We start from the raw sequence: 1030162 nt of genomic DNA, 5'->3' as shown, positions 1-1030162 counted from the left end.
TAAAAGTACTCCTGACAGGACAATAGTCAGAAGATGGTGCTATTATAACAGAACTTCTAAGACAGCTGGGGTTCTACATGAAACCAAAGATTGCAAGACAGGCTCAAGAGAAAAGAAGCCATAAGTGAAAAACAGCAACTTGATTTCAAAGCAAGTTGATGCTTAACATCTCTCTGAACACACTTTACAGGAAGGTACTCACTGAATTAGAGATCCTTTGATTTTTTGCCTTGGCTTGCTTACACTGTTCACACCAAAGAGGAAACACATACACATACCAAAGAGGAAAAACATACACATTAAATTGCCATTCACAAACTTTTGCAAAACTGAGAGCTGATCTTATCAGCTCTCTTCAGAGACCCACATATTATTAGGAACATTTTCATATATTTCTACACCATGTAGTGTACCTCCATGTCAAGATGTAGGTTCTGACTGACATGCTGCAAGTATTGCAAACAATCTGGAAATGTACAATAACACGACTGCATGGCTTCTGGAATAGGGTTAGCTCAAGTATCTGCATAAAACTGCTGGATTCTGTCACATAAAAATAGCCTTAGAAACACTTCCTTTTCTCTTTTTAAGGGAAAAAAATGGAAGTTACCCAAATTTTCATTGACAGAATACCAACTTTTCTGCAGTGTGAAAAAAATGAAGCATGACTGTGAAAGAGAAAAGGCTGATATTGGTGGGAAAATGAGCAAACAAGAATGTAATTACCAAAGCATCAGTTTGCTTGCAAATGAGTGTGGTAATTACACAGATAGAAAATGGATCTTTAGAAATGCATGAAATTAGAGTAGTCCACAGGAAGTTAGTTGCAGCAATTCATATGATGAGTGAGAGGGATTCTGCAGGCTTTGGGCAATCATGAAAACAAGATTATAGAGAAAAATATTGAACCATTAAGAAAAAAAAAAAAAAAAAAAAAAACACTCTATAAGTGTGATTTGCAATCTGATGAAGTTCTGATTCCTGGTAGAAAACTACTGTGTCATTTTTAATGTCTAGAATGCAAAGAACATAAGAACATATATTTATATCAAGAAAATCTACCTGGGCACAAGTGTCCTCATGACCCAGCTATGTCAATGGAAATATCATTCCTGGCTGCCCTTCTGGAGGTATTGGTATTAGTATATTTAGTAACCTTCTAGTGAAACAGTCTGTTCAACAACAACAACAACAAGGCAAAACAAACAAACAAACAAACAAAATCAGCAGAAGCAAAGATCCCATTTGTGATCTAAAATAGCATGACTAGCTTCACAGGATAGGGCAGAAGCCAGGGCAGAAGCCATCTGCACAGCCATTGTTGCACTCAGACAAGAATATTAGTGCTGATCTTAGTTATAGCCTCATTTTAGAAGACAGGTTTTCAGGGAACCTACACACCTGCAATCAGCTATGAACATATGCAGAACTGTTCCTCCTGCCTCGTAACCAATGATTTTAAGGAGAGGGATATCATAGCTGTGTATTATATTTAGTTACTTAACTAAAAAAAAAAAAAAAAGAAAAAAGAAAAAAAAAAAGTATATGCATGTAATCTGATTCTTTCCTTGACAGTTATTACTTGTCTTATTGGCTTATTTCTTATAGGTTTTTCAACAGCAGAGGTCAGTTTAGGGGAAAGATATAGAGGAGTGAAAGGAAAACATGGTAAGAAGCATTTGGCAATACTACTCAGTTATCCTACAGTAAATCCAGAGGAACACAATCTCTTCTACTGTAGTTTGTATTTACATCATGGGAAAAGCTAAGAGAATGGCAAAAGACTTAGAGACACTTGGTGGAAATGGGGTGTAACATGATGGAAGAGAGGGGTCAAATTCTTTCCTGCCAAAAATGAGCAAACCTCTGTGAAAATGTCAGTGAAGCTTCACTCAGTAACACTAGTAGAGCTTTTAGCCAGTATGGGAATTTTACAGTGAATATTTTTCTGTCGTTGAAATAGAGGCATATCTTTAAGCACTTTTCCAATAAAATGCCAACATTTTCAGTGTGCTCGACCATGCACGGTTCTGCCAGACACCTCTCCTGTTTGCCTGCAGTGGACACGAAGATGCAGATCTCCTGGATAGCCCCCACATCTGGACTGTGTCAGAGAAGGGAACCCTGCAGCTTCCAGGCTACTTTCCATGAACCTGAGAACCCGCAGTCCCCAGCAGTCCTGGCTCCTCATCAGGGTACATCGGCACCCCGCCACCCCAGCCCTTGCCAAGCTGTCAGGGCTTCTGCAAATGTGGACATAGCCCTGGGTCCCCTGCTCCCACCAACCTGGGTTTGGATGCTTTTGATCTTAAATGTTGTCATGACTTTTTTTTTTTTTAATCTTCTTTTTCTTTTTTTTATCTTCTAATGCAAGTTTAGGAATTTCAGTTAAATTCTGAAATTAGTGCTTCCTTCCCCCCCCCCCCCAGAATTGTATGTTATGACTTTCAGACAGTTTTTGTTGTGGATAAATGAAGGAGCAAAAGCATAGTGGCTTGGTTATAATGAGGAAAAAAAACCCTGAGAATTAAGCAGTTAAATTGTATTCTGGCACAAGTAAAGTTCTCATTATCTCACTGTCCAATACAGATAAACAGTAAAAATCAGAAATATGTTCATGAGGATTTCAAGGCCACTGCTAATTTTCATGGATTTACATCAGTGTATCTGAGAGTAACTATCTGGTCCTTGGATATATGACTGAGGTAAACAATGTAGATCCTGCTAATTAACTCTTTAATTTTGTCTGAATTAATAGATTTCAAAACATGAAATTTGACCAGGGTCAGTAGTTTGCTTCCTTAATTGAAGTTTTTTACTAGCTATATTAACATACTTAAATTTTCTTGCTAAATGCATAAACACTTTTCAAAGGAAGGTTTCGTGGAACTCTATGTACTTACCTACACATCTTTATCCACAAGAATTTATAACATTATATCAAATCAAGAAAATCCCAAATATGTATGAAAAGGGAAAAGAAAACTGAGCAAAAAGGTTTCTCAAAGTTTTACATCCCAATTAAACACGTAACTGGCTTGGCAGGTCTTGTCTTTGTTCCATCCCTGCAGTACAGTGTAGGAAAGAGCATTCCCTGTGGGAGTTGTTAGTCCTGAATAACAAAACAGATAACATGTGGAGAAGGCTGAAAAGAGCTGTTTCAGAGCTTAAGGAAGAAACACTCATTTTGAAAAGGAATCCCAGTGGTGGGTATACTATTGGCCCAAATAAAAGGGAACACACTTTCTTGTGGCAAGTAATTCAAGTAATTCAAGACAGCTCAGCAACCAAGAAAATAATCAGACATGAAAAGCATTGTTTTTCAATTAGATCAATTTAGGGAGTTTACATGTGCCATGTTTCTCCACCTTGTCTTGTCCAGCTTTTGGTCTCTGAGCAGTTGAGTAGTTCTAGGCTTGAGTTTAGATTTCTCCTTTGTGGAAGAACTTCTCGGGGGCAGAGAAAAAGCCCTCTCCAAGTTTTCTCCTTACAGCTTAGTTGAAGACCTTTCTCATTTTTACAAGTGTTTCTATTCACAAGTCAGTTGGAGACACAGAAGAGACCAGAACAAGTTAGACAGAGTTCCCACATTTCTGCTTCAATTCCACTCTCTCAGAGAACTGTTCCCTGGAAAAAATGTTGCTTTCCAGCCAACATCTGCCCTGAAATCCTCTAATACAGCGATTTTAACATAGTCTTAACTCATTGATGAACATCTCACTGAGCAGAAGAAGTGTGTAAGGAGGAAAAGAGAGGGAGGGAGGCATTACTGCCTTCAACTCTACTGGTACAGGTTTACAACTTTGTTGAAAAGGTGCTCCAAGATCTGATTCAAAGAGATCTTGGTTAATTCCATAGAAATAGCTTCAAAATATAACCACCCACACACAGGAAGGTAGAGTCTGTACCCCGCACATGCTCAGATTTTATCAGTTTGGATTTTCACCAAAAATAAATAAATAAATAATTATGAAACTATGAAACTGGAAAAGTACTTGGTAAATGCAATTATAGGTCCAGGTAAAGCCCTAAGATTGCCGATGATCAGTGAAAGATATGAGCTGCAGTGATGGGACTCTGAAGTGTATCTGTCACTCCACAAACAGTGTGGGATAAGTGTTAGAGCATCGGATGCTGTAGATCTCATCTCCCCTATACTGCTTCTCCTCTGCTCTTATCTTAGACAAATGTCTCCGCCTTTCTGTACCTGTAAGGTGGCAATAATAATAACATGTACTTCTTTTATAAAGCATTAACATCTGCTAAAGCAATGAAAGTATCTTCATTCCTATTAATAATAATAATTGATGGTGCCCATCTGGCAGCAAAAACATGCAGGAACAGAACACAAAGCATTCAGCTGGAAATGTAGCAGTCAGGAGAAATGGCTGTATCATGTGTTGTAAATATGGAAAACAGAATGCAAAAGGCCCATTTAATTCACATGAGATTCCTGATCCTTCATGTACCACGTTTGGTGATGATTTATTTGAATTAGGATGGCAAGAAAACCTCCTCTTGCTGGTTTTTGTTGGATTTTTAGTTTAGTTTTCTTTTGTTTTTAATCAAGCTCTTGCTCAAGCCATGTGAGTAAGTATCCAGTAACACATTGTAAATCACAGTTTGCAAGTTTTCTGACTGCAGATGAGATAGTAAAAGATAATGCTGTATAATTCACATGTGGCTTGTTCGTCATTCAAGCACCACATGTCAGATTCTCCCAATGCACAGCTGAATGTGCAAGCAGAAAAGTTGGTAGAGATTACAAAGAACATAATTTAAGTCTTGGTTATTAGAATCCTCTGCTCATTCCTGAAACAATTCAGAATCTTATGAGTACAGGCCTAATAGCTTTTTAAAACTACCTTAAGAGTCATATTTGAGTCAAAGACAATTTTCCATGCAGTTGTTTCAGAAGACAAGGCAGTAAATAAATAAATAAATAAATAAATAAATAAATGGAACAGAAAAAATATGCAGTCAGCAATTGAGACAACATTTTTCAGGTAAAATGGATGAGAAAAATTTGATTCCAAAATGGTAGTGTCTGACTTCCCAGCATGATAAAAAATAGGAATTTTAAAACAATATAATGATATTTGAAAAGTGTCATGGGTTGCCATTTCCTGCAGTTGCTCAGAAAAGGTCTATAGTGCAGCCACTGTTGTAAACCCAGTTTGTAGTCTTTGCTCAGAAATTTGTGAATTACAACCTAAAAGTGTAATTCCTCTATGTTGTCCCTAATGAAAGCCTCAGTTCCAGTGTCTACAGTATAGATGTAACAAGCAGCACTCAGGTATGCAGCATTTAATACAATGAGGTCCTGAATTGTCTAACATTTGGCTCCTATCATAATATAAATGCTAACTACTGTTTTACAGTCCTACAGGTACCAGCATGCAAAATAAACAGCTGTGCAGTCCTGTGCAGCTATGAAGGACTGGTTTCTTAGTCCTGAAGACAGCTGAAATTCTCAAAAGGCTCCTTTTATATGAACTACCCAGTCACTCAACACAACTGCAAATGTATCTAAAAACCTAAACAGGCCACTGCAGAAGGAAGAGTCACAGGGTTGGAAAGGACATGTCAGTCAGGATAAACTTTCAACAAGAACAATGAATGATCATCCTTTTTGCTTGAAGACATCCATGCCAACGTTTGTCTGAGAAACCTCTAGTTGTTTCATAGTGATTGGATGCACTGCTATATTGTCAGCTACCAGCCAGCTTTATATGAATTTATTTTTTGGCTAAAAAAAAAAAAAAAGGGGAGGAGGGGGGCAATGCAAACTGAAAGAAGCATGTTATTGACTATCAGTAAACCTCTCCCACCTGTTTCCTAATTAATGATTTAAGATTTAAACCTTTTGGCCAACATCAGGAAAAATTGACCCTATAAATACTTTGTGGAAATGGACTTCCAGAAAAAGGAGAGGTGCCCATCAAGTTCCAAACTAGAGAAAGCCTATTGATGTGGGTCCACAGCATAGCACATCAGAGAATTTGCAAATGCTCTACACTTCAGTCAGTCAGAGCTCACCTTGCCATCATTGCACTCACAGGACTTCATCAACATCACAATCACAGGACTATGTGCTTTTAAAGGAAGATTAAATAATTCTTGCTGGAATACTGCACGTTTCAGTGCTGACTACCACAGGGTGAATACTTCTAAGCCATAGAAATGGTCACTGGTAGCTTACTGCAAACATGATTTTGGCCAAGAATGTATAGTAATAATGTTAACATTATGAGTAAATTGAAGATTTAGAAGCTCTGACTCATAATGAAACAATAATTTTCAGAGTCATAGAATCATTTCGGTTGGAAAAGACCTCAAAGATCATCAAGTCCAACCATTAACCACGGACTGCCAAGTCTACCACTAAAACATGTCCCTAAGTACCACATCTACACATTTTTTAAATACCTCCAGGGATGGTGACTCAACCACTTCCCTAGGCAGACTGTTCAAATGCTTCACAACCCTTTCAGTGAACAATTTTTTCCTAACATCCAACATAAACCTCCCCTGATGCAACTTGAGGCCATTTCCTCTTGTCCATTTCCTTGTTCCTTGGGAGACCAACTCCCACCCCACTACAACCTCTTTTGAGGTAGATGTAAAGAGTGATAAAGCCTCCTTTTCTCCAAGCTTAACAACCCGAGTTCCTGCAGCCACTCCTCATAAGTCTTGTTCTCTAGACCATTCACCAGCTTCATTGGACTCCAGTACTTCGATGTCCTTCTTGTAGTGAGGGGCCCAAAACTGAACACGGTACTCGAGGTGCAGCCTCACCACAGCTGAGTACAGGGGGACAATCACTTCCCTAATCCTGCTGGCCACACTCTTTCTTATATGAGCCAGGATGCTGCTGGCCTTCTTGGCCACCTGTACACACTGCTGGCTTGTTTTCCTTTTTCTTATAAGAGACTAGATGAAGCTGGTGTAATTTTGTCATGTGTCAGAAGCAAAATCACAGTAGAACAAGATAGTGTTAGAGGTTTATTATGTCTCAAAATATAGAAATATATTCCAACAGCATATTTTAAAGAATAATATAACAATAATCTTCAGTTTCTTATTCTCAAAATGGTACACCATTATTTAAAAATATATTACTTAATGTACCCCAGACTTAGTTTCCATCAAATTCTATTTAGAATAAATCAAGTTCTAAAAAGCATATCCACCTACCCACTTTATACAGAAACAATTACATTTTTTGAAGATAACTGAGGAATTTAAATTGTTTTATTTAGCTGTTCCAAAATGGTAATTCAACTGGGGACATAGTATTTTGATATAAACCCTTGTGCATGAACTGCAACTAAACATAGATATGTAGGTAATGTAAGCATAAAATAGAAATTGAATTGTAAAATGGAACTGTTGTATCAAGGGGAAAGAGCTCCCAAGACTGAAATTAGAACTGTTAATTTTTTAGAAAAATGATTGTATGCATAAAAAGATGTATGTAATATTCCAATAGCAAGATAAATTAGTTTCTGCAAAAAAAAAGGCAGTTGCACATTTGCATGCATACACAGTCACACACACACTGATTTTATCAGTGTCATAATCTGAGTTTTCTGAAATATGTCTTAACCACTGAAGTCAGAGTTTACATGAATAGATTGTCTAAAGAGAAACTGAAATGTCCTATTCATTTTTTAACAACTCTCTGAGAACTGTTTAAATGAAGCATTTTTAATCAAGGTAATTCATGATAAAAGCATATGATACTTAGCCATTCAATAAAGAGAAAACAGAGTAACTATTTTCCCATTTTGATAACGTGAAAACAAAGGGATGTCCAAATATTTTAAATGTGGTAAATTCAAAATAAGCATATGGGTGGTAGTGATGGGAATGATGATCTTTAATAAATTGTTCAATTTATAACCTCAGGATTTTATTTGAGGCTGAAAATTTAGGGAGGTTAAAAATTATTTGTATGGATTTAAGAATTTTCAAAGTTGTAATAACTGATGTTAAAAGGAAAGATATCCCATCTTGCATCTTATTATTGAAACCAAACATGTTAGAAAGGAAGATGGGACCAAAAGTAGGCTGCAAATTACCCAGCAGCTCCTTATGAAAGGTGTTTTTCATCTTTCCTTGTGAACAATCACCATCAGGGTCAAGTATATAGTAACTTGTCTTTGTAATGGTAGCGCTTGTGTGGTTTTTGTTTGATTTGACCTTGTGTTATTATAAGAATATTTGCCATGGTAGTGTGATGTGATAGGTAATAGACTGATGTGATTTGAGGTAAGAATGTTGTAGTTCAATTTTTAGTGTTAACTTGGAAAGTCAGAGAGAGATGCTAGAGTCTGTCTCCACAGAATTCCTGAAGCTTTGGGCCTTTTGCAAGCCCTGTGACCCACAAGCCAAGAAGTAACACACTCATCTTGTTAAAGAAAATAGTTACAACAATTATGTGCAATCTCTTCACTTCTATTTTCTATCTACTATTTATTTACTTAAACACTGTTCAACATTTCACTTTTTCTAATGGAGCAGAACTTCTAAAAGAAAAAATACATTTAGCCAAGCAGTTTTGTTTATTTTTTTTTCTGTGCCTTTTTCTAAATAAATACCCCTCCACAGTTTTCATTGGCACAATATGACCAAACGTATTTTAGTTCCTTTAACAATATGAAGCAGTTACAGAAGTTCTGGAGTTTCTAACTTAAAAAAAATTAATACAAAGGTTTTGCTTTAAAGTATTGAAATGGAATGAAATACGTTCCAGTATGTTCAATTGAAAAAATTATTTTTTGAAGTTCTACTGCATAGTAAGGTGACCCATAATATAAATGGTTTTGAAATTTTGCTCATACAAAAGAAACTATATACTTTTAAATAAATAAAAGCTACTATATACATTATATTGTACATTTAAATGAGAGATGACATGAAATGGAATAAATTTAGGACTGCCTTTTCATCAGCAAGGCTCATATCTTGACTTTATTACAATACTGAATAAACCCCTCTGCTTTAGATTATTATTTTTTTCCTCCTAGTGGCAGCCACATGAACGCACCACCATATTCCTGTATTTTTTTAAAATAACATTGGAACTGTCATCAAAGTAGAGCACGGAGATTGCATTCAGTTTTGTTGGTGCACAGCATGGCTTTGGTACATGATCAGGGAACATCAAATGAACCTGAAAGACAGATAAATACATAGCTCATATATCAAACGGAGAGGTACAAGGACAACGTCAGTGCAAGATATGTCTTTGCAATTCAGAGAGTTCTGTGGTTGCAGATTTTCCTCGGTTAGCAACTTTAAAGCACAGCTTACCTCCAGAATGTTGCTCTGATTTCAATCGTGCAGACAGAGTTATACAATAACAGCAGATGGAGAGATAAATGAGGAGGAGCGGCCAAGATACAAAGTTGGTTTTCAGACGAAATTTAGAAAAGAGTTGAAGCTAGGCTGTAGTTCAGGAAAACACATATGTTAGTGCCATCTCTGCTGAGGATGATGCTTAACATGAAGCACATGCTCATGTCCTTGGTCTCGCTGAGACTCTAGCATATGCTAAAATGCTTTCTCTCAGAGTCTCAGCATGGAGGAAAGTTTGTTACAGGCAGCAAAGGCTATGCAGGCAAAGACTCACACTGAAACACTGTTTTCAGTCTACGAAAGAGTAAGATGTAGGTTTTCAGACAGCATGAGTGTATTTTAAGGTTTTATCTAGGTATTTGTGGATCCAATTCTACTTCCACTGAAGTCAAAATCAATTCATAATGTGTGTGCCAGCTGGATAGAAGGTATGGGGAAAGGACAGAGACAGAGAAGGCTTTCTGTACACTAGGCTGAAATATATCAATGAAAGGTTAAAGAGAAGGAAAACAGTTTTGAACAGCATCCCAGAATGAACAAGATCTAGTGGAAATATCTGAAAATGGGGGAAATACAAGTTCTTTGTACTTGAAAGAAGGTTGGATGTAATATTCTACACATGCTGAAGACTTGGAAACTGGGGAGGCCAGAAAAGAGGGAGTTGTAATAGAGAGGGCAAGAGATTATTAAGGCATGGATGAAGTCTTCAGCAGTAATAGGTTTCATTTGTATGTTAAATCTTTGTAAATCTGTTAGAGCCATCTGTCTTGCAGTGATATAAGCCCAGAGACTCTGCCAGACAACAGAGAACAGTCTATCAGGAAAAGATTTTTACATAACTGTTACCATGAGAAGGTCTTTTGAAATGAGCAATAATAAATCCTGAAGTAGCAATTTAGAAAGGGTTTAGACACACATTTAAAAACAGTTTAACAAATGAATAGCAAAGCACTGGAGAAAAGAATGATTGTGCCTTGTCTAAGCAGATGTTTACCCCACCATCAGTGCTGGTTCTGCCAGCCCCTGCTACCCCAGAAAGGAGCCCCTTGGCCCTGCTAGCCCTTCACGACAGTGATGCTCACAGCCTTTTAAAGAGCGAGCATCTTTATTAAGGCAATAATTCCAAAAGTCTAGAAATCAGTGGGTCTACCTGCTGACCCTCTGACTTGAGTGACCATGAGGTCGGTTCTATGCCAGCACCTTTTCAGTGGCTGATGGGAGGAGAAGAAAGCTAATGTAATTTATTAAGTGCAGTCTATCTTGTATTTATATGCATCTGCGTCTTCTGTCTGCCTTAGCTCAGCCTCAGAAAAAGAAGAGAGAGAGGTACTGGCCCAGCATTTCTCCTATGCTTGTTACAAAAGAAAAGAAAATAAAAATGAGTCAGTAATGTTTGGAGGGGTACCAAGGAACAATCACTCCCCAAACCAAAGAGTGGGCTTTTTTAGAATGGTGTAATCAGTATGGCTGGGAGATGATTACATTTGGATTAGGGTGGGGTGTATGAATAATTGTTTCCCAAGCCATCCCCATGTGCACACCTTGTGTAAATCTGAATTGTGCATAATTTAAACCAGAAAGCATACAACTACTGTTATCTCATCTAATTTATGTGCAGTTAAAATTTAATTAGCCTCATGATTTTTTGGCTGCACAACCGAATGCATATACAGTACATGCAGTGGGAGACACACAATTCCAAAAAGGCCATAAAAAGGAGGGAAAATCTAAGTATCCAATTTAAAAATAAAATAAAATAAAATAAAATAAAATAAAATAAAATAAAATAAAATAAAATAAAATAAAATAAAATAAAATAATAAAATAAAATAAAATAAAATAAAATAAAATAAAATAAAATAAAATAAAATAAAATAAAATAAAATAAAATAAAATAAAATAAAATAAAATAAATAAAAAGTTGAGAATCTACACAAATCTCTTAACCATAGTAAATTAAGCATTTTTGGAAAGATTAGACATACAAGAGAAAATAGCACTGGTCCACTTCTTATTTAAAAGCCCATAATTATAGAAGGGAACTCTAACCTGGGGATTGCACTGATACTGGCAAATTTTCTGGGCAATGTTTACATAACGCTAAACTTCTGCTTTGCTGACCTATTTCTTTGCAGTTTGGGACTGCATGTATTCTGTTCTTCATCATCTCCTAGGCACATTACTATATTCCTTGCCAAATAGCATTTGATGTTCCACTTCACCTGAAACTCTTACCACAATTCTTCTGTATATTTCCAGACTCTGACTTTTTCCCTTCCTTTTGTGAATCTTGCTGACTTTAGTTCTGGGATAAAGGAATAATGTTACACTGGTGGCTGGACTTGTAGAAGATGCATAAATGAGATGTTGAATGGAAAGGAAAAGGTCTCAGCACATGCTGAGTTTCTAAGAATGTCCATTTCACTTAAGATAGCAACATTCACAAGAAAAACAAAAAACTGTCAGAAACAAGCAGGGAAAACCAAACTTTCTTTGCTTGGGGGTTTTGTTTTGTTTTCTTGACTTTTGGTTTTGCTCAGGAGGGTAAAGCTGCATACTTTTCTGAAGAGGAAAAGGCTTTTGAAAAGCAAGTGGTTTTTTGTTGTTGTTGTTTGTTTGTTTTTCAAAATCAAAGATCACCAACAAGCAACACAGACTCACCAGGATAGTCAGGTGGTCAAGACACTTTTCTATCATCACTTTAAATCAGAGTGAAGCTTAAACCCATGTTTCTCTATTTGCAGTCAAGTGCAGTCAAGTGTCTTGATGTTTCCAGAAACTCATTAATGATGGCAATCTTCTCTCCTGATTTCATCCCCCCACTGCTTTCTTGTGTATCTCATTTCTCTGTTGCATAATCAGTCTGCTAATAGTGATGATGTTCAGTGACTGTTCTTCAGCTGGCACAGGTGAAAAATCATGACCAGACATCAGACCCATAGCATTGCATTCTAAAGGTCTTGATTTCTGGAGGTGCTGTGTTTTCGAAAACATAGCTGAACAATTCTGGGCTGGAAGAGGAATGGCCAGCTGCTCCAACTAAGATCATCCTTTTGGCTGCTCTGGCTGGTACACAGGACTAACTGGCAGAGGCAAAAGGCTGGCTGCAAATCTTTTACATGTACCAGGCAGAGCAACAAATCTAAACACACTTATAAATAAGTTGTATTTGTCAGCCAGGCATAACTGAAGACAATTTCTTACATGCAAATGCATCTGTTTGCAAAGAATCACATTAAATTACATTTTAAAGCTCTCTGCCAACAGTTGACAATAGAGGTCCACAGAGTGGCCAAATGTCAACAATTCTGGAAGGTATATTATGTAGATGTTAACATGGAGCTTCAATAAGCTACAAAAAACTCAGGGGGAGCAGGGGCCCCATTTGGTTCCTGTCTACACAATTCTCCAATAATAAGACACGGTCTTTTGATGTATTATTGCTTTTGAAATGCAATGGAAACCTATCGCAGAGACCATTCTGGACAGTTCATCTGCTCTCCACTGTAATTATAAAATCATGTCTTTGAAATGGGTAATTATTTATAGAAATAATCAAGGTTCAATAGCAGTAAGCAGAGGAAGAGACAGGCCCTGTCCCAAGACATGAGTGCAAAATAGACAAGTATAACATAGGCAGAGGCATACCAGTGTCTGAACGATGGCGTGGTTTGTTGCATTCATGTGGGCATTGAGGGGAAAGGAACACTCTCCATCGCAGTAAAATGCAGCATAGCCCTCTGGTGCAATAATCCAGTCCTAAAACAAGAACAAATAAACCCACTCCTTTTTTTTTGTTGTTGTTTTTTCCTCACTCAGAAAGTATAAAACTATATCAAGCTAACTAAGACTTGTCCAAGGACAAAATGAACTTCAGAATGTGGCATGTTAAAATATTTTTTTGCCAAAAAGGAGAAAAGAAAAAAAGAAAAGAAAAAAAGAAAAAAAGAAAAGCATTTGCTTTGTTCCTCCAAAACTCCAATGAAAATTAGATTAAACAGAAATCTGTGCTGAATACCAACTAGTGAGGCTGTAACAGGAATTAAAGGCCCAAACATGTTTGTTAAAATATTTTTCTTCCTAGAGTCAAAATCTTGGATGCTTTTTTGGGTAACAAAATTAATTAAAATCTATCCTCTTTCTTCATCATATTCAATACCATTAATAGTATAATTTAATGAGACTAATGGTTACTACAGATTACCCAGTCGAATGGCACTGAATCATGTATTTTGAGAATGTCTAGCAACACAAACAGCATAGGGAAAAGATGACATGAGGGAAAATATTTTAAAATGTTAATGAAATCTATAAATTTAATTTGCTGAATTCTTTTGTTAGGCAAAGATAATGGAGTTGCTGTGGGAAAAAGGGAGAGAAGCAAGTACCTATTTCATGGATGAGATTCCACCCTGAATCTCACAGATCTACTATTATACAGCGTAACTTTGGCTCTCCAACAGAAACTCTGAATTTTTAAAGTACTTTTTGTGGAAAAAAAAAAAAAAATTCTTTCTTGACTGACTGATTTAAGAGCCTTGTGCATTGGGGTGCATATCAGAATTTCACATTTCAAAAATGAAAGAACTTGTGATACCTGACAAAAATAGAGGGACAATGGCTCACTTGTTCAGTAGCCTGAGCCCAAGTCAATATGACAAAGCTGCTCTGTCACCATGGACAGGGTACTTATACTCTGCAAACCTGGGAAAAGACTATCTGCCTACTTCTTCAGGCTGCTGTGAGAATACTCATACAACAAAATTCAGACAGGGCCTTGAGAACATATGAGAATCTGAGCTAGATGTCTTAAGGATGAGCTTTAATTAAAAAGCACACTTTTTCTTCTCAAGACTATATAGTCTGTTTTGCTCATGGAGATGCCTTTTGAAATAATTCAGAGAAATGTGAAAGCAGACACCTCTGATTTCTTAGGAGCATATGCAACATTTCTAGGTTATAGGCTTCTGGTGCCCTTCTTGTTCTCTCTTTATAGACTGCTTATTACCTTAAAGAAAACAAACAAACAAACAAAAAACTAGACTGATCTCTATTTTCTTTTCCTCATCATGGCCTATCTCTGTCTTTGTGACATTTTACTACAAGTACCTTCTTTTTTTGTTACTATACCACAGGGAGAGTTTGTCCCAGGAATTACATCAATTTAGCATCAGTGTAAGGGCCATTGAGCAGTGATCCAAGCTCTCCTTGCCTATGAACCTCAAAGAAGTGAAATCTCTCTGAGTTGCAGTACACTAGAGAAAGGAGAATTTGGGTGCAAATTTCAGAAGTTTCTTTGCTTGCTGTTGGAATTTTGGTTTTATCTACTGCAGATCTACTCAGATCTTGAGTAATGCTCCAGATTTATCTTTTAGTGAATAAATCCAGATCGTAAAGTCAGTCATCTGCAAAATGTTTGAGAGAATAGCAGCCAAAAAAAAGTAAAGAGATAGTGATAGGGTTGTATTGCAGAATGCATTTAAAGAATTTGTCTCTCATCAGTGAAATACCAATTACCATGAGAAAAACAGACTGTAAATACTGGGAGACAGTAAAATAGATTGTGCCATTTAGTGCTAATAGGAAACAGAATTTATAACCATACCTGCCATCCCAAGTCTCGGAAACTCACATAAAGTTCATGTTTCTTACATGCTTGCTTTTGCTCACTTGTGTTATAATCTATAGGAAGAGAATAAAAATTAATAACTTAAAAAAAAAAGAAAAACAAAAAACAAAATACATTGCTAGAACTGACAAGATTTAGCTCCTGACCAAATTGTAAAAAGGTACAAGCATACTGTCATTTATCCTCCTAGAGTTGGTAATATTGTCGGTATAAACTAGGAAATTCAGAATCACCAGTATCAGCCTGATGCAATTGTTGTACACAGAAGAAATGACACACTCAGCATTAGGGAAAACAGGTTCACATGATCTGTTTGCTCTCTATCTATGTAACAAATCCTATAATATTCACACAGGTAATTAAAGGAGGACACTGACAGCCTGATCTAAGGTAAACTGAAGTCTTCTGCGTGTTGGCACAGGTTTAATCATCAGGTAAAGAAAGTATCCCAGTTCAAAAGATAAATTAACAAAGACAAAAATTGTCCTGAAACAACAAAACTTCCAAAATTCTATTATTAGCATGTTTTGCACTCATTTTTAAATCATATTTTCTGGAAACATTTACCAGTCAATGATCATTAGTTTTAAATCTACTAATACACACAAGTAGAATAGCAGCTGCTCTTTCAAGGTTTGAATGTTTCTGTAGTGTCAGAAATATGTCAGGATCAAAGGACATGCAGAACCTTCCATATGTGCTTCTCCAGAACAATCTTAAGCCTTGAGAAAATGTAGTATTTGTTCCCCACTGCCCCTGAGGAACAGGAAAAGAAGGAGGTGTAGACATGCCTTCACCCCATTAGCAGCCCAGAATTGGTTTAGAGAGCTATTTGAGTGATGCAATCAGTGAGGCATGTGATGGAGCAGGGTTCTGTACAGAGAATGCTTAAAGTGTAGGGTTTTTTGACCAAAATAACTATTCTGACAGAAAAAAAATAAAAAATAAAATAAAATAAAAAGAAAAACAAACAAAATCTTCATTTTCAGGAACAGATTTTTTTTTAAATAAAGTTTCTTAACACTAAAAAAAATCAAAGCTGAAATGGGATGGTCTCTGTTTAAAAGTTCCAGGAAAATTGAAAGAGTGTTCTTTTTCATTTAAAATGAAAAACACCACACAATTTTCATTGCACCCTGTTATAACATGGAAGAGCTTTCTGTTGACTGAACTTCATGACTTGCCATAGAAACTGTAGAGGAGAGCAGAAGGTTCTTCTAGAATTTGTACTTTGATCTTGCAAGGCTTCTTACAGCTTGATTGAATTAAAAGCTTGCATATATGTTTAGAAATATTAATAGTCTCATTAATTAAAGCTCACAATTAAGTACCGTGAAATCATAGAATTTGTAGGCTGTGAAAAGTCTCAGTGATGATTTCGTTCATCTTTCTGCTGTAACATGGAATTGTATATATAGAATATTGCTGACAATTGTTTGCCTAATGTATAGTCCAAAACTTCCAAGGCAGTGAAATATATAGCATCTGAGATAACCTGTTGCAGTGCTTCTCTATCTTTGTAGAAAACTCTTCCAAATAACTATCCTAAATGATCTTTTCTGTGAATTTACCAATGGCTTCTTGTCAACTGTACCACTGCTTCTCTGAATTCTTCTCACTTTCTCTGTGACTTTCTGAAGATGTGATAGCCAAAACTGAATACAGTGTGATGTAAAGTAAAACAATTATTTCCTATGACCTTTGGACCATTTTTTAGCTGTAGACCATTCCTTTAAATGGGAATTTTAAAGCAAAATCACACTGCTGAATGATCAACTTCAGATTCCCTTTGTGATGTAATGCTGCCTAGTCATTTTAGGATTGTTTTGTATTTATATAAATCACCAGTACCATTGCAGAGTCACTATCTGACATTTTGAGTGTTCTGGAGTAGTGACTGGAGAATATTTCTCATGATTCAGAAATGGGAAATGTCACACCCATCTTCAAGAAGGGCAATCAGCCTAACCTCAGTTTCTGGGAAGGCTGTGTATCAAACGCTCCTGGAAGTCACATCAAGGCATATGAAGAACAAGAAGGTGTTTGGGAACAGTCAGCTTGGATTTACAAAGGCCAAACTGTGCCTAAACAACCTGACAGTTTTCTGTGATGAGTTGGCTAACTTTGTGGGCTGGTCAGAACTGGGTGTTCACATTGCTTTTTGGAAGGTTTTTGATATGGTCTCCCATAGTTTTCTTATAGCCAAATCGATCAGATATGGTTTGAATAGGTAAAGAATAAAATGAGTGGAAACTTGGCTGGACTGCTGGGCTCAGAGGGTTGTGATCAGTGGTATGAAGTCCAGCTGGCAGCTGGCTGCTACGGATGTCCCTCAAGGACCAGTACTGGTGCCAGTACTGTTTAATGTCTTTGTTAGCAACCTGGACAATGGGACAGCGTGTGCTCTCAGCAAGTTCACAGAGGATACCAGACCTGGGGAGAGTCATCCATCATTCAAATTACCAATAAAATGTTGGACCAAATCAGATCCAGAAGGGACTCAATGAGATATCATTAAAAATACCCATCCAAATTTTACTTTTATTGGTAACATGCTATTTGAATATCATTTTCTTATCTTTTCTTTTTTTTTTTCTTTTCTTTTCCTTCCTTTTCTTTTCTTTTCTTTTTTTTCTTTTCTTTTCTTTTTTTTTCTTTTCTTTTCTTTTCCTTTCTTTTCCTTTCTTTTCTTTTCTTTTCTTTTCTTTTCTTTTCTTTTCTTTTCTTTTCTTTTCTTTTCTTTTCTTTTCTTTTCTTTTCTTTTCTTTTCTTTTCTTTTCTTTTCTTTTTTCTTTTCTTTTTTCTTTTCTTTTCTTTTCTTTTCTTTTCTTTTCTTTTCTTTTCTTTTCTTTTCTTTTCTTTTCTTTTCTTTTCTTTTCTTTTCTTTTCTTTTCTTTTCTTTTTTCTTTTCTTTTTTCTTTTCTTTTCTTTTCTTTTCTTTTCTTTTCTTTTCTTTTCTTTTCTTTTCTTTTCTTTTCTTTTCTTTTCTTTTCTTTTCTTTTCTTTTCTTTTCTTTTCTTTTCTTTTCTTTTCTTTTCTTTTCTTTTCTTTTCTTTTCTTTTCTTTTTTCTTTTCTTATCAAGCTATGTATATATCTTCTGTTGAAAACACCTGGGCCCCAAAATGTCTCCTGAGATGGTGTCAAAAACTGTGCACAGGTTGAGATATATCCATTTGCAGTTCTAAATAACTTGTAATATCGTCATGAGTGTTAAGTTAGGCTACCTTATACCTATAGTATCCCAAACCCCATTTCTTTTTAAAGATGAGTGCTACTTTTTTTCCTAGCCCTAGCATTTTCTTAGCATTCTCTTAGAATGAGCTATTTGTCAACGACAGTCATTAAAGATTCAGCTCAGTTCTCCACAGGTAACTAGTTACCTTCTGCTACGTCAGATACCCTCTGTTGCCCGGGGCAGGTAGGGCCAAAGTATATGCCCACATCCTATAGAACTCCTGTATCTTTCTGGAGCAGCCACTGAAAGCAAGGCAGGATACTCTAAGACATGATGAGTTTCTGAAAATCTATATGCTTTCAATAAAACCAAGACCCCTTACTCATCCCTTGTGCTGAATTGCCTGTGTCTGGTATGTTCTGCACTTACATTACAAGTAAGGGAAGTGCAAAGGAAATTTAAGTTCAAAAAAAATTGAACTGTCTCACTCTTTACAAAGATCTGTATACTGTTTTTCACTAATATCAGCATTTGTAGGAGGTAAATATTGAGCTTTTATGTTTCAGTCATTAATAAGAATTTTAAATTCAGTCAATGCAAGTCACATTGAAAAAAACAATCTATGACTGAAAAATGTGGGAAAGATATGCATATGAGACAGTTAGGGAAGTCAAAATCTGTTTTTAGATAGCACCCAAGCAGTCAAACTAATGTAAGCTGAAGGTTGTGCTTTTGTAAGTTCTCTCAGTCATGACATTTCCATATTTAAGAGTATGTACAGAAGTTTTTGTACCAGAATACAGCAGAAGTGTCTACAGTTAAAGGAGAAAGGCTGCATAATAAATATGTGCATCACTGCTGAGACATGTTGATTGTCTTGATATTCTGAATTACTTGAATATAGGTTAACCAGGGGTGGATGCACAGTCACACCACATTACCTGATATGGTGGTCTGCATTTTATATGAAGATGTGAATTGGTAAACCATCTAATCCACACACCTATGAAGAAAGCTAAACTCAGGCAAATGTGTATTCCTTCCTTGAATTCTATCTTTCATACAAGACAAACATTGTGTCTATTGTAACATTGCATGTAAGTATCAAATGTGACATTTATAACAAGATTTGGTGCCAAGCATCCAATTTCATATAATGCGGCTTCAAGGCCCATATGCTTATTCTGTCAAGAATCAAAACTATAGGCCATTATGGGTAAGTAAATGTTGTTCCCAACATTATCAGGGACAGCAGTTAGGGTCCGAACCCCTAGGTAGCAGAAGGAGTTGTGGAAGGAGGGCAAGAAAATGTAATATTTTTTAAAAAGGATTTTTATTATTATTTATTTATTCTGGCAGGGAAAATAAAGACATTGAGACATGACTATGTATACTATCACATGTTCTTCATTAATAAGTGTGACATCAACCGATGAAATACAGGAAACGCACAGTTAAGCACTGCTTTTTTTTAATCTCATTGCATTATGACCAAAATTTATGTAATTTACTGTAACAAGTATTCAGATGTGGTTATCCTCTAGTGCCTGATTATATATGTATCCATATACACTTTTTAGGAATGTTCAAAAAGAAAAAATAAAGTCAGACTTTGTTTCGAGGCAGAGTTATATGAGGTACTTTGGGAACAAATTGTCTTGTTTTGATTTTAGTTTTTTTCATTTTATCTTCAGTTTGACCGCAATAGAACTAGATAAGTAATAAACACTTCAATCCTCTGTGCAGGCAGGTGAGGTCTGAATGCTAATTTTCATTTCTGTGTCTTTGCACTACACTGAGGTCATGTTCTTTTGAAGATTTTAGGAACATAGGGATGCTGGCACCAAATCTGTTAACATTTACCCAGCTGGTATAATAATAACTGGTGCATATAGATTTTATTTTCTCTATTTTGTGTTTGTCTATGTCCTCATGAATAATTCAAAAATGTGTTATCCAGTGGAAGAACTGAGTTGCCCAGCAGGGTTGTCCTTTTTAATGTGCTGAGAATACAGTAAAGCTAATCAGCGGGGTCCAAAAACATAGAAAAGAAATTAGACAAAAAGCAAAAGACAGAAGGCAACAGGAAGGAAGAAGAAAAAGAAGAAAAAAAAATGTGAAAAAGAAACAGAAAAAGATTAAGAGGAAAAAAAAAAAAAGAGAGAGAGAGAGAAATTCAAAATAAAAGGAAGTAAGGACTGGAGTAAATTTGGGAAAAATATAACTGAACACTGTGACTTATAAGTGGCAACACACCTACCTGGCTCTGGCTACCTAGATGAGCATTTGTCACTGTCAAAGTCTGACTTGGATGCTGTAGAACAAGCTTAGAAACAAGCACTTACATCACACAATGACTTTTGCCCACCACTGTGTCGTTTACTTCCACAGGGCATTGCATCAGGGAGTAAATGATAATTGAATGTGGCATCACAGACCATTGTGAGGAGGAGGATGGGCAGTATTCTTTGGGATTTTCTTTGATGAAATATGAGGAGAAGGATTGGAAACCTCTGGAAGCTGTGCAAAACTATGAGACTCAGCCTCCTCCCAGAAGCCTGCTGCAATGCAATGCATGCAATGCACTTGTCCAGTTCCGGAAGTTGGTATATAGGAGAAAAAGGGCATAGCTTTTCCCTCATAGCAGGCTGTGCATGTTTGCTGTGAAGATGTGAAGATATGGGAAATAAGAATGTGTTCTCTCATTCACACCATTTTTTCACATTGCAACATCTGGATAGAATCTGCACATTACCTTTGCAGTCGTCAATGTCCTCATTCACAGATTTTAATTATTTTTTTTTCACTTACAGCATGAAAATTCCCATCACTGATCTTTAAGGGCCCACAAACAAATGGAGTTTGTATATGTGTGATATGGGGACTGCTGGTGCAAACTGCAAGGTAACAGCATGAAAGTCAGTTTGCTGTGGTGCAGGAGCTAGTCCTACAAGCAGTTTTGCTATGGAGGACATTGCTATGTGAGGCTGTGGTTACTCATCTACATGTAGCTTTGCCACCTATTCCAGCCTGTCCACGTCTTGCCACCCCCATCTCCAGTCACAGGTTGCTGCCTCTGCCTTGATGCAACTGCACATGCTTCTTAATCTAATTTTGTTCTAACACTAAGGTTTTCTGAAACTAACAAGCTTTTGGACAGAAATATGGCATGGATCAACATATACAGTGATGCATATCTATGGTTATGCAGGCTGGGGCCCTAAAGAGGTTAGGAGAAAATTTGTTTCATAATGCACATTTCACTAGAGATATTCTGATTTTTCTTGTTTTACAGCAGTTCTGGAGCAAGACTGGATGCATAAATGAGGCTGACCAGTGTTTTGAGACATACATACAACTCTTCATGAGGCAATTCTCATTCTGATGCAACTTGCTGGCATGTGTTAAGGCTGATTTTTTTTCCCAAGTTAAGCCAGCAGAGAGCTTGTGTTCATCTTCCCTGTTATAATCAAGCAGGCTTAACAAACCTGTTCAGTTTTCATTTCCTCATGGACTAGAAAGATGGGATTCAATTTGAAGTATGATACTTATATTAGGTATCTTAAAAGTACTATGCACTTAGATTACTTTTTCAATACATATATATCCATGTAATTCTCAAAATTAGTAGAAATATTTTCCAGAAAATATTAGAAGACTTTAACTTTTTTTTGCTGTTTTTTTTCAGGGAGAATATTATTTACTCTGGAGCTAACAGAGAGTATTTTAGATTTAATGCAATTACAAAGAGCATGTTTAACTGTATTTGAAGAAAACAAAACCAAAAACAACACAAGAAAACCTCATGTTGTACTATTCAGTCCAGAGCCCTTTTATGCAAATAGCAGAAGTGCATTGTATGGTAGCAGGAAAATAGAAGGAACAGTTTCTGCAGAACCAAAGCTGATCATAATAGAATCATCCAAAAGGCAAATTCATTTCTTTTTCTGAAGTGAATGGATCTAGAGCTAGCATAAGCTAGCAAATTTAACTGATGTGCATGCTTAAATCACGTCTGAGTTACAAGACTTCTGAAGAAGTTTAAATAGATAATAAGGAGAGAATGCTTAGTCAATATCACTTTATAAGTAATGGATAATAATACCTTTTTGATATAGGGCATGTTTTGTTTTGTTTTGTTTACTAACAAGAAGTTAAAATTGCCTAGTTGGTGACCTTTTTGTTATTTATTTCTAATTGCTCTCCTACAATATTGACTGATGGGATTTAGAAGTTAGTTGTGCAGATGTTATAGTTGTTTGTGTTATAGTTACACAGAATACCAGAAAACCTTTCAATATTCAAAAACAAACAAACAAAGCAGTTATAAACAGAGATCCATAGTGCCTTTATTAATGTTAGGAGCTTTACAAAACCTAGGATCTTCAGAAGGAACACGTGTATCCCTCTAAGTCACCTACCTCAGAAATAACTATGTTCCAGATCTGCAAATGAAACTAGAGAAACAGCGGTACCTTTTTTTCTACCTACACCTCAAATACAAATAAAATTGAGTCAGACATGTAAGTAAACCAACTCACAGAAGGTAGATCATGCTCAGAGCCAGCATAACAAAAGAGGTTTATGCAAAGCTATGGGGGCAGGCGGAAACAGGGCAGGAACACAGTTTCTGACAGCTCAGCCAATGAGCAATGTCTTAAGCTACTGAGACACCACTGCATTTGAGCAGGTGCCCATAACTCCTGTAAACATGGACTAGTAAATCATAGCTTCGTCTTACCCCCAACACTTGGCATCCTAGAAGAATCCTGATGACTACTAGATTTGTTGCGGTTCTGATTTTTCCTTTTATTGTTGGCTGCTCGGACAGAACGGAAAAGTACTTCGCTCGCCTTGAAGAATGCAACCATGAATGGCTGTTTTGACTGAGGCCCTTGTCTTCCAACCAGGCCAGCAGATTTAACATTGATACTTCGACCTATAAAGCAATGGAAACCACAAGTCATATACATTATGTGAAGTTCTGCCCCTCCTGAAGCCACACTGAGATTTCCACCAGTGGCTGAAGGAAGGCAAGGATTTTGCCTATAACCTTGAAGTTACATGAATAGAAATCCTAACCTTCTTTTGTTTAAGAGAACTTAAAGGACAAAAAATTCAACAGTTTACAAAAGTTTCAACAGCTTTACAGGTAGTTTGTCATTGCATGAAAGTACAGTCTCCATACACTGTATATATTATTCAATACATGGATATTTTAATTCAGTCTCACATATACAACTATAGAAGTGAAAAAATAAATGAGTCCCATTAAGGTCTATATGCTATCAAAAGGATAATGTAATGCAGTCATCTAGTTTTTGCATCGCTTGGGTGTCAGATGTGGAAACTTATATCCCCAAAGCAAATACATGGCAAAGAGAAGCGTGGATAATAAATATACCTCTGCTTTAAAAACAAATATTGTACAGTGTTACTCAAACTGATGTCCATTCACTAGTAAAAGTAGGAAGGTGTTCAGTCGCTCAAGAGAACAGGTTTTGAAATATGGACTTTATTGATTTTGGTTCTGTACCCAAGGGATGTGCATATTTCTCTAAAATATTTGTTCAGCCAGGACCATGTGGTAGCCTCACTATACTATAGGATCTAAACCTCAGTAAAATAAAAGAAAGCAAAACAAGTCACTGAAACTGCATCAGTGACATTTTAGCAAATAAACCCTTGCTCTTAACAGAATTTATTTTGGCAGCATAAACACTTTTGTGCATACGTGTATTATGCAGAGCCCTTCAACCGTCAGAAAACGAGACAGTGTCATGTGAAGCTGTGCAGCTGTGCTGGGTGGGGGACACAGAGGTCCTTTAAATGGGGAGGCGCGGGCACAAGCACTGCCTGCGCTGCGGCATCAGGGCACCGGAGGACTCCTCTAAACTGGCTGGAAGCGTTTGTTGCGTAGACAACAAAGGAGCATCTGCCTCGCTAACCTGCAATACCGTTAGCTTAATCACCCTGAAAGAGAACTTACAAATAAGCCTAGGAATCAACCTTATAGAAATAAGCATATAGGTTTCCTTTTCAAACACAAACGTACAGTGGCTGTACGCCAGAGTCTATATTTCTTAGAAAAACTCTATCACTGGCGTAAATGAAAGAGGCAGTTTGATTTGTGGTTAAAGTAGTTTCCATTCTACTTCCACTGTAACAAATGTATTAATTCAGCTCAGACTTCCTCCTTCTGGCAGCCCTTTTGCAGTAAAAAGAGAAATTAGAAGTTCCAGCCAAATACCATACCTTGAACTGACCCACTTCAATACATAAACACTTTTACAACATGTTTATTCAGGTGTAGCACTTTAAATTGGTTTAAGATGTTTCCAGTGACAGAGAGCCCAGCAAAGGCAGGAGAAGAACTGAGAAAGTTAGCAGTTATGGAGCAGAGTAATTGGCAACATATTCTGAACAATTTTGATAATTACTTTTTTGACTGCAAGGGAAAAATATATTTGTTGAAGCTTCTGATTTCATTTTAAATGACTTTTTAGTCTTGTGTTTCTTTAATTCTTCTTTTCATGTATTTATGTATGTAACTATTAAATAATTCAGTAACATTAATTTCTGTATGTTCAAATATTCTGTTGCAAGTCAGATATGAAAAACTGTACAGACTATTCTCTATTCATTGAACATGGACAAACCAACCTCTTACCACAAAGTTCCAAGTTTCCCCTCATTTCTAGAGGGAATATTTTTTATTATTTTTCTTTATTTTTTGTTCCAATGACTTTCAGAATTTTAATTTTATCTGTAAAAGATTAATACCTTACTGGTGGACATTTTAAGAATACTATTAGATTTATATACTGAGTGCTGTAAAGATGTGTGTTGTAGGTTTTCTGAATTTAAATCTAGGTTCTCTGAATTTACAATGGTGGATATTGTGTGCGAAGCAAAATATCCTTCAAACCAATGTGAACTCCCTTTAAAATAACTTTTAATATTATTAAGTTTCCTCTGGGTTTCCTTTAGACTTCAGCAATGAGATGACTATTAAGATTCCACAAGTTAGGGCTTACTTACTTATTCAGGGTATAGAGATATACCATAAAAATTAAGCCTGTAACCCACAGCCTTTTTACACACAGAAACAGTTTATGTGACTTTATTCCTTTATTTGTTTGATCTTTTAAGCAGCCAGCCTGAGTTTTTAGGACCCATTTTTTTCAGTTCATGAATAGTATATGCACTGAATCTGCGCCTAGTGAAGTCAAGACAAAAACGTTTATTGGCTTCAGCGGGTTCATCATTAAACTTTTCTCTCTTGGTTTATCATATACCTTAGCTTAACTCTAACCTTCAGAAGATGAAGCAATCAAAATATACACTGCCCTTGAGACACTAAATTTCTTCTGAGGAGGATCTCTGAACTGTTTCGTTTTGAAATTCAAACTACATATGTTGTCTCCATTTTAGGTTGCTTCTGTGCAAAATAAAGTTTGTATTTGAACTTCTATTGTCCTTTAGTGAAAACCACTGAAAAGCATCAAGTATTTTGCTATAGCAGGAGCTCAATCATAGCCTTGTCATAGTCTTGCAGACCACACCTTTTTCCATAGCATGGATTTCAGGACACAGTAAGAAAAATCTTACCCTAACCTGAACTGGTCTTTGTAGCAAGAAGCATCCATGGGCTTCACTTTTAGTAAGTGGTTGTAGTTTATCATTTATAGTAACCATTTATAAAACCTTTCTCTTGGCCTCAGTGGCAACTGGAAATTCAGGTCTCTCCAGCACAGTTGTTCCCTACTGTAGCATTTCCTAAAGTCACCTGAGTGGCTCAGGTTGACCCCATACCTTCCCTGTTGGCTTCACCCAACTGGAAAACCAAAAGAGCAAGGTGTATCTCTACCTCTCTTGAGAATGTCTGAAGAAGAATCAAATATGGTCAAGCATTCTGAAACCGGCTTTATTTTTGCTTCTATCATATCTTTAATCCTGAGGATTTCAAAGATTTTTTATTTTTTTTTCAGACTGTATAGACACACACAATGTAAGAAACCAGCAGTTGGTGATGCCGACTTCACTGAACCTAGCCACTGCATTTGAGATACACCTAGCAAAAATAAATAAGTGCAATAGATGGACTTTGTGCAGGGACAATCTAGAGCCATTGTATTCCTCTTATTCTGGCATGTGCTTTTCAATCCTGCTATGATAATTTATTGTCTCTCTTCCATATTGACAGGTATATTCAGGGACTTAAAACTTGTTTAAAGCATTATGTCCCAAATCTGCTCAACTCCTTACTTCTTATTCATATGATTCTGAGTCCTTGGCAAGATGTGTTTGTTTAACTTGGCATTTAAACTTATTTTTGGCTTTTCTTCTATTTGATAGTAAAGTGCCCTTAGCAGTTTGCATAAAAGGTTGTGTGGAAGTGCTGGTCTGAGTGACTGAACTGAATTAATATTATTTCCTTTTTAACATTCTGGCCTCTTATAATAAAGGAACATCTGTTTCAAAAATAGCTGTGACATTCAGCTTAAAAGGTACTACCTCAACAATGCTAATCATTTCTTTTTTTTTTCCTTTTTTTTTTTTTCCTTTTTTCTTTTTCTTTTTTAAACCTACAGAATAAGAACAGCACTCAGGATAAACACTCTGGAGCTATTTGTTGTAGCACTCCTTTGAATGGTTTTCTGCTGTCACACGCAGTAACAGCATACACCTCCTTTCATAAACTGATTGAGTCCCATCTTAAAAATTCATTTTCTTCCCCAGCTACTCCAAATGGAAATGCAAGAGCGTTTCAAGCTTTCAATAATAATCTGTCTCACAGTCCTGACCTGGAGAGATCACCTCATTTTTCATGGCATTCTGAATCCTGACTTTTTCTGAGATCGCCAGCATGGATGCCAGTGACAGTGGTAAGATTTGTGACCTGGCTCTCTCTCCTCATGCAGTATATATTTTATGTAAGGCATTGAGCAGACACTAATTTTGCAAGAGCTTTCAGCCATTATGTGTCTTGGCCAGATTTACACTGGCAACACAGGACAACGAGTGATTCCAAGATCCATTATTTTGTCCTGAGTCATCGAACTGCAGCAAACCACTCATTTTGTTATGAAAAACAAGCACTTATTTACTTTCAAAAGTGTTCAACAAGCCACAAAACACATTTTACAGATTAACCACTACTTCTAGGTCACAGTAGTTATTTTGGTAATAATTTTACATATTTGTAGATAGAATTATGAACTTCAGTGATGTTGGGAATTCATTTCTGGTCTGTTGAAAAAAATACCAAAACATTCCAATGACACATCTATGGTTTTCTTCTTGTGGGGAGTGATCCCCATGAAGACTGGGGAAGTCCTTTTGGAGACAGACCCTGAGTATACAAGGTCCAATAATGTCTAACTTGAGCAAACACACTTCTGAGGTTCTGAGTCTGAAAGCTCACTAGGTAGTTTCAAAATTAGATAGAAATTTGCTTGATTTCTCATGCTTGAACAGTGTTCTTGTGAGCAATGGGACTTCATGGAAACAAAAGAATTGAGGGAGAGCTTGGCTATCAAAGCTTAAATAAAGATTTATTTAAAAAATGAAAAGAGAAAAGCTAACAACACAAATATGATGGTCCATATATAAGGCATCCACAATCTTCCAACTCTGAAGTATTTTATACTCTCTCTACTGGATTACCTCCATAAACTGTTGCACAAACTTTTCCTTTGGTGGACACATTTATCTACATGGACATAAAATACAGCTTTTGAAACAAGCTTCATGTATTTTATTGACTTGTCTGCTCCCTGGAGGCTTTAAGGAATTCTGAAAAATGGGTGGTCTTGGATGGTCTGCTGTGCATTTCCGAGGCTTCACAGCTTTAGTCAAAACTGAAGTTCCAGCCTTTGTTATTAAAATCTTACATTCTGTTGTTTTTATTCTGTTCAGTTAAATGAATTTTGCATATCTTTTTTTGTGTGTTGATTTTGGTATTCATAAAGCTCTTGAAGAAATCACTTGGGATAATTTGTGAACACGTTAGGAACCGTGGCATGTTGTATAATGCAGCAGGACCATGTATGCTTACACAAAAAAATCAGACGTAATCATACACAAAAACTCTTAAGTGCTTGATTTATCCTTTGCATTTAATGTATTTAAACTGTGAATTGTCTGTGGGAGCCCTAAGGCTTTTCTGAACAGTTAAGAATTTGTTCAGGAAGACCATAAAACAAGGAAAGATTAGATTAATTGGTCATCCACCAAAGTATAAAATGGATAAAAGTACAAAATGGATAAAAAAGTTCTGAATGAAACTAAGCAAAAACTCTTATTATTATTATTCCTAAACTACTGGTTTAGAAACTACTGGTTTAGCTTAGATGCTGATGTATCCTTCATCTGCCTGGGAAGCAGGGCAGGGGGGGAGATGCACAGCCAAACAGCCAGGACCAGTATGCTCCAGTGTGCACTGGTGGCAGGGGCAGGAGCCTATCTCAAGTAAGTGTGCCCGTACTAACACAGAGTGTGTTCACGTTGCTGGCTACAAGCAGATGCATGAAAATGCTGGTGGTATTTCTGACCCAGCTGGAAACAGGTTACACCTATTTGCAAAAAGTAAGGGGTGCCCTGGAGTGCTCCCAGGTGCTGGAGCTGGACCATCCACACTTCTTGGGGCCACCCAAGGTGCTGTTACCATGCTCACGGCCAGTGCCAGCTGTCCCCAGGCTCTCCTGTGGCGGCTGCCATGTGGCCACCCTTTTTCTGGATGCTGAGAGAGTCGTCCCTCTGGCTTGTTTCACACCAGCAGAGCTCAGTGCCCCACAGTATTCCCGAGCATGTTTAATTTACTCATATAACTTTGGCCAAAGTCAGCTCTGAACCAGAACTCATGTAGCTGTACTTAGGCAGTGCTTGAGCCCAAGCTAATAAAACCTGCTGAGGGGCAGGATATATTAGCTTGGGTTCAGTGCTGTGCTAACATGGCTGTATGGCTTCCAGATGGCTCAGAATTTAGGCAGAGCTATTGCCTGCCAAAGTCCATATATATATCAATATATATATATATCCTAAATTCCCCCACTGAAAGGATGCTAATGAAGGTGAAATCACTCCTGATGATTTTGCCTTGTAAATACCAGCTCCACCAAAGAACTTAAATGTGACAACCCAGCATCATCCTCTGGTCTACCTGCCAGATACTGTGGTCACATAGGGTAGGTGCCAAGGTTGACTGGGGCAACCTCAGAATGAGATTAGTAACACTGAGTGTTGTAAAGGAGAGGTCAAGGCCAACGTGAAAGTGTGCAGCCAACTGTCTGTAAGAGCCATGGTGTTGCCACAGTTTGTTATGGGTTAAAGGCAACTTGGCCACCTCCTGCAGTGCATTCCCCAGAAGAGAAGGTGGACATGCTGCCTCTAAAAGCTTCATAGGAGAAAAGGAAAGGACCTTGAAAGTCCCAAGCTGAGATGAGGAGAAGGTAAAAAACAAACAAACAAACAAAAAAAACCCACACAGAGATACAGGGTCTCCTAGTGTCTCCCCCATGACACCGACGAAGCAGCTCCCCAGTCTTTCTTGCAGCATGCAGGAGTAGGAGCCAACATCCCCTTCCAGGGGACACATGTACCCAAGTACGTGCTGGAGAAAGACTTGGCCTTCCCCAGCCTTCACTTGGATCAGGGAACCTATTTTTGTTCAAGTTTCCCTTCGCTCTGAGGAAAAAAAAAATACCTGAAGTAAGAGTCAGTCAGGGAACTGAAGATTGTTGTTGTCTGCCTACCTCAAACAGCAAGAAAGTCTAAGAAAACCTGCCTTAGGACTACATGATGACAGAAATCACCTTAATCAGCTTGGGTTTTTCAAAGTACCAACTCTGTGATGCACAGGCTGATGGAAAATAAGCTGAGAGGCATGGCAGCAGTCCATGGCAGGAAAACACACAGAAGTACGGGCTACGGAGGCTACCCAGGATGTTATACTGAGGTGTGTATATTTGGGATCTGTTTCTTTTTTTTTTTTTTTTTTTCTTATGGATCAGCAGTAATCATAGTTACACGCTTTCTTGCTCTCCCGTTTTCTGTAGACAACATTAGATTCTCCTCAGCACTGACATAAACAGCAAAAGGAAGGCTCTTGCAGATTTGTACTTCTCCATTAGAAGTGATGTGCAAATTGTTGCTAACTTCTAATTATAAAAATGTTAAGTGTTAATACAAAGGTGCTGACTCACTGGAACATGTTTTAAGTCTTAGGACACATATGGTATATATACAGGAAAAGCATCACATGGAGCATTTCAAATCGTTTCTGCATCTGTATTGATTTTATGCTGCAATTCATCTAACACCCGCACTTCCATCAGTGTGAAAATGATCACCTCTCGTTTTAAACACCATGGAGAGTTTTGGTGTCAAAAGGAGGGAAATGGCCAAAAGGAGATGCTGCAGAATGCTGAGGAGACTTTAAAAAAGAGAATCAAAAAAAAAAAAAAAAAAAAAAAAGAACCTTAATTTACCACAGCCCCAGGGAAACAGTGCATTATATGTTGACAGCTTCCATATGTGTCATGCAAACCTTTATTCTTACTGTTCAAAATAAAATGTCCCATTAAGAGAAAAAGTCTACATTTCATGCTAAAATGATGCGTATGATACCAAATACTGTCTTAAAGAGAAAAGAAAACACATTCCAATGTCATGTGGCTTTTTGTACTTTTTCAGCATTTTCAAAGGGGGGAAAATATGAATTACAGTAACCAGACATTGTTCCAGAGTTGTTTTTATCACACTGTTATATTAAATAGCTACATTTTTTTTTATTCCTCACATAGACATTATTATTTTATATGTATCTTCTTCAGGGATCACTAGATCTCCACAAGTAATTGCTTAAAAAGTCACTGAAAGACAACCATAAGAAAGATTACTATTAATGATAATGGTAACAACACAGTAGCACCCTGAAGTCTCAGTAATTACCAGTGTCCCATTTTAAAGGTGCTATATGAATACATCTGAAAAAATTGAGTACATATTTACAGACTCTATTATCCAGGGCCCCAGTGCAGCATCTGTCTACCCCAAATATGAATCTTCTGACTTAATGGAATCAGATTTAGTTTAACAGACCATTGCAATAGAGAGGATAGGGTCTTATCACAAATATCTCTCCAGTTATGGGGGCAGACCTCCTATACTTCCCATAAACATAATGAGCAGCTGAAGGCATGTGGAAAGGTACTTCAGACCTGCATGGCCTGAAGTTTCCTTGAGCCAATGGCAGGTTTTTCTATAGCTTTGAATCAGTCCCTGGGTTTTGGTAGGGAAGTGATTGGAGGAAAGGTGGGTGGGGTTCTCTGGGTTGCAAACAGAGTCCACTACAAACTGAGTCATGTACAAAAATTCATGTTTCATCTGTACACAAACATGTCATTCGACTGCTGGTGTTTCTAATAGCTTCCAGAAGTAACAGCAACCCAATAAAAATAATCAAAGCCTTAAGAGCAAAATTGTAAGAGCATGAAAGGATGATTTTCCTTATGCTAAAATGAAGCGGTATAGCACAGGTCTTCCCAATAGTTTTGAGAATTCTAAATTTTGAGAATTCTCTGGGAGGGCACTCTTCTTGCATGAATAAACTGAAAAGGGAACAGAAAGTGAGGAAAGAGGGGAATTCCCTCCTTACTTGAGCAGCTGTGTTGAGAAATTCAAATAAGCGAGGTGCAGAGAGTAAAGCTGCCTGTGGCTTTCGAATTTAAAATAGAAAATTATCTACCACCTTTCTGATCTTGGGAGAAAGACAGAGGAAATACTTATATAAACTGTTCTTTTACAATTTCTTCAGTGTATTAATCTAAAGGTTTCCTTTTATCCATACAAACTTTCCTGCTGTTTTCTGCTGTTTACTGAATGAATATAAGGTTGAAGCTAGAACCAACAAATTGCTAGTTCCAGGATTTCTTAATGAGTGCCTTTCATGGGTATTTCATTTTCAAGAATTTCTTTTTTTGAATCTCTGGGGGGGGGGGGGGTGCGTGGAGGGGGGGGGGCTGTTAAGGATGGAGTTTATTCTGGAACAGCACAACTGGCTGGGAGCCAGTTCACCTCATTTGGATGACTGACGGAGGTGTCACCTCTCCAAAATGTTAAGGTCTTAAAACTGGCCTTAACAAAACCATGCCCATGCACAGCTCATGCTCAGGTGTGGGCCATTTGAAGAGTTGAATGCAGCAGCAATGTGGTCAACTTAGTATCCATGCCTTCTTTTTCTGCTGACTGTATCTGAACTTTGTGGGCAATGTTAGGTGAAATTGTGCACCCCAGTTCAAGGCTTTTCACAGCGCTGTGCCTAAAGGAGGACATCAGAGCCCATGGCAGCCTTTTCCATAACTCTCCAGCAGCCAGAGCACTTTCCAGAAAAGTATGAGGGGCTTTGTTCACAGCCCAGCTGAGCCTGAGGGAGAATGCAGATCAAAAACAATGAGAAAATATAGCCAGAACAAAGAAAGAAGAAAAAAAATATATATTAATCCTTACACCAGGGTTTCTTCTGCTACTCATTAACATTATGTCAGCTAAGGTTTAGATTAACTGGCATCATAGATCCCCTGACCTCTGACACAGAAAGCTTTTTGACAAGAAAAAGCTAAATCTGAAAGTTTGCTTGTAAAGTAATACAGATTAAGTGAACCATCACAGAAATAAGGTATATAATTCTCTTTTTATTAGTTTCTAAAGAAGTCTAAGAAAGAACACCTCTAAAAACTGTGTTTTGCACTGAGATGCATTTTCACTTAACTTAATAAACAGTATAACTGTGAATAATGTAGTAGTTGAGTAAATTTGACCTATAAAAAACCCACAATTAGTACTTCAGATTTGCTAGAATTCTTTCTAATATTCAGCTAATAAATTTTTTCAAGATTTCAAAGTTTTGACCCATTTCAAAGTAAAAAAGTTTTGAGGTTAACGTTTTTTTTGAAGGATAGTAAAACAATTTCCAAATTACCCTATTCTTAACCTTTCTACAGCATTAGTATCAGGGTCTAGGAGGTCATTTCTGAAATATTCAGAGGTTGTTTTATACCTTTCTCCATGCTTCAGCCCAGAAAGATATTTAGAAACTTTATAAACCAAAAATTCCAAAAATCTGCTAGAATTTCCTAACTGCATGTAGGTAATCATCAGTGGAAGAACATTAAAATGGAACTTGATTTTTCATGTAAGAACTTTTATCCCAAACTTCATTTAATTTAGCTTGATTCAGTTAGCCTTATAATTGTTATATTCTACAGAATTAAGAACAATAAACAGTTTCCAGACCATAGCTGCAGCAGGACAAGCCTATGTTCTTCATTTATAAACCCTCCATGGATTGCCACCCAGCAGAGTTAAAAAACACCCATCCAGAAAAAGTTCACAGCAACAGGATGACAAGAGCATATACGGAGTTATGATCTATAGTAACTCTCTTACCGTCCCCAGTTTCAGCGCAGAGCTGCAAGCCCAGATTGTTCTGTGGATTAATCACCCAGTGATTGCTGGTCACAGTAATGTCAAACACAAACCAGCCCACATCAGAAGCTTGAGCCTTTCTTGTGTCTAACAGGAACAAGTCTGCATCCCTAAGTTAAAGAAAATAGAAAGTTACGACATCCAAATATTATTATTTTTTGCCCTTAACTTCCTTGCTGACAATAACTTCCTCCAGCCCAAATGAATAATCCTTTGACACATCCTCATCGTAACGCAGCATAGCATGTGCTGTAGCCAGCATATAATTGTTAAGTATAATATAGGTATTTCCCCTTACAGGCCTATCTGAAATGACTCTCATCATATGAAAGCTGCAGTTCTGGAAAATCTGAAAAATCTAGCTTCCTGATATAAATACACAAAATATGTAATTGAGACTGTGTATAAAGGATTCATCTTTCAGCACCAGAATGTCTCAGGAATATTAACTTTTATAAACCGTCCAGTGCAAAAGACAAAAAATGTCAAAATCGCGTTCCAATTTCAACTAAATTCAAAGGAATAGCATTGCTAAAAAAGTCTGTTATTAATAACATATGACAGCAGTTATATCATATAACGAAACATGAATATATGACAGTTTCATATTAGTACAGATGTTTAGAAAATACGTCTATATATCAAAGTAGAAATTATATATCAATTCAATAACGTAATTATTACATTTTAACCCTCGATTCCCTGGTATATTCTCAGATTTGTTCCCATGAAATTTTCCAGTAATTCAGAAGGGCTGCTCAGGGGAGTTAGTATAATTGTGTTACTAAATGTTTAGCATGGGTCGTTTATTTGTTCTGTTTTCACATATCTCCTGACACAATTGGTTCCAGAACCACATCTGTATCACAAATAATTTACTGCAATGAACATACTAAAAACAAGATATTTAACTCTCATCAGTTTCATTTTACATGCTTCTACAAAGCAGCACGCATTATTAGAAACTGTTTTCACCATTTAGCCTTTTAAACTTAAATCTATTGTTAGACAAACCTATTCCTTTTCTGCTATAAATAGTAATCAAAACAACAATACCAAGAAAAAAGTGTTTTACTTTACATTTTGACTGTCCAAAACAACTAAAGACAGTCTTGGCTTGCACGGACCTTAGAGCTGAATTGTTACCTTACAGACAGCATGAATATATGCTTAAAGAGGTAGGAGAGATGGAAACAGTTTTTGTGTATAATAAGTAAATTTAAAATTATGACGTTCCTGTCACTGTATTCTTATGCTGCTTAATCACAATGACATGGTAGGAATTTGCTGTTTTATCTTGACTAACCACTTCACACGTACTACAAGCCTTTTACACTGAAAAAACATCTTGCTTAGCTCTTGAAACAGTGCTTGTTCAACGCTTAGAAAAATAAGACAAAATGCGCTCAGACAAGCATACAACATTTGCTTACATGTGAGAAATATCTACATAATCAGGTCAAAGAGCTCAGCAACAATGAAGGAATCTTTTTTTTTTTTTTTTTTTTAAAGTAAAGGAAATTGAAAGAGCTTTCTTTAAATTTGTCTTTTTGCCTTCCTTTAAGGGAAAATCTTTTGCTGGGCTCGTACCGTTTGTGTTCTAATAGAACACTGTGAATGACCACACAAGGAGAAAACACCTTCTCCCTCTGGAGCGAACATGAAAACAGTCTTACGATTTAAAAGAGCCTGACTCGCTACGCTAGCACTGAACAAATTAACAACGTACCACAAGCTCATAAATAGTACTCTCTGGAGTCTTAAATGCCCATTTTTTCTCTAATAAGCAGTTTTATCAGAACTTTAAAACTGAATGGCATAATTCTGAATGCGACAGGCTTTGACATGGTTATTTGTAAATATATTGTGTATCATTCAATAAATTTAATAGAAAACTGTAAAACTGTTTAGAATATAAAGTATTGCAATATTACAGTGCCATAATTTCACATTTGTATTGTCTCCTCCTGGAATACATAATCATTTTCCCATATAGACTCTGTCAGCTCCAAACTTTGTGTGAATAATATACAAAGTCCTCAAAAGTCAGTGTGTGCGATATCTAAGTGCCAACTCAGAATAGGGGACTACTAATGGTGCAGCCCAGAAATCTGTATAAAAGATAGATTTTCTCCTGCAGTGTGACTTTATTATTCTGTACAGCAGCAGAAATTCACACCACTTTGTCTTGGCATTGATATGTCAATCTTCTTGCCCACCTTCCTGCAAGCAGGATCTAGCTATGGTAATAGCCAGCAGACTGTTCTTACCCATTTACTCAGAAAACAAACTAAAAATAAGTTGTGAGCACCTAGAGAAAAATAGAACTGATTCATAAGAACAGATGGTGAAATAGAGAAAAAGCCTCCAGATCAGTGCAAATGATTTGGTCCACATAATAGTCATTTACTACAGAAATTCAAAATATTACTCAGGAAAATAAGTGGGTTTTTTGTTTGTTTGTTTGTTTGTTTTTTCCCAGAATTCGTATAATATCAGATGAAAACCAGACCCTTCAAAAGTCAGTAACAGCTCAGGGTTCAGTTTTCCACCATTATCTGAAATTTCTCATCACATTTTGTGACATTATTAATTTTAAAAGTCTCTTTTATTCTGTGAAGAGAAAAAAAGCAAACAAACAAACAAAAATCACACTTAAGATGAAAAACAGCTGCAAATTTTGGCTCTATTTTTTTTTTAAGCTATTTAAAATTACAACATATGATAAAAAAGTAAGGCATTATGTCGTAAATAGCCTGAAATGCAACAATGAACACATTCAGGCAGAATACAGCTGATTGTCTTTACCTTTATGGAGGCTGTTTAAGCTTAGTTGGACCCAAACGGCCCATTGTCTACAACAGAAATGCTACCATAGTCAAGAACCTCAGCAAAGAGGCTATGGTCAGAACATCTAAGTAGCTCCAGATCTCCTGGGTCATTTAAGCAAGGAAAGGTGGAATAAACCATCTATACGTTCCTTGAAAGCCAGCAAAGTTTTTGACTAGATCAAATTGTGACTACAATTACTATGTAATTGGCCATCCCCGTAACGCTGCTTCACCTCTCGCCTCATTCCAGAAAGCTGCTCTAGTATCTTAATGCCACTTGAGGATTCCCTAATGCAGGAAGAATCCTTTGGGTTTAGTTAAATTAGTGGCTAGCTGCCACCAGATCATGAACAAGGATTTGGCCTGTTGGAGCACATTACTTTCGTCATGAGAAAAGATCAGGGCAGGAGTACATTGGCAGGGCCAAGTAGGAAAGTTTGCCTTGCCATTGGCTGTGCTTTACACTTTTCCTTAGAACAAATAGAAAACTTCAATCTCAAAGACTGTCATTTCAGCAAACTCTGAGTGAATTCAATAAGTATGCTTCAGCAGCCATGCTGCCACAGAGACAGAAAAATGTCTGCAACTATAAAGTCAGCAACACAGAAGCAATAAACCATGACCACGTCTTGCCTAAAGGCATAGCAAAATCTGTAGCAGGTTGTAGGACTCCATCGGATACCCACATTTCCCATTCAGAGAAAAGAAAGGCGGATGGCCAGGGTCAAACTGAGCAGCTCTGCTGTGGTATGACACTAGCAGGGAGTGTGGAGCATGGCAGTTGCACAAAAATTTGCAGCTAAATCTGAAAATTTTGCACCTAAAATCTCATGTACACATGTAGGACAAACTCTTGAAGTCTGAGCCCCAAAGCAAAAACTGTAACTTTATTTCAGAAACCAATAATATAATATTTTTGGGAGCTCTTCTGTCTGGAGTTATAAAGAAGCAAGTAGGAAAAGTTCCTAATTTCTAATATAAGCACTAGAGAGGCTGTGATCTTCTCCTACCTCAACACATTTACCTCCATATACCTCCATATACTCCATGTATAAGTACAGACCAGCAAAATCAGCAATAGGAGGGAAGCACTTGACGATTAGACTAAGTCTGAAGTTTCCTTAGTTATAATAGTGAAAATTAAATAGGTGGTGTGGCAGGTCATTGCACATGCACCTTTCTGGCATCATGATTCCATCAGAAGACAAGGGGCTTTTATACTTATAAATGGAAATATATATGTTTATAAAATTATGTTTATAAATAGAAATGGTGCTTTTAGAAATGTGAAGAATTAGAAATGCTTAGAAATGTGAAGATGAGATATTGAAAGAAAGTGCTAGTATTCTCCAATGGTTTAATAGAGAAAATTGTCATTTTAACAAGCCAGATGTTATTTAAGTTTCATCTTGCTTCAAAGGATTAAGCTGTTTTCCCTTTTCTGAAATAGAACAGAAATCACTCACTGAGAAAACATAAAAACAAAAAAACAAAACCCATTAAAATGGATTAGAAAACCAACTTTTCCCATTAGTTCTTAAAAATAAAATTAATTCTGTTGAGCTTGAAGGTAAAGAGCTTTCATCACCCTAGCCTTGACCTATGCTCTTCAAATGGATATATTTTTTTCCCTTCCTGTTTCATTCCTTCCTCCAAGAAGCTTCTTTGGGGACCTATATCAACCGAAATTTTGCAAGCTGGACACAGAGGAAAAAAATCCTGCACTAATCTAGTAAGAAAGCAGAAGACACTCTGGAAGGATAAGTGCTTTCCCACCTGTTGGTTCTGCTCCATTGACATAAAATAACTCCCTGTTTATAACCATAACGATTTTATAACTTGGTGTTCAGAGATCTCACCTGGAAGGTACAAGCTCAATGTTCTACTTACAGGGTTCTTACTTAAACTACTAAGTAGTTTAGCTACTTTGCCTCAACAAATCTGGTAATTTACTCATTTTTGTAGGTTTTGCAGAGTCTTGGAAATATGTCACTCGCACTGTTCTACATACTCAGAATCAGAGATTTGCTCATGTGTGACATATTTGCTCTAATTTTAGTGTTATTGTAAGCACCATGTGTCATCTTAAAGACAGTGCATGACTCCATCTTTTAATCATGTTCTGCAGAACATTAAAAGACATACAAAAAAAGCCACACTCCTTCAAAAGTCAGCAAAGTTGAACACTCTGTCTTTAAGGAGCTAGCTGAGTCTTGGCTTATAGTATGTCAGTGTTGGCAAATGGTGTATTTCCCAAATCCAGACACTTCAACTGAGTTTACAAATCCACCATTTGCTCACCAAGAACATGAACCTTCACCTCTCCTGTCCATGGGCAGACTGTTTGGTGAGATTGGATATGCAACTTTCCATAAACCTGGAATAAATTACATTTAAGATAAGTTTTATTCTTGCTCGGTATTTGTTGTCGTTGCCTAGGACTTAATGCAACACAAGCCACAGCGATAGCAATAATGCCTTGCCAAGGGTACATTTATGGTCAGTTATCACCTCTCTAATTCAGATAGAAACCTGGGACATTGTTTCAGGCATAATACACTCATGCTGGCAAGGTACCTGTTGGGATACTCCTTGATGATCTGGTATATGCTAATCTGAATTGTTTCATTCTCAAAGCGGCTGCTGCTTCGATCTTTGTATATCCGGAATTCAGCTGCTGTCACTGCTTCTCCATGTGGTATTTGAGTAAGGTCAAACCGAAATTCCTTGTAGTGCCTTCGCTGGTGGGAGAAGTCCTTGTCTCTTTCAACTGTTAGAAAAAGAGTTGAAGGCAAATTAAAGAGACAAAGTGAGAGACAACACCCATTTCCCATGCTTAATAGAGTGTTCCCCATGCTTTGGAGTAAACAAACAGGACAATATAAAACTGTGCAAATAGTAAAACCACAAGCCCAGACATACTTCCAGTTAAAGGAAATTCCACAAGCTAAGTGTCTTCAGTTCAAAAGGAAAAACCCTCAGTGGCTTTTATAAAAATTCCAGAAGCCAGAGTGGAAAGAATATAAAAAAAAATAATAATAAAAAAAAAAAGAAAAAAAAAAAAGAAGGCATGTTGTAAAGTAACTAGAAATATGGACAAACTTAAAGCTGCAGAAGGATTTAGGACTTCAGTTTAGTTGTAAGCCCAGCAGCAGTAATGCCAGAGACGTAGGTGACTTTGGAAAACACTAATAGCCACTAATATCCAGGCAGCTGAGAGGAAAGTTGATCATTCCCTCTCAGTGTAATAAATCCTGAAGTAGTGCTAAAGTGCACTACAACCACTATATATTCAAGAAGTGGTCGCGTATAAATTAACACATGCTGTAGTCTAATGGCATCAGTGTCATCTTGCTAGTGGTCAGAAGGAGCCGTGAATCAGGGCTGAGAGGTTCTGGTACCCGGACAGCAAAGGCAGGGGCATTCCTGTCTTGAGGCGCCCCCTCAAACAGGAAGGGTGTGCAGGGCAGCTGCCAGAGTTTCTGACACCACAATTTAAAGAACAAAACAAAACAACTAATCTCATTACTGCTTAATTCAGGATCACACGGAATTTTAAAGTGTAGTGGACAAAGCATGTTAGCTGATTTCACTGTGCAACTGATTTTGGGCTAATTCAGATGTTTGCTGCGGTTCTGACCCTGAGCTGGGAGCCACTCCTGCAAAGAAATATCTGTTTTGATGTGGCAAGTGAACATACAGGCCATAGTACTGTCTGATGACCATTCTCCAGGACGAATAGTTTGATTTAAGAGATGTGGAAAGGAAAATGATCCATGGTGTAACATTGACCTGTGAAGAAGCTGTGCCCAGTGCCCTGTGGCAGTGGAAAAATTCTACCTTCCTCTTGAGGTGCATTGCCGGACTGATGGTGGACAAAGCCAAACACTCAGAGCTGGGATTCAATTCGGATAACCGGCTAAACAGATTTGTGACTGCACCCAGCTGCGCTAAACGCTCCATCCCACAACCCTTGCTCTCTTACTGAGTTTTGGCATTAACAGTCCTGAGATCTGAGAGAGGAACAACCTCAGTTCCGAAAATGTGTAGGTATAGATTACTTCATTACATGTATAAACAATAAAATGTATGTATTATTACAATAGATGTATATTTATACTTATATATTCATGTTTATGTGTACATCTGCATAAATTTACATACATACACAATGCATTTGTATACAATGTGTTTGTACATATATTTAAGTATTATGCATATTATAAAGCATATGTAGTCTTACAAAACAGAAATCTGCCAAAAGAAAAACCTGTTTTGGTGTTGCCATATAAAGTTATGGTTATGGACATATTAAAAGGAAAGCAACTGAAGCAAAAGTATTTACATTATTTTCAGAGCAGTAGTTAGCAGCTAAGTCACCTGTGGCCACAGAGCTATCCCTTACAGTACACTTCTCTTTCATCCCTGCAAAAATGTAAACTATTCTTGTTTTTATAAGCACAGTTTTTGAAAACATACAAAACTGTGTTGCCTTAAGAATCACCAAAAATAAAATATATAGGCTACAAGAACACTTTATCTTCAGTGAAAATAACTTTCTCTTGGCTGACAAAAGGAAAATTGTCTGCTAACTGCAAGGTTTACTTGGCTCAAGTGTGTATTTGGCTTACGTGGGTTTGCCATCTTACACTATGTAGAAAAAGTAAAGCAGAAAAGAGGCAGAAGCATGTAAACGGGCTGCTCTGTACCTGGAGATGAATGGGCTGCTACTGAAGAGAAACAGGATACGGTCTATTTAGCAGCTCCGCTGCTTGGCTCTAAGCTGTGAGATATATACAGAGATCTAACTTGAGGTTTGGGGTCTGTTTGCCTTTTTTTTTTTTTTTTAATGTACAGTTCTGAAAGGACTTGGCAGAGATTAGCATATGCAAATGCTCTGAATCAGGGAGGATTTTTCTAGTATGAAGAGTCTGCTGCAAGTTTCTAATGTTATAGCTGAGGATTGCTGGGCTAACGTGGAACAGATATGTCAATAATCTGCAAATGAAAGATATATTAAAGCCAGAATTAACGTAGCAGTAATATATTGGGTTTGTGTTTATTCAACAAGTATTTACCAGCATTCATGGGTAACTAAGCACAACTCACTGTGAGTAAGCACTGGAGAATTAGACGGAATAAAAGTATTAAATGCCAGTACTCCTGGCCTGAGCTGTTTTTATTTGGGTTTGAGGTTTCTTTTTGTCTAGTTTCTTACAAGTACATTCTAATTAATAACATTAGTTTGGAAACAGCAGTTGTCTCCATATACACTGCAGTTTGGACACAAACCTCTACAACACACTGCAATAACACTGATGGGATTCTCTCAGGATCACTCACAACTGCTGGAAGAATACTGATAGCCCTTGTCTGTAGAGCCCCAAATTAATTATTACAGCTAACACAGATATTACTTATCCACATATAACCCAGGAAGAGACAGCACTGCCATCTGAAAGGGACAGAATTTCAGATTTTCCTTAGGCCTAGATTTGCCAGGATAGAATTGGCAGGCAAGGCAAGACTTAGAAGTAGCAAGAGACTCCACAAATGAAGGGTTGTATAAAACAGGCACTAAAATTCATGAAAAACCCTGATTCCAGGGAAGTCCCACCCTCTGCATCGGAGCCAGATTCTCAACCCGTAAATTTCTGTAAGCCAAAGCACAAAACATAAAAACAATTTTTATGAATTTAGACAAGTCAAGATCTTGCATTATATAGCAGACTGGAAAAAAACAAAAAACCAAAACAAAACACAAACCAATGTTGTGGTATTGTCTAGTGACTTGAATTACAAAATATAAAAGATAAATGTTATTTAATGATACTGAGTATTTTAATACAGAAAATAATATACAAACCTAGATCTCTTCTACATCTAAAAAGTGCCTTGTTAGGAAAGACTTTGAATGCACAGTAAGGTGTCTTATCGGGTCCATTGCACTGCTGAAATGACATGGAGTGCAGAGGAGCACCATGTCTCAAGTATTTTTATTTCAGTGCATTAGCACTGGCAGCCCAAAAAATACAGGTTAAGATTTTTTAAAATATTCTGTTCTTTCAGATCATTCTCATGTCATTCCAGCTCTGCTCAGTTCATCTGCCAAAATGCTTCTCTGTGGGACAGATCACGGCATCTAAAAAATAGTTGACCAGAAAATCAGGAAGTCCTTTTTTAACCATCAGAGGCATATCATTTTTGTAATTAAAAAGAACTAGTATATCAGTGTCAGTTCTGATTACAACAAAACTCTTCATTTGCTGTCAAGATTCCTAGCACCAGGTTTTTGAACTGGTATTTTTACACCACCTGAAACTAATATATTCAGCACTATGGTTACATCAGACAAATCATAGCTCAGGGGAATATCACAAACACCTGTGTGTGTAAGATAGGAAAGAATGATATTTTCCACCCATGTGGCTCACTGATGAAATACTCACACTGTACTAACACTCAGCCCAATCACAAAAAGACTGAAGGCAAATCTACACCACAGAGATACTTTGGAAAAATGAGTCATCTTTAATATGAAGAGAAAATATTATTCACAAATTTTCATTAACACAAGTATAAATCACACAGATGGATGTGCAATAAGTAATCAGTATATTATCAATTCAGCTATAAATGTCTGACTGAGCTTAAAAAAATGTAAAAAGTGCTGGCAAGAAGTCTATGTCACAGTGTATGAGGGACTATTATACGTGTTCCTTCATTAGCAGTTAGCTCCCCACTGACATGTGTTTTGCTTTTCCTGAAGAGGCTGGTATGTGGTGACATGTATGGAAAGTGAAAGCTTCTTTAGCAAGTGGGGAGCAAACCAAAGCCAGGTTGAAACAGGCTGATTTTACAACATAAGGTTTTAGGATCCCAACTGCATTCACAAATAGTGAAGCTTCCCTAATCAACTTGTGTAACTGTTTAACTACTACTTATACATGCCAAAGCATGGTCTTACAGACCATGTAATTATAAGGGGCCATTTACACTAATCTCACTGAATTTCACTGTTTGACTCTGGATTCTTTGTATAAGCACTAAGTAAACCAGTCAGTTTTAATCACTTCAAGGTGATAAAGGTTACAGTAAGCCGATACACTACAAACGACACTCGTTTACATCTTGAATATAATGAAATGATAGTTTATCTACAGTGAACACTTGTGCTTATCTGACAGAAACAGGTCAAAGGTTCCAGGCATTTTCTCCTGAAATTACTCAGTGCTGCCTCTAATGACTGATAATTGAAAGCAGAGGCTGGAAATATCAAATGTGGTAGGTGACAGATAAGCAACAGATTAATGCAAGTACTCTGTTACAGGACACTAAAAGGTCAGAGGCCCTAGGAATTAGCTATTGTGCTACTGTGAAAAGACAGACATCAAATAGCTATCTACCTCATTCTTGCTCTGTTCTCCAGCATTCAAATCCTAGAAACCCATTCTCTCTTCTACAATTAGACTACGTGAAGTGACAACACCTTTTACAGAATATGGCAAAAAGGTTTTATAGGGTGTATTGACAAAAGAAAAGGTCCGATCCCAGAGCAGAATGAAAGATGCTTTGCTATTATAGATGTCAATATGTTAATGAAATGCATTACAGAGAATTTAAGAACATTCAGTAGAATGTGATTCTCAGTTGAGGAAGGCCAGACTTTTAAAAATATACATTTTAAAGCTTTGTAACTTTGTTTAGGCTTTCAGGCTGTAGAATACAAACATTAAGAAAGTTAAATTAAGCTTATCTCAGGAAGTATATCTTTCATCTTTTTATTCCTCAGAACACAAATTCTAATTCAAAGTTTGTTGAAGTAAATGGAAGTCTTTTCTTTCTGTCTGTTGGCTTTTGTATAAGAATTAGTCTTCTAAAAAAGTCTTCGATTGAGTGTACTGTTAAAGATCAAGTGCGATGAAAAATACTCTCCAAAAGTGATCATTTAAAAAAATGTGCAGACAAAGGAAATACTTGTCTAAGCAAAGCTACTTTAATTGTAAAAGGTTATAATGCTTTTATAAAATTAAAAGAATCCTGATCAAGACTCGGGAAATTTATTTTGAGTTAGATATCAAAATTCACAAAAATAGTCACCTGCACTCACAGGAATGTTTTGGACACCACAGCCTGACACAGTCACTGGAGAGACACTTCTGTTTGTTAAGGGTCAACTGCCTTGCATCAGTCCATAATAAGAACAGATGAGTTTATCTACCTTTCTCTTTCAGTCACCTGCAGCTGCAGTCCATAGGAGTAAGAAACAGTCCTTTCTCAACAAACACTTCAACCCATACCAGCTACTTTCAATGACTACATCTTAACTGCCAGGATATGGAGTAGCTCAGAGGTGGGACATCCTGGGCCACTGCACAAAAACAGGGTTGGTGGTCAAAATGAAAAAAAAATATATGTATATACATATATATCTCAAATTTTGTTCCTGCATTTGTTTTGCTTTTTTTCTTTTAATCCATTTATTGATATTAGGCATCTACTAGATAATCATTCATCTGAATTTTTTAAGTACAAAACTTTGCAGTCATATGACCACTTGCTTGTTCTTCTTTTAGTACCAAATCTACTGCATTTCTTTCCAAATTGAGATCCATTTTCATCAGCAGAGCAAGTAAGGGCTGGGACCCCCACTTCTATTCTGAAGCCTGTAGTAAGGGAAAGCGGGTGATTTAGACTTAATATGTCATTTCCCTTCCCATCTCCCTCTCCATGTTGAAGTGGGAACCAAGACCACATCCTCTGTTTCCTTGGTGAGTGGCCTATTAGGCAAATAAAAGGTGAATGAAGATGCAATCATTACCATCTGGTTTCTTTATGAAAACAGATTGCACAGAGTTCTTAAGTGTCTGTCCATATGCCTTAGCCATGTTCAGAATTTGTCTTTTGAACTGAAATCTTTAGAGAATTCTGGGCAAAATGGATCAGTGAATACTCAAAGCCCAAGACCAGTCTTATTGGGATACCTTATATCATAAATGTAGGTATTTGAAGATGGGTGTTCCCAAAATTACCTGTATTCTTGAGCTACATTCCACTCATATCCTATCCTAAGCATCAAACTCATCATCGGAGTCTTAGTTCAAATTCTGATTCTCATCCTCTTCCAAATGAAGCAAAATGATTTCTGCAATCAGTGAGAATTTTGTTTAATTAAGGAGGATAAGTCTTCAAATATCTTACATTTCTCATTGTAGCAGTTCATTTAAAAAAAAAAAAAACTGCTTCATTGCAGTGCTGTATATTTGACTTTCTCTGTATTTATTATTATTAGGCTGGTTGTATTTAAAGTAATTACAGATTTACAGATGTGGTTTTGAAAGAGTGATGTAAATTGGTTTTACAAAATATATACTTTCTTATTAAAACACAAAGGAGAAGGCTTGGTGGGTCATACTCTGAGGCAAGTTTCACTACTGTAAATTTAAAGTTATTTCACTAAAGTCTTTACTTTCAAGCAGTTACTGACATCAATGAGCAACATTTAGCTATTTTGGTTAACTAAATTAGGGATAGTTAGAAAATTATTTGATGAAATACTATGCAGTTAGTGGCAGTTTCAATAAATGAAAAATCATCTATTGTTTATTGAATCCAGACTTCTAATGGTAGAATATCCCTTCCATATTTGCACAGAACTACTGAAATGCATAAATTGCAAAGTAGTTCAAGGCAAGATAAGGTCAATGAGAAAACCTTCAGTGACTGCAGCTGAATCTAGAGCAAGAGTGAAAAGGAGAAAAAAAAAAAGTGCTTTAATATCCCATGCTAAAATAATAATAAAAAATATAAATAAATAAATAAATAAAATAAGTTAGGATACTCATGGATCTTAGCCAACTATTTAGTATTACATCTTTTGAGAATGACCAGTAAAGCACTCTTCTATTATTGAATTTTAAGTTCTTAATTTTTTGTTGTAGTTAATAAGATCTGATAGATTTTTACCAATAAACAACAACAGTAAAAAATTGAAAAAGTAAAAACAGGAAAATAGTTTGAAACCCTGAGTTCTTTCTAAGGTAGACTTTCAAATTATATGATTTTTACATTCTAGAGAGTGGTAGGCAGAGACTAGGCAAATAATGGAAAAATTTACAAAGGCATTGTAAAATATAGGAGAATATGTAAAAACGATAAAATTCTTTTTTATTTTTTCTGGAATTATTTTGAGAATTAGAACTCAGTAGCTAAATGCTTTCAGCATTTCCCGTGAGCAGGAAAAGATTTCCCAGGAACTATAGAGCAGTGCCTGCCAGCAGCTTTTATAAGCACAGACCTAAACAGACGCCTAGACCGAAGAGGCATAACTGAGCTGCTCTTTCTCAGGCACAATCTCCCAGATGTCCTATACACCATGAGATTACCTATGATGCCTTTCTGTTACTTCACACTATTCAAAATATGGGACAAAATATTTGTTTTAATGAAATTGCTGTTTTTCATTCAATAGCCGTTGTTCTGCTGAAAATTTCACTGGTAAACATGTGGTATTCATTCAATTTACTGTTTTCAGTGTCTTCCAAGTCAAATGCACTTGCTCAACAAGTCAAAACAAGTGCTACACTGCAGCTGCTCCAATGATAATTAAATGCTGGAAAGCTTGCAGTTGTTGATACAGAACAAGTGAAAAAGCAGCACCCTGCTTTTCTTATGCTGGCCTGATCCTGGCCAATGCAACAGTAGCAATAAATAACCTGAATAAGAGATTGGGTGATTCCTGCTGTAACACAGTTTGTGGAAGTGTACAGTACTGTGAGAGCCTTCATCTGCATATTACCACAGACCAAATTTAAAGGGTAGTTGATAAAGCCATTCTTCACAATCTATTTTTTTCTTAGTTGCTACAGTATAATGTGCTGTATCCCTTCAACCTCTGGAATGCAAAACTTTGACTTCAGACATTCAGATGCAGCACAAAGCACAACAAACGATACACTACATATCATTTTTAATTTTGCCTTTTTAATTTCAGCAATAGTGGTAGAATGTATCTCAGTTGAATCTTTCATAAATTTAGTGGCTGAAAGTCCAGATGAACACAGCTTCTAGGAATAACATAAGAGGTCTTACTGGGTCTAATTTTGGGCAGTCAACAGTGTGCCAAGAGAGGGAAACATCTCAACCAAATGTTTGGGGGAGGCGATGAAGAAAGGATCGTGTGCAGTTTGCTGTTTTGAATGGAACAAGTAGAAGCCTCTGGTTCATCATTGTTTTAAGTCACCCTGTATTGCAAAGACATTTTGATCATAAATGTTAAAAATGCATGTCCACTAGATTTTTGGTTGTGTTCAGTTTCATCAGGGAAAAACAGATTCTTACTTCCAAAAAATAAATAAATAATAGAACAGATAGAGAAAAGATCACTGCATTATGTAGTTCTGAGCTAATGCATAGATAAATTAACTAATCCTTACTCTACCATGACTGAGGTTGTTAATTACTTCTGTATTTTCAATGATGTCTATTTCTCATGGGCTTTAGCAAAACCAGTATATTTTGATACCTTCTGTCAATAGACTTCTACTTTATCTTGTATGTGATTTTGTTTTTCTCTAATCACAAATTGTTGCAAAGAAAACTAACAATTATTCCCAGGTTTCTGACTGTGTGAGAAAGTCAGGATGTCAGATCAACACAACCTCAAGGTTAACAAATGACATTAAAAAAAATCCCTCTTGGGTTCGGCTGCAACTGAATAGGAACAAAAGTTACACCTCTGGGATCCAATGGTCAGAAAATAGGTGTAAGTTATAACTGTTTTGACACTGTAAAAGTATACAGATGGAACATAACTTCTAAGAAGGGTGAAAGGGCATATATCATCATAGGGCAACTGGCAGGGGAGTAAAAGCTAAACACTAAAGCACATTCTATCTTCCCACATCTTCTTAGTTCCTGTTCATGTTAACCCTCTACTCACTTCCAACCCAACAGTTCCAAGCTACTCCACCATTTACCATTCAAACAGGTTGTCTAATAAGCAGTGGAATTTGTCATAAGAGCACCCATGTAAGTCATTTCTGTGTGTCAAACTGGGTATGACCGGACAGGCTCTGTTTTCTGCTTAGCCTGTACTCACATCTGAGTATTTTAATGCTACCCATTCCCATTCAATAAAAAAAAAATAAAATAAAATAAAAAAATCAATAAAAATAGGTCCAGCTGTAATAATGGCAAGGAAGAAAACACTCATGATCATCTCACTCAGAGTCAAGGAATGCCTATTACACATAATAATTTGAAATTTATTTTTATGTGCTGTATTTTATATAGAATACACACTTTTGCAAAAAAAAGAAAAAAAAAAGCTGATCTCAGGCCATGTTTCTTGCTAGTTTAGCTCTACTTAAATCAGATACTTCGTGCATATTGGGTTAATCACTGTATTGAATGAATCATCACGTTAAAAGTTAGAAATGTGAAGAGACTGGAATTTCATCTTATGTAAGTCATTAGCCTTGTTTTGGAGGTTTGCACTGTGCCTGCTTGCTCTTGGCTAACTGCATACCCTGCCTAGGAGACCCTAAGCTCTGGTAAACAGAACTACGGGACCAGAAGCACAGCATGGACAGTCCCCAGAAGGTGGGGAGGAAGGGGAAGGGGAAGGGGAAGGGGAAGGGGAAGGGGAAGGGGAAGGGGAAGGGGAAGGGGAAGGGGAAGGGGAAGGGGAAGGGGAAGGGGAAGGGGAAGGGGAAGGGGAAGGGGAAGGGGAAGGGGAAGGGGAAGAAGAGCCAGGAGAGTGGGCAGAGGTGGTGAGCTCTGGTAATTTCATAGGACAGGTTTTAACTGCCAATTTGGGAGCTAGCTGTGATTATAATAGCTCGTTACACTGATTCAGGCTGCACCCTCTCCTCTACAGTTCTGGTGGTCTAATCAGATTATGATTAATTCATCGCAAGGAGAGATCATTTCACCTACAAATAATTCCCCATAATGAATAAGTGCTGGGAAGGAAAAAGCACCTGTTTTTTTTTTGTTTTTTTTTTTTCCCCTGAAAGAAGCTTAAATTAAATCTTACCAAAGTTAATTATTATTTCAACCCTCTTTCAGCACAGAAACTCTCTGGCTGTTAGTGAACAACTAAAAGATCTCTGGGCTGGCCATCCAGCATTATACCTACACTGCCAGAGGAAAGGGAAAAAAAGCTCAGATTCGCTATAAGTAACATAAAAACACGTGGTGATCCCTCGCAGTAGGTTATTTTGGACAGATGCAGAAAGAAAGATACAGGAGTGTCAAAATTACTTAAAACCAACCAACCAACCAACTGCAAGACAATTTTCGAAGGAGAAAGAAATAGCACAAAACTTTGAACACGTAGAAGTGTTAATTCAGCAATTGTCCATGTAAGATTATAACCCCACTTCCAAAATTACAATAAAATAACAACAACAATAACAATAAAAACAATAAACCAATTAATAATAATAATAATAAAGCAGAAACAATTAGTGTCAATGTAGAAGACAAGACTAAGAACCTTTGTGATGACAGAAAACCAGAAAGGCTGAGGTTGGCAGGGACCTCTGGAGGTGACCTGGTCCACCTCTCTTTTCAAGCAGCAACACTCAGGGCAGGCTGCCCAGGCCCATGTCTAGATGGACATACTTGAATACTTCTTGTATTCTCACTGTTATTCCACCTGGGGCTGAATTTCTGATATACAGACATAATGTTTTATGGTATACCTACTCAGTTCCTGACAAACTACTTACAAAAGCAGTATCCTGGGTGATCGCAGAGTTCTAGGACTACTGCCCTAATCTTTGGTAATAGGCCTAGTTTTTTATAAAGTAATTCAGAACTGTCTGTTGCCTATATACAATACTGGAAGCGTTATGGCATCTTCTTTTCAGTTTTGTTTTGATGAGACAGCACTCCCTGTCTGAAGACAAGCTGAACGAGCAAATTTTAATGGAGCCCAGTAAATCTCACTGACCGAGGTGATATAACATTAATAAAAGAAGCTCCATTCCTGTATGGCAGCAAATGGTAATGCAAATGTGAGATGAGCAAGTCTGGATTTTTTCTCATAACTTATTCAGGAGCTGTCCCCATTGAGCCCAGCTTTCAGCTCACGTGTGTGCCTGTTTCACTCATTTGATGAACATCAGGTTTCTTCTGTACATACACACTTGCTAGTATTTTTGCCTTTCTAATGAATGTGTGTAAATATAGACCAAGTGGAACACAACAGCTGGGAAACCAAAATGGGGGGAAAATATTGTTAATCCTAATGGCATCAGTCCCTCCATTCTGACCCAGTGAATTGCGGCATGAACTTAAAATACTTGGTATTCACTCCTTAGCATAAGCTGTCTCTGGATATTCCATTGTTGGAATATATGGCAATATACATATGTATATATATATTATAAAATATTATTTAGACTGTACTTAATATATATATATAAATCTATCTCCTTGTAAAATGTGGTCTATATACAGCCTCACTAAACATGATTAATAATTTAATGTCTTAAGAAGTGATAAAAAGTACCACTTTTTGAAGAGTTACGTGGTTAAATTAGAAACTGATCTCAAAAACTATAAAATGACATTAATAAAGCAGCATGCCAAGGAATCAAAGAAATTTATTTGGAAAAAAATACATAATATTAAATTACTTTAATAAAGAATATTATATTGTGTTACAGCGCATGTACCTCCAAAAATTCTGAAAAAAATATATCAAGTATTCTTGAAATTCATCATATTTAATAGTATGATTTCAGTTATACCTACTACAGGATAACAGCAAAGAGAATTTAAACGTTATGATCTTTTGGTTGCCTTACTATGATATTCAGCAAAGTCAGTGTTTTCTTTTTAATCATATAAGCTTGTAATTTAAATCAACATATAAAAACATTAATCTGTGTAAATGCTACTGGGTATAGCTGAACTGCAGGTTTAGCCTTTGCCCCCCTGAAAGTCTTGGTACAGATTTTGAGCTTTCGCAATAATTCCGTTTACTTTGTGTTGTGAAAGTCATGGGCAGTACTGTATCAGCCTACAGCTTCTCAGCACAGCATCAAGTAGCTTGTTCTTTTTTTTTATCTAGAATGTGACACATGCTGCATGATAGACCTTTTACAATAAATCCATAATTACGTGTAGTTCACAGACAATTAATTCTTCATGACACTTCATTCTCCAGTAAGTCTAATTATCAGTGTTTTAATAAAATAAGAATGAAGGTACATTCCTTTGCCTTGTGTTTTTTAAAGTCTTGGGTCTAAACTTGTACTTGGTATTCATCAGCACTGTTCTACTGACATTAATAGAGTTAAAATATTAAATCAGCCAAGGATATGTATGTGTATGTATGCTTATATACATCATAGACACCACCTGTGTTTCTATTTTATAGCTTCCACTCTTTTTTGTCTTCATTCATTTTAGGAAATGAATTTAATACAATCTGTTTGTGAAAGGTGAGCTATGAAACAACAACAATAGAGAGAGCATTTTTATCTCATTTTTATATATCATTTTTACTGAGAAGACAAGCAATATGGTAAACCTCTAGTGTTTCAAAAGACATCAACTATAATGACAAGCCTTATAAAATATGAAGTGTTTGAAGATGCTTTCTGAGTCTTTAGAATACCTATTTTCTAGAACTGCATCTGTTTCTGGGTGTTGATTTGTTTTTATTTTTATTTTTCTGCAACAACAGGAGATAATTGCTGCTTTTTAATGAACCCTTAGACGTTCCCATAAATCATCAATTCACAGAAAATCTCATACCAAATATTACACAACTCTCAAGCTCATGGGAACTAGCAATTCTAGGGAAGCATAAGGAACTCTGTAGTTTTGGAAAACCACAGGGAGATTGCTTGTGGTGACAGAGGCTCATCTCTTTTATCTCATCATATGTGAACTTCAGCCCTTGCAGTGCTGTTGATAGGCTTCTCACTCCTTCCCTGATCTCTTTAGAAAAAGATCCAAGCTGAGATTCAGAGAGGAGAAGCCCTTCTCAGAATAATGAAAATTGAGGAACTTATTCTGAGAAGTACCAAGGATCAAAATGGGGCAGTTAATGATCAAATTTTGCAATCAACTGGACAAAGCACAGCACTTATTGACCTAACTAGGAGATTACTCAGCACCTCATACCACTGAATTCTTCTGCTGTTTTAGTCTTCAGCTCTTTGGAGCAGATCCATAAACTCTCCTCCTTATTTCAAAATGTTACGACAGGATGTAATTAAGTACAATTAACAAGGAGGTCAAACGGTCATCTGATAAACACTGGCCCAAACAGGCAGCTTGAAAGGTCAGGGCTGCTAAAACCACATAGTATTGATGGGAAAGAATATTATGATTCAAAGGGGAAAAAATCCCAGTGACTAAAACTGAAGAGATTTACATGCTTGCTATATTACATACACAAACTCATGCACACACACTGATATGCACACGTGCCTCGGAGAGGCACCAGCCTATGATATGGGAACAAGAGCAAAACTAATCACATGCTCGCTGTTCTTTACACCAGGTCTGAAAAGTCAGATTTGGTGCTTTATTTCTAGTATTTGTTTTTCTCTTTCATTATTTTGCAAAACCGTCTCTTTTAAGAACAGTAAAAAGTCTTCTTGTCCAGGGCTTATAGAAGCCCTAAGATCCTTACAGAAGGACCTTCCCAAAGCAATGTCCCTGCTGTCTCATCATAAATCACCACAAAGACTACAGCTGTCACGTTGTTGTATACTAGGCTTGCTCATGCTCCACAGTCTTTATTATCCACACTACCACTTACTCCTCTTTAAATCATATTCTTTCACATCAATACTGTATGTTTTTATCCACACCCATGCTTTCGATTTCTCTGCTAACTTTTTTTGCAAAGCATACCACTAGAATCCCGTGGCTCCAGACACCAGTGCCATCTGGTACCACCCACCTTCTGCTCCAAAATCAGACTCACAAAACATTTAGCAGCCCTGCTCTTTCATCTCCTGCAGACCAGGTTTGCCTGGACTGAACTTAAAATCTCTACCTCCAAAACTGATGCTATCCATATTGTAGAAGTCCAACACAACATTTTTGGGGAACTTATTTTGAGGTACCTTACAACGGAATATTCCATCTATACTTCCCTCTCCTTTTTTAAAACATGGGATATTTTAAATGGGTATACCTAGACAAATTATTATTAATTTATCACTGTACTGGATCATGGCTAGAGCTTTTCAAGAGAAAATGAATTAAGTTTAATACATTTAACTGTAGTCAAATTTATGAGAATTAGAACAACAATAATTTAATTCAATAGGTACAGACTACAAGAGGGAATTTACAAACCAGGTTCTCGTGGGGTCTGAATGGATAATATTGCTAAGCCAGTAGAAAACAAACCTAATAGAAATTTCAGCTGTTCGAGTTCCTGCCACCCCCTGATCCTTCTCCAAAAACAAATTTAGGTGAAATTTTGCTTCTGTAGAGCTACCAGTTGTCAGCTATGGGTATATATCATTCACCATCACTAGCTGTCTGGTTTAGCTTTCTAGGCTCTGACTCATTAACTGTTGTCTCAATTTGCCACGCATTACAATGGGAACAAAGAAAAGCTGTAGTCTGGCAAGGTACCACACATGTCATTGAATTATATAATTATATAATAGTGGCTGACCTCAATCTATTGCACTCGAGCAGTTGCTCAAAAAAGAGTTGGAAACTACAAGTTTAGATTCACCTTTTGGAGCATCTCTTATAATCACAGGAAGTTTCCGAGTGGGGAGACACACTGTAAAACCTCTCCTTTCTGGTTAGTTTACAGTCATTTTTTTATATTGAAACAAGTTCATAATCCAGTCCCAAACACAAAGCAGCTCCTGCAAGGTGTACCCCACCCACAAACTTAAATAATGTAGTTGTCAGGGTTGACAAGTTCTGCCTGCTGTAGCACTTCTGTGTTTTATAGGAAATTTTAACCAGGGGTGTTATTTTAAGAGATGAGCAAATGGGGAAACCCCATGGCCTAACCAATAAAATATGAACTTTAGGTGCAATGGAGCACTCATAAATATGACTCAGAACAAGGGGATTCATTGTTTCTCCCGACCCCTTTTAGCTGCTCCTCTGATCTCAACCTCTCTGTGTGCGTCATGGCAGCCCTCATCCTTTAACCTGCGGTTTTTAAAAGCTAGCTTCTACGTTATTTATGGCTGCCAACCTTAGTAGCCCGTCTGTGTACTCCCTGCACACAGGATGGAGGTGGGGAGGGCTGCGTTTTATTTTGCAGGAATGAAAAGTTTTGCCTGGGGAGGTTGAGGTAGTTGCTCTGCCACGAGGGATCATGAAGAAAAGTGTTCCCTTCACCTGCAAAGCTTGCTGGAAAAGGAGACCCAAACCCCAACCCATTTTCTCTTTGATTTACTCGTCATCCATATTTATCATGTTCTCTCTCATTTTCTCCGCTGTGTGTGTCTCGCTGTCTGTTTTCACCCTCTTCTCCCTACCATTAAACTCCCCTCTTCTGTTCCCCCAAATTCTCTAGCATTATTGGCCTGCGCAATGCCCTCAGTGCTGCAATACCGTGCCCCATGTGGGGCTCCCCAGTAACACCAGTGTCTCCCAGCCCATACCGTGTCTGTCCCAAAACTTTCCCAGGCCCACCGGCCGCTGCCTGCTGAGAAGAGGCCTCTACTCCCTCTGTGGCCTGTACTGTGCCCTGCCATTTTCTTCTCATTCCTCCATCTCCCGCGCCGTCGCCCGGTCTCACCACTTCTCTTCCTTTAATCCCTTCTCCAGCCGAACGCCACTGACATAAAATTAAAGTTCAGTGACCCTGCTCAGACGGAGGGGGCTAAAGACAAGGGAAAGGACAAGCAGGAGAGGATGGGGGAAAGTGTGGGAAATAATTATTAAGTCTGGTAGCAGCCAGAGCTCTCCTGAAGCCCTGGGGAGCCTTTCTTTAGCTGGAGGCTGCAATTGGCACTTCATAAACTGTTCATTCTCAGCTATGTGGAAACACCAGACGACACCTAGCATGATCAGACTATAATCAATCAATTTTCTGCAAAACTCTATTAGCCTGTGGGCCTGTGAAAGCAAGCTGAAAGGAACTGCCATGGCTAAAAAGAGAAGAGAAAGGAACTGCCCATCTCGTAATTACCCCCATAACTCAGGCAGTAAGCAGGCAGGTAGCCATGGCGAAATTCCTCGCATAATTTAACATCCAGAGAAAAAAATAACAGAAGCAGTAAGTGTTGGAGACCACATATGTGCCAAAGTTGTCCTGTTATCTAAGCATATAAACTGGGGTTTAGGAGGAGAACCAAGAAGATTTCCATCCAGTCCATGGCAGGCCAATTCCTCCCCTAACATCCTCCACACAGAGGCGTCTCTGCAAGCCGCCCTCCTTCTCTTTCATGGCTAGCCAGAGTCACTCCAAGATTGTGTTTTCCTGGGAAAATATGTACTGTACAATACATACAATCCCCACAACCCCACCCAAAGTCTGTGTTTAGTCTGGAAAGCAGTGCTTTCTAAAGAAGCAGCGGAACTGGGTCAGCCATTCTTCCCAATGGGAAAAATATTATTAACAATATATATTTATACATATGCATGCATATATATAGCTTTTCACCATGCACGTCTAACCATCTGCTAAATCAGTTTCTCTTCAGTTATCTGCAATTTCTTTCAAATCTGTCGGCAAGGAAAGTCAGACAGTTTTATGCCCCAGTTAATGGAGAGCATGACATTTTTTTGGCTGGGTAAATAGAATAATTTACTTGGATTTAAAGTGTTAACTTTGGCAAAAAAAAAAAAAATTAATTTACAGTTATAAAAACATTATTTGGTAGATGATATTCACGGATAGCACACAGATCTATTTTGAGGTAGAACTATATAGTTCATAAAGTTCATGTAACATGAGATATTTCAAAGGAAATATAAAATATTTCAATAGAAAACAACAAATGTAGTATAATTCCAAAAAGGAATATGGAGAAGAATATTTCTTGCTTGAAATAAAAAAAAAAAAAAATCCTAACTGTGTATCATTACACAAATATTGGTTAAATCTGCCTAATGAATTGTAAGAATTGGGTGAGGATTTTTAGGGAATAAAATTAGTAAAGTCTGTGAGTAAAGCCATTTTGTTCTATAAATAAATAAATAAAAACATGTTCTTTAAAAAGTTATCTTAATATTTAATTTCAGTCTAGAGAATGCTTCCATATTAAAAGTTATTTCTAATGACTGATTGGGTACCAATGTGACAACAAATTATTTCATCTCACTGATTGGGTGACTAGAATTTTATCAAGGGAGGGAAAAATAAGGATTTCAAGATACCAGTGAAGTTAAATCAGACCCACTGGATCTAATTTCCTTTAAATTTTAAATAAAAGAGTGAAAAATACTCTCTTACTGATTTGGGGTTGCCTTTAAATAGCTTCAAAAACACACTCTCATTTTTTCTTGGTATTAATCCAACTCCACAAATAAAGACATGGGGTCTACTTTTTATTTAACAAGTTTTATCTCTGTAATAGCATCCCTCTGTCCACAGCAAGATAATAGCACTATTTCTGTCATTTCACTTAAGGCTGTGTCAATATTTTCATTAGAAGTCTGCATTTTACAGACTAAAACTGTACCATAGCCAAGGAAATTCATGTAAGGTTAAAATTAAGACAGCAAGATATGAAATTGAGTGGAAAAGAAAAAGAAAAGAATAAGAAAGAAAGAAAGAAAGAAAGAAAGAAAGAAAGAAAGAAAGAAAGAAAGAAAGAAAGAAAGAAAGAAAGAAAGAAAGAAAGAAAGAAAGAAAGAAAGAAAGAAAGAAAGAAAGAAAGAAAGAAAGAAAGAAAGAAAAGAAAGAGAAAAGAAAAAAAGAAAGAAAGAGAAAGAACTCATGAGAGAACTCATTCTTAAGCTTTGAGGGGAGAAGTTAATGATCCTGTGGCCTTTTTGCAAGTATCCTTCAAACCCAACTCCCCTTCCACAATTCCTGACATTTTATGGCTTAGCACTCCATATCCCTCACTGGTGATATGTTAGCTGCGAGGGGAAGCTTGTAGAAACTGAATTAGTTTAATTTAGGAAACTAGCTACTATATACGCTCCAGATCTGATTGCAGTTAGCAATCCTTTCTTTCTCAGATGTAATGCAAATATGTTTGTACAGGTATTCAGTGTGGATTGATATACTGTAGGTTTCTTAAAGCACTTCTATAAAAGTTGTGCTCTACCATGTTAGCATTCTCAGCTGAACACAATGGGTTGTAAATCTTGTGAATTTATGTATTTGGTCAGTGTTTTAAAGAAGAACATAATCTTCAAGGCAGCGTATGACCTTGGGGTAGAGAAACTAAAGAAATATGAACAGCTTTCTGTGCCTTTAATAGGCAACATTCCCTTGGATTTCCCTGTCTGATTTAAGAACTGATCACAGCGGGTGCAATTTTAAATTATTAATTATTTTAATTAAGATTGCGGGATCACACTGAGTGTGAAGAAGATAAGGTGTCGTTTGATGGTGCATTAATTACTTTAAAAATCTCCATAATATTGGCATTGTTATCTAAATTAGCATGGGTAGGTCAAAGGCACACATTTTATAGTGATCTTCACATTTGAGTCTCTGGGATTAATTTTAGATGCTAAGAACAAAAAGCTTAACAGAAAAACACAAAACTTTTATATATTTATCCCCTATCATATAGAGTACAGATTAATTCACAGGAAAATATGCAGAAAGAAGTTGAGTTGCTTAGCAAATGCAATATGTTTTGAGAAAAATTTACAGATGTGTTGTAAACAAATGAAACTACAGAACATTTGAACTGAATGAGAAGGAACACTTAAGTCCAGTGGATTTAATGATCACTATGATGCTGATGGAAAATTCAGTCCTTGAAATGCTTGAACGTAGTTTTTTAAAAAGTGCTGCTGTTTCTCCAAGTCTCAGGCATATGTATGTTTTTCATACAATCCCTCTCTTTTGGTGAGAGGTGAGGAGTGGGAATGCTAACATTTATCTTAACAAAGTCCTTCCCCAACTAAATTTTGAGTGAGCAGAAAAGTGAGTAGAGCTACATGAGCATTATTTGTCTGTTCTCTGAGGAACAGGGTATCCTATATATGTCATTTTGGGAGATCAGCCAAAAAGAAGATGCCAGAACTCTAAACAGTCAGGGATTTGCAACAATATAATAAAATATAACAGGATAAAAAACACCCAGTGAGGAAAACAAAGTCCTGAACTTGTAGGTGATATAATCAGATCTTTGAAAACCCCAGTGTATTTAGTGGAGGATTTATTCTTTGACTGCTGGACCAACCCCAGTTAACTCTTCTGCTACAATCATCAATATTTATGGAGAGCTGCCAATACACACAGTCTTATACAAAATACAGGACAAGGCATAGTCTCTGTCTTGTCGTATCTTTCAAGAAAGAAAGAGATGGAAATTCTGCTATAAATTCCAGTATAAAGAGCAGGTGTTTACAATTTCAACTTCAGGAGAAGTAAATGCAGTCTTGTTTTTCTCCCTGGTTGCTTGACAGTCTTATAATTGCAGTTCCCTTGATGATTATTTTTTAAATTTGCTTTGGAAAGTGAGGTATTTGCAACTCTGACAGGTTGATTTTTATCAAAATTAGCATGTAAGTTCCTATTTTTAATCTTTAATATAAAAATATTTTTAAACTTCATTTTTAATCTTACTCAGTCTTTTCAATCTAATGCTTCATTATTCTTATCAAACATCTCAGCTACATATTTCTTGTTTAAATAGATTTGTCTTAAATTATTATAACTGACTGCAATTATATACAAAAGTTTCAATTAAAAATATCAAGAAGATTAATAAAGCTTTATAATTACACCTTATGTAATTAATGGTGTGCAAGTATGAACATGGTGAATACTATTTCCAGAGCAGATTAATTTGATGCAAGTTGACTGAGGCTTCTAATCTAAAACCAGTTGAGTTATTACTGCGCTACACCAGCATTTATTGATTTTAAGGTACAGTGTTAGTATTTGCTTATCACTGCATATTTTCCCCATTCTACATTAAAAGAGCATGCCCTCATCTGTCACAATCTTATATGGCATAAATCATATTAAATGGTTACCTGTTTCCATGATTTATTTTGTTATTATGTTAATTATACTGAAACATAGGATTGTTTAATAAAAATGTTGAAGCTAATCTATGTCAGTCATCAATATTTCTTATGCAAGCTACATGGTGGAATATGTGATAAACCACAATAACCAATATGTATGGAAGAGAATTTGTAGTGAATTAAAGTTTAGCCTCACTAAAAGCTGAGGTATATTTTAATTTTACAGAGGCCAAACAAAAATTGATATTTGCTTTTTTTTTTTTTTGTAAGTTAAATGAGTCTATTAATCACAACCACTTGAAAAAATCACACATCTCACCCCCAGTTTTCACAGCTTAGAAACATAAGATGAAAGATAGAGTTTAACTCCTCCAAATGACTTTCTCAAGGCAACACTGCCTTCCAAACCAATTGAGACAAAATATTAGAAACTTCCCAGTTAAAGTAAAGCAGTGGAAACTTGTAGTCCTACAGTGAGGAGTTTTATCTGGGAAAATTCAGCGGATTCAGGCCAGTAGATATCTGACACTGACCCTTCAGAGACTTATACTCATGCAGTGCAAGAAGTCCTCCTGCAATCAAAGATATTTCTTGAAATCAAAGGCTAGTTCCCATGTAAATAGCCATCAGTGCCATTGATGAAATGGTCTGAGACATATTTACAGAGGGTTTTTCTCAGGACACATGAGGAAAATTTTTACAGGATCAGGGCCTTGTCTAATGCTTAAGAGATCAGAGCATTTATCATTTTTCTTTACAACATTGCCAATTCAAATTCAATGGACTCCAGCTATTCTGAGTGAATCAAGTCGTGCAATGATAACTTAAAAGAAATATACAGATAAGAAGTAACTCTTTCTTAAGGATGAAGCACATATTTTCCAAAAACAGGAATTTCTTTTTCTTCTAGTCTTCTATTTCGGAGCAAGAGCAACAAGCAAATGAATTTAGAGTTTGGACAAATGTTACTCTTAAGGAAAAAAGATCTCAGAATTAAGCACCACCTAATCTGCCAAATAATTAATGAAAAGTAATTTTATTGTTATGCCAACTAACTCTAGGGTATCATTTTCCTAGAGTTTCGAGTTGTTGAGGAATTTAGTGTTTGGAAACATTTTTAATCCTTTTGCAGGGATTAAAGACCTGGTAGACATAAAAGATATAGAGTGTGTGTGATAATCTGAAGGTATTTCAGAACATGTGCCATTGTTTAAAAAGTTTCTACAGAATGTATTATCCTGGAAAGCAAGGTTTTATCAGATTTTGTACGAGCTTACTGAGTAACTTCAAGCTTTCAATTAAATCTCCTGCTATTCAGATCAAACAAGAGGTTTTTAGATAGCTTTATGAGTCCTGCAGCATTTAAAATACTTATAAAAATAGTAAATACATTTCATGAATTATTAGCAGCTTTCTTAATGAGATTTAAGTTGCCTTCTATTAAAGAAATCTGTAACTGCTTTTTTAACCACAACTTAACTGGTGAACATGTTTAGTATACTCAGAAGCCAATATAATTCAGTTTTATCAGGTTTTTTGTCTGATTTGAAATAATTTTCAAAAGCATTCCTTGCTTGCATGTTTCTGGTGTTTAATACTCTATTTGTTATTTAATTTATTAATGACAAAAAATGAGAACCATTGCAGACTCTGAGCACCATGGCAGTGTAATAAAACACAGTCTGTGGTTATTAAATAGAAATAACAAAGAAACAGCAACAGATTATTTAAAATCCAGCCATCCAACTGAAAAGATAATAAAAATATGACTCTTACAAACAGAAAAAAAAAGCCCTAAATAACCTAAGAAACTTTTTTTGTTTTTCTTTTTTATTTTTTTTTCCCTATAAATGGATTAACTTTTCCCTCTTCATAACATTCCGGGCTTTAAAATATTAACAACTGATGTTTGTTCATGTCTGAGCTTTAAACAAAACAGTGAGGGAAATAACCGAGCAATAGGCATAAGTGTTTGATTTTTTGAGATTTAAAAAAAAAAGGAGTTAGTTGGCCTAAGGCTAGAATTTTCATTACATCAATGAAAGAAAGAAAACAGAAGCCAGCAGAGGGGAGTTATAGAAACTGACTTTATATAAACAGTGAGAAAAATCTTTTTCCATGGCCACCTACAACGTAGCTACTTTACCATTAGTACAACTTTTCTTTTGCTAGTGGCGCAGCAGCCAGGGCCCAATCCTGCTCTTTTAGAACAGGTTATGCTCCGGCTGAGAGATTTGCCCCTCTGAGCCCTCCAAGATCAGGCTAACAGTTAGTCAAACAGAACAGAAACAACAAATAAAAAAATTCGACCTACCTAAATTGACAAAGCTCATGACCATGTCAGCATCATTCAGAAAGTTGGTGTCGTGCAGGCTGGCTAAGGGAGGATTCTGTGTGGTCAGGGGGGTCATGCGAGATAATTGTATTCTCCGCGAATATCCATTTGGAGAGGCAGGGTATCCTTTCCGTATCCCTCTGCTCTCCCCTGCCATGGATCCCTTTAGTGAATACTCCAGCTCCTCAGTATCCTCTTCATTTGTCATGGCATTATACAGGTCCAGCATGAAGAGGGGTGCAGATGAAGCCTGCTTTCCTGGTGAAAATGGTCTGGGTCTGTGAGGTAGACCCAGGATAGAGAGAATCTCTCTCTGAATCTCCCTTCTCTCATGGTTCCGCAGCCTCCTGTAAATAAAACTCGAATGGACATGATTGTCTCCTAAACCTCCCTGTGCGTGACCCACCAGAACCCAGCAATTCCAGAGCAAGCCCACGAAAGCTTTGAGCGCAGTTAGGTTCATCTTTGAAAAGAAAAAGAACAAGGAAAAAAAAAAATCTTTTCTCCTACTTGTTTTGAGTTCCTATGAGGTCTGCTTTCCCAGAGGCTGAAAAACAAAATTTACCTATTCTTCATGTCAATGTCATCTCTAAACGTAACATCTTTGGTGCTTTCTCTCCCCCCACCCTGTTTAAATATTATGGAATGTGTCAGGTTGCAGTTATTTCTAAGAAAGCTGAAATTCAGACTTCCAATTTTCCACTGTTGTTATCGTTTTTTCTGCATTTATGGAGCAGAAGACCAGTATTTTGTCAGCTGACCTAGGCATTCCTATATAAACCTTAGATAACCAGGTCTTGGGTGGGGAGCTGTATTAGCAAGAGCTGTTCTTCTGACACATTGTAGTTCCCAGAGTTATCTTCCCTTCTTATTCTGAGTTCTTCGTACACCTTGCGCTCTTCCCAAGATAAAATCCTGAGTCACAGATTTGTCTTGATCTGTACCTTGGTGGTGTAACACATATTTGTCCAGCAGCCTGGTGATAACTTTAACATCTTTTGAAGCGCTTGAGTGTTAAGTAATTCTAAAGCATGTACTAATCAAATTAATGTGGTGCCATGAATTTACTTGAAAAAAAAACCTTCTGTAAATCCATTCAACCCTTTTCAGCTTCTCAACTGTTATTTCCAACTCTAGCAGGCACAAATATAACAGCTCTCTTCAAGAGAGATCTAAAGACTAATGTAAGCACAACCCTGCTGGGAAAGAAGAGGCTTCTCATTGTAATTTGAAACGGGTATAGCAAAAAAGTCCTTAACCCTTCTGTTGCCAGACAAAGCTTTAACCCCCACCCCCTGTCCCCCCCCAGCTTACAGTAATATACCTAACTTGCCTATCGACTGTTTCTTTTCCTGCCAGCTTGCAGAATATCCCAACAAACAATTTTAATTTTAGCAATTTTAGGATATGTAGATAGCTGAAGGCATGGCGTAACGTGGAAGCTCCTGCGAGCCTACTTATGAGTATATAGTTTCGTAACCTTGAATATGAAACCCTTATAACAGACAAAAATAGCATCCTATTAATTCAAGAAATGTTTATATTTTAGGTAGGTTTAGCAAACGAAGGTGACCTTTTTAATAAACTCTGCAGGAAATTTTGTCGGTTAGGCTTGATTCACTCTTCTCTAAAAATGACGGGAATGCACTCCGAATGAAAACAAATTTATTCAGCAAGTGAGATTTCAAGTTGTGCATAGCCAACAGTGTAATTAAGGGTTATAGTCACAACTTTCATAAGCTGTAATTTGCAATGATAATTTATTCAAAGTAGATTTTGACTCATAAACTGTTATACTACATTTCCCAGTAAATATCAAAAGCTGAGATTTAATCCCACAACCTGTTATTAACTGGAGAAAGAAACAGCTTGACTGAAAGAAAAAAGAAATATTAAACAGATTTAAAAACTGCTACACATGCAGTTAAGATTTAGCTTAGGATTTTATGACAGCCAGCAACTTGTATTTTCCTCTCACTAAAACAAAATCACAGTGTTAAATTTCATACTGCTCAGATTGTTTGTGGTCACATTTTCTCACTCCTAAAATTGCCTCAAGTCTCGGGGAGATTTTCCTTTGAAGGGGGTGGGGGGTGGGAGGAGGACAAAAAAAAGTTAATAAAACACACGACGCTGAGGAAAAAAACAGGTATATAAAATGCATCCTGTCGGGTTTTCCCTTACATGACTCGCACCTACTCAGCAAATCACACAGTCCTTGAGTAAACTTGGGAGTGTGACAGCAAGTACAGTCACACCCTAAGAAGCCAGGAACAATTTATCTAGTATATTAAGTACAAATGAGCTTTTCTCATATATTGTGAGTCCTGGTCTACATTTGCAGTCCAGTGCAGCTATCGTTAACATATAGCTGATTCTCTCCCATAAATCAGCACACATAATAGACAATGCTTCCACCAAGGAAGGATTTATCTCATACTAGACCTGCTGAATTAACACTGAAATTAATTAAGCTATTTAGCAAAAGTCCTATTATACTTAGTAGAAAATCAAAATATGCTTTCTATCCTCCTCATTAAGGTTTTTCCTCAAAATCCATTTGTTACAAGAAAAATGTTATTTCAGGTTTTGTTTTGCTTTTACTTGTTCTGCACAGACAGTTGTAATGATACATGGGACTTTACCATACATGTCTTTTTTGAATCAGCCCATCATGTATTTTGCAACAAGGTTTATTTCTCTTTTCCAGCAATGTATTTCCTTTTTTTCCCTAAGCATTCATAAAAGCCAGTGGATTGATTGCTCAGAGGATTTAAGTCCTCAGCCCATCAGTACGTCCAGCAATAGAAACTTCCTATATTATCCCACTAGAGTGTCTGGCGTTCCACATTTAGTTAATCTTTTCGTATTTAAAAAGCCAAAAATGCCCTCAAGTTTGAGGATGCTTTTATGTTGTAAATGTATTTCTACACAGAAACTGAAGAGGAAAACATACAACCAAGTAATCATATGTTTGATGAAAACAGCTCCTGCTATTTTCAGACAGAGCCACAACCAAAGATGCAAACTAAATACAAAGGATTTATTTTACAGCAACCTCCCCTACACCAAACATCGTTGCCTAGAATGTAAAGATAAAAATATTTTTATTAGTATAAACACAATGTCCTTTTGTAATAAACCTGCGTTCCACAAACAATCATTGTTAACGTGGATATCTCATATATGGGAGATATAGCCAGGTCTAAAACTGCAAGCCTTTGCTAGAGAAATGAAAGGACTTTGTAATAGCTGATAGGTCCCATTTCATATTTCCAGTATGAATCAATTTACTTCTAAAGAAAAACACCACATACAATTACAGCATGTCAAGATACTTTATTTGATAATACATAAAAATAGATTGGCACAGATATCTGGATTCAGTTTAGGTTGGGGTTCAGTTTCAAAGTCACCTTAGATCTAGGTTTCAAGTTTTACAACAAAAAATTATTCGAAGTTGTTTGCATAATATTAAAACTTAAAAAAAAAAAATATCATGTTCATGCCATTTTCAGATGCACTCAAATCTAAATAATAGTTGAGGTCAGTATAAAGTATTGACCCAGAATCAAACCCATGGATTTGAGTAAGATGCCCCAGAGATTTCAGGGTCTAAAACTGAATTTCTGGAATACAAAACACACAAATGGATCAACTTCCTTTTTTTCCCCCAGATGCTCAACCTGGAAACATCATAAGAAATTAACTGACCAGTGCTCATCCAGTCCTTACAAAAGCAAGAAAATAAACAGGAAAAACAGGACGACTGCACAAGTGAGCTCACATGAGGGACAAACCCTTTTGGTAGAGGAGCATGCAACCTTCAGAGCACCTAGAGGCCAGGGGCTCGGAGTCAAGGAAGCAGCAGAGCACCATGTAGGCAATGCAGGCAGCATGAGGCCGAAAGCAATTGCACCAATTTCTTAAATAATTTAGCATATATGTACAGAATGAGTGAATTCAGAGCTTATAGCATCTGTACCAACCTAAACACTGTTAGAAAAAATATTATAATGAAAGTCGTGAAACCTGGGGTTACAGATCTCACCAGTCTTGGATTGCAATGGATCATAACACTGCAACAGTGAAAAAAAATAAAATAAAATTATCCAGCAGGCTACTGCAGTTGTTTGTATGGGCAGTGCCTACCACTCAAAAATAAAATCAGCAGACCAAAGGCGGCATCCCACTAGATTCTCACTGTCACATCAACCGTGAGTGATTCAACCCAACAGTGGGTCTCTGTAACTGCCTGCCACATGCAGAACAGAATAGAAGGCTGACCCTCTCAGAGAAATCTGCAGCCGGACTCTGAAGCCTACACATGCAAGTTGAGTGATTGCGCTGGCTCTTTCCCCCTTAAAGACCAGCTAAATTTGGCATTTGTACTGTGCATAAACAGATGACCCGGTGTTAAAAATGTGTAAATCTGTCATTGCTGTCTCTCTGGAAGGTTATTTCTGAAAAAGGTATACGGAGAAAGACGTTTATGAAAAAGTTTCATGAAAGCAGGAAAATTATCAGGAGTTCAAATTACAGATTCCCCAGCAAAAAAGCAAACAAGTCTTCTGTACTCTTCCAGGGACAGAAACATTACACAGACATCCTAGTCAGGCATACCTGTTATACTAGTTGCATCTAAACTGGATTTACAATATTATGGACTGCGTGAGCTATACCTGTGAGACTCTGAACATAAATATGCAGATGTTTGTGTGCTCTAAATGTCCAATCCACAAAACATATACGACATCTTCTACTTTTTCACGTTTAATTTATTGAGTAGAATGTTCCATGGATGCTGTATTCATACCCTGCAAGCATATCACAGAAAAACAAAGATATTTTTCTGTCAATGAAAGATATGTCTCCTAATGCAAAGGGAATTCCACTTATAATTGACAAAGTGTGAAAATTGGCAGAATTAGCTGCAGAAATTGGCAGTTGGAACATAAATTGATTACGATGCTTGTAAATGTAGTTTATCTATATAAAAGCCTTTTACTTGGGATGATCTTGCCTTGTTTGCTAATTGATAAACAGGAATAATTTCATGTGCAAAAATACTACTGCTTCTGGAACAGAATTTTTGTTCAATGTAATTACTTTATTAAACTTTGTATCGGGACAGAAAGATAGCTGTTCTGTGCTCTTCAACCACAGGGCAATTTCAGAGTAATCACTGGGGTTTTACCTGACATCTGAAATCTTTACATGTATTCCTGAGGACTGTTAAGCATTATATGAAGAGAGGGCTTCTATTTTATGCTGCAGGCAGAATGCATTGCAAAATAAAGCTTGCTACGTACAAGTGTTCAATACTCAGATTATAGAGCAATTTATCCAGTTACCAATCAGCTTCCTGTAGCAAAAGAGTTTTTCATTCAGGATTTCAAAAGCTCAGGCAAAATCACAAATCATCCCAAGAGGTAAGTCATCAAGCATTTTATAGATGGCATTTAATAGAACACTGTTTAAAGTTTACAGAAAGACCTCCAGCTTTAAAGTATAATCATCTGGGAAGTTTGTTCTATTCATAGTACACACACAATGTTGTAAAGCTATCCTCAAGAATAGTCTGTAGAGTTAACAATATACTCTTTAAGGTAAAAAAAAAAAAAAAAAAAGTAGAAAAATCATTTTGTAATCTGCTTGAAGACTTACTGTGTTCAAGGACTGGGAAAAAAAAAAAAAAAAAAAAGAACTTGTTTCACACATACTCTTTGGAATACATGAACCACAAAATATACAATTAATAATACGATCCAACATCAGAGTGCTGTCATTTGCATAATTTACAAACCCAAAGAGCTCCCAGAAATCCCCTCTGGTTTACAATAAGTCTCTAATTAGTTAAAGGGAAAAAAAAAAAAAAAGGGAAAAAAAAAGAAAAAAGGAACTGCACTGAGGCAAATACAAAACACTTGGACAAGAGCAACATTTATAAGTAGCAAAGCATAGCACTTTTAAAGTAGATTATTCTTGGCTCAGCTTGCAGACCGGTTTTATTGTGCCCCACCTGCACACTGGTACTTGCTAGTCTCATTGTTCTCTGGCTAAAGCATTTCCATTGGCATTTTTTGTTGTTCCCATGCTGTCCCCAGCACTTTTTCGGGGAACCTCTTCTGCCTCTTGCTGGCTGCCTTTTTGTTTTCAGCTACAAAGAAGTATAAAAATTCATTCCAAAACTGAGTTCCCTCAAGTAGCTGCAATGCACTATTGTTCATTTCTTGAAACACTTTACCTATCTAAATTTAGGATTTATTTCTTCCCTCGAGCATTTTGCCACTAAGCTCTATAGCTGTGGCTTTAGCACCTCTACTGGCAACTGTATGATGCAGCAGTCTCGCAATCTTTCTGTAACTGCAGTTTTGTTTTTATACCTTTTTTTCTGTGCCTTGTTTTACACATGCTACCTCTCTCTTTCCTGTATTTTCTCACGTTATGTCTCCTTACTTTTGGACGTGCTGCTTCTGATGCCACATGGCCTTTCTTTACAACTTTTAAACTGTAAACCTTTTTCATCTCCATTGCCTTACTCCTTCCCTTCTCTTTACATTTCTTCTCTCCCTCCCCACATATCTGTAGACAGATGTTATTTTCTTCTTTTAAAATGACTTCCTTTGTTTAGCAATATGCTTCCCCTTTTGTAAGAGATCATCTGGCCTCTCAGGCAGTACAAGAGGAGCTGCTGCTCCAGTACTTTCAATTATGTGAGCACTACCATGAATCATGCGGTCCTTGAGAAAGCAGTCCTCTCTTTCTGTTTGGAGAGGATTACGAAAGAAGAAGATATGCATGGGACCACTGCAAGACTACATGCACCCTAAAGTCTGCGGTGTATGCCTGCTGGTCTTTCTATGTGGACTTCTTCAGAAGTGGTGATGCATCAGGGAGATAGCCCAGACCCAGCTAAGAAATTGGCAACAGCCCAGCTACGAAATGTCTTCACACAAACTGTGTTTTCAGGAAAACTGACAATGTCAGAATTAACCAGGAATCAGCAATACAATACCTGAGATTTTGAGAACAGTCCAGTAACATTAGAAAACGAGTGTTCTGCTGGCAGTACTTTCATACCAGCTCAGTCAGAAAGGACATTATTTGTATCCTTTGTGTTTGTACTGAACCACAAGAACACGACACAAGTTAGTAACCAAGCTCAACTGTGACAGTCAAGCCTGTGAACACATCAGGGAAAAATTTGAACTCTCCAGGGTTGGGTCTATTCAAATAGACACCGTGCAGAAGCAGCGTGGTGGCAATGGCCATGACACAAGTTTTTAAAATAAAATATTGCCTTCCTGAATTTCTCTCATTAGACCATACTCCCTTCTAGCACATAATGCCTTTATCTTTCAAAATGATTACAATTTGCCACAGCTGATGCATTTTTTTAAACCCACAGTGGGTAATGGTTGCCAAAATTTACTACTATAAACAGCCTGTTCAAGCCAGCATGTGGTAAGCTGGCAAAGCAAAGGAATAAAGTGAAAAGATAGTCCCTGCTGCTGGCATAGAAAACTCACTTGTTTTCCTTAGTGATTTGTTACAGTGGTTGAGAAAAACTGAAATATTGGACAAAGTATTTACCTACCTTACACTAAAATCTGTATATTGGAGTTGAAAGATCTCTTTAGCTGCTAACCTTTCCTTCACGGACCTGGAGGTTTGAAAACAGGATTTGCATGATGTTAAATAGAATAATGCATGTATCTCACGAGACAGGGTTAGGCAAGAAAAGCATAATTTACATCACAACCTTTGCATCCAAAACTGCAAGATAATCTAAACAGGGAAGAGATATACAAGTGGTCCTTCATTTCTGCTTCCTTAGCTTTGCTACCTTCAGTGCCTCTTAGCATTCAGACCTTTAATTTGGAACAAATGGTATTTCCTGGAGGAATTCTAGTTAAGCCATGTAAATTATAAGACAGCTACAGATGCAGACTGGGACCGCAGAACAGTCTTTTCCTTTGGGGAATAGTTTCACAATGATATTTTCATGGTTTTTTACTATTTGTTGTTCAGTGCTACTCATCAAAAACGTATCTGCCTCTCTAGAAACTCAGCCCTGGATCATAAAAATAAACTGGTTTTTGTTTATTTATAGCTCAGATTAGGATGATAAACAGGGAACTTCTGCAGTTTACTCAGTTGTTATATTAATAATGCTCAACAGGTATAGCTTACTTCATCATAGCCCAAGTACACAGGTATACGATCTCATTGTCATTTTTCAGAGCAGATGTCCAATATACTGCCTGCTCATTTTTTTCATTTTTTCTTTCTTTTCTTTTTCTTTTTTTTTTTTTTTTTTTTAAATCTTTGGTGATAAAATGTGTACTGGGACAAGTTAATGAGAATTTTCTCTGACTTCCTGACAGCTATTTTCCTCATCATCCTGTGAGCACTTCTAGAAAAAGAATAGGCTGCTAAGAAAGCTTCAGCCTTGGTCTTGTCCACCCATGAGGGGCTGTTGCTTCTGGCTCCAACCATGTCTTCCTCTGGCATAAGAAGGTGCTTCAGGTCTCTGCTGGGAGCTGGAACGCTGAGGTCAGTCTCATGGCTGAAACATTGTCCAACGATTTCTTCTGAGGCCCACGGTTAGCTCATTTATGTTTGTTCTCATTTCTTCATTGTAATTCAATGTTAATCGGTTTTCACTATTTCTGTAAAGAATGCTGAAGTTTGTTTTCCTGTATTTATGGATCTTTGAAGAACTAAAATCCTCTGCTTCCAAGCAATGAAGGATACTCTTGATGCTGATGAAAAAAAAATAAAAAAATAATAAAAAAAATATGTTTATACTTCAGGATGGCCTGAAAGCTTCAAAACCGTAAAACTTCTGGCTCGTTTACTGCTCTCCTAAAAAAGCAAGAAGATGACCAAACAGATTATTTATATTAAATAAAAAATAAGTAAGTAAAAAACAAAAGCAAAACTTTTTGGTCTAAGAACTTCTTTGCCAAGTTTCAATCTAAAATTATTTTTATGGCTAAGTTATAAATTGCTTAAAAATGGGGTTTATAATGGAAATGGTGACAGACTTAACTATGGCGGCACTAGCAGGCGCCAGCATAATTACAGTCTTCTCAAGACATAACTTATTACAGGCTACGCAGCAGAGCCAGTATTTTGTATTTTAATTAAGAAACCTGGATTTTGTTTGTAGTAATTGACTGTTACGCCGCCCCTCTTGCCAGGACACCCTTGTAAAAGAGACTCTTGCCTGTAGTAGTCTTTCTTTGTTAAATATTTTAAATAAATTTTATACCGTTGACTAGAAGATCGCATGCATTTTATAGGTCATTACTAACTGTCTTTTGGTGACTTCAGATGCTCTGTATTTTTTAATGGAGACTTTTGTCCCTCTCATCTGTGACCAAGAAAGGTTTACAGGACCAGAAAACGTTTGCAGCTTAAGTCTCCGCCGGCCGCAGCGCTGCGGGACCCGCGCTGTGTGCCTCGACCTGCAGCGCTCGGGCTGCAGCTAAGATGGCGCCCACGCCGCCCTGCAGCCCCCGCAGCCTCGCAGCGCGGCGGGGCGCGGCATGGCGCCGCCTCAGGGGGCGACTTCCGGGGCCCCGCCGCTGCCTGTACTGCCTGTACTGCCTGTACTGCCTGTACTGCTTGCGCTGCTTGCGCTGCCTGCACTGCCCGCACCCGGCGACTTCCGGTTGGGATGGGGCGGGAGGCGGCCGCTCCCTGCTGCCACCTGCTGGGGGCACTGACACGAACACGGACACGGCCCTCGCTCCACGCCGCGGCTCCCTTCCCTTCCCCTACGGCCGGTGGCACGAACGGGCTCCTCCGTGTCTCACAGAGGGGCTTCGCGTTCGGTATAGGCTCGGCTGGAGCGGGTATCGATCGCTCCGTGGCAAACGGCAGCAGCTCTGTAGGTGCGCGCTGCCGAGTTGTGACAGGAAAACCGCGCTGGCAGTGAGATGCTCAGCGACCAAAATCAAGCAGGTCACACCACCACTTACGTCACTTAACCACTTGTGCGATTTAACGTCCTGCAGTATTAACGCCCCCTCCCTTCTCTCCCCCCACCCACCGGACACAAATGAGATAGATGGAAGCGTGTAACATTTTAACCTGAAAAACAACACACAAACTGAAGCAGTTCTAAATATATTTCTCAACACCTTTTTGCAATGCCTGAATTGCAGTAGGTACGGTGAAGGCTTGGCTAGAAGCACTGCTCATAGCTCCTTTATTTCTCTCCTTTTGGCCTCAGAACGAGACTATTCCAACAAATGCTATTCAGTCATTTTCCCCCAGGGTCCATCTACCAACTGGAGAGATTATCAAAGTTAATTATGTCACTTCCTTGCTTCTCTCCAACACACTCCCAGGCTAAGAAGAAGAGATAAAGGAGTTACCAGCAGATCTCTCCCTGCTTCCTCCTACAGGAGTTTTGCCTCCTGCCAAGAGGACCTTCCACGAGTCTTTGCTGCCTTTGTATCTTGCAAGTGGAGCATGGGGAGAAAAGCACAGGAGATAATCTACCAGTACAAGCTTTGGAAAAAAAAAATAAATAAATAAAATTAAAATTAACAAGCAAACAATTGCACTGTCTTGTGATTTTCTTTCAGGTCCTGATACAGCTATTGGTATTACATTACCAAAGAGCTGTAATTATGTCCAAACAGCTGAATGAAAATGGAAATACAGTGTTTGTTTTTATTTTGTGTCCTTGGAGAACAAATGCAAAGTGGAGAGAAATTTAAGGGAGAAAAACAGCAAGAAAGTCCATAGAAAATGCGCAGAAATTATACCATGGGCCTTCCTCCAATATCTATATTTGAGGTTTCAAATATCTCAAGTATCACTCTTCACTAGCTATTTATTAGGTGACATTGATTTCAACCGTGTGAGGAAAAAAGGCTGGAAAGTATGCTTCAGTGATAAAGCTCAGGCTGAAAAACTGGTGAACAAGCAATAATCTAAGGGATGACTGGAAAGATTGGAGGGTCTGAGCCTCGGATGCCTGCAACCAGCCAGGGTCCAGTGAGGTCCCAAAGAACAGAAAAATACAATTGATGCAGTGCTATCACTGTCTGGATGACAGTGATGGCTGACTCCCACTCTGCATTTAAACATGGGAAAGAGAGAGGAGCTTTTAAGGTGAGATTTCAAACATGGCAGTGAGTCACCTCGCAGACAGTTCCAGTCAGGGGTGTAGTGGGAGGGCAGTAACAGCCACAGCCAAGGTGTCCTGGGAGGATGCACCCAGTGCTGCCTGAGCAGGACTGGAGGTGAGACCAAGGAAGGAGGGTGGGGTACAAACATGGGGATTTGGAAAAGACAGTAGATTTGAGGACCGATGATGAAGAACGTCATGAACTTTAGGTTCAGTTTTATAATATTTTTTTTTTTTTCCCCTTGGATATATGGTAAAACACCTCTTGATCCTCGCGTATATTGCACCACGCACAAAATGAGAGGGGCGAACAGGCTGTGTGTGACAATGAGAAAGAAAGAAAACACCAGCCCCATCATCTGACTCCTTTATCCAAACTGACTAGACTGATTGCCTTGACATCATGTTTATCAGTTCCACATGTTTTTGGTTTGGGGGCCTTTTTTTAATTCCCAGCAAAGGATACCTACAAAGGTGAAAGCAGAAACCAGTAGAGTCCATCTCCTTGGAGGGTGTATTTGACCTCAGCAGCTTGTTATTTTCTGCTATAGAAGGGAAGTGAATAAGGCCTCTTTAAAACAGCAAAAAAAATGTGAAAAAGAAGATGCATTTCAGAAATAAAATTACAAAAGAAGGTGTAGCAGGAAAATCAAATTAAAAAGGATAATTCTGTCTTCTATGGTCAAGAGAAGGGCTGTATACACAGGAGTCCTTGAAAACCAAAAGCTTTTCTTCTTCAGGTGTCTTGTAATTTGAACTTGAGTTATTGTCAAGATTTAGTCTATTCAAGAACAGAAGAGAGATAATGAAAAATACCATGGGGAGTGTTTGGTAGAAACCAGAATTACATGTAGGTATCAGTCTCTCAAGAATGATATGCAAACAGGACACTAATGAAACTAAATCTTTGCCACCAGATATTAATAACAAATAACATATATCATATATATATATATATCAAGTAGAATAAAAGATTAAGGTTCCTATTGGAAATAAAAGACTATTTTTTTGGATTTGTTGCACAGAATTTTCTATACAACATATACAAGAGCTAAGAGCAAAAGCTTCACTTTGTTTGCCTAACAGGAAACCTTTTCTTTCTCATGTCATTGTGTAAATAAAAGGGTCATTAAATCTGAGGACTCCCCAGGAGCTGAGCAACAGGATTATGTAGTATCATTACCAATGTAAATCAGTGTGCAGGTTCTGCTGCAGCCCTCCATTTGTTCTCCAAACGAAATGTGGAGCATGATTACTCCTCAGCTGGAATTATTCTGGTGACTTCTGTCATAACAGTGGAATGATAGAAAACGTTGGCCAAATCATGCAGCCTGTAGTCAGGCAGTGCACCTAATTAAGTCAGTGGGAGATTTTTACTTCATGCTAACTGTGGAAATTGGCCTGGTTTCTTTATCCACTCACAGATCAGGATCCCTGTCTTTGTATGGCACTGGCAGATGGTTTGAACACTGTCCGGCTGTTGAATGTGATAATAGTCCAGTCGACAATGTACCAACTCTATCCTGCATAGGGATGGCTAGTCCCAACTAGGATTTAAAGGTGTGTATTACAGTGTGCAAGCAAACTCATTCTAGTGAGCAGTAAAATGTACTCTGGCAGAGTTCCAGCAGAGCACTTAATCATATGCTTATCAGTTAAAAGGATGACTCAAATACTTCAGATTATGACCATGCTTTTATGCCTTGTTGCATCACACCCAGAATGTCTGCACCATTAGCCTGTATTAATATTAACCAGAGACTAAAAAGAGATGAAATGGGAAAGTGGGGTTTATAGTGAACTGAAATTCCAAACACTATAGCACACAACTGTGATATTTTGATCCTACTAATATTTTTCAAACGGTTTGTACAACCACCTGTATAACAGATGAGATCTCTGATTAGAAACTGAAGTCTCTGGTCTTCAGAGGAGTATTAATATATATATGTACTTAACAACTTTGCTTTTAAGTCATCCTAAACCATCCCACTTATATTTAAATTGGTGTAATCAGCATTTCAGCTTCCCGAGATGGATAAGAAAATCCTAAGGTCTTTCCTTTTTCTGAAACTATTTCTTTTCCTTGCTATGGATGACAGAGTATTAAAAACAATCAGAAACCCTTGTAGTTGCATAACATATTCCCAGCTGTGAATGGGTGATGACCAAGTGAGGTTATCAACAGTGCTACTGAGCAGGCTTGAGTCTGGCACATTTTCTTTTTTTCCAACCACATGCACATTTTGCCTTCTGAACCACAGGCATGCCCTGCTTTTACATACTGACCTGCTTCTAATGAATTAACACAAAAGCCTGAGTTTATTTTACACAATGCAGTAATAAAGAATGAAATACTATAAATTATATAAAATAAATTGATTTTCACTTACTGTGTTATTTGATGAAAGGTAATAAAGGGAATGCATCAGTTCCAGATAACTTCAGGGATTAAGTCTTAAAAGACAATGATTGCACTCATTTCATTGTATATGCAGAAATGCATACACAAACTAGAAATAATGATAAATATTTGGAAAAATGCTTAAAATGAGAGAGAATCAGAAGTCTGGTAAAGCAGAAGCAAAAAAGGGAAGGACTTCAAGTACTCCTAAATGAGAAGATGATATTGCATAGAAAGTTTTTCATTGCAGCTCAAGAAAATGCAAGGGAAGTCTGGTCATCTAAAGAATTGCTCAGTGTAAGCTTCTCAAAAAAAAAAAAAAAAAAAAAAAAAAAAGTGTTATTTTGACCCAAATCTTTGCAGTTGCTATCACTCTGTTATTATATAATCTTTAGGTTAAAAGTGGATATTTTTTACATCCCTGAAAAAAAAGGAAAGTAAGCAATAACTTGTAAAAGCAAGTCCCCATCGTCATTCTTAATGGCAGTATGAGGCAGATACTAATGAGAGTGAGTTCACTCTCATGCCCAGCAGACTTATTTATCAAAAGAGCCGAGTAAAAGCAAAGACACCCCCACACAATCTTAATTAGCCCAATAAATGACAAGTGAAAAAATAGCAGTTGGTTTTCACATGACATTCATACTTCTGAGTAAAGTTTGCACATACACCATCATTTGCATTGCCTATTTTACCTCCCTTTTACAGCAATATAAAATACTTGCCATTTCATTTACATGATTACTAGCTAACTAGAACAGTTGACACACATTGCCCATTACTTACATCTCTTCTTATTTCACAGAGGTGACTTCAACTCGAAACTGATCTCTGTTTCCTCCTGACTTCACCATTACAATGTCAAATACAGTTTGACAGAAACAATCCAGTTCCCTGCTGGTGACTAAGGTGGAACTTCATATCATTCTGCCTAATGACAAGTTCTGCATGAGTCTCAAAACTACTAATCGTGTAAGCTTAAGATCTGTATAGTCAAAAGAGAGAAATGGGTATGGCCAACACACATTTCATGTCCTAGGCACCATCACCATTCTCAGGTAGGTACAAGGCACTAGCATTCAGTGACGTAGTACAATTCTACTAAAAGGACAGCAGTGCTCCCCAAATGCTCTTCACCTTTTCTGTTTAGCAGGAGGTAGGTGTGGGAATGACTATGTAAAAAGTTGTGGGTGGATTTGCAGTATGCGATTCTTCCTTAAGTATGGAGGAGAGGGAACAAATGAAATACACTGTGACAGCAATCTGCAGTAGCAGAAAGCATCCATCTGACTGAGTTTAACTGATACATCTAGAGGTTGTTTTCAACACAGGTGCAGCATTTATTGCTCACACTACAAATATCTGTGTGTACACAATGCATCACTTCTCATTAAAATAACTGTGGTACGGTTACAAACTGAATATATCTAGAAGACAGGATAATACTGAATATTATCAATCGCTCATAAAAGTCACTGACAGTTTGATTAAATTCATTGATCAAACTATTTACTAAATATCTCAGTAATAACACAAATAATAAACGAAATACACATTTCAAATATCTAATATCTATAAATAATGATTTTTAAATCTGTCAGAATGTGGGTTAAATATATTATATGATAAATTTTATTTAGCTCCATTAATAAATTTTCTTAAACAATCTTAATCCTACTTGATGGTCATGATAGAGTAATATATGGCAAGCAGTGGGGCTTCCCTTAGAGTTTGGTTTTGTATAATAACAGAATTCACCTTTGTGGAGACATACAGATTTACTATAAGGAGACAGCTATATGACAATCTTGATAGAAATGTTGGTCATACTGTGGGCAAATTTAATAAAGAAATAAATCAAATATTAAAATAATTCTCTGAGGAAACTTACTTCATTTGAGGGAAGAAATAAAGGTTCACCAGTAACCATAGTGAGCTCATATTATTGCCATTGTTTTTATAAGTTGTTGCCATGACTTTTTTGACTTTTGGGCTAGATTGGACTTAAAACACAACAGATGGCTACAATTATGTGTCTGTAACTTTTTTTTTTTTTTTTTAGAATAACTAAACAGAGCACAATAAAATAAACAGTGTTATATTCCAAAGTGACTCTCACAGTTTAAGACAACTATACACGGTTATTAAAAAATAAAATAAAAATAAAAATAAATTAAAAACAACAACAACAAACACTAACTCTCTAAACCCTAAACAATAGGAATAAAGCCTCAATGAAAAAACAGTTTCACAAATAACGCTGTATGTATTAAGGACATGATCATGCCTGTAATCTAATTTCTTCAATTAGCAATTTCAGGAGTACTAAAATGAAAGCACATTATAATTTTGTGAATATTTGGGCCAAGGGTGTATTCCTTTCAACAACAAAGCTTCCACTGATTTTTTCCTCAACCAGAAGCACTAGCTTGGGCTCTTAATAAGATATTTTTTAAATGAGTACAGTTTAATTGCAATATTTATTATCTAGAATTAATGCTAAAGAAGACTTTGACTCAAATGCTTTTTAGAAAAATAAATTTATTTAATTACCTCATGCTACTTCAATTTCTTTATCAGTGGACTTAGTAAATGAGAAAAAGAGTTTAACAAGCCAAAGGAAAAAGACTTGTGGAAAGGAAGAGTATACTGGCTAAACAACAGACCACTAAAACAGCAAAACAGTGCGATGTGAGCATCCGTACGTATTTAAGGTTTTGTTATGTAACATGGATTACTTTAACAAAAAGCACATTGAAAAGCATAAATGGTTTCTACTACTACAAAAAAAAAAAAAAAAAAAAAAAAAAAGTATATCTGGCATGGAAAGTCAGCTAAAACATTGAGCTTTCTAGCTATTTTTCCCCCTCTTTGTTAATTTTTACTTTTAAATGTGGCTGTTTATTTAATTCTTCTCTACAACTTTTCAAGCTAAGTCATTTATAATCACGTATTTTAGAGACATGGAAAATCTCCTTGAGACTTCAAGTCTTATTGACAATGCCTTGGTCACGCTCTGCCTGGGTAGGTCAGCAAGGAAACGTCAATGGCATGGGAATGAGCCTTTCAGCTTCTTTCACTGCTAAATTCAACCCATACAGCAGAATTCCACAGTTTAGCTGCCTATCTCTGACTAAAGCATAAACTGCTTTTTTCAGAATTCACTACCGTCCATTCAGTGACTACATGACTGTATCTGCAAGATTCATGTGTCAGGCTGAAGATGGGCAACCTAAAATTAATAGCGTTGCTCTCATTAGCAACATAGTCCAGCTAAACTTCACAGCCTGTGGAACCTGTGGACTCATGAAGAGTAGCAGCAACTTAAACCAGTCTGAAGTCCCCATTCTACGTGCATGTAGAATGAAAAGTAGGAGGGATAACTTGCCTAAGAATAGTCCTTTTGGAGATTGAAGACCTAATGGTCTGACTTTCTAAAAGTTAGAAATTATCTAAGATGTGAAAGCGAAGGTGGACAAGCATGAGAAACTTAGAAAGCATAATAAAAGCACAATAAATAATGCACAGGCAAGATGTCCAGTTCAGCAAAGCCTTCCAGCATACACTGCCCTTTAAACACATGCTGAAATTCACTGAGGCCTGTTCCTTTAAGTAATCTATTGAATCTAGTTGTAGAATAGAGTAAGTAGCAAAAAAAAGCCAACAGACGTCATATTTTTCAAGATTTATTTCCATGCATTTACCAAATCTCTGCATACCAAACGAGGTAAATTTGCCTTCATGGTGTCCACAACTTTCAAAGTATGATGATATCAAACTCAATTTGCTGTAGCACTCTAATTTTAGCTAGAGTAAAATCCTTAGTAAGTCTAAACATAGACAATTTATTCAGTCTGGCTATATATGTGTATTCAGAATGCCAGGGAAAATTGGAAAACACATTTTCTGTATCACTGAGAGTTGTTTCAGAAGTGTCATGGAAAACTACAAAGAGTGAAGGGAAACAGTGCTGTTTAATGCTGGCTAGACAAAGACTGGGATGGACACTGATTAAGTTTAATCACCAATAAAACCTGGAATTTCTAATTTGACTGACATGTTGTGAGCATTGTTTGCAGAAAAAGCTTTGCTGAAGGATTACACTGTACAAAGTAATTTTCTGTGTTCAGAATTACAAAGAAGTATAGCATTTGCTTAATTTGGTTTATTTTCAGTGCGGTACTGATTTGTAATGTATGGAATGTATGTTTTGTTCCCTACTTCAATAGTTCCTTTAAAGTCATCTCTTCGTTTTAACTCTGGCTAGTTAAATGTTTCCTAAGAATCTTTATAAGCAGTTGAGGACTACATGAAAAAACACAGAGGACGCCACATGAAAAGGAAAACTCTACTGCAGTTCCTTCAAACCAAATTCCGTCAGCTTCTGTTGAAATCATGAACTCACCACTTTCTTTACGAGAGTGAAGCTGACACTCTTGAACCCAAACACTCTCCAGAAGTTTGATTTAATAAGATCTGATGAAGGATGAAACAGTGAGGTCTTAGATTTAGCTAACAGGTGGAGAGATATGACCACACCAAAGTGTAAAAGGCAATTGCCAGGTTGGTGCAAAGAGTTTGAGTTCAGTCGTGCGGAGCTATTTATATGAGATTTCTCTCTCCTACAAGAATCCTGATGGGGGAGTTTTCTACAACTTGCTCAAACACTTCATGGAAAGGAGATTAGTTTGGCTTTAATTTAACCAACTAAATTGAGTGTTATTACTGGAAACAGCTCTAAGCTTTTCAATTCCCCTAATGAGGTCCAAACTTCTATGGATGCTATCACCTGAGACTACTGTAATATTTTATTTGGATTTAAATCTTTAACTTGGCAGCACTGCTGCGTCTCCGTGGACACCTCTCATTTTAGTTTTATATTCTCCCAGGTGGTTGATTACTTATCCCCGTAACAGGATTCCTTTTCATATCGAGGAAGCTCTGACCTCCATTCCAGTACCGTACTGAAATTTTAGCAGACATAGGGTGTTGTTTTTGTTTGTTTTGTTTTGCTATCAGGACCTAACAATCCATTATATTGGATTTATGTGACAGATTTTTCAAGGCACCTTAATTTGCTGAGCTTCTTTGATTCTTAATGTCATTTGGAACTAATCTCTTCTGCTAACATAAAAGCAAACTAAGAGCCAAGATTTTTATGGGAGACAGGAAACGTATATTTAAAGGAGTGTTGTGTTATCTTTTACAGCAACAACAAAGGGAATATAGACCCAAATTTACCCCCAAATGACATAGTTGATTTTTTAAACTGGTTTCAATTGTAAGTCTTCTTGGAATATTTATATGGTATCCATGAGAGCATTAAAACCTTAGAACTACAACCACAAAGCAGAATTACTGGCTACCTTTGCCTTCTGTCAGAGAAGACCTAACCTGCATTGCATGGAGCTCTAGCAGGTCTCAGATCAGTTGGAAATGGCATCAGGAGAAGCCAGCTCACAGAAGGAACTATTAACACTTCCTTTGTCTAACATTTTCCCTCTGTTTCTATTTAGCAATAGAAAAAAAAAAAAAAAAAAGAGAGAGAGAGAGAGAGAAATAATCTTGGCAGTAATTTCAACCAAATTGTTCTTTTTTATGTATAAATAAAATAAAATAATTAAAAAAAAAAAAAAGAACTTTTCATACCTAAGAAAGGATATTTTTAGGCTTTGATTAGACTACAATACCATTCTGTGTTACAAATACCTCTGGAAAAAGTTCCCTAAAGCAGTGTGGAGAGAAGAAGCATTATACGGTTCAGAGAACCTTCTTCCAGTTCTGGAATAAAATGTTTATTTAGCTTAATTGGTCTCTATTAACTGTTAAGGACAAGCTGATTTCTACAGTGCTCTTAAGATATTGATATAGTAATTGTTTCTTGAGATATACGATTTGTGAAAGAGTAGACCCGAAAATGCTAGCTGAGAAGACAAGGATGAGCTCATTTAAGAAATAGAGTTAACATAAAGCATTGCTTGTACAAAAGAGAAGAGACATCAGTTAAAATAAAGGAAACAAGTTTGACAATGTTTATATTTCCTGCTTAATAAAAGGATGAAGAAAGGAGTGCAAAGAAGCCAACATCCAAAATAAAGGGAGATCTCTAGTAAGTTAAAAAATAACTTGCTTATATCAGCACTCTTATCAGTAAAGTAATACAATGGCCTTCCTCAAACTACACTATAGACACAAAGGTATCCCTTGAAAAAACATTTGTGATCTGTTTGTGCTTATACAAGTTAATAACTTAGAATTTTGGGGATAGCATTAAAGTATTTTCACTCTGGGAACATTTTGTGATGCCAAAGTTGTGGAGGTGACTTCACGTACTGTTAGGAGGTCTCCTTTGTCAAGCAAGAAAGGGTATCTGAAATTAATTTATGCTAAGAATATTCACCCTGTTGACATCCAGCCAGCCCCGGTTGCCTTCTCCAGAACTGCATATCCTATTCTCTTACTTGAGTCAACAGATCAGATACATCTAGCTTAGAAATATATATGTATATCTGAGATAAGTTACCCCACTACACCCACTGGCAACAGCTCATTTTATCTTCAGGGTTTAAAATAGATTAATATGTATTGTGCCTAAGAAAGCTTATACTGGTAGCAGCACACAGCAGCTAAAATAGATGCAGACATCTGAAATAGAGAGTGATGAGTCCAGCCTGCTTCTCTCTGCCTCTGGCCATAGTCCCATACATGCCCTCTCTGGCCAGCAGAAGCAGTGCCTAACTAAGCTCTCTGGTCATGTTAGCTGCTAAAACCAAGTGAGGTTATGTTGCCTATGTGCAAGGAGTGATTTTGCAAAAGCCTGTAACAGATTTTCCCATGACTAGCAAAGGTCATACTCTGACTCTAAATTGCCTTTTCATACCCATTCCTAACAGCATAATTTCAAACCCTAACTTCAACGTATCAGACAGCAAGAGTCATTCACAGAAAAGATCCCAGATTTTTTTTTAAACATGGAATAACTAACTCATTTTCCCTAGGCTTTCTTGGAAGTGACTGAACCTTCTCAGCCAAAAATTTCCACAAAGTTCAGCCTGAGGCAGAGCCAGGATATAAAGCACTGCCCTGAAGAAGTGTTACAGTTCAGAAAATCATAAGGAGCTGGAAAATGGGGTTTAGGACTGGCAATATGAAAAGCACGGGTGATTCTATTAGTCTCTGTAATGCACGGTTTACATAACATCAAGAAAACATTTAAAGTCACCAGAACAAGTTCAGTGAGTATAAGCTAATTAAGGCAAACTAACTGAACTCCAAGTGTTTTGTTTGGAAACTTTCTACTGATGCTCAGTAGCTGTTCTGTAGATATAAAACAACAGGGTAAATTAAGGGAGTTAAAGTCTTTTGACACCTTTTTGCTATCCACTGAATACTTCAGAACGTATTATATCACCCTCCACCTGAGAGGTAGCTGTGTTTCTCCAATGTTTCCAGCCAGCAGATGTTATTGACGCCAAACTTGTATGGAAAACATCCACAGTAAACAATGGCATTAGCAACTGCAGTGTTTGTCTGACAGTCAGAGAAGCGCTTTGGGAAAAATAAATCAAAGCATAGATACATATTTACATACATGTGTGTACACTAGAGGGAGGGGGATTTCTATGTATATGTGCAGTGCATATTTGCTGCATTATTCAGTGAAGATTCCAGCTGCTGGAACTGCATATGCTCTAGGAAGAGCTGGCAAAACAAGAACTACTGCTCTGTCACGGTATTGTACTATAGCCACATTGAATTGAATGTCCATGAAGATGTTAGTGAAAACAATTATTGGGTAAAAAGTTTTCCATACAACAACTTAGTATGCTACTTAATATAAAGGATTTAAAATACATATAGTATACTATACTATATATACAGTATCAAAACAAGATACACTTTATAATGGAAACACTCTAGTGATAGTACTTGCTTTGAATTATTTGCACTTTTTCAACTTGTTTTGGTTCAGTCTTCTATGTATTTATTTCATATTGAAATTTCTATGACCCATGTGTGGTTTTGATGCCGCATCAAAGAGAATTTTGTAGTCAAACTTTTATGATTAAGTTTTAACATTTATTTGCAATAATTCAGAGAGAGTGGGCCTACATATTCAAAGGTACCTGGCTAGTATATGATTATGTATATTTGTAAAAAACTCTGCAATGTTTTAAATCCTCTTTAAAAAGAGGATTTAAATCCAATAATTTTTTTGAGTTACTGGATATTCTGGCCCAAAGTATCTTCTGCCATCTAGTGGGCAAAATGTCTCACAAACTTCTTCCACATAATGATGAGTGCGTTCAAATACCTGCTTGTAGATTATTACAATCAGAACACCCAATTTAAAATGCATTTACTCCAGTATATAATGCGGGGAATATCTTACAGTACTTAGTCCAAATAAAACCATAAGGCATCAAAGATCATTACTTTTCTTCTTGGGCTTCAAAGTAATTCAATACCTCACGTAAATACATTGGAATTGTCTGACCTAAGAAGCAATATATTAGTGTATTTACAGAAACAGTCACAATCCTGACCTTGAAGCATACCTCAAAAGCCTGAAAAGCTGTATTGAGTACTTTCATTGGAGGAAAGTGGCAGGACTACAGTGAGCTCCAGTAGTGTTTGTCCATGTTTCCACAGTCGCAGTAAATGAAATTACGTCCTAAATCCAAACAGACACAGCACAGAAGTGCCTGTGCCTTCTTTGAGGCAATGGGTGGTTGGTGGGTCAGGGTCAATGCACAGCAGTTTATCTCTGTGACTCCCTCCTTCTCTAATTTTTCCTCTTCTTCAGCAAGGGTCCTACAGTACCTCTGGGGATGTGCCTGGTCCACCATGGAGCGTGTCCTACTCTTCTGACCTTCCTGTTCCCTCTCGTTCCCACTCAGTTTTCTCATCCTCTCTCTCCCCTTGTGCCTCACTCTGTGTTTTTACCCTTCCTTAAATACATTCCCCCAAGGCACTGCTGTCTCAGCTGCTGGGCCTAGACATGCCCTGTGGTGAGGCCCTTGGAGCTGGCTGTGACTAGCACAGGGCAGTCCCAGCCTCACAGAGGCTGCCTCACAGTCCCCTGCTGACAAATTCTGGACACCCACATACAACACACCGTGGGGCACAGAGGAGTTGATTAAAATGCATCTGGGTTCTAATTAGTCATTACTTAATGTAAGGTTAACTATGAATTGTTATTTTGCTTTCCCTCCACTAGGATCCCTAGTAATTATAGGCATTGGGGGAAGATATATTGTTCCTATCTCAAGCCCACTGTTTTTCAAGGGCCATAACGGTCTAAGCATTTATACTAAATCTAGGCAAAGAAATGTAGAAAAAAAAAAAGTAAAAACAAAAAATAAGAAAAACAAATACTCTCATTGAACTCAGTTCTACTGGGTGATAAAATATTTCTGTCTTGGGTATGAAAGGAGTGATCCAACCCTCTCTTCTGACCATCTGGTGAACTCTCTAATCATGAAAGAGAAGGAAAACACCTGAAACTGTCCTTTCTGGTCTTTTGTCTTTACATCCCTATATGCACCACAGGTGATCCTTCCAGGAACAATCCTGTTTCAGGTAACCAGGTACAGCTGAGGGCAGGCAGATTCACTGGAAGCACACCAGAAGATGGCTTTGGTTGTCATCGAAAGCTAGCAGTTAGCATTCAGATGAGTATTATCTGCCCTGCATGTCAAATCTCCAAATGGAAAGAAGAGATGAAACAAACTGTTCTGTATTTACATCTGAACCTCACATTATGTAGTTCTCCTAACAGAAGATGAGGGGGAGAGGAAGGAAGGGATAGCCAAAGTTGCATTAGCTCTGGTCTCAAAGCTGCTGTCCTGCTGAGTCACCCAGGAAGGTACGCTTTCCACTAGGGAGCTTCTCAAGCAATTTACACTTACTGTCATTTACAGATGTAATGTTATAGAAAACACCTAATTTGTTAGTGAAGCTCAAACCTACAGGCTTGTTCAGAGCATACTTACAGCCAAAGGTCAGCACAGAAATATTTGGGAGATTCATCTGGCATGTGAATACCTGCTACAGCTGGTACAACTCATGCTTGATTTAGAGCAGAAACTGAACCACCGATCTTCGACATCCACAGTGAGTGTTTATTATTATTTGCTATTTTTCACTGGCTGAAAAAAAAAAAGCTAGACTTTAGCTACCTAAGCAGCTGGCCTGAATTAGGATTTTAACTCCAGAAAAAGAAATATAGATGAGGAGAGATCTAGATCTGGCACAAGCAAAGCAGATTGGGACCAGAGCTGCAATATTAAAGTTCTTAAAAATATAGACCAAGATGAATTTATAGCTAACTCTACTAGCAAAGCACAAAAGGGAATTAAAGTTTAGCACTAAGCCAACAGGAAAAAAATAATCAGTATTCTTTACTTTTTTTTATTATTATCATGAAGAATTTTATTTGCTTGAAAATCCAAACACAAATAAGCTGAACTACCTTGCCATTCAAAACTGATTACAAATCTTTGCCAGACAAGCAAATAGCCACTGCACACAGATAACATAATGAGGTGACTAGATAAGAAGCTTCTTTCCCCCTGAAAACTATGCAGGATAACATTACAGTACCTTTTTCTTTTATTTTTAAAGAATAAAACAATATATATTCAATGATCTTGAAGTTATTTCCATTTATGCAACAAGATGCTTTATGGACATGTCTTTTCAATTTTCTGTGCCTCCAAGATCATTGTAAAACGTAGGTGTTGAAACCACTTCTCATGCTGTGAAGCTTCATAATACTTTGAAAATGGATTATAATTGACCAACAAGAAAAGGGTGGCAACAGAAATCAAGACTTCATGACTTCCTGTCTTAGATTCTGTTCCAGATGAAAAAGCAGTTCAGTGAGAAAACAAAATGCATCAATTTATCCCTTGATTAGGTCACTGTGATTACACAGTTATGTTGGAAAACCACAGATTGCCATTTTATTTAAAAATTATAGTGTGAATCACAAAATTAGAGATAATGTTGCAAATCATCCTGATGAGGAAGCAGAAATAAAGTTCTGTACAAAATCATAAAATTGACATTGTTTCTTGATTCTCTTGACTAACCAGACAGTTTTAGTTTTTTGTTTGTTTGTTTTGTTTTGTTTTAACTTAAACTTATAATTAAACAACTCTAACTTATATCATGTTTTCTTTTTTGAGTTTTCCTGACTCACCACCAATAGGGTGCAAAATTTAGTTTAATAGAGAAAAGTTGTCTTGGAGAGATGGGGACCTAAGGAGTCTTCCCTCTTTCATTGCTTTCTTTCATTAGGAGGTGCAAACACTCACTGTCTTCCCACACTTGTGCAATTGTATCTTTATATCTTCGTACACAGCAGTGACAAGCTTCCCTTGAAACACTAATCATCTCCAAGCACAATTTAGAAAAATCAAAGCAGCTCTAGTTTTCTGAGATATGTGCTAAAATATTTCTTTTTGTTGAAAATTACTGGCTTCTTAGCGGTTACCTTTCTACTGCAAGTTTCAACCTGACTGCAGTGAGCAACTTCAGGATGAAAAATGGGAAGAGGCTTAAAATGCAATTCACTATAACTGTATTTGAGACAATAAATTTTTTGAAAGGGAAAGCAAGAGCCATTTTGTAGTTTTTTATTTGTGCAGTGCTTAGTCTAGCATACATGTAATAAATACTAATAACCACTATAAGCAATAGCATAGACTGACCTTTAAGTTCCACAGGAGTCATAGTGAACAAGAGCTAGGCATAACTGTATTTTTAATTACATTCTCTCTTTAATTGCCATTTAATCAAACAAATGTCTTTTATAATACAGCCCACATCCTCTTAAGCAATCAGTGATTTTTTTTTATATATAACCTTACCAAAAAGGTCACAACAAAAGTAAGCCATTAAGTTATCACAGATAAGCCTGGAAGTAATTATGTAAAGCCAAACAAATCCTGACAGATAAATTAAACAAATCAAAGTTCATTGTTAGAAGGACTAGAGCCTGACCCAGTAACCTCATGTGTTTGTTCCTCAGATTCCATGAGAAGAGAAAAGGAGGTCTTCAAAAAACTAAGATAAGATTAGTATTAAACATGTTTATTAGCATGGCAGTCTTTCACGACCAAAGATAGCTGAATCCCATTGTGCTAGACTCTGTAAAGGCACAGGGTAGCAAGTCTACTGTGATAATCAGAAAATCACTCTATCAATTTCTTTAAAATTTACTAAAAATATAATTAATTGGAAAAAAAAAAAAAAAAGAAAAAGAAAAAGAAACACAACTTTTTCAAACCTCTCTAGTTGTTGGGTTTTTTGTTTGTTTATTTGTTTTTTTACATAAAAGTTCCAAACTGATCCCACAATTAAATATGAAACAGGAACTGTTTCATCTCTCATCAGACTCAGTGTAATCATTTGGGGGTAGGTCATGGACTGGGCTTGAGGTTGTTGTTTCTCTTTATTTGTAAGGCACTCACAATTTATTTAATTATTTTTTTTTTTTGTACTTTACAGTAAAGAGAGACACCATGAAAAAAATATATATATATTGTTTTTCTGGTTGCCTGTATTTCTAGTAGAAAAATTGCTGTATGATGCCTACCTTGTCATAAATATAATATTTGAGGAGCCAGTTTTACCAGCTTTCATAATAAGATGGATTAACCTTGATCAACCTTTTATGTAACAGGCAAATATGTATTCTAAAGAGCTACCAAAGACTCAGAGATGATTTTGTGAGATATGAGACTAAATGAAACTACTCAAAGACTGCTGTTAACCACACCACTTTTGGACATGGATGCACCTTAATCAAACTATAAATTAAGAATCAAACCCTTAATCAGTGGAGAATCAATGAAAAATTATCTAAAATCTGTAAAACATGGGCTGAAGATCTGTCCCTCTGTTTTCAAACTTCCCTTTCCACAAGATACCACCAGTAACAACACTGCAACTCAGTGCAATGCATATCCTACTGATATGAGCACAGTTTATTTTTGTAGGATTATGATTACTTTCCTCTCTTAAATCCTAGGTAAAATAGGAGAGAAATTTAAGTCATATGGGAACTAATAGTCCCGACATATAACTAGTCTCTATAACAATTTAAATTTATTATTTCCACTGCATAAATTCACAAAGGTTCAGAAATCTTTTATGACACAGTTGTCATTGAAAGGTACAATAAGTTTTAATTCATTGAGATCAGTATGTTGATTCCAGGAAGTAAGTTTCAAATGATGGGAGATTTTTCTGCTTAAGGACATTATATTTCAAATAGTAAAGGCAAAGGAATTCAAAAATTTGTACACCAGATGGCAATGTATTCTTAAAAATGGCTGAGATAACTGTTTCATAGGGATTGTTAGATCACTGCTGCTTATGAGTAGTTTACCTGTAAGACTGTACTGATTAACCTATTACTGGAAATGAGACGAACCAGAAAATCCAATTGCTCCTGTGTGCAGGCCTGACCCTTCATCTGACATTCTCAGCAGAGACCTTCTTTTCAACAGGGTAGAATTTTAATTTCATCTTCGCTTTTTCAAGAGCAGTTTTCGGTAGTACTTAATCTACTCACTTAAGTTGAGATTTCAGATTTATATGAGCAATTGTCTTGTGGGCACTTCATATTAGAATTTCTAGAACAGTCAAATGGAAAAGGATTCTTAAAGCAAAGGCCTGTACTAAAAGAGCGCTAATGTTCAGCTGCAAGTCAGGAAGTCAATAGGGGTTCACCTGAATATATTCAATCTTTTACTAACCCTTGTCATCTCTAAAAACTGTCAAAGAAAGGTGTCTAGCAGTGTTCAACAGAAAACAAGGCATATGTGAAACCCTAACAATCTCCTTATATATATATACCTGAACACATTTCTTAGATTATACTCTAAGATATATAGATCTAATATAGCTAACTGCTACATAGGTCTCATACAGCTAACAGCTAAGCTACACTGACATAAGCTTTCCATGGTGGTAGTATGTTTCACAGTCCTAGAAACAGAGGTTTAAGCCTAAAAATCTTCTGAGTCTTTACCACACCTCCATAATATTTAAAACTATTTCTCATAGAAATTCCTTTCTTCATCTCTGTGCAGCGAACTGGTTTTAGCCTTGGTCTTTCAGTGTGAAAGAAAACTGAAATGAGTCTTTGGACTTAGGAATGAGAACGACAACCTTCCCCATGAAGAAAAATCCAAACAAATGCTTGTTCCAGGAACTGTAGTTTCATCATCATCAGACATAAACACCCTGTTATATATCCTGCGATCTTTATCTATAAGGAGCACGGACTTGTTTGTCATCAGATATTCAGTGTGGATCCAAAATCTCTTCCAGTTTGCTTTCTACAGTGATGGCTGGAAAACTTCCTGATTGTCTCATCCAATGGTCCCATCTTAGTCACCAGCTTGATCCTGCTTTAAATAAATTTTATTTAATCCAGAATTAATCCTCCTTATCACATCTCTGTTTTGGTGCAATTTCAGATTCATGTCTCTCACCAACTTTTGTCAGCTTCACTCACCTACACTACAGCTGTGCTTGGCACAAATTTTCACTTTGTCCTGTATCAGTGTCCTATTCAAGGTGAAAACAGAATTCTTGCTCTTTCTTTTGGGGATCACTGCTCAGTGTGACGGTATGTTATCCTGAGTTATAGCATATTCCACAAGCACAGGTTGTATTGATCTTTCTGAGATTGTGTTACTTTCTGGTTATTTCAGGTCCACCTAAAATATACCTTTTCTACCAAAAAAAAAAAAAAAAAAAAAGTCAAAAAACTCTTCATCCACTTGAGAAAGCAATGGAAAATTGTAGCCCACATTTATTGGTCTTAGCTTTTGAAACTAAAATCATGAATGTGTACTTAAATTTAGGAGTGTACATCACTCTAATTCTTATGGAACAAGATAGGCACAGCCATCTGAGAATCTATAAAGAAGTGAGACAAACCTCCTTCTGAAACTGCTTTTATGGTAAATGGTGGCCTTCTTATTTCGAAAGTGTATACATACCTGTTTTCCAAAATCTCTGAGAAATAGGTGTAACCTGAAAGTAGACGATCATGGCTATAGGAAGAAAAAAATATTTCAGGTACTTAAATCTACTTCAGCTGTGAAATGTTCTTGTGGTTGGAGGAGTGCACCCCAAAAAGTAAACAGTTCAGAAGATTAAAATCTCACCATCAGCTGAAGTGCTCAGCTACTAGCAGCAAGTTTGAAAATGTTTAAATACGTAAAAGAGAAGCTATATGAGTAATGGATGTTTTTGATACAGTGGCTGACCTCCTCCCCACAGCAGTACATACAGAGCTGTGTACACCATTTGTTTTGGGTCACTCACAGTTTTGTTGTGGATTTTTATTCTCCAGGTTACCCATGTGGTTTACAAACTGTCTTGCTCCTGACATGCCTTCAGTGCTGACCAAACAAGTGCCCTTGCTCCTTGGGAGTCATTTGACGGAGTACCAGTCAGTCTAGGGATGCTGCAACAGACCCCATGGATGAGGCCTCAGCAGAGACAGAAAGAATATCTCTGCTTAAAATAGTTCTAGGTCATGTGAAAAAACTCTTCCCTTCAGAGGTAGTCCATTCCAGCAGTAATATACCAAGAACCATTGTTAAGGTTGTGATGCAACCTAATGTTACAAAAAATTAACATATACTTTTAAAAAAAAATCTAAACAAGCTACACAAAAAGATCTCCACTATATAAAACTAATTAATAATAATAATGATAATAAAACTGGAATTTTCAAAACACATGTTCATTGTTGTTTTCATCAAATATTAATAAACTTTTTTTTTTTTTTTTTTTTTTTTTTTTTTTTTTTTTTTGCTTACTGTGTTTCTCCCTCACATCATTCAATTATTAAAAAACTGGGCTCAGAAAGTGAGTCATATGGGATACCATCTCAAGTTTTGCTACTGGAAGTGCTGATTTTACCTGCTTAGTTTAGTTAATAAATAAATGTGTTTCATCAACATGAGGAAATTTGTCATATAACTGTCAATATAAAATGCATTTAATGAGTACATTCTATGTGCCTGAACAGTGGAAAATACATCTTGTTTTCAGCTAGTGTATACATATGTTGCCCATATGGTTAGAAGTTTTAAGTCTGTCCTGAGCACTTACGAATATTTTCCAATAAATTCTGTTTTTCTCCTTCTTTACTTTCTAATGTAAGGTCTTCTTGATAATTAAAATAAACAAATAAATAAAAATAAATAAAAAAATATTTTTAAAGTTTCAGTTATACATGCCGTTCTTTCTATGCTACAATATTTTCAAGGGGTTTTGGATACATTTTCGCCTTCAGACATGCAATCAGAAATCTATCAAGCCTCCAGGGAAGCCTCGCTTCTGTTTTCATACAAGAAGGAGCTAACTTGTTCATAGATTTGGTTTTAAAGGGATAATGTGCATTGTAATATTTATTTTTCACCTAGGTTATTTTCCAAACAGGGAAATAAGCATCTGTTAACAGAGCTTGAAAAAGCAAGGTGCATGTAGCAAGCATTGTGTGGAAATTCAATGCAATTCCACTGATTGTGAAGAACATATGAGGAGCCCAGGTCAAAGAAACAAAAGCTGGGAATATTATTAACCCAGTCCTAAATCCAGTCCCAGCTCCCAAATGGAGATGCTGGAAAAGAGGTAGGTACCCTTGAGATTCTGCCTAAAGCTTCGTTTTATAGTAGACAGCTGCATTGTTAATTAGGGCTTATACCAAAGTAATTGCCGTCATCTTCCCTAGCATGCAGTGGTGGTTCTAGAGAACAATACTCAGCAATTTCCATTTAGATCAACCAATGTAACATTTCCAAACTAATGTAAAAAGTCTTTATTTAATACTTATTTCATAAATCAGATATTCAAGAGAGAAGACACAATATAACACTAAAAAAGACTGTTACTTTTCCATTAAATTTTAAACTATTTAAGGATTACAATGTGATGAGTTCTTGTTTATCTACCTGATACCTCTGACCAGTACAATTTAAAGGAAAAGATTTGTAAGCATGTTTCTAGGGCCCCTAATGCTTGTCACTTGTAAACAGATGACTTTATTGATGAATGCCTTCCAGCAATAAAACTACTATTCTCCTATGAAGCTGAAAAGGAGAACATTTCACTAGAAATGATTTTACATGTGAAATTTAAGTTAACTAGTATGGACTGAAACTCTTACGTTCTGACCTCCCAAGTTTGCATAAATCATGGCAGTTGGATTAAGTGCTTGAAAAACATCTAGAATGAAGTGAAATTCCTTGTTGACTGACTCCAACAGTCCACATGAATGCTGTAATTTCCCTTGTTTTCACTTCTACACTATTCTGAATTCCCTTACCACCTGCAAAAGAGTTCACAACACTTCCTTGAAGGGAGGCATGCAGGGAGGAAATTCACATCACCAAACTTCAAGCAAGTACCTTTGTCTTAACTAATATATGTACACAGCTAATAGAGAGACACAGGCACCTTCAAAGGGCAATTCTGAATTAGAGCCATGAATTCCCTATGTTGTGGTTTAACCCGGCTGGCAGCTAAACACCACGCAGCCGTTCGCTCACCCTCCCCCCTCCCTCTCTGGGATGGGGGAGAGAAATGGAAAGTGAAGCCCATGAGTTGAGATAAAGACAGTTTAATAAGACAGGAAAATAGTAATAACAATAATCATAATAACAATAATAATAATAGTACAATGATGATAATAGTACTACTACTAATAATGTGTACAAACAAGTGATGCACAATGCAATTGCTCACCACCCGCTGACCGATGCCCAGCCTAACCCCGAGCAGTCCAGCCCCCTCCCCCCGGCTAGCCACCCCTATATATTGTTTAGCATGATGTCAGATGGTATGGAATACCCCTTTGACTAGTTTGGGTCACCTGTCCCGGGTCTGTCCCCTCCCAGCTCTTACTGCACCCCCAGCCTGCCCGTTGGCAGGACAGAGCAAGAAGCTGAGATGTCCATGGCTTAGTATAAGCACTGCTCTGCAACAATTAAAACATCGGGGTGTTATCAGCACTCTTCTCATCCAAAGCCAAAACACAGCATTCTACCAGCTACTAGGAAGAAAATTAACTCTGTTCTAACTGAAACCAGGACACCCTCCTGTATCAGTGTCTTTATTTGATGAAAGAATCAAATTTAAGCTACTCTTTAAATACCCTTCTTTCTCTTTCTGTCTCACAGAGATTGCCGTTCAACTTAGGTACTTGAGTCAGGCATTTATAATTTGACAACACAGAAGGAGCCACAAGTCCACCCAATTAGATAATCTATTGATATAGACTACATATTGCCTTTTAATGGCTTTATTTCAATAAACTTTCATAGGTTAGTGACACCATCTTTGTCACCATCATGTAAAGCATAAGCTAGTTTTTCTTTTACAGGTAAGTAGGATGTTTCTGTTGTCACATTTTGCCTGTATTCATTGGTAAAATAAGTGTTCAATATAGTGAAAAATGAAAGAGGAGAGCACATCACACTGCAATCAGTTATGACCCTGTAACAATTTTGATTTGGTCTTCTAGTCAAAACCCAGGTGAAATGAATGACCTTCTTCTACTTCTGCAATGACAACAGTTCTTGAATAATTCTCTAAAAGATTCTAGGATTGCTCTGTAAATATAAGCCCAAAGAACAAACAACACAATGTAATTCAAAATTAACTCACTATGTTACAGGAAAAACAACAACAACATCAACAACAAACACAAAAGCCTTTATTTGTTCTAGTCTTCTTTTGGAATATTGCTGCAAGAACAAGAGGATCTAGCTGCTATTTTTTTTCCTACTCTTCAGGAACTAATTTCTTTATTATTCCCTATAACCTTATTTTGCTGAATAAGTAAAAAGCCTAAGTTTGAAGCAATCAAAATTCTAATTAAATTAGCATATCCTGGGGGGGGGGGGGGGGGGGGGACACAAGACTTTTTTTACTAATTGAAACCTTGTTAATAACAAAAGTATCGATCCTAGTGCTCAGGAACACAGCCTGATGCAGCTGCTAGTTCTGAGCTCTTCACTAGAAAAAAATGACCACCGAGTTTGTGACATGTGAAGTACTTTATGTGGGTTACACAGCATTACTGTGTTGCAAACACTAGTGTTTAGTGTACGATATATTAACTGTACATTGTTAAATACAGAGCAATGGAAACTTGCATTTAACCATGCATGGTAAATTTCAGTTTATATTTTAGTTCATTTGCAAAGTAAGGGAAGAGGAAGAGCCTACCATAAACACTTGTCCACTTTGTTAAACATCATCAATAAATGACCCAGCAGTGCAGTTCCTATTTAAGTGCATAATGTTCTTACATATAGACTCATGACAGAACAAAGTCAAATAAACTTGGGGCCACTGCACACTTCTCTTTCCTCCTGTCTCTCTTCTTACTTATGTCCACATATTACCACATTGGCCTACTGCTGGGAACACCTATTGTCCCGAGTGTGATTGCTTCCCAGAGCAGTAAAGAAATGTGTTATATCACTCAGTGGAGAACGCACTTTGCCCATAACAAGTATTTAAGAACCAACAAAAGGAAGTACTTTTTCACACAACACATAATTACATCTTGGAACTCATTGCCACAGGATGTTGCTAAGGCCAAGAGTGTAAATGGAGTTAAAAAAGAGACTAGACAAATTCATTGAGGAAGGGTCCACCAGTGGCTATTAAAATATGATGGTCCAGATGCTGCCTCTAGCTCAGGAAATCCCTAAGCCATTGATTGCCAAAAGCTGAGTAAAGAGGAAGGGACGTATAATTCAGAAGATAAGGTTCAGTATTGGTCTGTTATTCTTTGGCCTGGATACTTACAAAAAATTATCAGTATTGTATGACATAGTGACAGTCTTACCCACAAACTTTTGATCTCAAGTTAACCAAAAGATAAGCAGATTTGGCAAAGATCTCATGGAATTGGTATAGGCAGAGCAACAGATGACAGATTTTTTAAAGCCCCAAAGCTGTAGCATCAGCTCAGTTTTTCTTAAATATATACCCAAGACACAAATATGCAAGACATCCAACTGCATTGTAATAGCTACTTGCTATTATAATCTATAAATATTACATAACCTATGAAGAATACTTGCAACAGAATGAGTACTGTAGTGAAGCATATAATCAATGTAAAAGTCATCACAGATTTAAGGTCACATGAAAAACTAAATAATCCAAAGCCTAGAGTTAATCCAGCTGCTGAAATGCAGACAATATGTGCCATGAAATAAATCAAGGAGAAAAAACAAAAATCAAACAAACAAACAAACAAACAAACAAAAAACACACAAAAACCAAAACAAAACACCCTTAAAAACAGTAAGAAACAAAGCTGTTTACATTTGATAATCAAAATATACATTTTGCATTACCATTCATTTCCAGTCACATGTCATAAAGTCACATCTGCACCAAATGTTCTACTCCCTCTCTTTGAACTCCTTTGAAATGTTCCCTTGGTCTTTTTAAAGGGGTGTAAAAACGGACTCAGAAAACTAATTCAGGATCTGTTTTGTTTCTTGCCAAGATTTCCTTCCAGATTATTAAAAGGGCCTCAAAATTTAGCTAAACAAAATAATCGTGTTGGAAAAAAATAAAAATTAGTGATTCATTTGAAAAAAACCCGCTTCTTGGCAAAAAGGAAAGGGAACTAATAGGAGACAAAAGCAATAGCTAAAGCACTTCCTTATAGAAATAAGCATGCACAAATGTCAACACTGATTCCTTACAGTCAGCACATATGATATGATATTGTATTTACTCTGTGCTCTATACAATGTATTTATATATGGCAGACAACTATGGGCAAAACCATTTGAATAAGCCAATGCTGGTTCATGACTTAACCTTTTATCCAGTAAAGCATCTTCATAGCATTCCTCAGAGAGCTAGAGAGTCTATAAAAGATAGAAATAAAAATCTGTCTTGTTAGAAATTATTGTCCATTGGGGAAACTCTAAATGTGAACACAAAGCTTGCGTATAGAAAGACTACAATGCTTGGCCAGAAAACAAATGTTCCTACGGGATTACTTTTTGGATTGACTGTGACTTCAGTATATTTATTTCTGAATCTGAAAATTTCTAGCCACTAAGAGTCCAAAACCACAATTTCTTCTTTTAGTATTACATCAGAAGTGTTTTACATATTACCCAACTTACAGTACGTTATAAACGGAAATAAATCAATGAGAAAGCCCTGAAGGCCAAATTTATTACAAATGGCTCAATCCTAAAGCTTTTGCTTGTAGACTCACTGAGTTCAACAAGGCAGTTCATACATTTAAGTGCAAAGGCTCAGAACACCGCAGGGAAAATGAAGAGTGGATAATTGTTTCTAACATATAATTTACATGTTGTAAGCTATTCCCAACTGGCCATGGGGAAGTCTGCACTGATTCATGGCTTCAGACACAGAGAGGTGAGGAATCTGGATACTAACACAGCATTCATGGAGGAGAGAACACTGAGACTTGCTTTGGGATTGTAATTTTTTCATGTTTACAAAGTAATAGAAGTGACTGACATCTACATTTGTCTGTTATAAAATCAATTTGTCAATACAAAGAAAATTATGTTTGTGAAATGTAATACCAAGAAATGGTGATTTTAATTAAAATAATTATTCTAGTCCATTGAAGAGTCAATGAGTGTATCGCTGTGCACAGACAGCTGCATTCCTGTGCTCATACCTGCTCCCCAGCACCTCTGCACAGCAAAACTTCTAAGCCCACACAATTAGAATGAAATATTTAATTAAACTTTGAGTACATCACTCCTTAACATTCAGCAATGGTGGTACTTAGAGGAAACCACACATATGTCACTAAGATGAATATCTGCTAAGATTCCCCCGTATCATTTTACATTGATTTCAAAAGAACTTTTACTTAAGGCAAAAGCCCATCAATTTCCAGTCCTCTAGCAATCTTATAATTACCTAATGTAAGCCCATTGGAGTCTACTGGAGTCTATCCAACCCTTTTAATATGTCTGGGGATCAAATACATCAACTGAACTGACTAGGTAGTACTGCTAGGGCAGGTTTCCGAGGATTCCAGATGAGTTCCCATCAGTTTCCCACATATCTTCTCCCCAAGCAGTTCTCTGATTAGGGAATAGCAACAGCTATAAGTCTGCTTGCTGACTTTGGACAAGGCAATAAGGCTGTGACTACTGTGCATATAACATCTGAGTCTAAGGCTTCCTTTTGATGTATTTAAAGGGTAAGAGCTTAATTATTTTCCAGAGGCTTATGTTAAGAGTATAAATGAAGACTAAATATGAATAAGAAGAATAGAAAAAAAAAAAAAAAAAAACACACTATAGAGAATAAAAGAATAATAAGAATAAAATATCTGTTAGAAATTAACTATGTTTTACCTGATTTTGTTTCTCGTATATTTCTCTAAAAAAAAAGAAAGTGTCTTTATTTTTTTTCATTAATCCAAATGTTTCAATTCACCTGTCTTTACATAGGCAGCTAGTGCCATTTGGGAACTACAGAAATCTCAAGTTTAACAGTCTCAACTTGTGCCTGAGGAGGTTTAGGTTGGACATTTGGAAGAATTTCTTCATGGAGAGGATGGTCAAGCATTGGAATGGGCTGCCCAGGGCAGTGGTGAAGTCCCCAGTCCTGGAGTTATTTAAGAGACCTGCGGATGTGGCACTAAGGGACAGGGATTAGTGATGGGACTCAGTAGGTCAGATTAATGGTTGGATTTGGTGATCTTGAAGGTCCTCTCTAGCCTAGATGAAGCTATAAGTCATTGTGTAGTTTTGGAAGCAAAGGAGTATTCTTCATTTTGCAATAAATAATGCATTTCAGATAATCAAATTCTGAATTACAATAAAAATAATAATAATAAAATTTTATAGTAAAATTTAAGTAAAATTATCATAAATAGGCAAATCTCATCATATGTACCATTACTTTAAAGACTGACATTGCTGAGAAATATGCTGGGGAAAACCTGAAGTACAGGCCACTTGTACGTTCCAGCATATTAGTACTGAACCTGAAAGATAATGTCTGTTTCCCACAGCAGAGATGATTTTGGAAACTATTCCACCCTCAGGAAATCTTTCAGTTAATTACTCAGGCCCCAGTTGAGGTAAAGACTTGCAATGTATATAATGGGTGTGAACATGTGAATAGCAAGGTAAAGTCTTCACTACTAATGGGGAAAAAATATAAATTACACTTTTTTTTTTTTTTAGCCCGATGGGATTCCATACAAATATTCAAGTCTCTGTATATTTCTGTGTGCATCTATAAAACTCTCTCAAAATTTGGCCTAACGAGATTAAATGTCACTGAATTTTAGCCTCCTAAAATGTTATGTCCTTTTGAAAGGAAATGCCTACTTTATGATGACCATTCATTTCCACTATGTTTGCATTCATTTTCAGTTTGCATCCCAAAGAGCAACTCAAATAAACATTACAGAATATTGATTGAAAGCATATATGAATTACAATCCCAAATCCTTTAGATCTTTTTATATAAGATATTTTGAAAGAAACAGACTTGCCATTATCTCAGTTTAAACTGAAGAAACTGCTATTATCACATACTGTAATCATCTCTGCAAAAGCCAGTTATCAACATTAATTTTACAAAATTACTAAATAAATATTGCATATACATCTGAGAAAATAATATCTTGCAGGCAAATCACAAAGTAAACAAAGATAAAATTTGCATTAAATATATATATAGCGAGAGAGAGAGATCTGTTGTCTGTTTCTGAATTTAACTGTGCCAAGTCGAAGAGCCCTGATCTTGCAGGCTTGCTTGGCAGACAATAATTAAGTTATTATGTATGCATGTACTATCTTTATGATCTTTTATGCATTCTTTGGACCATTGGTGTCTTCCATCTGCACTAGTAGCACCCTCTGGAGTGTACTGGCCCCCGCTCTACAGGTCCTTGTGCCTGCTCATACCCAAGCCTGACTGTCTTACTTACATGAGGCACATCATAGACTTTTACACAAGCTACCTTTTAGACTTCTGGTGTTTGTTCTTTTATTTGAGGAACTCTTCACAGGCTCCGCTAAGAAGTCACCCAGTAAAGTACCCACAGGCAACAATATTGTGCAATTGCAAAGTCTCAAATTGTCCATCTCCTTTACTTGTCCATGAGAGCTCTCTCTGAGATGGAAACATTTTAACATACAAAAGGTAAACCATTCCAAATGCTGTGTGTGAGAAAACTACATGATTCTCTTCAAAATAGGTCTCAGACTAACCTGTGTTATGTTATTTCTGGATAATATAGGAGCATCATGAAGAGATTCACATTGACATAGTAGGTATACGGTATGTTTGCCCCTTCCTACAGGGGCAAACAGAGCAATTTAAGATCATAGTATGATCTTATTAGAACATCATCTTTGCCAGAAGACTGACTATTATATTTCAATGGATCACTGAACTTTGTTAATTTTTTAATGTAGAATGGAAGAAAATTATTCATCTCACTCCTTATTTCATGAAAACGGATAGTATTTTTGTTAAGATTTTTTCCTTTTTATTCCCCGTTAACTTATGTACTCAGATTCCAGTTATATAAAAACATAAATATATAAATATATACAAAATGAATACCTATCTATAAATATATATATGTAATTTTTCTTTATAAAACCAGAAATAAAACTCAGAAATAAATCCATTAAATTTTGGCTGAATCAAAGCAAGTTTTATATTAATATTGTCCTAAACTATAAATTACTCTAAGGTTTGAACAAAGTCCAGTTTCCAGAGTACTTAAAACTTGGCCCTAACTTGATGGAACATGACCAAGAATCACCAAAAGACTGACAAAACCTAGGGAACCTGGCCTGGGAATACAACAAAAGCAAAAGCCCGGAGAGGTTCACATTGACAAGCTGTCAGTTTATTTTAATGTCACTGAGACAGTGACTGCCCTGTCACACAGTCATTTTCTTTCACAGACTATAACTTGCGTACATGATAGAAACATAAATGGAAAAGGATCATTGAATGCTATCATAAAATAAAAAGTTTAATCAAAATAAGGTAAAAGCATTAATGTGATAAAAATAAGGTTTGTTGCATTTATGATTATTTTGATTAAGAATGAGACATCTTTGGAAATATAAGCAATCTCAGAACATCTGGAATCTGAATTACTTCTCCATGCACAGCACTTTTAATAGAAGTTCTGGTTCTGTCAGTTCCCAAAACTCTTTGTGCACATGCCTGCAACTGACACAGGCACTGATGGTGACACCCAAAGTAGCTGCCAGCTGCAAATCAGGCTACTTAGGCATCTTCATTGTGTGACACAAAGCAGCTGGACACAGAAGTCTTATTTTCTATGGACATGAGTTCTGTTAATTGGGTTCTTGTATTACTAACCTCTTAATAACTAAGCAGGTCATGAAGACACAATGTAGATTTGGTGACTGGGTCAGACTGTCAACACCTAGCAGTTAAATCACCCTTTGTAATTCTTAGATACAAACATAATCATAGACAAGTATATTGATATTAGACTGAGGCAAGGAAATTTTAGGTCATGGAGTAATTCCAGAATGGAAATTTAACCAGACTCTCTGAAGTTAAAGCCATGCACTTGACATAGAATTTCTTTAGGGATACCGAGAAAAGTATACATATAAGGAGTGACACATTTTAGGATAGTCCAGTAGTCAGAAGGACAGGAACGGTCAGAAGTCCCACTAGTTTGGAAAAGGAATGAAGTCATTTTATTATGAGTTATTATCACGAAGTGTATCATCACCTTCACCTTTTCATCATTATATCATATCTTTGAAACAAAGCAGAGCAAATATGTGAAATAATTTTTAATGCACAAAGAGATGACAGTGTCTCCTCAGTTTGGACAGAGATTAAAAAAAAAGGAGATATGATAGAGGTCTATAAAAATATGAAATATGTGGAGAAATTGAATAGAGAAGCACTATTTACTGTTTTTCTTAGTATGAGAATCAGGGAGTACCCAATTTATTCACCAGGCAGAAAGTTTAAAACAAACAAAGGAAGTCATTTTTCACACATAATTAAAACTCATGCAAAATTAAATTGTGGAATTCATTATCATAGGATGTTGTAGAGGTCAAAAGTCCAAAAGGTTTGAAAAGGCATAAAAGGGCATTCTCATGGAGAATAGATCTATCAGAGACTACTTAATGTAATATTCCAGATGAAGTGCAGTTTCATCTTTAGTTTCCTAAAATGCAGGAAAGCTTACAAGCTGTTATAAACTTATTCCAGGGAAATGAGCAGGTTAAGCATATTCTATTTCCATGGAATTTATAGTTAGTGTCAGCTACTGGTCGTTGCAAGGCACAAAATAAAAGGCATAATGGACAATTGCCCTTATTCAATGTGACCGTTCTTATGTTCTTTTTTTGCTAGGTATTTATACAAATGAAAAGTAAATACTGAGTGTTTGCCATTTTGACTTGGTAGAACCTTAAAAATAAATTGGATAAAAAGCAATACAGGGTGCACAGTTATAGTCATATTCTCCCTAGAGCACCACGACTAGAAGTCTGAAGAGTTCCAGTTCTTCTTTTGGTTAGACTTCCTTTTTGCTTAATAAATGAGGGGAAAACTATATTACTTTTGTATTTCTGAAAAGCAGTCTGCACAAGGCACACTTTTATTAACCTATTTTTCTGCCTAATTCCACATTATCAGCCTCTGAGCATTATGTATTTTGTAACCTAGTAGTATGATTTGACAAGTTATCTCTATCACTATGAATTGTATCATCCAAATAATTTTCTTGAAAATCAAGTTTTCCTCAAAGATCCTGATGACATTTATGAAATACTGAAGCATGTGGGAGAGAGCCAAAAAACTGAAGAGACAGCCACATATTGTTAATACTGAAGAGAATGTTTGCATATATTTATAATTACATGTTTAAGAAGGTATAAGTGAACTTAAAGCACATCATCTTAAAATATGGCTGGAGACTATAATAATGTGTCTTAGTAAGGAAGTTTCCAACTCTTACCATGTTTACAGAAAGAAGTGCCATGTTTTAACATTAGGCAGAAAAGTAAGTTTCCATAGGCAATGACCATAGCAACGAGTAACAAGATGCACTTTGGTAGCCAACACATGTGGTAGTTCTATTAGCTCAGTGTTTTCGAGTAAGAATCCCCAAAGATCAGCTGCACACAGGAGCTGCTTAATTTTGTGTCAGCTACATGTACTTTTTTCCAACTCAGCAAACTGTGCAAATAATTTGGCTAGATATTAGATGGTTCCTGGCAATTTAGAAAGCTTGGAAGAACATAAACTAAGTAGCTTTTTAGTCTGTTTTGCCATCAATGTATTTGAAAAATTAAAGAAAAAAAGTTAAGAGGAAAAGTAGCAAAGAATCAAATATATCAAAATAAAATCATCTTCAGTGTGGTAAGTAATAACCAATTATGATGAATAAGATTATTTCCAAGTTTAGAGGACTTGGATGACTATCAGTGTTCGGAGATCCCTTTTGATTCTAGCAGACTTAAGACATTCTGTCTTGATCTTTCATGATTAATTTGGAGTATTCTATTCCCAAACTACACTACTGTGTAAATTCTTGCAAACTTGGTAGAATTTGCTTTGGTTAATAATTAGAGATATCAAAAGAAAACCAAAGCTTTTTGCTGCCATGTCTCCAGCAGATAGTTTTCCTGGAAGCATACTAGGTATTTGTTTGGACCACCGTAGTTATTAGTTTCAGAAGTAGGTCTGAGTACCCACCATATTTTAATTTGATGCCATGATGTGATGACAGCACAGCTAAAGTAGATGGGAAATAGCTGTACAGAATTCAATGCAACACAAAGCACAACTAGTTCAACCAGCGTTAAACGTGGGCATGCCCCAGATTAGTTTGTACAAGCTTATAAAATACAGATGTTTGTAACAGATCACGTACCCCCAAGGCTGTTTTGATGCACATTTTGTACAGGAATGTGTGGAGTATATTGAACCCTTCTCATTTATTTATTACTTGCCCAAAGCTAGGCTCAGTCTAGCCCTTCTTATTTTCTTCTTCCTTTCCCCTCCCTCAAGAATACCACAACTAGAAAATCAGATTTGTGTGAAGGCGCTGTGCCCTCCAATAACTCAAAAGGTCCATAAAAAGAGGCTTTCCCAATCTGTCAGCTCCATTACTTCTTCCTCGATTGGTGCTCTTGATTGGTACCACTGATGAGTAATTTTTATAATAGTAACTCACCTTTTCTGTTCCTATGTTTTCCTGTTGCTCCTGGGTATCTTTCCTGCATTCATTTCTCTTCCCTTCTACATCATGCCTTTAACATATCCAGTACAGCAGCCTCTTCAGCAAACAAAAGGACTCTATAAAAAAATCTATTAAAATGTACTTTTTGGTTCCAGAAAATTAATAGAAAACAATAGTTTCTGTGATCACAGAAATAGGAAGCACTGTCAACAACAGGGCTTAATAAAAGTGCTGATCTTACAGATCAGTAACTTGATATAACTTCAAAGTTGGATAAAAGTTCTAAGTTGGCTCTGCTTTCAGCAAGGGGTTAGACCAGATGACTTCCAGAGGTCCCATCCAATCTAAGTTATTCTGTTTCTATGCCCTGCAAAGAGATTCTGGTTGCTAATATTTGTCAAAACTCCCAAACGAGAGACCCATTTATAATAACCTCTAATTTGTATGCATTTCCACAGTCATCATCTTGTAGGAACATACCCCAGGCTTCAATGAGCATTTCCCTTTCTGTAACCACCTAAATAAACACATGGAAAAGAGGAAAGCGAAGAGGGAACTGCAGAGGAAGTTCCTGTCAGAGATACAGAAAGGATAATGAAGATCACAAAAATATGCAAGGACAAAAATGATGCAGTCTTCATGTTTCATTGCAAGAATCTCCTTGGCAGATTTTCCACTTCTTCCATGAATGCTCTGTGCAAACAGGAATTCCAGTAAATATATAAATATATATATAGTAATATATATATAGTAATATATATTCCAGTAAATATATAAATATATATATACTGGTCAGGATTTTTTAAGGACTGCATCTTACATCCACTGAAAGTCAGGAGGGAAAAGAAAATAAAAAAAAAATACATTACAAAAGTTGCTATTAGTGGAACCTCTCAAGAACAGTAGAAAAGTTTGAGAAGGAAGTGGGCAGACTAAAACTTAAGGAATATACTTGTATGAAGCAAATTATAGACTGAAAAAGCATAATGCAGGTGTCTTTAGGCCATCTTAAGGAAGACAGAAACCTCCTATCAAGCAGAAGGGCAAAATCATGCTTGATCTTGATTTTCAATATGAATACAGACTCCGAAAGTGGGGCCTCACTATCCTTCTGACTTTTTCAATCTGGAAGTATGAAGGCTCTATGGCTTCTCAGGCAGCAAGGAATAAAGTGTGTTTTCGGAGATACCCAAAACAGTACGGGGTGGAAAAGCCTTTTTCTGGGCAACAAATGTAAAAATATTCAAAACATAAGAGCTGGTACTAATGTGAGTCCTAAAACAGAGGGGAGTATACTTCTATACTCCTGTGATTTAGTAACATTCCCAGACAACTGAATTAGTGACTTTCCCAGGTAACAAAGTCAATTGGTATGGAGTTGACTATGTCCAAGCTGTCTAAAACATGGTGTCTCCATGCAAATGCCTTGGAAGGAAAAGTCTCTGGAGTGTTTTCATTTCTGAACTGTACCTGGAAATTATTTGGAAGAACATCAATCATCAAGCCAAGGAGTCTTCCATCAGTTCACTAACACAGAAACATTCACTGGCAGTGCTTCACTTTCTAGTATAGATTCAGCCATATCTTGCCTATTTTTAATACACTTCTGATGTAGATGCTACTTCCAACATAATAATCTTTAGTATTCAGTAGATGGAAACAGGCATTTTTAGAAAGGATTAAATTTAACCTAATGTGTGCATTTAGTATAAGATGAGAAAAATCACAGTCTATTTTTGATTATGGGTTACAAGTTCAGATACAAAAGTCTGCAATGTTTTTGTCTATATAGGCACAGAAGAATTCCACACAAAGGAGAAACTATCAATGTGTAGTGAGAAATCCTTGGCTACAAAGGAGAATGACTGTTCTTTTATACTGGATTTTTAAAACAGGCAGAAATGAGTCAAGGATAAGAAGCTGGAAAGCAAATCTTGTTAGGGTGACCATTCACTGTATTGATTTCAGACTATTCCTGCAGTCTAAAAATATCATTTTGAATTGCACTCATGTTTTCCCTAACCTCTTCCAGTCAGCTGTCCTCTGCAAACATCCTATTGTTCTCCAAAGCTACATATGGGCCACACATGAAAATTTAGAATGGCAGTAGCCCCAGGGGAGACTGGCTTCACCTCACTGATGTCTCCTTGGGAGACAGCTACCAACAACATCTTTTTGACTACAGGTCTCCACACAATTTTATAGCCACCTCACAGTCCACCATACTTCCTAACTTGTTCATGACAGTTCCATGTGGGGCAGACCTAAAGGCTAAAAGTCAAGTTGTGTTAAAAACGATACTTCCCTTTGCACATTAGACTACTTGCTCTGTCAAAGAAGGATATTAAATTAGTTTGAGGAGACATTTTATTGACAGTAAAGTTCTGCATTTTTTTTTGTCTGTTCAGTTTTCTCAGTAAATGGGTCCCATTCAAAACTACTTTTTCTTCTATGTTTAATTTCTATATCTCTTGCCAGTTCTAAGGGATTCACTTACCATCTGCGAGTTCCCTGAGATCACTATGATTCAGAAACTTCTTCATCTAGTTTTCACCTTAAGTAAACTCTATAGTCTCATATCATGCTTTACTTATTTATCTAAGCATTCACTTACTGACCTTTCTTCTTTCATGTCTCGTATTCTTATTAACATTAATAAGAATTGTGATAAACCATTTAATTTTAGTCAAACATTATATCAATCTGAGTTTTCTTTTATTGTATTTGGAAAATTTTTTTGAAACTTCACCTTTATATTTTTACACCTGCACACTTATGCCTCATGCTTATGCCCCTTTTAGAGGACAGAGATATGCCTGTTCCTGCTTTCAGTGGTATTTCTTCAATTTTTCAGTCACTGAAAGTACTTTTTATTCCTTTTATCTTACTATGTTTCTACTTTTCCTCTGCATCAGAATAATGTTAAGAATATCTTCAAAGCACAGAAAAAACTTCTTATATTTAGAGTTAAATTTGACATCCCTTAAATATATCATTCAAAATATTTTAAGCTGCACATTGAAATTGAAAAGAAATATGAAGGTTTTATTGTTTAAAGATGTTCTCTGAGACACTCATAATACATTTCACTTGGATGATAACATTAATACTTTATGTGGACTGTGTAAACACAGAAGTCTTAAAGTACCCCATGAAGAAAATCTTGTTTACTATTTTAATGCTTTCAAAAAGTTTATATAACTTAAAGCAGGTTTCTGTGAAGAAATAGAGGGAAAAAAAAAAAAAAAAAAAAAAAAAAGGCAACATGAAATTTCAAACAAACAAACAAGCAAACACAAAACAAGATATGGTATGTGACCACCAAAGCCTAGGCAGAACATTTGCAGAAGGAAAAGTAACTATGGAATTTCCTGAGTAATTCATAGAACAAAAATGAAAACGCAGCTACAAGCACAGTGTATATATTCAGCATCCTTGTAGAATGGAAAAATACCTTTCCTCTTCCCCCAGATGTACTTTAACTTTAATTTTATTGAGGGAAATGATTAAACAGGAAGACTTCCTTAAATAAATAAATAAATAAATGTCTAAAAGAATTTGTAAGCATGACTTTAAACAGGAAGTTAGGATCCCAGAAAACGAGTGAAAAAATATGAGTGTAGATAAATAGCATAAAAGGGGAAAAAAATATTTGAAGTAAGAGAATACAGTTTTAATAATTAAATCAGCATCCTATTGGAGGGCGAATGTGTTAAAATTGTAAATTTAAAACCATAGCAAGACAACAAAAAATCATTAATAAGTATACAGATAAGCATGATCATTGGAATATAGAATGCCCAATTTTTCAAAGCTTTTCAAGCAAAACTACACTAAAGAAAAGAAGCCATCGTTCATTCAGAAACAAACAAACAAACAAACAAAAAAACACCTTCCAGGAGATTAATAACTGAGATTAAGAGACAGAAAGCTAGGCAGAAATAAATAAATATACTGAGATGAGATGGGAAGAACCTATTCTCAGGTCTTTTAGCTACTCCACATTTTCAGAAGTTTCAGAAGTTTTCAGCAAGTTCTCTGAGAAATGGACTAAATGATGAGTTCACAGATGCTGACATGTTCACAGATGACACATGATAATCAAATCTAAAAAATGACTGAAAAGAGCAATAAAATGTTATCATTAGAATGAGTTACCAGGCAATTAAATTGCCTAAAGATGAAAGCCATTATCCAGCAAATGAAAAGTAAGGGATGTATGGTTGGTATAATTCTTAAGCACATATATATGAATTTATCACTCCTCCAAGATCCCATAGTCACTTTGAATACAATTTTGAAAACATTAACTCAAAGCTCAGCTACAGCCAAAAAGTCAAATATGATTTGAAGTTATTAAAGTAGAAAAAAAAAAAATTGGAAAACATACTATGGAAAATTACTGTGTCATGCCAAGACATATCACAGAATCACTGAATGGATGAGATCAGAAGGGACCTCTGGAGCAGGCCACCTAAAGGGTGTTACCTAGGACCATGTCCAGACATCATGATTTTCAGGACATAACGCAACTAGGAAAAGCTCAGGAAAGGTAGGCAATGAGGATGATATGGAAAGGCTCCTGTATAAGGAACCATTAAGATGATCATGAGCTGAAAAAGATATTTCAGGAAGGATATGAGAGAAATCTACAAAATCATTAAGGGTATGGAAAAGTTGAGCAGTTTAACTTACAGATTTTAGAAAACGTAAGTTCCATGAGGAATCCACATCCACCTTGGAGAAAATTGGGAAGCTGGGCAAGGGAATGAAATAACTGGGTGAGAAATCAGACACAACTCTTTGCAGTTTCCATCAAAGAAATAATGCATTTTATATTCACACATTTCTCATTTTACCAGAGAGAGAGAATTAAAAAAAAAAAAAAAAAAAAAAAAAAAAAAAAAAAAAAAAGGAAAAGAATCTACCCAAACCAACTGTTTTTGATTCCACGTCTATTCTCTCTCTTAATTAAATTCTAACATATTTGTCTATATAACTTCTCAGCTAGTTTTTGAGATCCATTATTTAACAGAAGTTTTGGCTGAAGCAACAAATAAGGCTTTGGGCCTTCTGCCCGCCTTTTTAAATATGTCCCATTTGTATAAACATAAGCATTTTGTTTGATTGTAGTGGTTTTATCTGTCTTGCCTTTTTTTTCTCTTTACTTTTTTTTTTTTCTTTTCATTCGTATCTTTTTCTCCAAAAGCTTTGTTTGATTTGTCATGAATGAATAAACATACCAGGTTGTCAACCAAACTTAATAGTTCTTATGGATGGAATTGCAGACAAGAAGAATTTTATAGCAGGATAATTATAAACCTCGGAGTGGAGGGTTTTGTCTTTTATGTGTAGAGTAATTTAGCTCATTTGGGCCTGGGCCTGGGCCCAGGACTGGAACCAGCCAAACCCACAAAACAACTAATTGAATGTTTCAGTCAAATCCTGCTACCCCCAATCCCCCCATCCCCAGCCAGCCACTGCTGGATTCAAAAAGCAGCTCAGCCCCACCAGTGTCTCACTTTCTCCTTCAAAGTTAACCCAAACATTTATTGCACTGCTTCTTAAAAGCCAATATGAAGTTGATCTGGTGCCTGATTTCAGACCTGTCTTCACCATCCATGCATGAACATACCAAGAATAACTTTGGGTCACAAAACAGCCTCACTGGCAGCATGGTCAAGTATTGGCATCCTTGTGCCTGGCCCAGCCACCTCCAAACACCTCAGGTGTCTCTGGGGGCACACCAGCCTTTTAAGGTTCCCCACTCTGCCCCAGGAGAGAGGAAGAACATACACATACACCCCTTGACCACATGCACAGTCAGTATGAATTGTCCTGGACTAGGTTATCCGCTAAGTCCTGCTGGAGCCAGGCCTGCCCCTCACAAGCTCCTTCTGATAGCAGGGGCCCATCTGCAAGACCACCGCAGCATCATCTGTTGCAACCCAGCCACTAGGCTAAACAGCTAGGAATCAAGAAGGAGTTTCAACTCTTTCCTAGGATTGAAGACACCCAAATTCCCAGCCAAAACACTAAAACACAAGACTACCCTAGAGTGCTGCCACTCTTGTTTAACTGTGAAGTATGGGAGCACAACACCATGATTTAACTGCAAGTACTGCAGTCACCTCTTATTTCAAAGCCAGCTTCTGCAGACAACAAGCATTCAAACACCTGTAAGCTTCACTGGGAGAGGGGGTAGGATGCCTGTTTTCTAACTCTTCATTCTAGACTAGGAACCAAATGGTCTTATCAAAGTTTTGGATGAACAGTTTCACAAATAGCTTACTTTATAGGAGAAGGCAATTACTATGGTCTTGGTATATATTAAGAGAAAATATTCACCTGGCTAACTTCAGATATGGCACTCCCAAAAGCTATTTACTGGCTCAGAAAATCCAGGTACCTCACCCAGGGCTCTGAAGTCAGCTCTGGAGGCCAATGGTTATATGGAACCTGGCTTAATTCCCTTCCACCCAGTCTTCCAAAAAAACAACTCCTGGTTTCCTTTAGTTGTAGCATCTGATTCATTTAATTATGGACTGAGGTTTATACATGTGCTCAAAGGTTCATTCTTATTCCAAAGAATTAGGAAATATTTTGTAATAAATTTGCATCCTCCTCTATTATGAAGTAAAATCAGTTAGAAAAACAGCGTAACTGCTTCATTCAGAAAAGCAAGTATCTCTTCAGACCTGGAATTTACCTTTTTCTCATGGAACAGATACTTGCTGAACTGAGGAACCCAGAAACTACGCGTGCAATATTCCTTCAACTATAATTCAGGGAACACTGTCAGTTCTGTTCTTTCTGAATAGCTTTTAGAACATGCTTTTCCTCTCCAAATTCTGTGTTAATTTTTAGTATGGAAGACTATGCTCCATCATAAACATTGTATTGCTTCCCCCTAATTAGAATTACATTTAAAGGGCACAGAATATGATTAGCCCTTGGAATTGTAAAGTACCGTCTTTCAGCCAACAGGACTTCACACAACTCGACTCGAATGACCTCTTGTGTTGTTAGCTTTCAAATGAGAAAGATCACAAACCTGATCATGCATATTATCACTGAATATATCTTCTTTAGAACCAAATGACTATTTCCAAATTACTCAGAAATGTCTGCACTTTAATGAGGTGAACATGTTTTCTCTTATGAACAAAAAGAACACTTGGATGAAGCACAAACACAAGACACTGTCTTTGACTTCTGTGCATGACTGAACTTAAAACTTCTTAAAGAGCTTGAGGAATGAGTTTCATGACAGAATATATCATTCTGTATGAATATTCACAGAAAGGTGAACTTTTAGTAAAGTTGAAGCAGAGCTATTTATTCACTACCTGGAACACAGCATAGAGTAGACATAGAGATGATGTCCAGCTTTATAGATAAACATAGAATTTGTAGGCAACATGTACACGTACTCCTCATGGTACCAAAGTCTCTGGGATGAGACGTATATTTTCTCTGAGCATATTTCTATACAGAATATCATGTTTCGATCACGGAGGAATTTCTCCCACAACCAGATAGGTCGTGACCACTGCTGGAAGTACGAGAAAGAACTTGGTTTTCTCCCTATTGCATGGAAAATAGCTAGAAAGTTGTTCCTGGCTTTATCTAGGAATGTCATCAAACAAATTTGTGGCTTCTTCAGAGACGTAAATCACTGATGACATTTTTGTTTATCCATCCCATTTTTTTCACTGTGACTGTTGGCTTGTAACAGGAAGGCAGATAGAGACAGCCAAAAAGACAGCATTATAATATGGTACTAACAGCTGCCTTGGGATGTATCCCTTTGTCTTAGAAATGTTCCGTTAAAGAAAATTCACTCCTTTAGCTTTCAAGTGACTTGTTAAAGGATGATACCAGTAATTTATGGATAAATTTTACACTCTTACACACACACACGTGCACAAAGAATAAAAACCGGTGCTGCAAGGCAGCAGCCAATGCACTTCCAAACTGTTTCTTCTAACCTTTTTGATTCTTAGTTGTATCACACAGGCTGTTAGTTTTCTTTAAAAACTAGCGGGTCATATGGTAATAAGTAAAAGTTGGTTGAAGATGAATACATTCATAAAACTAATTGTTTTTTCTGTATTCTTCAGTTTCGACACTTGTTTCAGAAACCTTACCCAGAGCCCACTGAATTTCTTCCATCTGTCTGATGAAGATGTTTTCTTTACCAATGAGATCATGTTTCTCAGAACTAAATGATTTGGTTCACCAGGAATCATAGCGACTTCTCTTTCCTCATAAAAGTTTGATTAACTTTGTCTTAGTAGCAATTTCTAAACAAAATATGAATCAAACAGTAAATGTTTACATTAATGGTTAACATATGAGATCTGCACCTCACGTTCGAGGTCACAGTTATTATATCTGTAACAGCTTGAAGCATTTGGATATATTCCTTTCAGTTCCAGCATTATTATTATTATTATTATTATTATTATTATTAATTTCTCTTACTTCTCTGAGTAATCTCTATATTGCCTAGAAGTTCAGGGCTTGTGTTTGTTTGTTTGTTTTTCCTTTAGAAAAGGGTCTGGGACTTAGCTGCACTAGCTAAATTGATGTTTTCAAAGAAAAGTCTTTTTGTACAAAATATTATGTCCCAGCAGTACCTACAATTAAACATTTTCACATAAAGCAAGGCCTATCCTTGGGAAGAAAATAATTTGCTTGTGATGAGCCCATGATAATTTTGTCCCAGCACAGAAGTTTATAAGTTTGATAAAGTTGTTGTTAAACACTGCTTCCTGTGTACAGCTTTGGGCAATATTTATTCCATTATTTAGAAAGCCGCAAATGAGTAAAGCACTTATACATGACTAGTTTGAAGCCTGATTTAAAACACTTCAAGTTCTAACAGCCCTGAGGACTTTACTAATGTGCTTGCATGTACACGTGTGCTTCAAAAATTCAGTGATGCAATGGAAAAGCAATAAAGAAAACAAGAAAAGGAAGCAAATTCTGAGGGCTCACCTTTCTGATAGGTCAACTACTACACCCTACCTTTAATGCAACCTTTTCAGTTTTCCTCCATAATCATTGCACATGAAGTTTTTATCAATGGATAAATTATTTTAAATTTAAAGTTTTTCATTCATTTACCATTGTTAGTGCAAATTTCCCTTTTCTCTGCTTGTAAATCAGTAGCTACCAGGCTCCAGCAATTCAAATCCAGCTCTTTTCTGTGGTTTTCTTTTATTAATACACTTAAATATGCTGCAGAAATATTCAAGTCCTTAATTTTCTTTAAACAACAACAATAAAAACAAACCCACATAGTTATTTATGTCCTTTTATATTATTTGTCATTTGAACATGATTGTATGTCATTTAAAATCCCAACCTGGCTAGGACTCTTTTTACACATATATTTACATTTCTCGATTATGTTTATAGCAGACTTACATGTCGTGCTTATTTTCCATTTTAAAAAAGGAATTATAAAGAATATGTATACTCTGATGGACAAAATTTAACCTAGATACTTGAACATTTGATAAAAACAAAGCTTTTAAAAAATAAAAAATAAAGTGCTCCAGCATGGAAATATGGCCTACAACAGTTGAGAGAACAGAACAAACACACTGCCTCTTGCAAGTAATGTGGCACTAATTGGAAGAAACTTAATTACCTGAGCAAAATACAAAAATGCAGTCAGTTTTATAATGAAAAACAAGTTTTTGTTTTCTGTTTTTTAGTATGCTTTTGTTTTGTTCCAACAGTAACTTAAACAGCACAGAAGGCAATTTTGGAAATGATCTAGTATAATATAGTGTTTGGAAGTTTTTTTTAATGCCCAGATACAGCTTATTTCCATCTTCCTGGGGGCAAAAAATAAAAAATAAAAATAAATAAATAAATAAATAAATAAATAAATAAATTTACATTAAAATAACTCTATCTGTGCTCCTCTTGGTGAGATGTGCTTGATACCCAAACTTCTTAAATGTCTCAGATCAAATTCAGCAATGGTTTGAATCCATGCAAACTGCTCCCAAGCAGTTCCACTGCTACAAGAGACCTCATTCCAGCTCCTCAGACAGACTGCACACCAGATGAGGTTCAGGCACCCATCAACTAATCTTATACAATACACATAGACATTGTATGTGGGCAACCCTAGGTGGTCAAAGCCTGTATGGCTTTCTGAACCTGAACAGATGTGGAAGGCCTCCCAAAGGCCAGGCTGGGGCACTCTGCATGCAAGGTAAAGACTTACTGTGGAAGACTGGGAGGACACCTGACCCTGTTTGTAATGCGGATCTGAAAGCAGAGAAATCATTCACTGGACTTGGAATTTCTCCCTCAGTCCTAAGTGACTCTAGAAAGACCCTGAAGAACCTATGTGGAGGAGAAAAAATAAAATAAATAAAATTAAAATAAAATAATAAAATAAAATAAAATAAAATAAAATAAAATAAAATAAAATAAAATAAAATAAAATAAAATAAAATAAAATAAAATCTCCTTGCTTTTATATGTACAAGGAAAATAAGTAGATGAGCTTGTCTGAAACCAAAGCACACAAGCACACATCTTTCTTTTGATGATCCAGCATGGCAAATGAGCTTGCTAACTGTCAGGGGTATGCTGGAACACCTCCCATAACCATAAAAGAATTCCCATTAGTACACTCACTGTCAAAATGAATTTCCATTTGTCAACACCCAGTGCCCAGGGCTCTCGGGGCACTTTAACAGATGACAATTTGTTTAAACATTTGTTTAAAGCATTTAGGTGGAGGAACATTTTGTTATGTATGCATAAAGTTCTGCAGAATCCAAATATTTTTACTGGAAATTGAAATTTCACTTCTTCCAAGCACAGTATTTCTTTACTTGGCATATGGGCACAACAGATGGAGTAAGTATGACAAATTGCTATAATGCTGGGAAAAAGTTCCTCTCAATTTTGAAGAGTTTGGAACTGGTGTTAAGATTTTCCTGTTTGACCACCTTGGAATCAATGGTACTTTATACCATTAATGCATACATTGCATAAGCGTGCAAGGAATTAACATTCACAGCATATCGTTATTGAGGTATAACAGAGCACTCTTCAGCAGATAGTGAAAGTTTTCTCCTTTCCAGGCATTTTCGTATTAGAGTTATTTCTGAGCTTGCCCAACAGAGATCTCTAACCTGGAGTGTCCACCAAGGTTATCAATTGTTCCCAGAGTAATAACCTCTGGTTTTGAGGTTAAACTGACTGTTTATTCAGGAGGATAAGAAAATGAACACGTGTCTCAAATAATTTGTATTATATGAAAGGAACGTACATTACCAGAAATGAAAGCGTTTCAGGACTAGATTCCTAAAGATTAGCTTATAACCAGTAGAACTTAAAAACAGACTTGTGGAGGAAATGTTCTTAATTTCACAGAAATGTAATATTATAAGTTGATTTAAAAATTGAAAGCACCATCCTTTGCCTACCTCATCAGTACTTCAGGAACTGCAGGAACTGGCACAGAAAAGCAGGGAAGACCCTGCACTGGCTGATGTGATCAGTGACCCCAACAGCCCAGAGGAGAATTCAGTTCCCAGGTGGCCAAGAGTTCGTGCCTCTCTCTCACACACACATACAAACGTAGGAACAACACCATTCTTCATCCAGCTGGTGAATACCTTCCCACTCAGTTTCCATTTTGACAGGAGATCTTTTTTTGAACAAACAAACAAAAACCTTTCACTTGAGAATATTTGCACATCCCTGCTTAGGAGTTTACTTTGGCACAGCTCAGCTAACAAATATTAGTAGAAGGAATTCTACACATATAAAGTAAAACATCTGAGTACTGGAGACAACAGGTGGAAATATTGGTATACATAAGCATAAGATTTATTCAAAGAGGCACTGGGAATTGCTGGAAGCATGACATACAGTGCTGGGTTTGTTCCAGAACCTTGTGGATCTGTAGGCAGTGTTTATCACAAGAACAGCTATACACAAGGAGCTAACAACTACTAGAGGCTCTTCTCCCAAACAGAGGCAAAGCTTCTATAATTCTCCACCTGCTCTCCATTGCAGCTCACCTGTGGTTAGGTTACACCCATCTACATCTTATACCTAAAGAACAGTAATACTGTCCTTTGACGTAAGTAGCTCTTTTTCCTCCCTACCATTTACCCTGTTATATTTGTAGATTTGCACCATCTGTTTTGTTACACCAGGTAGGCAAGACAAAGTCTTTAGATTTGAAGGGTGAAAGAGACTGTCAGGTGTCATAAACTGCACCTAGCTATGTCCCCAGTCATCTTTAATTTCATTAGAAAGACAAACATCAAGGCTCAATCTTCAAGCAGTAGCAGGAGGGATACACAGCAAGCTTTTTTGAACCTCATATGTGCTGCATGCACAGTGTAGGAAGCTGAGTCCAAACAGGCAGGAAGTCTTTTACAGAGAGTAACTAAACTAGTTTTGCTTTGCTGCCAGGGTCTTCCAGCCCTGTTAACAGCTGCATAGTAAAAAAAAAAAAAAAAAAAAAAAAAAAAAAAAGCAAGCAAACAAATTCTTTATCAAGTTGCAAGTGAGTGCCAAAGCAGATAGGCCATGGGTATGAGTTACTGAGGGGAGAGAACGAAAGAGAGAAAAAGGCAATAAAATACATGAAACCTCCATAGACTGCACTTTGCAGGACTTCACCATACACATACCATATGGCCTTTAAATCTTACAAAGAAAAAAAAAAATCCCAACCCAAAATGTAAATAGTATCTCCATTTTCTTAGACTTCACACTGTAACAGTATTGACAGCATAACATTTTCAATTTTAAGTGCAATTTATCTCTCTGATTTTAACAGTATTACTGCCTTCTACTCTGCCTATAAGCTTAATCTCTGAAAGAGGTGGTCTAGGTAACCAAGTGGTCTTTTAGCATTTGCTTTTATTCTAACTATATTCCTATGCCACTGTACTACACAGGAACATGTGACGAGGAGATGAGAAGGCTTTGGTTATTCTTTCTTCATTTATCTCTGGTCAACAGGACATGCATTTCTATGCCAAGTACTCTGTTCCTGGACAGATGTCTGCACAGCATTCCCACAGATATAGAGTCTCTATCTATTCCAGATACCTATATATTTATAATAGTCATACAAAATCCACAGACAGTAAGATAGGCGCTAGTTACCTGTTAGCTATTTCTGTGATTGCTCTATATTCTCTAGAGTGCTCTATCAGGTCAACTAGTTTGCTAATAATCCAGAGTTAAAACTAGATGTTTCTCTCCCAGAGAGTATATTGTTGAAGGCAAACCTTCAACATAAATACAAAGGCAAGCCTCGTATAATATACATAAAATACACATAAAAATTCTCCAGGTGCGGGCATGTCACAAAGATACTTTTTGTTGTCAAAAACACTTTTAGTATCCCCAGATGCTTAGCTCTGACATTCATTATCTAGATTACTGCTTTCTGCTTTTTCCCATTCTAGCTCGGAACTGAGTTTGGCTGCAATTAGCAGCAACACTCAGCCTGCTAGGGATAGATCTCTCACAGGTCTAGTCATCTGCCGGCTGCTGGAGTCCATTCACAGGGTCTCTACAATACATTATTTCACTTCTTTCATTTGATAAATAATTTGTTTGCTCGCTTTTTTTTTTCTTTCTTTTTTTCTTTTTTTTTTTTTTTTCTCTACCCGCAAAGTGCTTTTTATAGTCTCACTTTTGTTTTCTTCTTAAAAATATTTTTGGATGTTCTTCCATCTTTGTTACACTCTACTGTCTGTGCGTCCATGTCTTGCTTCTACTTCAGTCTCTCCTCCAGTGCTCCTGTAAGCAGGAGGTGCAGAAGCCAGTCAGTGGCTCCTGGAGTCACCAGAATGTTCACAGCTCTACTACAAGCTCCCTCATCACATACAACTCCAAGTTAGTTCTTGTCAGTTTCTGATCATAAAATATACATTAAATTTGGGCTTTCTCACTCTGCCCGGTTTGTAAGAAAGTGATGTTATAGTGGTCAGGGCTAAGCTGTCAACTTCTCAACCAGTAAAACATATCATAATGATTCACTAGTGAGTTATTATCAGTGTATTATTTTAAGGTTTCTCAAGGTTCTGCCAGTGTACATAATGTGAAGGCATCCTCAAGGCAGTGATGTAATTGTGGGGAAATATGATTTAAAAAAAAAAAAAAAAAAGCTATACCAAACATTATAAAATCTACCTTCTTGTGGCAGACCCAGATATTTGTTTTATCCATCAAATAAGTTTTTTTTTTTTTTTTTTTTTTTTTCCTTATTATCTACTATGCCAAGCCACTAAAGGAGCATTTTAATAGCTGTTTACTTTTGCAGACAGGTACTTTGCAGATACCACCTGTGGCTGCCTTCCTAGCAGCTCACAGGCATACATGCTTGGTGGTATATGGCAGCTGTGCCCAGCAAAGAGCAGTGTGCAAAAAGGGATTATTTATTTGATTTATAATTTAGCAGTGATTTGCTCACAGTGCAGATTGTAAATGAATACTGAATTTTGTGTCTCTATAGCTTGGTTAAGAAGAACCTGCCCTTGAGAAAGCTGCCGCCTGCTGGGTGCCTGTGTGTGACAGAAGCTGTGGTACAGAGAGGAGGGAAAAGAAAAGATTTTCTGAAGTTCAGCCCCTTCCTCATGAAGGCGAACTAACCCAGTTCCCCTGTTCAGATGGCTTCGCGTATTCAGTACAAGACCTGTCATAACCCACAAAGCCAGGAGTCTTTCATCAGTTCTAGGCTTAGGATCTTTTTTCTAAGAAACATTATAAAAGGACTTATTGCGTAGATAAAAAATCTTTTTAAAATTTCATAACACAGACACTATTGAGTGCTAGTATTCGCTTGCCAATTTCCAGAGTAGAAGTTAGATAATATCAGGGTGGGACAAGTCTTACGATCTCTTGAAGTCTCATCCAGAACTTAGGTGCCGGCTGCCAGAGATTCCTGGTGCTCAGCATTGGCAGAGTCTTCTTGAGCTCTCACCTCTGGGAGGTCTGTCACTTCATATCCAGAGGTGTTATTTTCACAACATATTTCCTCTCTGTCTCTCTGTCTCTCTCTCTCTCTCTCTCTCTTTTTTTTTTTTTAAGGGGACAGGGAGAAGCACCATTCATTCAAAATATATTATGTCAGAACGGAGGAATAAAGTGAATAACCTTTTTCTTCTCCTTCATCTGATATCCAGGCTACTATACTGCTTATGCCACTATTTTTTCTTCAAGATCTTGTCCATATAAAAGGCAGCATTCACTTGCATATCAGTAAGAGCTTTGTACACCTCGAAGAATCATGAGCTAATTACAAGACAGCTTCTTTTTTATTTTCCTTCACCTCTCAGGTATTATTGTATTTTTCAGCACTTCAAGAAAGTTATTTCTTTGAAACAGTTTCTAAGCATTATATCCTTTTTTTTTTCCTTTTCATATTTAATAAGTGATTTCAATGTGTCACAGAGATACCATGAGTTTTTTTCATGCTTTACAAAAGGAAAAACCAAAAACAACAAATGGAACACACTCTGGAATTTACGAGGTTCCAGCACGAGAAAGATACTTTTTGCAGATGATATGGACATACGATGCCGTAACAGTCACACAGCTAAGTCTTCTGATGAATTCACACCTACCTCTTCTTTAAGTGGAAGAATGCTGTGTACTTTTATCAGCGGCAAGAGGAAACTGTCAAAAAGTGTCAGATGACCAACACGGAGCACTTACATAGTTCTAAAAGCCTATGGCAGACAACCAAGGAGCCTCCAACTTGCCAATATACCTTCTGGAGAGCTAGCCTCGTGGCCAGACACTGCTGGAAAAAAAGCTTCTAATGCTTCCATCTTTTGCCAAAAAAGGAAAGAATAACACAATACAATACACTGGGCCATCACCAGAATATTTCTTTGTTACCAAAAAGTACGTTATGCAAACACTGTGACTACTAGGAGAGGGAAAATGCTTATAAAGAAAATCTCATGAATCTCATAGTAATTATTTCCCCACTGTAAATTGGACTTAGATCCTCCAGGATACATAGACAACATCCTCTATGAGAAAATCTTGCCTATCAACAGCAAAAAATACCCCATAACTATTTTTTGTATCAATGCAAGTTTTAAACATTTCAAGAGCATCCCAAATAGCAGTTGTCTACAATGGCTTACAGTCACTACTGAATATGGATTCCTCAGATGTGCTTTATCATCTATGTTTTCTCTGCAAAGGAAAATATTACTCTCTTTCCACAAGGGTTTGATTCAATCTGTGTGAACTATAAAAGAGAGATCCGGATAGTGTTCATTGCCAGGCCAGTCAGATGCACTGATAGAAAATTTCATTTTATTGCAACTTGATTTTTCTGAGAAATGTGATTCTCTAGTTCTGAAAGATGCACATCTAACAATTTTCAGCTCCTCCTCTAAGAGACCAATCAACCTTGAAATATACAGCCTACAACTGAAGCTGACAATGACATCTTGGCTCTGAAGCAGCAGTTACTGTGAGAGTTCAGCTGTCACAGAAATTAGACTTTTTTTGTTGTTGTTGTTCCCTAATTGGAAGACTATAATACCTTTCAATTAAATGAGGAACTGAGAACCATACATACATACAAAATACACCATACAAAAACACATACACATATGCACTCACCAAATAAATATGCACATGGAAGCCATCTGTGACATCTGGTCTTTTACTAAATTATGTGTATGTATACAGGGACACGTCACTGCATATGTGCTTACTGCAGACTTCCCTAAGAAGTTTGTGATTCTCAGAGGTGCAAATTTTTGAGCTCCACACACCACTAGACTTTCATGAAGAAATCCAGATCCCACACTAATACTTTGCTATTCTGCATCTTTACATCCAGGGACATACCACAATATATAAGGGTTAATAGCAACTAATAACTGTAATAAAGTGGTAAATGTTAAATCCATTTTACACACACACAGATATGATGAGTTGAAGCCATACTCAAATTACTGTAGTGAATTGTAGTTAGGCATTAGACCAACAGGGAGTATATATTTTTAACTCCATATCACAGAGTAAGATGCTACAAAAAAAAAAAGTCCAAAAATTCTTCTTGCATCTTGCCTTCAGCTTAAAAACTAGCCCAAGCTTCAGTTTTAAAGACTATCATCAGGACAGTAAATGTCAGTTCTGAGTATTTCTCGTAACTGTTTCCAGATATCTGGTTGTTAGGTGGTGACATGTTTCACAGCAAATTTTTTATTCACAGCTTCTGGTTGCAGATCAACACCCTCATGAACCTCATACAGTTTGCATGAACAGTATTTAAGACTCTTCGGTGGATCACTAATCTGATACTACTCAAATTTATACCACTTGTTTAACCTCTTACTTCAGGATTAGTTGAAGACCTGTGAAAAATATTAATATTCTTAGATAAAGAAGATATTCAATCAAGATATGATCTTGAATACATCTACATTTTATTCTATAATCCCTGTACACCAAATGAAGTCAGAAAATTAAAGGATTGTGGATCGTCAAATTTTGTAAGAATTGTACGAGGCAATAGTCTAAATCACATGTTCCTAGGCTGTAATATATGCAGGATGCTCGGTAATAGTTTCTGGTTATTAGATTGTATTAGAATTAGAATTAGGTTTTCAAAGTGTTTGTCTTCATTTAAATAACCTACATTGTTACTGGCTTTGAAAAAGGCACCTGAACAGGTTAGATAGATAGCATTTCCTTTGGAAAATGAAAATTTGTCAAAGCCAAATCCTTTTTGAATATATTTAAGAGGTTCAGCAAACTCAAATTTAGAGATAAATACCAAAGACACAGCAATACTGAAGTTCAAAGCTAAACAGCTCAACAGGTAAAGCAATCAAATGGATTCAGTTTCAAATCTCCTTCTGCAGATCAAGGGATTTAAGCTGGCTTTTTTTTACATTCAGTGAAGCCTCTTAATTACTAAGTTTTGAAAGTCAGTCTTTCTTGTCAAGCGTCTTCTTATACAGAGTGAAATAGCTCCAAATGAGATTTTGCCTTGAAGATGTAACAAAGGCAAGAGATTGTACTCTTCATGCAGCAATGTATAGAAATACTCATGCTAGGTCAGAATGAGCTGTCTTAGATACCAGAAGGAGTAGAAAAATAGTAAATGTCATTCTTTTATTAGTATAGACACAAAGGTAAAATATACAGGCTTCCAATTAAAGAAGCAATGCAATGAACAAGGAGATAAAGTAAATGGGAGCTATTCACAGGGAAATACTGGGAAAGGTATATACTGGATTGCTTCAAGAATGTTGTTGTTGTTGTGATTTTTTTTTTTTTTGAACCGATGGTACTGTTTTCCTTATTGACCTTTACACGAGTAGAAGCATATTAATGAAGACCAGAACAAAAGAAAGGAGGATCAGAACGATGAGGGATTAGCTTGGAATTAAGACATTCATAAAGCTCTGAAATGCAGTGCTACACTGCATTTCATACACTGAAAAACTAATAAGTACAGCTACTCTAAGTTGAGGTCCCCTCCAATGAGAAATACCTTATCCCATATCCACTGGCTTTCTAAAAGATGCCAACAAAAAAAAGAAAAAGTTACTCCAGCCAAAGACAACACTAGCATAAGAATAAAGTTATATAAAATTGCTATTAATAGATGCAGCCTGGAAAGTACAAAAAGATCTTCAGTCAGAATAGTTTGGGAATGGCCTTCCAATAGAACTAATGGGGTGACAAAACCACCAGCTTTTGAAATCAGGTATGTATTTGATAAATGAAATCATAACCTAGATTACCAAAAAATCAGACTGGTTGAACAAATCAAGGCATTTTTACTGGTCAAATGCATTGTGTTAATTTTTTTCTTACACTTGATAAAACTGAAGTGCTGACATATAGAAGGAAATATTTTGTGTAGATGAATGGGAAAAAAAAAAAATTGAAATATTCCAAAAATTCATTTTTTTTTTTCATGATTTTTCTGAGGTAGAAGAACATATGGGTGGTGTCTTACATTATAATAGAAGCAAACACTAGGATTTCCTACAAGCAAGTAATTCTGTTTTTCTGCTTCACTGCAGTCAGAGGTCCTTTGGACTTGCTCTTTTGTTGTTTTTACTTCATCCCAGGACACCACCCAAAAGGCTCAGTAATCACAAAACCATACATCTTATTAGAAAAAGGTTTCTTAAACATAGACTTAAATTAACACACAGACTGGACAGCTCAGAAGGGTTCTAAAAAGCATGCTGTGGTCCTGATTCCTTCCTGACCTTGCAACAATGTGTTTTGCTTCCAGCTCTCAAAAAATAAAAAGCATAAGATTGAACACAACTGAAAAAGAGGTTTCTAGATTCTTTCTTCCACAAATTCAGTCAATGCTTGTTCACATGAGCAAAGCTCCACAGCGTGTGCCAAGGAACACTTGTTTGGGGAACAGATTTTATGCACTGCTTCATTTCTCAAGTTGGTATCTTTCAAGGATCATCTTAGAGGTTTTTAAACTATGTTTATGAGAGACTAATGCTTGGACTCCACTATGGCCAAGGCACCATGCAGCAAGACATTGGCAGAGAGGTTCTCCTCCTGGGGATGGTGTTTTATCCAGAGAAAATGGAAGGACACCAAACAAAACAGCATAGCTGTGTGGTGGAAATATCCCTACCTCTGTTGTAGGCATCACTCTTCTGTGACAGAGGACAAATCTTGCAATCGCTCACCAAACCACCACTAGTTCTATACAAAATTTTATTTGACCTTGAATTTCAAGCATATTACCAATCTGATAGTAGGACAACAGAAAAACAACACATTAGAAAAAGCCACTTATAAAGCATTGGATAAGCTCAGTACAACTTTGCCTTAATTTAAAAAAAGGATTTCAAATTCTCATGGAACTGTGCGTTTGCTGTTTATGTAAAAGCAAGCAATACACCTTATTAGCAAAGCATACAATGAAAGCTACACATAGCTTGCTTAAAATGAAAAAGAAAACAGCGTAGCAAACATTGCAGCTAGTTAGCCAGCAGTTAGACCATTCTCCTTGTAAACCTACTTCTTCAATTTGGCAGCTGCAGTTCTTGGGGAGAAACAACAAAGGGTACCTAACAACCCATAATTATGCAGAACTGTTACAATGGGGTTGTGCAAACTTTTTTATTAATTATTTTTTTCAAAATACAGCTATAAGCCAGCTATACCAATATTCCATTTGTTTTATTTTATTTTTAAATATTTTCATATAAACTGAATCACCCGCATGGGACATTTTTGACCTTCTGTAGTTGAAAGTACCATCTTCAGTAAGCCTTGGTCCTTCTTCAGTCAGTAGGAGTTCTACCCTTGCATTTCACCTTGGTTTTAGAAAGGGAGTTACACAGCAAAATACTACACTATTTCTATAACCAGTCCAGATATTTCTCTTAATTTATAAAAATCAAATACATGCTTTTGCTCACACAACACTTGGAGCTATGACAAATGAAAGGTACACAAGCCAATGAAATTCACACACACATGAAGTTAAAGCCAGCCACATTCTTTCAAAATCAAATACTGTATCTGTTGGCTGCATGTGAAAATTTTCACAGTAATTTACACCTCACCGATACCATTTAAGGCCTAATCCTGTTGCCAGTGGAGTCTGAAGCTGTTTTGCAAAGGACTTCAGTGGCAGCAGGACTATGGCAGGACACTTAAATACTAAATACCAAATATTATAGTTAATTTTATTCCTATTAAAACTGACGATCTCTTTAAAAACACTCGAGATTCAATTTATGCAAGTTATAAAAAAAATTATTGGAGTTCTTTTTGTAAAGGATTGCATAACCTTTGGGATCCTTATTTGTAATGTTTATAATGTCAGAGGTCCTTTTGTTCCTGGGATTATTGCTGGTCACCTTCCTGAGACTTGAAAGACCATTAAAGACAAGCACCATTCCTATTCCTCTAAATTATTATATCACAAATTAGTAGTTTGGTCCCTTTCTAAAGGGATCTCTCCCCACAATTACACTAAAACACAGTGATGGGTCACAAATTCCAGGGGGACCAACTGGTCCTGGCATTCCCGGTGTGCCACGGTCTCCATCTTTACCAGGCTGCCCACGCTCTCCAGGACGTCCTTCCTTACTCATACCCGGGGGACCTTCCGGACCTTAGTGACACACATGCAAAAAATAAATATATTACAGAGTATTTTCATTAAAATGGAAACTAGTATGGACACACAGAAGCCGTGCTCTTTGCTGAAGTACCAAGACAAAGAAAGTTTTATTTTCTGAAAAGGATACTTCTTGTCACAAACTACTTATATATATGTATAGCAAAACTGTTATCTTATTAAGATTTAAAATAAAAATATAAAAAAAGCATGGAGAGCACTAAGTAAAATAGCTCTTATAAGGAAATATAAAAATCTGCTTTGGTATGCTTATACTTTATGACATAATCTGGAATTACTGGGGCATGAATCAGAGTCCTCTGATTTTTATTTTTTTCCCTAGGTTAGGATCAGGCTCTAAACTCTCTTCCAAATACTCAACTTTGCATGTTGGAAGAATACTTTCCTTCTCTAAGCAATGGTTACAAGTCACATGATTATATAAGGGTTCAGTTTTCAGATAATGTCTGATTTCAAGAGCTGTTTGTTTAGAAAAGGGAATCTCAAGTACCAATTTCTACAAGACATGCCTTCTATTAAATAATGTGTTCTATGACAATTTAAAAGGCATGTATGAGATAGGCTCCAGCCATGGAAGATACATGATAATTAAGGTGTAGAAAAAATGTTCACATTTTCTTAACTATACTGATATTTGTATAAACTTTATTAAAAAAAAAAAAAAATAGCATGCACTGAATCTGCACAAATAAGCCAACTCTCACCTGGAGGTCCCGGGGGGCCTTGGATCCCAGGAACCCCAATTCCTTGATTGCCTTTTGCACCATTTTTCCCTGGCAGCCCTGTGGAGTAGCAAACTCATGTATATCTTTGCACACTAAGAATATTTTTATTAGAACAATCAGAAAGTCAACATTCGATAATATTTATTAAATAAATAAATAAATAAAGGACGTAAATATTCATTTCCTTGTAACTTGCATGGTGTACCTGAGTTCTTGATTATCCTTGCTTCCACTAAATTAAGAGCCAATTTAGCAACTAATAAGCAGGTGGCCACTGTGAATTGAGTGAATAGATGATGAGGATTTAAGAAATTTGTTAACTGTATTGCCTTTTCATTGGCAAAGCTTTTAAGAAGTTGCATGAAAACGTGTGAAGTATTCACCACAGTCTCTGTGGGATACACACTATATAGGCAATCTTCTGCAATGTAGCGCAGAATTAAATTTTTACCAAAGAAGAACTCTCTGAGAGGGGCAAAATGCTCTCTTATACCCCTGCAGCCCAATGAATTCAACTGCTTCATAAAAATAGATATCTATTTTTTCCCTTATTTAACTTTATATTTAACTTTAAGTCTGTAAATAAACCCACAGAAATCAGTTAGACTGCTTGTATGGCTGAGATACCTAAAAGTATAATCATTAGCTTCACTAATATTATTAAAAAGAAACACAAATTAAAAAAAAAAAAAAAGGAAGAAAGAAAGGAATAAATATCCTTATGAGATGAAAAGAAAAAAGAAGAAAAAAAAAAAAAACAGGAAGTAAGAGGGGTATAAAGGTGTCATATACCAAAAATCTGTCTACAGGTGGCAGACAGTAAATGATCAGCAAATAAACACAGATATTAAAATAGCTGAAATAAAGAAATTTGGAAGAAAACAAACTAGAAAGCATGGAAAATACACTGAAGTTCATATCTAAACATACCTGATTAAAAATATATATATATATAAATGCAGTTTAAAATATCTACAGGGGACTGCGAAGGAAACAAAGATCTTTGTAAAAAGATCAAAGGAAAGTATAGCAGAACTGATCACCAGTTATCTAGTTGTATTCTTGTGTTTTCTCTTCTGATATGCATACTTCAAAAGCAAAGAAACCTTTGAACCGCATCCTCAGTGTATCAGCTTTGTGATACAGACCCAGCTATTCCCTTACTGCACCGTTTTCTGCTTCCAGTTTTGAATGGGGCTGGTGCAGTCATAAAGGCCATTAGCATGGTGACATGTTGTTCTGGTTTCCGTTAGGATAGAGTTAATTTTCCTTCTAGTAGCTGGTATGGTGCTGTGCTTTGGATTTAGGCTGGGAATAATGTTGATAGCACACCGATGTTTTAGTCGTTGCAGAGCAGTGCTCAAACAGAGGACTTTCCAGCTCTTGGTGCTGCCCTGCCAGCGAGGAGGCTGGGGGTGCACAAGGAGCTGGGAGGAGACACATTCAGGACAGCTGTCCCAGGCTGACCAAAGGGATGTCCCACACCATGTGACATTATGCGGAACAATTAAAATGGGGTGGCTGGTGGGGGTTGGAGGAACTGCTGCTCAAGAATGGTTGGGCATTAGTCAGCAGGTGGTGAGCATTGTGCATCACTTGCTTTGTACATTCCATTATCATCATCACCATGATTATTATTTCTCTTCCTTTTCTGTCCTATTAAACTGTCTTTATCTCAAGCCACAAGCTTTTATATTTTTTTTTCCCCTCCCAATTATGTCTGCCATCCCACTGCAGGCGGGGGGAGAGCCAATGGCTGTATGAAACTACAACACATGCACACATTACCTCTTGTCCCACGAGCCCCAGGGCGACCCGGGACACCTGTCAGACCTGGAATACCATCATTTCCTGGCAAACCAGGAAATCCTCTTGGACCTTCAGGGCCTCTTGGACCTGGTGGCCCTGGAAGTCCCGGGGAAGCACTTTGGGACTGACAGTGGTTGCAGTTTTGTAGCCTTCCACTCTGAAGGATAGCAGGCAACTGGGCTAGGAGAATTCAAACAAAAAATTACTTAAAGTGTTGTAACAGTTAAATATAAAAATGTTTCCATACACCCACTACAACAAAACCAGTTTCCTTTCTTTAGGCAATATGGTACCTTTAGGAAACAGGATGCTAAAGTATGGAGTCTGTGGCATGGAAATGTGTTTCTACAGCAGTATGAAAACCAGTGATAAATCAGAACATACTGATCTTGCTTTCAATAAAGCATCTTTATAATTACAAGGAAACTTCTTCAGTACTTTAAACAAGGAAAGAGCAGTAAAGAGCCTTTCAAACTTACTTCTCAGTACATCTGAACACACCTGTCGAATAAATTCTTCTGAAAATTCTCGTGCCTAAATTGAACAGAGAAGAGTTATAAAAACGGAGAGCATGCATGTTTGGGGTTCTAAGGTACTCAAAATGACAAGTATGAGGTCCCATACATACAGGTTTTCCATCTGATCCAGGTGGTCCTGGGGGCCCTCTGTCTCCTGGCTGACCTCTGACACCAGGAGGTCCAACCAAACCCTGGATACCGGTTTCTCCCTTTTGTCCATTGATGCCTCGAATGCCTGGATCTCCTTTTTCACCTTTCTGGAATAAGAACCAATGAAAAGCCAATCATATCTTTACATGACATTTGGAAGCTTTGTAGCACCAAGCAAGCACATTCTGAAAAAAATCTTCACTGACAATCTTCATAAAATTAATATAATCAAGTTGTCATTGAAAATTAATTTGATACTGATTAGATCCATTTCACTAAAATGTATTTTTCACTAAAATGTATTAAGTTTTCAGATTCTTTAACATCTGTTTCAGATACAATAATTTACCAAGGACTTAAATTTCCATCTTAAAGAGACTGATTTGACTTACTAATTGATATAAACCAAAAATCTCTTCTTTATTAACATATAGAAGAAAATACTTAGTTAATTTCCCATGAAAAAGTGAGTAATTCATTACAATACATTAACATCCTTCTCAGAAGGCTGGAAAAATTACAAGTGAAATTTTGGCACCACTGAAGTTCTTGGCAAACCTCCCATGTACTGTAGCAATCAAGACTTTTACCCTACCTTAGTGTATAAGACAGAAGAAAAAATAGTTTGATTTCATTTAGGGTCTTTTGTTTTGTTGGTGGTGCTTTTTATTTTTTTAAACTTCACCTACTCTCTTTATGATTAATAGCTGCAGTCCATTTGCTTCACTGGGAAATGTTAAAATAATACTGTATATCTCTTTATCACAGCAATGGTTCTGTGTATGGGATTACCTACTGCAATAGCTCCTGTGGAGCTCCTTTCCTGTGCTGAAGCCAACAAACCTTCAGTAGAATGTAATTTGGTACATGCCCAAGATTAAAGTTAGTAAACTGTCTTTACTCCCTGATGAGTATTTTCCTTCAATTTTTTCACAGCTTCTGCATAGTGTTATCAGTAGCTTTAACATTTTCTTTCTCATTTTCCAACTGTTTTGATGGAATTATGGAAACAAGGCAACAGGATCACTATATCTGACAAACAAAACTTACTGGAGCAAACAATGGAAGTTTAAGAAGTACTTAGGCATATACATGTAATCTTCACAGACTTATGCTGATTTTTAAATTATGCTTTTAAATTACTTTATATCCTTCTGTACAGTTCTTATCAAAACATTTTACATCAGAAAAGTATATGGTTCACTCAAAGCTTTATGGATTGCTCTGAATTAGTAACAATGCCCAGAGTTCTCCAAATAAATTACTACAGGTAGCTCGATTCAGATTTGGTGTCTGCTTACTCATTTTTATGCAGGGAGCTAACAGACAGGAATTTCACCTTGCTATGTTTAGATGGTTTATATCTCAAAACCATGACATGGTTACTGATACCTAGCTGTGGAAAACAAATCAATGAAAAAGAAAGTACTCAGAACTGCATACCTGGCATCACAAAAGGACCACAGTCTGTTCAGGTTAACTAAGTTCTTCTACTGAACTCATTTAGCTTTGTTGTAAACAAAATTCAATGCCAGTGGGGCAGTGCAACCCTACTATGAAAAGCCATCACAGAAAAATATACTCAAGTGACTGGTTATCTGTGCATTTTAAGCATTCTTGTTTTTTTTTTTGTGTGTGTGGTTTTTTTGGTGTGTTTTCTTTTTGGGAGCGTGGATTTTTTTTTTGCTTCCACTATTTTTACAAGACCCACTCAAAAAATAAAAGGTGTTAAAAGAAAGGGGGCAGTTTTTCCTCATAACAACCAGACAAGTGAGAAAAAAACTTGACAGATGTCAATAAAATGCCTAAGAGACTGCTAGAAAGATGCTCCACCACTAAGGTACCAAGCATGAATTGAACAGCTGTCTATATCCTCCTCCCTTTATAGAAGTTATATGCTAATTCAGAACTGATTTGTTCCAGGGTAACTGTATTTTACTTTTTTGTTATTGTCAACTTGAATATTATAGTCACAGAGATTTGATATTCTAGTTACCACCAGATAGATTTGTACTTGTTCATTTCTATTACACGACTGCAAAGGTTTTTACACTTCACAGCTATTTTTAAAATACCCTCAAAGGGCCAGCAAGGCTCAGGGATAAACATACAGAGCATATGTAGCTAGCTGCCTGTGGCTATACCAGAAGCTGTACGTGTTGGGATCTGAAAATAATGTCGTTCATGTAGCCAGTTGTTTGTTTTAATTTCAATTACTTTTACAGCTATGGGTTATGTTTACACAGCAACATCTGACTTGCAAGTTGATTTATTTGGAATTAAATGTTAAAAGGGCTAGAAAGCATTAAGAACCAGTGAACTATTGTGAAAATTGCAACTATTGTAGAAAAAACATCACAGGAAAAAATGCTGCCAAAAAATCAAATGAAACTGCTGAGGGAACATTTTCTGCAGTGCATCACGGTTTTGTAATGTTCAGCCACATCTCATGTGTGGCCTTGTTTATCGACCCTTGCTATTGGCAAAGAAAATCAATAAAAAGGAAAAAAAAGCTCAGTAAATGCTGAGAATTACAGCCTGAAGAAACTTTTTATTAAATCAGGCTGTAACAAATGACAAAATATTTTATAAAAACAGAAGATAAACTAGTTTTATAGGTCTGATAAGTAAACACCATGACACCACTGTATCTTAATGTACAGTAAGAATATTATTGAAAGGATTTTTCAGAATTTTACCATGATTTAAAACATTTAAAGAGGCTACTGCCTCTTTAGGGTGTTACACAAGTAACACCTTAGCAATTTTGGCTACAATTCAGAAAGCACCTATAAGCAAAACTGCAATTTTAAGTATTTCATAGAACCACTGTAGCATATAGGACAATTTAAATATTTGATGGCACACGATCTTTGAGGAATATATACAATTATTGATATGCAACACTACTTTAATGAAAAAGGGTTGAACAAAGACAACTCTAGGTAAAGCTGGAGCAGGATGATATTAATGAGACAGCATGCACCCTGATTTCACTAAGTATGAATCAAAAATAACTAAAAAAATTAATCTTTTAAGTACCAACACTCAAAACAATGTGCAAAACAAAAACTGAAAGGTCTGACCATAAATATATCTACAGTAGTCAAAAAAAAATAAAAAAAAAGATAAGAAAAAGAGATGGGACTTCTAAAAATAACCCAGAGACCAAGAGATTTAGTTTCTGCCAGACAAGTTCAAGTGGGCTTCCATTTATGCCCCTCAAGTTTCAGGCTGAGTTGGAAATCATTCCTGTGTAAACGTGGTAGCAGAGAGAAAGAAGTCTGCCTTGCATTTTCTGAGTCAGTCTTAAAGACAGAATCCTCTAAAAAATAAAATCTTTTTATATGCTTCACCATTCCTTTTCATTACTTTTATTGAAATAAAGGCACACAAAGAAATCTCACTGGTCAAGTTCAAAATTACGATAAATAGTACAGATGTGGAAGCCCTTGTCACAGACTTTTAAGGAAGCTAAAAATACAGTCTGGGTATCACCACAGTTCAAAAGGTTTTAGACAGATTTCTGATTGACATTAAATGCAACATTTTGGATCTATAGCTTACATGCCCCTAATTTGTTGACTGCCAAAATCAGTGAAGGTACATAAGAAGGATCTTTGTTATGTATTGTGCTCCATATTTTTGCATTGGCTGCTGCTGAAGGTAAAATATTGAAAAAGAAAGATCATTCTGATGTATTTTGTAACTTCTGATTTTCCAAAAGTTAGATTTTTTTTCGTCCTACTGTTTGCCTTCTTCAGCCAGCTCCTTTTCTGACTTTTTTATTCTCTTAAATGTGTATTTGGCTTTACTTTTTTAAATTTTGCATTTCATGAAATACGCATTTTGCTGTCTGGTGTCTTTTAACTAATAGTTATTTCTGTTCTATTTTCTGATATTTTCAAATAATTTCTGTTGCTTATGTATGTGAGTATGGAAATAATACTTTAAACATATGTTTTACAGAACACAATTTGCAGAAACAAATATAATAATTTTATAATACTCTTTCATTACAAAATACATACCTCTCCTTGTTCTCCATTCAATCCTTCTATTCCCTTCAGGGATTAATTTAAAAAAAAAAAAAAAAAAAAAAAGGAAGAAGCAAGTTGAGCCAAGTTACTTGGAATAAAAAAAATATATTTTTTTCCCTTTGCTTTCAATAATTAATCACAAAAGTTAATTTTTAAAGATTCTGTGATTTCTATTTGTATAAAAAAACAAATTGTATATAAGAATTAAAAATGTATATCATGGTGAATCAACATTTTAGTAATACCCTTTTGGTATACGGTATTAAAGGAACTTGGAATTGTATCATACATATCATATACCATGTATTTTATTAGTGTAGAAGTAGCATATATAGACTAAATCTTACTTACTCTACAAAAGACAAAAGGAATAAAGTTTTTTGCGCTAGCAAAAGGAAACTTTGTTTTGTGCATGCTTAATACTGTCTTACAAGAGAGAAATCAAGCTCAGAGCCTTTGAATACCAACTGAGTTTAGAAGCCAGATTTTGCATGTTGGCATGTTTGCATGGTGCCTTTCCTGCCAAATGGTTCAATGGTGTTATTGATCATTAAATGCCATGCAAGCTGGCAGCTTAGCGCAGGTTTTTTCACTTTGCTGATGGACTCTTAGGGACAAGAGAATCTGTATTATATCTTGGAGGAGCCCTGAGGGCTTTAGAAACCTTGGAAGGACCTAGTACTGTCTAACAAAATATTTGAATGACTGATTTTTTGGTTGCTGGCCAAACTAGATAAGCGTGGGAAACAATTTTAGACTAGCCCTGTATTATTTTTTCAGTTTTCTCCACATAAAATAAAATAAAATAAAATGAAGCAAGCAACAGCTACTCAGCTGTATTGTTCTATCTGAAAAATAAGTGGTTTTTTTTGTTTGTTTGTTTTTGTTTGTTTTGCCTTATAATTAAAATAATACGTGACCCATGGAAATGGGTCTATTATTTGCAAAGGTATAGACCAGAAAGTTTAATTTGTAGAATGTCAGAATATGACATTGCTTTTTGTTAAAAAAAGACACTGGCCTTTTAGTTTAAACTATTTCATTTTAAAAATTTTTGCTCAGCTTTATTACCAGACTCCTGTCAAGCTACATACCCCTGAGAGTGATAAAACCAAGCTAACATACAATCTAGACCTCCTGCCCATGCTCCACTGGAATCAGCTCCTTCTGGCTAGACAGACAGCTGTATCAATGTCGTAATTCTGAAAAAACAGCTGTGACTTCCTTCCAAGTCTAGTTTTAGATACGTACCTCTGACAAATACTTTTCTGTTTAGACATGACATAGATTATGTAGTTAACAAGCATTTATAAATACTAACAGTTATTTTCTGTGGAATAACAAGATAGCCAACTATGACACAATCAGAATACATTGGCTCAGAATTGAAAGAAAAGAGAAATAACTGGGTCTCACTGATTTGCAGCTGAAACAGGAAACATCTGTAATTTATGTGCACAGAACATGTCAATAATGACTCTCATTATTGAGAGTCATTACTACTGGGGGTAATAAACTACGTGAAAGTGTAGCATGGTACACACAATCTTAACACCTCAAGCATCACTCTTACAACTTTTCACAAAGGCCACTTTGTGCTGTTATCTGTTTTATATTACTTGTAACTGTTTGATGAAAATTTTCCATAACGAACGCTTTCATAAAATAATACAGGAAAATGAACTTCCAGTCTGTTTTCCAAGATATAATATTCCTGAGCCACAGAAACATAGGCTCCAGGATTTCAACCTCCTTTTCAGAGTGGATCTAGCTAGAGCAGGCTGCCCAATGCTGTGTCCAGCCAGGTTCTGCCACAACCTCTGTAAGCAGCCTGTTCCAGTGTTTGACCCACCCTTGCAGCAAAATATTTTCCCATTGATCAAATTGGAATTTCCTGCACTGCAATTCAAGTCCATTTCCTCTTGTCCTTCCCTATGTGCATCTTCTCTACTTTTATTGTATCTGTTATATTTAAAATACTTAAGGTGGTTAAGAGGTAATTAACACAACTACATAATCATGTTCTACATAAATATATTTTACACAACAAAAAAATGAATACTTATGCTGATGAAAATAATCTTAAGAAACATACATGAATGATAGCTGTCATGAACTAGGATTATCATTTTGACAGTACCTGTAAGCCTGGATTTCCTTGTCTTCCTTTCTCTCCTTTTCGTCCCTTCAGAAAAGAAGAAGCATGTTTTCTTAAAATGTATATTTATTTGGGAGAAATAATTAAACTATCAAAAATATCACAAAGACAAAAGAACTGGGCCCAATCAATCTAAAATTTACTCTTCAAGAACTCAGAGCAGAACCAGTACAGATAGATAGACACAATATCTGTTCTGAAAACACACAAGTTAGGATATGAGTAGTGATAGTATCATCACCTTTTCTTGTAGATATTTCCATGACTTTTAGATAAGGAGGAGGAAAGTGACACCGCTTATAATAGTAGTATAATATTATTATAGTAGGCAGAGGCCAGGTGGCATTAGCGATTACAAGGATTTATGTGGTGCCGTGGTGACTGGAGCAGGCAGGGATAGAGCCTGTCCCAGGTTGGTGGGTCCTGTCCCTGTGCCCCAGATCAGCAATACAACCAATATGCCCAAGCCTGCGTCATCTCTGGAGCCACACAAGGTCTGCACCAAATGCCATCACAGCCTGCTCAGCCCAAAAAATGCAGCTGGAGATTCATACAGGGCATACCGGGTAGTTTTGTTTGAAGAAGATTTAGGGCTAAGTGCTTCTACTCTTCTTCAATCAAAATTCTTGTAGAGCTTAATTAAAAAAATAATCCTAATTAACTACTAGCACTTTTATTAAGTGTTATCAGATGATTTTGACTAGAAAAAAAGTTGATGTACCTGGATACCACTTTCACCCTGGCTTCCTTTGTCCCCCTGTAAAATATTAGAAGAAAAGTCTCCATTTAACATGATTCATCTCCAAGAACTGTTTTAATTTAATGCAGTAAATACAAGGGAAGCATCTAATAGCCTCTATTTGTATTGAATGAAAACAAATGTATCCCCATGTACACAAACACTGAAAAAAAATACAGAAAGTTATAATAAGAAGAGAATCTGCCATAGAAAGAGTTGTCACAAGGAAAATTAGATGCTCATATAACAAGTTAAATGGCAAACCCAGAAGGAGCTCATCTACTGAATGTATGGGAGGGGAAAGGACACAGAGGGGAAGGAAGGGCAGTACTTCCGAAGGGTTAAATTTCATTTGGATGCTAACCACTAAGTGTGCTTGCCTTTGCCCACAGAGAATAGAGTATAAATAATTTCTGTAATGTACTATAAACCCATTGATTGCAGAAGTTATATATGACAAGGCAAAAAAATTGTTTTTCTTTCTAATCAGAAAAAAAATATTATATTTGAATTTAACCAAAACTTTGTAGAGACTAAGTTCCACCCACTTCTTTTGTCTTTGATTGAAATGTTTATAGTAAGTTAACATTCATGTGGGTAACTGGTAACCAGATGGTGCAAATGACACTATAAAAGGCAGGTACCTAGGTTTATCAAGTTGTCTGACCACCATCTAATTGTCAATGGAGAGAATCAGTCTGCTCTTGAAAACTATGCCAATTAATGATAGAGGTATGTAATCCCAGAATGTGCCTCTCTCTCATCAATGACTGAAAAGAAAAAAGTTATGGGAGACCTCTTAAATTAGAGTGACTACTTAAATAGACACAAAATAAAATGGTGGGCTGAGAATGCAGCATCTCATAAAACAAAAGACAGATCAGGGGAGAGGGCAGGGAGGCAAAATTGCATTAAAAAAAAAAAAAAAAAAAAAAAAAAGAATGTTTAGTTAAATGTTAAACAGTAGCATAAAGGAGATTTTGGCCAGGGTAAATATTTTCCTAATTGAAAATCCCACAAGAATGTATTTATGCCAGTTGTTGTATTGTACTTGAATGTAAAATATTTGGTTTCGCTTCAAGTTTAAAATGAGCTATAGCTGAAGGGCTTCACTTTTATTGTTGAATGCCCAAACTGCACTGGATAATTCAAGACTGTCATACTTCCAACTTGTAACTCCAGTTAACAAGCAAAACATTTTTCTGACTTCCATCTTCATAAAAAAATGGGTAAGAATTACCCATTGCAAGAATTACCATCTTCACTCTAAAATTTAGAGACTTTCCATAAATTTTAACAAAATCTGCCTTCTTAAAATCAGTGTTAATGTCTTGATCCGTGACCCTGAGATACTGAAACCGAGCATATATTGATAATGAAACTCATTAAACTATTCTTATGACACTAGCTCGACACCAGTCACTCTTGGGCTTCAGTGCATTCTGAAAGACTGTATTAAGCCAGGAAATCTTTGCCCTTATGTGTTCTGGAAAATCATCCTTCAAAAGGGGCTCCTTGACATTGCTGGTACTGCTATACACATGTTATCATTTTTATTTTTGACTAACTGCTTACTTCTATCTGACACCCTACCTGAACTTCCTTTGACTTTAAAGGACCTCCTGTTTATTCTGAAATCTGTAATTCAGATATGTAATGGAGAAATCTTTAATCTTTAAGTTGAGTCTTCAGCATTTCCTGGGGAATAGTACTAGGCTTCCAAAATATGTGTCAGATACATCACTTAGATATACTCCATTTATTTTTATTTAAAAAAAACTTGATACATAAAAATGTAAAGCTATTGTTAAACCTGTTCAAATATAATTTTAAATTAATTTATTAATTTAAACTAATTCTAAAACTTTAAATTTGGACTGATAGCAAATATGGAAGCATTTTTAGCCTTGACAACTTGTTGCTTAAATAAATACCTAGTCTGAAAGGTTTCATGTAAAGCTTGTTAGTCATAATAAGCCATACCTTCAGGAAACAAGCCTGTTACATATCAGATAACTTACATTCCCCCCCCCAAAAAAAAAAAAAACAAAAACAAAAAACACAACAGCATAACATTAAAAGAAGCTTTATATTTGTATATGCCAAATAATAATTAAAAAAAATAATAAATCTTTAGCTGACCTGCCATGTTCTCCCTTAAAAATAGAACAAAATACTGAAAGCAATAGCAGTACTTACTATCTTGCAAAGCAATGAAACATTTATTTTTCAGGACACACATTGTTGCTTTTAAAGTGTCCAGAATAAAGAAATCCTAATCAAAATTTAACCTATAAATATAATGGATACAAATAAGAACTTCAGTTACAATTTGAATTAATTGATTTGCAGCAATAAAGTCAGTAATTTGACTTCAATCAATTTTAAACCACAAGAAAGCTCTTTAACCCTGAAATCTCCCAAAATCATGCTTTGAAGATCACAAGAACAGCTGTTCCCAGCTGTTTCAAATATACATCAAGTATTTCCTTCACATCTATTTGCTTAATAGCATATGTAAAGGGTAAATTCTTGGTATTTCTCTCCTTGGCTGAGTTACATAGAAGAAAGGTGCCATCCTGAAAAAAAGAACATCATTTAGAAAACACAACTTTAAGTTCTTTGTTATCCACAGGGCATGAAAACTGATTTTCAATTACTACTAATGTTCAGGTTCTTAAATCCAATTCCACAGACAATGCATAGCTGATTTTTCATCAAGAGATTCATTTCGCACTCCAGTACATTCTGAGAGTTACAACAAGAGATTCTACAGGTATTTTAAAACTGGAAATATTCTGTAGGCTTTCCAGCTTCCAGTCAAATAAAAAGTTTTGTGTTAATGGCTAAGATGAAACTGAGAAGTTTCAAAAACACATAAGATTTTTAGAATGACATCTTATAGAACAAAATCTCAAGGAAAGGACTTATTGTAATGTTAATTACAGGTTTTAACATGCAAAAAAATGTATACTTGAATTTCCAAATGTACCAAAGAACAACATTGCCTATAATCTTTTCAACTGGGGACCCCTTAAAGACTCCTTAATATGTTTGTCAGAAAATCCTATACAGCTACACTTTAAAAATAAAGGTTAATATTCAGAAATTCAAACATAAATAATAAAATTTTATGATGTGTTCACAAAGCAGTTCTTTAGCAATGAAGAATATCAGCAATAACCATGTCTATAACAGTGTTTGATTGATGGGAGGTTGCGCCAAGCAATGGTGAGATCCTGAAGGCATGATCTACCTGAGAACTCAGTATGCAAGAAGAAAAAATACAGATTCCTGCCTGAAAAGAAGAAATAATTTTCAGCCAGGACAGCAGAAGTAGGATTCACCTAACCTTTGCCATCAGAAATTTAGCTAAGCTAAAGCCTTATCCAGGCTTCAGATATAGTCAATGGTAATAGACAAGTACTTCCAGATTTACCCATTCCTAAGCAAAGATGTGAATGAATGACTCCCCAGGGAGTTTAGACTCTCTCAGTTAAACATGGAGAAAACCTGGACAAGTTGGCTAGATCAAATAGCTCTTAAGGGCTAAGTGTAATTGAGCTGAATCTGTCCCAGCTGCCTGGGACTAATTGCTCCAGTTCTTAGGAGAGATCCACAAAAGACTTTGCACAATAGAATTTGCAGATATAATGATGTAAGACAATATATTATGAAGTAAATATGGAATCACAGATCATACTATTATGTATTATAATTCATAATGAAAATTTCATTAATATACCTATATCACAGCACTTTATGTTAACAGTTTCTCCCTTTTGGTCATTTTCTCCTCCCTGAAAAATGCTGATGTTTTTTCTGGCAAATGGACCTTCCAATATATACTAAATAGTCTCTAATAATAATTACGTATTTAAAAAAAAAAAAAAAAGGAAAATCATTTTCTTTGATTATGACCACTTATAGAAGAAGCTCTTCCAATAGAAGATGGAAGCAATATAAAACCAGAAAAAAACTGCTTACCTTTATACCCTGGGTACCAGGAATGCCTGGGTAGCCTGGTTCACCTGGGGCACCAGGTCCTCCTAGATCTCCCTGAGTAACATAACAGCTCCATAAGTATCAGTGATATGCTGTGAGTAAAAACATACTGCATGTTTTTTCAAGGTCATGTGATATATTTTGGCTATGATATTTTGAAATTTTATAATTTAGGATGATTGAAATGTTTGGAGTTTTTGTAACGGGATGTTGAACACCCACAAGCCACAAAAGACACTCCTAGTTCTTAGTATTCCAGTACCTATCTTCTGTTGCTTTTTAATACATCTGATGTTGATTTTTCAAAGTTACACAAATAAAACTATCTGAAGTTTGCAATGTTTGCAGGTTTGAATTTCATTAAGAGGCTGGAAATTATATAACATTTCAGAACATATTGGTCTTATTTTCATCTCAGTGTAATTTAACCCAACTTTGTTGTCTCTTCAGCTTTAGAAGACTGTAATAGAAGCCTGTGTCATTGTGTACATATGAAGCCCAGAAACAGTAAAAGACTGAAGAAAAGATGAAAGGAAGAAAAAGAACCAATTCCTTTCTGCTCTTCCCCACAAAGCGTTCCCAGCACTATTTTTTTGACTAAAGACAGTTTCTCTTTTTTGATCACTGCCTTCTGTTTTGAATGGCTGCTCTTCTGGTGGGGGCTGAGCTGACCAGTTAGAGTCCATCCCAGTCCCATCCTGTTTGTGGATCACAGAGTCCTTTTTGGATTGAGAAGATAAACTCCTTGTAGTGCTGCTTCCCCATCCAAACACATTTTTAGAGCATCTCTCTGGCATCAAGGTTGCTGGTTCTCCTGAGTCCTGGCTCCAACACAGCACCATAAATTCTCTCATATATGACCCCTGGCCACAAAGCATAACCAGCACTACAGACAGCAAGCCAGAACTGATAGACCAGTCAAACAGCTGTACCTGCCACAGGGGTCAGCAGATGTGACACTGTAAGTGTTGGTTTAACCCCAAATGCATATGAATTTGAAGGAAACAACCACATGATCTAGCTCAACACAGAATACTGTAAAGCAGGTTTCAATAAGACTGCTGCCTTGTATCCCAGTCTAATACAAAGTCAGTAAGAATAACCTATCAAATGGATTCTGATGTGATTTTATGTTCACTGCTATTCTATTTTGAAACAAAACTGCCTTAATCTTAAGAATTTTATAATGGAAAAGTAAATTAATCTCTGCTTTAACTAAATACTTCCAGATTCATATTTACCTTGGCTCCTGGTGATCCTGGTTTCCCCTGTAGTCCAGGTTCACCTTTATCACCCTATAAAACAACACAGGAACATGACTGATACATCAATATTTTTTATCAAATATGGTATTACTAGCTAATATGAACAGACACTAATGGATAGCCAGCTTTTAAAAATAAGGTGTGTGATCAAAAGGCTACAGTACTGCTCCTTTACGGGAAACCGGCAGGTTCTCAGGAAGATGAAATACCCATGACAAAACAGGATCCACCTGCCTGTTCTCAACTGTTCCTTCCCCACCTCTCTCATTTTCCTTGCCTAGTTATACCAGGTTTGTGTATACTGACTTCACATTTCCACCATACTATTTAATAAAATTCTGAAACTCCTTGGACCTGTCTGAGCAAATATGTATACATACTGTAAGCAATAGAATTAGGCGTATATTCAGCATAAGGATTTTCATTTAAATCTAAGAACTACAGATTCCTTTATAATGCTTTTCTGTAAGCATGAAGTTTTCTTCTGGAAATGCAGCTTATATTCTGAATGAGAGATGAATAAAAAAATTAAAAAAAAAAAAAAAAAAAAAAAAACCACATTTTTCTCAAATGGAAATAAGACTTTTTTTTTTTTTTGATCAATCTTCTTGACCATGGCAAACATTAATGACTATAAAGAATGTTGCCTTCAGTACACAACTTTAAATAAATACATATGTAGTTTTAGATATAAATAATGTATGGGTGGAAGTGAACCTAAATGTAAATACAAAGTTCAGGAAATGGATTCTATATTAATACATTTTCTCTAGGATACACAATTCAATGCTTACCAGCCAAAACTCATTTTGGATTACACTAAAAGGATACACTAAAAGATCTAGATTTATAGTATCTATTTTGGTTTCTGAGAGCATGGGTCAAATTAATTCTTGCTGTAGCTGTAGTGCAATCAGTAAAGTTACATCTGAAATAAATTTGGCTCCTCGGGTGGAAAAAGCAGCACGTAACTTTATTTAACACAATTAAAATATAAATAAATGTAACATGGGCAGAGAGTTCTGATGTATACTGAGAATTATCTGGCTCCGAGCATTGCAGAACATTTTCCAGGACAGCAAAGCTGAAACAAAGTCTCATGACCATTTCTGCAGCAGTTCCAAACCTCATGGGATGACAGGCACCATTTACTAAACTATATTAAGCTCTCTTGAGACCGAACTATCATATAAGGTAATATATGGAAAACCATATAGGTATTCAGCAGTATTCATTATACCAGAAATTTAGCTGCAAAATCTGGGCTTTTTGATAAAGCAGCCATTTATCAAAGTCACAGGTAAATTAACACAAATGCTCACCTTAGGCCCAGGAGCTCCAGGTAGACCAAATGAGCCTTCCGGTCCCATCATGCCCTATTTATTTTTGAAAAAGGCAGAGACATTTCTATAGTAAGCTAGAGGAATAATGTCTTCAATGAAGTGTAAATTAGTATTACTATTATATTTCTACAGCAAAATAAACGGATAGGTGATATGATGTTTTTTATCATTATACTACACAGACTGTAGCTCTGGGTTATTTAGGCCTCTTACTGCCTAAGGAAGGGCCACTGTGCAATGGAAAAAACATTCAGGAAAAAAAAAGAACGGTGCTGTCATAAAATATTCCTGAGAGAAAAACTTCTGCAAATTAAAACTCCATCTGTATCATCTAATTTTTAACATAACTTTAAAATGTCCTTAGCTATAATTGAAAGTGACACAAGTTTTAGTTTCCACTTAGGGTTCCCAAAACTGAAGAAAGTATCTGTGGTATTTCAGAATTCTCTCTCTTCTTTCTGACTATGTAACCCTCCAAGGTTGCCATGCCTTGTCTCCTCTTCCAAGCCTTGAGGAGATTTATCTGGATCAGTTAACTTGGGGCCTAACCTTTGCTTTTTAACAGTCTTTGAGACTGAACCATTCATTCAAGACCCCAACAGTCCCTTAGACTCCTCAGGGAAATGTGTTGATGAAGCCATATTTAACTGTCTTTGTTCCACACATAAGCTAATAACAAAAGGGTATTAAACCATTAAATTTCTGCATTTCCCCCTTTCTCTTTAAAGCTACTCTCAAGTATAATTTAGAAAGGAAATCTTATTTTCAAATCATACTTTCCAAGAAGGAATTCCCATTTATAGTGTTTTCTAAATCTGGTGTCAATATATGTCTTTCTCACCACTTCATCTCACTTCTTTTTTACTCTAGAACCGTGTCAATAAAAAAAAACCAAACAATATATTATTATTGTTTTATTTAGACTTCCATATATTCTCTGAAATATGATCTGCTGTAAGAATGTACTTAACAAGACACAGCATAAAATACAAGAAATAACACAAAGTCAAACAATTAAATAAGGTCATGTAATCTAATTTACTAGTGATTAAATGTTATCAATTCTTCCAATTGTTATTATTTTCAAGAACTACTCTTATTATTGTTATTTAAATTAATCTTTGCTTTCACATTGCTTTGCAACCACTGTCCATTTAGTACTAAATGTTAGGAACAATTCAGTTCAGTGATAATATCCCAATCCTTCTTCAAAAGTTGCACATGATCAAAAATAAATGTGTCTACAGTAATTTGTTACACAGACAGTAATCCAGTTGTGACAAAAAAAAATAAATTTACTTCACTAAGACTAAAAGGATGGCTTTGTTTTTGAAAATACAAGAGAAATTTCAAAATATTTAGAATGAGAAGTAATTTTTATATGCAGGGTTTTCACCATTCCATCACTTTTCTGTTATTTTGCATGTGCTGCTAACTGAGGCAACGGAGGTTATCTCAGATTTCTATCATGCTGTGTTGTAATAAATTATCAGGCACCAAATTAATATATTAACATCAATAAGCACAACAACTTGCTTTTTGGGCCACAGATACAGGGCTGTGAATACAGAACACAAATGGTATCTATCGTGAGTAAAACTTGAGTAATTATATAATTATTGAGTAACTATTACGTTTCTATTTCTCTAATATAAATAATACTATATATAGTATAGTAATAATAACACTATATATATACACATCACATATATACTATAGACATCACATAATTTCCAACACTATCCTAACTTTGAAGATTCAATCTGCTTGTGCTTACTTAAAAATCAGAGATGATTCAGTTAATCTAGAATAAGCTACTTTTTTGGTGAATAAAGGTTTACTACAGCCTGTGCCTTTTCTTTCATAATTTTGGAATATAAATTACCATTTCCTCTTTATTTGGAGTGAAGCTTCCACAGTCTGCTTCCACTTACAGCCTGAGAGACAGTGTATTTCCATTAACCTTTTGCTTAGGGCATATGTTTAGAATCAGCTTTGTTATGGGACAGTGTAATAAAATATCCATTTCATTTTAGAACTGAACCTTGATTACACCAAGGCTGTCTTAATTTACTTGCACATCAGTCCTGCTTCTTCACATTTTCTCTATTTCCATTTATATAGCAAAATAAGCTTTTATACATTTTCATTTCACTGTAAGGCTGAATTCAGTTCAGCTTTTTTAAAACAAATTTAATATTATCTACTGACCTTCTGAAACAGAGCTATGTAATGTTTTTTTGCATTCCTTGATGGCCACTTTCCTTCTCTGAAAACCCTTGTGAAATTATTATTTTCTCCTCCTTGAATTCCTGTTCTGTGCTCATTTCTAGCACATTAATTAGTAGAGAAAAGGAAACACAAGTTGAGGAGCAATAGTGGGAAAGGATGAGAAACGGAACTTGGGGATTTCTGGTTCCTCTCACATTGCCAGCTCAGTATGGCCTTGTGATACAGTTCATGTAACATGCTGTTGAGAACCTACCCCCTGCAAACTCCACGCTAGATTTCTTCTAGTTTATGCCCACACTTGGATTAGTAGTAGTTAAATGTTCATCACAAATGTCTCACATTCATTTTATATTATAAGGGAAAAATAAAACCTAGTGCAAGACTTCCTTTCTTGCACTGCAACTAAAAAGCTACAGGAGGGTAACTACATGAAATCGGCACTCTGCAAGAAGAAAACTTTCTGATGCAATATAAGAAAGGCTTGAGAACATAATCTGAAAACTAGGGCATGTAAAATTACAAGAGAAAAATATGTCCTGAATAAACAATAATTCAATAACATAAAATGTAGTGTTACTTCCCCATTTTCCAGATCTGACACTATTTATGTGGCAGATAAATTAATAAATTACTGATGTTGGCAATGTAATAGGGATAGTTATTACTGAAGAAGAACTTGTTACTGAAGAATTTTCCCAAGGTATTAATAGCCCATCCAAAGCTTTCCATCTGTTTTTTTCTGGAACAAACATATTCAGTGTGAGTAATACAAGGAAAATCCCACTATCTTTTCTGGCTAGAATTCCCTAATGCCACATAACATATTCAAATATTCCATGCATCAATTTTCTACTTATTTTATCAGGTGACAAAAGATACATTAAATTGAGTTGTCAGGAAACATTAATATATTATTTTCAAGTCTATCACAGAACCAGATGTTATTTATGTAAAGACAATTTGAAGAAAAAAATAGTGAGTTACTTGAATAAATATGTACATTTTGGAATCACACATGGTTTTATTACAGCTGCTGATATAGCCTCCCCTCCAGCATTTTGTTCAGCTTCATTCAGAAAGAACTGGAGAAAAAATTTCCAGTGATAGCTAATAAAAATGATTAGAGGAACAGGTGAGACCAAATGAGCACGTATTAACTAGAAGTATTCGAACTTCCCAGTTCAATGCTTCTTCCAAATGTGATCCAAACAACTCCAACAACAGGTTCTTAAGGAAATTTATTCTTTCAAAGAATGTCTTCAGGGAGCTGAAAGAGTCTTTTAATTTCATAAAAAGAAAATTAACCAGTGTACTCATGTTATTCTAAGGGGCTTTTGACAGCTATGATGCAGTGGTCACACCTATGGTGGAATAGGGAAAAAATACTGCTGGCTGGATGCAGGGTAGCTGTACATTGCACAGGAAATTCTGAAGTTATTGGATGACAGAGTACTCCAGAATTTGTAAAACACAAAACTAGATTCAGTCTTCCTCTCCATCTTGGAGTGCATTGGTTTCAACTGATCCTATATTCTATTAAGGAACTTAATCATGACAGAAGAGGTGAGATCATCAATACATTTACAGACATCCATGTCTGTATATAATCTATGTAACATAAACTATAATCTATATTATCTGGAAACCAGAGTCAAGTTTTTCTTGAAAAATGTGAATAATGATTCCTGTTTTGGATGTGCTCTTGATCAACCCACCCAATTATAAATGAAGTTTAGCACATAATTCAAGTACAATTCAGATACAAGATAAAATATAAATTTTGGATGGATCTGAAAATATTTTTTCTCTGAAAAGTAAAGTTAGAATACTATTTAGGTTTATGCATCTGAAGTCCATCCACCTTCTGAGTGGACATACAGGCAAACTTTACAGAAAAATAAATAGAAAACAAATATCCAGTAAAAAGTAATTTTCCAACAATGGACATAACATTATTTTAAATCAAAGACCCTCTCACCAAATAATCATCTAAACAATTCTGTATAAAACAAGTACACCCTAAGAAATTTAGAGCAGAAAAAAAATATAGACTTGCTTTCAGGAAGAGAGCAGTGGGAATTACAGATACTGAAAGGACTAACTGATATACATAATCAAAAAGATTAAGATTAAAACACTAAGATATAATCAAAAATAGCAAGGATTGAAAGGAATTGGATTTAGATACACAAAGTACACACTTCATTTAGCCCAATAGGTATATACTGCTCAGCAATAATTGCAGAAGAACAGGATATTGTTAGAAACATCAATGATCTAGCGTTCACGCATGTTGTTGGAGTGTATGGTCTTACCTAAACCACAGCATGGAGAGCTTTTAGAGAGCCACAGTTTGATTTTGCAGACATAAGCAGGGTTTTCTTTAAGTTCAGAATGCGCCCTCTCCTTTCTTCTATTTTTTTTTAATGCTGCATAGTGGCCACTGAAACCCATTTCTCTTTGGGAATGGATAAAATCAAAACTGATAGCTCATGGGGTAAGAGCAAATTCATTACTGATGAAGCTTTTTCATAAGGAAAGATCTTGCAAAGAGATGTAATAGACAAATTAAGAGATAGAAAAATTATGAAACAGAATGACACAATCTGTTAATGATTGCCAAAATCCAAGAATCTATAGCAGTGTACTCACCTGTTGCTAAAATATCAAGAGGCAATGTGATGGCAAGGACAGCAGAGAGAACAGTTCACAGCTTTCACCCCCGGTTTCAAAACTTCATATATGCCACTGGACTAACAAATTTGCCATAACCTTGTCTTGTGACACTGATATTGTGACTTCTATGCATAGCTTCCCTATTTAGGGATAAAAAGATCTGTGCCATCTATACCTACAGACATCACTCAAAACTGCTCAGTCTCTTCTGTTTGCTAAATGTCATCCATTAATTCCAGTGATTTTTCTGAAGCTCTACCCATAGCATTTTCCTGTTGCTACTATTCAAATCCCTCAGCTTTGTCCAGTTAATTTTAATTTACTGCTTCCTTTTTCACTTCCATCTCAGATAGAATGAACAATCAAGAGAACTATTGTTCTGAAATTATTTTTTGTAAAAAGTGTTTACATGTTAGTCTCTTGTGTATTAAAGCAATGTTGTCGAGGTATTCATAAGAATCTGATGTTTCTTCTTGGTTCTGATATTGGAAACTTTCGCTGTTACCACAATGAAAATCACAGATTTGGACTCTGTGATGATTTATCTTCAAACATATTTTCTAAGCTAAGTTAAACTGTATCTTATTGTTTCCCATATAATCCTATTTATCTCACTAGTAGCGCTACAGAAATGCTGAAAATTCTTGATTAAATATTTTCACTGAAATGCTTTCTCGGCTTTCTAAGAAAGGGAGGCTGTGTATTCTATTTGGATTGAGTGTCAACAAGCTCATTACATGAGCTCTTCTTCCCATTGCTGACACATTAAATGACACATCAAACACACAAAATAGACCATGAACACATTAAAATAACTGCACATCTTTCAGGAAAGTCAGAAACATTTTAGTCAGCAAAGAGGATAAAATATATAAAGCACAAAACAAAAATATTGAGGTATATTAAGGATGATTAAAAATGGAACCACATAAACATTGTTGAACATTAGTGATGTGGTGATCAGGCTCTTCTCCCTAGCACCAAGTGATGAGTGGAAATGGCCTCAAGTTGTTCCAGGGGAGATATACATTGGATATTAGGCGAAATTTCTTTACTGAAAGGGTTGTGTGGCATTGGAATTGGCTGCCCAGGAAAGTGGTTGAGTTACCATCCCTGGAGGTCTTCAAGAAACATGTAGATGTAGAACTTAAAAGTATTGTTTAGTGGTGGACTTGTCAGTACTAAGTTAAACGTTGGACTAGATGAGGGGTCTTTTCGAACCTGAATGATTCTATGATTTCAATATAAAAAGATAATTATTTTTAAAGCAGCGTATGTTCAACTAACAAAGAAGATCCTATTAATTAATGAAAGAATTCTGTGATTTCTAAATGATTATAAAGAACACAGAAATCACTCTACTTAAGCAGTAACTAAGATGTGTTAAGCTGGACTGTCCAAAAAGACTAAATTATTTTCAATTTCCTACATTACAAAATAAAAAATCTTTTTAAGCATTTTGGGAATTTTGTGACCTCAGCTATTCTCACAGTTCTTGTTGAAAGTGAATATTATTAGAAAAGCATCCCAATATTCACATTCAAAAATCCATTGCACACTATGACAACATATAATCTAGTCTATAATTTCATAATAAATTGACTTGAGTACCTTCAGAGTTAAATCAAAGTTAAAGTAACTCAGAAAGCAAATTCACACTAATGATAATGTGTTTGCTGGATTTGTTTATCAAATGTGCAGTCTGGAAATTAACAATTTGAAAATAAAAGTGTGTGTATATTTTGGGGGATAATTTATAAATTAGATATGATCTGATCCTATTTGCAAATGTGAAAATGCCAGGTTGCTACTATATGTGCTTGTTGGCTCATCACAGGTAGCAAACAACAGTGTAAGAATTATTGGTACTTCCTATTCATAATAACATGATTCTGCAAACTCACAGTTTCCCCTGGTGACCCTTTTGCTCCTGGTTGACCCGGTGGTCCAATTTCACCCTATATTTTTTTGGATAAAGAGAATAGTTGTGTAATTAATATATGTACAATTAACAGTTGTGTTAAATTCCCTTTAATTATGCACATCGGTTTGAGTAGGATTCAAAATATTATGACATTAACTTTGTTACTTTTAAATTATGCATTCCTTCTGGAATAGTAGAAATAAGACCTAATAAGAGATGCCAAACATGCCCTAAGCATTTTGGAATATGTCTCCTTTCATTTGCAGCATGATTTGTTGTCCTAAATATCCCCTGTGAAAACCCTCCTCTCAGTACAGGTTGAACCTTTAGCACAGAAACAGTATATATATGCATAGTTTTTAACTGTGTTTTGATTTACTAACAATACCTTTTGTCCTTTTGCTCCTTGATTTCCAGGGATTCCAGGAATTCCCTGAGGGGAGAGGAGGGAAAGAAGGAGGAAAAAAAAAAGTTTTAAATATATGGAATATTTTATGAATATCTTACCCAAAAATACTATATAAAAAATAAAAAAATAATAAAAAAAAAAACATATCCTCATAAATTTAACATTTGTTATATAATTAGGGTTCCAAATATGGGCAGAAAATGGAAAATTAAAAAAAAAAATAATGGTATAAGAAAAGAGCTTCAGCTGGATACATGCAAACTATTTCATCTGGGGATACAGTGAAACAGCAAAGTTCAGCCCCTCCCTGGTGCTTTCTTGCCAGAACTCCACATCTGCCCTGGACAGGCTCATGTACTCCTGGTTGCCCACCAAAGGCTGTAATACTGTACTGAAAACCCTGACATGGGGAAAGAAACCACTACCCATTATTCATAAGATTCCCATATAAAATAGAGCATGCCTTCCTTCTTCCAGCAAAAGTCCTGGACAACAGGACATCAGGTTTGAGTACCACAAATCCTATTTTTCTATTTAAATTACACTGATTGTAATTTAACACAAGAGAGAGCTATTATCATATGTGATGTATGCTAGCTTCCACTTTCATAAATACTTGAAGATCTCTATCATTTCCTCACCATCATTGTTCATTTAACTCTACAGTATATCTCAAACTGGTTTCTTAAAGCAATAATTTATGTGAATATAGTTTAGCTTTAAAACAAAACTCAAGATATACTTAAAACTGTAATCTATATTCAGTTAATCTGTTTTTCCTCTTAGTTAAATCCTTTCAAGTTTTTTGTACAGATACTGTTCTTGTACCATTATCAACCTGCAGCAAGGATTTGGTATATAGACTTTGTGATTTAATCACGTTGAAATTAATATGCTATAGTGAAAACAAGTGGACTGGTCTAGACAACACCAAACAAACACATTCTATGGAAAAAAAAAAAATCAACATGAGTGTAACAGCCAGAATAACTTAATAGTTTCCATATGGACTACATTTGTACAATGCTGGCTTGGAAAAGATAGCTCCATTGCTTTGCAGATTATACCCAGCTTCTCGTTAATAATGAGCCCATCAAGCAGAAGCAGTTCATTAGTCTGTTTGCTTGAGTTAACTATGGTATCCTCAGCATCTTGTAAGTCACCTAAATTCCAATGTATGTATCATTAAAAGAAGAGATCAAATAATATAATACAAATAACTGGAAAACAAAGCCTCATTCTAAAAATTCTACTCACCTTGCATAATATAAGTCTTCTGGCTAAAATTTTGTCCAAAACCATCTTTTGCGCAAATAAACTGATAGGAAATGGAGTGCATTTATCACCATATTAAGAACTTCTAGACCTGTCTGTGACTTCTCAGTATATTTATTTAACAGTTTATTTCTGTAGCTGTAAAATGTAAAACTAAGCTATAAATATCCATACCAGAATTTCACACAATGATGAAAAAAAAATCTCCCAGTAGGCAGGAATCTTCTTTTACTGAAAGGATGCACCAAAGCTTTCCATGTTCACATTTCTCAGTTACGTGCAGGGCTGAGAGAAGACCATTCCACATACTTATCCAACACAGGGAATGATTTACCATTATATAAGCATGCTTAAGAGAAGAAACAGAATGTCCTGCTGAGCTCTGTTGCACTTTCAGGGCTAAAAGAAATCGCTGATACAAGACATTTAACTTTACCTTTATGTCAGTGGAAAAGAAGGACAAAACTCAAAGAACAACTGTAAAACTAAGTCACTGGGCCATTTTTTTATTTTCTGATTGATTTTGCACTACTGAAATGCAGGGAATTTAAGCTCTTATTTCAGTGGGAGACTATCCGGACTCTCAAAATTCTCTTATGGCTCATTGACATTCACTCAGCTAAGAATGAACCTATCACTTCTTTTAATCTGAGTGATTCCCAGATTACATGGGGTGGAGATTTTCACAGTTATTCACCACAAGTCAGTTGGCACAGGAGAAGGAGAATGAAGTGGCTAATTTGTCCTTAAAGAATGAGATTTTCCCATAAGGATTATTTTTCTCTATATCTACCATGGTTCAGCAACTGCAAGGACTAGTTTCTGTAGGTTCAGTTCCAGGATGCTTAAAACAGTAAATTTTGTTTCCTTCTCATTGTCTGCTCCAAATCTATTACCTCCTTTTACATGGATAATCCCTGGTCATGCCAACTAGCACTTTCCCAAAGGGCAAAGTTAAAAAGTAGCTTAGATATCTGGAGTTGCTTCTCTAACTTCTGTCAAAAGCCAAACCAAGTTTTGGAAATGTATTAGCATCCTTGTTCCTAAACAGAGATTTCATCCACAGTACAAATCCTCAAAATCTGAGCTTTCTTTTTCTTTCCATCCACCATAAGTAACAAGGCACTTTTAACAGGAAGTTATGCTTAATAGGGTGACATAACTATCAAAGAAACCTTACCGTAACTATCAAAAGATATTCTTCTGAGCATGAGGTGAAACAATAAGTATCACTCCATTTGTTAGATGAAAATGTAATTTTTGTGAAGTGCAGATTGTAACTAAAATTATCACAAATGCCTGTGTTTAATCAAAACTTAATATGAAACAGATTCATCATGCAATTTTTCTGCCATTAAGGGAAACACAATGTTTGGAACTACTACAAATGGGAAAATTGCCACCCACAGGGAGTAAGAGAATCAATGCTATGGAATAATTCATGATTCACTGAGCTAGGGAAAAAAATGCCTTCAGGGATTTTTTTTTTTTTTACAAAGCTTCTAAGCAACATTTTGAAATATGAAATACAGAAAAGGTTGTAATTCTAGATTTTCTTTTCTTCCTCTTTCCAGAAAACTTATTTTAAATGGTTTGTATTTATCATATATACAGTTACAATACCAATAAACATAGCATTACATTTCTAACCAGAATTAACTACAAATCAAAGCATCTACTGAGCTTTTATGCTTTCTATCCTTACACACATTGGACCATCTTACCCTTTAGAGGCAGTTCATTTCTTGATGTTCTTTTGCCTCAAATTTCATGTAAGGCTTAGTCAATTTGGTATTTAAAAAATAAGCTTATTGCAAGTCTTACCACTGCCTTAGTCAGCTCTTTCAGCATCAGCTGTCTGACTTTCTTAACTGTCTTAATTTCACAGAATCACAGAATCACAGAATTTCTAGGTTGGAAGAGACCTCAAGATCGAGTCCAACCTCTAACCTAACACTAACAGTCCCCACTAAACCCTAGCCCTAAGCTCTACATCTAAACGTCTTTTAAAGACTTCCAGGGATGGTGACTCCACCACTTCCCGGGGCAGCCTGTTCCAGTGTCTAACAACCCTTTCAGTAAAGAAGTTCTTCCTAACATCTAACCTAAAACTCCCCTGGCGCAACTTAAGCCCATTCCCCCTCGTCCTGTCACCAGGCATGTGGGAGAACAGGCCAACCCCCACCTCGCTACAGCCTCCTTTAAGGTATCTGTAGAGAGCAATAAGGTCGCCCCTGAGCCTCCTCTTCTCCAGGCTGAACAAGCCCAGCTCCCTCAGCCGCTCCTCGTAGGACTTGTTCTCCAGGCCCCTCACCAGCTTCGTCGCCCTTCTCTGGACCCGCTCAAGCACCTCGATGTCCTTCTTGTAGCGAGGGGCCCAAAACTGAACACAGTACTCGAGGTGTGGCCTCACCAGAGCCGAGTACAGGGGGACGATCACCTCCCTAGCCCTGCTGGTCACACTGTTTCTGATACAAGCCAGGATACCGTTGGCCTTCTTGGCCACCTGAGCACACTGCTGGCTCATATTCAGCCGACTGTCCACCATCACTCCCAGGTCCTTCTCTGCCTGGCAGCTCTCCAACCACTCATCTCCCAGCATTTCCTTCAAATGTCTTAATCTTTCCTCTAAATTTTTCCCTTAAATGGGAAGTGTTCCCTTACCCCTTTACAAGCCTATATAAATAATTTTAGCAAGTGCTATAGACACATGAAATTTAAAGGCAGCAAGATATCCTAGTAAGCCAAACTCTTAGGTTTAAAACTTTGGCTTCTCTACTGCAGCCTTATCATGCACTACTAAGTTTGTGCCTAAAAGCTAACACGATCAATCACATATCAGTCTGACTGCTAACTATTTTTTTTTTATTTTGAGATACATCTGTGTTCCCCTTTTATTCATCCTCCTTTGCCTGATAAGTTTCTACAGACACAGCTAGCAAAGCCTCCTGAAAGTCTTCACTAAGATTTTTGACTAAGAATCACAATAAAAGTAACTGTAAACTAGGATATCCAAGGGTAAAATGAGTTCTGGGTGTCCTTTCCATGTGGGAAATACCACTGCTTAGCCATTGGTCTCCCTGCTTCACCACAGAGTGAAGTTTGCCCAGACATGGAACTAAATCCCTTGATGCAGTCTTCCTCAGTAGCAGACTCCACAGCTGGGAATTCCGGATGCGTAAAAGCAAGAATTTGTTTCAATTATGATGATGAGCTTAAACAATTCTGTATAAATATTCTATGCTATCCCAGTTTTAGCAATTTAAATAAATCTTCCATTATTTGATAATATCTGGCAGATATAACGGATTTAACTGTAAAAGGAACATAGTTTCACAATCCCTGGAAAATCTGTCTTGCAGCTTTCCTTAATCATGAAGTGTCTATTTTTGTTTTTGGATGATATTAAACAGATGGATTTTTTTCCATGCAATCCAAGTAAAAATCCACTACGTTGGCCAAGGCTTTATATACAAATCAATTAGGTGTAAGCATTTTTACTTAAGGTACAAGCTACACTTCTCAAAATATTTCACCCCCTTTTACTAGTTAGCGTCATGGATTATTTATATCTCCCTCATGCTTATGAATAGCAGAAGAAACCACGCATAAAAGCTTTTGCAAGGAAAGCAAAAAATTATTTTACTCCTAAAATGAGCATTTATCACCTTATTCTATTATTTTCTGCTACTGTCTTTAATATTTCCTGTCTCTTCAGTGCCTGGTAGAACATCACCCTTTGGCACTGGTCAACAGCTTGTGTAAGGAAAATTTATAGACTTCAGAAAACATGCATTATCATAAAACATTCTGTCAAGAAAATACAAGATTCTAGAATATTTTCACATGATTCTCTGTTATGAGCAAACTGTTTTGCAGTCAATTCACCAAGAAGATAGAAAAAGCATTAGTGCAATCACCTTATTTTCTAAAGACAGGTATACAAAACCATAATATCTGAAGTAGTATCATTTTTCTATTAAAAATTATCATGATTGTAAAAGATGGGATTGAAAAAATCAGTTTAAACTGAGACCTTTTGAAAAACAATATATATATATATATATATATATATATATAAAGATGTTTAAGCATACAACTTTTATTTCTGAGGTCATTCTTTGGGAGAAGAAATCTCGGCTTCTTTAGTACTGTTGTTGAACATTATGGTTTATTTTATAACATAACATAGTATCTGCTTTAATTTCTTACTTTCATATAAGGATTGTCAGTGAGGTTATTTTGTCGTGACTCCACGTTGTTTAATTTATATTAATGTTCAAAAATAGATCCATGAATAACATTTAGAAACTTTTGTTAAAAGATGGTCACTTCTAGTCTGCTGCCCATTTACACCATGAAAATTCAAGCTGTATCCCTAATAATCATTCAATTCAGGTAGTGGCACAAGCCTCACAAAATACTCCCAGCAAGGCAGTAGGGTACTTTACTCAGAGTTTCAGTTGCACAAAATCCATTGTCTTTTTATGAAGGTTGCCAGATTGGTGCTAATTTTGACTGTGTTCTTTTTTCAACAGTGTAATTGTTAATGAAGGCCAGCTGAAGTATCATGTTTAAAAAAGATAAAAATCATAACTACTGATAAAAAGATGGGTGTTTTAGCATATTTGAGCTCTCTGAAGCATATTTCAATTAAAATATTCCTTCCATTCTGAAAAATCTATAATTGATTCTGGAAATGCATTAAAATACATTGCATAAATTATAGCAATGGCACAAGATTCACAAAAGATATCTATCTACACAGATATTCCCATGATCCCTCCTAGAACCTGAAGAATTCAACTGTTCATGTGTTACTGATCTTTACTTGAACAAGCATACTTCATGATACATGAGAGATTTAGTGGAGGTATGTAAAAAAAGTACAAGTCAAGACAAAATTTGAATAAAAGTACAGAAACAGTCCAGATACTTTTTAAAAGATTAGAGCAAATCCTTGATAATCCTAAAAGAATGAAATACACAAAACCAACTTGGATAATGGATAAAACTCTTCTGCTGTGGGAAGTAGCAAAATATGTGTAAAAGAAACTCAAAAGTCGCATGTTACTACTGACTACCTGGAACTGACAACAAATAAAAATGGGCTAAATACAAAGAAGGGTTCTCACACACATAATGAGTATTCACTAGACTAACATTGCAGCTTTAAACTAAATTCAGGAAAGGAGAAAGCATTACCAAGATCCTTAGAGTTATAAGACCAGAGTTTGCAAGCACTTTTTTTTTTTTTTTTTTTTGGCAAGTTGCTTATTAAAAATGAAACACACATATGTTACACGTGGAACATAGTGACCCCCTGTTGCAATGCCAATAACACAGAACTTGGAAAACTATAATTGGAAAGCTGGAAAATTTAATAAAATTAGAACTGTGCATATTCTCTCACAGGGTGAAACTGATGTTACTGTTTATTGCAAATACACTTCAAAATAATATGAATAACAGACTCATCAAATCTTTGTGGATCCAAAGCTAGCCAGACAAAATCCAAGTCCCCAGCCTCACAGGTGACACTGCAATGTCCTCCCTCTGCCACTCATGCCACGCATTATGGACTGAGCAATCCAAGCATGTCGACAGTGGCTAAAAAGCTCAGACTTCTAACAGGTGACAAACCAAGCCACGTTTCATACCTACATTCAAATACACTAATATTCAAGAAGTTACATGTCTTCAAAATGTTATAAAATTTCTCCACTACTTATAATTTATGCAGAAAAGCTTGTGATTGATCGTACAGTCTTGAGCACCTTGCACATCAGAGCATGAGGTCAGGCTGAGGGACACCAATTGTTGCTCTGCTCCTTGCACCCAACCCTCCTGGCTGGCTAACACTACAAGAATTGCAGTTCTGCTCACACAGATCACACTGGTGTAGAAGAATGTAGTTTTGGGCCATCTCCCTCTCCTGTAGTAAGGGGCCGCGTATTTAAATTAGTAAGGAGTAGGTTAAACAACAAATCACACTTTTTTCCATACGGTGCATACTGTGACACAGGATGTAGCAAAAGAAAACAATAAAACTGTGTTCCAAAAAGGACCATAAAATTACTAGAGAATTGGTCCATTGCTGGCTATTAAGTAGGGTGGGCCAGCATGCGCTCTTGGCTAAGGAAGTCCCTAAAGACAGTCAGAATCTGGCAGTAAATGACATGGGGGGGAATTCTACATACTCCTATTAGGTGTCAGAGAGAAAGTTCTGTGATAATTCTTTTGGTCTGTTTGGCAGTTCTTACCTGTGTTTAAGAAACAGCTAAACAAGATTTGGTGTGGAGAATGGGATGAAACCCTTCCAGTGCACAAAGTAGGAAAATCATAACCTGATTCAATTAGTAATTGCTAAGACTATATTTAATTACTAAAACTAAAGCACGATCAAACTTTTGCAATGTGAGTCAAAGATTCCTTCTTAAATGGTCTAATATTTCTGCAGCATATCACTTCATGCTTTGTCTTACTGGATCCAGAAGCCTTGTTTTTGCTGTTCCTGTAATAATTTATTCCACATTGGTCCAGTATGAGTAAAAGGTGTAAAAATCCTCAAGACAATTTGTTTTGTAGCTTGACTTAAGAACAGGATTACATAACACTGTTCCATGTGCTTTGTTAGCCCAGAGTACTACTTGATTCTGGTATGTCATCATTTTTACAGCAAAGGCTAAGAATGGCAGTATTTTTAAGTTATCTGTCTGAAAGGAAATAGTTACTGGCCATTACATACCTAAAAATGAAGCTTTCTGATACAACAAATGAAAAACGATGTATTTTTACTGTATGTTTTTCCAGTGTGGGAAGGACAGGCCTTATGCCATCACAATATTATAATCTTAGCAGAAGCATTAGTTAAAACCTACAAAAGGATTTAAATTCATTCTGATTAAAGATTGTTTAGGTTTTCATTTCACAGAATCACAAAATCTAGGTTGGAAGAGACCTTCAACATCACCTAGTCCAACCTCTGACCTAACACTAACCAGTCTTCCACTAAACCATATCACTAAGCACTACATCTAAATGTCTTTTAAAGACCTCCAGAGATGGTGACTCAACCACTTCCCTGGGCAGCCCATTCCAATGCTTAACAATTATGTATGGAAAGCCAGCCTATATTCAGACAAGGCTTTCCAGGGTTTCAATTCACTGTAATTTTAACACATATATCTGACATACAAGAAAACACAAATTGAAACACATTTCTCCAAATTTGCTAGCGCTGTATCTACTCAAGTTGAGACTTAAGTATCACCTTCTCAATTTCACAAATTCTCAAATTTCACAATTTCTCAAATTCTTCAATAGGGATGAACCAACTGGTCTCACAAAACAATGGTTAAATGGTTAAATCCTCTTTATATTGAGTAGAATAGTAACATCATTTCTCTGGTGAAAGGATTTTTTAGGTTCACAAATACTGCAGATCTGACTTATTTAACTTCCCAATATCTTTCATTATTCCTACATTACATAACATGTGATGATTTATCTTGAACAATTGGCAGGACTCCAACTAAATATATAGAGTAAGGCAATGCTGCTCATTCTGAATGGCACCTGGAAAAAGTATAAGAAACTACTTAACGTTAACATCCCAGCTAACACTTGAACACAGAATAAAACATAAAAATGTTTGTTTGCTCTTCTCTTCCACACTTTCTGGAAAGGTTCAGTTCAACAAACTTTAGCCAATCTAAAAACCATACTTTTATTCTAAGCCAATCTTCCAAACTTGGCTTCCTTTACGGTTAATTAAAAAAAATAGGCAACTTCAAAAGTGATGATCCCTGCTATCTGACAGCACTTTCATGATGGGATGAATAACCCTATATAGATAGAGAAGAGTACAGGGAACCAAAACACAGAGGTGGATTAAATTATGTCTACGTGACATAGGTGAAATGAAAGCTGAACATGGTAATTATCAGAGCACAGACTGTAGATTAGCTGCCCACATTTAGAACATCGAAGGAGTCATAGCTAGATTGCTTCATATTACCACCTTCTCAAGGAGGCTGTAACTCAGGTCTTCTCAGGACATATGCGCAAGAAATCTTTTCTCTGGCTTGTCCCATATCTTGAAGAAGACTCAGCACTAGGAAAAATGCTCGCTACCTTGTTACTACCCTGTTGCCTGCTGAAATTAAATCAGAAGAAGGAAGGTAAGGCATCCTTTGGATCCCCCTGTTTCTATTTGTGGTTAAGTAACTCACCATAACCATGCTGAGAAGTAGAGAATACAACAGCAATGAGAAAAGCAAATGAACTGAAATAATAAATATTTATGACTGCTACATACTATCTGAGTGTCTTCTTCATTCATTGCCTCCTGTACTTACTGCCTGTTTGGTTTCTATGTTTAGGAATCAACTGAGGAAAGACTCTGTTCAGTTAAATGTCTCCAGAGTCACTGGAAATGCCAACAGATACGTACCAAAATTATAAATCTAAATCCTGATTCCTAGTGTTCAAAATGTATTAAGAAAGGATTTAAGGAAATATTCTGGGGATGTGTTAAAGATTCAGGTCTCTCTTCCTTTGATTATTCTCTAGCACAAACATTAACAGAGACAAAATTCACACCGAGACAGAGCTTTCCCTAGAAACCTGAAACACCATGTCCCAGTGCTCTACAGAACATTTAAATACTGCTAGGAATTTGCTTATGAGCTACACTACTGAGATTCAAATCACACTATTACTGTTATGCCAAAATGCAATGATACAAACCACTGACAATGGATAATTGGTGTGCATAAAAATGAAATACTTAGAAATTGCACACACAAACAGAAATTGCATTATGAAGCATTAGTTCCTATAGCACTGTCTGTGACTAGGTGGAATTACCAACACACAGTTTAAAAAGCCTGGTCTGAATTTTTCAGTTACACACCATAAATGGTGAAAAAAAAAACAAAAACAAAAACAAAACATATACATTTTCCTTTTATTCACTATAAGTGATAATCTAAGTTTAAAAAGACTTTATTGTCTGACAAGTATTTAGAAATTTAAAACAGTTTTAACAATACATGTTAAAACAATGCCAAAAAAAAACAAATGCATCTCAATTTTCCACAGCTTGTTTCTGTGACCTGACATGATGAAAGACCACAGTAAGCACACTGTTTAGTGACTCACCACTTAGGGTAAGCACATTATTACTTACATATTCATGCAGCTCACAATCTAACATAGTCTAACAAATATTACCCTTTCTTTCTGTGTGATTGAACACAGCTGCTGAGCAATAGTCATGAACACAAGTGCTGTGTTTACAGATGAAAGCATTAAAAAAATGGCATTGTCATTAATTTAATTTATACGATTGCAAATATGTCCTATGTCTTGCATTTTTGCATAAAATGTACTAACTAAATGATTATTTATTGTTACTAAAAATATTTTTGATTCTATCAGCATAGATACTAAACACTGACATACTTTATATCTTAATTCTATAATATGTCTGAGAGTGGGAGCTTAGCATAGACAAAAACACAAATAACAAAGTTTTCATTGCTTCACAATATTTAAACACAAAGAGAAAAAAAAAATATCTGCCATTTTACTTACTTGCAACTTCTTAGCCACAATTCACAAATCGGATATTTGTTTCACTGGTTGACAAATATTTTCTTCTTTACAAAAGATTTTTTTTTCTTTTTTTGTTCTTTTCCTTCCCACTAAATGGCAAAAATGTTTCTTCAATGATTTCAAATACTTTATGATACCATATTTTGGCTAAGAGGTTGATGTGTATATGACTAAATAAGGCCAAAATCATGTGATGGCACTGCCACCAAGTAGGGACTGTTGGGTGGTTTGAGTTGTCATAAATTCATTAAGCATTCCTCTCTGCACATTCTTATTTTTATGATCCTAGGCATAATGTTTCGGTTGAGGAACATAGAAAATCCATTTTGATAATTATCGTTTCTAATGTGCTATCTAGATTACAGATTTTACAGGGTCTTGAAGTATTTCTTGAAACATGTGGGCGTTGAGAAAACTGTAAGGTGAGAATAATGGGGAGATGTTGCTGTTAGAAGATTAATCAGCAAGTATGAAATATTGTGCACTGGAAGCACAACTTTCCTGGCATTAAAATGGCAGATGTCAGCCCAACACACAACATGGCAAATACCAGTCCAAATATTCTCTGCATGCACCCTGTACTTCAGCAAAGCCTTTCATGGGATGAAACTACCACACAAGTTCAGGAATGTCATAAATATTATTACTGACATCAGCTGGACCAAAAAGAATACAAATTAGTCTTTTTTTAAATATCACATGTCAAAATAAGTGAATATTAATCACTTGAGGTATACCTATTTTGCACCAGTTATATGATATAACTTTCAAGGTCTGGAGTGGTTATTCTTTCCTTATTTGGGTAAATTAATGCATTTGCCTAGGATAGATCATTACTAGGATTGCCTAGTATTAGATCAGATCAAATCAAATTAAAGAAGTAAACAAGTTCATAATTTAGTAATCCTACGGAGAAAATAAAGAACATTTAAAGAACTTAGAATGCCTTTTTTATTTTTCAGTCCAAGCAGTTGTATGTTAGCTAATATATGTATCCATTCATCATTTGTTCAAAATAACATAAAACGTCAAAAATATTTTTTACTTATAATCAATTGCAGAAAACTGACTTTTTGCTCCCCCCCCAAAATCATTAAAAATCAAATTGTATAGCTATAATGTTTAAATACTGAAAAACTCTCTGCAGGAAGGTACATTGCAATACTAATACTAAGAAAATCTTGTTTCTGATACTTAGAAAAAAAGTAGTGACTGCAGTATATATATGCTTACAAACATCACTGTAACTAATATGAAAGACTCCTGTCTCCTAAAAGCACAAACATTTAAATGGGCAAACATTTATATGGATTTTTAAGTCGTATTACCACAAGAGAGGATATGCGATGTATACTGTATACATCCATACTGCCAAGCTGATTCACTTTTGTTTTCATACCGGATCTCTGCACTCCATCTCACACAAGCTGAGAACACAACAGCTGAAGCTGCAGTATGAGGTAAATATGAGCATTGCCTCAGTGGGAAAAGGCACATATGGAACAATGTGTATCACAGCTCTTACTCTGCAGACTTATGGTCTACACTATAAGCGTACGTCAGGCAAACACTTCATCTGAGAATTAAAGCTCAGTTTCTAGTATAGCTACTAAGTACAATTTCAAGTTTAAAGTCTCAACATGAAAATTTCCAATAAACACTCAAAATTACTTTAATAAGTAGAAGAGATTATGCTCTTCAGATCTATGGGTTTATGGTTTTGTGTATAAAAAGGACTAGTTCATTTGAATCATTGAATTCAAATAAATAAGCACTACCAATAATTCTGAAGATACTGAAATTTAAAAAAAAAAAAGTGTACTTAAACTGTTTGCTGGAGGACAATTCTTACAGAATCATGCTTTTTAAATAAATTTCTTAATTTATAAAAGATTAACAAGCTTTTAAGAGAGATTTTAACAAAAGAAAAATATCTATTTATTGTAATGCAGTTCAGCAAGTCAGTAGGGAGATTTTGAATGATACAATGTATTGGTCAGAGGTATTTCTACCAGTAGGCTTACAAAACAGCTGCAATGGACAGGGAATGCTTGCACGTAAATTTTATCAGCACATGAATTAATAAGAAAAATGCCAGCATAGCTATAAAAAGGTCACTGCATTATACGAGCATAAAACAGAATACTCCTGAGTACTGTTTATAATTATTTGTTTATAATTATTTATAGTACATGCCGTTCTTGTCCATAATAGGCATACAACTACAGCTCCTTTAGTACTCCCTTACATGTTTTAAGAAATTGCCTTTGTTAACATTGCATCTATAAAACAATTCTAAAGAAATGTCAGCCGGGTATGCCATCCCTTCTCTGTTTGATTTCCCAGAGTAAGTTATCTGATTTGAAATGTTGATAACTGAAAAATTCCAAAAACAATACTTTCCTTAGTCTTTGTAGACATAACAAAAATAAAAAGATACCACATAATTACAGAAAATGAATATAATTAATCTAATTGCTTGGTGTGCACAGCCAGAAATTTGAAAATTAGAAATCCCAAAGAACAGAAAGAAAGTGAGAATTAGATGGGAGAGAACTGTTATGTTTTACAACTTAGAAATGCAGGAATTATTTTCCAAGTTGCATTAGGTCAGTGGGTCCAAGTCTATTACAACATTTATTGTGGCTCTGGTCCAAACTGAATTCAATGAGAATCCTTCCATTGACTTCAATACGCTTCAGATCAGCAAATATGTTGTCATGTCTTACATCATTTTTGTCACCTGGGAATAATAGAGCCATTGAGACTAGTCTGCCTCGAGTTCCAGAAGTCTTTAATCGACTGTTTCTTTACAGCACCATTCTCACATTTATCTTCTTAATAGCAATTAGCTCTGCTGAAAATGCAGGATGGAATGTATGTAATTAACATAATTTTTCAAATTGAATGATGAAGATAAGCTATACCGCAAATAATGTCTGTTAAAAATATATACACCTTTTAAGTGGACTTAAAAGTTATAATTGACAGGAAAACCTCCATTCAGTCTAAAAAATGTGGTTGAGCTTACAGCAAGCACTGTATAATTAAAGCAAGATTATTGAAATTATTGTGTTGTCAAAGCTGTCATCTTTCCCTTCCTCATGTAGGAACAAGACTAACATCTGTTATAGTAGCTCCTGCAATCAGAAAGTCATCAGAAGACTCTGTCTGCCCTGACTACTCTCACAGTTCAGCAGAGCCTCTTGAGGAAAAATTAGTGCACTTATCTTTTACTTTTTTTTTTTGGCTGTGGGAAGAAGCAGGAAAGGATAATTTTTATGATTAGAAAAGCACTTCTGCTTCTAAAGACTTAACTTAGAGGAAGAAGAAATTAATAAACAATCATTACAAAATTAATCTGACTAGCTAAATCTGCTTGTAAAGAAATAATGATGTACGGCATAGAGCCTACCAAAGTCTTACTGCATCAGCTGTTTATGTCAAAAAAATTTATCCCACCTGAACAGCAATTTCACTTTATATGTAAAGGTCAAAGTCAATTTTTTCAAGAAAAAAAACAGGTATTCTTTTGAAACCCACAGGACAGGACATCATTTCCAGATAAAACATTGTCCTTACTTCCCTTATGATGATAATGCTGGAAAAGGAAGCCAACAGTGTTCAGCCACCACTACTGAGGTTTCTCAGGCTAGTGGAAAAGCACTGATGTTTGATTTGAAGATAAGAATTTTGATGGACTCACACCAACCAGACTGCTAAGTCTCCTGTGCATGCTAATTACTTTTTTCTTAATGACTGATTAAAGAATTATTTATTCTAAATACATCAATTTTATAGCAGTGCCTACTTCGAGGTAACATAGAACTTGAATAACCGTTTAGTACTCAATGAAGCATTGAGTACTAAATACTCTCCTCCATGGTGAGGTCAACTCTGCACACTGTGCTGCTCCTTCTGTTTCTGAAATACAATGATAGGAATGACAATGTACTCACACATGATGCTGCATCCTCAATTATGTTTGGTATCAAAAACATTTCTGTAAATAATATTGATAAAAATGACTACTAAAAGTATAAAATTTAAGCTATCTTATCAAAGGCAAAATGAATGGTATCTTTCTTCTAAAGAGACTTGCATAGTTCTTGCACTCATTTATCTACTGCAAAGGTTTTGATTGTGAATTTTAAGTTTTCTTTCACTAATAGTTTGAAGCAATTACCATTTTTTCCATCATTAACACTCCAACCCCATTACATGGGTAATTGCTTTTCCTCTCATATTGTCTACCTAATCAAGCCAAGTTAAATGAACAGAAATCACGTTCAAGTTATTTTCTGTTCTATCTTAGACATGAAGAAGGATTTGAACTCTTTAAAATGTGCACATTTCATCCAACTATATCAGTTAATCTCAAAAAGAAAATTCCACACTCCACTTATTTCAGATTTTTCATTCAAATGCCATGGTTGGGCTATTAATACTCCCTCCTCAATGATGCTCCCTCCTCAGAACATGCACAAGACTAGAAGCATAAAAGGGTGCAATTAAAGTGAAAGAAAATTTGCTGCAGCAGGTAAATATGTGATGAAATATAAATTTCCTCCATATTGAAAATATTTTCTCACTTATATATGTCAGTTTCTGAAATGACAGTGATGCAATAACTGTACAGCTGAACTAGAGAAGAATAAAGTTCAGTAGAATCCTAGATATTTACTTTTAATAAATAAATGTTATTTCCTGTTATGACTGTCAGCTGCCTGAAAAATGCGATCTGTAAGGAATACAATCAGCATACACTTAAAACAATTGGTACTATTTTTGTCTTTTTTTTTTTTTTTTTTTTTTTTTCTCTCCACAGTTTGAAAAGAAACTGCAAAGAAAGATGAGAGAGGCAATGCTGAACATAATAAAGACTTTTTAACAAGGCATCTTGCCTCAAGGAGGTGTTGCACTCTACGGGTTCCACCACAATTTATTGGTAGGGAGGAAATGTGGAAAACTGTATAGTAAGGGACTGCTAGTAGTACTACATGACACAGAAGAAAGAAGCAACAAAAATATATTTTGTCTTGCATACTACTATATCACTAAGTCAGGAATTTTCTCTCCTTGGACCCTGTTTATATAAATCTCACCATGGCTACAGATGCAGCAGAATTACACTAACCTTATGTCTGCTTTTGAGATAAACAGGCTACCTAGTTATACCATTTTCTGTGCCATATTTTAAAGATTCCTGCTTTAGGAAGGAAAATACAGTAAATTCTGTAGTCTGTAGATTTATCTTTAGTTTATCTTGAAAATAATTCTGCTACCATACTCCGGCATAAAACACAAATTTTGTGAATATTAGAGACCAAGTTTCAGAGAATCTCACTGATCTAGATCTGACATTCCTGGTGCAGTTATAGGAGAACAATAGACAAACTAGCAGTGTAGGTACAACAGTGGGAGTCAGGTCATAAACTGCCAGCCATGCTATACTTCTACCCCTGTCACAGACAAAAGACAACATGTTGATTTATTAGAAGAGGTCCAGAGGAGGGCGACAAAGATGATCAGAGGGCTGGAGCACCTCTTCTATGAAGACAGGCTGAGGGAGCTGGGGCTGTTCAGCCGACAGAAGAGAAGTCTTTGGGGTGACCTTATTGTAACTTTTCAGTACTTAAAGGAGGCTTACAAAAAAAGGAGAGCAACTCCAAGGGATGGTGGCATCCATGCCCACGGCAGGGGGGTTAGAACTAGGTGATCTTTTAGGTTCTTTCCAAACCAAGGCATGCTGTGATTGTATGACCACATCTGAGGTCTGATGATGTGGCCTAAATATTAAGGGCAAGCTCTATCCTTTTAAGTATTTGCAGATGTATTTCTGAAAAATATGATTTCTGGAGAATAAACATCAGCAGTTGCAATTGTTCAGACATATTACTTGTGGCAAGACAGCATATGCTAGGCATAGAAGAGTGCTATAAATGTCCTGCCAGCTTCACCCACAGACACTCACTTCAGAGTTCCCATCTGCAGAATTGTAAACACAAGTCTAACTTTGTTTTCTCTGAAACCGAACTCTGACAACACTACCTACATTAGAAAGGAGAACCGGGCTGAAATTAAGCTCAAATATGTATTGATTTATTCTACCCTCTAGACAGCTGGCCCCTCAAAAAACTGTATTTATCAAAACAGCCTGTCATCAGAAAGATGCATGACTAGCCATTAAAGTGTCACTCAAGTGACAGCATGACTGCACTTGGAGCATGGCCTATTTGTCATTAGTAAGCTGAGCTTGATTACTAGCTTTACTAAACGCTTTGTCAAGTATTCTGTCCATAATGTCAAATGTTTTCTTACACAGTGTAGGCAGGACAGGAGGGATGGCCTGGATAACTTCATTTCCATCTAGTACTGCTGAGGGAAAACAACCACATCACTTGGAATTAATTACTTTAACAACCTACTTTTTCCTGCTCATACATCTGCGGATTAATAAGAGCAATAATATACCAGAAAGAATGCTGTCCAGCAAATAATAATCTCTCTCAGATGCTGGAGGCAATGGGAGTTCAGTTCAGCTGTGCTCTCCATTCTAGACAGTTGCTTCCTAGATGTTGTCTAAAGATGCATTTGTTTTGCAACCATGTTCTTTTTATTTGCTAAAGCAAAAAGGGGTCATAAGATCGCTATTTTTAAATAGACCAATTTCACAAATTTGCCACTAATGTGGCTGAATGGAAGAAATAAAGATTGTTTGCATGTATGCTTGTGTGGGTGGGGTATCCATGCAACCTACTGAGCTGCTCCAGGGCCACAGCTGCAGCTGGCTGGTCAATACACACTCACACACTTTCAACAGTATCATCCATGGCCTGTCTTGAGCTTAGGCTGCCTGTTTCGCTATCTCACCACGTACACAGCAGAGTTTGGTGCCTCTCTCCTACATCAGTGCCCTTACTACTAGGGTACCTCACTACAGAAGACCACACATAATTGCACAGTGCGAAGTCATGGTGCCAGCAAAACAGCAGAAAGGAGGTACATTATACATCAAATAAATGCTGTAAGAACAACAGAAACAACAAAAGTAGTAGACTGCACAAGGCATCTACCACAAACCCTACGAACTGTCACTTTCCATGAGACAAAAGCCTACTGCATCCTACTTGAATGGGGGAGCCCACTTATGGCCGAGTGAGGACAGCTTTCCTTTCCCACAGCCCAAGCACACGTCTGCCTTGAAGTGGCTGCACAGAGATCTCCTTTGCTCCCCCTCCAGCATTTAAATAGACAGGGACACCACGTTTGCATATACACTCTGGTGCTACACTAGCAATAGAGACAGGCAATCAATGTATATAATACGACTAGGTGTCTTGGATTTCTTAATGGTTACCTTGAGGCAATTTCCTGATCAGCATGTAGACTTTCTGCTCTTCAGAACCTCCACTGCTTAAAATTGAAGCATATAGTACAATCTGGCTTGCCCTGTTAGGACTGTGTATATCTTTGGTAGTTGTTTATAATTAATTTTTAAAATTAACTAAAAAAATGACTATGACAAACTAATATAGTCTCTACAAATGAAAGAAGGCAAAACAAGGCTAGGAAAATAATGGAATTCTTGTTATTATCTTAACGATTTTTTTACAGTGTACTATAACAATATACTAAAAAACTTCACTTGGATTTTATGTTTCTTAATAAACATTCACTTTCAGTTTTTCTTACATTTAAAGATAGCATAGATTGTAAAAGATTAATACATCTCACAGTTACTTGGGGCAGAAAAAAAGTAAAAAATAAAGCCAGGGGAGGAATTGCATGTGTTCTTCACTTAAACCAGCAAAATGAAAGGAAGACTTTTTGGAACGATTGCCTTGTATGTTGCCATTTACTCTCAGTGTGTTTACGAGTTTTTGGTGAATATATAAAAAATCTACAGAAAAGAGCTTGACAATATTTCATCTGAGATCGTCACCTCTACCTTGTAGCTAGCAAATCTCTACTGGATTTCAGAATTATATAACACATTGCCTCTCATGGTGTTACATTCAGTAAAAGGTTTATGAACATAAATAACTGCATCTTCTTATCTTACAATTCAAAATGTAACACAAACTGTAACACATCTGAAAGGCAGTGGTTCAACAGCTGAGCACTATTTACTGCTCTTGGCCTACAGAATGATCACTGATCGTTTCCAAGCAGCTGGCTTACTCTCAGCACTGAAAACCTTCAGCTATTTCTTCAGATGTCATAGTTCCTCTGCTTCAAGCAAAGACCGGAGGCCTTAAAGAAACCAGGAGGACACAGACAACTTATCATGTAAAAATAGGAGGAACAAATGAGCTGCCCAAACACCAGCAGAGAGAAAAATGTCTTGGGAAACAAGCAAAACAAAAAAGCAGCAACATGCTCCTCAGGTAAGCCAGAAGACCTGAGATTTAGATAACATGGACAATATAATGAGATGCAAGAAAGTGATTGAACAAAGGAGAGGGGAGGTAGAAAAGGAAAAAATAAATGTAAGTACAATCAACTAATATAAAAGAACATATTCCATTTTGCAAAAGCAAGAGTTAAAGACACACAGTACTGGTGGAAAAACATCAGTAATGAGACTTTATATTATCTACAAATATTGATGTATAACAGTAGCATACTTAAAAATATTTTAACAAATCTTGCACTTCACAAGCTTGTTTATTTCTTTTACTAAGCCCAAATTTAAAGATAAACACCAGAAAATAAAGTCTTTTACAAAAAAATGATATAGTAACCAATTCAAATCAAAATGGGTGGAACATAAAGTGCAATTTCCACTAACTAAAAAATAAATGGAAAGAAAAGACTGTATGTAAAAATATGCCAGCAACTGAAACACTTACGGGCTCTCCACGATGTCCTTCTTGTCCAGGAGATCCAGGCTGTCCAACTTCCCCCTTTAAAATGAAAAAGATTGTTAAGTACCATATTCACAAGGGGCTTTCTTTTGCATAAAAAATAATGATTTTAAACAGTAAGTTATCAATTTTTTTTTATAAGTAAAATGTAAAGCAAGCTCAAAGCTTCAGCAAACAAATGTCTTAAAACAGTTTCAAACACACAAGACATCAATCCAGAATTCTCCCATGCTGTGTCCAACAGTTAAACAGTTTGCAAAAAGAGATGAGAGAGAGAGAACTGTCTTTTGAAATTTGAGAAGAGTTGAATCAGAACAGCAGTTACTCGTTCAAGGTCATTTAACAATAATAAATTATTCTTGCCTAATTGCAAATACAACTAATAGTCTGAAAACAATTTCAAAACACTTCAGAACTACAGTAGTACCAGATATGATCAAATCTTTATGTTCTTACTCAAAATATGTATGATCCCCCTAAATATTCTGAAAATTGAAAAAATAATTCCAAAAATAAAAGTATATAAAACAGATGCACAGATCAATTATATATATAAAAATAATCTAGTAATAATTGACATTGAATTACAAAGATATGGTCTTGAAGTCACAATGAGTAGCATCTGAGTTGTCAGCCATGCTTTTTTTCTAAATTCTTTTCCAGAATGAATATTGTAAAACAAAAAGAAAGCTCTAGCAGAAATTTCCTTCAAAGTCAGCCTGTTTGTTACTGCTCTGAGTTTGATTATGGACCCAGAATGAAGCAATGTTTTAAAGCAAGCAGATGTTGAATTCAAACTGACAAGATGTTTGAATGAAGAACATAACTTCTGTTAACTATTATATTCTAAAACAAAAACTAATGAGTTGTCATATTTTTGTACTACAGTAATTAGATCAAGAAAATAGTCAAGAAAATGTCTTTTAGTTTAAATGTACACAGGTTCATGTAAGTAATATACTGCATTATCTCTACATTGTTTAGAAGCATAAAAACATATCAATATACTCTCCAAATTCATGCTTTATCAACATAATACTCCACTCTAAAGGATGTTAAAGTGTGTGACAGTTAAAATTTTATGTTAAACAACCTTAAGTATTACCTTTCCATGTTATCAAAAACCAGAGAGGAAAACATCAAATTGTTTTTCTATTTCCTATAATAACAGACAAGGAATTTCTCCACCAGCTGAGCAGAGATATCTGCACATATATAGTGAAAATACGGAATAATTCATTTGAAATAAAGATGTGAATTGCTGTCACAACCAGCAGAAGTATAGTCAAGGCAATTGACAGCCTCGATTCAGCTGATCAGTCACCAAGAGATCAATTTCATTGCCCGCACATGGATATTTGGTCACATTTGAGATACTCAAGCTTGTCTTGTATAGACATCCTGGGCTTCTACTCCCACTCCAGAAAGGCATTGGCTTTCCATAGGATTTAAGTCATATTTGTCAGCTCCCTTATGATGCTTTGGACACTCTAATGCATCTCAAATAGCACTAGATGCTTTTATGTAGGCTACTAAGCTGGTCTTCCTTCTTTGAGCTGAAATGCTCACCAGACTCCACTGGCATAACTGATTAGGCCTCCAATGGCTTCAATGAAAACACAGTATGTCCATGGAGCCAAATTAGCGAAATGTTTTAAGAACATCTGTTAAATTGTCTTGGGATGACATATATGCCACTGTGAGAGTCATACTGTTGTAGATATACATTAATAATGACAATTTGTATGCAAGTATAAATGGGATTCAAAGACTAAAATTAAATCAATGCAGGAGTTTACCTACTGTAAAATTTAAATTTTATATGTACATATTAAAGGCTGTTATTTTAGATATGTTCTCCTAACAAATTTTTGAATTGCAGAATGCTTAATTGTACATTGAAGTTGGGCAACTTTTAGACTAACAGTGCTGTATTGTTGTATACAGGTGTTAATTTTAAACCAACTCTCCTCTTTAACTTCTAATTAAGACATATACATGCATTTTTCTACCAGAATATGTTAGGCACCTAAGATCTCATTACAGCCAAGAGGGGTTTGATACAGTTACCTTGTGCCATTTGAGGTGCTGTAAGGCAGCCAAGGCTTCCACCTTAGACCAGCAGCTACCACCTACAGAAGGCCTGCATCCTTCTGAAATGGCACTTACAGGTCTCCCGGGATATTCAAAAGCAGCAAAGAACACTGCAGACTTATGAGTGGTCTCAGCAGTTAAGAGTCAGTAGCTGAATCACTCTAAACAATCAATTAGAGCTTGATTCAGTTGTAACATATAGGCAATGTAGAGCCATTTCATGCTGCAAATAAGAGTGATATTTTTTTCACCATAAAGACAGTCCATGACAGAACAATCTGCTCAGGGTAGTTGTGTTGTTTCCATTCTTGGCTGAGGATGGAGATGCCCCAAGGATAAGCAAATCTCTGATTATCACTCTCAAAACTACTGTCCCGGTTCACAAGCCAACTGAAATCAATGAAGTCTGCCCGGTCACTACAGTAAACTTTAGCATTTCCAGCAACATGTATTGTTTCAATTCCCAGTTATTCTCCACTCAAGATACATATGAATATGTATTTGTATTTACCTTGAAACCAGGAATTCCTGGTAATCCATCTTTCCCACTTCTGCCAGGGTCTCCCTGTGGCAACAGTTAACAGTCATCAGTAAGTAAATTAACAAACAGAAGTTAAAGGTAAATTGTCGTGGCACAACTTACAGATCGCCCAGGCATTCCTGGAAACCCGGTATCACCTTTCTCTCCCTTGGAGCCCTGAGAAATGCAACAAGTGAGAATTAAGTAGTACTAAATGTCTGTGTTAAAAATTCAGCATATTTAATCAGCATATTCATATACATTATTTTTTATGTTGAAAAATTTTGGAAGATGTTTTTCTTCCTTAAAACAAACAGTAGTTGATTAATAATTATGACCCATCACACAAGTGCAAATATGCTGTAAAAAGCCTTTGCAATATTATTATTATTATATATCAACCATATTAAAGGCACGGGCATATTTGCAAAAATATTTATTTAAAGGTATTTGGTGTTATATTAAAATGTATTACATAAATACAGAAAGACAGAAGTATGAAAAGGGTTCTCATGATATCTAAATAAGCAGAATAGGAGTCTAATGTTACTAGACAAAAGTGTATCTTCAGTAGAAGGATTTCTGAATTAGTGAATTAACTCTGAATTTACAGAATTAAATTCTGTATTCTTATAAGACATAAATGATATTGTATTGGTGTCCAGGAGTTGGTAGCGGGGAGCTGCAGAGCAGCGTTTGTGAAGAGAAGCTGGGGCTGCCCCATGCAGGACACAGCTGATTCCAACAGCCCCACCACAGGGCCCAGCTGGGCCCAGCAGCCAAAGTGGTGGTGCCTCTTGGAAATGTATTTAAGAATGGGTAAAAATGCTGCGCAGAAGTGAGAAAAAAATGTGAGGAAAAAAACCTGTAGACATAAAGGTCAGTGAAGAGGAAGGGGAGGAAGTGCTCTAGGCACCAGAGCAGAGATTACGCTGCAGACCATGGAGAGAGCCAAGGTACAGCAGATATCTGCACTAAAGCCACAGAGCACCCCATCCAGAGAAGGTGGATATTTCCTGACATGAACAGCAGCCCATGGAGAACCCTCTTCCCATGGAGAACCCCTGGAGCAGGGGATAAGTCTGAGGAGGAAGGAGTGTGAAACAGAAACTGACCACAAGCCTTATTTCACCACCACCCTTGTGCTGCTCATGGAGGTGGGGAAGGAGGTTGAGGGATTGGCAATGAAGGAATGAAGTTGAACCTAGGAAAAAGGTTGATGAGGGAAAGGTGTTTTAATTTTTGTCTCTGTTTCTCACTATCCCAACCTATTTTAACTGGAAATAAATTAAATTAATTTTCCCCATGTTGAGTCTGTTTTGCCTGTGAAAGTAACTGCTAGGTGATCTCCCTGTTTTTATCTTGACCTAAAAGCCTTTTAATCTTATTTTCTTATCCAGTCTTGTTGAGGAAGAATAACAGAGCAGCTGAGGGGGTCCTCTAGCAGCCTGCCATGGTAACTCCACCACAAGTATCAACCATGTTGTTGTTTTAATTTATAATTTTACTTGCCTTTTTTCCATATATTCCTGGCACTCCTTGATCTCCTTTAGGACCCCTTTCTCCCTACACAAAATGAATGCGTATAAGTTAATTTTTTTAAATCAAAGTAGTTTCAAACAGATATATATACAAAGAAACATAGATAACAGACATAAAATGAAGGAGGCAAAGAGCTCCTTCTGATATAAAGAAAGAAAACTATCAAGACAGTGAATGCAAATTTTGAATTTTCCAAGCTTTCCTAGGAGCCCAGGCTATCCAACACCACTGATGAGACAATCCACAGATATCAGGCATAGTGCTTCTGCTTTCAATGGAAGCTGAGCAGAAGGCACTCTGTTTCCTGTCATTTTGTATAGGTAGGTACCTAAGAGAAAATCAGCTCTTTGAAAATTCCTGCACTTTTGTGGAGACCTTATCTGAAAAGTCTGAAACACAAATTTGGAAAAACTAAGAAGTAATTGAGCTGAATACTAACAAAGAAGAGCAAAAATATGTTTGATGATGTTGTGGGGAAGAAACATGAAAAAATAAGCTCTGGTCAGATTGGAACTACTCTTCAAAATACCACCCCTCAAATCGAAAAACTTCAAGAAAATTAAATAATTATTTTTAAGGTCCTGGTACACTACTTGTGATGTAGAAGAGTACTATTACAATCAAATTTTAAAGTAATTCACATAAAATCCAACAGAACAGAACAAAAATGAAAAAAGTCAGTTTCCATTGATTGATACATACTTAATCAATGCCTACAGCATGTTTCACCCTTCAATTTCAACATCTTATCTATTTATTTTATGTATTTCATTAAGTACATCAGTATTGTATATATAAACATTCATTTATTAAAAACTTTCATGTATTAAAACATTCATTTCATTTATTAAAACATTCATTTTTTAAAAACTAAACTACAGAATGAATGGAGATATATGAATATTGGAACAAGTATTTAATTTCAACCTTTGGTGCAGGCATGCCATGTAATCCAGGAAAACCAGGTAGTCCACGATCACCCTGAAAGAACAAACATATTTGAAATCATTATGTCGAAAATAATAGTAATATAGGCTACAACAGCACTCATAATCTAAACAATCAACAAATAGAGGAAAAATGTTACATATCATGATACCTACGACATAATATTGGTATGCTGACTGATTAGTTTGTTGATCTTTAGACAAGATTTAAGACAGAAAAGAAAAAAGTAACCAATCACTAAACTTTTTAAAATGGATTTTACTGTAATCTCTCAATAAAGGTTGCTGAGGTTCCAAAGCAGCAACTAAGCTCTTTGAGAAGTGGGAAGAAAAAAAAAAAAAAAGGCATGCAAAAAGAATGCACTTTGCTAGAAGCAGTTGCAAGTGAAAACACAAGCCAAAATAACAGTTTTATTTATTGTCCTCTGCTGTCAAATGTCAGGAGTTCCCAAATTTTTGGTATTGGTACTAAGGATATTTATCTGACAATTTATCTGCAAGTTCTCTTGAACTATTACAACAAAAGGCTTAATTCTAACTTGGCAGAACCTAACTTGAAACAATAAAAACAAAATAAGTTGCTTATTTTATATAAGTAGACCGGACCTAATTCTCTCAGGACAGAGCCAATCACCAAATTGTTTTTGAACAATAACAGTGTTATCTCTCTGTTAATATCGAACTTTAAATGGAGCAATATATTTCAATTTGTTTAACATACTTCAGTCACAAGAAAAGAATAGTAAATTATGCTCAGGAAGTTATTTTACATAATGTTTCAAGTTCCGAGCCAAAATACAAAAAATACAGTGGCATTTATCAAAACCATCCATGTCTACAGGGATTTGTAGAGGTCTATCACATTTACAGAAGACAGGGACATGACCACAGGAATGACAGAATGTGGGTTAAAGCAATCAAAGTATCTTTCAACAAGTAAGTATTGAAAGAAGGCAACAGAAATTGAATGCAGTTCAAAAAAAATCAGCAAAACTTATAAAATAAACCTTTCATGCATATATTGCTTCTTACTGAAAAAGAATGGAGCCCCAATTTCTGCTCAGAAGTGGTGATTCAATTATTAGATAAAATAACATATTTGGCAATGGATATAGTTTTCAATTAGTTGCTGTAGAAACCTCACAAGTAATGGGATGAAATTAAGAGATGAAAATTTGGGCTGAATCATCAGGAAAAAAAATCTAATGGCAAAACATACTTTATGGTGGAAGAAGTTTTCTAAAACATTGGTGGAAGCCCTATTTCTTGGCATATTTTAAACAGGGCTGGACTGAGCATTAGGAAATATTCTATCTGTCACAACTCTGCACTGCCAGGAGAATGTTGCTTTTTGTCAGCAGTACATTTCTTTCTGCATATGGCCCAATACTGACTTATCAATTAGATTAACATAAGATCCCTGAAGCAACAGAATACATAAGTACATTTTTCAGCTTTAATAATGCATTTGAGAATTCTGCTGAACAGTTGTGAATTCAAGGACTTCTAGGATGCTTTTAGGATTGGGAACACTAGAAGAAGGAAATTCTTCAGTAAAATCTGTTTGGAAAACAAGATTTCATTTAAAAAAAAAAAAAAGAGAGCTTGAAGTTTGAACAAACCAAAAAGAAAATAAGTTAAATAAGTTTGTATCACAATGGACTTTAAACTTTTCTAAACGTATTTCTCATAGGGCAAAAGTGTGACAGAAGGTTGGACACAAATACTCACATATCAAGAAGACTTGCCAATAGCCAGAGGTTGTGCATATGGGAGATCCAGATTCAAGTTTATCCTGATTACCAGAAGGGAGTTTATATATAAGCTTCCACATCTGTCTGCAGTTCCAAGCTACTGGCTACACCTCAGCTAGATTTTTTCCACAAAATGTTTTGGTTTCAATTAGTCAGTGTTTTCTGGTTAAAAAGTGTCACCCAAAAATTCTTATCTAGCTCATCTGGATGCTCACTCAAAGAGGGAAAGGGTGAAAAGAGACAAAAAGAAACCATTCTGACAGATGTCTGTATCATGCTTCCAGGTACACATATTTAGATGTTTTCTAAATATAAAATATTCAGTGCAATAAAGGTATTACTAGCAGTGCTAACAGCTATATAATTTTTATTAAATAAAGCAGACCAGATTCAAAATTGAGGTGACATTTTAAATTTTGGATTCTTATTACCTTAGCCCCATCTTTCCCTGGCTCTCCCTTGATACCTGGTAAGCCACGTGGTCCCTAAGAGAAGAAAATAAATGAAAAAACAGCTCAAATATTAACACACAGTCCTACAGAATGAGACTCAGAAATGTAATGCAATGTGACCCAGGGAACAATCCCTGAATTGGCTGATCACAGTATTTTGGTAACTGGATACCAAAGCAGAAACAACACAAAATGTATCCAGTGTGAGACTATGCCCCACTGTCATAACCCATGACTGGGGAATACCAAAACAATTCTTTGCTCTAACTGAGAAGTACGCCAGGCAGATACGATTGTCACACAGACTGTACCAATGTCCTCTTCCTTTCAAGTGTCCATCAGAAAGCCTTCACATATGCCATGATGCAGCCTGGCTCTTGGCCCTGGCATGCTTTCAGATGCTTAATTCAATAAATTAACATGTACTCAAGTATTCAGCCAGAACGTATTATGATACACATACATGTAAAATACAGCACTGGTTTACTGTAACTGTTCTAGTCAGTGCTCCTAAATTTCTACTCTGAAGAAGAAAAAGAAGTCTCTTCAGTCAGTCTTTGATGTGTTTGGATATGTGAATTGTGGGGAATCAGAGAATCACAGAATGGTTGAGGTTGGAAGGGACCTCTGGAGGCCATCTCGTCCAAACCCCCTGCTGAAGCAGAGACACCTAGAGCAAATCAATCCTCATGACATGGCTTAAGATGACTGTTACTGATCCAAAGAAAAATAGATAGAACCACTGTTTGGCTTCTAGATCAGGATGAAAATGTCCACACCCCAGCTCCTGCTGCTACAGACCTTGACAAGCAATGATTAGATTTGCAGTCTAACTGATAGCCTAACTACAAACCCCAAGGCCATGTGAGTATCAAAGCAATTCATCCAAAGATTGCCCCTGACTTCATGTAACCCCTTGAGCCTTATACTTCATACTGCAACTCTCATTGATAAATAATGAATACTGAGAGAGTTGGCAGCATTTGGAATCAAAGAACAGCTGCCAACCAGTGCCCCCAGGTCCTTGCCTGCTGGGCAGCTTTCCAGCCACTCTTCCCCAAGCCTGTAACGCTGCATGAGGTTGTTATGAACCAAGTGCAGGACTCGGCACTTAGCCTTGATGAATGTCCTGTGACTGGACATGGCCCATCGATCCAGCCTATCCACATTCCTCTGTAGAGACTTCTTATCCTCAAGAAGATAATTTATTTCAGATTTCCAAACTGCAGGAATGAAATAGGAACTTACTTGAACCCCTGGAGTTCCTGGGATACCTGGAGTTCCTGCTGATCCTTGATATCCCTAAGGAAAAGGAATCAAGACTTGTGACTTTTCAAAAGATATATTCACAAATTTTCAAACATTTACTTAAGGAAAACAAACAAACACCACACACACACACACACACAAAAAAAAAAAAAAAAAAGCAATCCTCCTAGTTACTGGACAACTGTAATCACAATTGTGGCATTTTAGATCACAAAAAAATCAGTAAGTGCTATCACAATCTTACTTTTGAGATTTAGATTTAAGAAGTTTTAATATCTGCACCTGAAATTTGCAGCCTCCAAACTTTATGCCAAGTGATTTTTTTCAGGCAAGAAGGAAAATCCATTATTTTAAAATTGTTACATGGGAATGTAACAAACATATTGTTTTATTCACCATTGTTCAAAAAAAAAAAAAAAAAAAAAAAAAAAGGAACAAATTAATGCACATATGCAGACACTTTTTTTCCTCTCTCTCTTCACAAAAGTAGGTGAAGAATGCCAAGACTCTTAAAGGCTTATTTCTAGTTACAGGAAAAAGCTTTAACAAATAAGGCATGTTCTAATACATTATGCAGCTAGTTTTATAATATCTCTAAATAATCATAGAATGGTTTGTGTTGGAAGGGAACTTTAAAGATCATCTAGTCCAACCTCCAAATAAAAATAAAAAATCCAGTAACAATAAAAATTCCATTCTCAATACTAAGCATTTAGCTATTAGCTTAAAGGTACATATCAATGTATACGAGTGAAAAAAAAGCAGTCTGAATGACTGGGACTAGGAAAAGAAATACTAAATAATTCATGAGTCAAAAGGAGAACTTCAGGAATGCTTTACTAGAAATCAGCATTTGCAGAACCTTGACAGAACCCCAAATATATGCCTGAGGTGTACTGGTAAATTGCAGTCAGTATGTACTGCAAGAATAGCCAGTTTTCTACGCAAAACTAACCAGTGCTTCAAAAGAATGCTTTAACAGAGGAAGTAAGTGAAGAATGGGGAATTCTAGCTAATTGCATTAAGAACATGTCATTCCAATAGACAAAATGATCTACAAGGAGAGGGTTTTTTTGTTTGTTTGTTTTTGTGCATATGCATGTGTTTTGAGAAAATATAGTAAATGAGAAGATAAATTGTCCTATAAAATTCTGAGGCTGAGACCTTTCAACAGACAGCCCAAACTAAATGGAAACATTATGGCGTTTGATAAATCCCAGAAAGCAGACTATCCAATTTCAGCTACCCAGAATTTGATCCTGGTTTGACCTGAAAGAACTAATAATCCCATTTCTAGTGAATGAGCTTCAGTTTTAAAAACCAAGGACAAAATGTAATGGCGGGATTCCCACACTGGTACAGAGGAGCTAATAGAATCTTTTCAATACAAGGAGGGCAACCTGTACGTCTGATTTCTTCTTTAAATCAGTTATAGCAGCCTGGAAATAATAATCAGAGCTAAAATTATTTCCTGGGTTAGATACAAGAGAGTACTTGCTGTGCCCTCTTCCCAAAAGATGTTTGAGCAGATGCCCAAAGAACCAGCTGGTAATGGTTAGTATAGAAGTAAACAGAATTCTAGGTCTCTGTCCTACATGGATTCTTTATCAAGCAATTCACTTTTACTGCTCAAGGCAGTTCTAGCAAAATCAGCTTTAACTGTAAATGGTGTAGCATTCCATGATTGCTTATAAGCCTCCTGGGTAGCTGAAACAATTCACCAAGCCAAAAATGCCTTTAAAAGTTCATCCTTTTATTTCTGCTCCAAAAAAAGCAAAAAGTTTGGATTTCTTCCTGTAGGATATAGTCCTATATAAATAAAACTTTATTTCACATTTTAGATCTCTGAAATGCAATTTCCCTTCCTTCTTCTAACTGAGTAGGAGAAGAAATAGAGGAGGATAATTTCCTGGCTGAACTAAATTTCAAGATTCGCAAGATGAATGGAGGATGGCAGAAGAGTTTTCAGCTTACAAAACCACATCTTTAGCTCAGAGCTAGATCTTGTAATGTGATCTCAGAGCAAATCAAGCATGTGTTCAGTGTGTTTGTTCAATGGAATCTGCAACAGAGAAGATTCGAAAGGAAATTCATAGAAAGATACAAAACTGAGAATCAATGTCTGATAAAAATAACCTAGCAATTGTTTGGACAAGTTAAAAACACCTTCTATAAATTATGGCAAACAATTTTCATAAAAACTGATTGTCCTTTTGCATTACCACTTCTTTTTCCAGTTATCAGAGAGAAGCAGTTCCTATATCACTGACAATTTGCATAGCCTCCTTTTGTTCCCTTTCATTAACCTAATTGCACACTTATTTGTCACTCACAAAACTCCGATTTAAAAACACATATTCTAAACGGCAAATGTAGTATGGGTCATCAAACTATATGCTAAGACCTACATTTTTCTGCTGTAAAGTCAGATTAAGCCTTCCTTCCTCACAAAGCTCTCAACAGAAGAATGTATACATATGTATGCTCCAAGACCAGCTGTGCCATAGCTGACATTTTGTTAGATGGTCAGAGGTGGAAGTTCACTTTTCATTTGACTGCAGAGATAGTTCAGAACTGCAGACTCACCTTCAGATAAGGTGAAAACACTACATTTGCCACTAAATAGAATTCTTTTAGTCTGGGCTTGGTTTTCTCCCATAACCTCCTCGGAAGTTCAAAAAAATGTTGTGGAAAGAAAGCTATTGTTGCTACCCCTGAACTTAATACTAAGTTCTGAATTCTGTGGCCTAAACATAGGCATCTCCTGCCTTTTGATATTCCCTAGACACCTACACAGTGCTAGAAGAAAGAGGCACAAAATACTTGGAAGGCATTCACTCTTTTGAAGTAGCAGCTGTAAGCAAGACAGCCCCATGGCACGAGAACCCCATACCTCTTAGTATAGTAGTTAAAAATCTGTCCATTAATAGGGGAATTTAGACGCCAAGTGTCCCTGCACACACGTAAACCCTATATGTAGGTGTGTTAAACTGAATTCCACCTGTAATGTTTCATCAATGCTGTGCAACAGCACTAATTCACAGCACTTTATGTTCTCATTATTTTTCACCAGTGCAACTGATCACATGAAATCTCCCTCTCAAGCTGTTGTGGACGGGAACAGAACTGATAAATTAAATGGGCCTGAAAACTTGTGAAGGCAAAATTGTAAACAGCAAGATACCAAGATCCTTAGGTACCAGATGGCTGGGTATTAAAAAAAAAAAAAAAAAACATAAATTCATTTTAGTACTTTAATAGCATGACAGCAATTTATAAATAATTCTAAGGGGAAAAGCTGAGCAGATTACTTAGGCCAAAGAACTTAATAAAGGACACAGACAAATTTGCAATACCAACACTGTCAGTGAATTAAGAATCTTGCTGGGAAAGGTGGCTTATTTGTAAGGGGAAAAAATGACCTAGAAGGGCATATGACAAAATTAGTCATTATTTCCAAAGATGTTTTAAATGCAATAGAAGAGTAAATGTCTGAAGTACATCTTCAATGCACTTGGCTGCCAAAGGACAGAAGTTTAGACAGTATGGGTATATCACATTTGAAAAATAAAATAAAATAAAATAAAATAAAATAAAATAAAATAAAATAAAATAAAATAAAATAAAATAAAATAAAATAAAATAAAATAAAATAAATAAAATAAAATAAAATAAATAAAATAACTGATAAGACAATGCAATTTGCACTGTGCACTTCCTTATTGAAAAGCTTTTGGAGTTATGGAACAACATAAATTATAATGGGATTACAACAGGACTACTTGGGAAAGACATGGAAGAAGTAAACAAGCTCCATTTGGCTAGGAAATAAGCAAGGATCAACCAAGGATCAAGTAATGGTCTAAAGATATTTAAGGACTGTAAACACTAAGTAAACAGAACTATTTAGGGTGATGTAACTAATCATAATGGAATTCATTTGTGAAAGAAAATTTTGACTTCATGTTCAGAAAACATCCCAGCAGAGAGGTCTGCAGACCCCTTGTGAAAGTCTCTTTGCAGAAAATCTTTACTACTTTTAAAACAGCTATCTAAAGTGTTACAAGAAAAGGTTTCAAACCTTATTAATTAAATAGATTACATGTTAAAGGAGAGAAAGTCCTACAGCTATTCAAACGCATCCACGCCTACACTCACTTAGCAGCCATGGTATGACCTTATTCCTCATTGGCAATATCTCTTCAGCAACTAAAATCCTGTGAGGTTACAGAAATGTTAGAAAGAACTTGATGTATTTGAATGAAATGTTTCATCCTTTCTCTGAGAAGTTGTCTATCATCTAAACCTTTTGCCTTAGGTCCTTCATCCTTCTTTTCTCAAGGAGCTTTTTTCCTTTCCTCCCCCCAAACAACCTACTCTAACACTCCTCTGCCTGTACTCATCTGCCTACTGCTGCTCTTTTCCTTCCCCTCTGGACATGTTGGATCATAAAGGTTGAAAAAGACCTCCAAGATCATCTGGTCCACCCATCCACCTACCACCAATGTCACCCATGGTCACCAACCATATCCCTAAGCACCACGTCCTACCTTTCCTTGAACACCCCCAGAGATGGTGACTCCACCATCTCCCTGGGCTACCTGTTCCTCTGAGGGACCCAAAACTGAACACAGTACTCAAGGTGTGGCCTCACCAGAGCAGAGTACAGCCAGACGATCACCTCCCTGGTCCTACTGGCTACACTATTCCTGATACAAGCCAGGATGCTGTTGGCCTTCTTGGCCACCTGGGCACACTGCCGGTTCATGTTCAGGTGAGCATCAATCAGCAGCTCCAGATCCTTTTCCTCTGCACAGCTTTTGAGCCACTCTCCCCCAAGCCTGTAGCATTGCATGGAGTTGTTGTGGCCAAAGTGCAGGACCCGGCACTTAGCCATGTTGAACCTCATCCCATTGGCCTCTGCCCATCTGTCCAGGTTCCCCTGCAGGGCCTTCCTACCCTCCGGCAGATTGACACTTCCCCCCAGCTTGGTGTCATCTGCAAACTTACTGAGGGCGCACTCAATTCCCTCATCCAAATCATCAGTAAAGATATTAAAGAGGATGGGCCCCAACACTGCCCCCTGGGGAACACCACTGGTGACCAGTCACCAGATGGATTTCACTCTGTTCACTACCACTCTGTGGGCTCAGCATCCAGCCAGTTTTTAACCCACCAAAGAGTGCACTTGTCCAAGCCATGAGCTGCCACCTTCTCCAGAATACTCTGGGAGACCATGTCAAAGACTTTTATGAAGTCTAGGTAGACTACATCAACAGCCTTTCCCTCATCCACCAGGCAGGTCACCCTGTCATAGAAGGAAATGAGGTTGGTCAGGCCATTCATGAACCCATGCTGGCTGCACCTGATCCCCAGGTTGTCCCACACACACCAGTTGGTCATCTCTAGCAGATCTGTTTGAATCAAAACAAGTGTCATCTTGTCTCTATCAAAGCATGAAAATGAAGGGCAGATCTAGCATTAGATCACAAAGGTAACTAAATGCTGCTTTTACTTTCCAACAAATTTTTTGGTGACTCCTGATCAAAGATCTGTCATCACATGAACATTATTATGGGAAAAGAGTTTTCATTGCCTCATTCATTGTCTTTTTCATTTTGCTTTGTTTTGTCCTGTTTAGTTCTTTCTCCACATTATTACAACTGGCTACTCTGCTATCTGCCACAGCTTTCATAACTCTGAGTCAGTAGCAATATATTTTAACTGAGCATGATGTTGTGCGATAAATATCTGTATGGGCTCAAACTCCATAGAGAAGAAAAATTTCATCAAGATTATTAGAAACAAGATCTTAAATTCTGACTTGGAAAGTTCCCAAGCTTTAGACTGCTGGAAAATGGGATGATGTACTAACTATAACTTCCTTCTTGCCACTTAGGTGTTTGTCCCCATCATCTGTGTTTGGCCACTGCTGAACATAGTCAGATCGACTTTTGTCTGTACAAATGCACAGAGCTGTTTGATTCATAGCTGTAACACAAGTCAGCAGCAGGCATCACTCTGATTTCAAAGTCGTAGATGTCCATAAAGCCATTACATGACTGTATTAGTCAGAATAGAGCAAACATATTTCCTCCAAGAGTAACAAGGTCACAGTATTACTAAGGAATATGTATTTCTCTGGAATTGAGAGCAGCATTTTACAGCAGACTTATCGACTATGTTTGGGAAAGTTTCCTGAGAAAAGTAGCTGTAGAATTTATATCAACTTAAATCTCAGACAAACCATCCAACAGCACAGGTAATCTTATGCATAGATGAAACTATTACCCACTTTTCTTCCAAGGGTTCTGTAGAAATAGATGGACGTTATACTAAATTCATTGTTAAAGATTCAGCCCTTAGTTGATCACCACATACTATTGAACTCTACACATTACAGCTGTAACAATCTTCTAGAGGTTTTTAAAAAGAAATATTGGAATGATCAGAAATTACTTATTATGTGACAATTTTGATACCGTATGAACACTGCATCTAGATAAATCAGTAAAGTCAGTCTCACCAGATTATTTTTGAACTGCTTCTTGCTTATGGACACTGTAATATGGATACATGGTAATGGATACATGGTAAACAATTCCAAACTTTCATGAATGAAACTAGATGGAATACTAGAAAATCATCCAGATTTGTCAGCCATGAGGTTCAAAGTTCAAAATTGACAGATAAGTGTATTTTCTCATTTCTTTCAGCAGGCTGATAACCTATCACCTCTATTAACCACAAGTGATTGCTGCATATACTCTGTTCATTTATTTTCCCTCTTAACTTGAGTTTTTCTCCAGGATGTATAACATACCCTTTGGAATAAAAAATGGCTTTGTGATTGCGGTCAGACTGCTGAGCATTTTCAGAGCCAGCAACTACTCCAGCTGCTTCTTTCTGACAAATAATGCTCATTAAAATGAGTTCCAATTGAGATTCAAATACTATTTTTACACTTATGCTTTTTTATGCAATTTCTCTTGTCGAGGCAATTTAATGATTTCAGGTTGTGAATAAAATTTTTAATTAAAATGTATTTTTATTACATATTAGGCTTCTCACTGCTATGCTTTTCTCCATTTACTTTGATCTGTTCTATATGTATCAGAGTATGGAAAATAAACCGAGGTGGTGATTAAAGAAAAAAAAACACCCTACACACAAAGAGCTTTTAGACAAAACTATTAAAAAAAAAAAAAAAAAAAAGAATGCTTGAAATTGAGTCATGTTTATGTTCACCTCCCCCAAATATTACAGCAAACAATTTCAAACAATTTTACTTGGTAATACCATGTGAACAATTATTTTCTGGTAATATTGCAGATTTTCATGGGAATTGTTCTGAATTTTTCCAGACTAAAAGTGTTACAACCATCTAGCCAGCCCACGAAAAATAAACTAAATTTTCTTTGATGTTTGGCTTTAAAAATCAGTTACATATAGTAATACAAATGCATGCCTAAAACCTTTCTCACAGGAAGAAACATTTTGTTGACCAGTTATACTGTTCCAAGAAAATGAATACCAGATAGGCAAACTGGAATAACTTTAGAGAAGAACATAAAAATGTGTTTTGGGAACAAAAAAGATTGACTTTCCAGGAAAAGCTTTTCATGCAAAAGCCATTTGATTAAACAACACTGACTATGCAACTACCTGTAAGCCTATTGTACTGTGTGCATTAAGAGCTCGCTTTTCAGTTCTCCAAGGAGGTTCACCAAAAAAAAAGATTGATGCAAGCAAAGTTATCTCAAATAAGGAAAATCTCTGACAGCACAAATAAACTATTAGTAGTATTAGCAACTAAAGCTAGCAGTATTAGCAAATAAATAAATAAAACAGAGAAAAAAAGACGGAGAGATCTGGTTTTCTACACAGTGTATCTAAAGGGTCTTCTTTCGTTCATAGCTAAAAGCTAGCCTGGAAAGCACTCAAGAATGTACTGTAAGGAACAATAATGTACTGGCCAGAGCTGCAGATGATCTAATAGGCTTGCAATTATGTCCTTACAAAGAACAAGTGCAAAAAGCTACAGCTGATTTTTCAAAAAAATTAGTAAATTAATAAAGCTATAGGATTTAACTATAAGCACTTCACATAACGTATGAACTTCAATGAAGCAAAATGGTAAAATTTCTCCCATTAACATAGCTTTTAGCTTTTGTCTGAGATACTTTTGTTAAACTTTTCTACGTTCAGAGAATGCCCATCTATGCATGTTATGACTCACTTGCAGGAAAAATTAAAAAAGAAAAAAAAGAACACATAACTGCCAGATTACAACGTTACAGAAAGACTACAGCATCAATTTATTTCTCCTTTGTGATTCACACAGTTACAAATTTTACTACTTATGGGAAGAAATATAGCACTGAATTGAAAACCGGTTAATAAAACTATGAAAAAGTCCTAGAATCTTGTTTCTAAAGCAATGCTGTTGGCATCTGACTGGATGCTTAAGAAATAAAATCAATCTATTTTTTAAAGGAGAGAATGGAAACTGACAGTTCCCTACCAATATCCAGTCCATTCTGGCTTCACTAACACTTACACAATATCATTTTATTTTTCAAAACATCAGAGTTAGTTGGATTAAAGACAGTTCTGCTATGCTTATCCATATTGCAACTCTACTTCTAGCAGTCACTGTGACACACGCTCTCTCTCCTCTGGGAGAGAGACTCTGGGCTGATGCAGTTTGTATACCTATCTTAGGAATAGGAATAGGAATAGGAATAGGAATAGGAATAGGAATAGGAATAGGAATAGGAATAGGAATAGGAATAGGAATAGGAATAGGAATAGGAATAGGAATAGGAATAGGAATAGGAATAGGAATAGGAATAGGAATAGGAATAGGAATAGGAATAGGAATGTTCTTCAGAAACTGAAGCACTGTCAATAATCAACTGAATAAAAAGGTTATTCTGATGAGATCATAACTACCCTGCTCAGTTTCCATCTGTTCCCATTTTAAAACCTGTATTTTCATGAATGTCTGAAAAAGTAGTATTTTATAGCACTAACAATTTCAATTCAGAATGTGCTCTGTATTTTTAGTTGAACTCTGAAGATGATAATTTAACGTTTTTAAGTTCTAGTTTAACTTTGAAGGTAATTGTTATCAAAATCTGTTTAAGACAAAAGCACAAGGAAAAATTTTGCAGCAGGAAAAATGAGGATCTTTATTCGTGGAACTATTGAAAAATTCATGTTCTCTCTGCTTTCCTAGACCATTAGGTCTACCATTCCCAGGTCTCAATCTGATACTTTAAAATAGAAAAACTTTCAATTTATAGAAGTAATTGCATCTTTTTGTTGTTGCTTTCACTGGCTATTTTTATCAAATTAACTGTTCTTCCAAAAGGAATCACCACCACTAAGTGAACCATCTGCTGTTCCTAAGAAAAGGCCAAGATGTAACTAAGCAACAAAATAGGAGAAATATGAACTTTTTATAACGTGTACCATGGAGCTTTCTCTTTGTAACTGGTAATATTCATTGCCCTTAAAACATACACACTTCCAAGTACCCATCTCACTGTTTCCACCTTTAGCTGACATAGAAATGAAATGCATGACAAGTACTAAAAATTAACAAAAATAGAACCTTAGGTGTTTTTATTAAGCCACTGAAGTTGGCAGGTAGTGCCTATTGAGACAAAACAGGTGCTGGAATTGAAAAGCAAGGCCGGATTTGGAAAGGACTTGGGTTTAGTTAAAATATCATAATCAATCTTTCCACAGGCCAGAACAATTACTAAAAAAGAGCTAAGTTTAAAGGTCCAATATTGCCATTTGTTGTTCTTCCCTGAAGTCTCTCTAGTTTGTCAAGCATGTACTAAAATGGCTCAGGATAATTTAACATCCCTTCTAAATCTCAACCAAAACCACAGACTATTAATCCAAGCCCATCCATAATGCAATGTTTCTTTCATAATGATTTTGTCTGCTTTTGTCTGTTCAACCATTTATATTTTTTAATTTTGGGGGGACATTTTTCTGTATTTTTTTCTTGATAGCAGTTGGGACCGCTCCATAATTGTGTTTTCTGATTTCAAGACATGATGCTTACCTTTTCTTCTGCTTCAACGGGGAGATTTCAAAATAACACTACAACCTAAAGACTCAACCATAAAATTTAGTCCTCACGATAAGAATGAAATGCTACAATTAATTAATAATCTCTAGTTATGGGCATGCACTTTTCTTTTCCTGCTTTTGGTACCCAAGTATCCAGCAGAGAAATTATCCTCTTTTTAGAAGTAAATTATTCATAATGTCTTTTATCTTTTTCTTGATTTTTTTTTTAATGACTACCTTCTAATTAATACTAATTAATATCAAAGGCCACATTCTGAGAAAAGAAACATGACTAGTTGAGTCTCCCAGCTTTTAGCCTGCCTTCTCTCAACACACCAGAGCACATACACACTACTGCTTTGTAGATGCAGAGACTGCCAGCTGTTACCAGAATCTTGCTCAACAGAGCAGCTCAGCTGTCACTATCTGAGAGGCTTCCAATTACATTCAAAGATCTAATATATTTTTTCATGAAACCTTAGAAAATCTTTATTTATTAATTTTTATATGATTTGACTGCAATAAGAATGCTAATCATGAAGACCAGACTAGCCACTGCAAAACCTGGCATTTTTGTTTTAACTACATGTGTTATTCATCTATTTTCTTCCATTCTTTACTATCCATACTAATGGAATGACAGCTTATAAAGTAAAAATAGGGCAAGAGAAAAATATCAATATTTTTTGTTAGGTGTGTTTTAACACATAATGTGTAGAACTGCAAAAGGTATTTTTACATTGTATGCATACATCTACATATTTTGATTACTTCTGTAGGAGGCACACTAAAAGAAATTAAATGAACAAACATTAAACACGAGAAGCAATCTCTAAAACAAAATCAACAGGATTTTAGCTGCCCTAAACTGCTTTCTCATGCAAAAAAGGTCAGAAGGTGTTAACTGTTGCAAACTGATACAAAGACCAACAGGAACTGACATCCTGTTCTCTGTTTTATAACAGTGCTTACCTCACACCATCATATTTATATTTTAGCTTGAAACAACAATACTGCAATTCATAGAATTGTAATCATAGATTTGTTACATTCAGAGTTTCATAGAATGGAGACAAAAGCATCTAAATTTCAGAATCTGGTATTAGTGGTACATGTATTTTCTCCTGCTAGTTTTGCATTTGCAATATATGACTAAGTTTTTAGTACTCACAGGCTTACCATCTGGACCAGGCTGACCAGGATAACCATGATTCCCAGGCTGCCCAGGATCACCCTACAGAGAAGTAGTATGTTGACACAAACAAGACGTGAAAAAACATTTTAAAATTGGCAGAGAGAAACTTTAACACTAACACATCCCATAAAACAGTGGCTGCAAGTCCAGATACCTGCTATTGAGGAGTAATTCCTACAGCAAAAAGGAACTGATCTTGTAAGCCCTCCCTGGGAAAATTCTTCCTAACTTCTGGTTCAGGACTTGGAGAAGAAAGCCCACACTCACTATTACAGCGCAGGCTTGACCCATAACCTCATATGCCTTCAAGCTTTTCAAAATTGCCAGCAACAGGCAAAGAAAAAAAAGAAAAAAGTTTTCATCTAATCTCTATTAAAACCTTGTTATTCCAGCATTTCTACTGGGAGGAAAACTCTCACCTGTACACCAAAGATCTGGCTGAGTCTAGTTCTTAAAGCAAAAGCATGGAAAGGCATGAGCCAAGATTAAAACCTGGTAAATAACAAACTCTTCTCCACACAATTACTGCTGTCTATACATATATATATATATATTTAGATTTCTTCTTATAAGGCCTTTGCAATTATTTTGATAACCTCTGCTATGACCATAGTAAGGGAAAAGAAGACAGTTTCTCAGGGACCAAGTTGACTGTAGAAGAGCAAAAGCATATCTCCCTACTCAGTATATCCTCTTAGTGTATTTCAGTTCTCTATTTATTTTACTAACAGACTTGATCTTGACTTAATTTGGACCCAGAAAAATATGTTAAGACTTCAGCCATAAAAATATTTTATTTCTGCAGAAGCTTTAAGCATGCACTTTAATCATTTCTTCAGTCTGATCCACCAACAGACCAGGTCAGCTACCACTGCAGAACTGTTATAAACAGGGAGGAAATAGGAAATTGGTTTTCAGTGTGATTGTGAAAAAACATCTTTTCACAAATAAACCACAGAAATGTAATGCTCAACTAAATGGGAAAGGACATAGAATAATGTCTCTTTAGAAGAACCACAAACAGTAACAGCTATCATTTTATAAATTAATAGTAGGTTCTTTGCAGTTATTATTGTCCAAATTAAAGAGTCCAGGTTTGAGATCTAAGAGAAAATAAATCGCTTTCAAATATACTTTCTAAACTATGCAATGTTATGCCCTTAGCTTAAAAAAATTAAAATGTTACTTGTATTTTATTTTTCTAATTAATTTTATTGTACTCCGTTAAAATCACAAACACATAAATTAAGTTTAAATTTATAAGATTTCAAAGTCCAGTATTCAAACATTGATATGTACTGTAACTGAGATATCCTATAGATTTTAAACTGGCTGTCTTTTCACTCTTTCTGCAGTCTTTTGGGTTAGGCACCATCATGTTAACTGTATTATTCCATTATCCTAAAACAAATATCATACTGCAATGCAATTGGAAGATTGCATGTCACCTTAGTTCTGACATATCATACTCTTTCATGCTTTACAGGATGTACAGGATGGTAAGTACTTCCTTCTATCTCTTTTTTCTTTAATATGCTAAAGAAGAAGGAAAGGGTAAAAAACGCAAAAAATCTATTACATTAAAAAATAATCATCTCCATCCAATTCCCTGATCAGAAACCTTTGTCATTATAGAAAAATGCCCTTTAACTGGAGGTAGCTGCAACAGAATGTTATCCCTTATGTGATGAAGTATTTTCTTTCAATCATTTGCTTAATGAAATATATGCATTTCAGGGACTTCTTGTCTAAACTTTAAGCAAAGCTAGGAACTGGGAACAGCACTATTTAGCACAGTAACTGGGGAAAGTACTACAGCAAAATACTAGTGATCTGAGTCTGACACATTAGGCATCTGAAACGCAAGTCTATTTTGCATTTTAATCCTTCACCAATACTGATGAGAGGTCATAAAAATCAGAACAACTAAGGTAGAACTCTCCTTACTCTCCCAGTAAGCATTTAGTCTATTCTTAAAGAAAGAAGAAAATTCTCCATTAAAGATTATTAGCAAACTATTAGCAAACTATTTCATTCTCAAACAACTGACAGTGCAAGATCATGTAAGTGATCAAATGCAAGATTTCTTGCCAATGCTGAATACTGGCAAGAAAACGCAACTTGCAAGCATTTTATTTGAAAGTAGAAGACATATTTGTGTGTACTGGGTCTGGCTGGAATGTTAACTTTCCCAGCAGCAGCCCATACAGTGCCGTACTCTGTACTTGTAGCTGGAACAGCAGTGTTGTGGGGTTTAGCTGCCCAGCACGGTAAAACCACCACATTGTGTTATCAGGAGCTAGGGCACCCAAACCTGGCCCTGCGGATCCTAATCATTATATTCATCCACTGGAAACCAGAAGTAGCAGAACTAGTCCCCTACTTTTTTAACCTGCTTGACCATGGATAGTCAACATAAAACGTCAAGAAATAAAATAAAGTAGGGTATACTCAAGAAGAAAGAATGGAAACTTACTTTGGGGCCTGGAGGTCCTTGTTTCCCTGGAGGGCATATGCAGGGGGCAGGCGTGGAGCCTACATCACTAGGGCCATTCATGCACTACCAAGAGTGAAACCAACCATCAAAACACATTCCATGAGCATTGAACAAACATATCATAACGTTATAGGAGGCTGGTTTTCCTTAGGTTGCATAGGTCCTAGCTTTCACTCCTTTGTTCACCTGGAACTTCTGCTCACCTGAACACTGCCTTACAACTACTTTGCATGCATGAATTCACCATTTAACAGAGAAGAAAAATAAATAAAAAAGTAAGTACTAATACTGAGTTGGTACCTGAAACTCTATTTGCTCCTCCACAAATCTTTTGTCAAATAGCTTGGTAATTTTCAATCTGGCAACATGCAAATCTGTTCTCCTCAACTAACCAATAACCATCCTTTGAACTGTGAAGAATTATTAAATGTAACTATTTAATAAAAGTTTTTTAAAATAATTAATAAATAATATGTAGAGCATAGTGACCACATCTTACTGCATGTTATCGTGTAACAAGCCTGAAAAGAGCATAAAGCCCATGTCTCCCACCTCGTGGGCATATGCCCCAGCCATTATGGTACTTGAGGAGAGGTGAGGTCTGTCTGCTGCCACTGATTCCAACCAGTAACCCCACAGGTATCTATCATCTAGTTGGGAGAGTTCAGTGAACTCCTTCAAACCACGCTCCCTATACAAACAGCAGTAAACACTAAACCTGGACAGATCATTTGAGGTATCTACTTCCCACCACTGAGTTCACATGAAACCCCAGTGTTTTACTAAGGTAGGCAAAGGGAGAGTTACTAGATCAAATTCATTTGACCAGGGCTAGGCACCCAAAATTTAGGTGCATCTGTACTCAATTTATAGATTAGACTCAGGTTAGATTCAGTGAATTCTCTTTGACCTAGTTCTTAGAAATGTGGAAAGGCATAAATATGGGAAACCAAGCTATGAAAGAACAGATTTTGTATTTATTATCTAACACACGTTCTAGAACATCTTTTTTCAGATTTTCTACAGTAATGCAGACTTTTTTAAATCGTCTCTGAATAGAATTCTCTCTTAGGGTCAAATAATTGTTTAAAATGCAAATTCACATTTCCTTCATAATGGTACCAAGCAGGAATGGTGTAACCAGGGTGGCTAGGGGACCTATCATACTAAGCCTTCAAACCAGCTCCCTTTCAGGGAGCTCCCATTTGCATCATCCAGGAACCTGACTGTTCACTTTGCAACGGCATCCAGCCCTGAAAATAAGAGCAATTCAATTGAACTGGGAAAAAAAAATCAGGCCATTTATTCTAATAAACGTGTGCTTCTACACAGAACTGATTTTGAATTTGCCATTGAGAGCTCAATTAATGGAAATCCAGCATTTTTAAGCTTAGCAAACCTCTGTCCATTTTTCAAAACAAACAGTATATTCCCTAGTATAGTAAGTTATATAAAGTCATATACTACCTTAAACTTAGTTTGAGCAGTTTAGGATTGAGCCTACCTCTCCATTCTGAAACAAGAAGAAACACAGTTTAAGAATAAAGCAATATTTGCAATAAACAAAATCAATTCGTCTGTAAACATTACCGAAAACAATCATAAATGTGAGGCTGTAAATACCAAGCAACTACAGTTCAAAATTTCAGACTTTCTCAGGTGTGTGTACAGCTGCTATCAACATATATGAATTTTAGTATCATTTATGGGTCTTTCAAAAGGAGCTGCCAGTAGCAGTTTTTCAAAGGCAATGACAAAGCTTTAAGTAAAACTGGACCATGTAAATATTTATACACTGAATGTTTAGATTTGGCTCAAAACAGGAGCAAATTCTTATTTAAAAAAAAATAAAAAAAAAAATCCTCTACTTATTCACTGATGTACAAGAATGTACCAAAACATTTCTAAAATCTCTGATTTCTGCCTGAATCCAGCATCTGGTAAAATATATAGCAGCACAGAGGCAAGGCTGGCTTTCTGTTACTTGCTTTCCTGTGTGACTGCATAGTATGTGCAGTATCATAGAACAAACCATCGCCAAATATTTCAGCACATCAAACATGTAATTGACTTACTAATTGAGTAGCCAGCATTACCTGCACTACATGCAGGAGTTTTATGATGCACACTGTCACCACAGACTTTACACACAATCAGTGGAGAGAGGTGGCTTCCTCTGTATTCAATTTTCATCTCAGGCAAAGTCTAGAGAAAGTTGTCTTTCCCCAGTGATCATAGTGGGAGCTTAAAATTACGATGCAGCCAGTCGTCTCAGGGAATTTAGGCTGTAATTAGTACATACAGCCCCTGCTTAGTTCAGGAGCTCTGACACAGCCACACTCTGATGGAGTACAACCACAAACCACATATGCCTCCAACTTTCATTACCTCCTTAGAGATCATCCAACATTTTTATTTCCTGAAGGAGTCCAGAATTTCATGAGTGAAGCCCAAATTTAATTTACAACAACAGTAAGTGAAACTAAACTGGCAAAATGTGATCTCTTTGCTCAGACTGCTTGCCGAGTTGTAGAGAATGCAAAATATGATAGAGTTTTTAGCGTTTGCTTTCTTTAGCCACTTTTTTTTTTTTCATTGATTCATTTTTCATATCCTACCTACTCATTGCAAAGAGCAAGAAGATATGTGTTACAGGTAAATAGCTAAATATCAAGTTTACATCAGATTTAAAGCTAACTTTACAATAGTGTTCCTGAACCCATTAGTCACCTACACATACAGTCAGATTTCAGAACAGCTAATAATCCAGACACCTACTTGTTGATTAAATTAAAGGTGTGAGTTTTAAATTAGACTCATATTGAGTGCTGATTATAATAGAAATACTGGCCCTAACTAAATAGCAGCCAAACAGACTAGCTGTAGGTCTATGCAAGTTTGGCAAAAAATGAAATATCTGGATGTTGAAGATTCATGGGCGCTGTTGTCAAATTGGCAAGATGGTCCTAAGTCCTAATATACCAAATCAAAACATGCCGAATATGTTTTTGCAGACTAACACACTGGTGTCTGATTATCTTAGACACCAAACAAAGGATGAAATTCTGAAGGAAACTGTAAATATAAACCTATCTCTTTTGAGATGTGAGTTGAATGCTTTTGAAAATCTAACCCCAACTGTGTATCATGAATGATTTCCAAGTTTGTTTTACATTTCATTGTATAATTAACTCTATGTAAGAGGGCTAAGAAAGGATCAAAGCCCCATAAGCTTTGTAATTGTGTACGAGAATCCTAAAACCCTGAACTGCATTTTATTTTCATCTTATCCATAACATACTTTGTAAAATCTTGACTTCGTTTTAGTCAATGGGATTTTTAAATCAGACTTCAGCATAGATATGAAAAGGTGATTTAAAAATATAGTTTTTTGGGGTAAATATAGAAATTTCAGATGTTAAATGACCTGGCAAGCATCAAGTATAGAAGTATAGCAGATAAGTTAAAAAATATATTTGAAGTATTTTTTGCACTGCTGTAACCTAGCTGTTTTATTTATTTATAATGTTTAAAATCTTTAATTTCTAACAGATGATTCTGAGATTCTTCTATACTGCTGTCAAATTTGCACCATCAAATATCTAAACTAAAAAAAAAAAAGCTTTTAAAATATGTTCATGCAAAACTAAGTTTGAAGGCAGACAATCTCTGGGTCACCTGATATTGCAAAAGCAACAAGCATTCATTTGCACCAGCTGAATCTATGTAATGTTATTCATTTTAGGAACTCACTATTAAGTCAGCAGTAAACAGTGATTTGTAAGAATGCCAAGTAGTCTGCAAAAGTTTATCTATCATACTCACAAATCCCGGGATCTCACAGACTGTTTCTCGATTATTTTGCTCTGGGTCACAATAGATTCGCAGCTTTTGTATATCAAACTATAATTCAAAACATAAAAGACTTTTTTAGAAAAAGTGTTAATAGTTTGACATTAGTTTAAACTAGACCCTTCTTAAATTATATCATCCACAGTTTTTAAAAAAGAACAAAATATTAAAAAGCAATAGAAACAGGGAAGTCTGTATGTCTACTATAGTTAAAAATCAATTAAAGCTGTAGAAACATCAGGCTTCTCACAATGATTCATACATGCAACCAATTCAAAATTCTGTCGCATAATTATTTAAAGAAAAATAATCAATCCAAGGTTTTGTTTTCTAAAGTAATAGAAATCACCACCCTTAATCCTTGGCAATAAATCCAAACATGCACAGCACGAATTACACCCGCTGCCAACACCATTTGGAAACAGTTACAACTGCATAAGCAAAGCGTACATTTTCCTTTTTACCTTAACAGTGCTGCTGGTTCGATCTTTCTACACTGTCTTGTCTCTACTAGATGTAAGATTACTAAAGTTTGGCAAGGCATCAGAAAGCATCCATGACACTTGAAATAATTTGTTTTAGTTTAGATTTGTAATGCAAAACTGTAAAAAGCAGCTGATAGAAACATTGGCACCAGAAAAGCAAAAGTTTGCGCCATTCTGCTCTGTTACTATACTACAGAAGAATGAAATTTCTGAAGTTAGTTTTTCTCTTGTGAACCTACCATGACCACAGAGAGAAAAATGCCCTGTTACACTTACAAGAAATCACAGACCATGAGTTTTACTAGCAGGGAGAACATGGCACAGAATATTGAATCTGGCATACATAGTAATATACATTTTCAAATTTAAAATGTCTTAGCTACAACTTTCAACACTTAAGTATGTACACAGGTTTATCATCACTGTACTGGAAACCACGTAAGCCACTAAGACCTTAATTAAATTGAGAAGCCTTGCAAAACATCACTAGAAAACTTCTGAATCAGAGAAAGAAAGAGAATGAAAATTCACCAAAGAACTTCTGAAGGATCTTCTATCATACTTTGTCTTTCAAAAACATTTCAAAGGATTCAAAGGAAAAAGGATTCAAAGGAAAAAATATTTCAAAATACATTTTCAGTGAAAGTTGGCACGCAGACTCATTAAAATGTTTATAATCATGGTTTAAATAGAAATATTCTGGCAAAGGTTGACTGCTAATGCTTTACAGAATGTGTTGCAGTCTGAGAAACCGGACAAACAGTAAATACCTTTTTTAGATTTTAGAAATCAGCTGGAAATGAGGAAGATTTTCCACTTTTCTTCTAGTCCACTGTCAGGAGAGGATCTTATATAGTTCTACTCTCCTAAAATGCTTTCATTTCTATTTTAGACAACATGTTTGGCTAATAACATTCTCTAATTGAGAAACTGTATTACTGGGAATCTATAGAAGTCCCATTTCTGCAGCAACTTAAGAAAAAAAAAAAAAAAAAGGCACTAAAATCCTAGAACACACAAAACTATGAAAACTGGATAATCCCTCGCTGAAAGGGAAAATGTATGAGATGATTGGTTACACTTCCAAAATCTCTTTCCTTGACATAAGTGCCTGAAGTCCTACCAGAAATCTGTGAGAAGCATTCATTTTTTTCACAAAGAAGTATTTTAGTATACAAATTACATTTCCACCAGAAATGCTGAGTCACACACACAGTATGTCACCCAAGTTTCTGTGTACATTTTTAGAATATGGTAATAATAGAAATGAAGCCTGGCTACAAATGCACACAATTGAGAGTAATGATTAACAACATCTGAAGAGAGTTAATGAAGATGATGCAAAACACATTAATATATTTTAATAGGAGTAGTAAGGATCATGAAATTAAACAGTAGAGTACAAAAAAGAACAGCTTTCAAAATGACTAAAAAAACCCACCTGCTCAGGATTTCTTAGTTCAGTATTTCTTAGTATTGCTTCTTTATTCTCAGTCTAATTTGTACTGCTATTACCACATTGTTATAAATATAAGGAAACAATCTATTTAGCAAACATTTGGAACACTGTCAATGTTGTAGTCCTCACCACTGCTCTATACATCCTTTACCTACAGAGCCTGATGCTGTTACCAGCTTTTTGGTGTCTCTGTACAGCTGTAGGCAAGAGTAGTACACCTTCCTCAGAACAAAGGAGTTTCAGGGCTTCTTTCCATCACAGCAAAATCAAACAGTGCTAGTTTGTGCACCAAATATCTGCAGTACAACATAGCTAGAGTTGACGTGCTTCATACTTTCTCCACAGCTAGCAATGAGAAGGAAATTTCCTCAAAATTGTGTTCTCTCTCTATTGTGCCAACAGAACCCATACACTGGAAATTACATGCAACTGTCAAGCACAGAGGATATTCCCTGCTCTGAGATGTTGTTCCCCAAATTTGAGCAACTGCACTGCAACAAATCAGTGCTTCGGCAAAAACAAACACCTGTTGAAGTCAGTGAGACCAAGTAAGTCCTCATCACACAGGATACACCAGTTGTGCTGGGTCCTTCTGACAGTTTATGTTCCCTCTTAACTGCTAAAATTTAATATATTACATTTTAACCTAGAGTATATTAGAAGAGTAGGTTCAGAAAAAGAGAAAGCACCAATGAAATGTTAACCTATAGCAGAACTTCTAAATTAGCCTGATATTTAAATTACTGTGTTTTTAACATAAGCATACCTGTACAGTTTCCTCCTTTCCAGAATACTTTCCTATTTGGGTTAGTCCACTGATGTAAATACCTAAAACAGGATGTAATGGCTTCGTTTCAATTTCTTGGTCATCTATATACAAAGTTACAAACTCTTCTGTTACTAAGAGACGAACTTGATGCCAGCCTTCATCAAACAATGTCTAAGAAAAGTGGAAAAAAAAAAAAAAAGGAAATGTTTGATGCCAGCCTTCATCAAACAATGTCTAAGAAAAGTGGAAAAAAAAAAAAAAAAGGAAATGTTTAAACCAAAATGTCTTTAATTTACATTACAGTAAAACTTCTTTTCAACACTGAAACAACCTGTCAATGGTTGAGATGATCAATGTTCCAGGTTTTGTCACAAACACAAAAATTATAACTGTACAGGCAAAATAATAGTAGTCAAGTAATAATATAATTGCAAAAATGGTATTTGCTAACGAGTAAGTCTATACTTCAGAATTATTTTTAACTCACATAGATTTTTTCAGTCTGCCCCTGAACATGCTGAAACATATTTCTTATAAATATGATATCAGAGACCTTTTTCAGCAGCATAACAAGCATCTCAAACACTTCAGATCTTAAATCACAGTAAAAACAAATTGGTACTTAAAAATATATACACACTTAAACAGTATCTCTGTTTCTGTTGTATTTTCATTTGTAGATTGGGATTTTACTTATAATGGCTCTCATTACAAACTAAAATAAACAACAAATCACAACATAAAACATTTCCATTTTCCAGGGTAATGTGATAAGCAATCATTTTAAAAAGGGTCGTTAATAATGCAGTGTATTTATAGTGTGTTTATAGATGTGCAGATCTAAAAAAACGTATAAAATTATTGTCCTCCATAATAGCAAATATAAGCATAGAGAAACACAGAAGAAATAAAAAAGTTGTCTTTGCGGTTCATGGATACCTGGGACTGCAGGAATAAAATTGATTTTTCATTGTAGATCCCCAAAACACTTAAAATATTTCAGATTGACTTAAAAATAAAATTTCCAGCAATTTCCAGTAAAACAAATTTAACACTTTGCTCCTTTAAAATGCATATATTTTACCTACAAGTAATTATAAAAAGGCAAGGGAAATTTAGAAAGAAAAAAGCTAAATTCTCCATTTAATAAAAGAATAAAATACTCCCCACCAATAAAAGCCTGGTAGTTAAGACCTTCTCTTGGAAAGTAGACCTTTCTTCTCCAAGTACTTATATATCAAATTCCTTTAGCCTCAGCCTCATTTGGAGGAAGGTTTCAAATTCAGGCCAACACTTCCCAGAAAATTAGAACCCCCTTGGCCACTAAGTGTTCCATCCTTTCCCATTTTTTTTTGCTTAAGTGTCACTATCTTTCAAATTAATAAACACTCCCTGAGACAGGTATGGGAATCTCCAGGCTGTGTATTCCAATACTGGTACAAACACACATACAGAGACATTCAATGTCTTTCACAGGAACTTAGATCATCTTTCTTACAGAGTTGAGTACTTCGCTGGAAATTGAAAAAGACTGAAAAGGCAATCTTCAGGTTACACTAGGAGACAGTTTACACAAAGAGAGGAATCCATTTAGTGAGAAAAATAAGCAGCTGAAAGGAATTTTTACTCTACAGAGAACTAGACAAATCTAGGCTGAACTTATTTCTTCTGGAAAAGAAAATAGCTACTTTCATTATGCATTTTCAAGGAAATTTAGATACTTAACAAAAACTCTCTCTAAAAACTGACTATTCTTGTTCCAATTTTCTAGCCTCTACATCAAACACAGAAAATACTTTTCAACGTATGTTAGGCAAAGTGCTGTGTGCAAAACTTTCTCTGTGATTTCCACAAGTACCTGCTGGAAACTGCTGAGTAGAAAGCACCTGTAAAGCATTTTCACTGATGACCACTGTGGACTCTCAGGAAACATGGATGAAGTACTCACCATCTATTTTTAAACATCTAAGCAGCCAAGAATAAGATCATGCATTGTTAAAAAACACAAAGGGCAAAGGAAAGATGTGTATTTAAATGAGTATTCCAACATGATGCCTACCTAATTCTTACCTTTACACGAGGTGCATCAAAAGTAATAACCTGTGTGCCATTTATTAAACTCGTTGTAGTGAATGATAATGTTTTCTCCTCTCCATTAATAGTGACTGCTATCTGTGGTCTCTTATCCAGGCTTAGAATTCTCCACAAATCCCATGTCTTTTTCACTTTAAATCTTTGAGTGGAAACAAACACATAGGATGGAGGCAGACCTTCTGGAAACACATTCCTAAATAAGGGGGAAGTGGGAAAAAAAAGGACAATACTTGAACATTTAATATAAATCTTAGAACAAGTCTCTCTCACTTTAAACAATCAATCAAACAAAATCTTTTTAACTTTAGACATATAAATGTATATACCTTGTCAATTCTGACAGGTCAACACGGGAGGTTACTTCATAAGCTTTGGCATTAGTAGTTGGTATTTGAATTCTCTTTTTAACCTTTTTCTTCACACCTAGTCCTAGAAGAATGTCAAATCCTTTTTCATCTCGAGCTGCCACTGGAATTCTTGTTGGACAAACAGATTCTGCAAAGTAATAAATGAACATATAGATAAAAATAGGATTTAAAAATTTCAAAAGGTACTCTCTCGCTTACCTAATGTTTTTTGTAGCTGCCTTTCAAGAAATAAAAAAGAATTGAGAACCGCTGGTTAAGTACAACAAGAGAGAAGTGATGTGCAGTATCCTCTGAGACATCAAGTGTGAATACTGAGATGCCATATTTTGCTGCAACTACATACTTCTATTTTGATTTGGGACTAATTGTAGTAAAAGGTATTACAATATTTGACTAAAAATAATACTAGATTTAATTTCTAAAAATACATGGTTTCAGGATGTTACAAAATTATAAATGTTAATTTCTATGGTACACTAACAGTTTAGATTAATTCAGTATCCCTCTTTATTAACAACTATTTTTTTCACTTTTCAATCAAAATTTCACCAATCTAATTTGTTACACTCAAATCTGCTTGAAGCTATTCTCACTAGAGAAACAAAATTCCGTGGAAACAAAAGTTGGCTGGATGTTATCTTTGTTTAATTCTTTTTACAAAAAAAATAATCTTAGGCAGTGGACTATAATGTTTTTAAAAAATGTGCAAGATAGCAAAGTGAAATGTAATGCTAAGGCCAATATTTTTACTAAACTAAATCAAATAAAAAAAAGCAAATGTTTCATTAAATTAAAATTATGCTAAATTATTTAAGTTTTCATCATTTTCCATTGTTTCTTCAGAAAAGCATCCATTCATAGAAAGAAAAGAACTTAGGAATGCATTCCAAAAAACGGGTGGAGAGTTCTCTCAGCTCCTTCTGGACCAGCCATGGGCTGAAAAAGTCATGTTTCAGTGCCAGGGAATTATCATTTCAAAGGTTCACTGGCTTCACTTTATAATATGAGCAACACTGCATGTCTTCTCTTTTTAGCAAGTTTAAGGGCAGTCAGAAGCTACCCTGTTCATGGGAAAGGACAATTCACATTAAGGGGAAATGGCACAAGTACTTGGGGCAGCAGCAAGAAGCTGCATACGTTTCCCTTGGTTTTCTTTTCCTCCTCAAAGCAAAATGTCACCTGACTCCCTAATTAAAAATATATTACAAGTTAATTGTTTGGTTCTACGAGAAGAATTGCAAGAACTCGCTTGCCTACATTAAGGAAACTAAAATGTCTACCTTCTGAATGCTACAAGGAAAAAATATACACAACTTTCTTTCTTACTCATCTCAAAACACAAGCCTCCTCTTCTCCAGGCTAAACAGACCCAACACCCTCCAACTTTCCTCATGTGAGACGTTCCACTCCCTTAATCATCTTAGTAGCACTTTGCTGGACTCACTCCAGGAGCTCCACATTTCTCTCGTACCAGGGAGCCCAGAACTGGACACAGTACTCCCAATGAAGCCTCACCTGAGTAGACAGGGAGGATCGCCTCCCTCAACCTGCTGGCAGTGCTCTTTCTAATGCAGCATAGGATACCATTGGCCTTCCTGGTTATAAGGGTACATTGCTGGCTCATGGTCAACTTGTTATCCACCCTGACTTCCAGGTCCTTCTCCACAGAGCTACTTTCCAGCAGGTCAGGCCCAGCCTTTAGTGATGTGTGGGGTTATTCCTCCCCATGTGCAGGTCCTGGCTCTTGCTTTTGTTGAATTTCAAGATGTTCCTCTTTGTCTATCTCTTCAGCCTATCGAGACCCTTATGAATGGCAGCAGAGCACTTTGGGGTGTCAGCCACTCCTTCCAGTTTTGTATCACCAGCAAACTTGGTGAGGAGGCACTCTATCCCTTCATCCAAGTCACTGATGAATTAGTTAAATAATACTGGACCTGCTGACCCACAGGGGACACCAATAGCTACAGATCTCCAACTAGACTCTGTGCCACTACACACCACCCTCTCAGTTCTGCCATTCATCCAGTTCTCAATCCACCTCACTTTCCACTCATCCAGCCCACACTTCCTGAGCTTGCCTGTGAGATCACAGGAAACATGATCATGGAAAGACAGGATCAAAAGCCTTGCTGAAGTCCAGGCAAACAACATCCCACTGCTTTCCCTTCATCTATCCAGTCAGTCATTCCACCATAGCAATCGGGTTGGTTAAGCATGACTTGCCTTTGGTGAATCTATGTTGACTACTCCTGATCACCTTCTTGTCTTCCACATGTTTAGAGATGGCCTCCAGGATGAGCTATTCTATCACGTCTCCAGGGACTGAGGTAAGACTGACTGGCATGTACTTCCCTGTGTCCTCCCTCTTGCCGTTTTTGAAGACTGTAGTTGCATTTGCTTTCTTCCAGCCCTCTGGTACCTCTCCTGATTAGCCATGACCTTTCAAAGATGATCAAGAGTGGCCTAGCAATGATACCACCAGCTCCCTCAGCACTCAAGGATGCATCCCATCAGGACCCCTGGATTTGTGAATGTCAAGTTTGCCTAAATGATCTCGAATCTGATTCTCCTCAACCAAGGGAAAGTCCTCCTCTGTCCAGACCTTCTCCCTGGTCTCCTGGGTTAGGTATTCTGGAGGGCTGGCCTCCACAGCAAAGACTGAAGTAAAGAAGGCATTCAGCACCTCTAACTTCTCTGCATCCTCTGTTGCCAGGGTCCCTTCTCTATTCAGTAGAGGGGCCACATTTTCCTGCTTTTGTTGTTGATGTATTTGAAGAAGTCCTTCTTGTTGTCCTTGACATCCCTAGCCAGATTTAATTCCAAATTGGCCTTGGCCTTCCTTGTTGCATTTCTGCACGTTCTGACAGACATTCCCATATTCATCCCAAGTGGCTTGCCCCTGCTTCCACCTCCTGTACACCTCCTGTTTATGTTTCCGTTTTGTCAGGAGTTCCTTGTTCATCTTTCTGGAAGACATATTCAGCAGCTGTTTTCACACTGCCTACTCTAAAACAAACACTGAAGTTACCAAAAGATGCACAACAGCCTTCCATCTGCAAGGCTTATATCAGCACTACTTGCTACGTAAGCCACAAAGCTTCATCCTTCTTTTTCCAAAAAGTAAACACTGCCCCTATGGTCTTATATCTACGTTCATTAAATAACAAACCTAAAAACTCCGAAGAGTAAAGGCTAGCATTTTTTTCAACATTACAACACAGATGATTAAGTCAGAATTTAACTTTGAGGAAGTTTCATGTGGTTGATCACAGTCAAATCATTGCTGCTTTACCCTTATGGAGTAAGGGGTAAACTTCCTCTCCCAGAATCAAAATGAATCTTAACAACATGAATAAAATAATCTACCACTCAGACATAAAATTTCCGGTTTGCTAGTCTTTGAGTTCACCTGTTAAAAATACTGCAGTTAGAAACAAAGCTGCCAGCTGGCACTGATCACTATTCTTATGAGGCATCTCTGAATGTGAGGGAAGAGTATGACGTAAGGGCATAGAAAGAAAGGGACACTCCAAATAAAACAGTAAAACACTTAAAACAAGTTAAAGTATTTTGCATGTAAGAGTTGAGTCAAATGTCTCGCTTGAATTTTAAAGGATACTAGTAAACATAAAATAATACAATTATTTAGGTTGGAAAAGATCATCAAGTCAAACCATCCACCTAACTTGCAAGTCCACCACTAAACCATGTCCCTAAACTTAGTTCTGAAAGCAGGAAATACATCTTGATAAAATGTCACTTTTTCTGAAGTCTATTAAAGGAAAATATTGTGTTTATTTTGGGAAATTTGTCCCTGTATGAAGTTTTATTAAAGAATTTAGCTGCACTTAGCTGATTAAACTTTTTGACAGACTTTACCTTACTTTACATCAGCCACATGGAATTATTATGATTTTCATAATGTTATCAAGAAATAAACACTATTAACCTCAACATAAATATTGCCATATTTTTTTCAGTGAAGTCAGTACTCAAAGAGAGAACAAATGAAAGCTATTTTTCACTTAATTAAGTACAGGAATATGGTACAACTGAAATACAACTTCCATCAATTATTAGTAATAAAACGTACAACACAGCATTGATGCATATTCGCTGTATAATACAGTCCTTCTGAATGATATAGTTTAGAAGACATTTGCAAGCTTTTTTTTTTTATTTATTCAGGAAAGCCATTGTTTTACAAAGTTATCAGAAAACTCAATGCAATAACACTGCTAGCATTCTAAAACTGAAAAGTTATTTTACAATGTTGGTCTTGGCTAATTCTTCTATAAAATCCTTTTTAAAAAGATCGTAACAGCTTGTTACAATTCCAAGCACTTTTGCCAAGTGTCTCTCTTCTGGGTTTTTCAACACATGCTAGAGGAAGAACTCCTGTTTGTAATAATAGGCTATCCTCTCAACTGTCAGGAAGAAATGCTGAATTGCAGATTAGTATCAGCTGAACCTAGGAAAAGGAATAAAGAAAGCCCTACGGTCCCAGCACTCTGAGAATTGCTCAACTATTTTAGGGTTTCCAAAGTCTATCAATGTGAAAATTTTGGTGCTTAGGGCAAAATCCCACATAGTAAAATTAAGCACACACTGGGCTAACATTCTGCATATTTCTGAAGTATATCTCTTTGTTTAATGCAGAAAATAACATTTTGGGAGGGATTTCAGCAAACAATATCAAAATAAAGGAGGATCATAGTATAGTTTATCAAGTGCCTTACACTACATTAATCATGAATTCTGCTTGTGAACTAAAGGAAGATGGGTACAGAAGTCCATTCTGCACACCTTCTAAAACATTTTATGATCACTCACCTTCACAGAGTTTCTGCTTTATAACTTCTTTAATTCTTGATATTGCAATATAATCTTCAACATAAAATACATAAGTTGATGAAGGCTTGTTAGCAATAGCTTTAAGTTCATCCTCCTCAATCTCTGAACCAACACCAATTGCAAACAGCGTGATTTTATTTTTCCTTGCTTCTGCTGCTATATCTTTGACTTCATCTTGGGACTTCCCATCAGTGAGAACAACGGCTATTTTTGTTAAAAATCTTGAAGATTTCGCAAAAAGATGGTCATAGGCAAACTGAATAGCTCTTCCTGTTCTTGTATTTCCTCCCAGGTAGTGTATGGATTCCATTTCCCTGATGAGGTTTTCAGTGGATTCATGTGTTCCTAGGGGGATTTCAAGTACAGGGTAATCACTGTACTGGACAACTCCAACTTGGATAAACTTTGGTCCAATGTCAAAATTTCTTGTAATATTGACAAGCCATCTTTTGATTATTTCAAAGTTTTCTGGGCCAACACTGTAAGAGCCATCTAAGATGAAGACTAAATCAGCCGGAGCAGTTCTGCAACCTAAAAAGAACACATATCAAACAAATATTTTAGTGAACGCATCCACTCTTCTCTTCCACAGGATTTTTTTTCATTTCAATAGTGTTTGTATTAGAATCTATATCAATAAATACATTCCATTAAAAATAAAATAAAAGAACACAAAACCAATCAGCTGACTTTGTTAGAGAAAACAAGATTGTTTCTGTAAATCACACAGATCCAACTTCATATCTGAAAACCATACCATTTTCTGTTTTTTACATTATCACCAGAAACGACTACGAAATATTCTGGAATTCAGTTCCTTAGCTGCCAATTGTATTTCATGCAATCAGCAGAGAGGAATACATTTTTTTTTATCCATATCTCTTTGTCTGCAGAGATTGGTCAACATAAGAACTCGTTTTTGTTAGCAAAATGTTATGGTTTTGGCTGGGATAAAGTTAATTTTCTTCATAGAAGCTCACACGGTGCTGTGTTTTGGATTTTTGATGAAAATAGTGGTGATAAAACACCAATGCTTTTAGTTGTTGCAGAGCAGTGCTTACACAGAGCCAAGGACTTTCCATCTCCTAGTGCTGCCCTGCCAGCAAGGAGGCTGGAGGTGCACCAGGAGCTGGGAGGGGACCAGGACAGCTGGCCCGGGCTGGCCAAAGGGACGTCCCACACCATGTGGTGTCATGCTCAGCAATAACAGCTGGGGGAAAGAAGGAGGGGTGGACGTTTGGAGTGATGATGTTTGTCTTCCCAAGGAACTATGACATGTGATAGACCCTGCTCTCCTGGAAGTGGCTCAACACCTGCATGCCGATGGAAGTAGCAAATGAATTCCTTGGTTTGCTTTGCTTAGGTGCACAGCTTTTGCTTTACCTACTGAACTCTCGTTGTCTCAACCCTTGAGTTCTCACACTTTTACTTTTCCAATTCTCTCCCCCATCCCACCTTGGGAGACTGAGCGAGCATCTGTATGGGGCTGAGCTGCCTGCTGGGGCTAAGCCACAACACCAGTCAAACACACTGAAGAGGAAGGCTATAGTCTGCATGCTGCAGAATTCAGTAGCAATATCCACTCCTTCTACAAATCTGTTCTAATGCACATCTGAAACTATTACTTGCTACTTACAAAACTAGTTATTATAAAGTCCCGAGTCTCAACTGAACATTGCTAATATCGTATTCTGATTTTATTAGAATAAAAATGATCAGTGAAGAAATCAAGCTCCAGAATACAAATCACCTATTAATTTAGCAAATACAATGCACTCTTCTTAGAAATGTCATCGTAACTGCATGATGATGTGGCATGGATTCAACACCTCTAGCTGTAGCCACTCATAAACAGAGCTTTTAGACCAAATTGCCAACTACAGGCCACAGACAAGTGTTTCTGTGTGTCAGTATTTTACATGCACATCCTCAGATGGAGGGAATAACTTTCTGGAGGGGAGAGCTACCTCCCATCCACTGTGAAAGGATCTGAGATAATGGATACACAAGGTGCCAAAGAGGTGGCCCAAAGCAGGAGAAATTAATCTGATCCCATGGTATGTGGAGTCATGGGAGTTGCTGTGTATAATTGTGCCTTCTGTTTCATGAAAGGCTGGAGCTCCACACTGTGAAGAAGAGTTTTGCCTTGTCCTGACTTATGTCTACAGAAACTTCTCGTCAAGTCAAGACTTCACCTTTCTTGAAAGCAAGTGGCCACAGCCAGATGCTTTTGCAGCATAGGTGATGGCAAAGAGAAAAGACACTGGGAAAAGGTTCAAGTGGTAAGCACAGCATCACTTTTCAGAGTACAAGAGAGAAGATAAATAGCCAGGTCCAGGGACATGAATCACCGTGTAGTTTAGGCTGGAAGGGACTTTGGATAGCACTGGACTCAGTGCTTTGCTGAAATCTCCACCATATATTATTTTGTATTTTGTGCATGTGGACCTGAACATGCATACTAGAAATATAAGGCATGCTTTGAAATTGCCTTTACCTGAAATACAAAAATTAAGACTTACTTGCTCTTGTTTCTCCATCTTCAGCTGAGATGTAATCATGAAGTATCAGAATTAGCAGTGTCTGAAAAAGTTTTATGATCTGTGCCATGTGTATTGTATTTTCAAAATCTTGAGATTAAACTGGAAAGGGAAGAAATAAAGAGAAATACAGTGCCATTATATTACAAACCTAAATAAATCCAAATTTATTTGTTTTAAAACCTGTGCATGAGGAACAGCTTGGAATCGAATCTGCAGACTCAGTCATGAAGCCAGCCTGCAATGGACCTCAGACCCAAAAACCATCAGGCACGCAAGCCCAAAATGGAGTTCTGTGGAAGCTCAGTTTTCACAGAAGGCAGATACATATATATATTGTATGTATATTCCTCCTTCAAGATACATACATGAGGAGGTTATGTTATCAATAACAGCTACACTTGCCCACCTGCTATCGCCCTCTGATGCCATTATCCATTATATCCCATAAACCCCAGGGTTATATAAATTATATACATCTTAAATTTTATATTGTTTTAATTCTGTTTATATCATCCCCTTTGGTATCATGGTCTGTGAACAACACCTCCAAAAGAACATAATTCAAAAAAGCAAACCTGCAATTTTAGTCTCATGTTGCTGTCATAAGTATTATTTAACATATTTACCTAATTTAAGTCACATTTTTAACTTATTATTTATTGTATAAAAAAATTATAATGGGAAAAGACATTTCTGGAGTACTGTGTTAGTGATATATTATCTCAGAGAAAGAAAAAAAAACAAAAAACTTTCATATCATCTCATCCTTCAGTGCAAAATGATTTTTTTCTAAATACATTCCCTTCCCTTTTCACATCTTTTTCTTCTAGTCATAAGCATTTACTTATGCCTACATCAAAACGACCTACACTTTCACCTAAGTAGTCAAATATATGTGAAAATATTTATTACATAACAAAATTAAACATCTTTATATTGGAGGGAGGATGAAAGTTGCTCGCATTTGCACTTTTTGTAGAGCCCATCTTTAATTTTGAACTCTTCAGGGTAGGCAAGGTGTGTTCTGAACCATCTGTATGCTGGAAAATACCGTTCTCTAAATATGCACCAAAACAAGATTCAGCATACCTAATGCAAGTGCCTCTTAGGAGAAGAAATAAGTAAATGGAAGTAAGTAATCATCTGGATTTTTGGTCAGCTTCTTTGCTTTTCCCACTGCTTATAAAGCATTCATTCCATTAAGATAAAAAAATATCCACAATCTCAGGGAATGTACAAAAATCGGTTTCCAGGAGATGCAACCAATACCTAGTATAACCCCCCCAAAAATAATAATGCAAAAAACATGATTATACTATTAAATATCACATTCAGATCATGGATAATTGCAATGTAACACCATACTTTGTTTTCCATATTACCTTACAATAGAACGAGTGAGAAACCAGATGTACTTTGGGATCTATGGGATAGGATATACGATGCGCTGTTCCAATGATGCTATACAAATACTGGGATGTCAACTTCATTTAAATAGATTAAGTAGCAAGTTCTTGTCCCAAATATTGGAAAAAGGATCTGTTTAAACTATGAATTGCATGTATAAATACTAAGATTTTCTCATGTATTACATGCCTCCTATAGTATAAGTGGACAATTTACATTTTTCAGACTTGATGATTCGTAAATTTCATAATTTTAAAATCACTTTCAGCCTTTTCAGCAGCACACATTTACCGAAGGGTAAAATGCACCAAACTGAGCAATACCAAAAAAGAACATATGAAATGAATGTGGGAATTTGACTAGCAGGTCACCAAGAAGCACAACTGCACTCTTTATCAGAAAAATATTAGCCTATAACTGAAATTTAAAAAAATCACCAAAAAACAGACTACTTTACTGTGCATTGATACATATCAAAACAACAGTGTTGGCCCCAAAGAACTACAGAATCCCACAAATTCCTCCCACTGATACCCCAACAGAAAAATGTCTAAAAAAATACTATGGAACAGCTATGAAAAAGGAGAATGAGTATAACAACAACAGTATGACAACAACACAATAACAAATCTCTGTTATTTATCATCTCTGTGGTTGTTTAAATGGTTACTGACATAAAATACATGCAAATAAAATAAATGCAAAATTTATGCAAAAGGAAGATGATACTACAGCAATAAAAAAGAAGGAACTTCAATGTATCAGTCTTGACCAAAAACAGTACAATGACTGCTAATATTTCACCTCTTTGAAAATAAAACAGCACACTCAATCTACAAAATGATTTTAACAAGACACTCCCCATAACACATGACTTGTATGCGCTCCCTGCCGCAAGTGAAGGCATTTCGGATCACATAGGAATACCAGGATGCTGCTTGCTTCCACAAACCCCTGAAGAAGCCATTAATGCCTTCCTTAAACTGAAACACCCTCTTTCATCTCTGCTCATCTCTCCCCAAACATTTACACACTGATCCCGATAAATGAAGAGCCCAGTTCAGCAGGAACAAGAGAAGCTACAGGAAAGAGGAAGATGCTCAGAGCCTTCAGCACGAGAAGAGTTGGCCTGGTGGGAGAGAAAAGAGCAGCTCTGAAACCCTGCTCACAGCTTCTGTGCCCCTGATGAAGGACCTTCTCTAGCATTTCACCACAGAAGAGGTATGTGTGAAAGCAGCAATTATTGGCTGTCCTAGTATACAGGGATGGTCAGGGAGTCTGGTTTAGGAGCAGAGGGAAAGCTTTTGTCAAAATCCCTGCAAATAGATGAGGGATGTTACGGGGGAACTAGACATAAGAAAAGGAAAATTATTGGAGATGTGCTGTGGTGTGTCCCAGTCACACACCAAATAGAAATATGTTGTCCCCTGATTTTTTTTCAGTTCTATGTTCTCCTTCTTGCTCCTTTCATTCATTTCATATATTTTAAACAACAGGCAGAAATTAACAGCACAGCCCTTGTACAATCCTGATGGTCAGCTCTCATCAAGTTATCCTAAAACTATGCAAAACAAAAGTCCCAGAAGAAAAAAAAAAAAAGTAGAACAAGAAAGCAAAAAACATTAATAAAGTCCTCCTGGCCTCAGCCCCACCTACACAAACAGCAAGAAGTTTTGTTCATCATATGTCCACAGCCTCTCAAAGTGGGGCATAATCAAACTCCTCACTCCACTGGTGAAAAAAACAATGCTGCAAATGCTTCATGAGCTATCAGGCATCAGTGTGGGAAGCATGGGAGAGAATTATACGGCATGCATAACATACATCTCAATTCTCACAGTGAATTTCCGTTCTTCACTACTGAATGCTACAGCAGCCTTCAGGTTAAGTCTTTAACCTTGAAAGACATTAAAGTAATTAAACTATTACATTAGAACAAGATTTCTCTTGGTGAAACCATGCTCCAACTCATGATATTTCTTAAAAAGAGTCATTAAAATACTTTGCAAAACAGGCTTATCTGATTTGCAGAATTAAATTGTATTCCCTTAGTGGATCAAATTTTCCATCTATTTGTGATAGTCCTTCTGTATTTCATTTACAACAAAACCCGAAAAATATGAGATACTGAACTTGAGAAGTTCATTGTAAGTACAAAGCCAAATAAGTACGTGGTAGTCCAAAAGAGACTTACTAATAGAAACCAAAATTAAAAGGATAATCCCAAGCCTTAAGCAACCACCCAATGAGGAATCCAGGAAGTATCCAGCATTCAGTTTGTTGAAAGAAAATAATAATATAGCACTGCACTTTTAATAGTCAAAAGAGATGCCAAACCAATAACTCTAGAGACCAAACTTCTGTGTCTTGTCAAAACAGTAATTATAACACAGGCAACAGAATTGTACTTGAAATCCCTTAAAGAAAATTCTTGCCAAAGTGCCTCACCACTACCATGGAGAGGCCACCATTAATATTAGCCTAGGATCTCTCCACTGACATTGCCAAAAGACAAAATTAATCCCTGCTGATCGTGTCCTTTCCATCTTTCTTCTTTGGAAGAGAAACAGCAAGTTGCCTTTCTGAAAGGTGGTCCATGGAAGTGCTCCCTGCTTTCTTCTCTGCCCCAAAAGAGCTGCTGGGAGAAGTCAGGGTCCTTGTGCCAACTTGCTGCTGCTGGAGCTTAGAAGCTGCCTCAAACTGTGTGGGAAAGCACTGAGGGGTGCTAAACATGCCCCAGCCCCGCACAGGCAGAGGGACAAGGGATTGATTCTCGTTTGCTCCTATCTTCTCTGCATCTGCATGGAGCCAAATAGTAGGCAGGCATAGCTCAGCGTATTACAGTAAGCTAAGTGAAAAATTAAGACAAAAAGCAAGTAAAAAAAACAACCAAACAAAAAAAAATAATATTTAAAATAAAACTTTTAGCCATTGTCTTTCTACAAATTATCTGTTCATGTGTAAATTTGTGGTTTTGCCAAAGGTAACCAGGAAAATATATTTATCAAGTTTTCTTCCTACCTCTTTATTATACCAAACCAGTTTTAGTATACAGGAGATCATAAAACAGAATTCTATACAGGGCTGCTAAATTAATACAAAGAAATTGCATCCAGCTGAGGTAAAGGTTTGGGTACTAGGAGAGTATTAGTAGAGCAGTATCGTATACGTTACCCTCCTTTCCAGAGCATCCCCCCATGTCTCTTTCATTTTCCCGCCATAAGAGGGACAGTGTACCACACCTAGAAGCTTTGCAATTCCGGCGATACACAAGCAAGCCCTTGGCTATCTCCTAGCCCCACAAACCTGTTCAATTTAAAGCCACGAGGGCCTATCAGCCATTAACTAAGAGACGATACCGGGCTGAGTGAACATTCAGTGTGACTCAGTACGACCATTCTGTTCTTCACTGTAAGCTTTTCATCTTGTGGTTTTGTTGTTGGTGGTTGTTCTTTTTTTGTTTGTTTGTTTGTTTTTTATGTTGTTTTCTCTTGCCTCTTTGATAGCAAAAGGATGTTTAGGGTGAGTGAAAACAAGTCCCCTGGAGTAAAATGGACTGTCTCACACAGAGCAATCCCAAACATCTCATATAAAGGCGTCTGCTCTGTGATAGAGATGGATAAAACCATGCAACTCTGAAAACACCTTTGCTACTGAAAAGTGCATAGAGAGTGGCTCAGACAACAGCATCGTCTATATGCATATACAGCAGAAGAATTTTGCATCCAAAACAAGTTTTCAGCAGGAAATTTAGGTGGCTAAGCAGGTTAGGCACGATTTCTATTCTGCATTTAAGATACCTAAAAGCAACACCTTCTGTGTCTTGAAAGGCAGCCTATGGATGCAGTCTTTCCACAGTAGCTTTCCAGCGCCCAGATAAGTATATCACTTTACTCTAGGAATACTTTCTGAAGAAACTTTCCATTTAGAGAAATTTGGAAGCTTCCAGAAACAAAAAATATTTGCTCTTCAGTGCAGCTCTGTCACTATTCAAACTGGGGAATGGATAGGGAGATTTCCTTTCTCTGAAACCCACACTTCCCTGCCACATAAAGATTTCTTGCTCGAGAACTGTTACAGAGGAGTAATTCCTTTCTTCACTTCTTCCCCTTGCTAGTCACTGCTTAAGAAAGAAGCCGTGAATGGTATGATTTTAACCTTTTCCAGCATTCCAGGAAAATAATCAGACTAAAGGTTATGTATATTATCTCATCTTCCAAGTATAAATTAACACTTCTTTCATATTACATCACTGCACAAACATCTCTTAATTCAACTAGGGATCGTTAGGTTTGGCCTACAAAGGTACAAAGATTAAAACATTACAATAACAATGATAAAAAGGACATACTGGAGATTTTTTGTACTTCCAAAACTTATGTAATACCATAGAAATTGTACAGCGAGAGAAAAGCCCTGAAAATCCTGATTTATACACATTAAATAACGTGGCAAAGTAATGCAGTATTGTATCACCTTCTTTTTCTACACAGTCTGTGTTTTCAAAATTCATGGGTCTTACAAATAAAATGTTGGGGCAATTTCTATTTAACTGTTTATTCTTATTCCTAGTATTACTAGCCCTAGGCATTCAAAAAGTTAATGAGGTTGTTCAAAGTCACTTGTTACTTTTTAACAAATAATACATCTGAATCTCTATGTATTTCCACTTGGATTTTTGTCCCACTCTGCATTTGAGTTTTCCACATTTTCCATATTGCTCCTCTTCATTTATTTTTCTTGCAGGGCACAACTGATGAGGTTATTATATTTACAATCATTTAAAAGAAAAACAGCATTGCCTGGGAAGGATGAGGCTGTGAACACAATTTAGGCTCAGTTTACACATAAACAGATGTACGTAAATGCAAGACTGTACATTAATAGATAAAATCTCCTACAGTAAAGAGTACTTTAGTACTCCCATACCATTTCTACTTCTATGTTGAAATGAACTGTTTTGGTACAATCACTGGTACAATTACATATGTACTAGGACTGTTCTACATCACTGAATACATGATTACAGATGAGTTTTTACTAAGAGGTGTCAAGAAAGAGTATTATGTGTGTAAGTTACATATACTGTGAGTTTTCTATATTGTTATTATAGTTAATTACAGTGCAACAAGAATGAAAAGTAGTTGTATAATGGCTTTTTTCTGGCTAAGCAGTATTTATACTTATTTATATTATGGCTGTTACACAGACACATGCAGTTATAGTACACAGAAACATTTTATTTCCTAATCCTGAAATCAAGCAGAAAGCATTGATGAACTCCCTCAAAACACACAGACAAATGGAAATTTTATTTGGACCCTTCCCCAAGTTCCTATCTCCTTTGCCTTCTTTTTACAACAGTGACAAGGTTAGGAGGTGACTACTTTGTTCCCCCTCTGTAGAAAAGCCTACCTGATAAATAAATTAAAGAACAGAGACAGAGCTGAAGAAACACATGAAAGAAGCAAGGAGTGATGCAGGCAAAAAAAAACTGTTGCAGCTGAGTACAGCAGGTCCACAGGTGAAACAGAAGAAGCTGTGCAGTGATGATGGCAAAGCGACCTGGTTAGCTGAAGGTGAATGTCCAAGCACCTGTGGAAAGTGAACAAATATTGGAGAGCTTGGATAAACTGCAGCAGACCATTCAGAAAGGTGAGTGAAGTGGGTGTGCACCCACATCAGCAAGCACTGCTGCAGGGCTTCTGCAAGCCTTAAGGTGACTGCTGAGGCTACAAAAGGCTCACAAACACACAAGCTCCACAGAGTAAAATTTATTCCATTTTTTTTTCGCCCAAATGGGATATCGCATGAAATACCAAATGTGCCATAGTAACATCACATCTCATCTGCATTCTCACACATCATATGCTTCTGTGGTCCCTCGAGCACATGCTAGCATGATCTATCTGTTCAACATTTGCTGCTGCTCAAATGTTATTTTGGATTTCTTGCCCATGGTTCAAAAAAGGCACTAACAACTACTTCACATTTATGTTTGATGTTTCATTCACCTATGCCAACTTAAATTTCTCATTAAGAGCATAACACAGACTACTGACAAAACAAACCTTTTAAGTCTTCAATCCAAAAGACATTGCAGGGATAGGTAAGAAAAGAAAACAAAAACAAATAAAATGATGAACCAGTGGTTTAAGGTAAAATATTCTGCAAGATAGTTACAATTTTCACTATTAGGAATATTGAACATACACAAAAGAAACTCATACAAGTTAACACTACATGGTAAGTTTATACTCCGTATTTATAGCTTTGATAATATAATGGTGCATAGAGTGTTATTAAGAGATAATTATGAAGAGCAGAGAGGATTAAAGAAATGATCATATTTGGGGGGGGCAGATTTTGGAAAGTATGCTTTATAACAACAGGCTCTTCAGGAACAAAAAAATTAATTCTCATTGAGTTGGGTTTTAGTACCACAGCTGTACACTACAAGGTAAGAGGTGATCCAACCAATTTCATTATAGACTAATGCTGTACATCAAAGACAAAGGTATGTTACTGATACATATTTTAATCCAAGCAAAAACAAATATTTCTGAAAGCTAAACAGTCCTCTTAAGTGGGATGGCCTGACTGTTCTTTTTCATGTGCTTCAGCAAAGCACAGCAATCACACAGTCTCCTCCAGTTTGTATTCATGTTCCAACATCAGAAATCACAGAAGGGTTTCATTTTTAAATCCTTTTTTTTTTTCTGGCATTTTGCACTTTGCTGGATTTGCTCCCACTCCAAGATGATGCTGTGCCATGTTACAGCAATTAGTTATTATGGGTTAAAGAAAAAAGAAGTTTCACCACAGCACTTGAGCTGCTGGATTGATACACAACTGATTGAAAACAATATAGGATGGGCAACTTATGTAAGCAACCACCACTGGCAGCTCAGCATCCTGGCTGCAACAAATGAATTTGAGGTCTCCCTGGAAATCATGATGTCATCCTGCCTGTGAAAGCCCGTGCTGTTTTCTCTCTCTTTATCAAGCAACTTGAGATTCCACAGAATTTTCCCTCCATGGACAGATCCAAAGGAAACAAAACAGCTAATCAATAGGATAAATTCTGACACTCAAACCGTACAGTTGAAACTAAAGTCAGATATGATAATAAGACTGTGTAAGAAATGGTTAAACTTACTCCTACTGGAAATCCAAAATTTCTGATTTTAAGTGTACATAAGTATGTGCATGTTTAAAAAAAAAAATAGAAAATTAATCCAAGTGACAATTTAATCCTGGAGCAATAGCCTGGGAGACAATTCTGTCTGCACTGAGGAATGCAGAACTTAATTGGGCCAACAACAAGTGTTGATAAAGGAAGGGAAATAGTCATTGGGACACACAGGGCAATAACTCAAAATTATAAATAGCTTGGTAATGAAACCACTACATAAATTGGCTCAAGTCTGACAGAAAGGTACAACAATCTCTAACAAACGTTGATAGAAAGAGGCATAATGGTAACATAAAAAACTGAACCAATACAAGTAAGAACTTCTAATGCAATTTAAAGACTAATTAGGATTATACCCAGTGGACTAGAGATACACAGAACTGTTCATCCACTACTGCCACGTTCTCAAAGTCTGCATAAAGCAAGCCAGCAAAGGATTCAGAAACATTGCCATTGCTGCCAAATTCAGGGTCCTGATATGTCAGAGAAACATTTCTGCCTCACTCCTTCCTTTTCCCCATACTTTTTTTTTTTTTCTCCATCTTTTTGTTTTTGTTCTCTACCTTCTATAAAGAGAGCTTAGGGTTGGCTTAGTTAAGACCCATTCTTTGCAATGTGATGACTGCAACATTTTCAGTGAAATCAAGAAAGCAGCAGTAGGAAATACACAACAGATGATTTAAAATAAGTCTGCTATGCAAGAAAAAGATTAAGTCTATGAACTCTCTCTGTCTCTTTCAAGTAAGAGCATCCAAGCAGGAGTTACATTTTCTGTCATCCCGTCTTTTCCTTGTCCTATTCATGTGTTTTGTTATTCCCTCAAGCAGGTTTGGATTCCAACGTCAAGCACAACAGATCCAACCCATTACAGTTATTTGTCATCTTCTAGTTAACACCGTTCTGTGTCATGTAAAGTACAGTCAAATGTTGGAGGGGTAAAAATGACAACACAGAACTCCACTTTAGCTGTAGGTTTCAAAACTTTATTTGAAATCTTAGCCCTTTCCGATTCTTTCACAGTCTTCCCTCTTTTCCCTCATTTCTGGCAGCATTCCATTAAAGGTAAAACAAATTGCTGTTTTGTTTTTTTTATTAGTAGCAGTCCATAGCCATGAGAAAAGCTGGCTAAAGTCTCAATCTTCAGAACCTGTTTTTTTTGTTTTATTAAGTGAAATCCCCCTTGTTAACATCTTTGTCTTTTTGGGACTTTTCATTCCACTGAACTTAGTACAACAGCCTTTAGACTACACAGAAAGGTATCATGAAGTAGATTAGCCTTTAAAACATTTTATTATATCTTAACATTTTGCCAATAATATGTAAACTCACAAACATCAAAGCAAGAAGAATCATATGAGCTAAACAGACAAAAAAGAATTCTAGCTTTTCTAGTTCTGGTTTTTAAACTACAGTAGGTTTTTGTTTATTTGTTTTAGCCTAGCCTTTTTCATACCAAAAATAATGACAAGTTATTCAAAGGAGGCTGTGATTGCTGAAGGAATGGAAATACTAGCAATTCTAGAACTAGCAAAAAAACTTGAAATAACTCCAGTTCTCTTCAGTGGAGCTAAGTCAGACCCTCTACATTTTAAACAGTTTTTTGAGGAAGAAAACAAATTTAGCACATTCATGCTCAAAGAGGAAAACATCTTTGTAACATAAATATTTATTCTTTCAAGTATATCCAAACTTTGGTGCTTTAATAAACTCTTGCAGGTCCAAATACACTATGACCCCAGGCAAATCTTAAAACACACAAGATTTTCATGCTTAGCTACCTTCCACCTGCAAAAAGACTAAAGATACTCCAAGAAATATTTAATCTCTCTTTCTTTAAAATGTGATGACTTTTACAGCTTGTTACGTGAATATAATACTTTGATTATCTTCATAGAAAGATATCTTCATATCTTTATATAAAGTTTAAGACTCCTTCCTGGTCCTTACCATACATCTTTCTTTCAGTCCACCAGACAACTGAGGACACAGAAGCTGCGGAGTTGGATAAATAATGAATGGAAAATGCAGACCAAGAAGGTTTTGAAAAGGTGCAGGGTAAGGGGAAGGAAGGCCAGTGCCATCCAGTCCTATATAAACAGTGACTCTGGGTAGCCCCTTCCCGGGAAATTCTTGTGTATCCCCCTCTGCTCTCAGCTTTGTTTCGTATAGGTAAATAGCATTATGAAAAAAAACATTCAGTACAAACCATACAAATCTCATCCTAGATGTCATAAATCACTTTGACAACACAAAAAAAACACACAGTCTTTCCCAATAGCCCGGATGGGTGCCTGAGCAAGAAGCTGTTTTAAGTTGCACAAAGCACACACATTTACTAGAGACATTCAGTTTTAACACTCATACAGTTAAATGAAAGTTCATCTTCTTTCTCAAAGTCGTTGTGTGATCTTGGGAATGGAAAGGATCATCCAGGATATTTTTGTCACCTTGTTTGACCCCTACATGCATAAAGCTGTAGAAACTTTACAATAAACTGGATTAAAATGCGCTTTTTAGAAAATATATATAATCTTTGTTTTAATGACTGAAGAGTGCGTCCCCCCTTTCCCCACTCCCCACTTTTTTGAGGGTTGAACTACCCTCAATTTTAAGGCATGGCACCACGTTTTGAACACTTCTAAGAAACTGCACCATATTTCAACACTGAATTTGTCTGAACCCCCATCTGCTAGTTCTGTTTGTGACTTTCTTAGCAAAACTAAAAGGTCCCCCTGCTTCTTTCTATCTACACGTATACACAATCCAAGCCACCACTCAGTCCTGTCCTTCATATACTTGACTCTCATAAGATTCATACTGCAATGCTTGTTTTCCAAATGGCTCCACCTTTCCATTATTTTCCTTTGAGCTCTGTTTTTGACATCATATTTTTGAGGTGTTGACATTGAACAGGGCACGGTATTCTAACATACTTGCTATGGTAAGATGCCGTAATTCCCTGTTTCCACTCAAGTCTTGTACTTCACACACTCAAACATACTGGTTTATTCTGCCCCAGCACTGTAGCAACAGCACACATTGAGGCAATTACCTACTGAAGAGTAACAAAAAAAAATAATCTCTGAAGTAACCTACAAAGAGTATACCTCTGACAAAGAATGATTATTAGGGATGATCTCAGAAGCGTTATGAGGTATACACTGCTCATGTGTATCCCTCACTGTCTGCTAATCAACCTGTTTCTAATTATTTAAAGGACCTTATTTAAATGTCCTTTGCTGAACAAATGTAGGCAGTGTAGATGCAGCAGGGGAGAATGCTGCATAGCCGCAAGTCTTTAGGAGTGAAATGATAGGAAAACAAGATCTCTGGGGGACTCCATTGGAGTCTTGGGGCATGGAAGCAGGGATGGGGAAGTTCTGTACAGTCCTGGTAAATACTGTTGTGGGGCTGTAAGGGTCTAAATGAGAGAGAGGAATAAAACTGGGGTATCTTTCTCTTTCTCCAGTCTGAAGACAGAGAATGAGAAGGGGAGATCGTCGTGCAGTCTGCAACTACCGAAAGGGAAGGCATGGTGGAAATGGAGAGAGGCTCTTCCCAGAGCCAAGCAGTGGAAACGGGCTCATGCTGGAACAAAAGAAATGCCAACTGGATGCAAGGGAACATTGGAAGAGGTGGCAAACTCTCCATGCTTGGGGTCATTCAAACCTGAACTGAATAAGGCCCAAATCAGCCTACACCAAGTCTGCTTTAAGCAGGGCTAGCAGGGCTAGGCTGGAATATCTCAGCAGGCTCAACCTCCATGTTCCTGTGTCTCTGCAATCTCTTTCCAAGGTCTCTCCTTTTCACTCTTGAGTACAACATTCAGGCACTTTCTCTTAAGCTGCATGACCCTCCATCCCTAAGGCACACTGCTCTTCAAGTCATTTGCTTCCCTGAGCTATTCAGTTTTAGGGCCTGTGAAGGTAAGAGAACAGTGAGATGAAGAGCAGACAGGAGGAAGAAATGAAACAGGGTAAGGAAAACAGGCCCAGACAGGTAAGGAAAACAGGCCCAGACAGCCCTGTTTCCCTGATGCCCCAGAGGACAGAATGGGGCTTTAAGAGCAGCCACTGCCACCCCTCATATCTAAGTGCTCAGTAACCAGAAGACAAAGTTTGGCTATTAACTGAACACCATGCCACAACACCTACACTGTACCTTCCCCACCACATGCACAGAACATGCAGCCGTAATCCTGAACATGAGGCATTTAAAAAAGGTCTTCCAGTTTCACATCAGAAATGTTAAAATAAACTTTTTAAAAACTATTATTATAATCACAGAATGGTTGAGGGTTGTGTTTCCAGTCCACAGCACCAGTCACAGCAACTCTCTAGCCTATACTTAGATCTTGTTCCCTTCTAATGGTTTCATGTAGACTTCTGACACTTTATTTTCCCTTCCTGAAACATGAAATATTTTTTTTTTATGTTAAATCCCATTATACATGCCCAGCTCCCTCAGCCTTTCCTCATGTAAGAGATGCTCCACTCCTTTAGTCATTTTAATTGCCCTTCACTGGACTCATTCCAGGAGCTCTACATTTCTCTTGTACAGGGGAGCCCAAAACTGGACACCAGTGAGGCCTCACCAGGGCTGAGTAGAGGGGGAGGATCACCTCCCTCCACCTGCTGGCAACGCTATTCCTAATGCAGCACAGGATGCCATTGGCTTTCTTGGCTACAAGGGCATATTGCTGGCTCATGAACCATTACAGTTTCTCAGAGATGCTCAAGAAGGAATTCATGTGCTCAAAGGCAAAATGGGCAGCAGTTGCCTTTTAGTTTTAGCAGACTTCCACCAGCTTTAAACTTTCAAAGTGGCTTTTCATTGCCTATGTTTTTTTAACAAGTAGTGGTGGCCTTCCTCCTTTCACTCATCTTTTGCTTTTGAAGGGTCAGTGTTTGTATTCATGTATGTTAAAGTCATTTCACAGAATAAGAGAATCACAGAAACTCAGAATCATCTAGGTTGGAAGAGACCTCCAAGATCACCAAGTCCAACCTCTGACCTAACACTAGCAAGTCCTCCACTAAACCATATCCCTAAGCTCTACATCTAAACGTCTTTTAAAGACCTCCAGGGATGGTGACTCCACCACTTCCCTGGGCAGCCTGTTCCAATGTCTAACAACCCTTTCGGTAAAGAAGTTCTTCCTAACATCCAACCTAAAACTCCCCTGGCACAACTTAAGCCCATTCCCCCTCATCCTGTTGCCAGGCACGTGGGAGAATAGACCAACCCCCACCTCACTACAGCCTCCTTTAAGGTACCTATAGAGTGCAATAAGGTCACCCCTGAGCCTGCTCTTCTCCAGGCTGAATGAACCCAGCTCCCTCAGACGCTCTTCGTAAGACGAAAACAAATGTCTTTGTGCAGGATTTTTCTCATGTGATACCTCCTAGTTGAATACATAGTTCCATACTCGTGTTGTAATGAGCTGTACCTTGGGGATACTGGGAAGTGATTGCCCACTTCCAATCTATGACAACCACAAATATCACCTCTCCCTGTGAAGAAGTTCCTGCACCCTGATATATCCATTTACCTCCACCAACTCTGCTTTCCCTTTTCTCTCACTCCAGACCATTCATGCTACTGGCCATCTGTTTAATCTTCAGACATTCACTAATGAGGATTTAATAGTACAATAGGAGCATATTTCCAAATCACCAGGATACTGAGAAGAGACCTACCCTCACGTCAGAGGTGTTTATCATTACAACAATGACAACAGTCAGGGCCACACAGGTTTGTTATGCACTTGGAAATTCTCAGAAATCTCAGTGTCCAAAACTCTGGAAAATTTTTCCTCGGCTGTTGTAGACAATTCCCCACAAGCTGGCACTGCAAGGATGGAGCGGGGGTGGAAGGCAGCATCCTGTTCCATCTTGCCAGGTTACAGCACATGGGAAGAAGGCAAATTCCTTCCTCCCACTCTTTGTCTATGAAGCAATCTTCAACATATGGGTCAGAGTCATCTAGGACCCGGAGATGATATTTCCTACCATAGTCAGCAGTGATCCCAAACAGTCAGGAGTGCTCATCATCTGCATAGGTATCAGCCAGGGACTTTTTTCTTTTTTTGAGCAATAATTGAACATGTTAAGCATCCTACATCAAGCTACTCTGAAAGATATTATCTAGTACAATATTATAGCCCATACAGTAACTAGCTGAAGAATTTCCTATTCTATCTCCTTCATACATTTCCACTTGCACCTTTTCTGTTCAAAAGATCAGCACAAACAATTCTACCCACTGTCTCCCTTTGGCATTATGCAGCTTAGAATTTTTTAATAATAAAGTTGTACTTCATACAGGAGCATCATATTTCTGAATCAGCCAACTTAATTTAAATTAGCAATTAGCTAGAGCAATGTAGACAACTTTTTATTTCAAAAGCATTCTCTAGAAATACTTTAGGAGTTCCTGTGCTTTTTTGAGAAGAGCTTGGTAAAATTATTAAAAGAAGGAGAATATAAAGAAACTAATGGCTTTCTCTGTCAGAACCATAGAAAGAAACTCTTTTATTTACCCCCAGAGCTCTCAACAGTACTTCTGAGCAACACTGAGAGGAACAGATTGTACCAAGGGACAAGGAATTTAACAAATTCTTTTAGGAAGATATCTCTTTGCTTTCCAGAATAATGTTCACCCCTCCACTTCATATCATATAGAATTAACCCATTTGTACTACCAAGATCCTTTCAACAACAAAATATAAGTACTCCCAGAAAAGTATAACACTCTGAGTTTCTGCCACACAGTCTCAGAAATGAGCACAACATCCATCTTCAAACAATTTTTTGTTCATACCATACAGCTAATCACACAATAAACCTGGCTAAATAAGATGACATTTCATAGTACCAATATAGAATCATAAAATGGTTTCTATTGGGAAGGACCTGAAAGATCATCTAGCTCCAATTCCCTGCCCTGACACCTCCCACTAGACGAGGTTGCTCAAAGCCTTGGCCTTAAAGCAGTTCCAGGGATGGGGGGGCATCCACAGCCTCTCTGGACAATTGGTTACAGTGCTTCACTACCCTCTGAATAAATAATTTCTTCTGTATAAATAATCTAAATCTTTCAGTTTAAAACTATTTCTCTTTGTCCTATCACTACACGCCCAGACAAAGAGTCTCTTCCCATCTTTCCTGTAGGCCCGCTTTAGGAAGACCACTCCTGCGGCTTCTAGTCTAGGCTTTTAGTAAGGTCACTCTTAAGCCTTCTCTTCTCCAGACTGAAACACCCCAACTCCCTCAGCCTGTCTTCATAGGAGAGGTGCTCCAGCCCTCTGGTTATCCTTGTGGACCTTTTCTGGATCCACTCTAACAAGTCCATGTCCTTCTTGTGCTGGGGGCCCCAGACTCCAGGTGGGGTCCCACAAGAGCACAGCAGAGGAGGACAATCACCTCCTTTGATCTGCTTCTTTTGATGATAAAATTTTATAGTTAACTGATTCACAAACTGATGTGATCGATCATTCAATTTTAACAATCTCATCTGAGAAGAAAAGAAAGGAGGAAAGAAAACAGTCTCTAGGCTATTTCTACAATATCTTGTATTGTGTTATACAATATCTACAATATTCTACAATAAATACCACATCCATATTTCCACTTACTTTAGCCAACTAGCTCTGATGATTTCATATACAAAGCAGTCCACAATAGAAGACATTAGAATACAGTTGCAAAGTCACTTAATTCTTTTAGAGTTTAAATAGTGACCTAAATCAAGCAGTTTGTGAGAGACTATATTAGATAAGAGTCTTACTATAGTGAATGAGTTAACTATATATCCTTCCCACAACACTGCATTTAGCAGTGCTAACAGCACACTCTTCATACTCCAGATTTAGACATTTTTCAAAACACTCTACTGCAGATTAATTTTCCCAAATCATTCACATACCTCAAATCATACAAAACACATGTAACATTTTCTGAAGAGTCCACATCACCAAAGAAGGTTCCAAAAAAAGGATAAAACAACGTAGCCCACTTGCTAGGACCTATGACAAGTTGGTTACATTGCACATTGATGACACTGAAGAGATTATGGATCATGCTTTCTTGTATAAGAAGTTATACAAGCAGGTATACAATACATTTCCCAGATTAAAAGAGCAGGCTTTGTATCTTCATAGATTCTAATATATGGTTTTCAAAAAAAAAAGTGAAAGGAATTAAACATGCTATTATGCATGCCAGAAATTTGACATTTCTAAATATGCCAGATGCATTTTCAGAGGTATTCCAGAGTTCATTCAAGTTCAGAAGGGCTTCCTTTTTTTTTTTTTTTTTTTTTTTTTATGTTATACTGGTGCTCTTAGAAAAAATGGTAAGGAAAAAACCAAAAACACACAAAATACTGAACACATATATAAGGGAGAATCCTAATATATTGTGTTCTCATTGCTGTCCAAGAACAGAAACTCCTGAGCATCACTTAGAGTGTTTCAGAGCAAAAAGTGTTTCCAAGGTTGATTCTGGCACTGGAAACTAAGGATTATACAGCTGGACAAAAACACTGAGCATGCAGTCTTAGTGACTTCATTTAAAGAAGACTTGTGGAGATAGTCATCTGTTAAATGTCAGTTCCAATTTTTATTTTTTACAGTAAATGGAAAATCATGGCTTAAATGCATTACTAGCACAGATTCTTCAGACCATGGTGTTCCGCAGTCTCCCTTTTGGGAGTGATCCATTTTAATTATATCCAATTCTTAGCCTCCTGCAAGCATTTCTAAACAGTTTGGCCATTTATCACCAGAACACTACAGATGGTGGAGGTAACAATAGCAGGATGGTTTTGTTTTTTGTTGTTATCTTGGTAGCTTTGTTTTTGGTTTTGTTTTGTTTTTACGGTTTTTTTGGCCCCAGTTAATATTTAAATACTTGGTATAAAGGAGTTAGTTACAAGAGGAAATGCTGCTTTTCACAGCAGAAAACAAAAGCCAGACTCAGAGTTCAGTGCCTACATTTATGTCCTGAAATATTAACACAAAATTATGTTTTTGATTTGCTCTCCATGCTGAACAAGATTTCTATTAATTTCTGTAGTATATTAGAATACATCTATTAGGATTTTAATTGCTGGATTAATAAACTGTCATAAGTATAGCAATCCAGCAGCATGAACACACAGTGTTAAACACACACAGAACATGATAAAGAAGCAAAGAAAGAATGTTCTATACCCAATTTATCCAACAGAAAACAATAAATAGTTTATTTTAGCCAACATACACAAATACAGATCAAAACAGATCCAGGTAAAGAATTTCAAAACATATTCCATGTTATATCAAGTTCCCCATCCATAACATTCACTTCATAGTGAAAGTTTTAGTAGGTTTAATTAATATGAATTAAAAAGACAGTTTAAAAATACATTAAAGCTTTGTTTCTACATTACAGTTCTCTAACACTGTCCTGGTAAGAATGGGATACTACTAACAGGTGTTGAAGCCTCTAACAGAAGGCAATCTTCTGATTGTGAAAGGCAGTGTGGAGTCAGGCACAGCCTTTGCTGGCTAAGTCTTGTCCAGCAGTGCAGCAGAGCATCACTGAGTATGTATCAGAGACATTTATGCAGTTCTGCTAGAGGTATCTTGAATAGGAAAATTCTAAAGAAGAAGCTACCAAGTGTGCTATTGTTTGTAGCAGTAGGAACAATGCATTCATGTGTTTTACTTTTGCAAGTTTGTTCCTAATACAGCCACCCCCGCCCCATGTCTGCCATTATCCTCAACAGAATCCTTAACTTTTCACATAGCTCTCATCTTTGCCTAGTAAGAAGCATAATCTCTACCACACATATATACACAGTCCATTTGTACCAGCGTAAACACAAATGCTTACTGAGTGATGTGGCCTGCTTTCAGAGGTCTAACACCTAAAATGAATTGAAGTTCTCTGGTGTTGGCACATATCTGTTATGCCACAAGAAACACTTTAGAAACTGAGAATGCTGACACTTGTATTTATGGCTCTCTGCAGTACTGGCAAAAAAAAAGGTCTTGAAACATGCAACACCACCCATAATTAAACCAGCCCTCACACCTCTCTTCTCCCATGCCACCTCTGACCAGAAGTTCGCCATTTAAACATTTACCATAAATGTTGAGGTAAATGGTTCAATCTGCTCCAGATTAAGGAAGAACTAAATACAGGTCTTCAGGTCTTCTTTATGCTCTAACTACACAGCATAAAGAATTAAAAAGAAAAAAAAAAAAAAAAAACAAAAAAAAAAAAAAAAAAAAAAAAAAAAAAACAAAACACCTTTCTATTCATGGAACTTGTTCCAAAAACAGGTTGTAAAAAATCCTGCTGGATCAGAATCCATAGGTGAGACAGGGAATTTCTGCCTTGTAAATCTTTCTAGGAACAGGCTTGTGTTACGTACCTACCCTGCTACATGGTCTGGGCATGCCTACCATCAGACGTGTAGGTGTGCAGGAATTTTTACTGACAGAAACTTACACATCATGACTTCGTTTACCTCTTGGGTTGAGTAGAAGCAAGAGTCTCTCTGTCATTTAAATGCTTGACCTAGGCACCTAAAGTCAAAGTTACACATCTAAGTCCTTAGGTCTTTGGGGAATGATATAATTTAGACTCATTTCTGTACCTGAGGGCAATCCACAGGTAAGCCAGAACATCCAAGTGATGCAAAATGCAGATGGTTTGCATTAGTTCTGTGCTTTGAAACAGAGAAGCAAAATATAACTCAAGTGCTGCTTGCTGAAGGTACATTCCCAGAAATACTCATTTCATGGAATATACCTCTTCAGGTTCATTCTTACAATTATTTCTAGGTTCTCACGTGTCCCACTGACACCTGAAAAATCAAGTTTTTAACACTGTGACTTGGCAAACATTCATTCAATTTCAAATCCACCACTATGGCTCTCACTGTCCACCCATCCTTAAGACTTGTTTTAAGAAGCTCAAGCTCATTCACTCAAAGCACATGACTTGTTTTAATTCTGCACAGATTTTGATGGTTCACTCATCAATGCTTCACTTATTACAAGAAGCTACTAGTAGTATTACCCCATCTGCATCAAAACTTATAGAAAGTTTTGTACAGAAATTAATACTAGGGGAAAGGTGGACAAACTCGTTTTCAGTAAAGTTCAATGCATTTTTATACAGTAAATTATGTTATAGTATAAATTCTATGTTTAAATATTTTAAAAATATAAAATAAGGCATTTACCCACAAGCTGCAAAACTAGCACCTACTGGTTTAGACCAATCCAGTCATTATACACAGACTGCTGTTCCCACTCAAAAAGAATCCAGAATAAATTAATGACGATCTCATAAAATCTGCACCCGAACTGTGATTTGTTGTATTCAGACATAAACTATTCCAATGGATTCAATGGGATTACCTACCTAAATAAACAGCACTGCCTGTACAACGGGACTTCTAAATGAAACAATTGATGAAGTCATCAAAATAAGTGCACAAATTCATCAGAGGTCAGTATTGGGACCAACCCTGCTTAACATTTTTGTCAGTAACATAGACAGTGAAATTGAGTGCACCCTCTGCAAGTTTGCCAATGACACCAAGCTGTGTGGTGCGTTCCACACACTGGAGGGAAGGGATGCCATCCAGAGGGACCTGGACAGGCTGGAGAGGTGGGCCTGTGCGAACCTCATGAGGTTCGACAAGGCCAAGTGCAAGGTCCTGCACTGGACCGGGGCAATCCCAAGCACAAACACAGGCTGGGGGGAGAATGGATTGAGAGCAGCCCTGAGGAGAAGGACCCAGGGGTTCTGGTTGATGAGAAACTCGACGTGAGTCAGCAATGTGTGCTTGCAGCCCAGGAAACCACCTCAGTCCTGGAGGGCATCAAAACAAGTGTGGCCAGCAGGGTGAGGGAGGTGATTCTTCCCCTCTACTCTGTTCTTGTGAGACCCCATTTGAAGTGCTGCATTCAACTTTGGGGCCCTCAGCACAAGAAGTACGTGGATGTATTGGAACAAGCCCAGAGGAGGAACATGAAGATAATCAAAGGGCTGGAGCACCTCTGCCATGAAGACAGGCTGAGAGCTGGGGTTGTTCACCCTGGAGAAGAGAAGGCTCCGGGGAGACCTCATTGCAGCCTTCCAGCACCTAAGGGGGGCCTACAAGGAAGCAGAAGATGGACTCTTTGTCAGGACAAAGAGAAATGGTTTTAAACTGAGAGTAGGTTTACATTAAGGAAGAAATCATTTATTCTGAGGGTGGTAAGGCACTGAAACAGGTTGTCCAGAGAAGCTGTGGATGCCCCATCCCTGGAAATGTTCAAGGCCAGGCTGGATGGGGCCCCGAGCAACCTGATTTAGTGGGAGGGGGAGGTTCTTTAAGATCCATTTCAACCTAAACCACTTCATGATTCTATGATTACATTCTATAAATTGAAATTTTAAATAATGGCTATTCTATTTCCAGTTACAGAATGATATGCCATGGCCTACCTTCCAGCTAATGCTCCTTTCCACAAAGGATGCAATCACAATTCAAGAGGTATTCTTTGATGTTCTATTCACCCCAGTTTTGCTGCTACATTTACAAAATACAAAACTACTGACACATTCAATACTATGAGAATACTGACTTAGTACGTCTAGGCATATTTTTAGAAGCTATATTTGCCAGTGCAAAAGGAATGGTATTTAGAGGTACACAAGACTTTAACAGTTACATAATTAGTTTGTGAATTCCAGATATTCTACACTATAAGCTAATTCATAAGTTTCTTCATCACTTCAGAATCACTTTGCACAAAAATGTCTTCTCCCTAAAAAGAATCAGATCTGAGGAATCTCTGATGAATAATATCAACATCCAAATAAGCATGTAGAGTATCATACACTGCTCACTTAATTAATAAATTGATCCACTGTTTGACTAAAATGTATTTTTCATCTGAACTTTATTTCAAGATGTGCAATTACATTCTCTGCACAGGCTGTGTAATGATTCACAATTACTTTACAAGTAACAGAGGTTAGCTATAATAACTATATTGTAATCCATAAGCCTTCAGCTTGATGTCAGCCGCAAACTTGTTGAGGGTGCACTCAGTTCCCCTGTCCATGTCACCAACAAAGATGGTATCATCCACATTTGAGTTCTGTTTTGTTGTTAGTGCAATGGAGTTTCCAGGGCGAAACCACCATGTAACAACATTTTCAAATCACTTTGAATTTTGAGCAAGATTTCATAGTATGCTTATGAGGGCAGCCCAGCTTTTCAAAGACACCCTGTAAATACAGGAAGCAAAAAAAGTGCATGTGGTCCACTCTTGAGGAGCAGAGAGAACCATGTCTCCTGCAAAGTACAGAGATGTTTGCAAGTGAAATGCTCGGGACTGGACAGCTCCCAGGACGGTTTTGTCAGATGTCTTTTTCTTGCTACTGCCAGGTAGCATAAAAGCACAAACTACTCAGTAACAGTAGTGATTACTTAGCATAAAGTACCTGTGCATTCACAAATTAAAGTTCTCCTTTGCTGGCAATACCTCCTTTGATAGTAAATGCTCTATTTAAACCCAGGTAAGAAAAGAGATAAATTGAATACCTTTACTCTTTAGGAACTCAAAATTAAGCTATTTTCTTCGTACTGTTTGATTTCCTCAAAGACAACTATGTGCTTCTGAAAAATTAGTTGCAGCTGTCCTCTCTTTTGAGATCCTAAATGAAATCCTCTGCCTCTTAGCTTCCCTCCCCTTTTTGGCAAAATTTGTCCATGTTCATTTCAGCTGAGTCATGAGCACACCACGGCCATGTGGGTCTCTTTGCACAGCAAATGGACTTAATCACAGGGGCATACAATTACATTCCTTCCTCCTCATTTCAAATTCATCGGGGAATAAGAAACATAAAACTCTATTGTCTAAGACCTTAAAAAAAATAAAAATCAATGCTATTCCTATTCATCAAGTCTTCCTCCCCTTCCCCACCCCTCATTCTTTTTCACAGTAGTAAAAAAGAAAAAAAAAAAAAACACAACAAAAAAAACCAACTCCTTTATTGCTTTATCTTCTATTGTATTTCAGTTTATTTTTCAGCTTAATAGATTGCCAGCATTTTGATATATTATATCAACAACGGTTTGTCATGATTTGTGTAAGTCTACATAGAATGTGGAGGATTCTCAATTTTACTTCTCAGGGATAGGAGGAATCTCCCCCAAGTCTCTTGTTGCCATTATTTCCCCATTGTTTTACTGTCAACTTCCAGCCAGAGCTATTTAAAATGTCATTTTATTTATTTGGCTGGTTTCCTTAGGGTTGCCATTCGATCCTCACTTTTCTCTGGATGTTCCTGAAGTACAAAAAGGACTCCAGTTCAGTAGGTGAAAGTTTTAGTTTCCTTTCAGTAAAGAAACATAATTCACTGCTATGTAACACCTTTTAATTCTCGTATTTCCACCTAGTGGTTCTTTTGTTTTCAATTGCTATAAAATAAGGAGGATCCACTCTTTACATAGCTCCATTTTCTTGGCTGCACTTTTCCACATTGTTTTGCTTCATGAGTTGACAGCTATGGTTTATCTCAAAACTCCTCTCACTTTTGCCTGCCTAGGTCTGCTCCCTCTGAATGGGAGGCCTTTTAAACAAAATGTGGAAACTCTGTAGAAACATTCTTCAGTAAGTAAGGAGCTTCTCCCAATATGCTGACACGCATTTCAACTTCAAGAGTGATCTGCTTTATCTTGCAATCACGTGCTATCAAGGCTAAGATTTTAAGAACTGGAGACTCCTGTGTCTGTCTCCCATAAGCAACCAATGCCTGGATTAAATGGAAGCGCAGTATTATATAACTTTCCCAAGGGTTTTTGCCTTGGACATAAATTCAAATCTCAGAGAGCCACTCCCCACAGAGTGCTTTTTTGTTTTGAAACACTTCCCACAGCTGAGAAAGGAATGAATCCATGACCCTAACAATCCAACAATGGTCCACACTCATTTCTTCCAACCAAGCCATGTTTTACAAAATTCACCCACCCTGTAAGTTATTGCACAGATGTGCGTTCCTCCTATTCTCCACATATTACACTGTAGCTACACTTACTATTTCCTCCTCTGCCTTTTTTTTTTTTTTAAACTGGCAATCTGATTCCATCTGCTTTACTTGCAACGCAGAGAGGGGAAACAGTAGAAAACCAGGGTCAGATTCCAAGTGCAAGAGGTAGGAACACGCTGAACTGGTCAAAGGGAGCCGCAACTAAAGGAAGAGATGTTCACTTTTGACAGCTGTGCTTAGATCACTGTTTAATGGAATCTATCTGGGCCAAAGCCACACAGGACATCCCAGGTGGTTAAAAGACTAAGAAAAAGAAATTATTACACTTGCAGACACTAAAGGCAGCAGGTTCTTTTCTAATTGCACCTATATTTGAACATTTTCAGTGTCTGATATCACAAAAGGAATAAAAGTACCACTTTGTACATCTGCCTTCAAATGTACTCTTTACACTGATGGTCTAGAAGGCTCACTGCAGGATCGTGTAGTCCCTTCCTGGCATTCTGCAAGTTTCACCAAAGTTCACACAATTTTGCACACCTGAGCAAAGCAAGGGTTATGCCACAACATTTTACACTGAAATAAATAATCTGGTATTTTAATAAATCATGTTTTTACAACTATGTAGTGTTATCTTGACCTCTCCAAAAAACATACCACGGGCTGTTGTGGAATTAGGGAAGCAATATTCAAAGGTGACGGGAACTGCAGCTACCTACTGAGATGAACAGAAGCACAAGGTATTCTTGATAATAGGCAGCTGGTGAGTCTTCGTGAAAGACTGAACCCATGGATAATTCATTATTGCAGCAACTACAGCACCCTTCTCTTACATGGTTTCAAATCACCTTAAGTGGGCTCAGCAAACACAAAATAAAAATGCTGCAACAGCTTTGACTAAAAATAAAACTTTTGGAAATCGTTAACTCTGCTTAATGAAGAAAGTACAGATTGTTATAAAATAATTTGGAAAATACAAGCTGGCATGCTTTAAAAAATGTTGGCTTACTCTCAATCTAGAGCTTGGGTTTTTTTTTCCAACTTTCTGTTGATGTAGGATATAAATCATTTCAGGCAAGTTAAAACATGTTTTATCATCAACATGGCTCTAAAGATTTACACAAAAGAAAGGGGAAAGTAATCAAGACATTGAATAATGCAACTCAATATTGTAAATTTGATAAATTGGAATAAACACAAAAAAAAAAAAAGACAGAGCTTTGGTTATTTTAAACGCTCTTTAAAATATACAAAAATGTTCTGAGCTAACCAAATATCAGTGTTAATGTATGCTTTAACCGCAGAAGTTGGAACACTCTTCATACCAGCAACTCAATTTCTCCCCTTCAAAGGCAGCTTGGGTACATACGCATTTCTAGCATGTTTCACAGATAAAATCTTTTAAAAAATCCCCCAAGTTCTGTCACACCAGCAGATGTGCAGCATTTTACAGCCATCATGTTCCATGTTCAGACAGACACATTCAGAGCTATCCTAGAAGATCTTAACTTTCAAATTAAAACATACAAAAACCCAACATTCACTTTTTTGTTCAGGGCATTCCGTACATAAACCTGCACATATATTAGCAACTAGAACAGTACAACTGGTAGAATTTACTTATACTGAAGAAGATGGGGATGGCAGAGATACATCCCATATCACTGACAAGTACCTCCTGGTCACACAGTCCCTAAGTACTTCTGCCACCACTGCTAAGGATGGTAACACATGAAGCATCAGCAGGAACTACCCTACACCTCTCCCTTATATCTCTCTCATGTTAAGCAGGATCACAAGAGAAGTAAGCCTTGCTCTTCAAAGTCACTGAAGTGCATCATCTCTGCACAGTCCCCATATCCTACCTCCTTTCGTTGCCATCCCAACAGGCAGAACAAGTGGTGGTAGGACCTTAAACATCTTCCCAAAGTCTGGGAGGGGGAAAAGAATTGCAGGGGCCAGAGAACAGAGAAAGGAAAACTTTTAGCTTCAGGAAGAAAAATGTATGGCTGCAAAGGCACTGAGAGGTACCCACACCATGGGACAGTGGAGAAGACTTGGCATTAAAAGACTTGACATTTAAAGCTTGACATGAGCCAGCAATGTGTGTCCAGAAGTTCAACTACATCCTGGGCTGCATCAAAAGAGGAGTGGCCAGCAGGTCAAGAGAGGTGATTGTCCCCCTCTGCTCTGCCCTTGTGAGGTCCCACCTGGAGTGCTGCATCCAGGTCTGGGGCTCCCAGCACAAGGATGTGGGGCTGTTGGAGCAGGTCAAGAGGAGGACCGCAAAGATGATCAGAGGGCTGGAGCACCTCTCCTGTGAAGAAAGGCTGAGAGAGCTGGGGCTGTTCAGCCTGAAGAGAAGGCTCCGGAGTGACCTTTCTGCAGCTTTCCAGTACTTAAAGGGGCTTATAAAAAAGATGGAGAGCAACTTTTTGCTCAATCTGACAATGACAGGGCAAAGGGAAATGGTTTTAAACAAAAAGAGGGGAGATTTAGGTTAGATATTAGAAGGAAATTCTTTACTCAGAGGGTGGTGAGGCACTGGCACAGGTTGCCCAGAGAAGCTGTGGATGCCCCATCCCTGGAGGTGTTCAAGACCAGGTTGGCCAAGGCCTTGACCAACCTGATCTAGTGGGTGGCATCCCTGCCTATGGCAGTGGGGTTGGAACTAGATGATCTTTAATTTTCCTTCCAACCTGAGCCATTCTATGATTCTATGAAGTCAATGAGGAAGGCTAGTCTGGATGAAAAGCATAAGGGAACAAGAGCTCCTGCTGTCACAGTGCTCCTACAAACCCTTCCTAAAAACATCCCAAACCCTTCTCAAGTCTCTGTCCCTTTGTCAGAACCCAGAACACTCCTGCTCCCCAGTCCCACACCCAATGCCATGTGGTCCTTCCAGCCTCTTCTCAACCCCTCCTGCCCCAAAGAGTGGCAATTCCTTCCAGCCCCTCCTTCTCTTCCCTCACAATCTCCAGAACCCACTCATTTTGCCACATCACTATTTATTTCTGTTTATATTGCTATGAAGCTTCCAGCTTCTCTTTGTTATTAGTGCAGTGTCTCATGCCTCTAACCAAAGCTTCAGACCAAGCTACTGGAACTAATCATGGGAGAGAGAAAAATCTTGGAATATAAAAGTCTGAATTATGAAGAGGCCTTAAAGTACTAACATACAAGGAGGAAATTTAGATTTCCTATGTGCTAATGCAGCACTCTTTAAAGGCTTACTTTGAACTGTCAGAGAATTCAAGGAAAAATGTAAATCTCTCGCTGGCATGAAAGGTAGTTTTATTCTTCACCACACCAAGTTCAAACAAACTTCCCTGCAATTTTTGCATGTTCTTTGTTAGAGAGAACGTACCTCATTCCAGTGCCTGTGTGTTTTACTTAGAGCAACTATTAACTTCTCACTATTTAAACCCTGTTTTATTACAGCGTAAAACACGCTGATAAAAAGATCAATTATTCAATCCAACTTTGAAACGAAATAAATCACACAAAATTCCAAAAGGTTGACATATATTTACTTTGTACTCCTATTTCCATTCATAATATTATTCAGTGTGATCAACACTGCTCATCTCCCTGGTTTCTATCTCCTGTTAATCACCACTAGCATGCCTGACATCTCCCCTGGAAAGCTAAATCAATCAGCACTGCTTTACAACAATGTCTGTGCAGATCAAGGGCAACTTAGAACTAAGTTGCTTTTATAAATCTCACAGTACCCTACTACCACAGAAACTAGAGAGAGGAAAAAAAGCCTCTCAAGTCATTTTGTGTGCCCATACCAGTTAAGTTTTCTCCTACCATATACCGCTTTTTTCCACAGTCCAGTTCTAAATGAAGCAACATGGAGCAAGGCTCACCCTATTTTCCCACGCATGGGCAGAGAAGAAACGCCAAGCCTTGATTATTTTTTATTTAACAAGGCAGTACACATGGTAACAATCCAATAATCTCCTCAATTTTCTGCTTGTCCCTAAATTGCACCAGTAGAGCTGGCCACTCACCAGCCACAAAGCATGGTCACCACTGATGCCTGAGGAGCTGCACTGGATCCTCTCTGGCAGGGGATGCACGGGGAGCATAACATCCCACACACTACAACATGAGCAAGCAAGGGACGTGCTTAACCCCAGGTCTAGACCATATGAAACACTTGTAGAGGGTTTGTGTAATGGGGGGAGATAAACTCTCTGGCATTCTCCTTGTTACTCTCACCCTGGGATGGATGGCAACATTGCCTTCCAGTCTCTGTAGGCTCCCTAAAGACTACAACTTCAGATAGTGTGCTAATGGGTAAATTTCATATGTTTCCAACACAAAACTTGGATCAGTGAAGCTTTGAAACACATCAGGGCCTTCACAGGACTTTACCGGCCCATTCCCATAGCCTAGGGCCCCATGTCTGGGGCTGTCAGCCTCTGCCTCAGCAAAGCTGGGCTCCAGCTCCCCACAGCCTGGCCCTGCCTGGCCACAGGCCCTGATGGTCCAGGCCCCCAAAAAGGCCCAAATACCTTGGGCTGTCCCCATCCCCAGCGAGGTGCCTGGGGCTTCCCAGATGCCCCCAGCTGCCCGGGATGGGGCTGGCCCTGCCACTGCCCTGATAGCCCCAGGGAGTCCCTGCTGCTCCCAGCCCTGACAAAAGGTGTGATTCAGAGAAACTCAGACAACACACACAATAGCAAACTGGAATTGGGAAAGCTAAAAGCAAGACAATGTATCTTATAAGCCATATTTTGATCTCTTCCAGCATTTTGAACTAATGCTACCCAGTGTCACTGGCTGCTCCCTCAGTGCGGATATGATGGAAAGCAAAGGGAGCAGCAAAACAGGAAACAGTAGAAAACCCTGCATAAATAGCGGCTCTTCTACGGGATTACCGGTTCAGCTCTGGTCATGCCAGCTCAAAGAAGATAAAACATACATCTTGAAAGTACAGATGACTAAGAGCATAAAAAGTCCTGTGTTATAAAGAGGCACTGGGCAGATTAGTTTTATTCAATGCTTCTCTAAAGCAGCAAGGGCAAAACACAGATGCATAAAGTAATGAATAGCCTAGAAAGACGGATTAGGCCTTGTCTGCTCTCATTCTCTTTCAAGAAAATAAAATGTTATCCTTTTTTTGGCCCGTGAAGCTAATTTCACAGGCCACCAGTAGAAGCAAAGAATGCAGCAGAATTTTAACCAAAACTAATATGTAAGCTGATAACAACAACACAGTAAAAAAAAAAAAAAAAAAACCTTGAGCAAAATAGCAGAAACCTCAAGGTAAAGGAGGTAAGGGAAGAAAAGCACAGAGAAATCCCTTTTCAGCTAGCTATTTCCATAATTAGTGGGACTAAATTAATTGGACTGGGCAAAAAATCTTGTTGGATTCAGCAGGACAAACTACACTTTTCAAGTATGTTTAAGAACTGAATTATAACGCAAGCAATTTCAGATTGAGATAAATTGAACCAAAGTACTTCAGTTTTGCCATGTAGACTTGCCAGAAACATGCTCGTGTTACCAAGGACCTGAAGGGAGCAATGCAATACAGTTTACAGAACTGTACTCTGGAACTGAGCTCAAATTTCCTAAACATTTACCAATAAGCCAATTTACTGGCTGATGGTGCCAAACCAAGATGTTCTTTAGCAGATCATTCACCACTGTTCTTAGACCTCAGCTGGAAATGCGGTTTGAGGTGAAGGAAAAAGGATCACAAAACCTAGTATAATAGTTAGGCATGTGGGTGAAATACAATAAGTGGATTACTGAGCAGTGTTTACCATATTAAGCTGCCTCTTAGAAATGCATGATTGTCACCAGAAGTGTGAGTTCATGGGCTGGCCTTCTAGTAGCCTCTGCCACCCCAGGAGCCCGTAAGGCTCCTGTAGAGGTCATGTGTGTCGCTCAACCTTTGCCATGGTCACCCTTGCATTCATCCTTTCTAGTAAATGTTTATTAGATCAGATCTTAAAAACCTCCAGTGACAAAGACTCCATACCCTACCAGGACAATCCAATGCTCAATCACCTGTGCAATTAGAGAGGACTTTCCCTGCCATTTACCTAATCTCTCTTGCTACCATTTAGCATGCTGGTTCTTGTCACAACTTCATTAGGTGTGAAGAGCAGTTTATTTCTCTCCACTCTGCAGTAACCAATTACACACCTGAAGATTGTTATCACATCTCTCATCAGTCTTTGAGAGAGTGACTATAAAAATCCAGTTCTTTTGCTATTTTCTCATAGGTTGTTTTCTAGATCTCCTGACTAAACTGCCTGCTGGAGCTGTGGTGTCCAAAATCACATACCGTGCAGACACCAGACACTGAAGCTGTAACTACTGTAAGATGACATCATATGTCTACAACACTCCAGTTAAGCATCCCAGAACGATGCTTGTCTTGATTTTTGTTTAAATATAAATGCCTATACAATTTGTAGGTTTCTTACTGACTGCTGTTCAGTTTCTGATCAGCAGCAACTCCTCAGTCCTTCTGCAGAAACTCCGCTTTGCCAGTCTCTGTCATCTCATGCTCAGACATCATGTTTTGCACGTATCTGTAATATACTGTATCCTATCAGTCTTCCTGGTTAAAAACTACATTTCTTAAAGAACATACTTAGCACAATTTTCACAATTCTTCAAATGCATACCTTGTTCCCATTCTTTAGATCAGTACTACCTATTTGCGAGACATAAAATAAGCATCCCCACAATCAGTAAGGTTTGGGGAAAACTTTTAGGTAAGTTTATTAAGCAAGTCTAATAAACCCACAATGTTTTCTCAGGCGTCTGGAAGTTGGAAGACTTTCAGCATCAACCAGTGACTGGTTTTCCAGCCTGTGACATCCTTGAATCAGAGACCAGATCCTTTCAGCACTGTAAGTACCATGTACATCTAAGCATTACACAACTGTACAGGAGTAATCGGAAGTGGCCCATGGAGCAGATTTCTCTTTCTAGGAAGAGAAGTGAATATAATTGCAGTTATTATGAACACCTCTACCCTCCTCATAATTGTAATGCCTGAACTCCCATGCCACAAACTATCAAAGGAGCTTAAGTACATATACATAAAGCCAGCGATCCATCTCACCCCTGTATCTGGATAAGGCAGATTTCTGTATGACACTGAACGATATAAGGTAACGTAAACCATTTCATCTCGTCCCAGCTAGATGAGCGTGGGTATCAAGCCAGCACAACCTGCCCACAAGCACTGAAATCACCCCGCGCGCCACAAACCCACAACCACCACACCAGCGACACATTCTGCTCGCAGCTCCCTGTCAAAAAGAAGGCACGACACTTCATTATCTCAGCCCCACGCCTCGGCTGCCTCCCACCAGCCCGCACTGCAGCTGCCCCGCATCCCATCCCATCCCATCCCATCCCATCCCATCCCATCCCATCCCATCCCCATCCCCATCCCCATCCCACCCTGTCTCCCCCCAACTCCACCGCGACCCCCGAGCCGAGGCAGCCCCTCGGGGGCTGCGGGCTCGCCCCTGCCTCCCAAAGGGGAGCCCCTCGGCTTCCCCCCGGCCCCAGCCGGCCGGTGCCGGCGGCGCTGCCCCACCTGCGGCGGGCTCGGCTCGCTGCGGCGCGGCTCTGCCCCACGCCAGCTCGGCGGCAGCCCCAGCCCCAGCCCCGCGCCGCTGCCGCAGCCGGCCCGGGCCGCCCCGCCCGCTGCACCGCCCCTGCCCGCCTCCTGCCCGCCCGCCCCGGGGGCTGCGGGGCCCGGCACGGCCCGGAGAGCAGCCCCGGAGCTGCTCCGTGCCACTGAGGCGCTCCGGTTGCTTGAGGCAGCCCGGTGATGGCGCACCTGCCGGGTCAGCAATTTGGGGGGTGGGCTGGGTGGCCAGGGGCACGCAGCGCTTCAGCTCTCCTGTGATCTTCAGATCGCCTGCGATCGCCACGCTGCCCTTTCCGCAGCCTGTGGTACCGCCAGAGCTCAGATGAGAAGCCTTTTTGCTGTTCATGCAAAACTATTGGTGTTTGTTACCCAAACGCCTCCTTCCCCCTTGGCCTCCTGCCCAACACACCGAACCGCAGAATGGCTGAGGTGGTTAGGGACTGCTGGAGCCCATCAGGTCCAACCCCTGCCCAAGCAGGGCCACCTGGGCAGGCTGCCAAAGACCATGTCCAGGAGGCTTTTGAAGAACTCCTCCAAGGAGGAGACTCCACAGCCCCTCTGGGCAGCCTGTGGCAGTGCTCAGTCACCTGCACAGTAAAGACGTGCTTCCTGATGTGCAGGTGGCACCTCCTGTGCCCCAATTTATGCTCTTCCCCCAGATCTTTCAGGCTTGCCTAAAACCCATGCCTGTGTACAAGTTTGTATTCGCACAGTTCAGCCAGGAGACAAATCTAGGTTCAAACGCAGCCTCAGGTGTGCTCTGAGATGTAGCCTGTTTTGAGGATCACTGAACAGCAGCATTTTTTTGTGGATGAACAAGGCATTAAGTGTCCATGTTATACACACTTATACACAGAGACACAGTCCACAAAAGCTGTGTATATCTCAATTTGTGATCATGCAGTTTGATTGCTGTCAATGAACTCATTCAGTTATGTGCATGTGTATATTTACATAAACACACACACGTCTTTTGTGTATATGTTTTTTTGTATTGAAAAGAAGAGCCCATAGAAGATAGATGTTGAAGGAATTCTGCATGTGAACTATCATAGAGTAGACAATACCTATTTTTGCTAAAAATATTAAAAAAAAAAAAAAAAGTAAATTTTAACTATACCACTGACAGCAGACATAACAGCAATTGCAATCTCTAAGAGGGCTTAAATCTAACCAAATAAATATTTTTCAATATGTTGCACCTCTGGGCTGTTGTTTGTAGTAAGAGAACATCTCTACTGATATCATTAACATTTTCCACCCTGCCGTCAAGACTAATATATTGTGAACCCTTAAATGTGAAACATTTGCAATTTTTTTGGTGTTCTGTTTAACAAATATGTTTCCTGGGAATTTATTTCGAAACATTATAGCACTACACGCATAAACATGGACTTTAAGAGAATCTACAATGAAGCCTGAAAAATTATAGCAGTGGTCCCAACTGCAATTAGCTACCATATGACTTAAATCCTGCAGTGATAACCCAGATTTCACTAACAATTTTGTTTTTAACTTAAAAACAGTGAGATACGAATGTAAGTTATGCACAAAAGTGGATGTGAACATAGACCCCAGTAGATCACTGTTGTGCCGTTACAATGTTTTTTTCACCCATTAAGACTCTCCTACTGTTAAATTATGAAAATGGTGAGTTTTGGCTGATTATTTGTCAATAATACTTGATATTTAAGAGGGAAAAGAGTAACATTGTCATGTGAAGCATAAAAAAGGTATGGTGCCCAATGGGATCATATGAAATAGAAATGAAATGAAAATCCAGTCTGAAATCTAAGCATGAACTATGCAGAAATTAGTCATTTTGAGGTCCCTGCTACATTTCCCATCTTGCTTCAGGCAATCAGAAATTGTGTCATCCTCCTCCCACACTGTGAAAGTTCTCCATGTCTTTCCTTGTGTCAGGATTCTGTGGTTTCAAATTAAGTTTCTGGTTATTCTACAAACAAGCTACAGTAGCCAAGTCTATGTCAACAGAAAACTTTCCTTGTGGAAATTCTCAAGAGTTGTACTAAACCCATAATACCTAAATATATTTAAGATTCAAGTTTTACTCACTGAAATTAAGACAACTACATTTAAAAACCTATTCTCACATGTCTGTGTATCTCCTCCTGAAAAACGAATCACATTCTGCTGCCCTTATTCTTCTTTGCTAAAGCAAAATTTTAATTTTGCTACGTGTAACAGAAACATAGTTTTGTGGTTTTAACTGAAATGCTTGGAAAAGATAAAATACACATTAATGTACAGTTCTTTCATAGGTCTGCTTCTGTAACAGCTTGTACAGGAGTATCTTTACTCAAAAGAATGGCACGGTGTATTGGTTTGCATATTAGTGTTTGCAGGGAATAGTCCTGAGGATGTGAGTAATGGGGGGTAAGCATGACTCATCCATGTAGAAATCTTATGAAGGTCAATTCTCCCAAGACCCATCTCACCAACCACAAGTTTTCCACCTCCTTTTCTCACAGCAGCAACACAGGGTCCACTCCCATGCCCTTTGGTTTGGGACAAACTGGTTGCATGACATGATGGGGCAGGAAAGACTGGTTCATGAAATAGCATCTTTTAAATTCATCAACTGTCCTGTTCAATAGTTTAAAAAATGTATCCATTTAGATTATTTCCAAAGTAATACAGCATTCAGGTAATTTGAGAGATTTACATAAACCTCTGCGTTTGTTACTTGTAAGTATGTGTAAAACAGTAACATTTCAGTGTATTACAGAATGGCTGGTATCAATTTTACATTCAAGCATAAGGATCTACTGGTTTCAAATGTAATTTCTAGTTTTCAGATTTAGCCAGCACAAACTTTCTGTGTCAATGATTTCTTTACTTTTGGCCAGACTTAAAACCAGCCAATAAATAGTAGGAAGCCAGCCAGGAACCAGTAGGCCCAGAGATAAGTGTTGATGCTGAACCAGCCAAATTTACAATTGCATATGATAATTTCCATGGGACCAATACTTCTGTTGACCTCAGCAGATACCTAATGAATAAAGAGCACTACACTCCTCATAAACATACACTTGCCTGTGAATGGCAATATTTAGTAAGAGTTTAGGCTGTACAGGATCACACCTTCCACCCAAAAGATGCATTTTAGACAGATGTAACTTTAAGCTGTATATGAAATCACAGTACATGTAAATTCACAAGTGTCAGTAATCACACTGCTTAGAATTTACACTACAGAAAACTAGCAATGCAAGACATCTACTTAACTCTGCTGTCAGCAACCACACCACATTCTTTAAATCATCTCTGCAAGATCAGATTATTTTTTAAGGGACAGAAGCTTGACAACTTGATTGCATACCAGTGGTTCTGTATTTTGCGTTACCTCTCCAATAAATATACTTTGGTTTACCATATAGGCACAGCCAAGACTCTGAAATGAGTTCTGCATTATCATGATGAGAGCAGGGGCTAGGGCTGGGAAAAGAAAAAATAGAGCTAATGCATGAGAAATAAACAACTGGAAAATAGTAGTTGGAGATGAGGATTTGCAAAACAGAAGTTTCCACAATCTCTGTCATTTAAGCCATTGCTTAAAAAAGCTTAATGTTTGGAAATTTGTTTTTCCATTTTTAAGGCGATAGCCCTTCACAGTTTAATGATGGTTTAATGATGGTAACGTAGGCAATATGGGCAATAGATACAAACACTTGAATTCGGTGCCTGCTTTAAGAGCCCTGGCTCTCTGCAAAAACACAGACTTCTGCAGTACATGACAAAGAACATTTGCATTAAGTGTTTATCCTTCATTAGCACTACAAATTTAAAATGAAATTACATAAGGTGAGTAACCCTCCTGGATTAAATAGGTCTTTCCAAAAAAAAAAAAACAAGAGGTAATACATTTGATTTTTAGTAACTGTAGTCATTAACACAGAAGAAGATGAGTATTTAAAATGCACAGAAACTTTAAGTTAGAAAAAAAAAAAAAAAATTAGTCTTTACCCTTAAGGCCTTGGCACATTACATTTTACAAAAATCTTAGAGATTTCCTTTCACAAAGGAAAAAGAAGGAAAAAAAAAAAAAAAAAAAAAAGAGCTAGGCTCCCTTCTCCTCACTGCATAATATTATATTAAATCAGTATCACCATGTAAATCTTTAAAGCTTTTCAGAGTACAACTCTCAGCATGATTTAGGATACAGACGCTGGTTCCATGCATATAATTTTTATATAGCTGTGATGTATAGAAAGTTTCCCCAGTTAAAATCACTCTAATTTTCAAAATAAATAAATAAATAAAATAAGATTTATCACAGATAGAAGGCGACACATAGTCCACTGTTCTACATAGAGTAGGGAACTTCCAGCTTCAAAATCTTCCTGTAACTTAGGCATCTTGTAAACCACACCATGAACTATTTTCTTGTCTTCTGAATTAATGTAATCCATATTGACCAGCTGAAGCTCAGGCCTGAATTTAGACCTGCCGTAGGCAAAGAGTCTTTCCGATATATTTGCACTGGCTAAAACACAAAATTTTGCCTGTGATGTGATCATTAACTTAGCAGCTCAATAGCATGCTGGCCCCAAATCTGATTTTGATGTAAGAAGAATCATTCTAGGAAGCAACTCCACAGGGAAGTGCTTTCTTTTAGCCGTGGATTTCTATGTTGATGCTTTGGATTTAAAGGGAAGAAAGCTCAGTCCTGCCTCAGAATGCTAAGCCTACCATTCACAGTAGTTCTGGCTGGTGACTTCTGCACAAAAAAAGCAATCACCAGCAAGTTAGACAAGCCCAGGATTTCAGACCTAGCATATTCCAGAACTGAAGAACAGGGTAAAATTTAGAAAGTACTGTATACAAAGAGTATGTTTAAAAATTGGTCCTTTTCATTGTTATTTCATAGATGGTTCTCAATATGAAAAGCCTGTACGTTTAAAAAATGGCCTGGCTTGCCGTTATTATTTTAAACGGAAGAAAGGATGAGCAATCCCTGTATCATTCTGCTCAAGAGATGACCTGAGTGTGGTTGAAACTGCTGCGTAGCCTGTGGCACCAGTAATTCAGAGGGCAACCTGTGCCCTGGGACTCCAAAGCCTGAATGAAAATTAACGTGGTAAATGGCTTGGCAGGAATTTTACGGTGAACAAAGAGAACGCGATGCATGTGATGATAGCTCCAAGAAACAAACAGAAACTTCACAGGTTTTTTGTTTGTTTCCTTAGGGATAAAACAAGAAAGACTGCTAATGAAATTGGAAAATACTGAAGGACTTCAAGGTGCACGGACTGGAAGAGTGAGAAAATTTGTTTTCTTAGCTGGCCCCAATCTACATGATGTTTACAGACAAAGTAGACTTCCAAGGCATTAAATGGAAGAACAGCCAATACTGAGGGGAGCCAGCTTACAGGAGAAGAAAATCTGGTGTTACTGTAAGACTGGTGACAGCTCCTTTCTGGGTTTCCTGTAGCACTGGAGACATCCATTATTGGGAAGTGGCAGAGATGTTGCACAGGTTGCTGACATGGTAGAAAGAAACAGCACGTAGGGGGTTGGGCTGAAGAAATTGTGCTTAATACTAACCCTCTGCCACAGCAGATGAGAAGAGAAATGCAGCTTGCTTTGCATGCTTCCTTTCACAACTGATTTGTGTGTGTGTGTTGTTACGGTACTAACATTTCTAATCAAGATGTTTGGGTAAGGGATATTGTCCAAGTCATAAGATTCCCCAGAGCACTAATGAAACGAGCTTGCTTCTGGATAACATTTGAGCGCTCAAAGTCAATAAAAAGAAGTGCGACCTCCTGAAGCAATGGTCTTGCCTGCAGGGTAAAGAGAAAGAAATTCGCCCATTACTCTCGTTCTGAGGAATGGGTCAGAATAGAATGTGAAAGACAATACCTCATCATGCAAATACGTCTGTAAGGTTAAGAACCGCTCTTTGAAATTGGGGCTGCTCTTTTTCAGAACTTTCATTCAAGCTAGATGAAGAATTTGAGACCTGAGAGAAAGGAATAACCAGGAGCTAAAGGAAGATCCAGCCACGGGGAGAGTACACAACAGAGGTGGTGGTTCAGAGCCACTTAGACTGAACTGAAAACTGGTGGGGAAACCCAGGAGTGAAAAAAGTCTGGGAACAGACCCAGCAGAAATGTCCATAGAAAGTAATGAAAGGAAGTGAACAGAGCAATTATTTTGTACTTTGTCTTCTCCAAGTGTAATGAAGAGCTGGACAGATATTACGAGAACAGCAGTGAAGCATAATTCACGTAATAGGACCCCGACCCTCATTGAATTTTCTCGCATATCACATAATGGTTAAAAGGAAAATAAATCTCATGCTAGAGGATAGCTAGAAGCAACAATCACCATGATCTTCCATGGTCACAATTGTATCAAACATCTGATACAGGCATGAAGGGACATAAAGATTTCTGTTTACAGAAGTCTTCATTCACAGAGACATAGAGATCACCCACTTTATTATACAAGACACACTTTGGATAAAAGATAAGGACCAAAATATAGTTTTCATTTACCCAATACATGAATATCCTTCAAAGAGGGGGGAGGAGAGGGGATAAAAACAGTTGATATAGATAACCTATGGATTGTTTCAGTGATGCAAACTGCCTTTTAGACTTTTGAAAGCACTAGGGATATTTCAGATGTTTGTAAAGAGTACAACTCAAGTCCTGAGGATCAAAAAACATCCTCACATCCTCAAATGACTTCATTTGTTCCCATAAAACATGGGTGGAACATCTGGTAGGAGTGGAAAGTACTCCACAACTTTTTAAAAGCCAGGGTTTAAATTTGTAAGAAATAATGCTCATTTACAAAAGATCTCTCAATTTTCCTCAGACAAAAATTCACCAATGGTGGGATGGAGCCTTGTGTCCGAAAATATGGAAGAGTAAAATAATGGAAAGTTCCTACAGATGTGAGGAGGGCGCAGAGACTTTTACAGGAGCTTCACATGAAATTTTTACAGAGCAGAAAATACAAGCTACTCTTTTGGACTGGAAAACAGTCAGAAGATTGAAGGATGAAGGGACTTCAGAAGTATGCTGTGCCAGAACCATTCTAACTACTTGACATAAACCTGTGATAATTGTGATAAGGTTTTTGTTATGTTTCTACTAAAAAAAAATAAAAATAAAAAAAATAAAAAAAAGTTCAACAGGCACAGAACAGAAACTGTGAAAGCCAAAAATTAGAAAGAGCCATGAAAGTTCATTTATTTAGTGACTATGGAGATCTCTCATTTTTGTTACGAACTTACTGGATACAGAGCTGACAGGTACATAGAGCTAGGATTCTTGCAGTGCCACTTAGGATGCCTGTGAATTCACAAGCTGTCTAAATATGCATTCAAATAATACCAGAATGCTAGAAAGTGAAAAGTAGTTATATATTCAGCTGCAAACCTAGTGAGAATAACTTCATCATGAACATGGGATGACTTCTAAGAATTTTGTGAAGTTACTTTGCAAAGTAGATTTTCAGTGACACCAGAGAAGGCTTTTAGCTCACCTAGACAGAGGTACTACCCGAGCAGTTGTACTCTGTCTCCTCTAAGGAAAAGTCCACAAAGTAGATGGAAACATTTAAAGAATTTCAAGCTAGATCACATCAGTCTCAGTCCCACTAAAGGCTAAACCTATAATCAAATAGTGAACCCAACTCAGCAGATGAATGTGGCTGCTTGTGCCAGATGGAAGACAGTAGATTACTAAGGGTTACAGAAAAGAAAAGGAAAAAAAAAGTCCGAAAAATAATTTTACATCATTTATTAAAATGGTTAGTGAAAGTCAATAGAAGTCATTCGTTACTATTAGTTCTTTAAAAATGGTAGGTTAAGGCAAGATGAGGACATGTAAATCAATGAATTATAAACAGGGGGAAAAAAAGAAAAAAATTTAAAAAAAAAAAGCTGTCAAGGAACCTCAGAAAATCATAGTTCAAGTCCTAAATAATTTCTACAAAGTGTTTGCTTAATTTATTCTTAAAGATGCCCAACAATGAAGAATTCCCACAGTGCCCAGGCAATCTCTTACCGGTTTTATATATCAGTTAATAGCTTTTCTTCTTATCTAGCATTATTTATTTATTTATTTATTATTGCATGTTATGCCCACAACTCTTATTTTATCCACTTTGGACTTGAAGAGCAAATCACCTTTTTTTTTTTTTTTTTTTAATTTCCCAATTTTAAGAGCAATAAAGTAGCCCCGTTTACTACATGCCTTCAGAAATACCAAGTCAAAAGTCCATTTAACTCTTTAAGAACAATATGTTTTTCATATTAATTATGAATTAATAATATTTAAGTTCTTATAACTTATGCACCACTGTCCTTAAAACCAAAAAAAAAAAAAAAAAGCCAGTGTGAGTAACAACAAAATCAGACATGAAAAACACAGCATCTGTGCTACAGAAAGAACTTGTAAGAGTGAGATCTGGTCCTGTTGAAAATCTGTGACAGAACTGCCATAGGTTTCCTTAGGGCTAGCGCTTGAGACTGAGATACATCTGTGTCAGTGACTTGATTTAAATATAGGGTCATATAGGTCCACTTTCTTTTCTACTTCCCTCTCTCTCTTTTTTGTTTGTTTGTTTTTTTTAAGATTCAGAATCATAAAATATCCCAAGTTGGAAAGGACCCATAAGAATCATCAAGTCCAACTCCTGACACCACACAGGTCTACCCAAAAGTTCAGACCATATGACTAAGAGCACAGGCCAAATGCTTCTTAAACTCTGACAGGCTCGTTGCCATAACTATGTCCCTGGGGAGCCTGTTCAAGTGCACAACCATCCTCTCAGGGAAGAGCTTCTTCCCAATGTTTAGCCTGAACATCCCCTGTCACAGCTTGACACCATTCCTGCAGGTCCTATTGCTGGTCACTAAAGAGAATAGATCGGTGCCTGCTCCTCCACTCCCCCTCGTGAGGAAGCTGTAGGCTGCAATAAGGTCTCCTCTCAGCCTCCTCTTCTCCAGGCTGAACAGGCCCAGTAACCTCAGCTGCTCCTCATACATCTTCCCCTCTAGGCCCTTCACCATCTTTGTAGCCCTTCTCTAGACACTCTCCAACAGTTTAATGTCCTTCTTGTACTGTGATGCCCAGAACTGCACACAGTACTCGAGGTGAGGCCACACCAGCGCAGATTAGAGCAGGATAATCACCTCCCTCGACCGACTAGCAATGCCGTGCTTGATGCACCCCAGGATACGGTTGGCCCTCCTGGCTGCCAGGGCACACTGCTGGCTCATATTCAACTTGCGATCGACCACAACCCCCAGATCCCTCTCTGCAGGGCTGCTCCTCAGCGTCTCATTGCCCAGTCTGTACATATAGCCAGGTGCAGGACCTGGCACTTGCTCATGTTGAACTTCATGCAATTGATGATTGGCCAGCTCTCCAATCCATTCAGGTCTTTATGCAAGGTCTTTCCACCCTCAACAAGAGTCAACAACTCCTCCAAGTTTAGCATCATCAACAAATTTGCTCAAAACACCTACATCCAAACAGTTTATGAAAACAGTGAAGAGAACTGGCCCTAAAATGGAGCCCTGGGGGACCCCACTAACGATCGGACACCAGCCTGATGCAGACCCATTTACCACAACCCTTTGAGCCCTACCCATTCACCCATCGTGTGATGTTTTTGTCTAGCTGTATGCTGGACATTTTGTCCAATAGGATCCTATGGGAATCAGTGTCAAAATCTTTGCTGAAGCCCAAAAGATTACATCAGCTGGTTTCCCTGGATCGACTAGATGGGTGATCTTATCATAAAAGGAAATCAAATTTGTTAAACAGTTAAGGCGTTAAACAGTTAACAGCTGTGAGTGTTAAGTGACACTGCTTACGCCACCATGGATGAACTACAGGATGTTCAGTTGACAGAGATCAAACCACTTCTGAATGTTGTTTTTTGTGAGTTGTAAGTGAATGGATATATAAAATTAAGGAGCACATTGCTAACTAAGTAAACTGCTTAATTCATGTTCTAGCCTCCCACATAGAAGTCCTGTGTTTACTAAAGTATAACAGAAGTTTGTGAGAAGTACTCCCATTGCATTGTACTTTCTGCCAGATTGTTCAAGATATTATATATTTACTGTCTAATGAAAATCCATTTATATCCATAAGTGTATATAAAATAAAAATCATGATTTCCAGTATTATAAATGACAGTGCTGGGAATTATTCAAGGTTTGCAATGTTTTTCCAGGAGCATATTTTACAACTAACACACACGCTTTTTATTTTTATTTCATTATTTTATAAGCACCCAGATTTTATTATGCTCTTCCTGACAGCTCCAAGAAGCAGCCACCATAAGTTAATTTTATACTGAATACTTCTAATCCTAACAATTTGTCAACCATTTACTTACTTAATTACCTGAGCATAAAGACAGCTGTCAAAGTGTGATAAACAAAAGAATAACTTTATTACAGAAATTAGATAACAGATTTTTTGTCAAAGGCTGTTAACATTTAAGTTAATCAGAAACACTCAAGAGGGGTCTAAGATTTAATGAGTGTTTTCAACACAGATACAATTCCATGGTAGCATACTTATGGAATCTCCAGAACTGTTAATTTTTCCCTCTTAGGCTGCCTAACACACACAAGTTCCCAGTAAGTAAATGGATTATTCCCCTACTTCTCTTTCAAAAGAGAAAATAACAACATAGAGCCAGGAAAACATGGAAAGCGTGGAAAAAGGTAGGGGGAAAAAATCAGGATAAAGTAAATAAAACTGAATTGCATTTGAGGAAATATACACTCCTGAAATGACACGCTGACTCAGTGCTGGAAGGCTTCTCTGGCTCCCTGGTGGCTTGCTGCGATGTCTCAATGATTTTCTGACTTCTTTTCAAGTCTTCTGGACCCTGGGTATTCCAGAGAACAGGCATGAATTTTCTTTCCAATTCTGTAATTTTAAGTGCTACTACTGCTCTAAGTATAATCGAGTCCATCCTGTTATTACTCAAGGTTAGGCAATAAACTGCTGCAATAAAATTGTGACTGTAGCATAAAAGCTGATCCCAGTGTCTTTAGGGACTTGATTTCTGGAAACTTAGCAAGTGAAAGGACAATTATATTTTCCTTAAAGATCAGCAGATATTAACATTCTTCTCATCATTGCTGGGTACTGCCCTTTGGCATACAGGAAAAAGATGACAGAGTATGTTTTGTGTGGCACTGAGCTGGTTTTGCCTGGTAGTTTTGGTTTTGTTTACAAGTATCATGGTAAACTGGAATCAAATGATTAAAAGGGTGACAGCTGAGAAATAAAAAGTCATTTAAAGAAACTTCAAAAAATATATATGTTAGAATGGACCTTAGAGAAGAAAAGAAATGATTGTGAGCTTCTTTTTATAAGGGTATAATTTTACATACAATGAATTATACAAATGAAAGAATAACAATGCATTCTAACAAGAGCCAAGAAAAGGGAAGGGATGGTTTTGCATATGAGCTAGGAAAGAAATAAAAGCAAAACAAAATAAATTAAGGAAAGAAATAAAACATAAAATGTTGTTATGAATAAGCCAAATGAAGACAACTGTCATTACAACCTCTCAGCAGCCCCAAAGGGAGGGAGGAAAGACAAGGTGGTGAGGTGGGACTGCAGAATGAGTCATTCCAGGGTTGGTTTCTGAAAGGTCAGTGGGGAATGGGACAGGGACCAACCAGCATTAGTCAATTGCTCTGTGAGTTAACATTTCCCCCACCCTGGCTTTTTTCTCAGATTCCAGCATGTCCTTCCACTCAACATTTTTTATTTGGAAAATTTGGACTATTTCATTGGAAAATGTATATGCTTAGATTGGATAGAAGCAGTTTTGTAAACCACTACACTTCCAAAGCCCATGTCAGCATCATGCAATGTCACTAAAGCCATAACTTCTCCTGGACTAACAGCATTAGCCTATGAGTATTCTCTCGATTTTTTGTATAAGTTAATGATGTTCCTGTTTAGTTATACTTTGTGTTAAGATATTGTTTATTTAAATAGACAAAGGAACAACAACAACAAGATAGCACAAGCAAAAGATAATAATTCTGTGTTTTCTCTAAATAAATAAAAAAAATTCCATCTCAATAGATGAGTGTAGTGTCTTAAATTCTGCTTTTCCTTAATAGAGAAAGCAAGGATGAAAAATAAACATACTTGACAATGTGACAGCATTTGAATATATTAGAGCACTCCAAGTGTCCCTGGCAATATGTTCAGAATTTAACCCCCACTAGGGTTTGAAACTTCTGACCAGCAGCCCTACAGAGCTCAATGGAATATGAAGATGTATTCCCTGATCAAATCCTGATTAAATCAAATATTTGATAAAATGAAACTAACATCAATCTATCTAACATGTCTATACTCCCCACTCCCCTGACTCCCCCCCCTTCAAAAAAAAAAAAAAAAAACTTGCTATTTTCTGGATCCTCTATCCTCTCTCAAAGTGAGGTCATGGCAAAATGGCAAGGCAAGGGGACACATCTGACAAATACATCCTATTCAGTATCTTTTCTTCAGAAGAGGAATCAAAAATCCGCGTGAACTCATATGGAGTTTTACATATCTTCATTTTTCTTCCTCGGCCTCAGTTTTGGAAATTTGTTTCTTTTCCTAAACATAATTATTTTTTTTTAGATATTATCATACACATGTTCAGCTTTTCCTTGCTAAAAATACAAATTGTGGATCCAGTAGAGATGCTGGCTTGGATGAAGGCTGACGTGAAAACACGCACTGGAAAACAGATTCGGTGGGACCCTGCTCTAACAGGGCTGAACACTGCTGTGGTCCTTCCATGCCACTACCCCCAGAACTGAGGCTGACTGGGAGAATTAAGTCTGTCCAGCACATTTGGACCAGATTAATGCACAAGCCTTCATTGAATGTGCCCAGAAAACTACCTTATTTTATATCTTGCATAAAAGTACATACGCAATTGGAAAATATCCTTTTCCAACCCCTACTCTTCTTATCTGTTAGTACTAGTTAGCACTAGTTAGCACATAGGGTTTATGATTACTGCTCATTTAAAAAAATAAATAAATAAAAAGCAACACTATTTGCAGCTATCACAGCTGTGTGCAGAGAGCTTATTTTATTTACCAACTTCTACATATCATCAAATATGGATAAATCAAGTTGAGCATAAAATTGTATATAGAATAAAAAATTATATGTATTCTTCCATGCAGGTTGAACAGTATCACACCTTCAGATTTTAACTTGAAGATTAGGTAAAATTTAGCTATAAGTTGTTTTGCCTAAAAGTATATGCTAATGTGGTATACAACTTAAGACAGTTAAAAAATAGTCACATTTTCATAATGTTGTGTATATTTAGCAGTGGTGTTCAAAGTGGAATGATACAGCTAGAAGAAATTAGTTTAAAAAAGGGAGTAGGCGTCATGCCAGTGCAAGATTCAACAGTTTGTTTCTTTTATCCAATTCTTTGCAGAGATTTCAGTGTGCTGCTGAATAGCTTGGGCCTGATATAGATGACCTCATTTTAGTTATTATGATTTGGCATTTGTTGTCCTCTAAAGAAAAAATTCTACAAATATGCTATTGGGAACTATCCTCACATTCTGAGGGGGTAAAATAAAGGCATTCCAGATCAGTCACCCCACGTACAGTTAAAGGCAATCCTTCAGATACTGAGTACGACTGACCCATTCCACCACATACTATGCTCACCTGCAAGGTGGTTTTTTCAAAGGGCCACAATCCTCACATCCTCAGAATAATAAAACACATAATAAAGAAGTTCTTGGACACTGATTTTAATAGGACAAAAACATTTGTGGGGACTAACCGTACTGGTTACTGCATCTTATGCTGGCCAGGCAGTGGAAGAAATCAGGAGTGCCAGAGAGAGTAGAGAAGGAACAGAGGGAGATTTGAAGCAGGGTTATTTGGACAGCAGATATAAAGGACAAATTTTGGCAACAAGGCTAAATCCACTATAAAAAAATAAAAGTGAAGTAGTGACAACAGTGGTTCTATTTCTTCCTTGCATATTTTATAGAGAAAGTATTTAAAAACAAAACAAATTAACAAGAACAAAAAATAAAATAAAAAAGAACACAGGAGGTAAACCAAAATATTATATTCTTTTAAACCCCCTGAATCTTTTGGGTGAGCCCTAAGCTTTCTGGGATTTACAGCAGATGGATTAGTTATTCCAAGTTATTTTCCAAAGAGGAATTATGTTCAGTTGCCATAACAGGAGGTGTACAGACATGAGAAGCATACTGGATCACAGTCTTATCTTAGGCTAGTCTGCTTCTGGCAGAATTACACATACGCAGGGAACCACATAGACTGAAACATATTCCTAGCAGAAAAAAAAAATAAAAATAAAGATGAAAACTTACCTCTTAGGTCTTGGTCACCTTCAAAGCCAACTAGTCCATACAAGTTTTCTCCCCTTTATCTCCATTTTCGCTATGCTCACCTAAAGTGCAATGAATACAGTTGTGGAGACTAACCATACCAGGTGGTCTTAATTACTATGAAAATCATCACCTGCCCTCTAAGTCTCTTAACTACTCACCCACTGTACTATCAGTGGTGTGACTCCTCCATTGAGGCATCAAACCTGCCCTGAATTACAAAGCCAGGCAAAACAAAGGGACAGCTTTGGCTGGTAAGAGCAACCAACCTAAAGACCTGGATTACCTGGGAACATGTACCTTGGAAAAGGATCTGCATATCCTCAATACTGACAGTCAAGTTTTTTTGTTTGTTTAACTATAGCAACACTGAGAAGATAGAAGACATATACATCCTCATCACATCTCTCCTGTGCAAAGGAGCAAGACAACAGCAGCTGAGGCAGTGAGCACAATGAAGTCCCCAGCTTCAGCACCAGTGCTCATCCTCCAAAAGGTGCAGGAAGAAATGCATGGGATGACAAGGCAGCCCAGGTCCTTTCCCCCTCTGAAAATCTCAGAGGGGGAGAATAAAAAGAAAAGGGACAAGAATATGAGCATGCAGAAGCTTACTTCTGCTTAAATACGGAAAGGAAAAAAAAATATATATTTTTTTATTATTTTATTATTATTATTAAAAAAAAAAAAGTCTTTCCTGTTTATTATCTCTTGAGATATGTTATTTTCAAATGCATTCAGCTCAGGTGGAAAATTCAGGTAGTGTTGCTACACAATAGTTTAAATGGTGGCTAAACTTATATGTCCATACGTTTCTATGCTAATTATGTTTAAGCAAGTTTTTTTCTGATGTACTTCTGCCACCCAGTGGATTACTCATATGAAAACTCCCATTAGGGTTTATTTCAAAAGATTTCCTAGAAAACCTATTTCTTTGTGTGCTTTTGAGCAGGTAGCTAACGTGAGGTCTTCAGTGAGCAGCCACTATGTGCAAGCTTCCTAGTGTGAGCAGCAGACTGAAGGGCTGATTGACAGAGCAGGGAAAACAGATTGTATTGTTAAGTACTCTCAACATAAATTTCAGAGTTTTGTTTCTTTTTTCTTTCTCCCCACCATAGTTCCCTTGTTCCTCAGCTTCACATCTAAGAAGGAGACATGCAAGTATTTCTTTGCTATGCAATGCACCATCAAAACAAACTGTCTCATCTTTGTGAAACATAAAAGCTACTCCAGCAACACCTGTCTGACAAAGGCCCTTCAGAAAGTAAATGTGTTTGTTGTTTATTTTTCTTCTAGTAGCAGATGAAATATCATGAATTAAGAAAACCTATACCCACCAACTAAAGTCAGCAGAAGATTGAAAAGGTGTTCCTAAGAGAGCATCATCTATTCTGTGCTCTGAGCAAGTAACTGAAGCAAAGCTGCGTTATAAGAAATGTAATCAGGCTTGAACTGGGCTTTTCCTAACATCGGAAAATTTAATATTCCAACACTGAAAATAAAGGAAATTTTGCTGTAAAATAGCAATTAAATTAATTTTCCACTAAAAGGTTTCCTAAAGCTTGTTAAAACTCATATAAATAAAAAGAATGGAAGAATCCTAGCCTTTGCTTTATCTTCAACAACAAATACCAGATGTAAAAAGGGAAAGGTTTACAGAAGACTCTGAACAAGGTCATGCTCTGAAATCATCACCTAACTCTGCAAAGCTTTACATATACATGTAACTAGCCATAACAGTTGTGCACACAACTTAGTGTTTACAGGAGTAGAACTCACAAGAGAGTCTGTTACAAGTCTCTCACATATTCACCCTTTACACAGGGATAGAGGCCAATCTGTGGGCTGAATCTTTCCTCACTGAAATAGAGAAACTGGAAATGTTAAACACTAATATTAAAGTATAAATACTTGTCCCTCTCACTCCAGTTCCCCTAAATGATTAATAGAGGACAGCACTTCTAGGAGAAATCATTGATAAACCTCATTGCGTATTGTCATTTTGTTTATGCACATACAGATTCCTACAAAAGCTGAACCACACACCACACAATCTCTGACAGATTTCAGCTCACATCTCCTAAGAAATCGTCCTGAAGAACCAGTTCAAAGTGAGGGGGCAAGGATAAATTTCACCCATGGAATGTGTTACATTGAATTTTCTGACAAGAATCTCAGTACCAAAACCACTACCAGCATTCACAGGCATACTTACTCTGAAAACAGATATTGAGCATTGCTTACCAACCCCTCATCTCTCAACCCACATCAAGACTTCCTCACCACAGAGAACCGGAACAGCTGGCAATGATGACTAAAGCATCTGCCACATTCCCAGCATGTTAAAAGTCAAATTAGTCTTGTTTATTGCACCAGTACCTAAATTAATGCAACTTCATTTTCACTGTGTGTTCATCATTGGTTAGTTGAACAGGTTGTGATACCTTTGCAGAAAACAATAGTTACGCTGCACACCTTAAAGTGTGTAATGCATCCATGTTGACAAGTAATTTTCTTCCGCCAACAATTACATCAGTCAGTTTAACTCATTTGTAACTTTTGCCTTCAAAGTGAAAGGAATTGTTTCTGCAGTATTGCTGAGGTGAGGTTAAAACCATGAAATACACTATTTCTGGGGTAATAATAATAACAATAATAATAATAAGTCTTAAGGAGTGGTAGCGCACACCGTGATTCAGATAAGCTTTTATTAGTTACTTCTCTGACTTCTGCTTGACCCAGAAATACATATATAATATACAATATATAAATATGTATCCTGACCTGCCTCATTAGAGCAGCTCACCACCAGCCTGTCCCCTCTGTACCTCCCTACCTCCCTGAACCAGCCCATTGCCCATTTGCTCCAGTCCTCATAACTCAGTCACACATCACATGCAGAAATGTGTCTCTGATTTGCCTTACAGACCTCAGGGGGAAGGTTGGGCATGGTTGTTATACTCAGCTTCCTCTCTCCCTTTTCTGTCTTTCTGAGAAGAGAGATGTTAATAAGACCAGAACAGAGGGTTGTCTGCTGGCAGCTAAAAGGGATTAAAGCCCCAATTTCCCGTCGTCCAGTAGCTTTAAGTTTATGGTTCATCCGGGAAAACCTTAACTCAAAGGGGGAGAGAGATGTAGAAAATGAAATATCTCAGCAATCATTTTCACAGTAACATGTCTAGCAGACAAAGTAGTGAATGGAGGCTGGAGATCAGCCCCTTGGAAAGGAATCTGGGGGTTCTGACTGACAGCAAGTTGAATGTGAGCCAGCAGTGTTCCTGGGCAGCCCAAAGGGCAGACATGTCCTGGGGTACATCATATTGTATTGTGTGCAGTTTGGGGCACTACAACATAAGGACATAAAACTATTAGAGAGTGTCCAAAGGAGGGCTACAAAAATGGTGAAGGGTTTAGATGACAAGATGTATGAGGAGCAGCTGAGGTCCCTTGGTTTGTTCAGCCCCAAGCAGAGCAGGCTGAGGGGAGGCCTCATGGCGGCCTGCAGCTCCCTCACGAGGAGAGCGAAGGGGCAGGCGCTGAGCTCTGCTCTCTGGGGACAGCAACAGGACCTGAGGGGACGGCATGGAGCTGGGACAGGGGAGGGTCAGGCAGGGGGTTAGGGAAAGGTTCTGCACCCAGAGGGTGGTATGGCACTGGAGCAGGCTCCCCAGGGCCTTCTGGAGCTCAAGAAGTGTTTGAACAACACTCAGACACACGGTCTGGTTTTTGGGTGGTCTCATGGAGTCAGGAGTTGGACTCAGTGATCCTTGTAGATCCCTTCCAACTAAGAATATTCTATGATTCTATTGATGAAGTAGCTTCAGCTATATGAACTTAACCTTTCCTGAGGCCTGTGAACCCAATGGCCCTGTTTCTTCAGATCAATTCATATTACATTAACAAGCAGAAAGTGTGTCTTGTTCTGCTTTTACCTAGCAGGAGATGTTGTGGAGAGAGGAGGAAATTTGTTGCACCTTGCAATGAAGCAATGACCTTTTCTTTTGCGTTTGCTTTCTTCGACACCAGGATCGTGGCATGTAGGCTGCTCATGTTTTCAAAGACCAATGGGAAGAGCAGCTTTGATATTTTAACAGTGGTAAAGGGTAAGAAAGGGAAAAAGAAAGGGAAAAAGGGAAAAAGAAAGAGAAAAAGAAAAGAAAGAAAAAGAAAGAGAGGAGGAGAAAGAGAGAGAGAGAAAGAAATAAAGAGAGAAAGAGGGAAAGAAAGAGAAAATTCCAATATGAAAGACCTCTAGCCAATGAATACAAAGTGGAGACAGGGATAGAGTGGTCTTTCTAGAGAAGCATGAACATTACAGTGAATATGTACATATACTCCTGAATATGTGTACTTTCCTCATAGCTGTAACTGAGAGAGAAAAGATTACAGAAGTGTTGAGGGAAAACAATTATTACACATTTTCATGTTCTTTTTCCTTTGAAGATTTGTAGAAATGTAGCTCATAAACTTCATCTTATAGATAAGAAAATGGAGACCAGGATCCGGTAACAGCTTGCCTAATGCTGTAATTTGCTGTATCATATCTGGTAAATTTTAACCAGGAATGTTAACAGATCTTCTGCATTCCAGTCCCACATTACGGTATAAAACTTCCCCACAATGCCTCCTTCCTGCTTCAATACATAGGTTGTTCCTCTCCGAGGTACACATCACCAGGAGGGACTTCTGGGGCCAGAGTCCTGTGAATAGCTTTGTGACCATGCCCAGGATTTGCAGGAGGAGCTAGGGGCTTGCAGCTGCTGTGGAGAACCAAAAACTGATTGGGGCTGAAAACAGTAAACCATTTTATTCAATGATGCAAGGGTACAAAAACTGCAATACATAAGCAGTGGAATTAACTGTTCATATATATATGTCCCATTACTCATCTAAATGCTCCAATCCAGTGTATAAGCTTTTTATTTTATTGTTACTGGAATTAATCAGAGATAAAATATATTCTTGTAGAAAATAAATGATCCAGCAAACAAATGCAAGTAGTCTTGTGAGATGAAATTGCTGTAAAAGTTAGAATAAGCCCGTTGCAGAGCAATCTCCTGGAGTTTCTCTGGGCCGTGTTTGCATGGAAAGCAGCACTTGGCTCTAGTTGCCCATATAGACCCATGAAAATTAGTATTACAAGCAAGCAAGAAAATCTCTGTCCTAGGATATCATGAAGTAAATAGTGTAAATGGTCACCTGAATGGTCAATATTGCTGTTGATTCCACCCCAGTATCCCAGGCAAAGCAATACTAAGGATCATCTGGGAAGCTAAGAACAAAGAATACCAGAAGTACATATACTTACCATGGTGTCTTCATATTTATACTTAATGGCAGTTCTGTGTTATGGTTTAACTGGGGAGGTGGGGGGGCGGGAGGGGGAATGAACCTGGCTTTGCTGGAAGAAAAAAGAGAAAAAGAAAAATCATTGTTTTTATGAACCCACTTGTTATTATTACCCTTAAATGTAAATGTCTTTTGTTCTTTGCATGTGCATGTATGTATTCTGATGTTATTTTCATGTCATCTTAGAAAATATTTTGCAAAGCAAAAAAAAAATTCTTGTTGTTAGCCACTTAATCATTGAATTTCAAGAACAAAACTCTTGGACCTTGCTTCTCTTCAAAACCAACTGGCCCAAAACCTCTGATGCCTTTATTTCAATTTTCACCGTGCTCATCTAAAAGTTAATGAGTAAAACAATTTACACTCAAGTGGAAAACAGTCCATTGCTCATAAACTTTGAACATTGAATTAATTGAGCAAAAGACAATGTTAAAAAAGCCTTTGAAAATATTCCACCCTTTAGTCCCTGTTTTCCAGGATCACCAAAACCAACATAAAATCCTTCTGGTCTACATTCCCCACCTCAGATACCTGTAAAACTTTATAAGGAAACTTTCTAGCATGGTTCAATATGTGCATTGAAGCCAGAGCACCAACAGATGCCTGCTTTACTAGGATCAGTGCTTAAACTGTAGCAGTTGAGAGTTGGCTGACCATGGTCTATTGTGTTGTGGATGAGGACAAGTCCCACAGGCAGCAATGGTCTGCATCCCCTCCAACAACTGTGTGTGAGCACATTATTTAACAGTTTTATTTCTGAACAGAGATGACGTGAAGCCAGTAGGGAAGCTGTTAAAGGATTCCCTGTTGTACTTGTAACTCAAAGTCAAAAAGGGAAGTTAGGAGGAGGCTGGAGATATAGGGAGAGACTTCTCCCTGCAGAGGAATGAAGCAGAAAATGCACAGCAGCAAAAGGTGGTGAGACAACACTAAAAACAGTTAAGGAGAAATGAAGGGATTAGGAAGACAAAGACTGTCTAGAGCAAGGAAATAACATAGAATAAAGCCATTCAACATTTGTTCACAAGGGCAAAGCCAGTACAACCGAATGAACAATGACAAAATCCCAGATGTTTAACTGTGTGGCAAGAAAACTGAGATAACATTGTTTGCTTTCAGTTTGGCATTGTGGTCTGCACGCACCAAAGTGTGTCAGTGGGAGTCACTGCCATGAGGGAAGAAGTGTTAAAGGTAGATGAACACTTCAAGCCTTAAAAAACTACTTTTTATACAGTTAGGTCATTAACACATTATGTCTCTATATGAGGTGGTGTATGTCTTTGAGGTGGTAACCCAAAATTTGCAAAGTGAAACAAGCTGATTTTTACCTATTTTCCAAATCTGCCATGCAATCCCTTACAATTTCATTCTTCTCTTAGAAGAGTATTTTGTTTATTCTTGAACAGCATCACTAAGAATACCTCATAGCAGCCATGGTATTTAACTTCTGATTCATAAAATAAATCTTTTTCATCTAAAGTTCATGGCACAGTAGGTAGTGGTCATCAGCAGAATAACAAAGATGTACAAAGAACTGTGAAAACAAGAAGAAATAGTCCAGACATTTTTGCTGCTGACTTTTTAAAATCTCCCTCTTCTTTTAGATAATGCAATAAGGTTTTTGGCAGCAGCACAGCAACAAACATAACTCCAGTAAAAGAATTGCTTTGGAACTTACTCTTCTCTGGTATTCTTTGCTGTAGGTACCAGAAAATACCAATCAACTATACCTAATGAAATTATGATCCCTCATAGGTCCCTCAAGTAAGGGAAAGGCAAATTGTGGTCCCTCAAGACCTTTTAGAGCAGTGGGAGATGAATGCTGTGGTTATGAGTCACAGTTTGCTTTCAGAGTTGTTGAAAATAATGATACAATTAAAGTTTTAAAACTGTTTCATATCATTTGGGGGTAGTTTTTTAGAAAAAATGTTTATTAAATTATTGCTCAGTTTGTAATAGCATTAAAAGGGATTTATCTAATCTTTTACCGTAACTTCATTGCATGTTTCTCTAAGCTAAAATTAACACAGTAAAAATCTCAAGGTCTTGGTTTGGGCATTTTATTTTGTTTTGCAGCCTTCTAATTTCTTCCATAGCTATTCTCTATTTGTTTTCCCTGCAGGAAAGCAAATTCCCCTGGTTCCTATTGAAGTCAGTGGAAAACTCACTTTGGCTTTGGTTCAGTGAGAACAAAATCAAGTATAATACTACATTAAAGAAAGTCTTTTCTGTTCCTTGTATTTCATGTTTCATGTCATTCAGTGCTCAGCTACACTTGGATTTGCAAAGTGGGCCTATATTTCTCTCCCACTACACTTACCTCTTGCCAAAGGTATCCAGGAATACCCTGATGTCCTGGAGAACCAGGGGATACGTTTCCACAGAGAGGATATGTGCTGGCACATTTCTTCCTCAGACTGTCTGCAAAAGGTAAGATTTGCTCTAAGAATATTCTTTTACATAGTCCTTTCACATGAGTTGCTGGAAAAGGTAGTCCCTGTAGTTTAAGAGCATTAGAAACATTAGGAAAATGAAGTAGAAGCAGTGGAAAGAACACTTCCATTAATAGCAAATCCCACCAAAACGCCTCCCAAATTTCCTGTGATTATCTGGTTAACAATGTTTGGCTGTACTGCCCTCTTCTAGCATCCAGCTAAGGCAAAAAATGGTATTTGTAGACCAAATATTCAAGCACAATTATTTTTAAACATGGCTCTTCCAAAAACAAGGAAAAAAATAGATGAAAATGTCTGCACTCTTATCAGTTTAGATTAATTTCCTTGTAAAGTTAAATTCAGATTCTGTGAGTCAGAAATCTTCCTTCATGCATTTTCACTGGCCTGAGGAATAACTATTTGTCTATTTTGTTCCCATTCTGATCCTTCTGTTGTGTTCATTACAATGATTTCCTTCTGTGTCAGATCAGTTCTGTGTATCTATTCCTTACCCTAAATATCTGGTGTCTTTGATGATATTTTATCTCCAAAAGAACAGTACATCTCACAGACTGCCAGCTCCAGCAGTGCCTTTCTCCCCCGTCTGGCCTTGGCATCCAGTCCTCCCTTTTCCGTTTCACCAATAGCATCTTCAAGCCCTTGCAGTCCTTTGCCTCCTTTCCTAAACAAATAGCTCACTTTTAGTAGCACTTTGTAAACTACGGCTTGCTGTAACACCACTGGAGCAGTTATTTCCTGGCTTTATTCAATTGTTTTTTGCAAGAAGTTCAGACAGAAGATGAGTGCAACAGAAGGAGGGAGAAAGGAACAAGTGAATCAAAAGTATTTCTTTATTTACAGTTCATTCCAGTCCTTTAACACCATTACATCCTTTTAAAGTAAAATATAAATGCTGATATTGCATCTAATTTCATGAACTAATTGCTCCCATTAGGTTTACATAGCAGCTTTCAGTATGCATAGTCAATATTTTACAGATTATTAGCATCTTTGTTCAGACCCAAGCAACCTAAAAATTATCCATCCTGATGATGAAGGTGGGGAGCTATGTTGGTTCCAGAATAATATAGGAAAATGATGAAAAATTAGTAAAAATCATGAACATGCAAAGAGTTGAACAATATTTTGTGAGTTGCATGTCTTTACAAACATGTAAAACTATCATTTCATCTCTTTTACCATGTATACCTGTAAGGCTAAATTCTCCCTTAAAGCAGGAAGAAAAATTCTTGCATATAAAACATTTAGAAATCTCCACAAATGCCCAATTATTTATTTCTGATATAAGTAAAATCTTAATTATTCCAGTCGTTTCCACTTCGAATTATAACATTTCTTCATCCTTTTTCTAATAACTATCCTGATGGCATTTATTCAGTAGGATTCTTGAAAACAATATTTTCTTAACAGTTTACAAACAAGAAATCTAGCTCTTAATGGACAACTTTAATTTGTTAAAACCATAACGCTTTAACCTGTGCTATATTTACATATTTATTTATATTATTCAATATATCCTGTTATATTTGATACCTTTATTCCTATTACATACCTGAGAATAACAGATCACAAAATGTTTTGTGTTTCAGATTTTTTCTTAATTAGTAGCTGTGTGCCAGAGATGCAGAATTCTTTAGATTTGGTCCACATTTCTTAGGCTACAGTTTTATTTCAATGGGTCGTTTTCAAAGGACAGGTGTTGAGAATGGGCGTTAGTGGACTACTAATAGATTTAAACAGGCTCTTAGGTATTCACAATTATATTACTCAAAACCAAGAGGTATCATTCAGACTCAGGCAGAAGATTCACACACTAAATGAAGGTGTTACAAGTGTGTCTCAGTCACCAATCCAATAATTATCTCTACAGTATTTTGACTTTTTTCAACTTATTCTCAAGTCTTGCCTTCATGCACTGACAAAAATACCAGAAGCTGGCTGTCTGCATGTGTGCATGCTAACAGCAAGGCACAGGTGTCTCTTGCTTGTTACTCATGCAATTAACAGATTTTCTGGAGAGAAAAAATAAAAAAAAATATTTAAAAAAATGGACATTGCAAATGCACAGAGAACTGGGCCTCTCTGAACTTCTGTTTCACTTCTTGGTAAATAATAAAGTTTTCCAATGATTTACAGCCAGTTTCTACATGATGCCCACACATCTCTGTCCAGCAATTGAAGTCAGGTTTCCTCTCAACTGGCCCACAGAAGAGCCAGGAAAACACAGCCTTGGTGTGCATGTACCCTTTCTGCTCCACAGAAGCACTTAACACCGTAAAGGCGGTGAAGTACCTCAGTAGGACCTCAGACCATCACCTCTGCTGACCTCTCATTGCCAGGCACCATCAGAAGACGTGGCAGTGAGCACACCCACCTTTTCTGCACGTCAGGGAGCACCGTGTTTGCAGAATATATGGCAGAGCACTTTGGTATGGCTTGCTCATAAGCAGTGCAAAATAATCACAGCAGCACTGAAAGATATTTTTTTTTCTCTAAAGGGGTGAAATAAAGAAAAATGTATTTGTTGCTATCTTGGGTATTTTATGATTGTTGGCTTTGTTTGTTTGTTTTTGCCACATTCACTTAGAATTTGTGAATTATTTACACTTAGAATTTGGACTGGTTTCCAGCTAGCTGCTGATATGTTTTCCATATCTGTTTACCTCTGAAATATATTTCCTCTCCGCTTTAACCCTAATTGCCCTGAGCTGACTAAGTGGTAATAAAAATAAAGAAATTACTAATCATCAATTTAAAGGAAAGCCTCATGACTAACTACATCCCTCAGTACCTTATTTTGGTGACTTCCCGGTAGCTCTGCATAACACTGTAGAAAGCAGGAAAAGAAAGTGATGATCATTATATTTCTCAGCTACTTGATGGCTATCCGTGTTAAGCTAAATCCCAGTGTTAAGCTAAATCCCAAATCACACATCATATTTGTGTTGATCACAAAACTGACTGACTTCTGTTGCAGTAATTAGTGACGATTCAAACTCCAGCAGCCCCAGGGAGACCAGCCAGGCCTGGGCTTCCAGGAATTGCTGCAGTTCCTTTAGGGCCGCTTGCTCCCTGTTCAGATTTCATATTTGTGAATCTCTCTCACTCCTGTGACCATCAGCTACCAAAGAAAGAAAACGGGGAGGTTTTGCTTAAGCAATGTTTCCTGTGACTTCCCCAGCGTATTTGTTTCATGTGGACTTTGTGGTACATCTCACAGTGCCAGCCAGTGTGCAAAGAAGAGGTAGCATCTGGTTTTCTCCACTCCTCTCCCTGTTTGTCATAGAGCACATTCAGCTCTATGAACTGCCCCAAGAGCTCTGTCTGAAGCCAGTGGCCATCTCCCCATCCAGAGAATGATTTTAGCCTGGTCTACAAAAATCCCAGCCAGACAGCTCATTACTCTGTATCTGTAAGTACATATATAAAAATTGCAACATTTGCAATCATATCATGCACATTTAATCCCTATTTCATGTGCTATATGTTACACAGCCTACCAGTTAGAATGATTTCAGGTCAAAAAAATTCAAGTAGTCTTGCATAGATTTTTGGATAAGGAAGTTAAGATTCACTGAAAAGTCAAATCTAGACTAAAAGCAAAAGCATACACCAATTCATGACTTCTGTGAAAATGAGATGGACTTCATTCCAGAAGAGACAATCCAGACCAGATCACAGAATAAAATGTCTCAAGAATCTTTTACTTCTGTCACATTTGAAAAACAAATATGTAAAAACTGTGACCATCTGCTCAAGAAAAATGAGCAATAAACAGATGGCAAGTGAAAATTACTTCTTCCTCAGCCCAAGGAGCTGATTCAGCCCAAGGAGCTGAATCTATCCAGAGTATTTGCAGACCTGCAGCCCTCTCCCGTGAGCAACAAGTAAGGGCCCTCCACTGCAATGCCCAGTGGGAATTTTCAGCTTGTCGGGTAAAAGTAACCAGGACTTGTTTACTAATGAGAAGGATGCATAGCTTTTTTATGACCCTGAAAAGCTGGGTGGAAGTAAAGATGCAGTTATGGCTGGATTTTCCATCCGTATGAATCAGAGCTCCGTAGGGCTGCTTTTCTTCTGCCATTGTGTTTGTAGACTCCAAACTGAAATGATAAACATGTTCTGAACTGCTTTCCAACATACATTAGTGATGGAGAATGCTTTGGCTCTTTCACAAGCTATCAGAATAAATTTTAAGAGAAGAATTTAACTCATAATCAAGTATGGAAAACTTGACTCAGAGAAAAACCCCTACAACTGGGTAATCTAGGCTTAGTCACTGAAAGCTGTTTCTGGGCTTCTTTAGCATTTGCACATCCTTAGCGTGGATGTGCACATCCATGGATGTGGAAATAGGTTTGCACATCCTAGAGAGCTACGCTCTTTCCTTGTCACTCAGAGCTCTGTGAGTCAGCACATACTGACCTCTATTTTGTGAGTAATTTTCAGCCATACTTGCGTATTTTCATCCTGACAGCAGGCTACTGAAGCCTTTCTCCTTTCTGCCTTTCTGCTTGTGGCATGCAAGCAACCTTCTTTCCAGTGGCACAGCTCTTTTCTCAGACACAGAAAACAATGAGCTGTGTTGCCCTCTAGAAAGGAGAAAGGGAGCAGCAATGCCCTTGTAGCAGTTTTTCTTCTTTGCAGGACCACAAGACTGTGAAATGAGCAAGTCCCAAATAATCCATAGGATGGTGTAACATCTGCAGCTGTGATAGCCAGATCTCTGATTTCAGATCCATCCCCTGCTTTGAGGTCTATAACAAGAATGGCTACTAAGGGAAAAACCAAGCCAGGAGGCATGCATCCATCTACATGGTTTTCTTCCCTCATGAATCAATGTCTTCCTCTCAGGACCTTCCAGCACAACCCTAAATCCATCACCTTTTGCCTCATTATCCCTCCCTCAGATCTAATCCTTGCTTACAAGCTGTAGTAACCCCTGACCTGCTGGACTCACCAGCCAGGTCAGCAGCAGCATTGGCTCCTGCCTTTGCTGTGCAGGACATTATCCCCTGGCACATCCCAAAGCATCCATCCAAAGGTGAGCACCCGCTCCTTGCCCTCCTCTCTGCCCTTCCCAGCCCCACTGCCTCCCAGAGAAGCCAACTTAGTGTCAGGCTTACACAAAGCATTAAAAAGGTGGATGCCCTACAGATATAAACAGAGTTAACTTCATCACACATCACACTTTTACCAACTACAGTAAATAAAATTGCAAGTAGATACAGAGCATGTCAGACCACAGCAGCAGCAGCAGTCATGTGCTGCATGTTGATACTGCCAGGAACAATGTCCTTTGGAGAAGACACAAGCTCAGGCTCTGGTCTTTAACTCCTACCCCACCAAGAGTATCATGGCCCACTGCAATGGAGAACATCACAATGTATTTTGAGCCACAAACTCTTGAACGAGGACATATCCAAGCTGGTAAATCCACCTGGCACAGTGTTGGCCTGTATAGATTTAACAACTCAGGCTCACAATCAGAAATCTGAGCCATACAGTGCTGCCTGCAACCCTACAGATGCTTTTGACTGCAAGCCCATCAATCACTTTGCATGCAGCCAGCTCACCTGTCACTTTTAATTCCAAAATGAACATGAATGAATGAACTTCAGATAGCTCTGTGCTGCTCCATAGCTACATCCACACTCTTCATTCCCTCAGTGCTGTAATTGTGAAAGTTTGCTTCCACTGTTAGACACAGGGGCCATATATTAGCAACTAGAATTGGATTAGCTGAGAGTATACTGTATTTTGAGCTGTCCTATTTATGTCTAGGATTTTCCTGATGGAAACACACTTGCATATGTATATATGTGATGTGCATATGTATATGTATGTGTGTGTGTGTGTATATACATCTGTACAAATAAGTGAGATACGCATGCGCACACATGTATGCTGTCTGCATGGGTAAACCCTGAATTTGTGGGCAGCATGAATGTAGTAGTACAGACAGACTCTGATCTGTGCCTTCTCTGCTCATGCAGCCCAGTTCTGATTCTTCTTACATGCACAGTGCAAAGTGACCTGGCCTCACAACAGAGGAGATGCAATGACTTTGCAGAAGGTTTGACTGAGCTTCAGGAATCAAAAAATCCCAGAAAAAATGTTTTTAAAAAAATAAATCTTAATTCTGGGTACACTGACAGTGGTGTTCAAAAAGGAAATTATGTCTGAATGAACCTGGATATTATTTGCTCTGCTTGAGAGTTGTTCTTTCTGTATGGATTTAATGATACCTATGATACATATTAAAATATTTATAGTACTGCTGGAAGGATGTCATCAACTTTTAGTATATCTTATTGCTTTGTAGTGAACATTGTACATTTTAGTATAAAGCTTTAGTACCTTTATAGCTTGGAATCCCCAAACTCCCATAAACCCAAATTCCCCTTGATCTCCCTTACAGATTGAATAACAACTATCAATATTAGACACAGATGTGTTAACCTTCCCTGGAAATCTACACCAGTAGTGTAGCACACTGCTCTAAAGACCTCAATGCAACTCACATGTCTTTACCTTCCTACACCACTTCCCATGTTACTTGTCTGGCATCTGCAGGTTCACATACATGCACAAAATGCAGCTGTGGTTGGAATGAACCAGCAATATGGCTTTGGGGAAGGAATGAAAAAATGCTTCTATATCTAAAGAAAGAGAAAATTTTCGTTAGAATAAGGTGATTCAAGCCTCAATTGAGACAGAAAAGCAGATAGTTAAAAACAATGACAACAAAGATGACTAAATTTCTATGACTAAAAATGCAAGTAACCACAGAGAGGTTTCTGAAATTCATCAGAAAAAGGGCAACACCAGTAAGATATCATTCTGTAAAATCCTGTAACACTAGTTCAGTATTAACTCAACAAGAAGAGAGCTGTCCTGATCCATTGGTATCACCACGTGCACACTGGGGCTTTTCCTACCACAGTATTGGAATGCTGAAATTCATTGCTCAGTTTTGAAATCACAACTAGCGCCCCTTGCATTAGCAGGGAGAGCTGCGTTTTACTTTCTAACAGTTCAATTACAACTGAGCTGCACAATTAAAGATTGTTCATTATGTTGTGACCTCTGATCATCACACATCCCCACTTTAAAGAACTATCTGGCCCTTATTTTCCTTCCATGTCTTCTACGAACATTTTCATGGTTTGGTGCACAGCAAAAAGCAGCACAAGCAGCTGGCCCAGACCCCTGAAGTGGTATATTGGGCATCTGCTGCCTGACCAGCAGAACAGAGGGTGAATTCTCCTCGTCTTTCCCAAAACATGGAGTGCAAACTACAGCCCTCTTCTGTATTTAGCCGTCACTTTTCAAAGAGCTTGTAAGAGCTTGTTAACTCTGAGATGTATAGCTCTTTTCATGTTTTGTTGGAACTGGCCAATGGGACATGGAAAGATGACAAGAGTGACACAAAAGCCTGATGTAGGAGACAAGTTGTACAATCAACCTTCTCTCCTTTCACTTCAGGTTGTCATTGTCCTCTGTTTCCAGGTACTCCAGATACTCCCTAAAGGGGAAGAAAGTCATTTATATTAACAGCTGCTTTCATTGATAACAACTTTATAGCTCCATTGTAACTGAAGACGATGACATTATGTTACATGCATTTCAACTCTGGACTCTAATAATACCCTTAAACTACAGGAGACACACAAAGGTATTGCTGGGAGAATTTACGACAGTCAAAGAGCTCAACCTCTTTGAAAGAGAAACGTATTCATAACACAGAAAATGCTGGAGCATTAATCAGCCTGTCAGCCAAATTGCCATTTTTTATTTTGCTGATTTTGTATCATATTTTCCATCCAATTACGTAACTTCAAGCCATAAGGAAATCACGCAGACTGAGTTCCTTATGCTAAAATGCATTTTAAAATGTGTATTTTAAAGAAGCTGGGCGAGGGAAGTGTCTAAGGATGTAGCTTTATATTATTGACTAAAGAATTTTATGCATCTCTCTCAAGCTTTCATATTTACCATTTACAGATAAAATATCCTCATAAAGGTTTAGGTGAAATAATGACCTAGCTCCTTCTCAAGGTACTCATTTTTTTCTCTGAAAGTTAACATAAAAATATACCAGATGAATATTTAGCATGCTTGTTTTTCCCACTTGTCAGGTCCTTAAAATATACAGAATAGAAAGCAAAAACTACTCCATCATGCAACCTTCTCAGACCTTTCTCACCTTCAACAACTGTTTTTCCCTAAGGAAAAAATGTTGGCCTCATTAAGGAAATCAAAACAAAACTTAGGCAGAGAGCACTTGAAAACAAAAATCTATTAAAATTGTACAATTGTGCCAGGCCTATGACATTTCCACAGCCTCCTGGGTCACCCAGAACTCTGCAAACAATTGTATTGTTTCACGCTAAGTGAATTTACTATTGCTGAATATTTTTCAGTGACTGCCCCTGAATGCAGCGTTTTCCATTCACCCTCTAGTTGCATCTAGAACATCTTCCTGGTCTACTCCTTTGCTCAAGGCAGTCCTGGAGGACATGGGGGCTGTGCAAACAGAAACCACAGCACTTGCTCCGTTATTAACCCCTGCAGTGGCTCCAGCAATAGCAAATATCCAAGCTAATAGTAAGTACTGAAGCTAGAGAATCTGGCAAGCATGACAGCAAAGCATGAGAAATCTCCACATCACACGTGTGCAAACTGTAACAGCACAGATAAGGTCACGTAATGAGGCAGAGCCTACCATGACAGCAATGATTAGAACCTCTCAGCTTCCTCCATGTGGATTTGGCTGCTAGGATGACAACTCACACATAGTGACACAAGGAAGATTCAGCTTGGGATTTTTATTATTTTTTTTTTCCCCTCAGAGAAACAAAGCATATATTTTTTTAATGAATGGTTAAAATCTCAGACCCCACAAGAGCAGTCCTCAACAGGCCATGGTGTTTGCTTCTTCCCCACCAAGAGGAGCCAAGCAAGGCCTAAACAGGGCCAAGTCTCTAGAGCCCTGGTGCTTTTCCACAGCCGGAGGGCAGAGGTGTGGGAAACTGTTTATAGTTTAATGTGGAACCACAGTGTGCAGGCAATCCAAAAATTGTGCTGACCGACAGATTTTTACTTTTAAAGGGAGCAGAAAACCTGCACTGAAGCCCAACACAGATGGACAGAGGAGTCTAAGCCCTGGTGTTACGGCTGTCTGCCCACCGTACTCACCTCAAACCTGGCTTGGTAGCAGAGAGCTGGTCACTCAGACCATGTGAATGCCAGTATCTTGTTTTAATATCAGAATCAAAGCATACAGCTATGGTATTTTTAATTCTGCCATACCTGTACTTTCTGCCCTTGGTAGTTGTATTAACAAGAAAAACAATTTGGAGGGGAATCAGCAGCACTTCCACACAGATATGAAAAGCTCCTCAAGGACAGCAAGTCGTGTTTGCCAGGCTACCTGGTAGCCTGGTGCTCCACATCCACCCAGTCTCCCACCAACACACTCACACGATGGGTTTCCAGCGACACCAAGCCCAGCACTTCCTTCAGGCTGGCCACAGACACATTATTTATTTTCTGAATCATAAAAGGGAAATCCAAAGTCAGAGCTTTGCTGGCAAACGAGTTTCTGCAACTCTGAAGGCAGGAAAAGGAGAAACAGAGAACTGGCAGGTCTTCACTCCTCGGCATCTGGGAAGAAGATTTCCAGGACAAAGGGTGGGCAGGCAGAGAGGAAGCAGTGGAAGAGAGAAGAGCAGCCCCCAGCTGTGCCAAGCACAGGCAGACAGATGGGGTTCAGCAGCCAGCTCTTGGGAACTGGGGCGTGTCCTGGTTTTGATTTGGATTTCTCTGTGCGAGGAATTGTGAAGCCTCTTTCTCCCAGAGGGTGTTAGAAAGGCTGGAAAGTCATACGGCAGAGCTGCCTCTTGGCAAACACAGGGAGTGCAATCACACAAATGTCTCAGGGCTCTGATAACTTCCACATCAATCAGGACCTCCTCCGTTACCACTGGCTGGGCACCCACACAGCCCTCGGGAGGTGACCTACATACCACCAGGATGGCCCACGGGCCCAGAAGTTCTGCTCCATTCCCTCCAGGCAATCCTCTTCTGAACCCTGCCCAAAGGCAGCATGCACTTTGAACATCAGCCTCCTCTCAAAACATTGAGAAAAAAAAAACATCTTAGTTTCCAAACGCCCTCACCTCAGATGCTGTGTGAGTGGAGCCTGGAGCTCGCTCTTTCTGTATGTAATCTCATTTCAGCTGTGCAGTCGATAAGGAAGCTGGATGTTCTCAGACAGTGCAGAAAATTGAGAGGACCTGGAAAGCTAATATTAAGTAATCAGTGAAAGCAGTCATAGTGCTGGGAAGAGAGCGCAGATGTGCTGTGTGGGGAAGCGCACAGCATCCTTCCAAGCAGGCTTTATCTGCATTACAGTGTATTTCAAGTTGCTTTAAGAGTATCTGGAGACACATAAAAGAATTCCTTTTACTAGGAACAGGATGGCACCAATTAATAAACAAATACAGGAATCAAGGACAAAACAGATTGCTAGCCCTGTTCTGATACTGTGCATGCAATTTTTCAGCTCCTGTGGAGACGTTGCAAAATCTTCTAATCAAATACTGAATATGAGGCAATTACATCTCCGCTAATCTAATTTTTTCAGCAATAAATAAAAATCTCAATTGTAAAAGGAAATTGCAGTCAAACACTCCCCGTCTGCTGCTTTGTCAGGAATGACACTGTTAAAAGTCCACCACCTAAGTTTCATCTAACTAGTTTCTCCCCCTCTTAATTTCTTACATTCTAGGAAGAAAAACATTAAAATTAGCACAGTAAAATAATTCAGAAGTGCTGGTTTTGGTTAGTAGCCACAGTATTGCATTTAGATACAGAAAGTCTGTCAGCGCTGCACAGAGCTCTGTGATCTGGTAGGGAAAAGCGCTCAAGCAGGAAATCCTCGGTCCTTTTTGAGCCCTGTAGTTACCACTAGAGGGAGATGTTGATTAAATAATACTAATTGTCCTTAGGAGGAAAAAAAAAAAAAACACGAGATATAATTACATAACAAGAAAGAGGAAAAACAAGTTTCCTACAATTAAAAAGCTCTATTATTCTGCCTCTAAAATAAAAACTTTTTTTTTCTTTTTATCTGATACCTGAAAGGTCAGTAAATAAGGAAAAAAAAATAATCACCTAGAGAGTAAAGGAGAAAAGCATAAAGTGTTTTTAACACACAAATGAAAAACAGAGCACTGAATGTAACAAAAAAGTGTGCATGCTTTAAGACATCACATGATAAACAGTTAACATCAGAGATGATGGGAATATCTACGTTTGTAAAAAAACTTACTTTAGTAAGTAGTCCACTTGTGAGTGTCACCAGTGAGGCTTGCTGGTCAAGCCAGTCAGCATCATCCAACATGGGACGTGGGGAGGAAGCCGCCTGGCTGAGCTGCTTGCCAAACCAGAAGACTCATCAACCAATGGTTTCAGTTGCAAAACATATTAATTTCTGTAAGCACTGATCGCCTTATGCACTGAGATAAAACTGACCTCCTGGCACGCAAGCAATAAGTTTGCATTAGTTTCTCTCACGCTCAGTGCTGTCTTGTGCCAAGTACCATCAAAAACTTTGTTCCCACTGATGATGGCCCTGAGCATGAGAGTTTTATCTGGAGTGGCATAGAAGAGACACAGAAATTGCCTGTCAGGACACAAATGATGGTGTGGTCTTTGCCATCAAGAATCACTAACCAGCCATAAATTTGTGGATGGCCATTCACAACCTCAAATGTTGCAACGATGGAGTACTCTGGTGGAAAGCCATTTGGGTGAGCCACACTGCACGAAAAATACGTGCAAGGCCTGTCAGAGCCTGCCTGCTGGCAAATACAGAAAGGATCCATTCTGTAAATCACATTTCTAATGATTTTCACATAGCTATTTTGATGGTACTGTAATGCTGCAGAGAGACCCACATCAAGAGATGCTGAGGAACAAATTTTAAGATCAGTATTTAAAGGATTTGGCTCCATGAAGCTTCCTGATTCTAATTAGCCGTGTGTCTGGGGACTTCAAAGAAGAAAAGGTCACTATCTGTGTTTTTATCTCAGGCAAACTTCTGCTGAAAACACCAGGGCAGCTCTTCCTGTGGGTCTGCGGAGCATTCAGCAGCGTTCTGCTAGCCACAAAGGTGACCAGGGTGAGGCCTCTAAGAGCAGGTTGTACATCTCCATGATCCTTTGAGGTGGGCTGCCTTCCAGCACAACCGGAGGAGTGATCCTGAGGTGCTTTTATGTGTATTGACTGCACATAACACCCTCCCACCCACCCAGAATGTAGGCAGTGGAAAGCACTTGGCACTATATCATTGTCTACCAAGACATTTTAATTAATACCAATACTGTTTAAACCTCACCTTCTCTTTTTAACAGTGATTTATTTATTTAGCATTATCTCAACTCTCAATAATAGTAATAAAAACAATGACAACAACAAAAAACACAGATCTTAATTTATAGCTTACCCAGAGCTTCTCCTACACTGCATGGTAGGATTTTGGGGATGGACTTATGTTCCTGAGTTTGATTCTTCGGCTATCTTATCTTATTTCCTTCAGACTATCTGAATTCCTGAAGAAGCTCAAACACTGCAATTCGGAAATACTTCTATTACTTTCATTTGTTTGATATGGGTCCACAAAAAATAGCACTCGGTAGAATTTTTGGCCCATCTTTTTGACCTCAGTGGCCGAGTTGCTCTCTGGAGGAAGTTGCTATCTAGAAATGCTGCCAACAGAAAATGTATTTGCTGTGGTTATTTCCAGGCCTGTATCTTAAAATTATCAGGTTTGGCAACTCAAAGGAGTGAAGATACTGCCCTTCTTTCAAAGGGGGCCTGGATGCCAAGGGCATGCAGAGCACTGGCAATGCCCACAGGGGTGTTAGCTGCCCCAGAGGAAGTCCAACAAAGACACTGTTATCGACCTATTTCCTGATCACCTACTAAATCTGGAAGTTTATGATGGTTTGGAATGGAGAAGGCAATCCCAGCTCCCCACAAGTTCTGAAGCTGCACCTAAATCATGTCTGATTTCTCCTTTGAGAAAGCTCAGTGAGATCTTTATAAATCCCCTTGTTTTGGCTACCTGATACACTCTGTAGTAAATGTGCTCTCAAAACGAAAGTCTAGTTGGAAGGTATGAGACATTTCCTTCCCCAGCTCTAACAATGACTTCTCGCCCTGGGAAAAAAATAATCTGCTCTTCACAATTGCTTATTTCATAGGTAATTAAAAGTAAAAAGGGAATGTTTTGTCAGGAAATGTGTTTCTTACCCAGCCATGTGAAATACAATTGCATCCACTTGGTTACTTTATAAGCAGGTTTAGTTTTGTAAGCTTGGCTGGAGTGCCTCACTGCTGTTAGCTTTCAGACTATGGGCTGTGACAGCACTGGATGTGCTGCAGACCCAGTCAAAGATGGACAAATGTATTTAGTGGGTTGCTTTATAAAATAGCATAATCATAATCTTTAGATGCAGAACTCATATTTTTTTCTGTTCATTTTCATCAGACAGAAAAGTAATTTAAGCTAAACTTATCCCAAATGAAGATGTTGTTCAGGTGTTCTTCCAATTCTGTATATGCACAAATGAAATAAATACACAGAATCACATTCGTAACTCAAAAAAAAAAAAAAAAAAAAAAAAAAAGATAAGAAAAAAAGACCTATTATAATAAAAGTTTCTGTCAAGAATAAAGGAAAAAAAAAAAAAAGAGAAAAAAAATGTCCTTTAGATCTATTTTAGGACATTAACAGCTTTAATGTTATTAATTCATTGCACTATTTCCATTTCAAAACATCACGTTTAAGTAATGAAGAAAAAGCATTGTTACTCCTCTTCATCCTTCATTGTAGCGTATCTATGTAACAAGTAAAAGTATTTGCAATCAACTCCAAATTAGAATTTATCAGCTATGAGGAGAAAAGGGTTCAGAGAGAACACAATTATACACACATATTGGCTAAATGCAGGCACAATGAAGTACTGAAGAGAATCACCAGGAGCACTGAAACAACCTGAAATTGCATTGTATGACCTTCAGTACATATATCTATGGAAGAAACCTTTAATATTGTAGTTAATTCTGATCACTCTTGATGATAGTCCACTGCTAACAATCTCTTAAGCATTAGAGATTGCAGTGATTTCTACACAAAACAGAATACATAAAAACAATAGCTGATATCTTTATAGGTGCTCTTATTTAATGTGCACTGAGTTTCGCTCTAAAGATGCTCTATTTCTACACTGAACAACAAATACATAAGTGCTAGAAATGTAAATAACCCTTTACTACATAAGTTCACAGTCTAGAAATACACTCAGCAATTATTTTGAAAATTGGATTGAAGAATCATCCACAGTAAGAAAGTAGTAAGTTGTGTCTTCCATAGCTAGATTTTTAATGTTGTTAAACTCCTTGTAATTGTAGGAGAAGCAACAGAATTTCAATTAACTTGTACTTAGAACATTCCAGACGTAGAACAGGAAATACCCTGTGCTATTTAACTTTATTTAAGTACAATTCAACCCTCCTTTGGTTGAAACAAAGTTAAATATTGAAGGTGCCACTTAGAGTTTCCTCTAAAAGTCTGTTTTAAGAATTTAGCTTTCCGCTTTTCTATAGACCCTTGCTGGATGATCAATGTTGCTATTTATTTATTTATTTCACATTGATGGTTTTCTCTTCCCCATATCCTGAATTTAATTACACAAATATTAATCATAATTTTACATGGAAAGGTATGGTATTAAACAGATTTGCTGTTTATCATTCTCACCATAAGATCCAGCCCTATAGCTACTGATGTCAGAGGAATTTTGTTCTTAACTTCATTTTAAAGATAAGCCTCAAAATTACTCACAGAAAAGCACATCTTGATTTATTACATCCGCCCACCCAGGCCTGATATTTGCTAAGCAAACGTTTGCTTCCTTTAGGACTGTAGGGAGGTAGGGATCAGACCCCTGGCAAGAACATACAAGGTTCAATGAGTAACCCAGACTCAGGCTCTCAAACTCAACATGTTTCCCTGAGCCCCCTGATCGATTACTTCTATTTCTGAGCTCTATTAATGGCAGTCTGCAACCATCCATTGACAGACTTGCAGTGTTTTTTTGTTTGTTTGTTTTTTATGATGATATCCCCACCACAAAAGACTACTGCTTCTATATATGTACATGAAGTTTGTATATGGACACAGCAGTTGAAGAGCAAAAGAAAGACTACTCAATGAGCTTTACAAACCCCCTCCAAAGCCTGTCAATAGAAACAGATCCTTCTTCTGATGCTGAGACGTGTTGGAGTGCTTCCAACTGGGTGATGCAAACTCTGCATCTGAGCCCAGCTGTAACCTGTTTAGCATCAAGCCTGCAATTGCTGGGTCTGGCAGCAGCCAACCTGCATTATCATCTTCCCCCATCAGCCCATCCCTGGCTGTGAACAGAAAAAGAAGGCAGAATAAGGGGATATGTGTGTACTGACATACACAAATACTTATCAAGGACAAGGACAGGAATATTAATATACTGGTAGGATGTTGCAACACTAATAACAATATCCACAGTACTTTAAATACTGACATTCAAATAAATAACACCACTGCAGCCATAAAAATCAGGATAAGGATCCTTAAATAGGGTTCAAAGGACTGTGTCTCAAATGCCATCTTTCAGAACCTTGCTGTAAATGTTCTATTAGTATATTCACTTACTTTTATGTATCTATATACTTACTACAGGGAGATGTTTATTGCATCACTTCATAGCTACTAAAAAAGTCACTGTTAAATTATATGTATATTTACATTAAAATAGAGCCCACTGCAGTACCTACAAACTCTGCTTTCTTGCAGGAACGTGGGACTCCTAGGTTTTTGCTTTTCTTTGGGAGGTTCTTCTCCAAATGGAGTTGCCTGGAAAGTTTTATCAAGGCTGAAGGATATTTCTGGATTGCCTTTCTCCCATCTGCCTGATAGCTTTCAGATGTACGAATCTCCCAGTTACACTGGGAGGGCAGTGTAACTTAGCTTTGGTTAGTTGGTAAAAACTGCTCAACCATCCTCAAGGCTCCAGATTTCACACTTACTGAGTCTTCCTTAGAAGATTTTAATCTCCTCATTTTACCTATATGTAGTTCTGTAATGTTTCAACAAGTCACTTATAGTCCAGTAGTAAAAAGTATCTGTTGAACTAAAATCAAACAAAATATTTCTAGCTGCTACTTATATCTACTATAGAATTTATGGCTGTCTATGTTTATTACTTAACACAAGAGTTAATAACAGTCTTAAATCATTATAGTAAAATAAATTGTTGCTGATGATTTTAAGGCATAAGTAAACACAATAACTATTTTCCATATTGGAGGCAATTCTGTTCACACATATAAGATTCTGCTGGACCCAGTGAGACATTTTATAGTAACAAAGATGCAATGTTTTAGAAGGACTTGGTAGACCTGAGACAAATATATCAGCTGCAGATAGAATGGATTTTTGAGGTGTTTTTTTTGTTTGTTTGTTTGTTTGTTTGTTTTTCCAGCTGGTTCTCTTTGACTTCTACAGATACCAAACAAAAAAAAAAAAAAAAAAAAAGAAACAATCAGTGTCATAGCTGAGTGACCCATCACCAACCATTTTTCTATTTCTCCCTCTTATCCCACCTTAAGGAGTCCCCATGGTGACGTTCATATTAGGCTATCCTGGGACATCAGGACAGAGGAATGGGAGACTATGTCTGACACCAGAAAGAACTCCAAAACAGGCTGTTTGTGTGCCTCTCGGTGCCCCAGAAACCCCAACAAATTATGTTTGGTATTTTATTTACATGAGAATATGAAAACTGAATAGTTTCCAGCAACCCAAAACATTTTTTGAGTGTTTCTTGGGTTATATTGTGTCTGCTTGGGTAACTAACTGCAGCACCAGGGGACCAGGTAACGCTCACCAGTACCTGGCTGTATCTCCTCACTCAACACTATAATAATTTTCAGGGAATACATGTGGTAGTAGTTACTGTCAGCTCCCATCAAGACCTAAAATGCTCAAAAATTCCTTTCTTCCTGGTAGACCAGATATTTTAGCATGTGATGTCCAAGCCTGTGCTTTCAGCTATGAGAGCTGCCCATCCCTCCCATAAGAAGCAACAGCTTTTGATCATGTGGTTCATCAGAAGCTCCCCATTCTCTCATCCAGAACAGAAATCTCCCTCTTACCTTAACCAAATTTAGTGGTAATTAACTTTTACTATATACAACCTACATCCAAACATAAAATCATGAGAGAAACCAGAGAATTATTATGTTTAAAAAAAAAAATAATACCACCCTTGATACTCCTGATTTACAGGCTTGAACTGAGTGTGCATGTTGCAGTAACTTCTTGACTTAAAACACTACAATTAGTGACCTTTTTTTTTTCATAGCATATTTGTCCATAGGTTTGAGGACTGTATTTTGTCTCCTGTACCTCTTTAATGAAGAGAGATAGATCTACATGTATTCCTCTTAAAATTACCAGTAAAGAGTACAACATATTTCCAACAGATTATTTGTTATCTCAGGGAGAACTTGCAAAAAAAAAAAAAAAAAAAAAAATAGCAAAAGATATCATTTGGAGAAGCAGTGAAGTAAAAAATGAATCAGACTATTGGCATGCCTTGGTCTAATTGTCAACTGAAATCAATCAAATCCAACACGGCAGCTATTAAGCAGCCTTAAAGCTAAAACTTCAGCTGAAACCTGTTCAGTAGTAACCCTTCCAGTTACAATACTGAGATAACAAATGCAAATCACATGAACATTTGAAAAAACCTTGGGACGTCCACACATGAATAACTACCACCGGGTTTCAGGCTCTTCAGGCTTTGATCGTCATGTGGTCAGTTTTTGTTGCCTGGTAAGAACCACACCTCGTTTCTTTGGCTTTAAACAAATAGATTAATGTTTCTCAGTCTTGCTTCCACATCCTCTGTTTCATACTGAAATGTCAGAATAAAATCAGCAGTGAAAATATTCACACATTCAACCTAACTTCTTCAGGTAAAACACAGTACCTCAAATGTGTCTGAAGCAAAAGGATCTCACTTCTTTGTGGCACATGTACTAGCAGGGGATTTTCTCTTAGTGGTCCAGTGGAGGGCAGCAAAATATTTACTAAAGAGATTCCTCATTTAATAGCTTCATCACTGAGTTGTCCCAACAAAAGCTTTCACGAAAACCTTGGAAAAGTTCGGTACTTCTTTGTTCGACTTATAATATATTGCATATTTGTTTATTTTAGTTGGAAGTTAAGTTTTTAGACTGTTTGAGACTATTTTTCACATCAGAGATCGTGCCTTAAAACAAACAATGCTTCCTGTATAAATAACTCTGTGGTGCTCCCATTCTTTCCAGAGCTAATGACATCCGCACTGGGAGGAGGAGGGTAGCAATGCTCTGCCTCACAGCCGGCTAGTCCGCTCTCCTCTGGAAAGCTTGCATAAATTTACCAGTGGTTTAAATCCAACTTCATATCTCCAGCACAGCAGTATTGGCACACTGATCATCTTGCATCATTCATTTGCTATGAGTGCACGTTATCTCAGCTCTTAGTTTAATATAAAGGGGAGTCAGCAGTACTAATGGAATAGCTTGGAGTCTGTGTCCTAAGCTGGAAGCCAGATTCAAAAAGGAAAATATTTTAATGTGCCTCTTAATGGACTTTATACAGTTCTCTTTAGTAAAATCTGAATATCAAATATATGAATTTTACAGTGATGTCTCATGAAAAGTTACTGATAATAGTCTTCCATGTAGGAACAGATTGACTGTGGAAAGATTGCTGATAAGAAAATACAGAATATCTAAAAGTCTTCAGTCTAAATCACAGGAGCTGTAAAAGATCTTTAACTAAAGAGTGTGCAAGTGTTTTATAGGCCATAAAATATTCACTCTCTTTACCAAATGTTTGGGGCATTCTCCTGGAAATGAGATTTCCTACTGACTTTTACAATGACAATAAGGCAGAAGGCAGAACAAAGAAGCACAACATACTGATATGGATCCAGGAAGGGAGCAAAGGAGGCTGTGTTACACCTCCAGCATCTGCTCAGTCCCTACATGGAGCTGGTGATACCTTTGCCACAGACCGTCTCTGGCTCTGGAGGTGACATTGGAGGAGCAGGGAGCAGATGCCGGTGTCCAAAGGGTGACAACTGTTGTGCTTCTGGTGCTGTGTGCTCAACAGTCAGCTCAAGAGCTCGTGCTGCAGCACTGAGGAGCACAAAGGAGCACACATTGGGAATGGTGCAATCATTATGGTGAGAAATTTGAATCCCACAGGTGATTTTTTCCTGGCAAAATCCAGTGTACAACTTTAAAAGTTATAACCAAAGGTAAGAGCTATCAGGTAGCTAGGTGCAGGTATGTATTAAATGCTTAGATAACAGCGTGAGTGCACTGGAGAATCCCAGAAAATGGGCTTTAGGGAAAACAAGATGAAATTATTTCCAGTTATACCACAGGAAACTCAGAACAGGGTAGCCTATGCAAATCTAGCAACTGTCAGAAACAGAAGGGGTTTTGCTGTGTTTCTCACAAAGGTATCATCAGCTCCTGGTAAAGGCAGACAGACACTTGACTGCAGCCAGTGAAAGCAAAGAAAATCATCACACAGCAGAAGCGCAGTTTGAATTGCAAGAGCAAGGACAGCAGCTGAGGGATGCAGCAAGCTAGCAAGGCTGTTCTGTAGGGTTATCATGCACTAAATTCCAGATTATTTGCAGCAGGTTCTTTGGGGCAGGTAAAATTCTTTATGGCTCAGGGAAAATAGAAATTAGACAGGAGATCTCTTACTGAGATGCAATTTCAAACAGGAAAAGGGAAAGCACTGATGGAGAGCAGAATTTTATGCAGCATTATTCCTAAATTAATAAACTTCTGAGGTAGGATATTTCAATATAAAGCCAATTTGCAACTTCCTCTTGGAGCTGGATGACCTAGCCGTAATAAATACTTATTGGATAGGATGTAACTGTATGTAGTAAATTATGACTAGTAACTATGCACAAAGTACCTGCATGTACATATAAATTCTACTTTATGCTCACACTCAGCTTGTTAAGCTATTTTCATTGATACATGCTGTAGCAGATGTAATTACAGAAAACACAGTGTTCATAAAGCAAACCTTGGCACCAGAATGGAAATCTTGCAAATACAACTGCTCTGCTTTACTGTATGCAAAGACTGACCGAATAACTGACAGAGGTCATGCCGCTTTCAGAAGACCGCAAAGGTCTGCTGAAGACCAAGAGTACAATCAGTGCAGGTTTCATCCAATGCAGTTGTTCTAAACTGGAAAACATTGATATTATTTCTAAAGCATATGGAGCTGTCTCAAGTGGTTGTTTACAGTAGTATTAATTGTTGTGGAGCCTGATCAGATGGAGATGTTGAAAGGAACAAAGCCGGAAAAGTGAAACAATAGCAAAGAGGAGGAGTGGTCCAGTGCACACAATAAGCAGGTTCACAGCTGCTAAAAAAGCCTCCCATGGAGCCTGCTCCCTGGGACTGAACTGTTTGGCCAAGGTTGTCCAAGAGACACCAATGCAAACACTTGAGATGGTCTTTCCTTTCCAGGTTTGTTGGCTTCCCATCAGGTCTGGAGGAAACGCCCTGTCCTCCTCACGGCATGCATGCTCACTCTGGCTTCTGTAGTGAGGTTCTTCCGAGCTTCCAGCGTTAGCTCCCAGGTGGCCCATCTCTGCTTGCTTACATCTAGTGCCTTTGTAGCACCACACTCCACTAAAGGGTCAGCAGCTCCTTCCCATCCCTGACAAAACACAAAACATTGGTACTGCAAGGATGACAGTCAGCACAAGGTTTCTTCACAGCTGGAAACCTGGCTGTTGTATATTGTGGTGTCTCTTGTGTTGGTTATTGCCTGGATTCCTGGATTGGTTCCCTAACATCTTCCCTGCCTTAAAAAACTTTACTTTTACTTCCCTGCTCCACCTCTGCAACTGACTGACACTCATTACTTTCTTCTTATATGTATCATTTTTTGTCCATTATTTTTTCCAGGGCACCATGTAGCACATTTAGAGCAATGGTTCTGTCCTGGGATATAGCAAACTGATTATGTATGTGCTTTAAAGCTCATCAGGGAGCACACAAGCAGGTCTGGCAGGCCCAACACATAAAGCAAATTCTAAAAGCATTAGCTGCTGTGTATGATCAACCTCACATCACAAACTCACCTGTATTTCTACCTGGGAATTTCAAAGCACAAACACAGAATATCTGCTAAGAGTCTCTCAGATGTAGTTATCCCTGTAACTGTGGTTGTAGACAACAGAACAAGAAATATTGTCAAAAGTAATGCAAAGGTGATTTATACTCTTTTCCTGCAATGAGAGATTAATACCACTGGGGAGAAAATACACCAGGTACTATTGTATTTTAATAAGCACCTCATGGAGAGCCCAGAGACAAGCAGTAAATAAGGGACAAATAAGATGCTTCTTGCAATTGTTGGATGCTTGGGCAACGTAACACAGTCCTTTTTAGAGAAATTGCTTGTATGGCAAGGGAGGGTCCAGCAGGGTCAAAACCAGCAAGGTCTCACCAGGAGGTGAGGGAGACAGAGCTACTGCCCTGGTGGAACAACACCTTCCTGTTATGGGCTCCATTTCCTGAATTATAAGCAGGAGTGGCAAAAGCTGCAGCTGGGGAAAAGAAAAGCAGCTTGCCAAGGAAGGGAGTGAATGATAGCAGGACAGGAGGCACCTTGCAGCTGGGACAAATAATGCGAGTATGTGCAGGAAAGCAAGAAGCCCCGCAGAATGGTGAGCAGAGAAGCAGCAGACAATGCCAGTTCCGCAGGGGGCACGCATGCTAAATTATTGCCCCAGCCTCAAGGAGGGAGGGAGATAGAGATGCCTATCTAACCGCTTTTGTATAGGCTTGCAATCCGAACTGCAGAATGGCTCCTTTGTCTAGCCCTCTGGCTGAGGCTAAAAGCCATGAGGCATGCAGCCAGATGGCCAGGGCGGACTCTCAGGAAAAGGAGGAAAGCTTCATTCCTTAAATTTGTACTGATCCCTGAGGCTTAGAGAACAAAACTCCATGGAGCACACAGCCTCAGGAGATGATTTACAGTCTGAGGTTCTCAGACAGCTAGAAGGTATTTGCAAGGAAGAAGCAGAGATGAGGATGTACCTACCTGATGTGACATACATAGTCTTAGCTGCTAAGATTTGTCTTATGAGATGTGCATGATTTCATAGTGCAGCTGGTGAATGGGATCTCCGCTCGCTTAACATGCCATGTGCATACCAGCAACAAATCTAGTTGTAAAGGAAAGTCCAATATCCTTACAGTCCCCAGAGAGCACTCACTCAGGGAAAATCCCCAAATAGAAACTAAATAGTGGGTGCCAGAGGCAGTGAGGCAGCGTAACCAAGAAAATGGATGAAAAACAAGTGCTGAGCAACAAAGAGGTATTTTTGTATTAACCCTGCCAAATGGATTATTTATACCCTAATCATCTGCTGTAGGTATGACTGAGCTTTTTAAGGAGAGCTGCAGCGAGCTTCTCTGGTTTATTCAATGAAGCAGATAAGCTCACACCTTCGAGCAGTTCTGCCAGCCTTTCACTGCCTTCCTGCATGTACGGATTTCAGGATAATTCTTAAGGAAAGCAGAAGGTGGCAGTTCACAAAGAGATATTCTGGGTATGACGGGACATGAAGAGTGTCTAGACTATAAAGAGATGTTACGTAGCAAAACTACATCAAGCACTGCAAGCATGCACCTTCAATAAAGATGTCCATGTTATGAAATGTTAATTAGAGGACCTGGGGCCTGAAAGCGGGTGGAGATTGCCCAAAAGATTGCCCCTGGCTGCCCAAGGGGTGTCCGTGAAAGCTGAAAGGTGGGCAAGGAAATACATGTAACCAGGAAAGGGCATTCCAAAAATAAGCAATAAGACCACTACTACAATGCTTCTTGTTACAGCCTTTTCCCAGTTGCTTTCATATCTTTGGAGAACAAAAGAAAAGAGAAAGAAGCTGGACTCAAGAAGTCACCTTGCTCGCGTCAAGGCAAGGTCTAACTTGAGCAGCAGCATCTGGCCTGCCGCACCCACAGAGCGGACACCTACCTGTGGCCCAAGGCCTGCTTCCTTTCACAAAGGCCTAGCAGCTTTCTTCTGCATTACCACAAGGCAGGTGTTGCTCCCCCAGTGACTGAGAAGCACCTGGCATGGGACAAGGCCCTGCTTTTCCCTTGTTAGCTCTGTTTGTGTCATGGTGGAAGGACAGTCGTCCTGGAGTGTCTCCTTAAGAGACTATGCAGCTCACCACAGACATTTATTTTACAGAATTCTAACGAGGGGATCCTACCACCTCCCAATACTCCTTACAAGAACCTCCAGTACTTTGCTATCCTTACCATTGGAACATTTTATTTTTCCCTGAAATTTAAGAGAAATCTCCCTTTCTGCTAGTTAAGACCATTGCTCTTCTTGTGCTTTCCCCAATGAAGAAAAGAATTTATTCCCTTCCTCCTTGAAGCATCTGTTAAAATATTTTAACAAAGACTGTTATCACACCTCTTCTTTTCTCTAGTCTAAACAGCCCTGGTGCCTCCAGCTCATAGGGCATGATTTTTCATACCCCTGTCAGTCATGTTTGCTTATGCACTCTGTCCAATTGGCCACATCCTTCTTGAAAGTGCAGTGTCTGCAAAACCACATCTGAAACTTCACCAGTATGTTAAATACCAAAGTAGTTACTCCCAAGATCTCATTATTCAGCACTCCTGACTTTGCATCTCATTGCTGAACCTATGCTTTTAAACTTTATTTTCAGGACTTCCCCAGGAAAAATATAACTGGGGATGCAACTGAGGTAGTTGGGGACTGTAGCACAGATACCCAAAGAAAAAAATCAGTGGTCCTGTGTAGGAAAACGGGATAGTCACCCACATAGACTTAGGAAAAGAGATGCTACCTCTTATTAGATGATACAGACTTGACAGCAAATTTAAGTTTTCTTAGAGTAATGTACATTGCTGTTCTGAAACTATTTCACTACATTACAAGTGACAAACTAGAGTATTTCTGTTACCATTACAAAGCTTTGAGGGTTGGGTTTTACTTCTTCCTATCTTGCCACTATACCATTTTCTGTTGTCTTGTTATAAATTACGCCAAGTGAAAATCTAAGGAAGAAGTACAAATAAAATTACTTAAACATATACAAGTGTATGCTGAAACAGATGCCTCACAGTTAGTTCAGGAGGAAAATCTCAAGACTATTAAAAAACTATCATCATAACTGTAACAGAGAATTAAATAATATAATAGATGGTTTAAGACTGAAGCTTTGTTATTCACTTTGACCAATTATCTAGCGAACTCTGGCAAAATCCACAGAGTCTTCACTGACTGACATTTCAGATACCTTTCTTTAGTACTGAGAACTGCCAAATTCCTTCACAGCTTGCAATTCTTCTATTTCTTCCAGTTTGTCATGAAATTTAGCATCCAATTGCACTTTTTAAGTTTGGCTTATGATTGCCTACAAAACCTTTTTTTTTTTTTCTTTTTTTTTTCCAGGGCAGTGTTTGATTCATACAACCTGGCGTAATAGTCCCTCCACAACTGCATGCTTGTCTCAACCAGCTCATCTCCATGATAAAAGCTTCTAAGCTTTCTCCCTTTCTTGGTTCCTCCCCTTTCTCTGACCCATCTCCAAAACTTCATTTTCTGGGGTGGCAAGAGTGTTCTGAATCTACGTAGTAACACCTAACAACCAACCTCACATTACATAGACTGTCAAAAATATCCTCTGCTACCAATTTGGCAACACTCAGAAAATTACCTATGTTTTGCTTCCTAAATTATCTTCATTTGCCCTTCTGAAAAGACAGATCTCCCACTTGAACTACTTCCACTTGTCAGTAAAATTTTTAGAGTATTTGCACCAGAACCGTAAGCTTCTATATTTTTTTTTCAATCACCATATGTCTCTTTCCATTTCACTTCCTTCAATGTCTACACTGCTTTCTTTCTGGTCTTGTTCACACTTATGCTGGTCTTGATCACATTTCTAAGTGGAGATTAATGAGGAGCCCAAGTCGGTGTTTACAATTAGCAAACAGGTGGGGTAACCACGGCTGAGGGAAGATCCTTGTGGGAGGGAGAGGTATGTACCTGTATTAGTCATGCCATTAACATCAACAATCTTTAACAACTAATTTGTACCAGACTACTCCAGGAGCGGGTTAGATTTCTGCTTTTAAATGATTGCATACCTTTGCCACTCCAGATTTAGATTCTGGCACAGTTACAAGCTTTACAATCTCTCTTTCTAATATTAGCTGTTTCTTCCACATTTTAGAGAAATATGTGAAGTTCACACAAAGCATACAAAGATCTTTCAAAATCAGAGCACACATTAGCCTGAAGGGAACACCGTAGTGGGAAAACCCACCTATGTCTTGACTTAATTCAGGAGACTTGCAATAATCCAGAAGTAGACACAAAGACTAGTGTTTTAAATTCTCAGACATAACCAATCCTACTAGATTCTAGCTAGTACCAAAATAAAAAGAAAATAAAACCAATTAAGCAAACAAAAAGCCCTCTTTTCCTCCAAATTTTAAATTGAATGTATACCACACAGAGAAATAAGCATCTATGTTGAACAGGCTGGAGATTAAACTTTCCATAGCCAGCACACAGTATCAAGTCTCCTCTGAGATTTTACATAATTAAAATAAACTTCACCTAAGGAAATGAGGGACTACTCAAAAGAATGAAAAACCTAAATAGTATACGTCTAGGTAGAAGGAAGAAGGAAAAGGAACGTGCTGCGCAGACACCAAAATGGCTTGTGGAGCTGGCTCCAGCACTGGCTGTGATGAGCCCTGCCAGCTCCTCCAGCAGCACACGTGTGTGTGGCCAGCTCAAGGCTGGCAGTGCACCAAGGCTAACACACCCAGAGTGCTAGAAGTGTGCTACCACAACACCTACCTGGCTCTGAGGGAAGCAGCTGAGGGATGGATGGAGTGATGAGTACTGCTTACGGAGGTGTGCACGTTTGGTGCAAGCCTCAGCAGCCTTTACACGTGTCCTGGTTTTGCTGGGATGGAGTTAATTTTCTTCATAGTAGCTTGTATGGTGCTATGTTTTGGATTTGTAATGAAAATAGTGCTGATATACCAGTGTTTTAGTTGTTGCTGAGCAGTGCTTACACAAAGTCAAGCTCTCTTTTGTTTCTCAAGCTGCCAGGGAGTGAGTGAATGGTTGTGTGGTGCGTACGTGCCAACTGGGTGAAACCACATCACACCATCCCATCCAAAGCAATGCCCAGGAAGCTCTGGCCTGCAGCCAGCATAGGGGTTGTTTTCTTGTGTGGGCACAACAGAGAGAACTGACCTGCTTCTGGGCCAACAGAGATCCTAAAAGAAGCTGTTCATGCCACTGCACCAGTACCAGTAAGCTTCTTCAAAGGTAGCAAGTGTATCGATAGCAAAAATTGAAACCCAGAACTGTGTGGACCACAGAGGGTGCCAACAGCACCGTAGGATGTACAGTCAGGTCATGCCCCAGCTTGTAATTTAACATTTCTACCCAACTTGTCGAGTGTAGGGCAGCCAGCGTAAGCACTGCTTCACAAGAATTTTCAGTGGTTTAACATAAAGCAGTATTGCACTCAATCCTGTGATCCAAATTCTTCGTTGTTCTTGGAAAACACAGCAGCATACCGTGGGAGCAGCTGTTCTAATTGCTTCCTTTTATTACCATCTATGGATTCTTCTGTCAAGCTAACCTCCTTTACTGACTGGGCTTCTTTAGAGCTCTTGACCTTCAGCTTTGTGAGAGAGTTTGAGACACCAGCTACATTGTCCACTTCTGCCACAGTCTATTTTTTTTATCCCTTTTCCAGAGCTCACCATGTCACACAGCCTAAACTGCCATTTTCCTGAAGAATGGTCCACACAGGGTACTTTTGGCTTCAAACAGGCTAGTAGCCATTATTTTTATTTGGCTTTCCATGGTTGTTTGTGGTTTTTGTTTGTTTGTTTGTTTTAATTTCTACAGGGAAGAACGCATCTTTGGTGTGGTAGATACGGCAGAGAAATCTCCAAGGTCGTAAGAGATTGCCACCTCCTCCCTCATTCCCAGTACTCCAACTTGGTTTTACCAGTAGCCTGTACCTAAATAATGTTTAGCAGCAGATCTGTAATACATGTGGTGGAAAATCACTCCTCATGAAACACCATTAGAAAAAGTAGCAGCATTAATGCAGAAGCAGTGCAGCATTACCTCATTTACAGAACTCAGAGCTGAGTTCAACAGGTACTGTTTTTCTAGACTTTGCAGGGGCCAATGGTTAATAATCAGCCATTGAAATTTGTGTAGTATAAATTTTCTTTCCCTTGAGCTCTATTTTAATTTTTTGACCCTAGAGAGGAGACTTGTTTCAGATCCTCAGTCCAACATCACGACCTGATTCCAGCAGAGAGGATACAGCAGTCCCATCAGAAGGGTGGTGATCCTTCAGCTTCACAGGACTGTTTTCTTGGTGCACCACCCCTCAGCTTCAGCAATTTTATCTTTGTCCTTTGGATGCCAAGAGAGAAGTGGCCAAACCTTTCAAAGAGGTAAATTTCTCAGGTTCATCTGCAAAGCCAGTGACTTTGGGCACCGAAGATGCTTCTGACAGAAAAGCTGTCCTCCAGCTGCAACATCCACACATACAAACCTGGCATGGGGACAGGGAACAAGAGGGACAGGGGCAGCCCACAAGGCCTACACAGGAGCACCATGGTCTCACACCACCCCAAACTCCACACACTGCTGTGTGGTCCCCTCCCCTCTGTGCCAGATGCCCCTGCCAGAGGCACAGGGGCCAAGCAGTGGGGATGGAGCAGGGTGGAGCCAGGTTTCTGTCATAACTGACAGGGTAAGTGGTGCCTGCAACATCGTATGGCTGCTGTGTGCCTCCAGCACTCTGGTTCCTTAGGAGTCCATGTGCCCATGGGCATAGTTTGTGTGCCAGGACTTTCCTGGAAGTGCCTTTGTTGTCTTCTTTGAGGTTTTGCAGAGATGATGGCAGGGAAAGTGCTTGCTTTTTTCACTTCAGAAATTGAAATAAGTCAGGACAGAGCACACCTGGGGCAGCACAGTGTTAGAGAGGCATCTGCAGTAAAGGTGTCTTAATGATAGCCAGGCTCCCTAAGGGAAGGAGACATGCATGATTCTTGAGGCTGTTGATACCAGCTGCATCTGGTGAAAGAGCTGGGGTCTCAAGGGCATGAAATTCCTGCAAGTTTTGTAGGAAAGATTGAGTGTAGTGGGAAATCAGTGGACAGATCTGGTCAGCAAGCTTGGCAGTGAACAAGGAGAGAACAGGCACTGCGGGTGACTGCTGCTCAGCAAGGACAGCTCCAGGTTGGTCTGAGGACAGCAGCTCTTCCCTTGTGCAGGCAGGCAGGTCCAGGCTGTCCAGCTGGCTCTCAATTAACACAGACTGACCATGTACACCACTGCTCACAAGCAGTTCTGGGACATGAAGCTATTGCCTTTGCTGTAATCCATCTGCTGTCTTTCAAGTCCACCAGAACATGCTGGACTTCTCCCAGCACGTCTCTTTGCAAACATCTGTGTGGTGAGCGCCACGGCTGACAAGAAGCTCTTGGTTGTTGATGTGGATATTAGCCTCCACAGGGACCCACCTGTGTTTGCCTGCTGGGATTTAATGAGCTTCTCCAGCAGGTCATCAGGGACCAAGTTTCCAGTTTTGCAGTGCCTGGACATGCACAGCAGTGGCTCCTTCCCCCACACCCAGCTCTCCAGCATCTTTGATGGTGCCTCAGCAAAGTCGTGCTCCACTTGTGTCCTGCTGAACTTGGCAAACTCTGCCTAGGAAAGATCCAGACCATCAACACAGCCATCTCAGAGCAAGGAATCATTTAACCCTACGTGGAGCACAGTAGATACATGACCCAGGCACATGGTAGGCTCTGATCCCACTGCCACAACCCTTCTCCTTCATTTTGGCTTGCTCAAGTCCTCACCACGGCTACAGGTCCAGGCATAACTTGCTGACGGTCCCCCCACAGGAGGTGTCCTTCACTGTGTAAAGCTGGACATCCTCATGCCAGACTTGAGCCTTCTCTTCCAGATAGGAGGTGAGCCCCAGCAGCTCATGGTAGATGGCCAGCAGGCCCATGGTGACCACCTGCATGGGAAGTACTCCTTCAGCAGATTGTTGTCCACACTGTACTTAATCTCCTCCACCTGATCCACGTGGTAGCACACATCCTAGGCATTGATCCAGTTGTTGAACTCCGGGCCTCTCTTCTCACACACTTTCTTTTTCAGGTCTAGGATCTTATCCTGTTCCTTCTCCCTGAGGGGTTTCAGCTTCTGAGCTAGCTCTCCCTGGAAAGCCATGGGAGGCAGGTTAGTGCCCAGGGGAGAGAGCAGCACACCCAGCCCGGCCCTTGTTCCAAGGACTTGCATTTTCACCTAGGACATGGAAGCAATAGCATTGCATTTTTGTAAGGCTGGAGCTTTTTCAGTTTAGATAGGAGACACATCAGAACAAAGCAAGAAGATACAGCAGAGAGAAGGCATGAATTTAAAAAATAGATGTAACAACAACAACAACAAAAAATCTATGTTTGTGAAGAAGTCCTGATCAGAAATAAAGTCTATTAGAAATCTCATAAAACTCTATTTTCACATTTTTCACATATTCAGCTAGACAGCAGGTTGCAAACAAACAGAGAATTCCTCTCATGAGGCAAACCAGAAAAATGAACTAAAAGGCAGAAGTTGAATTTGAATCATGAGCCAATAACCCCCAAAAGCAAAACCATAAGATTCCTACAGTCAAGTATTTCCATTGCTAAGCTTGTGGAAAACTGCTCTATAATTAGAAAAAAAAAGAGGCCTTTTTTTACTATTTATGTTGTAATACATCATTTTTCTGATAAGAGCATTGAAGAGACCTAAGCAGTTTTTGTTTTATTTATAGATTTGCATAGTAAAGTAGCCCAACCAACAAAAAAGTATTATAAAACCAGAATATTGTAAAACACAAAAAAAAAAAAAAAATATGCACAAAGCTGAAAAGCTGGTCTGCCTTGCAGGGTTTACACTCCAGCTGACAGCTTGAGGTGAGAAGTGACTGAGAAATCCATGAAAAGGACTCTGTGGGCACTACATTATTTTTTGGGGAAAAAAAAAATCATTTGCAATAAATAGTCTGGCAGGTTGAAATCATTTGTATTATAGTAGTACCCAGAGGGTCTCTTACACTATCTGATGTGTAATGTATTACATAGTGGGTTTTTTTCCATGGATCTTAAGTTATGTACTGAACAGTAAACTGTCATTTTAGCAACACCAACTAACTCAGCAAGATGGTCAGGATATAAACATCATTAGCCAAAGCATCTGCTGTTGGCCAGTGGCAGAGACAGGATATGAAAACAGACAAGTTTTGATTTTATATTGTAAGGCCAACGGCCTGCATAGAGATATTAGGTTGGGTCTCAGGGGTAGTTTAATGCTTCCAGATTGTCAATTAATCTTCCTTTTGGGCTGTACACACTGGCCAGGCACAGCCACACAGCTGCTCTTCTTCCCCTCTGGAGCCAGCACAAAACGTCCCTGCTCCTCTGGTGGGGGTCCGGCCCTTGGTGTGCTCCCACTGCAGCTATCCCTCATACTGCAGCATCAGCATGTGATAGAGGACAGTTCAGGTCTATTAGCTGCCCAAGAAGGAAAGAAAGGATGCTTTGGGATATCTCTCTGGAGTTTAAATCTTGTTAAATTTAGGCAAGTGGTCTGGGTAGGAAGGACCTGCCTGTGGGTGCCTACACAGGTAGCTGCTGCTTTCTGTTGTATGGAGGAGTTGTTGGAGGCCCCCTTGTCCTTTTAGGAAGACCAGATTTGGTAGATGAGCTTACTCACTGGGTGACTGGGCAAAGAGTGCTGCAGGGAAAAAGACATGGGGAAAGAGTGAGAGAAAGTATCAGCACAGCTCAAAGACTTTTGTCTATTTTAAACATGTGAAAATCAGATGAAACTAAGGAGTCTTCTGAAGAAAAAAAAAGGCTCTCTAAAACCATTAGAAATATAAATCAGTCAATGCACTGTATTGGATCTATAAAATATTATGAATGTGAGTAGCGTAGTCAGAAAAAATGAGATGAGCACAATAATGAACACAATCACTGTGTACGAGCACAGCGTGAGGATGGGAGTGTTTATCCCAGTGCATCAGGGCAGAACTAAGGACTCTGTAATCAGACTGAACAACAGGGAAAAATCAACTGAAGAGACCAAGTACCAAATCCAAAACACATGTGGCCCCCAGCTGAGAACCACACGCATGCAGCTGGCGCTGCCGGAGGAGAGCGAGGCACCTTACGTGGAGCAAGGAAACCGCGCCGATGAGCAAGGCGAGCAGCTACACGTGCAGACGAGCACTGCGCAGTGGCAGCTTTCAGGAGAAATCACCGTACAGAGATGGGGGAGAGCACAAGAGCCAAATGACCTCTTACTAAGACTGTGAAGTATAAATAAGACCGCAAATAAACTACAGTGCACTCGGCTGTTCGTGGGAGATGTGCTGGGATTTGCTGAGATGTTCTTTGGAAGAAAAATGAGCAACCCATCACCCATCAGCTGTTGTAGGCTGCTGCCTAGCAGAGTCCCCTGCATGACACGCTGAGCACTGGGCCTGTGGCTGTGTAGCGGCCACAACTGGGACTGTTCCCCACACAGCTGCCATGGAGCAGCTCCCAACCCTCCCACTAAAACAGCTCTCCAAAACAGCAGGCTGCATCCAAATCAGCTGTTAGCACAGGATGAAGACTGCCCCCAGCTCCCAATCTGTGACCAAGAATTGTTAACAAGGGTAAAAGTTATCTGAGGCCAAAACCACACCAGAGACCTTCCCAACAGCTTAACACTATGGATGTGACTGGATATTTGTTCTCAGGCACTGCATAACTCTGGTGTAAACACAGAGGGTGACTCTCAGCAGAAGTCTAATTCCTGTCGTACACTGTATATGCTATAGATCACTTATATACTAAGCTATATGCAAAGATCAAATAAATCTTTCTTGGGAACTGCTATATAGGGACTAAAACTCTTCGTTAGTGGTAACAACCAATTTCAGCTACTGTATGGAACAGTTACATTAGCAGAAAAATGTGAACTGGCAAATTCAGGGTTAATTTTTCAGAGGTCTGTGTGGCTTGAAGAATTTCTAACCAGTAAATTTGACCCCTGGATTTGAGAAATTGGTAGAAACTGCAGCAAGAAATAGAATCAGCGGACACACTGCCAAATACGATAGCCTGAGGAAGAGCGTTCCTAGGAAAAAGGGAAGTCATGCCTCAACAAACTCCTAGAGTTACTGCTGGAGCAAGGTACTTGAAGCAGTTCTCTTGGATTTCCAGGCTGCTTGTAACAAGGTCCTTCACAAAGAGTCCTAATAAACCCAGATTGGCATTAAGGAAGAATGGAGATCCTTTATGAATTATTAGTATTATTTTTAGGGGATGGAGGAGGAAAGGTAGAAATGAAAAAAAAGCTTTTGCGGTGGAGTTATTAACCTGTAGGGACATGTGCCTTTCAATGCACTTGTAAATGGTATAGGAAAAGAGGCAGCTGAGCACAAACAAAAGCAAAGAGTTGTGAGGATATCACATAACCCATTGATGAGGCAACACAAAAGCTGAGGTTCAACACTGAACAGCCAGAGGATGTCAGGGACAGTTTCCCATGCGGCTAAAAGCTTACAGTTAGCAAGTCATGTTAAGCAGCATTGTCAGGCTGGTAAATGACTACTGAAAACCTGGATAAATCTCGTTATTTCTGTCATTTCTGAGGGTACCATAGAAGAAGGTAACAGCACAAGGCAACAGAGCAGACGATCGCCATGCCCTCAAATCTGTGACTTTTCTGGGCAACTCTGTAAGGGTACAGCTGGAAAAAATAAAGCACTTATAAATCTGGCACCATAAATAATTCTATTTTTAGACTGTTGTCAAAATACAATGCTTAAAAACATTCGTAGTAATGGAAAGTTCTTTATGAAACCCACCTCTGCCCTTACTCATTAGCTATGTCATTGGCAGCAACACAATCATTTTTCATGGTTTTATTAGATTGAATTGATTTAGGATGGTAAGATTTTAATCCTCTTCTTCTCTACTCTTCTCTGGTAAGATCTATGACACATCACATGCTCTCATCTCCTTATCTCCCCTTACATTTCTGATCCTACTTTTCCAAACATCAGTTTTCTTTCCCCAGTCTCCGTGCCCTGCTAATGACCAGTGCTACTTTTCCTTCTGTTACATCTCTACAAGAAGGGATGGATTTCATATTCACAGGAAACATGACTTCCTAGTGGAAAATGTTTTTCCCAGTCACACTTAAGTAACAAAGGTACACCACCTAGTCAGGCAAATATGTTCTCTTGCATTTAAAATGTCTACCATATAACATTTTCAGGCTAAGTGGATTTTGCAGATACATGGAAATACTAAACATAGCATCCAAATGCAGAACAATTTCTGTAGCTGTTATTTCTGTACTTGGTGAAATGCAGAACTTCATTGCCAGAAATTACCGTTGCTCACATTGTAACTGTGGAATCAGAGCTGACCCAGTCTTGAATAATTTGCAGCGGGATCCCCTTGTTTTTACAAGGAGCTGAATCCTTGTACCCACTGAATTCTGCAGACTTAAACTACATCTAAGAAATGTGCATAACCTAAAGACAGCAGAAATGTAAAGTGTCACCTGTGGCATTTACCCAATTTATTTGCTTTTATCCCATATTACTCAGTGCAAGGAGAGATGCGCTAGTTATCCAAGATTCACTTTGGTATCAGAAAGCATAGGAGTGTACATAAGGCAAATCGGAGTGGAAAAAGAATATTTTCCATTAACAAATCTGAAAACAAGTGCATCTTTTGTTTTCTGTTGGAATAGGATCCAGATCAGGCTAGTTTATGTTACATTCCTGGAGGGAGCACGCTGTTGCAGCATGTCATATATCAGATCTAGGCATGAACCCATGAAAACTAACACTTGCCACAGGTGTTATAAATTCTGCATCTTCTGTGTTCCAAGGGATTCTTTTTCCAGCTTTTCTGGTAAATATTATCTGACAAAGCCTGAAATCTAAAATCCCTTGCTTGCAGAGGAATGACACCAAGGGTGGCTAAATAAGCACCAGCAGTGTGAAGCCCTCCTCACCTCCAGCACTGCGTGCCATACCCAGCTGGCTCCTGTCCTGGCAGCTGACCAGGCTGCCAAGCAGTGCTAATTGGCATTTTGGGTTTTGTCCTGCAGAACTCTGTAGCAAAACCATTTGGCACAGAAGCTCTGCCCAAGTAACCACCCTAACCAGTCTGTACTCACCCCTTTCCACCCAGGCTGAGGGGCACTTTAACCAGCACTCACTTCCTGAGCAATCCAGTTAGCTCAGGTAAGCCTTCAGCATCCCAGGAAGACAAAACAAAAGAAAACAAAGCAAAACAAACAAACCCCACCATATCAGAAGAAGAGCAACCTTGCATGCTGGAGAAAGTACCATCTTCCCCTACTCTGTGCCTCCAGAAGAACCAATCTAGGATTACAGAATGCCTCTGCATGTAGCAGCAAGACATGAGATGTGCGTCAAGCACATGAAAAATCATCACCAAAATTTGACATGACAGATAAACATAGGAGGCATTAACAATAGCCAGTTTTTTCATGGCCTGCTTAGATCCCTTGGATAAGAGCAGACACAAGATTAACCTAAAATTCTAGCCAATGGCTGATGTTATTTCAGCATTTTTCAAATGCTTCAACCAGAACCTTGTCAAAATAAATGGTGGATTTGTGCTCTATGTGCTTATATGGCAAGGTTGATCCACGCTGATACTATTACAGTGTTGTAAAGCATAAAATCTAGTTAATGGTTTCTGCCAAACCATGAATCAGTTACAAAATAATGACCTGAAGTATGTTCTTTTTTCCATTCTCTAATATTTCTTCACAGCACAACCCAAACAATTGCTCATAATTAAACTGATTGGAGGAGCAGACACTGGCAGGAAATACAGTGCTGGCAGTGGTCCGATAGCACTTCATTGTACTGAATTTAGAACAATTACATCAGTTCCTTTCATTTTGCAGAAAAAGAGGAGGGGGGCTGCTTTTTTATCTTCTACTCTTCACAAGCAAAATCAATGTTTATCAAATCTCCTGAAGCAGATTTGTACGTTTTTAATGAACAGCGGAAGTGCATCCTTTGGTACCCTGTTGCCTTTGACCATCCCATTTCATATTCTGTATGATTGCTTTGCATTATTAGTCATAATCCATCAGGGTGGGGATTTTGGTTTTGTTTTTGTTTTCTAGAAAAGCATGAGTAGATCAGCTTTTAAGAGTGGAAGAAGAGAAAATGAAAGATGTACAGTAAGCAAGCAAAAATATTGAGTGAAACCAAAGCTCATATTTAAAAATACATGGTGACTTGTGAATTCCTCTACATCTAAGGATCAAAAGTCACACATATGTATTATAAATTAGCATAATTTCCCACAGAAGTAAAGGGGAACTAAAGCCAAATTTTGTTCAAGTGGACATGTCAATTTCCAATGAAATTCAGAGACCAAAGAATACATTGTCAGTCTATGGCACTTCATCTCTGCCACTTTTTCATGGTCACTCTCTGCCCCTGCACCACGTGGGGTCCCTCCCACGGGATGCCATCCTTCCTGAACTGATCCTGCAGGGGCTGCCCACAGGCAGCAGCTCTTCAAGAACTGCTCCCACATGGCTCCGTCCCGCAGGGTCTATCCCCCAGGAGCAAACTGCTCCAGCACGGGTCCCCCAGAGGCAGCAGCTCCCCCCAGCCCCCCTGCTCCTGCGGGGGCTCCTCTCCACAGGCTGCAGCTCCAGCCCGGGGCCTGCTCCTGCGGGGGCTCTCCATGGGCTGCAGCCTCCTCCAGGCCACATCCACCTGCTCCACCAGGGGCTCCTCCACGGGCTGCAGCGTGGAGATCTGCTCCATGTGGGACCCATGGGCTGCAGGGGGACAGCCTGCTCCACCAGGGGCCTCTCCACAGGCCACAGGGGAACTGCTGCTGCCTGCCTGGAGCACCTCTCTCCTTCTGCACTGACCTTGGCATCTGTAGGGATGCTTCTCACTCCTTTCACTCTCTCCCAGCTGCTGTTCCCCAGCATTTTTTATTTATTTATTTTTTATTATTATTTTCCTTTCTTAAATATGCTCTCACAGATGTGCAAACAATATCACTTATTGGCCCAGCTCTGGCCAGCAGCAGGGCCCTTACCTAACACGGGGCAGCTTCTAGACTCTTCTCATAGAATCCACCCCTATGGCTTCCTGCTACCAAAACCTTGCCACATAAAACCACTACATACCTAGAGAGACAAATAGTCAAAAGAACTCAGTAAATGAATCTGACACTTGCCTTTCGCAGCAGTTTGGTGCCCCAGAGTAGCCTTAAACCCCAGTGCTTTAGAAACTTTTCTTTCTTAGACAAATGTTAAGATATTCAACTCTATTTGAGTACCTACAGCTCTGTATATACATAGAAACTGTATTTAGGAGGTGCTTTAGCAGAATAAATGCTCTCTATTACATGGAGTCCTGTTTTCAGTTCTCATGGCTACTTGCAGAGAGCAAGAGGACCAGATGGCCCAGCAATGTCTTCTTGCTCCCAGCAGAACATGTCCAACTTTGGGCTTGAACAAAGGTCGGCCACAATCCGGCAGTCAGTTAGTTACTCATGCATTCAATTAGAGTGATTTTCTCTCACACATTCTTGGAGATGTAGCACTTCCCATGAGTGGCTGTGAATAGATCTTTGAAGAGGTTCTTGCAGCATGAATGTACCTCTGTTTCTGCAAGCACTGAATAGAGGGCAAATTTGGTTCAGAAATATAATCTCTAATAGTATATTTATAACAAGTGAGATCTGTGCATTCATATCTCATTCGTTACCCATACAGACCTTGAAACAAAATCCAGAGCATACTTTGAGGGGAAAAAAATGTGTTGTGAATGGAGCACTGTGCAAGGAATAGGGAAGATAGGGCTTGCAGCTTACCTTCAGTAATTTTTTTATTATTATTATTATTATTTTTTATAGTCCTAAGCTATGTCTATCTGTATTGACAGCTCATTGGAATCCATAACTGTAGCTGGTGCTCCTAGCTTTGGTAGCATGATGAATATCAGATACTATTAAGAATATGATATTGTATGTTCTAAAGTTGATGGTAAAATTCACAGAACCTCTGAGGTTGGAAGAGATCTGTGAAGATCATCTGTCCCAACCATCCCTGCTCAGAGCATGGCCAGCTACAGCAGGTCACTCAGGACTATGTCCAGTCAGATTTTGAACAAGTCCAAGGATGGTGACTCCACAGCTCCTCTTGGCAACCTGCTCCTGTGTTCAGTCACCTCCACAGCAAAAAGTTTCCTCTAAGTATTCTCGTTTCAGATTCATGTTTCAGATTTTGCCCCTTGTCCTTTCCCAGGATACCACTAAGGCAAATCTGCCTCCATCTTCTTTATCCCCATCATCTCTCAATCAGGTATTTATACGCACTGACAAAATCCCTCACGAGCCTTCTCTTATCAAATCTAACAGCCCCTTCTCTCTCAGGCTTTCCATGTATGCTGCAGTCCCTACATAATTGCAGTTCTTGGCTGCATTGTTACATCCATGTCTTGTACTGGGGAACCAGGGCCTGGACACAGCACTCCAAGCGTGACCACACCAGAGCTGAGCAGAGCAGAAGGATTACCTCGTTGACCTGCTACAGTTCAGGAGGTTGTTGGCTTTCTTTTCCAGGAGGGCACATCACTGGCTTACAGTCAACCTGCTGTCCAGCAGGACACCCAGGTCTTTTTCTACAAACCTACTTCCCAACTGATCAGTACCCAGTCCATCCTAGTGCCTTGGGTTATTCCTCTGCAAGTGCAGGATTCTGCCCTTCCCTTTGTTAAAAGGATCCTATCAGCCCATTTCCCCAGCCTGTCAAGGTCCCTGTGAATGGCAGCACAGTCCTCTGATGCATTAGCTATTCCTTCCAGTTTTGTATCATGCGCAGAGCAAGTCCAGGAACCAGAGACATGATGTGGATTATAACACAGGAACAGAAGTACATTTTGACCTTACTAGTAGATTCTGCTTGTATGGTTTGCAGCCACAAAGCTGCTCAGGCCACCTAGACTTTAAGATGAACCCATTTCTGTGTGTTCACCATCAGCTCACCCATCAGAGGCACGATGGGGCCACTGCACAGAAAGGCCATTTGTCTTGTTCATGCTGCACCATGCTGTTCTCAGTCATGAAAATAAATCAATTACACGGGAAAACGAAGGAGAAACAACAGCTGGTTTTGAGCAGAAGTGTGGCAACTCTGAGATACAAGTAAATGTCAGCATTTTTAATTGGATTTTTTCCATTTTGTGAACAATCTCCTTTTGGAGTCTATCTTTCTGTATAACAAGGAGTGTGCCTACTTTCTATTTATAACTTTGCTGGGAAAGATTCAGTGTTTTGATTTTATTAGAACGCTATTAAAACAGAAACATTCCAGAGTCCCAAACTGAAAGATAAATTCATATTCATGTTTGTGTTCCCTTCTAGCCTGTGTTCCCTAGCAGAAACACTTGATGGGCACAGTGTAGTGTTACTGCTTGACTCGTCCACTTGTACCTAACATATCCAATGTCTTCTCTATCAACTAGTGGTAAGCAAACAGTGACACTTAACTGTTTTTTAAAATTAAGCATAATTTAGTTTTTAGGTAACTGAGGATGTGCTTCCAGACATGGAAGACATAACTTAGGTTTCTAAACAGACATATCAATTAACATTGTGTTGGAAAGAGAGGGATGTTCTTTACAGATTGAAGACTCAATGAGGATTAGTGTACTGAACCAGTTTCCTGATCTGCCAGCAAGTTTCCTGAATATTCCCAGGCAAATTGCTTAATCCGTTTCTCCATTTCCTATCCGCAAAACCAGCATATTCCTACTTCCCTTCTTTCTAGTCTTAAGCTATCTATCTTGGTTATAAAATGGTAAGAGCATACCAGTACTCTGCAGAGGTTAGAATTACCAAAATAAGAGACCAGCAGTGCCACAATGACACATATTTACAACACTTCTCATAAGGACTGAACACTTCTACCCTGTAGACAGTTTTGGTACATGCTAGCTTTTGCAAATGCTCAAAGATAATTTTGTTTCTCTTTGGGCCACATTTTTCAGATAGGTATTTTCCCCTTCTCATCTTCTTAATTTTAATTTTAAATATAACTTTGGAGCAAAACTTAGATAACATGATATCTCTAGCATAAAAGACAACTTGGAAATGCACTGAATATTTATCCCTTTCCAGATCAACCACCAATTGGTCTCACCAGACAAAAAATAAAAAGTGCTTCAGTACAATTTAAATTCCATTCTCAAGTTGAACTTTGCTTGTGATGTACTGGGAAGACATATAGATGAACATGAAAAAATAACCTGAGGCATACTACTGAAGATTAAAATTAGATCTCCATTTATCTGTTTTTTTTTGTTTGTTTTGTTTTGTTTTTTTTCAAAGCACTTACATATATTGACTCATATTCTTACACAGAATTTCATCTCTTGGTTTCACTCATTACAGGGAGCAGAAGTGCTAAATACTCACTACAATTTTTCCACCCAGAACCATGAAATCCAAGAACAAGAATAACAATAACAGTCCCCTATGAGCAAGAAATGTCCTTTCTATTCTTGCCAACTCTGCTAGTCACCACTGTAGATACAGTCTTCAGTTTAGAGAGAGAGAGGAACAGTGCTGGCAAAGTGCCGTAACCACTTCACCAGAGGAGACAACAAAGAGCTAGAGATTTGAGAGAACAGTCACCATCAGAAGCACTGCGCACAGAGTGTGTTTTATTATATTAATGTTTGTTGGAAGTATAGCATCACCAAAGCATTTTTGAGGCAAACCAGTACTAGCCAGGAAACTATCACATAACATATTTTTCAGATTTCCAGTAATTTGCCATTTATTTTACTACAGAATTATCACCAATATAAGTACTTTATATTAGTGCCTTGCTGCACATAAGAGCTGCATCAAGAAATACCAGCTCAAGAAATGTCCTGAGAACTTTCAGCCTGAAACATTAGCTTGTGTCTTTACACCATTCTGCAACATCACTGAGCAAACAATCTCCTGATGCTGTATCAGCCTGAAGAAATGCTGTTCATCTTCTTTACTGCCAGAATAGATCCCTGCCAAGTAAGAGCTATTGCAAGATATGACATTAAATCTGAGACTCCTTGTTTTCTTCTGGCCATTGTCTCCTCACAGTCAGAAAAAAGATCTTGACAGAAAACACAACTAAACACTGACTTAAAAAAAAATATAAATGAGACTTGATTTTTAGCCATCTTTCTCCAGGCCTGATGAAGTCAATCCCAAACTCACCCCCAACACACCCAAAACCTCAAAGTCAAGAAAAAAAGCTTTGTGCTACAGTACTAGCAGCTCATGCTTTGACAGGTTTCGTCAGCTATTTCTACCTGAATCGCACGCTTATTTCAGTTGTGAATTAGGATTTATGCTTTAATATACTTCTTCTTTATCATCCTTCACAAGAGCCTTTTCTCACTGTGATATAGCATCCTTGGACAGGATACAAACTAGGACAAAATCTTTTGTCTACAGGCACATGGATTACAGCTTTACTTCTGCTATTCTAAGAGGTATGAATAAATTATACTATAATTTTGTCCGACATGCATTGTTCACTAAATCTCTTCAGCGATAGACACAGCTGGTGTTTCAGTCTGGGACTACATATGTGAGTTTACACAGTATAATTTACAGCAAAAATATTTCCTTGCAAGTTAATATCACAACAAAACTGTGTTCTCCTCTTGGATTTTAATCCAACTGATTTTTATCTCTAACTCTACCTTCCAAACCATGTACACAGCCGGGTGCTGGACTGCAAATGACCTCACTCTGGTAATCATACACACATGCACTTAACCTGAAAAAACCAACAACCCCCAAAACAGAACTCGACAAATCAAGGCTGCATTAAGGCAGCTGCCTAAAATACTGCCCATTCAACAGGTGTTTCTAAATGTTTTCAGTACTTTAGCAATTGTGCCTATATAATTATTGCACAGTGATGTATTTTTTCAGAGTTTATTTATTTTTTAAAAAACAGTTGAATGACATCACTCTGCCTGGACTCAGACTCTCTGGAAAACATTTAATTACTCCACTCAGTTGAAAATGTTTGCCTTTATTTATGTAGATTTGGAGGCCACATCTAATACCCTAGAGTTTAATAACAGAACATAGCATTCAGGGCCAGAGGCTGACTACTAATATATAAAGACATAATATAAAAACACACTTTTATATAGAACAAGCCACGTATCTAGGACAAGGAAAAGATTCCCATCTCTGACATTTTGATAGCAAAAAACACAACTCTAGGCTGGTAATCCACCTTATTATTTTGCATTGCTATTTAGGAAATTCCTGGATAATATTATAGTACTACCAGTGTTTCACTAGACAAGCTTAAAATAAAACAGAGGAAAACTTAGGAAAACAAAAGCATAGGTCTGCACTATGTATGTGTCTTCTCTGCCGAAACTAGTTTAATTCAAATCATGGTTAATAAAATTACAGCAGACTGTTCTGCTCTTTTCCATACAATGGCATTTTCTGCAAAAAGGAAATTTTATCTTTTTCAAAGACAGCTTTTAGAGGAATTCCTTCTAAATTTGGGGCAGATACTAAGAAGAAAGGAAACGAATCAAAGAACATACTACCTTCCATTTGGAGAAAAAAAAAAAAAAAAAAAAAAAAAAAAAAAAAAAAAAGAATGCATCTTCAATAGTCCTTTCAATATAAAAATTAAGAAGCTTTGTTTATAAATAAACACTACTAAATCAGAAATCTTTACCACACATACAGTCTTGCCTTTGATGAAAGATTAAAAAAGAACAAGCCATATCCTACAGGGCTGAGTCCCATTACTCAGTCACTCCTACAAGGTAAGGTACACCTGGGTGCTTTGATTAACAGCAAGCTGAATCTGAGTTGGCAGCATGCCCTGCCAGCAAAAAGGTCCAACCGTGTCCTAGAGTGCTTTAGGCACAACACTGCTGGCTGGTTGAGGGAAGTGACTGTCCCACACTGCTCTGGGGTAGCTCCACATCCAGTACAGTATGCAGTTTGGGGCACCACAGTATAAAAAGGACATAAAACTATTAGAGAGTGTCCAAAGGAGGGCTACAAAAATGGTGTAGGGTCTAGAGGGCAAGATATATGAGGAGCAGCTGAGGTCCCTTGGTTTGCTCAGCCCCGAGCAGAGCAGGCTGAGGGGAGGCCTCATGGCGGCCTGCAGCTCCCTCACGAGGGGAGCGGAGGGGCAGGTGCTGAGCTCTGCTCTCTGGGGACAGCGACAGGACCCGGGGGGGACGGCATGGAGCTGGGACAGGGGAGGGTCAGGCTGGGGGTTAGGGAAAGGTTCTGCACCCAGAGGGTGGTCGGGTACTGGGACAGGCTCCCCAGGGCAGTGGTCACGGCACTGAGCCTGTCAGAGCTCAAGAAATGTTTGGACAATGCTCTCAGACACGTGGCTTGATTTCTGGGTGTTTCTGTGTGTGGAGCCAGGAGTTGGAGTCAGTGATCCTTGTTGGTCTCTTCCAACTCTGGATATTCTGTGATTCTACAAAGTAGTACAAACCCTACTTCCCTAAAACAGCAGGACACAAGAGGTGATCGGATGGTCCTACTTTCATCTCTTCCGAGAGTACCCAGGGCTAAGGACTCACTGCACAGTCATACATGTGCACCTTCAGGAGACAAATTCTCACCTACCATGCTCTTTCAGAAAGTCTCTGTGGAGGACACAAAGAGAAGACGCTCAGAGGAAGCAGAAGAGCAGCCAAGAGCCTATGTCATTACTGACATCTAATCCTAACTAATTAAATAGCTCATTATTTGCAGACTTTGGTAGTTACTTGCTCTAGAGATTGCGATCACTTAGTGATACTGCAACTGACTGAAGGAAGAAGCCAGTCCTGAGCCTGACAAATATGACTCAGGGCATTAAAAAAAAAGAGAGGATGCAAGGATCCAACATGTGCAGAAACTTCCCAAGGTCTGCCCAGGGGAAATAGGACCTGTTATTGCTGGGGGTGAGAATGCCTAAATATCTCAGAAGTCTTGCCCCCATGAAAGCTGCCTGGACTCACACCTCCCTGCAGAGCCACCAGGTCTACCCACACTACCATATTTCATCATCCTCTACCCCTGGGAGGACAGTTTCCACTTGGGCTGGCCTATAGGCATGGCTTCTGCTACAGAGAGCATGTTTGCTGGCCATAGCCTCCTGCCCCTGTAGCTGATACAGCCTGAGGATTTGGCCCAACACTGACCAGGGTTATTTTATGGGATGAGATCACAGCAATATTTTTGGAGAGTTATACGCACATCGCTGGAAACAGAGTGGAAACTCAGAGGTGAAGAGGAGCTCTCTTGTGTGGAAAGTTTTAAAGGTACCAAATACTAAGTGCTCATACGGGGCTGATTTTTTCACCAGTAATTAAGAGCTTTACCATTAACGAGAGCTGCATTAAAATTCTTTTGCATCATTAAGAACAGTCCCCTCCCCTAAAAACTGGAAAGATTTAATAAGGCCTCATAAGCCAGAAAAAAAAAAAATAGAAAAAGAGGGGAAAAAAAGAGGAGGAAAACAGAATAAAGATTATTTCTTCACAATTTCATCTCCCCAGCCCCCATAATTAAAGAGCAGGCAAATGCAGCATATAAGAGGTAAAAAATGCTGGAGAAAAAAAAAAAAAAAAAAAAAAAAAAGAAAAGAAAAAAAAATCACACAGAAAAGCCTGTGCTGGTTAAGTGACCACATCAGCCGACTTTTCAGACTGAGAAGTGCTGTGGTCAAGCTAATGATCTTCCCCAGTATCAGCAGAAATAATGAGCAATCTCCTCCCGACCGGCCGCTGCTTTCCACGCGCCCGGGCCTCCCGGGCTAGGAGGCAGCTGTGCCGGCAGCCTACGCAGGGACTATAATAGCATCATTCTGCGCCGCGAGGTTCAGCCCGAGTTCAGGAGCCGCAGCTCACACACCCTCGTTGCCATCTGGCTGGGGAAAGCATCACTTAGGCTTTTGTTGCAGAGCGACGCACACGGGCTGGAAAATTCAGTTTGCTCATTTTAATAGGAAATGCTACAGGGTTGCCGTACGGTTCAAAACAACTCGAGCAAGTATTTGCAAATATACTCTGTGAGGAAAAAACACTAACACAATGAGTGGAAACAGAACTCACTGCTAGCATTTTGCCTTCCTTTTGAAAAATAAAGGCACTGGATGACTAATTTATTTGTGGTTTGTTTACTGCATCTCATTGTATTTTTACAGAACAAATTAAATCTGCTTTAAAATGAATGCCTATGCTATGCCCCTAAGTTCAAACATACTAAACTGCACCCTGAATTCATTTCTAACTGAATGGAAAGCTATTCAAATAGTTTTAAGTAAATATTCATTACACCCAGAACTTAACGATTATTTTTATTTTTTCTTCCTTCCAGAGAGAGAGAAATTTATGAATGGCCACATTCAGTTGTGCTTATTCAAGATGCAAATAAAGAAAACAAAACACACCAGAGTAATGAATAGCTCATGGCTTTTTTTGGAAAATCCCATTCTGTTATCTTCCTCCAATGCATAGGACACTTACAAGGAAGAGAAACACGCCACTGTGGTATTCTCATCAATGACAAATTTTTAAGTGGCTTGGATCTTAAGGACATGTGTGGCCTGCCAGAATGCCTTGAATGATGTGTTTGTTTACTGTGATGCGCATGGATCTAAGAGCTCCTGGTGTGGTGGTTTATCAGGGAACCCAAAGGGAATAGGATTTGCCTGTGCCTTGCAGAGGATGTGTGACTTGCAGCAATGCAGTGGGGAGTATAATTGCTTATATGTGAGTTTGCTGCTGAAGGACCAAAAGAATGCTCCAGTGTACCTAACATACTTCAGAGTAATAACATGAGTGGATTCTCTGCCCCTCTTACACGTTTACATTTCCTAAACGTGACTAGAAATAGTGCTAAATTTTGGGATGCTTCATGATTTGCATATCCCTAGAACACACGTAGTCCACCCAAAGGGTGTGTAAGCGATAAAAGCCAACAGCAGACCTTCCAAACCACTTGTGAAAATCCCATCCCCTGTTACTCTTGGCTAGAAATAAACTCATTAATTTGGGGTGGGATTTGTTCTACCAAAAGTTAGTTGGCGAGGGCTGAGCTAGTCACTGTGGGACCCTGGTAGTCAGTGGAAAGCAATGCGCGCCTCCTGGGAGGCGAGATGAATCACAGAAAGGCAGCGATGCTTTTTTCCAGAGCACCCTTCCAACAATGTGTGCTTCGGGAACTTCTGAGCCAGCGCCTGTAGCTGTGTGTTAAAACCTGTCAAGGGCTCCACAGCAGGCCTCTTTTTTATATGTATTTTTTTCCTGTTAGAACTATTAAAATCACTGTCTCCTCCATGGTCTTTCCTAGCTTTTAGCATGCTATTTACCCTCATTAAGACCTTTCTTCTGATCCCATAAGTGCTTGCTTCAAGAACTCGTGGTGAACAACCTTGCTGAATTTTTCGGGAAGCCATGTGGTCTATCTCAACCTTTGTCCACACTAACCGAGCCTTTCAAAGGCTTCCCAGGCAGTTTGTAAGGCGTGACTTCTCTCTAGAAGTTGAACCAATTCTTCCACAGCATATTTATTCGAGTTTCCACCAATACATCATTTATTATTGCTTCTATGATTTTTTTCAAGCCCAGACTGATCAGCAGGTCCCCAGCAGTACCTTTTAAGAAGAGAGCTGGTACTGCATGCGAGACACTTTCTAACCCTCTCCTACCAAGTCTGTGCAAAATGAGGACTCCAGACAGTAGCTCACTACTTCACCTTTCAGTTCCTTGTAGCAGCCTTTGGTGACTACTATCTACCCCCGATTACCTTGTTTCACTGTTCTATGCTATTACACTTCTACCAACCCAGGTCTGAAACTCTTCTGATCAGCAAATATGGAGTTCCTTACAATAAGTACAAGCCTATTTTTTTTCCTCCTCATTTTGAACTCACTTGTTTCCTGTCTCATCCTTGGATCATCGGCTTTTAAATGTAAGGTTATTACTTTATCCTATAAACTCATTGCCTTTAAAAACAGCCCAGACAATGCAAGCTCTTCCATGGGTCCCTAGATAACCATCATTCTGCCAATAAAAGAAGGATTTGGAAGTGCCATGATCAAGCCCCAGAAAGAGAGGGGAAAAAAAGAAAAAGTGTCGGAGTTTTTTCTAACCATTGGAAAGTTTGTAATGACCCCCACAAAAAGCTTCAAGTCAGCTTTTCCTGCCAGGACAGAGCTATCACCACTCGGGTTGCCTCTTCCCAGAGGAACAAAAGCACCGTGGATGTTGACAGGGCCTGATTTATGGTTTGGGGTTCTTACTCATATTCGATCATCCAAGTGTTAAGAACACATCTATTAACTTGCTCGTACTTACTCATCCAGGATGCCAGCTGAGTTACACAATTCACCTTCATCACTCTTTCCTTAAACCTTCAAATACAAAAATGCAGATTTAGCACCACAAGCTGCAATTCAGACTATTTAAACTATCTCACTTCAGAAGAAACACTTAATTACAAAACTACATCCCCCAAGACTCTTTTAGCTTCAGGTCAGATACTGCTTCATCTGCAGCAGCCAAACTCTGAACAAGTCTTAACAGAAGGCTTTACATCTGCATAAAAAAATACCTCAACAGTATCAGCTACCAAGCATTTCTGTACAAGTTACGTGTCGCTTAAGCTGCTGCCTCATCCATTATTTCTGAAGAGCTCCTTTTTCCTCTGCAATATTCCCCTTCTTAAAAAATATGACTTCCTTCTTTTTCTACGGAGATGACTAACCCATGGACACTTAACCTCCTAACACTATTGTCTTCCAGGAACACTACTACAAGAAAAAAAAAAAAAAAAAAAAAAGGCAAGCAAACAACCTAACCATCCCTCCCACCTCTGTGCCTGCAAACAGGTTATTCAAATTCAGCAGAGAGAGCAATTTTCGTTAGGAAAGCACCTTTTCTTTGTTCTGCAAAATCCCACTCAGCTTGTGTTGAGCTATAAACCTCCTAACACCACCACTCCCCACTCCAGCCCACAGTAAGAGCAAACATCCAGCTAAATACCAGTGGCCTAGCACGAGACCAGGTGCTAACACACAGCTTAAGAGCTGGAAACACCTGGGAGCTGTTGGGGCAGCTGTGCTGAGATGAGGCAGGCCGGGTTTGTATTCCCCAAATGCTTGTTTTCCGTCCCCATGGTTATTTGTGCAACAGCACAGAGGGTGCTCAGCTGCATGTCCTCTTGCCATGTGCTGTCACCAACCCCTGCAAGTGCTGTGTCTTGGCCGTGGGTCGTGTTGCTGTTCCTACAGGGTGGATCACAGAATTGTAGGGGTTGGAAGGGGCCTCAAGAGGTCATCGGGTCCAACCCCCCTGACAAAGCAGGTTCCTTAGAGCAGGCTGCCCAGGTAGGCCTCCAGACAGGCCTTGAATATCTCCAGAGAAGGAGACCCCACAGCCTCCCTGAGCAGCCTGTCCCAGTGCTCTGTCACCCTCACCGTGAAGAAGTTTCGCATGTTTGTGTGGAACTTCCTGTGCTCCATTTTGTGGCCATTGCCCCTTGTCCTGTCCCCACAAACCACTGAAAAGAGGTTGGCCAAGTCCCTCTGTCTCCCACACTTAAGATACCTGTAAACATTGATAAGATCCAACATAAGGATGTTGACAGAAGCAGATGCTGGTTCAGACGCTGCTGCTGAGCATGGCAGAGTTTATTTTTAAGAAATGCATTAATTTTTAATTTAAGATCACACATAACCTCATCGCTGTGCGTTTGTAAAATGATGTGCTGCAGGCAAAGCCTGAATTACTGTCATCCAGCACATTAGCATGTCATTAAGAGGCTCACTTTTCATCAACACCGAGTGAGCTGAAGCTGCCGAGGCCACAAGGCATGCTTAGTTCTTCCACAGGTGCATTTCTTACTTTCTTACAGGTTTCTTACTTCTTACTTACAGGTTTCGTCTGTACATTTTACAATATCCTGTAGACACCCTCCCATTTTGAGGGCGGCAAAACAGAAATGCAGAAAGATAAAAGTGACTGGAAATGTAAAGGGGCCAAGAACCGAGCCAGCTTTTGAAAGCACTAAATGTGCCTCATTCAGCCGACAACATGGAGCTCACAGCCACTGGTCTTCCAACCCGTCTTTCGTACCCATTACCTCCGTGCCATCACTGCACTAAGAATCACAGAACTTATGGATACAAGAACCTAGGCCATGCTAAAAGGCTGACTTTATGATCGGCTTCTGGTATGGTTGTGGGGCTGATCCTGTCTTGTTTATGTTGGGAACACAGAAATAACATTTTTGAACTACTGGAAACAGAACAGCACTGCTTTCTTTACACAGTGAGTTCAATAAAACTGTGTTATTTATCTCTTACTGTGGTTTGACAGCCCTTAAATCCTGCTGGTAGTGTCTCCTACCACGGAGAACTTGCCTGTTAGCTGACACCTCGCTGATTCCATTTTCTTCTTTCCATGCTGGGACCCTGGCCACTAGGACAATGTTCAGATAACCCACGTTCCCATGCATTTCATTCATAGTGAAAGACCAACAATTAAGCACATTCCCAGAACACAGTGGTACCAAATCCTAGAGCAGGGCTTGTTACCCACAGCCATTTGCAATAGGAGCCCCACTTCAGCCTACTACAGATGCAGAGCCCCACGCTAACGGGGGCTCAATCAAATCCTGAAGTTTGTCTTTGTGCCACGAAAGTGCAGAGGATCCAGTATTTGTTTTCAGACTTCTGTCAGTGTATTTTTTATAACAGTTTTAGAAAGCCTCAAAGTTTGGGGAATTCTTACTATCAATTTAAAGCATTTAAGTCTTTTTTTGGAAGAAGGTAATTATGTAAAGTACCAGATCTTAAGACAGATTTGGGCTTTTAACAGGAGAATTCCTAATCTCATTTAATTTATTATTAATCAGGTTTCCAAAATGGAGTGATTCACAGAAAGCCATAAAGTATCTCCTCCACTTTCCCATCCCCAACCTCTGTGGTTTTGCAGTAGACAAGTTACAGAAAGCGAGTTGATCGTTCTTTTAGTCTGTGCTGAGATTCTCAAAATCTGGTCACAGCTTTACTATTGCTGTGAAGTTACAACGTAGCAACAAGTAAATTCCAGTTAGCTGCCTATTTCATGAAGTATTATAAATACATTTAAAGCTAAGACCACAATATAGATGGAGGGTGCTTCAGGTATATGCTGATGCCACCCCATGAAGGCTGAGCTCAAGGAATCATACAACACCAGAATATCCCAAGTTGGAAGGGACCCACAAGGTCATCAAGCTCCTGGCTCCACACAGCACCACCCAAAACTCAGACCGTGTGTCTGAGAGCATTGTCCAAGCACTTCTTGATCTCCAGCAGGCTCAGTGCCATGACCTCATCCCTGCTCTGTCCCTTTGGGATACAACTACACACCTATTCTTGCAAGGCAGCGATTCAGAGCTGCCATCCCAACCCTTTTCTCCAGTGGTTATGAAATGCACCAAGAACATCACGTTGGGCACCACCCTTCCTCCAGCCAAGGCAGCCACGCAAGTGCCTGCATCGACTCTTTTCCCTTCCTTCTTACAACCAGCAAGCAGAGATGCTTCAATGAGCACCTGGGAGATGCAGATTGCTTCTGGGTGACTTCAGATTACCCAGGGGTGCTGCGGGGTTCTGAAATACTCTCAAGGCACCCTCACTTACTTCAGTGCTGTGGGAGAGCAATCGCTGGATGAACAGCAGCCGGAGGAGAGATGAAACGCTGAAAGGTTACAGCAGAGACCAATGCTGTAACCTGGGGTAAATTCAGCCTGTGATAGAAGCCGCCCGTCCCTTCACTGCTGCCTGTCCCAGGCCAGGTGCTGCTGGAAGGCAGGAGGTGCAAACGGCTTCAGGAGGTGACTGGGGCTCAGTCTGAACCATGCAGCCTGAACACCTGGACTTCACACACCCAGCAGCGGCTAAGGAAGAGGTGAAGAGCAGTGCGATTTCTTTCCGAACCCCACCAGCTGCAATCTCACTCAGGGTCCCATCAAACCTCACTTTTCCTTTTAGTTCTCAGTGGAATTTCCTGCCTGTTTTCCACAAACACTTGTACAGCTCCTGCGTGCACGTTGGAGGAAATCCTGACACAAGTGGATTTTGATTGACTGATCCGACTTTTGAGACTTACTTTGTTTTTTCAGTTTCTCACAAACCAACTCTGGGTTCAACGTCTGTGTCTGCAGAAAGCTCTTGTGAAAACTCGGAAAAAAATCATCTTGGTAATACTTGCGATGAGCGTTAGCAGAGAACGTGGATGTCCCTGCTACCTACATGCAACCAGCTGAACTTCTGCTTCATTTTAGCATGCTAAGGGACCAATCCTAAACCAGCCTTCCTCTAAAATTCCTGTGTTCCTGTACAACATTTTCTGGTATATCGACGGTCAAATCTAGATTATTTAGTCTGGTGTATTGGCCAAATTTTAAGTGATTTTTCTGATACTATCAAACATTTTGCATTTCTAGGGATTCTGTTACTACAGCATCTACCTAACTGTTTTGTAGCACTCCTGTCTGAAGCCACATCCTGATCAGATATAAAGGATCATTAATCCTTTCAAAAGAATCCCTGAATGGCAAAAATATTTCACTGACAAAAAAGTAGCCAAATTACCCTTTATGCCTTTCATACATGGTATATAAATGTCACAGTTTAATACGGAGAAAATAATTGTCACCACACAATAATTACAGATAATTTCGTATGATCTGATATGTGCAATTTAGTGTTTTATTAAACAAATACAGTAGCTAACCAAAATCCGACTGCAGATAATTGGAAATTACATTAAAGTCTATGTTCCTATGGCAATTATTGGTCATTTGAAATAATATATGCCCTAAATCATAACGCAGAAAATGATCTTCCTGTGAAATAAGAAATACGATAGAAATAAAGTTAAGGGACATGTTTATTTCAGAGCTTTCTGCAAGCAAAATTGCTTTGATACAAAATGAGTTCAATGATACAGTGCTACCATCCACTCAAGCAAAAGAAAACCTCACATTTACATGAATGCACTTTATATTGATATTCTCACAGAATAACAGTTCGAATATCCAGAATGTGTCTGGCCTCGTTGAAAGCAATGGCACAGAAATGCTGCAAGGTATTGGAGTATCATATCACTGGCGAGTGCTTAATTAACTCTGTGAGTTCTCTGAGAGATGCTGTATAAATAAGGGTACTGTGACGGTGGTTTTGTATTCCTTAGTAGTTTGGACATAGATCCTTCAGTGTTTGTTTCGTTAGCTCAGAATGTGTAATTGTGTCTTTTGGCTTTTTAGTTATTCTTTTTTTTTTCTTTTTTAAAGAAAAATCTTGAGGTATCCTTTACTGTTAGCTAATGACATAGTGATAGGCCTATTTTATTCAGGTTGCAGAGACTTACACTGTACATTCAGTACACTGTACATTCGGTAATTATTTTTAGTGTACTTTCTACACATTACTGTGTACAACTGTTAGTTTACATTAGAACTCTTCCCCCTTCTCACGGGATATGGGATAAACAAAAACAAATCTGACAAAAATTATACACATAAAATAAGAAGACAAATACACAAATAAGGCCATCTGCAGAATTAAAAATCCACCTCTTGCAATATTTCACAATAATTTCTACATAATATTTTACATCTTACGAACTTAAATACTTAATGCAAAAGAAAAAAAAAAACTTTACGTAGCCAATCTTATTATCTCTTCAAGGACTTGTCCAATTTGCTGGCTAGTGGCCTTCTCTGGGGGGTTGGAATTTTGGAAGGCTTGGCTGATCCTGGCCGAGAACCTGCTCGGGGTGTCGGTCTGCTTGTAGGTGGAACAGTCTCTGACATATCTGAGCATACAGACTGGATTTCTGAAATATCAAAGTCAGATGCATCACTGCCTCGGCGGCTACTTGACCTGCTGCCAGCCTTGCTTCCTGCTCGGCTCCCAGGTCTGCTTGGAGTTCTTCTGGTTTCTAGAAAGATAAAAGATACCCAGCAGCATTAGGCACAAGGATGCAAAAGGCATGCAGGCCTTTCCTAGGTCTTTGGCAATCCCAGATAATTCTCACTGCACAAACTAAACTTCAGACCCCTTTTAGATATGCTAGCCAACAATCAAAGTTTCACTTGCTATTAAAAAACAGCATAAAACAATACCTCCCACTATATCTCCCCCTAAAAAGAAAGAAAAGTGTTCACTAAACATCTAGCTCTTTCCTTCCCTATTTCATTTTCTCTACAAACTCCAAGAATTAAATATCTTCTATGAACTCCATGAATTCAGTATCTGGCATCTTCACGTATTCAGGATTTCTGAACATATAACTTGGAGATGCAGAAGAAGACAACCCTAAATGTGTGCTTCCTTTCTTCCCCTTCCCCCACTATTTTTTTTCCCCCCATCAAATCATAAAGTTCAAAGCTGCAAGTAAACAAGGGAAGAGTATACATGTATACATTCTCCCAAACAAAGGACTGAGTAAATGAGCTCTCAGCAAGCCTGCTAATGTGAAAGCTTGCCCAGGCAATGTGCTATGAAGAAAAAACCACAACAAAGGATCTTACACAGAAAAACATTAATGTGGTTTTCCATAATTTTCCAATTCTTATTGGATCTTTTTTGATCTTGACAAATCTGGATCCCTGTATGTGCAAAGAGCACCAAGCTGAAACTGAAATCTTAGGTGGCTCATTTTTTCCAATCACCCATAACTTAACAGACCTGTACTATTTGAACAGGATTTTCCAGTACTGCTCAGTCAGCTCTGAGGAGCTGAAGACCTGAGGGAAAGCCAGTGGTGCTATCTTCTGCTCCAAACACTCAACCCTCCCCCTCACACGGAGCTGCTCTGAGGATCCTGGAAGAGTGCAGCGTCACCACTTTCTATTTTTATGTGCTGTTTTAGAAATTTTTATGGGATATTCCATTAATAAGGTCATCTACAGCTGATCTCTGCAGTTCTTCTTTCAAAAGAAATGGACGGGTCATGATGAAATGACCCCTCCGCTCTACCACAGTCGAGCATAACTTGGATGCTGTGAATGAAGAAGTGAACCTTTTCTTTTTAACCAATACTTCTTCCCTACTTTGTTAGTCAGACACACTGGAGACAGATACATTGTCAAGAAGTTTTCAGTCATGAATTTGTAAATCCAGGGCTGAATGTTCCTGCTGTGCAACCATGTGAGAGGAGGACAATTATACTGATTACCTGCATCCTTGGCAATACTTACGTGGAGACAGCAGGACTCATCACTCCTTCCCACTCATCTTCCTCACATCCTAACATGACTCATAAGTATTCAGATAGAAACCAAAGCAAGTGATAGATCAAGCTCTAAGGCTGAGAAACTCACCTGCAAACTGAGCTCTGACTCTGGTAGCTGCAGTGGACAGGATGCCACTGTCTTCTCCAGAGTGGAAACTCTTCCCTGATAGGTACCCTGGCAGTCTGAGTTTACTTCCTTGAATGGGTGTTCCCTATTGGGGAAAAAAGGAAAAAAAAAAAAGAAAAAGGTCATTTCAATTGTCACAACTGAAGATAAGGTCTGGTATCAGGTACGTAGCTTGGGATGTGATCATCTTATCAACATTCACGGTGAATCTGAAATACTGGTAGGAGTCAGTACGAGCATTATTCATGATGTGAGGTTTTGAACATTCCTTTAGCAGTTAGTTTCTGACATAGTCTAAACGTAAAAAAAAAAGAACTAACAAGCTGATTGACAGTAACTTTTTTGTCTTCTCTCTGTGTATTTCAATGCATATATAGGAAGAAAAATACTACAGTTAGTCAAACACATAAGATTAGTTGATGGTACATGACTTCAATTAACAGACAAGTAGCTGAAGCTTTTTATCTATACTGCTTGGTATTCCACCATTCTGACTCTTGCTATAGGTGGTGAATGCATTTGTTTCAGTTTCATAAATACTTGATGGCAAAACAAAACTACCTGATTTCAAAACTTTTTGCCACGATACAGAAGAAAAATATAGGACTAATTCAAGAAGTCCCTGTTGTCGATACATTGCCTGAGATGTCTCTACTCCATAGCTTTACCTCACCTTTTTCATTTCTGAAATAAAATGAGCCTTGATTTACAACCAGCCCCCAAAAAGAAGATTTTTCAGTGCCACAATAATTAAATCCTCAACTCTCAAATCTCCAAGTGCATGTAACACACTCGATAGGAGGTGGAAGAAAACCACAATATTCGTATTAATTTAATCAGCAGTAAGTATCCTAAAAGGAGACACAGTGCAGTGACAAATCTGGCCCTTCAGGTGGCCCAGACCCCAGGACGTTTGCTCATTGCCTTTGATCCCCAGACAAAGGTGGGGTACAGAAAACCAGGCCCCAGCAGTGAGCTGGGAGCTGCCTCGGGCTAAGCACCAAGCAGGGGCCCAGCAGGGGCTGCCTGGCAGCTGCTTCTGGCCCTCTGCCAGCGAGGACCACTTCTGGCACGTCTGAAAAGAAAGAGCATATGGAGACTACAGAGCAGACAATCTGCTGGCTCCGACAGCGATGGTCACAATATTAAACTCTCTTTAAAGCCAAGGATAAATGCTTAGCAGGCTGCAAGTGTCCAGCCAGCCACACCTTGGAAACCTCTGCTACATGGAGATTACTTGGGATGATTAACAGAAAGGGAGATCTCATTATCCTGCTGAAGCTGCTGCACTTTGGGAAAGGCCTTGGGATAGAATCTCTTGAGGCAAGAAGAAAAAGAGATCAACCTTGTTCTTCAGCTTAGCCCTGAGCCCCCAGCCAGTCTACGTGTAAAATACACAACTGCTCTCTTGGTCAGAAAACATTGCAGAATGCCTCAGAAATTCTCTACAAGCTACCCCAACCCCACCCATTCCACGTATAATCTTAAACCACAGTGTTTTACATAAATGAAACTCACTGAAACTACTGACAGTTAAAAGAGCACGTGAGAAATATGGTGCTCCCATTTGAAATCAGCACTATTCGCTTTCGCTTCCTGCTAATTCAAAGGAAACGAGACACTTTTCCATGTCTGTGAACACTGAATATTTCTCATGAATCTTCAAAGTACCATCAATTAATCTTATAACTTAGTTACCAGCTAAGAGATGAAAATACAAGAATGTATTAGAAGCTGACAAGTGATTCAATTTTGTGCTATTGTTAATCATTCTAAGCAGCAGTCTTGTGCACTGGAAGTGATGTATGCATCCAGATGCCTGCAGTGTGCACAAATAATGCACCCAGTCGCACAGGAGGAAGTGAAAAGTTCATTATGCATCTTTGAGCAAAGCCACGCAGAGGGCATGTCAACTTAGCACTGGGAGGTGTCAGATGAGTAGCAATAGACATCTCAGTGCAGACTTGTGAAAAGCAGATACAGCAGAAATGAGGGCAGTGCAAGCTTCTCCACGCTAAGCCCTCTGTCTAAACCAGGGCAAGAATAACTCCTACAAGTGAAAAGTCAGTTTGCAGCCTGCTCCAGCTGCAGCTTTTTCACTGGCTGTAATGACACGAGAGAAGACACTCTGGCTCCAAGCCCATTCAAATTTTTGGTCATTCAGCTTGACTGCCAGCACAACCCTAATTGCTATACTAGCAGTCTCTGTGTAAGTCATGGGCTGGAAATAAGACCAAAGCTCATTTCCTGTAAGTCATCAAATAGCTATCTTATTAGAGCAACGACTGCGCATTGCCCCCCTAAACAAAACTTTCAGCTGTTGGGAAGATTTATATACTGCCATCAGTCTTTTGTGCAGTCTTGTTCACAGAGCTTGGGTAGTTCTCTATTCAGTGGTTTTTGCACGGGAGGTAATTTATTAATCCAATTCCTGAGGTTCATGAATATTATAGTACATTACACACTCAAAGTAAACAATTTAAGGAAAGACAACCTGTGAAGTTCGTATATAGCTGTATACGAACAGCTATATAAAAGAAAGGGAAATCACATATACTCATCCAGTTTATTGCATACTGTTACGATTTATTAATCATTTGCACTTTAAAAATAAATTCATTGAGGCTGAGCTTTTCTAGAATTCAACAAAGCGAACAACAAAAAAAAGGAAATAATTTGAAAAGGTCTAAAATGTAAATGCATTAATGTGCAAGGGATGTTGCAGCACTGAAGCACTGAAACTAGTGATTGTTAGTGAAGTGACAGTTTTAGTGAAAGATCATTAGACTAGAATCTCTGTCCTTACTGTACCTCTGCAGATGACCCTTGATAGTCTGAGGATTCAGCTGGCTTAGAAGGAGTTGACGTTTTGCTGTTTGTCAACCATGGCTTACCATAGTTGCGTGTTAAATGATGGGGTGTCTGTATGAAACAATGGTAAATCAAAATATGAAGGACAGTAGATGGAAAACAATGTCATGGAGAAGGATACCCAAGCTTTCACAAGCAGATCAAATTTCATAGTAGAAATACAAACTAAGTAGAAAGTGTTGATGAGAAATGTTCCAAAACAAAGAGATGGCAGAGCTTATTTTTCATATGAAAGTTTTTTTCTTCTCTTTCAGACCTTAATCCAGAATTGCCAGTTAGCTCATGCAGCACCTTAAATGTAAAGAAACCTTCTGTTCCCGTGTCGCAAACAAACAATAGAGGAAGGACACTGAAAAGTCTTCTCAGATGCTTCCAGAATATGAAATAAAATTGAGATACTTCTTCACCTATCACTATCGCCTAGGGAAAGTGCCAATATTGTTGGAGCAATGAAAAATCTACACCCCATTTGTTAACCCATGCATTTTTGTATGTTTCTTCTTACCTTCGGTGTACTTGTAGCTACTGCCTGTGGGACAGCTGCCTGGCCAGCCTGACTCGACAGAGAAGTAGATCTGTTGGGGGAAGCTCCCCTTGAAGAGGGTCGTGACCGACGGCCTCGTGGTCGGAAAGCTGCCATGCTCTGACTGGCACCGTCTGCCAAAATGAACTTCTCGCGTAGCTCCACGTTTGTCCTCCCTTTAGCTGCAGCAAAGAAAGATGTCGATTTAGTCAGATAGGAAAATAGTCGCAAGGTTGCCGATTGTCATGTTTGCCATGCCAATTCCAACACATTTTTACAATAAATAAAATGCATTACTGCGCAATGCATTTATTTTGGACACAGAAGAGTTATGTGCAGAACTTGCTTATTCTAATACTTTATGCCAGCAGGAATGAACCACTGTCAAAGGAAGTCAGCGTGATAATGGAATGCTCAACGTGCTAAGTCACTGTTAATCAATCAGCTATCAATACAGAGACACAACCTGATGAGCAGTTTTGCTAACTCTACAGCTATTCATAATAAATAATACTTGCTTGGATGTCCAGGAGAAATCACTAAATTCAAGTTACAGGAAAGCAGCAAATATATTTATTCAAAACTATGAAGTTATGTAGTTTGGCAACATGCAATGATGAACACAAAATCCAAACTATGAGGTAATTGGTGGCTAAGCACTCACACACACACACAAACAGAAATGAGAGAATGTTCTGCAAGAATAGATGCAGGAAATGTTAGCATTTAACTGAGTCAACGTGAATGACAATTGTTTTTGAAACACTCTTCAAGCGTGTCAAAAAAAATTAGCTCGCAAAGCACCAGCCCATGTGGAAACACATTAAGCTAAAAATGATAGGTGAGGCTTATTGTTAAAAGTATATATATTAAAAAAGTGGGAAGGAAATGAAGAGAAAGGAGAAGAGGAGGAGACAAAGAGAGGGATTTGCCAACCTATAGTAGGCTGAGTGGTAATTGAAGAGTTTGATTCCGAACGTAACATTTTACTCCCGTGATGATGAACTAGAAAAAATGACACAGGACATGGGTCACATTAAAGAAAATCGTTAGCAGGAGAAGAAATCAAGTATAGCAGCTGCATATGCAAGAGACTCAGAGCACCAGGCCAAAGGACAGGACTCAGAGCAAAAGCTGTCTCTCTAAGTGCTCTGAGGGGAGCTCTCAATGTTCTCCTAGGGAAAAGGCAACAGCGCTTGGATAGACTCAACTGCACTCCCCGGTATACTCGTGTAACAAATGTATTTATCTGCTGACATAAAGAAGTAATATAAGCTAAAACTCTTCTACATAACTAGACCCAGTATATTTTGAGCTCTTTATGACAACAGTTCTTTGAAACGAGATTTATTTGAACACACAAGAAGCTCTTGGTGGAAATGCAGGTTTGTTAGCCCAAGTGCTGAAGGAAAAGTCTGAACCTGCACCACCAAGATCAACGTCCACTTCACATCACTGACTTCAGCTCAGTCAGAATGATGCACCAATGTACAACTTCAAGCATCTGACTGATTTTACAGAGATCACTATTCTTTTAGATTCACTGTGTTGACTTACTCATCTGCTCACACACTTCCCATGAAACAGAGGCAAAGTACAATAGCAAATACTATAGAGGTACGTAAAATACAAGGTCTGTTAAACAAGAGGGGAAGGAAGGGCCAGGGACTGAAGTACCAAAGGACTCTTTATCTGATGATAGAGTAGTAAAGAAATCCAATAAATTAACTAGATACTAATTACTGTAGCTTTCAGCATCAACCCAAGTAGGAATTACAACGGTCTTACTGTTGTAATATAGTTGTCTATTACAGAAGACATGAGAAAAATGTTTGGTATACATCAAAACTGACCAAGTTAACCCCATCATGGAGTCTGATATTTTGAGACACAGTCATTTTCCACAGCCTTGCATTTTTGATCTAAGAAGCCATAAATTAAGGATGGCTCTGCAGGCATAAATGACTCTGTAATAGTAGCAGATGCAGAATCAGGTGCTAAATTTCAGTTAGGCATGTGGTCTAACACTAATAAACGTAATATAACTGCTTCATTTCTTTAACAAACAATATATGCAGTATGTTGGTAAGCATAAGAACTATTCTTAATACTGTTGAAAAGCTCGCAGGTGTCACCAGCCAGTTACAACAGCTCTGTGATGATGCTATGACCAGAAGTTTGATAGGCACCTTTTAAGCCTGTGGACAAAGGTTTCTAGGCCAGAGTGGCATACAGTCAGCTCTCATGGCATTGTGGTAGCTTCTTTTTTGTTTTTACATCCTTGTCTTAGCATGGCAACTGATACAAGCTGCACACTCTCTTAGGGTCTATGTTGAACTGTTCAGAAATCTCGGCTCCCAAACAGAATTTGTGTCAGACGGCTGGCACTTTATCAAAGTCTACAGGACAGTTAATCTCTGTCTTTATTACTTTGCTCTTCTCTCCCTCAAACTCATCTGTGCTGTTTTCATGCTGTTACAACATTGATTGCAATTCTACAGACCCCCTGAGAGGTAAATTGGAATAAATTTAATGCTGCTGCTTAAGAGGATAGAATTACCTAGTTACACAAAGTTAGTTCAGTCTGAATGCAGTAATTACAATATTCTCTGCAATTTTACCATTTTGGCTATTATTTAACTTACATCTGTTCCATTACCTTCAGAAATGGCTTCTTTCTTCTCTCCCCTTATTCCTCCAAGAATGGTGCCAGACAGAGCCTACTTTCCCACTAAAGAAGTAGGTTTTCTGACAAACTAAGACACTGTTAAGTTTCTGAGGACTAGTACAACAATCTCTTCGGTACAATGCCCTGGCGTGTATGGTGATAGAGCACTCCCTGCTTCCTCAGAACACAAGGTTCTCCTGATCAGAGCAACTTCCACTTGCTTTGTAGAAGGCTCAGGGCTCTGCAAAGTGGTGCTGGGGAGAACACCAACGAGAAGAGAGGGCTACAAAGGCAGAGCCTAAAAGCGTGGGTGCAGCCACCAGCCAGAGCCGTTTTTTGTTGTTGTATTCTTTTTGATTCAGCTGCCTTATTTTGATTTATGGCCTTAACATTTCTGTCTTGCTGAGAAGCTTTAATTGGATGTTTCTGTGTGTTATTTCTGCCAAGTCATACAAGCAGCTTACAAGCATAAACTCTACTTGGGCTAGGTTCAATTCTTAATTACACCACTCTAACACTGGAGGAACTGTGCCGAAGACACCACAGTTATTCTAGACACACATCAGTGTAAGTGAAGAGATCTTAACCATGGGATTTAAAGTTTACAAAAACAGATCATTATGGAACATTTAGCGAGATGTTGTTTACAGAACTGGCATTTTATACAATTCAATCTCCTTCGTGAGACAATGACTGGTGGCTGTATCCAAATAATTATCTGCATGTCCATTTCAACAGTTCTGTTACGTACCCCTGCAAGGATCATTTTTCACTAAGAACTCATCAAGTGCCATCCAGCCACCTCCAACACGCACCATGACCGTACTTCTTAGGATACGAACAAGGCGTAGTTGTTGAGAGTCACCAAACTGCAAGAAAACCAAACAACAATCTGAGGATCTCAGTCGTTCAGATACAGTTCAATGCTGATAGGTTAAAAATCAGACACTTTAAGAAGTTTATTTTGGTATTTGATTATTAGTAAATGCCAAAAATTCAAGGTTTATTTATGCAGATTATTAAAGCTGTTAAGGTTTCAAATCAGATGCTGCTGCGTTAATCCAAAGGAGATGGCAAGGTGGTAAGAAAAGAATCACTGGTTTAATTTTATGCTTGATTCTCAAACGTCTGATCTCATACAGGCAGCACAATTAGTAATATATTATTTAATTGGTTACAATCTGCATTTGTGCAAATTAATGAAGACCTATTTGTGTTATTTTATTGTTAAAATCTTAAGCAAACTCTCTTCTGCAACAGTCTAATTTTAAATGATGTCAGCTGAAAGGAAGGCAGTATCACTTGAAATGATCAGTACAGGGGCTGGGAATCCAATGCATTATGAGCGTTGCTCTGTTCCATCAATTGACTCGTTACAGGGATTTTTTCAGGTATAGCATCAACACTGCTCACCCATAGCTAGTACATGTGAGGAAGGGAACATTAAAGGAGCACTAAGTCATCTTTAGGTATCACAGCTGTCCTTGGCTATAAACTCTCACTCCTCTGCCTACACATCAAGGTTGTTCACAGTTCAGGGATGTACAAAAAGCCCATTCCATACTACCTCTGGTACTAGTTGATTCTTTCTTTGGGCTGATGGCCAGGCCTAAGGTATGTTTTGCTCTTTAAACCCGTATACCAAACATGTATGCAGCATCTCAGTTCAAATCTGAATCAAAGAAAATGTCTAAAATGTTGCCCCCACAATCTCATGAAAATTAACCAGAAGAATTCAGTATTTTTTAGCCAACGCCACTAAAACACTTCTTTTGGTATCAGATCATCAGGCCAAGTGTAGGGCTCTCACAAGCAAACATGCAGCGGACTCACTGAAACCAACAGGAGACAACTACACATTTTTGGGACAACCTTTGACCCTTGGAGAAGGCTGCCACGTAGTTCAACTGTACCTGCTTGCTCCAATAAGAAGACTGAAATTCTTTGAAATGTAAATCACACAGATGTGCTCCCTACTTGTTAAATGACTTTAGTTGTTTGGTACTACTGAAGCCAAGGAGAAGGAATAAGTTTAAAGGAATATTACTTTTAGGAACCAAACAAAAGCAAACTTGCTGTTTAATTTGATAACAAAAAAAAAAAATGTTATAAATAATAACATTCAAATGATAATTATCTGTAAGGGCTTTTTAATAATTAATTCAATATCTGCATAACAAAGAATTGTTTTAAAAATAAAGATTAAAGAAGAAATGGCATCCAAATTGATGATGTTTACTTTCATTGGCTTGTTTCTAAAGAGAGTATTTTCAAGTGGTTCTAAAAATCCTTTTTCTTTTCCATTCTCTTTTTCCCTTTTCAACTTAATTCTTCATTTAGTCCCCATCAGGCAACTGTAACAAGGGTCGGATGCCACATCCTTTGGAAAATGCCTAGGCTGTAGTTAATTCAGACAGTGGGACTTCTGGAGAATACCAGAGGCATCTCTCAAGGCATTTTTCCTAATAGTAGCTTAGTCTATTTTCTTCTCAAAACAGCCTGGACACCAACTTTCCTTGAACAATATTTAGTGTCATTTCACGTAACTGAAAATCAGAGGTAAAAAAACACGAGGATAAAAACTTAAAGGAAGCCAAGTTTAAGCTACAAAACCCCCTACTCTTGGCAGTAGCCATATAATATCACTGCCACTAGAGAAACTTTGGCCAACTTGCTGTAGGTGCTTTTCACTGTCACACTGCTTTGCACCAGTAAGACTTAGATGCTCTCAAAAAATGCTGTATTTTTCTCAGTTCTGAGAGTACAGATGGCAGATAAGAGGATTAACATAATTTCAAATAATCTTTTCAAATCAAGGCATGTTCTGTATGTGGAAAACAGTTTAAAGCATTGCTTAGATATATTGCTCGAGGCACGTGGTAAGATTATCCACTGCTCTTTGTGCTTTCTTCCATACTTCAACAAGCTTTGTCAATAAATAAGAATGCAACCAAGTTTTCAACATCTCTAGATTTTAAATGGCTAATGCTTTTAACACTAGGATATCCAGAATGGATTCCACACAGTATTGCCTTAACAAAAACATGAAGAAGAGTCTAATGAGAGCAGATACTGAGTGCCTGAGGTTTTTCCATTATTACCAGGCAAAGACAATTTAACAGTTTAAGAAGCTGTGTGTCTGTATGTGCCACAGGAGTAAGCACCAGTGTGCTCCCCCACACCCTGTATAGTGCCACTGCAACCTGACTCACTGATCGCCCAACTGACAAGTATTCTTAAAAACAGGCCCAATCATTATAGATTTGCTCTTTGAAAACACTTTGGAAAAGGGAAAGCCTAAACTGGAATAGCAAGCTTATTTTGCCAATTTCCAAAAAAAGTATTTAATAATTCACTTGCATTAGTTTACAATATACCAGCAATCAATAGGTTCTTAATCAGTCTGCTTGATTGCACAGGGGTTTTATTAAAAATGAAAGCACTTTTCACCTTGAGTTGCAATAAATAACTGGTATCATAGTGGCATATGTGCTTACTGTGAATGGCTTTTAATCTGATAGCCTAAAAAACAAAACAGAGAATTTTGAAGCATTCCACTATAAAACTGGAAACTGATAAAATAATGTTATTCTAAACTTGCAGTTTAAAAGCCCAAGATTTTTAATACGTGAATTACTGGTAAGGATCATTATCTGGTTCCTTTAAAAGTAATCTCCTTAAAAAGGAAAATGGCCAAGGAAAGCAGGTGGGGGTGCTGAACAGAAGAGATCCTGAGACAAGAAATGATCCATAGCATTTAAAGAAATACCACAGCTGACCAGCAATGAAGTAGCTGAAGATGAAAGGATGAGAAGACTGACCATTGCAAGCTTAAATCACTATGTGTTAGAGGAAGGGAAAAAAAAAGAAAAAAAAAAGAAACTTCACACATTCCACTGGTTTATACCTGATTTCCCAGGAAGAACTGATAAGAAATGAAAAATGGAAGAAAGACACGATTAGTTTACAGGAAATTCTCTACATGACTCTAGAACACATGCAAACTAACACATTAGACATTCTAAATAAAGTTGCTAGTTCAGAGATGAGCAGGTAGCTAGCTATCCGGAGACTGAATACTGAAGAATATTCAAGGCCTTTGTTTCCTTCCCACTGCCGTTTCTGTGATCTTTTAAAAAACACCTGCAAGCATTTTAGTATTTCTTAGCCAAATATCGCATCTTTCATCTGAAATTGTTCTGGTTATTGAATCTAGGGGTAGCAGATCTTTCTCTACAATGTGATACTTTTTTACTGTGATCTAAAATTGTTCAGTGGATATCCAACACATTTCTTGTACTTCTTCAGAAGTACAGTGTGCTGCGGTAAAACGACAAGTGAGGGTAAAAGTGATCAAACACGCTTTTGTTAAAGATTTTTGAAGTACAACACAATACAACAGGAAAATATCAGTCATTACTTTTATGGTAATGATAGAAAACCAGCTACAGCATAAACGCTTTGGGTATCCAGACAAAAAGTTTGCACTTCAAGGAGCTGTTATACGTATGTACACATGTATGCAGTTAGCTTTTAAAAATTCCCATACATTGAAAATGGTTTCTGTAGTTTCAGTGAAAAATACAGATATGCAGCATTTTCCATATTTTTAGCCTATATGTTCTAAAAAGAAAAAATCACATGAAACTGAGACAATCTTACAGTAAGAAAACATATAATTGTCACACAAAATTCCTGTATATGAATATAGTCTATATCCTTGCAGGACCATATCAGAGGAAGAATCTTTAAGCTGAAAAAACTAAGAAGGTCCTTACGAGACTTACCCTGTACTTGTTATCCCCAATCTGTTCCACTTGAAACCGTTTTGCACATTTACATTTAGCTACCTGCCTTGTAACCTGCAAAAGAACACCACTGGATGATTACTTTCCCACTAATATCACATTTTTAAATAATTTATGTAACTGGTAAACTTCAAATTATATGGGGGGGGAGGGAGAGGGAAGAAATCAAATTAATTCTTAATGAATGTGACTCCAGTAGAATAGACCACAATCTAAGAAAACAGAGAATGTACCTCATCTTCAATTTTATCAGCATCTGTGAGAGGCTTGTAAGCATCCTTGTTTGGATGAAGAGCTGCTACAAATTCATAATAGTCAATATACCCATCACCATCTCTATCAAAAATATCTGCAACAGCACTCATTTCAAGTCGGCTTGTTGGGAATTCTGTAATACAAAAACAACAACATAGATAAATTGGCTTTTCTATTCCATTACAATGAATGTCTTTATCAAAAATCTTAATGTGTTTTCAGGTATTAGGTGACTTCCAAAAGCATAAAGGAATTTTTCTGAAAAAAGGCAGGATCTCCAGTAGATTTTGGCTAAAAATGAATAGCATAGTCTGCCTTGAAGACAGAAACAGAAGAGAGTGCACAGATTAAACTACTCACTTCAACATTTTGACCTTCGAAGCGCATATAATACCCACAGATTAATATAATACCCACAAGATAAACTGTTAGTGAGGAAAGGTCAAGTGAGAATTTCAATGATAATTAAATTTGGGATGCAAGGCCTTCCCACTTCAGAAACTTTATAGATTGTTGCGAAATCCTTCTTTAGATCAAGTTCACAGCAAAAGATCATTAATCCATACAGAGATTCTCTACGAAATGGTCAAGAAAAATTTTAAGTTGGTAAACAGGAATTAAATCATGAGTATTTAGCAGAAACAAGAATTAAATCATGAGTATTTAGCAGAAACAAGATTATATCAACCGAGTTAAGTAAGTAAACTGTTTAACCTCTTGGTTGTATCGGGATTTTCCCCTCAGCTTCTGGCAATCCATGCAAAACATCAAAAAACACATATCATGACAGTATTAGCGCATTTACCAAAGCAGGGGAAAAATGCATCTACTGCTGTAGTCTCCTACCAAATAACTTTAACGTGAGGTGCTAAAAGCAACCCAATTCTGAATCTTCACTGCTCAAAGCAAAAAGTCCCCATGATTTGAAGATAAAGGATAACGTTGAGTAGTAGGTCCTTATCTGTTATGAGTCAATGTCAGGCATATGAACATGGCCATGGTTCATGGAAACACTAGTTTCAGAAATTACCCAGTTTCCTTCCATAATTGAAACTATTCCATGTTGGCAAGTACTTGAATAAAAGTCATAAAATCGCATGAACTGGTTTTGAAGTTATCTGTAGGTTTTATGAGGTATGTTTTACTATTCTGAATAATCAATGAAAAGTACCTATCTGTTCAAGATAGTTCAAGTAATCTGTTCAAGTAGCTACTGCTTTGTGGAAACGATTGTCAGAGTCCAATAAACCAGTAAATATTAATTAACTAATAGTATAAATGTGCCATTTATAATCTTATTAAGAGAGAAGATTCCCTAGAACTTGAAAGAGTTTCTACAATCTAAAAATATTTTCAAGTAAAATAATTACAGTTTGAATTAATCATATCTAATGACTTCAAAAAGGAATTCTGACCTTCTGAGATGATCAACCCCATTGTGTACACCATACAGACAATAAGTTTTAATTAGATGTTTCTTCTAAGTTCATCATTAAATTAATTTCAAAACTTACTTGAAGAAAGAATTCCATCAATAAATTCCTGTCTCGTTATTTTTCCATCCTGATCTTTATCAATCCTTCTAAAGAAGTCCATCACACGAGACTTCTTATGGTTCATCCATCGCATGTACTTTTTCCGCCATATATCAAAATCAAAGTTGGCGAATTCTCTCAGCTTCATTAAAACAAAAAGAGAGAGAGAGAGAAAGAGAAAATTTCTTACAGTTGAAGTCAATTAATTCAGAAAAACAAGGAGAGACCGTCTGCGTTCTTTTAAATAGTTAGTTATTTAAAATGTTAATGTAGGTCCTCAAAAATCTTGCCTCCTCACATTTAAAATGAGAACAACAATTTTTAAAGCATGTGGCAATGTTTTTAGTTATCTGTATCATGCAACAAATATGGATGGCTTAAAGTATTGCCAATGTAACCCAGGTTAAACAAAATTATACAAAGAATATGTGCATTCTGTGTAGTCCATTGCTGACCTCTTCGAGTCTGTCCAAAGCGTCATTAAGTTTTCTTCTTCTTTCCAAGGCCAGAAGCCAGACTTGCTGCCATTTGCTGACTAAAAGGTTTACCCGTGGATTTTTGGTTTCAATTTGTGCCTGGGCTGCTGATGGATATATGCCTGGTGTGGGGGAACGCTTTCCTGTTGAAACACGATAAAAAGTGTAAGTCTTACCCAGTTAAAACAAAACAAACATTCACACAAAGGGTACTTGACCCTCCTAAAACCACTCCTCCTTGCCACAAATAATGAGACCAAATCCTGATATGATTCCAACTAATGAGGTTTTCTTTAACATTGCAGGGGAAGGACCAGGGCGGTTTAAGTATTCAACTTCTGCCTAGCCCATAGCAACTAGTAGTTGCTGCATTACTGAAACTGCACAGACTAAATAAAATTTTTGCAAATCCCTTACAGAGATCTGTAAAGTAATCAAGCTAATTTTTGAAGTAGGTTCCGTATAGATACAGGCAAATATGAAATGCAAAGGGTAAGTATATCTAAAAATATGAAAATATGAAAAATATGAAAATATGAAAATTTGAAGATTTCTTTTCCATTCAACTTCACTGAACAGAAGACTTTCTGCTTAGTTCCATATAATTTCACAGACATTAAAAGCAAAATTTTGTCTCTCTCTCTTTACATAAAATAATCTGTTTGCACTTTTAAATAATGGTCAGTTGGCAAAGACTCACTGTGTGCCCTCTTGGAAGTTTAATAGCACAGGAAAGTTTGAACACTATAAAAATAAATACTCAAGAAATATAGAGCAAAATTTAAAAACAGAAGTGAGAAGTCCCCTCACAATGAAAAATACAAGATAATTAGGAAAATCCACCCTATTTCATTAGAATGTTCTGCTGCTAATCAAACTTGTTAGGTTATTAGTAACCAGTTATCTTTGTAGACAGAACGATGGTGTATATGACCTGCCCCAAAACACTTCATTACTTACTTCCTGCTCTCCCCTTATCAAGGACAGGAATATGAGATTGTACAGGAGTGGGTTCAAGTGCCTTTCTTTTATAGGTCTTTGTAACTTTATCCACATCAGGTTGTTTTCTGGTCATTTCCTCCATGAATGTCTGCAATCAGATAGAGGTGGTTTTAATTAACAATACACAGAAGTGACCACAAGAATGTAAAACACACACAATAGCAAAACACCAAAGTTACAAGAACAGCACGGAAAGATTAATAATGCCAACCTAACAAGAAAGACAGATAAAATAGAGGTTTTGCAGGTAAAAAATAATAATAACACAATCAGCAGTGTTAGAACCTCTATGCCTTGTCTGTTAGTCTAAATCTATAAACAGTTTGTCAAACTGTGTATTGTGTATGGTGAGATGGTGTACAACACTTTTAACTCAGGAGTACTCCTCTACTGTCCAGACTGCAGCTCACATAAGTAAGATACTGTTGTGCCTAAACTGGGCTAAGCTTACAAGTATTCACTGCACTAGCAGCCTCCTCTTCATAAATATATTTTAGATAACCAATCAGTAAAGCCACACAGCAACACTACTCCTAAGCCAGCAGCACTATCACGTATTTCACATGGTTACTACTATCCTTGTTCTTAAAAGGAGTTATAAGTTTGCTTTTGGAACAATATGGCACTAAAGTTTTTATTGGTTGTTTTCTCACATCTGTGTTGAATAAGCTCCAAGCATATAGTGTATGTAGTGAAGACTCAACTGAGCGTTTGAAAAATGATTCAGTGATTAAGAGAGAAAACAGCTAAGGAGATTTGCACTTAATTATGAAGCCTAGCTGAACGAGAGCATCTGTTTGAACGTGTAGGACGAAAGTGTAGGACATACACGTCACTTAACATGCCTTACCTGATGTTCGGCTATAAGTGCTTTAACTTCCTCGATCTCCTGGGGGATAACCTCTTTATCTTTTTCAGTGAGCGTAGTCTCTGCCCACTGCAACCAGGACAGCAAAGCTTCCAGCAGTTCCTGGTTAGCAATAAGTCCAGCCAGCGCTCCTGCCAGTCTTTGCTGATGTTGTTTAGCCCATGCTAATACCTTGATACAAGAACCAACACATCAATATCTGCACATCTGAAATTCTTCAAAATGTATTTAAAATTGCCCTGCTAACTGTAAACCCAAAGCTTCCTCCCAGTGCTACTGATATTTCAATATCAAAGGTGCTAGGTGTAGTGGCTGACCACTAAATGTGCTAGGCAACTAGAATTTCTAGTTCAGCCACATTTTTGCACAAATACTCAGGTCTATGTACTCCTACATGCAGAAAATAGCACATTCTGGTAACAGGCTAAGAACTTGATCAAACCATACTTATAAATCAGTAAATCATATAGGATCTGGGCTCCTTCCTCGTGAACACTCCTGAAGCCATACTTTGCTAACAGCAGGATTTATAAAGTTTTTCTTTAAACTTAATGAACACACAAAAATGCACTTTAGCAACTAAGACTTTGGTGCACCCTCTGAGACTTACTTGTAGCCACTTGAATGATTTGGAAATCTCCTAGATTAAGAACATGTTGTATTCAAAGCCTCCTTAATGCAATTAGAAAATGCTTCAAGTTTGCCTTGTATTTTTTTTTCCTTTGTAACTTTTACATTTCTCTTCCTAGAAACTATTGGCTTTTCTCAGATAGGAAGTGTCAGGCACTATTTCCTTTAATACATACAAACAAAGAAGCTTGACCATCTGCTTTAATTCTTAAAGGCCTATAAGTTTTAAAATAAAATCTGGGGAAGTATGGTATTCACATTCATCATTGTGGGTATTTTAAATGTTTAGTTCTTAACAGCTGGATCGTTTCCTCCCAGTACAACTACCATGTTAGTAGTCAGCTATGTTCCAGTCAAAAGCGAACTGTTGCAAAGAAGATGGTTTGAGATAGTACTGACCTCTTCAAACCTGGCTCTGATGATTGTTATCCAGTGCTTAATGGTGGTGATGGAGTCTGGGTGGCAGATAGCCAGGATAGCTTCTCCCATACCTGTTGCTTTATTCAGTTCGGCCTTTTTCTCTTCCAGTTTCTTCATAAACTCCTAAATCAGAAGCAACAGTTTCAATTAGGTGCTGGCAAAAGTTGAAAGAGAAATCTGAATAAATTCTGCATAATCTGAAAGGCTCTGGATCAATCGAAGCCTGAACAGATTCACCAGAGAAGAGAAAGAAGAAAAATAAATTAAAAAAAAAAGAAAAAAGTTTTGTTTCTTTGAGAAAAGAAAAAATGCTCAAAAAGCTTATTCCACACAAAGTATTAAATGAAGCTTTAAAATCTTTACCCTATCCTGCCACTCGACCATACTGTAAGTACTTGAAATACACATGCCCTTATTAAAAAAGAAAGAAAATCACAGCACTTTAGAAGCGCTGTAAATCAGCCATGCAATGGTTAGAATCATTACTGGCAACATTTCAGAAGACTTAGTTTGTCTGTCAGTTACAGTAATTCTTCATAATAAACTATCAGGCTCCTAACAGAGGCTGGAAATGTCCAACTATAATTACATGCTCAGACAAGATGACAGAGGACTTCAGGAGCAGCTATAATAACACAAATATGAAAAACTCAGCAGCCAAAGAGAAGAGACAGAGAGAACAGAGACAGGGGCTGTTAATTAACCAGCTGTTTTCAGAGGTTCTGCCATGTGGGAAAAATCTTGTAAAAGCAAAAGGATGTTTACAGCTCTGACCATCCAAGTTCATAACAACTGATGTTCCTAGGGAGTCTGGCAGAAGAAAGGGTGGCAAGATCAGAACTGAAGTGAGGGGGGAAAAACCCCAAAAAATAAAACGTTTTCCATCCTTTCTATAGTTCACTTTTTTTCTTATTATTACTACAGCGGTTTTACAATTCTGCCTACTTTGTTATGTCTAAATGTTGCGTAAGTTTGCATGTCTGTGTGAGCACTGAAACTGTCAACTACTCTCAGTGCCTGGTGGAATTGTTTTTATTTATATTTTAAGATCTTTAATTGGGCTACAGAATAGAAGCACATCTCTGAAAGTTTAACTTAGCTCTCTTTCTCTTCCCCACTACGGGTTATTTTAGATTCCAGAAATTAATGATCAGCCAAGTCAGATATTATAAAATTCAAAGTCACCAGAACATTGTAAAAATAGATTCTACAACTCACAATTACATTATCCTGTGCCACTACAAATTAACTGTGAAAATATCATTAAATAAAAGTGTAAAAAAAGTCTCTTGTACCTTGTTCTAAATGTCTGGAATAGGTAGGCTGTGTATCCAGGATTTCATTATTAATTAATTTTGATCTAAGTTTCACATCAGAGTTTAAGACTCAATCATGATAGCACTCCTCTCATAAGACCCCATGAAATTTTACAATATTTCAGCTCAGAATGGTTTTAAAAAAGTTGAGGTGGGCTGTAGTGACAGATTACCAAAAGAAGCAAGGGCCAGGAGGAAAACAGGCAATAGCAACAACTATTTTCCCTGAACAAATCAATCTCACACTCTTCAACACACGTTAAGCTTTCCCTTGATATTAAGCTTTCCCTTGGTAAAGGATACCAATTGTATCGAACACTGTGGCAGTCCAGTGATACAGACACATTTACAGGAGAGGAGATGGGATGCTCCTTATTAACTAACGCAGGGCATTACCTCGCTACACCTTTCAGTCCCTGGAGACAATGGTGAGTGACTTATGTCACTGGCTGAGATAAGTAGAAATCATTAAATCATATGCAGTGCTCAAGGAAAAAAACAAACAATACCAAGTAATGGGCATAAAGATAGACCATTTGGATAAAATATGTTAATGAAGAAACCTTTCAACAGGTACCTGGATACAAACATATCAAAACTATTTTACAAGAATCACAGATTAATAAAAAGAAGTTACATTTCATATTTAGGCAAATAGTTTCACAGTAATCTAGTCTATTTTATAGATTAATATTACAGCATAATAATGTAGACATGTAGTATACAATACTAGTTTTAAACACCATTTTTCTTTTTGTCTTCTCCTTAAAAGCTAACGTTAATAAGCTCAAGAGCAGAGACCACACATTCAAGAAGGACTTTTCACATACATGCTTACTGAGTGGCAAAGAAGCAGTGCCACAGTCTTTGTTAGATAGAAATACAGCAATTGTCAATTATTTGCCCTTTAAAAAAGAAAATGTGGATGGCAGAACATCTTCTAAAGTCTACTAGAAAATTTTAAGTATTGTGCAGTCACATCTGACGCTGAGCTTGGTTGCGTTGTTCTGGTGATTGTTCTCCCCAGCTGGACAGGGTTTCTCATAGACAAACTGCTTTGGTTTGAGGCTCAAAGTTTTGGCTTCAGTTTTGGCAGCACGATTTCAAACTTTTGTACAGAAATGTTTTGTTAATTAGTCTACATTGCAAAGGGAGAAATTTAACACTCCATTACCACCAATGTGTTGGTTTTTTTCTTCTAATGTTTCAGTTTTCTAACTAAGATTTCATTCCGCTTTTTCCTCTGTACTAAGACAACCAAAAAATGTAGCAATAGAGGAAATGCAGCTAAAAGAGCAATTTAATTGTATCAGAGAGTGCGTTGCTACTGTGAACTTCCCCACATGGGCATACACTGACACCTACATGTGTTTGCCCCCAGTTTTCAGGGCCCCAAATTAAATCTGAAAACTTCTTCAAAATGTATTGCTGCTGCAATCTGAATACCTTCAAAATTACCTATTAAGAACAGTTAGGCAGTCCTATTCTGTGTGTGCTCAGTGTACTACTGTTCCCTAACTCAATTTAAACAGGATGCTTTTCCACTTTTCATTCTGTAAGCTTGTAACGGTTATAACTTTCTTCATGGCAATAACAAACATTCGTTATTATTATAATCTGGTCTGTAACATCACATGCAATTTTATGTTTACTTTATATTTTTTGTATTATTACTACTGCACTTAAAAAGGAAAAGTTTTGCATGAAAAATGCCTGCGTGTAAGAGAGGGAAAATATGAACTCAAATTTCTTCAGTTAGGCTCCTGACTTAGCCATTTTCCCATTTCATTATGGCAAAATCAGTTTGGTGACCTGTAATCTAGTATCTGCAGTACCTAATGCACTGCAGTATTTCAGTACCTAATGTACATGAGGCACGACAGCATGCTGTTTCACCGTGACAGGAGGTTAATGGATGACAACATCATTCTGCTGACATTTACAAATGACCTTGAAAGTATACGGTCTTCTTAGCTCAATGGTGCTGAGAAGATGGATATACTTTTGCTGTTCTAACAGCCTGTGTTAGAATTGTCAGGCAGCATATATTCCAGAGGGTTTTGAATTTATCTCTAAATGATTACAGCAACTTCCTAAATGCCCATTACTTTCATATAATAAGCTAATATGACTCAAACAACAGCCCAACACAAGAATGGGCACCAAAATTCATTCGATTTCTAATTTCTCAATAGAAAGAGCTGCAAAAACAAACCTTGGATGCTAGATGTGATTACATGAGATAAACTCTGCCTCCTTTCCTTTACATTCTAGTAGATTATTAGAACAAAGAGACGCTCTTCACTTTCTTACTTACCCTGTGCTGGTCTATCAGGGTACGCAAGGCCTCTTCATCATCTGGAAGGACCCCGTGGAAGCGAAGAGCCTGCTCAGCCTCTGCCAGCCACTCCAGGAGGACGTGAACAACAGAGTGGAATTCCTCTGCCTGTTAAACACAAGAAGTCACGGTCACTGATGAGGGGACCTGACAGACACGCTGCAGCTTACACAAGGAGACTGAGCCCAGATTTGGAGCCATTAATCACGGAGCAGTACTGGCACATTAACTTTCCATTAAAAAGTCAGTGATATACAGTACTACATTTTTATAACCGTAAAAATATCTCATGCTTCCCAAAAAATTATAGGAAGCCTAAAAGCCTGCTCATGCTTTTAGCTATCTGATTTATAGTGTATTTGCAGCTCAGTTGAGAATGTCATGCCTTTATGCTGACAAATTACATGGGACGTGCTTTCATGGACCAGCTGGAGAGATGAGAACTGTATTTTCTGCATAGCCTAAATCACTGGTTAAGCAAAATTAACCGAGAGTCTGTTAGTGACTGACCCTTTCAAGACTGGAAAGAACAAGAAAGTCGCACCTTTGGGCACAGCCACAATCAGGCACAATCAGTGTTTGAGGTAGCTCAGAGTTGTTCCTGCTGAGATACCAGGTAGATGGGCAAACACAATACCCTGGGAAAAGCAGGGCAGGAATCCTGTACGCAGTGGATACATCACTGTTACTGGAACCCCAAGCTAGCATCAACCCAAGCTGTATGTCTGCGTGAGCAGTGCAGACATCTCAGGTCTGCAACCAATACAGATGGGCCTATTCATCTGGGACTGGTACCTGCCAATACTGACACGGATAGACTGTTCTGGTTCTTGAGTGCACTCAGCACAGCTCAATTTCTTCTGTAATTGTGCCAATGTAAACAAGTTTTTAGTACATAAATTTACTTCTTTCTAATAAAGCACAAAGGGCATAAGCATGACTGCAATCTCCAGCTTCCTGTGAGGGGGTCATAGTTCTTAATCAAACTTCATGCTTGTCTGTAACTTCAGTGATTTCCTTAGATGGTAAGGCTTTTGAAACATTTGGTTTTCATTTGTGGTGTAGACTACTACTAATAGTAATAATAAGTACTAACAGGTATTATTTATGTGTTGTGGTAAAGGGGCAAAGACATGGTAAACAATGCATGAACAAGAAAATGAATGTTTTCAAATGAAATTGAACGAAATGGAATGACATGAAGTGAAAATGAAATTATTTTTTTCAACTACACTGTGCAGTATTTTCTCTGCTTCTCCTATAGGAGATGTGGAATCAGCAGCACTCTTTTACCTGTCGGAGAGCCTGTTCCAGTCGCGTTTGCTTGGATACAGACAGGGCACAAACCGTCTCCCAGCGGGTGCTTAGCTCCTGCATTTGGACTTTGACCCAGGAGGAGTCATCTCGACTGCCTTCTATCAGCTCTCTGGCAGAGCGCTTCAGAGCCTGGACACTGCTTGTTCTTTTTCCCAGCTCCTTCTGGAAAACCTAGGACCACCAAATATGTTTGGAATGTTTAATTTAATAATGTAATTATAACACGTAATGATAACAATTATAGAAAATGACAAAAAGCCTACTGGTTATAAGAATGTATCAAAATATTAAATGCATAGTTTAATGCATAGTCCATGGTAAGTGCAAGTGACACAAAATGTACAAGTTCTGCTCACTAGATTTCATATGAAGATATTTACACTCTATCCTAATGAAACTGGAATCTAGTAGGGAAATGTCAGGCAGATCCTGGGAACAATGCATCCTGATGCAATGCATGGGAAATCCAGCCTTCTTACCACACTGGCTTTAAGCTCTTTATCAAAGCAATTGATCTGACACTGTGATGAATGTGCAAGACTGCCACAGCACAAAAAAAGATCAGATAAACTGCAAACAATCAAGGAAAAGGTTGAAAAATCATAAAAACAGAAATAAAACTTCATCTGTGGGTCAGGCTGTAGGGCTGTAAATCTGTACATATTCATATATTTATGTGAGAGTATGTTCACATTCATGGCTGGAACAAGCTCCATTTTCACAAAGGAACCTCTTAAAAGGAAGTAAGACAAAATGTAAATTCCAAATCTTGTGCCACTGACTGTGATGTAATTATGCTATGCACTTGGACTTCAGAAGCAATTCTAGTACATTTCAGGGTAATTTTTATAGATAACCTGCATTTCTAGATACTTTTTTCCTCACAAGAGACAAAGCTGTCTTCTCACCAAGCAGTGTTTGGATACTGGAAGTCACTGGTGGAAGAAGAGGCGGACCGTCATCCTAAAAGCCTCCCAGACCCCAGAGCTCTAACCGTGTCACTAGTAGTAACTTCAACAGCCATTTCTTCTGACATACTGAACTGAACTCCAGAACTGCGATTCAGAGCCGCAGCCCTAGATCCCCTATGTGCTGCCTTCTTCAAAGACACTTCACTGACAAAATACTGCAGTCAGTGTAGGTTTCCTGAGTCGTTGTTGTCTAGTTGTGTACTCCCATGCACGACTTAAGCACTGCAACTGCTTTTCTCTGTGAATATGCAGCAGCTCTGCAGGTTTGAAATGCTCACTGCTGCCTTTTCAGAAAGGCTGCTGGAGTCACAACAACTGCACTGGACATTTGGTTAGCAGATGTACTGAATAAAACCCTTTCTCTTCTTCCCCAAAAGATTTCCAGTAAAATCAATTTTGACACTTCTTTCCATATACACACATTCATAAATACACAGTTGTGCTTTTTGACATATTTATAAATACACAAGATAGCAGCATTAAATTGAGTATCTCAATGCTAATTGGTGCCAACGAGTTATTAACAAGTTCTTTGCTTCCAAGTCTGTTTTATAGCATTTTCCATTGTCAACATGTTTATGTCATAAAAATATTCCGCGTTTCTAAAATTACAGAATAGCCAAAAAATGAATTAGCATTAAAAGACTACACTTATGAGCAGTCTAGTAATTAAAAAAGAATATATTTGGAATTACCTTGTGATTGTCAATCAGGTTCATCACTAAATCAATGTCTCCATGTACTGGCTGATCTTCTGCTAGCTGGGGTTCAATTTTGTATAACCAATCAATGAGAGCTTGCAGAGCATCAGTAAATTGTCCTGAGAATAACAGGGCTTCCTCTAGTTTATTTTGTCTGGGGGAAAAAAATGAACACAACAAAAAGAATAAACTTAGTTAAAAATCATAAGGAAAAAATTTTCGGCATAAAATGCTAACAAACAAGAGCTCTAAATTAGTGTTTCTTTCCCCTTTTAAATAGTGGGGAAAAAAACAAAAGCGTAGGTCTGCAGTGGGATGAACACAATGCTTCTTGGGGCTCTGAACAGTCCCAGGCAATGCACACGTTCTGCTGTCTCCAAAAGAGGCAACATTCTCCTGGCTTCCCCATGCTACCCTCAGACACAGTGGCTCCTGAGGCAGACACGTAGGAGACACCGCTCAAGTGGGAATTTACCAATTAGGTTAATGGGGCTTTATCCAGTCTGTACTGACCAGCACAAAGCAGGTTCCTCAAACAGATGAGGAACGCTCATCTGTTCCTCTCCCCCTCCCTCCCACTCTTAATTATGAGACACGCTAGCCACTCTGGTTTTACTTCTGTGCAACAGAAGCCAAAACAGAAGCCTGAAGAATTCTTGTAAGCCTTATTCTTATCTGCTCAATAATTAGATTGGCTTTCATTTACCTTTCTACTGATTTTCCACAAATTGTGTCCCATTTATCCCTTAGCTCACTCAGCATATCATCAAGTTTCAGATTGTCATCGGCCAAAGTAGTTTTCTCTTTCAGGGAGCGTCCAGTCCTGTTTGTGGTATCATATACAGAGTGTTTGGCACCAAGAGATTTCTGGAATTCCTACAAACACGGAAGAAAAAGAAAACACCCATATAGCATCAACTACTTACAGTCCACAGTTAATCACATTTTGCCATATTATTTGCAATGTAAATAATCAATGTCGCTGCAAGAAGATGTTAAGCTTAATGCAAAGTTTTTAGTTTGCTAGTGCCACACAGTGTAGCTGAAATTATACAAAGCTTGATGCTACCAGAGGCCATGCCTTTCATCCCTCTCCACGAAAAGAAACAGCTCTACACCTACAGGAACAACTCTAGGAAACTCCTCCCTCAATGAGGGATGGTTCCTGTCTTACCATAATTCCTAAATCCTAAATTTCAGTAAGAGGCTGCCTTGGCTGTTCAGAAGAATATGAAAGGACTTCTAGTTTGGGAACTATGAACCGAGCACTCTTCACACTACATTTATGTATTTTAAGATTTCAAAGTAGTGCAGAGCACCCTGGAGGTGACAAACATTACTCTGTTTTATCTCAGTGTGAACAAAATGGGGAACTTCTTCCATCCATGAGCATTTAACCTTCCTAAGACTGAAGCCTACTACAATTGGGAAGAACTGTATGCCAAAAATATACAGATTTAGGTACAAGAAGTAGCCAGATGGCTTCCCAAACAACACAGTTTGGGTTGGAAGTCATGATCATAAACAGGTTACTGTAATCCAGGAACTCTGGAAGAGTGATGGTGACACAGCAGCTGCATTTGCCAGCCTGCTCTGACTGCTCCTGCTGCACAGAGCTTCTGGAAGCTCTGTGCAGCACAGAGGAACATACAGAAACTTCTGATATCAGCAGAGAAGTCAACAGAATGACAGAGTAAATAATGAAGTAACTGAACATTACCAAAGGATAAAACCAACTTTACACAGTAGCTCTTGAATAGTAGTAATGCTTAAAGAGCTTTAATTCACACCTTCATGAACTGCTAGTAGGAAACCAGTATAAAAAAAAATCCAAACATTGCTTTATAAATTTCACATATAGACAATTTAATATTCTTTTTTTTTTTTTTAATTAAAAAAATAATAATAAAAAATACCAGGCCAAAAGAGTTTTTGCTCAATGTTTGCTAACATGGTTTTCCACCTGATTCTCAGAGTCAGATGTTTAATATCATAAAATCCAGCATTGAAATGATTACCAGTTAAAATTCTTAATAATTCCTGAGGGCACATAAAGATTGCAAAGACTTCACATGGTCACTGCCAGCACATGCACAACTGCTCATCTCCAACTTGCAAGCTGTTCCCAGCTGCTCTGCACTAGCCTGTGCCGTGGTAGCTCATGCCTCTTTCACCAGCTTTCCTATCTGTTCACACAGCCATCTGCTCATTTTAGATGTGAATTCACATCAGGGAAAGCTCAGGTGCAGTGGAGGTGTGTGAAGTATGAGGCATTGGGTTGTGACATGGGGATGGTATGCTAACTTTACCTAGGGTGATTCAAGGTTCCTTATTTAAATCTTACTCAATAGTTTGCACTGCCCTGTCCTGATTTTATGGTTATTTCAGGATCCAGAGGGAACTGAGGATTAGAATCTATTAAAAAAAAATCAGCATTTGTTTTGTAATCGAGTATCTCCCTATTGTCCTTTCATTTTCCTCACATAAAGCAAGGAATCGTGTTTTAAGAAAGAATACAAACACCATTGTCAACCTAGAACTGCTACAGAAATACATAGCCTTTTCAAAATTAAAATAACCAGATCCTTATAAGAGTTTTTTCAAAACAAATGACGCACACATTAGTGCTCCCGTTGTTTGATGGGGTTCATTAACTACTTAAAGTTACATGCACAACGTTTCTTGATTTGCACAAAGAAACACAATGAAATTGTTGTCAGGGGAGGAGCATACACTAAAAACAGATTTAAAGGTGAACAAAGGGTTGCAGTCAATTCACTCTTTGACGCACTGCACACACTGTACCAAATCTACTTGAATTCGATTTCACAGAGGTATAGCTGAGAGTAGATTTTTGTTTAAGACATTTTAGCTGCCAAGAGCAGGCAGGTAAAATGAATGAAATCTCAATAATTAATTATTTATCTTCTTCTAATGAAGACAGGCAAGACCATACAGATAAAATCAGTTAGGTTCACATAAATGTACTGTAAGGAACATTCAGCATTAGCGTGGGACTGGATTGGCTAACCTAGTAAGGGATTTTCCACTCCTGACTTCTAAAAATGAGGAAAAATTTCAGATAAACAGACCATGAATAACCCCCCAAAAGTCCCTGGCAGTGCACTAGATATGAGTGAGAAAGAAAACATATCTTGGCTTTTCTCTTTCGGGGCATTTTTTTTTTTTTTTGGCAGTAACAACTGGCAAAGAGTGAGTCCAAATCATTGCTTACAGCACACACACAGCACACATTCGGTTTAGATAGTAAAATCACTAGCTAAATGGAGCAAGGAAACCTTCAAGGCTGGACAGAAAAGACAAAGACAGACAAAAGAGGGTCTATGTGGGAGTGGAAGGAAAGGATTCAAAATACAAGGAAGGACATTGCAGTGTTGGGAGGTTTGACAGATCGTTAAAAAACAATTGAGTTGATTTCTTGGGGGGGGTTGTTTGAAGTTTAAAGTCACAGAGTTCAGCAAACTCCCTCTCTCGTATACATTCATCTTTTTCCTCTGAATAACCAGTTTCAATCCTAATGCCCCCGTGCTATGTTCCAGCCCATTCCTCATAATAAAGGAGATTCAAGCAATTTAACCAGCTATTCTCTGCAGGTATGCTATATGAAAAGAAGCTGGAGAAAATCTGTCACTGGGGGAACTGATGAATCTGACAGCCTGTTTGAGGAAGTTTGGGCTCATAAAATGTACTGCTGTAGGTACAGAGAACAAGTACTAAGCTATCAAGTTTAAAACTTCAGAAGAGAGGAGGAGAATTAAGACAGTGTGTCAATCCCCAGGGCCAAAAAGGACCTCAAAGCTAAGTCACAATGTGTTCGCCATACTTGTGAGGAGTTTGAACTTTTTATATAAAGAAGAAAGAAAAAAAAAAGAGTGGAAGGATTAAAAGATTGATAGAGTCAGACAATACAAGAAAGAAGATCTTAATAGAGATTTTTCTAAATCCTCAGAGCTGACTTCAAGTTCTGGCAACACCACCTATCCCAGAACAAACTGAAATTGCAGAGTTAGCATAACAGAATGTTAATGCAGGTTTTATCTAAAAGTTTTAACACCAAACGTAGGTAAAAACTATTTTTGTTTGACCTGCAGCCAACTTCCCCATATAAAGTAGAATATTATTATCCTGTTTGATAAAAAATACTTATATCATCATGGAAGCTGAGAGATGATAAAAATGTGAAGCAGACTGATGCAGTAATCAATCATTAATGCTCAGGGTAAAAGCTTATCAGAGGTAAAAGCAATTATCAGAAACTACACACAGAGGGTGTAGAGAGCTGAGATGCAAAACCTAAGGTATACTGTGCAGAATGAAATAATAGAAACAAATGCAGTACTCTAAAGTCAACATGAAAAGTAAAAGTAAATATATGCCAAAATCCAGAAAAATAAATGATATTTCAATACTTGTCTCTGATGAAACTGCTCCAAGATAAATCTTTAGACACAGCCTGTCTCTGAAGATGCTATGTCACCCACTTGAATCCTCCCTAATACATTATTTTAGGCTGTTTACAAAAGTAAAAATGAAGACGTTGTCTGTCCTTCATTTTTTTCTGTCTGCTATAACTGTAGAGCTTCCTTCATTTTTACATCAACTTTATTTGTTTGAAAAGCCATGTCAATGGCAGAGATTTTTACACTTACTCCTCTGTAGCTGCATTTGTGGAAAGGCGGTCCTGGAATTTTTAATCCTATACAGAGAAACTACCTTTTCGACTAACAGAGCCACTGTACTTTATGGAGGACTTCATTATTACTTCTACTTGACTTAAAAAGCAGCTGTCGATCAAAATGCAAGATTGTTTTTTATTTCTGAGGTTGTCCTGTAGTATTAAAAGGAAAATACCAAGCAAAGTAACTGGATGGTAAGTTTGTGTTGTAAGGACTGAAAAAAAAAAAGCCTATAACCTCTTCAGGGATTCCTCTTCTGAGGGAGTATTACTTTCCCTTTTTAAAGTTTCCCTGGTGCTGTATTTTTATGTCTTTCCTCTTCATCATTAACCATTCTACCACAGACCAGGTTCTGTTAAGAGCTTTCTTGACTCCCCACCTGTAACACGCCACCATTTAATTCAATGCTAACAAACTCTTCATTGTAGTGAGGCCATAAGTTTACTTCCTTTGCTGACTGAACAGTACAAGGTTGAGACTTACATCTCCATGGGCATCTTGCATTTCGTCAGTCATGACTTACCTTATGCTGCGCAAGCTGCATCTTTATTTTGTCAGGATCATTTGCAATTTCAAGATCAGAGTCCAGAGATTTCTCAGATTCTTCCAGCCACTCCATAAGTTTGTGCCAGGCTTCATGGAACTGCAGGAAAGTGAGATTTGCATAGATGTAGAAATGCACTGGTGCATAAAACAGTTCATAAACATTAAACCTTGACTAGTTCTTTACAGGCCAAACAAGTACCAAAACCCTGGGAAAGGTTTGGTGTGATTTTTCTCCCAGGCTTCTCAAAGAGGGACTGGCTCAACCATGGGTTCCACTGGACTTAGCCTCCTTTTTAGCAATTTTTAATGTACATAATCTGTATGCCTAGTGTGCGTCTTTCACAGACACATTGGTAACTTCTGTTTATGTGTTGGTCATTTAGATTCCTGCCTTCTTAGTAATGAATACAAAATACATCAAGAATGGGATTTAGCTATTGCCTGCATGGGATGACAGCTGTAAATCACTGGGGAAAACTGCCTGGATGATTGCCCAAGATTTTCCCTGAGACATTCATAAATGCTCTCATTATATCAAGTACTATCTTGACGGGCACAGAACAGATTCTTGATCTTCCTTCCTTTCTCAACAACAACAGTGCTTCAGGGAAGGAAGCAGGGAAAGACTCGAGATTCAACCAGCTTTCACAAAGTGGCAGCCCTCTGGGACAGGATTTTTCCAAGCCTGTCATTTCTCTCTCCATGCCTCTTGAAAATTTTTCTTGCCTGGGCTGCCTACACATGAAAGTACAAGAAACCAGTTCAGAAAACTGTTAAGTCTCTAGGACCCTGGTGTTCAGGGCTGTGGATCAGGCCTAAGTATTCCTCCCCTGCTCTGTACAGATAGTTGTTATCCTAAATGAATAAAACTCATTGTATTCAGCTCTGTAAATGGATGCAGGGATGTAATTTTCTCTACTGTCCATCTCATTGCAGAATGGCCACATGTGTGAATGCACAACAGAAACTGCCGGAAAATGAATAATGTTTGATTGGTTTATGGCCTAATTTATTGCTCAGAAGAGTTCTTACTCTATGAGCTGCGTGGCAGTAACAGTGAACATGAGAATGTGGTTTGGCTGTGAACATAACCAAAGCTCTATGTGATTAAAAAAACCTCGAACTTCCTATTGATGTTTCAATATATTACATTCCTCTCACACATTTTGCATCTTATCATTTATGTTCTTCAGTGAGGGAAACATGAGTCTAAGGAAAAAAAATAATGCTCCCTGGTGAGAAGTCTGTAAAAACCTCTCTGGGTTCGTAAGATAAAATTCCGTGTGGCAGAAATCTTACCACACGGAAGATAATGGTCTAGTAACTACCAAAAGAAATCGAAGAAATGGTGTGTATTAACTAGGGCAAAATGTAAACCCAAGAAGAAAATGCAAAGCAATATTCTCACAGACTACTAATAGGGGTTTGACATGTTCTTTAATAGCTAAGGGGTCGATTGTGTAACTTCTTTTTGAGGACAGATGGCACTACTAATCTACATCTGGAAGCCACACTAACTTTCTTCTTTCAAACCATCCCGTACTGCAGACAGAAGTCACTGCTCAAGTTGAAAATGAAGCTTTCACCTTCTAAATGAAGTGCACCATGATTGAATCACTGAAATTGCTCCACTAACCGAGAGCCTGTTACACTAACCCAGACTTACATGAAAGTGTGCTTTAAAGCACCATATACTTCAAGAGTCTGGTTGTAATTTCAGCTAAGTTCAAAGAATTGTACAACAGCTGTTGTTCGATTACCTGTTTGGCTCGTTTCCTTGCATCATCCAAAGCTCTTCCCCTTTCAACTAAGCGCTGGACTACTTTTTCCCATCTACTCTGTACACTAATCAGCAGATTCTTAATAAGGACAACATCCTGTTTCTGGCTGAAGTATTTCAAATGGGTTCCAGTTTTGTCCAGTTCTATGATCTGATCTCGATGAGAATTCACCTCTGTGGCAAAAACCTTGGGAAAAAAAGTAGAAAATTACTCTAAACACTAGGTTGCTCATATGCTGGATAAACACCGAAAAAAACAGTCTGATACGGAATGATGTAGCAAGACTATAAAATGAAATTTTAAACAAAATAAATGTTTCTAAGTGCTAGTGTTGCAGGGTTCATTTGAACATTGTTAAAGTATCTCTGCAGAACTGGAGAAAAACATTACACATCTGTTTCTTTACATACCTTGTGTTCATCAATTTGAAACAAGACAGTGTCCAAGATAAGACTTGGCCGAGAAGCTGCAGTTAGAGTTTGCTCTGCCTGAGTAAGCCAGTTGATGAAATCTTGAAGTGAGTTGTGGAACTCCATTGCTAAATTAAGAGCTTCTTCCAGTTTGGTCTGTAAAGATAGGTCATATTTTAATAGCGTTTGATATTGTGCAGGGGCTTCAGCCAAGTAAACTATCTTAGTTTAGCATTTTGGAGTAAACTGTTTTAATTTAGCATTTAGTTTAACATTTTTAAGCATTTTCCCAACTCCAAGTTTCTGAGTTTTGTATTTTAAAATAATAGCCTGCATTTGAGCATGTTAAAGGAGATAGATAGAAAAGTAACAGTGACACTATGTATGATAGTGTAAAATACAGCATGTAGTAGTAGGATGCATTTTCTATTTTAGATCATTTCATCTTCTGGTAGTTAATCATAGTGGGACATAGGGATTTAAGATTTTGTATGCAAAACCTGTATAATATCAGAAATCTAATGTGGCAGTACACTTGGAAGAGCCTCAGAGAGGTCATCTTATTTGTTCTCTTGCACTAAAGAAAGAACAAGTTTGCCTAGACACTTTTCTTTAACAATGCACAATTGTCATTGTGGTTGCCTGAACTTTTGGATACAGGGTTTTTTGTTGACTATGAAAGAGCAGTCAGATTTTCAGTTGTACTGCTGGCTCAGCTGAGCACTCCAACCTTACATCTTCCTGCAAGAAGGCACTCATGTTATGTATTAATTAGTCTGACACTCTTTCATTATGCAGTTACCTTAGTATGTACCAGAATTCTCACTTTAAAATATGACAAAGTTGTGAGTTAAATATTTGTGCTTTACATACATCAGGGCTGTACAGAGAGTTCAAGTTCCTCTGTTTGTAATTATTGACTTTCTTCATTGTTTGACTGAGGTAGAACAAATGCACTACACTTCGTGAAGGAATGAAAGCAAAATGAAGTTAATAATAAGAAAAAGTATGCTGCACATCAGTGAAATCATGGTATTGATCTACAGTAGAGCAGAAGGCAGTCACTTGAACTAAGTGGCAGACGGCCAAGTGTTTGGGATTTTTAACAAAAAAAAAAATGGATAAAAGCTAGAAAAATTAATGCAGCAATTCCATACAGAGAAGGAAATAAACTTGAATGATGAAATAATTTAATTCCTTCTCTCATGTCTATGATCACTGTAGTAAAAAACAGAAAAGCCCTCAGCCTGTAAAGTGAGTATCATCAGTATCAGTTAACATATTTCTATGGAACAACCTTCTGCCCTTCTCACCTGCCCTCACCCCCAGATAAGGATAATAAACTCCTAGAATCCCATTTTTTCCTAGTACTTGCTAAATATACCAATGAATTCTCCAAAATTTCTCTACAACTTTAGATCTAAAAGACCAAGCAAGTATGCATGTGTAAAAGGACAAAACACTAGCAGTCCTAAATACATGATATACACTACTATTTTTATGTAAAAAACATACTTTTCTTTCACTGAGCTTTGTTTGTACTGATTCCCATTTTTCTTTTAAGTTATTTATGTCCTGCTCAACATTTGTTTCGGCAGACTCTGGGCATCTTGCAAGCATCTGCTGGCCTTTCTGCATTAGACACTTATATGTCTCTTCTTTGGCTTCAAAGGCTGCACAAAGTTCCTAAATAAAGAAACCAACAAAATATAAGTCAGGTAGAAATTCAATACTCTTTACAAATGTTAGCATAGTATTTATTCCTCCCCCAGCATTTTGCGGGTATGATTAAGACTAATAGAGGAAACATATGCAATTCATAAAAAGCCAAATGAGCAAAGAAAGGGCCCAATTCTTCAGGAAATGAGAACTTGTATTGTCTGTCAGATGTTTTTTTCTGAGATCCAAAGCTTGGCAAAGAAAGTACTATGCACTTATCTCATTGCACAAGATTTGCTATAACTCTCTTAGTTTGCAGTCCATCTGTAGCTGAAACACAAAAAGTGTCAGCATTCACTGAAAGCCGACCTACCCACACACCTTCGAAAGCAGGTGGGACAACTTGGGAGGGCTGCTTTATCGTACATCATCTCTTTTGTTTTGTCTGTATCTTCCCTCGCTCACTAGGCAAGAGCACTGCAGACATTTTACACATATACAGAGAGCTGGAAAAATAATGGTAATAACTGTTTTACCTGCTAACTATTGGACTCACTGCTCTCTTTTAACCATGTTGAAGATGAGGTGGCAAGAGAATTGGAGCTCATATATGTCCCTCTGACTCAAAGGGGCAACAGACCTTTCAAAATGCACCAACAAAGTTGGTATAGGCTCCAAAGTGAGGAACGTCTTCCAGGAGATGAGCAATAATTGATTTGCTGATGGGAGGAAAAGAACTTTATCCTCTTATCCCCAAGAAAAGAGCATAAAACCAACATTTTCTCTGGGGTAAGAGATTTTGGACAGAGGGTTATTTATATCTGATTACAGAGGAGGGTAAAGCAGAAATTCAGTTGAATCATGAGCTAAGGCCAGAAAGCTTCCTTTCTTTCTTCCTAAGGTCCATGAAAAACTGTTGTGACCTAGCCTGATTCTTCCTATGTTCCCAAACTCCTAAAAATATTTCTGGTTTCCTTAACTCCCCAGAGCACCTTATTCTACTGCAGTGTAGGAACCCCTCAGAAGTCAACGTAGGGAGTGCATCACAAGTGGGACACAGCATGGCAAGAGTGGCCTCAAACACTGGGGTAGGCTCAGTCTGAGATAGGAGGCCTCTTTCTAAGCCCCTTTTTTGTTGGTGTCCTATAACATTGCTTCGTCTCTCTTGTATTCCTGGAGCTGCCCTAGCTGGAAATGCTACCCAATCGCAACTCCATTTGTGAACTGATTACAGTTGAGTCCTTATTCAGAACTGCAGAAACAGACCTTATACTCAAGATGATGATTCATAATGTTATTTCCAATGAGAAAGACAACAAAATATAGTAAAATTTCCTTTTCAGTTTCAGGTCACAAATGAACATGGTTTGTATCCCTTAAGAGCAGTTTGAATTTGGAAGTTATGACAAATTGTTCTCAACCGGACAACTGGCCTCAGCATTTCAGCTGCCAAAAAGCCAGAGAATTCACAGAGAACTGCACAGATGCACTGAGTTTAACTAAACTGAAATAAAATCCTATTTTTTAAAAGTTAAATACATTAAAAAATAACAAGATGATGTTTGCAGCTGTAAAAATGTACAGTTAGGAAACAATTGTACATATAGATTACTATTACTGGGGACACATTCATACTTGTTCTAACAATATTACATTCAGTTTTAAGATTCCTTAACTACTCAATCTGTAAATGCAAGAAATATAGAAAATGGCTTACTGATTTGCATAGTAGAAGAATATACCCTAAACACCCTGAACTTTTTCAGTGAATTTTTTTGGGTCTTGATCTGATAGCCCAGAGACGTTGTGGAGTCTCTTTCTCCGCATATATCCAAAACCTGCCTGGATGCCATCCCATGCAATGTGCAGGGGGGATTGGACTAGGTGATCCTCAGAGGTCCCTTCCAACATCAACCGCAATTCTGTGTGTGATTCCAGGCCCAGGATGAAAAATGGAAAGAATTCCACTGACTCCCACAGGTTCTTGATTAGACAGCCCCCACTCTTGCAGGAACAAAAAGGGTTGGTTGGTCGTTTCTTTACTTTTTTGATTCTGTGTTTTTGTTTTTTTTTTGTTGTTGTTTGTTTGTTTTTTCAAAACACAAAATTTAGAAAGATTTGAGGGGAGGGGGATGTCAAAGAATCAACGTTATTTCTGTGTTTTGTGCTTGTTTCCTGTCATAACTGATTCAAAAACTATAAATAACGTCCCTTCTCAAAAACAGTTGCCGTTAAATTTTGAAAAAAATGCCCCACATATGTGGGCAATGGCCTTTAGCATCATTCCAAAATAAAACCTGATTTATGAAGCTGTGACAATGCAGTGTTTTAATGGAAACTGTGTCAGGCATGTTAGAGCTCAAGGACAGTTCAGAAAATATCACTATTACATCTGAGCCAGGAGGTCAGGAGTTCAGATCCCTGGGTTTGGGCTTATATCCAGGCCTAGCAGCACAGCATGATTTTCTATAAGTGGAGCACCAGGAGCCACATTCCCCTGAGTTACCTCAAGACTTCAAGTCAAGGCATCCTTTATCAAGCTCTATGGTTCTACAGGGGAAAAAATCCATAGGGTTTATCTTTTAAAGGAAGGAAGTGAAGGAAGGGAATAATTCAGACATCCTGATCAGATTTCCATTTCTAATTAAAGCAGAGTTTATATGACCCATTACTCCTTATTATATCTGGGCTAACGATGATTTCAGCGTCAGCTTTGGTTAAATAAAGAATAAAGGATTGAACCCCTTAATTCAAAGTCCAAATGAATGTGGATCACTTTTAGATTCATCTTTGTATCTGAGAAAGAACATCAATTCTAGTTATGGGAACAGAAGGGAAAAGAAGCATACGAATTACCAAAAAATCTGTAAACACTTTCTGTTTTTGTTACTGAAACTATGGATGAAAAAGCTTATTTTATAGTCTCAACACTATTAATGGCTCTGCTTTGGGCACCTCCCAAGTTACTACTTTCACTACACTGAAAATAACAGTGTTGTTTTGAAGGCCATTAAATTTTTTTTAAGATACTGTACAGACATTGTGATATATAGAACATGCTCTGTATTTACCATAAACACTCGTGAAAGATAGTTAGCCCTGAAATGCAATTTGCAAAGCATTCTAATACTGATACTTACCATATGGGTATTAAGCTGTTCTCTTGCTGTTTCTGGTAAGCCTCCAACAGGTTTTGATGCCAACAGCTGACGTTCAGTGTCTGTCAGCCATTGCTGCATATCTTCAACTTCACCATGGAAACCTTGGGCCTAAATTACACCATATCATTTTAGAGCTTACTTAAATGTTTTCCATTCTAAATACTAACTCAGATGCAGAAGTATACTAGCAACAGATTCAATCAGGTATTTGCAATAATTGGAGGAAATGAATAAAAAGCAAAGGAAAAACAAAATTTAAGCTAACTGCATTTATCATAAATGATAAAAACAAAAATTATGGAAATCCTAAAAGAAGGTTAAACAAGCAACTGTGAGATCAATGTTTTCCCTGATTAATATACCTACACAGAAATTTCGCCTTTTAAAAATACATAGGTCAAAACTAAAGTCTTGATGCAGCACTACAAAAGACAATGGCCAGCTGTGGAAGACACAGTTGGTTCCAAACTTCCTCCAAATTTAGGAGCGTCTATTTTTTTATTTAGACCAACTTCTAATACACGCATCTATGTATTTCATGTAAAAAGACACTTTTTCTGAGTTATCTCTATCTGATCATTTCCTGTTCACCTGGATCAAGGCACTGTCCAGCTGCTGTTTCCTTTGTTCTGTTTTTTCCAACACATTCTGCCAGCGCTGATTCAGAAGTTCCAACTTGCTCCGTAAATTACTTGCTTCTTCAACAGCACTTGATTCAATCAGGTCACTTCCAGCTTTCTTAACTGCTTCCACTGTAGACTGGTGAGCTAAAACATCGTTTTGTAGCACCTACAATTGTAACACACAGCACCTGTGACTGGCCATGCTGATAAGTTATGGAAGGAAGGAAAACAGTAACCAAACTAGTTCTAACCCAGTTATAATGCAATAGTTTAAAATCAGCACAAGTACTAGTGACTAAAGCTAATAACTAATCTTACTTCACTCAAAAGCAGTAACAGACCAATCTGCCAAAATGCTGTATTTTATTGTTATATATTGAAAAAAAAAAAGAGTATTCTTTATGAATAAATAACTTCCTGAAATTATGAAAGCTTTCTGGCACTGCTAGTGAAGAATCACTTCTGAGGCATCCAGTATTACCTCACTTTCCTTCGTTTACTACATCCATTTCTTTACTAGCACTTTTCTTTGGTTTTGAGGGCAAGGTGTGAAAACAATGTTATACATACTATTGCTGATTACTCTTGAAGCAGTAGGCTAAGAAGAGAAGAGAGAGGGGAGCAAGAAGACAACAATCTTCTGACTGCCACAATGTCTTTTCTGGCATTTCAGGTCTACAGCCAACTTTGTGTTATGACAGGCTAGCAGGACACTTCAACTGTCCTAAGAGCTGGGGAACGACTGTAATACTAACACGATAAAATCTCCATCTGTTTTAAAACCTGTTACCACCACCCACAGTAAAACCACCAAGGACAAAAAAGTACAATTGGGAAAAAGACACTGTTTTCAGAAAGATTTCATTAAGATTAATGGAAGCTTTTGAAATACCCAGAATAAAGAACAGAAAAAGATGTGTGAAATGGTTAAGAAGGGAATGAAAAACACTACTTAAAAAGTCAAACTTTATGACTGCTCTCTTCCACTGGTTCAAACTTATCTCCATCAAAATACTAGTATAAGGAAAAAAAAAAAAAAAGCTAAAAACAGAAGAACTTTCAAATAAAACATACAAAGCACCTGATATAAAAGCAAGTTACAAGTAGTCCTAGTATCACAAGGTGCACAAACATGTATCACACTTGCTTTAATTCTTCTAGGCTACGCACTGGAAGGTATTTGTTGTTTTATTTTCCTGACAGGAAAAAAAAGGGGGATATTCACACAAGCAGATGAATCTTATCCCTTCCTTCCTACTGAGGCTCACTAGGAACAAGGTTTATTCTGTCCAAAGTTATTCAGGAGATGGATGTTTTTCCAGACTACCACAGGATGCACTACCGTGTGAACTTCCTAACCTATAAACTCTGTTTTACGAAACGGAAGTAGATTGGTTCATGTGTTTGCTGAACTCCTTCAGTACTGAAGGCAGATGAAGTCATAACTGATGTCTGGATGCTTCTTCAGTAGTAAAACACATATAAATTGTTCATGGAGTGGAAGCTGGGTTTGTAATTATTATTATTTTTTAAAGGGCTAGTTTCCATCAGTAGTCACACAGGGCATGCATATATTTTACTCTGCCCAAGTTCCAACTGACTACCCAAAAGGCTTCAGAAGCATAGTGGCATTGATACAGATAATGAAAATGCCTTAATTATCTGTGTACTGTCAATTTCAATCTATTCTCTCTAAGCCAAAAATTAACTCTGAATGAGAATGCTTTTCACATCATATGCAAGCCAAAAACTAAAAGGCAGGAGAGGATTTATGAGGTTAGCATGAAATCTTCAGGCCTACAAAAAACACATCATCATGAACAGCACTGAGCCACACAAACAAGTAGAGAAGATCTTTTGCTCTTTAGAGATACTCTTCAAAATAAATGAATAATGGAAATATTCTTCCATGGGCTCCAATGCCAATTTAGCTACTAACTATCCTGCAACAAACAAAAAAAACAAAACAAAACACCGCCATCACCAAAAAAACCCCTTACATTGCAAGGAGAAAAACATGAAGATATGGATACCCCTAAAATTTGCTAAGAGATTCAGAGCAGCATTCTCTGTTCTAGTTAGACCCAACTAAGATACAATTTTGCAGACTTCATAGCTAAAAATCAAAATATTTTTTTCTGATAAGAAAGAACAAAGCTGTGTAAAGGTGAAGTATGTTTTGTAAGATGTGGCCTTAACAACTAATCAAGAGTGTATTGCTTCAGGAAGAGTAACAGGTTTGATGACTTTTGATCTCCCTGGATCAAAAAAAGGTGAGTAAAGGGGGAGGCCAGGGTGAGCTGCTGTTTTTGGCTAAAACCTATGCCACTTGTGTGGTATATGCAAGGAAGAAGGAATATAAAGAAGCAAACAAAAAGATGTTAGTTCTTCTAAGCCTGAATTTCTGCATCATGAAAAATCTCTATAGGGAATTATTTATCAAGTGCAAAGTTTTACTACAAGACTCATCTCTAAGATAAACCTCAGAAAACATTTCAGTTCATATTCATTATAATTACATACATGATGTTTGGCAAGTTCAATTTCAATAGCCTTGGGGTCTCCACCCACGGGTTTCTGTTCATTCAGCAAGTCTTCTGTATGCGTCAGCCATGTCAGTAACTCATCCAGGGCATGTTGGAACTGCCCCAAGGCTAACAAGGCACCTTCCAGCTTGTGCTATAGTAAAAATAAAATAAATTAATAATGAAACGGTTTCATGATGCTATTGAATCAGCTTAAATTACCATTAGTCACCATACTCCAGAGTGGAGTCCATGCATATGATAGCATAAAAAACAGAGACAAACAGTTATCCAACTGCATCATAGTTAGAGCTGAGCTAGCAATTCCCTTGTAAAGCCTGACATCCTAGGCTTAAATTCCTGACCTCTGAAGATGCCATGTAACCAGAGCAGAGTTAAGATTGAAGGTCCTCTCATCAGAGATATGACAGAAGTTTTCATCATTTAAAATGTAATTTAAATATAAATACATCTTGGTGCACGGACTTCTTTAAACTTTTTCTTCGCAGTTAAATGATTCAGTTTAGAGGAAAAAAACACACTTCAAAACACCGCATCTTTAACTCTTTTTGACAATTTAATGTTGTGTAGAGTAGTGAAACAGTACTAAAGTTTTAAGAAAAAGTGCTTGGTTCAGCAGCTTTTTTTTTTTTCACATATAAACATGTTTTCAACTGCTACTTAAGGTGTCATTAAATAGCCAAAATGAAATAATAATGATTTGACATGACACTGCCGACAGAAGAAGTGACAAAAATACTAAGGGTTGAAAAAAAAACATAAAAGCAACTCAGCAAATTATGAAATTCAAATTCCATTATACATAGTTCTGTAATTTCCAAACCAAAAAGACTAAATATGTAAATTGATACAAACATTATGCATAAGGAAAAGCTTTTCTCACAAATCCAAGTCATGAATGAAGCCCCCACCTTCAGGTTTATTTACCTGTCTATTTATAATTTTTTCTTCTAGGCTATCCCACATTAGCTTGAGCTCTGAGAGAGGGTCTTGAACAGTGTGCTTGTCACTTTCCTGTGTTACTTTCTTCAGCAATAGTTCTGCTTGATGGTTCAGTCTTTCCATTTCTATCTGCTGCTGATAAGCGTCTGTTTTAAAGTGCTATGATAAATAGAAAATAATACAAATAAATATATCATAAGTAATGATCTTGAGTATAGCACAGTACAGCAATATTTACAGTAATAATGCATCACTGTCAACTTTCATAGATCTAGGGCTTTGTTTTCCTGGATCAAAATGCATATAAGATACTGATAATCCACTCAGGTCCAGCTAAGTGAAAATATGCAACGTCTTACTATCCCACCAGATATTGCTAACTGTGAGCAGAGGATGACAAAGATTTCCAATAGGAAAGTCCTCTCCAATGATCTCTCTTGTTTGTATATTAAAAATATGGCACAATTCAGGAACATCCCCCAGTTATTATACATCCCTGCTTTTTACCTAAAATTTGTAGAGCAGTCTACCAACATCAAGAGTTTGCTTAGTCATAGATCAATACAGACAGGATTCTAAATCTGAAATTTTGATTTACAGCTTACTGGACGTATTGGGAATGATGTGATACGGTTAAACATTTAGAGAAAGTCAGCAATGGCAGAAGTGAAGCTCTGGAGGTGTGCCTCTTAGAACATCAAGAAAACTGTTTATGGTTGTCGTGGTTTAACCCAGCCGGCAGCTAAACACCACGCAGCCGTTCACTCACCCTCTCCCCTCCCTCTCTAGGACAGGGGAGAGAAATGGAAAGTGAAGCCCGTGAGTTGAGAAAAAGACAGTTTAATAAGACAGGATAATAATAATAATAATAATAATAATAATAATAATAATAATAATAATAATAATAATAATAATAATAATAATAATAATGTGTACAAACAAGTGATGCACAATGCAATTGCTCACCACCCGCTGACAGATGCTCAGCCCAACCCCGAGCAGTCTGGCCCCCCTCCCCCGGCTAGCCACCCCTATATATTGTTTAGCATGACGTCAGATGGTATGGAATACCCCTTTGGCTAGTTTGGGTCACCTGTCCTGGGTCTGTCCCCTCCCAGCTCTTACTGCACCCCCAGCCTGCCCGTTGGCAGGACAGAGCAAGAAGCTGAGATGTCCTTGGCTTGGTATAAGCACTGCTCTGCAACAATTGAAACATCGGGGTGTTATCAGCACTCTTCTCATCCTAAGCCAAAACATAGCATTCCACCAGCTACTAGGAAGAAAATCAACTCTGTTCTAACTGAAACCAGGACATCGGTGGAAGCCAGAAAATTTAAATGTCATAGCAAAAGAACTCTCTTCATAACCTTACAGCCTTTGAAAGAGAACTAATGCTATTAAAAGTATTTTCCGAGTATCTGAACACAGTCACAGAATAAAACAGTCTCATCAAAATCTATTCCAAAGCCTTGAGCCACGTATTTTAAAATGCAAACTTTGCAATTAAACATTATTTGAAATTTTCATACAGATACATTTTTTTAAAAAACTAAAAATTGAAAATGAAAATTGCTTTTCAGTCTGGAGAATACAGAAAAGCACTAAACAATGCAGGAAAATTCAGACGGATGGAAATACAAATGAAATAAATAGCTAGTTCATACCTTCAGTTCCTCAGTTTGCTGCTTCACTGTCTCCAGATCTGTTCCAACTGGGGACATAGACGCTAACTTGATGCCAGCAATGTCTACCCAGTCAAATATTGCCTGAAAATCATAGCATGAAATTCAAGCGTGAGCAGAGAGAAATAGTATCATGGTTAAAAGCTGTACCCAGTAAAATACCAGAATTTGTTTTACTTCAGAACAATATTGCTATGCTCTTTGAAATAAAACAGTTTTCTTCAATGAAACCTCCAATATTGACAAGGCAAGGGATCAAACAGTATTCCAGGTAGTGGTTACAAGAATGTATGTACTGCCAAACTGAGCTTCTGTGAGCAGCAATATTCCGCCAGTACTCATGCTAAGTAGCACTTTACTCCTTGAGCAAGATCAGCAATTTTTATGCACACTCTGAGAAGTAAGTACAAGATCAACTCTCAGTTCCATAGCCTCTTGGAGCTAAGATGGCAAGTTGTGGCTGAACAGTATCACATTTTCAACTGTGATTATTAAACATCATTAAGAATCAAACATTTATTGGAACTACTTGCACATTACCAACAGCTATATACATCTGGGTATTTTTATAGGGAAAAAAAAAACTCTGCTAGGCCCCTTTTCCCTGCCTGTTAACCATGATTCATGATGGAGAAAGGCTTAGCAGTGCTTGTCAGAGCTGCCTATAGTTGCCTGAGTGAGAACTGCCCTCACTCAACAAGCTCAATAAGATAAGGCAACTGCAGTACCGCTAACAATCTGTCCACAACACTTTTCAGATTGTCTACTGCAATGAGCACCAAAAGGCATTTAAATACAGTTCTTTCACAAAGTACCAAGCCTGTACGATGTTCAGCCACAGAAAACACAGAACACTTAAACCAATGGCAATGTTCCTAAGATAACCCTACATGTCAGCCTCTGCACAGCATGAATGTAAGAGCACTGGGAGAAAAATCCATAATGAGGTGCACTGGAAAACAGGCACATTGCATTATTATTAAGGAGTGTTCTGCTGCCAGATCTGCACTGAACACACAAACAACTTGCTCAGTGTCATGTGAAACTGTAATTTTATATTTCAAGGATTCAATGAACCAAGACAGATGTTAATTCCATTGAGAAAAAATAGTTTTGCAAAATCCAATTATGTTTGGAATCTTTTAAAATGTTTCAATCTTCCAGCCATCCACTGACAAAAGACGAGAGATGTCGCTAAGCCAAACCTACGAAGAAACCTGCAACCAAATATACAACACATACAGACAAAAGATATCTTTACCTACAGATTTAAAAAGTGAATGTCTTCTGAAGAATTGTGATTAGATACATTATACTATGAATTACTATAATAGTCCAGCAACTTATTTTTTCTTCCTATATTCAAACTTACATATTTAATTGACTAACAGTAAAGATTAAATTTAATTGAAGTTTTTTAACTGTCCTCTGTTCAAGAAGAATAGCCACAGTGAGTTTATAGACCTATATTCTATTCCTTTCAGATCATGTAAATGTGTCACAGCTTGCCTATCGTGTGAATGGCCTATCACAAGAAAATATGAGCAGGATTGCTATGAATTTGTGTGGTATCAGTAAAACTCTGGTCTCGTCAATAAACAAGGAGATTTTATTTTGGAATCTAAATATCGTGCAATATATGAACAACGCAAAGAAATCAATACATTTCATGTCTAATTAGAAAAAAAAAAAAAAAAGATGCCTGCCTGCTGAAGAAAATAGTCACTATAATCAGAGTGATACATTACATATAACCTACAAAATCCCATTGCATTTTTAATACAACCACATTAACTCCTATTAACTTAAGATTGGGTTAAGTATATCACACCAACCTACCTGCAGTCCATCTTGGTATTGAACAGCTGCCTGCATGGCTTCAGCAAGTTTGTCCACCCGTTCTTTCCATGTTTTGTTTAAGGCATCCCAGGCAGAATTCAGCTGCAAATAAGTGCAATTTGCTCCAATGAACAAAAATAATTTTACTGCTATGTAATTTGCATTCACTAAATAAAAAGTCACTGCCCAGTAGCACCAATAAATTAACCATAAACATTTCATATTCATTCCATATTAAAACTCTTGTTCTACCCATCACTGCATAGTTAGTTTCCTTCAGAATACACTACAGGTTCTGTATTACAGAAGCTTTGTAATTGAATACTGACTATATTTTTATTGATATAGGGATTATAGTGAATATGGGAAATATTACGAAGTCATTTGGAGTTGCATCATTACAATGAAGGTAGCTTAAAAGAAACTTACATTACTTAACATGAGAGAAATCAAAAGAAAGTCCTTTGTAGTCATGTGAATAGAATTGTCTCAGTTAAGATGTCTTACTTGGCACAAAGCAAATACACATGAAACTTATTCTAGCATTACTTTTGCAAGAAATACTCATCTATTGCATTAATCAATAAATATTTTTACAAAAAAAGAAAAACTCTTAAAAAAATTATCAATGAAGCAATAAAATGAATTTATTTTCAGAATTTGTTGGGAGACAGGGAATACTACTTTCAGCTGAACAAGCATCTAACGTAACAGACTTAAGCATCTGCATTTCCCATACCTCATCTATACTCTTGTTGACAATAGGTTTGTCAGGCTCCCCACAAGCAGCTCTAAGTTCAGAACCAAGGCTCACAACTGTTTCTAGTTCTTCTTGCAATCCGTCAATTTCCTCTTTAACAGCCTACAAAGGAAAAAAAAATAATCCAACACTGCTAATACTAAATTTAATAATCTATGTAGAGCTTGCTTTTAAGGTAGACACACCAGGATGTGACTTTTGTTTCTTTAAAGTTGCCCGGACTTACAATTGGATGCTTGTATTTTAAGCATCCTTAACCATCCACTGACCTTTGCAGTGTCAGAGTGAAATCAACTGACATCAGTCTAAATTACAACAATGGATAATGATGTCATTTTGTATGAGATGGAAGAAATAAACAGGAAGTGTTAAATTAGATTTCTTTAATCAGAATGTTTTCTTTTTCGGAGGTTATCATTCAACTTTCAAATTTTTAGCTATCAGCATAAATAATTACAGACTTGCAGCATAATACACACGTCTGTATCCCTTTCATTTAGATGTTAGGTATTACTCGGAATCTGAAGTATGTGAAACTTTTAAAAGTCTCAGTGACATGCGTATTATATATGCTTATACACAGATATGTAAATATAATGACAAGCACAAGTTGTACGCTCATTGCAATTAAGCACTGATACGTATTATTTGCCACAGACCCTTGAGATATCATTATAGTAAATTTCTATGTAATTACCCCTCTTTGTCTCTAAAAAAAGTCTCCTGTGGTATTTCATAGTAATTCCATCTTTCCCCTGCATACTGTGAATAGAACATTTTAAATCAACAGAATACTTTGTACTGACCTCAGCAGCTTCTTGCTGTTGCTTGACAATAGATGGGTCAACTCCAGGTCCCTCCAGTTCTCGAATGAAGTCCTGAGTATCTTTAATAGTAGCTACAAGAGCCATATGATCACACCAAAACTTTTCAGCTAGTTCCATTACGTCCAATAATTTGGCCTCCCTTTCCTCAGTCAAGGTCTGGATGTCTTGCCAAATGAGGACCATTTGGTCTAGTTTATCTTGAACAGCTAAACAACAAAGGAACTAAATTACTACCTTGGCAAACAATTCTTGGCCATAAATATCTCTACAGTTCTACAGCAGAAACATATGTGAACATTTTAAAATTTAGACTTTAAAACTGTTTCTTTACAGGACTTTTTAAGATGTTAAGTGGAAACAACCAACAAGGCATTTAAAATTAAAACAAAGGTCAGAGCCACAATTACTAAAACAATGCCTTGCTTTTTTATATCTTTCACAGCTTCTTCAGAAGAACACAATCCCCAGATTTGTGATCATCAGAACTGAAGAGCTTTATGTGATGCAGCTTGCTGCATTTCCGCTACATGAACCTTTCCTCAGTCTACTACCTTTTGCAGATATATCCTTGTCTGCTCCTTCTGAGCGAGCAATCATTTCCTCCCCTCGCTGTTTAAGCGTCTCATAGACCGGCTGAAGTTTTTCCAGATCCATTGACACATTCTTATTTTCACTGATTTGCTCTTTAATCTTCTCAACCTCTGCTGAGATTGAAGGCGGCTGCCTCAGACGTTCAACTATGCGTTTCAGACTCTCAAGAGTTGGATCTATCTTGTCATGAAACTGAGAGGGTGGTGAAGAACAGAAAGAAAGGGTAGAAGAGAAAAACATTTGAAAAACTGCATCGGAAAATTCTCTTGGAATAAGATACTTCAAAATTGACATATTTAATATCTCTAGTTATATACATGCAACTTGCAATACCCCCCGGTGGTTCTCTCCCTCTTTTAATATCTAAATTAAAAACATGACCTTGCAAAATAGTACTTCCTCTCAGATTGAAGAGACTCTGAATTCTAGTATGAAGTCTGGGTTTAGTTCTGAGACACTCCATCTGAAAATACTTCACATATGGCAGCATCTACCTGCATGCAGTCCCGCAGAGTTTGTGCATTACTTTCTATCTTATTTTGGAGAGTCATGGCTTTCTGATCTCATCAGTTCAGGAATATATTCACCTTAGTATTAAATACACGTATTTTCATATCAGGACCAACATATCTCATATAACCACTGATTAAAATTTGGTATTTGAGGTCATTCAATAAGACATTTGCCTGGTGCCCAGGTGGTGCTCATTAGTGAAGCAAATGTGCATTTCTTTCTGCAACTAAAAGCACACAACAGCATTTATTGCCTTCACCCATCTTTGACTCAGAGCCCAGGTGCCCAGAAACTCAGCTACATCTTAGTTAATTAGCATGGTTCATCCGTACAGGTCCAAAGTTAAGTTCTAATAATGTTACAGACTCAGACTAATGCTACCTGTTTTCAGCAGAAGTGTGAATATCACACAAGCTCTCAAAATGCAATAACGCATAAAGGTAAGCAGATTTCTTCAAGATTTCTGTAAAACTGATTGTAGCAACAAAACCTTACAGAAGTGATTCAACCTGAAATTAAACTGGCAATATCCAGGTCTAATTCTAGGGCATGTATATTGCATTTTTAAATTGGCATTGCACTCAATGGGCCTCACTTTACTCTTCAATGACTGAGGCAAGGTGTTTTAGAACTTAAAAGGAAGAAAGGGAAGTCATTATAACCTCTCATTCTGGCTCCATAGGTCACATGCTGCCTTTGATACATAAGGCAATTTAACATAATTTGAAACCTGAAGATTTAACTAATTATTCTTCCAGTACTGTCTAGACAAACACTGACATACCCACCATGCTACAGAGCATGGTGATACATACTTAATAAAAAAGAGATTATATAAAATTACATTCTGGACATTCCAATGTTTTGCTTTCTCATCTGTGGATACATTTACATGTATGGACATGAAATACTTTAAGGTTCATTTTGTAAGTAATTAAGTGTTTTTTTCAACATCTGATTATATTCTAGCTGTTACCAAAGAATGCATTTTTATTCTTGCTTTCTGTACCTAGCCTTCTGCACTTCTCTGTACTTTAGCTCTTCATGTTAACGTCTGTCACATACAAAGCAAGAAATCAAATACTAAATAAACACCTTAGTTTTCAAATGTGCAGCTGCAAAGGGGGGGAGGCCTGAGCTTATATGATAACGAAAAACACTGAATCTAAAAAATCAGGCTTCTTTCAGAGGTGTGAATCAGGAGGCTGTTTAGAATGACTGAAAGCACAACGTAATAAAGTCTACAACCAGGTCGAAAATAGGATGACAGCTGATGTCACCTTTTTCCCTTATCTTCTTAGATTTTGCCTATAGTGGTTAGGAATACAGTGTAAAGTACCATGACATATGAAGACAATTATTTGGAATGAGACTTGATGAGAACTTTAAGGTCTATTTCTTGATTTAGTATTTTAGACCTAAGCAGAAATAGAGCACTTAATTTCCAGCCAACAACATAAAAGGGGAACTTATCATAAAAACAGCAGTACAGAACACAGTATTTTTATTCAGGTTTTTGTGTTCATGTACACAGTTTAATGAGGTTGTTGTTTTTATCTGAATTTGTTGTCAAATAAAAGAATTTCAGTTAGGATATAATGACAATCCAATATCTAGTAGTCTCTAGGACCTGATACCTAACATTACTCTATCAAGGTTCATTCTACAGAGTGATGAACCTAAGATACACAGCTGTCAGGGACTTGATCTGAATTTTCTGCTTACGATGACATTTTGTGAAGTCTAACTTTGCTCACAACACTTTTCTGTAACAGCTCAAGCATATATTACATTAAGTTCCTGTTGGGTCTACAATGAAGAGCAAATGCTATTACAACTGAAGTGAAGTACCCTCTAGTTCCATCGGTAAAGGACTGTAACTAAAGCTGCCAAGTCCTAGATATAACTTTATGTAAGCTAACTGATTAATAGTGACATCAATATCAACTAACAAAGCATCAGCTAGTAACAGACCAGTAAGAAGAAACAGAACAAACTGAAAATCCCACATTTTTAGACTAAATGTTCCTTTTTAAAAGGAACTTTGATATTGAGAAGCTGTAACATTTTTAACTGCAACAGAATCATCGTAACAGTGACCAATATATATAATCATAACCCCTCAAAAAAAGAATCAGTGCCATGAGCAGCGATTTGAACATTCACAGGCCATTCAGTTGAAAAATCCAGATAAAACAGCAGTTTAGTCTTGATGTATACATATAAGATGATAATGTCTGTGTATCTTTCCATTTGAATGAATCCAATTATACTTTAAACTTAAACTGATACCTGGGTACACTGAGAAATGGCTTCGTCCAGCGCCAAAGCTCGCTTTTTGACATCTTCCTTAATTTTACTGTAAAGGGTGTCAGCTGCCACATATTTCTCTTGGATAGAAAAACCTTCTCCTGGGCTCAGCTCCAGCAATTGAGGCCCGGTTTTGTTCATCTTATCTATATGAGGCTTGTGTTCAGCAATCAGCTCACGCAGTTGCTATAACAAACGAAACAACTTATCAGTTTCTTAGGCTTACACCACCACATTACAGCTGTCCGCACTTCTAACACATCCAGCTGGCAAGGAATTCCAAACAAATACCCGTCATCTTAATGTAAAGCACAAATAACATCAAATAAAGTTAATGACTGCTCTGCCAGGGATGGCGCCCTTTCCAACACCGAGCTAGCCAGCCGTAAAACATCACAATTACAGATGCACTGGCAAGGCCCAGCAGGGCATATCCCTCCTCCTGTAGGGCTATCATTAGGTGTAGGATGCAAGGTGCCAGCTATGCACATGATGCTGGCAACAGACACTCCTCGTCGTTTTTTAGGAGCTGTAATGACAGAAATGGCAACCATATTCCAAACATTTGCATAACACCACTATGTTTATACAGTTTCATGTTGGTATTTGCTACTTATCAAGAAGTCTTCCATTGAAGAGCGTCAGAGAACAAGGTATTGACATTACAAGGATATTCATGCAAATTGTCCTTGACTTAAGGACAGGAAACTGGCACAAAGAGGGGGGTCAAAGAAACCAGTGAAAAGGACAGAGGACAATGAAGACAGATCAGCAGAGAACAGTCAACCAGGATTAGCAGTCTCCCCTCCGGCCACCAGACCACTCCATCTACCCAACAGTGCTGTTACTTAGAAGACACAAAGTTTAATAGGTAATTAATATGTACATTACATTTGATCTCATCTACCACCCCCAAAATAAGTCAAAACTGCAGAAAACTGGATAGAGACTGGTGGACCTGAAAGGTCACAAGGTAACCGTCCTGTCTTCTGACTTGACTACGTATTTCGGTTTTGTTTACTTGCACCCACAGATGTGACAAAAGGGAAAGATCTGGGGGGGAGCAGCCCAACCCTTCCCTCTGGTTTTGTTTATTTGCTTAGTTCATCCTTTCCTTTTCAGAAAAATCCCTCTGTCTTTTGAGGCACCGTTCCTCTCAGTGCCGTGAGATCCACGCATTTCTAGCCTAGAGCCACTGTGCAGGAACATGAAAGGCTGGAGCAGGCACATGCTCTGCTCCTCCTAGCTTAGGGTTTGTTTAAATTAATGAAGACACAGAAAAGGGCTTGTATCAGTCTCAGTGTAAATAAATCCTCTTCTCTTCAACTGAGGTCCTTCCCTTAAAAAGGAATCCTGTTACTGGCTTGCCTCCTTGCTCCTCCCTAGAAGAGGAGAGGTTGGGAAGATTGAACAGACATTGACCATGACAAACCACTGTCTGCTGATGAAGAAATAGCAATGAAAATACAAAAAAAAAAAAAAAAAAAATCTGACCCCAGATACTTACTGAGAATGGAATTCTACTTGTATGCCTTGCACCAAGAAAAACAGTACTGCTTAGCACAGAAAAGGAAAAAGCTGAACTAAGAATAGTTGGAAAGTTTTTAGAAAATCATCCTATGTATTTTATTTTTGTGCACAAATAGATCCGCAGAGTCCCCATTTCTAGGTGCAAACCTTATGATGCTGGTACTCTCCCTCTGCCAAAAGCTAAATTCAAACCGATTAACTGCATGATAATAGAAATATAAGTGAATATATATAAGAGAATACAGAAAAGTATTTGTATTCAGAACCTTTTTTTTTCTTTTCAGTATTGCTACAAATGATCTGGTCTTTGCCATGATCTATGATTGGGTAAACAATTCCAGTAAACAAGCATTTCAGATCAGATTACGTGTTAAAATTGCCAGACATTAATCTTCTGCTTAAACAAATCTCTGCTAATGGCATAGCCCAGGGAAAATGCAAAAATACAAGCCCAGATGAAGGGCCTCTCAACCAAGCAGAATGATTAAAGTAGATGGGGACCAAACCTATAAGTAAAGCAGTGTGATTTGGTTCATGGTGACTAATCAAGATAGTTTGACAAGCTCCTATTACATACCTAGTCTTTGCAGAGAATGTTTGTTCTTTGTGGACACAAACGAGTGAACCCCATGTTTACCAATGTATCAAAGTGGCACATCTTCATTCACTGGTCTCAGAGTAAACAGGAATTTGAAGCCAGGCTTCACCCTATCTACCTTGAGTCACTTAATTGAAACAGCTAAAATTAAAAAAGCCCACAAGTAGTCACTCTGTGCTCTGTAAGGAGAGCCAGGTACCTCCAGTAGGAATATGGGCTTTGCATGTGCAGGCTTTTAACACTGGTGGGATAAATCTGATGCCACGTAATACTAGAAGCCATCTATGAAGCATACGGATTTTTATCCCAGCTGATTATTTCTCTCTGTAAGAAAGCCCATATGGAGGCCAGCCTACAACAACATTCCCTCTGTTTTGCAATGTTCTGTTAAACAATTATTATTTTTTAAATTATTACATAACAAGTATACTTTATGTGAGAAATGGTTATGGGGTTGGCTGGAGCCAAAGCACTGAAATCTTGGGCCTAGAATTATCAGTCTTCAGTTCCCAAGATATCAACAAAAGAAATGCCATTTTTTATAATACGTACATGAGGTTGTATGCATGCTTACTTATATACAGGCTGTACACACAGAACATTTCAGTTTCAGGAGGCTGACAGCAGGTACTCTAGCTCTTTCTATAGTCTCCTCTTACCTTTTTTTGGTTCTTACTTCATCATCCAATTTCTGTTCTGTTAATGGGTTCGGTTTGTTCCAATACTGCTTACTTTTAAACACACTTCTAAGCTATCAGCTTTTGTATGCTCAGATCTGTCACTATAATGGCATTTTTTCCACTTTAGCCCTCTTCTATGGTTTTACATTGTTTGCTGCCTTCCCCAGATAATCTTGTTTGTGTGCAGAGTTTGGAAAAACAGTAGAGACATTCACTATTATTAGTTTAAATAACTTTTTTCAATAGAAGTATAACTGTCTGGGTTTTAAGTACTCACTAGAGTATTCCACAGTTCTCTCAGCAGAATACAACTTAGCTTTTCACATTTTGTTTTATTTTTTTTAAACAACAAAATTCTTACCCGATGTTCTTCTTGTTGTTGCTTTAAGGTTTCATATTCAAGGGCTGGTGCAGGAAGCTGAGAGATGATCATTTCTGTTTCAGTTAACCATGGCCAAAGCTCTTCATAAGTCTCCCAAAACTGATTAACCAGAGACTGAGCCCGTTCCAGCTGGAGGTTTCTCTCAGAGTTCATTTGACAGACTGTATCGTATTTCTGTAACAGGCTTTCCAGTTTTTTCTGTAAAATAATATTAACAAAAAAAAAAATAGCAATGTCTGTCTTTCCACACGTCTATTACCCTGATTTCTAAAGAGTCTTTGATAATTATAACACCAAACCACGGCGAACCAAATCTTAGTTTTGATTGTATTTCTACAGTACCAGAGTGTTTAGAGGAAAGAATCAATATCGTGGGAGATCTGAATTTGGCAGGGTGCTTTCTAATTAATTAAAATACATTTAACAATGTCCGATATTTACAAACAACACCATTCACAGGATTTCCAGTCAAGCTGCAGATTATTTGACTGCACGTTGTAGCCCCAGTTCCTTACAGAAAGCACCCATCTTCAGCAGCCCGTGGCAGAAGCCAAGTTTTCCACAGCATTTCTGAATCAAAGCATCATGAACAGCTCACAAAAATCTTGGTTTTGAAAATCTGACAAGAGAATAGGGTATGCTGTCCTGCTTGTAGCTTACAAACTTCCCACAGAAACCACATTATTTTCCAGGTTATCATGTGTTAATTAATGAGGATGTGTTACCATTAATATGATGGAACTACAAGGTTTAAACGTTACAAACCTACTCTGTTTGGGGATATGATAACAACAGTATCAACGAACTATACATTCTTCTTGTGGAGGACTGCCCATGTTATCATTTCCATGAAATATAACATGCAACAATGCATGTAAATACTGGCCTTGGAAAAACTAAACATATAAAAAAGCCATTGAATGTGAAGCAAAAAATATTTCTGGCAGAACAAACTATCGTTTCATTTGTTATGTCTTGCATGTAAATTATGTATAGAGATGCTATCCAAAGGACAAAACAGCCTAACACACAGACGCACAGTATTTTTGACTAATGCATATATTCAATAGAGGCCCACCTAAAATTGCTCTCCCTTATGACTACATTTTAATAGACTGAACAGCTCATCTATTTTAAATTCACTTAAGAGCAAATCAAATTTATTCAGAGATGCTGCAGCACAGCACAATTAGCGAAGTACTGCTGGTCACTGGAAGGACCCGATTCACGTGACATATCCAGGCACATCATTCACATAACACATCCACAAGTTAGCACAAAAAAAAAATAATCCATTATAAAATACCAGTAGGAAAGATCTGCATGTATGTATGCACATGTATAGATACGTTTATATGTCGTGTCAGTCCCCCACCTCAGGCTCTGTGTGTACACATAAACAAATGCATAAGAACACCTTTCAGAGGCTGTGTTAGTCAACAGGATGGAACATTCTTGGCAAACAAGAACAAGGCTCAGACTGAAATCATCAGAAATGAAAGTAAAGATTCACACTGAGGTGCCAGCCACTGAATGGGGCACAGAAATGCACACACCCAGCCAGAGCTTCACAGACCCAAGAGAAGCGAGGAAGATCAACAGCCAGATTCCACACGCATCACCCCAGCTGACTAATACCTAGTCACTCAATCATCTCATTGGCTAAAATGCTATTTACCACGCCAGAGACAAATGGGGCTACAAAGTAGTGTCAGACAATGAAGTAAGTACACAGTGCTTGCTCTTTGAACATCCTGAAGGAAGAATAGAGATACATGACAGCATTTCTTCCAGTGTTACAAACCTCAGACTAGAAGTGGATGTAATTAAAGCTTTTTCATCAGTTTTTTGAAAGATACATAATAGGAATCTTCCTACTTATATATTATCTTCACATCCACTGTAGCTGCAAACTTACGGAACTTTACCTTTATGGTCTGTTTCTCTTCTTCAGTGCATGTGTTCATTATCTTATCCCCAGATTTAACAAGTCCATCTATAGTATCCTTGTGTCGCAAAATCTCCATGGTAAAAGCCTTGAAACACAATAAGAACTGGTCAGCAATAAAAAATAAGAGTACATGGAGCAAAAACTATTTTTGAAATGCATTATGATAGACATAAAATTAAATCACACTAGTACATTTTCTAGATGGAGAGCGTGCTGGCCAATAATTAACATGACAGTTGGAAATGCATTTCTTTTACCTTTTGAACTTGTAGCTGAGCTGCGGTCTGGTCTTGCTCAAGCCTAATATCACCCAGAGACATCAGTTTCTTTTCTGTTTCTCCAATCCAGGCGAGTTCAGCATCAGCTGCTTGATCAAACTAAATGAGGGAGACATGAATTAGTTTGGTGATTCTATATACGTGAAATTAGAATGACTGTTTCAAAATTTTTAAAGGAGATTAAAAAGCATACTTTTAAATTGGTAGAAAGATGGCAGTTCACTTTCCATATGAGTTTTTTTATATAAATTAAATACAAAGCCCAAAATGGTTCTGAGGAATTGTAATAAAATCAGCTTAATTCATAAGCATGACAAAGAATGGAAGGGTATTTTTCCAAAGCCTACAGCTCTCTTAACAGACATGAAAATTAAAAGGGTTATGATTTCATAATTTTAACTGAATTGTTTATTTTTATTCAACTTTCATGTCTTTACCATCTCTATATTTATTATTACCGCTCCTGTTGTAATTACAGTAAGAAATAGCTGTTTGATGTTACCTTTTTAATCTTAAAAGCCACCTTGATATTAAATGATTAAGGTGAAACAATCACAATTCAACTAAGTCAATGAAAAAAACAACACGCTGAATTCAGAGAAGACAGGATTTCATCTAAATCTAGACCGTGGATTAAATTTGAAAATACTTTGGGGCATTTGGGTGCAGCCAGTCCTTTCACTAAAAGATTAATTTCTGAATCCTGTTAGTCAACACTTTAATGTTTCAAAAATTACCTTGAAGCACTAAGGTAATTAGAGGATTTAGAGGATCTTTTTCTTACTAATTTGAAAAGGAGAGTAAGAGATCCTGAAAAGAAGTACCTGGGGATCCAATTCTGCTGAAAAGTAAGAGTCTACTGAGAAAATTAATAAAAATCATATATTATATCTTATGCTCAAGTTTATAGGCATGCATCTCAGCACATACATATTGTAGTACTCAAGAGAGGCAGCTCTGAGCTTCAGCCATGTTGTGCAGGATGGTCAGATACACAAAACAGTCACCACAGAAACTACTAAGAACTAACTACTTTTTTTCTAAAACACTGATCCCTGCTGCAATTAGATGAAGATTAATATGGCTCTGAGCTATTCTGAAAGTCTGTTAGGACATTTTAGGTCAGAACTTGTTACTTGTGTTGTTGACTACCACACTTTCTTCAGAAGTCTCTTTCTGACCACACTCAGTCCCTCTTGTCTTTTAAATCTGATGGTCTGTGCATTTGTGGCTATAGAACCATGACAGCGTTGCTCCTGGAACAGAGCTGCAGTTCGCTTTAGCCACTAAATCACTCTTGTCTTAGTGGTTAATTATGAGTCACGCAAAAACAAAAGAAGCAGTTCTGAGATTTCTTTCTTTATGAGTCAATCTTTTTCAGCCTTATTTAATCCATTTGTTACATGAAAGAGAGCACAAACATTCTTTTTCACCATACGTCATTTCTCATTTAAAGTAAAAGGAAGTAAAATTTTGTCCTAAATATTGTGACTTCCCAATAGAAAGGTATGCTCCGAAACAATTAGCACTGTAAACATTAGCACAAAGCACATGCACCAACGGTGTTTAAACACTGACTTTAGAAACTGCATTTCACAACCAAGCTCTTTGGAAGCCCATCTATTTATGACCCAACTAAAGGAAATGAACATGATGTCAAATGTGTTAGAGGTACAAACTAACTTCAGTATGATTTGCTGAAACCAAAGATTGATGGGCATGTCAGTAATATTGATCGAATATTGAATGGAAATAATAAAATCAAGGTGTGGCACTGAAATGTCCAGATTCCATAGAAGTGAGGAAGGACTGGACTCTAAACTCCGTTTGATGAAGGTACAGGATTTCAAATTTGCGATGTACACATATAAATAATATTAAGGAACAAAAAGCACAAAATTGGTGCTCACTGCATCCAAAATTCAAAGAGATTTTTTCCATTATGCCTGACAGAGTTATTTTTTGAGCCATGGCTTCACTTAAGTCACTATAAAATCACCTATTTCAACCCTATCCAGTTTAATCAACCATAGTTCATGATGGTACTTCTTCTTCTAATCGAGAAAGACTGACTTGTGAATACGGTAGCATTGTGAATGCTCTCTGAATGCTTTGTAAAACATTCTTTGTGGCTGCTTTAGAACAAAAACCAAGTAAGTCAATGCAGAATATGATCCGTTTCCTTGTGGCACCCTTTGCGCTGGGGTAAGATACTGACCAGTACCTTCACTATTGAGAAATAGGGATGAAAACATGCAGCAGAATTTGTCTCAGATAATTCTATCCACTTGGGAGAAATTGCATTAATTTATTAAGCTTTTAAGCCTCTGTTTACAGAACGAACCAATATGCTTACTCATTCGTATCGCTTACTGTGTTTGTCACCATAGCCCAGTAACGTCTATCAGAAAAAATGCTCCAGTTCCACTCATGTTCTCGGTGGCTTTGTCCTCCACCCAGAAATTTTTAATAGTATTGGTACTTAAGTAAGTTCAGGGCAAGCTCACAAAGCATCAGCTCCTCCAAAAATATTTTATATTATGCATGGTCTATCTGTGAGCAAAATCGAAAGCAGCTTGTGCTTCACTGGAAACACATTAAGCCACTTAATCATGGGATATAGTACATGGGATGTACAGTGGGGTGGTGTGAGGAGATGGGCTGAAGTGGAAGTTGGGGGGATGCAGCAGTAGGGTGCAAGATGCCCTCGTAATATCAGCAAGTGGAGCAGCAGCTCTGGACCTTTCATGCATGGACTTGAATCTGCTGAACTGGTGCTAGGGGATGCAACATACTCACACAATTCCGTCAGGTTGAAGGAGAGCCAACATCCACTCTTCTATCTTACCTTATCACTCACCAGAAAAACACCCTTCATTTTTGAGGATTTAGTTTAATGAGATGAGATAATATTCATAGCATACCCCTTAAAAGGTTAAGCATGAAGTTATTTTTAACCTCGGAAATAAGGAGATCTGAGTTACTGCCAGCCTCTTTCAGTTGGCTTTCAACAAACTTTGGAAGTGTCACACATGCTTTCTCCTTGTCCCATTATAACCATTTACAGGAACTGTTAGGAGAAAGACAAATCTCCACTGATATTTTAATGCCTGAACTGTAGGCAGACACTGGGAAATTGTGTCTCCACAATGCTTTTATAAGCACGGAGCTTAAATATGGGACTATTTAGTGATGAAATTAGAATGGCAGTTCTCGAAGTGTACCATATATACACATCTGTGCGTGTTTAGAATTTTTCATGTATTTAAAAACTCAGTTTTTGTGTCCCAAGAAGAAAAGTGTTGTGGATATGAGTAAAAGCAATTGTTATTTAAATTCTCCTGTGCAGCTTGGAATAGGATGATCCAGCTTTTAATTGTCAAAAGTACAGAGGAGCAAGACAATCAACTGATGCTTGAAGGTATGGCTACATTAGTGATCTCAGTGTCGCATCCAGGAAGATTTGCTGGGAAACTGGACTCTATTTTCCCTAACACAACCTGATCCGTGAAAGATACGAGCCATTCAGTTCTTACCCAAGCAAACTCCCACTTAAGAAGCCACAGGATAGTTAGAGCAATATTAGCTGCAGGACTGAGGTTTGTGTCAACAAGAAGTCAGATGATTACACCAGCGTACATTCTAGCATGCATACCTTTACAGTGGAGTCACATTCCATTCAAACAGGCCTTTTGCTGCTCGAGCACAACAAACGTTTGGCAACGCTATTAAAGGACATCTTCTGTTCAGGTACATGTTGCCAGAGACAACTTAGTATGGCCCAAAACCCAGTTTTCTGTACCTGCTGGGATCTCAGGATGGCAGCATCAATCTCATCCACCTTCTGCGAGATCGTGTCGCTCACCAATCTGTATCGCTCGTTGTCCTCTGTTATCATCTTGTCGAGCCCCTCTCTGGCCCTCCATGGCACCAGCTCCAGGAAGGCACTGCCGACTTCATTCAGGGTGTCCACTAAGGCTTTGTTGTTCTTTGCTTCCTTTTTCAGCTCCTGCAAAAAGCCATTTAAAGTAAATGTGCCAACACATGAGCTGAACACACACACAGCTTGCACATGGTTTTTATTCTCTCAACTACCGTGTTGAGAACTGAAATGTGTTCCAGGCACACCAAAGGGATAAATTAGCACAATTATTTTCAGCTCCGTTTTATGAGCTTTTTGATACTTGTCAGTTGTTTGACAGAAAAGTGAGTGATGCTTGAAAGTTTCTATAGAATAATCCTAAAAACATTTCTCCAGTCAATGTGATACTCTGAAATTCTCTGGAATTTATTAGAGTTGTTAGTAGTTAACGAAGCAATCCGATAAAATAAAACTAACACATATTCTTTGCACCCTGCAACTCCATAAAGAACTAAATCACCACCAAAAGTATGAAATGAAGCAAAATATGATGAATTCAAGCGATTCCTGAAATGAGCAATGACTGGATTACATCCCAGTCAAATCATCATACAATCCTTCAGGAATGACATTTTTCTTTACAGGAAACCCTATTGCTGATTCTTTTTTTTTTTTTTCTTTATATAAATATATATATATATATATATATATATATATATATATATATATATCAGAAAACTAATGTATTTTTTTTAGCTTTTTTTCTTTCAAAACTATCCAACTTGTGCTACATTAAAAAAAATACTTATTGATAAACAAAATTAGTAATATATTTAAATGCTGTCTTTTTTATACTTTTTAGGATTTTATCCATGTCATAACTAAAGAACCAAAATAACTTTGTTTGACAATTTAGGAGTTTTCCCAGGATTAGGTAATTGCTCAAACAAAAAGGAAATGTTGTGCTTCTGTGCTAAAAATAAACCTCAGCCCAGTTTTGTAAGTGATTATAACAGATGACTCTGGAAAGTGAGTTCAATTCTTAACTACTGCTACATTTAGTCAGATGATCCGATGCCAAATTAGTTATTCACAAAACAACTTCCTGCCAAACAGAAGTTAACACAAAACTTAGTTGAATCATTCAGCAATAAATAATTCACAGGTTCTAAAACCTACTTTTTGTCTTTCTTGTGCTTGGCTTAATTCTTCACCCTTTGGTATTTGAGTTTCATATGACAGTAACTCCACTTCCACTTTATCAAGCCATTTGCAGAGCTCCTCATGAGTTGAATGAAGTTGACCTGCAAGCTGCAGAGCCTGCTCTAAGGTCTTGGACACGTCAGAGCTCAATTTTGTAATGTCTTTGTACCTCGCTTTAATGCCTTCCAGTTTATCTTGAATTATTACAACTTCATCACCTAAAATATCAGAAGGATGTTATTTCCTGTGAACACAAATCCTTAAAAGAAAAAAAAAAATCCCAAACATCAACCCACACCTATTACAGCAATCTCAATAATTTAATTTATAAAATGACCCAAACAAGGTGACAGGGCAAATCCTCACCTCTTGTAAATAATTCTACTTCACTAAAAGTCTACAGAGCTACAAAGTTTACCTCAATTCAGGATCTAACCTTCTGTGGTTTTTTGCTTTACTAAAGTTTCAGAAAGTAAGGAATGTGACCCAAAATTTAATGCAGATGTTCTTTAGAAAATCACGATACTTCTTATAAAGCCACCCCCACCAAAAAAAAAAAATCAAACAATAACAACAACAAAAAAAACAGATTATAAAAGTCACTGAAAATAGTAAGAAAAAAAATCAACCAAATATTAACTACAGTAATATATCATTCTTTAACATGTACACGCTTTACCATCTGTTCAAAACAACTCAAAAGGCTAAAGTAAAAGCAACCTCCTGAAATGTATTAGTATATATTCAGTTTTCATTACAGAATACGCATAATGTTTAAGTGTGGAATAGAAAAAGGATTCCCCTCCTTCAGCCGTGTGTGTCTTACAGAGTTCAAGAACTATAAAAGTACTGGAAAATCTGGACAGATGTTGATCTACAGAACAGACGTTGTGTACAACTGGAATGCAACTTTTCCCACAATATTAGCTCCAATGGTCAAAGCTTTCCTCTTGCAGTTAAAGGTAGTCTAATATCTCATTCACCTGTGAATGGCTCCAGGGAATTGACTGTGTCCACTGCCAAACAGCCCTCCATTCTGAGTAATGCTCATAACTTCCTATTAGGAATGGAATGCAGGTTCACTAAAATAATTTGCCACTAAAAATAATAAGGAATTCAAGGGCCAAATTCCCTACAAGCATAAATGGACTTTTGCTCACACACATTTGGTCCAAAACGTAACCTACCTTGACCTCAAACCTTTATTAAAATAGACAACTGCAACCGCTTTAAGCAGCAAGTATGGACTAATATTTACAAGTTTGACTTCACTCTTCTCATAAGCACTTTCAAGTACAAGAAAAAAAGCCCAGTGAATTGTAATTTTCTAAAAGCTCTCACCTGTTGTTTGCTTGAGAAGCTCTAAGCCATTTTGTATAGCCAAATCAACATTTTGTTTTCTAAGAAGAATCTCCTCCTGAAGATCCTAAGAGGAAATGTTATTTGTGTAAGCACAGACATAATAAATGATACTACTTTTATTTGGAATAAGCATGTTTCCATTTTAAATAAAATATATTAATGAAAAATAAATAAAACATGGATATGTAAACCATATACAAAACTGAATGAAATAATAAATGAACAGAAATCAAAATACCAGTAGTTCAGAGTGCTGTTTCTCAATCAATTCTGCGTTGCAATCTTGGACTGTCAATTTGCTGAGTTTATCATGGACTTCATTCAGCCAGTTCATCAATTCAACTTCGTCCTCCCCAAAAATTTGAGCATTGCAGTAGGCTTGTTGGAGAAGTTCAGACCTGCTGTTGCTCTTCTCTTGAATCTCAATGTATCGGGCCTGAGAAGAATCTAGCTTTTCCTGCACCATATCTTTATCTTCCCTGGAGCTCATAGTCTTTAGAGACTGACCAATACTAATGGCCTGATGTAAACTCTTATTGTGAGCTAGAACATCATCTTCTAGAGCCTATATATTTTTTGAATAATGAAGAATAATGGAAAAGAAAATGAGAAAAACATAAAAGAAACGTAAGTGGAACTAAATAAAAACTGAATAAAAAAAATGACATTGCCAACATAAACATATAAAACTCAAATAACAGAAAAAAATGAGTATGGTAAAACAATGGTACAGCACAACAGCTTTCCCATTTGTGCTGTACTTTACAGATGAGTTTAGAAAGAATGACACAAGCAAATTTGTGGTTTGTATCTTACTTTATGCTGAGCAATCTGCTGTTGCAGTTTGGAGGCCTGCGTTCCAATGGGTTCAGCATTTGCAAGCCTCTTTTCTGTGGCGGTCAGCCACTCCACCAGTGGCTCCAGAGCTTCATGAAACTGCTGTGCTACCACTGAGATGCCTTCCAACTGGCGGTTCCTACAAACAAGGTGTTTTTTTTGTGTGAGGAAGTATATATTAAATATTTCTTTTCTTAAAAAGACCCTTGAATCTTGAATCTTTGGAAACGAACAAACAAAAACCACAATTCTGTCTTATTCTAGGAACTACAATATGAAATAGAAATATATGAAAATGAAACAGAAATACATCCACAATATCCAATAAAAAAGCAAGGTGAACAAAACCCAAACAAAACCTACCTCCAAAGCTGTTTGAAGTTCTTATAGCTGATAGGTAAGTTTTATAAGTAAAAGGATTAGCACCATATTCATATACTTTTTTTCTAGCACTCCATTCAGCAAAACATTGTTCGATACCCAATTAAGGTAGTTCTCAACTTGTAGCTGTCTTTAAGCATTAAGTTACATCTCCCTATTACAAGTTTTAAAGTTACTCAAAGGCTTTATTGAACCAGAACACATTATCATGCTTACTCAGCGTTGTAAAATACCTTTTAACATTTGTTCAGTGATGTGAGCAGAACTACTTGGCTCTACTCTGTATCTCTTGTTCTGGATAAAAGCTCTCGATGAAACTAATGAGAAAATGTTAATAAAGCACAGAGACTTGACCTCAAAAAAAAAAAAAAAAAAGCAGTATCTAAAACATTTCTGTTCCAGATTATTACTTTTCAGAGAAGATTCTTGATCACAGGAATAGTCTCCTCTACCACCACTGGTAGTAGAAAGAAATCTCCCTCAAGCATGCTTTTAAGAGAGATTTCTCCTACATGAAAAACATCACAATATTGTCTTTCAACAGGGGATCTTATTCCAGGTAAAAGCTATGTTCACACATGCTTCCCAAGGTTTATAAGCAAGGGAGACCCAACAGGCCTGGCACAGTTAGCTATAGAATGCTCACAGAAATACTCTACTTAGTTTTCAAAATCATTGTCAGATCTCCTTTTCATTTCGAGAGACCAGCCAAAGAAAAATGGAGACAAGCTTCCAACTAATAGATAGCTTAGAAAAAAATGCAATTTCATTTTTAATTATACATCACCAGACTGGGAGAAGAATATTAAATTAAACATAACATTACCCAGCTAATGAGTCAGATAGTTTCAATAAATTAAAGAAAAAAAAAAGGAAATAATTGTCTATTAGTGGTTGACTCTACTAATTAAATAATTGTATTATTAGTACAAGGCAACTAAAGAGGTTTGGAGTAAAGGAACTACAGAGGGAATAGAAGGCAATATAGGTGAGTTTAGAATCATAGACAAATCATAAAGTATCTAAGTGTCTGTATATGTGAATATTGTGTCTTTTTTTTTAATTGGAACTTGAATTGGACTGCAATCTCTTTAAGAGTGTTTCTGCATTGCTAGAATATATCTGCATACCTCAATGGTCCTTTTTTTCTTGAGAACTAAGGCAGCTCAGCACCTTGCATAAGTACATCAGAAACTGACAGCATGAGGGTTACTAAATGCTAGAAACTGATGACATAGATGACATCAAACAGCAAAAGAGGGGAAGAGTTGAGTGCCCCCTCTTTGTAGCAGCATGTCAGGATTTTTAAGTTTTGAGGTAATATCATTAGTAAGTGTCAAGAATGTACTTGATTCTATGCAAAATAGATGTGCTTTTCTTAATCAAGAAACTTCAATTAAATGAACCAACAGAGATAAAATGTTCAGAGGATACACATGCCGTCAATCCTAGCAGATTGTCACACCTTAGGCTAAAACGTTATTAAAACAAATTAAACATTTGTTTAAAGCTTTTACTCTGTTCAAGGCATGTCTCTCCACTTTTTCTTCAGAGGACCTATTATATCAACATCGAGACACAACGATGTAATGTACGAACAAGTATGATAGTAGTTAAAAAGATTTCACATTAGAGTTCCACTTGCTGCTTCTAACCATCTATCACGTGCTATGTCTATATTTTTCAAAGCTATGAAAGAATTTCAAATACCTTGTTTCAGCTTTACTGAGCAATGCATCCCATCGACTGTCGAGGAAACTCAGCTGTTTCAAGATTTTCACTTTATCAGCAGGTTCTGCTGACTCTGCAATTTTCTCCCCTTCACGCTTGATTACCTCAACAGTAGGCTTGCGGTCATCCAGCAACCTCTGGAGAAGCTAGAGAGAAAGCAATCCGACAGCAGGTTATTAAGGAACATTGTAATATCACAAGTGTAAAAACAGAAGGAGCTGGACTTCTTGAAAACCTCTTAAGCAAAAAAAAAAAAAACACAATGCTATTTTGATGGAAGTGTGATGCTATATTGTGATGGTGTGAATAATGCTAATCCAAAAAGGGAGATGTTCCCCTCCTCCCCACCCCCAGATGCTCATTTTATTCTCTGAACCACTTTGAGACATATAATGGAATTCACTGATCTAGTCTAATAAATTATTTTCTTCCTCAAGAATAAATTCCACTTCTGCCTCAAATCTTCTGTGCCACTTCTCTCCCCATTCTCTAGTAACCTTTGGTAAGATGACCATTCCCTCCTCTGCAGGGATCCCAAAATGACAACCTGTTTTGGCCACAGATTTATGTTAAATGTCTGCATGGGAGCTGGCCACACAGTCCAACTGCGTGGACTTCTATGAGCTACAGTGTGCTTCTTTTTTCTGTGACCATTTTGAAAATTCACAGAAGGTGATAACACTGCTGGTGTCTTTATATTAACCCAGTCCATTCCCCAAGAGCACTCCAAATAATTACCAACAATGATCAGATCAGAACAGGATCAAGATTCAAGTACTTATTGGAGTTATTAAAATAACAATTTGTTATTACAAATTTTTGGCGAAATTGCCAAAAACTGGATTTTACGTCGTCCCTTTTTCCAATAGACCTTTAACATCTCTTTCCAGAGGGTGTTAATTATTCTAACTAGAGCTCAGATTGCAGTGTCATAAGCTGTCCTATGCTCCCAGAAGACGAGCCTTTCTCCGAGCCCTGGGCAGACTCTGGAGTACCAAATGGATGGCTGTCTTAACCACCTTGGTACACCTGAAAAGACTTCATGCTTTGACAAAGACTGGGAATTTATTCTCATTGCTCCAGTGAAAAGAGAGATACTCTGAACGGATTTTACTTACTTTCTGTTCTTGTATCTGGGCCTTCACGACTTTGAACTCAGCAGATGGTGGTTTCTGATTAGCCACAAGTTCTTCTGTATCAATGAGCCAGCTAAGCAGAGATTCAAGGGCATCCTGAAACCTCCCACAGTGAAGGAGAGCTTCCTGCAATTGTGCAGCACGCTGGGCAACCTGACGAAAAATAGAACATCTGACTGTACTCACCTTTTTTCTTATTTCTGTGAAACAAGCGGCCAAAATTTGCTCAACACCTGGCAATATCATTAACTTGTGCTCTCATTTTCAAAGCTATTTGTAGCAGCACTATGGCACAACGTACCATTAATCTCCACAGTCATCAAGTGAAGAGCGGTTGACTCTCAGTGAACTAGACTGCTCTAGTAGTCCATTACAGGAGATGCTCCTGTTTTATATAGCTACAGTATTATGAAGTACACTGACAGGATGTTTGTGTTTCAGATGGTCTATATTTTCCTTATAAAAAGACTGAGCCAGGCACCCAAAGCAGCAGTTAAGGGGCAATAAGCCCTTCAAAGGAAAGAAGAAATAGGAAAGGAGAGGACAAATAAGTGCATTACAAGTGTCTGTGGTCCTGCTGCATCACCCCTTCAGGCAGACAGAGAGCAGAGGAAACCAAATGCAGTTTCCACTTCCCACCCTTGCCATTTTCAACAGCAGCTACTTCAGGAAGAGAAGTCTTCAAAGCATCAGAAAAAAAAGTAAATCTACAGCAAGTTTTCCAAAGCAGTGGTACCTTCCAATGGCTCAGGCAACCCTTAAGGTACTACAAAGGAATTGTGCCACAAGTCACACAAAGCTGGGCTGTATCAGTGCCGCACTCCACAGGTATGACCAGTGCACACAAATCCAACAGAAGGAAAAAAAAAACGTGAACAAAGACTGAAGAGGACCTACTCAAAAGCAGCTATCTACAAATGACTTTGCTGCTTTTTCCATATAGGCATCACAGTTCCTGCCTCTTTGACTGGGTTATCAACCTTCTCTGCTTTGCTTATGCAGAAAGGAACACGCAGCCCTGGAGGAATCTTTCCTCAATGAAAAACCATGATGGACCTACAGAAAGTTTGACAAAACCTTATAAATGACAGCAATACCTCTGGCAACAAGCGATACAAATCTGATCCTTAGAATTACTGGTGAAGATATTGTGTAAAGCAACACAATTCATAGTCTCACTGAATATTTAATTTCCTGTGTTTTGAAAGACATCAGTAAATAAGTAATCAAAATATAGGACACGACAAAAGCAGAATAGTATACAAAATAATAACCTTCTTATTAAGAGTCTTCCACCGGGTGTTAACATCTTCAAGGTCATGTTCAAGGTTCTCTGTGTTGGTACTTTTAGCAGCACTTTGAATAAGGCCTTGGCCCAACCAATTTACCTCCTGTTGCTTAACTTGCAGGGGTTCAATTTCTTCTTTCTGGAATACCTGCAGTTAGAAAAACAAGACACACGTGAAACATTATGACTGCTAACATAAAACACATCTAGTGCTTCCATCACATTACGCAACCCAAAAATGCTGAATTTGCTGAGTTGGTATCTAAAAGAAAGGAAACCATTCCTCACCAGCGCCCTCCTAAAAAAATAAATCAATAAATCTAAACAAAACAGACTTAATCTAAACAGAATAAATGTAATACACCATTGAGGTAAAATGACGTACATTTCCATGAGTAGTTCTCGACAGGAAGGAAAGGGAGAAAGAATCAAGGAAAGCATCTGAAGACAAGGAATGCATTTATCTGTTTCATTATCTGTCTATAAATCCTACCAAAACATGGTGCAGAAGGACCGTAAATTGTCCTTAAATAAACAAACAAACACCAAGACAGACTATTGGGCATTTTTTTCCAAATTAGGGCAAAGACAAAACTTCCAAGTTAAAGGAGCAGTGAAGGGAGAATGATTTCAAGGCAGGTTTTATGAGAATATAAAGGTAAAAAGTGAGGAGGCAGTACGGATGCTGCTGAAACAGCATCACAGTGGAGACCCATGAGAATGGTTTTTAATTCTGTGAGATACTCTTGCAAATTGCCAGGTCTTTGACCGGACCCAAAGAGCAATTTGAACAGTTTTCTGTTTGCTTTATTTTACTCTCTCAGGTATTTAAGGCTTTTCAGAGTCATTATTACCATTAGCAACAGCAATGTAAATCTCCACTTGTATTCAACTGAATGAGGCTGAGCTGACACCAGTGTCAATGAGATCAGAAAATGGCCCGAAGCCCCTGAATTAATTACACAGGCCAGTGAAAAATAACCAATGAATAAACAATGCTAAAGAATGCTCAACTTTTGACCCTAAATCCTTCTATTTCTATAGCAGCATTCAGTAACAGTTTTGGTGTACATTTAGAGCATTCAAAGCAACCTTTCTCAGCATCCTGAAAAGCAGAAATCACTTCAAACATACCAATGACTCCTCTTTTGCACCAAACACAGTATGGCAAGTGATTTCTTTTAAAGAGGCAGCCCCCAGGTGGCTGAGCACACTTCCAGGAGCTTGACAAGTCAATCTAGAGGCCAGAGCAAATATACTGAGCGGGACGGGTAAAAGCAATTAAGCATCCGTACGAATTTTGCTACTGTGGACCAAAAAAAATAAATGAAAACTGTGGTTTCACAAAAACTCACAGGGCACAACCAGCTGGCTGCTCCCAGAAAAGGGAAAATGCTCGTCTTTTTCTTCACTTCAGGGTAGGGAGGAGCAGAATAATCTTTTTACACAGAATCAATAACAAATTCTTCTTTTACGTCCCATAAAGCCTCATCTTTTGAAAGCAGTGCCCTGCCACAGAGGGGACTGATCTCCGTAATCTGCCCTTTACAAACACAAGCGTTCTTTGCAAGGAGAAGCTTAAAATAAATTACAATTATTGCTGAGGCCAAAGTTTACCGGAACAACTTAGCAACAAAGTCTGAAATATCTCAGATTTCAACCGGAGTGGGAAGAAAAAAATTACAGAGCTGACAAAACACCCTTTACTTATTACCAAGCTTCGCTTTTTACTTTCTTACCTCACCCACCACTCACAAAACATTGTGAGAGCCGGTGCTTGTAAAACATTGCCATGCCGTCAGATCGACTTTCTGGCACGCAAATGCAAAAGAAGGCTTTCAGAACATGCGGTGAGCCTTTAATCTACATGCCTTGGAAACCACAACAATCTGATACTGTTGCTTATACCTTTATGAGTAAGGCGGCTCAGCCGGAATAAATGGGCTGTAGCTGCCCTTGAATGGCATTGCCTTTAACCACAGCCTGTGTAAAAACTGAACACGAACATCGGCGCGCGGTGGAGGCTCTCCAAATCAAGGGTAACAGACACCATCTGGACAATAAATAACCATACACCCAACAGCTGGAAGTAATCAGCCCTGTCAGCGATTGCCCCTTGTGCATTTTCGGAGCTGACCATCTCACCTATTTTGGACGTCTTGGGTGCGCTACGCCACTGACACTGCCTGCTACATCTGCTGAATTAATAAAATGTACAATGTCTCCAGCCACAGCCAAACTGAAAGACTTCTGTAAACAGCTATGCTTAAGGTTGCATTACAACTATTTCACAAATGGATATATTTTTTAATTACCTTATTAGACAACAGGCCATTGCAGACTGTATCCAAGGTTTCTTGGATGCCTGTAGTCCAGATATTGCCTCTACTTCTCCCTGGGATAGCTTTTGGACAGTTTACAGTGCTATCTAATTCAAGCTGTTGAACAGAAAATGCATTTTCACTTGAGCCTGTATGTGCTGTACTTGATTCCTCTGGATCTGATAAAACCTCGTATTTTGCTAAATCCACATCACCAGTATTTACAGCACCGTTCGTATAATACACGTCTAACTGAGGAGGTGCATCATCCACATAATCCCTCTCCACTGTTGTGGCTCGCGTTTTATTCTTTTCATGAACTTCATATGCATTTTCCACCTCGTTTTGGTTGAGGGAAACACTTGGTCCATCACCTTGAAGAGGATCTCCATGTGTCAGAGTTCTCTCTTTGAAACTTTGTAAATAAGAGTATTTCTCCCCCATCTCTTCCTGATCACTCTCACATTTTTGTGGACTGCTTTGTTTTACTCTTCCAGAGGGCAAAATGTCACATGAAGTCAATCTGCAGCTTTCCTTGACAGGGATACTGCTGCTTGCAAGCACTGGGGCTTGCTGCTCTCTGCAAAGAGCAGGGAGAAACGGTCTGAGCTGACCGACTGCCTGGATTTCTTCTGCAGAAGATAAACTCTGTATTTGGGCTTGCTCCCCTGCTAGGAGTGTATCCTGTCTTTCTTCCCTTTCTGTTGGAGGGCTGCACAAACCAGAATCATCCTCTTCCGAGGTAAGTGAATTCGTACCCCATTTGCATTTGCCTGATTTAGCTGTATCTGACGTATCAGCAGGCTCACTAAACGAGCATTCGCTCTTATTCGTGTAATCTGAAAAGTTGGGCGGAACGAACATCCTCCACGAACGCCGATGCTCCTTCTTTTCCGTGTGAGACTTGGCTTTGGGCAGCCCCCCTGTTCGAATGATGTCGCTGTTCAGCTTGAGAGCGTCGAAGATCATTTTTTCATCCAACTTGTTGGCCTCGCGACTCCTGAGCTCAAACACACTGGAAGACGTCAGGGCACCGTTGGAGCACAGCGTGCTGATATCCAGCGTCCTGTGACTGTAGGGCAAGGTCCGGTCCGTGAAGTGCCTCGAGGAGAGGCTGCCCTTGGAGCCCGAATCGATCTGTTCATTGAGCCGCACCGTGTCGTAGATGGACCTCTGGGGAACGTAACAGTCTTCGATGTTCAGGTCTTCATCTTCCTCCCCTTTGCCTACACATGGAGGATTCTGACGCAAACAGTCCGGCCTGCTCAGTGGCTTCCCCATCTCGAAACTGTCCACACAGGGGTACCACCACGCCTCTGCTTTCAGAGATACGAGGGAAACATGTAAAAACCCACTACCAGTCCGAAGAACTACAGTAAACTTGCCCTTAGCACAGGATGCATAGATACAAAATACACAGCATAACTTATGAGGTGGTTAAGGTCAGAATCAGTGCACCGGTTTAAATGCAACTTTACCTGGATATGAGTTACTTTTTTTTTTTTTTTTCTCTAAAATATAAAGTGCTTCAGTAAGAAAGGAACAGAAATCTTCCGATATCAGAGGCAAACCAAGTATAGCAAACCCCAGCAGCGGCTCAACCACTTAAAGCCCTCCGTGGAACATCCCACTTCTTTTTTCAGGTCAGAATTTGTCTCTTAAATCTCCAGATTAAGCCTTCCGAACGAGCCAGCATTACAGCAGGCAGCACATTATCTCCTGTAGGTGCCTGCTGAACTGTAATCCATTTACGCGGCGCGCAGAAACCCATCTCCTGTATAAATAAACCATGGCACGGCAGCCCCAGAGCGCAGCCTCCGCAGCGGCTGCGGCCAGTTCAGACCGAAGGCACGGAGGAAATTTCGGAGTTAAAAATAAAAAAATAAGTTAAATCCGGCACGGCCAGAAGCATCGGAGAGCCCTTGACTTTGTTTTTGGCAGCGGCTGGGGATGAGCCCGCTCTGAGGGGCGGCTCATTCTCCCCTCGTCCCGAGCTCTTCGGCGGCGCTCGCAGGGGCGAGCATCGCGTCCCTGAGGCACGGCCAAAAAAAAATAAAAAAATAAAAAAAAATAATTAAAAAATAAAAAACAAAACGGGGGCTGCTGAGCCCCCCGACCCCGTCCCGGGGAGCTGCTCCCCTTCCAAGGCAGCGGCGGAGGGGGGCAGAGCCCACTCGCAGGCTCCCCCCGGCAAGGCACCAGCAGCTCGCCCGCCCCGCTACGGCCCCTTCGCCCTGAGGCGCGGCGGTGAGGCGGTGGCGGTGGCGGTGGCGGGCCGGGACGAGGGAGCCGGGCAGGGCAGGACGAGGGCCGCCGCCATCCAGCGGAGCGGAGCGGAGCCCGGCAGCTCCCCGGCGGCTGCAGGGCGGCCTCCCGCAGCAACGCCCCTCCGCCTGCCTCTCAGGCACCGTCTGCCCCCGCCGCCCGCCCCGCCCGGCCTCCCCGCGCCCGGCGGATGGGAGGCGGTGCCCGGCCACCTCCTCCCCGGCCCCCCGCCGCCTGCTGCCCCCCGACGGCGACGCCGGGGCCGGCACGGTGACAGGGAGGGCGGCAGGGAGGGTGACAGGGCTCGGCTGGCTCCCCCCGGGCGGTGCGTGCCCCCCCGGGGCTGGGCATCCCGCCCCTGCCCGGCGAACGCCTCAGGGCGTCCCTCAGCTGAGGGCTGCCGGCGCCGTCGTTTGGCTGTGGGAGTTAAGCTGGACATCTTGACGGATCCGCCCCCAATTTCACTCTTTACGGATCCCCGCCACCACCGACACCAATTTCGCTTTAATGCTTTTGAGTTCTGTTGAATGTTTCACACGGTTTTGTTCCCGTTCACCTCCGGTGTGTGGCTCACAGGCACCAGCCTCCAGGCTCGGGGCAAGGGGCAGCAGGGGTCCAGCTGCCCCTCTGCCCTGGCTTTTGGCAGGATAAAAGCAAAAATGAACGAATAAAACTGCTTATACGTGGAAGATGGTTTTTGCCAGACTGGGAGCAGCATGAAAGCAGTGACACAGGACAGAAGATCAGGTCTTGGACATTTCCATCTCCTCAGCGCTTTGCACGTAGCTCATAATAATGTATGGGCTGGGCTGGGAGACCCACAGGTTAATTCGCCACTGGTACCCGAGAAGCAGCCTGCTGGGCCAGTACCAACCATCCCTTTGTGGCCAGAGGCCTCCCTGCCTCGGGAGAGGAGCTCTGGGTGTAGCCGGGCTTCGGAGCTCAGTTTAAGGACAGCATATGGCACTGGGTGCTAAAACTTGCGGCAGGGCATTAGCAACAATCAGCTGAGGCTTGCTGAATTAAGCAGCGAGCAGGATGCTTTTTATGCAAGGCACACAGACACACCACACCTTTTGTTTATTGATTTCTTTGATATAGTCAGCTACACATCGAAATATTTAAGTCACATGTGGCAAATTCTCTCTTGCCCCATCTCACATACCCTGCTTGCTCCATGAGCAGCCAAAACGTACCAAAATGAGTCAAACAAACTCACCTCTGGGCTCTCCAGCTAAGAACCCATACTATAATGGTAAGGATGAGTAAAGCATTTGCGAGGACCTGTCATCCGTGCTTATTCTCACCCCCAACAGTCACAAACAGATCCTTATTCAATGCAAAGGGTGCTGTGTTGTTTTACAGGGGCAGTATGTAACTGAAATCCGTATGTTTTGCAGTGTAAAATTATTAACATTTAAAAAATATTTTACCATTTTTCACCATATCCACATTGAGGACTTGCATGAGATGCACCAGTCACCTTCAAAAGCAATACTTAAATTAGAACAGCTTTCTTTTGCCTTTGCTTTTTAACAGAGACCCTAAAAGTAGTAGATTCTGCGCAAAGTCAGTAGCTTATTACGGTGTTTGTAAACCAGCTCACGGGAAACGTGACACTTCCAGTTTCTTATTTGAGCAACCTCAGATTATTTTTTCAACATTATCTGCCTTCAAAGTGAAAATCAGAGGACAGACACTCTCCACACAACTACCATAAGCCAATTAAACTCTTAGCTCAAGCTCATTGGCAGGAATACTCAGGCTAGCTAAAAATTCCTATAAAGTCAAATTAGAAGGTAACCTCTTTAACAGCTACATCTACATTTCTTCTGAAAATAAAAGCAAAAATCAAATGAACTGATGAAAGCTGCAAGAGCTCTGTGTAGTTTTTTTTTACTAAGAATACCTCTTTATGGCAGTACAAGGAACTGTGCAAAGGTTTCAAGAAGTAAAGTAATTCAGCTTCTGGGGTTCTTCTGTCTCTCTTTTGGAAAACCAAGCTGCAATACTGCTCCAAGTGCCAAGTGCAGCTACCCAAACGCAGGGCTCTCTGTTAAGCCCCATTTGTACAATTCTTTTGTATTTCACTTTTTGAGGAGGGAGGCAGACTCAGTGTAACTGAGCAGACCTCATTTACTGAAATTTTCTTTACTACCAGTATCTGCTTTACACAAAGACTGGGGGAGGGAACATCTAATAAAGCTGAATTAATCTGTAATTAATTTTGTCTGTTTTACATTAATTGAGACAAATTCTTTGATTATACTCTTCCTGGTGTAGTTTGTGAAGTAACAGTCTAATGAAGTCTACTTTCAAATGAACTCCACAGGGGATTTTCATTTACAGAAAGCAAGTTTTATATCTGCATTGTAAATAAATGCAGTTTAACACTGACAATAACTACTTTCGATTTAACATTCCATCCTGGCTGGAATAAGTGGATTACAAAGAAGGAATATAAATAAAACAAATATGGATGTGTGTATATAACAATATATATATAAAATACTACTCCAAGTCTGTTTGTTTTTTTAAATAACTCTGCATTTTAATGTCATGCCAAGAAGACGCACAAAGCTCTGCTCTTATGCATAAAAACTAGTCAAACCACAAAAACCACCTCTGGCCCATTACACCAGATCCTTCCCTGAAGAGACTGCAGACATCATGTGGATAAATCTATCTACCAAGGAGCATTTTGCTTTGCTCCTGAGGAACAGAAGTTGCTTGTGCTTGACCACAGGAGCTAAAGACATAAGGAGCTACACTGGGGTTTTGTGGCCAGAGCCACATTTTCAGGTTGTGTGTGTCTGCCTACGTGCACAAACGCGTGAGCAAGAGCACCACAAGTGGAGCAAGACTGATGGGAGCCTACAGTTTGCTGCCTTGGGTAAAACTGCTCTCTGGAAGGACAAGAAGTATGAAGAGGTACAACAGCTACTGTCATTTTGCTGCCATGCGTGCCAGTAGTGCTCACAGATTAGGAGAGGGATCGTTGACCCCACACTCCCCAACTCAGCATGCCTTTGGTACCTACAGTCACCCAGTAACACTCCCTGTTCTGTTCTCCCTACTTCCACTTGTCAAACACTCTGATTTTATTACTGCACTTCTAAGTACACTTCTAAGCTTACAAATATCTTATATAAATACAATCCTGGAGCACACATATAAACATGCTGCTATCGCTACTTTCCTTTCCCTTCTTCATTTTTTTTTGGGGTCTTTTTACCACTCTTTGGTTACAGGGACACTCTTCCTGCACAGGCCAGACAAGGATCTCATTCCTGAATTTTGCAACAGCTGAGCATCTTTTCCATTGACCTTACAAAGCACGACACCAAGTCAATGCCTAGGAAACTGCACCGACTATGTTATGTTCCAATTTCCCAAGTGTTTTACTAACCATATACAAAGATAAGCCATTTGCTTCCCTTTTAGCTTGAGATAGGTTAGCATACAAATTTAACAGGCACAATCTAATGGAATCTCTTAAAAACGTAACCATTTGTTCCAGATTTCTGTCTCTATGCACTCTAAAAGATCATTGCAACCGATAGGAACTTTCAGCTGCAACTCCCAGACTGAACCATCAGCCTTCGGTTTGCCTCTCCAACACGGTTTAGTCTGCACAAGCAAAAGGCCCCCTCTGTTGGGCCAAGCATGTCATTACTTTTTCTCCAAGGCGGTCTCTCCACCGGCATGGTTTATCAAATCACGTTGTGCAGGATTGTTTTAGGATTAACTGCGTACTAATTTACAAGTCACACAAACATTTGAACCAATATTAGATCGGAATGAATCCAAAGCAGCACATGAGATTGAGTGCTACTACACAGCCAGTGGGAGATTTAGGAGCTTTTTCAAGCACCGCTTACACCTGTGTAACTTATAAACCCTCCCAGTGAGCACTGCAAATTCATTTCTTGTAGCCTAAAATCTGCAAAGATCTGCACTTCGTTTCAGCACTAAAGCACCCTTACACTTTACACCCAGTATTGCTGCAATGTATTTTTCTGAGCTGGACAACGGTCGCCAGCTGGCATATTAAAAAAGCTACGCACAGAGGCTCCCAAGTGCATCTTGGATAAGGATGCTACAACAAGCTCCTTCTGTAAAAGGAGTTTCATTTAACTTGAATTCTTCTTATCAGTATATTTCTAGGTAAGGATTGGATTCGATGAGGTAAAACTGGACAGTGGTAAGGTGTTAAACTCTCAGACACTGCTGCCTCTACCCATGTGAAAAAAAAAAAAAAAAAAGAGAAAAAAAAAAAAGAAAGCTACTCATGTAAATGAAGCAAGTATGGATTGTGGTATGTGAACACCAGAGCCTAAATTCACACCACATGGAAAAGGAAGTTTGTGTGATACATGGACAGCGGAACAGAAACAATATGGAGTTCTCAAAAACCGGAAAGGCAGATGGATTGCACAAAGAAGTAAGATTGGGAAGAGAGGAAGAGAGGGAGACCTGGGTTAAAGGAACTGCAAAAATTGGGTTGCAAAGACACCAATGTCTAGTAATTGATAGCAGAAGAAGCAAGAGAAGATATACTATTTAAAATAGATAAAATGCATACAGGTAGAACTGACTGATGTGAGAGAAGACTTGTCCAAGGTCTCAAATGATTTTACCAATCATTTTCACACTGATACTGAATAAAAAAATGCATTGTGGTAAAACACACGATAGCAGTTAAGAGAGAAATGTTCCTACCTTGAACGTATCCAGCTGCTGATTGATGGTTTCTGTTTCCATTCCAACAGGACCTTGTGATTCTTCGTGCTCTTCAGCTCTCCCAAGCAGACTGGAAAATTCTTTTAACTTACTGTAAAATTCCTCAACACGGCTAATTGTACCTTCCACTTGATCTTCCCTGGCTTTTGCTCTGTCTAGGAGCTTGTTGCACTGTTTATTTAATGCTTCCAAGTCTCGCTTTATACCAACAAGATCAGGAGAAGCTTCAGCTTCTGTGGCTAGCATCATTTTACAGTTTTTATTAGCATTTTCATTATTCATTATAAGATCTTCCAATTTTTTCAGGAAACGTTTTATATCCTCTCTCTGGGATTGCAGTACATCAAGATCTCTCCCCACTGGAGCCATGCTATCAAGTTCGTCATCAAACTCTGCAAATTGAGAGAACATCTCTCTGATGCTGTTTTGGAAATGGCCAATTCCCTGAAGTTTTGTCTCCAAGAACGAGCACCTATCTTCAACCTGCTGGTTCACTGCATTGTATTCCTGCTCCAAAGATTCAGCTTGGAGCAAAAGGTCAGAAACACCAGCTGAATCAGAAGCTTCTACCACCAGGTCTTGGGCAAGCTTTTTTACTAAATCAACATGAGGCTTTAAGGTCTGTAAAGCCTTCTGCTGGGCCTGCATCATTGTCAGGTGTTTGTTACTGAATGACTGAGGTCCAAGCGAATCGTGAGCTTCCAGATGCTCTTTGGCACTTTTAAGCTGTTTTTCTGTTTCCTTGGATGATTCCTGAAACTCTTTCAGCCTTTGTGCCATATTTTCCAAGCACTCTCTCTTCTTATGTAATTGTTCTGTGACCGTATTCACTTTCTGATTCAGTGCCTTGGTTTCTTCTCTAACAATTTCTTTATCTATTTCACTTGCACTGAGCAAACTTTCAGCAGTGTTATTTAATAGCTCCACCATCCCGTGATGTTTATCCAGGTCCTTCTGCCAGGCCCTCACCTGAACAACAGAATTCTCTATTTCTGCAGGGTTGATGCCAACTTTTAATTCAGACAGGTTGCTTTGGCATTTCTCTATCCATGGCTGCAAATTTTCTACATGCTGTTTATATTTGAGGGCTTTCTCCAGACAGTCTGTTAATTTATCTTGCCTTTCTTTTACCTGCTTATCCATTTCATCCCAGTTACTCCTAAGTGTGGCAATTTGGGACTGTAAGGCTGCTTTGTCAGCTCCTTGAGTCTTCTGTAAGATGCTTTCTCCTTCTGCAACAATTTTTTCATATGAACCAATTTCATTGGTCAGAGTCTTCTTAAAATCTTTCTGTTCTTCAATTAAGGACTGCAAGGTTTCAAGTTTGGCCGACACAGGACGAGCCTGGTTCAGCTCTTCTTTCTTTTTGTCTAGCCAGGCCTGGAAGTCCTTAGACATTTGCTGGAACTGATGAGAAGTGGCGTACGCTGACTGAAGCTGCTGAACATGGTTATCTACAGAGAAAAGATAGCACAGAAGCTCATTATCAGAATCTCCTAGTATTCAGTGAAAAAATAATAACATTGATTTTATTATGAATTATTTTTAATGTGAAGAAAGCAGGTCCTTAGTATGTAGTGCTTAACTTGCTGACAACCAAGCCTCTTGCAAGGGATAGTCTTGTATCTGCACCCCAGCAGAGCAGCAAAGGCATTTGGACATGAACCAAACCAGCTGAGCTCAGCCAGTTTGTGTCTACATGAATCCCATTCAGGCAGATTTGGAGGGTAAAAAGCACACAGTCACGTTTAATGGTATTATGAAGTATAAGCACAGAGAATATCAAGTAATCTAGCCCAGCAGCGTCTAACTGAGCCTGCAGGCGATCTGTGTGTTTAGGGAAATCGTTTGAAGTTACTTGTGACCAGAGGAAATGAACAAACTAAACCTGAGGCTGTCAGGAAGAGAAATGTATGATATTGCTTGCACTGCATTACTTGCTGAGCTCTGTTGTTCACAGGATAGAAAAGGCAGCACACTACCAGCTCAGTCTTCTCACAGGCAGCTGTATCTCACTTTTATACCACAGTTGTGTATTACCACTACTTTTTGCCAAGCCATTCACTGGTGCGTGCCTAAAAGTAACAATTTTAGCTTCCTCTCTGCATCTACACAGTTAAGTAGTTCAATGAACGGCACCCTCTGTTTTGGTATCCAAATTTAGTAAGGATGCACCTGAAGGCAGAGAGATGAGAAGATCAGCACTTTTATCTTGTTTCAAATTCTTTTCCAGACTGCTCACTAGAGATCTAAGTATTGTTTTTGCCTTTTCAAGGTACAGAGACTCTCTCCTAAGTTCCAACATGCAATTGCTTAGGGTTTGGACTGAATAAAGAGCTGGCATTAGGCTCAGCGTACTCAACATATCACTACTGACTACAAAGACAAATGTGAAAATGGTGCTTAATTTCATGCCTTTATTGCTGTTTCTTTTTAAATAAATACTAACCTGATTTTTGCTCAATATCCTTGAACGATTTTAGGATGCCATCTAACTGTCTTGTAAGTTCTGCTTTCAAATACTCTTCTCCAACCAGTGCTGACAGCTCTTCACAAAGAGCTCGAGCTGCGTTTATATTCTTCATTTCCCGTTCTATTTCCTCCTTCATTTCTTTAGCAATTTCCAGTTGTTGTTTCACAGCGTCAGGTTGTGTGCTCACAGCCAGGCTGCTGCTCAGTTTGCTATCCAAGGCACTTAGCTTGTCAGACAGACTTCTGAGTAGGCTTTGGTACTCTGTGCTTTTCACAATGGCTTGGTCAATTCGGTCACATCTGTTACTCAGCTGGCCAGTGAGGTTGTCCCATTTTTGTGCCACAGCTGCCAGTTGCTCCTTCACAGCCTCATGAGAGGGAGGATGTTCACCAGGTCTCTTCAGGATCCCTTCACCAGCCATAGTTAACTGCTCGTATTGTGGCTTTCTGGTGTCAAATTCTTTGAGCAGAATCTGGGAAGAAAGAACATTGCAAGAAGCATTTACCTCATGAAAAAGAAAGCAAAATGCTTCTGACAAAAACTATGTTGAATTTGGTGTAGCTAAGCTCCCTTACTGAGTAATCAATCTCTGGGTTTAAAAAGCCAGTGAAATAATTGCATATTCTGCACATAAATTGAGTGTTGTTTCTGAGCGTTTACATCAAAGAACAACAACAAAAAAAGTTAGTTTACAGATCATCTAATGGAAATTCAAACAGTAGACACAAGTAAACAATGAATGTTGTTAATATTACAGCAATTAAGTAACTGTACCAAGAAAAATAATCACTATTTAGTTTCAAGCAGTGTCTTCTTTCCTAGACAGTTTTGATATTTGTCTTAAGATAGGACTTCAAAGAAGGTGTATGGTGACATAATATTGCAATGTATTATTACGGCACAGAGAATATATTTGGATGATTCACAAAATGACTGAATGTATACTGTAAGACCTTTAAAGTTTATATCACTGGTTCCCAGTACTTTGTTTTTTGACAATAAGTCAAACGTGCCTGTAGAAAAAGGGACAAATATCATGGTTTTACTTTACAGAGAGTTCCAAACCCTTTCTTCTTAAGTCAAAGAGGTTTAACTTCTAAGGACTGCTAAGTGATACATGATAGTCTTAGGCCAGCTGTCTACATTTCTGAAGCATTTACAGACCAATTTTAAGTCATTTTCACATAGCGTTAGAGAATAGTTCATGTTAAAAACACTTTATTTTAATCAATATGGATATGCCAGCTTTAATACTACTTTTTCAAAATAAGAATGTTATTTCTTGTCACAGCTCAAATTAACTGGCAGCAATAGAAATGTTTGAAATTAGAATTTACAGTTTCTTCAACTTTGTCTGATTCAACTTTTGTTTCTTCTGTCTGTGGTTTGCTGCATTTCTGTAGGCAAACTACACTTTTTCTTTATATTTTTCGTCTATCCTTCATTCTCTTGGCTCCATACGTACTCACAATACTACGTTTCACTTGCTTTCTTATTTTTATTAGCTATTGGCACAGTCAAATGAACAAAATCTCAAATTACAGCATAGACTGTATGTGAGAACTGACCGCAAAATGTTACCTATACACTCTCAAATTAATAAAACTTCAAAGGACTGCTTTCATTAGACTACAGACAAATCGCAGGACAGTTAAAACAAAAAATACATCTGGGGATAGGTATCTCCTCAAGGGTAAGTCCTGACCATTTTTTCCTTTAGCTGTTCTGATCTCTTCATTCTCATGGTAATTTTTTCTTCTAATTGCTGTAGCCAACAATACCTTAGGCTGATATTTGCTGATAAATAACATAGCTCCTATTACCTGGTCTGTACTCACTCTAAATGCAAGATACTGCTTTGCTAATAGCAAAAAAAAACAACAACAAACAATGCACAAACCAACCAACAACAACAAAAACCAAATCATTAATGCATGTTGGCAGTCCTTACTCACCTGAACCTGTTGCTTTTGTGTATTCAGCATATTTGGATCGATTGACAGGGGTCCCAGCACACTGACCATTAGCTCCTTTTCTACGAGCCAGTGCTTTAGCTGAGCTTCTGCTGTCTGGAACTGGGTCAGGTAATTTGAAGACTCTTCCAGTTTTTGTTGTCTCTCAGATGTAACTTGATTGAGCTCTTTCCACTTGGAATCTAACAACGATAACGTTAACATATTGCATGCATGCTCTAGCAGATGGGCTGTCAGACAGCAGACTATATACAAAATGTAAACAGAGCACTCTAATAAGGCTTCTTGCTGATTAACTCCAGATGCCTTGTTGCAGTGACTCGGCAAATAGATCTTTTAACAGGCAGATCCATATACACTAGGATAAGGGTCTGCAGTTTAGCACTGCCACATGGCAGCATTTTTAGAACAATGAATGTACAACATGCAATAAAATTAGATTAGAATATTACTCCGTGAAATACCACCACATTTAGGCTTTGATTCCAAATGACATAAAAGCTGAAGGGCTGTACTCACTTATAAATTAGGGGCCTGACTAAGGTCAACTAGCCTTCCTTTTTCATAAGTAGACACAAATAGATACCTTTCCAAGGGTGAAGCTAAGTCATAATTTAGGTTTCTGCTCTGAAATGCCTCCTGAAGGAGCACACCTCTTTCAAATGTCTGTATTGGGAGCCTGTGGAGATTAACTGCTTTATTTAGACTTCAAAACCAGGCACCTATGACAGGCAATGAGAATACTTCTTTACACAGGTATTTCAAAAGCACTGTGTGAACCTAGGTTCACCTAGGCCAAACTATGAAAACCACTTGTAGCAAGTGGCTTTCAAGGTAGCCATTGAGCCTCATCGTCTTTTAACTTTCCTCTTCCCTCTGTGATACTGTCAGTGCTTGGTGACTCAGCTTTGGCATTTTGCTAATGCTCCCTGTCCTTGAATTCATTTCTGTTTTTTCATTTTCTTGTGCCACTTCACTGACTTTGATCCCTGTTCATTCTGAATTAATTCTCTTTCAGCACTACTCAGATTTTCTTTGAGTAGAAATGTGCTACCTAAACTGCTACCTGCTACCTAAATTTTTGGAAGTACACTTATGAAAAAGACAGATTTACCTTTACAATTGCTATTGGTGCAGCTATTATTATTTATTCATATATGCCTATTAGTATGAAACACTGACTGATCTATGATTTATTTAAAATACGACAAACCTAAGAAGAGCTTTTAAAAGCTCACAACAATTACACACCGCATTATCTCAAAATCTAATGTACAAACATGATAATTTCCAATTTTTATGGCAAAATTTATGAAGCCAGCTTTAGAAAATGGTAGAAAGCCATCAAAACCACAAAATGACGAAAGCCATCAGTGCAAGGGAAAGGCATTACCAACAACTCAAAGCATTATTTATATGAAAATAGTATTAACTTGATTTGTTTGTAGCACTTTTTGTAAGAACAACTACATATGTATCTGGAGCAATAGCTGACCTCTCAAGTCTTAGCCACACACTGTCTGAAAAAGGTAAAGCCCTCTAAAACATGCAGCCAAGCTATGGCCTCTCTTAATTGCATTGACATAAATTCAAAGTCCACCAACTTCAGTGGAATTACTCCAGATTCACCCTCTTGTAAAGGGATTTATTTCCACAGAATTTAAGGGGTAGGAGGGAGCAAGTGTGATTGTTAATACGTTTTTTAAAATGTAATAAAACAACTTTTAAATCAGTCTGAATTATAATACAGCTTTACTGAAGTACCTATTTTATCCAATGTTTGTCTCCATTTGGGTGCCTCCGGAGAGTCTGGGTTCTTCTCCAACAGCTCTGTCACTTTGTCCTTTAGCTCCTGCACTTTATTTGCACTTTGCTTTAATTCAGTTTCAAATAGCTGTAAAATCAAATGGTAAAAAAATAAATGTAAGACTAAAGATAAACTGTAAAGCATTTTTGAAGTTCATAATTCTGAGATAGTAACCATGAAAGTAAACCATAAATACCTAGCACTTATATACTGCTTTTCTGCTATGAGCCTCGAAACCCTTTCTAATGGCATGTATTGGCTGGTCATATTTTTTTGGGAGTGACCTCATCTATGTAAGCAATGTTAATATTAACAATTACTATTTAATTTGAACAAATGAAAGGATTAGAATAATTCAGATAAATAGGATCCACTAAATCTCAGCATTCTTGCATGTAACTGGAATCTGTTCTTGTACATAAGGCCAACTGACTAGTGCACAGTGAGGTTCAAAGCAGAAATTACAGGACTAAGCAACAATGTATAAGAGCTCTGTGTGGACTCAGTTACCTCATTGAAAGTTCTGCTGTCACAGACTGACTGCTTCTTGTAGATGATCTAGAACTGTCATTTAGAGAGCACCGTATCTTAAGTGCAGACTTAAGCTCAGGGGATTAAGATGCCCAAGCAGTGCCTTGAAAACACTTCACGCAGCTCTTACAGATGGAAGTGGACAGTCTTATGCCCAGGAAAGGTCTCTTACGTCAACATTCTGAAGTCACAGAATTTGCACTGAGGAGTTTCATTGTAACTATCCCCCCAAAAAACAACACTACACTAAAATAAGCACTGAACAGATCTGTGCTTGGTTTAGAACTTTTAGTAAAAGGTCCGTTTGCATCAAAAGGACTTGCTTGAGTAATCACTCAGTTTTCCATCTGGCTAGGAACACTCTTCTGTTATTACACTGAGAGTAAGATGGTCTTGTCAGCTTTGAACAGTCTTTGTTACAAATGAAGGAAGAAGAATTTTCCACATACAGTCTGAGTTCTGGGACTGAATATTACCTGAGTCTGAAGAAAGTCAAACTTAAGGAAAATCAGTGGCTATTCAGTTTAATTTTTAAGGGTGAACCCCAAAATGTGTAAGTAGTAAATAAATAAATAAGTACTTCAGCAGGATCAAATTCTGCCCTTGTTTATCCCAAGTCACAGACAAGGGAAGAATTTTCAATAGCTTAGCTACACATTACATTTCACTTTACAGATAAACCTTTACATGTGTAAATATCGTCCTTCGCTGTGAGTAGCATATCTCCCCTGTGCTTAAGCAGGACAAAAGCTTATTCCTGATTCAGTGATTTTCTTATACCAATTAAAAAGAGGGGAGGAGACGTTTGTGCAGCTATACGACTAAACAAGCATGACATGGCTGCTGAAGGGAAACACTGCCTTGGAATAGACGTAAGCCTCTGCAGCTGCAGAGCTGGGGAGATCTGTGGAGCGTCAGTGAACCAGCAGCTGCAGAAACAGCTTTTGGATAGATACAGCTGCACAGATCTTATGAGCAATCCAGTAAATATGCTTAAACAACTAAAGATATCAAAAAAGTACACTGCATAATCAATATACTCTTACCTATATGAATTGGACATCAGAATCACTATTTTTTGACATGCAAAATTCATTCTCTCTGACCCAGTGCTCCTTTTACTGCACTGACACAGTTCGCGAGATTTGCTCTAAGCCTGACTGGCATGTTCCTGTTTACTGGATCATTTAAATACTCTCTGCAACATTAAGCTATGCTGAGACGCAATTGTTCAGATAGAATTCCCTCAATAATTTTAATGGAGTTTTTTTTTTTTTCTGAAGACATGAATTACCTTATGTTGCTCGACTTGAGCTTTAACAGCTTCACTATCAGTTGGAGCAGCTTCCCAGTCTGATGCAGTTTTGTCCATTTTTTGTAACCACTGCATCATTGAGGCTGATTCTTCCTGAATATTTTGCATTTTTGAAAGCATACTTTCTAGTTCTGAAATCTTTTCCTTCAGTAAAACTCCCAAATCTTCATAACTATGATTTACATCAGACATGGCTTGTTGAACAGTTGTCAGTTCTGCAAAAGGAAAGATGAACAAAGACTACATTAGAGATCACATATACTTCAAGCAATACTTAGACTTCCAAGAAATTCTAAACAGTACTTCAAGTGACCATGGCTAATAGTTCCCCAAACCAGAAGCTGCTGAACATGTTAAGAATTATTTCTTAACTTGTTACTATTATTTCTATTATTTTATATTATTTTAATTATTATTATTTCTTAACAGTTACTAGTTTGACTACCTAACCTTACTGCATTCGTATCTTGCTCGTTATAAAGGTGTGTTATCAGCAAGAGAGCTTAGGAGGCAGTCAGTGTACTAAGCAGGCTGTAATTCAGAAGAATGAACACTGCAGACTTGAAACCTAGTACATGGCCATCCCAAAGCATATGTAAGTGCCTACATAGGGTCCTTTTTTTTCTGAAAAGGAACTGGTCACGTACAATGATACAGATGTATGTAAAATGTGTCTTTGCATTACGTATATATACATGTGTGTTCATGTTGTGTACCTTGGCTGGTATTAAAAAGTTTCAAATCACATAAATCCTAATAATTTTCTCAAAATCCATATATTATATTAAAATAGCTCTTCCTATTTATTTATATTTTTTATTTGTATTTATAGAAGTACATATTGATTCAGAAAGCAAAGACTTGATCTGTTTTCAAAGGACGTATCGAAGGCAGATATTTTTATAGTTGATTTTAATATCATCATAATAGCATAATTTCCTTATGCAACAGTGATATGAAGTCTGTCTAGTAAAGATTGTTGCAATCAGATCTGCACACAATATTTTAAAAATATCAACATATTTAACAGTAATTCACAAGCACGTTTCTTTATCACATCCTGAATTTTTTACCTAGTGATTACTGACCTTTATTTTTCAGAAAATCCTGAGTTCCTGGAGCTCCACCTTCACCATTTAACACTGCGCCACCTACAGACCAAGAAAGACTAAGTCACATGCTCAGCTGGGCCTTTTCCCACCAAAACACCAGCATTACACTTCCTCTTCAATACAACATGACGAATAGTTTTCATTATAACATTCAAAGAAAAATGTGCATGCTAACCATGTAAAAACAAACATTTTATTTAGATGGTTTTACATATTTGAAGGTTGTTTTATGTTTTAACCTGCTCCAGCCAGCTAATGCCATAAGTGGGATCACATATGCATAGCATATGCAGAGTGTGTGGGGGTGAACAGACGCACATATAGCATGCACGTATGCATGATGCATGAGCAGTCTTACAGCTTACAATACTATGTCAAATAAATGAAAATAGTGGACAAAGGTCTACGCTCTAGCTGTGAGGCCTGCTCATACCATACAGCTAATGTCACTTCTTCCTCCCGAAAAGCAATCTGTTCCCTACTGCTCACTGAGAACATTTTTACCCAACCATGTCTGGGCATTGCCCTGGAGAGCGGCAAACACTGAAAATCATGAGGAAAGCACTGAACACTGAGCAGAAAAGAAACCCAAAGCAGTCATTGCAGACAACACAACTAATGACACAGCTTGCTTAATGACACAGCTTTACCCACTTAAACAGGAGTGTACCTCTGAGCAAAAAACCTCTTGATATCAACAGGACAAATCCCTTCCTATCTTATCTTTAGCAAGACTTGACAATATGTTCCATGCTGTTCCAGAGTCTGCAATGTGGAATCCTTACTGTCACTCATAAAGTCCTGTCACTGTCACTCGGAGGTAGCCAAAAAGCCCTGCTAATCAAACAGCATTTCAAAGCCTCTGGACTCAGGACTACACAAACTTTGTGAAACACCATCAGAGCACAGTGCTGGGACACAGAGAACAGGCAGGAGAACCACTTCCCACTCTCCTGCACGTTTGTAATCCCAGGTCAGCAGTTAACAGGGAAAGATTAACAGTTGCCTTGGAGAAGGCCATGCATCCAGCCCTGGATGGTTAGGGCCACCTTAGTGGCAGCTGGAGGATGGCAAGAGAAAATAAACAGATAAGAGAACCAGAGAACCCCCAACCAGAGCCTTGTAAATCTTCATGCTCTATTAGCCAGGCTATGTTTTTTTTAAACCATGATTACTGATACACAGTACAGCTCTTGTCTAGGAGGGTGAATATTCAAGTCTGGAGGATTGTGATTGCTCTTATATGCTATTTATTTAATTATTTTTTTAACCTGGATGCATTGAAGTAGAGAAAGAAGCAGAGGCAGGAGCACAAATATCCTAGAGTTCCAAAATGGTCTTTGAAAATTTTTATTTAAACGTCAAACATGAATGAAAACAGAAGTAGCTACTACCAAGAGATATGAAAAAGAAAGTGATCTACTCTTGCCAGATAAGTATCCTCTGGAAGTCTCCATCCTTCCATTGTCCTTTGCAAATGACCACTGAAGGGCAATATTTGAACTAACAAGGTCAGGAAATAAATTAAAGAACTGACTGAAAATGTTCTTGTGGCCACTGAAATGCCCCAGGTACCACATACTTTAAGTTATGGCTTCAGTGATACTTAGCAGAATTACTAGATTCTGTAAAACAAATCAATGTTTAAACACTACAGTACAGAAAATCATGGGAATATATTTGCTTTTCTTTAAAATCAGATTACACATAAAAATAAGTTAGTCAAAGCTTCAGGCTGGAAGCACATTTTGGACCAGGAAATTCATACTGGGATACAAAACTGACTCCCTTTCATGTCATGTTAACTAAAATATTGACTAGCATTAATTACGCTATCATCATTTGGATGAGCTAGTTAGTCTAGGCTTACTTTTTAGATAAGTGATGTCCTCATCATCTTTCTAACAAAACGTTTGTGATTCTGCAATTATGTGCTTGTTTGAAGTCACACAGAACGGCCATGAAAAAGGCTCTCTGTGAGCAAAGATGTGCAGGTGCATCAGTGTTTGCAAAAACAGGGTTTCTATTTGGAAGTCCTACTTGCAGACTTGGCAGATACATGAAACACTGAACATCAACCACATTAAGTCAGTTTCTCATTATCAGAAGTTTCCTGGGATGAGGTGAAAAAGACTGTGATACTGTTCATTTTATTGATTCTCTGGGAATTATGGACAGAAGTAACAGGTTTTAGGACTTGTCAATCATTTACAAAGTGCAATTTGGCAATGTAAAGCAGTAAGAATTTGTATTGAATTATTAAAGTAGTCAGACATAGCTGAAATGAGAATCACAGCAAATGATGGTCAGAACAGGCACGGCTAACTGACTTCTCATGAGCCATAATATCCAGAAACCTAATCATAGGATGCAATACATTATTTATTTATTTGAGGACTTTTAAAAACTCCTTAGATGTTAGATTTACCTGATTATATGAATGCATACCTGATTTTGCAACTGCTCTCAGTTTTGCAGGAGAAGTCACAGCAGTAATCAGATTACACAACAACGTTCCTCTGCTATTCATTTTCTGCACTTCAGTTGCTTTTAACGTCCATTCATCTTTTAAATTCTGGTTAAGAAAAAGAGACAGTTGTTCATTGCAAAACTGAGTCCAGACTTAAAATATGTAGTGTTGAGAACAGAATAACCTTGTTACTTGGGAATCCCTTGTAGTACTGTATTGGGTTTATGTGGCAGTTTTGGTAGGCTGGGAGTCGCAGGTGTGTTTTTTTGGGAGAACAGACCAGGGACTGTTCATGCTGGACATGCCAGTTCCAGCCAGCTCCAAAATGGCCTCAACTGAGCCCATCCGCTATGCTGATGGCACCTCAGTTATAACATACTTAAGAAAGGGCAAAAACTGTTGTGCAGATATCCAGAGTACAGCCCATGCCACAACAGGTGGATGTGCCCTGAAGGACGCTGCAGACCAGGGAGAGCCATGGAGGAGCTGGGGCCTGTGGAGAGGAGACCACACAGGAGCAGGTTTTCTGACAGGAACTGCAGCCCATGGGAAGGACCCCACTCTGGAGCCAGGGAAGAGTATGAGGAGGAAAAGTGGCAGAGACAAAGTGTTATGAAGAACCACCACTCCCCATACCCCTGTGCCGCTTGGAGCAGGGGAGAGAGAACAGTCTTACGTCAAAGACTGAAGTTGAGCTTGGGAAGAAAGGAGGGGTGGAAGGAGTGTTTTAATTTATATTTTTTGTTTCTCAGTATCCTACACTGCTTTTGATTAGCAATCTTTTAATCTTTCCCAAGTTAAGCCTGTTTTGCCCATGACACTAATTGGTGAGCAATCTCCCTGCCCTTCTCTCAGCCCAAGACCTGTATTTTCTCCCCCTGTCCTGCTGAGGAGAGGGAGTGAGAGAGTGGCTGGGTGGGTGCTTGGCAGTCAGCTAAGGCTAACCCACCACATATATCCAAACATGCCAAGGAAATGGGAACGTAAATGCAGACTGCAAGCTCCTTAGTCCCCATCACTGTGGCTGCCTATGCCTTATGTTTGTTCTTTTATGTCACTAACAAATGCCCTATTTCCTTTAGCTGAGTTTAGCTGCTTGTATCGCAGTATTTTACCAAGGTATCTTCCAAAGGCTTCTTTAACTCCTCTGTATTCAGAGAGGGTTGTGCTGCTGGAATACGTTCCGTCGTCTCTTTTATCCATTTCTTTAAAGATTCCACAAGTAGCTCAAAAGCATCCATCTCTTTCTGACAAGATGATACATCCTCTTCTCTAGATAATTGAAAACAAAAGAAATTCAGGACTGGATGTCAATATTCCTTCTGACAATTAAACCAATAGATGTTATCAACCCAATAATGCCACTCCTGAATTCAAAAACAGCCTCAATGCTGGCTTCAAAGACTACAGACACAGATTTGTGAGTTTTCTGTATGAACAGAAAACATCCGTCTTTGGGACATTTTGATGGAAGATGCATAGATGATTACAAAGTAGGTAGAAAACGAAGCTGTCCTGTGCTTATCCATCTAACTGGAGATGATAAAGTTACAGTGGTGCCATGGAGAGGCAAACTCTTGTCAGAGCACTTGTAGCTTGCTTGTCTTCTAACTGAACATGAATTGAACCTAAAGTGAGATGTTGGTAGGGCTGGTGAACTAAGTCTACTCAGTCCTGTGCAATAAAAGCAAAGACAGTATTTCAAATACCATCAGATCAACCCTAACTCAAGGAATTGCATGACTAGAACAAGTAGCAAACTAAATACAAAGAATGCTTAAGTTATGAAAGCAAAACAGGCAGATAGACCAGATACAGATGTATTTCCAAACAGTTGTGTTTTTTTGTTGTTTTGTGTTTTTTTTTTAATGAAAATGCCTCTCTACTCTGAAGTTAGCTGTACTCTCTTGAGGTAGCACACAAGTGGATAGCAGTCATCATAACATTCACACAGTATTATTAGCCTAGGCTGTGGAAACACTTCAGTAATTGTTTGACTTACTTTTCTTTTACGGTCTCCTCTACCTCTCTGAATTTTTTTGACAAAGCATTTACTTTTTCTACTACCAATGCTTTATCCCCAGGAAGAGCATGGAATGAAAGTTCTTCAAGAAGCTGCTGCAAAACTTCCAGATCTTTCTTATGCTGTGCCAATTCTACACTAGCCTCCTGCAAGACAGAATTCAAACAGAATTATATTCTTCATATTAGACTCGGCAATCAGCTGTTCAAAATTAAATCTCTGAAATCTCTGATTTTCGCCAACCAACTGAAGCTGTGAAACAAGTATGTCTTATTTATAGCTCAATCACTTAGATACACACATTGTATACAAATGGACTGGTACAGTACCTGCATATACTGAGATACTTCACTAACATCCTTTCTTGGAGCCTCGGTCTCACTGAGAGCCTGGTTTTTCTCATCTAGGAACGACTGGAGTTTTTCTGTCAGACCTTCAAATAACTCCACTTTAGTCTTCAACTCCTCCATTTTCATCAGCTTTTCTTTATGCTTCTTACTTGCTGCAGAAAACCGTCCTGCAAGTTCACTCATTTTAGCTTGCAGTGAGGATGCAGTGGATGGATCTGCTGTTTCCATGAACTTCTTCACTTTCTCATTCATCGTGTTTATACTGCTTTGGCGACCTGCAATGTCTTGTTCTAGCATCTGAAACAAGCAAAAGCCACTTTGTACTGCTTATAATTAAAATTTAAGAAGTGGAGCTGGTCCACCATGTGAAGTAATACAATAAATTAGTACAGCAAGACCATCAGTGTAGATCTATTTCAGCTACAGAAATCAATCCTGATGAGGTTTCAGTTCATGTAACAGTCTTCCTTACTAAGTATTCTGAGCCCATTAAAGTAAGATTTTAATTCTTTCTGAAACTTTAGCTTCAAAAAAATATTTCTTTCAGTGTGATACTTACAATGCTTTTACTAATGATATCCTGAATAGCAGCAGAATTCAAAGGCACTTGATCTTTTTCTTCAAGGCTCTTTTCAACGCCTTCCATCCAATCCAGCATTTCATCCAAACCATCCTGCACACTTAGGGATCGTGTCAGAGTTATTTGGAGCTTCTCATTCCTTTCATTCACAGACTTTGATAAATTGTCATATCTCTCCACAATATCATCTGATAAAGAGAAAATACATTTCAAAGTTTCTTTTAGCCATATTAAACTTTTAACTCATTTTATTACTTGTCACCAGGTTAAGTGTGAGTCAAAAATTGCCTGTATCAGAAATAAGCAAAAGCATCAGCTGTATTCAGTAAAAACACACAACACAACAAAAGAATGGAATCAGACAAAGCCAAGAAGCCCATACGACAAGTGAAATGAGGGAGCAGCTTACAGCTGTGCTCCCAAATCTTTAGAAGTTGGTTCCCATGCAGCTCTAGCTTCTGGCAGCTGTTGACTGTTCCCAAGAAATAAAATAGCAGGGTATTAAGAGAGCTACTCTACAGCTATGTCTCTTATGTTATTGTTAGAGCTGAATGGCTTTCTAGATGGTTCATCACCACTTTTGGGATAACCCTCTGAAAGTTATAAGTTCCACATACCTCCTATGGAGTTTCATCACCAAGTGCAAAGATGCAAGTTGTTTTATGTTGTTGCTGAAAGTTACTGATGGGATTCCAGTAAGAGATAGGAATGTGATATACACACCCAGTATCCAAGCCTCAAACTGTGCTGAATGCCATGCTGTACTAATTCGCACAACTGACAGGAAAGAGTATTCAGTGTGGGTGGCAAGGTTGGGTAGCAGCTAGGTTTTGGGAGACTGGCCCAAGCTGGATACAGCCAGTTCCAGCCAACCCCACAATGGACCTGCCACAGGACACAGCTGAGCAGGCTCCACACTGGAGCAGGCTTATCCTGAAGGACTAGAGTCTGTGGAGAGGCTGGAGCAAGGGAAAAATGGGAGAACAGAGCAGCAGAGATAGAACTCTACAGACTGACCTCCCACTCCCTATCCCACTGCATGGCTTGGTGTCAGGATGGAGGAATTGGAAATGAAGGGGTGAAACTGAGACTGGAGACAAGGTGGGTGGTGGGAAGGTGTTCAAGTTTTTTCACTTTGTCTCTCATTATCAAAATCTATTGCCTGTTTGGCAATAAATTTAATCCACTTTTCCCCAAACTGAGTGTATTTTGCCTGTGGCAGTAATTGGTAAGTAAGTGATCTCCTTGTCTTTATCTCAACCCACGAGCTTTTCCATAATAATCTTCCCCATCGTGTTGAGGAAGGAGAATAACAGAGAGGCTGTGGGGGCATCAAGAAGCTGGCCAAGGACAACCTGCCATGGAAAGTTACTTGAAATCAGAAGAAATTAAGTTCAGCTAAGCAAACTTCAAATAATTGGTTGGAAACAGATAGCTGGAGTCACATTCCTTGAACCAGAACGTGTCCTTTCCCAATAGTAAACTTATGATCCTCAGCAAATCCCTAACTCTGACACACTCATCTGTAACATGGGAATTAAACATAATCCCTCCCTCTGAAAAAAACAAGTTAAAAATAAAATGACAGGTTTTAAGTGAAAAGCACATGATCAAACACAGGAGACAGCACAACAAAGAATTTACCGTGTTGTAACAGCTTATATCTCAACAAAACACAGACGTGAGCAGTGACACAGAGATGTGGAAACTCTGTATTTTGTCTCTTCTGCTATCTGCATGCCACAAGTGATAAAAACGCGTATTAAGAAAAGCAAGCATTTTACCCAGTGTTTTCTGAATCTCATCTTTGTCTGGTGTCAACTCCCCTCTGGTATCCAAAAGCACTTCAGCAGCTTTTTTCAGTTTTTCTACAGCAATTTGGTGGTTAGACACTTGTCCTTGAAGAACCTGTAAAATTCCACAATTGCCAATTACGCAGTTCAGTATAGCTAAAAGGTACACATGTAAGGCTCAAAATATGCCACACAACCTAAACTTAGTGCTGGGAATAAACTAATTTAATTTGTGGCCTCTCCACAAATCTTCACCACTGGCTTTGACTAGTCTTGGCCTTCTGGCCCTTGTTTTAGTTTATTCACCATCTTTATCTTCTGTCCTACAGTACGTCTCTGACTCAACTGGCTGTCTTACATGTAACTTCAAAATGTGTCTTTTGGTTAATTGTTTCTTAAAGAGCATTTGTACTGACTCAAGTGTTATCCAAAAGAAAAACAAACATATTTTCAATTCAGCATCAGAGAACAGAGAAAAAAAACATATAGACAGCAGCAGTTACACACTAACCATCAGTTGTATCAACAAAGGATCAGGCTGATATTGTAGCACCAACATGAATACCTTGAAACAATGTCATCATCTTTATAGTTTTTAAAACTTCCTGGAGCCAGCAACACCAATTTTTTCCTAAGTTTCTCCTTCTAACCAAGGACCACAGTTTTAGAGACTACCCCAGCTATGACTTGTTCCAGAATCAAGAGAGACTTAATCAACTTCTGAAAGTGGCTTTCTCTCTCCAGTGTATAAAACCACTTTAGAGTGAACAGTCTCTAAAGTACTTCAGGTCTCTGTGCTAGTGCATATGACGTATCTTTGTCTTGATTTGCTTGAACTTTGCAGAAGTCCAAACTGAAGGGCCCTCTCATTTTTTTCTGATACACACTAATGCTATGGACATACAATTCAATCCCATCTGCCATGCCGGGACAAAGAAGTCATGTCAGTGCATTCAGCACTGGTAGCCAGAGCACAACATTATGCTGGAACATATCGTATCTTGCTACCCTGTTGACAAAATAAAATTTAGACAGACCTGGAGAGAACTTTTCCTTACACTAGTGAAATATACTATACTTGTACAAAAGAAAGAGAAAAGAGAAAAAAAATTAAAAAGACATACCAAAAACTTTGCAATGCTGGCAGAAAGCAAGCAAACTTATGCCAGAGGCGCTGAAGATTATTCTGAAGAACAGTTAATCCCCATAAAAAGATTAGACTCCACCATACTGCCAAGGCCTGTGTCTAGCTGGATTATCAGCTGCATGTGTTGGCTAGAAGGGACAGCTTTAACTTGCAACACCTGACTTCTTCAGAAATTCTGTTTTGCTTTCATTAATTGTCTTTCTTTCTTCAGGCTCCTGTTTTTTCTCTTCCTTTGAATCTTTTGAATCCTTGCATCTTTGTAGTCTCTCCCTTCTTCCCTGCTCATATTCATCGAGTGCTCTTTTGTGTGGCAAGTAATCCATGTAGGCATTTCATAAAAGAGCCCTAATACTCACTCCTTTTATACTACTTGCATGAAAATTGGCATTATACAGGACATAATTCGTTTTGGCATAAGAAACAGAAGTTTAAATGGGGCTTCAAATTGTAATTGGTGTTATTTCTACCTTTCTAGTGTTTGGAAGTACAAATGCACCTCAATTGTTCCAATGTTTTGGAGACCAAAATTTACGCTTTTATTTATGAAAGAACAGCTAATTTTCTTAAATCTTACATAATTACTATATATTTTTTTAATTCCTGTGGCAGATTTGAAAGATACCATGTAGTAAATGTATGACTTTCAGACTGTTCTAAGGGAAGTAGTTAAAGCATCCACTTTCCAAGAGATATTGATTACTGTTTGTCAACAGCAAACATACCAGACCTGCATAGAAACTCCACATAGCACAGCTCAAACAGCGATGAGAAGTCTGAACAGTAACCTTGCTTACTGAGAAATAAAGAATTTGCATTTTAATTATAGTAGATAAAAGAATGTGTTTATGAAAATACAAGAGTCAGTTCTAAGATAACAGACTGTATGAAACTTTAAACAAGCCACTTTATATTTGGGTTCCTAAAGCCTCCTGTAAGCCTACTGTTTATGAACCTAACTAGTGGTTTACCTTCACAAGCTCCACCACTATCCTGTCTTGCCTATACTAGGATTGACATAAAGTTGTGAGTTACTTCCTCAGTGGAAAAAAAAAAAACAAAAAAACAACAAACACCTGTTTTTTTGTGCAGTGCAAATTATTTTATATCTGCTTTTAGTGGGGCCTGTAGTATTGGTTACAATTGGAGAAAGTAAACAGACTAGAATAACTGTGTACTGCTGATCCAGTGTGATCCCTTACTGGAGATAATGCAGTAAAACAAAAATGTGAATAGAAAAAAGTAAGAGTCTCAGACAAAAAACAACATATGGTCTTCTCCATCAGGAACCTGGTCACAAGCCCTACTGTGACAACAAACTGGAATCACTAAATCCTTTGTTAGTTCAAAAATTTTCCAGATTTCACCTACTATTTGCTAAGTGACATGAAACACATCTAGTTTTCATCGCTGCTGATGGCATCTTGGTCCCCCATTTTATTTTCACTCTAGTTCTTTTCAGATAACACACTAGGCAGCTGAATTTGAGAACTATAAAAGTTGCATGCAGACTTGCAAGGCAAGAATTTGGCCTGCAGCCACTTGGATTATATTAGATTATCCAGTTTTTCTGACAGAAAGCAGTTCCTTTTAGGACAGAAGAACTTCTGCTTTTTAAAGCTTTTTAAAGCTTTTTACCTTTGTTTCTTCCAGTTGTCTTTGGAGATTTTTGGGATCCACTGCAATTGGCTCTGACAGTTGTTTGTTAACAGCTATTTCAGAGGCCTGAAGACCTGACAAAAGTCCAGATGAGGCATCTTCATAATGCTGGTATTTATCTGCCAGGTCTTTAAGGTTATTTCCAAGGATGCTACACTAAAAGAGTAGAAAACAAAAAAAAGGAAATACATTAAACTGTTTGTTGTGTTTCATAACAATCTCACTGTCTCATTTTCATTTCCTGAAATACTGAATTCATTTTTCCTGTCGTCGTTCCACTGACTAATTGATTTTTGAACTCAGGTGAGACAGTTGGGCAGGCTATACAGTTCTTCCTACTTTGTGCTTCTCAAGCATAATTTACGATCAGTTCAACAATACAATCAGCAAACCAGAATTTAACCCATTGTATCAGAACAGGAAAAACTTTAGGAAGACTTTTTGATCCACCAACCTAAATATTCGTTATCAGCACTCTGACACCAAAAATCTAGCCAATAGAAGCTAGAAATTTTCCAAAAAAACAGAAGGTATGTGCATATTCTTTAAAATACAGAGAACAGATAATTGTTTCCATAAATATCTTATCTGCCTAACAAATCCAAAGCAATATTTCTCCATAAGGCACATACGCTTTGTTTTGGTAACTTAAAGATGTCATCTATCCAAGTTCCTATTAGAACTATATGTTAGTATTGTCCCAAAATGTACACAGTGAATCATCACATAAAGAGATCAGTGAAACTCTGTTTCAGTCTTTTCAGAGATGGTTAGACAATCTGACTGTACACAGTCCTAATATTTATAAACTACTGTGTTAAATAATATTTATAAAGTCTCTTTAAATATTTATATTTTGAACCTTAGATACACTATATTTTAATATTTACATTTGGTACTTCAGCTCCACCTGGTGGGCAAATATAGAATGCACTCAGTTACACAGCCAATTAACTAAGAACTGACTAGATTCTTTCGATAATACAAGTCTATAAACTCGTGTGTGTGCACAAATGCATAAATATATATGTCACTGTTAAATACATAATATATATGCAGTGTAAGTATATCATACATTAAATATTTTATTACAGACAACAAGCCTTTACAAAAGGCAAAAAAGTTCCTGCAAGCCAATCTACAACCCAGAAGATCTCACTTTTTAAGTCTGCTCTTCAAGTTCTTGATTTAGTAAGACAAGTCTACTTTGTGCTGGTTTTTCTCTTCATAGTTAGAGTCAGACATTTAAGGTACTTCTATTACATCTGTGCTAAATGTTTATATGTAAAGGGTAGATTCTGGCAAGTTGACCAAAGTGAGATCACAAATAAAGCTAATGGGATAGAATTTTTGTATGTATAAAAGTAAGTTCTTTGAAATTTTTTCAATTAAATCTTTACATTCACACTCACACTAAACACAAAGTAGAAAATGTCAACCATTCAGACCTTAGATATTCTGGCACTCAACTAATGCAGATATTCTAGTAAAGCTTCTTGTTCTATTATCTAAAATTAACAAACAAAGAATTTACAACTTCACACAGTAATTTGCTTCACCAATTAACCCCTCTTTATACTAATTTCCAAAATCATAGCAGCCTATCCTATTTGGTATAAATAAAACTTACCTTAGTATAGAGAGATTTAAAACGATCTGAAGCACTATCCAGTTTATTCTGCACTTCAGCATAAGTAGCCGAAGTATCAATGCCATCTTTGTCAACCTTGACACCGTCTCTTTTGCTACATGACCTTGCTGCGTCCAGAACTCTTTGTCCAGAAATTGTAATATACCGTAAATCACCTTTGTGAGATATAACATCTTCTGAAAAACTCTTTTGCCTTTTCAATTTGACCATAATACCGCTGAAGTCAGAAGCACCAGCCTCCAAATTGTCCAGTTCTTGTTCTGCCTGCTGCAGCCAGGTTTCGAATTCACTATAGTCTGTATCAAACTTCTCCAGTTCTTCCCTCAGAGAATGAGTCATCTTCATTTTCCGTTCAGATTCAGCTAAGGCAGTCTCGTACTGAGCCTTCAGCTCTTTCATGTTCCTTTGCATCTTCTCTTTTTCTTCAGGGGAAAGGTAGTGGCCTTGCTTCTCAAGTAGTGCCTGAGCAGATTGAGTTGCTATTATGACAGCCTGCTGCTGTGAAATAATTTTCTCATGTTGAGCCTGCAAGAAAAAATAAAATAATTATGACCAGCACCTTCTCAGATGATTCCATTAGACAAGTACTGTCTTGAAATCTCTGCTGAATTCTGCTTAGAAATGACAAGTAAAAAAATGTCCATCAAAATGATGAAGAGCTTTTAAAATTTTCCTGTTATTTATTTAAAACATTTTCTGACTAATTTAGGGGAAAGCTTGACTCCTGGTCAGCATATTCCTTTGCTGTTTCAAAAATTTAAGAAATATTTGATGGTAAGCTTAACCAGATTTACAGTCCATGACCAAATGGAGTAAATACCACTGGATATATAACTACACAAACACTTCCTCCTATACCTCTAAAAGACAACTCTGTGTAGTTAAACTACACATTATCAATCTTTTTAGTTTAGTTTTGTTTTTTTCCTAATAGAATTTATTTGCTTATTACTTAATACTTAGGGTGGTGTGCTTAATGTAATCTTTTTTTTTTCTGGTTCTCTGTCTCAAAATAAAATTTAGTCAATTAACAATCTGAAGCTAGGCAACTTCCAAAATCAGAAATGTTCTACTTTCTGTAACTTATACAGTAGTTAGCATTTCAAACCAACAGGCCAAAAGGAGTGAAAGCATCAAACTTTAATAAGAATTAAGATATTTCCTTCTTATTTTCTTAGTGAACAAACATGCTTATAATCTGATTGAACAAACATATCCAAAGATTTTTTGTTTTGTTTTTCAATTTCAAGAGCAGTGATTCTTACCTAACATATCCTTAAAACAGGGCCTTTTGACATTAAAGATCAAGCCATATTTTGTGCATGTAAACTGTTTCAATATCATCAGAAAATAGTAAAACACATACACTAGAACTGTATACTAAATAAAATCTATATTTTAGATTATGTCTTTCCAAAAAAAAAAATTGCCATTCTTGAAGATCCTCAATTCCCATGTAAAATGGTTACATAAAATAGACTGGTATGCTTTTCTTCTATATCTATACTGGGTAATTATCCTATTGGCATTACATAAAGAAGAGAATTGTGAAAAAAGTGAAAGTAAATTCATTATGAAAACAAAACCAAGTTATTTCATTTCCTTCGTTTTTTTAATAAGAAAGGAAATCCAAAATAGTATCAGCTATCAGCATTACCAGTTTTAGCTATACTCCCATCAAACCATATATGAAAGTTTTCGGTTGCTCAACTGTAAGTAAACAAAGGCCATAACATTGAGCTCAATTATTTTAAATGCCTCCAATTAACTTACCTGGAAAATCTGTTTTTAAAATGCTGCACTGTGGTTTTATCTAACTCATTCCTCTGAAGCCCTGAAATAGTGCTTTCCAATGTGTGAAAGGGATAAGAAGTGAAGAGTACAATTTCAGCAAACTATTATCTGTAGCTATTTGTAATCAGTATTCACAGGGAACTGCAGGGGATTAAATTTGGCTACTACAAAGATTTTTGAAAAAAATCTCATAAAGAATGTGAATTTATGGTGCTGCTTCTTGCATTTTATTACCTGTAGAACTGATTAAAACATGACTGCACTGCATTAATTTCTCACTATAAAACTTAAAAATAATTGACTCACCATCAGAATTCTCAGAATTTGCCTTTGAAAATATGCTCTTTCTTATTTTGCAGTAATCAACCACAGTAACATTGAAGAATTGACAAATTTGCAATACATTCTAACTACCGAAATTCCTATCACTGCACATCACTAACTTCCTAGTGCCCTTTCCAAAATGTATTTCAGAAAGGATGTGATTGAATTCACTCAAGTTGAATGAAGACTGACATGTTTAGCACATAAATGTAAATACAGTAACAGCACCTTGACTTTCTGATACTGCTGGTTCAGATTATCTTCTGTGCTTTTTACTAGTCCATCCACTTGACTTTCAATGTCTTGCTCTATTTCCAACAGATTACCATTGACATCATCCTCTTCTCCTTCCAAAACCTTCATATCTCCCTCTTCAAAGTGCGTTCCATTCTGTTCTATCGCCTGCTTGAATTTCCTACCGTGCTCTGCTTCTTTATCCACATTTGATAACCAATCCAAGAGATTTTCTATTGTATTTTTACTTTCTTCCAGCTGTTCTATGGCTGCGACCTACAATGAAATTATTTTGGTTCAGAAATCTTCTTAAGGCACTACGTTATATCATATGCAAACAGACAATTTAAAATACATTAACATTAAAAATTGGCATATATATTGCTGTTTATTTTATAAAGAAAACAGAAAGCAGTTTATTAGTCACCCAAATTAAATACTTAATCTGTCCTCAGTATACCAATAACAAATTGCAAGACTAATCCCGTAAAACATATAAAAAGTTTGAATAAAAGTATGAAATGGTTGCCTAAGAACCTTTTCTGTTTCCTGTTTAATTGCTGTTGTCATAGCCTTATCCAGTTCTTTTTTGGACTCTTCTGCCTTCTGGCTAAGGAGCAAACACTTTGTCTTAGCTTCATTCAGTTTCTGTTCAAGAATAGTCTTGTCTTCTTGTGACAACTTCTCTCCGTTTTCTTTCAAGAAGGTTTCAGTATTTTTCACAATCTCTGCCAATGTCTGGGCACTTGCTCTCATGTCTTTTTGTATCTCCTTTTGAGAAAAAAAAAGATTGCAAATAGAAGTAAACACATTATTCACCAGATCTTTCTGATCAACCTTATTATAACTTCCTCTGCTCCAGGAACAAGCACTTTTTTTTTTCTTTCAGCAGCTCAGTTATTTTTTTCCCATATACACTGTAAAAAATGTGCAGAAGATGATGCTAAAAGGCAAGGTCTCAGTAGGAAAGCAAACAAACTGAAAGTACTCTGTTACATAAAGACACCAAGGGAAGTGCAAGTATCACTAGAAAACAAACAAACAAACAAAAAAAAAAACAGAATTGTAACCAACGCCTTGTGCAAAAATTCTTCAAATTTTTAAGCAGGTAAAAGCACTCCAGTCTTTATTCAACAAGGTAATCTAGTCACTCTCCTCTGCACTTAGTCGTTTTTACTTTATGTAACTAGAATTGTACGTACCTCTTGTCTGGTCTGGTATTGTTCTAGCTCAGCCTTGCTGTCTCCAATAACAAGAGACTCTTGCTGTCCAATGAGTCGATTTTCAGTCTGTCTAAGCAAATCACATATTTCCTGCAGTTTCTCTTTGCATTCCTGCTGCCGTTCAGCCACATCCTATATTAGAGCCAAATAGAATTGAACGATAAAACAAAAACTTCCCCACTATAAGAACTAACAGATACTCTAAGACGAATTAACCTTTGAACACCAATATTGCAAAGCAATCTTTTTAAAAGTATGCTGTAAACATGATAGCAGTGGTACAAAGAGCAAGATGAACATATAGAAGGTATGGATAAACCTCAAATATGTTGTAAGTAAGAGAGACCATGTTTGATGGAATTGCCCAATAGGAGTCTGGCCATGCACATATGTGAAAGATGAAATCTCCGAACGACAGGAGTGAAAATCCAGTCTCTTAACCGCTTGAAACCTGTGATAACCACTATTAATTCTGCAAAAAGGATATCAAAACAGAGGTTAGTTGTGATTGTGAGTTAGCTCTTGTTGGTATGCATAATATGTTACCTGAATAGAAAATGCTGACTTCTTAAGCAATAGAAAAGAACAAAACATGCAAGAAACATTACTGTTACTACATCTTATAAAAGTATTTATGTTTCTCTTCTATTTTACGTTTCTTTGGAAAAGCATGATGGAAACAAACGTTTTTAGAATGGTAAAGCGATACAAAGCCCTCAGAATACTGAAACACCTTTCAGTGTGCATAAACTGGGGGATGAGGTGGCAATTCTGAATTTTCACTGTGCTTCTGTGACAGAAGAGGAGATGTAGTTACGCAGCAGCATCTGTCAGCCTTCGACTACGAAGCTGGCCTATGTTTGCCAGCTGCAGCTATGCCAGCTGAAGAGGTAACTGTACCAGTTTGACTCAGGGTGCTTCTCAATGCCCATACGTAGAATTACAGATCTGATTTAATCATATTTCTGTCTCTCTAATCTGTCTCAGTCAAAATGAGCTATGGTAGCAAAGATTTAAACAAATCTGGTACTTGCCTATAAAGACCTAAAAAAAAGATCACACAAGCAGATGACATGGCAAATCAAAGGAAAAGAAAATTGTCAGCAAGACAGAAGAGAGAAGCAGTGGTGGAATAGTAAACTTCTCCATCAGTATAGCTGCAGCCAGAAGAGGACATGAGTTCACTGCTTCATTTAAACAATCCTTAAAAGAACTGATTATAATGCCTGAAACTGCACCTGTCCATAATCTAATATGCTGTTCCTGTGACCTCTGATTGTAACAATGAAAGGCAAAAATGACAATTCACCAAACTTTAGAGACTTATAAAATATCCTGAGCTGGAAGGGACCCACAAGAATCACTGACTCCAACTTCTGGCTCCTCACAGGAACACCCCAAAATCAAACCGAGAGAGCATTGTCCAAATGCTTCTTGAACTCTGGCAGACTCAGTGCAGCAACCACTGCCCTGGTCACCATGTTCCAGTGCCTGACCAGTGAAGAACCTTTCCCTCATACCCTACCTGACCCTCCCCTGTCCCAGCTCCATGCCGTTCCCTTGGGTCCTGTCACTGTCCCCAGAGAGCAGAGCTCAGCGCCTGCCCCTCCGCTCCCCTCGTGAGGGAGCTGCAGGCCGCCATGAGGCCTCCCCTCAGCCTGCTCTGCTCTGGGCTGAACAAACCATGTGACTTCAGCTGCTCCTCATATGTCTTCCTTTCTAGACCCTTCACCATCTCTGTCTTCTGGATACATTCTAATGGTTTTATATGCTTCTTATATTGTGGACTTCAAAACTGTACACAGTACTGGAGGTGAAGCCTCACCAGATCAATACCATCTTAGAAGAACTATGAATGTATCTGTAGTGAAATCAGGAAGATAAGAATACACTTAATAGTGCATACTGGTATTAAAATTCCTCATCCATAGACAAAAACACTCAGCACGCATTTACACAGAAAGGCAAACCTTCTGATCACCCAGCTCTTGCGCTGCCTTTAACTGAGTCTCTAAACTTTCCACTTGAGATGTTATTGCTTCCTGTACTTCCTGAAAAGATTTCTGGGTGGTATTTAAGAGCCTCAGAAGCTGTTTGCTCTGATTAGGAGAAAGATCTTGGGCATGTTCAGAAATGAAGAACTGAACATCAAACGCAGTGGACTCCAGTTGCATTTTTGTACAGCCAAGCTCTGCAGCAGCGTTCTGTAAATAAAGACAAAGGAAATGGCTAGCAAGGAAGACAAATTCAGTACAAATAAAACATAAATACCACTATCTTCTGTACTTAGCCCTTGTTCCAAAATGCTTTTGAGAGACATTGTAGCCACAGTTAATCAAAAATGTGTAAGGATCATTCTGACACATTCCACTAAGGGTTTCTGAATTTGTGTATGGTTTGCCTCTGGCACAGTCCATGTGCAAGTAATAAATAGGATGATCTTGAAAATCTCTTTGTTTTCTCATGGATGTCTGTGAACATGCTGACCTTCAACACCGAAGAATTTAAGGCGAGCATGCACTGACTGAAATGGCAGCTTTGGTTTAAGTTTTCTAGATTCTAGATCTGAAGACATAGAAATGGTAACATTTTTACTTTAAAGTGTTTCCATTCTTCACTCCACAATGAGAAGCCCTGTCTCCAGCAGTGTGGCAAATTCTGCCCACAACTACATCCTGTTCAGCCTTTACAACAATATAACACATACTGGAACACCATTAAAGCACAGTAAAATAATGTCATTTTTAACATTCATACATACAGAAGTAATATATACATACAGTATAATACTGTATGAACACCACTAAAAACTTGATCTGATTTGTTTTTCATAACTCATTTCAACGAAGTGGGAAACGAAGGGGATTTTTATTTTTACCCATCTTCTCTTACATGTAATTGATTTGGAAGGTAGCTAAGCTTTAGTATAGAATCCAGATCTTTTTTTAAAGATTTAATTGTAATAATTAAAATATCTGTAACATAAACTAGATTTTCAAAAAAGGATGAGATTTATTACAACAAATATAAGGAGAACCAATAATCTTCTCACTAAGACAGACTGCAAAAAATTTTAAGGAGAAAAAGCAAATCAATAATACTTTTCTAATGGATCATTGAGTAATTGTATTCTTAAGTAATGAGCTCTAAATGTCTGATTAAGCAATAGAGGTTAATGAGCAGCTATACAAAAACTAGCTAAAAGTTCGTAACAAGAAGTAACATTTGCTAGAAGCACCAATATCTGCTATAAAGAATACATACTTTGAGTAGTTGTAAACTTTGCTTCATATCTTCAATGTCATTAGTATTCACTGTGAAGTCATTCACGATTTTACTGTGTTCTGAGATCCAGTCCGAAAATCTCTGGAGTTTGCTTAAAAGTTGCTGATGTGATTCTGCAAGCTTAGACTAGAAAGGGAAATTGTGTATTTATTTATGCCCCCAGAGTCCAGTCACATTTTCATTCACATGTTAAATGGAATCATACATGTACTTTATGTTCAGATAAAACAAAACCCTTATTTTTTTAGCTGAACTACCTTAAGAAAAGCAAGACAAAATATACAGATGTACAGTGATAAAAACATACCATTTCTGAGTCAATAGCACAGACTATTTGTTTTGCTCGTTTTGAAGATGCATCACAGACCACCAAAAATGCTTCCTGCAGATAGTCATAGCTTATCTTTAGCTCTTGAAGTTTCTCTTGGGGAACATCCTTGTGATTAAACTTTAAAAACTCTTCTGTCAACTTTGTATCCTTTTTTAGGATAATTGCAAAGGTAGCCAATCCAGATTCAAATGACTGCAAAGAGAATATATATACAATGCATTAAGTTACTATGCAAGAAAGAAATTTACATCTGATTTATTTTAATTATATTTGAAATCTCACATTTTTTTCCCCTCGTCTGAGGTCTTTTTCTAGCTCCCATCACTGAAGTGCTAGCATAAAGAACACTTTACTGACCTCTAGTTGTTCTAATTGTTCTTTTAGTATTTCCAGGTTGCTACTAATAGGTTTCTGGTTATCTAGGTGGCTTTTCATTTCTTGAAGCACCGTCAAATGTTCTCTCATTTTCTCTGTTAACTTGAAACATTTCTGTACTCCATCGACCTAAAAATGGGTTTTAACAATAAGAAAAGTTTTTCCAAATTGGCAGACCAAAAATAAGCAATAAAAATCCTTTTAAATTGTTTTAAATTTATTTATTTATTTTTGTAACCATTATTCCAATTTAATTATTCTCTCCAGCAATTAGAAGGATTCATGCAATTCCTTTAACACAGTAAACATAACACGTACCAGCTGCTGTTACTTACCATGCTAGTGAGGTTGTCAGCTAGGACTGCTTCTTTGCTTTTGTAAGCAGGTTCAGTAACACCTTTGGAAAGGCTGTCTGTCTTCTCATGCTCCTGGTCAATTTTCCAAGCAACAGCTATGTCATCTGCCAATGTTTTCTCTTTAGGAATTTCAGATCCAAACTCTGGTTGTTCTGTGGAGAAAAGAGTACAAAGCCCATCTACTTTGCCTTTACCTTCATGTCCTGTGGTGATGCCAGCAACCTGTGAGCTCGTAAGCAAACCACTTATCAGCTCCTCTAACTTGCTTGTACATTCATCTCCAGATGACATTTGAAAAATCTCCGTAAGCTCAGAAGTCCTAAGTTTTGGAACAGGACCTTTCACCTCTTGGTCTATTTCACTCTTCATTTCTTTTGGATCATCCATCTTTTGCTTACAGGATTCCTGCTTTAGGATATCACGAAGAAGATCAGGACTTCTGCAATCAGGCCAGAGTAAGGAAAGAGCATCGCTGTCCTTCGGCTCTGTGCGTGGTGCAGTAACCATCAATGCTGTTCTAACAGTGCTGCTTGTTTGACTAAGATTTGACTCACAAGACATGCTGCTTCCAGGCTGGGTGCTTCTAACCATTGCAAGTAAATTTTGCATCAGAGTTTTGGTATCAGAGTAACTTAGGGGTTCACCCTCTTCCTTGCAGTAAATATGTCCCACCTTCAATTTCCTTTGTAATATATTCTTTAAGTCTTCCATTAGTGTGTCAGACACTTCTGGTGACTGTGAAAAGCCCTTCTTTACTTGGAAATCTTTGCAAGGTCCTATTTCCGTTTGTAATGATTCCATGGACATTTGTTTTTTGAAACCACTTTCAAAGGAAGAAGTCTCACTGGACAGGAACTCACCCTTTGTGTTTTTCAGCCCTTCATATTCTTTCTGGTCAACATTAATCAAGTCAGCCCCTACGCTGCTCAGAACTGCAGAAGAAGCGTCAGTGGTATGTGTATGATTCCCAGAAGGTAGCACAACAATCCCATCCCCTGATTCTTTGGCATCCTCAGTGCTTCCTAAAGCACCTGCTTTTGTAAGGGTAAGTTCATTATCACTGCTACTCCTGTTTTCTGAGATGTCTTTATGAACACTGTCAGTACTTTGACAGACAACTGTCTCCCCAATGTCGGGCAAAATCTGGCCAATATTTACTTTTTCTTTACTTGAATTAGGATTTTCTCTATCAGCCTTAGTTGCTGATGCATCAAATATTTCCCCAAGACTTTCCATAAGTATGGGACTTTTACTTAGCTCCATAATATCACATTCCTTTATAATATTTTCTCTATCTTTATTTTCTGCACGAATTTCAAAACCTTCTCCTATTTGATCATGCTTCCTGTTGGTAATTGGGTCTACCTGGTCACGAAGTGAGCTATCATCACTTGGATAAGGCACATCTGTGAGGAATTCAGTGTCCTTTTGGGATGAACTTGCCTTTAGTTGTTCCATACCAGCCATGTCATTTAATATTTTTTTCTCTGCAAATACTGCTTCTCTTTGTCTTTGTCCATGACTTGAGTGTAATATTGGCATAGTATTATTGGTTTTGTTCATGCTATCAGTAAAGCATTCGGAGAGAAGCATATTCGTCTGAGTACTTTCATCATCACCATTAGGTTGCTTTGTAATTAGGAATGGTGTTACATTAATGTCAGATGTCATAGTATCATCAAGAATCTGTGTTCTATTGCTTTCTTCACTCTTACAGGACATCCATTTAGTGTCAAAGGTATTTTCAGACCAAATATGCTCTGTAGGATCTTGTGACATGTGTTTACTTTCGACATAAATCCCATATTCATTTTCTGTTTTCTTTTGTCTTTCTTCTTTGCTTGTACATGTGACATCAACACATCTTTCTCCATAAACATCCGATGAAGTTTCACATTTTCCCAAGGACAGTTTTCTATTGCCATGGTTGGACTGGAATTGCAAACTGTACCCTGTCTGGTGGCCTAAAGAATAGCAAAAGTCATCAATATCCTGTTTATTTTCATCACTATTTTCTATGTCTCCTACAGAAATTAACAGCTGCTCATCTTTGTTTTTACATTGATGGTGTGAGTAAAAAGTATCCATTTCTTCATCACTGTCAGAATCAGTATCAGAGTCGTCGTAACTATCATAATCAATACAGTCATAATCATAATCTTCCTCCTCCTGTGTTCCTTCAGATTCATCCTCACTGGAGGTGCTTTCTGCTTTCATTTCATCTTCCTCATTTCTGTCTCGCTGTACGTTTGTTTCATACACATTCAATAAAGAAGTGAGGCATTCCTCCTTTCTTCCTTCACTCTCCAGAGTAACTGGTAATTTTTGCTTCTCTCCAAAGCCCCCTGTTCTTTCCCTTTCCTCCTCAAGGACTGTTTCCAACATTTCAGCCCTTGCAGAAGCTGTATTTATGCTGTCAGGTAGACCTATCAGATTTACATCCCTTAAGTAATGGCCATTCTCTCCAGCACTAATTGGAAGTTCTTGAAAAGAGTTGTTCTCTTCTCCCAGAGCTATCAGACCACCGCCCTCCTCTTTTCCCAATGGAACATTCTCTGGCTCTGGTGTATCAACATCCCTTAACTGCAAGGTATCAAAATCATCATCACCTTGAGGGGTGTCATAGGACTCGTCATCATCAATTTGTGGAGAACCATAGACATCACTGTCATCATCATCAACCTGAGGAGTTTCGTAGGCATCGTCGTCATCATCATCAAACAGCGAGCTGTCCCCTTCAGAGGCTACCTCACCATATTCATGCTCCAAGTGGTTACTTTCCAACTGTGGGATGCTATCACTGCCTTCCAGTGATGAGTCAGAACTACTACCTGGTAATAACCTGTCAAATGGCAGATCGCCTTCTTCTATTGCTAGACTTTGTGCTGTGCTGTTACTGTCCCCCACAGAAGGTCCGTCGTGTGTAACAGTATTGCTTTCCAACAAAGGCGTCCACTGTATGTCTCTACCATCTTCTAGACAAAGCTTATGTGGCAAATCAGTACAACTCTCCAGACACGGCCTGCCATGTCTGTAGGGATGGTCCTCTAGGGATGCCCTGTTATGCACATCAGTGGAGCCCAGCAGAGGTTGCTCACTATATCCATTATCTTCTAATTGTAGCGTGTGACCACATCGGCTCTCTGATTCTTCTGGAAGCCTATATTCAGTATCTGCACTGATAGACGAACCAAAATTCCTCTGAAAGTCATCTTTCTTTCCATTATCCAGCACCATTCTAAAACTGTCACCTTCTAGTAAGTGAGGCTCATATTGCATGCACCTTTCCACGTCTCTCCAGATTTTACTATCTGACAAGTCAGTCACACTCGAGGCCTTTTGTAAGGTTTTATCATTACTGTTTTCCTTACACAGACTGTCTGCCAAAAGAATATCCTCTTTCCCTGTTTCTGAAAAAAGATTTGGATTTGAGTCATTTAGAAGAAATCCTTCAATGTTTCCTGAATTTGCTTTCTGATCATTATGCTTACACAGCTCTACCTGCATCCACTCAGAATCCTCCAGAAGACCTTTGAGCACATTTCTGTCCGTGGAATTTTGAGTGCTACTTTCTACATTTCTAAGTTCTGGAGGTTTAGTTACCAACATCTCCTGTGCATATTCGGATTGCTCAGTACCACTAGTATTGCAAACATCTGATCTACACACATGGACATCTTTTTCCTGTAAACATTTATCATTCCCTAAATCATCAAACTGAATTAACTTTCTGTCATTAGAAGTGCTTTCAACACCTAAAAGACCACCTTGAACATTGCCCGCAATATTACTAAAATGGACATCGTCAGCTGACTTTTGATTAATTCCTTTAGGGCTAAACTCATTTTCATCAATATTGTACGAAGAAATATCCCCTTCCAGCAACATACTGATGGCTTCTTGCAGTTGTCCATCATACAATAAAAGTCTTCTTCCAGTGTTTGCATCCATATAACTATTTACCATCAGATAAGATATGAATAACTTCTTAGCTTGATCTGTATTACGACATACAGGGTCTTGTGTGCCAGAATCTTCGTGTTCTTCCTCACAGTCATGAAATACAGATGGCAAGAGCTCATATGTTGATAACCATTTTGCAACATTTTTACAAGGGGATTCTAATTCTTCTACACTGGGCATTTTATCTGGTAAAATCACACTGTTCAGAACAGACACAGTATTCATATCTATTAACCCTGACTGTGCAGCCTGATCTAGACCGAGTACTTCACAAGTTTCTGGAATATAAAGTGCAGCTATTTTCTGTCTATCATTTAGTATTTTGAATGCCAGCTCATTTGTTATCATCTCTTGGTGCAAAGAAGTTGATATTGGGAATATTTCACCCGTGTGAGGCCATATAAGTCCAACAAAGCCTCTCTGTGCTTCTAATACCAGCAGTGCACTGGTTGATGATATTAAATTGCATTGTACAGCTTCATCAACAGTCAAGCGTTGGCCTGAATTTGGACAAAGGATTCCACCAGCCTGAACCTGATGTGTGAGGATCCCACAAGCGGTGTCCTGATCTATCATCCCTTGTTTCATTGCCTCTTCCACAGTCAGTCGTTTCCCTGAGTCAGGGTCAATTATACCTCCAGACATCATCTGAGCCCCCAGCAGCCTGAACATTGTTTCCCGGTCGATGAGTCCTTCATGGGCTGCCCTCAAAATAGTTATCTTCCTTCCACATTTGAATGTGATTCTACCTTTTTCTTGTGGTTTCACAGGTAAGAGTCTTAACCCTGTTTCTTCATGTATTATGCTTCTATGAACCATCTGTTCAAGGGAAATCTTTTCAGCACAGTTAGGGTCTATGAGATCTTTACAAGTGTCTTTTTCCAGAAGCTTTGCATATAATGTTGGAGAAATCAGGTTTCTCTGGAAAGCACTCTGCAAAGTCAGGTGCTCTCCAGTAGATGGCAAAATCAAGTGCCCACTTGAAAGCTGATTCTCAAGAATCTTAATAGCTAAAGGTTCTGAAATTAGACCTTGTTCTAAAGCTGACACAACTGGAAGGTTTGATAATGATGATTCTGAAATAAGTTTCTTTGCATTATTTAATTCCTGCAACTGCAACAGAGTCTGCTGATCAATTAAGGCATGAGCTTTAGCTTCTTCCAAATCATAACATACTCCTGATTCTGGAGAAATGATTCCAGTGAGGATCAGCTGATTTTCGAGCAATCTAACTCCAGTGTCATAATCAATAAAACCTTTTAGAACAGACTGAAAAACTGAAAGGACTTCTCCAGTTGTTTGGTCAATGATACCAGCAATGACATTATTCACCTAAAAAGGAATATAAAAGAACAGCTATCACTATTTTTAGACAAATCTTAATATTTTTATTTTTTTTTTTTCTTTTGAATGCATGATAAGCATAAAAATGTGTACTTACCAGCACTGGATGAATGCTGTGAATGTTAGCAGCTCAAACGCGCAAGTGATCTATGTCAGTCATTGAACAGCACACGATGTGATAAAAGGTTTAAAATCAACATGCATCTGTGAATTGAAAACCTATGCTTTGCATACATAAATAGGGTTAGTGAAAGACAATAGAAGAGATGATTGCAGAGTGAGCAAACAGAACATGTACCTGAAAGGCAAATTTTCATGCTCTAAATGTCTGTGAAAGGTTAGAATATTCAGAAACAGTACGTGATTCAAAACAACCATGCTATTCATGTTTACAGCATACAGCACTTCTGTATATACGCTCAACAATATGGAACCAGATATTCTAGCACCAAATACTGCATTTAGTTTGCATGGAAAGTATGAAGTCAGTTTGGCAACACTATTTAAACTAATTACACAGACGCTGCCCATAAATGTATATGAGAATACTCATTTGCAACATTTTTTTGAGAATCCCATATTTATGATTGAGATCCATTAACACATGTATTTGTAGATCCATTAACAAATGTATTTGCAGTGTCTCAGAGTTATTAACGTTATGTACTCCCATATTTACGTCCAGATAAATTTTAAGAAAAACTGAAAGTAGATCCCTTCTGGGACACTTCTGAGTGATATATTGGAAAGATTAACATGTTATTTTATGGTGTCCTTTTTGCAGCACAAACGCAGATTTATGTAGCAGTCAAAGAATGGCTTTTAAGAGAAGAGTTAAGAGATGAATGATATGTTTATCTTTCTTCATGCAAGGCACACATTATTAAGACTCTTCACAAAAAAAACACACCCTGATGAGCAGAATATTCATATGCACAGGTAAGGTAACACACAGTATTTTATACCAAATACACAAAACCATCAGTCAGTTAAATCTCAAGTTCCTTTACACACAGGCTGTTAATTACAGCTTCATCTTTTACTCATCATGTATGGTTCCACAACCATGCAGTAACACTCAAGAAAGCTTGAAATGTGAGTTTCCATCTTGTTACCTTTTCTTCCATCTTTTCATCATCCAAATACTGTGCTTCCTGCAGCTGCTTCAAAGCTTCATTGGATAATAAGCTGTAGCTCTCCTGAAGGGATCTGACTTGTTTTTCCATTTCATTCCTCTCTTCATCTGTCATTCTATTAAAACAGAAATAAAAAAGGGGAAAGGAGATCTCTTGATAACTTGTGACAGAATCACAGAATGGTTAAGGTTGGAAGGGATCTCTGGAGACCATCTAGTCCAACCTCCCTCCTCAGGCAGGGTCCCCTAGAGCACATTAATCAGGCTGAACAGGCTTTTCCTCGTACATACATACTCCCACTCCCTTAATCATTTTAGTAGCCTTTCGCTGGACTTGCTCCAGGGGCTCCATATTTCTCTTGTACTGGGGTGTCCAGAACTGGACACAGTACTCCAGGTGAAGCCTCAACAGGGCTGAGCAGAGGGGGAGGATCACCTCCCTTGACCTGCTGGCAACGCTCTTCCTAATGCAGCACAGGATGCCATTGGCCTTAGCTGCAGGGAGCGATCAGGTTACCTTTAACTTAAAAAAAAAAGGGGGGGGCAGTGAGAGGTTGGGGAGAGGTGGAAGGAGAAGATTTATAAAAGTAGTCTGAAAAAATATAGTTTAATTAAGAGGATGTTCAAGATATATAGCTACTCTGGACAAGAGGTTAAAATCATCTACAATTTACTTTAAATGCCTTTGCTAAGGCATTTACCATTTGCATGTGCCTTTGTCTACTTATTACCAATGAAGACATGAATTATCCCAGCAATTTATCTTAAATAATATGATTTTAGATGCAAATGAAACAAACTTGTTATATATATAGTATGTAGTACTGTTTTGTTAATTATTTTGACTTCAAATTAAAATTACAATCTAACATTTTTTAAGCTGACCAGAGGTGCATAAACATAACAGAATTATTGTAATAAATAAAACCAAATCAAGGTTTTACCAGAATGAGAAGTCAAAATTATAAAACAAACAGAGAAGAACAATAACCACCTGTATGTCTACATATAGCACAATTGACTCTGTCACATGAGAATATGGTTTCTTTTTAAGCAAATAGTATATGCTGATTACAGTAATTTATGTTATTTGAAAAATAAAAGCATAGAAATGGCATACTTGTCACTGTGCTTAGCTAAAAATGCTTGAATAGTCTGCAGAGCTTCAGCTATTTGTTCCTTCTTGGTTGACATTTCATCAAGGGAAACCTGAAAAATAAACAACCTCTGTTTAAGACTTCACTATGCATCTGTATAAAAAGAGAAACAAACAAACAACATAATATTTCCATGTACAACAAAACTCAACAGCAAAGGAACTGGAAATTTTTATTAAAAATAGGGGCTATTCTTAGAACTAGTAGGGACTGTTCTTAGAATTAAGTTGTATCATATACGTATGGATAAGTCATTACACTAAGTCTTTTGGTAAAATAACCTGAGATGGAAAACTATTTGGTGAGACAAACAGAATTTATTTTAGAATGTTATTGTTTGAAACTTAAGCACTTAAAACCACTTAGTATTTGGTACAGTTTAAAGCAAATTTACAAAGATATGCATACAATGGTCATGATCAAGAAGTTGTGCATTACCATAAGAGTAATAAAAAATAAAAAAAAATAGCAGAAGGCCACAGACTTTCATGAAATTCTGTAACAGACACAAATGCAGTATTACTTAGAAAAAATGAATTATTGAAATTTTAATAAATATAAAATATTTATTAATATCCTCCTGTCATTTCTGTGTCATCCCCACTCACGTACTAGTTCTGACAGAGGAACTTGCAAGAATTTCATCTTTTAAGTTTTCTGAGAAACTGCCTTCAGTTCTTCAGACAAAAGCACTACCTTTGATTTTGGTTAAGCAAAGAGACAGTACTGAGGGGTGTCCAGGACTTCATTAACAAGCTGGGAGTACGTTCAACGCAGGTGTAAGTGAATGCTAGTAAGGGGCTTGGGTCCTGTTTTCACATGGGTTGGGACACAACTGATCTTCAACATAGTCTCCCTTTACATTCAGTACCAGTGACCTACAATGCCACTATTCATGCTGCTTGAACAAAAACACAGACAGCAAGCACAGTATGCATAATATGAGATGATATGAGCAGGATGAGGTGGGGTCACGGGCTCCCCCTTCCTTGGGGCACTGGCATCATGACGGTTCCTGCTTGCGCTGTGCCACTACTGGCAGCAGCTTCCCCTCCCACTAGGGCTACACTCTATAGCCCCCAGGCATCTGTGCGAAACATTTTTCAGCTAACATTAGTTACCAAAACAAAACAAAAAAATATATAAAAAATTAGTTACCGAGTTTTTACAAAACTTGTCTAGGCACCTGTACTAGGAGTGGAGACAAAACCAGGCACCTTTGGAAGGTGCCTTCTACCTCATAGGCCGTAATGGAAACACCCTCAGGAAATGGCTGCCGCCCATAGGCAGGAGGAAGCCAAGGCTGCTAACTCATAGGTTATTTTGTAAACAGCTAAATATTAAATAAATAAATACATAAATAGCTAAAGCTGAACAGGGAAGATGCTACCTGTAGTCACCATGGCAGACTGAAATGCTCAAAGTTGCTGGACACTGGCCCAATGCTGACAAGTGGTTTTCATCAAAGCCATCAAGAGTATAAGAAGACCAGAACTGAATGTTTTCTGTCGCTAACAGAACTAGCACTAGTGCCTCAAACAGGTCTGCACTTTGGTAGTAGAGTGCGCACAGCCTGTATGAACAAGCAGCACACTGGGACTGGTGGCAGGTGGGGGCTGCAGAGCTGCCATCCTGCCTGATGGGAAGCTTGACTCCTGTACATGCTGCCCCCCTAACTGGCACCAGTGCCCATGACCAAAATAAAAACACAGGAACAGGCGGCTTAAAAGACGGGCCAAAATCATGTTTGCATGACTACATATCCAGCCTACATCTGAGGGATGTGTAAAAGACAGTGCTTCATTTCTCTGCTGTGAAGTGGGCAGGTGGGCCTTCACTTGTGGAAATCCTTTTAGGTGTCACTAAGCTATTTTGTGTGACAAACCTGGCAGGGGAGCTACTAGAAATGACATGAAACTTCACAAATGTAAATGCACGGTCAGAGTAACAACTGTGCACAACAACAGACCTACCAAATACAAAGAAGGCATGATGGGCCCCTCCAGCAGCCTGTGGACTACTAGCATGGCAGCAAAGAGGGCCCAGCTGACACCCTCTGGATTCCCTAAGGCAGCAGATTTGAAGAGGAGCGTGCATCTGTTCAAAGAGTTTCAACTACCATCTCATAACCAAACCATAAGAGGACCCCTCAAGATAACTTTTTAATAGCAAATAAAAACAAACCTGGCCCACAGGCCCCTCCTGCCAACTTTCTCCTGGTGCTAGGGTAGAATTCACCAGGCTCATTCACTGAACTATGTCAGGACCAGGCAGCAGACCTACAAAGTGCCACCTTGCCAGGATGCATTGTCCCTCTACAATGGTTGGATTATGGTATGCAGGGTATAGGTTCTCTAAATTGAGACTTTGTACTGTCAGAATATATCACACTCCGGGAGTGTGAAAGGCAGCTTGCAATTGTTCCTGAGTAACGTGTTTGTGTGAACATTTATCCAATCCTCCACTCACAACAAAACGTGAAATTACATCCTTAGTAAAGTGTAGATGGTGATTTGGAGAAAAAAAATAATTATGGAATATTTTATCATTTTAATCAACACAAAAAAAATAAAAAGGGGAAGTGCTATTTTACCAAAACACATCTATGTACCTGCTGCTTAGGCAAATCTGTCTTTTCAGCCTTTTCTCCTCCTTCTTTGCTGAGTGTCTTGCTTAGGTTTGACACCCATTTCAGCAAATCCCCAGCTTTCTCAACATGTTCCTTCTTTTCTTCTTCCATTGACTTCTGACAAGCACCACGAATTGTAAAAAAAACATGTAAATGCAAATTGTTGGAATATTTAACATTCACATCCATAGAAACACAATTCTACCACAATGGCAGTATCATCACATAACCGTAAAGCAATTTCTTTTTATTTATCACCATATGCATTATGCAACACTTTGATGTAAGAACAAAAATGCCACATAATTATACACATTAAGAGAATAATTCCTCAAAAGATTTGTAATTATGATTATGGTGCTTAATCACATACATGTACATTCATTATAAAATGATTGATATGTAAAAAAAAAGTATAGCTTTCCAGCCATTACTCAGCAGATAAAATCTAAACAACATTTGCACATAAACTATCTTTGAATTGCTGCCTTTGCATTACCCTCAGGTATGGATATTTAAAGCCAACACAGGATACCAGTATTTTATAATCTATGAACACGGATTACTAAATTACAGTTAGGAAGAATACATTGCTTCTATGTCTACAGAAACAAGGACAATAAAAGTAAAATGCTGACACATTTCATCTTTTTCTGCATGGAAAAATACATATATCTTTTAATAGTAACATGACCTGTTAGTAGTTTTAAATTTAGCAGTACTTAGAAAACACATCTAAGCACTTTCATGTAAAAATGAAGTGCTTCCACAAATAAAATGAAGACCTTGAAGAAGTAAAAATGAAGACATTCTATTTCAATGGTATTTTTATTAATTGGATATGTAATAGTAATTCATTTCCCTATTAAAGTTTTGAAAAAACATATCAAAAAAGTTACCTGAAGTGTGAAAAAAATGGATATGCAATTTTGTGATGTGAGTAGCCTTTTAAAATGTATGAAATACTATCATGGGAAAAACTATTTATGCATTAAGCGCTTACTCTACTGCAGATTTAGCCCTTCTATAGTATTTTTTCACCTTTGTACAATAAATTATATTTGCAAAGTGATTTTTAATATTAAATGAAGTAAGTGCATTGTATGAAATACTGCACTGTCTTTATTCACAAAGTGGGAAATCTCTTTAAGTTTTTAATATAAAAATGTGAATTCTCATCTCACTTAAATGTACGTATTTCACACTCATGTTAACTCCACCAACCTCAGTATAACTTCTGTTTTATAATACCTACATGTACGCTATGTCAGATATGGCCTTCAGGTAAACACTGAATACAGTCTGCATTTTGAAATTAGGAGTTTACCTAAGTTTACCTAAAAAAATAAACTTTATGAAAAGTAATAGCTAATTACAGGTTACTGGTTTATACTAATTAGTGGCTTATATTAATTAGTTTTAAAGCAACTCATGACTACATTAGACAATACCATCTATAACTTTTCATAATAGTCATAGATCTTTTCCTTGACTTGAATTGACTTTAAGTTAGACCCCAAACGACCACTAACGTCTTGTTCCATTATGAAGCATAATATAGACTAGAAATGCCCGTTTTCATGGGTTGAGCAGCTTCTAACAATCGTAGTCCAGTGTGGCAATCAAAAACAGCTCTCTCTAAAGCTTCTTTGTAGGTTAACTTCTTCTTTGTTTTGGGGCATGTTATAACTTTAACATACAATTTTTCATCTTTCATCTTCGTAGCTGTGACAGCATCAATAACACCACTCTTAATTGCATCTTCCATTGTTAATCTGGAGTGAGATTTTGGATCTATCAACCCACCAGTCAGGTACTGATACTCCAGGCAGCGCATACCCATTTCCTTGTCTAGGGCATTTACACTCATAGCTTCCACAGCTGACATAACTGTATTCCTTACGGGGTGAATGATCCCAGTAAAGATTAGTTCACACTGCTGAATTTGCTTGGCACAACCATCATCAATTAACTCCCTTTGTAGAGCTTCTGAAACACTGTACTTTTTCCCAGTAAATGGATCGATTATGCCTCCTGTACTAACCTGAGCTTCAAGACACCGGAGAGCAGTAACTCTATCTACCAGGTTTTTGCGCGACGCTTTTAAAACTGGAATTCTTTCATTGGTTTCAGAAAGCCAAAATCCTGCAATAGGACTCCTTAAATCTTTATTTGGTTGTGAACTGGTAAGTAAAATATCTCCAAACTCATTAATTGTGATTAAACCCTCCTTATATTTATTGACTACTGCTCTGTCAATTCTACCCTGATTTAAGGTCTCCTCGATATTAAACTGTACACCAGTTTTAAGATCAGTAAGCAAAAGAAAAGAATTCCCATCTGAGTCAAAACATGTAGACTCCTTCCAATCAAATTCCTGTTTTGAAAGCTCAAGATATGTAGCTTTATCAACACATTTTTTCTGATAAGCCTCATAAGAAGTCATTTCAGCTCCTGTTTTGATGTCTATTACAGAAATTTTATGACTTTTCTCTGCAGATGGGCTGCTTATTTTCCTTTCACCAACTGGAAGCAGAAAACATTTACTGCTTACACTGAACAAACACATTTTCAGCAAATCGCAGTAGTACATAGCTTTCCTGTTATTTGGATTGTGAAAGCATTTTGCATTACTAGAGGGCTCATGCAAAAACTTTAAAATTGTGTTACTAAGCAAGCCAAGCTGCACTGCAGTTTCTGGAGGTACACGAACACTTCTTACGGGATCAATGACCCCCCCACTTGCAATTTGAGCTTCAAGGATATTTTTACCTTTTTGTCTTTCTACAAGTCGAGCTTCCATAGCCTGATACACAGATAGCACTTTACCAGAACAGCAATAACCCAAAACAGCTTTCTCTGCCTCATGCAATCTACTCTTGAATTCATTATCTGCCAGCCCCATACCGACTGAATCATCAACAGAGAATTTCTGACCTGTCGTAGGATCAATGATGAAACCAGTAGCTGCTTGGGCCTCTAAAAATGCTAATGCCAACACTTTCCCTATGATTCTTTTCTTTACCGCTAAAGCAAAAGAGATTATTTCTTTGCTGGATTCAAGGTACAGCCCAGCTATAGCTGTAGGTTTAGTTAAAAATTTTTCAAGACTTTTCTGAACATCATTAGTAGTTTTCTGCCCAGAACGGAGCTCCTCAATTGTAAGTCTGTCTAAAAGTTTAACTTCAGCCAACTGTCTGGCAGTCACATCATGTCGGAGACCTTGAAATTTAATATCATCGTACTCCTCTGTAAAATATTCCAACTGAGTATCATCAGCAGTTCTCAAAATCTCTTCCCCTAAGAAAGAATTCATCTTTGCAAAGTCGTCTCTCCTAAACCCTTCAGATGTTTTGTATCCCTCAAACATTCTGTCTTCATTACCAAAAGTCTTGTCATTTTCTTGTTTTAATGTTGTAACTTCAACATGCATGTCATACTGCTTGTTCTTCACTATCTGTAAATAGGAATTTTGCACAGTGAGAAACAGATCTGCAGAACTATGCTGTACATAATCCACTCCTAAATCCACCACCAGAGCAACAAAAGGGAGAACTTGAGCATGTTGGAAAGGGGAGCTGCTATTAGCATTGGACAGCACAGAAATATAGGTAGCTGGAGTTTTAAAATGCATTCACCGTTTCAAATATTTATTCAGCAACGAGAATAGGAGTAGACTAAGCAACACTTGTTGTTACTATGTGAACTTACCACTGTTAATCAAAGCTCATTTCAACCAGTAATGATGAACAGTGTATGTGAATTTCTATTTCCAACAAGACATGAAAAATAAAGTGTTTCATAGATATTAACGAGCCTGCCACAAAGATTTAATGAAAAGCTTGTATAATGTGAAAATGAAGGTGTACCCTTCACCAAGGTAAGAACATATGAAACGTGAAAGAGAATACAGAACAGTGTAAAGCGTAACTAAAAATATGAAATAGAGTAGTAAAAAACAGTATTAGGAAGGCAAACCCTCACAAAATGTAGTGTATACCTCCAAGGGATGCAGTTTTACTAATCCTAATTCATGTTTCATGTCTTCTCCAGGCCTAATAGTTTGTCTGGAACTGTGTAGGTTCCTGTTTCTTAATTTGTCTCTTTCAGATGTTCCACTGATTTCGCTTGCTTTATCAAAAGTTATCTGGAACTGTGTACTCGTCTGAGAAACAAACTCTGTAAAAGACTGTGGGTTTCCATCTTCGAGTGATTGGTTTATTCTCGACATCTGGAACTGCACCTCCTTTGGTATGGTATCATCAGCACTCACATACAGCGTATTTTCTTCTATTTGACCAGTCGTAAAGCCTGACCTCTCCTGTTTCTGCCTGAACAAAGGTGAGTGAGGTTTTGCATGTGGAAGAAGTTGTTCAAATTCTCTAGCTGAGGTGTCATTCAAGTAATTCCCTCTTCTCTCACAGCTCAAGTTAAATCCACAATCTTTGAATTTATTATTTTGCTGAACTTCATTCTGAAACAAAAGAAATCTGTGTTCACTCTCCTTGACCTGCAAGTCCATTTTCTGTTTCAAGCCCTCAACCAAGCGCTTCTGCACTTCCAACTCTTCCTCAAGTTTCCTGCACTTCTGGTGATAGTCCATTTCAGCATGCTTCCCTTGCTGCAGTTGCTCATGACTTTTTTTAAGCCTTTCTTGCAGATCTTCAATCTGTTTTTTGTACAACATGATGTTTTCCTCAGCCATATGCTTTTCCTGCTGAAGAGCAACACACTCTAGTTTTATGCCAGAAATATCCTTTTCTGTGTTGCTATGAGATTCCAGTAATTTTTCCACTTTTTTCCTAAATTCCTCTGCAGAGTGTTTAAACTTGATTGATTCTTCCTGAAACAGAATCATTTTCTTGCGTGCCATTTGTTCATCCAGAGTCTTCTGGTGGAGTTCATCTTGTAATTTTTTTAATTTACTACTTAGTTCTTGTATATGAACTTCCTGTAGTTGTATTTTCTGTTCACTCATTTTCTTTTCCGTAGTTAGAGCACACATTTGGGCATTTAGATTTTTAATCTCCAGGTCAATGGTTAGGGTGGAAGCACTTTGTTTATCACATTTTTGTTTATATTCACTAGCTAAATCTTTTGTTTTTGCTAGATCATCTTCTAGACTTTTGATTTTACATAGGAATTCTTGCTCCATTATTGTTTGCTTGTGCAATTGTTCATTTGTTGTACGCAGTTGCTCTTTGAAACCATCTGCTAGGCTTTTTAACGCATCATTTTTCCTCTGAATACTTTGTTTTTCCAAAGTCATCTTCTCTGACTCAGACTGAATTTGCTTCATTAGTAGTTTTGTTTCAGTGTTCCATTTATTAAGGTCCTCTATCTTTCGTTTCAATGTTTCTGACACATGATTACTTTTGGCTAATTCATTCTTCAGCATCTGGATTTCATGCTGGTACTCTTTTTCTACTTTTGTTTTTTGAAGCAATTCTTCCTGTATTTTCTTATATTTGTCCTGAAGATTACTTGCTTCTCCTTTGCACGACTGTGTTCTGTGCTCAGCTGCCAGCTTCTCTTTTTGAAGAGAACTGATTTGTGAATTTAAATGTTTGATAGTGATTTCAGTTTTTGCCTGTGATCTACTTAATTCCTCTACTTCTCTTTTTAGATGTGCCTTTTCCTGATGAACAGATTTCAGCTCCTCCTGATAGTTCATCTTAATTTTCTTAAGATCTATAGCTTCCTGCATCACCTCTTCAGCTTTACCTGTAGTTCTATGTAACTGTTTGTCCAGTTCTTTCAACTGTTGCAAATATCCCTGCTCTACTTGGTCTTTTTCCTCCAACTTAATTTTTAGGCATTTAAGTTCACTATTGACTTCATCTAATTTTTCTTTTAATAAACGAGACTTTTCTTCTGTTGATGATTTTTGAAGCTCAATTTCATTCAGTTCATATTTGAGGTCTTTAATAGTTTTATCAGCTTTCTTGTTAGCAAGATTTAGTTCATCCACCTTCTGCTTTAGTTCTTCTACAATTTTTGCTTCTTGTTTCCTCTGGAAACTTGTAATTTCAGAATCAGCCTTACACTGGCTGCTTTGCCCAGCTGTGTAAGTTGCCAGGGAAGTTTCTCTCGTTACAGAGTACCTGCCTTCAACAACCTTCCTTCTGGCTTCAGTTTTCTCTTTTTCTTTCAGCTTTATTTCTGATAGATTCCCTTTACACTCAAGATCTTGCTCCATTTGCTTTATCAGTTTCATAAGTTTCTCTTCTCCTTCTGTTTTTTTCTTCAGCTCCTGCATAAGGGATTTTTTTTGTTGCTCTAAATCATGAAGATTAGTATCCTTTCTTCTCAGATGTTCTTCAAGGTTTCTTCTGGTAAAGGTGCTTTCTTCTATTTGGTTTCGAAAAGCTCGGAGGTTTTCTTCCAGTATACTTCTTTGAGTCTCTGCCTGAAAAACAAGCTGCCTTACACACTCCAACTCCTGCTTTGCATCTGCTTTCTCTTTCTCAGTGCTCTCTAGATCTAAACGACACTGCTTTGCCTCTTGCTCAGCCTTGGTCTTCTGAAGACAGATCTCTTCCATATCCTTTTGCTGCTTTTTCCGCTCATTTTCTGCAGCTTCCCTCAGTTTGGGGAGTTCCTGCTCCACTTGGAATTTTTGTTTCTTCAGATCCTCCAACAACTCCTCAAGTGCTTTTACCTTTCCCATGAGTTTTCTGTTCTCATCAGTCGTGCTATTTTGCTGTGCCATTAGATCTGAATAAGCCTCACGCACTGATGCCTCCTCCTTCCTTAATATCTGTAGAAAAATACGACAAGTTATAATGTAGTTTTTCTAATACAGCATGTGAAACATTAGGCTCTTTTAAAAGCGAAGTGGAAAATACTTACTCGTATTACATGGTACATCCAGAAAGTAGAACGAGCAGTTCCCACCACCATCACCTTCTCTTGAAACAGTAAGCTTCAGGAAGTTACCATTAGCCAAATATGAAACCCTTCATAGAGACATCCGCATAACGAAGAAGTCCTGAAGCCTCTCACTTCAGTCAGATGCCTCTTAGTGATTAGCAGAGTCAAACAGCTTGCATACGCTTTTTCTCCAAACAAATATGTAAAGCAAACAGTGAGCCAAACACTGCACAAGAATTCCCAAGCAGAAAGTACCGCTTTTGGATCAGTACAGCAAGAAATGGAGGAAGCTTTTTATGCTCACAAGCAAAAGTACCTCACAAGAAGTTTGGATATCTCCAAGAAAAGAAACAGCATTTAGAGCTAGAGTCAAGATGCGTCAAGACCACGAAGGGAACTATCCCCCAATACATCTCTGTTCTGTACTGTGCTCCACAGTCTCAACACATCCACTGTCTCAGCTGGGGGACTAGGAGAACAGCTGCTCTGAGGTGTAGACACAGTTAGAATATAAACATGGTATTACAAAAATCCTAGTGAAAACCAGATAGTAGCCTCCACATGTTGGCAGGTAAAGGCAAACTCTTAGAAGCAATGCATAAGAATATAGTTGAAACCGTACATACCTCACCTTCATTAGCACAATTAGCACATTAGGTACCTAGTGTGAGCTAACATGAGGTAAGAACACACCCATATCCCTGTGATCATACAGACATGGCATGGAAGGAAATTATAGCAATATTTTCAAATAAGCAAAATGTTGTAGTTCAAATTTAGCAGATTTACCTTTTTCTTCACATGATATGTGAAACTAATTTCCTAAAAGGCTAATGCAAAGGCAGCTTCTTCAATTTCACTCTGTATTTTCCCTGACCCTCCAAACAGTCAATTTTGAACAAATCCTAGCCAACACAAAACATTTACTGTGATGTCTTATCCGATCTCTTTTTATGCTCTTGTAGGCACTAAACCGAATGCATTATGCTTGAAACTAACTGAAAATACAGATCGGTCCCAAATTAAATCTTGTTAGCTTCCATTATTTCTAACTGGCATGGCTGAGCATCAGCTGGGTGGAGAAGAGGATGACAATTAAATAGTAATATAAAACATGGATAAATTTATGAAAACTAAAAAAAAAAATAAAAATCAAAATGCACAGTAATTAGTATATCATTAGTATATTCATTGTTTAAATTATATTGAATCAATTTTAAATCACTTGACCTTGACTTATTTTGAGATTCAAATGTTGATTTGGATTGGTTTAGAATCATTCTTAATTTAACTTCTCTGTTTGCATTGCATAACAACTCCGGTACCTCAGTTATAGTTGTGCTCCTTTTATCTTCATTACCACTGTCTTTTATCTTTGTCTCCTTTCTTCTTTCAAGTGAGTCTTTGTTTCCTGTGTTTTCACAGAATGTTCTCTGTAGATCAGTGGTTTTTCCAGGTACCTTTGTGCTATGACCTTTATCCTGACTGTCCAATTCTGCTACTAGCAATAAATCTTCGCCTTTCTGATCCTGTTCTAACTTGTCCTCTCCACTCAGTTTCTTCCTGCTTGTATTTATGTTGTCCAAACCACAAATTTTACCCTGTGATATTTTTCTCTCACTTACTTCCTCCTCGTGACTCAAAACCTTTTTTGCTAATCCATGTTCTGAAAATGGAAAATGATTATCTCCTCCAGAAATTGTTTCTGAGAGGGAATTTAGGTCAGGTGCATTTCTCAACAATTCTGTACTGAAACTTGGATCGCTATTCAATGATTGATTAGATTGAGAGACTTCTGTTGAATGCTGATCCTCCAAAATATTTCCTGAAGAAAAAGCCAAAATTTCTTGTGTTGCACTCCTGGCTTCATTTTGATTTAGATGTGATTTTTCTACAGTTTCATTTTGGTTTATGACGTAACTTTTACCCAGAGATGCTCTGTGCAGTTCCTTTGCGTCCCTTTCAACACTACCAGAAATACCTGGATTACTCACAGACTGCAGACTTAATTTCATTTTTTCACTTCCATTGTGCACTCCCAGTTCTCTGAAAGTAGATGCAACTTTCTCTAAAGGTACTGCATCCCTTAGACCTAATAAAGAGTCAACTTCTTCACCACACGCTTGAAACTCTTTACCTTCAGAGTTCATGGTAGTGTTGCTACTACTTTCTGTAAAGCAATGTTCTTTAGTCTGACATTCAGAAAATGTTTCTGCTGAAAAATGTTGCTGTTTGTGAGGGCTGATACTCTGGGCATGCTCTCCAGTTTTTGTAATAACTTCATCGTTGTTCATTGTTAGCTCAAAATTAGTTTCTGATTGCATCTCATATCCTTCCTTTGCTGGAACACTGCTCCCTGCCTTTCTTGAATAACTTTTTTCTTTATTTTCATGTATTATTTCCACTTTAGATAATTTTTTTGACACTCCCTCTATTTTCTGTCTCTCTCCGTTAACAACTTGCTGACTTAACCTTTCACCAGGATAATTATTCACACTCACAGAGATCTCAGCTGAAACAATGGAATCTTTTCTATCATTTTTGTCTTCTTTACTTTGATTACCAAAAAACATTACATTATCTTGCTCTGTATGTGGCTTATTTTCCCTGTTGCCACTACTGCTACTTTCTTGATCATTGAGATTTACAACTTTTTTTAACGTTCTATCACCTTCGGTTTTGTCATCTCTGTGTAATTTTCTTCTGTGAATTTCCAGTGTATTTTCTGTTTGCTTAGCTTTATCTGAAGAGTTATCTTTTTGCATATATTCCACATCCATCTTGCTTTCATTAGGTGCATTTTCCTCTCTGAATTCAACTGCTTCATTACATGCCAACCGTTCAAAGACTTCAGTTGACTTCACAGGCTGCTGGAGTTCACTGTCATCTGGTAAGCTCTGAGCATGACAGTAACATGGATTAAACAGAGATATCATGGAAAGGATCTTAGTTTTCTTTATTCTGTGCATTCTTAATGCCATTACCGAGAGTTAAGAAGAAAGACTGTCATGAAAGAAAATCTTGCAACAACCACAGATTTCAGAAGTCTGATGCAAGCAAAACATACTATTATTCCTCTTTTGAAACTGATTTAGGTTATCTTCGAAGAAGCTATCAGAAATTTAGAAGAATTCAGGAGCAGGACAGGGTTTGGATGAAGAGTGTTTGATTTCCAAAAGAAAAAAAAAAAGCAGTCCTGGGGATTCAGAGCAGATGGAGACTAAGAAGGGTTTAAAAGATTCCATTTGTTCTTGAGGAGCATGAAGCCTGTCAGCATTCACGGGATTCTTGGTCCCCATTTCAATTCCTGTTCTTTGTTTCAGTTTTTATCAATTATAAAGTTAGTAGTGTTAGTTAGACTAAACACTCAGTTATTATCAGGCTACCTATCAAGAAGCTTATCTATTTCCATTCGCATGCTCCACCACTTTAATGATGTACAAAGATGCATTCCCTTAGCATTAACAGTTTGTTCAAAGGTATTCAAAAGCCAGAAAGGCAATAAAAACAAAGCTAGCACTAGAATTACAAAAAATTCCTTTAAGAACTCTGTGGTTTTTTTTCTGTAACAACATTAAAAATTATACTTTTGAATGTTTTCCAATTTTATGTAAGTTACACAGGACCAAATTTAATAAGGGCACGATTAAGTATAGGAGTATAACATGGGCTTTTTTTTTAGAGATCTGTAGTGCATAGATTATATTAAAACACTATAGTCCTTAAGGGAGTAAATTACTTTCTGAGAGAAACATGTTTGTGAAGAAAGTGAAAATTCTGATTTTATTTCTCGGTTATTTGGAATGGTATTTCTGCAGCAAGAATGTATTCTGAGTAACTTACCTGTTTAATTTCAGTAACCTACACTTGCTAATAAGATTCAACACTAAACATTAATAAAATTCTATTTGACCCTAAGGAATCAATAGAGTAGAAAGGTAGAAGGAAAAAAATCTAAACATGTCAAAAATAATTAAGAAATTTGAGAGGATACTGCATCTCCTTGTTTAATGGGCTCCTTTATATATTGTAAGTGGACCAGAATGCATACTCAGCTTAATGTCTGCAAATATCCCAAAGATTGAGCCCTAAAATACTGCCATATTAAAATGCACTGTATGTAACTGCATCTCCAGCAGAAATTAGTAAGCCATATGATCCTTCCAGATGGAAGAACTGGTAAAATGTATGGATGATATGGTTTTGCTTATCTGAGTATTGTCATTTGATACTCCTACATTACTGTATAGAGCATAGTAGATAAGGAATTTGGCCTTTCGTATCTGCTGCTAACTTTGTGAATTCCAGCAGATAGATTGCTCTTCATTTGCTTAGCTGTTCTTTTTGTTTGGTTGTCTTTTAGCAGATGACCTACCTCTTCCTCTTCCAGTCTTTTCAGAGAATCACCTGCAAACTTTATGTACTGCGTCATCAGGGTCACTAAGGCAGTGTAACGAGTCCGTAAATCCATGAACTGCAGAGAAACAAAACAGAAGGGCGGCAAAAGTGAAGCACTCACACTGAATGCCACATAATGTAAAAAGACAACTGCCTAGAATTAACCTTCTAAGAAGTGATAAATACTTTTCTAGAACCTATCCTGACTTTGATTCCAATTTCTTTTTACTCATTAACAAATCCTAAATCCCATTCTTTTGTTTACTCAGTTTAAAGCAAAGATGCAGTTTTCCTATCATAAGAAATTTGTTTACCTCTTGAATAATGAAGTCTGATGAGCTTTGCATTCTTCGACGTTTCACTGGAGATTTTTGTTGGGAGTCAACCATAGCCCTGTATGTCATAGTCTGCAACTCGTAGTCCTATAAAAAACATAAAACACACAAAATGTTCAGCATTCCACGTGATACTGACACTAATAAAAGGATTTTAAGTATACCAGTATTTATTACCTTCACAGCAGCTGAGTACTGTTCTGCATATTTCTGGCATTCATCTATTTTGCTTTGTTTCATCTCAATCTCAGAAACCAGCATCTGTAAAATATGAATATACATCTTCATCTTAAAAAGTGATTCTTTTCTTATGGCTGCTGTTATTAGCATTTCTATTTTATCTAACAACGTCAAATTACATAATACACACATTTCCACATGTGTACAAGTAATTGTAAGCTCAAGCCCATTTCCTAGTTTTGTTTGGTTTACAGTACAAAAGAAGTGGAAAAAATCCTGCCAGGCTTAATACCTGGTGATCAAAGCTCTAAAAGAAATTAGGGTTATACCACTTTACACATATAATGTGTTACATTTTGTTATATAAATGCATTATTGTTACAAATACATTTCTATGTCCATAATTACCAAGAGTAGCACTAAATAAAAAAATGAGGTGGTAAGTCAAAAATTTTAGGCACTCTCTAAGGTTTTATGTTTGCAAATCTGAGGACCAAAACTGGTCTATACAATAGTAATAATTACTGAGTGGTATATTAAAAATGTTAGCTGCACTGTGAACATAAAAATATAAAAGCTGATGATGATTTGGATTTTTACAATAAAGGCTGAGAGTTATAAGCACCTCATTTCAAGAAATAAGACTGACATCATTGGGTTCAACTGGTATCTTAATCTCCAGTCATCAAAGCAGCAAATTCCTACAATGAGGTCCCTTCCATACCTTATGTTGGTTCAGCTGTTTAGCCAGTGCTTTGCTATTTTCAGGATGAATTTCTTGAATCTTTCGCTGAGTATCTTCCACTTGTTGAATCCAAGTGTCCAATGAATTGTAAGTATCTTTGTAGTACTTCAGAGATTTATTAATACTTTCTAAGTCACGCAACCTGATTTTATGTTAGAAAATATGCCAAAGGAGTAAAAGTGAATATAATGATAAAAAGTACAACACTAAACTAAATACAACTTTCAAGGTTTTGGATGTCTTAGCTCTGCTAAGCTAAGTATATTACAGCATACTAGCATACTATAAACATTGTAAAATAGCATTAACTGAACAGTAAATTAACTCCTCAAACACTAAGATCCCCAGCTTGATGAAGCCTTTTCATTTGTCATAAACAACACCCAAGAGAGATTCTACTACAGAAAAAAACCTATGCATATATCCCTCATTAGTGAGCTAAATTGCTTCAAACTCCGTGAGCACAGGAATCCCCAGGCACACTGTAAGAGGAAGGTCTTCTGCAACAGTAATTAATTCTATGAAGTCGGAGAATTTCAGATGTGACTTATGTGAATTAATAAAGCAAAAAGCAGAGCTGCAGTTACGTAGCAGTTCACCATACCCCATGCCTCCCACAAAACAACAGCAGTTACACTTGCTATGCTAAAGCAAGTGACCATTAAAAAGTCCCTTTTAAAATTATGTTTTTGACCTGGCAAAAAGTACTATGTATTTCTTGAAAGTGGTTTCCATACTGATGAGAATAGTTTCATGGCTCTTATACTGTTACTTCAAGTATCATATGAATACGACTCATCCAAAACACTGCATAATTACAGATAAGCTTACTCAATTGTGAATAAATACTGTGAATTGTGAATTGTCTGATTGTGAATAAATACTCTGAATTGCACTAGTGTTGTTCTCAGGATGCCAAGAGGAGAGTAAAAAAGAGCAAGCAAAGGATACACAATTTGTCAGGTTTCATACTTGAGCATAGTTTTACGCCAATAACCATGAAAGTAAGAAGGGATCGTGGTAACTGCAGCCAATATTTGTATGTGCTTTCCATATAATGATCATCAGTGTCAAGCTGTTAGGAAGCAGCAGAGTGAACATTTGCAGAAAGCAGTTTGTTTACAGCTACATGCTGCAACCACCACAATCTGTCCTATTTACTCCAGAAGTCACTTTGTATTAACAGCAACTTTTCAGTGTGTTCTATTCAGAACACAGAGCCGTAAGGAGATCATTTGGTTCGTGTTTGCCCTATGAGGAAATAAGGACACTTCCATACCTCATAAAACTATTGTTTTATCATTTAAACTCTGCCACACTATCAGATGATGAATCATCTGAGTTGATTTAAAGCTAGCCATTCTCCAGTCAGCTCTAAGTTAGCCAGCTTTTGCCCATCTGCCTTTTACTTCTGGTGATGTTGAACAGAGCCAACTAAGTTAATTGCAAGCAAATAACTTCGGTATTATACCTGAGTGGATACTCATCCCTTAGAAAGGGAGAAAAAAAATGTGAAAGGTTGTTGTGTGAAACTTTACATAAACAGCACTGTATTTGATGTATTTGAAGTAGATTTTAGGAAATAAATTCAGACTGTGTATTAGAGACTTCCTTAACTTCTCCATACTAGAAAGGAAACAACACTAAATAGATGTATGGACATCTCCTTCAAAATTATTGACAGCTGTGTTCTGTGATATCTGTAAATCTGTAAAGGCATGTGCATTTGAGTAACACTCTCCAATATAGTCACAACAATAATGCTGAAAGGCTTAAATTAGAGCAACATTGCAATTGCATATGGAGACAGCATGAAACCAGTTGCACACCAAAAGAAAATACTGGCACTTCACCATAAGTTTTTAATCTGGTAGCTACTGCAACAAAATTATCACAGAAGTCAATAGAAGCTAAGGACTTCCAGACTTAGCACGTCAGCCATTAAAAGCAAGCAAACATGAAGCCAGTCATAACTGATCAACCAGCTCATGAGTTTTGCCTGTCAGAACAAATTATGTGCAGAAACAGATGGCATTTCCATAGGACAGCAAGCCATTTCTGTAGGGTCTTTTTGGAAAGTACAAGGACAGTTTCTCTCTACTGTCTCAGTAAGTTGTCAGAAACAAAATGAGGCTTCTCTATTTTGTTAATCTTTTGGTGCACAACAGGCAGAGACAATCCCTGGGGAAATGACAGGCAACAATGTCAGCAGCACAGAAAAGATAAGAATCCCTGATCTTAGCGCATTTAGCAAATAGCTCATTAACATTCATTCTTGATTATGTTTCTCAGAAACAACAAGAACGTCAAAAAACGCGAACAGATTATAAGAAAAAGTTATACAAACCTATTCTCGATTTGAGAATGAATATTTTGCCACCTCTCAGCTAACTGATCAACTTTTTCTTTATGCCAGTCGAAGTCAAGATCACGCTCCTTGTGCATTTTGAACATCTGATCACTGATCATCTTTGCCTTCTGCAGCTCATCCTCTAAGGCATGGAACACTTCTCTTTTCTCATCTACTTCAGATCTCCATTGCTAGTGTATGATAAATTAAATATTTTAAATAATTCCTAAATTATGACACTACTTATAAATGAATATTTTACATAAGCAATTACTTCTGGTTGCTCAAACACCAGAATGGCACCAAAATGAGTTTGAAGCAACTAATTAGCTGTGAACTGCAAAATAGTTCTGAGTTACAGCATCCCCCCCACACAAGCATCAAACACAGCCAGCAAATCAGCATCTTTATCTGATAAACTACAGCTTTCAAAAAATTAGGTAGGTGCCAATCACTACCAAAAAGCATTACTTATCATTTGAGATATTGAAATAAGCTGTATGCAGAGTATTAAAAATGCTGAACTTCAGTTTTAGCCTTTCTGAAAGATAAATGCCAAACCTCCTAGGAAACCCCAGTTAGTATAGCACAGCAGTAAGAGGAATCATACTGTGGACATGTTTACATAAGAATATATTTATGTTACCGTAAGCATGCATTACCTTTGCAAAGACAGAAAAATAAGTCTTACTGAAGCATTAACGAGTGGCATTCCTGGGAGTTCAGGAACTGCAAAGCATTACCTAATTGCAATAATACACATGCAAACTATCAAATTCTCAGTGTTTCAAAGTCTATTTTTGTTGAGGTATAGGTCCTAATGCAGACTTTCCTCCAAACACATAAGCCAACTTTTGATAAACTATACAGTAAAGCATAACCAGAACAAATGTTACAAGACGGATCATTTCCCTTCTTTTTTTTTTTTTTTTTTTTTATTTGCCCAGGCATCTGCCAACTCTTACCTTTAATGTACCCATAAGATTTTCAATGTTATTTTTGTCAGCAGTTACTGCCTCTTCTTCACACAGCTTAGTTTCATAAAGTTTTACTAATGATTCCGCTCCTTGGGTGTTCTTCAACACCAAATTTACAGTTTTTAATCTGAAAAACAGTAATCTCCTGTTAACTGAACAAGCAATAAAAATACTCAACACACTTGTGTACTTCAGTCTTTTCATGTCATAGATACCCCTTTGTACAGTGTTAAAATATCGTTAACTCCCTCTTCCTTGATCATTATTATTCATACTAATATTTTTAATTTATTTTGAAGAGAAAACTGTAAACTACAGTGTGTATGATGGGAGATGGCCTATTACATACTTATCTATGTAAATGGAAGACATAGAATAAACTTGGTTCATATTCTGAATAACAATATTTAGTTCAGAGCGCAGAGTAGGAACTGAAGGTGAACCAGCAGCTTGACTGAAGAACTCTTCGCATTTATCTGTGATGCCTCCCAAGTCATCTTTCAGTCTATCCAACTCCTTCTTCAGTTTCTGTAAAAATGAAGTGATTGACAGTGTTTTTATGCTATATCAATTTGATGTATACTCTAGGTAAAAGAGCCTTTCCCAAAGGCTTACCTCTTGCTCTGAAATCCTAAACACACTTTCATGTAGGTCATCCCTTTCCATTGGGGTTCGGATCTGTCGAATTAACCGCTCCTCACAACTCTCCAGCCGAAGTCTGATATTTCTGACTTCTGAGATGTATAGGTTGTAAATAGATTCTTCCTGTTCCTCTGTTGAAAGAAACAAACAACATTTTAGCAAACAAAGCCATTGTGTCACTTTCACCATGTCTTCTGACAAAAGACTTTTATAAAGTCACCATTCAACGGGTTTTTTCATGAATGACTGAAATCCCATCAATTTCCATAATTTTTACTACAAAACAAATTTTAGGAACCTTTAAATTTTAGTTATATTTAGATCAACTCCTCACATTTTGAAAATTAGCATATATCATCGATCGTCCATCCCAGACACAGGCATCATACCTTATGCAGACACTGCTAAATTCAGAAGCTGAATCTTTCAGCCAGATGATATCAGGCACGATACTCTAGGAAATCTCAAGGCATTTATTTTTTTTTAATTCTCCTTCAGAGGCAGAAGGCAACACATCTTTCCTTAAGTATAGTGAACTATGCTAATGCAGTAATCAGCTTTGCACTACTGTATTCCTGTAAGTGATTAGCTACTTGACAGTGTATCAGAACAGTTATTTTAAGCTTTTTCTGCTTGTTGTATTTAAAAACAGAGGTAAGAGAACTGTAACTACAGGTATTCTGTGGAGCTACAAAAGTATCTAGGACACTTCTCTTGCATTAACAGTGTTAAAAAATTTAATACTGTTATGAACTCAACAAAGTACTGAAGCTGAATTTAAACATTCAGAAACAGCAAGGAAACACTGACTAAACCGTAATCTGCAGTGTACGGAAAATTTGGGGGGGGGGGGCTAATTTTTTTCTACCACTTTGTGGTAGATATATATTTTTTACATAGACTAGTATGTGCAAAGTTAAAAAAAAAAAAAAGCTTTGATTTTTCATATAATATAATGGTGCAAAATGTTAAAATGATGGTTTATGATAGCCATTATTTCCATTATATCCATTATCCATAAATAACATCCATTCAGAGGAACTATAACATTAACCATATCAATATGATAAAATAGTGATTCACTAGAGCTTGAATTTATATGGAAAATATGTATTGAGAATAACAATCTCTCTTGTGAGGGCAGCTTTCTACTTTTCTTAGCAAAGTTTTACCTCTTTCTGCAGATTTCAGAAGCTCTTGATAGTATTGCTTGCAAATATTAACTTCCCTTTCCAGCTGTGCTGTATCAGAGCTTGTAAAGATTTTGGACTCCTGGCTATCTTCCACAAAATCGTCAAAGCGGGATTGCAAATTGCTTAGAACCTGCTGATGTTCACCTGGCAGCATGGTTTTTATCTGCAACAGATCATAAACCCAAGGTGTGGTCAGCAATGATGCATCACTCATGCAGTTACCTCTAAAAAACAGTACTGACCAATTAGTAAGATGGCAAAGTCAAAGAATTGACTTGTTCTTCCTGGATTGGTGTTCACTTGAAAGGTATCAGAGGAGTTACCTTGAAAGGTAACATCAGATAGATTATAGGCAAAATAAAATCCTTCTCCAACTTTAACACCAGTAATGGGCTGTGTTAAGCCAACCCCACATCAGACACCATTTCTCCATTTCCATCTATTCCTTGTAGCAACAAACAGGCAGGCAGCAAGAGTCACAGGAGGAGGAACATCTCAGTATTATCTCAGATTCCTTCTTTCCAGTAACAACAGTGGGAAATTCGGACTTAACATGTCATTTTGGGTATTACAAAAAATTCTGCAACAGTTTGAAGCCAGAGACCCTCTGATGCTGTATAATAAACTCCTATACTATATATCATTATGCAGTACATCCAACACTGGATAATTCAGTGATCTCATACATTGTTTTAGCTAGACAGAATAGTATTTTGATCTGTATCTCTATTTAATTTCTGACAAATTTATCCTAATTACCTACTTAACTTTTCAAATTACAGACATGCATTAGAAGAGGAATCAGCATTCATCTGCCTTCAGCTTGAAAAACTAAATGTAACTTTCACAGTTGTCCAACTGTTAGTAAGAAGTTGCAGCATAAGGAAATAACGGGGAGTTTCATTAATATTAACCTTAGCCTAGAGAAGCTAATCTCCTCATGCAACTTGCAAGACAAATCCAAACCAAAATTCAGATTTAGTCACTGCTCAACTGCTTTCAAGAGATCCTGTCACTCTGCTGACAATAAGAGACTAGAGAAATTAGCCCAAAAAGAGTACTGGTAGTTTTCATGGTACAATCTCTCTGCTCTTTCCCCATGTACATCCATGTAAGTTGCTCAGATAAAGGCAGAATATTGCACAGTGGTGCACTGCCAGCTATTTCCAGAAAATGAGGATAGCTGAAAAATGATTAATTATGCACTACCTCCGGGAAGCGTAGCCTATGCCTCTTAGCCTTACTTCCTAGGAAGTGGCTAGGAGGCCCTTGTTAGACATAGTACATACCGAGGCAACATTGCCAGCTCGAACGGCTTCAATTTCATTTGTAAGGTAATGCCAGGAAACCACGCTCTTCATGTTTACATGTGACTCATGCCAAAGGGCCAGTACATTCTGAAATTGCTGTTCAATCCTGAAACATAAAAAGAATCCGATTTAAAATAAGAGAACCTGTTTTACATTGGAGCAACATATGAAAAAAGAAAAAAAAAAAGACATTTTAACCTGAGTTCCATATTAATGAATTAAAAAAAAAATCTGCTTCCTTGTCTCTAACCCAAAGGAAATGTTGTTTCTCTGTGCAAGAAAACAAGAATATTTATATCAAAAACATATTTTAAAGCTGTTTTTGTTTTGTCCCTACCTGTTGGCTGTATCTATTGCTTCTTTGTTTGGTGGAGGAACTGTAAAGCATACAGATGGAACCATGGCCTCATTACCACTTGGGCTAATGACTTTCCATTTAGCACGATGGGAGTTGTTTGCTAAAACACACTCATCATCCTTGTAAATAGTTATCTAGTATTAACAGAAAAGCAGAATGATTTAATGAGCTAAGCATTACAAAATAGTTTTACAAAGCTCTTTTGTAAATGGCGTCACCAAATAAGCGACAGAACAACAAAAACAATGTTCAACACAAGGATTTGCTCTTGTTTACTAGGGTGGAAGACATTTAGAGCCCAGCATTCTCCAGGAACATGGTAATTAATGAAACTTTAGCTGAATTCTCACGTCTGTAATTGATTTGAAGAAATTCAAGTTTCTAACCTCAATTTGTCTATAGTCACAGATGGCTTTAATTGGGATGGATGTTTTCAGTATACAGTCAGGGTTCCTTGGCTTCAGCTGAATTATTGCCTTTGCTCTCCCTACAAGGCCTGCTACTGTGCTCTTATACTGCAAGAGTTGTTCCTTTTCTTCCTAAAACAGTAAAGAAAAGAACAAAGAACACATCACGAGAAGTGGCCAGAATACAGTTCTGCTTCTTTGATCCTGTTAAGCTTTTCTTTTTCTGACTTCTTTTGCTGTGTTTCTTAAAAGCAAGATTTTACAAGAACGATTTATCTTTCTGAAGTCACTGGTTTCCCACAACATCTGCTATTGTAAAGATAAAGAAATAAATAATACTGTATTTTAAGGGTATGAAAAACAGTCATTACAGGTGGACAAATAAACATACTTCATTACAAATTCTAAAATATCTAAAGTATTTATTTATAAATTCTAAAATATCAATCTTATTTTCTTACTTGCCTTTAAAAGAACAATTTTATAACATGGCTTTTATATCCAACTATCATCTACACTTATCTCGTGTAATTGTAGCTCACATTACCAGGAATTCTTACCATAGATTCCTGGACAAGGTCTTCCAGCCTATGAAGGCTGCTTGTTCTATCACAACTGTATTTTCGGTATATGGCATCTTTCAAATTCTTTAGATATTCCATGGCCTCTTTGGCATCACTGAAAAACTAGGAGGAGACGAATATCTGTGTTACTATTAGACAATCTATAAAACATATCAATAGCTACATCATGAAGTGTTTTTTTTTTAAGCGCTATCTCCTTAAAGATCACCTTTCCTAGCAGTTTGAAGTGACCACTGTAGCACACAACAATATTCATGATCTCGTGTTTGAATGTACGCTTAAGGGAGGCACATGTTGTAATGTCTTGGAACAGCATTTGGTTTGGGTACTATCTAAATGCAAAACTGATTCAGCAGTTATTGAACCTTAGTTAATTATGGTTTCCGCTAATAAAAAAAATCTGAATTCATTCTTGCTTCATAATTATGAAGAATTATTCTTGGATTCCTAATTACTTTCACATATAAAGAACAGATAGAGCTTATAAACTGTAGGAAACTAGCTGCAGATTTAGCAAGCACACTGGAGTGAACATTTTGGGAAGAAGGGGAAGTGAGCAACCACACTTGGCAGCTGTGCTTCAATCTAGGGCACTGGTTAAGCATGACTGGGAAAGGAAATGTCCTGTGATAATTGGGAACTCATTCCTCACTCCCCAAATCCAGAGATCCCCTTTTCTTACTGTAACCAGTAGGAGCCCAAGCCACTCAACTATTTCTTCTTCAGCATCCATTCTCTAACTTTGGATTGTTGTTCTTCTCCATGAAAAGACATTTAATCCCCAAAGCCTTCTTATTCAACCATAAAACCCAGGAGACACTAAGGATTGCTATTTATAATTTAAATACAAAGTAAGAGTAGAAAATGTTTCTGCTACAAAACAAAAATCCTTCAATCTTCAATCGTCATGCATATTTGATGGGTAAGTAAAAGGGTGATAATCAGAAAGATGCTTTGTTGGACATATCTGTTGGCAGGGTGCTCTCTGCTCTGTTCTTTATTAATGGTGTACATTCCATTTCTGTTTGTGTTCTCCTGGAGCAACAACCTGGAACATGTTCTGCCTTGGCCATCATTAACCTCTACATCCAGCCACAAGAGCTTTATTGACTGCAGTTCTGTATGACATGGAGAGAACACAGCTTCTTTCTCAGATTCTCTGCTTGTAGTTATGGCCTTGTTTTAAAACATCAGACCAGATTTTCATCTGTTCTGAACTGATATAGCTACAGGGAAGTCAATGCAGATGTGGCAACGCTGTGGGAGTACCGTTCATCATCTAATAATTGTACATGATACATTCCAATTCTACTCCTACTGTGAGAGAGCAACTAGCATTTTCAGTCATAATGGAACTTTTTGACTGTGGTCACAGCTTAAAACATTTCACACTTATATTGACTTATTTCCTTACCTCAAAATATGCAGCATTTTCTTTCAAATGCTGTTCAACACAGTGACAGAGCTGAAGAATCCAGCTCCATTGTGTCTGCATTGCAGCTCTATAGGCCTTTAAGGGAGACAGATTTTACAAAAGGAAATGAAAATTAAAGCATAGATACATTTACAGAGTTTAGACAACATAAAAGTAATGTTGCAAACACAAGCATCTAAACTTGAACACCCTACCCATGAAAAGCAAGCTGCAACAAAGAAAATTCCTAATAAATGTGAGAAAAAACCTGCCATTACAGCATGGTCAAATATCAGAAAACCTTCCCTGAGGGACTGGGGAATCACCATCCTCGGATGCATTCAGGATTCAGCCCTGATACTGCTTTCAGCAGGGACTGGATTAGATTTCCTGAGGTTCCCCTAGCCTAAACCAGTTTATGATTCCATTGCTGTATTTACTTGTTTGAATAGCTGGACACCTGCCTCCATACAAATCAGATATTAAAGCAATACTGAGTACACAATAAAAATAATAATTCACGACATGCTGCAATATGTAATTTTGTGTATGTGTTGTAAAGGTTTTCAAGAATGCGGCCCTATTTGAATGATGCCTCCTATGCTGACTGCAGTGCTGTCACTGGAGATGCACTCTTCTAATATTCACCAGCAGAGGGGACTCTTGACTTGATAAAAGCAGCCAGAAGTCTCAGTTTGGGAATTCTGTGTGATTCTCAGGGAATTCAAAGATTTTCCGTTGGCTTCAATGAATCTCAAGCTGATCCATTAACGCATAAATTTTTCTGCACAGAAGGCATCAATTTAAGAATTGTTTTTTCATTTCCCAATATAGCATTATTGCAGACATCATAACCTACATACGCATCTTCACTGTGATGGCCTAGTTTCATAGCATGCATCTTTAATATATTACGTATATTTTTATATTTCTATGCATATATTGATTATCCATTAGTAGCAGCATGTACTTTTAAGGAATGTAATTCTACAGATTAAATAAAAAATCATGTATTATAATAAAAGTATATGTAGTGAAAAGGAAGAAAGGAAGGATTTTTCTTCATCTGTTTCCAGTTTATATTGACATAAACTCACTGAGGTGAAGAACCACAAAAATCCATCCTCTCTGCCTTTTTCATTCGTATATAATAAAACTGTTTTTTATTCTTTCCATTTTTACCACCCACTGTCTGTATTTATCCTTTTCTTGAAAATCTATAGGGAAAAGTATTCAACATTTCCCTGTGGAAACTTGTTATGTCCCTACAACAGCTACAATAAATTTTCTGTAAACAGTTTACCCATCATATAGAGCTTAGTTCAAACCCGCAGTAATTCACATCACCTGATCTGATTTTTAAAATACAAACACATTTCATAACTTACTGACAAAAAGGCTATGAAACCAACCCTAAACCATTATCAGGAAGCAATATACACAGTAAGTGACTGGAAATGCACTACTGAAACTCCTTTCAATCCAACAGGAGAGAAACCATGTAAGGATTGTTCTGTGACCTCAGCATACCAGTGCAGGCTGTATCAATAACTACAGAAGCTGCATGCATGCCCAGCAGGAGAAATGTCTGTACAGATCAACTTCTGAAATGTTAATTTTAGACTTCAGTGGGATTTTATCTAAGCAGTCCGATACATAACCATAATTTTACAGAAGTGTTAATACTTTTTGGAAACTGGAAGATGGAGTTACAACAGAGATACTGAAGAGGAAATAAAGGCCCCATTATTCAGACTTTTGTTGCTTAATTTCCTATGAGTAAGCACTTTCCTTCTTTTCCCCCATAATCTATGGTCTATTAAATCACAAAATTGTTTTCTTGTTTGTTTGCTGTTTTACTAACTTACCTCAATGGTTAGCCTAGCTGGGTGATTTTCAAGAAGCAATTGCTCTGCTATTTCTTGTACTGATTTAATTACTTCTTCTTTCTGATCAAGTTCTCTCATTAATTCCTTTTTCCAGACAAAAACAAAAAATAAACACAGAAACATTTTAGAAGCCTGTTGATTATTAAAGAGGACTAATTTTTTCCCTCTGGATTATACTAGCAATACATACTGCGTGGTATTCCTTTTTTCTCGTTATATTGGGGTTTCTTTCACTCCAGTCATAGGCAACCTCTTCCTCTTCTTTTTCGTTCAGCCATATCAGCTCTCTAGTAGCACGAGACACAAAATTGTGAAGAGTATCTAGATGTCTTTCCTGATTTCTTGATGTGTTCTTTATTAAAAAGGAAAAAGAAGTAAGATTAGGAAAAAACAGAATTTAAAACTCACCCCTTTTCATAGATGATGTATACAGAAAAGCTAAACCTCAAAAACGTACTGAGAAACTTACCAAGAGTTTTGAATACTGACTCTCCAGTTTGTGCAATTTTTCTGCATAACTGAGTTTAAGAGGGGCAGTCATTTGGATCTGTATTTGGTATATGAGGTCAAAAGACAAGAAAACAGACATAAGTTACTCTCAACCACTAGATCTCCTGATTTCATGATACGTCATTTAGAGATCAGAAGTAGAAATAAGTAAGACTGTGAAACCCAAACACAATTCTGTAACTCCACAGGACTTTATGGGTCATTTGGCAAGAAAGTAACTGAAGAGATAAAGAATACGGTGCTATACCTCGCTCATTTTAGCTTCTTTAAGGCTGGATTCAAATTCTTCAATAGCTTTGTGGACATTTTTGTGATTTTCTAAATGGCTTTCAACACTTGGTAAATCTGATCCCCATTCTGCCCGATCAAGTTGCACCTTACCAAGAAGAAGGAAAAGTTAGCCATGATCTACAAGCAGTAAATGTAACAATTAGAAGCAGACTATTTCTATGAAGATTGCTACCTGCATTTCTTCCACCCAGTTCAATAGGTCCTGGACAAATTTCATGTTCACCTCTTCTTCTGTTAAATTCTGATCCACAAAAGCTGATTTCATAAGAGGTTTTCTGATTTGCATCAGTTTGAGTGTTTGAAGAGTCCCACTGTCTACTCCTGTAACATAGCTTTGGATTAACCGTGGTGGGATGCCAGGTGTGTAAGCAGGAGTGATGGCTGGTGTCATCCTGGAAGTAAGACCTGATGAGAGGCCAGATGTCAAGCTGGAAGAAGTCAAAGAAGGTGTTAAACCTTGGGTCATTGCAGCATTTAATTCAGGGGTTAGGTTTGTTGTAAATCCTGAGTTTAAGCTTTCAGTTATTCCTGATATCATCAGCTTTGTCTGCTCTGTTGTCAGTGCATGTCCCTTTCTGTACACGGAAGAACATTCAGTACGTATGGCCATCAGTTCATCACGAAGTTTTGCAACCCTATTAAAATAAAAGAATAAAATTAAATAAAAGAAAATAATTTCATTGAATGCTTATTATAGCTTCATCATGCTGAACTGAACAGCAATATGAATTCACATGATCTCCTACACTTCAGTTCTACTTTAATATTTATAAATAAGCATTTGTATCAGAAAGTATAGGCTATGTCAGCTTTGACTTCTATGAATACAGATAGCAGATGCAGAAGTCAGGCAATGACACACAAAATCAGCAAAGTATGGGCATTAGGGCATACCATACACAATACCAGGGAACAATTACCAGAGCAGAAATTATACAAGATTCTACATGTTGTGGTAGATAAAATTACTTGCAGTTTGCTGTTAAGCAGCTGCTATGTACTTATCTTACCCAGTCCAGAATGAATCCTGACAAACTTTAGAGCTACTTCTTCATAAAATTGAATTATGCTGTTTAAACATATCTTTCTCCTAAGACTGTACACACTGACACACATAAGCTAATGCTACTCCTCTTACTACCTGCTAAGATACCTACAGCTATCATGAGAAATCTCACCTCCCTTTTTAAAACCGAAGGTAGTGAATCTAAAACCATTTTATCTGCAATAAAACCAGCTAACATCTTTATACTCAGATATCAGGAAACTTTAACATTTAAGTCATCTTTTTGTGAATTACTTCGTTTTCACAGATGATCACAAACACTTCCTCATCTTCAATAAAGTTTGTGGGCAATGTAACCACCTGGAACCTTTATTTGGGTACTAAGTGACAGACTGAAGCTTATCCATAGACATGAAGATTTGAAAATGATGTCCATAATGGATATCCTTATTTGGGAGATTAATTTATTGATATAAATATATTGTAAAGTACCTCTGCACGAGCTGGTCTGCCTGATAGTATTTTCCATCAATAAGAATTTGGGCATCAATCACTTGCTGGCGGAGAAGGTTCTCAGATTCAAGAAGATACCCAGCTATCTCTGCTTCATGTTGGAACTGAAGCCCTGACTCTAATCGCTTGGTGTCCTGAATGAACAGAAGAAAGTCATTAAGCCCTGCAGCTAAATCAAAGAGAAATAAGCTGTAAGAAACCGATTTTTTGAATTTTTTTTCTATACTTAAAACAACTGTAAAGAACTTTATCTAACTACCAACAAAAAATTCAACAGAACCCATTCAAGGTAATTTTTTATATTTTCTTGTAGGAATAATAAACTAATGATAACAGTACAGCAAAAATAAAAGTATCAGTTATTAAGTATGCACTTAAAAATGCTACAGATTTTTATTTTTTTTAAGCAAGTTCATGAAGACAAACAAGTAAAATCAGTGACTGACTTACAGACTGCAGAGCATTCCGGGCAAGTATCAGTTTGTCCTCACAGCTCCGGCTGTCCCGCTGAATTCTGTTTGCAATCTGCTGCAGCATTTCCAACCTAGGTGATCCCAGGAATTTTGGAAAAAGAAGTATTAATGCTATTTATATCTACTGTACATATATAACTTCAAACAAATGAAGAATAGCAAAAACCAGCAACCACAGAGCACAGATACAAATGCCAAGTTACCTGTTTCCTTCTAAGGTGGCATTACCAAAGCTTATACAAGATTTAATCAATGTGGGACCACAATTAACAGAAAGAAAATTCTCATTAGAGTCAACGCTGGTTCGAGCACTAGTACTGTTGCTAAACAGCGAATCGCTGCTATGATAGCTGTAACTAGTGCTGTTCATTTTTACATCCAGACCACTGTCCTTCTGGCTGTTTACATTTGCTGAAAAATGAAAAAAATAAAACTCCTACAAAATGTACAGCTTCTAGGGATGAAATTTCACTACTGGTTTTGAAACACCTAGCACTCCTTCTTTAAATAGGCTTCAGTAATGCATATTCAAAACCCAGTAATTAATATTCTGCCAGCTCTTCAAAGTATTTTACCTGGGGCTATGTACGCCGCCTCACTTTTGGCTTCCCTAACCTTGCATTAAAGCTTTGCAAGTACAGACTAGGCAGTAACACTAGGGCGTCTCTAGGAAACAGACGCACCAAATATTTTATTTAAGTGTCACAAAATGTCTATAAGCCAAATAAGAATTTAAAGAAGTCTTTAACGTGTTTCTCAGACTCTTGAATGAAAAGTTTCAAGAAGGACCAAAGTTAGAACTCCACGCTCCAGTGCATGGTGTAGAAACTTCAGGCTGGGCTGTTCCTTTTCTTTCGAATGGAACTGCACAGTAAAACTGCAGGAATATCACAGTTAATCAGCTCTTACCAAGTTAATTTTAGACACCTGTACACCATCCAACCCACCATCATTACTCCACTGTCCAAGTATGCATGTTTACTAACTGCCCTGTTCCACTAATCTGTCCTCCTGCAAATTTCCCTTTAACGTCTTCCATACACACAGCTAATTGCTTCTTGCTGTCTTGACCACAAAACAAATAAGAAAACTCTGATCACTGCCCTTAAGTTAATATTTTAACCTGGACTTGAGGGTTTGGGTAATTTCTTCAGTAATTCACCTCCTGCTTTTAGCACCTCCTAAAAACCTCTCCCACAACATCAGATGACTGTGTTCAAGTAGAGGAGCATGGCAAAGGCACAGACACACCCCTGTGGCAATTTCAAACCCTGCTAGTTTTGCAAACTGGGACTCAGTCTGGCACTCTCCTCACTGACATTGTATTAACTTCGATCCCACCCACCAGTCTGGCCACATGCTGTTTGTCTGTGTTGATACTTTCAGATGTATTCACCAGACGTGGAAGTAAAGTTTTAGTTGCTCACCAAATTTCTTTATTAGCTAAGGTCACATTTTTGCCATGACTATCACCTTACAATCTTTCACTTTTAAGTGTGTCCACCAATCCTGAAATATGGGAAGAAGTTTATGCGCATTTACATTTATCTGTCTTCCATCCATCTGACTAGAAAAGAAATAAACTAATGTCATTTATATACACTCCCAACTAAGATAATCCAGCTTTCTGCAATTATGAATAGAATTCCTTCTGGTGAAGGCAGGCGCTAACTTTGCCGTTGGCATGTTAGAACAGATTAGCCTACAAGATCTGGCAGGCTGTATTTCCACCACTGCTTTCCAGTGTTCTGCTCTACATGGTGGGGACAACTTTGAATTCCGCTGTAGGAATTTATTTCATAGCAGTTACCACAGGGATACTGTAAAGCAGTACCTCCCACTGAATCTGCCATTTCAGTCATGCTCCTGCTTTTGTAAGGAAGACACATATTTTGTGAGCATGATCCATATCTAATCAACTCCAACTGTCTTTAAGATCTTCTCTTAAAATTTGTCTTTCTGAGGACTTACTACACAGTGGTCTGGATTCTTCACATCTAACATCAGGTGCCCAAACCCTATTGTCACTAGAAAGTCAGTGCCAGATTTCTCTAGAAAGTGATTTAGATCTTAGATGCCTCCTTTGGATACTTGAATTTAGGCAGAATGAACACAGAGCCAGGTAGGAGCCCAAAGAATCATTTAATTTAGGGTTAAAAAAAATGATTTTTTGAATTAATGGATGGTAGCCTCTGTTTCTGCCACAGAACTCAAAAGAGGTACCATTAAAAAGCAGAAATGCTCTAAGGCTGCATTAAGATTTAAACATGCTTGGTATGTTATTAATGATGTACAAAACAGCGTCACACATTCCTCTGCCATGGAAGACTACTATGCACTTTGCATGTCTGAACACTTTGTGTGTTTTTGAGCACAATCAACTTTTAGATAATTCCAGAATAGGCCTTGTGCAAGTGAATTACACATTTTGGGTAAAGAATGAGGGTGTTGCTTATATGGAATAGAGTCCAAGCAAGACAATGAAGTGGTATCAACCTGGCCCTGACCAATTGTACAAAGAGGACATTATATTTGTGTTTAAGTGCTTTGATGATCCGAGGAACATATACTATTCATTATGACCCTCTGAGATCATCCAAGTATATCTGGACCTGCTTCTACAAAACACATAGAGAAGTTCAGGCTTGAACAAATCACAATTATTCAACAGGAATATAAATTGAAAAATAACGTGGATATTACAATGGAATAAAACATTCATGATTTTCAATACTGGGTAAAATAACAGAAGATATATTAACCAATCCTGTCAGATGTTCACTAGCGTACCTCTCTACTTCAGGCCGAAGGGTCTTCTCTCTTTCCAGCATTGCAATAATAAGCTTTCCCCATTCTTTTTCTATATCATTTGGATGATAGCCTTGAGGAAGTTTGATGCGTCCAAATTCTATCCAGACCTTAAAAAATCATACATATTTGTTATTTTAAGCCTCCAAAAGGGAACTTCTATGTATTTCAATAAGTATTTCATGTTAAAACTTACCTCCAGCAGTTTATATAGACGTTTAATTTTTGATTTATCTATCTCCTTTGGTGGAATTTCTGTTTCTTTAAACTGTAAATATTGATTATAAAGTGCCTACAGAAACAAAAAAAATCATCAATTTTTACTTACAGTGATTATAACCTTACTTCCTAAACCCTCTTCTAAGATTCTTTATAAACTTACGTTCTAATACTGTTCTACTTAAGTTCTACGAAAATGATCTGTGACAAGCTAAAGATTTGCTTTTGATCATTCATATCCTAGCAATGCTTTTTTTGTCCTAGACAAGTTTAGGGAGTAGATTTTCAAGTGAGCTTCAGACAAGTGAGCTTCAACATGATACCATTTTTCTTCTCTTATTCAAAAAAAAAAATAAATCTAGCTTACAAAGCTATCTAAGGAGATCTTAAGAAGGGTTATAAAATCTATCTATAGACCCAACCTACCCCATCTCTAACATTTTTAACACTGCATGTCAGAAATCCTGCAAAGGTCACCTAAAAACTACTTAATAAAAAACTATATTGCTATGATGATACTGTTCTACAGCTGCTTTGACTGCATAAATCAACAAGCCCTTAATTTGTTCAAGCATGCTTTGAGTAAGTATGATAAAATGCCATTCCAATAAGGAGTTTAAGATGTCATATCTTACCTTCAACTCCACAGGATTGTTGGGAAACGTTCTGTCAGACATTATTGTAACATGGTGTCTGATCCACTGCATGAGGTAGTTCACCATATTCTGATACTCAACCCATTTGACTTCAACATCCTACCAAAGCACAACACAGATTACAGATCAAAAGAAAATCATCCAAGAACTCTGCTTTGTTTAACCTTTGAAGAGGACTTCAAACACATAGAAAAGAGATTTCTAAACTCCGTAATTTGAAAAATATATTTGCTCATTACAACTCACCTAAAGTTTCCAAATATCTCATTTGTACTATTCCATGTTAGTCCAAATATTTCCACTGAAAACATTTATTATTTTTTTTTGTTTTTCGTTTTCAAATTTATAAGAATCAAAGAGGCACAACTTAGCTCTAAATGTAGGACTGGAAAAGTAAGAACTTGGACTATGTAAGATCCAGCTATCACTCTAGAGCTGAACCAAGAATCATTTATGATGCTGGCACACTGCACAAGTATTTTTCTCCTACTTACATTTGCACCAATGCCTTCACCACCTTCTGGTACTTTGGGAAATGCATCATAAAGTGATGACACATAAGTTATTACTGATTTCTCATCAGGTGAGGAAACATCAACATCTAGAAGAGCAAGACAGAACAGTGCTTTACAACATAGTTGTAAAGATGCCCACAGATGTGCAACAACCAGCAGTTTGGACTTTATTTTACTGCTAGGGTTTTTGCAACAAAGTCCTTTGCAGCTATCTTACCTTCAGGATCCAGAAGTCTGGCAACACCAAGTTTTTCTGCTACAAAAAAAGCATGTTCTAAATTTGCAAGGTTGCTTTGAACAGCAACGGTATTCATGTCTATCAGGTCCGGCCTGCCAAATAAAAACAGTAATACTTGATTACAACTCTTTTCCAGTTTTAAATCAGCGCAGTGTTAGTAATTCAATCCGTAACCAGGGAAGGATACAGTAACACAGTTTTAATCAAAAAAAAAAAGATTTCATTAAAAATACATGAATGAGCTGAGGTCAGAGCTAAGTGATAAACACAAGCAGCAGACAACCACAATACTGTCAGTTCTTCCTTCCATCTACCAGCTGACCTTTCTAACCACCCTTTTTATGCATCCCTATGTTCTTATTTATTCGTATGCATTGTACTATCTTGCCTTGTCCTTTCCACTGCTCTTGAGGAGGTTAAGCTCACTTTTCTCTTAGGACCCATCTACATGAGGAATTTCATTTCTACTGCCTTTACAAGATTATAGCACTCTGCACCAAACTCTTCAGCGCACATTTTTGGTGATAATCCATATGGAAATTAGCTCAGTCACAGTAACATCACTTTAACCTGGAGGCAAGTATTCTTATGGGGCTTTGATGAAGTCCTGCTTTCAGATAAATGTTGCTGCCAGTTCTCCTGTGGACAACCCTCAGCCCCACACACTAGCACCTTCCACCTTCCTTCTGAATTCTACTGCCAGCCACAACACTTTTGTTTTAATGGGATACTTGTCCTAAGCAAAACCCACCTATACACAGTTTTAAGGTCTTTAATTATTATCCTGTATCAACACCACTACTTTAATATTTTAAAGTGATGCAAAATTCAAACTAAATTAATTAAATATTAATACTATCCTTCAGGTTTGCTATGTGATGCCAGGTTTTTAGATCTTGCAGTTCTCAGTGCAGATGGTGTTACTGTCTGTCTTCTGCACTAGCTGCAGTCCTGTTAGCCATAACAAGTAAAAGGAAGAAGGGATTTCTAAAGGATATTGAGCACTAAACTCATCCCACTTAAGCCAACCCGTCACAAGGCCCTGAAAACTTTGCTACTGAAATTCTAAGCTACTGAAAACCAGACCCACATTGGGGGAAAATAAAACCAACAACAAAACCCTAAAACAAAATATATATATGTATATATATATATAAAAATATATAAACTTTAGTAATAAATAACTACTTTCTTATTTTTACCTAGCAGAACCTTTAAATAATTGCAAAACAAGAGAGAGAAATAATCCTGTTAAAATAATTATATTTTTCAAGACTAACAATCACATTTCATTTGTCAATACCCCCGATTGCCTTGATCCCCAAATGGCATTAGCTTTAGAAAAATCGATACAAGCTTGTCTTTAAACTAACTATAAGGGTATTGGAAATAGAAATTCCTTTCCAGACATTTAGATTCCCTGCTGTCCTCACTTGTGTTCTGTAGAAGACAGGTTTGTAAGACAGATACTAAAACTGCACCTACTCTTTTTTGAAAGAAAGTTTAATTAATAATAAAACTTAAGTGGTGTAAAAAGAAACATGATCCTTGTAAACCTGTGGGAGTTTCCGCTTCCAATATGCTTAGTGGGAGCGTGATCAAGCTCATACCATTATTCTCTGAATTTCATTGCAGTGAAAACAATGCCATGAAAACATTATTGTCTGTTAAACTTAGCAGTACCGAGAAGCCAGGAGAAATTAAGGACAACAGTAGAAAAGGAAACGGAGCAGCCCAGTCTCCTATTTCAGCAACATTAACAGAGGTGTTATGAATAATAAAAGTTGCTTTCACACCATAGTTTTTATGAGATAAGCAGGTTTCTGTAAGCAAACACTGTTGCCTTCATTATTTTTTTTCACCTGCTTTCTTTACATTGGTTTCACGCTTGGTAGCAATGGCCCAGCATCATTTGTGCTGCCTGTTCAATTGCCAACTCTCAGAACAAGATAGGACAAGTTGCTGAAAAAGCCTTCTCTGTTCCCTGAAAACAAGCTGCAAACTGCAAGCGCTCTGACATCAGAATCTCCTTTAGAATAAAGCTTTAAATTAGATGAATAAGAGGCAAGGCTCTTCTCGCAGTGACACAGGTTAAAAAGAAATCAAGGAAAAACCAGCTGTCATTGTTGGCATGAAGACACCGTTCTGTGTAGCTGCTGGGGCTTCACCCCAAACTTAACAACAGCATCCTCTGTGAGATGCCTCCCGTTTCAAACACTTTCCCATCCCTGCAACTCGCACCAGCCAGAATTGTTCAAGTTCTCCTTAAGAAACAATGGAAACTTGCACTGGATACCACATGATTTCCAATTAATTATGCACTTACCGCAGAGCATTCTGACCTAATTTACTAGTCTATATTGTCTGAAGTCTTGATCTATCAGAAAACACTACACAAGACAGCATTTCTCTATGTCTTAGCAGTGTTTGTCTTCGAGTTTTGTGAAGCAGAAACAAGGCTCAACAGCTGGTTGGGACCAAGCCCACTGATGGCACACAAAAGGGAAAGGACAGGTATGACTTAAATGCAAAAGCACCTGGTACTTGCCAAAGGAAGTACAAAGCGTAGAGAAAAAGAGGAGAGTACCTTTTTTTGGTTTGTTTTGACCTCTTGGTAAAAGACTTTTTCTTAACCACCACAAATTCATCCAAAATCATGGCTTATGAAATCAAGAATTGTTCATTTTATTTAAAAGTGCTTTCTCATGATTTTAAATATCAAAAACTGGTGTTTTTTTTTTTTACTGCTGTAAGCCTGCAGAGAGATGTGCCCACTACCTCAGTGCCTGGGAATTTGCATTTGAGCATGCTCACAGGGATCTCTGCTATGATCCCGATGCCCATCCTCCTCTGAAGGATCAATGTCACTGAGCACAGGTTGTGCACAGCAGTGCTGTGCTCTCTGGTGCTGTGTTAGGAAGCCTCACAAATACTTCCCAATATCTTCAGTACTTCATTTCTCATGTGAATTCTGAAATACTGCTTTAACTGCAGGTATGGTGAATAACCCTATACAATTTAATTGTACTGATTTAGGTGTCTTAATCAAGGTAAACACTAGTTTTAACAGCATCACCCATCATGGAAAACATTTCAATTTTTAAGGCAAAAGAAAAAACATGCAAGGTTTGTAGATGGCTGTTATTTGTCATTTACTATAATTGAACTTTATATTAATTTGCATAGCCCTATTAGATGGTTTTATACACAGTTATGAACAGACTAAATCATTTTCAAGTAAAAGACGGTGACTCTAACTTCTGTCATAATATTGTGAGTCATCTTCCAGCACATTTTTCAGCAGGCTGGGCCCTTGCCATCCAAAAGCACACATAAACATCCCAAACACAAGGAGACTTGGAACATTCCATGCAAAAGAGATGCTCCTGCTACGGCCCCACCTAAGTCAAGGTGTTTGCTTTCCACACAGTGAGTCACTAATCATTTAACTCATAACAGGTTTGGTGCCTGCCATCCCAGGTCTCAGAGTAGGTGTTAGAAATTAGACATAACTTGCATTAGAACTGAGGAAAAAAATGTGTGATTAATGCCTCTTCAACTAGGAAACTGACTAAATTCCTAACAATTCCAGAAAACATTATATAGTACCACAACGAGAAGCAAGTGATCACTATTTGCATAAGTGCATAAAAAAACAAGGTTTGTTTTTTAACGAAAGAGCTACATCTATCCTGTGTAAGCTTTCTACTCTGCAAATGCTCCTTGAAATGAAAGAGTCATGCATCATAAAGGAAGTTGGGCACACAGATTTTCCAATAGTCAGAGCCTCATACCAAGTAAAACAGTTCAAGATCCAAACTAGAAACTACAGAATTTGTCCGTGAGCACAAAGGTCAGATTTGAATGAGATTCGGTATTTCAAACTGGAAAAATATTTCCAGTTTGGCTGAACTTTTATTTTCCCAGCCAATGATGAAAAAACTACATCCTTCTCTTCACTGTTCCCTGATGACACTTTCCCAATTACAGCCATGTTAAACGTTACTGAAATCTGAGCAATATTCTACACAAAAATATGGTTAATGAGTTTAAAGGGATTCCTGACAATCCTGGAGTTATTTACATGAACAATCTAAACTGTTTAATCCGCAAAACTTTGCTTTGTTCAAAAATTTGGATGGCGTCTGAGTAATGCTCAGTGTTAAAGGATGTTTCTTTCCTGCCTTACTGAGCATAAAAATTAACACAGTGAGTTCCAGGCTGAGCTCACAGAGAGAACAGGACTGAAGATGCAGAGTACAGATGTATGTGTTTCTGTAGCCTAGTTAGCTTCTCCATTGCTGTAATTAGAAAATGCCTATAAAAGTAAACAGATTCTTTGTTTCATTGTTCACAGACAGGGACACAAGAAGACCACACCAGAACACATAGCCATTTAAAAAAGCCCTTAAGAATAGAGAGACTTCTCAATCAGACAGGATTCACCACATTTCAGAAGGAACCAGTAAGAAATACATAATCTAGAGATTTTGATTCATAGCAGAAAGAAAAGCAAACAAAGGAATTGGAAGATGAGTAATGTCTTTGTAAAACAACTGAAATTTCAACTCTCTCTCTCTTAATACATCTCCTGTTACTTTCCCAGGTAACTCCACTGATGAGATGATGAAGCAAAATGCATTTATGATTTAGTCTATACCAACTCCTTCCTATTCCTTAGGTTAGCTAGAAAACAGAACATGAGTGATACAACAGGGAGCCGAGTTTGATGGAGTATCTAAACAAAGAATTGGCTGCATCTGTCCCTCAGAGTGAATAGGAGGTCAGAGGACAGGCAGGGTTTGTAATCTCTAGTTACAACACCATAGGGTGGAGCTGCCCAGAAAGAAAGGCTTGTGCACAGTAATGTACAGCCAGGTCTTATCATCAGTAATCAGCCTTGAAAATTCACAAGATAAGTAATTGTAGAACATAATGTTTATGGGGACGGGTTTTGGTTCTTCTTAAGTTTAACAGATTCACCCAGACGTGACAAAAAAGAGAAAGATTTGAAGGCACACAGCTTTTATGCTTCCCTAAGAGACCCCAAGATCTCTCTTATACATACATGCAGATGAGGAAGGTGACAAGGAGTGGGATTCAGCTCCAGATCCAGACACCTAAATTCAGGTGTCCATCTGCCAGTGTGCACACATTTCGTTACAGTCAGCGACCAACACATCCAGTACAACCTACCGAGCAAGCTATCCAGAATCCGAGTATTACTTCAGAGGGATCCAAACCCATCTGTATATTCCACTGACTGCACTGAGTAGAAGTTTAGGTAGTCGCAGAGCTGTCATGAGATGTTATGCCTCACTGAGCATGCGTGTTTTGAGACTGACACATCTCAGAAACATAAGGAATAAAAAGCACGGCTGTACATTTGAAATGCAGAGACCAGCTCTCAGACACTTGGTAACAATGACTATTGAAGATTTGCTTAGGACTTCTTGAAGAATTTCTCATTCAATTAATGAAACAAGGTCAAAAAGGCTACCAAACATTTACCACCAAAATTAAATAGAGGCACGATATGTCTTATCTAGTAGCTCATCTTTTAGCACTTTATTGGAAGTTTAAAGGTGAAAGCAGGTGAAAAGTACTCCATAAAATCCTTTAATATTGGTCAATTCACACAGATATTTTGAAGTGATTTACATAACTATTTTATTACTTATCAGAAATATCATGTTCTGGGGAGAAATATAGACAATATTTCATGTAATCTCAAATGCAAGACTAACAAATGTGTGTTCAACCATAGACTTTACATCTTCAACTAACGCAGGACATGGAGACACAAAAATTTCCCCACCCACTGGGTTAGGTTGAGCAGAGTCACCACTAAGGTTAGGCAACACTTCAGAATTAGAATTAATCAGATTAATAGAAGTTTTTCCTTACAACTATGACATACCAAAAAGCAGGGGTCTGCACAGCATTCTCAAGTATGTGGCAAATTTTTTTCTCAAGCTCAACAGATCCCTAGGACTCAATGACATACTGTGCTAATGTATTTCACATGATCATTATGACTTGTACACTTTTTTTTTTTTCTTTTTGTCTTCTCTTCTGGTATGGGAGGAATGCCTGTACCATTCATTATTTTATGTGCCCCTATAGATTTCATTCGATGCCTCTAAAGATGAACAATCCTGTCTTTTTATGCCCTCAAGAGTTGTAAAATTCTCATGTGATCTGGACTGTTCCACTCTCATTTGTGCATCTTTTTCTTAATTTTTGCTCTAAATTTTCAGGTATGTTGAATAATTAAAAAATAAATAAATAAAAACATTCAACTGATGGTGACCTGCAAATACTGTAATAAAGAGACACCACTGGTACATTTCCTGTCTATTCCACAGACAGCCTAGCGTGCTCTATTAAAACTTCTAATTGGAAAAAAAATGTTTTAACTGCACCAAAAAAGAAAGGGCATGTGAGGGCTGTTTTTCCTTATTTACTAACTTAGTCTCCCTAACAATACATGCAGATAATTCAGATTATTCCTTCTATTGTGTATGTCCTTAATTTGACAAGCATTGAGTTTAAAAACAGCTTTAAAAAGTGAAAAAAAAATGAAGCCTCATGCCCCACCTTTGTTAGCACAGCAAAACGTTACCTGTAACTTGTCACATCAGTTGGTCCAGATAAAGACTCAACTGAGGCATTGTAAGATCAAAGTCCTATTAGTTAAATGTGGAGCTCAGCTTTAGAAAACTGCCTAACAAAACCTAATCATAACTTGGCACTAGGGTTGTGATGAAGGTTTCAAGATTGCTATATGCATGAATGAAACTAGAAACGATCTTTTTCCTTCATTTCACCATCTTCAAAGCCAGATTTTACCTTCTCTTTGTAATATGAGATAAACATCATTACAGAAACCATACTGGTATAGCAAGTTTGCCAATTTTTTGCCTATGATAAAATTTAAATAGGAAAAAGCTCATAGCTGTTAACCTCAACCCACACTGTACAATCTACAGAAATAACCATAAATCACATACTTTTCCTTGGAGTGTCTGAATACCAAAAGGCAATGAAGAAACCCAACCAAATGATTTTTCTCTTCTGCTTGGTGAGAAAACTTGCAGACCCTGACGGTGGCTGTCTGACACATCAGCTTGCCAATGGGATTAATGCAGTTATCAACACGGAAGAAGGGTGAGTTACCACAGTGAGTTCAATGCCAAGATTTCCCAAAGACTCCTTGTGCCATCCTGCCTTGGAAGCAACCATTTCTCCATGTGCCATAAGTTTGTCAAAAGCATTGCCAGAAGACCAAGACCTCTCCTGATTTATTGTCAGCACACCCACCACCACTGCTCAGATGCCATGCCGTTCTGAACAAAGGCTTCTGGCACCCTAAGCTGTCCTGGTCTTTACTGATCAAAGAGTAAGAGACATGAAACCTGAACCAGATATTGTCTATTCAATCCAAAAGCTTATTTTTCACTTTACTTCCATTTTGTCAAAATAAGAAAAAAGCTTTGTTTTTATCAGTTGCTGCAAAAATTAAACTGTAATCTTTCTTTCAGCTGCTGCTTTGCAGTAGGATCCAACACAACATAACAGGGATCATTTTAAGTGTTATTCTTAGTTAATGAACCCAGCTGCCTGGAATTCTTCCATCTAGCATCCATGAAGACTAAACACCACCGCAACACAAGATGTTAAATTTGCAGGCCAGTTTCCAGTCCTGTTTTAATACAACTTCTACCCATAGCCATCACAATTTTTCTGAGTGCCTTCAATTAAATTGTAGCTGAAGTTACTTGATATTTCTAAAACCATTAGCTACATGCACATGAATACTCAGGAATATAACATTAAGCAAGCATCTCTTTGTCCATATCTTTAATTATCCTAAATGCTGCTCATCTTTTTCCAAATTGCCAAGTCTTAATGCCAGCTTAGGTTTTTCTATGTAACAAAAACCCTTGAAAACAGTTAACACGCACATTTCTGAACAATGGTGGAGGGGAAAACACAACCAAACTGACATTTTCTTTTTGTTAAAGGTGGGTAACAATAAATTACACTTTACAAAATGGCAAGCCAAAACTAGCAGAAGCAACTAATCTCTTTATTTAAAACATATCCCCTAGCATTTTAAGCCTTGATACTGTGTAATATTTGGTTTCTTTCACATTTATTCCCCCAGGGTGCTCAACATGTTACTGCAAATTGAGGTAGCACTATCCCTCCCCTTAAGGAATGTATTCATGTCAGTACCTGATCTGCTGCAACATGTTTTAACATCAGAGGGATGCCATACGCGCTGCCATCCAGGAGCTTAGTGTTCACCTAGCTATACGTACACGTCATATTGTCCCGTGTAAGGCTGAAAACAGCTTGTCCTAAACCAGAACAGTTGTTTCACACACAGGAATCTAGCTCACTCTGTGCTATGCCCCACACTGATAAACACCCACTTTGTAATTTTCAAAGTATTGAGTTATCATTGTACTATTTCCAAAGAAAATTGCTGTGATCATGCCAAATTAGCCTCTTACTTTATTTAGCATTTATGGAGCAGTCACACTGCTACTTCTTTTTGTGACACGCTGTTCAGTGCAGCTTGCATTCCTCCTTCCGCTACTGCTTCTTCCACAAGAAGTATCTGTTGCACACTCTGTCTGTGCAGCAACCATTGTTAGGCTCTGTTCCTTTTTGCATTTTGGGATAATAACCATTTTCTCTTCACTCTCTCTAAATCATATGCAACTCAAAAGCATAGGCACAGGGTGGGTTTTTTTGGGTGGTCCTCTGGGGATGCAGGACTTGGACTTGATGATCCTTGTGGGTCCCTTCCAACTTGGATATTCTATGATTCTACAATTCAGTTAAGATCTTGCATAAAGTTTACCATTGCCAAAGGTCCCTTTCAATCAGATCCTTGTATTTCTCTAAAAAAGGAGTAAAAAACATTTTTCTTCTAACTTGTGCTCAAACTGCATCTCTTATCACTGCTTATCTCTCAACACTTATCACTGCTTTCCTTCTCTTGGAGCTTATCTAATACTAAGCTGTTATGTTGTAGCAAAATTCGTGCACAACTATATGCATGAGGTCTTTGTATAGAATTATATGAAATAACTTTGCTTTTTTATTGTCTCAAACCCTTTACATGTGTGCTGCAGTCCTGTTCATCAGATTTTCTGCCTGCTCTAATCAACAAGTGTTAAGAATTCAGTTTATCCGTATCTTTTTCCTAATCAGTATCTTTTCATTTTGTATGGTTGTTGAAACTCATTTAAGAGCAAAAATGCAGATATAACTGGACACGTCTGCACTAAGAGCATAAAGAAAGCCAGACCAAGGGCCTGTGACTCTTGAATTCCTGATCCTTCCCGTAGCATGACCCTGGCCTGTGCCAACATGCATTCGCCCAGGCAATACTTGGGCACTGTTCAAAGGACAACACTGACTCAAGACTCCATTTTAGGACCAGTTCTCTTTAATACCTTCATAAATGACTTGGTTGTAGGATTTGAAGGTATACTGAGTAAGTTTGCAGATGACACAAAACTGGGAGGAGGGGTTGACCTCATCAAGGGTAGAGAGGCTTTGCAGAGAGACCTTGACAAATTAGAGAGCTGGGCAATCATCAGCAATATTAAGTTCGACAAGAGCAAGTGCCAGATTCTGGACCCGGAATGGGGCAACTCTGACTACACATACAGTTCGGGGGACAAGAGGCTGGAGAGCAGTCCTGCAGAAAGGGATCTGCGGGTTCTGGTCAACAGCAAGTCAAATATGAGCCAGCAGTGTGCCCTGGCAGCCAAAAGGGCCAGCCATGTCCAGAGGTGTATCAAGCACGGCATCACGAGCGGGTGGAGGGAAGTGACTGTCCCACACTGCTCTGGTGCAGGCTCACCTCCAGTACTGTGTGTAGTTTTGTGTGTCACAATATAAGGACATAAAACTACTAGAGATTGTCCAAAGGAAGACTACACAGGTGGGGAAGAGTCTAGAAAGGAAGACATATGAGGAGCAGCTGAGGTCCTCGGTTTGTTCAGCCCAGAGCAGAGCAGGCTGAGGGGAGGCCTCATGGCGGCCTGCAGCTCCCTCACGAGGGGAGTGGAGGGGCAGGCGCTGAGCTCTGCTCTCTGGGGACAGCGACAGGACCCGAGGGAATGGCATGGAGCTGGGACAGGGGAGGGTCAGGCTGGGGGTTAGGGAAAGGTTCTGCACCCAGAGGGGGGTCGGGCACTGGGACAGGCTCCCCAGGGCAGTGGGCACAGCACTGAGCCTGCTGGAGTTCAAGAAGCATTTGGACAACACTCTCAGACACAGGGTTCAATTTTTAAGTGGTCCTTTGTGGAGCCAGGAGCTGGACTCACTGATTCTTGAGTCCCTTCCAACTCAAGATATTCTGTGATCCTGTGATTCTAGGACTGCTCTCAGGAGGTTGCTCCCTGTGTGGGTGTTGGGGGGAGAATTTAGCCACGCAGGCACAAGCCATGTTGTACCATGCACCATTGGGTCAGAGAGCATGGATTGGACCCAATTTATTTGGTAGAACAAACCCAACACCTGAGACTAGAACTTAAGAACATAAAATAAAGAAAGGAATGCATGCACTTTTACAAATATGGTGCGTGCCTGACATTGAATCTTTTTTTCCAACCCCTGTGCTTCATTTTAACAAAGTGTCTATAGGTGCAATGGAACATAAATTTTATATAATTCAGCTATTATTTTTGCTGTTTCTTAACTTCTTCCATTTTCAGATACTTTATAACAGAAATTGCCTGCAGTTTCTGTGCACCAGTGGCTCAGGTCTGTCTGAGGTCAAAAGAAGCAGCTTGGTACTTTGATGTCACTCGTGGTAACTTTTCCTTAGAATTTCCTTTGCTTTATAACACACGTATCTTCAAAGTATAATGTAGATCTATAATTTAGATGATTAGCTCCAATCTGATATACAACTCCTAATGAAATAGGAATATAGTTCATTCTCTATAGACACCAACTGTTTCTATATACCTTAACAAGAAGGTACAGTTCTACAAAATGAGCATTTCTTCCTGGGAGACAGGCACGTACACAAGAAAATGAAAACACAAATCAAGAGCATTTACCTAAAGCACAGTCTAGTGTCTAGATATGCAAGATGAAGATCCAAGTGTATACACAGCAGTATCTTTGGGAAAATCTGGGCAGTATGTGCTGATTAAAGTCAGTCTTCAACTTTGAAGTCTGGCTTACAGGTTTTTGCTACGTATGATGAGATGGTATGAAAGAAACATCACGTACTTTTTAAACTGCCTGAAGTCAGATTTCTTCCAACACAATACACTGAAGCAAATAACACACGTCTTCAATGAAAAATTAAGCTATAAAAGGCCAATTACATAACAGATGAGACATACAGAATTTTCTTGAGTCTTTTGGGCTTATGCATAACTTTTCCTAATGGACCTGATCACATTCAAAGAAAGCTGCGGAGGTTCAAAAAACAGCCTGAAAGCCGATGCAGTTAAATAAAAGCATGTAATCAACAAACATCATGTAGTTCAGTATTAAAACTGACTATTTAGGGTGATAATTATGTTTGGTCTTTCTGTGTAGAAACAAATATTCACACAGAAGAACAACATGAAAAGCAAAACCCAGGACCTGCAGTGGAGCTCTGAGGCAGCTCTTGAAGCCAGCCGGGAGCCCCATTAATTTCCGAGGGTTTTAATCACATACAGGATGTTTTAAAATTGAAGCTTTATAAATTCTTCCAAAGTATAACTAACTAACTCATGTGTGCATGATCTGGCACATGCACACTGCCCACGTCCACAGGCTCCTCATGGGAAGAAGAGCACTGCCGGCACCGGGCAGGGAGGAGGAGGAGGAATCCAGCTTGCCCAGCTGCAGCACATCAGCCTACTGAACTCATCTGAGATGCTGCAGAGGGAAGTTAGTCATGCCAGGGAAATGTCAGGCTTACCCTGCTTTTCCCATGCGGCTCCCACTCTGCGGTGGAAGCAGGGAGCCATGGTAAATCCATGCACCATTTCCTGCATTTCTGCGACGTGAATCTTAAATGATTTCTACCAAAAGGTGCCGGGATCCTCAGCTGGGAGCAAAAAAATGTAGACTGCTATCAGCAGCCCAAACAAAACACTTCTCACTTGCTGTGAAGTGCTCTAAGCCCCACGGAGGGGAGACTCCCTGCCTGCTGGCAACTGATTCACAGCTCAGCTCCCTGCCCAGCCCTTGGCAGCACTGGGAAGTACTGAAGCTGGTGCACACCTGAAATTTAAAAATTCACTTACGCCGAGACAGGAAATAATTCTAACCTGCCACTCCAGTCCCCTGTCGCCTAGAACCAGATAGCAACATCTAACCTCATGGATGACCAACTGCAGTGATAATGTCGGAGCCATCTGGTTCAGGCTCTCAAAAGCACATCCAGGAAAGGCCTCTCAGTGACAGCAGCAGGGCTCTGAGCACAATCCCAGCCATAGTCCTGCAGTCATATTCCTGCTGAGGAGCCCCATTCATTGAGCTGATTCATCTAGCGCCTGCTGTAAGCTGACATTCCTCCTGGCGCAGGGTGGGGCAGCTGCATAAGGCAGAGGTATCTCCGGTGAGCACAGCGTACCTGGCACAGGAGGAGCTGCCACGTTGCACTGTGGCTGATCCACGTGCTTGCCAGGAGCAACACATGCCCACAGGGAGCTCTGAGGTGTCAGCACCACAGCCTCACCCCACTGTCTGGGGCACAGAATCACAGAAGGGTTGAGGTTGGAAGGGACCTCTGGAGGTCATCTGGTCCAACCCCCCTGCACAAGCAGAGACATCTACAGGAGGTTGCCCAGGACCATTTCCATATGGCCTTTGAATATCTCCAAAGAAAGAGACTCCATAACCTCCCTGGGCAACCTGTTCCAGAGCTCCATCACCCACACAGTGAAGAAGTGATTCCTGATGTTCAGCCTGCACCTCTTGTGTTCCAGTTTACACCCGCTGCCTCTTGTCTTTGCACTGGCCACCACAGAAAAGAGCCCGGCACCTTCCCTTCAGTTACTTACAGACATTCATTAGATCTCCCCCTTGAGCCTCCTCTAGACTGAACAGTCCTCGCTCTCTCAGCCTTTCCCCAAAGGAGAGGTGCTTCAAGCCCTCCATCATCTTAGGGGACCTTCACTGGACTCTCTCCAAGAGCTCCATGTTTCTCCTGCACTGGGGAGCCCAGAATTGGACACACGGCTCCAGACGTGGCCTCACCAGTGCTGGGTAGAAGGAAAGCATCACCTCCCTCAAAACTGCTGGCAACACTCTGCCTAACGCAGTCAAGGAGAAGCAAGGGCCTACTGCTGGCTCATGTTCAACTTGGTGTCCACCAGGACCCCCAGGTCCTTTCTGCAAAGCTGCTTTCCAGCCAGCAGCATCTGCAAAACACACAGCCCAATTCCTGAAACCACCTGTGATCTGCAGAACGGAGCCTGGGAGGTACTAAAACAGACAAAAAGAGCATATGGACAACCACAGCTAGAAATATGTGCATTTGTTAGCATTTAACCTACTTGTCAATCTGAACATAAGCTAAGTTTATTTTTATTCTCTGGAATAAAACACTGCAGTTAAAAATACCAGGCGACTGTTTGGGAAGACCATTCCTATCTTGTGAGCAATAGCTGGAAATTATTTTCTCTATTTTAATGACACAAAACCGCAAAGGAAAGAAACGTAGAAGCTCAATGAAATCAGTGGAAGAATCTCACTGATTTCATCAACGAGAGGACTGAGTCCAAGGACTATAACCTCTTAGAGCAAAAAGACATCAGATAAGGACTGTAAACATTCCTGTGAAGGACACAGTATCCTTAGGTACAGAAGATATGTTTACAGGAACAGGAGAAACTAAAAGGACACTGACATAGATGGATGCAAAATGGGGACTCTGCGCTTGCTCAGGAGACACTGGACCTCAGCCACTAAATTGTGAGCTTCATGCAAAGCACTTCTGTCAAAGGTGCCTGTTTTTCTCAGCTGAAAAGCTGTGAATGAAGCTCTCAGAGCACTGCCAAAAACAGTATGCCAGCAGAGCAACTGCAGGTAGTCAGTAATACCCTGAAGCATTAACATTTCTGCAGCTGGAGGAAAGAATTCAAGTTTTTAATTCTTTGCTAATTGATCTGTACCACAGCTACTAGTTGATAAGCTGTAAGGGCTGTGCTGCTCTGCATACAAAGCCCTGGTACAAGTCTCTGAAGATCTGGGAAATATTTTTTTCTTGTCCCATCTTATTATGCTCTTTCCTTTTTCTTTTCCTCCCCTCTCTCTGCATCTTTCAAACTGTTTATTTTTTCAAGCAGTTGCCTGTGCTATGTTGATGCTTTTGGCTGCTCTGTCCTGAAGTAAAACAGCCCAGTCCTTTGCCAGTTATTTTACTTTGTCTTGCCAGTGTTACTAAAAGAAGACTCTCTTGTTGGCATGCATCTCCTCCCTCACTGGCCACCCAGAACAGAAGCATTGCTCAGAAAAGCAATTCACTGATTCAGATGCAACTTCATGTTGCCTACCAGTTATGCACTGCCACAGCTACCTTCCCTGGGACTCAGAGCACTGTGCTATGCTTACAGCCCTTCCACACAGTGCTTGGGGAATAGGATGCATCTGCTTGACTCATTTATCCCCCTTTTTACTTTCGTCTCTTAGTCCCAACACCGCATGCATGCTGGCTCTTCCTAGGCTTCTTCTGTGGTGAGCCAAGTGGTCCCATGGCAGGAAATCCGAGAAACAAATAAATCTGCACTGGAGAGAGCCAAATTTGATGTGTTTTATTTCGGACACTCCTTTAGCATTATACCAAGGAAATCACGTACTCTCAAGCTTAAGATATACCCAGTCACATGCTGCACAAACTCTTTACACATGCTGTAATAAAACCCAGAAGCTGGAAGCCTTACTAGTGAGGGACGAGTCTGTTCACGTTAATTAGCCCAGTGGCCAGAAGACTCTCCCCTGTGTGGTCCTATAACACACAAACCTCCTTGTTCAAGTCAGGAGCAAACAAATATACAAATACAGCAAGGTGCCACCGAGAGGGAAGGAACACTGAGCAAAGTTGCTTAAATCTTGTTCCTCTGCTGAACTCTGATGCCAAAGCCAGCTTTAAAAAGAGACACCTGTTCTGACTTAGAGTCCAGATGACACCTTCCCTTATTAGTAGACATTTTCAACTGGATTTTAAGTAAGTTGACCTAGTGTTTAATTAAGTTGACCTAGCTTCTACCTGCTGCCATTGGTTTTACCAATGCCTGTTTATAACAGCAGGGTCACAAACGTATAGTAAAGGACAGCAAGTAGCAGCACAATGCCCTTCTCAGACCAGGAGCATTCAAGCCAACTGGTTCCATTTTCCAGGAGACTCATCTTAGAGTAACCTGGGCTTCGAACAAAAACAGTGCAGAAGCACTCAGCTCCACAGGGACAGTAGAGTCAATGGAGAAGACAGTGGGGAATTCAGACATAGCTCATGTCGTAAGGCTTATCTCAGTAGCTGAGGGCCTTCATTAGCAGTGCAATTTTGGCCTCTGGTGTTTAGCTCTGCCTTGACCGTGCCTGTACTTTGGTGTTACAGTATGACCAAAGGGACACTGCTCAGTTGGAGGTGCCCCATGTAAGATGTGTAGGATTTGTGGGGACTCACCTCTGAAGAATGAGGAAAACCAAAGGGCTAATGAGGCATCTTTTGGCTGCTAAAGCAAGAGACTGCCCAGGAAGGGACGTTGCCATTTCCACAGCCACAGTGCTATTACAGGCAGAAACCACAGAGCTCTCTATGTACTTTATAATACTGTAATTAATACTTCTCAAGAGAACAAATGAAGCACTTACCTGTATTTATGAATGATGGCATTAAATAATCTTCCATCACGCCAGCAGGTAGTGAAATTTTCACAACGGATTCCAGCATAGCCCTCAGTTGTCTGCTGCGACCACAGGAGCAATCTCTCTTTAGCAGACATGTCCTCTGACTCTCCAGTAACATGGATATCAGATATCTAAAACACAATTAATGTAAGTATTAAAATTACATAAAATACTCGATAGTATTTAAATGATTGTGGAAAAACACTCTTCAGTAGTGAATATTCTTCTTTCTTTGGTATCTGCATATATCATCATAAATGAATATAATTATTCACATACTAAATTAATATTATTCCTTGTCATATCCCTATACACTCTTGGTGTCTTCATTATGAAATGCAAAGGGTGTAGTATCACAATTAGTCAGCCAACTCTCAGTCTCAATTTCTGGGGACACTATAATACTCTTACACAATGAGAAATACTTAAATATGTCTACTTTATGCTGATAATATGAATAATAATCTCTTTTTATATATTATACTCATTATACATAAATGTTATATAATTATATATATAATACAATATGTGCTATATGTAGGTAATCATGCCTACATAATACCCATATTTATACCATACATATTATATATATTTTATTTAGCTGTAATAACGGACTGTTTCCCTCTTAATACAGGTTAAATTATATTCAGCAGTTCACTGACAAAACAATCATTAATATTAAAAATGGCACGAATGCTTTTAGGAAAACATTTTAGGAATGATTGAAAGATTATAACTGAAAAGTTCACCCCAGATATAGAGGATTTGGCTTTGTATTCTCTAAGCATTACCATCTTTGTGTCAGACAAAGCAGGAAAGCTGGAAAGTACTGGTAATTTTACATACAAATACTATTTTCTAGCAGATGGTCATAATGATGCTTCCTGGCCTTGAAATCTCTGAATTCAAAGGTTTCTTCCATCTGGGATCTTCCTGGGGGAATTCAGACAGGCCAGGCTGCAAATTACAGTTTCTTTCTCCCATGAGAGCCACACAGGACCCAGTGGCAGGAACAAAGAGATGCAGCTTTCCTAGTGGGGCTACACAACACCTACCAGGAGGTGGTGGGAAGCACTAGGAGGCAGGGGACAAAAGGAAGAGACCTGGAGATGTCAGGGCAATGGAGCTACTGTGCTTGAACCACATTTCACATTTGCAGGGGATGATGAGCATTTACAGCCACCTGGTAAATTTTAAGTTTAATGCAGGGAATAAATTAACTTCAATTGTTTTCTAACTAAGTATCAACAAAATCACAAGTTATGAAACCAGTTTTTCAGATACGTATCAAAGGCCATCATTTCTGCTGGCTCAAGGTAAGGGAAGGATGCAGATAACCACTGCTAGAAAGCAAAAAATTTAACTGTGGCTAGTCCATAAACAGCCTCCAAATAAACAAGAGCAGTTTTGCTTCCTAATGTCCACAGCTTCCACACTGACCATTTTTAAGAAAAATCAAAGGAAAAAAATCCTTTCTTTGTTTAAAACACTGAAGAGAAACACTTGCAGCTGTGATTGTTCATAAATCTTTAGGTGTCAAAGTGCTGCATGGAATATTTACTACATGAAATCACAGGAAGTATAGGATGTATGAATCTTAAATCTGAAATCAACAGGGAAAGCAATGTGGCAAAAGACCAACTTAAAATCTCTCTGAAAAGTTTCTTCTAAAACTCTGTGAAATTCATCCTCAATGTAAGAGTTCCTTTCTGTTGGCTACCTTTATTCCATGGTACTTCAAAGCAAGAAAGCAAACCAAATATTTTTTCAGTAGCTTTAGTTTCTATTCATGACAAAACAACCAGACCACGATGTAAATGAAGTCAACCATTTACCACTTATCCGGCCAATGCTTCTGAAAGAGATGATGTCATCTGGAAGTGCCAGATGTCTAACAAAAAACTAAAAGCGATATTTTTTCCCTCTTTTTTTCAGAAATCCTTCTGTGTGTAACCCTTAAGAATCACATTTTTCAATACATCTGAACATAAGCAAGTGAGCAGTGTAATTTGCTAATGGCCATTCCTTGCCGCTAGGTTGAAACCTTTGGCCTCCTTCACGGTTAATTGAACTGTGTTGGCAATGTACATTTCCAACTGCAGAGAGTGCAAGCACAGCATATTTGAGTGCATGTCAGATTCCTCCAGCAGAAAGTGATTTCAGATATCAAGGCAATTTCTGAAGGTCATGCTTGTAGCTGTTATTACACGTAAACAGCATTTGTAGCTATGGTCACAGACAGAGGAGAGAAGTTCTCCTGAAAGATACCCACTAAGCAAGTTTTCAGTCCAAGTTCAGGATGGCTGAAGTATGAATTTATCTCATTACCCTAAGATCAATAGGATTTTGATCACACATCCTCTGAGCACCATTTCGCAGCCCAGTTGGCCAGCTGAAGAAACAGGAACAAACTACACTGGCTTCAGAAACTAAAGTCGCTTTATGGTCATGGAAGTAGCCCCTCTTAATACAGGTTAAGGAACACTAACATTATTAACTTTAGATCTGTAGCAACCTAAGAACTTCTGTTTCTTAATTACAATATTTCAGATTTTAAGGCTAAGATTTCAGACTGTCATAAACACTGAATTCATGTTTAAAAAGTGTGAAAACACAAAGGAGGGAAATGGTGAGTCAAAGAGCTGTATTTTCTTATGCTTACATATAGGAGCTGTAGTTTGCAGGACATCCTGTTAACTCTTAACGCTTAACAAATAAAATATTACTCCCAGAAAATAAGGTGTCAGAGAGAGCACATCTTCCCTTTCATATTTTGTATTTATAATATTTTATATTTATAGTATTTTATATTTATAATATTTTATATTTACAATATTTTATATTTATAATATCATTTGTCATAGGAAAGAAAAAGAACTATTAAATTAAGGAATACTGAAACTGAAAATAGTTAGGGGCAGTCAAATCTTCTATTGTAGAAATTTCATTCAGATATCCCACAAACCTAGCAAACCAACCCACTACAATCCATGAGTAGAAGACATTTGTTCCTTGAGCATGGAACAAATTACTGAGTTTGCGTGGGCTTAAACAGTTGTTTGCTGGAGATACAGCTCTCCAAATTATCTCATAAAGCTTGTGAATTACAAGTTATACAAGAAAGCAGTCAGACGTAACTCCCTGGACAGCCCTAGTATCTCATGATCAGTCTTAAATGGCACTACACACCTGTTTTTTTGTTGATTTCTTGTTTCCAACTAACTAGTTCACCTCTACCACTGCAAGTGTTTATAGCTCTGCCTGTAAATTCTCTCTGCATCACACAGTACACAAAATCTGTGCACCAAAAAGCCTCAAGCTCTGAAGTTGCATTGATTTCAGTGATGCAGTTTTGAGTCCAAAGAAAAGAGTCAACTAGAATAAACTCCAAGGAGGATTTCCTCTGATTCCACCCTATTCCAAACATTTTGCGGTCTAAACTGAACATAATGGATTTAACTATACAAAAGTAAGGAATCAGCTACAGATGATGCACAGATGTGTGATGTAAAATGAATAAAATGTATTTGGATGTTAGCTAGCCCTAAAAGACAAAAGTCCAAAGAACATAAAGAAATGAAAATATATATATATACATTAATTATGAAGACATTTCAGACATTCAAGGCCAGGCTGGATGGGGCTTTGAGCAACCTGAGCTAGGGGGTGGCATCCGTGCCCATGGCAGGGGGTTGGAACTGGGTCCCTTCCAACCCAAACCACTCTGTGATTCTATCATTTTAAAAAGCTTACTCGAACCAAAACATTCCTGGCTATCAAACAGAAGGCAGCAGTATTTATGCCCTATTTTCCATCTAAGTAGCTAAGTAGTTAGTTATGCGTTGTGTTTGAAAAGGATTGTTTGACAGCATGTTGAGGGAAGTGCAGTTATACGAATGGAATTTGAACTTGCATGTGATCACAAGAACTCATCTCCCCTGACGTTACTGTTGGACTTTGTGAATTTCCATTTGGCCATAAATGTAAATGCTTCTATTCAGCTCTATGCAAGTCTCTCTGGAGCCATGCGTCCAGCTTTGGACAACACCCTCAAAATTTTTTGGATTAGTTGGAAAAGACTAGAAGAGAAAAACAAGGAAGACCGAAATCTAAAAATGCACGGCCTGTTAGGAAAGATTGAAAAAATGTGTTTATTTAGTCTAAAGTAGGGAAAACTGAGGAGAAACATGACAACAGTCTTTAAATATGTAAAATACTGTGTAAAAAAAAAACAAAAAACTGTAATAAATCAAGTCTTCTAGGAATAGGAAAAGAACTGATGAGTTTAAAATGGGCATAGGTGTTTTCAGCTAAAAAGCATTTATAATACAAAAGGCAGATAAGCACTAGAATTAATTACTCAGGAAGGATGTGAAACGAGCAGCATGGCAGACACAGAAGAACAAGCCATGCGTAACAGTCAGGAATGGTTTTCATGAAGTTGTCTTGCCTTCAGGTACGGAGATGACACAGATGACCTCTCCAGAACCTTTTCAGTGCTAGTTTTGTAGTTCCATCAATTATAAATCTCCGTCATTCACCAGCACTAAAGGGGGATTGCATCTGCTTCGTGTTTTAAGAGCAAGCAAACAATGCCAATAAAGCAGAACTTGTGACTTTTGCACCACTGCTCTGCAAATCACATTGCAGAACAACTGACATCTCCCCCTCCCTTAGCTGCACGACATGACAGCACCAGATGACATGATGGTGGGACACACTTGGGAGGTTTCTTGCTGTATTACAACTATTCGAAATGATAACTGAAATAATAAACAGATGGCTACTTAACAAGAAGTATTTTACTGAATAAGCTGGTTACAAATAAACCATTTTTTTAAATTCCAAAGTGAAATATATCTCCTCTAACCTGGTCCAAATACATTTTTCTTCTTGCAGATTATAATTAGCACCATAGAAAAGACATTCACTCTGTTAGACACTACGTAGGTAGCAAAAAGTTGTCTTGGCTGTAATCTCCTCAGCTAGTTGACTAGTGGAAGCAGGTGAGTTATTCTGTTTATCTATTAGTTTAACCGTATCCTTCCTGGAAAAAAATCACATTCATGAACTGTAACTGAACCTACCACAGATAAGCTGGAAGAATAGCAGTGATGGCTGATGCTGTGATGATACAGAGAAGCCATTGGTTTCTACACAAGTTGACAACCATAAAAACTGGTGCTAACACCAGCTGGTAGCCATCTTTTGCTGGTACTGATTGAAAGTCATGTTTCAACACGACTTGTTTCAACTTGTTTCAACACAGTGACTGCATCCTCCATAGAGAAGCCAAAACTAGACTCTTGGTTTCCTACTCTGCCTGCACTTTGCTAAAACATCACTGAAAAGGGAGCTGTCATAGGAAGCCTGTTTCAGTCTTGAATGTCAATTTCTTGACCTTAATGCAAGCTGCCATCGGCTCTAGAACAGCCCCAAGTTAGAACAGGATCAGAGAATATCTTGCACGTGGAAGTACTAGAAAATAAGAGCTGTAGAAATGAGGCCCAGGCAGGGTGTAAAAAAACTTGTATCTCCATGTTCTCAGTGAACAGTCAAGAATGAACAGAACATCCCAGTTACTTAAGTTTTGCAAATAGGAAAACAGAGCTAATGCAATAGAACATGTGTGACCACAAAATCCTAACTGTGTCACATGCATAATGAGGAAAGACATATTAAGGTGTCACAGAAAGAGGCTCTAAGGACAAGGACATAGTAAACATATTCCAGTAGTGGTTATCATGCTGTTTCAGCAGATAAAATGTCAGACCTCTGCAACAGTGTAAATTAGCTCACTGCACTAATCAGTTTCCTCTGGTATATGCCTCCTGGTATGGCAAGCCAACATGCTTCCAGACATCAGGCACAGCTGTGGCACTGTGTGAGCTGAGCACACATCACAGCCTGAATAAGCTGACAAGGTGAGTGTGTGCCGCTGACCCCTGCAATTATGGCAAAGCAAATGGTAAAACCAGTGAGACCAGTAACTGCAAACCTTGCGTATCAGCTCAGGCTGCTGCCAGGAACTTTGTGGATTTGTATAAATGACAGCTTCACTGTTTTATACTAAAACACAAGATATTCAAATACCTGTTTAATTCTCAAAAGCAATCAAAGAAAAAATGGTCATGACTTTGTAAACTAAGCTCGAGTCTGAAATCTAGTTTTCTTCCTGGGTTTGTCTTCAGGTCAAAGCTAGGTGCTTTTACAATTCTTTATATTCAGAATCCTGGATGGAGAAAGGGAATTAAACTGAAAACCAGATATTTCAGCAACTCACGTGTTTAGCCTGATCTGTTAGTAGGTTTCATATTCATATAACTAGGCAGTGTTATCAAGCCTCAGTGTTGATGTAGGGCTCAGAAGGTCTTTTTTTCCCCTTTTACTTTGGTATCAAGGGGTATATGCCTGGCTGGAGTGATACTAGAAGTGTTACTCTGATTATACTGGAAAAGGCTTGGATGAACGGACATGGCCCCATACTCCTCTGCTCAGTAGTGACGCTTCGGTCAAATCAAAGAACGTCCCTAAGCTGTTCCTGAATTCCAGTTAAGATTAAAAGGGCAAAGACCTCCATTAGAGGTCTGTATTAGAAGGTTATTTGTACTAGCATGCACTCTGTATTGTAATTGAGGGCATTATCTGCATTTAAATCCTAAACCTGGAAAAAGTATGATTTGTGGCATGTTACAAAAGTAAATTATGTAAGCAACACAGTTGCCCTTAGATTTTTGCTGGGAAGAGCACCTTTGGCATATGCCCTCTCTGTTGACTCAACTCAAAGCTCAGATGTTCAGGAAGGGGAATCAGTTTGGGACCAGATCCTGGTACTGGCATTTGACCCACACTTAAAGAGATTTCAGCTGTACTGAAGCTGAGTGGGGCAGGATTGATATGGATACCGACAAACAAAACTTTGCTTTCCCTCAGATATTCAGCAACTAAGCTTGCACTTCTGATATACAGTATTGATAGACTGTAAAGCAAAATTAATCCTACCCTCAGAGGAAGATGGAATTTGAGTAATTAATATTAATAGAGCACATAACTTTGGAGGAAAGATCTTTTAAAAGTGCAGAGCATTATTAACATGATTTATGTCCACTTTTTCTATTTCAAGCTTCCTACATTTTTCTATCATTCTTCAGTTCCTCTTGGTCATAACTAAAAAGAATTAGAAATATTCCCTTTATCTGATGCAAGACTAAAAAGTATCACATGACTGTTAAGTGTTGATAAGAACATCTACCACAGATATTAAAGGTAATCTAAAGCAACGCTCCAGAATTCACTCCACCTCCTAGATTTTAACATCAATATTTTTTTTAAAAAAATAGTAAAGAAACTGAACTACAGACAGCAGAACAGCACACGGATAAATCAATACTCCTGAAGGACAGAGGTACTGCTTAACCTATGAGAAAGATCAAGTACATATCCTGTCCTGTGATTACCTGTAGCATCACAGCATGTGTTAACAGTTTAAATACTGTAGAGTGGAAGACATTTCCCTAACACAACAAAAATACTGTTCCAGTACTTATTTCAAGCTATGTTGCAATGTTAATGTACAGTGCCAAAGTATTTACCTTGCTCCTGTTTGGTGAAATGCTATGTAATGCTTTTTCTTTTGGCAATTGGGAAAACACATCATCAGAAGAATAAAACCTCTTTTGTTCAAGCAGTGGATCACTTTTGCTTTCAGGAAGAAAGCGACGCAACTTTTCAGATTTATTGCTTTCTGGGACATCTTCAACAGTTCTGTGAGAAGTTTTGTTAAACCCAGTTTCTTCGTGCTGTCTGCCTAAAAGGTGGATAGCAGAATTCAAGCTAGCAGCTCTTTTGTAACAAAGACCACTTGCTTTCCTCTGAAATGCTAATTCTCTCTTGTTGTCACAGGCTGAATATTTCCTCTTCCGAGCACATCGTTCCTCTGAACTCCTCTTGTCTCCTTCATTTAACCATGCCTCTGTTTCATCAGACTTGGTGAGCCTCTGATTATGACCATGAAAACTGCCCCGACAGGGAGAATCACTGTTTGTTTCCCTCGGTAAAACTTCTGCCTTAATAAGTTCAGCCGAGAGGTCTGTACTCACGGGCAGAGCACTACCATCCGCTGTCAGTCTCTGTGGGAAGGAATCAGCCAATCCCATACCCTTTGGAAGAATCTCGGTGTTTTCTGAAATCCCCACTTCATATTGACTTTCTTCTTCATTTTCTTTAGTCGGTACGGAATCTGGTCTCCCGTCCACTGATTTCTTTCTCGATTTTCTTCTGAAGTATTTTCTTCCAGGGGAATGTTTAGCTGGACTTAAGGGAGCTTTGGCAGGATCCAAGTACTGTTCTTCCTTTTCAGCCCTTACGCATCCACAGACATTCCCCATTTGGTGTTCAGGAACTCACGGACACACAGCCTCATTCATCCCAGTATATTTACATACACTTCAATCCTCCTCAGGACGCTAAGAACTGCAGTTTGCACCGTAATTCCTTCCAGGCTTCCCCTCCATCCTCCTCAGTACGTAGCCATTTTGCTTATGAGAAACGCACACGCAATAAATGTTGTGGCAGGGTGCCCAGGCAGGGCCTGTGTCTGATTAGACACTGTGGCTTATTTCTGGCCACCAATCCTCTTAAATAAACATCACCGCGGCAGCATTAGGCTGGAAAGCTGATGGCCTTTCACAGAGATGACAAAGCATTTATGAGCAAAAGAAAAATTCTTGAATACATTTAACTTCCCATTTCGTTCGGTAACTCAAACAAGATAAAGTAGGAAAATACGCAGCAACCTTTGAAACTATCAGCTCCACTCCGGATCCAAAGCAAGCAGGACAATAAATAGCTACAGCAATTTCGTTGGCAAATTTGTTTCTCCCTGCCTGTGCTCTTATTATGTACCCAATGATCCACGGAAAGGAAGATTAAAGTAAACGATCAGAGATTGCTTTGGCAGCATGTTGGGGGTCAAGCTCTTATTTGTATGTGGAGATTTCATAGCAGCTTACGTGATTTTTACTGATCTGTCAGCTATAAATAACCTGCTACTTCCCCATTATCACAAGAGCTCAGGACAGTGGTGCTGTGTACTCAGGGCTGGAACCTTGCTGCCAATTTAAAACTGCTGGCAGAGGAAGGTGAAGCAAAATTGCAAGAGCCAGTCTGTCTAGAAAATTGTCTACAGTTACTGTAAAAAAAAATATAGCTATAATACGTCCAAATTAAACTCTACTGGTATTTTTGAAGTCAAGTTTTTTCCTCCTCCCATGCTCCTGTTCTGTAGCTCTGAAAATAATATCCAAGCAATATGAGCAGACCTCTGAAAACTAGATGGAAACGTAAACCATTAAAATGCAAGCATGTCTAATCACCAACATATTTTGTTTGGAAAATATCTGTACCTATAAATTAAATAAAAATGCAAGCTTCTGCTTCATTTTTGCTACCAATATACAAAGCCTACTAAAACAACACACATTGGCAGGGGTCATGTGCATGGTGTCTCACAAAGAGAGAGCTACCAAGTAGCTTGCAAAGCATCACCAGCTGTTGTCACCGAGTTTCCCTCACTTACTTTAAAAGGAACTGTACTAATGAAACCCGGGGACTTTATCCCCAGGGACCGGTTCCACCGTAATATTCTACAACATTTTACAGATGGGATTGAGGAGCGTGTTAAAAAAGTGCTGTCAGCATGTAAAGAAATTACAAGAATACGGATGCTCATTTCTGACTATTCTCTAGGCACTGGGGTAAAATTTGCTCAGAAAATGTTATACTATAGCACTAACAGAATATAGGGCTGTTAAAGAATGGTATGTGCCAATGCTAGATAAGCAGCTACATATTGGCACATTTCTTCTCCAAGCAGATGTTTATGCTATGACCACATCCTATTCCACGGCCTTGATTTCTATTTGCATTTGTAGTGTGCTCAACATAAAGGTGCGGCCGTGACATTTGCTCCCTATACTCACAGTAAAAAGCTGTGCTCTAGCCAGCTCCGAAACCTGCCTCCCTGCCAAGGCCCCGAGGACTCCGTGATTTAAAACACTCCTCCCCACGGGACTGAGTTGGGTCCTGACTTGGTCCTCCCCAACTATTAGAAAAGCACATCAGAAAAATAAAAATATAGTCCTTGGAAAGAGCACTGTTGTGTTTGTATAAAGAATCAGCTTTTACACTTGAAAATATACCTCTCTTTCTCCTCTCTCATCAGAAAAGAAGTTAAGGACTTTGCAATGCAACTGACCAAGACTGACTTCATTTCACACACATACAGCTTTTGGTTTAATAGCAATATGTATAATAATAATAATTATGATTTATTGTACAACATATCATAGTATAATAATGAAATATTTCATTATGGACTCATTAAAAATGACTTATGACTATCCCGCTAAACCAGAAATTATGCAAAAGATTAGAGTCCATCATTAGTATGAACACTTACATGTTTTCATGCCATATTAACTGTCTCATCAAAGGTGTACTTAATGTAGACTACCACAAATACACTGCCCATGTTCATCCTCCACAAACTTTGCTGGAGTTAAGAAACTGCTTAGAAAAATTGCACATTTAAATTTTCCAATGAAACTACGTCTTTAAATGAAGGCATAAGAGGTTTCTAAACAGTAACTGTATTAGCTAACTGATTTTTAACAAACAGTGATTTACTGCATGTTTATTTTAGACTGATTCAATTTGTTTAACAAGCAGCGTGACACCACCTTCTTCCAAACAAAAACCATCCCTAAAGCATTATTCACTACTTCAAAACCCTCATTAGAATTGGTGGCACGCTGACTGACATAAAAATGTCAGCAGAAATTGATTTCAAGATAGGTCAGAAGAAACACATGGTTATTTTACAGCTGACAGTCTGTGCTTTATAATGTCAACAGTATTTTAGAAAGTTCCTGATTTAGCATATCCCCATTTATATATTAATTTTTTATTTTTCTTAGTAGTTCATTGGCTTTTTCAGAAAATTAGATGCCTCTGAAGTGCAACTAAAACTTGAAGCAGCAAAAATAACTTGAAGCAGCAAGAATCAGTTCTGAAACACTGGTTACAAGCCCATTGCTTCCAACAGCTCTGGCTTACCTCTGCGTGTTCCAGGCCAGTTTAGATGGATGCAGATGGTTGATCTGCAGCTATTCACAGATTTTATCTATTTCTCAATATTAGCTAGGAATAAATTAATTCCAAATATATCTGTACAGATTATTAGCAGTATTTGCACATTTCTATCCCCCAGAAAAAAAAAAGATAAGAAACATGTAGTTTTGATACTTAGTCAATTTAACAATATTTACCAGCTGTTCCTAGGTGAGAAGGCTATCACCTCTCTTAACAATTCTTTCTACAATTTCCTTGCATTTTCTGAAGCAAAAAGTAAACCTTATGATCCCTTACTTATGTCCTCGAACCAAATAAAAGATCAAGGACAAAAAGAATTGAAAAATTGCATCTACGTCAGTTGGATTTTTAAAAAATATATTTTATGTAAAATCATATGTAGTGTTAAGGGAAGATGTTAAGCAGAAGTGCAAGCAACTAAGGACAAAATGACCACTTTTATCTAACAGAAATTCTGTGAAGTCGTTAGTTTTTCTAAGTGGGAAAGAGACAGAGACACCAGGGTTAAACTGGAGTCTTGGAAAAGGGAAACTGAAATTTCTTCTAAAACGTATCTGCTAGACCAAAGAAATATATCATCCAAGTGTAGTAAGATGCTGACCGGGCCAGGGGCTTTGTCCCAGACATCTGACTAGACCCCAGTGGAAGCTCAGCCTTGGCTGAAGCCAACAAAACAGACAGTCAAAGCTGTTCAAATACTTACATGGATTGCTCTGGCGTTAGGATTTTTTTGGTTTTGTTTGTTTATTTTATTAAAGAAACACACAAAGATCCAAATACATACTCACCAATACCAGAAAGTTTTAAAGGGAGATTGGTGAAAGACTTTTTCTAGCACATAAACTCTTAAGAAGAATAACATGAATAAAGGATTAGACCAACACTTGTCTGCAATTTGATCTGTCTTACAGGCTGCTTAATCACAAACAAGAGGTTAACATTAAAACAAACAAACGATTAACACCAAGGCATGAAATAGCTTGTGAAGAGGTATATATTTGTTTTGTGAGCATTTAACCATAGATTTCTGGAAACTAATCAAATGTGAGGCTGTGAAATGTTCTCAACACTGAACAGCTGTATCACACGTTAAGGTGACAACGCTGTCGAAATAAACTAGAATCCACTGTAGGTAGTTTCAGATCTATGTTCCCTCCCCTCTTTTTTTTTTTTTTTAATGCAACACAGGAAAAGCCATAGAGCATTTAGCATAAAGGTTACGTGTCATTTCTTGGTACTAAAGCAGCATACCAGATAACCAGAAAGCGTTTTATTGCACAGCCCAAAGGTCACAGGCAGAATGACAGAGAGACAAACTTAAGTCAAAGAGAAAGTGAAAATTAAAACATGGCGAAAGATGGAGAACAAAGCAAGAAATACAGGCTTTCCAGCACAAACAAAAGGTTATTTGCAGTTCTGTTTGAGCTGTAGAGACACTGCCCAAAATGTGAAAGAGCTGTTCAGCCACCAGGTACCACTGAGGTACCAGCAGTACCACATGAACAGCAGATCTGGCAGGGGAAAGGTTTTATGTCCAGTGAGATGACTCTTAGCAAAGTGAGGAAAGAAGAATTTGTTCTTCGGTGGTGGTTTTATGGCATTCGGCATGAACAGAATGAGCTAACTGCTCCTAACTCTCATCCAGCTACAGATATCCCACTATTATTAGATGTAAAGTATAAGTATGATTCTGCAATGAGATTTAATGCCTCTCATCTTTGCGAGTCAGATAAATCCCAGAAATTCCTAGAATTTCATGCTCATTTTCCTAACTGAGATCCAGCAATTTTCTTCAATTGCTGAAGAGTTCTAGAAGAGATAATTGGGAACTCAGCTGAGAAATAAAATACAGGAAGAGCATCAAGTATGATAGGTCTGCCACTGGGAATCTCAAGCCCCAAGTGGAACAGGGTTTATGACCACTGACAGTCGGAGATTACACAATTAGCCTCATAGCTCCATCTTTAAATCTTTGAGAAGATCAGACCTGGAACTGTTCTAGCTATTTTAAAGCAGGGGCAGATTAAATGTCCATCTTTGGGATCCAAGCCCCAGAGCTTGGACAGGGCCCAGAGGCCAGCTCCAGATCCAGCTGCTCCTGGCAGACTAGAAATAGGTGGCACAAGAACAGCAACTGAAGGTCAGACCCAACTCTCAATTCCATGTTGCCATCTCGGGAACAGAAAAATAGGCAACATGTCTCCTATATGATGACTCTTACCACGGATTTAGCATCAGAGCAACTGAAAGAGAGGAAGGTACTGAGATCCCAGAATATCTCATTATTCCTCTGCTTTTTACAAGTCATCTGCTGGAGTGGGCCACCACCTCTGACTTGTCTCCTTCTCTGGCCAGCTCTCAGACCCCAAATGAAGGCCAAAGCCTTCATGACCAATGCAAGAGTGCTTCAAAATAATATTAATTGCACTACAGCCTCCAAAGAACCTCACTGTGGTAAGAGGTACCAGGAACTTGAGAAAAGGCTGGGTAGTTTTGTATCTCCACCAAGTAACCTACAAAGAAATCCATGCTTCTTGCCTTTTTCCCTAACACAGACAAATGTTTAACTGCTGACCCGCTAGCCCGAATGAACAGTCCCAGGACTGCTTTGTGGCAGACTGATAAAGAACGAATTTGGCTGGAAGGCTTACAGGGAACCAACAGCAAAAAAAATAATTGCTGGCTGACAAGAGAAATGTTAAGAGGTAACACGTGCCCTAAGGAGGCCTGGGAAAAAGAGCCCATCTTCTCTAGGGGGGGCTGGACGGCAACGTAATGTCTGGACAAAAGCCTTACAGACTGGGGCCTCACAAGCAGCCTTTTGTAAAAAAAGGCCTGATTGCAGGGAGATGGGGAGAGAGGAAGAAAGAGTGTTTCACAGGAGTTACTGAGCTGCAAAATGATGATGAAACAGTAATAAATAAATAAACAAACCTACTGAGTCAGGACTTGGAAGTTCCAGAAAATTGTGAAGGCCTGAATTCACAGAGGCCTTGAATTTAAGACGCTTAAAAGTTTCAGGTTTCAGTTTCTGCTTTGTTTTGTTTTTAAACAATTACAGATTACTCTAAAAGAGTGTGAAATTAAAGAATATTCACAGTGGTTTGAAAATAAATCATCACTGATTTTCACATAAATTATCCTACTAAAACTGCAGTTACTTTCTGAGGTCCAGAATCTTCCTTTATTTATAGTTGCTCATCTCTAATGTCATGAGTGAAAATGTACTGGGCATTGAAAACAAAATCTATTCAATTATTAATTTAGACATTTATACATGCAGCATGTAATCATAAAAACAGTGCAGTCTGATTTAGCAGGTTATACAGATATACATATATATATCATATATACATGATATATATATATGTATATATGTATATGTATATACATGATATATATATACATATATATATCATATATACATATACAGATTAGCCACAAACTAATAGTACCTATTGCATTATGAAACTGAAATTAAAAAAAAAAAACAGATTACTAAAAGCATGCAAAATGCATAACTGTAAGCTTGCCTAAATCCTAACAACACGTCTCAGGGATTTTCCATATCTACAGGACAAATTATTTTCTAAAATACTTAACTCAGTAAACTACTGGATTTCCTATTCTATCATTTCTGTATCTTATATACAATTACTTGGGCCACAGAAGAATGTACTTTTTTTGGACTTGTGCAGCTGCAAAAGCCAGTGGTATAATGTGGAACAAAGCTTACATTTATCTAATTGTGGGTACCGAGTCAGAAAGCCATAAACATCTCTAGACGTAACTCAGATGCAAAAGAAACTTAATCCTCAAATGCATATCATCTCCTTTTTGTTCATCATGGCCTTCCCCTAAATCATTTCTAAATTCATTCCAATACTCAGAAGGATTTTCGGTTCTGAGGAAATATTATCCCCCAGATAAGTGCCATGACTCAGAGAAACAAGAAACCACAACAGGCAAAATAATCCCTCACCTTTTGACTACATCCCAGGCTGCGATGGTGTTAAGATTATTGATGATGAAACAGAGGCAATAACATCACACAGCAAACGGACCCTTAGGCTCGCTGAGAAATAACTACTGCAAATGACCAGAAAATTTAAGGGGCAGTTCAAATTAAGACACCTCAATGTAGGTGTCTTTGTATAGGTGTTTATATGCTGGCTAGGTCTCTACGAGCCCGTTTTACTCAGTTGAGGCCGTTTCCTAAACACAGGCTTCTAGAGCCCTGAGAGATACCCCTGCTGGCCTCCAGCTGCAAGTCTAGAAGAACAAAGGTCTCTCATAGATCTGGTGTCTCATCAGAGAACTCCACATGCATGTCCTGGATACTCTCACGAACCTCAAATGACACCTGTCTTTATGCAACTGAATCAAGCCTGGCAGATCTAGTTAGTACAGTCAGCAGGCCCCTAACAACAAGGTATCACACCCTGAAGTAAAGACAAAAGGAGTAAGTCAACTGCCCACTTAGAACATCTGAGATGCTTAAAACCATCTGGGATATCTACATGGGGATTACAGACGCAACAAAGGACCAAAGGAAACTCTCCTCCTAACTGCATCTGCACCTCCAGGTGAGGCAGGGTACGATGCATCATCCCAGATCACAGCAGGAGCCTATGCTGGGCCACGAAATTGCTCAGTAGGTACTCTAAGCACCTACTACAGGAGTCATCTCAATTGCTTCACCAAGTTCCACCCACTGTATCGACTGCCCCCCAGGTCTCAGATCCATTGCTAAACGTGTTTACTTCCATTTAAGATGTATCTTATCCTGTCTGATCTCAGTCTCTCCCCAGCTGACAGTGTGCTTCCCATAAAACCTGTCATGCTTCTCATACTTCTGTGGGCGTCTCATAAATCTCCAACGAGAACAGATGTTTATGTTTAGTCAAATGGAGAGAGGCTTCAGAAGGTGGTTAGCTGAATCACTCTCCAGGCTATACCAGCTGTACAGACCAAACCTCTATCCCTCAGATTATCAGATTACAGGGAGAATTTAGAATTGAGCCTCACCACAACTTTCCCAATATATATATAGGATTACTCCATGCATAAACACTCTTATTGTCACGAAGCTTCATCTTTTTCATTAAGGCTCTGCTGTCAGACATTTCAATTCAGATTTTTCCCTCATTCAAAATCTGAGTGAAGACAAAAAAACTGGTAAGTGTAAGTACGCACATTCTTCTGAATTTCCTTATGTATTCTGAACCTGAATCTGCCATATACAGGTGCCAACGACACCAAATTTCCAGATGCCTCAAAAGAAATGGCACACAGGCAAATGCTAAGGTTGCACAGATTAACATAGAGCATCCATCACCTTACTAATCCCTTCTTCATTCAGTATAGGTACTGCAGTTGTTACTACTAAAAAGACAAAATTAATTTCATAAAATCCTTTTCTTTGGTTACTTCATATGTACTGATGTGGTTTAATATTCAATCTAAGAACTATTCATTCTTAAAAATATTTTAATATAAATTTTTTAACAAATTAGTTTGAAAAAATGAAATGTGACAGATTTACAAGACCTGAATTACACTGGTAGAGATTTACATCATAGTTATTGAGGGTCAGGCCAGAGTGAAGTAAGTGTTTCAGCTACAATTTAAATGGTCCTACATATTTCACACAGAGCTGGCTACCTTACAGCGGAAAATCTTTGTCACCCCAGCTCGCCTAAATTAGACACTTCATGTTTTTCTTTCTTGACTTTTTTTTTTTTTTTTACAGGTGGAAATAGTAATGCTAGCTTTCATCGTTTTCTATAAGCATCCAAAACCACACCAGATGTCCTATGCTTCAGTTAGCAAGAAAAAATAAAAATTTCTTCCTGCAAAAACCTGTTCATGAGCTTCAGAAAGATAAAACACACATCAGTTAAAAGTGTCATTACCGTTATCTGCTTCTATCCATGTTTTTAATAATCTTTATTTCTTAAAACACAGCAACATTCAACCATTGCTTATTCTTTGGATCATGATCAATATATTTACTCCCAGACTTCTTTCTCCATATACCATGTAGAAGTTAAGTTAAAGACTGAGATAACAGGGAGGTTGAGAGAACTTCAGAGCCTCGCTGATGGTGAGCAGTTAGATTCTCCTTCACCCTGTGCATTGGCCTTGGCTGAGCTGCCCACCATGGTTAGACCATTGCCACATTGGTCCTATTTGTGTCTTTTGTTCCTCCTTGCAATTCACAAGACCCTAGCAGCTGTTTTTGGTTTTGTGTGTTTGTTTAAAAGGTGTTCTCTTCTGATCATAAATCCAGTACAGGATATTCTTAAGCGAACCACGCATTTTCCTTACAATTGTGTCATGTTTCAACCATTTCAAATGACTGCACAGCACCAAGTCTATTGCTAACAATGCTGCAGTCAGTAAATGGGAATTATCTGTCATCTGAATTACATCATCTACAGCCACAGCCATTGTGATGGCCCCATTCTGAGGAGCAATTTAACACCACAGACTGTGAGGCTGCATTATACTGTACACAATCTGCCCAGTGTACAACAATCAGAGTGCCACCTAGTGTGACCCCGTGTTACCATCACGTTTATTGTACTAAAAACAAATGCTGAACTGTTACCAACTGCTTGAAAATGCTGAAAGTAGTGCTTGCTACAAGACTCGTATCAGGAAAGAAATTTAGATGATCCAAAACGAAACAAGATTTAAAACTTCTTTTTTTTTTAATTTCAATATTCAACAAAACCAGTCTGTAGAATAAAACAATCCCTATTTATCCAAGTGCTGAAAGAAAAACACCAATCTCTGTCTTTAATAATGTTCAAAAGCCAAGGTATTTTCTATGACTGCACAGATAAGAAATTAGACAGCAAACTACAACTTAAGATTTAGTTTATATCACCAAAACAGAATTATCAAAACCTTCCAATACACATTAGAAGCATAATGTGTATTTTTGCACAGGCTATCTGGAGGTCCTAACTTGACCCACTCATCATAAAGGTATGCAGAAATCTGAGTGAAAACGTATTGCCAAGCAAAACTAGACTTACCTGAAAGTGCAAAATTATGGTCCATATCAACCCCAAAGTCAACTTGGGATTCCCATCTGTTATGTCATCATTTCTAATGTTAACCAGTTTCACCTGCCAAAGAGGGAAGAAAACACACAGAATTGAAATAAATATGCCAAAAATACATACTGCACTGCACAGGCGCGACTATAAAGGAAGCATTACTCACTTCCTGAGCCTACTTGGTTATTTTCTTTAGTTTTCAAAAGCTGAAAGGAATTAAATTCTGGCTGCCTGTGGCCTGCCAGGAATCACCCTCTCCCACCCACGCTGACTTGAGGAGATCCCTCCGCTGTCACTATGCCGGCAAATCTGGTTCTGTGCCAAATGCCCTTCATCTCGGCCTGTGTCAAGGTGTGACAGATGGGGAGAGGATAACAAGGACATGCTGATCTGTAACTGTGGTACATCGGTCTCAGGGCAATGCCGAATCTCAGGAAGTGATCACCGGCTTTCCCCATGCTCTTCCGTATCAAAGACAGAATCCAGCAACAAGAGAACTTGCCTGTTAAAGCACAACAACCTGGCTTGATAAAACCAAGAATTTATTATCCCCAAAATGCCATATTAATGACAAAGCTTATTATCACCTCTGCTATTTTACTCATTCACAATGCTGTGAACATGAACAGGTTAACAGGGTTAAAACAAAGGGTGGTATTTTTGCCATTCCAATAAACTCATGTTCAGAGTAAATTTAATAATTCTATTTTCTTTGTTGTATTTTATTATTCTATTCAATTTCTCTCTATGTCTTATTTATCCAGGTAGCCTAGCAATTAATGATGACTCAGATAAAAGGTATTTTATGCTTATGCTAGTAAAGTTACATGCATATGCTTTTTAACATATGCCCTGTTATCAACACTAAACAAGCAAAGGCATGCTCTCTTTTTGCTCTGCAGACATAATCTTAACTATTAGAAGGAAAAAAAAGAAAAAAAAAAGAAAAAGGAAAAAAAAGAAAAAAAAAAGCACTCTCTCTGGAAAATGTGTATTCCCCAGTTCAAAAAAAGAAATGAAAGACATCCAAATGTTTTCCTCTCACTGCATATGAAAGCTGTTTGTGTTTGGCAAAGCTCTACATGATAGTCAAATACGCTTCCTCTTTATTTTTTTCTTTGTATTTTATTCTTTTCCCCCAAGTCAGGCTCCAGAATTATCCATGCATAGACTCTTTCTAACCTAAGGAACAATAAAGCATTGTGTCTGGAGGTTATACATCCACCCCGAGCAAGTTACCTCCTAAATATGGTTTAGAAAGAAATAACGAGAGCACCACACCTCTTTAACTCTGCCTTTCCTTCCTGAGCTGAACCCCGGTCTCTGGAAAAGTCCCTTTGCCTTCAAAACCTTTCATAGCCCTCACTCCAGGCTAGGACCCCCTCTATAAGAAGGGGAGGGGGAGCTGAAACTTTTACCCAAGAACGCCAACAGCATACAATTATTTTGTAAGCTAGGGTATGGCCACCTTCATGAAACTGCAAGGCTGAAGGAAGCACAAAAATTCTCAGATCACAATCAAGAGCCACATGATGGAGGCCTGCAGTTCCCAGGGAGAGAGGATGATCTGATTTTACATGTCCTGTGACATGTACCTCATCTGGCATACAGATATAAGGCACGGTGCAGCACAAACCCAGAGGTCTCGCTGCATAAAAATGCCGTTGTGATCATCAGTTCAATTAGCCTTTCATTTACTTCGTAGCATTTTTGTTCAATAGCTCACAGAAGTTCCCCTTGAACTCAAGGAAGCAGGATTGAGTTCTTGGTTCTCTCACCCCACAAGCTGAAGTCTGTAACTACACTCACGGTATGGAAAAGGCAATCTGCTTTAAAAACAAACAAACAAAGTATCTGCTTACGTTTTGCTACCTTGTATTTTTTCACACTTTTCAAGTAGCAAAAAAAAAAAAACACCACAAACCAAACCAATCAGAATCACCCGAACAGCTCATTTCCAGTGTCAATTCACAAGGATGGGTTAGATGGGGATGCAGTTTTAATTTCAAAAAATTTTTTTGACATTTTTGAATGTTGCCATTTTGCAAAAGGAGAAAGCGAGAATCCTAAGTTTCTAAAAGAAATGTAAAAGCGGAAAGAAACTCATTCCACTGCAGTAGAAAGCCACCAGGGAGTGCAGTTTCAAGTGTTTGGTCCAAAGGTGGAACTAAACCCAAACTTTCTACAGCACAGGTGACTACTGACTTTCTAGAGCACAAGTTCTGGTTTTATCAGGAACAAGGCTTGAAAAGGGTTTTCCAAAAGAAGCATCATCAAAACAAGTGACTCCCATACAATGTTCTAAATTCTCTGAATCTGGATTTTGCACTAAAAAAAGACTTTGTGAAAAAATAATACATACCAGCTGGTGTTTGAACAGCTTGCGAGATTTTGAATCTATTATAAGCAATTCCTGTGGATCTTCCCCATAATTTTCTCCTCTTTAATATCGTATACCACACGTGTTGATGTTATTGCTCAGAAAAGGCTGGTGTAAAGCTACTTCTGACACATCCCTCTTTACTATCTCAAGCACAAGATCAAGCCAGACCTATACCAGCAGCTCTTACACAGTGTGCATGAATGACCAAGGAGGACTTTCTTTTATATTATTGATGTTATTTACTGGTTATGCAATTTTTGTTAACATCTTCTATTAAAATGTTCACCGTACCTGGCATTTTTTCAAATAGTCAAGTGCAATTTGGACGTTCTGGAGTCTGTGAAAACGCATCCGACCTTTTTCTCGGGGCTAAAATTGGAAAACAAGAGTTGTGAGATTTCCCTTTCAGACAAAAGAACAAACAGTCTGGCTCAGAAAAATACCACATAAAATGTTCTAGCCTCTACAGTTTTAAATGAAGCCAATAGCCAATGTCTTTGGTGGAAAAGTGTGCTTTAGTGACTTTTATTTTTTTAAGTTGTAGTTGAAATTTTTTACAACAATGGGTGGAAAGGGAGATCAGTGTCCCAAGGTGCAACTTTGCTCCGTGCTGGCAGATAGCTGTTTCCCTGTAAAGTACTACTTAGGCCAAAAGAGCTAAAAAAAGGCCCCATGTGAATCTACAGAAACCAAACTGCAGTATGTAATTATGAAAGACTTACAGTGTATCAAGCAAAGCAAAATATAAGTAATGTCATGGACGTTCATGTTGCTCTGGTAAACTGTAATGGAAAGCTTATCTCTGTATGCATTTCTGTGATTTAACATCATTTATTTATGATACGACCACATAACCATTGTAACAGCAATACATATTTATTTAAAGGCATCTAATAAAGATAATACCTTCCTCCAAAAAGACATAATACAACATATACAGCCCTAGAGTGTAAATTTAAACTCTTGCCTTGGGTAAACATTATAAAGCGTGAAAAAAACTCATCACTCTTCTCAAATCAAAAACATATGAGCAAGAATCTGTGAAATGAGCGGTGTGTTAATGGAAACATGGCAAAACTGCATGCAGTTAGTGTAAAATCACCAAGAAGAAGAATCACACAGAAAAAAGAATACTTTACTTAGCTGCCACAGATCAACAATGGGAAAGCAGTTAATTTTTTATCATCATAATATCCAAATCCTTATGTTCTTCTTCCTTATTTCAGATTTTTGACAAACTTTCACAGCACTAAATTGAAGCAAACTCTAATTGCTAGGGCTCAGCCATGAATATGAGTATTTCCTCAGACAATCGCTGTGAAACGCAAAGATAAACCCAAGCCTTCCTCATTTGACTTTTTTCCCCCTGTGGAGTATCAGACGCTTGCCAAAACAAAACATGGGAAAATGGAGTTGAATAAGAAGCATAAACTGAAACACAAAAAACCTTTAATTTACATTGTAGAACCTTTGATTTAGCTCCTTCTTTTTCACACTGAGAGCCCAGGATCAGTCCCTGCAGCCCTTGCTACTGAATAACATCCATGGATGCCATGCAGGACTGCAGACCTGGAACTTTGTTTTCCAAAACAGAGAGAGTAAAATAAATCCCAAACCGTCACAAAATAAAGGTCAAGGATCTCAGAGGGGAAATATTTTTTTTTTCTAAAGTATAGCTAAAATGCAGCATTTTAAGGTATGTTATGCCTCTAGAAAAAAGCACACATATTCCACTGAAATCACAACTGCAGCACGACACACACGGAGCCAAGAACATAATTAGGCCCTATGACAACAAGCTGCTAGAGCAAACACTGACAATGCAGGTTCTACAAAGGCATGGAAGAGCTTCTTGGACTAACAAACACTCAGTATTTTACACTTCATAGGTAGATATTTCCCTTCTGGATGGTTGAAACACAGTAAAACCATAATTCAACATCTGTTGCCAGAAAGATAGATCCTGCAAACCATCCATATATTTGGTAGCCCTACATAGTTGTCACATAACTTCTACTTTGAATATCTGCTTTGAAAAAAGTAACTATTATATTTGATAAATTCTAAGAAATAGATCTGCACTTCTAAATTACCTCATTTCAAAATATTATCCAATATTACAGCAAATACACTGTGGGTGAGTGGCTTCTAACTAAGAGGAATTAATTTTCTGCCACCGTTTTAAAGCCTCCAAGGCTTTGTCTGAATTAATTGTTAACTGGCAATAGAGATTGCATGTATAAATGCTTGCTTTAATGGAATTGCTGGAATTACTGGAATTCCCTAATTGAAAAAAAGAAAAGTCCTATAGGATTTTGATAATGTTGCACCTTGGTTTTGTACAGCTCAGTGGAAGTAAACAAACAGATACGTTAAATCTTAGCATTTTAGCTGTTCATAAAATAGGCTAAAAAAAACTTTGTCCTTACCATACCTCCATTTTAAACATACATATCCTGGTTTACCCACATGAGTTCTTTTGTCCTTTCTATGGAGCTACTGCACGACACTGAACTAAGAATCGACTTTTACGTTAGCAGACACCACACTTCAAACACTATGTTAGTACAGTTATGGGGGTCGGCACCTACCCCCTTATCCTCATCCTCCACATCCTCATGCTGTTCATACGCGCATGCTTCTGTAGAACTCACCAACCGTAAGGTCTTCAAAAAATCTCGCTCTCTTGGCTAATGAATATAACAGACAGGAGACAGGACAGCAAAGACACAAGACAGACCACAAATGAAAAGAAGAGCATGAAAAGAAGAACATAACGAAGAGAACAAATACCAAGCAAAGGAAGTAATGCTCACAAAGAAAGGAAATGACATCTGAGGAGTGTGTTAGACAATTTCAGGGACATTTTACCCTTGCTATTTGTAAGTTACTCCCTCTAATGGGAAGGGATATTAAGCATCCAGTACTTGTTAAAAGAAAAATTATAAAGAAAAAGGGAAGAGCAGAAAAACTGGTATTTTACCCTATTAAGAAAAAAGAAGTCTCACTGACCACAAGAAATGAAGAAAACAGATTGCATTCCCCTACAGGATTCATGGTGCAATATTTTACCAACAGAAATATAACTTGTGTCTTTGGTATCAAGTCACAGGTTATGGGAAATATCAAAGAAGTTTCCAGCAGTCAACATCCTAAGAGTTAACAGAGTGTATGTATATACAACAAACTGCAACTCCTGCATTCTGATTTAAAAGCTTACCAAGGTGTCACCAGAAAGGACTTCTAGAAGCGAGATTAAGTTATGTCCATCTCTTAGGTCTTCATATAGGTCATTCACATGTTTTCGAACCTGCACACATAAATGCAAAAGTAAAATTTAAGTTCCCCATTTATACCAAAGAATTCAGTCATATAAGCAGTTATCGTTTAACATCCATGCGTACACATACCTCAACTTTCACTTTCATGACGGATTTACAAATCAAAATTCAATATAATAATAGGCAAAATTCACATCCTTGTCTGCACTCATACTGTTCCATTGCGTTTTGTTTCATTTTATTGAAAAAGTGTCAAGTTATATTCAACGAATGCATATAGCAACCAAAAATCAGTATCTGACAGTTTAAACGATACCAGATATTCACCTATTCTGACCTAAATCTTGATCGCTTACAGATGCCGCTAGCTAGACTCAGTGAACTGTGAAAAAATGCACAGAGCAAAACCCTGTCTTGGCACGTGTATTATCCTCAGCACGCACGTTCACTGTTGTCAGGCCAGCAGTCAGTGCACATTCTGCCTTTAAACATATTGCTAATCAAGCCATATGGCCTGCCAATTAACAACATGTTTCCCAGTGCTGAGTGAGTTTTCCCAACAGCTCACACATCCTTACACATCGCTCCAAAGAAATACAATGTTTAGTTGATCCGGGGAAGCCAGGGGCACGCACAGCCCTTCCACCAGCTGCAGAGGTTAACACTCCTGACGGCTCCGCAGTGCTCTTCTGCCCGTGGTCACCGACCCATTGGATCCACTTCCGCAGTGCCCCCTAAGAGACTGCCAGCCTTTGCCACTTGACCTTTTTTGACTGAAACGGGTTGAGAAGAGCTGATAACCAGCAGATCCTGGGAGGCCAATCATGGGTGAGGGAGCAGAAGTAATGAGAAGAGAGACGGCCAAAAACCTTAACTTTTCTGACGGGTACAGCAAAGCTGAAAGATGTCTGCCCCATAGGCCAACTTCTTGGTTTTCAGTGTTAGTATAGCTAGCTCAAGTATAACCTTATTTGAAATTGTTAAAAATTTCAGCCACCTGCTCCTTAGAAGTGAAACAAAGGGCCTCGCTTCTCAGGTGCAAAGATTCTTGATGCTGTCAGTCAGGGCAGAGGCTGAGGGCATTTCGGCTACAATTTAATGCTGATTCACTGATGTTCCCGGTAAGGCACCAGGTCAGAAACTTCCTAAGCTTCCAGAAGATAAAATACAATGTCAGAAGGTTCTTCTGAAGTTTTTCCATCTACTACAGACAAACTGCACTTCCAATACAAGATCTGTAAGACTATCCCCTGACTGCCAGCATTTCTGTGTGCATGACGAGGACAGCAGGAATCAATCCAGATCTTTGGCCTTATGCAATAGTTCTGTTTACCTGACTTTCAGGGGGACTTCTAGATCCATCTTATTGAATAAATCACTGCCTCCATACTGCTGATCAGCTTGATAAACGTTTTTTAATTCACGTCTTCTTACTCCAACTTCTAAACATGAAATTACCATGACCTGTTTTTACAAAGACCATCGTCTTAATTGGGAATAGTATCAGAGTATATTTACGCTCGTGCTGAAGACTAGCCAGAACAAGTCATCTAGAAGATTGTTCCGTAAGGAATTACAACAGATAATATTTTCCAAACCGTTTATAAAGATTCTGCAGATGCAATCAAGGTACATGCACAACATCACTCTTATATATATACATAGCTTTATACGCTCACATGCATATAAAATGTAATTTAATTTTAATCCCAACTGTGATTAAAAATCCAATGTGCAGTTAATTTAAAAAAAATGACACAGGAAAAATCTCTGGGAATATGAACTGCTGTTAAGCTAAACAAAGAAACAAATGTTCTCCCAGTATATATGTGGCAGAAAAAGAAAAAAAAAGAAAAAAAAAAAAGGAAAGCCTCAAAGACAACATTAAAACCCCTGATACTAGATTTCATTATGCTAAATGCTGAAAAAATTAAAAGCACAAGGGTCTTCATTTTTGAACCCAAAACAACTGTGCCTTTTTATGTTTCCATTCAAAGAACCACGGAAAACTGTGTGCTAAAGGCTTTCCCACAAAAGCAGGCAATTTTTCTACAATAAAACCCTGTGAGAGGGTCCCCCTCCTCCCTGCCCCTCTGGCCAGGACGTGTCACTCTCCAGCTCCCTTAGGAGAACTGAATCCCAAGCCAGACTGGAGCCACAGTGCAGGCTGGTGACTAAAGACAAGGGAGGACATCAGGTTGAGGACAGAGGAAAGGGACATACATCTAAAAGACACCAGACCAGCGCTGCTGAAGAGTCACAGGCATGCAAGTCGGCATATCCACCCTTTTCAACACAAAATTCCTGACAATAGCAATGTGCAGAATTGTGAGACAACAAAATTTAACAGTTTCTAATCTGTCCATTTTGTTTCCTCATTAGATGCAGTTTAATTTTGTGCCTTAAAGATTATTTATCCTCTGGCCTGTCTCTCACAATGCACATTTGTTTACTTTCTGTTTGTTTCTTATACTCTGAGGTTTCCAAAGTATTTCAGAACCAAACATTTTCCCCAATTCATCTTTCTAGAAATCACAGATGTTTCAGAGATAAATCCATACTGTTTATGAAGAAAGTGCCATAGAGGTTTCACAACAGGAAAAACAGCAATATATGCCTTAGACTTCTTTCTTAGTTCTGCCATTGACTGACAGTTATTGAGAAGATTAATTGATTAGGACATACGACTGTGACATGCTAGCACAGGATAACATAATAAGGAATTTGTTCCAATGCCCTGAGCAGCAGATGTGCACCTAAAAAGATGTATTTGGGCAATTGATGTATTTTGGGCAAGTGTGTTCACTCAACGCAGGAGGCCACATCTCGAAGGAACACCTTGTGCTTCTCAGGAGATCCTATATTGCCACTTGAGGAAAAGCTCAAAAAACCTCTCAATCATCACTCAGGCAGGTTTTGCCTCTCAACACATATAATGAATTCTTAGATCTTTAAACACACAAAACTAAGTATTGTTTCACTGCTGTTTTCCTAACACATCCAAGACTCCTTCAAATCGTGTCGTACCACAGCATTCAGGTGGGAGCTCCTGGATGGACCCACAGGATTTGCAGACCCCCCGTGCATTTCATTAAGACTTCTTGTGGCTTTTCAATAAAACAGCAGAATTGTCAGCCCTACACTCTGCAAGGTCCACGTGCAAAGTAGGTTACATGCTGCCTCAGGCAGCTTTTTGCAATATACCCATGTGAGTGTGGGAGACCGGATAATTTGGGCATGACAAGAGATTCTTTAAGGAAGATGTGGGAGGTATTTAGTGGCTATGGGGCATATGACAAACCAGAAGCAAAATGGCTTCATCAGTCAAAAGCAGACAGGGAAGATTTAAGGTACTGTTTCAGAGATGATTCATCTTCTGATCTTCTTCTTCTGGCATGCATACTACAATGTTTGTGTCAAGTAAAGCTCCACCCCCCTCAATATGAGCATGAGATATTTTTCATATCATACATTCCCAGTAAACTTAAGCCCTGCATTGAGGAACCTGCGCTGCCACTAATAAAAACTGCTTTTAAAATTGTAGCAGACGCGGAGCTGTAATCCTGCCCCAGATCCCAGCACTTTAGGCACTCTACAAATGGAGACCGTAAAGATGTCGCTGCCTCTGAAATCTAGCAAATTAATACCCTGCATAACTCACATAGCTTCATCATACTGTTCAGCTGACGCATTTGGTTGACCCTGTAATCGAGTTGTTATCAGTTACAACCTCGTGTACAGTTCCCCTTCTGCAGTCAAAGGCCCTGAGCCACAGGGCTTGATTTCCTTTTCTGTAGGCCGGTGTCACAACAAACCTGACACCATCGCCTTCAGCCTGCCTGGGTCTCATTTCCAGTGACACAAAACGAAGCCTTGATTCAGCTGCATGGGCACACACCTAAGACCATTTCATGTGCTGAGGGTTATGCCACTTGCCCCAAGGCTTCTTCTCCAGGAGGATGCAGGTTTGCTGAAGTCCGTCCTGTCAGCCTCTCACAAACCTGTCCTGAATTCCCTAACACATCTCAACGGCCCTAGGTAACTACACACCTGAACTGAATCTGCACAAACTGACCTCTGGTTTTGCCACAGGCCATGGCAAAGAACAAGCTATCTTCCACATGAATCACACATGCTACAGGCTGTGACTTGGCAGTGAAGTCATCTAAAACCTCTTTCACTGATGCACTTCACAGAGCCACAGCCAGGTAGCGAATCTGACCATAACTCTACAAAAGAAAAGTGAGATGAAACTAACCCACTTCTTTTTTTCTTGACAGTTTAGTTGTGTTGTACTGATATTGGACAAAATCTGGTTGTGTATGCCTGTATGGATGATATGGGAAAGTCTGTCCCTGCTGCATCTGCAAGCAAAAACTGCTTGGTGTTGAAAGGAAGGAAAGAACATGCCCTGCTAAAACTCTATGAAAACAATCTCGCCCCTTTTTCTGCTTCAGAAGAAAATCTGGCAGGAAAATAGTGTTGTGGCCCTTTCTGTGCATACAGTGGATGCACACCCAGCACGGAGACACCTCACAGACACTGGTGCTACGGCACAGCATGCTCCAGCCCAGTGCCTAAAATGCAAGGGATTGCGTTCTCAACTGAAACAGCAGAGGAAGGAAAGGAAATAATGTGTTGCAGAATACTGAGGAGAAGGCAAAAGAGGCCAGAGTGAGCATATGATCAGATAAGGCAGGAACAGCCAGCAGCTACTCCCATGTGCCAGAGGCAGCCAGGAACTCCCTCAAGGAAGTGAGGCAACTGCACGACCCTGGGGCCGCAGGCCTTGGAGCCAAGGCAAGCTTTGTGCTCACACTCTTGCAACCGTTCCAGTTTGTACAGGCTGAAGAAAGCAGACGATCGTAATCACGTATCTTTCTTCAAATATTGGGATTTTTCTTATCTATGCCACAGGTAAGCTGAAGCGATGGTGCAGAGAACAAGCCAAACCAGGCCTCTCCTTACAGTTTTCAGAACTGGCAGCAGTCGAATCAAATCTGATTCCTGTTTTTGAGGAACTGAAGTTTTGCTGACAAGCCTTTATTAAAAACCAGTGTTATCCCCAGGCATCATCAAGAATTACAATACGACAGAGCCAACAGAGGCCTTTCAGGCTACACAGCCTGGGAAAGGCTTTTCAAGTACCACTTTGTTCGCTCGGGGAAGTGAAGTTAATTAAATGCACAGCTCAGATACAAAGCCCTACCAGCTCCTCGGAAGGAAAATGGGACAGGACTCAACAGTTAGGGCTGCAGTGGGTGTGTTTGGAAAAGAAAAAGGTCAGGCCTTAATTACCACTGAGGTCACTGATAAATCCAAGTGACAACTGGCACGGGGCCACCGCTGGTTTAACAATAAACTCCAAATTTTAAGAATCTGACTTAACGCCTGTAGAAAGATCATGTAAGACTCCCATTCACTTCGGTACATTTTGGATCACGCAAAGGGCTTCAGATTTTCAGCTACAGTAAATACTTTTTCTGAGATAACAGACACGGATGGTTAAAAGCTGCTGTAATTGCACCGCTCCACAGAAAACGTCACCAGCACTCAGACCACTGAAACACTGCTCTGGCCACTGCCTAAGGTCCTGACATCCTCATGAGCTTCCCTAATTTTTCAGCTTTTTAAAAATATATTGAAGATTGTTTCTGGAAGACAAATTGTACAACAAGCACTAGTGAGGAATGAGGAAACAGCTTTCTCGAAGTTTGGAAAATTTGTATCTTTCAGTCTTGTCACTTTGTGAATACAAAGGAAGCACACTGCCAGTTCTAACTGCATGGCAAATAACTGTAAAACACAAATAAAGAACAAAAAGACCTTATACAAAGAGTTTTATTTTGTTTTCATGCAAAAATAAAGATTTACCATGCCAACACACACAAAGCATGATTTATGCAGTTCTTCCTAAAAGCTCTGAACAGGCTGCAACAAGATCCTTGCGAAAATGCAGCATGTAATTGTCAGAATATCGGATTTGTCAAAATTTTCCCATGTGACTGATTTGCCAAGCAAGGCTGCTTCCTCCAATGTCTTCAGTACTACTTATTTTGCTCTGCAGACTTCTTAAATTGCCCCACATAGCATACACGAGTGTTGCTTGATACACCCCAAGGCCACTCCACCACGGGTAATTCAGATCCCACCAGCCTGCTTGGCACAGCCAGGCTCTGAGCTGTGGCCCGTCGCCAACCCAATGGCACCCCTACAGATCAGGGAGCAGAAGCTGTTCTGTGCAGATCAACATCCTCTCCCTGACTCTGTCTTACGTTCTTTAATCTCCTTATTTTTAACCAAAATTTTACCTGATAGAAATTCTGGGGAAACAACAAACTCCAAATACATATCCTGGTCATGACCTTTGTTTTATACTGAAGCCTATAATAAGATGCACCCGTTCTATAGAAAATAAGCAAATTCAAATTCTGGCATAATTTAATCCCTGGGTAGCCCTGAAATGGTGACCTTCAGGCACAGCTTTTCCTCAGGGGACAGCAGTGGGTGCAGCCAGCACAAGCACTCAGCTGCAGATGGTGCTGTTCCTCCGTCTCTGTGTGAATGCGCTCGTGCTGGACATGCACGGCCAAGCAGACGCTGACTTGCTTCCCCCCCTGGCCTGACTGCAAGTGGGTGGCAAGATGGCACAAAGGGAAAACTTGTTCTCAGTCTCTTCTGCACGCCTGTTCACTGGCAAGCAAAGCCTGGTCAATCCACGTTTAGGTCCAGCTGTCAAAAACTCCCTTTCACTTGTTTCGTTTGCTCACCAGTCCAATAATCCATCATACTGAAAAGTTCTCTTGTAGCTACTCTGAAAATAAATTGTTCTTTATTTCATACTCATAGTTTTCTAGCCATTTGTTTTTGTTCTGGATATTAACTTTCCCAAGCAGCAGGCTTGGCTAATGGTACTCCATTTCATAAAACCCCTTTATGATTTCAAATATACTAAGTTACCTTTAAACAAGTCTCCCATACAAAGCTAGTTCAACATCCCTGATCTTTATAACAGATATTTTAGAACAGAAGATTCATCCTTGGCTGTGTCCTTGGACTGATCCTTCACATACTTGTCCAGCCAACACTGTACACACTACTAGCATTGGTACTTTGTGATTTGAACACACTTAGTGTGTTCCACCCCTCTGAAACCCTGTCCTTGTACTTGAATTTGTATCAAAATTTTTTTTTACATTAACCTTCATAACTCTTCCAGACATCTAGATTGCCAGATTAACCCACTGCCCTCCATTGCTTCTCTGGATAACTCTTAATAAAGTAACATCATTAAAAAACACTTGTTTGACTATAAGGTAAATATACTATTGTTCACATTAAAAAAAAAAAAAAAAAAGAAAGAAAAAAGAAAAAAAGAAAGAAACTCAGGATATTGCTAAACCTTGTCCTTACATTTATTATGTTCCTATATTCAGTTTCATGAAATGCATTCCAGTATTCTCCTAATCTCCAAATCAGCAAGTATGCAAGCAAGTGCATAATCTTATATATGTAATAAGCAAGAAGTAGGACACAAATATGCACATTTATGAGTTCTTTTCTGGATTTCAGTAGTTGTGTGATATCTCAAACAATTATTATACAGAACAAGTTTAACCAAAAGTCTTAAGTATTTTTTTTTTTTCCCAAAAAAATCCTTATTTCTGCCTATTACAGAAAAATAAATCTTGTCTCCATTTCAGCTCATTCTCAGATCTTTCTGAGGTAAAGGACTACATCAATTAATATGTGTTGTCAGCACTAGAATCAAGGTCTGGCCATTAAAAATACCTCCAAAGATCCCATTCCACTTAACAGCTTTATCATTGCACTACCTCCACTGCTTGTAACTTCCACAGTCTTGGTTGGCTGCAACTAACTTTGCATATTGGGATCAACAAATACATCTGAATGAAGCCCATGTTGTACAGATTCATAAGCTCAGCAGAAATGCTTATCTACGAACACAAAACAGACATCTACTCCATTATTGCCACAGTTTTAAGTCCAAAAATATTAAGTTACAGAGCTTTAGTACCTGTTTAGTACCTACATGTATTACCAGCTTTAGTACCTATTTCACCAAAGTAACCTTCACCCTATGAACATCTCCCAGTGAGCACGAAAGATGCCACACACTGCAAGGCAAGGGAGGTCCTGTGCAATGCTCCCAGCTCATGAACTAGTTGTGACTAGTTGTGACTAACGCCCAGGATGTCTATCCCTCCCCTGTTTTGCATCTCAGTAGCCCTTTATGATTTTTCCTCAATGCCAGGCTCCTTGTTCAGATGTTTTTGTGTATAAGACTATGCATAAATTTTATATAAAAAAAAATAAAAAGTACATTATAAAACCCTCTAAAAATCTCTTATTTTCTGGTTGTTATGAGATGCAGCCTCAGCACGTATTGCTGGTAATAACTAAAATGTGACTCACAACCTGCTTAAAGCCTAATTTGTAACTTTTATTCTATTCCCTTTCAAAAATATTTTACTTACAAATGCATTAATAGCAAGCAATGAAGAATTGAAAGCAAACATTAATAAGTTTCACATTACCTTCACGATACCCACTGAAAGCAGGCATTCCCACTGAAACTGTAGGATATATGCAAATTGAAATCACTAATTTAATGAAAATATAAGCTTCATAAAGAACTTGTCATTGGTCAGCTCTAAGACTCAAAGTTGAAAATTATTTTCATAACAGGGTTGGTCTATATTAGGCTTGTCACTATCCCAGAATAATACAAATGTGAGGCTAAAAAGGACTAAACAGATCATCTTATTCAATTCCATGAAGTGAAGCAGATTAAGTTTGGTGTACGTGCTCCAGAGATGCTTAATTTATTCTTGAAAATTCAAATGAAGGAAATTTTACAAGATGATATGTACACTTCTATGTTTTACTATGCTTACTATCTTTTGGGGGGGTACTTTGCCTTGCTAATCTTCAAACTAAATCATACGTAAACTAAGCCAAATTTTTTGTTGCTCCCTCCTTAGAGCCTGACTTTGGAAAAGACCTGTTCACCCCCACCTCTGCATATCTCCTTTTTTACATACTGAGGACATGTCAATGTGTCTCTGTTCAGTCTTGTGTTTCAGACTAAGTAAATATAGTTCCTCACAACCTGTCCTTGATTTTCCAAGAAAACTTGTCTTCTTAATGCTTTATTACAGATGCAAACTTCTTGCCATCATAATGATGTGGCATAGCTCAGCCACATGGAGTTTCACAACCTCATGCCCACAAACACCAGGGAGAGCCACACGTGTCTACAAGAAGGCAGGGTTATGAGCTGTCTCCTTGTCTCCTAAGCACTGTGCTGGCCCACAGAGATGGTGAGGAGTTAATCTGCAGCTACTGGAGCTTCCTGGTCATGAGTGAACTCATCCCAGTAGAGGAGATGGACCCTGTAAGAAGCGTGGCGGGGTGAAGGCCGTGCTTCCTATTGCCAACGTGACACCAGGCCTGAGCCACAGAAAGGTGCAGCCACAGCCTTACAGAAACAGGGTAAAACCGCAAGGATGAAGTGACAGAGCTTGAGTCCTTACTTGAGGATGCAGCACAGAAAGTTGTCCAGACCCATCTCTTGATGGAAAGGACAGCGGGTCCTTGCTCACTTGTATGGCCCCTGTGGCAGCCATGACAGCAGCCACGATGGAGGCCGTGGCTCTCGCAAGTGCCAGGTTTGGCTGCAGTCACAGCTGTTACTGATGACAACACCCAAGCAAACTATATCAGATCCTTTCATTCAAGCTTTCTGATAGTAACCTGCTAGTGAGGCTACATGTGGGAGCACGTCAAAAACTTCAGGTACACCATGCACACAGCATCCCCTGGTTCTGCTCACTTTCAAAGATCAGTCGTCCAACCCAAGGTTGGATAGATGATAGTTCAATAATTTGCCTCACTGCCTTGCCAAGGAGTGAATTACTCTGTGAGGTCTGTAATTCCCCGTTCTTTTCTTCCGTTTGGGAGAGAGGTATTGTGCTTGCTATACTCTGGACTCCCCAGTCTTTTGTGAATTCTTAAATAAAATGATAAAATGCCTTCAATTAGTTTCTAACTGTTGGGTGAATAAAACTGTGCAACTAGAAAGCACATAACTTCTCTAAATATTCTTTAAACTGACCTTTCCTTATCTTAATTCCATTCAAATCTTATTAAAATGTGTTTCATCAAGTCAATATTATGCAGCCTAAAGAGGATGGAGTACTTCAGCCTTCTTTACACCATTCAATAATGCATTTCATTTTTCTCCTTCGATAATGCATCTGTATTTCCCCTTTCTTCTTCATATTCTGGCATAATTACAGAACCCTTCTCTCGTGGACTTGTCACTCTCTTACCGTAACTCATTTTTGGACCTTTGCTTGTCTGACTGTATCCCATCATGCTTTACTAACTCTTTTATACAAATCTTTAGTCCTATTACCTTTATTTCCATTTTTTTGTATGGCTCCTTTTCATTCGACGCATCTCTTACCAGCAGCAATATATTCTATACTGTGCCTCCTATCTGCGTTCCCCTCTGCAGCCTGCCTTTGTGTCTTCAACACAAGCGCGTTCAGCGACTGCCAGAGCTCCTGCATTCCTTCCTCTCTTAGATTACCTCCCCAGGAGACCCTACCTAGTGGTTTCCCGAGTTTGCTGAGTTTGGCTGCTTAGAAGCTCGCTGTCATTTTTTTTTCTTCTCACTTCTCTCTTTTCTTTGAAAGGTGAGCCTGCGGTTTTGCAATCACTTGCTGTTAAGTGACATTCGCCTTTTATATTTTGAAGCAGTGCTTCCCCACCAGTGGAGATCTAACTAACCAGCAGTTTTGCTAGCAACTTTCTTAACCTGCTAAAACAAGCGTTATTTCCAGCATGCTCTGACAGGCTGAAGGTCTGTCTCTGGGTGGCACTTATCCCACAACACCAGGGATAGGGGTAGCCCCTCTCATTCCTGCAACAGGCTGGCAAAGAGCACACAGTGAGCCCCGACCTGTTGGGCACACGTAGCTGAGGATGAGCTCAGTTGTGCCACAGAAATAACTCTTTTTTGCATAGGCCACAAAGGGCATGCAGATGACCAGTTTAAATGCAGACCCCCTACACCTGTTTTTTCTGTCGGTTATGAGGATAAATGATTGCCACAAAGTCCTGTGCTTTGAATGCTAGATGGTGACCAAAAAACTATTGTTGACCTCCTTGTTCCCATTCAACACCTCGAATCAACAGCAGCCACGACCACCTTTCGTTTCATTTTATCTTTGGCCGGAGATGTGCATCTGTTTCACAGTGCGAGCAATCTTCTTCAACCTCCATCCTTCCAGTTTGCCCTCTCCCTTCCAGCCTTGGACCACATGCTACCTCATCATGGATGAATTGTTTGAAGTATTGAAATGTAATGTTAATAGCACGTATCAAACCCAACCAATAAATCCAGCTTTCATAGCTTAAAACTACAAGGATGCATTAACTCAGGCCAAAGGCAATATGCTCTACACCTGCCTAAAGCAGGTAAGAGATAAGGTTTGCAGACTGAACAATATTCTGACTAAAATCCAGATGCTGTATTTCAGTAGGTAGATGAGGATTTTAAACATTACATTACTACTACCTTTAAATCTCACTGTTCAAAGCACCAAAATCATCTTTAACAGACAATATGTGCTTCTTTACAGGAAAAAACTTGTTTACTCAGATATATTCCCACGTCCCCATGCAGGCACACACCTGTATTACCTCAGATCAAGCCTGGCATCCCAAAGTATACAAAATATTGTTGCAGAACTAAATAGTTTGGCATGTTTATGACTGAATGTTTGCAGTTGCTTGCTGTCTGGAGTCCAGCTAAAGGGACAAACACTACTCCCACCGGAGCCAATGGCACAGTTACATTGGCCTCATGGGGGCAAGATCAAGCCCGAGTATTTCTAAATTGGTATATAAATGATTATTAAATGTGGACACATCAAAAGTATATAGATAAAATATAATTTCATGCATAATTTAACAATTAATTAAAAACCCAACACTTAATTGCAAATGGTAGAATTTTATCTCTTCTGATCTCTAAGGATAAATAATTAAATATTGAATAAAATCTGTGCTGAGAGCTAATTGCAAACAATGAACCCACAAAAAGAGAATGAATTAATATATTAGTCTATTATAGGAAACATTGGTTCTAGTGTTTCTATTCCACCATAGAGTAATCTCACAGTAGACTTAATTCTCCCTGTATTCATCCTTTCTCATATAAGAACCTACATAAAACAATTTTAAAAAACAATAAAAAGGATCACAAAAACATACACTCACCTGTTCCAAAAGTGCTGCATGCCATAAAAATATCAATGCACTTAAGCTATATTTCATGCATATTTAATTTACTGTTTTCAATTATTCTCTTTCCTACTCCCAATTAGTCATCAAGTCTGCATGCATTAAAAAGGATCAAATAAACTTGAAGTCTGTGGCACAGTTTTTATTGACTTGATTTATTTATTTGCTAGCAGAGAGATTCTGTGATGCGGTTTATCATCAGCCTCTAAAACGTTCACATTTTGTCACTGCCTCATCATCCTCAACAACTCCTGGTTACCTTCCTCCCTCGTCTAAACTTCTAATAAACACCTAAAAAGTCCTGAGTTTGCTTGTTGATCTGCTTTGCAAACACCTGTAGATTATACTAAGCAGATCACAGATGCTGTGTGGCTTACTTTTGAGAGGAAGATTTTTGAAAAATTTGTATACACCATGTGATATGAGTAAATTATAATCATACATATTTCCAGAGATAATAACGAAATCAAGTATTTCTTTACAGCATTAACTGCTGAATACTTCTGCTTCGGAAAGATGTTTGAGTATAGTCCTGAATATGAAATGGTCAAAAATTTTTAGGAGAAAAAATGAAAGAGTCTGTCTACCTCTACAAATAGGTCCTGCTGAACATTGAAAAAAATGGAATAGAGGAGGAAATCCTCATACCTCAGCCACACCCAAAGACTAAAGCAGTGAGCGCAGCAAGCTGCATGCTGTGTTTGAAGTGGGGCTGTACAGTTTACAACAGCTGTCAAAAATAACCAGGAGGAACACGCAGAAGATTCATTTGTATGCACTTGCACAGCAAGCAATCTTTTTACTATTTTTATTAACACAGAAAAAAAAAAAAAAAAAGGAATTTTCAAAGTATATTTCAGATATGAAAGGCAGTAAATGTCTTAAAAAAAAAAAAAAAAAACACAGTTAGACTAACACCAAGGATTTAATGCCTTAAAACAAATAAAAATGTAGAGCTAAAGAGCGTTCATTCCTAAAAGAAGAGGTGGGGAATGTTAAATAACGGATTAACTGCATGGCTAAGAAGAAGATATCGTAGAGTAGTGCTATCTCTAACGATAAGCACTAGTGTCAGTGAAGTGCCAGCTTTCAGCAAGGGAATGACTGCATCGTACCAGAATGGTTCCTCCGCCATTAAATGCATACCTGAACGTTTCATGAAGGTATTGATGCAAGATGCCATTTGCAAACCATGAGCTGTCTGAAGGACTCGGGAATCAATAGCACTGGGTTTCTATTATGAATTATGCATTTAGTCTTTGCACAACAAAAAGCACTTCTTTCTACACTGTACTACCAATGTATCACTGCAACACAGCATGCAATTCTGAACACAGAGCTTTAGAACAGTAGGTCTAAAAGCATTTTGTCCAGCTACTTCTAAAAGCCTTCTTGCCCATAATACCTTTGCAAGTGACTTTTGGGGCAACTAATGAATGTGCAGGGATGCTGCCCACTGCTCCCATTGCCTGCACGCTTCTTCCTAGGTCCCACTGGTTGAGGGTCCCAAGACAACCCATGCTGCTGGGGGCAGCAGGTGGCGGTGCCCTCTGCAGTGCCATGGGCAGGAGAGGCTCCCTCTCAAGGCAGCTGCTCAAGGCACCCCAGGGTCCCATGCTGCTGCTGGAAGGTCAGTTAAGAGGTGCTCTACAACCTTTCCTTCAACGAAGAAGGGAACCACTTTTGCCCAGGGAAGTGGCAGCATCACCATCCCCGGGGGTGTTGAAGGAAAGGTTGGACCTGGCACTTTGGGACTTGGTTTAGTGGATGACATTGGTGGTAGGTGGTGGTTGGACCAGATGATCTTGGAGGTTTCTTCCAACCTTAATGATTCTGTGATTCTATGAAAAGAGAAAGATCATTTTACCATCCCACCTTTCCCTAGGTGTCCATTACATACCTCTATTTCCCATCAGAGCACTGATCTAACCCATCTCTGGTCACCTTGCCTTTAATCCCATTTTTCTGTACATGATAATTTCTGATAAAGAAACTAAGTACTTCAAAACATCTTGTTTAACCTGCCAAGACTAAGCTGTGGTGCTACAAAAATATTTTTCAAATTGATTTGAAAAACTAACTGAACGACAAAGACAAATTTGTCTGCTTTTACTCATTTTTCATCATCATCTTATTTCTTTTCCCTCTTTTATCTCATTTCTACTTATATTTCACACATTTCTCATTCCTTCCTCAGGCTTCAGGGGATTCAAAGGCATTTAAAGAAAAATTTCTGTGCTTTAAGGGAAATCAGATTTCATTTCAGACTCTTTAACCATGTGTGAATGATACACCACAATGAAAATCTTTTTCTTTCATTAATTTAGCCAGTTTTGTTATGTCAGGTGCTACTTACTGCTATAGCAAGCACTAGAATTTAACATACTTTTTTGACAGCAGATAAGTGAAACGCTAGAAGCAGAGGCACATTGTAAGAAGTTAAAAGATGAGATCCCCATTGCCACCCTACACTGGAATGTGAGTTTCTCTCTGGAAGCTCATACCACAGCAGCAGGTAAGGCCAGTATCTCAGCTCTCCATCAGACATTAAACAGTAGTCTCCATGAGTGCAATACTATTACCATCCCAACGAAAAAGTATTAAAAATTATAAAGAAAGTATCAGCATTTAAAAAAAAATATGTGGTGGCAGTCCATTTGATCATGAACTGTGGTATACAAAGAAGAGCTGAATTTTCTAAATAACTATTACTTATCTATCTCTAAAGCTACGTATCTAGAGATTGTTTGCAGGAAATATTTCTGCAATGACTGTGGCTCTAGTTTAGCAAAGTACACAAACACATGCTTAACTGGTCAGCTGAACTGCCAAGGGATTAATCTCACACGCTGCGGCTCAGTATGCGCTTCTGTGCTTTGAATCCAGTGCAACTACAGATGGACAGCAGAGGGCAGAAGGGTAAATATTTCTCAGCCATGTTGTTTGTGGTTACTCAGCAAGTCCCTTAAAAGCAGAATTTAATTAAAAGAACGACAGTAGGCTTCCATGCCATCCGCCCAACAAGTGATGGTACCCCATAAAAGCATCATGCTGTTGACCTAGAAAAAACTCTTTTGAATATACTGCTATAGAGGAATAAAAGTCCGGTACTTTCCCAAGGACATTAGGTTGCAAGAGAATAGAAGATTAATTACAATGGGCAAGGAAAGAACTAAACCAGGGAAAAAGTAAAAAGAGGCAAGAGGAAGAAAGAAAAAGGGGAAAAACAGAAAAGAAAAAAAAAAAAAAAAAAGGAAACAGGAGAGAGAAAAGGAAGCAGGGGAGATAAAAAGAACGTATATAGGATGGAAAAAAAAATAAAGAAAACTGTAATCCATCCCCATGTCTGTAGTAGGGGTTCTGTCCACACATATAGTGGTCAAGTTTTCCACAGTCTCTCTTAACTTCTATGACCACTTTTATCCTTCCCACATCTTGTTGAACCATAGTACAGTGACAGATAAAGCACGCTGACCTAAGGTGCTTAGGTTACCTACAGACAAGGTGGTCCAAGACACACAGGAGGGTCTCTTCTCTCCGATAACCATCAAAAAAAAAAGGTAATCTAGACAACTAGCTGAAATAAATCTAGTGAGATGCCTGAAACAGGCTAGTTCTCATTTTTTCTTTTTCCTCTACAACAAGCTATCAGCAATCTGTGAGCATGTATGAGTTGCATGTATTTTGTATAAAATCCAAGGTAAAAAAGCAGAAAACTATAACCCAAATTCAATGTAATGTATAGACCAGGAGAGCTCTAGTGACTGCCCAAAGTGCGTTCATTTATGGTGCTGCTTTCCCTGCATTCCACCCATTATTGTGTATTTCCTAAATATGCCCTTGTGTCTTAGGAGAGAGCATCTGAAGGATTCATTTAATTTCCGTGCAAGTCATGGTCCTAGAAATAATGCTGTAAGAACAGAAAATTGACAACTGTATCATCAACTGCTTTCAGACTGAGAACTTCCCAAAGATAAAGCTGAGTTGCTACATAAATTCCCAGCTAATGGAAGAACCAGTGTCAAATTATCAATTTTTTTGTCAAAAAGTGCTAAGCCACTATCCATCATTTTGACAGTTTAACATCTTTATCGGTGAGATGGACAGCAGGATTGAGTGCAACCTCAGCAAGGTTGCCGATGACACCAAGCTGTGTGGTGCGTTCCACACACTGGAAGGAAGGGATGCCATCCAGAGGGACCTGGACAGGCTGGAGAGGTGGGCCTGTGCGAACCTCATGAGGTTCAACAAGGCCAAGTGCAAGGTCCTGCATCTGGGCCGGGGCAATCCCAAGCACAAATACAGGCTGGGGGGAGAATGGATTGAGAGCAGCCCTGAGGAGAAGGACTTGGGGGTCTTAATTGATGAGAAGCTCGACATGAGCCAGCAATGCTGGCTCCACCTGGAGTCCTGTGTTCAGCTCTGAGGCCCCCAGCACAAGAAGGACATGGGATGTATTAGAATGAGTCCAAAGGATGATCGAAGGGCTGGAGCACCTCTCCTATGAGGACAGGCTGAGGGAGTTGGGGTTGTTCAGCCTGGAGAAGAGAAGGCTCCATGGAAACCTTATAATGGCCTTCTTGTACCTATAGAGGGCCTACAGGAAAGCTGGAGAATGACTCTTTGTCAGGGAGGGAAGTGATAGGAGAAGGAGTAATGGATTTAAATTTAAAAAGGGTAGATTTAGATTAGATATTACGAAATCATTTACTTTAAGGGTGGGTGGTGAGGCCCTGGCACAGGCTGCCCAGAGAAGCTGTGGATGCCCCATCCCTGGAGGTGCTCAAGGCCAGGCTGGATGGGGCTTTGGGCAACCTGGTCTGGTGGGAGGTGTCCCTGCCCATGGCAGGGGGTGTGGAAATGGATCTTTAAAGTCCTTTCCAACCCAAACTGTTCAGTGATTCTATGAAATTGTATTTGTGTAAGTTAACAATCCTTTACTTGAATTCTAAAGTGAGCAATCTGAGATGAATATCAAGGCCAGCAATACACACACAAACATATATATATTTACCTCTAAAATCACTCACACCAAGAACTATTTGAAGATGAAGGCCTAATGCCACTGACCTTGTCAACCAAGTCAAAAGTATTTAGCATGAACTCTTCACCCGATTGCCTTACAGGTTTAGAGTCTAAATCCTTTCTAAGCTATTCCCAAGAGGCAAAATGTATGTCAACGATGACTGTGCATGTTTTAAAATTGTTGAAAATGTTGGTATGTATAAACATAATTTTCGGTACACTGCTCGTATGTTAAAACAGGCATTGTTTTAAACTGGTATTAAAGGATTGTTCTCCAAAAAAGCTTCCAATGGGGTTTTTCACATCCCACAGAAAATTAAACCTGCATCTTTAAAAGGTATCTTTAATAGAGAAAATAGCCCCTACAAACACAGTCACAATTATCTTTAGTTATAAGGACAAATGCACGATGGTTAATTTGGAGAATGCATTTTGCTGCCAGACTAATGATAATCTTCCTCTGTTTTTTGTTGTTTGTTTGCTTGTTTGTTTTTTCTCTTTAAATCTAATTTGCCTGAAGTACTGTACAACAGATAAATTTCTTACGCTGTAAATCTGGAGTAAAATCCAGAGAACTCCCAGAAGGGGACAGAGCAGGTCAGCAGCCTCTTTGTCTCTTCTCATTAGCAAGCAGGCTTGAACAAGAGCATGGGACCACTTGGGTATCCCAGGACCAGGGCGAGGAGTTGCCTACATAGATGAAGTACTGGGAGCAGCTGTTTCTACACAGCACAATTCCTTTGGGTCTAGGAAACCCGTAAAGGAAAACCTATTGGTATGAGCAGTATTTAGTGCCATTCTGAGGCTCCAGACTCACCCTTCTCACAGAGAGGTTATGCAGAGCAGCTGCTCGGAGGCTGATGTCAGGAGCAATCCTGATGGCTCAGTCATGGCAGCAAGAACTGAAACTGCACTTTGCAAGAGAAAGTTCTCTTTCTATTGCTAAGAAAAATGGGGAGCAACTCAATGTCTGGGCTTGGCTAGCCCACAGAGTCATGCCATTTCCAAGAGGTACCCTGATTTCAAATGTTTAAAAGATGCAAAATTAAAATTCTGCATCCTCTAAAGATTTAAGGAACCATAAAAGCTGATTTAAAACATCCCTGAAGAAATTCTGGTATGCTTCAGCATCCAATATTTATCAAGTAGCTATAAGCGCAGCCACAAGAAACAAAGAGATAATTAAGCGACCCCCTTAAAAAATGCATTTTTATCTAAATATGAACACAAGCAAATCTTTCGAACAGTGTCTGAACATTATACTCATTAATTAAATCTCAACTCTGACAGCTTGCAGATACGTTTTTATTTAATGGGACTTCTACGTGAATTCAACCTCTGAAAAGAAATCAAAGCCAGTTATGTTAAGTAATTATACAATCTGTTTCTCCAGAGAAATGTCTGGGCTCGACAGTTGGCGCTGAAACAGCAGATTAAATTTAGAACTGAAGGACCATGCAGCAAAGGTGAACTCGCAGCCTTTAGTTCTGTGTTGACTAAAAGCTGTACGTGTTGTTAAACTGATGTGCTCTGTCCCTGAGACCAAGTTCAATACTTATTCGGAAGAAAGATGTTGAAAAGGGACTTCCATCCCTAGACGGTCTCTCTTTCTAATCCACTGATGAATCTAAACACACTGATGTCACTGGCTGATCTAGAGTTATCCGTCTCAGGGTCACTTCCCTCTTCTCAACACAGTACTTAAAAATTATTTTAACCTTTTTTTTTTTTTTTTTTTAATTTGCCTTAGCTGTGTTGCTACAGCCATGGCAGTCTAATGCTAGAAAAAAAGCCAAGCATTGTAGAAAGAAATAGTGTCCCTTAAACTTTGTCCCATTTTAACTTCAAGTGCAAATATTCAAACAGATCACCCAGGGTTATCAGACAGCAGTATTTCAACTCCCCCATGACTCCTCAAAGACAGAAACCTTGAGATTTACATCTTGCTAGTTTGACTTCCTTACTATATGCAATGCAACTGCATACCAAAATCAAACATTTAATAAAATGCATGATCACTGCTGCAATAATCAATCATCCAGACATCACAGAAATATCAACTGACCTTCATGAGATGTTGATTTATCCATTTTGTGAAGGTCTTCTTCTGTACTTTGTCCCGTTCATCTGGAGGTAAAAAGGAAAAAGAAAAGGGTTTTCAACAGCTCTACAAATGATGACAAAGATTTTTTTATAACAGCTTTAAAAAATAGCATTCTAATAAGGTTTAAAAAGAGAATAGCTTGTAAAAGCTCTGAAATATCTAATTAAAATAATAGCATACAAATGTTTTTGGCAGGACAGCACAGAATGTTGTTGAGCAGAAGTTCCAAGTGAACACCTCCAGGGCTACAGCCCTGCTGTTGGAATAGGAGCACCACCAACAGAAACACAACGTCCTAAGAAAAGTTGACCATTCATAAAATGAACTAAAAAGATGAAAGCGCGCTTTTAAGAGCTACAAATACCACTTCCAGCCTCTACAATCTGAAAAATGATTACAGTAAGGGATTTTCCAATAGGAAATCCCTTACTGTATGAAAGCTGGCTTTCTGGTCACTGTGCTTTTTGACTGGAACATCACCTTTGTTCCAACATGCTTTATAGTCAGAGAAAGCACCTTGTTTCTTTTAAACCTCCACAATATAAACAGCGCTGAGGCCCAGCTACTGCCGACAGCTTGCTCCGTGGTGTGGCAGTTAACATCAGTGATTGCCCACAACATGCCAAGAAGAAGTAACAGGAGCAGTAGGGTAAGGAAGCATCCCACCACGGATGGGATGTATGCACACACACCATACACAGCCATGCTAAAGAGACAGTGATGCTCCCTCAGCCCAAAAGCCTGGTGTGGTCATTAGATGGTACAACTGCTACAGAGCCGTCCGGTCCCAGAGCTCCCCAGAGCAGGAGCTGCTGTGCATTGGGACCGGGACCATCTGTGCAAGCCTAAAATAGCCAGATCCCTTAAGACCCCCTACAACAAAACTGCAGCTGTTTCATTGACTTGGGCTATTTGTAGCGCGGCTGAGGAGGAGCAAGGAGCTCAGGTAGCCAAACAAGACCCTTTTGTCAGCTGCACCCATCACTAGAAGACTGAATCACATCCTGGATTTTACATTAAAATATTGTTTTCGTATTGGTCAAAGGTAACAGAAGTAAAATTGGTAGCTAAAAAATTATGGGAGGTGCACATCCATGGACATTCAAGTCACTGGTGTGGTATTGAAGCCTTTCCAAATGGCCTGCGATCACACACTGGGCCATGAAGAGCATTGCTTGCTGCTCCTCACACTCGTGAGGAAGGAGTTCTCAGGAACTAGCTCAAAAACAAGGCAAGCAAAAGCCTGTGAAGCTTCCTACAAGCTTGTACACATCTTTCCATGTGAGATCCACTGATGATTTCTCGGCCTTTTTTTTTTTAATCCTTTTATAACACCTCTAATTCCTGCATTCACTGCGATGATGAGTCCTGCAGTTAGTCTGTGCAGTGTACTCGTACATTTGGCTCTGTACAGAGCAGGAACTGTTCCCAAAACACCTTTTCCATACTGCTCATGATCTCCAAGTTTCTGGCATATTCTGTTTCCCTCTTCACAGCTCCACGCAGACCTATACCAGTCAATGACCCAAAAAGAGAATTAGGAGACCACCTAAGAGCAAACACGCAGTGTGTGAGGAAAAAATCAGACAGAGTAAAAAACCTTTTTGCTATGTAGACATTTTCCTATAGCCTTCATCCAGGAAGGCAGCATTTCCAACACCAGTAATTTCTCCCAGTAAGGTAGAAGCCCTGGCTTGGCAGATGTAGAGAGCGGAAAAACAGAGAAATGAAAGATCCAGAACTAATTTCCCTTAGAGCTGTGCCATTACGGGTAGCTGTTGTAAAAGCAACCCAACTTTTCTGAACTGCAGGTACCAGCCCACAAGCATACAATGTGCCTGTTTTCCTAAGGTAACCTTCAGCTGGTTTTGACTAACCACCACAAACGTTTACAGCTGGGAAAATGTTACTGGGACAACAGGAAAAAAAAAAAAATCCCCCAAATTCCCTTCCATGTATCTTGTTAGAACACGTAGTGACTATTAATTTCAACCCTACCTTCAATTAAAATGCCAATAGAAGTAAAAAATGATGCTTGCTCCCCATATTCCTTTTATATATGAATATCAATTACTCTTTTCTATGCTTGTAGAGAAATTGTATAGCTATGGCATATACAAATGCGTAACAAGGAAGAAAACTGCCGCCTGTAATGCCGAAAAAAACACCAGAATAAAAAACACTTGTGGTTTTTAATCAAAAAACAAACAGACAAGAAAACGCCAGTTAGGAAGAAGGTGCAGTGCGACAGTATTTCATGTGCTCGACCTCCAGGTAGAGCACAGCGAAGGCAGGTGAAGGAACCAGCAGACAGGCAGCTTACAGCCACAGCAAGGCACAGCTAAGAAGCAAAAGCCATTCAAAGCCTCTGGTGAGAAGTTTTCCCCATGGAGAGCCCTGCTAGCTAGCAGACGTAGCTCTGATGCCCTTCCACTGCAAAGCAAACCTGCTGCCGTGCCACTGACCCATGCAGCACATGAGCTCCACCAGCTTTGCGCTCCAGTCCTTTTCATCTTTAGCGAACGGTCGCATTCTTCCCTTCAAAACCTCACAGTTCCCTTCCAGGGAAAAGCAAGCTGAGCCCAGGGCTTCTCCTAGCTGTCAGAAAGTAGGAACTCCCCTTTAAAAAAAAAAACAAACCACGAGCAAACAGCCCATCGGCTGCTACAGCACGGAAAAATGGCGAACCCTCTGGATTTAACTCGCTATAGGCATTAAATGAAGCATGTATGCTTGTTTGTTCTGAACTTTGGGTGCAGTAAGGCACATTTGAGTACAAACATTGAGCTTTTCGAACCAGGAAGTCTGTTTTGCCTCTGTCAACAGTGAGTGGCAAGGCCAGCACGTCATCGCAAAATGCGGCGGCGGTGCCGCCCCAGCCGAGGCAGGGTGCAGGTGAGGCGGCTGGAGAAAGACAGCACATCTTGGATCATCTGATCCATAGATCATAATACAAAACCCTCAGTGGTTAAGTAATCAACTGGAGCTTCTCTGCTTTACCTGTTATTGCAGACATGTATCAGACATACGAATTAAGTCTCTTGTATTTTATATACCTCTGAAACTATCCCAACAAAACATCCACTGTCTTAGTAGGCTGATACATACTTTACGGATCTATACCACAGCGCAGGTCCAGGTTTGCACTTCTGTGGGTAAAAAGCAGTTGTCAGAACTAAGGCATCTCATTGCGTGTTCCCAGCCAACGCCCTTGGATATAACCCTTGGATATGACAACGCCCTTGGCTTAACCCTTAGGTAGCTCTGTGTGAAGCCAGGAGTTGACGATCCTCACCGTCCCCTCCAACTCAGGATACGCTATGCCTGTGATCGATCCAGATGACAAATTCAGGGGCCAGATCCTTCTGACACTGATGCCCCCTTCACAAATCCTCCTTGCCTGCATGGACTGCTGCACCTGCGCATTACAGCAGCTTCTCAGGACAGTTTTCCTACTGCAATTACGCCAAAGTCAACACCTGACGTTGACCACCCTTGCGATGCCTTCCTGGAGAGCAGCAGCCAAGCATTCCTCTGTGCCGAAATGCAACCCAAAACCATCTTTACCTCTCTAAATCCCCAGTTTTCTAGATGTGCTGCAAATTTCTGTACTTCTTTCCTCTTTCCAATGGTGACAATATCAAAGTTGGGAGTTTCTCCACCACTGACAGACTTGAAAAACATTATCTCCTTTGCTTAGGCAGCTTTTTTGCATTGATAAGTTAAGTTTGCTTCTCTGCTGACATTTTGTTTGCCTACATGAATGGCCAGATATGCAACAGGTTTGTCTACATTTATCCAGGTATTTACAAAAGCCCTGTCATGAGTTATTTCTTACTTATATATTAACACACTCATTTTTTTGCACAAATTGCTTCTATTTGTAGGACTTACTTACATTAAAACTCAAAAAAACCTGTGTTAAAAGAACACTGAACATTACACTAAGGTTGCAAAATGAAGTACTCAAAAGTAGAGTGAAAACTGGAATTAAAACTGGCTGTGAAACCTTAATAAAACCCTCTTGGGAATATGCACTATAACATTTAATTTTCACTTACTTTTCACTAGACTACTGTCTAGTACATACAAGGGATGCTATTCATTTAAAGAGCAGTTATTCAATAATGTATTTCATGTCACTGTTGCATACCGAGCACCAAACCTTTTCACTTTTCACTCTTCAAGCTGGGAAGACAAAATTCACTTTGTTATAGGCTTTCTTCTGGTATTCCTAAGTATACTGATTGAATACATAGTACAGAATAATTTCTTGTCCAAAATTTCTAGGAAAGGAGGGGGATATTATTCCCATTTTGTAGAGAAAAGAAAGAGATATAAAAAGTTGAGTACTGAAACACTGAATATCCAATTTTCCAGAGAAGTCTTCTGTTCAGAGGTTAGTTCTCCTCAAGTTCTGTTGCTCAGCACGTCCACAGGGTAGACCCTGCTATCTCAAATATTGCACTCAGAGCATAATTAATGAATCACCTCTTGAGAAAACATCTGCTTTATGATACTCCCCCAGGATTACAGAGCTCCAGAAGACACAAATCCAGCTCTCCAGGCAGTGCTGAAATGTTGTACCTAAGAGGCCTTCTTCTCTGCTCCTGCAAACCCAGTGTTACCTTCTCACAGGCCTCCCAAGGCCTGTACCAATTAGTTATGCTCCCTCAGGAATTAAGAGTCAGAGGGCACCCAACAAACCTACCAGAGTCTGGAGTAGTCTCCAGAAGGTAAAAGTCTCAATTCAAGCATGTCGAGTTAGAAACAAAGGATTTTTTACAGGGAAGTGCTGAATAACCTTACAAACATGCAATCTACCAGCTTTCATATTGTTCGTGGGTATTCTTAATTATATCAGGTTTTTAAAGCACACACATCATCTGTAGGCTGTGTGTATCGACTTGGACTATCTGAAATAGTAATTCTGCAAAACCAACCCCTGTTAGAAAACCTGGGATTATCTTTGATCCTGTACAGTATCCTGAACTAGATAAATTTAGGAATTAATGAATTAAAGCTACAATATATAATACAGTAAAGTGTATGACTACGTACCTAATGCTATGAATTGTGTTATTGCATGAAATTTTCATCAAAACATGCAGCATATAAAATCCTACCATACTTTGACAATGATTTCCAATGATTAAAATATATATCCCTTCTGCTATAAAAATACCAAGGCTGAATTAGCATTCATGTAGCTCACAAACTGGCAGCTATGGTGAAGTCTTGCTAAACTGCTAACAAGTTTCTGAAGCAGTATTAGGGGTCTCGTACAGGGATCTCTGCATATCCAGCCTGAGACCAGAAGCACCGAGTATGGAGGTGTCACAGTTTCAGGGCCTATTGTAATGGGGGCGACATCTACTTATATGGAAAGGACTATTGGAAATCAGGGAACTCCCACATTATTTGGGAGTTCAGTTTTTGTCTTCGAAAAAACAGACCTATGCAAAATACTTAACAATTTAGTCACTCAGAACTGGAGTGGTAATAAAAATTCAGTGTTTGTCCTGACAGAGTAGCTCCTCACCTAAAGGATCCCCAAGAAGTTCTTGGTATTTATCCAGAATTTGGGGAGCGGGTAGATATGACAGTTTGCTCAGAGTAATCAGCTCAGTTGGCGACCCAGCCTCCTATGAGTTGTTTGCTTCCTTCACAAAGTGTATTTCACTTCACATAGTGTTTCAATTTCTATATTTCAAAAGGACTACTTTGTGAATTTTAATACAGAACGGTGCTGTTCTTAAATCAGCTCATCCTGAAGTGCAGGAGATGTTTGTCAAGCCTTAGAAGTAACATTTCATATTTAATCACCTTTAAATTTTTTTCTTTTTTAACAGCTCCCCGTTGGGTGTATAAAATCAGCACTTACAACACTCCTTGTTTACGTCTCTGTTGGTGTTCCCGTAGCAGGACAGCTTGGGGAGCAGCACTGGCTGTTTGCAGGAGTTTGCCTTGGCGACAGCATCACGTTACTGCTTTTTTTAGAAAGACTGAATGGAGGCCTTGTCAGCCAAATACAAAATACGAGGATAAATGCAGACGGACTGGTAAGGTACAGAGTTTAGATACTACAGAGGAAGCCAGAGAGTAAGGGCATGGAGCAAGGGAGAGACACAGTAAGCATGTGAGAAAAAGAAATTTAAAAAACTACATTTCATGAGTTGAGGCAATGAAACTTGGATAGGAGAGTTCAGGACAGACATAAGGATGGGGTTTCACTTTGTTGGAAGAACAGTCAAAAAAAATCAAGTGGCTGTAGGTCAAAGATTTTTGCACAAAGGATATATCCTACAATTTAAGAAATACAAGCAGAACTGAATCTGCTAGACATTCATAAGGCACGAACTGCAGAAATGCATAGCCTACTTGAGATTCAATTCTTAAAAATGATGAAAATCTACAACCCTCTTTTAAAGGCTCATTTCATTCAGGCAACGCAACTTCATTTCTCCCTCCCACTTACTGCTCGCTGCCATCACTTCCTCCTCCGTGACAAGTTTACATTCCAACTTGCCGGGCTCGCAGATGCGAAGTTTCAGCTACTGAAGTGTCCCACACATGCACAAAGGTGCTTGAATAATGCTGCCATTGCTTATAAACAAATGAAACTTTACAGAGGGAAGGACAAGGCACAAGGTGCTTCTGTCTCACTGTGTTACTCCCAGATGGCTAAAATCTGGAACCGACGCAATGGCACACAGAAAGTGAGGTTATGCAAAAAAATACCTATCAAATATCAAATATTTATGTTTAAACCCTAAGAGAAAAGCCTGCGTTATGTGCTGCTGTTTCCATTGCTGTTCTTCTCTAGCAGCCCCAAGCCACCTGAGGAAGGGAAAGGAACCACTGGCTCTTTCTCCTCCTTCTCCAAAGCATCCACTGCCAGCTGCTGCCAGCAAAGGGCGCAGGAAGATGAAATCCTGGGCTGCCCCAGTGGGACTCACCATCAACTGCTCCCCACACAGAGAGATGCACTTGGCAATTGTCATCACCTGACCTGGGGGGTCTTGTGCGTTTTTTTCCCCTCCAGAAAATGTCTCCTACTCAGCTACCACCCACTCTGCCAAGGTGTGCACCCATGCAGCAAGATTCTTGCAAAAGTGGCTTCTCCTCCGCACCTTCCTGTCAGGCGAGGCAGTAACGAGGCTCGATTTGTATGCCACGTCAGATCATCCATGCATGTAGTTATGGAAGTGATTCCAATTAACTTCTATCCTGAGGTTTGCATTGTTAATTTAAGTAGCAATAAAATACGAACCTCAACTTAGATCTTATCCTAAAGCTTCTGGTTGCTCCGACTACTGCGTTAAGAATTTATGCACCTCTCCACTTCAGTTTCTTCTCCTTGGAAAATCAATCAATGTTCTTACACCATAAGGGCAAAGGTCACATATATAAATTGATCTGATTACAAGGATGGATCAGGATAAAAGTTTTGCCTGATTATTCTAAAACCTGATGCTCTGCTTCATGCTCCACTTCTACTAAACTGCACGGTCACTGCACTCAGGAGCTGAAGATGAGCTAGGAATTGTGTGTTGTTCCTGGAGTTACAGCCAAACAAAACCAAACCCTGACCTCACTGAAGCTAACAGTTAACCTTTCCTGAAATAAAAGCCCCCGTTGACTTCTACGTGATTAGTGTTCAGCCTTCACAACATAAAAGCAATTGACGTTTAGGATCTATGACATATTCTTCAAAATGAATATTTTTGTTCCTCTACCTTTCAAGAAAAACCATTATTTCAAATTAAATTTGTCAAATCATTTTTCTGGATATGCATTTAGCTATAAAAATGCACATGCTCTCTGAAAAGATGTTCTTTATGAAAAAATGAGGCATGTAATTTGCAGGCAGAAAGTGAACTCAATTTGCTGACAGACATAAATGCACCAAAGCCCGGGAAGTGCTCAAATACTATAAAAGTTGCAAGAAAAACCATACGAGAAAGCCTGAAGACTGAAAATAAACTGGAGAGCTTCAGTATTTGATTTTGCATTACACTCAGTCGTCCCTTAAGAGGGATTCCCAATGAAGTTATGTTGATTGCAACAGCTGCAAATAGCATCCAAAGATACCAGCCTTTCATCTGCGCTCTGCTTAATGCATGTTTGCTCACTGAACTCCAGTGACCCACTTCAGCAGCTTCCCAGCCTTACAAGTGAAGCAATGAAACGTTAATACAGATTAATTGCTGGAGAGAAGACTAACACGCATAGTACAGAAGTTAAAATGTTGGGGTTTGGAACAGCGATACCAGTCCTTGGAACTCTGCAATTCCTCGTAACTCAATACCAGTACAAAGTGCTTTATTAGTATGTCTGTTTATTAAAACTGACAGAACAGACCACAAAGTTGGAAATTAGTACCTTGGATATAGCAATATATATAATATAATATATATATATACCATATATAGCAAGTATATAGCAATATACTGCCAATGAAATTAAAGGACTTGTAAAAAATGAAATAAAAAAGCCTTTAGTCACACGTAAGCTGTTGTATTTGCTTTGTCATCGGTTCTTGCGTGGGCTCTGAAAGATGCAGCTCTCTGTCTGGGAGGTAGGTTGCTCCCCTGCTATAAAATGAAATTTAACACTTGGACATTTACATCCCCACGGCCATCTGTTAATGATTAGATGGGCTTATCAGGACTCAAACAACAAAACCGTAACTCCAGTTGCACCTTCCCCTCCAGCTGTACACACACGGGCTGTTCAGGTATTGTTTCTCCCACAAAAGACCCAATTCCATATGCAAACAAATAAGCATGGTCTGCCTGAATCCAGGCAAGACAAAGCTCCAGCACAGCTCCATGAAAGGAAGCAGGGCTGGAAGGGAGCCTGGGGAGCCCAGGCTGCTCAGGGCACACCTGCCTCCCGGCCACGTGTTGAAAACACTTGGGGCACCCTTAAATGGGCTACTTTGGGTAACCACAGGCAAATGGCAATACCTGGGAGCACCACTGCCCACCCTGGGCCAAGGACACATTTGCCAGCTCAGGAAGATGTGAGTTGCTGTGGCTCAACTCTTACCAGCCTCCAAACTCCCAAATGCATTAGATCGTGCACAACAGCACGCATTTCGACATGTTTGACTGTGCCATCAACATTCATAATCCAGATTGATAGAGATTAAGAAACAGATTTGCTGAAACAGAAAGGCATAAGGCATAAAATATAATATTCTTCTCTGTTATCATTACAGTGCAATAGAAACAAACTAAGACTTTTGGATGATTTTGGAGGGCTGAGTTTAATCCTCCTTGCAGATGGAGGAGCAATAGTCAAACTCCCACTGACTTGGCAGAGCTATCTGTGACCATCTCAACAAGCAAAATAAAAACCGCATGCAGACAAAAACGCACACACAAAATTCTTGAAACGATGGCTCATCATTTGGGCTTGTGATATCCTGTAATGCACAGTACCCCAACCCTACAAATTCAGGAGAATGTGAAATCACAACAGACCACATATGAACGCTTCGTGTCCTGAAAATATTCGAAAATTTGTTAATTGCACACCCATCTGGCTCAAAAAGAAACTGCACTCACAAAAATCTCAAATGAACCTGTTTTCTGCCACTGCTTCTCATTTATCCTTGAAGCAGAACAAAGAATTCACCTGGTCTGCTCCTGATCCATGTGGGGATAACTGAATGAGTAAAGCTGTGCGGGTGTGCCTGGGTTCACCATCCTACATGGAAAATGCTACGTTGAACCTCAACGAGTGGAATGCAAACTGCTTCTGATATGAACTACAGGTATGTAAATTAAGAATAATCACACCTGCATGGAAGAAATACTGTCCTTTGAGTGTGTGCAGGCATCAAAGTGAAGAGGAACCCCAAGGAATCACTCGGCAATTTTATAGTAGTAAGTAGCTAACTTGGGTCTCATCATTGACACCTGAAATAAACTTAAAAAAATGTTATTCTGGTGTCTTCTAATCCCAGCAATGCCTGGTATAAAGGGGTCAGAAACACAAACAAAATCCAGGTCCCAGCACCTGAAAGTTTACAGCTTAAGTATAGAGCAAAAAATCAGCAATGGGTACGAACAGCCCACAGAAGAAATACAAGAAAGCAATGAAATAACAGCAGTAGCTTGTAAGCCTGGTCCATTCAAGGAGGGGAAAAAGCCAATAAAGCACACTGCTTTCTTATTCAGTAGCTAATTTGGTTCTTACTGTTCTCCTTTGTCTGCAATCCCCATGCACTCCTACTTACATTATATAAATTCTCATCCAACTACACACCACACACGCTGTCAAGCCTTGCGTCAGCAATGAATTCGGAATATCTTCCTCTACTGTTCCAAGTAGTATTCCTCTTCTTATTCAATTTCCAGCTTAAAAACCAGAAAACATGTGGAGGAGAAAACTAAACTAGCAGTTGACCCACATAACCAAAGTCCTCTTGAAACTTAAACGTTAGTGTATTTACCCATTGCAAACACTTGCTTTGCACAGCCCTCTCCCCCAAGCCCTGTATAGAGACAGATGCTGAATTTTAATTCAAAGAGCACAGCAAAGCAGAACTCTGTGGATGGCAGTGATCATTGCTGAAAAACTGACAAAAATACCGTTTTCCAGTTTGCTTCAGTTTTTCGTATTACTTGATTCCTGACTTTTATAGGGGAAAAAAAACACATGTCAAAACACCACATCCAGCTGTCAGGACACACACAAGCTGTGCACAGCCCAAAGAGCATCTAAGTTGATGTCACGCTGCCCTGAGAGGTGTATCATAGCACTTCTGGGCTTCTGGCTCTATCACCTTTTTGCATCAAAACCTCAACCAGAATTTAAATTCATTTAAAAGATGAATGTTTTATGTATTTATTTTAGTGAGATATCAGGAAACGTTGATACAAATTAAAACCTGTTTTCTAGGTTGCCAGTTTATGTTTTAAAATGCCAAACTGAGTTTTAACTGAAATCCAATATTGGAAAGCTCTGAGGACTGCCCATTTCACTGATGATAATAAGCAGCATTGCACTAAGAAAATCACTACCACCTTCCTCAGCCCTCCACAAGCCAGTGGAGATGTGCACCAACTCTGGTTTGCCTTTCCCTCCAGCACACATCACGTCCTGCTCTGCTCACTGTGCTCTCCCTTGGAGAAAGAAACAGAGGAAAACTGTCCAAAATATCCACAGAAAGGTCCCGAGAGAAGACATTTATGGAGGGAGAAGAGCAGTGTTTGCATGTGACACAACAGAGCCCGTAAGCATCACGGTTTGCATTGCCATTTCCTTGGGACAAGCTAAGGCCATGAAACTGACTGCAGTGTACACAGTGCACATCAACACACAAGCAGAGTATGATGGTCACACACAACAATACACATAAAAAGGAGATTAATTCTGTCTGCACACAGCGTCAAGATAACCAGAACAAGAATCAGATTCGCCTGACACTAAAAAAAAAACATCTCATCTGCTGATGTTTACAGCACAGACATCTACGACGCTGCCCCTGCCTTCACCAGCACACTCACCCCTTGTTCTCCCTCTGCTCTCCCGAACAATAACAGATTCTGCTCCACAACAAAGAAACATAAAAAGAAATACTTGGATGCTTTCTGTGGCACAGGAAGGCGAAGGACACGGGCACTCTGAAACTCCTATCAGCCTCCTATTCCAGCCAATTTCAGCTGAAGACTTGGCTTGAAAAACACATTTATGTATTATTATACATATGCCTACGAGGATTTGGAAATTTCCTTGGCCATTTTTCTTGACTGCTACGCAAAACCAAAATAAACTCTGAGTTGAACCAGTTCAATTATATTTGGTATTTCACCAGGAGTACCTATACTCTTCACAGAGATATATCCACTTCACAGAGACTTATTAGCAAAGCCATTTTTACAATAAGAACACATCTCTGCCTTTAATGTTCACAAAGAGATATGAAAGCTTTGTATGAGGTTTTGTACAAACACAAAACTGCTCGTCTTTAAGAAACACACACTCTACCTGTGCTAATAAAAGAAGTAAACCACATAACTTCTTTAAGTGGCTATGCTGGCGCTGTGATATGTTAAATTTAAGAGCTGTGATCTCATGATGCAGAGGAAGGCATAAGAGTGCTAATTTAATCACGTTTAAAATTATCCCAAAATAATTGTCACACTTTCTGAAAGTGAATTTCCACACCTAAACAATCAATTAAAGTGGCATATTTTCTTCCACAATCTGTTTCCTTCCCATACCCCCAGCTGCACGTATAAAGCAAATACAGCACCATTTGAATCATCCATGATAATTATACAAAAATGATTTATCAGGTCCTGCAGTAGTCCTAAAAAGCTTATTGAACAGGGGGTCAGAGGTGACTGGGGGTGATGTGGGTAAGGGCAGAAATGCTCCCTCCTGTCTGATCCCAATGCACAGCCAGATCCAGCCTATATGGGATTTTACTTTGTGGTGTGGGTACCCAGGTAGGACTGGAGGATCTGGGGCTCTGCTCTCCTGATCCCCTGGATTTTGGGACCACTAAACCCACCCCAGCACATGTCCTCTCCCCCTCTACCCTTCCTCACAGGTCCGTAGACCTCCAACGGCTTCATATGCACAGCAGCTCTGTGCTGCCAAGTAGATGAGAGAAGGGGCACCTTGGAAGGAGATTTTAAGGTCACTTCTGGGAAGGCATTGCCAGGTACAATGAGCAGCTGAAAAACAGGCAAAGGCAGTTTAGAAAATGGCACTGTTAAAAAAAAAAAAACAAAAAAAAAAAACCACAAGGTTTAAGGAATGAAAACTGATAGGGCAGAGAGGGCTGTGTGTGGTAGTGAAGACAAAGACAACAGGCTTGTACATATTACAGCTGGGTGAGGAGGATTGCAGTACAGCAACATAGAAAGATGATCATTTTAGTGAAAACACATGTTGAAATGACGGGTTAAGCGTGGCATCTGGAACAGCAGAAGGATGGATCCTACAGCAGTCAGTGCAATACTCAGACCTCTGGAGGACAGCTTACGCTGGAGGGACAGAAAAAAAAAATGTGTTTCAAAGAAAGAGAAAAAACAGGGGAGGAAAAGGAGTGCAGTCAATTGCCTGAAAGTAGTCATGGAGGTCAAACAAGGTGAGGAAGGATTTAAAAAAGGAAAGTGGATACAAAGCCAAAACATTCCCTGGCATTAAACAAAACAGTCACACATACAGTCACTGCTGAATGCTCGGTTTTCTGCAGGTGTTATTTAAATATAATATTGAGAAGTTTTATTTTTTTAAAACAAAAAAGCTAACAAGTAGGAGCATGCTGTGCAGTTCTAATTTTCTTCCATTTAAAGATGGAAGGATTGCTACCTTCACGTGTTACAGTCACACCAGGCACATAAGCAGGGAGCTGAAGCCTGGCATGTTCCAGTTGCAGCCGAAAGGTTTGTAATGACAAAGTTTTGCTTCACTAAAGCTCTTGGAATTGAACGATTTCCACTGCCAGTAAGGCAGCCAAAGCTTCCTGTCCCGAGAACAAGCAATCCAAGGATTACAGAGCACAGCTGGGTGCTGGTGAATGTGAGAGGTGTCACCACCACCGACGCTTCTGTCCTGGCACTTTGCAACTTCCCTCCAGGAAAAACTCTGGATCAGTAATACCATTCACTGCTAACCCTGGTGTAAGGCACGGAGAGCCCAGTGCTATCAAAATGAGAAAAAAAAAAAAAAAAAAAAAGGAAAAGAGGGAGAAAAAAGAGGGAGAAAGATGTCATGACTGTTAGTAGAGGCTGATAATCTGTAAGTCATTTCAAATGCTATTTTACCTGCATGAATTTTGTAATGCCTATATCCAATAGTTACCACTCAGATTTAATGCAAATTATTCAACAACGGTTTACCTTAAGGCATTTATTCCTGAAATATATGCTGACACTCAATAAACAAAACTGTCAGAGCACCCCCACCATAGTCAGCTACTGCAGAACTCTGGTGTATCAGCGCTCTCTGAAGGTGTGAAGCCAGCACCTACACCTCCTCTGCCTGTGCTGCATTTTACTAGGCCTGTCGAAATCGTTCTCAGAAATACCTCCCTTCAGCTATTTTATTTACTTTTTATTTACTTTTTTTTTTTTCCCAGCATTTTTTAACTTTGAGCTGCACCACGAACAGGAGTATTTTCACACGTCCAGAAATAAAGCCAGTGGCATCTCCCAGCAACCGTGCAAAAATGTAGTCTCTGTTACAAAGTTTGTTGGGGAAAAAAAAATAAAACAGCACATGTAGAAATCTTAGCCCACCTGTTAGCAACAACACTCAGCTTGACTACTGGGAGGTCACAATTTTCTTCTTTCTTTAAGTAAACATTACAAAGCAAGGAGGAAGTTGTTAAAATGGTAGTCATATTGCTGATGCAACTGATGAAGAAACATGGGGAGCTCGGGAACCTGAGGCAACCTACTTAACAGAAGAACTATCAGTAAAAAAGAAGACATAAAACACATTTTAAAATAATGGTATTATATGAATAATAACTGCAGGGCTCTCCTGGTTTTCTGAAAGATTCAGAGTTTCAACCAAAGAGCAGAAATGAAAAAGTATTAGCAAAAGGTGCAACTGTATACTTGAGATATCCTTTTACACATGGCCATGATCTTCCTGCCAGCTTAGTCCGCGTCCTCATATGTGACCATGCAAGCCTGCAAAAACAAAGTGCCAGGCTGACATTTTGCACTTTGAAATTTAATAAGGTAATTCTGGATCTCATTGGAGGTACTGTACCTTACAGCAATAAATGAATACATCTAAAATCATCTTCAAAGTTATATTAGTTTAATATTATACTAATATTAAATTAATTATATTATTATATTAAAATTATTCTCACCTCCAGTAGGCAAAGAAAAATAAAATAATTTAAAAAAATAAAACAAATACAAAAGCCACGATTTTCCTCTCCTAAGACTATTCCTTAACACCTCTGCTAAAATTTTCCATTGTAAAAATGGAAGCAATAGGACCACGATTCATCTCGCTTACCCGTAGATATCTACAGTGTGGCTGTGTCCAACCGAGCAACTCACAATTAGATTTCTTTATAAGCAATGGAGGAAAAAGGAGCCTTTTCAGGACCTTCTCCCCACTATGTGTACAGATACTGCATTTTTCAGCTGTGAAGAAGCTTCAGTTATCTGAAATGCTTGTGCACATAGGCTGGGCATCCATTAACCCAGAGCTGGAAGGAGCTTCCAGCATCCTTCCAATCTGGAGACGTGAAAGCGCATAAAAGGTCTGTCAATCTTGTCATACCTTTTTTCTGACAGATTCTGTTACAAATATCACTGATACACCACCTAACACAAGCTTGCTTCCCAAAAAGCACTGTACAAAAACAAAACAAAACTAGCACACTTTTGTAGTTCCTCTTTTCTGGAGGTGACTGCATTCATTTATGAGCTCCACCTCCTCTTGCTCTGAAATAATTAAGCCTTTTGAGCCTTTCATCCCCAGAGGCTTCAAAGGATTTCTGTAGCCCATTTTCCAGCTACAGTCTTATTCCCATGTTTTAAAAGCCATCCTCTATATTCTCAACTCAGCAGAATATAAATTATTCACCAAAACCTTGACGGCCGATTTCTGCTCTCATAGAGCTAAAAATGCACATACGCTGACTTCAGCGGTAGCTGAAGATTTTCTTTACCCCCCAATTCCAATTTCTGTTATATTTATCTCATGGGAGGAGGACGGAACAAACAAGAGGGGAGAGCACTGACAATTAGCATTTTCTCTTGGAGCTTTGAAATATATGAAGCTGTACTTGAAGCTCACAGATAAAAATAACCTTGCAGGTAGAGAAAAATGGTGAAAAACTTAACTAAAACTGAAGTATTTCAGGAAATGCTAAGTATTGGCAAGAATACGAGATGAGAAGAAAGGCTGACTGGTAACTTGGTAACAAAAATCACCAGAAAATTAGTCACTATGACGAAGCGATTTCCTATATGCTTGTCTCTCTCTCCATCTTTAAATATTGGTAATCAATAGGGCATTTGTGCTGTAAGGGAACATGAAATCCAACCTCAAGAAGCTCATGTCCTCCGAGCCGGGGCGAGCTAGCGCAGCAGACAGGGTGACAGCAGCAGGGCTGGCCGGACTGACGGACGTGCCACCTGTCTGCTGCAGACCGAGGGATTGATTACTGCCCCTGGGGCTGCCAGGCCAAAACTTGCATCTCCGTCCAAGTTCAGATATATTTTTAGTCTTTGTAAATATTACTGAACTATATATGGATTTTGTTCTGATAGCTTTTATAATAACACTTTATTATATGCCATGTAGCCTACAGAGAGGCTTGAAATCCTAAAAACTGGGATTTTACACTGACTAAAAAGCATCAGCATGTGTCACGGGCCTGGGCAGAATTACCACTATGGGGGCACAGGGCAGCTGTTGGGCCGTGACCTGAAGAGCCCAGGCAGGTCAGTAGCTCACAGACCGAATGAAGACCACGAAGCAGGGAAGTTGTGGGAGCTCAGTATTTTGGGTGCTGGCCGAGGTTGGATGGCCAAACCGATTGAGTGAAAGCAGAGGACAGAAACGAACAAGGGGCTCCCAGAAGAAGGAGCTGAGAACCTGCCAGAAGAAACAACAAGAAACTGAACCAAATATCCACCAACAGTGCACATTCACCTTTTCATTTCAGCTGTTGTCATGCACTGTTATTCCAACACCTAGGAAGGAAATGTGGTCCTACAACAGCAGGATGGAAAAGCCACCCACAGGGCCAGGTCCACCCCCGAAATGAATCACGAACTTCTGTGACAGTGAAGAGCAAGAGGCCTGGGTTGAGTTAGGCCTGCTTTAGCTCCCTTCATTATTTCCTCACAGTACTGAGGGACAAATCAAAGTCTTATCCGGCACATGGTGTATAAGGAACACCACAGCCCCATGGTCTGACGGGCTAAATTGTCTGTTTTGCAGCTCGCAGACATGGCCAGGGACAACCTAGCCACAGGGGGTGAAGGAGTAAGGGAGGTCAGGTGGTGGCACCCAGCCACACATCCACCACCGAGCTCCATGCCCCCCAGCTGAGCTGTCACGTTGCCCAAACCACCTCATGAAACATGAGCTCCGGTATCACCTAAGGGAATGCCCGCTAAAAGGAGAAATTATTTTATTTTTTTTAATAAACCAAGGGCCCAAAGCTTGGCTTGTAAGCCTCAAATAGTTACAGTCTGAGATAAAAGGATCAAAAGAATTACTGCCTGAAATGACTGTAATGAAATAAGATACAGTCTGCCCAGTCACAAGACGCTGACAAGCTGTGAACTACTCAGTTTTACAGTATTGCAGAAGCAGTGAGACTACAACTTTGGGGGAGCATGAAAGAACAAATTTATTTTCAGCTGAGTGGGATTTTGTTAACAACTGACTTGTCTAACAAATCAGATTTGGCCTGCACTCATTGCAGTAAATTCACCCTCATAAAATCCATGTTCTTTCTTGCAAGGTAAAAGCTATACTAAAAGCGATAGCCCTGATTCAGTGATCCGCTAGGAAATCAACAAGATGTTCTGCTAATGAAAACTAAGACAGTATGAATGAACCTCAACTTTGACAAAGACGCTCCATCAGCCACACACAGACATGATCCAGCAAAGCCCAAACACACAGATCTGCAACTGGCCTGGTGCCAGAATAAGACTATACTGCTTCTTCCACATAGATTACCACAAGTAATATCAATTTCTATGAGCCTCATGGAGAAATACTAGATCCTCAGTTCCACGGACCACAAACCTTGTAAAACAAGGAGTAATTGGGGTAAGAGCTGCAGCAGTGGTCCATGGCTGCGAAGTCGGTGAGCAGGACAAGATTTTTCAAGCAAAAGTCTAGGGCACTTGTGCTAGAAGAGATTTTTGAAACTCTACACTTTATGACTAGAGGAGTAGTAACTTCTGGATGTTAACAACTGACAGGGAAAGAATAAAACTGAACAAAAGGCAGGCCTGGCACTGTTACTCTGCAGAGGCCAATGTTTTATAGGCTAATGGCTTAGTGAGGTGGTTATACCATCACAAAAATTTGGTATTTATTAACATAAGGAAGTTTAAAGGCGGGATCAGAGCCCAGTCTCCCAGGCGTATCAGCAGTTCAGTCTGCCCAGTGAACATCCAGGGCAAGTCAGCAGGACACTGGCTGTGTTTAAAAGTAGGATTTTGTCAAGTTGCAAGGATTTTTTTTTTTCATTTATTCACACAGCCCATAGCAGGGATGCACAGACACTGTAGGTGTGATGGATTCTGTCTCCCCAAATCCCACCCAGAACAGCTGCACAAAGCCAACTGACTACTAAAGGGCAAGAATGTCACCCGACATCAGCAGCTCCGATTACAAAACGATAACAGTGATTGTTAAAATATTCAGTTTTTGGGAGCTTGCTGGGCTATACATGTAGATATACCACCTAGATTTCCAGGCTGATGGTAAATAAAAAAAAAAAAAAAAAACACTTAACTGTAGGAAATAATAATAACAACTTTAAAAAAATAAGAATGTAGGAGAAGAATACATTCACATTTGCAATGTTAAAAATAACACAGCTGAGTCATGGTTACCAACAGCAAACAGGAGCTCATGCCCTGTTGTTCTGTACAAGGTGGCTAGTTCACACATCGTTCAGCAAGAAAAAAAATAAGAGTATACAAACACACCCACACTCAAAATATAAATAAAACCAAATCTGAAATTCAAATCAGAAATAAAGTGACAATAAATGAAAACCAGTAGCATCCCCATTGGTCCTTAGCTGTAAATATTTAGGAAACTACCAGTACAACCATACTGGCTTGTGGCCACATGAAATGTGTTATGGTATTTTGTGAATACACTGCAAAATATCTAACTTGCATTGAAAACAGCTAAATAAACAGGTAGTTAAAACAAAGTATTTTTATATGAAAGGGAACAATAACAGACACCAAAACTATTCACACAGTTCCCTGCAATGTGTCCTCCATTCACGCCTGTGTTATGAGGGCTTGGCTGCATCTGTCCTGTTAGCTCACTGCAGCCTGTGCTTACACTACAGCACGAGCAGTGTTTCACTCTTCTGTCTTCCCATAACCAAGTGGGGAGAGGGAAAGTTAGGAGAAAGACGGGAAGGGGATAATCATGTATTGGACCGTATTTGTTTGTTTGTTTATACTGTGATAGTCACTGATTGTTCTCTGTTGTGCTATGTGCTGCATAAACACAGCAATAGACAGCTATTGCAAATGTGCAGAGGGAGGGTGTTGTCATTATTTTTGTGTTTGTTTGTTTGTTTGTTTTTTGTTTTGTTTGTTTTTGTTTTTGTTTTTCCTTTAGGCAATCCTTCCAAACAAATTGTTTTAAACCAAAGCCCCCATAAAAGAAATATTAGAGGAAGCAAATGATCTTCCACCTCCACTTGTACATCTCCTTGTACGCCCCAATCCATCAGCAATGAACATCAAAAGCAAATCAAGGTGAAGTAACACAACGTCTCCACAAGAGCAGATCATAGAATGTGTTAAGTTGGAAGGGACCCACAAGAATCATCAAGTCCAACTCCTGGCTCCACATAGGAACACCCAAATCTCAGACCCTATGTCTGAGAGTGTTGTCCAAGTGCCTCTTGAACTCCAGCAGGCTCGGTGCTGTGCCCGCTGCCCTGGGGAGCCTGCTCCAGTGCCCAACCACCCTCTGGGTGCAGAACCTTTCCCTAACCCCCAGCCTGACCCTCCCCTGTCCCAGCTCCATGCTGTTCCCTCGGGTCCTGTCGCTGTCCCCAGAGAGCAGAGCTCAGTGCCTGCCCCTCCACTCCCCTTGTGAGGGAGCTGCAGGCCGCCATGAGGCCTCCCCTCAGCCTGCTCCGCTCTGGGCTGAACAAACAGAGAGACCTCTACTTCTACTCATACGTCTTCCCCTCTAGACCCTTCACCATCTTCGCAGCCCTCCTTTGGATATTCTCTAATAGTTTTATGTCCTTCTTATAAGAAGGTAGCGCCCAAAACAGAACACAGTGCTTGAGGTGAGAGCCATGCCAGCGCAGAACAGAGTGGGACAATGGCTTCCTTTAACTAGCTAGCAATGCTGTGTTCGATGCACAAGTATATAGATATAAATAAATATATACATACTTTTACACACACAAAAGCACACGCACTAATAAGTATGGTACAATTATAATCCCACATTTTTATGCAATGGCATCACATAAGATAAATGTAAATTCAGAATGAAATAGCTAAAGCCATACTCCATAAAAAAAAAAAAAAAATCACAACCTTTCTCTCCAACATTTATTTTAGCATAGGATTTTATAATTATAGTAACAATAGTGCAAGGCCCATCAACAGGAAAAAAAATGACTTAGAGAAGAACTGAGACAGAAAGCGGTGGGTCAGCCATACACATACACACCCTCATTCAGAAGGCACCTACAGTATCCGTGCTGCACAAGAGTCAGCTAAAAATTCCTCTGAACTAACTCTTAAGTGTGATTTCCATACTACTGGGAGCTTTGCTGTAACTTTTTAAATGTGAAATTTAAGAAATGTGATTTTTTTTTTTCAAATTATACGCCTAATTCTCACAGCTACAAAATAGGGAGCACTGGTTCCTGAAGTAGTCAATAAACAAAACAAATTTATATTTATATATCTATATATTTAAGCAAATCTCACCTAAACTGATGAATACCATCACCTTACATTACCCCAGTTGAAAGTGAACTAGATTGCAATTGATGAAGATCAACAGAAATACAAACATTATTCTGGAAGCAGCCCCTCCACCCAAGGAATCCTGGAGCTGCATGTATAGATAAATCCTTTAAATCCTGCAGTTAAATTTTAAAGGCTGCTATTAACACCTAGTTAGTCTGTTTAAAGGCTTACTTATATACTATTTTGGCCAGACCTAACTGTAAAAATCTTATCTTGGATTTGCAACTTCAATATTACCATTTCCCGTTCCAACTCAGAGTGCTCAATTTTGTAATAATATAGTCTTTTAGCACAGCCTTTTAAAAAATGAAATAAATTTTAAAAGAGAAAAAAAGCTCTTTACAGACTGGGTTCTGTCTTTCGTACCACTTGTTTTATTAACCCAAATAATGAGAATAAGAAGACCCTTATCTTCTATACAGAAGAGCCACTAAAGGAGCATGACACACTCTGCAGTTTCTGTGCATTTTTGGACAGAAAACTCACGTACAGACCAAGTATTCTTAGATTCGAGCTTTCAGTGTGTTCTCCAAAATCCCTTCTTCACCTGCTACTCTTCTAATTCCTCTTCTGCAACTGTCTAGCCCTGGCTCTCCTTCCTTTCCCCTGCCACACCCCATCTCCTCCTCCTAAAATCCTATTCTTTGTCTCCTGTTCTCCTCCACCCCACTGGCTATTTCCCAGTTTAGTTTTTTGCCAGTCAACATCCATTCCTTCTTTTTGTTTCCACCCTGTCCATACACTCTCAATTTCGTCTTCCTCTCATTACTACATTAATCTCTCCATCCACTGCTCTGCTCAGCCTTCGTCCCTTTTCCTCCGTGTTGCAGGGAAGTCAGCAGAAGGAATTGATGCACAAGAGGCAACCTTGTTAGTGTAATGCAATCGAGCAGCATCTAAGCATCATGGCTCCACCTATAAAATATATCTAACTGCATCTTCCAAGGGGGGGTGTGAGAATAGTCTCGCTCTGTCAAAGCCAACAGAGAAGCTCTCAGTGATAGACATCTAAGCTACTGATTTTAGTTCACTGTAACTGAACATTATCTGGCAGTTCATTACATGCTGTTATTAAAAATGACAGCAGCAGTGTTTGTTACTAGCAAAGAAGATGAATTGTTTACATTTTCTTTGTCACAAAAGCTTTAGTATAAATTATCATCAGTCAAGTCCCTCAAGTTCTCCAAACCCAGGTCTCCTACTTGCAGAACTAACATGGTTTTCTTTGCCTCTTTCAACAGCTTTGGTTTAGTGAGTCCATTTGTGAATCCAAGTTACAGCTCTTGCACTTTTCTAGACATGAAAACAGCCTACATCAAGGGAAGATATCTTTGCTTCTGACATTGTTCCCAGAAGCTCTCGCTACCAGGGAACTGGCCCTGTACTGATACATGGCAGCCACTGCATGGCTCACCTCACTGCCAGCTACCATCTCCATTAAAAATCCAAATAAAAAGACAAATCAAACTAAGTCAAGGCAATTTTCTTGCCAACGTCACTTGATCTCAGCAGTTTTCGTTAAAGTACAGCATTCAGAATGAGACAATACAGGTAATAGTATAATTAATAGAGATAGAGTAAGATAATATAAGCAGCTGTTATTCAATGAATAACTGCACAGGCAGCTGATGCGAAATTAGCTTTAGTTATGCTAATAGGAAGCTGTAAGACAAGGAGCAGCAGGGACAAAGGAGCAGAACTGAGCTGATGGGATTTGCATGGACGGGAAAACCAGAACAAGCCCTGATGCAGAGCAGGCAGCAGATACCCCTGTGATATATGGCCTGTTCCTGCCCTGCGTTAATAGCCAGGCTTTGCAGTGGCAGCGAATCTGTGCAAGCATCTGTGCATACTCCAATATCCTCCCTGAGCCTCAGACTCCCAAAGCAAGATTTACGTTCATCTCTGCATCAAATCTATTGAGAGACTGACAACATCCTAAGTGTAGTAAGGGTAGAATAATTCATCAATGAAACATATCCCTTGAGTAACAGCAGGATGCAAACGTGCAGGCAGAATTACTTTCAAATTTGTACTCGAAGAGAAAAGCATTATCATGTATCCTGTTTCCCATTCGTGATAAGCCAGTGAGTAAGTATCAAGGGTTCACCTGTATTCTTATGGATATATTTCAGGAAGTTGTTTTGCTGGGATTTATGGAATCGTGGCGCTCAGAAAAAAAAAAAAAAAGCACGTACTCTAGAAACTGGAAATCATTGAGAGTTACAGCAGAGATTACTTTTGCATAGATACATGTACTGTTGACATCATTTACTACTCCTCTTAATCAAATCACATGGTGTTCAGTCAGAAAAGAAAAAAAAAAAAAGTGTGACAACTGCATTAACTGAGAAAATCCAGCATTCAAAACAACTAGGATTAAACAGGTCCCACTTAGCAACCAAACACCTGTAACTAAATTGAATTTAGCAAATACTACTTACAGGTTTGCCTTCGACAGGCATGCTCAGAACATCATGGTTTTTGTTGTTGTCATCCTTTTTTGGGTGTTTTTCGTTTGTTTGTGTTGGGGAGGCGTTTTTTCCCCCTATTGATGCTTATGGCCTAGTTAAAAGTTAGTTCTGCTGTTTACTTTTTTTTTTTTCTCCCATAAGTGCAACAATTGGCCAAAATTAGTTACTTAAAAGCATAAAAAAAGTTACTTAAAAATGTAAGATTAACTTTCAGGTTCTGCACGTACATTAACAAAAAGCTGAAAACAAAAGGGAGATTCTCACAAGGAAAGCTGAGATAACGCGAAGACAAACTGTGCATTTTCTGTAAAAAATCAAAAATAAAGAGCCGTCCTTATGAACAGGCCCGATGTTGTATGTTGTGCTGCAAACCCTTGGGTTCAATTCCTTCCCCCGAAACAGCATGCTGACCTTTCCGTGTTGCCTAGCAGGAAGACTGAAACTTCCTCAGCTGACCTTCAATCAGGCATGGAAGAATCTGAACGTATGGCTGGAGACCAGCCAGGGAGAGGAAAAGTACCCACATTGTGCAAAGATTGCCTTTGCACAATCATAAAGACTGCGTTGAAGAAAAAGAGTTACCAGAAGAGCTGCACTGAGAAAAATGAATGTTCTTCCCATCCCGATAATTTTATTACATTTTCTAAGGCTTTCTGCTAGAGTTGGACAAGTGGTATTGAAACTTGCTATGAATGAACAATAAAAAGGCAAGAAAGCTATCTAAGAAACGGTGCCTACATTTTCCCTGTATCTCACTCTGAAAGTCTTCTGTTCACACATTTGAAATTTTAAGAAGTCACGTATCATGAATGAAAAAAGGCTGAGAATTAGTGTTTTCAAAGAAATAAAGATAATGAGAAAACAGCTTTATATTATTATATTTACGTAATTTTTGTGTGTGTAATCTTCTGGTCAACAAATCTTTTAATTTAGTGGTATCAGGCTGAAATCAGAACAGGCACTCATTGTAACAAATATGCAGAATTACAAGTAACAGTGCACACCAGAATGATATTGTGGATGTTTTTTGTTCTTGCTTTGGTTTTAAAAGAGATCTTATTTTGCAATTACTACTCAAATTTCTCTCTCCACTAAATATTCTGAATGAATTTGAAACACTACCAAAAAAAAAATTAGTTATACTGAAAAGTTCATTTAATAACAAATGGAAAACAAAAACTGCTAGCTGGTTTGTAATTTATTACATACTAATATTAAACACCTTTTTTAAGAAAAAAAAATCTTTCTTGAATTTTACATTAATTCCCATGTGCAAAGATGTTGTCTGTGGCTTCTGAGCTTTGTGGTTATTAAATACAAAACACAGGATGGTGGAGAAATAATGTAGCCAGTGTATGAATAAATAAAAAGAAAAATTAACTTCAACTTATAATGCATGTGACTAGAAGATTTTACTTGATGAGGCAGGTCTTGTTCACTAGCAATATGACTCCTGTACAGGGGATTTTAAAGTAACAGATGCAACACGTGATGACCTACCACATCATGTGGATATGAATTTTTGTATTAATAGTACGTATTCATCTTCTGTATCAATTAATCCTTATAGTAAAGAATATTTATTTTCTCCTCAACAGAGCTTACAGAAAATAGAACATTTTCATGTTGAAATGTACAGAGAAAGTAGAGTTTAAGCTTGTTGGAACAATGTTTTTACTTTGTTTCCATTACAGAAAGGTGTCTTTGTTCAAAAACTGTATAAACAATATTTGCATATGCTGTCTGTGTGACTTACAGGACTAGCTTGCCAGCTCTGCCCAGATCTCTTCTCACATTGTCCTTTTATCCCATCACTCCACCCATTTCTACACCCTTTGTTTCCTTCGTACAGGACACAGATGCATCCTCACCTCCTGCCTCTCCAAGTGGCACTGAAATGTAAAAACTTCTGGGATAATGATGGGCGCGTCTTGCATCCACACAGCTCTCATGTGGCAAAGTTAAGTCACTGCTGAAACCGAGGGACTTGCATCGCTGCTGATCAGAGGTAAAACAACAACCAGCCACGCCAAAAATGATGAAAAGAAATGGGCATGTTCCAAGCACAACAGCTGCATTTCCCTCCGAGCTCTCACATAAAATATTAGGAAGATTCACACATTTTTAAAGAATTTTCTGCTTTCAGTTGCACTTCTTCAGCTCTTTGATAAAGGCAGGTCCTGCATAGATCAGGTTCCCCCTCCCCATGTAATAAGCTCAGCGTCATGTAAGGAACACGCTGCATAGCCAACCGTGTTCTCCCCCTTCTGTGGCAGGTCGCAGCAACAACGTTACATGATGGATGTAATACAGCCATCATGTAGAGTGAGATGAAGCCATGTTGTCGCAATGACTTCTGAACCTCTCTACCCTAAGTCACTGAGCAGTAAGAGACCTGCCCAGCACAAAGGATGGATCTTTGCAGGCCATCACACTCGGTGCAGCATTGTTACAGTCTGGGAATGGTCTGAGACATGCAGGAGACTGAGAGCACACATCCTTGTAAGATGTTCCAGATGTAAAAGCAGAACAGACATTTCTTCCAGGCGGCTGCTGCCAACTCCATTAAGTGAGGTGTAACAGCGAGCATTACTTCAGGGCAGGGTTAGGACTGACTGGAGCTGCAGTCTATTGAGCTGGTCAGGAGTCTGACAGCATCCTCTGCTGCTGCAGCAAGTATACCAAAAAGCTTCTCTTCCTTTAAGTGAAAATGTAAACTATGATTGTTAATTTCCTTTCGTTTTTCATCAACATCTTTAAAATATTACACTACAGCTTAGAAATTCAGAACACAGGTCATAAGACTGGTCCAGAGATCAGCAAGAGTTTCATCTCTTAATCTCTTTCCAATCATCTGTAATAAAAGTATGAAAAGCACCTCCAACAATCTGTTTTTTCCATCAGCTTCCTAATAACAAATGCCCTGAGTCTATCCCACAGTGCAGGCTATATAAAACCTCAGGCATCCCGTTATTCAAACTGTCTGCATAGTAAGAAGTCCACGTGTTAGATAAGATTAATAATAATAAAAAGAATCAAATTATCTTTCTGACTGTTTCTCATCCTTTCCAACACTACTGGTTTTAATTATCTGCTACAAATGGGAAATGTAGCAAGTCCCCAAGTATGGTCCCCAAGGTATTGAAACAACACCTACCACCGCAAGTATTTTTGATCTTACTTATCACCAACAATAAAATGGGTTCTGCCACGCCTCCCCAGTACATCTAGCCTTAACTTTGAATTGTCATTTCACAACGACTCCATAGATGCCCACAGCAATCCCTTTTTGCAATTCAACCAGAATCTCCCAGCATCAGCTGCATTTTGTTGTTTTTTTTTCCTCCAGTAACTCTATTTAAGCCATTCCAACTGCCTGTGATCTGCAGCTCATCTAGCTTTTGACTTTTCAAGTCTTTCTAGATTTTTAAGCTTTACCAGTACCCAACAATAAAAAAAAAAAAAACAGTTTAAAATTCAGAAGGTTCCCCTCCCCGCACACCCTCTTCCCTTGGTTTCAGTATTTGAATCTTTAAGATTCATATTACCAAACATTTCTCTTATGCAAGCCAAAATATTATTTGTACATATAAACTGGGATTCCTCTCTCCTATGAAGACAGGCTGAGGGATTTGGGGTTGTTCAGCCTGGAGAAGAGCAGGCTCTGGGGAGGCCTTATAGCGACCTGCAGTACCTAAAGGGAGCCTACAGGAAAGCTGGGGAGTGACTCTGTCAGGGAGTATAGAAATAGGATAAGAAGTAATGGCTTTAGACTAAAAGAGGGGAGATTTAGATTAGATATTAGGAAGAAATTCTTTACTCTGAGGGTGGTGAGACACTGGCCTCAACTCTGAGGTTGCCCCAGAGAAGCTGTGGATGCCCCATCCCTGGAGGTGCTCAAGGCCAGGCTGGATGGGGCTTTGGGCAGCCTGGTCTGATGGGAGGTGTCCCTGCCCATGGCACAGGGGTAGAATTAGATGGTCTTTAAGGTCCCCTCCAACCCAAACCATTCTGTGATTATGTGATTTTCATGAAATCATACAAATCCAGAAAGCCAAGCTTTGACAGCAGCAGTGTTCTAGGGCACACAATAAGGTGACCAGTCATAGCAACTTTTTATTTTATGTGAAGACACAGTAGGAAAACCCCTAGAATTCTGATCTCAAAGGATGAAACAAGGAAGCGTCACTTACTGTATTTATGTGACAAGTGCAATACAAACTAACAATGGGATTCAAATCATCTCAATTAATACTATCACTAATATAACAACGAAATCCGTGTACACATCTATCTCCTTAAAAGCCTGAAGTCCAAACAAAACCTCCTGCAATTAAATGCAAATACTTTTCATTAAGTTCAGTGACTGGGATTTTACGGTGCTATTTACAAAAATACCGCTGCCTGGGAGCTGGCTGTGACTCAGGAGGGAAGTAGCACCACCCGTGTCACAACAGCTGTGCAGCCACCAAGGCTGAAATGCCCAGGGGCAAAACCCTACTGCCATGACCACAGTATGATGGGCATCCGAAAATGCTCTGGCATTTTCAAAAGGGCCACCAGCCCTACAGATCTTATCCTGATCAAAGAGAGAGAGGGACCAAGAGGGACGGAGTGCGAGGCCAAACGCCCAGCATCTGGTTTCAGTTGAATAAAACTGGGGAAACTGGCAGGTATGTTTTCAATTACAGCCACTGGAAAAGGCAGACTGTGAACAAGCCGTAATGCTTCAGAACTAGAGTCATATCTAAAGTGAAAAATAATAGCATCAATTTTTAGTGGTGCCCTTTTCAAGCAGCTAAGAAATGGAATGATGACTAAGACAAGAAAAAGCAGTGACAAGTTTAAATCCACCACGGCTTTCAATACTATATTTAAATTATATTTTTATGGCAGTGGAGTAATACAGATAAAAAAGAAAATATTTTACATTGACAGCTGAGGAGCATGGAAAGTTTGTCTCTCTGATAATGAAAGTTAGCACCTAAGTCAGAAACCTGAAAGCTTCAAGTCCTTCAGCTACCACTTCTCAAACATACACATACACACCTGGTATCTCAGGAGAGGAATGGTGAGGAGACCAAAATGACAAAATGACTCTGACAAAGAGGTTTCCCTGCACAAGTATACTTCAGCAGTAGACCTAGCAGAGAGAGATTTTCCAACTGAAGTATTTTTCAGAAGTTCATTTCTTTCTTTCTCTTAGTTTGTGAATTGTTTTTCACATCATATTATTCCAAAGTGCATTTTTTCATCAAAGCAGACCATTATCTTTGTGTACTATTACAGAGTAGTATTTGTATGAATACACAGTTTCAGAATTTATTAGAATGACAATGAAGTGAAAATGAGAATAATCTACATTACCACTGCTCTCTTGGTGACAAAGTCCGTTTAGAGAAAACAAGGATTCCGAATTACGCAGGGAACCACTGTGACCCCTGGGTACAGAGTTGGCTACCTCTAAGGTACATCAAAGCTTAAAGACAGATACTATACAAGCAAGGGAGAAGAGGCTGGGGAACACACTGCTCAGTTGTGGTTGAGTTTCAACTGAAAATTATACGTGTTTTTATCTCCAATTAGGTAAAAGGGAGGCGTTACAGTTTGATATAAAGAAGCAGAGTAGACATCAGCGAGAGGACATAAGCTACAGAGTCACCCATCCTCTGAAATAAAGCACATAACCTTTCTGAAATGAAATGACAACAGATAAGCAATATAATTTTATAGCCACCTGGTTCAGATCAACTATTAGCTCACATGCAGCTACCTTCTGGGATTCGAAGACAAGGAGCAAAAGCACCACGTGATCCAATACCAGACGGTGTCCCACTGCCACACAATTCCTACACGTGCTTCTGAGCATGTAAACAGTTAACAGGCAGACACAGTTAATAAATGTAGAGGAGACGCATTTGGAATCTGCTGTGGCAGCCAAGAAGGAAATGGGATTTGAAAGCAATTTTGGAAGATTTAATCTTCAATATCTTAAAGCTTCTCTTTGGAGTATCTAAAACCTAGGTGCCAAAGTAAGCACAATTAATTCAGCTTTTTTTTTATTTTTCCCTAAAGCAAAAAAATAAAGTAGCTACACTTGAATGTATCTTGTGTATCACCTTAATGCTTACATTTTAGAAAAGAAGCCCTAAAATACTTCTGTGATGTGATGACAACACATTTCAGCTGAATTCATTCACTTTCTCTTCTATCAATCTCAACACTGTTCACCTACTATGTATTTCAAATTACTAGATATTGACTAACAAAATCTTAAAGTTTTCCTGTGAGGACAATTCAGTACACAGAGTGATATTGCAGGAATTACTTTGCAAGAAAATAAACTTTAAAAATCCGCTTTAAAAAACAAAAACAAACACCTGAGCCTTCTGATAACCATTAACTATTACCATCTAATAGCATGTTATACCACTCAGAGTCTCTCATTTTCTGGAAGTGGTTTCAAAAAATACTGCTCAACATTTTTAATGCAGAAAGCTGAGAAGTAGGGTTAATATTATTAGACTCGTCTATGTTTTAATCCAGCGGAAACCTGGCATTGATCTGATACAGTTCAAGATGATGGAAGGGATGCAGAAATAGCCGGAGAATGAGATTAATTCCATGTTCAGGAACCTGATCTGAGCTTCCTGAGCCATATGTGAAGTAGCAATGCCAGAAGGCAATAAGCACTCCCACCTAGAAAATGGATTCCACATATTTAAGAGAAAAAAATCAGCAAAGAGGTTAAAATAGCCAACTTCAACTTTTCCAAGGATGAGAAACTGGAAAGTGCTGTGGGATTTTGTCTCATTACCTAACCACTTTTAGGAGGCATCCCGTTACAGAGCTTCCAGAACCAGAATTGGCATTGGGAGAGCAGTCTGCACAGGAGCCACAGAGCTAGCAGCAGAAATCTTCCAGCTGTGCAGGACAAACAACAGGGTTGTGTTTTCCCAAGTTGACCACCTTCCTAATTCACATTTCCTCAAGCCTCACCCCTGGACCTTGAAGAGCATTATCCTAAAGAGTAGGGCAGGTTAAAGCAGGGACCGAAAGTGTAAGATTTTTCTCTTTTGTTTTTATTAGCATTCATATTGCTTTCAAACAGCATTCAAATTAGTGTCCTAATTCAAATTGCCTAAAAGACCACCAGAGAGAAAGAATGTCAATGTTAGTGATTTAGTATTTCTACTGCTTCTCCCTAAGAAGGAGGGTATCAGTAAGCACCTGTGATAGGTTCAAGTGGTCTTCAATGAAAGGACATTGAATGGTCTTCACAATGAATGGTCTTCAATTTCTAAGGACAAAACAAAAACAGGGAAAAAATGCAGGCCTTCACCACAGATGATGAAATAGATAGAATATTAAAGGTTCCATAGTTGGTGTAATGATGTTATTTTAGTTTTAAGATTATCTTCCATACAAGTTGATTCCTTCAGCTATCTGGCTATCTGATCCCAGATCTGCCAAAGCAGGGAAGAAGCAAGCTCCAACATCCTGCAAAGCGAATGCCTGCTTGCAGCCCCCAGACATTTAAAATCCAAGCCTATTACCACGCCTTGACCAGCCGATCTCAACTACCACGCTGGCTCCTGCAGACAAGGAAGTTGCTCAAATAGATGGTAGATGTAATCTGAATCACTGAGGTTTAATTTCTGCACTCTAAAAGATACCTGGAAGGGAACATCAAGTCTATCCACCCTTTGCAGAATTAGGATGATGCTCTCCAAATGTCAGCTGATAGCTTGGCTATCCTAAGTAGAGAATTAAGTATTTCTTAAGCTGGAAAGACATAGAAAGGCAGGCAAAAGACCATTTCTTCACCATACCTAAACCACAAATTAAGACAGACAAGCAACCACACACAGAGACAATCATAAACACAAACTTTTTCCTGTTTTTGAGGAGTAAGATTTGGTTTGTTGTATTTTTTTCTCCTCCTGTATTAATCAATTATATTTGTATAGTTAGAAATAATTATATCACCTGGTAAAAATTATAGACAATACAAAAAGAAACTCTGCCAAGGACTAACATTCATCTGCACTAACTGCTCTGTACTGGATAAGCGGATTGCTGGCACTATCTATTCAGAAATGCACAAGCACATTAATAAATGTAGTTAAAAACCAGATGAAACTAAGAATGTAGAAGTGCCACAACATTTTTTTCCTATTTACTGCACTTCTACATTGGCTCACAGTGTACTACTATTCTGCTTAATAAAGAAAAAAAATTAAAAAAACATGGTGTTTTTTACCCCTTAAAACTCTTGTCTGCAGAATGACAGAGGAGTATCTTGCCTCCTCCAGCCAACTTAGTCTCCCTGTTTTGTGCCCCTCCAAATAAACTGGAAAAAAACTGATAGATAATAGCAATTACTTCATCAGTCATGCGATCACACTGTACTTGCACTACAGCAATAGATACCAGGCTCTGCAAAAAGATTTTAAAAATATACTGATGAGATTAATAACAGCATTTTATTTATAAGCCTAAAATGAACAAAACAGAACAAGCTCAAGATACTGGTTTTGAACTTTCTGAAACTATTCTGCAATTGAGTTTGTGCTACTGCCACAAGGGCTAAGAAGATCTCTTACAAGGTGTTCATCCAGAGCCAAATGCAAGGTGAGGAGCCAAGATTCATATGGCACACGTAGGTACTGAGGAAATGGAAAGCAATAATTAAAATAAGGAAAAAGATTGAACTATAAAAAGACAAAATCCACTTTAAGCCTATATAATCATCAGACTTAGAACACAAAAGGATGTCTATCGCTGATGGCTTGCTGTATCAATCTTATTTATTGAGCCTTGGCCCAGGGTGTAAATCAGTCGCAGAGACAGGAACATTCCAGTCTCCAGACTGATGCTAACAGGCTGTAAACGATTTCCCAGATGCAACGAGGACGAAGTTTGTATCCCATCTAGACACACAGAGTGCTTTTTCCAAAGGTATGGGATAGGTCAATGCTCCTTGCCAGGAAGCTCTGTCTGGCAGCCTCTCTTTTCCAGCCCTCCTCTAGCCAACAGAAAGGCCAAAACAAATTTGTCATATTTACCTGCCAGCTTCTGCCTTCCAATTTTCCTAGACTTTTCATTAGCAGATTGAAAATTCATTACTGCAGGCAGCATAATGGGAAATCAGAACACCGGGGTCGTCCTCTTTACCCAGAAATGCTTAGTCTCAATGTGCACCAGCAGGAAGCACCGATCTTTGCCATTCTGCACTGGCACAATACCATGGTGTCTAATATTTAACGTGTCGATTTCCAAAGTTACTCTGCCAATCAAAAATTATAGAAAATATAAATGCATAAAATGTACTTTTTTTTTTTTTTTTTTTCTTAAGACAACCTGGGAATAAGAAGCACAGGGAATTATTTGCAGAAAATTTTAAGAAATTTTTTTCATGGGCATGAATGAATTGAAAAACATTTCTATTTGATATTAATGAAATATTAAAATACTTTCCTATAAGCAAAACCTTTTCCTCACTAAGGAGAAAGAGAGAGCAGTCACAGATGCGAATCAAACATCTCACATGACAAGGGGGGCTACCATGCTTATAAAAGTTAAAGGTGTTTATTCCAAAAGAAGAAAAAATTACAGGTGGCCTGCGAGCCCCGATACCCCAGCCTGGACAATACAACCATTGTTTCACCTTCTTCCAGTTTCAAAAAGCCAGTCATTTTGTCAATCGTTCCTATTTTTCAAACTCCTATCAAATACCATTAAAATGGTATTACTTTCCATCCATTTAAAAGAGTAAAAAAAAGAGCACAGCTTCTTGTAAATAGTCTTAGCAGAATTAAAGAGTATCATCCAGGATTATCACAGTCAGATGAAATACAGACTATATCGGACTATATAGGTCAGTGCAGCGTATTTGCTCTCTCTGTTTTACTGTACTCTATTTTTCACAATGAAGTTATCCTTCAAGACATAATAATCTTGCAAAGTTTTCCCATTTCTTTTTTCTCTAGAAAAAATAAAATAGAATCCCATTTTACTCTTTGGTGCCAGGTTGATGGCTCTCTGTTAAACCACTAGAAAAAAAAAAAAAACAACTCAATCAATGTGTAGAAAAAATCACCTTTCACAGTGAAACCCAAGTATTTAGAAGGTCAAATTTCAACGTCAAAGAAGGAAAATCGTAACAGACCTTTTTAGCAGAGAATAACCCCATCGATGTTTTTCCCCAGGACAACAGAGTTGCATGAGAAAACAAGTGAGGTGCAAAAAAGTAGGCTGCAAAAAATGGCTAGTAGAAAATAACACTCTTTGATAGAGTTTGAAATTGAAATGATTTGTTCGTGTTTCACTAAGAAGGTTTCTCTCTATTTATCAGTTTTCTTCTCTGCTCGGGACATTTGAGGTTGTTGTATATTTTTTTTGTTTGTTTTTAATAGAATTTATTTTAGGAAAATCAGATATAACTTTGGAATTAGATGACTAAGCCATTAGTCTCCCCATGAAACACGAGTGAAAACAGTTAAAGAAATAGACAATTAGGAGTATACTTTGTCCCGAGTCTGCTGAACACGTAACCATGAAAGGTCGCAAATATTATCGATGTAAAGGATCTTTGCCACTGATGTGTGTTTCTGAAACAGAATGCCATGGGACCCCACTGGGTAAGTTTAAATGGAAACAGCACATACGAAAATGGCTTTAAAAAAAAACATAATATAAACACATGAGTACAAAAAATGTAAACTCTGTGGTAATTAAGACAACATTAAGACAGCAAAATTCCAGATTGTAATTAGCAAGAAGCACCTGCTAGTGTTTTGGAGAAGCTGGGAACTTCCCAGCTTTGGTCCACTGGCCCTGAGGAGCTCAGGGAAACAATTCTTGTCTACCTGCCCTGTCTAATGCCAAGCCTCCAGTTAAACCATGCAAACATTTTTTGCATTTGGATGCTAAAATACATAACCTTTCAATTCGAAGTATTTGTGAACTCATATCGCCTGCCAGATAAGAGTCAAAAAAGTAGGCAGCAAGTGGTTTCAATGCAGACTAGCCGAAATGACACGTACATAAGGTCTCAAGAGGCCCTCCTCACCTGTGCAAGTTGCAGTAAAATCAAACAAGGCTGTTTCCTGCAGGTTAACCTATTCCAGTATATCTTACTATTTGTATTAGTTATATTTTCTTCCATTTCAGAGTTGCCTGTTTTAAAGTTTTACATGACTGCAATTCTCCTGGGGCTTCATTCTGCACCCTCCAGGAACACCGAGCCCTCCGTGATGGGGCACAGGCACTCCAAAGGAAAATCTGGAAGTTCTTAGTGGTATTCTAGATGTGCGAGTGGAAAACCCCAAGCATACAGCTCCTTCCTTTGGAACTAGATTTTCCCAAATCGCAAAAAAAAAATATCTGGTTGTTAAAATTCTTTCTGAGTTTGGTTATTGAATAACTTTGACTTGCTTCAAGATGGAAAAATCCAGTATTTTTGGATGTTAACTGAAGCAAGAGTTTTGTTCACAAAAAACATCTCTTCTACTAAGACACAAACAATTGTAAAAAATGAAAATATTACGTGCAACTCCAGTCCTCAAGATCTTGTTTTCTCCCTCTTCAAGTTTTCAGATAAACCTGATCTGTCATTACACTATTGAGTTTTTGCTGTTGTTGCTTTTTACACAGATTGACATTTTTACCCCCTTAAAAATATATTATTGATATTTTTGGGCCTATTTACACGTTGTAAGGCATAGTTATATAATTTCTGTAACGGCATCCTACATTTTCTGTACTTGACATCACAGTGATGATGCTGGACTAAATAAAGACAGGCCTGATCCCCTCCAGCAGTAACTTATGTGCAAGTGCCCGGACTTCCATTGTGCTGAAGACAAAATGTAAACTCACCAGCTCTCAAATTCTCATCTTGCTTTTATTCCAAAGGAACTGATCAAAACTTTAGGGAAGAGACCGATGGACTTCCAAATTTTAGCTAATAATCTGCAGGAATATTTGGCAACTACAAGTTAAATTGTAGCACTCAAAATTGCTATTGGTACTTAAAAATGCAAAGGTTTTTAATAACATGAAATGCAAACCTTACAGAGACCTTTGGAAATATAATACTTCCTCATATAAAGGGAATACAAGGATGAAAAAACATATGTGCAAGTAAGAATGTCTGTCAGCCTGCAGAGAGATGTCATTCATAAAGACTAGCGGCAAAATTAGCACTTCTACGTATTCAAATACTCTCCTCCCACATGTATCTGCCACAATTATTAAAGCTACCAGAGGAAAAATTTCCAAGAGTAGGCAGAGAAGTCAGTTCACAGTTACAGGCAGATGTTTCTCAGGACGGAAGCAAAACCCAAACTGTTTAGGTTAGCAGAGAAACACCAGGTTTTCAGGGCTGAAACCTTCCATGCTGGGGACTTGCTTCTTCATATTATGTTTCTATAATAAACACCCTGATGGCCTTTGAACATCAGCTGCTTCCTGTGCTTAAAATTCACCATCACCACCTACTTCCACAGTCCTCCTCTTTATGTTCATCAGCCTCATGAAATATGTTTGGTAGACATCTGGTCTTGACCATCCTCACTGAAGCACAACCATGCTCTTATATTACCTCAAAAATAGCACGTGAGATCACTTCCTCAAAATAAAGATTTTGTTCTTCCTTACTGATACCAGCAGACTAATAGCAAGTGCTGTTCAGCAGCCATTTCAAGGCTGAATCCACTGGGTCTATGAAGGAAATGCACCCTAAAAATTTAAGCACCACACATTCTGCAAGTGCATGGCTTTGCCAAACAGTGAAATAGAAGATTATATTTTTTTCCTCTGCCAAACTGATTGTATTTGCCTGTTATACCATCTTAATCACCATCATTCTCCATTTTCAGTGGAAATACTGATGCATGAGAGAGAATCAGCAGACATCCCTGTTTTTAGGCTGTACCTGTGCTGCACAGTGCCCGTGTTCTGTGATGGGCTGTGAGATCATTCAGACTGAGGGCCTGATCTGAGCACAGTATGGCTTTCTTCTACCTATATGTCCATACTGACCTTCATTGGAAAGCAGGGTTCAGGTTGAAGGGAGAAGAAAATAAAGAGGAAAAGAGTAGTGCTTGCTCAGGGCTCACCCCAACACTAAATGAGGACATGAACATGCCGACAGGCAGGGCCTGGGGAGTGCTCCTGAGTCCCAAAGTTCAAATATTGCCAAACCAGGAGACTAGTCAGAAAGCAGAGAGAAAGGGGCACATCCAAAGAGTGGCTGAGAGTTTAGGTCCCACACTCTGCATGCTGACAGCTCAGTGAGGTGGGGATTACTCTTGATCACAGCATCCTCGTCTTATCCCTCTGTATGGCTCTTGATATCATCATAAATGGGAGAGTGGAAGGGGATGTTTACAACGGCAAGCTCAAGAAGAAGCCCAAACACATCCATTTACCCAAGTGAAAGACAAAGCTATCAGCAGAATGGAACATTTGAGAGATGAATATTTCAGAAAAGTCACAAATGCTGACATCAGACATCACAGGGTCTTTAATTCTGGCTACCTACACTGCTCGGAGTGCCATTCCCTAGCATTCTGCCAGCATCACGGAGTAGCAGAAATATAAATATCCAAGCAACTTTTAAATGCATTAAAACATGAATTAAATATGTTAAGGAAAAAATAATCTGCAACGAAGTGATTTAATATCAGTTCTTCTGTAACGAGTATCACAGATGTTTTTAAAATCCCATGTCTGAAACAGTGCTTATGTGTTTTTTTTCATTATTAATAAATACCTTCAAAAATATACCTCTCAGCAGCACTACTTAACATACCTTCCTCTCAAAAGGATTTATACAAAAGGTTAGACACATTCTTCTACCAAAGAAAGTGTACATTATAGAGTATTCTTACCACTACTAGATATGGACAAAAAGAATTATTTGTTATCTGATAGAGCAAGAGCACTTTGGGGCACCTCAGACTTAAACTATGTATCATAATAAGTCATTGAAAAGAGACTTCAAAGACAAACAACAATTTTAACTTGAGTTCAAATACCAACTATGTACACTAACTTCAAAACACTTCTCCAGAATGACTTCTCCTATGGTACCTACAAGAAATCAGCCAACATTCAATGACTAGACAAGGGAAGTGAAGCAGTGTTATTGAAAGTCTTGAAATTTTCCTGAAATTCCTCATTCATTTATATAATTGCAAAGCCTTTTTAAAATATCGATCAAAAATAGATCTATTTTTGCAGGCAGAAATGCACATTGTCATGGTGTAAGTCAGGAGAGAAGTAAGCACCTACCTTTCTGTACCAGCAGTCCCTGGGCAGCCCTTTCTCGGACAGCCAAAGCAGCCCAAATTCTCAACCCAGATGAACTCGGTTCTACAGAAAAACTCCTTTTCCAAATCTAGGAGAGGAGGAGGAGGAGGGAAACACCTCCCTTTCCTCATAAGAGGAAAAGCAAAGCAAAATGGCTGCTTTTACTAACCTTCCACATTATCTCCTCCTTCATTTGTATAGCTGAACACTTGCGTTCTAGCTTTGCCTCACCACCTCAACCATCAGGACAATAAAAGCCTCTCTATATACATACCCATATGCAGAATTTCATCCTCCCCATCTTTTAATTCTTGGTCAGTTGCAAACTCTTCGTGCAAGGATTATAATTTTTACCTTTACAAGACTCGCAGTAGCAGTACTATGACGTTTCTCAAGGTCTCCAAATGCTGACTGAATTTAAACACCTCACTACAACAGGGATCTATTCAGCCCGCAGTGTGGGAGCTATTTAGACCACCTGGTGATTACATATATCAGGAAGAAATATTTAAGTAAGACAGTCTCTTCTATGAGGGTGGTGAGGCCCTGGCACAGGCTGCCCAGAGAAGCTGAGGATGCCCCATCCCTGGAGGTGTTTAGGACCAGCCTGGATGGGGCTTTGAGCAACCTGCTCTGGTGGGAGGTGTCCCTGCCCATGGCAAGGAATTGGAACTAGGTGATCTTTAAGGTCCCTTCCAACCCAAACCCTTCTTTAGTTCTATGATATATGTTTATAGCGCATCTTTCACACCTCCTGTTAAAGCAAAGTCCCAGATGAACAGAAAAATACAAGCCTAAACTTAGACAGAAACACTCTCCTTCTGAAAGCACTCTCTCAGCTGATCGCATAGGGAGCACAAGTGCCTAAAGAAATTCACAACTAGAATTTAGGTGGGCTAGATTCCTGTTCCAGTTTCAAAATTGAACCTCGTGTGCTTATTCCTTTCAAGATTTTAAAATCTTTTTATTTGAGAAACTACTATGTTCCTCTTTTACAGCTTTCCTTCCCACACACTCCTAGTTGCACAGTTATTTACCTTCCTTTTAAAAGGTCTTGATGAATCAAAGAATTGATGCTCAACTGATTTTTCCATTCCTTCTACAAGCTTAATTCTGTGCAGTGAACATGCCATAAGGATTTTTCAATTATGCAATGCAATTGTACATCCAACATGGCAGAAGAGTCACGAAGAAAAGATGATTGTTTTAACAGACTTCTCCTACGCACTGAAGAGATAAGCTTTCCTAGAAGTGCCTGTAAATCACTTTGCCACAAGTATCATGTCAACAGCCAACCCTTGGTTGCATGAGGTCTCAGTCTTCTAGGGCTCGCTTACACAAACTCACGTGCTTTCAGAGTATTCCACCTTAGGAAGAGATTAATTGATCCTCCTGCTTCAAAAGGATAACCTAACCCACAAAATACAGCGGGGTGACTTGTGTAAAGCAAGCACTGCCTTTGGTCTTACCTGATACAAATTCAGCTACCCAGCATAACTTCTGGGAGCCTGTTTTGTGTTGTGGAGCAGAAACAAGGTGTTCGTGTGAGGTCCACGTTTCAGCTAGCAGGTGATGTCTGCTGCTTGGCTCACACAGGCATTTAATGCTCTTTCAGCTTGCAGAGAACTACTCAGCAAAAAAAAAAAAAAAAAGATTAAAAAGATAAACAAGCAAAAATCTACAAATTTAAGATGAATGTTACTTCCTATTATGGTTAGATTTTCCTAATCTGCCACATTTCCAGTATGATTTCAAATGGTTGCATTCTTCTGCTACTGTTACATACAGCTCTACAAGCGTAACAAATACTTCAGAGTAAATATTAAGCTTTCCAGCATAGCATGATATTCTGAGCTCAGATCTATTCACTTTTTAAATGGATCCTATTTTGCTGAAAAAGCAGTTGTATTTGTGTATTCAGTACCACTTATCTACATTTTCATTTCCTGCTGATTTTGCTCCATCTTTAAATTGCTCACACAGTGCTGGCAATTCCAGCTAATTTAGGGCTTTCACTGCCTTGGAGTAGATTAGTGTAAATTTTTTCCCAAAGCCAGTAAATCCACCAGAAGCATCTAGAGCTGAAGAAATGGCTGGTTCTGCATTTGATCAGATAGCACAACGGTAACCAAAACCTGGATACATGCATTTGATGCACTCATAGCCAATATGCTCTCTAGTCATCTTTCTTTATCCCCCAGTCTCCATGACAGAATTAACTCATGTTGAAACCAGAGTTAACTCCATCTGGCATCCTGTGCATTGAAACCTTTTCTTCTAAGAGCCTAATGCTTACTGTTCAACTTGTCTAATCCATGAGAGGATACAGCACAAGCCAGTGCAACCCACTGGCTCCTGACTCAACACCTTCATATGACCGTAAAAACAATTCCTCTGAGCAGTAATCCCATTTCGCCATTCATCTCCTGTACTATTATTTCCTTTGGCTGCTCTCATTTGAGCTAGGCTAACTTCTCCCAAAGTAAGGCAAGCCTTCTCTCGAGTTATAACTGGGGTCCAACGTATAACCTGACTAGGACAAATTATACATGGCCAAATGACTGGGTCAGAACGTCAAAATTAGGTAATCAGAACTAAGTTAATGTAAAGAAAGTCTCTATTTCCTACAGCTGAATGGCAAGGGTGCTACAAAGTGCCATGCCACAGACCAGCTGCAAAGCAATGGCACCAAACAAGTAAATGTAATAGCTGAAGTTCATGCACAAAATAGTTACTATTCACAACTGAAATAAGAAATTCAATCAATCAGGCCAGACATACACACCTCACACACCAAGTTATGCTAAGCTGGTACAAAACCAACAACCATGGCAAAGGGAGCAAACTCCTGTCTTAATGTATGCACACAGTACAATAAAAAAAATTATCTACCTTAACATGAGAAGGGTCCTTCCAGATCCTTTTTGAGCTATGCCTAGAGAGCAACACTGGCTGCATTTCAGGTGTGCCCATGCTCCCTGCCATTCCTTGCAATCCACGGCACGTTCCCAGCTCCCTCTTCATGTCCCACCCAGCAACTGCTAATCCCCGAGTACCAGTGACATCCTGGTTGGTATTTTACCCTTTGAGGTTTTTTCAGCCTACAAATGCCATCTCAGGTATTGCAGCACAAACAAGTGCTCTCTGAAGGACCACTGAAGAAGCCTTAAATCACACTTATTCTGCTTTAAGCAGATAAAAGATTTTTAGGAAAAAAATGGTTTTCCATTTTCCTCAATTTTGAGAAAACAAAATTCACTTCTTCCATGTGAAAAAAGGCTACAAAAATCCTTCTTCCATACAAATCATTGTTCTTTTAGGAAGTAATAAGCCTCTCAAAAAACAATGCTTTTCACACTTTGAAAACTCTGATTTGGAAAAACAAACAAGGAAGACAACGCTCCGTCAACATGACCAAGACAAAATTACTTCTGGAGTTTTCATACCCAAACCCGTGAAAGGCAAGGTCAGACCACAAGAGACCTGCTGGTAACAATTTCACATCCTACCAGTTTTTTGCTATGTTACAATTACACAAATATTCCTCATCTACAAGGCTTCAACTTTTACCTCCAGTACAGACTTAAGTGTTCTCTTCTCACCTGTAAGCTATTAGGCACCTTTCCACTCTGCTAAGCTCACTCCAGTGTGTACTTCCCATACTTCATCATTAAAGTAACTTTTCTATTAGTGGCTACATCAAATTATGTAGATGTAGGCACAAACACTTGGTGCACACCCCTTTAACACCAAACCTAAGAAGAAGGCCAGCACCTCTGTGCTCTACATTTCATGACTGCATGACAGTTTCTCCAGCACGTCCCCAGCTTCCTCAATGCTCATTTGTGACTTTCTTGACTACTGAAGCATTGCTTAGAAACTAACACTTATCTGACAAATTACTCACTTATAAAGCATCCATTTTTGCTCTGATTTTTTTCAGTCCTACCATCAGGAGTTCTCCTAAAAATATGACATCAGAATTTAGATTGCTTGCTTAACGTGAGTAGAAGCCAACGTTCAATAATGACACTAATTACACTCTAATAATTCGGAAGAACTAAATTTGTAAAAATCTTGATAGGACAGCTCTCAGACTACATCTATCCTAGCAAACCTGCTTAAAATGTTCCTGGGTACTGGAATTAAATCCCCAACTCTAATAATTTTTTGCCAGCTTGCTTTCAGCCTATGCTGGCTGCCTGAGGATTGTCTGGGGCACGAACAGTGTTCAAGCAGAGCGTGGGCCATGCATCATTCCCAAGAGAGCATGCCTGCAGCCCAGACTACAGAAAAATTGGATTTCAGAGTATGGATACAGACTCTTCAGTGTCAGTGGGCATTTGTAGCACAGATTTAGCCTCATCCCATTAGTTTACTAGTATGGATGTAACCACAGGACAAGTAACTTTTGCCTCAACTTTTTAATCCAGGTATCAAAATACCTCAATGACCGTCCTCAAGTGCTTACCTCTAATCCTTGCAAGTATCAATCATATTCCTGCTGGATTCTGAAAAAATAAAACATGCCTTCCCAAGGCAAGGAGGTTACTCTGATGTCAGGCAACAAAGGGACACTGAGCATAACACCTCCGTCAGGGTTACTTTGAGGCAGATGTCAGCCCATGCCTTAAAACACAGTCCTCACTGAGGGAAGAGTAAATTAACCACATTTCACCACTGTACATGCCCAACACACACACAAGGCCGTTAATACAGAATAGCTCACACGCTGTAAGCACTCATTTTATATCTCTTTAGAGCAACTCACCCATTTTCCAACACTGTAGAGGAACTACAGTCCCTTCAGACATGGCTAATAGGTGCCTAAACCTGGGGTGCTTGTGGTGCTGGTACTTCTGAACAGCTTGCACACAGCAGAGGCAGACAACTATCACTTGGTCTCCTCAGAGCTTGAAGCCTGAGGATTATTGTACACAGGGCTGGCCAGGTTCCCTAGAGCAGGTAAATGCAGCAGCCGCTCTCCTGGAGCGAGCCCTGATGTTCAGCTGGGGGAAAAGGTTACCAGACAGCTGCTATCTTGGCAAGATTAACTAGGTTGTCCATTTTAATATGCATCTGTGAAGACACAGCTGTGCCTTCTTAACTTCCAGACACCGTAATAAATAGATGAGGCAATAGGCAGTAAAAGAAATCAAAATCTTGGGAACGTTAAACCTGTTTCTCTTTATTCTGCACTAACCGTGGCTCTGAAAAGAAGGCAAGTTTTACAGGAAAATCTATCATTCAGAGATGAACCATGAGGAACTTCATGGTCCTGCTACTTGGGAATTCAGGTAGAAATTTGCAGCTGAGACGACAGCTACCAAAATAGCTCCGGTGGTATTTGACTCGGCATAAGGTCACAAAGACAACGTTCAGAGACACATGAGGGAAGACTCACAAATCTCATGATCGCTGGATCCCAATCTGACCTCCCATTAAAGGACTTTTTGATGGTTAAGAGAAGCTTTGGTGTCATGAGATGACCTTGAAAGAATCTCTTAGTTCAATTGCCCATCTCACCTGCAAAGCATCTTGTCTAGTAGATAATCCCTTCTCTGAAGCGAAGCACCCTATGCCTACACGCAGTGCTGTCTTTTTGGGGTATTTAACCAGCCAACAACCAATGCCAACTGCTCCAACAGTTGCTGCATCTACTCCAGGTCTGGCTCCCACCCACGTTAGGGTGGGACACCAGGTCACGACAGTCAAGGAGGTGTATCAGGAACCACAGAGACAGAATGAAAGCATCTTCTGTTCACTTCTGTCAGCCCTGATCAACTTGAGCCAACTTAACTTTCCCCTCCAAGCTGACTGGAAGCTGCAAAATAGTCTCAGGTCCTCTGTCCAAGGAACCTGTGATGAGCAACCAGTTATGCCCTGTGGCTTGGACCACTGAGCTAAGCAAGCAGCAAGCAGGGGGAAGGATTTTTTTTCCTCACGTCATAGTTCAAGTGAGGAACTCGTGGCTGCAGGGTCTGGTGACAGGACGAGGGGGAACGGGCTAAAGTTGCACCAGGGGAGGTTTAGGTTGGATGTTAGGAAGAACTTCTTTACCGAAAGGGTTGTTAGGCATTGGAATGGGCTGCCCAGGGAAGTGGTGGAGTCACCATCCCTGGAGGTCTTTAAAAGACGTTTAGATGTAGCGCTTAGGGATATGGTTTAGTGAAGGACTGGTTAGTGTTAGGTCAGAGGTTGGACTCTGACTGTCAGCTGAAGCTGGCTGTTGTCCCCCAGCCCTCCCAGTCCACCGTGCCTGGAGGCTGTGGGGCCAGGCCCCAGTGGGCAGGGTCTGTGCCTCCGCCAGCCTTGTTATCACAGCCGGCTCCCAGCCCTCTGCAGGGCGGTCAGCGCTTGCTGCTCCCTGACAAGCTGCTCAGAGTTTCCATCCTCTGATCTGGATGACAGATTAGAAGGTATTACGGAGAAGAAAAAACACGGTTATCTTCCAAATCCTCACTATTGTTTTTCTTGCAGTTCTCCAGCAGCCTGCCACAGCCTGACTGTGCTGGAATTTGCAGTGAGTTTCCCACCACAGGTCACTATGTGATGCCCCTGCTCTCAAAGGAGCCCAGGACATTGTCAGAGCTTTTGCTGAAGGTCTCTACCTGTTTGAACAGGAGCTCCATAAACCTCTGTTGGTATTCCTGATGTTCACAGCAGTGTTTTATGTGAGTGGCCAATGTTGAAGGCATCAGTGGAATTTTCTCGCTTTAGTTCTTTGTGGAAGTGTTAACATACACTAGAGTTCAGTTCAGCGTTTCATCCTATTCTTTGAATTATGTATACATATAAACATCAATGAACAAAAAGCACTGACAACCCTAGAAGCAAAGACCAGAATCGACACTTTCCTCTCTTCCATGCCCATCTAGAACTTTCTTTCACCCTTCGTACTCCTACATGTTTGCCCAGCTACTCAGTTTTAATAGAAAAACTGCATATTCCTACCCAAACATCCCAAAACTTGCAGCATTTTGGCTTAGATATAATCAAAACTCTTCAAGCTCCAAGAGGCCTGAAATTAGTTCCAATTGAGGAAAATGCTCAAACTGCAGTTATTCTTATGCAAATGTACACAGAAATGTCACTGCAGCATTCAGTTTTGGCTCAGGTTTTCCTGGTTAGTATACCAAAGAAAACATACAGGCAGCTTTTATCTGACCCTTGGCATATAGTAAACTTTAGGCAGAAGATGAGAGCATGAACCCCAAGAATTCAATCCTTTTGAGAAGTCACAGATAGCCAAGGGCCTTTTAAGCCACTGTGATGCTCACAGCAAACACAGATCCCTACAAAATTTGGCAGCAATGGAAAGCAGTTAACCTGGACAGGTTAACCTGGAACATCCCAATTTAGGCAGGATTTAGGACCAGATTGTGCTCTTTGTCTTGTGTATGGTCAGGTTACACCAGCTCTTACTGTTCAACTTCGCTCCGTTTGCAGTAGGGCTTTAACACCTCTCAGCCCTCATTTCTTGGCTTCACTGGACAAAGGAGCTTTCTGCAGAGCGGGTGGTCTGAGGCCTGGGTATCAAATTAGCATAACAACACACTGCAGCGCATTTCTTCCAAGGATCATTGCATTTTCCAAACATTAACTAATTATTTTGCCAACTGGTGATACATATTCATGAAGAATGAGGCTCTCCTAGTTCCTGGGAGAGGTCTCTTCCTAGCTCCTTAGTGTCTGCCAGAGTTTCTTTCTTCTCAGTAACTTTTAATTGGCGCAATGAACTTGCTCTACAACCCTTCCATCTCCATCACCGGTTGCTCAGGCTGAAGGCCGAAGTAATTAAGCTCTGCTAATAACAATGAAGGCATTATCTACAAGCACATGTTTGACTGATCTTCCTGTCAAGCCCTCACATAAAAGACAGTGCCCTTGTCTCAATTGTTCACACTCCCTTCTGAGACTCTCATTGCTTCACATTTTCCTAAACCTTTCTGAGATCCTGAGTGAAATATTTTACTGGTGTTACCACTTAGTCTACTCAGAAATTGAAAGAAAAAATAATATAAAAAATTAAACACCAAATAATATTTAGCCTAATTTACTTCATGCATAATCCAAGAGTCACTACAGACACTTGAAAACTATTCCTAGGGTACCAAAGACCAAAAAAGCCCCTCACTGCGGCCATGCCCCGCTGCACATCGCCCAGGAGAGCCATGATTGCTGCTGACCACCAGGCCTGTCTATGCACAGCAAACACTGAAGTCACAAATCAGCCCTAAAGCTGGACTTCTCCTAGTCTTTTGTGACCAAAAACTCAAAAGAGCAAAGAGAAGGGAAAGGCCTATTTTTCTTCTTTTTTTCCCAAAACATCCATAGTTCAGAAAGTGCTATGTAGATGCCTATCAGAAAAAATTGATCCAAGCTTTACCAGGGCTGTATACAGAAAATAATTTGATATTCACAGAGACTGCATCACCACTGCTGTCCTGCCATCCCTCAAACGGCCTATTTTCATAGAGCAGTTCTTCAGCCACACCATTTTTCCAGCTCCCAAATCCTCTGCAGAATGGCAGGCACTAGGCAGGCCACGGTATCACATAACTGCATCCAGCCGGCCAGGAGCGTGCAGAAAGCCAAGCATCAACCACTCTCTTCATATGAAAAGTTGCCATGAATGTATCACCAGGCCAGGAGAGAAAAACACGTTACAAAGAAAGGAATTAGGAATGAAAAGCCAAGAAGAGAAGCCAGGTGAAGCAAGCAGCGGGCCCACACCGAGCAGTCACAGCGTGCCAGGGCTGTGAGGGCAGGGCCCAGCAGCAGGGCCCGTCCCAGTCCCACCAGGAGCAGGGCAGTGGGGACACTGGGGCAGCCCCAGTCCCAGACACCCCTCTGGGGCCAGGCTGAGGGTCCCTGGGTTGGCTCGGGCTGTAGGGAGCTGGAGCCTGGCCCTGCAGAGGTGTAACTGGGGCTGGCAGCCCTGGGTGCTGAGCTGGGGTCCTGGGCAGGTGGGCATCCTTAAAGCTGTTAGGGCTTCACAGGGTAAAACAGTGATGCTGGATTTCAAAGAGGCAAATATTAGTGTCTCTAAACTGCTTACATTAAAATTAACTGAGATTTTTTAGTAGAAAACAGAACAAAGCATGTAAACTATGTGCAAGGTTGATCCTTTTTCACACGAACACTATGGACTACAATTTACTTTGGTAGCAATAAGCTAGTCATCGAAAAGCCCGATCCCAGCAAGGGAATGGGCACATGCTATAAATTTTACTATGCCAGAAGTATTTGCTTAGCAAGACAGAAACCCTGCCCAAGCAACGCCTGGAAAAATCAGGATAACAAATAAAACCATAAAGCAAACAATATTTTTTTAAACAAATAAGACCATAACGCACATGCTCGTGGATCATCAGATCCAGTGACACAGAACCACAGCAACATCTAGGCTGGAAAAGACCTTCAAGATCACCACATCCAGCCATCAACCTGACCTACCAAGCCTCATCATTAACTATGTCCTTTAGTGCCTCGTCCGGGTGTGGGGTGCTACCCACTGCCCTGGGTAGCAAGTTTTAATGCTCAACCATCCCCTCCGTGAAAAAAACCTTCCTAATATCCATTCTAAACCTGCCCACGTAGTCCATTAAGCAGCTATTACATTGGCTAAATATCTGAGCAAACACTTCAGTTAGCAAGGAGCCAGTTTTGAAGAAGATAATTTGCTCTTTCTTTTTCTCCGCAGCATCCTTCACGGAAAATTTCCCATGTTCCATCACAAGAAGGAATCTCAAAGAAGAAATGCTGGAGCAACACAAAAACCTAAGCGCAGCCACCATTAAGCAGCTTACATAGACTGTCACCATCACCTTTACAAATTTAGAAAGATCCAAGATATCAAAATGAAAGGCTGTTTATAAAAACAAACCCTAAAATACCTCACTATTCTCCAGATTATTTTCAAGAAATAAATGAAAAAAGAAATCACTGATGTAGCTCATTCATTCCACAGCAAGTAACAGGAAAGCACAGCTTAAACCAAACCAAACCACCAACAACAAAATATTGGGAAAGATATTAAGAATATAACAGCAAACTCCCATAATTTCTGCAATGACAAATCAAATTCCTCTATAATTGTTTAGCTTTTTCTGAGTTAAAAACAGAAAGGTGTGTGTATAACATAAACACACAGGCACACACACATGTACAATTTTATATTGAGAGAACAGACCAAAGGTTTACCCAAAGGTTTTGGCAAGACTTTTATGAAAGAACTAAAAACAACTAAAAGCAACCCAGATATAGTGTGTGTGGATGACTTACAGAATAACCAAGGTCTTGAATCTTGGCTGCCTCCCAGTTAAAGAGTGGTGTGGTTTTCCAAAAATCATCAACGCATTCTGTATTTATTAAAGATTTGGAGAAGGAAGCAAACAAAAAATGGGATATTCTGTATGGGATGACACAAATGTTTTCTGACAGGATGAAGTCCAGAATTTAAAGTTTTAAAAACAGCCTATCAAATCTGAGAAGATCATTAAGACAGAACGACAGGAAATGAAATATAATTTGGACAGAAAGTAAAGAAGTATTGGGGATAAAAAACAGAAGCTGAGCATTACTGAACTACCAAGGCCATCAGTGGAAAACTGTCCACTAAATGCAAAAAGCTCAGTAAAACACTACCTGCAATACAGAACTATCTAAAAGAGCCAAAAATAAATAAACCAGAGGGAATTCTTGCATACATATCAAAGACATTTAACATAAACCAGTAATGCAGCAATGCACTACATACAATTGTGCTGTTTCATCTCACAAGGTACCTCAGTAGGAGGAGCATTAAAGTGCACGTACAGTTACTAAATGCTTGGCACTGTGGCATGGAGAGAATTTGCAACTGTAAAGAGATTGCAGTAGATGAGATTTTTTTTTAAATCATGATGTACTGAACTAAAAGCCTTTTGATTGAAATACATAAAATAAAAAGATCAAAAATGTTAATTAGCCTCTCTTTCTCTTATTTGCTAGCCTGACAAAACCAAATTGCAAAAATAACCCAGTATTTCACATACCATCTAAGCCATTTGTCAACACTAAGTGCCAAAACGATTCGGATAAATATTGTAACAGACTGTTTATTTGCTAAGGAAAAAGAATAAGCAAATAAATAATCTCACAATTATTTATCCGCTGAGTCATTACACTAATACATGGAAAACAAGTCCTGGGCATTTAAAATGCAGATACAGACAACCTTTTAGTGCCCTGCATAATCAGTTGGTGTGGCTGCACACAGCAGGAAGGGAGCGCTTGCTTTCACTGGCAGTGAGGTACAAGCACAGGAACAGCAACTCTCATCCTAAAGAGTGATGCTCGGACATCCAGGTGTGGGTTGGAGTACTGAAAGCAAGAGCAAAAGAAATATAATAATGTCAAAAGAAGTGGTGATGCTAACAGCATTCCCAATCATGTCTGTTGCCTGGATATTCCTCTCTCAGCACTTTCACTGCGAGGGATTAAACTCAAGACTTGAAATGCTCTCACAGTAGGACACCAGCACGTCAGCACACAACCTAAGACACAAGTCCCAGCCAGGCTTTATCCTGGCTCTAGAAACTCAAATTCATGGCAGGAACTGGAACACGGGCACATAACCTGAGAAGGCTTGTCCCACATACATACATTTTTTACATTAGATTAATGGAAGTAAAAAACAATTCAAGGAGCAGGCAGTCTTCCAGCAGGAGCAAAGCCCGTGCTGCTCAGTCTCTTGGACTAGGGCTAGCACTACTGATCCCTGCTCCAGCAGCAGGCAGGAGGGGACTAGTACAGACGTTTCCTCTTTTTCCACCACAAATAGGTAAAAAAGTCTGAGGCAGAGGTTCAGAAGGTGAAAGAGAAGATCAGAGGTAGGTGAAGTCAACAGAGCATACTGGGTGGAGAAACACAAAGAAAAATTCCCACATCCAGCAGAAGCTATAGGAAGACCTATCAATATTTTAGTCATGCATCTAAACCTCCAACAGACTACAAGAGCCTATTCACAATGCTGCTCGCTGAAACGACTACGTGAATTCCAGACATCGACTTGGAGCACCAACTGCAGAATACATTTCATGCTCAGAATAAAGATGATCCTCCATGATCAGAGATGATTCTAATGCTGTTTAATCAAATCCATACATTTGGTATTAAATTGCAAATTATTGTGGACACGCACATGCTCTCAAAGTGTAAACTTAATTCTTTCAATTCTCTTGAGGATTACATGGTTTACAAAGCCAAGAAATGCTTCAGTGTGATAGCCAAAATATCAAGACACAAACATGTATTGTTTTTCAGACACGAATGTAATCTTTATTAACTAGACTAATGTAGATTAAAAGTCTTTAATGCTGCTCAGTGCTAATGTAAACCCACTTTGAACAGTATGATGGACTGGTTCAGTGACAAGACACTGAAGGAAAGGCATATCCGTGAGAAAGCACAAATAAATGCCCAATGTAAGTAAAAACACATACACTGCTACGAACCTACTTGATTTCATTTAACACACGTTGCAACAGAAAGCAGCAGCAAACGAGGCTTTGGGTTGATATTCTCAGAGCTTGGCTAGATCTGGCCTCCCAAGGAGGGTATGGATCCCATTAACAAGGGCTTTATTCTAACAAATGGAAATAGAACAACACAAAAGTATCCTGTTAAGCATGATAAAATTATAAGGTAATTTCATCAAGGGACCTAATCAACTTTGGCTTTCTTCCTGTAACTCATCTGCGTCTCTTCTTCTCTCCTTTAAAGAGATACTGAGCCAAATTCCAATTCGGCTCTACTGTAAATTGGAAGTCAACAAAAATAATCTGCAAAGAAGGGAAAAATCTTTGCAATTGTTTTGTTAAAAATTGAATCAAGAGATAGAAGTCACAGAGACTGGGAAAAATGTTTGCTCTACAATACAAAGGCAATATCAGCAGTAGTTTTGAAAATGTCATTTTATTTCTGAAATGAACTTTCTTTCTGAAAATTATGGTGAATTTTCCTCTAGATTAAGATTTCGTATTAAAATCCTTCCCAAAACTGAGTTTTAGATGCAGAACTAATCTGTAATATAGGGTATTATTATTTGGTTTCAGGCACTAAGCTATAATCTGAACAATGCACAGTCACTGGGAGAGAATTTCAAAGGCACAAACAGCAGCGAAGTGCCTAATTCCTGTTAAAAGTCAGGGGGCTAGCAGTCTAACTGCGAGCTCTGCTTTTTAGAATATGCTACGCTGAAACCAGATCTTAGCAAAAACACCTTATTCCCAGAAGCTATGGACAACTACACAGTTGCAGCTTCTCCAGACAAATGCTTGAGTCATTTCCTAATTTCTAGGACATAATGTAAATCCTTTATCTCTAGATTAAAAATTTATCTAAAGGCGAGGTAATTTAAGGCATTAAATATTTATAAACGTCGATAGCTAAGTTCCTGACTCCTACCAAAATTAACAGAAGTTTTGTTTGAGTAAAAACCACAGCATCACAAGTGCTGTTTAGCTCTCAAAAAAAGGCTCTTCTGCAAGAACTGCTCAGGATGCATTATAATATTATTGCTGTAAAACGTCTGTCCAAATTCCTACAGGCATTTTCTAATGCTGCTTCTGCTGCTCCTGAGAGACCGTGTCACATGAGGAACGCAGGGACTGTAACCTGAGCAGGCAGAGCACAAGGCCACGAGCAGAACCAAAGGATACCCTGCTCAGCACCCTGCAAAAGACTTTCGGGGACTTCTCTGTTCACCTATATTCCCAGCTGTACCTCCTCTGAAACATCACTCCGGAAGATGTGCAAAGAGTCAGACTCCTACTCGTTTTGTGCCCTAAAACATGTATGCTTCTCTCTAATCCCAGTATAGCAGGGCTCTACTAATTTTAGATCCAAGTGGTGTAAAGTGTCATAGCTGTCAGATAGCTGGATACCTGAATCTCAGTCCAAAGTAACTTGGTTTTCCAGCGCCATTCGACTTTTAACCCCACTTCACTGCTGACCTGTATTTATATGAAGTTTAAATACATGAAATATAAATCTGTATTTATATTTATCTGCAGTAATTATGAAAGCAAACTATTGAAATATATGTAAGAGCCAACCAAGTTCAGAAGGGCCATGTGGCTATAATCAACAGCAGATTTTGGCCTGTGCTACTGAAAAGCCCATCAGAGGCCTAATCCTCCTTGTCTTACAGAAATAGTCACACTAATTGTGTAATTGCAATGTGCAGAATTTAACCCCGAATACAGTTGCTCAGAATCCTTCTCCTTTCCCAGATTTATTTGCAGATACTGGTGGTGTTAACTGTACTTGCTTAAAATGTACCCTAAAAAATAAAAAGGATGGAAAAGCTGATAGATTGCATTCTGCAGCAAAATGACGCATACACAAGCATAATGACATTAAATCCGGAAACACGCGAACTTACTTTCATTGCAGCTAAAGTCTAATGTCCTAGGGGATAACTGATCTCAGCAAGACTACGACCTGTTAAAGACAGAGCTTTTACCCGGGCCCTGATCTTAGGAAAGGGGCTTGTGTGGGTGGATCACCAGAAACCCCAAAAGCACCGGCGTCTGCCTCCATGGATCGACTTGTAAGATCTTGGTATTACTGTGCCCTTCAGGATCTGACCCGCGGACTGACTTGCCTTTGTGAGCATTGTATCACCTGTTTGCAAGCTGGGTTGACTACCAGCATTCAGCACATGAATATTTTCACCCACCACAGAAAAAATCACGGCTTTGTTGAATTAAATGGCTTTAATGATGTTTTGCAGAAAACATTTCAGGCATGCAGCAATAAGCCGCATTCATATTTGACATTTACAAAACTTTATTCTTTTAAGCCTCAACATATAAAATACTTGCACTTAACTCGAAGCATGTGAATAAGCCCATTTTTATTCAGTACAAAGCACTGAATTCTGAATACATGTTGAAGTTCTAGCAAGAAGGTGGAATGAACTCTTCAAAACAGGCACTTTTTAAACAGCGTAGAGGGGAAAAAAAGAATGCATAATCTGGTTTTCATGCAAAAGATCACTAGAGATTAGTGAACTAGATCACAGCAAATAATTAACCCCCCCTTATCCAAAGCCATAAACTGGGCCAAAGCAAGCCTTTTAACACAGTGATGATGGAAATTTATTTTTTCCATTCTTCACCATCTCCTGGTTTGGGCCAAAATAAAAGCATAATGAAATATTCCTGTGATTGCTATTTAAAAAGTGTTTCTGACTGAGTGGAAATTGGGAAGTACCAGAGATGCAATGTAACAGACCTTTACTGATCTCTGCCCCAGTGCACATAACAAAGATACTTGAACCGATGGCCAAATTCTGCCCACCTTAGTCGTCTGAGCAGGTATCTTTTAAACCACAGCTTACATATACCATCCAACTCAGCTCCAGAAACCACTGTCCAAACCTTGAGACCTCCACACAGCCAAAGCCTTGCTGAATTGGCTAGCATTCAAGTTCTCAGTATTTTATCCCCCCAAAATCAAGACCCCTTCAACTTAATTCAAGTGAACACAACTCCAATCAGCAAGATCCTCTCCGTATTTAGGATGAGATGCACCGAATAAAATCCTGGCTCTAACCAGTATGAACCAAAACGTCAGTGAGAACTTGTTGCTTAAAGAAGGAATGTTGAAAGGGAGGAAAAGTGCATTTGTACATTTTTTACAAGGAGCCCATTAATTTTGTCTGACTTCATCACACAAGTGCCATTACGTTTCCACCCTTAACTGGACACACTTTCTGTTGGCTCCAATTAGTTCTCAGGAGGCTGAACTGCTGTAGGACACGTGCGAGGAGCAGGTGAAACTACGTCATCATGATGAAGACCTGGGTGGTGGCAAAGATAGGATTAGGTGATGTGCAGCCAGATAATCCACACGTACCCTGCACTGTGCAACAAAAGACCAATCCTATTTGTCCAAAGAAAGAGGGGATCGGTTCCAAGGCTAGAAGCTAGCAGCACCTGAAATGAGGTGTGACAAAACCACCAGAGATAGAAATTCCTCATAAACCCTACAAAACTAACACCTATATGCCACCGGTTTTTGTTAATGCCAAAGAAGAAATAAAATAAATTAAAAGCACCGAGGCAATTACTCACTCGAGTATTTCTGAATTCAAAATCAGAAGCCCTGGAGCAGAAGGTTTGATTAGTTCAGAGCCTGGAGCACAGAGCAAGATTTCTGCTGGCTGTTGCTTAAGGCCCTTGAGTTCACAGTATAAATAAGGAGTCTCAGCAGTTCACAGATTCCAGAATCAGGACTAAGTCTGATACTGAATGCATTTAGGAGCCTCCAAATTCCTAAAACTCTGCAGCTTCTTCATTTTCAGATGTACAAAAAACTATTCTGAGTAAATGGTCCCTTCCTGAATCCAGGTTTAATCCTGGTTAATTCAGGTTTTAATCCTAGTTCAAGGAGCTGGATGACAAGCGCCCCATTTTGAATCTGAATTCAAAAACCATCCCCATACAATGTCAGAACAGCTTTTCTTGAAGCTACCCTCCATCAAGCACTACAAGAGGCAGATTGTGTTACCTCTGAACCCCTCACAGGCAACAAAGCACAGCAGATGACTTTCCAGCTCTTGCCCATCTCTGACTCGTTTCTCGGAGCACAGAAAACAGAGCTGCTTGCTATGCATCGGCTGAGCTCGTGGCATGACAGATTTCTTCAAACCAAGAGAGAAACACCAATACTGAAACAGAAAACAAATCTTAACCCAACCTGAGTTGTGCCCAGTCCCAGGCCTGCAGCAAGCACTCTAAGGAAGCAGCAGTCAGGCATCCAACCTAAGGAAAATATTCATGTGGTACCTTTCCTGTCATCAACAACTATTTAGGCCAGTCCAGTGGAGCCAAAATTCACAGCTGTAATAGGTCTGCATGGACCAGAAAGCCTTATATATTTTAAATGTCTATAGTTCATACAGTTGAAGAATATTCTTGAATAACTGTGATTTCTTTAGTACATACCACTGTGAATTAGCTCTTTTTCAGAGACAGCAATCACAGGGTCATTATCAGATGTTCCTATTTCAACAATGATGTCAAAGGGAGGCAACTTGATTGCATGATTGTTCAAAATTTTGCAGAAAAAGAGGGCTGTTCCAACTATTTAAATATCTGCTACCTGCACTGAAAAACACAGTTTTGGAGGGGTCATGATCAGATAAATCTTGATTCTTGGTGCATTACTTAAGATTTATGCCAGAGTAAATCTAATGAATGCGGTGTATTTAAAGACACTGATCTTTAAGCTAGTCATCTTCAAACCCTTAATGCTCAAATCATGTTGGAATGCAACAAGGCATACCTACCCCATCTGACTGAGATGGCATCTAGTATTTTTTATATTAAATGTATACAAAATACCACTGGACATTTGCTTATTCAAAAGTCAAAGGGAGAAACTAGTTACCAGGAGCAGCTAACAATAATTTTATCAATTTTTGCTCCCAGGCAATGGTGATATGATGTACAAAGCACCAAGACTGATTTTTAAAGTTCATTACAATCTCCTGAGCAATAAAATATAGTTTTTTGAGACAAAGCTGACCTGTTAGTTATATTTGTATTGCTTCTCATCTTCCTATCACAAGATGTGAAATGTGTCAAATATTTGGGATTAAATGTACCAGACATATTACTGATCCTATCGCAATAGAGGCTTTGCTTCTCAATTTCTATAGAGGCTACTGACAAAGCAGTGATTTTTGCCCTAAATATGTAGCTTGATTCAACATGATTTCTGAATCATCTGAGATAACATGACTTTTTTTTTTTTTTTTTTGCCTCTATCAAAACGCTTTGAAATACTGCCAGTGAGTTGCTATGTGAATCAAGAAGAAAAATATGATGGGCAGTGACTGAAGTGACCAGCAATCACACAACGTTTTCTCCCATAGCAAACAGCTCCTCTGCGCTATCGCAGCCCCAGCGAACAGTTGCCTGATTATTTACTGTCACAGCCAGGGACGTGGTCAGCAGCCAGAATTTGGAGCCATACAAATATCCTGGTTTCGACAGTTAAAGCAACCATGTCCTTTGTTTTGCACAGCCTGCCTGACCTGCAGCCTACTTGGGCTGTGGAGAAAGATGAAGAGTGAAATCGGACTTCTCTACATTTGAACAGGGCTGTTATTTTTTTCCCTAAATCAAAAGGCCCGAATGTCTTAATGATGAGGCATCATATGATTCCAAGCCTAAGACAGGCGATGAATTTTGTACAGCTGACTCTGCTAGTTACAGTACTCAACAGCTGGGGCATAGATAATTTGGCACCCTGATAAATACAAGAGCATTCTGCAGACTGCAAAAAGGAAAAGGGAAAGAAAAAAAAAAGAAAAAGAAACATTAGCATTAATATTATTCATCGAAGCTCACCTTAAAACCCTAAGATCGACATGTTTTGCATTTGATTAAGAAAACAAATACAGGCAGTGTTTACAAAACTGGGAAATTCAGAGAAATGGCACTCCCTCTTCAAAGCATATATCGTAGCAATTCTTTTCTGATTAGATCAGCTCCCATAGCAGGTCGTCAGAACAACAATCACTGTAGTGAAGTCATACTACTGGGACTCGGATGGGAAATCATGAGCGGCTTGGAAACACATTGTGAAAAATAATGTATTTTCCAGGCTTCCAATATATCATAATTAAAACAAGTCCGAACCTTTACCTTTGCTCCCAATGGCTGAAGAAAGCATACCTCAAACAGCAAAATAAAGCACACTGATGCACTCAATATGACACTAAAAATTAAGACAGCTGAAACTGGATCCTTCTGAACAATTTCAGGATTTAGCTGTCACCAAAACCAGCATGTTGACAGACCTGACGTGGCCCCCACAATATAAAAAAGTCAGGTATTTCCAGAATTTATTTCTAACAAACGTGAATTTGTTTTAGGAGTTTAATTTAACTAAAATCCATTTATCCACTAACACTTGAAAAACAAATGTTTCAGTCTCTACACAGACAAAACTCCCACTGAAATTGGGAAAATTAGGCCTAATATCTTTCCCAGATTTTTAAGCAAGTCGACAAACTGGTATGAGACCAAACCTTATTAAACCTGAGTACAGCAGCAAATCAAAAGTAATCTAAAGCAGAACAGCAGTGTTTTAAATTAGAACCAGGATAGAAAAACAAGTTTTTCTCAGTGTTTTGTTTTGTGTTTTTTTTTTAATTTACAATGTGAAGTCTACTTGCTATTTTTTTGGAAAAAAATTATTTCAGCTACATATGAAGTAATTGATAAAAAATAGGGAGAGTATAGAATAAACATGTCCTTTTGAAGACAATCTGTTCCAAACCATAATTATTCCTCATCTAAAATGCACTAATGCATTTCAGTACTGAAACAGTGCACATGCTCCAGAGCTGCATTGACACAATGGGCAACAGACACAAAGAAGTCATTAGTCAATACTGTTAATGACACACGAGATTGCAAGTGGCACAGGTAGAAAGTACTCTGAGAGCTGACAAGTTCCCATTTCACGACAACCATCTGTAGGTGGGTTTTGTTGTTTTTTTTTTCCCCAAAATCTTACCAGTGACAACCAGGATTAAATAACATCCACTATCGATATCTTCGAATCAAGCTGTCTTAAGCTGTGCCACTCCCATTCCCATCAGTGGGAACCATTTAACTAAAACCTTCAGAACTGCCTGGAAGCACACAGCTGAAAACCCACGATCCTTCAAAATACATGCTTCAGATATAAAATTCAACCGATCTTTTCCCCAAATATCACAGAAGAACTCAGCACAGCAACCGTCAGCCCTGACATGCTGTGAAAACTATTTCTGGGACGCGGATCCAATCTGAACGGTAACCCCATACCTTTTTACTTTAATTAAAATCAGACCCGTAACACTTTTGAAAAAACGCTTTCAGATTCAGTGTTAGCGAATGTACTGCAAAACAGTCAGCCATCACGTCTCCTAAACCGCCTCCTCCATCCCAGTTAATTAAAAAAGCAATGCAATTTACATGTCTAATAGGATAGATTTAGTCGCACACATCGATGCTGTGACAAACGTTTCTATTTTCCCCGATTTTTTCCCTGCATTCAACGATAACAGAAACCACCTGAGGTGCCATATAAACCGAGATCCTCCTTCGCCCGGCTACCAACGCAAGGTGAAAGATAAGCTCCACAGATAAATGGCCACAGAGACGTAAAACACCGTCCGCGTTTCACTCGGGGGAAAAACCATCATCATCATCATCATCATCATCATCGCTGCGTCTCGAGGCGAGGAGTTGCACACGGGTCGCCCACCAGTCATGGTTTGCTGTGGGACCCGCAGGGCACCTGCCGGTGTCCGTGTGTCCGTGTCCGTGTGTCTGGGGGTGTCCGTGGGGCCGCCCTACCTTTGTATCTCTCCAAGACATCCTCGTAGGCTTGCAGGTACTCCTGCTCCTCGGCGTAGAAGTAGGCGCCGGGGGAGAGGTAGCCGGCCATGGCTGGGGGCTAGCGCGCACTGCCCGCTGCCCAGCTCGGCTCCAGACAGCGAGAAGGGAAAAAAAAAAATAGGGAAAAAAAAAAAAAAAAAAGAAGAAGAAGAAGAAGGGTGGGGGGGGACCGCTAGCGGCAGGAGGAGGAGGAGGAGGCCGAGGAAACGCCCATGCCCCCGCCCGGCCGCGGCGCTCGGGTTTCAGCAGGGGGCGGCCGGGCTGGGGCTGGGGCTGGGGCTGAGGCCGCCCCCTGCTGCTTCCCCCGGGGCCGCTCCTCGGTCCTGGCCCCGGCCCCTTCCCCTGCCGGCCCTCCCCGGCCCCCGAGTGCCCTCCCCGAGGCTCGGCGCCTCCTCCCCGCGGCCGCCGCCGCTCTCGCCATGCCCTGAGGGGGGACGCGCCCCGCCGCCAGGAAATGGCCGCCCCCGGGGCTGCCCGGGGGGCACGGGGGAGACGCGGAGAAGGGGGCTCGGGGCTCGCCCCACGCACCTGCGGGCAGCCCCCCCGTCCCTAAAAGCCGGGTAAAGAGCTTCGTCACCCCGCCTGGCTCCCCCCCCCCGAGCCCCGCCGCCCCTTACCGGCGATGCGCAGCACGGCTCTCTCGGCGGGGTCCAGCACGGAGCCGCCCTGGATCTTGCGCTTGGACCGCTCGTGTTTGGGCAGGTTCCAGGGCAGGGTGTCCCCCGGAGCCGGCGACACCGTGCCGGATTTGTGGCTCGAGTCCTCCTCGTCGGAGAAATCGGCGGACGACGACATGGAGCAGCGGTGGGACGCGGGGCCGGAGCTCTGCGCGGGGACAAGCACACACAGGGGGTGAGGGGACGCTGAGGGGGCAGCCCCCATGGTCCCCCCCTCGCCGGGGGGAAAGAGGGAAATGGCGATAATAATTACAAGGAGGGCAGGGGACCGCCGCTCACCATGGCTGGGAAGGCGGTGGGGTGATGGAGGGGTGCGCGGGAGGGGTGTGCCCCCACCCCAAAAAAATAAAAGCAGCCTCTAGGGGAAGCGCACTGGGGAGGGGGGATGCGGGAGCATCGTGGCTGCCCGGCGGTCCTCCGGCTTCCCCCACAATGAAGCCAGCAGCAGCAGCAGCAGCAGCAGCAGCAGAGACAACAACAACAAAAAAACCTCCCGGGCTGCCAATCGGCAGCGTCTGGCTCCCCCGGCAGGACGAGGCCGGGCTGCGCACCCCAACAGCTCCGCGGGCCCTCAGCGCCCCCCGGGTGCTGCCCGCAGGGGCACACGCCTCAAGGCACTCGTTTTTTTGCAGTTTTTACCCTCCTCCAACCCATCTAGACTCCTTTTTCTTTTTTTTTTTTTGGTACTGAAGGTGCTAGGATTTTAGGCTTCCCTTGTAGCGTAGCCCTCTTTTGGGGGGGGGCACCTTAAAATTACAGGGGAAATCGCGTTGTGACAGGATCTGGTAAAATTTGCTGCTGCCGTCTGGACAGATCCACTGCTGCTTTTCATGGGATGGACAAACAAACCTTTATACCTTTAAACCTACACTAGGGGTATTTCACGCTTATAAAAGCAGAAAAATTGCATAAGCCAGAGTAGCACTGTGGTGCATGACGTGCTGCACAGAAAACTGCCCGTGATATACTGGCAAATAATCTGCTGAATAAGGGGGTCTCCCTTCTCACTGGGTGCTCCTCCCTACGTCATTCATCTCCATACTAGTCCCTTTTTCTCTTTTTACAGTGCTTGATGGTAAAGTTCAGAGCGGATGGAGAGAGGGAAGGGATGCATAAAGACAACAACTAAATTTCTCCTTCTGTATGGTGACAGAGGGAGAGCACCAGGTAGCACAGATAAACAGGAACACGAGATGCCTGATCCCAGCCCTAACTATCTCTGCAATTAGTTTGAGTAGCCAGGAACATTCTGCTGCCAGTTTACCCAGGAAGGTAAAACTCTCCATCTAATCTCATAAATTGGGAGGGTCACAGGCCGGTGTCTTGCCGGCAGCCCGCTGCGGGGCAGGGAGGGCAGCTGGCTGTGCTGCTGGAGTAACGGGGCCTGCGATGTGCTTTGGCACAGATGAGGTTTCCTGGGGCCTGGCCATAGCTCCAGATTTTGCAATGAAAGAGAAAGTGTTCCCTTTAATCCCAGCGCTGAGCATCCTTCTCTTGGCTGCTCGGTAATCCTCAGTATTTTTGGGTCACACATGGAGATGGAGGCAGATTTTGCCCTGCAATGTCTTCAGGTTCTGCATTTCTACCATTTCACATGAAAACTTACAAAGAAACCAGACATGGTGTTGTGAGGGTGCTGCAGTGATACTTTGTTAGTATTTAGCTAGCAGCTGGACACATACAAGGACAAAGTAAAATAGCAATTGTTACTGAAGCTTCAGAGAAAGAAATCGCAACCCTATGTTTACCTTTAAAAGAACATGTTAATTTTTATCCAGCAAGTATCTCTTTTCTCAAAAGAAACCATAATAGCCATTCTTGTTTAAATAACCGATTTTAAAGCTCCTTCTACCCTTAGAAACCAAAAGCGCTGTCAAGGGACGGCTCTATACATACCACTGAATGTGCCACACCCTCTATTGAGAGGTCAATTTTAGGGAAAAGGAGACTGTTCTGGTCAGCTGTGCTGTGGTACTGGGAGATGAGCTCTGTGACAAGACCCAGCTCCCACATTTTTGAGAAATTAAACTCAGCGGGCAAAGGTAGAACAGTCCTTGGCACCTATGTGCATTCTAATTAGCTCTGCTCTTTTACATTGTTCCTCGTCCTTACTTCATGCACGCACTAACAAAACTAATGAACAAAACCCACTTCAGCTTACTAACTCTTCAGGAATCACGTTACCTCATTTTCTGAAAAAAAGGTAGGATTCTTGGAAAGAATTTTTTCATAATAGGGAGATCTGGCAAACTTGCATCTAAAAAGTCATGGTAATGCCAACTTTTAACTTAATTACAGCCTACATTTTTTACTCAGCATGAAGATACTTCTGAGTAATGCATACACAGAGCTATTGAACACCTGAGTATTTTTAAGAATTTGGACTTTGCTATTGCAAAGACGTTTGTAATGAAGTTGAACAACTGCTTAGCTTTGCTTGAGTAAATTAATAGCTTTGATAAGAAGTCTGTAATTATTCTCTTTTGCACAGCCACTGTTCAAAACATGCTTAACAGTCCTTCTGCTGGATTGTTTGTTTCCAGCAATCACATTTTCCATGCCATAGCAGTAAGACCCGAGTAAGCATTCCATGATTACAGCAACATGTTCACCAATTTAAAAAAATATATATCAGAAAATCTGTGATATCCTGAAAAGGGTTCCGGGCTGATTAGTATTGAACAAGAAAAAAATTGGTCATATTGTGTTAAAATCCAATTATGTAAGGCACTTCTGTTATTTTTCTTTAAAGCACATCACTGTATGCAAGTGAAAAACAACTGTTAGTAATACACGACACATCTTTTGGTCACGGGTGAAGTGTCTTTTATAACCACTAAAATATTGATCAGGCACATCCTTACTTAGCCTACCCTGAGACTTAACAAGGGTCAGGGCTTGACCCTGCTTAGCTGGAAGGCCCGTAGGGTCACTCTCCAGCTGCTATAGCTGCTTATTCTATGGCTCCGATTATGCATTCCTTCTGCTCATTAGACTAAAGATTGATCTGTAGCCTCTGTTTTTGGTCAGGGGGAACCAGTGAATTTGCATAATATTCATGCATCTAACAGCTTGTGCATTGAAGCCTGTTGGTCATACATAAGCAAATCTAAGATGAGTTTTGTCTGCATTATAAGTACAGGATTAAATTTAATGCATCGCCTCACCGTCAGGGCCACAGGGGGGTGCAAACTGCACGCAGAGTCCCTGCTGCTGTGTTTCAGGAGGCAGAGCGGCTGGGGCCAGCCGGCATTCAGGAGAGCAGCATTCATTGCTGCCAGTATCTCGGTTTTTCTCTGAAATCAGGTGACTTGCAGCAGCTGAGAGTCAGGCCTGCTACTGTGCTATAAAAGCAAGGCAGTTTCCAGTAATGGGGATGACTCCAAAGAAGCGTTAGTGTGCTTCTTGTAAAAGGGAGTTGGCGAAGCATCAAGCCGTGATTTTCCTTTGAGGAGGGAAAGAAGGATCGTTGTTGTAGGTAAGGCACTGCAGATGATCAAGTGGAAATCAGGTGGAAGATGGTGCAGCTGGAAAGCAGTGTACGCTAACACACAGCACCATGTACCCGAGGAGCCACACCTACGGGATCTGATACCCCCAGGAACGCCAGTGGGATTTGCACTGTCATTCCTCACAGGGGAAACAGCGGCAGAGATTTACTGTAGCAGTTTTTGAATTCTGTCAAGCAATCGAGCTGGCAAAAGCAGCTAAGAGGCTCATACCGAATCATATTGGAAATGTTCTCCATCTTTATGACGTTGGAGATTGCGCTGCCTGCTGAATTCTGATAAAGCAGTAGGAGTTATAGGTATGCTGTACTTTCCCATCTTATTTTTAAGAAGGATTTCCACTGCAGTGGGTCCTTTCACACTGTTTTTTTGGAAGCTGCTGGGAAGTAAGACTCAACATTGCCCTGTGCTTCTGACTGAGATTAAATTCTCAGTTCAGCTAAGAGTTATTTGTACATCACTCATACTGAACTATTCTCAGAATTCCAGGAATACAATCTCTTTTCCTTCATCATACTCATTGTGGACAATGAATAAACATAAACAGATATAAAGGAGCATGGTTTTGCTGCATGTGTTTCAACAAAATCCTTCCTAATTTAGAATAACTTAGATATCAGTTGAATATAACATGCTATTTTTGTCTTTTAACATCCCAGATTGAATGATATTAAAGTGGATCAACTTTTAAAGTGAAGTTACTTAGTAAATTTGAGACAAAATCTAGGGCAACTGCATGTTCCCATTAGTAAATCTTTACCAGTTTAGCCTGATTAGATGATAATGCCATGCACAATACAAAACATCCAATGTATGTAATCAGGCTAGGCGAGCCCCTTGGGAATGCGTGTTGTCAGAAATTACCAAAATTCAAAAGAGACACAGAAATGAAAGTCCAAACAAGGGCAATGTAAAAAGCAACGATGCTGACAGAGAAAGAAAGGAAGAGAGAAAGAAAAAGAAAATCCACCAGTGGGGACTCAGTTGTATTTAATACGTATTTTCTCTCTGGTTCTGTGCCAGTCATTTAAGAGGACATCCATGTTTGAAAGTGCCTACGCTACCAGGATATGCAAACATAACTAGTTTCTGGCTTTGTGTATAAAGTTATAAAGCAGAAAACTGGAGGGCAAATACTCTAAATATCAACCTCCAAAGCATCAAAGGTCTGATTCTCTGTTAAACTACCTTAGTGAACAGTTAAGTTTTTCATGAAGACAAATTATTGCTTTGTAGAGATAATTTACATTGTCTGTCTATCTTACAGGCAAGAGAAGACGGAAATAAGCATTCAGTGTTTATTCTATCACATGCAGAACATGTATTTTGAGCCTGTGATTGTATTTACAAAAGGAAATCCTGATAATTTCATAGGCTTTCAAAAGGAGATGGGTTCTTTTCGAGATGCTTGTAAGTCAATTTCTACCATTTCCCCACTTTGAAAAAAAAAAAAAACTTAAAGAGGTAAGAAGACAACAAATGTATTATTAAGGACATGAAATTCCACAGCACATAAAGGACTAGACCTACATATGTACTTGGATATTGCAACCCATTTTTCTAACTTCAAGCTACGTTTATTGGATAACCACCTAAAACTCAAGTGATACAAAACTGAGTTTTCTGGTCAGAACTAAGTAGTCAGAAAAATGTGGTCACCCGGGACAACACAGTCCCTCGTTCAAGAGTTCAAGACTTCTTGGCGCAGAAAGAGAAAGTGAAGAGTGCAGCGATCTGCATCAGAGCCATCAAGGCTCTCTGCGGAAAGAGGAAAGTGCTGGGTTACGATCCCTGCTCCCACGACTGCTTATGCAGTCTGCTATAAGTAATAATTGGATAAAATACTGAAGTAGTTGCTGGATGAGACATGTGCAGTGGAGGCAAAAGAAACCACAATGCAGCTTGTGTACTGTTTCTCTCTACTGCAGGGATACAATAGATACCAAGTACTTATTGGTCTGAAGTGATACTGTTCTCTGTAACTTAACAAAATAACAATAAATCAGTGAATATTGCCACAGAGAGCAGAGTTTCTGTTCCATTTACTTTACCTATTGGTGATCTCCTTCAGGAGCAACAAGTTGAGAGAGGCTCCACGTTTGCAATTCCCTGCTAACAGTGTGATGAGCTGCCACAGTAATCTCCACAGGTCTCAATTTCTACCACTGACAGTGGGGTAAGAGAAAAGTAAAGCAGAAACTTTTCTCTGAGGAAACTCTCTGGAGTTTATATGTTGCTGTGCAGGGGAAACCTGCTTGTTGCTTTTTTGTTTGCTTGTTTCTTTTCTTTTTCAAATTAATAGATTGAAAAGCAAGGCATACTTCACTCTGTATAAGTAAGAAGATCTGTACACAAGTGGAGCCAAATATGTTCAGCTGAAAGTAGCCACTTTGTGCCAAAGCCCAGTTCTCCTGAAGCGCTGTTTAGTAAAACCGTGCTAATGAAAGTGGATTCATTCTGAATGTAGCTTGAAAACGAATAATATCATCAGCAAGACAGCCTTGATGTACTCCATATTTAATCCATTCCCCTATTTCTCATCCACTTCTCTATTCAGTTTTTCAATATGAATTGCAGGATTTAATCTCAAAATAGTGTATGTACATTGTAGAATTAGATAGAGAGGTATTGAAGATTTTGCAAGATGGGAAAGAAATATTTAGAGCTCTGAGCATCTGGGAAGCATGTGGAATAGGTATTTCAGTAGAGTTTTATGCTAAAACCATCAGCAAGATGGAAGTGTTACTCCCATTAAAATTATCTTTTCAAAATCAATGCTTCCTAGATATTAATATGGGAAGTACCTACAATGTCACAACTTCACAGCCTCCGAATTCACAGTCTCATGTGAATTATTTTTGTGGAAGAAGTGCATATACCTTAGATGACTGCTGTACATAGCTGTTGCAAAAAAACTCTCATTTACTAAAAATAAACTTTGTATTAACTTTAAATTGTATCTATCTTGCATTCACTCAGATCCTCCTAGTCTGTCAGGCACAGAAGAGAATGAAGTGACAGATAAGCTTATGGTCTGAGGAGGGCACAGGTAATTTTATCTGCTTCCTAAGCCCACAGGACCAATCATGCAACAGACAAAGAGTCTGGAAGAAGAAATCGCCTAGCCTCAAATGCTTTTCTCAGCCTCCTATACTTCTCACTGTAGATTACATATAATGTTTTAGTAAAAAAAAAAAAAAACAAATTACCCCAACTGTAAAAGGTAGATCAGAGTATGAAAGCACTATGGACAGAAAAAAGGCAAATTAAATTTTTAAATAATTTTTGAATCTCTGATGGGCACAGGTTGTTTCAAGGGAAAAAAAAAAAAAAAAAAAAAAAAAGGAAGACTTAGAAGATTTTTTTTTTAAATGACGTAATGGAAATCTAAAATATTGGTATTGATATTCTGCTTTCAGTCATGAATGTTAACATTCCTGACTGACAGGTTACCCTCCTTTTAGGCTTAAACATTCATTTGTTCTTTTTAAGCTGTTGTAAAAGTTGCATAACAGCATTCAATCAATATTTAACCATTTGAAAATGTAAGTTCTTGTATTACACAACAGCAGTTAATACCGTTAATAATTATCAAATTGTTTTCTCTTGTAAAATCAATTTCAGTTGCCTCATCTTATGTTTGGTTGAAAACACTCCCTGCCCAAAGCTGGATTTTCCCCAAATTTTTCAAAGGCTGACTCAGAAGCCTGAGAGCAGGACTGATGAAAATATCCAGTAGGTTTTCTGAGGACTCTGGGCTTCAGAACAGATTTCAGTTCTCAATATTCTTCATGCTAGACACAGACCTTTTGTCCTCTTTCTTAAAGGCTTGTCTAAATTTGCCAGTGCTAAGTCTTTAAAATATAAATATCATCTGCTAGCCTTGGCATCAGGGAGTATAAAGTAAAGCTCTTGAAAGCTTGGGTTGAATCTCACTACTCTGACTAGAAAACTGCTCCAGAACTTACTGTTCCCTTGATTAGAAGTAATTTTCCTTTAGTTGCCACCTGAAATTCATACCTGGTCTTTAGTTTTTGTGACAACAGCATTCATTTCCTTAAATATGTTTTTTGCTTCGCTGATGCGTTCATAGCCTGCACTGTACCTCCTCTCAGCGTTTTTTGGTTTTGCTGAGCAAGCCAACTTCTTTTAATCTCTTATCTGCTTGTCCCTGTCATCTCATAGACCTTCTCTGCAACATTAAGCTTCACTATTCCTAGGGCTCAGGTGACTACCAGTGTGATTTTACCAGAACTTAAAAAATAAAAAGAGGGAAAAAAAAGTAAAGCAAGGCCAAATGTAACATTTAAATTTATCTATGTAGCTAAAATCTCTTCAGGTTGGCACTCACTAAACAAAGCCTCTGAGGACTCCTACAGCTGCCAGGCCAGTGCCCCACCATCACGGCCTGACCACCAAGCCAAGTCCGCCCTCGCAGCCCTTCCCTCCGATGTCAGGACACCTACCATCCTCGCTGAGGAGCTGAGCAGGATCCTTCCAGCCTGCAGATACGGAGGCAGCATTGATCTCTCCATCTAACAGCTGCCTGCTGAGGTTGCAGGCTGATGGCAGTGTGAGCAAGAAGCATGGAGAGCCAGGGAGGGCAGGCAGCAGACCTGCCAGGAGGGAGGCTGTTTCTTTTATGCTCCTGGTGATTTGGCCGGCCGTACTCAGCCAGCAAGAGGAAGAAGCCGTACGATCTGAGCGCAGGGAGGACAAACACCGGAACCAGCACACGGGAGGAAAGGGCTGGAGAAATACGCCGGGAGTGACAGGCTGAGGGACAAACACGGAGACTGGCTGACTCCAGAAATAAAGTCTGGGAGCTGGAGCTGAGGAGAAAAAGTGTTCAAGGGCAAACAGGCTGGATAAAGACTAGAGGAGAAACAGAGATGCGAGGCAACGGCTGGGGCCAGTAACCAGCAGTGCTGGAGAGAGAGACCAGGGAGAGCTAAGGATCTGATGTGCTGGCATGAAGCTGGTATTGCCTCAGCAAGAGGCTCTGAACGAGGTTCTCTGAGGAACGAGGAAGGTAGGACCTGAGGAGAGGCAAACAAGAGCCAAGGAAGCTAACGAGGAGCACATAGCCAGAGGCCACAGGGAAAAACAGAAATCAAAGAGCTGGCTGAACAAGTGCCTCTGAGCATCACGCTGACTGAGCAGGTGAGCCTGGGGATGTCACACGCAGAGGGTGTGACACAGAGGAGCGATTCGAGGGCTGACAAGGAGAGAGACAAGGGCTGAGGTTGGCAGAGGAGTAAGGACGGAGGAGCAAGACTGAGCAGGTGGGAGAAAGGAGCCAGTGGTGGGACAGAGGCAGGTCAGGAGCGGGCTGGAGGGACAGGGTAGAAAAATGGTAGCTTGGGAAGAATGAGCACAAAAAAAGCACGTTCCCCTAAGGGACCTGTAGGAAAACTGGGATTTCACCTAACTCAGCCACCTGAGGGCTCCTCTAGGAACATTACCTCCGTCCCTTTGGTACGGATTCACAAGGAGGAATACAAACATTGTCAGTCTCTGCCTGAGCTCCAAGAGCAGAAATTTCTGTGGTCTGGTTCAAATGTCAAAACCTGCTGATGAGCCACACAACAGAGCTTTATTTTTAAGTTTACTTTTTTTTTTTTTTTTCAACAGTAAGGAATTAGACACAAAGTTTATGTTAAAGTACTGTTTTTAAGGTCAAGCACTAAAATGTTACCACATTCCAGACTCAAGGTTCACCACACAAGCTTCATTCAGCCTTTTCTTTTTTTCCTATCATGGCACAGTCGTAATGATGTGGTCATATGCTATTGTGTCCACAGTCATTTGCTCCTATTTAGTACAAACAATGAGTAATATTCACTCCATAAACAGGTGTTCAATATTTTATCATCCTGATTTCAAAGGGCAGCCCCTAAACTTATTTCATACTATTCAAATAATATGAAAAAAAAAAAATTCTGTTTAAACCATTTTGTTGTGCTCATTACTACAGTAGTATCTCACTGCTCTGTAAGTATGAATGATCTTCCACATCACACAGGGCGCAAACTGAAAGCAAGAAGACAATTCTAGTACCTAGGTCAAATTGAGATACTAGGGGCCTCATTTTTAGGAGTTACTACAATTATGTATCAGCAACACGCAGACCACGGCACACGGGGAGTTCAGTGGTGAATGGCAGTTCGAGAAGTTTAGGAAACCCAACTACATGCTTTAAATCATGCCCTTAGAAAATGGAGGATAAAAAAAATGTTTTAAGCCAGTTGTTTGGTAAGTTCACAGTGACCTTGCGCCCATCCTTCACTCTTCAAGGCAGCACTCGCTGCTTTTTATAGAAATAAAAGATCCTTTCTCTTCTCGCAATCTCCTGTTTTATTCATTTACACACTCTACAACTTCTGCAGTAGAACTCCTACACATAAGAGTCATCCTAAGAGCACTTCCACCCTGCAATGGATACAGAGTACATCCTGTGAGAAAACAGTATGCCATCATACATTTAAAGTCTGTATGACAATGCAGATGCAAAGTCGACCGAAGTGAAGCTGCATGGGTAGCCTTAATTCCAGCATTTCCTAACGTTTGAATACTTGCCTTTGCCAAACTATTCTTTCAGCATAATACCCATGTGCAACGTTATATATAAATACTAATGGAAAAGGGAGTCCCTTGCTATATAAAGATGCAGTGTTTATGTGCCACAGTAGGATGTTATACAATAGAACTCTGAAGACTGGCTCCTGAGGCAGCGAAGGAAGAGGAAACATCTGCATTTAGCCTTCATAATTACTAGGCATCTGAGAGACAATTACTGGTCATTTTTAGTCGTGCAAACAACACCATCATAACAAAATCATAGCTGATTAATGATTTTTTTTTTTTAACCTGCCTCCTGCTACCGTACAAAATTTAGTATTTGTGATCATTTACATAAAACTCATTTTGGTACTACTAAGACCACTAGCATAGTTTAGCAGCTTGGGTTTACATTACCATCTTGCAAGGGAAGACATTGGGATTAAAAAAAAAAAAATCTGAACAGTTAAAAATTTAATTTCTCAGCGAGGCTACGCTGCATACACATAGTGTAATCTCACCATTGAACACCAAATCCCAGTTGCTATAAATCATGGCCAAAAAAAAGTATTAGATGTTTTTCAAGCAAAAATTTTACAGCTCTATTTCTTTGATACAACAGTTGAAGAATATTTTATCTATTTTATCTCATTCACTTCTAATTTAGTAGAAAGTTAACTTCAGCTCCAAGGACCAATTCTGAAAGCAATATAATGCAAAGCCAGGTTTATCATGAAGCTATTGCAATTTCAACAAAAATATAATCTGCATTTTAGAAAGGGCAAACCATCATACTGGTGAGTGATGTCTGATAGGTGTTAATCTGACTGTAAGCACCATATTCTATTTTTACATCAAAAGAACGTAATTGGCTATGCTGCTTTTTTCTTTTTTCCCCATCTCCTCCAAGACTGGCTATGCTGCTTTCATTTTAATACAATTGTAAAAAGGAGAACAGAACACAAAGTCACGTCCTACAACAAAGATTGCTTCATGCTGATGGTGCACTTTGACCCCCTTTCAACACCTCAGATCAAGCAGAGACTTGGTTTAAATTCTCATCCCATTTTCACTAAGTAAGAATTTGTCTTGGAAATGAAAATTGATACAGACAAAATGAAAATTGCATGGAACCAATTCAGCTATCAAGAAAAAAAACTGTCATAATACAGGACTTTGCCCACTAATGCAGGATGATTTGAAGCTGTGTGTAGAAAATTAATATAGATATGATGCTATTTTCAACCACAGAAGAATAAATTCAAGTAAATATACTCCAGACAAGCATGATCATGCCACCATAGTGGACAATTAATTCAAATGACCTTAACTTTCTGGGTAAGAGATAGCACTAGAGAGTCAATTCAGGTACTCTAAATGTGGAACTGCACAGTTACTGCTACCACTGCACTTATTTCCACACATTTTTACAAACATGCATCATCAATAATTATTGCACTACTGCAGGTAAATACTACTTTTGCACTATGTTTAGTAGATGTAGTAACTCATGCATTGAAGAAAATCACTAGAAAAGGAATAATCATTTCAAAACTCACGTCTAATTCGTAACACTTTACCATTGTGTTTTAACAAAAAATATTTTTTGATTTGTCAAGATAAAACCTTCCTGGCACACAGAAATCCATGGTAACATGCCTTTAAGAAATCCCTTCAAAACCCTAAAGTACCTAGGAACTGGGCAAAAGGAATGGAAGAAACAGGCAATTGCTATCATGCAACAGATGAGCTGCAGGGTGGAGATGGAAAAGCAGCCAAGAGGAAATCAGGAGCAAGCAACAAGAGAGGAGATCACAGAAACTAGCAGAACAGTGGGGAAATAAAGGCTTTGCACAGAAGTGTTTCAAGAGAAGAATTTATCAGTGTGGATATTTATTTGCAGTAAGAAAAGCAATAAAACGCAACAGTCCAAGAAACTAATGCAAACACTCTCTTGGTAGGCATGTATATGTTTGGAACAAGGAGAGGGACCTTTAAAGTCAACCTAATGCCCACTGAAGGCTTTTGATTGATTTCAGAGATGACTGGACTTAACATTTACAGTCATATGTGCAAAGATCCTATGCACTTAAAATAGGGGCCCAGAGGTATGTTTAAAGATGCTTAAGACGACCAGATGCTTAAGTCTTGTCAAAATCTTTCCCAATGTATCCCCCAATAAACCCTCTCAGGTGCTTCTCAAAATTAACATCAGTGTTCTTTAGGTCAATACCTAAAAGCAAAAAATAAATTTTTTAAAAAAAAAGCAAAAAATAGTCATTGCTTCATCTTCACACATTCCGTGCATTTCTTCATTGTGGCTCAATTTGTCACTCAAATTATCCTTAGAGAGGACATGTGTGTGTGCACTGTGTAACTCAGATTTGTCATACGTTCTGAGAACATTAATATAATGTTAATACAAATGCCGAAGGTGAAAGATGATATGATTATGCTCTGCCATATTTGCTTCTAAATGTGATTCACAAGAGACACAATCCAACACAAGCAGATGTCTGCAAAAGAAAGCCATGAATGTAATCTACAGATTAAATAGCTAATACTTGGAATTAGCAAATCTTGTGCAGGGTAATGAGTAATTTTTGTTTGATATCTGTGTAAGGTCATTCAAAATAACAAGTGAAGTACATCGTGATGTTGGAAAAACAGTAAATAACATCAGATTAAGAACAAGTGGAAGTTAGCAAAGTCAGATGGAAATTATTCAATGATACTTAAAAAAAACACCATGTGAAAAGCCCTTCAGAACAATTTTACCCACATGAAACATTTCATCTCAAGTAACCCAAGTGTCAACTAATACCGAGACTTCTATGAATGATTTTGTATCAGACATTTAAAAAAAAAAATCATGTTTTTCTTAGAAGATTTTAAAACTGTTATTTTTTTTTTCCTCATAAATTTGAAGCCTTAAACACATAAAAGCAAAGACCAGGATAGCTGAATAAGACTGGATACAACAGCTCACAGCTTCAGATACATTATAAACTGATTAACTTTGCTTTCAAGTTTGTATAATCAGACTTTTTACAGTGTAAGCTTCACTTCAGTCACGGGAGTCTCTGGAGCCACATGAGGCTGCTTACATCAGTAGACTTTTTATATGTGCATCTGAAAGTGGAGGCACCGGCTTATTTATGCCCCAGGCTCCGTAGTCTCGTCTGCCACTTGTAGCAATACTGTTATGACATATGCAAGTGCAAATTTTGGTACTACATCTCATCATCTTAAATAATCTGGGTGGCTGCATGAGTCAGGCAATTTAGAAGCCCTTCAAACTGTTTAACAATGAAGATGTCAAAAGACACTGCTTTGACAGCATCTCATTTCAGCTATGTGCTTAGAAACACAGGTGAGATTAGAACTGGCAGAAGTGTGTGTCTGACTGACCCCACAGCACAGAAGCCAGGTATCTTTAAACAAACTCAAGGTCATCTTTTGGTTCCAGGCCATCACAGCAAAAAAAAATAATTATTAACAATTTACAGAGTTTTACACTCTTGCTTCAGATTGGGTCACTATGTAAAATACAGATAATATTTGCAAAACATAATAAAACCTCACAATTTTAACAGTTTAAAATTTGCCCTGGAGAAGTATTGCTACACAGCGGCAAACTCATAACAGGATCTTTCTTGCACATCCTTCTGCACCTTCAGAAAATTTAGCTGCCACACAGAATCAGCTACCTGTATGTATGGCTCCTTTGACTTTCCTGAAGTCACGCTAATTGAAAGATCACAGTCCTGCTTCTCAAGAGTCCTCCACTGTGTTCAAAAATTCAAAGCACACATCAGTAATAGATATCTGTACTCTTCTTGGTGTGAAGTTGACAAAAAAGTGTCGCCTATACGGAATGTCAGCACAAATAACACAGCTACCAATGAGGAGAAGACCTACAGGGCATGAGATTTAACACCGTGTCATAAAAGAGGCAAGCTACACAACATTATGCTGATGTTGCACTGCAGTAAGATGAATGAAATGAACTTGAAAGGGCATGAACTCTGTTTTGTAAGGATCACTTTCAGGCCAAAATGTATTTAACAGCTTCATTAATGACCTGGAAAGTACAAAAAATAATACAAATTTCCGAAGAAACCGATGTTCTCTTTCTGCAAGCAGCCGCTCATGGAGATTTTCAAAGAGAAAATTGTATTCAGTGAGGATTACTCCCATACACAATTACACCTAGTTTAGTTCTGACACGATACTGGAAAGATCTCAGATCACTATGGAGGAAGTGAGAAATAATCCAGGCAAATTGAGATAATTATAGTCCTGGCTAGGAAACCGCAAAAACAAGATTTAGATACAATAATATCAAGTAAATACAAAACAGCCTGAAATGGCAGGAATACCTAGAATCTAAACATCCAACAAAAATTTTAAAGAAATATCTGAAAAATGTTTAAGTGTATATCGTAACACAGCAGTAAAACAGGCCAACATACTTTAAGGCTGATTAAGCAAAAATTTCCTGGACTAAAGAAACATCTTCCCATAAGGCTGTTTCATAATTGCTTTGGAAATACCCTTGTCTCTCTGCAAAACATAGGGATGAAAAAGCAGAATTAGACAAAAAGCAACACACATAATCAGAAAGATAAATACTTTTCTGAGGAGAAATTGTATCTTCTGATTAGCAGACATCATACATCATTTTTTCAAGCAATGACTAAGCAGGATATAGCCCTATCTGCCTACAAATAGTTCCATAGTGTAAACATCAAGGCAACAGATGATTTATTTAAAGTGGCTCAAGTGGGTAGAGCTAGGAATAACAGGAAAAAATAATGGGGAAAAAATATGCAGACTAACAAGAGCATTTTTGGCACTGAGTCACGTAAAATTGTGCAAAGGCAAGGGCCAAAAGTCTCATATTCGAAACGTCAAGACAAAGCTGAACGAAGCCATGCCGAACTGAGGGATGGGTGACACTGTGATTCTGAGAAACTTTGCAACGCTGCAGTGATCTGTCATGGCATGAACCTTACTCACACTGTCACCATGACGTTAATAATACATTGAGAATAACTTAAAACGTCCATAAGGAATGAAATCAGTAACTTATATTTTCTGGATCGTAATCTAATAAAGGTAATGATACATTATTTTTGTATGACGTGAGTTCATCAAGGCTTTAGAACAAAAGGCTAGCAGAAGAACTGCATAACACTGCGTAAGAGATGTACTGCAAAAGCAATTTCAAGATAGTGACATAATGCTGACAGCTCTGAAAGAAGTTTTCTCTAAGCCTAGGATTTATTATTGTTTCAGTGCTAGATCTTGTCAAACACAGCACAGACCCATGAATCAATATGAAAATGAAGTTACACAGTAACTTTGCAGGCTTTCTGTTCTTTATCTTTGCTGGTCCTGAAGTCTCTGATGTGTTTCTGATTTAGGGGAAAAGCAGGGCTTTGTTAGCCTCACTAAGCCACTCTTCAGAGCCTGTTCTGAAGCCTAAACAATTTCCACAGTTTTAGCTCTTTAATTCAGCACCACTTGTTGCTCTTTTTCCCCATGTTGGTAGTCAGCAGCCGTTGGAAATAACCTCAGCAGGTACAGGTGAGCCTACCTTCAACACAGGCCTACCATGGAAGAAAACTGAGAACAATCAAACAAAAAAGGGAATGCAAAAAACAGGGGTGGAGTGGAAAATAGTAGAGGAGATGGAAGAGAGGAAAGAAGAACAACAAAGGAAAGGATGATAAGCAAGTAATGAACAGACAAGAGCATGGTTAGAGGCTGGAGACCTAACAAGAACAACGGAGTCAGACAAAGCAGTCTGGAGAGCAAGGTCGGACGGGAGTGCAAGAACACAATAGAGAGGCAAAGAAAAATGTTTTAAGAAGAGAAGACAGATCAGGCAGATCAAATGGCACAACAGGAACGGCAGCAGAATAAAACAAGTAACGGAGAAGCAGAAGCATGAAAGAACAGAGGAAACTGGGGAGCAGCGAAGTGAAAGCAGAGAAACTGAGTGCATTGGCCAATGGGTAACAATTCTGGCTGGTGTCTCAAGCTCTGGCTTTCTTTTCTATGCAGAAGTTTCTTGCTCTCGCAGACAACATACTTACACCAGGGAATGCTCTTTTTCAAACCAACTTCAGACCATACTGATAATTCTTGGTGCTGAGTTAACAGAAATCCAGGAAGGTTCTGTTAGGCTGGCGCAACCTTGAGACAATCTTTATTATGGTATGCTCAATGGTTACCTTTTTAATAATACTGGCTTAATGTAGTAGGAGTAGTTCTTGAAGCAGTACTTGAAGTAGTTCAAGCCCCTTAACTTTGGTACAGATAGGTTAGTCAGCAAATGCATCAAAGCAGTGAACTCCCATTAAAAAGAGAAATGCATTATGTCTGCAGGAAGTAACTCTACATGCGTTCACATTAGGAACTGTACAAGTGTTTCAATGAATAGTCATGTTTCGTCACCAAAAGTAGGACGTCAATATTAAAAGAACTGTGTATATATAGATCTAACTGAAGAGCAAAGAGCAATTACAATTCAATTCAATTTTTGTTGAGCAGAAAGATTGTGAAGACTGTATAAAGCAGAAGAGACCTCAAGAATTGTACGCAGCAGTGAGATTTAATATAAATTGGGTTCAGTACATAGAATCTCTGATAAATCTGGGTGAGGAATTTCAATAACGTGTGCTATAAAAATCTGTTAAATAGTATCAGTGTAAAACTATCAAATGAAATATATGAATATTGACTATTGACTGAACATTAGATCAAAATCAAAGTTAAAAAAAAACTCTTCAAAATTTGATTTTTTAGAGTTATAAATCAATGTTAAATATAGCCTAACCCACTTACATCTAGATTCACTGAATATGAGAACTGAAAAGCTTTTTAAAAATGAGGAACAGCATATGGATGGCCCAAAAATCAGAATTATATTACATGCCCCTATAATATACATTCAGTGCTATTTATCCCTAAAGGTAGAATACTTACAGGTTTTCGAGTTGGGGTAACTTGAACAGAATGATAGAATTCCGGTTGTACTCGGCTGCTTTTCTTGATTTTCCTTTTTCTCACAGAGGTTTCCTGCTCGCTTAGGTGGTGAGCTTCCACTAGAGGCTGTGTTTCCTCAAGGCGAGGTGCTACACGCCTTCTGGCATGACGAGGACTTGATCTAAAGCCCTGTAACCAAACAATCAATTATCATGTTTGACATGGCCCAGAATGGAGCAGTGTAACAACAGAGAAATCACACAGGATCTTAACGATTACAAGAACTTGAGATACAAGGATGCTCATCTTAAATTAGTATAATGCCCATATATACTGCATGTAACAATAAAGAGATGGTGTCAAGTGCTGCAAAGGACACAATTTTTTTTATATTTCTCAGTTGTGTATATTATTGACACAGCTAGTAGCAGTAACTCCTGTGGCTTTTCTTTATAAGCCCACACTTTTAGTTAGTTGTAACTGAATAGCTATAATCTAAAATTTATAATTAAAATTTTCCAGGTTCATTCATTGCCTCAGGAGAAACTGTTTTAGGGAGTGTGAGCAGAAAATACCAATTTTCTTTTCTGAGAATTAAAGTGAAGAAAAATGGGTAGCTAGCAACACAACAATGACTAACTGTTCCTGTTAAGAGTCCTGATGCTGCTAGATCTGGGGGGAGACCTTGCCATTTGGAATAAAATAATTAAGAGAGACATCTGTCTTTTGCTATTGTCTGGGAAATGCATGCATAGTTGGCCAAAATAACAATCTCAGGAAAAGCTGCCCTTCACAAATGCTTTATAGAGGCTGTGAAAACCTCTGAACATCATCCAGAACCTCTCAGCCTTAGAGAATTTCATTTACTTAATGGCAACAAGTACAATGCACGCCCTGTATTGCTACCTGCAGAGCATTTACACAGAGCATTTTTGCATTTCACTAGGTTCCCTCTGCCCCAATCACCACAAGCAGGCAGGAGCCTGCCATGCGTCATCTGTACTGAACGCAATGTTGGTTGATATTAAATCTGACCAGGTTGTAAATAAGATTTTTGTTGTCTTGGTCCTATCTGCTTTCAGAATAAATGGGCCAAATCTATGTCCTTGGTGACAGTCTGCAGTTCAAGGGCTCCATTCCCTTTCAAAATCAGGAATAGATGCAACAGTTCCTATTTTTCTACTTTCTTATTCCTTCCACTAAAATATTTCCACCAAAGTCAACTTCTACAAATACAGATTTTAGCTAAAACTGAAGCCATCTGTGCTCTGAACCTCAATGTCCTGAGCTCCAGCCAGTTGAAAACTAGGGGAAGCAATACATTTCCTTGTAAACCTGATGTTCTTTTTTTTTCTCCTTCCTTTTTTATTTTTTAATTATGAAATCGGCATAGGAAAACTATGCTCAAATGTTGCTATGGTCATAGATTGAAGTAATCAGAAGTCAGCTGGGTAGCTCCCCGTGCAAATTGGATTTATTCATCCAATGTTCATGCCACTGCAAGGGGAGAGAGATGCAGTCTATGCTGGGCACTACAAGAGACGGGCAGCTTTAGTTCATTAAAGGTATGCTCCACGAAGTAACAGCCAAAATACACAAACACATTTACACACACATGCTAGTAGCTACTACAGACGTATATAGCATGCAACATGATGTGAAAAGGCTGAAGTGCCAAGACGAAGCATTGGAGCTTGGATGCTGATCTAACTTCCTGTAGCAACCTGCTGTTCCTGGACAGGAATCGAGGCCAGCTCTACTTAGTCCATGCAGGTTAGGTTCATACGTGTGCCAAATCAAGGCTATCAAACACACATGATGAAAAGACACAACCAAAATTGAATCCTGATATACAGAATCACAGAATCACAGAATTCTAGGTTGGAAGAGACCTCAAGATCATCGAGTCCAACCTCTGACCTAACACTAACAGTCCCCACTAAACCATATCCCTAAACTCTACACCTAAACGTCTTTTAAAGACTTCCAGGGATGGTGACTCCACCACTTCCCTGGGCAGCCTGTTCCAGTGCCTAACAACCCTTTCAGTAAAGAAGTTCTTCCTAACATCCAGCCTAAAACTCCCCTGGTGCAACTTTAGCCCATTCCCCCTCGTCCTGTCACCAGGCATGTGGGAGAACAGGCCAACCCCTACCTCACTACAGCCTCCTTTAAGGTATCTGTAGAGAGCAATAAGAGCAACAACCCCTCCTGACTTTGATTCCCAGTATCCTTAATGGAAGCAGGACCCTGCCCATATAAGCCAAGACAAGCTGCAGGGAAGCTCCTGCAGCCAACAGACCTGAGCAAGATCTCTAAACATTCAAAGATGTAAACCTGTGAGATGCTCCATCACACTATTGCAATGGGAAAGGCTTTTGCACCTTGTTTTTTTCTGCACACTGTGAACAGCTACTCACAGTGCATCATCTGTACGGTGTATGAAGGCATTCAGGATAACAAGGAAAACCACAACTACTCTTACAGAGCTCACGTGTTGCAAAAAAAAATTCTGAAAAAATGTTAGCGTGCATCAGGGATTATTCCATAGTAAAAGAAAATCCTCTTTAAGGGACCAAAATACCCAGCAAATCTATTTTGATTTTCTAAATGTTAAACAGATTGTGATTCATTCACAGATGATGGCTCCTGGGTGAAGCCAGGTTACGTACCCAGCACTTCAGACGCTCCCCTACCACACTCCCATCCCCATTAGCTAGATAAAACTCTTTGGGAAAGTACGTTTACGTAACAGAAGAATTTGGTGGAAGCTAAGCAGCTCTAAAAGTGCTTAGAGACACATGCCAAATAGGGATTTAAGTATGTGGGTCTCTCACTGAATGACTTCACTTCAAAATACTGGGGGGTTACTAACTGAGTCTTGTGCTTCGGTTCTAAAAAGTCACTTGTGACTTCCAGAGAAATCTGTTTACGGACAGCACTCCTCTGTTGTATTTTCCATGGTTTTTTTTCTGTTTTGCTGTTTATTACCAGCAAGAAAATGGGATCTTTATCTCTTTAAGAGCTCATCTGCTTCTACTGCTGCAGCTTATTCTTTACTTGAAGTCATAATCTGTCTGCAGTATCGCAAATGGTCGCTCTGGAGAGGATTATAATGTGATAAAGGCCGAGGATCATGATTTCAGGTGGAAAATTAATTCCTTATCAACAAAGATAATGTTACGAGGGCAGAGTCCTTAGGCCAAAACCTGAAATGCTTACTCATTTCTGCAACGAGACTTTGCCAGAGCAAAAATCCAAATCCTGAAGATTTCAAAATCTGGCAATCAAAAATGCAGAAATGACTCAGAAGTGATGCAATGCATGGGAGCCGCTGCTCCCAGGCTTGGTGCAAAACCAGAGCAGCCAGTGATGCCTTCAACAGCTAAATGAACAGATGCTCAGTGTGTCACCTGCGTTTCTTACCCTTCAGTTGAACCCAAAGTCAAAAAAAGTTGAAAACTTGTCATAGTAACAGAGCAATCAAAATTAAAAAAATAAAAATAAATTGAAAATAACAAAAGTGTCTGCAGTGAGATAGAGCTCACACTGGAGAGCACAAAAGCCATACAAAATATTCAGGGAGGCACACAGTACACCATCTGACACCAAATCACTGAGGAAATGCTGGAGATCTTAAGATCAACCAGGCAATCCGAGGCTGCTATAACACCAATAAGCAACTGGTGGCTTCTGGTGTCGTGTGAATGCTGTGTCACTGCACAGTGCCAAAACCTCCTCTTGTTCTTTGCGTTGAGAGTGAGCTGTTCCTAGACCCTGCTTCCTGCCTCATTTTTTATCCCTATAAAATTACACCATGACAAACCAAACAAGTACTACTTCAAATACATATTTTTTTAAAAACTCCCTTTTCTTCTAAATACTAAAATAACCACACAAAGGGCATGGATTTACACCACAGGATATTCTTCCTTAAAGAACTCGGATGACCACCAGAACCAGTTTTAGGTATCACAGAGGAAGACAAGAAAAAAAAAACAATTTGGGATTATCTTGTCTCCAAAAGCATTCATGCTCATCCTTCTGGTTAGCTCCCTCAAGGCAGCATTTCTGCCTCTGGAAGGAGGCTAGGAGGATCTGCCTTTTAGCTGAGCTTCGTGAATTAATCCTTTTATGTCTTCTCTACAAGTTGTTTTTTTTTTTTTCTGGAATGAAGTGTGGTAATATTGAATAGACCTTTTGTGCCCGTCTTTTCATCCAACCCCATGATGAATGCTCCAAATCTGGGCACCGTGTTCCAGCGTGCACGACCGACTGGTTGTGTAAAATGAATTCCACAGCAAGATGCTCAGTTGAAAAATAAATAAATAAATAAATCTTCTTATCCTGCCAAATTTTAGCTTCACACCTCTGATTCAGTGTCTGAATTGTGTACAGAAACACAGTGTGGGATTCCTCTCAGCAGAGCTCCCCGGGCTCCCTTTGGAGACAGCAGGGTCAGAAGAACTGGGACTGCTCCCCTTGGCTGGACATAAAGGCAGCCCGGGCTGACTGCTTCACCCTCAATCGATGCTGCAAGTGTCCAAAATTAGACAGGATGGATCTGACCCATGATGACCACACAGAGGCTGAAGTCTGCCTTCTGTACAGTATTCGTCTTACTTTATATTTTTCCTCTCTCTACATGAAATAATGTCCCTTGCAGTGCTTTTTTTGTCTTGAGAATTTTAGATGTCCTTATTGACAGGCATAACCCGTGCCAGATCCCCATTCAGCACTGTATTCTTATAAATTTGCATTATTGATAAATATATTTAATAGTATTGTGTTCTATTCTGCTTAAATATTTCCCATCCCACCTGCTTTTTTGATGGAGCTATACATCCAACAAAGCTCATCACTGAATTATCAGGAGTAATTCAAAAAGCTCTTTCTGGAGACCATAAACTTAAAAATTAATAAAGTGTATACCTCACTTTTCCCTGGAATATGCCCAGCATTCCATTTATTAACATTGAACAGCACATGTATTCATCTGTCCTGTTCTTCAGAATTTCTTTGGTGTGGTCTGGTGTTTGATAACCACGTACGTGACACACTGCAGGCTTTGTCAGGTCATTGCTTATTCCCCCTACTTCCATTACAAGACCATTAGTACAGAAAAAAAATATGAAACTTTCTAAACAACTTGTTTATTTTTTGCTTTTATTTATCTTTATTTACAGATGGGGACATTTTGGATAATGGGGTAAACCTTTTTCTTTTCCTCCCTCATTCTTTATTTTTCTGTATCTCTTTTTAGTTCTTCAGCTGGTACTTCAATAGAGCATATGAACAGAGCAGTGCTATCTCGTGAGTGCATTATTGCTTTGGTGACTTGAATCTCTGGCTGCTCCATTCCTTTGATGTGCTATTCTGTAATTCACCAGATCCTTTTTTCCCTCTACTCTATTTTTTTTACTATCCCTACTGCTTTCATCATGCTATCTACTATTTTTATGCTTGATAAAAAAAAAATTACCGATCCTTCATTTTTTCCCAATCTGTACTTTATGAAAAATATATCAAGAGTCTGACTTCTTGTAGCCTCATCTTTCCAACAGGTACGCATTTTCAGAGTCACCAGGCATTAAGGGAAATCCGAGTGCTTTAGAGGAAGTCCAGCTGCGTTAACTTCAGCAGGCACTGGACTGTGACCCAGTTTACCTTCTGGAAGAGCTTCAGTAAACTGCAGAAAAACTGCTAGTCAGCAGTAAGCAGCTTGCCATGGCAGGAATGACAACACCACTCAACTGCATTGGCAAATGCCTTTACAGATTTTTGAGTGAGTTCCTTAGATAAATGCACTGTAGCAAGTACACTAATGAACACCAAAACCAAAGGAAGCTCGGATAGGACATCCAACTCTGAGCCCTTGCTTTTTTTTTTTTCTGACAGCGGCTGTGTGTGCATGAGAGTTGTCATCTATTACCCTTGTCAATTAATGCCCTCAGGAAACAGTCTTTGAATTGTCAGTTACCGTCTGCTTAAAGCTTGGAAACTTTCATGTATATGCAACCTCCAACGTCTCGCGGCGTGGAGACATCAGCATGCACAGCACCAGAGCCCCTCTCAAGACGCCAGAGTTTTGAGCTGTTTGCAGACAGGCTAAACCAGAACCCAACCCTACAGCTGACCTGGCTACTGGAACTCAAAAAGCAGGTTTAATTAAACATTAAATCAATTTATTGTATTAAATTCCCCTGCAGGCTAAAGGAGAGAGCTTCGGAGAGGATTTCTGCCTCATGTATATATGCATGTTTATATGCATCTGTGTTGCAAGACCAGCTTTAACTTTGAAAGTGACCGAGACCCTGTTATTTCCCTTCTCCCATGTGACTTCCATTCCAAATATCATCAGTTTACAAACTAAGGAAGAAACAAAACAAAACAAAGACAACAAAAAGGGTAACTATTTAATTGCCAGTCCTAAAAATTCAACTCAAAATCCAGGATTTAAACTAAATCCTCCAAACTAGTAACAATAAAGATTGCTAATTAAGGTTGGGTCTTAGTTTTCTGTAGCAGGAAGACTGCCTGCACTCACTCAGTGTACTATCTCACATACACACATAGAGGGAGCAACAGTATTTGCTCCTTCTTGGTTCTAACAGCTCTCAAAACATAGAATGTATTTTTTATTATTTTTTTTGGTGCTTCTATTGACCTTTTTCTTTAATCTTAGCTCAGGGTTACCCCTATAGAGACCTGAATCAAGAGTTAAAACATTAAATGCAAGATTTCACGTTCAGTTTCCACTCCCTGATTAACAAGCTTTCACTGATGCTTCTTTGCATGTATTCAATTTATTTTAGGAGATATTATTCTTATCCTCCAAAGCCTAAATTCCAAACACTGCAGGAACTATTTCTTCAATATTGAAGACTATGATTTGGCATGTGTCATATAATATTAAATTTTCCAAGATAAACCCAAACATTCAAAGGGGATTACGAGCTATTGTCTTTTACGTAACCTGAGTAAGACTACTTCTCAATCGGGGTTCATGAAATACAATACCAATAACCTGCCTTCCAGCTCCTAAATGGGCCCCCAAGAGTATACACAAAAACCCTTGTTTGATCCCAGGGTTTAAATGTGAATTGAGAATATAACTTTTAATAACCCATGCTGTATTACACTGCTGTTTCACATGTCTTGTTGTTGTTGTTTGTTTAATCACGGGGTGAGGATTCCTATCAGAGCAAGTAAAATATGACAAAAAAACCTTGATGTTGTGTAAGCAAATAACCAGTGTCCCCAGTCATGCCTCAAGATACCCTTTAAATACTCTTTTCTGTCTAAATCTATAAACCACAGAAGCCCCTGTTCTCTCAGTGCTCCTGTGATTCCCTAACAAGAAGGCTTGCAGCCCTCCACTGCCGTCTTGCCTTTGTGATAGCTTGTCCCAGTTCCTTCCCTATTACCTCGGGGCACCACAAGCCTACAGGAGGAACAGAACAATTCTCTAAGAACAAAAATAAATCAGAGTACTGCTTGCTCAGTGGTCTGCAAGGGCCAGTGGCATTTAGAATATACCAGCACATTCCCCAAGCATGTCCCTTTTCCGCTTCTGCTTTCTCTCTTTTCCACCTCATCCTTTCTCCTCAGCTTGGATGGTATATATCCTGAGCCTACCAGGAGCAATTAACTAGGAACATGACCTTTTAAATATTAAAAATACACTAAGAAGGAGAATAAGAAGTAACACAGATGGCTAAATCATACAATGGCTGCCCAGCATCTAATAGAAAGAAAATCACTCGCATCTGTCCAGCGTACTTGTTCGGAGAGCAAACTGGATAGAGAATTTATGCCACCTCAGCACATGAAGGCAGGTGTCAAGTGTAAAACAGATGCATGACGAATGAGAGATTTAATAGGCATACATATATATGTATGGAAATAAAGATAGCTGGGGAGGAATTTAGGTATCAATTAAGATACCTGGATGCAGATACCAACATTTTCTCCTGGAGCTCGTCTCAGATCCTACTACAGCCAACGAAAAATTCAGTCAACAGAGTTAGTGAGGCTTGAAGACCTATTCAGCTCCTCCTAAAGCAGGCACCTACACTGGGTCAGCTGAACAGCTCTGCAGACTGTAAGCTGTAAATGCTTACGGGGAGCTTATCCTGCTGTGTAAGAGGATGCTGTTCTTGCAAAGTCACTTGCCGACTCCAGCTGCACTTTACACGCATGAAGGTGGCAGCAGGGAACGCTGCCTTGACCTAGTTGTATCATTTTGCTCTCTCTAGAACAAAGGAGGAGGATAAATATAACACCTCAATCTGACATGATCATGCATTTCAGCGTAGTTTTGATATCCATAAATTAAGCTCTGCAAGACCCGTGCTTTGCTTCCCATTTGCTCTCCTGAAGCTGCACGCTGTCGTTCAAATCGCTGAGTGGACAGGGACGATGAGGACGTTGGCACGAGCTGTGAGACGTGTCTTTGCCCAAATGCCAGCTGCAGTTAGTTCCTACAGCTGACACGGTATTTTCACCCTTCAGCTGTAACTCGTGTTTCGTGGCTGCTGACAAGTCAGGAAGAGCCAGTCACTGCCTTTCCTGGATGCAGGGCTGGAGGGCACAAGGGAGCACAGCTGGGGCTCGGGGCTTTGGGCAGAAGAAGCTGGGGCCCGATATGCCCTCCAGACCACACAGCATGGGGGCAGGTTGGAAAGCCACAGCTCTGGATCTGTTCATTTTTCATAACATGTTCATCATTCGTAACATGGCTGAGCCAAACAAGCCAAGACCAACTGAACCTGCTTCTGTACGAGAAGAGCAAAGTGACCATACCCTCATCATGGTCTTCCATAGCACATCCAAGGGGCCTCTTTCTAAAAGCCCACAAGTGGCATTTCCATGCCCTAGGAAAATACATACAATAGTGCAGGAGCCGAAACAGCCCTGAGGGTAGTGCCACCATGTCCATGCACTGCTTTCTTCCATTGGTCAGCCTCAGCCTCAGCTCAGTACTGAGCTATTTCTGAAAATGTGTCCACAACCTGATCTGTCGCTCTTACAATCTAACCACAGTAACCGAAAATCAGTGTAGATGGTTAGGCTTTTCTGAGCTGCATGTGGTCTGTGGACCCCTGCACAATCCTTTTTGTCAGTACAAGAAAATTCGTTTCTCCAGCTGATGTGGTAATACGCGTGGTCACCACAGGCATGGCCTCAGTTATTTTAATTCACGGTTTCAGCATGAATTTAGCTTCAGCCAGAATTTGACAGTTCCCATCCAGCACACGGGTACAGACAGACACAGACAAGCCGTGCTCCACCTGCAGCCCCTTAAAACCAGGGCTCCGCTTGCTTGCAAGCGGCTGCATGTGTGCACCAGGATTGTCAACTGCAAACTGGCATACAACATACCTGAGGCAGCAACCACCACTAAAACCCACATTTCCAGATGGAGCAGGGGACGCTGAGAAGCCTTAGTGTACGTGAATACCTACGTGACAGCTAGGAGGCTGTTGATACAACTGTATTAATGGGAAATTAAATAAGAAGAACTTTGATTACGCAGCAGATCTTTCTGCCGTGGTTATCCCTGTCCTGTCAGAGCTGTGAGGATGTGCTCATTTTAATGCAGGTCCCAATACGCAGCGCGCTGAGACCATGTCTTACCCACGGATGCAGACTGTGACACGGTGTCAGTACTCTATCAAGTGATTGATGGAGCTGAGAAGAGATCCCCTCAGCATTTCAATGCTCTGCCTACCGTCAGAAGCTTCAATAGAGCTGCAGGAAACCAGGTGGCTGTAGAAACATACAGGGCATTTCTATACTACGCTGTAATGCAGAGTAAAGGCACCTGAGTTACCTCATACGGAGTTAGTTTGGGAACCCAAGTGACCTTGCTGCAGCAGCAGGGGAGTTGCCATCTAATTTGTGATAGGACTACCAAGCAGGCTGCTTCTCAGCACAGCCCAGCATCGGTCCAAGTACAGTTCTGCCGTGAATAAAACCAACAAACAGTAATGGACAGACAATGTACAATAACAGAAGCTCAGTGGTACCTAACCTGCAATGTGACAGCACAGCGTGATGCATTCTGTCTGGGGCATGTTATGAAAAACAGATAGGAGGACTTGTCCTTATACACTATAACCTGCATTTACAGACCTCCATTCATTCCTACATCTGAGAAAACCATTTCTTTTTGTCTCCAATTTATTCTCCCTTGAACTTGTTCCTTAACTCTTAAGAGAACTAATGGAAAAACAGTTCAGATATCCTGGGGATAAAACATGTCAAACACAAAGGTAAAACATTTTCAGACCGATGCAGCTCTGCAAAGACAAAGAGACAGCCTTTGAATAGGTGAATTAATGTATTTTTCTGGACAGCCCTATACATTTCTGTAGTTCTTTGAATGTACTTCCTCCAAACAAACAGAAGAGGAAAATTCAGCTTAGAGGGTCTGCTGATTTCTCTTTTCAGTGGAGCAGTGCATATCTGGAGCAGTTTATAAATAACTCTACAACACTCACGATGGATTATAGTGCAAGTCTTCAAAGACTACTCATTATTGTTTTGTAAGATATCAAGAACTGTATTTTTAGGCAATTGTCTCAAAATCAGCCTGAGAAGAGGGGACAATTATGACAAAGCTATGCTTAAAGATAAATACACGAACACCTTTTCTGGGCATCCATTGTTGGCAAAGTCAATACATGCATTTACTGGAAATTGCGCTGTACCTTATTTATTGTATGACAATAGATGAGTTAGCAAATTTGTTTGCTCTTAAAAATCATCATCGGACTTGGCTGACCTATGTAATCTTGTAGCGACTGTTCAGTAGTCTGCATGGAAAACAAGAGGTCTGCAAAACCCAAATGACAAAGTGTTATTCCTTTGCTACATCTGGGGTTAATATATGCTGCCAACCCTCCCCAGAGCCTTTTCATAAAGGGTCAACTCCTGTTTGGCTTCCTCATATGACTAGTCCCACCTGGCACTCACCTGTTTTAAGCCAAGTCAGGATTTACAGCGGACTGTAAAACTTGTATGAATTTGCTTCCTAGCCAGATTATACCTGCAGGGCTCAGAGGAGCCATTCACATAAAGCTCGCCCAAAATATACGAGTCAAAATAAAATAAATAGAAAAAGATACCACAGTGTTCCTGACTGCCCACGGACACTGAGACCTTCTGGTCCTGACATCGTCGTATTTCTAATTTAAAAGGTGAGATAAGGGAAAACTGTAAAGCTGAGAGAGAATTTCAGACTAAAGATTTCTACATCTACTGGATGTTTTCCCAATAATATGATAACCATCAGCAACTGGTTTAGTAATTAGAACAATTATCCCTTAACAATCCCATAAAAAGCCAACTACTTAAAAATCCTGAATGAGAACCTACCCATTCACGAATTCTTGCCCTTGAATAATGAAGCTTTAAGAATTGTATCATTTGTATTAATTCTATTAGCCAGACGTTTGCAGCAGGCTAGTCTTCTAAAAGCTTGTGAGAAGCCTCTGACCTGCATATGTTGAAGATCTCTCTGCACGCAAAAGAGCTAGAAGCTTACTTTTTTTTTTTTTATTTTTAATTGAAAGGTAGAAATCTCACATAATCCCATGACTTCAGAGGCTTAGAAAATATGGAAAACTCATTCAGGAAGGAACTGAAATCAGAAGTGGCAACACAAGCACATTAAACAATGCCTTTAAATTGTAAAGCACAGAAAACATTCAAACCTCTGTGTAAAGTAGAAGCTGATAAACACTTAAACCTATCGAGCCCCCGAAGTACTCAGAGAAAATTCCTACACTTTATGAAGAAACAAACTCCTACGGAAAGAAAGGGAAGCACAAAGGAACTGGATCACTAATATCAAATTTTTGAACATGCAAGGAATTAAAAAAAGGATTGTAGTCCTTATTTTGGCTACACCCTCACTGAGTTACGTTTTTATTTTGGTGTGGTTTTGGTACAGCACAGACATTACATTCTGCAACTGATTCTCAAAATAACGAAGGGAGAGATTAGTTCAAATAGCTACATCAAAGTCTGATTTGTCATGTAAGCAATGAATATTTCTGCTGGAAATTTACTTGTTTTCTTCTTCACAGCTCTGGCATATCCAGGTCTACCTCAGATAAGAAACATTAACTATTCTGGGTGCGATTCTTGTCTTAGTCCAGGGAATATCTCTAATGCCTGAGGGATGTAGGGGAATCCTAAGAGCAGTTACAGTCATAGAGAACTTAAAGGACTGCAACAAAGAATACATAAAAAACAGGTCTGACAAACCTCAGATGGTAGGAAGTGAATGTTCGTGGGGAGGTGGAGACACAACTGTGCTATCTCGTAAACACTTGCATCCTCTTGCTAGTTAATTCCTCTGTTATGAAGCACCTCTAACAAAACCAGACTTTAACCTACTTGATATTCATAACAACTCAATGCAAATTTACCTCCTTTTGAGGCAAGGGGTCAGGTGTTTCAAGTTCCTTCTACAGTAAGAAATATCTGCATAGACTTTTGTGGTATAATGACGAGACAAGTTTCGCAGAGGCACTCAAAACCAAGACTCACAAAAATGGGCAAAGTAATGGTGGATTAAATGCCCAGTGGCCTATAAAACTCAAAACAGGATATCTGATAGGGATCACACATGCATTTTCAAATTTAGTATTTACTCTTCCGTGGTCTTTTTACTATTTTTTTTTTTTATGTGGGGTTCAGGACTAACACGATTAAATACTTCTCTGCTGTAGACAGACAAAGACAATGTAGGCATGCACCACGACGGCTATGGCTCTGGCAAGGAACTTGAACATAATTCTGCTACACATCTATTTTTCCAAATATAAGGCTTTCCTGGCTTGCAGCCAATCATGCAGGAATTGCCAACCGCTCTGGAGATAGCGCAATTATAATTCTCTGTGCAGTGCCACTAGACCACCTGCACGTTCATGTGCGATGCAAGTCGTATTTGAACACAGCTCTCAGGAGATGCATGCCAACCCATTGCTATTTACTATCAAACTCTTTTTCATCACCTTTTATCATCATCAAAGAACACCATTTACAATTGCACCTGACACACAGCTAAGCGTAGTGGAAGCTAGCAGCTGGACCTTGTGCTATAAAATTTGGAGTTGGGATGCTATGTTTATTTTTGGAGGAAAAATAAAAAATCTAAGCAAAGCTCGCATTTTCATGTATCATGAGTTGCCTTCCTTAACATCCTGTTGGAGTTGGAAGCGCATAATGTTTTGTGCTGATATAGAAGGAGAATGTCAAATTCTGTTTCAAATAATGTTGCCAATATTTTCATGAGAGCATGCCTGTAATTTGTTATTAATCAATTCAATTAGATTCATTAAAATAAGGTTTTACTTGAAAAAAAAAACAACTGGAAAATGAAAATTTAATGATGTCAAATGAGTCATCGTTTTCTCTTAAGAATAAAAAGCTTATGATCAGATAATGATTGGGAAAACAGCTCCACCACTTACTTAAATGGGCAGCTCAGACCATTAGCAGTGGCGCTACTCTGTTTAAAGACAATGTAGAAAATTATGAAGGAATCCAATAGCTCTTTTTGGTCTGCATGGTCTAGTATGGTTCAGTAAATGGAAATATCTAGGAAATATTTTGAATGCATCTGCTTTTTACTGGGCGACAGACAAGTAACCGCACACCGGATTACTAAAAATGAATTAGTCACTTTGCAAACTTCCTTTTTAAGAGTCAGCATTCACATATCTCAGAACAGAGCAACACATCAACCTTAATCTCTGTCCACGCTCAATGGCAAAATAATCTTACATGGAAACCAAGTATTTCCTATTGGAAGTACTAAACCATGAAAAAAATTCTTGACTTCTGGAAGGACATGCTTGTTAGATTTGTCTTACTGCAGCACTAATTGTTCAGTCATAGAACCAACAAAAACAGACTTCTCAAGGTTTAAAGACATGAGGCCTCTCCACTGACTACGCTCCATGCATCGTCTTGCCACAGTAACACATCCAAATTTCGAAAGAGTTAAAGAGTCACAACTGATTTCCATTAGGAACCACATCACCAAAACATACCACATGCACACTTTTGAAAACGTTACTCATGATCAGGTAATTTTCTCACCCACAACTGGGTAACGAAAAATGCAAATAATTTAAAACAAAAGATCATTTTAGTGGCAAAACTCTCTAAAAGCTTCAAGGATTGCAGTCAGCAGCATGAAGACATGCCTTAAATGAATAGCAGGAAGCCAGGCAGGAGAAACATCTAGGCAGGAGCTCCACAGAGCAGCATGGAAGCAGAGCAGGGGCTAAGACCAATATTATTTTCCATGTTTTTATTGTTTTGTTTTCCATTATTTTCCATGTTTTTCCCAGCAATTCCGCTCCTCGTTCAAAATGCTTGGGAGGCGGCTGGGTTTTGTGTTGCTCTTCCACCTCTGGCATGCAAGACCTTTGACTCCCCTGACCTCTGAGGCCAGAGTCATGCAGTGAGGCGTCTGCCAAGCGATTTGGGGCTCTGCATCCCTCCGGGATCTCCCGCAGCAGCGCTCGTGTGAGGCGGGCAACTTTCCTTCCTGACACAGCCAGGCAGGTGAGGGCTGAGGGCACAGCAACCGCGAGCTCTGCAGCTGCACAAGGCACCAGCTCTGCACATCCTTGCAGTGCGGTGAGGAACGGGGCTGGGGGATGCTTTTTGGGCTCCTTGCGGTGAGGTGAGGTGAGGTGAGGTGAGGAATGGGGCTGAGGGGTGGTTTTTGGGCAGGTCTGGCACGCCGAGTGGGCGCAGCTCCTGTGGAAGTGGCCGATCGCTTTGGGAGCAGCACGGCTCAGCAGGCCGGCCGGGATGGTGCAGGTGAAGAGCTCGCGTTTGGCGTGGAGGGTTTTATTTTGAGATGCAGACGTGAAATAAAAAGCACAAGACGAGGGCTTTGTGTCGCCCGTGCACAACGCCGAGCGTGCTGCGCGCTTCAAATATGACACGGAACACAACGACGGCAACGGTTAAGTACGCGGGGAAAAAGAACAACTTCTGACCTTGAAATTGCGTGCTAAATAAATTACCTCAGAGCGAAAGTGGTGGGTTCTCATGACAGCATCTGGAAGGGAAGCAGAAAGAGGAAGGGGGCTGCACCCGGCTGCACCTCGGGCTGGCCCCGGGGCTGCGCCGCCGCCGGGCTGGGGCTCCCCCCGGGGATTTTATTCATATTTAATTCCCCGGCACGAAGTTGAGCATAAAGTTGCGCTGTAGCGGAGACACCGGGGGGGTTTCCCGACCCCCTCGCTCCCCTCCCGGCAGCCGGAGCCCCTCCTGTCAGCCTCTCCCCCCCTCCCCCCTCCCCGGTCCCTCACCTCGGCTCCTGGAGCGCCCCGAGAAGACGGATTTGATGGGGTGCCTCCCCTTGTGCAGCCGGCGGTGCCAGCAGCAGAAGAACACAATGGTCGCGATGGTCCCCAGCAGGAGCAGGAGCAAGAAGAGGGCGCACTGGATGCTGTAGGGTCTCAGCAGCACCAGGAAAGCGGCGGCGATCATGGCTCAGGCGTGCGGCTGCCCCTCTGCCAGCCAGGCGCTGCGGCGAGCCGCGGGGGGCCGGGCAGCGTCTCCCCCCGGCAGCGGAGCGGGCATCGCCGCCGGCAGCCGGGCGGGAGGAGGAGGAGGAGGATGCAGGAGGAGGAGGAGATGGAGGAGGAGGAGGAGGTGGAGGATGGAGGAGGGGCCCGAAATTCGGGCCGTGACTCAGCAGCCGCCCGTTGCGGCGGGGTTCCCCCTGCGCGGCTCGGCGCAGCGGGATGGGCGCCCGCGGGCACCGGCGGGGCGGGGCGCGGCGCCGCATGGCAGCCGGCAGCAGCGGCAGCGGCAGGAGGAGGAGGAGGAGGAAGAGGAGGAGGAGGAGGGTGCCTGCAGGGAGGGAGGAGGAGGAGGAGGAGGAGGAGGAAGGAAAGGGGCACCTCGCAGCCCCGCCGGCGCGGCTGGGACTCGGGGCCGGCCGCTGACATCACGCGCTGGAGCCGCTGCAGAGGGAGGCGGAAAATGGCCGCGGCGAGGTACCGGGGGTGGAGGGGTGGGGGGGAGGCTTCACAACGGGTTGGATTCACCTCGGCTTCGCCCCGGCTTCAGCCCGGCCCTCGGTGGGGAGAGGGGAGCCCCCCGGCTCTCCTCCGTGACGGGAAGGAGCCGCCGCGAACAGGTGATGGCGTGCTGAGGGCTGACTGCGCCGGGTCCCCCTGCGGGCTGGCTGCGAGGTGCCCCCCGTGAGGCGCTGGGGTCTCTCGGTGTCCCTCTGCTTGGGGCTGGGGTTTCGGCAGCGAGCCCCTCGGTGTCCCCCTAACTCCCCTCCAGCACCGTGGGGACCCCCCGAGGTCGTCCCCCTCCCGCCCCCCGCCGGCTTTCAGGAGAAGATGGGGTCCCTGCGTCCCGCTGCTCCCTGCAAAAAAGATGAAAAAATGATTTTTTTTTTACCCTCTGAAAGCACCTCCGGGGTGCTCTGCACTACAGCAGTGTACAAAATAATAATAATAAAAAGTTAGGGTTGATTTGTGGCAAAATTCGTGCACCTTTCGTGCCTCTTGGATGGGAGCGCGGGAGGAGCGGATCTGAAGCTGGACAGAAATAATGAAAATCTCTGTGCAAACATTGGGATAACATTGGGGTGTTTCTGCGTATAGGATGGCCATAAAGCATACATGGAAGCATATGGGATAACATTGGGATGTTTCTGCTTTATAGGACGGCTGTAAAAGATGTATGGAAACATATATCCGAATTTAAATGGCAAAATACGCAAGCAGGAAGGACAGGGAGAGAGGGATGCGTGTCTGTGGTAGCTTAAATAAGAATAGGAAAAAGATGATCCGTGTATTGCTAAATTTCCCATATCGCTGAAGGAATGTCACTGTGACTCGTTATCCTAAATGTCAGGGAAAGCCTCTCTGGGGGGAGATTCCCCATGGTGCCAGCTCTGGTGGCTACTTTAAGAAAGAAACAAACCAGCCTTGTTTTTGGGTCTGCAGTGCTTTATCCCAGGAATCTTGTCCCATTTTATAGCATCCACCGACATATTGAGACGGAACAGGCTGTCATCTGACTTGGTAGCATGGGAAGTTGCTGTATGGCAGCTTTTGATTTAAAGCTTTCTTTCCTTCACAAATGCTGTGAGGTTGTGTTGTGTCATGTGATGCGATACCGAGCTCTCCTAATACCGCAGTACACTGCAGTAAAATGGTTTTAATGCAGATTACCTGGAGATTATTAAACCGCTTCGTGTCACCTCGCTGGAACATGAAGCGAATCGGAGTGATCTTCCCAGCAGCGCGGAGCCTTGCTGCAGTGTCTCGCTGCAGTCTATTGCAGGGACAAGAAACTTTTCAGCACCTCTCGCTCTGCACCGGTTTATATTTCATAAGGAGGTATTCCAAAAAACATAACGTAGAGGTGGCTGCATAGTAAACTGCAGAGAACTCAGGGAATTATCTGCAGAATTCACCTTTTCTATGCAGTTATCCAAGAACAACATTTAGAGTAGTGACAGATCTGTAATTAGTCACCCTGCTTGTTTAAGGTTTACAGCTTTTCCTTTCTAAGACTTAAGGTGCACTGGTGCCCTGAGGGTAACGTTTTGGCAAAAGGCTATGATAAATTACTTGACAACAGCTTAATTTTTTTTCACATTCTGAAGAGAATACAGTTTAGTACAAGAAATGCTGACGTGTGATTTTTTCAGCAAGCTACTGCTCTAGGCTTCTGAGTCAACGGTCTCATGCATATGAAACTGCTGCTATGGCTTTCTTTATGCTCGTTACTATTCTTTTTTTTTTTTTTTTATAAATGCTGTGGGTATGGGGAGTGTGGTTAAAATGTTACTTCCGTGGTGAATACAGTTTAAGTAGATGAAGTGATTTCATGTTAAAAATAAGCAAACAATATGCAGCTAGCTTATTCCAAATAGTAAAAAAGAGTAATTATAATAAGTTTTATGTGTATGGTGTTTTTTTTTAATATAAGCTCCTTTATAGAATGTTTTTCAGGAAATTTTTCATAAATCTTAAGAATGAGAAACAGAGAAGAGAAAAGGAATGAAGAGAGAAGGTTAAAAGAAAGCCGTTGGCTCTCAGCTGAGATTTGACCTCAGAAGGAGAATCCCGGAGGTGAATAGGAAGCTGTTTCAGAGAAGAGGAAGTGAAAGAAGGTAACCAAGTTTTTAAGACTATTTGTGGCAAGAATATGTGGTGAGGGAAGGCAGGTCAGAAAAGAGATCCGAGTTGTTGAGAGGCTGAAGCAAGTCTGGAGGGATCTTACAGACTTTGACCCTGAAATCAATCAGTAAGGGGTACTGCTCCTGCTATTTCAGGGTGTGCATGATATGGCTGCACTTTTGCAGAGATGTGAGAAGGTGGGAGGTAGCATCCTGTGGATGCTTGTTTTGGTAGGGCTGATAGAGCAGCTGAGCAGCCAGCCACAAAGTCACAGGCACAGCTGCAGTTTGCAGCAGGCAGCCTGAAAGAAACCTTTCCTTTGAGCAGCGCTGAGGGAGGAAGCAGCGATACCTGCTTGGGCAGCAGAGGCTCCACAAAGAGGTGACCCACAAACATCTGCAGTGAGAGGGGACAGGGCAGTACAGGAAGATGTTCCTCAGGTTGCAGTCACTGCTCAGTGCAGCTTCTTTATTTTACAAAGTTGTGGGAAGCAGGGGAGCAGCAACCTGCACATCAAAGTTCTCCAGTATAATGGAAGAGCTGAGCAGGGAATGTGATACAGCAACAGCAGCCTTCCTGCAGGGAAACAAGTCAGTATTGACCTAAAGTATTCTCTCACCCAGTCTCATGATAGCCTGACCTGACTTAACAGTCTTGCTAATGCTGATGGCAGGGATATTTTCTTCCCTCACCGTTGCCCAGTATGCAGAATTGCAATGCAATCTGTGGACTAGTACATATACCTCAATAATTTACATGAGGTGCAGCAGCTCTTAGAAACGAAAAGAAACTAAAAACCATAGCTGAGTACAATGGGTTGAGCTGAAAGGAGGAAAAAATGAAAATATCACAGCATTTTGAATGGAGAACCCACATCAACAAAGATCTGACCTCCTGCGATGTGAGCTGTGGAATTCAAGGGCACTTAACATCTCTGAGAAGGCACCTCTCTGATCCTGCAGGTTCAGGCTGTGTGCACCTCATTTTACAATTACAAGACTCCCTGTATCAGTGGGCCAAAGGAAAGTCACATGTGAGATCTGGTGGTATGGACATAAGAACAGGAGTTTATACAAGATACGATTTTGGAAGAGTAACAAAAAAGTACAATTTTTAGCTGAGTAAGTAAGTGAAAGAGTAAGGTCGTTCCTTTCACCGGTATGTAGATGTGCTTTAAAGACTGTGTTTCTACTACTTAATTATAATTAAGTAAAATGTTCTGCTTAAATGATTATTTAACTGGTTAGAAGGATTCTCTAATCATGTAATACTTCTTAACAAAATATTTAGTTTTTTTCCTAATCAAGCAGGAACCTAGGAGCAACCTAAGTAAATAAAGTACTGTAGTGTCTGGGTGTTAGCAACTTAATTCAAAGACATAATTGACATTTCCCCTCAATGTTGTAGTTAATGGGTTACGTACTGTCCTCAGTGTGCTCTCTATCAGTTTTAGTATGATGTATGAGAATATGTTGTGGGAGCTCCTGGTCGATGATTAAATCTAATAAAATACATTCTTCAGCTGAAAGAGTAACAATCTCTAGCTTGATATAAGCATCAGGTTTCAAAAATCTGTTATATGAAATGGTATGCTCTAAGTTTATTAAGGTTATTGCAAATCTTCGTTCTGCCAAACGGGTTAAATTGTTTGCTCCATGCAATGCTTCATATATTTGGATGGCACATCAGTTAATTCTTGCAGTTAGGTAAATACATATTATTGCTTCAAATCTTTTGGAAAGAGAAACTAAACTGCAAGTGTTATATGGTCCACACAAGACCAAGCTGTTTGATTCAAGTGCTGCAGACTAGACCCCAGACACAACTGGAAAATTTTGCAGTTTTAGGTGTTTCAGGTGACGATGGAAAACCAAATACCTGTCTCCTTTATGTATGCTGAGGTAATTGTTCTTCTTTCATAGGTTCATTAGCTCACACAACTTGGATATTTTGATTCCCTCTGTTTATTGCACTGACTGTAAATCACGTGGTGTAGGAGCTATGCAGTTGTGAACTCACAGCAATGAGCATTGCTGGAAAAATGCTGGCAGGAATTCTCTGGGCATAAATTGACTTTGCAGACAGACAAGCTGATCTTGAGCCTAGATGGAAATATACTGCTAAAGCTCCTATGGCTTTTCTTTTTTTTTCATTACAGCAGTGGTTTGCCCGTTTGTCCTTGGTTAAAATTTGTTCTCTGTTCATTTTTGGCAGTGTCTAATGTAGCAGTTGTCAATCTGAATATGGCCTTGCATCCCAGAGGGAATTGCACTTCATTAGTATTATGTATATAATTGGAAGTTACTTAAGGATTCCTTCAGACCAGTATACAGTATTGGTATTTCAGCTATTGCCTTAATTTCTAAAGGTAGGTTGAACTGCGAGTGCCAAAATGACGTTTAATTTTACAGGAGGGGAAAAAATAGGTATAATAAGGTCTGAGGTTTTTATCCTCGCAGGGAAAATACCTTCCCATAAATTCTCCTAAGTGCATTCAGAACTAATCTTGGTTGCAGTAATATTCCCTGGAGTAAGAGGACAACATATGTGTCTCTTGTTCTAACTCATGACCTTTAATAGCAATAAGGATTTATTTTTTTAACAGGAGATTATCAAGTTCATTCCCTCCTACCAGTACGTAGCAAAACCAGAGAGACTGAGTAAGAGCTTTGGAGTAAAACAGCAAGTATTTTGAGTACTATCAGGCACGACTTCTATCACCACTCACCTATGATAGCCAATAAAGACGTTTGAGTAGGGAGAGTTAAGATGCCATTGGAGTATTAAATACTGACCCAAGATCAGGCTTGGAATTTCTAGATGTTTTTTCACTTCTGTGCTCTTATAGTTGAAGTTTGATAGTTGAAGTTGATCATTGATAGTAATGCCTTGGGACAGCACAGTTATGCCACCAAAAAAGGTGAGATGCCTTCTCTTACAGACTCTCACATTGGATCACCAGTGGGTCTCTTTGAACAAATCCAGTTTGAAACTGCATTAGTTGCATATGAAAAGTACTTCTGATATTTTTTTCAGCCTTTTACACATCTCTTCAGAATACATTAAGAAAATAGTATTTGCCTGCTTGGCTGACACACAGAGCAAGCGCACAGTTTTTGCACCTCTGCACAGATCTGCATGTGGTCAGATTTCCCCTGATGACATCAGCTTCCCATAAATGTATTTAGACAAAATAAGTAAATGCATTGCTCCTCTTTAACCTTCATCATTTGGGAGCTGTTAAGATGCATTACGTTGAATTACCCAAGCCAAATCACGAGAAAGGCCAGCTGTTGAACTCTATAGATCCATGCTGATTTGTTTCTCCTCCCAGACTAATTACTACATGTAAGAGTTTGGATATATTAACTTGCACGGAGAGAGCTTTCATGTGACTATTCAAATTCCAGTAGCTTAGGTATCTCCTGCAGTTCAATAAATAGGCTGTTTTTTGTTGGTCTGTATATGAGTACATTTTGTTGTGCATGGTGTCTGTGAAGAAGCAAGTGAAAGTGGGTACTAGTTTTCCAACTGTCATCTGTGAAATAGCTATCTAATAAAGATACTAATCCATGATGGAGAATTAAGCCAACTCCCTGCATCTTATTTGGCATCTTGCTATCTTTATGTGGATTTTTCATGGATGGGGTGATTCAGTTCATGAAGCAGTTACGAGCAGATGAGGTATCTAAGCTCCTATTTAAACTTGGCTTAGGCATTGAAGCCCAGAGCATAATTCTTTTCTCTAAATTTTTACATTTAATGCCATTTGAGATACCTGGAGTTAGTAACCATCCTCATGAGCCTGAAAGAGGGTCCTGGCCCTATCTGAGGTATGTGCCCATGAGAAGGGACACTCAGAGGACAGGCATAACAACTTGTGACACCTTAGCACCATGCATTTGTTTTTAGGCAACTGACTTGGGCCTTAAAGCATCTGAAATGAGCTGAATTGCCCTCCACATGGCTTTGATTGTATTCGATAGGGTCTTGACCCTTCTGACTGATGGAGGTGCTCTGTGCTGAGGCATCTACAAAGGGATGGCAGTTGTGAGGAGAGACCTATGGGAGATTAGCACAGCTGGAGTAGCTGCTGAAGGCCAAGCAGAACACAGGATACTGGCACTAGACACCTGTGTTCAGGCAGCCAAATTGGTCCTTAAATTTCCGCTGATTACAATGAAAACCAGTGCACAGGTGACTGCACATGTCAGCAACTGAATCCTGTCCTAAAAGCCCCATAATGATGCCACGTTGCTATCTCGAAATTTAGTAAAATCAACACTATGTTTCAGTGTTAGCTGAGTAAATTATCAGTTAGAGCTAAAGTTAGGTATTCCTAGAGATATTAAATATATCTGTTCACTAAATTCATTATTCTTCCTTTACTGTCACTCAGTATTACACAAGAAAAGTACATGATTTGATGTGGAAATTAAAAATTTCCAAGCAACTTCTTCAAACTTGTAATTTAAGCCACAGTCCTATGAATATCTTTGGCATATTTGGATGTTGATATTATTTTAAAGAATTTGCAGGTTGCTAAAGCTCACAGCATGAAGGACGCTACTATGAAAAATAATAATTGCTTTATGAATTCTGTGGACCAAACCTATGGATTTTAGCTTTTGGGACAAGATATGGGCCAAATTCTGCACGTAACCATGTGGATTGCAAGTGCTGATGAGGCTTTGAAGTCAAGGAGACAAGCTATGTAAATAAGGCCAGATGTTGCTGAACTACAAATCCCATCGCTTCTTAGAAAAGTATCTGAGGTTATTCCTTGGCTTGGTTTGTGAGGGTAATGATCTACAGGCAGGAAGTGAGCTGTTAGTACTAAGAATCATGTAGCTTTATCCTTCCTGGTAGTGGAAGACAAGTGGGGTCATTTCCGTGCACTTACAAACTTGACAGCTACAGCAGTGTTCCTACAGATGCTCCCCAAGATTTCTAGCTGAATTTGGAACAGAGTCATATTGATGACAAGAAAATCTGTACTCTGCATTCGTGCTTTTAAGTCATACTTTCCCCTGAAATGACTAAGATACCACAGTTAAAATATTTTAAGCAATAAAAACACTTCTGCATTTTTCTGACGCTGTCTGTTTCCACTGAAATCTTCCGTTGGTTTCAGGGGAATAAGATCTGAACCTACAAAAGGGCGTATAACGTATTTAAATAGGGTAATATTTTCCCTCATAAATTTGTTGTGGAGAACCAGGAATTCTGACACATTAGTGTAACCCAAGAGTTTTGCACCAGCATTGTGTTTAATGACCTGGCAAGTTCAGCATGAAATGCAGTAATCAAAGTAACTCAACCCAAATTTGATACTGCTACTAATAGCGCAGAAATAAAATAAATAATTTTGCGTGACACAGATGATTCTAGTCCAGTAAAGAGTTGTGCTGTTCTTTCTTTTATTCCCTAAGAAAAACTGGGATTGTCAAAGTGTGGACTTAGAGGGTAGGTGATATAAAATGTCAGTACTTTATTATGGAACCGTGTTTGCACAGTTGTGGTACAGTTCCTTGTTTTGCTAAAATTAGTGGCAAAGCTTTTATTTTAAGCCCCAGCAGAATCAGACCCATCGAGTAGGCCTACAATCTCATGGTGTAAATTTGTAATACTTTACACGGCGTTTGCTGAAAGGGAAGAGAAATAATGATCTCAGCATGCCATCTGCCAACTCTCAAGCTGAATGGAACAGACTATGTCAGTCAAAGGGTGAGATATGTCTTTAAATGACTATTGTGGGTATTTTTGTTGTTGTTCTGGCTTTTTGGGTTGCTTAGCAACAATATCCTGTCTGCAAATTTGTGGCATCTGCGCCGAGTGTGAGCTATTAACATGTTTGTAAAAATTAAGTCCAATTAATGTTTCATCTGCAGAGCTCTAAAATTAAATGGCTTCCTCCTTTTCCTTTTTTTTCTTCTACGCATTCCTTGGTTTTAGAAAAAGTGAGGTCAGATTTACGTCTTAGAACAGCGATAAATCATAAGTTGGTATTTCAGTACTTCTCAAATAAAGAGCTGGCGTTTTCAAATGGAGAGCACAGCAGAATTGGGCAACTTAAACACAAGTGGCTTTCAAAGGTCATGTAATTCTATCTCTGTGGTTAGTGGCTTAATGCGCTGGGTGAACAATTGTCTGCGAACGATTATGTATCTTCCAATTAAACCGCTGAACAAAGCACCCAGTGTCAGAAACCTTACTTGATGACTGGTAGAACTGTGTAAGAAGGGTTTAAAAGAGAGAACCAGATACACTTCCGCAGACTTCATTCTTCGTCCTCGTAGCTCCATATCTCAGGAGTTCTACCGGAATCTAACCTGCAGCTTCAAAAGTAGAAAAAGTGAATATAGGAGGGGCTGGACCCAAGCAGCTTCTGTAAGGAGACATGGTATGGTCACTGAGTAGTCAGCGGAGAGGAATGGGCTCCCACAGACAGTAAGTCATCGGCTCTCTGAGATGTGTCTTAGGGCGAGATGAATCACCTCTCTTTCTGCAATGACAGAAGAGAGCCAAGCGTGGCTAGACAGCCTCTCATTTTCAGGGTAATAAAAGTTCAGTGAGATTAATCCCACTCCACAGATTTTTATTTTTTTCCCGTGGTGATACAGTATATTTTGCCTTTGATCTGTTTTGGCAAAGAAGGTGTTTTAGAGGGAGGCATCTGTGGCAGTCCTTACTCAAGCAAGGTTCACATTGACTCCAATGAGAGGACAGAGTGAGAAAACACTGCCGGACTTCTCCAGTAAGTGATGTATTTTACTGTTCCTTTCCTTCATTAGAGACATTTTGTTCTACCTTTCCATTCCCTTTAATCACAGGCTGGAGATGATGCCAGCAGACGGCTAGATATTATCCCTAGGGCCCATGAGTTGTCACAATAAATTCTGGGAAAAGACATAGTTTGATTAATGTATATTGAGGGAGCTGAAGCCATGCTTCATCAGAGAAAAGTACTAACAACCAAATATTGCAGCAACAGGTCTGAGCAGAAGCCTCATAAAGGTGCTGGGAAGTTTTCTGACTCCTTTCAGGAGCTGCAGGGATGGATCGGTCCCATCCCTCCTCCCATGACTCTGTGAAATCCTTTCCTAATTTCTCTCAGCATCGTATGTAGCTTATATTTTAACTTGGCAGCTGTTAAGACTCCCAGTGAAATCAGTTTAGCTGTTTACTAGTACACCCTCCCACCACAGGCAAGAATCTTGACAGCTCAGAAGAGCTTTATAGATCATGCAGACAAATCGCTGAGCTCTGCATCCTGCAAGGACCGTGGTAAAACTTCTCCCTAGCTTTGACTAGCAGGCTGGATTTGTCAGCTCTTCCTCTTCGTCTTGCCATCGTGCCCTGGAGCTCTTTTCATGGATCCAGATGCTTGAGGGACATGCACACCTCTTTCTTTTCCCCCACCGTGGATAGCTTGTCTGGTGTAAAGACTGAGAGAGATTTCACTGGCCACATGGCTTGTAGCATCTACCAGCCACCCCATGCTGCTGTTGTGGGCTCTGAACATCCAGAAGTCGACATATGCATTGACCTTACTAAGCTGTATAACTTAGGTGAGTCCAGTACCTCCTGAAAACTGTTAAGACTTCCTACCAACGTGCTCAGTGGTCACCGTGTGCATGTGAATAGCTCCAGGGCTTTGGGGAATCATCACTGCTCTTCCATGCTTTGAATCCCTTGTGTGTTTGGTGCTTATCTGGCTGACTTGGTAACCTGCACGTGCACATACCACAAACATCAGAGTATTGGGCTGAGTACAAAATGAGAGACACCACAGAGACACAGCCTGACAGCAGGGAAATGTTAAAAAATACAGGTTAGCAGATTAACATCAGCTGTTAATCTTGGCACATTGGCAGCTCTAACTTTGCTACAACTCTGTGAGCATTATGTGGGCTTCCAGGAGAGCAATGAAATAGCTCAGGACTGTCAAGGGCCAAACAGGAAAGCTCGAAGTATTTTGTTTGAAAATTGAACAGCTGGGTGATGGGGATTGTTGTGCTGGCTTGATCAGGGGTAAAAGGCTATCAGCTGAGTCTGCCCTCTGATTCTAGAAGTCAACATCTTCGTGCCGGATGAGCAGTTTGGAAAAGAAGGAAAAATATTGATGTTCAGTGTGATTGCGTATATGGGTTGTTTTAAATCTGGTATGTTGCTGTTTGAACAAACATGCCATTTCGTTTTGGATCTTACCTATTGAAGTCAGTGCTGGAACTTCTCTTCCTTTGGCTCCTGCTGCGTCTGTGCATTTATTCATTTGAATGACTCCTTTCTGTGGGGCGAGGATCCACCCAGCATGGATAAGTGGCAGAATTAGGCCTCCAGTGATTCATGCTAGGCATAGATATTCAGGCTGTCTCCCCTCCAGGATTTACATGGGATGGATTTTTTCTTTAAAGAAAATTAATGTGAATTCCTGCAAACAGTCTCCTTTTTTTTAGCAGTTCAGTACTTAACAATCCTACTGCAATCATACTTGACATGTTCTGCAGAAAAGTGAAATTTAATATTCTCCTTTTTAAGGGCGATTTCTTATGCTGCTTACCTCATTGTATCGGTAAACATGATGACAAGAGCACATTTGTCTTGTGCAAATTAACAAGTTCACCTGTGTGAAAAGCCAGCTTTTTGGAGGCTTAGCACAGACATGGCGAACAGTGGTAAGCTGGGCTTCTGCAGATGAATTGACATTGCTTCCTCCAGCACTGCAGCCAGATTTTCTCACTTTGACACAACAGCCCCATGTAATTCTCCTCTCCTAGCTCTGAGTTACCTTTTTGACAGCCTCTGCGTGAGGCGCTAGATTTGCTTCCGACTGATTGAGGCCAAGTAAATCACGAATCCCACTGTCACATCTGGGAATTCATGAGTTTGCAGCTCTACAAAATTATTTCACCCCTATGAACTGACAGGCCAAATCATATGTTTGTCGGAAAGAAGGCCATGGCTTGACAAAATCCGTTTTTCTATTTATTGGTTTTATCCGTTTTAAGAATTTTCAAGTAGCAAATATCTTCTCCAAGTATAATGGAAGCACTTACATGAACTGATCACATTTTCAGTAGAGTTTAAGAACGTATATTACATTTCACACTTTCATGTAAGGCGTATCAGCTTAATTAGAAAAATAAAGAGTATTACTTGTTTCCTTCTCCCTGTGTACAACTTCGGTGCTTTAAAAGGTATTAAAGTGGTCCTTTGCTTTACAATATTATCTCACATAAGCGAAGGATTTATCTGCGTATTTGGGTGTGGGTTTTCTTTGTTGCTGTTCCTCTTCATGAAGCAGCCCAGCTCACTTCCAGTCCTCAGCCTGTCATTTCTTCTGTACATCAAGTTTTCCACTGCCAGAATGTGTCATCCCTCATCCAGTCAGTTGTCCTGGGTTGTTCTGGGCTGTTTTTTATGGGGCCGCAATTGTAGATCTCAGTGCCCGCAGGATGCTTAATGAAGTCCTGGAAGTCACGCATCCCTTTTAATAGCACATAGAGTGAGTGCTTTCCCTCATCCTAGGTGAAGTTTTTATCATACCTGTATCTCTTAGTCTGATGCTAAGGGTTCACTGACACTGAAAGCTTGTTGGGGCAAATGTGGTAATAGAGATCATGGGCAGGAGATGGATTAGACATGGTAGTATTATAGAAACAATTGTTCTGTGAGAAAAAGATGTTTTCTGTGCATATTTTGGGAGATAATTATTTTACTTATGTTAATGTACGGAGCAGACCATCTCCCATCTTTCAGGGAAGACAAAACATGGCGCTAGGCTAGTTTTCACTTCCTTACCCAAAATATTTTCATACAAGATAAATATCAAAATCCAGGAATAAATGGTTTTGGGGAGACTTTTTAAAGTATTCTTCTAACATTCCTGTGGGATGACACAGTAACAGCTGTTTTTCCTATGATGTCCTGCAGGTTGTGTCTGTGTGACAAGAAAACCATTTAACAATGAAAAAATTCACACTGTTTGATTTTGTAAATGACAACTCGCTCCAAATTGGAGAGACTTCGTGGATTCAGGATCTTCCCAGTGATGACAGTGAACTAGAAAGACTTCTGAAACCAAATGAGCACGTGTTAGTAAACTGGCCTGTGGGAGAAAGAAAGACAGAAAAGCACCTAGTGAAGGTTGTGTACATGAGTGGTAAGTGCAGTTGCAGAGTATTTGACTGATAGGAGATTTTAATCTAGTTGTAAAGTATTATTACATCGTTTGCTTTGCTTTGGCCATTTTTATCTTTGTTTCAGATGACCCCCAAGAGTTGGTGGAAATGATGCAAAAGATACTACAAGCAGATGAAATTACAAAAATACAGGTTGTTGGAAAAGGCAAGAGGAAGAGAATAGAAATGATTTTCTCAGAAAGTGAAGACAGTGACCTGGATAAAGAGCAGGTGAGTTTCTGCCTTTGTGTGCCTGAGATTGGTATGCTCGTCGTGTAATGAAATAGACCGTAAATATTGATTCTTCATAGTATAATGCACTAAATGCCAATAGTAATGGTAGGAATAAAGGCAGTCTTCATGTGATACCTCAGCATGATAACCTGTCAGATTAATCAGGCCAATGGATTTTCTTCTTTGCTGTTCAATGAGAAAAGTATTATTCAAGTCTTCGGGTGCTGTATAGCCCCACTACGTTTTCTCCCAGGGGATGGATGTCTGACCACTGCGTAAGAAAAGTAGGGACCAGGTTTTGTGTTATCCTGAGATCTACAGTGACAAAATGTGGGAAAAGAAAGCACATATTATTAACTTTTCATTGGGATTTATTTTTCCGTAAATACTAACTGTGAGTGTTACATGCAGAGTGAATAGAAGTTTATAGCATGCCGTGAGATACTACAATGAGAATCTCCGTACAAATGCAAGGATGCTATTACACTCTTGTTTACAGGAGAAGATGATGAAGCATATAAAAAGAAAGAAATCATTTCAGGCATCTGCCCCTGCCAACATCCTCAGTCAACTTGAAACATCTTTAATTAACAAACAGGTAAACATCTCATCTTCAGCAATTTTAATCTATTAAGGAAAAGCAAACGGAAATGTTTTAGTAAAGTTAATGGTTCTAAAACCACATTAGAAAATGGGTGAATAGAGAACATGGAAGTACATAACTGTTATGTACTGCTTTGACATTTCATTTTGAATTTTAATAGGAATGGTAATGTTTATGTTCAGTAACAATTATTATTACAGTGCACCAAGTCTGTTTATACATTCTGTGTACAAATGGAATACTCTGTTTTAGGTAGATATTTTAATGGTAGGTTTAATGCTTTATTTTTACGTTGTTGTTGCTGTAGATAGCATGGTCTGTTTCTTTCAGAGAGAACCATATTCAGGAAGCAACTTTCTGTACAGTGAAAGCAGCAGTGATGATGAAGAGCCTTTATTTCAACTATCCAAGGTAGAACTGTGTGCCAAAATAAAAAGTCTCAAGAGAAAGCTGACAGACACCATGAGAGAAAACTGCCGCCTAAGGCAGTCCCTGGTAATGCTTCAAGGTAAAGTCAGGGGAATTTTTTTGATGAAGAGGAAAGCCTGAAGGTCATGAAAAGCCTGATTTATAGGAGGCTATTTGGGTGGAAATTATGGATGCTCGAGCTCCTGACATGATCAAGGCCTACCATTATCACCACAGTCTTTGAAACATAGCAGCCTTCAATTCCAGCGGCACTTAGAAAAAACTAGCCTGTGTGGAGGCCATGCAATCATAGAGTTAGAAATGGAAAAATGTAACTCCTGTCAGTTGTTGCCAAGAGAACCTTTCTGTGTGCCATGTATAGCCATCATCTAAGCTCAAATACTCCATTGACCACTCCAACTAACATCATTTATTAAGGATTTTTATTGCTCTCCTGAGATTTTCTGTGTTCTGGAATAATACATTTCCAATTACATTGGTAATTCCTCATTATTGATAAACTGAGTTCATTCTAGGTACAAAAAATTGTGTCCTATCCCAGAGTCGAGCCATTTTGTCTTTTTATAAATGAACATTTAATCACTCGGTGGTCATAGTCTGAAGCACCTCTTACTTGTTCTTGTCCCTTACTCAGGGACAGCAAAGACAGACTCTGAAGTTTCAAACCGTTAGTGGATGTATAAGATTTAAAGAGGGCTTTCTGCTTCCCATGTCAATGCATTATAGCATCCTTAGACTGTCTAATATCTCTCTTTTTTTTATTTGTCATACAATTTTGTGAGTGCTTATCAGTTTCATTGCCCACCTGAATGTGTTGCATGTGTTATTCACCTTGACTTGAATCATTCTTTTCCACTTTTCTGAATATTAAATATTTTATTAACATCTGACAACTTTCCTTCCATATTTATACCATTTCCTTTGCATCTTAAGCAGTTTTGTTAGTCTTTTACAGTCTTAAAATAATTTAGTGATTCTGTATCTTGCTGATTCTTTATCCCTTGCATCCTTTTTTGCTCTGCTGAATTGATTCTTCTTAATGAACTAAATAAAAGTTTCTATTTAAAAACAAATATTTTTTCAGAGAAAGGGTTTTAGAAAATATATTTTCTGTAGAATAAAAGAGGGGGAAAAATCTGTGCAGTCTACATGACTCCTTTGAAACAAGCATGCAAATATTAGACATACCATTTTGTGGCCTATATTCAGTAGCTTTACAGACTTGTAGAGATTGCAAACAAAAAGGGAAAAAAATAGCAAGCTTAGTGCCCTGATGGAAATAAATTAATGGTTCCTCTCAGCCTTGCAGAGAACCGGTCAATCATATTCCAAAAGCAGAGGCCAGATCTTCATGGGTGGGGACTGAAAGCTTTAATTACTATTTTACCCATCACTTTCCATTTGATTTCAGTGTTGCCACAGGCAGTCACTCATTTTGAGGAACTGGTAGGAATGGCTGAAGCACTGCTCAAAGGGGGAGTGACAACATCTACATCTAGTCTTCATTCACATGCTGTTTGGAAAGCGTCTAACAGTTCTTTAGCAGATACATACGCAGCTATGCATAGTAACTCCAGCTCACCAATAACTTTGAATGGAGAAGATGAGGAGCAACAGACTGAAAAACAGGTCAGTTTAAAGATAATTTCAGGCATAAAAAGTAAATCTCAATGTAGTACAAATCTTACTGTTACAGCATAATGAAAATAAGCATCAATAAAAGTCATTTTTTTCATGATCCAGTTGTTAACGTGATTAATGAGGTCCTGTTGTACAGAAGGCTCTTAGCAAGAGAACCACTAGGCTTAATTCAGCATGCTGGTACACTCTCAAACTGATCTCAGTGGCTTTGCACATCTGTGAATTCATGAGTTAAATACTGAGATCCAGGGGTAACTTCCAGACTAATGTTTTGGATTCCAAAAGGGAGCACTAGTGTTTTAGAGGTAATCTAAGAAAAATGGCTTAATCTGCTTAAACTGTTAATAGGCAAGTGGAGAATTGTATGTTTCTGTTCTTGTTCCTGAAGCTGGCCAACAATTAAGCGGAAATACACATATACATAGTTTCTGAATGAAGATGACCTCTTGTTCTCCATAATTATAGCAGAGCATAAATGAGAAATCCGAGGTTGGAGGCTGTACAGGAAAAATATGAAGACCTAATCAAAAGTATAGTTACTGGGGTCTCAGAAAACCAAAGTATTCTATTGAGAATTATCAAGGTATGATGCTTTGACTAGGTATTGCAATACACAAAATCTGACCTAGCCAAAGAAATATAAAGACCAAAATTTCTAAGCATCCTAGCCATACCTTAATAGAGGTGACTCAAAATTGCACATTATTTTGGATGTAGAGCTGTGGTGTGCTGAAATCACTCTCAAAGCCTAGGACCAGATGTCACAGTTCTTAGGGCATGTCTGTTCAGAGGCAGAAATATTAGTTTAGGCATATTGCTGTGCTCCTGAGGCTATACAGATTCCAGGACAGAACTGGACCACATCCAGCCTGCACGGAGTGCAAGCAGAAGGATTTAGGTATGTCTGAAAATGGCCTGTCTCTACTAGGGAGTAGTAAGGACTGCTTAGGGGTGAATAGGGGTTCTTAGCCTGCTCCACGCTAGCTTCTGAAAAAAACTAAAAATCAATATGTGTGTACAGCTCCAAACAATGAATGGTATGCAAGTTTAAAAATTGATCCCAAGTGCACAGCTGCAGGGATTGCTTCTGAAATTGTGGTGAAAGAAAATATGCTTTAAAATATTTCAGAGATAATACTATATCATATTTCTAGTGAACTGCAATAGTTATGTCTATGACCAATTTTGTTTTCCAGTTCAAGATCGAAAAGTGGCAGATTGCACTTTGTAACAAGAGCAAACCTCAAAAGTTTATAAATGACTTGATGCAAGCACTTTACACACATGAGTACATGGCTACACACAGCCTGACAGGTGCAAAATCCTCCTCTTCGAAGGATAAAGCAGCAAAACCAGCTATGAATCAGAATGAAGTTCAGGAAATCATAGGTGATAACTTATTAACATTACTTAATATGGCACTGATTTGGCAGAGGGCTTTCTCTGAGGGAGGGGCACTAATACTTAACAGCTGGTCTACTCAGGTTGTGTGCTGTTTTATATTTCCTTCTTTGTCTCCATGTTTGTTTTTTAACCCATCGGTTACAAATTCTGACAGTGAAATACTAAGTTCTGGTGTTTCTGTTGTGTGAGTTCTGTGTTTTAAGTGACTGTTCAGGAGCAGTAATAAACTTTTTAGATATTGAAGAGCTAATCTGCAATGGTCTAATGTGGAGCATGGTGATAACAGATAAAGAAGAGGGAAGGCACAGAGAGGACACACTTGGATCGGATTTAAAACCGTGTTTGCTATATTCTGAAGTTATCGAACATTATAAATTTTGACATTTTAAATAGTGCTTGAGGCAAAATGAGACACTAAGTATAGGAGACAGGAACAGTGATCAGAGAAGCAAACAAAATTTGTTTTATGCTGAGGTTTAAGGCAGATGATGTTTGGTGAATACAAAAGAATCATCTCAGATGCAAGTAGCAGCTTTAAAGAAAACTATTTTGTAAACATGAAGCCTGATTTCTATTGAATTCACACCCGTAGCTTAATACCTTAACAACATAGCCCAAACTCCTGTACCAGAGTCTCTCCCCCATGGTAATTCCTTGGACTACTACCCCCATTCTCTGTTCTCCCCAACTTGGTTTCAGTTCATGAACCTTTGTCTAGTTGTGTTAAAGTTGGGCAGCTATCAGTAGGGTTATCAATATCAAGTTAACAATAGGGTATTGATGTTACAGTTGTGTAAACCTCTTTTCCTTAAGAATCTACCTAGAGAAAAAGTCTCAAAGGCAAAATAGAAAAGGAAAGAATGTGTAAGATGATGAAAATACTGAGGAGTTAAGATGAGACAATTTCAGAATGAAGTATGAGAAAATTGAAAAAGATTCATTGGGATGAGCAGATCTCCTAGTGACTTTTCTGAAGGTGGATTCTGGGGAAGGGTCTAGGCAAAACTGAGGAAAGAAACAGGGAATACAATCAGACCATGGAATATGGCATGCTGCAAGAGAGTTCAGTGAAGAAGGGGAGCTTAACAGAGAAGTGAAAGAAATTTGCTAGGTTCCCCTAACAAATTCCCCTAATGAGAACCCTCCTGAGTTCAAACAGGGAAGTGCCAACATTATAGGGGAGAAGAAGAAAAACAAGGCATGTCTGGAAATTCTAAGACTGTAGAAAAAGACTTTGCTGATGAGATCAGTTAAAGAAGATAGAAACTGTAAAACTTCAAAATTAAATGAAAGGAAAAAAAATCAAGGGAATGAAAGTGAGGGTAATGGAGAAGAGCAGAAATTTCATTCCTGATGTTAAATCCTGTTAGCATTGTATTCAAAAAAAGTTAACCGTGCAGCTAGAGGAAAAACAGAAGGGAAATTTTAGGGGAAGGAGGCTTTTTCTGCAAATACAAAATTAATGAACAAAGCCTGTAAGATTCAGAAGAATGGGAACACACAAGAATAGGCTTCTCTGATCAAAAACAGAACAACAGAGAGAAGATAAACCTATTTATTGCAGGAATCTCTCCTGGGGTTCTCCTTGAGTATGCCAAGAACAGGCTTAACATACAGAAGGCAGAGAAAAAAAGCAAGGGCTGACAAAATTGATAAAGGAGTGAGTAAAGACAGAAAAGTAACAAGCTAAGGCAGAAATAGCTGGAAATTTCAAAGATGCGATAAGTGCATTTTAAATCATGCCTGTGGTCTCCCTGGTTTGGAGGCCTCATATATGTCATCTCTTTGTTTTGCAGGCATCACAAAACAGTTGTTTCCAAACACAGACGATGCTTTAATTAGGCGAATGATGGGACAAAAACTGAACAATTGCACCAAGAAGCCAATTTTAGGCAAAGATCTTAACTCAGGTGCTTTTCAGAAGCATGGCTTTTGGTAAGTCTTAAAATATATCTACTACAGTTGTAGCCTGCAATGTGGAATTCTATATGCTACCTGGTCATAACAAAAACTAAAAGCACTCTTAAAATTATCATGAAGATGCATGTTCACATATGCATTGCCAAATAAGTAAGTATTTTCATAGCCTTGTACAAAGAGTACGTGATAAAGAAGCAGTGCAGCTTGGCATTACAGCACAAAAAGGTTGTTCATTCTGTGCAACAAAGCACAGGGCTAGTAAATTACAGCAGGAGAAGACAGAAGTAAATGTATGGATTTACTTTGATCAATATGTCCATTTCAGATTTGACATTATCTACTTTTTTACTATTTGCTGTAGTCTCTCCAGAGACCAGGCAATTCCATTTTCTTGTCAGCTGTTGTGCCTCAATTAGCCCACAAGTAAAGATAAAGAAAATCATACCTCTTTAGTTCATACTGATAAAATTACTGTAGGAGAGCTGGATTAGCATTCTTTTACCAACAGAAGAGTCTAAATTATTGGGGTAAGGAATTATTAAATAACGTCTTTCTTATTCTGGGCGTACTTCACCATGTAAACAAGACTAGTCTAAAACTGCTCAATTAATTCATCCCTACTGTCAGTGAAGTCAGCTATTAGCATAGTTCTGTTTCCATGTATGTGAAACATGCATACAATAATTGGAGTTCGAAGGGACCTCTGGAGATTTTTCTAGTCAAACCCCTGCTCCTCAATGCAGGGTTGCCTAGGACAGGTTGTTAGGAGCTGTCTGCAGCTGGGCTGTGAACATATACCCAAGGATGGATGCTCCACCACCACTCTGGGCAACCTCTGCCGGTGCTCAGTTGCCCCTCAGAGTGAAAAACTGTTCAGCCAGAACCTCCTCTGATTCAGTTTGTGCCCATTGCCTCTTGTTCTGTCACTGGGCACCACTGAGAAGAGGCTCCATCTTCTCTACACCCTCCCATGAGGTACAGAGAGAGCTCAGAGCGATCCTGTCCATCTAGGCTGAGCAATCCCAGCTATCTCAACCTCTCCTTGCATGAGAGATGCTCCAGCTCCTCAGGCATATATTCACTAGTTTAAAAACTTCATACTGAAATATGATGGTGCACATCTTAAGCCTCTATAGAGAAGAATATCCTGTATATGTTATATTGTGTATATATATGTCTCCGTGTGTGTATGTATAGTGTGTATATATACAACAGAGTGGAGAGAGTTCTTCTGGGAATGCTGGGAAGAACAGAACAAGAGAAGAAAACCAGTGAGACATCAGGGAGAACAGATTTTTTTTCTTAGACTTCCCATGCCTAACTAATACATTACTTCTTCCTAGTTTAGTTATAGCAACTGTTTCAAATATATACTATACTGTAATACACTGCATAACAAAACACAAGATATTTGACTGTTACAAGCACCATTGCTTGATAAGTAGCAGTGCTTCACTATTAGAATTCCTCTCTAAGCCACCTGGAAGTACTCCATGGACTTGAATTACTACTGTGGTCTGTTTTTTTTTTAATTACTACTATGGTCTATGAATTACTACTAGAGAAATACTCGGATCATATCTGTAGGAAGAATCTACACACATGGGTTTTCTTAGCTGGAAACAATAAACAAACACACCAGCCTGGCTAGAATAAGTTGAGTGTGTTAATGTTTTTCTTCTAGACCTTACAAAACAAAGGCCCTCTGCATTTGTAGCATACATTGTGCATTGATTCACTGTAGTGCTCTTCCCTGTCCTTGACACAGGTGGTAAAAATAACGGCATAGAAAGACAGGCTTGGTCTTCTCTGATAATATTAAATGTTAAATATATATATGATCTTTCTCTTCATCAGATGAATCCACGATTTTTGCTAATTTCTGAGTCTCCTGCTGTACAGGCACAGTGTTCCTTAGTCCTGGCAGGAGGATCTTGAGCTAGCACAAATACAGTTCTGGGTTGCTGTTTCATACTGCCTGAAGACTTTTCAGCTTAAATGTAGTATCTTAAAATAGAAATGTCTTTGTCTGTCATTGATATGTGCTTATGTAAAATTCAGCCCAATATCCACTGAAACCAATGTGAATATTGTTTGCATAGTCTCTCTTCAATGGACTTTTATTAGAGCGCATTTATAATAGATCAGTTTTATACGTGTTCAGAATTTCCTCACTGTAAAAGCATTTAAACACTATCGTCCCCAAGGTAATGGTGGTGTTTTCTTTCACTCAGATGACACAGGTTTCCACTGCAATAAAATTAGGAAAATTTAAAAGTGCTCACAGTGTCACAGTTCCACCTTTGCTTCACCTCAAGAAAAAAATCCTATTGTGCAGGACCTTAGTAACAACTTAGAAGTTAATAACAAATTGATTTTAAACTATCAAAGCCTGGTGATGCTGCAGTTATGATCTCTGTTGTGGCTTCACCTCTTCTACCTTTCCCCAGAACACAGGTATGATTTGAGAGAAGGAATTAGGATTCAAATCTGAGACAGACAAATCATCATCTCAGATTCATTAGCTGAGGTGAAACTGTGCTGCTGGGAAACTAAGAAGAGTAGTCACTGCACGTTAATGTTAACATTGCAAGCTTAGTTGTGAACTGTCTCAACAGTGGTTCAACAGCTGCTCCTCAGGGCATCATCCCTTCGGCTGTTCCTCCCAGCACTCAAGACCAGCAGGATGATGATTCACCAGCTGCTGCTGCACAAATTCAGCAAAGCCACAGCCGTCTGACTCCTCCACCTCCCAGCACAGAAGGTCAGCAGGAGGGTTTCAAACCCACTTCTTCTAAGGTGGAGCCTCATCTCTCCAGCAGTTCACCAGCGCCCTCTGCCAACCAGGGTTGCAGACAGGACCTCAGGAATTTGGATAAGGAGTAACAGGATGTGCTTCGTACCAGTTCTTCGATGGAGACAAAGGAGTAGTACAAAATTAAAATGAAATAATATTTATGGGGCCTAGCAACAGAGAACAGAGGTACTGCAAGCAGAATAGAAGCCTGGGAACCTTTTTCTCAAATGAGTGAAAATCCCACAGCATAGAAAAAAAATGAAGGCATATTAATATCTTTAAGATATTATTAAATATATGCATGTTATACTGTATTTCAGAAAATATAAACTTGATCCAAAGAATACAAGAAGAGTTCCCCTTAGTTAGAAAAACACTATATTATTTAAAGTAACACCAAAAGAATTTATAAGAGGAACCTTAATTCCCTTGCTTTCACCTTGACAGCTGATGGAAAACTGCTTTACCAATTAGAGAAAGCTATTGCATACTAATACAAAAGAGATACAGAGGTATAAAAACAGAGCAGAAAAAAATCCTAGTGAATGAAAACTATGACCAGCACAGGGTTGGAAAACACAGGGCCACATGAACAGAGAAATAGTAGTGCAATAAGTATTTAAGGATGCTGTTAATTTAGAAAGAATAAAATGTTATCAGGGCAATGAAACTGCACTTCCCAAGATGTCTGCAAGAAAGAAGCAGCTCCTTTTTAACCTCCAGAAGGTAGAAAGACAATGAAAGAAGGCATGTTTCTTCTTAGCTCAGGGAAGAGTCCTCCAGGATAGCCTGTGGAGGCCATGGCTTCTCTCCCAGCCCTTTTGCTGCTGCTACTCTGTTTTGGCAGCTGTCGCTTTTTTCCCTGAACATCAGGTCCTGAGGGTAAGGGTGACAGATCCCTCCAGTCAAGGGATGGAGGATTATCTCTTGGAAGCAACTAGTAAAGGACAGAGGTGCCAGCTTCTGCTCCCTCTGTCTAGATTTTGGTATGCTGCTCTTTGGTTAGAGGGTGGGTGAAGAGGCAGAGCATTCCTTGTGGGGTCGGTACCAGAAATCCCCCAGCAGTTGGGCAATTCCTCTTGAGCTCTCTAACACCGCTTGTCCCATGGGCACAACTGGTGGTCATGCACTCTGTAATTGCCTGTGGAGGAGGAGTGGTACTTTTTTTCCTCCTTGTTGACTGATTCCAGTTTTACAGCATCCTGCTAGAGAGAACACTTGGGTTATAGGGGTTATAACTTTCACACTTCAGGATATTTCTCCCAGAACAGAGAGTACTAACAGGTAAATCTATATGGCAAATATACTTGGCAAACAAGCAACTAATGAATCAAGATGGAGGGGGAAAAAAAGGAAAAAAATTATTAAAAAAAAAAAAAAAAGCTTGATTTGAGGAAGATTTCTAGAATTAGAAATGGGGTAAGTGCCAGGAAAAAAAAGAATCTGAAGACAAGTTTTGCAGCTGAATACCTCTGAAGGGAAGTGCTGCAAACTACCTTCATTAGAACAAGGCACTAATCAAATGCACTGTTAGTTCTGGATGAGATGGGGTGTGACTGAAGAGATCTGCTAGCCTTTTTCATCTCTCATGTCCATCAATTCCTTGTAGATAAGGTTAAGATGAAAGCAGGTATGACAGTGTGATGTAAGTTCTATCTCACATTATTAACTACCATCCATAAAATGTAACAGGAAGATGTTTGCTATTATGTATATTTTGTATATGTACCTGTATGTACAGCATATAAGGATGTATATACTTAATCATATTTTTGAAGCAACTTTCTATCAAATAAAATGAAATATTACTATCTTTGTTTGTTTTGTTTTTAACCAAAGGGTAAAAAGGGAGCAAGCAACCTTTTAATTACAGATTAGAAAATACAGAAGTAAGAGAATGAGAGAGAGAGCAGAACAGTCTAATGCTGCTTCTCCCAAATTTTGCAGTAAAATCAAAATTAATTGGTGATGCGTAAGTGTGTCACGCTGCAATTTTTTTTTCTGATACGTGTGATAGAGGACATCTGCATCAGAGAAGGCTGACAGCTAGTGCAGAAAAGTGTAATGGCAATACGACTGCACAGCATATAGAGACTATGGGAGATTCAGTACTGAAAACAAAGCAATACTAAAGCCAGTCATTTGAACAATTTGCTTTTATTGCTGCATTTTAGATTGAAATTGAAGATTATAACAGCAAAGAATTTGGACGTTGTTATGAACTGCTCATTAAAAACACCTGCTGTCCAAGGAGGGAAGATATTAAGCTATGTGAAGAACAAGATAAACTTGCTGAAAAAATGCACTATTGAATAAGTAGTATTTTCAGTGTTTTTCATGCACATCAAGTTCACTTACAGTATATAGATAAGAGTCAAAAAATACATCTACATTTTCTAGATCAAGAGTAGGTGGCAGTATGCAATGCTAATACAAGAAGGAAATCAGCGGTAAAAAAGGCAATGTTTCACTTTAAGGAGCGAGGATCTTTTTTAATTCTATAATTGTTTTAAAGGCATATAATGAATATGTGGAGTTGGGTGACAATAATACTGCTGAGCCTGTGTGAGAAAATGAGATCTGCTCAGAAAAAAAGCTTCCGCATCCTGTTTAATCCTCAGACTTCGCTTGGAGGTTTGGACTTGAAGATTTTAACTCATCAGCAGAACATGGGTACCCCCTGCTCTCCTAGGTTTGTCTGCTGCTACCTTTGGAGAGAAAAAAAAAAAAAAGAAAAAAAAAAGAAAAAAAAAAAAAAAAAAAAAAAACAACTCATGAAAAGTGAGATGGTGAATCTGCATTGCAGTTGTTCTACCAGCCAAAAAGGCTGCAGGCTGCATTTTTTCTCTTCTGCATGAAACTGAGTCTGCATAAGAACTGTCTAAAACTTTCCCCACAACCTAAGAAGTCTGTACTTTCCCAGGCATTACCTAAAATACTGTTATTTTGGAGTTCAGAGTTTCATCAGCATACTGTCAATGCTGACATGATTACATGTATCAATCCTCTTGCTATTCTTTTTTTTTTTTTCCATAATTGTTTGTGTAGCCGGAGGATGTTTGGATGGGTCACTGCAATAGCAAACATGCTTCATTTACTTGAGTTACTGCTGAAAATTTCCTATTCAGTGTCATTTTCATAGAGGAGCAGTTTCAAAAAACAATGCCACCTTGTTCTATTAACCCAATATTATTGCACATCAGATTATCTACCTTCAAGAATAACAAGTAACTAAGTGCAAATACAAGCTACAAACAGAACAGCTGCTATCAACGTTCTGTTAGCACATATAAGTTAAAATGCAAAATATGAAATTTTAGGCATCAACAAGGACTTGAATTTTCTAAGCAGTAGTTTAGTTTTGTTTATGCACCTCAATAGTGATGAAGTTGTAGAAATTTGTTACCTAGTCTATTTTAATTAGTAGTCAAACAGTAAAAAAGAAACAAGAATTACATCTCACTGAAGGGGCTAATTCTGAGTTTACACAACAGAAAATGTATATAAAAATATTTCAGTCATTGTGGTGGTTGGTTGGTTGGTTTTTGCCATTCAGCATCTCAGTATATCTACCAGAGAGCTGTTTTCATTCACACATGAAATGGGGCTTAAAACTTACAGTACAGTAACTTGCTTACAAGAAAAGTGCACTAAATTAATGCTGACTTTAAGTGCCCTGTGATGCGTTATTTCTTTCACAAAGCTTCCAGATCACCAAAACTTAACATACTGTCCTCAAATCTTCCTCAGGTATACAAAATTTAGTAAGGAGGAATAGTGACGTGCTTTGTGTGCATTTAGGTCTTTCATGTAGGCATGCAACTGTGTCATTACATGTTCCTATTTACCCAGCGTTAATGCGTTGAGCAAAGGCAATTCATATGTACTTGGGGTGGCTCAAGGTAACTGGGGTGAAGGGAGGAGAGCAGTAGTAGATAAAAGGCAAGAAAACAAGTCAATAAAATAAATAAAATTCATCTTAGCTGTGTCATTTTATTTCAGGATCTCATCATTTTCAGTTACAGGTCTCCAAGATATCAACATTTCATCCATTAACATTCACAAGCCCGTTTATTTTCCCTCAGCATTTTGTAGCAGCAGAGCCCACCACAGACATCCATCCCCGTCGCCCACCCTGCTCCCCCACACAGCCTGGCTGCCGCAGTGCATTCCCCAGCCAGGAAACTCAAATTATAAGGGAAAAGGGGTCGCAGATCCCCAGAGTAATGTTTCTTTTAGATCTTCCAAGCTTGCCCACCCTGCATGAAGCCACCAGAGCCGAGGCCCGGTGGTTACCACACAGCTTCCACCCCCTGCCACCCCCTGAGACATGGCGCGGGCGGGGCAGGGGGCATGAGGAGGGAGCCCCGGGAGGGGGGGGGGGGGCACGTTTTGCCCCCACCCCGCCCTCAGAACCGAAGCCTCTTTCAAGCAGGGCGGCCACAACGTTCCCCGCCCGGCTACCGGCGCCGGGACAACGGTGTCCGGGGGGCGAGCAGGGAGCAGGGCACGGGCGCCATCGCCCCACAGCCTCCTCCTGCTGCTGCTCCCGCTCCCGCCTCCGCGCCCTGGCCGCCGCCCGCCGCTATGGCCGGCGCCGGCCCCGGCCCCGGTCCTGGTCCCGGCACCATCGCGTGGGTCCCCGGGCTCCGTGCACCGTAGCGGGGAGGGGATGGAGAAGGAGAAGGGGAAAGGGACGGGGGTGAAGCCGGGCGGCGACTACAAGTCCCGGCAAGCCGCGCTGCCGCCACGCCTCTCCCCCTTCCCCGCCGCCCCCGGGGGAAGAGGAAGCGGCGCTGCAGCGGGCAGCAGCCCCAGGGTGGGTTTTGGGGCGAGCGGGGTGGTACCGAGCCCCCCAGGGCCATGCCGAGCCCCCCGGGGCGGTGCCGAGCCCCCACGGGTGCTTCTCCCCCTGGGGACGCCGGCAGCGGGGCGCTGCCTGGGTTAGGCCGCGGTTTGGGGATTGGGGTGGGGGGGGGGCCTGGCAAATTGAAATCCGCGGTGGTGAGGGGATTTGGGGTTTGTGTCTCCCTAGGTGATGGAGCCCTACGGCTCGGCCGCCGGTTCCGAGAGGAGGTCGTCGGCTTCCGAAAGCGAGGACGAGATTGAGTTTGTTGGAGTAAGTAGGACCCCGCGCCTGCAAACGGGGGCTTGGGGCAGAAAACTTAATGCGTGCCCTTCAAATGTAACCAAAATCAGCAAAAATTGTGACATCTGAAGTCGTCGGTGTCAGCTTTAAGATAACAAGTTTGTATTAAACAGATAACAAGCTTATATCAAAGGTGCTTTTGGCCCCTTCGTTGGGAAGGTGCTGGGTGATGCCAGTCGGTCCTACAGGGCGAACCTAGAGCCGAGCAGCCCAGCGGGTGGGTGTGGGGTGTGAGGGGGCCGGGGGGTACACGGCAAGGTCAGGCACTGCTGGTCGTGTGGCGGGGTGCTTAATGAGCAGCCTCATCAAAGGTAACGAGGTAAGAGGCCTTAAGCAGTCTTCTCAAATCGTGAAGCAGTGTCCTGTACCTACACTACAGCACCAGTTACCCGTTCACCTTACACACACCTAACCTTAAGATACTTATATCTGTCAAATACCCAAGGAAAAGAGGGTGTTTTTCATGCTGGCAGTGCTCTAGCCTCAATCCAGCATCAGTCAATTGGTGCTGGATGGCAGGCACATGTGGAAGAACAGAAAGATGATTTATCCTAAAGCAGAAGTCACACAAATAAGAGATAAGCCATTTATTGATGCTGGGACTGAAAATGGGTGGCTTCCTATGGATTTCTCTTGTTTTTAATGCTAAAAAGTAAGTGGCAGTAGATTTCTTCCTGTTTTTCATGGTGTTTGATGAAGTCTAAGTTCATTGTACACCTTTCTGCACAGGTATTTAGGTGCTGAGGTATAAGGGGCATACACATGTTTTTGCTAAACCTATAAGTACTTGACCGTCTCTGAGACTTCTTGATCTTTTGGTTGAATTTTACCAGAATTGACTAATGAGTTCAGAGTTCTTTAAATAAACGGGCAAGCGTTCATGTGTAGCATGATTGTATAAGCCTCACTTTCTTAAAACGCTGGGCGAAGAATGAGGAAGTTAACATAGCTTTGGGCGTGCAATGATTGAAGGGCTGCTGTAGAACTGAGAACACCAACTGAAAGAAAAGAAACGTATAAAATCAGCGGTTCTGCTACCTTTTTTTTCTTGTTTTTGCACGTGTTAAGCGCAGATGCTTTGTGGTCCTGTGATGACTGGTTTGAGACAGGCTGGCCTGTCTGGGAGGAAGGCTGCTTAGCCTTGTTTGTGCAGGGTTGGTGTCCTGGGGTGAGGAGGTTGCTGTGGTCACTGATGAACACAAGGGGAAAGGTGTCTGACACTGGCTGCATCCCCGTTTTGGATCACTACCACATGTCCCTGTAGTAAACGTGCACCTTTCAGAAGGATTTCTAATTTATTTTTATAGCTTTCAGATCAGTGTTTCCATATAATAATGTGTATGGCTAGATGTGTAGTGGCTTCATAAATGTTGTGTATGAATGCTACCTGATCTTTCAGCTACTGCGTGTCTCAGGGACCCAGTGTACCAAGTGGTACTGCATAAATTGGGTTGGAGAAGCCCGCTGAGTATCTCAACATGTTCATTTTTTCTTGAAAGATTGTTGTGTGTGTGTTTGTGTACATGATGCATTTTGTTTACTTATTTTCATTTCATAGATCTATAGGAAGATGCCCAGACACAGTCCCTGCCAACCTCAACCTGTCTGATTCCATGATTTAGGAAAACTAATTTATTTTTTTTTTTTGTGGAGATCTAGAGAAGGGGTGTGGTATAACTGCATGACACTATCTTGCCTAAAACACTTGGGGGCGACCTACACATTTCCAGTTACTGCTTGAACTTAATTCACAGTTATTATTAGTCATAATTCAAGTGGTATAGACACAGAAAAGTGTCTTAGGAAGCAAAAGAGTTGGGAATGTGTGACATGAAACGTACTGAGGGAAGTGAGCAGGAACTGCTAGGAACCAGCGATACTAGAAAAATTGATAGATCAAAAACAATTGGAATTCTTTGAATCGCTACAGAGGTTTTAAGGAGCCCATAAATCTCTTGCAGTGCTGGAGTCCTCGGGGTTGGCACTGTCTTTGCACTGTGCTACTATTTAGTTTAACCAGATGGGGAAACAAAGGAACACGGCTGTAGGGATGAGCCTGGGCTGCTCATCCCTATTGGTTCCCTCAGAGAAGTGTTGGAGTCTCTTCTGAGAGGCTCTGACATTTGATGACAGCTGATAATGATGATAACCCAGGCTCTGATGTTTGATGACAGCTTTCAGTCAAGGGTCCTCATGTGTTGACCTCAGCAGTTGCCAGGTAGATATGCTCGGGATAGAATTTCACTGTTTTCCCTGTTTTTTCCACTTTCTCAAGGTATCTGCTGTAGCCCAGATGAATTGTCGATCTGATCCAGGATTATAGTTCTTCTCAGTATTTGTTTTTAATCTTGGTTGGTGGCTTAACCTTTAGACTACTGCAGCACAAACTAGCCTAAGTGCTGCATTTGAGATTTGCATTATTATTCAAGAGTGTATACAGCCAGATAGATTTATTTTTTCTTATTTTTCCCTTTTCCACAAAAAAGGGGAGGGAGGGAAATAAGGATGTATATCTTTGAGAAGTAATTTTAAAAATTTGCCATATTGCATTTGTATTCAAGTTGGAATGCAAACTAACAAATGCATAAAAAATGTTTAGTAAAAAGTATTAAATGCAGAAGGAAAATAATGTTTTGTGCATGCAAACAACACTACACAAGTGAAATACTTCTTATAATTAATTGAATTTACTGTTGTGATCATTAGGCTTGAAAGCAGGTCATTATTCTGCTTTTCAGTTGTCAGTTTCCAAACTTTGGAGTAGTTGCTTGCTGAGCTGAACCAAGGGAATCGAATACAGAGAAGTAAGAAAAATCTTTTCATTTGAGGGAGCCACACCTGTCCGAACCAGACTTGAACATCTCAAACCCCCCTGCTGAAGTGATGAGACGGTTGGATGCTCTGATGGCATCTTTGAGCTGTGACGTGCAAGCACCTGTTGTTTCTTCTGAGGATTTCATTTCTTAGAGATTTACAGAGACTGTTGTTTTCTACAAAAGCTAATCCATTGTGGATTCTTCAGATTTAGTTTAGAAAACCATATTCTCCTTATTTAATTGTTAGAATTTAAGCACTCTTCAGGGGTAATGTGAGTCCTGCAGCTGAATTCATATAAATTTTGTCCTTCATCCAGTGTCTCATCCCTGCTCCTTCCCAGTGAGAGACAGTGAGGGCTGTTTATGCCTGCCCAGCTCAGCAGCTTTACGGCCTTGAAAGGTGGAAGAATGGAAAGAATGAGATGGAGTAAACACAGTGGAGAGAATTACATGCTGCTGCAGTTCTCTGCTACTTCTCATGAGGCAGTATATCCTCATAGCCTGCCCTCCTTGGTTGATTTGTAAAATGTCCAGGACACTGCCAAAGATATGGCAGAGGTAGTGGGTACAGTACTGCGCCTCCTCAAGAAATCAGTGAATTGTTGACGGCCTGGAGTCCTTCATCCACCTGGGAAGTTTAGCTTCCAACAATAAGGAACACCTGTGGAGTTATTAATGGTTGTGTGGCATCTGCCAGCAGCATTGACAGACAAAGGGGTAATACTACATGCCGTAGATGGAATTGCCTGTACAAAACTAAAAGAAAAAAGATAGCTTCCCTGGTAATTACGTTGGCCTCATTTTTGTGACAATTATGCACAGAAGAGAGGCAAAGTTAACTAAAAATCTCCACATGCTGTAAACAGCTTCCCATCCAAATTTATTACATCTCAATCCCAATCGTGCTAGATTCTGAAAGCTATTATCTAACCCCAAAGTCAATAAACAAAATCAAAGATAGTTTTTGCTTATTAGAGTCTCATTAGTTAAAGCATAAAAGTATGATTTCTTTTTTGTTTGCTTTTTTATGTTTGTCATGATGTTCTGCTATCTACCCAATAGCACCAGACAGAATGTAAAAACGGAGGGATTTGATGGCATGTAAATCATCAGGTGTTGATAATATCTAGACTAGCAGGTCATTGAGGTCGCATACAATTGGTGTGAAGTTTCTCAAGATGCCTATATCAAGAAACATTCAAGGACAACATCCTTAGAAAGGCATAGACTTCAGGTTATAAATGTGTGTGAAGCTATTTCTCACTTTCATAATATCTGAAGTCCTTCAGGAGTTTAATTTACTTTGCAGTTGGAGTTTAATTTGTGTCTTTTTAAAAAAACAAAACCAAAAAAAAGTGATTCTGTGAAAAAACTACCACCATTTAGTTGTGTTTAGTAAAATCTAAAACTATTCCTTTCTTGGTGATAGTCTGATACCCTAGTACCATTGAAGTAATGGCACAAGTTGAACGTTTCTAATTTAAAATACAGATTTTAAGTTGATTGAGAAGGTGAAGAGTGTAAGGCTCTTAAGCAGGCCATGATCATTCACTTTATTTTTGGTAGTTGATGTTTATATGTTAAGTTGATACTTGAATTATTTGCAAATATCTCCTATATGTGCATATTTTATCAATTTTGTGCATAAGTCTGTTAAGTTGTCCTTCAGGAATTTCGTTAATACACTCTCTTGGAACCTTGGTGAAATTACCCTTAAAATATTCGTACTGCTACCAATGTTCTCTAATGCGTGCAAGATTTTACCTTTGAGGAACACAATGTAATGCTTTTGTATGTGTGTGTTTTTAACACTTTTTCAGGAAGGACCCTTGAGACCTGTACTTGAATGCATTGATCTGGTCAGTAGTGAAGATGAAGAACCTAACAGCAGTTCTTACGATCATGTAAGTATGTTGGAATGTATCTTGGGACTTCTCAGTTAGAAGAAAAAATAAATAAATAAATTAGTCTCTTGTATTTTTCCCGTCCGCTACTCTCCATGGAAAACTTGTTAGAGGTACTTTAACAAGTAATTAATAAACAAGCTAGTATTTAAGTCTTTTTTTTTTTTTTTTTTTTTTACCTAATGTTGAGTAATTAGGAAAAATAGGCTAACAATTCATTTTTTCCAGAAACATTTTCTGCCTTCTCGTAATGAACTTAGAGCTTTTACTTGTCTTTCAGTGTTTCTGACAACTGTAATGACTAAAAGGGAAGGAAAATGTCTCTTTAAAAGCGACTTTAGAAGTCAATTTTCATGCTGAAGCCCGTGAATGTATCTGCCTAATCTGAGGCCTTTTCCTTCCACGAGGACTTTTTAGGAGGAGTGCTTAGGCTGTAGGATCTTGCTCTGCTCTCAGCCTGGTCCTAACTTCATTCTTTGTAAGCTGTCCTAAGGATTTGAGTCAGAAGCAAGCTGGTCAATTCACGTATCCCCCAAGCTTCTTTTGTCCACTCTGTGGGAGTTTTGAGAGGGACAGTGACTGAGAGCGAGCTACTGCAGTTGATTTTGTCAGCAGTGGCTGTCTCTTGACCTGTGTGCAATAAACCTGGGTCGTAAGGGAAGGCAGATCTTCTGTACATGCATTGTCTCACTCCCTTGTGATGATTGTGGAACTTAAGATCAGACTATTTGTACTGAATTACATCCTGATTGCTTGGGCATTGCTTTTTACTGTATTAAGGTCTGTTACTAACGTAATAATTACCAAATAAAAGTTTTAACTTTTTAATCGTAGAGAAATGCTAGGCGTAAAGATCACATTGACTATCAGAAAGAACGAGTTGCATCAACACTGGATCGTCTGGCACGCCACGTTGAAGTAGAGAAACAGCAAAAGGAAGAGAAAAACAAAGCCTTTAAGGTACTGGATGTGTTCCTGTTTCAGTAGAAGTGCATAGTACAGTAGTCACAACTGTGTTTTCACTACTAAGTGAATAAAAAGATTGGTGAGCCCAGCCTGGAACTAACACCTAGATTTTTGTTTCTGGGGCATTGTTTGAAATATGATACGGACTTCTGATCTTCAGTGGCCTTTAACTGGTAGTCTTATTGCAGTTCTTAAGAGGAAAAGGTAGTAACTTCATGCAAAATGCAAAAACCAGTTCACTTGTTAGTGTGTGTGGCACAGGGACCTTTGTATCAGTTATTCTGGTTAAATAATCAAAGAATAACAGTTATCACAAAACCATGTGGCAAATCTAGTGAAATATTTGCCTTTGTCTGAGATTTTTAGAATGCTGTTTGCCACGTTAATTGTCTGTATCAGGTATGATTTTGTAATGAGACAATATTTTGTAAGTTAAAGGTATAACTGCAGAGCCAAATCCTATGAATTGTATGGTGCAGTCATTTGGAAGGCATGGATTTTTGTTTGTAGTACCAACTAGGAGGTGCAGTCAGCAGGCTTAATGGCGGGGCTGCTCTCAGGCAGACGTGGTCAACTGGAAGAAATGGACTGACAAGAATCTCGTGAAATTCAACAAGGACATGTACAGAAGTGCTGCACCAGGGACAGAGCAACTCCCTCCACTGATACAGGCTGAGACTGACTGCCTGAGGAGCAGCTGTGTACAAACACCTGAGTGTCCTTGTGGGTGGTAGGCTCAAAGTGCAGGCAGCATGCCCTGGTAGCAGAGGGTTACAACAGGATTGTGAGCTATATGATCGGGATTGGATGGAGGGGAAGGGATTGATTATTGCCCTTGGCACTCATTTGACCACATGTGGGTGGAATGCTATAACTGGATTTGGGCCCCGTGGTACAAGAAAAAGATTAATAAATAGGGCAAGTCTATCAGATGGTCAGAGGCTGGAGCACTTCCCTGTCAGGAGAGGCTGAGGGAGCTCGACTTGGTCAGCAAGAAGAGGCAGCTTCAGGGGGACCTAACAGCAACACCCAGTGCCTCCAGGCAGATTGTCAAGGACACAAAGCCAGGCTTTTTATTTACGTGTGTGGCAGAGGAACATAAGACAGTGGTCATAAATTGAAAAAGGAAAAGTTCTGTCTGGGTACATGGTAGAGAGGAAAATAATTGAATATGAGGATAAGGAGGCATTGGAATAGGTTGCCCAGGGGAGTTGTGCAGACGGTGCTTGGAGGTGTTCAAGACCCAAGTGGATAAAGCCCTGAGCAACCTGGCCTGACCCCATAGCTGACCTGCAATTTCAGCACAGGGTTCGACTAATTCCTCTTGATATCCCTTCCAACCTGAAGGAGTTGATAAATTTATGAAATATTATGGAATAATTTCATGAACCAAAAGTTTTTTTTAATTGCTTTCGCTAAAGGTGCTGGCTTTCTAGCCCAGTTTTCTGAACCACTGGTAATGACCTTTAAAGCCACCCTATTACACTACAGTTACAAGGGCTGTTACAGTCCACTACAGTCTCTGCAACTGTAATGCAACCCAGTAAAATTCTGTTGGATGTAGTAGCCTAAGGTAGCTTTGAACAGAGGCCTATATCCCTCTCCTGCCTCCTCCACGTAGAATTTGGCAATTTGTTAACGTCTCCACATACAGTTTTTGAGCTATAGAGTCAGCAATAGCTATGTAGCTTTAGAAATAGTTTGAGAGTGAAGGATAGGAAATCCTTTGATGATGATGAATGTTTTCCTGCTGGGTGGCAACAGGTAATGCAGTCTGCAGAGTTACAATTACTTTTCATAGTGAAACTTGCCCACGTGTTTTGGCTTTTTTTTTGGCTTGGCAGAGGAGCAAGCTGTTTGGTTTCAGTGACCATTTTCTGTTCCATTTTTATTTATTTTTTAATTCTTTTTTTTTTTTTTTATCAAACTTTCTGGCTGCTTTGGTGACACAAGGAATTACCAGGATCCTGTTAATTTGCTGTTTCTAGCACAGAACATCTTGTATGACCCTCCTCTGCATCATGGTCAAAGCTGCAGAAAGTGCTGTGCATAAATCTTGGGGCACCTTTGAGCTGAGCCTTGAGCCTGAGCTCAGGGCATTCCCACTGCCCCAGAGCTTTGTTAGCAGCACTGTGCCTCTTACCTCTGGCAGGGAGATTGAGCTGAGATTGTGTGGGTTTTCCACAGAAAGAAGGATCCTTTATTGCTGATTGATGATTTTGCCAGACCTGTGCTGATTTTGGTTCTCCAACAGACGTTTGTATCTTCAGGCCTCGGAAAACACAGTCACTTGTATTACAGAGCTCTAGTAGAGGATTCTTTTCCTTCTCTGTCCCTTCTCTTGAAAGCAAATCTGTTGCTAAATCTGGCCATGGAAGCAGAACATCTCACTGTCAAGATGCATATAAGGAAGAAATCTTCAGAATCATCAGAAATGTCAGCACGGTTTTTTTCATTTTGCATGTATTTTTATATATGAAGAAACAAAATATAGGAAACAAGAATAAATCTAAAATTTACTTACATTAAAAAAAAAAAACAACTTTTATTTACTGGAAGCACTGTTTCCTTAAAACATTGTTTTCAGGATATTTTAAAAAATCGCTTTTTATTAGTCATGAAATATACTACGAAATGAGAAACGCTGTTGCAGTCCCAGTCTGGCATTCATTTAATGCTGTGTCAGGCTGCACTGTAATGGGAATTACCTGTTTGCAAGCTTGTGAGCCAGGTTTAGCTGGGGAGCTAAGGTTATCTAGCTTTAGGAGATGAGGGGAATTGTGTGTGTCCAACCACAGATCTGTCTCCTTCAAAGAGAGAACTGTATGGCCCTCACAGATACACCGGTGTGTGGTTTGTGGGAGATAAGGCATCCTTTTCATGCTCATAGCTGATACGGTATTTGGTCAGTGATCAAATTTGATCATTTGATTTGATCACTGTGCGGATAGCTGCATGCTGCAGGGAAAAGAAGGGAGTCTGTTTGGGTTCCTGGAGCCATGGAGCAGGTTCTTCCCTCCATATACCAGAACATTTTCTGTGAAAAGGTTTCCATCCCAGTCGTGGTAACTTTTATTTCTGTCCGTAAGAGAGGTTTTCTATGCTTAACCACGGAAAAACCACAGTCCAAACCAGAAATAACAAAAGCTATCTCTTGAGATAGGTTGCCTTTAGCCACCTTGCGTGTGCATGTTTTTTGGCTCTTGTTTGCTTTGGTTGTTGAACCTCAAAGCAAGCTAGCAGTTTTTCTAAAGATGAAGAATAAATTTGCTTTGAGAGGAACACGTGCATTAGCTGCTAATGGTATGCTGTACAGCAATGTAGTTTGTTCAAGCTATTAATGTAATATCTGTAATGGCTTTTTGAATTGATTTAGAGAGATTTATATATTTTTTTTGTGAAAGTGAACTTGACTGAAGTTAGTAGTAAGAGAAGTCCACCCTAACACTGACAATCAATTGCTAGAGGGGTGTAGTTGTTGAAGGGATTGAAAAACCATTTTTGAGGGATGTGCTGGCTGGGCAAAATTCATTCTTGATCTGACCAGCTGAACTCACCTTGAAAGTGGTGGTCACACCGTGGTCATTCAATAGGGAGAGATGCTGTTAACAGAAAATTGTGTTGAATAAGAATTTTAATTGTTAGGATAGATTTTCCAGTGTAAGATTATTTATTCCAAACTGTTATTTCCAAATGTTCTGTCTGGTCTAGATGAGGTTTCCATGGCTCTAGGCTTTACTAAATAACTTGAGAAGATGTACGGACAGAATTAAGCTGACACTACTGTGAAACATACTTTCTGTGTAAGAGGTATCTAAACAGTAAATATTTGAAGGCTGCAGAGCATTGGATATTTTCAGAGTTCCTTATAATATGCTTGGGGGATCTTTACTGTCATTTTGAAGAATTCTTGTCATCTGGGATTGGAAGTGATGATAGAAAAATCTTACGTGATCTGCAAATCCTTGCCATGCCTTTTTGAAAGCTGAAGGGTAGCAGAACTTGGGGAGTTGAGAGCAGCCAATCTTGTGAAAATGAACAAGCCTAAAAGACAGCACACTGATGTAGTCATTGCCTTGAGATGCGTTTGTATGAGAATGCTCAGGCTGCATGCCTCAAATTTTTTCAAACATAAGATGGCTCTTTGTAAAGAAACTGTCATGTCTTGCAATATTTGGCACAAACATTCTTTCGTCTTGAAAAAAAGAATCAAAACTGGTATCACATCAGAGGAGGCCTGTTCTTAAAATATATGTGAGGAAACAGGACTGTCTACTCTGTCATGTGGCTGTTGCCTAAAATCAGTGAGGAGAAAAGGAAGTTGTGCTCTTGCTTGCTAAGAGGTAGTAGGGTTTCTCTCTCGTTTTTCAGAGTGAAAGATTACATGTAACACCCTCATCATTAACTGTGGCATTTAATTCTTGTCTTTAAAAGTCTATACTTTTTGTGATTTATTGGGTAAGTGGTCCTTCAATAATCTCTGTCAAGGAGTACTGGGTGGACTACTCTTCATCCTCTTGTGCCCTCCAAACAGCATTCATCAACCTCTCCTTTTCTGAATGACCATATTCTCTACAAGAATTTCCCCAATCTCCTTTTACTTGCAGAGCAGCCAGGTGTTCAGCACCTTACCTGGAGCCAGAAAATGAAGCCCTTAGAATACAGAAGTTGATGTGTTTGTGTTGTGGGCATATCACAGAGGCAACTTCTATTTTTTTTCATCATGTAAAGCCCTCTTTTCCTACATTTTAAAACGTGTCTCTGATTCTCTGTGTAAAATAAGAAGTAGATTTTTCAGCCAATTGCTGTACTATGAGGTAACGTTGTCTTCATTTATACTGTTGTTGAAGAAGGTGTGAAGGTTAGAATTTGAGATGTAAACACCATCTTTGCAAAGGAACAGGTGGTCACTATTACTAGTCATCAAATTCTGGAAGAAGATGCATTGATACAAATTACCCAAAAAGCAGCAAGTACTCTCCTCAATCCGATGATTTGCTGTTATCAGGTATGGTACCAGCCAGGAGATCACTAGAATAATGTGTGAATAATGTGATGTGCACATTGCTACGGGAAGGGACTTAATATGCTGCAGCCTGCGTGCCAGGCTGAGCACTGGAAGCATGAGCTGCCATCTGCAAAATGCACCATTAAGTTTTCATCTCAGAGACAGGAGACAGGCAGTGGAGCCCTGTGCAGCACCCAAATGTTTTTAAGTGCAGTGCTTGAAATTTGAGATGTTTACAGATGTTGCTGTTGTGTACTTTCAGGTGTTTTTTCTGATGTCTTCTCAGGAACAACAGGGTAATAAGCCCCATAATTCTGTGATTTTTAAGGCAGTGATTGGACTGTAGCTTAACAGCCCTGGCCACTAATAGATAGCATACTGTGTTTTTGCTATAGCAGTAAGTATTTTTTCAAGTGAGACACATTTTTTTCCTGCTGTTTTCCACTCTTTTTGACTCTTTGACGTGTGATATTTGACATACAGAATAAGAAGCATAAGGAGTGCAGAGCTGAGACATTACAGAATCTCAGTGTGCGTATGTACAGCATGAGTGACAGGGAGCAAGGAAAACGCTGGCTGGGCTAAGCTGTGGTGGTGCTGCACATGGGTCATGGCCCTGTACCTTGCCATAGCCTGATGGTCCTATAACGGTATGCCACCGGATAGCTGGTATCTGGAAAACACACACACCCCTCTGTAGAAACAAGACCAGTGGGTAAAATGGGATGTAGCTGAGGCAGGTTGACATTTTTTGTTCAGTATCTGGAATTATTTCAGGATAATGAGCTGTCATAGTTAGCTTTGACCCATCTAAGAAGCTAAGTTTTAGTAACTAGTAGAACTTAAGAAATTTTTCTGTTTGTGGCTTTCAACGCAGTTTATTTTTTCAAATAGATACATAAAATCTTGTGTCACCAAGGGTGGTGTTAGGAAAATGCTAGGAAAAGCTTTTTCTTACTTATTTTTCATTCTATTATTATTTGTTTGTACAGCCTGGTTATGCTTGACAAACTTAACTAAGTGTGGGAGAAGTAAGTTAATTGACTTTTTTCTCCAACAAAGGAATTATATATTGTGAATAGTTGCTCTATAAAAGTATCTATTTAGGAGGTGGTGTTCCTGTGGGCCATATGAAAACCTGAGCTGTGTTTGTTAGTATTCTTGAATTTATTTGAGAAGAAAACTATTTCTATAACTTCCCATTTGGCCAGTCTGGTCAAGTTTTATTAGCTGTATTTCTCCGAAGATACTCAGTACACAGATACGTTTTAGTTGATTGTGATATTAGTGGAGATTTTATTTTCTGTACTGTCAGGATTAATATTCTCAGAGGGAATGAAGAGGGAAAAGATCAATATTTGAACTTTTTCACTTATTATTTTCAGCAAGCGTATTTCAAGAGCTGAAGCCTTTATTTAGGGCACAAAACTTAACACTCTTCTCTTGTTATTTTATTGCTGTTATATTCCACCTTTGTGTTATATAGAAGTCAGTCCAATCATTCTAATTTTTTTCTTTATTTTTTTTAAATTGTAGAGAGCCACATGTAAACTTTGAAAGTCTAACTTGATATACATGTTTAATTTTGAATTTAAAAAAAAAAAGTCTAACACCTTGCCTTACATATTTTCACCTTCAGGAGAAAGTTGATTCCCAGTATGCTCACGGGTTGCAGGAACTAGAATTTATTCGGGAACACAGTGACACAGAAGCCGCAAGATTATGCGTGGACCAGTGGTTAAAAATGCCAGGTAAGTATAGGAATGATGGGGTTTCAAATACTTAATAAGGAACCAAAGATTAATAGTGAATGCATTATAGGAGCAATCAGCATTTATTTGTGTACGCTGAAACTAGGTTTTGGTGATGTGTTTTCTGAGTCACTGCTAATTCACTTAGTAGTGATGATTTCTAAGTCCTGCATTGCAGAATAGAACAGCTGATAATTGCATTAAGCAATACTGCCAGTGAGCTTGCAGGTGCCTCTTACTCATAACCAAATCTTAGAGTCTGAACTTTGTACTAGTTTCCACAAAAACTATTCTTCAAACGTTTTGTTGCTTAGAAAAATAAATATAAGAAGTATAAAAGCCATTAAGGCAGTGCTAACAACTTCTACTACAAAGTTGTCAGAAGGAAAACATTTATTGAACTGTTGCTCAGGAAAGTATGCCTACATAAATAAGTATAACTTCAGTTTGATTTATTTTTTTTTAATCTCAATTTTAAAATGTTTCATGCAAGACCTGGAAGAAGTGTGTCAAAGTATTGGAGAAGTAATCTAACTGGGGATTGAAGAGAGAGATTCTTCAGCTGAAACGGGAGACTTTTTGTAGTAGGATTGCATTACAGTGCACTGCTAGCATACTTCTAGAATCAATGTAACCTGATTCCTAAATGCTTTAGGTTTTGTGGGTTTGGTTATGTTGGTTTTGTGTTTTTGTGTTGCTTTTTCTTTTCTTTTTTTTTTTTTTTAAGCCTCTATATTTGACATTGTGGTTAAGTGTTTTGTTTTCTAACACAGGTCTCAAACCAGGCACTGTTAACAGTGGAAGAAGGGGTGCTTATCAGAGGGGAAGTCAGACACAAGTCAACAGCAGTCCCATTTCTTGTCCTGTGATGCGTTGCAACAGAAATTTTGATAATGGGCATCTTCTCCTAGGTCACCTGAAAAGGTAAGGACATAATGCAAGAAATAGTAGTGAAACTATGTTCAAGCTTACAACATATACGTCAAATCTACTTTAAACTGCCTAAAGTGACAAAAACTCATTTGGAGGGTAGGTTAATGTGTTGCAGATTTTATACAGATGTGATTAAACTTCCTGGCTAGTTGTTCTTTTGTAGTTGTTTTTGTTTTGTTTTTCATTCCAAATTTATTTCTTCCACTTGCTAAGTACTTCTAATACCTGGTTTTCTGAGAAACAACATTTCTGATCTCCGGTTACGTTACTTCTTCATCCAAACTTGAAAAAGAGCAAAAGGTTAAGATGCTCCTAATGAAAAGAAAGATGAGCAAAGAGTAGCTATAGGACAGATGTGTGTTCATAGCAGGAAGCTGGTAAGGGGAAAAACTAAGGGGGAGTGTTGTGGGTTAACCCCAGTAGGCAGCTAAGCACCTCACAGCCACTTGCTTACCCTCTTCTCCACACTGGGAAGGGGAATAAAATCAGAAAGGTAAAAGATCTCATAGATTCAGATAAAGGCAGCTTAGTAGGTAAACCAAAAGCTGTACCCACACACAAAGCAAAACAAGGAATTCATTCACTACATCCCATCAGGAGGCAGATGTTCAGCCTCTCTGGTAGAGCAGCGCTCCATCACGCATAATGGTTACTTAGAGACACAAATACCATAACTCTGAGCATCCCCCCACCTTCTTCCTTTTTTCCCCCAGCTGTTATTTCTGAGCTTCACGCCACATGGTGTGGGACATCCCTTTGGCCAGCCTGGGCCAGCTGTCCTGGCTGTGTCCCCCCCCAGCTCCTGTGCACCCCCAGCCTCCTTGCTGGCAGGGCAGCAGCAGGAGCTGAAAGTCCTTGGCTCTGTTTGAGCACTGCTCTGCAACAAGTAAAACATCAGTGAGTTATCACCACTGTTTTGGTCATGGGTCCAAACCACGGCACCATGCAAGTTACTGTATGGAAAATTAACTCTATTCCAGCCAAAAACAATACAGGAAAGCTAAAAAAAAATCTTTAGGAAACGTAGATTTGATTAGTTCTCTCACTTTTAAAAACAGTGTAAGTCCTCTACAAATAGTTCATTATAACTGATCTGCTGCAGAGAGAATTGGCTCTGCATGGGATACTTCAGCTGATACAGCTAATGACAGGTGAGGAATTTTGCAGGTTAGGTTGATTTGATAGGTTGTTGTCCAGTAGCTTCAAAAGACCCAAATTTTCCTATTTAAAAAAAAATAATAAAAACACTTTTCACTGTTGAGAGAGGCCTAGTTTGTTAATTATTTCTTCCTCTCTAGGTTTGATCACTCTCCTTGTGACCCAACAGTCACATTGCATGGACCCCCAAATAATGCTGTTGCCTGTGTGATATGCTGCAAAAGATTTTCCACCTTACAGCAGTACACTGATCATCTTTTATCTAAGGCAAGATCAAAAGGATAAGTAACTCACCTGACTGAACATAATAGAGGGTTATCAAGATATATAACTATACGTTGTTGTTTTTTGTCCTTTAAACCCTCTTCCACCCCACCTCCATTGATTTAGGCTTCCAAATAGTTTTTCTTATTCTGCTGTGTTCCAAACACTTGGTGTATCCGGACAGCATTGCCATTAAATCTGACCATTACGTTGTACTCTGTGGTGTGCTTCCAAGGGGACTGTAGGTCTGCCTTGAACCTTTTGTCCTTGTTGGTGCTGTCAAAAGGTATTCCCTTTTTTTGGTGTCTCCAGAACTACAAAAGATGAAGGCATTGAGGTTAGGGTGAAGTAAGGGGATGTAAAGAGTAACAGCAGAAAAGAGATCAGAAAAAGAGGCAACAGGATGAAAAAAGAAACTTGAGTGACTCTTCCCTGTGTTTGGTCTCTCCATGGATACGTGTGTCTACCATTACTTAGGAGTTAAGTTACAGAAGGGAACAGGATAATCTAGCATTTGAGTTTTGATTCGAATATAAGCTAATAGTACTTGCTTTTTGGTTGTTCCTTGCCTCCTTTCTTATCCCTTCTTTCTTTTCTGATGTCCTCTGATTTTCCCTTCAGTTCAGTGACAGGTGCTCAGCTGTTACCTTCAGGGTGCCTGGTTTTATTTAAGCAGCGTGGTGTTGAATTGGATACCAGATAGTATCTTCAAAGTTTAGTGATTTAATAACCAATATGGTTATGTCCAGGGTTGTTAGCAGGAGTTAGAGACAAGTTTGGTGAAAGGAAGTGACTCTTGTAGCGTGTAAGGATAGGATTACTTTGGTGTGAAAGGAAGGGGAGATAACAAAGTGAGTTATCACTTCCTAAACAAAGTTTTGGAAGAAAGCATGAACATGTCATGCAGATTCTTTGGGGAAACAGAAGAAAAGACTAAGCAAAAACATCATAAAAGAATTAAAGGAACTTTGCCCTAAAAGCAGAGACTTGAAGTTGTGTAGAAGGCAAAGAGAGTGATTTTAAGAGTCACAGATTGGTCGGGAGCTTTTTTTTTTGAGAGCCTGATAAAGGGACTTGTTAAGAATTGACAGAAAGCAGTTGCAAGCAGTGGTGCAAGAAGGGAACGGGAGAGTTACCAGTGCAGTAAGGATGAGTTTAATACAATGGGAGTTGGGCCTTGTGCCTCACAAGCTGAAGCACATAGCCTGTAGATAAACAGGGGGAGGGAGGGATGGGGAATGGAAGGACATGAGGAGAAATGGGACTGCCTTGTTGGCTTAGTGTTTTTCCTCATCGAATGATTTTATTTTCCAGCTAAACGAAAATGACGGACATAAAAAAGATCTCCCTCCACAGCACATTCAGTGTTTTGCATGCCCCCAGTGCTTCCTCCTCTTCACCAAAAGAGATGAGTGCTTGCAGCATATGTCAGGAAAGAAGCACTTCCTCCAGGTTTATGAATTGCTTGGTATGTTGCTTCTAAGTGTACTGTGTGTGCTTTTCATTCCTCCTGATAATTTCTCTTTACAATGTGAAATGATTTAAGCTTTTTACCCAGCAGAAAAAATTAAGGCCTTTAATTTTGTTTTGAATAAGTTCTTATTTTTACTTTAAGGCCTTACACATTCTGTAAGGTGTTACAAGCTCTGTAAGAGGAGATGCTTTGAAGTTTACATTTTTTGCGTAGAAGTGATTCCTCAGTCCTCTCATACAAGCTTCTCATCCTCCCGTGACCCTGTATTAAATTCATACTGTCTTAAATAGTTTTACATTTAATGTATTGGTAGAAACCTGGACCAAAACTTGTCTTTTTCAGTCCAGTCAGGCTGTGATGTTCCTGCCCCCGACTGTGTTGTCTGAAATCTGCTGGAGATGATTTTTCTTATCTGTGTCCTTGGCACACCTGTTGAGAAAAAAAATAAATAAGCGAAAGTTCCTTCACCATATAACTGAAGATTTCATCAGCTTAGCTAGAACAATGCAGCAGGGCTGGTGCCTTGCACTGGTAGTGTTGCTGCTGAAGGCTAAGCTCCTGGTTACGTTGTGAGCTGGTAACATCCTGAGCCCTGCTTTCTAGATTCCACAGATGTCTGAATAATCGTGCTCTTGAAAACAGGGTTGGTGACCTGTCAGACTGTGCTGACAAAGCTGACTTCTCAGCTTTGACATATGCAATAGGCATTAAAGCATTTACTCTAACATTAGGCAAGTGGCTGAGGTAGATGACAGATAGATGGAGCTGGCTTCTTATTCAAGAAGCTGCCACGTTTTAGATAGAGTAGCTTTCAGGATAAGCATACGTGGTCAAAAGGACCAATACAATTTCTCATCCTGGTAAACATACTTACCTTTGTGGCCTCCCCCAGTGTGGCTGCAGGATTTACGTAGTGAAGAGAAGCTTTGAAGGAACCTTCCTGCCTCGTAAGATGCAGAACATTGACAGCAGTGCACAGTTTGTAAGCCATTTACCATTCTCTTTTCAACAGAATATTTTTTTTTATTTGGCTAGTACCTGGAGTTATCCATGGAGTATGCTCAGAACAGCAAAAAATTCTAAAAATACAAGGAAAAGTCCCACTAAGAATGGGAAAGAGAAAGGTGATCAAACTTGTTATTGAGTTGCATTATTTTTTTTCTTTTTTAAACACACCATGACTTTAAGGAAAAGTATATGTAGTAAGAGAAGACAGGTGGTGATAGATTAAGGTGAAGCGAGTCTAAGAACCTTCCTGAGAGAGATAGCTGACCTGAACTTGTACAAGGACGAAAAGGGAAACAGATAGTCAATGAATATGGAAAAAAAAAAAAAGATGCTAAAGATGCAGATATGAGATTGTTAGAGTATTTTAACATATTAATGCAGTTTAAACTTTTAAAACTTTTATTGCACAAATACTGGGGATCAGCTGACACACGGTAACTCCATTTCTGAACCCTGTGACAAATGAACACAGCTGTAGAAACCTTGTCTGAAAGCTGAAATGTTATGAAAGAATTCCTTAATGTATGGTTGCACTTTCTGCCATTCTACATTACAGAAGAAAAGAAGGATGGCTTTCCTCTGCCTTTCCCATCATATGCAAAGAAACTGCTGATATCTCTCTGCAAAGAGGTCCCCTTCCAAGTGAAGTGCATATCCTGCTCCCAGTTACTGCGCTCACACATGGAATTAACAGCTCATTTCAGGTTCGTGGGCAGTGGCTGTCTTTATAACGCTAATACCCATGTACTGATAAGTGATGTGCTTGTATAACCTGCACAGATGTATCTTGTACTGGTGCTAGTGGATTTCAGGGCATCTAGGACCATCTGAATGTTGACTTAATGGGTAAACTGTCACAAAAAAATACCTCCTTTCCATGTCTTTTACCCTCCCTTACTCCATGCAATCCACTGCAGAATGCTGATCTTATCCTTTTTGTTTATATTCTTCTTGTAACAGAGAACAGGATTTTATTGGTCTCTGTTCCCCTATTTCTGAGTTGTCAACATTTGATTTCTAAAATGTACTTTGTTAAAAACATAAGTGCTAGTGTTGGAAATTAGCACCTAATTCTCTTTAAGGTGCAAAGAGCACCTTAATTCTCTTTAAGGTGCAACTAAGCATTGCATAGTTCTGTTGACAAGCTAGTAAGTCAGTTGAAGTGGACAGAGGACACTGCTTTCACGTGCTAATTGCTTAGCTACTAGGAAAAATTTTAAAGTAGATTTGAAAGTTTTTAAAAAAAAAAAAAATGTTTCAGGTTGTGATACAATGCCTTTATTGTACTTTTTTAATCCATTCTAGAACACGTTGTCGTAATTCTGGCCCCGTGGCGCTGTCCAAGAAGAGCATCTCCCAGATTGCAGGGGTGTTTAAGACAAAAGGTCACTGTGAGGGCTGTGATAAGCTGCTTGCTGATGAGAAGGAGATCACCGAGCATAAGCAGAGCACTCAGCACAACGTTAAAGTTCATGCTACAATGGAAGAGTCCATCTTGATGTTCTGTCACATCAATGAAAAAAATAAAGACTCATCTCATTTGAGCCACACTATGGATCGATCAAGAACATTGCTCAAGAGACATTTGACGTCGAATGAATCAATCAACGAAGGTGGTTCTCCTTCAAAACGGAAGAGTGAACTGCCAGATAAGAACGAAGATCACATAGGAAACCAAAGTCAGAGTAATGCTAGCAAGGTAAAAGCCTGGTTTTGTGAATGCCTTCAGAAGTTTTTTACTGAAGAGGCAGTAGAAAACCACATTTTGTCAGCAAATAGGATCTGTCACAAGTGTGCCGTGTGCGGAAAGCTTGCTGAAAATTCAAGCATTATCCACCTGCATATGAGCCGATTCCATGGGGGAGCACACTTGACCAACTTTCTCTTCTGGTGCAGAGCATGCTCTGTAGATCTCCTCAAAGAAAAGGATATTATGAGGCACGTGACTGAACGTCATGGTGGACATAGTTACTATTACGAGCAAGAAGCTCTAGCAGATGAACCTGTGCCATCAGTTTCTGACACCGCATGCATTTACAGCAGTGAAAGGAAAGACCGCACTCCCAGTCCTATGGAGCTGTCCCCTGAAAAAAGTCCTGTTCTGGGAAAATGGCAATGCCGCATTTGCGAGGAGATGTTTGAATCTGAAGACAGTGTTAAACAGCACTGCATGTCCCTAGAAAGCCACGCGTTTCACAGGTATTGCTGTGGGTTATGCAAAAGCCACTTTCGGAAAGTAGGGACACTGCAGCGACACTTCCAAGAGCATCATAATGAAGAGATACAAATTAAATTCTTCTGTGGCCTTTGTGGTAATCTCTTCTTTGACAAGGAGGAAGAATTCCTAATCCATTATAAAGAGCTTCATAGCATGGACTATGCGTTTGTGCCTGAACAGATGGAAGTATCGATAAAAGAAGACGATGACTTCCTCCCAGTAGAAAAGGGAGAGCGTTTAACCTGTGGCTGCCGGACCAGTTACACCTCCAAAATAAACAGGAGGAATGACTACGTGAATTGTCAGAAAGCCATGCTGCAAAAAGGAAACTTATGGTTTCGCTGTTGCTTCTGCTCCAAAACTGCACAGAACATCACCGATCTGAACAGTCATCTCAGCTGCCACGCGTCAGTGAAAAGTAAGCAAGAGATGTATGTTGTCAGGTGTGCTGCGTGCAACAAAAACTTTGACGATCTTCAGAGCGCACATCAACACTATCACATGAAACACTGCTTCTTGCAGAAACCTGATATATCAGATCTAACGCCGGAATTGGAAAATACGGTGTTCAAGTTCACAGCAAGCGGGGCTTGCGTGGACAAAAAGCCCCACGAATCAAAATTGCATGCATATCCGTCCAAGACTCAGGAAAAACCACAATCTCCTCCTCTGCAGGGACCATTCCCTGTAAAGAAAGAAAAAAAAGAAAACTCTGCACACTGTGAAGAGCCCGGTGAAGGTATGTAGAAACTGGGAGGTTTTTACATTAGAAGAATATTGCTAATTTTAACACACTCTGTTTGAATGTCGGTGTGAGTATGTAACAAATCATTTTCCTATATCCAGTCTATAAATCGGTTCAGAATTTAATCTGTTATTTCTCAAAGTAGCACATTGAATTCTTGAGATTCAAGTTGCCAGAACTTGAACTCTACATTTTATTGATGTATACCTTATGCATGAAGTCCTGAAAAACAAAAAGGCAGAGAAATGTTTCAATCCAAAGGCGCTCTCGTTTAATTTTTCAAATTGCTTGGGAGCCTAATTTGGTGATAAAAGAAGGACACTTAATGACTCCAGGTGGAGATCTAATGCCTAGAAATGCAAAATGGACTGGAAATATACACACACACTCAAAGGAAACTTTACTCCTTTTTATGTATACGTATTTGTGAGGATGATAGTGCTTTCTGTGTGGGTAGTTCTATTGTAACACCATCTTCTCAGTTGTGCTTAACTTGCCAAAAAAACTGTGGCTGAGAATTTCTGTTCGCAGTATGTGTTGGGTTGGCTTTGCCTAAAAAAATCCAATTGTGTTTGTGGTTTTTTTGATTCTTGTTACTTCTAAGAATGACATCAAGAATGCCAAAGGTGTGTTTTATGAGTTCAAAAATCAGGAGTAGGTTTTAATTACTCATGATGTCATTTCTTGATGTAAAGGTTGACATTTCTGTTAGATATACAGCAAAAAGTAAGTCTCTAAACATTTTATGTGCTTTTATGCATGTAATTAAATGTAATGGACTTGCCATAGCAGGAGGGTGTATAGTTGAATGTGCTGTTAAAAGCATCAGTGTCTCAGTGAATGACAAGGGCTCTCTGTTCCTACCACATCTGTCCAGCTCTTCACCGTCATCCTGCTAGATGCTGCTCTTTTACCTAATTTTTGCATTACTGAATGCTACTTCAGTTGATGTAAAAATACTGCTGAAACAATGCAGCCCCCAAATATCATCATGTTGTGTTACTGTCAGCTTATGGAATGATTGAATACTTGAATTTTAAAAGCGTGTCTGAGTTGATGTATGTTGGTTGACCAGACAGTCAGGTGACCTTAAAATGCCTCCTTTTTATCCCCTTGAAGACAGTGAACTTCCTGACCTTGACTACCTGAGTACCATGACTCACATTGTGTTGGTGGATCTGGACAACTGGGGAAACTTATTCACGCAGCTGCCAGCCAACCTGAACCAAGGGACATTTATCTGGGGCTTTCAAGGTAAGAAGTGGTCGAGGGAAACAGGAAGAGAAGATGAATGAGTCCACGCAAGTACTCAAGCAGCCACTAGGGTCTCAAGCCACAATATCACAGGCACCATGAGTAGATATGTTCTTGAATTTTTCTAACTCAATCTTCAGGTCTGCTGCACCTACTGTTCCTTGTAGACTATCCTATAGGCAGAGTTGCTAAGTGGTTTAGGGGTCTTTTTAGCTTCCCTGCTCAAGCTGCTTAGGCAATATCATACAATTTTTTGTAGTTATCAGGGCCCCCATAATACTCAAAGATTCTTTTCTTTCTAGCTAGCTTCTAGCTCCCAAATCTTTGTCATAATGTTTTTTGGTTTTAGTTCCAGAAGACATGATTTTACATTCTTGAACTTGAGTTTTGTTCGGTCTCTGGCTTGCCTCTTGGGGAGGTTCATGGTCATCCTGCACATCACTAGGGGTCTCGCATCTGGAAGACGTTAGCAGTGGTACCAAGTGATCGGCAGAAGTCACATTGCTATGGGTTTGTAAGAAAACTTCTTGAGAAGTCTACCAATAGCATCCCATTAACTTGATACAGTTTGTGGCTTTTCTACTGATTTTCTTTGTTCCTGCCTTCAGTTATTACCCTTGCAGTACATGGAATACTTCAGTAAAGTCCAGATAAGTTGTGGTTTCAAAATGGGAAAGGCCTGAAACACCACTGAAAGGCCTTGCTGCAGTTTCTGAAGGTTATTTGCTGATTTCTACAGTTATTCAATAGGCTTGGCCTTGGAACAACATTTTATTTTTCTACAGATTAAAATAAGAAATTATTGGGCATCTAATTTGAAGAAACATGATGCCTGGCTCACATCTAAAATCAGGGTTACTATGTCTGGGTTTTGTAAAGAATTCCTTAGTAAATAATATTTTTTCACGGTTAAGTGAAATTTTACCCCCTTGATTTCTGACCTTTGCTTTCAGTCATACTTTGCTCGCTACTCTGCTCAAACTGGTTTGTCACTGATTGACCCAAGCTTCTTTCTTATGGCAAGGTCGTCTGTGCTGTTACCTCTTTCCAAGGTCAAACACCCTGTTTCGATTCAGTAAGGATTGAGCCTGTCTGAACTGTATTCTTGTCAGAAATGTTCTTCTCTGACCTGAGAAATAGGACAGTCTTAGTGATACTAATCTGTTGTTAGGAACCTCTATTGATAGGTAAGCCAGTTAAAGCAACGTGCCCAGGGATGTTTTGAATCCTCAGGCCTGATGGCACTGAACAGTCCGTGCCAGTGCTGCTAAATTTCTTGTTTTCCAAATGGATTGCTGCATCCAGGTTGCTGGAGGATTTGAACGGAAAAACCTTGCTAAAGAGTTAGTGGTCATTAAAACAGGCCAAATCTGTATCAGAGAACATTTTAACAATTTCTTAGTGTCAGAAGGATTGTTACAGAGCCTTGGAACAGTAAGGTTCCCAGGCACATGTGGAGATGTTGTAGATGTTCTCAAAGAAATAGTTTACAGAGTTATTTAATGCATGCTATTGTATTTGTTCAGCCTTCAAAAATAGCAACATCCCTGTCTCTTTTTCTTCTCCTTTTTACACTTCCAAACAGCATCTCTGACTTTTTTTAATGATACCTACTGCATTATGTCTACTATTCCTGTTGTTAATACAGCCCTAGCTTTTCTTTGAGTTCCTCCATTATATGTTGCTTCTGTTTTTATATATTCTGTATTTCTTCACCTGTTTTGTAGTCCAGCTCCACTAGAGTAAATACAGCTCTGCCAGCTGTTACGGTCAAAAATCTGTGTTGTAGATTTATGCTACCCAAAACCAGGGTTGATTACAAGTCTTTCCCAAATGGCAGTGGCCAAGGCTGTCACAGCAGACGAGAACAACTCAGAGATCATTTTGCTCGTGGACAGGCACCTCTAGATCTTTTCTGTATAGTCTGTTACTAGATCCTTGAGCTTTCTGATTGTTTTTGGTAGCCTCTTATAGAAGTTAGGGTGAAAAGAAAACAAAATCAGGAGAAATCTGCTGAAGACTGCTTCTATTTTTTTGTCAGATTCAAGGAGAATGTGAGGTCCTCCATGGCCTGTTGATGCAAGTCTTAGTTTCACAAGTCCTCATGTGCAGTACAGTCAATGACTGGTTTCACTTTGCAGGCAAAATCCTTCCTTACACCCAGCCATTATATCACCCAGCAGATCAAGCAGCATTTGTTTTCCTCCCTGTTGCCAACCCATTATTTCTTAGCAATTGGGAATGTCGTGAAATTCTTACTCACTCCCTTCACATTGTCCTTCCATTTGTTTTTCTTTTTATGTTGTCATAGTAACTGCAACCTCCTCTGGTTTTCCCTTTCTTCTTGAGACAGTTGCTACTCCTTTCCTTTCCCTTGCAACCTGTTTCAGCTTTTCTTTTTTATCTGTAGCAATCTATTTACTCAGCTTTTTCCTATTAGCCAGTTGTTTTCTAAGCTAGTAACTACATGTTTTAGGTTGTGAAGGTTCCTGCATGTTGTGTGCTGGTGTTTTTTGTTCTTGTTGTTTAGTTTTTGTTTTTAAATATAGCCTCATTTTACTTATCCTTGACTGCATCCAAGTTTTTGTCAGGCCTCCAGCTGCTGCTCCAGTTCTTGGAACTTCTCTTTAAAGAGTTCTGACATGCAACGTGTCAGGAAGCTACGGATTCTGCTGGAAACAATCTCTGGAACTGTATCAGTGTAGGGTTCCCTAAGAAAAGCATTTCTGGTATTGTACTACTTTCCCAGAGCACCTCTGTTTCTGTAGATTAGCCACAAACTGTGTATAAAGCTGGAAAGATAAGTTGCTGTATCCAAACACACATTGTTTCTGGAAAATATTTTTTTCAGAATTAATAAAAAAAAAAAAGCATACAAAATTGAATGAGAGGCTTTGTGCAGGATCAGGCTAGCTCCTTTCAATTTTTTTTTGCTTTCTAACCCACAAACAAGGGCTATGGGGGTTTTAGTAATGTATTATTATTTTTGTTTTTAGCTTTTACATTGGTCAAAATAAATTTTGTCTTCAAAGCCAGTTGTACCTTTACTTTTGGCTTGCATTCCTATTCATGGTGACAATGCTAATGCTATGCATTTCTTTTCTTTGACTGCTTAGGAGGACACAGCAACTGGAAACCTCCAGTGCAATGCAGAATTTATAATTATCTTAAGAGGATTGGATGCTTCTTCCTTCATCCACGTTGTGGTACCAGAAGAGAGGCAGCAGACTTTGCTCTCTGTGTTCATGTAAGTTAGTGCACACTGTCCTTGCTGTTGTTTCAGGACCTAGAGAAGGGTGGCCAGGTGATGTCTGACATTGATGTTAACTTTTAATTACATGCAAGATTGTTAAATTTTCTTCACACAACATCTATGTCCACGAAAAAGAACAACAAACCTGTCATTGAATTGGGTGGAGACAGCCTGTTGAGAAGTGATTTTGAAGCACTCCCCCTACACATTTGGACAAACTTAGATACCATACATTTTCTTTTTGTCCCTATGAATTAAATTATGGATTGCATGAAGATTATACAGCATAAATGGGTAAATATAGTACATCGTTATCACTTTGCCCTATGCTTTGCTTCTTTTTCTTTTTTCTTTCTTTCTTTTGGAATGAAAATGTTATCCCATGGAGGATATCAGCCTGTTGTGAAGGGGTGGGAGGCTGGTTAGGGAATGAAGACTTTTTTTTTTTTTTTTTTTTTTTTTTTTTTTTAAAGAGTTCTTAGAGTTTCTGCTTCAGAATGAAGTGTAACTTTTGCCTCTCCCTTCAAGTAGCCCAAATCTGGAGCTAACTGTAAGATGGAGTTGAATGGGTTTCAGTTTCAGACACCCTGCTGAGCTGACAAAGAGCAGGGCCCATGGTCAGTACCATGTTGAGTAGACCTGGGGCTTTGGGTTGGGAGAAGTGCAGGTGAAGGACAGGAATCTGGGGTGTTATGGGGACTCATATTATTAATATAGTATTTTATCAGTTAGATAAAACCTACCTGCTGTTGTAATTGTAAGTTATAAATGTGTTTTGCAACAGTGTTTATATGTTGCCTTACTTTTTTTTTTTTTTTTAATGGTTCTTAAAATGCTCTGCACATACAGCTTGTTTGTAGTGGAGATGGTTCTGAAATGATGGTTTTTAAGAATTTTTCCATACTGTATCTGTGCTGTTCTGGTAGCCATTCCCTGTATCTATTACCATATGTATAGAATAAATGCAGTGTCAAAATAACACCTTTTGCAGTTGTATAACTTGCTGATAAACTTGCAGATACAAGTGGAGGTAAGCTGCTGTAGAAGGCTTTCCTATGAAGAGCTGCCTTACAGAAAGGTAGCCAAACCCCACAGGATAAAACTACGATCTCGGTTCAACATCTGTCCTTTGTTTCCGTGCAGGCTGGTCGTCTGGATGAGCACTTGCCCAAGCAAATTCCTTTCACTATACTTTCCGGAGACAAAAGCTTCCTGGAACTGGAAACTCAGTTTAAGATGACTCAGCGGTCAGCTCGCATCCTAAATCCCCACCACATTGAAGGAGACATGATGTGTGCCTTGCTAAATAGCATTTCAGATACCACAAAAGGTAGAAAGCGTTAAGCCCGATCTTTCCAGTAGACTAGTAGTCTTCTCAATAAAAGAACTGAACGCTTTTGCTGATAAAACAAGTTGGTACTTGGTGCTTCTTGTATTGTACTTGCATTTCAGTGAGATATGGCTCAGAAGATCAGTTTGCTTGGGACAAGTTTTGAAAACAGACTTAACTGCATGTTTTTGTTCTACCTAACAAATCCATCCTATGTTTTATGTTACAGCATGTGAAAAACAGTTATTCCAGTCCTTTCTAGTTAAAGAAAAGCTGTTTAGAGCACTCTAGCATACATATTTATTGACTTGTGTTCAAATCTGCTTTGTCTGATTTGTGCTGGGTCTGAAACAGATATGACCCTGCTAAATTCATTGTTATTTCCCAAAATATCTCTGTCTACTTTAACTCCATCTGTCCTGGCCACTTCCAGTCACTTGGTATTTGTCTTTACTGACACAGGACTCACACCTCTGTTAGGAGGAAAAATGTCAATGAAATTTTTAATGCCATCTTCTTATTAATGGCATGCTGAAATTATTACACTTTTTTTATACAGAATAATCAGAGGTTTGAGCAGTCTTATTTTCATGCAAAGGATTTTGGAGCTGAGATGAGTTTAAATACTTCCTGGTATTTTTAAAACATCTTGAGGTAAAGTTTTTGTAGAAGATAATGCATTTCCAGTTGTTTTGTTGTGGCTTTTGGGCGTGTAAGTTGAGTGGATGTTACAGAAAGCTGTTTCTGAAGTAGCCTTAAACAATTTTGAGAAAAATACCCTACAAGTATGCAGGTATAGGAGAACAGTCCTATGTTTCTCTTGTACTATCAGGAAGATCGAAGTGGAAGGCTAGCACTGAATAGCAATTTGGCATTGATCGATTAAAGTAGGGAAAAATAAATGGGATAATGAAATGGTTGGGTCTGTGGTGAGCTGGAATTGATCCATGTGTTTCTGACACAGAAAAGGTGCTTATAGATTTTTCTGGCCATGCTGGTCTAGATTTGTCAGCTCGATTATGGAGATGTCATTCCCATCCAGAAGTAGCCACACCAGTAAAATTTCTTAACATAGCTGATTACAGAACCATGATTTTCACTAGCATAGTCCCCTTTGCTTAGGGAGGAAGATGACTTTTCTCCTTAGTTATCTGTAGAGGTGCACGTTGTGTCATTACATTCCCACTACTGATGCTTTCTTTTTAGAGCACACTGAAACCCCTCGTTTGATAGAGCTGTTCTAATGTAATTATAACTGCATATATTAATTGGGAGGATGGTTTTGCTTTCATTTCAGAGAAGGAAATATTGGAAGAGAACTGTAGCTTCCATGCATTCAGTTTAAGTTGTTTTATATGTAGAGACTTCCTTTCACGTGTAGTTTGTTGTGTGGGGTATTCTGGCTAAGAATGATGAGTTTGAGCTAACCAAAACCTTAATTTGCTGGTTGTTTGGTCATTGTGCATCACACTAAAGCTATGCATGTGGTCATTACAAAAAATAAGTGTGTGGGTATATGTGTTTTAAGCAGGAAGTTGCTGGAATCATGCTCGTGTCCCATTCTCAGGCAAACTCATAATGAACAGAATCATCTTGAAAACTCGCTTTTGATGACAGGACTCTGCTCTGGGTAGTGGGTTGATGTTGCTGCCAAGGATCTGTCAAGGTCTTTTAAAAAGATGTAGCCGTCTCAGAAGACGTGCTTCACTGGTCAGCAGCATCAGCAAGCATTCACAAATCTTCCTGGAGCAAGGCCAGTATTGGAGGGCTGAGGTGGAAAGTTGTGCTGTATATTGTAGGGCCGTAGAACCTTTTGTCCTGTTACAGAAACACAGTTGAATATAAGGAAATAGAAATGAGATTTTCTTCATTTCCAGCAGTCCCAAACCAGGGGCAGTATTCTGGAGGGAAAAAGAGGTGAAAAACAACAACAAAAGTTGTGTTGAAAAATACAGGACGGTTTTTGGGACTGGATGAGCTTCAAAATGAAGAATGTCTCTGATGGACAGACAGAGCTATCATTAGCTTGTGAGCACGTACGTGGTGGCAATCTCTGGTGCATCTTGTGAACTGTTTTGCCATTTCAGCAGAACTGCTGTGGCAATTGTACCCTACTTAGTCATTAAAAAAAGAAAAAGGAAAGAAGTTCCTGCATATATTGGAGCAGGCTATCAACTACATTTTACATTAGGAGTCCATGAATTTTCTCTGAGGTGTGAAAAGAGTAGGCAAGACATTATTATTTCTTCTGCTGCTTTTAAACCTGGGTTCATTAATACAAGAGTTTTAATTTCATGCTGAAGGCAGAACACATGATGGGAGATTTGTGCATGTTGATAGAGTGGTTTCAGAAGGGTAAAACGAGTTTTTCCTTTACAAAGAAAGGTTTGTAGCATGCAGAAAAACAGCACAATCTCTTGTCTGCATCTTGACACCTGATATCTCAGAATGCCAGCACTGCTACAAATTACACTTCTAATGGACAGCGGACAATATTGGGGGCATGCTGGCACTGATATGAATGCCAGCACTTCTCAGGTGACAGAGGTGATTCTTGTATAAAAGGAGGGCTTTAGCTAGTATTTGTCAGAAACTCATGTTGTAATGAGATCCTTAATTGACTGAGCTCTTAAGTAGAAGAGTTTTTTGATAAGAAGACAACCAAAACGTTCAGACTTTCTTCTCCTTTCTTTAAAGAGCCAGGCTGCCTCATGAGAGTGTCAAAATCAAAGGCATAGTGATGCACGATGCTTCTTCTAATCTTTCAGCTAACACAAATGTCAGACAGCAAGCGACTAAAGACAGGTCACAGCCTCCAGCCCCTCACGTCCAAAGACTGAACACGAAGGGCATAAGCATCAGTGGCGTGATGCACACTGGCTGCACCACGAATGAACTACGGGAAGCATTTATCCCTTTACATGCACAGCTCTTACAAACGCCACGGTCAGCTGCAGGAGGGAGTAGGAAGAAAGGTAGCCTTGAGTTTAGCTACAACAGGAAGTTATTAACTTTGGTATGTCGGTGACATGTCTTGTGTGTACATTTGGGTATATGTTTATATGCCCTAGGCAGAAAGCCCTTAGGTATATTAAGACCTCAGATAATGAGCCTGAACAAAAATTCTAGCCAAGTGGATGAACTGGGAAGACCTCACCACCCAGATCATGAAAAAAAAAAAAAAAATCTTCAAGGTTTAATTTAACCTGGTTGTGATTTTTTTTTTTTAGAGAGATATCTAAGATGAAGGTTAAATGAAAGTCTGAGTGAACGTCATGGTATTATCCATGTTACCCAGTTTCCAAAAAAATGCAGTTGGAGCAGAGTCAGGGATTAAGAGCTTTATTTGCGTTCATGCTACACTTGAATGAACAGATCAGGGAACATCTGCAGGGAGAGATAATATATAATGAAGCTTTGGTTTGCATGGAGGAAGAGATGGTCTTCTGTATTTGTGAAACCTTGACAGGGAGTAGCTGCACGTGCATTTACAGGTAATATTGCCTAATGAAGAAGTAGACATCAGAGCAGTAAGTACTGGGGAGGAGTGTATGGGGAGGAACCTCCAGGGACTTAGTGAAGAAGGAATAAAGGAAAGGATTGTGGAAGCCAAGGAACAGTATTTTAAAAGCAGCATGATCACACGCACTGAACAGGATTGATAAGGATGTGGTGCTGATCTTAAGTTTTTGGCTAAGTAGTCATTAGGATCCTGACTGAGGTAATTTCAACGGTACCCTCAAGGTAAGGTAGCACTAAAACTTCAGACGTCAACTGTAAAAAGGGAAAGTGACTGGAGAGAGAGAGTTGTGTGATACTTCTGCGATTGTGCTTCAGGATGGTAAAGAGGCAGATGAACCTGGGAGTCACTGAGACTACGAGTCTTGTAGGAGAGGGAAGTGAAGGTAGGGTGCAAGACTGCTCAACGTGTGAAGCAGTCCAGAGGTGCAGTAAGAAGTTTTACAACAAGGCAAAGGAGGAGAACTAAGGCCAAGAGAGGGCAATCATCAAGTCTGCAGTGTGACAGAGCAGCCAGACACCTGACGGGAGCTATTAAGGGGATGGTAGTAACTGGGGATGTTGCAGAAGGAGAGAAGTGTCAGGTAGAAGAAAGGAATTGATTACTCTGAGACATGTGGGTCGCTAATCCAAATCCCATCTGACACTGGGATGACAGGACAGTGGGTGGCGCTTGCATCCTGTGGAAGCTTAACAGTTTCCAGAGCTCATTTCTGAGGCTGGGGAAATACTGCTCTACTACATCTCTGAAGGAAAGTTACTGCATTCACTCCCATCTCTGGGGTTAACCTTCCTAATCACTGAGCCCTGTTCTCATACAGAATTTGCATTCCTATTTCATTCATTCCAGCAGGAGCTTGGCAATATGTGAGGACAACAGAGAAAAGCAGGATTTCTTTGAGAGAATAGGTACAGAGTTTCTTAGCTGTTGTTCATCTAATAAACACTGGAGAAGAGGCCATATTTTAAGATGCTCTGGCTGAGAAATTGGGTGATTGCTGCTTCTTTGTGACCCCAGAGGAGCTGGGAGCTACAGAGTGTGCTAAGCATTTTTAATGAGAGAAACAGGACGTGTCTGATTTCTCCAAGTCATGTGTTTTCATTTACCCTACATCTTCAGATGATGCCAGCAGCACCAAAAGTGTATGCTGATGAAGTAAGTACAGGCTGAGGAAGCATGGGCTGGGTGAGTGGACAGCAGGCTGGATTGAAAATCCTCTGAATGGCCGAACCCAGGTGATGGGTGGCGTGATGGCCAGTAACTACTGGTGTGCCCTGTGGGTCAGTGCTGGGCCCAGTCCTGTTTAACGCTTCAATTAATGATCATGATGAGGAGGCAGAGTGTGCCCTCAGTGGGTTTGCTGATAGCATGAAACTAGGAGTGGCTGATACGCCAGAGGGTCACGCTGCCATCCAGAGGAACATCCACCTCCTGGGCAGGCTGGAGAAATGGGCTGACAGGAACTTTGTGAAATTCAGCAAGGAAGTGTGATGTCCTGCAGCTGGGGAGGAGTGACCCCAGGCCCCAGTAAAAGCTGGGGGTCAACCAGCTGGAAAGCAGCTTTCCAGAAGAGGACCTAGAGGTCCTCGTGGACAACCAATTGACCGTGAGCCAGCAATGGCCTCCTGAAGCAAAGAAGGCCAACAGTCTGCTGGGCTGCGGCCTGTGGGCTGGGGACTGACAGGCTGAGGGAGGAGATCCATCCTCTTTACTCAGCATTAGTGAGGCTACACCCATCCAGTTCTGGGCTCCCCAGTACAATATCTGGAGATACTCCAGAGCCATCTGGGCAGCTGTGGCTCTAGGTGACCCTGCTTGGGCAGGGGGATGGACGAGATGATTTCCAGAGGCCTCTCCCAACCTCAGCTATTTTGTAGCTCTGTGGTGCTGGCGAGGGGCACGTTAACTAGAATCCAAGATCTGCTTCAAAGTGGAGCTCATCCACAGGACACAGGCACACCACAAGCAACGTTAGGTCAAGCACAATGGCCTGTCCAGTGTGGGAAGTCAGCCTGGTCTCTTCTGACTTAAAAATGCTTCTGTTCAATCCATTGGCCCTTCTGTTGGCCCTTCCTTCTCCTTGGTTGACAAGTGATGATTTCCATGCTTAATTACTGCTGCCTACCCCAGAAGGCAAGCTGAGTTCCTGCTCCTCACCCCTTTATTTGTTGAAACATTTCTATTGATTTTTTTGCCTACAGACAGTCTTTATTCTGATTGTTAGTCTTATTCCTGATTCCCACAGAGCCATATCAGAATATCTTAAAATTTTCTGATCCAGAAACTCTACTCCTCCTGTGCCTACCTCACCAGACACTCAACGTGACACCTTTAATCTGCTCTGTGTAGGCTTAGGGGCAGAGGGTGGAATTGTGGACAAGTGTGATCATGCTTTTGGTTTTGCATGGGGAAAGTCGGTACAGTTTGACATACTGACAAGCCTTGTCACAAAAAAAAATATCTAGATTAGATTTCCTGCCTTCTTAATAGGTTAGCTTTTACCAACTCAAAGATTTACAAGAATCCAGCAACTGCCCGTGTGGGAAGTTGAACATGCATTGATGTAGTTAGGTAGAGGGGGGAGAAGCCTTGCAAATAATGACCAAAGTTGAGACCACTAGAGGCAGACTGTAGCTTGTGAGACTTCTCATGTGCTTTGGAACAATGTTTGACTCTGAGGTGATGTTTTCCTCTCCAACCAGTCAGAATATGATCTGTACTGATTGTTTTCAAGTTTCGTAGTTTCTCTCAGCTCTTCTGGCTTAATTTATCTTAGTCGTTGCTGACTTGGTATCAGTGTCTTATATTAATTGAGATACAGTATGTGGAATTCCCAGTCTGTAGGACACGACTGGATACCTACCACTTACTGTGTATGAACCGTGCTTTCATTTCCAGAGGCTTGCAAACTACATGCCCTAATAAAATAGGCTTGCTTACAGGTGTAGGTAGTGGAATGGTGTTTCTTCAACTGTGCTTGAGGCAAACCTGCTCTCTGCGATGTACCTACTGAGCAGTGTTCTGCTATTGCATAGAAGAAGTATGATAAATCATGAGACAGGCAACTTGTTTTTAAAACATTTAAATGTTTTGCATGCCAGTTTGCACATACCTCTGGTCCAATATGGACATGTATCCTGTGTTATTACAGTGGGGTAATTAAAGAGGTGTGACTGGTAAAACATTTTGGTAAGATGAGGCCTGAATTAATACCTAAGATGAATCCTAAATTTTCTTAATGAACTAAAATAGTAACTTGTGTACAAATTCTGTTCAAATATTCATAACTATCCCAGTTGACAGTATAATCCACTTTAGCTGAGGATCTGTATTCTGAAAAACTGAATCTCAGGCAAGCCGATTGCCTGGGCCAGAGAAGCCAGGAGGAAGCAGAAAAGTGCTGTGCACATCATACAAGGGGGTTGCCATCATGGTTCCTTGTGTGGTAAATACTGACTGATTATCTAACCAGTTCCAGGAGAGCTGACTCCTTTAGCTAATATCTGAAAGAAGCTGCTGAACTTCTGACTGCTCCTGTCCTCTGCTGTTTAGCTGTCTGTGCAGGTTGCAATCTGAAGAATTTTGCCTTTCCCATTTGCCAACATCTTCTGTCAAGTTGCCTGGAAAAAAAAAACACCTCCAGGAAAGTGTTCTTGATGCATTTTTATTTGAAATGGCAGCAAACCAGAGAATCTCTTGTACTTTGCCTTGCTACTTATTGGTCTCGAGATCTCAATTCTTCCATTATACTTCTGCCAAGAAATGAGTTAGGGAGTGGTTGCTTCAGCTCTTACATCTCTAACAGGTACAACACTTCAGAGCAGTCAGATAATCTTCCAGCCTGGAAGATGTAAAACGGTCATTAGCATGGGGGAGGCCACTTGTGCAAAGCCTTTTCTTTGCACTTTTTCTCTCATAAGTGATTTAAATGACATTTGTTTGGGGTTTGTCTGGGTTTTTGTTTCTTATATTTTGTTTGCTTTGGATGGTGGTATACAGGGAGGTGTATCTTCTACCCAGAGGTAGTAGGCAGCTCCAAAAAGGATGCACAGGCAATCAGCTAAGTGGCTGGAGAAAGACCTTTCTAACTGTAGTATATATTCAGAAGTTTCTGGCATCTTTGTGGGCTCCTGATTTCTACTTGATGCCAGCTGTTTGTGTTTGTATTCCTGGAGTCAGGAGAGTCAGTAATGCTGCTGCTCAAAGTGTGTGTGTCAGAGGCTTGAAGGCAAATTGTATAAAGTGTATTTTTCACTTTGAATGCTTAGCTTAGATCATCTAAAATGCCTAAAGTCACGCAGTTAGTAATTTAGATGTCCATATCAGAATCTTCTTTGCCTCTAAGCATAATCAGAATTGCATTTATGTACTAGTAAATGGACTGGTTTTAGAGGGAAGTTGTTGCTGTGACCATAGGAGACCTAGTTCATGGTGAATATTATACAACCTCATTGCAGAGATCATCTCCCAAAACAGCAACAGCCTCTAGCAGGAGAGCGAATACATGATGTGACTAATCGACTTCTTTGGGTTTTAACCTGTAATTTTCTGAGTCTCCATTTTAAAAAAGTGGGGGGGGGGGGGGAAAGTTCAGATATACCAATCCCTACTAAACATTTCAAAACACAGCTGTTGTTCTGGAGCTGGAAACCAGCCTTGTGAAGAGCATTACTTAGAAAGGAAGCGGTGGTAGGATTTTGGCTGGGCTTGGCTATGACAAATTAACAGATTAAACTAAGCATTTCTGCTGTTTTCTGTGAGATGTGAACAGCATCTGCTGAATTGTATTGTTCAATTGATGCATTGCACTGCTGAGATTAGCTGTAGCAGTCAGTTGTTCAAATGGAGTATTTAGGCAAGAAAACATAGCTACAACCACGTGTAGTTCTTAAAATCCAACCTACAATGTTGTTATAGTAAGTTAGGTGTAGGAGATGACTGACTTATTTGTTAGGAGCAATGTGTAATTTACATTTAATCTGTGCAATTATTTTTCAGATAGCGAAGAGGATGAAGATATGGAACTGACAGTGACAAGGAGCTTAGAAGAAAAAAAGAAACAGGAAGGTCTGTTTTAATTTTTACTTCTCTATTTTCAGGATTGCTATTAGTTACAGAAGATTACAGAAACTCAACTTAAAATGATTTTTCTGGCGAGTGACCTCTTAAGAATACTTTAAAATATTCTGGGGAATAGTGAGTAGTCAAGAATACTGTGAGTTAAAAAGAAAAAAAGAACGTCCTAGCCTGAAAAGTATGCCAGCAGACTTGAAATCTATTTTTATTGGTGCACCACTGGGCATTGTGCTATTTAAGATGTGACTGAGCTCACTTCATACCAGTTTAATATGACTCTGACTGCAAGTAGAACTACTGAATAAATAGTTGAACTTCTAAATAAATGGTTCAGAATTAGGTATTATATCTCAACAAAGCCCTCTTGTCTCCTAAAAGTGAGCTGTAGATTTATGCACAAGTTTGAAGCAGCAGTACAACTAATCTGCTCGCATCATATCTTACCTTATTTGAAATTGTTTTCAACCTTTTGCTGCTGTGCTTAGGGGTGACGTCCGTACAATGTAGTTACTTAATTTTAGGGGCAGATTGCAATGCATTTGAAATCACGTTCTGTTTAAAGACGTGACTCTCCCCTTCCACCTGATGGAAATAGAAAGAACAAAAATATTAATAAATACTTTGTACAAATGCGGTGAAAGAACTATGGTAACGATCTTCCCAGAATGTATTCGGTGATACATTTAACAACTGTTGCTAAATAGCTATGAAAAATGCAAGATATTCATCTACAGTCCTGAAAGTTTTTCATGCTCAGGTGCTGCTAAGCACTGGATATTGCCATTAATGATAGCGGTGGCATTTGGTGCATGCAAGATGTCCTGGGTCAGGTGTCTTCTGTACTGAGGCATCAGAACCAGCCATAGGAAGCAACCTGAGCTAGCTGTGTGCATGGCTAACAATGGCCCTTGAAGGGGGTAAAAAGGGAATGAGGAGGCAAAACCAACTCTAGAAATGGATAAATGAAATAGCACCAGCAACTGCTGAAAGAGGACAAAGCAAAAGCAAGTGTTGGAGGCAGAAAAGGCTGCTTCAGCAGCTCCAGGGAATATGAGCCAATCTGGGCATTGCTTTGGACAGAGCTGTGTGCCATGAGCAGCAGAGCCATGGTTTGGAGCTTATTCTTGGTAGCTACGCCGACTTTACTGGCAGCTTACCTTAATGTAAGCAATTGACTATAAATGTGCCTTTCTGCTTTGTTTTAGCTTCAAAAATCCATCTCTGCTTCTGTGACCATGTAATGTTTCCCTTTCAGAAACTAACTTACCTCTTTGTCAGTAGTATCGGCTGTTGCAACAAAGTCCAGCTGAATGAAAATGGCTTAGCAGACCCCAGAGAACATTCAGTGGTGCCATTTCTTTACAAAGCTAGGCCTTGCAGAAATCTCCAGTGTGAACTTCAAATACAGCAATAGCCCAACAGTAATCAGTTTCAAAATCTGTTATGTTAATGTGTTAATGTAGCTATTCACTTTCCTTTGTCATAAGAATAGACCTAAACCAGTCGGCTTTTGTTGTAGACTGTGCTCATGTCCTCCTCAAGCAGAAGATGAGCTGCTTAGGAATGATAGTGTGCCTGAAGGCTTTTATAATTTTTCTAATCATGCCAATAGTACTAATACTGACCTTGTTTATCTTCAGGATGTTTAATTCACTAATCCCAATTAGTGCCTAAGACAACCCAAAGGTAAGGCCGAAGCAGAGCTGCTGTCCTGAGAATTACGAGTGGTGTTTACAAGACATCGTTAACAAATCAGATGAGCACAGTGCAGCCTTGCTCCCACCATCAAAAATGTTGCAGCCCTTACGGTTAATATGACTTTATCTATACTTAATGTCTTCCTAGTGGGAGTGACAACAGTGGTGCCAAGTCACAATTTGGATAGGGAGTATCTATTGACGAGGAACTGGAGTGAAAACACTGCTTGTTTTGTGTGTCTGTCTTTTTTAAAACTTTGCTTATTTTTTCTTGATGCATAGCTGTGGGTGCTAATCATGGTTATTTGTTTGACTAATAAACTTGCAGTTGCATTATAATCTTACACAAATCACAGGGCTGCCCCTAGTTAACACGGTGAAGGGTTGTAGAGGTTGTTTCTGTTTTGGAGTGTTTAAAAGGTGGCATAAGATGTAAGGGAGATAACTTTCATTTTGGTTTTGTAACTTATTTTCAGTTGACTGGCATTGCCCGCAGAAGTAATTTGTCGCTTTATGCGGTAATAATAATGCAATTGTCTGTGACTAGTTATCAACCACAGTTTGAGATTATCATTTTTTTGAATTCATACAGAGGAAGATGCAGAATTGGAAGAAGCTATCAAGAGAAGCCTTGAGGAGATGTAAATGAAGATACTTCCATACACTAACACCGTGTCATCAAAGCTGCTCACAAAAATGGAAGCTTGTTCATCTATTTACAGAGGTTTAGAAATACTGCTTCAAAAACATGTCTGTATCTTGAATTGTTAGATTTATAACCTTATGTTCTCTGTCGTGCTGATGAATAGCTGGAGTTTATGGATATCTGCTGCAATATATTGTGTATGATAAGAGTAAATTTTTAAGTCTTTTCGTTTTCTGTTTCTGGTGGGTGATGACTAAGTCTCACCAGTCCAGCTGTATAAGTTGTTGCCTAATTAGTAGGCTGGTCTTACTATGTGTTTTGGTTTCTGTTTTGTTTGTTTTTCTAATTATTAATGGGTTCTGGTATTTAATTCTTCTGTCACAAAACGTCATCATCTTCATTTACTTTTCCATGTGGTCTTTGCAACAGATACAAGTAGTAAACTCCAGTTATCTCAGACTGACTTGCCTAGCTGATCTTGTTATAAAGAGAAGCTTAGTTCCCAGATTTATGAACTGAACCTATGGTCTGACTCTTGTCTGTGGACAGTCTTGCCTTGATCACAATTTTGTCTATGGACTGTTTGCTGTAAATGGCAAAATCAGGACCACAGACTGTACGGTTAGTTTCCGTTAGCTTTATTTTTTTATAAACGTGTGTATTTTTCAATGACAGCATGGTGCAGTGCTGGATTTGATGGCTTAAGGTTTGACAGGTTTGATACCTCTCCCTGATTTAAGGAAGGAACAGATCTAAGTGGACAGAAGCTAAATAAAACTTCCAGTTCCTGTTTGAAATAGATGTGAAAGAATTTAAGACGAGTCAATCCTATACACTGGTTCTCTTTTCTCCTTTCTGCTCATGAAGAGGTGGCCTTGGATAAAGTAATTGTGTTCATTATTTTTGTACTGTCCTTATTTTTAGGTGAATAATTCTTTCTGTGTCTAAAATTAAGCTGTCTGTGCCACCTTTCTCATTTCCTTCTTTAAAAATACCTATGCAAGATGTCCAGCTTTATGAGCTTATTCTACTCTAAGGAATAATTGTTGTCAATCAGTAAGAAACCTTGATGTAATAAAATGCCGGCTTTTTTTTAATCATGAGCTTGTGAGTTTGCTTGCAACTGCTATGAATCTAAATGCTTATTATGCAAGAGAATACTTATTTTTGGAGAGTGAAAAAAGGGGAAAGCTGGATTTTACTTGCTGCCAGCTCCAAAGAGTCAAACTAACTAAAGCTGTGTGCCATCATGGCTAGAAAAGCTGGAAAGTGGATGTTCTTTTATTTCTGCTGCTTGCTGGCTCTCAGACAAATAACTCACCAGATTCATTAATTTTATCTCAGAACTTGTTAGCAATCACACAGCTTGAAGAAACCATTCAGACCGCAGAAAATTGCTTGAATGCTTCCAGTCCATCGGCTCTGACACCGAAGTGCTACAGATTGAACGGAACCTTGTGAAGTTTTTCCACTGTGCCTGCTGCTTGCTTTTCTACTATAAAGCTTGAATTACTAACACTCCTGTTCAAATTTGGGGGTGTAGTACCATACTGCTGCCGAGGAAGCTCTGTTCTGGAAGACTTTGAGTTGCCTTTAGCTAATGACTCAAGCTAAATCAATTTCTCAAATTTTCACACCAAGTTCTTCTTATATAAGGTGGAATGAGGCAGAAAACTTTCATCCTCAAAATCTTCATAGCCCAGATTAGAGACTTGTGGAAGTTTTGTTTGTTTGTTTGTTTTTCAGCACAGACAGTGAAGTTGCAAATTCTTTTCACAGAAAGAGATGCTTCAGCTTGAGAAAGTTCTCTGCTTGACTCAACAAATGTTTACAACCTTGGTGGACAGTCTTCTCCTGAGTCTACTACAGTTGGTTTTGAGCATAAACTTTATTCTTCATAATATTTTATTCTGCCATAAAATTTAAGGTTGTTTGTGCCTGATAGGCCTTGACTTAATCATATGCATTAAAAAAAAAAAGAAAGCCATGTGTGCACATCGATTCTCTGTCCTTGGAGCTCTAGTTATTAAAGCTAGGCATGTTGTGTTGGCCTCCTCATCTGCTTACCAAAATAAGTAGCAAATCCCAACTGCTGCATCTGTGGCTGTTACAAACCAGCTAGAGTTCTAGTCTCTGTATTCTCGCAGTAAAAGTGCTCTACAGAATTACCAGTGTCTTGAAATTTGTCCTTTTTTTTTTTTTTTAGTCTCTTTGATGTTCTTACACTCTCTGAAAGTTTTCTTTGTGAAGTTTTCTGCCGTCACAGGCCTCTAATCCCTCTGTTTCTAGAAGAGCAGAGAAAATGTGGATTCTTAAAACTCTGCGTGTACAGACAAGTGCCTTGTTACTCACCAGCTTCTCATGGTACTGCACTTTGTTCCTCAGCTGAAAAAGATGTCTTGTAAATGGCTGCGTTTCTGAATCTAATGTTTCTGGCTGGGGAATCTTGTTTAACTGGCTGAAATCTTTGAGGTTTGCCCTGGATATTCAGAGATCTGTCTGCATTTACAAGCACAACTCACCTGTTAAAGGAAGTTTGCCCAGCATCCCTTTGCCTCAGAAGTCATTTGTCTTGGCTGTTTTAAAGATAGCTTGCTGCTGTGGTGATCTTTGAGTTCACCCTTTGTTATAATAAACTAACCAAATGGTGTTTTCTTGCATTTATCTATAATGAGGAAGAAGTCTTATCTCTCCCTGGCTTTCCACCAGCAGTTTATTTTAATGCTCTTAATTTCAATGTGTGTGGTGCATGCCCAAGTTTAACAGAACTTAAATTGTGGCAAGCCAAGATTAGCACAAGGTTCTTGAGCCTTTGGTGCTGTGTGCGCTGGTTTCTTTCAGATCAAAGAAACCTTCTGTGTTGGTCATGTTCAGAGATGAGATGAGATACCAGATAAGTTGGTGCAGCTGTTATGAAAGACACTGTAGCCTTGAACTTCGTGCCTGCCTGGTTGCTTCTGTAGAGTTTAATAACAAAAACAAGAATAAGAAGGAATGAGATTAGCCTACTATAAACTTCTTGCTTTGTGTAGATAGCAGGGGCATGGATTTGGGTGATGGCTTGATTTTCTTAGCTCTTCGAGATGTACAGGCATGACCACTGCTGTTCCTGTAGCAGTCGTGGATTGCAAACCTTTACAGAATCCTGACCAAATAAGGTGAAGTTTACAGAGGTATGAAGTTACGCCGTCCTCTTTCTTAAAAGGAAAGTGCTCTGCCCGCGTGTGCTGTCCAAGCCGTGTTTACAGCGAGTGCTGTAAATTGGGAGGAGGTGAAGAGGACAGATGATGAACTGCTTCAAAATTAATTTAGAAGAAATGGTTGACGTTAACAGCAAGATACATTCTGACAATTCTTTCCAGCTAAGTAGCCTTAATAAAGGCTGCAGATGTGTGTTTCTTTGACACTTTTAAACTTCTTCACATTTCCTCTAGAAATTTCAATTCAACAGGTTCAGTTGCAATGTTCTGGGTCAAATGATGTGGTCCAAGTCATGACAAAAGTGGGTGTAAACAAGCCAGGAAACTTATGGAAAGCAGTGAGTTTGCACCAAGTGTGCACTCAGATGGCACGCATGGAAATGTCGATGTTAAATTCCCTGTGTAAATCTGCGGTGGTTTATTTTCGCTGACTGCAGTATCCTGTTTTCTGGGAGTCCTTCGGTTTGCTTTGTGCTCAGAGCTCCATTGAAAACTTTCTTGGTATCTGTGGCTGTGCAGAGTTTGCTGGCTCATTGGCTAAGCATTTTGCTAAGTATTGCTCCTCTCCATGAGAATGAAGCGCTGCATGCCCTGAAATGGTCATACCAGCTTGGAGATCGATTCCCAGATAGAGGGCCTTGATCAGACTGCTGACAGCCTGGGGACCTCAGGGCTTGCCTACACAGTGAAATGACTGCGACGTGTGTAGGCAAACATGGGGCTAGCTTTAATTAGCATTGGCAGCAATAGCAGTAGACACGGTAGCACAGGTTCAGCCAGTGCTAAGTGAGGGGCCAGCCTCCTGTAATAGCCAGCATGCATTTTGGCTGAAAACATACCCTAAAAAACCCTAAAAGTTGGCCCATTTTTACTGCTGCTGTTACTGTGCTCAATGCTGCCAAAGCCATGGTTGCACCCATATGGGAAGCGGTGTGTTTCCATTACACCTGTGGATAAAGAAGCTTCTTCAGATGAAGGGCCTGTAGGAGAAGGGAGGAAAAGAATCTGGCATGGCATTTCCATGGGTGTGGACTTTTTCTTTGATCCTCTTCCATGATAGCTCATAGGTAAGCGTTAGGGTATGTGACAAGGTATATATCAGGGTTTGGAATAAGGCAACGTTGGAATGGGACACTTTGTGCTGCTTTTGGGGTGGATCGTCTCCCCGGCTCTGGACTTCTACAGATACCTCAGGTGTATGAGTCCTGGGAAAGCTGCTTTCTGCTGCCTGAACAGATCCTGTGCGTGTGAATGAGAATCCTCTGCACATTGCTCTGGTTTGCAAGTGGCATGCATTTTTTATGGTGCTGCAGGTTACACAAACGATGGCTGGCTGCTTCACATTCAGATACACACCTTCTTACAGGCTTCTCCCCGGTGACTGCAGCATGAACAGAGCCGTGTGGTCCGGTCACACAAACACAGCTGTGGACGAGATAAGGCGATAGGGAAGGTGGCATGGCAGCAGTCCTGACCTGGCCATCACCTTTCTTCACCATAGGCCATAAGGAGTGTGAAATCTGTGCTTTGTTTCAGACATGAGGAACCTTCCTCAGCCATTGTCTGTGGCCCTGAGGGACCTAATTGCTTCCTTCCTTCCTTGTGCCCTGACTTCTTGTGCCAGTTCAGCCATGAGCCACTTCCCTTCCTCCAGAGATGCCCCTACTTCTTCAGCTCAGCCACCTATTATTTTGGAAAAGTGGTGACAACATTCCCTTTATATATTTCATAGAAGCATAGAACAGCTTGGGTTGGAAGGGACCTTAAAACATCACCCAGTTCCAACCCCCTGCCATGGCAGGGACACCTTCCACTAGACCAGGTTCCCCAGTGCCCCATCCAACCTGGTCCTGAACGCTTCAAGGGATGGGGCAGCTTCTCACAAGCTTCCACAGAAGCTTCCACAGCTTCTCTGGGCAACCTGCGCCAGTGCCTCACTGCCCTCTGAGTGAAGAATTTCCTCCTGATATCTAGTCTAAATCTCCCCTCTTTTAGTTTAAAGCCATTCTCCCTTATCACTATCTGCCTGAGTAAAAAGTTGCTCTCCATCTTTTTTTAAGTCCCCTGAAAAACTGCAATGAGGTCTCCCTGGAGCCTTCTCCAGGCTGAACAGCCCCAGCTCTCTCAGCCTTTCTTCACAGGAGAAGTGCTCCAGTTTTCTGATCCTCTTTGTGGCCCTCCTCTGGACCTATTCTAACAGCCCCAAATCCTTCTTGTGCCGGGGCCCCAGACCTGGATGCAGCACTCCAGGTGGGGCCTCAGAAGGGCAGAGCAGAGGGGGACAATCACCTCCCTCAACCTGCTGGTCACACTTCATTTGATGCAGCCCAGGATGCTGTTGGCCTTCTGGGCTGATCTCACCAAGAAACAGAGCACCTGAGGTAAAAAGGGGCCATCTACCCCCCTAGCGAGCAGGAGGAGCAGTTTCCATGGTCCTCCCAGGTTTCTAAATGCACTCTAGGCTGCCCAGCTGGTAATGATGCAGTCTGTCTGAAAGACTATTTTTGCTTTTAACATGCATTTTGGTTCCATTGTTTGTGTCACTCTCACTTCTAGGGCAGAAGAACATTTTGCCATCAGAGGATAAGGTCATATGGGTTACATTTGTACACAATTAACAGCTGTTCCATACCTGCATAGCATTAAACCCCTGTGCAAGAAAAAAAAAAAAAAGTCCATTATAATTCAGCCACTGCCTATTTGATTTCTGCTTTTTAAACACAACCTGACTGATATGTAATGAATTGGCATGGAAACAATGGCAGGATCCTAGGAAAAAATGGTTACAGAGTGTGCCATGGCTACAAAGGCTTTCTGTTTGTATATGTTTGGGGTGGGAAGTGGTATTTAATCACCTACAAAGGCTGTAGAGATGGATGGAACAGTTGTTCAAACGAAGTTATTTCCATGAGCTCACAGGCAATGAGCCTTACTTACCCGTCTACGTAAAACAAAGGAAACTCAGGCAATTAATTTAACGAGAGGGCTTGGGACATGATATCATTCCGAATGGACAAGCCTGAGAAAAACAGCTATTTTGAATCGCGGCCGGGGAAGCGTACAAAACAGTATCCCATGCAACAAAATCCCTCTCAACTGGGTGCCAGAAATCGGTCTGCTGGAGCCACGCAGTATTTGCCCAAACCTGGAATTAGGGATAAGCAAATTCCTTTTCAAACAGTCACAGAAATGGCAAGTAAAGCCAAAGTACGACTCGAGTCGCTGGAAGCCACGCAGGTTTCTGCAGGAGCCGCTGCCTCGGCCCGATGGGCTCCCACGGGATGGGCACCGCTGGCCCGGGCAGGAAAGCTGTGAACGCAGCGCTGCCAGCCGTGGTTCCCCTGGCTTCTTGCCCTTGAGGCATTTTAACTAGCATGGGCTGGCCTGCTAGGGTGTTCCCCTGGTTTAACATCTGCTTTTGGTACCATAGGTGTGGCAGAAGCACAAATAGCTTTCATCTTCGGAGATCATCCCCACTCCATCTATCGTGTAATTGATGGATGGCATTAGGCAGTCATACATGCCACCAAGAGCCATTGGTTTTAGCAAATTGCTTGACCAACCCTTTGTGCACTCAGCAACACAAGGAGTTAGCGTCCTTTCCTCACGAGGGGAGCGGAGGGGCAGGCGCTGAGCTCTGCTCTCTGGGGACAGCAACGGGACCTGAGGGGACGGCATGGAGCTGGGACAGGGGAGGGTCAGGCTGGGGGTTAGGGAAAGATTCTACACCCAGAGGGTGGTTGGGCACTGGGACAGGCTCCCCAGGGCAGTGGGCACAGCACTGAGCCTGTTGAAGAAGTGTTTGGACAACGCTCTCAGACACAGGGTCTGATTTCTTGGGTGGTCCTGTGAGGAACCAGGAGCTGGACTTGATGATCCTTGTGGGATTCCAACTGGGGATACTGTATAGTTCTGTGACCGAACGATTTCCTCTCCATTAAATAAAACTTTGGGGGTTTATCAGCTTGGACCCAGCCCCCAGCAGGGGCTGCCCCTGAGGGGCTGTCCCTGAGGCACCGCCATGGCGGCGGCGGCGGGGAGCTGCGGGCCGCCCCGGGACCACCCTTCGGGCTCCCGGTGGGGGTCGAGCCCTGCCCGGCGTGGCTCCGAGCCCAGCGCCCCGACCCCCCCGGCGGCCCCGCTCCGTGAGGCGGGGCACGGAGGAGGCGGAGTGGCCTTGGGGGCAGGCGGCGGGCGGGCTCCATCTTTGGCCATGAGCGGGGCGCCGGCAGTTGGGTGCCGCCGCCGCCTGCGGGACGCGGGGAGGGAGCCGCCGCCCGCCCGCCGCCGGCGACTGCCATGGCCCAGGCCAAGATCAGCGCCAAGGCGAGCGAGGGGCAGCAGCAGCAGCAGCAGCAGCAGCAGCAGCAGTCGGCAGGGCAGCTCCGGGGCCGCTTCTACCGCTCCACCTCCATGGCCGACCGCTCCAGCCGCCTGCTGGAGAACCTGGACCAGCTGGAGCTGAGGTGCGCGGCGGGGGGCTGAGGGGAGGCTGGGGAGCCTGAAAACGGGCTGTTTGCAGGGAAAGTGCCGCCGCCTGGATGGGGTTTTCCAGTCGGGAAGGGTCAGGAGGGGGACCTGAGGGTGCCCAGGCGCTTTGGGGTGGCGCTGGGTGCGGGGGGTGAGGGGACCAGCCTCCCAGACCTGCCCCTGCTCCTGTGGGATCAGGTGTGGGGGGCGCCGTGAGGGCTCCCGCCTCAGAAACCAAACGATCTGTGGGCTGCGGTGCTGACAGCGCTGCCCTCTGCGGCTCAGTTATGGTTTTTCCTAGGGTTTTTAGTTCTGGTTTCCCCTATGCGGCCAAACAGGGGCCGCATTTCATCGCCGCAGCACGCCGTGCCTCGTCTCCTTTTCTCACAGGACATTCCCCAAGCGACCCATTTCAGTTTATTTTTCTATCCCCCCCCCTCCAAGTTTGGCCGCATGAGGGATGACTCCGGGCCTTTAATCATCCTCCTCGTCCTCCCAGCTCTCCCTAATTACACCGTGTCCCTTTTGAGGTGGATTGCTGCCTCGGTAATGTGGGTGCACCCCTGATTCACCTCGTGGCGTTGCTGTTTCAACACACCCTGTCTTCATTATGGCTGCATATTGATCAGCGGCTTGCACACAGCCACCCAGGACGTTTCTAGGCCTTTCCTGTAATTAAAGGAGCTCTGGGAGATCTAGGAGCCGTGTTTTCCCCTTTCCGCCGGCATCGCTTTGCATTATTCAGGAGCGGACTCGGTGCAGCAGGACGTTCCCCTTTCACTCAGCTTCATTAAATCTCCTTGAAGTCCTTCACAGACTTCTCCGAATTTGCCTAAGCAAAGCGGCTGTCTGCAAGCAAGCCTTGCATCCAGACCTGCTGTGTGACCGTGTGATTACAAAACGCCAAGCCAAATAAGCAGGAGGCTATGCAAAAACCTGGTTTAAATTTGCCGAGCAGCCCCAAAACAAAGCAGGCAGATGGGTTAACCAGAAACGAAGCCCGAAATTAAACTCTCCAGTTTGCTGCGGGTCTTCCAAACAGGCGTATTTCTAAACGCGGAACGATGGCAAAAAAAAGAGTCGAGCCGCTTTGATTAAAGTCACTCAGGTTTTATTTCTTTCCGTGTGTGTCTGATCAAGATGCCTAATCTGAAAGCTAATTTGAATGCTAGGAGGAAGCTTCCACGCTTCTTCCTTCTCAGGCTGGTTTAGTTTGGCTATAATCCATTGAGATGTGACTTGTAAGTATAATAAGTGATTTTTTTTTTCATAGTGTGTCATCGAAGGGTTTAATTAAAAAGACCCAGCCATCGAGTTGCTTGAGGTCAGCTGAACCCCTTGGCAGCCTTCACCCCTTCTGGAAGCACCCAGTTTTGAGCAGCTTTCCCTTTCCTCCCCTCCCTCCCACCACGAGAGCCAGAAACCATGGCTGGAGAGGGACTGCAGCCCCTCGAACACCACTTCTCCATAGATCAGCACTTGCTTCGTTTGCCCTGGGACAGAAGTGCAGTTTCACCATTTTCTTCTTAATCCCCAGGCAGGTTTCTCCACCACAGGGACGGGCTTCCAGCGGTGGGAGCAGGAGCAGGAGAGGTGCTGCTGGGTGAAGCCCTGGCACCGTCAGGCAGCAGGAGCCCAGCAGCGGGGCTGGTCTGTTGTTTGTGAGGGCTGGGACCTTTCCGCTGTCCCCACTGCCCGTATTTGCCCTGCATTGCCGAGAAACCTCAGCAGCAGTTGGAAGCAGGACCAGAGTTTCTGTTCATGAGTCACCGTGCCCTGGTGGCCGTGCTGTGAACATGGAGTTCTAGGTATAATGACACATGAGGTAGAAACGCAGGCTCCTGCTCTTCTTTTCCTTTTATCCCCTTCTTAATTTTATTTTTCCCCTTCTGTTCCCCATCGGACAACCCCTGTGTTCGTTCCCGTGTTTATGGGACAGCTCAGCTCAAGCAGCAGAGGATGCCAGGGTGGAAAACCCTTCTGTATCTTAGCACGATGTGCTTAGCTCTGTTTCGCGGGGAAAAAGCTGCATTGTCTGAAGGCGTTTCTCATTTCCTTTGGAAATTTACCTTCACCTCCAGCACACCAGCCTTAATAAGCTCTTTAAGTGGGCCCGTGGCTTACCAGCCCGCGTTGTTGCAGCTGTCTCAAGAAAGCGGGTATCGGATTTCTCGCCTGGAAACAAAAGCACAGGCTGGTCCACCTGTTCCTCAGGGGAATGCTCTCCTCATCCAAATGGTATGTGGGGAGAAAAGGCCCTGCTCGTCTAATTGCTCGCAGGCCGAGGCAAATCAGTACTGAGTGTTTTTTTTTTTAGTCCCGGGCGATCGATGGCATACTGAGTTGATGTTCAGAGCAAGAAAAGCGCTCTGAGTGAAAATGCCACCGGGTGTTTCCCTCTGGTAGGAAAAAGATGGCGTGGACCTGATGGCCGTGCAGTGTGTGAGGGGAGGAAGGCTGCTGCACCGGGGTCTTCCTCGGATGTGGCGCGGGAGCTTGAGCGAGCGGCGATCCCTCAACCTGATACCTTCCCGTGACCTTTGCTGGTCTCCTCTCGGCGTGGCTAAAGGTTACGCAGTGCCAGTTTAGGTTGTATGGACGTGGGGTGGCTTCTTCCTTTTTTTATTTTTTTTTTTTAAAGCTGTTCACCGAGACAACTAGCAGCAGGAATTCAAAACCTCAACTTGATTCAAGCCTGCCCAGCATCATCTCTGCATGTAGCACTGCCTAGGCTTTGGTTTCCTCGTTTGTCCTAGAGCACAGGTTTCTGCAACCATCCTGCCCTGCCCCAGACCAAGGTCCCCAGCAGCTATAGCAGCACAGTTCCTCTGCTCTTGCCTTTCTCAGCCCATTTAACAGAATCACAGGATCACAGAATTTCTAGGTTGGAAGAGACCTCAAGATCATCGAGTCCAACCTCTGACCTAACACTAACAGTCCCCACTAAACCATATCCCTAAGCTCTACATCTAAACGTCTTTTAAAGACTTCCAGATTTCCCATCATCTTCTGTCAGAGCGCAGCACTGGGACGCTGCCACGCTCAAGAAGTCATCCCTCCCTGTTTCTGAATGAATTTTCACAGGTTTTGACACCTCTACTGGCTGGTAAATCCATCAGAAATAGCGCTGGAAACCCAACGGAGTCGCACAGGGCCTCGAGGGTGAGGCCCCTGAGAGCTGCTGTGGGAACCCAAATCCTCCTCTAACCCCAAAAACCCACGAGTCTGGGTGTGCCATGCTGCCACACGGTGCCTCCATCTTGCCCTCCAGAGGCCTGCCAAAGCTGAGTTTATTTTTCAAGATTTTTATAGCCTGGCACGCTGCTACCAACTGGCCAAACTGGACATGTTTGGAAGGGAATATGTGGGACTGGGGGAGCCGTGAGGAGCTGCTCTCCTGTCCGTTTCCTCTGGCAGGAGCTGCTGCATCCCTTGCCAGGGTAAGCACTCATTTTGGCCGCTGTTTATGGAAGCAAATGCACCAGAAAAAAAAATAAAATATAAATCCCAGGGGCATCTGTACTGCAGTTAAAGTGGTTAAAATAATTCCCGAGAAGTAATTGCTGCAAATAAAGCAGTTCTCAGGATTTGCTTGGGTGAGTTTTGTAAAGTAATGTCAATCAAAGCTCAAACTGCTTTTTATTTTTATTTTTTTTTTCCCATAGTGTGTTTGACTGTGCAGCTTCTCACCTTCTTCACAGGGCCCATCACAGCCCGTGGAAATCGGGGCTCAAGCCATTCCCCGCAGGCAGACCTCTAGTTTTCAGTCAGGGCAGTGACACACCTGAGCTGATGTAAAAGCTCTGTTAAAACTGAAATTCTGCCCTTTCAGATTTTAAGCTTTCTGGGGGCCAAAATGGATTTCCAAGTTGTGAAAACACTGTGTTTTTTTTTAAGGGCATGGCAAGGCCTTAATGAAAATATTGCCAGGCTTCTTAAATTATAAAGCGCAGACGTCTGAGGCACGGGGTGACTCCTCCTGCCTTATTCCTCATACTTACCCATCCAAAATAATAATTACCAGTATTTCTTCTTGGCAAGGACTCGCTCGGCATTAACTTTTCCCACTGCTCCGTGGAGTTAACATGAAAGGAGAGGCGCTGAGCGTGCGCTTTCACTGTGTGGGTGGTAAAACAGAGCCCCGAACGCGGTGCCCGTGAGGCGCGACTCCCTGTATCCGTGCTGTCAGTTCTGCCTGCCTTCGCCCTCTCTTCTGGCCACTGGTGCTCCCCACCGTGAGCCCTGCTTTGAGGAGGTCACGCTGGTCTCATCCTGATGCTAATGGATCTGCTGGTGGCTGTGGAGGGGACATCTTCATCCCACAGTGCCCGGGAAATGTAGGGCTGGAATGAGTGAGGCGCCGCGTGCTGGTGCTCGGTTGTCGTGTTCCCAAGTGCCAGGATGAACGAGGAGCTTTGGTCGGTGCCATGGCTTGGTGAAAGCACGCGGGATGGAGGAACCGAAGAGGATTTGTGATGTTTGGGGTCCCGGCTAGGCTTCCCAGCACAGCGCTGGGCTGGAAGCCTGATGTCCCGAGGGACACCCACGGCCCTGCCCGCCCAGAAATAGGAGCTGATCACTGAGAGCTTCGTCCCCTGTGAATCACCGCACCGCCTCCTGCCAGCTCGCCGCATCACTTCATGGAAAGAAAACCCCGCGTGGGCAGGCGGTCCTGCGTGCTCCCTAACAAAAAAGGCGAGCTGCTGAGCAGGGAGAGCCTTATAAAGTTAACCAGAGGTGGCAGCCACTGACCTCTCCCGTTCCCCTCGCCATACAAAGGAGGTGCAGGGTCACAAGTCCCACAGCTCTCCGTGCTTCGCAGGCGGGTGGCAGCCATCCCCGAGGCTCTGCCTGTCCAGGTGCCCCTTGGAGGGGGACAGAGTCGCACTGTCAGGAAAATAAAAGATTTAAGTTTGAGCAAATTAGCGTGCTGCTTGTTTTTTTTTTAGTTTTATTTTTGTTTGCTTCATTTTTTTTTTAATTATATTGTGTCTTGAAAACCAAAGATATGGGAGAAGGTAATGAAGTCAGACTGTACTTCTTGAACTTGGTTTGGGGTTTATTTTGTGTGTTTATTTTTTTCTATTTGATTTTTAAAAAGGACTTTGAATAATAAAACAGATGCTCACCTAAGATTTTGATTGCTTTAACCACATTCAGGGTAGAGGCTTTCCGCGACGCGGCGTCTGCTATGGAACAAGAGAAGGAAACCCTGCTGGAAATGATCCACAACATACAGAACAGCCAGGACATGAGGCACATCAGCGAAGGTGAGCAGCTGCTTTGCCATCCTTTTGCCATGAGGTATTTGTCACGGGGGTGTGATAGGCAGCTTTAGACGTAGCCCCTAAATCTTTCTCTCTTATCTTAGGTGCCTGTAGATTTATTGGTTCTGCAAGGGCTTACACATAAAATCTGTTGTTGTAATTTGTATTTTAGGAATCACAAAATAGAAATGCATTTTTCACTAACCCCTATTTGCGCCTGGTAGTCAGGAACCAGTTTCCTCTTTGTGGCCTTTCAGGGTGCCATGTAAATCTCTCGTGGCTTAGGTCCTTAATTTGCTGGGTTTGTCACTGGATAAAGTTTCCTGATGATATCATGTGCTTGCCTCAGTGTGACAGGGCAGGTGTTCTAGCAGCAGTGCAAAAGGATTGCTTATATTTGTAGTGAAGCGTTCTGCCTCACCTCAAATCATGAGACATTGTGTTGTTTGTTTGTTTTTTTAATTTATCTGCCTAAATCCTATTTACTTCACTGAATGTAACCTCTGGCTCCTGGTAATCTCACATGTTGTCACTTGTTATTGAAAACACACACTTTTTTGTTGCAAAATTTTAGTAGTTTGAGTGTCTCGATGTAATTTGCCCTGGTAAGCACCAGCCTGTAATGCAGACGGCTTTCTTTTTTTCATGTTAGGTGAGAGAGAAGAGCTGAACTTGACCGCCAATCGCCTGATGGGCCGCACCCTGACGGTGGAGGTGTCCGTGGAAACCATCCGCAACGCCCAGCAGCAGGAATCCCTGCTGCACGCCACCAAGATGATCGACGAAATTGTCAATAAACTTCTGGATGACTTGGAAGACGCCAAAATCCGCCTCATGTCGCTTTACGGCGCGTGCACGTCCGACGTGCCGGCAGGACCCATCGACCAGAAATTTCAGTCTGTTGTGATCGGGTGCGCCATCGAGGATCAGAAGAAGATCAAGCGAAGGCTAGAGACTCTGCTCCGGAACCTGGAGAATTCCGAGAAGTCCATCACGTTGTTAGAGCACCAGAAGACCTCCGTGCGGCAGGCGTGCAACAACAAGCAGGATTGAGCTGCCCTCGGGGCCGCTTCTGGCAGACCGCAGCGTGGTGGAGGCCCCGTGAAGAGCCCACGGCAGCTGAGACCGACTCGTGGTACGAGTACACGCGCAGCCACACGCCGCCACGCGCACCGACGTATCCTTGGTTGTGAGGTGCAGGCATTTAGGGGGTTTTGGTAGCATTGGCATTTTTAGTTCGGCAATAAAGAACGCTGTCAGGGTTTCCTCTGTAGAGTTGCCGTTGCTCTGTTGCAAACTGTAACGTGCTTCTGCTGAACTGTCAGAAACCATCGAAGTCTCGCCTTTCCTTCATTTTCCTCTTTTTTTTTAAAAAAAAACAAACCTAAATTTGTTTTGTCATATACTGAGATTTCAACTTTTCTCTGCTGTATACATGGCGTGTGAAATGGACTTTGGGGGAAAAAAGACAAATTATGGGCAATAAACCAAAAAAAATGAATAAACTGTATATTGTATTTGCATAGACAGTGCAATGTCCTGCTCCTTACTCTGAGGAAGTTGAGAGCAACAAACCTATTTGGAGGTTGCAGGCAGGACTAGGACAAGGCTCCAGCTCTGTCTCTGTGCCACTCGGTGCCTGCCTAGCGAACCGTGCTGCCTCCCACCGTGTGTGGCAGGTTGTGCTTTTGTTTTAAAGCTAACAGAAAGGGGACCTGTATTTTATCAGCTGCTGCTCATCATCATCTGTGGATCAACAGCACCATTTCTCAGCTGGCAGATGTTACTTGTTAAGTGCAGGAAGCTGTAATGCTTGACATAGCCTACTCCTTGAGGAAATGGGGTTTGTATGTTTGTTTTAGCCTCCTGCTCTCCCACTATTTAACCAAGGGGCTCCATTCCCCTGGGGGATGCGGGGACTCTGCTGCTTGCCCCTGACCCAGGGCTCCTGCTCGGAGACCTGGCCTCCAGGAGGATGCTGAGGGCCAGAGCTGTGCCCACAAGTGCAGCTCCCTCAGCGCGTGGAGCTTCTGCTGCTGCACGGGCGGTGTTTCTGCAGCTCATCCACAGAAATGGCACTCTTCCAGGTGGGTGCTTCCAAAACAACCACGCTAGTTTCTGAGACTAATTAGTTTTATAATTGTATTTCAGAAATTACTTTTGTTTTCGATGCTTGCTGACTTTACCAAGTGAAGTAAAGCTGTTGACTTACAACAGCATTAAAGCCCTTAATAATACACGTGAAAGGCAATCACACTGGAATAGTTAAGTTGGAAGTAGAGTTTCGATGCTTAAAATAGTTCTTCAATTATTTTTTTTAGAGTCCATTACAAGGTTAGGCCAGGAGGGATTTTTTTTTCTTTTTTCCCTGTTTCTGTTTCTCTTCACCATATCAAGAGCTAGAAGTATTTTTATAGCACTCACTAGGACAATTTTTTTTTGGTCTCAAGGACAGAGTGAAGTAAGCCATCACCATCTGCAGATCAACAGATGAGGTATTAGCGTAGACTCGTTTTGTCCTGTTAATGTTTAAGTTTTTAAATCATTTGTTTGCCACTTTTCTAAATCCTGCATCATCCAACCCACAGGAGGGCTGCAGTGCATCTGCTGTTACCGTCTTCAGTGCTGGGTAAGAAGACGCTGCATCCATTACAGATTCCCTAGGTCAGAACAATCTAGTAACTAAAAACTACAAGACTACCGAGCATTTTGCTGCAGTTTCATACTGGCTCTTTAAAACCCCATTGTTAAAATAAAATAGCTAACCATAGCTGGCATCCCACAGATGATCAAATCAAGAGCAGATTATAAAAAAAAAAGTGAAAGACTTCCAAGCGCCGTCTGTTGTAAAATAAATAAATAAATCTGAACACAGCAGACAAGGTTTAGCAGGCATAAGGCAGCTGGGACAAGGCACTGAGCTGTAGGTAACCACTTACCTGACCTAAAAGTTCTGACCATAAAAATGTGAGTTTGCTCACATCTCAAGTTCTCGCTTCCCTAAAACATCGCTAATTAATTCTTACTTTGGGTGTTAAGCAAGCAAAGTGTTTCTCTGTGTGCTAAATTGCATGGAAGAGGAAGGAGCAGCGCGTTACTTTCCAGATTCCTGAGACACTTGGGCAAGAGGAAAACCCAGATGCTCTGAGTTCTATTTTACCTTAGAGAAAAAAATTAGAAAAATAAAAGAGAAATCAGCAGACTGGTTGCCTGTTTCTTTTCAGAAAACGCATCAGACCCATGCATTTTAGCCACATTGATTGTGATTATTTTTGATTGAATGAACACAAAGGGCAGAACAGAATCCGTATTTTCTCTGTGGTGAAGAAACTGAGGGGCAAGAGCTCAGAAAAATGTGTTAGTTGGATTGGGATGCCCACACTTACTCCTTTGAGGGTACCTCAGCACACGCTGCCTTGGATCCTGCTGCTGGCAGCACACAAACTGGAGTCCAGCACGCTCCTGGGCATGCTCCTGGGCAGTGGCAGGTCGCACAACTACAGGGTTATGGCAACTTCTTGCTATTTAATGCAGTGACAAATTAATATAACCACAAAAAGAGTGACCTGCAATCAGACCAAACAGTAATCAAAGAAACGTGCTTACATGGTGTGATACCAGCTTGTGGGTATTCTACAATACAAGGTAACTTGCAGGAGTTTTACAGGAACACCATACACACGACATTCATTTTTAAACATTTATTTGTCCACTTGAGGATTTACTGTACATTATATCGACTTTTTCTAAAAATATAATACATTTACTTGAGTTCATGAAGGTGATAAAAACAGTTATGTGTGTATATATATAATCTGTTTTAACCATTCAGAGTCACGGGAACTTGCCAATAAGGTTAAGTCACTTCTTAGTAACAACACATCTCTAGCTTTGCAGTGACAACGTTTTTTCTCCTGGTCCTTTTTATTTTATTTTTTTGAGCAACTTCAGTTGGTTCTGCTGAACCACATCTGCGTCAGGAAGAGGAAACACAAATTATCAGCATTTTTATCAGCATCTCCCTTCTGCTGCAAACCTGAGAATGAGGCGAGCGCAGCACCAGGACTCACCTGGCTTTCAGGTGACTCGTCCAGAACCCCTCTTTGCCATGGGACTGTTTCAACGTTTCTCTTAGTTTATCATAGCACCTTGCATCTTAAATTTAGTAATTCCTGCGTTTTTTCTTTTATGACTTTGATTACCTTTTAGGATGCTATATTTAAGTGAGAAATATTCTGTCAGATACAAGTTGAGCATAAAGAAACAAAAAAGAAGATTTGCACAACTGTTACTTTTACAGAAGCACAGTGCGGTGGTTTTGATGCAATCACACCTCTCGGGTTGTGGTTGCTCTGTCTGATGGGCACCTCATGCTCAGGAATGATAGCTTTAGCCCGAGGTTTATGATTAGGTTTAGAAAAACAGGAGCAGCTTTGGTACCGCCACTGGAATCCAAAGCATGCTTGTCAGTTTGGTGTGCGACTGAGCTCCCCCAAGAGGGTCCAGCAGTGCAAACAATTAATTAGTCCATTAACTAGTAGCTATACGCTTGACTAATGAATTAACAGCATCAAAGTGCACGTTCACCAGGTGTGTCCACATACCCAGGCATAACCTCAAAGCAGTACATACATGTCCAGCTGCTCAAGGCCCTCCAGTACAACGTACAGCTACAGAAGTGATGCAAGGAAAAACTACATCAGATGTGCTATAGCCCAACAATGAAAAAGAAAAAAGACAATTTTTACTGAAGTATAAAAAAAATTAACCAGGAAATCCGACTGACAGTATGGGAGTTTGTGCATTTTGACCAACAAAGCTAAGCGTTGCCTTAAGAAACACTGAAAATAAGAAAGCTCCAAAATTAAGTGGAATGCCTGTTTTTTAATTAACCACAGACACAAGCACAGAAATCTCAGTGTGACCAGCCTTACAGCCTTGAGGTCTGTTATTTCCAGTCGGAAATGCATCCCTAGCATTACTGCTCTGCACCAAACGATGCCCCACTTGCTGTGAGAGCACCCGTTCACTGAATGAACACGACGTGGGACTGACAGATGCTTGAGAGCTTTAGTGTATGCTTACTTCACTAAGGCATTGAGTTACTGAAGTTTTCTACTAACTTTATCAGCTTTATCAGCTGAAAGCAAAGAATTCTGGCAAAATTTAGATCGTGTATCCAATGAGCTACTCAAGAGACATCAGCAGATGTCAGAGGAGTGCAGCTTGCTCAGTCTCACCGAAAAAAACTTTGCTGTAGGTGCAGAACTGCACCCTCTGCCAGCACACAGTCAGCAGGAGCACGAGAAGGGTGACTGCAATGTGGTATTTTGGTGAGAACACCAAGTGGAGAATGGGGGCAATGTTTATAATAAAAAGAAATACTCAGAGGGGACAATGTGAGTGCTGGAAGTGCAGGCACCTCTCTTCATCCAACAGTCAAAGAGTTACTCCAGTGGAGCAGTGATAGGAATACCTAAGGATTCCTGCAGCATGCAACTCAGCTGGTTCACGTCTAAAACTAGGGGGATAAAATTTACATTTTCAAGCAGAGCACATGCAAAGCGCTCTCCAGAAAAATGCTAATTTGGACAGCCTCCATCTTGGTCGTACTGGAATTTAAGCACTGCAAAGTCACCACAAAGAAAGAGCCACTTCAGATTTAAAATGGGGATGAAATTAAAACTCACTGTTGCCTGGTCCTGCAAATGTATGTTCACAGATCACAGCACATACATACGACATTTCAGTGTATCCTATATTTAGCAGGTCTGTCAAGTCTCCACCTACGAAAATTTCTATTGACTTTTCAGTCCTTAACATAGTGGTTTATAGTGACAGACCTCAGAAGCCAATGGCTTCTGTAACAATACAACGTCTGGTGTAAAAGATCTAACAGTACAAATGGTCGTTACACATCAGAAAGATTTTTCAGCACTCTGTACAAAGTCAAACAAGGCAAGAAAGATGTTTCAGACACTTTGTAGGCTTTTTGAGAAAAATTAATTAAAAAAACGTTAAACTGGCAGACAAACAACGAAACATAAAAGTTTCCACGTTAAAAACAGTTCTTATAACTCTTCAGGCGTACCCTCTGCCCTACATCCTGACGCTGTCAGATGGGCCCATGGTGTACAATCATAGGTCTCTGTTACCAAATCCGAAGTACCTTACTTCTTAAATCATTAAGACAGCTGGGACTCGACTCCATTTATACATCCATACATACATACATGATTAAATGCACTTGTTAAAAAATAAAGGCATCTATCCAAGAGAGAATACAGGAAACATGGCAGCGGAGAACAGTTTTGCTGCAACAGCAACGGGGACCAAGTGCCTTCTTGCCACCACCAGGCGATGCTGTGACAGCTTGTCAAAGAAACAACGGGACTCAGTAGGAAGTCTAACACAGTAAACATCAAACGCAGAGTTCAGAGAGCTACACTGCTTGTGCATAACTTGCCACCCACTTCTCTCCCTGCAGACAGTGGGACAAGAGGACATTTCAGTTTCCATACGCATCGACTTAGAAACAAAATAAGTCAGGCTTCCTATAGGAATTCACACAGTGAAAAGTCCTTCCTCCAAAAATATACAGGATCAGTCGAGTCGCTTTCACTCTCATACACTGTTTAAAAAACTATTAAAATTCTACATTTTTTTTTCAAGCAGCATATTTTGCATTTGTCACTGGCAGGTTTGTTGTAGAAATCCTAAAAAGTTAAAATTATATCATACCATACAAAAACATGTAAACAAAATGGATATTTTTAAAAGGCATGCATGCTCTTGAAGAGGATTAAAAAGTGTTTATTTTTGGTAAATTAGATATCTTGCTTAGCAGTTCTTAAAGCACCTTAGTGATTTAGGAGCCTAAACCCAAATAACTGTAGATTTGGGCTCCTAAATGTCTAAATCAGTTCTGTAAAATTATTTATGTTCTTGATTTTTTTTTTGCCATGTCTCTGATCTTGCAGAATTAGATTTTCTGTAACTCTCAGCTAATTTTGAGTATGTGACAACATCAAGGAACACCTCATCAATGTAATGCAGTTCTTAGCTGCAGTTTTTGGATCCTCCATAACCTAGTTTACAGTACCTACGAAAAATTTCTCCAAAGAAGGTAAATATTTTGTGACGCCACTTTGCAAGTTCCTTTTTCATAGATAACACAGGACACAGCAATCAAACTTGGACAGGAACGTGATTACGTTATGTGTTCCATCTGGATATCTATTAGTGTTAAAGACTCACTTGTTCAACCTGTTAAGACTGAGGAAAAACAAACTTACAAAAACACCTGTAGCACAGCATTAGGTAAAAGAGGAACGTTTTTGGCACCATCCATTTTTTAAATCTAAGCTTTTAGGCCCAAGTATAGCAAGTTAAACATACACAGTAGCAGCTGGGAAAGCCTCATCAGAAATGGAACGTTTTTAAAGGAAAACCTTTTCTGAGGATGCTATTTCATAATCATCAGCTGATCTCCAAGTGACGCATACACTGGAATTTAGCCTAAATGTTCATACCAAATGTTGACATATTTACCGTAACATCCATGTATAGAACACAAGTATATTGCACCGACAGAACTGCCAGAATCCATGTGAATACAGTCAGGCATAAAACGCGACATCTTCATTCTGCTCTTTGTTTAATTTCTTAGTGTCCTGGCTAATCAAGTCTAACATTTCCTTTGAAATTTAGTTGCGAGGTTGCTACTGTACCTTGGGCCATAAGGTTATGGTCTGTACCTTTACCTGTAAGGTATTATCCTTACGTTAAATGTGCTTCACAATGCAGCAAAACCTAGTTCAGAGCTCTGTAAATAATTCCTTCAAAAATATGCTTATTTTTTTTAAGGAGTGCACAGGGACAGACACGGTTCTGTGTTTTGCCACCAGGTGTCTCACTCTACACACCAAAAACCACTGCAACAGCAATTTTAGACAAACCCATCATCTATCAAGGATCCCATAGGCACAAGATTTGCTAAAGCACTGGTAAAATACCTCTAAAGCTGGCTTTTTATTCTGTATTCAATTGCACAACTTCATCCAATTCACTGTTACTTTTTGTCCTCCAGAAGTGGTCTAAGGTATGCTGCAGTTGCTGAAAGGACTTCTGCTCTTCTTGGTCCTCTGTTTGTTTGGTTTAAGGTTGATGACATCTCCCCCGTTGAGAGTGCTAGGATTTTGGTTGGGGTGACTTCCAGCAGCTGTGTTAAAAACACCTACAGAATTTAAAGACAAGAAAAACATTTCTATTTCTTCAATTCCTGCAGTATAATCATTAACACTTAAGATGCAACAGTTACTAATTCACAGTACTGAAAAAAAAACAAACAAAAAAAACAACCTTTTATCTACTTTGGGGACAATACTGCAGCTAAACTTGAAGCAGAGCCTGCTGGAATTACTAGGCAGGTGGTATTTAAAGCCAGTATACAACATCTATCTAATTGAAGGGTAGCAGATTCACTCCTCTGAGTATGTGTGTGCTACTAATTGCACAGTAAGAAAATTATGGTTTGTTGAGTAATGCAGTAAAAGAAAAACATGAAAATTTTAAAGTTAGAAGCTTTGTATAGAGAAAGGTATGGAAGAAGAGTGAACAAAACCCGAGTGCTTTAAGGAAAATACAAAAATCAGACTCAGAATTGCTTTAAAGAAGGACTCCAAAAGTTCAGTGTTCCCTCACAAAAGGCAAAGTTTACGAAGACCTTACTGTGTGCCAGATTCTTTCACAGTGAGTCTCTTGTACATCTGCACTAAGATGAGTAACACTAATACTAATTACATTAAAACCACCACCAAGCATCCTTTCTCAAGCCCTTACACAATGTTTTAAAGAATTTAATAAAAGGGCACTTGGCAAACATTAGCCAGAAACTTCAGTACGTCAATTTGACAATCTTGTAACTTCAGATAGTCACCAAGTTATTTTACAGAAGAAAAGGACACCACATGCCACCACAGCAAGGTAACAATTACACCCCACTCACTATCTATTAACTCCATAAGGCGACAGATGGGACCAGAAGCTTTGATGGCACAAAATACTCTTTTCTGTTTTTATTATTATTTATTATTTATTACAGCATACATACCAATCTTGTTACTGCTCGTATGTACTAGCTCTGGTTCTTCAGCTGTTTGTTGCTTGAGCCTTTGAAGGTATTTATCAGCCAAATACTTGAAAACTGGAATGTTAAAAAGAATAAAGGAACATCACGGTATGCTTAAAGATAATATCAAGATCAATAATAAAACCTTTGCATCAAGCTTTGCTTGGTGACAAAAGCACATTTGACATGATAGATTTAACATAGTCTAGCAAGTGATTCTCCCTTGGCAGGCCTGGCCGTGTACCCAACCAGAATCCAAATTAGTCCCGTGCCAACCAGATCTTACAGGCTGCAGTGCTACTACAGTCTTGCAGGGCATACAAAAACATCTCAATACTCCTATAAGAAAGCTGGCCAACATTGCCAAATGTTCCAGTTCATGCAACTTGAAATTTTTAAAGTTATGTAGGAATTATTATAATATAACTATATTATTTTTTTGCAAGAAGTTTTAGAATAATAACAGTCATGGAGATCAAGGCTATTAATATAACTTGGAAAGAACACTTTTCTCATTAACTAATGCCACCCTCATTTGTATAAGGGTATAAAACGTCTATCTAAGACACTGAAAACCCTACAACTATAGGCAAACTTTCATTTGCAATTAATAACTCATTTCAAGATGATACAGAAAAAAATTACAGTTCTTATGGTACAAATTTTATGTTCCAAGGTGAACGTTTGGAAAGTTGCTAATGGAGGAGAAACAATTAGTATAACTTTAAGTTTGCCTGATTAAACAAACAGAAGTTAGCAGAGTTTGAATAACTCATGTTTATTCAAACTTAGCCCAGAAGAGACTGTGACTGAATTGTATAATGATATTCGTATTAAATATATGCATTAAAGGTGAACTTGGGAACTACTAAGGTATCACCAGCAGACAAAAGGCTGCAACAGATGTAATTTTTTAATGTACTTTATTGAACTAAACTATGAAACAATTTATACCAATTATTTCTTAACTGTTAACAATTATGAATTAATCTGTTCAACGGTTCTTATATTGTAATAATTGAACTTCTACATATACACTTTAAAAGCCCAGTGCTTACTGACGGTCAGTAGGACGAAGAAGCCCCCAAAATTCTGGCACCTGTAAATCCTGAAGCTACGCACCGTTTGTGGAAAAGAAAGGAAAGATGCATGCAAGTAAAAAACAGGCAGAACACACTGATACCGAGCAGTAATAGCTATGTTTAAAGAGTGCTGCTATGAAATATAAGGATTGCCAAGAAAATACAAAAGCAATGGTATATATATATGATATACAACTGTGGTATCTATATGTGATATACAGCCATGGTGTGTATCTATGATATACAGCAGAGGGCAGGGCGCACACCTACTGTGTTGTGTCTCGTACCTTCACTTACGTTTAGGTCTTCCTTCACCGATGCTCGGTAGAACCGTAATTTTAGCTTTTTTGCCAGTGCTTCTGCCTCTTCACTGCACAGTAGAAAAAGACTTTTAAACATTAATTTCTATAATTAGTCAGCACTTATCGATTCTTATAGATAAAACGCTTTGCGGTTAAGTTAAACCTAGCAAGGTGGGCAGACAGTCAAAAACCACCTGATCCTTCATTTCTTTACAGTATCCCTACTATGGCAATGAAGTATTTCACATGCAGTTTCTTTATGAACAGAAGTAGTTGCCTTTCAGTATTTATTGACTTATATTGATTTATATATAGTTCATTAACTAAAATTTCCCAAGGTTTCTAAGACAGGTGTCAGTGAAACCAAAAGGAAGGGGGCTGTAATTAATGGAGCTGTAGAATCAGAACAATTACCACTGTAAAGTCAAAACAACCAAAAAATGTACTTCTTAACTATATTTTAATACAGCAGTAGATGATGCAGTCAGATGAGTTCAAGAATTATTTCCTATTTGGTGAAAGAGAATTTGTCCTAAATGTTAAGGAAAAGCTAAGAAAACATGAGATTTTCACCAAGAGAAATCATGTCATTAGAAAGATGAAATTACTGAGGCAGATGGAGTATTCAGAGAACAAACCTAAGTGACATACCATAAATAAAGGAGGATTTCAAATGCAATTTTGCTTTTCCTTTGAAGAATACTTAGTTTTCTTGGCAGAGGGAATACAAACTGATTTATGCCATCAGTGACAGCAAACACAGAACAAAGAAAGCCAGTGTAGGAAATAACAAAAAGAAGAAAACTCAAATCTCCCAGGAAGGTGGTAGAAATAAAGTAGTGGAGCATGATCAAACTAATCGTGCTGTACCTTCCACACTATGGTAAACAGGAATTAAAATTTGTGAAGCTGATTTAATGGCAGGAATGAAAACGGGCATATACTCAAAGGCAGAATAAACTGACAGTAACATCTGTAAGGTAAAATATAAGGAAGAAGGATCAGCAATGTGCAGATACAGGTTTCTATAGGGTTACAATGTTTTGATGAGAAGGAGCAATAAAAATAACGTGAAGAAAAGGGAAGCAAAGAATACGAAGATACTTTTTCAAACAACCTGTTTACTATGTCCTGACCACTCCAGCAAGCCTTTGGTAACTAAACTGGGCAATGCCCAGCAGTTTAACAGTAAGTATAAATTTTTATAAATTTTTACCAGGAGAGCAAATTTACAGTTTTATAAACTCTGATTAAAAAATAAAAATCATATCATGGCAGAGCCAAACTCTTGATGCTATTCCTCCTTTTTTTTTTGGCTGATACTTCAGAAGAAGGCATGAAGTTAACAGAATTTTTAGCCTGGCAAACACGTCTGCCCAAGCAGCTCCACACCTGCAGTAATGGCAGACACCTGTGCTTCTAGGGCATGTTTTGATGCGCAGCCTAGGTTCGATAACCTAGGTATCAGAATTCTTCCCCAAAACCTCCCATTTTTGTTTGATTTTTTTTTTTTTAAGCATGTGTATAAAGGGGACATTAGGTCAGAAACATGAAGATAAAACTCTTACTTCTTTATACAAGAGTCATCAAGAAGATCGATCTTATTCTGCACCAGAACTGTGGGAATGTCTCCAACTTCAGTCACCACTTTTTCCTTCCAGGTAGGGATTGCTTTGAAGGACTCTCTGTCAGTTGTAGAAAACACAAGAACACAAGCCTGGGCTCCTAAAAATACACAAAACAATTACAAATGCTTACAAATCAAACAACAAACCAATATAATAATAATAATAATAATAATAATAATTAAAAAAAAAGAATATTATTGAATACATTTCAAGTGTGAGGGGGTTTTCCTAGTTTCTTCCCTAAAAGCGCGCTTTTACCACCAGCTTGTGACAAACAAATGGTTAGAAAATTTCCCAAATGAAAAGGAATAGACTGCCATATTATTTTGACCATTATACCAATTCTTCCTGATGGCTGAGTCTGGTACTTTTCAAATCATCTCCAGCAAGGTGCATGTTTGCAAAGGAAGGAGCGAGGAAGAGACTGGAAAAAGGCAAGTGGAAGTTTGCTTATTGCTCACTGCTTTTCAGACAGCTTCACTGGAAGCCAAAAGGCAACTATTTTTCATGATCTGTAAAGCATAATTCACATTATTGTTTAAACTACAGTAATCAGGATTTTGAAAAGCAGAGAAATAACCACAGCTTTCTCTAAAAAAAAATAAAGTAAATTGTTTAGTAGCTCTTTAGAGAAAATTAATGCTCATTCGGTCTCAGCACTATGATATCCACACACACACACACACACCCTGTTTTGTAATATTTTTATGGTTTTATAACAGCCTTAGCAAGTAACAGTAAATCCATTGTGAATAGTAAAAACCCAAGGATTCAGAAAGTACTTCAATAGTTAAAATATTAGTGAGTAGTCTTTTGACTGTCCCGTAGCCCTTTGTTATCCTCCAAAACTTTTCTTTGCACATAAACACATGAAGAAACACTGCTATTTAGATGCCTTTAATGTATTTGATGTTTAATAGTAGAATTATGCCTGCTTGTAAAAGACTAGACAGCTGTTTTTGAGAGTCTCGTGGTATCTTGTGGCACATATCCCACACATAATATGAAAAAACTATTTCATTAGTATGATTTTTCTTTTATCTAGGAGTTTCATCAAGTATTGCCCGTTCCTGTATTGTTTGCCTTTATAACCTCTGACACAAAGCACACAAGTACTTTTATTAAATTTCCTTTTATTTATCTTTTCAAAGCCAAATTCAGTCTACCTTTGCCAAAGTTTTCCTACGCTCTTTAAACATTCTTACACCCGCCTTTAAGACCCCTCTGACACGGTTTTATACGGAGTAATAAGAACTGCCCTCAGAACTTTAAATTAAGCTCTACCAATAAAGCAGGAGCAATGCAGCCTTTCATAATCCTCCCTATCTTATTACTTGTGTACTAAAATTGTTTGCTTTCCCTAATGTCCACATCATGTTTTAACCTGATGTACTAACAGCCTATGATGTATGTGTAAATTTAATCTGTCAATGCTGAATTGAACCCATCATCTTGCCATCTAGCTTAATACAGCCTCTCTTAAGTTCTTTGATCTGCTGGAGTGGGAGCGTGTACAAGTCTCCCACCATCTGCAAACATCATCTCGCTCGGTTTTAAGACTAAGGAATTCATTGCAAAATTTCCACTCTAAGGAACTTTCACTTCATCTCTCTTTCTACCCCTTCCTTCTGAATGCTAAAACAGAGATAAGTTGGCAACAGTAAGCGCAGAGGGGAAAGTTCTAGCATGTTAGTAAGTAACAAGAGGGTGGCTTACAGCAGCAGATTTATTTATTCAATTTAGGTGTAACACTACAACACGGTGGACAGGGACAACAAAAATAATGGCCAGCCTGCCAATACTGCTTTTAAAGGAATTATATAACAGCCTAATCAAAGTGAGATATTTTTGAGGGCCTTCCAGATCCTTATATTTGAAGGTCCTACCAGGAAGTTATTAAAACAAACAACAGTAAATGGAACTGTCTTTCATCATCAACAATGTCTATCAATGACAAATTATACACGCTTATGTGACTGCATACTTCCAAGCTTCTGCTGAAGGTTTTGATCACTGGCTTGTAAGAAATACCAGAGAATACAAAAGGATTATTCTTTTCAAGCTGGATTCAAGACATCAAATGCAATCCTTCTGAAAGGATGCTTCCTCACAGCGCAAAAGTTAATGTGGCATCAGAGTGCGCTAAAAGATGCTGCAGGACAGGTATCTTACAAGGCAGGCTATTTTCATCTTCCAAGAACACTGTTAAATACTTGGTATTTTTAGTGATAATATAGACAAGTTTAAGAAACCATAATATCCCTGGAAAAGTTCCAAAAAAGAAAAAAAAATCAGTATTTAGGCACATAAACACCTCTCTATATGTACTATTTAGAAGAGTCAGTAGCATCAGTAGCTCACTCACCCACTCCCAATGGAGTCCTACACTGCCTGTCACATAACCGACTGCGTACAACCAGCAGCAAAGGCACAGGGCAGCACCAGACAGGAACACAACAACCAAAACCAACAGGCTCTCTATGAGTGTTTAAAATGAGACGGCCTTTCATAAGGATGCAATGCCTGTATATCAGAAATCAGGTAAAGAAATTCCTTGCCACGGGTCGACTCTCACGGGGCTTTGTACCTGACACCTATTCATTTCCCTCTTCTCTTCTTGTCCTCAGCTTTTTCAGGCTATGACAAAACCACATTCACTATAAAATTAATGGTGGCCTGTTCGACCTTAAACTGAGATCAGAATTTGAGGTCAAAGATAGCATCATCCAGAAGTTCTTGTTTAGTGTTGATGGTCTGCTTGCTGTGGATCCTGGCTACCCTGAGTACATTTATAACTTGAGAAACAGGACATTGAGCTACTGGGCTAGATGAGGAGCCTGGGAATTTGATGCATCAGTAACTGACCAAGACTAATGAGCAAGAGGCGTCTTTTCCTTCAAAAAACTAACAAGGGTCTACTCAAGACAACAGTGGTAGTGTTTGGAGGGAGATGCAAGCACTAAGACGTGATCAAATCCTGCATTGCAAGACCTGTAACGTGAACAGAAGGCATGGGTCTGCTAATGACAGCCACTTGTGTATTTGCTTGGCTTACAAATGCAGTACCTAGCTGCATAGGGAATGCATGACTTACAGGATAGAAAAGGAGATGCACAATACAATATAAAAAAAAAAGACACCAATATATAAAAAGCTTCTTTCAATTCCTTGAATCTGGGCTGCTGGACAGTTTGACTCGTTGTGTTGTATGATGATGGGTACGCAGCCAGTTACACTGCACGTATTCACCCGGGCAGAGAAAAACACATGACAAGTCCACTGACAGCTCCAATTTTGTTTCTGTGCAAGGCTGAATGAATTTGGTCCCCAGACAATGGCTCAGAAACAGACTCTGAAGCATTCCCTGTGCCACCATGGATGAGCACCTGATCCCTGAAGAACTGACAACTCACAGTATGCCAGGAGAGCACGCAGTCCCCGGGGTAATGACAGTGGTCAGTGTGACAGTGATCTGCGGGAGATGTGGGCTTGAAGACATAGCTCCTCCCTTGGAGGCATCTTTCCCTTAGCAGCAACAATTCACGCTGAAATCCTTGCATTTGCAAAGTAACTTGACCTTTTGCTCTATAGAAATGTGCTTGCAGACCTGATGCTAAACCAAAATTGCATTCCAGCCTCCTAAAACTTCCCTTGTCCTTCGAAGTCTAGTGCAGAACAATCACTCGTGCTGTTAGGAGAACCATCACGTTGTCCACACCGGGCATCCACAGGATGATGCCGTTCTGCTCCACATCCACCCCTTCAGTATGAAGATCTTGAGGGCAGAGCCCTAACTGTGCTATGCAGGGCATGAGTCACGAGCAAGATATCAAGATTCTCGTGCTGATCATTTTTAAAACCACCAGGTTTGATGGTAAGAGAGGACATAAAGTGTGCTGCAAAGTTCTGGACACTCTGTACTTCAGCATAACAGTCCCAGTAATGAGGAGAAAAAGGCTTTGGCTTCAAACACCTAAGGACTGCAGGGCACACAAGAGAACTAAGGGCCAAAAGAGTAAAAAGGAAGCTCAGAGATAATCAAGAGCTACCTTCTAAAATTCATGTGCTCAACTTGTTAGCTGTAAAATGATCTATTTCCACATGAGGATAAGAAGAAATAGGAAAAGAAGTATCTTTTGCCAAAGAAATGGCAACCATCAATTACAAAGGACAACAAGAAATATTATTAAAAAAATACTAGTTATCAGAACTGTCATGAAATATAAAAAGCTCAGAGAACTGAAACAAGTTGAAACATCAAGGCATAACTTATTTTGTCTCTAAATGAGATAATATTTCTAAGATTTTACATCATAGCAATATATTTTTTTCCCAGCCATCAGGTAATTTTGACTAGAAGTGAACAACGTAATTTCTTAAGTCATTTGTATCTCTTGTTAAAAATAAAAAAAGGGAGGGGGAATATTCATAACCACTGTTAAATTATGAAAGAAAGCCTAAGCATGCAATTAATAACTGGCTAAATAGATAAACTGCCTTTACGTGGCTGAATAATATAGTTTCTATTCTAGGAAGTAAATACAGTTTCCTTCTTACTCTATTATGTTAACATTTTCAAGGCAGTCTGTACTGGCATAAGAATTACTGTGCTTAATAAACTATCTTTCCAGGATAACTGGTGGTTTTTTTCTCCCTTGGATTAACTTGTAAGTACCTCAGACATAGTTTTTGGAACATTTACAAAGGCACTTCTTACAGAAGTGCCTCCCTTGCCTTTTAGGGGGAAAAACATAACTACAGAAAAGCTAGCAAATACAAATCAAAATTGAGAAACAAATTTCTGAACTCTAATTCCAGTTTTCCCAGACCTTTTCCTTATTTCTATGATTGCAGTATCACGATTAGAGTTCCCACCTGAAACTTTAGAACTTCCTTAAAATATATTAACAGCGTATATTGGATTATAAATACATCACTGACAGAAAGAAATTAAGTTTGATTTTGAGTTGGACTGTTTGTACAGCTCCGTAAGAGTTTCTGTGCAGATACTTGCCTTATGTTCCATTTTTTCAAAGGGCGCTACTGAGCATAACGCATAAAGTGGCACTGAATTAAGACAAGGATTTTACATGAAGGGGAAAACATTTAAAAAATGAAAAAAGCAAGCTATGCATGCTTTGCACACACGTGAAATAACTAAGATTCTTAATCAAGGGATAGGAAAATATCTTAAAGACGTGCAGTCCGAATGCACCCAACCACCAAGTAACAAACATGGTATTTTCACCTCTATAGTAGGCCTTAGTTATGGCATCAAATTCTTCTTGACCTGCAGTGTCCCATAACATTAGCCTGACGTCTTCATCGTTAACCCTGAAATAAACGACACAGTTCTGCGATTAATACAGAACAACCAACACAGAAACATTTCCATCTCTACAATGTAGTAATTCAATTCAAATTTAACTTCATTTAAATATAATAGAACTTAGTATTGATAATGGTTCACCCCCGTACCATACTACGGCAATAGAGCCTCAACTACATTAGTGCTCCTTCTTGACAACTTGTATTTTATTTTCCTTTTCCTTTCCTCTTCTTCTTCTATATTTCTCTCCATGAAGAGAAATAACGAGAAATCAAAACAAAACTTAGGTGCCTGAATAATGGGCCTTTTGCCTTTATAATCAGCTTACAGAATTTATAGATTTTTCTTCTTATTACTATACTATTTTCCATTTTATCAAACATTATTGGGTATTACCAGCTTATATTACATAGAGACTAAATTTATAGTGTATTTAATTATTTTTCCCAGTTGTTTCATCTATGCTAGCTCCTAAACTTGTGCAATTGTTTAACTGTAAGTACTTCTACTTTAAAGAAGAAATCACAAAAAAGTATCAGCAGGTGGTAGAATACATAGGAAGCTTGTCAAAAAAGCTTAGAATGACAGAGGTCTCAACTTTTAGAATTATAAATCAAAAGCAAAATAAATCTTGATTAGACAATGGAGTGATATAATTTTAGCCCTCAGCCCAAAAGAGAAAACAACTCCCTTTACTTAGCTTCCAAGACTGCAGGCCTTGTGTTTCAAGTCTTTGCAAATCTTTAGATTACAACAGAACAAAGAAACAGAAGGAAAGGTAAAAATGGATAGCATGACATCTGTTCAATACATACTGGATTTGTCTTTCCAGGAAATCGACACCAATGGTTTTCTTGTAGTCTTTTGTAAAAATCCCCTTGCAATATCGCTGAATCATACTGGACTTCCCAACAGCTCCATTTCCTACCACTACCACCTTGATGGCCACCTCCATATCTTCTTCCAACATCTCTGCAGCTCAGGTGACTCTCTCGCTTATTCACAGGTCTACCAAGTCTGTAAATAAAGTAAATAGCTATGTTCATAAAAACGCTGTGAACAGAAAGCAAGAGGAAAGACGATTTCACGTTAGGACTCACAAAGACTGTACCACCTATTTCCAGCTCTTCTACAAACTGCCTAGGTGACCTCGGGCGAGTAATTTCACCAGTCAGCGCTTCAATTTGCCACTTACTAATTGGACATGGACAGAACTGTTCACAACATTGTCCTTTCACTGTATGAACGTATGGTATGTCAGCTAAATGCCTGATGCTCTACTTTTGATGTGCAAAATGCCCAGGTGGTCAGTCCAACATGTACCACGGGTCTGAGGCACCCAAGGTTGCTCCCGGACCTGCCTCAGGTGCCGTCACCTCACGCCAGCAGTGATGCTGCCTAGCCTGGTGACCACATCCCTTGCTCCACTTCTTGAGAATTTGTCTAAAGCTGTCCAAAGAAGTGGACAAAAAGTCATCATCAAATAAATTTGTGCGCTATTATGACTATTTTAGGTTTTGGCATGTGAAGCAGATCATGCAAGGTACAAAGTACCACCGGGTAATTCAGGAGATGCTGCATTTTTCAAGGGTCTTTTTTAAAAAAATAAGAAACCGGATAACCCAACTGCCTTAAAACGTCATTCTTAACGTTTAAACCGTTAGATAGCTTCCTTATAGATGCTTAACGTGCAGGTTAGCTAGGAAAGCCTGCACCGCAGGAGCGAGGTGTGTGAGCGGAGCCTGCCAGGGCTCGGCAGGGGCAGCACCCGCCCTGCTCTCCGCGGCCGTGCCCAGGCGAGACTTCTACCCCCAAAAAATCCGGGGTGGAAAAGAAAAAAAGGAAAAAAACAAAACCAAAACCACCCCGCAACCCAGTGTCAGCCGCAGGTTTTTCCCTCCGGCTCTCCGGGCTGCCCGGCCCCGCGGGGCTGCCCGCCAGGAGCTCGCCTCACGGCGCCGCCGCCTCAGGGCGAGGAGACAGCCCCGGGGCAGGCGGGCAGGGCTCGGGGCCCCGCCGAGGAGGGTCGAGGGAGGCGGGGGAGCCTCTCCCGGCCGCCCCCCGGCCCCTTTTTCCCCGCTGTCCCCCCCCCCCCCGGTCCCTTCTTCCCCGCCGCCTCCCTCCTCAGGTCCCCCCGGCTCCCGCTCCCCTCTCACCGACCCCCCGCGGGCGGCGCTCCCTCGGAGGGCACGGCGGCGGCTCCGCCTCAGAGGCAGCGAGGGAGGGATGGAGGAGGGATGGAGGAGGGCAGGATGGAAGGAGGGAAGGAAAGAGGGAGGGAGGAAGCCGCTCGTTGGGGCCGACCCAACCCGGACGCACATCCCCGGCTCCCCCGCCCGGAAACGCCGTCAGGGCCGCGGGGGCCGCTCAGGGAGGCACCCGCCCGCTGCCGCCGCCGCCCCCACAGCCCGGCAGGGGCTGGGGACCCTTGGGCAGGCTGTGGGGTTGGGGTTGGGGACCTCTCACCCGGCTTTGAGAGGGCTGAGGGGGACCCGCGGGGCTCCCCAACCTCCGGCCCCTCTCTGCTTCGCCTCAGTGCCCAGGATGTCCATGGATAGCATCTCTCAGGCTCTCACAGTTTTGGGTAGCCCTCATGGGAAGCAGCTGGTGGAGGCTCTTGTGGGTGGTGTGCTGAGTATCAGCCATAATTTTGGATAAATAATTAAGAATGGTTTCCTAATTCCACTTCCCCTGCCATGGGCAGGGACACCTCCCACCAGCCCAGGTTGCCCAAAGCCCCATCCAGCCTGGCCTTGAACACCTCCAGGGATGGGGCACCCACAGCTTCTCTGGGCAGCCTGTGCCAGGGCCTCACCGCCCTCTGAGGGAACATTGTATAAATACATATGATATGCTTTAGCAGAATTTACCTGACAGTCTTAAGATCTGAAAATGTTCCATGTTTTCAGCTAGACTACTGAAGTTCCCTGACCTAAAATCCTTTTTTTTTTATACTGCAAAGCCCATCATGTTGACTGCAGAGGGTGCTTTCAGTGCCCAGACAGCACCTCCACGTCTCAAGTATTTCCAAATAACACTCAGGTATTACCAGTTTAAAAGTTCCTTGCACAGCTGAAGTCTCTTTATCCCTTCCTGAGGCTACATCTTCATTCTAGAGTGAGCCGATGTTGCGTATGCTCGAGTACATACCTTTTGGGTTAGCACATTTTGCAGCTGCACTTCAGAAGGACAGCTAAGTCATATGCATTGTATTTTTTGTGAAATTTATGCTTTTGTTTTGTTCATGCGGGTCCAGGCTGCTAGTCTCAGAGTCTTGTCTGATGCCAGAGCTTTTGTGTGCCAAAAGGCCTTGAATCAGAGAACCCTCCCGTTAACTCTTAGAGAAATCTGTTGCATGCCTAATATTAAAGTATTATGTGGCACACAGCTATGCCACAGTAGGAACCAAATTAATACTACCGTACCAGATGTGCAGAGGTAAAACAGCTTCCTACCTTTTACCTTGTATTCCCCTTTACAGACCTCCAGAAAGTCATGTTGCCATACCTTTTCACCAAGGTCACCTGCTCAGACAGTTTTCTCCATGTCCTCCTGTGATTACTGCTTTCCAAGGCAGTTTGTACATGAGCACATAACCCATAAACATTTTTTCCAGATGTATTATGTTGTAGTTAGCTACAATGAAATTATTCTGTTTGCAAGGCAAATCAGATCAATCTATAACAGAAAAATAATGCCACCCTTTAATAAAGTCATCTGTTTGTTAATAGCAAGCTTTACATGAATATCACTGCCTGGGTTTGCAATAAAAATGTTAAATGATCTTTCACTAAGAATCCTTGGGAGTCCCATTAGAGCCTTTAGTTGCTGATATCCTTGTCATCACAACTATGTTTTGAAACCTCTTAGTGAGCCAGTTCAATGCATCTGTTGTGTGCTGTTTTTCCAACAGAATGTATGCACTCCAGCCAATGCAATCCTGAAAAAAAAAAAAAAAAAAAACCTGCAACTCGATATAACTTGTTTTCTGTGAAAATGTAATGCAAGCTGTACTTTAAGCACTGTATTTTTGTTAATGTGATGGGTATATTTCCACTTATCAACAAGATCAGAGAAATTTAGATGTGTTGCATTAATTTTTGATGGCATTTTTTGTAATTCTAAACATCCTTTTTTAAAAAAACTGCAGGTATTAATGCATTGTTATGTAAATATTAAATATGCCCATCAAAACCAAATGTGATATGTGAGTGGAAGTTAACGAGTGTTGAGATGTCCACAGTGCTGAAAACATTTTTCATGCTGAAGGCAATCGTTTCTATGCTTAGTTACTGGGCTGTAAATAGGTTAAACAAAACAAGTTGCTGAAGGCAGTGCACTCAGAGGTGCGGCTGAATTATCAGCTGCAGGCAGCGTGTCATACGATGAGAAAGCAAAATTTATAAATACACTTATTTCTGTTAACATCAAAGCCTGATAAAAAGAAAATTGCTTGATCTGTGTGCTGTATGTGAAGAAGAGAAAAAGTGGAAATAAATGGGGACAACATCAGGATTGAAACACTAAATGTTAGTTAATCTGGTTATTTGCATTGAACAATCATGTAGTTTGAATATTTTCTCTGGCTTACTTCGTCTGGAAGTTAATTTGCCTGAAGAAAATGCTGGAAGTGTTTAAAGCTGCGTATATCCAGAGTTTCTGATAGATCACTATTAGCAGTTTGTGCTAATGGACTCGCTTCTCTTTTCTGCTCTCATTCCTGTAAGTATGTATCCAGGGAATGAAATGTAATGGCTGGCTGAGGAAGAGGGATCTGCCACCAAACAAGAAGGAAATGAAGACATTCCTTAATAGGGTAATAATTGGAAAATATTTCCCGGTAGCATGGAAAATGTTGACAAACAACATTTGAAGGCATAGATAGCAAAGGAGGAAGAGGCTGAGTCAGAATTAGCAATAAAGAGCTTGAAATTAAATATTTGTTATGGCATTAACCATATTCCCATGGAAAAGCAAGCTCTGAATGCTGCTCTCAATCTTTCATAAATGACAGATCTCCAACTGAAAATGTCAATGTCCAGGTGGTAAAAGGAGGCTCACTAAAGGTAGAAATCATATCAGAATAAGAAAACAAACTAAACATCCTTCTGATTAGTATTTACTGTTGAGATATATACTAAAGATTCACAGCTAGCCTGGAAATCAGTGGCACTGGATTCCAAGTAACCTACAGCACTGCTGTCTGTATACGTCCATACATAGAAAATATAGGTACCTTACAGCACGTATGCAAATGCTGACCGAAATATCTTGTGAACATGCATTTTTTAGCTTTTGTGTATTTTATGAAGAACCACTCTGACAGCATTTCTGGGGAGAATTAAGCAAGTAGAAAAGAAATGAGAGGAAGGTGATAATGATCCTGTGAAATTAAATAAAAAAATCCAATTAACTGGTATTTTAACTCTGTGAAATATCTAATAGAAGTCATTTGAAATATTGGCAGCGATCATTTCTGTGGGGAAATTAGCTTGCTATTCAACAAGATCAAGTCAGAGGGCTAAGAAGGTCAGGGAAAGCAGACGCTTCCATTGCTCTAGACCTGAGAGCTTGTTATGAAAATAAGTACAGTTAATTAAAAGAAAGCTACCCAGAGTCCTAAGCTGTAAAGATTTTTTCTTGTTAGTAGCTGTCATTTGTGAGTCCAGTTGTGTTGTTCAGACTTTCTGTAGCGCCATATTTCAATCCTCCTGAATTTATAGGAAAATGTTCCTGTGAAGCGTGAGACCCTCCTAGCGACAGACCAACACCACTCAAGGGCTGCAGTCACCAGAACGTAGCAACTTACGGGCGGGTGAGGCAGTTCTCACAGTAAGTAAAGGTTTTACAGAGGTGGTAGGATGCTTTTCTTCATAGAAAATTTGTCATTCATGAATGTTTAGTTCCTTTTTTTTTTTTTTTTTTTTGAGTTCTCTTTTGAGTCCCTGAAGGCTGCATAAGAAATCCTTGATTTGAGAAATGGCTTGTGTGACCTTTTCTCTCTTTTATGGCCTGATCTTGGCAATCAGGAAGATGTACTTACCAGTGCAATAGCATTTGAAACTGGCATGGAGAAGGTTAGGAAAAAAAAAATTACACATGCAGATCCCTGTAGCTAGGCTTGTAATGATCTTGCCTGGTTGCCAGAGTTTTATTACATGAGAAAATTTTCAAGGACTGGAGTTGTCACAGTTGTCACATTAGCACAAGCAGAAAAATTCAGCTTTGTCTACGAGTCATATGTGTGCAAACTTTTTTGAAATCAACATGCAGATAATTACCATCTGAATAAACCTTTGAAATATTTCACTACTGCCATCCAAAACAACCAAGGATTTGGGGAAAAAGTTTCCATGATCTATCACAGTCCGGAAGAGTGTATGTTGTTACCATGTGTTACAAATTTGTCGACATGATATCTCATCTTGTTTATACTGTGGGATACCATCTGTTTTGTGCTCAGGATCTATGGAAAAGTGACTGCTGAACTCTAACTGTGAGATTATGGGTAATTTTTTTTTGGGGGGGAGGGGATTTAGTGCAGATCTGAAGGTATTTTATATTATTAGCTTTATAGAGATACAAAGACATCCAATTCCTTTAGCAGAACGTATAACAAAATGGAAGTAAAAATTATTAATGTGTTACCCTTTTAATATTTACAGCTAAAAGACATCTGTAAGATACTCCTGATGCTGTGACCAGCTACGGGTAGGTTTGTGGGCAGCTGATATCTAATCAGGTATTCCATCTGTAGTTACCAATTAGACTTCATAGTGCTATGAGATAAAGGTGTCCTATCATCCAGTTTTATAGATGGGAATGTTTTCCAATGGGACACTTTTGGCAGAGACAAAAATACTCTATTTACAATCTTACAGAAACGTGGATTTACTTTTTCCCATGGCTAAGCCAAAGAAATTGTCTGCAGTTGTGTAATGGTTTTGGTAACGGGAACTCCAGGAAGTTGTTTGCTGAAGTATTTCAGGACTGAGTTTAGATTGTTTTTTAGATACTTTTGTATGTATATTTACAAAAATTTAAAGAATATGTTTAAAAATACCGAACTCCACTTAGAGTCCTTTTCTTTTCATAAACACAAAGGAGACTGTTAAATAAAAAGGAAGATGCTAAAAAGGACACTCTACAGAGTGAAATGAGATATTTTGCATTAGAGCACTCAGAAAACTCTCAGGCAGAATTTCTGGGAAAACTGGTGCAAGGATTATAGGCCAACTTGATATGACATTTATATAATTTTACTTTAATTCATATTTACTGGCCTAAACTGAATATATCTGATACAAGTGAAATGAAACCTTGTATTTGATTAAGTGTACATACAAATGAGTGCCAAGGGTTTTTAGTTGAGACATCCTTGCATCTTTTCAATACCTCAACGGGGCTTAGAATAAAGGTGGAGAAATACTTTTTGGCAGAGCCTGTAGTGACAGGACAGGGGGTTAGGGCTTTGAACTGAAGAAGGGTAGATTTAAATTGGAGATTTTTTTTATTTTTATGATAAAGGTGGCAGGAAACTGGAACAGGTTGCCTGAAGAAGCTGTAGATGCTCCTTCACTGGAAGTATTTAGAAGTTGGGTTGGACAGGGCTTTGAGCAACCAAATCTATTAAAACATGTCCATACACCCTTGGCAGGGGTGTTGAACTAGATGATCTTTAAAGGTCCCTTCCAACCCAAACCATACTGTGAGTCTGTGATTCTGCTGCAGACTGGATCTATCCACTACTGGAATCCCAGCAAAATGTAGTCCTTGTTTTTTCTGTGGATCCATGCAAAAAAGTCAGATTTTTTTTTTCCAGACTCATGCAACCAAACAATTTCTGTTTACCAGCAATAGAAATAATATGTTTTTCATCAATGACATATTAGAAGAAAATACATGAATAGAACAAGTGATATCTTAGTAGGTCCTTTGAACCTCTTTATTTCTACACATTTCTTGATACATTGCCTATCAGACGAATCTTTTCTTTCTCATTTCAACCAAAATTTGTTGTGAATACCTAATTACGTTCAAATGAAGTAAATGGCAGTGAGGAAGGACAGCATTTCAAACTAAATAGAAAATTCCGTATTAATCTAAACTTTGTTTCTAGAATAATATTGCAATTTTATTAGAAAGCGTGTCTGAAAAATGCAAATGTTGATTTCATCAGAATTATTACCTATGTGCTCTTGCGATTAGGATTTATATATATATATTTATTTATTAAACTGAATTGCTTAGGACTAGAACTGAAAAATTTTTCAAGAACTGAAAAAATACAAAAACATTTAAAGCCATTAATTATCCTATAAAAATAACATAGCATAACAACTTGTTTTCTGAGATTTTATTTTAGTGTTTTAACCAAGAATGGCTAAGATTTGCCTATTCTCTGGGCAGGAGTGAGATATTAAAACAAAATTATGTTCAAACATCATAGAAATGGCATGAAATATAAATATGCGGTCTTGAGAGTAGCTATGATTCTTTCTATGCCTACATAATTATTTCTGTTGTTTTAAATGTACTGTATCAGAAATCTTAATATGCCATAGGCATTTATTCTACTTTGTGAAAAAACAAATATTTTACTTTGTGAAAAAGTTTATTACTACATCCTGGATCCCAGCTGACCTCTCTTTTGTGCCCTTTACATAATATATTTTTTTTTTCTTGTACGTTTACCACCAAGTAACCGTAGATTTCTTAGGATGTTTTGTGTTTAGGTGGAACTGACTGTTCTTGGGCAACCCTTGTGATTACACAACATGTTGAGCTTGGAGGGAAATTTACATATATTAAAGTCGGTGGATGTGTTTCATCAAAAATGAATTTTCAGAAATGAATAATTTGTGTGGGAATGCATTAACTCAGAAAAAAATGTCATTCGGTCAAACCGTCCCTCTCTGACCAAGTAACTGAATGATGCATGCTGGAGGGACACGCTGGAGGGATAAACGATTTGAGTTCAATCAAGCAGAAGAGGAATGTGAACTAGATTTCAGTTTTCCAAATGATAACACTTAGCACCAGGCAAGGAAGTGAAAAGGACTGCCAGAATGCTGCCTCATGCTTTTTGTGAGGTTGGAAGCTCACCAGATGATGACTCCTAGGGCAAATGGTGCATACTGTTCTTGTTTCGCTGACCTTGGGCGCAGGCTTTTTTGTCTGCTCCTTTCCCAGCCCCTTCTTGCTCGTGGATATTCAAAAGGGGATATTAAAAACTCATGTGGATGTAGCTATGAGATTTAGGTGCAGTTGCAACATGGCCCAGGGATTCTCGGGGTCTGGATGAGTGCTCAAAGATTAGACCTTTATTTGAAAGACAGTCTTTCCCAAAGGAAGCTGTTATTTTGAAGCACGAGTGAAAGAAAACACTTTGAAATGGCAATTAGTTTAGGTGTCTAAAACCACCAAAATTGGCCCACAGAGGAGAAAATGTTTAGGCACATTTCTTGGGCATGTCTTATTGCCTGGGTCAGTCATCTCACTGTGCTCGTTGCTGTAAGTCCTGGCCTGGGTGGGTTACTTTCTGTCTACCTCTCAACCATTTCACATGTAAGATTAGGCAGACACTGCAGTTAGTTTTGTGGTAAATCTACCTGGCTGGTTTCAGGAATAATAATCACAATAATTCATAAAGTAGAATGACGAAGAAGGGTTGTGGTCTGTAAGTAGATTTTAGTACTTTTGGAAATACCTGTGCAATAAATCACAGTGGAGGAAAAAACAGCCTGAAACCCGTGACACCATAAGTCCCTCCTGAGCATCAGATTGAAGACTGACTTCTCCTGTGTTCTCTTTCACATTCATGCATTGATTATTTATATGGTGTGGCTGGTTACAGCTAAGACTGGGTGAGAGGTCTTACCTCGGTGTTTGTTTCAGGTGTTCATGCACATTGCCACTTTACTACAAATTCCAGGTAAACTCTCCAGTGTTTTCCCAAAATGCCTGTAGGAGTCAGTTTTATAACTTACATTTCAATGCAAAATATACGTTGATAACATTTATGTCAACTAAAATGTCACTGAAAATGGAAGAAAATTACTGCCTGGCTTTTTACTGAGAGATGCAGTAACCCAGTACAGCGCTGCGGCTTGCCTTACAGCAGGAGGGTGTCTGTGGCACCTGTCAACAAAGGGATTGACTTTCTTTGCATCTGGCTTTGTGGAAATGAATACTGCTCATGCTTAGCTTCCCAGAGACACAATGAGCCTCTGAACTTCTGCTAACTGAATAGACCGTACCCTCAGCGGGAGCTGTAAGGGACTAATGTGTGAAAATCCACCGCTGGCTGACATGTCAAAATAATTTCACCTGATAAAACTATCCCCTGTGGTACCAGGTGGGTTAGAAAAAGTTTGTATTTAGCCAGGCATAACTATGTGGTTATTTTTATTTATTTATTTATTTATTTTTACAGAATCACAGAATTGTAGGGGTTGGAAGGGACCTCAAGAGGTCATCGGGTCCAACCCCCCCTGCCAAAGCAGGTTCCTTAGAGCAGGCTACCCAGGTAGGTGTCCAGACAGGCCTTGAATATCTCCAGAGAAGGAGACTCCACAACCTCCCTGGGTAGCCTGTCCCAGTGCTCCGTCACCCTCACCGTGAAGAAGTTCTTTTGCATGTTGGTGCAGAACTTCCTGTGCTCCACTTGTGGCCATTGCCCCTTGTCCTGTCCCCACAATCCCCTGAAAAGAGGTTGGCCAAATCCCTGTCTCCCACGCCTCAGGTATTTGTAAACATTAAAAAGATCCCCTCTCAGTCTTCTCTTCTCAAGGCTGAACAGACCCAGGTCTTACTAGACTAGTCTTTGTTAGTTTATAGATGAGATTTCTTTGTCTTGAAAGTGTGAGGTTTTGTAAGCTAGGGTACCACCAGATCCAAATTCCAGATGTACCTCTTAGCAGCATGGTGCACTTCTTCTCTTGGGGACACATTGCCCTTAACTTTTCCTACAAGCACAGGAACAGAGCACCTAGATCATATTGTGCACTACTGAGAAATTCACCTTGAAAAATAAATTATTAGAAAATTGCAAGAACCTGTTCTTGGAGCCCCAGTTATATTTTTGAGGCCCCAGCACTATAGTAACCACCTTCCTTTTGACATGGCTTCCATTACATGCGGTGTCTGTCCCACGCAGGTCCAGTGATAAAATAAGGGGTTTGTATTTTTTTCCATCTCTGTTCCACACCCAGATGCTCCTGGAGTGTACTGAGGTTTTGTTTTTATTACTGGGTTATTTTTAGGCTGCCCTCCCCCTTGAAAGGCTGGTGAAGCTCAGTAAGTGCCAGTGTGGGTCTGGCTAGTCTGAATGGTTGGGACAACTCATTTACTTACAGGTTTGTCTTTTATAAATTTGCTGCAGTACATTTCAGTAATAAAAGGAAATATATATTAAACTCCCTAAATAAAATCTTTTTAAAAATCAGTAAAATATTCTTGAGGAAAGGACTTAAATAGACAACCCTAACAATGTTATACTGAATATCTCTGCCCCCCTGAAAGAAGAATAAAAGCAGAACGTACTAACCAAATGGCCATGATAAAGAGCCCAATATATCTCATTATATGCTTTTTTAAAGTGACTGGGAGAGAAGGGAGTGCATTTTTATGGTAGAGTGGCAGCAGAAAATGAAAAAATGGCTCTATTCAATGTTCTCACTAGCTTAATTAAGAGAGGTATGATGAAGCATTTCGTCTGTCTGGCTTTTACAGCCGATAGTAATAGTAAGTCTTTTAAAAAGAGAATAAAGGAAATATTGCACCTTATATGTTCTGCAGGGAGAGGCTGTGGCATAAAGAGGATTGATAACACTGGAATTTCAGGTGCAGAAAACTGGAAAGATTATTTTGCTGGCTACTTTAGACTTAGAACTTTGCTGTTTTATTTTCCAATCACATTAATTTTGTGCTGCTTGTTTTCACACCTAGGTTACTGGTATTTGACAACTTCAGGTAAACATCAAACTTCCTTTCTTGTGTTTGCAGAGTGCCAGCCACAATGGGGCTGTATTTTTGCTCATCACTCGGACACTACCCACTAAACACACTCGGTAACAGTACACTAGAAATAGTTCAAAGAAATTAGGGCAGGCTGTGGCATGTCTGTAAAGAAATAAATCAATAAGTTGCTTTTACATGATAGATTAAAGTGAAGGTGTTACTCTGCAAGAAGTGGGATTAGGAAGACAGTAAATTTAATCTGGATGGAAAGGTTCAAGTCAATTGGAAAAGTTTGTTTTAAGTGTCACAAGACAGAAGGAAAATATGGAATGTTATAATAATAATATATATATATATATATGTATATATATATATATATTTCATTGACTCTTGCTCCTGGCAGTCAAATCCCAATTTAGACAAATTTACCAATTTGATTAAGTTATCCTTAAATTGGTTTTGTTTACTTATGATGCAGAAAATATATTATAAAAAACTTACACATCGCTGGAAGGTATTAAGAGCTGAAAAGTAGCAAAGAGCATTATAAACTACCAGTTTGATGCAATAACAATTTATTGAAATGGTTCATTCCTTAAAATGGCTTGTAATGATTTTCATTTGATGATAAATCACTGTAATTTCTGGGTTGAGATAATCTGATCTGCCTTTTGCAAAGAGTAAGCACTTACATAGACAGTTTTCAAATGGGAAAGTGTAGAGAGGGAAGTCATATCTATTGCTTATCATGATTATCTTGTTATTCCTTCTGTGTGGAGATAAAACTCTGACCCAGCCAGTCACATTGTGCGATCTTGCCTGTAAAACATTTAATATTGTCATTTATATGGACATCCTGGCTTTGTGGACTGGTCCTTTCCCTTTTTCTTTAGATATTAAAAGTCTTGGATCACTCCAAACACTGCGATCATATATCAACCTGTCAAGATTTTGATTTTTAACTATATATTTTTTTATTCCATCTGTTATTTTTGCTTTTAATTTGAGTAATGGTGTTCATATATGAAAAAATGGATAGCACAGTTAACGTGTGTAAAAGAAGTTTTGCCAACACTGAGCATTACACATCAGAAAGGACTGGTACTGGGCACAGCCTTCATTAGTGCTGAATTGCAGCAGGGCTAAAAGCTGGCTAAAGGAATCTGTTCAGGAAGCTCCACCAATGCCACAAGCCAGAAATTTGGGAGCTGAAAGCACTCATTACACACAGTAAATAAAGGAGGCACAAATTCGGGTATCGTATGTCTGTGGGAGTGATTTTGGGCTTCCTATGTGAATGGCTGGAGCAAGTCCCCTGGTCTGTTACTACAAAACCTCTGTTCCTTGAGGGGATTACGTGAAATGGAAGATGTGCACAAAATGCAGTCTGGTTTCTTTGCAGCTGATCAACTTGACTGCTTCCCATGTAGGGGACAGAGGATCTGCAAAGGAGTTTTCTGGCCTTGGCAGCATCTGCTAGTAGAAGATTTAGAAAAAAGGAGAACAGCTTCTCTTCTGTGGTTTCACTGTAATTGGTTGTGAAAAGGAGACAAACCAGAGCTAGTGAAGTTGTGCTGGAGCATCCCGAAGGGCTGAAGGAGTTTTTCAGTTATGCTCACTTTGTTAAAGAAAGGGAGCAGTGAATGTTTAAAGGAAATGGGAGAATGGTAAATTCAGAGCTAATAGAGGGGCTGTGGGACTAGGAGAAAATGAAAACAGCTCCCTGTAAGGACATGCGTTATATTTTATCATGATTCATGGCTAATTTATTTATTGTAGATAAATAAGGAAGAGATAAAGGATGCCCTTCACATTTTTTCACTAACTTCCTGTATATCTTAACAAAATCATTCCCTAAGCCAGCCCTCTCCTGACCAGTCTTATGGCCAAACAAAAAAAAAGAACAAAGAAAAATGTATTCATTCATTTTATGCAGGTTGTCTTGCAAATTCTTTAGTTCAGAGAGGGGAATTAAGTTAAATCCTGTTAATTTACAAAGACCACATCCCATTTTAAAGACAGTAAGAATAAGCTAATATGAAACTGCTTGTTTTCTTGAAGTCCCAGAACTCATCCTGGGAACTCCCAGGTCATCCTTTTTCCTTTTTTTCTGCTTGACTTTCTTTGTCTGTGTGGTATGTAACTTCTCTGCACATAGGTACCTTAAATGTTTAGGTATGATGACATGTATGATCATCTCCTAGTGATATCTCCTTCCCTGTAAAGTTCAGCATTTGCCTACCCTCACCTGTGGACTTGTGCTCTGGGTTTTTGGTGATGTTGCCTGCTGAAATTCAGCTCCCTGCCCACCTCAAGAAAAGAGGCTGAACTACCTTGAACTGAGTAGTCACACAAAAGACACGTTGTGCTCACCAAATTCAGTGAAACTTCATCCAATTTTAATCATAGCACTGCAAAAGACAAACACCTGCTCTTTTTATTTGGTTTCAAGTAGAAAATGTTAAGTTTGAGTCCCACATCTCTAAAATACTATGAGATTCACCTTCTGATAATATAAGTATGAAAAAGACATTGGAGATCTTTGGTCTCTGAGATGTCTATCTCTCTGCAGTAACCACTGAGGCAGCCAAGTCAAATAACTTAAATTAGACACAACCTTTAGATGGCTAAATTAGGTGAGTGAAAGCAGTTACCAACAGCATTATGTTTCACAAATTGTCATTTTTATTACTGCAAAATATGATCTCATGAAATATTATCCATCTGACTGCTTTGTCCAGTGTAACTGAACAAAAATGCTTGTAAAAACAACCTAGACACAGTTGTGGGCTATCTGCTCAATAAACTGCACATACGTGGTGCAGCTAATGGCCTGTGGTGAATCTGCTAAAAACGCCAAAGGTTGAATCACTGCAGCATGAGTACATCTGGTGGTAGGAACTGGCTGATTTTGCAGAGGTTGAAAAATAATATTATAAAAACATCATGTTGAAAAAGACTTGCTTCAATATGGCATCTGCAGCACAGACTCAGAAATGTGCAGTCAGGCTCATTTCATACAATGTTTTATACAATATGTAATCCATGGACTGGATTGTTCAAAGAAGCATTGAGATTAAGAGTCCAGTAGATTTCAGGAATAAGTGCACATCAACTCTTCAATTCTTAAGGTCCTTAGTTTGATTTTTGTTTTGTTTTTGTTTTATTTCAGCCACGCCTGATGATCTTCCACAAGCAGGATATGCACAACTTACAAGTACCAAGCAAGTGCTCATTGACTCACACAAAAAATAGCTTGTATTTAATGGCCTCTTTGGTTAAGGATTAATAAACTCACTGCTCCAGATACGGCACGCAGTGTCTTTGCTCCCCAGCTGGGCATTGGTCACGAGGGGAAGGGCAGGCTGCCACCAGCCTGCCACCAGCCCACCAACACTCACAACACTGGTCACTTGACCCTGTAATTTCTGCCTGGGCTGATGAGCCTCCTTCTCTTTTATTAACTAAAGATTTTACAGCTTTTCATGCTGGTGTTTTTGCTCTTGAGCTCCTTACAGTCCTGTCTCAACAGCTCTAGCTCTGCCTGGAATTTTTATTTTTCTTGCCTCTGTACAGACTCATAGCTGTTTTTCAGCAGCCTGAGCAAAGGTTGTTTTGTGGTGTCTGAGCTGGCCCCTGACCCCTTGGCACACAGAATGCTAAAACCCTGGTGGTGGCGAAAGCTTGCAGAAGGGCTACAGGAAGAAAAAGAGGGGATTCACTAAACAGAATGCATATTATTAAGGGCAGAGTGAGTTTGGAAAGGCGGTGAGATGCCATCTTCCAGGGCATATGCCAGCTCAACAGCAAAGTTAGGAAGAAACTGTAGTTATATATCAGGTTGTCCATGACTGCTTACCGTGTGGATTCTGTGGAAATTTCCTCTGCAGCATCTGGTACTGATCACCGTCAGAAGCACTGTTGTAAAGAGATGCTTGGGCTGCTCCTGTATGTGCAGCTCCTGCATTTTCTATGGACATATTATGTACGCGTGCAAAGCATCCTATGTTCTGTATTGTCCTGATGGTAGTGAGTAGAAAGAAACATCAGTCGATTGCTTTTGCTTACTTGATAATTCATCAGGCAAAGCATTAGTGCTAGCATATAGCGTGGTAAGTTTGGGGTAGAATATTCCTGAGAGTTGTAGAAAGGGACTGGAAATGACACATCAGTTGTTACTGATCTTTCTCACCAAATAGTTCAGCATTTCATTTGTCAGCGTTACAGACGGAAAACAAGCCAGTTTTGCTTCATTTTTAGCCATGTATCTGTCTGCTCACGTTTTCACATCACGTTTTTTATAACCGATGTCCTTGGTGATGGTTGCTATGAAAGGATATTGTCACTTCAATCCAGCGTCCCTCTTCCAGGGCTAGTGCGCAGTGGCCCTCTGGCTTTAGATTTCGATTTTCTGCTTTGAAAGCTTTAGATGGCTTTAAGTACCAAGCCTCTTTGCCTAGGTTATTAGTCACCTTGACATTGGTAGGAGTTAATTGTTATCATTCCCATTTCTTATGTTGACTTTCCCTTTAGAGCTCGTCTCCTGCATTTGAAAAATAGATGGAAATGATTTTTCTCCTAAATCATCATGTAGCTCAAACTTTTGTTTTTTGAAAGGCATGTCAAGAGGACACGTATTTGTCACTCAGAAAAAGAGCTCAGTCATTAAGTGTTTCCCTTGATGTGTGAATTTGTGGGAACTAAAGCTAACGCTGCCTTCAAGGTAGAGTAATTATGGTGATGCAGAAATTATGCCCACGAGAAGACTGCTAAGGGTCACCCTGCATGAGAGCGATCACCTGATGATCTGTTAGCTGAGAACTGCCCTGTAAGTCTAGCCTGATCCCCTTGAAATTTAGAAAGGGACTCTCATGAGAGTTGCATTGTGCTGCTCTTATTAATTCTTTACTGTACAGAAGGGCTCTGGATGGTAAAGGCTCTTGATTCAGGGTTTTTGTTGATGTGAACTGCTGATCTCACTTTTCCACCACTTCCGTGGTTATGTTGGTTTGGTACCTCTTCATCTTTAAACCACTTAGCCCTTCTCTTTCCTGATGCCTTTTCCCCAGTAACTTTGGAAATTGCTGGCCGAATTAAACCAAATCATATAGATGGGTAAACACCTCAAAGGTGGCAATGTTCAACGTGTTGTCTGCAAATTGGCAACTCAGTAGAAGAAAGACAGTAGAAGAAAGATAATGATTAGATATTAAGAGCACTTAGATAATTAGATAAGAACACAGATAATGACACTTAGGCTATTAAGAACACTTAGATAATGATCTCACCAGGGGTGAGACAGCAGAGAGCTCTGTCACATTTGATCACCACTGCACAGTTCATCAGCCTTCAGGCGATGCTCAGCACATGTACTACTTTTTTTTTCTGGAAGGAAGAAAAGAAAGACCTGGGAAAAAAGAATGGGGATGGGGTAAGTGTGAAGTTATTGTGTGTGACATGGAGCACTAGGCAGAGGGTCGTAGGCACACAGGGGACAAAAAAGACAATGACCCATATGAAGCCAAGTTGTACGTCCTTCTAATCATAGACCAAGTGACTTATTTCTAATGCCATACAGAGCTCAGGAATTATTCCAGGTCCTACATGAGGGAAGGGAAGGGAAGGGAAGGGAAGGGAAGGGAAGGGAAGGGAAGGGAAGGGAAGGGAAGGGAAGGGAAGGGAAGGGAAGGGAAGGGAAGGGAAGGGAAGGGAAGGGAAGGGAAGGGAAGGGAAGGGAAGGGAAGGGAAGGGAAGGGAAGGGAAGGGAAGGGAAGGGAAGGGAAGGGAAGGGAAGGGAAGGGAAGGGAAGGGAAGGATCCTTAACCATTTTTTTAAACTTTCATGGATTATTCAAACAGAAAGAAATGGAAAAATGTAAATGATTCACAATTAATTTTTTTCTTTCAGTCTTGACAATAAAATCAGGTAAGATATATCCACTGTGTCACTCTAAGGTTCTTGCTGTAATCTGTGAGAGATGTTTCCTTTAGAAGCAACTGTTTCTATCTGTATGGTGAAAGAGATTAAATAATAGATTTGTAAGAAATTAGTTTTATAAAATTTGGTTTAAATTCAATATTTAATTTGACAACATTTAAAGACATTTAAATGTTTGTTGTTTTTTTTTTTTTTTCCTTACATACTGTGTTGTTCAAAGCTTAGAACTTCCACTGTTGGCATTCTGATGCAGCAAGCCTCATAATTCAACCTGCTAGTTAAAATAATGCCAGCTGGGAACTGATGCTGTGCTTCTTTAGCTCCTACCACGGTAAATGAATGCAGTGAGAAATAACACTACTTCCCCTCCCAGGGTCAGGATGGAGGTGTTTCTATACGATTAGCCACAGAACTTACTACATATCCAGCTACCACTGCTGCATTTGAAGATGCTGATGCCACAGCAGCCTTCAGGCGTGCTGGTGTGTATAATGAGATGCTTCTCCCAGAGCATGGCTCCTGCAACCCACTGCAATATTAACAACAATGGGAAGGAAGAAAGACAATGTGCTGCCTTTGAACCAGTGTTCTCAGCCAAAAATGTAGCCAGCATACGTAAAGCCTATCCTTTTTTTTTTAAAAAAAAGACAGTTTCAGATAGTTGAACAGGTCTGAGTAACAGCTCCAGTCAGGCTTGTGCAGCAAGCACAGCTGGACTCCAGACACTGACTCATTCTCCAATTACCACTACCCAGCTTTTCTTTCCAACAGGCTCTCTTCTGCCAATAAATCTTCCAGCTTCCCATAACGTACTGTCAGGCTGAGGTCATGTCAATGTAGGCATAAAAACTAAATATATGTCCACACCCGTAAAGAGGAAAACAAGGCAAGAAACTTGGCACAAATAAAAGAAAAAGAAAACCAACAAAAACAACTGGAAAACATACCAACAATTTTAGAACTTCTTTGTACAGACCACAGTGAAATATTCTGCAACTTTCTTCAGCAGGCCACCCGCTGCAAGTCTTTTGTATTTCTGTTGCATTTAGCTAAGATACCCTTGGTTAAAAGCAAAAAGACAGCAAAATTGGGCTTTGTAAGATGTTATGGCCAAACTATAAGGGAAAAGGACTAAATTTTGCTGTGTGGTAAATCTAAGAGAATAAACAGTGATCTATGCCAGCCCCAGTTTCACTGTAATGTGTAAATAAATAAACATGGACCTAAAGGACTGTTTGCAAAGTCTTGCTGCAAATTTCAGATAGGCAACATGTTCCATGTTCTTGTGACCACGGTGTGTGGGCTTTACTAAGTTTTAGCACAACCTGATCTCCCTTTAATTCTATTTTACTCCAGAAAACTTCAATTTGAGTTGAACTGAAATATCGAAAGATTAACTTTTTTCTAAAAGAGGCATCTTATCCCAACTTTAGCTTAGTTTCATCCATATAGTGGATGAAATTCTGTGGCCTGTCTTATGCAGGCAGTTTAAATCAGTTTCCTTCTGGCTCTAAAACCTGGTAAAATAAAAGAAAAACAAGGCAGAAGAAGTATATTGTAGAGCATATTTTATTTTTTGTAATTATGGGACCAGTCCATTTTGTAGGCTACCAGCAAGCTCCTTACAGGCAACCCATCGATAGACCACAATTAAAAACAGAAAATTGCCACTGATGGAAAATGATTTGGCAGTCATAAAAGCAGTACAGAAATTCTGCTGTTGGATTTCCAAAGCCATCTCATCTGCTGAGGAGTTTTCATACAGGTATGTAGCTAACTGACTTCTTAGTCCTATGCAGCATGGAAAAGATAAGATCCTGAAGTAAACGTGTTGCAAAACGGCTAGTGGAGTCCTAACAACAAAAAGAAATTGATATTAAAATTTGGTTGGTTTCACGGAATCTCTGCCAGGCAGTTTTTTAGTCGTTTTGAAGTTCAAAAATGTCTCACGGAATGACTTTCTGACATTTGCTTTGGCTGCTAACGAAAACTCATGTATATTCAGGCTGTTACACTTGAACTTTGAAGTGTCTGTCACAGCAACCTTAAAAAAAAAAAAAAGTGAATGAGTCCGACCTTAGCTTACTGCGGGTGACAGAAACTTCTAACTGAAAGCAGGTATTTTTCTACCAGACCGTGAGGAAAATGTTCAATAAAAATCACCGAATTACTGCTACCTACAAGTGAGGGATGCCCACATATCTGGAGCTGGGGGATCTCTGCGGGTGGTAACAAAATTAATGCCTATGGGGGAGGCAGAACAGGGGGAGGGTATAGTAGTGGGACAGGGAAAATGAGCATCACCAAGTGGTTCCTTGGACCCAGAAACTGCCCAAGTGGACTAGAAATGTCGCAGGTGAACTGGGAAGGCAGACAAGGAGGCTGAGGAGGTGGGGATGGCAGCATAAGCAGCGTATTTCTGAGGACTGCTGGGGCTGTCCCTCCCTTTTTCAGACTACCTGCTGCGTACTGCTCTGCTGCAGCTTCTGCTTTCTCAGCTCCCCGTGTACAATTTGCAGGCTGTTGCAGACATACAAAGCAGAAATGAGAAGTTCCCAGACGTGTAAATAAATTCATGCTGGCGGCTCTGTTCCCTGGGAGCATCACCTGCTCCCTCCTGCAAGGGAATGAGTTGAGTTCAGCCGAGCTGGGTAAGGAGGCGTACCACGGAGGGTGCTGCCTGCTCACTGCTTGCCACCAAAGGGCTGCTGGAGGCTCTGCCACTACCATGAAACTGCATTTTCTTGCAGAAAATACTCCGTTCACCTCTCTGCAAGAGGTCCTTGAATGATGATACTGTGAAATTTTAAACCCAAAGCATGATTTACTGTCACAGAAAAGCATATTTAAAACTGCTTGATTTTTCCCATTGTCATTCTAATCACATCAACCAGCTAGACATTTCAATCAACAACAAATATATTTTTTCAGTTATTACTCTTCTGGTGTATTTAATTTGTTCTACTAAAACTATTACCCTATATAGTTTTGGTCTATGTAGTTTCTTGTACTAGCCTCACTTCTCTAATGTGTAAACAATTTTGAGTGATTCATCCAATATTATGAATTTGTTCCACGTGCTTGGTTCTTTCTCTCTTACCACAGGGAGAACTGTATGTGAAGTTGTAGCTTTGTTGCTATGTGCTATTGTTTTATTTTTAAAAAAGTATTTCTATTTATATTAAAAACAAATATATTTAAAATACAGGAAGGCAAAAAAATTCTTGTGCATGAAGGAACATATGGAAAACTGCCTCCCCAACCCCCTATCTTCCTCTACCTTTTTAGAAAGATGCTTTATTCCTGAGGAGCAGAAATATCAACCTTAAACTTGGAATTTAAGTGATTCACAGAAGTTTGTTTGCCCTCAATAGTAAGGGAAAGACTTTGCATTCAAATTGAGACCTTGCACAGGGAACAGAGAAAAGACAGATTTTTTTTTTTTTTTTTAAATATAAAGTATCAAATAAATTTGTTAGAATATAACAAGCAGTTCAAACTAGGCACACAAACTAATCTATTTTGAGAGCTCTTTGTATGGTGTGACCCCTCAGCTGTGGAATTTGTAGAAAAAAAATCCTCTGTTGCTTTGACACTTCCATCCTTTAGGACTGTTGAAAAAGATCTTTGAAATGATTTGAAGCGATTATAGGCTGCGACGGCTGTAACACGTGATTTTTCTGCTATTGTAAAATAGGACTCTCTGAAATTGAAAATTCAGTATTTTTGCTGTGCAATTGACCAATTTTCTGCAACTAAGCTATGCTACTTTTGTTTTATTTCCCTGCCCTCTAGAATCTGCCTATAGATGCCTGTTGTTTGGGAGCTTTCCTTGCAAGATGAAGGCTGCAGTGTGTGCACTCTGTGCTAGGCAGCTGAGAGAGGAAGAGTTTTGCTTTGTGCTTGAGCTTTGCTTTGTGCTGCTTTCAAAGTCTACTTTTACCTAAGTTTGGACTAGAAGACCTTGGAAGAACACTGGCATGGAGTGTCAGGTCAGCATGGAGATCACTGTTGTCATCATAAATTGGTGAGGTGCTCCATACCTGCACAGGTCCTCAACACTCAATATGTAATTACATATCTACCATCATTTGTGCCCATGTGTAACAGTAGTCATTTATTTCATTGAGAAGCCAAAACTACATGCACCAAAGCAGGTAGCACGATTCAGATATCCATGTAAGCAGCAGGCTCATAAAAAATAAATATAATAAATATGTATGAAGAGAACACATTTACTTCTGAAAGTATTTGGGATACCATGTTCTATTTATTTATTTATATATTTATTTTGGTGATGCATCAATACCACCTGAAATATAAGAATAAGGTATACCCACTGGATTCATTTAGATTCACTGTGATGTTTAACTGTTACTGGATTTGTTATAAAAATGTTAGGTCTTCCACATATCCTAATAACTTTGTGGTTTTGAAAGTTCTATGTTGTCAACTGTGTAACTAATATACTTGGTTTCTTCTTTCCAAGTGCAAACACAGTAATCTCCTCTACTTGCTATGGCTATATTGTGGGCAATTTTACTGTTTATTTAAAAACTGTTTATCATTATTATTTTTTCTGCAAAAGTACCATGTAGTTTTCCAAACAATAGTAGGTGCATAAGATCTCTACATATTCATGTAGGTGGTCTGAAGTAAGATTACCAAGATGCTGGTGGCAATAGTTATTCTAGTTCTGCAGTCTGAAAATAAATCAACAACTTCATCAGCAAGCCTGAATTTTAAGGAGAGCTACACTAGGAACTGATGTCAACAGTGCTGGAAGATGGGCTTTGAGCCTTAAGTGCTGAGGCTATAATTTGCTTCCAGTGAAACCAATGCAGTTTTAGAGAAGACTTAATGGGAAGAGGGGTCTTTATTTGAACTTTTCACTGCTGCTTTTTAATAAACTAGATAGTGTGGCCTCTTTAACACAGTTTCTGCTTCTACTCTCAGCCAAATGTGATGCTATAACAAAATGAAAGTAATAAGACAAAATATTAAGGATTAAGTCAAAGTAACGCAAGTATTTAGTTTCTAGTATGTGTATTTAGTTTATGTGGCTAAAGAATTAGTTAGTATGTTAATAGGCTTGATTTTGTATGTCTTCCTTAAGCAGCTTCCAATTAATTTGGAGTTTTGCTTGCATAAGGAATGTGGGATTTACGTCTAATTCCTTATGTTGGTGTTTTCATTACAGGGAACAGGACCTGTATTACATACAAGGGACGCTGTTTTCCCATAACTTGCAAAATTGCTTAAGTTTTCATTTCTGTGCACGATCTGCATTTGAAAACAAATCAAAAGAGAAAAACAAACAAACAATATTGAGGTAAACAAATGGAAAATAAATTAGCTACCCAGGCACCTAAATTTACACAGAGTGGATGTCCTTTTGGAGGCCAGCAGGATACTTACCTCTTTCCAATAATCCCATAGGAAACTATTCCTTTTGAAAGAAGAGCTTAAAAGAGGTGCAGATTTCATGACTAGATTGTGCTCACTGGATACTCCTGAGTGCTTGTTTTTGGGTTTCTACTTGTAACAGTGAAAGTGCTCTGGGTAACCCTAACACAGCTGCCAATTACTTTTAGGTTGGAATCTGACAGACTGTTTTACACAACGGCTGGGTATGTGAAAACTCAGTGTGTGTCAGAACTGAATAGGACATTTTTTCATCATCAAGTCATAGGCTTAAAATGGGAAATCTGCCTGACCAAGTCTGTATTATTCAGTATCCCTAAATAAACACCGAAGAGGCTGAAGAAAATCCTTAAACCGCAGTGGGTTTCCTTTAATGCAGACAGAATCGCATTTTTAAAATTTCAGACAATAAGAGTTTCTCCTTATAAAAAATATTTTAAATCATCTTTGCCTTACCCTGAATCTGAGAATTAATTCTTTTTGTGGTTCAAAAATAGATAAAAATCATAGATACATGGATTTGACAAGGTTTTATGTGGTTTCATTTTATTTTGCATAGCAACAATTTGGGGGTTAATGAAGATTTTTAATTACCTACAGATCACTTGATAAGAAAGGATCCTATTCTTTACTGCTACGAAATGGCTTAATCTCAAAAGAGTATAAGAAATGCAGCAAATATGCTATATGTAACAAATTTTCTTCTTGTAAATTGGTTTAGTGGTAATAATTTCCAAGAAAAGAGAACATCAATATCTATACACATAGAAAGCCTGATAAACTGGGTTAGGTATTTCTGAAGCTCAAAATTGAACTATGGTAAAGATAAACATTACACTAGGAAAAGGAACAAGGGTTCCTTCTGCAGCAGAATACACTCAGTCTACAGATTAATTCTACTTTCTCAGCCCTGATGCTCAGTTTTTCAAATCTTCCCGTCTCTTTGTTTGGAAACAATCAGGCAGTGGCTGAGCTGAAGCTATGTTTATGCTGATCAGCCAGGATGTTTGTGTTAACTGCTTGGTTGCTGCTGCTCTGCACACAAAACTGGCTGAGTTCTGCTTTTCTTTCCCAGCCTCTCTCTCTCCTCTTTTTTTTCCAGGCTCTAATTTCTCAAATTTATGAGAACTTGTTAACAAAGAATCATAGAATCACAGAATGGTTTGGGTTGGGAGGGACCTTAAAGATCACCCAGTGCCAACCCCCCTGCCACAGGCAGGGACACCTCCCACCAGACCTACTTGCTCAAAGCCCCATCCAGCCTGGCCTTGAACACTTACAGAGATGGGACATGCATGGCTTCTCAGTCTAACACTGATCAAATATTCAAAAATTACCAGTGTTAAAAAAAAAAAAGGTCAGAAAACTCCAGAGCCTGAGAATGTCAGGCACAATGTTTTAAAGCACCTGGAACATCTTCTAACATGGTGTACGTGTGGCATCCTTTCAGAGAAGTCTAGCACAGGGACAGAGCAGATCTTCCTTGATACGTAGCCTGAGAAATGATGGATGTTCAGGGACTGAAAATAAGATATATAATGGAAAAAGGAAGTAGCGAGCATGTTCTCTACTGCATCCTAAACGTACTGAAGAAGATGCATGCAGTGAGAGGCAGACCTGTCAAGATAAATTAAAGATGACTGTGAAGTTTTATCTCTTGTGTACTAGAGATTTGGACAGGGAGGTTGGGAACTAAATCCAGTATCCAAAAGCACAAGTGGAGCCAGAGTGCCTTAGGATGTCACAAGGGATGTAACCTCGCTATTTAAATAAATTAACATCGAGAGACGGAGAATGTGTTCCAAAATAGCCCCCTGAACCTCTCTTCAGTGCATGAGTCATGCTTTACTCACTGTGGAGCCTGAAGGAATGTAAAGGCTAGCACAGAACATTTACCGTGCTATTTATAGTAAATACAGAGGTATCTGTGCATCACAGTCAGAAAAAAGTCTCAGCATAACCCGGCTGGCAAATATTTAATGAGACAATATGGAGCAGAGAAAGTTTCTGCAAAACAGTCATCCAAAGGGAAGGTGGATGCATGACACAAATACACCGCAACAGAAGTGTAAACTGGTCAAGACTTCTGGGAAAGCCAGGTCAGTAAAGGAACTGAGTTAAGTGATCTAAAAACTGCGTAAATTAAAGTTTTGAAAAATATTCAAGCAGAATTTTTTAAGAAATTGAAACATAAGAAAACAAGTTATGAAAATATATATAAAGACTAGAATTCAATCAGACTGATGATGCAAGCAGTAAATAAGATTATGGATAAATTAAGTAAGAGCTGGGAGCAGAGAAGGGACATTTTGTGCTAATCCCTGCTATCCACCGAGGTCCAAGCGTCCTAGGATGAATGGGGCAGTTTGAAGGAGAGACAAGATGCTGGCATCACCCCCGTTTACTTTCTTTGTAGGAGCTGTAGATGTGCAAGTAGAAAAGAGCTGGGCTCCAAAGGAGTAGCACTGGACACTGCTAGTTGGCATAACAACAGTGGGAGTAGAAAATGTGCAATCATACATATTTAATGCAAAATAAGAAATCTTTTTGTTTGTTTGTTAATTAGGTAGCACAACAGTAGGAGTTTGGGGTATGCTAGATGGGACTGTGCTTGGATGGGGTGATGGGGACAGTTTGACAGCTGGCCATATGGGTATTGTTGCAAAACATTTGTGAGGTGGGTTGTTGGGAACATCAACGATTCTGTAATAAAATATACTCTAAACCAGACCCTACTGGTCATGTTGCTGTGGAAATGATGAAAATATAAATGAAAAAAAGTAAGCAAAACACTATCATGAGAACTATCACCATCTACAGTTTTTGATAAATAGGTCAGTAAGAATGTTTGGGTCATGACACTGAATTGTGGTTTGGGAACTTTTGCCCCAAGATAATATTTTTTCACTTCTTTGTCTGCCTTCTTTTCCCAATAAAAGTATTTTTGTGTGAAAGGGCTGGCAACCCATAAGGTTTTTATACTGTAAGATTTGAGTCTAGTAACACAGATGTTAATTTTGCTTCTAAATCATAGGGCTTTTTGGCTTTTTTCTTTTCTTTTCTTTTCTTTTCTTTTCTTTTCTTTTCTTTTCTTTTCTTTTCTTTTCTTTTCTTTTCTTTTCTTTTCTTTTCTTTTCTTTTCTTTTCTTTTCTTTTCTTTTCTTTTCTTCTTTTCTTTTCTTTTCTTTTCTTTTCTTTTCTTTTCTTTTCTTTTCTTTTCTTTTCTTTTCTTTTCTTTTCTTTTCTTTTCTTTTCTTTTCTTTTCTTTTCTTTTCTTTTCTTTTCTTTTCTTTTCTTTTCTTTTCTTTTTGTTATGTTTGTGTAAATAGTTACTTTTAAAAAAGAAACAGATTAGGTCTTCACCTAACTTCAGACAATTTGAATATCAGTACTCAGCATTAGAAGGAAAAAAAAAAAAGAGTAGTGCAACAAAGATAGAAAATGGCAGGCACTGACATAGCATCTGACTCGTGAAAAATCAGCAGGACGTGGTTCAACAGAAGAAATGGTGATAGCCAGCTAACTGCATACCATGGGTTCTAAATGTGTGGTACCACTGCTTTTGTGCCAAGCCCTAAAACATTACTTTAAATTAAAATTAAAAACATTGCTGGTTTCTGCAGAGGGCCCCTCAGCATTGTCAAACTTCTCCCCCTCCTGTCCAGGTCATGTACAGCACTCAAAACAAATGTGCTGACTCTCACCTTTCTCCTTGACCTGCCCTGGGCCATGTGCTGCCAGTCTGAGTAAGATCTCTTGGGTATTACACGACTCTTGGGAATCAAGCATCACGCTGCCAAAAGCAAAACGTCTGCCCCCATGCACTGAAGATGGATTTTGGCAAGTTCACTCCTACTCCAGAGAAACTTTTGTGGCACCCACCTGGAAAAGCGAAAGAAAAAAAAAGTATGCAGATATGAGCACTGGCTACACTGGCTATTTGAAGAAAGATGGTATATATATATATATATATATATAATATTGTTAGTGTTTTTGAATATCAGTTCTCATTTTTAAGATTTTATTTTTTTTAAATTAAAGAGCAGATCTAGACTCCTGTGTAGAAACTATTCTAATGGTCCCTGGCAGAGGTTTGGCCTGGACCAAATGGCACACTTCACAGTTTGAGAAGTAGCACGGGCATGGGACTATTCTCAGTAGGCAATTTGGACGTGGCTGCCTTGTTTCAAAGATTAACTGCAGTGGGTTATCCCACGTCAGGAGAACTCAACATCATCTTTAATTGGTTAATATAGATACAGCCAAAATTTTTAGCCTTGCTTCTAGAGGGCCTATTTGTTAAAGTTGCTATCCAGTTACACTGAAATATCTTAGGTGTTGCCCATGAACATGAGAACAGTACATGTCCTGGTCCATGGTAGGCAGCTTCACTGTTCTTAAAAACAAGTTGCCAGCCTAAGCTATTGATTCTATTTCTTTATGCATTTATTCACTTTGTGGATATAAGCCGCATGGTAGTTCTGATTTTCCATCCCTTTATACTCTGACTTTGCTGCAAGATGATCAACCAATATCTCTGGTTTGGAAGTGGTTGGATGGTAGCATTCAAAGAGTTGTGATCAATGGCTCAGTGTCCAGGTGGAGATCAGTGATGAGTGGTGTCCCTCAGGGGTCGGTACTGGAACCAGAGCTATTTAACATCTTTGTTGGTGGCATGGACAGTGGGATTGAGTGCACCCTCAGCAAGTTTGATGATGACATCAAACTGTGTGGTGCAGTCGACATGCTTGAGGGATGCCATCCAGAGGGACCTGGACGGACTGGAGAGGTGGGCATGTTTGAATCTCATGAGGTTCAACAAGGCCAAGTGCAAGGTCCTGCATCTGGCCCGGGACAATCCTGGCAATAAAACAAAGAGGTTGGGAATTGTGCTCACTTTCTACTGTGAAGAGCATTGACCATTTTAAGTGCACCAGAGGACCCCTTGCGTGGATGCCTTAACTTTCGGAGGTAACATCTCAGATACCTGAGAGATGATGGTTTATGCACCATGCTTTTATGGCCAGGTCCCCCTGAATGGATATCCAGTGCTGGCTGTGGTCTGGTACTACTGAACAACTCTACCTGGCTCAGTTATTGCTATCTGAAATTACAGGAACTACTCACAATTACAGTTTGGCTTGTAGGGAATCACCTGATTATACTGATATTCAGCATACAGGACATTGAAAATGTCTCAGGACAGACAAGTAGTGGAAATTACTGCCATGACAGACATGGCATGATGAAGTCATCCATGAGACTTCCTGAAAATTCAGTTTGAAAAAAAAAAAAAAAAAGAAAGAATATTAAAAAAGGGGACGAATATTTTACATTTTATGGTTTTTATTTATATTTTTTTTCCCCAGAAATGTGTGTCACTCTGGGTGAGGATGGGGCGGAGGATGCCACCACGGGGCATTCACCTCCTGCCACCATCACCACCACGGCCAGCTGCACAGGGGACGAGGCAAAGCCGCCGTGCAGGACACACACACACACCCTGCTCGACCAAAAATCCTGTCACGACTGCGAAAAAACCCGAGGCCACCGCAGGTAAACTCGTCAGCAACCCCTGTCGGTACCACCCCCCCGCCACGCCTGCTGAGGCAGCCACCACACAGCTCCCTCAGCGCCTAGAGCGGCTGTAGCCGGGGCCGCCATCTTGAGTGCGGGCAGGAGCGGACGGGGCGGGACGGAAGCGGGCGGGGCGGGCGGTGCGCGGGAAGCCGGAGCGCGGCGGGACCGGAGCGGGACCAGGTGGGGGGGGGGGGGGCGCGAAATGGCGGCGGGGACGGGACCTGGGGGGGGGGGACGGACGGACACGGGGCGGGACCCAGGACTCTGTTCTCTGTCCCCGTGAGGGCCTGGGGTCCCCTCCCCAGCCCCCATTTCCCCCCCTGCCCCGTCGCTGAGCGGCCGTGTGTGTCCCGCAGGCTTGCCGGCCGGCGGGGATGGAGTTCAGCAGCAGGGCTCGGCAGCGGCACACGCGGCTGGCCGGGGACCGGCGGGACCCGTACCCACACAGCCTGCAGTTCTACCAGGAGCCCCCCACCGAGAGCATCTCCCTCGCCGAGTTTGAGAGCTTCGCCGTCGACCGCCTGAGGCGTGAGTAGGGTCCCCGGGCAAAGTCTGTCAGCCCCGGGGGTGCCGGCCCAAACCTGCCTCACTTGTTTTTTTTAAGCGTCTCTGTGGGGTTTTGGGTTCTTTTTGACCTAATTGTGTGCTCCTGACAGACCTGACGTGCCCTGTCTGGCTGCTACTGACAGAAATTAGTGGCCCGCACACGCTAAAGTGCACCCCTGTTAACGTAGGACGTGGTGCTGTAGATATTTTGAAGAGCTACAGCTGATTTCACAGTGAAAGTTTGGTATGTAACCAGTCAGGGTTTATGGGTTTGGACTGTAGGGTTGTGTTTTATAAGAATATTTCAGTTTCTGGGTTTCCAGGTGTCTTTACTGGACGTCTCTCAGTGCGGCGATTGAAACTGTTGTGAGCAAGGGTTCCCCTGAACTCCCCCAAATAGTTGAAGCTAAGTGTTTTTTTTAGCCTGTATCATGAAAACCGATATTCTTAGGCTGATCCATCAGTCAGGTGTTTCTGCTTCTGTACTGACTGCATGGGTCGTGGAGTTGGGTGAGCTGCGCAGGTCTTGTGGGCCATGCTCTGTCCTCCGTATTTTGTAACCTTTTGCTCACCTTACCACAAAAAGCAGTTTATGTGGCTTTACCTTTCTGTTCATTTCTCAAGTCATGATATAGTAAGATTTTATTTCAAGGTGTTGTCTCTAATATTAACTCTCTTTTTTTTTTTCTTTCCTCCCAGTGCTTAAAGTAGTCGAAAACCTTGGTGTGAGCCATGTGAGAAGTAGCGATTCGTACAAAACGAAGCTGGAGGCCGAGTTCCGCAGACTTAAGTTTCCCTACAGAGTAAGTATAAATGAGAAAGAGGAACTCTTTTTTTTTTTTTTTTTTTTTCCCCACTATTTTCTGCACACCATTGGGAAATTCTGAATAAGGATACAGGTGATGAAATACTATGCCTAAAACTTAAATTCTGGTATTCTGTCAGAGTTCTAGTTTGTCTTCAAGGGTACGGGTATTTTTCTTTTGTCTATCCTCTTCTTTGATAGTCTTGTGTTTGTTGTCCTAAATGTGAGTGTAAGTATGTTAAACGGCCGTGATAGATTAATTGTGGATTTTTTAATCTGTAAGAGATCAGTTCTCTGAAATCATGTTTTTTGTAGGCTTTGGCAGAGGATGATTATGATGCAAGAAGAAAGGACCATATCTCTCACTTCATACTACGCCTTGCTTATTGTCAGTCGTAAGTACTTTTTGGATTGCTCTGCAGTCTTATTAATAACTTTAGATGTAGATGTTGTGTTACATTACTTTATCATAGGTTTTATAGATACTACCGAGCTGAGTGGGTACTAAACAGAGAGGTTCAATCATGCTTTTCTTCTAGAAGCATGATTTCAGCTGTGATGAAAATGAATATTCAGGGTGAAGATTAATGTCCAGATTTTGAAGTAATTTTTAAGTTTTGTAATATATAAACTTCTGGCTTTTACACACTGAGCATTGATTTGAGCCTATTATTTTTGGCATCTCTTTTTGAGAATAAAGTGCAGCAGTTTATCAGTCATTGTTTCAATTATACACAATTTAATTTAACTGCTGCATATGCTTCAGCTGTTTCTTAGTGATCAAAGAGCTATGTAATAGGTTTTCTAATATTGTCAAAAGAGAGCCTTATTTTTGGGAAGCTAAAAATACTGCTTTAGTTTGAGGCTTTCTCCACTGACTGTTCTTTCCTTCTAAAAGAAAGATGCTTTTTTTTGGATGCTCGCATACTGTATTTTTTTTTTTTTGGCCACGTGTAATCTGAGGCATGTAGTTGGTCCTCTCAAGTACTTTTGTTTTGTTTCAGCTGTAGCCTTTGGATGATGGAGGTTGTTGGTACTTTATGTCTATTAGCAGCTTTGTTATGCATCAGTATGAACCCCTAACTCCTTGCCATTGCTGTCCTATTTTCTAATTAAAACCAGCAAATTCAAATGTGTTTGGCTTGAATTACTAATTCAATTGCACTGTAATGAAGTATCATTTGTTTAAATTTGATGAGAGTGGTAGAATGCGTGCTGTGTTACTGGGATAGCTGAGGTGACTGAATTGCTGCTGTGGATGCGTACAGGCTGTAAGGGAGGACCAGGTGAGGAAAGCGAGGAGGGACTGAGCTCTAGGCAAAGAGATGGAGCTGAAACTGATGGAGATTTTCCTTGGAATAGGTCCTGGGACAGGTGAGAGTTTTGGTGCAGAGTGGTGGAGAACAGACCAGAGCAGACCAGGCATGTTGCACGTAGTTGGCTTAAGCCTGCCTGCGCAGAATGGGATGGAGAAGAGGCCTCAGAAGCCTCCAGATGGAGGAAACCCCACCATGGCCCTTGTTGAGGCCCTTCTCTGGCGTAGTTTATAATCCTGAAAGAAGGAAATGACATGAATAGCACAGTTACAAGTAAAATTCCTTCTGCTTGTTCTCTGTTATACATGTATGAGATTCTGAATAACTAGTTGTTCATTTCTAGTGTTTATGTTCTTTTTGATTTTCTCGTAATCTCTTAAAAATTGCTCTGGAATCTCCTGGAATTAACGACAGATGCAGATATTTGGACTGTTTTCTTTTTCTCTGTGACTTTTTAAAAGAAGGTCCTCATCTGTTGTATGATAGCTCATTTGGTTGGGGTGTTTCCTTGGGAAATGGGAGACCTGGTTCAAACCCGGTGTTTGGAGGAAGTATGCTAAGAGCTGGGCTTATAGGGCAGGTCAGAGGTGAGCAGCTTGTTGAGGGTGAAATGTGGTGCAGAAATGAATACATGTTTTGGTGGGCTGCGGAATCAGCAGGACAGAGCTTGGCTTGGTATGCTAGGGGGAAAAAACCCTTGGGAAGGGGAAGACTTGGCTGGGGTCCAAGGCACTCTAAACTTTAATTTGCAAATGTATTTTCATGTGTTTGTATGCGGGTAGCCTTGATACAGGGCTGCAGTAAAGAAGCTGGCTAAACAGTTTCTGCTTTAAATAGCTTTTTTGACTGTCATGTTCTCCAAAAGATAAATTTGGGAGGTGAGTAGAATACTTTACTCTGTAGGATTTTACTGTATTAGGTCAGTAAAAATGAGCTTGGCACAAATCATTAGATTAGGTGGTGAAAGCTACTCATATAGCAAGTGAAGTCTGAAAAGTGTGCTTCAATAGGCATAACTGCAAACTAGCTTGATTCAATTCCCTGTGGCCTGGCAGAGGGTGTGTTGCCAGGTGTGTGTTTTCTTGCTGCAGCCCCTTTCTAAGTTTCTAGTGGTCCAACAGTGCCACCCAGGGGTAGAAGTTTTCATCAGCTTTTCCTGATAGCTGTGCATGTTCCTCCAGCTAGGGGATACCCCAAAAGTAATATTTAAAAGGAGTAGGCTTTGTAATGCATCCTTAGATTAACTGTGAAGTTAATGGTGCTACCAAAAAATACTGTGCCATGGTGAAGAAGAAAAGCTGTCCTTTAAGGAGAATGTTGTCTGTGGGTGGCTATCCTTATCTAGAACAACTAAGAAATGATGAGACTAAAAGAGGTAAGAGATGGTTAATACCATTTAAAAGAGGCTAACAACTTCAGTACATGCAGAGCAGTTCTTAGTATTGAGATTGACTACCTCCATTCTTCTGAAACGTGCACAGTCATGCTTCGTTAGGTATTGTCCCTTCAAAAGTCTTTTCTGATTAGGTGGTCCTTCATGAAGGCTTCTTGCCTTCTCTTTCAAGCTCCTCAGTTTGTGGGTCCCATGACAAAGTCAGCACTGCATTTAACGTTGTGTTCACTGGGCTTGACATCTGCTTTATGTTGGAAGAGAGAATGCACAATCAGAAAACATACGCTGGTTTTGGTAATTTCTCTGCAGCGAGGAACTCAGGCGTTGGTTTCTTCAACAAGAAATGGATCTCTTTCGATACCGCTTCAATGAACTGACCGAAGGTTTAAGGCAGAAATTCCTGGAGCATGTTAACTTACAATTTGAAGCTGTAAGTATGTTACTTTCTGGATTTGTGTTATGTAGTGTGTGCCTGATGTTTTTAAAACTTTTCTTAAAGGTAGTTTGAACTTGAGGTAGTGAACTTGAGGCTTAAAAAAAACACATACGGAACTCCTTCTGAATGTGGAGAATAGTCTTGGCACAGAAATGAGGATTAACTGGTATAATTTTGTGCTGCAACTGAAGGAGCTCCGTCTGCTTTATCAACCAACATTTAACTGCAAACTGTGTAATTATGAAAACAAGTTAAACATTTTTTACTAAAGCTTATAGGAGGTATCTTTGAATCAAGATTGTAGATGGGTTACTGTGTTGTTCAGGTAAGGCATTTGTATATTTCAGCTGTCAGTCAGAGCAGCTAACACTCAGGTTGGAATCGCCCTGCTTTCTTTTGCGTGTTACCAATGAATTGTGTGAAATACACTTCCCTCTTATTAAAAGTTTCAGTGACAATGTGATGGCTGTGTTTTATTCTAACCAGAAGTATGTACTGTGCAATCCATTCTCATCAGTTTACTTAAATTGGGAAATAGCCTTGGTCAGCATATGTCTTCTGTTAATAAACTTTGTTCTAGAACCTTTGCAGTCTACTAATCTTAAGATGTCAGCTTCTTGCTTTAGCAACCAAAACAAATTACACTGATCTGGAGATTTTGTAAATCTTGCCATTTCATGAATACTGAAACCTGGAAAACTGAAAACTAAAAAGAAATGCTTTCAAGGAATACTTAAGAAAGCTGTTGAGGACATCATTAGACTATTATAATGAAATTAAGAAAATCCTGTATGGATTGCTCAAGAATGCAACTTGCTGCATAATTGTCCATGTAGGTGAAAAAAACAGGTTTCTGTTGTGCAAGTGGATTTCTAACACATGGTTGCACACTTGTGCATGCTAAAATCAGTTTGATTCTGCTTATTTGTTGCTGCAAATTACTGGAATGTAGATGTGTAACCAAAGCTATTGTTTACTTTTTATTTAAGCTATTAGATGCAGTTGTTGAAGAATTTATATACAGTTTTAAAACAAATGCTATTAATGTACAAATAAATAAGTTTTATACAAACTTTATACCCAGGCATAAATATGAATTATAGGGTATGAATGTACAGATATTTAAAATATTTTAGCAAGTGGGGAACCTTGGAAATCTGACTTGTATATAGTTATTCCTCTTGGTATTAGATACTTGGTAACTTGATATCTTGTTATGGGATGAAATTAATCTTTTGCTGTCTTTCTGTTCTTCTCATTCCTACTCTGAAATGGAAAATGGATATTGCAGTTTTTGGATTAATGATTTCAATAGAATTCTGCATGGCAGCCACAAACTATTTTGTTACAAAGCTCCAGGTTTGCTTGTAGTTCTCAGAATAAATAAAAAAGATGTATCATCGTAGCTACACTGAACAAAAACTCTCTTAAAATACTACTTAATCAAAAAGACAAAAACAACACCCTTAAATATTCTAAGATGTAGCTGACTTTATGTGTAATTGTGTTGCTGAGTTGAAAGATGTGGAACTGGTACGTATTGATGATGAAAGATGACTTGTGTAGTATTGAGAATGAATTTGTTTAGCTAAAGAGTGGCTCGTGGGCTTTCCTGGGTCTTTCTGAGACTATGATAAATGTCATTCCTTGGTTCAGCAGACATTTCAGCAAACGCTGTGTTTGTGGAGCTGTATTTCTGCCGCTTATTCCCCAGTCTCATATTGTCCTGTCACAGTTTCAGCACTCAGGTTTGTGAGAATAAATTAATGTTTACAGGCTGCTGGAAATAGCTAGGAGTATGGCTTGATTCTGTGCTATTGAATGTGCCTTCAGTTTATTGAAATGATGAAGAAGGTATTCCTTTCTTATGCCTAGCAAGGCAACAAAGCATCAGTTCATTGAAAATCCTCTTCTGTCACGTGTGAAAGGTTGCCATACGTATCTGAGAGAGGTCTAACCTCTGGTGGTATGTAGGAGCCATTAAAAATAAAGCCGCTGTAAAAACTGTGTTCTTGTGTTGTACTTGTAAAAGGCTTTAGAAGGGAATTAAAGATGAACTGTACTGTTCATACTTTTCTGTTGGAAGTTACAATGTTTTCATGCCTTACTGTGCATAGAGCATAGATAAAGCTTTGTATTCCACCTGTTAGAAATAGGGGTCCTCTCTAGTGAAAGGAAGTTCTGAAATTAATACTCAGTTTCTGGTTTGCTAAACAGATGGAAATTTTTCTGTTGGATTTGAATTGCTTAAGATACCCTGTGAAAGCTAGTTAAACTTTTCCAGAGAGAAGACAGCACCTTGCAACTTCTAGATAATGGCTCTGCATTTGAGAATTGTAATCTCAGATAAGCCAGAGCTCCTGAAGTTCAGACCTTGATTTAGTCTGGCATAGCAGTGTCTCTAGTTAAACTCGTAAGAACCACTGTAAGAAGCGGTTCCTCAGTATTTAATTAAAGAACCAGTCTTTTTTTTTTGTGGTGGAGTGGGAATGATTGGATTGTCCTGTACAGTTTGGTCCCAGTTGTCTTTGTTTACTGCACAAAGTGAAGCTAAATATAAAGAACTCAGTAAGTGTCACTTCTCTCCTTTTCGTGTTTGCTTACGTGTATAAGAAAGCAGGACATGTGTTCTTAGAACTTCCTGCAGAGGTTCTGCAGACTGCTTCCTGAGGTTGTGTGAATTTTGGATCGGGAATTACTGCTTTACAGAATCAAGAAGTCTTCAGTCTCAGTCAGAAATAATATTTAAGCAGCTGTTAAGATCTTTGAAGACAGGCACTCTCTAGCTTTCTTTTTTTGAAAAATGAAGATGTTAATAGCTAGGAGAAAAAATACCAGGCTTTCTGAATTTTTTATGACAGCTGTGAAGAGTTTGAAATGATAGGACTGATTTCACGATTAAAGAGAATTTTAATCAAAGCGCAAGAACTTTCTGAAAATAAAAATGGAAATGAAATCTAATGAAAATGAATGTCTTCACTTTAAGTTTTTTTGTGCATTTTGATTGACACTTATATTGCTAATGGAGCAAAATAGCTGGGAAAAGGTTTATTTCAGTAAGTAAATATTTGCTCTGCGGAATTTTACCTGACTATAAAAAAGCCCATTAGTTATAAATGGGAGACAATAAACTGTTCAAAGTATTCAGAGAAATATAATGACATTGGCATAATGAATTTGTATTTGAACATGCATAGGATTATGATCATTCAAAATTTATACCGTATTTGTGTAAAACAAAACAAACCACAAACATTAACAGTCTGTTATGGAAATTTGGAACGTAATATGTTCTTGAGATGTTTTTACACAGCTGTCACTGGATTGAGATAGTGCATTCATCCTCAGTGGTTCTGTGAGAAACCTCTGAAACCTCTGGGCTTTCTCAAAAACTCTAAGCTTGCTTTGAGTGTACCTTTGAGACACTCTTTGTGAACTACTGAAAGGTAGATTGCATTTTAATCACTTGTTGGTCAAAGCTATTCCCAATGTTTTCTGGCAGGTAAGTGTATGAGATTCCTGGACTTGCTGCTCAGGCGACTGGAACTGAGCTTTCAGTGCTCAGCACTTTAAGCACGTAACATTTGGGAGCACTGTATATAATCCTGCCTCCTTATGCCGGCATGGGCAAGAGGTAGTGCGTGTGGTTTTGAATAAAACATCAAGAAAGGAGAAGGGTAAAAGGAAAAGGAAGGCAAGAGTCAAAGTGGATGCGCAGGACTGATAGACCTCATTCTTGCCTTTTTTTTTTTTTTTTTTTTTTTTGGTTAGTGGTGAGCTGTTAACTGGTGTTAAACCATCACATGAAATGACAGCCTCATTTGGTTCCTTAATTAATCGCTTACACTTCTATCTTAAACTCTGTAAATGTTTGTAGGCTTTTACTGTGATTGTGATCCTGCTGGAGCCTTGGACAGCTGACACAGGTCCAGTTAGCTGTAAATGGTAGAGGGGGAAAGCGTTGCCTAGATGGCAGCAGTGGTTTACTTCTGTTCAAGCAAGAGGTTGTTAGGTAGAAAGAGATTGTTAGGACTGTGGTGGCAAGGGCTGAGGTTGTGCTCAAGAACAGAGACCGATGAGGAGTATTTGAAACTTTACTATTGTTAGAATTTGTGTTTGAAAAACTCAAACTTAATGGTCTCAGCTTCTGAGGGGCTGTATTCTGTGTCTCTGACAGTAACTGGCTTCAGCTTTTAGTTCTTGGCATTAGTTTGGGACAGTAATGAAATTGCTTTCTTGTTTTGTTTGGTTCTATGAAAGCTTTAGACAATAGAGTCACTTAGGTTGGAAAAGACCTCTGAGATCATCAAGCACAACCTGTAACCTAGCACTGCCAAGTCCCCCGTTAAACCATGTCACTAAGCTCTACATCTACGTGTTTTTTGAATACCTCCGGGGATGATGACTCAATCATTTCCCTGGGCAGCCTGTTCCAATACTTTACAACCCTTTCAGTGAAGATTTTTTTTCCTAATATCCAACCTAAACCTCCCCTGGTGGAACTTGAGGCCATTTCCCTTCGCTTGGTGCTGTTTTTTGTAGTGTAACAAGTTTTTGGCTCTTAATCAGAATATAAAACAGCTTATTTGGCAGAAAAAAAGAAAGATTGCTTTAATAAAGTCCTGTTTTGACTGCAAATAGTACAAAAATAATAGAAACTAGTGTGCTTTGTAGTATCTGGGAGCAGCTGTCTTAATTGGTTCATTTCCATTATTTATTGTCTAATGTAATACTGACAGCTTTTAGAAAAGAAATGATTTCAGATTTGTGCTGTTCAGACACATGAGCTTTGATAGCTATATCTCTGCATTTTCGATTGCTTTTTGAAAATTAAAACTGATTAAATTTTGAAGATTTCTATCTGAAAATCATTTGCATGCCTTTCATGAATAGCTTCACCCACAAAATTGTCTTGACAGCTATCGACTCAATTCAGAATTTAGCCTGTGTTTTCTCAGGAAGCAAGTTCGAGTTGAACCATGGTGTCAAAAGCAATGTTTACAACATAGCCTTCTTTCCAGTGAGGAGAAAGACAAGGAAGAAATCTAGTTTTTGAACTTCAGAAAGTACTTAGAACTTTTGGGGTCGAATATAAATGATTTTATACACATGTACTCACTCTGTGATATGTTGTTTGATAGAAGTTTCATTTTCTTGTGCTCCTGAGAGTGGAAAAACACATGAATACGCACTCAGCCTTTGAGTATGTTGAGATGTGAGAGCTTCTTGCTCGTGTTTTTGTCTATGGCATTTCTTGCCACTTTAGTAGGGGACATTCAATGAGAGAAGAGGATTCTGCAATGTAGTTTTCTCCCCCAGTGTACAAGAAATACCTGCTAACCAGTTTCTAAAGCTTGCTTATTTTTAGCCTGTACTCTTTAAGGCTATTTTTCCCTGATGTGTTGAATAGTTGCCACAACAGCAGAAGAATCACGGAATGATTCAGGGGGTATTTCAGTGTGTTTTGAGTCTGTTCTGTAGACTCACAATGCACATATATTTCATGAATAAAAGAAAGAAAAAAGGTTTTGAAGGGATAGTGCTGTTACCATCATTTAAATAAATGTAGGAGCTTTTTACCTATAGCAGGTTATTTTCAGCTCTCAAGGCACATTAGTCTGTGTGTAAAGTCAGTCACATAGGGAGCATGGGAAACCCTTAAGCAGCACTCAGGGGATCTGAAGGCTGACATTGAAAGTGACAGAGCCCATCAAAGAGAATACACAAACACAGGTGTGCAGTTCAGATTTATATTAATTTAGGAGATTAAACCATTAGAATCTTACTAGAAATGAATAATTACAGCTGTGATGCCTGACAGTTTCAGGCAGTAAAAGCTATTAATATATTTTAAAGATATTTAAAGGGAAGTGTAGTGAATATTTTAAATACTATAGCCATGGAAGGAAGTATTTTAATCTCAAAGTTTTTCAGTGTATGAAATAATTATATAAAGTATATGGTTTTGCAGGTAAATGACACTTGGTTGTTAACTGGGATTTTTTTATTTCTTGTGACACCTGAGGTTTTCCTTTATTTAATTTAGGGGTCCCCAGTTGTGTTTCTGCCAGATTATGCTATATGACCACTTGGGAGTCAGTTGATGACGTTTTGCCCAGGCCCTGCTTTGTCATGAACCTTTATCACTGGGGTTTGCTGTGTGCTTTTTCACATGCCCTGCTCTCTCTGTGCCCCTCATTCTTCCCCCTGCACCTGCATCAACTTTTTCATATCTTACTTGTAGATGGTTATGTGTACCTGTATTAGAAGCCCTTGAGAAATGACCACTCTTAGACTTTTTTTACTGTAATACTGCTTTCGGACCTTCATAGTGTGAGCTAAATCCTAGTTTATTGATTTGAATTTTTGATTGGCTTTTTGATGTTATGAGAATATTTATGGCAATTGTCATTACACCAAGTTGTTATTGAAGAGCTTTCAGTGTCTGGTGCCTGGATCAGTGGTGTTCCTAGAAATTCCTGAATTAAGGTGTTGAGCTTGCTGTTGTTCATGTGTTTGCTGTTACGGGACCCACAACTGGCAAATTAATTAATCACATTGATGACAACCTGAAGCCATAAAAGCCATTTTTTCCTTCACTCTCTGCTGTTGATCTTTTTCTTTCCCTTCAAAGCTGTGTCTGTGCACGTCACATTACATGGTAACTCCTAGATCTTGGGCTGGGTGTTTGCGTGCTTCTGAAATAAAAACAGACCTCTAATATATTCAGCATCTTTCAGCCACTTAAAGGTGTTTTGTAAGTGATGAGAATACTCTAAAAGAGTATTCTTTGCTCTTTTTATATATGCCAACTTGTCATTTAAAGCATTAAAAGAGAAATTGGGTCAAAAAGTATCTAGCCATACTGGTATTTTGGGTTTGCTTAGTAGTTAGAAGTAGAGTCCCCTGGATTGGTGACTGACATGTCAGTTACTGTGCATTAGTATTCGAGTAATATTGCCTTAGAAGGAAATGTCACTAACAGAAGTCTAAATTGGCTTTCTCTTCAGTCCTTGTCCGTTTAATTTATATGTTAATTCCTATAATCATTAACACTTTTTTCTTTCCATGCAGTTGACTTTGTCCTCAGCTGTTGCTCGGTCCTTCTGTTTGCTAAAGTAACAACGAGCAGAACCTGCCTCTTTGCAGCCCTCTTCATAGAAGTGTCACTGTAGGGGCTGTCACTGAACTGTCTAATTTGTCTTTAGACAACTGCTGTGTTCTGGGGCTTTTAACTTCTAGTTCCTGGAATGGCTCTGCCATGCTCATTTTATCATTCTCTTCTGTTTCTCTTTTTTTCTGTTTTTTTTTTTTTTAGTTGTGAAGTAACCCTCTGTAACTGACCCAGCTCATTTTTTTGCATTCATCCTTCCTGTGTACAAAGCTCTGTAGCAGCAATGCCCGATTTTGCTCTTAAACTCCAGGAGATTCTTCTGCTCCTGCATGGACTCCTCAGGCTGCAGCATGGAGATCTGCTCCATGTGGGACCCATGGGCTGCAGGGGGACAGCCTGCTCCACCAGGGGCCTCTCCACAGGCTGCAGGGGAACTGCTGCTGCCTGCCTGGAGCACCTCCTGCCCTCCTGCTGCACTGACCCTGGGGGCTGCAGAGCTGCTTCTCTCTCATTTCTCACTCCTCTCTCCCTGCTACTGTAGCACAGCAGTTTTTTTTTTTTCCTGTTTCTTAAATCTGCCCTCCCAGATCACAATATTCCAGCTGAACCACTACTAATGCTAAAATGATACAGAGACAAAATTCATGTATCGTCCTTATTTTTTTTTTTTTTTAAATCCTCAATATTATAATAGAGCAGCTCCCAACCTTGGAGAGGTGGAGTTTTCACTCAACTCCTTTTTTCAGAGCACCCAGTCGATCAGCTTTTCCTGTTTGTTCAGAGCTGGCTTAGAGACAGAGCCCTGCAACTTCTGTAGTGAAATACAGCCTTCATTTTTAGAGGAGATTCTCTCTTCTGATCCTATTCTCTAGAGCCCTTGCAGTATCCCTGGTCTCATGGCAATTAAAGGTGTACCCTGTTCCTGTTGTAATGACCAGGTTGGTAACTAAAATATCAGATAGCAAGTACTGGGATGGATGCTTGCAGAATTTGGCTTAATTCTGCAATTCTTAATTAAAACCTTTTTGTTTTTGAGGTCAATTTTTCCATGCATGCTTTTTCCAATTGGTTTTGTGCCCAGGACATTCATTTGATCTGCTTTATTTGCTTGTGAATAGTGTCAGATGAGAGTGACTTTAAGGGCTCTGGACACAATATAATGTTTGCATTTTTCCCATCCTGGAGGTTCTGCTGCACTCTCATGGAGGCAGCGAGATTGGCTCAGCACAGGTTTGTTTTGACACATCCAGGTGGGCCGATAATTGTCACCTGTGCTATCAGATACTTTGTTTTATTGCTGTATCTTTCCAAGAATTGAACTTGATATACTGGAATGCAGAATAAAATGTAAAGTTTTATCTCAGAATGTATTTTACTGACATTCTGGTGATTGCCTTGATTATTCTGATCTCCTGTGACCGTTCTTTCATCTTGTCTTCAGGCTATTGGCTCCTCGAAACGTAGCTCCTTGTTGTTGCTTCCTCAGGAAAATGAAAATTAAGAATTACAATCATGTCCCTATCTGCTGTATAAGGATGATGTGTAATTGAATTTAGACTCCCTGTAATGTTTCTATTTTGTATTATTTGTTCTGCACAGTGCAGAAAGATAAACTTCAAAGCGTGCTTTCTTCTCTGATATGTTTTTCTCTGTTGCTGTTACCTCTCCATAGAGCATGAAAGATCCTGTTTAAATCATCTGAGAACTCCTTTACCTCTGAAAAGCCTCTTGAAATCTAAAGAAGGATTACGTCTTTTTTTATAACTTCTAGGATAGATGCTTTAATTTTACCACAACTGGCAGTTTCCCAGAAATAACTATTTTTTTTTTATTGCTGTTATGAAATGCACTGTTTTAACAAAATGCTTTGTATCCCAGTAATGGGGAAGGAACAGCAGGTGGGAGCAGTCAGCTGGGGGAGCCCATGCTCTGTATGCATCACTGGCATTTGAGAGGAAAGAATAAGAACTGCGAAATAAAAGGAAAGAGCAAAATGCATTAGTGGAGCTAATTTTTTTTTTTGCCATTGTGCTTCTTTGATGTTGAAGTTAAAGTGCTTTTTTTAGCAGCTTTAATCGGTAGAAATTAAACTTCTTTAATTTCCATTTTTATGATCACAGCATTCCTGTGAGAGACTTTCTGATTATTACTGTTATGCTTTCTTCAGAAAGCATTTATCTCAGTAGTGGGGCAGATGGATAAATATTTGTGGTGTAGCTTCGTGGAAAGATGTTTAATGGCCGCCTTTTTAGAAGGCAGGGAAGATCCTGAAGTCAGATTTGGATTAATGAGAACGGGACTAGTTTGTGTCCTCAAGTACAGATACAGGTGAAGAAAAATAGTCAATATTGTGTCTGTCCACTGAAAGGTCATGGCTGTAATTAGTCATTTTGATGCCAGGTGTATAAACCGTGATGTTCTTCTCTTTGGGTTTATAGCTTTGCATTTCAGAGGCTTCAAATAACATTTCTGCCGTTCCCGAACAGAATGGGGAGGAGTGCTTCAAAGTAAAAACTGTCTAAAGCCTAAATTTATGGTATGGAAACATGTCAAGCTAAAGCAGTAGCTGTGTTCAAGTAGGCTGCAGTTTGTGCTTGTAAAGGAAATGGCTCAGAATTTTACCTTCGTTTCCTGCTACTTGGATCTTTTTTCCATTTGTGTGAAAGCCAGCAATACTTGTACAGGTGCTAGCAAAGGTCAGAAAAAATGCATGGCTGAGTGGGGAACAGTGTCTTATTGTCGTTGTAAGCTAAAAATATATGTTTTCTGCCACACTTAAAGTCATAATAGAAACAAAATTGTATGCGGAAAAGCTTAAGGATGGTTGAAGTGCTGGAGTTTGCTAAGGCAGTGAAACCTACACCATGAGCACTTCAAAAAAATGTGACAGGTTACTTTTCATCCTCAAGTACCTCTTTGCAAAGGAAGTAATTTCTCTGTTTAATCATTCGAGGGTCAGAAGATGGATTCGACTTAAATCGAGTGAAAACAACCGGCTCCGTTGTCACAGACAAAAATTGGTTCTTGGCCCTGATAGAGAGAGAAACGCGCTGATTTTTAAGCCTATGGCTACGTGCAGTTGACTGAAGTCATGTTTTAGGGGAAGAAGACCCCCAGGAGACCTCCCTCCCTCCTTCCTCAGCACTGTTAGCAGCGGGGGACTCAGCCAGTTCAGCCAGCAGGTGGTACTCTTGGGCTGCTCTGCTGCAGTCCCAGGCTTGGAAGTCCGACTGGCAGCTCTGTGCGCAAAGTAATAGCACAGCAGTGTTTTTTCCAAAGCAGTCTTACTGACCGGCTGTATGCCGTATTCCCAGCTCATCTTAAAATAATTGGCTTGAATGCAAAGCAACTTGAGTTTTTTAGCGAGTTAATGTTACAAGGGTTGGGCAGATGGGGTAAAAACAGATAAAAAATGGCCATGTTTAGACTTAAAGCTAATTGTAGTATTCTCTTACAGACATTTTTAATAGAGCTTAATTCACAGGTGAATATAAGCACATCTCGTAAATCTAAGAGGCAGAATTTTTGAATGGAAGGAGGGCAGAACATGCACTTGCCACTGTTTTTGTATTGACAGGATGAATGAGGAGAGGTCTTTATTTACCCTTTTAATGATCCCTTGAACTATAAGCATGGCTTAGCTTCTCCACAACTAAACAAGCATTTTGCTGCAATAATTCTACTTGCATATATTTATTTGCACATATGGTGTTGGTGATGTACTATAAAATGGTGGAATTAAATAAGGAATAAATGTGATTGAGGAATATAGAGCTGCTGGGGACGTCCCTTTTCACCTTCATAAACATATGAACAACAGTTTATGTAAATTATGCAAAATGCTAATTAAAAGTTTTAATTTGGTAATCATCGAAGTTTGATTGGAAACAGATGCTGATTATCTGCCGAAATCTAAACGGACCCTTGTAAGTTAGCTTTTATTGCTTAAAATTGACTCGTGAAACTAATTAAAGTCAAGCTAAAACAGAAACCGTACAGCTAAGTCACTTATGACCCTCGTAGTGGACCATGATTCTTATTAAACAGCTTCGTGCAGTTCATCATTTCGATTACAGTAGACTCCAAAGGCCTTACTTAAGGTTGAGTTCTTCTGTACTGGATATGGTGCACACTCTTTTTGCTTTGAAATATGGATTTTTCCTGCTTTGAAAAAGTTATATGCTTGGAAATAAAAATTGCAAAAAAGACTGCTATAAAAATTAGATGATAAATACATTCTTCCACTTAATCTAGCTGAAAACAACTAGACAGCGTTCGGAGTACAGTTTGAATCCTGAGCTGCCTCGTGTTCTGCTGCAAGCCTGGCATCCTGAAGTGAGGTGAAATGGCAGCTGTGCCAGAAATGCAGGGCAGGATGGGCGTCTTCTGCACCATGCTCTTCAGCTTATGGCAGGAGAGGTGGAAGGGGAATGGGCACCAGTTGTGTGCTACTGTGCTCTAATGCTCTGCAGTTGACCAGGTGACGCTTGACTGCCATTATCTGATGGCTTGGAAATGAAAAAACAGCAAGTCCTAACCTGATCCTTGGAGATCCTCAGTTCTTAGCAAGTGGCAATTTTGGATTTTATTGGAAGGAACCTACTCTAGACAAGGAGGAGGATCTCACAAAGTGACCTCTCTTTCTATAAATATTTTGGTCATTCTGTTTGGCCATAAAGGAAAAGAAAACTGGGTAATCAATAGTGGCTGGTCTCCCCCCGCCCCCTAATGGTATCCGTATGTTACTCCAAAACCTTTACTTTCTTAAGTGTCAAGTTGTCAAGTTTTTTTTGTAGCGGTTAAGAGTGATTCCAAAATAAATGTATTCTTCACGTAACAGTGAGTGCAGTAAATTTGGAAATGTTTATTTTGTTCTTTGATACAGCTGCGTGAAAGCTGATAGGATAATTTGGGCAGTATGTAATTAAGCTGCAAGTATGACTTACTCACTGGTGTTTTGGATAAAGCTTCATAAAAGCCTCTGCAAACACAGAAATGCTCTTCCCTGCTAATCCAGTGATTAAATCTAGATAAACATTTGTTAACAAATTTCTGTAAAATTAGTCTGACGTTAGCTTTCTGATTTGTAAACAGAGGAAAATCTGTTGCCATATTTCTCATAAGTTTTCAACATAAGGTTTTTAACTAAAAGAGGGGAGATTTGCATTAGAGGTTAGAAGGAAATTTTTCACTGAGAGAAGGATTTTCATAGTTGACAATGGTCCTTAAAATGTCTTTCCATGCCCACTGTTGTCTTTGAAATAAATACAACTGCATGAATGTATGAGAGTACATAAAGCCAAGTGCAGCCCTTTATGTTTATACAGATGCCTGCAACTGAACTGGAGCTAAAATAGTAAGTTCGAGTACCATGGGAAATAGAAATTTCTTCTCACTTCATCTGTGTCTGGCCAAAATGGACTTTCTCTCTTAAGAAGCCTTCTTGTGAGATTGGCAAACAGATTTGGGAGCCTCTGGAATGTTTTATTTCAGGCTTTTCATGCTCTAGGACATTTGGGCATGATTTCCTTCCATAATCAAGTGGAAGTTAATTAACTACTTGAATACACTTTAAACTTAAACTTTAAACAGTATGTAAACTAGTATGGTTGTATTCTAGTAGTAGCTTACTTTGTGCAGTGCTGTGTGCTAATGGAAAAGATTGACTAAGAAAGATAGTTTTGTCTCTTTGATACTTAAAATCGCAGTATAATAATACCGAGAGACTGACACTATCACTTTTCGAGAAGGGTATTATGCTATTTAAGCACTACCTGCTCAGTAACTAAAAGCAAGCTTGAAAACTTGCACTCTCCATAGACACCAGTGACGTGCCTGTGAATACCTGGGGCTGAGTCCTGGAAAAGGAAGAGAAGTTCTTGTTCTCTCCTGGGAGATGTAGTAACAGCAGTTAGGAAGCGTGGTGCACAGTAGTATAATGGGTGAATGTGTCTTTATCCCTTCCTTAAAACAGTAGGGATATCACATTTATTTGAAGCTTTTTTTTTTTTTTTTTTTTTTTTATAACCTCACTGCTAAAGTTTGTCTAACCAAGTTCTACATCTTGAATAATTCATCTTTCGATCTGAGTTTCTGTGTCTCTGTTTCCAGGATAATTCTGTGATCAAAATCAAAGAATAAACTGTATATAGTAAGCAAGAAAACTGGAAGCGATGCAACTTGTCCTAGATCATTGTTTCCTTCCTTATTTCCTTCTCATGCTGCTGCCTTTTTTTGTTTTATGTCTTGTTTTTTCTCATTTTTCCAAGTCTCAAAGACTTGCGATGAGTTGCTGGACCGTTTCAAGCTACGGTATGTGACCTGCTGTCACTGAAAAGGGAAAAGCCTTCTCCTGGCGTTATTGTTCTTGCTTTTGCCTTGGGCAGACTTGGTAATGAGCAGTTGCAGTTTAAGAAACTGGCAATGAGCTCGGCAGGCAAAGCTGGTGAGTTGTTTTCTGTGGGTACACAGGTTGCATCAGGTCCGTGCGGAGGGTGAGCTGGGTGCCAGAGGCAGAGTGAGGAGAGGGCAGAGCTGCGTGGCTATGGGGAGGAGAACAAGCCCTTGGTGCTTTGCTCTTGGGTCAGATTGGGTGCTTTGTGCAACTTAAAATTCAGAATTGCTCAGTAAAATCTGCCCAGTTCTGCTTGCTAATGCCTTTTTTTTTTTTTTCCTTTTTGTGCCACCCTCAGAAGACTTCTGTTGATCTTCTTTTATCTCTGGAACATCAGAGTATTTTGTCTGTGAACATCTTTGAGTGCTGTCAAAAGTTAAGCAGTCTGTTTATCTTTCTGATCTTGATTAGAGTCTTAAAAGCTGTATTTAAGTGTCTTAATTTTTTAATGATTACTGGAATATATTAATGCAGGTGGCGTTTTAGATACAGAATTACTGAACGTACAAAACATAGTGTTGCTTTAAAAGAAAGAAAAGTTTTTCCAGCCTGCACGAACCAAGAAAAAATGGGATATATGTCTCATGATGCTCCATGTATAGATGTGTATGTATCACCTACATTTTAGATTATAATGTGGTAGTTATTTTCATGGCATTAAATGGCATTAAATTGGCATTTCATGGCACCTTCAATCAATTTTAAATTATTTTATGTTTTAAAAAAAGTGCAGTCCTTAATGCCTATGCAAGGTTATTTTTAATGTTCCACTCTTTAGGGAAGCAAGTTTTATTTTTATGTGCTTTAACTGCCATTAATGTGTTCTGGAGTTTTCACCCAGCTTTAGTTAAGGACTTAAGATATCCCTGTTTCCTCTTCTGCTCTCCATTAGCTGAAAAAAGGAGAGCAAGGGGAATTCGGTCAAAAAGGGAGGTGGAGTGTTTGTAGGGCTGCTGTAGAATACTGAAATGATTTTCCTAACTTCCAAGATATTGGAGGCTCTGAGAAGTAAATTATTTAACAGCTTTGTAAGTATTATTTACTATTAAAATAAATATGTTTTTATAATAATACTCGTTAGTGTTTAAAAAACTGTTTTTGTATGGTTGTATTTGTGGATAGGGCTGTCAATAAACTTATCCAAGACTTCAGTCCTGGCCTATTAGCCTGTTTTCTTCTGGAGTTTTCACCAGGATCACTCTTACCCAACAGCGTTATTTTTTTTGATGGTGAGATGCAAGAAAATGTGCAATCACTGGGATTTGCATCTGCACAAATTTTAGACAGTTGATTACAAATAAAGAAGGATCACGACAACTCATGAGGCTTGGATGGAGTCAGTATAATTGTTTTAGGAGTATATTAAAAATTAAAATTGAAGGTAATATGGAGTAAGATGGCTTTGTGGATTAAAATCAACTAATTGATTGTTTCAAAAAGCAAAAGAAAGCAGTCATTGCCTTTCCCTGTTTTCAGTCTTCCCCCAATTTGCAGTTCTGTCTATAGAACAGTCAGTGCACTGTGTTTTAATGGCTTTCTATTTAAACAAACAAACAAAACCAAAGCACCACCACCAAAAAAAAACCCAACCAACCAAACAAAAAAAACACCCAAAAAACCCAAACCAACCAGCCAAACAAAACTTTCTTGGCTTGGCTGCCCCTCCCCTCCCATGAGACTACCCTAGAAGAAGCGATATATTGTCCTGCTTTTTTTCAAAGACTGTTTTACTATGGGGTTGGAATGACATGGACATGGTAGACTGGGCTCTCAAGCTATTTCTATCTGCAAGTGTACCATGTATTTAGAAATCACAGAACTGTTAGGTTTGAAAAATGGAAATCACTATTTTGGAACTTTGGTCTATAATGGGTGAAAGCTCGCAGGCCGATATGGTGACTTAGGCTGACACAAGATAATGAGATTTACCCAAGAAATACATTGTTTAAAAGTAATAGAAATGTTTTGGTAGCACGCAGTGACGTTTGTGTATAGTTTCAGAGTGTTGTGCTTTAAAAGCTGGAATTGTTCTTCTCAAAGACTAACAAAAATCAGGTCATTAATGAGAGTATTGTTGTGGACTGTTTTCCTTTATTGTTTCTACAAACTCGATCAATTGGTTTGGTACAGCTACTTTGTTAAAGAAAAGTGACTTACTTACAGGCTCTTTTTTTTCCTGACTATTAGACTTTCATATGCAGAAATATAATGCTGCTGTGGATTTCCTCTGCCTTCCAAGTTACATTCTTCTGTCTTGCTGACCACGTTATGGATGGATGGAATCATTAAAATGTTCTAATTTAAGTGTGGCTTTTCTCCCATGTTTTGGTGCTGTTCAAAACCTATGTTATTAAGTAGTTGAAGAACGTAATATGTATGTATTTGTATATGTCTGTATTTGCATATTTGTATTCAATAAATTGCTGTTAGGAAATGTAGTATTTTTCATGATTTTTGTTTCAAGTTACAAATTTTTTCTAAGTACTTCAAGACGTTAAATTAGAGTATTGCTGCATAATTCTCTAAAACTGTGAAAGCACTAACACATGGTGAACAATAAATGTCCCATTGTCCTCATTCTCGAAGAAAAAATCCATACGTATATGATCTTTTAAAACTCTTGTTTTAAAAATGAGCTGATACTGGTACTTTAAAAAATCTAAGATAATTGTTTAGGATTGTAAAACAATTTTGTCTTTCCAATTGCCATTCAGTTACCATGCTTTGTTTTAGTGAATGCAGTAAATCTAGATATAACCAGGGATCATCACAGAGGCTGATTTTAGAGAGGCCAATTTTTGAAAAGCATGCTTTTTTTTTTTTTATACTTGTGTTAATGTATAAAGTATTGTTTTTGTATTATACTTTGAAGTCTGCATTACTACTTTAAAAAGAATGTCATTTCACACTTTTGACCACTAATGCTTTGCTGGTTTATGCCTAATTATTAGAGATCACTTTTTGAATATATAATTGTTCATTTTATCTTACCAACTAAAAAAATGATATATTTACAGATCAAGTCATCTTTTAGCTCATTTAAAAAAACAAAAAAAAGGTGTATTTGAAGTATTTCAGTGGTTTTAAAAGAAGTTTTTTATTTTAGATTAGTGAAGACCTGAAAAATGAATTGGCAAATGAACTGTTTACATCAACCCCTGGCTTCACTATGACTAAAGTAAAAGAACAAATGTTCTATAAGGTAAGTAGATATAAATAAGTGCAACAAACTTACGTTCTCTTTAAAACTTCGAGTTACTAATTTTAAGGTTATACAGTACTATTATGAACAGTAAATCAAAATATCTAAATTAACTGAGACTAATGAGAGTTCTTTTTCACGTCAGTATGAGGGTAGAGGGAGAATGAAGGGAGCTTCAGACTACCATTAACATCTGTCAGCCCCTGTCTTTCTTGACAAAGAAGGTCTTCTGTTTTAACGTGTCCCAGACACATCACTTGACTTAACTGGCTGACAGACTGTCGTGACTGAGGCATTCTCAAATACCTGTTACTGAAACTAGGTTTAGTCTGGTATTAGTGTGAAATACTTTATGGAAGCGATCAAGAAGAGAAGAAAGAAGTGATTGAAAGTTACATGATCATAGAATTGTTTAGGTTGGAAAAGACTTCTAGGATCATTAAGTCCAATCGTTAACCTAGCACCACCAAGTCAACCACTAAATCATGTCCATAAGCACCACATCTACACATCTACACCCAGCCTGTACTGACATTGGGGTTTTCCCCATCCCAGATGCAGGAACTTGCATTTGTCTTTGCTGAACTTAATCTCAGGCTGGTCATTGTAGATACAAATTCTAAGGTAGCTTGTATAGCCTAGTTGTATGACTTTCTGTAAGCAAATAATACTTTTCCATCAGAAATCAACATTTGCTTTCAGAAACCTTTGTGTTTTGCCTAGAGCTTTGTTAAAAGACACAGAATGACCTAAAGCTCTACTGGTCCATATTGAATCCTAGGGTTGTACTAATTGTTACTGCACTGTTTTTGCTATTCTACAGTTGTTTTTTTTTCTTCACTTTCTCAGGTTGGACTTTCAGATGCTGTTGATCTATTCAGAGCCAGAAGAGTGTTTATTAAAGATGGCTTTGCATTTGTGCCTCTTAAGGACATTGATGCTATTGTTTTGAATAACTACAGACAAAAGTTATCTAAAGCACTGGCGGTAAGTCTGATTTTACAAGTTTTGTTGCATTGTTTAATGATGATCTTGAACAGTAGCCATTTGGATTTAAAACATATCAATTTGTTTTTGTTAAACTCTATCAAAAGTGCCTACAGATCAAAATAAAACAAAAAAGCCCTTCAGTAACGAACTGAGAAAATAAGCTGAGTTTCTTAATTTTAGATGGGATTTATCATACCTACAATATTAATTGTAAAGAATTTTCAAGTAGAGGATTTTAAAATTATTTCCTATATACGAGTAATGTGATTCTTCACTCAAAATATTACCCCAGTAACATCTGTTTTCTTTGTATCAATGTTTTCCACAAGATTTTGCAACTTTTTTTTTTTTTGATTTGATTTGATTGATGCCCCGTGAGCCTTTGATTTTCCAGGCTACTTTATAAGGAATTCATTTAATCCAGATTAACTCATTAGAGCCAATAGCTGCTTTATAATAAAGAACTACTTCTTTCTCATCCCCCATAATCATAGTTTAGAAATATTAACATTCTCATGGGTCTTTATCATTATCTTCTATAGAACTGGTATGTTTAAAGTTACTGCATTATTTCAGGCTTGCATTATTTTTTTTTGTTTTATGATGTAAGTTTTTTTTTTTTATTATTATCATTCCCCATATTTTCAGAGTAAGAAATAATAGATTAGTGATTCCTGTCCTATTTCAAAACTGAAGTCATGGGCTTCTGATTGCTAATTGAGTTTGTGAAAGCACATCGAATAAGCTTTCCAGCAAATTTTAACCTGTACAGTGCACTGGTGAGGGATGTTGGTGATGCTATTAAATTTAGTCTTTTGGAAATGAAGGCCAAATATCCAACATGTTCTACAGGTGTCAATCTAACGTTATTCTGTCATATCAAACAACTGAATATACAACTGGAGTATTACATTTGGTGGCTGGATAATTAGTGTAGTTTTCAATGGAACAAAACCATAACAGATCAATTACACCCACATAAAATTCTAAGTATTTCTGTTTCAGATTTTGGGGCTACACTATTCTCATTTAAGCATACATTTCTCTCTAACTTGTGATTGGAAGTTGTTTTCTGCAATATCATATGCTTTGTGCAATGCTATGGTTTAAAAAAAAAACACACAAACATTTCAGTGAAAATGTAAGAATATACTGTTAAAGAAAAGATTGTACATAAAGGGTCTTTTTTGCATAAAAGGCGATAGTAGTTGCTGTTCCACAACAAAGGAATTAAGAGGATAATCTTTAGCAAAGCACCTTTCTTGCTCAGCATTACCTGAAGTGAAGAGATGCATTTCTATTGAAATTATAACAGTCACATGCTTTTAGTAGCATTTGTGAAAAGTAGTTGTTGAAGTATTGTTTGGACTGGGCTTAAGTTCTTCCTATATAGCTGGTTTAGTATTGCTTAGCAATGCCTTTGTAGCACATGGGTGTTTGTATGTCTGCTGCTGCAAAGAAAATCAAGAAACATGCTGAATTCAGGCTCTGTGATTATATGGAGCTCTTCATGACTTGCTACAGAAGTTGTGCATAAAGGCTAGAGTTAGCTAAGAAGCATCACTAAACAGCATCATTGATTTGTCATTTAATCTGTCTGCTAATGAATGGATTTGACAATAGTACTACAGTGAGCATATGTATGTATGCTTTTGGGAGTCTCTTTTAGTGTTTTTTTGCATCATCTGGTTATTTATGCTTTGTTCTCAGAACTTTCTTATAGACAATCCTTCTTTGATTAGAATTTGATAATTAAGGACCTTAATGATGCGATAATCCAAATTAGACTCAGATGCTGTTTCTAAAGATGGGATTTGCCATCACTGCGTAACATCAAAAAATTAGGATAAATATTCTATCTTATATGTGGTAGTTGCCTCCTAGGCTTTTGGACTGTCTGTTACAAGCTTCTAAGGGAGAAAATGCCCTCGATATAGGTAGTGGAAAGATGGTCTTTCTTTCAGGTATGTAGTTCTGAGGAATCTTTCTGTGCTTATGGTTCTCATTAGCATTCAGTTTTTAAATGCTAAAGAAGCACGATTTCTTAATTTTTGGTCGTTTGAATGGTGTTACTGATTATATGTACTCTGTATGTTTTGGAACCAGGAGGTTCTCTGGTGCTACGCGCAAGGAGTTGCATGCATACATTTTTGGAAGGAGATATATACAGCAATTATTTTATGATGAAGGCCTGCCCTGCCTTCTCTAAGATGCTCTGAAGCTGTTATACCCTAAGGTCTTGTAGTATGAACTACATTCTCAGCTCACCAAAGCACTGAACGGTTGGAGTGGTGGCCTAGCCTTACTGTGGTGCCTGCTGAGGCCACTGCCCACCTGTATGTTACGGAGTGGTTCTGGCCAGGCTTCTGAAGGAAGGGGAATAGCATCTGGGTGAACAGAAGGAATAAATTGTTGGTACTGATGTCTGAGAGAATAGTAAATAACTCACAATACATACTTTTAAAAAGGTTTTATGTTCACACAAATTCGTTTTGGCTGGAGTTGTGCTTCAGTTGCTTACTAGTCAACTCCACAAAGCAGTCATATGTGTTGTTTCATTCTGTTAAAAATAAGTTTAACATCTTGAGTATGCCTCCATTCTTTGAGGCTCATCAATAGGGGGAGTTCATACTATTCAAGCCTTCTTGATGGTTGCAAATGCAACTGAAGCTCATTATACGTGCAAAATCAATACTGCAAGGCCCTTCTTTCTGTTTTTTCTGACCCATCCATTGGTAAATGATTGCCTTTGTTCCATTAATGATGATTAAACAGTAGAAAGCCTAAATATTTTCTGTTGTTCCTCTAAGTTGTAATATTAGCTCTACATTTGTTTTATAACTTCAAGCAAACTTTTATTAATTCAAATTGCATCATGTTTTATTCATGAAGACTTCACTGGGTTTACGCTGACACGCAAATGTTTCTGCAGTAATACTGTGCTGTGTTTTGATTTTCATTTCAGTTACGGTGACGCAGAGAACTTAGGCTCTGAAATTATTAGCAGTGCTGGATCTTTTTTGAGGATAGCAGCTCTAACTTCTGATTTCTTGAAGCAAGCAACTTGGAATTTGACTTCATACTGCTTTAGCAGTTGTCTGGCTTGTTTCTACTGGAGTTTATGTTGGATAAGTTTGCCTCCACAATTGCAGTCTCGTGTGATTAACCAAAATGGCTGAACGGATGGACGTGTCTTCCACCTGTTGAAAGTGTTGCAGTGTTCAATGTGAGCTCCCTTGTCCTTGTCATGTCTCATCCCCAGGACTGACATAATCTTTAAAAGTGCATTTAGGTTTTTTGAACTACCTTTTTAGTAGTACCACTTAGTGTCAGGTATAGCCTGTCTTCCTGTGTGATTGAACAGGATGCTTTATATAGATTATGGCGTTAGATTGAGCATGTAAAATGCTCTTTTCTTTGAAAATAACAGGGGTAGTCTTGACTAAAGCTGTGAGTTGGGTGTGCGTGTCAGGGTGCTGCGGGGTGGCCTCTGTGAGGAGAGGCTGGGGCTGCCCCGTGCCGGCCCCAGCTGGTTCCAGCCGGCTCCAACAGCCCCACCGCAGGGCACAGCAGCCAAAATGGTGGTGCCTCTGGGGAATGTATTTAAGGAAGGGTAAAAGGGAACCAAAAGGCACGAGGGAGGGAATGCCAAGGTCAGAGGATGAGCTTTGTGACACTGCAGCAGATGTTCATGGCACCTATGGAGGACCACGCTCTGGAGCAGGGGGATACTCCCTGAAGGAACTACAGCTGGTGGAACCCATGCTGTAATAATTACTTCTTAAAAATATTATTCCTGAAGAAACCATGGCCAGTGGGAGAGAGCCCATGCCAGAGCAAGATTAAAATGTGACAGGGTGGGAGCAGCGGAGAGGAGCTGGTCTGTACTGACCATAACTTCCTCTGCTCTGCCTGGGTCAGGAGTCTGGACTGAAGGAGTGTAGCCCATCTCGAAAGAGAGGGGAGGAAAGGTTTATGGCCTGTCTTTGTTTTTCTATGCAAGTCATTTTTCATTAGCAGTAAACTAAATTAATTTTCCCCAAGTCAAGTCTGTTTCGCCTGTATTGCGATTTCCCTGTCTTTACCCTGACCCACGAGCCTTTTCACAGAATCACAGAGTAGCCGAGGTTGGCTGGGACCTCTGAAGATCACCCAGTTCGACCCTCCTGCCGAGCAGGATCCCCTAGAGCATGTTGAGCAGGATGGCATCCAGGCAGGCTTTGAATATCTCCAGAGAAAGAGACCCCACAGCCTCTCTGGTCAACCTGTTCCAGGGCTCTGTCACCCTCACGGTAGAGCAGTGCCCTCTCATCCTGCTGTCTCCCCTGTCCTGGTGAGGAGGGGGAGTGAGGAGTGGCTGGGTGTGTGGCTGACCTGTAGCTGAGGACAGCCCACCACAACCAAAGGTTTCAGTCCCTGGCCTTGTAGGCCTGCTGAAGTTGGCTACTAGAGAAAAGGAGGCTCGGCACTCTGATTCCAGAGTGCACATAGCAGTGTTAGTTCAGCTTCCTGGTGTTGTTGACTCCTCTACTGAAGCAGTTCTTTGATAAATTCCAGGGATGGGGATAATAGATACTGTAAAACCTGATTTTGACTGGGATGCTTGTGCTCGTGGCAGATGTTTTCCTGAACTAGAGTGAATCATAATGTAATTTTTATCATAACGAGTGTTACAGCTCAGAGAATGTTTAGTCTTTAAGTTTTAGTGCTTGTTAAATGTTACATTGTTAAGCTATAAGCAAATGCTTGAAAATGTAAATATTCCTGTTTAACATGAATGATTTCATTGTGGGTTTGAAGAGTTTACTTCACAAAGACTTGTAATTATCTTTGGTTGCAATAACTGAGCTTTACACTCATTGCCTGATAGCAGTTTTTCAGTGGAATGCCATATCCGTGTTTAAACCCAGGCCCTTTTCCCCTATCTTGAGCCTATCAGTTGAAGATACAGCTTGGGTGGTCTTTGTATTATAAGTCTACTGCAATAAGTTGCTTTTGTGAAAATACTTTGTCAGAACATCACATAGGATCTAACTTTATGCAAATTAAACTATTGACTAAATTAAACTATTGACTAAAAATAAACTGTGAGAATTCAAGATTCCTGTTGTGATATGTATAATCTTGATAGCATGTTTTCCTCCTAACTTGATAAGAGCACGCTTTTTACCTTGCAGCGTGACCTTGTTAATCTGATCAAATGTCTACAAATCAATTTTTGAGGGCTTAGTGCAAAAGGAAGGCATCACTGGCTTTTTCCAATTTTTATCTATTTTTTTTTTGTTTATTCATTTTGCCGCTTAGGATGTGATCTTCAAAATTGTTAGAAATATTGATCAAGTAAGTTGCTTTTAGTTTTACTAATAATTCTGGTGATTTGTCCTTTAAAATTAAACATCAGTCAAATACACAATTCTGGTTGATGTACACAGAGTGTTCAAAGAACCTGCTAATCTGGGACTTAGCGGGTTCTTTACACCACCATAACACCACCTGCAAAACATTTTCTTCCTAAAACATGTACGTTTTCAAGCAGTGAAGCAGAAGGCTTTATGTAGTGGCATTAATGCTGAAAAGGTATGATTAATGATGGTCTTGTCACTTGAAATTCATTTCAGGTATTGTGTTCCCAGTGTTAACTTAAAGTAATTCACTGTAACATAAATGGATGATTTTTATAATATGCACATACAAGGTTAGTAAGGTAATAACTTTGGCACCATAGTGTAAAATGTGATTACAGTGACTTTGTCCTCTGAATCTCCCACGTGAAAGTTTTGCTGTGAGAGTTTTGCAGAGAAGAAGCTGGTCTTTGTTTCTTAATATTTTATTGTAAGGTTGTCTAAGGAACAGTTCTACTAAAGAAAATAGTGGCGTTTGGGCTGAGAGAAAGACAATCAAGGGAAGCAACTTTGCTTGTGTGATTCTGTGTGAGAGACCTCATTCCTGTATGCAGAATAGATACCTGCAAGGTAGTGAAAACATTGCACTTTTCCTTGTGGACTGACATTTTACTGCGTCCCCTTAATCGTTCCATTGTTGACTCTTTCTCTGAAATCATTATATGCCATTTTATCCCTTCTACTAATTGAAGGATGTGTTTCTTTTAGCAACGTATTGGTTTCTAGCCTAAAGTAACTATTAAAAACATTAGGAGGCAAAATGAAATTGACTTCATTCAGTGTTTTGGCTTCCTAATTCTCCTATCTGCTACTTGCGTTTACTACAAAGTATAAGATTTTTGGTAAATACTAAATGTGCCTTTGCTGTCTAAACAATTGCTGTGGTCTCTTTGCATGGGTCTTGTTTGTTTTGATTCAGATGGAAATAATCCCATCCTCAAATGAACTGAAGTATTTTGTGGTAGTAAAATTGAAAATCAAGGTGTACATGAATTGAAATGTGTGGAAGGTTTGCTTAACTTTTAGTTACTCCTTAAATTTCAGAAAAATATTTTTGGAATAGAATACACAAGCAGGAAATACAATTTGTCTATTTTGTGTAATAGAGGTGATAACCAGGAAATACCTCAGTTAATATAATGTTTGTTTAATGTCACAGGACAACAATTATCTAACAATTTATTAACATGCTGAAACAGTAATTTGAGAGCGATGCACTATAGTCAGTAAGAACGAACTGTAGAGGCATATGAGGTCAATAAGTAGACCCAAGTGTCTGTTTTTAGTACGATTCTGTGTTAGAAATTGAAGTTTTCTCCTTTTTTTTTCTTATGGCTGCCTGAGACCCATAGAGAGTATCTAAGTGATAGCAGAAGTGGTGTTTGTCTGGAGTTCGTTTACACCAGAGTTAATGACAAGTTACCTTGTAAACTGCCTTTTTCTTGGAGAAAACTGCTTAACTTTTCAGAAGGGAGCTGGCAAGTGATCTGGCTGATGTTTGCTTTGGACCACGAATGGAGCAGGACTCCAGTGACCAGGAGAGCCATCTGAACTGCCAGTGAAGATGTACCTCGCGTGTTTTCCTCAGCATCCCAGTGTTTCACTGTGGGCTGAGACTGATTTGCATATGCAGTTGTTTCCACTGGAAAACAATTTGTATGTTTCAACAATGCTAACTGAATCCCTTCCACTCTAGTTGAGCTTTGAATTGCCCGTGAGCCTATACATTAATAGAGTTGAGAAATCCCATTATTGAGATCCAAATTTCAACAACTTACCAGTTTTGTATATGATTCAAGAGGCACAATTTTGCTACCATTACCATGTGCAATTAATCATAAAATTCTCTCGGAATGAATATATCAAATCTTTGCATACAACTGCAGAATCCTGTAAAGGAGCATCAATCTTTGATACTCTCTGTCTAAGCCAATTCTTTCAAGTGCTGTAGTTGATAGGCTGCTTTTAGAAGAGAACAGTTACTCACCAGGCTTAAAGAATGGATTCTTAAATTGGTGATTGTTGAAAAGCAATATTGCTACCTCACTGAAACATTTAAACAAACATGGTCAAGTCCTGACAGGTACTTTTTATGACATTTCTGAAGTGTGTGCCACTTCTGTCCTAAACTTTCAAATTGTTTATGGCTTAAACCTTCCAAGTACTTATGCTAGCTTACTTATTTTTTCCCATTCCAAAAGAATGTACGTAATGCTCTTATTCTTTCTTGCTTCTTTGTCTAGTTGCTCTACCAACTCATCTCATCACTTGCCTATTTCTTAAAGCTGGAGTTCTTCCTCCTGCTTCAGCTCATCATCCATTCTGTTCTGCTAATCTCAGTAGTTCACGAGAATTTGTTTTGTGCTTCTGTTTTTCTTCATTATGTTTTGAAGTGCTCACCTTGTGTTTGCTTTTCAAAGCGATTCTTTTCCTGTTTTGCTTATTTGCTAAAAGCTACTCTGAAAAAAACTTTCTGAAAGCTTTGCAACGCAATCCTCAAAAAATCTATAATCACGGGAAAAACATAAAGAGTAGATGCACCTGTATTCATTCATTATTCATCGCCTCTATTGTCTAACCTGTGTTTTTCATGTTCCTCGGTTAGATGTTACATTCTGGGTAGCATATCATGCATTTTCATAAGCCTACCAAACAGGTATACCCAAAGTTGCACCTTGTTTATAAACAGTTCTTAATATCCCACCAAATACAGATGCTCATAAGACGGGCTGTAGCAAATAGTCACAGCGAAATGACCAAGTCTTGTAGCTGTAGAAATCAACGTGGACAGCAGTGTGTGTCAGACTGGGCACTGAAGAAAGAGCTGGAGTCCAGTAAGTTACCAGATTTAATATGCAAATTATTTTGAGACCTAAGTTCAGCTGTAGTGTCTGCAGTTTTGGTTGCAGTTGTGTTTGTGTGAAGCCAAATTTTCTTGGGTTAAAAGCAAAAAAGGCTGCAATAAACGTAGAATGCAGAAGGACAAGAAGAGGGCATGTTCTGAAACATTTAAGTCTAAGATCAGGCAAAGAGAAATATGCTAAATGTTTAAAAATTGTAGTAACTACCTTTCAATTAAATATTTTTTTGGCATATATTTCGCCTTGTATTATGGAGAGGGGCTGTTTCCATATGTAATGTTTTATGATATCCCTAACCAGTGAATGCACATTGTATTTGAGATGTTAACGTGTCTTTTTTTGCTATTCCTCCTAATGATAAAGATTGTATGGCTGTGGGGGAAGGACTACAGCCTAAACCCTTCCTTTTTAATCTACAGGAAGAATGGGAAACTAATGTTAGTAGCTCAAAGTTAGATATGAAATAAATTGAACAGCTGGTTGTTGTATCAGATGACACTTTGTTAATTAAAGTGTATAGGCTTTCCAGAGGTTGGAGCACTTCTTTAAGCAGCAAGTGAAAGGAAAAAATTAAAGTATGCACGAGTCTTATCTCAGAAATGCCTACATCAAGACTTGTTGAAAATAAATTCTGCTGTAGGACTTTTTAAGAAAAACACTTTTTAAGGAAAACACTAATTTTACTGATTGCACGGTTCTAGTGTTTTGAACTTTTAAGAAAAACAATAGCTTTTCAAACTTGTTTTTTATTGTTTTAAACTTCTAAATATAGGTGAAATGACTTGTTTTTTTAGAAGTGCTGGTCGCTGTCAGTACTGCTGCAGCAGATTTCTGGGTGGTCTCGTTGTGTGGCTTTCCATTTTACTGCAGTTCCCCACAGGGAGGTTCATCTGTTAATGGATTTCTTCTGCAAATAATTGCTAATCTGCATAGTTAGGCTTGAGAGGAAATGGACCTTTTTTGTGGTTCTTGTAAATGAATATTTGTCAGAATAATTTTGGCTGGTAATAGGAAAGTAGAATGTTTCAAAGGCAGCATAATTAAACAGAAATTTTACAATAAAAAGGCAAAGCTTGCTGCTGCTGCTTCAAAACAAAGCAAACACAGACCTATTGATATACAGCACTTAACCAGAGTTTTTGCCCCAAGAATAGTTTTAAAAATTGAGCATGCTGTGTAAAAACACACCCCAATGCCTTACAGGCAGCCTGTACGGGCTGTTGTGGGAATCATGGTGTGCCATCTCCCTGTCTTGTATCCATCTCATCCCTCTGGTGCTGCCTCATTGTTCTGAGGGAAGAGGTAAAAAAAACCGAATAAAATATTGTAATATACATGTTCTATAGTAAAAAAGGATTTTGAAAGGTAATGAAGGATTATTCTGTATCCAGGGTTACAGGAAAGTTTCCGGATAGAAGTGAAAAATGTGCTCTGTAGATTTTGAAAGGACACTGAATTAGCTGTTCGGCATCTTGAGTTATGGAATAGCAGAAAATATGGGGAAATACCAGGGAAATGGATGAATGCAGATATACGGCTTCAATTTTACATTGTAGCTTGTGAAATATCTTTTTTATTATAATTTTCTGTATTTATTTTAAAAAAATCCATTGTATTTAAATAGTAGCATTACCCGAAGGATTGATGTTTAATTTAAATGCTCTGTTGTCTTGAACAAATATCAGAATGCAAAGTTTTTTTTTTTATTATAATCTGTCACGAGTTAAGCAAAATGACATGGTTTGTTATGGACCACAGCCTTTGTTTGTAAAGGTACATGTGAAAGAAAGGGAATAAATGTGGATATAGTGTTTAAAGCTTCTTAAGTCATAGGAAAAAAAAACATGATTTTTTTTTTTTCTCCTACTGATGCTGCCAAAATGAAGTGAAGGTTGTTTTGTTACCAGCTTTGTTGATCCCAAAGGTTTGGGTTTCTTTTTACCTCAGTCTTTCAATGTGTAGACAATAAAAATACAATAAAAGCCAATCTGAATGTTTGATCTGAAGCTATTTTGGGAGGAAGAAAGGGAAGCATTGTGGGTTATCTGCTGATGGGCAGTTGCTTAAATTTAGACTTGGGTGTAAGGCACAATTCTTGTCATCCACTTGCTAGTGGAAAACTAGTGGGTAGCACTGCTGTTCATCTACATCTTTTTCTTATTGCAGGCTTTACCGGCATTATGCTATTGTCAGAAGAGCAGAGATGCTTGAAATAATAATTTGAGGAGCAATTAATGATGAGAAATCCTTCCAAGCTGCAGTGCTTGGAGTCAGCACTGGTTACATCAGCGATTTTGGGTAACAACTTACAGCTCAGAGGTGACAGTAATTTGTGGGAAGTGTAGTCCACAGCCTACCACCTTTAGTTACGCAGTTTGAGTATTACTTGGAAATGGTACAGTAATTATAATTCTTTGCATGAGTGGACTAAACTAAAAGCTTCTCTAAATTTGCAGGATCCAAAATGCAAAGGGTGGAAACTGCAAGCTACTTATAGGTAATTCTGTCAAATTTTCTGTTAGTTTTACTTTTTTTTTTTATTAATGTTTTGTCTGCAGTCTTTATTCATTTCTCTGAAGTGAGCTCTGTGAAAGCATCATTTTCTGCATTAGGCTTGAATTCAAGGAACCTTTCAGAAAAGCAGATGCAAACCCAGACAAAGACCTGAAAGTTAACGCTACGTACCAGCTTTCTCTTGAGGTCACTGCAGCTCTGTTCTTATCTCTTGCAGTCTAATCAGATATTTTGCTTGCTGAGTGCAGAGTTTTGAACAACTTCATTGGTTTCATGTTTTACAAACTGACTCAAACTGCAGTAGCAAGATTCTGTCTTGCTACTGCATCCAGTCTCGCAATCAACCTGCCAACGTATTCTTCTTATGGTTTTCGCCCCTTCCATGGTGGTTATTTTGTATTTACGTGTCCAGACGTTTAACTGGCCCGAGGGGTTAAAGCTGCACCTTGTGCCTTGGCCATCAGAGGGCACCGTGAGAGTGCTGAACAAGGTTATACAGAAAACATGTGCCTGAAATGTAGCTTTTCTGTGTTGCAACTGCATTGCTACACACAGGGAGAAGGGAAGACATTGCACTAAGTTCCTAATTCTGAAGAAAAATGTGTTTTATTTGGTGTAATGCAGAATGTGTGCAAATGAGGTTGATCTTTTTTTTTTTGCGTACACTAAACGCAAATAAACATTCCATGAAATGTCAGTAATTTGTTGTTCTGTGATTCATTTCTATGAATCTGTCAGTGTGAGCTGATAAGTAAAAGCTTTTTAAAATCTGAATATGTTTTAACTGTATCATCATGAATCTGCTTGCCTCTGTCATTCACGGTTATCAGACTTCTATGTTTTTGTAATGTGTAGCCATTCTATTTTTAAATCTGCTATATCAGATGTTACCTGGTGCATTTGGAGTTTTCCATGTCAGTTAGGTACCACTGATTTTGTCCAGTTAATGTTATGACGACAGAGGTTAATCCTGGAGTCATGAGATTTCTTTTTATGAGGTTTAACATCAACTAAAATCTGACCATAAATGAGCAGTTATGTTTTTCTCTTATTAATTGTCTAGGTTGCTTACCATTGATTTTATGTGGGCAATTCCAGTTCTTGTTTGTTCTCTTAGTGTCTTACTTAACTTTGTTCCTAGTCTTGTTTGAGTAGTCCTGTTTGAGTAGTTCATCAGGTCTGTCCTTGTGTGTTTCTCACCTGGCAACAAATGCAATTCTGTTGTAAGCTTTAAGAATTAAAAAAAATAGAAGTAGCTACATAGGGAGCTGAAAGTAGTAGAGCCACATCTGTGTTATGTCACGGTCTGGCTGATGACTTTGACATAACATAACATAACTTTGTCCTTAAGATTTATCTACAATAGTATCCCTAATGAGGGCTGTGCTTGTCTAGCATGGATGGAGGCAGCTGTGTTTCAAGCATGATTCCTTATATAATGGCTTTGCTACAGGTAAGCTGGAACATGTGCAAACATAGCTCAGAGTTGTCTTCAATTCAGCTCAGGCCCACCAGATTCAAAAGGCAGGGTAAGTTTAGGTTGTTTACACATGGGGAGTGGGTTGAAAGCCTGTTACTGCCCATGTTCTAGCTGGTAAACCCAGGAATTGGTAGAAGCTTGAGTAACAAAAATCCATCCGTTTGGAATGTGTTCAGCCGGTTGGGTTTATATATCTTTATCTGATTTTTCAGTTGTCTGCCCTTGTGGCAAGATAAAGCAATGAAATAGACTTGAAAACATATTTGACACATTTGCTGGCATAATTTGTCTGTAAGAAGCACTTCTTATATAGTTCAGTTCTGCAGTTTTCCTCCAGTAATGAAGTTTCCTCCTGCAGTTTGCCATGGTCTTTCTCAGAGTAATGGAAGTAATGAGAGAAATAGTACTTCCTCAGGAACAGAATCTGACTTTATGAATCATAACCAGAAGATCTTAGTGTTACAAGTTGGCTTTCCTTTGTTTTTTCAGTTAGTATCTTGTATTTATAAACCATGTTTGTGACCCTTGAGTCGGATATTAGCTCTGTGTTGCCTATACTTGTGTTCTGCATTGAACTGAAAATACAGCCAGCCCTGTTATGATTCAGTTAAGCAGCATTAGATTAGAAGGACCCAGGTGGGTTCCAAAAACCGTGGTGTCTGGAGATGCTTCAAGCACTTGAAAAGGCTTTTTTATGACCATTGCTGACTACAGACCCATTAATCTGAAAGCCTTTGTTCTTGAAGAGCAGTGTCAGGTGTGATTACTTAATTGTTATTCAAAAGAGAAATTTCCTTTAGCTGCGGGATGAAGTGAAATGTCCTCTGCATACTGAGTGGCTCTAAACCAACCACACAACTGCACCACACAAGCTGAAGCCAGCTTGCAAGCTAGTCCTGGTGAAATGCTGTTTCTGCTTACAGAAAGAGTTAATCACCATTCCTGATACACCTTACAGGGCATTTCAATGCTTGTAATATCAGTTGGAGATGTTTTCAACTTGTATGCTAAGGTTTGAGTTTTTTTTTTTTTTTTTTTTTTTAGTATTTAAAACGTCAATCAAAAGGAAATGCTAATTTAGGAAAATGAAATGTCTCGCTGTAACCACTGAATTTACAGGTATGTGTCACTGCTGGATCAGGCCGTTATTGTGGAGGAGGTAGAAATGAAATTTTTACAAATCTGAATGATTTTGTTATTCAACTGGCCAGAAATTTGTACTTTGTCATCTGAGGCTCAACTATTCAGTCAATTGACTCGTGTGATTTCTATCAGCAGTCTGTGTCCAGCCTAAATCCTTGGTGGTACAGTTGAGTTCTGTGACTCTTCTCACGCTTTCTGTTGCTTTTGATCTCTCCCTTGTTTGGTACAAGACTGCAGTGCCTTACTCCCCAGTTGTGTTCACACAGAAGCATTGTTCTTACAGTCCAGCTGAAGGTTAGTTCACTCTGTTGGAAAGTGCTTTAGAGAATTCCAGCTCCAGAGCAAGGCAAATGGTCCTACAACATCACTTTGTGCCCAAAACCTACCTCATGCTACGTGGTACAAAAGAGCTGCCCATCTTAAATAAAACCAGTTTGTTCATGGGACAGTTTTTGTGCTTTGTGTTTACCTACAGTTTATTTCATTGAAGTTAGCGCTAAAAGATGAGTTGATAAAATCAAACCCCTGCAAAATAGCATAACAATAATACGCCTTTTTGAACACATAGTTAAAAACATCGCAGTATGTTAAATTATTAATACTGCATGCTGACTTTTATTTTCTTCAGTTTTCTGCGGAGGGTATTTGTTCAAACTAATGTGTACAGAGAAATGTTCAGCTGCAGTAAGCTGTCTCTTATGTACGTGAACTAGAGGCCTCAGGGTATGGTTATTAGAGAAATGGGAGGGTGATCTGGGACCCTGGGAGGGTCTCCGTTGATGTTTTGGCTTCTAGGTTGAAGAAACACACGAATCACCTCCGCACCCCAGAGTAAGTCAATCTCTTCCCACTTTGCAAAGCATTTTTCCCCTTAATTGAGGAAAATACGTATCCTAGGACTGAGGTAGTTGCAAATGCTGAACTATACCATTCAGTTGCATAAATATTAAATTGTATTTACTATGTGGGAAGCTTATAGCAGGCAAATAATGATTTCTGTTTGTCCTGGGCTTAGGTGGCAAGGTTTTGGTAGTGGGGAGCCGCTTTCCTGCGAGAAGGGGCTGGGGCCATCCCATGCCAGACACCGATGGTTCCAGCTGGCTCCAGTGGCCCCACCGCAGCCAGCACTTGCATGGGAGTTGAGCATTAGCTGAGGTCCACCCATCACATTGCTTTAGGATTTCTGTTTTGTGACCTTCTCTCACATTCTTTGAACAATACAGACTCGCATCAAACCAGGCGGCTTCTCCTCAAGTCAAGCTGTCACTGGCACCATGGTCTCCAAACAGGGCCCTGTAGCTGCTCAAGGGATCCAGGTCTTGGCTGGTGGCCTGGCTTCCGTGCATGCTGCTTCCCCCTGGGCTCAGCCATTTGTGGTGTTGGAGCTGATGGTTATCACCTCCAGGGCTGTTCCTTTTCACTTAATTTGTTGTTTTATGATTTAGACACGTGGTGTAAGTTGTCAGTGGCCTGGTTGGGGTGTTACCTCTTTGCCCTTCTCCATAGCTAAAGCCCACTTGCTGGTTGTTACCTGAGGTGCTATCAGATGTGTTATAAGAACGTAAAGCTGTGAATAGTTCATCCATACTCCTTTGTTTTTGTTGCGTGAGCACCTAAACCATTAGAGTGAGGCTATGTAGTCCAGAGTTTATTTTTCCAAGCATACCCCATTGTAGTCATCTGTGCTCTCCTCGTTCTCCCAGCATGTACTCGAATCATCTGATAAATTAGAGCTGGGCAGATGTTAGGCAAGGTCTCAGCTTCTCAGTGATGCTTCCAGGCAGGCTCAGGCAATATACAGCTACTTGCATCTGTCACCCATTAAAGGCATGAGGTGCAGAAGGGTTGAAATAATAATAATAATAATAAAAAATACAGTAGCGTTTTGTTGTGTGTGCCCTTCCATTTTGACTTACCGAGTTGCCCTCTATGAGCAGAGATAAGCTTTTAGACAAACAATTTCCCATTAATCCTTGCTTCCTTAAACAGTGTCATATATGGACTGTGATTGGCATTTTGTCAGAGCTATTTTCTGTTTTCTCCTAATCTCTTCAATTCTCTCTTGTACAGATTTGAAAACAATTTTATTTTCCCAACCTCAGTAACCTTATTGCTCTTGTCCCAGATGGTTTTTCTCCTGCTTGCATATTCTGTACAGGCTTAGCCTTGAGGAGGTCATAAGTTAGTGTGAAAAGAAGCTACTTCTGTTATGCAGGATGGAGAGTAGGGCTTTTCACACTATTTTCAGTAACTCTTGGAGCAAAGTAAAAAGAGAAATTAAAGTCCAAGAACAGCGCTGATTTGGAGTCCAGATTTTTACATTCATAGGGATGATGGAACAGAATACAAAAGTTGGAAGGGATCTATGAAGATCATCAAATCCAACTGCAAGAATGTACTAAGTGCTATAGAAAGTATGTTTAGTAGGACTTGTCATCAGTGTATTTCAGGAAATAAGAAAGTATTTGGGTATTAAAAAAAAAAAATCAACACATCTGACAGAATTTAGTGAGAAGTTGACCCGGGCCTTTTTGGTGTCTGCTTTTCTAATAATTGCTGTTCTGAAAAGAAAGGTGATGTTTGATTGTCTTAGCTGATGTATTTACAGCTTTTTGCTCTTAAACAAAAAACAAAAATAACCCTACTGCTAGATAAATCTTACAGATGTATGATTAAAAAAAAAAATAGTAAGTTAACTTTCATTGTCAAGTGATTATTTGTTACTACGATGATGATAAACTACAGAGAAAATGACTGACCCATCAGGTCTAGTCACTTCCCAATTAATTGTATGCAGGCATTATTTTGGATGCTCTATTTAAAAATGACTTTGAACCATCTATAAATCAGTTTGTTTATTTCAGGTAGCCATCCTCTACCCAGGTTATTTTCACAGAGTCGCAGAATGGCTGAGGTGGGAAGGGACCTCTGGAGGCATCTGCTCCAACCCATACTACAAGCAGGGACACCCAGAGCAGGGTGCCCAGACCATGTCCAGGCGGCTTCTGAAGATCTCCAAGGATTTTCAGTCACGAGAGCTTGCTACAAGGAGTTGTGAGCAGCTTAGATCCTTTGGGGCTTTGTGATTGCTCAGCTGCCCATGCCCCAGGGGCAGCGAACTGCTGCAGTTCAGGAGGAACCAAACTTCTCCTGTCTGGTGCCATCGAACACTTGGCCAATTCTCATGTGCTGTTCCCAAGGGACCATGAGCTGTGGTTTGATGGGCGCTGGACTAAGAATACAAAAGATACTCACAGCTTTTTGCTCACTGTATGATTACCTTGCTTTTAAAAAGGTGCAGGTGCTGTTCAAAAAGCACAGCGATAATACCTGGCACTTGAGCTGTGTATTCTTTTGCTCCAGTCCCTTGTATCTTTTCTATGCGCTGTTGGTTTATGGGCTGGATAGTCTTTTTACAGCCCTTGTGCTGCAGTCACGATGCACCTGTATTCTTTTGGGGTCTAATTATTTCATCAGTCATCTTACAGTAAGTCAGATACGCTAAAGATGAGATTTCAGGCTTTCTTCCAGATAGCTAATAGTTGCAAAAAGTACAGGCTGGTGAGAGTCAGGGTCCTACACATTGTTTTTAGTGCCCTCTGATGCTTTGCTGGGGTCCTGTTCTTGAAGTTCGTCCTTGAAAAGTGCGAGGTGCACCTCAGGTCCTGGTTAGTTATTCTATTTCTGTCTGCTGTTCTTTGCAGTTATGTGCTATCTGGGCAGGAGGCTGTTTCCTGGGATTGTTAAACTCTGAAGTATCAGCACAAAACCGAACTGTCAGCTCTGAAATTCTCGTCTGTTTGACATAGGATGCGTTTTCCTTTCGGAGTCTGCTGCTCTGCACAGTTTGTGTTTGGTTCTGAGACATGCCGGTGTCTCTCACCTAGTATTTTTCCCAAGAAACTTGTCAGGAGTTGGTCTCTTTTGGGTTCTTTTCTCTCTCAAATCTGGTGGGATTGGCTTAAATGGTCAGAACTTATTAATTCTAACGCTCATCTGTGAGTGTAAATAGCAGGAGCACTCTAGCCTCATTTCTCTGGGAAAAACGTGCAGAATAGTTGTCATGGCATTTACTTCGTGATTTTTCTTGACTTAACTTGACTATTAGCAATGTGTGCTTGTGGCAGAGGGGGCAGAGCATTTTCCCTGCCAGCTTCCAGGGCTTTGAGAGGCATCTTCTGGGATTACCGCAGCCTGTGGCAGCTACAGGAGGCCACAGAGGTCAGCCACAATGTGCTGATGGATCAGGCCGTTTGTATGGTTTGTATGCACACTGTGTGTGGTGCCTGCTCTGGGGTCTGTGGTGTTCTTCAGCCTTGCTGCTGCATGGTGTGGGGTCAGGTGCTGGCAGCAGCCTGGCTCTGGTGGGCTGGGAAGGAGAATTCCCTGGGCTTGGGCTGCACTTGAACAGCTTGCTCCCAGGGCAGGGAGGTGATTGTACTCCTCTGCTCTGCCCTTGTGAGGCCCCTCCTGGAGTGCTGCATCCTGGTCTGGGGCCCCCAGCACAAGAAGGATGTGGGGCTGTTGGAGTGGGTCCAGAGGAGGGCCACAAAGAGGATCAGAGGGCTGGAGCATCTCTCCTGTGAAGAAAGGCTGAGAGAGCTGGAGATGTTCAACCTGGAGAAGAGAAGGCTCTGGGGTAACCTTATTGCAGCTTTTCAGTATTTAAAGGGGGCTTATAAAAAGTTGGAACGAGGTGGTCTTTAAGGTCCCTTCCAACCCAGGCCATTCTGTGATTCTATGCAGTGGAGGTCCTGCTACCTTACTCACATTCTCAGGCAATGCTGTTGTGTTCCATAATACCAGTTAATTAGTTTTTATGAAGTCTGTTTTCTGCTTCATGCACTTGAAACCTGGGGGTAGTGTTTCTTACAGCGGCCTGTTTTTATTCAGAAGGAAAATACATGTAGTATTTGTAAACTTGGATAATTAACATTTTAAAAAGGATTTTTTAAAAAAACATACATGTTTTGTTAGTGATTTTCTGTAATGTGAATGTCCTTCTTTGATTTGGAGAGAAAATATTTATACACTAAGTCTTACTCATAGCTGGGAAATGTCATTGCTGGCAACTGAGAGTTGAGATTAAGTAAAATAGTTAAAAATGGTGGTAAGTAGGCTCAGATTTATGGTATTTTTTTAGGAGCATGAGATGGGAGTGCCTGTCATTTTTTTAGCTGAATTTACTATAGATAAGAGTGTAGTAGCTGATACTTGAACATATGGGGAGCTGGGGCTTAAAACTCTTTGAAGGGTTGGCAACATTTGAAACTACCACAAAAAAAAAAGTCAATATTGTAAAATATGCGTAACTAAGCAAAAATGTACCGAATGCCTTTTTACTTTTAGAAGATGGATGTTTTCTAAATCTTAGCAGTGCAGCAGTTATTTCCAAGCAGTACCCACGTGTGGAGAGGATGAAACACTGAAATTCAAAACCGCCTTCTTTTGAGGTTTGAAAGTAAGAGGCTGGCATTGCGCAGACTGTAAGGAAAAGTTTGTATTACAAAACATTACTTTCATTTATCTGAAGTGGTGGAGTAACTTTCTCAAGGAAAAAAAAAAGAGTAATTTATGAAGATTTGGCCAGCTCATTAAACAGAAAACGATTGGTGGTGGAATCCTTTTTCCTTAGATACTAGGGTCTTCACTGTAATTTAAAGGCAGAATAGGAACATAGCCTCAGGCAGTGTAGACTGGGTAAATAATTCTGGTCCCTAAAAACAAGTATTTTTGTTTTTATAAACCAATTATTTTTAGTTAATTATTTTTCTCTGAAACCAATCGAGGAAGATGCTCTCTTGTTTCTAAAAACTGGTTTCATTTTGTGTTTATAACTCCTGAGTAAGCATTTAACAGCCTTACTGCAATTGCTGAACATCGGTACCTGTGAAAATTCCTCTGTATCACAGGTGAAAAATGCAGACTTCTGGGGATGCTCCGAGAATCTGAGATCTCGTAAGGAAAACAAGGATGTTGCTAGCAGTTCAGAAATACTTGCTACTGGGCTAATTTATTACGTAGTGGGTATTTGGCTGGGATTCTGTTTGACCATCTTTGATAACACGGGCAGCTGAGATCAGAGGATCAGCAGAACTTGTCTGATCTCCTGTGCTTTTTGCCATCGAAAATACTGGACTTTCAGTTCTGAGGCTGTTTCTGAAACGGCACAGCTTTCCTTACAGGCTGTAGCTATAAGAAGTCCACACGGTGTCATAGAGCAAATCGCCGAGAATTCAGGTCAGCTCTGGCATGAGATAACCAGGACCACATTTTGACAGTTAAGGAAAACTTTTTTTGAGTGCAGTAATAAGACACAAGGACGGAGTAATTGGCTCCTAGTAGTAAAATCCTATTAAGAAAATTAAATCTCTGAAGATAATAAAACTGTGACTTTTATACAGTGCCTGACCTATTTATTTCCTGCGCTGCCTTCCAAACCACATAGGGCTTCAGTAACAGTTTGGCAAGATTAATGATAAATATGTAATACCTTTTCAACTCTTTTTTTTTTTTTTTTTTGGGATGTCTTCCTTTGCAGAACAGTAGATGAAGCCACGTCGTAGTGCTTATGACTATGGAAAATGAGATCTTAATGGTGTGGATTGGATGGGGCTATAGGTGCTAGTTTCTTCTCTTGGTCTTTGCTTTTGGAGAAGCTTTGTTGGCATGGTTTAGGGTTGTTCTCAAAACAGTTTTAGTGCTACTGAGCGTAGAATTAGTGCTAGACTAATGCAGTTTTTGGTTGAAAAACCTGTCGTGATTTCTGATGTGACTTAATGAGGGTGCTTAATGAAGCAATAATGAGTCTTTCGTGCTTTCTGGCTAATTGTTTCCTCTGCGATACTGGTTAGTAATTTTTTTTTTTTTACTGGGTTATGCAGGGATGTTATTTTTGTTAATTTTCTTCTCTTGAATGATGGGAAGAAGGTTCACAATGATAATGTCAAGACCTTGAGGAAATCACTGCCTTGTGAGAGAAACCACCTTTCTCCCCACTGCTTTGAGTGCTCTCTTGAAGCAGGTTAATTACAGCAGCAATGAACCGAAGAACAGATTCTAGTACTGGGAGCACTGGGATATTCAGTCTGTGGAACTGGGATCAAGACAGCAAACAGTCAGAAGCTTCTCCTCAGAAATCCTGCTAGAAAAAGAAACAAAATCCGCATGCAGCCAAAGAGCAGTAAGCAAGGTTTGAAGATGAGTGAAATGCTTGTATCAAACCGGTGGTGCTCTAAAGCCAATGATGTTATTTTCCAGTCTTGCTGTGAAGACCAATGCTCTAGTGCACTCAACTTAGTTTTAAAACCACTAGATATCTGGAACTAGATAGCAGAAAGACTGAGAGCTAAATTAAAAGTTGAGCAAGCTACTGGTAAAGGCCAAATCAGTGGTGAAACGGTTGCTGAAATTCCCAAATCGTCCTAGTTCTGGCAAGCAGCATTACCAGAAGGTTGGGATTTGCTGACGAGGTAGCTTCCTGAGTGGCTACCTCAATCTCCATATAATTAAAGCCTGAAAGACACTGTATTAATTCCATTTTTCCTGCAATATTGTAATCTGTTTTAGGGGAAAAAATATCTAATGAGAATCTCGGTATCTGTCAACTTTAGCTTTACATTAGAATGCAAAAAAATACATGAGATGAGTTAATTTACATACTTGTGCCCAGACATGCAAGCGAAATGAGTATTTCCACAAGTAATGATGCAAAAACCAGCAACAGTTCACTTACCAATTAAACAAGGTTTAATTATTGAAAAAACTCTGCTTTAAAGACTAAATATTAATCTTCAACCCAGATGTTATTTATACCACAATGTGAATATGAAAGCTAGACATTTGCAAATGGAAAAAAAGAAATCAATTTCTTTCAGACGCAAATGCCTCAGGAAAACATTAATTATTATTCTGAACGCATTCGGCAGCTGCTGAGCTGAAATTAGTCGAGTTCGGTCTCTTCAAAGTTCTTCAAGTATTCGGGAAGTATCTAGGACATGCTGGCAATCAAGGTCTTCACGACTGCTGGTTTGTTTCTTCTGCTATGGAGCCACCTGTCCTTTGGCAGCTTGAATTGACTGCCTAAATAAATAGACATTAATTTTATCTGTATATAAGCATGAATTTTAGGCTGTATTTTTTATTTACATATAGCTTTTCAATTCTTAGGTACAGCATTTCAGCACTGTTCGTGGCAACGGTGTTCTCTCCTCCCTCCCCCTTTCAGAGTAAAATAAAAAAATGCTAAGGCCTAGGACCTGAATTTCTTTTTTTAAAGTAAATCTTGAGCTGAATTTCCTTTTTTAAAGTAAATCTTGAGTAAGATGTTGCCTTTGCTTCGCTTTCCTCAAAACATCCAAGCCCACTCTACGTTCTGAGTTGCTTTGGGCTGGTTTGTGCTGTTGTGAAGGGACGAGACAGAGGTGTTGGGAGATTCATTTAATTAAAAAAAAACAAACAAACTTCAGCCTCGTATTGATACCGATATCAATCACCGGAGATTCACGAGGAAAATCTTTTTCCCGTCCTTTGAAAATGTCACCGAGTTGTTACATTTGTGCTAAGAGCCCAGGAACTCCAATCTATATTATTTATTTCCTTTCTTCCGTGCGTTTGGTGGTGCTATATGAAAATAAATGCTTTACGTGCTAAATCCGATTGGCCCCCTGCAAAAACATTTTCTCATGTCAAAAACGTTTTTGTTAGTTTTGAAAAATGTTATCTCCTTCCATGCAGATTGTGCTACCGCTTCCAATGGGATAAATGTGGTATTAATTGTTTGCTTTGCTTTTTATTGAGCATATTTCAGTGGAAGTGCTGTTGAAATAACTTCTAATAGCTGAAAAAGCCTCGGCAAAATTACTTATTAATTTTGTACAACACTTGAGATTTGCAGCCTGTTGTGAAAGGTTAAACCTGAACTTTTTTTCCCGAAGAAAATTGATCAGTGCTAAAATGTCAACTGTCTAGGTGGAGCGGTATGCCAGCATGCAAACGCCGCTCTCCTGGTCCAGGTTCCCTTGCTGCATAGCATTTGCATTGTGACATTTTGTTACAGCATTAGCAGGATAGTTGATGTTTCAGAATCAATCAGGTCTTGTTGATACGAGGCAGCCTACAACTTCTGTTGGATGTTACATGGAAACGTAATGAAATGGAGTCCTTGGATTTTGGTAATGTAAGAATCTCATGGTTTCATGGTGGTGGTGAAATGGTGTCGTTTTAGAAGACCACATGAAGCTGTCGTTCTGAAATCTCAATTCAAAATGCAATTCAAAATTTCAAAGCTTCCCCAGAAGTCTGAAGCTTTTCTAGAAATCATATGGTAACTTAAAATGGGTATTTTGATGTCTGATGCACTAACATACAGCATATAAGAATACTGGAGCGTTCATAAGCTTGAAAACTACTTGTTAAGGGAATCACTATCTAAAATACAGATTTGTTAAAAGTGAAGATACTTTAATGTTTATGAATTCCTATTCATTAACAATGTTTTTAATGAAAGATTTATTAAGAAGCCTTTTCATGACTATTAGTCATGAAACAGGGGACTGTTTAGGCTGTATTCTGGAATAAAAAAGGCACAACAAATAGTATTTGTATCAGAAAACAGGTTGCAGGGAGAAAGATTTTCATCTGAGAGCTCTGCCTGAAGAAAAATGTCGATATATCATAGTTTCTTCCTTTTTAAACTAAAAGCTATGGTTTTGAATATATGCATTGAGAAACATACATAGGTAGATTCAGCATAAGGAAAACTGAGATTTAGAGGCCTGATATTTACTGTAACCATGCTGGGTATGTATGTCATGCATGTCGATCCTAAATACTATGAAATGCACAGAGTACTTTCATCTATAATGCATCAGTAATAATGCAGTGAATGGTATGACAGTCTCTAAAAACAACTTAGATGTTTCCATAGCATTATTCTGAAGCTATTCTGTATCTTAAGATTGAGGCGATGGAGGAAAGGCTCCCAAAAGTGTCTTTAGCATCTCCTGCATATTGTTTTTCCTCTTGGTCAAGCTGAGACTCCAGAGGTAGGTCAGGGGTAAAGAAAAAGTTGCTAAGGTAAGTGACTTTCATGGGAAACATCTTGCTGCCCTCCCTCATTTTTCAGGTATCCCTGGTGAACGGGAAGAGCTGGGTTATGTTCCTACCTCTCTGCTGTACCGTGCTACTGTGCTGTCAGTAACAAACTATGTAGTCTGCTTTTTTTTTTTTTTTATTTTTAGATAAAAGCTGATATTCTGTAGGAATGATTACATCTGAAAACAACTCAAATCAAACCATTTCCTGTGTTTTTCTTTGGAGATGCATCTTTGAATAAAGCTTGTCTCGTATTAATTTAACCGGAACAAGCGATCTCTTTAGTGTGCCATGTAACATTAAATAGGTATCTCTAAACATAATCTCCCTTTGAAAAATTCAAGAGAAAGATATAAATAAATAAACTGGTGTTGAATTACCAGCCTATAACAGAACTGTTTGATTTCTTGAAAGGTAATTTCTAATTCTCTGCAGCAATGTTGCATGTGTTACTGCTGCAGGTACTACTATAGCGTTGTATTTTACTCTTTTTTTTTTTTTTTTTTTTTTTTTTTTACCATTTATCTTCTCTCTCTTCTTCATTTTACTATTCTCCGAGCTTGGACTCATCCGGAACAAATAGGTGTGGGAACAAATAGCTGAGAATCAAAGGTGTAGGAAGGAAGACTTTCTAATAGATGTACAGGGTAATTAACTGTATTTTTGAGCTTGGCACTTGCAGCAACTTGCTGTCATTTCTTGCTATTGTTAATAGTATATCACCTTTGAGCCCACTTTTTTTAATATAAATTTATGTGGGTGGAGAACAAGACTTAGGGATCTTTGGGTGGTTTTCACCTAGGTTTAGAAGCTGTTATACTAATGGTACAAAACATTCAGTGGATAATACCAACCTGGTCTAGTGGAAGGTGTCCCTGCCCATGGTAGGGGGGTTGGAACTGAGTTGTCTTTAAGGTCCCTTCCAACCTGAGCAGCTTTATGATTCTGTGATTTACCTGGGAGAAAAGTAGGGCAACGATCCAGGGACTGAGCACTTCCTGAGATTCCTAATGCCTGCCCTTTAAATAGGAGTCCTGTGCTTTGTGGTCCTGCCTGTCTGGGTTTGAAAACATCTGAGGAGGCAAAAGGATGCCGAGCCTGCCTATACAACGTTCGGTTCAACATGAAGGAAACAGCACGAACAGCAGCACAGGGAGCTCTCAGGTTAAAGGGGGAAAGTTGGACTTGGCTAATTGTGTATGGGCAGATCACTGGTGGTGGATATGTGTGCGAACAGCATGTCTTGAGATACCCCTTCTTGTTCTGGGATTACTTGCTAGCTGCTAAGACAATACTCTGGGTAATAATGTACACTTCAGGGTCTCTGATGCATCCTCCCAACAGAACTTTATTTTTCTGGCTACTTGTAGAAGGAGCTTGGAGTAATTCAGTAGCTTCAGCTGAAAGTAACCTTTGTCAAAACCCTTCTTGCTGTGCTTTCCTTGTAAGCCTTCCATGTCATTTTGCAAAATAACATCCAATTTAATGTGATTTTTTAAAAAAAATGTATTCATCAAATGGTCTGACAGCATATTAAAATCTTCTTGTGCAATGCAGCTAATTAGGACATCTTGCCTAGAGAGCAAACTCTTTGTGAAAATAAAAATTCTCTTATCTTTTTTGCACAGAAAATCACTTAGAGAGCGAATAGCTCTCACATCGTAACCTCAAAATCAAGAAATTCACACTCATAAAAATGGAGACAAGTTAATTGAGTCATGGTAATCTTGTTCTTAATTGCTGTGTATAAAAACGCCTTCCTGATAGCATGTGGAGCTGCTACTGAACTTCAGGCTTTGTGTCAGTTTTTTTCTGAACTTTGTACAAAGTTTTCAGTAACTTGCTGGTTCAAGTCTGCATGGGGGCAAGAAGAAACTACAAATTCTTTCTTAGATGCCAGCCTATGAGTTGTCATTCTTTTGCCCTTATTTTTGCTTGAAATACCCCCAACCAAATCTGAACTAATTCCTGTATTTATATAGTTTTCCAGTCCTCGCCTCCTTCCTACATTCTCAAATCATTCCCTTCTTGGTGCAGTATGAGAATGTCATTTCGTTCATTTGCTATGAACGTAGCACTGCGCTCGCTGGAGAGGTGGCTGTTGCCAATAGAAAATAAAAATCAGGTTCTTACTCTTGTGCTTTCACCAGGTCGTATAAAAAGATGACTGAATTTTGTCAAAATTGTAGAAAGCTGCCTCTTGGAAATTCAGGTTATTTCAAATGCCTGAAGATTGTGGTTTCTTTATTGCATTAATGATCTGTGTCTTTCCTGACAGCTTCCATGATTTTAGGTCAGTTGTGAGATGCCCGCATGTCCGAGGCTTGCTCTGCCTGCTCTTCTCATCACCCTGGTCTCTCAGCTGGGAATATCTGAAGTCTGCAGTCTTTTATGTTCTCTCGAAATTAAACTGCTTTCACATGATTAGAGTGGGAGCTATGTTCCTAACTTGACAACGTCTTGATGTCTTTTATGTATATCACATTGAATATCATGTTTTTTCCTCCTCTTTAGATGATCTCTGTGCTCAATGCCTTATGTAGGTGAAGGCAAGGCTGTGCTTGCAAGAATTTGTTGAGATTTGGTTTCAGAGTGATGGAAAAAAGGCTGCAGAATATGTTGGGATTCTGTCGTTGGGATTATGATTTTCTTGTAGCAAATGGCTGTTGAAAAGGGACAGTTCTTAGCTGATCATTTCTTGCTGGGTTAATGGTTGGACTTGACGATCTTGGAGGTCTTTTCCAACCTAAAAGGCTTTGCGACTCTACGATAATTTTCAGCTGTTCAAAACCACTGGTGTTCATTTGCCACCACCTTTGTAAAACTTAATTGTATTTACAGTGTGGCTCAGAAAAAAATTGTTTGTGGGGAAAGACCTTACACCTTACAAAATTTTCACCTTTTATATTTATAATCCAGGTAAGTTAACGGAAAACGTGCTGTTTCAATAAAAAAATATTTGAAGAGAAATCAACAAAAAAGAACAAACCAAAAAACTTCAGTTGGTTCTTCTGGCAGCTGCAATATAAAGAAATGTCTGTGCTGCTATGTTGACATGAATTACAGTGCTCTTCAGGGGAAAACAAAACAGAACACACAACACAACTAAGCAAAAACACCCAGAACCGAGGATCAGGAAAAAGCCAGGTAACGTGGCCATCTACAAAAGCGTACTGCCTAGCAGCATTTTTCAAAGTTAGGGTGGAAAGAGCAACCTACACCTGGTAGCAGGTGCTCAGATCTTAAGCCTTGGCAAGATGGAAATGTTTCGCAAGCTAAAATACGTCTCCTGTAGTTTTAAAAGATGCTTTAGTGGTTAAATTAAACTACTGTTTCAAGAAAGGTGATGCTAACAAGATGATTTATTTCTGCAAAGGATGAAACACCTGTAAGCAAACCTGTAAGTGCTCCTTTTCTGACAGTCTGTATGTTTTTATACAGGCATTACTGAGTCATCTGCTCAAAGCAGTGGATGGATTGTTCTACATCAATCTCCTGCTTTTTCCTTCACAATATATTACTCCGATGTGTGAGAATGTTTTACTCAACACTTTAATGCTTTCATTTTTTGTTCTTCGTTTGTGTGATTGAGTAGCAGTTGGGAAATACCAATAGCAAGGGAAATACCTCGCTGTCCTGTAAGAGATACAGACAGGAGTGATGGCAGCGCTTCAGGCTGCTAATCTCTTTTAAGTTTCAGCTGAACAAATCAGCTTTGCCTGCAATGGTGTCTCATATGAGAGTCCTCCAGTGGTTTTTCATTTCTTTTCTTCTTTTTTTTTCCCACCTTTTGTCCTTACGCAGGATCCATGTGCATCTTCTTTTATTTAGTAGAATAAGGAATAAGAGGAAGGCTTGATATCTTGGGGTCTCTTCTCTTTGTCCATGCAGAATCATCCACAGAAACACCCCTGAGTTGATTTTTTCCTCCCTTTTTCTTTTGAAGAAGTGTTCCTGGTGAGGGTAGCATTTAGTGTATCGTGTTTAGTTGGTCATATCCATATTCATTATTTTAACATTCTGCATGATTTTGTAATGCCCGATTTTGTAGTAGCTCTTGAGTGCCTCTATAAAGGAAGAATGTGTAGTAATAGTGGAAAAGCGCTAGAGGCACCGTCCTGTCCTGAACCAAACCTGGCAAACCAAAACGGGCTCCTGGTGGCTGCAGGACAAGTGACTGTTTTGAGGAGATGCTTTAGATGGAAATGTCGTGAGGATCCTCACGACTTCCTGAAAATAAACACTTGAATGATCCTAACAAAGTGTGTGTTGTAATCGTGGAGAGATGGATGATCTCATTTTCACAGGAGCATATTTTGCAGAAATCTTTATCCTGACTTTCCAGGCAATATAAAGGAGGAAATCGGGATTTATTTTGCTGCTAACACTTGGGGATTCCATAATCACAGAGGGAAAAATAGACAAGGAAAAAAGAAGAAAACAGTGTTGATGTGGATTTTCTTGTGACTCAAAGGGATTATACTTCACAGTGATAAAGGGATTATGCCCTTTGCAGTGGTTCCTGAAACGGGCTGCACAGGCCACTTCTGTATTCTTTCACTGCAACATCAAAGTAAAACTTGATTAAACCCAGAGATCGCCAGTCCTTGGTTCTACCTCAGTTCCTACAAGGCTCCCAAATGAATTTTAAGACAGTCTCTCTGTTCATCGATAACATTTATATACGACTTAGTTTATGGTATATATAACTTTGACAATATCAATATTTTTTTAGCTTTTGAATTTCACCGTGCTTTGAAAAGTGTTTGCTTCTTACACTACTGTCCAGTGTGACTTTCAAAAACATTGTCTTGTGTTTGTATAAACAAGAAAAAAACGTTTTTTTCCTCATGTAGTATGAAGGATTACTTGTCTAAACAATGATTTAACCAAGCCGTGCCAATACATTCAGTGATGTTTCAGACAAAGAAAATTTGTTCTCCTGGTACAGTATAGAGAAAAACACTATGTGCTTGTCTCAGGTACAAATCTGTGTGTGTGAGTGCGCACACAAATCTTGTTCTGTGTATCAGCTAAGTATTAATAGCAAGAGAAGCAGCTGGTGTTTCAGGCAATTCAGACTCTGTGCTGTTTTTAGCACAGTGTAATAACTCAACCAGCTTTTAGAGGGCTTCCAAGTTTTATTCAGAAATTTCTGGTTGTCTGGGTGTGTTTAAACCAAAACTAGATTGTTGTTATAGAAGGCATGAATATGGAATAACTAGTATTTCAGTTAGCACTTTATGGGCCTCTAGCACTCAATAGTAAGAAGATGAGGTTTTTATTCAAAATAAACTTCTGAATAAATAACATAAAGCTTAATGAATTCTTAGTGTGCCGTATGTATCTCAACTTAGCTTAAGAATAATAAGGGAACACAAGTAATGCTTAAATTGCCAAGGTACCAGCCTGTGGTAAAGGTGAATGGATTGCTGAGACTTTGTGACCCCTCTTGATGACAGCAGTTGGACCAGATGGGTGTGCTGGGGTTACCCGAGGCTTAGAGGAGCTGCATTTTGGAGAACTCCTACTTCAGTGCTTTGCTTTGTGTGCTGGAGCCAGCAAACACAAATAGAGCTGCATTGCTGCTGCTACAAGTTTGGGTTTGTTTCTAAGGATTTAAAAGATCCATGGATAACTGTGTGCATGTTACTTTAAGTTACCTGTGAAATACTTAAGAAGTTGGTGGTGATTTATGTAACGTAAAAGAAGCTGACATTTTAAATTTGTATGAAGATAGTTTTCAAAATCCAACTCAACTGGGCAGCAATAGAATCACGGAAGGCGTATTAATATTATGTTATGTAGACATCAGCATTATCTGAACTGTTATCTTGTAGCCTTTCAGGTAAAGGTTGATATATATGTAATATCAGACAAATTTAATACATGTATTTTTTAATATGCCAATTAACTACTATTATTACATACTACAATGTGTATTTGATCTATATGCTACTAGATATATTTTGTTCAGAAAAAGTTAATATCTTAACTAGTTATTTGAAATATTTGGAAGAAAAAAAAGCATATTTGGTTTAAAGTGGTGCAATTGCAAAATACACACAATTCCCATAAAAAGCAATAATTGTGCACAGAGAAGCACAGCTATATAAAAGTCATAAAGTGATAAATGTTATGTAAATCTTTATACACATATGTAAACTGTATATAACACAGCTTAATGGACTATATTTACACTACATGATAGCTAGAAGGCTGTCTAGCTAAAATATGACTTTTAGTCCAAAAATGTTTGGAAAAAGAATTCAACTTTCAGTGATGTCTTGCTATTTAATTCAAATAACATTGTAATTTTAGTAAATAAAATAGTAACACTGTTTTTCACTGTTTAACTTGGTTAATTTATAAACATTTCTGCTAACTTGAGATTCTGGAAGGCTGTGCCAATTTTTTTTAGAAGGAGAAATTATGTTTTAGGAGTGATGTTTAAAGTGGTGGCTATAGAGGGTGATTTCTTGCATTATTCCTGCTTTGTGCTATACTTTTTAAAGTTCTGCTTTATTAATTGAACTTCTCTTTACTTCTAGCTGACAGCACGATCACTGCCTTCCATACAGTCTGACGAGAGACTACAACCTCTGCTTAATCATCTCAGGTACCATAAACAGAAAGCACTGGGGCTTATTTTACTCGTACAGTACAATAACCTACAGCTTTTTTTCAGGTGCCTTATCTGTGTGATTGGTTTTGACTGGGGAAAAAAAAAAAAACAACCAAAACTAAGACAAACAAAAAAAGGAAAGGATAGAAGCATTCTGGTTTCTTTGAATGTGTTTGCAGAAGAGTAAGAAAAAATACTTTTTTAGATATTCTTCAGGTTAAGCATAGATCTGTCTTATAAATGTGATTGCTTTTTACCATGTTATGCTGTTTGGGAGAGTTCTCTTACTATGGTAGTATGGAGGAAGACAAAAACCATACAACGAGAGGGAGTTGCGTTGTTTTAGAATCATTGAATTATTTCACTTGGAGTGAACCTCAGGAGATCGTGTTATCAAACCCCTGCTCAGAGCCAATCCAGTTAGATTGGGTTGCTCAGGTATTTCTGCAGTTCAATTTTTATAATCTCTAAGGGTAGAAATTTAAGGTAGAATATTGAACGTCAGTAATGAAAGCTCTGTTTTTAATGTTATACAGCTCTCCATTAAGGTCACTGAAATGATGCTAAATGAATTAGAAATGGAAGCAGCCAGGCTCCATCATGCCAGCACTGTACCTGAATTAAGATGCAGACCTAGTTAGTATGCTGTTCGTTTCCTGTGGTGCTCTGCTGCTTCAGGTATCTGTACCTAAAAAACACAAGCATTTTATTTTGATTCAAATTTTTTCATCATTTTTATTACTTAAGAACAGCTTCATATTTTATCGCTTTAGTGTAAATGAGAATAGGAAAAATAGCTTATTGACATATAACTGAACTTTGTTCAAGAGCAGTGAGTGAAAAAAGTGCAGTGTAACTGTTACTCTGCTGGTTAGGGACTACTTTTGAATGCTAATAACCTTTCATGGATTTATTACTATACATCTTGCTGGGATTTTCCAAAACAAGCCTCAGTGGCATACCTTTATCCATTTGAACCTGAAGAGCTATTAGGTTAACTTTTGATAAATTATGCTCTCTAGGAGTAATTACTGAGGAATCTGACGTTTCATAGAACCTGAAATCCCATGTTTATGCAAAAAAGGCATTTTTTGCACATTTTAATGCTAACTTTAATATGAATGTTTCGTACCTGGTGATGTAATCTTATTTTACATTTATGAAAACAGAGGAGCTATTCCCAGTACATTTTGTCCCCAGTTGAAAAAAAAAAAACCACAACACAAATGTGTCCTCATTGTCTTCTGGCAAGTTCCTCTAAAATAAATAAGGTACATCAAACCTTACAACTTGAAAAATAGGCTTTGGCAGTGAACAAACAGATGACCAAATAGGCGTTTTCTGTTACTTATTTCCATGAATCTGTGATTCATATTTTCTGTATCTTGCTCATAGAAAAGGAGAATATTAGTTAGTTGCAGGCTTTTATTTTCCTTCAGTGTGTGAATTCTTAGAGCAGTATTTTACTTTCGGCATATGCCAATTGTGCTTTATCAGGGGAGCAAAAGCTTAGATAGGAACATATGAAAAGAGCATACAATTGAAAGTTAGAGAGCATTGTTTGGTTATTAACACACTGCACATTTGTTGGCAGCTGTTCATATCTGCTTGTGACTTTTTAAATTAGCTAGTCCTCAAAAGAGGTTACCTTACTGTGGATTAAGTCTGCATAGGCATTTTAATCCATGCTGCTTTTTTTTTTTTAATGGGCATAACGTTTTGTGACTGGACTAGTTTAGACTAAATACATATTTTATCTGCGACCTAGGTGCTGTTTTTGTCGTATTCTGTTTCACTGGCACTCTTTAATACTGATTGTACTAGACTGGGGCGGGTGGGTGGGGAAGAGAACATTTTAGTTAAAATACTTTTAGATAAAAAGTTAAATTATTTGATTTTTAGGGATTTCATGTGCTCACAGTAGGTTGTACAAGGAGATTTGAATTGCTAAAACTAGCTATTTTAATAGAAAGGGGAACTTTGACGAAATACAGAAGAAGAACACTTTTGTAGCTCCTATATTCAAAGGAATTTCTATGGTAAAATTACAGGGTCATGATGTTACTGTTTAAAATCCTCAGCAGGCATAGTTTCAGAGACAGACAAAAGTTGTGATATGTAATCCCATCAAACTACTGTAGGACTGTGCCTGTACATGAATTAAAAGGAGAGGCTGAATTGGCTTTGTTTAATCTGGTGGAAGGGAGGCTTAGCGATAATCACATCGCAGCCTACAGCTCTAAGGGCAAACAGCACAGTATGGAATTTTTGATGGTGTTATCGGTATAACAAATGTCAGTGGTCACATGAAGCAGCCTGGGGAGTTCAGATCTGGCATCAGGAAGAATCTTTCTACTAGCATTATGATGCAGCACATTGCCCAGAGATGGGGAATCTTACTCTTGGAAGTTCTTAGGACTCAGCTAGAAAAAGCCAAGGCTGACCTGACTGGTGTTGGCCATAGTCCTGCTTAAAGTTGGATGTGGAACTAAATGGTCTTCCGACATCCTTTACAACCAACATTTATATGTTTCTATTAGTTCTGTTCTTAAATAATAGTTTTCAAAGGCAGTGCAGAAACCAATTGTTTTGCAAGACGAGATTTTTTTTAATAATAAAAAAAAAAGAATAGCACAGTATTTGTGTCTCCATGTCCACCCTCCTTCTCACTTACGCTCGTCTCATAAGTAGAGAAGGATGCCCACTGTAAGAGACTTGTGTCATTTCGTATCATTAACATCTGCAGTGTGTCCTTCATATCCTCACTACATCTTGTGGTGTCATAAACACTGTACTTGCCAGAATGGTCCTACAGGTGTTCATTTGAAAGACAGAAATTCCACTGTTGGATATGTGGACACAGTGGGAGATTTCTGCTTGGTCAAGAAGATACAAATGTACATGCATGTTTGAGCAGTCATTGAGAATTTAACTCCCAGCAAATGGAATGCTTAGATCATGAAATAAAGCAAGAAGTAAGCAAATGTAGCACTTCTCTTTCTTCACCTGCAGCAGTGTCCTAAACTCTAGCCATTTCCAGCTCAGGGTCTTCGCCTTCCCTCAATTGTTCCCAGGCACCTTCAGAAATGTTTTCTGTCGTTACACTCCTCAGAGGGTCTCTTTCATGAACTGCACTTGACTGTGTCACAACAAAACTGGCATTGGGTAGTCTTGCAATTTTTTTAATGCTCACATATTTTGTTTGGCTTAGTGGAACTTTGAATTGTTTGTCGTGCAGTATTACAGGAAATGTAATTCAGTATTACAGGAGAATTTTACCCTACAACAGTAGCATTAGTTATCAGTTTTATTCTTCTTGGCTTACCTACCATAAATACATCTGTAACTATATGAATATTAAGCATTGCCACCTTATCTTTTATGACAGTTTGGCTTTGTGTGTCTTACTGTTTTAAACATATTGGATATTAGTCATGAATTATGAATAATTTTGATTTCCCCCCTATTTCTTGAATTCCTAAAGGCAGACACAAAGAATAATATGGATCACACAGATATGACCAGTTTTGTGTGAATTGCGTAAATTAAAAAAATACTTATAAGCTTTTCTTCCTTTGTATTCTTAAAATTATTTTGCAGATGGTGTTGCATTAATGGCTTAAATGTTTCCTAGCATTGTTTGCCCAAACCAGCATCACTACTATTCTAATAATTCTGCAGGATGTGACCCGCTTCCCAAAGCCATTACAAAACTTAATATTTTTTGTCTCCTAAAATGCTTACAAAATATGTATCTGTAATTGCTTTCCTGTGTAAAATGTATTTAGAATGTATTTAGAGTTGGATCCTGTGCAAGAACATAAATTTACAATGAAAAAATGTGTAAATGCTAATAGAAGCAGTTTTGTTCCTTGTAACTACTGAGTGTTTCTGCTTTTTGACCCCAAATTGCAGTACTTTGTTCCTGTACAGGACTTTGCATTTTCTTTCCTTCTTCTTTTTCAATCTGCCTAAAGGCAGGCTTTGAATCAGTTGTATTATTATCCTTATATTCTATACAAATTTAATAGAAAAGAATGCCTGTTTTTATTCTACATGTCCTGGGAGTACTTTTGAAAGAAAGTCTAAAAATAGATTACATCTAAGAACATCACATATGTTAATTAAAAAGAAAAAAAAAAAGAACAACAAAACTTCACTGAAGAATTACAAAAAAACTCAAACCATTCAGAATTGTTATTTGAACTTGGTATTGATCTTTAGTTGCAAGGTAAGTTTAGAATTCTTTTGGTTACTAGGTTTTTGGATTTCAGACAGTTTTTGTGTGATTGAATCAGGCAGAATGGAGAGATGCAGGAATTTCTCTATGGAGGAAAAATAAAGCTATTTTAAAGTGAAGGGAGAAGACATTGCCTGCTTATGTTCCAGCAAGCCACAAAAAGAAATTATGAAGAGCTATAAATATTTCTAGGTGAGTAAAACCTGATCAGAAAGTACTGATATAAACTATATGGAATTTTAAAAAAAAGTTTGGAACAAGAGCTAAGAAAACGAAGAAAAAAAAAAAAAAGAAGAGAGGGTGATTGGAAGCCTGATTGGTTTGTGTTGCTTTTTCAAACCAGCTGTGGGAGGCTGTTTGGCGATGTTTAGTGGTGTGAAAAAATGATGACCATTATTCATAGGACAAAGGATATTTTTAATTTTTTTTTTTTGAAGGTTGTTGAGGCTTTCAGTAAGAATGTAGAGAAAATAATGGCAATCAATGAAGACAGTAAAGCATTGTTTTCTTGTGATGAAGTCAAGGGACCGGCAGAAGTTCTGCTGTAGAAAATCAGACCTGTTACGTAAAGCTGCAAATCCAAAAGCTCTAGTGTGTTGTGCTTCCTCGGGACAGATGTTTTTACCATGTAGAAACTTGGTGTTTTTACCATGGCTGGCCTTTGAGTTAGGAAGTTTCAAAGAATATTCTCTTTTCAGTATTCTCTCTTCAGCAGCGACTTCTGAAGCCTCTCTTCCCGAGGCTGATCTCTCCTAGCTTGCTAGGAAGCGTTTATCTTTAGCTGGGTAATTTTTATGCCTCTACTGGTATGATCCTAGTAAGTACTGTAGGGTACAAGCAGATAATCAAAAGGGATAATGGTAGAGCAGTTGAGGTTACCAGCACTCGTGTGAGGATGTGAGAAGTGACTGAGTGGTCACTTTCCTAACTGGTTGTAATACAAAATAAAACGAGGTTGCCAAAGTGACAGCAGTTTTCTGTTGTTCTGTGCTTAGATTGTAATAACTTTGGGACCGTGATTTTTGTTGTGTTTGTAGCTTGTCTAAGTAAAGTGATGCAGATGTGGTTCTACAAGGAAATGCAGCTACTGCATCAGTAACATCAGTAATAATAGGCATACACAGCTCAAGTTCTTTTTACATTATTTATCCGCTGTTGTGTAATGAAAAACAACAGCTATTAAGGACAATAAGCTTGTCTAGTGCTCCAATTCATACCAAAACAAGATTAAAGAACCAATGAATACACATATAATTAAGCAAGTGATTTGCACTGTGGTAAAATCAACCCTCAGCTGTATGTTTTTCATGCATTACAATGTAGAAGGGTTGCAAAATAATCAGTAACACCTAGGAGCATCATTTAGCTGAATTCCTTTTTTCAGAAGGTAATCCCTTTCTGCCTACAGAAAGTTTATGAAATGATCTTTGCAAATTATTTACAAAATCAAAGGGATGTGTTCTTATCCAGCGTTTGCACTGTTTTTTTTTTTAGTCCAGTATACTGTATCCAAAGACATGTTGTGCTTGCTTTATTGCCTGCTGTATTGTCAGCTCAGGGTTCTGCTGTGGCCATCTCTCCTGGCCTATTCTGCAGCACTGCACATCCTTGTACAAGAAGTCTGTATAGTTAAAAGCAAAAGCTGGGCACCTAATGTGCTTGTGTTTGATTTGAAATGATTTCAGCGATGGTGTCTACGTGCCTGATATAACATAGGGTTACTTGAGCTTAGCTTGGGTATCAGAAGTAGCTTTGCTAGAATATGATTGAAAGATGAGGCAGCTCGTACCAAGTCCTGTGCTAACTTCTGATAGTAGCTCACTCGCCAAGATAACGTGGTTTTATGTCAGTACTGCAGTAAAAGCCTTCTCAGCTTTTTATTGGTACACTTAAGAAGCAGATGCTTAGTTTTTTATTTTTCCATCCCAGTAGATGATCATAGCAATAGATAAGTGTTTTTTAATGCTGCACAAGTAGCAAGGTAGCAGGCAGAAGAATTTCAGAGCAACTTGGACAGTCTGGGGAAATGACAGCAATCCCTTCAAGGTCAACAGTTCAACAAAAGGAAATGCCGAGCACTGCATCTGGGGAGGAATAACCCCATAGACCAGTACAGGCTGCTGTGAAGCCGGCTTGCAGAAGAGGACCTTGGGGTCATGATAGACATCAAGCTGACTGTAAACCAGCAATGTACCTTGAAGTGAGGAAAGCTGTCTCCTGGTGGCATTGGGCAGAGCACTGCCAACAGGTCAAGGGAGCAGGTCCTTCATTTTTGCTCAGCACTGTTCAGGCCTCTTCTGGAGAGTTGAGTCCAATCCTGGGCTTCCCAGTGTACATCAGGAAAGGCTGAGAGCGCTGGGATTGTTCAGCATGGATGAGAGAGGGTCCAGGGTGTGTGTGTGTGTCTTGCTGATATGTATAAATAGATGCTTTTTATGGGGATGTAAAGAAGACAGAGCCAGATGCTTCTCAGTGGTAGCCACTGATAGGCCAGGAGGCAAGAGGCACAAACCAAAATAAAGGAAATTCCCTTTAAACATAAGAAAACACTTTACATGAGAGGGTTGTCAAACACTGGAACAGGTTGCCCAAAAGGCTGGGGAGTCTGTCCTTGGAGCTGCACAAAACTCAGCTGGATGAGACGCTGAGCAACCAGCTCTAATTAATTCTGATTTGAGCAGGGGAGTTGCACTGGATGATCCTCAGAAGTCTCAACTTTAACAACAGTGTGATTCTGTGATCTAAATTCTGAATGACCCCTCACCACTCCCTTCAGATAGAGGAAGGGACTGACTGGTTGTATGGACTTTTAATTCTGATTCTGTAAATACAAACTACAGAATCACAGAATCACAGAATCTCTAGGTTGGAAGAGACCTCAAGATCATCGAGTCCAACCTCTAACCTAACACTAACAGTCCCCACTAAACCATATCCCTAAGTTCTACATCTAAACATCTTTTGAAGACTTCCAGGGATGGTGACTCCACCACCTCCCTGGGCAGCCCGTTCCAGTGCCTAACAACCCTTTCAGTAAAGAAATTCTTCCTAACATCTAACCTAAAACTCCCCTGGCATAACTTTAGCCTATTCCCCCTCGTCCTGTCACCAGGCACATGGGAGAACAGGCCAACCCCCACCTCGAAACTACTTACGTAACTGTCTATTACTTTGTTCCTGTTTTTGTCTGCTGTAAAACATTTGTAGCCCTTAATTGGTAAAATAATTTCTTCCTAAATTTGTAAACTTTTTTTAAAACTTTTTTTTGAACAGTGAAAGCTTTAAATGATGCTATACTGTTTGCTTTTTTTTTTTTTTCTTTTTTTTTTTTCAGCCATTCTTACATTGGCCCAGATTACAGTGCACAAAAAACCACTGGAAAAATCTCTCTAGAACACATCGATGCTGTAAGTCCTCTGTGCTTATTGAGTTATAATATAAGTTGAATATGTTTTAAGGTCGAACTCCTTATGTACAGGCAATATAGCTCTTTTTTATTTTTTAATTCAGTATTTGTTGTGTAACTGTTGAGAATGGCTTAAATGAAGTTGAGATAAATTTTAAAAGGGAAGAGTTAACTGAAAGTGCATCTAATCAGAATTTAGACTGGAGCTATAGTGAATTTGCTTAATTTGCTGCTTAATTTTGTGTACTTTCACAAATACCTAACATAATCACAGAGATTAACAAAATTTTCATACTTAACAATATTGCAACTTAAATTTATTCCTAGTCTTTTTTTTATCTGAACTTAGAAATAGTTTGTTTTCAGTACCCATCTTAAGCATAACAGGGTTCCTTTGGTGGTGCAAAACCCCAGTAAACCTGAATGTCACATTTTTTCATCTCTGAGGTCTTGCTTTATAAGAAATAATATTCTTCAGATAAAAAAATCTGCAGATGAGTTGCAATGGATTTGACTCTTGCTTGTAGTTTCTAAAAGATGTTTAAACAAACACAACATCAAAACAAACAAACAAAAAACAAACCAACCAAATAAACAAACAAAAAACCAAAAATCTCAAACACAGGTCACCTTGCCATTCCAGAAACTAAATAAGGAAGAAGCAAGAAGCATTGAAGTAGAACTGTGAATGTATCTTTCCTGACAGCAATTATGCCTTTGTTACATCGGACAGAAGATATTCTGGTATTACCACCAGTGCTACTGTCTTTTGGATTTTCTTCTCAAGAGGGTTGTTGTATTTGATAGCTTAATGGCACTTTGGTGTTATCATTAGTTCCTAGGCACCCTGCACATCCGTATCTTCTCAGCCATTGGCATTTTCAAGTGGAGCTAATGATTCATCACAATAAGCTTATATCCTAAAAATGATCGGTATGTCTTAAACCATTTTTTCTCTTGACAGCTTTCTGTGAAATCGTTCCCACTTTGCATGCGGCAGTTGCACAGAGCCCTGCGTGATAACCACCATCTGCGGCACGGAGGCCGTATGCAGTACGGGCTCTTCCTGAAAGGCATCGGTTTGACTCTGGAGCAGGCACTGGAGTTCTGGAAGAAGGAATTTATCAGGGGGAAAGTAGATGCGGACAAGGTAATTCAACAAATGAAAAACACATAAGAATGTGAGGATGTAGTTATTGTGCATGTCTGCTAGATATTTGTATAGGTGCTTATTAAAGAAGATAATTTTACAAAAGGTACAGTGTTGTCTTTTAAAATAGTTCTTCCCTTTTTTGTTACAGTTTTATTAAGTTTTTGGTCGTTCTCCTGAAGCATGGCGAAAGCAGGCTAGCCACAAAGCCAGAGGCTTTTTTAGATGAGAACTAGAAAATCTTGTTTTTCCACTTAATCACTGGGAAACCAGTGTTGTGTATGAAATACAAGTACTGTGTGACTAAATTGATTCACTTCCCCATGCAGGTGAGTGACCAGAAACAGTACTGTCTGCAAGGAGAGGTTAGCCTCTTTTATTGGTTCATAAAAATAAAATTAGTTGGACAGTTGTGTGAGAGGTAAGATTACATCAGTAAATTTATAGTCTAAAAAGAAACAGGGCGAAAGAAAGGTATGCTTAAAGAAATAGTGAGAAAACACTGTTCAGTGCCGTAGGCTGTGTTGCTGACAAATTAGGGGCCTAACTCTTGCCAATAATTCTGAGATTATCATGAAGGAGGAAAGTGTGACATACGTGTGCTTTGAGAGCATGACAAAAATATGGTAATTTTTGGAGGTTTGTGACCTGCTCCTTGTTTTACTCAGTCTAGAGTTTACACAGGTAAAAGCAAGCAGGTGTCCTGACTTACCTGTATGCTTGGCCTGTGGCATGTAGCATTCAGGATTTGAGAGTGTGATCTTAGAGCAGATGTTTTACACCTTATGTCAGTCTTGTTTGGACTATGTTACTTTGCATTTAATGTTGTGAGATCGTAGCTTTCCAGAATACTATGACGTATTTGGGAGTGTTTGTCAGATTATTTTTTGTTAGCTTAAGTTCTTCGAACTTGTCTCTTTAAAAAATGTATGGGGCAAACCAGGAGTGCTGGCTATAATGAATTCTGGTTTTCATCTTTTCTTTCAAGTCCCGGAAGATAGGTCAACTGGTCTGCAGATCTTTTCGGAAAGGGGAGGGGATGTGAAGACAGGATTTTAATAAGGACTTACATCTCCATAAATTTGTCTCCCTTATTGGGACATGATTTAAGAGGAAATATGTGTATTATTAAAAGAGAAGAAATCCAGGACGTAATCCTGTACAAAGGGTTCAATAAAAGATTTCAAGATAGGTAATAACTAATTTTGCAGGTGAATGCTAATTAACTACTTGTTGAATTCAGGAAAATGCAGACTTCTCATTTGCAGTTTCCTATGTTTAAAGGAAATTGATAAAATCAAGCCATCAGAAGCAAAAACACAGTGGAAATGCGTTTATTCTGACTTAAATACTGTGTAAACAGTGGAATGTCTGATTCCACCTGTTTGTGCTTTGACACTAGACACGTGCACATGTATGAAGACATGCATGCATCTTGTGTCCTGTTTTCAGTCAAGTTTTATGACCCTGGGTTTACCTATGGAAGTTAGAAAGCATGTTATGAATGAAGCAAGGGGTTATAATTACTCAATTTTTCACAAGCAGGCTTCTATTTCATAATTCTGCTCATGTTCTACGTACCAACTTCAGACTGGGGTGGAAAGAAAAAGCTGACTTTTCACACCCATAACTGAAGTCAGTGGTCTGAGATTTTCGTAGTAAAATGTTATATAATGTTTAATGTCCTAGAAAAAATGAAGATGAATGCCATTCTAATCAGTATTCTCTTCTTTTGACATTTTTATTTCCTGAATCATGGTATATTTCCTTTCCTGTTGAATAGAGGTAATTATACTGTTTTGTCCTACTGGGGCATTTTGAAGATATATGAATGGTATCCTGCTAGAGATTAAGGTCAATTATTCATAACTGGGTGGTGGATTGCGAAGAGGGGAATGTTTGAATCTCTGCAAATGGTTATGATTTCAAAATTGTGTGTTCACATGAATCTTGAAGAGGCAGTAACATTTACACTGTTTTTCAATCCTGAGTTTCCTTTGTGCACAGCTTGTAGAAACTACATTCTTGTACTTCGTGTAGAGACTACAAGGAATGAGCTGAAACAGGTAGTGATCCTCTGTGTGGGGGAAAGTGGTGGAGTAGTAGCATGGTCACAACAGAGACAAATGCAGAGCACAAAATAAAATATGCTTTTGCTTCAGGCACTGTAATTAAAATTATTCTGCAAATTGCTAGGCTAAGAGTGCCTAAATGGTAAATTATTATTGTTCAGATGATCAGATCAGGTGTCAAATGGTGGGAGCTGTGTTACTTCTGACTGAATGGTTATACTATTTGGTTCCAGTCATCTGATTTTCCTGGCTCTTTCAAGTTTTTTTTCCAGGTGATCTTAGGAGGTCCTTGGATCTGATTCCAGAATGAGGGCTTTACCTTGACTGCAGGCAGCTGGTGGGGAATGTTACCACCAGAGCCAACCAGAAATGCCATGAAGGGGTTCCTTAGGGTGGATTATGATCTCTGATCCCCTTTGAATTCACTCCTCTTGCCTCTTTAAAAAGCCTGTTACTTACCTTTCATATACTCCTATTGTCAGAGGTTACAGTCAAAATGAGGACTGTTTGTGGCATGCAGTCCATATGCTTGGAAGTTTTGAAGACCCAACTGGACAAAGACTTGAGCAGCCTGGTCTGATCCCTTGGCTACCCTGCTGTGAGCAGGAGCTTGGAGTAGAGATCTTCTGAGATCCCTTCCAGGCTGAAGTACCCTGTGATTCTGCACACATACACCTGATGAAAGGGAGAAGTAAATTTTTGCGAGGGCCAGCCACTAGAGGGAGACAAGAGCATAAGGAATAAGCAAATAAAACATTCAGATCCAAGGTGTGTATGCTAGGATGCTTTGTGGGTCTGTACATTTTTAATATAAAAACAAAACCATATTTTTGCATGAAAATAGAAGTAGGCATCTGATAATGTGCTGAGCAGTGCTTTTTAAGCATGCACAACTCTTCACAGTGGAATTTGTAATGCACAGAATGACGTGGTGGGTCTTTAAAACAACCTCTGCCTCCTTAAATCCCCTGGAATATATTCTTTATCAGTAAGTTGATTGCATTTGATTTTGGTATTTTACTTTCTCATTTGCTTGAGATTTGAGGGTTGATTTGCAGCTAGATTCCTTTTTTTTTTTTTTTTTTTTACTTGTCCCTTTTATACTGGGTAATGGAGCCTACTATTTTGGGAACATGTTTTGATTCACAAATCTGAAAAGGATCTCTATTCTGTCATGTTCAATTATAATTTTCTAATTGGATGTCATTTGCTTTTATTCTTGAGTTATTTAAACTTTACAAATCTGCCAGAGCCCAGTGATATGTTTAACAGCAAGCCACAATATTGGGCATCTAAGAGAAAAACAAAAATCAGATTGAAATTCCTCTATACAGATTAAAATTTGATCTTTTCTCCTTCCTTGTACATCAGTAGTACTGATGCAAATCGATGGCTAAGCGTGCATTCCCCGGAGGTGTGTGAAGGCTACTACAGTACTTGAAGAGAATGTTTGCTGTCTTTTTGGATACCAAAAATGTAATAAGTGTTGCATATATTACCTGTAAAGTCTTACCCCTGTGAAATCTGTGGAAGATGCACGAGTTTATTGTGGTAACAAAGTATTGATGATATAGCTAAGTGTGGTGCTCTTGCTTGCATTGGCTATTGGAGGAGTAGGTGGTCAAGCTCTTTATTGAACTATATTTTTGGGTTAAACTCCCACAAATTCCTACTAGTGACTGCAGAAATGATCTTCATTATAACCACTTACTATCTGTATTCCTCTCTCATTATTTAGAAATGATCATTTAATATTCTAGCTGTAGTGAGACAGAGCATACGAGCTTTAAAGATTTGGGGTGAATAATTTTTATTCTGTATTGGCAAAAATGACATTGTAGTCATAACACTATTATATGAACAGCTATGCTTACATGGTATAACTCAGCATAAAGAAAGTCAAAACACTCCTATATGCTTTCAAACGCTTTTTGTGTTCTACAAAGTTAGCTCTTGAAGCTGCTTTAATAATAGGCTAAGTGATTTAATTGCCAGAAGAAACATGAAAATGTATTTTCAGTTAAATGTCTCATTTTGATTCTCAAACTTAGTGTTGAATTTGCACTGTCTTTTCTTTCAAATCAAGTTTAAAGAAGAAAGAAAACAAAACATCCCACAGTAGCATACAACTGTTAGGGGGGTTTGAGAAAGCAGATGCTCCAACTGCATCTTGTGCATTTAGGCTTAAAGTTTAATAAATAAATAAACATTCAATTTAAATTTCAACCTCAAAGGATGAAGAAAAGGACCTTCAGATTTCTCTATTCCTGAGTTCTTTTGTGTATTTGTCTTTTTTTTTTTCCTTTTCCTTAGTATATCTCTTTGTGGCATTCTTCTGAACAGCCAGATCTGTGAGATCAGAGAACTTTTGCAAAACTGGAGTGAACAAACAGACCAAGCTTCCTGTTTAATGCTGCAAAGGCTGTTCAGCTTCTGATGTACTAAACACCAAGAGAGAGATGTCCATAGTCTGAATGCTCAGGGGTTGTTACTTTCTGGAAAACAGCTTCACGGTAGTGAATCAATCGAGATCTCCTTTCATATAGCTCACTTAATCTTTTCTGCATATTAATTGAAGCCTGGAGGTTAACAGGTGCATTGTTCGAATGGGACCGTGCTAGCATTGAAGGTGATACTCAGGTGAAAAGAGAGATACAGCTGCTGGGATCGATTAGCTGGTGTGATCTCAGCTGAAGAAGAGAGTCTGGAGTTGGTTTTATAATAAACAATAAACAGGAGAGGTATTGTCTGTGAATTTGTCTTATAGTCGGAATTTATACAGCTAGACACGAGAATGAAAAGCATGACTTGAAACCACAAATGCAGGGATTGCTGTTGTTGCATCTGAATCAAGGTGAATTAATACAACATCCCTGTTGGCTGTAGTTGGAAGAGGATTTTGTTTTCTTGCCTTTGTCTCTGGTTACTTTCTAATAAGAAGCAGTGAGCAGTTCCACACAAATAATTGAAAATCCTCACGTCAAACTAGGAATTTCTTGCAAAACCTCTGTTGTGTGGCCATGAAGTTTAGTCCAAAGAATCATAATATCCTCCTTCAGCTGAATGGAAGTATTTCAATTGCCATTACTACGTGGTTATTTTTGGCGATAAGCATATCAAAATTAATATGTTAAATCTGTGCGGGATTCCTGCTGTTGTATATAATTTTTATCTAAAGTTGTGTTTTATCAGAGGGGATTTTTGCCCTTCCTGTCCTGTGAGCCCTCATTTATGCTGTCTGGCATTCTGCTCCGTTCTCTCTTGTGGAGCAGTGTTTGAAACACTCAGATGAGTGCTGTTTGTGCATTTCTGACAGACCAGTCTACATGGTTTGATTTCTTCAGTTTGTTTTGTATACCTGTTGAAGAAAATAGTCAGAAAAAGATCTGTTGTGGGCTCTGGAAGTAGGAGGACCAAGGAGGCATGCTCCTGGCACTTGCCTTTGATTATTTCTCAGAAGCGTGCTCAAATGTGAATGACTTCTTGCAGATTCTGCTAAGTCATAGGAAGGAAAAGATTCCTTACCGACTGTATCAGATGTTGTAAAGTGTATTAGCAGTGGCTATAAACATAAATCACTGGCCTGTGGCTGGAAGGAAGTCACTGTCAGTGTTGTCTTTGTTATTTATTTCTCTTCAGTGTTGTGGACAGCGTCGTTCTGCGAAGACTCCAGAATACCAGCTCGTCTAGTTAGGGCCAGAGGTGGCTCTTTGCTTCCCATTTAATTAAACGTTGTGAGATCAAATCAAAATAGTTTCAGGTTGTTTGCTTTGGTTGGCAATTTTTATTAAAACTTTAGGAGTTAACAAGTAGAGAATTGCTATTCTTTAAATAACGTGCCTCGTTGCATTTAAGGACATTACTACATGCTTACTGAATGCACGAGTCATAATTCAGATAATGCAAACCAATGGATACAGTGTCTGTTTTTCTGACATACACGTATAAGAAATCCTGACTTTGCTGCAAAGGAATTTAACAGTAACATCTACATTGTTCACAACCCTCACACAAATATATGCAAGCTTGTAGGTATTGCTGCTCTGACCTTTTTATTAAACTAGTAATACAGATGGGTTCTGTGGCTGTCTCTCTCTTAGTCTTACTTTTTTTTTTTTTTTTTTCAAATTGAGCAACTAAACGAAGTACATCATAGCTGCGGCTGACATATAAGAAGTCAGTTGATGAGAAATGAGACATGAATATAAAATTAGGTGTCTAAGCCCTGTATAGCTTTTGTGATACATGGTAGGAAAGTCCCACCGCTTATTTCAGCAAAGCAAGATGAAAGTAATCAATCTTTCACCATTCCTGCCAGTATATAACGTATGTGCTCATCACTGAAGTGGTACTGTTAACCTACAACTAACACTATATATATGAATATATCTCTATATAATGACTTTTATATACATATATCAATATATATGAATGGTACATGATTCAATTACATTCAGAAGTTTTTAAAATTCCAGTAAGAATGGCAATACATGGTAAGTGGTGCATGGTGGTGTACTATTAAATTGAACTAGTCAGTCTTGATGTTATTAAATTTGCTGTTGGGATATACACTGGTAATGGGACAGTCCCCCTAGTGAATTAATGGCTCATTTTCATATCAGTTAAAGGAGTTACTGATATTTCCAAAATTAGCCACCTTCAATTTCGTTTTTCCCAGTGGTAGCTGTTGTGTCAATTCCCTGTACCTTTGATGGGGAATAACCTGCAGCCTCACTTGGTGTCGTTTTTTTTCAAGGTGCAGTAAACTTTTGTTTTGCCTACTGTGTATTTGGACTTGTGAGCACTAAAAGGAATAGATCCAAACAAAAAGCTGACTTCTTTGGTTCTTTTGAACCCTTTTAAGGGTGTATTTTAAACATTACTGTGTGACCTTTTAAACCTAAGGACTTTCCTGGTTTAACAATAAAGTTACGGATACTAAAGGGAAGGTGTCTTTGGGACATAATTATGTAGATTTGAGAGAGAGATGTAGTTTTAATTATGCCCTGTAGCAAATGTAGAAGCATATTAAACTCAATCATGCTTCTGTGTGTTTTCCTCTGAAACTTGCTTTACTCAGGCCTTAAATTACTCATCAGCACATTGGTGTACCCTAAGGTTGTCTAAGCTAACTGAATATTGACAAGAATCTGATTCATTATTTGTCATTTTATATTTAACATGTCTTTTTTATGGCAGTATTTTTTTACAGAGTCTTTGTTTAAAAAAACAACAATTTAGAAATAAATAAATTTGTGTAATAAATTAAAAATTTTAAGGCAATACTCCCAAGTGAAGTGGAGCTGGTACAAAAATACATTATTTTTCAGCATATTTTTGTTTCACGGATGGTATTCAAAAAGATCATGACTGATGAGGATATACTAGAAAAGAAAATACTTTTTGGAGTTGCTACCAGGTATCTTAATTTAATTCTTTTAAAACTAACATTTTTCAGTCTTTCTTGTGAGGCCAAAGGTATAGTGACATTTTCCTGTGATTGCTCAATTTAAAGTATTTTTTTTTAATCTGTTAAAAACGTATCCACCTTACTTCTGCTTTTCAGTTTTCATCATTTAACTTGCATTATAAGGGAAAACTTCAGATTGTCTTTCAGCCTGTGGCATGTCCTAGGGGCAGAGAAGAATGTAATTTCAGGATACTAATTATTCTACTGGCATAGTGTTTTTTTTTAATTGGTCTGTCTACTGTAAAGAGGGATAGGGTTGGTTTTCTTTATTACCTATTTGGCATTGCAATCAGTATTTACTAATCTAGTATATGAGCAGGTTAGCGATACAGTTTTTGCACTGACAAGAATGAAAGCAACAAAAATCTTTCCTGTACTGAAACTAATTTAGAACTGAATCCAGTCTTTTTGACATATTTCCAGGGAATAAACATTTTGGGGCATTTCTGTCCCTACTGTTATCTTTTCTGAATTGTGTGAATAGAAATGGATGTTAAAACCAGACTTTTAATTTTCTGAGATTTTGTAGCCTCAAACCGCTTCTCAGACTTGCGCTTTATTATCACTGTAGAAAGCCTGTGTATTTGTTAGAAGAGGATTCCATCTGATTAGCCATTACAGCAGCAGCAAGTTAGTACGTTGGTGACATTTCAAGGAAAGTGATAGATCTGTCTGTCTGGTTGCCATAAGTTCAGTGATTGTGAAATATCCGAGTATCACTAAGTAAGTTCTTTGGCAGGCTGTCTTGAATACCTTCCTAACAGTACAGCTTTATCTTTAGAGCAATCTGCTGAAAAATACCTGCTGCATGTTTCCGTAATGCACTGAGCCTTTCTGGCTGTTTACCCCAATTTCTGAGACAGACGTTCATGTCTTTTGAGATGCAAATCTATTCACCTGTATCTTCTTATTAATGTCCAGGAGGAACTGAGTGACATGCCAGATCTCTTCTAGTTGTGTTCCTGTGGTTTTCTGAACAGAAAAATACTGGTTTTGGTAGAGTACTTTATTAATCCTGATATAGTTGTTTGAAACTAATTTAAAATCATTTTATTAGATGTTCAGTTTTGCTGTAATTGTATATATTGACTTCCAAAACAAAAGCCAGTGTCCTGTGTACTGTCTCTTCTGATAATGTCCACGTCATTGCTGTAACATCACATAACTGTCATATTCCATACGTCTGTATTCAACCAGCAAATCGTGGCTGTGTTTCCTAATCAGTCATCATGAAAAGCAGCATGTTGTACGTATCCAACGTGCAATCTGCTGATATACCACATAAGCTTAAATGTAAATAAGAAGGTAGTTTTTACTTTCAGGATTGATTTAACAATTGTGCCTTGTGTCTTCTGAAATGTAATGAAGCTCATGAATAAAGACAAGACAGTTCTTTTAAATGTGACTTGTGCTGTGCACTATTTATGTTTCAGAAATTTTCTATATCAGTCTGAGAAAGGTAAATTACTAGGATCAGGATATTTCAAGATGAGAGAGGTTACTACTTCTTGAAAGTAAGACACTGATTTGATACTGTAATGTACAGTGCTGTTTAGCTGAAAAGCAAAATTCTGCATAACGTGTTATGCTCTGGCTTTTCCTGTTGTGTCCCTTCTGTAGTCCACTCATACAGCAAGGAAAACACAGTGTTTCTCTTGAATATATGTACCTTTTAACCCCCTGTACATAGGGGAACAGAAGCTAGTGGTCTTTCTATAGTCCATATTCCTTTGGATTTGGTGTAAATTTGGATTTAAATTCCTATTTTTTTCTGATGGATTTTATTGGAGTTAGTCTTGAGGCTTGAGAACTGGGCCAATAACAGTGAGGAAATAGTTTTGTTTAAAAAGAAAGGCTGTTTTTTTTTTAGCTGTATTACAGTAATTAGGCTGTCTTTCCTGTACTTTAGTTATTTCCCAGAAATTGTATTCTCCTGTTTGTAGGACCTTGCAGCAGGCACTAAGGAATCAGATGTATGTTGCTTCTGAAACACTTCAGAGCAGTCTGTCAGTAGAGTTTCTTTACCTTCCCGTTTGCATTTTTCTCTGTAGTCAAGTCATCTTTTAATGAATGATGAATTAACAAAATAAAAGGATGGAAAAATAGTCGTGAGTGGTTTAAAACAAGCTTTCTTCTGTCAGTCAATGCAGCAAATTGTCCCACAAAGTCTAGAGTTCAGCTCTTGGTTCCAATGCTTTGCACATCAGATAGAAGAGAGAGAGGTTTGTATATGTAAGCAGTTGTGCTGCTTATGACAGTAAGGACTAACATCGGTGGTTTTGAACACTTCAGTCTCCTTTGATCATCATCTTATATGTGATTTTTGTCTTTTGGTGTCCTGCTAATAAAGGAATCTGTTTTCACAGGGAGAATGCCCGCATTGTTGAGCCAAACCATACTGTTCGGAGGGCTCTGATGGCTGGTTTACTCTGCTCAGAAGGGCTGGCAAATAGCAAATCTCTAATCCCCTTGTTTTTCTCAGTCTTTTATGTCTCTCTAAAAAAAAAAAAAAGGTAAGCCTACATGTTGCAAGGGTAGACATAAGACTTACATATCTATCTGAGGAAACACAATCAGTAGTTAGCTTCCTCATAGTTTTAAGAATTATTTGATTTTTTTTTCCCCCATTTTTGTAATGTGTGCTTATACTAGGGATTTGCTGGTATCTTGGGATGTTACATGCTTGAGCATATGATGCCCTTCTGTTCTGACCCTATCATCCTTGTCTAAGAGGTATAACAGTAACTGCAAAGATGTGGGTTGTGTTTTTGTATTTATTTTTTTTGCCACAGCTGTAGCACATTTTGATAACTTTGTTACTTGGGTTGACAGAAAGGATATTCTCCATCCCAAGGCACTGGATCTTGCTGCTGCCGCTTTGGCAGATCTGAGGCTTACAGTAACATTCAGTCTCCTAGGTTTTCTTGCATATCACTTGATTGGGTCACTCATAGATTTCTAATGAATGAGCACTGCTTTGCTGGCAGGCTTGTTTTTACTCGATGGTAGCAGCAACGTACCGCTCAATCTCATGATCAATGAAGAGAGCACGCTTTAATTTTGCATTGCTTCTTGTGTGTCTTTGTCAGCCAGTTCGGAAGTTGTCTTCTGATATCTTTCTGATCAGAGTATACATATGTAAAGGACTCCTAAAACATAAGACATAAAGAGTGTAGATATATAAAAGATTTGATTGCTGTACCGCAAGGATGCTTGCAAGGAAATCCGGTAATAATTTAATGAAGTAATTCAGTAATATCTTATCCTGTCAATTTTGATTGACTGGAGTGGCTGAGACAGCTTTTCCTCAAAGCTTCTCTCATTTGTGAGTTGTTTTTTGTTATCCTCAAACTCTGGGGGTCGTCATAACCTAGTAGAGTTCCAGTTTGTGGTGTGGCTGCTTGGGTGACTTTGCTTTCTGGTATATTCTTTCTCCTTCCTGAAATTCTTATTAGAACAAAGGAGCTTGCCACACATTTTGAGTTAAATGCTAACTTTTTGTTTAGTATCCATGTTGGACTATTCTCTGTGAAGCAGAAGGACACTCCAGATATCTTGGGTGCTGACTGGAGCTGAGAGTAGTGGCTCTCCTCTGAATCTCTTCTGAAGTCTGTTTGGCTGCCATGCTGGCATAGTGCAGTCTGCTCTGCCGAACGCCTTCTCATCCCCAGCTTTAAAGTGTTCTGACAGGCTACTAGGAATATTCCCTCTGTCAGAGTGCAGTCTGAACCTCCTGTCCCCGTCCTGCATTTTACTTCTGGCCTGTCTTATAACCCGTTCAGAAAGAGAATCCATTTGGACACCTTTCAGGATTCCTCACAGAATGACAATGTGGCTCTGTGCTGACAGATCTACAAAAAAAATCTGTTCTCTTCACCATTTCTTCCCTAAAAGTTAAAGTTTTTATTGTATGCGCTCATCCAGGTCACAGTATATGTTATAAGAAATCATGAGCTGTATGAGACTAAATGCTTTACGTGCTTACTGTGCTTAAGTAAAACATAAATAAATAAATAAATAAAAGCCCCCGTTGATTATAGAGTACTGGTAGAGCTTGGATGAGCAGTAGGAATTGAGTTTTTAGACTTTGCGAGGGGCCCTGGCCTGTCTTCATCCATCTTCCTCTAAAACCTGTAATACATGCTACAGTGGTATACATGTAAGTATGGATTTCTCCTAGTTGTGATAGAAACTTGCTGAATTTATTTTTTCCTTGGTATAGGTATTCTTTACACTAGGATCCTAAGCTGCCATTGTGATCAATAGGGATCTAGCCAATACAGTCAGTGGTGTCTGGAGATGATTCATTTAATGAGCCTCTGGGTGCCTAGGGTAGGGTGAATCGAATTGCTCCCCAGGCTCCTGATTGCATCGACCTCCATCGACAGCAATGGGAGATGTCTGGATTTAGATGTCTGGAGCTGGATCTTATTCCTATAGGTGCACACCAAGTCAGCTACTATTCTACTTCGCTTTAACTTGCTTCGTCCTTTTTACATGCCACATTTCTGTCCGCTTTGCAGTCTCTCAAGGCTTACATCTCTTCCAGTGATAATGCTTTCTGTGTTCTCTGCGATGGAGTGTTTTGGGGAACGTTATTCTCTGATGACCACTTCCGATAAAATTAACAATGCTCTTGGTTTACTGCTTACCTTCTGCTGAAAGAAACACTCAGAAATTCCATCAGCTGACATCTCTGAACATCAAAATGCAAGAAACACTGATTGAAAGAACATAAGAAAAATCAGTGAATGGCATTGCTGTGCTTGTAAATCATGGAGTACTGGAAAAGTGTTTTTTTTTTTTTTTTTTTTTCTTTAACTGAATGGATTCCCTTGATTTAGAAGCTTATTTTTGTATAAAAGATGAAACACAAAAATTTTCTTCAGCTGCTCCCTTTTACCACCTTCACCCTCACAAACAAAGCATCCCTAATTACACTAGCCTCCATTTAGCTACCAAAATGTGATATTTCTGGTGGAACTACATAGATGATCTCAGCCTCATGTGGTACGATGGATGTGGCTACGTGGGTGCTGCTGGCTTTGAGACATTCTGCTCCCCAGAAGGCCCCCAATACTTCAGTCAACTGTGAAGTTTGGCTATTATGTAGCTCTGCTTTAATCATCAGTGAAGTCACTGTAAGATTTGTTACCTTCTCATTTTTTTTCTGATATTCAGGAAGTATTTATATTTATCTATATGTTTATAAACACATAATTATGTTCATATATTTCTGATGACATGACCAGTAGTTTCTCATGTCCTTTCAGATAGCTCAGCCTTGGGCCAGGACTGCAGCTTGTACAGGACCTAGGAAAGAGAGACCTGTCATTGCTCTTTGTAGGTTGGAAAACCTTTGTGTTTTGAGACATGGTTAATATATAGCCACATAAAACATAAGTGTACACACAAAATGCTGTGGTAAATTCTGTCTGACAGAAAGATAAAATCCTTTCATAAAAAGAAGGGATTATTTTTCATCCCATTTTAAGCTTTCTTAGGTAAGCCTTTTGTGGAGTAAATATTTGGTAACTGATTCAAGATTGTCCTCTAATATTAAAAGGACTTGAGAGTCTCTTTTAAAACACAGGGAACGGCCTACAGAAATCTGCTGATTAATAATGAGGTTTATTGAGTGTTCATTTGTTTGAATGTATTGGTACTATAAATTGTACTGATGCATTTTTATAGATGCTTAAGAAAAGCATGTTATCTGTGGTGGTGCTGTCAGATACTGCCATTTTAATACAGCAGATTCATTCATGTTTAAAATAAGATTTATTTAATGTTTTCTATTTAAAAACAAAGCAACAAAACTTACCACTACCAAATGGTAGTGGTAAACTTACTACTACTACTACCAAAACTTACTACTTACCAAATGGTAATTATAAAATTACCATTTTATAATTTGATTTTTTGTTTTCTTATTTTGATTTTTCTGTTTTCTTAATTTTAATTCACAAAATACATTATTTCTTAATGTGGTTGTTTAATTTACATTAGGAAAGAGCTTACACCTCTATGTTCAGTAGCATATGTTTAGCTAAGTTGTTAAAGCAAACTTAGATTACTGCTAAAAAGACTGCATGGACGTATTTTTGCCTGAGTAGCCTGGGGTAGCCCAAAAAATAGTTCATGAGTCATGCAGCTTACACTTGTAGGCACTACACAAGGAATTTAATTGATCGTAAACTTCTTGATTTCCTTCTAGCAGATGAAGGCACCTCCAGGGCAGAGCATTTCTTGCCTCATCAGATATGGAAAACCTGAAATGGGAGGGGAAGAGGGGTCTCGTACTTGATGTGAATCAATCTGTAATGACTGCCTCACAGCATATTCAAAATTTCCAGCTCAATTTTAGCTGAGGTTTCTGATCTGTACCTTAAAGCATAGAAATTGCGCTACAGGTTGAGAATTTAGCATAAATGGAACCTTTCTGTAGTTGGCAGATGGCGAAATACCTATTTATGTTCCTAAATGAAAGCCATGCCTGGGAAAAGATAACCTCAAATTGAGGTTATTTTAAGAATGAGCTTAAAGAAAAAAAAAAAAAAAGGACAAAGATGTGCCAGCTAAGCAGCATCAACAGTAATGATTTGAGTGACTGCCTAGGGAATGGATGAAAAGTGAATCAATTATTTCACAAGATACACAAGTTTGTGCGATAAATTTATGAATTTGAAGCTGTTATCCATACGGGCTCAACAATTTTAGACAAGAAGTTACCCAACGGCTGCTTAACAAAATGGTTTAACAGCATTACTACTTCGAATTTTGCAGAGCTGGAACTAATCTGGTGGTCAGCCAAGAAGCCAGACGAAATTGCTGCGGTCATTTTGCTTAGTTGTGAGATTTTTAAATAAATAAATATCCCAGGACTTTAAGGAATAAACTCATAAAGACTCACATGAGTATATAGAAGTAGTTAAACTGAAACATGGAAGTTTTGCTGAAGTGTGAACATGAGCATGCAGTGCTCGGAACACCTGTCAGCAAATTATTTACCGTATTAATATGCATGCTGAATACCTGAATTGGTAACCTAGTTTGCAAATGACAACGTTTATGGAGGACTTTGTGCTATTTCTGGATATTCTTAATGCAAATATGACAAGTGACATAAGCCAAGTAACTCGCGGTTATGACATGATACTTACTCTGCAGTGGCTGAAATGCTTTGCAAGTGTTGTATGTAATTGTTCTGTTCTTTTGAAGTTGTCTTCAGTTGTATCTAATTGATAACTAAGGCACACGTGAGCCATGCTTCTCTGTTTTGTTTTAACAAAGCTTTTCTTCAAAGGAAAGCGTGTACCTGCCATATGGTCTGTATGATAGACATTGCCATTCCACACCCTGGTATCTCATGTTTATGTGATCAAACCTAATGAAAATAACATTTCCATAAATTCTTACCTAGAACATAGGAATCTGATATTAGGCTTTACCAGTTGCAAACTTGTAGTTTGTGTATGTGTGTGTGTATATGTGTGTATATATATATATATATATATATATAAAATCAGGTTTTTATTATCTTACATATACCTTGTTTATACCTTAACTTAAAACATACAGATCTTCTCGTGAAGTAAATCTAATACAGCATGTATGCCTTAAGTAACAGTTTTAAGGCAAATTCATCTGCCTTAGTCTGATGCCTCTGTAAATATACAACATGAAAGCAAAATGTGAGTTCCTTGCTGTATTACACACACACCCCCAGTGAAATGTCCTCCAGCCTCCTGGATTCTGGCTTGTGGACCACAGGTTTAGCCTTGCCCATCAGTGCTAAGAGCTTACTTTCCTGTAGGAAGAAGTCTAAGAACGTTTCAGAGTCACTTGTGTTAGGACGCCTGGTGTGATCATTCAGCACCATACACTGGATACCACAGCTCATCACAATAAATACTGATGCATAAAAACACTGCACTGCAGAACATAGGTGGGCAGCTTTATCTCAGACCAGACATCACATGCATCCTACAGCTATGTCTAGAGAGAAGAGCTGTCCCCAGAAATTTTTATATCTTAGGAAATGAGTTAAACATCAGGCAATTGATTTGCACTCTTCTGAAATTAAAAATAAATAAATAAAATGCATGCAGCTGTTAATCCAGAGGTTTGTGCATGCCAGCACCAAAGTGACAAATTTGATAAAGGTTGTCTTTGGTTCGTCTTCTTGGCTTTAGGGTGAAGCAGTTTGCTATTTAAATGAGACATACTTCTCAATTGCTTCCTCTGCCACTAAAACCATGACCCATCGACCCAGCACTTGGAAATAAACTACAAATGCCTTGCAGATTTTGGAAAGCACAGGGCTAAGTAAATTAAATAGAGGAAAAAATAGTTTAGGTAGTTGAATTGTGGGCCATACTGTAAAAAGTTGCAGAGAATCCCCATTCTAAAGTAATACCTAACAGTAGGTGGTCTAGTATATGTAGTTACCCGATAATATAACGGTGTTACTTCAGTGTTACTGTTCTGTTGTTTCTTTTGTCTCGGTGGAAACTGTCACACAGTAGGAGGTGATGTACCCACTTGTGCAGCGTCATTATTGTCGAGCAACTTCATCTCAGGCTTCAATAAAAACCTTGAGCGTTTTTATAGGGCCATCACTAAAAAAGTGGCTTTTCAAATCACTTTGAGTTTTCACCTTTCATAGTTTTCTGTCATAATGACCTTTTGGTAGATTGCGTACTTGGTCTGTACCGTAATAGTAGCTTTACAATTTTGGCATGTTTATTTCTGAAACAGTTTAAAAATGAGTTATCTATAAGCAATTAGAATGACCCTGCAAACACTGACATGCACGGTGTGTTCTGCACATATCTTGTTTTGTTGAAGGAACTGGGAGCATTGTACAGCGTCTGTTTGGGGGTTTGGAATAAAGAGGAAGGGACGATTCCTTTGCCTTCTCATTTCTTTCCTTCCCTGTGCTGCTGCAAAGGCTCTGAGGACAGGTTACAGTTATGAATGTGCATAAGCAAGTGCACAGTTGGGCAAGTGTTTGTCACTATCAATTGTCTTCTCTTACAGACAAGAAGTAGATTTGCCAACCATTGCTATGGGACAGATTCCTTCTCCTTCAGAGAAACAACCGGTTTGCACGTGAAGGCTCTGTAGAGTGGAGGATGGATATTGAAAGGGGCTGTTCAGGAGCACTGGGGTGCTTGTGGTTAATTCCAGGAGTGTCATGTAGTAAAGGTGGATCAAGAAGTACGATATTGGTGTTGGACAGCTTTAAATCTGCCAAGTAGCCACAAAAATACTTTGTGTTCTCTGAAATTTAAAAATAGTTTTAGACAATACTTATTTTAAACAATTTGTAATGAATTCAAGAGATTGAGCATTGCCAGCAGTTGCCCATTACCATTACAGCATTAATTTCAGAAGAATGGCCGCTACTGAAAAAAAAGCAAGCAAAAATGTCTTTGCACATTTTCTTTCTCTTTTTCTTATCACTAGTGTTCCTATTAAAAAAGTGGCACGATTACAATGGCAAAATAAAATGAGATTTATAAAGTTGCCTTTTTTAAAAAGCATTTTATGCCGCTCTGTTCAGCACCGAGAGGATTCTCACCTGCATAAGTAAATGACTCAGTCTTCTGATATCTTAAACTTCACATGCTATGTGTATTTCTATACATTTTAATTTTCCAATTACTATTCTACTATAATATTACTAAAAAATAAAAGTAACCCTGGCCCAAAGCACATATAGGTGTAATGGAACTGATATCAAATGGCCTCAAAAGATCCGAACAGGGTTACAAGAAAGCAGTGAGAAAATCCCCAACCTGTCCCAAGGCCATGTTGTGTTATTATGTAGTTGTTGTTTCTATTTACCGCAAAAGCTGCTTCTCAGCATAAAATAATGAGTTAGGTAGTAAAAGTAGTTTCTGTGGGCATTAAGACAAGTGATGTGAAAAGTATAGCTCGAGATTTTAGTATACAGCGTTGTTAGAGGGTTGTTAATTTTCTGGCAAACTAAGCAATACATCCGGAAGCAGGCAAGATTTGCTTTTGCCTTACAAAAACCTATCTGCTTGCTTACTCAAATACCCTGTGTTAACTAATGAAACGTGCATTCATCCAATCTTTGCAAAGAAAGCGGAAAGGTTCCAGAGTTTCTGGATGGAAGAATATGTGGCTGTGTGATCACAAACTTGACATTTAACTTAACAGATTCTCTCAGAGGTTGGGAATTAAAACGTGCACATCTTTGTGTCTGATATTTGCTGCTTTTCAGGAGTTTTGAAAGAGTAAGTATACCAATTCCCAGTTCCCAATGAAGTTTCGTGCAGTGATACATATGTACTAGCATGTGTGTATTTATATCTAAGTGTATATGCACATATGTAAGTGCTAACATCACGTTTTCACCATCATAATGCTGTCTTTTGCTGTATTAGGCTTTCCTGAAGCTGCCAGCTGCAAAGGCTGTATTTCGCTTTTGCAGCTCCTGCAGGAGCAGCAGCACTCAGCCAGCAGCTGCTGCTTGCACTGCTAAGGTGAGGGAGTCCTCCTGCACCTGCCCTTCCTGAGGGCATGCACATGCCTACAGCACATCCTCCTACAGCCTTCCTCTTCTGCCTAAATAATTACTGTTGGTAAACCTAGCGGTTCACCGTAAGCAAAAATAGTGCTTGTTCAACCAAACGTTTCTTTTCTCCCCTGGATAGAAGGGTTGACTAGATAGGATATCCCTGTGTGCTGCAACCTGCCTTGGCTGTGCTGGAAAACACAACGTTATGTATTTGATATATCAGTGGTTTTTGGTGCTCTTTTAAAATAAAGTCACTACAGCAATGCCTAGGTAAAGAAGTTCCTTTTTTTACCCACCCAAAATCAAGTGCAACTTAGGTTTTTTATCCTCAAAGGTTGTGTATATGTTTCAACATATTTATTATATATTTCTGTATTACGTTATAGGTTTTCCATCATATATAGTTAGATTTTGTCAAAAGCATTCAAATATTATATTAAGAAAAGCATACATACCTCTTCTTTCCTATTTTTATGAGTTTTAGCAGGTCAAGAGAATTTCACAGATGTCTGAATATTCTGAATTACCACTGGAAATCCACAGACCAAGCAGGGAATTGCTCTTATCTGTTAAATAAACAGAGTTAACCAGTTATGTGCTTTAATAATTTTTGTCTGTAACGTTAGTAAAATATTGGAGTTAAAATGGTTTTTAAGTTGTTTTTGACAAGAAAACAAGTTGTTACGGGAATTATTTTTGTGAAGTTCTGTGTCTGAATTAAATGTAAAGTTAATGCTGGAGCATTAAAGAGCACAGTTGTTCTTTTATGTTATTGTAGCTTTTTTGAGGAGGCAGAAGGAGGCTTTTTTGAGAGGCAGAAGTGAATTCTGCACACAGAGCTTCATTATTTCATCCTATTTATTTTTTAAGAACTATTTTGTGATACTTTGGGCAAAATCCTGTAAAAAAAAAAAAAAAGTTGCTAACGAGAAGTCTCTAACTTGTACTTTAGTTCCTCTAGGAGCGTGTATTTGAACAGATGTTCCTTGATGGCTCACAGTAGCTAATAAAGCTTCATGGAAACCGTGTGTGAAATTATTCTGATTCTACCACAGATCTTACGTCAGCTATGGCCATACGTAAAATAGCATGAGCTTGTGTTATTGAGTCTTCACAGGACCTACCTAAAATGATATACTGAGAGCAATGTACTTGGCTGCCAAGATAAATGTTTGTTTACCCCTATATTTCTTTAGAACTTTTAATTTTATTTCAGGAGTTGGTATGAGTTGAGAGTTGATTTTGGGACAAAAGATATGCTAAAAATTTGTTTTTTCTCAAGCAAGTACTCTTAATTTTAGACTCTAACAAACTGAACTAGTGCTGAAACAAAGTATAGGTGAAGCATTATGCTCTGGGGGAACAGGAATGTGAACCTGAGTAAGGAAATCTGAATTTCTATTATTTTTCCATGATAAAACAATTATTTTATGGCCATTTATGAAAGGTTTATAGTTGCCATGTCTTCACCATTTACTAACGTCTTCGGGTTCAGAATTTTGATCTTTAAATCATCTTTAATGATTACTGCCTCAGCTTGAAAGATCTTAATTCTTATCTCTCTTCTGATGAGTATGTAAGATGTGTGTATGTGGCTTCATGTAATATAAAAATCAAAGCTAGCAGCAAACAAATCTTGTTTTAATTTTTCCCAATTTGAGTAGGTTTGGAGGATTGACTTCATAATCCAGCATTTCTATATGCAGAGTGAGGAACCTGGAACAGGATATAAGTATATATACTTTTTTTTTTAGTTTGACAAAGGATATGCTTACAGCATTCGCCACAGCTATGGGAAAGAAGGAAGGAGAACGGATTATACCCCGTACAGCTGCATGAAGATTATCATGTCCAATCCACCGAGTCAAGGCGATTATCATGGTGAGTTCTCAAAACAAAGAGAAAAGGAAATCTTTAGCCTTTTCTTTGGCTAAAGAAGAGAGTCAAATGGATTTCATTTTTTTCCAGCGGTAGTGAGTTTGGACTACTAACCAAGATAGTCACTGCTGTTCTCTGTTACTCTTGTGATTAGTCTTACTTGCTTAATGGTATCAGTCAACAGAAGTTCTGTTTTGTACTCTTAATTCTTTTTCCTTCACTACCCTTCTTCCTGCTTTGTGTGCCAGAAAAAAAAGTTAAATTCCTTTAAAGCTGTGCTTTCAACCTGGCAACTTTGTTCTACTTATATTAATTAATTTGGTTTTCGGAATTTTAGGGCATTCAGGGCTCTTCTGGATTCTTCATTTCTAGTTGTAGGATAGTGTAGATTTATAAATGACCCAGTATTAATATTTGTAACTCTTAGGGACTGTCAGCATTGAAGTTATCACTGTAGAAGTGATGGCTTATATACACATCCCAGGCAACATTAGATACTGCAAAGGGAAGCCTAACAAGGACTGAATTTGCAATGTTTTCCAACATTTTGAAGAAATGAATACTTAAGCAATTTGTTTTGCTATCATTTGTAATGCTAAACTGCATTGTTTATCCTTTTACAAACAGAGGTCATAATAGTGATTTTATAGGGTACGTAGTATTAGGCTCAAATATCGTTTATACTGAAGTAATTTGAAAAATCACTTTTTATAAAACTTGTGTCCTTACTCAAACAGAATTTACAGTTGGAATTTACTTCTTGAAACTCTTGCTTCAGAGTAAAATCATGTTTTCCATAAACATTATAGTTTTCCACTGGCAAATTATCTGGCAAAGTATCTGACAAATTTGAGTATTGTGTCTGTCATGTTACTCCTGTAACCTCTTAAATTATGTATTTGTTTTCAAGATCAAGGTCTTCAAGTGTTCTCTTTACATTGCATTTGATAGCTTTTGGCTCTATATGTATTGTGTTGTATGGTGCAAGGAGACTTTAAATATATAGATGTTATAAAAGGTAAGCAATTGGAGGGGTTCTAAGATATGGATTAAATTGAACAGAAATTCCTAAGCTTGTTGGGGTACTTTAAAACTTCCTATCTTGGTGTGAGTAAACAAGGAAAAGCTGCAGCAGTGTTATTTCAGTTATTCTAGTGTTATTATTCTAGTTATTTCTTCAGTTGTCGCTCAGAACTAATTCTGGGACAAAAAAAAACACAAACAAACTGTTATTTAAGGAGGTGGAACTTTCTAAAGTAATATTTTAGAAGGAACTGTGCTTTAAAGACAAATTAACTATCATTGTCTTTTCTGTTTCTTTTTTTTTTTTTTTTCCACAATTCTTAAATGTACCAGTGCTATCGTTGTCAGTAAAGAACTAAAAATCTCTTTTCCTGTCACAGAATGAGAACTGTGGCCTGTTTATGTTAAGATATTTTGTGTAACTTTTGAGAGTCTGGTGCCCTACTAAGTATGCAGTGGACTAATTAATTAAAAAAAATTAAAAAAAAAAAAAGGAAGAAAAAAGTAAGCAATTGCACATATGGGCAATTAAGTTTTTTATTAATAAGCTGTTAGACAATTAGAAACAGTTTAGTTGGTCTCTTGAGTGTGTTACTCTGCTAACTCCTGGGTAAACAACCTTGTTTGTGAGCTTCCTTGTTTTTACTGTCAGGGTGCCCATTCCGCCACAGTGAGCCCGAACTACTGAAGCAGAAGCTGCAGTCATACAAGATCCCTCCCAGTGGAATAGCTCAGGTAAGGCATTTTTTGTTTGGAACTTCCTTTAATGAGGCCTTGTTTTTCATTTGTACTTTATATCGGTGTAGAAACACTGCATGCAATTTGTCAGTATGTTTGTAAAATATCTCTTCTTAAAGAAGGCTTAAGCCAGAATCTTGTCTTTCTTGCTTCAGTGCTCCCATTGATGTGTTGACTGTTGTCATCACCTTTTTCTTTTGCTTAATATTATGAGTTGGTTTATTACTGTAGTGGATGTTAGTTACAGTTTCCTATAATAAACATTAAAAAAAAAAAAACCAACCCATGCATCCATTGTGCTGACCTCCCCTAGACAACAACAGCTTGTGAGATGCCTAGTGAAATTTAACACATTTTAGCAGCTTTTTAAAAGGTAACAGTAAACTGATAACCTGCCATCTATAGAAAGAGCAGTGCAGAAAATGGAACTTTTTCACGTGCGTACTGAAGGACCTTGACCTCCCATTCATGGTTCTTGCAGGAGATTTAGGGATATAAAAGAATGCTGTCGTCTTCACTGGAGGGAGACGTACAGGTTAGAGCTCAGCTGAGACAGTTCAGGAAAAAGTCATGTATATTAATTGCCTGAAATCTACATTAAGTCTGTAGAAAAGTATCTTCTGTTCATGTGGAGTATCACCATTGCTGGTCAGGCATCAACAGAGTGTTGAACTAGTTAGAAAAAAATGTGCAATTTCATTTAAAGTAATTTCCCTTGGAAGAAGTAATCAGGATATAGATTAAAAGAGAATACTTTAAAAGATTGTATTGTTCATGGGAGGTCATTCTTCACAAATTCTAGAAATCCCCAGACTTTTTTTCTTGGATTTTTTTTCCTTTCTTTCTCTCCTGGACCGTATTAACTGTCATTCATATATCTGACAGGCACTAGAGATACCTTTTGGCTTTTTCCTCTCTTTTATATGCATCAAAAATCATGCTGCTCTGAGATTTTTATCCTGCTAATCATTGGAAAGATTGGTATGGATTTCCTGTTTTTGCTATGCGTAGATAGGATTCAGTTGAGGCTATTTCTTCAGTGCATTTGCACAATGAGGTGTAGGATCTTTGTATTTAACATGATTCCTTAGCTCATTTGTGAATTTTTTGTTTGTTTGTAAAGTATGATTGGGACTCATTATGAATCTTAAATTTTCTTATCAAAACTGAGTAAGAGAAACCATCTCTGTCAGTGGCTGGAAAAGGACACAGTGCTGTCTAGGAACTCTGTGGGGTGAGTTTAAGTGCATTGAGATTACAGGGCTCTGCAGTGGCCACTCTTAGTAATAAAAACAAAACAAAATCCACTAATAAAGCTGGCTCTGCCTGGGTTTTCAGAAATTGATATTTTACATCAGTCAGTCTGAGATATTCAGGAGGAGGATGAAGATTGCTTCACATCTGTCTCCAAGAGCTTTTACCTATCTTAAAATTGCTACCCCCCATTGCACGTGACCAATAATTCAGTCTTTCAGTCTAGACTGCAACTTCACAGAGTCTTCTCCACTGCTGGTGGTCATTGCTGACCTTCCAGTGGAGTCAGAAATGATTTTTTCCTTTAGTGCAGTGAATGGTTAGGAGGGGTGAATGGTTTGTCGATCCTCTGAAACCTCTGATATAGTTGCTTTTCCAGTGTCTCAGCCTCAAGATTGACATTCACTCAAACTGTATGTACTCACTGAGTCTGTTAGACATTCTGCTAGCTCCAGATCAGTCAGAGCTTTCTTAAAACTCAACAGATTTATGTTTTTAATGAATGATTCAGAGCTTGACCTTTCAGCTACATATTTTAATAAACAGAATGTCTTTCCTGCGGCTCATGGTTTCTTACACTTGTTCCTTTCTTTGTTTCAGAATTTTTGTCTGTCTTTAAATGTCTTCATTTATTTTTTTCTGCTGCTTTGTGTGTTCTAGACGAACAGGTTGTCACAATGTGAAAAATTCCCTTCAGTGATGTCAAAACCAAATCAATGCACGTATTGCGGTGCTCTTTCAGTTCTCTCTGCATGGTTTATGGTAGTACCCAATGCCTTATTCTGGGCTGAGAGGATACTAAAGTGGCCTCACACAGAGGGCAGCAAACTCGAGAGGAGTCAGAGTTGTACATCAGTGTTCCAGGACTCAGGTGCCTGCAGTGTACGAAAGTCTCTTGCATCCATTTAATGACAGCGTGCACAGGAGTAGAGTCATCAGCTGATGTGTGTGCTGGTGCCAGAGGTGAGATACAGTAAATAACCTGTAGTGGATCTGGAAACCTTTCAGAGTCAAGGAGATCAGAGTTATACCCGTGCTTGATTATCTCATGTGAGCCCTCTTTTGCTCCCCGCTCTGGTGTTGTGTTTAGTCAGGTCAGGGAAATCACTGGTGGTCTGGGAGGATCAGGCAGAAAGCCACGTCAATACCAGTTTTGTAGCTGCTTGCATTTGAGAGTCTCAGGCACTACAAGCTGTGATCCCAGAGAATTCTTTAGCATTTATCACCATGCATCTTTGATCTCTAGAATAATCCCCAATTTCCCAGGGTCTTCACCCTCTTCTTTCTGCGTTCCCAAGTCCCTATTTTTCTTCATCTTAATAGTCTGCCTGCAAAATATGCAATCAGCTTCCTAACTGGTGGTTCTGTGTCATGTCTCTTTATTAACTGGAAAATTGGAACATGTCACTTCTGTTTAGTTCAAATGTTATCAGAATTCACAACCAGCTCATACCAGTTGCAGCTAGCTAGGTTTGTGCTTGACAGTTTGGAAGTTCAGTTTTGGAGGTTTACCTCCCACCCCCTTATCCCTGCCCCTGCACACGCACACCATTGTCTGCCACCCCTCAGTTTTTATGGTTTCAGCTATTTTTTTTTTTTGCCTCCACACATGGAAGGACGTGATACCTGTTTTTATTAGAAAATGACTGCACTTCATATAAGTCCGTTGCTCTTTTTATGTGGATGTGGCACCCATCTGTCAGCAATTCATTATTAGGACTCTAGTTATTTAGCAGACAAATTAATGCAATAGTCTTTCTCAGCCACTGATGGGTGATACAATCCAGTGACCTCCTGGAGAGTTTTTGGGAATGGGATTATCCCATAACAGACTTTTTTTTTTTTTTTTTTTATCTAACCCAGATCAATAGGATGTGTTGATGAAGTTGTTTGAGGATGAGTTGGCATGTCAATGAGAATCCAGCCCCAAAGGCCTCATTGCTTGGTTGAAGTGGGTAATGCAAATATAATATCCACCCGCTCCATTACCAAGGTCCTGCAGAACCCCACTTCCCCAGACAAGTCTAGGATTAAAATTTTCTCCCTTTCCCAAAACACGTACCTGTACTTCGTGTTCTCAATGTCAAAAGTAGCTCCTTCTTTTTATATTCAGAGTTTCATTGGTTCAACTAATAAGTAACCTTCCTACCATTTCTAGAAGGGGTTAGCAATGCAGTGGCTTAGCAGATCCCTGTGGAGGTCAAGGAATCATTCTCCGCTGTGCTGTGTGTGAGGAGAATTAATTGGATTATCACAAGAGCTAGTAGGATCTACAGCTATGAGCTCCTTACCCTATGTAAAAGAGAAGGTTTTCTGTTTGCAGCCTCCTCTGAGGAGTAGAGGAAAGGATGCATCACTACGAACCTGAAAAGCAAGGTAGTAACTATCACCGCTGCAGCAAGTGATACTCCCTCAGCATCACCATCAAGATGTAAGCTGGGAGAACACTTGAGTAAATAAGAGTTGGTTCAAGCTAACGTGAGATTAACCTTTTTTTTTTTTTAGTTAATACATTTTTCACCTAAACAAAATGTTTCCAGAGCTAGATTCCTTACATGCTATCAGCATAAGACGTGCTTCTTTTCAAGAATGTGTCTGCTTATACCCAGGAGACCTCTTGGGTGGATGGTTTGTGCTGTAAAATGTTTCCTATGTTTATCTGACAATGTGTGAATCTGTTATGCAGCCATTGTCATGGAAACAGATGAGATTTTCAAAAGGCATCTCCATGCTTGGTCTCAGGCAGCATCTCTGTGTATAGGGGCACGAGGTCTGCCGAGCTTGCCTCCTAGAGTTCTTTTCACGTGCTCACCAAGCATTTTGTGACATACTGTCCTGTATTTCTTCTTGAACTTGACGCTCCGGGGCACTCCCTCTCCTGGGTAAATGGTGTTTGTGAGAGGAGTATGTCTCGGTAGTAGATGTTTCTCTCCTGAACGCAGAAGCTCGCTTTAAGGGGTTGACAGTTCGAGAGTTTCTGTTCCCTACTGAGATCAACTTCTCATTGTGAAACTAAGGTTGGTTGGAAACCCATCAGGCCTGCCGTAAGTATCAGCTTCCCTCATCAGGAGGTGCCAGAGAAGCTGTGGCAGCCCAGGACATGCACAAAGAATTTTCCATCGGTGGCTACTTTGTACCCAAAATGAAATAGAGCTGCTGTCTTAGCTTTAATTTGTTCAGGTATGAATACAGATGTTAAAGCTTGAATTTGATGGAGACCTAGCTGACATCTTTGTTAGCAGCGCATGGAGGTTTGCAGTTCTTAGTTGGGGGACTCTTACTTTTTCATAGCTGTCTGCTGGACCCTTATTATCTCCAGTTCATGCACAGTGATCTGGATCAGAGCTGTTGTTGTTTGGGGTTATTCCTTTCCATTTGTTCAAACATTTTTTAATGTTCATCGAGCTCCTGGTGACAAGCTAATCTTCAGGACATTTTTTGCTGATTAGGGTCCCAGGGGTTGTTACATCCCATGCTCTTTGATGTTTGAAGTGTTTCTCTTCGATAATCTTTGTGCCATCTGTCAACACAAAGAACTATGATTTATTCCTGAATATGCTGGGTTCAATGAGGGGATGTAGGCTCCTGAATGGTAGCGGTTTATCTTCCACAAAGTGAGTTAACAGTGCTTTAGTCCATCAGATGTGGATTTGTAGTATGTCAACAGCCACATCCGTGAGTTTTTTCCCCAGTTCTCCTGTAACTTTCACAGCTTATCTGAAGAGGTCCTTGAATCATGAAATGAACACCAGGCTGCTGTCTTAGTTGATCCCAAGTTGCTCAGAGATGGCTGCAGGTGGGTGTTGTTTTTTTGTTTTTTTCAGGGATAAGTGCAAGCAGCAACTGTTCGGATGCATTTCCCATCCTGCGTCTGGTTTATGCCTTCTGTTTTATAGGTTCTTTCCAAATCACCTGTGCTCCAACTTGATTTTAGTTCTGGGATTTTAATCTGCTGTTTTAGACTGCTCATCTGTTTTAACTTCAAGCCCATGAATTACTATCCATGTCTTTGTTTAAGAAGCTTGTTCCTTATGGCTATTGTATGAGCTAGACAGTAAGCTATTGTCATGCTGGTATGGCTGAGATTTTACTCAGAAGGTTGGTTTTCCAGTGCTGTTCTCAATCTTCTCTTTCTAGGGCTGTCTTTCATACTCTTGTGATAAAAAGTACTCTTTTTCCTAAAAGGTTCATAAGACCATGAAATTCCTGAGTTTTTTTTATATGAATAAAGCATTCAGCTGGTCTGTGGGGGGAACAAAAGCCGTCCTCACAGTGCTTTCCCGAAGGGCTCACTGTGCATGGACAAGGCGTGAAACAGGAAAGCTGGACTTTGGGACCATGGTGCAGAGTAACTACTGCCAGACCTGACATGAGTCGGTGGTCAGTCTGAGCCTTGCTTCCATTGCAGTCATTTTGTGGCAGAGCTGGTAGTGATGGAGACATTTGAACGTGTAAATCTGCTTGATGCGAGGTTCCTCGGTCCAGCCAGCCATCTGAGGTTGGATTTTCTGAGGCTGTCTTCAGCAGAGAAAATATCAGAAAAATGATCTTTCTGAAGTAATACAGGAAGTGACTCCCAGGTCTTGCTTACTTATTATATACCCTGAAGCAGAAAGAATTAATCCTGATGTTTATTCCAAGAACCAAATTATTTGACTTGTATTTAGTTCGCATTTTCCTTAGGATAAACTATTTCTGTATTTGTGAAATTAGATTTTTTGTTTGTTTAAAAATTGCTTCTTGGAGAAGTAATATGGTTAGCTGACAATCTAATGTGTGATTGCATAGTATTTGCATTATATTTTGGACCACATTTCATTTCTGTCTTTCGGTATACTGCTAATCAGGTAAAATCTTTATAAAACCGCTCCTGAGAAAAGCTAATCAATTTGAAGAATACGAAGATTAAAGCATATGCAAGATAAACGCATCTGTTGTGGTGCAATGCTAAATGCACTATAATACGTTGCTGACATATCTCAAATGGAAAAATAGTGGTGATAGGCTTTGAATTTAGACTTGTTTTAAAAATATATATTCTTGAAGAAATTGCTCAGGTCTTTTTCCCAATTCACTGCTATCACAATAGCAAAAGGTGATAAAACTTGTGGTTCTGCAGTAAGGAGAAACAGGAGACCTACATTCATTTTTGCTTTTGCTCCAATTACTACTACTTTTTTTTTTTTTTTTTTTTTTTTTTTTAGGAAAAAATGCTGATATAAATGAACAGTAGATAGATAACTTTAAGAAGAAAGAATGTTCTTTCTAGTAGAATTATTCTCTTAATTTAAAAGCTTTTTTTCATAATTGGATTAAATTAAAGATTCTAAACGAGTCATTGAACTTTGGCCAATGTTTTCTGACAAGTTTGATGTTTTGGGGGATTGGGGAGTGTTAGAAGGGAGAGAAATAAATTAGTTAAGCCATGGCTGGGCAAATCACACTCCCCTTTCTGACAATTTAATATTAGAAAAGTTTCAGATCATTCCTAGCTGTAAAAATGTTTTCCCTTGCCGCTGAAGAATTTTGCCCTAACCGCAGTTAGTGCTGGCAGTGTTTCTGTGAGTTTTGAGGATATCATTCAAGTAAGAATTACTGATAGTTATTAACCTATTATTTATTGTGGAGATTTATAAAAACAGGAACAAAACCACAAGAACCATTGATACTCTTGATACAGACTAATCTCATGTGAGACTGGTTTTGCTATCACAGTGAAGTTTGGTGCATTAAAGTTCCACAAAATTTCTCTTAGCAATTGTAATATTAAGTCTTTTTTGACTTGTGGCTATAATAAATATTTAATTAATGATGATATCATGTGGGACTTTATATTTATTAATTTAACTCTTTTCAAAAATTCATATTTTTACTTGGAGCACAGATATTGTGAGATTTTTTGTGGCGGGATTCTTCCCCAGTAAATTAACTAGTTAAAATTCAAGTCCTAAAATAGGGTATTCTTACATAGTGGCTGCCAAGAAATTTTTAAAAGGCATTAGACCTTTGATCTAGAAGTTGTACATCATTCGCATCTCTCAAAAGATGAGTTAAGGCTGCTTGTTTGCTTTCCAGAATTGCTCACATGGTTATTGTCTTTGCTATATCAAAATCTGCAAATGTTTTGAAACAATTAAATCTTTCCAGGTGGGCAGTTTAAGAGTCTGAGAATAAGATTATGTCAAGGAAACCTTGTTAGTGAAAATAAATCTTTGCGGCACTCTGGTGTAGATTTGTGTAAATACGAATGATGAAAGTTTCCATATATTTTCAATATACGGTGACCAGTTATCGATAGGAGACAGCATTCAGCCTTTCCATTATTTTGAAAATAAGAGCTTTATGTTAGGAGTATGTCTCCCACATTTCATCTGAGATTATACTTTCTCTGATTTACTCTATAGACATGGTATTTTGAAACTGTACTTTGCTTGTGGTTCCTCAGCTAAACTATGTGCCTTGTCTTTATTTAGTTTTCAAGCATGAGCATACTTACTGATTTCGCTAGGACTACTTTGGCATATAAACTGAACAGATACAAATACAGGTCTATCTAGGTGTAAGTTTTGTTTTCCAATATTAAAACTCTCATCTATTCTTATCATTCAGGTATAATGTATCTTGATTAACTTCCTTGACTTTTCTTGTTTAAGTTTGTTGGTGTTGGTGTTGTGGTGATGGCTGACACCATCAATGGAGAGTATTAGCATAACATAACGTAATGTCTTAAGTGTTTCATGACATGGATTAAAGCTATTCTAAACATTTGAGTTGACAGTATTTCAGACTTAGTTTTCCCAATCTTCATTTTTTCCTGCTAGCTTGAAACAAATGTTAGGAATGAGAAGTTACATATGGCTATTGGAAGGTGACGGTGAGATTGTTGTTGTTAAAAAGGGTGTATGTAATGAAGTAAGAGTGGGTTGTTCTAAAATCTGGTTGAAGGACTGGTAACTGACAGTAAGTGTCGAACTGATGGACTGATGAACTGGCTTGTGTGAGTGAAACAGCATAGAAAAAGAAAACTTAAGAGAATGCAAGAAAGGTACAGAAACACAGTGAGGAGCGTAGCTAATCTGTTTGATATCAAAAAGAATTTAAGAATACAGTGTAGTCAGTATATGCATGGATTTCATTCTACATAGAACATGGTTTTAAGTACTTAAGACCAATGTTTTATTTGAAATATTGGAAACTAGTAAAGGTTGGATTAGAAAATACGCTTCTTAAAACTTGGATTTGATATTCTAACCACCAGAATAATGTAACAAGAACTCATGGTCAGTAGGTATGAGAGTGTCTATTACTTAATCACAGAATGGTTGAGGTTGGCCGGGACCTCTGGAGGCATCTGGTCCAACCCCTGCTCGAGCAGGGTGCCCATGCCCACGTCCAGGTGGCTTCTGAAGATGTCCAGGAAGACTCCTCAGCCTCTCTGGGCAACCTCTGCTAGCACATAATCAAATTTGTCTTTTAGAGTAATAGAATTACATGCTGTTTAGGGTGAATAATAATAAAATTAGAGTAAAAAGCACACTTTCTCCCACTGTTGGAGAAGAATGTCATTAGTTTCAGCAAGTTCAATTTAAAGTATTTAAATTCACTAGTCAAATCTTAGACTTCAGAACCACGTGCTTATTAGCCTAAATTAGTCCTGCTGCTATGGAAGGCAGTTTTACCCTCTGTTTGTCTGTGCTTCTTGAGTTTTCATGCCTTCCCTCATGATGGCCTTATGACTACATGGTAAAATAGATGAAAAAATTATCCTTTACCTGGGCAAAGGGAAGAGGACTGAGTTTCACTTTCAGCCTGTCATTAAAATGGAGATGGCAGGAATGAGGGGGCAGAATTAGGATCTGTCTCTACACTTCAGCAGCTTCAATTTATGGAGTATTAAACTGCTCGTGACATTTTTATTTAGACCAGAAAGGAGGAACAAGGAATTGCACAGAAGATATCAAAGGTTTAAATGCACTGTTCAGGATGAGAGTACAGGTAAACATGAAAACAACAATACGTGTGAAGCAAGTTGTCTTAGGTCATTGTTCTTGAAACTGCTGCTTTGTAAACTTAGAATGTACATGAAGTAAAAATTTTATTTTGTAAAGTGTTTTGATTTTGAAGTATTTCAGATGCTTGCTTTCACACTAGATAACAGTCCAGGCTTTGACCGAGCTTTTCCTTGCTATACAGGAACATGGGTTATCTATCAAGTCTAAAAACAGGCAGCACTGGCTTTTAAAATAAGTGGCTGTGAACACATACAGGATTTGTCAAGTTGAATGAAAATGTGTCACTGAAACATAGCCTCAAATTTTTGATTAAAAGTGTCCATCATAAAATGTGCTATTCCAAAACTTTTCTTTTTGAAATCGGAGAAATTAAATACTCAAATGCAGAAGGGTTAATGCACCTGATGTTCACACCGTTATCTTTCAGCAGGAGGCTGTGTAAAACTTTGAAAAAGTAAGCAAGGAAACAAACACAACGGGCATTAGAGCTGTTTCCTTTTAAGATGATTAACTCGGTTTAAATTAATGTCTGTCTTCATTAAAGAAGCTGCCCAGGGGTTGCTGCAACAAATATAGTCACATATTGATGTTTTCTTCTCATTCAGACATTCATTTATTCTTAAGTGTTTAAAGAGTTCCCCACTGTCATACATAAAACAAGAACTTAAGACTGGAAAGCCTGTACATTAAAAATGGAGGGGGGAAAACTACAGGTATTTTAAAAGAGATGTTAATAAAATACCTCCATCAAGGTCATGACTGCCTTCTATTTTTACCTTTGCAAAGCATACTGGGTTAGGTTTTGTTACTTCATGATTCGGATGCAAGTGGCAGGGGAGAAGCTGAGCTGTTGTGTGATGCTGAGTGCCATGAGATTAGGTATTTTGACTGCAAAAGGACAAGTGACAGAGTGTAAGAGGAACAGGAGCTCTGGCAAGGATGTAGCAATGGTCTTCCAGCCTGCGAGGGAGTCCTAGAGGGAAAACAGAACTTAAATGTGAGAAAATTTATGCTGCATTACACAAACAAAACCTTCAAAAATTGCTGACAGTCAGTTTAAAATATAAAAGAAGTATTAAAAAATGGAGATTTTTCTGTGAAGTGCATTGTGGAGTCTTGGGGCAGGACTGATGCTCAGGTGGTCACAAACTGACCTGAAACAGAAGAAAAAGTGAATGTATTCAGATATGTTCCAGCAGTTGCCCCCCGTCATATCTTCAGTCACCTTTGAAATAAAATGAAGGTTAGAAATGAGTCACGCTTAACTGAATCTACAGCAGAAGGACTTCGGTTTTGGAAAATATAAGGTAATTCAGCCGTTTTCAGATAAAATGAACTAACTTTGAATAAGTGAAATTAACAATGGATAATTGCAGAGCTCAAACTACCCAGCTCTGCAGCATCTTAGCTGTAAAAGCTGAAGGTCCATAAAGCAGGTGGCTGCATGCAGCTGCCAAACATCATCTTAACCTCATTAGTAGTCAGTAAAGCACCATCACAAAAGCAAGTTGCAGATGGCGGGGAAAGAAAAGGCACATAAGAACTAACAAAAGGAGTCCTTGAGTATGTACCGTTACTTGCAAAATAAAGCAATTTAGTGTAAATGTCTGAATATATGTGGAGGCAAAAGATTGCTGCTGGTAATTAAGGTAGTTTTGAGTGGAGGTCTGTTTCTGGGTAGCACCAGCGAAAAGCAGCTGCAAGTTTGCTTTCATTACGAGCACAATCGTAGTAGGAACGATAATATTTATTATGAATGATAATTCTGTTTTATTTAAATAGAGCATTGCTTGTTCCTCTCCCACAGAGCACTCTTTCCTAGCTGGTTCTGCTGTTGCCATTATTAACTCTTTATTTCGTCTTAGAATACCCAGTTGATCTACTAGAGCTGTTCTTCTTCGGGTATGTTTATTGTAATCTTTACTTCTCAACCCCATCATATACAAAAAAAAAAAGTTAATCTGTTTTCATGTGATGTGACTGATGTAAAGCTATGTGCCAATTATCAGATTTATGCTTTGGCTGCCTTCTGTGTGCCTCTCAGAAGGGATGGGAGCTGAGTTACAACTGCTGTTCCCTGACTGAGTCATAAATGTTTGTCTGGCTTTTCCACCCAGCCACAGTTTTTAATCACCACGTAGGAATTGCCTAGCTTTGTCATCTCTACCTGTCAAATTTGGCTGAAATTTGGCTAACCAGCCAAAGATGAGGAGGTGATGTGATGGAGAGGGGAAAGGAGTAGGAATAACGCAAGGTGAGTGCACCTACTGGTGCAACCAGGTACGTTGATTTGAGAAATTGGATGGAAATCCCTGCTCTCCTCTGGCCTGCATGCTGATCTGTGGAGCACTGGCAGTGGTGAGAAGAGCTATGAAGACCTAATTGCCAACTTCAACAGCGAGGTGAAGGTAGGGGTTCCCCTAACAGCTGTACGCCAAGCTGCGTGTGTCTTTGTATTAGTGCAGTAAAAAAAAAAAAATAAAAAAAAAATGTGTGTGGTGACAGAATAGCAGCCTCTGGGGGGTTTGAGGAGGAGACTGGAGGGAGTGGGGACAGTAGGTCCTTGGTGAAAGTGCAGTGAAGGTGGGAAGTTATGATTGAAATTGCAAAATCGTTCCTTAAGAGTTTTAGGTTCCTCAAGGCCAACTCTGGTAACGCTACGTGTCAGCAGTATCGATTCGATGGAGTACTCTTCTCCACTCTAAAGGTGGGTCAAGATTTTCCCGAGGATGGGTCAGGGCTTAAATGGGCCTGGTTTCAGAATGGTTTGTTCTGGATAATCTCTCCTACAAAAGTGGAATTTATTTATAAGTGCCGCTTCATTCTCTCGTCATCCGTACCGTGTCAGTGATCCCTCTTCTGATGTCTGTCACTTGAAGTCATTTTTGCACTGAACCATCAGAGACAACAACAGCAGCTTGATCTCACATCCTGTGAATCACCGAGTTAGTGAATCAAAAGCCAGCTTTGATAATTCTTGCCTTTTCTGCTTTTCAGGAGAGTTGGATAATGGTAGCGTTGATGCAAAAAGCAGCTGTAGCTGTGGTCTGGAATTGAAAAGTTAAGCTGCAGTATGACTAGTAGCCTTGTAACCGAGCAACTTTTTTTAAAAGTTCTCTTAAATTAGAAGATAACCTCCATATCTTTAAACTTGGAGGTTTTATACTCAGAAGTCGCTGATACTTCAGAAAGCTTCTGTTGGCTCACTCGGTTCTGAGCCTTACAATGCGTTTCCACCTGAGGTTTTGAACTGTTTACTTACACTGAGGTGTAATCTTGGGTAAATGAATAATTCTTAGGAGACCTTAAGGGTTCATGAGCTAATTGAATTAGTTGACTTATTCCAGCCGGAAGGTTTAGTTGAGAAAAATCTGAATGCTAGGAAATAACTCGGGGCAAATGTTTCTTTCAGCTAGCCAGTGGACCCATAGGTCTTACGATCATGACTCTGAATCAGGAGGAAAATACAGTGGGGCACAATGGCTTTTTGGTGTAATGAAAACTGCTCTAACAACTCTGTCCTGTTGGAATACACATAAATGTAAAAATCTGGGATTTTTACTTAAAAACCTTTTTTTTCATTTTTAAATACATGCATGCATACAATGTTGTGAGCATTTACTTGAAAATAGAGAGAGCTCTTTTGCACGGTAGGGATTTCATTGTAAGGAACAGGCAGAGGAAGACGTAAGGCAAAATGGAATTGAAGGGTTTCGAAGGGACGAATTTTCTTCAGCCCTTTGCTTAATGTGACACGGATTTTTTCAGTCGTTTTTAAAGGGAGGGATATATGTATATGTGTATATTTGTATGTGTATATGTGTGTGAGTAGTAAGAGTGCCGAATTTCAGACTTCATTGCCTGGCTGGCCTTGGTCTTGATCTTTTACAGAAGATTTAACAGGAAGTGGCAAGAGGCATAGAAATGTAATCAGTTGAACTATAACAGAGAAACAATGCAGTTAAGTACTTTCTTGGCAGTGTGCTGCCATTTTTATCCATTCAGCAAATGTAATTTATTTATATATCTGTCAATAAATACAAGGCGGCATCCAATAATGAGTGCAGCAGGGATTTAAGCCGGAGTGTATTGCTGCGTTTGACACAAAGGTCAAACCTGGGAAAAGGCCTCGAAATTAACATTTCTTGAAAACTATTTTTCCTTCCAGTGAGGTTATCTCTTAATTCCAGCAATCTTCTCTGTTTGATAAGCAGAGCGCGCATACGTTTTGCTTCTGTGAAGGAGGGAGGAGGTGATGAAACTTAAATAAATAAATAAAAATTCGGGCGGCATTGCGTGCTGCTGATAAGAATGGAACTTTATACAGCACAGAAGAGATTACATGCGGTAGAATTGGGAAGCAAATTGTATTTACAAAAGATGGCATGATTTTCCTAATAGGTGTTGAAAACAGGCTATTCACTCATGTATTCTGCTGAGCCTGGCTAGAAATAACTACATTTCAAAAAGGACAAATCTGATTGAAGGTAGAAGCATTCCCCTCTCACAGACACTTGTCTAAAGGGTTTGCATTAAATTTTCTTGATGGGAGCGCAGTTGCGTTTCATTCTGCATCTGTACAAGCTGGTAATGTGGAAAATAAAAATACAAATAGTGTACTCTTGATTGCTTCATGCTTCAACCACTTGAATTACTAGATTTATGTCTGCAATTATGGAAGAGATGTTGCAATATGATAGTTCGGCAATAACTGTCACAATTGTATTACCAAAATATATATACAACTCATTTTTGAAGTTAAGGGTATTAAAATTAAGTTTTAGAGACCAGACGTATCTTCCTGGGGTTTTATCTTGTTTTTAATGTGGCAGGGGTGTTTTTAAAGAACTATGCAGCGTGTCTAAATGCTGTCACTTATTAATAGAATACACGAGTCAAAGATGTCATGTGCTGCAGCATCCTGCGAGGTATTATACATGTCTGCTGAGAAGAGTGATATTTACCTTGTCATGGTAACATCAACAAGATGCAGAATTCTCTGGTTCTATGTCTGTGCTACCTATGAAGCTTTAAATTTTTTTTCTTCCTCTGTTTAGATCCTGGATTTGGTGAAGGGCATGCATTACCAGTTGGCCTGTCAGAAGTACTTTGAATTGACACACGATGTAAGTAGCTACTAATTTTTGTTATGCTATAATCACCGTTTTTGTCTCAAGGAAGGCCATGGAAATCGTGCATGAAATCCAGAGGCTTTTTGCAGCTTTCACATCCATCAGCTGTCTTGCCTTGTTGGCTTTCATTTCAATAATTTCTCATATTCCTGTGTAATTTCCTACATTTACATATTGATGTTATTTGCTATCCTGAATGTTACGAGATACAGTAAAAGGTTATGATTTCTTCCTAAAAATGTCAAAAATGTTAAATTTTGTCTATTTTAAGCCCTTCAACTTTTTCAATACCCTGTTTTTAAACAAACTGTTCTTTTTAACCCATAATGCGTGTTTGGTATTTTGAGATACACCTTAAAAAATAAACAGAATAGATCTAACAAAAGTAACTGAAACTCTAATCTTCCACCACTTACAGAGTTAATATTGTTTATTTTCGTTTGATATTTTATCATGTCTTTGGTCACATGTGATGATTTTTTAAAGCAAACTGAACATTCACAGACCTTTCCCACTTGCTTAATCATAAGCTTCTATAAAATATTAAAGCAAGATCCACAAAACTGTAAGACAGAGAATGGCAGTAACATACCTCCTGCATGATTTCTTGATTCAAAAAATAGTTTTCTCATTGGTTTGAGGTTCCTTATTGTCAAGAAAAAACAACAGAGAGCAGTCTTTCTTATAAGTTTGTCCTCTCCACAGCTGAAAAACACCCCTTTCAAATATCAGAATGTGGAATACTCTTGTTCAAAATCTGGTTGAGGATTAGATGACCTACCCAGAGGCATTTGCTGTTGACTTCTTTTGTTCTTACTGGTTTTCACATTTGATTTAGATGGAACTGCTTGTTTCCTCAAATTCCCAGCAATCATTAAGATGAATATGTAGCATAAGTGTACTTTGAAGCCATATGCAGTATTGGCAGTTTGGCAGCTGTAATTTGAGAGGAACACTTTATCTTACCGTCAAAGATGATAAAATGGCTGTAATGATCTGAAAGGAAATTCAAAATTATGTATTATTTCAAATTTAGATAATATGTACCCTGTGTATAGCTAAGGCGGTAAAAATAATATTCCCAAGATGATTGTGAACCCAAGGTCGGTATTCACTGAAGAATAAATCAACACGGTGCTGAATGTGTGTTGTGTTTTAGTAAAGCTGTCTTTCCGTTGTCCTATGGTAAATTCCCACAAAGCTTTATTTTTTTCAGTACTGGGTAATATGAATGTGTGTCTTCGCTGCTTGCGCTAAGGAAATCATCATTCTGCTTTGCTGTTGTTTCATACTTTAGCTAGAGATTCATCTTATTTGTTCTGTTTTCGTTCATTTCATGTAGAAATGAAACTGTCATCTAACAACAGCTCCGTCCTGAAGGCTATCAAAATCTTCCCAAGAAACAATAGGAAGCATTATGATTGTTCTTTTTCACGCATTCAACTTTCCTGAGAATTTCTGCATAGATTGGATGTAAATGTAGCCTCCAGGGAATAAGTATATTTTATGGACAGGTTTCAAGCCACAAGCACAATTTCTTTTAATATGGGTTATTTTTTTGAACAAGAACTGTAGTTTTTTTGTCATATTTTGTTTTTGGGGAAGAAGGAACTAGAATCTCTAGATGATGAGCTTTCTAAAAGTCCTGCCATCCCAAAGCCTGCATGCCATCATTTTCAGCCCAGGTGATCAACCTAGTGAAAAACATTTTATCAAGTTCTTTGTCCAGCTGGGTGCCCTAGTAACCCTTACTCATTTCTACAAAATCATGTTTAATAGACATGGAATAACTTACTGCTTTCTAAATCCCCCTGTGAAGATCCTCTGACATGTAAAAGCTTATAAATGCAGATATTGGGAATGCTGTCCACATAAGTAAATGGAACAATTTAATGTGGAACAATATGGTGTGTTAGATCCCCTTCTATTGTTTACTTCTTAAGGTGGCTTGAATGGGTTTGAGGTGATAGGGCTTTGAATTTTAATCCTGCTAACTTTTCTATTGTCCACTAAGTAATTTTACTGAACTTGGGTAATTTTCTTGAAATTCACTTAAGAGAAAGCAGTAAAAGCAGTGGCTTCAAAACTGGTAGAGGCAGAACGTGGACAGATGCTGTTGGGGTTCCTGCTGTTAGTTCCTGTCGTTGTTCCAGCACCAAAAGCAGAACGCACAGAAAGTCACTTTCAGCAGTTTGAATGTCACATGCTTATGTGGGCATATCTATCTATTTATTTATTTATTTATTTGGAGAATTTAACTGCTAAATTCATTAACAACATGCTGAGAATGATTTTTCTGTCCTGTAACTACATGTTTTAGTAACTTTATTTTCATGGGGAGGATTTAAAAAAAAAAAAGTGTCTCTGTAATTGATGATAGCTAACCGAGCAATATAACCTTTGCTTTCCTGTATATGAAGAGCAGAGCTATTCGGTGGAAGAAGTTTCTGAAGAATCAAGGCTATAAGGTTGATTGTTATCGTTTTGTCAAATAGGTGAACAGTCTTGAGTAAAACTTTTCCAGAAATAATGGACTGGTTTACCTGGAGAATTCTCAGCTTCAATTTTGTAATCTGTTCAGAATTTTATAAAGGAAGTTTTTGATGTATTTTAGGCAAAGCTGTTGTGTAACCTATGAGTTTTGAAAGAGTTTATAGTTCTTACATAGATTAAACTTACACCATAAATGGCTTTGTATTAGAGACTTGCATAATTAAGGTGATGTTTTTCTAAGTTTACAGAGTCAGTCACACACTGTCTACTTAAGAGCTCTCTGCATTTCTTCTCCATCATCATTTATCAGGCTTATATTGCACTTTATTCTCATGCTGGCAGCAGTTTTGCTGTTGGCTTCAGTAGTGTAGTGCTTGACACTAAGTCAGTCCTAGTAAGTCCAGCTGAACTATGGGAATGGGAATGTTCACAACTAATTGGGGAGGATGGGGGAGATGCTTTGCACCTCAACATTTGGTTATGGCATACCTAAATGCTGCTTTTTTTACCCAAAGTAAATAGTCACAGTAATGAGGAATGCCTTTCACAGTTACAATAGCAGATAGATTTTATTTTAATTTAGTTGATAGAGTTGAATAATAATTCAAAATAGAGAAAAATATTTCCACAACGAACAATTTTGATCTGGACTACATAGATATACTCAAGTAAGAGACTGAAGATATGAATCAGCTGTGAACTACTAGTGGGTTGAATTAATGTTCTTGTGTCAGCTTGCCTGTAGAAATAATTAGTGCTTTGAAATTTGATTGCAAATAAGTCACAGTTGTACTGATCTGAGACTGACTATTATGAAAAAGAAAACCTACCTGGCTAGTGTCTGCGTTACTAAGTTGGATTCCAAATGAATTAGTTAAGCTCATTTGCATGAGTGTTGCTGTGCTAGTCACTTGCTGTACAGCTGATTATTTATATGTTAACATTCATCTTTCAACATTTTATTCCTGAGTACTGATGTTTTGCAGTCTTGGTGCATTTTTAAAGAGCAAATGAAATCTGGCACACTTAGCGACCTTTCTGGTGCCAAGGAATCACTTCTGAATAGTTTATTAAAAAAAAAAAAAAAAAAAAAAAGGGAAAAAATTGAAGTCAAAGACCATTTTTCTTAGTTTGTGATCAAATCACAAGAACATTGGACTTTTTTTAAAAATAGGAAGGGTTTGGATGATTGATATCATTTACAGTAACACCATGATTGCTCCATGTTTTCTCTGTAATGTCAGCTATCGTTTTAAAAGTTCTTGGTTAAAAAAACAAAGATACCATAGCTACAAAGCGATTGCTTCAATTTCTTTCAAAACAACATTTGCTATAGCAGAACTGTAAAACTGGAATTTGGATGAAGGTCAGTATGTGCAAAATGTGTTGAATCCAAGAACAGTCTTGTGATAGCATCAGCTCCTGGATGGAATAAAGAGTTCTGTCTGAAGTGACAGGTCTTTTCACTTGGATCGATAGACTCTGCGAGCTTAAATTTCTGACTGCCCAGAAAATACATTTTTCTTTGGGCATAGTGGCTTCCAGATGGATTTACAGGTGTGAAAGGATAAACTGATAGAGAAATCTAGTTTCTCTGCTTCTGGTAGCTGTAAGTTACCAGAAATTTACTCAGTTAATGATGAAGGTTTTCAACTTGCTGTATTTTGTTTTTGGTGTATGTTACCTAAAACACTAAAACCTGCATGAGCAAATCTAATGTAAGAAATCAAGAAAATTTCTGTATGTTTCACCTCCATTTTTGTAGTCAAGATTTATTGTGTACTTCAGTCAGAGCAGAATATTTTTGTTTGGAGACGTATTCACTGAAACCTGCTGGAAATTACACAAAATTATTTAACACTATCACAAAGGATAATGATGATTACAAGCAAAACTTCCACTCTTCCATCTCAAGAAAAAAAAAAAAGGTGTTGGGCAGAATCCTTTTAATTAAAATAGCATTGTCTAAACTTCATCCACTAGAGCTTTATTTTAGCAGCAATTAGATGCAGAAAGGAGAAATGGTACGTGGGATCATACGACAATTTTAACTAACAGTCAGTAAGTAGCTTTTAGACAAATGCCATCAGTCACCTCTGGAAATGTGGCTGTGGGTTTTATTTATACAACGAGCTGCTTCTACAGCTCCTTCTAATTTGTTGGGTAAAGTGCCACGGAACAGAATTAGAGCTACAAAATGAGTCTTAAATTGGTCTGAAGAAAACTGAGATTTTAAGGAAAAAAAGATAATTAAGAGCTTTTCCTAAGAAAACCAGCTTCTCACTGTATTGCGTATTTTTAAGCCTTTTTGGTGTAAAGACGTAATTTAGTTCCCAGATAATGGAAATTGGGATGTGGATGAAAGCTGGCTGGATGAAACTCATCCAGATAAGATTGAAATGAAATCCAGTATTGGTTTTAGGTTTCTTTTTTGCTATGTGCCTTTTAATTTGAGTTCCAAATGAGTGTGCTAGGCCCGCCACTTATTTTTAGAGTTTTTCAGCCAAGGTCACTTACTACAGTTGCTAATATCTTTTTTTTTTCATGCTTGAATTAGATTTTGTTGTACGTGCAGCCATTTTCTGATGGTGCTAAGATAGGCTGCAGTAATACGTTTAATCAGGAGCCCATTTAGGACGCACATTGATTCTCTGCTTTATGATTTTTCACAAGTGGCTGAAATTTAGGCTGATGGTTTTGCATATTAAATCAGCCACCGCACGTATCCTCACGCGGGGTGTGTGCGTGTGCACGTGCAAAGTTGCTCGTTAACCTGCAATCGACTCCACCTTTCTGGGAAAATGGGAAGATTGTGGCAGCAGAAAATCCCTGGTCTCTGGCTTGTTGTGTCCCATGATTGGGAATTTTTACAGATTTCCTCAGTCTTTGTCACTGGAAGGACTGTGGTGGTTTAACACTGGTAACTACTGTGGTGGGAGCTCAGCACCGCCACACCACCCGCTCACTCCCCCTCTGCAACAGAGCCGGGGGAGAAAACAGAATGAAAATCTCATGGATTGAGATAAGGACAGGGAGATCGCTCGCTAATTATCATCACAGGTAAAACAGACTCATTGTAGAGAGATTAATGTAATTTATTACCTATTAGTAACGGATTAGAGCAGTGAGAAAATAAAAGCAAACCAAAAATATCTTACCTCCCTATCCCCTCTCTTCCACCTCCTTCATGGTCGTTCTCTGCCCCTACTCCCTGTGGGGTCCCTCCCACGGGATGCCATCCTTCCCAAACTGAGCCTGCAGGGGCTGCCCACAGGCAGCAGCTCTCCAAGAACTGCTCCCACATGGCTCTCTCCCACGGGGTCCCTCCCCCAGGAGCAAACTGCTCCAGCACGGGTCTCCCACGGGTGGGCAGCAGCTCCCAGACCCCCTGCTCCTGCGTGGGCTCCTCTCCAACAGCTGCTCCAACACACAGGAACAGTCTTAATCTGCTGCCTTGTAAATATTGCTTTTGTGGCTGCCGAGGGAAAAAAGGGGAAGAGGCAAAGCTACTGGTTTCTATTGAGAGTTTCACATTGATGCTCAAGCTCTACATTTCTATTGTTCAGTAGTAACAAGTTCCGTTTATGTTCTCTACTGCTGTTTGCATTCTAGACTTCCTGTAGTCCGTTTCTTAGCGTAGGAAGATAAAGATTTAGGTATAGGTTTGGATGTCCTAAATTTGTAAAGGTATACTATTTTACCTGTATTGTTTTATGGGTTTGTTTGTTTTTAGTACAGGAAAGACTGTCTAAAATATTGTCTGATTATGTCAAAGCAGTAATTTTATTCCCGGTGTGAAGGAAGAAATTTTGTGATGAAAATAAATCTGTGGTATCCTGATATTTCTTCGACTAGTATTGACAAACGGATGCATTTTTCTTCAACAATATAGAAACTTACTGAGTTTCTATATTTAGTTTATTAATAATGAAACTTATTATTAAGTTGCTAATTAAATTATTCTTGAATATGAAAAAAACCTTTTTTTCAGAAATATAATAACTTTTCCTTTCATTTTGTGCAGCTCGACGACATTGGATTTTCTTTGAATCATCCTAATCAGTATTTTGCAGAGAGTCAAAAGCTATTAACTGGTGGTAGAGAGCTGAAGAAGGAACCAAGTCATCTAGGCAACTCTCAACAAAAAAGCAATAGTCAGGAAAGCATGACTTCAACTTCTACTCCCAGCTCTTCAAATACAACAGCTGATGCAGAACTGGAGGGACTGGAGGCATACTTCACTGAAGATTAAGCAGCTATGTTTTTTTTTGTCTTCCTTTCTGTCTTTCTTCTTTAGCTGAATGTGTCCTTATACTAAGGAATATGCACTTCACTACCTAGAAAACGCAGGCATTTAGTGCTTTGAATGGGCTGATGAAAAGAAACTTACTGAGGCTGTAATCATATCCAGTGCTTATAGTTGCTGGTTTAGGATACTGGTGTATAGAGTGTGTCGAAGGATGGGAAATGAAAATTCATTCCCAATTCTTAAAGTGATTTTTGCCTGACTTGTGTTTTTTGAGTTTGTTCAAAATGTTTAATTATTATATCCCATTTTCTGGTCACTTTTATATGATTCTTATTAATAAATAAATTGTAAAATACAAGGTTGTGGTATTTCCTTTTTATCTGTCTGTGTAGGGTAGTTAAGTAGGAGTTCTTGTGATTCAGGTTGCCCTCTGAAGGGGGTGAGCCAGTCTCTGTTTTCTACATGACGAGCCTGAGGGAAATCAACTCCCTTATTTGTGTATCTCGTCACCAAATTTCGAGGGCCTTTTTGGTGCTTGAAGTAGAACCAAGCAGAGTTTAGACAACCGTATGAAGAAGGTAATCCAAAAAAGTGACACCACCAGCTGACTAATCTTGCAGAAGCCAAAGACTTTCTCCCTTTTCTGGAGAGTGACCTAGCTGCTGGTAAGGCCCTGTAAGCAAATACAATGTTGTTGCTAGTGACAGGCCACAGGCTTTGTAGAAACTCCGCAAACCCTCAGTACCAAGATTTTTCCTGGGCTTGTTTTCTCTAGACTTGGCCTACCTGGAGCTTTGTCTTAGCTCTAACAGCAACTGCCTAATAGCAGCCTTGCTTTGTACAATTGTCTGCTGTACTGCCTCCATTTGTAACAGTTTGGGTGTGTTTCTGTAGCTAATGGCTAGTAATAAGCAGCTATTGCTCGCAGAATGATTGGATCTGTGACCTGAGGTGCTGGATAGGAACAACTCACCAGTGGCCAGCTGCTGATACTTGAAGAAATACAACATAAAGACTGGTGCAAAACAGGTTTTAGAGATAAGAGAATAAAATAGAAGAATCCAACATGAGTAAACCACACTATATAGAATGTATTTGAGTGTAATTTGCTAGAATTGCTAGACCAATGAAGAAGTCTGCAGAGCATTTTGGGAAATGTGTAACGTTACCCCCAAGTGAAGGCTGAAGAGGAGAAGGACCAACCCCCACCATCAGCATCCTGCTATTGCTGACGAACAACTTGGGACCCTGACCATTTGCTGCATGCAGGAGGATGCTGCTGACCTTAGGACCCCAAGGGGCAATGGCAAGGTGCGTGTACCACTGAAAACAGGGAGAGATGCAAAGAAATACGTATATAACCAATATCTTGTGCTAGAGGTTTTATTTTCTCTGCAATGTTTGACTATTAACGGTGTGGCTGGACTAATGATTATTTGTTTTAATTTTGGACTAGCTGTCAATCTTTTTGCAGCTTTTGCTGTCAGAAGACCATTCACAACCAGGATTCGCTGTTTCTTGAATTATTCCCTTATTTAGTGTCTGCTTTGTGTAAACTACCAAAAAACCTTACTCCTTTTAATACATGGTATCCAAAGGAATTACAGAAGTCCATCCTGAGAAAAGGCTCTGCTTGCTGGGTCCTGAAGGGCAGTTTTTGCTCTGGGCCCAAGCAGCAGGGAGGCACAGACACCTGTGGATGTTGATCTCCAGTTAATCTCTGTATGGAAGTGTTGGGCTCCACTGGTTGCATTAGATGGTTAAGAAACTGGACCTTAGGGATTTAAGTGTGTTCGTGAGTGCTAACTATCCTCTGAATTACTGAATATCGCAGTTGGAAGTGCCTTAATGAACACTGTGGATCCCTTTAATGGAACTGAAACTGTTTCAGTCCTCCAATGTGACTCGTGCTCCTCATGCTCCTGGTGGAACAGCTGATCAAGCAGGTCAAGGTGTATTGGATGTAGGTGGTGTGTCCCTGTCCAAGACCCACAAATGGTAATTTATGACTGAGCAGAAACATTTCTGTTTGGCCCTAACCCTGCTAATGATGACATTTGTCACCTGCTCTATGAGTAAAACTCTTAGTGCTTCGTTTGTGAGCTCTCTCTGTGCTTTGAAATCTGTTATGGTGGGACTGGGCTTCTTGCTCACCTATCTACATTGATTGTAACGTTAGCAGCATAACACTATTTTTAGGAACTCAAACACAGAATTTAAAAGTAATTCTCTTGTTACAGGGAGGAGAATATAAGCTCACAAATCGTCTGTTGAATGAAAAATCTTCATCTGAATTGCAGCAAACAGCAATGATTTGACAAAGCCTTTGTCCTCCACTGGTTTACATCATTATCGCCAGTTTGCCTCTCTGGAGGTACTAGAAATTGCTTTGAACTGTATTTTCTTCCCTTTTATTACCTGTCAGGGGGATTGTAATAAAAATATATAATAGAAAACATACAAATCAGTGCATGCAGTTACAAGTAACTAGCAAAAGTTTGTAATTTGTTTTTTTTTTTCTCTCTTTGAAAGCAGCTGAAGGTGATTTATTTTCATATTTCACACATTTTGACCATCTTGACTTTGAAAGCAGAATATTTTGAATTTGATCCTTTGTAAAAACCCAAAATGAGAATCTTCCTTCGTAACAGCTGGACATTGAAGAATTATTTGTCTCCTAGAGCTTTAAACTCTTACTGCCTTGTAATTTGAATAAGAATCACTTGTTCCTTGATTACAGAGCTCTTTGAGACTGGAAAGGCAAAATCAGTAAGAATATGCAAATCAATCATTTGGAAAACTCATCCTGCATTGTCGTAACGCTATTTAAAAATTGCAGTTAGCCAGAAGATAAGGATTCTGAAAGCCATTGACTGATACGATTATGCAGTAGTCAAAAACAAAATACAACAAACACCACCAACCAGAATACAAAAGAAACAAACCCTGCTCTTTTACAAATTGGAAATAATTTATTTCTAAAGTGTTTCAGATGGATCTATTTACAAGCATCAGCTGTCTTAGCTCTCCTACCACGTGGCTCTTTCAACTTCCATTGTATTTTGTAGTTTTAAGTAAAGGGGAGACACACACACACACCTCTGCATTTGGAAAATGTTCTGGACAAGAACACCTTTTTTTTTTATTATTATTATTTTTACAAAATGTCATCCTAAATGTATAGCAATTACATGTAGAGGAGGGTGCTTCAAAAGGAACATGGGTTGTCCTTTAGTGCACTCATTTGCTAGGATTTGTTTGAATCTCTTAAATGCTGGAAGACCTGGGGCATTTGAATTGGACAAGGGTTACGAATGGGGGGTGCAAAGGGAACCTGAAGCATCTGTGGAGGTAAATCGATTGGAAAACTGGTTAAAAAAAAAAGCTGGAATAATGTGAATTATAGCTGGGAAACGAACAAGAATAGATACCTAAGCTGTAACTTGATAACAGAGAGGAAGCACTAGAAATCTTTAGAAGTGTTTTTGGGTAGATGAAAAGTAGGTCAATAGCTGGAGCTAGGAAGGTGCTGCTGAGAGCTCTGTCACCTGTCAGGGGAGAGCAGGACTTGGTGATTGGGCTGCAACCAGCAGAAAGACAAATGATCTCTCGACATCTCTTGAAGCAGAAGTGGATGCCACAATGAAAGCATCGCAAGATGCTGTTCCTAGCTGAAACAAAAGGACTCGGACAAACTGAAGCTGTTCTGTCATATAATTATACACCTTAATTAAGATGAAAATTTGATAACGACAAGGACATGAATACAGCAGAGTCAGATATAGCGTAACCTTACTATTTATTTATGTTTCAGGAGAGCATTACATTCTGCTCGGCGTCAGAATTGTACCGTGGGAGGTGTTACATAAAGGGAAGACAAGTCTGTGCCATGCTGAATGGCAGCACTTTAAATGTGAACTAGTAAAAATCAAGTAAGGTAAGTTCAGAAGAAATATCTTTGCTCAACCTTCGAGTCAACTTGATGCTTGCACTACTGGATGAAATGCACTGGTCTGTCTTGTACTCTTCAAAGGGGACGATCCAAGTGGTCCTTTTGGCCTTTGAAGTCCATGACACTCAGTTTTATTTTTAATATTTAATAAGAATTGAATCCTGGCAGCTGCAGAGCACCCTTGGTTCAGAGGCAGCGTGTTTGGGTAGAGTACAGAGGAAACCTAAAGTTTAGAAAGAAAAAGCTTCATGCAGCCACTTGGTCTTTGGGGTTTCAGTACTTTGCCCAACTACAGTTTTCGGAGAAATGTTTTTCTGGGGAAAAATACCACAAAACCTGCTTAATGGCCTAAGTTCTGCTTTGATCTCTGCCACTAGAACGTAAATAGAAACACTTAAAGAGCTCTTTGTGTCCCGTAGGTAAGGGATGGTTGTAGTTGCTGTAGGGTTTTGAAGGGAAGAGGAGCCGTGTCACTGTGACTTGGAACGGGGGTTAGGGGATGCTTACACTCTGTCTGTTCTGTCAGGAGGCACTGTTGGGTAGAATAGTTTCACCTACAGCTGATAACATTTTTCTTTTTAATTGATTGTGATGTCCCAAGCAGTAATTACATGACTGTGTTTTTCAGGATCTGGTATTAACAGAAGTACAGTTTCTGACAGTCGAGGGAACTTCTCGTTTCAATTTACGTAGCTGTAACCTTGCTCCTTAAAATTTCATCATTATGATAACAAATCAAGAAGAACAAGCATAAATACCTGCATCAACATACAAATAGGAAAAGGAAATTGTATTAAGTCCATTTCAAATCAGTTGTAGGATTTGTAATATGAGTTTAATAATAATATAATATAGTAATACGGTTGAATGTGTTGGTATTGCACATATATATTAATTTGTTGAATGTAAGCATCTATGAGGATGTACAGTACTCCTCTCTCTGCTTGTTTCTACTCATTTTTAGAAGCAATCCTTGAAAAAATATTTCTCACCTTTTTAACATTCAGGTGAAGAAAATTAGACTTCTGTACTGTAAACATTTCAAATGTGTTATTCATTGGAAAATACATTTAAAGGTCCTTTTAAACTAAATCACTTATTTTTGTGGACTTTCTATGCATTTCCATACTATTGCTTAAACTGAATTTTATGACAGATATAAGGCGCCCTCCCCCTTGAAACCTTAGGGTTTTGTGACTGTGGATTAAAAAATGCCATTTCATTCATTTGATCCCCAAGCACCAGTTCGAAAAAACCCTCACACAATAAAAATTTAAGGACCTCCAAAATTGTTCACACACCATATGAAATTAACTCCTCTCTTTGCCTACCTAACATCCTCTCCCAAGTGAAATGATGAGTGCATGCACATTAAAAAAGCATCGGAGTAAAATTTGATCTATTTTCTGCAGAAGTCTCCACCCAGGCAGCCCATGACAATGAGCTTATGCCAGTTCTAGACACAGGGTTCTGCTTTCGATCTCCAAATTGTTTTTGAGTATATGAAGATAGAATTTTGGAGCAAAAAACAAACAAACAAACCAAACTTGCTGTCCTTATCAGACATGCAGGTAGTACAATGCTCAGTTGCTTTAATTGCTTCCAAACTGAAGGCCAAATTTAACCCAAAGCAGGGCCATGGAGCTGGTGTATCCAAACTGGTTATCAGGGAGACTCGATGGGACATTTACTCTTCTCTAGGGTCCTCCCTGGGCTCCTAGCAAGTGTGAAGCCAGCTTGCTGAGCAGAGAAGAGCCACTCACTTCCTACAGGTAGCTGATTTTTTTTTTTTAAAGCAGTTCACCTGCGTGACACTTACTTACGAGATTTTAAACAGAGCTCCGAGAGGGCAAAATCATCCCTCTGTATATTATATGGATGTATGCCAGCTATAACTGGGTCTGATAATGTGCTTTTGATAAACAGTTTTCATGACTGAAAAAACAATAGCGGTGGTGGTAACGGGCCTTCGATATTTTTGCAGGCAATGTACTTGCCATGTGATTGTCTTATTCCACGCTAGGTTCAATACTTATTAAATTGCCTGTTGTGCAGAATTTAAAACATGCTAAATCTGTTCCTCAAGGATTGCTGCTCAAATCTTTGCAGTAAACCCGGCAGCCAGAACTCTTGGTTCACATCCAGGTTATCAAAGGGCTGGTAGTCGCTCTCATCTTTGAACGTGTAGCAAACTCCAGAGATGCTTTATTCCCTTCTTAGAATTTAGTGCTTGTTCAAAAATTTTATTCGCACCCCTTAGCTGTAGTGGTCCAGTATTTCTAGGTAATGCTTTAAGATTAAAAAAAAAAAAAAAAAAAAAGCTTTGTGAAAGTGCCTTTAAGCACATATAAATTACTTTAATGAACGCTGCATTTCTTAGTGACAGTTTCACAGAATTTCTTAAAGCCATTTGGAGCCTGTTGCCAATGATGAAGGTTGTTCCCAAGAAGCTAATTATTTTCCACTGGTGTTAGTAGTCCTGCACCTGTCCAAGTCGCTATTTTCCTCATTGATAATGGCTCCAAGATTCCTTTTCCATACCAAAAATTAACCTGAGGGATATTTCTGTAGCCTGCAAGAACAGTAACTTAAAAAAAAGAAAAGGAAAAAAGTAGTACTCCTGTATCTAATGTTACTCGTTCAGCTGTCACCTTCAACCATTGTAACTAGAGGCTAATTGCTAAGACCTGAAGTAGTCCATAAACCTGGAAGAAATGTCTAGATGCATTCCAAGTTTAGTAAAGATGGGTTTTAACAAAAGTTGTTAAGCTGATGTTATGAAGGAGTAGGTGGGCTCTTTCTACTTTGCCCAGCCTGAGCAGCCGACTGAAGAGCCTGTTCATCGTCCTTCTCCACTGAGCCCTGTGCAGCCAGGTCAGGCAGGTGGGCCTGCCTTGACCGACTGCTTATGAAACGCAGAGATACTACAGGAAGCCAAATGCTCAATATATAGCTACACCAGGAGCCTTCTTTGGGACTTATGTTTTTATTTGTGTGAAGTAAGAGTAAGCAGTAGGAATACACCAGAAATATTTTACCACGTTTTCCTACCAGTAAGTTGAAAGATGTTGTAATTTCTTCCAATTCCAAATGTCTATGTATTTTCATTAAAAACATCAGCATTGCATGCTATTCCTGAGTTTTTTCAGAGCCTTGTATCTGTGGTTTTAATTTTCAGCTGTCGCTGACGGATTGTTTCATGAGTGAGGCGTTGGCTCTTTGCTCCCCAAATGAGTAAATACATTCAGCGAATCTTTTCCACATATCGTGGTGTTAACGTCTTCGTGGTTCGCTGTGGTGAGAGTCTTGCATGCAAACATGGGGACGATACTTAACCTAAATCTCCTCTCTGGAAATGGTTTTTAGCTTGTGAGCATCCATCGCCGTGCTTCGCTGGGCAGAACCTGCGGCATAAATGAGCTGCACGGCAGGATGGTGTCTGCGGAGGAAAAATGAGTAAAGCCAGGGGTTACCCTGTACCTGTCTGCTCTGCCAGGTGGGGGACTAATGCCTAATACATGTTGTGCTGTGCTCTCTTTGATATCTGTGACTGGTAAAGCCTTAACTTCCCATGGGGGAAGAGAGAGAGGCGTGTAGGGTTTCTGTTGGTAATCGCTTCAGCTCTTGCTTATGATTTGGGGTATGTGGTAGCACTGAAAGGTGCCCGGCCTGGCCTTTGGGGTCATGGGATGGCTTTGGAATGGGGCAGGGAAGGATAGAAGCATCAATGTGTTAATTGTATGTGTGGAAGAACTGGTTGTGGGGTAGTGAGCTAAGAGGGTTGGATGTTGGCTGGTAGCTGCATGCATCAAAAACCTGCCGCAGCCCTAGGAAAACAGCAGTCCTCCTGGATGACTTCTTAGGGGTGTTGTTTATAACTTGCTAGCATACAGATATCTCAAAATAAATACATTTCCTGTGCAGGCTTTCATTTCTATGAACTCACAGAGTCACGCTATCAAAAGGATCGTGACGTTCAACCTGGTTGTTTAGTCTTCAAAACCCCAAATGATTACAGGCTGCTGTTACTACTCACAGCTACTAATGGATGTGCGGTGCGGCCCCGAGAGCTTTTTTCCTTTGGCAGGCAGCAAGCCTTTCCATTTGTGCACGCTCTCTGAGAGGGGTTTCGGTCGGAAAAGGTCCCCAGATGGGTTTTTGATGTCAGGTTTGCTCTTCAGAATAGGTCTGGCTTAATGGAAGCACTCCTACTTCATGCTGTCCCTGTCTAGGTTTGTGCGTTTTGCGTTCAGGGAATCTGGGAGAGGGAAAATACGCCCCAGGAACGTGTGAAGGCCCATCTGCTTCCTTCATCAGTCTGTGGGAAGTCAAAGGCTGCTTAGATGACGACTGCTTAGCAGAGCTGCAGTGTTTTGGTCAACAGATACTGCCTGAAAGTCTCGTTATTCCCCAACAGCAGCATTTCCATTGCCAATCTGCAGCGCCGTACTGAGGTGCCGAGGGCTGGGAATTGCTTCACTGTGTCTTCAGAGCACTGACAGTCTGGAGCGTGACAAAACCAAAGGATCTTTCTGGATCAAAAGGATTAAAACTGTCTGGATTCATTTAATCTGCTGCTGCTACACCACGCTTTTCTCTATAGAGAAGCGCATGCAGTAAGGAGCGCACGGTGCAAAGAGGTGCAGTGCTTGGCATTTGGAAGTCGGCGTTTGGACACGAATCAAGCAGCTGCCATCACTCTGCTTAAAAAATAATAAGGAAAAAAATATACTTGGAAATGATAAGGGAATGGTTGGAAGGATACAGTGTTATTAATATGTATATTAATTTCCGGAGGCACAATTGTGACGGTGTCTCATTGGTCATGGTCTCATTGCAGAATATAGAGACACCATTTTTTTCCCTCAAAGCTTACGGTTTTAAATTATGCAATGTTGTGATGAGTGAATGTAACAGATAGGAGGGGCAGAAGAGGAACACAAACAAACAAAGGACTGTGACTAGAAGATGTTTTTACATAGGTGCATTGTATAAACTGAAGGTTTGAGGTGAATTGCTAAAATGGCCACGTTAATTATGTCCACAGTCTCAGCTGGCCACTTGCCTAGCCAATAAAAGCTGGCAATTTACCATAGCTATTGTGGCAGAAATGGTACTGAGGAAGGATTGCAAATCAATGAATACAAAGCAGGAAAACAGACGAAATCATATTAAATGCTAAATAACCCTGAGCTGACGTCTGTGCCTCCCGTACTGGAGGCCGTTCTCTTGCTGCCCACAGACTTTGCAGCATCTTTGACAACGCAGAAGCTCTTGTTTGAACATGGGCCCTCGTGTTCCAGCTCTTCATTTGTTATCACTGCAACATCACATCAATAAGGCACAAAACAGAAAGACACCGATTGCAGCCTGTTCCTCGAAACCAGAACCAGCCGGGCCTTCCTGAATTTTAGGCAGCTGTACAGGCTGTGCTGCAAACTGTTTTCAACTTTCCAGCTGGTGATAACAACCTTAAGAACAGTCATTTTAAGGTGTCACTGGTGCATGGAAATGAAAATTCATCCACCATCTTGGGTCCGTCGTGCACTGTATTGCTTCATAGACTTGATTTCAACTAGCAGTGGCTGGAGCAGAATAATTGTTGTCTCTGTTGCTGCTCTGTCATACATTATGTTGAAAGCAGACGTCCGTGAGTTATAGCAATTCAAAAATCACTGCCTGGAAAGCTGGATGAAATCTTAGGCATCTGAGAAAACAATGCAGATACGGTGAGATCTGCCAGGGGAAGGGAGGAGTTTAAGATGATTAACTGAGAAGGAGGCTCAGCCAGCAAAGGGCTGATTGCAGGTGGACCAAAAGGTAGAAAGAGATGAAAGGCTTCTTTTTTTTATTTTATTTTTTCCCCCCAAAGATCATACTCTACCTCCTGAACCTACATGAATACGTGAAAAGGATGCGTTGGTGTCTGACAAGACCTTCATTCGCAATCTTGCCCTTTTGGAATTAGTCTTTATATTTTGGTTTCTGAAGACACACTTCTGCCAGGTGAGCCTCGTGACAAACAGCAACCCCGCTCCTATGTCCAACATTAATCACACAGGCAGATGATTTATGGATCGCTCCCTAATAAATGCTTTAGAGTCAGGTTTCTGTTTGCAGAGCTCTCAGCTGTACCTTGTCCAAGGAAAAATCCACAGTAGCTGGCAATTCTAATTTGATGTGGGTAAAAATACATTGGCTTTGAGTGACACTAGGCGAACGTGCGTAGAGAGATGACATTTCTAATTTGTCATTTCAGCTACGTCAGCTCTCAGGTTTTCAGTTCCTAATTATTTGTCAAGTTTGTTTTAATGTGTTGGGTTTTGGTGTGCTTGGGGTTGCATTTATGACCAAGCAAGAGCATCTAGAGCCTGGATTTCTCTGGTGGTTTCAGTCCAAGTAAAAATATGTAAATTTTATGCACACCAAATAGTCATGACTCCTTCTGTTCTGAAAGACTTGCTTGAAAGAGGCTCCGTGTTTCATGCGAGCAATACCGGAGGTACATGCAACCACTCAATCCCAGCTCTAAGTCTCATAGTATAAAAACGTAACAACAAGCTTGATGTGTACTTACTGCCTGTTCAGAGTACTTTTTTATTTTGATGGACAAATCTTAAATTTTCACTGTGATTGCTTTGAACTCCCTGAGCGTTTTGAACTGAGATGAGTGCTTTCCACCTGATAAAGCTAAGCTTTGCCATTGTGTGTGAGCCCCATAACATCTCATCCCTGGCAGCTGCCCCTGGCTGGGTGCTTAGGAAAAGGAAGAGGGCAACGATCCTGCTCTGGGCAGTCCCACCTGCCTCCTAGTGATCATTCCTGGGCTAAACCCTGGGATCCAGATTCATAGGGTGTAGTAGATGCCATAGATAGCCATAGATTGCTATGCCTGGACCTGTCTTCCATTAATTGCTGCAAAAGTTTTCGAAGTCGTTCATATTTTTGACCTTCAGACACTTCTGTAATAATAGTTTCCAGGATGTGATTAGGTATTATGTGAGAAAACAAAACAAAACACCTTCTTTTTTGTTATTTTAAGCTTTGTGCCTGATTATATCATTATGTTGTATGACGAGAAGCAGCAGCTAATTGTTCTTTTCACCTTCACAACGTCACATGGCCCAGCTGTATCCTTCCTCAGTTGTTGCTTTTCTAAACCAAAGCATCGTCCTGCATTTCTGCATGTGGTTGTTATTCCATGCCTCTGATATTCCTTCTTCCTGGGCCTTTTTTTAGGAGGTTCCTCTCTACTCCAGGTTGTGTCCTGGTGCTCCTGAGGCTCATCCAGTCTCTGTTGCAACGTGGCCAATGAGTCTCATTGCGCATCCAGAGGCAGGGGTTCACATCTCACACTGGACCTGCATGAAAGCTGCTCCCAATTAGCTCACCTCTAATTGGGAACCCCGTAATTTCAGTGGGGGGCATCCAAAGATGTCTGGGCATGATGTGGAGAAACGATTCTTGTGTTTTGTTGGCTCCAGAAACTGAGATGCCTCAAACACCTTTGCCTGGTAAGGGTCTGTATTGGTGACTGACCTGGCTGAATATTGATCAGGGTATATAGATCAGTGAGTTATTGAGGCAATGCAGCAGAAACAAGTAATTCTCTAACTAAGAGTTCGCAACAGCACACATTTTTTCTAATTTAATCTCTCATGTTGTTCTAATATTTACCAATAAAGAAAACAAACATGCCTTGTAACTAGAAAACACATGCAGGAGATAGTAAATTAAACAGACGTAATGGGAAGGATTTTTCATAATACCTTTTTTCATAACAAATCTGAGGCATTTTAAACTTTGTCATACTTCATGATGAATGCTGAGATTAATATAACTTCATTTGTATGAAGTATAATCGAGGCCACTCCATGGAGCCCAGAGTGCTCTGCTTCAAACATCATCTGCCTCGGCTGAAGCTTCAGCTGCAGTGAGAAATCTACTGCTAAAAAAAAAGTCTGGTCTATTAAAAAAGATGCTTATAAAAAAAAAAAAGGTGGTGGTGGGAAGGTGGATTCTGTCTTCACATCTAGCAAAAGATAAATATAGAGCATCCAAGGGTCTGTAAATTGTTACATCTTTTGTTTTCAGAAAATTGGTTGTAGGTGTGACAAACACGATTTATTGTCCCTTTGGCCTGCATACAGATACTTGATTGATTTCAGTGTTGCAAGAGCTAAAGTAAGCCCCGTGTTTTATCATCATAGTCCTCTACGAGAGATCTTGAAGATGAGATGAAATGCCCCAAATATAAACTGTTCTTATAATTACTGATCGACCAAGGAATTGGATTGTGTATACTTTGTACCAGCCTTCTCTTGTTCCAAGCATCACACATCTCGTACTCTCTAAAAACAGGTATTTAGGCTTCATAAACGTGTTTGAATTTGGAAGGCTGCATTTTGTATTCCAGTCTTGTGAGTTTACAGCCAGGGAAACTTCAGCTTCAGCAAATTTCATGCACTGGCTTATGTGCTGCAGCAAATGATTTTGAACTGATGCCATCAAACTGGCCTGTTTCATATTTTAATTATTATTTTATAATCATAAGTAACTATTTACATTTTTGATATGCAAATTATTATACGATTAAACAAAGCAACAAAAATATCTTTTGCTTGGCAGCTTTGGTTGGAATAGGAAAACTTCCCCCGTTAGCTTATCAGTTTATAATGCAACCTGATTGTTTATGACAAATAATCTTTGGCTACTTGGCTATCCAACAGGGACAACGGGATACTTGATTCCTTTTTGACATAATGGCTGAACTATTCATTATCTTCCTTCCTCTAGATATGGTCCTCCTAATAGGTTAAGGTTAAAGACATGCATGGAGCAAAGAGAAGCGTGTGCTGTCTCCTGTTAATAAAATTAAGTTATTATTTTACAAAGCTGTGGGTTGAATATGTTCAATATATTTCATAAGCACTGAAAAATGGTTCAAAGCTGCACTCCTGTTACTTTATTAATTTCTTTCTACCATTCTAGGATTGCTGTAAAGGAGAAATGTATTTTTTTTTAATGGTATTTTCAGGAACAGGAGCTTGTCAGAGTAATGGAGTCACAGAAGGAAGTTTATGATCCTTTGAGCGGGCTCCCAGTTGTATGACTTTTACCTCGTGTTTCTGATTTGCGGTGAGTGATTGAAATACTGCTTTGTGTTTCTCCACAGGTAGTTCGATAAGCAAACGCTTTTCTTCCTGACAAAAGGCTGGAGGAAAACAAAAATTCTGAGTTTCCTGTAGCTGCTTTTTGAGCATTCAGTTCCAAGGACACAATATCAAAGAGCCGAAAAAGATACCAAACAAGGAACTAAAAGAGACAAAGTATTTTTTTTGACCGTTCTCCCCTCAGTACCACCTGAAGCCTACACTGGAGGGAAGGCTCTTTCCATTATCCATAAACCCAGCCTTTGAGAGAGTTTTCTTTGCCTGCTGAAGAGCATCCAGGCTCAGGAGCCTTCCTTGCCTTTCACTGGGGCTGCTCCTGCATGCAGAGCAACGCGCTCTCTGTTCCTTTCCAGAGTACGACTATATTCTTGCAATCTCTGCTGATTTGGAAGAAGTCAATTTTCCATTTTCCAGAATGCGTTTTATTTGCTCTCTGCAGCTGATTAACATATAAAATATGTTGACATCTCTGTCTTTTGCCCTCTCCCTTGAATTTTAGCTGTTAGGAGAGGTGCACGCTTGGGAGCTATCCCAGCCTTTTGCCTTTTTTCTTAAACGATGGGGTGAGGAGCAGTATTGATAGGGATTGCTCGGGAGGTCACACCACCAGTGGCAGCTTTCAGGTAGCATGGTGAGCCCCAGGTGATGGCTGAACAGAAATTCAGAAAGAAATGCTTTGTCACAACTGACTGACTTCTACCTTCTGACATGCATATTTCTCACTGATGTGCCACAAAATGGCTTCTCGTAGGCATAAATATACATAAAAGCAGTCACTAAACATGATTCTTAGGTGATTTACTCGATATTTAAGCAGTTGGGAGTCTGCAGGGGGAAGACAGTTTCGCCTACCTCATTACAGAGAGATGCATCACGGATGGCAAGGAGAATAAAGAAGATCAGCAGAGCTGCACCTTCAGGCCATGGAAGAAGGTGCATAATACAGAAATAATACAGTAAATGGGAACCGGGGAGGTAATCCTGCCGAGTTAAGGAAGGTTCACGTCCCGTCAGAGGCCCCAGAATGGGGTTTCCCTTGGTGAACTGGGAGACGATGTAGCAAAACCATTGAAGTATGACGGGAAAAATGTCATCCTGCCAGAAGCTGCCAGAGGCTGAATGCCAGGTGTGACCCAAAGGCCAAATATTTCCAGAATTTTGACCTGATTGCAAGGCCTTCTCTCCAGATGAGGTCAAGTTTTGGTGGGGCTGGGCCTGTATTCAGAATTCCTTGGCCACATCTCTCAAACGGCGTGCTCTCCCCAGAAAGTTTATAGGGAAGGATGCAAATGCACCTTTTGCTGCCCAAAACTCCGTAATGCTGCAGTACCAGCTTTTGCTTTTGATGCTGGCTTGTCCTGCTTCATTAATCTCTTCGTTGCTCCCTGATATTTGGAGAAAATGTGTGGCACTCCTCTTGATGAGCGTGACCTGGGAGCCAGGCCGGGCTGCCCGAGGGGTGCTGTGTGTGGGCAGCACTCGGCTTCCAGCACAAGCCGCAGCCTTTCACTCTTCTTCCCTCCCAGACTTGAATTATTTGGTATTTTTCTGCATAAGTAAGTGAACAATGAAGGCCTCAGCTTGCTGGAGCCCAAGGTAAGGATGAAAAGCTCGAGGCTTTGGTTGTGCTTGGAGAGTTGCTAATTTTGTAACATTTTTTTGCATATACCTGTTTTTAAATCTGAAGTGCAAAATTTTAAGAAGAGCTTGAAATCAGTACCCATAAGGAGAACTGATTGCAGGGATGTTCAAAGGGAAAGGAGAATACGTTCCTGTGAGATGAGGGAATGGGATCTGAGCTGCAGAGCTGCAGGCATCCAAGTGCCAGCAGCGGGCAGAGAACCCTCTGCGTGGGGACATGCTGGAAATTTGGGACAAGAGTGAGTGAAATGCGTTCATTTTCTTTTCTTGAGAAGTGCAGCAGGCTCCTGCTGGTGTAGCAGGCACAGCCTGGTTGCTGCTGTTGGCTCTGTCCCCTATACTCTAGGTGCCGTGCTCTAGCACCTTGACGCTACAAGCTCTGGGTGTTTGGGGCAATCCCAGCTGCAGGTTCTGCAATGTTTTGGAGTTCAGGCTGCTCTGGGGCTTGCTGGGTTTCCACCTGCCATTTGGTGTTACTTTCACTCCCCCCGTGCTGCCAATGCAGCCTGCTCTGGCCTCACGTTCACTCTCTGCTGTGCTGTGTGCTCTAATCACAGTTCAGATGCCACCGTGAAAAACCTGCCACCACCAGCTCCATCCCACCCCTCCAGAGCACGAAACCCCCTATTTAAGTTATTTGCAGTGCTGTGGGTATCTAATTATTCCGACTGCTCTGTTTATCCGTGCTTGCAGCCCGTGTCTGTCTGGAGCCTGGGGAGGAGGAGCCCAGCTGGGTGGCTGTGTACAGCTCAGCTGCGTTTGCTTCTGCTTCCAACACAAAGGCTCTGGGTGCCGGTTAAATGCTTTATGAATTTGTTTCCTAAGACACCGCAGGTCAAAACAAGGGCTAGGACGCTGGCCTTTCATAAGGCATTTTGTTAGATGTGTGCAAGATTCAATTACTTACACTACGCACGGTTTAACTAACGAATTACCCTAACCTACCAGCTAGGTTGGAGGGGATTTGCCAGGCAGAAATGGAGACTTGTCTTTTTATGGGCTGGGAAAAATAATAGTGAGGAAATGGCCACAGAAGGAAAAGTGCAATAATCAAAATGGGACAAAACTGCCTCCAAGGAGGAAAAGAAGAATGATAGATCATAGCAGATTTGAGTGGCACCAGCTATGCAAGAGGGAAGGGGGACTGGAGCTGACCCTGGAGATGTATGGGGCCGAAACTGCAGCGGTGTGGAGGTCACATTTCTAACAGAGAACGGAGGGGGGAAGACAGAGGATGAATTAAAGTCTTGATTTTATTTGCAGTAAGCTTGGGATGTCAGGGAAGCTCTCAGAGGGAGCTGCTAGCAAGGCAGCATGACCTGAAAATGCGAAATGAATTCAGTTTTTTAATGGCTGGAAAATTTCTGAGTCTTAATGAGATGGCAGCAAGGTTGTTATTTATGATGTCTCTGGTGCATAGTTGAAAAGAAACTGGAACACAACTATGAATTCACTGCACTTAGAAGGAAAGGAGAGGAAAACAGAAGAGAAAGAAAAGCTCAGAAAAGGAGAAAGCCATACTGCTTCCTATGATGATGCCCTGGGGCCTTTTGGCAGACCTCGTAACTTGTGGTCTTCCATTTTGCCTATCTTGTTAGGAAATGTTGAGATCCAAACGTGATGTACCCAAACTCAGCTTTGGACAGTTTTGCTCTCCTCCACCCAGCAAGCACTCAGTACATTTCAGAGGTAAAGGTTTAGTTGGGTTTGCATTTCTCATCGGTGGCTCTGGAGCTCTGTAGATGCAGCATTGATTTGTCCTTTTCCTTCCAGCCCTGCTTGGCATCTGTTCTGCTGAGTGGGACAACAGGAGGATTAAAATGGTTTAAAATTGGGAAAATAGCCAGAGTGCCAATAATAAATACAAGAATAAAACTTTCAGATATAACTCATGAAAAGGTTGGGTGGAAAGGAGGGAAAAGCAGCTGTATGTTTGGATGGAAATCCTGACAGGTCTATCAGTCAAGATGAAATCTCACATTATATGGTGTTTTTAGACTAGAAATTCCCCTAACTGCTTTGCAGAAATCCTTACTAGCTGATTTGCAGATTGCATTGAAATCGTTCCTCTTGCTACCGAAATGTCATTTTCACTAATAATGGACGTTTTGAAATGGGAAATGAATAATGTACAATCCGTTTGAAATTTTACAGGTAGTTCGTGGAGGCAGAATGTAATCTGCCAAGAAGAAGCGAGATCGTTACCCGCACTCCTCCAATAAATGTCACAGGGTGTTTAGCAACCGTGGGAGGGTGAACTCAGCCCCGTGCCTCCGAATTGATTTTGAGGTGTTTGAACTGGTGTTTTTCATATCACCGCCTGAAAATCACTGCCCTGAAGTCAACGGGAAGGCTTTCCTCACCCCTGCCAGGGCCTACCAACAACAGGCTAATTGCTTTCACAGGCTAATTGCTGAAATAAGGAGAAAGAATATTTATTTTTTTAATTTTATTTTATTTTTTACCAGGTGTACAGGGGCTGGAGAGACCTGCTTCTTTCTAACCTCAAGCAAGAGCTCTTTGGAGCAGTCCTATAGTAAGGACACATGGCCAGTCATGATTCTAAAAGGCTCAAACACCCAAATCTCTTTATCCAGCATGCATACTAAGCTATCAGCACCTATTGAGATTTACTACTCCGTGAAATGCATTTCAGAAGACCGCATTTTTTTTCAAAGATTTCCAGTAAAAAATTATGAAACTATTTAAACCATGTAACTAGGCCACAGAATGATTCAACTTTAATGAAAAGGAGGTGTAAAAGCCTCTAATATTGCTTACATTAAGGAGATGGGCTCTTGAGCTTTTCTATAACAGCAGCATCAACACAGGGCTCAAAATATAAATAATTAGTGGAATTTGCAGACACTTGGCTGAATTACAAGTTTAATATAATTTCATTGATTTTCCCCATAGCTAGTACCCATTTATATTTATTTGAGCAGAGAAGGGGGAGGGAGCAGAGCTGGGAAGCCCTTACCTTAAAGTAAATCAGATTGATTTTTACTTAACTTTCCCAAGGAATGCTGAATAGTTTAACAGGAATTGTACCCCAGTGATTATGATGAGAAAATAATAGCACTATTAAAAATAATCACTGCCTGGGATTTATATCTGAGCATTTGCCTTACATGCGCATATAAAATGGCCTGAAGAATAGAAAGCAATGTGTAATTATAGGTATTTAAGTGTTGTTAAAGCAAAACAATTGCTTAGATTTGAAATCAGACTTGAGAGTGTTTAAGAATAAAATGAATTTATTCTCACATGACCATCCTGTTCAGTTGTAGTCTCTCACTACACTGAGGCTTTCTTCAATTTTCCAGTTGAGTTATTAATTCTAAGCTTAAAAAGCAACTGAGGATGGAAGTGCTTGCTGAAAACTGTGCGCAGGTGTTAATTACAGGTAATGGGAGAGGTTTTGGGGTTTGGGAAATTTGCATGTGTTGAAATTAAAAGGTTTGGGGAAATATTTCAGGAAGCTATCTGCTACAAAAACTCCTCAGGTTCTGGGTCTCTGCGTGTGGCAAAGAGATTGAGAGAGCCCTTGAGGGCAGCAGTGCTTGTGGTGGTTTTATGAGACCGCAGGTCAGCCCTTGGGATTTTGGTGGTTACTGCTCTCCTTAGCCTGTTTAAAACCTCATCTAGAAAATGTCAACGTCTAGCAATTCCGGATAATTAAACAAACAAAGAATCCTTCACCCAACCAAATGTAGAATATGAGAACTTGTTCTTGTGATCTTGTATGACTTAAAATCACTCCATGGACTCCTTAAGGGTCTAAAGGGTGCAAATCAGAAGCCAGTCATTTCATGTATAGGTGCAGGGTGCAGTACAGACTCTATAGTGGCTGGGGAACTGCTGGATAATCAGGTATCTCAAAGAATGGTGGTTTAACACTGCATGTCCACAGTAATTTTCTTACCATTGTGTTGTTGTTTTTTTTTTTCTGATCCCCTCCCTAATCCATGACCAGTTGTTTCACCTCATCCTTACAAAAGGAAAAAATCAGTGGTGAAGTATGAACAATTTTGTTAAGCAGATTTTTTTTTTCCATTGTCATAAAAAATGGAAGACGGTGCCCATGATGTGCCCAGTAACCTGTACATAAGAACAGGCAATTGCTCATAAACCAATGTGTTTATTTTCGTGGCATTGCAGCTGGGCGATTAACATGGCTTGTTTTCTGGATGGCAGCAAGGTCACGCTTCTAGCTCAAGGCACATTATTACTTACTTGCTGATAATATTTTACTGAAAAGGATTGCAACATGAGCCCTAAATGACAGATGAAATTGTTGTTTATATATAAATTGGCCGCATTAGTGTCTGGAAATTAGCATAATAGATACGAAACTCCTGCTTGAATTTCAAAAGGCAGCTTCCTTTTTGAGCCCCCCATGGATCTCATTTGGGGTCATTAAGTCATTAGCAGGCGGCAGGGAAATTGTAATTTTGCTTTTCTTCAACCTAACTATTCCACTGTGCAGCCCCTTTCCCACTCTCATTACCACTTTTACTTGAGCTGATTGCTACCGTGGTCTCTGAATAAACCTATGCTGGGTATACAAGAAAAGGTGAGAATCTGAGTAAAGCCGTTAAATCGGTGTTTATAAAATTATCTCCTTGGACTTAATTATCACGAGCCTGCTGGTTGCTCTGATTCTGCGCTCGCTTATCCCTTGACTTCCTTCCCTTGTTTGATAATACAACCTCTCATAATCCACGTAAGCCTTGCAATATATTTTACTCACTTGCTGACATTTCACTCGGCTGTTGGTATTCATCACTAGGTATCCCAAAAACGCCTGTCAATTAATCAGTCATCGGTCTGCAGAGTGTTATTAGAGTCAGGGACTAAACACCTGGATTTCAAATGAGGTAGCATTTGTCAATTCATGTGACTCATGCTATGAAAAAAAGAGAAATTGCACTATGTTGCTGCCAGCAGCATTCAGGACGGTGAGAATGCAAGACAAACTGGACCAAATCCTGCTGGAGCTTTTAGAGTTATTTTTCAACCTCAGTGGGTTTTGGCTCCTTCTCACCTTATCTGTTGTGGTGCACAGATTATTCTGTCTCATGATTAAAAAAAAAAAAATGTTCTGAACCTAGTGTGGCCTTTAAATGCTGTTTTGGAAATTGTAATTTCAAGGAAATTTAAGAGTACGTTGGAAGAGAGAATGTGAGCAGGCTGGAGCAACAGCAAAAAAAAAAAATATATATATATGTATATAGGTTATCTTTACTTCAGACTTTGGAAGACATTAATAAATGAAAAAAAACACTTTTTCAATTCCCTCCTCCACTTTTCCAGTTCCTAAGGGTTCATGTTTTTGTTCTTTCCATGAGTTGTAAGCGTAGTGCACACATTTCAGGAGGTGGCATTTGGTGGGAGCAGCGATGCCGGTGGAGGGGGGCCAAGCCCTACCCCCAGTGCAACGCCTGGGGCAGGGGGCTTTTTCTGCTGGTTCCTCCCTCTGGACTCTGCTGTGCTGAAGGAGAGGCTGAGGAAGAATTTCTCTCTTCTGAAGAAATATTAGTGCATTCTGCTGAGGAGAAAACAGCTTCTCAGACAGCGAGCTACTTTCCAGCCTTGCTCTCCGCTCTGGCCATTTGTTATTGAAGTCCTGAGCTCCGGAGCACTTGAAAAATGAGGTGCTACAGCGGTGATGAACAAGGGTGTCCAGGTGGAGTAAAGAGGTTTTCGTTAGTCAGCTAAATGTTGGGAGTTCTCTGTCCACGTTCACGAGCAATGCCACACTTCATTTACAAATCGGACTTAGTATCTCTGAGGGAATGGGTTTTGAAGGGAATTTCCTGGTCTGAAAGAGGCAGGGGGGATTCCTATCTCCTCCTTCATTTGGCTTACACGTTCTGGTTGGTATAGCAGTCGTTTTGGAGAAATACCTGGCCTCACGTTCCTTTTTTGATTATTATTATTTTTTGAGACAGGAAAGCCATCCCATGCAGACTTATTTGGCTGTTCCACAGTGTCGAAGGCCTTTAAGTGAAGTAATCTTTCATGGGGCATTGTTCAGCACTTGCTTTTGACAACCCAGAACAGTTACTCTCTGCGGTATTTGATGAATAATGGCATTTGATTAGTACATGAGCGCTGGTTGCTGTAGAAATGGAAGCTTAGCGCGGAAATCAGACAACAAAGATTCCAGTCTTGGAGTTGTCAGGGTGAAGGCAAACTAGATGTGTAATGAGCAGAGATGTAATGCAGATGCCTGCCAAATCTTCCGTGTTAAGTGTTGACGTTTTGCGTGCATAATAACTTTTTTTATTTCTTTTCTACCTCACGGATCTGAGCTTAGACAGGGCCAAAGTACAAAGGGAGGTGGCAGCGGGGTGACTGTGAGCACCGTGAGGAGCTGCTGGGGGCTGTGTCTGCCCTCGAAGCAGCTGAAGGCCGTGGCATGTCGATGTACGTGTACATGTGTGTGCACACATATATGCAGCTCGTGTCAGGACTGGCTCACCCTGGTAGCAGCTCTCCTGCAGGAGCTGTGCTGGCACTGCTGGTGTCTGCTGAGCCCTGCAGGAAAGATGCAGATATCATGCTGCTTTTGTTACAGTTTCCTCAAGCAGCCTAACTAAGCTGATAAAAGCATATCTGTATCTACTCTAGGGGTTTTCCAGGCAGAGCTAAGCAGGCTTTGAGATGGGGTATATATATTTTAAACATTCATAACCAACGTAGCTGTTCCAGCAAAGCTTTATGGGGTGCACTTAGCCTTGATAAAAACGACCCCTGTGCTGCTAACCTTTGTGTACTGCCATATTTTAGGCAGGGCTCTCTCTGTTTTTTAATGGCATGTCCAATGTAACGCAGTACTGCAATCTGTCCGTCAATAAAAATGCTATTTCCTCCATGTGCTCACCTGCTATGATGATATTGAAGGGATGCCAGCTGCATCGTGTTTGTAAACAGTGCCAGATTGGGACTGCATGCTCCATTCTGTAGGATCATGTCTGCAGAGGAACGTGGGCATCACTCCATTAAGCAGCTCCCTTTGCTTTCCCTGCCTTTCTCCTTGGCACTTACTCCTGGGGAGGCAGATCCTGCCGGCAGCTTTATTTGTGGCTGAGGAAAAAGACACAGCATAAGATGCTCGTGCCATATTTATCATCATCTTGCCCGCCTCGAGGAGGAAGCTGCGGGCGCTGTGATGGATGGAGGACGACTCGACCAATTTTGCTGCGGTTTCTGCGAGTGGCGTCCTCCATCTCTGGGCAGAAACACGGTGTCATTTCTTGTAGCCGCTGCACAGCAGAGCTCTGATCTCTTGCTCCTTACTCTCTGCAAATGACCACAGTCTTTAAAGGAGTTTTGCCTGATCAGGTACTGAAATTGCTGTCCCAGGGTGTTTGGTAGTGGTACAGGAGAAAGCCTGCTCCTCCTACCTCCGCTTCTCCAGGGGTATGAGTACTGCAGCATCAGGTCAGGGTCACATACAGCATAAACCGCCAAATAATTTAGTTGCAAATTAGATACACATCCTGGGAAGAGGATACTAATGCATTCATGCTAATAGAGGGCTTTGTCATTTAAACTGAGCTCCAGTAACAGCTACCCCTTATTTATATTAATATGATTTTGAATTGTTTACCGTGTATTATCACTGAAGGGACACATTGTTAGATAAGATTATTAACTTGCTCCCTGAAGAGCAGAGTTCAGTATTGTCTTCTAGTTTGTTATCCCTGTTCACTTCTCGCTGCAGATTTATTCCTTCCCCATCTGCTTCGTGTTTCTTTCAAACAAAGGCCCAGATAAAAGACTGCAGACACGCATCATTTTCCTCTTGGCTTGCAGGTGGTGACATTTCTGTGGTGGTGATGGCGAGGAGGTCTTTGTCAGCATCTTGCTGCCTCCTGGCTCTTCTGGACACTGCCCAGTTGGTGGTGGTGGCACCACTGAGGCTTGGGGTCCTGCTGGTAGGGTGGTTACAGCCCTGGTGGTTCCCACTGTGGTAATTAGGTTAATCCCCTGATGAGTGCATGGCACTTGGAAGTGGCTTCTTCTCCCTAATCAGATTAATGAATGCAAAATGTGACTGTTCCCTACTGGCTAAGTTGTATTAAGTGCGAGAAAACACCCAGAGATTAAATAACAGCTCTGGAAATCAATCTCATTAGCTACTTATTGTTTTTTTCTTTTTTCCTTTTTTTTTTTTTCCCTTCTTATATGAAGATATAAAAGCCTGAAAGTGCAGTAAAAAAGCCAGAAGATAAATATTCTGCTTTCAGACATTGAATTTCATTGCTTTCTTTAGAGGAAGAAGGAAATTTACGTGTGTAATTTAGTGAATTGTGTATTAGAAAATGACAATGAAGTAACTTTGGCAGCAGAAAAATAACCAGTGTGTGTTCTATTTGTTCTCTACTGCTCCTGGTTAGGGAATGAATCTTCTCTTTGCGCCACGAGGCTGAGCCATAGGTTATGACAAAAAAAAAATTGGGATCAGCTCAGCAACAGACGTGTCTGCTTGCAGAAAAGAAATCTCTCTTAATCAAGAGAGAGAACCAGGGAGGAAATCCTGATCTTCCTCAGCTAGCAGCTGTAGAAAAGTTGCCTTTCAAGATGTCTGATAAAACAGGTAAGTCTACAGAATAGCACAGCTCTCTGCTGCCTGTGCCCAGTGTGCTACGCACACCAGCTCTGCACCCTTTCAGGGACATCCCTGGTACTTGCACAGTTCCCTAGAATTAAGATGCCATAGATCTTAATTTTGCTCTCTTCTTCACTCCATTCTTGCATATCTTTTCTCTGTTCCCATATTATGACCTTTTGAATCCTTAAATATCCTTAGTTCTCTCTTGTTTTTCTAGCATTGCCTAGGCTGTGGGTAGCAGCAGCAATGGTGTATACCAGTTCAGAAATGCTGTCTTCCCATGGAGCAGAGACGTATTTCTGCCCATGGACGAGCTCATCCTAGTCCCAGTGTGACTTGCTGGCAATGGCGTTTCATGGGCAGGATGGCAAATGCAACTGGATGCTTGGTCCATAGCTTGCAGAGCAGACCCCATGGAGGAAGTCTTAGAAATGAATAAGGAGCAAACACCTTGCATGCTGGCAGCCTCCTCCTCCCCTGTTTCCCTGCATACGAAGAGGAAAAAAATAGGGGGGGGCTCTCAAATGACAGAGGCATTGCCTAAAGATTATAGATCATAAGCTGTCTCCCCTTTCTGGTTAAACTTCTGAAAGGTTACCCATCCCAACTCTAAACGTGTTGCCAGATGTGACTGGTGGGTGTCAGGAGTTATTTTTACTTCCCACCTCACAAAAAAAGTCAATGACGACAACAAAAACAGGCTTATCTGAAGAAAAGCAGAAAAAAAATGCCAGTCTTTTTGCACAGCGAGTAATGTTGTGGAGATAGGCTGCTTGGTCGATTTGCCACACTGTGTACAGTAGGGCTTGTGGCTAAGTACAGAAGCTGGATTCATCCAGGCGGATATCCATTAGGTTCATTTGTTTCATGTTGACATAAACTCAAGTGCTCTCAACAGGGGCTTGTTGTGCTGAGACTGTCACCTTGAGTAATGGCTGCTCATGTGATAACTCAATGTACCTATTGGATAGCGAATGACTTACTGAGGCTTTTTGTTGAACCAATGTACAGCACAAATTCCAGTTTTTATAAATGAGGGCTGGTGCCTGTTACAATAAATCAGAGCATTTCTTGTTCCCTGCACTTCCAGCATATTTAATTTAAGCCCACAATCGGACAAATCAGTTGTGATTGCAGGCTTATTTCTGCTGGTAAAGGTGGTGGTGGCGAAATTCACCTCTAACAGTGTTGCTTTCAACACTCTCCAAAATTTACCCCAGCTCTCCCAGGAGACACTAGGTGGCACTGGCTCAGCCCTGCTGACCTCAATAACAATTTACCTATGGGCATGGCAGGACCACCAAATTGTGGCTGTAGTTAAGGAATGAATCTTGCATTGATGGCATGGAGGGCATGGCTTGTGAGGCAGGCCCTCGGCAGCCATTTTGTGAATGGCAGCCTGGTGTGCAGGGCTGCCATAAACTGTGGGATCATGGCTTTGTCCCATGTGCTTGCTGCCCACACAGCAATTATCCTATGTGCTGGCAACACAGAAGGGTGAGGCAGAAGAGGGGACAAACGTTTGGTCTTTTTAATTATTCTAAATTTGACACTGTGGTGGTTTTACTCAGCTGGGCAGCTGAGCTGTACCACAACTGCTCTCTCACTCCTCCTCCACAGATGGAAGGGGGGAGAAAATAAAAAGAAAATGGCTCAAGGGCTGAGATAAGGACAGGGAGATCACTCAACGATTATCATCATGGGCAAAACAGATTCAACACTGGAAGATTAATGTAATTTGTTACCTATTGCAGTGAGAAACTAAAAGCAAACTAAAAATACCTTAACCCCCGCCCCCCCCCATCAACTCTCTTCCACTTCCTCCCCCTGAGCAGCGCAGGGGAACGGGGAATGGGGACTACGGTCAGTCCCTAACACTTCACTGCTGCTCCTTCATGGTCACTCTCTGCCCCTGCTCCCCATGGGGTCCCTCCCACGGGATGCCGTCCTTCCCAAACTGATCCTGCAGGGGCTGCCCACAGGCAGCAGCTCTTCAAGAACTGCTCCCACATGGCTCCATACCACAGGGTCCATCCCCCAGGAGCAAACTGCTCCAGCACGGGTCCCCCACGGGTGGGCAGCTCCCCCCAGACCCCCTGCTCCTGCATGGGCTCCTCTCCACCGCTGCAGCTCCGGCCCTGGGCCTGCTCCTGCGGGAGCTCTCCACAGGATGTTTTTTTCTTTTTTTCCCTTTCTTCAGTCTGCTCTCCCAGAGGCCCACTCAGTGTCTCTCCCTGGCTCGGCTCTGGCCAGAAGTGGGTCCATTTTGGAGCCGGCTGGAGCTGGCTCTGATCTGACATGGGGCTGCTGCTGGGCTGTGTTCACAGAGGCCACCCCTGCAGCTACCCTGCCACCAAAACCCTGCTGCATAAACCCAGTACAAACATTAATGGCTTCTGAAGAGCACTTGCTCCCTCCAGACCTCTTCCCTTGATTAACCTCTATTGTGATGAGGGAAAAAGACAAATTTTCTTTTTCTTTCCCAATTTAAGTGTCACTTTTCTCATCCCATATGATAGTATTTGGCAGAGGACCACTTACCTCAGCATCTGGATCCCTCCTGCACAGTTCACAGACCCAGTGTCCAACAATTTCAGTGGCTTTAGATAAAACATATTTTTCTTACACCCGCACAGCCTTTCAGCAGAGAGCTTTGCCCATTTTGCTCCAGTGCAGATACCAGTGGTTGTTTTTCTGCAGGTGTAAAGCACAGATGCTCTTCAGCTCTACCTTGGAGGATTCATGTGGAGAAGAGCTTTAGGGATGCCATATAAAGCACATAAAATTCATGGAGAATTTGAGATGTATTGGTGACTGCCTGATTACCAGTAATTTGTTTGACGCAGGTAGCGTGGAGTGAGCACAAACGACAGCAAACCTGCTTCCATATTTTAATCTGGATTTTTTTTTTTTCTTTAACAAGGAGAGTGAGATTATTTTCTGGCATTCCTCCACAGCTCTGCACAGTCTCAAATTAAATTGCTAGAATGCTGCCCTGAGAGATTTTAATTTACATTTCAATAGTCCAAAGCAGCAGTTAGTAAATCTCCTTCTTGGAGTAAGCTTCAGTTTCTGGTTAATCACTAAAGTTTCTGAAATTGGTGAGAAACAGGTGTTTAATCTCTTTAAGGGCTAAGGTATAATTTCCTTTGTTGTGGAAAGCTGTGAGCCCAGGAACTCTGCCCCTTTGATAGCAGGGTTTAAAAGTATCAACCCACAGCTTTTAATTACTGTCCCCTCAGCTGCGAAGTGATGCAGGAGAAAAGAGACTGGTGTAGATCGATGCTGCTTATGACTGTGACCTTGCCATGACCACGTATGCTGCTTTTGACAGTTTGGACAGCCTTGAACAGCGTACTTTATTCTGAGGTTAGTATGTGAGAAGATGTAGCAGTCAGCAGAAAATACTGAGATGTGTTATCAGCATGGGTGGCTCAAGGCATCCTGGCCTGCCCGGGCAGCAGTAAGAGGTGATACTGCTGCTTGGGCCATGCTGAGAAAATGGGTCTGTCAAACAGAGCAAATGAACAAATGTGCTGCAGTGGGGAAGGAAGTGTGCTCTGGAAGTGGTTAAAAGAAGCCAGTCTGCTGGTTTTGGCAGATCTCCTTTCATGAGAATGGCTTTTCTAGCCCCTGCTTTCAGCTTCTGTGCCAAGTGAGGAGGAGATATATAGGTGGGTCCCATGACAGCACCCCAAGCTGCAGGGCAATGCCCTTGTGTATAGCAATGCTGCACCTTTTATCTTTAAAACTCTCCTTCTTGTAATGTGGCATGTCTGGGACTTGTTTCTGTAGGACAGTGGGTGCAATGGACGCCTCTTGCGATGCCTATGTGTAGAGGTGGACTAAAAAAAATTATAAAGAAGGGGGAGGACATCCCAGTACAGAATTCTTTTAATAAGAACATTTGTCTGAAGAATCCTGTTGCCCAAACCTCTGGTGGAGCTACTTTCTTCCTACTTTGGTAACACCTTGCAATTGCAAAAAAACAAAAACAAACACAAATCCCATGCCACAAATGGTCCCCCCCAACAAACAAACAAACACAACACAACACCTCCAACAAAACAATGGTAAGCAACTCTGATCTGGCATCAAAATGACTTTTCATACACACAGTTGAAACGCTAAAAGTTATATTTCCGTAAACTGGAAGTGCATGTTGGGTGGGAGAATGTTCATCTGAGCATCAGCACAGTGCTTTCTTGACCAGAAACAAAAAATCAAACTTCAAGCTGCTGTCTCATCAGAAGCTAAAAGAAATGAAACTGATTTTACCACTGAGAATGCTGTGGAGTGTACTTTTAGAGTTTCCATCTGCCCTCCACCTTACCTGCCTTTAGTCTTTCTCTGTTGTCCTTCTTTAAGAAGTATTCTGCGACTCTTCCTGGAAAATAAAAACCTCACGCTCCTTTCCCAGACCCCATGTGCACCACTTGCTCTGACTCCTGTGAGATGTTTTGATGTCTGTTAGAAAAAACGTCTGGGCTGACATACAACAGCGCTATGTTTACACTAAAACTAAAACCCAAAGCTCCAAGACCAAGGAAGCTGCTCCCTCAGCAGAACTATTACTCCTTGACGGTCACCTCCCCACCTTCCAAATTACTCTGTGGGCAGCTAGAGATGTTGGCAGTGTAGTAAGTGCTATATGACATTACAAGAAATGGAGCCAGGTATCACGCACAGGTTATTGTAAAGAAGTACCTCGGATGCCTAGAAAAATAATTTCATAGGAAATGAATGTATGAGGCAGTCTGTGACCTCTGATAGTGTGCATCTGACTCACTCAACACTTGACAAATGGTTTAAACTCAGTGGCTGCCTTTGGAGGAATGGAGCATACTCTTAGCCCAACCGTAAGCATTTTTCCAGAATAACACAGAAGTTAATGTGCTACAGTAAAAGCAGCTGCTTTATTTAATGACCCATTTCATCATGTAATTCCTGTCTTCAGCTATGAAATGCCAGCAGTTTTCAAGAAGTCTGGGAGTGTCCTGGCAATGAAGTGCTTGTTATTTATGGGGAAGGAAAGAAGCAAGTGAGAGCTGTGAATGATTTCCATTGGTGCTGGAGGCATCCTCTTCTGACTGGGCCTGGCATGGTGGCCCTTGGGTAATTTCTCTCTCATGACAGGTAGAAAACTCTTCCTTGCACCTTTCCCTGCTTGCTACTGCTCAAAAACATTGTGCGTTTACAGGTAAAATGCCAAAAACGCTTTAGAAGAGTTTTGGTGTTGGACCGCAAAATCTTCAGGGTTGTGATGCAGACAGGGTCACTCAGCAATGCTGCTGTAATGCTCACTCCTCTTACTTCTTTTCTTCATCCTCTACCACCAAGGAAGGAAATTATGTAGTTCTGCTCTTTGTGTCCTAGTGTCTTAGTGTAACTAATCTTGGTAAATAAATTGTGATCATAAATTATGTTTTTTTATGGAATACAGTGGACCACAAGTGGTTGCTTTCCTGTAATCACTATACCACACAAGCTCTTTATTTCTTCAGGAAAAAATACATTAAGAGAATAAGATACAATACAATGTAATTATTCTGCAAGTGTTACTAACTGGAAGATAATGCAATGCAGTTGTCTTTTTTATTTAAGAATGAAAATAGTTGGTTCTGCTTGTTCTCATTCAAAATCATCAAATGAATTAAGCTTCTAGTATTGCAGAGCAAACATACTTCCAGGAATGTTTCTAATTTGCACATAAAAGTATTCGATCTTGTCTGTAGTCCATGTCCTAGTGCAATGCCACGAGCTGCTGGGCTGAACAGCTGCTGAACTCGGCAGGAGCAATAGGGCAGCAGTGGAGGAGAGAAGGGATGGCTTTCACCTTACAGTGTCACCAGAGGTGTCGTGCTGAGTGACCCAGGCACCCGAGGCTCTTCAACTGGTGGGACACCCTGGGATCTATTTGGCAGTGGGAAATGATGTGCAATTGAGTAATTTCAGGTGGTCATGTCTATCCTTTTCCCAGGTGTGTCTGTTCATAAAGCTGTGTGTTAATATGTGAGATGAAAGCAAATATTTTTCCATCTAATGTCCTCTTCTTTCTTTGTCTTGCAGCGTGCTGCAGGTCCTGTGAAAGTCCTTTATGACCATTGAACTGGATCAAAATTCAGGGTCAGTTGCTTTCCAACAAAGACACTCTTTGGCTTCTTGTTCATATACTCGCCTGTCTACATTCAGAAGATAAGACCTCCTTTTCTTAGGTTATTGTTTCTACTTTCCAGTTTACCAGAGCATGGTAATAAAACTGTATCGGGCTATTCTTTTGTAAGTAGCAGCATGCCATTTTCTGTGGTGACTAGAGGTGGAATAGCCTCAGGATATAGGAAAACAGAATTGCAAAATATCCCTATTATGCAGGCATGACCTTGAAAGGGATCCCCTTTATACCAAGCTCCCTCTGCCTCTTGTGTATCGGTAAGTCTGCTAGGGACTGTAGAGGCAGTTTGTTATTTTCTGAGTTTTTCTCTTAGTGCCCAAGGTGAGTAGCTGGAATTTCATTCTCTTGTTGCTTACCTGCAATTTCCAGAATTCACATTTAAAGGGCATTTTTATCTCTGGAGAGCTAATATATAAAAGTAGTACATTCTTATGAAGCTATTTCATTTCCTGTGTGTATTCAGATTTGGATTTAGTTTTGCCCATTGCTGATGAATTTTCTCCATTTTTTCTGCTTATTTTTCCTCTTGGTCTTAGCCCTGCAAATACATCTGGAAAGGACTGAAATGGATTTCTTCTGATTTTCCCAGCAGTTTCAGTGAGCTGTTAAATAAGATCTGGTTGGTGGTGCCAGGTTGAACACCCACTTACCTCTGTGGGAGGGCAGTAAGGGAACAGAGAAAAAGTTTGTGAAAACTTCAGCGATGGAAGTCAGGAGTAACACAGAAGGAGTTTCAGGTTATCTGGAGTAAGAAATACCCATCCCCTTATTTGTGAAATGAAAAACTGCTGCATGTGGAGCAATAAAGATGGTGAAGGGTCTAGAGGGCAAGATGTATGAGGAGCAGCTGAGGTCCCTTGGTTTGCTCAGCACAGAGCAGAGCAGGCTGAGGGGAGGCCTCATGGCGGCCTGCAGCTCCCTCACGAGGAAGCTGCTCTGTGGTGACCAGTGATAGGGCAGGCTCTCCAGATCCTGTCACTGAGACATGAAAAACCCTTTGATGCTATTTGTACTGAATTGCTCTGCAAAGCTGTGTTGTTTTAGAAACAACATTTTGGTGTTTCTACCACTACCACCTTGAAGATGAATAAAACTTGCAAGCATGTGAAAGACACTACTTTGTATGTGCTTGTCATTTATGGAAATTTGCAGCAGCAATTCATTTATGACCATTTCCTCTGCAGCACACCGGAGTAGTTCATTGTAGAGTCTGAGGCCAGTCTTAAATGTTTACTTTTTTATTTAAACAAACAAACTATTTTATGAATAGCATCCATCAGTAAGGAGGTCTCCTCTTACTTTGGTCTTATTTTTGGTCCTCTGGTCTCCCCATATGCAGGGAGGCCAAAGAGAGGAAGCCATGCAGATCATATGAGGGGGCAGCATGTGTTCCCCTGAGACCAGCTCTCATGGTCACAGGTCCATAGCTTCTGGGTAAGAGGGGTGAGGCTGGACAGTGAGTGTTGCAGTGTTGCTAGTGCTGTAGCAGGAATATTGGTGGTAGGAGTTGGTGAGATTTTAAGAAAGGCCTAAACCTCTCGTAGCTCCTCCTGGTAAATCCTTTCCAAAAATTATATTCTATGATATGATCTAACAGACTATTATGTCTCCTCCCAGTATTGTATATTTATAAGATCAAGAGATCAGTGGTTGTAATTGAACATGTCTAATGGGTATTTTCCTGAACTTGAAAGAGTTTAGCACTCATTACAAATTAGAGCTGAGTGGATGGGGAAGTTTGGCAGTTTTAGCTGCTGGTCGTATCTGGTATGGGCCTGCTTGTGCAATTTGTCATAGCTTGCTTTAGTGGTGACAGATATTAGACAGAGATCATGGAAATGAGGTTAGAGAAGTAGCTGAACTTGTAGACTTTCATCTGAGCTGTGCCTGAATGCTTGTCTGCTCCTTCTTTATCTAATTGGAAAACAGGAATTGCTTGAACATGGCCAAGAGAGCTCATGTCCAGTACAGGAGGGCAGCTCCATCCAAGTCACAGGAAAGGTATTGCTCACTGAGGTTAGACACTTTGTGAAATGGCTGTCTGGGATATTATGCCTAGAATTTCTACTGGGTTGTTTCTCCATATATATATCACATACTTTTTCCGTTACTGATAAGGTTTAAGATCACCCATATCAATATAATGCCATTACTTCATTGGGCAAAGATGAGCCTCCATTGCTCTAGTTTCACGCTTACAGGGAACAAAGTGGTAAAACAGCACTTTCGCATTAAAGTAGAGTTTTGGTCTTCACACAAAGTTTGGTGATGGGCAGGGATCACTGTAATAAAGTAAGGCAACTCCTTTAAAAATATGAGGTGTTAAAATTGTTGACCTGGAAAGTCCCACACATATTTGACAAGGTTAGTGAGAAAGGAAGCTAAATCTGCATAAGCCTCTGGAGTTTTGGTTTATGTAGGGTTTTGAACAGCACAGACTTACTAGGATGTTCTGTGAGTGTATAATTCCCTCAGCAAGCAACTAGTTTGTGCCACAGCACCAGAAATCAGAAATGCAAAGTACCAACAAAGGTGGATTTTGTTAGCCAGGAGTGTGTATGCTCAGGCATTTTTAAGGCTCCCTTAAAAAATAAAAAAGATGTTGTTTAAGCTCCCCTACAAAATTTAATCCAAAAGCAGATATTGGAACAGAAAAATGGGAATTTGTGACCTCTCCAGGCTTACCTGCAAGCTCTCTAAGCATACACAAAACTAGCAAAACTCCTGTGTTTTTGATGGAGAAAGTTATGAAACTTACTTATGAAAAAATTTATATTAGAAAACTGAAACACTTGTAACAGGCTCCCAAGCCTGTGGGAAAAGCCAGCTTCTCAGGGCCTTGGATTATTCTAGCAGCAAACCTTTTCCACCCAGCAAGGCCAGGCTTATTAATTCTGATGGGCACAAGGGAGGCTCAGCTGCAGCTTTGCTCAGTTGCTAGCTGTGGTCCAGCAAAGCCATCATTCCCTGGTCCCACTCTAATCTGCCCCTGTCAGGCTTCAGAGCAGGGATAGAAAGCTATGGAGACACTGGAGGATGAACTTACAGCAAAAAACAAACCTTTAAGAACAGAAAGTGTAGTGGAAACAAGAAAAGAGGGAGGGAAAGGGCTCTGTGCAACCCCTTTCCATCAGGCTGTGCCTCAGGAGATTTGGGGTTGCCTTGGGGGGATCTGAAATTACAGATATTACACATAGTTAATGATATCCAACACTTTGTTGCTTCAAAAGCAAAGAGAGAAGCTAAAATCTCAAATTTCTGTGGTCTACTTCCAAGTGATTCAAATGGCAAGTACAAAAATGCCCTCACGCTGTGAACAGTGCTTCAAGCAATTAACAGCAGTTTTGCTTAAGAGTTTATTGTATCTTCTGAAAATTTTTGTTAGTTATACAGGCACAATAATGAAGGATATGACAGATGAAAACTGAGAAATTGAATGTATCTATTACTCAGACCAAACAGCCCTGCTGGAGGACAATTCTGTGTTTGGGTGTCTGCTCCACCTGTTATTGCAAGGTGTGTGTATGCATAGGCTTGCTGCCAAGCACCAACTTACACAGGGGTTTGGGACCATTAGCTAAAGAACAGAGGACAAAAGTAATGTAATTTTGTAGTTAAAGCATGTTATATGCTTGCTGAAGCTGCTGATCGTGATTTAAGGTGATTCACTCAATGGCGAAAGATGGAGCTGTGTGCTGAGATTGTCCTGTAGCTGCACTATATTTAGGAGGTAATATGTGTTTGATAGAGTACAGGTGGGTGCATATGTTTATATATTCATGATGACTTGTATAGAGGTATTATTATTATTTTAACCAAGAAGTTTACTCATCCTTTTTTTTTTTTTTTTTTTTTTCTAGCAGAATATGTATCAAAGAGCCCTTCCCTGCCCAAAGAGAAACCCATCCTCTGCAGCTAACCAGAGTTCAAACAGCAGAGGCATTTCAACACATCACAGAGCCCTGCATACTGGCTGGCTGCTTCTCAAGTTAAAGATTTATAATATATTTAATATGGATGAAAACTAGAACCACGGGTTGTAAACTATTAATGGAAGAGCAGTAGACTCCTGCAATCAGGTAAGGTCACTTGCTATGCACCATCAGAAAAGAATAGATTTGATATCATTCAGATCAATGCGCTTCAGTACATTCTCTTAAAACATCCCAGTTTCCAGGCAGCCTATAAACTCTAGCCATTTCCTGAAGCAATTAACGAAGCACAATGCAAAAGCAAAGCAGAGATGAAAACAAAAATGAAATATCAAATGTAAAACGTGGAAAAAAAACACTCATGCCACTTCTCACTAAGTCATAGCTAAGTGTTGTTAATCATCTACTCTTTGTAGTATTGTCAGGTGAACATCTGAGATTTTAACTGATTTATATGCCTGTTGTTCACTTTGCAATGCAAATGACTGGAAGTGCATGTGGTCTGTTGCCAAGTGTTGGCTGGGAAGAGGTAACCTGAAGCTTTTTTGCTTCAGGAGTATCTTGAGCTCCTCATGAGTCGTTCCCACAGGACATATAACCTTTACCTAATTTGATCATAAACATCTGGTAGTGTGAGTACTGCTGCACTGTCAGAATATCTTTCCAAATACTGTAACATAACTCTTCTTACTGTAAATATTTGCAAGAAGAGGTGACCAAATTCTGTGATCATTCATCTGGTAGTATTGCTACTGGTACTAACAACTGTGTGCTGAACATAAACAGTTTCTACAGTTAAATTAAAACACATTACTTTGGGAAGAATAAGTATAAAAGAAGAATAAGAAGTAGATCATGACTTTCGTATGGACAGACAGGGTAACAGAGAATGCTCTTGTAAAGAAAATGACAGTTTTAGTCCTGCCATTTTCCTTGCTCAAGCACAGCTTAAACATGTTGGGCCAAATGATTCTCTCTGTGGCTCTTCCAAGAACAGCCACTACCCTAAAGGTTGTTTTCTCTGTTTCAGAATTATCTATAGGAAAGCTAAAAGCAATGCGCAGATGGAAATGTAGATATTTTATATATATTTATAAGCTGTAGATTACACATATTATACACATTATACATAAGTTTGGACTCCATACTAGTCATTGGAATTTGGCTTTCATCCTGCCACTGGGGAAGGAAACCCTTGAAGCTGCTGGGCTCAGGCCTCATACTGCAATCACCTGGTGCCACAGAAATGACTTTTTTTTTTTTCCTTCTAGAAGTTAAAAACCTGTGTGACATTTAAAAAAATAAGGTGAAAGCTTTAAGTTGTCATTATTCCTCAGGTGTTTTCATTTGCAGTTGCATTTATGTCTTAGGTAGAGAAATGTCTCCCCTCCTCCAGCTCCATGCTGAAGTTGTGTAAACCCCCAGTCCTCCCAGAAGCTTTAACATTGACTCAGTTATTTCTGAGTACCTAAGGAGGAAATTGTGAACCACAACAATGCCAATAGATATCTACATGTTATGCACCAACTTTTTGTAGCATTATTTTCTCTTTAAGCTTAGAATAATAGCACACAGGTGAGTGACAGCAATTCATGCAAACTTTTTATTTTTATTTTCAGAAGGAGAATCTGTATGTGGCTCTGTTCTTTAGCTCAGTTTGACACTTTGCTATATATTGTCTTTTAAGACAATATGGTTACTTAAGAAAAAATGGTTGCTTTAATGGGGAAAGCTGAGCCACTGTCAGATGCAGTTGAGTGTTTTCTGTTCTCTCAGGGTAACGTCATCTTGCTGTTACTGCTTATGTTTTGGTTTGCAGTGAGTTATTTGTTAAAGGCTCTGAGCTATTTGTTTGGCTGGGATGGGTAGTTGACTAAGTGGCTTTTGGCACAAAACAGATCTGACACTATGACTAAATCCATTGCTGCCTAGAGCCCAGAAGATGAGATATGCTCTAAATATCACCTTTTCACAGTTAAAATAGAAAAGATCTTGTTTTGGAAAATGCATAATCAGATCCTATAATGCATCCCACAAATTTCCATGCTTTTATGAGGATTCCTGACAAATTTCATCTTACTTTTCTTCATTTTCAATTTTTTAAGCAACCACCATGTATACACCGTCATCCTCTGGCAGTAAGGGTGGCAATGACCTGAGAAATGTAATTACCTGGATTCCTGCTGCAGAAGTCTGTATCACTTTTCACCTTTTTCCTTTCATGAAGATTTGTTGAAATGCCCAAACCTTTTTTGTTAATCTGTAGTCATTTTTCTGTGTTCTTTAATGTTTTATAAGCCTATTTAATCAGTCCATTATACAGCAGTATAAAAGTCACTTGAATGATATGTTCTCCAATAGTCATAACTTGGCTCAACACCAACAGGATAAACAGCTCCATAGATCTTTCTACATCAGCACCTATTTCTTCTTTCCCCAGACTTGACTTATAGGATAGAATTTATTTATTTCTATATATCTAAGCAGTGATGCCATGTACCTCTACTCAGTTAACAAGTCTTCGCAGCTGTAGAGCTCTTCAGTCATGCTTTGATTATGTTTGTCTTCAAGATTTTCACTTGACATTATCTTAAAGGTAGATCTAGAGGCCATTGATGCAACTCTGAGGCTTTGGACTGACTTTACTGAGGCCTATTTCTGTCCCCAAGGGAACACCCAGATTTTATATGAAAAAGATACGTTGGCGATAACGCTGTCCATTATCTGTCAAACAAATTCATAATTAACATTTATTATTTAAAGCAAAAGCATGTCATCCTGACATTTAGTGAATACTATGTCCTAGCACAAGAACCTTTTCTTAAGCTGCCTCTTGCCATTAAGAAAGACCATTCTAAGCTTTTAAATTGTTTCTAATTCTTGATGTGGCTTCCTGAATTGTAGTAATATATTTGATAAAAGTCTGTTTTCCTCACCGTTGACTGCTGGGATTCAATGAGGTAACATTAACCTGTCATTACACATTTCAAAACCTGACAAATCCCTGTACCATTTGAAAGGAGACTTTTCCCATTTCGTGTATATAGAAGGAGTTCATATTTGTTCTGCAAGTCATTTCTCACTTCTGAAATTCATTCCTTGCAATGTGCAAAGGTTGTGTTAAGTTTCTGCATGTGGTTTCAGATTTACGGCTGCAGTGGTATTGCTAATCATGGAAGGCAAGTCTGAGAGGAAAAAGGAGTTAGGAATAGTTGACAGTTCCCTGAGAAGCTGTATTAAATGTGTGGGTATGAATCATTTCAATGAGGAGGAAGAACAGGAAGTGCTATAAGAAAAAAAAAAAAAAGCTAGCTAAAAGCAAATTCTAAGTCTAAAAAGAGCAGATGTGGAGATCTGGTGAAGTTATTGAAGATGAATTGTACAGAATAAAACTAGAATAGGAGAAAAAAAATCAGAAAGACCAAGACTTACAAAGATAGGCAACAAGGAACATTCATTATAAAAAGATCTCATTGTATAGGTGCGACAGGAAGAAGAAAACTTTCCAGTCAGTGAAGAGAGAAAGTTATGGACAGATGAAACCTAAAATATGGAAATATTTAAAGCTTTCTTTGCTTCATTTCTCACTAAAAGACCATCATTTGGCCAACCATTATTTAGACTAGCAATAAATGGACGAAAGCTTGGGTTAGACCCATGAAAGATAGGTGGGAAAACATTTAAAGCAATTTAATACATTGTTTGGATCATGAACTCTGTCCCAGGATATTGGAAGAACTGGTTGATAGTCATTAATACCTTTGGGAACTTGTGGAGGATAAGTGAAATTCTGAAGGAATGAAAACTTGGTACCTATCTTCATTTTCTTAGGGAAAGAAGGATTTTATTCTTTATTCTGAATAAGAGAAAAACAGTCCTTCCAAATGTAAAATTTTTGTTCTCTCTGGATAGGACAAAAAGAAACAGGCTTTCAGTGCAGCAAGGCAAGACAGTAAAACATCAATCAATCAGTAAATCAATCAATCAAATAAACAAAAAACCACCCCAGACCCTGATGTTAAAGGGGTGCTTATTTGTGGAAACAGGTTGCCTAGAGAGGTTTTGGGAGCTCCATTCTGGTACATTGTTAAGATTAGGTTAAACAAACATCTGCCAGGAATAGTGTAAGTATTTTTGATCCTACTTAAAGGTAAGAAATATATTGTATTGCCTCTTGAGGTTCCTTTCGAGTTAGATGGTTATTATTTTATAATATCACTAATGAAAATCACATTTTCTGTTATTTAGCAAAATAGAGAAATTTGTACAGCTGAACTCTGTTTTATTTTCACATCTGGTATTAACTATTTGAAAAACAGACCTTTTAAAAAAGACTTTTTTTTTTCTTTTTTCTTTCTTTTTTATTTTTTTCCCCTGTATTATATGAAAAATGAAACAAAACAAAACAACAAAACAAACCACTGTAGCAATTCCTCCTCTGGGTGTTTAATAATAAGTAACATTTTTAAAAAATAAAGTCAGTGAAGAACTACTCAAAACATACAGGGGAAAAAACATGGTAATCTTTTGCAGTAGGGTTGTATAAAATGGACAGAAATGAAACTAATCAGTACTGAAAGCAAGCCCACAATTAAATGCATGTTTCCCATAAATATGTAGTTAGCACTTCTACTTAGTTTATTCTCGCTTGAGTCTGTGTAATGAACACAGCATGAGTGCCCAGTGTGAAGGGGAAAGATGAGCTGGAATACGTCTTCATCTGCCCTACTCCATGGTTTTCTAAGGCTGCATTTCTTAAAACAAGAGAAAGTCACCCCAGAGCAACATGTTGCACAATCATTCCTTCTCAATCCACTTTCTCAAGCCCCTGTTACATCCTAAGAGGTAGCTGAAGCACCAGCCCTGCCAAGGAAAATATCCTTCGTCTACATTCAATTAGATGAAGAATATAATGTCACCAAGTATAGGTGTGCAGCAAAAATACAGAAATTACACAAATTATGAAGATCTAAGGCAGTTCTTAACCCAGTTTGTTGTCATCTATAGGGACACACCTCTGCCACCAGCAGAGAGGCAGTGGCAGAAGGCAGCATCCCGGCGTGAGGTGCCTGGAGGTCATGGGCCCTCCTCTGTGCCTGAGCTTTCTAACAAAGGACAGACCATACGCTGCCCATGAAGGCACGGTCTCTCTTTCTCCTTTGCTGATTATTGCAAAATGATAAAAGACCAGTAGCCTAGACCTTTTTTTCAAAGCATGAATGCTTCAGCGCTTCCCAGGAGAGCTACGGATTCCTGCAGAGTCTATTTACTAGCCTATTCATAACAGAATGCTGGCTTTAGTTACTTTTTGTGGACCTAGAGGTATGAATTGACTGAGAGTCTGGAGGCCAACAAGAGGAAAATCACTGCATTAACTGTGCAGGGTAAACGATGAGTGCAGAGTCCTGCACAATTTCTATAGCTAATAAAGGTCCTTTTGTTGTGGTAGACCAACAACAGAAATCATCGTTCCATTCTTCTAACTACAGAATTACTAAATCTCATATCAGAGATGGTCTCTGTTTTTCTGAATGGTTTATAATCTGTGTTTTGAGCCAGTGGAAGGCCTTGACAAGCAGGTGGTGGGCACTGTAACCCAGATGATTGTGTGTAATTAACCTGAAGTGACAGACACTGAACACCTGCCCTCTCAGCTTCTGCTTAACCTTCACCTGTGGCTACTTTAACAATGGGCCTCAGTTTTATTATTATTATTATTATTATTATTATTATTATTATTATTATTATTATTATTATTATTATTATTATTATTATTATTCTCTCAGGCTTTCCCCTTTCTTCAGAAGCATCTTTGTAGCCTTTAATTTTCTTTCTGGATATTTCCATTTCTTTCTAAATCTTCATAGCCCCCCATGGTCTTTTTACTATTTTCCTCTGATTTTCATATTCTTTTTGGTTTGGGCTTGCCAAAAATACCTAACATTTCAAACAGTTGTTATAGGAAATAGTCACTGTTAAGCTTTTATTGTACTCTCTCTCAATTTTGGTTATAACATCCTTGTTTCCCTTGGCTGCCTGTTATCTTTTAGCTTATGTATCTTTTGGTACATGTTGGTGTTTGTTTTTTTTTTTTTTCTTCTTCTTCTTTTTTTTTTCTTTTCCTTTTTTCTTTTCCCCCAGCAACTACTAAAATAGGATTGAAATGTGTTGGCAGCTAGATGCCTGTTATAGGCAAAAAAATTTAAAATATTAAATTAAAATTAAAATATTAAAACAATATTTGTCAAATAATATTAAAAATAGGGTCACTGGGAAGCTCTTGGTTTTGAATACACAAAAATCAAACTGAAAACTTACTGTCAAAGAACTGGGGATTCTTGAGTGGCGGGACATGAAAGAAATATTCTAATTTTGCTTGATGTTGGATAGAAATGCAGAAAGCTTTCCTTGTTATTATAAACCATTGTGAATTTCACTATGCAAAAAGAGATAGATCAATAACTTTAGCTTCATTTACAATATAAATGTCCTAAGAATGGCCAGAGTGCATTCCAAGCTGAATTGCATTGAAACACTAGGACTGGTCTGAAACTTTTCTGAATGTTGGATTTGACTCACCTGGAGAGAGTCTTACACAAGCAAGGCTTAAAGGATTCACGTCATGAAGTTCAGGTAATATATTTTGGATAAACGTATATGTGTGAAAGCACAGATACGCCAGGGATTCTTTTTCTCCTTTGGTCTCACTTCTATCTCAGCAATACCTAACTAAAACCTAAAAATATGTCTTAGAAACATTCTCAGATACCTGGAAACACTGCTGCAGTTCTTTTCTTATTATCATCCAAAAGATCAAACCTTTCAGTACAGGAAACAATCAGTAAGTGGCCTCTGTACAGGACGATTGTGGCACCCTGTTTTTTTACTTAGAGAAAGAATCCTGTCTGTCTGTCTGCCTATCTTTCTTATAGTTAAGAAACTCACAGTTAAATTATTTTATTACTCACATATTTCTCACCGAGGGCATTTTAAATATAACACAGGGATGATAAAAGCAGCTGAAGTTTAGATTTGCCTTTCCTTGCCAATAATTTACAACAAAGCAGATGTGTATGCAAATCACATCTATTTTAATTCCAGAGATCACTAGCTCAGTCAATTACTTTAAAATAACTTACATCTTTAAAACACAAAATGTGATAAAGAAGCTTTAATCTTGGATAAGGAAGGTGTCAGTAACTACCCAACCAAAGGCAAGACCGAAACATATGGTCACATTTTCCAGACTTTCATTGACCTCATGGGAGCTCTCAGTAACAAGTCAATGACAGAGTCTTCTATGTATAGGAGTAGGAATTGTGTGCATGTGTGCTGGAGTTAGTAGGACACGTGTCTTATGCTACCGATGATTTGATTTTGGGGCAGATACATTCCGAAGATCATGAAAAACTGCATTTTCTCTACCTGAAAAAAAACAGTGACATTGTAACTCAAAATGCATCAAAAGAAAAAAAAGTATACTTCTAGAGAGAAGCACAGAGACAGAAGCATCATTTGTACAATTGATTTCTCCCCTTTTCTGTGCTCACTTATGCCAATTTTATTGCAGCTCTGTCTGTGTAGAAGCCCCTTGTATTCTTGTACTCCCACTTCTACCTTCTTCAAAAGTTAGTGCAACCTCCATTACTCTCGAGAGACAGCCTCTCCTAAAGAGACCTGTCAGAAAAGGCACTCAGCAGTTCTGACAAACAGCTATCAAGACTTTGATTTCACAGAGTGGAATAATTTGTAGTCTTAGCCTTTCTTTCTACAAGTCCTGTTGTCTTAGCCCTTCTGTCCACAGCTGTCAAGCACATATATTTAACCTGTGATTCCTCATCTGACAGACGGTGTGATTAAAACCAGGCCGAGCATCAGCTACATTCAGAGCTCCCATAAATGCTTCTAGTCTTATAATATCTTTTTCACCCTCTCTTTGAGGGACAGAAGAGTTTTCCTGCAATTAGCACCATTGACTGAGAAGCGATAATAGACTACCCCAGTGAAACAAACCTTTTCACACAGTGGGCAGGAAGAATTCAGTAACAGCAGGACAATTTTACTGTAGGAACAACTCCATTCTTGTGAGAGCAAACATCCTGGCATGGGCTGACATGTCAATTATTCAGGTTATCAGTCCAATGTAGGTAAATCAAGAGCCCAAAAGAGTTTCATCTACTTTTTTTTTTTTTTTTTCCAATTATTTTTTAGTCCCTGAAATACATCCTCACCTGTCTTCACCTTTCCTTTTTTCTCATAATCACAGATGGTTCAACATCAAAATTTTAATATCTTTCTTTTCTGCTGGACATTGAAACTATTGATTTTAACACATGTCTTATGTGCATTTCTTTTCTTGTTCCAGGGTTTATTGGAAGGCAGATTGGTGGTTAAGATATATATATTTTTTTTCCTCTGTATGTGAGACCTGATAGGATACAACAGCAACAGCTGCTGCCCCATTTCTACTAAAATAGAAAAGATCTTCCCAACTCATATCCAGTTATATGTCTGCCACTGAGGACAATAACCTTCCTCAAGCATTTCTAATTGTTGGCAAGATGCTGTGGGTACGAGGCACTATTTTCCCCCTCATTTCTTTGTATCTTCTCTTTTCATTTCCTGGTTTTTATTTGCAAGCAGTTTGAAGATACTCTCAAGACCTGGAATATTGTTGTTATAGTGCTGCTTTTAAAAAAATGCCAGGTTATGATGAAGAACATCCGGATATATTTAGAAAGCCTGGTCTGGCGTCCACAATAGAGCCTTCCACTGGCGTGTCATCAGTCACTAGTTCAACAGTAGACAAAAGATTTCCAAATAGGAAAAATCCTTGATATATGTCTAATAGCGGCCACTTCTGAATGCTAAAAATACAGTGTCTGGTTATTGATATACGGTGTACCCCCTACCCCCGAAGAGCATATGAACAGAATTATTCCTCTATAGAGTTAAGCAAACGAGTAAAAGGAACAGTTTCAGTTCATTACGGTGTATACTTCTTTTAGTATATCTGTACGTCTCGTGTTTATCTTTTATTTTTTTTTCTTATCTTATTGTTCTCTGGTGAATTTATACATGTACTCATGCATTACCATAATTGCTTTGGCTTGCCCACTCTGTTTTGTTCTCACATCTTGTATGTTTGAAATGAGTTAAATATAACAGAAGAAAGAGAAAAACCTCTGTAGTAGAATTTCTGTCACATTATCTCAAAAGAGAGTAGTTCATTTGTATGCTAATGGGGAGCACGTGGCTCAGGGTAATTGTTAGAAAATATTCCTTGCAGATATCTATCGTCTTTTATTGTTGAATACTAAATATTCTGCTTACAGTAAGGATGTAATTCACTCTGGGCAATAAGACACCAAGCTTCATGCTACTCTAATTGCAACAAACCTCTGCAGTGTTTAGTCATGGTGGTGGACGGAAAAAGTCCACTCTCAATAAACCACCCTGCAGCAGTGTGAGTCTGGCAATAAAATGTACTCAGCTGAGGAAGGTCAACTGTGAAATGAATTTATAAGAGAGATTGACATGTCACCAAAAGCTCTGATTTGATTCTAATAGGACTGATTTACTAAGCCTGTGTGTATGGCATCTGTTTATAGTGTATAAAGTCTGTAGTAAGTGTATGAAAATAATACCGCTCTACAGATGTGGAAAATTTCCATTTTTCACCCACAAATGATAGTCTTGTACTGTCCATGAGGTCAGACTTGAAGATCATAGTCATTCCTCATGCCCTTAAAATTTACGAGGAAAAGCAGAGTGGTCCACAAAACCTACTAATGCCTTAGCTGGGCAGACCTTTTATTTCTTGCAAAAATTTAGCTGAAGCAGTAATGGTTGCTATGAAAAAAAAAAAAAAAGAAAAGAAAGAAAAAAAAAAGGACTTCTTGAAGCTCCTTTGTAAAATGAAGAGACAATAATCATTCTGAACTACCCAAGGGTATTTTGTGGCTTATTTAGTGCTTGCAGTGCATGTTCAAGATTCTCCTATAAAAGGCACGGCTATACGCAAGTGCTGAGCATTGCTATTATTAATAAAGGACCATAATGGTTCTAAATTTAGAGTTATGGTTCAATACAGAGTTTAAGCTCTTTGCCTGGGTTACAGCCATGAGGGTCTGCAAGTAAGCAGTCCCTGTCAATTACCGACAATGACATATGTAAGATAGTGCCTGCTTGTGTCTCATTATTTTGATTTGAAGACACCGTAGCAGGAACATTCAGAATGCTAAAACCCCAAGAGAAGATGAACATGCTGATAACAAGAGCATAAAGCTGTCAAAGGCAGAAAACCTTGAGTATGTCTCCAAGCAGGGCTTTTGCCAAACCACAAGCTGAACATACCCTTTGAATGCTGTAATGTATATTCTACTCTCCATCTTAAACATACTTGTGGAAGCAAAAATAAGCCTATAAAATGCTAAAAATAACACCTTCCGCCATGTTTTTTTGTATGCTGTATGCTTCGAGTAGCCTTTAAAAGAATGTAAAGGCTTGAATGCTGATTTTTTCTGCAGTCAAATCTGTTTAGAATCATAGGGGCAGCATTAGGATTTTTTGTTAATTTGCAACGGGCTGTTAAGTATTAATTAGGCCACATGTGAGCATTGCTTTTTTTGTCTTCCCTCCAAAGTATGCAGGCACTGGTCTTGGAGCATGAAATTCCCTTGCGGTGTGGAGATGTGAGGAGGCCCCTGTGAAGCATGGCCACCAGTGTCCGAGGGGAACAAGATCAGTAGGAAGATGACCCAGGCCCCATGGCTGCTACCATCACGTCCTGTGTGATGGCCCCACTGCTCTCCTCAGCAAGGAGGAGGGATGCCTTCAGGTGGGTGTAATTCTGTATAGCAAGTCCTGCCCCAGGGAGGAAGAGCCAAAAGGCATCCCATTTAGCACAAGCTGAGGGACATCGCAGGTTATCTTCCAGTTGTATTTTCTGCAGATTTACGCTGGAGTAGCTCATTCAGGCTTGAAAGGTTAATTAGAGAAATCCTGAAAATGTGCTTAGTGCTGACTGGTTGTCACCAGCATTCCTCCACTGAGTACTTTCAAGTCAATCTACTTAAAGGGGATTAAAATGACCCTTCCGTATGTTTATGAGGAGTATTTTGACAGGAGCTAACATAAACCAGGTGTGAAACATACTGCAAGCACAGCTTCTCCTGGGAAAGCAGTCAATGAATCCACATTTAGTGGTTAATTGTTTATGTTGCATTAAGCTTTTGCACAAGAAGTGATACCTGCTTTTTCACCCGAATAGCAGAGGTACTCTTCCTTAGTAAAGGTTAGATGTGTTGTTGACGCACTCATGTCCTCAAAAATAAATACATTCATTTAACCACTATTCTTCCCCACAAAAGAAACATTTCTGTCTTTATCTTTGGAAATCAAACTTGGATTTATTCAAGAAAAATATAAATAGGCACTAGTGTAGCTCACACTCACAACAAGAACAAAATGCTGTCACCAACGTGATCTACCACCCAGGAGCCTACTGTTAGCATTTCTTTACTCTGCAGGCTCATGCCACTTGAAAAAAACCTCTGCAATCAGAAAATAAGATGCTTGAATTATTTAACATACAAGAGACCAAAGTGATATAAATGCAAAAGGCCAGCAAGCAAGATCAATTACTGTGTTGAGGATTGTCAAGAGTTTCTAGTCTCCAGAGACATTTGTAAATCTGTATCCACAAAAGTGATATACTGTTTATCTAGGCCAGGCTGCCAAATGAAATACATATTTATCTCTTCCATTCCAGAGTAAGCTTCATGTCAAAAATGCCACAAGGAAATATGAACAAGCACATGGTGATAGAAACCATTAGCTTTGTGGTTACATTAAATTTTCTTCTTAATGCATCTCATTTTCCATAACTAAGTATGCCCATTTGCATACCTTGTTTTTAGGTGTATGTTACTGGCTCTGCTGAGGTGTGCAGCTGAACGCATATTTAGTCTGGAGTTTTACTAAGAGACTTTTTTTTTTTTGAACTAGGCAACTCATTTTCTTGATGCTTCCTGCACTCTTCTGATTTCTTTGCAATCAGATATCATGAACACCAACCTTTGCAAGGACTCCTGCCTGCAGGACAGCAGGGGGCAGGGTGTTCGGGAAGGAATGTCAGGATGATAATGGAAAGAAATGCATATTACATTTAAATGAGTATCTGTAAAGGTCAAAAAAGATTGCTTTTTTTGGTCTAGGATCAGGCCAAGGACAGAAAAAGACAGTTCTGCCCAGAGGTAGGCTAGGAATGAGCCCTGTTCCTTAAGGAAACTAAGCAGGTGATTTACTGCAGATCTTGACCCCTCTCTTGATAGTCTCGTCTGTCTCCATATTTTCTCAGGCTGCAATATGATCAGCTCTTCAGCCTGCTTTTTTCTCTGTTGGGATGAAGACAGTAAACACCTTTGAAAATTGCTCTAAAACCTTTGCCATCTGTGCAGAGCAAATAAGCTCTGTCTATTTGCTGACCCTCTGGAAGTCATCTACAGTAGTCCTAAAGCAATCAGGAATGCCTTTGCATGTGATACCCTTGATAGAGCCTTCATTTTCCAGTCTTATACCTTTGCTATGCACATGCACAGCTTACATCCTAAGGGTCACTTGGTTGCAAAATTGCCTACAAATAGAAAATGCCCAAACTGAAGCTGAGAGAACTGTAAATTAGGGAAAGGACAGTTTCTTATCTGAGGGAATACTATGGCCCTGGGAGAGGGTCTTCTCTCAAACAAAACTCCCAGTTGTTGCCTGTCCACTGACCTTTCTCAAATGGCCACTGGATATAAAGATCTCAGTTTTTAGAACCTGACTGGGTATATCCATGTCCAGTTCTCAAGAGAAATCTCAAGAAGACTCAACAACTAGCACTGAAGGGATTAAAAGCCATGCATAAGGAGTCTGGAAAAATATCAGGCTGTAAATTTGTCCTACTGGGTGTTGATGTTTGTACCTTGGCTTTTGATGATGAGAAGCATGCGCTTACAGGACATGATTTATCTTATCCTAAATGAGGCTTTTCAACTTTGTCTCAAGAATTGCTTCCTATATCTGCCTATTTCCTCTTCTTTGTTTTAAAGAGAATGTAGACGGCCAGCTCAGGAATGGATGCCTGCACTGAAGACATTGAAGCTTAGATGCATCCCAACTGCTTGCTTGGTAAACAATATTGTGGCATTCAAGGTCTGGGGCATCACACTGAACAATGACGACAAAATCTGTTCATTTAGTTGAGCACTGTCTATTTTATTCACTAAATTATACAGGAGGTCCTTTAAAAAGCATAATTACATGTTTCTGTAGTTATTAACTTTGTCATGGTGAATTTGCAGAAAGTGATGCTGTCTGTAAAACCTTAATTGTACTTTTTTTTTTTTAAAAAAAAAAAAAAAACAAAACAACTCCTGAATCTTTGATGAAATGCCAATCGATTCCTGGGAATTTTTAGAAGCAAAGCTGAAAAAAACCTAAAGTTTCCGTTTTCGTGAGGGACTGTTCATTGATGGAGCTGGAACCTTCTATTGCACAGACCTTTGGCACTTCAGTGTTAGAATAACTGATAGCTGCTTCAGATTGTCATTGTCTATGTTTTCCAGCAGTAAAGGAGAATTAAAAGTGCCCTTTCCAAGGTGCTTTTTAGGTTATGGCTGATATCAGGGCTGTGGTGAGACTGAGGAATTTCTGCATTTTGGAGGGGAAGTTCCACTGGTGATTAGAGACCCTTCTTGACCTGTCCATCATGGTCTCTTCCTCAGTCCTCTCAAGTCCTCCCAGGAAAAGCTCTTTCTCAGCTTTCTCAGGTAACCTCAGTGTTAGCTTCTCCTGGCTTCCTAGCCATTTCTTGCCCTCACCTAGTCCTTCCATGTCCCCTGTATTTGCATCAGGAAGCTGTCTTCTTCTTGCCACCTGGGTGCCAAAACTGGGAGTTTTTGACTACAGAAGGCTGTGTCTTGTGTTTTTGTTCTTGTGTTTTGGGGCAGCATGGAGAAACAATAGCAAGGGAAGGTGCAAGTTTGGAGGGGATCTTGCTGACCTACTGTATAAAAACAGAAGAGCTACAAGCAGGTTACCTGTAGGCATTGTGTGTCATCATCCCAGAAGTGGGAACAAGTCCAGCCTTCTGTAAAGCTCCTCTGCCAAACTCAAAAATCTCATTTAAAACATATGCAACAATTTATTGATGAAACAGGTGGATTGTTTTACATGAGAGGACTCATTAATTCTTAAGCACGTTACAGGTGACGCTAATACTGTTCTCTCTACTGTTGTTATGTTCTGAAAGTGGTGTGTAAGGGTCAGGGGAATTGCCACCAGATGGTTTGAGATCAGTCCTGTCAACAGACTGAGGAAATGTAAAAGCCTGGGCTAGTCTGGAGAGGGCTGGGCTGTTGCTAAAGGGTGGTTTCTGTGCTGCATGTGCGTGTCTTTAAGGTGATTAGAATATCAGTGGCACAATAATAGGCGAGGCAGAGCTTGCCAGATGATGGCTGGAAAATTTAAACTTATTTTTATTTAACACAGCAGTTGCAGGAAAAACAATTCCTTTAGAGGTACAGTATTTCCCCAGGAGGCTTCAGCATTTCCCTAACTAGAGACAAGTGCAATCCTCCTCTAAGCAGTTAATTTCCCTTGACTTTCCAAGTGCACGGTACCAAAGCAAGCCAGCTGTGTTTAGGTGCCCTCACACAGAATTAGGTACCCTGCTTGCAGCACACTGATTTGAAACTGCATGGCTTAGCAGCTGGACTAGAATTATTATTAGAGCCATAATGTACTTAACAGGAAAAAAAATCAGTAAGGTTTTATAAGAAAAGCAAGACACTCTGCTAGCTTTGCATAAGCCTTGCAGCTTGTTAATGCTACCATGGAAGCAGTCTTTGCCCCTTTCCATCAAGCTGTCTTTGTGTGGTCTCTGTAAGATGAAGCATCTGGCGTAGCAGCCAAAATCTGTGAGAAAACATAATATATTTGGGGGCCTATGTCTTAAACGTGTTTAAATGACAAACTCTTCAAATCAGCTAAGAAATAGAGTAGATCAGCCCTGCCGCTGGCTTCCCTGAGCATCCTAATCCCCTGCAGCACAGCAGGAGGAAGGTGAATGCAGAGAGGGGAGTGCTCACAGCCTTGTTTCGAACTCAGGCACCACAAACCTCAGATGGTGCTAGACCACCCCAAAGGAGCAATTTCCAAAAGCTTTGCCTTAAAAGTCTTGCATTGTGCTGCAAACAGCAGCTGCCAACCCGTTGGCAGGCTTGGTGTTCAGCAGTGAACTTAAGCTGGAAAGGGGCAGATCATTTAACAGTGACACCACATAATTTGTTGTTACTGAAGTCCATATTTATCCTATTAATAAAGAGCGTGGCATTAACATTTTGTGTAAATGAGGATAATTTATTAAGTGAAAGAAAAAGAGACCAAGGAAAACAGATTGCTCCAGAGAACAAAGAAATATATCACTGCAAACATACATAATGAATGCAATTTATAAAGCTCTTTTAATTAAAAGTTTCTAACTTGAATTATTTCATTTTGTTGCAAAATGTGAGCTTGTTTTAGTAAGCCAAACTTCTCAGCTGATCTTTAGGCCCCTTTTAAGAGAAAATGACTATTATGCTTGTATCTGTCTATTTGTCATTAAGAAATTGTTTATTTATAGTTGACGAAAGTGGTGTAAGCGCGGGGTTTATGGACTGTGTTTCTGTTTATCAGTGTTTCTCCTGAATTAATTTCCAGCTACCTAGACTTTTTAATAATCATAATTTTTCTCCTTTATAGGAAAGATAAATAATACCAATGCTCACTTTCTACTTTTTATAACAGACTTGAATAACTATCTATCCCCTAGCTTGGGAACGTGAATTCCTACTTTCCCACTTATCAAACATATGCTGCACATTATCATATATTCAAATGTACTTATAGAAAGAATGCATCTATGTAACGAGTTATCTGATGACCGAAGGTGGGTATTTGCTTTGAACAACAGTAAAGAAGCTTTGCTCAACTCTGTCCTGTAAAACCTTCAGTTTTGCACAAGATGTTACTGCACAGACCAAAGCAAAGCTGCATTCACAGTGTTTGAAAGCATTGATCAATCAGAGTGGACATTGGGTATGAATGGTGAAGAAAAATGTTTTCTGCCTCAGAATCTTGATTGCCACCATCACAACATAGCCATCTGAGATGGAGCCATGCCTTGCTCAGGAAACAATAATTCCTTTCTCCTGAATTTTAAGGTTCAGTATCGACATCTCAGGAAAGTCTGGGACTAGAAATAGATGTTGGATATCCATCCAGAAACTGATTTGATATTGCTTTGAGATATTAAGCTTTAATAGAAGGTGAAAATATTGTACTTAAGCAGAGGTTGACCTACTTTTTTTTTTTTTTTTTTTCATGTATGAGTGCTGCCTGGCCTCCTCCTGTGGTAACTTCCTGGCCAGTAAAACAGACCCTTTCATCTGATTTTTGGGTAAGGATGCTATATCATGTTTTTAGTATGCTCGGGGAGTGGTAGGTAAGAAACAAGCTTGTGACACATCTCACATTAATATTCCCTCCTCCTGATTCCAAGCAGATTTAGACATTGTTTTATTCCCTGATCAGATTAATTTTTAGGGCAAAATCTGTGAGATTCAGTCAGTTCTCAGTCAGTTCAGAGAAAAACCCTTCTCTCCTCGGGTTTACTGGAACTTAAAGTGCTAAAAGCACCAGAGTGAAATTTGCCTGAGTGACTCTTCCTCAGAAGACTGAAGAGCAGAGGGAATGAATCTGTCCTTGGAGCATCATTCTGTATGCCCACAGAAGCCAAATTCACTCATGATTTTTTTTCAGCGAATGAGCAATTTAGAAAAGCTGTCCTTAAATCACCTTTAAAATGACTAATAAATTAAATCATTATAAAAATAAAGGCCTTGCATCTGTGTCAGGAAAAAAGGTGCTAACCCTTGCTAAAACTTGCAAATAGCTCTTCTATTGATGTATATTAGAAAGTGTATTTGGCCACAAGAAAGTGAAGAGAGCTATATATGCCAGAAAAAGAAGAGGACTCTTGAGAACCTTTTCACTGAAGTTTGGGAGTGAGAAAATGAGTTTTCTAACCCTTCAATTAGAAGCCCTCAGTGCAGATCCTGAGAGTTCATTATTCAGCTTTCATGAAATGCTGAAGTTTGCAGCTTCCTTCTGAGACACTGAAGTTAGGATTTCTTCCAACAATCTCTTTTTTCTTTTTTTTTTTTTTCTTTTTTTTTTTTTTTTTTTAGTTTTAGTTAACAATGATAAGGTTTATTTTACCTCTGTTTGAGGACCTCAGTCCTTCCCCGAGACATAAACTGGCCTCAGTCTGTCAGTTGGCCCTCCTCCTGGTTACCAGTGCTTATGTTTGAGTAATCTCACTACTTCAAAAACTGGCATAAGTATAATATAATTTCATTTGGTATTGAAAGAGTTCCTGTCCTTTTTTTTTTTTTTTTTTTCTCCACACAAGTTTCAGGAGTCAGGGAGTCTTTTATGCTTTAGCAATTTCCCTCCTACATCATCATTTTGCATTGTCAAGTGTGCAAAGAAACAGCTAGGAAGCTGTCTTAGTCCTCTTCACAGTGCTGATTATCAACCTGCTGCCCTTTGCAAGGCTGTCATGTTCAAGTACAGGATCCAACACTTTCTGAAGGAAACTGCCAGCACTTATCTCTGGATTGCTTTTTCTCTTTGCTCCCGACAAATGTTGACATTACTTTTCTGGCTTTTTTTAAGTTGACCACGGTCCTGGCTACAAAATGGGCTCTGATGGGCTGAGGAGTAAGTAGGCTTCTCCAAGTAAAGCAGGCATGTACTCAGACTCTCTTACTGCAAAGAGTTTATGTACATTTCAAAAAACTCTTTCAGGCCTGTGTACTAAAATTTTGGAGTGCTTTGATTGTCAGATGACAGCATGTGCTATTGGGAGAGTTGTGGGGCTTGCTTCACCTTAGTCTTCATGTTTCAAGTGCATTCATGTCTCATCCTGCCCTGCATAGTGTCCTGAATTCATTTAAAGCATCACCTACCTTTAAGATCATCACTCCCAAATATCAGGGATACATCTTGGTGCCCTGGGATTAAAAAGCTATTACATGAATTGAAAACGTTACAATTAGTGCATGGATAGCATGATTTTGCTGTTTTCCCACACAGAGATCAGATTTTTCCTCTCCTGCTGTTCTTTGTTCCATAAATCTATGGAAATAGGCAGCTGCCTGGAGGTGGTGCTGATGTACTCTTCTTGATCACAAGCTGTGCAATGCCTCTGAATACACCGGAGTGAGCGACAGTTTGATTTTGGCTGGCATGCACAAGCTAGCAGCATTCAGTTACATCTTCATGTCCCTTACATTTTACGTTGCTGAAACTACTTGCAAATATCATGCGGCTGTATTGACTCTTCTGTGAGGGAGTGCTGGACTCCAGCCTTTCTTCTGCTTCTCAGACACATTGTGTAGCCTTCCAGATACCAGGATACTGCAGGAAGGCAATATGGTTATCTAGAAACTACCTGAGAAAAGCATCAGAAATTAAGTAACTAGTAAAAATATGAACTGCAAATGTGAGTTCCTCGTTTTGTAAATGCAAACAGCTTGCGAGAGAGGTTCAGTGATGTATGTCAGTTTGAATCACGGTGCCTGGGAAAGGCTGTGACGTGTCCTTTGCCTGTCCCTGTGCTGTTGTGATCTACAGGACCGGGAAGCTCTGGGGAGTTCATTTCATGTGGTGGAGCAGACAGACAGTGCTTTAACTTGGTGTTTCACGTTGATGTAATCTGGACCAGCATGATCTTGCAGTAGTCAGTATGGTAGTCCAAACACATCCTTGTCACAGGTTTGCCTTGGGGGAGCTGCTTTCGGCTGCAGGAGTTGAAGTCTCTTTCTTCCACGACCATCTTGCAGCTCCTTGGCCTGGGCTGGGTCCAGTGTAGAGGCCTGTTGATGCGCTGGGCCTGCCTCAACCCCTTAGATTGCTGCTCTGGCTTCAGACAGTATCTGCCTCACCTCAGGCCTCTGGGTGATGGTCAGGCTTTTGAAGCGCTTCTTGTTCATGTTTTGTATGTTGAGCATGGCTCAGAGGACCAGACTACTGCCCATGAGGTTCCCACAAACTTCCTGGCAGCCCAGTTACTCTCAACACCTGTCCTCTTTTCTGCCTTTTTCTTTTTTTTTTTCTTTTTTCTTTTTTTTTTTTTTTTGGTATTTAACATTGTATATAAATAAACCCAGCTGCTTGAAGGTTTATTCTACAAAAATCTGGCCAGTAACATAGAGTCACACTGACAGCTCAGAGCCAGTGATTGCCTGGTGTATTAGCTTTTTGGGTTGTCTCTAGATGATCTTCATGTAGTTCCAGCTTGTATTTGTTGGTGTACAGTTAAATCATTGCTGTTTCTCCTTGTGGCTTTCCTTCTGCCTGTGATTAAATGTCCGACATACAATGATTCTTCATCTATGTGTGTTTTCTCATGCATCTTTTCCTATAGGCAGAACTCATTTCTGGCTGAAGGTCTGCTTCACTGTCATGCTCCGAGGCTTGTTTTCTGTCTTCAAAATGGCATAATCTGTAACAAATGTACCGTGTAAGTAAGTTAAAAATACATTGATCTTTATTCCTACTCTGGCTGTGAATGCTTGATAGGCAAAGAAGTATTCAGAAAACCAGCTTCAGAAACTAGTGAGCATGAAAGCTAGAACCTTACTGTTACGCCTGTAGTGTAAAATATCTGACCCCGTAAGGACAGCTGAATATGAGTATCACATAAATTCCCCATATGGACACTAATACTCAGATTCACTTGCTTCCAAGTACTTTAACATTTCACATATGTATTTTTTTCCTTTCTTATTAAGGCCTTTCTCAGTGTGGTGTCACGGCATTTACTCCTTCCTTCTGTTGCACGTGTATACTAAGGTTAACTGTAATTCAGTCTTGCTAACTAAGTTTAACTTGCAAAAGCATACATATCCTTCACAGAAGTTTATGGTGTTTTCTGAGGTTTAGTTCTCTTTCAAATAGCCACATTTAAAACACTGAGCTGTAAGGCAGTCTCGAACAGTGAAACTCATAACCTTTCATGCTTCTGCACGGATGGAAAGAAGCTGATGCTCTGATTAGTTTCCTACACAAGTCTCAGGAGAGATAAATACAGCAAGGGAAATAGCAAAGACCTTGCTGTACAATAATCTGTTTCAGTAAAGTCTGCTCTATAAGAAGGATTAAAGAACTGTGACCAGGATCAAGTAAAATATGAGCATATGATCGGTAGATACAAGAGGGGCAAAGTCACTGTGACTGGTAGCCTCCCGAAACCTAGAAGAATTCACAATATCCTCTGTGCTTCTCTTGCAATTACAAAACAAATCCTATTTTTTTTTCTTTTCCCGTATTAACTAGCTTACATTGGTGTTTAACACCCCCATCCGAGGCCTCTTTCTCCAGCAGCATTAAAGCTCTTTTTCATGAAGGTCATTTTCAATAAGATTTGGTTGAATAAGTGCAAATAGCTTCATCCCTTTTGGGTCTGACTCATTGATGAACTCAAATATCTCTAAATAGTTATGTCAGGAAATATTTCAATTCAAGCAGACTTACTTTCATTTGTCACAGATCATCACCAAAACAAGTTTTCCAGGTCATCTTCTCAGGCTGTCTCTGACTTTACTATTTAGGGTTGTTACTCCGAGTCTCACGGCATCACTGAAAAAGAGGTGTTTCCAAGCCTCTTACTCATTAAGAAATGGCAAAGCTTTCTGTCTTTGCCTTCTTGCTTGATTATGTTTATGACAGTCTTATTTGAGAAGTATAAGTCTCAAAACACTTAGGGTTATGCTTTAGCTTGGAGTATGACAGGAGCAAGGAACAGGATCTCTCTGGAACTCATAATTTATGCTGTGGTTTACCTTCTGCAGAAAGACCAGAATAAATTAGTCTAATTTGCATCAGGAGAAGATTTAGATGAGATATTAGGAAAAGCTTTCTCTCTATAGTTGATGCAACGCATGGAATAACAGACTGTCTTGGACTAAGTTCAGGTGAGCAAGCCAAACAAGAGGAATTCAGCCTGGTGTCTGTCTCTGGCTTGCCCAAAAGGCAGTTTAGCAGGGTGCTAGGGTGAGACACTCGTGCAGCAGTGATCTGCTCTGGGCCAAAGCCTTCCTCAGCTCACCCTTCCCACACAGGGCTGCTTTGTGGGAGCAGAAGGAATGTGCTGGATAGGTGCAGCACATCCTGTACTGTGACAGATGGGGCATCTGCAGCCTCGCTTGCCAAACACCAGGGGAGGTGCAGCAGGATGCCAAACTCCCCGTCCTTGGAGGATGTTAAAAGTCTCACTGAGGGCTGTCCTACATGACCCCTTGAGCACCTTCTGCTTCTGCATTTCAATGATTCCATTACACAGTAAGCCAGGAAAAAATAAAACTCCATAAATACATCACCTATGACCCTGGAAATGGTAGTTTTGCAGAACTGCTTTCCTGTGTTTTTCATTCATGGTGTATTGTGCTGTTCATTACAGTATGTCAGTGTGACAGTAGCATTATTCTCTTATTTACAGTTCTTCCTTTCTCTTCAGCAGTGAAAATGAAAAGGAAATCAATGCCATTAAAGAGAATAATGACAAACTCACCTCCTGCAAGGTCTGTTCTCATATATTTAGTGTTTTTTTTTTTTTTTCCTTTTTCTGAATTCTTCTCATCTCTGAATGTGCTTGTATGGAAGTGATGGAAATATGGAGGACAATTCTAGGGAACCACTACCACAAAGGAGAGAAATACCATGGTAAGCCACTGCATTTGCAAAAAGTTGGGAACCATATGGTGTTCTGCACCCTACAAAAATCTGTTGCACGGTTAGAAATGTCAGGGACGAAGGTCAAGAAACGTCAAATTAAATGACACTGGAGACACAGGGAGCTAGTGCAATTCTGTACCAGTGAAACAACATGCAAACCTCAGTGGCATCACTGTGTCTTGCAGTCAATCCGTGTATCACACTGTGAAGCATCAGATCAAAGAGCTGTTAGAAATCCACAGAGGAAGTCCTCCATCAGGCAAAAGGCCATGGTCTCTTGCAATTTCTTAAGTCAGAGCAGCACCTAACACTGAACTGTGACAGCAAAACAATATTTTCTTGCCCTTTCTGCAAAATTCTAAAGTAAAACTCTTTTATGAATTTCCAGAGTGCAAGCAGAGCGTACAAGGAAAGGTACAGCATTTGGAAACCACTCGGGCTTTCAAAAGTGAAAAAGCTGCAGTGTGACACTACATGTACTCTCTGCAAGAGCCTCGTTCCTCTGTGCTGTGTCTCTCAGTGAATGAGATTTACCGTGCAGTTCTTCCTGAGCGTGAATTTTACTGAGGATAACAACAGGGATAGAGGGCAGCTTATATATCCAGCATGATGCCTTTGCTCTAATGAGTGGGGCAGCCATTCAGCATTTTGAGTTGCTGACTCCGAAGGATGAAACAAATCCCATTTGCATACTACTCACAGGGAGGATTTTTCATTAGTGGAATTCACCCTCTTTGTATCATACAAGTCACTACCTCTGAATCAGCCCCGCTGGGCTGATGGGAAGCAATTTAGACGGGCTCAAAAACACTTTAGGAAGATGAAAATTTTCAGTGGATAATTACCAGGCCAATACTGCACATGTCTGACTGCTTGCTAATTAACACACCTTGACTAGATCTGCCTGCAGTCAGAGTAGAGCCCATTAAGGACTGAGATACCAAATTATGTAGTAAATATCTGGGATAACTTTGTCCAAAGACAGGCTGCCTTTTTGTGTTATGGCTTGGGGGTGGTTTTATTTCTGGCTAAATGAATAGAAAGCTAAGCCAAGCTAAAACAGAGAAAGGGAAGTTGAACACCTATCATGGGGGAGAACAACTTTGGTTTTTAGAGGAACAACATCAAGGCAGACAGAGTGATGAGTAGGGGCTGTAACCTGAGGTCAAACATGGGAGAAGAGCCTATAGAGCAAACGGCAGTACCAACACAGGAGCAGAAGGTGGTAGGTGTTAACTTGGTTCACAACCATCACAGCGGTGAAGCTGTACAGCTGGCTTCTTGCCAGCCGCACACACTTGCAGATTCAGGACGTCTGCGTTCCCAAAAGAAAAGAGCAGCATATAAGGGGCTGTTGTCTGCAAAGTGTGTGTGTGTGCCTGACAGAGAGTGAGAGGGAGAAAAGGCTTTGTTACTCTCATGCTGAGAAGGGAATTCGCTGTTGGCCTCCCCATCTGAAGAACTGAGTCTGCTGTTGTCAGTGCAATAATTTCATTACTGCGTGTTCAGGTACCTGGTGGCGATGCTCCTGATGTGCACCTTGCAGGGAAATTTGTTGAGGTTTTCCTAGTAAGCACTGCGTCCTGTGTCCTCAGCACATTTCGAACATCATGGCTGGTTTCCCCTGGGACAAAATATTTCTGTTTCAGCTGTATTACCCAAGAAATACACCTGCTCCTTTATGCAATCAGCATCATCTCTACAGAGGAGTAAATAGCTACACATTTACCTGACACGGCAGATGTTAAACATGCTTGTAAAATGGCAAGTAACGACTGAGAATTAGCTTGGCAAAACCCTCCATAAATGTTACAAATAAATAAAATAAGTAAAAGAAACAGCCTTGTGCTCTTTTCTGCATTCACTTGCATTTGATTTGCTTGTGAATAGCAATCAGTCCTAATCTGTGCATATGTAGAACTGTGTATGTTTTTAACATGCTTTTAACCATTTGTCCTTAACTCCCATAAAGCCCCTCTATGTTCAGCATGTATGTACACATGTTAAAGAAATACATTCATAAATATAAGGGGAGATAATCTGCATGTGTGTTTGTTTGTGTGTATGGTTGTCAAAGGAGGAAGAGAAGGAGCAGAATCACTGCTGCTTTTGAAATGTTTAATTGATGTCTTCAAAATGCTGCCTTCTTCATTTTGGTGGAAGAATGTGCTGAGAAGAAAGATAGGAGTCACCACTGTCTTGGTAGTGCTTCAGCTCTGTGAGAGGGAACGTCTCCTCAGCAGTCACTAGGAGCCTGAGAAAAAGGTATGTCCTCCTAGATATCACACACACACACACAGAATTTCTAGGTTGGAAGAGACCTCAAGATATCCTTGCAAACTTCTGTCTTGCATGCAAGTGTGAGGTCTCAGCATACTCTCACTACCCCACTACCTCAAACACTTTCCATATGAGCAGAGGAGTGATGTGCTTAAAGACCCTAGCTATAATTTCCCTGGAAACATGCTGTTACATTCTCTTCTCAAATAATAACATATTCATGTTACAGAGAATGTATATATGTGTATTGCCTGTGATTTTACATGTGCAGTATACATACTCATGTGATATTGTAAATATGCACCAAGAGTCATATTTGTGTGTATACCTGCAATATTTTCTAAAGTCTAGGCACCTATAATTATAAAATGAAAAACAACAAATATTTTATGTTTAAGTACTACAAAACCCAATTCTGTTCCCCAGTATATAATATTGATATAATGTTCCACAGGACTTTAAAGGTGTCTGTGTTGTGCGGTAAACATGCCTACCATGCAAAAGGGATGATTGCATTTCTGTATGTGTGCCTGACATAATTCAGTAATGAAAGAATATATACACACATTTACATACACTTTTAGGCTAACACCACCAGAAGACACGGTAAGTGCTTTCAGGATGTGGATGCCAGCTTGAAAGCTCAGGCACCACATGTGCTGTTTATGCAACCTGGCTGCTGCAGGAGAGAGACCTGATGTTTAAAATCTGTGAAAAGGTGCTTCAGCAGCTGTGCTAGCAGCCAGCAATTGTGGTGTTCCCTTGCTGCTTCCTTTGGCCAGAAAATACCATAATTCAATAGTACGTGAATCCTTTGCTGCCTGATGCAGCCAGGTGGCAGGCCCAGAGGTCCTTTCAAATCAGGGGTTTTACAGTCCTTCCTAAGCCACAGGAGATGGTGATGCTCTTCTCCTTTACAAAGAAAAACAAAGCGGCAGCGAGACAAAATTCTGAAAGGAAGAGTAAGCTCAGGAAGAAACCCAGCCTAGCAGAGAAATGGGAAAAAAAAACCTGCCTGTTATATTACTGTATAGTAACAAAAGCAATGTGACATTCACAGAGACTTCAAGCCTCTTACATTTTCTTCACTGTAGGTGCTATTGACCATCCTCAGATAAGATCCTGCTTCATCCCTTCCAGGAAGGAAGAGGATTAATACCCTTACCTCACAGAAACTCCTTTTCACCCCCAGCCTGCTCATTTGCACGAAGTAGCCTCTGTTAAGGGTGGCTGTGCTGCAGCTGCCCATATCTGCTTGCTGCAACCCCTTCCAGGCTGAAGAGTAGAAGGTTTCCATTTCCTTCCTGTGCCTGCTATTCTCCACGGGAAAATAATAAAACCTTTCTCATCAGTGCCAGGAACCTCGAAGCAAGGTGCCTCTTGAAGAGCTGTGATCATGAGTTCAGGTGGGTTTGTTTGAAATTATTTTGTCCCTGCTTCCCCCCTGCCTGTGATTCCTACTATAGATTAAATTCCCATTACTAACAAAATGAGCTTTCCTGCCAGCTAGGCTGAACTTTTAGTTTGTGCTCTGTTTGCTCGAAGAAGAGGTTCAAATGGCTACCTAGGAGAAAATATTGTATTTTCCCTTGTCTTGTGTGCTAAGTGGTTATTCAGGACCCAGCCCAGCAAAGCAGAAGCTCTTGCTTCCCTGTTGGGTGGTAAAAGTGGCATTACACTGCTTGTGTGCTGAAGGTAAAATGTGCTCCTAAGTGATCTGCTGGCTAGATGCCTCACTCATGCCAATGGAAAGTGGATGAAAACCACAGCTTTCATTTGGCTGTGTTATGTTCTCATTTTGAATGAAAATAAATGATTACTGGATACAAAGCCATGTTGAGTCAGTCATTCTACTCTGTTTTTCATAATCCCTTCTGTATTTGGATTGTGGTCTATAGTGCTCTAGCTGGTGCATAAAATCTGCAAATAGTATGGTCTTGTGAGTCATATTTGCATTTGAGCATGATTAATATCTCCCCTATCAACAGGTTGAATAACTGGTGCCATCCATTAGCTAAACTTGAGTATGGGATGATCAATAAAACATGAAGTTCTGGGAGTACCGTGTGCTCAGGGCATGTAAGGACATGACAGAGGAAGTGCCTCTGAAAATAGGCTGTGCTCCCATTTTCAGGCCCTGCTTCTTTCATTCTCCTTCTATGAGCTGGTGACTGCTGTATTATACAGGACTGTAAGCCTTTATGGATGCCTTTTTTTTAATTTATTTTTTTCACTGAAATAGTCAATTCTGGTCTCCCCACCCAGGTACCATTATGGATGAGAGGGAGCGCTGAGCTGGTCTGAGGGCAGAGCCATCCATCCACCATCCACCTGCACAGTATGAAGCAGCCCAACAGGTCTTCTTTCTGCAGTGCTTAGGGGCTCAGCCACAAACAAATAATAATAAATCAGGCCTAAACTGAAATGTATTTTCTAGATTCTCTCATGCTTTCCCCCATGGTCATCCCAATGCTGGTAGAAAAATCTATGCTTTCCTGTTTTCCAGGGAGTTTTTTTTTTTTGGTATGACTGTGTTGTAACTCTGTCCTGTAGATAATAGGTTTAGATGTGAAATAATGCTCTCATTGCTGTAATGTCCTCTAATTATGTATTTTACAGGGAGGATTTTAAAGATGCACCTCAACTCATTTACTCCACTGGATGATCATAGCCTTAATGTGAAAAGGATTTCCAAATGTTGCTGCTGTGCTCTGTTAGATGTTGTCTGAATAGATATTGCTGCCTTCTTCTCTCTGTGGTAGGATTTCTTTGTTCCTTTAGAATTTGGGCTGAGTACCACTTTACTCCCCAAACACTTCTGAAGATCTCTGGTTCCATACTGACTTTGTAGACCATTTCTCAGACTCACAGAGGTGTCAGCATATGCCAGGAATTTGCTTCAATAGTTTGTTGCTTCTCTGAATAGACAACAAATAGCTTGTCATTATAAAGGGACAGGGCTCTGTCGTGCCACTGTCCGGGAGAAATCCTGCCCCTCCACTCTTCTCCTGACCTTACCTTTGCAGCATGAAACTGTGAAAGGAAAATGCCAGGTCCTGCGTGTGCTCCATTAACATGGGCACTGCCTGCTGTCTTGTGGCAGTGCTGAGAGGTACCTGGTGATAAAATTACTGATTCCTATGGACTGTAGAAGCAAAAATAAGACAAACACACTTCTCTTCACCAGAGCACACAAGCTTTAACACTGTTTACTAGCTAGTTGACATTTCCAGCTTCTCTGAGCTGGTTGGAGAACTGGTGTTCAGAAACTTGATTGAGTGTTGGTAGCAGGGTATCAGGTCCTTAGCCCTGCTCCAGATGAGGAACAGTTCCTTTAGTTTTTAGGTAAGCCCTCCATTTCAATTAAAGGCCCAACAAGCTATTGCTATGTCATTTCTTCAAAAGTCAAGCCCAGCCATGTTTCCAGCTTTTACTGGAATCCAAACACTTCTGCTATTTTCCAGAGGAAAGGAAAGCAAATTCATCTTTTCTTATGATTAAACAAACCTAAAAAATGAAGGCGGCCTTGAAAAATGTTAATTCACCTCTTTCACATTGTGTTTGGGATATTGCACAGTCTCGTCAGTAAACAATTGCTCCCTGATTTCAATTTCTGTTTTATTCAGCTGCGTATGTTTTCTGAAGGTTGCACAGAGCTACGTGTACAACAAGATGCTGCCACAATAGAAATATGAAGAATTGGAAAGATTGATGAAATGGTAAGGTACAGTAAGGTGCCAAAAATAACAGTTCCTTGAATATACATTTAACAGATGAACTGCTCCTTCTCCCCATTGCCTGTATAAGGCTATTTGTGCATAAATCACTTAGTTCAGCCTGACTTCTGCATTGATGGGACATAATTGATCTTTAAAAGTTTTATGAAAGAATCACAGACTGTGAAATTAAAGGTGGTTCTGTTGTTTAACTTTGCATTTCTATCAACTGCCAGGAATATCATAACAGCAGAAAAATACCTGTTTTCTCCTCAGGAAGAGCATTTTATATGTGGTTTTAAATCTGTAATTATATTAATTTATTACCACAAATTATGTAGTACCATGATATTTTTCACTTTATATCTGGAATTTCTGGAATAAAAGCCAACAACATTGTGATAAATTGATCCACTTTCAGGAGCAATGATGGTAATATTTTATCAACATCCTACCTGAGCTGCAAGTCGCTTCCTTCAGAACAACATTAGACAGCTCAGGCATCAGAGATCTGGATTTGTGCCTATGGGCTGCCTGCCTTGCAGACTTCATATGTTGTTATTTGGGAAACTGTGTCTGGCTAGACAGGGATCATTAGGAAAACATTTTGCTTTTTTCCTATCCTTTGGGAACAAGTGGGCAAGGGAAGAGGAATGGGCAGAATTACATTGCTTTTCCACAACTTTCTGACTAACATGGGTATGATACTTTGGCACAAATACACTCCAGCAGTAATCCCCTTTCCTCTGGGAGCTAGGAAGGAAAAACCGTCTTGTGAACCACAGCACCCATCCTACGGTATTCATGCTAGTACAACAGCACCTTGCTATTGACTGTGTCCTTGTGGCAAAATGAAGCCATTAGTCACTGCTGTACTAAAGATCATGATTTAGGTGCTGACAATAGCCTGCTGCTACCTGCACAGTTTTAATGAATGCGCTGGTTTCCTCACCTCCTTCTGCATCTTAGTTTTAAAGTAATTGCCCATCAACTTAATCTTCTTTGTTTTCAAGGCATTTTGTAGGAGGGACTGTAATGGGTAGCCCCTGTGCATCCACCCCTTTATTGCTCCAGCTGTTTATTTTTGAATGTGTTTCAAATACTTCTTTGGCACATTTCTCCAAGATGGTTAATGCTTAGAAACTGGAAAAACAGGCAGAGAGCTATAAGCCAGGCTAGCAATGGCATTAGCCATGTGTTAGTACTTTAATGTGTATCAGGGCTGAACAGAAGCAGAGAGGGAGATGGGAATTATTCCCAAGGCCAAAGTACTTTCATGGACATGAAAAATAAATTGCTTAACCTTTTAGAAGATACTCATGTACTGCAGTGCCTGTCCTCAAACCCCAGCTGCAGATGAAGAAGCTTTTCCTGCAGTTTGAGCCTGCTGGGTTGTACTGGGTTTACACAGCCAGGTTTTGGAAGTTTTGGTAGCAGGGTAGGGGTGGCCTCTCTGAGCAGAACCCAGCAGCTGCCCCATGTCAGATCAGAGCCAGCTCCAGACAGCTCCAAAAGAGACCTGCTGCTGGCCAGAGCTGAGCCAGGGAGTAATGTTCAGTGGGCCTCTGGGAGAGCAGATTGAAGAAAGGGGAAAAAAAAAAGCTGCTGTGCAACAACAGCAGGTGAGTGAGGAGTGAGAACCAGCCCTGCACTGACCCAGGGTCAGTGCAGAAGGAGGGCAGGAGGTGCTCCAGGTGCCAGAGTAGCAGTTCACCAGTGGCCTGTGGAGAGGCCCCTGGTGGAGCAGGCTGTCCCCCTGCAGCCCATGGGTCCCACAAGGAGCAGATCTCCATGCTGCAGCCCGTGGAGGAGCCCCCGGTGGAGCAGGTGGATGTGGCCTGGAGGAGGCTGCAGCCCATGGAGAGCCTGCGCAGGAGCAGGCCCCAGGCTGGAGCTGCAGCTCGTGGAGAGGAGCCCACACAGGAGCAGGGGGTCAGGGTGATCTGCTGCTCCATCCTTAGCCCTCAGTGTGGGGATTGGGAAGCAGCGTTGTGGATTCAAAAGGAGGATTTGCTGTGAAACTGCAAGGACACATTGCGGGGCTCTACGAGCTGCAAGTGGATCTTGGAGGCACTGCATGCAATTGTGATGAATTATTGACACAGAATAGGAAAAACTACACTCAATGCATCAAATAGAATGGAAGGAAAATAGCTGTCTCCTTCTCTCACCCTTTCTCTCATATTCCTGTCACAAGCTAACATGGAGATCCCACTGCAGGGAAGATTACAGGAGAAGGACTACTTAACCTAGGCTGGGGTTTGTGTTTGCAGACACTGCAGTGGATGACGCTGTGCCATCCATTCTAACACAGATAGCACCATCTATGATTAAACGTCTGTGCTGTCAGATTGCAATTCCCTGCTTTGCACGGTAATTGTCTCCTAATGTCTCTAGGTGAGTGCAGTGCCCAGGCCCATATCTGTGGGGCTGTGGACACTAACTATGCAATTCTCTACTATAAGAAAGCAATTTTAATGTGGTAGGATTCCTGCGAAGGCTTGTTCTATGCAGTGTTATAGCCAGGAATATGAGGTACATGCCCCCCAACCTTGCTCTGCCAATGGATCCATCTAGGCTGAAAAAAGAGTCAGAGGGTTTTGCATAGGTCTCCAGAGAAGGTCACAGCAGCCCTCATCTCAAAACGCATCCAGCAGGTACAGAATAGATGTCAGCAAGAGAGTTCAAAGAAACACGAAGTGTCGTCACTCTATGGGGAGTGGTGACTCAGCTATGCAGAAAAAAAGCTGATGACTATGTAAATAAAAGGGATGACTTATACTGAAGGCAGGAACATGGGCTTGTAGAGGCACTGGCAGATTAATGGCTGTAATTAACATAAATCTGTGGGAATCAGTTGAGTAATGACAATATGTGTCAGGCAAGTGCAGAAGATCATTCTTAAGCCATTGACAGGGATCCAGGCTGCCTGTAAAGAGGTACCTGAGAAGGAGGAAAATGGATCAGATCAAATATAACTTTCATGATTCCCTATAAAGTGGACAGTTATGTGCAAAACATTTGTCTGAAAATCTTTCCTCCACTGATTAAATCCTGTGTCTGTGTAAATGGTGGACTAGCTGTTGGGAATAATTCACAACAATGCATTTCAGCCTTTCCTCCAATAACCAGCATAAAAATAAGTGCCCCAGTAGTTTTTAGTTCTATAAGATCACGTCATTAATGTCCAGGGAATGGCCAAAATACGTGTCAATGCTCAGGCTGCTCACCTTGCTCTTACATCCGTGATGCTTGCAGCTAGCTTCCCAATAAGAGCAGAGTTTGACACTTCGATGTTGTTGTTTCAGAGCAATTTCTCAACAGGGACAGGTGGTGTTTAAGGAAGCTAATGAGAGGACTGACTTGGCAGAGGATGGCAGAGTCGGAAGACATATCACAGCTGTCCTGTCGCACAGGGACGGAGAATGGGACAAACATTTTCAATTACGGCCCGCTCTTGGGGCTGTAGGTAAACCTTCCCAGCAGTAGTCATGCACAGCCTTCATCTGTTCTGGTGGGTGCTTTAGCATGGAGGAGTCTGAGCTTTATCTTGTAAATGCATCCTCCCCCCCATTGCTGGCATTGGCACATGTTGTTGTTTGCTGTGGTTGAGCCTTGGTTTATATATGACAGACTTTGATAGAGTGCCTGAATTGTTGGTGTTTTTCCTCTTGACAATACCCCTTGCTTTTTGCACTACTCTCTACAAATGAAGGCTGCTTGGTGATAGTAAGAGCCAGTCAGAAGAGAAACATGTCACACACAGGAAATTAATATTGTTTATGGATTTGATAATGTTGGCTCTAATGTCTGCATAAAAAGTTTCTTTTAGATTTCAGAATCACAGTCACAACAAATGGCTTTTAAATTCAACCTCAGGTAAATTTTCCACCTCATGGACTTTGCCAAAACTTCTAAAAGGAGTTAGAAAAAGCAGAAATTATGAGTTGCCAGAGGAGGCTCAGTGATTCCCAAAGGAACTGGTGCCTCTTTGAATGCAATGTCTTTTCAGCCTCTGTTTGCCAGGCTCTGCTTTCTGCTCTCTAATTTGGTAATTTCCTCCACACTCTTCTGTTTTTGCTCCACTGAGCCTGCACCATGGGAATGAACTGGCTTTGTTTTCTGTGTGGGCAGGCTAAAGTTCCCTTGGCAGAAGCGGCTGTGAGGCACTGGCATCACTGCAGCCCTCAGTCGCAGCTTCCCTGTGAAGCGTGCGCTACTGTTCTCACTTTACGGATGGGGAAATGAAAGCAGAGGAGCGCAGGGATTTGCCTAAGGCCACATAATGAATCAATTGCTGTGTCGGATTAGTTACAGCTCAGGATTTCCTGCTCGCTCCACCACACTTTCCAGTGCCACGAGGAGGCACGGCATTGTTTTTGCCCTACTGGTTTAGAGGACAAGCAGGTGGCCTTGTGCACACTTGAGACCAAAAATATTCCTGCTGCCAGCTGTTCTAAGAGACTTTGCTCTCCTAACACAAGGTGGCAGCTGTGGAGAAAGATGGTTTACACTTGCATGGCTCTTGACACCGTGAACTTTATGTCATTGCACAGGTGTTTTAAGATGGTAATGATATTTTTCAGATCGTGTAGTATGGGTTGACAGAAATGTGCTAGGTTCTCATGGATATCTGATTTTTTCTCCACATTTTTTATTCAACGACAAGAAGTAGAAATATACATATGTGTCTTGATACAACCCAAAACTTATGATTAATTTAGAGCTGCCCATCATACAGCATGCAATTTTGTTAATCATATCATGTAACTAATATAAAGCACTGACACAGCACAGGGAATCATCCTACACATGCTTCCTCCTGGGCATGTGTCCCCTGCCTGACCTTGTGGGCTCACAAAGAGTAAGAAACTTAACAGCCAGCAGCACATGGTTGAAGCACCATATCCCCAAGCTCCTCAGTCCCTAACAGGAGAGCTGCGAGTGCTCTAGCAGCCGGGCAGGGCTGCAGGAAAGGATATAGAGAGGCACTTGAACACGGGAGCACTGCTGTGCTTAAACAAAAGCTACAGAAAATGTGAAGTGTACGTGTTTTGACAAGAAAACCGATAGCTAGAGTGAGAGTGGGGTTGCCTACAATGTGCACTGGAACACGTACCTAAATAGAGCGGTCATGCTGTCAGGAATAAGGACGTAGCAAGGAGAAGGCGTGGAAGCAGCAGAGACTATCTGAAAGGAAGAGACACGTGGCAAGAAAAGGAAGGAAAAGCTTTGCTCCTGCAAGGTGCTGAGCACCCTTCATGCCTGGTTGGTCCAGAGGGAGAAAGAAAAATCCTGCAGCAATGTCTGTCAAGTTTGAAATCAACTCCTGGCCAAGTTTGAAGTATTCTTGGAATTTCCTTCTTACACTTGCTGCCATTTCAGTGCAAGCAAACAAATGTGAGCAAAGGCAATGTATTTTTTTTCATCTGCTCATTGCAATGCTAAATTGTCTTATATTTCAGACCACGAGTTCTGACAAAGCTCATCCAGGAATCTACAGCAAAAAAGGTGACTTTTGCTGTTGTCATTTTTATTGTTTCAGTGAATAATATGAGAGAAAATTTTCCATCCTTGTAACTCTGTTTCTAGCCAGCCCACGTAATAATGTCAGCTCTATGTTTTGCTCCCGAGGGTGACGTTATTAAAATATTCAACAGCTTAAAGTAGGATCCCCTCCCAGTCAGGATGCTCTGATAAAATGCCTGCCTTTAAAAGTGCTCATCTTCAGGTCCATACAAATGTTTCTTCTTGTTTGTACATGTTAAAAACATGGCTACCCAGGCTGCAGGACAATTTTAATATGGACTGCCAAAGATGCAAAGCACTCAGCTGTGCCCATGGGGAGTGAAGCCAGCTTCCCTTCAGGCTCCTTCTCCCCTGCATTTTGGTCAGTGCGACGTGAGCAGGGCAGGTGGGCAGCGGCACTGCCACAAGCAGAAATTTCATTGACGTTGTTCCCAGCTGGAATGACGTGTGCTCCTCCTCGGTGGCTGCCCGGAAATTGCCTTGCTACCCGGGCGTGTTTTTCACAGCAGTCAGATAAATCAGAGCTCTGCATGAAGAGTGGCACTCCATCACACCTGTACGGACTCGTGACACTATCGGGATGGCTTCTGTTTGTCAAGCAGCCAGTGCATTGCACGGAGGTAAAGATATGTCATTTCTGGCAGATGCAATCTTGCTCTGCAGCCCTGTTCTGTGCAGAAACAAAAATGTCTTATTTTCCAGGTGTGTTACAAAACATCTGAAAAAAAAAGCACAAACCGACAATACAGATGAAAACTTCACGTGCACAGTGTTTAAAAACTTAAACTCTGCAGATGCTTTCCTTTTGCAGGGCTGGATGTGATGATTCGCTGCATAAAAATCTAAGGTATTTACTCAAGTCAGGATTGAAGGGCCATTTCTTCTAGTCCTCCTTGATGTGCACAGACATCTGATTTTGCATAGCTGGATGGCAACGTGTTGTTAGATGCCATTACTGCAAATTGTTTGCCAGAGACACTTTCATGGGACAGGTTCCCAGTTTGTAATCTGGAGACCTGACTTCTTCAGCAGATCTTTTACCACCAAATATATGAGATCAGCTGACACAGCTCTTTCTGACTAAAATGTTTTCTCTTGCATAAACTTGCAGCACATCATACATAAGCATAAGTTATATATATACGAATAAATGTGTATGCAGCTGTGAAATGCAGTTGTTGGAAATAGTCTAATAATTATACTGCTGTGTTAAAAATCGTGCCTTCCTTAGAACTTTATTGTAAAAAAGTCATGATGACTTCAATATTAAGTTAATTAGATACTATTTCCATTATATTTTATTGTATTACATATAAGAAGCGTTTACTAAATGAGGCTGGTGTGTTGTGGGCCATTTCAGTTTATACAGAAAGCATTATTTTAGCACAATGCCTGCTTCACATAGTGATAGTTGTTCTTAGGTGGGAAGCTGAGCAGGGTGCTGGTCTCTAGGGATCCCACGGTATGTTTTTAGGCATTTTTTATTAAAATTGCACTACAATTCCTTTAAAAAATATTTTTGTAAAGGTCTGAAATCAGAAATGTGGGCATAGGCTACCTCCTAGCCCCACAGTGACCTTACTGTCTAAAACACGATGTGAACCACTCCCATTGCCAAACCTCAGCATGAAATTCATATTGGGGGTTGAATGCAGGCAATCCCCTGGCTATGCATGGAGCCACTGACATATTTAGGTAAAGCTCTTTTCTCTTCTTCAGGGATGTCAGATGGTCCTTCACTTCCAACAAATGCGGTTTTGCCAGGGTAGCTCACTGCTGGGTTTCTGTTTCAGGATGACAAAGCAGAGAGAATGGAAATGCACCTGCACAAATGAGCTTGTCTGGGAGCCTGGGGAAGCATTTTCTCCCGTGGGAGCATCACACACCTCCCCATTATTACTGTTATTAGCAGCACCAGCTCCACAGAAATCTGAGGTATCCACCAATGCACTCAATGCTGAATTTTTAGAGGCATTAATACTATTTTTTTTTTGTCAGAAGCTCTTCTATCAATGTAATTGAAATAACAAACTAAAGGAAAAAAGGAATAATTTTCATTGGTGGAATGAAATCAATTACTTCTCTGTGGCAGAGAAGTATTTTTTTTTTTCTTCTAAAAAGCCAAGGTCTGAAATGAGCAATACGTGAGAAGGAAGTAATGCCCACTAATGTGAGTTTCAATCTTATGGCAGGACTATTGCTAATATTTGGAAGAGAAAATTAGAGATTAGGAAGGAGGAAATCTCTGGCATCTCAGGGTAGTGTTTAGGGCATATCAGGTGGCTTGATAGTCCAGGAGACTGAGTTTGAGTGCAGGAATTGAGGATATCTCCTGGAGTGGGGATCTGGAGCAAGCCAGAAAAATGTAGTCATCCGTGGTCTAATTTTTATTTCTAGCATTCATATGGTTACTGTGGAAGACCGTTTCCTGTTTTGCTCACAATTTCTGTGTTAAGTTGATTGCTGTAAGTACATAAAGAGACCTGTAAGCATAACTGTTTCCTATCAGCAATCTCCTATTTGCCAATGTGTTTGGTCTTCTGTGGAAAGAATTGCTTGGAAGTGTTTTAATAGGAACTTCTGTCTTACTCAGTACTAAAGTAATTATGATTATTGCTGGAAACTTCCTAACAATCGATTTATTTAAAAGTAATGCATTGCCCTCAATGAGGTTTTACAGAGGCTCTGAGAGCCATAAATGAACCTTGAGAGTAGCGAGAGAAAAACTGATTCTGCATTTCTGCAGTTTCCAGCTACTCATAGCGGGTTGTTTGCAATAATGCAATAAGCATATGAGATTCACAGGACAGAGTTCTCTATTATTATATTAGTCCTAGGGTACAAATTTGATCCAACCTACATGCCAAATAGGTATTTTAGTCATCTTCGTCTGAAGAAACAGCCATTCTTGAACTCTCATCCCTATTCCACATGTGCAGTGCAACCCGGAATCCTAGAAGCTTTCTCTTGTAGATGACATTATAGAGAATTATTACAGAAATATTAAGTCTGGGAATATCTGGGCATGGAGACACTGAGGGAAAGTCAGGAGAAGGGCTGTGAGAATGGCATGACTTGATGCTCAGCAAGATCCTTGCATGTGTCTGTCTGCAGCTTCCCAACAAGACTGGGAAACAAAGGGCAATGAGCAAATTCTCTTTACTCAGGGAGGTGGAGATCGGGATGAAGAAACCACCAGTTCCGAATGTGCACAAAAAGGTATGTCGAAAGCCAGCATCTGGTCACCAGCATAAATGAAGCCCAGATGTGAGAAGGATTCAACCTTTGTCTGTCCCTCATCCCCACTTCACTGCAAGGACTCCTAGACACAGCACCTGCACGTGCATGGTCTCTTGCCTGCATGCTGGACAGATGGCTTGGGCTCACACATTTTGGAGTTGGGAGTATGCGGATGTGAGAAGTTGAGTATGAAGGACTAAAATTGGTTTTGTTTAAAAATAAAATCCCCTCCCCCTCCTGAAAGGTGCTGCATTGCGACTTCCTACACAATTCCTACAACACTGTGACATTATTTCCTACAGTGTTGCCTGCTGCTCTGTAGTATTAATGTATTCTATAGTCAAGAAGAACATCAGGCTCTATATTTAAAACAATGTGCTTATAATGTCTCATCTTGCAAATTACATATCGCTGTAAATGTGCAGTATACTTTTTTTTTTTTCCTTTTGGATTGTATTTATAGAGAACTCTAGGGGTTGAACTGTGTACATTTGGTTGTGAGAGATGATGGCAATATTCTTCACTGCAAAGATATAAAGGGCAGACAGCAACCTGAAGAACTAGAGGACTAAGAAGAAGGTGTGGGGCAGTCATGGCTGTCTGCCAGAGATAGATACGGATTGTGGCCAGCCTGACAATGGGGAATAACATGCAGAGGAGCTGCTTGTCTGAGGAACCCTAAGAATATATCACTCTTGTGAGAGAGGTAGTATTTCACTACATAGGGAAGGGACAGGAAGATACATGCCAGGAATGATTGAAGTGGATAAAGTGGACTTATCTTGATGGGAAACCATGGGTTGGAGAAAGGAGGACATCAGACATTTTCAATTCTGCAAAATAAAACCTCACAGTAGGAAGCTGTAGGAGTGAAAAGGACACATATGTAAACAGAAAGAGCCATGGTCAGTTTTCTGGTCTCCCAAAAAAACATCCGGAAGAATTAAAGAGCACTGAAAAAAAGTATAGTTTCTTTGGAGAAAATATGAATGGAGGGGGAAAGCCACCTTTTAATGTAGAATGTAGATATAGAATTGAGTATAATATGAAATTATGAGTATAATATGAAATTATGATGCCCTACACCAATTGCATTATAGAAATACCAGCTTCTCATTCATAAAGCTGAAACGATGCACAGCTTAAAGGCAACCCAAATGCCTCCTTCCCAGCTCTGCTGAGTAAACCCTGCAGCTCTACCATCCTATGGAGAATTCCCATAGGCAATGACCTCTGTGTTGGTTTCTGGTTGCCCAGAAAAGCTGTGGATGAACCATCCCTGGAAGTGCTCAAGGCCAGGTTGGATGGGGCTTTGAGCAACCTGGTCTGGTAGGAGGTGTCCCTCCTACCTCAATATGTATTACATTACTCAATCAATCTGTATTACATCATGTGAACATTTCATGCTTTCGGTCATTCAAAAGTGTTGTGAAGCAGTGAATGGATTGGGTCTGTCCTGATCCCAGCTGACTTACAGCTGCTGTTTTGGCTGTTGAAATTTTCCTAAATAATTTTATGGTAAAATGGGAAGGTGACACACTTTTGTTTCCATTTGATCACTGATTTGCAACCTAAAACCCGATGATGAGTTGCCAATGTCTAAAAGGATCTGGAAAATGCATGAAAAACAAGCCAGAATAGGCTTAGATTTGCTCTACAAGGTTCTTCACATTTCTCTGAAAAGTTTTTAGGGCTCTACAGATTGAAAATATCTGACTGAAGATGATGTTGGAGAAACCAGCTGAGGCGTCTAATTTTCCTTTGACATTTGTAAAAGGAGTCTGAATCAGGTCTGTAAATCTGCACACTCATTTTGTGATGACAGAAGATTTTATTTTTCAGTGGTGTGCCAAGAAGGATGGAAATAGAATCAATGTAAAAAGACTTGCAAAGCTTCCAACATTCATTGTTTTGCATTATCTATATACACTACTGTAGAAGTAATTTATTTTGAATATCTGTAATTTTCAGTTGCTTCTCTGTTATGCCTAGAACATAGGGAAAGTCTAAATAATTAGCGAAAAATAATAAAATGCTGTTTTTTCAAAATTTATAATAGATAGGAAATTGTATGATAGACATAGGAAAAGCAGCTGATGGAACTGGGTTTGTTTAGGCTGAGGGCAGACCTCCTCACTCTCTACCACTACGTGAATGGGGATTGCAGGGAAGAAAGTGTCGATCTCTTTTCTCAGGTGACAAGTGATAGGATGTGAGGAAACAATTGCAAGTTGCTCTTGGAGTGGTTTAGATCGGATATCAGGAAAGATTTCTTCACAGAAAGGGTGGTTAGGATTGGAACAGGCTGCCCAGGGAAGAGGTGGAGCCGCTGTCCCTGGAGGTATCTAAGAGATGTGTGGACATGGCGCTTGGGGACATAGTTTAGTGGTGGATTTGGTAGAGTCAGGCTGGTGTTTGGACTTGATGATCTTAAGGGTATTTTCCAACCTAAATAATTCTCTGATTCTGTGATATGATCAAGCTGTATGCGGAGGTGCATGCCCTTAACTTTACCCAAGGCAATCAGCTAATATTCACCTTTGTTTCCCTTCTAAGTACTTTATCCACTCTGCAGCTACAGCACAAAAATACGGTAACATCAATTTTGCCACTTCCTGCTTCAGTTCAATTCTTTATCCTGAAGAAGAGCTTTTGTTAGAAAAACATACAATTATGAAGAGGTATGCTGCTGCTCTATTCTGGCCATTGGACAGATCCATCTTAGAGCGTAGGTGGGTGTCCTCTCACGTAGTGAGAAGAGTCAAAAACTTCTGTCCTCATGCTGCCTTTTTAATCTGTCCTCTGGGGTTTATTTTTCTCTTGCAGCGAATGTAATGCCCATGGTAGCTCAGCTGCTCCTAATACAGATGAGTTTAAAACCAGCTAGATTAGTTTAACTCACGGGTGAAGGCAGCTGAAATGAATCTGGATGACTTTGTCCTGAAATGGGCTATTAATACTGTGACAGTTTGCTTTGGCACATCCTTCCGTGGGGGCATATTGGGGAATGCTGAGGTTGCCCATGCTGGAGTCACCGGAGGCTGCCTGATTGCAGGCTTACTGATGCCTGTGCATTTGTACACACAGCTTCCTTGAATTCTGCATCAAAGCAGTTTACAGACACTCAGGCTGTGCCTATACTAACAAATTAGATGTGTTCAAGAGTGTTGTCTGGCACTGAGACCAACTGACTTGAAATGACCTGCTAATAACGCACTACTAAAATCTTTCCTCTGATACCCAGCATGCCTATTGAGCAAGGTTTTTGGCCTCTTCTAATTCCTGATTAAGCCCAGAAATCATCTGGAAGCAGAGGCCAGATCTGTGCCAGTGCTAACAATTCCCTGGAGAGATAATTGAGTGCCTGGTTGTATTTGCTGGGATTGTTCAGCTTGCTAGCATAAACACAGTGTACAGAGTGGCACAGCTCTCCTTTGAGGCGTCTGTTTTACAGAGGAACAGTCAATCTGTGGAACCAAGACCAGAAAACAAAGTGCCAAGTCTGAGTACAGGACTCGAGTCCTGACTGTAGCACTGAGTTTATTTCAAGTGCTTTGCTCTCTTTTTGTACCCTGTTCACGATTCACAAAGAGTGTGTCTGCTCCAGCCGGAATTTAGCTGGGAATATGTGTGAAGATATTTTTCTGTCATCCACACAGGCTTCCTTGCCATACACAAGTTATTTCCTTCTATTTGATGTTGCAAGGCTTAGATCTAAAAAAAAAAATGTATTCTTTTCACATAAAGTATCTTTCCAGCACTGTAGTTACTTCCCTGACTCTCCTGTGATGTTGGGGATCAGATGCTGCTATTATCAAAATTCTACTCATTTTCATTCTTTTTCTGATGTTTTTGCCAGGATTCAATAACACTTTTACCGTGTCAGTTTTGACATAAAAAAGGTAAAGGAATGAGGGAATTAATACTTCTTTAAAAGCAAAAAAAAAAAAAAAGTAATCCCTGTAACTAGTGAAATTATTCTTCTCATATTTATGACATGTTTTTTACTTTTGATGTGTTTGAGGTACGCATGCATCATACTGATGCAGTTGATCATTTTTGTATTTGGGCCTAAACCCTCATCAAATATGAATTTTGCTCTCTGTGTGATGCTGGGTATTTGACATGCTGTGAGATGAAAGCCATCTAGAGAGGATGGTTTCAGAAGCTGGTTCCCTGTAGGTGGGAGCTCCTGCCCACGATGCCTGCCTTGGGGGGTGCTGTCCTCCAGCCATGACTCCTCCTGGTGATGGGTTGTTGGCAGGTAAGTGTGTGTGCATGGAGGAGACACCCTCAGACCTTGGGAGCTGTCTCTAGCCCTGCTATTGAGCTTGTCTCCAGCCCAGCTCTCTAGGCCTTGTTCCTCTTCCAGTTTCAAAACTCGCTTTATTTTGGCTGTGATTCCCGGTCTGCCTAGCACCAGTTGTTCCTGCCTCTTTGCACTTCTTGTAGTACCTTTTCTTTTATTTATTTTTATTATTTTTATTTTTATTTTTATTTTTATTTTTATTTTTATTTTTATTTTTATTTTTATTTTATTTTTATTTTTATTTTTATTTTTATTTTTTATTTTTTTACCATAGACAGATGCTGATTTTCTAAGCTTTGGCCAGGCCTTTGATGATAGCCTTGCCTTGCCGTGCCACATGCTGTGCCTCCTTGGCTGTTGATGGGTTCTGGACTCCTGGCCAAGCCATCTCCCTTCAGACACAGCCAGAAGTATGGAGCATGACCTGTCCCCTATAGCACGCCGACTGCTTCCTTATAGATGCCCCCTTTTTTGCATAGTGTGGGTAGGATGGGTTTGCTAAATCCATTATGTGTAGATTTTTTCCCATTTAGTACAGCGTGGGGAGGGACAAGCTGGCAGATACGCTGGACTGGCTGTGAACCACATGTGATAAGCAGGTTTTGTGAATCTGTCTGTCTGTGTTTAAATTTCCTGGTAGAAAGAAATGTGCCCTTCCATAGCTACAAGCAAATTATTTCTCTGACTCCAGAGTCAGGAATCTGCTCCCCAGTGACACACTCTGTTACTAATCTGGCTCTGCTTGGCATCGTGGTATGTGAACAGCATGGACATTTTACATCACGAAAATCCTCCACCAGTCCAACACTGAATCTTATCTGGATACAATACAAAGATAACTCTACTGGGGAGCCTGAGAATTTTATCTGTTGTTCAGAACACAGAGATTTCAATTTCTTGGGATATCTGACTTTTAAACCAAAACCAGAATCCTAAACTAAGTATTAGAAGTGAGCACAGCAAGAACATCTGACTACTCTTTAGGATACTGTAGAAGTTACAACAGCAGAATACAAAAACCAGGGTTATGATTACCCATGCAAATTTTGATCTCCTTCTATACACTGTGATATGACCTTTGCTTAAAGAGCCATTGATTAATATTTAAAGGAAGTAGAGTGCTGTTTTGGAAAGCTAGGTTTTATTCCTTTCACTGCTGGAGCGTAGCCATGTAGTGCTGGGTGAGTCAGTTAAATCTTTAGGCCATGAATACATTCTCAGTGTGTTACACCGTAGGACAAATTTGCTAAAGCAGATAATACTTAACATCTCCAGCTATGCCTGGTGGAACTATGCTTTGAGCATGTAGGAAATATGAAGGGTCACTCTCGTATGTTGTTAAACATGGGCATCAGTAATCAATGAAAACTTTAACTGCTTTCACTTGAATATCTATGCCTCAGGTTCCCAAGTACTGAGTGAAAAAAGAGTATCATTGTATTATAATGATATTAGAATTATAATACATCATAATTGTATTGTGGTGAAATCATAATTAATGCTTCCAAAACTCCCAAATGTAGTGCATCACAAAGGAAACACTCAGGACAAAATAGGCAATGTTGTGGTTTGTGTAGAGCTTCCATATTTATGTTTAATGAAAAAAAAAAAAGAAAAAGCAGAAAAGATATGGATCGGAAACTGAATAAGGTTAAAACAATATAAAGAATAGCAACTCTTGAACTGAATGAAGTTGTGATGCCATGTTGAAAATGCAAAGCCTTAATCTAAGGATTAGAAGAGAAGATGAAAGGGAGCAAGCTAAAAGGTTTGGGGTACAGAAAAAAAAAAAGTTGTAAAATAAAAGATGTAAAAAACTGTTTTTTCGTGTTGGACAAGGAAAACATAAAAATGCAGTAAGGGAAAATTGGTATAGAAAACTTCTAGGTAAGAAAAATATTCAGAATAGAAAAATGGCTAAGTCTGGGGACATGGAGAGTCCCTACTTATGGTGTAATTTTTTTTTTTTTTAAGCTGACCTCATTACTGTTCCTGTATATCTTCTCCTTGTGTTTGAAGTCCGTAGAGCTCTTGACATTTAGTAATGTCAGTCTCTTGGCTATACTTCCTTTCCTCTGTGGTGGGATTGTTTGCATATTTGCTGTTAATATAGTTTCTTTAAGGAACACAGTCTCTTTAACAACTTTGCACCATGATTATCCTCCCAGGATGTTTTATCTTGAAATTGCCTCAGTATGTTGAAGGCTGTCTTCTTAATGTGCCACTGTTTTTATTCACATGTTCTCCTTTCCTCTTAACTCACTCTCACATTTTTTCCAGACGTCTTTTCCCTTGGTATTTGCAACCATTTCCCCCCATTATTTAGAAACTCCTAACGTCTTTCTGTGCCATTTAATTTCAAAACAATTGTCAAAAGAATAATCAAAATGCAATTTTTCAAAATAAATTCTCTGTCAGTTCCTCCTGGCTTGGCTCTGTAGGGAAAAGTCAATCATTAGAGCATCTATGGTCTTTTCTTCTTCAAAAAATTCTTTCCAATGGGTCAGTTTTGTTGTTGAATCATTTAGTTTGCTCATTGACATATATGCTCATTGACATCTTCCTTGATGAGCAATATAACATCATCTATATTACATTAAGTAGACCTGTGATACAGATTAACCTACAAAGTCTCTCATTTCAGGTAATAATGTATATCAATTTCGGGTAATAATGTATATCAATGGAATAGTTTTGAGTCCCAATTTATATATATTTCCATTTTTGGTGCAAATTGTTATTTTCTGTTTTATTTCAGGTACCTTTTGTAACACTTATATTTTCAAGGGTGACCTTCCTTCCTTCCAAGGTAGGAAAAAATTATTAATAGTTCTCTGATTTCTTCCTAGTAAAAGAGAACAAGAATTAGAAAAAATGCTGAGAGAATGAAAATGTTGGTTGGTTGGGTGAAGAGTGTGAGGGAAGTAAGAAAATGTGATGATTAGATCTTGATCATGCCAAGGATATACAGGAAATACAGAAATATATGAAATCTTCATCCAAATTGTTATATGAAAAGGGATCAAAATGGCATCAACATAATCCTTCATCTGAGCTCATAGTTTGAATCAATACTGTGGTATCACCAATATGAAATAAGGGCAAATGCAAGATATTCTTCTTCAGAGGGAGGTATTAAAAGGAAATACTTAAAAGGTGAAAATAAGTAGACAATGGTACTTCTCATAACGGCAGGGGATTATAATGTGAGATGCATACAAATAAGGCTGAGAAACAAAGCTGTTGCCAGAAACTTAACCTTATTCTGGAGTTATTATAAGGAAGAGGTTATGTCAGACAGGGGAGGTAATTATTTCACTCTACTTGGCACTAGTGAGGTTATCTGGAGAACTGTGTCCAGTGTTGTGCACTGAACCTCAAGAAAGATGTAAACAAATTGGAGAGAAAGAGCATTAGCAATTATGAGAGATTTGTGAAACCCAAGCAACAAAACGAGGTTGAAGAAACGGCAGTTTTTGTTTGTTTATTTATTTATTTTTTTAAATCAAAAGTTGAGAAGATGAAGGAGGGGCTAGAGACATTTTCTGGTATGTTAAATGTTTTTATAATGATGCCTGTGATAAATGTTCCCTGTTGTCACTGGGAACATGAAAAAGAGAAAACAATTGTATTTGGAAGAAAGGAGGTTTAACTGGATATTAAGAAAAGCTTACTCATTGTTAAAATTGTGAAAATCTGGAAGAGGCTATGCTAAGGAGCTTGTGGAATTTGGGATTTGAAGAACAGCTGAAACAAACATCTGCTAGGGATGGTCTAGGAATGCTTCAAAATATCCTGTTGGGTTTAAGTGCTTTTCAGCCCTCTGCTCTTATGATTTCTGATAGTGTCTGCTATCTGCAGTTAGAAACTGTAACTTTAAAAGAAGGATATGATATTAAATAACTTGGAAAAAAGACCCTGCTGCATCTAACTGAGAGTAAGAGAGACCATTTTAGCACTGGATGAGATCTTTAGATGCCTAATTTATCTTTGAGAAAAAACAACTTCAAGCCTTTCCAACTACATTATTCCTCTATTTCATCCCAGAATGAACATTTCTGGGAGTATAGACTTGAAAGCAGGATCACTTTCCCGGTGTGCCCTCAGAAATGAGAAATCCTCTCTCCTGCTCTCCCTATTGTTAGGCAACTCTTTGCATTGTGCAAAGAATGAGGCATGAAAAACACCTTTAGTTTTAAGCAGGTTTTTCTGCACAGAAGCATGTAGCTTTTCTGTAAGGGAGTTATGACCAACACCCCATTATGCTAGTGGCCCTCATGGGGGTTTCTCTTCTCTCTCGTTCTGGAAGGTATCCCAATCATGGAACTACAACAAAAGGAAAGTAAGGCACCACTATTTTTCTTTCTTTTACCGACTTTTAATAATTATGTTCAGCAACACAGTGAATGATAAACTCACTGTGTACTTATTACATCAAGTCCCTTTTGGTTTTGGATTCAAGAATATCTGCTTTGGAAGAAATTCCCTCCAAAGAGAAGGGAACAACCAGTCCAGCAAAATGACAGAATTTCTAAGCAGTAAAAAAGTGTGCATGTGTGTGTAAAATTTTAGTTTGGAAACTTGAGGCTTTTATGGAATTTCAGGCATCTGAATATTTTGCATGACACCTTTACTAATTTCTTTTCCCCCTTTTCTGAATTTTGAAATAGCTAAGACAGCATCTCCTGCCATTTTATGTAGAATGCCTGCTCACTCTGCTTGCTAAGGGCTGTTTGGATTTTCCCTTTCCTCACATTTATATAGTAGAATGCATATATCCACATTTCTAGAATACAGTACTTATGTCACTCTGTCAAGCTGCATAAAAATAATCTGCAGAGAAGGGAAGGTGATAGCTACAAGCAGCATTTTTATATGAAAGTATAAATCACTCTCTATATAGCCTTAAATGGCTTATGCTAGAGGTCTAGAAAGCATTTCCAGCTTGGCTTAAATTTTCAAGATTAGTGACTGCTTCATCAGCATCACTTGTCTGTAGCATGAAATCATTATTTTCATTCTGGAATGATTCGACCTATTACATCGTCTCACATTACTGAAAAATTCCTGGGTTTGATACACAGAAGGGATGTTTGCTATTGTTGTAGTTGAGGTTATAACAGTTACTATATTGTTTTAATTGACAAGTGTAAGCATTAAAGCATAAGAAGTTGTTTTCTGTTTAAAGCTGAGCAAGAAAATCCAATCCTAGATGAAAGGTGGCTGAAAAGCAGTATCTGTCAACCAGTTGCCTTAATCTCTGAAAGCAGATTTTAGATATTTAGATGCTTAGAAAATGTATACCTACAAAACCTCCTAAACCAAAGGAATGTGAAGTCTAAATATGTATTACCAAGAAGCCTAAATATGTATTACCAAGAAGCAATAAAACTCTTCTGTGCTTAAAGAATAGCTTTCAGTTTTAAAAGCAAAATAATAGCTTTAGTAGAAGAAAGTGAAACTGAAAATGCCTTGGAAAAATAAGTAAAATTGATGAATTAGATTGGGCTTGTTGGACTGTTTTGGTAGTGTATAAAAACCTAAACCTTGCAAAGAAGCAAATGGTAACAGACAAAAACACCTCCACAACTGTGATACCTTGTTCTGCTAGCAGTAGACTGTGCTCCTGCATTCAGAATAGCTGGTTCTGGAAATAGTGTTATGTGCAGAAAGAACCTCTGTTGTAACCAACCTCTTAAAATCAAATTTGGCGGTGCAGCATCATAATTGCAAAATGTATTATTTCTATAGAGAGCTTGGTCAGGTTTTTTTCATGAGGATTAATGTCTCTTCTTGTTAGGAACTAAATCTGGTAGTTTCTAACTGTGAAACAGTTCTGTGATAAATTCCAACAAGACAAGAAGGGCTGCTCTGATACAGCACTTTACTGAATTAATACGACGACTATTGTTTCAGTTAACGTATGGCATTATTTGCTCCACTTCACTCCTTAACACTTCTTTCATTCTGAAGGAAAGCTGAGCAGTGTATTACATCAACTGCAACATGGCATCCACTGTAGTCTGGTGTATGGGATTTGTTTATCTCCTTGTTTTTCACTACTTAACCTTATGGCTCAAGAACCATTACGTGCCCAATTAACTTTGGTTTATATGCTCTGTGTGTTTTAAGTCTGCAGTGTTGTTTCACTAGAAAAATTACTTTACTGCAAAACTGCAATAATTTCAGCCAGTACAGGCCACACCGAGATCTGGGAGTTTATTACCTTATCATGGGTCAAAAGAGAACAGATGTAGCTACTGAATATAGAGTCGAAAGGGGACAGATTTGGTTACGGGAGACAGTCATACTTCACCTTCTTCAAGACTACATCAGATACTTGAATGTTTTTCAGGGACCTTTAAAAGATAAGGGTAATCCATATTATTTTGGCCTAGCACCTTTAATAATTGGAACAACATGTTAAAGGCTCTCAAGAAATTCATAAAATTTAGTGCCTCTAATTTCCTTTGACCAAGAGACTGCTGAGAAATCATATTACAGAAAGGTACCCTGTGTATTAAGCTATTTTCCTCCTTTTCTCTTTCAGTGTGGATGAAATTTCTTGTTAAGATGATAAGGCTTTGAAAAATATATCTTCTAGGAACTGGTAAATATATATATATTTTTTTTTTTCTTCAAGTTTTGCTGTTTGAATGCAGTATTGTGAAATAGTCATTAGTTGACCATTATGCATTTCAATGTTATTGTGAGATGGTCATTTATTGAAAAGGAAATATAACTTTAAAATTCACGTCTACTTTGGAAGTTGCTATTCATTATGAAGTCTGAATTTTGTGTATCTATTAAGATTTATTAGGAACACAATTTTTCTGCATATACATCCAGAACTTTGGACATAATATAGAACACATAAGTGCAGCACTGAAAGACATTTTCCTGTTAAAAAATCATTCCTTTGAAAACTTTTAGTCTCCTCTATTCTACTATGTACAAAGTTATGGGAAAAGAAATGGCTGTGCAATATAATCGGAGGTCATCAGAGCTGGGCTTTTTCAAGCAAAGAATAAAGTATGAAATTGAAAGGCGTAGAGCTCCCACTAAGAATGGGCTGCAGCATCCTTCTCTAGTCTCAGTCTGTAAAGCTTGACTCTGAATCCCCTTAAAAATTCTAAGTGAGCAAAGATGGCCTCAGAGAATAGAGCCTCCTCAAGTAAGCCTACAGGTAGCTGTTAATTTGAGGACCTAACTTAACCTAGCCCACTGCAAAGACATACCTCCAGGCTGTTCTTGCTTTTGGCAAGGTGCAATTAGAAGAGTGACTGTGAATAGTGATTCTTTAGGGTTCTTTCCCAATAATTGCAATAAAATCTATCTCTCTTTTAGGGGGGAATGGTGGAATTGCACTCAAAGACTGTCAGTAGTACTCAAGTGAGTAGCCTTCCATCTAAGAACAGACCTGTTGCAGTCAGAGTTAAAACATGTTTTGACTTCTGATCTGTAATGAGACATCTAGTCAAAAAAAACCCACACTGAGTTACAAGGTGCCTCCAAACCTTCTTTTTCCCCTCTGTGAAATATAAGGGTACTTAGACCAAAAGAGTCAAGATTATGCGTAATGAAGCTCTCAGCTAAGAATATGATAATTCTTTTAAGGCAGTAAAGAATAAGCACATTAAATGAATAATAATGTGTCAGCCCAAGAGAACATGTGTAAAAAACCATAGAAATGTAGTAATGAATTCTGTTGCATGAACTTCCAAAATGTATCACTTCCTCCCCTGCCATGCAAAGAAACTAATGATTGTTGTGTGTTCAAGAAAGATGTGAACCTGGACAATGGTATGTTTTTTGAATTTGTTGAACTGCTTTGCTTATATATGTCATGATAGTTTGTGTTTTCAATATACAGGAAAAATCCATCCAAAGCTACTGTTTGGGGAGAGGAGATGGCAAAAATGCTCATAATAGAAACAACTTTCAGGCAAGGACTAAGCAGAATGGTGTGAAGAACAGTGGAGCATCCTCCAGTGACTGTCCTATAAGGATGGCCTTTTATACAATTTTAATCTAGATGCTAATGGCCATTACCACGAGGTCTGTGTTCCCAAACTATACGTAGTAGGGACTACTGCCTAGTTTATCGAATTGCATGGTGAGCTCTGAGCACAGATCTTGTGTCAGCCAAAGGGCTTCTGTGCCCTGATGCCCTGTGTATAGCAGTTAAAGTTTTTTAGTTAAAACTAAAGTAGTCTTTTTCAGTTAAAGACCAGAAAAAGGAGTTCAAAATGTGACTTTAAAAGAAGGGAGGAAAAGATCTGTAGACAATGAACTCTCTATTGTGACAAACATCAGGAGTCATCCGGGAAACAGCCTGTTAACAGTTATTTATTCAGTAAAATTGAATATAAATATATATATTCTGAGTATGTGGAACGTGTGGGATTACATCAAAGAAATTCCTAGGTCAAGCAGTAAAGTCCTCTTCTTAAATGCAAATGTCTTTTCAAGGTCATGAATCATAGAACCATAGAATGACTTCAGTTGGAAGGTATCTTAAAGATCATCTAATCCCAACTCCCCCTGCCATAGGCAGGGATGCCACCCACTAGATCAGGTTGCCCAGGGCCTCATCCAGCCTGGCCTTGAACACCCCCAGGGACGGGGCTTCCCCAGCTTCTCTGGGCAACCTGTTCCAGTGCCTCACTCTGAGTGAAGAATTTCCTCATAACATCTAATCTAAATCTCCCCCTTTTTAGTTTAAAAGTATTACCCCTTGTCCTATTATCTGTCGAAGAAGAAAGTTGCTCTATTCTATTTTATAACCCCCCTTTAATTATTTAAAAGCTGCAATAAGGTCACCCTGGAGCTTTCTCTTTTTCAGGCTGAACATCCCTGGCTCTCTCAGCCTTTCTTCATACGATAGGGGTAGGTGCTTTAGCAGATCATAATCATATGAATGTTGATAAATAGCAGGGACCAAAGAGTAACTTTACTTTTATATATTTTTTTATTATTATTATTTTTGATCATGAGAGAGTATCATATTTTGGGGCCCTGAAAAACAGGGGTGGAACTGCTGATGGAGCTTTTTTTTTTTTTTCTGTCCTATGTTAAAACATATTGTGCCCAGTAATTCAGGACATGCCTCATTGATAGGAAACCGCAGGATGTGAAGACTATTTTTCCCCTGCTTTAGACCTTTCTGTGGTCCATCATAATGTCCTAGAAGTGATCTGCATCTCCAATCTTGTCAGAAGCAATAAATGTAGCTGGGACACTCACGAGCATCTTTTCTCAATGAGACTGTAGTAAATCTCCACGTGCTCTGCTTTTTAGACAGAAGCCATTTAAGAAACCATGTTAGTCTCAGCATTATTGTAGCCAAATTGCAACTGGGCAACAAGAACATATGGCCTCTGCAGAAACACACCTATGAATGTCACAAATCTATGGAGAACTCAGTTGATCTATTTGGAGGTGAATAGAAACCCATACAGTATCTCCAGAAGAGATGGGAAATGAAAAACAAAAGGAAAGGTTGGCAGGAATATAATAACTGGTGATACAAAATTATAGCTAGACTACAAGTCTAAAACTTATTGTATTGGTCTTCAGTAAGAAATGTTACAGTTTGCAGGACCTCTCCTGCTACCTCATTTCAGTTTAAGTCATGCAGACTTGTTTAGCTACTGGGCTCTCTAGGTGGATCATGCCCTTTAGGTAGGAAACATATAGCAATGAGCTGTATCTTTGACAAGGAATAATTTGTGGCATTAAACAAGTAATGCTTTTGTGCAATATGTGGAATTTTGAAGATTGTTTGCAGAATATTTTGGATTCTAACTGAACATGCACATGCACAGGAAGTCATTTTCTAGTTCTAAACAAACAGGCACTTGTGAAAGTTAATTATTAAGAATTATTAAAAAGCTGTAAGTGAAAAAGGTGAGAAGGCGGCTTTGCCCTGGCATCATCCTATGTAGGAAAGTTGGCTTACAGTTCCTTAAGGACTAATTAGTCTGTTAGTCCTATAAAGATTTTCACAGTAGCATATTAGTTACAGATTTGAAACCCCGCTCAGCTGGTGGAGCTTATTTTCCAAAAATGACTTTTGTTAGGAAACGTACCCAAAAAAAAGAAAAAAGAAAAAAAAAAGAAGTGACTTAGCAGGTACTTTTCCTAATGTTACTGAGAAGGACGAAGTGAATACTATATTCACAGAGTCACAGATTTTGAACTCAAATTGAACTCAAAAAATGTCTGTCAGAGGTGAAGTCTACTTTGCTATGTAACCTAGAGTGAACACTCCTACTCAGAACTACCGGCTGCTGTGGGGCAAGCCATTTTGCACCACTTTCAAAGAGGATGTTACTGAAACTGTTGTCTTTGATTGACTGAGTAAGCACATCACTTGTGGGACAATGGAGAACAGAAGACAAAAATGATCCTAATGCCAATGAAACTATTTAACTGGGCCCCCATCTTGTGTTTTCAGCTTCCCATTTTTGCTCTCTGCTAACAAGTTCCTTTTTCCTTCTGTCTGGGCTTGCCTGAGCATCACTTCTCAGCACCACTGATTTTTTTATTTATTTTTTCCCCCATAAATACACTGATTTTGCTAAGAATTGGCTGGCAATGGCAGAATGTGGATAATTATGTCCAACTCCCAAGGGTAGCTTAGAAACAGTGGAGATGTGGAAATTTCTTTTTCTTTTCTCCTTTTCTTTTCCTTTTTTTTCTGATGGAAACTTTCTAAACTAAGTATGTCCATCCCTAGAGGGAATGTTTCTCAAAAAAATGTAATATAGATAATTCATCAAGTTGAAATAGAATAGCATAATAAAAGTGGGGAAAGAATATACTGCACCAGAATGCAGGAAAGGCAGTGACACGGTGACATTATTCATATAGACAGACACTAGTGAGACGGAAGTTTAAAAAGCTGTCTCTTGCCGTAGGCATGTTTTAGTTTGCTGTTCAGTACAGTTTTTCAGTGTTTTTGTTTTTGCTGCTGAAGAGCAATAACAAAAATAGCCATTAGAAACAAGGGATAAAAAGAAATCTTTTTTTTTCCTCTGAGAGCCTTATGACACCTCGGCTGGAACAGGATCAGTCAGGCTCTGTACCTCACCACTCACCTCTCTGTTGCAATTGAGTGCTGGTGGTATCCTACAAGGCTGGTTGTACACTTGTGTAGGCTGCAGTGAGTTAATATTTTTTTATTCCTGCAGGTGCCTAGGTCCTAACCTTGCTTTTACTTTGACACTGACAATGCTCTCCTATTGTCCTTTTATCCCTTTGTTTTCTAGTGATATGTTTTTGAATTCCTGTGTCAGGTTTCTGTCAATGCACAGCCTAGTATGTCCCCCAAAAGAGAGATTTTCCATATGCTTTTGTAGTTTTCAATCATACTGTATGAGAAATATGATAAGATCAAATGGGCAGTGTTGCCATCCTGTTTCCCTGTCCCTTGGTCAACCTCCTACATTTGCACAGTTGTAGATGCTGATGGCTGCTGTAAGACAGCGTGGCTGCTGTCTTGCTCCTTTTGTTTTTCATTCTTGATTCTCTCCTGTATAAACGACAGAAGAACTCTGAGCTCTCTTACTGTGTTTGTTCCCCACCTTGTGGCCTCAAAATTTCACAGAACCATAGAATGGCTGAGGTGGGAAGGGAGACATCTGGTCCAACCCCTGCTCAAGCACCCAGAGCGGGGTGCCCAGGCACATGTCCAGGTGGTTTTTGAAGATCTTTAAGGAGGAGACTCTGCAGCACCTCTGGGCAGCCTGTGCCAGTGCTCCATCACCTGCAGAGTGAAGACGTGCTTCACGATATTTATACAGAGCTTCTTGTGTTCCAGTTTGACCTCTTGTGTTCCAGTTTGTGCCCATATCCTTTGAAGGCTGAATATTAAAATTGGGCATGCTTGAAAATTTATGTTTAGATATTTTTGAAAGCTTTATGGTTCAGTCTCCCTGCTGCTGCTACCACTAGTATTCTTTAAGCTTCTTTTTACTTTTCTACTTTGCTAAGAAACTTGAAGGTTTTGCCCTTCCTGCCTTTAAGTGCTTCACCACCATTTCCAATCTCTGTTTTGGGGAATATTGAGAAGGAGGGAAGAAAACCAGAAAACAACACTTGTAAGTTCTGAGTGCCCTCTCCTCTCCTCCAAATGATCTGAGAGCCCAGAAAGACAGCTGTGTTATTTCTGTGGAGATTTGTTTTCCATTTGATCAAGCTAAGATCAGTCAGGGAGAGCAAAAGGTGTTTGAGAAGTAAAACAAAAGTTAAACCATACTTTTATGTGAGCTTTTTTTTTTTTCCTTTTTTTTTCTTGAGGATTTATTTTCTTTCATATTATGAAGAACCAATAGTGCTGTCAACTATAAAAGATTAGATTGTGTGGTGCAACGTGCCAGGGTTTATAGGATCAGGCAGGGCATGGTGAAGGTTTTTCTGGTCCCATTTTATCTTCATAAATTCATAGCATTGGCTTTCTGTGCTTGGCTTGAGCAATAAGAGCTCACAGCTTCCTCTGTATTTTCTCTAGCAACCGACCAGCCTACCCTTTCAGCATCCTCTCCTGTTTCCCAGCTTCCATTTTTAGGTGAGAGACGAGTTCCCAAAAGAAGACTCTATGACCTCTTCTGTGTTTTTTTCTCTCTCTCTCTCTCTTTTTTTTTTTTTTTCTTTCTCCAGAATCCAGTTCCAATGATTTGTCATCTTTGGTTTTGTTCAGTTATGGAAAAGCAAAATGAATTCCAGGTTCAATGTGATAGCATTTCTCTGCTTGGAAGCAATACAGCTTTGACTCATACAATATAACAGGAACTAGCCCAGATACAGAGGGCTGGCTTCTGACAGTTTTACTGAAGATTTGGAAACCAGAACAATTCAAACATGGTATGTGCAGGATTTTAGGTTCTGGGCACAGAAGGTTCAATAGTGTTTGTATATTGGTGGGAACATATTATGTGACATGGCATGATGATATTCCTAACCTCAGCTCTTTCCATCTCTCTTACAAAGGTAACACAAAAATCATAGTTATGGAGGAAGAAAGGATCCAGTGATCATAGTGTGGCAAGGAGAGACTGGAATGACTTGATATTTCCCGCAAGAATCTGGGGTCATGTAGACACTTGATGTGTTGATCAGGGAAGAGAATATTCATCCTTTGCATATGGGGAAGGTGCTGGAGGACAGTGGGTATGGTCAGCTTAATATCTAGGAGATTTATGAGATTTCTGCCTTAAGGAGATTTATGCCTACTGGTCCACTGGAGACAAATCCAGTGACAATGACAGTGGGAACTGAGGCGATACCTGCTGGCCCAGTTCAGTAGAGCCAGACTGCTGCCATTCCTGTCTGTAAGTTCAGCCAGTAATGAAGCATACATACACATTACTAATATGGTTGGCCATGGAAATTACCACAAAGAGCAGTGCTTTCACACACACTGAAATGCTATGGGTTTATCCAAAAGCCGTTTTTAAATGCTCAGTATACTCAGAAGCTGGTGCCCAGGCCCTGGCATCCTCCAGTTGCTCACCCCAAGACCTCTGAGCTTGCTAGGCTTGTGGTCCCTTGTACCTCATACCCTGCTCAATGGCCACTCTGATTTGAAGGTTGTTAGAAAACACTCACTTAGGGTCAGAAGAGAGAATGCAGCCATACGGAAGATAATTGGAAAAAGGGATTTAGTAAGAAAAAAGGAGACACTACCATGACTAAGGACAGGGCTCAGTCATGTGCACTGATCAGCAGCTGTTTTTTGTGACTGGCTTCTTTTGTCCCCACTACTCACTGCTACCCCATGATTCTTTCTCTGTGGTTCCCCTCAACCCTTCTTTCCCTGCCTGTGGTGTTTCCCCTAGACATCCCATAACCACAGAATATTAGAATCATCTAGGTTGGAAAAGACCTTTAAGACCATCAACTCCAACCATCAACCTGACCTACCAAGTCCCATCACTAAATCGTCTCCCTTAGTGCCACAATTGACTTAAAACATGCTGTAGTAAGTTTTACACAGCTTCAGAAGTCTCCCTGTTCTATCCCAGATTCTCCTGTATCCCCTAAGTCCTATACTCTGGCAGGCAATGATCCCTTTCTGTTTGCATGGTGCTCCTGGGAGGCAGTTTCTTTGCCTGACTCATCTCAGTGAGTTTCCTACCTGAGACAGTGAGTTAATCCTTTTCCTCTGGTAGTCCCACATGCAGATGACCCCGCAAAATCCAGTTTCCACTGCTCAGGTCACTGGGTTCCTCTACCTGTTTTACCTCTGTTTCTTATTGGGCCTTTGTGTTTAATTGGTACAAGCTTTAGTCAGATTAAGCTAACAGAGGGGAGACCAGAATTGTAATGGGACAGGAAGCATGGGGAAAATCAGATGGTTTGTTTTAGCTAGTATGGCACATGACATAAAAAATGCTAGGGATGTACCAGTTTCTTAGTAGGGAATATGTAAGTTTTGGGGTGGAGGTTGTCTCTGAGAGAGAGAAACATGAGGGGAATACACATGAAGAATTTCAGCATGGAAGAAAGAAAGGAGCATCTGATGCTCAAACAATGTCTGTGGTCTTAGGGAGCTATGAAGCTCCTGTAGTTTTGGTCAGAAAACTTTTATATATATCCAAAACTCCTATATTTTTTCTGCCTGGTCAAACAGGATAGGGACTAAAGGCACACTTAGAGTTGTCATCGTGAATTCTGTTCCATCTGTTAGTTGGGATAGCCTCGGTCCAGTGCCCATTACACCACACAGCTGACCAGTGTTAGTCAGTGGTAGTCATGCCAATATGACCTAAATGTTGATCAAGCTTCTTGTTGCTGGCAGTGTTCCTCTGGGGACATAACAGTTGCTGTGTTTTGCTGAGTGTATCACCATTCTTCCGTCTCCCTGCCTCCTTACCCTATTTGTCCTCAATATGTTTTTCAGAGATGAGCTTATGAGACTTGTTTCACTATACAGGGAATGTCTTCCATAAAGTGTCTTGTCTGAGTAAAGGGAGTGAATGGGGCTGAAATTATGCTGCCTTAATCTATAACATTTATAAACGAATCATGTGATACCAATGTACAGTGATAAAGTTCTATGGGAAGATGGGAAACAAAGGCTGTCCTTTGCTTTTCATGCAATTCTCTTTCATTGAAATGTAAGCAATCACTTCATATGCATTTACAAGGTTAGGAAATGGCTTAATGACACTATAAATTAGAAGGCATTCATGTCTGTAAAATAATTATCATTTTCTCAGTCATTTACAAACATTTACTAGTAACACCTTACAATGACCCTTTGAGATGCTCTCACCTCTGTTTGACAGGGTTGAAAACAGTGAAAAGAATGTGAAAGACTGGAGAAAAGAGCAGAGTGGAACTCATAAAATACTCTGCATCTATGTTATCTCTTTCTAGGACAATGACCTTGCCTATGTCCTTCAAAGCAATCCACAACAGTTTTACATGTATCTGCAAAGTTTTATTCAACATAGTGTAAGACCATGAATAATCAAGTTTGCACTGTACAGGGAGGGCAGATATTGATTTACACATGAAGTATGCCTCATTTATTAATCTGTAAATACTATGCAAATATATGCATGATAAGAAATTAAATCAATGCCTGTCATTTATTCTTTAAATTTTCATGCTTTTATGAGTATAAATTTGACATTAATACCAGTTTACAGGAATGTTACTGCTGAGAAAGCAATGATTTACACTGGCGTGCAAATCACGCATATGGTCTGAAAGAGAGTTTTTGAAAATAGTGTGTATAACCTGGATCAGCTAATCCTCAAGTGTCATTTTATAGATGGTCCTAGATCCCTTTGTTATACAGATTATTTAAGGATTAAACTGTAATTGCTTGCTTTTGAGTTTTTAAATGGTGTGATTTTGACTCATGGGACTGGAGCTCAAAAACGAGGGTAAGAAACATCATAGAAATGAGGCAAGCATCTTAACACTCCTCAGATGAACTGTTATTAAAGTCTGTCTGTGCTTTCAGCCCATCTAACTGAGAAGTAGGAGAATTAGCTTAAGCTAAATGTTTAGGATTTCTAATCCTAAACTAAAAGATTCAATAGTGCTGTTATGATGCAAAGTTTGCAAATGAAAGAAGTCCAGTAACATCTTGTTCACATTTAGCATGAAGATTGCTCCTGTATTCATAGCTCAACTCATCAGCAGGTCTCCTGCAACTGTAATGTGAAATGAAGCATACCCAAGCACCTTGCTACTTGATATGAGAATAAATTGTTCCTCATCTCATGGGGTCTGGGAGTTCTCAGCACTTCTCCAAAGTTGCTTGGTACTCCAAACTAAAACTCTTGGCTTGGTACTGGAGAAGAAACATTTAAGAATTTACTTTTCCAAGGTAGGAAGAAGGTGGTTTCCTTGACCCAATGAGAATTACTTAGATAACTTACTGGTATGTGTAGCAAGGTAGAGGAACAAAATATCCTCGTTTGATCAACAGTAGAAGAGAAACAGCCTTTAGAAAGAAATAATGAAAAATGAATGAACCCTAAGCAAAGCTTTATAGACAAATGGAAGAAATTCTAGAAGTCCAAAGGCTCAAGGATGGTGCAGAACAGCAGAAGACAGAGACAGGCTCTTCACAGCATTGTGTAGCAAGAGGATGAGAGACAGGAGGCATAAACAGATACAAGAGAGCCAGATTAAGAACAAAGAAAACAACAAAAATACTAAAATAACAAATAAAATAATAAAAATAAATAAAGGAAAGATTATTCACCATGAGGACAGCTATGTGATAGAGCAGGTTGGTCAGAGAGATAGTGCAGTTTCTGTCCCTGGAGGTTTTCAAGACCCAACTGGATGAAACCCTGAGAAACCCCATAGCTGATCTTGCTTAGAGCTGTGGAAGAGACCTCCTGAGGTCCCTCCACACCTTAATTATCCTATGGTACTGCTATCTGCTAGAATGGCCCTGCCTGGTACCAACAGCAGCCCTAATCATACAAAGCACCCATGTGTATGAAATGCCTGGAAAGGTGTGTGTGCTGAGAACAGAATCCTATGACATCTGGATCTTGTGAAGGCAATATTTATGACAAGAACAAATATTATAATGAGTGAAAGGGAAAACTCAACCCATTTTTTAGATCTTATGGACATTCTCTAACTGGAAAGGGGGAAGAGTTAGACACTAGAGTTGGGCAGGAGCCATGCATCCATTAACTCATGACAGCTGAAACTGTGGACCCTGCTACTTTTCCCACAGCTTGGGAAACACTGACCAAACTGTCAAATACTGCCAAACATTGCCTACTGTTGTTGGTGAGAGGTAAATAGCAATGAAGAAATTACAGGAAGAGATAAACACCTGTGAGTTCTTCATTGCTCTTTGTCAGGGACCTTTGTGCATTTCAGTGGTGCCAGAATACCTGATGATTTCTAGATATAGGATGGGATACTGGGAATCAGAGGCCTATGTCTGAGAAATAACTTAATTTTAATGACAGTAATTACAACATTTTGCTTACTCACATATTGAGTGTGAAAACAGACATTTTCCATATTTGAATATGTCCAAATTCTAGCAGGGTCTGATACAAGTTTTGTGTGAGAAAAATAGTGTTTTTTCTAGACAGTCATCCATAACTGAACATCTGCTAAAGAAATACATTGAGTCATCATGTGATAGAAACACACAAAACAACTTATCACAGTTCTTAAGACATGTATTATCTTATTTCCTTAAGATATTTTCCTTTCATTTTTAAATCGTATTTCTACCCTTTTTGATCTTCACATGTCTTGAAATAATCAAGTCGAAGAAGTGCTGACCTAGAGATTGTGCTCTGGGATTTTATTTATTTATTTATTTTTTGAATTACTATGAGGTGGAAGTGTCACAAGAAGAGAAAAATGCCAGTTCTCATGAAAAAAAAAAAATTAAAGCACAGCTTTGAAGACTCCAGAGGTTCAGATAAACATCTAGCATGAACATCGACAGGTTTGAATCTCAGCCGTCCCTCATGTTATGACCTCATTTCAATATAAATTTGTCTCTGTACTGAGCTGGTTGTAGGTTAGTTAAAATCAACCTCTTTCTGCTTAGAGTCCCACTTCAAAAATTACTTCAGAAGTTTTCTCACTGCATACATTTGCACCTGTCAGTTCACAAGAACCTATCGCTGTCTTCCAGGAACAAAACCGATCTGAGCTAACTGTTGATGGGCTTTTATGACTCATTGAAGCCCAGAGCTATGTGAAACTGGCTTTAATTTCTAAAAATCAATAATTCTTTTAAGCACTGTGTGCCTCTGATAAGTCTTCTTATCCTAGTGGAGAAGTAAATGTACTCAATATAAAAGCTGAAAATAGATTTTCATTCAATTTTAGGCTGAAGTAGTGTTTCTGCACATAGCTCTGATAACAAAGCTCAGTTTGGTTTAAGGGAAACAGTTGTGTAACACATCACAGGCACCTGAGTCGGCTGCAACAGAAATGAAAGATGAACCTGACCAGGGTTTGGCAGAGAGGAATTCGGATTTCAAAATAAAAAATGAAGACTTCCTGGAGTTGAATCACTTCCTGATGGGCTGATAATGCCATAAAAATTGTTTGTTTAAAATTTTTCTATTCTCTTTTATTATCATATATGGAACCCTTTGTATTTCACAAATAGTCACTCGATGGCATATGAGTCACAGCACAGTTTCCTTCCAACTGAAGGCTTTTGTGTCAGTCTGAGAAAAGGAATAACCATATATCCCTGGGTCGGTATTGTCCTGTATAAACCATTTTGGAAAGCTACAAAATGTTCTGGATAATGTAGCTTGAACAAAAAGTTTTTCTGGCTTCACCCTCTCCCCCCACCCCCACCCCCTGATATTATGAGATTTTCAAGCAAATCTAGTTAAAATAAAAAAGAAAAATAAACTATGTAATTGATGTGCTAGCCTCCATGCCACAAAAAAATACAATAAGAAACACAGATATATATTAATTTCACAGAAGTCTGCATTTGCTCATTCCTCAGCTGAAGAAATGCAGCACATACTCGGTGTTCTTCCCTTCTGCATTCTCACAACAGCCAATTAGCATCCCTGTGTGCTGTGCTCCGAGGGTGGCTTTGTCCTTGGGTATCTACACAGAGCTTTCAGCCCTCTGTTACACCTCCATTAAACCATCCTTCTTGCCTTGATACCAAAACGAGATTCTCAATTTGCCACATTGTCAGTATTTACCTGCTAGTCTACCAGTAGCTTTAACACTTTTAATTGATTTACTACTGAGTCTTCATTACCGGAGGAGCGATAAAGATCACGTGGGTACAGTATACAAGCGAGTTGTGTCTCTCCTGTAGTATCACCTCCAGGCACTGCAGAGGATCTCAGCGGGACTGCAGCATGCAGTGTTCGTACGTTTGGTAATTAGAACAAGAGTGATGCTAATAACAAAACCTGGTGATATGACATAAAAGCATCACTTTTCCAAGGTATCTGTGAATTTGTTTGGATATGTTTAAAATGTTCAAACCAATTGACATGAATTAATTAAAGAAACAATGAAAGAATGAAGCTAAGCATTTTTTTTAATGATGTTTGACTTTGTCTAATCTCCAGATGTCACAAAGAGAGCTATGCTACTATAGCAAGAGAGACCCTGTATTTACTGCAGGAAAGATGATAAACAATTTTGACTAGAGTCCTGCAAAAATGTGATTGTAAAGGAGTCACGGAAATTCAGAACCTGCTGAAAGAGTCAGAAGATAAAGCTGGTTTGGTGCAGAGTTAATTTCATTACTCCATTAATCTTATTTCTGAGCTTGTTTAACAGAAGCAGATTTGCAAATGACTTTGAATTCTGCAGGAAGATAATTTTATGGGGCACTTGGATTTGGAAGTAGGCGTTTTGCAGATTAAAGCATATGGTGTTTGAATTCCCCCTGTCTGTCGTCAGGAACAGATGATGCCAGCCCACTCCAGCCTTTAGACGCTGCAGCACTTTGTCGAGTTTCTGATTATAAGTAATACAGCTACAGAAGAACTCACCAAAAGAAGCCAGCCACTGTGAAAAACTTGTTACAGGATCACAAGGAAACTAATAACTCTCTGCAATACTCACCAGCCTTTAATAGCCACTAATGCTTAATAGCTTTGGCTAAGTTTAACCATTTTCTCAGGGGCCTCTAAAGCACATAATTAAGAGCTATGTATAATTTTGTGCAGGCAAAATACCAAAGATACTTCCTTTAAGAAGTAAGAAACCAGCTAGAAAACAGAACTACTTCTCTTCAATAGCTCCAGACTTGGTGATTCTCTGGGTTTATGAAAGGTTTATGTGTCAGATCTCCATCCATTGCTAAAAGGAGCAATTTTAGTCTTGGAATTACTTCTTGGAGCCTCCAGACCCGGGCATTCAGTACTGTATTTCATTTGTTGTTTAGATCACATTTTTAACAGCAGTTAACAACCAAAAAATCCTGTCATGGCCTTGCCATAATACCAGTCCTCTCTTCTTCTATTGAAATAAGAAGAACATGTAGTTAGCATTGGGGTACTATGACTTAGATCTGGGTTTGCAAAACAAATTTATTCTTTTTTTCTATTCTATTTATTCTCATATTCTTTTTAAAAGTTACCAAAATATGATGTGTTGGGTTGTTTGTTCTGCATTTCTGTACAGTATTTTAGTCTCTTTAGGACTGTGTAACATGCACATGACATAATGGCGAGTTTCTGTTATTACGTTCCTTCAAATAAAAGCAGTGTTGAGATGCAGTACGTGCATCTGAATTCATCAAAGGAGCATGTTTTATGGATATGCTTAGTGCTTCATTTATCAATGAAGAATTCCAGATGTTATGTGATCTGTAGTGTATCCAATTTAAAGCTGTTCTTAAAGAGAAGAATTTGTTTACTTCTTATATGGATATTTAATCACAGTAAGCTGATTACAGGATTTTTTCTGTCTTTTCCAGTTAGCTAACTCTTACCATTATCACCAAGAATCTTCAGAACTGTAAGTAAAGCTGCAGTGGCATATCATGCCGTTTATGAGGAGAATTGATTCAACCTGTTTCTACTAATTTTTAAAATCAGTAGGTATTCTTTATTATATATTCTATTATATGCCAGGAAAAAATGGCACTATAATTTTTCATCAATACTATTTTTAGTAATGCTATAATAAGAGGCATCACTGAGGTTGTGATTTAACTGGAAACACTGCAGGTGTTGGAAAAGCAACACATTCTTTTCTTTGATTCCTGTGGAACTTACATCTTTCTTCAGAAAAATCTGGTAGCTGTTACCTTGCAGTTGACATGAACTAAGGTGTATTTAGAGTATCTGAACACAAGTTTCCACAAATCCTATGAATTCATCAGTTTTCTTTATTAATTGTATACTAAATATTAAAGAACATCAAAGTGCTATTTTGTAAGGTTTTACTTCTATTATTTTTAAATGGCTCTTATGCACTTTGTCTTGAAAAAAAATGAATGAACAAACCTGAAATGCAAACAGACTTCGTGTATAAGGTGAAAAAAATCCTCTGTTACCAGCCTGGATACTATCTTGAATACATCAGGATTCAATCACAATGGAAAGTCTTCCTCCTGGAAGACAACAATTTTTGCTGTGTCTCTATTCTGATTTTCCTCCTTATCGTGTCAAGACTAAGGTTTGAGTAACAAGGATGGCATCTTAGTGATTAGTGCTCCTGTTGAATCATACAAGATTAATTTATGATCATATACCTACACACTTCTGTCTCCTGCTTTTAACTCACCTTTACTTGAATGAGGTCTTTTATCCTGAAGAAATCTCTGTCAGAAGACATTGCCTTAGCTGGCTGTCTCTAACTTCTTGTGATTCATCAAGCACCTTGTACGGTGTGCATTAGAGCATGCAGGCAGTGGTTACAGTGGGTGCTAGCCCTTTGGTCGGTTGTTTTATTAAGGTAGGCCAGCAGTATCCATTTAACTCAGATGTCAACACATTGGAGTACAGAACTGCAGGTCACATTTCATCCACTAGAAAGATACACTGCTGACACATTTGCTGTTTTCCATACAAGAATGCACACCTGGTGGGCACCAATATAACCACCTCATTCAAAACTGAAGATGGGATAAAGTAAGTTCTTTGGCAAAAATTCCCAGGTATTTTTCTCTTCCAGATCAGCTTTCCTAGGAAGTCAAGACATATTTTGCTTCAGCCATATAGTAGCAAAATGTTTCCCATTCAGCACTGATTACAAATCTTTGTCAGTTTTCTCTTTCTCTTTCTCTCCCCTTCCACATTGTTTTTACATGATCAGCACCTACCACTTGATTAAGAAATACTATGGTATCTTAGATACCACTGTGTGGTTACTGATGGTAAGTGCTGCTTGTTCAGTAAACATCACTGTAAAGTAATTGGTTGTGTTGCTCGTCATTCATTGAAGCTTGTGGGGACGTTTTTTGGTTACCAAGGAAACATGCTGTGGCAAAGGAGGAATTGAATTGTAATGCAAATATTACCTTTAATGGGAAAGAGGTAAATGTATTTTGTAATTTTGTGACAAAACTAATAGAATAGGAGCACTTAATTATTGTCTCATATTGTATTTCCACATTGGAGAAAGTAGCCATCTTATGTTTTCTCCATTGTGTAAAATAGATGACTTAACTAAAATGTATTATTTGCCTCCTTCACTGATTTTACTAGCACTCCTTGCAAAAGACATTGCTAATAACTATGAGGAAAGGTGACAGAATCAAGCAAAAGCAGACAGTGTCTATGAAATTATTAGGTCATTTTGCAGCTTGAAGAGAGAGACTCTCCATTCAAGTGAGATTGGATTTCAAATTCTCTTTGTTACTTCTAGTGATTCTTTCCGCAGTATGGTGGGTTTGAAAAGAACAGCTTATTTAAAAAATGTCATGGAGAGTCGGTACACAATCTGGCATAAGTAACTCCCAATTAAAATAAACAGAACCCTGTGGGTAGAAGGAGAAGGAATTAAAAGAGGAACAACTTTGAAAATGAAATGAAATGCCACTTTTAAGCAGTCAGATACTAATGCAATTTAAATTACTAACCTGAAATTAATAGTCTGCTAAGGGAAATAAAGTAATTTAAGAGACCAGATCATTTTTGGTCATATTAATAGTGTCACATGGTCATGGGCCATTCCCTTATCTAATATAGTAACATTCTTTCAATATGGAACACATTTGCCTTTTTAATTACTTAGCTGTTAAGAAAAAAAAATTACACTTTTATTCCCAGCGGATGGTTAACAATTTGTGATTTATACATTGCTTCATTAGAACAGGGTAAACGTGACCTTGACACAGTTCTTACAGTTTCCTCAAATGTACTCACAGCAGAGGAAGGAGTTAATGACTGTGACTTGCTGTGCAAACTCTCCAGCCTCTCCCAGAACCTCCCAATGGGCAGAAGATTTTTTTTTTTCACTGTCTGTGCCTGTTACTGATGGCTTTTGACTTTCATGCTTCTGCTTCTTGTGGAGGCAATTCCTCCTTGGCCACATTAAAGAAAAGGGAATAAGAAAATAAGTTTAGCATGTTTGCAAAACTCCAGCCATATCTATCTTGTGACAGAATAACCAAGCACAGAACATTCTTTGCAAATTCCTGCCTGGAGATGGTTCTAAAGAGTACAGTTGGCCAAATAAAAATCCAGGTGGTTTAGGATTATATGGTTTATGGCTTCCACGGTTTGCGTAGCCATGTCCCATGCAATCTGAATAGCAGAAATAATAATAATAAAATAATAATAAAAATAAAAAAAGAAAGTCATGACCACATATTACGGAAATATACATGCACAGATAAAATCCAGTTAATATAAATATCCCTCTGAAAATGTTGCTCAGGAATGAGGCTTTTAATTCTGCATAAACCAGCACAGTGAAATCTAAGAGATCGTCCCAAACAGCAAATTGTGAGTACTTAATGAATATTTGTGAACGTGCGCACCATAGACTTTCTGGATTAATAAATGAGCATTTTTACCTCAACACAGTTTCAGGTTGTCCCTGGCCAGGGCTAGAGTAGGTTCTCCACGTCATATGACAGTGAGCCAAGCCCCAGCTGCCTCTCAGGCTCTGCCAGTGCCAGGAAGGAGTGTGCAAGGCTGGTGCAGTGAGATTCACTTACATTGACAGCATATAAAGATTTTGGGATGTGTCATAGGTTTGTCAGGCCTGACATTACAAAGATATTTCTCCCAGGAGTATCCCTGGGGTTTATCTGGTGCTGACAGCTCTGCATACTGCCTCTACTTTTTTTTTTTTTTTTTTTTTTTTTCCTGGTTTCATTACAAGCAATTGCATTTTTAAATAGATTTTTTATATTTCTGTTTTCAGGCATTTTGTGCAGTGGCATGCATTGTGCCTATGTGCTCCATGTGATACTGAAAAGATTTAACAAAGGCACATCTCAGCTGGGGCAGACTGTACAGGATTTATCAGGTTGTTCTTCTGCAGACGATGTTCCTGCAGGCCACCCATCTTTTGCCATGCTGGGTTAAGATAAACAAAATAAGCAACAACTTTAATTTCACCGAACATGAATGCCCTATCTCCTGATTATTATTTAAACAAGCTGACAGTATTCTGGAATAATTTCAGGACTCAGAGTAGAACCTAGCAAAGAGACAGCTGAACTCCAGGTAACCTTAATGCAGTTTGACAGCTAGCAATAGGTGTCTGCCCCTATCACAGACATGTGATTAATTTATCCCTTTATCCATAACTTCTTCCAAAACAAAGTGAACTTATGTAACTTCTGTGGTAGAGTTTGTGTTTGCTGATCATCATCTGAATCAGCCAGAACCTCTAATCCCATTTGCCACTGGCAGCCTCCTGCCCAACCAAATCTCCTGTACATACAGCTTTTATTTTATCTCATTACAGGAGGCTGACATATTCTCTTTGCCAAGCTGATTTGCTTGTCTGTATCACACCCCGTTATTAAACTCTCTTGGCGTTTAGGAGCATGTTGATCCGTATAACACTATGTGCAGAACCTGCTGCGCAGAGTCTTCATTTATTCCACAAGAAATGTTTTCTCTGCCATGTAACACACCATACCACCTACTCACCTCTCTTTTCCAGACCTTCCTTTGTGATTCTAACATTCCGATAATATGAAGTGTTGTTCTTGGATTCATTGTTGCCAACTAAATCACGTCTTCTTCTCCACAGGAATTACCACTTCGCCCTTCTTGTCACCCTAGCATTTGGTATATGAGACTGAACAATTTCTGGTCTTTGAGTTTGTTGTCTCCATAGTTCTGTTGATCAGTAACAAATTAATAGTGGCTTTATGTCCCTTTACAGCCCTCTCCCTGTGAGCTAGCTGTCTTCTAGCCAGCCTCTAACTAGGACTTTAGGGCTCACATACATGGTGCAAGCTGCACTGTTTATACAGGCCTACCATGTGTGCCTTCTTTTCTGCTCTGAAAGGAAAATAAAACATAGTGAAGGCAGGTCATAGCAGCTGTCTTCCCAGTGGCAATTTATACTACCTAGCTAAGAGGTATCAAAAATATCCAAAAATATCTTCTGTAAATATCTTCTGTATCTCTCCTGGTATTCCCACTCACTGGCATGAAGAAGCCTCTGTGTATTTTTCATCATTACTGATCTTGTGCATTAACAAACAGTGAAACAGATTTCCCAGATGAATTTTAACAAGTTTAAAAAACAAACAAACAAAAAAAATAGTAAAAAGTAATAATAAGCCTAAAGTTCCATTTATTTGTACTGATGTTTCTAAAACATTAGAGTGTTCTGAAGTCTCATTTAAAAACTTTTCAAACTTTCTTATGCAACAGAAAGAACTAGATTTTTTTTTTTTTTTTTTAACGTAATAAAAAAATGAGACTCTCATCTCAGAAGTTTTGGCAATTCCATCACAACTTGTATGGGAAAGTTTTCTAGTTAACCAGAACACATCTTGAGCTCAGTGTAGCACCTGGAACAGGAGGAAATACATTCAGCTAGGTTCCTAGCTGGGATGATGTGCAATCATGTATGTACTCCAAATGACTGAACAGAAAAATCAACATCTGGGCATTTTCAAGCTCTGAACTGCAGTTCTTAGTTCTGGATCTGAATTTCAGGCATGATTCATATCTCTAAACTGGTTTAAGCCATAACCCTAGGTATAAACAGTTCTAAATCTATGGAGAAGTGAAAGGCACATTTGAAATGCAAATCCAGGTATTGTCATTCCAACTCTTCCTAATGCAAATTTAGTCCATGCAGTAAAAAAAATGTTTCATTTCTGATAAACACAGTTTCTTCATGAGTTATTGTCAAGTATTCCCTATGAAGGTTTTAACTCAATAGTCTGCAGGTTCAGTGGCAGAACAAGGAGACTGTCCAGCTTCACCTGATCTCCCCTTCTCACAATGACATAATTTTAATGGCTAATCCTAGCTCTTGCCCTGTCTACCTTAGTATTTGTAAGTTCTTTGGTGTGACCAAGCAAAATATGTTGCTACTGCTCAGTGACTGATTCTGAGTTTAACAAGCTAATGTGAGATTAGTTATGGAAATGGGAGAGGAACAAAAGAAGTTTTTCTCTATTCAGTGACAGTGCGGGAGAAAGAAACCAGCAGACAGAATAGAGATCTTCTTCTATTTATTTTTATTTTTTTATTGTGCTGGGTACCTGCAGCTGTGACTTTGATGGCTGAGGGTGCTCAGCTGTTCTGAAAATGAGTCCCAAAGCCTCTGCCCTCAGCAAGCTTTTATTGCTTTAGCTCTGATTGACGGATTCAGGGAACTGGAGCCTAAAGATAAGTCTTTAATAGATTTTAATAGATCACTAAATTGTGACTGCCAAGAAAATTATTGTGTATAGGTTTTACAACTTGTGCTACCTAGAGGATGGCACATTTCAGGAGTGAGATTTGACACTGGAGGGAAAACAAAACAACACTATTTTCAGTAGTGGTTTTAATGGCTGATTTTGACCAGAATACTTACATGCTGCTGTCTCCTTTCTCAGTTTTCACTTTAGTGTCCCTCCTTTCTTCCATACGCATGCTGGAGTTGGTACACAGGACATTTTATTACTCTTTATATATTATTTTGCAAGTGATGGATTTTATTTCTGAAGTTATCAACATTAAAAAGAGCTCACTTAAATTATTTCATAAAAAGTTGACCATATAAGGGAGTTATTCTTCTTTTATGGTAATTTTCACATCTTTATTTACGGTAGCACATTTATGATGTGCAAGACAGCTTATTTATGAAGATAACAAGATGAAATATAAATGACAGTTGCATATAATGAAACACGTGACAAATTTTATTCCATAGGACAACCTACTACAGATCATGGCTTAAGAAAAGGACAATAAGCTGACTTTAATTAGCTACAGGAAGAGGACTGTTTTACTTCTGGACCTGCAAATATATTGCTTTTGTGTCAGTATTGATAATGTGGGTTTACATGAAGGTAATAAATAAATAAATAAAATAGGTTACACATTCGCATTTCATTAAGCCAACAATACCAAACAAAATAACCCACTTTTTCCAAATATACTACTAACAGTAGACTTCTGGGTACCTTAGGTGAATTTTAGTTTTGTTTTGCTTGGGTAAACATTTTGAGATCATCACAAAGCCCTCACAGCAATGAAAAGTGCAGAGTGAAATGAAAGTCTGAAATGAAAATCATTAGTTTGCCTGGGATTTCTCCAAGGGAACACACAGATACTGAGGTTTGCAATAAGTTATCCTCCAAATTATAACATTTGTGCATAACAGAGGAGTAATAAGTCCCACTTATAGCCAGGGAAATTAATCAAACATTACTGAATGAACAGTGATGGATGAATATATCCAATATAGTGATCATTTTAGTTCTCAATATTGTTTTTATTGTTAAATGAGCTGGATCATGTTTTGTCATTTATGTGTCAAACCCCCACAATTAGAAGCTGCTGTTTTAACTGAGGTAAGGACTTTATAAAAGAAACATTTAGTTTAACTTTGCTGACAATGTGAAATAATACCAAGCTTAGAAATCCCCAAGGCCTTCAAATAGCCTTTTTGTGTTTGCTGTTTTCAGTCATAGAATAAAACACATTTTTGGTGCCAGGACTTCAGAAGACCACCCCATATTCAATAATGGCTCTTGAAGCATGAATAAAGGAAGAAACCTGCTTCTTAGAACACCTCAAGGGGGTGAATATGTTAGTATTCTCTCACCTATAGATGTATCTGTACTACTTCAAAATTGATTTAGTCACTGTAAGCTGTCCCCAGCTTCACATATACTATACATAGACAGATGGAAGAATAAAATTATATTACACTCAATACTGGAGTACTGAGGAATTAAAACTGGGAGTGCCAGAGAGGATTTTTTTTTTTTGTGTGTGGAACTGTACTCCTTTGTTTTTCCCCAAACTGTTTTTAATGATGTTGTTTTCATTGCTTTGATGTTGTTAGTACAGGCAGTCTCATTCCCAGAAAGGGCAGACAGGGTCTGTAAGTGCCTAGCCAGCAGATTGTTTATATAACTTCTTTATGACACATAAACGTGAAACATGGTATATATAGGGTGCACACCTGTCTTCTTCAGGCAGCAGAAAAGAAAGGTAAAATCCTAAGGCTCATCTGGGAAAGTGTAGAGTAGTACCAGATGCAAATTACATAGATCAAAGTTTAGGAGAAGAGGTATACCGAGTTCTGCTCCACATCCTCTGTCCCACAAAGGAAGTTTAGAGAGTAAGACATATGAAAGCTATTAACCAACACTTAAGAATAGAGATGCAGAAGTAAAACCTCACAAAACACAAGAGGGAGATGAGATGATGGTCATCACAAATGTCTTTCCCAAGTATAGCTAATGTAATTTCTGTTGGAAGAAGGAAAAGTATGTCAAGTGGGGCACATTCAAAGATGTTCAAAAACAAGAACTGTACTGGGAGGAAGAACAAGGATGGCATAAGATGAATGAATAGACAATGCATTGTTGGCATCTGTTGTGGTAGTGTGTAATAAAAGAAGGAAGCAAGAAAGCTGTGCTTGCATCTTAGTAGAGGAGACATCTAGAAGATAAATGGTGAGTTGATTGACAGTGAAGATTGAAGTTACTGAGTAGTTGCAGATGGCACAGTCTTCCAAATTTTACCCTGACCTGATCATATCAAAGACAAGTTTTTAATCCAGTGATTCCTCTGCTCTTTTCCATTTACCAGCACAAGAACACCAGAATTCATCCAAAAGAAAATGTATGAGACCAGAATTCCTGACAGGATTGAAATTGAGTTCCCATGATGCTTGTATTTTGCAAACACAAGAGATTAGCAGTATTAAAAGAAGCTTTGAATCAAGTGCAAAAGCTACAAGTCTAAAGTTAAAGGCAACAGAATGTGTACTGTGAGAAACCTTGCCATGGTAATTAGGACATGATTGATAAACATGATAGCAGAGACATAAAAAGATGAAATACGTAGATTAAATGCCAATGTTTACTAGCACATCAGAACTTCTGTGGATCTTTGATAACATTGTGTAACAAATTCAGACATCCTGCTTCCTCAAAAGGCCAAGTTCTTTATGAACTACATAAAACAGACTTTGTGCCCATCTGGGATAAATCATACAAGAATTCCTTTGAGGATTTAGAAATGTATTGATCACATCTTCAGCAGTGTCATTTTTTACTGTTTTCTAGACCCTTAGGGGAGATGTCATTCTTGCTGCACTGAGATGACAGGGAGCCTAGAGCACACTTGTTTCAGGAAACCTGTAGATATTGATACCCACCATATCCATTTTTATGATGTATCAATAGTTAATATAGGGACTTGCAAGAACTTCAGTGAAGGTTGCTATTAAAAAGTGTCTTAATAATGTGTTGGGAAATATTAAAAGACAAAACACAGGCTGTCATTGGGATGTCAAAAACTTCCTTACGAATCTAAACTGGTGTCTGGAAACCTTCTAGTAGTAGTAACTGTTCCTGGCTTCTGCTCATCTCTGCATGCCCCAAAATGCAAATTTGATGCGTGTGGGTAATCAGGATTTTGTTTTTCACATGTACAGTATTATGGTGGATATATATTGTGCATGAAATTACCCTGTTCTTTTCACAGTAACCCTAGGTATGGGCAGACCTGTGTAGTTTAAAAGGTGCTCAAAGACCAATCTCCCACTGACATAGGAATGGTAGACTAATTGGGGCAGTGCCCACTTGTTTCAGCTTACACCATTTTGATGCACTGCCCACAGGACACTAGCAGCAGGGGCTCAGGGCTCACCCAAGCTGGCCACACCTCTGCTATGGCGCAGTGACTGTGGAGTAGTTAGGGACATTATTTCTAGTATGAGATTAGTGTCAGGCCTGCTCATCTTGACACCCCAGTAGTACATTTATGACCATGTTCATCCCTGTGTCCCTGAAGGACAAACTTCTGAAAAGGACTATACCCTTTCAGAGAACTGATGTACTGCACAGAGAGATGCCTATAGCTAGGGAGGTAGTCCCTGATCAGTCCTATGCATAGCAGAAATTAGGGAGGGAAATGGATTGGGAAGGCCCCATGCTATCCACTTCCAAAGAGAAGCCCAAATTGCTCTGAACCTTGCTTCTGCCAAATGTTTATGGCTGGCCAGCCAGTGTCTGCCCAGAAGTCAGATATTTCTGTGCAGGGCTGGGCACCATCTTCTGCCTCAGAAGTAGGCCAGCACAGCAAAGAAAGTAAAGAAATGATTTAGTCAGGAAGAACAGAACTGGCATGAAGTATTAAATGAGCATCTGGATATATTAGGCTGAGAGAATATTCTGTATCCCAGAAAATACCTCTGCTGATTGACTTCTGTGTATTTCTGCCTTGCCTTTGACCAGTCAGGAAATCTGGTCTCAAGAGCATCAGGAGAGGCTCTGTTAATAAAACAGAAGAGAAACTGGCATTATGTTTGTGTCTGTTTGTTCACCTGTGTGTACAGTGGGATTCTTTAGCTGCTGTGCAGTACACTGGATACACAGAGAGGCCCATGGATGATCTCAGTATCAAATAACATTGAGTGATGATTGGCCACTTAGCTTTGAAGATGTTAGTTTTAGCTTGTTTGGTTTAAGCCTCTCCATCCACAGGACACACAGACTTTCCAGTAATGTAGACACACAGTAACAGGTTATTTGTATACCGAGCTATTTTTGAATGGCATTTGACAGGATAAAGCCCGACCACATTTTGTTCAGAGTTTAGCAACACTCAGAATTGAAAGGGCATATGTACTGTGCTGAGTAACTATAGCAATGAGAAGAAACAAGTCCTCCTTTTAAAAAGGGAAAAGGAGCAGGAAAGCAGCTTGGTATTGCATATTCTATTCCCCTGGTCCCAATAAAATCAAATTGAGAGGAGAATATGCAAACAAAACTACTTCACATGGTTATGAAGCATGGAAATACATTTTCAAGAGAGCCAAACACCTGAAGGCCAACTGTTCTTTTCTCAGGCAAAATAATCACATAAATCCATATACATAGAGAGTATGCACAAGTGAAAGTCACAGTGAGAACGCATTTCAACTCAAGATCATAAGGGGTTTCATAGACACAATTATTTATAGAATGTGTTAGTTAATAGAGAAGATAAAAATTGGCATTACTGGAAAGTATAGAGAAAGGAAGATGAGACTGTATCTAAGCAAGTGAAGTAGTTGACCTGATTTTGGGGATACGGGAGTACCTGGAAACACTGAATCCCAAGACCCTCACTCAAATTATAAATGTGATTTTATTTTATGCTAAGCTCATAGAAAAATTGCTGCATTTAAGACTGGAGGTTTAAAATATACAAAATAATTTGTGTATAAAGTATAACAGAAACTTTTGAAATGCTACCAAAAATCCTTGTGTAGTTGGCAATTTCAAATGTTAGATCTTTGCTAGTCCATTGCATTTAGAAGTTTGGAATCTCTTGATCAGCTCTCTTGTTTAAATGGTGAATGATTTCATTTTGGGAGCTTGAAAGTAAATGAAAGCTTTCCTTAGATACGTCTGAATAAAAGTCTGAATAAATGTTATCTTTGCACTTGATAGAATCACCTCCTGCTGCTAAGCAGGTTGTCTGCCTTTGCTATGCAATGGACTTTAATCCTATTCTCTTTTCATTTATAATCCATTATCTTTTTTTTTTTTTTTCTTTCTTTTTTTTTTTTTTTCCTTTCTTTCTTTTGATGTAATTAGAGTGCTGTTTGTTTGGGAATAGACAAAGAGAAGTCGGCCAAAAAATAAAAATGAAAATCAGGTAACATTGATAAAGAAAGAAAACTAAATCTGCTGTTTTATTTTCCTCTTGGTCAACTTTAACCATGCGTTATGGTCTCATCTCAGCTCTTGGAAATTCTCCTGTAATGTCCATTAACTGTTTTCTAACAGAGGTGCAAGTGTGAACCATCCATGCTTGTGCCTCCTGGACGGGCAGCTTGCCCTGCTAGTTCACATATTAATTTCCTCTGGAGTAAATCCTCTCTGCTTTTCTCTTTGGAGCAAAATAATGCTACTTCCCATGTGAATGGAGGGAAGCTTACTTTTGTGCAGCTCTACCTCCAGCTCGATGAAATTCAACGGTTACTCTTTAGAAATCAAAACTTTCCACTGCACGGACTCTTCATTGCTAAGCTGCTGATTTGTACTGGGTTTACGAGATGTTAGGAAGATCACTTCTTTATCATTGGGAATCTTTCACCAGAGTAGCATTAGCTTTTTCTTGGTAGAGAGCTACATAAGCATCAGGCTATGACTGACTGCCTAGTTCCTGCTCTTTTTATTCTGCTTTAACTATTTGGTTTTAAGAACGAGACTTTTTCCCCTTTTCTCATTGGATGATAATCTATTTGGTAATTTGCAGGTGATGAGTATATTAAAAATGCAAATGATTCTTCTAGTTTCCTCCTATTATGAAACTTTAATTTTCTTTTGAAAGTGACAGATGTCCTGGCTAGTTAAAACCTTTAAAAAACTGTAGATAGTTTCCAAGAATCTTTTAACTAGATCCTAGTTAAAAGTCAGTGTAATGATGAAACCGGTTCTCTACATTCATCCCATATTTCCAATAGGAAATTTAACTCTCATTTGCTATCCAAAATTGTTGTATGCTGCAGGTACTGTTAATGAGCTTCTGTTCTTCTGCTATTAAATGTCTCTGAGACAATACTCACGTCCACAGTGTTTTTTTACTTTATGTTTGAAATCGTATCAAGACTCTCTGTATGTGATGAAAGATAATTATGTAAGTTCATAGATACCCCAAACAACGAGAATATATTTGTATTTCCTTTAGTGAGTTTTGTAATTGGTTTCAATATACAGGATGTAAATGAGAAATGTGATTATAATGATGGCATGGAAGAGTTATAAATGCCTACATGCAGTATTTTCTGCCCTCGTAACTGGAAATGCTGTCTGAAGAAGAATTTGAACAGACAGTCCTTTCAATGCCAGTTGCCAAACTTTCCATTTCGGTAATCAGAATCTATTTTTACTGCATGAGGGTAGATTTTTTTTTTCTCTCTTTTTGCAGTTGGAAGTCTTGAAACAAATAGGAAAAATAAATAAATAAAAGGATGTGTTTGGTTTTTGTTCCAGCAAGAGATCAAGCTCACTTCTTTTTTCCAGAGTTAAATAAAGTAAAAAGATTTCATGTATCTCCAGTTGAGAAATGTTAGATGCACAGCTGGGGACAGGCGTGTTTGTCCTTGATAGGATATACACTTGGCCTGAAGGCTAGAGGCAAGTTTGGGATATGAGATTTAAAGTTATTCAACATGAACACTGTTTGTTTGCTTATTTGGTTCTCCTGTGGTTAAGTGACCCAGAACCCTTTATCTGGTTTGAAATTTGGGGAAGTTGGTTTTCACGTGCAGGCTTTTGTGGTGGGATTTAATTCAAAATAAGACATCTAAATTTAGGTGTCTACAAGCACTCCATCTGTCTAAGCTCCTTCTCTGTGTCAATCTATTATGAGATTCAGTTACCTTGTTTTAGCAGCTGGTTCTGGTTAGATATGTGAGGTTTGCTGCCAAGGCTTGAGCTGCCTCTCCAGGAGGCAAAGATCTCCTGTGAGACCTACATCATGTCCATTCAGCCTGTGCAAATATTTTTGGTGTCATGTGGCATCTGTGAACACACAGGTGACCGTTTAATTGCACGACTCTCTTATAGGTCTTGTGTAACTTTATCAGTTTGTGAAGTTTTTGGACAAGGTGGGAAGAATTTGTGTGGTCAGCTGAACAGATCTCCTTGGGGTTGGTCAGCTCAGAAGCTCTTCCGGCAATTTTATAGAATTATAGAATATCTTGAGTTCAAATTGTATAGGAGATATCCACAGACTACCGTGGGAGCTTAGACTTGAACTACAGTGTCTACTATTAAGGACAAACAGGATCCTGTCTATTTAATCTGTTGAAAGTGTTGAAACTTCTGCTGCATGCCTGGAGCACCTCCTACCCTTCTGCACTGACCTTGGGGGCTGCAGGGCTGGTTCTCACTCCTTACTCTCCCAGCTGCAGTCAAACAGCATTTGTTTTTTCCTTCCCCTTTCTTAAATCTGCTTTCACAGAGGCAAAAACAACTGTACTTATTTGCTTTGGTCTGGACAGCAGCGGGTCCCTTTGCAACCATCTGTCACTGACCCTTATCTAATATGGGGCAGCTGCTGGACTCTTCTCACAGAAACCGCCCCTGCAGCCCTCCGCTACCAAAACCTTGCTGCATAAACCCAATACAGCCAGTAAAATTACTTTGCAAATTTCGATACTCACAATAAAGAAGAGAGAGTGAGAGAGAACATATCACAATCAAATGTGGTAAGTAGGAATGTGTTTTGTTTCCCATTAAGGAATAGCAAATTGGATTTAATGGACTGGAAAGACAGTGTAAAAAGATAAGTCGAAGTGTTAACTTGGAAACAGAAGTCTTGATTCAATGCACACTTTTCAGTGGCTTCATTCTATATTCCACCATGTCATCATGGGTTGCTATCAAATTTCATTATGTTTAATGCAGTATTGTTTCCTTGTAATTTGAGCCCTCACTGAAAAGAAGCCATGGCTGTTCTTCGGAAATCTTTTGAAGAAATGAAAACATACTACTCGTTTTTGGAGACATTATCAAGGATCTTATTCTCAGAAGTTTTGTGTATTATGGATAAAAAGTCTGCATGCTGCATAGTACTCTCTGAATCCCCAGTAATTTTCTCTCTACCCCTTTTTGTAGTGGACCCTTTGCAGTATTACTACAACTATTCTTTACAAAATCACTCTCAAACAGTATTGGCTTGAAATATTTTGTTCATGCAAAGAACCATGCCCTCTGAATTCTCATAGCTGCTAGCTATTAAATTAGCTTCACGTACTTTAACTACAGTTTTCATAGTCAATTATTAATGAATATTTTATTCCATGTACAGTATTACTTTGCCAAATGAAACTGCTGTGAAGTTAATTACTGTACAGTTTTATTTTTTAAGGTGAAAATGAGAGAAAGTGCTTTTGCAGCAAAATTCATCTATGAAATTTGTTGTGTCGTTAAAGGATAATGCCAACAACACACTCCGGTGAGCAAGCAAGGCAGCTCACAGCTTTGTCTTACTGTTAGGGTGACTGATTAAGCACTCATAAAACTGAATCCTGGCAGAACAAAAATCTGCAGTTTTGTACTACAGGCTGCATTCTGTTGCACTGGTAGATTTACATGTTCTTTGAAATATCAAGCTTTTTTCATATCTATAATTTGACCCGCTTAACACTCATTTAAAAATATGTGCTTCTCACACACCCAGCCACTTTGGACTGCAGTGACTTTCCATAGGCAAATTCCACAGGCAAATGGGATAAGCTCTTTTGTTCTCTGCAGCAATTCGAGGATTACTGAAGTTGGCAGCTGCCATTTCTTGGGAACCTTCAGTCTGCTCACAGTGCTTTCAAATGTCTTTTTGCTGAAAGCAATTCAAGTCTAATTTAAAACATAAATTTCTGCCATTCTGACATTGGTTTTAATTTCAGACCGAAAGAATATCAATTTACTATTTGGCTTTTGGTGCTGGTTTTATAAAGGCTATGTTCTGCCTGCTCTTCTAGAAGGGGGATCACTTGCAAGGCTTTGGGACATGGTGATCAGTGGCTTTGGTGCTGATATGGGATCTACAAGCACTCACTAGGAGCCCCGCTGTCAGGACAGCTCAGCTCTGCATCTGGACTGGCACAGAGCGAAGGAAAGATTTTCTGGTCAATGGATGGAACTTTAAGAGCCTGTTTTAGGTTTTTGGTAGACTATTCTCTATTTCAATTCATTTAACCCAAAGAACTCATCACAGCTGGAAGGTTACATACTAGGTGGCCTCTCTGTAGATACCTATGCCCATTTTGACAGCATGGGTAACCCTTATTCTTTCTGCCAATTCATTCACAGGGTCCCTCACCCCCTTCTTTCTTCGCACATAAAAACCAGAAAGCTGCAGTCTGATGTCCATTTGCTAAGGGTCCTTTAGGTCCAACCCAACTCACCCTCCTTGGGTGGGAGGTTCAGCATTATTCCTCCCACTGTCTGGAGCTGCAACAATGATTTAGTTTGTGTGGCTGGGAGGCAAGCCAGCATTTCTTACACTACGGGCTTCAAAAGGTGGCAAAACACTTACTGGCAACATATCTGTTAGATGGGCTCTGTATTAGGGATAGGTCACAGAGATGAATTTTTTTGTTGTAATTTTTTAAAAATCCAGAAATTTAATTGCCTTTTAGATAATAATCCTTGGTGCTCTACTTCACCTCTTTCCCCATAAAATTTTGAACAGTATTGGGTAACCTGTATTCCAGTATAATCAATTTCTTTTGGTATTCAAGCAAATTTCTGGTTACTTTTTCTTAGATAAGTGATAGATATAAACTGGATGGTGTCTGAAATGTTATCTCCATCTTCCTCTTACACGAAAACCTGTTTATTAATGACAAGAGACTTTTTCTCTTTCTTAAAAGCTGATTTCTTAAAAAGTGACAGTGCTTAGACTGATGCCTTCAATTGACATATGAACTGCAATAATATTGCACTTCTTCATCACATAATAAACCTTTATAACAACTACAGAGGGACACATTAAATTGTTATGACCATCAGGAAATTTGTATGCTTAAGTGGCTAAAAGCAGTGCAAAGATTTCAGGCTCTTTCAGACATCTTTGTGAAATAGATGTGAGGATATGGTCGGTGTGTTTCTGCTGACAGTGACTGGCTAAAAAAGATTTGGGAGGCCACAGGGATCTGGGCCCAAGTTTATTGCTGAAATGCCTTGGCTTCATGCTGAATTATGACAATGAGCAACAGAAATGGCCCTAGGCCCTCCAGTCTTGTTGCTGCCTTCTACTTAGAACAGGAAATCAAGCCTGAAGTGTTAAAAAGCTGGACTATATCAAGATATAATGGCAGATTTTGAATGCACTTAGTCGAAGTTCCTCTCAATCATACAGCACACATCCCTATTGGTTTGAAGTCAGAAAGCACAAGGAGTTAAAAAATTATATGCAAGCTCAATCAGCTCTTCAGTCTAGACCTTGAATAGCCAACAGACCAGCTTCCAATGATTTCAGACAATTGCTTGGCTCATACTGGGACAAAATCACCAATAAATGTTCTCAATTGTACACTTCATTATAACTTTTCAATGCATCTTTAAGTTCTGGGAGCTAGAATTCACAGTGCACATTTGATTGCGGCCCCGCGTCTGGTGCTGATAAACCCTGCTTCTTGGTGTAGAGATGCTCAGTATAATTAGAGACTATTCATGTCGGTGAGCAACAAAAATACTTTTCCAGATGTTGGAACTTTCACAGCATTACTTGTAATTTTTTAAAGCAATTTGTTGCATCTCTCAAAAACTAAGAGACAGTCTTTTAAAGTTGAACCTACATTCTGTTTCAGTAGTCTTTGCCTTATTATAGCAAACTTTTAGAGTCTTTTGACTGAATCTTTAAATGGCAAACAATTAGAAAAGGCAAATTGAAGAAAATCCACATAAAATATTTGTTGATGACTTTGTACGTCTCATTGCTGTATTCTAACTAGAAAACATGTGAAGCAGGTACTGTATTGATGCATTAGGCAGGGAGGAATAGTATTTTTCACATATTAACAACAACTTTTCAGAACTTTCCCCTGTTTAAAATATGGATTATTTTAGCAATTAGTCCCCATATTCTGCCAGGTCTATCATGATCTCTTTTAGTGTTTTTAGAAGAAAGGTTCCATGCTAGAATGAGGCATGGGCAACCTTAGGTACTTCACCCAAGACCTCTCCATTTATGCAGTGGATAATTGGGATGATAAAAGCAAGATCATCACCCTGAAAACTGACAAAGGGCTGCTCCAGCTTCTGCAGGCCCAGGAATTAAAGTTTCTCAAATTGTTTTCAGGCATTTCTTTTCTGCTGTAAGCAGCAGCCTCTGACTGTGTGTCATGTTTGTCAGTGAGATGCGTCTTGCTGCATAGGGAAATCATTAAGTTAGGCTATGAATTTAAAGTGCCACGGCTATTCTGTAATAACTGTTGTCTGGATGCATGTTGTGCGCTGGGGGCAGAGATGCGGGAGCATAGTGGGGAGATGGTGCAGGGCTTTTTGCAGATGTCAGTAAGAAAGGCCCAACAACAAATGGCATATTAAAGAAAATCTAATAGAAAGAGGAATAGAGATGCTGGGACCCCTGCTTCCATGCAGTACCGGATGAAACCCAGATGAATTTTCCACAGCGTGTTGCACAGACCAAGCACAACTTCCCAGAATTTGAATGGACATAAAATTTACTTGCTCTCTGTAGTCTTCTTTTTATTCTGTCTTCTTAAAGCAGCTATTTAAATATGCTATTTATTGTTGGGCCTTTCTTTTAATATCCAGAAAGAACCCTGCACTCTGTCTCTGTCTCCCTGCCTGCCTCCCGACTGTGCTCCGCCCCACCCTGTGCAGAACATGACATTTATTTGGGAAAACAGCAATGTCCCTGTGGTGAACTCTCTTGATATTCTAGAACAGCTACCCTGCAGCTTTTCCTTATAGACCCTGAGTAACAGTTCTCAGACTCAAAAAATGATAACCCTGAATTCCCCATACCTTAAACAGACAGAGACATTACCGGTAGTATATCCATTAGTTAAGGATGTATTTTAAACAGACATTACTGAATGTAATTTAATCAGAATTACTCAGTACTGAACTGAGCAGTATTTTTCACAAGGACTGTCACTGCTCTGCTGTTCTCACATATATGTCAGGACAGGACTGCAACCTGATGTTTTATATACATTAGTGTGTTAGTATGTACCCTTTAATCCACCCCTCTTTAATTTTCTTTTAGTAACACTTTTATTATTTTTATAGGGCTTTCATATTATGAGTAGGCATATCACATGGAGTTTTTAGAGGCTAAGAAGCACACCTTGATTTCCTTCTGAATATTTTGCAGTGTTGGGCACTTAGAAGTCTGAGAAGCACCATTGCCAGCCACCTTCCAGTATTAGGATACTGCTCCCACAGCTGAGTAGGTACCCTGGTACCTGCTGGCTAAAGAAACCTGTACCTCACCCCGGGGTAAGGGGAGTCAGGCCTAGTGGCTGAATGAGATTGTAGCACAAAAGGCTATGGAAAAAGGGGGATGAAATCAGAATGAGTTCTATGGTACAATGTAGATAAGAGAACCTGGCCACCAGATATTTAAAAAACAACCTATCTGACAAATAAGAAAAATGTATCATAAAATCAGAGAATGGTTTGGGTTCGAAGGCACCTTAAAGGTCATCTAATTCCAACCTCCCTGCCATGGGCTGGGACACTTCTCAACAGAACAGATTGCTCAAAGCCCCATCCAGCCTGGCCTTGAACACCTCCAGGGATGGGGCATCCACAGCTTCTCTGGGCAGCTTGTGCCAGTGCCTCTCCACCCTCTCAGTAAAGAACTTCTTCCTAATACTTAATCGATACCTACCCTCTTTTAGTTTAAAGCCATTACCCCTTGTCCTATCACTACACTCCCTGATAAAGAGTCCCTCTCTGCAGGGAGGGGATATGTGCAGATACAAAGATCTCTTGCTCTTAACCAGGCAAGCAAGTTCTGAGATTTCTACATCAAACCAGATCACAAACTATATCTACCCATCTCCTTGATTAAACAGCTCGACTCTGTTTTGTTGCGAGGTTGCAGGTCAAATATAATAAACTTTTATTTTACTTTTGTATGGTAAGGATATCACAGACCCAATCATCTGGGACAGGTTACTCAGGGTTTACTGAAAACAGTTCGCCCTTGTTTCCCTCCAGGTACCAGGAACTGTCTGAAATCTGATGAGCACAATAAGCTGCTCCAACACATTTTCTGCTTATGAGACTTTGCCAGGAGCATTAGTCTTTCACATACTAAATCAGCTCAATTTGCTGCATGTTTGGATCCTAGTCAGCAATTTGCTCCGCAAGGTGGCCTGCTGCTGAAAAGTTGTCATTTAATCATCCCCATGAACACGAAGGATGAAATCGCCAAGGGTTTTATGACAGATATAAGGATATCACTAAGTGCTGGGCTTTGGCTTGCCAATGCCAGAGGTGTGGACTGATGACATCCCTGAGAGTCCAACCCTTGAGAAAAGTGAACATGGTGCTGCAGAGCAAATAAAACAAATTTCTTAGAGTTGTGTGGAGTGTGCCGGGAACACCATCAGCCTGGCCCTGTTGCCGGCTCACATGTTGGCTGACCATCAGGGAGAACTATTCTGGAAGTTAATGTATCTCCAGCATATGGACTGCTACAGAGAAGCCATGACTTAGCAGTCCACACGGAGCAATTAATAAGACTTTGGCAGGTTATTAACATTTACAGTACCACTTTACTTCTCTCCTACTATGAACTGAACTTGCAGCTTATTGGTAAAACTTCCTCAGAATCTCACTTTCTTTCAGACTATGTGAACTGGCTTTTTAAGGAAGGAAAATTTATAATAGCTATGGAGCATTAACTCATAGGTTTCTGGTTTTCTTTGGCAAATACTGGAGTTTTTGGTGGACTTTCCAGAGAGCACAATACATGCACACAGTGAATACACACACATTCCAGAGCTTTGAGGGTGACTTTTATTTAAGTGAGGAAAACAGCCTTTTCAGCATTATTCTCAATCTACTGTATTTATAATTTCTTCCCTTGTACTCTGCTCTGAACAGCTCAGTTCTCAAATCGTGTCTTTTGGGGACTTCTGATTTCTTCCACATGTGTTTTTAATTGAAGCTCCTTTACAGCATCAGAAATTTCTAGGAATAGCTCTGGTAGTTACTGTGCCTTCTTCCTGGAAGAATTTCCATTTTTCTTGTGGTGTTACCTTGGCACTTGTGCCAAGACAGTGACATTTTATATAAAAGTTCTGGGACTTCTCTGAAGGATTTATTTCCCTTTCTCTCAGTCAATATGGCCCACTCTAGTGGAATAAGGCATTGCTTCAAGAAGAAAGAGACCATCAGTTCAGCTGGGAGGTGGGCTGAAGTACTAGTTATACTGACATACTGACACACTTCCTATCAACCTTACACAGGGCTCAGGAGATACCGTGGCTGTGTTCTCTTCAGCTGTTTCTTCTTTGCTTTTCTAAAAATAGGAATGGTGTCTTATCAGCATATGTAAACCAGTTGGAACTAAAAGTGGTGCTGTGCATATATTCTTACTACAGCAGTACGTCCATAGTAAATAAACCATAACCTCTTTTAGTTATAAGGACATCAATAAATGACTGACATGATTCCTTCTGAACAGTGTGGGTGGGTTCCTCTGCTGCCATATAGACCATGTAAAGAGACTGGTATACATGGAAAAGAATACATGCAGAATAGGAATTTTTGTGCATTTTCAAGAAAAAAATCATCTGAGTCTGTGTAAGATTTAATGTTTGAACTATTTATGTAGCTGAGCAGACAGGGATTTAGAGAGATTGTTGCTCTAAAAATTGTAACATGAAATTACTCCCTGAAGCAACCGTTGCTGTTCTTGATTTTTTAAAACCCGTACAACACACTGAAACAGGAAAAAACCAAACACAGAATAAACTGAGGCTATAAATCTGCTGAAGTTACCTAAGTTATTCTGAAGCTAATTATGACTGTATGCAAAGCAAATGAAGTGAGAACTGAATTAATGAAGACTAGCTACCTCCCAGAAACTAATGAGGCATGCTTTATACCAATAACTCTTTGAATTGAAAAATTAAATCATGTTGCAGCAAAAAGGAAAGAAGGAAGGAAAGGAAAGGAAAGGAAAGGAAAGGAAAGGAAAGGAAAGGAAAGGAAAGGAAAGGAAAGGAAAGGAAAGGAAAGGAAAGGAAAGGAAAGGAAAGGAAAGGAAAGGAAAGGAAAGGAAAGGAAAGAAGAAAGGAGAAAGAAAAGAGAAAGAAGGAAAGTAAGAAAAAAAGAGGAAAAAAAGGAAGGAAGGGAAAAGAAAATGAAAAAGGAAAGGAAAAAGAAAATGAAAAAGGAAAAGAGTTAAGGAATAAAGAGTTAAGAATAATATGGAAGTCAAGAAAATTAGTAGGATACATGCTCCCTTGTTGTTTAGTATTCTTCTTTCACTTGTTTTTCTAAGTATCTAGTTGCCTTTCTCTTTTTCTTTTACTGGCACTTTGGGCTACAGAAAACAAGAAAATCCTGTTAAAGTTGGCCTGTATTTTTCACTCTTCATTGGTCATGTTCCATGGTATTAAATTTTAAGGATATGTGCCCAATACTGTGGAGTAAGAAGTGTAGTTGGGTTGGCTGAGGCTGATTCTGTCCTCCAGTATAACAATCAAGGGTTATTTTTCAGCTGTTGGTCTGTGTTCCACTCCACCTATTCCCCATTAAGCATTTATTTCTTCCTTTTTGTAATCTTTTATTCTCATTTTATGTGTCTGTTGTACTATTTCATAAATCAAAATCCCCATCTTCAACTTATTCATTTTCCCTGTTGTTGTGCATCTGCAGCCATATTTTTGTCTAGTGAAATGGGGCATCTTTGACTCTGACTAGCAGAAATAATAATAACTAAGTGTTTGGATCAATATCTCATCTGTTCAGTAGAAAAGTGTAAATCTATGCCTTAAAGGGGCTACATTCCATCTGTTTCATTGAACAGCGTATTTATCTATAAGATTTAATTTACATAAGGAAAATTAATTTCAAAAGCAATGGAAGTATTACATAATCTTATTTGGTAATGCCACAATATAAATTTGGAGCATTTCCATCAAATATATACTAATTTTAAAAGGTTCATGAATCTTCTGCAGCCAATATTATTGTGTTGTAGCTGCTGTTAAACAAAACTGAAAATTAAACAAAAAATAATAAAAAAATAAGGTAGCCAAAATTGAAAGGAGATATGTAGTAGCAACAAGGAGGTGAACAAATTGTTCTTGACTACAAGCTACTGTAATCATCTTATTTTACATATATGGTAGATTTTGAGAATTGGATTAGTAAAATTGTCTTTTCACAACAGAAGTCCATTTCACCTCTTGTCATCAGTGAAACAAATTTTAACAAGGAAAAGATGCTGAAGAATCACTTATTTTCTATTACTATCCCTAGAAAACTACTTAAAGTGAAGAAAAACTAGCTTTAGGATGAATTTCTTACAGAAAATAGGATCTAAAAGAAAGTCACTATTCCCTCCCATGGGTCATAGCTGAACCAGGACTATTTAAACCTTCTATTTAAGCCTTTCCTGACAGACTTATGTTTTGCCTGTTCCTAGAAATATAAAAATACCACTCTGCAACCCCCCTCCCCAGCCAACTTCAGATATGGAATATCCCTACTGAAATGTCAAGTTGTTCCAGTGCTTGATTAATATTTCAGAATGTTTTCTTAAAGTTTAAACTATTAATAGCAGTAAAAGAAGTATTGATCTATTGGTGATAAATCTTCTTACAAGATACTAATACAACCTGAATTAGATATGAAGCATACCATTTCCTTTATTTTTTCAAGAATTAATATTCTTGCTTGCTTTTTTGTGTCCACTAGAAGCTTATTTTGTGCTATAACCAAAGTTAGGAAGCCCTGGGAATTCTGAGGAAAAAACTTGCCAGCATTTCTTTGTTGTTCAGTTCCAAGAAGCCTGGCTGCTTTAGACAAAGCACTTGAAATTTGATAGCTAATGTGAAATCTGTCAGTCCTTTGAATGCATTTGGTTACAAATAATAACCATTCTTGGCTGGACTCATTTGCTTGGTGGGTGGTGCAAATCCCTATTTGGCAGCCTGGTAAGACAGACCTTTGTTCATGTGAAATTAAGAGGAGGATTTTATTTGATTTATTTGTTATTACTTTCTGTTTGCCACATATAGTAGTGAAAGATCAACCAAAACCAGTTGCAAAGTCTTCATCACTACAATTGTGGAATTAGTTTAAGTAAAAATGTCTTCTCTAACCCTTGTCTGTTTTAGTTTTATAATTTTAAAAACAATTTAAGGTGTTAAGGAGTTAAGGTCTGAGACTTCTGTGTGAAGCTAGAACTGATTGGTTAAAATGTGTGATAATAGTATTGTTTCCACATGTTTGTGAGAGCTGTACTCTTGTAATTTAATCATGTCTTTGCATGGTTCTTGATCACATTACTTCTGAATTCATGCACAGTGACCTTAATTTCAGTATAACCCATCCGTTTATTTATTCTTTTTCATCCCCTTTGTCACACTTACTAGGCTATTGTGACAAACAAACAAACAAATGAAAGATCTTTCTGTTGAACAGCAAATTAACTGTTTTTGGCTCTGACATAAGTAATTCTGCTGAGATGTGCTGAGACGAACAAGAGTGTGTTTCTGTTCTTCCACTTTTAAATTGGTTCAAACTGTCATGTTGAATGATTTTCAAATTGCTAACCTGAGCTCAGGGGAAAGCCTTGGCCCCATCTATAGAGTTGAGAAAATCAGTTTTATATTAAAACAATATACTTAAGGAAAAAGGCATAGCTGTACACGAGTTACTTTAATTAAGGGAAGGCATTATTTCTTCTTCTTCAAAGTAGTGACAGTTCTAGGTGCCCATTTTTTTATGGAAATGAAAACTCACAGTATAATCACATATACCAGTTTTCAAAATGAAGCTGAAATATTAATGCAGCTTTTTCGGATGTGTGCCTTCCCATACAGAGGAGCAAAACATTTAATGTTTAATAATCAAGGGAACAACTTTAAAACAATATCCATAGTGCATGTTTACCTTCTGTCATTAGATTTGCCTCCTATTGTTACTGACTGTATGCAAAGATGTCATAGACGTATCTGCTTATACACACATGCACATTATGTACCTAGACGTGTATAAGATTATACATTAAACTTTATTTCAATCACTTACATTCAGTCTAATTTAATGTATTCAATAAACTATTTGCTTATTTTTATTATTTTTTTTCATTTGTTTTAATAGGATTTAGCTAGTGTAACTTCTCATGAAACCCCTGTGTGTTGACATGATTTACACTTCTAAAAAATACCTTGCTTCTGATTTACTATCTGATTCAGACATCCGGCCCTTCTGTACTTAGAAGGAAAAAATCCTTTTAAAGGTGTTCATGAATCTGTCAGACCTAGATTTATCCAACCTGATTTTTATCTACAAAAAGTTAGAAGCACAGACACTGGAATTAACTCCTGTCTTTGAAGATAGGTGCTTCTCTATTCATTCATATTAAAACTGGTAGAATGAATCATGCATTGAAAGCACATCTCTCAGACTACAGAGGAAGCCTAAACTGATAGTTTAGACATGATGCCTGATGTTTATAAGGCTAATATCAGGTAAGATCAATTCTACCCTTGGGAAGCAGGGCTTGGATCAGCTACATTTAGTGTCTGGTTTCTAACTGATCATCATTATTTATGATGAGCCATAACACTAGTAGCTCAAAAAGATTCCCAAACCTTGTAAAAGAACAGTTTACACCACTTTCTTTAGCTTATTTTTGGACAGTCCTCTGCTTCAGAGAAGTATTGGCTTAGAAGTGATTAAATGTATCTCAGGTAAGTAAGGCTGTAAGGACATTTAACATGGCAAGAGATACATTTCTAGGTTTATAGCCCTGGCAACCTTGTTTTCTCCAAAAGCAGCTATACAGACAATGCTTACCACATCATTTAATGAAGAATAGTTGGAAAAGCATCTCAAAAAGACAACAAGAGCCGTTGTTCAAGACTTTCAGTTAGTAAATTCTTAAAAATGAAAGCTTTAGAAATTAGAAATTAATCATGGACTTCTCATCCCTGGAAACTTCAGTTCTGTTAATGGAATACATATGTCCACAGAAATGAAGGAAAGAAGAAAACTCAAACACACTAAAGGGTGCTCACACCTTCTGCTTTCCACCCAATTCTAGATAAATTCTCCAATATATTTCTTGTAAAAAGGGTTGTCACACAGGTGTCTCACCAAGCTTTATCTTGCTTGCTGGTTAGCTTGGACTGGAAAGAAATATTTCACGTTTCTCTCCTAGTCCTGCCTTTTCTGAGTTGTATTTTTATACCTTGACCACCTTCTCTCTTCAAATACATATTTGAACAAGGATTTAGGACAGGCATTTATGCCTTTCTATATGTTGTATCTGATTTTTTTTTGGTAATTTTCCATTTTTGTTTTCCTGTTCTACATTTTCTTTCTTTCTTTCTTTCTTTCTTTCTTTCTTTCTTTCTTTCTTTCTTTCTTTCTTTCTTTCTTTCTTTCTTTCTTTCTTTCTTTCTTTCTTTCTTTCTTTCTTTCTTTCTTTCTTTCTTTCTTTCTTTCTCTCTTTCTCTCTTTCTCTCTTTCTCTCTTTCTCTCTTTCTCTCTTTCTCTCTTTCTCTCTTTCTCTCTTTCTCTCTTTCTCTCTTTCTCTCTTTCTCTCTTTCTCTCTTTCTCTCTTTCTCTCTTTCTCTCTTTCTTTCTCTCTTTCTTTCTCTCTTTCTTTCTCTCTTTCTTTCTCTCTTTCTTTCTCTCTTTCTTTCTCTCTTTCTTTCTCTCTTTCTCTCTTTCTTTCTCTCTTTCTTTCTTTCTCTCTTTCTTTCTCTCTCTCTTTCTTTCTTTCTTTCTTTCTTTCTTTCTTTCTTTCTTTCTTTCTTTCTTTCTTTCTTTCTCTCTCTCTCTCTCTCTCTCTCTCTTTCTCTCTTTCTCTCTTTCTCTCTTTCTCTCTCTCTCTCTCTCTCTCTCTCTCTCTTTCTCTCTTTCTCTCTTTCCAATTTCAAATTTTTGAAAGGCATCTTTTTATTTTAAATATACTCCCTTATTGTGGTGCTGATCCATGCTGGCTTCCTTCCTTGTGATGTTTCTAAAAGTATTTTGACAAATGGTGCATGTTTGTTTTGAATACCTAATATGTTGTCTGCCAACATTTAGCAGTTCTGGCTTCCTCTTTTGGCTTCTCTCTGGCAGTTTTTCTCATTTTTAAATTTAATTCTTTTTAAAATTAAGCACTGCTAAAGTAAGTGTATTTCTTTTTGTACTCTGAAAAGAAAATTGATATTTATTATTTATTTATTATTAGGGTATTTAAAAGTAGATTTTCAAAGCAGGTCCTACAAAACTGTTGTTGTCTAACCTGAAAAACTGTCTTGTTTTCATACTGCAAAAGTGATTTCTATCCAGACTATATAACAGTAGATAGAATCTCTCTTTTTTTCCCCTTTGCTTTTCATGATCCTCATCCTCTCAGTCACTATTACTGTCCTAGTTAAGCAATCTCAGTATTTTCCTATTTGTCTATAAAGTTTTCATATTATTCACCCATTTACCTGTTTTGACTGTGATTGACAGATAAAACTACCCCAGACTGGGATAAAGTGTTTTGAATATAAAACAGGCAGTGGAAAAGAAGTTACCATCTCAACCATCTCAAAATACCATCATTTTTAGATGAAAGGTACTTCTTGTAAAAGCTAGGAGGCTCCCAGAAGGGTGATCTCAGAGTCTAATTGCTTATAGAAATTGTAGCTATATATGTATCAGTACCATATGCAAAAGTGTAAGATGTAATTTTGTGTACTGCTATTTACTGTAATTGTAGCTCTGGGTTAGGGGTTCCTTCAAAACTTCTCCAGTAGAAAATAGCCTAAATATTGCTAATGATATCTCTGTTGTTATGAGATGCTAGGCAAAGCAAAGGACGAAACTATAAGTGGGTAGACTGCAGCAATAGCCTAGAAATCAAATCAATAATGTAGGAGACATAATAAAGATATGAGACTGATAAGCAATACTTTTTCTCTTTAGGAAAAGGTATTCTCTGAATACCTCAATTCTCTTTAGTCCAGAAAGAAAATGTGAGCAAGCCTCTACATCCAGTTGCTCTACTAATTGGAAGAACTGTCTTTCCCAGTTTGTCTAAAAATACCCCAAAACGAAGAAATTAAATACAGTAAATTAGAGAAGATATGAGAAATTTGACCTAACGTAGAAGGGCAAGCCAATAAAAATTTAGTCCACCTGTGGGATAGTTGGAGAGTTTTACAATGAAGAATATGCTTAAAATCCAGGGGAGATAAGAGGAAAACTGAAAGGCTGAGAATACCTTGAGCTCTCTCCAACAGATAACAGTAATATTGCTGTTCCCAGCAAGTGAAATTGAATTGCTTTCTTGCTTTTAAGTTTAGCAGTATTAGTGTATTACTCTCAATAAATTGAAGTTTGGATGATAAATCCCTGAGTGAAAGCTACTTTCAATTCCCTATTTATTGGAAAGGAAAAAGCCTTTGTGTAAGACATCTCCATTAGAGTTCTGTGATTTGTCATACAGCTCTTAATGGAGGATATTTAACTCACCTTTAAGGTCTGCTGCTATTCTTGCTTTAACAAAACAGACAGATACAAAGAGAAATAGAGGACAAGAAGCAGTGTGAAAAACATGGCTCTTTGTTAACATTTGTCTACATGTCAACAAAATGACATTTGTCTACAAAATGACTAATCATTCAGTCAGCAATCCAGATTCTGGATTGACAGTCAGCCAAAACAGTTACTCTGGATACAGACTAAATTTATGCACCTGGCACCATCTCATTAGTCTTGTCTCCAATTGTTTTTTTTCTGGTTGGCCAAACCAGGAAGAGGTCTCATTGTTGCACTGATGCTTTCTTGGGCCTTCAATAAAGTGATGATGGCAATGTACTTGCTGGGATGCTGGTGGTAGATAAGGGTTGCTACCAAAGTGTACTCTCTTCATCTCCTTCTCTCATGGTGCTATGCCAATCCCTATTTTCATTAATGGTTCCAGCTTACCAGAATATGAACTTCTAGCTACTTTCCAGTATCTGAGTCAGTATCTCATTCCTACAGAATGCATACATAAGGCAAGGCTGCCAGTCATTGAAGAAACCAGTCAAAGTCTGTGTGAACTTCAAAGAGCAAAAGCATTAGGCTGTACTGAAGGTGGGCTGAAATGACCATTGCAATGGATCTTCTATGCTGAGTTTGCTAACTGATATTACAAAAAATATAGAAAATCATAAGAAAGTTTTAGTCTTTCCTTTCCCAACACCTGGCAGTAGAAAATACAGATATATTCCCATAGCCAAGGATAATTTTCATATTTCTTTTACAAATGAAGTTTATAATGAAATCCAGCCTTCACTGAAACAATCCATTATCATGAGTAAGTTTAACTTTTCCCATTCCAGTCTAAAAACACTAGTGTTACCGGTTCCTTTAATTATAAGGATGAGCAATGGTCCCCTGAAGCAAAAAGAAGTTACTGTATGACATTTCATGAAATACCGTACAATGACTCAGAAGAGACTATGTCATTGTCATTCAGAGCTGCACATTTTCTGGTGCCTGTGCATTGTGACGTGATAAAAAATCATTCTTTATCAATAGAGATAAAAATACATTTGTAAGTTAGAAGAGATAAAATATCGATAATTTAAATCTATCTTAATACTGGCCTAATTTTAATTAAATTTAAAGATGAGCATGTTATGACTAAAATGATAAACTCACAAGACAACACACTTCCAGATGGTTTTGTACATCAAAATTGGCCATGCTCAATTAGCATGAAAAATATATTGAGACTTTTTATATGTATATTACATATATTTATCAGCAGAGGTAAAGTAAAATTCTGTGAGAAGCTCAGAGAGATAACATACAAATAATTAAACATCCATCTTTCTAAAACAGGATTAGTTATTATGAAATGTAGAGATAAAGCAACTTACTGAAATAATGAAGTAAAGGTTAATCATGGTGTAACATGCTTCTACTCTGCTTTGTCAATCAAAAATTCACCTTACTCAGTTAGCTTCAGAAGCAAATGCATCGTTATTTTGTTTCTGCTTTTATCAGATGAAAAATCTCATGTTGGTACTCAGAGACAAAAAGACCTAATTTAAACAAAGATATTTGTCTCTAAATATACACATACATAGATATATATGTTTAATATACATACACACACGTATATATATTTAACATCAGAATTCTTCTCTTGAGCTTCTGTTTTTCCAGAGCTAGGTTAAGTTACAATATATTTGTTACAGAAACATCTTCATGGGACAAGTGGCTGTGGCAAACAATCAATTGCACCAGAATTTCATAAGTCTCGAAGTGATGTTACAGTCACATTTTTAAATCACTGAAATGAAGCACAGGAAAACAATGGTGTTGACTGTGCCTCCATTTGGCTGTTCTTTGGGTATTACACAACAGGAATTGCCTGTTCAAAGGAAGTAAGTACAAGCTCCACCCACACAACTTTAGTTTACCTAGGTATCTAATGAGCTCTTAACTGTGCATTATACAGACAAAACCATTTTCTTAACTCCAAGTGCCTATGCATCCACCGTAGTCTAGATAGAAAAGTCAGGAAGGTATCCACAACAGTTGTTTAAATACATCTCAGATGGAGAGTGGCTGAAATCTTTCAACCATCAGAGTTCATTTCTTAACAGTGCAGATGGTCCATGAGCATTCCCTTAGTCTTCTGGAGGCTATCTTGCCATACTGGGTAACTTTCGTTTTGGGACATCCACAGTCTAGAAGTAAAGCGGTAAAATGTTTCTGAGAAATAGATTTTAACTAGATAAAAACTATGATGACTTTTCTACACTTACTTATTTTTTGTTTGTTCGTTCGTATACTAAGATGCAAAAATATTAGAAATGAAAATTGGGATTCTGATAAAATAAATTCAAAACTTTGGGCTTATTTCATTAACAAAAATCTGTCCTCACACTGTAGTAGTAGGAAAAGTTTTTTTGTTGTTGTTGTCGTTTTGTTTTTTTTTTTTTTCTTCTTCTGAAAAAGAAAATTAACAGGTTCAGAATTGTGAGAGTTCTGTAATTTTTCTGAATTTATGGGAACTTCAGAGGGGAGCATTACAGCTGTAACAATACAACACAGTGACTAGTTTAGTTAGTTCATGTGGCTGCATCTATAATATTAAGCTGAGAAGAGAAGTTAGCAATAAGTTTGAGCAGGTATCCATCTATGCAGCATGCAGTTCATGGTGTGGTTTTGGCCTGGGGCCAGCTGGCACTCTTCCAGATAAACCCCAAAACATGTATGAGATTCTGCATGGTTGAGGGAGCATTCTTAACAGGCATTTTGTCAAGCTGCCATGTTGTCGTGGTTGTGGTGGGTAAGAGAGTGTAGCTGTATGGATGCAATCTGTGGTGTACCATTTGGCCCAAAAGCTAGAGGATGGTTCTGAACTGTTTCCTTTCCCAGTGTGAACGTAGATGTTGGGTCTCTACTATGGCTACACTGCTTTTGGGGGCCCAAACCAGTATCTCTTTCCCACACTTTGTGGTTTGACTTCTTCAGAAATTGTTTTCTCTAGACAGCATCCCACTGTGCTATGTAGACCCAGACTGAATTGTCCAAATTCTTGTATATATTTGGCTGTTCCTCTCTCCCTGTGTCTCAGTTTCTTATCCGCAAACCGTGCACTATAGCCACTTTATGTTCCACCTTTGATTTTTAGACTTTTTAGACTGAAATAATCTAAAAAAAAAAAAAAGAAAAAAAAAAGAAAAAAAAAAAGAAAGCTCAGTAAATTGAGTGTCAATCTGATACGTTTTAGAAGCTAGAAGCACACACGGGACACACAGTACTAGATGGGGTGCTTTAGTTCACCAAGGAAAGCACAAAGCAGTCACAGACAAGTATTTGTGTAATTCCTTTCATAAGTTTATCAAGCTGAAAATTACCATAAAATTTGTAAGTGTCCTCACTGCTCCAAGGGAAATATTACCCCAGATGACAACATCCTGATGACAAGTCAGAATTCCAGTTGGTTGTTTGGTCTTGTGCTTGCAGTGTCTGTCAGCTCATATAGTTCCCTGTTTTCCACTTGGCATTTACTGCCTGTTACAGTTTTAAAGTCAGTCTCTACAGGGTCTTATATTTTGTTTAAACACATTGAACTGTACATTTACCCAGGCCCTGCGTGAACAGATGATAAAAAGAATTTCCTCAGCTATTTATTTCTTTTATCATTTTCCAATTTAGATTTGTTCATCACCAGTTTATCCCCGTTTGGGCTTGCACAGAGTCTGCCCTTCAGCTTACTTTTCTGCCTCATGAGCTACATCCCTACCTTCTGGTCTATGTAGACATGGAATAGAAGTGCCTGAAAGCTCAAGATGGGTAGTGCAGGAAGTTGCACAGTGCAAAAGATGAAAGGGATAATAGTAGTAGCAAAAAATGATCTCTTGTCATCTGGTGTCTTGAACAATAAAATTCAGATCACTACTGGCTTCACATTCTAGAAGGGAATTGATACGGTATTCAAAAGCAGATATTGTACCTGCATTGCAAGATAAAAAATTACATTGATAATGCTTAAACTAATTTTCCAGTAGTTGTTTACAATTCATGCAACATTTTTTCAGACTTAGGGATTTGAATTGCCTCATCTGATTTTCTTTTCTAAATTGTAGCTTAATTTCCCACAAACAGATTTCTGTTTTTCTACTAAATAATGCATGGCAGTACTTGCTGAGCATTAGCCTTTGTTTCCCAACAAATCTTAGAATACTGCCAAGCCATCTGAACTTTTCCCAGGAAAAAAAAAAAAAGAAAAGATAATCTTGCATTTAGGGTTCATTAAAAGTTCCATTATTTTTTCATAAGAAAATTATAAAGAGTTCTCATAATCCTACTTTTGGAAATACTGTGTACCACATGCAAAATAAAGGCAGAACATTCTCTTTCTTTCTTTTTCTTTTTATCATTATTATTATTTTTTTCCTTTCTGCAACTCTACACAAAAATTTAGAAATATGCATTTTCCTAATGTAGTTCTGTTTAGCAATGATACTTCCATATCATTCAATGAAAGCCTAGGGTTACCTCTTTTCTTTAATAACAGAGATTTAATGTAGCAAAAAAAATAAATGATAGCAAATATAGCAGAAAGCAGTTCCTGAGAGTAAGTTACCCTTATTTTTTAGTGGTTTATTAGAATAGTATAAATATAGCATAACACTGTAAATAAAATTACCTAAAAATAGAAACATCTATAGAGTACAATGCAGCATTTCAGAGGTACCAAGAATAAAGCCCTAAATGTACTTGCTAAGCTACGATAAGTAGTGTAACTATGTTTAGGTGTATCTCTATTTTGAAATAGGTCCTCTCTCAGTTTTGGTACATAACAGTGCTAGTACTATGATTATCCATATTGGAAAGACATAGCAGTTCATTCCTAGTCACTGATATGGGTTGAACCTTGAGATGAGAAAAAAGAAACAACACACCCACACAAAATGGAGAGGAGAAGAGAATCTGCACAAAGTTTCATACTTGGCACGTAGTGTGGATCAGTCAGTCCACATCATGTGCCTGAGAATGAGGCTTTGCCTGCCCTGAGTACAAGAAAGACAGAACATACATGATACAGACTTTTGCCCAGACCTTTGCCCAGACTGTCCCCATCTGATTTGCCAATGCAGACCTGTCTACAGTGACGGATATCACTCATGCTACAGAACTGTAAACGAGGCAGAGTGATACATCTTACTCCCATGCTGGGTATGGCTTCATGTACTGTGCACACCACTAGGAACTTAGAGATTAATTCGTTCTTTGGGGGAAGGAGAAGGAACAACTGAATCATCATGCAGCAGCAAAAGCTGCAGGCAAAGTACATTCTGGTGACTCAGCTTACAACGCAGCTGACTGGCTGGTTGGTACTGCTCATAGATAAAGGATAGGTCATGACAGAGATTTTATCTGTCTCACGTCTTCTGCCCTTCCAATTGGCAAGGTAGCTTTTTGCTCTTTCATGGCTGTTAAAAAAATGCATTTAGGGTACACACACAAGAATTTGAACAATTATCACAAGCTTCATTCGTGAACCAAAAGATCAGGATACAAGGCTGCTTTAGTCAAAAGAGGTGTAGCTTTATTTAGAAATTTGTGCCATTTGGAGTCAAAGACAATACGTCCACACCTGATGTTGCATAAGAGTGGCTATCTGCATTTTGTTATTTGGCATGTAGGCAGAAAGTACTTGTGATTCTGACTGGACTCCATCAAGTCCTAGTCTGGACAGACCGTACTAGTAAATGCCTTATTTTTCAGACAGGGTGTATTGTTGGAAGAACATTACAGGCAGATATCTGAAAATAATTTTATTTTTTCTCTTTCTGAGTATACATACAAACAGGTTATACATAAACAATACCAACATATAACTAGCTGTTGAAATTGTCCATTTCAGCAAGTGGTTCTGGAAATTCTCCAGAATATGGCCACAAGGCAAAAAGTGACTTTCAGTGATGCAGATGGAAATGATTTCTGAACATTCATTAAATCCACAATTTAAACATTGCTTGAAGTAACAAATAAATGAAAATAAATAGGAGTTGACCCTAAGTGTGTAGAGAATTAGATGATATCTATATAGTATCTTATAGTACTTCTCATTTGTAGATCTCAAAGAGTTTGCAAAAGGAGGTCATGACAACTTCAAAGGTATTGGAATTTATTCAAATGTCATTGAATGCAAGATTTGTCACATCTATATTCTACAAAGTGATTTCTGAAGTGCTATAGAAGATTGCACACCTGAGACTTGCCAGTGAAAAAAAGAATTACAACAGACATAAACCTCACAAAAATATTGGAGAGAAATAACCTTTTTTAATGTTGTTTCTCACAAAACTTTTCGTAGGTGTTTTATATTGTTTGGCAGAGTATACCTGTTTATATATCTTTATTTGCTGGTTATACTTCTTTTAAAATACAAGTTAAAATAAATATTCTTTCCAAATGAGGATTAGATGCTGAAGAGTATCAAATATATACCTAGTTGTCTTATGAAAATAATTGTACCTGCTGAAGGATTTAAATGTTGGATAATCCAGATTATGTCAAATGAGAAGCATTATTCATAGTTCAGCAGTGACGTTTATGAGAAGAAATCCAAAAATTTTGTCCAGGTACTAGTAGCTGTTGGGTGTGGAATATTTGGTGTGTGGATAGTTCCAATCAGCAATCTGATCTTTTACCATCTCAGGAAGATTTTCATAGCATAAATACATCTGAGGTATTTTTCAATAATAAAAGGTAAAGAGTAACTGCTACAGAACCCTTTTATCCATGAATACATGTTTTCTGTAATCTTCCCTAAATTAATATATATCTTTTAAAAATAAAACTGAAGAAGGGTCCTTAGTAGAGAGCAGGTCTACTTGGGTAGTATGGATTAAGCAAAATCACTGTGTCAGTCTTCGAATGTGTGGCTCTGCATGATCCAGTGCTAGCTATTTTTATTGACAAAGGGGTGAAAAGTGAGAATCACAAAATTATATAAATGTTTGTTAGAAGTGCATAACTTGGACTGTATAACAAGCAGTCCAAGCTCCCACAGAAGCTGGACTACTGCCACAGAGGTGGATCTATCAACATTAGATGAGATCAGATTTGGCTTTGGTTACCCAACTAATGAACAACTACAAGGATTGTGGTTTCATAGTCTGAGCAAAATTTTCCAATGCTGCACTACTCTCACGGTGAAAATTTGCTTCTTCATATACAACTGGTGTCTTCCAGACCACAAAGTTATGTCCACATCACCTTACAGTACTGAGAAGAGGTTGGTTCTCTTATCATTGTTACTGCCTTTCAAATAGTTGCAGGCAGATACTAGATCACCCCTTAGTTTTCTTTTCCTCAAACTAAATAAGCTAATTTCTCTTCACCTCTCTTCAAAGGCTTTATGTCCTCAGTATTTGACCATCTTTTTAGCACATCTTAGAGAACTGTGCACTCTGTGAAGTCTAGCTGCAAATGACTAACTTTCCTCTTAGAAGAACATTGGTGCGTTAAGAGAAGACTCAGTAAGTCTGACTTACTGTGCCAAACTGTGTATGATGGAATTAACATCAAAAAGAAGTAAAAAGTTCAAGTACAAATGTACTGTGCTTAGATGGCAAGTTTTTTGTAGTGGAGTGCTACAGGGTGGCCTCTGTGAGGCCAGGGCTGCCCCGTGCCAGCCCCAGCTTGTTCCAACTGGCTCCAATGGCCCCACTGAGGGCATGGCGAGGCCCAGCAGCCAAGATGGTAGTGCCTCTGGGAAATGTATTTCAGGAAGGGTAAAAATGCCTAACAGACCAGGGAGAAGGAAATAAAGAGCAAGAAACAGTAGTGTAAACAACAAGGTCACAGGATAAGGAGGGGGAAAATGTTAATATTTGTCTTTGTTTCTCAGTACCCAAATCTATCTTAATTAGCAGTAAATTAAATTAATCTTTCTCAAGTTGATTCTGTTTTGTCAACAACAGTAACTGCTAAGAAATCTGTCTTTATCTTAACCCACAAACTTTTTCATCCTATTTTCTGTCCCGTCCTGTTGAGGAGGCAAAGTGAGTGAGCAGCTGGGTGGGCAGCTGGCTGCTCTTCAGCAGTAACCCGCCACATAAGAAAGTACAATTATTACTTAGACAGCTTGGACAGGATTCCTGCACTAAGTTTGCATTAAACCAAGAAACAGAAAGTGAATAAAACTAGATATCGGGACTAGTGGTGAGCAGCCTGTTCTAGTGATGTCAGTGAGCCATTGACAGCCATTTGCTGATGATCTGGTTCTGTGTCAGTTTTTGAGCCACTCTGTTTTAGTCACTATGAAAAGTTATCAATTTATCACAGGAAACCTCTCAGTGTTATGAAAACACTTTTTTTTTTTTTTTTTTTTTTTTTTTTTGTGAAACATTTCACACTGCTTTGATGGACACAGATGGTAGGAGAGGCAGAAGACGTCTACCAGTGACTTAGGGTGTTTTTTTATGAAGTGTGTGGTGACAGCATTAGAAGTTGGTTCCATTATTAGAAATGACTAAAAAGAACAGTTTCCTTCCTGCAAAAAATCTTGCTTTTCAAAACTTTTGTTTGGCTCAAATCCTTCTAAAACAATGCCATTGATCCTATTAGTCTTTACCCAGGTAAAATTACCATTATTGACAGACGAGAGATATGTATGTACTTGAGATTATGTGTCACACAATAGATGTTGCAGTCTGATTTTGCATAGCCTTGTCTTCCCTGCAGTCAAAAAAAGTGCAAATATTTCCCCTAACAGGTATCTAAAATGCAGAAAATCAACCCTACAGCTACTCTGATTTCTCTGATTTTTCTGTTTGTTAGACTAGGTAAGGCCCACATGCTCTTAGTAACTGAATGCAGGCAACATTCCTCCTCTACCTTTGTTTTAGTCTTCACAACTTGTTTTGGCCAAGAGGACTTGGCACATTCTCTGGTCCTAACTCATTCCAGCCAGTGCATCTGCCCCAGACACTTGAATCTTAACAGATAAATTAGATGTATTAGAGCTGGAAACCAAATGTTTCTAATCACTATGCTACAAGGGTGGATTTGGTGAAATGCTGTAGGGTCATGAATTCTGGGGAAATTTGGCTGGAATCCAGAGCAGCCTCTCTTAGAGTCTTAATTTAGATTTGCTGGAGATATGCTGAGCTGGGAGTGTTTCTGTCAAAGCAGTTCCTACAGCTTTAGTGAATGACATTCATACAGAAAGGGTGTAAAATAGTTTCACATCTCTGAAGTTTTAAGGTATCTTCCAGACATTCAGGCTTCTTAACATTTTTCCCCCTACAGTATACAGATACAACTGACAAAATACCTCTTCCATTTTCGGCAGAAGTCAGCACAGAAGGAAGTTGCAGAATCTTAAAGCCTCAAGATGTAACAAAAAATTATTGACAGTAATGAGGATGCAGGAGTAAATAGACTTGTTAACAACAGAATAATGTACTTAGTACATACCTGAGCTTTTTATTCAGCAACTTCTTTTTCCCTTATCACTTGCAATTGTGCTTGACAGCTAGTTAACTGCTACTTTACTACAGTGAAAACCTGAGCTGGTTCAAGAACCAAGATGTGTACTTTTGAATTACAGCTGTTATGCAAATTATTTTCTACCTTCTTACTCTGATGATGGATGAACTAAGATCTGTAAACATGCTGTTTCAGAGCAGCATACAAAAACTGGTGCATTTTTATAGGGGACTAAAGGTTAATTCAAACCCGTCAGCTGAGGGATGCTGTCAGTTTGGATTTAACACAAGGATTTCTAGATTCTTTTCTCATTTTTTATGCTTGTCAAGTAATTTCTTCCAGATACAAAGCAGTCCATCACACACATGCCCTGACTGAGGAGGGCAAAACCAGCTTGAATAATAGTGTAGTTCTTGTCCTGTATAGTTTTATTATTATTATTTATTTATTATTATTTATTATTTATTATTATTTTCCCTATCCATGCAGCTTGTAGGAATAAAGGGGAAAGCAAAAGTTCCATGTAAAGATGCATTTCATTTCTCTTGGTCAACTCCTTTAAGTCAATTTATCACTTGAGACAAGATATCCTCTGATTCAAAGCAGGTCTCCTTGTACTGATTCCCTGTGAAATCTCAGCAGGGTTTTACTTGTCTTTTACCTGGCATTAGCTGTTGTGTTGGGTGCTTTCCAAACATGAAAAAATATTCTGCAGTCTATCCATTCTTTGCTGTCTCTCAGACTAGGACTAAAATAACTATATAGGGATTTGCAACAGGATACAGTACTCTTAAACATATTGCTTAATTTCCAATGAGTCTGTAGTCAGATTTTGCTCTGATGGGCATGCAGGCCATCTTCACTGAATACAGAGAACTTCTGAATTTTCTTCATAGAGACTCCTACAAGGCACCTATGATTCAAACTGTTTAAATTATGGAAAGTGGATCTTAGTACTGAAGTATTTATAAAATCTTCACTTTAGTGTCTCAGCCTTTCATATTAACACAGCAGTCAGTCTGTTGTTTTTGTTTGTTGTAACAGAGCAGTCAGTCTGTTTTGTATACAGCTGAAGTACTAGATCTTAAAAAATTGGAGGATTTATTTATTTATTTATTTATTAAATCTTGTACTGGACAAGGATTAACTTCAAATATGTTTAAAATTTAAGGCATCAAATGTAAGGTCTGTGAGGTCAGGGTATTTCTGGAAAACAACTCATATTAATTTCTCAGAAGTTCTTTATTTCAGAGTCCTTAGGATATCATATATTTGATAATATTTAAACTGAGATTTATTACACAAATATTTTTTTAAAGAAAATTATATTATTAAGTATAAAAGATACTTAGTAACACTGAAATAGTATTGAAGTTACAAGTAAAGAAATTCTTAGAATATTGAACAATTTGATTTAGTTTAGTGGCACAAAACACCATACCTTTCCAGCAGTTGCTGTGGAAAGAAATATGAATATTGATATAAAAATTGCATTATGCATTAGTTGGTCTGCTTTAAAATAGTATTACTCTGATGAGTGGATCTTTCAGATTACATACTTGACGTGAAAAATTGAGCAAAAGTGAGGAAGACCAGAAAAGATAGTTTTTCATTGAGTTTCTCTGATGATACATAAACATTCACATAGTTCCTAACTTGGGTGGTTCAAATCCACTGAAGTAACAGGAGCCTTTACATTTATTTTTTGGCATATGGTAGCAGTCATTAGCCCAGAGTGTGTCCACAGTATGTACACAATCATGGGCAAGATGCAGATTTTCTTTTATACCAAACTTCTGGACTTTTTGCTTTGATTTAAGCATATGCTTCACTGCTTTCCTAAGAAGAGGTCTTTGTGTTAGCAATTGTTCTCTGACAAATCCTATGACCCTTTGGTATTTCTATCTGTCTTTTGACAGTTTTAATGTTTAGAGGTCGATGGAAAGTCTCAATTTTATGTTTTCCTATTAACTAGCAAATTTTACAGTCCATATGGGATGAATCTACCATCTGATTTCTTTGAAAAATTAAGCTCTAATGCTTAGCTTGACTTGCATTTGTAACTCAAGTGAAGTATCCAGTAGTCAAACAGAGAAAATGCAAAAACTACTGAGAGTAGTATTCTCTCACACAGAATACTGTGTATTACAGAGTATTTTCTTTGGGTCTGAAGAGGTTTTCAGATTAATCTGCATTCTTGGGCTCTCTACATTATATGATGCTACCTAATATTTACAGGCCTGACATAAATTTGCAAACAACTCAAGTCTGTTTTAGATTGTTTCCTTGTAGAAAATCTCTTCAGGGTTTTTTACAACTTCTGGTGCATTAGCAGGTATTCCAAACCCTATGGCACTTGCAAAGTGTTTGTTTTTCACAGCTGTCATAATAAGTATTTGGCTCCTTGTACTCAGTTTCTCCCATTCATCTGTTGACTAAGAAAGTGTACATGTATTTTCTAATTTTGCCCATCTCAAACTTCCAAATGTTATATTTATTTGCTTTATTTTCTTAAATCAGTTGGCATGGTCAGCCAGAATGGTCAGAAAGACCATTACTCCTATGAAGAAGAGCTGAGAGAGCTGGGGATGTTCAGCCTGGAGAAGAGAAGGGAGACCTTGTTGTGGCCTTTCAGTACTTAAAGGGGTCTTTTAAAAAGGATAGGGAAAGACCCTTTACTAAGGTAGATAAAGATAGGACAAGGGGGAATGGTCTTAAACTAAAAGAGGATAGATTTAGATTAGACATTAGGAGGAAATTATTGCAAGGGTAGTGAAGCACTGGAACAGGCTGCCAAGAGAAGTTGTGGATGCCTCATCCCTGGAGGTGTTCAAGGCCAGGCTAGATGGAGACTTGGCCAACTTGATCTAGTGGGTGGCATCTCTGTCTATGGTAGGGGGGTTGGAGTTAGATGATCTTTAAGGTCCCTTCCAACCTGAGCCATTCTATTATTCTATGATTTTATGATTCTGTGATATGATACTCTGTGGATGTGTCCAAGCCCTGCCAGCACCACCAACCCTGACTGTCTCTGCCCACCCCATGGGGCTTTCCCCATGTTGTTGTTGGCCCAGGACCACTTGCCAGTCCCAGGACCATCAGCAGGGCCAGTCTGCAGCACCCCAATAGACTTGTCCTGCCTAGGCATGGGTCCCACCAAGCCAGGCCCACCTGCAGGCCCATGTCCTGAACTGGCTTTGGCCCAACCCGTCTCCCAGGGAGGTACCCAACACCTGGGGCTGAGGCTGCCCTGGTGCCTCCAGCTGCGCTGCTCCTTGCTGTGGTGGTAGGGCTGGGATGGGACCTGGTGCCAGGGCCAGCCCTGACAGTCCTGGGCAGCCCCAGTTGTTCCTGGCCCCATGAAGCTGCTGGCCCCTGCCTCCCTCTCAGAGTCTGCTCCTATGTGCAAAGCAACTTCATTCTTTACCAAGGCCATAACCAAACCCGGAACGCTGTCTTGGAATCTTAAGAAAAGAAATCTACAAGTTTTTAGGATCTGATTTTTACATCTAATCATTAACTCTCAACATCTTCAAAGGGGAATAGAAAATACATGTTTTTCCATATTCATAACTGCATTTCATACTTATCCACACTTAAAATAACATTTTAAACATTTTATTTTTTTAATTAACCATGTTTGTAGTTTGGTTTTAAAAGCTTCTTTTTGCATAGAGGACTAGAAACATTTTTCCTTTTACAAATTCAGTTTTCTGGAGTAAAACGCTAGGTGGCTAGTGTATAAGTTAGACAGCACTCACTCAGCAAGTTGTTTGCCAATTTCTAGTTCAGCACAGCATACAACTTCGCTGATTTAGAGATTATTGGTAACTTTGAAAAAGCTAGTGTTTGTATGGTATCTCTGTTGTTTAGTTATCTGTCTGGAATTGGCACTAAAACTCTCATTGCACATTTCTTAGTTCATTTCCAGCTATTAAAAAACAACCAGCATCCAGTGATGGATGTTCATTGTTTTGTGGCATAAAATAGCATTGTGGGTTAGAAGGTTGCTGAGCTGAACAGTGAGAACTGACTCAAACCATAGCACTGCAGAGGTTAGAAGCTGCTAGATGTCCACATCAACAAAAAGATTAAAAATACTAAGGATGATCAGACAGAAAGAAAAAATGACTAAAAAAATCTTCAGCAGAAGATATACATACCTTGTTCTCAGCTTTCATGTAGTGTTCCTGTAAGAACCAGAACTGGCTAGGGCAGAAACCTTGTGGGGCGGGGAGGTTGCTCTTTTCTTTAACAGAGTCTTGAAGAGAGAAGGTCAGAAGGACTGCATGACATGAGAAGGAGAAGCAATCAAAGAGGCACAGCAAGGAGGTGGGGGCTTGCAGTTAATACAGACGCTGACGGATTACTGGAAGGAGAAGAGAAGGGACAGAAAGGTTTCAGAAGTGATGGAGAGGATCAGAGGGGATTGTGCAGATTTTGCTGCATCTTGGAAATTCTTCAAGTCAGCTGAAGCTGAGTCTGCAAGTAGAGGTCCACAGGGCAAGGGTATATTATCCAAAAAGCAGCATGGTGTAAAATCACAAGGTTTTGTCAGATTTTAACTGACACAATTCCTTTGAGTATTTTTTACACAGTAGTGAAGCACGCTAGTTTATATTCGAAGAAGAAGAAGAAGAAGAAGAAGAAGAAGAAGAAGAAGAAAAAGAAGAAAAAGAAGAAGAGGAAGAAGAGGAAGAAGAGGAAGAAGAGGAAGAAGAGGAAGAAAAAGAAGAAAAGTGTCTTATTCGAATTTAAAAGCTATTCTGGTCTTCCAGGTTATCTCTGTAAGAAAACAGTCCATGCAGGGTTGCCTCAAACCTATGGGCTCCTATCACACCATCAGAGACAGGGGCAGCTCAGACAACTCAGAAAGGAGTTTCCTGGAGACCTGAGGTGAATATAGCTTTCATCTTGGCAAAAGCCAAGTCTGCTCTTTCAAGAGCACCCACAGACATGTCAGTGGGAGAATATCAATGATTTTCATCTTTATAAAAGTCAAGGGAGAGACCTGTTCAGGCACTGAAGCAGGCAGGAGAAAGGTGGATAATGTGGTAAACTCAAACTGAATTTCACAACACTTAACAAGACCAATGAAAGTGATGTCTAACTTAAAAACTGCTACCCGGAACATAAGTTTGAAAGCCATATTATTAATTGCAATCACCTCATTAAAAATCACTTGTAAGATATTGTCATAAATTGTTCCCCCTTAATGCTTTTTTTCTGAGAGAACACAGAAAGAAGTCATAAGGACTAAATGAGAAGACATTTTTTAGGCATCCACAAAACTAATTTTATAGTACGTTACTGAAATAATCTATGAAGCTTTGTTCTTCATAGTTAAGTGGACAAAGAGTGTTCCTAGACAGAAATGTTAAATTACATTCTTTGTGGTTCAAGAATAGCTAATTCTCATTTCCCTGTTGAAATACTAACTATTAAAATCTCAGGTGGAACGATCCTTTTTATTCTTTATGAATTCAGGCCGAGTGATAGATAACTTATTTAGAGGAATGCTAACACATTGTCTACAGAATTGGGAAATCATAATATATGAATTACAAGGAAATGAATTTGTGTAAAAATCATCATACCGAGTAGCACAAACATAATTATGCCCTATTTACAAAAGGGACTGGAGTACCTAATGTAGCAGTTCTGCCCAGAAACTTCAGTTCCTCACAGAACAACACTATCACTGAGGTTGGAAGAGATCTCTGGAGAATGTCTAGTCCAACCTGTCTCCTGCTCAGAGCAGGGTAAAGCGGAGCATGTTGCTAAGGGTCATGTCCAGTCAGATTTTGAATATGTCCAAGAGTAGAGACTCCATAGCCTCTCTGGGCAACTATTACAGTGTTCAGTCATCCTTACAATAAAAATATATTTTCTTATAGAATCATAGAATCATAGAATATCCTGAGTTGGAAGGGACCCTTAAGGATCATCAAGTCCAACTCTTGACACCGCACAGGTCTACCCAAGTTCAGACCATGTGACTAAGCGCACAGTCCAATCTCTTCTTAAATTCAGTCAGGTTCGGTGCAGTGACCACTTCCCTGGGGAGCCTGTTCCAGTGTGCAACCACTCTCTCTGTGAAGAACCCCCTCCTTATGTCAAGCCTAAACTTCCCCTGCCTCAGCTTAACCCCGTTCCCGCGGGTCCTGTCACTGGTGTTAATGGAGAAAAGGTCTCCTGCCTCTCGACACCCCCTTACGAGGAAGTTGTAGACTGCGATGAGGTCTCCCCTCAGCCTCCTCTTCTCCAGGCTGAACAGGCCCAGTGCCCTCAGCCATTCCTCGTACGTCTTCCCCTCCAGGCCTTTCACCATCTTCGTAGCCCTCCTCTGGACACTCTCCAACAGTTTCATGTCCTTTTTATACTGTGGTGCCCAGAACTGCACACAGTACTCGAGGTGAGGCCGCACCAGCGCAGAGTAGAGCGGGACAATCACCTCCCTCGACCTACTAGCGATGCCATGCTTGATGCACCCCAGGACACGGTTGGCCCTCCTGGCTGCCAGGGCACACTGCTGGCTCATATTCAACTTGCTGTCTTATGTTAAATGAAATCTCTGTATATGTTTATATATTCTACTTAAAGATTTATTTTTTTTAAAGGAACTCAGGCTACAGGAGACATTCCCTCTTGGCTTGCTTGCATGGCAAAATACATATTTCCCTCTTTACCATCAAAACCAGATGAAAACAAGAGTTGAGGGTGATAGACTCTTTGTGTTAGGTTTTCTTGTGTGTTGGATTTCATGACCGTGCAGAAGGCTGTCTTGATCGTGATATTCATTACCAGGGTTATATTTTGAGCAGGGAACTTGAGGAAATTTCCAGTATACAAACTGGGAGAATAAAGTTGGAAGGGTTTTCATTGGGATGCCAAGAGACACCCTGTGTCTTTGAGCCATTCTGGCCAGAAGTTTGGCTACCTCAGTCTAAAATATCTTGTGCAATTTCTATTGAAAATACCTATGGTGTATCTCTTCACTAGAAATTTCATTTCCATAGTGAAATTCCCAACTACAAACTGAAAATGTCTAGAACCTCCTTCTAGCTAAAGGTGATTGAAATATGCAAGGTCATCATTGATTTTCTCTGTATCTCAGATTTGCAAACAGAATAGATATTATTAGTGTAATCTTCCTGGTTCTTCAAACTCTTATTACCAGATTCTGTGTCTTAAACATATGTAAGCATATGTATGACTTTATATTTTGAATGGTGTCATCGGTATAAGATACAGTTGTATTTTGCAGAACTGGTAATTTAACTTGAGACAGTTGTTTTTTCAATATATATATTCCTGATCTTTCAATATTTACTTCACACAGAACTAATCCAATTTATTATAAGCATATAATTAAGTCCTACATTAAAAAAGGCAGTTTTGTACATTCAAAGCATGAAGGAAATGGCAAACCATTCAGGTTGGAATTTTTTTCAAGAGTTGCAGATAATGTTTTTCCCCATTATTTTGTAATGCATTCCTGAATGTGACTTTAATGACTCTTGCAAAGTATATTTCAAAATGAAAAAGAACAAGGCCAAAATCTGCCAAAGTTGTAGGAAGTACCCCTTCTGTCCCACCGTAAAAATTAGACAACTCCAATTTTGCAATTTACATCACTCTAATACATATCCATCCCTCTAAATATTCAAATAAATTGGACTGGAAAAGATTGGACCTCTATTTTTAAAAATATTTTTTAAACTTTGAAGAATTAATGGAATTATGCAATAATTAATTTAGTTTGGGCATTATTTTGTCTGCAGAGGAAACATCTTATTTTTATTGGAAAAAAGTGGTTTAATTCTATATGCTAGACTATTTCAGTTTGCAATATAAAATACTGCTTTAGGTGAATTCAGTACATCTTTGTGGGCTATTGCAACTTTAAATTAGGTCTTAAAGACCTAATAGCACTTATTACTTTAAGTAAACCTAATAAGATAAGGCTATTTCAGTGTAATTTTATTGTAAGTATATTAGTTGGTTATCCACAGCTGACAAGGACAAATGAGTTCTGCTCAGGGCACTGTTTCATCTGCATTGATCCATGCTAAAGAGACTAATATGAGTTCTGCTGGAATATGTTGTGGGCCTGAAAACTAAAAGTAAATATAAGATAAGGGGGTTAGCTAAGAACTGTAACCATTGCTATAGTTTAGACTTTTTAATAAAGTTGTGAGCCCTAGAAACAAACAAATACTAAAATGACTCATGGCTTGTCTCATAGAAAGGTTATATTTTTCTCCAATAAATGTGATTTTGTATCACAAGGTTCAGCATCTTGAAATGTCAGTAGCCAGTTTAGATGGAGAGATAACAAGCAAAAAGCATAAATTAATTTTGTTTCTTTAAGTCTGGCAGGAACAAGGAGAAACATTAGGAATAATTGATAGTGACAGGGTGAGAGAGATAAAAAGAGATGGACTGGGAAGTATTTAATGACTCTTTGTAGTATTACATCTGTCACACTTTTTGTGCTACATTAAAGTTTCATTATTTTCATATTTCTTGTGTTCATATTTTTCCATCCCCTTCTTCCTGCTAAATTTACCAAGTAATACAATGTAGATAATAGAGAGCTATTGCTGCAAATGTCATTGAATCTGTTACTGGAACTGAATAAAGTATCTCATGCATTCCTTTTCATAATACATTTTCAATTAGTGGCTTTGGAATTCTATACAATATACCCCCCTCCTTTTTTTTTTTTTTTTTCTAATAACGGTGTACAGCGCAGTGAGTTCTAAAAAGAAATGGTGAGCCTTTTATTATGCAGCTATTAATAACCTGAATCAATTTCATTTGGCCAAAGAAAATGATTGCACAAGTCTGTTTACTAAAGAAGTTTATTCCTCTAAGGGCTTGTCTTTTACAGGCTCTTAAAACAAATGGATTAACTTTGCTCGCTGAAAGATAACATATAATCTGTGGGATTCACATCTCCCTTGTTTCCATCTTCTTTCTTCCATCTCTATTCTTTTGCTATTTGCAGCCTACACATGTACCTCCAAGAACGGAAGAACATAACCTCTGTCCCAAGAAGCTTTAAAAACTTATGTATTGTTCATGGGTTTACAAGAGGCTTATCACCTCTGATTTTTCAGTCAGTCAAGATAGGTCAGGTAAGGTAAGGTAAGGTAAGGTAAGGTAAGGTAAGGTAAGGTAAGGTAAGGTAAGAGCATTGCTGCTCTTTAGCAGCAATGGCAAAAGACCATTTATGTCCCCATAGGTCTTTGTGGTCTCCAGCCCTCTGGTAATCTAATCCTAAAATCTTGGTCCTTCTGGGCCTCTCACAGGAGGCGTCTGTTCCCACCAATCACTATTAAGACTATGTCCATGTACCACAGCTACTTGCATCTTGTCCCCTACCATTTCAGTGACAGTGGTAAGCATCTGTTCTGTTTGGTATGAGGGCATAAGGGTGCACAGTGACACTGACTACTGACTACTGTCAGTGACTACTGACTACTGTCAGTGACAGCTAAGTGTTATCAATTGCCACACCTGCACAGAGAGGTGCAGGACTCTCCCATCTCCCCCCAAAATGTTATGGAAGCAAATGTGAGCTAAGAAACTGAGCTGGAAGGCAAGGTCTGGCTTGGGCTGGGCACTGGACCAGCCTAGTATCCCTTCTGTTGCACAAGCACTAGATTGCTTCAGATAATGATGCACACATGATCCTCAAAAGGCACTTAACCCCCCATTTCTTTTCTCAGGTAGTCCTGGAAAGCAGTGCAATCTAAAATGTTAAAAATTCTTGCTCTGACCATCAGCACAGCATGCAGTTTTATAAATTATTTGATGGAATTTTATTGTCCTGTGCAAATTCAAGACCTGATGCTGGATGTGTCGTTCCCTAACGACATATTAAGCTTAGGGATATGGTTTAGTCGGGACTGTTAGTGTTAGGTTAGAGGTTGGACTCGATGATCTTGAGGTCTCTTCCAACCTAGAAATTCTGTGTGTGATTCTATCTAGTCCTATAGCAATTATGGTTATCCACAGTCCTTCAATAGATCTTCAAAAGCCTTGGCAGAATATAACTGCTATAGTAGCCCTGAATCTTGATTTTAATTCTGCAGCTTGGACCACAACTATTTTTGTTGACCTTCAAGGCTTAGTGAAAAACTTATTCAGGTTTTTACCTGAAGAAGTCATTGTGAAGGATTTATAGAGCTTGTTCTATGGGGTATGTCTCAGTAGCATTTCTCAATATGTCAAATTTCTTTGTTATCTATGCTAAATGTGTGCTTGCAGATTTAATGATAGACAGACGTTCATAAAACTCACATTAAAAAAAAAAAAAGTTTAATCTGAGACATCATGTGCCAAGATTTGTGGCATATTGGTTCTGCCGGTAGTATTCTCTTCCTAGGTTGTAGTTGTTTTTGTAAGATTTTAAAATTTCTGAAGAAAATGTCTGTGCTTTCTAACAGTGTTTCTTTTAAATATCTTCTGATTATGGCAGGAGTTTTGAGACCCTAATAAGCTTCTATTCATTACTGGAGATACTGGTTATATTTTCTGGGAAAGCAGAAATTTGATTTATTAAGTAAATAACAATACATGTAGATTATGTATCCATCAGGATTTGCTGTGAAAATGGAATGCCTATTAATATGTGCAGCTATTAAATGGAACAATGTATTTCACTGTCAATAAGATCTACAATAACTCGGAATTCTTCATTCAGCTGAGATAAGTAGAAGGTTGAGTGAGCTAATAGCATTGGAGACAGAAACCCAGACCGATGCTCCCTGATAATTCTCTCTTTTTTTTTTTTTTTTTCCCCTCACTACTGAAGTAAAAAAAAAAAAAAAAAGGCTCTTTTCTTGTTGCTAATTATGAAGCATGACTCCTTCAATGATCAGCAATATCTCAAATATTTAATCTGGAGATGCCCTGACATGTGGAAGTACACCCTACTTTTAAGTACCTTTTGAACAGAGAATTGAAAGGAGCACCCAAAATGCATAAGAGCTGTACTAGTCATGTTCAGCCACAGAAGATACAGTAATCTTATTGGAAAATTGAGATATTGAAATGATGTTTTATTGAAACAAAGGGAAAAAAAAACAAGTGTGGTCTTTGTAATTTACAGCAGGCCTGGGTATATAAACCTGTCTGTTCAGAAGAGAGACATGTAGGAAACCTGTCCTTTGAAATCTATCTGTCGTCTTGACATTTGCTTTTTCTCCTCTTTTACTTTTCTGTTGATTCTTTCCATCTGTCTTTGGCTATCCTGTGCGACAAACATTGAAGATGCTGGCTCTAGAGAAAGATTTTTGAAGCAAAATGTTATTCTATAGACCGTATGTAGAGCTCTGTGTACACAGGGTGGGTAGAAGCACTGGTTCCTTACAGTCACATATGGGCATCATGTATAAAAGATTTTCACGTTGATTTTTTCTTTTCCTGAAGATTAACCTGCTGTATTTCTCTTGCATTTTTCTCCACAGTTCATCTTAGGTCAGATTGAAGATTAAAATCTCCTTCTCTCCACAAGCCTATCAGTTCCTCTGATTTTCAGTGATTATAATTTCATTTCTCTCAGTAATCATTTTTCAGTTAGCCTATTTTTAACAACTACAGATGGAAATAAAATGGATCTGAAGACGAGACATTCATTAGCAAGTAAGTATTCAGGGATTAGAAAAGTCTGTCTGATTCACAAAGCAGAAATGGCATTTAGTATAGAAGTCCTCTTCTAGACAAAATTAGCAAAGGCTGCAGTGAAGTTAAAGCCTGCTGGTCACAAAATTGGAAATTGGTTTCCTGGGGCTCTCTGTAAACTCTTCATTACTTTACTCAATCATGGTTCATTAGCAAGTTAACAGACAGAAGACCAGCACACGTTGGGATATGTTCAGAGCCAGCCCTTCCATCTCCTTGAACATCACTTAAAACTTGAATGTCACAGCAAATTAGATACGGCATCAAACTGCATCTTCTTGTCAGCTGTGGTATGGACAGCGCACAGATCATGGCTACTTAACCTCTTGATATTGTCAGGTGCTTTTTATCATGCATTTCAAGGAGTACCACATGGGTTTTAATTTAAACTGACTCTGATGGAACAAACAAAAGATCTCAAAAGACACATGAGAAAGAAACAAGTTAAAAAAAAAACTAGTTAAAGGTTTAATGTAAAATGGATTTAATGTCTCTTATTAACTGAAACCTAATTTGCTAGAAGAAAACATCTATTGGTGACATTATTGCAGTTAAACGGAGAGCTAAAAATAGTTGTTAGGTTTCTGGGAAATGTTCACATTTTAGCTACAATATAATTTTGAATTACAGCTGAGTGCCAATTATCTAGAACCCCACCTGAGTGCCTCAGTCTCCATTTCCTATTAACTACCATTGTGTTTCTCTGTGGTGTAACCTGATTTTCCAGAAAAAACATTTGCTCTGACTGGTTGAAGTCACTGAAATGAACTGTATAAAAATAATAGAGAATTAAAATACTTCTGTGCAGGTGTTTTTTGTATAATCTTTTCATGTTATAATTTTTATGAACTGTCATGAATTTTGAAAAGGAAAGGTAAGATGGCTATTAATTGAAGCAAACTGCTGGAAATTACCTGTGGAGTCCCTTTAATGCAATCCATTCATGGTTTGCAGGGTTAATGGGAATAACTAACGACACTATTGGTTTTGTCCCTTTGCAACAGGTGCAGATAATTGCAATGGCCTGTATTCAAACCATCTAATGATGATGTCTAACTTATGATTCAGACCATTTGCTAACCAGAGATGCCAGGCCCTTGTTCCCTATGCAGTTAAGGGAAGACAGTCATTGCAATGCTCCGGATAGGAAGAAGAGCTATTGCAATCATCTAATGGGAATGCTGTGACTACCTCTTTGGATTAACTCCATAACAGTGTGATTGCTCATTGCTCTCTTGAATGTCAGTGCTGCTGCATCTTATATGCTAAATTAGGCACCTATATTAGGTTATGTCAATATGGCTACACAGGTGTCCAAGCTGAATTTTCAGTTCTATCTTAAAAAACAGTTATGGCAAAAGGTTGACGTGCTCCAGACAGGGACTGACTACATCTAAAGTCCATTTGTGAGTAGCTTTGGCTTTTCTGGGGCCACCCAAGGGAGTTTTACTATTTGTTGTGAAAACCTAGGCTGGTGGCTGGGTGCTCTGTTGGCTCTGTCTGAGTAACAAACAGACAGACTTTTGGGCTTTCGAGAGTCTGGGGATCAGACTAGAACTAGGGATTGGACTCAAGTATGCATAGAGGCTTTGAAACACCCCAAAATTGTGGCCCTTTCGTCATTTGTATAGAGTCCTGGCCAGGACACACTACAGATTCTTCCCAAACTGGGGACTTGGATTGCCATTTTCTGGGAGTTAAGGCAGAGAACAAGTGTATGTCTGCATCTCTCTCTAGGGTGCACGAGGGGATGCAGGTGACATAAGTTTGAATGTTGATTCCTTCAGCTGATCCTTAACTTGCCTCTTCCTTGCCTTTCCTTGGCAGATCCTGTTGCTGTCACAGCTAGTGAACATATTGTGGTTCTATTGCCAGTGGTATGCCACTTCCAGATGACTGTTATTTATTATCACAGATTCAGTAAAATATGGCAAGCTGCAAGAAATTATGTTTCATACCTGGTGCCTAAGGGAACAACAAAATATTCTCATGCCATCATCTGTATGATTTTCACATAATGAATTTGTCAGTGTACACTTATGCTCATATCTTTATGGGGTTCTGACATCTGTTTGATGGATTATTACCTAATTTACTCTAAAGACAATTGACCTGCTGAGGGTTGGCCTTTTGTTATAAATGTTAACAAAACAATTAATCACTCTCTATCATATTACCAAGGCTTCAGTTGCTCACAAGTCTGACACAAAGAAGTTGCAACTATTGTAACACATAGAAATTAGAAAGATGGCATAAAATAAAACATGTTAGAAAGATGCATTGCTACAGCACTGAGTAGGAATCAGGTGGATGTTGACCTAGCTAAAATTTTGAAAATCTATCCTCTTATGTTGTCAGGTCTGATAGCTATTAACATGTTTTCACAACTATACACTTTGATACACGTTATTGGATAACCTATAGAAACTTAGGATAAGAGATAAGTTGTGGGAAACAGGGCAGATATCGGGACAGACATTTCAAGCTGTAGGCAGTCAGGTTGCTGGGAGGTCCCTGGCTGAGAAGCAGCAGCCAAAGAAGACATCAAGGAAACTAACAGGATACATGATAGAGAGGGGCGGGATACATTTAATAGGGCTGAATTTAGAAGTTCCTTTATACAGTGAATCCTTGCCTAATGTGTCTGAAAATCTCCTGTTTCATAAGTTCACTGATTAATTGTATGTACAGTTCTGTATTTTGGTTAATACTTTATTACGTGATGTAATTTTCAAACAACATTTTGAAAAGTGCTTGATTTAGGGATTATGAATATGTACACATAAATGACAATTTAAATATGTAGGTCTGAAAGTCATAGCTTTGTCTTTTTTTTTTTTTTTCCTCCAGTGAAATTTTTTTTCCTGCCTGTTGCGTTATTTTACTGGTTCAGTATAGCACTACTGTGAAAAAAGGACATTCATCTTAATCATGAATTAACTTTAATTAGATGAAAACTCAGATGGCAAGATGTCTACTGAGTTAATTTTGTTATTGGATCAGACTTAGAAATCCCATACAAGTTTGTCCTAAAATAGTGTGTAAGCACTTATTAGGCCCATATAAATGATTGTAACAAAAAATATTTTGTAATTGTATTTAGATAGGAATCCAGGAGCTGCTGCATTCTGTGTAGTATGGGCTACATTAGCCTGATAAGACTGCATCATCATTAAGATAGCCCTACATCAGCCCTATTAAGAGGCTTTATTTTGGATTGGATTTAATCTACTCACCTTGACTGTATGTCCTCATCACGGGTGTGATTTAAAATTGCCCAAAGCAAAAACACATGTTTAGATCATTATTTTTTCCACTCCCAGGAGGTGATGAAGTACATTTGCTGTGCACCTAGAGCAGAGGCTTCCAAAGAAGATCTTGTCTGTTAGCACTAAATCTTTTTTGTGAAGTAAACCAATCAATATGTTAATTGTGGATGGTGAGTCATAAGCAAATACTTCAATTCACATCTTACCATTGAACAGAGCCTTAGAGATACAGTAAGCTCTGATAGGCGTGGATTTCTCTCTATTTTCTGTATCAGTTTCAATGTTTTACTAGCTCGGTATCATAAATACTTCCCAGAATTTTTCCTGAATCTGGTTTTCTACCTGAGCATCTCCCAGGATTAACAGTACTGGAAGCTTCTTGAGTCCTCGCTTTTGAAAAACAAGGTAATAAATCAAACTTACACAGACAGCATGCCAATAATTACTGTAAAACTGATTAGAAATTACAGCTGACTTAAATATGCAGACTTCTGAATAGACATTTAAGTGAGGATATATTTGTACAAACTGTTAGAGATCCTGTAGCCCTTAAAATAATATGACCTGCTGTCCTCCTGGACAAGGTGCTCTAAATTAACTAATGCTAACACAGATTAATCTGTGTTACTAAAAACGTTGGATGCAGAATAGATATTCAGCTGATGAGTGAGTACTATCACTGCACTATAGTTATTTATTCCTGTGGGAAACAATCCTGTAATAAAACATTAAAATATTAAAGTCTGCTTGAGTAGGTGTTACCCTGGCATAGAGAGCAATGAATCTTCAGGCTGGTCACGTTTTACACTTTCCTCATCAGGGAAGTATTCTTGGTTTGGTAATAGTCAAATTGTTTACTGAATCTGAAAGAGCCTATTTATATTATGAAGTTTTAGACCTCAAGTCCAAGCTTTAGAATTCAGTATCAGTTTTATGGTCAATAATCCCTGAGGTTTTTATTTTGCAATTCACTAGCTTATGTCTTGTACAAATGAACAATTAAAGTCCTAATGGAAAATTCCATTTCTGTCCCTGTATTACTTAAAGCAATCAGTTACTCTGCAGCTCATTGCTTTTGCAAATGAAGGTGCTGAACATGAAAACAGGTGGCAAAATAAATCTTCTGCTGTATTAGAGAAAGTAGGTTGGATTTGTAGCTAAACTTGATGTGTGAGTGTGAAAGGCAGAGTAGCCCAATGCAGGATGAACAAGTATATAATGCTGTTCATAGAATTATATTCTGAGTAATGTAATTTTGTTTTCTGTCAGAGACCAACTCAGAAGGACACCAAAAATACAGACAACTTTGGAAAAGAAGTTCTTAAACATGTTCTTTGTCTGAGCAGAAATTATGCTAACCTACATATCGAGATTGCACATTACAGTTATAGATCCTGTCCTGACAGCTTATTAATATATACATCTACAGAAGTATTTCCAGACACAATTATTACCAAAGCATCATACTGAAGAACAGCTATCATTTGCTCACTAGATACCACAGTTCATGTAAATTAACTTCAGGACAGGACCCTCATAGCTGTAATGGGATTAATCAAGTTGTTCTTGCCAAAATTTTCTCAGAAGTGTGTGGCAAAACTAGGTCTGTCTTTATCCCTATTAAAATGGAGCTGCTAGCCCACTTTATATGACCGACTTCTTTGCCAACATTGTTGTTTCTTTAAGGTGTTAGCTGGGGGTTGCTATTTTACAGCCAACAGTCTCATGTAAATTCTCACAAAGAACCAACTCCAGTAAACTCAAAAGCAGCAGCATCTCATTGGGTGAAGCTGACAGCACCATCACTGTCTATCTATCTGCCATTAAACAGGGCATGAAAATATTCTCAGGAGAGTATTTACCTGTGTTCACATAGTTAATGCCTCTCAGTTAGAGAGAAGCCGAAACATTTATTTTTCCACATATTCTCTTCTGTCTCACAGTTACTTCTTTCATGTTGCTTTACTCTGAACTGATGGAAGGTGCTAGGCAGGATGATGGACGCAGTAGCTGAAAGGGGACAATGCTTCTCTGGTCTTCCAACAGGTTACATGCTCCCATCTCTCCCAGAACTAGGGCTGCTGCTTACATGTATTATACCTCAATGTGAGGCTATTCAGAAGACGGTTCACTTTTTTAGTTGCACTATTTAAATGCAGGTTCAGATTTCTACTACTGGGCCCAAAGCTCAGCAAGAGCTCCAGGTGGAGAGAGAGAAGGACAAGGAAGACAGCTTCTCTACTTGGAATTCTCCCCTTAGTGAATGGCCTTTTCTTCAGCCTCAGGTTCAGTTATTCAATTTGCTTGTGAAAGGGGAGCAATCTCTGCTCAAATTTAAAGCATATTGTTTTTAATCATTGATGACAAGTTTTCTTTGAAAGTAGAAGCTAGAGGAAAAAAAATGTACAGTGCATACATGGACAGCATGCTAGTCTGGGTTGTGACCCTGGCCTGGAGCTAATTCACAGCATAGATAATGTTCTTTACATGTGATTTAATCACCATACTAATCTATTTTTTAACATTTGGTTAGTTACTATATGCAATACATATATATTTACTTATGATGTATCTTATGAAACTGGTAAAAGTAAATATTAGTCGCAATATCTCTTGCTTTTCATAGTTGAAATAGTCTTTTGATATCATCTGCTGCAGCTGAAACATTAAATATAAAATAGTCGATATGTAAGTTATCATATAAAAGGACACATCAGTCTTATCTTAAACAAGACAGTAGAATTTTCAACATGTAATAAACAATTTGTCCTTTTGGAAACAATTTTAAAATAATTTGCTGAAAAATGTCATGGCAAGGACACAAACACTTTCTAGTCATTTTTTTAAGAGATGGCATTTCAACTGCTGTTTACTTAGTATGAGTGACTACTAAAATTTGAGAGGCAAGTTTTGAAGGGATTATAGAAAAGTTTTGTACTTATGTTGAAGAACCTGTTACTAGAGAAAAGGGAATGTGGCATAAACATGAAAAAAAAAAAGGATAGAAAAGGATATAAATCCCTTTGCTTGAAAAAAAGAGAATTTTTGTATGCGAAAAAAGTACACAGTCAAGCTTTGAAGTGTATTATGCAATTGGAAATAATGCCTTATGTAATGTTACTTCATAAAATTTAAACATATAGCTGCCACAGTGAAAGTTGCTTATGTATTACTATGGTGTGATGTTCTGTTTCCTGAGAGAATCTGAAAGTCAAATTTGTTCTAAAAAGATCTTAAACCATCAGCTTTGTTTACAGAAGCCTCTGCTGAATCTGTCCATGTTGCAGACTGCTTCCAGGGGTCTTGTTTCCGAATGAGTACAGGGGCTGGTTTACAGTGTGCTATATTTCTAATACTTGAAGGATAGGAATAAATCATGGGTCCCTCTTGAGGCATGTGTCCTGTATAATCAGACTTTGAATTTTTATTTGATGAATAATAACGTTGTGTGAAATACTCAGAAGAAAATCTAAAATCACTTGTAAATTAGCAGATTTCAACTATAAAGACAGCTCTGCTATCTATACTGAAAGGTCTGGCAAATTTAGCCTATGCAGATTTCTTCCTGAAATTTGGCAAAAATATGACATATAAGACTCAAACAGGTTTAATCATAAACTCAAAGCAAAACATATGAAATGTTATTCCATGCAAAGTGAAATTAAATTTCCTCATTTTTAATGTACTCTTGCACATCTTGATTGTCTGAATGTGTATGTTCACTTTTTAAGTAGTAGAAGTGCAGATACACAGTCAGGTTATTAAACAATTTAATTTTTAAATTATACAGAAAGGAAAAAATATATTGTCTTTAATGAGGAAACACACAAATGTATTTGCATAAAGCATTTTTTAAATTTAAATTTAAGGTAGGATCTGGGCTTAAGTAACTTCTTTGGTATGCTGTCATATATACTGCCTCATGAAAATAATGCATGAACATATGCATACTTACATTGACACCAGAAATTAACACTGTAGGAAAATTTTCTGGCTTCTTGTGGCTTGGTGTTGGTTTTCAATATGCTCTAAGTGTAGTCGTACACTGAGAGAAGTAGTGCTGTCATAAGCAACATGACATAAAAAGAAATGGAAATAAGAATGTTAATGAATTAAATATCTGAGACAGGAATTTGAAAAAGGAATTAAGAGCTGCTGTAGATACATCTTGCTGGCAATATAGGAACTCAATGCTGCAGCATGCTTTACACGAGGACAGCAGATGAAAACAGATGATGTGCAGCTTGTACCAACCCTGAGAAATTGTTTCCATATTGGTTCAAATATTGGTTTCTATGAAGTTACATCACAGACTGATATGACCTGTTGAGCATATACTCTGAAAGTATGAGTTATAAATATGTAAGCGTTAGACTCAACAGTATAATAACTTTGATCAATAGCTCTGGGCAGATATTATTGTGAAAGGACCTGAATGTGTCTGGGGAAGAAAGGAGATGTGGAAATTGTCTGTCTGCTTACCTTAGGACAGAGCACTTGGTAAAACTGTGAAAGTAGCGCTACGTTTATGAAATCTATGCCATTGCTTTTGCAATTTTCAATCTGCCTGTTCCCAAAGAAATAGCAAAAGTTAAGAGAGTACAGTAAATAAAATTGGACTGGATACATTTGTATCCCAAGCTTGTGAACAGTGAAAGATGAAATAATGTCCCCTGGGGCTTTACTCTGCTTAACAAAAGGACAAAAGGTACAAACAAGTATCAAGGCATTGTGCTTTTCAAACTACCTAAGACAGTCTTTAAGTTCTCAGATGTACAAAGTAACAGAAATAGCGTAACTTCCTGATTTGTAGTTTCTATAGAGATATAATTTCCTAAAATATCTTCTGAAATCTGTAAATGTTTTATTGAATAGGATATAGAAGATCTTATTGTGCTTTCTCATATCATAGGAAGTGTTAGTGCTATTATATATTTTTTCTTTTCTTTTCTTTTCTTTTCTTTTCTTTTCTTTTCTTTTCTTTTCTTTTCTTTTCTTTTCTTTTCTTTTCTTTTCTTTTCTTTTCTTTTCTTTTTTTTTTTTTAATATATTCTACAGGGTGTTTGTTTGCTGATGTATCAAAAGCTAGAGAGAATATATTTAGAATATTTGTAAAGTGACACTTAAGAAATATTAGAGATTAACTATGGTATTGCTGTGAATTAATGTTGAAGCTACATAAATTATTTGCTAAAAATTATTTTCAGAATGAAACTGCATTTTATATCTAGAAACATAAAATAGATTTAAAAGATTTAATGTGACTATCCATTTTTTCCCTTTAGATTGCTCTCATAATGCACAATAATTCAATTCTTGTTAATGACATTGTTTGTCCACAGTTGGCAAAATAAAAGATGTATTTGAATATACAAGGAAATACACATCACCATTTTCACATCACAGAGAAGACTGATTGTAGAGATAATCTTTACCTTGATTTATCTGCTGCTGATTAATGTGTCCTGATGTAAACAAGGAATAAGAGTGTTGCAATGGCTGAAGGCTTATTAAAAAACATGCATATCCTATTCAGATTTGAGGTAATTGGAAGAAAGCTGATCTTGAGCAGAAGTGACAAACATATTCATAAAAGAGTAATCATGGAATAAATCCAGAACAATTTTATAACTATGACTGGAAATATTTAGGCTTGCTGCCAAGAAATCAGAGGTGCTTGCTAGAAATCTTTATGCTGAATAACTTTGTATGAGATTGACAAGAAAATGCTCTTTTTCTTTCAGGCTGGACTTGAAGAAGGTACTAATTTGCCAGCAGGTGGGTCAAAACTTATTGAAATCAGTGAAGAGCTTAGCCTAAGTCGATGGACTTTGGACTTGGTCTATAACTGTTTCAGTGTTAATGTCTGTACTTTGAGTTTGATGATGTTCTTATTCATTCTAAGCAGACAAGGCTTCATTTTCTATTGAGTGAGGTTGTATTTCATTTGTTTCTCTGGATCAGTGAGAATTGATTCATCCTGGGGAGGATTGTGCTCTATAATATTCCCTTGTTTATGGTCTTCAGAAGCAGTTACTAAAATATACTTTGAAAGTGATATATGGTATAGGCAGAAATTCAAAGTGTGCAGGGTTATGTGGCAAGATTATTGGTGATGTGAGGATGGAGCAAGACCAGCTAACACAGATGCCTAAGACACTTTTAGGCACATGGAGAGGAAGAGAAGGTATTGACTCTAAAAAGAAAAAGATTGGCAGTCTGAGATGAGAAAGGTTATGAAAACCTTCCCTTTGAATATTGGTCAGTGCAGTGTAGTGTTAGGGAAGTCTTTAAACAGAGGCATTGCAAATGTCTCTTTATGTTGGAGAGAAGTGCTTTCTAACACTAACAAGTCTCCCAACTCTCCCTGAAGCAAATTTTGTATGCTGACTTCAAAGCAAAATTATGATGTCATGGTGCCATCGATAAAATCAATTAGGCAACTAGCTTTATTTTCTTAGGAGAAAGCTCCTTACAAAGCAGTGCTTTTAATTGTAGTGGAGTTACAAGCAGCAGCCTTCTGTCAATTATTGAGTTATAACAGCTGGGCTAAAATTAACCAATTTTCAGATTTGGATCACTCTTCAGATATATGTCAGGAGCAAAGAAATGAAAAAGGGAGAAAGAGTTTCGAAACTTTAAAAATGTACCATGTATTAAATGAAATCCTTTTACTGTGTCTCATCCATAGAGTAACAAAAGAGACAGTAAATAAGAAGTGAGAAGCAAGGAGTGCAGACTCAATTACTATTCTGTTAGAAAAGCCTCCTCCAGACTTTGAAATATCGTTACCACTGTTAGTTGTTCTTTATGCCAGTCTAGGCATAAAGACACGTCAAAACTAGGTTTGCCCTGACACTTCACTGTTTTGTATTTAGACAAATTTTATCTTAAATAAGAGCTAAAATTAAAATCCAGCCAAAAGTACAAAGGCCATAATAAGCTTGTTTTAAAACACAATCCTATGCTTTCAAGTTGAATAGTGGCAATGTACCAGTCAATTCCTACTTTTGGTACTGTTAGCTATGGAGAAGAGATGAAGTAAAACTGCCAGCTGATCAAGTTTCAGCAGTTAATAAAAATAGCATTTTTAATATATTACCATTTGTAGCTGAAAGAACATGGCTTGATAAACAGGGAAAACTAAACTGTAGTTGGAACTACTTTAAATTATAGTTTCTCTTCAACTGCAAGTGATATAAGATAGCGAATTCTCATTAAATGGACAGACATTGGGAATAAAGTCTGAAATTAAGTTCTGAGTAGAGATAGAATGTAGTTAAATCCTAAGCAATGCACAAAGAAAGATGCTACACTGGATAGTACTCACAGGTGAATGGTGTGTTGATACCAGTGGAATAAGGAGTGATGCTTCCTCATGAAGAGGCAACAATAAATCTGTGCCTCCATCCTCTCTGACCTGTCTCAGAGAGAAAGCGTGCATCCTGCTTTTGCCGGAGAAAACTAGAGCAGTCACAAACTCAAATTATACCAATTCTTCAGTAATAGCAAGCAGATTAACGTCAATGTGGATGGTCAAGATACACTGAAACCAGAGCCAGTGAGTGGGCATGAAGCACAGAAGAGTGAATGAATTAGAAGAAATGATATGATTATCATTCTTTCTATATCTAGTCCTTTTGGTCACTGTGATATTTGTATTTTAGATATGATTTCTTAGTTTTATTTAAATTGTAAAATAAGTTTGAAAGGGTTTTCTCTGCAGTTTTGTGGGATATTTTATTTCCCAGTAAGTGTGCTTCAGGACATTTCATTAGTGGGTCACTGTTGTTCAGAAGAAATTTTGGTTAGAAGTTTTGCCTTGGAAGGACTAGAAATTTAATTGCTTCTGTCTTCACCCATACAAAATGTGCAGAACATCTCTGGCCTAGTGGAAGCTATGGCAGGGAAACTATTTTTCGCAGATGTCCAGAAATGAGGAATAAGCCAAAGAGGTTAAAGAAGGATTAGAATCATTCTTTGCTTCAGTACAAGAGTTGGTGATTCTTGGGAGATAAATTTGTGATTAGGGAAACAAATCACCTTATTTGATACAGACAAGCTTAAACTGTAACTAATCAAGTTTCAGATTGTCATCAGACCTTACAGACAGGCTCTGTTTTTGGTAAATTAATGTATGTTCATTAATATAACTGAGACTGGCGAGTCTCAATGAGAGGGACTGGTGGGATTGAGCTCATATGATTTAAGTATCTCAATAACGTATTAGATGTAAAACTCCTGGTGGAGAAATAGAATATAATTGTAGAATCATTTAGGTTTGAAAAGACCTCTAAGATCATCAAGTCCAACCATTAACCTGGCACTAAACCACATCCCTAAGCACCACATATACACTTCTTTTAAATACCTCCAGAGATGGTGACCCTTCCCTGAGAAGCTTGTTCCAATGCTTTACTACTCTTTCTGAAAATAAATTTCTCTTTATTTCCAACCTAAACTACCCCTGGTGCAACCTGAGGCCATTTCCTCTTGTCCTATGACTTGTTGTTTCATAGAATCATAGAATATCCTGAGTTGGAAGGGACCCTTAAGGATCATCAAGTCCAACTCTTGACACCGCACAGGTCTACCCAAAAGTTCAGACCATGTGACTAAGTGCACAGTCCAATCTCTTCTTAAATTCAGACAGGCTCGGTGCAGTGACCACTTCCCTGGGGAGCCTGTTCCAGTGTGCAACCACCCTCTCTGTGAAGAACCCCTTCCTGATGTCAAGCCTAAATTTCCCCTGCCTCAGCTTAACCCCGTTCCCGCGGGTCCTGTCACTGGTGTTAATGGAGAAAAGGTCTCCTGCCTCTCGACACCCCCTTACGAGGAAGTTGTAGACTGCGATGAGGTCTCCCCTCAGCCTCCTCTTCTCCAGGCTGAACAGGCCCAGTGCCCTCAGCCGTTCCTCGTACGTCTTCCCCTCCAGGCCTTTCACCGTCTTCATAGCCCTCCTCTGGACACTCTCCAACAGTTTCATGTCCTTTTTATACTGTGGTGCCCAGAACTGCACACAGTACTCGAGGTGAGGCCGCACCAGCGCAGAGTAGAGCGGGACAATCACCTCCCTTGACCTACTAGCGATGCCGTGCTTGATGCACCCCAGGACACGGTTGGCCCTCCTGGCTGCCAGGGCACACTGCTGGCTCATATTCAACTTGCTGTCTACCACGACCCCCAGATCCCTCTCTTCTAGGCTGCTCTCCAGCGTCTCATCGCCCAGTCTGTACGTGCAGCCAGGGTTTCCCCGTCCCAGGTGCAGGACCCGGCACTTGCTCTTATTGAACTTCATGCAACTGGTGATCGCCCAGCTCTCCAACCTATCCAGATTCCTCTGCAAGGCCTTTCCACCCTCATTCAAGTCCACAACTCCTCCAAGTTTGGTGTCATCAGCAAACTTGCTCAAAATACCTTCTATTCCTACATCCAGATCGTTTATAAAAATATTGAAAAGTACTGGCCCTAAAATGGAGCCTTGAGGGACCCCACTGGTGACCGCCCGCCAGCCTGACGCCGCCCCATTTACCATAACCATTTGGGCCCTGCCCGTTAGCCAATTGCTCACCCATCGTATGATGTTTTTATTTAGCTGTATGGTGGACATTTTGTCCAGTAGGATCCTATGGGAAACCGTGTCAAAAGCCTTGCTGAAGTCCAAAAAAATCACATCAGCTGGTTTCCCTTGGTCCACCATACGGGTGATCTTATCATAAAAGGAAATCAGGTTAGTTAGGCAGGACCTACCCTTCACAAACCCATGCTGGCTGGGACCAATGACTGCTTTGTCCCCCAGGTGCACCTCAATAAGTTCGAGAACCATCTTCTCCATGATTTTACCAGGCACTGACGTGAGACTGACAGGCCTGTAATTGCTAGGGTCTTCTTTCTGACCCTTCTTGAAAATCGGCACAACATTTGCCAGCTTCCAGTCTACCGGGACCTCTCCAAATTCCCAGGATCGTTGAAAAATAATTGAGAGAGGTTCCGCGATGACGTCCACCAGCTCTTTCAGCACCCGGCAATGAATCCCATCCAGACCCATGGACTTGTAGGGATCCAGGTGGAGTAGCAAATCCCGCACACGTTCAGGGTCGGTTGGGAGTTTGTCATCCCCACCGTCCCGGTCCTCCAGCTCAGGGCACCCTGGGTCCCGAAGCCCATCATCGGCATTGAAGACAGAGGCAAAGAAGGCGTTAAGCGTCTCTGCTTTGCCTATGTCATTGTCTGTGAGGAGACCTTCCCTATCAAGGAGCGGCCCTATGTATTCTTTAGTTCTCCTTTTTCCATTCACATATCTAAAAAAACCCTTTTTATTTTCTCTCACAGACACAGCCAGCTTCAACTCTAGGTGTGCTTTGGCCACACGAATTTTCTCCCTACAAACACGAACAGCATCCCTGTATTCTTTCCATGACACCTGGCCCTCCTTCCAGTAGCGAAACACTCTCTGTTTCCGCCTAATCTCCATTAGAATGTTCCTGGTCAGCCACGCCGGCCTCCTGCCCCGCCTGCCTGACTTGCGATATTTAGGAATTGCCTGATCTTGTGCTTCTAGGAGGCATCGCTTAAAGAATGACCAGCACTGGTGGACATCGAGGCCTTCAAGAGCAGTTTCCCAGGGAACCTTGCTGACTAGTTCCCTGAGCAGCCTGAAGTCCGCTTTCCCCATATCTAGGGATGAGGTTTTGGTGGCACTTTTCCTTCTGTCACCGTACATTTTGAACTCAACCACTTCATGGTCGCTATGACCGAGGCGGCCACCAATCACCACATCTCCCACCAGACCCTCTCTGTTTTCTAGCAACAGGTCTAGGAGGGCACCTTTCCTAGTTGGCTCCGTTAGCACCTGCACCAAGAAGTTATCATCTAGGTGCTTCATGAACCTCCTGGACTTGCTCGTGTCAGCCGTGTGGCACTCCCAGTTAACGTCTGGCAAGTTGAAGTCCCCCATAAGGACAAGGGGAGTTAATCTCGAGGCCTCTCGAGATTTTGGGAGAAGAGACTGACCCCCACCTTGTGACAGTCCCCTTTGAGGTAGCTGTATAGCATGTTAAGGTCTACTCTGAGCCTCCTTTTCTCTAGGATAAACAACCCCGGTTCTCTCAGCTGCTCCTCATAAGACTTGTTCTGATATCATCAGTAAATGAAGTATGTTCCTGTGAAGACTATCAAAGGGAATCTGTTCTTCTCTACATCACTGCCTCCCTTCTTCCATGCCATGGAAAATAAGTTTAGCATTGATTTCTGTTTAAGATACTCTCCACTGAGAATCACTGGAAGTTTTAACACAGGCAGGTGTAAAGTTAGCCTAGTCTTTCTTTGTTAGACATAGTCATAGAAACATCCATTAGATGACTCCCTTTAAAATGTGACTTTGTCAGTCTCAGGTCTATGTAGCCTGGAATCCACATCCCACAAAACTAACCTAACATTGTGAAAGGCTTATCCCAGAGGCGATAAATCTGTCTTTTCTACTAAAATTGAGCTCCTTTGTAACCATGCATGCAAGTGTCACATTGTTGGAAACACAGCAAGCAAGAGGAGGTTGGCTAGATTACTAGGCAAATTTAGTATTCAGAAACAGTGCAATAGATTATTAGTTTAAAATAAAAAATCACAGTTTTTCTTAGGCAGTAACCAAGCTAGAGAGGGAATAGATGCAGCACAGAGAAAAAGCACATAGGAAGAAATGCGAGGGAGTCTTTAAGGGTAGAAAGAGTGTGGAAGAGGAAGACAAGTGATAGAAAAAATTCCAAACATCCAATTATGGCCAAAGTGAAAACTGGGCAACACTGAGTACCTTTGGCTTGTAAAGAGAAGAGGATAGATCCAAGGGATGAAGAAGGAAACAAAGCTGATGAGGGTAGTGAAGGGGAAAAAGATGAGCAAAGCTAAGTGGCCATTATGAGAGCAACTTTCTGAAGGATCTGCCTGTGAAGGGAGCAGAGCTGATGGTTCAGAAACAGGAAGGAAATTAATTTGAGGGAGAGTTAAGAACTAATTAATGGCTTGGATAGAAAAGGAAAACAATAAATTATGGTGTGGTTACATAGAATAGATGCAGTCTGATTCATAATGGGTACCTGCAAGGTATACTTTATCAGGCATATGGTATTTATAAAGAAGAAAAATGAAAAGAGGTGGACTATATGTGTGGACAGACTTGTGGCTTAATGCGTGGCCTTGGCAATATCACAAGAATGTCACAACACAATACTTAAAACAGCAATGTGTTTTTATAACCCAGAGTATCTTTTACTTTGAGAATATTTTTTTAAGTGTAGTTCCACAAATAGTTATCAAGGTTACTTGTTAAAAAAAAAAAAAAAGTAAGGTCAGAATCCACAGTGCATCTGTTTTTTTCTTTTTAAACAAACAAGCAAAAGACAAGGTCTTTTGTCACAAAAGACAAGGTCTGCTTTATTTGTTTAGAACTGGACAGTAGTTCCTCTAATAAGGAAACTAAACATAAATACATACATATTTTTACTGCATTTTGGCTAAGAGCAAGTTATTAGTTTAATATTTGATCTGTCTCCTGTTCATTAGCAGTATGCTGCTTTTGAAGGCAGATGGACTTGACTGTCTAGTAGGATTTTCTCCCTGGCAGCTAAAATAATACTCACAAAAAATATGTCTACAAACTTTTCTATAACAATTTCAGTATTCAACCATAATCATTTAAGATTTAATGTTAGAAATCACTGACATGAAATTTCTGTTAGGTTTCTTGTGTTTTCTTTTTCTGTCAAGCTGCATCAGTTTCACATTCTTCTGCTACTTTCAGAAATACAGACTGCTGATATAAAGACTGTCACTGTCTTATTTTTAGTGTTTGCTCACAGGATTCTATTATCTAAATCTAAAAAATATTTACAGGTGTTTTAAACATTAATATTATTCAGAACTTTTGATATTAATTTGAATGCATGTTCTGCATTTCTTTCTTGCAATCCACTTTTATATAAGCTGTTTATCACAGTAGGAATTTACCACAAAAGTAGCTGAAATATAAAAAGTAAGAGTAAGTTTTGTTTTCATTAACAAAACATGAAACAGCATCTTTTAGGGAACTAGAACCCCCAGGGTTTGTTCATTGATACAGAGACTCTTAGGAGTCTTATATAAGCCTGAATTCAGACTTGAATTGGTAGAGGTGAAAAGCTGTCACAGTGATTAGCAATCTGAGATGACTATGGGGATATGCTCCTTCAAGATGTGACTTATCTGTCCTGCAGACAGAGGGGTTACAGTAATTCTGAGTAGGATGAGCTGGGTGGTCATCTTGGTGGACAGATGCCAAGAAATTCACAAGGGACATTCTGGCGTTCAGCAGAAGATGGCCGAAGTGACACAGAGGTTCCTCCATCTGCTAGCCCCTTTTTTCTCTCCAATTGGAGAGAAATGCTTCTCTCCAATTGCTGGCCTAAGCCACTTGATCTACTCACTAGCTGGCCCCATATCCCTAATCACCCTGTTGCTGGCATCAGGACATACAAGTGCCCCAAGAGGAAGCTGGCAGGACACTGCAGTGATTAGGTGCAGAATTTGGACAGACAAGCATACTGACTAGTAAACTGTATTCAACTGACCCTTTTTGTTCCCTTTATTCCCCTTTTCTTTTCTTTTTCTCCCCAGTTGACTTTGATCCTTCCCTTCCTTTCCTTTTGTCTCTTTTCCTAAACATCCCATAGTAAGGTTTACCCATTCTCCAAAATTCTCCATTCTCTGTCCCAAACTCCCCTTCATCATGCTAGAAGTCCTATATCACATTAAGCAATGATCCCATGGTGTTCCTGGGAGAAACTTTCTCCTGGAAGAAAGTCTCACAAACTTCTCCCAGTGAGTTTCCCACCCACAGTAGATTAATGATAGCCTTAGGCACAGCTGCCCCTGTGTGTTTCAGGTTGTACTGCTCAGGTCGCTAGGTTTCTCTGCTTGTTGTAGCTCCTCTGTTCTTTGCCAGGCCATAATGTGGATGGTGGCTATCCTTTAATCACATAACCTACCAATGACTGAGGCCAGAACTGCTCTTAAATCCTCACAGAGGACTGAACAACCATCCCATTCATCTCTGCTATAGCAGTGATTTCAGCTTGTGCTGGAGATAACCTGGCTGCCTCAAGCATCAAGGTAAGTGAGGAAACACTGGAATGAAAACTGCACTAAACTAATTACCATGTAGCAGTAATACTGTGGCTACACTATGAAGTCTATGTGAGCTCACTGTTTTCAGGCTTGTTCAAGCAAAACAGGGACTGTAGTGTAGAGACATCTCTGTTACAATTTAGCCTGAGTCTATATAGAAAGTTCAAGAGCATTAATTTCACCAGGAGCAAAGGCATTTCTTTTCCGTTTGGATATGGCCATGTGAATAATTTTTATATAAGAGAGTGCAGCTAGACAAACATAAGAAGACGGAGTTTAACACACACACACACACGGATATTTACTGCAAATAATTTTCTTGGACTACTGCCATACCAGAATCTGTGCTTCTCCTCTTTCCCAGAACTGTAATCTTGACAATCTGTTGAAAAACTTTCTTCCAACATGGAACCATATCTTGCTAAAGAATGTGAAGCAGTTTGTTCTGGAAAGCTGACATAAAAAAAAAAAAAAAAAAAAAAAAAAAAAGATAAACATGTGCCTATTATTTAGAACAGAATAGAATAGTATCTGGTATTCAATACAATGTCTTGCAGGTTCTGGTCCACAGTGAGCACAACAACTGAACTATATTTCAGAGATTAGAAATCCCTATTCTTTCAATACCGTGTCTGATCATAATCTTTGCTACTAGTGGATTTGCTCACATTTTAAAATAAACTTGGCTTGTCTCCTGTTTGGGTATTCTAGATTTTACCTCTCACAAACACTATAAAATAAACCTTTTTTTTTTTTTTTTTTTTTTTTTTTTTTAGTTTACATAGTGTCTCACAGAAAAATGTAAAGAGAATACTACTAAGCAATAAACTTGAACTGGCAAATTGATTTGAGCAGTATATTTTGTATTAGGAGGTTTTATATGTTATCAGTGTATCAGCCTATATATTCTTTGTAACCCTGCAAAATGGATTTTACTCCAGTAAATTGCATTATGGCAGCATATAATTGGTAAGAAGACCATACCTTCTTTAGTTATAAACTGTCTTCTTACATGATTTCAGACACAAAGTAGTGAAATAATATATAGTCAGCAGAAGCAGTTTATGTTATTCTTCAGCAAACAGTTTACAAGCTGATTACCTTTCACAAAGTTTTTTCTTTCTACATAAAGCAATTTTAGAGGATCTGTAATAGGTTAAGACCAACCAAAAACAAATGACAAAAAGGAGGCCTTTGAATTAAATGGATGTTGCTACCTTTCATTCAGACTAAAGTTTCAAGATTTCTTCTGTTCATATTAGAGGCATTAATGCTCCCATGCTGACATGAATTTTACTTCAATTACCTAGGCAGCCAATTAAATAGAAATAATATAAATAATAAGAACTTAAATAGGACTGTGTTTATCCTGTTTACTCACTTTGATACAATAGCAACATTTTTGTTATATTGCAGCTAGGTGTTAGGGAAAGATATCTTTTTACTGACATGGATTTGCAAAATTGCATTAGTTTTACAGACATAATTACTCAAACAAATGTCTTTGTTTTCATTTTTCCAATGGACAAGCCAAATTTATTTAGCTTTCACAAGAATGAAATACTAGTGCTATCAACCTGTAGGTTATTTCAGTTTGCTGCACATCAAAGAGATAATATTGGATTTTACCCTTAAAAATTTGCAGGATCAAGGTTGACTTATCAGTGAATATTACTCATAATAGGATATTATGAGTAACTCATAAAGTATAGCATATAATTCTTTATAATTTTTTAATCATCTGGATTAATTGGAGTAAGTGGAACAATTACATCTTCTTTCTTGTACGCTTCTTGCTCCTTTCTGTTTTTTGCTTTCCATTTCCTTCCCTGTTTTCTCTATCTCTATTTCATTGATCCTCTTTTTCTAGTCCTCATTTACCTTTATTCCCCTCTTTTTTTTTTTTTTTTTAATTTATTTTGATTCCTGATTCTTCTCCTCTCCTCAAGACTCTAGATATAGCACTCTCATAGACTCTCTCTGCTAGAGACTGATATAGCAATTTCACAATGGCAGTAACATAATACCGAGACTGACTTTGGTGGAAGTGTCAAGATGCTGAAGGCCATTTTTTTTTTTTTTTTTTTAATTTGAGATTGGCATACTGTTGAGGGATTTTTGAAACAGCAAGGAGGCCATGACTTGCTGCAGCTGAGAAGACCAAGCTACCAGGACGACTATGAGAAGTTCCCATGACAGTGTTCCCACATCGCCCAATTCAGGAATTTACAAAAACATTATTGCCAGCAGCTGGCTTCAAGGATGGGATCTACGTGACTGCTAATCACGTAGGGGGTTGTTTTCTTGCAGTTGTTTGTCTGAGTGCTTTTGACCAGTAATCTTGTGTGAGACACTATTCACCCCTGTTAAGTTTGCTATAAAAGTCAGGCTATTCAGGTAATAAAAGAGAGCATGATCTAACCATACTGGTGTCTGTTGTGTTTTCGGCTGTTCTTCCTGCAACAACAAACAATACATAGTGGGGATGCACTGTGACTAATTCACCTAATTGCCATATTTCAGCTAGGTGTGCTAGAGTCCTGCTGTCATTTATGATTACAAAAACGTGCCTACATTGATTGATTCACCTCACCCATTGTAGATAGCCATTCTATCTTGCCAACTTACTCGACAACTTGCTTTCTGAGTAAGATGGGATGAACCCCACCTGTCCTATCAACATCTAGCTAAGAATGTCAGAGCTCAATGGCACTCCATGTTTCCAGTCTTGCTATAGAAAGAAGCATTTAAGCCAGCAGTGCAGTCAGTTATTTCCTGTACTTTGAATTCAGTGAAAAAGATTTTTTGCCCCAGAGTATACTTAAGTGAAGACTTCTGTAAAAATAACTTCAAAGTACCTAAGGTTATTACCAAAGAAGGTATCATTATTTTGTTATGTTTGTCAACATGTTTTACTCATTCTGACAACAGAACACTATCTTTCCTAGTTTTACTTGAGACGTGTATGTGGTGACCCTTTTGCAGCTGGAAACAGCTGCAAAGGCTATAGGTGACTGTGTATGTGGTTGAAGGTTGGGAATTCATTAGAGACATTCAAATGCAATTGTAGCTGAACCAGGACATACATCTAACCTGATCTAAAGAAATGTATATATTTGTACGTCAAACATCAATTCTTTTCCTTTGCTAGAGGCTTGGAGGGCCTCTTAAATAGGTTCATATTTACCTTGTTTGAAACTTGGATCACACCCTGAGACATACTTGGAAGATCAGTTCATTTGATTCTAGGAATAAGAACAGATCTACTATTTGGATTTAAGATTTCTGTATAGCCCTTTTACTTCCTTTCATTTTCCAATTGTTTATTAATGCATCAGCAGGTTGTGTCTAGGGCTGAAATTTACCCAGGATTTTAGACCCCATTTGTGCATGAGGTAGCTCTGCATGGAACTGTATAATGTCTACTGTTCTCTTGGTTGCTTAATAGTAAAATTTGTATGATTCTGTGTTGTGCTTGAAGAAAGAATAAAAAAATACAAAGACCGATTATTTTGTGTATGTGGGTGTGTATGCATCTTTGTGGGACAGAAATCAATGTCTCTGACTATGATCATTGTAAGATACGTAAGATACATTGTTCTCAGTTGATTTTATCTTTCCTGAATTTTAGCTATTTAGTCTGAATTTTGTCGTGTTGGACATCACAAGTAAGGATTCTCCTCTGCCAGAATGACTATAATGAGTGGTCATTAAAGTTAACACATTTTTGTTTGCTTTGAGGAAGATCAAGTTCATACATTTTGTGTGTGTGTGAAACAAAACAAAACAACAAACAAGCAAACAAAAACCCCAAAACAACCCCCCCAACTTCTGTGGGGAAAGGTTCTGTGTTTAAACCCTGGTAGGCTGAATATGTAGTCTTGCATTTATGGAATAGGCTCCTTACCTGAATGCATTACCAGTAAAGGGTTCTTGAAGTTGGTGAATAGGACAGTTACTTCTGAAATAATCAATGAACAGATTTGTCTCTCCTGGAAACATTGAAGGCAATAGGTGAAATTTGTGTCGATTCTTTCTTCTATTTACTTGTTCTTGTCATCAGTATAAACCTTACCATGCAGGCAGCTCCAAGAACATTTGTCATGGACAAAATCTTAGAAGATGTTTTAGAAGATGTCACATTCAGCAGTAGTAGAGAATTTCATTAGAAGTCAAAATTGAACTGAAGTATATGAGTCGATTTTTGCTATAGCAGAGTAGATTTCCCACTACTACAGAAAATAATATAATTAAAGGGGGATCTGTTTAAAGTTCTTAAGATATAAAATTGCAAGACTCTTAAAGGCAGTTGAAATTTATTTATTTTTTTTACTTTATCCTGAATAAGAAATTATTTGATAACAATCAAGTAAAAAGATGCTTAAACTCACTAGAAGGTAAACATAAAGGAGTCTGAAAAGTGAACCAGATTACCACAGGTTTGATAAATATAATCCTTTGACAAATGAAACATATCTACAAAGTAGCTGTCTTGGTATTGTGTATTAAGGAACAAATTGATCTAACACATGAACTTGAGCAGGGGGATTGGACAAGATGACCTCCAACCTCAGCCATTCTGTAATACTGTGATATAAAAAGAGATTCAATTAACAGAGCTCTATGGACTAGGGACCTAAGAATAAAGAAGGAGGGGTTTCTCTTGCTGTGTTTTGATGTGAGGGTAAAGTGGAAGAAAAGTGGTCCCTCAACTTCTGAATCTGTGCGGTGGGAAGTTACTTTCCATTTTAAGTCTACTCCAGACTTACTCCAGGTAGTAAAGCTGAAATTACCTGAAGTTCACCTGTGTTGTGGGGGTTTGTTGTCAGACCTGAAATTGGGCCAAAGACTGTTTTCTTGGGAAATATTTCTAGAAGAATGCAACTAAGCCACTGATTTGCCCCTGTAATTTCCAGCCCTTAAGACTATTATTTATATGGGTTGTTGACATTGCCCTCATGTCTGTTTTTCAGGCTTTTTTGCCTTTTTGAGCTATCTCAATAGAATTTGTTCAGTATTCTTTTCCTTACCAGAGAGGAAACTGGCAGTACGGTCTCAATTATATTTGTTTTGGTCTTACATTATTGTGACATCTGTGTTCATGTACCTTCTAAAGACTGGAGAGATGTTGGAAATAGCTTTCGGTGAGCTAGATTGCTTTGATAAGCAAGTAGCAAGCAAACTCATTAGAAGGAAGCTAGCCATACAAGCTGAGAGAGCTCTAATTGCCTTTGCAGAATAAATACTGCAGCATAGCATAGCATAGCATAGCATTTATACTGCTTCCAATACCTGAGCTAGCTTATTTAGAATGAGGTCACGTTGTTCCAACATTAAACTGCAACCCTGAGTGAAAACATATGTCTTTATCTGTATCAACATATAACACAGTTTCTGCTGGCTGGACATTTTTTTCAGGATGAGTATCTCACTGGGCTTTCTAAACTTTTTAGCTGCTGAATAGCTCTTCTGCCTCCTCTGCAGTTTAAATTGTTTCACAGACAGTGTTGTTGATCTTCAATAAATTTTCTAGGCACCTGTTGCATTATTTCATCAAGTTTTGGTGGGATTTTTTATGCCTTTTTTTTTTTAATATTTTTTTTTTATTTTTTAATGACCATATTGTAGAGCATAACATTCCTCTAATGTCTTATTTTAACATAATAGGTACAAATGGATTTTAGTCATGTTGGAGCCTATGAATTATTTATAGGTTCTAACTAGCCCCCCCCTCTCACCCCCCCAATCTCTAATGCTTATCTCACCATTTTTTATTCTGTCTTCTTTAAACACTACTGAATCATCAACAAATGTTTGTCGGACCTGTAGACTCCAGAGGTCCTAGACTGAGATCTCCGCTCTAATAGTTAACTCTGTGTATTTTTTCCTCTGCTGCTGTCTCTGTGATGTCTACAGCATCATCACACAATTCCTTAGAAATGTATTGAATAATTTAATGGTATCTGCTCCTTTGGAATTGCTGTAAAAAATGTGAAACTGCTTCTGGGTCATTATGCATTTATTTAATATTTCCAGTTAAATAAAATCCCATGTAGTCCCAGCTTGTCCAATACTCTCAACTCTAAGTTTATAGAATGACCTTTTTGCTATACAGGAAGCAATCAGTTTGCTGAGCCTTTATCATTCAGACAGAAAAAAAAATTCAAGCCATAATGCAACTGATATTTTTCATTATACCGAGGAGATATTCTGCTGGGTAGTAGGTTTTTCATAACACTTATGGCAGCACAATTTATTTTTATTTGGCAAGCTGGTCTCTGGGGGATTGTCATAGAACTTATATGGTCCAGCTAAGAAATAAGTGATTCAAAGAGCTTTCATTTTTAGAGTAATGAAGGTGCAAGACGAAAACAAGCAAATTAGGTTTAGAACTACAGTGTCTTCAGCCTCCAGCACAAGGACAATGTTGTCTGTGGACAGGTGTATATAAGACTACTCCTAGACCTGTAAAGGGTCTAGGAGTTCCCTATAATGCAAAGGACTTTACAAACTTGGGGTAGGAGGACTGCTGGAACATATAGGTGTCATCTTACTTGATTGATGTGCCAGTATTTTGCAGGTAAAAAGAAGCAGAGAAGCTATTGTGGTGATTGCTTGCTGTTTGGACCAAACACTTTGTCTTGGGGCTCTACTCTTCATTGAGTAGAAAAGAAAACAAAGCCTGAATGTGCACTGCTGGAGGATGTCCCTGGAGATGCAGGTGTGATGGACAATGGGGGAAACAGGTTCCCCCAGCAGAGGAGCGATCTTGTCTGTGCTGAAGAACAGACAGACCCTCACAGATGTGGCTGTCTTGGGAAATAACTGGGAACAGACCATCTTGGGTGCTTAGCTGGGGTGTCCTTTGCTCAGATTTAGAAAAGTGCTGAAATTTGTTGTACCAGAAAGCAATGCTGCAAGTAACAGTTTATCCTGCAGAAGTCCAGTGGACAGAAGGAAAATTCTATATTTCAATTTGTCTCACCCAGCATATTTGTGTTTTCCCTTTACAAGATCAATCTTGTTCTAATTTACCACTCTGTGTTTAACACAAACTAGCTTTAACACTGAAAGCTTGAGAGACAGGCCTGTAATAAAGGCTTTAAAGTGTTGAAAGACAAGGATGTTTGTATATAATATGGAATGTATCAATGTGTGCACAGAATGCATTTAATTATTATTTTTGTCATTTTGCAGATGGAATCTAGAAATACAGAAAGCTCAAGGACACACAGTAAGTTAGTGACAAACTAAAGAAACCAAATTCAAATTTCCCGAGTCTTAAAGTAATTTCTTTTGTTTCAAAGACATGTTCCATTTTTTTGTTGAGCAGGTGATTTTACTTTCATGACTTTGGTACATAAAATGTTATTGAAGGCTAATGATAAGAGTGCAGGGAAGAAATAATTTTGAATAAGTTAACAGTTGAAGTAAATTACAAAAATATGAAAAAGTAAAGCATATCTAAAACAGAGAGGGATGGCTGGTGGCCTACGTCCTGGCATGCTAGGACTTAGCATGCAAGGGAGATATATTTGGCCTCCAGAGTATATTCAGTTAGAAAGACAGGCAGACAGAGGTATGACTGCATGGAAAAGGAGAGGAGACAATGACACTTACATCCTGTAGAGCCAGGACGAATCCTTTACAATTTATTGAGCCAGGTGCAGTGCCTCACATATGTGGCTGCTTCAACCTTTGGCATCCATCTAGGAATAAAAGTATCCCTGCAACCTGAAGAAGATGGCCATATCTGTTTGGAAAAATAGCTTGAAGGCCTTGTAACCACTGATAATTTTTACTAGTCATCAATATATGAATTGATTAATATTTGGAGATAAATGAGTTGCAGAAGTTCAAGGTTTTAATATTAAATTTTAAACATTTTAAAACATTATAGATTCTCTCAGATAAATGTTTTCCATGATAGAACCATTAAAATAACATTTTTTTGGTCCAAGTGGTGAAACGTTTATTGAACTCAGCTGGTTAAAAATATATAATATCTGTAACTAGAGAAAAATATGTCACTGCAGTGCCTACAGTTTGAGACAGTTAATAATGCTCATTATGGCTCCATTTTTTTGATAGAAAAATAAAAAAATAAGAAACCTATTTCATCGTTAAAATTAAAATAATACTAAAAAAATATACTGCTACTGTTTTCTATGGAATTTCTGTTAAACAGAAATTCCAGCAAAGAGTTAAATAAATATATATTTAAGAAAATTTCCCTTTAAAAAATGAATAATAAGCACATGAGCTTTGGCCCATGGTGAAACTTGTCAGTGAAGATAAGCTAGGCTTCAGCCCATTTCACTTTTAAAGAATATGTATGTAGTTAGTTATTATGTACATTGGATTCAATTACTGAGTATATCCATTTTCATAGTGATAAACGGATGCCATTTCATAATTACTTTATGGAAAAAAACAGAGGTTTGAAAGGCATTGACCTGCTTATGCTGACTCCCTGTCAGAAAGTATGAGCATGAGAAAAGTTTGCATGCATTTTTGTACTCTTACATTTTCTTTGCTAGATTTTGTCAATTTTTATTATTGGCAGATGTTTTTCAAATGCATCTTTATATAAATATTTATTATTATTTTTGAATAAATATTTTTAAAGGAAAAAAGATTAATTCAGGGATTTATTTCTAGTAGACAAGGAAGGTGATTTTGTGCATTAATTCGTTAATTCCTTTTGCTTGAATGCATTGTCCATCTGCTGTCTGATATGAAGTGAATTTGTCCAGTTGAGAATTCAAAGTAGGGCATACCTGCAACAAATTTTCAAATCTGTAACCCTAGCAATTTTGATCCATAGTATAGAGAAATTATGAAGGCAAATGATCATAAGAACGAAATAAGAAGTAGAACCCAGATATAACATTTATAGAGCAGGAAATCTCTTTTCTGCTAGCGTTTACTATGGGTCCCATGCCAAAGATCTTTGATAAGCTGAGCCAGAAAGACATTTTTCTGTGGCTGTCCCTTGGAAGAAATACAAATGTAAACTGATTTAGGGGTGTTGTTTTCAGAAACAGAGGTTCTGCTTGCAGTCTAGGTGCCTGAGGGAGCTCTCTGAAGGAGGTGTCACTCTAAATTAAGGAAATTGATTTAGAAGTCCAGGTCCAGCAGTAATGTTTCTGTTGGTGTCTGCATGGTCTTCTCAGGAGGTATCTACTTTCATGTTCTCAGTCAGACAGATAGGTGACAATTTATCTTCAGACCAGAAACTGTATATTTATATCATTCTGAGTTTTTGTTGGGAGGCTGATACCTGAATTCTCTTCATTCTCCTGAACTTTCATGTCCCTCTCATATGGTAGGATCTTCTTTCTCCTTACTGAGTGTTGCTTTTCTTTGTACCTGGAATTCACATTTGAACTTAGTTCTCTTGAACATCTTCAACCCAAGTTTAAAAATATGCATGCTATATAGTATGTCAATGGAAGAATACAATTAGCCGCACAGAATGGTAGATTAGAAAAGTCTAGGTAGATTTTGCTTCATTCCAGGAATATGAGTAGAAGGCACAATTTGTACTCCTTTTAACTCTGACCATTATGAAATCCACACTTTGCCTTTTCATCATTTGTTTTAGAGAAAAGTGCTGATTTCTTGTTTCTTCATCTTCCTAGCAATATAATTATAACCCAATGTAACTGGGATTGTTACAAGCTATGCAATATTAAATATTGTCATTGCTTTGACTAACAGTTATTCTTTGCAAAGGAGGTCAGTTCACAAGGTTAATTTCTATGCATAGTTTTGTTTTTACCTTATTAACTAACTGGTTTACTTCTTCTGGGGAGTACTCTGAAGTCTATAGGCTCTGCTATTTTGTATTAGAACATCTATTAACTGCAAGGCTTTCACGTCTGATATCTGACCACTTTAATTGTCACTGTAATTGATTTTACCTTTGACTTGGCATGGTGATTGCTTTGCAATTTGTTGATGATTAATGGTTGTCCTCTGGTTATCCTGCTTGGATATGCCTAATGTATAAACCAGGTGATTGGTTTGATTTGACCCTGACTTGCCCTAAAAAATGTCAAACATTATTTAGTTCAAATTTATCACATGGGGAAAAAGTAGACTCAGCATATTGACAGCATCCTCAGCCTCTCAGTTGAGCAGGTAAAAAGCTTTGCATTCTGCTTTTTATTTATTTATTTATTTATTTATTTATTTATCTTTTCCTATTATTATTTACAGAAAGATGCATGGGGACTCAGTTTCCAGGTTTCTGGGGGTGGCCCATGTCATTTACCTTGACACAGCTTTTGGAAAAGCGGGAACCAAAATTTTAACGGACAAGTCACCGGAAAAAAATGTTGCCCTTTTTATACTTATACCTAATGTTTCTTGTTTTGCCTAAAGGCCAAATGTGAACGTTAACAGTGTAAGACCTGAGGCTGATCTTGAGATTGAACTGAGATTTAACTCAGACTGAGAATGATTTACTTTTTTTTTAGAGTATTACTGCAAGTAAAAATGTGGACTTGTATGGGGATAGTGAGGCTACATCAAATGAGTATATTCCTGGGTGCTTCAGGAGACTTGCTACCTTTCAGGTAGTTGTAGAGAGCAATAATGTTTATGAAGTTGAAAAGTGGGTGCTGTTGATTTTTATTATTTTTTTTTTAAATTTTTTTCCAAGTCACTGTAGTAGCCTATTAGAAGGGTTAGAATTTCCTCTTTGTTTGGAAGAAGCTCATGCTTCCCACCAGGTGCTCCAATTTCAATCTTTCATTTTCCTCTGCTTCCTACCTCCCCACATTTCAGTTTGAGAAAAAACATAAGACTGATATTCTGTGGTGTGTGCCCTATTTCCCATCCTCGGTTGTAAGTTTAGAGCAAGTTAATAGTCTTCAGTGGTAACTCTGTAGCTGTAGCTATCAAAGAAATGGCTGACCCCCAGACATGGATCATCCACCACAGAGAATTATTCTGGAACACTTACCAGAAGCTCTGATCAAGCCAAATATCAAGATATTTGTCAGTTTAGTAAGACAGAAGTGAAAGATATGCAAACCTCCTTATGAAGGGCTTCCAGGGTTTCACCACATTGACATGTAGTTGAATTTAACACTTTGCACTTGGTTTGTTGAGATCTTTCACATCTCCCCCTTTCCCTCTGAGCTTATTACTTAAAGGCAACTATGGTGCAGCTGCATGTGGATTTACCTGGAAATAATCCCAGTTGTTTTGTTAACTTGGCAGCAAAATGCACAGTGAAGCCTTAAAACGAAAATCCATCAGAGAGCCTTGCAGAAATAAGAAACCACAGGAAAAAAAATATTGTATCCAGTTAAATGTATTGCTTGAGCTATACTGTTACAGACCCAAAGGTAGTGTCTAAAGCACTGACTACATACAAATCAGAACACAGATGATTTTTTATTTCTAAATTATTTTGAAAAATGAAACAATTATGCTGCAGAATATTTTATCTTTAACAAATATTCTGAGTTCAGTTATAGAAGCTGTAATCAGCAAAACAACAAAGGTCACTGAAACCTTTGCAGCTGATTCTTAAATGTCCACTTTGTTCCAAGTGCAAATTCTTCCCTTAGCAGCCCATACAACAACTGCAGGTGCAGCTTCTGAGCACAGACCTGGAAACCAGAGAGAAACACACAGAAGTGACCTATTCCTTTGCAGGCTGATGTGGAGCTTTTTTTCATACTAAACAGTTTGTCTGCAGCATGGAGAGGGTACCCTGGGGCTGCCTTTTGGGCTAAGGAGCACCTAGAAGATGCTGAACAGCATCTATGAAGAGCCTATCTATGGCTCTTCAGCCAAAGTCATAAAGGAACTAGTATTGTCTGTAGTGTGGGTCATGAAAACAGAAGGCAACATCTGTGGTCTACAATCTTCCCTAAAAAGCTGTCTTACCCAGGGCCATCCACAAGTGAAACCTGCAGCCTGCAGTCTCTCACCTCTCTCTTGTGGGTAACCCTGAACCCTCCCCTGGCTCTGCCCCCATGTGCCCTTTTCAGGGGACCTGGGAATTGCTTCCCATGCCTCTACTTTTCCCCACCCCCCATGACTGCCTGATCTCCAGACCCTTTCCCAGCTCCATCTTCCTCCATCACAAAAAATCCCTCCATTGCCACTGGAGGATCCTGCTTCTATATTTGGTAGGACAGGGAGAAGAGGACACAACCTTGCAAATGTTCACACACATGGCAATTGTACTAAGTTCTGTGTTTGATTGTTCCAAAATACACCAGAGTAACTCCAGCAAAGCAATTGAGATATGTTAGTACAAACCTCTGCAGTGATTTTAGAAAGTGAGTATAATAAATCAAATTCCTCCTTATAAAATGAGAAAATCAACACACTTTTTAAAACCTGGATTTTTCTTTTTAACCCATGTTCTAACAATGTTGAAATCTTTAATGCCAAATGTCATATCTGTAAAAGTGGTAAATTTCAGGACTGTATTAAAAACAGAGGGGACATTTACTTTTGAAATGATGTATGACATGACCTTCAACTTTTCATAATTTAATAAGAATGCAAGGCTAACTAATTAGACTTCAAAATGACAGATAAGTGCTAATTATAATCCCTTTTGAATAGATAAAAGAAGTTTTTAAAAATAAATGCTATAGAGTGGTGGAAGGACTTAGCTATAACTAGCACCGAGACAGACTGTCTAATGAAAAAATATTTTTCTCCTGTACCCACCAAGAAATTATCCTCAATATCCTCAAAAGAAGTAGGTGCAGCTCAGTTTAAGTCCAAGATTATGTTCTAATAAATAGTATGATGAGAAAAATTAATCTCCCTGACTTCTCATTTCCCAGTCGAAGGCTCATATAAATATGTGTTTTTATGTTGTTATTACATCTTAGCTGATATAGTTGGATTCCAAATTTGAGAAGCCTGTTCTTTACAGAATATTATTAAAAAATAATTCCTTGAAAACTGTTAGATTACTCTGTACTTCATATTTCTAAAGATAAGGTTAAAAAAATGATTCACTGTGATAAAGGAATTTCTCAGCTTTATCACCTAGAAAGATCTTCTGTCCAGAAATTTACTGGTTCAATTTGGTAACTGCAGTTTTAGATTGAATCAAGCCAAAATGTAAGCTCAGAGAGAGGTGATCCAAAAAGAAACAAAACATTAAAATCTCACATTTATGGAGTCATATGAAGTACATAGAAAGGTAGGAAAAGAAATTGTATATTATCCTCTAATTTCACGCTTTTGTAAAAAAAAAAAAAAAAAAGGTATAAATAATATAAAAATAATTATAATTAGTTATAATTAAAAAGGGTATTATGAGGCCAAAAATTATTCTCAAAATATTAGACTTGTGAAGTCAGCAAAACGTTATTCTCCCTTCTTGGCTTACCACCCTGAAATCCTGTGATGATAATGCTTGCTTAGCTCTTCATTAACAAAGCAGGGGTTTGTCAAATAGCAGAGACCAGCAATTTTCTGTGTGTGATGTGTGTTTTTAATGTAATTTGTTTTTGTGTTTACTTTTATTTTGCCTTATGTTTCATGTTTCTAATGGGTAATTACTGAACTTTTCTTTCCTGTGCCTTGTTCCATGCAGAGTAAGGAATTTGCCAGAATGGATTATTTAGATAACTATTTTGCTACTCCACTATATTTTTAGGATTAATATATTCTCCAGTGTACGTATGGGAAGTAAAATGGAAAGAATTCAGAACGGAAGTTGGGAACTGGTAAGAGGTGGGGTTTGTTCAGCTTTCTGATGTTGATGTAGCACCAAAGGGTATATAAGATTGATTTCTTTGTGTGTGAAGGCATTTCTGCAGACTAGCTCAGCTGGACCACTTCATATGTTTTACATTTGAAATCTTTCGGTTTAGATAGGTAGAATATATGAGTTTCAAACAAAGAAGATAGTTAAGTCCATATCAATTTCCAGAGCTCATATTCAAATTAACTGATATTTTCCAATCATACCTAATTCAAATCATTACATGTACTCAACCAAGGCCTCCCTTGTGGTTGCAAAGTTTGTACCTATACTTGCCAAGGCATAGTTTTGGCTGGCTCTCTGGCTTTGAGGCTAGTGATAGACCCTATACATGTTTCTTTGTCTTCATGAGACAGTGACTACCTACACCCTGTTGCCTTCATAAATTGTTCTTCAGGTGGCTTGGAGAAGAACATGAGACTAAGAACTTCTAATACCGTAAAAAATAGGCTTGATTGATTTGATGACCAATTTGATGACATTGATGATTAAGAAGTGTTCATTTCCTGAAAAATGTAGCATCAGGTAGGATCTACAAGATATGACACAGGAATACACCTCTACTTGTGAAATAGATATGTGAGCAACTGAAGATCCAGGAGTGAGTACCTAATTGGCAGGCTAACTAGGGTCTTAACAGAAAAGGATAGATTTAAAGATATATTCTACAAAAGGCTGTATGGCTTTTTCCATAATCTAAAATAGATGCATAGGAAAACCTGCATGATATTGATAAAGTACCGTCTCTGTTTAAAAAATGAGTTGACAGGACATGGTTGTAGAAACTGCAGCTATAGTCTCTGGGAAAAAATGCTATCTCCTACTAGCCTGACAAACTAAGAGAAATTTGTTATTTGTCTTGTTCAAGTATGTAGTACTGAAACAGGAGAAAAATATAAGCTTTTATTACTCCAGTACACCTTGAATAAATGTGGACAAACATTGGAAAAAAGGAAAAACTGAGTGAGAAAGAGTGGTATTACTCCACAGTGCACATAGATTCCTCTACACATTTTTTTTTTTTTTTTAAGTTCTGTAATAACATAAACCCACAAGCTCATAACCTATTAATGTCAAGTCTGATCTAGTTTTCTTTTGGATACAAAGTTATTTCAAGGAGATCACCATAAGTTTCTGTATATTTTTGCAGAATTCTTGTTCATGTTAAATTCCTCTCCTGCTTTGTCCATGTTGCAAAACTTTTCCCTTTACCTTCACATTTGTTACCTTCATTTTTCTTCTTGTACAAATCTGTGCTACTCACTACTTGCAGCTTCTAATTTATTCCCATAACACCAAGTTTTTTTGTGGAAAAGCCCTCTTTGGAAACCCCTGAGGCTACGTGAGACTCAACTGCAGCATACAGAGCTCACTAACTATACCTACACTGACAAAAATTTCCTTTCTTATTTTGTCCCTCATCATCCCAGTCTCATACATATTGTGTTCATTCCTGTATTTTTGTGGAATAATTGCTGGAGGTCACTTATTGAGACTAAAGGTATGTCCACATCTTAAGAGAAGGTTCAGCACTGAGGAAGCTTCCCGGGTGAGATGCAGCAGACGTGCAAGGAAATCTGTTCCATGATACTCCCCTTGGCAACATAGCCTGCAATCTTAGGTATTGAGGTAAAGAGAGCCTGTACATGTTGGACTAGAGTGGGGATCATTTGTTAAAGCAAGTGCCCTCATCTGTGTAAATAGAATCTTCAAATCCAGCACAAACTAATGAAGAGGCTGGGTAGAAATAATATTTTGTGTGAATTAAGAACTACTCATACAAAAAGAATAAGTCATTCCAAAGATTTCACTTTTTTTTTTTTTGGTATGTGTGTGTGAATCTTCATTCTCCAAATCATTTCTTCATGTCATCGTTATCAGCCTGCATTCATGTTATTCTTGTCACTCAGTATTAACTTTTTATCCATATTTTGCCATATCGTCTTGTCTACAGCATAATACCTAGTTACAATTAACTAAATTCCTCTACATACATAAAATTTTGGAAAAAGTAGATGTTAAATTGGAAGTTTTAATCAAACATATTTTTTTAGTAAGACAGATATTTAAAAGATTTATTTTTATTTATTTTTTTTTGGCAATTAAATACATTTCATTTGCCATTACTCTGAACTGGAAGAAGTAAAAGAAAAAAAAACACAACACCAAACCAATCCCTGAAAACATTCAAAGATGTCATAATCTGCATAAATTTATTTTTGTTTTACCTGTAAAAGTGAAACAAGCTTTTACAAACGTTTTTATAATATATTCAAGAATAATGTATGTGTAGAAGCACATATGCAATATACAAAAAAATCATAATGCCTTCTTATTTCAGAGGACAGCCAACAATTTGACCAAGAATGAAAGAAATTCTCCTCCTTTGTCATACAAAAAAAAAAAAAAAATACACTACTGTTTTCATACAGAGAATTACATGGGTTTTCTGCTGCAGGTCACTTACACACTGATACACACACACACAAAAAGGATGGGTGAGCAAAACAAGATCTCCATGACAGAACAAATAATGGAGCAATTCCTCTAAAAATTGCAGGAAATGAACAGAAAGGAATGAAATACTTGGAGTCTGATGAGCCAGATTTGAAGAGATTGGAAAGAACCCATAAGCCATCCTGAATACCAGCAGGGAAACCTGGAATGAGAACCGCAGGTGTATGGATTCTGCAAAATGCAGTAAATCATGCAGAGAAGTGGAAAAGACTTGTATATATCATTATGTAAAATTATCTTATGATATCTAAGCTATGTGTCTAAATATAGAAAGCACATCAGCCTCAGAATATCCCTCCAGTAGGGATCAGTGAGGTGGGATGGCACTCAGGGGAAAAATGTATGCTTTTGTTCTGTTCTCACACTTTTCCACCCAGATTCCCTAACAACTAGTGCTGGAGATGGGCTTCTGGGATGGATGAGGCATTAAAAAAGCAATATGCTCGTTATTATGCATTCAAGGGTTGTAATTTTATGAAAATGCACATTTTGTTACACGACTGAAGGTAGCTTACACTGGAATAGGTTCTTGCCTCTCTGAGGAAGAGAGGTTTATGATTATAAAGCTCTTATTTTCACATGGGTGTAACTGCATAGAGACTGGGAAGCATGGCTGTGCAGTGCATTTAAACTACCACCAAAAGTTTATTCTGTTTGCAAGCTGGTTTTAGACCTGCCCACGAAATCGTTTCTGAAAACAATAAATTAACCAGGAAATGTAACGTGGGATGTGTCATGAATAACTGCTTTCACAGGTCACTACACCCACCCACCTCAATTCCTCCTCTCGCATGTCAATTAAATCACCTGTGTTCTCTCCAGAGATAGTATTTATCACCTCTGATGGGCATCTACAATCACTAGAGAAGCAGTAGAGAGCACTTACAACAAGAATGATAATGAGAGGCTTTTGGAGGCTAACAAAAGCCAGTACCATGCAATTTACTCCAGTCTCGTACAGCTCTTGGCTTTTGATGTCTGTAAGCCACAGTAGACCTGCCTTTAATCTCTACACATGTAACTTTAGCAACACTTCTTAGAGGAACATAAATTGAAGGGGAGAATACAATACAGGGGGAGAAAAAAAAAAAAAAGTGGATCTGTGGTTTACAGGCTCTCAGGAGCCCAGGAGTACCAAACAGGTTGTTTTACATGAAGCAACTGTATGGAAGGAGTGAGCCCATTAAAGGGAGATTCAAGATAGGAGTTACAACATAGGTGGAAGCTTGTTTTCCCTGTGAGAAATACTGCCAAGACACTGAACAGTAGGCAACAGCCCCAATCACTTATTATTGCCAATGTCTGCTTTGAATTCAACATTACTGTGACAGTGAGAAGGCAGGCCACAAATACCTCAGATATTCAACCACAAGCTTCAGCATAAATGCTGTCGTTCAGCAGCAGTGGAACAGGTTAGGGATAGCGATGTGCTTGCATTGCAGATGATTTTTAACAGCACCAATGCAATCTGTTGCAGTAAGAGCCAACCTGTGTCTAGTGCTGAAACAGACAGCAAAGAGCTGATAAAGTTGAGGGTTAAGCAGAAATCTTCTTTAAAACTTCTTTAAAACTTCTTTAAAATTCATAATTTGATGTGCACTGATTTGATAAGACCCTGCATTAGAGAATACATATAAAATCAAGTTGTTTTTTAATTTTCAGACCACTATGTGACTATCTTGGACAAAAAGAAATGATGTTTTGGACCAAGTCAGGAACCAGGACACAAATATTTCAACTTCAGAATATTAAAATATTCCATATTGGACAAACCAAAAGTAATTTCATTGTTTGCACATCTTTCTCCTCAACATAATGTGCCAAGGGTGAAACTTTTAAATATTTTTTCTGTGTGTGTGATTTTGATTTATAATCGGTATTTAAGAAATCGTTCAAAAATAATTAAATAAAAAAGGGGAAAGAAATGACAGTTTTACCAGCTACATATGTCCTCTGAGGGACAGTTTTGTCTTGAATGGTTGAGGGTTGGCCTCATGGTAGTGTGCTAGTACAGGCTGTCAGCAGCATCCTCAGTGGGAAAGCTATGTACAGTGGCACAATGTGTGTTTTTCTGTCTCTTAGACATCACTTATCCAATTGTCTTAAACTTTACCAACAGAAGTATTCTTTTTGGAAAATAACAAAACAGTGTTTAATACCAGCGGTTTTGGATTTTTCCCACACCAGAGCTGTGATGATAAAATTTAGTTGCTGGGGAACTAATTTGGGGTTTCTCTAAGCTCTCTAGCTGCAGCAGTGTGACAGGTATGAATGAGAGTTGACTTAAAGTCATAATTTCTAGGGAATTCTGATTCTATTGTCATTCTGATATTATGACTACTGCTTTATACTCAGATGGCTGTTCTTAAATAGTTGGAAGAACATAACATGCACTTTTAGTTTTTATATATATCTACCATGTTTCAGTGTTGTATTCTTTTTCTTTTTTTTTTTCTTTTTTTTTTTTTTCTGTTCTTTTTCTTTTTTTTTTTTTCTTTTTTTTTTTTTTTTTCTGTTCTGTAGTGATAAAACATTCTGCATTCTCAAACTGATGGTTATTTAAAGACTAGTTAGTGCAATGGCTATTACAAAGTTTTATTACAAAGTAATTGATTTTCCAAAAAATAGCTTTTTGCTTAATTGCATTTTATTTTGGGGGGATAATACTGATAGAATATTTACATTAGGGAATTATTGTAGGGTACCTTCGAATCATATTTATGAGTAGTTTGTCCTTCATAAACATCTTTATGTAGGGAGTGGGTGTTAGTTTGCAATAATGCAAAGGCTTTGGGGAATTACTTACTTCTCTGTAGAAGTGTTTTGATTGCATTATTATGCTGTCAACAATATAAGCTTGAATGCTAAATTTGCTATTTTTGTGTTTTTGAGTGGGTGCAAGTATCAGTGTATGTATCTTATTGCAGCTGAAGTGTCAGTCACTAGTCCTCTGTTAAAAATCTTTTCTTTAATGGATGGTTCCAATAATCTTAATTTTGGGGTTAAGTAACACTTCTTGCTTCTCCAGCTCCTTTTCACCCCTCTGAAAGATTTAATGATATTCATGTTTTTTGTTGGGCAAGGAAAAGTAGGAAATAGCACTTAAAGGCTGCAAATTATGTTCATCATACCATGAAAACCATAGTGCAGTCTCAAAAAGCTGTAAGTGACTCCTTTTCTTCAAAGAGTATATATATTTGATTGCTTAATAACTAAGTTACAAGACACGTCTGATAGCTAAGCTATTAGTGAGAACAGCAAATGGCCAACAGTCCTTAGCATGAGATCTTAAACTCTCAAATTAGGTTAAAAAAAACAAAACACTCCTAACACTCTGTTTTAAAATACTTAAGCCAAATTCTCCAGGGTACTGAACATCCTGACACGTGTAGCTTGTAGAATTCTACTGAGATTTGTAGCTGTTCAGACTCCTGACTTGCAGAGATTCACGGGGGAATATAATCCATATTTTAAAAAATAATGTAACCCATTATAGCCCATTATTTTGTCCTACAGAGGCATTCTGTCTGGCATAATCATGGCTTGAAAAAGAAGGGCATAAGACCTTGGTGCGTGATCTGCCTCTGCTGCTTTTCTAAGCAATAAATATTCTTAAAGCTGGTCTCATTCCTTTTGACTAACACAGGTGGCTGAAGAGATGAAAAACAGACTGAGGGTAATATTCTAGTTTAATGTTTGAATCTGCTGCTAGCTGGACTTCCACCTTCCTTTTAGAAACAGATAATTTCTGGAATAAATATACGCACATAACTGTATGTGTTAAGTAAATATTGTTATACTCCTAAAAGAGGTACCGCTGTATGGATGAGTGACAGCAACAGCTCAGGAGTAGACTGTTATTGTCTTCTTCTGGCATTGCTGGATTGTGTGGTTGTATCTGTTATCACAGCATCTGTTACATGCATTTATTTCTGCAGCATGGGTAGACAGAGAAATGTCTGGGAGGCTTCTGCTTCATGGCATAAAGCTCCACCTGTTTCCCATGGGTTTCTGGACTATACAAAGATATTGGTAGCAGGGAGGAATTACTACAGTCCACGCATCACCATGGAAACTGGTGAGGATACTGTGAAACTGAATTAAATTTTCTTCACTCTCCTGATTGTTGACATAGTACAGAAATGTCCCTCATAAGCCTTTTAGTCAGTGTTGGCAGACTTTGGTGTACATGTAGTCTACCTCCTGGTGCTTGGAGCTCTGATCCTGGCAGGAGATCTGTGTTCATGAAGGAGCAGGATGTCGTTTACAGACCAAGTTTCTCTATGGCCTCCTTGATGATAAAGCTGATATTTACATCCAGAGGAGACACGTGAGGCAGGTTGTTCTTCCAAGAATAGCTCGAAGGAAGCTTTTGCAGCTGATTTTTATTCAAATGTTGGCAGGTAAGAATTTTGAAGGAGTTATGGAATATTGAAACCGTGTCAACATTAAAATGGCACTGAAGTATTTACCCTCTGTCCTAACTGTTCATAAAGTTGTCCAGTAGCCAAGCCTGTGTATGTCACTTTGTACTGTAGTTAATCCGTACACACTGAAATTCTACTGTGAAAATTAGTGAAAAGTGTTAATTTTTGCTATATTCTTAGCCTCAGAACTTGAATATTAACTTGAGTCAGTGATACAAGGAAATCAGTCACAAATGCTGAAGATGTCCAGTTAATTCAATTCTACTGAAGATATCTTTGCTAATATGGCTTTAAATTCATGTGGAGCAAGAGGAAAAACAGGGAAAATAGGTCCCTAGAATTATTTGCTTCTTTATTACTTTATATGCATATGTTAAACTCCAATAGCATTTTTGCCTTTTAAGTTGTTCTTAATGGATATATTGTTTCTGCTAAAGCACTTCAAAATGCATAATTCAAACACTATAGAAATGCATTTTGACCCTCAGCAAGCATGGATCTAACTGTTTCTGTTAGGTCCTCACTAATATATTGCAAATAGATGTAAAAATGCTGGGAAAATCACAAAAATCACAAAAATGCTGGGAAAATCACAAAAATCACAAAAATGCTGGGAAAATCACAAAATATGTCTCCCATTCTGCTGAAGTGTGTTTTGTATTAACTGATTTTGCTGAAATAGACTGTTAGGCTACATATTTTAGACTTGAAATAAGATCTGATCTAATTTTTTAAAGAATTTTATTATTATCATTATTATAGATTTTATTAGAGAATTTGCTCATTTGTTTATATCCTATGTGGAGCTAGGGACCTCAGGACGTCTCTAATCCAGTTTCCTGCTCAAAGCAGGGCCAACTTTGGGTCTAACCTGGTTGCTAAGGACAATTGGGTCTTGAAAACCTTCAAGGACAGAGAGTGTGTAAACTCTCTGGGAAAAGAAGTTGGATATTAGGAAAAAATTCTTTCCTTCCTTCCTTCCTTCCTTCCTTCCTTCCTTCCTTCCTTCCTTCCTTCCTTCCTTCCTTCCTTCCTTCCTTCCTTCCTTCCTTCCTTCCTTCCTTCCTTCCTTCCTTCCTTCCTTCCTTCCTTCCTTCCTCCCTCCCTCCCTCCCTCCCTCCCTCCCTCCCTCCCTCCCTCCCTCCCTCCCTCCCTCCCTCCCTTCCCTCCTTCTCTCCTTCCCTCTTTCCCTCCTTTCCTCCTTCCCTCTTTCCTGTTACACAGTGGTCATTGAGGAAGACAATGTCAAAGGCCTGAAATTGACACTGAAGTAAAGAGAAGTTGCACAAAATATTATTGGCCTGATCAAATTCCATCTTTTGAATCTGTATAGTGGTCTGTTTTCCTTAGTAGAAGTGTACTCTGTGCACTATTACTGCAGAAGCATTTTATTGCAACTTTTTTATTTATTTATTCTTTCTAATTGCATTGTTGCACTCCTGGTTTTTCTGGATCATTTATAAGAATTCAAAAGTATATGATACATATATGATGTATTACTAGAGATGCATCTTTCCTGGTATGTTCCTAGTCTTTCGTAGGAAACATGCCAATGTGGACTACTGACAATATGTAGAAAACAGAGCCCATGATAGATCTGCTGTGCAATGGGTCTAGGTTGCCAATCAGTACTGAGACAAACTAAGTGGTCAGAGGTGTATGTCCTGTTCCCCTGAGTCCAGGGGAGAGGTGCAGGAGCCTTGACTGGTGTGTGTTTGTGAAATGATTGCTATGTACTTGTTATACCTATCTCAATAAATTATTTTTAAAGTTTCTGTCAATGACTGGTGTGGTTCCATTCTTACAGCTATCCCACACTAAATTCCCCTGTGAATTCAGTATATTAAACTGAAGTCCTGTCCCTATTTACAGCCAGTTATTGTCTGTCCTCATCTTCTGTCTCGCTCCTTCTGATTTAACTTTTTAAATTGTTGCCATTCCTGAACCCCAGTATCACTTATTCTTCTACATCCAGGTGCATAAATACTGCACCTGGTGCAAAAATATTACTCCAATGTTCAATGTTTTGAAACTTGATTCATGCTATATAGTAAATTCCAGGTTGTTGAGGAACCCTTCTGGAACTCTGGTTTTGTGAGTTTATTATCAATGCTGTTAACAGTCAGTTCTTCCAAATTTAATCAATTTCCATGCAACACTTATAGCTGGGAAACAACTTCATCAGGCACCGCATCATTCTTCATCAAACCTCATTCTTGAATCATCAGTTCTAATCAGACTTCCATGGTACACTTCAGATTTCACCACAGCTGCATTTCATTTATTGACCCTAAGCCTAAACTGTTGTTGGTTTTGCCTTCCTAGCAGTTCCTGCATGTCCAAGTCCAAGCTGAAAATCATGTGTCCAACAGCTCTGTAGTATTCTTTGCACACTAGACAATTAATTATGAATCATCTGGTTTCTCATCTGTGATCTCTTACAGCATCCTTACTAATTTAGCATAGAAAAATGTCAAACTGCCACCTACCAATCTCACTGGAGAAGGTTTTGTATATGACATTTCGAAATAGAATTTGTTTTACCTAGAACATCACACGATTTTGCTACTCTCCATAATGCTTTTTTAGAACTCAATGCTAAACTATGTTAGAGTTACTTCAAGAGCACCTTCATGAGGTCAGTAAAAAGAATGTACTCTTCAAAAGCCATTCTCATTTTTGTCCTTGATCAGCTCAGTGTGAATGCATCCAAACAGTGCCTGATCTGAAATTGTACTTTTCCTCTTCAACTTTCTTTATAACTGGTCTGAATCTGTCAGGAGTTTCATTTTTCATCCTTTTTTTTTCCAGAAACTGACAAAGAGATTTATATTTGTCATTGCCTGAATTAGGTAGGTGGCCTTATAGATTGATACAGCTGCTGTGTTTTGCCAGTCAAGAATATCGCCTCTGCTTAAAAGCGTAGAAGGTTGTACTTCTGATTCCTTGCTCACATTTGTCCTTCTAGCTATTTACAGCTCAGCAGTTATGCTCTATGCACCATCAGCTCTCCTCCACTGAACTACATCACTGCTCCTTCCGCCTCCTTTTTCAGATGGCAGTGTAGTGCTCACATTCCTTCTACCTTGAAAGCTGTCCTGTCCTTCCAGCATGTCTTGTCTGCTTGGATCTGCATGGTCAGCATGGATTAACACTTTGTCAAAATATTCCTTCCATCCTGCCATTCTGCTGGCTTTCTTTGGCATTTGCTGTCACATTACAATTAGCCTGTTTTATTTTTTCCTCCCTCTATCTCTCTCCTTTTTTTTTTTCCCAGACTATACTCTGTTTTTGATGGTGTTTCCAAATAACTTAATATCTTATATATTTAATTATCATTGCCCGTTTTGTTCTTTTCTTTTTTAAAAAAAAAAAACTTTTTTTTTTTTTTTTTTTTTTTTTACACCATTAAAATGCTTGTTTATTTGCTCTGTTGGTGTCTTCTAAGAACTATCTGAAATTCTATTATGTTCCTTCCTCAAATATTTCTCCTTATCCCTGGAGAGATTTCTGCAAAGAAATTGGACTGAGACATGCTAAAGGTGTCATCTTGCTTGCCTCTCTCACTGGCCCATTTTCATGCTACTTGTCAGAATCAACTAACTTCCTGTTACATTCATATTTTTGTTGGAGTTTAATATGAACTTAATATTTTTCCACATATAGCACACAATATTTGAAATACCAAGTAACTACTAAGGTCTTGCTATAGACACTGATATCCAAAAGTTATCCTTTCAGATTCTACCAGCAGTCCCTTGCCTGAGTTTTGGTTAGCTCATCTGGTGAATTTTTCATTCAATGACCAGTAATCTACAACACATTCTTAACTTTCCCAGTTACTCTCTTAATGACTGGCTGTAATGTTCACATTTTCACTCATTTTCACAGTCAGGCAAAGAGACAATTTCCAGGTTTTGGAGACAATCCCGAATCTTGACAAACCTCAATGATGATTTGAACATCTAAATAGGCAATAGAGTGATCTAATTGAAATTCCAACCAGTGACACTTTGTGAAGGAGGAGCAGATCCTAGACAGAGCTAATGAAAGCAGCTTGAAAACAGAATATTTCTGAATGTAGCAGCATTTTAGAAAATAAGATGAAGTGATGTGTTAGCAGACACGATGAAATTTTATTTTTGTGAAGAAATTCTTTGCATTCATAATTAGCTGCAAATGCTGCTGAATTCATAATTAGCAGTAAATGGAAAAAAAAGTCCCCTTAAATGTAGTCCTATGATTCTTCATGCCTGAGAAAACAGCAAAGAATATGTATAACATACTTTATGTTGAATATTTTAAAGCAACAACATAATACTATCATTGGTGGGAGCTACCACTGTGGGGCTATGTGGAAGCTGTATGTTATGAGACATGGGAGAACCTTCAGGCAAATAGGAAAATATAGGAATGAAACAGAATTTCCATTTTTTCATCAGGTTTGGACATCTGAAACATGAGCTTTACTCATTATCAAGCAATTCTTTATATCCACAAGAGACATGCTGCAAGCAGAAAGGGCTTTTAAAAATATCCTCCTCACTTTAGTTGTCTTGACTTCTTGCCAGTTGTCACTGTCTCCCTGTCCAGTTCCATAAAGGATTTCTTTCTATTTCCAGGCATCTCACACATCTTATTGCTTACTGTAATCTATAAGAAGACAAATTTGTTCTAAGGACAAGGAAATGTTGAAAGCCAGATGTACCTGCTGTTTCCACTTTTTGTCCCTTGAACTGGGTAAATGACCTTAATGTTTACCTTCTGTCTACAGAGTAACTCTTCCCTATGTATTACACCTATCCAAGACAGTTTCTGAAATACAGCACTTGCTTGGTAGCATTATTGGCTATATTCAAATAAATATCAATAGAGAATTTCAGCTTTGACTCTGTTATATTCCTGAAATCTTTCCTTATTTGTATATTTGATATTTCTGTGGCCAGTTGCTATGAGAGTGAAAGAAGGGTTGGACTGAACTCTGGAAGAATCCTATTTTCACAGACTGGTGAAGATAATAGCAGACCATGGTCTTGCAGTCATAACATTACTGGTGTGAGTAAACTACAGTTAATACTTTGTGCACAAAAATATATGTGGGAATGATGAGTAATATACAAAAAGTAACAGCTATTAGTGATTACATTCAAAAATAAAAATGTAAAGAGTTCTTTAAATATAGAAATACTTAAAATATACCAAGTACTTCATTTGTACCTAAAGAAAGAACGGCAACTTTAAATAATGGCAAGACTGCCGGTAAATCAGCCTACAGTCTTTTAACTTCAAGCTACGTTTTTGGTTTTTGTTTGCTTGTTTGTTTGTATGTATATAATCTGGGCAACTATTTATCTCATGGGTGTTTTCATAAACATGAACAAGGTCTGAAATACTTTAAGCTAAAATAATTGGAAACACCTCTTGTCGCATTAAAGGGGTGTAGCTGATTAACCGTTACAGGCCCGGTTGGATTCAGAGTACTGAACCAGTCGGACATTCACCAAAAACACATTAACCGCCTGGGGGTCCAGTCAGACATTCACCAAAAACGTATTAACCACCTGGGGGTCCGTTCAGACATTCACCAAAAATGCATTAACCGTCTAGGGGTCTGGTTAGATTCAGAACACTGAACTATCACGGATAACCACCCTCACCCTAGTTGCATTAATGAGAGCTATCACAATGCAATCAAGTATGGTTTATTACAGCAACAGATAATCAGGTTCTTTTGGATTGCCGGTGATAGTGACTATCTGCAAAAGCAAGCTAGTATGCATGAAATAACACAGGTGTTATAGGTGTTACAGATGTTATACAGGTGTTTAGGTGTTGTAAGTGTTACAGACGTTATAGATGTTATAGATGTTACAGGTGTTGTAGGTATTATAGGTGTTATAGGTGTTATAGGTGTTACAGGTGTTACAGGTGCGCAGCCTAGAAATAAACGCATTAAAAGATTATAAGCAAGTATTCAGATCTCACCCAAAGGCGTCCCAATGGGGGGGGGAAGAGAGGCTCAGCCCATCGACTGATCCCAGGAGTCAGGAGGTCCTAAGGATGTTGTATGTCCTCGGGATGGTATCTCCCCTGACGATGGTATCTTCCCTAACATCCCCTCTCTCTTGGGCCAATTTATATTATTTTCTATCTTTTAGGTGGAGCTTGAGTGGCTCTAGTCAAGCATATCTTAGTTATGATTGGTGTAAAGTTTTCCTGTCTCCGTTTAAAGTAATAGGCTCCGAGAAATTCAGAGCGCATGCTCAGTGAGGGGTGGTCGCACCTTGGAGGCGGGTAGCTTTTGGGATGGAGGTGTGTTTTGGTATTATAATGATATTATAATGAGCAAAAAGTACACTAGGGTACAGCATTTGTCAAAACATGACAGGTCTTTGGCTTAGGGTGGCAAAAAGTGCAGCTTTGTGCACAAGAACAATCGAGGCCCCACCTGATTACAGAGCCTAGCCGTGGTGTCTCCACTCCACTCTACGCTCCGTGGTGTTCCTTAGGGCTAGCACACCAGGTTTCCCCAGCACGATAGCATCTAAAGTTGGGAGCCTAGGGAATGCTCAGATAATGCAGTTATGCCCTACCCTGAAAGCCTCTTCAATGCTGTACCTTTTCCTTAAAAACATGAATGTTAGTTTTATTTTCCTAGTTACTTCAGGCATTTACACCACACCTCTATAGGGATGTCTATATTTTGGAGAAACCCTAGTTTAGTTTTTCCACATTGGATTCTCTGAGGCAGTCCAGATTTACTCTAGATTTCTTGTTTGCATGTGTTCTGCTTCTAGGGAGCTCTGATTTATTTTATTCATTGTTGTTTTAGGGTACTAAATCTCTCTGTACAACCATTTAATTGGTTATTTTAGGTAAAATAACATCTTAGTAAGGAATGCTTATTAATCTTACTAATCTCCTGAGAGCAATGATATTTCTGTAGAGGTGTAGAGGTTTTTTTTTTTTTTTTTTTTTTTTTTTTTTCAAGGTCTTAATTGCACATAAAACTATATAATATTGCAAGCACTTTGCTTTGAAATACTGATTTTAAATAATCATCATAGTTGAATACTCCATCAGCATTTGTCTCCAAAATCTAGTGCCAGACAATTAAGAATTCTTGGAAATGTAAGGGGCTTGGAAAAAAGACAGATGAGATAGTGTCTATACATAGAGAAGAAGAATCCAAGGAATTGTAGAGCAGTCAGTATAAATTAAATACTCAGAAGTTATTGGAACAATTTATTAAGTAATTTGAAAGTACTTGGAGAATAATAAGGTGATAAGACAGTGAATATGGATTTGCTAAGAGCAAACAATGACAAACCAGCCTAATTTCCTTTTTTTTTTTTTTTTTTTTTTTTTTTTTTTTTTTCCCAGAGTAACTGACATAGACAGCAAAAGGAGAAGCAGAAAATGTGGTAGTTCTTGATTTGAGTAAGGCTTTCGATGATATCCCCTATGACACTCTCAGGGAAATATGATGAAATTATAGGTGATGAAATTACAATAATGTTGATGTACAAGTGGCTGAAAAACTGTGATAATATAGTAGTTATCAATTGCTTGCTGTCAAACTGTAAAGGTTTGTCAAATGTAATATGACAAGATCCTAATCTGAGTTCAGTGTGAACTCATATATTCACTAATATTTTAGGGTACCGGAATAAAGAGAAACCATTTATTTTCAGTATCATGAAGGGCTTTACAAACACATTTGAAGGCATGAGTAGAACTTAGGTGGGCTGAGTGGTGTGAATGACACCACCTCTTCCTTTCTTCCTTTCTCCTATATTCTCTTCTCTTCAGTGCTCGTGGTAATGGATATTGAAGAGGAAATTCTTCATCTAATGATATTTTTCAGCTTTCACACTCCTCAAGAACTAGACTTAAATAGCTCTATACATTTGAGCCCATTTCAGCCTCTACTTAGGGGCATACCTAGAGCAAACTTTTTTTCCCCTTTGCTTTCTCTTTTGATTAATTTGAAAGAGGATTGAAACCAGCAAGATGAAATCCAAATGCAAAATACAAAGTGGAGATAGAAACCAAATGAATAAATGCAGGAGTTCCTTCTAAGTAACAGGTCTTGGTCTCTGTTACACTGGATCAGAAAGTTAAAAAGAAGTCAACACAGTATTTTTCCCAAAGGCAGGCAGATAACATTCTGGGGTGTATTAATAGAAGTATCATCTGCAGGGAGATAATTATTCTGCTTCAGCAGTGAAAAACCACTTGCATGCTGAAAAATTCATTTCTAATATATAATAAGCAATTAATAACATAGAAAGTCTTTAGGAATAATGTTAGAAATAAATTTGTCATTGCTACTGTTTCATATACATTGACATCCAGTCACCCTGTTGTCTCACATAATACTCTCTGCCAGTTTTCTGCATTGTATTTTGAGAAGGATGTATGCAAGCTGGAAATAGTTGTAAGAGCAGCTAAATTAAATATATCTATATCTATATCTAATGAAGGTTGCAAAATTTTAGGTTTGATCAGTTTAGTACAAAGGAAGACTTTATGGTGAAGATGGATGGGATCATGTATAAAACATTCATTATAAAAAGACGGTATATATGGGTCTCCACATCTGCTGAGAAGGGGAACAAAAAGTCATTGGGTTTAATTTACAGTAATGAGAATTTACATTAACGACTTGTCTCAAATAAAATGCATTAATCTTTTAGAAAATGTAAGAATGTTGGGAAATCCTCAAAGCTATATATCTTTAAGTTCACACACAGCATGGTGCTGTGTGACTGCAGCCTATAATTTATATGTCAGCTTTGTGCATAGTCTCTGATACTTTTGTTCACTCTTCACAGGTGTCAACAGGTAATTTTAACAAATATGCAAGCTATTAGCATTTCTGGTGTATTTTCTCTCATCTCCCCATTCCAAAAAACATCATTAGAACATTTTATTTTGTTAATTTTGGCATACTGGTGATTTTATAAATAAAGACAGACACTCAGCATGTTTTATTCATGTTCATAAAATTAGTGACATGTATAATGTGTTTGAATATCATTTGTTTCTTACATCAGGGAATATAAATAATCTAAATATATTAGCTATAATATTTTAAAATATCAACCAAGCTTAAACTTAGATGAAATAGTAAAAAGTGAAAAGGAAAGGACTGGAAGAGAGTAAGAGATAAGAACTTGTTTATTTTATGTAATGTAATGAAGAAAACACACATATCACATTGACTTTATTTGTCTACATAGTTTTCCTCATTCATTCATGGCTAACACTACTATCATGCATAGGCAGCTAATGGTCTAGAAACCGTCTGAAAACTAAAGCTGAAAGGTGGTTAATATGGTAATACTGTTTATTATATAGCTTGGATGAAAACAGATAAACCATGAGTTTAGTTGGTTTGACAAATACTGAACACATTTTAATGTTGTTGTCCTTGTTTACACGAGGGTCTCATGCTACCTTAATGAGGATGGCAAAATTAAACCATTATAATTTCATAAATTTTGACAAGATATTTATACTTCTGCTTTTATTTCCTGTTCTGCCTTTTAATGCACATGCTAGAGAAGTCTATATAAAACTATTAAAGCAATGGGGAGGGGAGGGAGTATAAGTACTTGAGAACATTCATGAACAGAGCATTTAAAGAGCCAAATTAGTTTAAAGACAGAATGTGTGCATACTGCTAGGTGTTAGCTGCGTTGTGGTAACTCTTAATGTGCACATGCTCAGCCATCAGCTAATGGGAGGCAACTCAAGCCATGTTAGCTTGCTTTACTTGTTTACATTTGCTACCTGCACTTGAACAGTTACTACTGACTACTGTATATGCATTTAGTTGCATAGCAAGTTGTGTGGGAAATTCACAGGGATTTGATGCATATAAGCATTAGTTCTCCAGCATGGTTGTTCTTCACTGGATGATTTCAAGAACAGAGTAACCAACCACACCAAGATCTTTCCCTGAGTTTTTATCCATAACTTAGAGTTAACAGGCACTGTATCAGAAGTATGCATTACTCATTTTGGAAACCAAAAATAAATTCAATATAGTAACATTGCTTATTCTTCTTCATTGCTTACCCTCCAGAAACTGATCTCCTAAATGGATTGGTCAATACCCTGCTGTGATTGGAAGAAAATTCATGACCTGAGGGGAAATTCATGTCTGAGAGGAGCAAAGATTGAACAATGATGTGTAACAAGTATCTCTATTATCAATCTAATTCTTCCTTAATAGATCTTTCTAAAGATCTCTAGTGTTTTTTTTTTTGCATGTTTATTTGTTTGTTTGAAAAGTATGCGGTCATTGCTAAATGTGATCTAATAAAGTTATATTTAAATGTTGGATAATATATTTATTAAGTATTTATGATGTTCAGCAATTATAATGCACACAGTTTTGACCAGACAAGTCATTTTAAAGAAAATATTTCTTCAATGATTTCCCATAACTTCTGAGTTCCTTTCACAGAGGAAAATATATTAGAACATTTTGAACACTTTCCTGGTGAAATTCTCATTTTGCATTTGTGTTGGGCAGTTGCATCTTCTACCTGATTAAAGGAAGGTAGTTTGAAATCAGTGTATGCATACTTTAGTTCACAGATGGGTGCATGGTGGAAAGAATGATGCATAAAATGTTTACATGTTAATATAGCTATCATTCATCAGAAGCATACAGAATTATAACATTACCATTGCTTTGTGGAGCAGAAATCTATGTAGGAGGTATCTACTATGAGTGATTTGTATAAACGACATGAATATTTTTTCTTCTCTCTGGCAATCTAATTACAAGTCTGAAAGACTCAGAATTCCCTTGTAAAGCCTTGTTCTAAAGGAACAGGAAAGACATCTGAGAATCTGTGATCTGCACTGTTTTTATACCCTGGTGACACTTGTAATTGTCGTCTCTTGTCATCAATAAGTCTGGTTTCAGAGTATAAATAGCTACTGGGAGACACTGCCTTTGTCCAAAATACAAAGAACTTCTTGAGCT

At 38.9% G+C, this 1030162-nt stretch overlaps 8 protein-coding genes and 8 long non-coding RNA genes across 81 annotated transcripts; 9 read left to right on the top strand and 7 right to left on the bottom strand.

Annotated features, from left to right (window-relative positions):
- Positions 1–6992: 6992 nt before the first annotated feature.
- BMP5 (bone morphogenetic protein 5) lies at positions 6993–63147 on the bottom strand. 2 transcript variants are annotated; one of them, XM_038177391.2, is made up of 8 exons: positions 62889–63145; positions 61924–62291; positions 39066–39258; positions 33619–33767; positions 22910–23107; positions 14969–15045; positions 13012–13122; positions 6993–9178 (listed from the first exon to the last, which is right to left on the bottom strand). In XM_038177391.2, the coding sequence occupies exons 2-8, from the start codon at positions 62171–62173 to the stop codon at positions 9029–9031; spliced, it is 1128 nt and encodes a 375-aa protein (XP_038033319.1). In that variant the 5' UTR covers positions 62174–62291; positions 62889–63145; the 3' UTR covers positions 6993–9028. The 2 variants fall into 2 exon arrangements, with proteins under 2 accessions (XP_038033319.1, XP_038033318.1); XM_038177390.2 differs by having other exon boundaries at positions 61924–63147.
- A 2116-nt stretch (positions 63148–65263) lies between these two features.
- On the bottom strand, positions 65264–71399 carry LOC106017073 (uncharacterized). 2 transcript variants are annotated; one of them, XR_011808537.1, is made up of 3 exons: positions 69710–71399; positions 69545–69610; positions 65264–68104 (listed from the first exon to the last, which is right to left on the bottom strand). It is a non-coding gene; the product is annotated as an uncharacterized lncRNA (long non-coding RNA). The 2 variants fall into 2 exon arrangements; XR_011808536.1 differs by having other exon boundaries at positions 69545–71399.
- A 52112-nt stretch (positions 71400–123511) lies between these two features.
- On the bottom strand, positions 123512–238860 carry COL21A1 (collagen type XXI alpha 1 chain). Its single transcript, XM_027455081.3, has 30 exons — positions 238740–238860; positions 207491–207610; positions 204948–205499; positions 200073–200241; positions 199723–199939; positions 197650–197823; positions 194913–194990; positions 192592–192600; positions 191067–191150; positions 188567–188629; positions 177283–177336; positions 176014–176067; positions 173809–173862; positions 172852–172905; positions 171463–171516; positions 171331–171384; positions 168711–168764; positions 148939–148983; positions 148531–148584; positions 141698–141751; positions 140352–140405; positions 139093–139164; positions 135088–135123; positions 134349–134393; positions 132200–132232; positions 128129–128275; positions 127980–128034; positions 127480–127680; positions 125671–125748; positions 123512–124939 (listed from the first exon to the last, which is right to left on the bottom strand). The coding sequence occupies exons 2-30, from the start codon at positions 207576–207578 to the stop codon at positions 124752–124754; spliced, it is 2874 nt and encodes a 957-aa protein (XP_027310882.2). The 5' UTR covers positions 207579–207610; positions 238740–238860; the 3' UTR covers positions 123512–124751.
- Positions 238861–249223: 10363 nt separating this feature from the next.
- LOC140002241 (uncharacterized) lies at positions 249224–271183 on the bottom strand. Its single transcript, XR_011808534.1, has 5 exons — positions 270504–271183; positions 260882–260982; positions 258521–258613; positions 253198–257972; positions 249224–249689 (listed from the first exon to the last, which is right to left on the bottom strand). It is a non-coding gene; the product is annotated as an uncharacterized lncRNA (long non-coding RNA).
- Positions 271184–278687: 7504 nt separating this feature from the next.
- LOC106017074 (uncharacterized) lies at positions 278688–310302 on the bottom strand. 2 transcript variants are annotated; one of them, XR_011808535.1, is made up of 3 exons: positions 308338–310302; positions 307760–307815; positions 278688–281883 (listed from the first exon to the last, which is right to left on the bottom strand). It is a non-coding gene; the product is annotated as an uncharacterized lncRNA (long non-coding RNA). The 2 variants fall into 2 exon arrangements; XR_001190276.5 differs by lacking the exon at positions 278688–281883 and adding an exon at positions 303681–305376.
- A 2023-nt stretch (positions 310303–312325) lies between these two features.
- Positions 312326–609491, bottom strand: DST (dystonin). 43 transcript variants are annotated; one of them, XM_038176486.2, is made up of 106 exons: positions 609160–609491; positions 608845–608906; positions 593813–594001; positions 576687–576894; positions 518068–518129; positions 498581–498670; positions 497952–498050; positions 495652–495729; positions 492954–493046; positions 474721–474887; positions 458848–458960; positions 458610–458716; positions 458095–458214; positions 457437–457532; positions 457223–457350; positions 454410–454503; positions 453939–454093; positions 452613–453075; positions 452397–452525; positions 452109–452186; positions 451830–451991; positions 451619–451723; positions 449751–449846; positions 448313–448438; positions 447732–447884; positions 447325–447479; positions 446967–447093; positions 445657–445840; positions 444458–444615; positions 444192–444370; positions 443831–443969; positions 442863–443056; positions 440495–440657; positions 439768–439851; positions 439570–439677; positions 439233–439331; positions 431985–434744; positions 427967–428101; positions 425319–425407; positions 424179–424314; positions 417736–423051; positions 417383–417529; positions 417002–417217; positions 416674–416820; positions 415380–415613; positions 413389–413541; positions 412724–412957; positions 412181–412462; positions 409814–410359; positions 408163–408339; positions 405372–405495; positions 403567–403775; positions 402987–403304; positions 402637–402803; positions 401750–401906; positions 400613–400739; positions 398141–398203; positions 397032–397267; positions 395164–395293; positions 393382–393581; positions 391403–391898; positions 388933–390407; positions 379611–379772; positions 378319–378489; positions 377180–377346; positions 375068–375227; positions 374490–374816; positions 374231–374315; positions 372866–373107; positions 371627–371833; positions 367804–367923; positions 367524–367631; positions 365575–365793; positions 362388–362591; positions 359543–359774; positions 358971–359197; positions 358144–358266; positions 357405–357506; positions 355548–355649; positions 353869–354042; positions 352919–353074; positions 350364–350561; positions 349752–349880; positions 346468–346638; positions 344953–345108; positions 344522–344728; positions 342739–342858; positions 338225–338394; positions 337513–337672; positions 335823–336017; positions 334509–334637; positions 330855–330998; positions 329808–329996; positions 328916–329045; positions 327935–328098; positions 327459–327621; positions 326659–326691; positions 325923–326077; positions 325669–325743; positions 324789–324806; positions 321633–321750; positions 319150–319218; positions 318196–318395; positions 317631–317741; positions 314781–314904; positions 312326–313396 (listed from the first exon to the last, which is right to left on the bottom strand). In XM_038176486.2, the coding sequence occupies exons 1-106, from the start codon at positions 609338–609340 to the stop codon at positions 313131–313133; spliced, it is 26100 nt and encodes an 8699-aa protein (XP_038032414.2). In that variant the 5' UTR covers positions 609341–609491; the 3' UTR covers positions 312326–313130. The 43 variants fall into 43 exon arrangements, with proteins under 43 accessions (XP_038032414.2, XP_038032416.2, XP_038032415.2 ...); XM_038176488.2 differs by having other exon boundaries at positions 498015–498050; XM_038176487.2 differs by having other exon boundaries at positions 608872–608906.
- A 168-nt stretch (positions 609492–609659) lies between these two features.
- On the top strand, positions 609660–633024 carry BEND6 (BEN domain containing 6). Of its 7 annotated transcripts, XM_027455073.3 has the most exons (12): positions 609660–609852; positions 611821–611993; positions 612963–613121; positions 614215–614368; positions 621937–622165; positions 622270–622415; positions 622918–623016; positions 623353–623530; positions 624863–625080; positions 626289–626481; positions 628293–628431; positions 631035–633024. In XM_027455073.3, the coding sequence occupies exons 5-12, from the start codon at positions 621970–621972 to the stop codon at positions 631300–631302; spliced, it is 1437 nt and encodes a 478-aa protein (XP_027310874.1). In that variant the 5' UTR covers positions 609660–609852; positions 611821–611993; positions 612963–613121; positions 614215–614368; positions 621937–621969; the 3' UTR covers positions 631303–633024. The 7 variants fall into 7 exon arrangements, with proteins under 7 accessions (XP_027310874.1, XP_027310875.1, XP_027310876.1 ...); XM_027455074.3 differs by lacking the exon at positions 612963–613121; XM_027455075.3 differs by lacking the exon at positions 614215–614368.
- A 2587-nt stretch (positions 633025–635611) lies between these two features.
- On the top strand, positions 635612–674480 carry ZNF451 (zinc finger protein 451). Of its 4 annotated transcripts, XM_072036325.1 has the most exons (16): positions 635612–635847; positions 636249–636332; positions 640999–641082; positions 641917–642042; positions 648696–648807; positions 649581–649731; positions 651039–651165; positions 652477–652630; positions 654201–654348; positions 654950–656601; positions 657727–657861; positions 660978–661108; positions 662258–662444; positions 670963–671031; positions 672681–672726; positions 673330–674480. In XM_072036325.1, exons 2-15 carry the CDS (start codon positions 636252–636254, stop codon positions 672695–672697), a joined length of 3174 nt encoding a protein of 1057 aa, XP_071892426.1. In that variant the 5' UTR covers positions 635612–635847; positions 636249–636251; the 3' UTR covers positions 672698–672726; positions 673330–674480. The 4 variants fall into 4 exon arrangements, with proteins under 4 accessions (XP_071892426.1, XP_038032894.2, XP_027310871.3 ...); XM_038176966.2 differs by lacking the exon at positions 672681–672726; XM_027455070.3 differs by lacking the exons at positions 635612–635847; positions 672681–672726 and adding an exon at positions 635860–636032.
- Positions 674481–680764: 6284 nt separating this feature from the next.
- BAG2 (BAG cochaperone 2) lies at positions 680765–687843 on the top strand. Its single transcript, XM_021272366.4, has 3 exons — positions 680765–681049; positions 686214–686323; positions 686973–687843. The coding sequence occupies exons 1-3, from the start codon at positions 680883–680885 to the stop codon at positions 687371–687373; spliced, it is 678 nt and encodes a 225-aa protein (XP_021128041.4). The 5' UTR covers positions 680765–680882; the 3' UTR covers positions 687374–687843.
- A 2423-nt stretch (positions 687844–690266) lies between these two features.
- On the bottom strand, positions 690267–706152 carry RAB23 (RAB23, member RAS oncogene family). Of its 4 annotated transcripts, XR_011808531.1 has the most exons (8): positions 705952–706152; positions 704607–704808; positions 703711–703796; positions 698403–698559; positions 696820–696902; positions 695433–695525; positions 694336–694556; positions 690267–692801 (listed from the first exon to the last, which is right to left on the bottom strand). XR_011808531.1 is itself a non-coding variant. In XM_038176853.2 (7 exons), exons 2-7 carry the CDS (start codon positions 704759–704761, stop codon positions 694417–694419), a joined length of 714 nt encoding a protein of 237 aa, XP_038032781.1. In that variant the 5' UTR covers positions 704762–704808; positions 705948–706152; the 3' UTR covers positions 690267–694416. The 4 variants fall into 4 exon arrangements, 3 of the variants coding, with proteins under 3 accessions (XP_038032781.1, XP_038032780.1, XP_038032782.1); XM_038176853.2 differs by having other exon boundaries at positions 690267–694556; positions 705948–706152; XM_038176852.2 differs by having other exon boundaries at positions 690267–694556; positions 705952–706151.
- A 611-nt stretch (positions 706153–706763) lies between these two features.
- On the top strand, positions 706764–721131 carry LOC140002239 (uncharacterized). Of its 2 annotated transcripts, XR_011808530.1 has the most exons (5): positions 706764–706833; positions 708519–708607; positions 709515–709623; positions 710457–710502; positions 718925–721131. It is a non-coding gene; the product is annotated as an uncharacterized lncRNA (long non-coding RNA). The 2 variants fall into 2 exon arrangements; XR_011808529.1 differs by lacking the exon at positions 706764–706833 and having other exon boundaries at positions 706857–708607.
- Positions 721132–732491: 11360 nt separating this feature from the next.
- PRIM2 (DNA primase subunit 2) lies at positions 732492–837036 on the top strand. Of its 6 annotated transcripts, none has more exons than XM_072036320.1 (14): positions 732492–732669; positions 733050–733221; positions 733939–734042; positions 734360–734439; positions 737063–737183; positions 753804–753899; positions 754749–754886; positions 784936–785003; positions 792584–792656; positions 793620–793805; positions 813654–813780; positions 815453–815535; positions 829862–829930; positions 836454–837036. In XM_072036320.1, exons 2-14 carry the CDS (start codon positions 733068–733070, stop codon positions 836679–836681), a joined length of 1527 nt encoding a protein of 508 aa, XP_071892421.1. In that variant the 5' UTR covers positions 732492–732669; positions 733050–733067; the 3' UTR covers positions 836682–837036. The 6 variants fall into 6 exon arrangements, with proteins under 6 accessions (XP_071892421.1, XP_071892422.1, XP_027310869.1 ...); XM_072036321.1 differs by lacking the exon at positions 732492–732669 and adding an exon at positions 732758–732782; XM_027455068.3 differs by lacking the exon at positions 732492–732669 and adding an exon at positions 732779–732873.
- A 23394-nt stretch (positions 837037–860430) lies between these two features.
- LOC140002238 (uncharacterized) lies at positions 860431–868240 on the top strand. Its single transcript, XR_011808528.1, has 4 exons — positions 860431–861564; positions 863310–863436; positions 866137–866193; positions 868169–868240. It is a non-coding gene; the product is annotated as an uncharacterized lncRNA (long non-coding RNA).
- A 1867-nt stretch (positions 868241–870107) lies between these two features.
- On the top strand, positions 870108–883802 carry LOC140002237 (uncharacterized). The gene is made up of 3 exons (XR_011808527.1): positions 870108–870318; positions 880817–881011; positions 883266–883802. It is a non-coding gene; the product is annotated as an uncharacterized lncRNA (long non-coding RNA).
- A 188-nt stretch (positions 883803–883990) lies between these two features.
- Positions 883991–897148, top strand: LOC140002236 (uncharacterized). 3 transcript variants are annotated; one of them, XR_011808525.1, is made up of 6 exons: positions 883991–886657; positions 889691–889786; positions 891928–891987; positions 894077–894264; positions 895374–895685; positions 896545–897148. It is a non-coding gene; the product is annotated as an uncharacterized lncRNA (long non-coding RNA). The 3 variants fall into 3 exon arrangements; XR_011808526.1 differs by lacking the exon at positions 891928–891987 and adding an exon at positions 891782–891845; XR_011808524.1 differs by lacking the exon at positions 889691–889786.
- Positions 897149–945586: 48438 nt separating this feature from the next.
- LOC140002029 (uncharacterized) lies at positions 945587–1029461 on the top strand. Its single transcript, XR_011807883.1, has 3 exons — positions 945587–945882; positions 990048–990081; positions 1029251–1029461. It is a non-coding gene; the product is annotated as an uncharacterized lncRNA (long non-coding RNA).
- Positions 1029462–1030162: the final 701 nt, after the last annotated feature.

This window comes from Anas platyrhynchos, chromosome 3 (assembly GCF_047663525.1).
Source record: "Anas platyrhynchos isolate ZD024472 breed Pekin duck chromosome 3, IASCAAS_PekinDuck_T2T, whole genome shotgun sequence".
Taxonomy (NCBI): Eukaryota; Metazoa; Chordata; class Aves; order Anseriformes; family Anatidae; genus Anas; species Anas platyrhynchos.
The sequence above is the reverse complement of the archived record's forward strand: the minus strand, read 5'-3'. Positions and strand labels throughout refer to the sequence as shown.

Excerpts from the sequence above, each read along its gene's own strand:
- COL21A1 (XM_027455081.3), bottom strand. The coding sequence starts at position 207,578 with ATGGCACAGATCATAAAACTTTTTCAGACACTGCTAATTCTGATACTT. Across the intron at positions 188,630-191,066 it reads AAGGACCTCCAGGCCCCAAA|GGTGATCCTGGGCAGCCTGG; the intron begins GTAAGTTTCCAT and ends ACTTCTCTGTAG. Across the intron at positions 132,233-134,348 it reads AAGGAAATCCAGGCTTACAG|GGAATAGAAGGATTGAATGG; the intron begins GTACTGTCAAAA and ends TAATCCCTGAAG.
- RAB23 (XM_038176853.2), bottom strand. The coding sequence starts at position 704,761 with ATGTTGGAAGAAGATATGGAGGTGGCCATCAAGGTGGTAGTGGTAGGA. Across the intron at positions 695,526-696,819 it reads AGACCTAAACGTAAGTGAAG|TTTTCAAGTATTTGGCTGAT; the intron begins GTACGAGACACA and ends TTAACATTCCAG. Across the intron at positions 694,557-695,432 it reads TACGAGCAGTAACAAGATTG|GTGTTTTTAACACAGCTGCT; the intron begins GTATGTATGCTG and ends TAAATTCTGTAG.
- BEND6 (XM_027455077.3), top strand. The coding sequence starts at position 621,970 with ATGAAAAAATTCACACTGTTTGATTTTGTAAATGACAACTCGCTCCAA. Across the intron at positions 622,416-622,917 it reads GTGACCTGGATAAAGAGCAG|GAGAAGATGATGAAGCATAT; the intron begins GTGAGTTTCTGC and ends TCTTGTTTACAG. Across the intron at positions 626,482-628,292 it reads TGAAGTTCAGGAAATCATAG|GCATCACAAAACAGTTGTTT; the intron begins GTGATAACTTAT and ends TTTGTTTTGCAG.
- ZNF451 (XM_027455070.3), top strand. The coding sequence starts at position 635,886 with ATGGAGAAGGAGAAGGGGAAAGGGACGGGGGTGAAGCCGGGCGGCGAC. Across the intron at positions 657,862-660,977 it reads ATTTATCTGGGGCTTTCAAG|GAGGACACAGCAACTGGAAA; the intron begins GTAAGAAGTGGT and ends TTGACTGCTTAG. Across the intron at positions 661,109-662,257 it reads ACTTTGCTCTCTGTGTTCAT|GCTGGTCGTCTGGATGAGCA; the intron begins GTAAGTTAGTGC and ends GTTTCCGTGCAG.
- BAG2 (XM_021272366.4), top strand. The coding sequence starts at position 680,883 with ATGGCCCAGGCCAAGATCAGCGCCAAGGCGAGCGAGGGGCAGCAGCAG. Across the intron at positions 681,050-686,213 it reads CTGGACCAGCTGGAGCTGAG|GGTAGAGGCTTTCCGCGACG; the intron begins GTGCGCGGCGGG and ends AACCACATTCAG. Across the intron at positions 686,324-686,972 it reads CATGAGGCACATCAGCGAAG|GTGAGAGAGAAGAGCTGAAC; the intron begins GTGAGCAGCTGC and ends TTTTCATGTTAG.
- PRIM2 (XM_072036320.1), top strand. The coding sequence starts at position 733,068 with ATGGAGTTCAGCAGCAGGGCTCGGCAGCGGCACACGCGGCTGGCCGGG. Across the intron at positions 734,043-734,359 it reads GACTTAAGTTTCCCTACAGA|GCTTTGGCAGAGGATGATTA; the intron begins GTAAGTATAAAT and ends TGTTTTTTGTAG. Across the intron at positions 785,004-792,583 it reads CCTCTGCTTAATCATCTCAG|CCATTCTTACATTGGCCCAG; the intron begins GTACCATAAACA and ends TTTTTTTTTCAG.
- DST (XM_038176486.2), bottom strand. The coding sequence starts at position 609,340 with ATGATCGCCGCCGCTTTCCTGGTGCTGCTGAGACCCTACAGCATCCAG. Across the intron at positions 365,794-367,523 it reads AAGAGAAACAGACCATAAAG|AAAAAACTGGAAAGCCTGTT; the intron begins GTAAAGTTCCGT and ends ATTATTTTACAG. Across the intron at positions 355,650-357,404 it reads AATACCAAGATGGACTGCAG|GCAATATTTGACTGGGTAGA; the intron begins GTAGGTTGGTGT and ends TATGATTTTCAG.
- BMP5 (XM_038177390.2), bottom strand. The coding sequence starts at position 62,407 with ATGAACCTAACTGCGCTCAAAGCTTTCGTGGGCTTGCTCTGGAATTGC. Across the intron at positions 39,259-61,923 it reads CATGAGCTTTGTCAATTTAG|TTGAAAGAGACAAGGACTTC; the intron begins GTAGGTCGAATT and ends TTTTTCTAACAG. Across the intron at positions 9,179-13,011 it reads ACGCCATCGTTCAGACACTG|GTTCATTTGATGTTCCCTGA; the intron begins GTATGCCTCTGC and ends TCTGTCTTTCAG.